The 1,153,433-nt window shown below is 39.3% G+C and overlaps 8 protein-coding genes, 6 long non-coding RNA genes and 4 pseudogenes across 56 annotated transcripts; 10 read left to right on the forward strand and 8 right to left on the reverse strand.

Moving 5' to 3' along the window:
- The first annotated feature begins 1,045 nt into the window (after window positions 1–1,045).
- LMNB1 (lamin B1) lies at window positions 1,046–57,414 on the forward strand. Of its 4 annotated transcripts, none has more exons than XM_038552012.1 (11): window positions 1,046–1,419; window positions 29,825–29,981; window positions 30,622–30,747; window positions 34,333–34,503; window positions 35,912–36,037; window positions 42,787–43,007; window positions 43,842–44,067; window positions 45,682–45,786; window positions 48,844–48,963; window positions 54,571–54,678; window positions 57,183–57,414. In XM_038552012.1, exons 1-11 carry the CDS (start codon window positions 1,061–1,063, stop codon window positions 57,222–57,224), a joined length of 1,761 nt encoding a protein of 586 aa, XP_038407940.1. In that variant the 5' UTR covers window positions 1,046–1,060; the 3' UTR covers window positions 57,225–57,414. The 4 variants fall into 4 exon arrangements, with proteins under 4 accessions (XP_038407940.1, XP_038407942.1, XP_038407943.1 ...); XM_038552014.1 differs by lacking the exon at window positions 1,046–1,419 and adding an exon at window positions 1,842–1,982; XM_038552015.1 differs by lacking the exon at window positions 1,046–1,419 and adding an exon at window positions 2,040–2,407.
- Window positions 29,184–29,773, reverse strand: LOC100684426 (annotated as a pseudogene).
- On the reverse strand, window positions 39,364–39,578 carry LOC119873878 (60S ribosomal protein L39-like). Its single transcript, XM_038552017.1, has one exon. It carries the CDS (start codon window positions 39,576–39,578, stop codon window positions 39,423–39,425), a length of 156 nt encoding a protein of 51 aa, XP_038407945.1. The 3' UTR covers window positions 39,364–39,422.
- Window positions 57,415–69,795: 12,381 nt separating the features above from the next.
- Window positions 69,796–79,011, forward strand: LOC119873879. 3 transcript variants are annotated; one of them, XR_005366624.1, is made up of 4 exons: window positions 69,796–70,669; window positions 70,786–70,959; window positions 72,141–72,477; window positions 78,096–79,011. It is a non-coding gene; the product is annotated as an uncharacterized LOC119873879 (long non-coding RNA). The 3 variants fall into 3 exon arrangements; XR_005366625.1 differs by having other exon boundaries at window positions 72,253–72,477; XR_005366623.1 differs by lacking the exons at window positions 69,796–70,669; window positions 70,786–70,959 and having other exon boundaries at window positions 71,305–72,477.
- Window positions 79,012–82,499: 3,488 nt separating this feature from the next.
- MARCHF3 (membrane associated ring-CH-type finger 3) lies at window positions 82,500–219,287 on the reverse strand. Its single transcript, XM_038552018.1, has 5 exons — window positions 219,038–219,287; window positions 117,133–117,376; window positions 113,968–114,172; window positions 89,669–89,878; window positions 82,500–83,446 (listed from the first exon to the last, which is right to left on the reverse strand). Exons 2-5 carry the CDS (start codon window positions 117,318–117,320, stop codon window positions 83,288–83,290), a joined length of 762 nt encoding a protein of 253 aa, XP_038407946.1. The 5' UTR covers window positions 117,321–117,376; window positions 219,038–219,287; the 3' UTR covers window positions 82,500–83,287.
- Window positions 160,852–212,132, forward strand: LOC111098008. Of its 5 annotated transcripts, XR_005366627.1 has the most exons (8): window positions 160,852–161,226; window positions 165,777–165,907; window positions 188,505–188,602; window positions 188,975–189,096; window positions 200,800–200,907; window positions 205,892–205,988; window positions 206,426–206,527; window positions 211,771–212,132. It is a non-coding gene; the product is annotated as an uncharacterized LOC111098008 (long non-coding RNA). The 5 variants fall into 5 exon arrangements; XR_005366626.1 differs by lacking the exon at window positions 165,777–165,907 and having other exon boundaries at window positions 160,853–161,226; window positions 211,771–212,126; XR_005366628.1 differs by lacking the exons at window positions 165,777–165,907; window positions 200,800–200,907; window positions 205,892–205,988; window positions 206,426–206,527; window positions 211,771–212,132 and adding exons at window positions 189,826–190,072; window positions 190,878–191,126 and having other exon boundaries at window positions 160,853–161,226.
- A 7,319-nt stretch (window positions 219,288–226,606) lies between the features above and the next one.
- C11H5orf63 (chromosome 11 C5orf63 homolog) lies at window positions 226,607–260,819 on the reverse strand. 8 transcript variants are annotated; one of them, XM_038552035.1, is made up of 5 exons: window positions 260,713–260,819; window positions 245,879–245,996; window positions 242,286–242,342; window positions 238,296–238,381; window positions 226,607–230,148 (listed from the first exon to the last, which is right to left on the reverse strand). In XM_038552035.1, the coding sequence occupies exons 1-5, from the start codon at window positions 260,727–260,729 to the stop codon at window positions 230,115–230,117; spliced, it is 312 nt and encodes a 103-aa protein (XP_038407963.1). In that variant the 5' UTR covers window positions 260,730–260,819; the 3' UTR covers window positions 226,607–230,114. The 8 variants fall into 8 exon arrangements, with proteins under 8 accessions (XP_038407963.1, XP_038407956.1, XP_038407961.1 ...); XM_038552028.1 differs by having other exon boundaries at window positions 226,607–232,472; XM_038552033.1 differs by having other exon boundaries at window positions 238,296–238,472.
- MEGF10 (multiple EGF like domains 10) lies at window positions 260,565–580,412 on the forward strand. 8 transcript variants are annotated; one of them, XM_038552022.1, is made up of 30 exons: window positions 260,565–260,691; window positions 273,515–273,673; window positions 315,121–315,241; window positions 364,186–364,548; window positions 369,145–369,257; window positions 384,610–384,709; window positions 448,185–448,317; window positions 456,212–456,313; window positions 458,095–458,195; window positions 489,541–489,633; window positions 513,264–513,510; window positions 515,064–515,184; window positions 519,427–519,563; window positions 525,880–526,092; window positions 533,131–533,305; window positions 535,059–535,179; window positions 535,983–536,146; window positions 538,351–538,453; window positions 550,958–551,104; window positions 552,287–552,421; window positions 553,004–553,132; window positions 554,870–554,998; window positions 557,851–557,979; window positions 560,108–560,236; window positions 562,458–562,694; window positions 564,221–564,348; window positions 565,674–565,797; window positions 570,556–570,600; window positions 571,371–571,577; window positions 573,042–574,427. In XM_038552022.1, the coding sequence occupies exons 6-30, from the start codon at window positions 384,697–384,699 to the stop codon at window positions 573,221–573,223; spliced, it is 3,444 nt and encodes a 1,147-aa protein (XP_038407950.1). In that variant the 5' UTR covers window positions 260,565–260,691; window positions 273,515–273,673; window positions 315,121–315,241; window positions 364,186–364,548; window positions 369,145–369,257; window positions 384,610–384,696; the 3' UTR covers window positions 573,224–574,427. The 8 variants fall into 8 exon arrangements, with proteins under 8 accessions (XP_038407950.1, XP_038407951.1, XP_038407953.1 ...); XM_038552023.1 differs by lacking the exon at window positions 273,515–273,673 and having other exon boundaries at window positions 260,624–260,691; XM_038552025.1 differs by lacking the exons at window positions 260,565–260,691; window positions 273,515–273,673; window positions 315,121–315,241; ... (1 more) ...; window positions 369,145–369,257; window positions 384,610–384,709 and adding an exon at window positions 405,278–405,492.
- A 17,541-nt stretch (window positions 580,413–597,953) lies between these two features.
- On the reverse strand, window positions 597,954–600,002 carry LOC119874031. Its single transcript, XR_005366359.1, has 2 exons — window positions 599,941–600,002; window positions 597,954–599,827 (listed from the first exon to the last, which is right to left on the reverse strand). It is a non-coding gene; the product is annotated as an uncharacterized LOC119874031 (long non-coding RNA).
- A 22,855-nt stretch (window positions 600,003–622,857) lies between these two features.
- On the forward strand, window positions 622,858–664,906 carry PRRC1 (proline rich coiled-coil 1). 3 transcript variants are annotated; one of them, XM_038552039.1, is made up of 10 exons: window positions 622,858–623,016; window positions 627,666–627,786; window positions 628,408–628,809; window positions 630,760–630,920; window positions 633,452–633,554; window positions 637,101–637,264; window positions 639,563–639,666; window positions 651,713–651,815; window positions 661,658–661,915; window positions 662,285–664,906. In XM_038552039.1, the coding sequence occupies exons 2-9, from the start codon at window positions 627,684–627,686 to the stop codon at window positions 661,865–661,867; spliced, it is 1,350 nt and encodes a 449-aa protein (XP_038407967.1). In that variant the 5' UTR covers window positions 622,858–623,016; window positions 627,666–627,683; the 3' UTR covers window positions 661,868–661,915; window positions 662,285–664,906. The 3 variants fall into 3 exon arrangements, with proteins under 3 accessions (XP_038407967.1, XP_038407965.1, XP_038407966.1); XM_038552037.1 differs by having other exon boundaries at window positions 661,658–664,906; XM_038552038.1 differs by lacking the exon at window positions 622,858–623,016 and adding an exon at window positions 623,478–623,705 and having other exon boundaries at window positions 661,658–664,906.
- On the forward strand, window positions 644,108–645,161 carry LOC100685034 (annotated as a pseudogene).
- LOC100684948 lies at window positions 651,826–652,290 on the forward strand (annotated as a pseudogene).
- Window positions 664,907–733,903: 68,997 nt separating the features above from the next.
- Window positions 733,904–757,363, forward strand: CTXN3 (cortexin 3). Of its 8 annotated transcripts, XR_005366632.1 has the most exons (4): window positions 733,904–734,074; window positions 735,067–735,446; window positions 746,486–746,839; window positions 754,393–757,363. XR_005366632.1 is itself a non-coding variant. In XM_038552040.1 (3 exons), the coding sequence occupies exon 3, from the start codon at window positions 754,492–754,494 to the stop codon at window positions 754,735–754,737; it is 246 nt and encodes an 81-aa protein (XP_038407968.1). In that variant the 5' UTR covers window positions 745,224–745,312; window positions 746,486–746,839; window positions 754,393–754,491; the 3' UTR covers window positions 754,738–757,363. The 8 variants fall into 8 exon arrangements, 6 of the variants coding, with proteins under 6 accessions (XP_038407972.1, XP_038407968.1, XP_038407973.1 ...); XR_005366631.1 differs by lacking the exon at window positions 735,067–735,446 and having other exon boundaries at window positions 733,947–734,074; XM_038552040.1 differs by lacking the exons at window positions 733,904–734,074; window positions 735,067–735,446 and adding an exon at window positions 745,224–745,312.
- A 48,688-nt stretch (window positions 757,364–806,051) lies between these two features.
- Window positions 806,052–1,022,744, forward strand: CCDC192 (coiled-coil domain containing 192). 8 transcript variants are annotated; one of them, XM_038552047.1, is made up of 10 exons: window positions 806,052–806,197; window positions 811,329–811,380; window positions 812,376–812,423; window positions 840,432–840,539; window positions 863,661–863,792; window positions 864,619–864,675; window positions 956,262–956,394; window positions 999,439–999,486; window positions 1,017,511–1,017,567; window positions 1,022,417–1,022,744. In XM_038552047.1, exons 1-10 carry the CDS (start codon window positions 806,136–806,138, stop codon window positions 1,022,701–1,022,703), a joined length of 984 nt encoding a protein of 327 aa, XP_038407975.1. In that variant the 5' UTR covers window positions 806,052–806,135; the 3' UTR covers window positions 1,022,704–1,022,744. The 8 variants fall into 8 exon arrangements, with proteins under 8 accessions (XP_038407975.1, XP_038407981.1, XP_038407979.1 ...); XM_038552053.1 differs by lacking the exon at window positions 999,439–999,486 and adding an exon at window positions 960,594–960,717 and having other exon boundaries at window positions 1,022,417–1,022,611; XM_038552051.1 differs by lacking the exon at window positions 1,017,511–1,017,567.
- Window positions 999,469–1,009,804, reverse strand: LOC111098012. Its single transcript, XR_005366637.1, has 3 exons — window positions 1,009,738–1,009,804; window positions 1,008,072–1,008,154; window positions 999,469–999,697 (listed from the first exon to the last, which is right to left on the reverse strand). It is a non-coding gene; the product is annotated as an uncharacterized LOC111098012 (long non-coding RNA).
- A 13,097-nt stretch (window positions 1,022,745–1,035,841) lies between the features above and the next one.
- Window positions 1,035,842–1,044,197, reverse strand: LOC119873880 (annotated as a pseudogene).
- Window positions 1,044,198–1,044,231: 34 nt separating this feature from the next.
- On the forward strand, window positions 1,044,232–1,089,342 carry LOC111098011. 4 transcript variants are annotated; one of them, XR_005366634.1, is made up of 7 exons: window positions 1,044,232–1,044,311; window positions 1,045,662–1,045,762; window positions 1,048,595–1,048,690; window positions 1,050,232–1,050,305; window positions 1,080,011–1,080,167; window positions 1,088,513–1,088,597; window positions 1,089,218–1,089,342. It is a non-coding gene; the product is annotated as an uncharacterized LOC111098011 (long non-coding RNA). The 4 variants fall into 4 exon arrangements; XR_005366635.1 differs by lacking the exons at window positions 1,088,513–1,088,597; window positions 1,089,218–1,089,342 and adding an exon at window positions 1,081,494–1,081,780; XR_005366633.1 differs by lacking the exons at window positions 1,088,513–1,088,597; window positions 1,089,218–1,089,342 and adding an exon at window positions 1,080,779–1,081,042.
- Window positions 1,089,343–1,093,990: 4,648 nt separating this feature from the next.
- On the reverse strand, window positions 1,093,991–1,096,463 carry LOC119874032. Its single transcript, XR_005366360.1, has 2 exons — window positions 1,096,302–1,096,463; window positions 1,093,991–1,095,403 (listed from the first exon to the last, which is right to left on the reverse strand). It is a non-coding gene; the product is annotated as an uncharacterized LOC119874032 (long non-coding RNA).
- Window positions 1,096,464–1,153,433: the final 56,970 nt, after the last annotated feature.

Genomic DNA, 1,153,433 nt, shown 5'->3' on the forward strand with positions numbered 1-1,153,433 from the left:
TTTCTGGAGCCCTGGTCGCCTCGAGACACGCAGGCAGAGGTGGGAGGGGAGGGGAGCGCAGGGGAGGCGGCAGCTGTGCCGCTGCACCGTCCCGCCTCCGGGAGGAAAAGGTCTGCCTGCGGCCCGGGCGCCGGCGGGTTCTCAAGCTCGTGCACCGGAACCCATTACGTAACTGCAGCGGCCGGGCCTCGGGGCCGTTCGGAGCCGCGCGGGGTAAGGTCACAGCGCCCGCGGCCGGCCGGCCTCCCCGGGGTTCCGCGTGTGGCTGTTAGGGGCCGTTTACGTTTGAATTTCCCTGAACCGCTGGGTGTGGGCGGCGGCGCGGACCCGCCCCGGAAAGCCTCGGGGCTCCTTCCCGCCACCCGCAGGCCCGGCCCCCTCCGGGGGGCCCGGGAGGGGGGGGGCCGGCCCTGGCCGCCGCGCGAGCTGTCCCGGGCGCCCCACTCGGCCGCCCTAAGCCCTTCCCCAGCCCCGCCCCGCCCCGCCCAGCCCCGCGCGCCAGGCCGACGGTTGCCCGAGGCCCCGAATTTGAATCGAGAGGCCCGGCCCCCGGGCCCCGGCGCGCGCCGCCCGCTCCCATTGGCCGGCGGCAGTCACGTGGGGCCCGGCGCGCGCCCGCCATGTTGGAGAGCGCGGCGCCCCTGCCCGCGCCGCCCCCGCCCCCGCCCCCCGCCGGCCTCCCCCCTCCCCCCGCCTCCCCCCCCCGCCCGCCGCTCCGCGCCTCCAGAGAGGAAACAAAGTGCTGCGGGCGGGAGACTCGGCGGCGGCGGCGGCGCGCGGACCCTGCTCGGCCCTCCCGGTCGCCCTCGCCCGAACCTTCCCGCGCGCGGGTGTGAGTGCGTGTGCGTATTTCTTACGAGGGGCATTTTACGATTGACTGATTGGCAGCCTTCCCCGTCTGCCCTTTGTGCTGGAACCCGGCTCCCGCCGACCCAGGTGCTTCTCCCGGGGGCGCGCGGGTCGTCGGTCCGTGCCTTCGTCGCCGCCTCGCCGTCCGCAGCCCCTCCGCGTCCCGAGCTGCCCGCGGCCTCCCCGCCCGCTCCGCCCCGCTCCGCCCGCCATGGCGACCGCGACCCCCGTGCCGCCGCGGTCGGGCAGCCGCGCCAGCGCCCCTGCGACGCCGCTGAGCCCCACGCGGCTGTCGCGGCTCCAGGAGAAGGAGGAGCTGCGCGAGCTCAACGACCGGCTGGCGGTGTACATCGACAAGGTGCGCAGCCTGGAGACGGAGAACAGCGCGCTGCAGCTGCAGGTGACGGAGCGCGAGGAGGTGCGCGGCCGCGAGCTCACCGGCCTCAAGGCGCTGTACGAGACGGAGCTGGCCGACGCGCGACGCGCCCTCGACGACACGGCCCGCGAGCGCGCCAAGCTGCAGATCGAGCTGGGCAAGTTCAAAGCCGAGCACGACCAGCTGGTGCTCAAGTGAGTGCTCGCCCGGCGGCCGCGCGAGCCCCGGCCTGGGGCGGGGGGATGGGAGGGCGCCCCCGCCCTTGGGAAGGGGAATCGGGGGTCTCCCGGCGGGGAGCGGGGTCGCGCCGGGGGCCCGAAGGCCAGCGACGCCGTGACCCGGGGGCGCCGCGGGCCCGGGCGAGGCGCGCACCTGCGGGCGGCTGCGGCCTCGGCCCCCGGGACCTCGGGGGGCTCTCGGGCGGGGAGGCGCGGCGAGCCCCCGGTGCGGGCTGGCGGAGCCTGGGCGCGCGCTCGAATGCGCGCCCCGGCTTCCGGCCGGGCCCGAGACAAAGCGGCCGGCGGGGTCGCGGTGCCGGGATAGCCGGCCGGGGGAGACGGGCTGCCCGCCTCGAGAATGAATGAGCTGTGCGCGGGCGGAGAGAGGAAGGGGAGGGACCTGCCTCCGGCGTCCCGGTCTCCCGGGGGTGGGTCCGGCTTTTGCGCGCTCGATCTGGGCCCTGTGACATTCTGCCATCTTTCTACGCCTGTCTTGGGCGGGGACGGAGGGCGGGGTCTGAACTGTCTGCCCGCCCAGGGTAAGTTGGGTGTTGAAGCTCTGGAGCATTCCCTGGGGAGAGGTGTCCTTTCTCTCCGGGAGGTCAGGCGCGGGTGCCCCCTGGGTGCTTTATCTGGACCCCACGACCCGAGCTGGGTTGGTGCGTGTCGCGGCTACGGCCCTCGGGTCCGCGGGCTGCCCACGGCCCACCCCCGGCAGCAGCCTCCTCCCCGAGTAGGCAGTTGGTCTCCCTGGTTCTGGAGAGACCCTTTCAGCCCCCACGTCTGTTACCGTAACCGATGACAGGCCAGGGCTGGCGAAAGGGTTGTCGTGTGAATGTGAAGCGTTGTGGCTATTTTGAGTCCGTGATTACTTCCCCTGAGGGACACCGGGATAAACTTGCAAGCCTTCGCTGAGTGAGGCCACCTTGACTTTCCGATGAGCAAAATGGCGTAATTTTGATCGGTAGGCTCCTAGCGCTGATGTCATGCTTTAGGTATTTGCTAAAATTGCTTCCAGAACTCATGGTGTCTCCATCCTTTATTGTCCGTTGGAATTTCTGGAGTTGCTTGACTCTTGATCTTGACTCTGCCCACGAGTGTCTTTCTGTCTGTACCTGTGTGAATGTCCCTGTCTTAATCTCTATGACTCTCGTATGTGTGCGTCTTTCCTTCTCTGCCTTATTAGTATTTGAAAAAGTGGATCGTGAAAAATAAGTGCGCTTGATAAAAAAAATAATTGTAGACTTGGTTATAGTGACAGACGGGGGACATTCTCCTGTTTCCAGAAGGCAGTTGTATTTGACTCTTTTTCTTATTTATTTGGATGTTTAGTTCCATAACTCGATAAAAGCTTATTTTTCTTTTTCTTGAATTTACCGAGCTTTGAGGTCATCTTTTGAAATGGATCCTTTCGCTCACAGCGCTGTCCAATTTGTTGATTCTTTTGTCCCGAATTTCTTCAATGTTTCTGTTATCGAATGTTTTCAAATCCTAGATGCCATTGCTTGTAATGACTTGCCATTACTGTATGTACTACTAAGAAAAAAACATTAGAACCAACTATGTAGGATCCATCCGGTTGGACACGTTTCTGTTTCAGAGGTGTTAAAATGTGACACTATTTATGTTATGTGCCAGTCTCTGTTGTATGTGCAGAGACTACAAAAAATTTTTTTTTGAAGATTTTATTTATTTCTTTAAGAGAGAACGAGCAGAGAAGAGAGATTGAGGGAGAGAAAATGAGCGGGGGGGGGGGGGGGAGGCGGGCAGAGGGGCAGAGTTAGACGGAGAAGCAGATTTCCTGCTGATGGTGGGGCTTGATCCAGGACCCCCTAGGTCGTGATTTGAGCTAAAGGCAGATGCTTAGCTGACTGAGCCACTGAGGCACTCCAGAGACTACAGAGATTTTTAAAGAAATAAATTACTGACCTTATGTTGCTGAGTACAGTAGGAGTGATACCCAGCAAGCAAATAAAGGTCCTGTTTCATCTAATCTGAAGCATTTTGGTGCTTATGCTTTTATAATCTTTCCAAAAGTTAACTACTGAAGATTTTTCACATAGTAACAAGACTGCCACCTGGCTGACTGTAGTTATAAAATGGTATGTATGGATGTGGAGGAGGAAGAGAAGAGAGAGTCAAAACATACTCAGTGTTATATAATAAGTACTAGGGATGTAGTATACAACACGATGTCTGTAGGTCATCATGTCATACAATATATAGGAAACTTAAGAAGCTAAATCTTAGTAGTTCTCATCACAAGAATTTCCCACCCTTTTTTTTCTTTTTGTATTTTTTTTTTTTTAAGATTTTATTGATTTATGAGAGACACACAGAGAGAAAGACAGACAGACAGAGGCAGAGACACAGGTAGAGGGAGGAGAAGCAGGTTCCATGCAAGGAGCCGGACAAGAGACTTGAACCTGGGAATCTGGGATCATGCCCTGAGCCAAAGGCAGATCGATGCTCAACCACTGAGCTACCCAGGTGTCCCTTCTTTTTGTATCTATGTGAGGAGATGAATGTTAGCTGGACCTATTGTGTTAATCATTTCAGGGTATATGTAAATCAAAGCATCATGCTGTATGCTTTAAACTTACACAGTAATGTGTGTCTTTTTGCCAATTAAAGTGGAGAAAATGCTATGTATGGATTGTAAGGTGCATGCTAGTTTCAGTAAGATTAAAAGGTGAAGAATAGGGCCTGCGTGGCCAATCGGTTAAGCATCCGACTCTTGGTTTTGGCTTAGATTGTGATCTCAGGGTTCTGAGATCAAGTGGGGAGTCTGCTTCCCTCCTCTCTCTCCCTCTGTTCCTACCCTAACTTGCACATGTGCTATCTTTCAAATAAGTAAATTTTTTTTAAAAAGTGAAGAATATGTGTTAGAATCAATAAAGTAATGTACCTGGTATAATATTAGGTAATAACAGATGCTAGAGGAATAAAAATAAAGCATAATGTGGCACCTGGGTGTGCAGTGGATTAAGCATCTGACTTTTTTTGGGGGGGGGGGAACTCTTTTTTTTTTTAAGGTTTTATTTATTCATGAGAGACACAGGCAGAGGGAGAAACAGGCTCCCTGCGGGGGGTGGTGGTGGGGAGCCCAATGTGGGACTTGATTCCAGGACCCTGGGATCATGCCCTGAGCTGAAGGCAGACGCTCAACCACTGAGCCACCCACGCGTCACAAGCATTTGACTCTTGATTTTGGCTCAGGTTGTGATCTCCCAGTACTGAGATCCAGCCCTGCCCTGTGCAGAGTTGGCTTGGGTCTCTTTTTTCTTCTCCCTTTGCTTCTCTGATGCACATGCATGAGCTGTCTCTCTAAAATAATAAATGTTTAAAAAAAAAAAATAAAGGAAGATGAAGGGATGGTGTAGTTAAGGAAGGCCTGCTTAGGGATTGATACTTGAAGATAATATCCTGAGATATCCTGTAGTGTGCTGGGATTAAAAATATATTTTTAAAATCTGTGTATACCTTTCATCAGCATCAGGTATATTTTCTTTCTAACATGCCACCAGTTGCTCAAAACATGCCATGTTTTACTTTGAGGTTTCAACCTTGATATTAAAAAAAAAACCTTTAAAGATTTTATCTAGGTATTTGAGAGAGAGAGTACACATGCATGGTGGGGAGAGGGGCTGAGGGACAAGCAGACTCCCCACTGAGTGTGGAGCTTAGGATCAGGACCTGAGCCAAAGTCAAACACTTAACTAAGTTTGACTTAGTCAAAGCCACCCCGCTGCGCAATCCTGATGTTTTTGGTACAGTTTTGTCCCTAACTGGCCTTTCACTTTTCTTGTTGACGGACAAGACTTTTTTTTTTTTTTTTTTTTTTTTTACATAAAGATTTTATTTATTTATTCATGAGAGACACAGAGGGAGAAGTAGGCTCCCTGGAGGGAGCCCAATGTGGGACTCAATCCCTAGATTTCGGGATTGTGACCTGAGCCAAAGACAGATGCTCTTTCTGCTCTTAGGACATACTGTGCACTTGATGTCCTCCGAGTGGACCTTAGACCCAGTTTCCCCCCAGATCACATATTTTCCTTTCCTTGATGTCTTGCCTCATTTTGTTGGAGAACATCCTTAGATAACTTACTCAGAAAAGTTGGCAGGATGTGAACTTTGAGTCCTCTGTGTCTGAAAATACCTTTGTTTTGTTTCATGCTTGATTGATAGTTGGATTAGGTATAGAATACTGGTTCAACATCTTTTCCTCAGAACTTGGGAATATATTGCTCCATTGTCTTATAGAGTCCAGAGTTGTAGTGTCTGTCTGATGCCAGTCAGATATTTTCTTTTGGTAATTGCTTTTGCTTTTCCTCTGTGTAGTAGGCTTTGAATTTTCTTTTATCCTGGTTTTCTGAAATTGTGTGGTGGTAAGCCTAGGAATGGATATTTCTGTTATGCATCTTTACTGTTATAAGTGGTTTCTTTCTATTTAAAGTCTTGATCTTTACTTAGCTCTGGGAAACCTACTTTATTCCCTGCTTTTCTGTGCTCTGTTTTCTTTGTTCTGTGGTTAGTATGTTAAACACTTTTGTCTCAGCAACAACAACAACAAAATTTAAATTCTCATAAATTTGACTCTTTTGTAGCTCAATAGTGACATTGTAAAGGTTGAGGTCATACTTTTAATTCCAAGAAATCTTTTTGTATGGGTGTATTCATCCCTTCACTTTGTTTCTGTTTTAAGGATGCATTCTTTAATCTGTCAAAGGATAATACTTAGGGTTATTTTATTTTATCAGTTTATTTTATTTATTCATGAGAGAGAGAGAGAGAGAGAGGCAGAGAGACACAGGCAGAGGGAGGAGCAGGCGCCATGCAGGGAGCCTGACGTGGGACTCATCCCTGGTCTCCAGGATCAGGCCCTGGACTGAAGGCGGTGCCAAACCACTGAGCCACCAGGGCTGCCCTACTTAGGGTTATTTAAAAATTCTTTTCTGTTCACTGGTTTATCTTTTTCCCTCCCTACAAACTTGTTCCTTTTGTTTGGCTTGTTTTCTTGCAAATAACTTTTGTCTTGTGTGGTCTTGGTTGTCAATATTTACAAATGAATGGTTGAGCATTACTGCTTTAGCCATCAGGTAGTTCCTTCCCTGCATTTTCTAATGGAAGAGCAAATTAGGACCTCTTTATGTGTGATTGGGATGTACTATTGGCTAACTTGTTGGAAAACCTGCAGTTAGAGTAATGGATGCTGAGGAGGATCAGGTACAAAGCTGTTCTACAAGCTAATGCCCCCATTTTGAGTTTTCCTTACTTTCCCCTGTAGTCCTTCTGTGCATGTTTTGTGATATATACTTATGTTTCACCTATAGAAATTTGTTGTAATGTCTGCTAATGATTCCTTCTCAGTTCACTTTAGTGCTATGGTTTTATTTTATGCGCCATATTTAATTACCTTTTTATTAGGGTGTAGTGGGGTGGCTAATGTCTATATGTAGTAATCTTTGAAAGTCTTGGAAACCATTTAATTTTGAGCAATAATTGAAGTATGATTGGTGAGATGAAAAGGAAATTTTTTTTGCCTATTTGGGTCCATTTAGCTCTTGTTTAAGAGTATCTAATTTTTTATTTAGACTCTTAATAATTAGTGTATCATGTAGGTAGATTAAGAAAATTCTAGATTCCAGGGGTGCCTGGGTAACTCATTTGGTTAAGTGTCTGCCTTCAGTTCAGATCATGATCCTGAGGTCCTGGGATTGAGCTCCCGCCCCGCCCCTCGAATCCCTTTTCAAGCGGAGCTGCTTGTCTCTCTCCCTCTGTCCTCCTCCCCCTGCCCCTGCTCTTGCTTATGGTCTAACAAATAAAATCTTTAAAAACATTATAGATTCCAAAATTACTTGGTTCCTTTTTGGTTCCTCAGCACACAATGTACCTCAAAGACCGAAGCATTTACGGGGACGCTTGGTCCTGCTGGAGAGAATTTGACAACAGCTTCCATCTGCTTGGTCTCTCACAGGAGAACATCTCAGATCTAAGATAGAGCTGCTTTGATTCAGTTCAAGCCTACTTATATTTTATTGGAAGGTTTTTTGGGGAACAGTTTCTAAGAATGAAGATGAGTACCATCAGTCAACACTTTAAACAAAAAAGGAAGATTGACATTTCAGAATTTTAGTATTAACCAATTTTACAGGGAAGCTAGATATAGGAGAATTAAATTTGTTGGTCATTGACCAGTGATTGATTTTGTGGATGCATACTTTTTTTTTTCCTTCCATGATGCAGGTCCACAGTTTTTTGTGTGTAAAACCTTTAAGGCCAGATATGTTCTAGAAATAAAAACACTTTGAGTTTTAAGAAGGTAATATGCATGTACTGTATATAGGATACCCCCATTGGGGTCCAGGGCATAGCTAAGCACTCCATTGTGAAACATATTTCTGCAAGGAAAGATATTAATAGAGTAAGTGGAGAAAGACAACTAAAAATAGCCTTATGTCCATTTAGGTCAGGTTTTGTCATCAATTGAATTAATCAAAATTTTGGGTTTTAGAAACTCTGAAAGTGCGTATAAGGGAGTATGGGTTTGTGTTTTTGTTTTTAAAGATTTTATTTGTATATTTTAGAGGACATGTGAGTGGGAGTGGTTGGAAGGGTGCACAGGGGGGGAAAGAGGAGAGCTTAATCCCATGACCCTCAGCTCATGACCTCAGCCAAAACCAAAAGCTGATGCACAACTCATTGAGCCACCCAGGTGTCACTGGATTTGTGCTTTTTTTTTTTTTTTTTAAGGTTTTTTATTTATTCATGAGATACACAAGGAGAGAGAGAAGCAGGCTCCACACAGGGTGTGAGACTCGATCCCAGACTCCAGGATCATGCCCTGGGCCAAAAAGGCAGGTGGTAAACCATTGAGCCACCCAGGTGTCCCTGGATTAGTGTTTTTAAATTGACTGCTTTTTATTAAATTCACTGGATTCATCAGGTCTAAAGTTGTCTTATATTCCTCATATGTTTTGTGGTAGCTATTAAAGCTTGAAAAGGAGCAAAATTAACTCTAGTAAAGTTTTTCTTTTTTGAATTATGAATTAGGAAAGTTGTGGTGGGGGCTCACTGGTATGTAACAAATATAATGGGTGCTGAAGGATTATTTAAGATGCTGAGCCAATTTTACTGTCTCTTCATTTAAAAAAACTTAGGCTGTCCCATAAAACAGCTTAATGTTTTATAGTATTAGGCCTCAAAGCGGGTGTTTTCAAAGTAATCTTTGAGATAATAAAAAATTAATCTCAAGTTAAAAAATTTAATGATTTAAAGTGTAATTTCTTGCCTTTTCAAAATAAATGGTGCTTCTTTTTAAATACAGTTTAATAAAAGTTTCTTTTTTGTCCTAACACTGTAACATTGTGTTTCTTCATGGTATATATTTTCCTGAAGGTTTGTAGAATGTCACTATTCCCAAGCACCATTGTTTTGAGGAAGATGGATTTGAGATTGAGGGATTAAACCTTTGGGGAAAATAACATTCTTTTGATTTTGTTTTGCTATTACTTTAGTAAGGAAACTTCTAATGGAAAATTTGGATTTGTATGTTTTCATTAAAAAGTGCATACTGAAAAAAAATTTTAAAAAAAGTGCATACTGGTACATATGCAATGTTAACATAGTTCGGACACTGAATCACAATAGCATGAGATTGGATAGTATCAAACAAGAGTACTACATGAAGTTGCAGCTTCCTACTTTTTGTGACTTGGGGCTGGTACTTTATTTTATTTCTTTATTTTTTAAAGATTTTATTTATTTATTTATTCATGAGAGACACAGAGAGAGAGAGAGAGAGGCAGAGACCCAGGCAGAGGGAGAAGCAGGTTCCATGCAGGGAGCCTGATGTGGGACTCAATCCGGGGTCTCCAGGATCAGGCCTTGGGCTGAAAGCGGCGCTAAACCGCCGAGCCACCCAGGCTGCCCCGGGGCTGGTACTTTAATTCTTTGAGTCCACGTTTCCTCATCTGTATAATTGGGATAAGGAGGGAGTGGTAGTTTTCTGAATTTCAGGAAGAATTAAGAAACTTACACCATTTTTATTAGCTTGTTATTTATTTGTATTATATAATGATGAATTTTTATCCAGCAGTATTTGGATAAAATATCGCTAATATTTTAGCTATATTATATTTAACAAGGAAATATTTAACAATGAAAGTTACTAAAGTTTTAGCAATTTTAAAGAGTAATGAAATATAGATATGCTAAAATAATTTTTCCTATTACTTTCCTAATAGGGAAGGGTGTTGGAATTTACTATATATTTGGACTTAGTACATATGTATATGCTTTCTTTGTTGGTTTTCTATATGTTTTAGTTACTGATAGAATGAAATTTAAGAAATGTGTATATAGATAGGGTAAACAACATCTGCAAGGTTGTTTTAACATTCATGTTTAGGTTTCAAACTTAAAATAATAAATGCTAATCTGCTTTAGGGAATGTTCTTTGTACGTAGAATGATGAGTTGAAAAACAGAAACCTTCATCACATGTGTTACTTGGTCTTTTATGTCCTTATTTTGCTCTGGTAGAAGCAAGTTGACAGTAACACCCTGGCCTTAATACAAGAGCTGTAAAACTGCATTTTAAAAATAACTTTCAGGGGAATAGATGGAAGGATGAAACACCTAGAATTGGTGTTAAAGTTTAGGAAGCAAATCCTAAGTAGTTAAACTGTCATAACACTTCCTTCCTGTGCTTTCAAAGGATGTTTGGTAGAGCAAGATATCTTTTGGAGTTGTTGGGATTTAATCCCTAGGTTTAATCCCTTCAACTAGATAATCTTTAGTGTACCCAGATTCAAGAAAGTAAACAGAATGAAAGATAAAGCACTATAAAAATGTGTTGCTGATTCTTTTTTTCCCCCTCCTCTACACAATCTGTTAATGTTTGTCTTTAATTTGTCGGGGTGAATCACCTCTGGTATGTCCGAGTTAGAGATCTTTAGATTTTATATAAGTGAAGGTCTGTTTCATTCACAAATAGATTGAGGCTGAGGCATCGAGTGATGGGAGCCTAATTGAAGTTCTTAGTTACTTGGGATCTAAGGAAGTTTCCTAATCAGGGTTTTTTAACTTCTTTTTTTCACCGTATTTCTGTGATAAGAGGATTGTCTGCTGACTGTTAGATTTGGGGAATTAAAGTTTTTTTTATTACATAAAATTATTACATTTGTTATGGAAAATTAGAAAATACAGGTGAGCACCAAGAGGAAAATAAAAAATCACCTTTGTTCCATAAAAAGCTCTGAAGTTTTTCTGTTAATATCCAAATTATTATTATTATTACTATTATTATTATAATATTTATGATAGGCACACAGTGAGAGAGAGAGGCAGAGACATAGGCAGAGGGAGAAGCAGGCTCCATGCACTGGGAGCCCGACATGGGATTCGATCCCAGGTCCCCAGGATGCGCCCTGGGCCAAAGGCAGGCGCCAAACTGCTGCGCCACCCAGGGATCCCAATATCCAAATTAACAAAAAAATGGTTCTTTATTTTAACAAAATCAGTCTTGATAAGTACTGATAGGTAACCTTTTTCATGCAGCATTATTTTGCAAATATCTTTACATGTCAGTAAATGTACTGTGCTGTCATTTAACACATTTTAAAGATACATTGATAACATTATTCCTCGCTTAGCTTACTATGTTCAAGGGTGTATACTTCATAGTAACTATGTATCTACCAATTTCCCAGGGGCCATTAGAGCACCACGATTACCTCTTTTGCTGACAGTATAACAGGTTTTTTCTTTTGGTTAACTTATTATCTTTTAAGGATTTTATTTATTTATTCATGAGAGACACAGGGAGCGGCAGAGACATAGGTAGAGAGAGAAACAGGCTCCCTATAGGGAGCCTGATGTGGGACTGGATCCCAGGACACGGAAATCACAGCCTGAGCCAAAGGCAGATGCTCAACCACTGAGCCACCCACTGCCCCTTTTTTGGTTAACCTAATGCTTAAATGTTAACTAGTTTACTGGCTAAAGTAATTACCATTTTGCCAATTTTTGATGCCACCAGCAGCAGACAAGTTCCTATTTCCTGTTTAGAGGAATTTATTTATTTTATTATTTTTTAAAGATTTATTTATTCATGAGAGACAGACTGAGAGAGAGAGGCAGAGACCATAGGCAGAGGGAGAAGCAGGCCCCTCGCAGGGAGCCTGATGTGGGACTTGATCCTGGATCCCAGGATCAGAATCTGAGCCAAAGGCAGGCACCCAACCGCTGAGCCACCCAGGCGTCCCATGTTTAGAGGAATTTAATTTTAATTTTGGAGATTCTTTCTAGTTCTTGATGTTTTTTTAAAAGGGGGGGGGGGTCGTTGGAGGGGCAGAGAGAGAGAGAATCCCAATTATGTTCCATACCTAGCGCAGAGACCACCATGGGGCTTTGATATATGATCTAGAAATCATGACTTGAGCCAAAATCCAGAGCTATACACTTAACCAACTTAGCCACCAAGGCGCCCCAAATTCTTGATCATTTTTACATCATAATGCTAATGTTGTTGGCATAAAGGGTTCAAGCAGTTGAGACTCAGGTTTATAATCTTATGTTTCTGTTGATACTTTTGGTGTGGGCCTAGGTGATAAATAACATTTTCCTTAGCTAATCTGTTTACTTGGTCCTTTTATTTTTTTTATTTTTATTTATTTATTTTTAAAAAAGATTTATTTATCTATTCAGTCAGAGAGAGCGAGAGAGAGGCAGAGACAGGCAGAGGGAGAAGCAGGCTCCATGCAGGAAGCCCGATGTGTGGGACTCGATCCCAGGACTCGATCATGCCCTGGGCTGCAGGTGGCGCTAAACCGCTGTGCCACCAGGGCTGCCCTACTTGGTCCTTTTAAAATTTAACTTTTTGTCTTCACTGCTTTTGGATTTATTGATCATAGAATTAGAATGCTTTTGCTACTAGAAGAGGTCTTGGATCATGTGATCTAACCACCTCATTTTGTGGATACAGAAATTGAGACCTAAAGAGGTTAAAGTACTTGTGCAAGATACAGGACAGGAAGTGCTAACATTCATTTTGTGCTTAACTTGTTCGTCAAGCATGATGCTGAATGCTTCACAGTCACTGTCTTTTAAGCCTTACAGTGACACTCTTTGATGATTAAGGAAACTTGAGGCTCAGAGAACTTAGCAGATAAATGGTAGAGGTAGAATAAGTCCTACCTCTGTCTTCTAGCATTGTCAGAGTTTTTACATGGATCATTTCAGTTTTTTAAAAAAGTAAGCTCTGTGCTCAACATGGGGCTCGAACTCATGACCCTGAGATGAAGAGTTACACGCTCCCCTGACTGAGCTAGCCAGGTGCCCCTATGTGTCATATCATTTAATTCTTACATGAGTGCTATTCTACAGGTTTCCTGGCCTGAAGCAGGTTCACCACACACTGTCATTGGGTTGAGACTTGAACTCTCTTACACAGGACAATTGATTTTCAGGTTTGTTTGGTTTTTACTTTTGCAAATGGTACTGGATGTGTATTTTTCACAGTGATAGTTCATAGTCCCCAGGAGGTAATTTTGGTTTTATCACTAGAGTGCAGAAATGGAAGCAGCTGTTTGAAATACTAATTGATGGCTTCATTTGCTAATAAGGAAAGGGTGAAGATGAATTAATGAAAAAAGACTCATCTTTCTTAAAAGCTACTTTCCTACTTTACTCTCAGCCTTATTAATAATTATAAGAGGAATTAAAATCTCTTGTTTTTAATAAAACTCAGGAGAGGAATTTTTTTTAACTTAAAATTTTTTTTCAGAAATGTTGCTTTAACTTTTTATTCACATATTTGTGGAATAGTACTATATGCCAGGCCTTGACCCAGATGCTCAGAATAGATGGAACGCTCAGTCCTTATTATCAAGTTGCTTACATTTTTGCAGAAAACAAATACTATGCTATTGTGATACTGTAAATGCAGTATATTAATACAGTATAATAAGTGTTATGGTGAGAGTATCCACATGGTGTTCTGGAGGAAAAGACTACAGCTTAAGGCAAACTCGGAGCCTTGTGAAGTTTTGAAAGACATCCCAGGGGAATGAGCTAAGTATTGGGAGCTAAATAAGCACTAGATGGCTGGGAAACATTAGGAGAGGGTGTTTTCCTGAATGGCAGGCTCTAACTAGAGCAATAAGTATGTATGTGTGTGGTGGAGGACAGTTGAATTTTAAGAAATGAGGAGCCTTAAGAAAAAAGTGACATGAATGGATGAATCGTCTAGCCATTCTGTGGAGGAAATGAAGAGTAGAGGTAAAACATCGCTAAGAAAACTTGGGGAGTTAATGAGGTGGCCCCTGAATTCAGGGCAGCAGAAAAGGACATAAAATAGATTTAAAAGATGCTAAGCATGGTAGATTGGGGAGAAGAGTCTAGGGTGACTCCGCTTCTAAGCATGGGAACCTGGGGAAAGTGTTGCTTTTAGAGCTTGATGGGTAAGGAACTGGATTAGAGGACCTACTCAGGGTTAGTGGGGAGTTAGGGGAGATGTTAGTGGCAATCTAGACTACTTTACTAGAGTTCTGAAGAGAGACTTTGGAGATAGTTTTAGGAGCATGGGTGATATTTGGGGTTAAAAACAGAAGACAAGAGGGGCGCAAAGACATAGAAAACATCCACATAGGAGGACTAGGTAGAGAAAGGAAAACCCACAGTGGACGTGGTAAGTAATAGAGAAGTAGAACAAGGGTTGAGTTCTGCGACAGGAATGCTGGTATAGTTTTGGTAGGTTAAGGCCTAAAAGTACCTATTAACTTTGGTGGCTGGGAGATTTTTGTTACGAGGAGTGCCTAATGCTAGTAAAAGGCAGTGGAATCAAAAGAAGTAGGATAATTAAGGAAGGAGCGGGAAGAAAGAGATTGTGAGATCACTTGTACAAGAATGTTGGCTGTGAAGAGACATTCTTAAAAGGTCTATTTAAAGTAGATTCCCAGTTGAACTTTATATTATAAAACATTGGCTAGAGGACCAGAACACTTTTTTATTTTATTTTTTTTTATTTTTAATTTTTATTTATTTATGATAGTCACACACACACACAGAGAGAGAGAGGCAGAGAGAGGAGCAGGCTCCATGCACCGGGAGCCCAACGTGGGATTCGATCCTGGGTCTCCAGGATCGTGCCCTGGGCCAAAGACAGGCGCTAAACCGCTGCGCCACCCAGGGATCCCCAGAACACTTTTAAAAAAAAATTATTATTAATTTATTTATTCAGAGAGAGAGAGAGAGAGAGAGGCAGAGACACACGCAGAGAGAAGCAGGCTCCATGCTGGGAGCCCAATGCGGGACTCGATCCCTGGTCTCCAGGATCACACCCCCGGCTGCAGGCAGTGCTAAACTGCTGCGCCACTAGGGCTGCCCCAGAGCACTTATTCTGATAATGCACTTCACCTTCTTTGCTTAAAAGATTAGCTTCTAGGATAAAGACTGAAACCCTCAGTTATTACATAATTGCAGGTTAATGGATGTTGGATATAAGTTAGTATCCAAATAAGGATACTTTTATGTGTGAAAGAGGGAGCTATAAATTATGTTGGGACAACTGGCATGAATGGAAATTGTCCTGGGCAAACTGCGACATAGTAGTCATTCTGCCTCAAGGCTCTTCCCTGCCTGAGCCAGCTCCTTTCTGATTGCTACTTCACTTCTAGCTGTACTTGGTCATGCTCTCTCCTCTCACTATGAGGTGCTTTATTCAACTCTCTTTACCATGCTCCCTCTTAATAGCAACTTTACAAAAGTGCCTTTGTCTAGACTTCTCTCATCTTTGGGTTAACTTCTCACCTCTCAGATGTCCACTTTATCCATTTTTTTAGGGAAGTCTTCTCCAACTATCAGATGTTTTTAATACAAGCCTGAACAACCAACCAACCAACCAACCAACCAACCAACCATCCTAGGACTACCCAGCAATGTGTATGTGTCTACTCAACTTAAGGACTCTAACAGTTCTCCCAAGTCTTCTCATGAAAAAAGGTTACCTTCATTTATTTTCATTGCTTTTTTGGTATTTATCTCTGTATCTAAATGACATCCATAGCACGATGGATTTCAGCACCATTGTACAACTCTATTACCATACCAATGACTGTCTCCTTTATACTACTGTATTTTTCATCTCTGTGACTCATTGTTTCCATAACTGGGAGCCTGTATCCCCCTTTCCTTTCCGCCATTTTGTCCATCCACACCCATGTCCCATCCCTCTGGCAATCCTCAGTTTGTTCTCTTATATTTATGGGTTGCTGCTTTTCAATTTTATTTTAAGAAGATTAAAATTGAGTGCTTGCTCCTAGGGTTCCCTCTCCCAGAGAGGTACATTCTCTTTGTTCTTATAGATGGTGGTATGTTGAGAGCTCTACTTCTATCTCTATTGTCTCAGTTCCTGCAAGCCAGCATGACGACTCTTTGCATTTATAAGCATCTCTTGATGTAGTTGTAGCCACACTAAACTCCTCCTTTCCAAGTCATCTCCTGAGGGACTAATTATTATTTATGTTATTGCTGGTGCTCTGGCTACAAAACTGCATAGGTCTTGAGAGGGTTGTCCAACTTTTTTTTTTTCCATTTGATCTGTTACTTTAATGTCTGCAGAATGCAAGAGTTTTTAGGAACACATATTGTGTTATGGCAGCCATGTCTTTCTGTACTATGAACATAATCTCCAACAGAACTCATTAGAGTACTGTCATTAGTTTTTCTTCCCTATACCACCTTTTGATTACCAGTGGAAATAGCATTTTTCTCACTCAGTTTTGTCTAATTATATAGAAAGACTTGATACTGTTAAACATCAAGACATTTGGAATCTTGAGGGTGTTTTTTTTTTTTTTAAATTAGTTTTATGTTATTGAAGAAATAGCATTCAGAGCCTTGTACTCTTCTCGAGGCTAGTTGCATAGCATAAACATTGATAGTTTGGGTATAGAATTCTAAGTTGTAAAGGACATTTCCTAAGGAATTTGAAGGCATGCTTTATAGTTTTTTAGCTTTTATTGTTGCTAAGAACTACTAATGAGTGAAAAATTAAAAAGCATGTAGCATCCTTTTTTTTAGTCAGTTCTGGAATCAATCTTTTCTCTTTTCTTTTCTTTTCTTTCAAGATTTATTAATCTTCATCAATTAAAGCTGGGTTGTTCAGTCGATTAGGCATCTACCTTTGACTCAGGTCATGATCCCAGGGTCCTGGGATTGAGCCCCAGGTTAGGCTCCCTGCTCAACGGGGAGTCTGCTTCTCTCCCTCTGCCACTCCCCCCTCCTCCAACATGCTCTCTCTCTCTCAAAATATTTTTTAAAAAAGGATTTTTATTTCTTAGAGAGAGAGAAGAAGAAAGGGCAAAGGGAGAGGGAGAAAGAATCTGAAGCAGACTACATGCCCAGTGTGGAGCCAGATGCAGGGCTCAATCGCAAAACTCTGAGATCGTGACTTGTGCAAAAACCAGGAGTTGGAGGCTTAACTGACCTCAGCACCCAGGTGCCCCAGTTCTGAAATTTCTTCAGGGTGTTCCTCGGTGTGGGTTCCTTTTTTTCCATTGTGCTGGTCACATGGTGTTAGTTTTTCAGTGTGAAAATCCATGTCCTTCAGTCCTTGACAGATTTAAAAATTATTTTATTCATGATTATCTCCTATTTTACTGCTTCCTGAGTCTCTTGTTATTCAGATATTGGACTTCTTAAATGGATTCTTTAACATTCTTATTTAAAAAATGTTTTCTTTCATGGATGTTCTCAGTTTTATCTTCCAGTTTTTGCTTATTTAAATTTCATGGGTGCAGTACTTTCTCTTACCTTTTCAGAAGTCTTTATTTTCCTTCCTGGTTCCTTTGTGTTCCAAGTTAATTTCTTTTTCTATCTATTTAGTTCTGTGCATCTGTCAGTGCAGGAAATGGAAACCATTAGATCTTTTAAGCAGAAGAGAAAATGATATGGGATGCAGGTGTTTAGAAAAAATTACTAGAAGGATTAGAGGTGCTGGAATGATTCCTGGAATGCTGGAAATTTTGGGAGCTTTTATGACTGAGGCTACCACTGGAACCACTGAATTTAGAAAAACAGTGTATAGCACCATTCAGGACCAGGGAGCTGCCACTGCTGTTGCTACCAACATCTGCCCCATGCAACCCCACAAACTGGAGAATGGACATTAGACCACTGTTTTGGAGAAACTTCAGACTGCAACAATATCACATACCAGTGTCCCTTATGAGTATCGATGAAAAAATCCCCAAAACAAAATGATGGCAAACCAAACCTACCATAATGTAAAAGGACTACATACCATCACCAAGTAGGTTTTATCTTGGGAATGCAGGATTGGTTCAGCCTATGAAAGTCAGTACTGCAGTAAACCATATTAATGGCATAAAGGGCACCACCATCTCAGTAGATGCATAAAAAACATTTGACAAAGTATACTGCTCTTTCATGATAAAAATACTCAACTTGAGGAATAAATAAAAGGAAGCTTCTTAACCTGATGAAGAGTATCTATGAAAAATTTATGGCTAATATCATACTTAATATTAAGGACTGGCTGCTTTTTTCCTAAGATCAGGAACAAGACAAAGAATGCCCACTCTTACTTACCTTTCAGCATTGTATTGGAGGTTCTAGCCAGGGCAGTTAGGCAAGAAAAAGAAATAAAAGACATCCAGATTAGGAAAGAAGTGGCAAAACTATATTTGTAGATGCCATGATTTCATAGGAAATCCTAAGGGGTGGGGGGGAACTATTGAGAACTATTAAGTTCAGCTAAGTTTAAGATAGGAGCAATATGCAGAGCTCAATTGTATTTCTGTACAATAGCAATGAAGAATGAACAATCCAAAAATGAAGTTGAGAAAACTCCATTTTCAGTAGCATCAGAGAGAATGAAATACTTAGGAATAAATTGAACAGAAGAAATATAAGACTTGTTCACTGGAAACTATAAAATCTTGAAATTAAAGAACACCTAAATAAGTGGAAAAATATATCCTATGGATTTCTTTATGGATTTGAAGATGTTAAGATGGCATTTCTCCTCAAATTGACCTTCAGATTCAATGCAATCTCTCTCAAAAATCACAGCTGCCTTTTTGTAGAAATTGACAAGTTGAGCCTAATATTCATAGGAAATGTGTGGTACCCAGAATAACCAAAACAATCTTGATAAAAAAAACAGTTGAAGGACTCAGTTCTTGATTTTAAAATATAGTGGTTCTCAGAATCTGATGGAAAGCATGAGTGAGGCTTCTTGACCAAGCTTCACTGTGAGTGAAATAGTAGGATCATATCAGCAGGGTTACCCACTGTCAGTGTTTTCAAGTCTTTCTTGGAGTTTAGATGCCTAGTCTACTGTGGGATCAGAGAGATTTAGAGGGACTATCCGCATCTCTCCAAGTCCACTGAATTCCCTTATTCTTGTGGTGTGGTACTGCTACCTTTGGGTGTGTCCTGTAATTGCCAGGTCTAAGATTCTGCTTTACTTTCCTTACAGAGTAACCTTTCGTCTTTGGCCATTGTGGATGAGGGTCTTTTGGCCCAGGAGAGTGCTAGGGAGTATTTGTATGTTTTGCTTCTTAATAGATTTTCAGCTAGTTCTATTTCAGAGTTACCAAAGTATCTCTGGTTGTCAATAGTGTCTGTAGTATAAAGTAGGTTAATTCTCAGGTGTCCTAGTGACTTAGGATTAGGAATCAGCACTTTTGTGTTGGCTCATTTTCTCTCATTCATGTTCAGCTTCCAAAATTTTGTCTTTTCCTCTTTTTTAATTATGAATTTGTGCCTTTGCTGGTTTGGTTGGGTTTCTGGAAGGGTAATAATAGAGTTGTGTTTAATGTGGTGACATTTTTATCCAGAAGTTATATCATGGACTCTTGGCAGCACTGTGTACTTTGTTTTTTCTCTTTCCTAGCACTTGTTGAGAAAGTTGCTGACAAATACAGTGTGTTAAGACACTTCTATATGATTGATCAGTTCCCTTATTAGAGTGGATTCTCTTTGTGGATAGGGTTTGTGTCTTTGTTTCCTATTTTATCAGTCCATTTTTCTAGCTCTCTCTAGGCTCTCCTGAGATGATTATTGATTTAGTGATTACCATTTTTGTAGGAGGCTATTCTCCTTTAAGATTGGGTTGCATGAAACCCATGGAGAGGCAGTAAAATAACTAATCATATTTTTAATTTCTAACTCATTATTCTGGTTTAATTTTCTTCAAAGTATTGATTACCTCTGCTATATATTAGTTTGCTTATGATGCTGCTACTCATTAGAAAGTACCTTCCATAAAAGCAGGGGCTTGTTATATTTTGTTCACTGCTTGTTTCTAAGCTGTCATCTTAATGGCCTGGCACACAATTGTGGTTACTGGTTGTATTTTTACCCCTAGGAAGTAATTTTTTTTATTAGGATTTAAGGTCTAAGTGTGCCCTATAAGCAAGCACAGAAATAGTTATATATGTGAATCTCTTTTGTTCAAAGAAATGGTTCTCTGTTCAATTTGTCTTATTTAGTATTTTTCCTAATTATGTGACTTCAATTAGGGTTTGCCTGATTCTGATTAGGTTGCTAATTTGTTGACTGCTCACTTTATTGAATGAGTAGCAGAAGTTTGTTACCACCAGAAATTATTCATTGGAAAGCATCTTAGTCTTTTTTACTTGTGCCTGAGGAGACCCTTGCTAATGAAAATTGGAATCATAGGACTTCCTTTTCTTTTCTTTTCTTTTCTTTTCTTTTCTTTTCTTTTCTTTTCTTTTCTTTTCTTTTCTTTTCTTTTCTTTTCTTTTCTTTCTTTCTTTCTTTTTTAAGATTTAAAAAAATATTTGTTTATTCATGAGAGACACAGAGAGAACCAGGACCCCCCAGGACCCCGGGATCATGCCCTGAGCCAAAGGCAGATGCTCAACCACTGAGACACCCAGGTATCCCAGTGATCTTGGGACTTCCTAGAGATTTTTCCTGTGTTATATTTCTCTTAATTGTTGAGAAATTCATTAATTTTCCTCAGTAAAAATATTGTGGATCACATTCCTTTTTCCTTTGAAAGGTGAGATATTTTGGGGACAGAATTGAGTCTGGTGAATGAATGTTAGTAGGTACTTTGAGTCCATTATTATGAAATAGCATAGTTTTATGAAAAGATTTATGTTTGGGCATATTAATAATTTTTACCTTATATTCAAATTGAAGTTAAATTTTTTAAAAAATAAGATTTATTTATTTATTTTATGATAGACACAGAGAGAGAGAGAGAGAAAGAGGCAGAGACACAGGAGGAGGGAGAAGCAGGCTCCATGCAGGAGCCTGACGTGGGACTCAATCCCGGGACTCCAGGATCGTGCCCTGGGCCAAAGGCAGGCGCCAAACCGCTGAGCCACCCAGGGATCCCCCAAGTTAAATTGTTTTTTAAAGTCTGGATGATGGCTAGATCATAAAAGGCATGTTAATTTTGAATGCTAGGTGTGAAGAGAGCCTCAGAAGCTGGATTGATAGTCACTTGAATAATTGCTCTACTCTTAAGTGCTGTTCAGCTGCCACCAGACAGCTGTTCAGAAGAACCTTACGGTACATTAAAGCACAGATCTCAAACAGCTGGGCCTGATTGGTTTGGCTGTCCATGTAGAGTAGGTCTCCTCCAAGGGATTTAAAATTCCTTGTTTGTTGGTTATGATTAGAAATAAGTTTCATATAGAATGATTTATGTTATGTTATCTGATTGCAGGTGAAGAACTAAATTGCTTTTTCCTTTCACCCCTGTAATTTATTTGTTTTACTGAATAAGAATGGTCCTGAAGTGAAATTTAGTGCCATTAAGAAAGGTAACTGGACAAAGAGAGGGTATTGTTAGCATGGAGTTCTTGTGTTCCTTTTTCATTTTCCTTTATTATCTCCTTTCCATTGAGGATATTACAATATGTACATTAGGGAAAATTCTCAATCTGTATTTATTGTCTATTCTTTTATAAGATGAACCTGGCAATCTGTAATAGCTTCTCACAATTGCTAGAAAGTGATCTAAGCAAGCAGAGAGTTGCATAGTATTTCGCTATAGAATATTAACAAGTGGACTTGAGAAAGGTTTGTTTTTGGTTTCTATAAGCTGTTCTTTTGCCTGACATGTTAAAGTAGTAATAAAAAACTCCACATACTTTTATTTCTGTTTCTTTAGAAACATGAATTTTCCTTTGGCTATTTTTTTTTTCAAGTTTACAGCTTTTAAAATTCTATATTCTTAGGTCTATGAATATTATAACTTATATGGATTTCCATAAGAAAACACATTTCCAACAGATTTTAGCAGGCATTTATTGAACTCTTGTCCAGTCTTGGATATATGCAGTATAATCTATGGTGAATTTCATGGAAGTGACATTTAATATCCAGAAACTATTCTACTATACTTTTATCTTGATATGTCATTATTAGACCAACTAAGAGGTCATCTGTATTTAGGTCTCTTTTTATGAATTGTAACTCTTTATACTTATATTTCTGTATATGAAAATCAAGGAACAAGGACAAAAGTGCTTGAGAAAATACTGAAAATTATGCCAATTGTGAATGAAGGAAACCAAACCCAAGCATGTGCATAGTCCCTGTCCTGAAAATGAACACAGATGCTTTGTTCAAAGATAACATTGTAGGTGATATAGAGAGGCTGAGTTCTGTCTGGGGCCAGGGCCTGGCTGGCTTGGTCAGTAGAGCATCAGACTCTGGATCTCAGGGTGAGGAGTTTGAGCCCCATGTGGAACCTACTTGAAATTAAGAAGAAAAAAAAAAGGAGGGGAGAGAGAAGCTGAGCTCCAGGATTCCTTTTGTAGTTGTGCTACTGGCCAAACTAGACAATTCATTCAGCTGAATTTGTGGTATAAAGTGACTTGTGTGACAAACAAAATGTTAACAGAAGGGCAGTAATTTGCCATTACTTAATTAACTATTCTGCAGTGAGTTTCAGATTATGTTCTGAGTATGTGTCCCCCTAAGTTTACTTTTAGATTTCTGTTTCATACTAGTTCTTTGTTCCTTGTTTAAGTGGCTAATCTAATTTCTCAAGTGTTTACAATTACAGTATGCTTACTAATTCATTTTCAAGTGGTTGCTGTCATATGCTTACTGAGTCTTTTTTTTTTTTTTTTTTAAGATTATTTAGAGAGAGAAAGACCCCACGAGACGGGGTGGGGGGGGGTGCAGAGGGAAAAGCAAACTCCCTGCTGAGTGGGGAGCTGGAGGTGTGGACCTCCATCCCAGGACCCTAGGATCATGACCTGAGCTATAAGGCAGATGCTTAACAAACTGAGCCACCCAGGTGCCCCTGCTTAGTAGGTCTTGAGTATTTTCTCTGTTATGTATGTGTAGTGTGACTTTATTTAAAATGTGCTCTGGGATGCCTGGGTGGCTTAGTGGTTGAGCATCTGCCTTCAGCTCAGGGCTCAGGGCATGATTCCAGAGTCTCCCGGGATGGAGTCTCACATCAGACTCCCAGTGGGGAGCCTGCGTTTCCCTCTGCATATGTTGCTGCCTCTCTCTCTGTGTCTCTCATGAATAAATAAAAATCTTAAAAAAAAAAAAGTGCTCTACATTTATTACCTAGTAATGATGTTTTTCCCCTAAAAGCTACACCGAGCATTCATTTTTTAGTGATTCTGTAATTGAGTGCACTTTCAAATCTCCCATTCTTTGTTGGTAGGGCCTGTGGGTGTTGGGTACACTTAGATGAAGGATACTCAGGGAGTAGGAGACTTGTGTTGTCAAAATGGAAAGGGTAGTGCAGACATCTAAGGAAGTTCAAGCACTTGAGTTCCAGAGCCAGGTAGGTCAGTGCAGAATGCAGGGTTGAAATTATGGTCCTAAGTCAAGATCAAAGAGGTAGTAGGCTGAAAAACCAAGATGATGAAAGCAATGAAATAGAATGATGTTGCTGGTAGTAGGAGGTGATGAGGAGTAATTCTGAAAATGGCAAGTAAACAATTGCATTTAGGTTAGTTCTTTAGGCCCCAGAATATTATAGGGATGGGTCCCCAAGGTTAATGGTACTAGGTTCTTTTAGGAAAGTACAGCCATGTACAGGGAGCCTGATGCGGGACTTGATCCCGGGACTCCAGGATCACTCCCTGAGCTGAAGGCAGTCGCTAAACCACTGAGCAACCCAGGGATCCCCAAAAGTTAATTATTTTTTATCAAGGGAGGCAATTCTTAATTAGAATGGAGTATCTGTTACATTTTATAAAAGTTTTCTTGGCTGCATTTGGGGTTTAGGTTCTTCTGTAAGCATCTCTAAGCAAGTATGTTTTCTGACTTAAATTCAGCAGTTTATTTCTAGTATTAGGTTCACATGGTGAATATAAATGAAAACACAGAAGATCTCTTAATCTGGAGGTAGGAATAGTTTAGGGAAGGTCAGCAACACTGAGCAAATCTGGGTAAGAAGTATTGTCAAAGAAAAATGTCCACCAAACCCTTCCGTGATAGCGTCTGGTAACTTGGGATTCCTAAGTAGCTCTTTGTTTTAGGGCATTGTCAGATGTTACTCTGTGCTTAGTCGGTGGCTGCAGCTAATTAATGTGTTGTATACGTTTTAGGATGTAATTTCTGCAAGTTACTATACTTTGACTAAGTGCTGATTCTTAGGTCATGACTTCCTGTATAATATGTAATGAATGAAAAATAATAATAGTTAGAAAACTATGACAAGATTATATAACTTTCTGCATGGCCCCCATGTGTCCTTGGTATTGGCAGCTCATGTGCCATATAAAACTCGTTGATTCATAGCTTATTAGATGGAGACTTGCCTGTAAACTTAATTTTTTTATGGTGCATTCAGCCTAGGAAATTGGCAAGATGATATTGAGGGCGTGTAGGTGTGTGAATTTTAGAGATTATAGAAGTATCACAGTTAATGTTTTTTTTTCTTCTAGGAAAAAAACATATATAGCATAAAAAAACAGAGCAATATTTTCTGGGGAGTATGTGTGTGTGTGGTTTCTTTTAAGATTTACCAAAATAGGGATCCCTGGGTGGCTCAGCGGTTTAGTGCCTGCCTTCAGTGCAGGGCGTGATCCTGGAGTCCTGGGATCAAGTCCCACATCAGGCTCCCTGCGTGGAGCCTGCTTCTCTCTCTGCCTGTGTCTCTGCCTCTCTCTGTGTGTGTCTCTCATGAATAAATAAATAAAATCTTAAAAAATAAAAAAGATTTACCAAAATAGTCATTATCTATCTATATGTTGTCTATGTAGAAGATAGAGGTTAATAATTTGTGGCCCTTGCCCTGAAGCAGTTCTCAAGTCACTTGAGGTAGCTGAGTACATCCACAAATACGGGTTTGTGTGAAAAGTGTAACAGAACTATGTGCAAGGTGCAAAGATGGTATTTAACTCTCTTCCTTTTCCCTCTTGAGCCAGGGCAAATAAGGTTAGCTTTTATATGCAAATTCACAATGTTACACTTCAAAGATACTGTATGACTTCTTGCAGAGTACAGGAAATATAAGAAGCCAAAATTAAGAGGGTTCACCTACGTGACTGAAACACAGTGATTTTAACAATCAAGCCTAAATAAGACCAAGGAGTGGTGGGGGCGCCTGACTGACTCAGGAGGTAGAGCATCCGACTCTTGATTTCAGGGTAGTGAGTTTAAGCCCCAGGTAGGTCATGGAGCCTACTTAAAAAAACAAAACAAAAACAAAAACAAGGCTAAGGAGTAGTGGAGTAAACAGGATGAGAGTAGGATATGCTACTAATTTGTGGTACCTTGAGCCACCATTTCAGCTGTGGTGCCAGCTGAAATTTGATGTGAAGTTCTCAGTTGCTTACACTATGCCATTAATCTGTAAAAATATAACTTCTCCCATTATAAATTATTTCTTAAAGCTCTAACTTTCACATCAGTAGGCAGATGTAAATCAGAAGTTGAAATTGTGCTTAAAATTGCAGATAGGGCAGCCCCACGTGGGTCAGCGGTTTAGCACCGCCTTTGGCTCGGGGTGTGATCCTGGGATCGAGTCCCCATGTCGGGCTCCCTGCATGGAGCCTGCTTCTCCCTCTGCCTGTGTCTCTGCCTGCCTCTCTCTCTCTCTCTCTCTCTCTCTCTCTCTCTCTCTCTCCTGTCATGAATAAATAAATAAAATCTTAAAAAAATAAATATTAGATAGTGGTGTAGCAGAATTTGTTGTACTTAATTTTGTTAATTAATTTTAAACCAGTAGCTTTTTGAATATTGTGTAACACTCTGAAATATGATTTTGTTTTAAATTATGTTTTATGACAATATTTCTGCCCAGCTCTGCTCTATGTCGTGGGACAAAATTGCTTCTTGCAAGCATTGATTCTGTTATGAGTTCCCAGCTTTAGAACCCAGCCCTTGTATGAACTGAACAAACGTTTTTGTTATAAATTAATGAGTATGTGGAATAGCTTTTTTTTTTGACAGCTGATTTTCCCCCCTCCTCCTAAAAGAATCTTCAGTGAAAGGATGCCATCTTGTGGATTTGAAAAAGATATGATTTAAGAAAAAAAAATTACTGATAAGACTGCTGAGATTTTATGCATGTAGTTGTTTTCTGATACCAAAATGAAAAGAGATGAATACTATTATTCTCTTTATATGCACTTATCCTTTGGACAATTTTTTCTTCATTTTATTTGAATTGTAAAAGATTATTTTAAAAATTCCTGTTAGCTATTCCTCTTCTAGTGCGTTCTCAAACATCAGTTATAAAAGTGTTCGTCTACAATAGCAGTTTTAATTAAGAATTGTTATTGAAAGTTTTGATACTAAGACTCTCCTAGTGCCACTATTAATGATAACAATCATTTGGAATGAAAAAAATACTATCCTTGAAATAACTATTGTTTCAAGAATTATTTGACAGAGATGTATCCAAAGGAACCTTCGTTCTATAATATAGAACTTCATTTAATAAAAAGATATTTATTTATTTGAGAGAGAGAGCACGCACATACATGTGTGGGAGCACTGTGAGGGGTAGGGGGAGAGAAAGAGAGAGAGAATCATTCTTTTTTTTTTTTTTTTTTTTTTTTTTTTTTTTTAAATTTTTATTTATTTATGATAGTCACAGAGAGAGAGAGAGAGAGAGAGAGAGGCAGAGACACAGGCAGAGGGAGAAGCAGGCTCCATGCACTGGGAGCCCGATGTGGGATTCGATCCCGGGTCTCCAGGATCGCGCCCTAGGCCGAAGGCAGGCGCCAAACCGCTGCGCCACCTAGGGATCCCGAGAGAATCATTCTTTCAGCAGACTCCCTGCGAAGCACATAGCCTGCCATGGGGCTTGATCTCAGGACTCTGAGATCATGACCTGAGCCAAAATCCAGAGTTTAAAAAAAAAAAAGTTAAAAAAAAAAAAGTTAAAAAAAAAATCCAGAGTTAGTCATTTAACTGACTGAGCCACCCAGGTGCCCCAAAAAGTGATATTTTAGAAGACAAACCTCAATTCGAACCTCATTTTTGTAGTTAATAGTATAAACTGAAATAAGTTTTCCTCAAGATATTAGGAAGGCCCTTTTTTCTGTTAGGAAAATCTTAAAATCACCTCTTATGTAAGAAATGGAATGTGTTTTGCAAGCTTGGGATCAGTGAGTTCTTATGTAATATTAAGGGAGTTGGTATAAAATAAAACAGAAACAGACTCAGATACAGAGAACAAATATGGTTGCTAGAGGGTTGCAGGTTGGGTAAAATAAGTGAAGAGGATTAAGAGATACAAACTTCCAGTTATAAATAAGTGACGGAGATATAAAGTATAGTACAGGGAATATGCTCAATATTGTCATACCTTTGTATGGTGACAGATGATAACTACATTTATCATGGTAATAACCATTTTGTAAATGGATATAAATGTCAGATTGCTAGGTTGTATACTGAAAACCAATATAATACTGTATATCAACTCACTTCAAATAAAATTATATTAAAAGGGAATTTCTATATGATATATTATCAAGTCATAAAAATTACTTTTCAAAATAACTTCATTTTCATTTATTTAATCTCATTTTGTATCTTGATTTATGTCTCCTGTACATCTTGGTTTATAGTATTAATTCTGTTTTAAAATAATAGTTTTCCATTTCTTCAAAAACATTTCTTACTGAAAACCTGTATGTAGTGAGTGTCTCTTTATTAAATAAGAAGGGCATATGTTCTTACTCAGAGACCACCAGGATTCTGGAACATTGGCCCTTGAGAGTTCTTTGATCTAGTGTCGCTAGTACTCATGGAAGGGAAATCATTGAAGGAAAAAGTTGTTATCCACTAGAACTCTAGATTTAATGCTCCTAAATTGCTCCTTTAATTTTGGTGGATTATGGCAGCCTTTATTTAAACTGCATCTTCTTTTGTTTCCTCTTGAGCAGGGAGGGAGAAAGCTTCAAGTCAGGGGCATAATTTGATGTCTTGCACTTTTTCTTTTTCTTTCTTTTTTACACAGAACAAATTTTATCATCTCGAATGCTGGCGCATAACCAATAACAAGCTTAATTAGAGGAAGAGACAGAGGGAAACCTGAGATACTGAGGTGGACTTCTGGGCAGGTTTTAAAACCTTTAAAGGTTGAGGGCATAATTGTTAGTCTTTCTTATTTTTATTTTTTTTAGATGTAGGGCTTTCCTTTTACTTGACATTTTCACTTTAACAATTCTTATATAGGGATCCCTGGGTGGCGCAGTGGTTTAGCACCTGCCTTTGGCCCAGGGTGTCATCCTGGAGACCCGGGATCGAATCCCACGTTGGGCTCCCGGTGCATGGAGCCTGCTTCTCCCTCTGCCTATGTCTCTGCCTCTCTCTCTCTGTGTGACTATCATAAATAAATAAAAAAATTTAAAAAACAAAACAAAAAAACAGTTCTTATATATTATGAAGTTCAACCAAAGCTCTTCACCTGTAAAGTTAAGTGAAAATCAGAAAGTGAGTAAAACAATATCTCCAGTATGTAAGAGTATTAGAAATAGTTTGTTCTTTCACATAGATTTTAATGTCTAACTTTGAAATTATGGATGTCTTAATTTTTGAGTTTTAAAAACCATAAGACAAATTTTCTTGAATTACAGGTCATAGCTTTATAAATGATCAAGATACATGTACAAATAAAATTTCAGATACTCTTAAACACATTTTGAGATAAATCACACATGATATATATTTCTTCTTGGGTTTGCTTATCTCTTTGGGATACTTAAGAATACCCAGTTTATTTCACACTAAAAATTTAGCCTTGAGCACTGGCTTGGACAGACCACAAAGAGGGACCTTCAGAATTCTCTTAGTAGGCTTTCAGTCCAAATAATTCAGACATCTTGTGTCCTAAATTGAATGTTAGTACTTTTCCTCATGTAATTAGTATCAGTGGGGGTCTTGTACTGGCAGTTTGTCTTGGTCATAACTTATTCTTAAAAACCATTCCTTATAATGAAATACGAAATTTTCCTCAATGCAAGAAAAATAATCTGGATCAGTAACAAAGTCTGCGGGTGTTTTAGGAACATTCTTGAAAACAGATTTCCACAGTACTAATATGTTTCTTCTTTAGCAATTCTTTTTCATAACTGTGCAGTCACTGCCCTATTCTATTCTGCACAACAACAACAACAAAATTTTTTTTGAAGATCAAATTTTTTCCTTGGCACCGTTACTATCTATCTGGAATGAGCCCAAAAGACAGTGGAATGTCGGGTCTCTCCTCAGGTAGCTTCCTCCTCTTTTAACAGCATTCAATTACTCTCTGTCAGTGATCTAATCACAGCCAAGATCTTTGGTCAGACGATTGACAACCATAAGTGAAAAAAGCTCTTTGATAAAAGCCAACTGTTCAAGCGGGGTGTTCTCATAATGCATTTGAAACCCGCCATCCCCCCCCCCAAAAAGAAAGAAACCCGCCATCCAGGGCTGCTTCCCCTCGCTCTGGATGTTCTCAGAAACACCTTGTTGGCTTCTTCCAGGGCCACTGATACTCTGTAGCTGCCATCACTCAGTTGTTCCTCTTCCGGTTAATCATAGTTGTCTTCCTAGTAATCAAATTCCTCATCCTCGTCCTCGCTCTCAAAGTCAAGGCCTGTGAGCTGGCCTGGCTGCTCCTCAGGGATGGGCCAGTGAACAAGGCCTTGTTCTCCTGCGGCTCTGCCATTGGGGCCGCCTCCTCCTCCACTGGGCCTTCCTACTCTAGCTGTGGCTGGGCCCTGTGGCAGGAGGGGTTCAGGGATGGCTCCCAGCTCCCACTGCCTACCTCACCGGGCATCACATCCATCTGCGGGGTCATTGCTGTCTTCATACAGCTCGGACAGCTCATTCATATCCGATGTTGTACAAGTGGCTCAATCTCTAGCCGGGCCTCTTGCACTTTTTCAAATTTCTTACAGTTATGCTAAGAAGGAATCAGATCTCAATGGAGCCCAGATGAAGCTTCGAGAATATGAAGCTGCACTGAATTCTAAAGATGCAGCTCTGGCCACGGCACTTGGTGACAAAAAAAGTTTAGAGGGAGATTTGGAGGACCTGAAGGATCAGATTGCCCAGGTAAGGCAAACTCTGATTTTGATCTGTGTTGGGAGGTTAATTTGCCCCATCTGACTGGGTCGATTGGTTAGAGTAGATTTTTGAATTAATTTAAAAAATACTTTTTATTAAAAAAAATTTTATAGCTGCCTTGACGCATGGTCTTGAGGCAGCGGATGTGCAAAGCATTTTTACCTCTCAGGCATTTTATCTGGGTCATGCACATCTTACTGCTGGTCTTCTTCCTTTCTCTTTTGCTTATGCTCATTCTGTTTCTTGCTCTCAAAATCTATTTCAATACTGTATCAGAATGGAAGATAGGAAAAGAAAAAATCATAACATTGCTCCACACACAGGAAGAAATGAAAGTGGTAGCTCAAATCCTGGGTAGGTCTCCTTAGTTGGTTTTGTTCATTACTTGTTGCCAGTTACCAGATCTGAGAGGTGTTTCAGTGTGGCACTCTTGGGGGGACCGGCAGTTGGACACACAGTTCTGGGTTAAAGGTTATAATGAGAGGCTCTTGATACATTGATAAAAGAAATGGAAGGTATAAGTGATACAGAAATTTTATTTCTTGTTTCAGTCCATAGATGTCTGTTAAGTTCATTACTAAATAATTGTTTTGTGATTTTTACCAATTCTTTCTCCTTGTATTATTAGTTGGAAGCCTCCTTGGCTGCTGCCAAAAAACAGTTAGCAGATGAAACTTTACTTAAAGTGGATTTAGAGAATCGCTGTCAGAGCCTTACCGAGGACCTGGAGTTCCGTAAAAATATGTATGAGGAGGTAACTGTATAATTTTATTTCTTTAAGGAATGGAAGTATCCTAAATGCTTTATTATAACTTTATATGTAAAAAATGTGAGAGATTTTATAAGTAAATTATTCAAGGTACCGCTATCAGGTTTTATATAAGAATTCAGGCTCTTAAACAGATATGATTTCACTTTATTACTGCCTTATTAGAAGTCTTAATTCCTAAGGACGTGGTCATAGCAATTAATTACTATTAACTTGCTTGAGCATTTGTATTAGTTATCTATTGCTGCCTGCTTAATAACTCTTAAAATTTTTCAACTTCAAACCACACATCTTCATTATCTCACAGTTCCTGAAGGTTGGGAAACTCAGCTGCTTAACAGCATGGATGTGTTTTAGGGTCTCTCATGAGGTTGCAATCAGGCTTTCAACCTAGATGAGAGGAAATGCATCTGAGCTCATTCCCTGGTGGTTGGTATGAAGAGTCAGTTTACCATGGGCTTTTCCATGGGGCTGTTCATGATACAGCTTTCCCCAAGAGTAAGTGATGAGAGAGAGAGAGAAAACATGAACATAAGACAGAAGCCACATTATCTTCTATAACTTTTCTAATCCCAGAAGTGATGTACCATCACTCTCTATCACGTAGACTGACCATGTTACACCATGGGAGGGGATTCTACAAAGGTGTGGCTGCCAGGAGGGCAGCCATCACTGGGGGGGGGGGGGGGGGGGGGCTATCTTGAAGGCAGGCTGCCCACAGCATTTATGGTTATGTGTGTTTATTTTAAAATGCCATTTACAAACCTTAGCCTCTGTGGTCAAGCGTTGGCAGGTGAAGGTAGCAACTGTTGCCAAAAGACAAGTAATAAAATTGAAAAAAGGGGGAATGTATATTTTCTGAAGATTGAAAAAGGATTGGAATTAGTCCTGGGGTATGAAACCTGCAGTTAAGTACTTAATGATTTTAGAGGTAATACAATTTTGAAAACAGCAACTAACAATGATTTTTAAAATGGGAAAAATTTTTTTAGAATATTTTATTTATTTATTCATGAGAGACACACACAGAGAGAGGCAGAGAAACAGGCAGAGGGAGAAGCAGGCTCCATGCAGGAAGCCCCATGTAGGACTCTATCCCGGTACTCCAGGATCACGCCCTGGGCTGAAGGTGGCGCTAAACCGCTGAGCCACCCGGGCTACCCTAAAATGGGAAATCATTACAGAGCTTAAAATTCTTTTGTTAATGGGAGAAAAATAAAATAGAACTATGACTGTTTTTACAACTACATGCTGTTAAAACGTTCTCTATCTATCTATCTATCTATCTATCTATCTATCTATCTATCTATCTATTTATTTAAAGATTTTATTTATTCATTCTTGAGAGACCGAGAGAGAGAGGCAGAGACACAGGCAGAGGGAGAAGCAGGCTCCATGCAGGGAGCCCGACGTGGGACTCTATCCTGGGTCTCCAGGATCACGCCCTAGGCTGTAGGCAGTGCCAAACCGCTGAGCCACCAGGGCTGCCCTCAAGTCATTTATTTAAAAGTAAAATACCAATACCTGTTCTTAGAGAAGTGGTGATGATCAAAGTGAAATATTTTGTGCTGAAGTTCCTTGTATGACGTGTAATAAATGCTATCACATAATTGTTAGCTGCAGTTTTGCTTTATAAATGGAGATGTTTTTATATTCAGTTGTTTTATATTTTTATTTTGATAAAATTGCCTGTGATAGATCATTACTTGGTTTTTATGCTATGTGCGGAGTCCTAGATCTTTAAACCAGGAGTAGGGTATTTTTTTTGTTTGCAAGTCACTGATTCTACATAAAATAATAAAAAAGGCACCAGCAAAAAAATGATTTAATATTTTTAGGTTGTATAGCATCCTTGAATATTTTGGTGTCTGCCTTTTTGAAAATGAACTTAAAATATTCCCCCCCCTTTTTTTTAAACATAGAGGATATAATTCTATTCAATAGATACACTTTAGTTCCTTATTATGGACAGTTAAGGGGGTGAGAAAGAGGAAGAAGAAAAAACAAGAAGAGGAGGAAAGGTAGACAAAGAGCAAAATCATTATTAGGTGCTCAGTATTTGTTGAATGAAACCTTTTATTTGCATGTTTTATTTTTATTTTTTTTATTTTTATTTTTTATTTTTTTTATTTGCATGTTTTAAATATAATTTGCTTCATTAAATAGATGTAAACCCTGAGATATTAGTAACAGAACTGGAATTTGGACCCTGGTTTTTGGATCCTATTAATAAGTGCATTCTTCTCTGCCATGAGCAGTTAAAAGAAAGATGAAGAAATGTATAGGGAGTCATAGGCAGGAAATGGACGCAGAAACAAACGTCAGTGGATTATATCCCCCTCTTGTGGGCTCTTTAATTATTGCCATTAAAGACAGATCTGTTGTATTTTCAGAGAAGCTGGAATGGAAATTTTATCCTTGGACTTGTGTTCCTAGCCATTCTAGTTTGGGATAATTCCTTAAAACAAAACATAAATTAAAGGATTATGCCTACTATTTCTGTTCTTTGATAATGCGTGGTCATATGTACTTAAGAGAGTAAAGTAATATTGGTAATAAAATTTTTTATCAATTGATATTGGTACCTTAGCACCAGCTGTTAAAATAAGGCATATAAATTAGCTTGCTCTGTCTTTTGCATCCTAGTATGTTTAAGAAAATAGTTTTAGGGCAGCCCCGGTGGCGCTGCTGTTTGGCACAGCAGTTTAGCACAGCGGTTTAACACCGCCCACAGCCTAGGGCGTGATCCTGGAGACCCTGGATTGAGTCCCACGTCAGGCTCTCTGCATGGTGCCTGCTTCTCCCTCTGCCTGTGTCTCTGCCTCTCTCTCTCTCTCTGTCTCTCTCTCTCTCTCTCTCTCTGTGTGTCTCTATGAATAAATAAATAAATAATCTTTAAAAAATAGTTTTATTATGCATAAATCTTCTAGTTCTGTCTAGACTAGCAAGTTTAATTTTTCATGTGTATTTTTTCTTTTTTTGATGAAAAATTTTTAAAAATTTTTACTTTTATTTTTTAAAGATTTATTTGACAGAGAGGGTGCGAGCAAGCATGCACAGAGAAAGGGGGAAGGGAGAAGCAGACTCCTCACTAAGCAGGAAGCCCATATGGGGCTCAGTCACAGGGCCCTGAGATCATGACCTGAGCCGAAGGCAGACTCTTAACCATCTGAACCACCCAGGTGCTCCATGTGCATTTTTTCTAGAAGCATCCTAAGGATCATCATCACACAGGTTTAGAAAAATAGTTACTGTTCAGTGTACATAGTTATCCATGATTGCATGGTACTTTTGTAAGGCTTCCAGGCCATTTCTTGCTTTCTGAGAAACACATAGCTAAGCCACTGATAAATAAAATTTTTAGGGCTTTAGATACTGCCACCACTTCTGTCACAGTTCCATCTCAAAAACTTCTCATTTGAAAACAAAGGCAAAAATAGGTCTATTCACGTGCCTGCTCTAAGGCAGACACAGTATAACACTTCAGATGGCCCTTATGTCGCTCAGACTTGTACCAGGGCAGTCTTGGTAGTTAACTTGGTTTTATGTGATTTTTTTCCCCCCCTCTAGGAGATCAATGAGACCAGAAGGAAGCATGAAACTCGCTTGGTAGAGGTGGATTCTGGACGTCAGATTGAGTATGAGTACAAGCTCGCTCAGGCCCTTCATGAGATGCGAGAACAGCATGATGCCCAAGTGAAGCTGTACAAGGAGGAGCTGGAGCAGACTTACCATGCCAAAGTCAGTGGTCTCCTTGAGCTCTGAGAACCCTTACTTCCTGTCACCCTGAAGAACTTGAATTGATGTTTGCTTAGTTCTAATTTTCTTAAATGAGTTCCCCTGGTCTCTCTGAAAATTAAAAATGGACTTTAAAAAAAAAGCTTTTCTAGAAAGTAAATATTACTAGAGATTATTCAAAGAAAGAGGTTTATTTCACCCTTATCAGAGGTAAGGGTTTATGTTTTTCTCTGATTGGCCACTTGTGTCAGGTCATAATGGTTAAATCCAGGCATCTGAAAACACGTTTCTTCCTATAGCAAGTACTAGTCCTGTTGTTCTGCATATAACAATGAGGGTTAGACAGCAGGTCATTCTGACTTCCATGGCATCATTGTTACATAGGTTGTGACTTGTCACACTTCAGGCATTTTTGAACAAAGGCCAAATGGAAAGTCTCTGATAGTTCTTCCTCTGCCACTGTTATTCATTTAAAACATATTCTAGAAACTTCCCACGTGTGATCGTACAGATTATGCAAAAATTTTTAACATCGAGTACAGACTTTCCTGGTAAATGATTTTATCCCAGTGTGTTAAATGTTAGCATGATTTGATTATAAAGAATTCTTAGTTGAAGACTTAGAAAAATTAAGGTCATACAGGTGTTGAATGAAAGTAATTTCTATTGAATGGTCTCAAAATGTTGATTTTGGTTTAATCCATTTTATGAAGTAGTAATTGGCTAGTGAAAGGGAGGGATATTTGAAACCCTATATTGAATTGTCTTGACACTCAGTGCTAGGCATTGTGCTGGGCAGTGAAGGAGCTAAAGTCTAAGGTAGAATTGGTCAGTCACATAGACTGTGGCCCCAGTGGGAGCCAACAAACAGCAAACATACTCCAGGCATTTGCAGAACAGAATGTTATGGGCATTTGGAGAAATAGGATGTTTCTATCCAGGGGGCTATTTTTTGCTTCTGAAAGGAAGTGTTTCTATCTGGTGGGACATAATCTAAAATTAGTACTTCTGTTTAAAGCTTTATCTTCTGTAATTAGATTTGGTGGGTTAGAGATATGTGATGTTTATTTTCCTACAGACATCACCCACAATTAAGTTTCTACCACCCATTCTTCTTTTTATCAGTATTATCTGACACATTGGAGACACAGTAGGTGAAATATCTAAGTAATAGACTTTGGAGAAAGAGGCGTATTACCACTGTTAAGCTCATATATTGAGAATTGAGCCTAAAGCCAGAAAGACTTTTAAGAGCATGCATACCACGTCAGCAAACTTCATGATGCTTTCCTGTTTCATCAGCCAGTTACCATCAGGGCTTAGGTTTGAAATGAAATGCCTTGAAATGAATCATACTTCCTTTTTCGTTTGTTCTAAGTCACTAGATAAGACTGTTTGTTTCTTCTTTTAGCTGGAAAATGCCAGACTGTCATCAGAGATGAATACTTCTACTGTCAACAGTGCCAGGGAAGAACTGATGGAAAGTCGTATGAGAATTGAGAGCCTTTCATCTCAGCTTTCTAATCTACAGAAAGAGGTAAGTAAGCCTCTTACTCTAAGAAGAATTGAAGATGAACTTGAAGGTACCTTCACCATTGTCGTCTACCTGCTTTGTTCTGCCGATGTCACTTTTCAGGGAGCGTAGTATTTTCCTACACTCCTGTTGCACAGCGCTGTCCTGACTTTTTCATTTTGTGCATAAACATTCTCTGAGTGGGACTGTTATTCCTAAACTAATAGATTATCCAGAGCTAAGAAAGTTTCCCCTAGGAAGTAACATGCTGGTTTATTTCTGGGGCTTACCCCTAGACCCAGGTTTTCTGACTCCTCGAGCAGCCTCATTACACATAGCAGTCTTCCTAATGTACTCCTTTTTCATCACATTTGGAAACCATAGTAAGAAAAACATGCACAAATTCTTTGTGAGTAGTAAATGCTTTGCTTTTCTAGATAGATTCTCTTAGTGTTTGAACTACTTAATAGGGTCATGGGCCTTACTTGTGTATTAAGAACTTAGCAACTAATTCATTTGTTGGTACCTCTGAGTGACAAATGATTGCATTACTGATTGTGCTGACCAAGTGCCTAAGTCATGCTGGTGTATTCCTGGCTGGGCTAGGGCTGGCATGGTTGCTGCTTGAGATCTGTTTCAGTCTAAGGGTAATGTTGGTATGGGCATGAAGTACACGAACAACCACCTGAAGTGTTCAGAAGGCTTTAATAATCCACTCACCTAAAAAAAAATAATAATAATCCACTCACCTTAATTACTTGGGAAGAATCTTCAGCTACTTTTTCCCTTCAGGGAGGAGACTTTTGTTTTAAATTTTCCACATAAGAATAAACTTTACTTTATTCTTGATTAAGCTTTTCTTCCTTTTTGTTTTTTCTTTTTCTTATTTTTAGTAAAATGTTTTTCTGATTATAAAACTGAGGATATTCATTGTAGGAATTTAGAAAACAAGGCAGACAGTGAATTGCATAAAACAGGGTAATGTAAACAAAATTAAAAAAGATTTACATTTCCTATCATGTACTTTATTATTTGTAACATAATTTAAAAGATTATTTTAGAGTATTTCATTTTGATAGTATTTTGAAGTTTTCACATAGCATTAGAGCTGGAAGGGTCTTTTGAGTCATTCAGACACAGACCTCGGTGGTTTAATTACTTGCCCAGAGACTGCAGGTTGATAGCTTTGTTTCTCTCCTAGTTCCCAATTTTTCCATTTACCCCTCACTCTCTTCAAAGATAATCTTTTTTCCATTGCATTATTGTAATAACTACTTTTCAAAAAAAATAGTCCCCTGTGTTCTTACACTGAGTTGACATTTACTACTTTTCTCCATTTAATAAATCATACTCTAGTTATCCCCTTTCCTTCAGTTTCCCATGTCCCTGGTTTTTGTTTTTGTATTATTATTATTATTTTTTGGCTGCTGCATTTTCCTCTTGATTATGCTAGCTATAGATACAGATGGTGGTCTGAGACTTGCCTGCTGTTAGACACTGATGGGCTGTGAAGACTAGTAGCCATGTTACCTGATTCAGGTTCAGGGCTGTTTCTCTGTTTGCTTATTCTGTTCCCATCCTTGGAAGTTTTTTTGGTTAACTTCTGGATAATGGTGTTTAAATGATGTTTGGCAAGGCCCTGAGGGTTTCCAGGAGCTAAGAGTCCTTATAGAATAGGTGAAGTACCTTCTTCAGTCAGAATAGTTTTAAATTTCTCTGTCTTTGAGGACCCAGGGGGAGGGGGATGTCCTTTCCTCTATTCATTACTGATATTAGATTTTATGATAAGTAATATATCTTGTGGAATATCTTCATTAGTTGATAAACTTTAGCCTCTTAGATCATGAAAAAGAAAAAAGCCACCCCTCTCAGAATCATCCCATTTGTATCTTAATAGCACTTAGTGTTGGGTCATACCAGTTTCATCACACTGCCTCTTAGGCCATACAGTTTCCTTTTGGTGATATGACTCATGTTACTGAAGTACTTAAACTTTATTTAAAATTGACATAGCCTTGCGGTACCTGGCTGACTCATTTGGTAGAGCATGTGACTCTTGATCTCAAGGTTAGAAGTTGTAGCCCCATGTTGGATGTAGAGTTTACTTAAAAATGAATGACAGAATGAATGAATGAATAAATAAATGAATAGTTCTTAAAAAGCTGACTCCAGAAAATATTTTTAAATAAATAGAGATCGTAGCAGTATTATAATTAGAAATTTCATATATTGCTTATAGTATTTCTGTTATTTCTCTATAGATTTCTTACTGGCCAAATTAATTGGTCACAGACTTTTTGACTTGGGAAGACTCAACTGGCACTTTGAAGGCATCTCTAAAGTTTTGTTTTTCTAACATGCAGATTTGAAATTGCTATTGTAGGTAGACCATAATAAACTAGTACACTTCAGTTATATACCATGAAAAAAAAAAAAAGACTTTCAGAAGCCAGTCATAAAATACTTTGGAGTGAGAGGTGGGATCTCACAGATAATCTAGTTAGACCTCTTCATTTTTCAGATGTGGACACTGGCTTAGTGAAGTTAGTTAGGTACAGCCTGCTTCCTGCTTAGAGTCTTAGAGCTACTTGTTGGGAGACTTGGGAAGAAGGATCTAGGTCTGCCTCTTACGGTGTATTCTTTGTATTACGCTGTATTCTTTGTATTTCACTACATAACAGGTGTAATGCAGCTATTGAAAATACAATTCAGGTATTTCTAAATGAGTCATGGTAGGTTTTGTTTTTTTCCCCACTTACAGAACTCTGTAACATCAGAGGCAGACAGAGACATTTTGGGTTTACAAATCTAGGCCCAGATGTTACTTCTAAATCTTGGGTACTCCATGCCTTTCATCAACTCTCCTTTATATTCCACCTTGTTGCTCATTCTGTCTACCTCCCACATCACAAATACAGTGAAGAGGCTGATCGAAGGAGAAGCAGGTTTTGTTTTGTTTTTTAAGATTTTTATTTATTTGAGAGAGAGCGCATAAGCAGGGGGAGGGGCAGAGAGGGGGAGACACGCAGACTCCCCATCAAGACCTGAGCCAAAGGCAGATGCTTAGCAAACAGAGCCACACAGGTGTCCCCGAGCCTCAAGGGTAATTTCTATCACTGCAGAAAGTTCTATCAGACAGTGCTATGTGAGATCTGACAGGAGGGGGGAATTCAGTACTTCACAAATCAGGACACAGCAGCAGCTCAGCTGAAAGGTCTCACGTTTATTACTGAACCAACCTACTGGTATGGAGGCATAGTAACAGAGAAAATAATTTCTTTGATAAGCCATGTCTACTGGCCGGGTAGGAAGAATGTTTCCATATTGATAGGAGAGGAACATGTGATCTCCATGCAGCTTAAGTATGTGTGCCGATTATGTTTGCTATTTCATGATGTGCGATGCTTCCTCATAGACCCAGCTTGGTTCTTCTCCAGTGCCTCCTTTTGGAGTTGTATCTGATTTTATTACCAGTTTTCATCTGAATCCACTGGAGAATGGGACGATTCTGCTTTTGTTTCTTGGCCAGGAATCGCTTGATTCTGAAAGTCTTGTGAGAGGACATGGTGATTACAGTCAACCACACACAACCAGGATGGCGGTGAAAAGGAGAGAAGAGAAGCGTTTTAACTTAAATTATATTAGAAGCTTGTGAGAAAAAAATGGATTTCTTAATTTGTAGCATGGTTTTTGCAAATGCAGTTTATTTAAAGATTTTAATTTATTTGACAGCATGAGAGAGAGAGCGAGGGTGTATGCACAAGCAGGAGGAGTGGCAGGCAGAAGGAGAGGGAGAGCCAGATTCCCCACTGAGCGGGGAACCCAACTTGGGGCTCGATCCCAGAGCTCTGGGATCATGACCTGAGCCTAAGGCAGACACTAAACCAACTGAGCCACCCAGGCGCCCCACAGATGCAGCTTAAATCCAAGTTCTTGAGGCAAGGATTATGTTTAGTATCACTCTTAAGATGAATGCCGGCTTCTCATATGGAGTGTCAGATGCTACTCTGGTTTTAGTTAATTGGTTGATTATTATTATCATTATTTTTAAAAGATTTTATTTATTTATGAGAGACCCAGAGAGAGAAGAAAGAGAGAAAGGCAGAGACACAGGCAGAGGGAGAGGCTCCATGCAGGGAGCCCAGCATGGGGCTCTATCCTGGATCCCCAGGATCGCGCCCTGGGCCGAAGGCAGCACCAAACCGCTGAGTCACCCGGGCTGCCCTGGTTGATTATTTTTTAAATAACCTTTTTATTTTGGCATAAATCTAGATTTACAGAAAATTAGTATGACAGTTCACCTCTGTCCCTCCCATAGTTTCCCTCACTGTAAGCGCCTTATGTTCTCATGGTATATTTGTTAAAACAAAGACATTACTATACCTATACTCCAGACTGTTTGGATTTTTACCACATTTTCTGTTGCTGTTTTTCTTTTCCAGGGTACCACATGTCTCCCTGGTCTCCACTGGTCTGTGACAGTTTCTTAGGCTTTCCTTTTTTTTTTTAATGACCCTGGGAGTCTTGAGGAATGGCCATTTACCCTGTGTACTGTCCCCAGTCTGGGTTTGTCTGGTGCCTTTGCCATGATGAGACTGAGGTTATGGGTTTTATTAAGTGCCCTTCTTGTCACATTGCATTAGGAATCACAGGCCACCCACAGGGCATCTTTGGTTATACCGACCTTCATCACTGCTTAATGTAGTGTTTGCCACTGTCAGATTACCATTTATCTCTTTCCATACTCTGTTCTTGGGGAGCAGGTCCCTAAGTCCAGCTCATACCCTTTGAGAGTTGAGTATAGGAAGCAAACTCCACATTCTGAAGCGAGTATCTATCTACATTTATTAAGTGGAATTCTCTTAAAGATTTGTCTCTTCTTTCTTATTTATTTATATTTTTATTCATTTGTCTATATTAGTATGAACTCATGGATATTTATTTTATACTTTGGGTTATAATCCAATACTACCTTCTTTTATTGGCTTGGATGGTTCTGTCAGAATGCCTATCATGTCCCCCTTCTTTTGAGCACTTTACTTTATAGTACTATAAGATGCTCCAGGCTCATCCTGTATTTTCCCTGCTGCATCCCTGGAATCAGCCATTTCTCCAAGGACCCCTGGTTCTTTTTACTGGAGAATGGTATATAGAAATTAAAATCAGGATGCTGAGTCTCCCTGGTATTGGGGTATCATTGCTTCTAGGCCCTCTTGTGGATGGAGCTAGGTAATATATGTGTGTATACTAAGCCGTGTTTACATACTTTTCTATAATTGTGTCTATCCACTTGTATTTATATTAAACTAAGTGCAAGTTCATACAGATGTTTCTGACTAACCCCATATCAAAGGGTTCATTTTGGGCTTTCTTGCTTGCTTATCTATATAGCTTTTCTCTTTGAGAGTGAAAAACCTCATTTTCTACCATATTTTTTACTTATTTGTTCATCCCTGGTAAAGATGAAAAGCACTTTGAAAATTTTTAACCCATAACCTTGTGAGAAATACATGTACTAACTAGAGTATGGTGTTTCTGCACAGTGCAGATTCTCTTTTTGATTTTTAGCCTTCCAGGTTTAATTTTTGCATGGTACCTCTCTCCTGCTCTGATGCTGGTACTTATGATTCTAAGGGCCTGAGCTATCCATCAGTCTTTTTTAGTTGATTACCTTTGTCATTTTCTGAGGTTACTGAGATGAATTCTGTCTTGGGTGAAACGCAGAAGAATAATTACCTGGTGAGCCACAAGGTTTCTCAGATGAACTTTCTGGTGCAGGATGTATTATTTCTCATTTTTTAAATTCCAAATACAAAGTTTCTATATTTACAGTAATCTCTTATAGACTGCACTGTATTATATCATCTCTGTATATAGTCTTGCAGGGAGACTCTACCTGAGGGGGTACCAGAATCCCTTTCTTTGGTTTCTGAATAGTTCCAGCAGTTCTCCACAACAATCTTTCACCTGCCATGAGGTTTTTTAATCAGTGAATTTCCTTTCATTTTTAGTTAATTTATATGTTTGAGTGATGTGGCTTGGGGGGGGGCACAGTTGACTTTTTCTAAAACCATAACTTTAAAAAAAAATAAGACTTTTTTGAAAGATTTTTTTTTAAATTTATTTATGATAGTCACAGAGAAAGAGAGAGAGAGAGAGAGGCAGAGACATAGGCAGAGGGAGAAGCAGACTCCATGTACCGGGAGCCCAACATGGGATTCGATCCTGGGTCTCCAGGATCGCACCCTGGGCCAAAGGCAGGCGCTAAACTGCTGCGCCACCCAGGGATCCCACTTTTTTGAAAGATTTTATTCATTTGACAGAGAGTGAGCACAAGCAGAGGAAGTAGAAGCAGACTCCTGCTGAGCAGGGAGTCCAATGGGCTCAATCTCAGGACCCCAGGATTATGACCCAACCTGAAGGCAGACACTTAATTGACTGAGCCACCCAGGCTCAGGTTAAAACCATAACTTTTAAAATTTTGTTTTATTTGGCCAAATACAGAAAAGTTATATGTACATTTCTCACAGTTGCATATGCTGAATTTATCTCTTTCTAAAGTCTTTTATAAGCCAGAACTTTCCTGAGGGCTATATTTTATATTGGAGAAATTTTAGTTTTTAATTTCTTAAAATCAAAATCTGTTTTGTGTTCTAAAGTTAGAGATTCCTTCAGGTTCTTTTTGTTTTCCTCCAGGAAGCGGTTTAAGATAGCTGCTTTGTGCTACTGTTGGAATGTTCTTAGAAAATAAATGTGTTCTCTTGACTCTGAAGTCTAGAGCATGTTTGGAGAGGATTCAAGAGCTGGAGGACTTGCTTGCTAAAGAAAGAGACAACTCTCGGCGCATGCTGTCTGACAAGGAGAGAGAGATGGCGGAAATAAGGGATCAGATGCAGCAACAGTTGAACGATTATGAACAACTTCTTGATGTAAAGTTAGCCCTGGACATGGAAATCAGTGCTTACAGGAAGCTCTTAGAGGGCGAAGAGGAGAGGTAAGCAACTTAGGTGTCACTTTACCTCATAGTCTACTTCTTGCCCTCATCCTTTTTATTTAAAGAGTAGTAACTAGGATTGGGCCTTTGCAAAAATTTTATTTTAACATTTAAGGCAACTTTAAGTATTTTCTATGTTATTTTTAACACCTAGGTGTAGAGGTAAATAGAAATGTATCATATTTCTACCTCAACAACAAAAAATACTGTTCACCCAGTCTTACTATTATTTTAAATGCTGGACTCTGTCAAAATGTGGAGTCTTTCTTGAGCTTTAAAATGTTTTGATAATTTAGTATGTTGTAAAATACTAGATTTGCTGAAAGACTTCATAGTCATTTTTCAAATCTAGTTAGTGTATAAATTCTTTGACACCTGTTCTTAGAAAAAGTTTCTAAGGGAAAGTGATTTAGAATGAGAAGCCATTCAGTTTCATTGTTACATACATTGTGATTGTAATTTTTATAGAAAGAAAACACAGGTATGAAAAAATGAGGAAAAGTATACTAAACATAACCATGGTTGTGGTAGGGTGGTAGTAGGAGGGTTGATTCCTCTCCCTGTGTTTTCCATACTTCCTGAATAATGATTATATTCTATTTCTAGAGAAAGCATTCAAGTTATTATGTTTTTAAAGAACATTATGCACATTCTAGCACAAATAAACTAACCTTATTAAGGATGTATATCGGCCTTGTCCAGCACATCCTTAGTAATGTGTTGCTTTAGAAATGCAGGTGCCCAAAAAGCATGTGAAGGATATTAATATTCTTTTTTCTAAAGTAGGAAGGACATAAGTATCTCATAAATGGAGTGTTTATTTTTCCCATGTAGATTGAAACTCTCTCCAAGCCCTTCGTCTCGTGTGACAGTATCCCGAGCATCCTCAAGTCGGAGTGTTCGCACAACTAGAGGAAAGAGGAAGAGAGTTGATGTGGAAGAGTCAGAGGCCAGCAGTAGCGTTAGCATCTCTCACTCTGCTTCAGCCACTGGGAATGTCTGCATTGAAGAGATAGATGTTGATGGGAAATTTATACGCTTGAAGAACACTTCTGAACAGGTAAAAAACAACCCCCTTTTTTTCCAGGAAGGCTTTGCTGGATGGTAGATTGTACAATTGTCATAATTCCTCTGACTTTATTTGGATTTGGTAATCTTCACAAGAATGAGTTTGTCTCCTCCTTTTTGCTTAAATTCATGAAGGAAAGTATACATTAAAATAGGAGGAGGAGGAAGAAGTACACTTACTAGTTTGAAGATTTTCCTCCTCAGCATTTCTTTACAGAGCCAGAGCTGCTTTTCACACTTGGTCATTCTTGCCCAGTGGCCTTCCTGAGGCCCCAGGCAGACTTGTGGAAGAGTTGGAGTTGTGAGTGTAAATGGGAGATACCCTGTCACAGTTGTTAACTTCAGAAAAGGAAGGAAGCAAAAAAACAAAACAAAAAAAAAAAAAAAAAGGAAGGAAACATGAGCCCAGGCTCAAATTATGCAGGGAGTATTTTTCTCTCTAAATAAATGAATGAATACTAATGATTTGATTTGTATGAAGAATAGTGTGGAGCCCTATCTTGAAATTATTTGTTTAAAAGTAAACAAAGTATTCATAGGAAATTCTGAGGTTTCGAGCTGGAGTTTTTGAGATCTCAGTAGTGAAAGTCTTCCCTGGCTAGGCATGATGGAGCTGGAGGTCATGAAGGAGTGTGAGATGATGCTGGAAGGCAGGTCTGGGGGTTCCATGGAGATGCAGTGGGATGGATGGATGTCACTTTCTGAAGCACGTGTTCAGGATTCATCAGATGATGTTCATGAAAATCACTCCTTTTCTCACTGGAGCTATTAAAAGTGTGTTTTGTGTGTATGAATAAATAATTGGGATGGGCAAAGGAAAGCTAGCAGTTCATATAGGAAAGGGAACGGGCCCCAAGCCCTCTTAGTCATGAGTTTAAAAGCTGAAGAACAACAGTAGTCTCTGCTGCTCCATTGTTGTAGTTCGGTTGTTTTTCAGACAGCATAACAGCCCTGTGTTGACTTATTCTAAAGCTGGCTTTCAGTCTGGTTTATTCTTATCTTTGAGTTAGAGATGGGTATAGATGACTGTAGCTAATTATTTTAAATACCCTGCACCTTTCTTCAGGTGCCAGGCAGCCCTGGGGAGGTTGTGGGCCAGAGGTGGTAGCTGTGACCTGGGACTGGTCATTGGATCAGTGACCCTTTTTCAGCCTGTTATGCTTTGAGGTAAGGGAGTTAAATGTGAGACGCAGTATAGGTGCAAAAGAAAAAGGATTTATTTTCTTATGTGTTTGCATTTTTAAAGCTTAAAGTAGTCAAATATTAGATGTTTATAATTGTGATTATGACCTCTAGATTATGTTGTAAATTTTAAAGACCCACTTGATCTAGCAGTGAATATGGACCATCGAGTTTGGTTCACATCCCTTTTCTTCCAGTTTTGTCTTCTTTAAAATTAAGTACCTTAATATTAAAACTGTAGCATTTTTGAAGCTACTGTTTTGCTGAATGCCAAAACCATGTTTTCTCTTTATGGTAGGAAAATATGAATCATGGGAAGACAGCCACAGAGCTGTCTTAGTTTAAGTGCCTGTGTAAATTCATTTGATTATCCATCACTTTCTGTATACTTGATGTGACCTTGTTTTACTCTGCTTATGAATAGGATCAGCCAATGGGAGGCTGGGAAATGATCAGAAAAATTGGAGATACATCAGTCAGTTACAAATATACCTCAAGATATGTGCTGAAGGCAGGCCAGACTGTTACAGTAAGTGATTTTAATTATTTAATTTAACTTCACTGTCTTAACTAACAATTAAAGTAATTCAAGGAAATTTTTGGCTTAAAGAGGAGTGTTTTAGAAATGGGCATTAAAACATCTTTGACGTTATTAAGGAATTACAAGTACTATTAAAGATTTTAAAAATTCTGTCTTATTGAGAGCAGTAATTGACTATTAAAAGTGAAAGTATTGACCTTTGAATTCTTTTTATTTTGTCTACTCCAGTAGATATAAAACAGCTGTCTCTTGACTGGTAATTGTAACCCAGTCTGATTCAGGAGATACTGCTTGACATAAAGAACTATTAGGATAATCTATTAATGCTAAGGTATGCCTTAAGACTTGAGTGACCCTCAGCCTTGGGTGACCCTCAGCATCATCTGGGTAGTGATTTGGTGTCCAGGCCCCACCTCACCCTTAGTCATCATCTCTGGTGTTGGATCAGGGACTTATGTTTTGATTAAAAATTATTAAGTGTTAGGTTTTGTTGTAAACAATCACTTTTTTAAACATAGTATTTTATAGAGGGTAACATGGTTTTTACTAGTGTTTAAGTTTCTAGATTTGAAAAGAGATGGGCTTTGTGGTACTCTGACTCTGATTTGGGTTCTAAGTGGTTCACTGTTGCTGTGTTCTGAAATACCATGTCTTTAATAGTTACTAAATTTCACAGCATACTTATTAGAGAAGTTGCTTCATGGAGCAGACACAAGATTACTTTACTTTAACTTCATAAGTAGATTTTAAAAACAATGTGTTAACTTTGATAGATGTGAAAGAAGTCTACATTCTTATCCCTGAAGGATATAGAAGTGACTGTCTCTTTTATCAATCCTTTTTAAAAATATTAAACACATACTTTTAAATTTATGATTGATACACATCTTAGTGTTTAAGATCAAAAGCTCAAACTGGTTAGGATTTCTCTTTTAAAAAGTGTGTTGAAGAACTTGATACCACATTGTGAAAATATCAGATGCTAATTTTGTAATGGTAAAAAATGGGAACAAATATCCTAACCAGACTGTCTTTTCTTCTCTTCAGTAATTATTATAGTGAGAGAAAATTGTTCAGCCCTATTATGTGTCTTATTGAAGCTACATAATGTGGTGGAAAGAATCTGACATTTTAATTCAGAAGATTCAGATTTGAGTGTGCTCTCTACCTCTCTAAAGTAATGTGAAACCATTATGCCAATCATCTGCTTTTTCCACTAGATGTAGTTCCTCAGAGACCAAATACATACATATATATATATATGTATATAGGTATATAGGTATATAGATATAGATATATACTATAGGTCTAGTGGAGAATCCAATTATCATATGAAATGTAATTTTTTTTTTAAGTAGCTAGTATTAAATGGGATAAGAAGCTCTTTGGAACATAGCAGTGATAAGTAATCTTAACTATGAAGTTGTACTGGGCAATAGCAAACATCAGTTTAAAACACTAGAACACAAATAAGAGAAATAAATATGTAACTTAAAATTTTCTTGTAGTTGCATTAAAGAAAAATAGGGAAGGTGTGAAATTAATTTTAGTACTATGTCTTATTTAATGTAATGTATCCAAAATACTATTCTTTCAAAATATCAGTATAAAAATTATTAGATATTTTACCTTTTCTCTTTTTTTTTTTTTTTTTGGACTAAGATATTCTCACAGTACATCTCAGTTTTGACTAGTCAAATTTCAAATGCTTGAGGTCACATATGGCTAGCATGTTGAACAGGATAGCTCTGGAACATACTAATTTTAGATTAAATTATCCAAGATTTTAGGATTATTACTAATTAATACAAAACCCAACTCAGTGGTTCCATATGGACTAGTGAAAAAGTATTGCTTGAAATTAGGAAAACACTAACATTCTACATGACGCTAACAGCCCAGAGCCAGTTCCTTTTTGTTTTATCCCAGTAAACAGCTCCCTGTCCCTTTCTAGTTATAATGCTGATGGAAGATCTCGCAGCTTCAGGTGAGCATCTGAAGAGGACAGCCTCCCTCCTAATCAGAAATTTATAGATTATTCTCTCCATTTAAAATGATACTTGCCTATACTATTTCTTGTGTTCCTTTTGCCATCATGTAGCCATTTATATTGTGAAATAATTTATGGGGTATAAAACTTTTCTGTTTTAATATGGTCTTGTAGAAACCTCAGGACTCGTAGTATCCCTACAGATGAGGACACTGAGGTTGGTGGAGCTGCAGTAATTTGTCTAGGGTTCACATACAGTTTTTCTGACTCAAATTATCTATGCCCTGCCAATACTCTTGCCAATAATATGCATTAAAAACATGGCAAAATTTCCGTGCTTATGAGAAGGGGAGAGTAATTACTTGTTTGCCTATTTCAATAGCAGCCTGTTTATCATTGATTAATGGGTTATTCATTCCTTGTGTGCTTTTTGGAGTTCAGTCTCAGACACTCATGGGGTGTGGTGATATTGCCCCTGATTGGAGACATACCAGTTCTATAAGAATATTCTAGATGGGCTGTCTACTGCAGAAGTTTGAGAGGAGTTAGTAGTGTCTCCTTGTTGACTGCTATAGGCAGCTGGAGGATACTGTTGGAGTGGGTCCAAGGGCTCCAAGCTGGAGGAATGGTCCATAAAACCCATAGCTGAGTGCTGACAGGGAGGGCTAATCATTGCTCAGTGAGCCAGACCCACTTTGCAGCTAATCCTTTTGTTCTTTGCAGCAATCCCGTGTATTATAGGTTCTGCCTCTGTCCCATTTTATGGATGAGAATAAGGCCACTTGCACACATTCAACTGACATATTGAGGGGCTAGGAGGTGAATGTAGATGTCACCTCAAGATTCCTGAACATCATCATTTCCATTTATTGGATGGGGAAGCTAAGGCCTACATAAGCTCTCCTGGACACACAGCTAGTTTGTACAGCAGGTCTGAAGCTGGGACACAGTTCTGAGACTTAGAATTAGGGGTTCAAGTCTTCTCATTACATTGCTGTTACTAGGTTGTGGGCAGGGCAGGGTTCTGGCTGGACTGATGCTCTTTTCTTTTCTAGATCTGGGCTGCAAATGCTGGTGTTACAGCCAGTCCTCCCACTGACCTCATCTGGAAGAACCAGAACTCTTGGGGCACTGGCGAAGATGTGAAGGTTATATTGAAAAATTCTCAGGGAGAGGTGAGGCCATTTTGTCAGTACTACTCACTCCACTGTCTGTTCCACTCTAAAGTTCCTTGTGTAAGAGTGATTTCTTCTTAGAAGTCAAACTGAAATGTGAAGTAACTGATTGCTTACACCAGACCAAGGCTGCTGAGTAAATCAAAGTGAAGCTGACTTCACATTTTAGGAGTGAAATAGGAGTGTATTGTGGAGCACTGAGCATTAGCACAGGCTCCAGTTTCTGCCTCCACTGCACACTGGCTTTGTGACTTTTGGCAAGTTCTTTCACCTCTCTTCATCTTCATTTCATTTTAAAAGGATAATAAGACAAGTCACAACTGTGATAATACTAATGTAATGGATATAATATAAATGAGATGCTCATTGGGAAATGCCTCAGAATGTATCTTTCTAGCCTCTGGTATGTTACAAGCTATGTTCCTAGCTCTCAGATTGTTTATGAAACTCTTTTGAGTTTGAAGATTGTGGAGTGTACATCTGCTTGAGGTTTATGTTTTCAACATGTCATTCCTACATTCTTACGAACCTTCCCTACCCTCATTGTCACGTGAAGACACCCATGCCCTGTGCACACATACACACCTGCCCCCCCCTCCCCCCGCAAAATGGGGCTCTGCAAAGGAGAGGGTGGTTGCAGGTCAACTTGCAGTATCCCTCTCAGGTTGCTTTCTCTGCTCCTGTGATGCCAGGTGCAGACCTACCTGGCATGGCGCTTGGCCCGTTGGCCTCTCTCACTAGAGTCATAAGCACATTGAGGGCAAGGACCTATTATGATTTTCCCTGGCACATAATAGGCATTCGGTAAGAATTTCCTGCTAAAAATTAAAAAAAATTAGACACAGACCTTCACTTTTGAGTTCAGAGAAATAAAGCAGCTAACAGCATTTGCCGCGGGGGGTCTAAGGTATTGCATCCCAAGTCCTATGCCTGGTGGCCCTCCTGTCTGTCATGTACCTGTGGATCTTTGGACTGCTTCCTGTATGCACCTGTGGGTCTTTGGGCTGCTCTTCCTGTGGAATCACTTTCTGCCGAGTGAAGAGTTCCCTTAATCTCATGCTGAGTCTGGAAATGAAACGACTTGTGATTCTTTCACTGTAGACTTCAGCATTGTGTGAGATTTTGAGGCGCCTCTGGGGAATTCACCTCCAAATGCCCAGCTAGGTTCTCAGGGTAGGGGAGTCAGTTTATACATGCCAAGTTAGTTACTTGCGCATGTCAAGGTGTTGGATCTTTCTCCTGTTCTCTGTGGAATCCGTTGCTCGTTTCTCGTCTTCAGCACTTTGGAACCATTCCCCCGTGGCTGTTGCTGGCTCCTGGGTGCTGCCCTGACTGCAGCTCTTGTGCGGGTCATTATCCTCATGTCTGGGATTGGCAGGACACAGAACTCTTTCAGAACCTGGCTGTGAGTAGTGATCTCAGGTTGCCAAGCTCTGTGATGAGGGTCCCTGGCAGAGGCAACAGGCTCTTGTGAACCCTTGGGTCATCATCTGTACCATTTGTTTCTCTGTAAAAACGTGTTCGGGTTAGAAGTGATCTTGGAGGAGGTGTTTGGAATGTAACAGGTTTAAAAGCTCCTCAAACAGAGTGACATGTGAATAAGTAGGTCCCAGGAAGAGGGATAGGGCTTGAGGGGATACTATAATGGAGCCCCCATAAAGTTGACTTTATAAAGCTCGGATTTCCCTTCATAATTTAAACGCTTGAATATTAGATCATTTGGTTGGTTGGTTTGTCTATTCTTTTTAACAAACTTGTCTTCTGCTTGCTATGGTCTATTAAGTGACTTCTGTCAGAAATGAGGAAAGTGGGATGCCTTGGTAGCTCAGTGGTTGAGCTTCTGCCTTTGGCTCAGGGTGGGATCCCGGAGTCCCAGGATTGAGTCCTGCATTGGGCTCCCTGCACCCTCTGCCTGTGTCTCTGCCTCTCTCTCTGTGTTTCTCATGAATAAGTAAATAAATAAGTAAATCTTTAAAAAGAAAAAGAGAGAAATGAGGAAAATATCATGAATACAGTTTTTCTGTCTGTGGTTGTCAGACAACATAAATACATTTGGTATTTATTCCTTTAATTCTGAAATCATGTTTATTAGTAGGTCCCAGATCATATTTGCAGCAATCCATAATTACCACTGTAAAGACCGTTTTTCTTTTCTTTCTTTTTTTTTTTTAAGATTTTTTTTTAAGATTTTTTAAAATTTATTTATGAGAGACAGAGGCAAGGACATAGGCAGAGGAAGAAGCAGTCTCCCTGCAGGGAGCCTGATGCAGGACTTGATCCCAGGACTTCAGGATCACGAACTGAGCTGAAGGCAGACGCTCAACCGCTGAGTCACCCAGGTGCCCCAAGACCATTTTTCTGTAAGATTGTAGGTAATTGGCTTAAGTCCGTTGAATTTTTTATGTATATTTTCTTCTTGCTGAGGCATTGGAAATGTCAGAAAATGCAATTAAGCTGTCTCTAATGGGAATAGATGGGCTCACAAAACCAAAAATCCAGAGATCGTGGACTTGATCTAGTGGCTCACCCAGTGTCCCCAAGGATCTTTCGTGTCTCTGTTTTATGAGTGTCTCCTTGGTTGACACAGGATAGATGCATCCCAGCAGGATGCTCCTGGAGGTACATCTTTTGAGGTTGGCTTTTGGGACTGAGCCATGTTCCCGTGAGTTTTCCATCCTGGGCTTTCCTTGCATTGTACCAGTTTGGGTCACAGGCTCACCTCTAAACCCGTTCCTGGGGTCAGGAGGACAGTTAGTTTGAGCTGCCTTCTCCCTCCCAACAGCTTCATCCTCTTCTTCACTGTGGCTGACTGTGCCATCAGCATAGGAGAGATGAGGACTCAGGTAAAATTGGGGGCTCTTACTGACAAATGAGGAAGGGGGTACCAGAGGATTAAAAACAGTAAATGTCTACAAGCTGAAATAAAATGTTTTTCTATGAGGGAAATAAGAAATAAAGCAGTCTCTTTGTGCCTTCTGGAATGTAATCCTAACTGAAACTTTTGTCTATGTGAATGACTACTTGTGTGTACAGAGAGATCAGAGTTGAACAGTCAGCTCCTCTGTCAACAGAAACCGTCCTGATCTGCACATAACATTTGCTGATTTCTGGGGTGTGGGGATCCCATACCCCCACCACAGTGATTTCACACCGCCAGCATGTTGTGACTGAGCAGAGTTGGCTGAGGTGACCACATGACCCGTTGGTTTTGGTGCACTCCTGAATCATGTGATGTGCACAAGGCCTTAACAGGGACCTGTTGAGAATACATTCTGTAGACAGACCAATCTGTGTGTGTCTTTCAGGGCACTTGGTAGGGTTGGATATCTTGCTGAGAGGAATTGTTTTGATGAAGACATTTATCTACTAGCACCTTGACAGTTTCCTGGGCCTAAACCCCCCAACAATTTTTGGTTCTAAATTTGTTTTATGATTTTTCTAACAATTTTTAGACATTATTTAGCATATTCATTTTCTGTACAGGCTTTCTGCATTAAAGTAATTGGTTTTTTTTTTTTTTTTTTTTTTTTTTTTTTTTTTTTTTTTAAGATTTTATTTATTTATTCATGATAGTCACACAGAGAGAGAGAGAGGCAGAGACACAGGCAGAGGGAGAAGCAGGCTCCATGCAGGGAGCCCGATGTGGGGTTCGATCCCGGGTCTCCAGGATCGCGCCCTGGGCCAAAGGCAGGCGCCAAACCGCTGCGCCACCCAGGGATCCCAAAGTAATTGGTTTTTAAGTGTCATCAAATGAAAAGTGCTTAACAACAGGCTTATATTAAAAGTAGCTAAATTGAATTAATTTATAATTAACTTAGTTGGGCAAGTTGCTGTTTTCTGCATTTTGCATTTGTGGACAATGTTCTTCTGTCACACAATTTAAGAACCCATATTTCCAGATGAGATGTATATGCTTGTCAGCAGCTGCTCAAGCTGGAATGTAAGAATTCTCTAGCAGATTTTCTAAAGATTTAATTTATTTATTTGATAGAGCGCAATTAGAGGGAGTGGCCAGCAGAGTGACAAGCAGGGTCCTCCTGCCCCCCCTGCCCAGCAGGGAGTCTGATGCAGGACCCCAAGGTCATGACACAAGCCGAAGGCAAATACTCAACCAACTGAGCCACCCAGGTGCCCCTCTTGCCACATTTTAGGGTGAATTACAGAAAGCTGGGTACTCTGAGCGCTTTTTTGAGAATTCTTTTTGTTTTCTTTTTTTTTTTTTAATTTTTTTTTTATTTATTTATGATAGTCACAGAGAGAGAGAGAGAGAGAGGGGCAGAGACATAGGCAGAGGGAGAAGCAGGCTCCATGCACCGGGAGCCCGACGTGGGATTCGATCCCGGGTCTCCAGGATCGCGCCCTGGGCCAAAGGCAGGCGTTAAACCGCTGCGCCACCCAGGGATCCCTCTTTTTCTGTTTTGTATGTTGCCATCCTCCAATCCATCTTTTACTTCAAAGAATTATGATTGATCTAAGGATTCACATGCTTTTTTTATCAGTGGGTTTGGTCAAAGCAGGCTATTTGTGAAATGGCTATTTGTGTATGTAACCACTGACTGATCTCCCAGAAATGAAATTTCTGGCTAATGGAGACTCTTAGAACGATCCATCTTCTTTGGCCATGTAACAATAATCAAAATTCCCCACAAAGTACTACCTTGCTTCATTTATAAAATATATCCTTGGACATTTTTAAAATGGAGCTTTCATTTGTAGGATAGGGCTTTTTGGTTTTTTTTCTCTTGCCATTTTAAACTAACTGGTTGTGTGTTAGATTCCAGATAAGCTTTTATACTGACATAATTTTAGCATCTTTGTCTGTTGAGTTGTCTTTCTTGAGCGACCTTAGGATTCAGTACAGAATAAGATGAGCTGCTGTGCGGTGCTCTGTAGGACACACTCATTTACTTGCTGCCAGATCATCAGGTCAGCCTTCTGCTCACACAGATATGCTGTGCATCATGCAAGGCCACATTCCCTCCAGGAAAGTCATCTGCACATGAGATGGTTGTGTTCTCTGGTGCCTCCAGTGAGTGACAGGACTGTTTTCCGTGTGAAATCCGTTGGAGCTTCTTCACAAGTGTGTTATTAGTAGGGATTGCTCATCTGTCTTTATTCCATTTCCTGAGATGAACGAATTGCTGAAGGTGGACTGTTAACACCATGGTGCCTGAGATCACAGCTTTTGTTCGGCCTTCACCTTCATTTTATTCAGCGTTTAGTACCTTCTTTTTGCTAGGAGCCAGGATCTTTACTCTGAATTCACATTGAGTGTTATAAGGAATCTAGTGTGCCACATGGTTCACAGAGTTCTTAATAACAGAATGGGATCAAAAGCATTGGAAACTTCGCAGCAGGTGTTTCACATTGGACATCAGTAGCTCCCCTGCAGAGAATATTTCAAATCTAAGAACTGCTACTAGTTATGCAAAATTTCCTGTTCAGTAGCTAAAGCTATTGATGAACCACTTTTTTCTTTTTAAAAAAGTAGTCCCTGATGTAGGAGAGATGCTACTTCTTAAGCAAAGAAAAGTTCCCTCATCCCAACTGCCTTTGTGATTTTTAAGTATGGTTTTTAACTTAAGATCAAGCCACTCTTGTCTTTAGGAGGTTGCTCAGAGAAGTACAGTCTTTAAAACAACCATACCTGAAGAAGAAGAGGAGGAGGAAGAAGCACCTGAAGTGGTTGTAGAGGAAGAGCTTTTCCACCAGCAGGTATTACTTTAATATATTTGTATTAAGTTTTATTGACAGAATTACATAAAGACAAAATCAATAGTAGGTTTGGTTTTTTCCCTGTTACTTGATGAACCACGTAAGTGATTGGCCAGGTGGAGTTGGTTCGTTTTTCCTGAGGGGATATTCCAGAAGAATATATTAGTGTATTGGAAGAAAATGCTAGCACTTATTTTTAAAACATTTTTCTCTCACATCAGATTTCAGTTTTGTTTTATAATGACAGGACGTGTATATCACTTGCAAATAAGTATATACGGGTTGGAATGCATGCTCACAATTATTTACTGGAGTTCTGTGATAGAGAAGTTTAGATTACTAATTTAGAGTATCTGCATATAAACTTAAAAAAGAAAAAACAGTAATGTTCACCTGCAGTGGGAAACAAAATTCTTGCTATATTAAGTTCCTAATCATCTAATTACAAGATAGATTTTAGCTGATGCTTGGGCTTTTGAGAGCCCTTGAAATAAAGAAACTCCAAATGATTTTAATTAATTAAATTGGAATTATTAATAAGTAATAAGCATTCAGTTTATCTTCTCAAGCTGTTTGAGTCAGATGATGAATTAAAATCCCTACCTTATCCTTATAAGACTTCACAGATTTATAAATCTCTTTGTTTTGCTTCAGTGACCCCAGCCCTACTCCAAAAAACATTCTTGGACATGGTTAGCCTCCAGAGTAGAGAACCACTTGAAGTGGGTTGTATGAGGTAGAATGAGTTTTTAGATACTTCCTCATACATTTTGGAGGACTTTTGACTGTTTAAGAACAGGTACTTTAGGCTTAGCTTTCTCAAGAAACAAGGACAACATCTATTTCCTGTCCTTTACTGGGAAGAATTCTAATGCCTGGAAGTAAAATAGCAGTTATCTCAGGGTGCCAGACAAGTGGCTCAGAGTATGAGTTGTAGCAGGCAGATGCTGGAGACAGGGCCACCAGAATAGTTGAGAAGATCTCTGGGAAGTATGCTTGTCCAGTATTTCTAAGGATGGCAGTTATTTGGGTATCAGAAGACGGATGGTGTTCTCCATGTGTTTGAATTACCTGTTGGCCACATTACCATCCACCCTAGAAAGGCTTAGTGATTTGAAACAAGTATTTCTTACTTGTCATGGTTCTGTGGTTTGATTGGGCTCAACTGAGCAGTTCTTTTGCTCCACGTGATGGAGAGTGAAGTTAATGATGCAGTTGCATTCAGCTGGGATGGTGGCTGGGGCTGGAATGTTCTTCATCTTTCTTTCCCTGTTGGTTTATCTTTGGTAGTTTAGCCCAAGCTTAATTTATAACATGGTGCCTGGCTTCCATGAGGGTGAAAAAGAGAGCACCAGATCTCTTAAAGGCTAGGCCCATCTTCTCTTAGCCAAAGTGAGTCTCCAAGCCATCTCCGGTCCTAGGTGAGGGTAAACAGTCTTCAACTCTTGATGGGAGGAGTGGCAGAGAATCTGAGGTGATCTTTCGTTCATCACAGGGGATGTGTCAGGACTTAAGGGGCAAGCATATCTGTCTACTTTTATTGGTGTGTGTCAGACATACAGGGGACGAGGCTTGGAGGTAAGTGTGCGGTCTGAGATGCCTGGACAGATAGCTTCTGCACACGATGGAGCCACGAAGCAGCTGAGACCTGCCGTGGTTGACTCCAGAAGGAAGATTGCGGAGACACAGAGGGACTATGTGAATGGAGGTTCATAAAGACGTAGTATGACTAAAGTTGGGAGAGAAGGAAAAGCAGTCAGATGTATGAGGCTTTTAGCTTTTGTGATCAGAGTAGGCAATGATTTCAAGGTTTAAAAGAGGGAAGATGGAAGGGTAGATATTTTGCTTTCACATTAAAGAATGGGTCCAGTGGCCTTCCGAATTGATGATAAGGTTTTTTTGGTGCCTTTCAAGAAGCCAGGTTCAGTCCAGTCTAGTGGTTCGTCACAGGTCAGACTGTGAGGTTTTAAAGAATTAGTGGCAAAAGGGAGCCATTTTGACTTCACATTTGAGGACGAGACCAGAGCACATGTTTGGAGATGTACAAGCGGAGGACCCAGCCAGCTGGGTTCCCTGATATGGTTCAGAATGGAGTCTGCTGACCTCCTCTCTCCAAAGTTATAAAAGGAGGTTATTTATTGAACAGCGACTTTCAACTTCAGCTGCATATTATAATTACTTAGGGAGCTCTAAAATTACATATAAATAGATACGTTTCCCCATTTAAATGAGAAATTCTCACTGAGTTGATCTAGGGACCTAGATCAGAATTTTTTTTTTAAAGCTCCTCCAGATCTGAATGTGCAGCTGGAGTTCATTCATGATCAGTGTTCTGGAATTTATTGGAAGATGTCTGTAAGAGAAGGTTAAAAAGGGCAAGAGAGGAATAGTTAAGGGTTTATTTGAAGTCAGGTAATATGGATTTGTCCAGTCTCTGCCGTAGTTTGAAGTAACTGTCATCTACTTCCTTAGCACTGATTTTTCTTCCTACTTTTCCTCATCAGGGAACCCCAAGAGCATCCAATAGAAGCTGTGCAATTATGTAAACTTCTCCAGTCAACCGTCTTCCTCAAATAAAGAAGCATGGTAATCCTTACCAACGCGCAGTGCAGAGCCTTCTCAGAAGCACAGAGTATTTTTGTATTTCCTTTATGTGAATTTTTAAGCTGCGAATCTGATGGCCTTAATTTCCTTTTTTGACACTGAAAGTTTTGTAAAAGAAACCATATCCATACACTTGGTTGCAAGATGTGAATTATTGACACTGAACTAACTGTGTACTGTTTGGAAAGGGTTCCTCAAATTTTTTGACATTTTTTTGTATGTGTGTGTTTTTTTAAGTTCTTAGGAGGAGGGGACGGGCGGGTGAATGAACCACTGTGTGTCTGGGTATAATCTGCAGATTGCTCCATCTAGACCAGCAGTCTGCTCTTGATTACTCTCTGCTATATATATAACGGTGCTGTGAGGGGGGCATTTTTCAATATATACAACTTTTGTACTGAATTTTTTTGTAATAAACAATCAAGGCTACAAAAATTTTTTTTAATAGAAAAGAGAAATTTTGTAAGAAGGCAATATTAACCTAATCATCATGTAAGCACTCTTGGATGAAGGATTCCACAAAACTTTGTTTTATGGTTATTTCTTCTCTTAGATTCTTAATTCATGTGGGGCTGGGGTTGGGGGTGGGAGGGATGGGTTTCTCTTAAAATGCATTAGCTGTGTTTTTAAAGATAGTGTAACTTGCTTTAATTTCCTATGTTACATTAACAAATAAACGCTGTTTTAATATTAATGTCTTTTTTTTTTTTTTTTACCTTTAAAAGCCCGATTTTGTGTGTGTGGGAAAACAAAAATATTGTTTTAGTTTTGCTTTTTGTAAAAATAATTTGGCTTCTTGTTCGTGCCAGATGTTTCTTTAAGTTTTGATAAAGAGGAAGATTAACACAAACTGTTGTGGTGTCTCCCCCCCGCTTTCCAGCCTTCTGCTGTCATTAATAACAGTAGTAACAATAATAGAAGCAGTAATAATTGCTAATGTTCTAGAGCCAGGCACTGTGTTCAATGCTATATATTTTTTATCTTATTAACAATAAAACCTTCTCAAAATTTCTTTAAATAAAAGCCGAATGGGGCAGGGGTTGTGGCCAAAGACATTCCTTTTAAAGGAAGAAGATGGAGATGATGCCTACAATCTAGTTTTATTGTCTTGTAAAATAGGACAAAAGCTACTGAGTAAAGGTACTGAGTAAAGGCTTAAGGTGTGAATGCTGTGACCTAGGTAGGTGTATTGCTGTACAGGGTGGCACTGTTGTGTTTGGTGGTAATTAGGGTGTCACTTGTCAGAGGTTTGGGGCATTTTTGTCTTGTGATTGCTTTAGCTCAGTGTGTTCATCTTGTAGAAGGTGGAATATCTGGACCGTTGCTAGAACAGACAGATGATAAATTTCAGAAGCCAGCCCAGAGTCAGTATTTGGTTTTCTCTTAAAATATTCCCGCAGTAAGCTTCACAAAGACGATCAGCTTTCACTTGAAAATAACTCACAAAGTCTCAGAATTACTGTGCTCTGCAGATTTACTGCCTCCTTTGGTGCCATCACAGACACAAGATAAATGCCGGGTAAGATACTGTGTCTGGTGAAGCAGATAAGATGATAACTTCTCAACGCAGATTTATCTTCAGAATGAGAATGGCGCTGCAGTGTACGGCCAGTCTTGGCTTTGAAAAAGTTTGCCACAAGATGGGGTTCTTGTCATCAAAATACACTGGAGCTACTTTATTGCTGGGTGAATTAGGTTATAGAACTCAACACTTGGAGTAGTTAGACATTAGAAAGAATTGCCTGTAATACAGAAGCGTGGTATATACTGTAGTGACAGAGGTGTACATCTAGTGGTATGGAGTGAAGGTCCAGGACCCTGTTGACACATGGCTTGGTGTCTCTGGATGTGTCACAAGCAGGAGACTGTAGGGCTTTCTCAGTCTGAAAAAGTTCAGACTAAGTTGAGGTTTTCTGAAAGCGAGCAGCACTTGGGCCTGTTCCACCGAATGTGAGAGGCAGAGGGTGAGAGCGTATTCACTGTATATCCACATTCATGGAGCTTAGGGCTATGTTTCGGGATTATTGAACTCTTTTATAAGTATGAAATTTCGTCTTCATTTTGTCTTTGGTGTTCTGGTTTCACCACTATTTAGACAGGGATTTTTTTTTTAAGTAGGTGCTACCTCCAGCTTGGAGCCCAGTGTATAGGTCTTGAACTCAAAACCTTGAGCCCAAGACCTGAGCTGAGATCAAGAGTCAGATGCTTAACCAACTGAGCCACCCAGGCGCCCCTAAGACAGGGATTTTTTTTTTTTTTTTTTTTTAAGATTTTAGTTATATATTGAGAGACACAGGCAGAAGGAGAGAAGCAGGCTCCCTCTAGGGAGCCTGATGTGGGACTCATCCGTGGTCTCCAGGATCAGGCCCTGAGCTGAAGGCGGCGCTAAACCGCTGAGACACCTGAGCCGCCCAGATTTTTTTTTTTTTAAATTCCTCTTGTGTGTAGGTCTCTCCTCTCTGTGTTCTTCATTAAGAAACTTTGGGGTGTTCTTATTTTGTTGAGCATTACCTTATTCCTGTTCGCTGTTCTTCCCTGTGGTGTTTTCTTTTAGATTTGTACTGAACCTCTTTTCTTTCATATGTTTTAGATTTCGCTGTGTTGTATTCTCATTAACTTTTGTATATTTGTCTCACTAATTCTGTTTTCAGCCTTAATTTTTTTATTTTGCTCATTGAGTTTATAATTTCATTGATTGACTTTTCCATTTCTGGAATTATCCTTGATTCATTTTCAATTTGTCCCTTTTTTCAACTCTTCTTCCTTTTAAAGAGTCATTTTAATCACACTTATTTTATGGTTTCTCATTGATTTTCCTGAGTTCTTGCGGAGATCCTAATTTTTCTGTTAGCTGCAGAAAAAAATTCATGGTTTTGCTTTGTCCTGGGGTTTTTAGGATTGAGAACTTCTCTTCAGCAAGGGTTGTTTATTTTGTGAGTGGTTTGTGCCCCTACTGTACAGAGTAATTTGGGGGTTTCCTGTGCCAACTCTACAGTGATTATAGTGGATTAGATCTGTGTTGCTGTTTCTCATCTTGTGGTGGTGAAAAATAGTTAGATGCTAGTGTGTGGGTCTTCTTGGTTTCTCACAAGTACCTGCTGCTCCCAGTCCCAAATCAGAAGTTTGCCTTTGTTCTGGGCAGTTGGGCTTCTGTAGTGGGGTGGGAGGTGGGAGCACTTGACGCTTCTGAGCCTTTTGCAGCCGGATCCTTTATGGGTCCTGCCCTTGCATGGAGTTGGAGCCCTGTTTTCTCCCCCGACCTCCGCCCACAAGGCTTCTCTTTCACACACTGAATTCTTGTCGCTTTATATCTGGGCACTTTTTGGTTCTTATTTTAAGCTTGGCTCTAACAAAGATTTAGTTACAGTTTATCAATTTTGCAGTGAAAGAAGGGGTCCTTGTCGGTTTTTTTCCTCATCACACATCACTATAAACATATGCATACTTATTTGCATATGTGTATGTGTGTGTATTTTAAGAGAGACGATTATTATAAATCATGTTCCTTCTGGTTTCAACTTCTCACCCATCATCCCTTTCATGAAATCTTAAATTACAAAGAAAGTTCTTTGAATGCCCTCTCTTTTCTTGGCCAAATCACATGTTAAAACAAAATAGGAAATTGAAAAGGATCTTTAAATAACCCCTGCTTCTGAATCACTGGCTTCTGAACAAAATGCAGATCTTTTTAGTTCTGTTGCGTGAAGGAGCAGCATGGAAATGAATTTTAGGAGATACCACCAGAGGAGAATGACTTGAAATGGTTCTGGTATTTCTGTGATAGATACCTGGGAAAACCAAGAATTCTGAAATCGGGAAGACTCCTTCCCTCTCCTTCCAGGAAAAAAAAAGGCACAGAAGGATGCAATGTTTAGCATTCTGTGTTTTGCCGTCTCGCCTGTCTTACTAATGAGACACTCAGAACCAAACCGATGGCAACAAGGAAAATATTGAGGCAAGATACATGTACAGCTCACAGAAGTTGTATTTCAAGGTGTTGCGAAGAGAGTTTCACAGGAACATGCCAAACGGGAGGAATTGTTAATCGGTGGGGAACAGTACTGGGAGTGGACACGCGCTGCTGTTCTGGAGGGTCGGGCAGGACAAGGGCAGAGGGGACCGAGAGTTTGACCAGTAGCCAGTTTGCCCTGGAGGCAGGCGCCTAATCTACCCCCCCCCCCCCCCGCCCCGCATATTTGCCTTCACTTTTAACAGCCAGGAAATCCTGTCTTCTGCTGACTTCTCTCCAGAGGCAAAAATGCACCTCATGTTAAGGAGACAGCCTGTTCGGTAGCTTAATTACAACGATGAAGCGCATTTTCACCAGGCTTACTACGTGAGTGCTGCTTCCACCAATCTGGGTTGGAATTCCGTTTAAACGCCCTCCAAGTTTGCTCTTAGAGAAATGTAGCTCTTGTTCCGTTTGAGTACTTATTATCCTTCCTTGAGCTGTACTGCTTCAACTGGGCCCTGGTCCGGGGGTCCCAAAGATTTCTTTGCATTTTTTTTTATACCACTTTCATATTGTTGGCGTTGATTTCTTTGATTTTGAGTAAGAAACTCACTGCCTTTTATCCTTTCTTTCATGGTGCACTCAGCCCACGGCGAATGCCCTTGTCCTCTCGGGTACCACAGTCTCTGCCAACCTCTGGATTTTTTCCATGTGTCCCAAGGGGTCGAAGTGGGGGATAGACCTCCTCGCAGAGCTGTGATATCGAAGAGATACCTTCACCAGGATTCTTTTTTCCTCAGTTTTTTATTTTTTTAAAGATTTTATTAATTTATTCACAAGAGACACAGGCAGAGGGAGAAGCAGGCTCCCTGCAGGGAGCCCAACAGGGACTCGATCCCAGGACCCCAGGATCACACCCTGAGCCGAAGGTAGATGCTCAGTCACCAAGCCATGCAGGTACCCCATTTCCTCTGTGTTTGTGACAGAATCTGGGTAATTCTTTTCAAATGGTCTACTTCATTGAATGCACGGGAGTGTTTCTCCAGCCGCCTTCCATATCGGCCTGTGCTACGACCTACCTTTAGCTCCCAGCGTTAGCTAGAGTGTGTCACCAGAGGGACAGTGGTGACCTTTGCCAAGTAGGTCTCATTGGCAGAAGCTGACTTTCTAGCCTAGTGGCTGAGAGTGGTCTTCAGAGGACTCGTTCATTGCCTCATTTCCCCAGCTCTGACTCCCAGAACCTTTGTCTTCTTTTTCCCTCCTTTTCCCTCCTGCGTTGCATTGGAGCCAGGGAGACTCCCAGCTCCACCACCCTTCACCAAATGCTTATTTTTGAGTTAGCCACTGACGGCCAGGACGTCCTCTACTGGAGCCTGGGACTGTGACGACCCAGCCAGCTTCCCACTCTGTTAGGCCTTCTTCCCTGCCCGCGTCAAGAGGGAGCTGAACCCAGGCTCTTTGTGGGGCCCAAATTCTCTTACTCATTTTCCCACTTACCCATTTCTTTTTTTTAAATTAACTAATTAATTAATTAATTAATTTATTAATGATAGAGGCAGAGACACAGGAGGAGAGAGAAGCAGTCTCCATGCCGGGAGCCCTATGCGGGACTCGATCCTGGGATTCCAGGATCGTGCCCTGGGCCAAAGGCAGGCGCCAAACTGCTGAGCCACCCAGGGATCCCCTTACCCATTTCTTTTAAGTCTTTGTCCTGCTGAGAGAAAAACTGGAAATTTGAAACTTAGAACAAGCTGAAAATAATTCATTAAGTGCCTGCTGCGAAACCATTGGTGGCCCCAGGGCTGCGGCTGTGGGCCCTGGGAACAGGGCTCCTGTCTGCAGATCAGGGAGGGGTCCCTTTGTGGAGAAGGAAGGGCTTGGGCCGATGGGGTGTTTGGGTGACTCAGGTAGCCTCCTGCCAGAGGTTCCTGCAGGATCCTGAAGCGGCGCCCCCGGCCATGTCAGGCACCTCGGGGATTTGGGGGACCCAGCTAAGAGAAAGCGGTAGGCACAGGCTTCTGGAGATGCGGTGCTGCCAGTCGGAGGTTACCTTACTGAAAGCTTGGGGTACTGCACTGGGTTAAGGGGTACCCTTGTGTTGCAGGGGGGCTTAGGGGCCCAGCGGTTAGGTCATTTATTCACGCACTCATTCCTTCAGCGACCACGCCCCGGGGGGTTTGGTTTTGCCCAGCACTGCCTGAGATACCGAGGTGGGAGATCCAGCTGTTTTCGGGGGAGTGCGCCTCATTCACCCAGGTGTGCGTCTGACAGCTCCGCCAGTTTTACCCTCGACAGCTGTCAGAAAAAAATTGACATAGCTAGTTTACAGATGGAAACGGTGCTGTGCGTTGTCAAGAATGAATGGGAACAATTCCAACTGTCAGATAATCCCCAAATCCCTGTTTCATATCTCTTGTTTCGAATGTTCCTCAAATTACTGGCGAGTGTGATAAATACTGTCTGCAAGGTGCCGTTGAGAAAATGCCTTTATGTAGGTGAGCCAACTTGTGCTCCTCAACTGGGGAAGCGGTAGCTTAGTCAGGGGCTGGGGGTGACAAGGAGCCTGCTTTCCACAGCCTGGCTCCTGCGGCTGACCCCCTCCCTGCGGTGTCCCCCCCCCACACCCCCCCAGAACAGCAGGCCGCAGCCCTGTGCACGCCCTTCCTGGAGCCAGCTCTGCTTCAGGATGCATTTTTCCTGACATCAGGGAGGTAATGAAGTGTTGGGATGCAAACGTCTCCTCTGGGGGACAGTCACCATTAGGTAAGCTAAACAGAGGCGATGGAGACTCAGCAATTTGTTTAAAGCAGGCTCGGCCTCAGTGAAGCAACATGTTTATAAAGTAGCTAGGAACTGGCCAGTGTCCCGGGGTGAATACAAGTACCCCCAATCTTCGTAGTGGGCGGTGGGGGCTGGCTATGAATAACAGGAATTATTGGAACTGGTGATTCAGCTCTGATAAGAAAGGAGGTAAAAAAAAATTGTTTTTGGTTTTTTAAATGATAGAGAATTAGCCATTCTGTGAGACATGCCAAGTGTCGTTCTGGGTCATGTTCCAAGTTTGTACTTCCACACGGAGGGGCCCTCTCCCAGGCAGGCTGCGGATAGAAGAGGGAGCATTGATTTCACCTCTGAACTAGTTTTGTGATCAGGAACCCCTGGGGACAGCAGCAGTCAGGGACTCTAAGTGTGGTGAGTTCCTGCTTCTCCATTTCCTTATCTGTACCCCAAGACCAGAGGTCTCATTACAGAGTGTTGATGGGAGAATTAAATCAGATCATCTAGAAAGATCACACCAAGATATCAGGTCTAAATAAATACATAGTAATTTAAAACTAATGATTCAGAATTTTTTTCTTTTTTTTTTCTTTTTCTTTTTTTTTTAAGAGATTTATTTGAGAGAGAGGAGACCAAGGAGCAGAGGGAGATGGAGTCAAGCAGACTCCACACTGAGCGCAGAGCCCAAGGCAGAGCTTGATCCCACAACCTATGAGATCATGACCTTAGCTGAAATCAAGAGTTGGATGCTTAACCGACTGGGACACCCAGGTGCCCCCAGAATTTTTGACTAGGGTATTGGGATGTAGGATGAGATTTTCTTTGTGAGACGGCGGGGCCATCTGCTGCTCTTAATGTTGGAAGTCTACACGTAAGAATAGTGCTGGTCAGAGTTTAACATTTCTCCCGGTCAGCTGAGTGATTAAGCAAGGAAAGCCACTGAGAATGCTGGAAGCACCACATTTTACTCATTTCATGAATAAATTGTTTTTTAATTTTTAAAAAGATTTTATTTATTCATGAAAGACAGACAGGCAAAGGGAGAACCAGGCTCCCTGCAGGGAACCTGATGTGGGCCTTGATCCCAGGATCACACCCTAAGCTGAAGGCAGATGCTTAACCACTGAGCCACCCAGGAGTCCCTCATGAATAAATATTAATTCAGGGATGCCTAGGTGGCTTAGTTGGTTAAGCGTCTGCCTTCGGTTCAGCATGTGATCCTGGGGTCCTGGGATCGAGCCCCGCATCAGGCTCCTTGCTCAGTGGGGAATCTGCTTCTCCCTCTGCCCCTCCCCCTGCTCATGCTTTCTCTGCAATAAAAACAAAATCTTTTTTAAAAATTAAAAAAAAAAGTAATTCAACAGATGTTTCTTGAGTGATTACTGAGTGCCATGCTGTGCGCTAGGCCCCGGAAAGACCGCGTTGAATGGAGCAGTCTCGTCCTGACGCTGATGGAGACTGCAGGTCTGCATGGGCTTCAACCAAATAGCCACACAGGTCCATAAATCCACAGCTGTGGGGCGAGATCACACAGCAGGCTTTGGGGCAACTTGTCTCCTCTGGGAAATGGCTATTAGGAAGTTGTGTCTACTCAGAGCTGAGTTTCAAAGACTAGTTCTTACCTTGGAAGAACTCAGCTGCACAAAACATCACAGTCACGATGGGTGTTTTTCACTGGGTTCAAATTCTTTGACTTCCTAGTGGGATTATTGGAGTTTATTGGAACTGTGGCCACCACATTTCATAGCATTAGCTGGGGGACATCAGGTGGTCTCAAAGGGCCATTTCACTCCAGCCCTGGGTTAGTCCGATTGCCAGCCCAGAGGGCCCTGCAGGTGGAGGCAGAAGAGTGGTCCGATCCCCGGGGGCCTGCAGCCTGACCTGTCTCCCTGGTCTCCCTGATGGTCTTCTGCTTGAAATTACAGGCACCTAATTCTGGTCTCAGCCAGTTGTTTCCATGGAAGGAGAGCATGCCGAGGTCTGGCAGGTACCTCACCCCGCCCACTGAGCAGCATTCAGAACCCCACCGGCTTTCTGGGACTTGGCTCTGCTGGCTCTGATAGGATGTGGGCTGGAATCTGGAAGCACCTGGAAATTTGGAGTTTTGGGGTTTAAAGCTGCCCAGAGCTAGGCTCTGTGTGTCCCCCACGTAGAGAAACCCACACCTGAGAGGGGATCATCCCCCACCCTCATTGCCACCCTACACCCAGGTGAAGACGTGTATGTGAAAGCAGCGTCAGGCTGGAGGAATAGTAACATCTGCTTTTCTTCCTCTGAAAATTGAGTGTTTTAAAAATATTTTATTTATTTATTCATGAGAGACTGAGAGAGGCAGAGACACAGGCAGAGGGAGAAGCAGGCTCCCCACGGAGAGCCCAATGCGGGACTTGATCCCAGGACCCTGGGACCACACCCCGAGCTGAAGGCAGAGGCTCAACGACTGAGCCGCCCAGGTGCCTCTGAAAATGGAGTGTTCTATGAGGTGGGATGACAACTTCCCAGTTAGAAGCTCTGGGAAGTGCACTCGGATTTTTCCATTTTAGACACACGTCAGCTCTTCCCTGCAGTGGTCCCCACTGTACTGATTTGTTCCAAATCATTTAAACATCTCGTGCTGGGGCTTGGCCTCCACCGTGGGGAGGTGCCGCCTCCCTGGGTGGTCCCTCTCCGTGTCTCAGAAGGAGACATTGTGAACCGTGTCAGTACTTGTGACCGTTCGGCCACGTGGGCACCTTTGCCCGTGATTGCTTAAAACCAAAGATGACAGCGGCAGTCAAGGTGTCTCATGTGCTCAGGGCTCAAATGGCACATGGAGAGGATTTCTGGAGCATGTTTGGCAATTGCTTCGGAGTTTTCCATCGAGACCCAAATTCTGAGAACATCGTTGGCTCGTGCCAGCCGGCCTGCCTTCTCTGTCCGGGCTCTCCCAGGGCACACGGCCTGCGGTGCTTGATCGTGGGGCGGAGATGACGGCTCGCTGGGCCCCGATGTTGGCTGCGGTTGATTGCAGGTTTTCATTTAAATAAAGAACAGCGTAAGCCTTCAGCTGGGAAAGGGGATTGAAGTGTCCCCAGGCGAAGCCCTGGCATGCTAATGCAACATGTGACCCACCAGCACGGCATCCCCTCCCCGCTCCCCACCCAGGGGGCTGGAAGTCACCCGTGGGTCTTTGGCAACTCTTTGCCAGAATGCTGGGTGGAGGTTGGCAAACGCTGGATTATGAAATAAAGCGAGGCAGTTGGGGTGCTGTTGTCATCGTTGGCACGCGCACCCTAGGTTACAGGAAGCAGAGCAGGCCTCACTTAACGGGGGGCGGGGCGCAGGGTGCCTTGCTCTTCCTAAGCAGCTCGGGGTGCTGTGTCCGCAGGCTCTGCAGGCTGACCCCATGCGAACGGCTTTGGGTGGTTTCAGCCGAGACCAGTTCATGTTCACTGATGCTGTTTCTGCCAGGGAACCCGGAGGCTGATGGGATTCCAGAAGGCTTTGTGTGAAGAGGCCTGCTTGGTGGCAATAGTGCTGGGCGGAGCAGGTCACGTGCACATGGGGGCTTCGCATTGAATGACTTGTTTGAATGGCAGATTGTCCCCATCTGGGGGTGCACGACCCCTGTTGTGTTCAGAAGAGTCACCAGGAGGTTGTGGACATAGGGGTGTCCTCTTCGTATCGTATCTCTGATCCCGAGGCCCCCATGGGACATGCGGCCACTTCTTCCCCGAATCCTCCCTCTGTCAGTCCACTGTTGACTCTCACACCTCATGCCTGGGTCTTGGTTTCCTCTTCAGGCAGCCTTGTTCTAGACACATCTTTCTGGAATGATGCCGGTCGTAGCCACATTGAGCTGTCTTTGCAAGTGTGGGAGAGGGCAGGGGGACGATGGAGTTTCAGAGAATTTCACCTTTTGACCACGAAAGGAGCTGCTTTATCCCCAGATTTTTTTAAAAAACAATTTTGTTTTAGATTTTATTTATTTATTCATGAGAGACAGAGAGGCAGAGACACAGGCAGAGGGAGAAGGAGGCTCCCCACGGGGAGCCTGATGTGGGACTCAATCCTAGGGCCCCAGGATCATGACCTGACCCAAAGGCAGATGCTCAATGACTGAGCCACCCAGGCGTCCCGTTCCCAGACTCACACACACACAGCATTTTTAAATTTTTAAATGCTGTGTGTGTGTGAGAGGAATTTTTGAATGTGCATGCATGCACACGTGTGTGTGTATCTTCTGGTTCAGAATAACTTCTTAAATTGCTAGGTTTTCCTCTAAGAAAAATCCAGTTTTAGTTCTCTGTCTAGGTGTTCTTTTTTTTTTTTTTTTAAGATTTTTAAAATTTAGAGAGAGGGCACAAGTTAGGGGGAGGAGCAAAGGGAGAGGGAGAAAGATCCTCAAGCAGATTCCATGCTGAGCATAGAGCCCGATATGGGGCTTGATCTCACAACCCTGAGATCATGACCCGAGACAAAACTAAGAGTTGGATGCTTGACCGACTCGCCACTCATGCGCCTGTGTCTAGGTGTCCTTAATTCATTTTGGACCTTTGAGAGGTTTGATGTACAAAACTTTGTCATTTTGTCCTTTGGGTGGCAAGTCTCTGTCACACCCCGGGGCACAAGGCACATCCTCTTTGTCCCCCTTGGGACAGACCACAGAAGATGTGGCCCCTCTGCCGGCCCGCAGGGACGTCGGAAGGACCTTTGCTAGTCCGAGGCTGGGGAAGCCCTGCTCAGGGCAGACGTGGCCATCCCTGTGCAGCTGATCCTGGCTACCTGTGCATCCACTGTGTTCCCTGCACTGACCTTGCAAATCCCAGATACTACTTAACTTCATAATTCTTTCAAAATGTATCTCCAAGAAACAGGGACTTTTTATAAACAGAACCATAATTCTGTTATCATAGCTAAAACAATTTCTTCTGGGACGCCTGGGTGGCTCAGCAGTTGAGCGTCTGCCTTTGGCTCAGGGTGTGATCCTGGAGTCCCCAGGATCGAGTCCCACATCAGGCTCCCCATGGGGAGCCTGCTTCTCCCTCTGCCTGTGTCTGCCTTTCTCTCTGTGTCTCTCATGAATAACTAAAAATCTTAAAAAAAAAAAAAAAGAGAGAGATCAAATATCCAGTGTTCACATTCCATATTTCATGATGTTATTTTTCCCTTACCTTTGGTTTTTTTTTTTTTTTTATTTTTTTATTTATGATAGGCACACAGTGAGAGAGAGAGAGAGGCAGAGACACAGGCAGAGGGAGAAGCAGGCTCCATGCTCCGGGAGCCCGACGTGGGATTCGATCCCGGATATCCAGGACCACGCCCTGGGCCAAAGACAGGCACCAAACCGCTGCGCCACCCAGGGATCCCACCTTTGGTTTTCTGAATCAGGATCTAAACACAGTCCACATAGATGTTACATATAAATGTTATAAGCCTTCTAAATAATTTGGCCCAAAGTGTCAATAGTGGTGCTGTTGAGAAACCCTGCTGTTGGTAGTATTTAACAATTTTTTTTATCCTTCTCATTCCTGTAAACCCTGATAGCAGGACTTGATCAGATTCAGGTTTGCTGATTTTGCAAGAACATCTCATGGTTGTTTCTGTATTTCCTATTGTATCCCATCAGGAAGTGTGTGAGGCATTTTCTTTCTCTCTTATTTTGGGATGGCATCATTTTATTTTTTTTTAAATTCAATTAATTAACATATACATTATTGGTTTCAGGGGCAGAGTTCAGTTATTCATCAGTCGATATAACACCCAGTGCTCATCCGGTGCCGTCCTTAAATGCCCATCACCCAGTTACCCCATCCCCTGATGCCCCTCCCCTCCAGCGACCCTCAGTTTGCTTCCTATGATTAAGAGTCTCTTATGGTTTGTCTCCCTCTTGGATTTGATCTTGTTTTATTTTTTTTGCAATGTTGAGATTGATCTGTGGGTTTTGTTGAAGATCTGATCCTTTTATTCTCAAGTTCCCCATCAGCCAGTGTTTCTAGCATCTGTTAATGATCATTAGGCAGATTGATTATTTCATTTAGATTTTGTCATTATTTCTACATTTGGTGGGCATTTTCTCTAAAGAACTTGCTTCATCGTTTATAACCCAAGGTACAGTAGACACAAGATACTTTTTTAAAAGGATTTTATTTATTTACTTATGAGAGACACACAGAGAGAGAGAGGCAGAGACACAGGCAGAGGGAGAAGCAGGCTCCATGCAGGGAGCTCGACGTGGGACTCGATCCCGGGTCTCCAGGATCAGGCCTGGGGCTGAACCCCACCCAGGTTGCCCCACAGAAGATACTTTTAAAAAAGCACTTATCAAAACAATGATTCTGTTCTTTACTATGCTCTAGAGGTGACTTGTGAGGTTTTTTTCTTAAAGAAATTAAATATCATTATAAACTCATGAATTTTGCCATAGACGATGTGTAACAATTCATGAGTTGTTCCTTTGTGATGCCCGTTACTGCTCATCTGAGGCTGGTGGGAGTCTGTTTAAATTATATCCCCTGCCCTCTGGACACAACCACCATAGTTTTCCTTACTTTTGGTTATGATAAGGTGTTCTAGGTTTGTCTTACCCATTTTCTGTCCCTGACCTAGACTCAGATATTTCTCCAAGGAGATCTGCTTCCTTTTAGCAGGAAAATGGTGTTCAGAGACCATCAGCAGGTATGCTCAATTTTTGAAGACCTTGTTTAGTGACGAACCTGTAAGACACGCAGGTGTACTCAGAGGGACCGGGTCTTACACGTGGGTGTGATCACCTGCCATTGCATTTCTGCCAGGCACACGAAACAGATTAAATCCAAGTCTTCCCTCTCGGACGGTGCGCACTCGAGAGTCCTTCGCCCTCGCGGGCCTCGCCTGAGCCTCATTCCTCGTCCTCCTCACGCAGTTGAAGGAGACTTCCCACCACCTCTGCCCCTCGGTGGCCCAGGCTTCCGAAGGAGGAGTCCCAGGTGAGGACGTGGGGGAGGCTCCGCAGGGCTCCAAGGTTGTTCTGGCCAGCGCTGCCCCTGCGTGCTTGTCCTGGGCGCCTGGCGGGGCCGCAGCAGCCATTCCCGAGTGATGCGTGTCCCTGGGGAACGTGGCCTCACGCACGGAGCCCTAACTCCTGTTTTGCTGCAAGATGCTGCCCGCAAGGGCACAGTCCTGTGCTCTCACACAGCCTGCAGAACAGGTGGAGAACAAATAGATCCATGGGACAGGATCTGAGCCCCCTTACGGGGTGGCCCCCTCTCCGTGGTCTGGGGCCGGGCTTGCCAGGGGCCAGCTGCTCAGGGGCCCTGCAGACGGTGGGCTCGGAGTGGTGTCCTGTGGGCGTCACCGTCACCGAGCCGCCTTGCGCCGCTCAGGCTCAGCCGCGGGACCGAGGCATCAGCTAGAGCTGGCCCTGCATTTACTAGGCAGGGAGTGAAAGGAAGGGAAGTGATGGGGAAAACCCACGACACTTTTGAGCTCAAAATGGATTTGTATAGGACAGCGAAGTTAACTGCAATTTGCCCAAAAGCCAGCCTGAGCTTCTAGACTGTTCCGGTCTTTCTAAAGGGCAGGAGAACATAGTTCTAGCTGCTACGCTGTGAAAGACGTGCCACTGGCCCATCACGGGGGTGGGGGGTGCTGTGCCTCCATGCACTGCCTGGGCTGTGATGGGCGCTCTCCCGAGGCACCCTCGCAGCAGCGCCCAGACATTTCCTCATACAAATCTTAAGACCGATTTTAAGAAAATCCTAACGTCAGCAGCCTTTAAGCCCTGAGTATAAAATGCGCTTCTTATGTCTACTAAGTGTTTCTTATTTGCAGCTGGATTCAAAGTCCCAGCTGCCTCCTTTCTGCGAATGAGGAGGGGGAGCAGGGGGCATGTGGTTAGCTAGCTTCACAGGGACAGGCCCGCAGGGCCCCAGCGAGTCCTGCCGAGGGCCTCAGTGCCCTCTGGAAACACGGGCCCCTAAGAGGCAGGGAGCCAGACGAGTGACCCTGGATTTTAGAACAAGGAAAGACCTAGCTTCAACATTGTTGTCTTTCTTTCCAGTGAAGTCTAGCCCTGATGCCCCCTTGACAAAGCAGAGGTGAAGTAGCGGAATGGAGCTGGGGCACCAGAGCCAAGGGTGGGGGGTCCTTCCATGCCCTGTCCCCACAGGAACTCCAGGGCTCCAGGAAGGACTTTTTGAGAGGTGCCGATGGTGCACGGGATGGCGGACCTGCCCTGACTCTTGGCTCCCTTCCTCTCCCTCCCCGCTCCACCCTGGAAGTGCCGAGGAAGCGGGAGGACGGATGGTGAATCAGAGGAAAGAGTGCACACGCCAAGGAACACGGCCTACAGAAGCTGTGGGTGCAAGGAAGCCAGTTGCCACAGCTGGGGCGCAGCTGGGTGTCACGTCCTGGCCTCCCTCCTGTATCCTGCATCTAGATGGATCGCGGCTGCGCCGTCACATCCCAGAGAGCAGAGAAGAGCAGTACCAGCCCTGTGCCCCCAGGTCAGTGGGGAGACGTTCGGGCTGAATCACGTCCGTGCTGGGGGGTGCTGTTCTGCTAGCCACACGGAGTCTCCCCGCTCTGGGCTCAGGGGGCAGGCGGCCTGCAATCCACGCAGCTGGAAATGGTGAACGTCCAGGAGGGAGAACATAGCGATGGGGACAGAGGTGGGGGGATGTTCCCGAGGGGCGGGCTTGCTGAGCCGCGTGGGGCAGGTGCAGAGTTGTTGAGTCCAAATGGCAGCACAGGGCGTCCCCGCCCTCTCCGCCGACCCCCGCGCTGTAGACCCCCTTGCTGTGGGTGTATGTCAGTAGCCAAGCGTGTAGATGCCCCGGAGGATATGCGATCACAGGAAAAGATAATGAGAGATGAAATCCTGCTGATAGAATTCCGACCCAACGTAACAGTAAAATAAATGTAAATGGAGGGGGGCGCCTGGGTGGTTCAGACGGTTAAGCATCTGCCAGCAGCTCAGGCCATGATCTTGGGGTCCTGGGATGGAGCCCCATGTATGCCTCCTGGCTCAGCAGGGGGTCTGCGCCTCCCTCTGACCCTCCTTCTGCGAGCTCACTCTCTGTCTCTCTTTCTCAAATAAATAAATAAAATCTTAAAAAAACATAAATGCATAAACTCACCAATTCAAAGAAGAGATTTTCAGGTAAAAAAAAATTAGTGTGTTGTCTACAGGAGACATGAAAGAATACAGAGGTGTTTAATATTAATTCAGACAAAAGAATTTTATTTTTTACTGTTTTAAAGATTTTTGTTTATTTATTTGAAACAGAGGGAGAGAGCACAAGCAGGAGGGGTGGCAGAGGGAGAGGGGGAGGCAGGCTCCCCACCGAGCAGAGAGCTCAACATGGGGCTAGATTCCAGGACCCCGGGATCATGGCCTGAGCCAAAAGCAGACACCCCAGGTGCCCCAAAAGAGAATTTTAAAAGATCAAGATGGACAAACACACTATTACAACATTTTATTTTGGTAAGGGGAACAATGTATTAAGATGTAATGATAAAGATAAATGTAAATATTGCTGCAAATACCTAAAGCGGCTACCAACAGGATGTAAGAGGAGAAATAAGTAAATCACTGATTGTAATCAGAAATGTTATATGCCCTTCTCAGAAAATGACCAAGCATGAAAAAAAGTAAAGTTAGGAAGACAGATGTAAACAATTAATGCACTGTAGATGATTTATTACATATATGCATACACATTCACAAAAATCAGCTATGTACTAAGCCACAAAAGATGCCGCGGTTTCAAAGAATCCACAGCACTGAAGTCATAGTTCTTTGGCCATAATGTAATAGTAACAAGTACAAAACAAAAGAACACTCCCCACCCCCTGCTTGTTTGCTGATAGTCATTTAATCACTCCTAAGTGACTCTGGGGATAAAGAAAGGAACATAAAAGAAATTTAAAAATACTTAGAACTGGGAGTCCCTGGGTGGCTCAGTTAGTTAAGCATCTGCTTTTGGCTCAGGTCATGATCCCAGGGTCCTGGGATTCAGCCCCATATCTCGCTCCCTGCTCAGTGGGGTGCTTCTCCCACTCACTCTGTCCCTCCTCAGGCTTATGCTCTCTCTCATCCATTCATTCTCTCTCAAATAAATAAAATCTTTATAAAAAAAATGAATTTATCTTCTAAAAAGATACTTAGACCTGAAATTTAAACATTGAAAATGTCCAAAAACTGTGGGAGATTAAGTAGTACCTAGAGAAGAAGTCATAGCATTTAAATTATTTACTCAAAAATAAAGACAAAAAAGGCTGACAAAAATAAAGACAAAAAAGGCTGAAATAATGGAATTAAAATACAAAAACACAAAAGAAGAAAAAAAAACACAAAAGAAGGAAGGCCTTCATAATGGTAAGGTTAAAATCAAGGAAGCAGAGGACAAAGAGTATAAAAGAAAAGATTTAAAAATTCTAAATTTATTCTTTAAGAAGATGAATGAAATTAATTCAGACTGGCTAGGGGCGCGTGGGTGGCTGAGCGTAGGACTCTTGATCTGGGCTCAGGTCTTGATATTAGGGTAATGAGTTCAAGCCCTGTGTCAGGCTCCGTGCTAGGTGCAGAGCCTACTTTAAAGCAACAACAATAAACAAAGATCAAACTGGCGAAATGAAAGAGTAAAAAAGAAGGTGGAAATAAAAAGCACTGAATGAAGAAGGAAATCATTAGTGACTGTATGAGGGTGAGGACCATCCAACTTGCTGTACCAGAGTCTGACTGGCATGAGGCAGGTGTCCCCACAGAGAGGTGGCCTGGCATGGATGTCAGCAGAGGAAGGTGAAGGGCACATCTCCACGGGGGAGCGGATGTCTCTAGAGAGGAAGACTAGTTACATGCAGACATTGATTACAAAGGTAAATAAATTAAGGGCAATAAAAGCCAGGTTTCTCATGGTAGGAGAGGAAGCTATAAATATGGCAATGGAAAAACAAGACTGAACTTTGTGGCATTGGATTGGAATTGGTGCTATTGGTGTGAACTCTTCACTTTCAATATATATATAGAGAGAGGATACACAAAATCTTAAGGTTGATCCAGGATTGAAAGGATGGTTTAACAGCAGCATGTCTTATTACATGGATTAAAGTAGAAAGTCACACAAATTTCTCAATAATACTGGTAATCGTATTTAATCATTATTACTGATTCAGTTTGATATATTTTTTAAAGATTCACCTATTTATTTTACAGAGAGAGTGAGAGAAAGGATACGGTAGGGAGGGGCAGAGGGAGAGGGAGAGAGAATCTCAAGCAGACTCCCAGCTGAGCAGAGAGCCTGGCACAGAGCTTGAACTCATCACCCTGAGATCATGACCTGAGCCAAAATCAAGAGTCGGACACTTAAATGACCAAACCATCCAGGTGCCCTTCAATTTGGTATTTGAAATAATGATGTAAAAACTCATAAAATACTAGAAATAGCAAGGAAACAGAATGACTCAACAAAATTATATAAGAAGAACGTATAGCAAATATCCTTGGGGAGAAACTCTGACCCCTCGTTAAGACGAGGAACCCAGCAAGTGCACCTACTCTCATGGCTGCCATGGATGAGTCCAAGGGGCCAGGCCATGGCACCCGGCCAGGAAAGAGCAGGCTTAGAATGGAATCAGCAACCCTTAAGAACTAACACAGGAGGGATCCCTGGGTGGCACAGCGGTTTGGTGCCTGCCTTTGGCCCAGGGCGCGATCCTGGAGACCCGGGATTGAATCCCACGTCAGGCTCCCGGTACATGGAGCCTGCTTCTCCCTCTGCCTATGTCTCTGCCTTTCTCTCTCTCTCTCTCTCTGTGTGACTATCATAAAAAAAAAAAAAAAAAAAAAAGAACTAACACAGGGTTCAGCAAAGCTGTTAGTACAGGATAACAAGTGTTCTTCTCCACCAGCGCTAGCCAATGAGAAAATAGAATAGAAAATAAGATACCGTATACAATAGCAACACAACTCTAAGGTATTTAGGAATTAAACCAGGAAAAGGCACGAGAATTTTATTGACAACGATTAAAACTCTCTTTCAGGACACTGAGAACACTTAAATAAATGGTGTTACTCTATTTGTATCATATAGGATTGCTAAAATTTGTAAAGAGGGCAATTTTCATGAAATTAATGTATAAGTTCACTACAATTCCAATCAAAATTCCATCAGGAACTTTTAAATGAGTTAACAAAAACTCTTCTAAAATTTATGCACAAGAATTAAAAGCTTGTCTATAAATAACTGAGTCAGTTTTGAAAAAAAAAAAGTAGAGCAAAATTGGCAGCGGATAGGGTTGCTCATTCCACTACATACCAAGACTCGGGATGAAGCCTCAGTGAGAAAAACAGCGAGGTAATGCAGGGACACAGATGGAAACTGTAGAAACAGACCCGTGGGTATATGATACAGGTGACACCGCAAGCCAATGATAAAAGGAAAGATTGTTTTGTAGATGGTGATGGGAAGCTTGGGGAGATGAAGTTGAATCTTGTGTCATTGCCTTATATCATGGGCATGGGTGAACTCCAGATAGATCAAGAGCCTAAAGGTGGTACATGACACCATAAAGGCAGAAAATCTGGAACACTGTCTCTGTGGTTTGGGAATGAGAGAGGACTTCTTCAATTTCCAAAAGACCCCTCCTGGTACAGAGCACCTGACAGCAACCCAGATTTGGCAACGTCCAAGTAAAGGATTCCTGTTCAACAAAGGCTACCATAGACAAAGTTAAGAGGGAGTTGATCTCATGACATATGGCAGCACATCAGAGTGACGAGAGTGAAGGAAAGATCGCCAACCCAGGGGGAAAATGAGAAGTTTTATATTTGCACAGGTACAAGTAATAAGACACATTTATATGGTCAGATTGGCCAAAATTGAGCAAATAAAGAATAGCAAATGGAGAAAAGGTAAAACTTAGTGACAAAGGAGAGTGTCTAATGGGCTGTAGTCCTTCTGGAGAACAATACGAATAGTGAAGTTAACTGTATCAACGTCCTGCAGTCCAGCATTCCCACTCGTGGGTACTAGGCCAGAAGAGCCCTCCAGTGGGATCGTAGGGAGGGGAGTACCCAGGTGTCCTTAAGGGTCCTGTTGGTTGAGCCAGGGAGTGGGAGGTAATGTGAAGGGAACAGAGAAGTGAAATGGAATCCCAAGCAGCCATTAGGAGCAGTGACCCTGCACACATGCAGTGACATTGAGCTTAAAAATGTAGTGTTGAGTGGTGGTGGGGTGGGGAAAGAATGAGATTTAAGCTTAATCACTTTTTAAAAAAATATTTATTTATTTGAGAGAGAGAGAGTGCGTGCGAGCACATGCAGAGTGAGAGGGAGAGAGACTCAAGCCGACTGAGTGCGGAGCCTGAGGCAGGACTCTATCCCATGACCCTAAGATCACAACTTGAGCCAAAACCAAGAGTCCCATATTTAACCCAGGTGCCCCTATTTATAATCACTTTTATGTAAGTTAAGACATCTACTCACAAAACAGTCTGTTTTGCAAATATCTATCTATATTCAGTTTATGTATCAGGTATATTAGAGTGGGTGCTTAATGAAGGGTAGAGAGTGGAGACCAGGGATGAAGGGGGATCTACTCTAAAAATAGAAGCTGAGGGCAGCCCGGGTGGCTCAACTGTTTAGCGCCACCTTTAGCCCAGGGTGTGATCCTGGAGACCAGGGATCGAGTCCCCATGTCGGGCTCCCTGCATGGAGCCTGCTCCTCCCTCTGCCTGTGTCTCTGCCTCTGTGTGTGTGTGTGTGTGTCTCATGAGTAAATAAATAAAATCTTAAAAAATAAATTAAAAATAAAAATAGAAGCTGAGAGGCATCATTGCATAGCATACTATTGCATCGTGGACTCCAGAGCCTGGGTCTGAATCCTAGTTCTGCCCCTTACTAGCTGTGTTACTTGGGGCAAGTAACGTAACCTCTCAGGTTAAGCTTCCCCATCTATTAAAAGGGCCTGGTAGCTAATCTGCAAAGACGGCCCCAAACCATTCTACGCCTCCCATCAGGAGGTGGGGACTTGTCACTGCTTTGGTCAATAGGATGCGAGGAAGGGACCACTAGCCCTTTCAAGGCGAGTCATTAGGCAGACAGAAGCTTCTTCCCTTTCAGAGTCCTGAGCTGCCATGGGAAGAGTGGGGCCCTTGAAGCCGAGATGCCAGGTGGAGGAGACCAAGCCATAGGAGGAGCACCTGACCCATCTCACTGTCAGAGAGCCAAGTGCGGCCAGAAGACGCACTGCCCGCGGACTGCTCAGCTGAGCCCTAGCCAACCCACGAAACAGTGAAATGCAAGGAAAGGGTTGCCTTAGAGCATGAAATTTTGCGGTGGTTTGTTAGGCAGTAACAGATGAGGTTGTCGTGAGGATCCCAGGAGGTGATTTTCAAAGTGCCTAATTGCACGTGGCTCCTGGGAAGCGTCTGGCTCTATGTACGTACTTGTAGAATGAAACAGAAGAAGGACCTGTATAGGCTGACGGTGATAGAAGTTGTCAGGGATGAAACATAGGATTAACTCAGTTCTTTGCATCCGGTATTCAAAGATAGGATAAAATAAAACCTCTGACAGCATCCATATATTCATTTCCTAAATAGGGTAGCTTTGGACACAGTAGGTGAAAAGTATGTCTGAAAGGGAGGGTTTCTCAAAAGAAGCAGGGCTCTGAAGCTGATCTCCTTGTATTGTCTTTGTGTACCAAATTCAGAGCCTCCAAGAAGGCACTAGATGTATGAGCTCCATGACTCATGAGTCCCTCATTTCTGGGAATACAGACAACTGACAGACTATATTTGTTTTCCTCTGTAGCACTAGATTCAGAACTAGCAAAAAAAATTTTTTTTTTTATATCTGTGATGAATTCTCAATTAGCCATAGGCTCCAGTGTCAGGAAATGCAAGGGTAACAAATCTACGCATGATTCAAAGACCTCAATCAAGTCAGTAATTTCAACCTCCAGAAGGGTCTCTTACCGTTCTTTTTATTCCAAGCACAGTGTGCTCAATAAATATCTGTTGATTATTTAAAATCAGTCCCTCTTCTCTGGAAAGGATTTTAAACTGTTTATGGTCCTTCATTTATTAAAGTCGTTTGTGAAAACTCAAGCTGGGGCACAATAACAGACATCAGCCACGGTGAGTGGAAGAAAGTGGGGGGCGGTGGGGGCTACTGCCATTCACGAATCCACTCCTGGGAGCGGAGCCTTACAAAGTCTTCCAGGGGTTGACTGAGGTAGGTATTGCCCCATTTTACAGAGGCAGAAAATTGAGGCTTCGGTAAGTAGGTAAGTGGGCTCACTTGTCCAGTGCAGAGCCAGCCTCGAGCCCAGGTCGCCCGGCTCATGGCTGGTTCTCTCCCACGCTATCGCGCTGGGAAGCAGAGAGACAGACTCGGCCCACAACACAGCTGAACACCAAGGAAAAGACAGTCAACCCCTAGGCACCGAGAGCTCTGTCAGGCCAAGGAGGGCGGACGGTGGAACATACTGGCCCAGGCATTTCTGCAGAACTACCACGTTTTGGAGAGGGCGTGCAACTGCCCCGGCGTTGCCCTGCAGTACCTGTTTGTCCCCACTCCAAGCCTCTGCAGCCCAGGCCTCAGGCGACTGCCCGCCAGGTCGCAGTTCCTCCCCGTGCTTGGCCGGAAGGGAAGCGGACCCGCCAGGTGCATCCGGGACCCAACCTCTGCCCGACGTGATCCTGAGCCCCGGCGGGCCCCAGGCCCACCTCCTGGCCCATGAAGGGCTGCAGAATCACAGCCTGCATATCTCCTCCAGGCCTAGGCCTTAGAGCTGTGTGGCTGATCTTCGGGTAGCTTCTGGGAACATTCTGGATCAAAGAGGAAGGAAGCATGTGCCGCTTTCCTTTCCTAGGTATCGTTTGTCCTCAGGTTCTTTCGGCCTCGGCATTCTCCCTGGTGAAAGCAGACCAAGGGCAAAGTTTCCGGGCACATCGTGCCGCTCCGTCAGCTCTGGTGGCAGGGGACATGGGGACAGAGCTGGCGGAGGCCGTGCTAGGCGGGGACCAACGAGGCCTGCGGAGGACGTGGGGCCACCAGCGGGCCACTGGCCCGAGTGCGGGTGGCAGGCTGCTGTTTCACTCGCATTTTCTCCTTCGGTTCCTCCGTGCCCCCACGTGACTCACTGCCACTAAAGATGAAGTAACTGTGAGGAAGGCGCGGCGGAGAGGGTCGGACCCGTGCGCGGCCCGGGAAGGGAGGCCGGCCCATGACACACCGATACAAGTCACTTCCAAGCCATTCCATTTATTTTTCCTTTATTGGGTTTTCCATCTCATCTGAGCTTCTGCTCCATTCTCTGAGCTGTAGATTTTGTGTGAACATTCTGTGTTCTCTGGAACTCCCAGATAAGATCACAGAAATGTGTACACACACACACACACACACACACACACACGCACACACACACGGGGCAGGCAAGAGCTCGCCAGACTGTTTCGACTGTCTCTCTCCCCCTCTGGCTTCACCACGACTCGTGTTTGTCTCTCCCCAATATCCTCAAGACAAGTGGTTAGGATAGGATGCAGCAGGAGGCTGGAAACGTGGGCAGTTGAAGAAGTCGATGGAAAGGAAGCAGTGAACCCCCAGGATCCTTTACCTGCCCCTCCTCATTCCTTTCCCTGCTTCTTTCTTAATTTCTCAAAAAGAGAGAAGCAGAGGAAGAGTTCAAGGTTGGCAGAGCTGCGGGTGACCAGTGCAGGGGCCTCTGCGCCAGTTAGCAAGAGGCACCCCTTCTTCTAGGCAGGTGCAGCGTGGCTTGGTGACAGACACAGGGCCTGGACTGTGACCCCCGCCTGTCCCCGGCCTCTTGGCTGGTGCCTTGTGCACGTACTGTAGTTGCTTACACTCCTGAACCTTGAACGATGCCAGGGTGAAAGGGTCAAGAAGGGATGGAGACTTTCAGCGGGACCTGAGCTGAGCCCTGGTGCCGAAGGAGCTCAGAGTGTCTCCTGAGGAGGATCCCAGCTGGTGGGCTGGGAGGGGGGGCACTGCTCTGCTCTTGGCTGCCAGGAGTGCCCCGCACACCAGCCCACGTGCAGCCTACTCCTTGCCTTTGGACTCTGCTTTATTCCCCAGGGTGGGGATGCAGACGTGGGGGAGAGAGGTAGGGCACAGACCCAGCACCAACACGCCCGCCCTCCCAGGGCAGGGGCCCCAGCGGGCTGCCGGGCACCTGTCGGCCTGATATTTTGAGTCACTATATCTCATCTCATGAACCAAGACAGCAGGAATTCCCTGCAGCCATCGCAACAGGAAATGATCCTGGGAACTTCCCACTTCCCGACCTCATGGAAAAAGCCGGATGAAGGGCACGGTCCTCTCCTGAATGCTCGTGCCATTCCCCCAGAGGTGTCGCTGGTGTCGCTGGTTAAGCTGACAGCTCAGCGTTCAAGGCTGGGTGGAGAAGTTATTTATCTCCTATATTACCGGGCTGTAGTTCACCAACTACCAAGTTGGACTCTTGGCTCTGGAAATTTAATGTGTGACAGCTGCGTGCAGCCAGTGGCGTCCAGCATTTTAAAAAGGTCAATTAAGAAACGGTGGACGGTGGTGCAGCTAATGACAGCCGGGAGGGTGAGCGGGGCCGAGCCAGCAGAAGGGCTGAGGCGCATATGACGGGAATTCAGGGTCGAAGTGAAGCGTGGTGGGGAGGAAATCTATTGTCATCAGCCATAAAGCACATCTGAGCTTTGCAGCAGAGAGAGCAGGACAGCTGTTGCCCTCCCCACACAGCGCGGGGAGCAGCCTGTGAATTGCGGGGCGGAGGGGGGCTCTGCAGACAGTGGTGATACCTGCATCGGCTTGATCAATCTGCAGATGGAAGTCGCTACCCTCCTCGCTGCCTATTGCTTTGCACTCTCCCTTCTCCCACCTGGGGAGCCTAAGGCAGACGCTGGAGTGATCTTCAGAATGTGGGTCGTGTTCTAGAAATCCATATTTTAAGCATCCCCCAGCGCTGGGCTCCACCTGTTCTCGGTGCGGCGGCAGGGGGAGGGCCGGGGAGCCAGCGCGGCAAGTGCTTTCCTCAGATGACACGTGTGCCCCCTGGTTTGGGTGGCACACAAACGTGGGGTGCAGGTTAGACCCTTTCTTCTATGAAGGATAAAAGGGGGACGTGAAGCCCTTAGGAGAGGTCTATTTCAGCCTGTGACGGACTTGGCTCAGGGCTCCAGGAAGGCACTGTGTGGGACTCACTTTTGTTGTTGAAAATCAGACAAAGGGGCTGTAGGCTGCTCGGACACACTTTTTGCCCCATCTACCTGTCAAGCTAGAAATTCAATAGAGCAATGGGAATGCTAATTGATATGCAAAACGGGTCCAGGGTTCCTAGAAATGTCTAATGATCCACCAATTCCTTGTGAATGCAAAATTACGACATGAACTACAATGGGTTGGGAGGAAGAACACCAACCTCTTGCCCCTTTTTTTTTTCCTTTTTGAAATCTACTTTGGGGAAACTTCACAGGTTTATAATTTAAAAAAATATTGCAATCAATGGGATTTGTCTTTCACACACTGGATATTTATTATTAGAAAATAGTTTTTATCAGCTGGCAGTACCAAACAACTCGAAAGGAGCGTGCTCCTCACCATAATTTTTTTTTTACTTCTTAGTGAAATTTAAATAAACAGCTCATTGTTGGGAGAGTTGCCACGCCTTTTCTTCCCCCTTTAAAAATGCAATAAATGAAGTTTAGTACAAAACGTCCTTCAGATATGCCTTGTTCTGCAGTTGTTTCGCTGTCCCCTTGAGTAAGAGAGAAGAAGGAGATGAAAAAGACCACTCAAGTTATCAAATTACCCCAAAGAATCTACAGTAGAAACCAGGAAACAAACTCACCCAAACCAAACCTGTCCAAACCAAGAAACCAGTTTTAACATTGGCTTTTTGATTGTGATTATCATCTGACTTTAATATATATATATATATATATTCTTTTTTTTTTTGGAAATAGTAATAAAAAAGGAAGCATTGAATTGCATCTTTAGCAGGACAACCTTCCTCATATGTTAAAGAGGTGTTCAGGAAACTCCATATAGTATCTGCTAAATAAGCATGTTTGGCAGCTCAGCAAGTATCGTGTGATTGCAGCATCCGTGATTCCAAGTGAAACAGCATTTGCTTTCTTCGGGCCGAGTCCGTTGCTCGGGGCGATGTGCTAACATGGCTTCGGGTGTTCTGAGACCCACGGCCTAAGGAAGGATTCGGGGGGTGGCTCAGTGCATGGCCCCAGTGCAGAAACTTCCAGAACCCCAAACAACGAGTCAACCAACCAACGACACAGACGTCAAACAATGGTCTCCTTTGAGTTCCTCTTGACAGAATGGAGGCCCAGCAGGGACTGCTGGTTGGAAGGAACGCTGACAGACTTTGGAATGAGGAGAATCACTCTCTGATTGGTCCGACGCCATTCGTTGTACAGTCGACAGTGGTACCTAAATGACACCTGGGGGTGGGAGAGGAAAAATAAGGGAAGGGTTCAGGTAAGCAGAAGCCGATAATCAATCCAAGAAACACGTCACTGAAAACAGCCCCAGAGAGCTGGCAGCAGCACAGCGGGGCAAGTGCCCTGGGCCAGACTGCCCTAGCAACAGCTGAATGTTGGGAGGTTGGCACCAAGCAGAGAACACCCATGTGTAAACTCAGGCAGGTCCCTGGGGTGGCTTCCTTCACTCTTCCTCAGATTGGAAAAAATTAAGATAGGAATAGGAAATGAGGTTCCTTCAGAGTCTGGATTTACTTTGGGGATAGTAGCGTTTGGACCCCAAAGCATCAGTTGTGAAGCACGTTGGCTACAGGCAGCGGGGCAGAGTGGGTACAGTGCTAGTCCTTGCCCAGGGGTGGGACCTAGGCAGTGTCGCCAGCTTTCTCTCTGCTAAATGAGAGGGATGCTTGGGTGTCACGTACCCTACTGCAGGTTGGACACTGCACAATTTAACATTCAGACTGGCTATGATAGGAAGGGTACTGTTGGACTGGGCCATGTTACACCTACACTTGCTGGCCCCAATAAGTGATCCCCCACTACCTTCAGCTCTGGCGTCCTCTGGCTTTCAGTTGGGAGGCAGGGGCACCAACTCCCCTGATAAATTCTTCTTGAGCCTCAGCCCAAGGTAGGTTCAACTTCCAAGGACACCTGCAGTGCCTTGTGCGGACCTCAGCGTGGCATCACGTGCTCTGTACGTCAGTATATTTGTTTCTCTCCCTACCGCAGAAGCATCTTGAGAGCAGGGCTTGGGCTGTATTCATCTTTGCATGCCCAGCACCTATGCCTGGCACTTAGGAAGTTGCTCAGTAGAGTTTGCTGAGTGAATAAATATCTTACTTTTTCTGATTGCAACACTGCTTCAGATTAAAGTCTCTCTTACATGGTATGCAACATTATGAGCAGTAAACTGATGGCCAATTGTGGCATAACTGTGCTGAAAAGTACTTGCTTTCCATGTAAAATCCTGGAACGAGACACATCTGTGGTTCATTTCGGAGAAGGTTAGCTTACGGCACTGATGGCCTGCCCGGAAAATTCGGAGTCCCTACTTCTGGAGATGCACAAACTGTCTTTAAAAATGAGGATAGGTTCCAGTTTGAGAGCATCCTGGTGACTAGGTCGGTGCTGGGAAGGAAAATGCCCGTGAGCACCGGGTGACCAGTTACCCAGTATGGGCTGTTTAATCATCTAGGGAGGGTGTGCTGGGCTGACCCCAGTAAAGGGTCCTTGGTGGTCAGAGAGAGGGCTGGCCCGATGGTTGGAACTCAGGTTTCTGGAAGCAGAGGAGAGCAGAGGCCCTTGATGAGAAAGGGCTTATTGGTCTTTTGGCAGGCCTTCTGAGGCTAGAAAGCAGATGCCACAGGCTGAGTGCCAGAGAAATTTGGGTATGAAAATACAAGCTTTTAAACCCACACAGATGTGCTTTTCTCCAAAAGGCCCTGAACATGCCAAAGTGGATCAGGACTGGTTTTTCTTTTTCCCCCTAAGCTTGATTCTCATGTATCTATTCTGTCCTGCTGCTGTGTGGTGCTCCTCATGAATGTAAGAGAGGCAGGTGGGAAAGCCTGCTGCTCAAAGCCAAGAGCAGGGAAGGGTAGAAGGCAGGCTGGTGCTAATGAGGAGCTCTGGCAGTTCAAGAAGATCGGAATCTGGAAACACTACAGGAAAGCTGGGTTTCAAATCAAGAGACCCTTGGTCTGTATGTTAAGGAGTTGTGCGTACTGGACCTCGGGGGGCAGAGAAGTCGCCGTGGGTGCATGCAGGTGGTGCCCCAGGCCAGGCACACCCGGTCTGCACCCCCATCCTCTGCCTAGTGGCTCCATGACTTCGGGAGGGTTGCTTGTCACCCCCTCAAGCTTGTTTCCTTGTCTGCAAACTGTGAAGAGTGGTATCTGAGAAAGCACTTAGCACTGTGCCTCACACACACCAGTGTTCTTGGCCTGTAATTTTTGATGCATTAAATATGGAAAAGAAGACAGTTTTCTGATGCTCTTTCTTAGACACAGGGGAATGGGGGCGGGAAAAGGGGGGGAAGCGCTATTTCCTTTGCTCTCAGTGTGGCCGTGGGTCAGCAAAGGGCTGTATCACCTGGGAGCCTGTTAGAACATCAGAATTTTGGGTTCCACCCAGACCTAAGGAATCAGAGCGTGCATCTTAACAAGATCCCTAGGTGATTCGCAGATACGTTCAAGCCTGAGAAGCACTGCTTCAGGCAACCAGGGAGTCAACGACTTAGCAGGTCTCCTGGCTCCTCGAGGGCCAGGAGGTACAAAAATCAGTCCGCTTGTTCAGACAAACAAATGAGATCTCATTATGTATTAATCTATCTTAATTGCCTTTAACCATCACAGTCGGTGGGCAGATTCAATCAATAAGAAGAAAGCATCATAGGAAGATGATTCCTTATTGGGGGGAAGATAAAGGCACTTGGGCATAATGCGGACGGGGCCTCAGGTTGGCAATGCCCCGGGCTAGTGCGGAGCCCGGGCCAGAAGCTCCAAGATACTCCCTTCCCACAGTGGAACAGAATTTGATTTAGAGAAATGAAGAGGCAGTGAGGGAAAAATAAACAGCGTAAACCAAAAAGAAGCTATGACAGTTGTAACCTTGGGAATTTTGTTGAGATATTTCTTAAATGTCCCCGGGAGGAGGGTCAGAGGAAGGGAGAGAGAATCTTAGGCTGGTGCTTGATTTCATGATCCTGAGATCATGAGCTGAGCTGAAATCAAGAGTTGGACACTTAACTGACGGAGCCACCCAGGCGGCCCTTAAATGTCTGAGGATTTAGGGAGAGGAGGAAGAAAGTGCACAGGGCTGCTCTTCTAAGAATACTGCTTTTGTTGGGACAGATTTCTTGAGATGCATTCATCGCTTCATCCGAAGGATATCTATTAACCTTTTGGGGGCAAGATCCTACAAAGAGCTGTGGTCCCTGGACGGGGCAAGGAGGGCCAGAAGACACCAGCATCCACCCCTCCCTGTCAGGGAGGTGACAGGCTGCGGCCCACAGTCTGCGGGAAAGTCACAGCAGGGCTCGGGAAATCTATCTGTATTGTGGAGAGTATGGTGTGATCGAGGCTTACTGACAGTGCCAGGGCCTTGCAAGTCGTCTTCCCAGAAACAGGCCTGGCTCCTTGACCTCCGGCTGCCTGGAGGAGGCGGGCTGCATGTGAGCAGATGGGCCGCGGAGAGGGACTGGGCACAGGGTCACACCGAACACGCTCGGGCAGCCGTGGGCCGTGTGGGCTGTGGCTCAGCCAGCGTGCACACAGCCCCCTCGTTTGGATGCTGTCTTCCTGGAGGTTTCCCTACTTTACGGGGAGAATTCGGATGACTACCCGTGGGGCTGCAGGTCAGCCAGAGGAAGCAGATCGCTCATTCACCCCCATCCCGGGCCTTAACCAAGTTTCTGTGCTGGGCACTGGCTGTCGCCTCAGTGACGCGGTGAATGCGCGACACCCCAGTCCCCCCCCTCCCAACGTGGGGCTCATCGTAAGTGCCCCCCGGGAGGACTTCTTGATGCTGAGCATGAACTCAGTGCTCACAGGGCTTTTGTCTGTTCCGGGACCTCACATGGTTTGTGATGGGGGCAGTGATGTTTCCAGGGCCCCTCTCCCCGGGCACGATGGAGATGGGCCGCACCCCGGTCTCCGGGGTCCCAGATGCAGGTTTCCACGTGGCAGGTGCCAGAGGGTCCGGCTCCTGGAGTGGCGGCAGGGTGGCAGCGGTGGCGGTGAGGCCGTGTGTTCCCCTTCCCAGCAGTGGCGAGGCCCTGCCAGAAAGGCTCCTTCGGAGCAGCAGCCAGGCTGGGACTGACACCGTGTTTGTTTATCTAAGACATTTTCACAGCATATTCTCCTGAAGCCTGACAGCTTGTTTACAATGGGTTTCTGCCGGAGGGCACTTTCCAAGTGTTGTCAGCTCCTGAGTTACGGCTCCTGCCAGGGAGGCTCAGTACAGCATTTATCTGGGAAGGAGTTAGTGCAGATTGAGTAACCTCTTGCTCAGGGGCGCCGAGCGGTTTCCACACCAGCCAGAGGGGAGCACGCTTTCCCTTCCTTCCAGCTGCTTTGCATCTTGTAGCCGGCTAGGTGTCCGGAGGAGGAAAGCCCCATGCCTGTTCTGGGTGCTCTGATAAATGTTCCTGAAGTTATCCCACCAAGTCCCTCCACTTTCTGCATCAGTGGAAGGCTGATCACAGAGGTTAAGCACCCTGGTTATGCCGCTCTGAGGATGCTACATCTTGGGTCCGACCACAGGGCCTTTGCATTCTAATGCATGCGCTTTTTCACTACTATGGCCTCTTGGAAACGTTTCTGGGATGAAGTGTGTTCTGCCTCCTGCAGAGGCACTCCAGGCACCCTTCCCACCCAAACCCCCTTTCATCTGAGATAGGACATGAAACAGGGTCACATCGTCTCTCTCTGAGGAAATCTTTCCCTTTCTTCCTCCCCCAGCCTCCTTTTCCTCTTTCATCCTAGCTGAACGTATGCTTTACAAAGCACATTTTTGAAAAGGCCATAAGTTTGGTTTGAAAGCCCAACAATTAGATTGACATCTTCAACCTGACATCCTTCATCTTACAAACACGTCTAAGACAAATCGTAGCCTAGCAAACCTGTAAACATGGTACAAACTGACAATTATTTTCCAGAGTGCTTTCTCGGGAGGGGCTCTTTCCTTTCTATCACTAGGCAGCGGGGAGGCTGGTGGGATGGGCATTACTGTCATCCCCACTTTACAGATGGGGACACTGAGGCTCAGAGGCACGGAATGACTTTCCCAAGCTGCTGCAGTTGACAGGGAGTCAGTGGTAAAAGACAATTTAATTTCCTATTCTACCACTCCTCCCATTCCCACTGCCTGGTGACTTCTGAGCCCACTGCATCGCTTGACTCACTGTGAATCAGGACCCACTTTGTAGGCACAGACTTTTTAAAGGAGGCAGTATTACTTCTGCTGGTGAGGCTTCACCAGGTTGGGAGCAGAATGCCTAAATTCACCAGAGGACTCAGAAAGTTGGAAGCATCAGAACGCTTGTGTTTATTACTAAGGCTTGAGCCATGTCCCTCTTACTGAGACTGACGTGTGCCTCCACTTATTCCCTGAACGCTCCCACCAGCAGGGACATACAGAACTAGAGAGTCACAGGACAACCAGGAGGGGGAATGGGCAGGGGTTGTGGTCAGCCTGGCAAGAGTGGCAGCTGGTGGGACAGGGTTTGGAAGACACAACGCGAAGGAGCAAGTGTGCGTAATCGCTAGTGGCTTCCCCACATGGACACTGCACTCCAGGATATGAGAATGGTAAGGTCTGGACAGGAAACACCTATTAAGTAACAGTGGGACGTGCTCAGATTAGAAATGAGCAGGCACAGCCGAGTAATGCCAGGAAGCAGGGAAGCTCGGTTTCTGAAACTAGTCTAGAGGGTAGTGACCTTCTTCCCTACAGGTCCCAGAGGGAAACATAAAGAGGGAGATCGATGCTGTGCCAGCCAGTGCCCAAGCACTCAACTCTTTTCAGAAGTTTCAGTGAATGAAAAAACAGACATGTTTAAGAATTCTTCCTCGTATACAGCCGGCACACTTATTGGGAAATGGTTTTCTTTGGTGGTGGCTTCTCAGCTAGATAAATTAGTGTTCTTATGGGCAGCAGAGTCAATATCCCAACATACAGAATTATCATCAGGCAACACACAGCTCCACGTCCAACAAAGACTATAGGCTGTGTCAGGGAGTAAGAAGAAAATAACCAGCAGGAGGATTCATGATCTGCACAGGCAGTGACAGCAACAGTGCCCAAGTGCATCATTCATAATACACTGCCATCCCGGCAAAAGTGAGGCACACAAACCAGAGAAAGAGAACACTGTGCCTCATCACGGATGGAGTCCTAGAACCCTGCAGGAGGGAAATATCTAGGGTGTGTGTCTTTGATTGATGGGATCTCAGAAGCTAGGGCTCTTTCTTTACTTGATCTGCTCTTCCCAGCAGCACACCTATGCATACACGCACGCACACAGCATACACGTACACACATGTGGTAGTAAACCACGTCACACGCTCCCGCCAGCACCTGCAGATCTGTCTTCTACAGGGCTGGTGGGGCGTGCTACAGACAAGAGGGAAGGCTGTGCCAGCTCCAGCTGCTCTGAGCCCCCGGGCCGTGGGCCATACTTACTAGTGTCCAAAAGAGGTAAATAGTGAAGAGTGCCACAGTGAGTGCAATCAGTCCGACGGCCTCCAGCCGACTACTAAAGTGCAGGTGGTCCACAGCGCCCCGCAGGCAGAGCCAGCCCGAGATGGTGGCCAACGGGGTTATGAACAAGAAGCACACCATGTCTCCAAACAGAGTCCGCTTCTCATGCTGGGGGCCTGGGTTTCTGAGCCACTGCCAGGGAAAGGGGGAAGACAGAGAAAAGCAAGGTCACAGTTAAATGACAGTGTGGAGTGGAGACACACTACTCTCAGGGTGTCTCTGTCTTTGGAAACTGGAACTTGCTTATGACCTATTCTGAGATCCCAAAGGAGCATTAAAGGCTTATTTTCATACCCCACCTCCAAGGATAGTGATTATTGATAATCATTTAACATGACCGCCCTGATGATGATAAAAATATTAAGTGTCCTTTACTGTAGATGGCCTACTAGTTTTGAAAACAGTTCAGTGGTTATTATTGTGAAGAATGGCACTTTGGGAAGATAGAGATGATATTATTTCCAGGAGGTAATCTAGTTGAGATACAAGAAGTGCTGCTGTGTGGCCAAAGCCTTCCAGGATCTTGACCCTGGGAATGTCTGCAGGAAAAGGGTTAGATTAGCAGACCTTGGTTGCTCAAATCATGCACATGCCCCAGAGAGGCCTGTTTTCAAGATTGGCTTTTTAGAGAACTCTGAATCCTTGCAATATTTTACCTTTTACCAGTGTCTGTGTATGCCTGAGGCCTTGGGCCATAAGGTAGATGTAGAATAAAAGAGTTTATGTCAACAATGTGATTTATGCTGAACACGTGGAGGGCTGGAGTCTGAGGAGCTGATTGCAATAATGCAGGTGCTATATGCCTATGTGCCTCACCCCAGCAAACGCCCTGGGCACCAAGGCTAGGACTGATAATGCTTTGTATGAGTCATCACAAATTGTTGGTAGAGAAATTAAGCAGGTGTGTGTGACGTTACTGGGAAGGGACACCTGGGAGCTTGAGCCTGGTTTCTTCTAGACTTCACCCCATGTACCCTTTCCCTCTGCTGATTTTAATTGGTATCCTTTTGCTGTAATAAACTGTAACCATGAGTAAGGGATTTTTTGATTCCTGTGAGGCCTTCTGGTCAGTCATGGAGCCTAAAGGTGGTTTTGGGGATCTCCCACAGACTGAGGCTCATGGGACTCCATGAACTCAGTAATGCCCCTCCTTGTGTTAGGACCCTGAGCCTACTTAGGATGGTCTTTGACATCTTAATTGTGCTGCCCAGTTTTGAGGCTGAACCAACTCCCAAAAGGGTGGTGAAAACTGTGCTTATTAAAAGACCAGAAATGAGAATTCCTCCAAGATGGGAAACAGAGTTGCTGTGCTCCCACTTAGGGAGGGAATTGCTAAATGCCTGATGAAATGTTTTCCATAATCCATTCTGGGAAAAGTCATGCTTACAAACTGGTATCAGTACATAACAGTAATGGGGTCCTGTTGGCTTTTCTTCAGATTAGCTCTGGGCCATGTCTCCAAATACTCCCATCTCACTGTCCCATGTAGTGCTGGTCAAGGCCAAAGGGTCCAGAGGAGAGGGGTTCAAGTGCAGTTGATGGAGTGGGAGAGAGAAGAGATGCTTGCTGAGTCTGTCTTTCATCTCATATGCAAATAGGAGCTTCACAGTGCTGTGGGCTGGCCCCCAAATGTGAACATTGTGGGCTGCTGAGCAGACACTCCCAAGTGTCCAGGGCTGCAATTCCCACAAAAGCATTGGTGGGAGGGAAAGGAGCATGACAGGGGACGTAAGAGTGTGTTGTGCCCAGTGGAGGGTGGAGAGTGGAGGGAAGGCCAATGGCAGGAGGAAGAGACAGAAGAGCTGCAGAAAGGGCAAGGTGAGGACAGAGTGGTGGAAGGGCCAGCAAAAGCCTCAGAGAGTGAGCAGAAGAAACAGGAGGTAAAAGGCATGGAAGAGGTTTTCTGGAAGGTGGCTTTCCTTGAATGTTGGCCTGAAGTCAACACTGAATGACCTGCAATGCCCGGCATACCACTTTCCAGGGACAGTGCACCTCACAACTGTGCTGAGATGCTGAAAGAAGTCAACCTCAGCTCACAAATGGACCCAGTGGGCGCCTGGACAGCTCAGTCAGTTAAGCATGTGCCTTTGGCTCAGACCATGATCCCAGGGTTCTGGGAGCAGGGAGTCTGCTTCTCCCTCTGCCTCTGCCATACTCATGCTCACTCTCTCTCGTTTTCTTCCTCATAAAAAAAAAATTAAAAATAAATAAATAAATAAATAAATTCCTTTAAAATGGACCAGAGTAAACAGATAATGGGGATATGGCTTACCGGCTTACTTCTGAATAGAAATACAGCATTATAAAAATTTCACATAAATACCTAAGTGATCAAGTGCAAATGATATTGACCCTGCCACATGTTGTCATGGTACCTCACACATCTCAGCAGCTTCAAAGAAATTCAAAGGCTCTAATTAACATTTTCTTGCCTAAATACTGGGACTGTTGCTATGACGTAGAGAGTAGAAATTGGGTGTGATTGTCCTAATTTTATAGAGGCTCAGCAAGGTTAAATGATATTGCTTCAGGTGATTTAGGGGTCAAACTGAGGAGAGGACTCAGATTTCTCTGCTCTTGCTCAGATGTCCTATCAGTAAAATATTTGAAAAATATTAAAATTGCAAGACATTCAGAAATCCAGATCCTTAAATGATGTTCCCCAAATTGCAGCAACCTGATTCCCCTTGCAGATTTTTCCTGGAAGCAGATATGGAAGTCTGGCCTCCTTTGCTCTGTGTCCTCACTTGTTGGAACATAGTAGATTCTCAATAAATATGCAACAGATGTATGCAGATAAGCTGAACTCGCTGGCAAAGACTTTCCCCAATTTCTTCTGCTGGAGAATTCTGAATACATTTTATGAAAATTAATTTAGTATTTTACTTATATATGTGGCCCTTGACATTACCCAATGAAATGACTCAGGTGTGGAAGGAGGTAATTACAAATCCCTAGTTATTACCATCCGGTGTAAGATAAATCACAAAGTCAAGATTAGTATTACTGTTGGTTCCCAGTTCCTCTTTTTCTAATTGTTCTTTGATTTTCTGTATTCCTGAAAATTTTCTAGGCCCTTTTTATGTGTACATAATCATCCAATATCTGGATTCCGCACATAATTAACTATCTATCTATCTATCTGTCTATCTATCTATATATGTATATGTTTTTTTCTCAGCTGTTTGCTGCTGGGTCATATTTAGATATGAAGTTTTTTTTAAAAGATTTTTATTTATTTATTCACGAGAGACACACAAAGAGAGAGGCAGAGACACAGGCAGAGGGCTTCATGCAGGGAGCCCGACATAGGATTCGATCCTGGGTCTCCAGGATCAGGCCCTGGGCTGAAGGCGGCGCTAAACTGCTGAGCCACCTGGGCTGCCCTGTTGTTGTTGTTGTTGTTGTTGTTTTTAAAGTAAGCTCTATGCCCAATGTGGGGCTTGAACTCACAACCCTGAGATCGACAGTCACGTGCTCTACAGACTGAACCAGCCAGGTGCCCCAGGTATGAAGTTCTTTAAATAGGTACTATTATGTTACAATCTGTGACTTCTTCAGAATCCCAAGCATATTTATCTCATACATAATGCAGGTCCCGTGTAGGACCATTGGTAATATCTGTTGCTGAAAAAAAAAATTGTCCTCTGCTATGGTAAGAACCTCTGCCAAGGTATCCAAATAGGTTGATATGGGATATTTATACAAGCGGAGTTTACAACAGAAAAAATATGATTATACCTCAAGTTTCTAGCAAGAGAGGACTGTCTAAATAAACTACAGAATTTACTTAGAATACCATAGAGTAATTTCAAATGATAATGATAATGTACATTTTATATTTACTGACATGATATATTGCTGAGGAGGAAGAGAGTGCTACCAAACAGAACGTATAGTATGATCCTATATATGTAATGATATATTTACATACATGTAGACATTTACATCTACATAGATGTAGTGGATTTACATCGACAAAGACCAGAAGGATACCGAGAAAAATCAAGGCTATTCTTGGCAGTGGAATCATAAGTCGTCTTTAATTTTTTCACTTTGTATTTTCTTTCTTTTCTAAAATGAACATGGATTACCCATGTAAACGTATATGCATGTATTAGTTGTGTACCAAACATCGGGAGAGAGACGCTGAGTGAGAGATAGGGAGTGAAGAGGGAGTCAAGGAGGGAGACATCCAGCTAGTCCTTTGTAAAGTATAGCAGTTAAAAAAAAAAATTAGTACTGAAATATGGCTGGGGTAAGCTCAGTGCTAGAAAGTTGAGTTTATCATGCACCGCCTCATTGAGGCCTTGCAATAATGCTGTGAAGCACATGCTCACATTATCCCCATGTTACAGATGCAGATACCAGAAGAAGAGAGTTTACTAACTCACCTAAGGATAGACAGCTAGTGGGTGGTAGAGGTGGGATTCAAACCAACCTCACTTTGCTCTTCCTTTGCTTTCCAAATTTACATTTTCTTTCTGCACCAAATGGCACTTGTGTGTGTGCGCATGCACTAGATTTTTGGCAAATCTTCAGCTGGGGGGGGGACATAGTAAGTCCTGTTTTACTGGTTTGTCATGGTAGTTGAAGGATTGGCTGGTCAAGATATTATCATGGTAATTTTATAAAATATTCTGAGGCTACTATTCTGTTCTCTGTTCTTTCTTTTACCAAATCACAATGAGGTCTAATTTCTGGGCATTTAATTTCAGCTACATTTTGGCTGAAATCAAAAGGTTGATCTCAATTATTATTCAATTTGATTTTTTTTCTCTTTTAGATCTCATGTCTCTCTAATCAGTTTTACTTATTATACATAGGGTATTCAACTATTCTGTAGTGGTGTCTTCATTTCCCAAACATTTAATGAAGAGCAGGTGATGGCAGAATGGCGGGTTGGTTCACGTGTCTGGCCTGCCACCTGACCTGAGGTGGACCCTTCCTATCGCTGGCGTCTCGCACATTTGGCATTTGCAGTGTTAAATCAATGATGGTAACTTACGTTTATCCACACTGATATGCAGAGCACTATCGTTATGGTACATGAAGTAACTGATTTACTCCTTAATAATCTTCAAAAAAAGTACCACCAGGACACCTGGGTGGCTCAGCGGTTGAGCATCTGCCTTCAGCTCAGGGCATGATTCCGGGGTCCTGGGATCGAATCCCACATTGGGCTCCCTGTGAGGTGCCTGCTTCTCCTTCTGCCTATGTCTCTGCCTCTCTCTCTCTCTCTCTGTCTCTCATGAATAATGAATAAAATCTTTAAAGAAAAAAAAAAAGAAAAAAGTACCACCATTATCACCAGCATTTTATAGATAGGGAAACCAAGGCACAGAAAACTCAAATAACTTGTAAAGGTTGGCCTTGGCTTTGATCCAGGTAGTCTAGCTCCAAAGACTGTGCTCCAAAATAATCTATTAAATCATCATTCTTAGTTTAAAAAAAAAAAAAAGAAGGCGGTGGCAGTGGGTGGTGAGGGGATGAAGTGGGTAGGAAGAGGCTTGTACCTTCAGTGTTTTTATCGGTGTAAGAAAGTTCCCTGGGTGCCAGATACTAATTTATCCTGCCACTTGTGGACAGCTTTTGCAGCTAAAATATCATTCTTGAAGGGGCTTTAGTTTAACATTAGTCTTCTGCTTATACTTGGTGGTTGTTCTGTGCTTTAAAAGCCGAGGTAGATGCTTGGGAATACTAATGTGTGTGGCATCTCTCACCTGGCAGCCCACCCACCCGGAGGCCAGGGGACCTGGGCACCCTTCCTGCCTTCTGTTCTCTGGTTCTGTCAGAAACATAAAGCACAGAGACTGTGCTCCTTCTTGAAAGCCCTGGCGATGAGCTGCCTGTTTTTCCGTGGCGATCTCATTCCAGTCACTAACTCATTCCCGAACCATGAGATTGATCTGCTCTTGGAAATGGATACAAAACCAACCACCCAACCAACCGTCTAAACCAAACAGAGCCCCCCATGGTAATCAGCAGCACAGGGCCAGAGACAGCAGCGGGAATGAAAGCAGCATGCCACCAGCGAGCGGCATCATGCACTGGCTGTAAGCACACATCCAAGGTGAACCGGGCACCAGTGATTCCTTCCAAGGTGGGCTGACTGTGGGTTCGGATCTAATTACAGTGTCAATTTGTTAAATCCCTCACTCGGGAGAAGGGGGTGCAGAGCTCCAGGACATTAGATTCTGTCTCCCAGGCTCCAAGTTAATCGGCTTAAATCCTCAAGGCAGACAGGACAGCGTGCGGGTCAGTTTGTACTAGAACCAGATTACACTCTGGTGGCTAACAGCTCTGATCGATTACAACCTTCCCCATGAATCTCCTTAATGAGAAACCATCATGAGAATGGAAGAAACTGATAGAAGGGATAACAATGGATAGAACCATCACAAATTTATGGAGAGGAAAAGGAAAGGGCAGGCAAGGTCTCACCATGGTTTCTCATGTGGGTTTATCTGCTTGAGTGTCTCCTGCTAATCTGACACTTGGCAGAGTTATTAAACAAGGGCTTACATTCCTTGGCATGGGTCTTATTCCCAGATCCCAACTCATTCCACCCTAAACTGTCTTGCTTGCCTGGAGAGCTGCAAGGTCAAAAGGGCAGTGTAGTGATCATACGGGTATGTGATGGGTCCTTTGCATGATCTAGAGATTATGATGAAACATGAAAATCATGCATTTCCGTTAACTCAAGACATAACAGAGAACAAAGACAAACTCCTACTGATGTTTTAAATTCCTGTACTCCAGTCTGCCGGTGAGTTTCCAGAACAGCTGAAGTCACCCAGAAAGAAATTCTGACTCTGGGGTTGCTGAGGAGATGCTCGCTCCAGATATCCATCAAACCAGGCTTGCAGCAAAGCAGCTCAAATGAAAACTTCACAGAGGATGTGCTTGTGATCCTGAAATGTCCTTCTCCAGCCTTGGCCTCCATCCAAAGCTCCAGATGTGCATTTTCAACAGCTCACTCACCATCTCTACTTAGATGACTAACAGACGACTTATACTCAATCTCTCCGAAGCAGAACTCTTGATTTAGCACCTATTTTTCTCCACGTCTCCTCCAGCTCAGTGAATGACATCACCAGCCACCCAGTGGCTCAGCCAGCCATTTCCTTTCTGTCTTACCTGCCACATCTCACCGGCCAGGAAGTCATATAGGCACCACCTTACATAGGTATCTGGAATCTGTGCACTTTTTCCACATCCACCACCATCCCTGGGAAACGATCAATATGTATTTGAGAGGCAATAGCCTTGCTACTTCCATTCTGGCTTCCCTACAGTCTGGCTCCAAAACCAGTCTGGGTGGCCTTGAACGTCTATCCATCAGAGCATATTGCTCCTTTGCTTACGCTCTCCCTATGGTCAGAATCAAGTCCATACTCTTTACCTAGGACTACAAGAATACCTGACCTCACACTTGCCTCCCTTTCTATGTCTCCAATGACCTCTCCTTCTTCATTTCTAACCTTTACTTGTGGCTATTCACTTGGAGGGGCCAGGCTTTGCCCAGATTCATGTGCCATTGGCTCCTTCCGATCATTTAGGTCTCAGCTCACACGGGACCTTTATATGGCACCTACAAACAGTGCCTGGCTATATTTTCTACAGAGCACAAGGCACTCTTCGAAAAGATGCTCTTTATTTATTTGTCTGTACACTTGTTTGTATTTTGCTCCCTACTTCACTGAGAGCTCCATGATGACAAGGACTTCATTTTTGTTCATTTGGCACATAATTTCACTGAATTTAATAACACAAGGTGGCGTTATTATTCCTGTCTTGAATTAGGATATTACACCTCACTGAGGTTAAGGTTACATGGCAGAGGAGCCAGGGTTTGAGATCTCCAGCCTACTGTGCTTTCTTTTTATTTATTTATTTATTTATTTTTTTTAATTTATTTATGATAGTCACACAGAGAGAGAGAGAGAGAGGCAGAGACACAGGCAGAGGGAGAAGCAGGCTCCATGCACCGGGAGCCCGACGTGGGATTCGATCCCGGGTCTCCAGGATCGCGCCCTGGGCCAAAGGCAGGCGCTAAACCGCTGCGCCACCCAGGGATCCCCCTACTGTGCTTTCAACTCTTTCCCTTAGCTTGCTTTTGCACTACATAAAATTTTACACATTTTAAAAATTAAAAACATTTTTAATTGCAGTGTAATGGATGTACAGTGTATTATACTATATTAGTTTCATGTACAACTACATGAAATGTTGATCCTAATTTCTATTTGCTCCCACAGTGGATGAGGTCAGGGAAGCAGAAACCATGCAGGACATAGAATGAGAGATGGGACACCACTTCCAGATGTCCTTCTGTTAGCTCCCCTAAATGTTCCTCATCAAGTTCTTTCACCTCTTTGAAGGAGTAAACAAAAACAAAACAAGAGTCTCCCTCACAGGAGTGAGGATGGTGAAGCTTTCAGGGAAGTAGTAAAGAGCCCTTTTCTCTTTAACTCAAGTTCCTGCTTTTGTTTGAAACATCAGGTTCAACTAGAGAGCGTGCATATTGTCTTTCAGCCCAAGGCCCTTCTGAGCTCAGGCTGTGCTTTTGCTGTTTCCTCTTGTGCAAGCAATATGGCAAACTTGACAAGGTCCACCATGGAGCCCTGGGTTCACCTGTACTGCCCAGTGGCCACCCATGTTGTCCCTGCCAGGGTGTGGCAGCACTAGCTCCTGGTGGTCCTTGTCAACACCCTCAGCTCCATCCTTATGGGCCTTTCCTCATCCCCACACCCCATATGCAAGCAATCCACTCGTCCTGTTGGTCAGGGCCACTACTCTTCCAAGCCTCACCTCTCACCTGTAATTGCCTCCTCAATCTTCTCTTCCTGTTATCCTTGAATCCAGTTTCTATAAGGCAGCAAGATCAACCTCCTTCTCTCACTTTGAACTCCCTGGCAGCTCCCCATGGCATGTAGTCTAATGCCCACCATGGCCCACAAGCCCTGCTGATGCAGTCCAGGTGTTTGGGGGCCAAGGACAGGATTCCTTCCTGAAGGATCTGTGATGTGGGGATGAGGATTTTCACAGCTTCCAACTGAAATCTAGCATCTCACTGAGTTATGCAGAAAATCTCACTGGTATGATCTGTCCTCATGGCTTTGTGATCAATGAAAATCACAGATATTTCACATTCCATTAAACTGTGGCAGACATTGTGACATATTGCTACTTCATTCTTGGTTATCCAATTCTGCAAATGTGTTGAAGAAGCACTTAGATTTTATATCATGACTTTTGTGTTTTCAATACTTTGGTAGCTGTATTAGAATGGAATGGGTTATCTTTGCCATTCCAATACTTTTTTGTTTGTTTTATTTTTATCTTACATAATTAAAAACATGATTCTGAGACTGGATCCACAGGTTTCAACAGATCACCAGTGGGTCTGTAAGGGAGAAAATTAGGTGCCCGGAATCTGGCTCCTTTGCCCTCTCAATCCATGCTCCTTCTTGGTATTTCTTCCTGACTTGGAAATGCCGAGCTGGTTCCTGCCTGAGGGCTTCTGCAAGGTACGTTTCTTTCCATGACAGGTTCCTTCTTGGTTACCTCTCTGCCGAAGGTCACCTCTTCAGAGAGGCCTTCACAAACCACCACACATTTTCTCACCAAATTATTCTTTACAACAACTTGGTTCTTCCTTGATAACTTTTATCACTATCTGAAATAACCTTTTCAGTTATTGATGTATTTTTCTCTCTAGCAGGTTAGTAGTGCTACTGGTATACAGCATTCTTCTGGCCTATTCACAATTATATTCCCATTTCCTAAAATATTTAATTTGTGCTTGAGAGCCAAAGAATATAAATCCTTCTGACCCAGAGGATCACTTTGAATACAAACAGGATGCGTTTAACTGAGATATATACATACGTATATACATACATCAGACCACTCGCCCTGCCTCTGCTGGGCAAATACAGTAAAGCAGTTTTTGCCACAGACACATGCTTTGCAGTTGTTCTGGCATTCACAGTTGTGATTTGGCTGAAGCACAAGTCACATTCAAGGGCACCCTGGAGATTTGTGAAGGGCCCTGGAGGATTTAGGCCAATAAGCCAATTAATAGGCTATAATGCTCCATAAATACCATATTTATGTCTGGGACATTATAATTTGGTGCTGGCATTATTTTAAACAAATGCTACACACATCCACACCAATGGTTTGAAATGTTCCAAAGATAGGATTAGCGGCACAGCAGGACTAGATGGCAAAATAATTTTACATATTCACTCCCAACTTCAGATATAAGCAAAACAGGAGTCATTTTGCTCTAATTATTTTAGATCATCACTGTTCAGAAGTGATCACAGCCAAATGGAGGTTGCTTATCCAAAATATGAAAGGATGCTGCAGAATTATGTGGCATATGTGAGCAGCATAAAGCCAGAGACATAAGAAGAGGAGATGTAAGGAGGATGGAGGGCAAGGACACAGAAGTTTCCAGAAGAAATTTATAATTGACACACACTGTGCCAAAAATAGAAATGATTTGCTCTGGGAGGCAATGGCATCATACTATGTAGTATGTTATTTTTTTTTTAAGATTTTAAAAAATTTATTCATGAGAGACACAGAAAGAGGTAGAGATGCAGGCAGGGAGAGAAAAAGACTCCCCATGGGGAACTCTTTGCAGGACTCGATCCCTGGATCCTGGGATCATGCCCTGGAGCTGAAGGAAAACGCTCAACTGCTGAGCCACCCCGGCGTCCCTATGTAGTGTGTTATAAACAGGGCAGCACCAGCAGCCCCCTGTCCCTGAGCCCTGCTTCATTTAGCTATTATGGGGCCCCTGCTCCTGCAGCCAGTACAGTGGCTGGCATCAGACACCCTCTCTGCTGGCCTGCTGCTGGACTCCAGGTTTCTGAAGCTTTGAATAATTACATCCAGCAGAAGGGCAGGATCACAGGGCAAAAGGTGTCAGGACAGTGTACCCAGTTGGAACCCTGGACAAAAGATGAGACTATGATGAATAATATGAGTAAGGATCATAAATATCTGTTTTGATCACTGGGGATATTTAAAGGAATAGAGAGAGAGACATCAAATTCACAGCCAGGTCCTCAAAATGGGACCACATTTAAAAATTGGTGCCCCTCAGAGGAAGAGTGAGGCTATCAGTGTGAGGACTCCCCAAGCAGGGTGTGGTGAGGATGGAAGAAACAGTCTCACCAGCGCCACCTACTCCCAAAGCAAGCAAGAATGTTCAAGGCATTTTGAGAAAGGGATAGATTTCTGCTAGGTGGAAAAACCGTGGGAACAGGAATTTTCAGATTCACAATCCCTATAGCCCAGCGTTTTGTTGCCAGAAAGGACTCCAAACCTACAGGATGGCCCAGCTGACCTTACTGACATGAGATACCTCCTAGCAATGACTGGATCTGGAATCTCTCAAGGTTCCACTTGAGGCAGTGGCTGAAGCCCATGTGTTGCAGTATTTGCTGGTACCTCTTTATTTCTCTTTCTTCCTGTCCTCAAATTTCAAAGGTAGCCCACCAACATGCAAGCAATTTGGATGGTACTACCTCAATCCACATGCACATCATCCGAGCTGTTCACAATTTTCAAGATTTTAGACATGTCCTTCCCAAGCCTCCTCACATCCAGATTAGAGAGTCTCCCTCTTTCTGTCCAGGCCAACCCAGCCACCTGTTTTTACTGCTCCCTGGACTTTTGGGATATCCTTCACTGGGTACAGACCCTGAATATCAGAATGCTAGGCAGAAATATGCCATGGTGGTATCTGCTGGTGTTGCGTCTCTTGATTCTGTTCAATGTTTATAGACCATTTTGCTACAAAGCTCACAGAGCTATCTTTAGGGAAGACATTCTTAAGGGGTATGGGCAATAAATAGTTCAAATGACATGGGTCATGACATCAAGGACTGGCATTTATAGAGGGGCAAGCAAGAGCCTGGCTGGATGAGCACAGCTTCTGTCTGTGGGAAAGATTTAGTCCAGGTGGGAGACACACCTACATTTTTTGCTTGAGTGATCCTGAGACATGCGCCCCCACTATGTCCCTGTACAGAACCAAGCCAACCATGGAAGAGCCTGAGTTAATAACTAGCCCAGTCTTGTATATGCACATAACTGAATCACTAACTCTCCCCTCAAGACTAGCAAATCATAACCACTATTGTGACACCCACAGAATTATAACATGGCCTCCTCATGTTATAATGAGGGAAGAGGGAATTTGCAGTGAAGTGTTAAGACATTGCCCTTATTTTTCATGGGCAAGACATTTTAAAGGTGTGGGAGACACTTTTGGAAAACCTATAGGTCTCCTTGCAGTTTACATAAATGTCTTTCCAGATCAGGGGTCCTTGACGAGGGTTCCAGGCTTCAGAAAACCTGTGAGCCCTTTGGGACTGTATTTGAACACCAGACATTGGCGCATTTCAGGGGAGAGAGTTCAAGCTTTTATCAAATTCTCAAACATATCTGAGGGGGAAGAAACACTGTTCTAGGGTATTTCTTTAAATTGTCTTGAGACACTGCTTGGTCCAGCTCAACTTTTCTTAGATGATGGTTAAAAAAAAATTAACCTAGGGCATAAAATGTGATATTTAAAAAATTAATTGTATGGCTGTGGGGCAGCAGAATCCAAAAGCAACCAAATTAAATTAATGGGCTTAATGGGAGAAAAGGATTCATAAAGAGCAAAGATGGAAAGCACTCAGACAATATACAAAATCAATGTGCATATGATTTCCATACAATAAAAGAGAAAAAACAAACAGGGCTTCAGCTCAAAAACTGTGATAGGGAAGGGACAAAACTTGAAGAGGAAAAAGAACCATGGACATCTCTGGGCCAGTTTCTTCCTTTCTAAAGTGGAGATGGCACACACAAATAGAACGTTAAAGTGTCCAGAATGGGGGTGCAGGGCAAAGTCAGGCAGTATGATAACCAGTAGGAGTCATATATTAAGGAGGATATTGGGAAGGGATGGAAAATACAGAAAATAATAGCAAGGAAAGTTAAGGTACATTTTCTGTAAAATCTGAGATTAGACCTAGCAAACATTACACTAAGTGAAGAAAGCCAATCACATATCAGAAGGTTCCATTTAGAGGCAAATCCATAGAGAGATAAAAAAGATTAGTGGTGGCCTAGGGCTGGAGGTAGGAGCGGGGATGACCGGGGAGTAAAGGCTGAGGCATTTCTTTTTCAGTGATGAAAATGTCTTACAGTGGATGGTGGTGATGGTCACACACCTCTGCAGATACACTAAATGTCACTGAACTGTAAGGTTTAAGTGGGTGAACTGTATGGTACATGAATTAAATCTCAATAAAGCCTCTTGAAAAATCTGAGACTGGAAAAACCCCCTTGGTAAAAATAATTTGAAGTGTCTTGAAGATTCCGCTAAAGAATCCTTGCATCCAGTGTGAATTTTGGTTTGGTGTTCCTTTTGCCTTTGCCACATCTTCATCTAATTGGGTTATTTCTCACGTATGCATTTGTCAGGCATGTCTTCTAAGGAGCTGAAAATGTGTACATTTTGGTGAATGAATGACTTTTGGGTTTCAACATTAAAGCTGTAGGTTTTAAGCAGATACATCAGTGTTTAGAAAAACATTAGAATGATTTTATTCCTCACATCTCTGATGCCTTTTCTTCAGGCATCTCCCCCTTTTTCATGCAAAGATTAAGCCTTTGGAAGTAGGAAGATAGTTAGGAGGGGAGGCATGATTTTCTAGGATTGGGCTTATTTTTCCTTTCATCTCCCAATTTCTGCTTTTACTGATTCTTCTCAGATAAAAGTCCTTAAATGCCTATAAATTCTATTTTACAACATTCCTGCTGCAACCACTTGCCTGCATTTCATATATTGTATTAGCCATTTTCCCCTCTGAACCCAAAAAATATTTTGAATCTCACCATTTATTCTAACCGTCTGTTTATGATAGCATGGCTAGAGATGAAGCAATGATCAAGGAATGAGTAGAAAATATCTCCTTTTGTTCTTTTAATCTGAGCTCAATCTTCACAAGCAGACCTTTACACACTTTCATAAGTGGCGTACCTAAGAATTAAACTCGTTTTTTGAGGAAACTGAAAGCTTCAGACAGAGTTTTCTCTCTCCCTCACCTTATACATATACAATCCTAACTTTCCTCTCACACATCCGTTGCAGTGTAAATCTATCCCTCTAACTCTGTAATAATGGATTGCAAAGAAAAGTTTTACCAAACAGTATCACAGGGTCCCAACTGAAGCACACAGGCAGGCAGTTGATGAGGCAGGGAAATCCAATAGTTAGTGAAAAATGAAGGAGGGAAGCCAAGCCACAAGACCCGACAGGGTTTTTTTTTTTATCTTTCCCCAAATCTGCTGCACCTGACATGAAAGGAAGCAAAAAATTGAGGCAATTAGACGCATAATTCAAGAGAAAAGCCAGTGTTTTCCTCCATGTGTTGCAAAACCAGTTTTGCCAACCCAAGTGATCTAGACAACAGTCTTTAGAGAAGTTTGCCTCACAAATGTGGGACAATCACATTACGAGTGATTAACCTTCACAGCCATTTACAAAAGGAGGGAAGAGGCTCTTAATAATATTGTATTCACGGGATTTTCTAATGACATCTCTCCCTTAGGAGAAATCTCAGAAGAAATTCGTGACAAAATGACTCAGTAAAATGAAGACTTAAAGGTAGAAGAGTAACCAGATGAGAAGAAACAAAGAAAGAGTGTGTAAAGCCCTTGGAAATGAAAAATGACCTTGCTAGCTCTTAACAGCTGCTGTAATGAAGAACTTGGACTACCTCAGACTAGGTGGGGAAAGAGACCCAGAGAAGCAATGCCATTCCACTACGCCACTCTCTATCTGACCCAGCTCAAGTTTGTAGGTTTTTAAAATAGACTTATCTATCTATCTATCTATCTATCTATTTATTTTTAGATTATTTGAGAGAGAATGTGAGAGAGAGAGGAAGTGAGCAAGTGAGAAAGAGCATGAGCTGGGAGGCGGGGAGCAAGAGAGGCAGAGGGAGAAGCAGGCTCCCCACTGAGCAGGGAGTCAGATGTAAGGCTTCATCCTAGGACCTGTGGATCATGACCTGAGCTGAAGGCAGATGCTTAACTGACTTAGCCACCAGGTGCCCCAAACAGATGTTTTAGAGCAATTTTAGGTCCCTGGCAAAATTGAGTTTCCATATGCGCCCTGCCCCCACACCTGCAGAGGCTCCCCCAGTCTCAACATCCCCACCAGAGTGGTGCATCTGTTACAATTGATGAACCTACGCTGACACGTCATTAGCGGCCAGGGTCCAGGGTTTACTTTAGGGTTCACTCTTGGTATTGGACATTTCATGGGTTTGCACAAATGCAAAATGACATGTGTCCGCCATTGTTCGGAGGAGGTTCACTGCCTTAAAGATCCTGCGCTCTGCCCATTCATTCTCCCACCCCCTTAAGCAGCTTTAGGTTTAATAGATGAGTTCAATGTCAAGAGGAGATCAGAGCTTCAATCATTGGTACATCTATTCTCTGAGAAAGGCTGGCTATGGGTGGAGAAGCCCTCGGCTCTGTGTGTGCTTGTGTGAGTGCATGTCAACGAGTATGTGAAAAGAAGTACTTTTGAGCCAGGAATGGGAACATTAAGGACTAAGGGGGGCTATGGAGATCTGATTCTTCTGCCTCTCCACCCCCTAGCCCTGTGGCCTAAAGTACTGAAGATCTCTGAAGAGTGACCTACCACCTCAAAGTCCCAGCTTCTTTACCTACAAAATGGGATACGATCTGTATGAGCATAGAGACATAGGAAGGAGATGGTTATATAAACAGTATAGCATGCCATGGTTCCCCTTTGCCTAGGAAATGGGTAAATAAGAAGAAAAAAACTTGGGATATGAAATCTTTAAGATTTTATTTACTTATGAGACACACACACACACACACACACACACAGAGGCAGAGATACAGGCAGAGGGAGAAGCAGGCTCCATGCAGGGAGCCCGACGTGGGACTCGATCCCGGGTCTCCAGGATCATGCCCTGGGCCGAAGGCAGGCGCTAAACCGCTGAGCCACCTGGGCTGCCCTGGGATATGAAATCTTAAGGATACAAATAGGTGCACTCAAAGTGAAATTAATGAACGCCTCTGGATTTGGGTGTCACATCAAGATCTGTGCCTATTCTGAGAGACGAAGTTTTTGGCATAAACAGGCAGATAGCAGAGTATCACCCTGCGGATGAACAGCCGCTGGTCTCCTACCGCTAACTGAAGACACTTCTGCGCTTTGCTCATTCGAATACAATTGTTCATTAGGCAGCATTTAACTATAATCATGTACTGCTCACAATATTTCACACCATTATTTCTTTAATAATGTGTATTCTTTCTTTGGAGTTAAAAATGTCAGTTATTGACACTTAAAACTGAAGAGGCAAGAGGAGGGTTAGCTGAAGCCCTCAGCAGGGGATTGTATGCATAGTCTCTAACTCTGCATCTGAGATCTGCACCAGGGCGCCTGCAATCAATGTTTCCCTTCTTTTCAGCATGACACTTTGTACCTGCACAGGGCAGTTCCCATGAGCTAACTGCGCCTTGTTATTTTGGCAGGACTCAGGGAGAGATGATTGCCAGCTTTAGTCATCGGGTGACATCGCAATGCTCCTCTCTCAGACTCCCCTTTACAAAGCTCTCCTGCCAGGTGCCCGGGGACAATTTCACCTCCACCACTGCCACCCTGAACTCCCACGTAATAGCTTCTAATTGCCTGCCTTTCAAAGAAGTGGACCTCTTGGTGGCTGACGCTAGTTGTACTATTTGTTCTTACGTCTGGAGTTAGCTAAAAGGGTCCAGAATCCTGCAGGATTATTAGTCTCATTTTGTTTACTTGCTCTTGGTCTTGGCCCAGATGTGCTTAAGGAAAACCTGGCTCAATTTTCTCCTATATTTGAGAACACCTGAGGGTGAATTAGTGAGGATGACAGCTGTTTTCTCTCTGTGCCCCTGCAAAGATGTTGTTCCTTTGAAAGGGATGTCACTCATAAAATGCTAAGGTTTGTTAATTCCAGGTGGTGGAGATGCACCTGTTTGACGCATTGTTCTTCATCCTCCTTTGTATTTTGTATTTTAAAAAGAGATTTTATTTATTTATTTGGGAGAGAGAGAGAGAGTGAGAGCCAGGGGAGGAGAAGAGAGAGAGAGAGGGAGAAGCAAACTCCACAATGAGCGTGGACCCTGATGTGGAGCTGGATCCCACGATCCTGAGATTGTGACCAGAGCGAACTCAAGAGTCAGACCTTTAACCGACTGAGCCACCCAGGCATCCCCTCTGTATTTTTTAAAATACAGAATTAAAATTAAAAAGTTGGGTGAAACAACTCTTGCTCTTTTGCATCTTTATGTCCTCAGTGACCTAGTGGAATGGAGCAGCTGCTGGATTGACACAGGTCCTCTGCAGAACATGGATTCTAATTTGTATTTCAACCCAAGTTCACTGCAAGGATCAGTACAATTTAAAATAATAGAATCTGGTCATGTAACTCTTTTTATGCACGGAGTTGGATTTTCCCTCCAAATTAATCCTGTACCAGCAGTGGACGGGCTGAAAACACAGGCACCAAGCAGTTAGCTCACTTCCATCTGGCACGGCCATGTGAACACTTCGGTTGGCTTGCTTTTTTAATGAAGTGATTTTTAATGAAGCAAGCTGTGAATTTAATAGATACCTTAAAACAGCTTCTTTGTAACTAAGCTTTAAGTAACGATGCAACTGCCAAATTAGCCACCAAAACCAAGAGGGAAATTCAAGACGGAACAACTGTGGGATTGGAGGATTTCAGGACTCAGGTCATCAGGGATGTCATCTCACCTGCTGGCACCAAAGTTGGTGCCACAAGCCCATGTGCAGGCTGGTTCCCTGTCCAGAGTCCTTGGCAGAGGTGAAGGAAATGTCTGAGAGGTCGCTCACAAAACACTAAGGTTTGTTAATTCTAGGTGGTGGAGATGCACCTGTTCAACCACTCAACACCAAAGGTGGCTGCAGGTACAAGGTATCTGAACTGCTGTCGTTCTGAGCCTGTCCATGTGGGTACACCATCTCTTCGTGGCTCATTTGCCTTGTGATTGTGAACCAAACATTTCAGTTAACTTACAACGTGGAACAATAGGAGGGAGATGCTTAGGTTCAGTCTATACTCCCCTGAAAGAGAGATGCTGGTAGAAAAAAAAACATGCTCATAGTATCAGAGAACTCTTAAAGGTGGGATAAATCACTCAATTTTGCAATCTCAAATGTAAATGGCAAGCAGATACTGCAAGAGCATGAAGAGGGCTGATAGGTCTAAGCAGGAGGCGGGGCCTGGATAAACTGGAAATGTTTATCCTCCCCAGAGGCATTCAAATTTCCTTTAAAAAAAAAAATACTGTTGATCTAAAAAGCACACCTGCGCGCACAAGTGAGCAAGCTAGTTTGTGAGCTCCGCTCTACGTGACTGGTGAAGGGGCAAATGCATAAACGGGAGAAATGGCTCGTCCAGGTTCTCACTGGAGGCCATGGGCTGCCAAGAGTTGTGATGTTAAACCCGGCTTGGCAAAGACACTCGCAGGGATTTCACTCAGTGGCGGCAGGGGATGCTCCCCACAACTTACACACAAGGGTCAACACGCTCCCCACGCTCCCCTCGCTCACCTTTCCTGCTCCAAGTCCTTGCTCTGCTTTGTGAGGCCTTAGCCTCGCCTACAGCAGCAGGACCGAGTGTCGCCTCAGGTGTGGGGGGGGCACCAGGAAGCCCGGGGCCAGGGCCGGAGGAACCTGAGCTCACCCGCCTCGAGCTCAGGTGGTGGCACTCAGCCTGAGAGTGAGAAGTGGGAACTCCTGGTGGGTTCCGCCAAAGCTCTCCCCTCTTGCTTTGCAGATGCCAGGGTATGACCTTGTCATTCCGGGACAGGAGCCGGAATAGGAGGAAAAGCTGCAGAGCAGTGCCTGAGACTTTCTTACTTCTTTCTCACCGAGGGAGTCTGGCCTAACATAACCACAGTAAGCCTATGTCTTCATCTACTGAATGTTTAATATGAGCTTTTCTCCCCAAGACAATGGTGTAGTGTTTATATAGCACTTGGATTCCTAACAAGCTTGGGAGAGGCTAGCTGGGCTAGAATCTTTCTGATTTGGCCCCATCTGCCCAAATCCTAGCCACACTTTCCTAAATTGGGCCAGCGGTTTCCTTCTGAGTCCTGGAGGGCATGTTTTCCCCTCACTGCTCACAGTGCACACTGGGCTGCAATCCCCTGTCCTTCCGTAAAACCTGGTTGAGGACCAGTGAACAAGTGGGAATCAGGCTCAGTCAAAATCTTCTGGTGTGCTGTGTGGCTCAAAGCTGTGTCACCTGTGTCTCTTATGTAAGACCTTGTCCAGCTGTGTCTGAGTTGAGCCATAAGGCAGGCCACGGTGTTGTCACTTTCTCTGACTTATAGGCCAAATGTATGATATAAAGTTTGCAATTGGGGGGAGGGAAGTTCTTCAGTCATGCATTTACTTAATAAGGAGATGCTTCTGGATTGCCTATCACATGCTGTGATCATGGTCTGAGCTACCCTCCTTCCTAGGCTGTGCTCATGAAGTGGAGGGAAAAGGGGGAGCTTGCTTGTCTTCCTCTGAGGAATGGAATAGGCGGTACACATGCCTGGGAAGCTCCCCGAATCCGTTGATGTCCTCTGTGGTATCATTCCCTAATTACCCCAATGCTACAAGTGTTTGCTGATAGGGATTTGAATGCTTTGAAACCAAAGCTCTCGTTTTTACTTAAATGGATATATTAAAAATCAAAACCAAACCAAATCCACTATAATAAGAGCCAAGCAACGTCACCACCTAAGCCTGGTACATACTTATTAAGAGGGTTTGAGGGAAGTCTTAAATCTATTAAATAGCAAATGCCAAGGTATAAAGTGGTTTCTCCATAGCAGTTCAGCTCGCTTCCTGCTGTGTAGCTGGAGATTACACTGAATCCAGGGCACACTTTAGAAACCCTTTCCTCTAGTGACTTAAAAAAAAAAAAAATACCATAAATAAAAAGTTTGGGGAAAAAGAACTCTCTTAATTCTCCTCTCCCCTAGCTTTACATACCGTTATTCTGAGTAACTGATATGTGTGAAAACATTCTCAGTTTCAATTTAGCTAAGCCTCTGAGTCACAGAGAACAGCTTTTAAATTGTTCATACAATTCTTATCAATCAGCTGGATCCGAGGAAAGGAGCTAGGAATATGAAAACCTAATCACTCCCTCTGTGAAAAATCACCATGTCTCCCTGATCAGAGGGAGAGCAGATCCTAGGAAGCCTTTTTTCTCCAGATTTGCACCATTTCCTGGCTGTTTCATTTTAATCAAGATGTTACTGAGCTGATCTATTACTTCATAAGTCTCCCGGCAAGGGTGGGTGTTACTGGTACATGTCTTAGGAAAGCCGAGTGCCGGATCCTCCCATCAGTGGACTCATGTTGCAAGCATGCTGTTTGCACATAATAAGGTGGGCTTCCTTGGCCAACTGCTCCATCAGATACGTAAGCACCACGGTAGGCAGGAGTCAAGGCACACATTTTTGGGAAGCACATCATGGTACTTTTATTGGCTTCCTGTTTTTTTCCCTTTGTTATGAAAGAATGGTATCAGGGTTCAATTTACAGAGAGAGAGAGAGAGTGAGAGATATGAGGAAAACTGAAAATGAGCAGAAATAAGCCCATAAAACCACCCAGGCTGGTCATTCAGCAAATCCTCTTCTGGTTAGTGGATGTCTACTTACTGCATTCTATCAGGTCATTATTCTTGGGGATAATTTATCTGACAAATTGCCACTGGGTAAATTTTCCATCATCAACGAAAAATACGTAGCCTTCAGAAGGGAGAAGTGCTTGTTGTGGAGGTATGAAACGTGTGTGTGTTTTATCTGCTTTGCTTTTCTTTTCTTTCTTTCTTTCTTTCTTTCTTTCTTTCTTTCTTTCTTTCTTTCTTTCTTTCTTTCTTTCTTTCTCTCTCTCTCTCTCTCTCTTTCTTTCTTTCGCTATATACAGTTTGAATGCTTCTCTTTCAAGCTTTGCTTGATTGCCACAGACCTTAAGAGATTTACATAAACTGGACTAGAAGAAATTCACCAGTGTCTGAATAAACCAGATGATCACAGGGTAGCTCTCTTGGGTTGAAACTAGCTCTTGTTATACTGGCTTACTTAGCAGCAAAAAATAAAAGTAAAATGAAATATAATAAAATAAGGATATAAAATTGACAATGAATTGACCAGAGGAGACTAAATGATTTAGTCTACCCATGAAGGTAGGTAGATTAGTAGATAAGCACACACAAAATCATCTTATTGAGGTATAAATGACATATCGTAGAATGTGTTCATTTCAAGTGTGAAATGTATTTTTTGAAAGCATTTTTGGAGACCAAGGATATCATGGAGAGCTTCTAGCTCACTCCCCACTCCTTCGACCCCCTAAATCACAGCTCTGAGAAACTGAGCTGTGTCACACAGATGAGCACTGTTTAAGTGGGGGAGATGATGTCTGGGTTGGAGATGCTAATATAAACCAGTCCATTGATTTGGCCACTCTGAGTGGAAACTCGTAGACAAAAACCCTAGGTTTTTGATCTGTTCAAAGTGAACATCGAGCTGTAGAGAATGCAGGAAAGGAAGGGATGGGGCACTATTTTCTGAACAGCGTCGATCAGGAGGATGAGGGTTTATGTTGAATTAAGGACTGGGGGAATTTCCTGAGGGTGGGAATTGGCGCTATGACTGTGATTCTGACCAATGTTAACACCTGGGTGCTGACAAATAATGTTTATAAATGACTTTTTCAACCACTTCCTCTAACAAACAAGAAGCTGTTATTATCACATTGATTTTGAAATTCAATGTTAGAGAATTTTCTAGCTTTAATGAGAAGGCAGATCCAACTGGTAAATACAGTAATGATTAAAGCAATTGAAAGAGTGCAAATGAGAAATAAAGTAACAATACTCCCAATGCTTAACCTAAATAGGCGGATTTTGCTGATTTTCCAAAAAAGATGCATGGTTACCTTGAGATAAAAATATGAAGCAAAGCTCAGTGTGAATAAACCTGCCCTTTGGTAAGAGAGGAAAAGTCAATTAGTAATGTCATTTGTTGAAAAATCTGCCTGCACCTGGTTCTCATTTGTCCTCCAGCTGAGAAACCAAAGACAACTTCTTTTTATTGCTTGTGGTCAAACAGCAAGTTCATTTCGCCATGGGATGATCAAACGGCCAGCCTCCCCCGGCTTGAGAAGGTTTGCCTTTCACTTTCAACTTGTTCAATCATCATTAACTCTGAAAAATGTCACATTCCATTTGTGCAATGAAAATTTCACCACCGGTGACCGTTTGGGTGAAGTTTTTGTAGGCAAGGCCTTAAATCTTACAGAGTACCTCACACATTCTCAAGGTCATTTGCCTCGATTCCTTGTGTAATGACAGCTGCCTAAGATCCCAGAATCTGTGGCCAAACAGAGGCAACTTTGAAGAAACTCTGTGTGTGGGTACATGTTTCCCTCTCTGAGATGGAAGGGGTTCACCACGTGATTTGACACAGGTGAGTTAGCTGAGTAAAACCGAGATGTGTGCATGTGAGCACACGTGTGTGTACACATACAACCTTCTTTGTTGTGTACACACACACACACACTAGGATTTTTAACAAGTGCCAGTAAAGATCACTGGATTGTAGCCCTTTTGAAGCAGAGTTTTTTTTTTTTTTTAATTTATTCTGGGAAGCTAGCTAGCTTCCCTGGAGATGGTGCAATATCAACTTGGGGAGGTTCCAGAAATTTCTAGAAAGGAGAAATAAGCTTCTTTTTAACTTTTGCCTTTGGACTTGAGAAATCTTCACCTCCCTTGTTTATTATTTAATTATACCCTCTGCTCCCACTTCTGCAGAGAAGTTCTGAAATGTAAATTCCAGGGAATGTGGCATGGGGCCAGATTCCCAATGGGAATTTCTGAAAGTGGATGTCAAGCAGCAAGACCGTTTCATGGAGAGGTCACTTGATCCAGAGTCCTAAAGCATAGGGTGTATTGAGGCAAGTCAAATAAATTTTGTGCCATTTGGCAAATAAGTCATAGCTAAAACAGGCCCCAGTTTATAGGTCCTGATTAAACTTTCAAGGTCAAACACAAGAGCAGGTGTATGCAGAGCTCTCCAGAGCTGTAAGTGCTGAGGTGCTAACATCCTGTTTTAAATAGTTTCTAAGAAGCGTGTCTTGATTTCTGGCTCTAGTTTAATGCCGGAGTTTTGCTGGATCAGCTGCTGAAAGAAGAAGGTTATCAGCGGGTCTGGATTAGAGGCCCATAATCTTGGTCTCAGTCTCTTTCAATTAGCTCTGGCTCATAATATATTAAAATATTTATTGTTGCTAACCTCCAATTTTTAATTGACTAGTAGAAATTGAGGGTAGGAGAGAGAGCAAAATAGCCTACTGATATTTTCCGCTGCTTATAGCTAATACAGGACCAGACTCTTGGTCTAAAGTAGAAATGTGTGGTTTCTAAAATATGAAAGAGTGTCCTGCCATTTTAATGGCTGGGTTGAAATGCCTGCCTTTTAAGAAAAGAGATTCCAGTGCTAGGTTATTAGCTGAAATAATGCTTGTGTATAATTTCCTAAGAGACATTTTTTTTTTTAACTCAAACACTTGGGTATGTACTTGGTATTCTAAGTGCTTTAGAAATCTTACCTCATTTAAGCTTCATAGTAATTTCAAGAGGTAAAGTTATTTACCTAAGGTCCTGGAACTCTTCAAATCCCAGAAATCTGAGTCAGCATCATTATACTATGCACCTATATTTTTTCATACCTCTCAGAATATGCAACCCAAATGCCCATTTATCCGTCACTTCAAATTGGGCAGATGGTATCCAAAGACAAAGTGTTGGATCTGTGTATTCCACTTCACAGGGATGGAAAAAGAGAGAAGAGCTCTGTAAACTTCCCCTTTCTCCTCCACACTGGCTTCCCCTTTCTTCATGGAGATCACCTTTCTCTCCTGTTGGCTCCAGAGCGAGCATGTGAGCTGCTTCTGTCTGTGTCATACACACACACTCACACATTGCTCCCTCTGTGCTTCACTGAGCTGCACAAGGGTTTGTGATTTGGGCATAAAAGCAGACATCATTTGCTCATTAGAGCTAAGTTTTCAGGACGTGCCCCAATTACTGACCTCCACTAACGGCCTGGGTTTGCGCTCGACTGCAAACCTGAAGTGGCAGAGTTCACAGTAGCTGGTGTTTGAGGATGACAGCCAGTGTTCCAGGCAGCTCCGATGAATTGTCCCCAAGGTCCCTGTGCATTCACAAGGAGAGAGCAAGTCCTCTTGGCTGCTGCCCTCGTGGCAGATCCTGCACATCGGCCGGTCATTGAAGGGGCTGCAAGAAAAGGAGAGGCATCTGCCAGTCACCAGGCTGGAAACCATCACCATGAGGACAGCCCTCTGGCTCCACGTCCTTCAGACCTCCCCCAGTGGCAGCCACTCAAACGGACACCTGCTTTAAAACCCTAGATGTCCACTGTGTATGTGGCAGTGGGGGTCAGTGCCAGGGACCTTGGGCTTCTCCTTTTGCCAATATAAAGAAGTAGGGGGTGGCCCACGGCTGAAAGTGGGTGAAAGCAATCAGCTTATTATGTTATTTTTGTCTTGGTTATGGGTATTGTTCAAACTACCCACCAGAAAATCAGAACTATCCCTCACCATTAAAAATGGAAATTGTTTTGTATATCAACTGCAGTTTCTAGGCCAGTTGTGTCTTTTTGAATCAAGCCAGGACACTTTCAAATACTTAGAGGTTCTTCTCATTTCTCCTTTCATAAAGGTGGGAGGATGAGGGGAGGCAAGTTAACTGGCAGCCAACTCTCAAGCCATCACACACAACTGCTGTCTGAGCCAGAGCACTGAGCTGAGTGGCCGATGATCCTTCGAGTTTCCCAAGGATGCTCTCTGGGATGCTAAGGATATCAAGCCAAATGCAAGTAATAAGTATTACTTCATTGGCCTCGATGAAGGCACATGTCATAGTGGTTCATGAGGAAGGCTATGAAGTTCCACAGCCTGGCTTGAACCCCAGCTCTGCTGGCTACCAGTTGGCTAACTTGGTGCAAGTAACATCATCTCTCTATACTTTAGTTTCCTCCTCTCTAAAACAGGTGCAAAGAATGGTGCCTTCCTCATATGTGACATGAGGATGAGAAAAGCTTGTCCAAATCAGAAGCCTGGTATAGGGACCAGCATGTGGTAAATGTGTAGTTAATGGTAACTATTTCCAGTCGCGGGAAAACTCAGGTCAGGGAAAAATCAAATGATGTACCACTCATCAGGGAAGTTCGTGGCCAATGAAGAGCTCAAACTAAGACACTTCAGCTCCCAGTGCATACTGTGTCTTATGAGAGGACAATTCCTTTCTGAACTACATCTTCTATTGCTTCCCATTTTGTCCTTTATTGGGCATTTGGTTTCATTTTTTTGAAGATTTTATTTATTTCCTCATGAGAGACACACGAGAGAGAGGCAGAGACACAGGCAGAAGAAGGGGCAGGCTCCCTCTGCCCACGTGGCCTGGGCATTTGGTTTTAAACTATGTTATCACTGTGTGTGCCCATCTGAGGACTAGCCTCTCTACCTGCCCTCACCTGACCTGGACCCATCACTCTCTTTGACATCATCTACATGGGCCAAATGGAAACAGTCATGGAAGCACTGTCATCCCCTAAGGGTCTTTGTGGGATGATCCTAGAAATGAATGAAGGCTGAAAGGGGATCAAAAGGGGAAAAGACTACCTACTTGCCCAGGTATAGAATTCATTTAGGCCCAGGGCTGCAAGAAGAAAGTTTAAGGATCTGACTTTTTTTTCTTTGACTATTCCTAGCTCCTTCATACCCACTGAGCCAAATGCACGTGAAAGTCTAAAATCATCTGGTTTACATGACCACGTGATAGGAGAACGTGTGAAAACACCTGATATGTGTGCACACACACACACGCACACACACACTGGCTCACAGTTCTAGGTCATTTTAACTCTGTAGCCTGTTCTTCCTGATTAAACAAAATGTATGAAGTCCGCCAGGGTGATGGTTGCACACGCAGTTATCTGTCTCATGTCACATATGAGCAATGATGCCCATAGCCTTGTCATATTCTGAGTCCTAACTAATTGTTAAAAGCTTTTCGAGAGGTGGAAAAATATAGATGGACTTTTTTCCTACTTTATCCCTTAGTGATAGTTGCAGAAATGGACAGCAGAAGGTACATGGGCAGTGTTTACAAGACACACAAAGGTGTGAGTCTGTGTCTGGCGGCTGCCATGTCCAGGCTGGGGCAACAGAAAATGCTGTGGTGCTACCAGCAGTCTGGCCGCAGGTGGGCCTGTATCTCTACTGGAGGGCTTGGTTGAGTTGCTCAGACCAAGATAAGTGGTCACTGTGTGGGTGACTGGCCCAAAGTTTTAGGGTGAGAGGTGTCATTGCTGCTATGAGAGGACAGGTCCAGTGCCTATAGCCATTTCACATTAATCGATCAAAGTTCCCCTACCTATCCTGAACAGAAAGGTGGAGAAGTCAAGGAACATGTATTGGCTGGGCAGCCTGTGGCTTTCAATCTGCCATCGGACAGCAACAGCACAAGAGGAGACCTCCAGGGACAAAGTACCTGCCTGGATAAGCCATCTCTGGGCTGCTCAGAACCTTTGGCCTTGCTTTGGTTCCTCATTCAGGGGAGGTGAGCTGTGGTGGTTTGAACAAAAGTACCTCCTAAGGCAGGGTATGTCCTCAAGGATCAGGAGTGGGGGTGGGAGGCACAGAGGAGGAGTCAACAGAAGAGGCCCCCAGAGTGGGGACGTGCCAGAGAAGAGACTCATCCAGGAAGGAGCCCTGCATGGCGCTCCCATCAGGTGGTGCTGATTGGTACCAGCACCAGGAATGCCACTTCAGAAGTTTTGCCCACAAGTCCAGTCACTTTGGCTTTGTTTCCTGAAATCAGGTGCCTCCTTCTTTCCATGCTATCAGAGGGCTACCTTTGTCAACACCCGGCGACAAGAGTGTAATTACCATAGCAATGTCAAAATAACAAAGGTAAAGAAAGCGACCCTGTGTCTTGTGGGATCTTTCCCCGCCTGGCTCTCTGCCAGCGTGACTTGAAGTAGAAAACTCAACAACATGAATGGTAGCTTTATACCCCATTGCTATAGAAACAGTGACGAAAGGACCTGGGCAGCACCTCCTCTCACCTGACACAAAGACCCGAGCGCTAATTACATTCCCTTTAGCATTTTCCATCTGACAGAGAGTCCTCCAGATCAATTACAGATTCAATTATTTTAATAGTGGTGCTACCTCTGGGTGGCAAGAGTCCGCACTACTGTTGACAGCAGCTGCCCGTCCTTGGCCGAAACTTGCATGACATACTGCGGCTGCCCATTCACGAGGCTGCCACAATCCTCCACGGTCTTCACCACGGGCGCAGCCGAGCTGGTGCAGTCTGGCAACACTTCGGGCAGGTGACTGCAGCGGCTGGTTGTCATGGTAACAGACAGCAATTACTCTGCTAATGGCTTCCACATTCATACAGGATTTCCATCTAGGAGAGATCAGAAAACAGTTTCCTTGGGCAGGGTGGTTAACAGAAAATGGGGAATTACAGGCCACCCACATCATCATGTCATTATTTAACATAAATAACAGGGGGAGCCTCAACGTGGCGTGTGATCTTGTTACCATGTAATGCACGCGCACGTGCACACATGGAGCCTGCAAGAAACAGTGGACATGCTTATGAACGAGACGAGCATGTAGGTGTGCATAAACATTTAAGAGCCCTGCTCTTGGAGAGGGGAGGGCCTGATGCTTCTGGGGCCAGATCTGAAGAGGAGATAAGCAGTTTTCCTTCTCTATGCCAGAGAAGCAGTAGGTCTTTGTTGACACTCTCTCAAAGTTACTAGATCATTATTAAAACCGTTTGCCACTCTTTCTTTCTTGTAAGTCGTTTATTCCCATTCAGCCTCATTCTGAGATGCTAAGATTAAAAACAGGGGAAAGGGGGTGGGGAGAAAAGACTTTGGCTAAGTAGTAGCTTCTAGGACAATATTGGCCAGAATGAATCAATTAATGTCCACCTTTCTGACTGTTGCCATATCCGTGCCCCATAACACAATTTTCTACTTAATATATCTTGACAATTAACTTCCTTGAAAAACTTAACCTATTTTATTTTAGCCTTGTCTTAAATGGTTATTAATGGGAAATGATGAGTTGGGCGAACTTGTTAAATTTTTTCTTAATGGACATCACAATCAAAACATTAGAATCAAAAAAAAAAAAAAACTAGAATCTAGTCTGTTAGCGTAATACTTAAAAATCCAGGGATGCTGCATCATCATAGAGGATCACATAGAAGAATGCAGGAACTGAGGATGGATGATACCTCCACTGCCTGTTAAAAATAATCCATTCTTAATATGGGCCTTACCTCCCTGACACATAGTCTGTCACACAGCCTGCAAGGAATTCTGTCCCTCACTGGGGTGGTGTGGGCTTCAACAGGACCTCAGATTCAAAGCACTCACTCATTGGTATGAACAAACCCCACTGCATCCAGTAATAAGTTTGGATGTAATGCATGAAAAATAGAGGTCTTTATGGAAACTCATAGGAGTTGCATCTTATTTTTGGAGATATGGCTGTTTCTCTCCAGCCTACTTGCTGCAGGCTCCAGAGCTCAACACAGCCTGGAGTCTGAAGATGGATGCAGGATTGGCCGATGGACCGAGTCCACGTCAATAAGCAAACTGGATGGTAAAAGCCTCAAGTCAAAGGAAATCCACCCCACGACCCCAGGAGGATTTTTGGAATTCCTCAAAGGATTGTTTTCTCCTCGCTCTTTCCTCCACTTATTATATGGGACTTGACTCCCACAGGTCTGGATAACAGGATCTTCCCAGCTTCCAGAACATTGTGCATCAACTGGACATTCTTAGGATGAGAACACAGTGTCTGCAGATGAGCTTGAACGGATGCCCTCCCTCCTAGCAAGCACATGTCAGGAGGCCTGGCCATCAAGACAGCTGGACAGGAAGGGAATCTCCTCCTTGCTGCTGAGGTGTCTGGCTGGCCTTGCTCTAGCATGTTCGCATTCCTGTCGTTGGCTGCCACAAGCCCTCTCAGCGTTTGTGGTCTGCTCTCTGCTGGGATACCCTTGGAGCCTGGTGGAGGGGAGGGGGTTACAGACACCGGTCCTGGTCTGAGGTCTGATGTGGGGGCCCAGGCAAAGTTGCCTCTGCCATGGCATTGTTACAACTCTGGAGGACTTCACAACCACTAGACAGTAAGGTTTCAAGGATATGACTGGATAATTAGGTAGTTTAGTTTTGCTTTTTAAATAGGATTTGTTGCCTGCCTGCCTTCCTTCCTTCCTGCCTTTCTTCCTTTTTACATTGTGAAAACCAGAGTGTATGTTAGAGATTGTACAGAAAAGTGCAAGGAAAACAACACAACTCACTCATAATCCCACCACTCGGATAACCACAGACTTTCTGGGTGGATGTCTTTTTAATTTTTGGCAGGGTTGGCAGAGTGGAGCTGATTTGTAGCTGAGGCCAGATTTTTTTTTTTTTTTTAATAACTGAGTTATGGTAGCTCTCAGACCGCAGAACAAAAAGATGTTCAAAGCCCAACTTCTAAAACTGTGTGTAATCCCCCTCCCCCAGCCTGCTCTTATAAAACTCCATTGACGTGATTTTAAATTCCCATGCCTCCCAGTCACCAAGTGTAACTTCTTGGCACAGCTCTCTTGCTTCACAAGGCAGCCATAGATTAAGAGCCAGGGATACGTTGGCAGGAAAAGCAGACACAGTGACCTTCTTGCCACATGGAATCATTATGTCTGGATGCACTCTGAGAGTCTATTTTCGGGTTTTGCATAACTTCAACTCACAGGACCAAATGCTTCCTCCCTGTGCTCGATGGAACTGGAAGGAGGTAGAGGAAGAATGCACAGAGGGAGGAAAGGAACCGCGGGCTCTCAGGGGTTAGGCTACCCTAGTGAAGATACATCACGCAGGCACACAATGTTCCCCACGTTGATTCACTTGTAACCCAGATTAAGTTCTCATCAAAGAAAGTAGTTCGAAGTATATGACCTAAATCTGCAATAAAATGCCCTTAAAACAATTTTAGAAGTAGAGTTCCCTTTATGCTTCTTTTATATCTGTAATTTCACTTCTGGGCAATATACCTCATTTCATTTTTCTTCTTAAAGGCAAAAGGGATCTATATCACCAGCCATCTAATGGGCTTATTCTATTCCCATGAGTGCAGGGCAAGGAGTTGGGCATAAAGGGACAGGAGGCTCCTCTACCTTGCTTCCTTCTGCAGGTGAGCCCTGGCCACTTCTCTTGTGTCATCTCTGCAGAGCCCTGGACCCCACTTGGGACCTGTCTGATGGGACACTCCACAGTCTAGCACTCACTGAAGAACAGACCAGCCTATTTGCCAACCATCATGCACCAGAATAACCTTGAGATACCAAGACTAGCATGCACATAGTTAGTTCCCATGCTTCTAAAAGACCATGTCTTGAATTGCAAATGGGGTGGAAAGGATAATGCAGAGCACAGGCACCTGAGGTTGTAGCAGGAAGGGCTGAGTTGGTTCCGACCCCACAAACGTGGATCTAAGCATCTCCTCAGGTGAAGGAGAGAAGGGAGAACGTTCTCCCTAGTCTCAGTCAAAAGGGAGCCCAGAGGCCTTGACCAGACCCAGGGCAGGGTCTCTGCAGGCTGCATGCACCAATTGGCATCCATATGTGGCACCTGGGGCAGTGACAAATGGCCCACTGCATTTCCCTGTCTCCTTCAGAGCCACCTGGGAAAACAGTAGGCTGTTGCTGTGGATGCTAGAAAGAGCTGAGCTGTCGGTTTGCAGCCTAACTGGGCTTCCACTGATCATCCTGCAAAATTTCAAGCACCATTCAACCACTTCCTTATAAACGCTGCTGCCCTTGTGGGAAAGTAGCTTCCTAGTTCACCCAAGAATTTGGCTTGCTGGGGTTTCTCAGGACAACACCACAGTGCCGGTGGGGGGTGGCGTGTTCTCTGCAAACTTGAACATCAGATTGTACCGGTAGGACAGGTCCTTTGTTGGCCAGGCTTGACTCCTTGTATAATTGCTTTCTCAGGCTCCGAATAAAACATGATTTGGCACTGGCCACATCCAGCTGCACACAGTGAACAGTGTGGCGCTAGGTGGACGAGAGGGAGACAGCCAAAGAGGAGGGAGTGGCTAGATAAATGAAAGCCCAATGAGACACTTGTTAAGATACAAAAGGCCTGTCAGTTAAACTGTGACCCCTTTAAAGGGTAGAGTACAGGTTATACCAAAGCAAGGACCCAACCAGGCTGCAGTTAATCGTTGCCCTGTTTCTGAACAGTCTGCCTTTGGTAAGTGATTTCCATGGGAACGTGGCTGGCACCATGAGGATGTGTCCGGAGGATGTGGAGGAGGGGCGGGGGGGGGGGGGTTCTGTTCACCTCCACTGCCCCTGGAACCTCCCTGAGGATCGCAGTTATGGGAGAAGGCTCTGTTCTCAGAGGCAGGACATCCAAGCCTGAGCCTTGGCTCAGGACTCACCAGGGTCAATCACTCGGCCTCTCAGCCTTGGTTGAAATTTCTCACATATTTGGAATAAAGGTACTAATACTTCCTGAGCCACTTCATCGGGGTGTTTGTGAGGCCTCAAAATAATACATGTGAATATGCTTTATAAACTAGAATGGGTCCTGTGCAGAGAGTTATTGCCACATTAACTTTAATTCCTGCTCTTTTTTTAGGCTGGGCTGCATTTTGTTTCTGTCTTTGAAAACTATCTTTCCCCGTGGCTGGTGAGCTTCCACCACACTGTACTTTTGGATCACGCTTGAGTTCCGATGTTGTTCCACTCCATTTCTGTTGGCAGGTGAGCATGAAGGAACCCTCTCCCCTGTACATCCACTTCTCCTCATTCTCCCCAGCCCTGTCTCCCTCAGATCCCTGAACACAGGTCCTCACTTGTCCATGAAAATGTTTAGTGAAGGCATACAATGAAAACCTGTTACTACGTTTGATAATTGGGTCTATATGTTAGAGCAGCCACCATGATCTTAGCTTATCTAGCATGTGATAGATATCCTAGAAAGTAAAATGCAAGCCACTCCCAAGTGCCTTTTCAGACCTGCTTCCATCAGAAATGCGTTTCAGTAACAAGTCAACTGTAATCTCTTAGATTTAGGACAACAAGGCTGTTTGGGGGAAGAATATGTTAGGTTGGCATCTCTGTATGGGTATACAAATTCCTATGGGGTTGAAGGTAAGAATGAGAGCGTAAGGGTATGTGTGTTAGCTGGCACTAACCTGGTCAGGCAGGCTGCCTGGCAGTGGACTGAGCAGGCCCAACCTGGAGTGGCACTCAGCAGCAAGAATGGACCTCCAAACTCTACCCTAGTAATTCCAGAAATTTTTTAAGAAGTAGGATCCGCAGGTCTCCATATGTTCTAGAAGGGTCCTCTGTCACTCCACAATCAGAGTTGGTCAACAAAGAATCAAGAAGCAAATGTATTCATTTTTTCATCCACTCCAAAAAAATTTTTTTTAAAATAAATTACTGGGTATTCCTTTGAAGTTTCTGAGGGTACAGAGTCTGGCCATTTTGAATCTGGCTTTACATTTTCTGAGGACCATTCCCCAGACCCTCTAAGCGTTGCAGAGCCGTGAAGATCTGGCAACTTTCCACTAGCAGTCATGCCCCTGCTTTCTCAGGGGAAACTGCTCTAAATTTGGGGGAATGACTAGATGGCTTTGTGCTCCCACAGAGTGACACATCATTAACACTGGTCCAGGATTCAGAAGCCCGACCTTAGTTTTACGTGAGCAAATCTGCTTCAGGAAGCATCTCTCAAGTGTCCCTTAGCACTCCTAGAGGGGTTGCCCATTCTGGGAGCAAGGCCTCCTCAATGAGACCCATGTGCGGGCAGTACACATTGGTTCCTGATTGAAATGAGAGGGAAAAAAAAAAGCAATGATGCTCTGTCCAGGAACTTTCCCCTCTGAGGGAGCCTTTTAGCCTCTGAATTCTAAGAACAATCTCTGAGAATAGGAATGCTCTTTCATAGAACATTTCCCTAGCTTTTGAGGCATGTTATAACCAGACAGTGCACTGCATGCCTGATGAACTGATTTGGAGTTTCCGGAATGTTCACAGAAAATGAAGGCAGGAGGGGAATCACACACTGACCTTCCTTTCCAACGAAAATGGAGGGAATGACTAATTTCAAAACCATTAACATGTAAAAGTGGCATATTTCTTTTGAGAACAGGGCACAAAGGCTCTCCAAGGAGATGGCTGGGACACGATTACCAGCAACATTTAAGTTTTCAAAAACACGCCAAGGAGGCTATTTACTAAGACTGTGTAGCGGCAAAGTAGCTGCTTCATTAAACTTAAATAGTCTCGGCAGGGCTGTGCTTCAGACCCATGCTCCCAAATTATACGTTTCTTTTCTGGATGCTTCACTGACCTCATTATGTGGAGCGGAGAGTTTGTCATTCCAAATAAAGTGACCATCCAAGTCTTTATAAACATGTCCATCAGGCACTTCATGAGTCTGCAGACTGCAACACTGGCTGGCCCAATGGATTTAAAAAACAAAAAACAAAACAACAAAAAACTTCCCTTTTTCTCATTATTCTCCGCCGATGTGTGCATTGTCACACTTGCAAAGCAGAGTAAGCAGGCGAAACGCTTGTTTCCAAGTATGAAGGAAGTTTTTGGTTTGGGGGTAAAGACATTTTTTTGAGGAGTGTGTAAACACTAGTGATGACCCAAGAGGAAAAAATCCAGATTAGCATAAGGGCAAGTTGGATCCGGAGAGATCCAATCACACAGTGTACTATTTGAAAGTGATACCCAGAGTTATTTATCATTTCCCATCCACGTTATTATTTTTGTTTCTCAGCTGCAAGATGTACCAGAAGTATTGGACTAATCTTTTTTATTTTTTTTTTCATTTAAAATGACTAATTTTCTCTTCAGGCAGGTAAAATTCTCTAGTTCTGCTGAAGGCAAATCAAGTAACAATTATCATGTTTATACATATTTTTTCCCCTCAAGAAGTACTCATAAAATTAATTCGATCTTGGAGGCTATCCATTTTTTCATTTAATTTTAATTATATAGATGAAAATGGTAATTAAAAATCCCACAACTACCCTGTGCATTCAAAGACATAGCGACAGCTGAATTACACTTGTAAATAATAACTGGCTCTTGCACACACAGCCCTGCTGAGTGTGTGGAGGGGGAAGTGAGTGGGGGAGCAGAGCTCACTGATGAGTTCTGGGGACTGGGAAGCAATTGGGACACATCAGGGAAGTTGAAATGCCAAGTTTAAAAATAACAGAGAGGAAAAGGTAAAACAGAATCAGATGGTCACAGGACCTCACTTGAAGATGAAAAATAAAAATGTATCCATCCTTCAAGTGATGTTCAGCGCACCCAGGACCAAACAGCTACCTGTCTAGCTTAAGGAGAAGTGTGGAGGGTACGCATGCTGACCGGGATATCTGATAATACAGGGGATGAACACTGCAGCCCCACTGAGGACAGAATACACTCTAAGAGTCGGAGCCCCCAATCTGTTGCTACACTCATACTCATTTTCTGCCACCATCCAAGTGAATGCTGAGCATTAAGGAAGCTGATGCAGGGTTCATTCCAGATTTTACTTCTCTCATCCTCTTCTGTGCAAACAGCCCCATCCTAGGCATACAGGTTTGTTAAGTTCCTAACCACAGCCTCCCGCGTCCTAGAATCCAGCCAGCTATTGGCTTATTTTAAGCCCGGGTTCTCTGGGGCTTTCCCTGTCTGCATTTCACCTCGACCACAGGGAGGCTGCAGTCTTGCCCTTCCCCAGGGCAGTGTCCAGAGTCTGCATTCTGTCAGGTTCTGGGGGCCCAGGCCTCCCTGCAGCACCATCAGGCCCTTGAGGTCTAAAGAGACTTGGCTGCATTACCCTTGGTTTTGGCCCGAGGTAACTGAAGTCACTCAGCTTCCCAAGGAATTAGGCAAGTGCAAAGTAAGGATGGGGGCTCCCTGGATTTTGCTTTTCAGCCCTGTCTTTGTTACTAGAGAACTCCCTATCTTATGCTTCGTATTACTAGAAGCCCCTCAAATCCCATGGTTCATTCACATGTGCTCTAGAGACATGTCAGGGTCTCTGTGTATCTTTGCATTGCTTTTGCACATGTTTGGCTTTGGGGTCAGGAGTACTCTGGGAGCCCTTAGTGGGGGCAGTGTGTGGGAGAGGGACAGAGCCCCCTGGCTTTTAACTGCCATCCAGCACTTATCAACAGAAGACAACTACTTGGCGCTAAGCCTCATTGTCGCCCCGACACTGAGGACCTGGGGTAGGTGTGTGCCTGGTACATGGAGCAGTGCTGAGGACTGCAGGGCAGCAGGTCATCCTTCAACAGCCAGGGGCCAGGGTGGGGATAAGAGGCCCCTTCCAGATCCTACCTCTGCATCTCCTTGCTACCCTCCCGTCTGCCCAAGCAAACATCTCACGGAGGCAGAATTGCTGACATGACATCTGCTTTGACAGTCTTGTGTAAATATAGCGGAAAAGCACAAAAACACCCCCCAGAATTACTTTTCTCGGCCCATAGACTCTGTTCCCTCCCTTTACACTAAACACACTCGCAAGCATCCTCATACATGCAGAGATAAACCATAGGTTCTTTTTTAGTGCTTCCCTAAAATAAACGGGTCCAAGTCTTTTAAGTCAAGATACAAACAAGCACGAGAGAAAAAAAGCAACATTTCGCCAAGGGCTGAGTTACCTAAGATCACTTTATCATACAATCCCTTCACTTCATCACTGGGTTCTTGTGCATCATGAAACTGGTGGGGAATGAGGCCTCTTTCGTACCTTCGTCATACCTACTTCAATGCAAAGCATTCAATGAACTCCTTCAAAGGGATCTCCGAGGAGTTACTTTCTCTCGTTTGAGCACGTGCCCCTTCTTCCTCTTGCTCCCTTGGCTGCCTGGCCCAGCTCACCATGCATCTATATCAGTCCTTGCATCTTACAGAGCCACCACCTGCTGGAGCATCAGCTATAACTAGACTTTTTCAGTGTGACAACTAGCCTGTTCTGTCCCTGAGCCTCCCGAGAACAGCCTAGTATCTTTAAAGCCTGTTAGAGAGGCAGGCTAGTGGCTTGCCTCTAAGTGGATGGCTTAGTGGCTGAGCGTCTTCCTCTGGCTCAGGGCGTGATCCAGGGGTCCTGGGATGGAGTCCTGCATCAGGCTCCCCACAGGGAGCCTCCTTCTCTCTTTGCCTCCGTGTCTCTCATGAATAAATAAATAAATCTTAAAAAAAAAAAAGGAAAGAATGGGTGAGTTTCCTTAACCTTGATCCAGTCTGTTTGACAGAAGCAAAACAACTTAATATTGACACTGAATTGAATTCTTAACCAAGATAAAACAGCCAAATGTGATACCAAGGTTTACCTTTCCTTTTAATTTTTCATCTGATGGGTATTCCTTCAGAACAGACAAAAAAATATTACACTATTAATAGCAATACTGTGAGTATATTTTTCTATTTTTGTAGCACTATTCATTTTCATTCTCTAAGTGCTTAATAGATATAGTGGGTCTTTACTGCCTTCCAGGGTGAAAATAACAGTTACACCCCCAAGGAGCTCATTCATTTGCTTTATGGGCTAAAAAAAATCTCTGGTGTGTCACAAATTAACAAAATGTTCCCGAGGACTGGGTTTTATTCTTGAATCTCCAATTTCACTAATAAATGTGAAAAACACATGTAGCCAGATAAATCCCTGGAGACCAACCACTGCGGATGCTGAAGAAAGCAAGTTATTTGAGCTAAGATCAGCATTCACTTTCACACCAGAGACTATTTGTTACCCAAATTCTCCTCCAGTTGCTTGATGTCAGGCAATGGAATTGGTTTCTAGTGATTACTGCCCCCCGCCCAATCTAATAAAATGAGTTTTTCTTTTAGAAAAGCACATCTTCAAATAAGAAAAAAAAAAAAACCAACATGAGACATTTTTGATCATCAGATAATGATCTTTTCCTAGTTACAGCTGCTTTGGATCCCCACTATCACCTCTGAGAGAGATCTGTTATTCTTTTCCTTAGTATTTTTGCCATGAAAAGTTTCAAACAGAGAGAATATTAAGTAAACTGACATATACGCCATTGTGCCAATCTGACAATCAAGATTTTGTCACTTTTTTTTTTTTTAAGATTTTATTCATTCACTCATGACAGACACACAGGGAGAGAGAGAGGCAGAGACACAGGGAGAGGGAGAGAAGCAGGCTCCATGCAGGGAGCCCGACATGGGACTTGATCCCTGGTCTCCAGGATCACACCCTGGGCTGAAGGTGGCACTAAACCGCCGAGCCACCCGGGCTGCCCTGTCACATTTGTTTTTTTCCCTCTTTCTCTCCCTCTATTCCTTCCTTCTTTCCTATTATTGTTTTTTAAAGGTTATTTATTTATTTGAGAGAGAGAGAGAGCAAGTGTGAGTGGGGAGGGGGGCAGATGGAGGAGAGGGAGGAACAGACTCCCTACTGAGCAGGGAGCCCATTAGAGGGCTCAGTCCCAGGACCTTGGGATCATGACCTGAGCTGAAGGCAGATGCTTAACCAACTGAGCCACCCAGGCACCCCTTTCCTATTAAAATTTTTAAGTAAATCCCAGAAATTGTTATTTTACCCCTTACATACTTCAGTATAAATTTTTAAAAATATGGACATTTTCTTATATAATCACAAAGCCACTGTCACATCTAACAAACTTACTGATCCTCTGGTATAATCTAAAACCCAAAGTATATTCAGATCCCTCCCCCTAAATCTGTTTTGGTTGGCTTATTTAAAGGATCCAAACAAGATGTAATATTTAGATTTCTCTTTAAGTACCTCTTACTTGCCACCTCCTTTTTTTCTCCATGCCGCTGTCTTGCTGAAGAAAGCCACATTCTGAATTTGCTTTCTTGTGGTATCATTTATTCTGTTCCTCTATCCCCTGTGTTTTCTGTAAGCTTATAAGTAGGCTCAACAGAGCTCAAGTTCATCTCTTAGACAACAATAGTTCATAGGTGACACTATGTCCTTCTCTTTGTGTCATATCAGTGGGCATGAATGTAATGGGCAGCTGTCCCACTTTTACTAGGTTCAAGGGATGGCAGATGATTCCTTCCATGTGACTTCCCCATCAATATTCTAATGGTCTAATGATTGCATTCATTGATGACAGTTGCTTGAAGCAATTACCTCATGGGAGGGGGGCACAAAAATCAAGCCTTATCAGTTGAACTTCCCTTCCAACTTTAGTAACAGGAATTCTGTAATGAAGAACTTTCCCTCATCAATGTGTGCAATCTGGTTATGCTGAAATCCAACTTGCACAGAAAAGACATGATCACTTCTTAATTTTTCCCTTTGATTGCCAATTTTCAGAGTAAGGAACTGGTGCCTTAGTTACAAGCTATAGCAACTGAGTTGTTTTATTATTGTTCAGATTATTCTTAAAGGTCCACCTGTTTTTACTGAAATTAAAAAAGAAATCAGACCATCACCCCGTCACTAACCCTTCTGGTATAGAGGACTGGACCTGCGATTTAAATGGACACACGACAGGCCAAGGGCATGGTCCCTGCCATCTAGCACTGTCGGTTAGATGGCCAGGCACTGTTTCCCTCACCAGCTTTGGCATCTGACTTTGTCTTTACTGTTGATAGGTCTTTCCTTAGGCCAAACACTTCTTGTAGACAGAGGCCTTCTGCACTGACTAATTTCTTAGGGAAATGAGAACAAATCTAAAATATTCCCTCTTTTGTTCACTGCAGCACAGATCACTTGGTGTCACTTGCCCCTGTAGACTTCCACTGTCATATTATTTACTAGGTACATCTGAAGGTGCCTGAAGCGCATGGAAGCAGGTAAGCGGAACCACAGTGCTTCAGGCTGACTAGTTGAGGTCACTAAGCCTGTATCAGTTGGACCTTGTCTGTGACTCATCAGAAAAGCATTCTCACCCAGTGAAGCCTGCAGGTGCCATCTGGCATGTCCGCGCCCTACTCCAGGGTTGCAGTAATGACACATTAACATGCTGGGCATGCTTCCACTGGGAGAGAAATTTGCACCGTGGGTGAAATCTGCACATGTATGAGAAACAGCTCCCTCTTCTTCTTCTCACTAATAAGGGTGAAAACATTTAGGCCACTCATGGGTATTCCCCAAAGAGGCATTTATAAGTCTTCTTTAACAATGGCTGATGTGAGTCTCTGAGCCTGACAGGAATCCAGGGTCTTTCTTTTTTGCTAAGAGCAGAGACATTTTCTGCCCATTATTTCCTTGTTTTACTGACAGGCATCTGTCAGTTAGACATTAAAACAGAGTGATAATGGGGAGATAATATGCTGGCTCTGTCCACACACTTCAAGAGGGAAGCTCTCATGAAAAATGTGTATTTTGGGAAACCTAGATGCTCATATGCCCATTTGCATTTCTATTTAGTTTGAAACTGAGTGTAGAATAGTAAAGCAGTGAGAAGAGGAATAATAGGGAGCCAGAATCAGAGGAGCTTCCTAAGTGGCCCTGTACCTGCCTGTGTGGGGATCCTGCTCTAGGCAGCTGGGGGATGGGTTAGGAAATGCATGCCACAGAGGATGAACAGCATGGAAGCTCGCCCCCCACACCTCCCCGTCTTCACTGGAACTCACGGAGAGCCGCTGAACAAGAAACTGGTAGAAAACATCTTCTAGGACTCTAAGTGGAGGACTTTCACATGTTCTGAAAAAGCGCAAATACTCTCTTTTGAAATAGAGGTGAAAAGGGAAGTGCACACTATAAATAAACTAATAAAAGCAATTCAGTTCCTACTGAGAATCTTTCTAGTAAATAGTTCTCTGTCAGAAAGTAATATTGTTACTCAGATATCTGGACCTCCAGTAGGATTTTTGGGTCCTGACTTCTTGGCTAATGTATATCTTCTAGCTCTCTCTCTCTCTCTCTCTCTCTCTCTCTCACACACACACACAGGGGCTCTGTATAATACCATCTTAATTTTGTCCAATAAAATTTCAATTTATTCAATGAATGATTACATTATTATACAATGCCATCTTTACGTTAACAAGTCACCCTAAAATCTTACCATTGTGGACTTAGCCATAGAGCCTGGGGATTACAGATGTGTAATTCCTACTGCAAAGTTCTAACATGAGCATGACAGGAGGAAAGCAGGTGCCATCACATCCAGTGGCAAAAGGCAACTTGACTAGCACTGGCACAGAAGCCAGAAATCACTAGCCTCATCGGTAAGAAGTGTTATAATTTTCTTTTTCTTTTTCTTTTTTATTTATTTATTTATTTATTTATTTATTTATTTATTTATTTATACAATTTTCTTTTTGAAAAACAAAGTGGGGGAAGTTCTTTCTGCTGCGGTGATTCTGCCCCTGTGGGACTTGGAGTTGGACACTTTTGGTTTGAATTCTGGCTCTTCCATCTACCAGTTATGTCTCTTCGTGCTGGGAATAAAATGGCACCCATTTTATATTGGAGAACTCAATGAAATAATGTGTGTAAAGTGCCTAGCATAGAGCTTGGCACACAGCAAACACTACCAGCTGCAGTTATTGGGCCAGGGCCACAGCAACTTCAGATGTCTCCAGGGCACAAGACTACTTTCAGTATTTCTATTCAAGCCAACAGATGTTACAGTACTGACATTAATATGGACAGCCACAAAGTGTCTTGACAGGCAGAGTGGGGAAGCAGAACAACAACAAAAACAACTCATGATCTTAGGAACCAGGCACATGGTTTTGAACACTGGCTTTGGCCCCCAGTTACCAGAGTTTAATCTTGGATGAATTACTTAGCTTTCCTGCATGTCACTTTCCCCATCTGTGAAAAAGAGACAGTGACTTCCTTGGTGCCTCCTCTGTGGGTACCCATTCAGTGGTCTTGGTCATTATTAGAATGTTAATCTGAATCTCTAGCAAGGGACAGTTGGGCCTGACGAATCCTGCCACTAGATGGTGTGATCCTCAGCTGGGGCAGATGGACCAGAACTTGCCAGGGGAACACTAGGTTGAGATAGAACACACACACACACACACACACACACACACACACACACACACACACAGAGCCATACTAGGAATCTAAAGAAATTAGGTATTAGTAGAAGGTGAAGTGTGCAGAGAGAATTATCTTAAAATACAGCATCAATAGGATACAGAACACAAAACCATGTCCCTTTGTTTTTGCTGGAGGACAAATATGACAGTCTAGGGAGGGCCAGGTGGGTCAACTACCACTCTTGGAACCTTCCCTTTATCCTCCATGGGTTTGTCCATGATCCAGGTACCATTTTACCACCAGAATGAGGTAACTACTCTGAAGCACTTAGTATAGACACAGAAGAATGAATGGTCCTGTTCTTTTCTGGGGAGGACATGTCTTTGTACTTTCCTGACAACAAAAGGGGAAAATAAAACAGTCTGTTATTTCAATACTATCTGTTGATGCCAATCCTTCTAAAACCAGGCACTCACTTTATCTCGTTTACACAGCACCCAGCACAGGCCCTCTTAGATGTTTACTAGGTACACGAGGGAGAAATGAACATTCTTTTAATAAAACAGGGATATACAGAAGGAGAGATGTGCAACTTTTTGGGTCACAAGGATCTGGGCACTTGCAAGAGGTTGAATACACTGCATCATGCTTTTTATTAAGTCCTACTTTCAAGGTGACATAAAATATGCGTCCCATTTGCTAGGGGAGAAAATGCAACCCAAGCTCATCCACGATGACAGTGTGTACGGATGCAAATGAGGCATGCTGATTTCTCTAGCTTGGTCTGTTCATAAATGGACTGATTTCGTGGATTTACAAATGATGATCACTATGGTAAATTCAATAACAGAATTTTCTGCTCCAAATGTAGCCTTCTCTTCAGTATCTTTTTACAGCCCTTAAGTGGTTTTTGATGTACACAAAACTAAAAGCTTGGAGAATTAAAAATTACACATATAATGAAGATGAGTTCCTAGGTGAATTACCCATTATTGTGGAGGTTTTTGGATAGTTTCATTAAAAAGAGTAAAAAGGCCATCTAAAGATACTTGTGTATCTACAAATGATTGTAAAGTCATTCCCTTTATTTCTTTCCAACTCCCCTAAGCCTCTTTTATTAGTTTCAAGGAATAAAGCTCCAATCTGCTTCAGTAAACTGCATTATTTTTTAAACTACAAAAACATACGTGGTTTCTCTACATGAGCAATCTTCTTTAATGGCAATGCAATCATTGGGAAGACCACATTAAAAGGCATACTTTATAGATCTTTCCTCTACCTTCTAGCTCCTCTCTACCCTCTTCTTCTTTTTAAATGATATTAAGACCCGATGCTTTAAAATTTTTTCTTAAATTTTAACTTTAAAAATTTTAACTCCAGTATAGTTAACATACAGTGCATATTAGTTTCAGGTGTACAATATAGTGATTCAACAATTCCATATATTACTCAGTGTTCATCATGGTGAGGGTATCCTTAATCCTTATCCTTAATCCATCACTTATTTCACCCATCCCTCCCACCCACCTCCCCTCTGGTAACCATCCATTTGTTCTCTAGAGTTAAGACTCTGGTTTTTGGTTTGTCTCTTTTTTTCTTTGCTCATTTGTTGTGTTTCTTAAATCCCACATATGAGTGATATCAGATAGTATTTGTCTTTCTATTTTTTTCTTTAAAGATTTTATTTATTTACTCATAAGAGTCAGGGAGAGAGAGGCAGAGACATAGGCAGAGGGAGAAGCAGGCTCCCTTCGGGGAGCCTGATGCAGTACTCGATCCCAGGACTCTGGGAACATGACCTGAGCCAAAGGCAGATGCTCAACCACTGAGGCCACCCAGGCATTCCTGTATTTGTCTTTCTCTGACTGACTTATTTCACTTAGCATTATATTCTGTAGCTCTATCCATGTTGTTGCAAAAACACCCAATACTTTTTAACAACTGCCTGCATATAATGAGTACTTAAAAATATTTGCTGACTTATTAATGAATAAATGAATTCACTATCTTGATATTAAATTCTGGATCCAGGTTTAATGTCATCCAACACAGGACTGACACAAATCTCTTAGAAGTACAATCCCTCCTATCTGACTTAACTCCTAAGCAGTCTAAAACCCCTCTGCTACTTAATGGTTTTCTACAACTTATTTTTTTCCTTGAATCTTGAATAATCCTTTTTTTGTGTGGAAGTTTGTTTTCTTTTTTTAAAGATTTATTTATTCATTCATGATAGACACACACACACACACACACACACACACACACACACACACAGGCAGAGACACAGGCAGAGGGAGAAGCAGGCTTTGTGCCGGGAGCCCGATGTGGGACTCGATTCTGCGATTCCAGGATCATGCGCTGGGCCAAAGGCAAGCGCCAAACCGCTGAGCCACCCAGGGATCCCCAGAAGTTTTTTTTTTTTAATTGAAGTACAATCTTGAATAATTCTTTTGTTCATTACCAAACTTGAAATCAGGTTCCCCTATGTACAGGTCATTTAGAAAAATTAACAGGCAGACTCTAAGTTTGAATTCAATTTAAACATGCTAGCAAATATCTCTAAAACAACTTCAAATTTCTCTTCTTACTTGCCCATATGAATGGTCTCCTTAAGGTGACATGCAGGATGTTGTTTAAAAGATTAAATAAAGAATGAATGAATATATGAATAAATGACTAAATGAATCCATGAAGATGCAAAATACTTCAAAGGTAAAGCAATTCCCATTTTCGCATAAATTCAGAATACTTTGAAAGTGCAGGGAAGGAGGATCTTAAGCACAAAGCTCTCACCTACTAAGGCCCAGGTTCGATTTGCTATGTGAGGCAGAAGCATGATGAAAGCTGTGTGTTTCTGGAACCCTGACTTGGAAATCATGGACAGATTTTTTTTCCCATGGTGATAAAATGGCTGGTGATAGTTGAAATGGTACTATTACTTCCCTATTTGGAAACACTATTAGGCTTTTATGAGCTGGTGTTGGAATCTTCCCATCATGTAACCAGGTTTCTATTTGTCACAATATAAGGTGTTCACAAGTTGAGGAAGGCTGTCCCTTCTGGTCCTGAATGATAGGAAGTAACAAAACCACCCGAAATAGCTACCATTGTGAAGAAAAAGAATTGTTGCTATTCCAGAGTCACCTACAGCAAATGGTTGGGACAGATAGGCAGGCAAAGGTGGCACAAGAGTGAGGGTGTGATGGTTAACTTTATGGTCAACTTGACCAGGGCACAAGGTGCCCAAGATATTCGGTCAGATATTATTCTGGGTGTTCCTGTGAGGTTATTTTTGGATGAGTTCAACATTTAAATCGACAGACTGAGTAAAGCAGATTGCTCTCCCTGATGTGGGTGGGTCTCATTCAATAAGGTGAAGACCTGAATAAAGCAAAAGGTGACTCTTTCTCTTGAATGAGAAGGAGTTTCTCCTGCCTGACTGCCTGGGAGCTGGAACTTCAGTGTTTTCCTGCCTTTAGATTCTCACTGAAACATTGGCTTTTCTTGGATCTCAAATCTGCTGGCCTCTGACCTCAAGTTTACATTATTGGCTCTTCTGGGTCTCCAGCTTGCCAGTTCACCCTGCAGATCTTGAAACCTGTCAGCTTCCATAATCATGTGGGTTAATTCCTTATAATAAATCTCTATTTATCTATGAATCTATTATCTATATATTTATTATTTATCTAGCTATTTATCTACATATGCATCTATTATCTATGTATCTATCACCTATTATCTATGAATATATTATCCTGTTATCTATCTATGTATCTGTTATCTATCACCTATATATCTATTATCTATGTATCTATATATTTCTCTATGTATCTATTATGTATCTGTCACTTATCTATTATTTATCTATCTATCCATCACTTCCTATCATATTGGTTTTGCTTTTCTGAAGAACACTGGACTATACAGCAGGAAACACCAAAAAGCTGATAACCTAAAAAGTATATATGTACATACATGTAAATGTAGCTTTAAAATACATAAAGTAAAATTTAAGCAAATTCTCAACTATCTTCTTGGTGATGCTCAGGCTATGTAAACAGTCATCCATGATCCTTGATGACACATTCAGAGAGTGGGTGACTGGGGTGTGTTGGATAGAGATGACACATGCTCTCCTCAGCAAGGGTGATGAGCCCTCACACATGCTGAAAGCAATTTGGTGGTTTGCACCAATAGTCTTAAAATGGTTGTACCTTTCTTTTTAGGCGTCTTTTTTTAGGATATAATGTTTGAGCCTTTTCTTTAAGGAATCCATTTTAGGGACATAATCAGAAATGCAAACAGGAATGTATGCATATTCCACGCTGCTCTTTTATATTGGGTGATGTTCCTTTCAAGTAGTATAGACAACTGTCCAACAGTTGGGAAAAGGTTAGGTAAATATATCCACTTAATGGATTATTAGTGGGGCTGTTAACATGACTTTTATAATAAATGTTTACTGGTACTGGAAAATACAATATAAGCTTCTAAAGCTATGTAAAAAAAGTAGGATATGTAAATATTTATATCTATATTTTCAAGCACCACAGGGAGAAAGACGGTGTATCAATATGCGGACTGTGGTTCTCTGTAGGTAATAAGCAATCTTATTTTACTTTTATTGTTTATGCTTTTTGTATTTTCCAAAATAAAATATATTTTTATCATGTTTCGACTAAAAGGATAAACAAATAACATTTTACAGCCCTCAAGGAGGGGAACATGTTAAACCACCTTCTGAGAAAACAAACAGTATGCCCCACAACCAAAGCAGAATAAGTCAACTCAAAACTCAAAAAAACATATGTCCTCATCATAAATAATCCAAAAACAACCAAGAGGATTTCCTTTATTCCACAGGTGCGGACATGACACTAGAGATACCCAAGGAAGGAAATCCAACAGCCTCTCTCCAAGGCAGCCTGCTCCAGGAAATAGCTGGTCTAGTGGGAAGACCCCTGGGTCAGGCCCTGGATGCTCTGCCTCTGACAGGCATTGGGACCTCAAAGTGTTGTTTACTCTCTGCTCTGGCTCATTTATCAGTAATACATGAGAACTAAATCAGCCTCAGTGAGTGACTCAGGGTGCTGTCAGAGTAAAATGAAGTGGCAAATGCACAAGTACCCCCAAGTACAAAGCACTGCAGCAGTGGAATCAATGGTCATCAACATGGTGTTCTTGAGAGAATCCTCCAGGGACTTGTCCTCTCCACCTTGGCAGTAGCCACAGAGGTCAACAGTAGAGAGACAAAATCCAGACAGGATACCCCCCCCTAAATACAATGTGCCTAAATTAACATTTGGTTAGCTTGTTTCTTTTTAACCAAAGACATAACAATTTAGATTAAAAATCCATATACTTAACATGAGTCATATCCTTGCTAGGGAGGACGAATCTATAAACGGGAGCTATAATAATCAGCCAAACCTTTCTACAGCATCATTTTTCATTTCTGTTTGGAATTTATATATACAAATTGCCTGGCCGTCAATTATATATTTAAGCTATGTGGCCTTATAAGAACTAGTGGATATTCTCACTTGTTTCATAAATGAGGAAACCAAAGCAAAGGGATTTTATGGATTTTCCAATCCACCCTCAAGTTAGTAGAAAAACCTGATAATTCCATCTCTGACCCCAATTTCTGGGCCTTGTTCCCAAAATTCTTATTTAGCACTAATGAAATGCATATGTGATGCAAGGTGCCTGTGGTCATTCTGGTTGGGGAGATAAGGAAGACTAGGGCAAGAGGAATAAAAGTGAAAACCTCTCTTCCCCCCCAAAGTTAGAGTTAACAAAGTTGGTGATTTCTTCAGTTATGACAAGCATATTCCACACACAAAACAAAACTTCAGAGTTTCCTAATGCACTGAGTAGGATTGAATGCTTAAAGGGAAAGTACATGATCTTTTGATAATGCTCAAATTTTGAAACAGGAAGAATTCTTGGTATTTAATGCTTGGGCAAGACAGTGTGTAACAGCTATAAGATTTCATGATTAACTTTTATAATATGCAATTGCAGTGGTTATCACTGACATTGATAAGTATCTCAGATTTTTTCAATCCACATTTTACTAACCGAAGAAAAGCATAATTCTCAGCTCTGTTGGTCTGATTCTATTGAACTTTTTTTTTTCCCCTAAGCTGGGAGTTAATGTGGAGGACAAAAAGGAGAAAATATGAGAAAACCGAAAGCCAAGTCACTTTCCTGAGTATTCCCAGAGTCTCATGCTGCAGATGAAACTTCTTTTCATATCTGTGAGTCATCACATATTTTTCTGGGTATCACAACTCATTCACTTCCCTTTTTGTGCAATGATTTAATTTTTCCCCATAGCACTTTAAAACTATAGGCAAGATAGTTCTGCGGGCTGTCCTATTGAATTATAGAAAATTAGAATCTGGTTGGAGGGAAATAACTTCACATGTGCATGACAATGAAGAAAATGTAATAGTTTCAGCTTTTCAGAGGCCAAAATAAATAATTTTCCTTATTTCTTGCCAACCAGAAAAAAATATATAGTGATCTCCTTTGCTATTATCATCAGGTATCTGGGGAGTAGGCAGGAAAGTCTAAGACTGTCCTCTCTTTGAATAAAAGTGAATTCTGGGGATATATTAGTCACTAAAGTTGCAAATGCCTTTTTTTCTTAGAAAACTTTATGAAGGTTGCCAGAGGTGTCCTCTTTCTTGGATACTGTGTAATGATAACACAAGTACAAATTCCAGTTAGCATCTGATTCTACAACAAACATAACCTTACGCTAGTGTTGGTTGTAACGAGTGACCTTCAACTGAAAGTCCTGTTTCAGTTGAAAGTCCTGTTTCAGTTTCTATGTTTCCTATAGAAAAAGTTTAGGACCAATGTGTCACCCATATAACCTCCTTGACCTCTATGCTCTTTCTTTCTCATTTGAAAGGAAGGCTTCCCCAGATGGAATAAATGGTTTGGCCAGGGGTTGGGTTGGGGAGAAGGTCTCAGGAGTGGCTGAGATGAAAGAAACTATACTAGCAGTCCCCTGGCTCCTACCCTGTTTCTTCATTTCCTTCTTATCCTCTAACCTATTCTTTATCATCCATGCCGAATGATCAACCCTCAATATGACTCCTTTTGAAACATGGTCTAGTATTTATAAATAAAAGAACTGTAATTATCTTGGAAGAACTGGAAGAAATTCTTGATGCTTTGAAAATAATTGTTATAATTATTTTAAAAAAACAGTTGTAATTTTAACAGCCAGAGATTCTTTTGGACTAAAGGTACTTAAGCCCCATATGTGGGAATTGAAGAGAAGGGAAATTCAAATGTCATCGATTCCTGTTATTGGAGGTAGTTATGTTCTCTAACTGGCTGTGAATGCTGAATTAGCCAATGCTGAACCATTGAAATAAAAGAGTATTTACTTATGCCTGAGTAAAACTTATCTGACACATTTTCTTTTTCTTTTTTTAAAGATTTATTTATTTTATAGAGGGTTGGGGGGAGAACAGAGGGAGGAGCAGAGGGAGAGGGAGAAAAAGACTCAAGCAGACTGTGTGCTGAGTGGGGAGCCTGACTTGGGGCTTGATCCCATGACCCTGAGACTAGACCTGAGCCCCAAACAAGTGTTAGTCCCTCCACCAATTGCACCACCTCTGTGCCCCTAACACATTTTCTTATTAAAGTTAGATAATGAAAGTTATCTAGCTTTTATTTTCTCTGTAAGACATATCAGAGCCTTCTTGTGCTCAGGAACACTGGAAGGCACATCAGTAGTTTTGCCATTTTAAAGAGCAAAATCACCAACAAAAAAATGCAAAAGTACATTGTGAAAAGGACACTTGTTTACACTATGAGATCTGAAACAGCTGAGCATTGCCTTATTCGACCCCAGCTGGGAATATGTGTGTCAGGTAACTCAAATTTTTTGCCACCCTGTGCATGTCTGCAAATCACCATGAAAGCACTGCAAGTATTGATTTTTGGGTTACAAATAAATTTTAGCAAGTAGGTGAATTCTTGAATATGGAATCCGTGAATAATAATGATTGAGTGTAGAAATTCTACCCCTTATCTGTTAGCAGATCATGCTTTATCTCCCCTTCTCTTTACCACGGATACAGCCTCAACTAAAGGGATCTTTCATGCTAAACAGTGAGAAATATATATGTATCTTTGGCTAGATGGCCATTCTAATTGTAGCACAGCTGTGCATTATGTTTTTACTTTTTTTTTTTTTAAAAGTAATTTATCGTTAGAAGCTTTGCTTTTCAAAAACTGAGGAACGTCACTTTGAGTGGTGGAACATATAAAATAACCAGTCCATAAAATTTCCTCCAAATCCCTATTTTAGTAAGAAAACCATGTGTTGAGACTGAGTTATTACTGAGCAGATACAGAAATTCATTTATAACTCAGGTAAAACTGATAGTGCCTTACAACTCACTTTGGTTCAGAAAAGTTGCGTTGAGAATTTTGTAGGAAAATGCTGAACAACTTCTAAGTAGTCTGGAAATGGAGAGGTCTTGAACTGAGAGTGTGGAAAATGAGCCCTCTGTCCTTTTCAGCCCGTTTGTGCTGAGCTGCATTTCAGGGGCTTCCTCAGGCAGCAGGTAAGATTAAAAGTTCAAACCATTTTTAAGAAAGTTGTTGTCTTCTCTAAACTGTGGAGAAAAATGTTGACATGATCTGCCCAACAGGGAGGTGTAATAAATAGGGGGAAAAAAAGACCCAGGTGGGAAAATTCACACTTGGTAGAAACAGTTTTCAGAATTGTGCTTGGGTTCTCAAAACTTAAGCCAAAGCATGTGTTATACGTGCTAATAATGTCCCACAGAGTAAAATCTGAATAAGGTAGTGGGGTGGGGGGGACTGCCTTTCGTCTAGGTTCAGGGCAACATTTCAGTAGGATTCTGGCAGAATCATCATTTGCATTTGGGGCCTGATGCCAGGAGAGCACAGGCTTTAATTCATTTGTTGGTTCACTGGTGTGAGCTTCATGGAAGTGCTGGGCGGCGGGGGGGGGGGCTTCTGCTGGTGGCAGTGCCAGCAGTCACACAGACCTCATCACCACTATTGCACCCAGCCTGTGGTAGAGGTCTGGACAGAAATGAGGGTTAAGTCTTGGAAGGGGGAAACATGCAGTGATGGTATTTTGTAACAATGAACAGATCGTGTTAGCTGATCTTCTAAACAGCCCTATGCAATGTTGGCCATCATTGCTGCTGTACAGAATCATGGTACTGGGGTGCCTGAGTGGCTCAGTCCACTGAGTGGCCAACTCTTGGTTTCGGCTCAGGTTCTGATCTCAGAGTGGTGAGACTGAGCTCCTGTGTCAGGAAGTCTGATTGGGATTCTCTCTCTCCCTCTCCCTTTGCTCCTCTCCCTGCTCTCTTTCTCTCTTTCTCAAATAAATAAATCAATAAAATCTATTTAAAAAATTAAGTACATTAAGAAAAAGAATCATGATGAGGTGCCCAGATGGCTCTGTGGTTGAGAATCTGCCTTTGGCCCAGGTCGTGATCCTGGGATCCGGGATCGAGTCCTACATTGGGCTCCCTGTGGGGAGCCTGCTTCTCCCTCTGCCTGTGTCTCTGCCTCTCTCTCTTTCCCTCTGTGTCTCTCATGAATAAATAATATCTTTAAAAAAATCATGATGCTATTTGAGACTCAAGGTTGCAGCCTTCCTGCCTTGTATTTCTTACCTAAAATTAACTTTATACCTCCATGACAGCCATCTTAGAGACTGAAAGGAAGTCTTCTTGAGCATTTTGAGCTGTTTGATCATATTGTGGCTTTTAAAAACTGGCATCATAGCACTGTCTCCACTATTCCCTGTGTGCTTTGAGAAGCAATAAAAACCTTGAATCTCAACATGGCCATGGTAGCATTTACTAATAAGACCTTAACTTCTTAAGAGATCTACTCATTATTCTAGGCCAGGAGTGAGCAGACCTTTTCTGTGAAGGGCCAGAGAGTAAATATTTTAGGCTTTGCAGGACATGTGATCTCTGTTACAAAGACTCAACTCTGCCACTGTAGCATGAAAATGGTCAGAGACAATATTAAATGCATAGCCTGGCTATAAAAAACTTTAAATAAAGCCTTATTCACAGAAAATTAAATTCTGATTTCATGTAATTTTCACATGTCATAAGATATTAGTCTTCGTTTTACTTTTGTAATGTAATTTTAACAACGTAAAGACCATTCTCCTGGTTCAAAAGCAAACATAGGCCCTGCACTATAGGGTTTTACTGTCAAAGTGCTGACTGTAGACACAGACATACAAATATAAGCACAGAGAAATAATTATATACCACACAGGGTAAGAAAATGGTACAGGACAAGTCATTTATTATAGATGACATTTAATGTCTTTGTACAGTTTAGTCATGATTGTATTTTGCAAAGCATGTCTTAAGCCATGTAAAGCCACTGGTGAATCTACTTGGACAAGGGAAATCCTCAGAGCTCTCTATGAGAGAAGTCCAAGCAGTCATTGGCTTTCATTCTAACTCTATGACCATCTTAAGACATTTTTAAAAATTTTATTTATTTGAGAGAGAGAAAGAGTTCATGAGAGAAAGTGTGAGCTGCGGGGAGGGGCAGAGGGAGAGGGAGAAGCAGACTCTCTGCTGTGCAGGTAACATGATGTGGGCTCAATCCCAGGACCCTGGGATCATGACCTGAGCCGAAGGCAGATGCTTAACCGACTGAGCCACCAAGGTGCCCCTCAAGACATTTTTTTTTTTTTACATGTTTTGCAACTTCCTGAGAAACACACTGACCTCGGAAGTTGGGTGGGACTCTATCTGTACTCGTACTAACAGCACCGCACTGTTGCAAGGTTTTCTTTTCCTATGACTTACACCAATAAAGGATGAGACAGTACCTCAGTTGTATTTGAAAACATTGACAAAAACCATTGTAATGAAAGACAGAAAAATAATACTGACGCACTAGAGAACTACCACTATTGCAAGCATCTGGCACATATTATCTAATTTACTCTTCCTGACAATCCTCTAAGGGTGAGACCATTGAAAAAAAATTAGTATTGTAGCAGGAAGGGATGGCACAGAAAGGTTCCAGGGCCGAGGTCACACAGTGAAGTGGTGGAATGGAATCTGTACCCAGGAGTCAGATTCTTCAAGCCCCGCTCTCCAGCGCTCACAGTCCCACCTGCCACAGCTAAGGGATCTTGTCACCACTGGTTCTGTCACTCAGTTGGTATTCCTTTCCCCAGATGCTGTGTCACGTGTGTGCTGGGCTGTGTGCACACATGCGCACGCACAGCATTCCTCATGCCTGGGCAGTCCTCGCCCTTCTCTGCACCATTACTTTCCCTGTTCCCTGCATGTGCCCAAAAGCCTACGTTCTCACTACAAGCAGGGATGTTGATAAGGGAAGCCACCCGTAACTGTAAGGGGATGTGGAGACCTTTGTTCTAGCTCAGGGGTGAGCTGTGTGATCCTGGGTAGATCACTGCACCCCTGGGGAGACAGGTTCATCTAGGAAATAGCACCTCTCCAAGAAAACAATCACGTGATACAGTGTGTGTGGAAATGCTGTGTAGTCTGTAAGGAAGCGGTGATTGTTGGCTATTGTTTTCATTACATCCGGTCCTCTCCCATCCCTTCCTTACTGTGGAGAAGCAATACACGTCACTACCCCAGGGTTTCTCAGAATACCAGCGCCTTTTGTTGCTTGCCCTCCTTCTTAGTCACTGAGGAGAGACACAATGGTCAACAAGGCAGAGACAGTCCCTGCCTTTCCCCAGGTCAGACAGGATAAGACCGACATCCACTGGAGCCAGCAGGTATCATAACATTGATGCCTTTCCAAGTCCATATTCAATGAAGCCATGTTAACGGTTTGAGATTGGCAACGGTGGAAGTATTTATATGATGGGGATGAGCAAATGCTAAATCACACCTCCCTCCCCCTTTCCCCAGGGAGTTGGCTGCTTAATATTTACCGGTACACCACTGGCTATAAATGACTATATATCAGGACAAAGAAAAGTACAGAGTGGTCTGGAAGTGTACAAAGAGGCACTTATTTTGGTCATGAGGGGGTGGGAGTGGGCACAGGCAATCAGAGAAGGTGTCTCAGAGGAAATGAGATTTAAGCTGAGACCTAGATAAGGTTGAAATAAGAGGAATGAACCAGGTAAAAGGAAGGGAGAGGTCCAGAAAGTCCTGGAGTGTTAGCACAGTTGAAGGGAGTTCCTTCAGACTGTAGTGCAAAGTGATGGGGGCTGAGGTTGGGGGGGAGGAAAAGAGCAAAATAAAGCAGCAGAGGTTGAGAGTTTTGACTTGACCCTGAGGGCAGTGAGTGGCTATCAGTGGGCTTCGAGCAGGTGGGGTCAAGGTTACAAGGGGGGTCAGAGTCACAGCGATGTCATTTGAATTCTGGCTCTCCCAGCTGGGCACCTCAAGCTTCTTACTTCAGCTGAGCCTCATCTATACCAGGAGGGTAATTCTATTTTTTTTTAAGATTTTATTTATTTATTCATGAGAGACACACAGAAAGAGGCAGAGACATAGAGGGAGAGGCAGGCTCCCTCATAGGAGCCTGATGCGGGACTCAGTCCCAGGACCTGGGGATCACACCCTGAGCTGAAGGAAGATGCTCCACTGCTGAGCCACTCAGGTGCCCCCCAATAGGGTAATTCGAGTGCTCAAGCCACCTGGCGGTGTTTGTGAAGCTGCAGGGAAAATGTTCAGCACCTGCCTGGCTTCTCAGGGTTGCGGGGCAGATGTTCAAGCAGAGACCAACCCACCATGGAGCAGGTGCACAGGGTCTGCAGGAAGGGCCTGTTTCTGCAGTCCCCGCCTACCTTCAAATACTGGTGTTCTGCTATTCTCGGACAGTGTTTCTCATACCCTGGGTGGTGACTTATTACTGGGTTCATTAAGTCTATATTTAGTATGAGAAGCACTTTAAGAAAACAGTTAAAAGGAATTAAGCAAAAACAAAACACCCAAGGACTGATGTCCATTGTACTTTGCAAGGTAAGTTTATTTTGTGTTTGGGTGTACCAGGTTGCCACATAAAGTTGATTCCTGAGGGCTGCAGCAAAAACTTGTGAAAGCTGCTCTTCATCAACCTTCCTGAGCTCCAGGGGCTGGTAGAGGGACGATAAGGCAAGCTGGGCCTGCCTGACTTTCCCCTCTCAGAAGCTGGAAACGTCTCAAACATGGATTTATTCCCCTGGGTCTCCAAGACTTTTTAGCCTCCAAATAGAAAGTGATGCTCCTTGGACCAGGTTGGACCTTAGGCTTTATCTGCCTTTGAGTAGCCAGAGAAACTGACAGCCCCTGCAGAAAGTGACCCAAAAGCCAAGAGCCAGGAAGGGAGCCAGTTTCTTCCTAGTAGGAGTGGTGGGTTGTTGGGGAGGCTAACGGAGGTATATCAAGTACCTCCCGCTGCCCCATTAGTAACCCCAACCCCCCACTGTGAGTCCAACTCAGCTGCTAAAACCAAGCAAGGCAGGTCACTGCCCACTGGCTTAGTGCATGAAAGAGCTCAGGACTTACAGTGACATTTAGTGTGCTGTGTCCCAGAAAGATAATTCTATATGGGAATAGGTTTTTAGAATAATTTACTTTCAACATATGTCAAAACATATCCAATTTGCCCTTTGGAGTTGCAGAAACCGTCTGGCATTTCTTTCTCCTCTGCAATGTAAAAAATGGAAAGGAATGGCAGATGCCTGGTCAGTGCTGGGGAGGAAAACAAATGCCATACCACAAGATGATCTAGTTTGCTCGGGGCCTCAGAGCTCATTCCTCAGGCATAGGCAATTGGCACTAGATTAGCTACTGACATTTATTGACAAAGGAATTAATCTTCACCAGTGGTGTTTTTAAAAGCCCATTCTTTCCTGGAAGTTGCAGCAGAACATCAGGACTCCCTTCACTTTTGCTTTTCTTCCTTTCCCTGCTGACCAAAGTGACTAAAAATAACCCCGTAGACCCTTGATTCCATTGAAGAAAATAAGGGAGCAAAAGAACAAAAGAATATCATTTCCCTTATGCAGGCAGCCACATGGCCAGTTCGAGCAGTCACTGAAATCACAGACATTTGGAGATCACCTCTGATATGGGTTGAAGAGGGTGTGTGCATGTATGTGTTCAGGGGTGTAGGCAATATGAGAAGAATTACTTTAAACAGGACAATGGTGTATTTGGTCAGGGAAAACTCCTCCATGATCTCTAGGTACCCACTTGGCTTCACTGCATTTTCCCACTATGCTTTTCTCTCACCAAAATCATCTTTTTTGGGGGAGGAAGAAAGCAGTATACACTTCTTCATCAGTAAAACAATGCTGAGCTGGGAGCTAAACATTTCCATTCTCTAAACACCCCTGGAAGTCCCTCTCAGTGGAACCTTGGATGGGCTAGGGCATGCTTCTGTTGGCTATCTTCCAGGGAGTGCTCAGTCTGTTAATAATTGAATGTCTGCTGGGACGCCTGGGTGGCTCAGTGGTTGAGCGTCTGCCTTTGGCTCAGGGCGTGGTCACGGGGTCAAGTCCTGCATTGGGCTCCCTGTGAGGAGCCTGCTTCTCCCTCTGCCTGTATCTCTGCCTCTCTCTTTATGTCTCTCAGGAATAAATCTTCAAAAAAATAATTGAATGTCTGCTATGTGCATCAGACTAGGGCTGGTGCAGAAATGCACAAAGGAACAGAGAAAACTTTGCCCTTGTTATCCTCCACGTTCCTCGGAGAAACAATACGTTGAATGAAGGAATGAATGAGAGAATGAAGAGTTGAAAGTAGCCTAGAATTGTGGCACTGGAGTTTCTCTGTTCCATGGAGTTATGCATAATGATCTTTGGGCTAGGTGCAGTGGGAGTTATTTCTGAAATGCCTGTAGATTTCATTCTGTGTGTCACTAATGACAGGCCACCAGCATAGAACTTGGTGATGGAAGTGGAAAAGACTTCCATATGGATAGAAAGACTCTAGTATGCAGAGTACAGAGTGACCATAGGGAACTCACAAACATGGATGGACCTCCATATGTTGGTACTAACATGATGTTAAATATCCGTCTGGCAGGATCAGACCGAGGAAGGTGTTGTGCTGGGGGCAGGTTTCTTGAATAGGCAGCATTTGTAATGTGTGTTTTTGTGAGTGTGTGCCTTTGTTGGCTTGCAGCCATAGAGGTGGGAAGGTGAACAGGATGGGCATGTAGAACAGAGGCAAGATTTTTCCTTCCATAAAGCTTTATTAAAAGGAAATCCCAGGGAGGAAGACCTTAAAAGACAAAGTTTAGGAGGCAGTTATAAATGCATTAAAATCTAAATGCCAACTCCTTCACATACATATGTTAAAGAAAACACGGTACCAGAAAGCTCATAAATAAGAAATTTCAAGTTAATCCTCCCTAAAGGATTTAATTATCCTGTTAAACTTATTTCTCACTAAAGACCATAACACAGATCATTTAAAACAAAACAAAACAAAAAAATATATATCAACATTGCAATGATCCGTGTATCTCCAAACAACATGTACAGGAGTTTTGATGGAACAGGAAATAGAGAACGTCGTCTATGACAAAGTGGCAGATTACATTTCATACGATGAGAGTTCTGGAAAGGATGAGTTACACTCTGAAAGACCTAAACTCTTTTGTCTTTGAAATTCTGGACTAGGGAATTAGAACCCCAGTTATCAAAGGAAAATATGCCATCTCTCTTCATTCTAATAACACTTCATCCAAGACTGAGCCCTTGATAATGTAGATTACCCCCAAGGAGACCCTAGAGGGGCAGACACATGGCAACTGGACAGGTTCCCCTCACTGCCCTTCTGGTTCTCAAGGGAATCACAGAATTCTCAGCGTACAAGGGCAGATGTTACTAGAGAGTTGATCAACTCTCTTGGCAAGAGTGCTTGTTTATAGAGGATAAATTGAGGTTAAGTGATCTGAGAAGGAGCTGAACCTTGTAGAAATTCCTGGAATCTCAGAGAGAATTAACAATGACCAAGAAATAATAGGTGGGAGAAGTAAAGGAGAGAGATTCCTTGATCCTATAGGTTCATCTCAGAAAGGGGTCTGAACTGGTGAAACAAACTCTGTACATCCATGTAATGGAATGCTCTGTCATGTGTCCCAATCTGACCATCCCCAACCCATCATTCCAGCTCACTCCCTCCAGTAGCCAGCCCATCTCCAACAATCTTTCAACTCCCCCAGGACATCTAATCGGTTGATTCTTCTACCTTTTCACTCTACCTCACTCTCTTGATGTTCCTTCTTTCTTCCAGAGAAAGTTTAAACAAAAGATCCACCACTATAATCCATCTCTTCCTGTGTACCCACCCATAACTCTTGCCTGTCTATTCTCCTGACAAAAGCATGATCCAGTTCTTTGCCAACTCTATGCCTGTACTCTTGCTGCTGAATCTGACTGGGGAAAAACAGAAATGCACTGGATGGAAATTCATAGCCACAACTCACTGAGCCCTCAATGTTGCCCAGCAATTGTTCTTTGGTCTCACGCTCCTTGATAATTATGTCACATTGACCTTTTCCCCCTCACACTGCAAACAGCTTCTTCCCATTCTCATTCTCACCTGATGACCTTGCTTCCCATTTCAAAGAGAAAAGTGAAGCAATCCAAAGAGCACTTCCACAGACTCCCACCACCCCATCTCCTCCCCTACTGATATCTGTAACCACAGACTCAGCCTCTCCACCTTTCTCCATAAATGTACCACCTGTGTGCCGCCTCCTCCATTTGTGCACTAGATCCTGGCCCTCAGCAGCCTCATCTACTCTATGTGATTCTCTGTAGCATCTCTCCCCTCATAACATCATCAATTTCTCCCTTTCTGGACCATTCCCAATAGCATACACATATGTGGTTATTTCTCCCACCTCAAAAAAATCCTTTTTTCTCCCACTTCTGAAGCTATCATCTCATTTCTCTGCTCCCTCCGCAGCAAATCTCATCAAAAGTGGTTCCTTTCTGTCCTCTCATTATCTTTCTTTTTCAGCTTTATTATAGTATAATTAAAGAATCCTAATGTGCACATATTTAAAGTGTATGGTTTGACTGGTTTTGATATATGTATATACTGTGAGAGCATTACTGCAATCAAGGTAATGAAACTATCCATAACCCTCAAGAGTTTCCTTCTGGACCTTTCCTCCTATGCTACACCCATTCCAATGAGCCTTCTACCCACACAACTCCAAAGACACTGCTTGTCAAAGTTACCAGTTATCTCTATGTTGCTAAATCTAACAGTTAATCCTCAGTGCTCTTCTTACTTGACCTCTGCAGCATTTTGACCTAATATTTTCTCCTTCCATCTTGACATCTTGACTTTCTTCACCTGGCTTTCATATTACACTTGATTAGTTTTCCTCCTGTCTCCCTGATGTTCTTTGTTCCTCCCCTTCTCACTATTGTCTTACCCTAGAGAACCCTAGGAGGCAATCCTTGGTCCTCCTTTCCTCTCTGTCTACACTCAGTTCCTTCATAATCCCGCCAGTGACACAGTTAATTCCAAATTTCTATCTCCATCCTAGACCTCTCTCTTCTACCCCAGACTTGTATATCCCACTACCTCTTTAAAATCTCTGCTTTGCCAGTGTAATGTGTTAAAAGGTAAACTCCTGAATCTAGCACCACCAATAAAAACTGGTCCACTTGTAGTCATCTTCATCTCAATCAATGGCATCTCCATCCTTCCAGATGCTCCGGCAGCCAACAGATGAGTAATTATTTTTGACTTTTTTTTCTTCTGTTACCAGCACCACGAGATCCATCAGAAACTCTACTTAATTTTACTTTCAAAACATAGGCAGAATCTAACCACTTTCACTGCCTTCACTGTTTCCAGCTTGGTCTGGGCTACTGTCATTTCTTGGTTGCCTTACTATGCTGGTCTCCTAATCTTTCCCCTGTAGTCTGTTTTCTAGAAAGCAGTTGTATTAATTATTTTAAAAATGAAGCTAGGTCACAGCATCCCTTGCTTAAACCCTCCAGTGGCTCCTCATTTCTCTCAGAATAACAACCAAGTTCCTTATAACAGCCTAAAGGGCTCTATACCTTCTAGTCCTTCTCCCCGCCCTATTATTTCTATATTCTATCTTGAGTTCACACCACTCTAGTCATAGTGGCCTCACTGCTGTGCCATGCACATGCCTTTGCCCTAACTGTTCATTCTGGCTTGAAATGCTTTCTTCCTGGCACAGCCACTTGGGAAAACAGTCTGGTACTTTCTCAAAAAGTTAAATATAGAGTTACCATCTGACCCAGCATTTCCACTCCTAGGTATATATACCTACTAGAAAAAAACAAAAAAACACAACATGAGTTCCCATCAAAACTCAGTGGAAATACTCAGTGTCCATCAATTGATGAATTGATGAACAAATGTGATATATCTACACAACAGAATATTGTTCAGCTATAAAATAATGAAGCATTTATACATGCTACAACCTGGATAAAACTTATAGACATCATAATAAGTAAAAGAAGCCAGACACAAGACGCTACATATTGTTTGATTCCATTTATGTGAAATGTCCAGAATGGCAAAGCTCTGGGAATAGAAAATTGAGCCGTGGTTGCAAGGGGCTGTGGGGAGGAGGCAATGGCAAGTTACTTCTAATGGGTACAGGGTGTGGGCAGCCCAGGTGCCTCAGCGGTTTAGCCCCGCCTTCAGCCCAGGGCCTGATCCTGGAGACCCGGGATTGAGTCCCACGTCAGGCTCCCTGTGTGGAACCTGCTTCTCCCTCTACCTGTGTCTCTGCCTCTGTGTGTGTGTGTGTGTGTGTGTGTGTGTGTGTGTGTGTGTCTCATGAATAAATAAATAAAGTCTTTTAAAAAAATAATGGGTACAGGGTATGGATAGGGTTGTTGGATTGATGATAATGTTATGGAATTAGTGGTGATGGTTGTACAGCTTTATAAATACACTAAAGCCCCTGAACTGTACATTTAAGAGAGTGACTTTATGGAATGTGAACAATATCTCAATTTTACAAGAGTTTTCTCCCCAGATGTCTTTCTGGATTACTCTTTTCCCTCGATCAAGGCTTTGCTCAAATATCATTTTCTCAGTGAACATTTCTAATACCCTACCACCCTCCTGGCTCTTCTGAGCCCCCTTATTCTGCCTTATGTTTTAATCCTTGTAGTGTGTGCCATCTTCCAACATGATCTATAATTCGCTTACTGTGTTGTTATCTCTCCCTACTGAAATGGAAGCTTCCTGAATTCAGAAATTTTTGTTTGTTCACTTATGTGGACAAGCAGTGTCTGGAATAGTGCCTGTGCATCAATAAATATTGACTGACTGAATGAATAAATTAATATCAAGAAGTCATTAAGACTGAAGGCAGAAGAATAATGAATCATATGAAATAACAGCCATTTATTTTTAAATGACAAAAGTGGATTACAGAACAATATATAGTATATACAGTACGATCCCCGAATTGTTAAGAAACAGAAAATGTATTACGCAATGAAAATACATTGGGAGGATGAGATATATTAAAATACATCATAATCCCTAGGTGTTACGATTGTAGTTAGTTAAATTTATTTCTTAAAAAATGTGTTCATATTTTCTAAACTTACAGGTTTTGGGATCAGGCAAATTTGGGATATAATCCCAAATATAATATAATAATCTGTGCTTCATTTCTTACTGGATATATAAATCTGAGCAAGTTATTTAACATGTGGTGATCAGTTTCCTCATCTGTAAATGGAGATAATAACAATATGAACCTTACTTGACTCTTCTGAAGATTAAGCAATGCATGCAAAGCACTCAGCAGATGCTTAGCATATAATAGGCGCTCAGTAAAATGTTAGCTATTATTATTTTTAATACCTTTCTAATAGCCATGAAGTTTAAAATGTACTACTTGCTGAATTTTTTTTCATGAAATATTTTGAGACCTAGTTCTACTGTTAATAAATTCCTCTAAGTGAACAGTAAACGAGTATAGACTATCACCTTGTTATACCTCTGTACATGCTCTTGAATCATTTCAAGCCCATCCATTTCTCTGCTGACTTGGGTTCACTGGACTCATCTTTTCCCTGTTGATTTTGGCTGATGTCTAACTCATCTGGCCAAGGGTAGGTTACATGTACACCAACAGCATCGTCTACAAGGCATTGACTTTTAATGTTTCCATTTGAGTTGTTTGGACATTTTTGTCCGTTGTTCAGTGATTGTACTGTGGGTTTTTAAATCTTGGCACAACTGTAATCTAGGGTCTCTACTCTCTAAGAAGGATACAGAAGTTACAATATAAATTCAGAAGCACACTCTTAACATTTTCTCCAGCTAGACTCTTTTTATGAGTTGGGGAGGGAATCCGCAAAGCAGACAGAACGTTACATTTTTATCTCCTTTTTCAAATTTATTATAAAAGTGATGTATTCTCATGGTAATATAGATTGACTCATTAAAGGAGGGTATACATGGAAGCATAACACCTCTCGTTGATAAATGACTCCTAGCCCTGGTAACCGCTTGTAACAATTCTTGGTTTATCAAATTTAAGCAGTATCAATAACTCCTTGTTTTTTTTAAAAAATTAGAAATCTAGCCCACTACCTTTTTTTCTCTCCTCTTTCCTTTCCTAAATTGTGTTGTATTTTTTTACTTTTAAGTTCTTTGCTAACTTTATAACTTTAAGTAATACTCCTAAATATTTCTTTTTTTTAAAAAGCTTTTATTTATTTATTCACGATACACACACACACAGAGAGAGGCAGAGACACAGGCAGAGGGAGAAGCAGGCTCCATGCCAGGAGCCTGACGTGGAACTCGATCCCAGGACTCCAGGATTGCGCCCTGGGCTAAGGGCAGCCAAACCACTGAGCCACCCAGGGATCCCCTAAATATTTCTTTTTTAATCCATCAGCTTAAACCAGTATTTCTTAAACTCCCCCCAGTTGTATAAGTTGAGGAAACAAGTATAATTTTACCTCCTTCCATTACGTCTCTCTTCCCATCACTCAGATTCTCTCATTCACATCATTAATTTTGCATTCTCATGGTTTATGACTTGTCTGTAATCACACTTGTCTTCCACAGATGGTTTAGAAATAAAACCATTTCATTTCAGAAAATGAAAACAAGAAAGAATATTTCAATATTAAGAATTATGAATAGATATAATTTGATTTTAGAGCTAGGTAGTGTGATTGGAGACTGACAGAAGGAGATGTGGGGTTCCTTAATCCATAATGCTTGAAAGAAAATGCACTTGGCCTCAAAGTACATTTAAAAATTTTTTATTATTTTTTACCAATAGCTCTAAATCAACACTCATCTTCATTTGCTCCATAGTTGGACTATGGAGCTTTTTGTTTTTCCTGACAGTTTCAATGGCCTTTTTTTCTTGTTGTCAATAGTAGCATAATTTTTACCTTAATGCTAAGATCATACAGCTGGTCAATCAAATCATTACAGAAAATCCACATTCTTCTTTAAGTCATGCTTCCCATTGCTCTCTGACTCATGTTATAACTGAGACATACTGTTTTCTAAACATGCCACAACCCTAGGATTTCTTTTCATTGTTACTCTTTGAGAATAGGGTCAATATTTTCTTGAATGTTCTTCATTCTCTCTTTTGGGTTCTCTGCTTCCTTTGCTAGAAAATATTCTCAGTCCCCCCCACCCCCGAGATCTTTATTCTAGAGATTTCTAAAATTTTTATTTTGTCTTTATATTGATTAATAGCTTAATGATAAATAAATTCTAAGTTTCAAACTATTTTCTTTCTGAACTGTGAATTCATTTTTCTTATGAGTTGCTAACTGGAAATAAAATACCAGTCCGATTCTTATTTCTTTGTAAGTAACCTTCCCCAATATTGTTAGCATCTTCTCTTTTTCATTTATGTCCAAAATTTCATAGAGTTTTGCCTTTTAAAAAAGATTTTATTTATTTATTCATGAGAGACACAGAGAGGGGCAGAGACATAGGCTCCCCACGGGAAGCCTGATGTGGGACTTGATGCCAGGACTCTGGTGTCATGTCCTGAGCTGAAGGCAGATGCTCAACCGCTGAGCCACCCAGTAGTCCTAAGCTTTGCCTTTTTAATCTGAAGCTCTGGGAAATATTGTGTTATTTCTTTAAATACTTGTATTTCCTCTTTGTTCTCCTTTTGGAGTTCTTAAGTAACCATGTGTTAGACTTCTAGGATTGGGTGTCCATTGTCATTGTATTTTCTTTCTTTCTTTCTTTCTTTTTCTTTCTTTCTTTCTTTCTTTCTTTCTTTCTTTCTTTCTTTCTTTCTTTCTTTCTTTCTTTCTTTTTCTTTCTTTCTTTTTCTTTCTTTCTTTCTTTCTTCTTCTTTTTTTTAAAGATTTTATTTATTTATTCATGAGAGACACACACACACACACACACACACACACAGACACAGACAGAGGGAGAAGCAGGCTCCTGGCAGAGAGCCCGACATGAGACTTGATCCCAGGTCCCCCGATCATGCCCCAGACCGAAGGTGGCGCCAAAGCTTCCAGCCACCCAGGCTGCCCCTAGATTTTCTTTTATATCTTCTTGTCTTACTGTTTTAAGGTCCAGGAGATGTACTTGAATTTATTTTATTTATTTATTTTTTTTAAAGATTTGTTTATTATTTATTCATGATAGACAGAGAGAGAGAGGCAGAGACACAGGAAGAAGGAGAAGCAGGCTCCGTGCAGGGAGCCTGACGCGGGACTCGATCCCGGGACTCCGGGATCACGCCCTGGGCCAAAGGCAGGTGCTAAACCGCTGAGCCACCCAGGGATCCCCCACTTGAAATTATTTTAAACTCAGTAAATGAATTTTGAAAATCTCATCCACCCTGTTTTTAATTTCCACTTTTTTTTCATTTCTTACTTCCATTTATATAATTTTGCAATTTAATGGATACAAAATAATTCTTTTTATTGAAAAAGTTTGTAACTAGAGAAAACACCTATGTATTTACAACTCAATTTTTTTTAAAATTTACATTTGTCATTTGTCATTTGTGCTTCAGATAATTTCCTTATTAAAAGAAATGAGACTGTGGAGGCCAGCTGAAGTGGCCTTTTGTTTCCCAACCCCTTACCCCTATTCCCATTCTCCTTCCCTTTTTCTCTTTCCTACCATCCTTCACTTCCTTGTCAGAGGCAACCACCATTATAAATGTTGTGTTTTCTTTTTAGTACATGTTTTAGTATTTTTACTACATATGTCAGTATTTATGAACAGTACCTAAAATTGTTTTATGTGTATTAAATTTGTACCATGGCATACATAGTCCAAAAGCATTTTGTTCCTCCAATGCTTTGTTTAAAATCTGTCCATGTTGATACATATGGATCCAGTTTATCCATTTTTAACTGCTGTGAGCATCCCTGTGATCATTCATTTAACAAATACTTATGTGCACCAAAAATGTTCCTGAAACTGTTCTGGTGGCTGAGGATATAGCAACAGAAACACAATATGAACATGGTATATTTTATCTTTATTCTATTACCAGATATGAGGTTTTTGCCATGACAAACTTCATGTGCTTCATGTGAATATCCTTCCACGAGGCTTCTGGTGCAAGTGCTTCTCTAGCAAATATTTCTAGAGGTAAAACTGCACGTTCATAGACCATGTTTCCAACTCTACCAGGTATTGTCAACTTCCAAAGTAGCATATTAGACCACTTGCCTGACAAGCTGAGCAGATTTCCTCTATTCCATTCAACCTGCTCAGCAATTGGATAGTCATACTCCTTTATTTTTGCTTTTCTGATGGCTGAAGAATGATACTTCTGTGTTTTAGTAAGCATCTCTTCTAATTGTTAGTAAGACTTAGTGTCTTTTATATTTATTAGTCCTTTAAATCTCCTTTGTGTACTGCCTGAAGGTATCTTTCAGTCCTCATTTTTATAGTCAGTTTGTCTTTATCACACTGATTTGTAAGGTTCTCCATCTATATAGTCTGGAAACAAAAATATTTTGTTTTGTGTGTTGTGAATACATTTTTTTCAGTCCAGGGTTTGTGTCTTCACTTTATTTATAGTGGCTTTTGCATCAAAGAGTTTTACTTCTTAATGTAATCTTTTCCTTTATGAACTGTTCTTTTTGTGTTACTGACTGCAAAATAATCTCCCCTCCGTAGTCATAAAGATACTCTCCCCCGTATTTCCTCTTAATAATTCTAAAGATTTGTTTTACACATGCAGGCCCCCAATTCATCTAAAATTACCCATCTGTACAAGATATGGCATTAATCTATCTTTCTTTTTTCATAATGAGAGCTAAATCATTTATGAAGTAATGCTTCCTCTTCTCCCTTATTTTTAATGCCTTGTCTGCCCTCTGCCAAGTTCCCACATATATTTTGATGATTATTTCTGGGGTTTCCCTGATGTTACAATGAATGGACCTGAGATTTTCATCAGTTTCCTTTTAAAAACAATTCCCTTCTCTCTAAATTTCCCATCCATCTTTCTCCTGGTCTCAGGATTTCTCTTGTTCTCACACTGACCATATTTTTAAACTGACCTCTTTGTTGAAAGATGAGGAAACAAAGATGCAGAGATCTTAGACTACCTGTTCAGGTTCACAACCAAGATAATGAGAAACTACCAAGTTTGGTAGTTGGGATCATAGCCTGCTTCCCAGTCCTGTTTCCAATAATGCTCTGTCCCCTAAAAGTCTGCATTTTCAATCAAATTTTTACTTCCACCAGTAGCTGACAAAACCACCCCTTTCACGGAATCTTTGTAAGACTGGATTTCACTTAAACTGTCTTTTCAGATTTGCAGGTTAAAGATGGTACTTTGTTATTGGAGTTTCTTGATGTAAATAAATAAATATTCCTTTAAAACTTGATCATGTGTTTCTTGGCCATAGTGTTTTGTCTCTCTGACGTGTCTACTCACATCATTTCCCCAATCTTCAACTTCACTGCTGCTTTTTTCTTAGTTCTGCGTCTATATTAAAGATATGAATTCTTTGTTATAGGCATTTAATTAAAAAAATTGTGTCACTTGTCTTCTAGTTTTATTTATAGTCTGACACAAAAGTTTCAGAAGTTAAAACTAGAACTAGAAATTCTCCTCTGTGGTATCTTCTATTATTCTTCTACTTAGAAAAAAAATCTTCATTTCAAGAGCAGATAAATATTCATCCTAGATTTTCTATGATTTTATGATTTCATAAATTCTTCAATACATTTATAACTTACTTTGGTGTATGGTGTGATATCAAAAGCAAACTTTCATTTTCTTCAAATGGTTTCCAACTGGTTTAGATTAATTTATTGATAACGTCTTCATTTATATGCCCACCTTTCTCTATAGTAAATCCTTATACATACTAGAATTTCTCTGTAGGTTCTGCTTCATTAATCTATATTTGAAAAACACCACATTTCAAAGTTATTAAAGCTTTATAATTAATTTTAGCAATGGTAGACAAAGAAAAGATCTCATGTCTCCCATGTTTTACTGATCATTTCTGTTTGTTCTTCCTGGATTTGTTGTTGTTTTTTCATCTGAGTCACCATTTTAAAGTTGAGATTTTGATAAAAATGTATTTAACCTGGAGAATAATGTAGAAAAGAATTACATTTTGAAAATATTTAGTCTTCCTATCTAGGTACAGAGCATTTATTTGAGTTTTATTTCTCTTAGCAAAATAGTTTGGTTTTCTAAGTACTGATTTATTGTTACTGAATATTTTACACTTCAATAAATGGAAACTTTTCCATTGTATTTTACAAACACTGCTCATTTACAGAAAAGCTATTGATTTTGGTTTATTTTGTACATAGGTTTTGTTTTTATTAAATTTTTATTATATTTTTGTTGATTCTGTTGTTTTGAGGTAAAGAGAAATACCATATATAAATAATGATTATCTTTTTCCTCCTTTCCACAGATTTCGGTTTTTTGGTTGGGCTGTGGCATCCAGCAGAATACTGAATGATCATGGTGAAGAGGGAGTCTTGTTCTTCATTTTAATGAGGTATTAGGTTACTATTTAGTATGCTTTAAGTTGTTTCTCTGGCTTAGATGCTCTTGATTATATTCAGAGTATGTTAGTTTAAGAAATGGTCTAGTATATTTACTTATCTTTAATTTTTTCAGCCTTTTCTTAAGAGTTCAATTTTTTTTCCTAAAAGCCCAGTTTTTTATTCTGTATTTTTAGGGGTTTTTTAGTGAGTGAATTCTTCATATTCCATTTATTCTGTGTCCATAGTTACCTCTGATCTATTCTGTTTATCACTACTTCTAAAATGATTTATCTTTGAATCCAGAAAGGGTGTCTTGACTGGGTGTTAGAGAAAAGGAGAGGAAATATCAAGGGTACTGAATAATCTCATGGTTAATAATCAAATGTGACAGATTTTTTTAAAAAATGCCACTTGTTCACTTGAATAGAAGTTGATTGATGACTAGTGCACAGAGGAGAAAAGTTGCTAACTACCAATTTGGCTGACTTTTATGTGCAAGATACAATTAACTTAAAGACAAATAAAAACTAAGAAAAAAGAAAACCCTCAAAAAACAAAAACCCACAATGGTGGGATCATTTTGAAGAAACAGAGAGGATCCACTTGTAAGAGCGCCAATGACTGAAGGTGGAATATTCTGAGCAATAAAATAAATAAAGCAGTATTACACCCTAAGCCAAAGTATAAAATCTGAGTCCATACTTAGACAAGGAAGTGACTGAAGAAATAAATCAAGGGAGGGGGAGGGAGAAGAGACAAATCTCCTGTGCAGAAGAAATCTGAAAGAGTTATATGTGCTCTCAGACCTCAAAGAGGTAGAGCATAACCCCCCATTCCTTAAGCGTTGGCTGTGTGTGGTGAATTCTTTTCCAAGAGTTTCTGTATGCAAAGAGGGTTGAAAAATAACTTTACAATGGAGAAACCTGGAAAACACTATGTCAGCCAAGTGATCACACTGTGTCAACCATGATAAGTCCACATGCTCGTCATATGTGATGACACTGGCACTTGACTTCTGTGGCCACCTTCTTGCAAACTCATAACCCCAGACACATCCTTGTTGAAGGATGTTCTACAAGCTACCTGACAAGTGGTTGTCAAAAACAAGGAACACATCTGAGAAACTGTCACAACCAAGAGGAGCCTAGGGAGACATGACAACTGAATATTAGGTGGGATCTTGGATGGGATCCTGGAACACAAAAAGGATAGTAAGTAAAAACTAAGGAAATGTGAATGAAGTATAAACTTTAGTTAATAAGAATCATTAGGGATCCCTGGGTGGCACAGCGGTTTAGCGCCTGCCTTTGGCCCAGGGCGCGATCCTGGAGACCTGGGATCGAATCCCACGTCGGGCTCCTGGTGCATGGAGCCTGCTTCTCCCTCTGCCTGTGTCTCTGCCTCTCTCTCTCTCTCACTGTGTGCCTATCATAAATAAATAAAAATTAAAAAAAAAATAAGAATCATCAGTACTAGTTCATTAGTTTTAACAAAAATACGACACTAATTTATGACATAAATAGTAGGGGAAACTGGGTGTGAGGTGTATGGGAACTTTTTTTTAACTGTCTTCATTTTTCTGTAAATATAAAACTGTTCTACAAAATAAAGTTTATTTAAAAAAATAATCACACTGCAAGTAATCACAGTTAACAATTCCTGGGTGTGCTTAAAGCTGCAATGACTATATACTGTGGTGGAAAACATCTTAGGAACCAAAAGATGGGGAGACCTACTTGGTATTCCAACCAGCATCACTTCTGGGACTGATTATCAACATACCTTTGTCTCCTAGGTGATTGCTTGGTTATATTTCCACACAGGGTACTCAGTTATACTCTAAAAGCTCCTCTGAGAAAACAGCAAGAACTAATGGACATAAATTGCAGCAGGAATGGCTTGAGTTAGAGTTTTGGTGTGCTGTGAAGTCAAGCTATGTGACTTTCCTTGCTAGTTATCTTTTAAAGGGTGAGTTGACCATATTTGGGTTTGGCATAGCCTGGTTTTTGCCCATCTTGGACTAAATCAGGCTAGAAAGCGAATGAGTACGGTTTTCAGGAGGTCCTAAGAGTCTTCATATCTTAAGTAGAAAATTTCCATAAACTAAAAGTTGGCTAAGTGGTAGCAATCACTTAGAAATTGTTCTTCAAATTGTCTATAGTCTCTGCCATTCTCTCCATTGACACATGATTTATTAATTTTGCTTCAGAGATTTGAGTTCAGGCTGCATAAATCATGAATAAAGATTAGTTTAACAGTCACAGTGCCCCCTGGGACAATGTTTCAAGTGAAGAAAACTCAAAATTGTTGCAATGTGAAAATAGTATGACAGTTGTATCAATATTTGCAAATTGAAGTGATATTCAATACACTTTCAGAGGCAGAGTATAAATCTTATTTCTGCTCATTTCATGCAAACTCTAAAACTTTCCTTTTCAATTTTTTATTAATATTCCCCCTTGTGAAAATGTTTTGAAAAACAAGTCTAAGATCATCTTGATCTGCCTCCAGCTGTTAGGCAACATTAGATACTGACCTCTTGCTACTGCTTTGATGACTTAAATACTCGAGAAAAAACAATATATTACCAGGCCCCTGAGCCATTTATGATAATGATGTTTTACCACTTTTCATGTATTAAAAAAAATCTGTCTGGTAGTGTGGCAGATACCATGGTTTTAATATTCAAAATTGTATCACCTTAGTTTCCACTGGCTTATTCCACCTGACTCTTTAACCTTTATGAAACTCTAATTGTTCATATACTTAAACATGTAACTGTGATTTGGAAACAAAGACCAGATAATAAATACTCTGGGTAGAAGCTAACTACTCAACAGAATGAGTTAAAAGTAGCTAGTTTTAAGGGAAAATGGTTCATTATTCAGGCAACTCAATTTTCTATTACTTACATTATTCTCAGGTAGCTGATGGTGTGGTTAGTACAGACAATAAGATCGTGTGTTAGAAGCTATTCTAGCTCTGACTTCATGCACTTAATGGCATCTCTAGTTATAAACATTTATTCCAAATGTCTAAATCTTGGATGTGCGAGATGAAGAAAAGAGGGAAATACAGTAGGTACAAAGGAGCAAACCAAAGTCTGTTACACTAAATTCCCTCTCCACTTCACTAATGATATCTTGTTTGGAAAGCTTTCAACACATTCTCTTGGTCAGAAATGAGCAACATTGATCTACATGCACGGTTTGCATATAGGTTATCAAAAGAACATTTTAGAGAATGATTAAAAGGCAGAATTCAATATGTTAAATCCCTGATTAGAGATGCCAAAACCCAGAGTCAGACATCTGTCTTGGACAAGTGACCGCCACAAGGCTGGTGAGAGAGGGTTCATGGAAAGGTCAGGGAAAAAATGCCAACAGTTACACTTAGTATTATAAAAGAGTACATTACTTTTTGTGGTAAGCAGCACAGTTTATTCTCTTTCTGTCCTATGTTGTTTCTATTCATTTGAATAACGATGGCACCAAATTAATTTCACTAGCTAGTATTGGGGAATGAGCAAAACCTGATTAAAATTCAAATTATAATCCCATCATGATGTAGTCTGCCCTGGTATTCTCTGAATCTAATAAGAAATTATGCCTCATCAAATATACATAATTTGGCTTGAAGTGGTATTAGTGGGAAACCAAATTTATAGTCACAATAAAGTTGTCTGTGCTGGATATTTTCATTTCATAGTGCAATACGCATTGGGTAACCCTAGGTCTCCAGGCAATCATCTCGTCATTTAGGCTCACTCTGGGTGGAGCTTGTTTATATCCTATAATTGGACCATTAACAGTCACTGCTAAATATAAACATGAGGACAGATATGAATGATTGTTTCACAACTCCAGTGATATCACTACACAATTCTATTGACAGACTCGATAGTGACAGCACTGAAGCTACCATGGTTACACTTCTGCAATGTAAACAAACAAGCATCTGAATACTTAACATAGATCCACAGCCTATTTCTTTGTCCTATGGCATGGGAGTGGCAGCCTCACTTGAAGAAATCAGGATGGATCTCTGCCATGAGCATGGTAGTTCTTCTATATGTGTTAAGAACTCAGGGAAGGAAGTTCTGGACAAACTGCCAATATGTTAAGCACTCACGTTCCCAGGAGGCACACAAATGCATCTGCTTGTGGGTTCTGAAATTCAATTAACTGGCTGTGTCCCTGTGGTTTAGTCCTATCACTTCCATGGACCTTAACTTCTTTGTGTGGAAAATCAGAGTGTCAAGGTCATATAACAGTGATCACACAGAGGTATGTGTGTTTATGCATATGTATAACTACATGCTTTCAGTAACAGCCACAATAATGGAACTAAATATGAACTCGTGATTCTATAATTTATTACTGCATCCATTTTGTTATTATTTTTTAATGACAAAGATGTCTTTTCTATCCGTGTGACTATGGGCAAGTTAGTGTTCTCTAAGCTTTAATTTTCTTCTGTATGAACTTAAGAAAATGATAGTTACCTGTCACTGTTGTGAGAATTGCCCAGGTAGAGTAGGTAATGTTTAGCCCAGTACCTGGTACAGAGTAGCGACCTGATATACTTTTCACCTGCTTTCTAGCCCTTTCTGTTTATAAAGCAAGTGAGCAAAGATTGAATAGAGTTATGACTGTCCACTTAGAAGGGAAAGTGTTTTTATGAACGCTTAGAAATTTTTAAAATAAATTAGTTATTTAGAGAAGAAACACCTGAATTTTGGAAATACGTCTTTTTCAACGGAAATAAGGGATCCTAAAACAACGCAATTCTCCTTTAAAATGTAAACTAGGGTAATACATACATTGACCTTGGTATTTCTGTAGGATGAACTTAGACAGTATTAGTAGTAATACCCAAACCAAAATAGAAGTTTTGACCTATCTAAGGTAACTTGTTAAAGTTATCAAAGCGGGGGAGGGGCGCCTGGGTGGTTCAGTTGGTTAAGCATCTGCCTTTGGCTCAGGTCATGATCTTGGGGTCCTGGGATGGAGCCCCAAGTTGGGCTCCCTGCTCAGCGGGGAGCCTGCTTCTCCCTCTGCTCCCCATCTCTCTCACCACTCGTGCTTGCTCTCTCATGCGCTCTCTTCTGTCTCTCTCAAATAAATAAATAAATAAAAATCTTTTTAAAAAACAATTATCAAGGAGGGAAACAATCCTTAGGATGTAACTGCTAACTATTGGGCAAAAAGGGGGAAATGCCACCTTAAAAAGAGAATTTAAAAACCAACTAAGTATCTGCGTTTTCTGCTTGAGTAAATGGCATAAAAGATGTTTGCTACAGAGATTTACTTATTAGTTTGAACTAACAAAAGATACATTTGATCTAAGACACTAAACATTTTTAGAAAACTGATAGAAATTTAAATTTTGTTTTTAAATTGATAAATCTTTCAAGAAAAAGAAATCTAGTGAGTTTTTTAAGCATTTGAAGAATAGCAAACAGTGAATCCTGATTCTTCCTCAACTGGTGTATACTCTTCTGTCAGGAAAACCAAAGAAAAATACACTAGGATGTCAAAATGTCAAGGATCCTGGTTTTAAACTCTTGAAGCTGCTCAAAATAATTCACTAAAATTTTCAGAGAACTCGCCTAAGGTTAGCATCAGAGGCCTGAAGCACCTCTCTAAAAAGCACTCCTACTTTGGGCCCTATTTTCAATATTTAATGCAAAATTGGACTCTCTCACACTTTCACCCATTCTGGCTGAGGGAACTCACCAAGTGGGCTAGCTGTTTGCTTGAGCTAAGTGGTTAGGGATGACAGCCTATTCTTTAGTCAATACCTTATAGGGTATGTGACAGAAAGATCTGGAACGAAGGTTTAGTGTGACTTTACCCAGATACTACCAGACCATAACCTCTGTCCTCCTCCCAGTTTCCCCTCTGCTATGCCTCATGTATTGTTGGCCTGAGGCTGGATCTAACACAGTAGGGGGAAGGGTACAACCCACAGAGAAGAGAGGGTAACAAGGATTGCCTCAAAGCAGCATTCGAGTCAGTATTCAGTGTCACAATGCTGGTTAACCTGAGTTTCAGTGGTTGCTCTACTTGTTACATATGCCTAAACACAATCCATTTCTTAATTAATTCATTTCCTGGTCTGATTTATTCACCTCCTGACAGACTGCAGTTTCTCCAGATTTAGGAGCTAGGGAAGATGCAATGCTAGCTACTCCATAAAGGCCCTGAGTGCAGGTGCAAAGAGAAACATTTACCAAATGGTCTTTAAATTGAAAGCCTGAGACCGGGGGGTTTCTCTTCCTTATGGTACATGTGTTTGGAAAACTAAACTTGAAAAGATGATTTTCTGGGATTTTAAGATGGGCATCTAGTGAGCTTTTTCCTGTTTCCTTAGGCTGGGGTCCAGAAAGCAGAGGCCTCTAAATCCATCAGCCCATAGGTCTGATACGTCTCCTGAGCATGTGGGATACCAAGGTCAAGTTCTGAAACGAAGCAGGGTGTTTCTGTGTGTGATTAGCAGAAACAGGTGAGGCAGAAGGCAGCTTGGCAAGCTAGTTTTGAGTCCAGGCTTCTGAGTAGGTGAGCTAGACTGGAATCTGGTGAGAGAAGGTGCATATCCTGGTCCTCCTAGTCAGCCCCAGAAGGAGCAGAGGATGGGCTGATTGGCAGCAAACGGAATGAGAGTCACCCTGACTTCCATGGGGGAGAGAGAGAGCATGCTCCTGGTCAAAGCAAGGAGAGGGAATTTACAATCTAGAACTCATCCTGTGTTTCCTAGGATGACTTTTTTCTTCAATCACATTGGAACTTATCTTTTTTAAAGCTTCCATTTGTTGAGCAATAAATATAGACTAGGAACACTGCCAAAGGTTTTACCTACATGAGATCATTGTCCTCAGAACAATTACATGAGATATGTATATCTATGACCCTATGCCCCAGATTGCAGATGAGGGAACCAGAGTTCTATGTGGTAAAGAACAGGCCCATGGAAAGAATTCAGTTTTCAAACTGATCTGACTACCTCTTTAACTAGAGCTCTTTAATATTAAACTACTGCTTCTCTTTCATGAACCAAGGCACTGACTTCCACAGAAAGTCGACTTTCAAAAGCATAAACAACAAAACCAGCCAAGATGTTGAATGGTCAAGGATTTCTTCACAGTCATTGTCCACTTTTTAGAAAGGAACATAAATAAACGCTGTTGTGGAAACCGGGTTTAGCCATCACTACCAAGAAAAATCTTTTGTGCTTGAAACTTTAGTTTTATTAATAGTACATTAATTTTATAGTATACTGATAATTATATAGATAATTAATAAACAGTATATCAATATATTTTTTTAAGATTTTATTCATTTGAGACAGAACAAGCATGAGGTGTGGGGAGGGGCAGAGGGAGAGGGAGAAGCAGATTCCCCGCTGAGCAGGGAGTCCAATGTGGGCTCTGTCCCGGGACGCTGAGATCATGACCTGAGCTGAAAGCAAATGCTTAACTGACTAAGCCACCCAGACGCTCCAACAGTATATCAGTATTAATGCTGGTTAAAGCCTACAAAGGGTTTGGAGCTGTATAGAGAAATGTTTACATAAATACCAGGTGAAACTCCTACAACAGTGGACAAAATAATGAGCCAAGGACAGATGAAAATCACCAAAAGGGAATGTTCTATCTACCAGTGGGTAGGTCCACATTCTGGCCTTTCACTGGCAGTGTCCTGCATTGCTAGTGGGAGTATAAGATGGTGAAACTACTGGAGAAGGGAGTGTTATTATGTTAAACATATATTTAACACATGGCCCAGCACTGGGTATTTACCCAAGAGAAATGGAAACATAGGTCCATAAAAAGACTTGGGTATTTTTATTCCAAAGAGTCCTCAACAGAAAACAACAGGTGAATGGGTTCATGAATTTTGAACTAATCACACGCAGGTGGCATACATGTACCTCACACTTGTGCTGAAAGGAGCAGGACACAAGGACATACACAGTAGGAAGCTGTTTGTCTGAAATTCTAGGGGCACAATTAATCAATAGTGCCAGAAATCACATCACTGAGTGCCTGGGGCAAGGTGGTATACAGACAGATTGAATGCAAAGGGGGCACGGGATTCCAGGGAAGTGGAAATGTTCTGTGTATTGATTGCAATGGTGGTTACATGGGCATGTGTATTCACTTGTTGAAGGCATCCAAATTACATGCTTAAAATATATATCAGTTATACCTCAATAAAGTTGATTTTTTTTTTAAAAAAAGGACTACTGGCTTAGAAATGAGTATGCATTAAAAAAAAAAAAAAAGAGTTTTTTCCATCTCGGTTTCTCTCCCCTCTAATGTTTTCTGTGTCTAATGCTCATTTCAGGAAGTTTATATCCTGTTATTTTTCCTTAGTTGCAAGATTGATTTTTGTTTGTGAAAGCCAAGTGAAAAAAAATTAGAAGACTCTAAAATAGAGCTATTAAGGATTTTTCAACTACCTTACCTGGATAATCAGATTTCCTCAATTGTTGAGGTTTTACTACTTGGAGCATTCTTAAAACGCTATTTCCTAAAATGAGTATTTACCTCCAAATGCCTTAAATAACGTCTACTGAACACAATTTAATCCTCTCTGAATGCCTCCAGGTCATCACTGTGAATATCAAAAGTTGTAATATAGCAATGATTCTAGTTTGTTATGGCACCTATGACTGTTTGCTTCTATGCTATGTGGCCTCATAACACTGAGCTTTTTATGCTTTTGTATTTGCATCTTATTTTTTACTGTGTCTTATTGGGCTGTCAGCAAATATATACATACATATATATATATATATATATTTTTTTTTTTTTTTTTTTTTTTTTCCCTAGCGCCAATTTGGGTCCCTGTAGAACCTGCCTTCCTTTCTTCCGACCTTCTAAGACAGTCAGACTAACAGAACTCTATAGAGAGCAGTGGCCCTCAACTATTGATTTTCCACCCAGAGGTTGATTGGTTTCAAGTAAGTTACTTGGAAACTTGTCAAAATTTCAGATACCCAGACCCCATCCTTGGTGTTTCTAGTATCTAATGAAGTATAGATCATACATTCTTTTTTTTTGTTGTTGTTATGGAAATGTTTGTGTATCTTTAAACTGGTACTGGCAAACTATGGCCCCATAGGCCAAATCCACCCTGCTGCCCATTTTTTAGGAAGTGAAATAGAATTTACATACCATAAAATAGCATTCTTTTAAGTGAGCAGTTGAGTGGTTTTAGTATTTCACAAAGTTGTGTGGCCATCACTCTTCCCCCAGTCCCTGGCAACTACTAATCCACTAGTCTGCTTTCTGTTGTCTGTGGCTTTGCATATTCTGGACATTTCATATAAATGGAATCACACAATATGTGGCTTTTTGTGTCTGGCTTCTTTCACTTATGTTTTCAAGGTTCATCCATGTTATGGAATGTATCAATACTTCCTTTTTGTGGGTGAATAATAACCCACTGTATAAATATGCCACATTTTGTTTATCCATTCGTTAGTTGATGGACATTGGAGTTGTTTCCACTTTATGATGTTAAGGAACAAGCCTACTGTGAGCTTTCTTGTACAAGTTTTCATGTATCCCCTTCTCTTGGATATATACCTAGGGGTGGAACTGCTGGGTCATATGGTAACTCCATTTTTAAGCTTTTGAAGAACTGCCAGACTATTTTCCAAAGTGGCTGTGCCATTATACATTCTTACTAGCCATGTGTGAAGCTTCCAATTTCTCCATATCCTTGTCAACACTTGCCACTTTCTTCCATCTTTTGGATTCTAGGTGTCCTGGTGTGACACAGTGTCTCACTGTCTTCTTGAATTGCATCTCCCTACTGATGCATGATGTTGAGCATCTTTTTGTGTGCTTATCGGCCATGTGTACATCCTCTTTGGAGAAATATCTGTTCAAATATTTCATGTATTTTAAAATTGGGTTATTTGGGTTTATCATTGAGTTGTAAGGTTTTTTAAAAATATGTTCTAGATACTAGACTCTCTTCAGATACATGATTTGCAAATATTTCCTACTACTCTGTGGAGTGTTTCTTCACTCTCTGTCTTGATAGTGACCTTGGAAGCACGAAAGTCTTAATTCTTAATTATCTCTTTTTTGTTTGGTTGTCTGTACTTCAGATGTCATATCTAAGAAACGGTTGCCTAACCTAAGATCGTGAAGATTTACACCTAAGTTTTCTTCTGAGAGTTTTATAGTTTTAGGTCTTATATTAGGTGTTGCACATCTGAACTTTTAAAAAGCTTCTTATGTGATTCTGAGGCATAACTAATTTTATTTTTTTTAAGATTTTATTTATTTATTCATGAGAGACTCAGAGACAGAGAGAGAGGCAGAGGGAGAAGCAGGCTCCATGCAGGGAGCCCGATGTGGGACTCGATCCCGGGTCTCTAGGATCACGCCCTGGGTCGAAGGTGGTGCTAAACCGCTGAGCCACCTGGGCTGTCCTTTTTTTTTTTTTTTTTTTTTAAGACATAACTAGTTTTAGAAAGTAAGACTGAGTAGATTTCGGCAGCCTCCAAGAATTTCTTTTAAAGAATGGAGCTTTTGGGCAGCCTGAGTGGCTCGGCAGTTTAGTGTCTGCCTTCGGCCCAGGGCATGATCCTGGAGACCCAGGATCGAGTCCCATGTCGGGCTCCCTGCATGGAGCCTGCTTCTCCCTCTGCCTGTGTCTCTGCCTCTCTCTCTCTCTCATGAATAAATAAATAAAATCTTAAAAAAATAAAACAAATAAAGAATGGAGCTTTGGTGTGCAGTTTTTGTAACATACATGTTAAATGATGAAAGGCTTTTTTTGTCCACTTTCTGTTTTTTTGCTGTATTACAGATGGCTGAGATGTTCAGAGAGCTGATTGAGGAAATTACTGTATTACTCTTTAGGTGTATGGTCACCTGTTGGTACAAACAAACAAAAACTATCCCAACAAGTTTAGGAAAAGCTCCTTACAAGTTCCAAGTTTAGAATACAAACGGTCATTTTCAGTTTCAGTGTACAGTGCCCCACATTTCTGGCCACGTATGGGGAAATGTTGTAGAGAAAAGAAAGCAATAATGAGCAGCTGGGACCTAGCTTCCAACCAAAGAAGGATGGCATGACTGTCATGGTTCTTTCATCTGCAGAAAGAAAAATGTGTAGGTACAACCACAAACCATCAATTTGCCAGTTGACAGGACAGTTTGTACTAGAGACCCTGAGGCCTGTGGTTCTCAAGCTTGAGTGAACATCAGAGTCACCAGAAGAGCTTGTAAAAACCCAGAATCTTGGGCCTAATCTCAGAAGTGCTATTATAGTAAGTTGGAGTAGGGCCCAAAATTTGCCTGTCTCATATACTACCAGATTATGTTAATGGTGCTGGCCCTAAGACCACACTTTGAGGATAAATGGGCTGCCCATCCTGCCCTGTTGCTTACTGAACACTGATCAAGCAAGCATTAAGCCATGAGACTCATCTGAGGCTGCTCCTTGGTCATGAACATGCTTATAGCACACTAAAGAAGTTAGGAAGCCATAGGGATAGTTTCCAAATTTGGTTTAAAATCTTAATCTTGACTGACAGTCTCATTTCAGGTTGTAGGAGTATGGTCATTTTTCCGAATGCCACGTGGGCACTTAAATAAGTTTTCTGGTTTCAATAGAAAGAAGCAGGGGCTATCTTAATTGCTTTGTTTTTCTTAAATTTTTTTTATATCTGATCTTTTTTGATGCCTGTGGATACCAGCAATGGTCAGGAATGCTATGAAGAAAGATCCACTGTGTTTGTGATAATAGATTAGACCTGTGGCCAAATGGTACTCTTGAGAGATGTGGTTGTGACGTTGACAGGCTGAGCCAAAGTTAAATTCTGATGAGCTGCTAAAGGAATTTTATCAGTTCCAGGATGTCTGCCAGCTGAGTTGGGCAAAGGAGTGACTTTCCAAAATGTCCCGAGCAATCCACATTTATTCTGTCGCTTCTGTTTCCACTGTTCTCAGAGGTCAGCTAAAAACTTCATTTTCCTAGTTTCTGCCATTTTTGGGACCACAAGTTTAAACCTGAGAGCTGAATATTAAGCTGCATTCCTGCCTCTTATAAATCAACAAGAACAGAGCTTAGCAAGCAGGAGAGAGTTTACAATTTTGCTGATGGCAGACAGGGAGAAAGAGACCTCAGCTTGTTTGGCTATTCAGTAGAGAAGATAGGTAGGAAATATTTTTGGGGGATAAATCGCAGAGATTCAGGAACAGAGAGAAATCTGACAGGCTGGCCACAAGAAAATGTTTTGCATTTAGGTCTTTAAAACAGTACTGGAAGTCAGCCAATTTACTTTTTGAGAGAAATGGAACATTTGCTTTGAGAAGAAACAACTTCTGTGCCAACCCTGTGTACAGCATCCTTGCAGCAGGTTCAGCTCTGCTCTGTGGTCATCTGCAAACTCCCAAGCCCTGGGTCTCCCCAGACCAGCTACAGGAGGGATTTGGTATTCAGCCCTTACCATGCTCCAAGAAGGAAGGAAACGTTTTCTTGCAAACCAACCCCAAGAAAAGTCAGTTATCGTAGTATTCATATGTCCACAAAAGGAAATGTGTGTGTAGAATTTTAATCCAAGGAGTGATATTAGTCACTAAGCTTCTAAGGTGTTTGACTGTGGTATCCCTCCCCCACTTTTCTAGATTACAATGGCCCTAACTGCATTTGCACAAAAATCGCCTTAACTGGCTGACTCCTTCATTAAATTATCACATGATTCCTATTTTATAGGTACAAAATAGTTGATCTCAGTGAACTGGCAACTTAGAAACTTAGGAGGCAAATTAGAGCAATTACTCATAAATTATACATGTGGTAACTAACAATTTGTCTATCACCTAGAAATATGAGGAAAAATGCCAGACTCCCTGGTCCTGCAATTCTGAGCTGCTCTTTTTCCAAGACCAAAAGCTTTCATTATCTGCACCAGTTCCACCATGACTCTTGCTACTTTCCAGAGTCTAACATTCATAACCACAAAGTTAGGAATACCAACGGTGGCATCCGCACTCCATTTGAAATGGAAAGTGTGAGTGTGTAAAATGAAAGGACAAAAAACTAAAGAGGAAAAAAACTCCCAAAACCAAGAAGTGAGTTTCACATCCCTAAGTAAGTTCACAGAGGAAAGAATGGCAGGAGGTAGGGACAAAGTATCTCTTCATTCATTATCACTATTCACAATCTCTACTGTGTGTCATTTCTGGGAGAGGCAGTTTGATGACATTAGAGGAAGTTCTGTGTTATAAATCATCTGTAGTTCTGGAGGAGGAGGTGCGATTAGGTCAATTAACAAGATGGGATCTTTCTCTTTCCTGCTTGTCTCACCCAGCCCTTAGGTGTGCCGTTCAACATGAAAGGCGTTGATGTCATTCATTAATTGAGGGCCAGGCTCCCCCATCAGCATATTCCTCCCACCTGGTACAGCCTTACCATCATCCACTTACATCCCCCGCTGGTTTCATATTCTGTGGCTGCTGTCAAAATATAAGTGTGGGAGAGAGACTTTTACAACTGTATGTTTGAATTTATTCTCACTGGCCTCTTGTTTGAATGAGGGGGAAAAAAAGTCTCCAGATCTTGGGGAAAGGAGGTCTGATGTCTAGGACCTAGATGTTGGGACAGGATGTAAAAAACAATGCTGAAAAAAACCTTGTAAATTTAAGAAGATTTAGATACCAATTCCAAATATCCTCCAACAATGGAGAAAATTTGCTTTCTGCATGATATATATACTGTACTTCCCCCCCATACCCAGCAAAAATTAGATACTTCTTTCTTTTTCTTTAAAAATGTGTTTATTTATTACTGGGGGTGGGGTGCAGCAGGCAGCAGCAGGGTGGCGGTGGGGGGAGAATCTCAAGCTAACTCCACATCCAGCACAGAGCCTGATGCAGGGCTTGACTCCATGACCCTGAGATCGTGACCTGAGCTGAAATCAAGACTCAGTCGCTTAACCACCTGTACCACCCAGGCACCCCTAGATACTTATTTCTTTGCATCACATGATATGGTATCAGTTTTAAAATATATTCTCTTTTTTCATTGAATACAAATGATATATTTCTAATCTCATATTTGCACATTTTATTTTATAATATCAGTATTCTCCACCCCCCCTCGCCGATCTTACTTTAGTTATTTTTGCCATCTACCTGGGTAAAGGAGCCCCCTCCATGTCATCATGTCTCCTTGAAAGAATCACATGGCATGTAGCTCCCTTGGGATGTTAGGGAGAATAAAGAGTAATCATACTCCTTGTTTTCTACTAGTGCAATGAGCAGAATTTAAAACAAGACCAAAGATAAAAAATAAAAATAAATAAAACAAGACCAACTTCCTGTGAATTCCCAACACTTTTCTAAATCACCAGGGATGCTGTTTCACAACCTGACCTGCATAGTTCTCAGGGCTGCCAGGAGGGGGTGGGGGTGAGGGTGGGGTGGCTGGTAACTACCCTATGTCCACATGCTTGCATGCTAGGTCACAGTGAGCAAACACGGCATTGCAGCAGCCTGTAGTCTGTGCAGCCCTGTGGAATTCCACTTCTCTGGGTTTCCTGGCAGGTGGAGCAAGTATGAGAAGAAAGGCTTCTACGTGCAGAGGAGGCCACGTGCAAAGCCGATAACCTGGAGGTCTTCCAGCTCCTGATGCCAAAAGCGTCTGAGCCTCTCATGTAGCTACACCTAAAGTAGTTTAATTTGGTAATGAAGGATGGCTCGTAACACTAAGCAAAACTGTTTTTTTAGGGTAGAGGCTCAGAATGAAAGAAGAGGGATGGGGAACCATCCTCCCAAGAGGGTCTGATTGCTGGGGATGATGGTCTAGGCCCCTGGCTCCCACCTTCCTCTGTCAAGGCTATACCCAATTAAGGGTGGGGGGGAGTCCTGAAACCACCACCTGAGGAGGGAAAAGCCTCATCAATATGTTCTACTTCTGAATTCTGGCGGGAGAGGGGGGGTTGTCTAAAAGATTATCTTGCTTTCCTCCATATTTTGGCTTTGTTGTTCTCTGGATAATCAGAGGTAGAGGGCAAAATAAATAACCTTATTATAATACTCTTGCTTTTACATTTTGTTCAAAACTGTTACCAAGGAAATGATTAAGAGCCTTAATTGAGGGTTTTCACATCAAAATCATTACGTTGATCAAAGGTGGCACCTTACTAGTGGTGTTCATCTGACAAACTCCTGTAAAAATAGAGTTGAGGGAGTCCTGACCAAAATTTCAGATTGCCACATGAAATGTATGGAAACAGTAGCTATTTGTACAATAAGAAAATGGCTTTTTTTTTTTTTTGGTAATCTGTACTCCATTTATTAAGTTTTACATATTCAGTCACATTCTGAACACTTTATTCCAATAAATTCACTTTTACCTAGGACTTTAAAATCTTAAGAAGTTATTTAAGTTACATGTGATATCTGAAGTCATCCGGCTAACAGAGTCATCCTTAAATCTGTTTCAAAGTAGAATATGGTAGTCCAACAATGAAACTTTACTACCGCATCTTCATGTTCTTCCATATGTAAGTTCAAATGCTGTTTCAAAGGGTATAATATTCTAGTGAAATTATACCAGAATCTAAAGCTGGGATCCTAGTTCCTTCTCAACCCCATTCGCCAACACAGTAAGCCAGACATGCCAGGAAGCTCTTATTGCTAGCCTGGAGGGACACAGAACATGGGGATGAGGAGCCCATTCTCCTAGCAAAAGCAGAGTCTGCTCCAGGCTGATGGGCAGGGCTGATGGGCAGAAGGCTTTTAAATAGTGAGTCAGGATCTGTGTGGGTGAAGTTAAAACCCAGAACAGCTGTACTGGCTAAAACTCATGGTTTGAAAGAAAGTCAACCTTCATGTGGATACACTTGAAAGGAATCAAGGGAATTTAAGGACCGTTGAGTAAGATCTGTCTTCTCTATCTGGAAAACGTACCTCATTTTGTCCTCATGACATATCGTATCACCAGTAGGCTTGACCCAATGCTTCTTTTGGTTCCTTTTAACTCCCTTTGAAGTGGCCTGCTGTTCTTCCACCTTTTTCTCTCTCTGGTGGCCCCCCAGGGTGATGTTCAAAGAAAGTTCCTTCCATCAAGGGTCCAGTGTCTTTTTTTTTTTTTTTTTTTCTCTTCCCCCTTGGAGAACTTTCTCCTACTTTCTTCTCCTTTGTCATCCAAGGAATGACAGAGGAAGACACTACCCCTCTTAATTCATTGGACTGAGGCACTTGTTCTTAACTCTTTTTTTCTCTTTTCTCATGATACATTCTCACTATGTTCTCTCCAGGACAGGTCTGGGTGTCCATACCACAGTGTGTGGTAGCTCGTGGGTAAAATTATCCACAGCTCAGTGCATTTGGAGGACAAAATCTTATATGTCTCATTAATCCATTTCATTTTGTATTTTGTCAGCCTTGACCCTTGGAGACATTCCTTTCTTGCTAGTTTGCCCAGCTTTCAAATCTACGTCCAAGTCCGGCTGTCTCTTAACTCCTCTGCCGTTTGCTGTCCATTTCCACTGCCTTGGCTTTGGGTCAGAGCTTTCTCTTGGAACCATCCGACCCTCTGTTGGGGGATTCAGCCCCTTGGTGATGGCTGCAAGGCTGGCTGTTTACACAGGTGGCCCTGGCTCCTTGCTCCCTCAGGGCATCGAGAACACATCCCTCCAGTCTGCTCACCCAGCAGGCAACCCATGCTGCCTGCAGGAATGCTTTCCTTACTGGGCTTACATACACTGGCCCAGATTTACTTCTGGTCTCACCCTCCAAGGCAACTTCTAGAAGCTTTTTTTTTTTTTTTTTTTTTTTTTTTTTTTTTTTTTAGAAGCTTTTAAGTGAAAGGAAGGTCTGTGTGTTCGAGTGCCAATGCCTGCCATAAACACCCTGTTATCTGGCCACCTTGGGAGGCAGGGGGTTGGTTTATCAGCCTTCACCAGGTTGGCACCCCACCCAACATAATCAGCACATGCACATCTAACAGCAGGGCTCTGCTTTGGGGCAACATGCTTTGGGCCTGAAAAAATGGGCAGATACAGGGGGGCTGTGGGGCTCGCAGGAAGTCCCATTGCTGAGGACACTGTCTCAATGTACAGTGTTTTTTTTTTTAAACAATCTTTTTTTTTAATTTTTTATTCATTTATGATAGTCACACACAGAGAGAGAGAGAGAGAGAGAGAGGCAGAGACATAGGCAGAGGGAGAAGCAGGCTCCATGCACCAGGAGCCCGACGTGGGATTTGATCCCGGGTCTCCAGGATCGTGCCCTGGGCCAAAGGCAGGCGCTAAACTGCTGCGCCACCCAGGGTTCCCTGTACAGTGTTTTTTATATGAGGCTGGCAAGCCATGGCTTTGTTTTTAGTTGTGGATTCTATAATTAATCAGTTTCCCCTCTTTGCATTGGCTGCTGGAAAGCTTAGTGCCAAAAGAGGGTTCCCTGGTCTGCATGATTTTTTTTTTAAGATTTTATTTATTCATGAGAGACAGAGAGAGAGAGAGAAAGGCAGAGACATAGGTAGAGGGAGAAGCAGGCTCCATGCAGGAAGCCTGATGTGGGACTTGATCCTGGGACTTGAGGATCATGCCCTGGGCTGAAGGCAGGCCCTAAACCGCTGTACCACTCAGGCATCCCATTGGTCTGCATGATTTTGAATGGATTTTTATGAATGAATTTGAATGAGTTTTTAAAATACCCTTACTCACTAGTCCGTTTTTATCTTTGTTTTGCAATTTCTCTTTATCTTTGTTTTGCAATTTCTCTTCCCATCTGCCTCTAGTTTATATTTCCCTGCCAGCCACCTTAAACCTTTACTGAATCAAAGTGGGACATGAATAAACAAACATATAAAATGAAATAATCGTATGGGGAAAAAAGTCTCTTTTACACAGTGGGATGGAATACAAAATCCTGGACAGCAGTTTCTATTAAACATTATCAGTACATACTCATGACATAGAAATACCAATTTCAGTAATTTATCCTACTCATACACAAGTATGCAATATTTGTTTGATTGTAGCATTACTTGTAATAGGAAAAAAAAAAGGAAAAAAATGTGAATGTCCAGGAATGGCTAAATGCATCGTACTACATGTATACAGCAGCACATAATGCAGCTGTTCAAAAATGAGAGAGGAGTTTTCACGTTCTAACATCAAGGATGCCTTCAAGGTATGAAGTGAAGAATAAAGCTGGTGGGATAGGGGGTGGGGGAGGAGAAGAAGATATATTTGTTATTTAATTTCCTCCCAACCCCACCACAAATAGCATGAATACTAAGGAGGGCTTGTTGCTTGTTGAATGGTATAAAATTGTCATCCTTGGTGAGGAAGCTTTCTCCTAATTCACCCAGTATTAAATAACAGGAATGAGGATGCAAAATTGCGGTTGCTTAGGGAGCTCCGATCTCTGAATTAGCACAAGCTACAGAGTGGGTGGGGAACAGTAGAGGAAATATGAGGGTCTGGCCTTTGAAAGAGAAAAGCTTTGGCAGGCGAAAGCTGTCTGATGGGTATTTTGATGTGAAATGCAGTGAATTTTCACTCTGTCTCCCAAACCCTCAGTAAAACCTACCTGTTTCCCAATACTTTTGCAATTGCATTTGTTTTGGACAGAACGTGATAAAGTGTTGCATCCAACCTAATGGAGAGGGTTAAGGGCAGAGGTGGCCACTATGTGGGTCATCAACAGATAACCAGGTCCCCTGTGCTGCCAATTCTGTGCATACTGGGAACTGCAGCTTGAAGACTAGGAGAAGACCAGAGTACGGACATAAGTGCATATGCCAAATCAACCCTATGCAAAAGCAGTGGTCTGGCTGAATAAATATCAAAATTAGTCTTCAAACCCAGGATGACATGTAGCTATTTAGAAAAAAAAAAAGGTTAATAGGGGTGCCTGGGTGACCAGCTGGTTAAGCGTTTGCCTTTAGCTCAGTTCTGAGATCAAGCCCCATGAGAGGCTCCCTGCTCAGCAGGTAGTCTGTCTCTCCCTCTGGCCCCCTGCCCACTTGTACTCTCTCTAATAAATAAATAAAATCTTTAAAAAAAAAAAGTTAAAAAAAAAGTTAAAAAAAATAAAAAAATAAAAATAAATAAATAAATAAAAAAGTTAAAGGATCATAGGTCAGAAGTTAATTCCAGAACTTAACTCAGAGTAGCCTCAATGATACACATTAGAGATATGCAAAATGCTAGCTTTGACTATATTAGTTGTAATAGGAATATCTTCATCTGAAAAAAAAAAAGAATGATGTTGTGTTCATTAAAAATTCCTCTTCCTGCCCACTTGGACTCTGTACCTCAGCCCTTTGTCTTCACATAGAACTGCCCTGCCTGACCAAATGTTCCTATGTGATTCTGGGACCACCGCTTCCATATCCTGCGTGGCCAAACCTGCAAGGACCTACCTAGTGGAGCAGACCCCATGAATAGGCTTCAGGGGCTTCCAAATCCCTGGGATGTTACACAAACTCTTGTATGTGTATATTTTTCTGACGGACGGGTCATGGCTCTGATTCATATATGATCCTCTAAATATCAAGGACCTCTGAGTAGAAGCCTGATAATGGAACTCCCTCCCAAAAATCTCATATTGCCAAGGCTGAGCACAAAGCTTGGCAAACACTTAGTAATTTTTTTTTTTACTTAAAAAAAAAAAAAAGCTCACAATGATTGACTCTACAAAATATGCCAGATGCTGAGAGGTTTATTATTATGATCTCTACTCTATATATGAGGAAAATGAAATCCTAATTGTAGATCCCTGTTGTAAGACTCTAAACCCTTGATGTTAGCCACTCTGTGTATATGCTGTTAGATGACTGGATGCTGAATGAGATGACTGGTGGTAGTTACTAATACTTTCACTGTACAGGTAAGGTAAATGAGGTGTCAGCACGGGAAGAGGGGGGTTGCACCAAAAACTCACGTGCCTGTCTTCCTGTCAAGTGTATGCTCTTCCTTACAGTTCTCCAGCTGTGTCCGAAATAGTCTTTATTCCTTACAGACAGGAGAATGAAGTCCTGTATCCAAAATTGAACTCATTTCATGCATCTCTGAATGCGGGACTCTGGCGTGTGTATGATAATCTTGTTCATCAGTAGATGACGTTTCACACTGGCAGGCCCTGAGTCCAGAGGGCAGAGCTACCCCTTGGCTTCACCACATTATATGCCTTGAGCATGTGGGCCTGAGATGACCTGACCTTTAGAATTTTAAGAGAAACCAGAAACATAGATTTTTTTTTTAAGTAAAATTTCCTGAGTTTTACACATTGACGACTCACATATTTTTTTTGAAAACACAGTAAAGGCCAAACAAAATATATCATCCAGGGCTGGGTGGGCCTGCAGGCCATCAGTTTGCAACCAAAGTTTTCATTTGGCCAACATCCAGTGTGATCCTCTAGCCCCATCAGGCAGATAGAGTATATGGAGGAGAGGTGAAAAGAATATTAATTTTGTGTTGCTGCCTGTGAGCATCTCTACTGAAATGTTTGGTGAGAGAAGTGGTTGAGAGAGAGACTGAATTTTTTTGTTTGTTTTTACTATCTGTGGATTTGAAATAAGCTCTCCATTGGCCCCCAAACTGAAAATCAGGAACAAGTAGTAACAGTTGTGTGTGACTCTCCCTGAAGCTACCAGTCAAGCTTTCCACCTGCACTAAGAGCCATTCTCAGGCTCACTGACACACGACTTCAGCATTCTTCGAGCTTCTAGGTAGTGTGCAGGGCCCTGCTGAATCTGCAGAAAAATCCCTGGCTCACCGCATGTCTCCTTGCATTGCACGTGCTTCTGCAGGGCAGCAAATCAGCCTCCAGCAGTGAACAAAGGACTTCTTCCAGGACTGCTCTGGATAGTTGCTGTCCACTGAGAAAGAAAGTCTTCTCACAAGGATAGAACTTCTAATAGGAAGCCCCTACTTTGCATTTTACTCTGTCAAGCAAAGCTGTGCAAAGAGACAAATCTGGATCCATTTGGGGATCAACTACTCTGGGACAGGAGCATCCGGGGGCCCTTAGCCAGCTTCCCCAAAAATACAGCCTCTGAGGGTGTGATAGAGAAAGCCACGCAGAAGCATAATCTAGAAGGCCAGACTTTAGAGACCTTTAAGAATTAGTTCCTGCTCTAGCTGTAAGAATTGTAGGTGGAGAAACTTCTGGGAGCATTCTTGTCTTTAAATACAGTAGTAAGAGGGATGCAGAATATTAATGTCCTTTGCAAGGTGTTGGGAAATAACACTAAAAACTCTGCTATTCAAACCGAAGGTGCTGTGTTTGTGCACGCACCCTGTTTCCTCCTGCCATACCAGCAAACTGGGGATTTTCCAGCCTTTTTTTTTCTTTAAAGAACAGCAAGAGAAAACATCACATCTGATCCGTAAGCCAACAGTAACAGAGTGCTAAAGTGTGGACAATATCAAATATTATGTTTGGAGTGAAGCTTCGTTCTTCATAGGCTGCCAGGCATGCTCATTTTAATTTTATAAGGAGAACACATTACTTGACTACTATGGTATTTAGAATCCCTATGCTGGAACAGTACCAAAGTCTGCTGTGAAATAGCTAAGGCTGTTTCCAAACAGTGCTTTCTACTTTTGTTAACACTTTCCTTTCCTTTAAAAAAATTTTTTTTAATTAAAATTCAATTTAGTTAACATATAGTGTATTATTAGTTTTGGGGGTAGAATTTAGTGATACATCAATTGCATATGCAATGTTCCTTTTTTTTAAAAAAAAAATTTACTTATTCATGAGAGACACACAGAGAGAGAGGCAGAGACAGAGGCAGAGGGAGAAGCAGGCTCCACGCAGGGAGCCCGACATGGGACTTGATCCCGGGTCTCCAGGATCACACCCTGGGCCGAAGGTGGCACCAAACCCCTGAGCCACCCAGGCTGCCCTGCAACATTCCTTTTAAGTCAGCTCGATAGAGTGTGCCTTTCTCAGCTTCAGATGACCTCAGATCATTTAATACCCAGCTTCAGCATGTTAGGAGGACCACCCATTGATAATGAAACCGTACCACTATCCAAACATTTGTATCATTCAGGTTTAAAAATTGTGGACAAAGGGGCGCCTAAGTGGCTCAGTTGGTTAAGCATCTGCCTTCGGCTCAGGTCCTGATCCTGGGTCCTGGGATGGAACCCCCCAATCCCCCTGTCTGGGAATCTCTGCTCAGCCGGGTGTCTGCTTCTCCTTCTCCCTCTGCCCACTCCCCACTCACGCTCTCTTGTGCTTTTTCTTTCTCAAATAAGCAAATAAAATCTTTAAAACAAACTTTTTAATATTGTGGACCAAGATCAATTTCATATATCAATGCACACCCCAAAGAACGAACCTATGTTAGGTTTCTCCTTCTCTATTCCCACTTTTAAAATTCCTGAATATATAAGAACCTGTATGTTCAACAGAGGCCAAGTGGGAATGGTTCCCACAGGGAACACACAAGGCAGCAAAGGATCATGAGCTTTTTCACTCCTGCAAATAATGTGGTTCTTGAGGTAGAGAATCCAATTATCCCTTAAACTGTCTCCCATGTCCTGATCCATAGGGTTTGTTTCTTGTGCCAAGAGTTAAGGTAACCTGTGAAGGGAGCTGAATTAAGAGGTGCATTTTCCATGCATAAGGGGTCTAGAAGCCCATATATTCTAGAATTAAAGGCTGGATATAATTTGGAATTGGCTTTTTGTTTGGACTTTATTTTTGGTTGAGTAAATAATGATGGTTTGAGTGAAATATATGTGTAGATCCTTATTTTTTAATTGAGATGTAATTCACCTGTTCTACAATGCACCCATTTAAAATGGGTCTTAGTATATTCACAGAGCTGTGCATCCATCATGGTAATCAATTTTAGAAACTTGTCATCACTCCCAAAAGAAATTCCATACCCGTTAGCAGCCACTCCCCACTCCTCTCCTCCCACAGCCCCTGGAAAACAACAAATCTGTTTTCTGTCCCAATGGATTTGCCTGTTGTGGATGTCTTATATCAATGGTATACAGTAGTGGCCCTTTCTGTCCATTTTTTTTCACTTAGCACATTTTCAAGAGGGAGATACATGTCATATACACATGCACCAGAGTACTGTCTGAATGCTCCAAAAGGACCTGGACAGCACTGTTCTTGCTCTTCACTTTCTCACCTTCTTCAGAGAGTTCACATCACATCTTGATGTACTGGGGAAGCTGAGCAAGTCCTGCTGTCTCTCACAACAAATCTTCACTTGCCAATGGACATCTCGGTGTCAAGTCCTTCACACTCAATGCGTGCAACATGACCTCAGCAACTGAGGTATTCCTCTTCTTTTATTCATTTTTGTTAATGACACAACCTACTGTGCACAGTGACTTTAAAACCTAGTCATCCTCCCCTGGTACAAATTTCATTCCTCTGCCACTGTGCTGGATGTGTGTTCTGCCCATTTTGCCCCCATGGCTTCTCCAGGCTGCCTGGCCCTGTGCCCTTGGGGACGTTCCTTGGCCCCCACCCCTGTCACAGCCTCCTGCTCCAGCCTCTCCTGTACCGTGGCTGAACCCCAAGTGATGGAGAAGGTAGAGCAGGGGAGCCATTGGTTGGCTCAGACCGATGCTCATCCCAGCATAATGGAGAGACAGGTTGTCCTCTTTGTGCCTGGAGGGGGAAGCTGAATGCTTGGCAGCTCTTCCCCAGGCAGCCTGGGCTGCACCTGAAGGGGTTCTGACTGATTCATTTTCAAGTCCCCCAGCTGACCCTAATGGATAGTTCTGGGTTCAAACACATTGCAGCAATAGCACTGTGGGAGGACAAGCAAGTGCTCTCATGTCAGGAGACCTGGTGTCCATCCTTGGCCTCCCAAAGGTTGGCTGTGGTACCTATAGCATCTAATTGTCGACCAACACTTTTATTATTTGTAGCATGGGCTAAATACATGGGAATGTTCTGTGCATTAATTAAATCAGATGTGAAGTATAAAGTAGAATGCCTGGCACAGAGTAGTCACTCAGAAGGTAGGGGGTGGAGTAGGATAGATATGCCTTGTTCTGAACTGTCTTTGTCACGTTGCTAATATGGCTGGGTGATAACCAACGACCAGTTTGAGTCTTTGTGAAAGGTACAATGACTCAGCTGGCTGAGGGTACTCTGGAACTTACAACTAATCTTGACACAGGAGCACAGCCAGACCTCAACATTTTGTGCTGCTTTAGTTCTTGAAATGTGGGAAGGTGCAATGGTGCATGCAGGCAGTGTGGTGTGTGGAGGGCCAATGGGTCAGCAGTCAGGAGAACTCGATGTGACAGGAAGAAACTTCCACTATATCCACATGGGTTTAGGCTGTTCTTGACACCCTGTTCATACAACCACCTAAACCCTAATCATAATGTTTTCTCTTCCCTAAAACTCTTTGGGTAGATAAACTGAGACACTTGGTAACAATGGGCTCTAAATACTTTGCAAGGTCTCCTCAACACTTCTGAACTATGATAAAGGCTTCTTGTGGAGACAGCTGTGCACACCTTCATTCTCTCCCCTCTGCAGGAGGAGCTCTGGGTTAGAAAACCTGTAGGAGAATCACATAGCTGGACTGCATGTATACCACCCGGCAGCTCCTTCAATCCCCCAAAGCGAGTTGACTTTGGCTTCCCAAGAGAGCTGCTTGTTTTTTAGTAACAAAGGGACAGATGATCCCTTCTGAAAAGCTGGCATCAGGACAGGAGGGAAGGGGTAGGCAAGAGATCTGGCAGGGCCGTTGTATCCCCATCCCTATCTGAGGACAGGAACAGGCCTCTGCCCCTGACCAGGCTTTCTTTTGAGTCTGTGAGGCCACAGGCCGGTCACTTCCTCAGCTCAGGATCGTGTATCAGAAACAGCAATGCAGCAGCTCAGAACTCTGACTTACGGCAGGGATCTAAATAAGGCAGGGCTCAAATTCTCTCTTTTGGGCATCAGCAAAGACTATCGGAAGTGTCAGCAGGCTGAGAATGCAGACCTCGTCGGAGAGCTAACTTTGGACTTGGAACAGCAGTTTACTCCAGGCCCCAAATCCACCCTCACTGCCAACTTGATTTATGATGCTGGGGTCAGCCCACTGAAACTCATATGGCCAAGGAGCCAGGTTCCTCAACTTACTTCCCAACTGTGCCCCCTCTGCATCTCAGACACCTCTCACAGTTGGCAAATCAGAAGGAGCACACAGTGCACGGGGTTTCCTTAGAAGGTGCCTAAGGCAAAGCAAAGACCCACACCAGAAGCAAACATTTGAAATCTATGTGACTGGGATCCCTGGGTGGCGCAGCGGTTTAGCGCCTGCCTTTGGCCCAGGGCGCGATCCTGGAGACCCGGGATCGAATCCCACGTCGGGCTCCCGGTGCATGGAGCCTGCTTCTCCCTCTGCCTGTGTCTCTGCCTCTCTCTCTCTCTCTCTCTCTCTCTCTCTCTGTATGACTATCATAAATAAATAAAAATTAAAAAAAAAGAAATCTATGTGACTTTACCTTTTTCCTTTTATCTATGTTCAGCTTCCTTTATGGTTTTCATATTTAATGAGTATTGGTTAATTTTTCCCAGTCCTAACACTGAAAAGTTGATCAGAACATGTGACACCTACTATTGTACGACAAGAGTGTCAGAAGTTATCCAGGTGAGGTCAAAGCAGGGTAAAATCTCTTTGTGATCTACAGGTGATCCCCGAATGGAAATATATCATGTTAGTGCGGGGCCTTGCAATTTTGAGGGGTTGGAAGGGAAGAAAATACTACGGTTTCCTCAGCGCATGGGGGGATGCTACTGGTCGTTTGAGTGATGCAATGCTCTAAGAAGGGAATGTGTTGTCACCCTCTAAGGAGGGTGGTGGCTCTGGGATGGACTCGGTGCACTCATGGGGGCTGTGGGGGCAGAAGGTTGAGGAAACCTGGTGATTCTCCATATTCAAAAAAAGACGTTCTAGAGAGTAAACCAAACTGGAGTGAAGTTGCTTGGAAATTAAATAGGACAGGGACGCCTTCTATGCCAGGGCAGGGGGATATGGAAAGGAACAAGACAAGCCCAGCAGAGGGGAGGCCCAGCCAAGGGGCAGCACCCTGGAAAGAAAGTACAGGAAGCAGAGCCCAGTGGATGGGGGAGGCTGATGGAGAACCAGATGGGAAATAGGCTGCAGCTCCAGAGCCTGTGGGCTCATTGCCAGAGCCCAGCCCAGGCCTCAAGGGAAAAGAGAAGAAGCCAGCAGGAGCATAGGGCTTCTGAGAGCCAGTCATGGTTCTCAAATATATTTGGGTCATGGGTCCCTTTTAGGATCTGAGGAAAACTAAAGAGCTACTCCCCAGGAAAACACCTTCCTTTCTGGGGTTTCGCAGGTCCCTGCAGGCCAGATCACAGACTCGGGGTGAGGAAGCCCAGGCCCAAAGGATGCTCCTGGGCACTGAAATGAAGAGCAGTGACAGGAGTGATGGCAGGAAATACTTGCATGATTGTTTAATCTTTTAAACCTCTGGCAAACTAAGTGGAATAATATGAGACCTGGCCTGAAACTGGTCTGAATAATACATAATTTGCAGCAAAGATGAGTGAGGCACTTAAACTTCTGATGTGTGTGTGAGTCCAGTGGAAAGGCGGGGACCAAGAGGGTGGGGGAGAGAGCCTAGAGGCAGCCCTGAAGAAAAGAGGAAGAAAGAAAAATGGGGAAACCAAAGGTAGGGAGTGTTTGGCAAGGAAACTGTCCCCCTCTGCACCCCCAGATGGTGGTGCAGAGAACGTTCAAAACAATGGGGAATGGCTCTGGGTTAATGATGCTTTGCTCTTAGGGAGCACCCTTGGCTTTCGTAACATGTGTTTCATACTAAATTAAGATACATGGTATTTTTTTAAGAAAAAAAATAAAAACATGTATTTGTAATAGTGAGTCTACTTATATTGTAATGATGTCTTTTTTTTTTTTTTTTTTTTTTAACAAGGCATTGTTGTTTCATCTAGTCATTTCATTAAGCCACAACCTGATTTCTGAAAAGATGTGTCTTGGGAGGTATGGGGTGGGGGGGCGGGCAAAGGGTTGCTGCTCTGTTTGCTATTATTAAATTATGTGATAGGTTTAATCTGATGTTTTTATATTAATACTAGAGCATGCCTTTTTTATGTATGAATTTTCAGTGGTGGTAGGAAGGCTCTAATTCTGAAAAAAAACACAGCAGTTTTTTATTTGTTTTTAAAGATTTTATTTATTTATTTTAGAGAGATAGCACACAAGTCGGGGGAAGGGCAGAGGGAGAAGGAGGGAGAGTACCCCAAGCAGACTCCCCACTGAGTGAGGAGCCCTATGACCCTGAGAACTTGCCGAGAGCCGAAATCAAGAGTTAGATGCTCAACTGACTGAACCATCCAAGCACCCCTGATTCTTTTTTTTTTTTTTTTTTTTAGTGAAAATATAGTTGACATACAATACTATTATTAGTTTTAGGTGTACAACATAGTGATTCAACATTTACATACATTAGGAAATGATCACCACCATAAATCTAGCTATCATCTGTCATTGTACAAAGTTGTTATGATATTATTAACCATATTCCCTATGCTGTATGTTGTATCCCTGTGTCTAATTTATCAGTGGTCTTGGATTCTTAAACACACCTTTGCTGGGAGAGAGCCTGACCCTGAGAGCATTTTTCATGGATGACTATTTGGTCCATGGGTCTACAGAAGACATAAGGAGATAGCAAGGTAGACTGTTAAAGGAAACTCACCTTCTTAGAAAGAAAGGGATAGTTTAGAGCACTAGCAGGACATGCCCTGAATGTGACTCCATAGCAAGCTTATCTAGTGGTAGTAGGATTTATAGAAATATGTTTATTGTGTACCGTTCCACAAAGATACGTACAGCATACTGTGAAAGGTACAAAAATAAGGAATGCAGAATTAGGAGTCAGAAGAACTGGAATCAGGCAGATTCAGAAACTGTAAGGCACATGGTCTTGGCAAATTTTTTTTATCATTTCAAACAGAGCCTAAGTATCCTCCATATAAAATGAGACTTAAAAGTGCCTGCTACCTCCCTACGGGATACGTTGTATCAAATATGAGAAGCGAATGAAATAAGAAATTAAAGCACTGATATCTCTAAAGTACCATATTAAAATATACCATTATTATATAAAGCTAATTTTTTGAAAACTTAAGCATATATAAAATAATTTTTTTTGAGCACCTACTTTAGACAAAGCATCATTCTAGGTGTTGTGAATTACAGAGGCAAATAAGTCCTTCAAAGAGCTTTGTTTGTGATTCTGAAACTTAAAGGGTCAGATTGAAAGCTGAGAAGTCATATTATGAAGATTTTTCAAATAGTTAAAGTTGGATGGATCTATATCCAAACAGAAAAATAAACTATTTCATTTAGGTAGGTCCTTTTAAATAAAGTGAATATATGAAAAATTCTAAAATAAGTGCAATGAAGTAGACACCTGAGAATCAATATTGGTAAATCTGTCTTGAGCAATACATAAAGCAAATAAATTTGAGCTGAATCATGTGATGCTTTTTTCTGTTGTTTTGTTTTAATCTCAAAAGGATTGCTGACCTCTGCTGACATGCCAGTATTTAGGAGAGGCACTTGCAGAGCAATCAGGCCTTTTTTACAAATGAATTTTGATTTCTACAAACAGAAGACAGTAGGATAAATATAAGCACTTGTCTCCTTAGACTCTAATAAAATGATAACAAAATGGGAGGGATGTAAAGGGACACAAAAGAGAATCAGGGAAAGAAGATTTCAACAAACTTCCAGAGGTCAAGGGGAGGCTGGCACAGAGAGCAGAGCAGATGATGGTTAATTTTATGTGTCAGTTTAGGTAGGCTATGATGCCCGGTTGTTTGGGCAAATGCTAGACTAGATGTTTCTGTGAAGGTATTTTGTAGATGGGATTAACATTTATAGTCATTTGACTTTAAGTAAAGGAGATTATCCTCCATAATTCGAGTGTGTATGGGAGTGTGTGTGTGTGTGTGTGTGTGTGAGAGAGAGAGAGAGAGAGAGAGAGAGAGAGAGAGAGAATCTAATCGGTGAAAGGTTTTCCTAGCAAAAATTAAGGTTTCCCAGAGAAGGAATTCTGCCTCAAGATTGTAACATAGAAATCCTGCCAGAGTTTTCAGCCTGCGGGCCTGCCCTGTGGATTTAGGACTCAAGACTGCAACATCATCTCTCATTTGAATTTCTAGCCTGTCTGCTTGATCTATATAGATTTCGAACTTTCCAGCCCCCACAATCGTGTATGCCAGTTCCTTAAAATAAATCTATCTCTGTCTCTCTAACTGTATCTGTATCTAATTTTACAACTGTCATCTCTGTCTCTATCTCTCTGGTTCTATTCCCCTGGAGAAGAATCCTGGCTGACAATGAGAACAGCCTAGAACATGCAGGAGAAAACTGGGAAAGTGGAAGGGTGGAGGGAGCAAGCATCCTGGCAGTGTAGCAGTAAAAGCCCTGGCTCACTGGGCAGCTGCAGCACACACTAGGACTTGAGAAGGAAGGAGATTCACTCAGGTCTTCTTAAGGTTCACGGGGCCTGCAGATGCTCCTCACACTCCTCTCCATCCTCCACCTTAGGTCCATGCACTGGGCCGGAAACCCAGAATTTTACTTTTACAAGTTAAATTGTACTATCTGTAGGGTATTAACATTAGGGGAAGCTGGGTGAGGGATATATACAGGAAGTATACTTTTTGGGTTAACTTTTCTCTAAGCCTAAAATTAGTTCAAATAAACCATTTTTTTAAAATTGGGGGCGGGGGACGACATCTGGGTGGCTCAGTGGTTGGGTGTCTGCCTTTGGCTCAGGTCCTGATCCCAAGATCCTGGGATCAAATCCCATATCGAGCTCCCTGCAGGGTGCCTGCTTCTCCCTCTGCCTGTGTCTCTGCCTCTTCTCTGTGTCTCTCATGAATAAATAAATAAAATCTTTTTAAAAATTGGGAAGAAGTAGAAGGGCTAGAGGATGTGCCACACAGTAGAGTAAAATCTTGTCTGCACGCATTTTAAGCACTACTCCCCCCACCGCCAAAAACTCCTAACTAAAATCTAGCCCCTTCTCAGTGTTGTTTCCAGCTGGGGATCGAGGTAGTACTATGGCTTTTCTGTATAATCATTTCTGTGCTGTCTTATTTTTTAACTGATACATGTATCATTTTCACAAAAACTCGAAGCAGAAGAGTTATTTTACTTAGACATGAAAGAGTTTTTTTTTTTTTTAATGGAGTTAACTCCCATTGACATCACCAACACACTTCACTGAAGAAGAAAAAGCCTGTAATAATAGGACAAAAGAGGAAATATTGCAAATGCAGACTTAGAGGCTCAAGTAGGAAGATAATATGGACATTTCTGAGCTGCCTTCTTTGTCAGAAAGCAAAGGAACAGGGCCACTTGGGTGGCTCAGTCGACTGACTCCTGGCTCAGTCGACTGACTCTTGATTTCAGCTTAGGTTGTGATCTTGGAGTCGTATGACTGAGCACTGAGTGGGGCTCCATTCTCGGCTAAGATTCTGTTTGGGATTCTCTACCTCTGTCCTTTCCCCCAGCTCATGCAAGCACACACACTTTCTCTCTCTCTCTGCCTAAATAAGTAAATAAAATCTAAAAAAACAAGCAAAGGAAGTTTAAAAAACATAATTTAGTAACCCTTTCCCCTCTCCTAGATACTATGGATCTCATCAGTGCATGAGTGTAAATTTCAGTGTATAAATAGACCAAACAATTCATGAGTTGGGGCACACATTTATCTTGACCCCTTCCCTTGGCTGAGAAGTGAGATTTGTGTAGTAAGTACTACTGTGATCTAGCAAACAATAAACTGTAATACACATAGAAGAAATAAATGTTTTACTGATAGCACCAGTATGAATATATTAATCACAATACTTAAAGCACATCATTGATCATCGTGAGCAGCTTCCTATTATATTATGCTCTAATCCTTGGTGTCTTCTGCAATGATATCAACTTGTCTTAGTAAGAATGAAATTTAGCAGCATGATGTTGTCTTCTATTACTGTGTTTTCTTCTCCCTACATCCATTATCACTGTATTCTTTCCCTGGCAAATGTATTCCACTGCCTGATAAAATGTGTAGCATTATGAATTCGTCATATGCCTAGCAAGCAAGAGTCACCAAAGATATTTCCATGTATTTGCTGCCTCTTGGAATTGACAATACAGGGACTGCCAACTGGGTCTTCTTCAGGCCATGTGGCATATACAAAGTTGAACAAGTCACTCTGGTTGCAAATGCTAGCAGCTCTGGGGGAGCAATTTACTGGATAATATGAGGGAGAGCCAACCTGTGGGTTTAGTTAATACCAAGTGATCAGTCACAAATCTGCTGGGTGCCTTAGGGTATATGGTACAATCAAAACCTGTGATTGTCTCCCTTACCCATCCCCCACCCATCCCAGCTTCTCTTTTGCTCTCACATTCTGATAACCAAGCTCTAAAAAGTTCACTGGCAGTCAGATCTGTAGCTGGAAACAGAACAAAACTCTTCCCCTCCATACCACAGGTATCCTATTTATTGATTTCTATCATTTTGCCCAAACTAGTATCCATAAGAAGAATGCCAAATCAGCCTGATGGAACACAAGACCTGCCTAATGATGCTGTTGAGACTTCCCCAGTACCTCCCTGGATACACACTCAGGTAAGGAGGGGGCACTTACCGCTCTGTGGCTGATAGGTAGGCACAGAATGGACATTTCCCTAAAGGAAAATCAGAAAATAATCATTTTCCATTTACTTTCCCACCTTTCTATTTTGTTACAATGGAGTTGTGGGTAAAGTACAAAAGCTCCCTGGAGTCAAGTGCCCTTGGCTGAAAGTTTTCCTTAGTCAGGATCACTTGGGGAATTCCTATCTAAATACTTTGAGTTAACTAGCTTCTGGAGGTTACTAGCTGGATTTGTAGGTCAGGGTCCCTCTACAGTTAGTTGCCACAGAACTCTGAAGGTTTCCAAAGGGCATCAGAGAGTCCCCAAGTAATTGATTTTTTTTCCTTCCTGTTTCTGATGCCCAGCTGATTCTATAGCCAACTACCATGAATCACAATAGGCCAGAGGAGGACCAGACTTCCAACCCAAGTGGCCTTTGAACTGATCTTCCTATTGAGCACAGAGGTGCCATCTGCAGCAAAAACCAGTGAGCACTCTAACACATCTCTCCTGCAATTGGGCTTAGGCTTCAAGGCCAGGAGTGGGAAGCCAAACCCATAATCCCCTATTTCAACCAAAGACTAGATGATAAGATGCCTTGTTTGCAAAGTGGCTCCAGTGGTCAGAATCTGAAAGCATGTAGGTAAGGAGGTAAAAGAAATCAGTTATCAGGCAATTGAGAGTTTGTCTAAAGCTTGGAAATATCGCCGCCCCCCCCCCCCCGCCCTTTTTAAAAAAGATTTATTTATCTATTCATGAGAGACAGAGAGGCAGAAATATAGGCAGAGGGAGAAGCAGGCCCCCCCACAGGGAGCCCAGTGTGGGGCCCCATCCCGGATCCTGGGATCACGTCCTGAGCCAAAGGCTGACACCTAACCACGGAGCTACCCAGGCGTCCCTAGAAAAATCGCCCTTAAAAAGATGTGCTATTTTCAGGTTCCCAGGACTCTACACAATCCGATGCCATCAACACCATGACCGGTGACTGCTTGAAGGCTGGGAAATGACTCTGTGGCCCACTAGATTTTCTGAGCTTATCTGCAAAGCTACTTTAATCTCCCCTGAATATCAGGGCAGAGTTTTGCCAAGCAGCCAAACACTCACTTTAATCATTTTTAGTTAGGAGAAAAAAAAAAAAAGAAAGTTCTGTATATAAATAAAAAGCTTAACACATTGAGATGGGGTCCATATCCCTGCTCCATTTCTCTCTCTTCAGTGCACCCACAGCTGAATCAGAGCAAGCCAAATGACACCTCGAGGGGCTTTCAATCTACCTGAAATCTATAATCCTATCAAAATGATCTAAAATGGTGTGCATGTAACCTTAAACGTCGACCTCTCTCGGTGAATATTATAGGAATGCAAAACAGAACAGCCACTTTGAAAAATGATTCAGCAGTTTCTTATAAGAATTAAACATACACCTGTCATTCAACTCTGCAATCCCATGCTCAGGTATTTAGGTAAGATAAAAGAAAACACAATATTCACACACAAAAATTGTATGTAATGTTTCTGGTGACTTTATTCATAACGCCCTCAAACTGGAAATAGTGCAGACTGTTCTTCCACTGGTGAAGAGATACTGTAGTACACCCATACAATGAAATCCTACTGAGCAATAAAAAGAAATGAGCTACAGACAGAGAACAGCATAGATGGATCTCAAGTACATTTTGTTATATGAAAGAAACCAGACTCAAAAGCCTTCATGCCATAGGATTTCATTTACACAACAGCCTATAAAAGGCAAAACCGTAGGATTAACAAACATGTCAGTAGTGGCCAGGGGCTGGGAGTGGAAGGGACAGCTGATTTCAAGACGGCATGAAAGAAATTTGGGGGATGATGACACTATTCTATATCTTGATTATGGTGCTAGTTACTCAACTGTATGCATTTATTAAAAGGCTTGGTACCATATGCCAAAAAAGGGTGACTTTAGTCCAAGTTACAATAAACCAATTGAAAATAAAATCTCAGGGTAAAGTGGTCAGTGATGAAGAAAGACAGATTTCAAAACAGCTGATTAACTTCACACCTACAATCAAGATCTGGAGGCCTTCTCCCAAGCTGGGTCTGGTAGGGCTCAGAAGCCAGCCACTCAGTTACCTTTGGACATACAGTTCAAACAAAGCACTAATACATAAATCAATAGGCCACTGCACCAGCATGCTACCACACATACTCATTTGGCATGTTTTCTAGCCTGTTTCTTAATGAGAGAGCTTCTCACATGCTGACATTAAGGTACTGGTTATTTTGCAGGGTGGAGCATGTTCCGACCTTACTTCTCCTAGAGTTCTAACTCCTTGGATGTCCCAGCTTACGTAATCATTGGAGTCAAGCAGTTATATCACACTGAGAATTCAAGCCTGTCTTTGTGTTTTCTATAAATGAAGAAATACATGAAAAAAGTAAATGAATAAATGAAGCAAATTATCTTTATTAGCCCAACCGGACATAGCAAAGACAAAAAAGAGACTTCCCTAATTCAGTGATATTCTTTCAGATTACTGGTACAGAATTATTGTTGGCAGGAAAACACTCACATCCTGGACATTCAGAGGTTTTTGTTTAATTTTCCACTGGATGCCATGACCATAATATAATATACTACCTCCATTTCCAATGGTTGTGATTTGAAGCTAGGCTTTATTTTTCCCCTCTTCTCCCAATAGGAAGATTTACTGAGAATCCGCTATATGGAAATAAATGCTAAGGGCAGATGGCATGAGAAAATGCAGAGATGCAGCCTTTCGGCAGCCTACTACAGTGACTCAAATACCGCCAGTGAAAGCAGTGTGATATGTGAACAAGAGAGGCATAAATAGAGTGCTAAGGCAGCAAGGGGGAAGGGAAACTGGACCAGTCTGGGACAGTGGGGTGAGCCCCTAAAGGATGAAGATGATGTGAGACTGTAGACCTTCCAGGCTGAGGAACTACTTTGCATAAAGGGCCTTGTGGGGGCAGATTTGCTTGAGTCAGTTTTCATCTGGCATCTTGGAGCCTGAAAGCCATGGGTCTTATATTTGGGGTGGCAGGGGGACTCCACTATCTTCAGGCCTCTGGCCTCTCTGTTCTCCAAGAGTCCCGATGCTCCCTGTTCTCTCACACATGCCACATGTTTAAGTGATCCGCCTTGTCCATGAAGGCCTTTCAGTGGGGACCCTGATCACTTGTGGTTGATTACTGGGTTATGAAGAGTCAAGTGTGGAAAACAACAGGAAAGGGACAGGAGGGCATGCTGGTGGTGGATCCAGGGTCTTTAATCACCTTGGGGAACAGTGTTAGCAAAAAACAAACAAACAAACAAACAAACAAACAAATAATGCATGAGAACCTTCACTACATCATTATTATTACCAGTAAGAGAAAGGTAATCATCCAAATTTTCATCAACAGGGAAACACTATCCTCTTACAAAGTGTGGGGATGGGAGTAAGAAGATAATATCCTCCCTAATCAGTAGGCTTGTTTTTCTCACCTGACCACTGATACCCTAAAGTGAAAGGGCAAGGAGCCTCAGGGCAGTTTTGCCTGATTCTCATCCTGTTTCTAACAGAAACAGTAGAATAACCTATTTCGTTTCTTTTCCTAAATGCCAGTTTACACAAAATGACTGGACACTTAATTCAAAATGTGTGGAGTTGTTTTCTTTAATTTTTGTGCGGTTTTTGTTTTTTTACTTTTAGCTTAATTGCATTATCATAATTTCTTCTTAAATTCATTTGCCTTCTTCCTGAAATTCTTTTTCAGGAATTTCCTGTGGAAATTCTTTTAGTGAAAAGTCTATTATTAAACTAAATTTTTATTCTACTATAAAAGTTTGACTATTGTTCCTTTTATGAAAAGTGGTTTTGCTGGTTGTATGTTTTTAGTAAGATTATCTTTTTTTCATATCTCTTCCCTCTCTCCTGAGAAACTGTTAGGTCAGTAATAATGTACATTTAGTACATCTGGTCAAACCAGGCTTGAGTGGGTTGACCAGATGTACCATTCTTGAGGAATGAATCATATGTGCTACAGTATCAACATAGCAAAGAAACAGGGCCAGCTATTTTAGAAAATGATCGAAATCAATAATCATGTATAATAATCAGCTGTTTATCATTAGCAAGAAGACACTGAAGCACTTTAGTCCAGAAACCAACTGGATGCTATTTGCAACCTAAGAAAAATTGAAGAAATATTAAGCAGGGGAAAAAAAGGAAAATTAGCCTATTCCTAAAAACTCTCCTGACTGGCAGCAATCTCTTCAAATGGTGTATCTCGCAACATGGGAGTTCTTAGGTCTGGGTGGGTTTCTTTTCTTTTTTACTTGTGAGTTGCAAAACTTGACAGGCAAAACTTGACAGGCAAGGAAAGGAGTATGTGTGTGTGTGGGGGGGGGGGTGTTGTGGAAATACAAAAGCAGCAGATTTCTTTTTTGTGTGTGTGTGTGAAGATTTTATTTATTCATGAGAGGCAAAGACATAGGCAGAGGGAGAAGCCGGCTCCCTGTGGGGAACCTCATGTGGGACTCCATCCCAAGACCCTGGGATCACATCCTAAGCCAAGGGCAGATGCCCAACCATTGGGCAACCCAGCATCCCTAAAAGCAGCAGCTTTCAAGTGGCTCATGTGGCAGCCAGTGAGCTACATAACCAGGACACTATCAGGTCCGGCTGCTGATGAGAAAACAGAAAGTGCTGGCCTATGGTGAATCAGAATTCTGCTCTAGTAGCAGAGAGTAAAGCCCAAAGTTCTTGCTCCCTCTGTAAGCCACTCTGCGGCTTTCATCAATTTTAGAATGTGCTCTGGCTTAGATCAGGGGTGAAACCAGAGCAGCTGCCCTAAATGGGCACTTGGCTTACCACCAACATGCTTGTTTCTTGACTTGGCTCTCAGCAAACCCAGTGCAAACACTCAGCATTCCATGGCTGAGGCCACACACGGAAGCCATCAGGTGAGGATGGCCACAAACGTACTTTCACACACTGGGGAGAAGAGGTGGGGCAGAGAGTGGTGAGGTGGGGGGAAGGTCAAGAACAGAGTGGGTAGGAGGAAGCTTCATGGATGCTTTAAAATCCATGCCAGATATTTCCATGGATATCAACCTGAGAAAAGTAGTCTTTTAAACAAAAGTCTCACCCAGTCCTCTGCACCACTCCCTTTTTTGCCAATCCCAGGCAGTGCCAAAACAAATTGAAAAGCTATTAAGATTTGTAGTCAAAAGAACAAGCTCCAAAATATTTGTGGATGTTACCTAAAGAGGCCACACAGTGATAGACTGAGGAAGAAAACGAAGAACTGGAAGATAGAGTATCACATGCCACAAGATGACAGGAGGAAAGCAGACCTGCCAAAAAAACAGAGAAGTTTCCAGAAAGTACCCTCTCAGCAACCCCTCTGAAGGAGAACTAGCATATTGAACTTTCCACATAATTGCTTTTCAGGTCTGTCTCCCAAATAATCCCTCAGTGAATACCTAAGTCAGCAAAACAAGTGGAATTTTTATATTGATCGTGTAATACTGGCAGATCTGTGAGCTATCAGCTTTAGTGAGGGCAAACTCATAAAATATTGCCAGTTGAGATAAGAAGTTTTTAGCTAATGGAGATGATATGGAAAATGGGTCCATTTTCCTTCTTTTTCCAGATGGCAGACTTTTTTTTTTCATGAATGGTACCTATTTTTTTTTAATTAAAGATTTACATTTATTCATTTGAGAGAGAGAGAGAGAGCATAAGTGAGGGGAGGGGCAGAGGGAGAGGGAGAAGCAGACCCTCTGCTGAGCAGGGAGCCCAAAGTGGGGCTTATCCCAGGACCCTGAGATCATGATCTGAGCTGAAGACAGATGCCTAACCAACTGAGCCACCCTGATGCCCTGCTAGGCTATGGCAATTATGCCCTGACTAGCTTTCAATGAGCCCATAGAGCCAGCCCAGTACAACCTCCTGAGTAGGCTACACTGTGGGGACATGGAGCCTCCTTAACAGAACCTGGATGACAGGACCTGCATCCTGGGCCTCTATTGACTGACTTTCAGATCAGATCCTTCCTATTCTACCACCAAGTATAAATGGACCTTCCTGCCATTAAAGTTTCTGGCGTCCAGTTACTTGGTAGTCATGTCTCCCAGCTGACTTGGTCCCTGGGATTCTGGCATCTGGTACTTGACGGGGGCAGCACCCCCCTCAAAGACTGAAGTATTTTCCAAACATGCTATTTGTTTCCAGATGGTCAGCTCTTCTATAAATCAAATATGCAATCTAACTTGTTCAACAAACATACTAAACTCCTATTTTTCTAAGGTTGCTGGTGCTGAGAGTCCAACAGATAAGGTACTGCTCTCACCCTCAGAGAACTTAGGTATTACAAATGTGTCACAGTGGTTGGCAGTCAACCCAGGCTATTCAAGGCCATGTCATGGAACCAAAGCAAAAAATACCAATGTCTTACAGTCATTCTGAACTGCATAGTTTTCAAAGGGCTACTACATATATTTTAATATTCATGATCTTAAGTCAAATTCTCACTAGGTAACTGAAAGAGATCCTTAACATCATTTAACTAAATTTGTGCTATCTCTATTCCCTTCCCCTTTAGTGTACCTCTGTCATTAACCTCCCTATCCTCAGAACATAGGAGCCATCACGCTTCCATTCCTTCTCACACATATTAAAATCACTATCAAGTCTTATTTGTTCGGCCACCTTGAAATTATACTCTCTCCATCCCCACTGCAGTCACCTTACCCAAGCCATAATCTGATCTCACCAGAATTATTCTGGTAGCCTCTTAATTGGTTCCTCTGCTTCCACTTTTGTCCATGTCTGTTCTCCATGCAATAGCCAGTGATCAGGGGGTCCATAACATGCAAGCACATTACGGTGAACTTGGTCCTGGCCACTTTTATTAGGCCTAGAACAGTGAGCAGTGATAGAGCATGCAGGAGGATGAGGAATAACCTGGATTTTGCAGCATCAGTGACCTCACACCATCACTTCTCTTTGAAAAGGCAAGAATGAATTACTTTATATAAGGCTCAAAAAAGACAGTTGTAATCATTTGGATGCATGCCACTTTAGAGACATGGCATAATGGACACTACACATAGTGCTACATTCCAGTGGGTATGGAATGAGAAACAGAGGAAGACCAGGGATGAACTGAGGAGACTTGGTGAAGCATGACAAGGCACAAAAGGATGTGAAGAATGAAGCTCGGAAGCCAATGAGGTCTCCCAGCCACCAGAGAGACGTTAACTCTATCATGAATGATGAAACCAGTTAAGAATTCCCTCCACACAGCAAGGCCTTGAAGGGTAAAGAACTCTCATTATTATCTCAGCCCTGATACCATTTGTCTGGTGATTATCAGAAGACTGAGCAATAGAGGGGAGGGTTGTATTTAAAATGCTTATTAGTTTGCAAGTTCCTTCTCCTGCACTCACTGTAAGTCTGGCCTACATACAACTGGCATAGTGTTGTGCCTCATAGATGCACCGCCTGTCCCTCTTCCATCTCTTTCACTGAAAGTAAACTCATGTTGTATTTGGATGGGCAGAGAAATGACACCTATAAAAGATCTAAAGGGATGAAACGTGCACAGAGATGATGGAAAGCTGTTTCACCAGCTCCAAACTGGAGTCCACTTTACTATGCTTCACCAGAGTTGGTTTGTCTGTTTTCTGTATTGGCGTAAAAACGGTTAGTTATTTTAGCATTCTGGTGCTGCATCCATACCAAGACCACCGTGGCAGAGAGGAAACTGTTAGCAGGCCGTTTCCCTGAGCCCCGGACAACATGGGTGGGTGAGACAACATCACTTCAGAGCATCTCCAAGGTGGTCGGGGTCATTAGCATCCCTTTGATATTTCTAACATGCAGGATCCAAGCCCTTCTCTTATCACATTTCAGGGTATGTGAGTCCCTTGTGATGAGTCCACTTTCTTTCATAAATCAGACATGAGTGAGGGGAATTAATGTCTTCAGAACCGATGCTTTGCTGTTGCTACAATGGAGTAGGCTGCTGGCAGGAAACTGCCTGGAGGGAGCAATCGATAACTGGAGTAGAGAGAAGAGGGCAGAGCACAGACCACAAGTCCCCCTGGACTGCGCAGCTTGAGGATGGAGATTGTCTTGTTTGTCTCTTCGGCCCCAGAACCTCGCAGGTGCTCAGCACTCACTAAACTCTCGTTGAACCGAACTGATAGTTGCAAGAAAAGAAAAGAGAAGAAGGGAAGAGAAGAACCCAGGGATGGAAGGAAGCTAGTAAAAATTAGGGCCTGGGGTTATTAGAGGAGAAAGAACTCTGGTTGGAAATGAATGGTGAGTGGAGAGAAAAACAATTTTTTTAATTGAAAAAAAAATAAATGAGCCACATTTCAAGAAGATCCCACGAAAACATCCCAGGTGTGCATCATGCACACAGACACCCGTGTCCACAGACATGGGCACACAAGCACAGTCAATACCAACATGAAGCCTGAGCTCTTCAAGGGGATATAAGGGCAGAAGGGGTCTTGGAGGCACCCTGTTTGCTTCGGCCCCTGCTCCCGGGGACGGGGAGGAGGAGGGAGGCTGGGAGAACTGAGATGTAAACGCTAACTGGAGGTGGCACTCAGGCCAGCAGTATGTCCATGGACAATGTGGGCATGGACACCGGACCCCCTGGTTCTTTCCTTTGTTCCGCAGGAACACAAGGGATCAGCCTTCTTCACTAATTCTGAAGGAGATCCCTCCTAGTCCTGTTTCCTAACATAAACCTAAATTACCTGAAAATCTACCTTGTTTTTAATCATCTATATATAGCTACGAAGGAGCCGTTCTCTATAAATAGATTTGCAAAACTGGGCTGTGCCTTTTGCAAACATTAAAGTAGAAATGGCCCTGACACAGATCAATAACACCCATTTCCCTGTGCTGCTCTGTTTATTTTTAGTCCCTATAAAAAGCCCAATATTTGTAGGGAAAACTCTGTATCACCTTCAAGAATATTACCAACTATTGACCTGGGCAGAAAAAAAATTTTTTTTTTGCATTTACTTTATTCCTATCATTCCCTTTTTTTTTGTTGTTTTTTTTTTTTTTTTTAAACAGGAATACAGACTCGGCAGGAATTTGTTCTACTACCTCATTACATAGATTCAGGCCATTGGGGAAAGAGATCATGAAGCTTATAAAATTCCATACCTCCTTTATTACTCCCTGTTTTCTTCCATTTGTCAATTTATCTAAGAGTTCAGTTCTGTATTCCACACACAAAGAATTGTATGCTACTACACAGACACCCAAAGAGTGAGCTTTGGTTGCTTAGAAATAGGAAGGAGTATGACCCACTGCCTCACCTCCCTTGTACATTTTTATTTAGTGCATGAAGGAAACAGAGCCACAGACACCAATGAGGAGTGTCAGGAGGTTCAGCAATATAAAAGGTACATTAGAAAAAGCACTGGAAGCAAGTAATTGGCACTTGATTATCTACAAGTGTTGCCTTCCCCATCTCTGTGTTTCTTATGGAGTTTAGCAAGATGCCCTCACATGATTGGTGTCGTTTAACATCAGCCAAACAAACAAGTTTCTCCTAAACACAAATGGTATTGTGATTATTTGTTGTACACTGGAGTCCCTATTGAACTTGTGGATTCCACAGAGGCCCAGAGAGTGTTGCATGCTTAGTAGCCAGGCCGAAGACTGTAACAACACACACTCAGCAGGTCTTGATTGAAAGATCAGATTGTGTGTCATTGTGTGGCCCTGGGTAAGTCACATAACTCCTTAGGGCATTCTTGTCCTCATCCAGGGGCTTTGTTAGAGTCTGTGACAGCAGCTATTCATGGGCATGTGATTGCTCTGAATTCCGGACAAAATTTTATTTGGCACCACGTGGGTATGATTTTACCCAAAGAAGGTACCTATCTTCTATTGTCTCAAAGACCCTGTGGCTGTTCCCCAAAAGTTTAAGAATCTTCAGTCAAGGGTAGTATTCTCCAAAATTACTGGAGTAATAAAATGCTTTTGAACAAGCATGCCATGCTTATGTGTGAGATATATACAATGCAGTACACTAGGTACATTATAAAACAGCATCAAGATCACAGAAATACAAGGCAAATATGAAATAAATAATAGTTTGTTTTTTAAAATATATTTCTTTACTTTCTTTAAATATATTTAAGAGTATCCCTCTCTATCTTACTAAACAATCATTATCAAGAACAACATAAATGAGTATGTTTCATGTCTGAAAAGCTAGATTAATTATTTGTGATATGTTCATTTGAATGTCTAGCCGCAAGCTCAGTTTATTTCACATAGCTGGGTTGCAGTTTTAAGATAAATAAATAAATAAATAAATAAATAAATAAATAAATAAATAAATTTAAAAATCATAGTGTAAACATTTCTAAACACCGTTTTTCACAGCGTTCTCTCTGTAATAAAAGTTTCCTTAAAATTCAGTTATATTCTTAGTCTTCAAATGACATCTTTATCTTCAAAGCTCAAATTAGTTATGCTTCATGTTTTAAAAAAATGACCTCTAGGTAGCATACTACTCAAGTTGCTTATTATCACAGAAATGGTTAACAAAATATGGAACCTTTTCCTTTTTTTAGAAAGAAAAATGAATAGAGCTTATCTCTAAGTTTGACAACTCAATTATTTTTCAATAAGATAACCAGCAAACCTCTGTGAGGTACAAAAGATTTTCATGGTCCCATCTCAACTTAATACAAAATATTGTATTGCTTCAACTACACTGTATTTTACAGGTTGGTTTGTTATAAAATTAATTATGAAGTATCCTCCTGCAGCATTTTGTATACCTCTGGCTTCAACATCTTGGCTGCACCAGCTTGCTTATGAATGATGCAGTGAATGAATTTCTCTCTTGTAATCTCACCCTGGAATCCTTCTCTTAAGAAACAGCTGCTTTTCAAGAGGAAACAGTACTTGGTTTTTCTCACAAAACATTTTCATAAAGATTGTGAATGAATCTCATCTAGGGGTGGCTCACTAGAAAGGAGCACTTCAGTGTATTTTATTGGTGAAGCCGAAATGAATAAATATAATAGGCTAGATCTAACATCTTAACAAATGTAAAACAAATCTTCTGCCCTCCATAACCTGTTCTAATATGGTATTTGTTTCTTCATGATTCAGTAATAACTTCAATAGTACTTTCACAGCACTCTGTGTCAGAGAAACTCATTGTAGATAGTCTTCAGCATAGTATCTTAACCGGTTTTATATTTGGAGGAAGAACACGTTTCTAAAGATACATAGTTTTTTAACTTTTGTATACAAATAAAAACTTTGAAATAGGCTTCAGAACACCATTTAATTGAGTCACATTTTACAAAGGTCAGCAGGTGAATTTAACCATTCATTGGTTTAAAAAGTGCAGGGTTTATTTTCCATATTTTTCTAATTGTGGCACTTTCATATTATCATTAGGAAAATTTTCAAGGCAAAGTATGAACTTCCTTCCAATATATCCCTCCTTAATGCTAGTACATGTAAATCTATAGTTTGTTTAGTCCTCTTGACAGTTTTGAAATTGGGGGCTAACTTCTGATAGGAACTGATTGTATTGTTATAGCTTTAAACTCCTATCTTGGCCTGTCCTAGAACAGAGCGTCAACTCCATTTTCAAACTGATCCCCTGTTCTTGCTTGCACAATTCATGATACTTTCAAATTCATACTTTGTTTTTGTTTTTACCAGAATCTATTTAAGCTACTTGCCTTATTTTTTGATGAGGGCGAGTTGAGTTTAAATTAATTAATCTTATACAAATTAATTTAACCTGACACGTACAAATACAATGCAACATGCTGTAGACAAGTGAAGAGGCCAGGCACTGTCTGTTGAGGGAAACCTGCCCCTCCCTCAGATCACGGGGCCTTCTGACCTAAAATACAGTGGAGGGTGCAAACGTCAATTCATGTCCTATTAAAACTTAATTTTTCTTATTTTTGTGGTATAAAAAAATGAAAGGACAATTCTAGCAGTTTCTTCCCATGCCCCAGTGGTTTACCTTGCAAACTCAACTTTGGACACCCTTATGTGGATAATCTCTAGTGCCATTTCCAGCTCAAAAATTAAAAATTAATGTATATTCTGCTAGAAGGGCACTGACTGTCATTGTTTGAGTGCTCAGAGAACTCCTGGATAATCCCCAAACTTCTGTTTCCTGGCAGCTCCATCCAAAAACCCAGTGAGTGAGGAATGAAAGCAGGTCACCTGGGTGAGTTTTCTCCTGCTGCCACCTAGAAGGGAGTCTGGCTGAATTCATCCAGAAGAACTAGGTAAGGCTGAAAAGTCTCTATCTCCCCATTAGCCTACATTCACATACCCCTCCAATGGACTGGCAGTTTTCAGCCTCAACAAACATGCGATCATGATGTGTCACAAAGCAAAATTATTCAACATACACAAAGTTTCCCTAGGAAGCCTGGACAGCTGCAACTGGGTCAGGGTCATGTGTTTTCATGGTTGTTCTGGACAGCTCTGTTTTGTGTGGGAAGAAGAAACAAATTGTATTCCATTATGTGGAAGGGAGAAATTTTCTAAATTTAGAGTCTTTTATCACCTGGATTATTTTCTTTGAGCCTGTTTTTCTACATTTGCTGTGTAGGAGCTCAGAAAGTCTAGTACAACTGACTACATCCAGCAGTAACAAAGTCATCCGTGAGGCAGTGGATCAGACAACCCAGTCCAGTGACCAAAGCCTCTTTCAAGAGTCTGAAAGGATAGTCATTCACATCTAGGAGAAATGATTTATACAGCAGCAAGAGCTAGTTACCCCTAAGTAAAATCTCTTAAGGCACTAACTTACACCAGGATAGGAAGGTTTTTAAAATAAAGACAGGACCAAAAGATGATCTCCCAAATGTGTCCAGTCAGATTTCCCCCATAAAAGCTAGCTTCTCCTGTTTGGCAAGAACTCCTAAGCAGGACATTCCAAAGCCTCCAATTCCTTTCAGAGGTCAACCACTCAAAACCTAAGAGTCCTTCACAAAAGCTAAGAATAATTCATCCTTAGGAAAGTAGCTTGATTGGTGATGTCTGTGTTTGAGGGAAGGGAGGTCTATCTCTTTCATTAGAAAAAAAGTTTTATTAATAATAAGACAAAAATAATCCAATCTAGGTTGTTCTCTGTAATTTTGGAGATTCCATCAACACTATCATCAGAGACTAGAGATAATAAGGATTATTTGTCTCTCCATTAAAATCATAATACCCTTTTCGTTAAGCCTTTGGAAAGTGACAAGACGGTTCTCACAAATTAAGTTTTTATTTGTGCTACTTCCTTGCACACAGGTTTACAAGCACTGATAGTGTACTTTCTATGCAAAGAGACAGAAGTTATTAACTATATGAATCCTGACTGGATTCCTGTTACATGTTTGCATACTAGATTCCCTCTTTCTCTCTCTTTTTAAATCTTTCATTATTTATTTGAGAAAGAGAGACAGAGATAGCAAGAGAGAACATGAGTGGGTAGAGAGGGAGAGGCAAACTCCCTGCTGAGTGGGGAGCCAGGTACAAGGCTTGATCTCAGGAACCTGGGATCATGACCTGAGTCGAAGACAGTTGCTTAACTGACTGAGCCACCCAGGTGCTTCTCTCTCTCTTTTTATTTTTTATTTTTATTTTTTTAAATAGTGCCTTTCTTGTTTTTTTTTTTTAGATTTATTTTTTTTTAATTTATTTATGATAGACACAGAGAGAGAGAGAGAGAGGCAGAGACACAACAGAGGGAGAAGCAGGCTCCATGCTGGGAGCCCGACGTGGGACTCGATCCCGGGACTCCAGGATCGCGCCCTGGGCCAAAGGCAGGCACGAAACTGCTGAGCCACCCAGGGATCCCCTCTCTCTCTCTTTTTAAAAGATTTTTATTTTTATTTGAGAGAGCATGGGCGGGGAGCGGTGGGGGCAGAGGGAGAAGGAGAAGCAGACTCCCTGCCAACCAGGGAGCCAAATGTGGCTTGATCCCAAGACCCAGGATCATGACCCTAAGCAGAAGGCAGATGCCACCCAAGCCACCCCCCGCCCCAGATTCCCTCAATTTTCTTATGAAACCAGAACTCCACAACCTACCACACCCAATCCCCCCCCCCCCCTCATAAATTGCTTGTTCTGGCATTGAAGTATGAAACCTACTGGTTACTCTTGCTTGGAATTTTGTATTTGAGTTCTTGTACTCAAAAGAGATAAAAGAAACAGCTAAAACAGGTATTTAAGCAGCTAGCTAGTAATCAGGCAAGTATTCCCCTTAACAATTAAAAGTTACCAACCAGACAATTTTACATCTTGCTCCCTATAGAAAGGAAAAATAAACAGGCTTGAAAGATTAATAGAATCATACAGTGTTAACACCAGAACGAATGTACAGATATAATCTAGTTCTCCATTCCTTTTCCCAGAAAGGAGCCTCGTATCTTGTTCTCATCTACCTTAGTCAGAGGCAGGGCCAGGACTAGGCTCAGGGTTCTGACTAGGGTGCAAGGAGAATGGGGGGCCTGGCCATCTGGTCATTTATACTGACATCAAAGAGAAATCTCAGAGCAGAAACGAAAATTAGAGATTTCTAAGATGGTAAAGAGTTCCATAAGACACCTAAAGATGTAAATATTTATTAGTTATCCATACAGTTTTAAAACTAGGAAAGGAATTTTTCAAAGATTTCCAAAGCAAAAATCTATTTCGCACACTCCAAAATATCTTCAAGGATGTTCCCACCAACCCTGTCAACTGACAGTTCTTGGACAGAGACTGAGCTAACTCCATAGCTCACAAGCAGCTTGCTTCATCATTGGTGAGAACCAGGTACACACAATGGCAAAACCAGCCTCAATTGCAACATCATTTGTGTTTTCTCCCATCAGAAGCCAATACCTCTTACTGCCAATTGGAAACCATTCCCAGAATTTTCATTCCAGAGAGATTTCTATAAGTGCTGGGTTTGCAACCCCTTCTCCAGCATTCTATCCTGGATCAGGTATAAAAATCTAGGCTCTGTATTTAAGCTGGAGAAGGAATAAAGAGTAAAAACACTGTCAAAACACTTATTCCACTGAGCCTCCACACCACTCATCTCACCTCTTGAAAGTTACAACTTGCATGAAATAATCCTAGTTCAAAGTAGAAGGTTTCAATCTGCATTAACAGCCTTTGAAAACGTGAGCCTGGGAAGGCCTCTGAGATTCAAGAAGTGAGACTTTCCACACAGAATACATGGAATCTGTAAGCCGGGGTACTTCTGTGAAGGACTTTGTGCTAGAAGTGAACGAATACTTGGCGTTCGAGTGACAGATTCAAATTCAATCATCTCGGCATGCTTCCACCTACTCATCCAAATAACTGCCGGCTCTCTGGGCTTCTGTTCAACTGCCTAATGTAGCATGAGGCGATGGCTTCTCTCTGAATCCAAGGCTCCATCTTGGCCTGTTCCCCACCTCAACCCAAAATAAGATATTGTCTCTCATGGGGGCCAACTCAGGAGAGCTGCTTTTCTTCCTAACCTTTTATTTAAATATTAGAATATGCAAATATATGCAAATTAGGTATGGTCTGTGGTGAGAATTCCCACATATAAATAATAAATCTTCCTTATACTGCTCAAAAAAGAAAAGGAAAGGTAACTGGATTCCTTAAAAGTGTTCCCACCACATCCCCACACCACCTCACCTTCAAATATGAAGATAAATGAGACTTTAAGAGAATTCATTTTTAACTAGTTGCTCATTCTTCATTAGTGATTTCAAACACCAGGTAAATCCGTAGCAACAATTCTGTATAGGTGAGTATTGCTTCCCATTTATACTTTTAGAATGTAAAGGCTGCCATTTTAATTGGTATTCAGAGGTCTGCCAATGTGCAAATCCAAGCAGTTCAATTATTTTGCCCAACTGGGAAAGTGAGTTATCTAGAAACAAATGGGAATGACAGATTAAAAGGTTATCCTTGCTAATACTTTCAAATTGGGCTAAAGTTAGTTATACCCTGTTGAGTCTTTCCACTTAGGATGAACAATGCAGCAAGCATGGCGAGACATATTGCTTGGGCCTCTAATCTTAGCTGTGACATTTCCTGTCTCATGTTCTACCATCAATAGTGACCTACTTGCTATACCATGTGATTTTCCAACTGGGGCTTTTGATGCTCACACATGGGAAACACAATTATTTTTATATTTAGCACAAAGTGTAGCCATGAAACATTTCAAATGATTTCCAGTTTGAGATATCCACACTAATCTTATTTTGTGGTAATCTTTTTTGCTTTGTCATTTAAAAACATAATAGTTGTGACACATTAAAAACAAAGCTTTCACCTTTTTTTCTTTTTAAGCAAACAGTGCAAGTGCTACATTATGTCAGGATCCAATAAACTGAAAACTAGCAAAAAGTAAAAGACTCATGTCCTACTTACTTATCTTGTTAGAAGAACGGGAAACAAATGACTCTTGTTGAAAATGATAGGAAACAATACTGCTGGTTATTATTGAGGTTTGAAGTCTTTAGAAAAATGAAAATAACTTATTAGTGATAATAAAAGAGTAGACAGAAGCCAACACTCAGAAATGGAATGGAAGTGTACAAAATCACAGGATTTATTAGGTAGAATTACAGTCAAAACTAAAAAAGTCACCAAAATGCAATGCATAATAAGATTTGAATATCTAGCAAGAAATCCTTCCAATACAACAAATTATGTCTGACCAATAATCAGGAAAGTTGATTTACCACGCAAAGTAAAACTGTCACACATAGCTTTCAAAATTAAAAAGCCATCAATATGAATTTATGTCTGTCTGTATGCATGTAACATAGCAAATGACTGTTCACAATTTTAAGTCTTGCTAACTTTGATCCACAAACCCTAAAAAAATGAACAGAGGGTCCAACAGTCTAATGAAGAGTATTTGTTCCATATCACTTATGAGCAAGTAGATTCCCAAAACTTAATGTAATCTCCAAAACAGATGCCAGGAGTCTGCAATACACTGGTTTCAGTGAATCTCCTCAACTCTGTGGCTACACCAGCTCAAAAGCAGCTGCTTTTGTGAATCATAAAAGACCTTTCAAAGCACAGTGTGTTCACACATGGAAAAGCACATGTTCTACTTTGCCTCTGCCAAAGAAGCTTCATTGCCACCGCCCCCCCCCCCACAAGTACTTGGGAAATATTCCAGCAATATGTGTGTACCCATTATGGATTCTTTCTCATTGCTACTGCTTTTGCTATACATTTTGTATAACCTCATGCTGTTTCTCACCCACACAGCTTAGAAAGAACAAAAAAAAAAAGGAAGAAACAAAGCCTTTGTCAAGCCATAAAAGGGCCAATCTACTGTATATGAAAACTATCCTGTCAAAGGCAAGTAAGTCTCTCAAGAGGTTATATAGACCATGCACCTGCCTAATTTAAATAATAATGATATGTTGACCCATCCCTTTAATTACTTATCTCCTTGTCACTTGGGCCCTGATGGGCTCTTACCCAATTATACACACCCAAATTTACCCAGGTTATAAAGTGAGGAAGAAAGGGGTCCCTGCCAGGATATACAGGAGGAAAGTACCATGTGAACAACATCAAAATATCTTCTTCCCTTTCCTGCCCATTCAGGTTTTTCTGACTTGTCTCTGATGTAAAACATAAAAACAATCTAGAAGAACTAGATTAAGAATTACTGTCAAATAGAGATGTATTCCACTCACCATAAAATTTAGATCTGCTTCTGGAAGTCTGATACAAGAGAGTTTAGCTGAGAAGCACATTTCATAGTAATTATTCTAACAGGTTTTTTTTCGATAGGGGATAGCCCCAGAAGGCAGAAAACGGTGCCAAGCAGGTTTAGACTAATACTCTGCATGAGGAAGATGCTGTGGTTGGCGAGATCACCTGGGGAAAGATCTGGTGAGGATGAGCAGGGTGGAGGGGAGCATGGCATTCCTATTAAAGGGAAATGGTGATCTATTTGGTTGAGTGGCAAAGTCACCCTGGAAACCTCAGAAAATAATGGTTCACAACATATTTAGCAAATGACACAGCAGCCCACAGAAAGACAGGGAAAGGAAAGAAAAACACAGAGGCACATATTTTAGGTGAGAAGATCCTGAGCTGAAAGGCAGAGAAAAGCAACCTCAGGAAGGTACTGCCTCACATCTGCCAATCCCCCCCAAATTAACAAGGGAGGTAAAATATTTTTCAATTTGCACCTTCATAATTACTTCAGAATAATTAAGAACATAGTTCTAGGAATAAATTATTTTAGTAGATACATGCGTTCAAATGAAAAATTACGTGTAAGCAGAGAAAACAATTTTGTTTAAGTAAATTTGCCACTGCAAATTATCATGCAATTATAATTCTTCCAATTTACAATTTAACTTTATATGTATACCTCCAGTTTTTAGGAGTTTATGCATAACACTAAAGGAGTTGGCATCCCTAACACTCTCATCAGTACAAAAACCGCAGTTAAGGGATGCCTGGGTGGCTCCCCTTGAGTGGTTGAACGTCTGCCTTCAGCTCAGGGCATGATCCCGAGGTCCTGGGATCGAGTCCCGCATTGGGCTTCTTCCCATGGAGAACCTACTACTTTTCCCTCTGCCTATGCCTCTGTGTGTGTGTGTGTGTGTGTGTGTGTGTGTGTCTCATGAATAAATAAATAAAATCTTAAAAAAAAACCCTGCAGTTAAGAATATTACTCAAATTTTCCTCTTTATCAGCTCTCCTAAAACCTTTATGTAATACCACTATAAGTCTAACTTTCCCCCAAATAATTCTGATATCTTTATCTTATTTTGTCCTCAGATAGAGAGAAAAGTAGATTTTGTTAAGTTTCCAGATTTTATAGGAGAAAATTCTGAAGTGCATGTACTCGGCTCAATGACAAGTGTGATCCTTCCTGAGTCCTTGTATAGGAGCAAAAGGCAGCCTAAGGATTATCAGAGGTCAAAACTTCTAAATATTCATTTCTTCATTAACTTAGTCATTGATTTTTCATTCATTTTACAAATGGATCCAGGCTCTCTGTTCCTGTAAATTATTCTAGTAGAAACAGACAAAAACAGGTAGACAGGCAGGTAAATTATATAAGATTATGGCAACTACAATAGAGGGCAGGATGATGGTGCAGAAATAGAGGATGGGGGGCAGAGCTCCTCTAAGTAGATCAGATGGGATGGTCCTGGGAGGGACCCATGAAGGCGAGCCCTAAAGGGAAAGAATGTAGCTACAGGCACAGGTGCCGAGGATGTGTGATCCAAGCAGAGGGCACAGCAGATGCAAAGGGTCAGAGGTGAGAATGAGACCAGTGTATGTGGTTGGAAAACTAGTGAGGGCAAGAGGGTAAGTAATGAGGTCACAGAGATGGGCAGGATCCCAGCACTCAAGGCCCTGCAGGCCATGGTAGTTTTAGGATTGCCGTCATCTTAATCGTCATCATCTTCTTTTTTTTTTTTTTTTTTTTTTAGATTTTATTTATTCACAAGAGACAGAGAGAGAGGTAGAGACAGAGGCAAAGGGAGAAGCAGGCTCCCTGTGGGGAGCCTGATGCGGGACTCGATCCCAGGACCCCAGGATCATGCCCTGAGCTAAAGGCAAGACACTCAACCGCTGAGCCACCCAGGTGCCTCTTGGGACTGTCTTCTGAGGCACAGAGAAGCCATGGAGAGTGGGGGAGGGACACAGGCTGATGAACCTAAGCCAAAATCCTATCTTAACCACTCAGTAGCTGAGTGAGCTAAGCAAATGACTAGCTCCTCTTGGATGTTAAATTCCTAATTTATAAAAGGACACTTAATAAATCATAGCCAGTTACAATCATTGGTAATTATTATTATTGTTAATGCTATGATATGTAAATAAAGTTAATACAAATGTTTATATTCAAGTAGACCTACACTGCAAAATAATATATCTGAAATACAGCACTGAGAAATCAGCAAATTGTTTTAATCTTTTTTATTCAGGAAAGATCATATACTGACTGAGTACGAATAGACATAAATTAGTACATTTAAATTCATTAGGGTTTATTGTGATTCTAATCAGAATAATTATTGATCTTGGCTTATTTTCTGTCCTTAATTAGTCTGCATTGTGGCTTTTCTCTCCCTGTCAATCTAGCCTAGCCACCTTGTGTCCAGAATATATAGCATTTCAGTGGTACCTACCAACTACACAGTAGTCATAAAGGGAATTTCAGAGTTACTTTCCAAGTCACAATGTATAGCAGACACTTATAGTTGCTTGCCAACATCTATAGCCCCCTCACTCCCAACACACTTCTTTTTTACTAACAGAATCCTAATTTTGTTCAAAGTCACCTCTCCCTTCCCGGAAGCAATGATGGAGAACATCTTGCTAGTGACTGATGTAGAGATGGAGCATGTGATAAGAAGACAGGACTTTGCAGACTCTTCTCAGTAATATTTTCATCTCCTTCAAAAGGAGACCCTGAGTGGGGATGGTCCATTTTCTGTCTCTAGATATTATAATGCCTATGAGTGACATCTGAATAACTGCAGCCATCTTGCCAAGAAGATAAGAACCAGTCTTAGAGTAGAGTGGTCCCTAAGGATGACAGTGGTAGAAAAATGAAAGGAACCTGTATTTTAATTTTAATTTTTTTGAACCTGTATTCTTGATGATGTCATTGTGCCACTAAATCAATTAATCCTGCTGTCTGCTCAACTTGTCACATGAGACAATACACTTCCTTAATGTGTAGGTCAATTTGAGTCAGCATCTTGTGTTGTGTGCAGAAGGTTTCCTGGCAAGGGTACCACATCACCTTTACATGGACATTTCCATTTGGAAACACCACTTGCTTATTTGTCTCTGGGAAGCTCTAGGAATGGAACAAGGACTTCTGAATCTAACTCAGTAGAGCTATATAACTTCTGGATATGGGATGACACAGTGTTTTCATTTACAATACTAGGATAGTCACCTGGAAAAGCCCAAGGGGAAAACACCCCAGAAATCACAACAGGTAGATGGTGCTTTGGCCTTTCACTTGCCTAGTTCACTTTCACTTTCACCTTTCACTTGCCTAGTTCATAGGTTTTTCCCTGAACACCTAAGTGAAGTACACTCCTCAATGGGCTTATATGTTCTATAAAGCTTCCAATTCTGAGTTCTTATCCAATTAAAAGAATTCTAACAGGGACCAGGTAGGAGTAGAACAGATCCCAGGTACAGGTCAGAGACTAAGAAAGCAGAATACCACACTCCACTGGGACAAGAGGATTAAGGGGAAGTACTCCAAAGAAGAGGTACAATATTATGATTTATAATCAGGAAACAGACCTGCCTAGAAAGGAAGGGGGAAATATCATAGTCATAATAGGACACTGGCTATCTTTGTTTCAGCTATGTAGAATTATTTTAAAATTGAAAATATTCAGGACTGGTAAAATAAAATATCCATCTCAAAAAAAGCATAGATGCTAACCAACTGTAGAGGGAAAGGTTGGAGTGCGATTACTGCTGGCAGAGCAGTTAGTGGGGGTTGGGAAGGAGGTAAAATAAAAGATCACATAAATGTCTAATGGTTCACACTAAGCAAAAAGCAGTATGGCTTGAAACCAAATTAGCCATTCGAGTCTAATTAGTATTTTTTCCTATAAGAAAAGCACAGAATTATAAATTTAGTCCATAATGGAGAACAGAAAATATAAGGCACACAGATTTCATAATTTTGTACAGTATCTGAGAAACATTACTTACCAAATAGGATGAACATTATAACTGGTGAAAATTTGCTAAGAGGCCATAATTAAGACAGAATGGCAAATGGTGCCTTAGCTCTTGAAAGGGTCACTATCAGGATTCCACTTAACATCTTCATTACTGAACTGCAGCAGAAATGGGAATTCATTCAATATAAGGATGGTGTCTAATTGTGAGACATTGTCAAGGGCTAGAAAGTGGCAGAAAAATATCTGCAGAGGTTAGAAATAACACAGCTTAAGTAGGTGGATCAGACTAAAGAACTTGAAACACCAAAAAAATAAAAATTAAGTTAAATAAACAAAGGAGAGAAACCTAAAACTCACTGACCTGAGTTCTGAAGGAAAAGCGAAAAGTGACAACTGTTTATGTTAGCTAGAAGGCGATGGATGACCCAGTCTCAGAAGAGAAATCATCCATGGTTAGTTAGAACAACAGATTAAGAACTTATCAGCAAAAGATGCATCAGTCCACATGTCGTCCTATCTGTAAAGATATCAGGGGAGCCCTACCCTTTTCCGTATTCAGTGTATACCTGTTTGGATATTTGTAGAAGGGGTCATGTCCTTGATTGTAATGAACATGTCTATTGCTAGCAGAGGCTTGTGGTCTTGTTTTTTAACGCCATCAAAAGGGACCAGAGGGCAGTAAGGGTGATTAAGCAGGTAAGGGGGGTGTCACGGGCAAGTATGGGTAAGGTGGTAAAAACTGAGGATTTGCGAGGCTAATTCCTTTATAGCTGTATTTAGAGTGTTTAATATCCCAGAGAGGAGAAGCTGCATTAAATGGGATCTTCTCCTTAGCATTGGAAAGACATACTGGAATGTTCTAGGAAAGTCCTTTGGAAATGGTAAAAAATGCAGTTAACTCCGGCAGGGAAAAGATGAATGGGAACACTGATTATAACAGAGACTTTATAGAGGAGAGTTCTTATGTGAACAGAAGGGAAAGGGGATGTTAGAAGAAAACATGAGTGGGTGGGTAGGGCAAAATGAAGGAGAAAAGTCAAAATCAGGAAAACTTACCAGGTTAAGAATGAGAACTTCCTGGCTGTGAGAACCTCAGTTTGTGGAACATATTCACAAAGTCTAAGAGGAAGATTTGGTATATGGGACTCTGAAATACAGATATGAGAAAATACCACATGGAGAACCTCCACTGGTCGCAGGGACGGGGATGGGTGGTGACAGATTCCACAGGCACTTGCCTGCCCCCCTCATGAAGCCATCCTCAAACTTTCCCAGCCATGAGCACCCAGATGAAAGCAGAAGCCTTGGGACAGGCAAGGGCAAGTGCTTCTTACTTAAAAGATCCAAAAGAAACCAGTGAGTCCATGACCTCATCTTCTCTGTTGCCTTGAACGTCTAAATAACTTTTAGATGGAATCACTCAGCTTTCTAATGATATTTTCTTGGCAGGTACGAGAAGAAAGCACCTATGTTAACTGAGGCTTAATCTCCCAGATGAAACGAAAAATGGGAGTCCCTTGATCTCTGGCAGTCATTTAAAGTACATTAAGATCTCACATAAAAGGACTATCCTAAAGGCCCCAACCTCAGGCACTTACGCTTCATTTGGCTGTTCTATCAACTCCACCTGGACACATGGTCCACACAGAAACTCAGTAAGCCCATCTGAGGTAAAAACTGAGGGAAGAACTTACCTAAGCCATCAAATTACATCATATACACAATTCTATAGGGGATGCTTCTTGAACAAAAGGAGATTTGAAGATGAAAAACATGATAAAAGTCTCTGAAATTAAAAATCTGCTGGAATTATTATTTTCTTTAAAAAGCTTCGCCTCACAAATGTCAAGTTTCCCCACTATGCTGGGCTTTGGTTATCAGCAGCGTGGAGGGCCAGCAGCCACGTAGTTCCTCCATGGCCCCCACACCTCCCACAGCTGAAGCTAGCTAGTTGGTGGCCCTGGATGGCCGAGGGAACCAAAGCTACCTGACTTCAAAAGATGTGAGACTCAGGCTGTCCCAAGTCTCAAAGTGGGCCCCATAAGTTAGCTGCCTGTTCAAGATAGGACACAAGGGGTATGAGAACAAAAAAGGAACCAGGGGGCATGGCCTAGACTAGTGGACGGGGAGTGGGGGGTGGGGAGGTGGAGTTGGGAGACATTTCCGAAGATGTGACAAGAGGAAGAAAGGCAGGAATAGATGATAGTTATTCAAAGCACTGAGACACGGGCTAGAGCCAGAAGTCTGGCACTCAGATTCAGTTATGGCTACATTTAAACTGTGGTGAGTACCTGTGTACACATCCTTTGAAGGCCTTGCAACTGTTCACCTGTGATTCTTTGCAGCCTCTAGTGCATCTAACAACTAGTTCTTAAATACTCTTTCTCGAAGATGAGAGCTATGGGTCTCTGCCCTCCGGGAGCTCCCAGTCTGGAGGGGGTGGAGTTACAAGAGGTAAGGTTCTGTAACAGTGTACAACCAGCCCAAAGATGGACGTGGGAAAGCTTCCCACAGGCGCTAATACTTGAATTGCATTTGGAGTTAGTTAAGTAGAAAAGAGGTACTACCCATGATAGGTACTCAGTTACTGTTTGCTAATTAATTTTGATTTGTTATAATTACTTGGAAAATCGTTCAAGGACGAGGAGCTAGTTCTTATCACCACTGTTTTCATTACTGTCAACGAAACGTAAACCTATTTTAGTGTCTAAGGATATAATCTGAAAAAATACTATACCATATCTTTGGCTGAGATGAGTGTACATATAATTTTTCTAATTATGAGGCATCTTCTTGTTCTACTTATCTCATAGCAAAAAGTTTTAAAAGCTTTTGAAAAGATCACATTTTGCTCACTTGAAATATGTGCGTACATTTTAGCATAAAATATACTTGGCAGCTGCTAACATAATTGGATGGCTACGCCTTGCAAAAACTTGATTTCTTTTTAATCAAATTTTTAGAACCATACTGGGTTTCTTGCCAGTGTTACAATAGTGAGCAATAAATACATCATTAGATCAATGGTGTTCAGATGATGGATTACTCCAAAGATACTTCCAGCCAAGAAGAATAAGCCCATAGTTTCACTGTGCAAAGATTAATAAAATATTGTTTAAAACATAGATACTCGGTTAATATAACAGGGAAGAAAACACTGCAAAATAGAGCACAACAGCCATGGGTTTATAATGTAGTGATATTGATCACGATTTTCCTAAGTACTCTAGAGCAGCCACATCATTATATATGCCTCTGATTAGACCCAGAGATGAGAAGGAAAAAGTCATAAAAAAAAAAGGAAACTAACCAGAGGAAGGCCTGCTGCTATAATAAATTATTTAAAGCAAGCAGGGAGAGCGGGTTGTGAAGACAATATAAAACAGAATCCAATGCCCCCAAGAAACCCCAAACCATCAGCACCTCTATAAATTTCTTACCACTCTGTCTGGCATTTTACTGGAGGTGCTTCTTTGCCACCACTCTCCCCATTCCATCCAACCCCAACCCTTCACTTTTTGTCAGTTCTTTTCTCAGAGCTTAACATTTGTTTTTCTTCTACAACCTAGGATGCTGTCTTCAGTTCTATTTCTCAGCTTGTATCAGAAGAGTGTCTGTCTGTGAGGCCACAGATGAGTGCATCTGTCACTTCATTCATCTGGATCTTAAATTTCCCATGGAAACTCTAAGCTCAGAATATCTAATATGACACACTTATCAACATGACTTTGATATTCTTCTTCTCCTTTTTCTCTTACTATTGTTGTAGTTAAATCCACAAAGGGAAAGGTAGGGTAAAACTTCTATAGCTCAGTGGCTGTTCTATGTCAGAGGATGTGACTAGGCCCAAAGAGACTTGTAAAGTGAAGGCAGAAGCTTGAAAGGGCATGTTGGAGGAAAAAACAGTCAAAATGGCTAAACTTTAAGTATTAGGAGATATTAAAGCAGCAGATTGACTTGAAAAGTAGATATCTTATAGGTAGAGTTTTCATGGAAGTAGGGATGGGGAAAGCAGGGTAAAAAAACTAGAAAAGCATCTGTCAAATTCTTTTTACCAAAGAATTTTGTCAAAAGTATGCCATGGGAAAAAAAAAAAAAAAATTGTTGCTTAGAAGCTTGCAGTGACCCATGGCCTAGTTTCAAGAAAAGTAGCATTCTACCATAGTTTTTTAAGTAGGCACACAAATCCGACTGTGTAGTCAGGAGCTGTGATTATACCTTAGGCTTTAAAAATGTTCTAGGTCCATTCATCAAGCAGAATCTGGGCAAATGAAATATAAACAACTCCATTCTGCCAGCATAAAAACATGACTAGCAGCCTAACAGGACTCAAAAGGCACTTGGTGTAGGTCTAAAATATGAATCCAAAGAATTCTACATATAGGCTTTGCTGGATTGCGCTCTGTGACCTTTAGCAAGTTATTTGCCATTCCCGGTTAAACCTGGCTGGTTACAGTTTGGGTCATTGAACCAATTATCATATCTGGTGGCAAACTTTATAAAGAGAACTATTTCAAGGTCACATTCAATATAAAAATAAATTTGAAGAAAGAGGTAAAAAAAATTGTATATGATACGAATGACTAAGCATAATCCTATCATATCACCATAATGCTAAATAAAAATAATTCAAATGCAAGGCCAATTTCTCAGTTATTGGTGTTATCTTTGAATGTGGAAGACAGTTCTCAGTTATTGGTGTTCTCTTTGAATGTGGAAGACAGGATCTAAATATTATTCGTTTGCGGCTGCTGTTTGCTCATCTGTAACAAAGTGGGAAAAGAATGATTGTACTCAAAGGATTGTTACGATACGTGACCTATAAACATGCCAGCCAAGTGCTCCTTAAAACAGAAATTGCTCTGTGAAAGTCCCAGTAATGATCCAGTGGCCTGGAACAACCCCAGTTCAGTTCCCAGCCTCTCCATGTCCTTTTGTCGTCAGGCAAGTAAATATTCCAGGCACTTCTGGCCTCTGAGAAGTCATTAGGTTCTTTAAGTACATGGATGATAGAAAGAGGGAAAAGCAACAACTTCTGAAAGATCCTTTCTCTTTAAAGCTTATCTAGAAGTTTTAAATTGAGAATTATGCCAGTCTGAAGTGAGAGAATAGATCCTGAATGTCAGTATCAAACTGTAAATAAACACTAACTGGCTATAATTACTAAGTCGGAATTCCCACTGATTTGAAAAGAGAAGTAGCGATCAATTTTCAACCCGTCTCTCTATGATGCTGAAAAGATCTATCTATCCAATTAATTGGACTGCTCAAAATACTTCTAAGATGAGTTTTGGAAAATGGGGACACCGGGCCTCTGGATAGGTGTCTTGGGACACCTTCCTGATCAAGAGGCAGATCGGCTACAGCTTCCCAAAGAGATGCTTGACCTTGGGTAAGTCTGTACTAGTCCTACTGAGGTTCTAATCCCCAAGTCTGGAATGGCTTTGGAGTCAAATGAAGTTCTCAAGGACTGGGATTCTTCTACTCTCCGGGATAAATGTCCAACAATGTGAGTTATGACTGGCACAGTACCTCAGAGCACCACAGAAACCCACTGGACTTGGAATATAGAATGGAGGGACTAAGATTGGAGAGAGGTCTTAAATTACCTTACTTCCAGAGAGACTTCCTTAGAATTGGGGCTAACTTGGAAGAGAGATAGCTGAGGATTCCAAAAACACTTCTGAACACAGAACAAAAGGTGCCACTGTTGGGGACACAGTGTTAGAGTGTTACCTATAAATTTCACAAGGCTGGTAAATGCCACCTGGAAATATCAGCACAATTACTTGTTAAATTAACCCACAATGGTCCATTTTGTTAATTAACCTACTATTAATTAACTCACTATGATCATTCTTTTATATCATAAACACCATCCCAAATGTTTCTCAAAATGTGGTAAGGGGATCCGTGACATCAGAATCACTTGACGGAGGGGGAGGAGGGCGGGGGGCGGGGGAGAGGGTTGCTTGTTCAAAATACAGATGATTAAACTCTACCCCAGACTGCTGAATCAAATCCTAGAGATCAGAATCCAGCTCACAAACTGAATTTTTTGGGATCCCTGGGTGGCTCAGCGGTTTGGCACCTGCCTTCAGCTCAGGTGATCCTGGAGTCCTGGGATTGAGTCCCACATCGGGCTCCCTGCATGGAGTCTGCTTCTCCCTCTGCCTGTGTCTCTGCCTCTTTCTCTCTGTGTGTCTCTCATGAATAAATAAATAAAATCTTTTAAAAAAAAAACTGAATTTTTTTAAGGTTTTATTTATTCTACAAACTGAATTTCTAAGGACAAACCCAGTTGATTCAGATGATCCTTATCAAGGCAGGAGAATTATTTTGTCTTTGTAGTCCATCAGAAATTTAAAGTCACTCACGATTAGGAATATGTATATTTTCCCCAAAATGTTTTAAGTACCATAAAAATGAAAACAGTACTTCTTGTGATGAGTTCCTAAGAACCATTCCAGTTTATTCTGCCCACATATAATAAACACTAATATTAAAATGTAATTATGAGCATAAAATTATTGGGAAAAATATCAACTATGCTTCTCAAAAATATTGCCTTTATTTTGTCACTAAAAGTAATTATGTTATTAAAGGACTTTATAGTTTTTTTAAGTATCAGTCACTTGGCTGCAGGGACTTATTAAGCTGTTATACTCCTCCCATACCCTTTTAGTCATCAGAATTTTTGTGATAAAGGTTTTTTATTATTTCTTTAACTGAATTGTGAATCATTGCAACCAGTGATAAGGGTGAACATGGATTTATATCCAGGTTATAAATTCCTAAAAACATGTTTCATTAGAATTACTAAGGCAGTCTTAACTGTAGTAGATTAAATAGCCTCTGCAATAAAGCTCTGTTTACTTCTATTAAGGATTTTTTTTTTTTTGCGCAAAACAATTCAGTTTTAATGCATTCTCTTAAGAAGCAAAAGAAAACAGTTTCTGATATACACGCTACTGCAAAGCAGTAAACCAGTGTTGCATGGTAATGTGACAAGCACCACATTTCTTTTCTAGAGCCATTTTTTTTCTCTTACAAACCCCCTTTCCCCAAACCATTGGCTATAATTATTTCACAAAACGTAGTTTGCCATTCTTAAAGAGTCAAACACTCCTCTTCTCCCTCGCCAAAATCACAAGTTCAGGCTGAATACTGATTGAAAATAGAACTTGAGAGGCAGTCTTTGTTTGTAGCATGTTGTTCCTACTAAGGGTTGCCCCCCTACCCACACTCCACCCTAGTGCTCCAACTGCAGTGACTGAAGTGTACATGCTATGTTTTAACAGATGGGCTGGCTGGCGGCTGCTGGGCTGTAAAACAGGAACTCGGAATCTGCACCCAGTGGTATTGAACTAAACGCTCGTAAAGTTCATGGACATATACACTGACCCAGACTGACCAGGCAGATTCAGACATGCACGCGCACACACACACTCCCACACACACACACACACACACACACACTCATCATACACCCCATAGATCAGAGGGTCTATCTCTCCACCCAGAGCAGTTCAAGGCCGTTTCCTCCTCCATCTATTTCTCTTATTCACCCATCAGTTTTGCACACACATGCTCATCTACATACGCATATACAAGAATGGATAGTTCTATCTCTCAACGTTTTTATATATTTTCAAAGATCAAAATATTTGCAAATTGTGTACCCAAGTGTCTAGTACGCTCAATAAGCTCTCTCATCCATATCAAATGGGAATTACAAGAAAATATTGAATTAAATTCTGTTTAGTCCACACATAATATAAACTACACATAGGTAAGTAGCCGCCCTCAGAAAAACCAGCTGCTTTTAGTCCTTATCGTTAAGACAGAGGAGAGGAAAAATATCCCAGACTGGGTCACAAACGAAGTATCAGGTGTAACCTCGAATCCTGTGTTGTCAGTTCCTATCACAACTTCATCACTTACAACACCCGCCGGCCAGCCCGGGGGTCCCTTTCACGGTCTCGTCTGGGATTCTCTCGGGCTCCCCGCACGGGGACGAACAGCAGCTCTCCCTGGTCCTAAGGAAATCCTTCAGACACACCTTGCAGGTGATGTGGAGGTCCAAACACCTCATGCGGGATGTGGATACAAGTGCTTAATGGAAAGTAATTACTTTACAAAGTTTAATACCCGTGCCGTCGATTCCCTCCGGTTTTCGCAAAGCACCAAAGCTCCCCTGCTACGAAACCTAGCTGGTCACGGAAGTTCTCTGACCGCTTAAGGTCCAGCCCGAGGACGATGGTCGCTGGTCGCTGGCTTAGGCTACGGATCGGACACCTCCACCGGGGTGATCGCGCTGCGCCGCCGCTGGCGCGGGTGAGTTTTTCAGAAACCCGTCCTCAAGCCCCCTAGGACCCGCTGTCCGTCCGCGGCTGGGCACGGAGGCCGCCCCCGGCGCGAGTGCCGCCGCCGCACGGGGCCAGGGCGCGCGTCCCCGGGGCCCCACCTAATGATGGCAATTATAACAGGCCAAGTTCGTGAGAAGGCAGAGCCGCGTCCCCGACCGAGCTGCGACGCTCCGAAACAAGTTCGCGAGCCGGGCTCCCCGCAAGGAGTCGGTCTCGCCTGGCCCTGACCTCCCCTCAGCGGCCGCGCTCGGACGGACGCACCGACGCCCGCCGAGCCCGGTCCGGTCCCCTCCGGCTTCTCCGCACCGCGCCGAGGGGAGCCGCTCGCCTCGCGCTCGGCCACTCACCCTCCTCGCCGGGTCCCGGTCGCAAACCGACGCCCCCGCTGCGGGTCCCCGAATCCCAAGTTGCCCCGAACCGGCGGCTGCTCTCGCCCTAGCGAACCCCGCACATCGGTGCAGGCGGACACCTCCGAGGGAGCGCGACAAGCCCGGCCGGCGCCCCGGCTCAGCAGCCGCCCGGGACGCGTCGACGATTCCTGGACCTGCTCAGAGAATGAGGCGGTCCGCCAGGCTGAGGCTACCGGGCTCCGGAGGGAGGCGGGGCCGCGCGGCGGGCGGGGCGGAGCCAGCCTTGGGCCGGCCCCCGCGGGGGCGGGGCGCCTCCAGCCCGTGACCGGCGGGGCCGGCAGCCAATCACGGCGACTCCAGGAATCCGGGCGGCCGCGGGCCGTGCGGAGCGCCCGGCCCCGCCCCGCCCCGCCCCGCCCCGCCCCGCCCCGCCGCCGCGGTCCAATCGCCTGCGGCCGTGGGCTGGCGCGGAGACGCGCGGGCGGCGGGCAGGTTGGCTGTGGTAGGGAGCCGGGCTGCAGCCGGGCGCTGAGGGCGGTCTCGGGAGGCGAGTGGCGGCCGCAGAGGCCCTGGCTGGGAGAGGCTCGGGGCCACCCAGACGCCCTGAGGGTCGCGGCGGCGTCGGCGCTGTGGGACGCGCAGACTCTGGGTAGACGACGCCACACCTGGCGTCCGCGGGAGGCGCCGAACTTGGCGGCCCCGAGGGAGCCGAGCCCGACAGAGGGTGAGTCCGGGCCGCCTCACCCAGTCACAGTTGGAGGCCCGCACCGGAAACTGGGGGCTCCAGGCTCCCTGGGAAAGGTTCTGGTTGTAATTTGGTGGTTATTTCCGAAAACAAAACTCCGAGTCTGCGGGCCTCCTGGAAAGTTCATGGCACGTCCCCTCCCCGGCTCTGCGTCCGTACCACGGCAGCAGGGGGCTTACCCGGCGCCCAGGCTCCTTTCCCGGCACAGAGCGCCTGAGGCACTTGGGCAGAGCCCGGGGGCGAAAGGGACCCCCGAGACACAGCCTCGGTCCGGCTGCCCCGTAGGAAGGCGGCCGCCGCGCAGCTCCACCTGCTGCTGTCCCTTGGGGCCGCCAGAGGGCCCGGGCCGCGCATCCTCGCGGGCAGGAGCCTCTCAGAGCGAGCCCCACGGGTCCCGCCCTGCACACGCTCGGCCCCTGCCCCTTCCGAAGCCCCTGGGCCGAGCTCAGAGACCTCTCTAGCGCTGGCCACCGGAGAGCCTGAGCTCCCTGGGCGGGTCGCGGCCCAGGAAGGCTCAGCCTGTGGGCTCTGGCCGGCCCGGTCGCTGCTGCTCCTTTTGTCGGCGAATGGGCTCTTCAGCCTGTTTTTAAGCCCTTCCTAATCTTGGCTGCAGCATACACATATACGGAGCTGTGGGTATAAAAAGCCAAAAAGCAGGGAGTTGGGTGTTGCTTTCCAGGCTGAGGCCTAGAACGCTAGGAAGCCCTAGACGGTAGCTTTGGGGGCATAGCGGCGGCCTCTGTGTACCCGGAACTGAGCCTGCCATCAGTAGGTACTCAAACCATGTTAATAAAATGAAGTTCTGCATGGCTGGAAAGGGTCAGGCTTTTTGGTGCCCTGGCACTTTCCTTACTGACCATTGGCTCCCTCAGATTCCAAAGTCCTTGGAGGTTTCAGTTTCCCATGTGTGAGGGAGTATGGACCTTTAGCTTGGCCCTCCTAAGGATACCTGCACCGTAGCTCAGCTCTCATAAGCAGTTTCTTTTTCTTTTTTTTTTTTTTTTTAAGATTTTATTTATTTATTCATGAGAGGGAGAGAAAGGCAGAGACCTCGGCAGAGGGAGAAGCAGGCTTCCTTGCAGGTAGCCAGCTGTGAAACTATTCCACAATCCCATGATCACACCCTGAGCCACCCAGGTGCCCCTCATGAGCAGTTTATGATGGGAGTCCCTGCAAGAAGAAAAGCAATAGGCCTATAGCTGAAAAGGAATGAAATGGCCCCTCTAGCGGGGAAGGCTATAATTATGAGGTGAGCTCTGGCCTGGTTTGAGATTCAGGTGGTGTCTCCTCAGCTCCCTGTCTCAGTGGGGAAAGGTCCATAGGCAGGCTGTCAGGCAAGAAAATCAGGGTCTGGACAGTTCTTAGTAGGCCCTGGAAATTGATTTGTGATGCAGAAATTGCATATATATTAAAACCCATCCTCATTTGCTGAATCAAAAGACAGAAACAGGCAAGGGAGTCCATTCCATTCAGTTGCAGCAATTACTTACCATGCTTAATGTCTTGAGAGAATAGCCTTTGCCCACGAGGAGTTAGTTGTAGACCACTGAATGGAAAACATACCAAGTCTCTGCCAAGGTTGGGATGGGAGGGTAAGAGGAGAGAAGTATATTTCTTGGGATTTTTTCCCCCCATTCCTGGATATAACTAAAGAAAAAGTTTGCCAACAGTGCTTATTGTATTAACACCCTGTGAAGGTTTTTCACAGATGCTTGTGATTATTTTTAAAATCACCTACGTAGTAGCCAAACATCGCCTGTTGACTGTATTTGCTATAGTATTTATGTTAGACGATGAAAAAAGGAAATAGGAAATTTCTTTTTATGAAATAAGTTAGAACTAGATGAGAGACCTCCCGCTTCCTGATTTCTAAGGTTTTCTGTGTGTTTATTTCATACAGACATGATTGTCCATGGGTTCTTGGGCAAGTAACTGGTCTCATTTTCCTTTTTAGAATAGATGACACATAAGAGACAGCACATCTAGACTTAATCACATTTCCATTCCATCCTCTGTCATAATTGGTATTTGACAGTTTATCACTCTGGCACAGACTTATTCCTTTGGGTGTCATTCTCCCAATGATCTCTTGAGTTTGGGCCATCCAATATTCCACAAGGGAAAATAAGATCTATTACTTGTGCAAGAACTCATTGTAGTCCTTTCTTTAAGAAACAAACAGAAAACTATGGAAATCCTGACAAAGGAGTCACCTGTTTAGTACTAGCCTATTTTATTGAAGGAAATTTCTTTCCCTCACAGTGATGAGGAAGTTTGTGGAATGGCTTGGGAATGAGAAGATTGATGTGAGACCATGGAAGCAGGGCTGGTCTTTTGGTGGTGTGGGTGGTGAGCAAATTTGCCTTCAGGCCCTGTCACCCAACCCTGACACTGAAACAATATTTTGGAGCCTTCTAAATTTCAAAAGGATGTAACTGATAGGAGCCATAAGTTCTAATCTGAGCTCTGAGTGCTGCTGGCAATCACTTAACCTCCGTTTACCCTTGTTTACTCACCATAAAACAGCAGTGGCAGAATTGGCCTACTCTGTTTAGCTGCTTAAGGGGGACCCTGTGACAATGGTTACAAAGTACTGCAAATGCATGACATTTATAGCAATAGGGATTGTTGAAAAGGAGAACAAACTGATATTGAAGTAGGAAAATAGTGTGGACAGAACAATTCCTCTCTACACTTGGAATTTCTATTCACTTTAATCTCATTGGATTATTGTCCTTTCATTCTAAAAATGGAAATGAGGAAAAAGGGCCGTCAAAATTCTTGTTCTTTGATTACCAAATATTTTGGAAGCATTGCTTATGTGAATAGTGTTTTTCCCTCTTTTTTTTTTTTTTTCCCATTTCTACCACCTCTCTCAACATGTATTCACTTTGAAAATTACTCAGAATTTGAACAGGCTGAGCTAAAGACCTTAGCAAAGCAATGCAATCAGAAGCAGCAGATTCTAATACCAGCTATGCTATAGGTTTGTTCTAAGACTATAGGCAAGCCATTAACCTTCCCATACCTTAATTTCCCAACTATGAAACTGAAGCAATACTTCTGATTAATTTCACAGAGAGGAGAGATAGCTCATGATAAGGCTCTTTGAAATATTAATTGCCACAGGGAGGACAAAATATCATGTAGGTGATTTTGCAAACTCAAGTATGGTGTTGGTTTGTACACCACAACCAGGAGGTAATTTGTAACAGAGGGACTGCTCTGATACAATGTCTGCAGCCGGGGTGCTACCACCCACAAAAACGATGTCTCATGCATTTAAATGACAATGCAAGTGCCCCCTGTGATTTTTATTGCCACAGGTCCAACTAAGTAAAAATGTGGTAACAGAAATGTGTGGGAAAGGGAAGCCTCTATTCTACAAAAACAAAGGATTTCTTGATACATGCCCTGAAAGAAAACTACACTGAACTTCTTAAAAATGGATGCCACTATGAGTACAACTCTGATGAAAGACTAGAATGGTCTTGGAAAATGGCCTGATACATAAAACAATGCACATTGGTCAAAAGGACACCAGAAGAGATAAAAAAAAAATACTCTTAATTTTAAAACTTCATAACAGAATGAGTAACACTGAGGAATTGGGGAAAGGAGGGTCACATACTCAAGGGAGAAAAAATAGACTCCCAACCCTTAGAAACAAGACAAAGTGTTCTAAGAAACAGGACAAAGAATATGGGCTCTAGAAACACGATAGACTGAAGGCTGGATTTTCTTTCCACTGCTTCCTAACTCTGAGACCTTGGACAGGGTGCTGAGCTTCTCTGAGCCAAATGCAGTCGTGATGAACGGTGCTGAGTTTTTTCTCATTGGCTTGTTAAGAATCTCAACTGAGAAGCTCTCTGCACTTCTTAGGAGAGGGCTGGGTCACAGTGCATTGTTTGCCAATAACAACAATTCCTAACATTTATTGAGCGCTCACTGTGTCCTGCACTGTTCCCTGCCTTTTCAACAAGTTACCCACTTGATGCCCAGAATCACCCTCTGATGTTGCTGCTGGTCTTTTCTTCCTCAAGGTTGCTATCTTCATGGAAGGACTGTTCTAGGATTCATATCCTGCAGGGGACTAAAAGTCAGAAGCCTCTTTTAGTTGTATTTTAAACAAGATCCTATTTTCCTGTGGAAAGGGCTAATCCAATCTTTCCTGGTACCTGGGAAATCAGGCTGCATTGAGCACTTGGTAACACATACATTACAATGAAGGGAATGAGGAATTCAGAATTTGGGACAAAAAAGAGCCATAGAACAGTGCTTCAAAACCCCAAACCACTTTCCAGGTCTCTCACACTGTAAGCTCCTCAATTTGGGCTTCCAAACAGTGTGCTCATCATCTGGATTTGGGGTTTAATGAACGTTAGTTCCCCTGAGGCAGCAATATGGGAACAGTAACTGGCTAAAGAAAGAAAAAAATGGATTATTGCTTAGAAATGAATTGTGTCATTAGTTATTATGAATACCCCAAATTATGACAGATTCATCTTTAAGTATGCCAGGGAAAAGTAGCCGTGAGCTATAATACACACAATCGTTTATTACCCAAGAGAATTTAGGTGCTAATGTGGATGGTTTTGCATCTGTGTGATTCTGAAACCCACAAAGGATTCCAAGATAGAAAGCCAAATAAAACATAATACAGAGGGCAATGAATGATTTTGATTATGTAACATTTATATATAGCATTTCATTTTACATTTTCAAATTGCTTTTCAGTCATTGGTTTATTCTTCCCAGCACACCTGGGGAGTACATCCATGCTGTTATCCTCTGTTCACAGCTGAGGCAACTGAAACTGAAGGAGGCAAAGTGTTTTGTCCAAGAGCACAACAGGGCAAGGTGAGAAATCGTGCATGTATTCAATCATGAGTCTACCTTGGCAAGGCACACAGCGATGGGTACTAGATACATGGTTTCTGCCTTGCAGGGAGTCTGCTGGGCAATAAGTACTTTGTGGATTATGTCTCTAGACAGTAAGGACCAGAGTTTAGAGCAGGAGAAGATGAGTACCCTAAGATTCCTGGAGACAGTAGGATATGAGGCCCTTGTGAGATGGGTAGAATTTTGGCAGATGGAGTCTGAGGGTGGTCAGAATGCCAGAGACAAGACAGGTAGGTGAGTGAATTCAAGGCATACTGGGAAGTGTTTTACTACAGCAGGACAGTAGTCAGAAAAGGGTTGGTGAACATGAGAAAATGCTCTGCATCACTTGCCATCAGGGAAATACAAATCAAAACCACAATGAGATACCACCTCACACCCGTGAGAATGGGGAAAATTAACAAGGCAGGAAACAACAAATGTTGGAGAGGATGTGGAGAAAGGGGAACCCTCTTGCACTGTTGGTGGGAATGTGAACTGGTGCAGCCACTCTGGAAAACTGTGTGGAAGTTCCTCAAAGAGTTAAAAATAGATCTGCCCTACGACCCAGCAATTGCACTGCTGGGGATTTACCCCAAAGATACAGATGCAGTGAAACGCTGGGACACCTGCACCCCGATGTTTATAGCAGCAGTGTCCACAATAGCCAAACTGTGGAAGGAGCCTCGGTGTCCATCGAAAGATGAATGGATAAAGAAGATGTGGTTTATGTATACAATGGAATATTACTCAGCCATTAGAAACGACAAATACCCACCATTTGCTTCAACCTGGATAGAACTGGAGGGTATTATGCTGAGTGAAGTAAGTCAATCAGAGAAGGACAAACATTATATGGTCTCATTCATTTGGGGAATATAAAAAATAGTGAAAGGGAATAAAGGGGAAAGGAGAAAAAATGAGTGGGAAATATCAGAAAGGGAGACAGAACATGAGAGACTCCTAACTCGAACAAGGGGTGGTGGAAAGGGAGGTGGGCGGGGGGTGGGGGTGACTCGGTGATGGGCACTGAGAGGGGCACTTGATGGGATGAGCACTGGGTGTTATGCTATATGTTGGCAAATTGAACTCCAATTAAAAAAATATGAAAAAAAAGAAAAGAAAAGAAAAAGGGGTGGTGAGGAGAAAGGAGCAGATTTTCTAGCACACTGAATACCCAGCTAAATATATAGATTTTAGCCTGTGGGCAATGGGAGCTCGACTCCTCTCTGACTTCTTCCGTGCTCTCATTATTCTAACATGTACTGAGTGCTAATATACGCATAGTCTCCAGATGTTTTCTCATACATCAGCTTTACTAACCTTCACAGCATTCCAACGAGATACATATTATTTTTCCTCCTCAAGTGTATGAAAAACTAATGCATTTAGAAATTCAGACTTGCCCACTATCATGAAACTAATAACTGACAGATGAAGAATTTGAAAGCATCACCTTTGACTTTCTCATAGGTACTTATGGGAAGGGGGTGCAGGTTCTGGTTATTGTACTGATGATAGCCATCTAATACCATTCCCTTCACCCTAGCTCAATGTCTTTCCAGAAATGAAAAGCAAATAGGAGAAAAATAAAATTAATTTCTTTTTTAAAAAATTAATTTCTTAACATGTAACTTATTTTATTCCTAAAGTCATCTGTGAGTCAGACAGACACAGCGTGTTTTTCCCTATTTTCTTTGCTCTCCGATTAACAAGTGTCTGCATTTTGATAACTTTAGTCTTGTGAGTATCTTCAATATATTTGGATCTTAGCTTAGTCTTTCCACTAAGCCAGAATCTCTTTCTGGGGAGCTGGTCAATTCAGTGCCCAATCCTTTCCCTTAGCATGCAACCCAACCCATTTATTGTAGTGCCCTGTGAGGTCTCCATCTCAGCTTGGATTTTACCCATCAAAAAATAGCTTTTCCTCTCCAGACACATGCTGCTAATTAGCTTTTTTACTGTTTAATCATCAAGACTAAAATACAAGTGAGAGAAGTATTATTGTCAATCCAAAAATACTTAAAAAGGAAACAGATTGCTTATTTAAATCTTCCTATAAAGAAATAAAGAGATGCTCTCAGGAGGTGGGTATATACTTAGGTGACATAAAAATTAAAACTGAAAATTTTAACATTTGTTAAAAATAGGGTGCTTCTCATTGATCTCGTTTTGTGGAAGAGTTTCTTTGGAAAATTCCTGTTTGTGATCAGTCAGAGAAGTCTTCCTCGAGAGCAAAATACCTATTAGAAATGACAGGCCAGTGTTGACCCTCTACATGAAGATAAACGGCAAGCCATTGAAACAGGGCATTTCAAAATCTTAAATCCAATGCATAACATTCTCCTTGCCTCTCAACCCTCTAGTGCCTTGTTTGGCTTTGCCCAGATTGTATTTTATGACCCGAGCCATAGAGTTTCACAAGTAAATAGTTGAGTGTTTTTCCATGTTTTTTGTTTGTTTGTTTCTTCAAGAGGTTGAAAGAAAGCAAAGTTAACATGTAAGGATCATTAAATTTCATCTAAGATCTTAAAGATTCCATGTGAAAGACACAGAAAACAAGCACTGGACCAGAAAATTGTATCTGCTTTCTCCTCTGTCTTAAAATGCCATAAGTTTTTCCTGTGCTTTCAAGGAGAGCAGTGGTCTGAGACAAGGAGGTCTGTGTTTCACTGAGGAAAGCGAGGAAATGAATCCATGTTGTCTTGACTCCTAGATCTGCAAAGCAGGGATGTTTACCTTGAGATACAGAGAAAACAGAACTTTGAAAGACTCAGAGGAAATCATACAATTTATTGTAACCATTTGCATCTCTTTACAGAGAAAAATCCACAATACATACTTCTGGGGATTTTCCATATTGATGGAAGAGAGTGTTCAGGATACCAAAGTGAATCCCATTGAAGGCATGTATTAGCATTAATTTCTCCTAACTATTGAAATGTAGCTTGTGTGGTTCTTTCTCACCTTAAGATGTTCAGCAAAAATGCTGAAACTCTGAAAGATGATTGATATAGAAACATGCTAGAATTAACCTTATTTTAAAAACAATAACTATGCATAATAGATGAGTTTCCCAACCAATGAGACTCCCTACACTGAGACTCTTTTCACAGGAGCTTCTGAGTTCTTTTTTTTTTTTTAGGATTTTATTTATTCATGAAAGACACACACACACAGAGAGAGAGAGAGAGAGGCAGAGACATAGGCAGAGGGGGAAGCAGGCTCCCTGCAGGGAGCCTGATGTGGGACTCGATCCTGGGACCCCGGGATCGTGCCCTGAGTTGAAGGCAGATGCTCAACTGCTGAGCCACCCAAGCATCCCAAGCTTCTGAATTCTGAGCAAGGTCTGACGGAATAGTGCAGGTAGCAAAATATTATGTGAAAAGTTACTGACATTTTATCTTAGTGTCTGCTGAAGGCCAATCTAGGATTCCTCTGTAAATTGGCATGTCAGCTCCCTAAACCCTGGGAGTCTTTCTGGGGAGGTAGTTGTTGGTATCCTGTCTATAGGACCCAAAGTTATTGAGTTATAGCATCTCCAAGAACTTTTCATAGCCTCCCCAGTAAGCACTACAGTATACTATCCACAGATATAAATACTCAATAAATAGAATTTAATAGAATTTAATTGTTAGCAGGTCTTGAGCTTAACTGAAGCAGACAACTGCCCTTGGAAATACAACCAAACCCTCAGAAGCCCAAAGAGAAAAGAGCATAGTCAAGGTCAGGTGTCCCCAGAACATTTGTGTAGTTCATAGTTCAAACCAGCAGTGGTGGGCATGAGGGCACTAATTCCCATTCAGAGTCCCAGAAACCATTCAGTTGGAAATGAATTGGAATATGTAATTGGACCTGGCACTTGAAAGTTTTGTGACTCTTTCAAAGCCAAGTGGAACAAGGAAAAACTGTCTGTTTTCTGATTCCCTTTTCCAAGAAGCTGAAAATATATTGCAAATGAGCCCTTAGTTGTGGGTCATCATCCTTACAAGACCTGTCTGGTTCCAAGGTTGGAAATTCTTCCTATGCTTCCCAATCTCACCCACCTCCAACTTGAACTAGGTCTCAGAGTCTCATTTTGACCACATATTTTTTCGGCCACGTGGGAGAGATGAGAAGAGGCTAAATATAGCTGTGTAAAAAACAACCAGCAAACTAGATAGCACCTTCAGGCTTAACATCAACAATGAGGATGTAACATCAGCTTCAAATCTTGTGTAAACATGCACAAATATTTTCTAAGAATATTTTTCAGAAGAGTATTTTTTAGAATCTCTAAATTGTATTATGAACAATAAATGAGAAGGTTAACAAAGTATATTTCAGGGCCGTTTTACGTATTTGTGGCCATGATTCGCTCTGTCTTTATAACTATTGATTAGGTCAGTTTATTAGTCTTGCCAGAAAGGGAGCATTGCTATACTGTGGTGTTGGGAAAGGATCTTTGAGATGATGATGAAGGTTGGAGGAAAGGCTAGAGCTTATTTTGGTATTTGTTTCATTTTAAAAGGCTGTGACTAGGACTTCATATGTGTCTAATAAGTATGCATGTAACATTTTTATGTTTGCTGAATGCCTTCAAGTCCCCCATTAGTCTCCACAATATCTCTTGAGGGTGGATCAGTATTACTGCCAACAGTTTACATTTGAGGAAGTTTAAGACACAAAGGGATTATGAGATTTATACAAGGTCACCCAGCGTGCAAGCCTAGCTAATAAAAGATGACTGCGAAGCTCTTTCCAAATAAAAAGTGTTTTATAAACATTAGGTAGTATTAATGGGCATGATCCCAGGATGAGTAAAATACTCTCTAGGAATAAAGTGCTCATACATGTTCTATAGGATTAAATCTTTTTAACCTCAGGGCAACTTTTGATGGAGGAATTCTTGAACCTGGCTATGCATCAGAAATGTCTTTATAGCTTTTAGAACATGTGAGCACCTGGGCCCCTACCCAAGCTATAGAATCATAATCAGGGAGGCGGGACACAGATAATTTGTATCTTGTAAAAGCTTCACAGGGGATCCTGATGCTCAGCCACTGTCCTAGACTACAATAATAACCTCAGACAAGCCAAGAGCAACAAGAAGACACCATGGAGTAAATTTAGGAGGAAACACTCAGCATCTTCAGGCTTCTGTCTACCTAGTTCACATCTATTACTAGCAAAGGAACTACCTCCCTGAAAGACTCAGCTGTGTATCTGTGTATGGAATTCCAGGAAATAGGGCTGAGATGAAAGGTTATTTAAGAACCACCCATGTTTGTTATAATATGTTGGGTAAATTTACTGTGTCTTTTCTTGGGTTATTGCTGATTCTACTCTAATATTCTTATTTGGAGTACCTTGTATAATAATCAACAGCAAAAACCTCTAATATCTGCCCATTCACCCATCCATCAAACATTTATTGAATATGTGCCATGTGTAGATTACAGAGTGAAATTACGTTCTTTGTCCACAGGAGTTTATCAACAACCTATGATAAAACAGACACAGGTCAAACAAAAACCCTATAATAGTAAGCTATACATATTAAATGATAATCAAGCATATATGAGGCATTATTCATAATGCTAAAAAGTTGAAACAATCCAGATGTCATTAATTGAAAAATGAATAAGTAAAACTTGGTATATCCATACATCAGATTATTATTCAACAATAAAATAGAATGAAGTACTGATACATGCCAAAAAATGGATGAACTCTGAAAAAATATATAAGGTGAAAAAAGCCAGTCCCAAAGAACCACATATTATATGATTCCAGTTATAGGAAATATCCTGACTAGGCAGATCTATAGAGACAGAAAGTGATTGCCTAAGGCTGGAGGAGGGTGAGATGGGAGGGGTTCTTAATGGGTACAGGGTTTCTTTGGGGGGTGATTAAAATGTTCTAAAAATGATGGATACACAACCCTGTGACTATACTAAAAAAAAAAAACCTCATTAAATCGTATACGTTAAATGAGTGGATTGTGTGGTATGTAAATTATATCTCAAGTGTATATATACATAAATCTGGTGCTGTACAAACTTGGAGGAGAGAGTGGATTGATTAATTTGGATTGGAAGAAAGAGTGGAAAATTTCCTGGAGGAAATGGCAGTTGAGTTGAAACAAAAAGGGTGATTTTGTAAAGGAGAGGCAAGGCTCAGAGATACAGTCAAAGTGCTAGTGCTTTCATGCAAGGGCAGTTTATCTGGATTCGACGGGATTTAGGATAGATGAGTGGTGCAGTACATGGGACTAGATGCAGGGTTTTATGCCGAATGGTTTGGTCTTCATTTTCATAGGCAATGGAGGGCCATGATGGGTTGGTGAGTGGTCGGATCAGGCCCATGATTTGCAAGGATAATTGGAGGTGGTGATAAGGTAGATGGGAGATGGGGTTGGGAAGCCAGTGAGCAAGGGAGACCATTGAAAGAGTCTGGGCTTTTGCAATGCATAGGCAAGAGAAGATGGAGCCCTCAACTGTGTCAATAGTGTTGAACACTGAAACAAGGAAACAGATGAAAGGAAATGCATAAGAAGTCGAATCTTAAAACTTGGTGGCCCTGGGGAATAGGTAGGAAGGCACAGGATGTATGTATACACACACACACACACACACACACAGCACAGTATTTTAGAACATACAAGGGCCTGGGTCTTTTTTTATTAGTTACTTAGAATCATAATGCAAAAACTATTATTGAAATAATACCAAGCAGACAAATCATAGTTCTCTAACAACTTGCCAACAAGGTGGCAAGTGTAATCTCTTGATTACAGAGACTCTTAATTCTTAACAATGTATATTGTGAATAAAAGGATAGATGGAAGAGAGAAATGCTATCCAACCATTTTTTCAGCTCTTTGGAATCAGACCTTCCCTTGTTGAAGAAACACTCATTTATGGCCTCCTCTGAATGACTAAGTATTTACCTCTTGCTCAGACAGCTTCCCTAGAAACATTTCCTTTGGTGTGAGCAACTTGGATTTACTGCCAGGGCAACACCTCTCATCCAACACCCACGCTGCCTCTTGGCTTGGTCCTTACCGGCAGGTGTTCATAAGTCACATTTTGTTTTGCTTCTAATAAGAGCACAGTCTCACAAAAGCATAGGCTGCATGTACCACATATTATAACTTTCATTTACAAGTGTTCTTATAGGAGAGATCTGAAAATGTGTGAGTCTTCAGGATCAGGAAGACAAAGACTCTTCCCTTAATCATGCAAGGCCACGCCTATGTTTTCCATAAGAAGGAGGGTCAGCCAGATCCTAGGCAAGGTCAAATAGAAACAGTCTCTTCCACTGCATGGCACAGCATTCCCTGGGAATCTGTTATGGCCTTCTTCATGGGCTCCAGAAGGTGTTGCCAATGACACTGCCTGCTGTTAGCGGAGTTTGGGAATAGCATCCCTGACAAGTGCCATACATGAGTTTAACCAAGCAGGAAACACCATTTAGAATACCACTTGCTGAGATGTGGCTCTTATCTGTGCCTGTCAGTGAACAATGACTACAACAAGCCTTGTTCAATCACAGTTGTTAGCAGAGCTAATTATAGCAGTCTCGGGTGGGAGGAATCCCAGCAGACACGTCCTCTAAGGGACTTCCATCACAGGTTCAAACACTGGCTTTGCAGGTAAGCAATGGAAACAGGCCCCTTGCGGGGGGGCCTTTAAACAACAGTTCTCCGTAACCTTGAACATGGACCTATCTTCACTCCACAATTGGCGAGGGATCATTTTCAAGAGAACCACCATCAGAGAGTGAAGGAGGAAAGGGACATTTAAAGCCAGTAGGGTAGATGTTCTGGATTAAATGAGAGCAGAACTGGGTATTATTCCTTGGGTCGTCTTTGACTCACTGCATGACCTGATGAGGTTGCTTCCCCTTTCTGGGTCTCACTGTTCTCATCTCAAAAATAAGGATAATAATACTGGCTCTATTTATATCACAGATTGTTGAAAGAATAAAATAAGATATATAGTTTAAAAAGATAGAAGTTGGGGAAAAATAGAAAATGCCATACGACTCTAGGTAGTGTCACTGATATTCCCCTTCTCCTGGTCTACATTTTACTGACAAATGATGAAAGGGAGTAAGAAAAAAGTCTGTGCTGTTGCAGAATCTCAGACCTTATTTTCTGATGCCTCTGAGTGGTACTATAGTTTGCTCATTTTCAGATTTGCCTCCTCCTCCCCAGTTTATTCTGGCATAAGCTCATCTCAGTTTGAGGAGTTGGAGAAGACCCTGGGGATCTGAAGAGGACAACAGCCTGTATCCATCTAGTCTCATCTAAACAGCACCTGTTGCAGTCTGTCTTAAAATTCTCCTCTCTCCCCTCCCAGGGAGGGGGATTTGGGAGGATGATTTGGGAGGATGTCAGCCCTGAATGAGTCCCACAGTCAAGCTGGGACTTGAGGGGACACCTCCAGGACAGAACCAAAAAGAATTTGTAGGATGTGCTGAACATGTCTTAATCTGGGTCTCTAACTACATTCTTGTTCCTACTAGAAATCTCAGCACACTTCTAATCAAGCAAGGCACGTCTACTTATCTGATGCTGCTGTCAGTGATAGAAAAGGATATTATGGATTTGGCAGAGAAGAAAAAGGAGATTTATTTCCAGTGGCTGAAGATGTATCTTTTCCAGATATGCAAAACCAGTCAGAGCATTAAAAACATATCAATGAAAAGTGATCAGGTTTTGTGAGAAGAAATCATTCTTGACTTCAAAACAATAAGGAAGATTATAAGGATTCCAAAGCTATAGTTTAAAAAAAAAATGACAATAGGGCACCAGTGAGACTACCAAGCTCTTACCTGCCCCCTTAGGGTAAGGTGACATCTCCATTTAAATGCACCCCTTGTTTTCAGTGTTTAAGTCCCCTCTTTTTCTCTTTCTCTTTTCTCCTTCCAATCATTTATCTTTTTTCAATGTTCAGCATAACTAAAAAGTCTAAGTAGGGAACTGCACATAATTGTAGACTCTGCACCATTGGCAGAATGATGCTTCTTTCTCAGTATTTGTAATTATCTGTTCCACCCTTGCTTACTCCTAGTAAATTTATGTAGAATGACAGCAGTGTCCTTTATTTCTTTTGAAGGCACTTTTTGCTTTCACTTTGCGTAGAGGTTATATAAAACATCAAGAAATGCAATATTGTGTTTTTTTATGTAGTCACACATATACAAATAGAAAATACCACTTTAAATGAATCAAGTGAAAGGGAAGAAATAGCTAATTATGTTTTAGCTATTGCAATTACTTGGGAAGGTAAAGAGATTGAAAAAAAAATACTTTGGTATCTCAGACTGTGATCACCCTGAACAAGCTGGCCTACACCTGTTTTATGCTAATAGGTGAGAACTCCATGACTTCCTTTGCCCTCTCAACCTTTTCTTTGTTACTGGCTTAGAGAAATGTGACATTGCTAAAAACTCCAACTTGAAAATGCTTCACAGAGCAGGATCCTTGCCAAATTCAAGATTCTTGCTAGTTTGCAAGATGGGAGCTGTCATGCAGAACAAAAGTCTGATACTAGAAGTCAGCAATCACAATGGGAATAAATCCCACAATCTGGTTTCTGAATGTCTTAATCTCATCCAATCTTAAAAGAGTGATGCTGGCCTTACTTTGAGGCTAACTTTATAAAGAGAATATAGAGGGAGGTGGAGTTAAATCCCGAAACTTAGCTCTTCTAGCAGCTCCTTCCCAACTTCTAACATCTTTTTTTTTTTTTTTACAAGGTCATGAATAGATGCCCATTTTTATCTGTTAGCATTACATTCCTAACAAAGAACTTATGACAATGCCTTCTTTGCCTGGTCAAGGAACCAGGGAGTTACTCAGCTAATAGTTTAACTTAGTCCCATGATGCACTTGTACATTTTAACCGAGTTTTGAGGGAAGTGGTTTCTATGTTTTATTTCTCTCTTTCCTCCCTTAGTGGTCAGGGCATGGACTGACCTTGCCAAGAGGACTTGGGATCATTGATGGGGTCTTCTGTGCAATGCAGTGCATAGTAGAGCCCATCAGAGTTTCTCAGGGGAGTTGGGTTGCGTTGTTGAATTGTGAATAGCACAATGGGCTGAAGTTGCCTTTAACTTGAATCCTCTCTATTTCTTGGTGTTTCTGAATTAATTAGAAACGTTTCAATTAATATTAGGCCTACCTTGTTTCTAAGGGCAAAAGCTTTCCATCAGGAAGAGTTCAAATACAGCATTTTGGCATGAGGGAAGGATGGCTTTGACACTCAGTATGAGTCTGTGCTGGATTCTTCTTATTGTGTCTAATATATTGGCTGGCACTGCTTCTATGAGCTTTTCTTCTCCATCTTTTGTATGATTTTAATGTTTCCCCTTCTCCTGAAGGTTTATGTCCTTCCAGCCTTTATAACTCCAAAGTACATTGGCTTTGGCACTCATCCTTTTTAAACCTGAGAGGGTAGAGGTAAAATCCTGAACATTGGTGCCTAAATGAAAGACAGGCCAGTTGAGATCATTCTCTATTGAAGGTTCCTCAATGTTCCTCTTGGATTTCTGTGTTAATAGAGAGATACAAGATCTGTGCCAGGTGTAGGATTTTGGGTCATAGTGTCAAAGTATTCTTGTGTCTGTGGTGAGCAAGAACCCTGGGTCTGATACATGCATCTGTGGATGAGGATGGGTTGCCATGGTTTACTCTCCAGTGTCAGAGTCACTCTGGAAACCCCTGAACTCTGCTGCCCAAACCTAAGCTAGGCTGATGGTTATGGTACTTCCCAACATGGCTTGTCATTTTTGGATATTGAGCTAATCGGTTAGCCAAGTCTTCAGCCCTCCTCTTTGATGCTTTTTGTTCTCTTAGTTGCTTTTTAAAAACAAGATATGTTTGAAAACTTCATGAAAGATAGATACTCTGCAATCTTTTCCAAACCTTCCACTCATCATCCTACTGCAATTTTCTTTCAGGCTATGTCTTCTTCCATTCCCCCAACAAAAAAATTATTCTCAGTAAAGTCAAGTTACCATTTGTATTAGTTTCTTATTGCTGCTGTAACAGATTATGACAGACTTGGTGGTGTAAAACAAAACAAGTTTATTCTTTTATAGTTCCACAGGCCAGAAGTCCTAAATCACTTTCATTAGGCTCAAGTCAAGATGTTGCTAGGGCCCTAACTTTCTGATGGCTCTGGGGAAAGTTTGTTTCTTTGCTTATCCTAGCTTCTGGAGGCCACTTGGATTCCTTGGCTCATGATCTCTTTCTTGTATCACTCCAGCCTCTTGCTGCCTTTGTCATATCACATGCTTCCTCTTTTGTAGTCCCTCTGTCTCCCTCTTTTAAGGACACTTGTGGTTATATTTAGGACCCACCTGGATAATCCAGGATAATTTCCCCATCTCAAGATCCTTAACTTCATAGCATCTGCAAAGTCCTTTTGTATATAAGATAACATTCACAGGTTCTAGGGATTAGGACCTATCCTAATTTCCAAATCTACTGCCTTCTTTTAATTCCTCATCCTAGCTCTTTTGACAGTAGATACGGTCAACTATCCTGGAAAAATTCATTTTCTGACTTTCAAGATGTGACTATTTTCCATTGCTGTAATAACTTCATTGTTTATCTTTCCCTCTAGAATGCAAGCCTCTGAGTAGGATCCTTGGCTGTCTGTCTGCTGCTCTATCCTCACTGCTTAGAATAGTGCCTGGTGCTATCATATAATCAAAGGCAGCGAAGAATACAAATTATATGACCTTTCCCCACCCTTCATTCTATCACCTCTTATTCTCATTTTCCTTTACTGGCTTTTCCTCCATCCATGTGGTCAAATTTGGTATTTCCCAGGGTGTAGTCCTAGCCCACTTTTCTCCATCTGTGCCAGATGGATGCAGTTCCAGTCACATTCCAGTCAAATCTGCACCTCCAGCCCAGACCTCTGACTTGAACTTTCAACTTTAATCTTTACCTGGATATCCCACAAGCATGGCAAATTCACCATGCCCCATCTTTCCCACCTATCAAGCACAACCAAAGTCTAACCTCCCCTTCCTTTTATACTATCTCAGGATTTATCCAGTAGCTATAGCAAGTAGACTGGCAGACATCCCAGACTCCATGCTTTCTTCTATTCATGCCCCGCCCCCACCCCTGGTCCAGTCAATCATGAAGTTTTGTCAGCCTGTCTCCCAAATATGTCCCAATGTCTCTCCCTATCTAACTCCCATTGCCCTGGTTCAAGTTGTCATTACTCCCATGAGTGGGATATAAATCAACTTACCAAACTGTTTCTCTCGATTTCTCTTGAATAGGATGGAGTGGCATGCTCTTAAACTTTCTGCATGTGTACCAGAGCTACTGATCATAGCCAACCATGCCTTCAGTCTCTGCTGAGTGGGCAGTGACTGATTTGCATACCATCTGACCTTGGCTCCCAGAGCCAAGAGGGTCCAGGATGGGTGCCTGACCCACGGGTGGCTTCTGCTATAGTTCTGATCTGCTACCATGACATGGGTGGCTGGCTGTAAAATATAAGCTGAGTAAAATCCCTCTTTTGGAATTTTAGAATAGCAAGGCTGAGAGACTCAGACCACTGTATTGCTGAATGGAAGGATCAGCAGAAATGATGGGCATAAGCAAGCTGCAGTTATAGGAAAGCAGATACTGTGAGTAAGTAGGGGAACTGGTGAGTCAGGAGGGAAGAGGGAAAGAAAGAGGCCAAGACACTGCAGAATGGGTGCTGCCTGTTTCTGTGGCTCTCTAAGGGTGCTTCCTGAGGCCTACCCCAGGATTCCCATTGTCACATTTCCATGAGTTGCTGCATTATTATAAACAAACAATACAGCCCTTGTCCAAGTGAGCCCTTGCTTCCTGCAATAAATTGGCCAAAGTGATATGTTTTCCAGTAAGCCCTTTTAATGTTATATGAGACATCTGGAAGAAAACAGCACTATAGCCAAAAGCAGCAATGTGCAGTCCCAAACTCTGTGTTTATTTCACCCTATTTTAAAGCATTAGCTTAGGGGGAAAAAAGAAGTTTATGTTACTATTTCCTTTGGGAGTGGGAGAATATTATGATGAGCTTTTTGTGTCAAAATTAGTCTTTATGTAAAAACAAATTGATGCCTACAAACATGATTTCAGAAAGGAAAAGTATGAAAATGACTATAATAAGTGACTGAACATTGTCTGATACTTATCAATAATGGGATAATGAAACCACCTTTCAGATGCCATGTTTCTAGATAGCTGCCTTTCTGCTTTTCAGCTATTGGAACAGAGGGATTGCTAAAGTTCTCCAGGATTCTTAGTCACATGACCACATTCCTCTCTCAAATGTGAATTAATAAGTAGATTGATTTAAGATTTATAGGTTAAAAAAAACAACATTTGGTACATATAATCAATACTCTGAATATAGAATACAATCAGAGAGCATCTTTATTTATGTCTCCTGCCATCCCTATAAAATGTGTTCAATGGGGAAATTTCTTACTCTGTTCAGGATAAAAATGAAAAACCAGAGTAAGTGTCAGGATTCTTTCAAATATTCTCAGGCAACAGAAAGGCCTATGGTCATTTACACTGTGTTGGGTGTGTCCGTTCCTATTTCATAATCAAAACTAGAACTTGCTTTGAAGTTGTCTTACCTGGAATCAGTGTGAAGCCTCGTGCTGGTTAGAAGCTGTGGAAGGGGAAGGCCTTTCTTTCCTTGCTCCTGGAAGCTCTGGTTCTTCTAGAGTTGGGATGAAGCAAAAAAAGTGCTCAAGGGCAGGAGAGTTGTTACCTAGTGATGATGTTTCAAGATGACCTCCAGCTCTCTGGGCCTGGTAACCATTCAAAGCAGACATTTCACAGAGGCTTTCATGGGATCTTGGGAGGTGTCTCACCTGCAGTTCCCGTGATTTAGACAGATGCATTCCCTATCTGAGGGGCTCTCCACAGCCCCTAGGAGCCCAGGATCCTACCTCTGCTTCTCTCCTGAGGCTCCCCCAGCCAGCCAGCCCTCTCTCTCGTTTGGCTCACATCTGATCTAGGAAGAAACATCCAAGCATATTTTTCTGGACAAACTCAGAGCAATAGCAGCTCTCCTTCACTGTGCAGCAGGAGTGGCTTGCTAGCTCATCTCTTACGTGACATGCCAGCAGGGAGTTAGGCTACTGTGTTCTTCCTACCTTGGGACACACATCAGGCTTTCTAATGAGCCCCACTTATATCCATTTCTCTTTACATTAGGTGATCCCAACCTTTGCTCTGATCAGAGTCTCACTGAGCTGAAATCAAGGTGTTATTCCAGGCTCTGGTTCTCACACCAAGCTTAGGATACTCTTCTAGGGTCACATCTTATTGACAGAATTCATTTCTCAAAGCTATAGGACCAATGTCCCCATTTTCCTACCAGCTCCTGGCCAATAACTACTCTCAGCTTCTAGCAGCCACCCAGTTTCTTGTCATGTGGCCCCAGTAGGCAGTTTACGACATTGATGTTTGCTTCCTTCCAGGCTGGCTGAAGTACAACCGGACAGAGAGATTTCTTCTGCAACCGGACAGAGAGAACTCTCTGCTTTTAGACGGCTCACCTGGTTAGATCATGCCCAACCAGGATAATCTTGCTTCTGCCATTTGATATATCATAATCAGAGCAGTGATATTTCATCATATTCAATGAGTTCCACCCACATTCACAGAGGTGGGAGTTACACAAGGGTAAGGGTTCATAAGGGCCATCCTAGAATATTGCCTTCCACAAGGCTCAATGAATATATTACATAAGATGTGTTCCAGAAAGTTGTAAATTATAAACACTACTATTCAATTGTTAGATTTTTTTCCCTCTTGTCACTTTAGAAGGCTTTTTAAGTTGCTCCCAAATTTGTGTTGCATCCAGAATGGTTGAGGATGTTGTATGGGAGATAACACAATAAAATCCCTAAAAGGAGGGGATGCCTGGGTGGCGCAGAGGTTTGGCGCCTGCCTTTGGCCCAGGGCGTGATCCTGGACACCCGGGATCGAATCCCACGTCGGGCTCCCGGTGCATGGGGCCTGCTTCTCCCTTTGCCTGTGTCTCTACCTCTCTCTCTCTCTGTGTGACTATCATAAATAAATAAAAATTTTTAAAAAAATCCCTAAAAGGAGCCCAGGTAGTACTGGAAATTTGGGGAGGGAGGGTGGCAAGACCTGGTCTGACAGCTGACTGGCTGTTATTACCTTGGGCTAAGTCCCTGAAACTCTGAATGTCAGATTTCTCATCCTATATAAAATGAGGGATTAGGACTACACAATGTATAAAACTGGCCAGCTCTAATATTCTATAATTTCTAAGACTAAATCATACTGCTCAAATTAAAATCTAACCAAGTGACTCACAATATCCAAAGTCATTAAAATAGTTCACAAAAGAATTTCATTATAGATGAAATTACAGTGATGTGATTTTAAGAGGAAAAGGCAATTTTGTGTTTAAATGAATCCACTGCTATATTGGTCAAACCTAACTAAATATAAATAAGAGTACACATCTACATTTTTAATGCTTTATATAAAATGGTGAAGAATATTGTCTTTAGATGGCATATCTGTCCAGTTATGTTCAGAAGTGAATTTTCTCCAAGATATTAAAACCTGATACTGTTTTACAATTTGAATTAACTCCATTGATGACAAATGAATAACTATCAAAGGCAGCCTTCAAATATTATGAATCAATTCACTGACTACGTGTGAAGCATGTTGAGATTCTTACACATATTTTGGAGGTTTAAATCTTTCTTTTGTTTTTCTCAAATGAAGCCCTTTTGGCCAGGATAATTATTCTCTTCTACCCCCCCTCAAAATGAATTCTAATTTTAAACAGGTATTATTAAATCCCACTGAAATAGGCTTCATGCAGATGTATTTGTTAAAACACTCCTTTATTGACTGTGCACAGTTATTAACAATTCACATTTCACTTTATCTACTGAGTGGAAGAGCATTTATTCTTTCATTAAAAAGTGAAGCCCTGAGGGCAGCAGCAGGGATGCAGAGCCTTCTTCCCATAAACTGCACTGTCCAGTGAATGTGAAATGCCTCCATATTAATACAAAAGGGAAAAATAAATAAAACAAATGGATTTCTCCCACCCTCCATCATCCCCTTGCTGCCGATATACTCCTCTCATTTTATAAAATGCCAACTTCATCAGTAAGAAGAGTAATGTCACCATTTACTGGGCACCACCTAGTTCAGAACATTGGTAGGGCCAGGAAAGGCCATAGTCCTATCCTAGGAAGATGCCATCTGGACAGAGAGGGTGGAGGATCATGAAGGCGCCCTCCAGCCTCCAATACCTTGCTGCTCAAGTTTCTGGAGCTGCTTTTCAAGTTTTGAGATGTCTGCTCGATGCATCATCAGAAATTGGCCATTCAAATGGAAAACAGGGATGTCAAATTTATACCTTTCATACCAGGCAGAGTTTTCTGGAAGTGTGATGTCCACCTCCTGTAAAATAAACTGAAAATGGAGACAGACTCTAGCACTGTATTTTAGAAAGCATGGAATGATACAACAGCCACAGGGCCAACCTGATGCTGAGATTAGCTCTCATGCTGAGGAGTTTTGCTGTTCTGTCTTGAGTCCCAAGTGATCTCATGTCCCCAATTTCTACAACTTGACTGATTTCATTAAATTCCTTAACTCTCAGTTTTGATATTGTTCCATTATACCTATTACATTCAGTGTCGGGTCACTCCTCTATTCCCTATGAAATAAAATACATCCCAATCACGAAGGTGAAAATCAGGACCGATGTGCTTTGCATATAAGGATGGGAAAGGTTTTGTGGTTTGCTACAGGAAAACACTTCCATGAAAATGACAGAGTAAGATAAAATGAATGGGGACACAAGTTTAAAGAAAGCATGAACATCGCACCTGCTAGTTAGCTTTGATTCATTTTAAGAGTCAGAGTAAGAAAATCAGTACTACTCAGAGGAAAAGCTCCTAAGAGTAATGAGTTTTGTGGAAATTAGCACTGAAATCTCTCTCTGAAGAACAGAAAGGAAATTTCAATGAAAAATAATTTAATCTCTTCCCAAAGAAAGGATCCTGGTGGATACTCTATACTACATATGTATATCGATTCCATATACATAAAGCCACACTGTATTATGAAGGTTTCTCCTTTTAGACAGTTTGTATCAGGTTACTTGGCTATTATGAGAAATACCTACACTGGTACCTGTTTTGGTAACTGAAAAAAAAATCTGCAAAGGACTTTTGCTTTTATGAAAAAAGGTGAAGAGTGAAAGTAGTGTTCAGCGTTTGTTTTGCCATTCTAGAGGCAGTGCACACCCGGAGCAGTGAAAGTGATACTGCCAAGCTCCTTCCCTGGGAGCCTACATGCAGAGACTCAACATCAAGCCCCTAGAGCTTTGAACTGTGTCTGTGAGAATCTGTGCTTTATCTCAGTTTATTCTGTGGATCCATCAGCAAGATGTCCTAAAGTACCAGAAAAGCCTGAGAATTGGGTCTGGGAATGATTTAAAAAGTTTTTCTACCTAAACTAATGTTAATTGCTTATTTGCTTCACTCCACTTGGGCATATGCAGATTGGATAGGAATGCTCTATTTTCAGAGAGTGGAGGGGGTAACCTGTATTACCCTGTTTTTATAAGGCTCCAGTGTTTCCTTGGCTTCATCACAAAGGGGGCATGGATCCTACAGGAAGGAAAAAATAAAGCCATTAAATTCAAAGAATGGCATGCAGCCTGACAAAAACCACAAGCAGCAGATTATACTTATTTTAAAGGACTTTTTTTAAACCATGATAATTATACTGTTTTATTTCCAAAGCAAAACATTGCCATAGAACCTTATAAATAGCTAGTGTTTCATGATAAATTGGCTGTCAGCATTTTTTTAGTTGTTTTGATTTTTCACCATAAGTTAATCTATTTATACATATACATGTACACACATATAATAAATATAGATGCTTACCCTTGTTACACACATATATGTGCATACATTATATACACGTACATATATATCACATACACATCTAAATTTATTACATATGTGTATACATATACATACATATATAAATAAGTAAATTCAGTTGCTTACATTTTTTGTGATTGGCTTTATCTAATTAGTATTAGGAAGATTATTTTTCATTGATTTAGACTCTTAGAGCTTTGTCCTTCCTATGTCAGGAACACTTTTCTGGTCTAGGTGACTTCACTAGAATAGCTTAAAGTCTGTTTTGATACGGAGGCACTGATCTTTGCCTGCCTGTTTTTCCTAATCAGTCCACAGGAATCAACTCATTGAGATAAAGTTAGATAGTGATTGCCCCACCATCAAAAAGGGAGAAATTTCTCTTTACTTCGGGTGATGACTGAACCAACTCTTTAATGGTTTGCCTGTTCTCTCATTGCAAGTGTCAGCCATAGGCTTCCCAGGTTAATTCTCCACCCGAGTAACAATCAAGTTTTAGTGCCAGCTGTTTGTATTCTTTAACCACCTACTGGAGAAGTCTTTTGAGAATGCTATGGATCTTTGGCAGATTTTAAATTCTTCTCAGCCCTAGACTCTTTGAACAGCAACTAGCTATAGGTTCTCTTGCATGAGCCCAAAATAGAAGCAATATTACTGATGCTTATATAAAACCTGCTTCTTAACATGACAGGAAGAGGTGAGATGTTCTGTAAAAGAAAGTCCCCTCCTCCAGCTTAACTCCTAGCTTGTTTTGAAATAAGGACCCAGATCATCAGAAGGCAGTTTTTCTTCAGAAGGGTCTTTCTGGCCCTAACTTCTTGGTTCAGAGACTTAGGCTCATCGTTTATTATGAGCATCATCAATAAACAGATTATGGATAGTCTGTGATGTGTTAAAAATAATTATGCTGAAATTTTCTAGGAATGTTTCAGAACCTTTCAGAAAGTCAGAAGATTTTAAAAGCAAAAACAGAACAAGCTAAAAAATACTAAACGTACCAACATTTTGCTTTTATAGTAAAAAAACTTCAGCTGAACCTAGATCAACTTTGTTTTGTTTTGTTTTTGTAAACATGGATGTCTGTATAAATTATCCTGTGTATGTGTATTTTTATTGGGAAAGGTTCATCAACTTTTAAAGAGGCCTATGAACTGAAAGAGGATAAGACTCAGTGGTCTGGACCATTGAAACATCCTTTTCTAGGATTTTCAACGGCACCAATAGAACACTTACTCTATCCTTGAAATGTAATGGACATTTATTGGGTTGGTCATCCCACGCCCCTTTCTTGTAAGCATTCCTGATTTTTGCCTTAGAGGAACTGCTCTCAGCGTGTGGCTGACTGCATCCCTGAACAAGAAGGGTAGGCACTTGATTTAGGCTCAGGCAATCAGTGCTTCCTATCCCTTCTGGCTACAAATGGCTCAGGGATTGGCCAATCTCATTATATGCCTAATGACACAAATCAAAGATTCAATACAAATTTTAAGCTAAATGGAAGATTAGTGTGGGTTTTTTTTGTTGTTGTTGTTTTGTTTTTACAAATGTCTTTGGCTAACTTGGCTGTTGTTCAAACTGAAAAATAATGCAGAATAGTTAGGCTGAGTGAGCACCACTAGCCTTAAGGGATTATTTTATTTCCATGGCTAATTCTCATATGCATTTCTCATATGTAGACACAGATGATGAATTATTTTTATTCCATAATTTCCAACAATGCAATATATACTTCAAGATATGAAAAGTGGTTTAGATGAACTATTCTCAACAAGAAATTCATTCTTAAAAAAGTATTTAAACTTTGTTATTAGTTATCAGATATTTTCAAATTGCTAAAATGCCTGAAATCTGAAAAATGTATTAAATAAGAGAATTTTTTTTTGCTTAAATTGGGAGTATTATTCACTAAAGTTAAGTCTATTACCCTGCACTTTACTTCTTTTTTAGATTATACATCATACAAAATAATGTTAACTAGCAAAAGGAAATCAGTGATATTTATATTATAAATTTCAGGGGGGGAAAGCTCTTAAAAATTTTAAACAACTATGGCTTAAGATTAGTATTAGGGATAAGAAAACAAGTATAGTCATTTGTGGCTTTCATATTTGCAAATTTGCCTGTCACTAAAACCTATTTATAACCCCAAAATCATATCTGTGACATTTTTGTGTTCATGGACATTTGAGGACATGAATAGAGCAGTGAAAAATCTGAGTCACCCAAAGTGCACATTCCCTTATTAGACAAGACAATGGTCTGCCTTATTATATCAGGTCCCATACTGTCAACAGGTGCCCTTTTCATGATGTACTGAGTGCCATGCTTTTTGCATTGTTGTGCTTTTTGTTGATTTTGCTATGTAGGATGGTCCCCAAGCAGAGTGCTGAAGCACTGTGTAGTGTTTCCAAGCATAAGAAGGCTGTGATGTGGGCAGCCCCGGTGGCGCAGCGGTTTAGCGCTGCCTGCAGCCCGGGGTGTGATCCTGGAGACCGGGGATCGAGTCCCACATCGGGCTCGCTGCATGGAGCCTGCTTCTCCCTCTGCCTGTGTCTCTGCCTCTCTGTCTCTCTCTCTCTATGTGTCTCTATGAATAAATAAATAAAATCTTTAAAAAAAATAAAAAATAAAAAAAGAAGGCTGTGATGTGCCTTATGGAGAAAATACTGTTAGATAAACTTTGTTCAGGCATGAAATAGGGCGTTATTGGCCATAAATTTGATGTTGATGAATCAGCAATATATATTAAATGAAGTGTCTTGAAACAGAAACATACGCCAAACAAGGCCATGTATTGATCAGTCAACAAAAATGTCGTGGCCAGAAACTCACTGGAACCTAACCCTATACTGCCATGGGAGCCCATGGTTTAGTATTCACTAATTCAGTGTTTGTGGTGACTTTATGGAACATAATCATCACAAATTAAGTATATTTCTAAGTGATGTATTTATAAACATCATCTCTCTTCTGATAGTTCTTCTTTCCAGTGCAGGGATTGGGAGATTATTAAATATATTGGTTTACCCACTGAAGAGTGTGAGACCACTAGACATCTGAATAGAAACCAGAGTTAGTGCCACTGTCACCGCCACTGAAAAGTGGAGGAGCAGGTAGGTCTAAGGACAGTTTATTCTATTGCTTTCCTTTCAGTGTCCTCCCTCACCCCACCCCACTTCTTAGATGTACAACTTTCTTCATGCAACAATTTAATGCTTCTTGTTTTTGAAGTCATTTAGTTTTTCACTCTGTACCTTTGTAAATAAGGTCAGCACGGGCAGAAGGGTCTTAGAAGAGAGATTTCTCAAGAGGAGTTGAAAGGAGTATTTGGCAAGTTGCATGCTATTTCCTTGAAACCAGAGCATCTTAATTCTGCCAAAAAAAAAAAAAAAATAGACCAGTAAACTTATGTGCCCTAGATTTTGCTGTTTGTAATATGAACAGTAAGCTGCAAGCCTATGATGGAATTTGAAGACTTGAGAACTGCCTCTTGGGGTCCAAGAGTGTCAGAGAGGCCCAGATGTTTGGCAAGTCTCCATGATGCCTCAACATTCACTGTATTCCAAACAACAGAATTTAGAATGGGAAACTATCCATATTTATGGATGAGCTGGGTGCCTAATCACTTGGTTTCTGCAAGAAAACTGCATGGGTTTGTTAATTTGAATACAAACTTGGGCAGCCTGGGTGGCTCAGCGGTTTAGCGCCGCCTTCCGCCCAGGGCGTGATCCTGGACACCCGGGATGGAGTCCCATGTCAGGCTCTCTGCTTCTCTGGAGCCTGCTTCTCCTTCTGCCTGTGTCTGTCTGTCTGTCTGTCTGTCTCTCTGTGTCAGTCATGAATAAATAAATTTTAAAATATTTAAAAAAAAAGAATACAAACTTAAATTTCACCTGCAGATTTTGCCAGCATCCTGATAAGTCCCTGAAATGGGGAGGTTTCCTGAAATGGTTTGTATTTGCAGAGATAGCTTATCTTATTGGCAAGCATTCAACAACACACAGCCAGCTTCACGGTAAAGGAAACAGTAATTGAGGAGCACAAGTCCCAAAGTGAAGGTTAAGGCTGTCACTTGGGAGATCCATGCCCCCCTCCGCTGCAAAAGATGGGGAAACACAGAGCTATAGTAAGAGGAACCATAGGGGAGAATTAGGTTGAACTGACTTGTCAGAAACAAAAATCTGCTCAAGTCTTTCAGTATTTAAAAAGAAGATTGCCATCATTTTTAAAAACATACACAAATGTACTAGTGTTACTACTGGAGATACTCCAATAGGAACAGCTTGGTAATAGCAGCACGTCAAACACTAGGCTTTGAAGCTCCCTCATCTTGCTTCTTTGCTCGACATAAGACAGCCTACTTATTCTTAGTTATTCTACGGAGCCTCCAGCTTTGTCCTTAAAACTACAGATATGATAATTTCACTTTTAAAACACATATGCACCATTGGCTTTATCATTTATCAATATTCTCAAAATGAATTCATACTTGGGATATTCATTTCTTAACTTTGCTTTACTTTCTCTCTCCAACTTCATCTCACTTTCTCCTCCCTCATCTTGGCAAGCTGCAGCCACAAATCTTTCTGTTCCTTGAATACCTAAAGACCATTTCTTTGTCAGGATCTCTGTACTTGCTGTCCTTTTGCATGAAACGATCTTAAATTGTCTTTCCTCATTTGGTCCTGGTCATGCCTTAGTGACTACCTCACCAAGACTGGCCAGCCCACCACACTCCGTCCTTTTGCCTTGCTATAGTTTTCTTTTATCTTTTACTGCCTAAAACTATTTCTTTATCTATATGTCCCCTCTACTACAATGTGACTTCAATAGGGGCAGGTACTTATTTGCCCCAGTGTCCCTGAGCATCTGTTGTTTACTTGGCACATAGGAGGTGTTCAGGTATTTGTTCAAATATTTCAGGTATTGGAATGAACCTTTCTCCACCTCTTTAGTCTCACTTCTAGCTCTGATCAGACACTCGGTGTGCACAGCAGTCACTAATTGAGCAGAGCTCATGTCAGAACTACAGGTTAATGTTCTGCAGAATACCCACAAGACTGTAGGCCAGGCACTACAGGGGTCCCAACCTCTTCACCACCAACTCTGATCTCTGCATGCTCTGCTCCACAGAGCATGACTGTATTAATTATGTGCTAATCTCTAGTGCTGACTATGCTTCTTAGCATAAGATTAGCCTTAAGCTCATTTCAAACAGAATGATAAGATTTTAGAGAAAAATAACAACCCATATCAAACTAGTATAAAGAATACAGGACAAAAAGATTGGATTTTGGGGCAGCCTAGGTGGCTCAGCGGTTTAGCACCACCTTCAGCCCAGGGCCTGATCCTGGAGACCTGGGACCGAGTCCCACGTCAGGCTCCCTGTGTGGAGCCTGCTTCTCCCTCTGCCTGTGTCTCTGCCTCTCTATGTGTCTCTCATGAATAAATAAATAAAATTTATTTATTTCTTTCAAATAAAATATTTAAATTTCTTTTAAATAAATAAAATTTATTTATTTATTTAAAAAAAAAGATTGGAGTCTGATCTGTGAAAACAATAATCTTTCCTTCACTCTTAAACTTGTAGCCTTCTACTTCTCCCTGGATCTTCCTGCTAACTAAATGATCTCGATAATGCATAAAAGGGAATGTGATGAACACTTTGCAAGGATCTGCTACCCACCATTATTCCAAGATAGAAAGTGGATCTAAACAATTTTACAGTATGCTGTGCTCTTCTCAACTAAATGTTAAGCCCTGGTATACACCGTTTCCATAAACTCAGCAGAATCAACAACTCCAATAGGTGAAAGTGGTTGAAGACAACAGTTTCTAAGCACGGCTTTGTCTACACAGGATATAAATGAGGGGCGAAGGTAGAATATTGGCCATTTTTACACTAGGAAAAAATTTCTGCATCCTTGGTTTTGGGAAGGCCCTATGCCCACAGTGGCACATCTTCCTAGGGAATAGAATGAAAGAAGCTGTGCTATATGGAGAAGAAAACAAAAAATTAGTTTTGTTAAAGACAGAAAGATAGCTCTTGGAAATGAGAAGGATTGGGCCATCTATGGCAGTGACCTAAGACTACCACTAGGACAGTGAACTGCAGCTACGTGCTTTTGGTGGAGGGACTTTATTGATGTCTGGATGGTAAGGAAAGGAGAACTTACTGCTTTTACCTAGCTTGAGACTGAGGTATTAAGGTTTAAAAAAAAAAAAAAGTCACATTCACAAAGGAAATCTGCTTTAGTATTTCCAACATGACAAAACACAGCATGTGGTCTTGGTTGCACCCAAGACAAATAAAACCTGTCATAGTAAACAGAGTTGCTATTCATTCCAGATTTGCTGGAATATTTGTTCACGCAACCCAGAGAGCTGAGTCTTCAGTGATGCTGCAACCATTCTGTTTAAAATTAGTTCTTTCCATTGTTAGACTCTATTTCTACCTTTTCCCATGTATTTAATCACTTAAACATGGCACATTTGTTTACTGAGAAAAGCATTAGCATTATGCAGTTTTACTACCTGCATATTTTCCAAGTGTCCTATGGCACATGCATTTTACCACATTGTTAAATTAACTTCTTTCTTTGTAAGCACTGTATTAGAATACTATATTAGAGTGTGATATTAAAAAAGCTCCCTATGCGTCTCCTAGGCAGAAATAAGATCTGAAGGCTAAAATTCTGAACACTGGAGTCCACTTAATTCTAGAAATAAATGAAAAATGATTCACTCCAATTGCAAATCTATCATACTCTTCTTAGAATGTTTTACTAACTCTGTAAACCCTAACACTATTGCTGTCAATGTCACACTCACTGAATCATGCCTTCCTGAAGTAAAATCTTAATACAGGCTACTCTGTCAATGTGACATTTTCATTAGTTCTATTATTTTTGAGCAGTATCTCAGCATTATAAAAAAAAATACTCTGAAAGGCAGTTTCTGCCTGTTAGCTCATGACTTGGGAGAGGACAACACCTTTTTGATTATGTCATTGAATTTAGTCATGTTATTTGTGTCCTTACTACACACAGATACAATTTTGTCCTTTGTATTTTGTTACATGCTTCTGTGATATGAGTGAAAAGAGCTGTGTTCATAATATCAAAAGCACAACTGGGTCACCTTTGTCACAGACCAAAAAAAAAAAAAAAAAAAAGTAAAAGGCATAAGACTGGATTTAGAATGTGCCTAAAACAAATTCCACAGCCTAACAATAAAGATGGTGACTCCTGCTGTTTCAAGTCCACTGCTGCTCAGAGGCGTGGATCAGCCTGACAGAGAAAGGGGAATGCTGGCTTTTTAACAAACTGAGGCTGACTCCAGTCGTCTTTATGGCAGAATCAAATACAACATGGGGGAGGACTGATTGGACCCATTCAGCCCTCCTTGAAGCAAGATAAGGAAGATAACTTAACTTTATAGCATTTTCCCTGTGAGGCACTCAAGGGCATACCATTAAAGCAGCTGATTACAGTACAGAAAGAAGCCAGGGTCGTTGGAGCCTTTATTAAGGATTATTCATTTCTTGCATGAGAAGCTGCCCTGACTAGAGTTGCGTATCACTTATGTGGGGCCCCTGGATTCTTCAAACACTGCATGTGTCTGATTAGAAGGGAAACAACATTGTTCTTGCTTGAGTAGAGAAACTGACCTTCACTGACCAGAATTTTTATTCATACAAAGAATCCTTTGGCACACTGAATCTCCGAGCTCACATGATTCCTCATCAGCAAGCTGCAGGTTTAGTTCATGTGCAAAATGAAAAAGTCTATATAAGCTCAGGTACCACCTTGGTTATTAACAGGTAATGCTGGAGCTTCTTCACAAGAGTATAATGTAAATTTAATGCTGAGCTGACATTAACCAAACACTATTACAGTAGCTCTTGCTAAATGTGTGTTCCATAAGGAGAGGCTCAGGGCTTCTGTTTAGTCATTTGTGCCATGTGAGATGTTAAGCCTTCATTGCGCATTCATTACCATCTAAGTTAATGTTCCTATTTTTACCCAAGTGACTAGAAACACACCTGTGTGCGCATGTACGCACACACACACACATATACCACACACCTCTATTGGGAACAAAAGCCCATCATTTTAGATTACTGGAAGTTTATGTAATGAATGTGAGGCTGTTCTTAGCAGACATGTCTAGGTCACTGAGCTCAACCTATCCAGGGAAACAGGGACATGTGCTGCCTCCCCAGTGTCCCCTCTGAGTCACCTGTGTCCAAACCTCCTCCTCCCCCAAACAAGTGGGAGCCTAGCCTGGGATCTTGGGTGACAAAGAGAAGCAGCATAGAGGGACATAACCAAAGCTGAAAATAAAGCAGATACTGTGAGGTGTCAACTCCAAGGAGCTAAGCAGGGCACGAATGAGGCTACAGAACAGAAATAGGGAGTGGGACCCTCACTTGCTGGCATGGGTGGGATCACACGTGCTTTTCCAGCTCCTCAGCCTCAGCAGCCTGAGATCAGGCCAGGAGAACTGCCTGAGAGGTGGAGCCAGCTGAGACAAGATGTTGCAACAAATATTTAGGCAAACCACCCACCAATGGGCCCACTTGTACATGATGTCCTTCCTGCTCAGCTTCATTCTTTTCTTCTTCTTTTTTTTTTTTAAGTGAGGTATAATTATCATATTTTATTGCTTTAATGTGTACATATTGTTTTGATATTTGTATATATTCTGAGACAATCACCACAGCTTCATTCTGACCATGGAGTTGGACTGCTAATTTGAAACATATGCAGCCATGAGGAGCCCTACATCATGCCCCAGGATCTGGGGAGCAAGAAGCAGCCTCTCACACTACACATCCACCTCACTCCCTGTAGCTTCTATTTCCAGATTTCAGTGCCAACAGGTTTACTATACAGGGGGCCAGAGAAGGCAGTAGAAAAATCAGTCCCAGAAAGGAATGACTGATCACATGAGTCCCTAGAGACTATTTCCCTTCAGATTATTCCCATCACAGTGGGATTTCCAAGTATCTGGATGTCTCTCTTCCACTGTTTGTACTCAATGGTGCTATGTTAATTTGCACTCAACACACTGTTAAGTTCTTTAACTGAAGTGTGGGCCTTGCCAATACACTAGGATTACAATTTCAAATCTACCACTTAATATATGTGTTCTGTCCCCATATCCCACCTCTTTCAAATTCTCAGTAAAATTAAGCCATTTTTTTTCTTCATCCTGCTTGATGTTAGCCCATTTCTTTCCCTCCAAATAAAACTCACATGGAGAAGTCACCTTCACATTCTAGATGCAAGCAACAGGAATAATAGAGGGATATACTTCAGTGGATCTAGGAGAAGGGAGTTAAATTCTTAACTGAAACAATACAAATACAGGAGGAATTGCAACCAGGACCTCCTTAAATGCTGAAAAAGAAAGGAAGAGAAAAGTCATGTGGGCTGAGTTCAGAGGTGGTTTCACAAGAGTAGGATCTCAAATCATCTAGGATTTGGATACATATACAAAAACAGAGAAACATTCCAAGCTGGTGTAAGACACAAAGGTGCTGGAGTAGGGACTACTGTGGTCTGTTTGTTGAGAGGCACTGAAGGGTTCTGAATGAGTGTTGTGATAAAAGCAGTATTTTGGAAGACTGATCTAGAAGCAGCAGTCAGGATGGACATCAGAAAAGAGGAGAACAGAAGTGGGAAAGAGTTAGAGGTCATTTATGACAGCCTAGGTGTGGGATGAGAGGCATCCACATATTCAACAATTACCTGATGTTTTCCATCTGTTAGGGGATATTATACGTGCTGGGTGCAGTGGTGACCAGGAAAGCAAGGTACCTGCCCTCATGGGGTCCATATTCCAGTGACATTAAGTCAAACAATATCAGATAGTGACAAGTGGAGGAGAGGGAGTAAGATAAGGTGATGTGATGGTAACTAAGGCAGGTCCTCGAATTAGGTACTCTGAGTAGGTGTAGGGTTTGCTGAGACTAAAGGCTGAGAAGATGCAAAAAATCTGAGGCAGGAACATTTGGGAGAGAAGAAGATTAAGTGCAAAAGCTTCAAGGTGAGCACGGTCTGAACTTACAGGAAGAAACATATAGGACCACATGGCTGGAGTACAGTAAACAAGGGGAACGGTGGCAGGAGACTGGGCTCAAAATTCATCTGTAGGGGTCACATCACTTAGGTCCTCCCATGCCATGTTGAGGTTTTTTATTACAATTATATTTAGAAGAAGGAAGTGACATGATCTCATATACATTCTAAGAGATCATTTAGCTACTGTGTGAAGAATGGATTTGGGGGTGGGGGTGGGGGCAGGGACCCCCTTCAATGGCTGTTGTAGTAATCAAGGTAAGAAAGGATGGTGCTGTGGAGAAGGGCAGAAACGGGGCCAGCAGAACTTGGCATTAAACTGGATATGAGGAATTGAAGATGTGGGAAGGACAGAGCCAGTTTTGGCCTTGCGCCTCTGGTGGGTGGTGGTGCTATTTACTAAAATAAGGACAAGTGAGGTAAGAACAGATTGAAGAGTATATGGGGCTGACAGCTCCGTTGGGGACAAGTTGGAGCTCATGGAGAGTCGCAGATGCAGGTTTGGTATTCAGGAGAGAAGCCAGGGCTGAAGATAAAAATCTGAGATTCCATGAGTTCAGGGACTGTATTTACAGCTATGAAACCAGATGAGATGATCTAAATAATACAGAAAAAGGACAGATCTCTGAGGCAATCCAACATTCAGAAGTTGAGAGAGCAACCAGCCAAGGAAGCAGAAGGAAAGGCTGGTGAGGTCATCACAGAACCCACGGGTAGGAAGTGCTTCCATAATGGGATAGTGAAAGAATCTACCATAAATCAGATGGGATGAGTCTGATGTTGCTTTAAAACAATAAAATCTTCTAAACAAGGCCTATTCCTAAAATGAACTACTCGTCTGGTTCTTGCCTAAAATAACATCTTAACTAAAAGTGGATATTTCTGGTGAGGATGGAAGCAGTGGGTTGGAGAAAGGTGAAGGCAAAAGTTGATCGAGTATCTTCAAAAGAGATAATAAATGTAAAAATCTTTGTATAAGTTACAAAGCAGAATAGAGAAATCAGCCTTTATTACTAAAATGATGCTAAAAGTAAAGTTTTGAAAAAAAATAATAAAAGTAAAGTTTTGTTATTAATAATTATGATGATAAGGGGTGCCTGAGTGGCTCAGCCAGCTGAGCATCCGACTCTTGATTTTGGCTCAGGTCATGATCGTAGGATTGTGGGATCAAGCCCTGCATCAGGCTCCCTGCTCAGTGGGGAATGTGCTTGAGATTCTCTCTCTCTCTCAAATGAATAAATAAATCTTGAAAACGATAATTATGATAATGATTCTCTTGACTAAAACATGCTTTTACTGGCCTCAAAAGTAAGATTTAGATCTCTAGTATAGCAGTCTCAGAAATAGGGAAATGCAAAACTGAAAATTATTTTACACAGAAGTAGCTGAAAATTTCAGACTGTGGATATTACTTAAATAGGAATTTCTAAGACAGGATCTCACTGATTAAAGAACCAACATATTTATCTTCTACACAGGAAGTCACTAAGTCCAGGTAAGACTAGATATCTAGACCTGCCAATACCTTGGCACCTGGTATTGGCTTAGCTTCCTTAGGCTTCAGAAAATTACAGAACAGGACACTAAAATCTAGTTTTTGGGGGGGTCAGGGTTTCCCTTTGATAGGTTTTGGAAAAAGGCCAGTTCCCTTCCGATTGCCCTTCCCAATACCTGCCTTTATATTTTCAAAGGTTAAAAAGTTCATCTATTTTACCAGTTAAGAACATCAATCCATGTATATCAAACCAGCTGCCTAGGTAATGTTAAAGTTGGATTTTAGTGATTGTCTTTCAAGACAAAATTTCTTCCAAAGCAATTTTGAATAACTTGCATAGAGAGGTCAAAATAAATGTAAGGTAAATGCAAATAAACACAGCTCCCAACCAAATCATCAGTCAGGGGAATTAAGCACAAATGGAATAATTCCTCATTTAGTTTGAGAGTCACTCTTCATTTAGCATTTCAGTTGGAACTCAGCATATCTGAGTGCATTTTTGGGGTGAGGATTTTATAAATATACACCCCAAAGATAGGCAACTGCCACTGATTAGTTCTGAGATAATGGTCATTTCCTCATCTATATGACAGAAATGCTACCACCTGTCCTGTTCTCTAATTTTATAGAGACAGAGAGAAACTGTGCCCACAGGCTTTGATGTCAAATGTTCTGCTGGTCAGAGAAGGGGTATCATACACTGAAGAAACACCATGGCCCTAGCCGTGACTTCAAAAGGCCACAAACAAAGAATCTGAAGTAGTTTGTAACTGCAGGAATCTAAAATGCTAGACCATTTAAAGAGGAACAAAATTCACGCAGAGATCCCTACACAAGTGTAAATGCACTTGCTCACTGCACATTTGCTTCTCTAGCTCCTCAATCATAACCAGGAAGCCTTGGCACCCAAAAAGACCCAGCAGAGGTGACATTGGCATTGTCAGGCACTCATCTTGCAACTGTTTGAGCATCTGAGATGGAAAAGCGCCTCCAAAGAGGAAGAATGGTATCTTTTTCTTACTGTTTGACACACTTAAAAAAAAAAATGTTTTAATGACAGACCCTCATCATCTCTGCATTCTTCTCCACATCCAGAAGCACCCTTGTGTCTGCCTCGCAAGCTGACAAATGTGAAGTGGAAGGAGAGAGGAATCTTTAGTGTAAACAAGAGTTTGTTTTAGAATCTCTGGACCTTAGCAGTCATACTTTCCAGATCATTGCTTTAGAGGAGTCTGCTCAGTAATGGGGTTGGTGCACATGAAAATGTCAGGGGAGGGTTTCCAGAAAAATATTCAGCTGAGAGAATGAAAATGAAGATGCTAACCAGAAACAGTAGTGTACTGCTACTCTACACTCCCTCTAGCTCCCGGGGATCTAAAGGGGATTCTGGACTACTTCCTGTTAACACAATAGGGTACCCCTCCTCTCATCCCAAAGACACTGAGTCAGCATCTGGCTTGGAGCCAGAGAGACATATTCTGAATTCAGAGTGTTCAACAATGTTCAGTACAATTACGACATAATGGCTGCAAAGCTGTTCCTGAAAGCCAAGAAAACCTGAATAATGTGGTTAGGTTATATCATACATGAGGGCTTAATAGAGTTTAAAAACCAATTTGAAAATTCTTTCATTCCATAAAGACAGCATTAAGATGAGAGCAAAATCATTCAAGTTCAAGGAACAGGGACAAAGTGCATAAGGACTTATGCTGACTCCTTTCCACATTATCCTTCTTAACCAAAATGACCTATCCCCTTTGAAAATATCTGATATTTAATACTGGCCCAGAAAGAAGGCAATTTCATTAAAACATCTTAGTTTTACTGTACCCAGCTAGTAATTCCAGTTTCCTTGCTATTTACAAAGGACACAATCCCATTTCCAAAAACAACTATTTGCAATTCAAAATCTGTCCATCTAGGCAAGGTCTTCCATCCATCACTAATACTCCACCATTTCCAATTCATCTTGCCAAAGAGGTGAATTTATCTTCATGACCACCCAAGACCGGAAAGATGTTTCATTCATTTTTAGCCATTCTGTAGCAAATGACTTGGAAACTTTGAGTTACTAAATCCAGCATTTTCTTGGACTTGTGATACCAACAATACCTAGGCCTGCTCAATCTGACTGTTGGGAACCATGTTCTCTTGAGGTAATGCTCCCACAACCCCCAGTCATGTCAGATTCTTAAATACTGTGGATCTTATTCTGTTAGTTAATACCTATCATGGAATATCTTAATATTTTGGAACTGGGAGGTGACTTTGAAGATCCCATTCCTTTATAGATAATGTGTAACTGAAGCCTTTCATACTGCATTTTTTGGTTAATCTTTCTATATTTTGTCCTTGAACAATGGCTTATTTTTATACATAATGAGACACAGAATTTTCAAAACTAGAAGGGATCTCCAAGTTCAACTTCCTTTCTTCCAAAAAAAATCTTAGAAAGTTTTATACATAAATCCTCAGAGTATACCAAATAACAGATACCACATTTTGTTTAAAGCTTAACTTAAAGATGGAGGGTGAGAAAGTTTCAGCTTCGGACAGAATCCTTTTAATTTAAGAATGAGGTTCTGGTCTCTAAATCTAAGATACAGATTAATTTCATTTTTGAACGTGGAGAAACAGAGCTGAACTTAGATCTCTCTCTCTCTCTCTCTCTCTCTTTTTTTTTTTTTTTATTCTTACGTCCTAGGCTGCCTCAGCTGACTGAATTTCTATTAAATAATACTATTCTTTCTCTTGGCTGACTGGAAGAAACTCCATGTTTTAAAAAGTAAAGAGTTAAAAGTCAATCTCATGTCCTTCCCCCTGAGTAAACTAGAAGCCATTTCCCCATGATTTCATGATTAATATGAAAAAGTACAGGAACAAAGAGAGGAAGTTCATTTGTTTCCAGCAGTAACATTCTGGTTTCTGCTACAGTCCCATTGGCAAAAGAAGGAAACAGTGTATCCTACATGCTTGCCCCATTACAACACGAAAAGCAGTCAACTTTGTGGGAATGTTAGCAAAGTAGAAAAGATGATTTGGGCTTTCTTCCAGTATTATTTGGGCACCCTAGCCTTAAAATAGTGACCATAGATAGTCTGTCCTTAAGGAAGGAACAAATGAAGATATTAGTGACCTAGGTAAGCTAATTATTTGGTATACCTTCAAAAGGACAGTCTTCAAATATTTGCTCAACAGGTCTTTGAGGGAGAAGTCGAGCATGGCAGGCCTGGATGGAGTGTGGAGACAGGGCTCATGGTGCCTTTCAACTTGCTTATTTCATTCGACACAACCAAGGCTCTGTAGCTGATCAGGTCTTATCTCCTTGAAAGGTAGTCTGATGACCAACTATAGATTCTCAAATATGCGCTTCCCTACTCCAAGCTGTTGATCAAGGCATTGGTAACTGCAGTATTTTTACCTAGTAACCTCTCTCTTTTTTTTTTTTTTTTTTTTTACCTAGTAACCTCTTGAAAGGTTATTGTTTTATATTCCTTTTCTCTTTTTCCACCCCAATGGTGTTAGAGATCCACTCTCCCTTCAGGGACACTGTCTTTTCATTTCTGTAGCATGTACTAAGTGTTTGCAATGCATCAGACACTGTGCCGGGTACTAGAAATATAAGAGTGACTTAAGACACTTTCTGACTTAAGATACTTTCCCTGCCCTTAAGGACTTCATACCTTGGGCAGAAGTAAAAGTTAAAAACAATACAATACTGCATTGGTGAAGCCTATAACAGTAAAATGGTTGTTCCCAGATACTAATGGTGAAATGCTCTGAAATCCTTGGGGATGCACATTTTAAAATAGAAAGTATTTTGAATTTTGCCTCTATCTCTGGAAACCTTATCTTTGGTAAGGATTCAAATACAAAGAGTGATGTTTCCATGCCTCCAGGTTCCTGTAACTGTAAATGGAATGTTAAGGATGTGGGATAATTATCTATGAGAAACTTAGCCTAAACATTTCATTTGGCATATTCTTTCTCAAGTGATTTTGTCTCTGAACTTGCTACATACTAGAGGAAAGATGAAGGAAGCTTGCCTAGTCCCTGCTACCTGTGTGGATCCCTGGATCCAGATGGTTTCTCCCCTTCAAAATAATTGCAAACAAGATTAAAACTGCCTGCAGGAACCATCCCAGCTGGCTTCTGACTTCCTCTGATGTACACTCTTTGAATAAAGCAGTGACAAAATTAGATTCAAAATAAGGAACATAAAAAAACCTTAGTACTTGTACCATATTATCTCAAGGTCCTGCTACATGTGAAACCCCAAACCCTGGCATTAGAGTAACTGAACACATCAGCCAGCTAGAGTATTGCACATATCATGAAATACAAAAATTTCAACAATAAGAAATGACTTTTTTTGAAGGCCACATTGCCTCTAGGTACTTAAGAGTACGACAGAGCCAGGCATCTGGAATAAAACAGAAATACAGTCCAATAAATTCCCAAGTTGGAAAATCCTCATTCCTATTACCTTATCTGCCATCAATCCATCTAAATAAAACCACATAGCCACATTTTCCTCTAGTGAAGAAGACAAAAAAAGTATTGATTCTTCCTCAGCAGGCAGCTACTACTGACCACAGCAAGTACAGACAAACTGGGGAGTTCGCCTGTCCAGAGCACCAGCCCCACCCATCTTAATTTTCACAACTGCAACTTTCTGGTTCCAGGCAATTCTTCAGGAGAACAGAATCCTGGTTATTAGACTATGACATTTCACAAAGAACCGTGACTGAGTTCTGCGACTTACCCTGATGTTACGATAATCACTCAGTATTTCCAGGGGATACCTCTTTTTCCAAGTATTTCAAATATATATAGCTCCAGATATTGGCAGAGAGTCATATGCATTTTCATAAGCTATTTTTCATATAATTACTAAATGAGGAGATTGTGGCCTGTAATGGCTACTTCAACTTGTACAGTGCCATGCACACTGAGGCATGGCTCCTGTAACTGCTTAACCAAGACAACGTGTAGTTACAGGAGCCCTGCTTATGTTGGAAAACAGGCTAGAAAGTGCTGGGCGTGGAACAGGTCCTAGCCACTATTCCTATCCTGCAGGAGCTTATAGCCTGGGCTCCAGCTTGGCCATACCATGTGTATATAGATGGATCGATTTTTTTAAAGGGCCCTACAATATGAAGTACTGTATGAGATACTTCCTATGAAGAAACAGGAATAGGGACGCCTGGATGGCTCAGTGGTTGAGCGTCTGCCTTTGGCTCAGGTCGTGATCCCGGTTGTGGGATCGAGTCCCACATCTGCTTCTCTCTCTGCCTCTTTCTCTCATGAATAAATAAATAAAATCTTAAAAAAGAAAGAAAGAAAAGAAAAGAAAAGAAAAAAAGAAAGAAAGAAAGAAAGAAGAAAGAAAGAAAGAAGAGTAAGAAACAAGAATAAAGATCATCCTGGCAAAAACCTTGTTAAAGACAGCATAGAAACAGGCACTTGCCTATTCACGTTAATCATTTCGCCAGGACTTCTTGAACTCTGGACCTTTAAAAAAAAAATTCTACCAACTGGTATTTATCAGGGGTGACCGACCCGGCGAGGTATGTGCTGAGAACTGTGCAGTCTCCGGTTTACTATCACACTGTTCACCACCCAGGGGAGCTTGCGCCGGCGAAGCAGAGACAGAGGGTCCAGAAAGCCACGTTCCCTACAGCACCTTTCAACCTTTTCACCTCCCCCCCCCCACACACACACACCAATTAAAGGTCACCATGCGTGCTCAAAAATATTTAAAAAGGCGGCCATCTCAGCGGGCTGCCACTGAGATTATACTGCCACTTCATACGAATTCCATTAAACCCGGGACGGGTCATGGATGGAAAAACTGGAAAAAGCGTGAAGCTTGAGCCGTTTCCTGCTTTCTCTTGAAGAGCTGCCTTTTCCCGCTCATTATTTCTGTCCACTTCCCGGAGCGCCATCTCTCGTGCGCGCGCGCAGACACACAAATGCCTATAATCTGCCCCCCGGAGGCTCATGGATCTATGGCTCCCGCTTTAATTAAATTCCCTCTAACGACGATCGAAATTGGCAGCGTGTGGCGCAGTGAAGGGCTCGCGTGCCCCGCCCTCCGGCTCCGGGCGGGGACCGCGCCTGCCCGCCGCCGCCGCCGCCAGGCCACCCGCACCCACCTGAGCCTCCCGACGCCTACGTCGCCCGCGTCGCCCGCGTCGCCCGCGTCGCCGCTTCCGCCCCGGCGGGCACTTCCGGCCGACCAGCCCGGCTCGCGCCTCGCGCCTCGCACTTCCGCCCCGGCCCGCGGCGCCTGCGGCTGCAGCCCCCGGGATCCGCCGGCCGCGCGCGTCGCCGCTCCGCGGGGCTGCCTCGCCCGAGCTGTTGCTCGAGGAGGAGCGGGGGCGGGGACGCAAAAACCGGGGCCGAATGTCAAAAACAAAAACCGTGGAACGGTGACCCCGGCTCGTTGGGGCGCCGTTTTTAATGAGGAGCCAACCTTGAAAAGGTGCGGTTCAGGTCCTTTTACCTCCTCCTTGCGTTCATTCGCTCCCTTTCAGTGTTTACTGCCTTCTTCCCCTGGGTCCCGCCTCGCTAGGTCAGGGGCGACTCGAGGATGAGTGAAACTGGCGGCTGTACCCCCCCCCCCCCCCCCACAGCTAGTTATCCCTTAAACAGACCCTGCGTTCCGCCAACGAGGTGCTTCGAAAGGGAAGGAATGTGAACCTGTGGAGGTGATCTAGTTGAAGGGGTAGCCTTGGGGCTGGGTTGTGAAGCGCCGGGCCAGGGCCAGGGCCAGGGCCAGGGCCAGGTCGGGCAGAGGACGGATCTCTCCAGCCTGCAGAAGAAGGGTGGGACCGGAGGGAGCCTGGCGCCAGCCTTGCACGGAAGACTAGATAGTATGGCCCAGGGATGGAGGGAGTGGGGAGAGGAGGAAACAGGCACGGAGGGCAGGCGGGGGCCAGGCTATGCAGGGCCTTTGTTTCAGGGGTTTGTTGTGTGTGTGTGTGTGTGTGTGTGTGTGTGTTTAAAGATTTTATTTATTTATACATGAGAAACACACAGAGAGAGGTAGAGACACAGGCAGAGGGAGAAGCAGGCTCCATGCACCAGGAGCCCGATGCAGGACTCGATCCCAGGACTCTGGGATCACGACCTGAGCCAAAGGCAGATGATCAACCGCTGAGCCACCCAGGCGCCCCTTTTGTTTCAGTTTTGTGTGAAGGACAGCTGGAGGAGTCTTTGTTGTACTCTGTTTTTGTGTGTGGGAAGGGAGTTGAACTGATAGCCCTTCCCTACCGAGATGATCACTCATCTTTGGGAAGAAGATTAGGGGCTGGCATAGGTAAGAGCGGAGGACCAGCTGGGAAGGCAGGAGGCCACTGAGTAGTTCAGGACCGAGGTGTAGCAGCTTGAATGGTGGTACTCTACATAGAAGATGACAGGTAGAGTAATGCTCAAAGCTAACATGGATTGCTAACATCAGTTCTGCACTCATTGACTTGTTTAAAATTGAGGACCATCCTTTTAAGCATTATTGTTGGTACCATTTTGCAGATGAAAAAAATAATAGCTTGCCCTAATCTCAGAGGTAAACAATGGCAGAGATGGAATCCCATCTCATCCTGATGGCAGCATCCATGAGCTTACTACTATATACTCAATATGTATTTACTGATTTTAAAACAGATACAAAACAAACCAAGGTCAGGAATGCATCCCCTAAACAAACCACACTGAGGATGTGATATTGTTGAGGACACATCTAGGAAGTAGAATTTTCAAATTTGTACTTTATCACTCCAGCATTTGCTGGTAGCAAAAGAGGGGAATTTATGACTATCAATAGACTACCTATGATTATTTTTGAGTTGATACACTCTGATAAAACCTAATCCCTTTCTGGCTGGTGGGGGAGGGGGAGTCAATCTACAAAGCGCATTCCACCTAACAGTTACTGATATAGTATTTTTAAGGAAGTTATCTTGAGTCTAGTAATAAACACCTTGGTGGAACACATATAACTTACATTTTGTGGAGTGATAAATAGAAAAGCTTCCTAGGAATGCAACTTCAAATCAGCTTCCACATCTCATCTCTTATTGGAAAATGAAATAAATTGGATTTATGAAACCTGATTTCATCCAGTGAAGGAAAAGAATGACTTTTCCAAAGGCCATCAGTGAAGTCTTTTAGTATTGGTTATGGGTAAATTTCTATAAGGAGCCAAAAATTCACAAAAATCTTCAAAATTTGAGTTTAATTAGTAAGACTTTGTTCAGTTTTTCAGGTGATGGCATGAGGTTTGGTACATGATTGCGTTGAAGGCACAAGTTCCAGGAAATGGCTGGATATCCCTGAGAACTCACTGTTCATGCCCAGTCCTTTAGGGAGTGCATGGCTGAATGCTACAAATCCAGAAAGCAAGCCTAGCCTCCAGGTACTGGGCTCACAGTGCTGGGCATATGAGCTTGTCTGGAAAAGTGTTTGGAGTCCAACCAGGAAAAATTATAGTCTCCAAAAGTAGAAAAGGAAAACTGCCAAAGCAAAATTAATCAACACTTATTAAGTGATCACAAAATATAATACTGTGTCAGCTTCATTAATTGCTGGATTTAGTGTTCATAACAATTTCATTACATTTGAAAACAGTTTTTAGATGAGATGCTCTTACCAACTGAGAGTTCCTAAATATACAAGACAAGTGTTGAGAAATCACAGCATATTTTAAATTAGTTACTTTAGCCAAGTAATTTCAAAAGTAAAATGATAAAATTCTTTATGGCAAAATAATTGTGGGATGTGTACATGTTTTAACATGTTTGAAGTGATGTGAAAGTAAGAGCATTTAGAGAACATGAAAGTCTTAGAACAGTGACAGGTCTTATACAGCTAGGTTCACTCAAAACATCTTGTTCTAGGCGTTCGACCTATCTGGGCTCTAATTCGAAGTTATACACTGGGACTGAGGATAGGACTGATGTCAAAATCTCTCATTTGGGTTGAGTTTTTCTCTTTGATCTCAAGTTTCTGGCAGCTCTACAGTCAGTTCTGAGACTGAAGTCTGCCCTGGAGAAAGCCTGCTGGTCTAGTCTGGTCTGCAACTCCTGAGATAACCTGAAGGGTACTTTAGAGGACATGTCACCTTTCTTCCAGAGATGATCTGGAGCCAGGCTTCCCCACAAGGCCTCCTGAGGGCTGGGTGTGTGGTGTGAAGGGAGGCATCTTCACTCCCATTCCCCTGGCTTTGCCTCTGGGAAAGCAGGAGTAGAGGAAAGGCTTTTGATGTCACTGCTTTCCCTTGAGAATACCTTAAAAAGATAGTATGTTACGTCCGACTGTCATGCCAACTCTATTTTACAGTAAACTGGCTCCATACTGCTACTCAAAAAACATACCATCTGAACCTTGACTAGCAGGGACAGTCCCAGTAGTAGCCACAGTTGCGTGATATTGATGTAATCATGTTGGTAGAAGGTTTTTAGAAACCTTGGTAGATTTTCTTTCCTGGTCTTTTTCAGGTCTTTATACTGAACTTGTTTATTTATCTCATGAGTGTCTCATCCCTAGCAAACTCTGCAGGAAATGATCTGTAAGGGCCAGATATTGTGTTATGGTTAAGGTCATGGAGAAAAACCGTGGCAACCTCCCAAAGAAAAGACAGGCTTCTGAGTCTGGATGTGTTGGGTCAGCAGGGTCACTGTTGACCCCCCTCAGGCCAACCATTACAGGAAACAGAATTATAAACCTGTCTTACCAGGGGAGAATGGACTTCAGAAGCCTGATTTCTATATCCCGGTTGACATTTTAAAAACTCCACTCTTGTGCCAGAGGAGAGTGAAGAAAATTTTAAAAGGAGAAAAATGTTTATTTGTTTTAAGACTTTCTCAGTAATCCACTTATGCCATTTACATTAAAGAACCTTTCCATGTAAACATCATTAATTATGTAGTATAAGAGCCAAATAAAAAAATGCTTAAAAATAAAAGTAATTGTAGAATAAATTAGTATAGCTTGAGTGTACATATATTATACAGAGACTCTGGACTTTAATATTTTATTGAAGGAGGTGGATTTGCGATTTTCTACATTTGAGCTGCTAGGATGGAACCAACAGAAGTGACATTTTACAGATGGATACCAAAGCTGTTAAAGTTTAAATTCATACTGGCAATGACATTGTGCTTTTTAACAGGAGCCCTGACTCATGCCTCTCCATCCCCCCCACCAGCCCCTCCCCCCCCACCTAGAAAAGAATCTGGGGAGAGTTGTGGATTGAGTATTCCATGGATTTCCCCAGAAGGTGTTTTTGGAGCAGAACCATTATTGCTTTCAAAATCAGTAGCCTGCATCATACACTCAAGTGCAATCACACAAGACTGCTTGGGTCTGCGCTAAAGGAAATGAATTGTGTGTAGCCTGCCAGGCACAAGGGAGGCAGTGACAGAAGCTCTTCAGGAAATATGGCATGGAGACCTTGTAGTAGCAGCGACAGTAAACATTTGTATCACCTTTCGTAGTATTTCAAGGGTTTTCATGTATCTTATGTTATTAAATCCTTTACAGTAATTCTGTAAAATAGGTAGGGTATGTATTTTTACCAACCCCATGTTACAGACAAAGAAACTGAAGCTTAGGAAGGGAGGTCACAATGAAGCAGGGATTGGAAAGCATTTCCTAAATCCTATCTATATATATATTTTTTCTACTACCACATTCATATTTTTTTAAAAGTAAATGAAAAGCAACATGGTGTACTTCATAGCAATATTTTGTGCTATGTGGGATCTTTCAAGAACCTGTGAGTGCATTTACATCATTTCCTCAGGGAAAGTTTTGTTTTACATAGAAAGGCAGGAAATGGAGTTGAAGTGGGAAAAGTTTTTCATTTTTATGGATTAAACCCATCTGTTATGTTCACTAAGCCTGGATCATGGAAGAGGATAGATTTCTCCTATAAAGAGAGGAATAAAGGGTAAAATGTGTTTTCTTTGTTCCCTGGTTCAGATTCATACCCATCCATGGAGTCTTGTTCAGATAAAACAGGGCAGTAAGCTTATCCATCAGAAAGAAAAGACACTGCTGTCCTCAAATATGCCCTAATACCCTGAACAGTCTTCAAGAGAGTCAAAGTTAACACTGACTGCTCTGAGGGATTCTGAGGGATGATTTTTTTCACTGCTTTGAGCATCTTTCATAAATATGCTTAAATATTTTGCTATATTATCTGTTATGTCTGCACAGCACAAAATTAAGTGAAATTATCTTTTATTTATTCAGAATAGTGTCTACTGAATATGTACTATGAGGCAGTGGTAAGCACTAGAACTCTGGGGTTGAGCCAAAGAGACATGCCTCTTGTCATAATGGAACTCACAGTCAAGCAGAGGAGATGGATGTTAATCAGATGATTACAACAATAAATATATGCTGTAGAAGGCTCTTTCTCCAGTGAGAACAAAACTAATAGATGATTAGATAATTGGGAAATACAGTTAAAGTGGGAAATCATTAAAATGTGCATGTGCGTTTGAACAACAAGGGGGCTAGAGGCACCCACACCACACACAGTTGAAAATCTACATATAATTTTTGACTCTCCCAGAACTTAACTAACCTACTGTTGATCAGAAGTCTTACAGACAACAAAAACAATGGATGGACACATACTTTGTATGTTATATGTATTATATATAAAGTAATTATTAAAATGAAGTAATCTAGAGAAAAGAAAATGTTATTAAGAGAATAATAAGGAAGAGAAAATACATTTATAGTAGTGTACTGTATTTATAAAAAAAAAATCTGCATGTAAGTGGACCCATTCAGTTCAAACACATGCTATTCAACTGTGTATATACATACACACACACACACACACACATATACATACACACACATATACACATTAATATATTTACTATTATATATACATTTATATATGTATATAGACATTTTATATATGTATGTCTATACAGTGTATGTATGTATACATATAAAATTTTATTTTTTACTTAAAATACATAAGGAACATTTATTTGCCAAGTTTGATAAAGTTCTTTCTTGCATAAAGTTCACTCAAATGCATATCATCTACAATTTCCAGTTTCAGATACTTTAATGTGGAGGAAGAACTTAAAGCACTTGCAAAGTAATTTGAGTTCATTTAGATTTTTATCATTTTTTTCTCCAGTCTTTTATGCTTGTCTTACTTACCACTAATCTAAGAGCCATTCCCCACCCCACCCACCAAGCTTTTTCAAGTGTTTCCAAAGCATTTAACCTATTTTTCATAGAAATAGCAACTCTCTTTTTATGCTATTTGATCAGTTTATGAGATATTTAATTAAACTACATAATTATAATCATCAAGTACAACTGGGGTAAACAGGTTGGATAACAAAAGCAACGCCCTCTTAGAAGGGCTATTTGGTGGGGATAGAAGTGATGAGGGTATTAGACCACAGAAGCCACAAGCGTCTATCACACTCCAGGCCATCAGTCAATATATTTTACAGATGGATTTGAAAACATCAGTTAATCCCCCCCACCACCCCGCTCTACAGGAGCTCAATTAAAAGAGTTTCTATTGTAATTAAAAACTAATAAGCATTACTAGAGAAAAGCAGTGAGTGCCATAAAGGTCTGCAACTGGGGGGATGTGATTCAGTCCTGGGGTGGCAGGAGAGGTGTCTCAGGGGACGGTACAGTTGAACTGAGATCAGAGAGTGATTAGGCATTTGCTCCAAAAGGGGCCGGGGCAAGGGTCTGGAGAAAGGAGGTCCAGGTAGCAGGAGCAGCAGAGTCAATGCTGTGTTCAAAATAAGGAACTGAGAGAAGCCAGTATGATCAGAGGGAAGAGCGACGTGGGAGAGCAGTCCCTCGACTGCTGAGACAGAGGGAGGTAGAGGCCAGTTCACACTAGCTTTGTAGGCTCTGATAAGCAGGCACAACTTCATCCCTCTTGACAACGGAAAGCTGTCAATGATGGTGAAGCAAAAGGGTCTGCTTATTTGATCACGAGCAGCCACTAGTTTGTTTTGACCCCCAAATCTCCTGGGGGCACTTGGATTGCTTTTATTATCTAAATACACCCTAGGTAGTGGACAAAAACAATATTTTCTTGACCTCTGGCACCAGAATTTCTCTTGCGGAGGGAGCTGTCCTTGAATAAGAAAATACATTCATTAGCTGCTCAAGGGTCACAGTTGAGGATCTGAGGATAGGTCAGGATAATAAAAGAGATGCTAAATATCTCTGCTGAGAAAGAGGGAGGGAGGGAGAGGAAAGGAAGGGGGGTGTTGTATTATTTTCCCAGGATTGAGAGAATACAGAATACAACAAATTGGAGGCTTAAAATAACAGACATTTATACTCTCAGAGTTTTGGAGACTAGATGTGTGAAATCAAGGTGTCAGCAGGGCCATGTTCTCTCATGGAGCTCTGGGTAGATTTGTGCCTCTTCCTGGTACTGGCTGGCAATCCTTGGTGTTCCTTGGCTCACTGCTGCATCATTCCAATCTACGGTATTCTCCCTGTGTGCCTTTGTCTGTGCCTCTTCTCCTTTTCTTGGAAAGAACCTACTCAAATGGGATCGGGGACCACTCTAAGGGCTTCATCTTAACTTGATTACATCTGCAAAGACTCTATTTCTTTTTTTTTTTAATTTTTATTTATTTATGATAGTCACACACAGAGAGAGAGAGATAGGCAGAGACATAGGCAGAGGGAGAAGCAGGCTCCATGCACCAGGAGCCCGACGTGGGATTAGATCCCGGGTCTCCAGGATCGCGCCCTGGGCCAAAGGCAGGCGCTAAACCACTGCGCCACCCAGGGTTCCCAAAGACTCTATTTCTAAACAGGGTCACATTCATAGATGCTAGAGGTTAGAACTTGAATACATCTTTTTGAGGGAATAATTCAATGCATAACAGGTGTAAAGAGAGAGAAGAATCAGCAAAATCCTGGGAGCTTAAACAGCTAGGGTTGGCTACAAACACTAAGAAATTGCTGGTAGTAGGATTGCTAAAAGAACCAATATGGTTTTCAAGAGCCACCCAGGTGCCTCCCTTAGGGCTTTTCTTTCAATGTTAAGATGTGACAGCCTGCAAAACATGTCCCTCATCATACTCATGTTGAGGCTCCCACTTTTTCAGTGAAATTTCTGCTACATGTGTTTGGAGAGGTGGTAGTGATGAGGGGGCAAGTGACAAGGGGAGTCATTGAGAAGGATTTGGGTCCCATGTCGGGGCCTCTGCCATAAAGAGTGTGACCACCAGAAACCCCAGAGAGAATATCAATTCGGTAAAGGATGAAAAGAGTAATTTTATGGCTGTAAATCCCTCTCCTTACCGGGTATGAAGAGATAGATTGGATTTCCACAATCTCTAGCATGGGAGTTTGTTAGGCTAGGACCAAGGTTTCAAATACAATTGTTATTGGGACGCCTGGGTGGCTCCGCCAGTAAAGTGTCTGCCTTTGGCTCAGATCATGATCCTGGGGTCTTGGGATCAAACCCTGCATCAGGCTCCCTGTTCAGTGGGGAGTCTTCTTCTCCCTCTCCCTTTGCCCCTCTGCCTGCTTGTGCTCTCTCTCTTTTTCTGTCAAATAAATAAAATCTTTTTAAAAATACAATTATTATTAAAAATCTTCCTCTGCATCTTTCCTATCATCCCTTTTTTAGTGTACAGGGTATGATTTTGGCGAAACTAAGAGTGTTTGTGATTTGCTTTTAGGAAAGAATGAAGAATACTATATTCTATACCTCTTTCCCTACCTTTTTCTAAATTAAAAAATTCCAAATTGATTACCACTTGGGTGGCAGGAGACTATCCTCTAAAGTCCAGTTTTCATCTCTTGTCGGTCTCCCTCCTCACTTCACAGGAAGCCTTTCTGTTTCATTCCTCCACCGGCGGGAGGGCTTCCATGCCTTTCACTCAGGTTTGCACCCAGCTCTCAAAATGAAGGGAATGATTTCCTGTAGTGAGTCCAGATGTTTGTGTTCAGTATTATTGCCATTAGCCATCAAGTCTGAGAGTCGTACAAAATTAAATCCGTCCTTGAGGCCTGGAAGGGAAGACAGTTTGATAATAGTTTAATGTCCTTGGAGTGAAATAGCTAAATGGGAAGGAACTATCACTTCCATGAGCTACGATCCTGGATCCTGCATGACAGCCTCTCCGTTCATTTCTGTGCTTCATTTACATTGGTGTTTAACACAAATGTGCTTTTAAGACACATGCAAACTTTGTAAAACCTAAGTAACTAGCAAATGGTTAGAATAATCAATAAGGCATGTATATGGGGTTTTTTTTGTTTTGTTTTGTTTTCTGTAAGCAGTTTGGGGAGAATGGGAAAAATTGCAGTTGGCAAAGGTATTCTTTGTGGCTTGTACATTGTGCCTCTGTGGAAGCTTTCATGCCGTATTGTAGGTACTTTATGGGCACAGAGACTGCTTAGGCAAAAGAAAGCAAAAAGCAGAGCAATTACCCAGAGATCGTAAATACAATACGATGTTATGTTTGGATATTTAGATAAGAAATCTCCGGGTCTTCTTTGTGAATTTTGCATGGGTTATTGGTTGGAGGAGCTGGATCATGCTCTTTGGTACCCATGAAGGAGTTGGCTAACCCATGCATCCGCCCTCCCCCCCCACCCCCCCCCGCATTATGCCAGGGAAATTATGCCTTCTAGCTGCTGAGGGCAGATGGACCCTCTTGGTAAACTGGACAGCCATCCTCTTCAGCCTTCAAGAATCAGCTGGTATCTTCTAGAACCAAGCCATAACAGCAGGACTCCTGCCTGCAGAGGAAGTGTGTCCTCCACAGAGAAGGCACGCCTGTCAGGGTCAGGAGTCCTGAGATGGCCCAGAAAATGTTGGTGTAAGGGCCTCTGAAGTTCAACCCCAGGCTGGCTCCACGTGTCAGGCTCTCTAGCTCTGTATGGTGTTCTTCCCCATAATTCCTGTAATTTCCGCTCTGCCCTCATTCTTCTTCATAACAACCCTTTAAACACAGTATGCCAGCCGATATAAGAGGATTTGGTGTGATTTTGACCCCACCCTAAGCCCAGGAGCATCTTCTTCTAGCTCTATACAGACTCTCAATGGCTGCCACAGGAGACTAAAGCAGAGGAAAAAAGTCCTTCAACTTGACCTAGCCTGTGGATGCTAGTTACTCTGCAGACGTAAAGCATTCTGAACTTTTAAACACTTCACTCTGTTAATAGCAGTAAGTCAAGTTGGCCGAAATTCAGAAGATATTTCTTGAAATGGTGATCAACTTTAAGAGATTCTTTATAAAATCAAAAGTGTTATCTACTTTCTAGGGAAAAGCAGGAAGACTAAAGGATAACAAGACTTTGGCAGTTGGAAACTATGTGGGGATCAGTTATTCTCATTAGTCAAAGAGACCAGGCGGGAGTAATTGGCATAAGCTTGATGAAACAAAAGACATGGAATATAAGAAAAACCTCATTATAAGTACAAGGGAACTTTGGCATTGCCCTCTTGTACTGCCGGTGACAATTCAATTATAGTAGAGTCATATTTCTTATTTTGCACTTGTTAATTGGTGAAGGCCTAGAACAACTTTGTGAAATTACTCTCTTTTTCTCAAGTGTATGTGGTGTGTGCATGTGTGTAAAAAGGGAAAAACAGAGACACAGCAGAGACATATGTTACTAGCTCCATTCATCTGGGGAAAGCTCTCAACCTAGAATTATTCTTTCTTTCCACTATGGAGAGGTGGACGGTTGCTTTGAAGACATCTACTTCCAGATTTTTACCTACCAGGGTCTAATTCTGGGGTTATTTGTGGCTTCCTGGTTTCGCACCACTCTCATTTCTGATCATCGTTGACTGTCAAACAAATGCAGATGGCAGGGCAGAAAATCCAATCAAATGGAATTGTCAGTTTGTGTTTCATTGTACTTTCTCTGCTTGCCACCTGTTTTAGAAGCTTATTTGATTGTATATTATCTCTTACAGTTTGCTTGGATTCTCCTTTTCTCTTGGTCTGGAGGGAAGGGGTGGACGGAGAGAGAGAGAGAGAGAGAGAGAAGAGAGAGAGAGAGAAAGAGAGACAGGGAGAGAGAGAGAGGGAGAGTGAGGGAGAGAGGGGGATGAGAAACAGGAGAGAGAGATAGGGAGAGCGACGGGGGTGGGTGAGAAAGAGAAGTACAGCGAGACAGGGAGAGAGACAGGGAGAGAGACAGGGAGAGAGGGAGGGAGGTGTTTAAAGTTCTTGGCCATCTACGGTCACTGGTGCTCCCGCAGGTGATTTACACACCACATAGTTTCCACCGTCTGTGTGCTATAACTTGGGAACCCAGTGGTAGCTTGACCTTCAACAGCTGCTCAGCCTCTTGGTCTCTAAGCAGGGGCAGAGGAGGCCATTATTGCAGGGAAAGAACATGTGGCTTTCCAAACGCATGAAATACATCTATTGTGACCAGATGAATTAGGTATTCATGAAAACGGCGAAACAGAAGATTACTCTGCTTGCCAAGCAGTCACCTTGGCTGAGCACAAGGCTCAGCAAACAATGCAAAGCTCCAGTTCCCTCATTTATTTACTTTGCCAGTCAATGTGTGCAGCATGGTGGCAGGTTTCCACAGCAAGCCGTGAAAAGGAAGCTAGAAGAGGTCTATGTTTCCAAGGAAAACTGAATTCCACTATGCTTACATTTTGATTTCATATCAACAAGTCTTTATAGGGCATTCATTAATCTAACATTATCCAAACAAAACTATAATTCTGTGTTATTAGGAAAAGAATGTATCGGCCACAAGGTGAGTTTCTGCAAACACTGGGAAGCTTCCCCTTCCCTATTAAATAAATATCCCGCTAGTGTGTGTAAAATGATGCACACCAAGATGATAAGTTTTAATGTTTCTGTTTCTTATTAATTCCTGACTTATTAATAGAGGATCATAAAAATGATCCCTGTTTAACAGATGGGAAAAATTGAAGCCAGCGATGTTCATTAGGCAGAGCTAGAAAGAGTGTCGCTGTGTTTTGACTCTGAGTTCATATTCAGTCTGCCAGAACACCAACTCATGTGGATCTGACTTTAGTGTTAATGTCAGTAACAATGACGACCAAAAATATGGTGACATTAAAATGCTGTCCTTGGCCATTGGTTCTGTTCATAGCTCATCAGGGACATAGTTCTAATGCTGGTTAGGTTTACACAAATGTGGATCCTCCTAGCTTGAGCCCTTAGCCTTCTCTACCATAATCTCTCCATCTTTACATTCTCCACTGGGCTGGGTGTGTTTGCACTGTCACAACTCCTCTTGTTACTCCTGGGCTGCCAAGGCTGCAAAGAGACTCCCTTGCAGCTAGGGCTCCAGATATGATTTCAGGCTTCGATGATTGGATGGATTCATATAAGACTTAAGTTCAGAATTAAGTTAAATGGCAAGAGTTATGGTGGTCTTTTAGACTTCTATCTATCTATCTATCTATCTATCTATCTATCTATCTATCTATCCATCTATCTTCCAGGAAGGATTTAGCAGGAATGAACAATTGTCATCCCTGCAGAGCTGATAATGAGGTGTAATGCTGGAGGCAGCACTGCACTGACAGCCTCTGGCTTCTCAAGCTTCCTGAAGGTGCCCAAGAGGGCAGCTTCCACTGGGGGTGCAGTTCTGCAGTATTGTTTCAGGACTGCTCCCCAGGCTCAACAGGGAGACTGCTCCTCCTGACCTTTCAATGATTTTATTAGCACCTAATTCTCTGTCTAAGATCTCTTCCTACTTAAACTATCAAGAGTAGTTTCTCTGATCTGCAGTCCTGACTCATCCACTGCTTAAAGAGACTACCTTTGAGCCCATTGCATCCAGACTCAACTTGTGTTTTAGCATGTCATATTGCATTTAAGTTGTTCTTCCTCTCTCTCTGTCTCTCATTACCCACCACCCCCTAGTCCTCAGACTATAAAGTTATTCATTTTTTAGTCGTGCTGTATGTAGGATAAAGCCTGGCACATAATATTCACTTAAGAGTGTTTGTTCAAATAAATGGATGGATGGCTACATGCAGAACCAAATATCCTGTGACGCTTAGTTCACAGGAGAATGAAAACCTTGCCGAAAATGCAATTTTATTTCCTACGTATGCTATTAGTGTATTTTATTTAATAAAATGTAGAAAGGCACACACTTTTTGCTTGATATTAATCATTACCTTTTACTTAAACAGTCAAATGGTACTTGCTGCTCAGCAGTTAAATATTTTGCTGTCCCCGGAAGACTAGCAATGTGTATTGATAAATGTGAGCCTTGCCTTTTAGCTCATGCCTCCTACCCGTGACATTTCTTCTCAGGTAAATTCTGAACAGGTGCTGCTAGCTGGCTCATTAACTACATGGAGCTACGGGAATTCTGGTGAGATGATCCCTCACCAGAAACTAAGCCCTGCGTTCTTTAAACACTGCACTGGACGTAAAGCATCGTGATTCTTTCTGTGTTGCCATCAGCGACAGGTACTAGCTTAAGGTACCAAAAGCCGGAGTTGATGTTATATCTTATCTTTTCTCTGATTCTCCCTTCTTGTCATCATTCAGTCTGCTCTTTATCACTTACCTGTTTCCTTTCCCCATTAATATTTATTAAGTGCCTACAGGTTGCACAATAATTATAATAAAAATAATAAAATATTGTTATAACTCTTTAAAACCATTTAAAAGGCTTTTATAATTTGTAAGTCATTTATTCTCGCTAAAACTTTCTCAGGTTGGGAGCGTAGCCATTTCAGCTTCTCATTTCATTGATGAGCATAGAGAGATATAGAAAGGGTGAGTATCCTGCTAAAAGTTACACAGTAGAACTGGGCCTGGGTGTTACTAGCTGCCTTGACTCTAGGTTTACTGTTTGTCTTGAGCCATATGTTTTATGGTATGAAACAAGACTAAAAGAGAGACACAAAATAGGCAATATCAGATCCTGAGGACTTTGTACCGCAGACCAGTATATTTTATACATGGAAACACAGAGAATGTCTTGATGAGGATTGAAAATACCTCCACTCAATCATGAAAGGTATTTTTATTATCAATGACTATATGTAGTGTGTCTACATGCAGCACCCAAATGGAGAGAACATATGCCCCTCAGCTGGCAGTGATGAGTGTCTTTGGCATTAATGATGCCACTGCAGCAGCAATTGGAAGAGGTCATCCACTCACAGCATCTTGACCTAATCTGATGACATACAGGCTATGAAGCAACATTTCCAAGTATGAAAGCAGCCAGGGAGGGGGATTTGGGAAGGAAGAACATCCCAGAAAACAAGTCAAGTGGGGATCAAAGGAAGGGCCTGGGGGATATAGAGGGACAAGGCAGAAGAGATTGTGTGAATCATTCTCTGTGTGACCCCAGGGAGCAAAATACACCAGTGGGTGGAATGACAGGCAGACAGAAGAAAACATTTTCTGACAATTAACTCCAAAAATGAAATGGGCTACCCTGGAAGTAATAAGCTCTTTGTTACTAGAAATGTTCAAGAAGATGACCATCTATCAAAGCTGTGGTAAGGGGCCTCCCTTGTGGAGAAATTAGATAGTCATCTTGTTGCCAGACTAATGCAGGCTGGTTGCTGGATGAGAAGCAGGCCTAACCAGAGAGTGTGATTCAGCAGCTCTGGGTGGAATTCAGAGAATTTCTGTTGGAAAACGTTTGGACTGGATCAGTAGACTCTACAGTGAAGGGTACAAGAAAGAGGATGTTTCCTTCATACTTATGTTTTATATAGAAGTAAAAAAGGAAGTAAGCTTACTACTGTTCGATGTCTAATGATGTACACAATGTGTGTCATATCTGAGATATCACATATAATATGGCAATCAGAGCAGGAGCCCTCCTCCACTGAAGGCTGTGGCCATGTCTTCTTTGATTCATTCCTATGAGCTTGTTTCCATATATTGTAGTTTATTATGTCCAGTTAGAGAAATTTATGGACTGTATTATCTTAAATAACAGAACTGAAAACAGTATAATCCTGACAGTATTTTGAATGAAATGGGAAATAACCATAACAAACTTTTGTGTCACAGAAAGGTTTGCAGGTTATCTTGGGTCAAAAATAATTAAAACACAGTCAAACTCAAAGTAGTTCTTCTTCTTCTTCTTCTTCTTCTTCTTCTTCTTCTTCTTCTTCTTCTACAAAAAGACAGATGTGCATTTATGCTGACCTCCTGTGATGACAAGTAGCTGTTGGTTGTAGGACTCTTAGCAGACATTTGTGAAAAATTAGACACACTCAGGGTGCCTGCCTGGCTCAGTTGGTAGAGCATGTGAACCTTAATCTCAGGTCATGAGTTTGAGCCCACATTGGGCATGAAGCCTACTTAAAAAACAAAAAATGAAATACAGTTAACCTGTTTCATTTGTATAAGGTTTAATATGTTCTGAGCATGGTTCTATTTTATATGGGTCAAGCCAATGACTCTTCACACACTCTTAAAAGGTAGGAACTACTAACTACACCTGACAGATGGGGAAACTGAGGCACAGAAAGGTAAAGTAACTTGCCCAAGATCACTCAGGTAGTCAGTGAAAGAGCAGAGTGTAAATGAAAGCATTTAATCAATCAACTAAACTAATATACTCCTTCTCTGAAAATGCAAAATCAGTTACTTTTTGGAAGGAGCTTGTGCTATGGAGAAAGCATTTTAAAAGTAATGTCTGGAAACATTTCCTCACTGATATTGTTTTTGTTGCCAAAACTGCAGAAGTTTGTAAATTTTAAAAACCACAACACCACAAACATAGAAAACATAGTAACAGAATTTCAAAACTGATTTAAAAATGAAGAATTCAGTGTACTTTGGACTCATTTATTAAATATATAAAAATATAGTAAGTTTCAATTTGTTGACAAGAACAAATGCTAAAGCAGGATACATACAAATTTACTAGCAAACTTTTACAAAAATGTTCACATAATTGGTGGATGACTTTAAAAATAACTTTCATCTTGAGGGTATTATGCTGAGTGAAGTAAGTCAATCGGAGAAGGACAAACATATGTTCTCATTCATTTGGGGAATATAAATAATAGTGAAAGGGAATATAAGGGAAGGGAGAAGAAATGTGTGGGAAATATCAGAAAGGGAGACAGAACGTAAAGACTGCTAACTCTGGGAAACGAACTAGGGGTGGTAGAAGGGGAGGAGGGCGGGGGGTGGGAGTGAATGGGTGACGGGCACTGGGGGTTATTCTGTATGTTAGTAAATTGAACACCAATAAAAAATAAATTAAAAAAAAAAACTTTCATGAGGAGGGCATCTGGCTGACTCAGTCCATAGAGCTTGAGACTCTTTATCTCAGGGTTGTAAATTCAAGCCCCATGTTAGGTGTAGGGATTACCTAATAAAGGAGTTTCCATGATTTAGTAAGCCCAGCCAGCAGTTTGGATGGATGTATTTTGAGAAGCATCTTCCTCAGCAGTGGCAGCCACTAAAGCTGCACCAACCCAAATCCCTGTATCACAAAGTATTAAACTAAGAATTAAAAAAAATTATGATTCGTATTCAATTACATTATTCAGTAGAGAAATGTTATCAATGGTGGCATGTTTTTAGTAAGAGCAAAATTCTTTATTCCTGTTAACAAAATACAGTAAAACAAGTTATTGCATTTATTTTTATTTTATTTTTTAAAAAACTTTTTTTTTTAAAGACTTCATTTATTTATTCATGATAGACAGAGAGAGAAAGAGAGAGAGAGAGGCAGAGACACAGGCAGAGGGAAAAGCAGGCTCCATGCCAGGAGCCCGATGCGGGACTCGATTCCGGGTCTCCAGGATCATGCCCTGGGCCAAAGGCAGGCGCTGAACCGCTGAGCCACCCAGGGATCCCCTAAAACAAGTTATTTTAAAACATTTTATCTACATGCTATCTTTTAAATTTTTTTTGCATTTTATATGTTTCCATAACGATCATAACATCTTGGTACAATAGCTTATGTATATAACATGTAAATGGTTATATAAAAATAACAGGGTGCATGTTTACTAAGGTCAGCAAGTTCAGAGGCCACGGGGTATGACATCATTCAAGGTCCATTCCCTAGTTTGGAATCTTTGATTCTTGGGCAAATGCTCTGCTCTTATTTGGTGAGAGATAAAACCTCGATGCTAGAAAACACACTTCCCTCCAAGGCAGGCAGCACCTCATTATCCAGCTCACTGCCCAATTCCCGTCCAAAAAAAGAAAAGAAAGGAAACGCTAAAGACACACATTTCTGAGTGAATTGGTTTGATTTAAGACTCAGAGCTATCTGTGTTTTGTACAACATCTAATGCACTGTTGATGCTTAATAAATAACAAATCGTGGTATTAATAATTAAGAATTGATGTTACTGCTCCTGTGAAATGATTTTCAGAAGAATTATTCCCCATTCACTCATAAAGAAAAATGAGAGGTAGAGACAGAGCAATGGCTTTTAAGGAAATTTATTTCCAGCTACTTTGTGTGCATGTGGTTTTTATTCCCTCCTCTCTGGTAAATCTGATGAATAACTGAAGAAGGCAGATCAAGCCAGTCTAAGCAGCTCCCCCCGCCCCTTTTATGTCCCTATCTTTAGGTGGGAATGTCTAGGATCTTGAATTGTATGATTTTAAAGTGCTTGGCAAACATTAATTAACTGAGGGTCGTTCTTTGTTTGAGGAGAGTTATGTCTAATTGTGAATATGTCTCCAATTACCTGCTCCTTTCTTTTGACTGTATTATTATCAAAAATGTGCAGTATCTGGTTTGCTTTTACAGTTATTTTAGTAGGCTTTTTGAAATAGGTAGCACACACGAAAAAAAAGGACATACAGTTATCCTAAGGAGAAAAATCATAATTATACAAAATTTATGTTTATGTTCATACTTGAGCATATTACACGTATCTACACACACACACACATACCCTTCTATGTGTAGCCATCCTGTCTTGCAAGCTGTGGATTTTGATGATTGTGATGACCTACAATGATCTGGACTCCATTCCTTCTGAGCTGGGGGGGGGGGGGTGATTGTTGATATTTGCTTTCTAATAGCAGAAATCAGAAAAGCTCTCCAGAAAAGTGAATTAATACTCCTGTGAAAGCAAGTGTAATTAATCATGAGAGAAAAGTGGCCATGCATATCCACGTAGTTCAGAGAATTGGCTGAGTGCTGTTGATTCATTACCTACCACAGACCCCTCCTCCCACCCCATGCAGGAAGAGGGGTGACGTTCGGACAGCAACCACACCTGATGCTGGCATCGTGGGTCAGGAGACCAGATGGATTACAAACTGTAGGAGACACTGGGCCTGTATTTTGGCATACGCAGTACACACTGTTAATTAGGAGCATAGCTTGGAACAGTGTCTTAAATAATTAGCCAGGGCAGGTATGTGCCTGTGCTGGGGCGGATTACAGATTTTTCTGTTGCTTAGAGAAATTTTCTATAGTAACAAAGGAATAGAATGTAAATTAATCCATGACTGTGGGACTCATACTTATTATGCTTTTCAAAGCAGGCTTCTCAGTAAATCAGCTATACCTTGTAGACCTAGCAGTAGCCTATAAATACTGATGTAGATGTCACTCTTAGCTTCATCTTGGCACTACTCATCAGCTTTCAGAGGCAGTGTCATAGGGTGGAGATGATAGACTTTGATGTCACGCACACCCAAATTCAAATCCTGCCTTCTTGATTTACTGGCTGTGTTACACAACAGAGTTTAAAATCTTCATCAGTAAGATAGGAATCATAGTCCTTCTTATGGGTGGAATTGTGTGGCCTCTCCAACCCTCCACCCTCCTCCAACTCACCTACAAATTCATATGGCAAGGTCCTAACTGCTCCCCCCTCCACCCTACCATACCTTAGAATGTGACTCCAAATCTCCTATTTGGAGATAGGGCCTCTGAAGAGGGAATTTAGTTAGATTAAGACTGTTAAGGTGGGCCCCTAATCCAATGTGATCGATGTCCTTAAAAGAAGAGGAAATTGGACCCAAAAGAGAGACTCTAAGGAAAGAAGAAATTGGGCCCACGGGAGAGGCACTAGGGATGCACAGGGGAAGACTGTATGAAGTGGCCTCAAGATTCTGGCCACTTGCAAGCCAAAGAGAGCAGCCTTGAAGAGCTGCTTCTGTGCTGGCCCTCGGAGGAAGCCAACCCTGCGGAACTATGATGTTGGACTTGCAGCCTCCAGACCTATGAGCAAGTATATTGCTGTTGTTGAAGTCGCCCAGCCTGTGATATTTTGTTATGGCAGCCCCAGCAAACCAAAACAGTATCTGTTACGGAGTTATTATGGAAATAAATGGTATCACATTTGCAGAGAGTCTCTGCATATGTCCTTAACAAAGGACCATTGTCACTGTCATTCAGTAAATATTCTCTCCCTTCTCTTCCTCACTGAAGAGGTTGTCATCTTCCATGACTTCTCAGCCATGCCTCTGTGATACCTGTTTGAAATTGGACTTCAAGGCACTGTGGTTCTTTCTCATGTGTCAGAGGATGTGCCAACTCACCCTCTTTATGGAATTGTAAGCCGCCTCTTCCCAAGTTATTACTGTCTGGGATTTTTCCCAGTGGTCTTTGTCAGTACTGGCTCAAGGAGACAGTCCCTCCTTTGGGATAGCCTTCTAGGTAGGCAAATTCATCTTCTTCTGAATGTCCTTCAGAATCTACAAAGGAAGAGTTGTCTGCCAGTGGGGGAGATAACTGGAGAGAGCACGAGAGGATCTGTTGCAACGCTGGTGCTGTAATGAATGTATTTCTGAGCGTTCTTCATTGACATGAAGTGTTTGGATACCTAATGTCTCCACATTTTATGCAAAGTCAAAGTGGGTGTTATCTCAGGAGCAAACACAAACATCTCTGATGTTCCCACTTTCATGTTTGGTTTTGCAGCCAAGTACATTAATACAGTCCCAGAGTTGCAGCACTTGCTGTCCCAATTCCAGACAGAAACTGTTGATGACTCATAGTCATGCTGATGTGATGGCCTCACATCCGTCCCGTCATCTGGGAAGGCTGTGTGTGCTACCAACTGTTCTTCTCCTGGACTGACAAGGGAGGAAGTGCCAGGATGACAGCATAGTACATGAAAGGTGGCTGAGATACAGGGCGATTTTTAAGATATTTAGGAGCTAAGAGATTCTTCACCCATTGAATTCAGAAATGTTATCTTTCTGCTATGGGCTAAAAAGTTTGTTGACTGCAGTCATTTGTGTATTCATTAAATTTTTTAGAAAGGATTTTATTTATTTATTCATGAAAGGCACACAGAGAGAGGCATAGGTAGAGGGAGAAGCAGGCTCCTTGTGGAGAGCCTGATGTAGGACTCGATCCCAGGGCCCCAGGATCATGCCCTGAGCCAAAGCTAGATGCTCAACCACTGAGCCACCCAGGCGTCCCTGTATTCATTAATTTGATTAGCATTTACTTCATGCCCATCAACTGTCAATCACGGAAATGCTCTTTGAGGAGCATAACAATTACAGTAACAGTACTAATAATTAATGTTTTGTTTTGTCATAGGCACTGGCTTAGGCCCTTTATGTATTATTATTGATTTTATTGGTAACATTAATTGAATGTCTCTGCTGTAGCAGAAGCTATGCTAAGCAGCTTGCCTGCACTTGGTTCTTCAAGTGACCTCATGAGGGAGGTGCTCTTTATCCCAATTCACAAGTGGGAAAGCTGAGGTTCAGATAATGCTGAAGGTCACATAGCTGATAAATGTTGAAGTCCGGAGTAAAACTTAGGTTGTTTGGATCCTAAAGTCTATTCTTTATTCACTTGCTCAAAAGATAGTTGGGAAGGAAATGTTCTATAATAATTGAGGTCCCTTGTACCCTGCAGTTGGAAGTTACTCTCAGGAGAAATATTCTTCCTATAAACAATGTTAGCTTTATTTGACCAAATCATGTGTCTGGTGTGATTTTCAGACTATTTCCCTGGGTTCTGAAATCTCCACCCCATATCCCTGAAAGCAGCTTTTCATAGACATTTGAGAGCTACATTTTGTGCCCAGTGGGGGAATGGTTATTCCGTTATGTCATTTACACCTTCATGTCTGTGTTGGTCATGTTCATATTCTCTTCAGAGGTGCTATAGAGTTCAGTGCAAGTGGCCTTGGGAAAGCAGGGAGAGCCAGGACCACGGGACATGTGAAGGTGTGAGAGAGGTGTGCCCCTCCAGGGCCCAGCAGGCAATGAGGCCCAAGACTTCAGAGGGATTGACTGGTTTGTGTCATTGTGAGCTAAGGTTTCCTGAAGCTCAAGGTGGCTCTCTTTCCAAATATATCCAATCTCCAGCTGGATGATGGCTTGGATAGCGATGTGAGGGCATAGGCAGAATCAGGCTACTTTAGAAATAAGGAGAGACTCCATTTCTCAGGAATTTACATCTAACCATGGTATATCAAAAACTCTGCAGCCCATTTGAATGGAAATTATTCTGTTTAATCCAACTATAACCTAATACTACTAATAACTAATATTGATATTGGGACCATTTACAAAGCACTTTTGTAGGTATTATCTCATTTGATTATTCCAGCAAGTTCTGGAATGAGTATTTCCTTTTTTTTTTTTTTTTTTTTTTCTGCTCTAGGAGAACTGAGACTCACATAGTTCAGTGATTTGCCCAGAGTCACAGAGCCAGGCTATGGGGCATATGTGGGGAAGTACGCCTTATCTTTGGGCAAAGTCATAGGTCCTTTGGCCATATCAACCTGCCTCCTTGACCACATGCTCATTCCCCTTATGGAACCTGAAAATACTGAGCTCCCAAGTCACAGACCAGTTTCAATAAAGAATTCTGACCTCAGTTTTTTTACTCTATGGGTATACACCGTCTGTCTGAAGGCCAAATTATGGAAGCACCCCCTCTCCCTGGGGAGGACTTTCATGGGTATGCTGGTGGTTGAGAGCCAGCTCTGCTGTTGCACACCTTAGCAGACAACGTCTGGGCTTTGGCCAGATTCCTCATTTTCCTTTTTACTGTTTGTATGTGCCAGTGGGTTTGATGTAATTTGCTTTCAGTGGCCAGGCCTGGGCTTTTATTTTTTTCCCCTCCTCAGGGGACCACCCTGACCAACATGGGAGTGCCTCTAGTTGGTCTGGACACCTGAGAGGTATAGCTTACGTCTTGGAGTTCCTCTGTGGGATCAGGTGAAGTCAACTGCCAGTGGGTCTTTATCTGAGATCACATCTTTGCTTGACTTCCTGCTCTTCCAGTCCTGCTTCCCTTACTCCCATTCATTCAGTGTTCTCTCGGAGAGAGACTCTTTGGACATGAATCCTTATGTCCAATTTTGCTTCTAGGGAGCCTGGCTTAAACCTAAAGCAGTATGTTCCAGAATCTTTTGGTTGCTCTAGTTTACTGTTTGTTTTCATGTCTTTGATTAAGCAGTTTCAATGTTTATCACTTGTCTGACCTTAAATTATTAAAAATATCTGAACCCCTTTTAGAATCTCTAAAATGGGGATAATAGCACCTATCTGTTAGGGCCATGGTAGGGATTTAATGAGATAAGGTAGGTAAAGCACTTGACCTAATGTTTACAGGTGATGTTTGGGTATTATTACTTATTTTATTTTATTTTATTTTATTTTTTTATTATTACTTATTTTAATATTTTGTGTGGAGATTTCTTTAGTGGCATTCTGGAACACAGGGCCAGTAGGATGAGACAAAGCCACAGGATAATTCTAACCACAGTGCAGCCTTGTATCTTTGTGAATTTCATAGACTTATAGACAAAAGCCGTTTATAGCATGTAATCCAAGTGTCTCAGGATTTAGCGGCTACTGATTGCAAATGCAATCACATCAGATTGAGCCCCAAATGTCAATAGCAGTGAGCAAACCCCCATTTGACTTCTTATTGACTGAAGGAAGCCCAATCTTTTATAGACCCCCTCTACAGGGTGCTCAAGTATGTCCATGTTTCTTCCTAAGCACTATTTACTGAGTGAGCCCAGATTTAGAGCTTTATATGCCATTATTTCCAGAGTTACCAATACCAGTGTGCCACTCTGCTGGCGTTGCTGTTGAAGATGGAGAGTCCCACCAGGAATGTTATTTTATTTTATTTTATTTTATTTATTTTATTTTATTATTTTTTATTGGAGTTCAATTTGCCAACATATAGCATAATACCCAGCGCTCATCCCGCCAAGTGCCCCCCTCAATGCCTGTCACCCAGTCACTCCAACCCCCTGAGGAATGTCATTTTAAAAATGTAGCAAAACTGCTGTACCTAACCTCCTCACTGTTGTTTCTGTGAGTGCAAGATGATCTTTCTTTTTTTATTTTTTTGCGGTCTGCTGGCATCGGCAGGGCAATGCCTTGATTACTGATAGAGTTCTTACAGCTGCAGATGGCAGTTCCAGGACTCTACTCTTGATAACATGCATGGGTGCGGGTAAAGCTGAAACCCACTGCTCTAAGCAAGAAGAATCAGGAATATCGCCACTGTGCCTCAAGGTCAGGGAATCTGATGGTTGCCACATCCGATGGTCACCAAATGAGAACTCTCTTTTCTGTGTATGAGTGAGTGTGTGTATGTTTTGGGGGTGTGTGTGTGTGATGGTGGTGGTGGTGGTGGAGGTGGAGTGAGGTGGAAGGGTGAGGAACCAGAAGAAGCAACAAGGATCCATAATGAGTTCACCAGAATTTTAATATATTTTCAATTAACATATAGAACCCTTTCTCCTCAGGACAAATCTCAGGTGGCAATGAGTTCTGGAATTTGCCACCATCTATAACTGTAATCATTTCACCCCTTCAAATTCGAGCCTTATCGCTGGGTCTTGCAGCACAGATAAAGCAATTACTATTTTAAACCACAAGTGACTGCATGCAGTTTCAGCCTGTAAGGATGTAGCATGTTTCTCTCTGGAGTAAATAGCCTTTTATTTAGCAAAGATGAGGCCCCCAGGGCATGATTTGGAAGGAGACATTGAAACAAAGAGATAGCTAAACCAATCAGCATAAAAAATAAACAAGGGTTTTCAGAGGAGGAAGAGCAGAAAAAAGGAGAGAAGAGAGCCAGAGAAGCCAGGGATCAAGCCACAGAGTGCCTTGCATCAGTCTGCCCGACATGCACTGTTAGACCATCACCAGTGGCCAGAGGATGTTCAAGACAAGGTTGTTTTGTGTTCCTTTTCCTGCATGCTTGGTGCTGAGAGGTAATCGCCTGAGGTGAGGCCTGTGCCAGATGTGTTCCTAGGAAATCAAGAGTCTGCTCCAAATTGGAGAACTATAATGCAGAGTGAATAGAAGAGAGATGGTGAAGTTCACTACAGAAGGGAGAAATCAGAGGGAGAGCCTTTTGGAGATTCACCGAGCCTGGATTTCTGTTAACCATGAGATGGGTTGTGTCAACCAATTTTATGTAATTCTCAGAAGACAAGGACCTCAACTGACATGTGGGTGACAACCTAAGTACCCTCCTTGCAATCTTTTACCCACCTCAGCCCATCAAACTTGGCTGTGTATGTCTGAAACCCACTATGTTTTTAGGTTTTTGCTCCCCAGATCCCAAGTAACTGGATGCAAATGGCTAAGTGGGAGGAAAATATGGTTTAAGTGGTGTAATGAACAAGAAAGACTCGTGGCACAGGACCGGGGAAGGAGTGGGTAATCATAGAGCAATTTATTTTGTCTCCCCCAAAACTCTGCATAAAATTTTTTTGGTTATCAAGCACAATCTTTTTTTTCCAGAAAGTCCAGACTATAAAATACCAACACTCCAACTTTGACTTGAAGTCAAATCTCCCTCCCCCAGTTATGCTCCTGGTTGGCAGGGAAGAAGGGATGGAGACCATAGAGGCTGGAGGACACAAGCTGGAGACTGCTCCTGCCCTTTTAGGGTTAGAATATAGTAGGGGAAGAAGGAGCGGTGAATGGGGAGCAGAGAAGTTCTCATGTAACTAAACTGTCTCAAGGGTTTGGAGTCTACGAGCCTGGGCTGTTTAAGTTCAGCTTTGGTTCTTTGGAGAGCCCCATCCCTGGGGACCTTTCATCTGAAGCTCCCTTGACCCAAGTGAAGGCATTTCCATTATGGCTAATTGGTTACTCTTCTATAACCCCCAGATATCTGGCAATATCTTTGGCTTCTCTTTACCAGGGCCTGTTTGCTCCTTTGGGAACTCTCATGGAACAGAACCAAAGCTCATCTCAAATTCATTCTTTATACAACTTACTCCTGCCCATGGGAAGCATTCACCCCTTTTCCCTTTGACAAACTCTGAGAGTGCAGGCTGCCTCATGTAGCCACTTACTTGACTTATTTGTGAGCTCATTTTAAGTTTGAAGTGAGAAATGATATGTTTTTGGAGTAGTGTTGTTGGAATCCAGAGACAATGGCCAAGAAAGAATCCTTGAGACGTCTTCAGTGCAAGAAGGTGGACAAGACCCGTGGGCAGGAAGAGCTACTGCCCCAGGATGGTGAGGGGCAACTGATTATATACTTTGGGATTGGGGAAGTAAAGATAAGGGAAGTTTCAAAATGTTTTTCATATGCTAAAGAAGACTCAGGATGCTGGAAGCCTTGCTATTGTCAAGCTAAGGTAGTTTTCCCTCTATAACAAGGCATTAACTTTAAGACAATTGGGAGTTTCCTGGAGAAATTTAGACTCTGCCCACCTCAAGTATTTGTCAATGGGCTGCAGGTTATAGGGACATTTAATTTTATCTACAGTGCCTTCTGCCTTTGTTTCCCACATCCAGAGATAGCCTACAGCCCACATGTTCTCCAACTGCAGTGCTGTTGAAATGCTGTCAATAGGCAGGGGATGAGCGACACACATATTCCCTACCCTTCCAAAAAGGGGGAACACGAAGGTTGCACAGCACTGTGCTCTTCAAGGAAATCCTCTTTCCCCAAATCTGCTGAGTCCAGCTGTTTTTATGTCCTCTATATAGATGAGAAGTCTAAGAGATGTCTCACCAATTCTTGTCACCGACTCTCAAGTTTCTCCCTGGAATAGAAGACAATTTGGATTGTAACATGTTGAGTTTTTGCTGTAGCTGGCATGTTCCTTTTGATGTACTTTTGCTTCTCCTTGCGATGTGACACTTCTGGGAGGCCATCAGACATGGAGGTTAATGTCTGAATTCCAATAGTATGATGGTTCAAGCTCTATTTTTTCTTTAGAAGACTCTTCAATCCCAGTGACAATAGGAGATACAAATGGTTAAGGAAGGAAGGCTATTTTCTCAGTACATTTCCCAGAAGCATTTGGGACTCAGTAACTGCCTCACTAAGCCTCCTTGTTACAATAAGAAATGGCTAATGATTCTCCTTTTTCACTCTACATGGACAGGCAAGAATGTACTGAAGTTAAGGTATATTAAGACATTTTCCTCTGTTTTTCTTTTTAAATTTTATTTATTTATTCATGGGAGACACATAGAGAGAGGCAGATACATAGGCAAAGGGAGAAGCAGGCTCCCTGCAGGGACCTTGATGCAGGACTTGATCCCAGGACCCCAGGACCATGACCTGAGCCAAAGGCAGATGCTCAACCACTGAGCCACCCAAGTGCTCCCCTTCAGCTGTTATTTATTTATTTATTTATTTATTTATTTATTTATTTATTTATTTCCATCTGGTTTTTAAAATGATTTTCTAAGTATGGTCTCGTGAGCCTTCCATGTTAGGACCTAGCAGAGTTTGGAGAAATACTATAAATCTGTAAGTATAGAGCAAGGAGGGAAGTAATTTTTACCTCTTGCTTGCTCTTCCTGTCTGTCTACTTGGAAAACATAACCTTGATTTTCATTTGTACTGATCTCTTCTCATATAAAGTAGTGGCCTTCATTTTGAAATTTGGAATTCATGATGATGCTTGACTTAGAAGTTATGTTCTAAAGTCTGGGAGAGTTATATTGAATTACAGATTTAATTTGTGCAATGCAATTGCTGGTTTTGATTGCCTGTAGTGGAAACACTATGAAAAGCACACTCAGAAATAGGGCCCTATGGTTTTGACAAAAAATGTCACTTGAGATCTAGCTTTCCTAGGTTGGCATACTAGGTTGAGATTAACGAGGAAGGCAGTGCGTGTGTGTGCTTGTGTGTGCGTGCATGCCTTTCACTCATCCAATCCATTTCAGTGAGGTAATACAGAGAATGCAGAAGAAGTGAGCAGAAGGGAAAAAAGTAGACAACAGGCACAGATGATCTGCTCCATTCAACTGTGCTAATTAGAGCATAATACCAATTTTTTTTTTAAAGTTCAGGTAGTATAATTTAGTAAAACAAACACCCAACAAAAACCTTCCTGCCATCTACTTAGAGTCTGAGTCTTTGTTTAGTTTTTCCCTCACTTGTTATTAGCCACATGACCCTAGTATTTACAACTTCTCTGAGCCTCACATTGCTGCATCTATGAAATGGAGGCAAACTGGTCTATTGTGTGAAGGTGACACTGTTCACGGAATTCTCTGTGGGCCCTTGCCGTAAGGCATTGTGGCTGGGTGACAGTTGAGAGGACAGAGATACAGAGATCTGGCATTGCCATTTCAGGGTCTTGCATCAAGTTTTCAATTTCAATTTGAACATGTCCCCACTGGCTGTATTGACACAGCAGAAAGCCAAGGGCAGATTGGACAATGATTTGTTTAATTTGATTGATGTGGACTGCAAAACTGGGCTATTCAGTCTGCAAAGCATCTAGGCTGTAAAGATCTGATATTGGCTGTCTACATTCATCAAACTAAGTGGATAATTAGCAAAACACCATTTGACTTTGTGATGTATAGACAGTAATTGTGGCTGTTTCTCAATTAAATATCTCATCCAGAGTCGTGACTTTGGTTGACACATCTGTGCAAATGATCTCCACATTTGTTGGTAGTTCCATTTCTGAATTCTTTCTTAGAAGGCTTTTGTTTTTCCAGCAGCTACCAGGCATCTTCTCCGTTTCCCCTTGCCTGTCACATTTTTGCTCACAAATCTTCTCTTCCTCTGTAATCCTCATTTCAGCCAGTCTCACACTGCCAGGGTGAACTCTGACTTCTCCCTAAACCACGCCTTCCACATTCTTTCAGATGCCAGATTCTATCAATTTTATGAAATGTCTTGAAATCCTCCCCCTCCTCTGTCATTTTATAGGCTTGCTAATCCTCTAACTTCATCAACACCCAGCCTACGAGGCCAGAAACCCTGTAATTGGCCTCCCTTTTTCCAGTGTGACCTCATTCTAATCCGTCAGGTACGAGAATGTTCTCATCTTGCTTTTTTTCTGCTCCAGTATCCCTGGGGGATGCTTGTGGCCTAAGGGTTGGAGCCCATATGCTTCTTGCTGGGATCCTCAGGATGGCAAGGCCTGGCTCTAGCCTGTCTTTCCAACTTGATCTTGTCTAGCTCACCTTCACTCACACTCCTGAGCAACAGATCCCTAGTTCCTTGCCCTGACTCACACTTTCCCAGGTTCTCGTCTGTGCTCACACTGGTTTCTTCTCTGGAAGCTTTCTTTTTGTTTTGTTTTGTTTTTTTTTTTTTTCTTCTCTGGAAGCTTTCCTCCCCTCCTTCAGCTTTCGAAACCCCACCTGAAGGGCTTCCTGATCTTTAAGAGCCATTCAAATACCACCTCCTCACTGCCCTCCTTTAGGCTTTTTGAAAACAATCTCTCCCTAATCTGTACTCCACCACATGTTAACAAGATTGCTCCCACTTTCTCCTTTCGAGACTGTGAGTTCCTCCAGGGCAGGCTTTGTGCCAGTCATCTCTGCATTCAGCAGGGTCTGTATATCTTGCATATAATGGCTCCTCCTTAAGTACCTATTGAATAAATGAATGTCTGTAAAAGAAGCAAACTTTCTGGTGTATTTGTTTCTCTCTCTCTCTTTAAGATTTTATTTATTTGAGAGACAGAGAGAGAGTGAGAGAGAGCACAAGCAGGGTGAGGGGCAGAGGGAGAAGCAGACTCCCCACTCCCCACTGAGTAGGGAGCCTGATGCTGAGGGTTCAATCCCAGGACCATGGGATCATGACCTGAGCCCACCGTAGACGCTTAACTGACTGAGCCATCCAGGCACCCCTTGTTTCTATTTTATTGTGCAGAAAGCCACCTCTTATTTGAATTTTGTAAACTCCTGTGTTGGAATGTTTTCCTTTGAGAATGCTCAATATGTTCCTATGGTTTTCTTCTTTCTGATAATGTGGATCCTTTATCGGTGGTCGGTGGCACTAATTATAGGGAGGAGGAAAGAAGATTCTGGAAAGTAGTTCACTGAAGAGGAAAATGAGCATGAAAATTCTAACTGTAAATGGAAAAAATGTTTGCCAAGAAGGACATCATGAAAGGCAGTGTTCCTCTATTTTAAGAGGAATAATAATGACTTAAAAAAGCCACATGTAGGAATTTTTTAGGAGAAACTGAACTTGTAAAGACTGTAAGATAATCAGATCATTGGGAAACTGGGCCAGACTTTTCCTAGAATTTGGTGGCCCACTGGATTTGACCAGAGAGGAAAAAATGGCTGTTGGACTGGAGAAAAGGACTAATGGAGATAAATTCCAGGAATGGTAATGGTTTCATCCCGGGGATAGATGGATCAGTGTGTCATACAGATGGTGAACCTCTATTGTCAATCCCTATCCCATTGGGGAACACATTGAAAAAGAATTTGGACAAACCCAAGCATTTGATGCCAAGGATAGGGTGAAAGACGGGGTGAGACTTGAGGATGGAGGCAGGATTTCATCTGGACACATTTTGTGGCAGTAAAATAAAATGAACTTTTAATGGTTTATTTTTAGGTTCATCAAAAAAGCCCTAAATCATTAAAATGTTCCACACTGAGATCTCTCCAGGGGATCTGAGTTGGAACTTTCTGATGGTGCAATGGGATTGGTGCCTGAAGGAGGTCCTGATAAGGATCTTTGCTTAACACACTGCTTTACACACAGTAGCTGTTAGGTTAAATGCTGTTGGGTTAGAAACTAATATTAACTATTAAATATTCACAAAGGCTCAGAAGCACCTCTGCCTAAAGGTAAGAGAATGAGCTGTATGTACAGTCATTATACGCTTCAGATTTTCTAGAACATCTGTGATTTTAAGTAACTTTGCTATTTTCAATACATATTTAAATATAAGATGAAAGTTTTGTGACCAAGTTCACAACTTAAAAAAAAAACTCTGTTGGACTTTGGGCACGGAAAATGTGGAGACTGTAATTGTGTGGTCTGTTGAGGTTCCTTCTCTTTAGGGAATTGATTTTGTTGTAACCTATTTTATTATCTTACAGAGACACTTTATAAACTGAGATTAGGTCTGTTGGCCATAATATAGGGCTAAATTTAATTTCAAGCTCCCTTTTTCTCTTGTGTCCTCCCCACATACTAAAATCCAAGGGCTCAGGTTAAAGAGAAAATTAGAGTATCAAGAGGAAGGGAATTTAGAGGTCACCATCTCCCCATTACCACTTTTATTGGCTTCCCAGTCTACTGCAAGTGCTCTTGTCAAGGTCGTCATGATCTCCAGGTTGCTGCATCCATGGCCAATTTTCAGTCTGTATCTTACTTGACTGCTCAGCAGTATTTAGCACAGTTGATATTACCTTTTACCTGAACTATTTTCCTCATTTGTCTTTCGGAACACTTATCTTCTCTTACCTCACTGGCCGATTTCCTCAGTCTCCTTTGCTGGGTCATAGTCTTGAAACATTTAGTGAGTCCTTCAGCTCAGGCCTTAGACCCCTTCTCTAGCTATACTCACTCTCACTTCCATGACTCAAAACTATCTATTGACTGATGGATGATTCCATAATGTGTATCTCCAACCCCATCCTCTTCCTGAATTCCTGCCTTGTATAAGCAACTGACTATTCCACATCTCTACTTGGATCTTAATAGACACATCGTGATTTTCTTAGAGTTCTTACATATAGTTTGTCTATTTTTACTTGCCTTCAAACTTTTAAGCTTCTAATTAAGCATATCCATGCTCAGCAGTATATATAATTATCATAAATACTTTAATATAGCTTATTAAATTCAAAAGAGGTGCCTTGTTTAACCTCACACATTGTAGAAATTATAAGCTTAATTTTAAAATGATTAAGTAGATATTGGAAAGTAATACCATTCTTAAAAATAGTCACTACCTCTCACTGTTGTATCGACAATATAAATGGTAGGTGTGATTTTTCAGGTGATTGCTGGAAGCTTTCTTCTTCATCTCTTGGAGTGATTACATGTAACTCAAATCCAGCTGAAACCTACTGGAGTTTGTATATGTAATAGACAATTTATGTTCATACAGCTCTTTACAAATTGTCTTTTAAAAAATAATACATCATTTGAGATGTACTGAAAACTCCGAGTTAATTAAAACAGGTATCATTTTTTCTTGCCAAAAATTGAAGCTCAGAGAGAGTCGGTGATTTGTCCAACTCACTCAATATAAATGTTAGAGTTGCATTTACAACCCTGGGTCAGCCGACTTCGAATTTCATTGTTCTCCTGATACTTTAAGTGATTTTCCCTTCAAAGTGACATCGAGGAAGTTTTTCGGGCAAAAAACACAGCAAAGCCATGACAAGAAGAATCAATTATTTTATTTATGATTTTCAGTGATTATCTGTACTGTGGAGAAAACTGCACCATGCTCTTGACATTTTTCCAGAGTAAGCAACCTGCATTAGATATTCTACTATGTTGATGTTTCCTAGTTTTAAAAATTATCTTTAATTATCCAAAAGATAAATAAATAAAATGGAGAAACAGGAAAAGAAACAAATAACATTAAATTTCAAATCAACATTACAAATGAAAAGAAATGATTTTCCACACACATTTGAGCTTATAGTCTGTGATAAGCAGCAGACCAGTGTTCAGCTTTGTGCTGTTTTTCTGAAGCCCCTTTATTTATTTTTCATTAATCTGTCTCCCTTGTGTGCCTGGTGCTCAGTAATCTGCTCATCTGTAGCATGATCTATACTATAATCCATTGCTTCTCCCTCCATGCATTTTAATGAAGCAATTTTTGCCTCCTTTACATAACTGCTGTCCTGGCTTCATACTACAACATAACCATTCATTGTCACCTCATTGAAAGCAAATCTTTAAAGGAATACCTCAAAATGGGGTAGAGACAGGTTTTTTTGTTGTTGTTCCTTTTTTTTCTTCCTTTTTAGAGAGGGCTTTGTGAACTCAGCAGCATTTTCGTGATTTCATTTGCGGTAGATGCTCAGGGTTGGAAATAGATAACCTTGGACACCAATCCAAGTGAGAAAGACATCGGCCTCCCCTGCCTCCTTCATGTCCCATTGCTTGGCCTCTGCCCTGGGGTGGTGTCCTAGCCCCAGAACCATAGAGGGCTGAGCTGAAGTGCATGCCGTCATTGCTGTTTGGTTTCTGTCTTCCTGCTAGCTTGTCTTGCTCCTGTGTTTCCTGGTCACTGATCTGTATTTGTTGTACTGCTTTACTCACTGGGCTGTGCACACTCCGCCTGTGTTTGTCTGCCTGGTTTCTGGCTGTTGTTCTCTGTGTGAGTCTGATTCATGGCCTTGTTCTAATGCTGGTATCCTGGCCAACGTCCCCCTCCTGGCTGTTTTAGGAACCAGGGAACTCCTTATCCTGAATTTTTCCTTCCTTGTCTTGCCTCTGCCTGCACTCATTGCTTGTTTCTTCTTCCCTTCTCAATCTTGCCTTAGAGTTTTGGGCCATTCCTTCATTGAGCAACCAATAATTAAATGCCTAATGTGTGTTGTTGATACAAAGATAATTAAGACACAGGCTCTGTGCATACAAAAATTCACAAACTAGAGGATAAACAAACACAAAAAGGGGTAAATCTAGATTCTGTGGGACCTGAAACTTACACAAATTTGGGGGCCCTTATTAAGAAAAAGAATGCAAAATTCTGAATACTTATTTGGGAAAGGGCCTTAGAAAGGGTCTGTGTGAGCAAGGGTCCTGAAGCTTCATACTACCCAGTAAACTACATGGTAACTACAATGTAAATTCACCTGTATAGATAAAGAGCTTTTAAAAGGGGTCAGATTCTGGGGTAGAAGTATGCAGGGCACCAAGGAAAAGCAACTCATCCATACCTGCACATCCTTGATGGTTTCCTGGGGAAGGCTATCTCTAATCAGTTTTAAGGGCTGAGTCCTGTTTAACTAGATGAAGAATGGGGGAAGGAAAAAGGGGAGACAGGACATCCACACAGAGCATCTAGTATATAGGTGAAGACCACAATAGTGAGTCCTGGGTGCTGCCAGTGAGAGCTATTTTATGGCAATATAGAATGAAATCATGACACTGGAGAAGGAGGTTGGTACTAAAGCCCCAAGAATCTGCACCACAGTCAGGACCTTGGGCTTTTTTTTTTTTTTTTTTTTGCTTAGATTTTCATCTCACCTGGACCACTGTGGCAGGAAAATATCCACATATGTGTATCAGTTAGGAGATGGGGCATTTTGTCTGGCAGAAGGTGACAGAATTATGAACGAAAGTCATAATAGCAGGAATGAAAAGAGGGGATAGGTCCAGAAATGCAGAGGTGAGAGGTAGACTGATGGAGGGTAGGAGGGAACCATGGGCTTTCTAACCTGGGCCAGTGAGCAGATGGTGGACCATCAGATGAAAGCGGGGGTAGAGACAGAAGATGGTTTAAAGGGAGACAATGTGTTTAGTTTTAGGGCAACTTAGTGGAGGCATTCTTTTAGAAAATGATGTGTTGAGTCTGAGGCTGGGGGAGAAGTATGGCACTAGGTACAGATTAAAGAAGCCTCCACATATAGGGAGTAATCAAAAGCAAAGGATTAAGATCAAGAGCAAGCCCCACTTTGAAGCAGGCCTGTTATCAACCCCAGGAAGCATGGAGAGAAAAGAAATGCAGGAACCAAGGGTGGGAACCTGGGAAGGGAGCTTGGGAAGACATTGGAACAAACTATGGGGACTACTGAGGACAGAAGAGTCCAGTATCATAGCAGCCAAAAGAGTCACCAACATGGACATGCTAACTGCTACAATCTTGCAATAAAAAGATCACAAAAAGTGATCTGGGTTTGTCAACGGGAAGTAGTTGGAAATGCAGACAAGGCAGTGGTGAGAATGAGCCAGATTTCAAGAGGCTGAGGATTGGATGAGAAGGAAGTAGTGATGACTGTGAACACTTAGGGAGATTTTTGGAAGAAAAAAAGTTAAAAGCTATTGGGCAGTGACTAGAATCTAAGGAAACTTTTACATTTATTATTATTTTTAAAGATGGAAGATACTTCAGTATTTTTCTTTTTTTTAAACTTGAGAGATGCTTGAGCGTGTTTATAGCCAGAGAGGTTAAATATTCAGAGAGTGGAATGAAATGAGGTCCTATCATCCGTGGCGTTCCCTGGGAACGCCAACTTGAGATCCTATTGCTCCTTCTAGAAGATGAAATCTGTTCTTTTTCCATTTGAAGAGTATGGGTCTGGCTGGCTGGTCTTCAGATCTTTCCTGTTTTTTGTCAGCTCTGAGGTACAGTGATTGATTTATTGATGGCCCAAAGAAACATAAGCGTGTATGTTGGCCTGCAGTGGTTCTGAGTCCGTTAGCATAGAATGAGCACAGGGAAAGAGTGACGGGAGGTAGAAAGGAATATCCTTATCCTCTGATACCCCTCTCTTTCTGTCATCTTTGCTTCCTCATGGACCTGCCTGGCAGGGAGTCATTTGCTTCAATGGGAATAGCATTATTTGAGGGTAGAAAAAGATCAGGAAAATGGTCAGTTTGCTTTTGCTTCTGGAAATCTGTGATTGAGGCCATTATTAAAACCACTGGTATCCATTCTAGAGGCAAAGGAGATCAAAAGCTATGTCCCAGAAGGCATCCCAAAGCTGTGAAACTGAGATCCCATTTGCCAGGAGCTGAGAGCAGAGAAAAGTTGGCACAGACAATAAATGTGAAAATGCTTTATAAATCCAAACATGCTCTACAAATGTCAGTTATTACCATCCTTTCTGAAAGCTGTTTGCAGAAATATTTGCCTGAAGACCCCATAGTACTCAAAATAAAGCCACAGTAACTCAAAGGCAATTGTATTCCTTTTTAAAGCATATGTTTTATGGCGGCATAGGAAACTAAACCTCACTTTCTGCTTAATGCCCACTTGACAGACTTGGTGGAATAAAAAGTCTCCTATCGTCTCCTACGTACTGTGTAAGTGTGTTTTGAAGCAGGCCTGTTATCAAGTACCCACAACACAGAATGAGAAGCACTTCTCCACCATGCCTCCTTGACGGCTGTGAATAATAAACATCACGGCACTAAGGCGCAATTAGTATTAGTGTTAAAATGACTTTCACTCATTTCTGGGAGAAAAAAATACATACTACCTAGTTATAATGAGGGGAACGATGAGCTATAGGCAAATAATATAAAAACAACATTAGGTTTCATGGTGGTTAACACATTTACCACTAGTGCTCAGAAATGCACTGAACTTAAAACAGACATTAAAACAAACAAACAAACAAACAAACAAACAAAAAAATAAAGCAGCAGGGGCTCCTGGCTGGCTCTGTTGGTAGAGCATATGACTCTTGATCTTAGGGCTGTTAGTTCAAGCCCTGGGTATAGAAAGTACTTGGGTATAGAGAGTACTTAAGGAAAAAAAAAAAAAAGCAAATAGGAACATTGTCTTATGTGATTGGATTTTTAGAGACAAGGGAATCCAAACCCAATCATTCTTTCCTAAACTCAATTATCTATATCTTACTTATTGATCCTAGTATATGTATGATGATGACTTTATTTTTCTAATTCAATGCTTTGCTCCTGGTTAAAACACACATTCTTGGGAAATTTCAAAATTTTCATCATTATCGCTAAGTGTAAATGAATTTCTGTTTTTTTTTTTTTTTTTTTTTTTTCTCCTAAGTAGGAGTCTGTGTGTTCCTGAGTAGGAGTGGCAGAGGGAGAGGCAAGTAAGGGACAGTCCATGATTGTATTCATAGTTTGCTTGGGACCAGGGTAGCCTGAGATGGTGGTAATTTACTCTATTTCTGTCCTTCTTTGTGGTATCTGAGCCTCAGTATTAATTGTGGATAAACATGCATCCAGCAAAAGACCATATTTCTTAATTTCCTCCCATCTCGCTCACTCCTTTACAGCAAGGCCTGCCAGTCATATGAGGGCAGAAGTCACCTAGCATAACTGTCAAGAACACTCCCTGGAAAAGGGGCAGACCTCAAAGAGACATGTTTTTTTTTTTTTTTTTTTTTTTGCCTTCCCACCTCATTTATCCTTCTTTCTGCTAGGAATGCAGATATGACGGCCTACAAAGGGCTGGTGCTGTAGCAACCCTCTTAGAAGTACGAGGATAAAGAATAGCACTAACAGAACAGAGAGCTGGAAGCAGCCTCAGTTTCTGGTGACAATAGGGAGTTCTCATATCAGGTGTAGACTGCTCACCATTGGATTTCTTTTTTTTTTCTACCATTGGATTTCTTACTACAAAAGGAGGAAAGAAATCTTAGACCACCCTTTTTTCAGTTTTCTGCTATTCACAGTTGAACTCAATTCCTAAGTGATGTAGGTAGATTTTGTAGGAAGCAGACACACACAAACCAAATAAAATAAAACAAAAATTTAAAAATCATGGAGAAAAAAAAAAATAAAAATCATGGAGAGAGTTCTGTGTCCATTTCTGGACCCTATAGTCAAAAGATGGGTATGGACACTTAGTAAGCTTTCAGAGGAGAGCCCCCCAACCCCTACACACACATATACACACACCCACGCATGCACACACACATATTTACACACACATTACCTTGTCCAAATACATTTATCAGACATGTGATTGCCTGTAGTATTCCACTGAGTCTCATGATAGAAATATTCCTTATTTTCGAGTTGTTCACCATCTGTGGTAGATCATGCAGGTGTAAGTATGATAAAATATTTGAAAAACAAGGGCCACAAAGTCAAGGTAAAAAAAAGACTAGACAAATTTGGAGAGAATATAAAAAGTGATATAGAATGTCTATCGGAAAGGATTATTATGCAAAGAATTTTGACCTGGCAGTATACAATCATGTGAGAGCAAAACAAGTGTCAAAGATACTGGTCTAGGAAGGATTTGCAGTGAAGTGGGAGTTCAGAGGTGAATTTACTGAGAAGGCAGTAACGCTTACCCTTGAGGGCCCTCATCTGCATGGGCTCCTTCCAAGGTCTCAGTAGTTGTGCTAGACACACGTTCACATATTTTTCTGTGTTTTTAAAATTTCCAAAAGTAACACATTTTTATTATGTTCAGTTCAGATCACTGTTTCTTTCCAGTTTGACCTCCCCTGTCATGTTTCCTCTTTTGTCGGATGGTGGTAGAAAACTGGGGCATCTCTGGAATGCAAGTAAGAGGAAATTGAGCTAAGGATATCTTTAGTTTGCATTTAGTAGGAGATAGTAATAGGGACCACAATCACTGCCCTGTGAAGGTCAGTGGTTTCTAGCTATCTGATGTAGGAATGGCTTCCAGGAATACTCCTGCTGTCTACTGTGACATCATGATCTGAAGATGTGGAACCAGAGGTGATGTCACAGAGTGATATCAAAGTGTCTTGCAATTTTCAAAACCAGAAGTGTTTGAGCAGCAGAGCAGAACCATGTTTGAAATGTGTAGAGCCAGCAGCCACTCTGGAAAGTTCTTTGGATCATTTGTATAATTTTTTGTTTTATTTTTTAAATTGTGGCAAGATAGACATGGCATGATTTACCATGTTAACCATTTTTATGTGTACAGTTCAATGGCATTAAGCACATTTATGTTGTTGTGCAATCATCATTACCATGCAGCCACAAAACTCTTTTCATCATGCAAAACCGAAACTCTGGAGCCATTGAACAATAACTCCCCATTCCCCCATTCCACCATCCTCCCAATAACCACTATTCTTTGTCTCTATGAATTTGACTACTCTAAATACCTCATATAAGCAGAATCATACAATATTTGTCCTTTTGTGACTAACTTACCTAGTATAATGTCTTCAAGATTCATCCATGTTATAGCATGTGTCAGAATTTCATTCATTTAAAAATTATTTATTCATTTTAGAGAGAGAGAGAGGGGTGCTGGGGCAAGTGGGAAGGGAAGAGAGAGAGAGAGAGAGAGAGAGAGAATCTCAAACAGACTCCTCGCTGAGCACAGAGACCGAAGTGGGGCTGGATCTCATAATCCTGAGATATAATTTGAGCCAAATTTAAGAGTCAGAGGCTTAATCAACTGAGCTGCCTAGGCACCCCTCACGCATTTTCAATGCTGAATAATATTCCATTGTATGGATTTACCAAGTTTTGTTTATCTATTCATTTTTCAATGGGCACTTGGGTTTCTTCTACCTTTTGGCTCTTGTGAACAATGATGCTATGAACATGGGTGCACAAATATCTTTTTAAGACTCTGCTTTCAAGTCTCTTGGATATATCTGATGTGTAAAATTTTAGGTAGAGGATATGTTCTCATCGATGCCTTGTTAAAATGGAAGTTCTTTCCTATATGGAATGTGTGTATATATATATATACATATATATATAATTTAATATATATTTAATATAATTATATATGATTTATATATAATTTAATATTATATGTTAAAAATATATAATATATTTTTTTTAAGGGGGGAAAATACAGAAGGAAAGGGCAGAGAGAATCTTAGTAGGCTCCATGGCCTGTGCTGAGCCCCACATGGCTCTCAATCTCACAACCCTGAGTTCATGACCTGAGCCAAAGTTAAGAGTCAGATGCTTAACTGACTGAGCCACCCATGTGCTCCAGGAATATTTTTTTAATGATGTATATGCAATTGCAAAAACACTACATAAATAATATTTTCTTTTTTGATGGGAATTGCATAACATAATATCTATCAGAATTCCTGTACTCTCATGCACAAACCTATAGCAGTACTAAACAGTGATGATGTCCATGTGTGAAGTCATGTTTTGTATATCTCAGCCATCAAAAAAATATTTTGATCAACCATAGAGGGGAAAGACTGATTTTTCTATTTTCCCTATAGGAAATCTTGTAAATTTTATAAAATAATTCCTATGAAGAGTGATCAAACTCTTAAAGGAGGGGCTGCTAGTATTCAAGTCCTCCCAGGAGAGTAAGAGAAAACATTTGTGTTCTGTCCTTTCAAGGTGCCAAACAAAGCAAGAGGGAAAATACATACCATTTGAAAAGAGCCTTACTATTCCTATCCTGGCACACAAATCAAAAGGATTAATAGTATTTGAGTGTAAGTAAGCTTAGAAGTCCTCTGATAAGCCCCTGTAATTTTACAGATGAAGCCTGTAAAATCCCTTGAGGGTAAATGACGCTGCCAAGGTCAAGCCCTGTGGGCCACAGAGCCAGGCCCCACTGCAGACCTCCTGGTCCTCAGTCTGGTGTGTGTTCTCTGTCACATTCATGTTCGATGTGGTGGGGAGGTTTTATTTTATTTTATTTTTTTTTATTTTTTTGGAGGTTTTAGATAGAGTTGTTCAATGCCATATTAATACTATTTTATGAAAGTAGATTTAGACATTTTTGCTGGAGGTTTAAAAAAATTGAGTAAGTTCTCATTTATTTGAGTTGGCTTGAGCGTATGGCCTGCCTGAAGGTTTCAGAAAAGGCTAGATAAATTTTCAAGTTCCTTTTAACCTTAATAGTGTATGATTTTCATTCATCCATCCTCTTTAGCAAGAATTTCTTGAGGCATCTTCCATAAACAGAGCATCATATTGTGCACACAGAATAAAATAATAGGATAAAAAATGGAATGTAAAACATGGAGCTCTTGGCTCTCATGCAGGCAGAGCCACACCACTTGGGCAAGGATGGAATGTCCTAGGTATAAACTGTGTGTAGGCAGTGACTGAAAAAAAATCTTCACTGGCCAAAGCTGCCACTAGAGCAATGTTCTCTGCCATGGAAGTGGACTAAACACCCTAGGAGAGTGAGTTTGGTTCAGCTGAAAATGAAGGTATGTAATAGTTGTGAATTCCTGCTATCATTGTTAAAAATACCCATTGATGGCAACTAGCTATCCTGCTTCCACTGTGTTCAGGAGAGGAGATGTTCAGTTTCCCAGCCTGCTAATGAACAGCCATGAGTTTTTAAAAAACCCAAAACACCATCTGGGAGCTTAATATCCAGTTGGGGAGGAAACACTGTTTTCCCCCAGCCAATATACAAACACACACGTTTAATAACAGTACATAGCACACTTAATCAAAATTTTGATACAGAGAATTGAATGCCATAACATCTGTGTGGGCAAAAATGCTCATTGAACCAGATTCTTCTCCTTAAATTGAGGTATGTGTTAAGATTGTCTTACAGATATTTAAGAGGAATAGGCCATTATTTTTTTTAACATTTTCTAAGGTAGGGCACACTCTGCTTCACAACCACGTTGAGGTTTGAGTGTATAATATGCAGGTGTCCTAGGTGATAATGGATCCCCTGCTAGTGTGGGGCTCACAAATAAAGAAGCTTATGCAGCGGGAGTCAATGCCCCAGCTTGAATTGTAGAAAAGAGTCAGGGTAGGGGCACCTGGGTGGCAAAGTCAGTTGAGTGTTGGACTCTTGGTTTCGGCTCAGATCTTGATATCGGAGTCTTAGGATCGAACGCTCTGTGGGCTCTGTGCTCAGCTCAGAGTCTGCTTGGGTTCTCTTTCCCTCTCTCTCTGCACACACACCCCCCACCGCCTGCCCCGCAGCTTTCTCTCTCTCAAATAAATAAATAAATTTTAAAAAAAGAAAAGAAAAGAAAGAAAAAAAGAAAAGAAAAGAAAAGAAAAGAAAAGAAAAGAAAAGAAAAGTATCAGGCTAAGTGTCTTGAAATCAGATGCATTCTTATGTTTGGGATTTTATCTACTATTTCTTTTGATGGGTGAGGAGGGATTAATATGTAAAATTATTAGTCTGCAATATTCAAACAACAAAACAAAATGAAAAGAAACATACGTTGAATTTTAAAGAAACGTTTTAAAGAAACATTAAAGAAACATGCACTGAAATCCTCCCATTCCCTTCCTTGCCCTTTCCAGCCTCTGACATTTCTGGGCTCCCCACTAGGAGATTCTCCTTAGCAGGGTGTGCGTGTGTGTGTGTGTGTGTGCGCGCGCGTGCGCGCGCATGTGCATATGCATGTACATGTGCAGGGGTTGGGAAGAGATGAAAATTGATGCGAGTTGTGGAGAGTTTGTTCAATAACAGGGGGAAAGTCTCGGCACCCTGCTTCCCAAGCAGGATGCTAGGGAGGTGGTAAAAGCCTGAAAAAAAAGGGAGCAATTTGAGACCATTAGGGCCCTGTAACTCTAAGACAGAGTCCTGAGCTTGAAAGACCACAGAGAAGGACTGTCTGCATAGAGTCCAGGCCTAGAGGGTAGGCACAGCTCTGTAGGTTCCAGTAACTTTCCATGTCGTAATTGAGCAAAAAATCACAAAATGATGGTGATGTCCACATGTGTGGCATGGAAGTTGGAGGTGAAGTCAGATGCATGGGATCAGGGGATGTCTTAGCCATCCTGCAGGGGCTGCAGCCAAGGACCAGATGCTTCCCTTCCCAAAGCCCAAAGCTTGACATGACTTTGACCTCCTAGAACTTAGATGCAACCTAACGGCAAGGCTCAGGCATCTCCAACTGGCCAGGGAACTTCCTGCTGTCTGGGGGCAGTAGGCCTTTTAAATAGAAATTAAGTTTTACTATATAAGAATAAAGTTTTATTTCTGGTACTCAGAATTTATTCACTGAGATTCATGCCCACTATACCAATTTATTTTTCTCCCTAAAATTTGTCTTAAACAATTACTCTTGTCTTTGTTTGAACTGTTGAAGTTTCACAGGCAGGCAGGATCCAGATAAAAATTTACACACTATTCCTAAAACTGCTTGATTCTTTGTGGCTTCTAACCAATTTTCTGGTAACTGTGCAGAACTGTTTAGAAACTTCAGGCTAAGGATTTGACATGACATTCAGCAAAAATAGAGCCTTTAGCAAAACTCACCAGAGCTGTCCTTCAAATGACTGGACTCTCTTCTGGAAACATTTCTCAGCAGGTTGTTGTGTGGCCTGTATCTGTTGAGACTCTCCCAGAATTTACAAATGTGAAACTGAGCTTTATCAATGCAGTGTTAGCTAAACTCTTGTACATTGAAAACAGTAGCACCCTGGGAGAAGGCAGAAAATGAGAGAATAGGTTATGTCCTAAGCCAAACCTTACCAGCTCCCCATACCAGCTCCCCATTTGCTTGAGGCAGGGAGGATAAAGGGAGAGTGAGTGATTAAAGGCCAACTCCTTTAAAACGACCTAAAACTTGGGACGCCTGGGTGGCTCAGTGGTTGAGCATCTGTCTTCAGCTCAGATCATGATCCTGGGGTCCTGGGATCGAGTTCTGCATCAGGCTCCCCACAGGGAACCTGCTTCTTTTCTCTGCCTATATCTCTGCCTCTCTCTCCGTGTCTCTCATGAATAAATAAAATCTTAAAAAAAAAAAAAAGAAAAAAAAGACTAAAACTTTATGGTTAGGAAGCTTCTGGATGATTGGCTTTCTCAGAGAAACAAGGAAGGAAAGACCACTTTCCTGAGCGCAGAATGAATGCTTGATAGGCAAAAAAGTAAAGAGATCTGTGAATCTACAATGGCACTTCAGCAGGTGATCATAAATAAAGATAGAAAGAGAGGAAAGATCAGGGTTTCTACCCAGTTGAAGTCTTAATACTGTGACTATAGAGTTCCCCCTCCCCATTAAAAAATATTGAAGTGAAATTCACATAAAATTAACTATATTAAAGTGTACAATTCAGTGGCTTTGAGTACACCCATTGTACTCTTACATTATTTTCATCACCCCAAAAGTGGTCACTCTCCATTCTCTGTCCCTGATCCCTGACAACCATCAGTCTGCTTTTGGTATCTATGGGCATACTTTTTTCTGCATATTCATATAAATGGAATCATATGTGGCCTTTTGTGTCTGGCTTCTTTTATTTAGTATCATGTTTCTGGGGTTCATTCACATCATAGCTTTAGAGTACTTCTTATTAGACACACTACTTCTGATGGACCACAGAAAGGGTTTACTTTTAATTGCATGTGTTTATCGCAGCTTTGGAAACAGGAGACCTAAGGTTCAGTTCATTTCTTCAAATAGACCTCTTCGTCTTCCGTATTCTTTATCCTCATTTGAAATGGACATCGGTTGTTTTTGTCTACCTAGACTCAGAGCCCCTTGTAACAGCTCCTGATTTTGTGGAGGGCATGATGTTTCCTCCACTCAGTGTTTGGAGTTCAGGTAATGCTGATCGAACTGGAGTGGGTGCTGTCCTCAGGATGCCCACTAAGGGCTTTCATCTCCTTGGCTACAGTTCAAGATGGGCACGTACTCCAGTTGCACAGATCCTTCTTGGAACTCCCAGAATATGTTTCTTTTCTATTGGACTTGAAGCTGGAAGGTGTAAGCCTGCCAGATGTCTCCATGTGGAGAGTCAAGCCAGTACAGAAGAAAGCAGAGGGAAAAGGTTTGAGAGAGCTGAATTCAAAAGTTGAGCCACTTTGACCCACCATGTTTAATTAGTTATAAACCTTTTTTTCCCTTTTCTTACAACATCTTCTTTTTAAAAAATATTTTGTTTATTTATTTGACAGAGAGTATGAAAGCAAGCACAAGCAGGGGGAGCAGCAGAGGGAAGAGAGAGAAAGAGGGAGAGGGAGAAACAGACTCCTTCCTGAGCAGAGAGCCTGTTGCAGGGCTCCATCCCAGGACTCTGGGATCATGACCTGAGCCGAAGACAGACACCCAACTGACTGAGCCACCCAGGCACCCCATCTTACAACTGTTGAGTTGTATTTCTGTCACAACCTGTCACTTTAAGGCATGAACATGACCACTCCCCTGGGGCTGGTGTGGTGTGGATGAGGACATTCTAACCCCATGCTCAGAAAAATCCTTAGTGTTCTTTTTAAGTGAGGACTACCATACTCTGTATCTTCTCATTTTGTTTGTGTAGTGCTTCATGCTTTTACAGCAGTAGCAGAAAAGTAAAATATTATTTGGAGTTTTTATTTTTACCTACCTATCCATATCTATATCTTTAGTCTTAAGTATTTTTAGTGTAAGTTTAAAAATTCTAAACTTCTTTTTCTTTGGTTCCATGACATTAGATCCTTGGTAGAGATATTCTTTTCAGTTAAATAGAATGAAGAATGGACTTTCATTCAATAGCATAGAAAAAAATGTGGGTCATTTTACCAGTAAAAAACCTTGAGGAATAACATTTTATATCATCAAGGTCTTTCTGATTCAAATTGTCATAAGTACCGCAAACAGAAAAAAAATAGCTTTCAAAAACTAGAGTGGTTTTCCCCCTCAGTCTTTTTAGACTCTTATTTTTCACACTAATAAAGATGGGAACTTTGCACATTCCTTAAAAACATTCTCCTCTCCTATGTGACTCAAATTTTAAGGTAAATTCCCAACTAAAATTTGGTAGAAAGTAACTAGCAGAGAAGTTTCCTCCTGTTTCTCTTTAATTAATTAAAAAAAGATAAATTATAGAGGAAGAGTCCCCAAGGTCTATTTTTTCAGTTAAGGATTTCTCTTTTTGTCATGGAGATTCGCTCACCTTTGGACCTTTTGCGAAGAGCACCAGAAGTGGAATAGTTTCATCAAAACTTATTTTGGCATGCAGAGGTTAATCAATGAATTTCTTTAAAAATGTAGATTTCATATATTTTCTTAAAAACCTTAAATAATAATCTATAAAAACCTTAATAAATCTAAGGTTTCTTAAAAACCTTAAATAATCTATGTTAAATAAACATGTATTAAGTTCTAACCCCGAGGACCTCAGAATATGAGCTTATTTGGAAAAAAGTCATTGAAGATGAAGTCATATTGGAATAAGGTAGGCTCTAATCCAACACTACTGTTGTCTTTATAAGAAGGTGGCCATGTGAAGACAGTGACACACAGTGAGAACACCATGTGACAATGAAGGCAGAGATTGAAGTTATGCATCTGCAAGCCAAGGAATACCAAAGACTGATGGCAAACCCAAAAGAGGCTAGGGAGAGTTGAGGAAGGATTTCCCCTCCGTATTTCAGGGGGAGCATGGTCTTGCTGACATCTTGATTTCAGAGTTCTGACCTCCAGAACTGTGAGATAGTAAATTTCTGTTGTTTCTAAGTCACCTAGTTTTTGGAACATTGTTATGGCAGTGCCAGGAAACTGATAAATAATTGTATTTTTATGTAGTAACTTTTTTTTTTTTTGCAATGATAGAAAAAGTTATCATAAATAGGACCTCTATTTATTTGAATATCAAGAGACTTTGAGCTGTTTGCCACGTCTACTCTGAGAATGAAGACTATCCTGAGTGATGAGACTTGCGATATGCTGGAAAATGTCGACATCACTCTGAAGGGGGACACATGGTTATTGTGAAGGGTCCTAGGGATTTCAATCATCTTAAATGATTTTTAGTCATTTTAATCAATGTAGAACTCAGTCTCATTGGGAAGAAAAAGAAGAAGCTCCAAGCTGACAAATGGTGTCAGTCAGTGCAGGCTGCTGAATTCCATAGACGAGGTAGTTTGTAAACAACAGAAATGTATTTCTCACAGTTTTGGAGGCTGGGGCTGGGAATCCAAGATCAGTGCTCTAACAGATTTAATGTCCGGTGAATACCTGCTTCCATTCACAGATGGCTGCCTTCTCACTGTGTCCTTTCATGGCAGAAGGGGCAAGGGAGCTGACTCCCTGGGGTCTGTTCTACAAGGTCACTAATCCCATTCATAAGTGTGCCACCATGACCCAATCACCTCCCAAAGGCTCTTCAAATACCATAACATGGGGGTTTCGTTTCAATAGGTGAATTTGGGAGGGACACAAACATCCATGCTAAGCAGTAAGGAGAAAGAAAGGAGCTGGTTACAGTTCGGACTATCTGTAGTCATGTATAGAACATGATCAAAGATGACATTTGGGCGTCCGTTACAAGGTGAGGTCTGGGGGATCCCTGGGTGGCTCAGTGGTTTGGCGCCTGCCTTTGGCCCTGGGCGCGATCCTGGAGTCCCTGGATCAAGTCCCGCGTTGGGCTCCTGGCATGGACTCTGCTTCTCCCTCTGCCTGTATCTCTGCCTCTCTCTCTCTCTCTCTCTATCATGAATAAATAAATAAAATCTTAAAAAAAAAAAAAGGTGAGGTCTGTGTATTCTCACGTCTCCATCTACATCTTTATTCAGTAGAATAGGTCTCTTGTTGAAATCTGTGTTTGGATGAGGCCAGGAATTGCTTGTTCAGTATTTCAAGTCCAGAAAGAGGAGTTAAGCATTGAAGGAAATGACATTGAATTGGTAACATGTTTAGCTGCTTTGATTCAGCCACAACAGTTAAAAGCAAGAATGTCAGAAAAATTCTGAATGGTATATGTCTGGAAAAAAACAACAACAACAACAAACCAACAGAAACAGTTCAACAGCCCGATGAATGAGATCTAAGAATTGTCTAGCTACAGAAGCAAGATGCCAGATGATTCCTAAGATCTATTTGTGGTATTTAAAAGATTTAGTAACAGTCTTCTATTGTTTTCAGCCTTGTTACTAAAAAAGAGAGAGAGAGACCCTGATAGGTCACTTGGCAGCACTCTGCTTAAAAAAAAAAATCTGGGGGATCCCTGGGTGGCAGCGGTTTAGCGCCTGCCTTTGGCCTAGGGCGCGATCCTGGAGACCCAGGATCGAATCCCACATCAGGCTCCCGGTGCATGGAGCCTGCTTCTCCCTCTGCCTGTGTCTCTGCCTCTCTCTCTCTCTGTGTGACTATCATAAATAAATAAAAATTTAAAAAAATCTGGGAATTCCTTGTTATAATAAAGAAGTTATAATAGAGCTCCAAATAACCTAAGGGCATGATGGGAAGCAGATGGTATCCTGCACAACTGCTGTTTACTTGTACTGTACCCAACTTCTTCCTAAACCCAGAAGTTCTCACTTTTTTTTTAAGGTTTTATTTATTTATTCATGAGAGACACAGAGACATAGGCAGAGGGAGAATAAGCTCTCCGTGGGGAGCCCGATGCAGGACTCAATCCCAGGACCCCGGGATCATGACCTAAGCCAAAGACAGACACTCAACCACTGAGCCACCCAGGCATCCCGGTCCTCACATTCATATGTGAGAATGCTCTTGGTGGGATCTCTTCATTTTCTCTTCCTTTCTCTTCCTCCCCTATTCCCCCTTGCTCCATTAAAAATAATTCTATATAATTATCAAACAGGATTTATGAAAACGCTGGTGCCCTTTAGATGGGATACCAATGATACAACTGATTTATTTTTAATGTGATAATTCTATTATTTTTGCCAAACCATGAAAGAATCCAAACACACAAGAATCCAGACCGGCAGGCACTTGGAAGGCATTGCCAACTTCTAGCCATCCCTGGGAGGCACCCTGAGAATTGCTGTGATAATTACCTAGTGCGGTGGTTCTTAACTGTGGTTGCACATTAAAGTCACCTGGGAAAAATTTAAAACCTTCTCACTCCAGACCAATTAAGTCAGAAACTCTAGGGATAGGGGCTAGGCATCAGCAATTTGTAAAAGATCCTCAGGTGATTCTAACATACAGCCAGGGTTGAGAACCAGTGGCTTTTTTTTTTTTTTTTTTTTGAGAACCAGTGGCTTAATGTCATGTTGCATTACTGTTGGAGTCAGGACACTCTGATAACAAGAGGCAGAGGTGAGCACCCATCTCTGCCCCTTACAGCCTTCTGCTTTTTGTCTGATTGGAGTTATATAAAGCCTAAGTGGAACTAAGATTAAGCCTGGTAATTGTCATGGCAATGCCCTAGATTTTTCTATCAAACCCAATCTTATTTGTGATGGGAGATGCAGAAGTGACTCTAGTGATGTTAAAATATTTCTGCAACTAGTTAGAATTTTCAGCATTAAACTCAGCCGAGTTTTCCCATAAAATTTCAAACACGAAAACTTTTAAAAACAGCAGATCTTACCTGAATTAAAAAAAATTATCATTAATTGTAAAGTGTGCTTGATCACAGAGAATTATCCAGGCAATCAGCATCATGTATAGCCTTTAATGCCTTCTGTCTGCTGAATGTGAGTTCTGCATATTGATCACAAATTTGCAAATTTCTCTAGCTTATGCCTCATCACTCCCTTTTTTGATTAAATATAAAATAAGTGGGATTTGAAAAATCATAAAGCTGGTAGGGACCTGTGGAGACCATTTTGTCTATCCCTGCCAATTTGCAATTGTATACCAAATCCACGAAGAGAGTCAGGCTACTCTGATCTGTTAAATTCATGGATACTCTAGTATGGACCACTGCAGCATCCTTCTAACTGGCTCCCCCTTTCCTGCCCTCCTTTTTCTCCACACCGCTGTCAGGTGATGGTTCTAGACATAAATCCAATCAATTCACTTTCTTCCCTGCTTAACATTCTTCAATGACTCCATATTTGCCTCTGGTCCGAATTCAGACTCCTTAGCTTTGCCTACCATCCTTTGCGTACTACTCTGACCCTGTCTGTCTCTGCAGACTCATCTCCTAGAGCCTCTCTTTCTCATACCAGAGTTCTAAATGATCTGAATGCAGTTCTTCTAATGTGTCCTATATGCTATCCTACGTCTGCCATGCTGTCCTTTCTCTCTCAATTCTCTTTCCCCTTCTGTAAGGAGAACCTTCCTCTCTTCTCCCATTTGTATAGCTCATATTGGGTTTTAATGAGCAGGGGAGAAAGAAGTCAGAAATTGCAGGACAAGGTGTGGAATGTGGGAGAGGACTTATTGAAATGACAGTAGAAGTTTGGGTGCATGGAATTCCTGAAATAAAAGGGTTTCTCAACTGTTTCTATATAAAGGGCTTTGAAGTTCCGTATAAGACCAAGGTCAAATGATTTGAAAAGGAAACTCTTTGGGGGTGGTGGTGCTAGTATTTCAGTGAACAAAAGGAGAGAGAGAATTTTTTTTTTCCTATTTACCTGTCTTTCTATCATCATCATCATTATCATCTATCTTTAGTTGGGTTCCAGGTGTGGAAGTTTAAATTAATCTCACCCTTTAGTTTATGGGATATTATTAGCAATGGTCTACACAAAGATGCTCTTTGATCTAGTTTTTTTTTTCCCCTTTAACTTTATTAAAATTTTTTATGCACGTACCTTGCTCCTATTCCTCTTCTACTGCATGGGAAACTCTTCCAATGTATTTAATGTGCATCTTTTTATTTGTATGTGTTCTTTGGTGGTCTATCTAAAAATTTACTTCATTCTGTATACTTCTGTACTTCATTCTATATCTTTCTTTTATTTCACTGTGTTTGTTTTAAATTTTTATTTATTTATGATAGTCACACACAGAGAGAGAGAGAGGCAGAGACACAGGCAGAGGGAGAAGCAGGCTCCATGCACCGGGAGCCTGACGTGGGATTCGATCCCGGGTCTCCAGGATCGTGCCCTGGGCCAAAGGCAGGCGCTAAACCGCTGCGCCACCCAGGGATCCCTTCACTGTGTTTTTAATATTATACATGTCACCATGTATATTTGAGTCTGTGGCTTTCTAGCTGCTCAACCACCAGATTTCACCAATGCATGTCTTCCCTTCTCCCATTCTGGATAGTGAGCACCTAGAGAGCCTCCAATATTCTGTCCCTATGAACAACTTCAAAATGTATGACCTCTTGCATGTCCCTGTATGGATAGGTGTGAGACATATTTAGAACCCCCTTTCTGAGTACCTATCACAAATATGTACACACTTAATTTGACTACACTTAATTTGCTATAGATTTGCCAGTATGACAGGATGTGTGCCAGTCTACATGTCCAACAGCAGAGCATGATATTGTTGCCTCTCCACCAACACCGGGCATGACCCAACTTTCTAATAGCTGCTCATATTTTAGAAGCAAGATAATGCCTCACTTTGCATTTCTTATTTTATTTTTAAAATTTTATTTATTTATTTATTTGAGAGAGAAGGAGAAAGAGAGAGAAAGAGAGAGACAGAGATCCCACAAGCAGGGGAAGAAGGGTAGAGGAGGAGAGAGAAGCAGGGACACTGAGTAGGGAGCCCAAAGTGGGGCTTGCACCCAGGACCCTGAGATCATGACCTGAAGCCGAAGACAGCCACTTAACTGACTGAGCCACCTGGGCACGCTTGCTTTTCTTATTTTAAATAGATTTATTTTTTAGAGCAGTTTTAGGTTCATAGTAAAACTGAGGGGAAAGTAAAGAGAGTTCCCTTATATAACCTTGTCCCCCACCAGCCTCCTACACTATCAACATCCTGCACAAGAGTGATACATTTGTTACAATTGATGAACCTATAATGACACATAATAACTACACAAAGTATAAGTGTATATTAGCGTTCACTCTTGGTGTTGCACATTCTATGGGTTTTGACAAATATGTGATGACATTCCCACCATTATAGTATCATACAGAATATTTTCACTGCCCTAAGAATCTTCTGTGTTCTCCTCTGATTCATCCTTCCTCCTCCATAACCTCCGGGAACCATTGATTATTTATTTATTTATTTATTTATTTATTTATTTATTTATTTATTTATTTATTTTACTGTCTCTTACTTTGTCTTTTTGAGAATATCATATACTTAGAATTTTGTAGTATGCAGTCTTTTCAGATTGGCTTTTTCCATTTAGTAATATGCATTTATATTTTTGCTCACTTCTTTTTGGCATTGAATAATATTCCATTGTCTTAATGTACCACAGTGTACCCATTTGCCTACTGAAAGGCATCTTGGTTATGGTTGTTACAAATAAAGCTACTCTAAATATTCGGGGGGGAGGTTTCTAAGTAAAATTTCAACTCATTTTAATAAATACCAAGAAGGGCCATTGTTGAATTACATGATGAGAGCATGATCAGTTTTGTAAGAAATCACCAAATTGTCTTCCAAAGTAGCTATTTGATTTTGCATTCCACCACCAATGAATGAGAGTTCCTATTGCTCCACATCCTCATCAGCATTTGGTGTTGTCAGTTTGTGGATTTTAGCTCTTCCAATAGATGTTAGTGGTATCTCATTATTGTTTTAGTTTGCATTTCTCTAATGACATATGATGTGGAGCATCCTTTCATATGCTCATTTGCTGACTGTATATCTTCTTTGGCAAGGTGTCTATTTAGGTCTTTTATCCCTCTTATAAATCAGGTTTTTAATTTTCTTACTATTGAGTTTTAAGAGCTCTTTGTGTATTTTGGATAAAGTCCTTTATTAGATGTGTCTTTTGCAAATACTTTCTCCCAGTTTGTGATTCATCTTCTCATTCTCTTGACAATGTCTTTTGCAAAGTAGAGTTTTTAATTTTAAAGAAGTCCAGCTTATCAATTATTACTTTCATGGAGCATGCCTTTGGAATTTTATCTAAAAAGTCATTACCAAGCCAAATTTAGATTTTCTCTATAGATTAGACTTAATAGATTTTCCCTATTTTGTAATAATGGCTGTGTTTAGCAATCAGCTCACAAAATTCCTGAAAATTTAACAATCATCTCTTATGAGCTGGCATGAGCCAGCTCCAGCACACCAGTGTGTGTAGCCATATGGGAATAGAGAAAATTGGATTCATTATTTACAGTATGTACCAGAATAAATTCCAAATGGATCAGAGACATAAATGTTAAAATAAAATGAAAGCATGTAAGTGCCAGGAAAAATGTGGATAAATCCTCTATAATCTGGGAGTGGGGAACACTTTATGAATTATGTCTTAAAATCCAGAAGCCTTGAGGGAAGTAGGATTATACTAGTTTCATAAAATGAACTGAGAATTATTATTTTTTTTTTGCATTTTGGGGAACAACTTACATAACATAGGAATTGTGTTTTTAAAAGTTTAATAGATTCCATTTAAAAAGCATCCAGGTCTAGAGATTTTGAGATGGATTTTTAACTACCAGTTAAATTTCTTTAATCCTTGTGAATCTGTTTTAAATTACCCTTTTCTTTTTGTGCCAGTTTGGCATTTCACGTATTTTTTGGGGAATTTTTTATGCCTATATCTATGCTTTCTTTTAAAATCTGAAATTGTTTTCTCCTCTTCATTATTTGATCATACTTTGTTTAGTTTTTACTTTCTTTTTTCCCACTAAATCCATTTTTTAAAAAGATTTTTTATTTTTTTACTTGAGAGAGAGTGATCATGAACAGGGGAGAAGGAGAGGGAGAAGCAGACTCCACACTGAGCAGGGAGCCTGACATGGGGCTGGATCCCAGGACCCCAAGATACCACCTGGAACTGGAGGCAGGTGCTTAACTGCCTGAGCCACCCAGGTGCCCCTCCTTATCAGTTTTATCAGAGATTTATGTTGGTTATTTTTCAAAAATAGAACTTTTAGTCTTTTTAATTTCCTTCACTTAAAAAAGTTACTATATTGTTTCTTGTTACAACCTTTATTACATTTTTTTTTTCTTCTTTGAGTTTCTTTTGATGTGCTTTTTTTTTTATTACTTCTTGAGCTGGATGCTGAGTATATTTCTTTTCAACATTTATTGTTTCCTGATAAACATATTTAAATGTATAAATGCCCTTGTAAATATTTCTTTAGTTATGCTGCATACATTTTGTGTTTTCATGTTCGTTTAATGCTAGATATTTCTTCATTTTTTTATATTTCTTCATTTTTTAAGATTTATTTATTTATTTATTTGAGAGAGAGAGAGAGCATGCATGAAAGAGGGACAGAGAGAGAATCTCAAGCAGACCCCTCCACTGAGTGTGGAACCTGACTTGAGGCTCAGTCTCATGACCTTGAGATCATGACCTGAGCCACAACCAAGAGTAGGATAATTAACCAACTGAGCCACCCAAGCACTCCTTGATATTTCTTCATTTTGATTATAATTTCATTTTTAACCTATGAGTTATCCAATGATGTGGTATTTTCAAAATATGCGACATATAAAGAAATTCTGTTGTTTATTTCTAGTATTATTCCATTATGTTTGGAAGATATAATATATAAGACATTATTCTGGGTGAGTTTATTAAGACTTCTTGTAGACATGATACATTCATGTTAATATGTGTATGTTTCTAAAAATGTATATTTGCCATTAGTTGCATGAACTATTATGGCATATATATATATATATATATACCCAAAGATACATATTATATACATCGTGCCATCAGAACATACCTATCAAAGATCTGAACAGTATAATTAATAGTATAAGCCTACCAGTAATATTATTTAGATTAAAAATCTACCTAGTTTTTGTTTACTTAATACATTTCTCATAACTGGGTGTTAAAAATTACAACTATATGTTTCTCTCTGTATGCTGTCAGTTACAGTAACATATTATTAGGTCCATATATATTTATGATGGTTATATATTCTTACTTTATTGTTTTATCTTTTATCTCAACTTCTTTTTTTGTCAGCTACTTTCATTGCTTTTTTTAATGTGTCTTTAGGTTTTATGAATATTTCTTTTTTTTTTTTTTTGAATATTTCTTATACACAACATATTTTTGGAATTTGTTTTTACTTCTTAATACTATTAGAGAGTATTTTTTTAAACTTGTGATTTAATTCCATTTACACTTATTGTGATTGCTGTTGTTTTAGAAATTACTTCTCCTACCACATCTCTTGTTTTCAGTTTACTGTATTTTCTTTTTGTTTTCTGCTTGGTCAAAAAATTCTGTTTTTGTGCAAGTGTAGCTTCCTTTAAGACCCTTACTCCATGTTTACTTGTTCTTATTCTTTTTTTTCTAAAGATTTTATTTATTTATTTGAGAGAGAGAGAGACTGCATGCGCAGTGAGGGGAGGGGCACTGGGAGGGAGGGGCATTGGGAGAGGGAGAAACAGGCTCTCTGCTGAGCAGGGAGCCCAACACAGGGCTTGATCCCAGGCCCTGAGATCATGACCTGAGCTGAAGTCAGATGCTTAATGGACTGAGCCACCCAGGCACCCCTGTTCTTATTAATTTCTTAATCTTATCAACATCTGTATATTTCTCCTAACTAGACAAGTAATTTAGTGAACTTATGTGTGTGTATATATATAATTGTTATTGTAAACATACACACACACCCCGATATCATAATAGTTCTGCTTCTCTGATTGAACTCTATTATATGCAAATAGAGAAACAGAGGACAAATTATAAAGAAATAAGCAAAAAACTTAAGAACATGAGAAAAAAACTTAAGGACATCAAATACAAGGAAAGAATTTTTAAAACTTCCAGAGAAAACAAAGAGATCAAGAATCAGGTTGAACAATGGGCACAAATGACAAATGGGAAAATACTTTCTAAATATAAAGGAAAATAACTTTGACCCTCAAGTTTTATATTTAGCCAAATTGTCTTTCCAGTGTGATGGCTTAAAAAAAAAAAAATATATATATATATACACACAAATACACACACACATACACACACACATATATTTAGGTAAGACTGAAAACGATGTTGTACTGAAAACATGTATTGGAAGCAGTACTCAATATTCAAGAAATATGATTAAAGGTGATACAGTTCCTTGGTAAAGTTTATGTTTTTATTAAGGACCAAAGTGAGAAAAAGAACAAACTTACAAATATATCCAAAACAACTTAGAACTAAAATTTGAGATAATATCAGTATGATAGGAGTGGGAAAGGGGTATATGGGTATATATATATATATATATATAGCAGGGATTTGACCTTATGAAATGTGAACACTGGTTAAACAGTATTTGCAAGACTATGGTCTTTATATCCAGTGGGAGCTTTAACACTATAGATCAGGAGGTTGGGAATGGAAGATGGAAGTAAAGACATGTTGGAACTCACAAGTACAATCTGGAGCCTGTGAGGACAGATGGGAATACCTGTTAGTTCTTTTTGTCTCTAACCTTGATTATACGTGTTTCTTACAGAAACCAGAGTCTTTCATCACAATTGCCAAGCACACACCTGGTCTGGAGGTCGGTGAAGCTTAGTGAGGATCTATGCAAGGTGCAGAGGCTGGAAACTCCATGGCTGCTTCCCACCAGTGAGGTGAGCTAGCAGGTTACTGACAGTGCCCTTCAGATTTTTCCCAGGAATCTGGCTTATGGCCCACCTAAATGGTAATGTACAGGAAATGGGGTATGAGGGAACTGGATTCAGCCTAGCCAAGTGGACACAAATCACCGCACTCTTGCTCCCACCCTTCACATCTTCTAGCTTTCTTCTATATTTCTTCTCTTTTCCCTTTTATGCTAACCTCTGTTTGTCCATCTGTTATTTCTTTATTTTTTTAAAGATTTGTTTATTTGAGAGAGAGAGTGTGTGAGTGCGTACACACACACATGCACAGGTGCGAGAGTTGGGGGGAGAGGCAGAGGGAGAGGGAGAGAGATAATCTTAAGCAGGCTCCATGCCCAACATGAAGCCTACTGCAGTGCTTGATCCCACAAACCTGAGATTGTGACCTGAGCCGAAATCAAGAATCGGACACTTAACCTACTGAGCCACCCAGATGTCCCTGTCCATCTGATCTTTCAATTCATTGATTTATTCATCACCTTTATCCATCTTGCTTTATATATTAACTATTGTTTTATTCACTTCAGCTATTACATATTTCATACCTTCTACTCAATTTGGTCCTTTTTAAATGTTTTCTCATTCTTACTTCATATTTCTGACATCAGCCTTTACTTCTTAATATATTTATCATCATTACTTTACACTTTAATTGCTCAGTCTGTCCCTTCTCATAATTCTGATTCAGATGGTCTTTACTGTTGAGTTTGCTGTTTTGCTTATATAGTAGTTGTAGTCCTTATGGACTTCTGTTTTTTTGTTCTGTTTTGTTTTTGTGTGTGTTTTTTTTGGTCCCGAGAACCCCTCCTCAACTTTGACTATCAATTACTACACATGGTTATGGGCTGGGAAATGGCTACAGCCCAGACTCTATTTGATGTACCTGTAGCTAAATTAAAGCCAGGGAAGAGAGCCTCAGGGTCCACAGAGCTGTTGGTGATCATTCCCATTTGCCCACCATCCAGAAATAAGTTTTCTAGTGTGTATTTCCCATTTAAGTGGGAAATGGGAAATAGTTTCTAGACTCTAGAAACAGAACAGTTTCCATAGGTTTGCTCTGCTTGTCCTGGGGGTTTAGAGTGGGAGGGGGTCCAGTGGTGAATACCCAAGGGTAGCTGGTCAATACACATTCCCTGTTTTCATCCCTCCTTACTCCTGCAGGGCTTTTGCACTGCCCTTATTATACCCAGCTGACCTCTGCAGCCTTAGCTATTGCTGCCAGTTTCTGGGGCGATCCACAGACTGTCCATGTAGGGGAGAAGCAAGAGCAGAACAGAAAGCTGTCCTCCTCTGGCTGCCTTCCCCCAGGCTGAAGCCATATAACCCCCTACCATGTCCCTGCCCTCTCATTCATTTCCTGAGTCTGCAGACTTCCCAGGGATTTTTCATAGTGTTTTATTTTAGTTTATTCTTTGTTGCTACTTCCTCAAATTCAAGTTTCCCTCTGGCTTCTGTAGTTTCTCTAGGGTTGATTTTCAGAAAGGAGCCAGTGGCTAATGTAGTTTGTCATCTTGACAGGAGGAGAGAATGGTTTATAGAATCAGCAGGTGTACCACCGAAAAGGGAGAGATAGGAGATGCATGAATCTTAAGAGAAGAAGGCTGCAGATGAACCACCAAGAGTTGTTTTTTCCTAAATTTAATTTAAAAATTTTAATTAGTGTGTATGAATATATATCTACAAGCGTGTCTACATACATATGTATGTATAAGCATGTATATGTGTCTACATACATGTATGTACGTATATACATGACTTTAAAAGTGAAATAATGCTGTCAGGATTATAATTGAAAAATAGTGATCTTCACCCTTTTCCACTCTAATATGCTGTGCCCTCAAGGCAACAATAAGCAACTTAAAAAAAAAAACCCTTAAAAAAAACATTCTTGTGGTGTTTATTTTCACATTCTAAGTAACACGCTTATATTATTATTTCTTGTTTTCTCAATGTTAGATACTATGTTTGGCTTCCTAAAGTAGAAGATGAAGAGCTAGTGTTTATACCCCACTATTCTCCCTTCTAATGCATCTTCTTCCCTTCCTACCCCAGCCTCCTGATATAGTTACATCACTTCTCTATCATCAGTGTAAAGAGTGTTTACACTACCATGCCTGTGCAAGTCCTGTTATGCCTGAGACATGTACCACACTAAATTTTTATTTCCTTTCCTATATATCTTTTTATTTTCTTAGGGTTAATGCTTGCCTTCCCTATCTGCCCCACCCCCCGCCCTGCTCCCCCCGCCCACCTCCTATTGTTCAGTATTTTCTGTGCTTGTCATCATTCTCTGGATACTTTGATAAGAGTTAATAACATTAGGTGATCTAGCAGATTCTTCCCTGTTCCCATCCCTCTGTGTGGACTTTGTCTTCCTGATCACACTGGACTTTCCCTTCATCATCATTTTGGGAACCACTTTTGCCTGCCTCCATGTGTCAGGTCTCCTATTTCCTAATTTGATCTCTTTCTCTTTTCTTGATTCATTCTTTTGTTTGGTGCTGAAACACCAGTAGTATCTTTTGGTTGCTTCATAAGAAAGAGTCTGTAAGAGGTAGAAGTTTAAGGATGTGTGTATGGTTGTTTGCCATTCAGGCTGCCTTCCCACTCTTTGAAGAGTTTCCCACATTATAAATTCTATATTCTTTTTTCTTTTTTTAAGATTTTTTGTTTATGTATTCATGAGAGACAGAGACAGAGAGGCAGGGACTTAGGCAGAGGGAGAGGCAGGCTCCCTGTGGGGAGCCTGTTGTGGGACTAGATCCCAGGATCTCCAGGATCATGACCTGAGCCAAAGGCAAGTTCCTCAACCACTGAGCCACTCAGGTGCCCATAAATTCTATATTATTAACAAAGAACATGTTTTAGGTCACTTTCCAGTTGTTGGATTACAGACATTTTCTGATTCTACCCGTCAGCTGCATTTACGCCAGAGTCAGAATCTAGATCCAGGGCCTATTACCTGGGAAAGAGGCATGGCGAAGGCTTCCGCTTGGCAGGTGCATATCTGGGTGAGGCAGCCCAGCAGGGTTCTGGAGTCTAAAGTGTGACTGAAGCATCTGATTTTACAGCTTCTTGATGATGGCAGATGCAGAGGTTGGAACTGGCACCTGTGATTTAGTGGCTTCTGTCCGAGGCGCCAACTCCCTCAATGGGCAGGTCTGTGCTGGGCTGTCACTCCTGGAAGTGCCGTCCATTTTCTCCCAGTCTGTGAGCTTTCTGCATCTTATCACTAGTCTTTTTGGCCTAAATTGATATCTTAGTGTGTTTGGGCCGCTGTAACAGAATACCACAAACTTAAAACCAGCAGAAATTTATTTCTCACAGTTCTGAAGGCTGGAAATCCATGATCAGGGTGCCAGCATGGCTGGATTTTGGTGAACATCCTCTTCCAGCTCACAGCCTGGTGACTTCTCAGCGTGCCCTCATATGGTAGAAGGGACAAGGGAGCCTTCTTGGGTCTCTTTTAGAAGGGCATCAGTTTCTTGTTTTGTTTTGTTTTGTTTTTAGGGCATCAGTTTCATTCATGAGGGTTCCATCTCATGACCTCATCACTCCCAAAGGCACCCCCTTCTAATACCATCCATTTGGGCTTAGAATTTCAACATATGAATTTGGGGGGGGGGGTAGATACAAACATTTAACCATAGCAACTGTCTAGAGTGGTTTCTGCTGTATTAACTTAACCTGGCTAATGTGCCTTGTATGCCTAAAGTTATCTTGATTTTACACCAAGGATATATGAGTTTGATTGAAAGCAGATTTCTAATTTGGAAACTAGTTTCCTCAAAAACTATAAAGCATTTCTCCATTGCCTCTGGCTTCTAGTGTTGTTGCTGAAAATTCTGAAGCCCTTCTTTTTCTGAGTCTGTATGTGATTTGCTTCTTCTCTGCAGAGTTTTTTGTTTGTTTTATCTCAAAGTAGTATTTAGTCTTAATTTTCTTTTGGTTTTATATTTTGAAATATACAAATGGTCATATTTTAAAGAGTCAGAGAGTTCTGTGTGCTGTGTTATGAAAAACAACTGTTTTCTGACTTTGCCCCCCCCTTTCCTTACCATAAAAAGTAACAACTTTCACCACTAGTATAAATGAATATATATTTAAATGCATTTTTAGCACATGTGAAATAGATTCCAGGAACTCTTTCAAAATTCTCCCGTTTGGCTTGCTACTAATCTTTTTAAAAAACCATTACATGTAAAAGTAGATGACTGCCTGGTACCTAAACGGACTTTAGGATATAGGGGTTAGAGACCCTGTAATAGCAATTGGTGAGTTTTTCCTCTCCTTTTACTCATTTGGTGATAGATCTTGGACCTAGGCTGGAATCTGAAAACAGAAGTAGGCTCTACTTGTAGGGGGTGACAAGTAAGAGGTCTGGTGTTTTGGGGTCCATGAAGTTCCTGGCACCAGAATCAGGGGGGGATAAGACTTCTGACATGAGGGAAATACCAGGGAGTGAAATCTAAAGAGCTGGAGTAGTAAGCCCAGGAAAATTGGTATGGAGCTTCTTAGCTGAACTGAACACTAAAAGATTGTAATCTTCCTCCATGGAACTTACAAAAACTACCGTAGCCTGGGTAGGGGGTGTACTGGCAGAGGCCAGCCTTAGCTGATCACTTTGGACTCTATTTAAGCACCAGCAGAAACAGCAGAATCAGGCACAAGAAGCCACTCTAGGCTGCTGAGGCCTCAGCTACAACTTTGTATGCCTTTGGTGTGCCTACTTGTTCTCTGCCAACCAGCTTCAGAAATCGTCATTAATTACTTCAGCGTTAAGGGAGTACATTTAATTCCAGAGTAGCAAAGTAGCAAGATAGGAACAAGCAGGATTCCCTCCTGAGACTATTTAGAATCATGGAATTTCTATATTTATGGAATCTAAGACATAAACTGATTTCTTGCTAAAGTAGACATTGAATGTGCATCAGGAACCCTCTTAAGACAAGGCTGGCTGCTATTCAAGAAATGATCTATGAAATAAGACACTAGCAACTCTGGTTGCCTGTTGTTATGGACAGAATGTTTGTGTGCCCACCTCACCCCCCAAATTCCTATGCTGGAATCTGAACCCCTAATGTGATGGTATTAGGAGGCAGGGCCTTTAGCAGGTGATTAGGATGCAAAGATGGAACCTACATGCATGAGATTAGTGTCTTCATCAAAGAGAACTCAGAGAACTCTTGCCCCTAATGCCGTGTGAAGACACAGTGAAAGGTGATCATCTATGAACCAGAAAGTGGATCTCACCAGACACCAGATCCATGGGCACCTTGATCTTGGACTTCTCACCCGCTGAAACTTTGAAAAATAAATGATATTTAAGCCATCCAGTCTACAGTATTTTTACCATAGCAGCCTGAATGGACTAAGACACCTGTGCTTACTTGCTTCCTTGCTTGATTTATTTTTAAGTACCTCATGATGAAAGGTTGGGGAGAGAAGGAGCACAAAGTGGGAGGGACTGGACCAGTCATGATTTAACTTGTCCAAAGTCCACCCCAAGTTTTCCCTATTGAATCAAAGCAGTTTCTACAACTCACAAAGATAAATTTGAATCCAATTTGTATATTCTGTGGTTTGAGAAACTATTTCAAAACATAAACTCTTTTTTTGGAATATGTTGGAGTTTTTTTTTTTTTTTTTAATCAAAGACAGGAAAGAAAAGCATAGCAGCTTAAAGCAGAACATAAGGAGCTCTGACTTTAGTTTCCCTGAACAATAGTAAAAAAAAAAAACAAAACAAAACTTAAAAAAAAAAAACCTCAAAAACAAAAACAAAACCATAAAACAAAAACCCCAAATGAAAGAAATACTTCGTGCATCACTGGATTCATACAGTGGGATACATGGCACAGTTTCAACAGACAATGATAAACCTGATAGGAAATGCAGGGCAGTATTGGCTACTGAAGCTTTTCTGGAAATGAAAAGAGGCAAATAGCCCAAACCAGGCCCCACACCTGTGACTTTCACTAAATGGACTGTCTGCTCCATCACAGCTGTTTTCAAGGTCCTGGAAATCAGTTCCCTAGCTTAATCCAAGGTGAACTGGACCCACGGAATCTTTCCAGTCACACTCAATTCTTCCATAGCCGCATTTGCACAGACATTGTGTCAGTTGTCCTGATTCCTTATGTGATGTGAGGGTGTCACCATGACCATGACTAATGAAAGACACATTTGTCCTTTGTAGGTAAGGAGAAAGGGCACTAAAGAACACTTCCATATATTAAATGAAAGATGTAGGTTGGAAATGAACAAATGGATTCTAATAAGATAAGGGAGATTATTTAAGTTTGATAGCAAGTGGTTATAACTTGAAGAAATTCGAATATGAGAGGTTCTAGTCAAGCATTTTTCACTAGAAAAAGCAAATCTCTAAAGTAAGCAAAAGTAATCAGAATGTATCAACTCAAGAGAGAACAAGATATGGCACTTGGAAAGGAAAGGTAATAACGAGGATAATAATGTTCAGGCTCTGTTATTTTTTGAGGTTGGTTCAATAAAATGTAATGTAACACTAACAATTTCTTGGAAAAAAACCAATCAACTGCTCTTCTCTTTTTATCTATGGCTCTATATTCCACATGAATTATTCACTGCTGTGGTTAGTTCCTTGTAGCTGGTGCATCCCTGAAGAGTTCTGGGATGTTAAGTAACAATGAAAGTAAAATGTGCAATATTTTATTTAAGGATAAATGTTAATTAGTTTCATTTTAAATGATTGTCTGTTTGTTTTTAAATGCTTCCTCATTCCAGCTATTGATTTCACTTCATTCAAATTTAGGATTCTTCATGTGTATATTGTCGTCTGGTCCGTTATGCCATCTTTTTCAATTCAGAATACCCTATTCATGGAAAGACTGATTCCTTTTACATTGCTTGCTAACCTGTTATCTTTCCATTGCCTCTGAGGGATGGCTGTGTAATGTGTTACACTCAGAGCAAAATAAAGCTTGAGGCATTGTTTTCTAGATGTTTCTGTTTACTAAAGCTGCATAGCAGAACCCTAACATAATGTTCAGCTTGGGTTTATTTTTCCCAGGTATGATATTTTTGAGGATCTTTTTAACCAAGGGTTTTACAAAGATAATACGTTTTTGAGAATAATTGAAACCAAACCCTGGAATTAAAACTAGTGATCAAGTTTAGCATTAATATAGACAATAAACTCCCAGCTATCATAAAGTGCAATTTAATCTGATTCTCTCCCTCCTCTGCACATGTAACTTGGAATATTTTCTGTTAAGGTATCTGTACTCCTGGGTCCCTCTTTTCCTCAACCACAGTCCATGCTCTGCAGTGTCTCAAGCTGTCTGTGATAGGATGGGTCCATATTGCTATTTTCAGACTGTTCTCTGGCTCTCTGTATGTCATGGCTAATTTTGCTTCAAATCCAGGCCTTATCTGTAGTTTCTGTAGATCTGCTTGAATTTGGAATGCTCTCGGAAATACAAATGTCCTACTCTACCTTTGTACCTGGGAGCAACTATGGGTTCTGTGCTGGTCCTTCCATTCTCTCCTTCTCATCTGAATACTCACCTCCACCTTCTCTCTTCTACCTGTGGCATAGTCCTTCCTCTGTTGTTCTGTGTGGTGTGGAGGGTTCTGTTCATCTTCTTGTGGTGGAAAGAGTTTTCTCCCTTATGGAAGGATGATGAAATAGATTCCTCCCTTGAGTAGTACCAAGATTTTCCTACTCAGTGCCATTAAACATTAAACAACCCTCTAAGTAATAGTGGCTCAGGAGATGTATGATTCTATTCTACAACTTGTGCAAGGAAACCACTTAGACATAAGGATATGTGTTGTGGGAGTTAAGGCAGATTGTTTATACCTCCATCACCAACTAACCTCTCTCCCTCCCTCCTTCCCTTTCCCTCTTCCTTCCTTGCCTCCTCATTCCTTCCAATTACTTTGGAAAGAAGTTTAACTTACTACATGCTGTACCCAGAAGTGGTGGCTTGTTAACCCATGTTCCCACACATTCTCAATCTTGACTGCATCAGATTCATCTCTAACAGCTTGGGGGGAAAAAAAAGAAGAAGCTTGAGCCCCATTTCTATATTACTGAAACAGAATCTGTGGGCATAAGACTTAAGAAGTTTGTAGTTTTGAAAATCTCCACTCTTTTAAAAATAGCCAAATGTGCAGGCAGACTTGAGAACCTACCACCTGAATATTGCCTGTCGTAACCAAATGCTGCATCTGATCATCCTGATTGTGTTGTAGTTAGTTTCGTTTCATTTAACTCTCTCTTTGATGGCCTGGCTACAGGGACAGAATAGTAGTAAGGATAAGGGCGTGAATTGTCCCATCAGACTGCCAAAGTTCAAATTCTGACTCGAGCCCTGTGTGTTTTATTGAGCAAGTTATTTTGTTCCCTCCATGCTTCAGTTTATTCATCTGTAAAATAGGAATTAAAAGTAGTACCTAACTCATAGCATTATTGGATGATTAAATAAAATGAAATGTGTAAAGCACCAAGAACAGCACCTGACACAGAGTAAATGCTGGTCAAATCCTAGCCATTACCATTCTATGATCATGATGGGAATCATAGACATCTCCTAAATTGGGAAGGACTTTGAGAGATGATCTGGCCTTCAGGCAGTTGGATGTTGTCATGATCTCCACTTTACAGATTAGGATGATCAAGTTCTTAAGAGATGTACCTGCCCAAGATGATTCAAGATGAAAATCGCAACAATTATAATAACAAAAATAATAACAAGTCATATCTGTTGTGTGGTTACTATATGCCAAACGTTTGAGGTACATTATATCAGTAACCCAGTGCTTTTCAACCTTTATTATGCCCACAAAATCACCTGGGAGTTGGTGAAAATGTGGATTCTGATTCCATAAGTCTGGCGTGGAGCTTGATGGTCTACTTCTCTAACAAGTTCCTGGGTGATGGTGGCACTGCTCACCTAGGACTCACACTTTGAGTAACAAGTCTTGAAACACAGCTCTAGGTGATGGATCCTATTTTTTTTTTTTTGGTCCCTGTTTTGCATACAATAAACCAAGGCTGTGAGGATAAATAGCTTTCTCAAGGTCATAGAAGATGAAGTAGTTAGTCATCCTGGTGCTTGGACTGATTAGCGCATGCCAGAGCCTGCCTCCTTAATGACCACACCCTACTTCATTCACGTGTATTTGACAGTGGAATCTATGCCCATTTGGCTTTTCCTGTGAAGCAGCAGAATGTTGAACAAAAGGTATATGTTCCCCAAAGTTCTCAGGTCAGATCCCTGCTTAAAGCAGATATAGCTATGGAATGTTTTATGTGGTTTTAACTCTACATCACAGCTCTGACAGTTTCAACCAGAATGACCCATCCATGCCTGTGGCTTTTCTTGCCCATAAAAGAAAGTCTTAAATTCCAGCTGGTGTCAAACCTAATGCTTAGGTCACTCCTGAGCTATAACACTAGCTCCCACCTTTTAAAATCCTGACCTTCATTTGGTTTGAACCCATTTCACCAAGTTTAGAAATCTCAGCTCTATGTTCTTAATTTCGATCCCTGGATCTCCTGTACCTTTTTTTTTTTTTTTTTTTTTTTTTTTCTCTTTTTGGTCTTGGCTTTGGCTTATGCAGCAGACACAGAGATGTATTTCTCAGACTCCCTTTGAAGAAAGAATGTGCTGCACAGCATCAAGCCCTGGACTTAGCTGATACTTCCAGTTGTTAACTCCTTCAGGTCTGCTTCACCTTGGGCCCAGGCTAAACTCTTCTCAAGCTTCCGGGCCTGGCCACCTCCACCAGTGCTGATCCTTCTAAGGCCACCCTTGGCTCAGAGCTCCTCACTGGGATGGTAGATACTTTGTTAGGTTGGTATCATGGTGTGACAGCTTCCCGAGCCCAATCCCACTCCCTCCTTTTGATTATACAAATGTTACCAGTACAGTCAACATTTTGTACTTCTAATCATCTCAGAGCCTTCCTGCAGAAATCCCAATCAACATCTCCCACTCCTCAAGTGAGAGCTCCCACTCCTCAAGTGAGAACTCCCACTCCTTAAGTGAGAGCTCCCACTCAACCTAGTCCAAGTTCCCAACCTTCAGCTGGTACCTGATACTCGCTACCAGGCTTGGCCTGGTGCTCGCTAGACATCTGTAACAAGGCAGGTACTTAATTGTATATAGTTACTCAAATAAATAGGTACATATTGAGTAACCATCATGTACTTATATCTTTATAAGCATGATCACCTCTTCTCAATGTCTGAGATAAAGAAGAAATGTGGCAAATTTATATACCAGGCCTCTCCTTGGCCTTTGGTTCCTGCAGTGAATTGTTTGCTGGAGTTTCAACTTTAGCAATTACATACTGTATTTTAGGATCATTGGGTCCTGCCTACATAATTACAGTGTTGTAACATAGTGAGGAAAAACAGATGTCACCAAAATAAGAAGTGACTATGTCTACTGTGAAAAAATACAGTGACCATGAGTCAGCAACAATGAACTAGAGTTCACAAAGTGAATCAGACTGGATATAGAAAAATAATTACAGAGGAAAAGGTTCAGAGGGTTGGGTTTTTGTTGTTTCTTTTTTGTTTGCTTGGTTATTTTCTAGTTTATTAATACTACGCATAGTCTTGGGTCTGGGTTATAATATCAGATAGGGAGATAGGCAGTTGTCAACATGATTTAATTTCATGGGCTCTCAGAAAACTCCACATATCCCAACATCCCTAGGCTGAGGGGTTTGGAGTTTTGAAGCGGGGAATGGTCATTATTAAACATGAGGCATTTCCCAAAATTATAGGCCCATGTCATTGCTATTTAGATATGTGTCTAGACGTGTGTCAGTGGAGAGGTAGGACAGGAAAGGCTGGCCATCCAGGGGACAGGATGAGATCTTCCAGTCTTTGGAGAGGGAGAAGCAGCAGAGAGACTGGGTACCAAAAAAGAGTGTTAAAAAATCTGTTGAGAGACTAGAAGAAACTCAAAAGTAGAGGACTCAAAAGTAGAGGACAGAAAATATCTGTGGGATGGACAGAAAGATTTGAAAAATACATTATTAGGTCAAAGAAGGAAAGTAAACTATCAAAGAAATCAGGAGTTTTTTTCTCCAGAAAGTAGGATTTGCTTGATGCAGAAAGGGTAATAGGGTTAGATCTAAAGTAGAATTTCTTGTCAACAAAGACTGACATTATAAATTAATAAGGGAGGTTGTGAAATTCATATTCATTGAAGATAGCTCCAGTATGACCCTGCATGAAGTTCAGAAAACAAGAAGCAACCAGTTTTAAAGCCCTTTTAGCCCACAGTTCTCTGATTTATGGGAAAAATTAACATTTTTACTTTTCCTATGTCACCTGCAGTCTGGCACATGCAGGAAAGGTCTGAGTGTGTGGTTTTCTGAATAACTAGCCTAGAAAGCCACCAGAGTACATACACAGTGAGGTGACTCTGTCACCCATGGAGCAGCTAAAATGATATCAATAAATCATAAAATATGCCCAAGAGGGCATTATAAATCATTTAGAGTTGCTATTAATATTTTAGACATGTTCAGTTTTAGCAGTGTGTTAAATTGTAGTGTTTGCATTCCATTTTAATTCAGCACTTGATAATTGAAATATGGAACTGTTAAAATGATTTTAGGTTATTTTGTTGTTGTTAATCATTTAAGGATTAAACAGAATAAGGAAACTGATGGTCAGTAGCTTCATTCTCTCTAAAATTCCTGCCTGGCACTCTGGGTACTGGTTCTCTTGGAGTGCAGTAGGGTGATAACCATTGGTTTTCTGTGGTGATGATGGAGCATTCAGATGCCCTCCTTGGTAGGTAACTCCCCTTCCAGGCTGTGGAGATTTCACTTCTCAGGAAATGTAGTGGTGTGGTAGCTGCTGAGGTGACCAATTCATACCTGATTATCCAGGACTTTACTAGTTTTAGCACTGAAAGTCTCAAGTTCCAGGAAACCCATCAGTCTAGGTCAAACTGAGGTGGGTGGTTATCAAGGCTTGTCCTCAAATCTAAAAGAATGTTCTTTGGCAGTTCTGGACCTTGGAAAATGGTGGATTCTAGTATATTAATCGTTAGTGCCTGCTTGCTTGCTTTCACCGGCAATTAACTCCATTCTTGACTTCTTTAGTGGCTTTATACTTTCCCTCATTGGTTAGCACCCCAGGGGGATAGTATACTCTTACACATTATTAAAAGCATTCCAAGTTATTAATAAGAACTATTTTTTTTACTAAGAATCTATTTTGTGCCCACAACGTGCTAAGTATTTTATATTACAGTATCATAGATCTTTACAGAAACCCTTTGAAGAAGGGTTTAGCATTATCACAAATATTAGATTGTGTATCAGGAAAGGTATATGGTCAACTAAATATGCTTTCCCCTCTTCAAACACCATGCTTTATTTAAAAAATAAATATTGATTTTCTTAATATCTACTGCTTATTGGGACACTTAGGTTCAGAAAATTAAGAAGTCAGGCAAAGATCTCAGAACTGATCACTGGAAACTGTATTCTAATTCTATGGGTTTTGCCTAATCAGAATTTGATCCCCTTACAAACTTGCCTGCTATTACTTAGGGCTTCAATGAGTGGATCTCTGCTAATAGATGGTAATGTGTTTGTGATAACTCATACTCCGTGAATTATGACTTATCAACCACCTCTTTTTAGAGTACTCATTTTCTTTTAAGCATTAAAAGGAAATTCAGATAGCCACCCTCAGGGGACCAGTGGTGTCTCAGAGTAGGGCTGCATTGACCAAGTGGCCCTACTTTTCCCAGAGTTGGTGAAGAGTAGAGACTGTATCTGCTGAGACTCTTGATTGTGAGTGACATGAACTCAGCTCCAGCAAGATGAAGGATCAGAGTGGCTTACTGGCTTGTGTAACGGAAAGACATGAATATCTCTGGCTTCAGGTGTGGCTGATTCAGGTACTAAATAGCTTCATCAGGACCTTGTTCCCTCTCCGTCTCTCAGCTCTGCTTTCTGATAGGTTGGCAGCATTACAGGCAGCCTCTCCTGTCATAGTGATTGCTAGGAGCTTTCAGCTGAGAGCTCCTTGGTTTACCAACTTCAGGTATAACCCAGAATTTAATCTATAGGACAGATTTAAGTAATGTGTCTGTCTCTGAACCAATTACTGTGGCCAGGAAAAGTAGAATACACTTTTTGCTGAAGCCCTAGTCACTTAAAAGCAAGGATTTGGGGATGGGATAGTCAATCTCACCTGAATCAAGTGCAAGTGGGAGAGGCGTGCCCCATTAAGGGAAAACTGAGGTATGTTTCCAGAAGAAGTGGGGAGAATAAATTCTGAGCACAGATAAGCTAGAGATGGATGCTTGAAATAGCTACTTAAATTGAGTTGGTTTGAAGATGAAATGAGAAAATATAAAAGCATTTTATAAACTAAAAAGTACTGTGCAGTTAAAAAAATACTTCCCTTTTATTAATTGATGTACTGTTGCACTCGGAGTTTAGAATTGAAAGGCTTTAAAAGCCTGCACTTTGATTTGATTAGATCACTCACTATAAACCAATGCAATTAAACCAGCACAGCCTCATTGGGGCAGTAGAGCTGTGGCATATTCTTTGCTTTCTGTCGACCTAATGGAAGAGAGAATCATGGAGTAGGTCAGGAGAGGGAAGAGGGACTGGATAACTTTGCATATCAAGAAATATCTATGGTCAACTAAATTGTGCTTTCCCCTCTTCAAACATCACACTTTATTTAAAAAAGTAAATATTGATTTTTAAAAATACAAGTTAAATTTATATGCAATTTAGTGTAGGTATAATAAGTATCATGTAAGTATCAACTTGAAATGATTACTGTTTAAGCTTTTCCCCCCCTTTTTCTTTTTGGAGAGAACTTTTGTTTTTCCCTCAACATTTCTGCTGTTCAAAAACCTATACAGCCACTCTCATGACTCAGGAAATTTTTGCTCAGATTTGAAACCCAGAAAGGCAGTTTTTCTCAAATTTCATTAACTTCATGGAACTCCTCAGGAAGAGGGCAAAAGATGCCCACATGCCCTGAGCATTCCCAGAACCTTCTCTGCTCACTCTACCTGCCCTGAATTCATTTGGCTCCAAGAAAAAAGATAATTCCCTTAGGCCACATGGTTCAGCTACCAGGAGACAAAGTATCTGTACAATACTTCTCCCTTTCAAATCCCATTTATTCATTCTCCTTCACATTAAATGCTCATCTCCACTGAGAGTGCACTTTAATTAAACGCAGAAACATTTAGAAATGGAAAAACCTGACTCCCAAAAAGACATACAGAAAATTGTACAGATATATACATATAATTATAACTTTTATGGACATTTTATTATAGAAATGTATGTTCATAAAAATTTTTTTTAAAAGAATTGAAAAGAAGATTTAAAAATCTTCCACATTCCATGACTCAGATATCAGCACTATGAACAGTGTGGAACCTGTTCTTTCAGTTTTTTGGGGAGGAAAGAGGGTTTGACATTTGCATATTTTTTCATTTATAAAAACAAGATCATGTTAAAATGCTCATTTATAATCTGCTTCCTTTCACCTACCAGTATCTGATTAATATTCTTTTCTACAACAATTTATTTCTTTAATGAGTTATGTCTTATTTTTTCTTAAACATCTACTTTAAAATATCCTGAATGGAGCAGCAATTGCTAACTACAAATGTACAGAGATTTTTCTCTTTGCCTGAATGTATGGCTGCCTCTGCCAAGAGAGATGTTTGTATTTTAATATTGCTCTTTTGTAGACAATGCCTTAGTACAAGCAAATAAATCTAACAGTTGGTCCCATGGGGAGCATTTTAAAACGGAGTTCACTCATTATTTTCATCATGACATATAGTGTGTCCATTTTTCCATAAAAGTGACCTTGCTCTAAACAGAAGCTTACCCCTTCTTTCCTGATGAGTGTGAAGAGAAAGGAGAAATCAGACTCCATATTCATTTTAAATGGCATTGATTAAAGATTTTCCTGCTTATGCTCGGCATTGTATCAATGTCAACTGCACCCTTGAATGCAACGCATGACTGGTATACCAGTTAGCCACAATCACGTTTTAAAATGTGTGCTCGGGGATCCCTGGGTGGCACAGCGGTTTGGCGCCTGCCTTTGGCCCAGGGCGCGATCCTGGAGACCCGGGATCGAATCCCACATCAGGCTCCCGGTGCATGGAGCCTGCTTCTCCCTCTGCCTATGTCTCTGCCTCTCTCTCTCTCTCTCTGTGACTATCATAAATAAATAAAAAAAAAATAAAGAATAAAATGTGTGCTCAATTCAATTGTCGGTGGCACACAGTGCTGTTAGACTTTGGAAAAGGAACAAGGAGCTATCCTCTGTTAGCATATTTCTGTTACATGTGTTTGTCATTCCTCAATGAACAAATGTGTATTTTTCCTGTGCCAATATCTTTGTATGGTTGAAATGGCATTTCACCAGCTGAACAACATCATCCTACTTTAGAATTGAGGAAATATGATGTTTAACTTCTGTAAAATAATATCATGGAGGGTGTTTGGAGGAAGGAAAATTGCTGACTGGTAAGAATAGAAATGCCAGATATTGTCAGACTGAATGAAAGTGGGCCAGAAGGCTAACTTTTAAGAGTCGGGGAATGAAGCTGCATCTTTAATCAGAACAAGGCAGTGGAGTAGGAACCAGAGTGGCCTTGAGGAAGAACTTTTATCTGAATATTCCTTTACATGCCAGGCAGTTTGATTATGGTATCTCATGGGTTGCAGAGGCCATAGCAAAGTAAGATCTGAAGTTCAGGCAAGGTGTCAGGAGGCAAATGTTATTAGCTACACATCAATTCCCACTTCATACAAACCACTGCCGGTGTGCTAATTGCTAATGTCTGAGGTGAGTCTCATCTGGAACTAGCAGGTGGAAATCTGTGGCAGCAAGCAGTTAGATTAGATAGCGCTTCCCTGAAGGATCCTAGCTCCGTGCTAACTGTCAAACTTAACTTTACTCTTGGCACAACCAACAACTTCTAGAAGGAATAAAGATAAGTAATGTCAAGGTCATAGATCCATGGGAAAGCTAGAAACATTTTAAGAACTCTTGTTTGGGTAAGAACATTGTATTTAGTGGGAGGAGGGAGAGGGAGGGACTGGTAGGTGGTCTAACCAAAAAGGCAAATGGGACCCCTGGGGCAGTTTTTTATGTGCTGAGGAATTTGGATATGTTCTATGTGTGTAGTGGGGAGAACTGTTAAGAGGTCAATGTAAAGGTATGACAAGATCTATCCTGCCACAGAGATAGATTATTAGAGCAGAAATATGGGGATCAGAAAGCTGGCATGGATTAATATGGAAGACAAGGGGATCTATGATAAAGCTAGAGCAATTAAGAAAAAAGAATAAATGTATTTGTTGCTGCACTATTTATAGGGGCAAAACATGGGAAACAGTCTAAATACCAATCACCAGGAACTGAGCTCTGTAGTTGTGAAAAAGAATAAAGCAGCTCTCTCTACATACTGATATGGAATAGTCTACGAGATCTGTTAAGTGAAAACAGCCAGGTACAAAATAGTATGCATACTGCTCCGAATATTTGAATGAAAATAAAAATATACGCCTGCATATGAATAAAACTTGGTATCAAGATTAGCTTTCGAGGGAACTTGGGATAAGAAAGGAGCTGATTATTCACTGAATGGTTTTTTTGTATTGTTTGAATTTTTCATATGCAAGAATGACACTATTTTAAGACTTGCCTTAAAGTATTAGGAAATAAACTCTATGAGAGAGGATTTTTGGAACTTAGTGGTTCCAGGAGATGCATTTTTTCTGGAATCAGATCTCTTAATCACAGCTACTGGGGTTTCTCATTTAGTGTACAGCACCTTACACCATTTTTATAGCAGCTCCATCATCTGAGCCCTGCCCCCACTGCCCCCCACCCCGGCTCTTTCCTGGCCCAGGCAGGTGGGAAATGGTTTGTGAGAGAAATTAGAAATGAAGCAAATTGGGACAGTGGCATTCTTGGAAACCTTGTTTCCTTCACTGACAATTCTCTGCTGTGACCTCGAATTCCACCTTCTTTCTTCACTTCGCCACACAAGCTAAGTTTATGGAGATGAGAATAGCTAATAATTTTTTAGGTGGCGCCGTGTTTTGGATGCCAGTATTTGATGAATACTACAAATTTTATTTAAAAACAGTTGTTATGACAACTACGGTGAACACTGGGACTTCATGTTGTTAGGGAAAAAAAAGAGTGCTCTCCCTCCAACCTCTAAACCCATCCCTCAAACCAAGGTTAGTTCTTTGGTGAATTTTAAAATTTTAACTTCTGGATATAATGTGTAAATATGAAACCAAGCTGAGATCTCACTCCCAGTGGGTTATTCATGCGTTTGCCTTTTGTCCAAGATACTTCAATTTCCTCATGTTGTTCTCAGGCTTTGTAGAAAAAAAAAATCCTAGAACTCTGTGGTATAGATTTTTCAGTCTCCCTGAAGCACCCAGAATTGTTTTTTATTCTGCCCTTTTGAATCCAGGAACACAAGCCCCTTTTTTCTTAATATAGTTTTATTCACACATCATTAAGCTGGTTTACCATATTATGCACCACTGTAGGCTTAGCAATCCTGGCTTTCTCTCAAGGAGAGAATGAAACAATCATTCTGAGTCTACCATAATAAAGGGATTTTGCCCAATTCTGAAAGTACACACCACTGGGGATTTTGTTAAAATCCCTGATTTTATTAAAGTTTACATGAAGGGAGGAAAAAAAAAATAAAGTTTACATGAAGGGAGGGATAGAAATTAAGTAAATTATAAATGCAACAAATGAAATGCTAAATTGTTAAGTAGGAGTGTGTGGTCCTTAGGATTTAGTTGGCTAACATTTCTGAGTAGTGGTTTTTATCTAGGGCTTCATCATTCCTTATTTTACTTTGGAAAGCACATTTTACTGAATGGGTTTGCTCTGTGTTTTGAAACTCTGATTCCATTTGCATTCTTAAAATATACTCAATTTTTCCCTCAGTAAATGCTAGAATTTAAGATATTCTCTAACACAACAAACTGAGAAGGATCACAAGTGATTATCCACTAATGTTGGCCACACACAGGCAGGATCACACACAACAATAAGCCAGAACACATAGCACAGTTTGGAGATTAGTAAACAAGAGACCTCCATTGCCTTCAGTGAACAACCACATGGAAGTTGAGACAGTGGCACGTCCTAATCAGAAAAATAAATGACCAGCTGCAAGGTTAAAAGCTCGTCATTCACAGAGTGTCCTTCATATATTTGAAAGCATCCGGAAAGTAACTGGTGTCGACATCAACTACAAACTCATTTGTAAGGTTTGGCAGCATTTCTCCACTTGACACCTCCCTAATCACTCATCTCACGGGCCTGGAGTGAGTGGGCTATGCTCATAATAAGACAGTAAAAACAGAAAACTGGGAGGATTTCGCCAAATGGATGCTTGCCAGTGGATGCAGAGACGCACAGGAAGACCTTAGAATTTTCAGTCTGTATGTTTCCTTTTCCTGCTCTTTCCGACACATCAATTTCCAGCCATCTTTTGACTCCTTTTTTTGTTTTGTCTTTGTTGTTGTTGTTGGATTTGTTTTGTTTTTTTTTTTTGGTTAAAGATAATTTTTTAAAAGCCGTTTAGGTTTACAGTAAAAATTGAGACGAATGTATAGAGATTTCCCATATACCCTCTGCCTCCACACATGTCTCCCCTATAATCAATATTCCCCACCTGTATATTTGTTACAGTTGATAAACCTATACTGACACATCATAATCATCCAAAGTCCATAGTTTACATAGGGGTTCATTCCTGGGGTTGTATATCTTACAGGTTTGAGAAATGTATGATGGCATGTATCCACTGTTATAGTATCATACATAGTAATTTCACTGCCTTAAAAAATTTCTGTGCTTTGTCTATTCATCCCCTCCTTCATCCTCATCCCTGGCAACCACTCGTCTATCTTCGTAGTTTGCCGTATCCAGAATGTCATGTACTTGGAATCATAGCCTTTTCAGGTTGGCTGCTTTTACTTAGTAGTGTGCATTTAAGTTTCCTCCATGTCTTTTTGTGATTTGATAGCTCATTTATTTTTAGTACTGAATACTTTTTCTTTGTTTATGCATCTATTCGGCTATTGAAGGACATCTTGGCTGCTTCCAGGTTTTGGCAATTATGAATAAAGCTGCTGTAAATATCCTTGTGCAGGTTTTGTGTGTATGTAAGTTTTCAGGTCCTTTGGGTGAATACCAAGGAGTATGATTGCTGGATCATATGTTAAGTATATGTTTGGTTTTATAAGAAACCACCAAACTGTCTTCCAAAGTGGCTGTACTGTTTTGCATTCCCAACAGCAGTGAATAAGAATTCCTATTGCATCTAATGAGAGGATCATATGGTTCTTGGTTTTTCTCTTGCTGATATGATGAACCACATTGATTGTTTTACGAGTGTTGAACCAGCCTTGTGTCCCGGGAATAAATCCTACTTGGTCATGATGAATAATTTTTTTAATGTACTATTGGATCCTATTGGCTAGTATCTTGTTGAGAATTTTTGCATCCATGTTCATCAGGGATATTGGTCTATAATTCTCCTTTTTGGTTGGGTCTTTGGTTTTGGAATTAAGGTGATGCTGGCCTCATAGAACGAATTTGGAAGTACTCCATCTCTTTCTATCTTTCCAAACAGCTTTAGTAGAATAGGTATGGTTTCTTCTTTAAACGTTTGGTAGAATTCCCCTGGGAAGCCATCTGGCCCTGGACTTTTGTGTCTTGGGAGGTTTTTGATGACTGCTTCAATGTCCTCCCTGGTTATTGGCCTGTTCAGGTTTTCTATTTCTTCCTGTTCCAGTTTTGGTAGTTTGTGGCTTTCCAGAAATGTGTCCATTTCTTCTAGATTGCCTAATTTATTGGCATATAGCTGTTCATAATATGTTTTTAAAATCGTTTGTATTTCCTTGGTGTTGGTAGTGATCTCTCCTTTCTCATTCATGATTTTATTAATTTGAGTCTTCTCTCTCTTCTTTTTAATAAGGCTGGCTAATGGTTTATCTATCTTATTAATTCTTTCAAAGAACCAACTCCTGGTTTTGTTGATCTGTTCCACAGTTCTTCTGGTCTCGATTTCATTGAGTTCTGCTCGAATCTTTATTAACTCTCTTCTTCTGCTGGGTGTAGGATCTATTTGCTGTTTTTTCTCTAGCTCCTTTAGGTGTAAGGTTAACTTTTGTATTTGAGTTCTTTCCAGTTTTTGGATGGATGCTTGTATTGCGATGTATTTCCCCCTCAGGACTGCTTTTGCTGCATCCCAAAGATTTTGAACAGTTGTATCTTCATTCTCATTAGCTTCCATTAGTTTCCATGAATCTTTCCTCACCAGCATTTGGTGTTGTCAATGGTGTGGATTTTGATTGTTTTAATAGGTGTGCAATAGTATATCATTATTGTTTTAATTTGCATTTCCCTGATTATATATAATGTGGAGCATCTTTTCATATGCTTATTTGTCATCAGTTTATCTTCTTTGTGAAATACTGGTTAAATTCTTTGGCCCATTATTTAACTGGGTTGTTTGTTTTCTTACTATTGAGGTTTTTTGTTTGTCTTTTTGTTTCTTTTTGAGAAGGAACCAAGTGAGAGGACTTTTCTAATATTCAAATTGAAATTGAAAAGGCAGCATGAATATTTCTGTGAATTATTAGCCACTATTTTCTTTGAAAGACTCATTTAAAATGACAGTGCTAACATTTTTCACATGCGTCATAGAAGAAAAACTATAGGTTTACAGTTAAGTCAGATGTATGCTTCTAAAATGTCCCTTATGACGATTGATATGGTGACCTGATAGCTGAGCTGACTTGGCTAAAAAGGTGAAATATTCAGGCTTGAAAATGATGAATGAGTTTAGAACAAGTCAGTGAAACTACCAGGTCCTTTATATTACGGATTTTAAAAGCATGAAACTTACTATCCCATGAGGAAAGAAATTGGAACTAAAAATTTTTAGAACATTTCCATTAATACTGACAGAGCTAAATGTGTTAGTAAGGGGATTAAAGTGTTTGGGGAGGTGTGCCTTTTTCCTCTCTAGTGTCAGGGCAGGTAGTCTTTTCTTTCCATAGGTTAGAGTAAAAAGTCTGGTGTTGAAAATCTTTTGGATAAAGAATTCCCTGACCTGGGTCCCTATAGGAATAGCCACCTGACCCAGTGACTCTGACATCAGGCTGACAGTAACCATACCACAGAGTTAAGGTAGATCTGGGGAACTGGAGAAGAATCTCACCCTACAATCCACAGTGAGCCCACATTTTTTACCCATAGATGGTAGCAGGGCTCTAGTTTCTCTGGAAACTCTTTGCACAGAGAAGATGCCCTACAGAGCATAGCACTTGAACATGATCCCTGCTCCCTAGCCCCAGAAGGCTGTATTTGTGGGTATTGATAAGTAAGAGGCATCTCAACAAGGTCTGATGATACAGTTCAGGGTACTGAATGAGGCCTGAGTATGGGGTCCAAAGTTCTTCTCATATGACCTCTTCCTATTTACTTTAAATTCCCCTAAAGACACAGGCCCACCTGTGCTACTCTCCTATCCACTTAGATAGAACTGGACCATTGTACAGTTCTGTGCTCTTTTCTCTTTCTTCCAACACAAGGATTTAAGTGATCAGACCTAAACTTGCTTAGTAACAGAGGTGTTAAAACCCTCTGTTCATTCTCTTGTTCTGGGGACAGCTGGGGGAGCATGTAAGTATAAGTCTCAGACAGGCTTCAGCAGCACTACTGGTAGGATGCTAATGGTAACAGGCAAAGTCACCTTTGAACTCTGAGTCAATTCTCTTTATTTAAGTTTCCTGGGATTAAAACATGAGTATTTGACATAACAAGTTTCTAAGCGTTGTGTCACATTTTGGTTACATCAAGCAAAATCAATGCTTTTAATATCAGAAACCCTCAAAGACTTTATGTTTAATCTCATTTGAATAAAATATTAAAAGTCTACATTTGGGTCCCTTGCAAGAGTGAGATCTGACCTAATTGGCCTGGATGCATCTGCAGGAAACCTGAGCAGCTGGACAGGGCGGCTAAGCTCAGGTCTTTTGTGAACAATTAGAAGAGGGAGCAGTGATGATTTAGAGATTTGGCTGCAAGTATCGATGTCCTGAGAAATAATATCTTAAGATAGTTTCTCTCTCAAATAAAAGAAACCTGGAGATAAGGCAATCTAGGGCTGTCATGGCAGCAATAGTGCAGGGAAACTGCTCTTGTTTGGCTGTATTTTGTGGGCGGCTTGCGTTCTCCAGGCCACCTCACAGTCCAAGATGGCTGCTTGGATCTAGCCATTATATCATCATTCCAAGCAACAGGGTGGAAGAAGGGGAGAGAAAATATGCGCCTCTCCCTTACAAGATTTCCTGAACTTACAGCATAATGCTTCTTTACTCAGTTAATTGGCCAAAGCTAGTTGTGTCCTAAGCTGACTGAAAAGGAAACTAGGGAAAAAATCTTTTAGGTGAAAAGCAGTGTATCCTCCTTTTAAAAATTCAGAGTTCTTTTATGAGGAGGTAGAGGGGAGTAGATATGTAGAGGTAGCTAGCAGTGTCTGCCACAACAAAGTAGTGTCACTAAGTAGTAGTGTCACTTAGGAAACTAAGTGTCATGTTTCCCTGTCTCATGAGCTCTTGGATTATAGTTTTCTTAAGTTTGTGTTTTTTTTGGATCAGAAGACCCCACCATTGAATGACCAGGCCATGGCCTTTCCTCATACCAGTCTCAGATTTCCCTGCATGGACCACTGGCATCCCTATGCTCTTGCCATTTCTCTCTGTGTTTTTTTTAACCATAGTTTGCTGCTGATCTGATTGCCATTGCATAGACAGACTTTTAGTCCATAAAGCCTGATATATGAAAAATGAGATGCTACAATATCTCATTCTGTGTATCCATTCTCTTACAGAAGTCAGCTCCTGGTTTTCTGTGAGGAACGGCCCGGAGACACTACCTGGTACCAGCAATTTGAGTAGAGTCTCTGTAGCAGAATGAACACATACCTCTTCTCCTTCCCTTGCTTTGATACCCCCTGCAACCAGAAGTCTGTGCTGTTAATGGAATCTGTCTTACTGATATTGGCTTCATTTATGGATGTGGTCCATGCTGATGTTCATCACCTTGTGAATTTTAAGTCTTCAGAGGCTGCCAGCTAGGGCAGTGAGGTGATGCATTTTTCATAATACAATTGTCTGCCAGCTAGGACAGTGAGGTGATGCATTTTTCATAATACAATTGTTTTGGTAGAATATCTTGTTTCCTAAGTAAAATTTCCCTGTATTGTTTGGTCTCTGCTGGCTTTAATAAGTCAGTTTAACTGTCTAGTTCTTTTCATCGCAGTATGTTTGGAGACCAGCAGGAGACTGGGTCAGGAAAAAATAAAGTATTATATGGGGAGAAGAGTACAGAGTTAAGGCCAGAATGCCATAACACAATTGCCATGGAAGTGGGGGTGAGCACTTGGTACAGATCCAAGCCTCAACTCCAGAAGAGCCAGGTCCCCTGCCAGATCTGTTGTTACATCTCATTGAGTTGTTCTTCAGTGTGATTTCTTTAATGAGAGAGCAAGAGGTGGAGTTCTAGCTGTGCTTCTGGGAATTTCACAAAAACTTGAGTATGCCCAGAGGATATTACCTGAATATTATCTGTGAATGTGATAGAAAAAAAAATTGAGAATTATAATAGTCTTTATTTGGACTTCACCAAGTCTTTTTATCAGTTTACCCATGACATTCTTGAATTTGACAGAAAAAATATAGTATATTTGAACTTGATTGAATTAGCATATCCAGTGGGTGCTGATTAATGGAGGTGGGTATCTAATGGGTGTAACGAGGCTGTGTCCTTGTTTAATGAAGATATAGAGGCATGACAATCAAGTTTTTAGGTAACATTAAATTGGCAGTGGTAGCTAATATGCTAGAGAGTAAGTTGGAGAGAATCGAGATCCAAAAACATTTTAGCAATCTGAAGTGATAAAATGAACTTAACAGCATGAAGATTAGTGAGAAATAAATGTGCTAGCCTCTCCAGAGTCCAAACTACCAACTTTACAAATATATGTTGAAGGGAACATGCTTAAGTCTACCATATTTGAGCAGTATTTTAACTATTATTCATTCCTTTATTCATTTGTTCAATGAATATATTTCAACTCCTTCTTGGCTCACTGCTATGGATTTGAAGATAAACAAGACAGACATAATTCATTTCCTTATGGAAGCAAGTAAATAAGAAAGAAAAACAAAGAATGATGTATGCAATGGTAGAATAAAAGCAGTATCCTAGGGAATACATAGCTTTAATATTAAGGGAATTTCATTTTGAGAAAATGACATTAAAGCTGAAATCTGGAGAATGAGTAGGAGTTGACTTATCCAGCAACGGGGAGAGAAAGAATGATCCCATAAGAGGGAACGGCATGGGTAATGGCCTGGCGGTAATGTGACATAAAACAATGAAGGAAGGGGAGTTTTATTAAGACTATAACATAAAGGGTGGGAGAAATAATGAGAGATGAAATTGGAGAGGGAGGAATAGGGTACATCTGGAAGAGTTTTGGAAATTAGGTAAAAGAACTTGGATAGTTTTTTCTCTTATTGAAGTATAGTTGACACACAGTGTTGCATTAGTTTAAGGTATACATCATAGTGTCAACAACTCTGTATGTTATGCTATGCTGACCACAAGTATAGCTATCATCTGTCACCACAGAACACTATTAAATACCATGGACTGTATCCCTATGCTGTACCTTTCATCCTTGTGACCTATTCAACTCAGATAATTTGTGTGTGGGAGGGGCGGGGGATGAGAAAGCATGAAAAAGTCTGAAACAAGGAAATTACTTAATCAGATTTTCATATTGGAGGTTTCTCACCAGCTTCAATGTAAAGAAGGAAGAGGTGGGAGGGAACACAACTGGGTCCCTAGTGACCTGTTAGGAGGGTGTTGCAGTCATTGAGGTGAGAAATGTTGGTGCTCTCTTCTAGTGACAATTCAGATGGAACCAAGTGGGCAGGGTTGAACAATAGACGGAAGAGAAATCAGGACTTGGTGTTGGTTTGGTTGTGGAGGCAACAAAGAATTCAAGACTGATTCTTAGGCTTTTGCCTTGGGAAAACCGAGTGGATAGTGAAGGCCTTTTCTGATTTTGGGGAACAGTGGGAGAGGAGCAAACTTGAGAGAGAAAGTGATGTATTCAGTTTGGACATGTTGAATTTGAGGGGATAAGGTGTTATCCAAATGATGATGTCCAGCAGGCAGTTGGATAAAAATCTAGAACCCAAGAGAGAGATTTTGACTAACAATACAGATTTGGGAACAAACTCAATAAAAAAAAAAAAAAAGGAATTTGGTCTTTGGCCATAGCTATTAAAGTAGGGAGCCTAAGAACATAGAAAGTGGGGTACCTGGGTGGCTCAGTGGTTGAGTGTCTGCTCAAGTCATGATTGCAGAGTTCTGGGATTGAGTCCCGCATCAGGCTCCCCACAGGGAGCTTGCTTTTCCCTTTGCCTATGTCTCTGCTTGTCTTTGTGTGTCTCTTGTAAATAAATAAGTAAAATCTTAAAAAAAAAAAAAAAAAAAGAGGGGATCCCTGGATGGCTCAGCGGTTTAGTGCCTGCCTTTGGCCCTGGAGGATGGAAATAGGATAAACAGACAGGAGTTTCAGGGAGACTGGGCTCAGCTCATTATCATGGGAACCTGTTAATAGTCAAAATTCTCTAAAGATAGAATAGTTTGTTTTTCTGGAAGGAGGACTTCCTCCTTTCTGAACCAGAGATCCTATGATTGCAGCTGGAAGAGTCGTAGCTGTTGTTGGAGGTGGAGTTGGAATGAGTGCTTAGTTTGAATAGGCTGTTTATTTAGGGCCTGGTGTCCTTAGCAAGCTCATTAAAATTTATTACAACATTCATTCTCACATTTGTTCTCTAACCATAAAAGAGACTGTTTTCTCCACTAGGGCAGGGGCTGCAGGTTTTTTAGATAGAAACACCTCCGTTTCTTGAGCATCCATTCTGCAACTGGCCAGCCTCCATGTCCCAAGTGCACACAGCACAGTGTCATGGGTAAAGGGCCCAGAGCTGCCCCAGAGTGCTGCTGTAAGTTTGTTTTCTTTTTGACCTCTCTTACCCCCTGAATACTTCATGATCCTTCCCCAGCTGAGCAGTCTCCCTGCTCTCAGCCCTCCCTCCAGGGTACCGCTTCAGGGAAGGCATAGTGATGTGTAATAAATAAGAAGAGGTCAAGATTTTAAATCTTACCATCCTGGGTTTATTTTCTGATAGTAAAATGGAAGGAAAATAGAGTGAAACCTCCATGATTTATGGGCTCCCTTCCCTTCAGAGGTTTTCCAGTTGCATCTTTGTGCTATGCTTGACATTTATGATATAAGGTATTAATATCTGGAGAGAAGAGCTGCTGGTGCTAATTATTCAGACCAGCTCTGACAGTGAACTGGTGAGCAACAGTCATATGTCAGATCCTATCAATGCATTAAGTCTTTAACTTAAAATAGGTGGGAATTATGAGGCACTATGGGCTTTCTCTGTATAGATTTCACAGAAAGTCTATAGGATATATTAGTAAATCAGCCATGATGGAGTTGCTGAAAAACAAGCCAATAAGTGTTTGATATATGGAATCTTCAGGAAAGTCTTTGATTTAAGAGATGTGTCAGACACAATAGAATGCTACAAGGGAGGGAAAATGGAAATGACAGGACTGGGTTTTTTTAACTCAGAAAGGAAAATGTTTGCCTCCTCTTCTAATTCTTTGGGTTGTCAGCTGTGCCTTGTTTCTAGTAGCTATTTGTAGAATTAATCATTTTAACAGTATCAAACAGACTGGGTTTTTACACTTGATAAATTTTTTATGTTAAACCTTTGAAAAATGCGGAAATGTGATTTTTTTTCCTCCTCTTAACAGTTTCTCCCCAGAAGCCAATGTTAATTTGCAGATGTCAACACATGACTAATGGTTTTATCTCAAAAGATTAATACACGTTAAATCAACATAGCACTAAAGACTCATGACTAGGGATCCCTGGGTGGCGCAGTGGTTTGGCGCCTGCCTTTGGCCCAGGGCGCGATCCTGGAGACCCGGGATCGAATCCCACATCGGGCTCCCGGTGCATGGAGCCTGCTTCTGTCTCTGCCTCTCTCTCTCTCTCTGTGACTATCATAAATAAACAAACAAAAAAAAAAAGACTCATGACTATATTTATTGACTTTTGTATGAGAGAGTCCAGATTTTGTGATTTTGACAGATATATTGGCAGCCATCTCTTCATTGAGGGATAGTAGTTGTTAATTGGTAACTTGCCTGGCAGACCCTATTATTGCCCTAATAGCCAATCGTCTCTTTTTCCTTGTTAAAGAACATAGATAATTTGTTCAGGGAGCAGTATGCTAATGAGATAAGATTGGTATAAGCCAAGTAAAGTAAACTATGCTTTTGCCTGTGACTGGTGTAGGGGCAAGAAGGTGACCTATTTCTGGCCAATAAATTATAAGAGAAGTAGAGGTTGAATGGTTTCGAGGGAGAAGGGATAGTGGTTTCTGGAAAAGAAATGAGAGCAGATTATCATATGGGAGTTGGTCCTTTATATCTCTGCTAATTTCCTTCTCAATTTTGGGTGTGGTTGTGAGAAAAATGTTGGGATTATGAGTGGAAACCATCACCAGTTCTGTGGGTGGCCGAACAGAAACATGGAGTGAGGCTGGGTTCTCCCTGATGTCATCAAGCCACCAAACTATCCTGCCTACCTCTGGATCTCTTTTTAAACAAATAACAAATGTCATGATATGAGCCACCGTTAGTCATGTTTTCTGTGTATTGCTAACAATTACATTAAGTTGACAGGCTTGGGAAGTGTATCTTGCTCTATTTTTTTTTTCATTTATAGAAGTCATATTTGTAGGTAGTAGAAGAAAACGTTGAACAATATATATAAAGGCATTAAATAACAAGTGAACATCTATTATCCCAGCTCCCAGTGCCCTCCTCAGAGGAAACCACTCCACTTTTAATTACTGCTGTTTTTAGTTTTTGATGGTTATGACTATAATTTAAAGTAATTTGCCTATTTTTCTATTCTGTATAAACTATTTAGACAATATCTATTGCCTCCCCACTCTGAAAGATGGGGAATTTATCTCCAACTTCTATTCCCTCCTATATTTATTACATTTTCTCTGTTGTTTACATTTGTAGCTTTAAATCAATAAATATCACTTTTCATATTTTTACTATGTAAGTATTATTAAGTACAAAATAAAGAGAAGTGGTTTAATACCTAGAAAAGGGAATGCAATTCTATGTCACTAAACTATTCAAGAGAGAGTGTTGTAGGCATTGTATTCTCTTGCTTCATACTCAAAATTCTTCAAAATCATGCTGTACTTTAGTTCAAATTTGTACATTGGTTTCTAGAACAACTGTTTTTGTTTTTCTTTTAAACTAAGTTGCTAATTGCTTTACTTTTTCTTGAGGAGACCGGAAATGCAAATGTTTACATTATATGACTGAGACAACTTTTTTTTTTTTTTTTTTTTAGTTTCAGGTATACAATATAGAGATTCAACATTTGTATACATTATGAAATGATCATCATTATAAATCTAGCTATCATCTGTCACCATACAGTGCTGTTAGAATATTATTAACTGTATCCCCTATGCTGTATATTGCATCCTCTTGTCTTGTTTTATAACTATATTTGTCCATTTAATCCCCTTTCCATCTTTCTCCCATCCTATCACCCCTTTCCTCTTATAAGAACCAGATTGTTCTCCATATCTATGAGTCTATTTCTGTTTTGTTTTTTAGATTCTACATATAAGTGAAATTATGTGGTATTTATCTTTCTTTGTGTGACTTATTTCACTTAGTGCAATACCCTCTAGGTCCACCTATGTTGTTGTGAATGGCAAGATCCCATTCTTTTTTATGGCTGAATAATATATTTTATATTATATATATCTATATTATAATATATAGTATATTAATATATAAAATAGAATATAGGTATTATATAAATAGATAAAATATAATATGATATAAACATATAAATATATATAAATATTCTATAATATAAATAATATATTAATATATAATTATAACATATACTATAATATAGATATTATATAAATGTATAATATAGATATTATATTTATATATTATAAATTATATATTATATTTATACATATTATTTATATGTATTTATAATATAAATATATATATAATGCTGCAGTAAATATAGGGATGCATATATATTTTTTTGAATTAGTGTTTTAGGATAAATACCCAAAGTTGGAATTTCTGGGTAATGTGGTAATTCTATTTTTACTTTTTTGAGGAAACTCCATAGTGGAAGATTAGAGATTGTGCCATTTTGCATTACCAGTAATAGTTCATGATGGATCCCTTTTCTCCATATCCTTACTGACATTTGTTATTTCTTGTCTTTTTGATACTAGCCATTCTGACAGGTATGCGATGATATCTCATGGTGGTTTTCATTTGCATTTCCTTGATGAGCATTTTTCATTTGTCTTTTGGCAGTCTCTAAGTCTTCTTTGGAGAAATGTCTATGCAGGTCCTCTGTCCACTTTTAATTGGATTAGTTTTGTTTTGCTATTTTTTGCTATTGCGTGTTCTTTATGTATTTTGGATATTAACTCTTTGTCCGTAAAATCATCGATTATATTGTTTGCAAATACCTACTCTCATCACCTTTTCATTTTGTTGTGAGAAAGCATTTTAGTTTGATGTAGTCCCATTTGTTTATATTTACTTTTACTGCCCTTGCCTGAGGAAACAGATAAAAAAAAATATTGCTAAGATATAAGTCTAAGAGTATATTACCTGTATTTTCTTCTAGGCATTTTATGATTTCCAGTCTTATATTTAAGTCTTTAATCCATTTTGAGTTTAATTTTGTATGGTGTAAGAAAGTTGTCCAGATTCATTGCATGTGGTAGTCCAGTTTTCCCAGCACCATTTACTGAAGAGATGGTCTTTTCCTATTGTATATCTTTGCCTTTGTCATGAATTAATTGATCATATAAGCGTGAGATTTTTCCTGGGCTTTCTATTGTGTTCTGTTGAGCTATGTGTCTGTTTTTGTGTCAGTACTGATTTGATTAGTGTGGCTTTGTAGTGTAGTTTGAAATAAAGGAGCTTGATATCTCCAGCTTCAGGTTTTTGTTTCGTTTTATTTTTCCCTCAAGATCACTTTTGCTATTTGGGCTCTTTTCTGGTTTCATGCAAATTTTAGTATTATTTACTATAGTTCTATGAAAAATTCCATTGGTATTGTGATATAGATTTCATCGAATCTGTAGATTGCTTTGGGTAGTATGGACATTTTAACAATGTTAATTCTTTCAATCCACGAGCATAGGATATCTTTCCATTTATTTGTGTTATCTTCAGTTTCTTTCATCACTGTTTTACAGTTTTCAGAGTGCAAATATTTTACCTCCTTGGCTAAATTTATCCATAGGCATTTTATTCTTTTTTAATGCATTTGTAAGTAGAATTACTTTCTTAATTTCTATTTCTTTTTTTTAATTTTTTTATTTTTATTTTTTTTAATTTCTATTTCTGATCGTTTAGTGTCTAGAAATGCGACAGATTTCTGCTTATTAACTTTGTATCCTACAACTTTACTGAATTCATTTTTTAATTCTAATAGGTTTTTTAAGAGTCTTTAGAATTTTCTTATTTATTTATTTATTTATTTTTAAAGATTTTATTTATTTATTCATGAAAGAGAGAGAGAGAGAAAAAGAGGCAGAGACACAGGCAGAGGGAGAAGTAGGCTCCATGCAGGGAGCCCGAGGTGGGACTCGATCCTGGGTCTCCAAGGATTATGCCCTGGGCTGAAGGTGGCACTAAACTGCTGAGCCACCCGGGCTGCCCTAGGATTTTCTATATATAATGTCATGTTGTCTGCAAATAGTTTTATTTTTACTTCTTTTTCTCCAATTTGGATGCCTTTTATTTCTTTTTCTTTTCTGATTGCTGTAGCTAAGACTTCTAATAGTATGTTGAATAAAAGTGATGAGAATGGACATCTTTTCCTTGTTCCTGATCTGAGAGGGATAGCTTTTAGCTTCTCTCATTGAATATGATGTTAGCCTTAGGTTTATCATATATGGCCTTTATTTTATCAAGCTGTGTCCCTTCTAGGCTGACTTTGTTGAAAGCTTTTATTATAAATGGATGTTGAATCTTGTCACATACTTTTTCTGCATCTACTGAGATATATGATTTTTACCTTCTTTTTGTTAATGTGTTGCATCACATTGATTTACAGATGGTGAAACTCTTCTTATATCCCTGAAATAAATCCTACTGGATCAGGGTATATGGTCTCTTTAATGTATTGTTGCATTTGGTTTGCTAATATTTTGTTGAGGATGTTTGCATGTCTGTTTATTAGGGATATTGGCCTGTAATGTGTGTGTGTGTGTGTGTGTAGTCTTTGGTTTTGGTATCAGAGTAATGCTGGCCTATTGAATGAGTTTGGAAGTATTTCTTCTTCTGTCTTTTGGAATAGTTTGAAAGGAGAGGTATTAGTTTTCCTTAAATGTTTGGTAGAATTTCACTGGTGAAGATGCCTGGTTTTGGACTTTTGTGTGTGTAAAACTGATTTAGTTGTGTTGTCAGTCTGTTTAGATGTTCTAATTCTTTTTGATCAGTCTTGGAAGATTGTATATTTCTAAGAAGTTATCTATTTCTTGCCTTATAATTATAGTAGTCTCTTAAGATCTTTATATTCCTGTATTGGTTATACCTTCTCTTTTGTTTCTGATTTTATTTATTTGGATTCTCTCTCTCTCTCTCTCTTTTTTTTTTTGATGAGTCTGGCTATAGATTTGTCAATTTTATGTGTCTTTTTGAATAACCAGCTCTCACTTTCATTGATCTTTTCCATTTTTGGGGTCTTTCTTTCATTTATTTCCACTCTATATTTTTTTTTTATTTTTTTATTTATTTATGATAGTTACAGAGAGAGAGAGAGGCAGAGACACAGGCAGAGGGAGAAGCAGGCTCCATGCACCGGGAGCCCGATGTGGGATTCGATCCTGGGTCTCCAGGATCACGCCCTGGGCCAAAGGCAGGCGCCAAACTGCTGCGCCACCCAGGGATCCCTTATTTCCACTCTAGTCTGTTTTATTTCCTTTCTTGTTTTAACTTCGGGGTTTGTTTGTTCTTTTTTCTAGCTTCTTTAGGTGTAAGGTTAGATCATTTCTTTGATTTTTCTTGTTTGTTTTGGTTAGACTGTATTGCTATAAACTTCCCTCTTAGAACTGCCTTTGCTATATCCAATAGACTTTGTCCTGTTATGTTTCCATTTTCATTTGTCTTAGGTATTTTTTAAATTTCCTCTTTGGTTTTTAATTTTTTTTTTTTTTTTTGACAGAGATAGTGATTGGGATGAGGGTGAAGGCAAGAGAGAGAACCTTAAGCAGGCTCCACTCTCCATGACTCTGAAATCATGACCTGAGCCAAAATCAAGAGTCAGATGTTTAACAAACTTAACCATGCAGATGCCCTGGCCCTTTGGATTTTTAATGGTACATTGGCTAGCCTCCATTTGTTTGTATTTTTTCCAGTTTTCTCTTGAACTGATTTCTAACTTCATACCATTGTATTTGGAAAAGGTGCTTGATATGATTTCAGTCTTCATATAATTATTGAGTGTTGTTTTGTGGCCTAACATGATATATGTTGGAGGATGCTCCATGTGCACTTGAAAAGAATGTATATTCTGCTGTTTGGGGTTGAAATGCTTTGTATGTATCTGTTAAGTCCACCTGTTCTAATGTGTTGTTTAGGTCTAATATTTCTTTATTGATTTTTTTTGTCTTCATGATCTACCCATTAATGTAAGTGGGGTGTCAGAGGCCCTTACTATTACAACTTTATTGTCAATTTCTTCCTCTATGTGTGTTAATAACTGTGTGATGTATTTAGTTGCCTCTATGTTGAGTGCATAGATATTTATATGTGTTATATCCTCTTGTTGGATTAAGTCCTTTATGTAATGTCCTTTTTTTTGTCTCATTAAACTCTTTGTTTTAAAGTCTGTTTTTAAAGTCTTGTATCAGTATTGCTACTCCAGCTCTCTTTTTGTTTCCATTTGCATGGAATACCTTTTTTCCATCTTTTCACTTTCTGTGTGTCCCTGCCTTTAATTCTGAAATGAGTCTCTTGTAGGTACCAAATAAATGTTTCTGTTCTGTTCTGTTTTGTTTTTTATCCATTCTGCCATTCTGTATCTTTTGATTAGAGCATATAGTCTTTTTACTCTTAAAGGAATCATTGATAGGTATGTACTTATGGTCATTTTGTTCTTTTCTGTTTGTTTTTGTAGTTCTATGTTCTCTTCTTCTCTTGCTCTCTTGCCTTGTGATTTTATGACTTTTTAAAGAGTTATTTTATATTCCTTTCTCTTTCGTGTATGTGTATTGCTTTAGATACTGGGTTCGAGGTTACCCTGAGGTTCATATATAACTTCCAATGTATACAACAGTCTGTCATAAATTGATGGTCATTTAGGTTCAAGCATGTTCTAAAAGCATTATCTACTGTCCTGCCCACATTTTATGTTTTAAAGATCATATTTTACTTTTGATTAGCTTGAGTATCCCTTGACTAATAATTGTAGGTCTAGATCATTTTACTACTTTATTTTTTAGCTTGCATGCTGGCTACAGGTGGTTGATCCAATACATTTAATATATATGTAGCTTTACATTGAGATTTTTTTCATAATTTTATTTCTAATTATGGTGATGTCTTAGCCACATGCTGATGAACTCCTTAAGCTTTTGCTTGTCTAGAATACTGTTTATTTCTCCTTCAATTCTGAGTGATAATATTGCTGAGTAGAGTATTCTTGCTTATAAGTTTCTTCCTTTCATCACTTTGAATATATTGTGCCACTCTCTTCTGGTCTGCAGTTTCTGCTGAAAAAGCAGTTGATAGTCTTATGGGGAGGGGGAGTCCCTTTTACATAACTAATTATTTTTCTTTTGCTGCTTTTAAGATTCTCTATCCTTAACTGTTGACTCTTTATAAGAATGTGTCTTGGTATGGGTACGTTTGGGTTTATCTTACTTGGACTCTTTGCTTCTAAGATATGGATGTCTGTTTCCTTCACCAGGTTAGGGAAGTTTCTAGCCACTACTTCTTCATGTAGGTTTTTTTTTGTTGTTGTTGTTCCTTTCTATCTCTTCTCCTTCTGGGATCACTATAATGTGAATGTTAGTATGGTTGATGTTCTAGAGGTCCCCTATGCTGTCCTTGCTTTTTAAAATTCTTTCTTTTTTGCTTTTCTGATTTGATTATTTCTAGGATCTTGTTTTCAGATTACTGACCCATTCTTCTCCATCATTTAATCTGTTGTTGATTCCTTCTAGTGTTTTTTTTTTCAATTCATTTGTTATATTTTTCAACTTTCTTTTTTATATTTTCTCTCTCTGTGTTTAGGTTCTCACTATGTTCATTCATTTTTCTTCCAAGTTCAGAGACCATTACTGAGTTATGATAATTACATTAAATTCTTAGATTTCAACTTATTAATCATGCTATTTGCTCAATGGACAGTACTTTTTTAGAAGATATTCTCATAGGTGTCTGACTTCCTATTCTGATTTTGTCAATAACATATTCCTGCAGAACTATGAAAAGTCATTGTTCTATTGTCTTCTTTTTTTTTTTTTTAAGATTTTCATTTATTTATTCATGAGAGACAGAGAAAAAGCAGAGACATAGGCAGAGGGAGGAGCATGCTTATCCCAGGGAGCCTGATGTGGGACTAAATCCTGAAACTCCAGGATCATGCCCTGAGCTGAAGGCAGATGCTCAACTGCTGAGCCACCCAGGCATCCCTGTTCCATTGTTTTCTAGCAGTATTGCAGATGATAAATTATACAATTTTATTTCAGTTTTATTATAAATAACTTTTTCTAGTTTTTTTAAAATTTTTAAAATTTTTAAAATTTTTTTTAGCTTTCCTTTTCATTTGATGTTCAATTCTGTAAGGCTGATTTTGGGATGAAGCATCTATATATTTAATCTACTTAATATTCAATCTTTAATCTTACTGTTTCGTTTTCTTGAGTTCTGGGATTTTTTTTTTTTTTACTATTTCTTCTTTTTTTATATATTTTTTATTTATTTATGATAGTCACACAGAGAGAGAGGCAGAGACATAGGCAGAGGGAGAAGCAGGCTCCATGCAGCGGGAGCCTGACGTGGGATTCGATCCCGGGTCTCCAGGATTGCGCCCTGGGCCAAAGGCAGGCGCTAAACTGCTGCACCACCCAGGGATCCCCCTATTTCTTCTTTTTATAATTCCATCTAATTCATGTACCTAGAATTTACTGTTTTAAAGCACATGTGTTTTTTTGTGTATTCACAAAACTGTGTAACCATAAACACTATCTAGTTTTAGAATATTTGCATAATCCTGAAAAGAAACCTCTTACTTATTACCCATTATTCCCCATTCACCCTTCTCCCAACCCTTGACAGCTACCAAACTACTTTCTTTCTGTGACTTTGTGTATTCTGGGTATTTCATATAAATGGGATCATATAATTTATGGCCTTTTGTGTCTGGTTTCATTCACTTGGTGGAATGTTTTCAAGATTCATCTATATTGTAGTATATGTCAGTATCTCATTCCTTTTTATGGCCACATAATGTATTGTATCTATAATCCACATTTTATTGTTTTTACTTATCAACTACTCTTTCTTTGATTATTTTGCACCATGCATTTTCTTAGTTCTGTCCTTCAGATTTGTTAGCTGGGTTGTAGGACTTTTTATATTGATTCTATATGATGTTAACTTTTCCCTCCAAATCTTTGATTTCTTTCTTTTTTTGAACATTTTAGAAGATTTTATTGGTTGTATTTTTCAAGCTTTCTATTACATGTAAAAGTTCTTAGCAAGCATATTTTAAATTTATAGTAATTCTTTCTTATTTTTGTTTGTTCCTTTTTAAATAAGAAACCTCTTTTGTTTTATTTTTGTTACATAACCTTTGGTTCCCATTTATTGAGCATCTGTCTAGATGTTCTAAGCTGATGTAAGACATCCCCAAACAGTCCTATCCTATGTGTTGTGAATTAAATAAAATTAAATAAGACATCCCAAATAGCCCTATCATGGTGTTGGGCTGTCTGGTGCTTGTATGTACTCGGTTTACATAAGACTTTCCCTTCTGTTTCTGAATTAATCAGACTAGCTTAATGCCTAGGCTAAGATGGAGCCAGTCCTTCCATTTGTCACAACTCTGTGCTGCTAAACAAGTGGATAAACTGTTCAGGACAGCTTCAGACCAAGTCAGATGTCAACAACTTTAGCCTTCTTTCACGGGGGTGTGCTTCCTTTTTAAGCTTAGAATTTTAGCGACATACTTTACATTCAGCAAAAATTCACCCTTTACAGATACTTAGTTTGATGAGTTTTGATAAGTATATATAGTCGTGTTATTACCATCATAATCAAAATAGAGAGTAGTTTCATCAATCCAAAAATTTCCCTTGGGTCCCTTCTCAAATCTTTCATTTTAGCTTTGGATTTCTATGAGTGTTAATAAGACTCAGTCCTATAGATTACTGTGATTGCTTTCCCCTGCTCCAGTGTGGTTCTCCTTCTCTTACAAGCATCTCTACTAACCAACAGAACCAGGGATTCAAATTTACAGGGATCTAACTGTAAGCTTTGTGGGTGGCACATGCTGACAGAAAGGTCTTCCTTGAGGACATATGAGTCTGGAGTGGGTAACCAGCAGTTCTGCAGCTCAAATTCCACAGTATCTAATTGTTTTGATGCAAAGGGTTTGGAATGGGATGGGAGATGCTACTTAGACCTGATGTTTAATAAATAGTCCTTTAATTTATGACACCGATTATTGCTTGTCATCCAATTTCTGTTCTCGTTTCTTGTCATCTACACATTTGGAGGGTCCTAGGACTCTGCCATAAAGAATGGCTTCCACCTCTGTGGTAGTCTTTTGTTGTGTTCTGGGTTTCAGCTTCCTTTAATCTGGTTTATCCAGTAATACAGTCCCTTCTTCTTTTGTGTTTGCCAAGAAATTTATCAAAATATATTTCTCACTGATATTCTTCCCCCTATTCACAATGGTGTTACGACTTCATTCTAGCTCTATTTCTTATCATACATGCCATGTGATTTTGTGAGGGAGTGGAATTAAACACATATGCGTGGTGTGTCATCTTGAAGTGCCAATCTTCAAGAGACCGATTCATAAGAATCTGTGATCCATCTGAGAGGTCAGCAAAGAGTCAAATTACTTGGATGTCTTCTTAGATGAAACATTTCAGGTAAAAGAAGAAATATGATCTGTACCAGTGAGCTGGCTTCACAACTCACATTACTGTTAGCATGTACTTTGGCTCTCTGGAGGTTAGAGTCATTTACTTATTTATTTTTAAGTAAAATAAAATAAAATCCTAATTAAAAGAAAAATGAACAGACTCACAGTTTCAAGAAGTACCCCAAAGACATTTTGGTATTGGCATCTTTAGAGAAGTATAGTTTAGTTTTAGCCACGCTATAAATATTACTTAACCAGCCCACGTAACATGTTTATGATATAGATGGAAGCTACAATTCAGTTTTTACTAATGTGAAACCTGAAAAAGGACAGCTTGATCTAGGTCATGAGGAAATTTAAAAGAGAGTCAAAACATTGTATTAAAATCTACTAGAGTGAATATAAACATACAGAGTCTGCAATGCCTCACCTTGATTCCCACTGATTTTGAGGGGTGCAGGTGGAGGAAGCTTTAGAAAAGGAGAATCAATTTAAAAACAAAATCAAAGCACCTATTTTTCATTCTAAACCATAGATTACCACTAAAGTATCTGTGATTTTTGGTCTTTTCTTTCTCTTCCTTGAAATTGTAGAGAGGAAAGAAGGGGAACGGTATTAAAAATGTTCTGTGTTTGAGTTGCAAAGAAAGAATCTTCTGGCAAACAGATTTTTCTAGTGGATGGTCTGTAGTCTCCTCACCATGGGCTCATGCAGTTATAATACTCTGTCAGTAAGGATTCTGTACAATGAGGAGGAAGTAGAAGAGAAGGAGGCCATCCCAGCTTTGAAACTTCTTATGAGAGGTTAGTGCCCAGCATGTTCTGTAGGGGAGAAAGGTGGTGAGGCCCTCATGTTGATCACATCACCTATTTCTCTGCTTGGCTTTAGCTGTGATCTCTTTTCTTGTCCTTCCCTGGAGTACCTGGACATATTAAAGAAACATAGCAGGGGCCTAATGTATTTGAGGTGGCAACGTTTACTTCCCAAAGCCCTGTCAGAGATGCTATCCTACATGATATGAAATTTTATGCAGATTAGTGATGTTTTGGGTAAAGCTCTCACCCCAGCAGTAGAATCTACCCCACCTCTGTCATGAACATCTGTCTAATGAGAACAGGGGGCATACCCTTCACACCATCTTAGTTTCTCACCTCTAACAAGGACATCCTAACATATGCCTGCCTAAGTGAAATAAGAGGTACACAAAGTTGCCTCAGTTTTGGAAAGCACAAAGCTCACTGCAAATGTAAGACTCTGTTCCTGTAGCTTCCCTCTCCTCTGCTCTAGTTCCATGCCTGGCCCTGCCCACAGAAACCAGCAGCTCCTGTTTCTTCTGTGACCTGTGATGGCACCGTGGGTACTCATGCATTGGGCAATGCCAGTGTCTGGCAGTAGTTACTCGGGTCATCTACTAATTATGCCCTCCCTGCCTGTGGGGCTGGGTAGCTTTTCAGCAGCCAGCTTCTCTGCAATCAGCCTCTGCCTCATGGTCTGTCTTATTGTCACACACCAACACGTTGTCAGAGTAGTGGCCTCTCCCAGTCTGGGGTCACAAGATCTGGGGGCTAGCCCTGAGCAGGAGAGGAAGACAGACAGGGAGGTGCTGAGTGAGTTTGTGTGTATGCATGCAGGGGTGAGGCCCAGCTGAGCTCACATGTGAAGAATTTGAAGAATTGGGTGTAGAGAGAAGATGTGGAACAGGCTGAGGCAAGGGGAAGCATGTGTTAGATGGGTGTGAAAGCAGCTAATGCTGTGTGAGTGAGGAGGAAGCAAGAAGACCAGGATGTGTGATCTGTGAACTTGATGTTGCTTGTTTCTTTTCAAGTCATATCCCCCACCCCCCACCCCCTGCTGCTCCTGGGCCAAGAGTGCATGTTTCCCTCCATTGTGTCTCTTCCCCTCTGCACTTAGCCTGGAGGGGGATGGGAGGAAATGAGAGACAATGCAAGGCTTCAGGAGGGGAGACAGAGAATTGCACTGCCCTCCAGCTGCCACAGCAGAAATGACGGCAAGAACCTGGCTTTCTGTCTGAAGAGCAAGAAACCCTTGAAAAACATGACATTTGGGGAATTCTATTATTTTGGCTTTTTCCTCTGAAAGGGAAGAATGGACAAATGAGAGAAATGAAAAAAAAGAAAAGAAAAGAAAAGAAAAGAAAAGAAAAGAAAAGAAAAGAAAGGAATGCTTAACAAAAGATGGGGCTTATTCATTAGTGAATTTTTATGGTGGTTAATTTTTTTGTTTTTGTGAACTAAAAATGTGTTGTGGGCAGCACAGAAGACCATCATCTCCATTCCTGTAGCATGCCCATCTCATGCCCTGAGTGCCAGGTAATATGGCCAGCAGCAGCAAAACATTGGAGTATGGGTGGCATGTCAGGGCATGAGCACTCCCTCACCAGCAACTGGAAGGATTCCATCACACCTTCTTCTCAGACGCAGTTCTTCATCAGGGGAAGGGTGAGCTAGAGGGCAGGAAAAGATGAATAACTCAAAGTTGAGCTCCAAACTCTAGGGCTGATAACCTGGAGTCCACAGACTTGGAGCTGCCTGTGTTGCTCTCCTCCAGCCATGCTCACCTTACAGGTGAGAAGTCAGAGACATCCAGGGCTGAGTGGCTATCACAGGAAGGGACCCACATGAAATTCTGCTCTGAGAATTCCCAGTGTTGGAGTTGCTTCACCCTTAGGAGAAAGAAAATCCCCGAGTCAAGAGATTCACAAAGCAAAGTGATTGAAAGAAGAGAAAGAACAAGTGTTGAGTCTGTCAGGGAAGGAGAATGTGTGATTATCTGAGCACTAGTATATTTTAGCTGTCTTACATAGTAATATTACTTGTCCCTGACAGTAGCCCAGTGAAGCAAGTCAGGTTTTTAAAAGATATTTATTTATTTATTTATTTATTTATTTATTTATGAAAGACAGCACAAGCTAGGGAGAGAGGCAGAGGGAGAGGAAGAAGCAGATTCCCCACAGGGAGCCTGACATGGAGCTTGATCCCAGGACCTTAGGATCACAAACTGAGCCAAAGACAGATGCTTAACCGACTGAGCCATCCAGACACCCTGGAAGCAGTTTTATAATCCCATTTATACAGATGAGGAGACCAAGGCACAGAGAAGCTCTTTCCCAAAGTCACATGGCTTTGTGGGGCATTCTGGCAGCTTAATAGAGCTCCCATCCTCTGTTGCTCCAAAGTGTATGTTATTTTCCTAATTGGAAGCAAGAAAATATATCATGTCCTAATAACCCAAATGAACTATGATATTGTAGTGCCGAAGAAGTATCTGAGGATGTCTATGCTATCCCTTTCAATATCTGCATTTCTGAGTTGAAAAGACTACATTGCCCAAGGTCAGGCAAGGTCGGCTCCGAGTGCTTTCCCATCTCATTACGGGGAACCACCATTCAAGCCTTCTAGCCAAAAACCTGTGTGCCATCTTGACAACTCTCTCTCCTCTCACATATAGCATCCAACTCTAAAGTATCCAGTCCTTCCTCTTCTCTCTCCTGAATTTATATAGTAGCCTCCTCATCATTATTTTTAATTCAACATTCCACCCACTGGCCATGGTGATCTTAAAAGAAAAAAGGATCTGTCACTCCTCTGCTTACAGCACATCAAACACTTCCTATACTTTTTAAAATATAATCTCCTCACTGCAGCTACTTGGCCCTCTATGAGCTAAGCCTTCTTTTCTACTGGTCTCCCATAGGGTTGCTCTCCATCCTGCAGGCTGTCTCTAGCTACACTAGCCTCCTTTCCTTGCTTTGGACATAGGAAAGTCTTTCTCATCTCAGAGTGAGATGCCTGAAAGGTTCTTCCTTGGAATTTGGCCAGGACTTTCCCTCAGTCAGGTCTGCTTACATATTAGAAAAGACTTCCCTGAGAGTCATTTTGCAAGTACCTCCCGACAGATACTATCTGTCACACTTCCCCGTGTCTTTTTTTCACAGTATTTTACAGTATCTGTCACTTTTCTGGGTATCTGTGAATTTGTTTATCCTTTTTCTCCATTAGAATGTAAGGATTTTCCTGTCTTATTCATCCCTGTTTTATGAGGCTTAACCCAGTGCCTGAAATGTAGAAAATTCTTAAAAACATTTGTTGAATGAATAAATGACCAAATAAACCCAGGCTTCTTGTTTCTTAGGTCAAAATTCCCTCCTTCACTAGCCCTTAGTATATAAGATTTGTGACATATTTGAGAAATGGAAAACACGAAGATTGCCACCCAACAGCTAGTAGAGTCAGGATAATGGATAACTGGGAAGAAGAAAGAGAGCCTGAACACCGGATGGGGAGTGTGGGAAGAGAGATCAGAGATTGAATCTTGACTGTGGTCTGTGCCAAAATCACCAGAGAATATTTCTTGATTTCTCCACAAATATTTGTGATGGAGTCTTATTACACACAACAGCAAATTCCAAAGCAGCAGTGACAGCAGGAAAGCATGAAAGGCTAAGGAAGCAGGCCCTGAAAAGAGAAAGTAGCTTTTAGTAAGCAGTTCCTTTACCTCAGCATTTTTCAAGGATTTCACGTGAGGGATAATGATGTTTTTATTTGTACATTTGCCTTGAAAATAAAAATGCTCTTACTTACCTGATTTCAAAATGGAAATGATTAAAGCATACTTTATAATTTTCCTTGCTACTTTGTTTCTAGTAGGTTCAAAGTCTACATGGCACATTCTTAGGTCTCAAGAAGCTCACTACCCAACACTCCCCAACAAAATTATCTTCCCCGTTCTGCTTAAATTGAATACAACTAGGTGAATGCAGCTTTAAAATGCTAAGAAATAATATCGACAATACTCATTGAGGATTTATTATGTTCAACCTTGACCGTAACACACAGACTTTAAGGACTTCAAGGACAAGCTCTGTGTTCTGTTCCAGGGCCCAGGAGGTAGTAGGCTCTTACAAAATTTTTACTGGTATGTGGTACTATGTCAGACATTTGGGAAACTGATATCTCTGTCCTTAGAGTGCATAGTAGATGTTCAATAAATTTTTAAAAATGTTTGGTCATGGGGGAGCGGATAGGAGATTATAGCACAAAGTAGGACAGGGTAAATATCCCAGGAGAATAGCAAACAAGTAATGTGGAGATGTAAAGGACAAAAGTATGATTTAGAATTTTAGAATCAGGGAGGGTTTTGTGAAGGAAAAGTATTTGAAGATAGAAAAAAAAATGGGCGCTCATTTATTGAATGAGTAAATATACTTCGTTAAAGGACAGAAAATGCTGGGCAAAACCAAAGCCTCGTGAGTGGAATGTAAGATTGATACAGGAAAAGAAAAACCATTGTCTGGAGCACCAGGTTGTGGAGACAGAGCTGTTGAGGTTCAGAGTTCAGAGGAAGGAATTGGTATTTTTGGTGGGAATCACTTCCTGAATCACAAACTGGACTGTGTAAGATGTTCTTCTGAGCCTTCATCCTACCTCACTAGAAGTAAATTCAGTCTGTCATTTAGGGACTTTCTCTCTTCCTTAGTATCTTGGAGACAGTTGGAGTTTCTTGAAAAACAAGGGAACTTTCCCCTAATATTTGACCCATGATGGTAGTTCTGTTGTCAGAGCTATCACAGAAACTTCAATGCAGTGGTTGCTTCTGGGCTCTCTTTGGGCAGCAGTGATCTTTATTCAGATGGGAGCCCTGTTGCCCAAGGGACAGACTGTCTTGTTTATCACCCATCATGCTTCTCAGAGTCCCTGTCTGTTCCCTCAGGTGCTGCCAGGAGTATGATTCATGCCTCTGCTCTTTGTGGAAACCACCATGCCTTCCTAACACAGGGCAGACTCTCTTCTCTCCTTTGCTATGTCTGCTTCTGCCTTCCTCCAACATAATCCACTTCCAGAACTGAGGCTCTTGAATTGCAAAGAGAGTTCGTAGGGAGTTTGCTTTCATACTTGTGCCATAAAGCTCCCCTAAAGTACAGCACCAATAACGTGGCTACTTGCTTGGAATAGGGGAGGAAATCACTGGTAATACAAATGATTGCTCAGTAAATTATCCAACATATGCTTGATTGGATGGACAATCAGAAGCCCCTGAAAGTAAGTAATTGTGTTAATATCTATTATTCTTTTTCTTTTTTTCCATTAGGTTAAGGATGAAGGGAAAAATGGCAATCAAAAAGAAAAAGATGGTGGAGAATGCTAGCATATTTGGAGTTTTGGTAGACACAGGCTTGTGGGGAACCCATTTAAATTGGCCTAATTTCTAGACTGCCCATCTCCTTTCTCCCCTACTTTGGGTGGCCCTAGTCACAGGGTAAAGAAGCTTCCTGTTGCATCTTGGCAAGAAACAACTTTTCATTTTTTCTTGGACATTTTAATTAACTTTGAAGGCTACCTTAGGAGAGATTGTACCTGAGACCATTCTTTAAAAATTATTTATTAAAAAAAATAAAAATTATTTATTCATGAGAGACACACACACACACAGACAGAGAGAGAGACAGAGAGACAGAGACATAGGCAGAGGAGAAGCAAGCAGTCTCCATGCAGGGACCCCAATATGGGACTTGATTCTGGGACTCCAGGATCACACCCTGAGTCGAAGGCAGATGCTTAACTGCTGAGCCACCCAGCCGTCCCTTTTTTTTTTTTTAAATTAAATTATTTATTTATTCATGAGAGACAGAGAGAGAGAGAGAGAGAGAGGCAGAGACATAGGCAGAGGGAGAATTTTTTTTAATAGGGCTTTTGGGTTTGTAGTAATTGTACTGGGCCTCAAGGAACAGGAATCTAGAAAACAGTGATTTAAAAAATTAGAGGTTTTGTTACTCTTACATTTGGAAGTTGGAGGTTAGTGCTGAGATTGGGGCTCCATGAAGCCCCTAGGACCCCTCCTATGTTTCTACTCAGTAATCCTTATCCTGTTCTTGGGGTGTCAAGGTCAAATACGGTTGTTCCACCTGTAACATTACACATACAGGCAGGAAGAAGGGTAAGGTCAAAGGATCTAGTCAGCTGAATCTACCTGCCTTTTAAAGGGCTTTCCCACAAATTCCATCTGGTGACTTTCACTTATACTTAATTGGCGTGAACTGTGTTACATGACTGTTCATAGGTGCAAAGGAGGGAATTGCAGCTTTCAGCTGGGCTCATTGCCACCCTGACAAAAATTAACATTCTGTTAGTAAAGAAGAAAGGGGAATGGATATTGAGTAGGCTTCTAGCAGTGAGTACCACATTCCATACCATTTTGGCATTTTATTCAAGTTAATGTGGCTTCTGGGAGAATGAACCAAGTTTTAGCAAACAAAAGTAAATCCTCTAGAAACTCTTCTCTCCTCTGCATACAAGCGATTTTTCTGTACTGGTATTTCATATGATACGTGTTATAGTTCTGCTCCATTAGTACAGATCATCTTGAATTGAGTATATTTGTGGGTGTACATGTGTAATTATTTATACAGCTGCCTCTGATGGCCAATTGTTGATTTAGTACTTTTCCTCCTCTCACTTTCTTCTTCTCTATGTGGATACTTCCAGAACCATTTCCTTCCAGCTCCCGAATCTTGGTATCTAAGCCAGTCCTCACTCATGACTCTGCAGTCCATTGCCGCTTCTTGTACTCACCCAGTTTGGACTAGCTGTTTTTAACAATTTTGCTGCCCCAATAAATATCTACTGTTAGATTTCATTTTGTGAATAGCTTTTCATGCCATCTAGGATGTGCAGCTCTCTGTGATATTTTCACGTTTACTGTGCTTTCATTTAGATGACATTTTAAAAATGTAAGCAATTGTGGGTCACCTGAATGGCTGCCTTAGAAGTCAGTGCTGACCATTGATTTCAGTGCCTACACAGGCATTTGTGTTTTTATTGTACCAATGGGCATTACTATAATTATCAATAGCCTACACACAAAAAAAAGAAGACAGAGGGACTTTGTATTCCAATATGAGGCATTGGGGACATATAAGGTTCAATGAAATCACCATCTTTTGTTATTTTAACAAAGGCTTTACCCTAGTTCAAATAAGTAAAATCATAGCCCCAAAGGTTATCAGTTGCCGAATTTAAAAGAACCTGTAGTGGGACAGTGAGTCCGATATTAGGACTGGAAATCTGTTTCCATATCAATGGTATCATCCGTCACATTGAATGAATACCATTAATTTGAGTATTTGTTATTTTTGTTAGCTTAAATTTAATGTACGGATTTTTATACTTGCTTAAGAGCTGTAGGCATAAGACACTCACATATAGTTTTAGTTTTGTACAAATTTAAATAGCAATATGCTAATGATATCCGAATGGCACTTCAGGTCTATGAATACTCTTTCTTTTAAAGAGGATGTATTTATCACCCAGTGGTATAGAGCTGGGTCAGCAAACTTTTCATGTAAAGGACTAGATAGTAAACACATTTGGCTTTGTTGGCCATATACAGTCTCTGTCAAAACTACTTAACTCTGATATGGTGGTATGAAAGCAGCCACAGAGAATATGTGAACAGATGAGCATAGCTGTGTCCAATAACACTTTGCTTACAAAACTAGGCAGCAGACTTATTTGGAGTATGCCGACTCCAGGGCTAGAGAGTATGGTCCCAGTTCCTTGGATTGACATATAGTCTGTTTATCTTTCTAAGCTCATCTCTTACCCACTCTTCTGAACAGTCACTATGCTCTAGCTATTACAGAGCTGCTTCATTTGCCAAGTATGTCATACTCTCCCATGATTCCATTAGCTCGTGTGCCCTAACACTTCCTTTCCCATCTTTTTAAACCAACTAACTCCTACTTTCCCTTGAAGATGAAACTTAAAATGTGCTTCCTCTCAGAAGATGTCTCTGGCCCCTTGTGGCCGAATTAATGCTTCTCTCTGCCCCTTTGTGCTTCCTTGAATTCACTCTGTGCTCCCACATTTTTAAGAAACTCATCTGCATTGTAACATTTTTAAGAAACTCATCTGCATTGTAACTGAGCAATTATTTGACTGTTTTACTTTCTTCCCCTTTGGGATGAGCTCCCTCTTCTCTATAGCAAAATGCTATTCCATCCTTAAAATTATTACCTCAATCCCCAAATTTAGAGGATTGATGGAAAGAACAGAAGGAAATGAGTGTGAATTTCACTTCAATGATGTATTTACCCAACAAAACTCAGAAGTGTCCCAGTTTTCTTTAAATTGACAGTTAGATGTTCTTCCATCTGTGGAAATGGGGGCTTGTGAGCTTTGTCAGTTTTGAAGAAATAAAGGAAGTTTTATGTTTGTACATCTGGGTTTCATGACTACAAAATCGATGCCTGGGGTAGAAGTTAACTTTGACAAATGGAGGAAAACAGTTGCAAAATAAAAGACAAGAAGAAAAAGAAGAAAATCTGTAGTGCATGTTTGGAGTATAGGAAGGTAGCCTGGGTTGGAGATGAAAGTCTGGAGTTTTGAGCAAGGGGAAGGTCAGAGAGGACTGTATAGGGAAGCAGGCCTGAGAGTGATGGAGGAAATAGGGGTGGAAGCAGTAATCCTGAGCCCTGGGCAGGGGAGATTTGGGGATTCAGGGGTCAGCAATATTGGACTCTCCTTCTCCTTCTGTCCCCTTTGCCTCTCCTTGCTTCTTCCCACTCCCTTCCTCTCTGTTTTCTCTAGATGTTTCTACCCTGCCTTATCTTTTCCTGAACTAGCCATAATATGGTACCAAAGTAAATATTATAGTACTTATTTAAATTTTTATTTTTTTCTGTTTGAAAGTGTTAATGTAGGTCTGTTGATCTCTTGTTTCTTAAAATAATAACAACTCAAATCACTTAACTTTTAGGAATCTTAATTTTTTCTACATTACGGGATCCCTGGGTGGCGCAGCGGTTTGGCGCCTGCCTTTGGCCCAGGGCGCGATCCTGGAGACCCAGGATCGAATCTCACGTCGGGCTCCCGGTGCATGGAGCCTGCTTCTCCCTCTGCCTGTGTCTCTGCCTCTCTCTCTCTCACTGTGTGCCTATCATAAATAAATAAAAATTATAAAAAAAAAATTTTTTTCTACGTTACTTGTTAAGGTAAAAAAATTTCTATGGTTACACATTTTAGGAGAAACTCAGATCTTAAAAACACAAAGTTCAGGATGACATTTTAGTCCTATTTTGATGATATAATTATTATTACACTAAAGGGAAAAAAGCATACTAAAAATTAAGTAATTTTATTAAGCCATGAATGACTAGCATTGAAAATACTATAGGGACAATAAAGTAATTTTTTCAAAAAAAATGATCAGTGGATAAGATCAGGGATAATGCTTAGGTCTTCCAGGATCGGCACCTTCATACACACAAATATACGTAAACAAGATGGTGAAGTAAGGATACTGTGGCTGAATTGCCTAATTAGAAAAATACCTTTGAAATTTGAAAACCAAGTTGCCATTGTAAGATTTAAGAGTGATTTTAGACCAGATTCTTGTGTAGATCTCTGAGCAGGCGTTTTCCTGTATGTGATTTAGATCCTACTATGAATGTTAGTATTAAATATGTGCTTTCACACCAAACACAGGCCACGTATACATTACTAAGGGTTAGATCCTCCACAGGAAATGACATTGGACACATTTTATAGTTAAGATCATTGCTTACGATTTGGGGAATGTTAACACTTGTCATCTGGTCTTTAAAATAAAAACTCTTCTGTCCTGAGTACTTCTCATTAGATGAAGATGTTAGTGATTTTATGCAAACCTTATATTTTACCAGATTATATTATTAACAGGGTCAAAATTTCAGATATATTTTTTAAAGATTTTATTTATTTATTTATTTGAGAGAGAGAGAGAGAATGAGCACATGAGTAAGGGCAAGAGGCAGAAGTAGAGAGAGAAGTAGACTCCCTGCTGAGCAGGGAGCTGGATTTGGGGCTCAATCCCAGGACCCTGAGATGATTACCTGAGCCAAAGGCAGGCACTTAACTAACTGAGCCACCCAGGTGTGCCCCTCAGATAATATTTTTTTTTTACAAAGAAGACCTAGTGTCTTCCTTTAGTCAACACATGGAGGCTAGTGGTCCTTCACTGGAAACAAAATCATCACACCATGTTGTGTGCCAGATGTTATATATGTAGCAGCTCAATGGTCACGCCAACCATGTAGGATGAGTTCTATGACTTCCTATGTTGGAGATGTGCAAGCAGAGACAAAAAGGGTAGGTAACTCACCCAAGGTCACACAGGTAGTGTGCATGGCAGAGCCCAGGATGATGTCCCCTACAGTCCGTCTCCTGAAGCCATGGGCTTCATCTCCATGTTTTACTTCTCACAATTCTAATTCTCAAGTATGCCAATTTCCTCTAATTGCTGCAGGATATTCATTCCCTGTCACTGTCTATTTATGATCTATATGCGCCTTTTGTGAATAAAACCGGCAAAGCTTTGTCTATATAAATGACCTGTGTTAATGTCTTTTGGCATTAAGATGGCTCATGGGGAAATAGAAATTATATTTTGCAGTCCTTGTCTGGTTTCCTCAGTAATGGATTATGTCTACAGGATATGAATTCAACCTGTGGAAAAACTGAAAGACTCATCATTAATAACGGTACAACTGACATCATACAGCTCCTGATGTGACACACCGGGAAGGACACAACATCATCTGTGATAGTACTGCCAGAATGTTTCACCTGAATCTAATCATGAGGAAACAATCAGGCAAACACACACTTAAGGACATCCTGCACAGTAGCTGGCCTGCGCTCTTCAAAGCATCAATGTCATAAAAGACAGGCTGAAGAGCTGTTGAAGATTGATGGAGACTAAAGAGACAGGACAACAAAATGCAATGTGTGGACCTTGTTTGAGTTCTGGATCAGGAGAAAAAACAGCCATAGGGGACATTTTTGGGACAAACAGGTAATTGTGTATATAGATTGCATTTTAGATAACGTTAAGTCTCCTGAGTATGATAAGCTGTGAGAGAATGAGATTCCTCTTAGGAGATAGATATGATGCGTGTGTATGTGTACAAATACACATATACACACATATAGACAAGTTACGATGTTAACAGTGAATCTACATGAGTGAATAATTGGTAATTATTGTACTATTCTCACAATTTTTGGAGGGTTTGTTATGTTCATAAATTTAAAAACTAGATAGAATGGAGTAAGTGGAGATACATATAGATTAAACAAGATCAGCCTAGAGTTGTGCTTGCTTGAAGCTGGGTGTTGATTTCATAAAGTTCATTATGTTATTCCACTTCTTCATGTGTTTGAAATTTTTCCTAATGCAAAGCTGTGAAAAACAGAAAGATTCAGTCACAGTTTCTGCTGCTGATTCTCATGAAATGATAACAATAAACTGCCATGAAGATTCTCTACTTTTCTGTATCTTACCCTCACCCCTACTCCTCTCCACCCCCAGGTACTTTTTCCTTCCCTGGATCCTGACTCCACCCCCTCCACCCATACCTCACTCATTGATTATCCAAGCTTGAAGACAAGGGACTTTATTATTTTTTTATCTTACCAAACTCCATCAAAAACCCTTCAAGGTCTGCCCACCATTTTCAGAGGAAGTTGCCCACTTCTGCACAGCCTGGGCCTCTTTACTCTCCATGTCCTGTCCCTGGGTCCTGGGCTCATGCTGTTTCAGATCTCTGCTTCCTACACCTGTGGCTCCTCCCTCTCACCAAAATGTTCTTTTCCTTCTTTACTTACATAAGAGCATATTCATTCTTCAAATGTCAATTCTTTTTTTTTTTAATTTTTATTTATTTATGATAGTCACACAGAGAGAGAGAGGCAGAGACACAGGCAGAGGGAGAAGCAGGCTCCATGCACCGGGAGCCTGATGTGGGATTCGATCCCGGGTCTCCAGGATCGCGCCCTGGGCCAAAGGCAGGCGCCAAACCGCTGTGCCACCCAGGGATCCCCAAATGTCAATTCTTGGCGAAATCTATTCCTGGTTTATCTGCTTAGGGTAAAGCCCCAGTGTGGGCTTCTAACGTAGTAGGCACATTTCTCTGATAATATTTAACCCAACAGAAATGACAGTTCTCTGTGATTGAATTAATGCTTTCTGCTCTCACTAGGTTGCAGGCTCTCTCCTGTATTTGTTTTGCTTACCACAGTATCCATAGTTGGATCTTGATAATAACATATATTTTCAATACATACTTTTAAAAATAGTTTTTTCCACTAAAAATATTTAGATTTTTTTTTAAAGATTTTATTTATTTATTCATGATAGTCACAGAGAGAGAGAGAAGCAGAGAGACACAGGCAGAGGGAGAAGCAGGCTCCATGCACTGGGAGCCCGATGTGGGATTCGATCCCGGGTCTCCAGGATCGCGCCCTGGGCCAAAGGCAGGCGCCAAACCGCTGCGCCACCCAGGGATCCCAATATTTAGATTTTTTGTCCTTATTGAGTTCCATCATACTTACCTATAAAGGATAGGGGATTGTCTTCTGAAGCTCTTCATTCCAGGTCTTCCCCCAACCCCTTTAACTGAGGCTGATTTCAGTTCTTAAGTTGATGTGATCCCCTCTGACAATATAGAAACGTTATTGTCATAATGCTCCTTGAAAAATCGGTTAAGTCACTTGGCTTCTGTTTGCTTTCATAATCAATATGACTTCATGCAAAACGATGCAGCAGTTCACATCATTCTGTCAGTCCCCGTGAAGGAAATATTATTTTCCAAAATTAAAATTGTGAATCAACTCACAGGAGGATGTCGTCAAATAAACAAAGAATCATCGCTTATATTACACTGCCAAGTTTTTGATAAGCTTAATGCCTCTAAATGCATTTAACTTTAATGAAGAGTAATACAATTTAATAACAACATAAAATGGAATCATTTATCTTCCCGATCCTAAACATTGGGCTGATGTCTTCTCTTAATCCATCCTTTCAAATGCAAGTTTTCTTCCTCTTTTTCTTCAGATTTGTCTCCTCATTTCTGTATATGTGGTTTGTGGAGTGATATATATATATATATACATGTTTAATTAAATATATACATATACATGTATATATATATATACATGTTTAATTAAATCACTCATCAGGCTAGCATTTTCATGGTTGGAAATCTCTGGGATGCGTTATTTCAAGTTCTTGAGGCAATGATATTTATATAACCAATACAATTTGGTAATTATTAGCATATTAGTCAAAATTGTTTCAATTGGAAGTGACATAAAACCAAACTCAAACTAACTTAAGCAAAAAGGGGAATTTATTGGCATATGCAACTGGGGAGACCAAAGGTGGATGCTGGTTTCTCAAGCTCAGATGAGGTGGGTAGAGGTCTCTCCTCATCTCCTGACTTGCTTTTCTCTGTGTTAATTATTCTCAGGTAAGGACTTTACTAACACCTGGCAAGGGAATGAGCATGAAGCAACAGTAGGTCATTCATTGATACAGGGTGACCTTCAGATATTTACAAACTGAGAAAAGAGCTCCAGCCCAAGCTGGGATTTAGAGTCTGCCTGGATATCTGTTAGTGTAATATGCACTTTTTTTTTTAATATTAATGAGAGGTTTTGTTAGAGGCCCTTTCTAGAGGTGGGGAGAACTTACTAGTTTTTGAGCCTCTATGAAAAGCAGAATTATAACAGAAGGTGAAGTCATTGTTTTTAGAAAGGATTTTGTAAACATGAAGGGAATGCAGGACAGTTTTAGTGCTTTAAGGGGATAATAGCTTTGAAATGCTTCCAGGGGACATCAGTGCAACAGAGGACAGCATCTCACAGAAAACAATGATAAGCCCAAAAGCTATAGTTTCATTCCTGAACACCCTCTGGAGACTTTCAGAGCAACTTGAATCTCTGGGGCACAGAAGCAGAGTAATGTGGGTTATAATAATGATAGATTTAGCCCCTTGTCTCATGGAGGATATTTCTAATTAGTTTTATATGGGTACATTACATGACCTCAAAGGTTTCTTGCAGAGATGGAAACAGTGTGGAAGACATTGTCAGAGTGAGAGTAAATGAGAAGATAGAAAGGAGTGAGTTATTTTGTGTTAGTAAATATTTCATTTCGATAATTCATGCAATTTATATAGAAAGCTAGCGGCATTATCACATGATATTTTCATTTGTTGCCTATAAGAAAGTTGTGTTATTGCTCTGTATAGGTTTTCAAAAATAGAATCAATGTTAGAACAGCCATTTCAGGCATATTGCCACTAACTGAGAGATATGAAGAATCCCCACATTGAGAACACTCTTCCTGTATAACCTCTTCTCTGGTTAAAAGCATTTCAAGTATTTGAGAAGCATGTATAATGGGATTGCAGAGACTTATACATTCAAATCAATCATGTGATCTGTAAATTGTTATCTAGGAAAAAAATCTCTATTACTTTTGTTTGTATAAGCTCACATCCTAAATAAAACTGCTGCCAGCAGAATGCTCATTAAAGTGGATTTAAGATTCCAAATGAAAAGTTATTGATTTCAAAAAGGATAAACACTACTAAGCCTCTAGAATCATATGAAGTTATTAAATTACCAATTTAGTTACTGTCATTATTTTTTTTTTACTATCTTGGTTATTTATTAAGCAAACTGTAGAAGGTATAATGTTTGAAATGAAACTGGAAGATATCAGCCAATAGTTATTTTCCACACAGATTTAGAAATTAATGATCTGCTGAAAAATGGTGATGGGTTTGGTCTCTCTCACCCCAAATTCCTGGCCCTCATAAAAAATATAGCCTACTTCACATCTATAGGAAGGCAAGATTAGGATGGGTGTCAGATGATAAATTTTTAGCCACCAGCATCTAGCCAAAAGAGCCTGACTTAGTCCTATCACATTTCACATGTATATTTATGTACTGTACCATTTGGGTATTATAATAAAAATTTTTATCTGTCCCTGGAGGCAAAATTGAGTTATATATTAAATGGCTATTTTCTTTGTTTTCTGCTTAGGTATGCATGTAATGTGGTAGCATAATATATATTCCACACTTGTTTCATTCCTGCAGAGAGATAATATTTTTGCAGCTGACAGAGTAAAGACATCCTGTGCTTCTAGAATAAGAGAGAACATATTGGCAGGATAAAATACAGATGTTCCCAGTGTTTCTTCTACATCATGGTTGTATTCAGCAGAGGTTAACTTTCATGGGCATATTTCCCTATTCTTTTTTGGGCAGTTGGACACAGAAGTCCACAGTAAATTCAAGATTGTAAAAGGTGGTTTCAAGAAAAGTATTTCAAAATGCTTTTAGTGGTGGGAAAGTAACTTAAGATTTCATCCCCCCATTTAGAAAGAATGATGGCTTTAAGGTAGCTTCCCTGCTTCTCTGTAAGGAAAGAATGTGTATAGACATTTTTTCTCTTAAAGAATTTTATTATTCTTAATATAATACAGTACAAACAAAATTTCCCTCATACTGGTCTAAGAAAAATAAATATAAACTTCTGTGACAAAGATGATATCCTAATCACATGTTTGATCCTTTCCTTTTTCCCATTTCAGAAAGAAACAATCCAAGGAATGTAAAAGGAATATAAAAGATCATTTGTGTATTACTGTTGGAAACTTGTCACTGTAGCTATGAAGCTGAGGAGTTTTAACTGGAAATGGAACAGGTAAGAGTGAATAAAGGGGACACTGATGAGCCACTATTCACATTTTAGGTGTATGTTCTGGAAAAGTAAATTCTTCTTCTGTAATGATAAGAGAAAAATTTCCAGATAAATTAAGAAATTCAGTAGTTCAAATGAGGGGAATCAAATGTGAGCATTCAGATCAAATAATCTCTAGTACAACAGGCTTCCCATAGAATTAAGGACAAATAACTATTAGGGATCCAATTTTCTTAATTAGATTCAAAAGAATCCTATGTTATTTTTTTAAGTGCAAACTTCCACAAAGAAGTATAAATTGAGAGACAAAAAACAAATTTTGGGGATAAAAGGAAGAGTAACTAGGGAACATTCTATCAGAATACAGAGTACAACCTTTAAGATTTGAGAATTCAGGAGAAAAACCAGAAGATGTTGAAGGAGGAGAAGTAATATCATGATTATATGGGTTCTAGAAGGAGGAAGTAGTGGATGAATGAAAAGCAACAGTCAAATAAACAAAAGAAGGCAACCTCTCTGAATTGAAGCCTTCAGCCTTGTACATGGAGCAGGGTTAGCAAAGATTAGGTGGATATAATGGAAAGGAATGGTATCCAGGTGGTTTTGGCTGGAAGCAGTCAGACGGGAGAAAAAAGTTACCAAAGGGAAAAAAAAGTTTGAAGGCATTAGATTTCTTATTTGCAACATTAGTGTTAGAAAATCCCAGGGAAAATGTATAGACTTCTTGAAAAAAAGCACTATGTTCCAAGAATTAAATTCCATGTCAAGTTATTATCTAAATACAAAGGCAAATAAAAGCCTGGCTCAGATTTAAAAGAATTCAGAAATTATATGACTCATATTATGCTTTTTGAAAAATACAACTTAAAGTAGACCTTCAAGCAAAAACTAATCAAAATAAAGAATTTAATAAAGACAAAGACATGGTTTAGGAAAAAAGAGCAGCGAGCAAGAAAAACTTAGATGTAAATCTAAAGAACTGCTTGTAAAGTGGTTGTGAAACTGTATGCAATTTATAACAAAGAACTTTAAAAAGAAAAATGTGTATAATTTTAAAAACCTCCTAGAGGTGTGGAGGTGAAGAGAGACATGGAGAAGGAGGGAGTATATTGTGACAGGTTTTATGTTGAACAGGGAGGGTCCATACCAGTAACTTCACTCTTGAAGTTCGTGGAGGATAAATTAAAATATGTTTAAAAAAATTAAGACCAGTTTAAAATGAGGCCATTGGAGAAGAAGGAAAAAATGGGAAGTATTATTATTCCAAAGATTGGCAAAGTGTGTGTGTGTGTGTGTGTGTTTGTGTGTGTGTGTGTGTTTGTGAGAGAGAGAGAGAGAGAAAGGGGAGAGAGAAAGAGAGGGAACAAGAGCATAAGAGTGTGAGAGAAATGCCAATTAGGTTTCTCTATTACAAGTTTACTTCAAGGCCATGATGGAGTAACTGCTATTGGATTTACTGTTCTGTAAAACTGAACCAAACATGTGAGATGACTACTTTTAGTCATTGGAAGATAGGCAGTGCAGGACTATAGTCCCAGCAAGACAGGAAATAAATGAGGTGAGCACCACATTCAACCTGATTTTATGTTTGGGAACACTTTCCTGAGTTTGGCACAAAGTGGTAGAACCCAAGTGAAGAACATCAAGTCATACTGAGCTGAGGAAGAACTTGCAACAGAGGAGATGTAAAGGCAGTTGGAATTCACAGTGTAGAACTACAGAGACAAATGAATTCTACAGAAGGGACGTCTCTGTGTGGAGATTCTTCTTAGCTCTTTGGCTAAGAGCTGCTCTGGGATTTACCTGTATAGATTAAGATTCTCTAAGACCTCATGATTCTGTGAGACAGCAATTTGCTGTGGTGCTAAGAAATGAATGGAAATGCCAGAAGTCATGCAGCACTAAAATGCATTGAAGTTGTGATCCAGCTATGGTAGAAAGGCTTTACTGAGCACGCTGGATATTCAATTGAGATCACAGAAAGGTCACTGTTTTGGAATAAGAGATAAGATAATATCCTAGGATTAAGGTTAAAATCCATGTAGATTTGCCCAAACAGAGCATAAAATGAAGCCCTGGAAGATTAAGAGAATGAACCAGTTACGTAGTTGCTGGCCAGAACCAAACATTACACTTTTACACGTAATCAAGATAATCTAGATCTCTACAATATTTCATCCATGACATGCTGTGTACAATTAAAAAGTCACTACCAGTGCTAAGAAGCAGGAAAATAGAATTCATAATCAAGATAAAAAAGTAGATGATCGAGAGGTACCTAGGTAGCTCAGTCAGTTGAGTGTCTGACTCTTGATCTTGGCTTAGATCTTGATCTCAGGGTTGTGAGTTCAAGCCCTACACTGGATTCCATGCTGAGCAGGGAGCCTACTTAAAAAAAAAAAAAAAAAGCAGACAATTAAAGGAGATCCTGAGAATGGCTCAGATTTTGGAGTTAGAAGACATTTTTTTTTGAAAGACTTTATTTATTTATTCATGAGAGAGAGAGAGAGAGAGAGAGAGGCAGAAACACAGGCAGAGGGAGAAGCAGGCTCCATGCAGAGAGCCTGGTGTGGGACTCGATCCTGGGTCTCCAGGATCAGGCCCTGGGCTGAAGGTGGCGCTAAACCGCTGACCCACCTGGGCTGCCCAGAAGACATTTTTAAAATGGTGATTATAGGGATACCAGGCTGGCTCAATCAGTATAGCTTGTGACTCTTGATCTTGGGGTTCTAAGTTTGAGACCTATATTTGATTGAAGAGATTACTTAAAATCTTTAAAAAGTAGTAATTGTTAACATGTTCAAGGATTTAAAGAAAAAAATGAATGTAATGAACAGATGGAAATCTCAAAAGAGAAATATAAGCTGTATAAAAGTATCAATTAAAAATACTAGAAATGATCATTTCCTTTAATGGCTTAAGAGGAAATTGAACACTGCAGAATAAAAAGTATAAGAACTCAAAAATAGATCAATTAGAAGATATCAAAATGAAAAACAGGATACATTTTATTTTCTGTTTTTTAAAATGAACAGAGCCTCAGTATCTTGTGGAATGGTATCATTTGTCCCATATATAACTGAAGTCTCAGAGGAAAAGGAAAAAAGAATGAGTCAGGACTAGTTGAAGAAATAATAACCCCAAATATTCAAAACTTGGCAAAAAAATCAATCTACGGATCTAAGAAACTCGTAAGACCCGAGACAGTACATCTCTCAAAATAATCTTCAAGAATGGATGTCAAAAATATTTTGAAGGAAAATAACCTGATAAAATTTGTTTATAATAGTCATGGCACTAAAAGAAATGCCAAAGAAAGTAAGTTGGGCTGAAGATAAAATTTAGAATCACAGAAAGAAGGAATGGGGATAATTGGGAATGGTAAAAATGTAAGTAAGAATTTTCTTTTCTTACCTTTAAATTTCCTTAAAATATAATTGACTGATTCAAGCAAAAATAATAATGCACTGCAGTATTTTTAGCATTTGTAATGGTAACAGATGACCAGAACTTTAAGAATTGCAGGAGAGGGATCCGTGGGTGGCTCAGCGGTGGTTTGGTGCCTGCCTTGGGCTTGGGGCATGGTCCTGGAGCCTGCTTCTACCTCTGCCTGTGTCTCTGCCTCTCTCTTTCTCTTTCTCTCTGTGTCTCTTATAAATAAATAAAATCTTAAAAAAAAAAAAAAGAATTGCAGGAGAGGGGGTGCCTGGGTAGCTCAATCAGTTGGTCTTCTGCCTTTGGCTCATGTCATGATCCCCTGGTCTTGGGAATCATGATCCCTGGGTCCTGGGATTGGGCCCTGCATAGGGCTCCCTATTCAATGGGAAGTCTGCTTCTCCCTCTCCCTTGGTCCCTCCCTCTCCTCTCATGCATGCATGCTCTCTCTCTCTCTCTCTCAAATACATAAATAAAATCTTTTTAAAAAGTTTAAAAAAGAATTGCAGGAGGGTGAAATGGAATTCTACACTAGGAAGATTCTTATATTCTACTGAAATGTTAAAATATTAATTAGAAGTAGAATGTAATAATCTTAGGATGTGTACTGGAATCCCTAGAGCAGTCACCAATACACATACACACACACCCACACACACATATACATATACATGTACACACAGGAAATCAAAGAAACAATAAAATGGAGTACTACAAAATATTTTGTGGGACCAAGAAGGCAGAAGAGAATTAACAAAGAAACACACATGAGATGGGACAAATAAAAAGCAAATTGCAAGATGGCAGGATTAAATGCAACCATATTAATAGTTACATCGACTGAGAATGCACTAAATATTCCTGTTAATAATAAATTTCATGATAAAAAAGGCTAGTTCATCAAGAATATACAACAGTCTTAAATGTGTATTCATCTAATCACTGTGTTTAACACAGCTCCTGGCACACAGAACTATTATTAATGGAAGGATGACTCAACACAAGGAAACCCATTAATGTAATTCACTATGTAAATAGATCAAAGGAGGTAGAACTCATGACATTTCAATATAGGCAAAAATGCATTTGCTAAAATTCAATCATCACTCTTGATTAAAAACAAGTAAACAATAACTCTTGGCAAACTATCAGTAGAAGGAAACTTTGTTAAGCTGATAAAGGTTAGCATAAACCAAAAGCAAATATTTTATATAAAATATTATAGTCATTCCTCCCAACGTTAGAAATATGATAAATTTTCTCTGAGCATTTTTTGCTTTTTAATCTTGTAATGGAGAGTCTAACTAATGTAATAAGACAGGAAAGAATAATATATATAAATTTATAAAGGAAAGCCATAGGTATAGTTACTTGCAAACAAGAAATTGTCTTAGAACTCAAGAAAAAATTGCTAGTAATTGAAATCAGTTGAAATCAGTAAGGAATTCAACATGAAGTTTAGATACAAAAGTAGCAGAGCAAAATCAATGCTTTCCTATATATTATCAATAGTATATTAAAGAATAAAACAGTAAAAAGAACCTATTCTCAACAAAAAGAAAAAATTACAAAATTCCTAACAAAAACATAAGATTCATAGGTGGAAAACTATAAAGCTCTAGGAAAAAAATAAGTGATCCAGTAAATGCAGATATTCCCTTCCTAAATGGAAAGCCACGTTTTTGAGATATAAATCTTCCCAAGTTAATTTAGAACTGTAACACAATTCTAGTCATTATATATGAAACTTAACAAGCTGATTCTATAGGTCACATGATAGAAAAAAATCAGTACAGTTTTAACTTTTTAAAATTAAAGCATGCTCCTTCAAATCTTGAATAACAAAGAAAAATGAAACATAATAGAACACTAATGACTGAAGAAGTTGAAGCACTAAGAGGCAGAGTACTTTCTTGGCAAATGGTCTTAACTTAGCAGCTGATTCATATTACTTTAAAACTGTTATAGAGCAAATGCATGTAATATTTTAATTATTTTAATATGGCTAACATCCTGAAACCAAAAGCGACAAAGATAACCGATAACAAGCCTACAGTTCATACTCATAAGCACAGATGCAGACATTTAAAATTAAATACAGGGAAATTGAATTAGTACACCACAATGAAGTAATGTGTAGTCAATAAATGCAAAAGTGGTTTAACAGTATGACAAATATTAATACATGACATATAAAATAAGTATGACAAAAATGTATTTATATTAAATATAAATATGCTGCTTTCTAATGCTTTTCATAGGCTAAAAGAGACAAAGAAGCACCTGACTATCTAGAGATGACCTGTCCATCATTGATTGTTATGTTCATTCAACAAATTTGTAGAGCCAGGCATTATTCTCAGTTCTGGGGTAAAATCAGACACTCATCTGTACCATCAAAAAAAAAAAAAACACATTGTAGGGAGGAAAACAGTCAAGTAAATAAATGCTAATGCTAAAGTATCGAAGAAGTATTTAGGGGAAATACTAGAAAGAGAATAAATAGATGGTCAAATTTCTGTCTGAAATCAATAGAAAATAATATTCACATTGGGAAACACTAGAAGTCATTTTATTCCACTTGAGAGCAATACAGCTACTCACTCCATGATTAAAGCTGTACTCAACAAGTTGAAATCAATGCATTAGAATAGTTGAAAACAAATGAGTCCTCTGTACTGGGAAGGAAAATTGTGATATACAGTGATAATTACTGAAGACAATCAGTTGAAAAAATACTAGAAAAGTATGCAGTAGTAAGATGGCAAGTTACAGAAAATATAGAGCACTTTAAAAGATCTATTAGCAATAGCTACATAATGGAAAAAGATGTCTTCATACTAGCAAAAGGTACTATAATATGCCTTGATACAAATGACAGAAAATGCACAGGACCCACAACAAGAAAATGATACAACTCTGAGGATTAAAAAAATCCTAACCATCTTTCTAGAAATAAATATTCAGCATTATAAAGAAGCATTTTCTCTCTAAATCATTTATAAACTCAATGGAATTCTAGTGAAAATAGTAATGTAATTTTGAGGGGGGAATTTAGAAACTGTTCTTTTAAAAAAGTTTTACCTTTACTTTTGTCAGAGTTATACATATTCACTTGAAGTATGACAAGTACTATTAGCTCATAACAGCCATCTTCAGGGCAGCCCGAGGGGCTCAGTGGTTTAGCGCTGCCTTCAGCCCGGGTGCGGTCCTGGAGACCCGGGATCGAGTCCCGCAGCGGGCTTCCATTGTGGATCCTGTTTTTCCCTCTGCCTGTGTCTCTGTGTCTCTCATGAATAAATAAAAATAAAAAATCTTAAAAAAAATAACTGCCATCCTCAGCTTTATTCTTTCTAGCTTTTGATTAACACTCCAAAAGTCAGTAGTACCCAACATTTTGAGCAGTTTTTACTGGTGTTTACATCTTTATTATTTTCCAGCAAGAGAATTTTTCTGCTAATTGGGTTTTGTTTTCCTTTTTTTTTCAGTTTTTGGAGATTATCAATTCTCTTCTTACTGTGAAAGATAATATTCAATTTTCTGATCCACTTTTCAAACCTCAACCAGACTCCATCTCACACACATACACATATCCTACAAATGTGTACATGGTTCAGCTTCTCTTCACCCTGACAATATTTTTGGTTCTATCAGTGTTCAATGTTATAAGTAGTATGTCTTTGTAGATATTATTATACACAGCTGAGTCTCACAGTATTCTACTCCTTCCCTTCATGGATTTCTGAAAGTTAATAACTGTCTGCTCTTCTCTTCCTCCTCCTTCCTATTATTATTATTATTATTATTATTATTATTATTATTATTTTAAGTAAATTCTGCACTTTAAGTGGGGCTTGAACTCACAATGCTGAGATCAAGAGTTCCATGCTCTACTGACTGAGTTAGCCAGGTGTCCCAATAATTGTCTACTTTTAAATTTGCTTTGTTTTTGATACAGTGGACAGAATTAAGGGAGCAAAGGAAAGAAAAGAGATAAAAGGAAGAAACAAAAGGAAAAAAGAACTTCTCACCTTGGTCAAACACTTGAGAAAAGCCTAACAATTTTAGTTTTGCTTGAAACTGCATTCTGGATTATCCTTCCCCTTCACAGTGGACTGGTTATTCTCTAGACTCACTGCTCAGCTTTGTCAGGATCTCCACTTCATTGTCATTCTAGGAACATTCCTCTTCCTTGTGCTGATGTTGGAGCTCCCACTTGCTGGTTGTCATGTCTTCCTCTTTCATGGTTTACAATCTTGTTTGGGGAGAGCACTTCTTCTAGTAGATTCCAGGGAATTGTATCATGGAACTCCTGTAGGGAGGAAATGCTACGGCCACTAGCATCTACCAGGCACTAGAGAAAACTGCTGTCACCTTTGCCATTCCACCTCACAACAACTCTTGGCATCCTGTGGGAAACCTGTGGTGTCACCTCTACCCCCAGTGATGCCTAGAAGCCTCTGATGTCATCCATTCCTGCCATTTGGAAACTGCCTGCCACTGTGTTTTGAAATTAATCCGCTAGAACCTTTTCTTTAAATACATCTTTACAAGCCATGTTTCTAAATGTTAAGAAATCTTAATGCTAAGAAAATCACCTTCATTCCTTCTACACTGGTTGGAATAATTCAAACTACATCAGGTAGTGCCCCAGAGGGTTCATGCTCATTAAGTTGGTGGCTAAAACCAATCTGTTTGACAAATCTGGTTTATAATTTTGAGTAAACATGTAGTTTTTTATAGCAACCATTTCAGCAAACATGGTAACCCGTAACACATGGTCTAATTGCAAGATGGCAAGTCAACATTTGGTTGAAATATTAAAAATAAACCTTCAAATATTACATGAAACAGACTTAGGCAGAATCTCAAGATTTTGGTGACAATATAAAATAACTGATTTTCATTTAAATTTCTTGGTAATAGGTATGTACATAATTGCTAAATATTACTCACCAATCTTTAAAGTTGTAAGAGCAAGCACATAAAGTGGAAAGACCTTTAAAAAATTCATTGAAAAATTAAGATCTGTTTTTGCTATTCCAGTAACATTTTCAATCAAATGCTTCACTAAAGAGTATCATTAACATAGCAGTGAAATATGAAGATGAAATTATTTTCTGCAAATCCATGGGTATAAATTTGTTTTTAATAGAAGGTTGATAATGTGAATCAGAGACCCAGTGATCTGATATTTAACTTTCCTTTTTCAGCTGTGTTCAGTATTCTTGCTTTGCACAGCAAATTTTCTTTTCTTTAGAATGAAAACTGAAAATTTTCTTCATCTCAGCTTAGGGACCAAATGACATTTGTGTTGACATCAATCATCTCTCCTTGGGGTGATCTATGACAACACTGAGGAAATTAGATTGGTTTTAAGGGATTGGGATATAAGTGAGAAAGAAGAAAGTTAAGAATCAAGAAGTGAAATCATGATAACAAGTCCTTACAAGCACTGTGCCATTTAAATTAACAAAATTAATCAAAGGAAAGACTTGTAAGCATGTTGATGTTCCACATTAGATCAACTTCGACTTGAATATTGTCCATCAGTTATTCTTAAAAATTTATTCTTTGCTTCAGATTTGGAACAATAGGACTTTGAAAGACATGTAAAGAAGAAGGGATAGAGTTGCAGGACTGGACTTAACAGCCATTTCTCTGAGTTTCTCTTACCTAATTATGTATCAATTTTTTGATCAAAAACATACCAGGGGAGAGGGCCACTAGAGAGTGACCAATGGTCACAATTCTATAATAAGCCTTCTGATCAGGATTACACCTAAGAGCCCATTGCAATAAAAATTCCATTTTCAAGAGGATCTTAGCTTGAATTCTGAACAATTGCAGATTGAAGAGAAGAGGCAATGGAAAGAGGATTTGATAAAGCTGATTGTTATCCTCCATGATGGTAAGGTTGGTGAATACCGGATAGGGATGGGAATCAAGATAATCATGCTACTCCTGCCACCCACTGGTCAAAGAATGAGTTCTGCGTAATTGAAATGTATACTTTTAGGGTTATGATTTTTCTTGACGCATAGCTTCTTTGATTTTTCTATGATCCAACAGTCTCTTTTGAGCTTCCATTCTCTTTGGTGGTGCAAAACTAACCCAGGCCATTCATCATCCTTGTCTCAAGGTTTGAGAGCTTTGGAGAGAGGCTTTAAATTACACATAGATGTCAAGTGAGGAAGGTGTCATCCCAGGTCATCTTCTAGCCTGTCTGGCATTCGCTGTGATGTAGCAACTCCCCAGGTCCTTGTTGTCATCACCCTCCTGTCATAATGTTCACATTCCTATATCATCTCTCATTTTATATGGTTCATGCTGCTGTGTCTCCTCTTCTGGCTGCAAGACCCCTTCCAGGCCACCAGCCACCCCTCAGCTAAATCTCTCAGGGTATGGAGATAACTTTTGGATGATATCTCTTGTCACTCTGGGGCTGTGGGAAACTGAGGAGTTACCGTAAGCCCTGTCTGCATAGAAAGGCTGCCACTCCAAGGTGTCTCAGAGCATAAATTAAGATATTTCCAGCTATAATAGGAAACTTATCTCAAACTGCCTTAAGGCCAGTTATTAGCTTTATAGGAAGTTAAGAGGTAAGGCAAGCTTCAGAGCGTGTTGATCCAGCAGTTTAAAAACGCAATCAAAGACTTGAGTTCTCTTTGTCTCTCTGCCCTGCCCTCTGCCTGTGATCTTCATTCTAAAGTGGATTCCTGTCTTGGTTGTATGATGGCTGCCTGCAGAAATTGCAGCTTTGTTTTTTTCTATTAATTGGCTTCTCAAGCTTCTTTCTTCAAATGAAGTAGAATATTCCTAGAAGTCTGGTAAAATCCTCTTCATCTCTTGTTGGTATGGCTGGGTCACATGCCTATTTCCCTCCTTTCCTTTTTTTTTTTCTTTTTTTACTTGAAGTTTAACTTTTAATTCCAGTTAGTTAACATAGAGTCTTGTAATCACATGCTTATTTTTAAGTCAATTTTCAACAAAAAGAATGGGATTACCGCTAGACCGAAATCAGGTTGAACCCAGAAGCTGAGAGTAGAAATCACAGTCTCCTGAGGTTCTTGGCTATGTGGAGGAGTGAGTATCTGAAGAAAATTTGGAATTTGTTTGGGAGAGAATGAGGAGGATAGATGCTCTCTAGGCAATAATATCAGTCCGGATTTTGTTAGGAAAATATACTCCTCTAGAAATTTCAAGCAGAGCAAGATTAACTTAGCAAATTAAGCCACAAAAATCATAGGAAGGGGCAGAAGAGGAAAAAACCCCGAGGGGGGTAAGATGGGTTAGTCAATGTTCAGGAATTCCAGGAAGATGCTCCTGGCCCTATAGGAGAGCACACCTGTCTAAGCCTGAATTCCCCTGAACCTGTGTTCTTCTCTTCTTGCAGACCCAGTGCAGTTGTTATAAGGGCAGTGCTGCTGGTGTAGCCAAAGCCAGGTGTAGCTCTGGCTTCCTTCTTCCCTTCAGTCTTTTTTATAAAATAGGTTTATTGAGATATAACTTATATATCATGCAATTGAACAATTTTAGGTATGCAAAATGTATGATTCACTGGCTTTAGTATATTCACAGAGCTGTGCATCCATCACCATCATTGATTATAGAACATTGTCATTATTCCTAAAGAAAAGCTTTCTCCTCAGATAGCATCCCTCCTATCCCACTCTCCCAATCCCTCTTTTCATCCTCCCCCCAACCCCTCCAGCCCTCCACCCTACACAAAAACTAATCTACTGTTTGTCTCTGTAGATTTGCCTATTCTGGACATTTTTTTCATGTAAATAGATATTTATAATATGTGTTCTTCTGGGATTGTATTCTCTCACTTAGAATAATGTTTTCAAGGCTCATTCACATTGTAGCATTGATTGGTACTTCATTTGTTTTTATTGCCGAATACTCTTCCAGTGCACGAATACACCACATCTTATCTCTCCATTCATCAGTGGACATTTGAGTTGTTTCCACTTTTTAGTTGTTAGTTAAGCTGCCATGAACATTCATGTACAAGTTTTTGATGGAATGTATATATGTTGGGCTTAGACTTAGGGGTGGAATCCCTAGGTCAAGTCGTAAATCTAAGTTTAACCTTTTGAAGAAATACTAAACTATTTTCAAAAGTGGCTGCACCATTTTATATCCCCACCAGCAATGTATTAGGGTTCCATCATTTCTCTACATCCTCACCAGTACTTGTTATTATATGTATTTTTGATGGTAAGCTTTCCTACTGAGTATAAATTGGTATCTTATTGTGGTTTTCATTTGCATTTCCCTGACGGCTAATAATGCTGAGCATCTTTTCTTGTACTTATTGGCCATTTGTGTATCTTTTTGGAGAAATATCTTTTCAGGGTCTTTGCCTGTTTTTAGCTGTATTATTTGTCTTTTTATTATTGAACTGTAGCAGTTTTCAATATATTCTAGATACAAGTCTCTTACTTGATACATGATTTGCAAGTGTTTTTCCCTCATAATAGTGGATTGTCTTTTCACTTTTTGGTAACATTTATTGGTGCATAAAAGTTTTAAATTTTGATGAAGTCCAATTTTTCTGGTTTTTTTTCTTTTGCTGCTTATGCTTTTGGTGTCATATATAAAAATGCATGCAGAATTTAAAATCATGATGGTTCACCCCTACATAGTCTTGTAAGAATTTTATGGCTTTATTTCATAGACTTAGGTCTACTGGGAAATGTAGCCTCTGTGAGAAGGAGAACTTAGAGGAGGTGGGAACCAACCCATAGTATGTAGCAAATAACTAAACATCAGCCTTTGTGAGGATTTTCTGTCTTTTTGGAGTCTAGACAGAAAGCAGGCCACAAGTCTCCTTTTATTCAAAGATCCTAAATCTGTCTAGCATCAGTTTGTCACCCTTAGAACTTGAGAGATGTAGAGAATATAGGGCCCAACTCACTTTATTCTATTTTTCTCTTCTGTGTTCTTCCTTCTCCTCAGTCCAGGAAGTTCTAAAATTGAGTCTAAGAGAAACTCAGCTGTCTATTTTTTCAGATAGTTCTGTTTCACGTGCTTTTGTTCTGAAGAGCTATCTTTTGCTCTTAAAAAAAAAAAGAAAAAATCTTAAAGGTACAAGAGATTATTTTAGATACACTATTAGACCATAGAAAGCAGCATTTTCCTTGACAGATTGGCAATATGGTTTCATGAATGTGACAGAGACAGGGATGAGACTTTAGGAGGGAGGCAGATTCTCAAGGAGGAGATGAGTAATTATAGATAAGGAGCTAAAATTAATAGGTAAGCAGGACATTGATGCCTTTGCTGGAGATTTCCAGTTATGACTATACAGGTATTAGGGGCAGCTTGGCAATGATTTTACAACTGTATTCTGTAATAAATCATAGCATACTAATATAGACTGAATTGTTTAAACATGTTGGAGACTTTAATTTATTCAGCTTAAGAAATTAGTTGAAGGAAAAAAAATAATGGAAAGTAAGCTGTAGGATTGCTTTTCCTGAATTCTAAATTTAGCTTAAATGTATTTCTAATCCTCTATGCTAGGGATATTTTCTTGGAAATTGTATAATCTGATCACCTTTATTAATGCAAGGTTTTAGATGGGCATAAACATGCTTACTGTATTTTACTGTGTCAATTTTTAGCCTAGGTAATCCTGTAAATGATGAGCTAATTATATTCTTTCTGATTATCAAGCTACTTAACTTAAATCCAGTATGATTATAAAAGGCAAGTAAATCTTCCGTGCCAATAGAGGAGAGTCTACACATAGTTACCTTTAAGAAGACAAAAGAAACTGCACCATATGACCAAAGCCTGTGCAAGATGAAATCCCCATTATATGGATGACAGAAAATAGAAAAGAATAGAGTGTGAAGAGCAACACAAATTCACAGCCATCATTTTGAGTCCATATTATCTTCAAAGACAAATATGATTGCTCCCTGAATTGATTGATTGTCTTATAAAACTAGATGGGGACCATTCTATCACCCGTTGTAGGAAATGCCCATCTTTATTTTTAATTAAATTGGAATTAATTTTTATTAAGGTTCACATTGTATCTGGGTATAAATGGAAAACTTAAGTGGTCAATAGGGAAGGAAAGGAGTATAAGGACTCAAGAGTACGACATTGTTTCAGCTCCCAGGAAAAATTTAAAAAAGGGAACTAGCATATTCAAAATGTTTCTCATATGCACATCATACTATCTCATCTAGTCTTGACAACAGTTCTAAGAGGAAGGCATAACTATCCCAGTATACCTAAATGTGGACACTGGATCACAGCTACATTAGGATCCATTTTGTCTAATTCCAAATTCTGTGCTTTCTTGGTTATTTTTGATAGCACCCTTTCAGGTACAAAAGACAGAAAGAAATACTATCCTAATTGGCTTAGGAAAACCAAAGAATATATCAGCTTGTAAAACTCATAGAGACCTGATCCTCCTCCTTCAACATTGTCTACTGCAGGCATGGTTGGATCCAGGGGCCAAGAGGAATTCTTTCTCTCTGTCTCATTTCATACTTTTCTTTGTGTTATTCTTGCTATCAGGCAGGCTCTCAGGAGCTCCAGTTTCAATCTTTAAAGCTTTAATCACATGGAAAAAAAGATTCTTTTTCTAAGTTGGAATAAGAATTCCAGTACTGAATTTTACTGTCCTTGTTTGGTCTAACTTACTCTTAACTATACACTTTAAATATTTGAAAGGAAAGTGAATGTACAAGGTTGGCTACATCAAGAAATATGGCTTATAATTCTTAAGCCTTATGTATATGTATTAAAGATGCAGATACAGAGTGCAGAATAACTCCACTATTTGAGTTTTTTTTAATGTGGATCATGAATATAACCAGATAACTATAGCAATTGGTGCTGATCATGAAGCTTCCTGAAGTGAACAAAGGCCTTTATTTCTCTGCTATTAAAAAGGTTTTATTCACACTATAAAGTCAGACATTCAGCCTCTTTCAAATCTGTATGAAAATAAATTACATAGCATGTTAAAAAGTATGTATTTGAAAAGTAAGAAACTATCAAATACCTGCTGTGTAGACAGAACATAGGTACATTATATCTACCTTTAAAAAAAAAAGATTTATTTATTTATTTTAAAGAAAGTGTGGGGAGAGGGGCAGAGGGAGACAGAATGAGAAACCCAGGCAAACTCCATGCTGAGTGCAGAGCCCCACATGGGGCTGGACTTTGTGGCCCCAAGATCAGACCTGGGGCAAAATCAAGAGTTGGATGCCCAATTGAGGGCACCACCCAGGCACCCCACATTATGTCCATATTTATGTTAGACAAATGATTCAGTGGGCACTAGCCACGTGTGGCTATTTAAAATTTTTAAAAAAGGTTTTATTTATTTATTCATGAGAGACACACGGAGAGAGAGGAAGAGAGAAGAAGGCTCCCTGTGGGGAGCCTGATGTGGGACTTGATCCCTGGACCCGGATCACACCTGAGCTGAAGGCAGATGCTCAACCGGAGAGCCACCCAGGCATCCTTCTTTTTTTTTTTTTTTTTTTTTTTTAAATTTTTATTTATTTATGATAGTCACAGAGAGAGAGAGAGAGAGGCAGAGACATAGGCAGAGGGAGAAGCAGGCTCCATGCACCGGGAGCCTGATGTGGGATTCGATCCCGAGTCTCCAGGATCACGCCCTGGGCCAAAGGCAGGCGCCAAACCGCTGCGCCACCCAGGGATCCCTCAGGCATCCTTCTTAAATGAGACTTTTAAAAATAGTTACTGAGATAATCTTCTGGAATCTTAATGGGTCATTTCTTTTAACACTTAAATCTTTTATCTGTTAGTAATTTGTTTTGGCATAATGGACAAATTAAAGATTACCTCTATTTTTAGATAGTTAAATGGTAATGAGTATTTGCTTCCCTAAATTCATTCACAATTATTTTCTTTCTAGAAAGAGCTCCTGATTTTCGTTTAGAGATCCACCTCCCTTTCATTTTCTGCTTGTGTGTTTTGGGTACTGGAGTGTCACCAGACTAATATGGCCAGAAGAGGTGAGGAACTTTCCCACAATATTCAAATGTTTGTTTTCAAAATTCAAAGGATTGTTGATTTGAAACTTTGAGAGTAGAGTAAGTTTGTTAGAGTGTATGGTGAAGGAAAAACAATGAGAAGTTGTAACCCATGTCATCATAGAGGATTGGGTTTACCTGCCATTGCTAAGAATTAACTTCTTATGATGTCATATTACCTAGCAAAACTTCTCAACCAGTGGGTCACCCACTGCCCTAAGGGTGGCTGAACAGGCTGGGTCACCAGAGGAGCCTTCCAAAGGGCTCCAATTCCCTTGCTTATCCCAATATGGCATATAAACATAAGTATCCTCTTTTTAAAAAATTATTTTTTATTTATTTATTTATTTATTTATTTATTTATTTATTTATTTATTCATGAGAGACAAAGAGAGAGAGGCAGAGACACAGGCAGAGAGAGATAAGCAGGCTCCATGCAGGGAGCCTGATGCAAGACTCGATCCCAGGTGCCTGGGATTAAGACCTGAGCTGAAGGCAGATGCTCAACCACTGAGCCACCCAAGCGCCCCAACATGACTACCCTCTTAATGTATTATGAGAAAGCGATGAAGTACTGTATTTTAGTAAAACAACTTTATGTTGATTTAATGTGAATTGATATTCCTGAATTTGAAAGCTCCAAAGTGAATTGATGTAGAAGAAGTGTCAGGAAAGACTCTTTGGAGATAGTTGGTCTTCACTTGTGTGACTATATCATGGCCATGTAAAGCTACAAATCTCAGGATATAATATTAATATTCTAGAGGGTTATGTTAGATAAATAACAAAGGAGGCTGATAAAAATTCCCTGTGTTTTCAGAAAAGTTAAAGGGTTTGAGTAATTAATTCTTTATCTTCCTCTTTTCCTTTATTTTATTGCAAGAGTGAGATAGTTATAATCTGAGAGATAAGATGGAATCCCCTGAGAGCCATATTTGTGTGACTCTGTGGTTTGGGCAAATGTGTTAAATGAATGAAAGAAATTCATGTTGAGAACTTTCTGCTGTTAAAATAATTTTCTACTTAAAAAAGATAACTTCCAGGTAGAAAATAAAAATCCTCTACTCAATTATAAAACTTATTTTTAAAATGTATTCACTGTTATTGAGACATTAGCATGCACAAGGACATCACTTTGTGCTTGAGATATATAAATAAAATAGACATCCCTGCCCTTGAAAAGCTTATATTCTAGTGGGGGAAAAGACAATAAACAGTAAACAATAGGATATCAACCAATAAACATAATGAATAAGTAAGTTATATAGGATATTAGAAGGTGAAAAGCAATATTAAAATATGGAGCATTTTAAGGGAGATCAAGTATGCTGGGGAGCAGGAATGAGTTGCAGTATTTGATAGAAAGTCTCACTGAGAAGGCACAGTTTGAGTTAGAAATGAAGGAGATGATGAGCACTGGGCGTTTTTATGCAACTGATAAATTATTGAATACTACATCTGAAACTAATGATATACTATATGTTGGCTAATTGAATTTAAATTAAAAAAAAAAGAAATGGAGAAGATGAAACAGCTAGCCACACATTCTAAGGAGAGGGAATAACATGGGACCCACGGGGGAATAATACCTGGTATTTTTGAAGAAAAGAAAGGAGATCAGTATATCTGGAGTGGAGTGATCAAGAGGACAGCAGAATATATAAAGAACTCTTAAAATGTAACAAGAACAACCCAATTAAAAAAAAAAGGTGAAGAATTTGAATAGAAAAATTTCCAAAGAAGATATAAATTACCAACAGCACATGAAGATTCTCATAGTCAAAAACTGCAAATCAAAACCTCAATGACATACTACTTCACACCTATAGAATAGCTATTATAAAAAAAAAAGGGTAGGGGGGGAATAACAAGTGTCAGCAGAATATGGAGATATTGGAACCCCTGTGGATTGTTGGTGGGAGTGTAAAATGGCACAGTCACATGGAAAACAGTATTGCGGTTCTTGGAAAAATTAAAAATAGAATTACCAAATGATCCAGCAATTCCATCTTTGGGTATTTATCCTAAAGAATTGAAAGCAGAGTCTCTAAAAAATATGTGTAAACCTATGCTCATAGTAGCTCAAAGAGCTAAAAAGTGGAATCCACCCAAGTTTCCATCCACAGATGAATGGTTATCAAAGTATGAATATACATATAGTAATACCATTTAGCCTTAAAAAGGAAGGAAATTCTTAAAATTGTATTTCTTTGGTGTTGGTTGTGATCTCTCCTCTTTTATTTGTGATTTTATTTATTTAGGTCCTATCTCTTTTCTTTTTGATAAGTCTGGCCAGGAGCTTATCAATATTATTAATTCTTTCAAAGAACCAGCTCTTAGTTTTCTTGATCTCTTCTGTTCTTTTGGTTTCTATTTCATTAAAAACAATTATAAGAGCATATTATGAGCAACTATATGCTAACAAATTAGTCAATATGGAAGAAATGCATGCATTTCTAGAAATATATAAACTACCCAAACTGAAACAGAAAGAAATAGAAAATCTGAACAGACCTAAAACCAGCAATTGAAGCAGTAATAAAAACCTCCAAACAAGCAGGAGTGCAGGGCCAGATGGCTTCCCAGGGGAATTCTACCAAACATTTAAAGAAATACCTATTTTTTTTGAAGCTGTTTTTTAAAAAATAGAAAGGGAAGGAAAACTTCCAAATTCTTTCTATGGGCCGGAATTACTTTGATCCCCAAACTAGACAAAGACCCCACCAAAAAGAATTACAGACCAGTATCCTTGATGAACATGGATGCCAAAATTCTCACCAAAATACTAGCAAATAGGATCCAATAGTACATTAAAAGGAATATTCACCACGACCAAGTGGGATTTATTCCTGGGCTACAAGAGTGGCTCAACATCTTCAATCAATGTGGTACACTACATCAATAAAAGAAAGAACGAGAACCATATGATCCTCTCAACAGATGCAGAAAAAGCATTTAACAAAGTACAGCATCCTTTCTTGATTAAAACTCTTCACAGTGTAGGGATAGAGGGAACATTCCTCAATATCATAAAAGCCATCTATGAGCTTACAGTGAATATCATTCTCAATAAGGAAAAACTGAGAGCTTCTTCCTAAAGTCAGGAACACATCATCACTGCTATTCAACATACTACTGGAAGTCCTAGCCTCAGCAATCAGACAACAAAAAAATTTCTTTTTATTATCTAAACAGGCAAAGAAGTCAAACTCTTACTCTTTGCAGATGATGTGATACTCTCTATGGGCAACCCAAAAGACTCCACCCCAAAATTGCTAAAACTCATACAGCAGTTCAGCAAAGTGGCAGGATATAAAATCAATGCACAGCAATGAGTTGCATTTCTATACGCTAACAATGAGACAGAAGAAAGAGATATTAAGGAGTCAATCCCATTTACAATTGCATCCAAAACCATAAGATACCTAGGAATAGACCTAACCAAAGAGGCAAAAGATCTGTACTCAGAAAACTATAGAAGTCATGAAAGAAATTGAGGAAGACACAAAGAAATGGAAAAATGTCTCATGCTCACAATGGAAGAATAAATTTTGTTAAAATGTCTATGCTACCTAGAGTAATCTATACATTCAATGAATCCCTATCAAAATACCATCAACTTTTTTCACATAAGTAGAACAAATAATCCTAAAATTTGTATGGAGCCAGAGAACACTCCAAATAGCCAATGGAATGTTGAAAAAGAAAACCAAAACTGATAGCATCACAATTACAGACTTTAACCTATATTACAGAGCTCTGATCATCAAGACAGTATGATACTGGCACAAAAACAGATACATAGATCCATGGACAGAATAGAGCACCCAGAAATGGACCTCAACCTTATGGTCAACTCATCTTCAACAAAGCAGGAAAGAATATCCAATGGAAAAAAAGATAGTCTCTTCAACAAATGATGTTAGGAAAACTGGACAGCCACATGCAGAATGAAACTGGACCATTTCCTCACACCATACACACCATATACAAAAATAGACTCAAGATGGAGAAAGACCTAAATGTGAGACAGGAATCCATCAAAATCCTAGAGAGGAACACACGCGACAACTTCTTTGACCTTCGCCACAGCAACTTTTTGCTAGACATGTCTCCAAAGGCAAGGGAAACCAAGGCAAATTGAACTATTGGGACTTCATCAAAATAAATAGCTTTTGCACAGCAAAGCAAACAGTCGATAAAATCAAAAGACAACTGATATAATGTCCATTCTATTGGGACATTCAATCTGTCTTTCCATTCTGTCTTCACTTGTCTCCAAATAGACTTTCTTTTTTTTTTTTTTTAAGACTTTATTTATTCATGAGAGACAGAGAAAAGGAGAGGCAGAGACATAGGCTGAGGGAGAAGCAGGTTCCCTGTGGGAAGCCTGATGTAGGACTTGATCCCAGGACCCCAGGATGTTGACCTGAGCCAAAGGCAGACACTTAACCACTGAGCCATCCAGGCACCCTCCAAGTAGACTTTCAGTCTACTACTCCGCCATAGAGGGATACTCCAGACATAGTATGTGTAAAATCTACCAACCTAGTGTAATTACAACCTGTGTAATACATGTACATGGAATTGATCTGATGCAAGAGGGTTTTATTGAATCAAATCTACTTCCCCGGGCCCTGGTTAATCAATACGGAATGGTCTGATCAACTTGCGTATTTTCACTATTTCTACTATTTTCAGGATAAAATAGGAATAATTTATGAATGTTTACTTTTAATTTGATAATGTATCTTGGCCGAGAAAGTTTTTACATTGATTATTATACAATATTAGAAAAATACATACCTTTTATTTCACAGATACTTAAATTATTGTAATTGTGAACAAATGATTGTTTTAACATGAGAATATACAACTTTTTCCCATAAATCTTCCCCTCTTTTGTTAAACATGAGATAGTTATTTCATAAACCAGGATGACAGTTGATGTCAGTCTCAACATACTATATTGTTTTAAATTTTTAATGGTTCCAAGTAATTCTGCATGATGATTCAGATATGTCCCTCCTCTGCCAATATCACTTTGTGTTTCTATTTGTTGGGGGCCAAATTCTATACATGGTGAAGAGAGACTCTCCTAGTGATGGTGATTGAGTTTCACAGTAAGTGATGACTCACCACAGTCCAATTTTTGACTAGCTTTTGTTCACTTGTTTTGGTTTCTTGAGAGCATTTCTCTACTGGTCTTTATCAAGCTACATGCACATTACCAATGAACCATATTTCTCCCTAAGCTGGATATCTTCCTTTAGTATATATCTGTCATCCCAGCAGCACCTCCTTTCTGTATTTGATAAACATTCACCTTAGCAGCAGGGCTGCTGCATACAGATGTGCATTGGGCCCTGCACAAAGCTTCTAGCAGAGTGGTCAAGTGGAGCTAGAATTCAAGCATGCTCTGCTCCCAAATCTTGACAGTGGCCTGTAATCACTGGAGAAGAGAAGGACTAATTTTGTCAACTAGAGGTGTGTTTTCCTCAGTTGCACAAAGCACCACAGAGGCTAATAGTAATTCTACTTATGAGACTTGATTAGAGGAAGAGACTTCCTTTCAGGATAGAAACACAAAGGACAAACATTTGCTTCTTCAGACACTTTTGCAACTGGGCCTTAGACATGTGACTGAAGCTCAGCCAATGAAGTGTATATGCTCTTGACTTTGATTTGGAAACTGGGACAGTGTACAATTCTTTTTGCAGCTCAAGGGAGACAGCAACATCCAATTCTGTGGAATGGTATTTGCCTTGTCAGGATCTAGGGCTGGAGGTGTTGGTGATAAGACCTCCAGCATCCAGTTATCCACTGGTGTGGCAGGGCTTCCCCAGACCAGTTCTGAGGAGTGATTTTCACTGTGGGTGCAAAACCTAATTCTATCCCTATATCATTTCCCAGCCTTTCGCTGCAGCCTTCCTAGAGTTTCACTGAGCACCCAGTAGCTTTTCAGTGAATTCCTTTTCTACTTAAACTACTCAAAGTCCATTTCTTTTGCCGTTTCCATTTATCTTACTGGGCAGTCTCATTCAGTGGGATACTAACATGAAATCCTTTTATTTTTCCAACATTAGTTTTCAGGTATGGTTTGATGATTAAGTGTTTTCTGCCTTTTCATAGCGTCTTGGGTAGCTCTTGTAGCATCCTGGGGATGCTCTCAAAGCATCTCCAAGATGCTTTGAGGTTTTAAAATACCAAGGCCAAAGCAATCCAGTTTATAATTTGAATCTCAAATCTATTATGATGCTTTTCCTCTCATCCTGCCCAGGCTTGACCAGTAGTGCAAATGGTCCTGCCTTGTAGAATATGCTGTGCTTTGCTTCTTCTTCCTCTTCTACTTTCTCTTCCTTCATCTTTAGGGTCCACCTTTTCCATTTCTTCTAGGGAGTTAGGGTGCTGAAGGAGGAATGGGGTAAGGATGAACATATACTAGCTTAGCTGCTGCTGCTGTGTTCCACAATAGATGGCCAATGTTGGCTGAAGAGGGAATAGCTGGATGCTACTGAAGTGCAATGTAAGGGTGGGTTCTCCAGGAGGCTTCACTGGGGCTCCAGTTGCACAGGTCTCTGACATTTGGTCTCACAGTTTCCCATCTGTTTTGGTGTACTTTAATAACCTCCCCCAGTTTTGTTTTATTAGTTTAGTCAGAGTTGACTTTTATTGCTTCTCTCCTTGGATTACTGCAAGGATTTCCTAACTGGTCTCCCTATTTCCACCCTTGCTTGCTTTTCTACAATCTGTCTATTGTGTGGATTGAATTGTGCTATGAGTTGGATTGCATCTCCCCCAAATTCTTAGGTTGAAGTCCTAGCCCCTAGTACCTCAGAATATGACCTTATTTGGAAATAAGGGTTATTGAAGATGTAATTAGCTGTAATTAGCTTGTCTGACACAGCAAGTGTTCATATTGCACACAAAAGGAGATCACACTACAGGAAATGCTGAGTTTTTAAATACTCATATCATTGCCACAGTTAATTTGCTCATCTTCTGTAACTTTCCTTTTGCACACAGTGATGAACAAATTATGCAGATGGCATAGATTTATTTATTCCAAATTAGAATTGGTATATTTATTGTTTTCAAATGTTGCCATTTAAAAAAACAATGTCAGAAAGATATTCATGTCCTCTAATATTTTCTGATCTCAGTGTGTGAAAGGTGAAGCCTATTTCCTGTTGAACTGCTTCCAAGCATGATACCATTCCACATGAAGTCTACTTTTACAAGAGTATCCCAGATAAGGATGTTGTTGTTTCTTTCTTTTTTTTTTTAATTAAAGACTTTTTTATTTATTCATGAGAGACACAGATAGAGAGAGAGAGAGAGAGAGGAAGAGACACAGGCAGAGGGAGAAGCAGGCTCCATGCAGAGAGCCTGATGTGGGACTTGATCCTGGGTCTCCAGGATCATCAGGCCCTGGCCTGAAGGCGGCACTAAACTGCTGAGCCACCCAGGCTGCCCGATGTTGTTTCAGGAGCTTCTGCAAATATTATATTACACCAGAAAATAGGCCAGTAGTGCTTTTAGAAACAATAGTCCAGAAATATCCAAGAGTCATAAAAGTAATTTCACATTTAAATAAAATGAAATTGAATTTTGCTACTCAAGGTGTGTCTGAGAAATAGAAACATCCACATTGGAGTTGATTAAAATGTAGGCTTTGCCTAAAATATTGAATCAGAATCATATATTAACAAAATCTCTAGCTGAGTAATATGCACATTAAAGTTTGAGAAGCACTAGAATAAGAAATACTAGAGGACCTTATGTACAGTAAGAGTCATGTTGTTTCATGAAACTTATTCCAGTTATATATAAAATATGAATTTGGTCATGATGAAAAATGCATTTCTTACTGTGGGTCATAGTAAGAAAATATTAGAGAGTAGGATGTCAGCAAGCTGGCCAAATAGGACCCCTGTCATAATGTGCCCACCACCAACAAAAATTTGGCATCAATTCGTGGAAAAAAATGACTTTGTAGAAACTGTGGGGTCCACCCCCCAATATCGCAAAGGACTGCTGAAGAGTTTCACCCAACTGTACATCAGGTAATAGGCAGACCTTGGCCCTGAGTGTGGACCCTCAAGTGACCCATGAACTTGTATTAGCCCCACATAGCCACGGTCTGGGATCCTCTGGAGAACACTGACCTATACAGTCACCCACAGGTGAGAGAGTCCATGGAGTAATCCAGAAGTACATTGGAGAAGTTCCAGCATACCGTTGGAGGAGAGAGAGAGAGATTAGATGTATTACGGATAGAAAGAGGAATAGTTTGACTTCATCTAGATCACCCCTCCCTCAAGGCAGCCCATTTCAGTGCCAAGAGAGACTTTCTCAGACCATCATTTCTCACTCAAGGAAAATGCAGCATATGACTGAGCACCCAGTTTCCCCAGCTATGCATAATGCTGTCAAAGAGAACCAGTTTTGAAAAGGTATAAAGTAGATGAATGGATTAAAAAAAAAAAAAGCAGACCCAACTGCATTCTACCTATAGGAGACTCACTTCAGTTTTAAGGACACACATAGGCTGAAAGTGAAGAGGTGGAGAAAGATTTTTCAATTCAAGTGGAAACTGAAAGAAAGCAGAGGTGGTTGTACTTACATCAGACAAAATAGACATTAAGCTAAAAACTGTAACAAGAGACAAAGTCATTATATAATGATTAACAGGTCAGTTCATCGAGAGGATAAAACACTTGTAAACATATGTGTACTCAACATTGGAGCACCTATATGTATTAAGCAAATACAGATCTGAAAGGAGAAATAATAACACAATAATATTTGGGGATGTCAATACCCCACATTCAACAATGGATGAATCATCCAGACAGAAAATCTTAAGGAAACATTGGACTTGAACTCTACTTTAGACCAAATAGACCTAATAGATACATGAATAGAACATACTATCCAGTAGCAGTGAATACATATTTTTCTCTAGTGCCCAAGTGCATAGGTCAGATGATAGGTCACAAAGCAAATCTTGGCAAACTTAAGGAGATTGAAATCATAGAAATATCCTTTTCCATCACAATGATTTGAAACTAGAAATCAGTAACAGGAGGAAAACTAGAAAATTTACATGAGTGTGGAAATCAAACCACACACTCCTAAACAACCAATGGGTCAAAGAAGAAATCAAAAGGAAAATTAAAAATATATCTTGAAGCACAAAAATATAAACACATCATACTAAACTTTATGGGATGCAGCAAAAGCAGTTCTAAAGGGAAATTTATAGTGATAGTTGCTTACATTAAGAAAAGAAAAAATCTCAATCTAACTTTTCATCTCAAAGAACTGGAAAAAGGAACAAACTGAGCCCAAAGTTAATGGAAGAAAGGAAATGACAATTATCAGGAGCAGAAATAAAATAAAGACCAGAAAATAGGAGAAAAATACACTAAAACTAGGATGTAGCTTTTGAAAAAGATTAAATTGACAAGCTTTTAATTAGCATATTGTAGAAGAGAGAAGATTGAAATAAAATTAGAAATAAAAGAGGAGATATTATAACTGATACTGTAAAAATACAGAAGATCATAAGAGAGGACTATGAACAATTATATGCCAACATTGGGGTTACCTGGAAAAACTGTGTAAATTCCAAAAACATGCAACCTAACTAGATTAAATCATGAAGAAATAACCTTGAACAGACCAATACCCTGTAAGGAGATTGATTTAGTAATCAAAACTTCCCAAAAAAGAAAAGATTATATGGTGAGTTCTCCTCCTCCTCCTTCTTCTTCCTCTTCTTCTTCTTCTTCTTCTTCTTCTTCTTAGTGAGAGAGGAGAGAGTTCTTCAGGTCTTCTTCTGTCTGTTCGTCTTTATCTTTATCTTCTCTTCTTCTCTTCTTCTTTCTTCTTCTTTCTTCTTCTTTCTTCTTCTTCTTCTTCTTCTTCTTCTTCTTCTTCTTCTTCTTCTTCTTCTTTCTTCAAGTTTTCATTTATTTATTCATGAGAGACACATAGAGAGAGGCAGAGACTTAGAGGGAGAAGCAGGCTCCCTGTGAGGAGCCTGAGGTGAGACTCGATCCCGGGACCCTGGGATCACAACCTGAGCCAAAGGCAGACGCTCAACCACTGAGCCACCCAGTGTCCCTTGGGTGAGTTCTTCTAAACATTTAAGCAAAACATTTCAAGAAGAATGAATTCCAATCCTTCTCAAACTCTCCCCCAAAATTGAAGAGGGTGAACACTCTCAAACTCATTTTACAAGGCCATGATTACCCTGATACCAAAGCTAGATAAGGACAAGCAAACAATGGAGTAATACCTCTGATGAATATAGAATGCAAATATTCCCAATAAAATACTAAGAAATCAAGTTCAACAGCACATTAAAGGGATAAATCTCACTTGCTCCTGGGATTTATCCCTGGGGATACAAGGATGGTCACAACATATGCAATTAATAAATATGGTATATCATATTAATAGAATGTAGGATAAAAATCATACGATAATCTCAGTAGATGCAGAAAAGGCATTTGACAATATACAACATCTTTTCATGATAAAAATTCTCAACAAATTTATTTATTTTTTATTTTTTGATAGATTTATTTTTATTGGTGTTCAATTTGACAACATACAGAATAACACCCAGTGCTCATCCCATCAAGTGCCCTCCTCAGTGCCCGTCACCCATTCACCCCCACCCCCCTTCCTCCTCCCCTTCCACCACCCCTAGTTCGTTTCCCAGAGTTAGGAGTCTTTATGTTCTGTCTCCCTTTCTGATATTTCCCACACATTTCTTCTCCCTTCCCTTATATTCCTTTTCACTATTATTTATATTCCACAAATGAATGAGAACATATAATGTTTGTCCTTCTCCGATTGACTTACTTCACTCAGCATAATACCCTCCAGTTCCATCCACGTTGAAGCAAATGGTGGGTATTTGTCATTTCTAATGGCTGAGTAATATTCTATTGTATACATAAACCACATCTTCTTTATCCATTCATCTTTTGATGGACACTGAGGTTCCTTCCACAGTTTGGCTATTGTGCACATTGCTGCTATAAACATTGGGGTTGCTAGAACTCATACAGCAATTTGGTAGCATGGCAGGATACAAAATCAATGCCCAGTAATCAGTGGCATTTCTATACACTAACAATGAGACTGAAGAAAGAGAAATTAAGGAGTCAATCCATTTACAATTGCACCCAAAAGCATAAGATACCTAGGAATAAACCTAACCAAAGAGGTAAAGGATCTATACCCTAAAAACTATTGAACACTTCTGAAAGAAATTGAGGAAGACACAAAGAGATGGAAAAATATTCCATGCTCATGGATTGGCAGAATTAATATTGTGAAAATGTCAATGTTACCCAGGACAATATACACGTTTAATGCAATCCCTATCAAAATACCATGGACTTTCTTCAGAGAGTTAGAACAAATTATTTTAAGATTTGTGTGGAATCAGAAAAGACCCCGAATAGCCAGGGGAATTTTAAAAAAGAAAACCATATCTGGGGGCATCACAATGCCAGATTTCAGGTTGTACTACAAAGCTGTGGTCATCAAGACAGTGTGGTACTGGCACAAAAACAGACACATAGATCAATGGAACAGAAGAGAGAACCCAGAAGTGGACCCTGAACTTCATGGTCAAGTAATATTTGATAAAGGAGGAAAGACTATCCATTGGAAGAAAGACAGTCTCTTCAATAAATAGTGCTGGGAAAAAAAAATGGTGCTGGGAAAATTGGACATCCACATGCAGAAGAATAAAATTCTCAACAAATTTAGAAGAAATGTATCTCAGCCTAAAGTCTACATATCACAAGCCCACAGCTAAAATCATTCTCAGTGGTGAAAAGTTGAAAGCTTTTCTATCCAATATCAGGAACAAGAAAAACATGCTTACTCTTACCACTCCTTTTCAACATAACACTGGAAGTTCTAGCCAGAGCAGTTACGCAAGACAAAGAAATAAAAGACATCCAGTCAGAAAGGAATAGTCATCTGTTTGCAGAAAATATAATCTTATGTTGAAAGGCCTAAAGACTCCACCAGAAAACTGTTAGAATTGATTAACAAACCCAGTAAAGTCACAGGATACAAAATCAAAATACAGAAATCAGTTGTGTCTCTATACACTAATGACGAAATAGCTGGAAATGAAATGAAAAAGAATTGCCTTTACAACAGCATTAAAGACAATGAAATACTTAAGAATAAACCTAATCAAAGAGGTGAAAGATCAGTTCACTGAAAACTAAGACTCTGATGAAGGAAATTAAAGAAGACACAAGTAAATGTATGTTTGTGGACTGGAAGAATTAATATTGTTAAAATTTCCATACCACCCAAACTGTCTAGATTCAATGCAATTACCACTGGAATTCCTATGGAATTTTTCAAAGAAATAGAAAAAACAATCCTAAAATTTGTATGTAACCGTAAAACACCATGAAAAGTCAAAGCATTCCTGGGGAAACACACTTCCAATTTCAATCTATATTATAAAGTCATTAAAACAGTATAGTATTGGCATAAAAGGACGTGTAAACCAGTAGAACAGAAGAGACCAGAAATAAATCCATGAATATTTGATTAACTAACATTTGACAAAGGAGCCAAGAAATACTCAAAGGGAAAAGAACAGTCTCTTGAATAAATTGTGTTGGGAAAACTGGATAATCACACACAAAAGAATGAAATTGGAGCACCATTATAGACTACTTCAAAAAATTAACTCAAAATGGATTAAAGGACACTAAACCATAAAACTACTAAAATAAAACACAGGGAAAGTCTCCCTGATATTGATCTTGGCAATGATTTATCTAATATGACACCAAAGGCACAAGTAACAAAAACAAAAATAAGTGGGACTATATCAAACTAAAAATATACATAGCAAAATGATCAATCAACAAAATGAAAAAGCATTTCTCACAGAATGTGAGAAAACATTTGCAAACTTATATCTCATAAAGAGTTAATGTCCAAAATATATAAAGAACTTATACAACTCAATAACAAGAAACAAAAACAACCAAATAATCTCTAAAAATGAGTAGAGGACCTGAATAGACATTTTTCCAAAGAATACATACAAAGGACCAACAGCAGGTACATGAAAATGTGCTCGATATCACTAATCATCAGGGAAGTGCAAATGCATTTAAAAACTACAATCTATCATATCACACCTGTTAGAATGGCTATTATTATAAAGATAAGACATAGAAAACGTTAGTGAGGTTGTAGAGGAAAGGCAACCCACGTGCACTATTGGAACTGTAAATTGGTTCAGCCATTATGAAAACAGTAAGGAGTTCCTCAAAAAGATTAAAAGTAGAGCTAATGAATGATACATCAAACTCACTTTTGGGTATATATCCAAAGGAAGTGAATGTAGGACTTTGAGGTGATATCTGCATCCCCATGTTTATTGCAGAATTAGTCATAGTAACCAAGATATGGAACCACTATCAATGTCCTTTGAGAAATGAATGGATAAAGAAAATGTGATATATCTTTAAATGGAATATTATTTAGCCACGGACAAGAAGGAAATTTTGGCAATTGACACAACATGGATAGACCTATAGGGCATTATGCTAAGGAAGTAAGTCAGAGAAAGACAAATACTGTATGGTATCACTTATATGTGGATTCTAATTAAAATGAACTCGTAGAAACAGACAGAATGGTCATTGCCAGGGGCTAGGAGGTAAGGGAAATGGGAATATGTGGTCAAAGGGAACAAACTTCCAGTTATAATATGAATAAGTTCTGAGGAACTAATGTACAGCATAGTGAGTATAGTTAGCAATACTGTATTATATACTTGAAAATTGCTAAGAGCAAATCTTAAATGTTCTCACCACAAAAAAGAAATGGTAATTATGTGACATGATGGATGTGTTAAATAACCCTACTGTGGTAATCATTTCACAATATAAGTGTCTCAAGTCATCAGGTTATATACCTTAAATTTGGACAATATTATAGACCTTTAAAGCTTCATAAAGTTTAAAAGTAATTTTTAGAGATAACAAACATAAAAAAAAAATGAAACCAAAAAATTTGAAAAACACTAAGCTAAGGGAAATATGGGTAGATTTTTAATCCCATTGTTCCCCGTCTCCCCAAGAATACCAAGATCTTTCACATCTGTGGAAACATCTTACATGAGAGAAATCAGAAAAATGCCCCTTATTTTTAATTCTTGGTCAAGTGCTGCAGATAAAATTTTCCTGTTCATTGTCCTGTCTCTTCTCTTCTTCCCACCAATATATTTAAAAGCGAGTGAGCTTTTTAAAAAAATATTTATTTATTTTTTATTTTTAAACATTTATTTATTTTAAGAGAGAGAGAGAGAGTGGGAGAGGGAGGAGGAACAGAGAAAGAGAGAGAGATAAGCAGACTCTGTGCTGAGCCCAGAGCCTGACATGGAACGGGGTCCCTTAGGCCAGAGACAATGACCTGAGCCCAAATCAAGGGTCTGATACTAACTGACTGAGCTACCCAGGCACCACTTATTTATTCATTTTAGAGAGAGAGAGAGAGAGAGACAGAGCACGTGCAAGTGGGGAGACAGAGCACGTGCAAGTGGGCAGAGGGAGAGTGGCAGAGAGGGAGGGAGAGAGAGAATCCCAAGCTGACTCCCTGCTGAGCATGGAGCCTGATGCAGGCCTTGATCCCACAAGTCTGAGATCATGACTTGAGCTGAAATCTGGTGCAGAACATTATCAGTGAGCCACCTTCACTCAAGAGGGGAATTCAGGGTGGTGGTGGGGGGAGGTCAGTAGCCATCTATTCCCAAGGTCAACCTGGTCATACAGTGACCTTGGCCCTACCACCCCTGGAGCTTTAAACAGAACTACTGAAAGGCCACTGTGAGTGCATTCCTCACCATCACAATAAAAAAACACTAGAGAAATCAAGAGTCAGACACTTAGCCAACTGAGCTACCTGGTGCCCCAAGAGAGTAATCTTTTAAATAAGATAGACAAGGGCCAGCCCCAAGAAGTGTAAAGAAAATCTATGTCAGGAGGAAGAGATTGAAGAGAGGGAATCTGAGGGAACACTAATTGGACCAGAATCCCACCTTGCTATTTTCCGCCATCTTTTGGCTGAGTTTTATGATTAAAGATATAATCTATTTCAACCTGGCTTGTATTTGTACTGGCGGGGTTGGGGGTGGGGTGGGTGGAAGGATGAAACTGTATACCCAAGATCTTCTAAGACTCCTGAACAAAAACTCTTAAGGAAAATCAAACCCTACAAAGCAGTTTTTCAAGGTTCATGTGGGGAAGTCAGTAAACATAGTACATTGGTGGAATTGGAAGAGCTCAGTGGGCTATCAAGACACTAGAATAGGTAAATGTAGTTTTAAGGCAGATGAAGCAGTAGAGGGAGCATGGTCTTTGCAATCAGACCTACCTTTGCTGCTTACTACCTATGTGAGCATGAGTTAAGTGATCTTTCTGAGCCTTCATTTTCTGTAGAAGAGCAATTAGGATACATTTTCCTGTTAGGATTGAATGAAAGTGTGAACTTTGTGCCATATTTATAAATTAACACTCTGCAATGCTCCTTTTTTTTTTTTTAATGGGAAGGAAGTAAAGTCTCTGTTGCGGTAACTAAGCAAGCTTTTAAATCATAGATTTAAAGACATGACTGAGAGCACTACAGAGGGGGATGTCCTGAGTATAAGAAACTAATCTTGTTTGCTTAAGAGATAGAACTATTAGGGTGACTTGATTTCCTTTCCTGGAAGTATTACCAGACAGATAAATTGAAGGGATACGAATACATCTGCAATTATAAGGTAATAAAAAATATATCCTTTGAAGTCCTTGTGGTTCAGATGAAGAAAGTGGGCTGGATATAATAGAGTTGTAGTGCTTATAAGTGGTTGAATGACCATACTACAAGATGATAATGAATATAAACAGAGAATAATGTCTCTGTTAGAATATGTTGGAATTTTACCTGCTTCCATATGTTTAATAAGTATTTGCTGAAGAATATTGCTTGCTGATCAAATTTCAAATTTCATGATTTTGAGCTGGCTGGCTAACATACTAGGACAATAATTAGCTCCACCAAGATCTCAAATTCTAAAGAATGACAGCATATAGAAAAATGGAATTTTAAAGGACTAAATGAACAGTCTTGTAAAAGTACTATGAAAGTCCCAACTAATTGTATAAATAATATCTTTAAAAGTCAGGTTTAATAGCAAATACGAATACTAACTGGAGTTTTAGTAGATTATGAATTCTATGTTAACAGAATAGTATAGTTATCATTACCAACACCAACAAAAGCTCATAAAACCTTATATTAATAATGCTATAGTGTTCAGAATAAAGGTTAGTAGAAGTCTCGCTGTAATACAGGTTGTTCAAGGCTTGCTCTGAAATGCTTCACGTGTTCATTCTGAATACTGCGTGTATATCATTCGAGGGTCTTTGGAAGAAAGTGTAAAAATCAATTCTATCTAACTCAAGCAAAATAAGTAAAAACATAGAAAGAAAAGCATAGAAAACATATAGAAGAATTTTTTTTCCAAAAATAGATCCTAAAAATAAAGGAAAAGAACTTCCTTTTCTGGCTAAAAAGGAATAACTAGGCTAGACTTATGCTCTAGCTTTAAACAAATGAAGTTTGACACAACATTGAGCAAGAGTCCTGTGATGTCTCTGAAAAGGTAAGCAAATACAATGAACCCCAGAATCACTCTGGCTTTCTGCTGGAACTATTTCCTGGACTGCTTGTGGTGCAGGGGAGCACAGGAGAGACAAGGGAATTCAGAGAAGCTGAGGTGGCTGGATTTTGGAGGGCAGTGTACCAAAGAGGAAAGGTTTATACAAGGAAAGATACCCAGAAATTTGTATGGGGTCCTTCTGTTGCTGAATAAAATTAGTCATGATGAATAGGGTAAAACGAAGAGTCGGCACATGCCAATCAGGAAACTGAAACGTGATCAATTCCCATAGCCCTTGAAGGACTGATAAGCAGAGTGAAGAGTGAATAGTCTTCAGTGAACATCTGGGGTCTTTCAGTAGAGACCCTAGAAAGGTCATGCCTTATTACAGTCTGGGTCCAATCAGGAGTTAGAAGGACACTGTCAGTTAAACGGGCATTTTAATATAAAGGATATTGACTCTGGTGAAAAACGACTGATGATATGACAATTCTTCTTGTTAATGTAGGGCCAGGAAAGTATTTAAGAAAGGATAAAATTGGAAAGGGTTTAGAGATTCTTCTCATTGGAGATTCTTCTCATTTAGTTCAGTATACTGGATAGCAAAGAAGTTTGCTGGTTTGCCTAGGCTAGCTAGAGCTGCTCTGAAGTCTCTTAGCCATAAGGAAGCAACACTGGAGTGCAGGTAAAGCATTGGTGACTAGTAACAGGTAGTGTGAGCATGCAGAGGGCGTAATAGCTCTGTGGGAATCCTCTGGACTACATATGAGCCACATAGGGGCCTGGAGAGGGAACAGAGTTTCAGTAGACACCCTCCAGTTCAAAGGCAAGCTGGGTAGGGAGTTGCAGAGGGTGCCGAGACTCAACAGGAAACCTCCAGGCTGCAGACAAGCTATGGCTGAAGTAGTAAAGAGGGAAGTGGAATGTCAGTGTGGGCACTGGCACCATAAAATATTTGAAAAAATCTCAACAGTCATTCATGGTGAAAAAAATTTTTAATAACTGGACTTTTTCAACCAATAAATAGTGTCTATGGAAAATCTACAGCTAACATCCTACTTACTGGTAAAAGATTGTTTTTGCTCTAAGATAGGTAACAAGGCAAATATATTAATTTTTATGACTTTTATTCAACATTGTCCTGAACATCCTGTCCAGAGCAATGAGGCAAGAAAAAGAAATAAAAAGCTACACTCTATATGTGTGTAGAAAATCACAAGGAACTTTTAAAAAACTGTTTGAACTAATAAGTAAACTTAGGCTGCAAGGTATATAAGGCTACTCTACAAAATTCTGTTGTACTTCCCCATACTAGTAACAAACAATTAGAAACTAAAATTCAAAAATAATTCAGCCTAGGGTAACATCAAAAATAAAAAGGAACTTAGGGATACATTTTTAAAAAATATGTAAAAAACTAGTATGCTGAAAAGTAAATATTGCTGAGAGACATTAGAGGAGACCTAAATTAATAGATACAACATGTTTGTAGATTGGAGTATTCAATACTACTAATGTATCAGTTCTTCTTGAGGTTATCCAGATATTCTAGGCACTTTCAATCAGAATTCCAATGTGAGTTTTAAAAACATTGACAAGCTAATTCTGAAATTCATAATGAAGACTTTAAAAAAAAATCTTGAAGAGCTAAACAAATTTTGCAAAAGAAAAGAAACGAAGTTGGAAAATTTATTATACCTAAGTTGAAATCTTATTATAAAGCTATAGTAATCAAGACAGCATGGTATTAGCAGAGAATTGAAATATAAATCAAATGAAAGCAGTAGTGAGTCCAGAAATAGACTCATTCTTATGCAGCCAGTGATTTTCAGTAAAAAAAAATTATTCACTGGGAGAAGATAATCTTATGACACACGGTGCTGACACAACTGGATATCTATATGAAAAATAATGGCCTTACTGCATGCTATCTACAAAAATTAACTCTAAATGGACCACAGGCCTAACATAACTGCTAAAACTAAACTAAACTTCTGGAAGAAGCCATAGGAGAATATCTTAATGACTTTGGGGGTAAGCAATGATTTCTTAGATAAAACATAAAAAGCCCAATGATCAAAGAAAAAATTGGTAAGCTCAACTTCATCAAAATAAAGAACTTAGGTTGTTTGAAACACAACATTAAGAAATTGACAGGCAAGAAACAGACTGGAAGGGTATATTTGCTACACACATATGTCTGACAAAGACCTGGTATTCAAAATATATAAAGAACTCCTACAAATCCAATAACAAGAATGCAATGACATGCCTGATTAAAAAAAATAAGCATAAAATTTGGACACTTCCTCAAAGAACAAATGGCATGCAAACACACGAAAACATCTTTGACAGTCATTGCCATTAGTTATTAGGGATATACAAGTTAAAACCATAATGAGATACCACTGGATATCCAGTAGAATGACTAAAATAAAGAGACTGACAGTACCAACTTTTGATGTGGAACAACTGTCATACATTGCTGGTGTGAATGTAAAGTGACATGTTTACTCTGGATAACTATTATATAATTATACACTTACTGGTTTATTACTGTATAAACCAGTAATTACTGTAAAAATTACTGTATAAACTAGTAATCCCAGTGCTGTGAAATAAAAAAAAATGTATGTCCATAAAAGGACTTATATATAGCAGAGCTCCTAGCAGCTTTATTCATAATGAGCCTAAGTTCAAAACAACCCAAATGTCCATCAACATTTGGTGAATGGGAAAACAAACTGGTATAGCCATACAATGGAATGATGCTCAGCAATAAAAAGAAAACTGCTCATACAATCAAGATCAATGAATCTCAGAGACCTTATGTTCAGTGAAGGAGGCCAGACACAAAGAAATACATATTATGTGATTCCAGTCTAGGAACTCTAGAAAAGACAATTTTAATCTGTAGTTACAGAAAGCGGCTCAGGGGGTGGGGATGGTATGGTGTGGGAAACTGACTTCAGAATGGCACAAAGGAACTTTCTGAGGTTATGGAATTATTCATTATCTTGATTATGGTATTGGCTACATGAATATACTGCTCAAAACCCATCAAACCATACATTTAATATGAGTGCAACACATTGAATGTAAATCACATCTCAATATAGTTGACTAAAAAAATGAGAGGCGGTGGAGCATCCAGGTTTCATAAAACATAAAGCAGGGTAGCTTTGGGGATTAAGTGACTTGAGCTAATGGCCAATCTTTAGTACACTGTCATCGGGTCCATCAGCTCCAGATTTATTGGCTTTTACACTGCTCTGATCAAAGTTTACATTCCTGGCAGAGAAAGTCTGAAGGGACGAGCTTAGTTACGTCAGGTGCCGGCTCTTGGACTGGAAAACCTGAACCATTGTGACAGACCTTCCCATCCAGATGGAACTACGGTGTGGCAGGAGTGGTCCCCGGAAGGAAAGATGCAGGCGCTGTTACCTAGGAGAAGAGGCGATGATGTAAACGACAAACAAACCAATGCACCCTTTCCCTGGGAATTTCCAAGGGTGACCTAGGAGGATGGTGGTATTTGCTTATTTATTCCATTCATTCAGGCGGAATCTTGAGTATGGACTATTTGCAGATGTTGTTACTGACTGGAGGAGACACGTGCATTTGGGATGTCTCCAAAAAGAAAGTTCATTTTAATGTAAAGAAGAGAAATCTGGTAGGAGAGGATCCTCTGGCCTGGGTATGGAGCGCAAGGCTTTTTCGGAGGAGTGGTGGGAGGTGCTAGAATTCAGCTGAATATAAAAAACTTTCCAGAACTTTGAGGTTTGTGTCTGCTTGCGTTGTTCAGAACTCGGGGGAATTCTTTGGTAGAGAAGGAAAAGGTGAACAGTTGGAGAAGCAGATTGCGGAATTCTCGTCTTGGCCAACCCACAGAGGGAGGAAAACCTTTCCCCCCTTCTTTCTGGGATTCGTCTCCCGGGGCCCCCTTGGCTGGTCGGCAGAGGGAGCCCTTCCCCAAGAAATCTCCGCGCGAGGCCTGGCGGAGGCCTGGACAGATTCTCCCGCGGTCCCGGAGTTCTGTTGCCCCGCCTCTGTAAGCAGACCCCCTCACCCCTCACCCCTCCCTCCCCTCCCCCCGAGTTCCTCGCTCCACCTTCCCAACCACTTTGTCGCCGCATCGCACACTCCGGCACGCAGGTCCTCCATCCCTCCGGCCCCACATCTGCGCTCCCTCCCTGGCACCGCTGGGGACGCGCCGTCCAGCCAGCTGCCCGCTCCAGCGCTGTCCCCAGCACCCCAAGTCCTTGTAGAGCGTCTAGAACACCCCCCCCCCGGGACTTTGGCCCTGGGGCGCTCACGAAAGGCAGACGGGCACCCTTTCCACCACCCCTTGGTTCGTTCCTTGCGGTGACCCCACGGGTTACCAACTTCGTGACCCGACTCTTTGCTGGGGTCACTCCTGGGAGGCGGAAGCCGCTCCGGACCGGGGCGACCCGCGCGATCGGGCCTCCGGAGTCGGGCCGGTCGGTAGGATCCTGCCGGTGGCACCGGGGAGTGCGCGGCGCCAAGCGACACCCCCCTGCGGTCACTGCCCGGCGGCAGCAGCTGCGGCGGCGGAGGCAACTGCTCGCATCCCAGCCCCGGCTCGAGTTACTCCCCTCCTCCTCCAGCATCTTGGGCCAGACGGGGAAAGCCTCGTTTAAGTTTGCGGCGAATACTTCCTCGGTTCGCAAAACTAGGGTTCTGGAAACGCGCCGAGGCCGGCCTCCCTTCCGCGGTCCACCTTGGAGCCTGAACAGAGACCCCCAGGTATCGCGCTCTCCTGGGACGCTACTGGGAGGCCAACTGCGCTGTTGGAACACATTCTGCGTCTTGGCTGGCGTGGGGGTGAAAACCCGGGCAGAAAGGGTTGCGGTGCAAATCTCAGGATCCCGGGACCTGGGTAAGAGTTGAGCAAACTCCGTTCTGGCAGCCGCTGGACCTTGGCCAGACACTGGCTGGTTTGCTATGGGTTGGGGGCATATTTTCTTTAGTCAGGGGACCAGGGTGCAGCGTGAAGTGGGGCGGGATGGGCTCAGGCTGGGTTGTTTATGTCTCAAGGGTTTATTGTTAACTGTTGACGTTTGGTCTTGTTACTTGGGGCCCTATAGGAACTTTCCGGAGTATTTTTTCCCCCGGAGAGACACCCCCGTTGCACGTTTTATTTTGCTTAATTTTTGTCCTTGCATTGCCTTGTCTGTTTGTTCTGTACTGAAGGGTGTCCAACCTGGATGCAGGGAGGTTTGGGGAGTGGAATCAACCTGAGAACGAAAAGGAGTTTCAGCAGGACTGTTTCTGCCGGACCAGTTTTACTTCTCTGGGATCTTGACTTGTTTTCCAAACTTTTCTTTTTTCCAGTACTTGATAATCACATTGTGCAGACAGACTGGGGATGCTCCCTCTTCCTGTATTCTCAGGATCCTTTAGGGGTGTCAGGATCACAGCCTGGTGATTTAGATCAGTGAGGTCTCTTCCTTGCTGGAATGCCAGGCTCCATAGAGAATGTAGGGAGGGGCTGTTCTTCAAGCCATAGAAATATCTATCTTGTATTAGTCCTTTGAATAACTTTGATCTAGAACTTTTACCCCTGGCTTAAGGGAAACCTCTTGTCTTTATATTTCTTTCTGGAATTAAGGATGGTACTGCCGAGTAAATGAAGTGTGGTGTTTTATTTGACGTTTCTTTAGGTAATATCCTCATAGGAGGATCCAAATTCTTAAGGGAAAGTAAAAGTTTGGAATTTTATTAGCCAAAAGGTTCTTAGGCAGTGAAATCCATGCTGTTCCTAGGCAGAGGAGAATAATATTCCGTGCTGATTCTTCTTGCTTTTCTACTTTATACCCTGGGTCTCACTTTGTATGTGATCTTCTCAACTAAAAATGCTTCGTTCCTTATGGATGACAAGATTAGGATCTGATCTTTTTATACAGAAGTGCCATCTTCCTGGCACAACTGCTCCAAAGGGTCAGCTTGCAGGATACTTTTGTTTTGCAGCTCTGAGATCAAAGAGTTTAGTGGAGGGTGAGCTCTGGGACCAGGCAACCTAAGGTCAACTCTTACCCCTGACATTTTCCAGTAGTGTGGTTTGGGACAAGTTACTTAATATCTCTCTTCATCTATAAAATCTGAATGATAATAATAATCCTTATTATTGTTAGAGTTTTTAAAAGGATTCAATGAGTCAATGTCTGTGGAGTGCTAAAAATCTGGCATATAGTTAGCTATTATCATGATGATGATACAGCTAACATCATTAACCATTGTTTCACCATCATATAGCTAAGTGTTAGCTTTTGTTTGTGTTGGAATGAGCTTTGAAGGCTGTGCTCGTGTGGGCTTCATATCACCTAGGACTAGATGTGTTGCCAAATTTAACTCACACATGATTTTTGTTTTGCTTTCTGCTAGGACCCTTTCAGAGGAAAGAAAGGTGCATGTGACGGGGCTGGGATTTTATGGTTGGGTGTCAAAGGGTGCTTGGGACAGGCTGGCAGGTGGGAAATCTACACTCAATTTACACTCTGCATACTGCCTTAGAAACTCCTTATATTAATATACCTCCTTTAACCTATCTCTTAGAGGTCTGTCATTCATTTTTTCAATAGATATTTATTAAGCATAGTGCATTTCAAGCACTGGTCTAGGTTCCATATTATGTAAGTTCATTGGGTTCATTTTTCAAATGCATGAGTGCTTGCCTTATGTCTCCTCTTCCCCCCCCCACTTCAGGCATTTGAGGGAATCATGTGACATTAGCTCTCCATGAATTAAATCCCAAACACTTTTTAGCTATGATGATTTCAAGATCTGTTAAAATGAAGACGACATACCACTGAGGAATTGAGCAAAATATTCAGCATAACCTCTAGCAGGTTACTTCTTCCATCAGCTTCATCATATGTAAATTTCTGAGGAGTGAAGTGGGGAAAGGGATGGATAATCTCCAGGGTTCTTTCTGTCTCTACAATCCTTAGATTAGCTGCTTCACTTCATTGATCATTGCTTTTGAACCTTTTTTTCTTTTAACGGTTGTCTTAGGTACATAAATTATGTCACTTCCATCATTGCATGTTAATCAAGTGAGTAATGTCACTGATATATTAATAAAAAAGGAAAAGTATTTAGTTCTGCTTGTATTTCATTAATTATCTTCAGCTTTAGTTAAACTGAGAAATTGCCGGAATTTGACCATTTTTGACTTACATAAAAGGGTAATTCCATATAGTTCAACTTAATATATATCCTAGCCTCCTCCACTTTGTAAGTAAGTCTTGGGGGATATGTGAAAGTGTGAGGCATTGCAAGTTCCCTATTGCAAAGCCAAGTCACACGCTCATGTATCAGCAGTGAATTTACCTTCCTCGTGATTGTCTGCTTGGTCTAATAGTGTATTTCTAAAATACAAATCCGATCATGTCTTTACTCTGTTTAAATATCTTTGGAAAAGAAAAAAAATATCATTGGCAGCTCCCCAGATGGTGAGCACCAGTATCCCCATGTACTTATTGAAAATGAAGATTCCCTAAATGAATCTGGTGGAAGTGACCTAATATCATAATTGGACTAACACCATAAAGCCTAATCTCTTTAACATGATAGACAAGACCAGCCTCGCATGTCTTCTCTGGGTTGTTTCTTCTACTTTCCTTTTGCTCTGACTTCCAGCCCCGCTAGTCTTGATGTGGTCCCTCTTCCTAAAAGAATACATTGCCTGCTTTTACTTCTTCTGTGTATGCTGTTTTCTCTTTCCTATCAACTTACTACCCATCTATCCTCCAAGATATGTTCAAATAAGTTCCATCCTCTGAAGCTTTTCCTAATTTTCTCTGATAAACTTAGTGATATCTCTTGTGATTCCTCGTCTACTTTGCATATGGCTTTAATATAACATCTATCATATTATGTCAGCTGCATTTGTTATCAGGATGTTTGTCCAACTGATTGGTGAATTTACCATTCCTTATTTTAAGGCTTTATCCCACATGGCTGACCCATAATAGTTACATAATAAATGCCTAAAGAATGTGGGGGAAGATGGAATGAATGAGTGCTAGCTGACATTTCTTAGCACAGGACTATTTGGAATAGTCATTATGTATGCACTAAGGGCTGTGGAGAAGCCGGTCAAGAATGTACAATTTGGCTAGACATAGTGTACAAAGTTAGTAACCTGGAGAGGTAAATGGGCAAGATAGAATATCCTAAGACTTATGAAACACCATGTGCTACCGAATTAATGTTACATGTTCAACACTTTGGCAGCACTATAATACAAGAGATTTTTTAAAAATATATATATATATTTTTTTGACAGAAAGAGAGAGTGCACAAGCAGGGGGAGTGGCAAGCAGAGGGAGAAGCAGGCTCCATGCTAAGCAGGGCGCCTGATGCAGGGCTCAATCCCAGGACCCTGGGATCATGACCTGAGCTGAAGGCAGACGCTTAGCCAATTGAGCCACCCAGGCACCCCCCAAGAGCTGATTTTATTATACCTTTGGGATGGTTTTGGTTGTGAACGACAGTGCCAGGGCACTGGGATTCAAGTGCCAATGTTAAAAAAATAAAGAAATTTTGCCCTGTGTTTGTTAATTTATACACACCTTTGCATTTGTTTTTATATTTGATCATAAACATGGTGACTGGTTTAGTACTGTTTTTTCTACTTGAGTACAAGGTACCCTCTTAAGAGCAGATCCAAAGATTGATGGGGCAAAAGCCTACATTTTATAAGGGATGCTGGCCCTATGAGCTACATATATTACGAGATACCTAATTATATTTAAACATTTATATGCTGCATAAATGTTTTCACTCCTTCCTCTAATTTTTATTTCTTTAAACTTTCTGTAATTTTAGTTAATTCCTTCTCATTTGAACAACAGTTGATCTGTTTGAGTTCAATAAATGTTTTGAATCAAAGATTTGCCATTTTTGGCATGCCTGACAACTTGTTTTTGTCTCACATTAAGTTTTATGAGACCAAAAACTTCTTTTTATTACTTTAGGTGTTTGTTTCATTTCCCACTCATTTTTGTGATAATAGAAACAGGCAATAACATTTAAACGAGTGAACAAACATCATGGGGTAATGACAAAAATGTTGCAAAAATTAAACTTTTAGCTCATGGACACCTTCACTGTTTAAAATAAACCATGAGAAAAGTATTACTTCATAGGCTAATGCATGAAAGTTCCAGTGACATAGGGGAGGAGGGTAGCAGCATCAGCATGTGGAATACAAACATCCAAATTGTTTGGACTTCAGACAAAGCAATATTAAGACCTGCCTGTGCTCTCAACTTCTCAAGGATGTGTACTCAGTATTCTGTATTAAAAATTAGCTTAATTTTAAGCATTAACTAAAATTCATTGGATTTTGTTGATTTATCTTCTTTTTCAGTTCTATTTCCAAAGTGACTTTTTCTACCTTAGTTTAAACTTGCATCTGGGTGTCCTTCTGTAAGTCTCTTAGCTAGTCTCTTGATCTCTTTGTTCATTCACTCTGAATTTCCCAAGATTTTGTATTTATCTCTAGTTGCTCCTTTCATCACAATTTAAGATTAATTTTTCACTGTGGTCATTCTAACTGATTTAAAAATGGTTATTGCAGAGGATTAATTTACAACACTTAATGAGAGGCTTTCTCATTCAATGAGGAGAAAAGTAAGTACAAACCAGTGTTGTTTTACTTTATACAACTTTATTTGCAAAACTATAGGTCATCATGTGGATGTTATTTGATAATGCGTACTCTACCATGAGCTAGTCTGGAAGGTGTGAATGTGATCGTATATCCTGTTATTATGGAGGTTCATTTCTAATGATTTATACTCTTAGATAAAGAAACTATGTAAAGCATTTTAACCACTTCAATTTCCTACTCAGAGGGCTATAAATCGTACCCTCCTCTCCCTTTCGAAGACAAAGAAAATGGTATTTCAGGATGGGAAGCCTCATCTTGATAGGTGCGTGATATTAGCATCTGTTAAAAACATCTTATCTTTGAGAGCAAGCCGGCCCCATCCTAGAGGGTGACTGAGTGCCTTGTCAGGAGCATCCTGGCTGATCTGAATGAGCCGCACAGATCTGGTGAGTTCTCAGACCTCACTGCAGGTGATCATCCCCAGGATGTACCTTTCAAATACCTTCTGGTAAAGAATCAATTATGTTTGTCTTCCTTAAAAAAACTTTTTTTATGTTAAATTGAAAATCAAAAACAAATTTACCTTTTTTCCTTCTGGAGCAAAACAGAGGTAAAAGATCTTTGTTTGAGGTCCCAGGGAATTAATTCTGCAATCAAAATGAAAAATTTAAAATATCTGCCTCCATCGATAGCTTCAGAAGGGTACTTTATGTTTTTGGACACGGAATTCATGGCAAGATGTGACTTTTGTGTTCTTTTAAAAAAGAAATTAGAGTTTTATTTTTGCCCATCAGTTATTTATTAGGTGTACAGGGCATGGAGATGATTATTATGTGGAATTACTGAGATAATTGCCTTAAAAAAAGATTTAAAAAATACAACTGGCTGGGTGAAGCTAGGTGTAGTAAGGGCCAATGGGCAGTAAGGGCCAATGGGCAGCTTCTTTGAGAGTTAAATCTAGAGAGATGGCTTGGTTTGCTCATCAAAGACAGTGGGGCCAATGAAGAGAGAGTATTTGAGTTATGGCACATTGTAGACAGGGAAATGAGCTCAACAAACATGCGGCTGCAGGCATTTACAAGACATCTTCAAGCAATAGTGACTCAACCATTCTCCAGCAGTGGTGAGTTAACATTTGAGGATCATTTTATGGTAACCACACAGGGGGCTCTAGTACTAGATTCTTCTCCCATGGCACGATGTACATCAGAGGAGCCCCTCAGATTACAATGCTACTATTCCAGTATATAAACCAGATGTGGTTTGGGGCATCTATTGGGAGTCACGTAAAAATGGAGCCCCGTTCCATGAGGAGTTGTGAAATGAGGAAACTGCTAATTCAGTCAAAAACTGGGGCTTCTTGGTGTGGGGTGGGGTCAGGGCCTATGTTTCTTCTGGCATCATCTGGATCTGAATTCATATTTTTCCTTAAGATCTTCAGTTTTGAGATTGTCTTGCCATGCTGCTGTACTATCTCTTCCCATGAAGTTGTCCACTGAAACACAGATATCACTTCTTATTTCTTTCACTTCCGTAAAATATCATCCAACATGTAGCTCTGAGTTGCTGGCTTTTAAAGCTTCAGATGGTGGAGGAAGTTCACATCTTAAAACTTCAAGCTGTTGAACCATTAAATAATTAATTGTTGTTAGAATTATTACATATTACTTATAATAATTTCACATGTTTTTATTGGTTACTATTAATTAAATTATTTAAAACAAAAAATATGAAACCCGTATGTTTTTTGAAAATCTTTTTGTCCACACCACTGCTGGAGAACTTCTTCCCATCCATCTTTTTCTGAAGGCTCCAGCCTCTGCCGGATTACTTCTGAGTCTTCCTGCAACTTTTCCTGCACCTCCCTCTTTGTTTCTGTTGCTGGCTCTACCCTCAAATTCCTATTACCTTTTGACCAGAGATTTCTTTTTAAATTTCTGGCCTCATTCTCCACGTCCCTTGTGCCCTGATCATTCTGATCATTCTAACCTGTCTTCTCCTGGTGTTTCCCCCTCACTGAGATTTTTGTACCCACGATATAAACTATCCCCCATCTCCTGTGCCTCTCTTGAACAGAGAGATATGCACACTCAGGCCTTCAGTGAGATTAGCAAGGCTTGTGTGCAAGCCTGTTTTCAAACAGAGGCCTGAGAAAAACCAGCAGATACTGGCTTCCCTCTAATGATTTGGACACAGTAGGTATGTTGTGGGGCCCAGAGATGTGTATTCTTGACAAGGTATTCTGATACAGGTGGTCCATGGATGCACCATAATCCTTGTTAGGGCTCCATTGCTCCATTCACAAGGTACAACTCTTTTTTTTCTTTTTCTTCCTCCTCCTTTTAAAATATTTTAGTGACTCGGTCAGAGGGGGTCACGGAAAATAGCTAGCCTGTGAGAACCCGTGCCTTTCCCTCTCTTCTTGGAGGGACAATGGCTGTAACACAACGCTGTTCATGTGACAGCCAGAGAAAGGGGCCCATTGTTCCCGCGTTGGCTGATGCTACATTCTGCTCTGGCCAGCCATCCAACTGAGCTTGGTAGCCCCAAGGAAACAGACACACTTGAATCGGAGAGACAAAGAAAGGAGGTCAAGGCCTTTCACAGTTAAACTACTTGCAGCAATGTGTCTGAGGTAGGATTTGGGAAGGAAGAAAGTAATTCTGTGGAAGCATCATTAATCTGGTTTGGGAGCATGAGACATGGTGTTAGGGGAACTAGTCTGTTAGAACTCCCAGTTGATATTTGGCCAATGAAGAATTGTTTCTGAGTTTGTTCCCCTGACTTATTGTAGGGTTTTATTAATTTTAAAAATAAAAAAGACCTCTCTGCCCATGCAAAGGCACATTTCTCTGCCTCTTTTCTCCAGGTTTATCAAAAACAGGTTTTTGATCTGAAAGCATAAATCAAGCCCTATGACCTCATAGAATGATTCTTTGTTCCAGGGTGTGGTTAATGTATATATATATATATATATATACACTATATATATATCACGATGTGTTCATAATGCTTCCAAGTCTAGATTCAGATATAAGATTTGAAATTGAGAAGTTTTTTCTTTTTCTTTTTTGAGATTGAGATACAGTTAATTCCATTAGAAAATTATTGATCAAAAAAAAAAAAAAAAAAAAAAAAAAAAAAAGAAAATTATTGATCTAGGCACACCTGGGTGTCTCAGTGGTTGAGTGTCTGTCTGCCTTGGGCTTGGGTTGTGATCCCAGGGTTCTGGAATCGAGTTCTGCATCAGGCTCCTCACGGGAAGCCTGCTTTTCCCTCTGCCTATGTCTCTGCCTCTCTCTGTGTCTCTCATGAATATCTAAATAACATCTTTAAAATATAAAAGAAAAAAGAAAATTATTGATCTATTTGGACAGTTATGATATTGGGGGATTCCTTGATATCATTTTGATATCTCCCCTCACCCCCAACTTCCAAACTGGATTCTAGCCCCGGATGGAAAGGCTTGCAAACTTCCTGTAAAGACCTAATCCAGTGTTCAACAATTGGCTACATTCTTTGTGTCCCAGGATTCAAATTCAAGGTCATAGCCTCAGCAAGGTCACGAACTTATTGCACAGGACTGCTCATTTAGCCTGATTACTCCCTTTATGAAAAAGTATGTCATTCATTCAGCCTTTGACTCTGAGTTTCCTTCGAAAGGAAAATTAGTCCCTGGTTCCTGTGGATATTTGTAGGTGGCTATTTTTTCTTTCTTTCTTTTTTTTAGTTAGTCACAGAATGTAGCCTTGAGTGAGGTGAAATGGGGAAAGCCTTTTCTGGATGGCGTGGGCTGTGGAGAGCCCATTTACAAAGAGTGTTCAAGCAGCTGGTGCTCCTTGGCCAGTAGGAATCTTTTTGTCTCTGAGATAAGAGGTTTCCTAACTGGGAGGATTAGGCTTAAGGAGGTTTGTACCCAGGAGAGGGCAATATATGATTTTCCTGAGGTCACTTAGAACTCCTTATAATTAAGTCTGTCATTGCACCTTGATGATAACTAACTATCATTGTAAATCCATTAAAGAAGGAGAAGTAAGTGGATTGCAGCGAGGCAAGTGGCTTTATTTTCTTCATTATATTTCTGTTCTCCCTCCTCTTACAGTTTGTTTATACTTTATTGAGTGGATATTTGGTTTTACCAGTGATGTAGGTGCCTTTGAAGTGGAGAAGGGGAAGAGAAGACTGTTCTTTGCAGGTGGCAAAAGGATTGTGTTAAACATGCTCCTGATTAGCTAATTAATTTTCCCTTCATTGTCATTAGGCTCCATCCCTGTGATTTGGAGAGGCTTGTTCCTCAGTGCTCTGAGGGATGGGGATGGGTACCTGTGCTCTACTTAAAGTTCTGTGTTGATGCAGCTTTTGTTGAAAAAATAGGAAGAGATATGACGTCTTTTATTGTGGTTGTGTCCCAAGTAGCTCTAAATGCTTTTTTTTTTTAAGGCACAGGATGTTTACTGGGACTTTGTTTAGTGTCAGAATTAAACCCTGCCCCAAGGAGGGCTTCTGAAATGCAAATGTTGTTCTGTTTATTAAGTGTGTCAGTTATGTGTGTGTTCATTTTGTGAAAATGTGTTGAGCTGTTGAATTTTGTGTCCTTTTTTGTATGGATTTTATATCAAATAAAAAACTAAAAAAATTTTAAAGCATAATAGTATAGAATTAAAGCTGTATAGGAGTGATAGAAAACAGTAAACTCCGGGATCCCTGGGTGGCTCAGCGGCTCAGTGATTTAGCGCCTGCCTTTGGCCCAGGGCGTGATCCTGGAGTCCAGGGATGGAGTCCCGCATTGGGCTCCCTGTGTGGAGCCTGCTTCTCCCTCTGCCTGTGTCACTGCCTCTCTCTCTCTCTCTCTGTCTCTCATGAATAAATAAAAAAATCTTAAAAAGAAAAGAAAACGGGAAACTCTGGCAACCCCAACTGTCATATAATTTGGATCTTGGTGGAACTGGGAAGGCTTGGAGCTTTAAATATCCATTAATTTGCCCTTCCTTCCATAGCTGTAGAGCCCTGTGTCAGAAAGCAGTGGACCAGCAGCATAGTTGATGTTTTTACTTTTCTAGGCAGCAAATCCAGTGCCTAAGAAATCAACAGTGCTAGTCCTATTCTTGAAAATCTAAAACACAAGCACTCCTCTCCAAGTTGGCCAACTAACAAATCTCATTCCCACTATTCACTTCCTTCATTGTAATCTATCAGGAAAAATCAGAGAAAGACTGTAGATTATATATATTTTTCCTTAATCTTTAGACAACACCTTTGCTAAAGTCTAATATTGGAATGCATTTATTTTTTTTCTCCCATTTTGCTAACTGAGGCAAACTGGTAGAAGGAGTGAGGTCTTAGGCTCCTCTCTCTTGCTTATTTCTGCCATCACCTCCTGAGCACCACAGTGAGCTCCAGAAGTGACACATTTGAAAGTGGAGCATCCTCATAAGCAAAAAGATGCTTCTGGCATAAGAGCTGCTTGTGGTGCCATTTCTAACTAAAGGATATCAGCTATCACCAATGCAGGTCATCATAGCTGTAGAACATTCTAACTTGCTGTTACAATGTGGAGCTAGTAGACTCAGAGAAAACAGGAGATTTTGTTTTGTTTTTGTTTTGTTTTGTTTTGTTTTTTTTTTTTTGGAGATTTTGTTTTGAAGGAGAATTTGGAGTTGTTGGCTTTGAAATGGTTCTAGCACATCTGTGAGATGTCTGTGTATCCATTTTGTACACTCCCTTTAGGTAATAGACTTGAAGGCTAACTGTTGATTTACACAAACACATGGGATCAAAGTAATGAATTAAGAGACAAAATTTTTGGTCTGGGTCTAGTCCTGGCTGGCCTTCTGATTTGCCATATGACATGTGACAACCTGGCTCAGGATCTCGTCTCTACCCCCTTGGACCTTCATGACCTTGGGCAGGCTACGTAAGCTCTCCAAGCCTCTTTCCATTACCTGGGAAATGCGAACAGTATGTACCCAGAAGAGAGTTAGGTTTAGCCTAGGGGTAGACACGTAGTAAGTACTTAGTCAGTATTAGTTATTATTATCGAATAATGTTAAAATAGGGAATAATTAACAGGAGTAAGGTTTGCTTATGTCTTTTATGAAAGAATCATCCAAGGGCTTAAGTAAGATCCTATTAATTAAATACAAAAGTTAGAAAATAGTTCCTAACACAAAAATATAAGCTATAAGAAATTTAAAATATTCTAAAATATGACAGTTCAATTTACTCACAGGCATGAATATTTTTAAATGAAGATAGTATTATACTAAAAGGATAGTTTTTTTTTTTTTTAAAGGATAGTTTTATACCTACTATGGAATCAGGATGAGGCTTTTAGTTAATGAATTTGTTCTTTCTCAGCAGAAAGAAAGTATTCCAGGACGCCTGGGTGGCAGAATTGGTTGAGCCTCTGACTCTTGGTTTCAGCTCAGGTTGTGATCTTAGGGTGGTGAGATCGAGCTTCACATGGGGCTCTCTGCTTAGCGAGTAATCTGCTCAGACTCTCTCTCCCTCTCCCTCTGCCTCTCCCCACTGTGCATGTGCTCTCTCTCTGAAATAAATAAATAAATCTTTTTAAAAAATGTGTTCCAATAAAAACTTGTACACAAATGGTTATATCAGTATTATTTACAATAACCACAAGATGAAAACAACCCAAATTTCCACTGACTATTGACTGGAGACTGGATGAAGAAAATGTCATATATCCATACAATGGAATATTACTCATTCATTAAGAATGAAATAGGATACGTGCTATCAAGGATATGGATAAACCTTGAAAACATGATGCTAAGTGAAAGGCACCAGATACAAATGATCACATACTATATAATCCTATTTATATGAAGTGTCCAGAATTGGCAAATCCATAGAGCCAGAAAATAGATTAGTGGTTGTCAGGGGCCAGGAGAGGAGGAAATGGGGAGTGGTTATATCATTGGTATGGGGTTTCCTTCTGGGGTGATGAAAATGTTCTAGAACTAGGTAATGGTGATGTTTACATAGTGTGGTTAAAATGAAGAATTCTAGGTCATGTGAATTTTACCTCACTGAAATTTTTTTGATTTTTATTTAAAAGAAAACACATCAGTAGGTGTTTTACATTTAGATGGGATGTATCTGCATCAGTCAGTCAATCTCTGCTCTTGATGTGTCTGAGTCCAGCTTTTACTGTATGTTGGGGAGAAGAGCAAAATGACAAAGCATGGCTCCTGCCCTCTGTCTATTTGTGAAGACAGGAAAGGTTGAAGAAACAGGTGATAGATTCCAAGTGAGTACTTCTTAGGAGAAGGAGAAATCACTGACTTTGGTGATGAGAGAAGACTGGACTTTGAAAGCTAAGTGAGGTTCATATAATCAAAGAAGACTGAGAGACTATCCCAGTTGGTAGAAAGGCACACCACCAGGGTCAGAGCGGGAGGGGCAGGGGCAGGGACAGGCAGGGGTGCCTAGAGTGGAGTGTTTTATAATGGAGCATCAACATATGAGGTCAGACATGTAGGTTGGAGCCAAGTTGGAAAATCTTTGGAAGCTGCTTAAATTCAACTGGCAGTGGATAGTGAAAGATTACCAGTGATGATAGGAGTAGAAAATCACATTAAAATGGGAAGACAATGAGGAGAATAGTGCTAATTTAATTAAATCTAACATAATCTGTTATTTATTTATCCAATAAACATTTGTTGAGCACCTGTTACCTTCCATGTGATTTTTCCTTGGTAGGAAAGGGGTGTTACCTAAGATAAACAAGGTTCCTACCCTCCTGAGTTTGCATCCTAGTACACATTTCAAGCACCGACTGCTATGTCCAGTGAAAAAAGGTACTTGAAAAACTAAGGCCCAATTGTGCTATAATGTAGTGGGTTAGACTGTGGGTTCTAGAACCAGACTTCCTGGTTTTAAATCCTGGTTTATCCCAATATGTACTAGATGTATGACCCTGCACCACTTACTCTAGAGTTCAGTTTCTTTATCAATTAAGTGAGAGTAATGATGGTAGCTCTTTCATGGACCTGTTATGAGGATTAACTGATGTAATGAATGTAAAAGACTGTATATGGCATATAATAAATGCTCAGTAAGTTTTATTTGTTTATTTGTATCTGATTAATTTCAACTCAAGGATTTATTGATTAAGATCACTTCTCTTTTTAATTCCAGGGAGGCATTTGCAGAGACCTGGTGCAGGGCATCTTGGGTCTAGGTCTTTATTCTTTTAAAGATTTATTTATTTATTTATTTATTTATTTATTTATTCATTCATTCATTCATTCATTCAGAGAGAGAGAGAGAGAGAGAGAGGCAGAGACACAGGCGAGAGAGAAGTGGGCCCCGTGCAGGGAGCCCAATGTAGGACTCAATCCTGGAACTACAGGATCACACCCTGGGCCGAAGGCAGGCGCTCAACTGCTGAGCCACCCAGGCAGCCCATGAGTCTGAGGTCTTTAAGATGGGGTACTATTTTGGATATTGACCTTGTCAAATTAATTAATGTACAAACTCTGCCTTCATACTTCAGGAAAAAACAAAGTTCCCCTCTCTCACCAACTACCGTCCTGATCTTGGCTTGGGGACAAGCTTCCAGATAATAATCCTCCTATCTTCTGAATCGAGAAGCCTTTATAAACATGTTGGCCTGAGAAGTACTGCCCTGTCATTGTTAGGAGTCAGGTGATTGTAGACGTTAGCACCTCAAAACTTCCTTTGGAGACTCAGCCACAGTTTGAATATAATTCCTCTGTGTTATCTCATAATCAGTGCCACAGACCACCTCAAATCTCTGTGCCTCTCTCTTTTTGTGAAGCAGAGTAAAATAGCCAACCACCTCTTCAGGAGGCACATTTTTGGAGTGTATCTGGGAGGAATCCTTGGAGCTTATGGGAAGAGACTGCATAAACTTTGAGGGCCCTTCAATTTCTAGAATAAATAGAGTCTAGCATTTAATTTTCTTGAGCACATAGGACCTGTATTAATTACCTTTCAGTTCCCAAATGGTCAAGCATAATACTATGGACTGAAATGTATCTCCCAAAATTCATATATGGAAGCCTTGTCCTTCAGTGTGACCATATTTGGACATAGGGCCTATGAGGAGGTGATAAAGGTGAAACGGGGTTATAATGTGGGACTCTAATCCAATAGAGCTGATGGCTTTCTAGGGAAGAGGAAGAGACACCAGAGCATCTTCTTTTCATTGTCTAAGAAGAGAGGGAAGAGGCCATCTGTGAGTCAGGAGGGGAGCTCTTACCAGAAACTTGAACTGGCCAGTGCCTTGTTTTTGTTCTTGGACTTCCTGGCATGCACAACTATGAGAAATCAATTTCTGTTAAGTCACCCAGTCTGTGGTGTTTTGGTATGACTGTCTGAACAGACCAGGACATGCTGACTTTTTCTATTTTCTTCTTCTTCAAAAAAAAAAAAAATAGGCTAGGAACTTAAATCTTTGTGTATCTGATTAATTTCAAGATGATTCAGAACTACAGAGATGTAAGAATCACATGAAACAGTGAGCCTGACCCACACTCCCAACCTTCACTCACATGGATAATCTTGACTTTGTCACCTGCCATATACCAGCAAGACTGCAAGGGAACATCACTGCTTGCTTAAAACTTCCCCAAGGTACCCTATCTTTCCTCCAGTAGAAGTGCTTATGTGCAGTGAACAGTTGGCCCCCTAGCTCCTGGGGAAGTAGTGGGGAGACTCTGTGAGAAGGTAAGTAATGGAGGCCCTGAGCTAGCAAGGCAGCACTGGCTAAGAGAGGCGAGGTGGTTCCTCACACCAGGGAGAAGAGGTCCTCCTCCAGGAAAGGTGATAATTCCATCTAGCCCAGCCATGGATTCAGGTGCAGAGGCTTCCTCAGGAGAGCTGGCCAGATGGTTTACTTTTATTTTGGTGAAGACCTGCCTGCAGCAAAGGCATTTTTCTTCCACGGTTCAAAAGCAAAAACAAAAAAGCTTATGAGGTGGAGCTCTGCCAAGCTAGTGCTAGGGAAAAAAAAATCCTTGCCTTTCTTTCAAGGCAGTATGTAAATGATGCTTTGGAGTTTTGTTTGTGCAGCCACTGGGGACCATTCGGAGGGCCTCCCCACAGCCCATTGCTTCTGTAGAGTTTAATTATTATGGTTGTGATCATTCCATAAGGTAACCCTCTGGGTCCAATTGTCACCTTCCAGCATAACTGTCTTTGGTTGGGGATATTGTATTGTTATGAAATCCAGAGATCTTCTGAAAGTGATCCCCTCAATTTGCTTTTAAAATTTCGAACATGTGCTTATGTGTAGCCCTCTCCCTCGGGGACCAAACTCTGATCTTTCTGAATTTGTCCAGAGTTCGAGTGTGGTGGTGGACAGAGAAGTATTAACTCTCTATCCAAGAAAGATTTCTTATAGTTCGACCTAAGGAAACTCTTATCTAGCCAGAGAATTTGGAAGAGCATTTTTCATTTTTTTACCAGGTTGTAACTACTTGCAGAAATGGAATCATGAAATTAGGGTCCAGTGGTGTGCAGATTTATTCACTGGCACATATGGGAGACCACAGTGTTTTTATCTGTTAGGGGCTGACGTGTTCTCTGCTTTGATGGTGCATGTGTCAGGCTCTATGGCCGAGAAGGATGGCAACCAAGGCCTGACAGGAAGATTTTCACAACAAAGTGTCAGTGAGTAAAGAAACGACTGTGAAGCCCAGGCAAATTTTGTCACTGATTTCAAAGAACCAGTTCTTTAAAAGAGAAGCAGCTTCCCAATCTCTGCCTAGGATCCATTACAAGTAAGACCCTTCCCAATCTCTGCTTAGGATCCATCACAAGTAAGACCTCTGGCAGAGCAAACCCCCTTGAGTGAATGCTGGGGACCACTGTACCATTTCTTCTTCGGCATGCTCTCTGAGATGTGGGGAGATGACCAGGCCTCTGCCTGGCTCTGGCCACTGTACCCACACAAAAAAGGAGCTGTGTGCAGTGGCCAGTGGCCTTCCCGATCATTCTCTTTTGGCCTAGCAATTGTTGGCTGCTGAGTGGCTAGGGAAAGTGAAGATGCTTGTGGGTGGTCAGTGTCAGACCTCAGAATGATCACTGAAGGCCCAGTGGGGAGCCCACAGTTGAGGAAAGAAGTCGAGATGAACCAAAATGACTGAAGGGGAGATCGACTTTTGGGGAGTTTCACTCCATTGATTCAGTTCAAGTTTTACTTTCAGTGTGTTTTGTGCTGTGTTGTGGGAGGTTGGCAAAATCCCCCAAGTATGAAACACCAGCACTACCCATGAGTGTAGCAGCCCACAACTAGAACTGTATCAATTTGAGGTAAATGTTTGTGTTTTCTAATCCTGGTGCCAAAGAAAAGCATTGAAAGTGATACAGATGTCACAGAATCCATCACATTTTAAATTTTTTAGCGTGCTCTGCAGTGAAACAAAGAAATGTTTCTTGAGTGAGAGAGCGTACTTTCCCCACTATAACTCCAGTAGGTAGCCCCAGTGGTGGAAGGAGTAGCTCATCTGGAGACTAAGGATCTTGTCTTGAGATCTAGTCATTCCTTGGTTTGATCTTCAGCAGCTAAAAAACCTCTTCTGTATATGTTTCCTTATTTATCAGATGGGGAAGTTAGAAGGCCTGTTCTGAATGCATGAACGTGACTAGGAAGTCTCTGGGTCCATGTCTGGAGTATGTGGGTGCTGCTGAGTTGGGTAGGTGAGAATAGGGTAGGTGAGTGATGTAGGCAGGCTGGGTCCAGGAACCCAGGGGAGGGTCCCCCAAGGCCAGCCAAGGTGGTCCTTGGCTTCACACAGGTTGAAAATGAGATGTGAGCCAGAGAAAATGGAAAACAGTTTATTGTATAGTGTCAGGGACCAGTAGAGAACAGCAGACAGTGTCTGGGAGACTCAGAAATGAAAGGAGAATGAGTCTTGTCACTCCTTGGGGTTAGGAGTTTGTATTAAGGAATGATCTAGGGCACGTGTTCCTCCAGGAACCCACGGTAGGGTCCATCAAAGGTGAATGTCAGGTGAACAATAGGTATTATTCCATAAACTACCAAAGGTGGGGGTATTGATGCCAGCATCACCCAAGGTTTCTTTGAAGCTAACATCCTGGAACATGTTTGGGATCTGGCTCTTGGATGTTACCAAGTATCTGGGGACAAAACTCAGAATAACTAACTTTCTTGCTTCTCCTCGAAATGGGAACATAGCTTCTTTGGCTTATTCAAAGGCAAAATATGGGTCGTGAGTAAACAGGGCCTAGTGGAAAAACAGTAGAGATGGAGCCTTTCTAAAATGGATTCCCTTCAGTTTCTCTACGTCATGAAGGCTCACTGCCACCGCCTCTCAAGCAGAGCCACAGTTTCACTGGAGTGGCCGCCTGGCGTGGCCATGGGGCCAGACACCAAATGCAAGAAGCACAAATGCGTGACAGAAAGAGCTTCCCCTTTCTGCTCCCTTCTGTGGATCGCAGATGCTGCATTTGAGTTTTGGGACAGCTGTTTTCCCCCGGGGGGCTCTTCCTCTGTTTTGGCTCATGGTTAGGGCACAGCCCCTGACCAATGCATGGGGGATACTTTCTTCTTAAAGCGTAACTTTAGTTAAGTCTCAAAATTCAGCTAACTTCAGACCAAGTCCAAACTTCTCCTCTCCGTGATGGATACATTTCCTTCCACTCCATGGAAAAATGAATTGTTCTCTCTCTTTTAATTTAAAAACTTACACACAAATTAAAAAAAAAAAAAAAGTTAACTTTTACACATTTTGTGAAGTCTGTTGTCTGCTCCTGTTCCCTAAGACAGACTGAAAAGGGTCAGGTGATGGCACAGAGCCTCAGTTTGGGAGGGTGGCATGGAAAGGCCAGTTCGCCCCACTTGGTAACAGAGGACCAGGACTCTCTAATCCATGCCGCATATGGTGACCTGAGCGGACCCTGCAGGACAACAGAAGTCTTGCTGTCTCCTCAGAGAGCAGTTGCTCAGAAGCTGTGGTACAGCTGTGAACTGCTTTGTGGGGGAAGTGCAGCGTGACTTGATCTTTTAAGCTCTTTTCTCCCTCTAGGTATTCTAAATAACAACTGGTCTGAGGAGTACCTGCCAGGAGGGATTGAGATCTGCCTTCTGTATTGTTCTGTGTGACCTTAACTGTTCATTAGCAGTTAGAGGGGTGGGAAAATAAAACCCCAAAAGCAAAGCAATTTCGTTGTGACCCAGAAAATCCAAGGTGAAGAATTTAGAATTGAAATTGAGGAAGACAAATTCCTCTGAAACCTCAAATTCCTTAGAACTTCTCTGAGAAAGTAAGAAGCACACGCGAGTCCAGATCTCTAAGAGTGTTCATTCCAAGTCAAACAATCGATTCAGAATTGAGGCCAACAAGTAGCAGAGAGTCGAGCTTCTGACAGGGCACGGTGACTTGGAGGTGTTTGATGCCTTTTAGTCTCCTTCCATTTGCTTAAAGTTAGGAGATGGTCAGACGGTGCGATTTTGGTTTCAGGGTCTGGGTTCTGGAGGAATTGTCATCTGTTTTACAAGCTCTCTGGGAGAGCAGAGAGGTGATGTTCTGGCCCGGGAGGAAGCGGTGATGGGTCTGGGGCCAACAGAGGATCATACTGTTGTTACTACACTTGCTGACATTTGCTTCGGGTTCTTGCTACCAGATTACAGGCCCATGCTTGAGCCATGGAAGAATGTGTGAATGTTTGTTTTCATCATGCAGATGGATAATAAAAAGAAGCGAATGGGAGTCACCTATCTCTTGGGCAGACATCTGTTACTCCTTAGAACTTGGCTTACTCTAGATATTTCTTTCTTTCTTTCTTTCTTTTTAATTGTATTAACTTAACATGTAACCCTTTTTAAGTGTAGAGTTCTGCAGCATTAAGTATATTCACACATATGGGCAACCATCACCACCATCTATGTCCAGAACTCTTTCATCTTCCCAAACTGAAACTGTACCCAATAGATAGCAACTCTCCATTCCCCTTTGCCTCCCGCCCCGGCAACCACCCCTCCATGTTCTGACTCTATGAATCCAACCACTCTAGATACCTCATATAAGTAGAGTTATATAATATTTGTCCTTTTTTTTTTTTTTTAAGATTTTACTTATTTATTTTGAGAGAGAGAGAGAGAGCAGGGTCGCAGGCGGGGAGGAGCAGAGGGAGAGGGGGAGGGAGAATCTTAAGCAGATTCTATTCCCAGCATACAGCCTGTCATGGGGCTTAATCTCACAGTCCTGAGCTCATGACCTGAGCCAAAATTAAGAGTCAGTGGCTCAGCCAACTGAGCCACCCAGGGGCCCCACACTATTTGTCATTTTGACTTGGTTTACTTAGCATAATGTCTTCAAGGTCCATCCTTGTTGTAGCACATGTCAGAATCTCTTCCTTTTTACGGCTCAATAATATAACATCATATGAACACGCCACATTTTATTTATCCATTTATCGATCAATAGACATTTGTGTTGTTTCCATTTTTGGGGTATTAGGAATAAAGCTGCTGTGAATCTTGATGTACAAATCTGTGCGAATCCTTGCTTTCAATTCTTTTTGAATATATGCCCAGAAGTAGAATTGCTGTATCATGTGGTAATCTCATGTTTTAATTTTTTGAGGAACCACCATACTGTTTTCCACAGCAGCTGCAATATTTTACATGTTCACCAACAAAGCACAGGATTGCAAGTTCTCTACATCCTCATCAGTACTTGTCATTTTGGGGGTTTTGTTTGTTTTGTGTTTTGATAATAGCCATTAAATGGGAGTGTACTGTCTCATTGTGGTTTTGTTTTAGTTTTTGTTTTTTTTTAAAGATTTTATTTATTTATTCATGAGAGAGACAGAGAGAGAGAGAGAGAGAGAGGCAGAGACACACGTAGAGGGAGAAGCAGGCTCCATGCAGGGAGCCTGATGTGGGACTCCATCCTGGAACTCCAGGATCATGCCCCAGGCTGAAGGCAGGCACCAAACCACTGAGCCACCCAGGAATCCTTCATTGTGGTTTTGATTGGCATTTCCCTAGTTATTAGTGATGCAGAACATCTTTTCCTATATATAGTGCCCATTACTGTATCTTCTTTAAAGGAATATCTGTTCAAGTCCTTTGCCCATTTTTAAATTACGCTGCTTATTTTATTGTTGTTGATTACAGGTGACTTTTTTTACTGTTATGGATTTTTATCAGATAGATGATTTGTGAATATTTTTCTCCACTGTGTGGGTTGCCTCTCCCTCCGTTAATGGTGTCTTTGATACACAAAGGTTCTCATTTTTATGAAGCCCGATACATCTGGTTTTTTATTCGTTTGTTGCTTATGCTTTTGGTATCGTACACAAGATACCACTGCAAATTTGCTTTTAAATATATTAACATGTAACTCCTTTCTCTTTACTACCACAAAAATCATTACTTGTGGAAATTTTTCTTTTGAGGGAATTTTGCTTTGAAATGGCTCTCTTTTTTTGTTTGCAGAAGGCCTTAATTTTATTTCAGAATTGGTTGACTTCACTTTCACCATGCTCTACCCATCTTTCTTCTCTTCTCAAGGGATCACAAAGACTCACTTGTGGATATAGAAAAAAAAAAAGAGAAAATGAAGGAAAGGCTTGGTTTGAAAAGAGCTTCAATCATGTATATTATATGGGCTGCGAAGAGAAAGGCCAGATTTAGGAAGTCTGGGGAATATGAGGGGGCCCTTTGGTAATCATGACTGGCAGGAAGTGTATGACACCAAACTGGACTGCCATTTGTCTGAGAAGGCTGAAATATATTTCCTAAAGCTGTTTCTTTCCTCCACAGGACGTAAAGGTTATTGAAAATTAGGCAAGCTCTAAAGCAAACCTAGATCTAGGGCACTGACATCCAGTCTCTATCCCAAAGACTGAAAGAGTTGTTCCATATGTACTTCTCCAAGTGTATAAGTGCTTTTGTTCATTCCTTTTTATTTATTTCTATTTTTTTAAGATTTTATTTATTTATTTGAGACAGAGAGAGAGAAAGCATGAGCAAGGGGGAGGGTCAGATGGGGAGGAGAAGCAGACTCCCTGCTAAGCAGGAAGCCTGTCAAGGGCTAGATCCCAGGACTCTGGGATCATGATCAGAGCTGAAGGCAGACCCTTAACTGACTGAGCCACCTACATGCCCCTGTTCATTCCTTTTTAGAAAACACCATATATTTCTCTTTTTTAAAATTAAATTCTAGTAAGATTCTTCTAATAACTCAGAAATTCTATCTTTTCCCTGTTTGCCAATTTCTCATATGTTGCTCATTATTATTTTGGGGTTAGATTCTGTGCACAAATCACTCTTAACAGTAGCCACACATCTGAAATGCCACGGATATTGCTTGATATCGAAAAGCAACTGAGGAGTGCATTGTAAATTTATACAATCTCATCCTTGAGGAACAAATTCCATCCAGAGGGAGAACGCCTCAAGGACCTTCTTTGGACAGTTTCAAAAGAAGGTATTTACAGGATATCGTGTTTAGTACTTTCCCATACTTTATGTCGCAACTGTTGTCACAACTTCTGTGGCATTGGTCTGTTGCTTACTTCAGACAACCGGCATGAGGTGATGGTTGTGTTTCTCTATGTAGCATGTGTTCAGGCTTGAGATTTCCATGACATTCCTGGCTTTACCATTGGTCTGGTCTGGAGAGTGGTTCCCTGTGCCAGTCATTGTCCCCACGTGGCTGCTGCCTGCACAGTTGCTCGAGTTGGGGGCGTCTGGAGTTTTGCACCTTTAAAAAGTTGAATGGCGGCCTACTTTATAAAGGCAACCCTTTTCAAATAACCTGCAGCTTCTTGAGTAGATCTATACTTGCCTGCATGCACAGACTCAAAGGCATCAGTGATTAGCTTTCCTGGGGACAAGGAATGACAGCAGTAAGTTTTTCTAATATGCACATTACAGACCGAAATGCTACATTCCTAAAGTCACATTCAGTGGCCTGGAATCCTGAGAAACCACCTAGCTGCTGTTGCTGTTAGCTGCATATGTCATAATTAGTTTGAAGCTGGAAAATGCTTTCCACCTGGCAGAATATCTGAATTATAATCCCTAAATTTAGTGTCTGCAAGTAGGCATCCCAACAAGACCACAGCTCAGCCCCTGATGGCTTCATCTTGCTCCCTGGTCTGCCCACTATGCTTGTGTGTCCTGGGCTTCAGGGAAGTGTGGTGGCGCTGGAAGGAGGGAGAGAAGCAGAAGTCAGAGCAAGCCCACTAGGTCCTGCAACCGGCTTAAGTGGCACCAGGAGAAAATGCCTTCAGCTGGCACCGGGTGTATGTGTGCCAAGCTTTGCTTGTTTGCCATGGAAATCCTGGTTGTAACAGAGACCGATGCCATTCAGGCAGCGAGCGAGAAGCTGCTTTTATGGGGAGGCTTTTTTGGCACTGTGTCCGACATACACTCCAGTCAATCACGGTAAAGTGCCTAATAACAGATGTGGTAATTAAGCCTGAAGAACTCTGTCTCTCTCTATTTTTCCTTTTTTTTTATTTCAGGGAATAACAAAGTGCCTCATTAAACCTCCAATCATGCTGATTTTTGAATTGGACCTACCGATATTGTCAAAAACGACATCTCTACAAGGGCTTTCTTCTTAAGTCCCTATTAGCCAAGGGTGCTGCCAGGGAAAGTTTGGACCTCTTTGGGGGAGGATGATTCTGTTCTTTCTGTGGTGCCCTTTGCACTCTGGTACCAAAGTATATTTGAAGATTCCAGGGGTACAATCAGATACCTTTAAGTCTCCTTCCATATAAACAGTTTTAGCTTCTATGTGCTTATGTGAATGCAAAATGCCCCCTGATTCTCTTAGGTTCAAATTATACTGCTTATAGCAAGAAATTAACTTCAGTTTTCAATCTCAGAAAGCTTTCAGATAACCTGAAACCATGGTAAATTACCATATTTTAATAGGATAAATTATCTTGGAAAAAAATTTAATTACATCTGAAAAGGTCTGTCTTTGATTGTGGCAGTTTCTAAGGCAAATGTCTTCATTAAGGTTGTTTTTCCTTCTTTTATAATGATGAACGTGAGTCTGGCTCATCATTAAAGATGAATCTAAGAGTTTAATGACCTGGGACAGGTAGAAAAAGTATATGTCCTTAATAGTAAGAGAATGTGGCTTGAAACTTTCCCATGAGCTCTTCTGAATAGTTCAGAGAGGGTTCTATGGTGATTGTGGTGCTCTCAGGAAAGAGCCAAGTGCTCTGCTCATTTCTGACATGGCTCATTAGATAGTGTAGATTTGGAAGCTGCATATATATCTTGGAGTTAATTTTTTTGTTTCTAATCCGGAGTGGCCATTGGCATAGAGATTTGGGCAGACATTTTGTTTTAACTGTTTTGAAAAGTTTCTGGATCCATTTTTTAAAGTTATTGATTCATTTCCTTGTCTCCTAATGTGTAATTTGAGTCTTTCAGGATATTTCCAAGAGAATTTCTAGTTCACTATATTCTTAAGTTTAGCTCTTAATCTGACCCACATAAAGCAGGTGATTCAAGAGCATAATCAAGATTTAATCTCAATTCTTATATGAATGAAGCATAAACTTGATCTACTTGTTCCATTAGCCCTGAGCAAGTAATTTGTGTGTGTTTTAATATTTAATTTATTTATTTGAGACAGAGAGAACCAGCAGGGGGAGCTGCAAAGGGAGAGGGAGAAGCAGGCAACCTGCTGAGCAGGAAGCCTGATGTGGGGCTCTATCCCAGGACCCTGGGATCATGAGTCAAGCTGAAGACAGACGCTTAACCAACTGAGCCACCCAGGCACCCCTAATTTGTATATATTTAACATTTGTACATATACATACATGTAAAGGTGTACCAACCTTAATGTTACTCCATATTTGTTGATTCAACTGATACCTAATATTTGTAATTCATTTTTTACCACTTTTAATATATATATATTTTTAATTTTTATTTATTTATGATAGTCACAGAGAGAGAAAGAGAGGCAGAGACACAGGCAGAGAGAAGCAGGCTCCATGCACCGGGAGCCCGACATGGGAATCGATCCTGGGTCTCCAGGATCGCGCCCTAGGCCAAAGGCAGGCACCAAACCGCTGCGCCACCCAGGGATCCCCATTTTTTACCACTTTTATCCACATAGGCAACATTTTCCATCATTGATGTCAAATATGATCTTGCCAAATATGAAAATAGGCATGTTTATACTCAGAATTTTACCATGTTAAAATTTGTCTTAAGAAAAAAAGATACAGGGACACCTGAGTGGCCCAGTTGGTTGAGCATTGGACTCATGATTTTGGCTCAGGTCATGATCCCAGGGTCATGAAATCGGCCCCCGCCTCAGGCTCAGCTTAGTCAGCTTGAGATGTTCTTTCCCTCTTCCTCTGTCCCTCCTCCTGTTCACACACACACACACACACACACTCTCTCTCTCTCTCTCTCAATAAATAAATACATGAATGAATAAATAGATATCTAAAAAAGACAAAAACAAACAAACAAAAAACCAACAAAGGTATAGTAAGAAAGACCCGTGGTTCAAAGACACTATTGTCAGGATTACTCAGTTGCAGGCCAAGCTAAGCTTTTCTTTAAATTAGATTCAGATTAGTTTTCTTCTGTTTTTTTTTTTTGTTTGTTTGTTTGTTTTCTTCTGTTTTTCCTAAAAACAGCAAGATCTTCTGGGATAATACAGCTCATGTTTTAGTGTCAGTTCCATTGTTGGGTAAATATTTCAATAAATTAACGAATAGGCCTTTTAGATGAAGTGGCAACTTGGCCAACTCAGAGCAGCCCTGAGCAAAAATGCCATCTCCTAGTGGCATGGTCTCTCAAAGTTACCTGGAGTTCCCAACTGAGGTGTTTGTTTCCCATCCTACCTTTAGTTATCAGTCTTTCGCCTCAAGCCTCTGGACTCATATCAACTGCCCATGATTCACAAGATGTATTCTCCTGATTGCCCTTCAACCTCTGAGATCACTGCTTGGTATGATGTGAATGTTCTATGTCCTGTAGCCCCAAGTTTTGATCTAGCTCAGTTAACGACCATTTATTGAGCATCTGTTATATTCTTACAGATGTGGAGAGACCTGGTAATCAAGGACAAGTGCAGTAGAAGACAAGAGCAAGACTTGTGCTTTGCTTTTTAGTCTAGTTGGGGTGGTGGAATGGGCTACATCAAAAGATGACCTGCAGCCCAGGGAATGAACACATATTAGATAAAGGATGTGCACAACTGGTTCCATCAGAGGTTTCTATGCAGTTTTTAGTGAAAGGACTAAAGCATATTTTTACTTAGGTCCCAACACATCATTAACTAGATATTTAATGAGAGAATAAATTATTTCAGAGGGAGAAATAAGATGACAGGAAGCCTATGTAATGGTTTGAATTTCAAACACTTAGTGAGGCTTACATGTTGACCCGAGGGAATTATAGAAATGAATCATAGACCCTTGAAAATTAGCAGGGCAGGAAAAATATAATCTGTGCAGGAAACCATTTCCATCCTCCACAGATTCTTCAATTGAGATGGTCTTCATGGGCAGTTTAAATCCATTAGGTTTTAGTTTTCCTTTTTCAAATGAGGTGATTAGAAAGTTTAAAACCGTGAACAAATGACAGTGATGCAGTTTATGGGAACTGATTCTTCATAAGAAGGAAATGAATTTATTCAGTGTGATGGGGTCAACATAAACTGGATTATATTCTGCTACCTGTAGTTTCCATTATTTATGATAAAGTTAAGATATTACTATTAGAGATTTTAAATTTTTTTAAAAAAGTGTCAAAGAAGAGGATTTATAATAAAAGCAAAAGGGAAATGACATTTTTAAAGGAGCAAGAATGGAAGAAGGAAAGAGATTAAACAAAATGTCATCAATTGGGCCTGTAACCCTGCAGACTTCAAAACTCTTGCCTTTAGTTCAAACACCTTTAGGTCCATTGGTTCAAACTGCTCTTAAAGAGTTATTAGCATTTGCTTAAAAGCAGAGGTGTTATTTACCATGAAACCTGTAATTACTTTAATATTGTTATAAATAATTTTATTTATTTATAATTATTATTTAATATTAAAATATTAATGTTTACTATTTAACCTTAATGTTTAATATTTAATATTAATGTCTCTTTATTTTTAACATTATATGTCATATGCATTTTATGCCCACTAGTGCTTTTCATTTCCTTGCTTTATTTAGGTAATGTACAAATACTTATGTACATTTGTAGTCCATAAAAATGTTCTTTTACTTGCATTCATGTTGTGACCCTCATCAAAGACCATCAGAGACCCTAGTTACTTCTCAATAATAAGACTTAAAATGATACGAATCCCTTCCTTTTCCTGTTGTCTATATTTCAAACATATATTTTAAGTCATCTTGTGATATATTCTTTCTCTTCTCTGGATTGTATTTTTATTACACTTCATTAACACATTGATACAGGACAGTCCTGTAGTTACTGTAGACTAGAAAAATCTGCTAATTATCGGAGGTTCATTCTAGGGTGTTCCCAGACATTGTTTTTCTGATGAAGTTTGCTGAGATGGGTCTGTATACCAGGATGCACTGTGCACTCTAGGAATTGTGCTTTTCAACCATGAGTACTCAACTATTCTTCTTAGCATAGTTAAAGGTTGACATTGAGAAGTTTATTCCATTGCTCCTTTACCCCTGACTCCTGTACCTTCCTTTGTTACTTCTGTTGCCTGACTCCTAGTCCATCCTGGACCATCCCTTTGCTACTTCCAGTGTATGCTCATGGTCACTTCACTGTGTCCATAGCTGAGATGAATACCAGGTCCATAAGAATCATAACTAAAGGTAGCCATATTAGAGCAGAGCTACTTCCTGGGAATACAGGAATGCCAGTGAAAAGAAAGCCTTAACCTTTAAATGAATTTACAGAATAACTACTAATTAAGTCCTGGAAAGTATCCATAGAATTCTCCTATGAAACAACATAATTTTTTTTCTCTAATTGAACCACATATTTTTCTAGCAAAGCTTTCATTGTTTTTCTATATTTATAATCACTAGTATCATAATCATTTTGTTTCGATTCTGGGATTTTCTTTTGGAGTTAGATAGCATAGCAATTAAATGGGACAATCTTGACCTTCCATTTCTTCCTCTATATAATGAGAAAAATATTTCAAAATCCAGAACAATTGATTTATGTATTTTGAGCTTTGTCTTTCCCATGGGTCATTCATTTATTCAGTAAGTCAATAGTCAAGAATGTTATTGAGTCCCTCATATGTAGCAGAACATGCAGAGGTGAACAGTGTATTATTTTGGCATGAAAGTGTTCACCAGCTGCTGAAGACATAAATAAGAAAGTGATGAATAAAATAGCATGCCTTTCTAGTCTGACAAAGAACTAGTCTGCATCTCAGGATGCACCAGGAGTATGAGAACATAGAGGGATGTCTAGATTGGCCTGGGAGCACTTTAAGAGGAAGTAGCATTTGATTCTTGAAGGATACCTGGGAAAGTCAAGTAAGCAGGCACTGCTCAGGTGGTATATAGAAATGATACATACAAGTGAGAACTTTCTGGGTATTAAGGTTGGACTTCCATTATTTTGAATGAAGGAATACCAATTTGGGCTTTACTGGAAAGGAAAGCTCTCAAAAACTTTTAAGTATAGAGGCACCTGGCTGGTACAGTCAGTTAAGTGTCTGATTCAGTTTTGGCTCAGGTCATGATCTCAGGGCTGTGAGATTGAGCCCCTGGGACTCATCGGGTTGGGCTCCACACTTGGCTTGGAGTCTGCTTGAGATTCTCTCTTCCTTTGCCTCTCCACTCCCCCCACCCCTGCTCTTGCTCTCTCTCTAAAATAAATAAATAAATCTTTAAAAATCCTTTATATATAGAAATGTGATATTCTGATTTGTGTTATGACAGAATTGGTGGCAGCAGGGAGGATCGATTGGAAGTTGATTGGTAAAAGGAATAAATCGATCAAACTGAAAAGCTATTCAAAAGTTAGTTTTCTAGACTTTGGTTTTAAACTTGCTATTAGTAAAACCTACTTTATCTTTACAATAAAAAGTAAAACTAAAGGACCAATACTACCTACCTGCTTATTGCTGTGGTTAGAACAGCGAATAAAGTGGATGATAAATGACAGAGGCATATATTTCTCAACTTTTTATTTCATATTTCAATGTTAAAATGAGATTAAAAACTTAATGATCCTTTCAGGAATAGTCGACCAAAAATTGGCCATTTCTTCATTCCTAATAGAAGTCTTCATTAAAATGTAAAAGTGATCATTTAAAAGAGTGGGATTATACTTAGTAGGTATAGTTGGCATCACTGGCTGAAAATTAATATAAAAGTACTTTACAAAGTAGACAAAGTGGTCAAATGATATTTCAACAAAAGGAAAATCGTCCTAGAATATACAAAGCTTATAAATGCATGAGGTAAGAGGCACCTGGATGGCTCGTTGGTTAAATGACCGAATCTCGATTTCAGTTCAGGTCATGATCTCAGGGTCGTGGGATCAAGCTCCTTGTTGGGCTCTGCACTCAGTGAGGAGTCTCCTGGAGATTCTCTCTCTCTCTCTATTCATTTTTATTAAATAAATAAATAAGTAAGTAAATAAATAAATAAGGTAAGAGATGATGACAACTTTTGCAACAGTTTTGCCACTAGAACGTTGACTGATGCCTGGAAAATTATGAAAAATAAATTAATGAAAGTTAATATCCAGTAAGTAAAGCATACATGGCTGAAAATAAGAGTGGAAAAACCAAAATACCCATAAATGTTGTAAAACTCGCCCTATTTCAAACTAACAATGTCAAAATCCTCCCCTGAAACTTTTAAAAAACAAAAAAACGCAAGTGTTTTTATGGTAATTTAAGGTACATGAGGGATGTGTAACTGCCTCATGGTACATAAAAATTATTAGTTCTTGAAAAACTCATAACTTGAAATACCTATTTTTCAATAGATTTTTATTTATCTCATTTATGAATTCCAGATTTTTAAAAAAGATTTTACTTATTTATTCATGAGAGACACAGAGAGACAGGCAGAGACACAGGCAGAGGGAGAAGCAGGCTTCCATGGGGAACCTGATGTGGGACTTGAACTCAGGACCCCAGGATCATGACCTGAACCAAAGGATCATGACTGAGCCACCACTAATTCCATGTCTTGATAGACTCAAGAGAGGTCTTGCTAGAGCCAAGATGTTTTTTTTTTAATTTTTCATTCAAATCCTCATATTAGACTATTTATACTTTATTCATTCATTCATTCATTCAGTCAGTCAGTCAGTCAGTCAGTCACCCTCCTCTTTGCTAGGTGCTAAAGATACCAAAGATACCAGAGAAACCCAAAAAGCATCACTGCACTGATAAAATTGGGGGGCATGTCCATTTATCTTTCATCATCTCCTTTGCAATGGCCATTAGCAAAACTTTTATGAGGCTTGTGTCTAATTTGCTCCATCGTTGCACAGACTGAGTAGGCATAATCATTGGGAGCTCTTCCTCTTTGAAATTAAAAGGAGCATTCATAAGTTGCCTTATGAAAATATTGGACATTTCATCAATATTTTAGTGTTAAACTTTTATAAAGAACCCTAGGACTTAAATTTTGTATATTTATATTCTATTAAGAGTGGCATCAGCCACAAGAAAAAAATGTAATTACTTCTTGATTATCTTTGTGTGCAGCAATTCATAATATTGCACAAGACACACTGACAGGATCTTGAATTTTGGGCCAATATTAGCCTAAGGAGAAGCTATTTATGAAATAGCTTTGTGACCTTGGGCATACACTGAATATCTCTGCTCCACAGTATCACCATTTGTAAAATTAAAAGTCTTTGATCAGCTTCCTGCTAACAGCTATGTTCAGACAAAAGCCAATGAATCTTAGGAATTCTGGATGTTTGTAAGAAAGACAAATGGAAAATATAACTCTCTTTATACGTTTTCTTGTCATTCAAGCTGCTTTCCTGGCTGATACTTGTGAAAGGGAAGTAAAGCAGAGAGGATAAGTGACCTGATAGTGATCAGAGTTTGACGCCGCACCAGACTAGAATTTACCTTAGTTGCTATACTTTCCTGTCCCCACGGCATGTAGATCCTGAATTACCCTAAAAATGGCAGAGGAAGACAAGTACAGAGACACAGGGACATCAGAAGAGAGAGTTATGGATAATGTGAATGAAGGAAGCAGTATGGAGAATGGCCTTTAACTTCCTTTCAATATGAGATTGTTCTTGAACCATTATTCAGGGTCAGACAGGGTCACTTTTTGAATAAAAGATCTGTCTAGATACCACAGGAAGTGGTGTTGCTACTTCAGCATGTGGTACTTTATCTACTAAAACAAAGCCCTATTTTAAGTCATAAAGTTGGGATTTGGGTTGTGGCTTCTCATATTTGCATATATGTGCAGTTGGTGAGGAAGTGGAGGTGGGAAGGAAGGCTACCCAAGTATTTTCTTCTTAATGTCCTGGCCAAATGCAACTTTGAATAATTATGTTCTTCCGCCTACTTGTATTTCTCCAGCAATTGCCTTGCATTTTGCCTCAAATCTTCAAAGCCTTTGACTGTGGGCTTAAAACCGTAAGGATGAAAGTGTCCAGACTCTTTTGCGGCCATGCCTGCTGCAAGCCATGTCTGTGGTCACTCTGCATCCTGGTCTGGATTAGTGGTTCAGAATTGAGCAACCCTGGGAAGAATGGCAGTTGCGTCGCAATGTCCCTGATTATTTGAAACATCTGTACAGTATAAATGTGGAAACACTTTTTGTACTTTCTTCTTTTTTAAGTAGGTGACACACCCAGCATGGAGCCCAATGCAGGGCTTGACTTCATGACCATGAGCTCAAGACCTGAGCTGAGATCAAGGGTCAGACACTTAACCCACAGAGCCACCCAGATGCCCTTACCTTTTGTACTTTCTAACTCAGAGTCTCAGTTTTGACCAGGAAATCACTTAGTCATTTGGAGAACCTAGCTTTTTAATGAATTTGCATTTCAGGAAGCATTTCTTGCTGCATCATGCCGATATAGTGTTGTTTTAGAAAGACTATGGCTTTTTCACTGGGTGAAGATGATTCACCTGTAATTAGGAGCCCTGAGTTCTGGGTTCTTGGTGTTGGCCATTCACAAACTAGCTCTGTGATATAGATGAGTCACCATGACTAGGGGCTCCAATTATTTCTTCCATAAAAAGGAAAGATTTTGATTGGAGCCCATAAGGTCTCCAACTCTAACTTTCTTTTATGATTTTGATTGGAGCCCATAAGGCCTCCAACTCTAACTTTCTTTTATGCCTTTTAGTATAAAAGCTTTTTGGACCACAAGATAGGCATAGTGCCCTGGAAACTTTTGGGAGCCAAATGAGTGTGACAAACCTAAATTATATGGCGTGTTAGGAAGTATGAAAAAATAGAGGAATGCTGTGTGTGTGTGTGTGTGTGTGAGAGAGAGAGATTGTGTGTGTGTGTGTGTGTGTGTGTCCTTCATAGAATCTGGACAGATGCAGTTGATAGGAAAATTTTCTAAAATCTTGGCCCCCTAGAAATTATTTTCCTCATATGTAAGAAATAGCCTTCGGGGGAAAGAAGGCTTCACTTGGGTTGCTCAGCCATGCCCTAATAGTAAGTATCTCAGAAATTGAGGGTTAGTGTAATGACCCAGAGTTAGAAGACCAGGTGACATATGGGTGGCCCTTATCATGCCAGTGATGGAGGCAGAATGAGTGTAATCATCCTTCCTACTATAGCAGCATGTATGACTGCAAAGGACCTTCCAGGGAGAGGGACTGTGCAAATACGTAGGCTTCCCATTCCTGTTCTTGTTCCTCTCTGACCCCCATGTACAAGGAAAGACTTAAGATTCTGATGACACCCATATATCCTGCTGTATGTCAGAAAGATATATTTTCTCCTTTTCCACTGTACTATAATTTGACTTTTTTTTCTAAAGGAAATTGCCTTCTTTCATTATTTATTCTATTGCAACTGTTTTTTGTGTGTGTGTGTGTGTGTGTGTGTTTTTGCTGCTGGTATTGTGTCAGAGGATTGGTCAAACCTGACTCATGAACTTTTTCAATCAGTACTGTATGCTTAAAAGAAAAAAAAAAAGGCAAAAGATCTCCCTTTCTTCCTTGGGCTGATCAAGTTCTATTTGCCAATTCATTTTTCTTAAACCCGTTCATTCTTTGCTTGAGGCCTCATGAGGTGTTGGGATATTTTACTTGGGGTCAATCTTAAAACCATGATGTTTAGTGTCATTCCTGACATGGCCCTAAAACTCCTCCTCCCTCCCTCACTTTTCCACTCTGTGTTCCAGACAGTCTTGCCCATTTGCCTTTCCCTCTGGTAAGTTTCTTTCTCTGCCTTTGCTCCTAGTGATTCTTCTGGGTACAACCTCCCATGCTCCATTTACCCAGCAAAATCTTCAACAGTGCTGTCTTTTATGCATACTCACCAGTTGGGAATACTTTCTGAACTCTCTACTTATTTGGTAACCCTCTTTTGACCCTAATCATATTTTACATTGCCTTGTCATTACCAGACATGATATTACTTTTGTGTTTGATCATAAACTCTTTGAGGACAAAGATACCCTTCACTGGTGTTTGTTGATCGAAAAAAGTTACTTGTTTCTCAGCAAAGGGTTTGAAAAATTTCTATGTGAAAGATGGTTAAGATAATTACATGACTAGGACAGTTGATGAAATTTGAATCAGGTCTCTAGATTAGATAGTAATATTGCATCAATGTTAAACTTTTTCATTTAGATATTTGTACTACAATTACATATGTGAATGTCCTTGTTCTTAGGAAATACACATTGAAGTATTTAGAGGCATAGGGGTATAATTATGTACAAATTACTCTCAAATGGTTAAATGTGTGTGTTTGTGTAAGCAGATGGTGATAAAGTAAATGTGGCAAAATGTTATCAGCTAGAGTCTGGGTGAAGATCTCTCCTTGTTCTATTTTTATAGCTTTCAAATAAGTTTGAAATTATTTCAAAACAAAGAGCTAAAAGCAAAACAATAATAAAATTTTATTTATTTTATATATAAATATTATTTCTATAGGTAAATTTTTATTTATTTCAGATACAATTTCTGTATATTATCAGAGAAAATCATAGAAAACGTGTTCAAAGGCAAGAAAGAAAAAGGAACGTTATTTTGCAGATGAAAAAGTAAACCAGAGAAAAGTTTAGAATCCACTCATTTAAGTGACCAGTAAGTGGTCTCATTGGTAAGTGGCTAGTAGCGCAAAGCACCTGATGAACTGCCCACATTATCATGAGGCAGGTAGTTCTTCTAGATAGTCATATGCTAAAGATTAAAGACTAATGGCAGGATAATCTATAGGACATGGTGGTATGTGGAAAAGCAGCAGATACACCTCAAAGCACAGGCATCTTGAGGTCATGTGTTCCAGAGCAAAATAACTGAAATTGTAATTAGAAGATGAAGGGCTGGAACGCCCGGGTGGCTCAGTGGTTGAGTGTCTGCTTCGGCTCAGGCCATGATCCTGGGGTCCTGGGATCAAGTCCCGCATCAGGCTCCCTGTAGGGAGCCTGCTTCTCCTTCTGCCTATGTCTCTGCCTCTCTCTCATTCTGTGTCTCTTATGAATGAATGAATGAATGAATGAATGAATGAATGAATAAATAAATAAATAAATAAATAAATAAATAAATAAAATCTTAGAAAAAAAAAGATAAGGGGCTCCTTCCAAGAGTTATAATGCAGAGAAAAGATTGCAGAAATCTCCCAGGTGGTTTCAGCCGTGCACAACTGCTACTGAAGATGTCGACAGAATTCTAAGCATTATTAAGAGCATTTTGGAAGTCCAACTAAGTATTTTTGGTATAGACACATTAAAATACAGACGTATCAGCTTTATATTGCTGTGTAACAAATTACCTTAAAGCTCAGTGGCTTAAAAGAACAAACCATGCATCACCTCAGTTTCTCTGTGTCAGGAATTTGGGAGAAGCTCAGCTGGTGGCTCTGGCTCAGGATGTCATGATATTGTGGTCAGCAGGGGCTACAGTCACCCAAAGGCTTGACAGGGACTGGAGGATCCACTCCCATGGGTGTTGGTGGAAAGCCTCCCCTGAGGCTTCACTTTGCTGCTTGAATGTCCTAATGACATGGCAGCTGGCTTCCTGCAGAGTGGCAATCCAAAAAGCAAGATGGGAACTGCATTGCCTCTGATGATGTAGATTTCAAAGTTATACCCTGTCATTTTTGCAGTATCCTACTGGTTACACACTTTATTCATTGAGAAAGGGGCTGACACAAGGCAGGGATCACTGGAGGTCAGCCTGGAGGTTGGCTACAACCCTAGGGTATAATTACGGCTGCCAAAGCATAGTTGTTGAAAAAGGAAAGAAAGAAAGGGTAGTAAATTTTATAAAAGGGATAATAGAGCTTTTTTTTTCTTTTGGTGAATGGGCCAAATAAATGAGGACTTTAGATTGAGAAGAATGAGTGGGAATGTTATTGAGGAATAGTAAGTCATGAGAAGTTTAGGAAAATCAAGTTGCTTTTATTCACTGAACGCTGCAATAAGAAGTGATGTTTGAAGTTTCTTTTTCTTATAAAAAAAGAGAGGTATTGTTTCTCCAAAAGGAGATAAGTAGACTGAACCTAGGAAATAGAACTGCAATTCATAATGGTTTAAGCCACAACAGGTGTTCTTATTATTTATTTTATTTTAGAGAAAGAGAGCTGAACTGGGGTGAGGGGGTGGTGAGGAGGAGCAGAAAGAGAAGATGAGAGAGAGAATCTTAAGCAGGCTTCATGCTCAATACAGAGTGGGGAGCCTCATGTGGGCTTGATCCCAGGACCCTGAGATCACGACTTGAGCCAAAATCAAGAGTCTGTTGCTTAACTGACTGAGCCACCCAGGTGCCCCATTATCTCTTCCGAGTCTGGTCTTATGTCTCTGTATTTCTGATATTGGATGTTTTTGCTTTCTTTTTGATAAACATAGTTGTTTTATTAGTTTTTTATTTTGTATTATTTTATTTTATTATTATTATTTTTAAAAGTAGGCTCCATGCCCAACGTGGAGCCCAGTACGGGCTTTGATCTCACAACCCTGAGATCAAGAACTGAGCTGAAGGGATCCCTGGGTGGTGCAGCGGTTTGGCGCCTGCCTTTGGCCCAGGGTGTGATCCTGGAGACACAGGATCCAATCCCACGTCGGGCTCCCGGTGCATGGAGCCTGCTTCTCCCTCTGCCTATGTCTTTGCCTCTCTCTCTCTCTCTCTCTCTGTGTGACTATCATAAATTAAAAAAAAAAAAAAGAACTGAGCTGATACCAAGAATTGGATGTTTGATTGATTGAGGCACTCAAGCATCCCTAGTTGTCCTTTATATTGACCCTATTTTCTATTATTTCTCCCAGTTTTGCCAATTCTTTCTTTCATTGGTTTCTCACATACTTCTCTCAGCACCCCCCCCCCCAAAGGCTGTTCTACCCCATACCTAAATGCACTAACCTCCACTCACTTTCTTTGCCTCCACTCCCTGTTTCCTTTGCTGGATCTTGCACACCCTCTCTGTGTCATTCTCCAAAACATTTCTTTCATCAAATAATGCACCCTGCTCAAAGACTTCAGTGTATCCCACTGTAGGCAAGATAAAACCATATGAACTCCTTAGCCCGATGCTCAAGACCTTTTATCTCTGAGCTCTGCCTACTTTTCTATCACAGCCTCTCATGATTGCTTACAAGATCTCCTGCTGTCCACCCACAAGGCTTGGCTCCCACTTCTCTCTTTGCCTCATGGCCCCTTGCCACGGTTTTCATTTACTCAAGGCTTTCTTTTACCTGGATGTGATGCCAAGAACAGATCGCAGATGTTGTAGTCATCAGACAGATTGGTTCAAATCTCTGCTGTTTTAATTGTCTGATTTCAAGTGAAACATTTAACCTCAGCCAATGAGATTACATATGTGAGGTGCAAGACATGAGGTAGATACTTGGTGATTTCTAGTTCTTTTTCTTTTGAATGCTTGTGTTCATGTTTGGCTTCTTTCCTGAAACTTTGTTGCTCACATTGATTTTTCCCTCCTCTTAGAACTGTATTTCTATGTTGATTCATTTGGCAAATACTATTTTATTGAGAATTTTTGTCCCTAGTAGATTTTGACCTGTTGAGGCAGACACCGTGCCTTAAAAGTCATAATGGTTCCCAGAATTGCTTGGACTTAAATGCCTAGTGAGTATTGTTTGTAGAATTTTCCATATGCTGTGGATGAGATTCCTAGGGATGTTGTAGAGCACTTCCCAAGGTTGAGGATAGGTGGGTGATCAGAGGCTCCCCTAAACTACCCTTTAATGCCACCTAGATAATAACTGTGGAATTGGCTGATTAAGTAGATGAGAATGTACGTCTCTGTTCCCACGATAGCCTTTTCTGGTCATAAACATGCCTGCATCATGCTGTATTGAAATGGTCCATTTGCAACTATTCTTTATGTGGCTGGTGAGTTTTTCTCAAGGTAGCCCAGTGCCTGGCATCTTCAGGGCTTCGCTTAGGTCTTGTTTGATATGAAGTGTCCAATGAATGCCAGAACTGGTATCTAAACACTCACTCCATGCTAATGTTTTGGATATACATTTTTCTTGGTTGTTTATGAAACCGTTATAAGTTTGTAGAATAGAATTTGATCAATTTTTTTTTATGTTGACAGCCAGACTCCTTTAACTTATATTCTTGGAGTCTTCCAAAGAATGCTGTGTAACTGCCAACATAAGATGATTTAATTTGACTCAGAAGAATATCTCTGTTGGATGTGAGCAAAATAACATGAGGCTTTACACATACAAAAAAATTTTTAGTACTTACATTGCTTCAGATAAAGAGTTAGGCTTGGCTGAAATAATATGCTGCTAGAGGGGCCCTGGGTGGCTCAGCAGTTTGGCACCTGCCTTTGGCCTGGGAAGTGATCCTGGAGTCCCGGGATCGAGTCCCGCATCGGGTTCCCTGCATGGAGCCTGCTTCTCCCTCTGCAGGTGTCTCTGCCTCTCTGTGTGTGTGTGTGTCTCATGAATAAATAAATAAAATCTTTAAAAAAAATATGCTGCTAGAATAACTAGCTTTGGGCAGTGAAAACAGAAATCACAGCAGTGCCTCCTGGATTTGTTTTATCTGCAAAATAGTATTTCTATGGAAATTGTCACCTGGAGTTGTTCTCAGGACAACTGGTAAGCATTATTATTTGTTTGTTTGTTTGCTAAAGTAAGCTCTACCCCTAATGTGGGGCTTGAGCTCATGACACTGAGATCAAGAGTCCCATGAGTAAGCATTACTCTTTTGACATCTTTAATATTCCGGATCTGGAGCTTTGATACTCTAGGATACTTTGATACTTTGATACTCATTGGCATTAAGCTCTAGGAAGAACTCAGCATGCTACCTTCTGGCCCATTTGGGTGGAAAAGCCTTTTTCTGAGGAAAAGCTAGTACATCATTTACAGATAACATGATGGAGTGATCAAGTAAAAATTGGTGGCTTTTGGTCCCCAGAGAGGGGGTGGGGATTGTGAAAATGTGACTATTCTTTTTTTTTTTTAAATGTGACTATTCTTAATCATGAAATTTATTTGCAGATAGAAAACTGTTAGATGATTTTAGGGAAATCAGCTTGAGAAAAACTGGGTGAGGGCACCCAAGTTATTTCTGTGCATGCACTTAAATTATTCTATCAAGGAAAAAGATTTTAGAGACACAAAGGTTTGTCTGGCATCATTTATTCCTCTGTTGCTGCAATAATAAATTAGCAAGTCAACGCCCCATTATTTATTTCTCCCTAATACACTGATAAACTACTCCCTATCATCAGAACCCAGATTCATCCATTGTAAGGTTGTAGTCAACCTGATTATTTATTGAGATTTTTGTGAGAATAAGGAAAGCCTGCCTTCCTAGTAGGCAGCAAGAGTTAATTCTACCTGCTGTGTTTCTTTTTTCTAATCGGAGCACTTTAGCAATGCTAATCAGTTGTACTGATTTTCTGTTTTGATTTTTCCATAATAATTAAGTGAATGATATGGAATGCAATCAAGTTTGGCACTAGGGGGTTCATGCAAATGACTCTCTCTCCCCCCGCGTTTTTTTTAACATTTTAAATTTTTATAAATGGAACCATAAGGAAAGTTATTTGAAGATGGAGACTGAGTGGGTGGGGGTAGCAGAACTCTTAATTTAGTTTTGAGTATTTTCCAAATGTCTATTTTAATGAAGCAAATCACCACTGTGTTGCTTCTTTTTTTCAATTGAAATACTTCTATTTTTTAAAGGCTGTGTTTTGTTTTCATTTGTGCTCCAAAGTGGAAGATTATAGTGTCAGACAAGATGGCACAGTTTAAAAGAGAGAAATGAAGGGAAAAAAATGTATTGAACTTTCTTCCTCCAGGGTAGATATAAAGGAAAAAAAGACACCCACATTTACTCATCAAAACCTGTAGAAGAAAACAAATGAAACAGGGAAAGTGTATGTGTAATGCTCTATCTGCTTCTGTTTTGGGTTGTGTCTCTCAGTGCCTTTTATTCAACAAGGTAGAACAAAAGGAGGGAGCATCTGTTTCTGAATATAATGAAATGTTGTATTTCTGTAGCTTTTTTTTTTTTTTTTTTACAGCTCGTTGGCATCTCGGTGAAATGTCCTCTCCCCCACACTGTATATAACACTTGAATTATTTTCTCAAATGGTTTTAACCTGTTTATGTGAGTTTGCATGATCCCTGCATCTAGATCTAGCAGTTCTTTTTGCTTTTGATGTTTTTTACTTTAGTGTAGGTGATACTAGAATTCAGTTAATTTTCTGATTTTAATTCATAAAATCCTTTGGAAGTGAGACCATCTAACATACGTGTGTGTGTGTGTGTGTGTGTGTGTGTGTGTGTATACATTTAAAAAATGTCCTTATAAAAAAAATTAAAAAAAATGTCCTTATAGTTTGCAGAAGGGAAACTTCTGCAAACACCTCTAGCAACTTGGCAATGCACTTAGATTTTTCGGTATGCCAAATTTCAAAAGCAAAGGGGAGGTGACCAAATTTTGCTTTTTTTTTTTCCATCTGCCATCTCCATAGAGAGGTTAGAGCCTTCATAGAGCCTCATATCAACTGCAAAGCAAAAAGAGCTACAGAAGGATTAGTGTTAACATATTTACATTAAAAGAAAATACACAGCATTTTTCTTTTTCTTGGCAGTTAGATTCATTACTTGCAGCAATTTCTAACTTTACAGACTAAACATTGCTAATTGGAAAATGGATGGTTTGAGTCTAAGATGGTGACTCACGATACAACTTTCCAATTTGGGGTAATTGTTGGTAAGTAGATGGCAGATTACTGCTGACTAGCACTCATTTTGTCTTTGAGGAAAGAATGAAAGTTAATATACATATTTCACACTTCACTGAAACAAAACACTTATCCTGCCATAGATAGAGCAATCAGACAGAGATATTTGCCATGCTTGTTTGTTACAACTGGGTATATTAGAGGTTTTCTTTTTTTGACGAATGAAGAAAACATTAGCAGTATATTACATGTCTTCAGCTGTGAAATGGGGATCGTAAAAACACCTTTTCCTTAGATGAATAACAGTAAGGGTTGGACAGACACACACATGAAGGGCTCCACACTGTGCCTGGCACCCAGCAACTGGTCAGGAAATTATTGCCTGTCATCATCACTGTTAGTCATTCCTATTAAATGGAATAGCTTCTTTAGTTATATAATGTTGAGCTTCAGATTTTACGACTTCATGACAAACACCAATAATTAATTAATAATTAATTAATTCAAATTAATTTATAAGCCCTGTTTTGGCTACCCATTTATGCTTTCTATGTTAGAATATATTTTGTGATGATGAAAACTCCCGTTTTTAAAAATTCCATAACCTTTTATAGTGGCTTACAGTATTTTTTTTTCTTACAGTATTTTTTAATTATCCTACAAATTCATGTTATTATTTCCTTATTTTAGGTCAAATATTTTCTTTTGTTTTAGCCTTTGTGCAGTTAGAGATAGATGAGTTGTCATGATACACTTGATACAATTAGAAACAGCCTGGATTTAAGGATTTAAGGATTGAATACTTCCTCACTTGATCTGTTCTCTTGAATTTGAAGGATAAACTATTTCCTAAGGTTTGATTTTTGCTGCTGTGGTTGTTTATTGTTTGTTTGAAGATAAACTAACCCCCCCCCCCATTTTAAGTAATCTCTACAAACAACATGGGGCTTGAACTCACAACCCTCAGATCAAGAGTCCCACAATCTGAGGTACCTGGGTGGCTCAGTTGGTTGAATGTTTGACTCTTGGTTTCAGCTCAGATCGTGATCTCAGAGTCCTGAGACTGAGGCTTTCAAAGGGTTCTGTGCCTAGCAGGGAGTTTGCTTGAGATTCTCTCCCTCTGCTCCTCTCCCGCCACATGCATACTTTCTTTCGCTCATATAAGTAAACAAATCTTTTTTTAAAAAGAGTCTTATGCTCTACCAACTGAACCAGCCAAGTACCCCAATAAACTTACCTTTTTAAACCATAAGGATATTATCCAATAAATTTTGCTCCCATTTGCTTCTGCACCTGGTAATGAAGGAAATTAGTATAACGTCTCAAAACACCAGCTCTCACCCAGAAGATAACTGCTTCAGTCACATAATCTGGCCAATTGTTACTAGTTTCCCTAGTTTACTAATAGGCAGATTAATAGTTATTCTCCTTTTTAATTAGTAGATGGGTCAGCTATTTATAGTTCCACGTCCAATTTTATAACAATTATATAAAATCATTTTATGTAAGTGTGACAATGAAACGTTTCCTTCTTACTAAGTGATGAGTTCCTGGAGGTGAGGAGGTGGGCATAAGATCTGGGTCCTGCTGTTACACACCTGAGCTGGTGAGTGCCTGGCACACAGTAGGTGTTCAATAAATGCCTGCAGATGACTTCATGTATCTCCTGGGAACCTCCGACTTGACACATCTGAAACTGAACTAATGCTTCTTCCTTCCAGAAGGGGAGGGTGTCTGTGCTTCCCATCTTAGTGATGCGCACACCATCCACCCAATGAGCCTATGCCAGGGAGCACTCCTCTTTATTGTTTCCACATTCAGTCCCCAAGTTCTATTCATTTTAAGTCCTAAAAGCCTCTCAGATTTGCTCACTTCCTCCCTGCAAGGTCTGCGTTATCCCCCAGCAAAGTTCACGTACTTTGCAATGGTGTATAAAATCCTTTGTGATATGCCCCTGTCTCTTTCATGGCTGAATTAATTTGAGCTCCCTAAAATGTGTAAGACTCTCCTTCTCCTCTGGTTCCCTCTGCAAGGAATATTCACCTTTCTCTTCCTGTATCTCCTTTGGCGACCTCTTTTGCAAATCTGTTGCTATTTGTTTTTCCCTTGTATTCTTTCTTCTTCTCCATAATACCAGGTTGATTTTCTCTCACACCGACCTCTAAACAGCTTTATGCCTTTTCCTCTACATTTATGAAGAAACCTCTGTAAGATAGCTGGTTTTCTGTTGAGCGGATGGGGAAACTGAAGCACTAAATATAAGAAATGTATATCATGAGTATTATGTTGTTTGCATGGTGCCCAGGATGGAGCAGGCGTTCACTGCATGTTGAATGATTCAGGGAATGAATCTCAGTTTGAGCTTGAGGTGCCTCTCTCTTGAGTCAATGGAGCTTCTGTTTCACTGTTTACCCTCTGGGACAAATGAGGCCAGATCTGAGCCCTCTTCTTCCAGAAGGGAAATATGCCTGGTGAGAGAATCTGGAAGCCTGTATTGCTCTGAGTTGTTTGGGTAGATTCCTTTAATGTTGAAGGGCATGGATGAGAAGGGCTTTTGTTTGTGGTGGCAATTAATGATGATTTGCACATTTTTGTAATTTACAAAATGGTGACCACCCTGCACAACACAAGAAATACCTCTCTCTTGGACCATGAAATCTGGTGACCCGTCTATTTAAACACATGGCTTGTTATGCATGGTTCAACCCTAGTGACAAATGGTACCCAATGTTGTACTGAAAAGAATTCTGTTTGGGTCATTTTCATGCTTCTCTAATTTGGATTTTTTTTTCTTGTAGGTTTTTCTTCCGAAAAAATGGTTGCTTCTTTGAACTCATGCCTGAGCTTTATCTGTTTCTCATTATGCCTCTGGAGCAGGACAGCATCAGCACTGAATCTTGAAGACCCTAATGTGTGTAGCCACTGGGAAAGGTAATTGTTTTGAAAGTAGTCTGGGAAATAATTTCTGATAATTTTTTTAATATACTGTCATTATCAGTGTGATATGCAAAATTAGGATTTGAGAAGAGACTATGAAATTACTTTTATGAAAAACCAGTCATTATTTTAAGAAATTGGCAAGATTCACCTTGATGTTACAGAATATCAGGTGAAAAAAAAACCTTGATCTGTTGATTGTAACACAGGACCAATTGTATAGCTAAGGGAAAATATCACAGCTCAATTAAGATGATCCCCCAAATATCTTCTCCCTGTTTTCAGTCTATTTGCAATAATCTGAGGGAGCTGGCCTTATGCATGGGAGCCAGTGGGTGAAAGATAGTAGAGAATGATGTCCTGAAGGGTGGCAATTAGTGTACCAAATAGTTGGAACATATGTGGCCTGAAAAGGGAGATATGATTTCTGGAGGAACTGACAAGGCTGCGTGGAAATAGTATCATCTGAGATGTTCTCAAAGACCTGAATGAGATGAGCAGAGAGCAGTGATTGGGTGAGTCCAAGGAATGAAGGTGGCTCGAAATCAGTGCCACACACAGCCCACTGAGACTCTTGAGCAACCAAACTAGAGTCAGTGGAGTCCTGCAGGAGGAGGACTAGACTGAAGAGATGACATCAAAGCAGATGTGTGTAGATTAGAGCAATTGCAGTAGGAGATGTGGAGGAAGTACAACACCATAGGTCATTGTCAGAGATCTTAGGGTACTTTTTGGAACACAAAAATAGTACAAACCATCTAGTGCTATTGCAGTCCAGTCAAATGTAGTCTATATCACTCTCCTGTTCTTCTTGGATTTCTAAGAAAGCATCTTTATCTGAATGTCACATTGCAAATGTAAGTTTTCTAGAGAAAAGGTGGCACCCGTCTAGTATGCTCACACCCTCAAGAATAGTAGGTATTTTTGATAGCTGTAGGTACAGTTTCATCAAACTCTCGGTCTCTTCCTGTGTCATCCTCAGGGCCATGAGTAGCACACTGCAGAGATCACATTCTAGTCATCGTTGTCAGCACAGGTAAAAATGAACATGGTTCAGAGCTTTTCAAGCATCACAGCTATGTTCTTGTGGGGGCACACTGGTCCATCACTCACATCATTATTTTTCAGTGAGGGCCTCCTCATGTCTATGAGCAGTATTACAGTCAGGTTCACAAAAACATATTTCCCTGGTCAGTCCATGGAGTTATGTATCACTATGAAACATTAAGCTGTAGAGGAAATATGTGTATGTAATCAAGTTCTATGTATTTGTGGCATGAACTATATTATATAGAATTGAAGTGGGAGGACCTCCTACTAATGATCTTTATAATTGTCACAGCACCTGCCATAAACATTTCACCTACAAAGTGCATAATAAATATCCATTAAGGCAATAAAAATGAATCAGAGAATACAAGAATGAGAACATATCACTTTTAAAAAAGGGAGGCCATTGGCCTTTGAACCTGCGGGAGGGGGAAAGCTTTGGAAAATAAGGAAAAAATCAAATCTGTAAAATGCTGGGAGATAATAATCACACATCTTGGTAATCCATTGATTGTAGAATGTGAGGGAGGCAGAGAAGGTGAGGTTTAGAGCCTGCTCTGTTAAAGAGTGGAGGGGTCATTGCACATATGAAAAGTGAAAGGAAGAGAGTTGATGTGAGAAAGAAGAGATTAGAATGGTTTTGCCATGTTGTGTTCCTAAGATCGGTTTGAGATATGGGCCCGGTAGTGTGTGGGAGTACAGAATTGGGAGTCTCCAGCATGATGAGATGTGAACAAGTCAACTCTCTGGGGAGAAAAGCTATGAAGAGAAAAGAAGCAAGACTTCAAGTAATCTAGCTCCCATTCGCACATGTACATTTTGTCCTGATTCCTTCCTCATTATTTGACGAAACCTGACAACGCATAATTGCATGTTTTATTCGCTATCGATAATTCCCATGGTTTAAAACACTGCCTTGCTTGGAGCTTTTGCTCCATAAATAACTGTTGATTGAGTAGGCTCACCTTCTGACATGAAATAAAGTGGCTAAATATGGATATCAGTGGGTGAATGGGGAGGGGGCCAGAGAGACAGGCAAGGGGCACGTTAGTCTCTAAACCTAATACAATTCTGCAGAAGTGATTAGAGAAACCTCTAAAAATACTTCCTAATGAGGAGGGAAAATGAGGGTGAAAGAGTAGAGAAATGATGGAGATTTTTTGTTCTCCTGACTATTTTTTCTATTGCCTTCTAGAAAGAAGGATTGACAACCATAATCTTCTTCCTGATAAATTTCCTGTTCTAATACTAGATAATGATTCATTGAAGAAAGGTAAAAGAAAATGCAATGGTTGTGACAAGAATGGAGAAAGGAGTATAAATTAAAATGATCAAATAGGGGGCAGGTGACACAGTCTGTATTTTTGAAAGCTGAAATAGGCCTTGAATTGAAATAGAGAAAGATGAGTATCAAGGACAATTTTCTTGGTAGTAGGACTGAGTAGGGCTCATTGGAGGCTTGCCTTATCTAGACCCCACCTGTACCGAATGGACTCGACTCAGCTGAAGCCTTGCTTCTCACAGTACGGTCTGTGGGACTGTGACGTGAGCCCTGCCTGGGAGCCTATCAGAAATGTGGGCCTGCTGAATCATTTCTTTTCTTTTCTTTTCCTTTTTTTTTTTTTAAAGATTTTATTTATTTTTTCATGAGAGACACAGAGAGAGAGGCAGAGACAGGCAGAGGGAAAAGCAGGCTCCCTGCAGGGAGCTCGGTGTAGGATTCGATCCCAGGACCCCAAGATCACGACCTGAGCCAAAGGCAGATGCTCAATCACTGAGCCACCTAGGTGCCCCTGAATCATTTATTTTCAAATACAAGTAGACTTCATTTTAATGCAGCAATTGTAGTTCTTAGAAGTTGTACATAAAATGAAATTCAGGAAAATTAAATCATTTAAAATACACAAGGGGTGCTTGTTATTAAAAGAATCCCACACAGCCACTTTTAGGAAACTGATAATTCCATGAATTATCTATTCCTTCTTCATATTCCCTTTCCTTGGTCTGTGAGTTTAAGTGTTTGCATCCCTTGGGGTTTCTGCTAAAGAAGACATAAATGAAGGGAAGCCATTCTTTGTCCATCCCTTGGGGGTGGAACGCAGAAGTGGTAGTAATTGAAGCAGCAATTCTGAAGTGAGCAGAGATAAGAAATGATGATTATTACCATATCTGATTAAAGTAACAAGATAATTTTGGCAGATAGAATGTAATTAACCACTTTGGAATGTGTCCAAGTGATGATGGCTTTCCCCTTGCCACCCTTTCTCCTCCGCCAGCCCATTCTTTGACCTTAAATTAAATCTTTCTGGGGTGTCTCCCCAGATGATATTTAATAGTTTAAAGTTCTGGTGATGATGTGTTTCCAGTGTATTTGAGAAGATTAAACACACAAGCAGGAGGTGAAGAGTTATGCCTCTATGGGGTGAAAATGATGTAGAATTGAGATCAGATTCCCTTTATACCACAGTTTGGCATTCATTGTCTCCTTTAGAAGCTTTAGATGTTCTAATGACATTGGAGAGATGGCATTGGACAAGAAGGTGTCTGGGGGCCCTGGTGTTAGTGCTGACTCTAGACTGGCCTCCAACACAGGGAGCTCAGTGTTGCTCATTCATGATGATAACAGAGTTGAACTAGACAGTCAAGAAGGTTCCTTCCTGGGGCACCTGGGTGGCTCAGTGGTTGAGCATCTGCTTTCAGCTTAGGTCATAATCCTGGGGTCCTGGAATGGAGTTCCACATCAGGTTCCCTGTGGGGAACCTGGTTCTCCCTCGGACTATGTCTTTGCCTCTCTCTCTCTCTCTCTCTCTCTCTGTCTCTCATGAATAAATAGATGAATTTTTTTTTTAAAGTTTCTTTCCTGCTCTGACTTTAGAGCAGCTGCTGATGAGCATGGTGGTATGGACTATTAGCAGAGGCACCAATTAAGTTCAAACAGCAGCCCAGAAACTGTGCTAAAGACCCAGAGAAGGCTTGCCGGTTCCCATGAAGGGAACTTCATGATGCAAGCACATAGCTTCTACAGAATGGCCCCTAGAAGAATGACAAGTTAATTGTTCAACCATAGATGGGTATTGAGCAAATAAGGTATAGTCAGTTACGGAGTATTTGGCAGTCATAATTTGAAGAATATTTACTATTATTAACATACTTATGATATATTCAAGTTTATTTTTTATTTTAAAGATTTTATTTATTTATTTAACAGAGAGAGAGAAAAAGAGAGAGAGCACATGAGCAGCAGAGGGAGAGGGAGAAGCAGGCTCCCAGCTGAGCAGGGAGCCCAATGAGGGTCTCAATCCTGGGACCCCAGGATCATAACCTGAACCAAAGGCAGAGGCTCAACCGACTGAGCCACCCAGGCACCTGATATATTCAAATTTAAAAGTAATTTTCAAAATTATTGTGCATAGTGTGATTATAATCATATAAAAGCCAAAAAATACTAAGCTAAAACGTAAAGCTAAAAACCCCTAGGGACTGTAAAAATGTCATCAAAATGCTTTTGGTGGTTCGGTAAGAATTAGAGAATTCTCTTCTTCAAACATTGTTTTCCAAATCTTGTAGTGTGATTAGAATACATTAAAAATAGGGAGCAATAAAAAAAAAATTAAAAAAAAAAATGGGATCCCTGGGTGGCGCAGCGGTTTGGCGCCTGCCTTTGGCCCAGGGCGCAATCCTGGAGACCCGGGATCGAATCCCACATCGGGCTCCCGGTGCATGGAGCCTGCTTCTCCCTCTGCCTGTGTCTCAGCCTCTCTCTCTCTCTCCCTGTGACTATCATAAATAAATATAAAAAAAATTTAAAAAAAAAATAGGGAGCAAAAAAAGAGCAAGATTGTATGGAAAAGAAAAAGAATGTATAGAAACCAACAGAAAGGGAATTTGGTGTGAAAAGGCTTAGAGCCCTTGTCCCATAGACTTAACCAGAGCCTATTTCCATCAACATGCAAAGTAATTTGTTTTGGTCACTTCTGAACTGAATTTGAGCCTCTGAATAATTTTAATTAAAAGAGTCAAGGTGGAAGAGAAATACTCAAAGCAGAGTAAATTTTGTCCTCCTGTTTTCCCCCAAACTGTATGTATTTCTCAGCTCAGACCATATTGTGTTATTTATAGTATTAAGTTCTGGCCCCTCTTGAGAGCTCTCTGGGGGCAGGAGTTACAGAGAAGATGTTCAATTGGAATGTTGAGATGTTGAATTGGAATCCTAAATGGTTTGATTACCCTTTTCTAGAGAAGAGCTTTTTTTCTATCCTAAAACCCAGAGAAGCATCCTGCAAATGTGTGCTGTTGGTGAATGGCAAGTGGCAAGAGAGCAAATTCATCTACTTCAGCATTTCTTCTCATTTAAGCATTCTTCCAGACTGCTAGAAATTGGTGAAAATATTTCTCATGTTTGCCTGTGGAATCTGTTCTCCCATCCACATCAAATGGGATATGTTTGGCCAGGATCCATTTGTTGATTATCATTTCTGCTCTCCAAGGCATATAAGCCTTAACCATCATCATATGGCTTTTGCAGTTTTATGGGAATAACGCATTAAGTTTAGTTCCAACAAACCAACTTAGTTCAGTTAAATTAGTGCTGTAGAGTTTGGTAGAATATTTTTGTCACCCAATTGGCATTGATTTAGAGTGGTTTCTTCTTTACTCCTCTAGCACATGTGGACAATAGCTGTATTTTGCTCCTGGGTAATACAAGGCTGCACCTATATGCAGAGGACATTCATTTGCTTTGCTCTCCACTGAACATGGAGTAAAGAAATAACCTCAAATTTAGTTATTTACAAGCAGCTTGAATAGGCAGGAAAAAAATGGCGAGGAAGTCATAGAATTTACACTAACCTGAACCTCAGGACAGTATTAGAGGTCAGAAGACATTAATAGCTTACTGTGATATTTTATTCCAAGAACCTTTATATTTTTACAGAGGCCTCTTTTCCCCTCTAGGAGTTATATTGCAGATGTAATATCAAATGTATCAAATGTATCAAAGAGCATACATTTGCATATTGTATGCTCATCTGAACCTGTTTTTGCAGGTAGCCTCAGGTGGCATATAGTAGAGAAGGAAATAGTCCCCTAAAATGTATGTTAGAAATTCAGAATGCCAAATAGGAAGCAATCTTCAAGACCATCTACAATCCTCTGGTTTTAAAATGTGATACTCGAAACCCGGGGAAGCAAGGTTATCTGCTGATGGCTGTCTTTTTTTCTCAATGTCAGATCAGGGTAACCCTATCTTGCGCTAGTCCAGTGATCTTTTCAGTAGGGCCTATTGCATCTTCCTAAGATTTGTAGAAGATCCCTAAATTTACCTAGAAATCAAGTTGCAATGACCCAAAGAATGAAATACACAAAAGTGTGAGCAGTAGGATTATTTTATGGATTTCCTATCGAAGCCCAACTGCATAATAGCTAATAGAGGCTACTTGGAGAAAGAAATCCCACTGTTGGGGAGCCCAGCACCACAAAACTTTTCAAATGAGAAGGTTCTACCCTATATGTAACCTGAATTCTTCATGCTGAAGTTTCAGCCTCATTCCTTCTGTAGCTTCTCTAGTCAATAGTTCCTAATAATGAAGTTGGTCTATTGATTTGCTGCAAGTGAGTCCATAATTGTGGCCCTTTTCATTTGCTGGTGTGAATTAAAGATTTTAGTGAAAATCTTTGAGACTGTTGAAGAGAAGAGGATTAACTTGTTTGGCCAAGAAGATTCTCCAGGTTTTCCTGTAGTCAAGAACCCTAAGCTCTTGAGCATGTAATGGGCTGCTTTAAAATGAAGAATTATGACATTGAACATTGAATGCTCTTTATGTTTTATGGATGCTTTCCACCTACATTCTCAGACCCTTAGGATTGCATGTTTTTACTTTCACAAGAAGCTGTTAGAGAAAATGTATTGGAAACCATGCTAAGAGCTGTGGATATATATATTTCAGGCTAATTGTTTCAGGGGTATGTTTAGAACCTGGTTTAGAGACTTTGTAATTTTTATTTAGAGGTTATATATATATATATATATATATATATATATATATATATATATATATATATATATTCTCCCAGTGCCTGAGAAGTAGGGCAGGCACACAGGAAACCAAATTAATTCAAGTTCCAACCTGAGAAATATGTTCTTTCTGATTTTCCAGAATCAGTACCAAAATGTACTCTTATCCATATTCACATTGTCTCTGTGCTTATTATTTGCATGCAGACTTAGATTGAAAACTTTTTGTGAAAGGTCTGGGTTAACCCTGGACATGTGGGATGAGGGGATGGAATTAAATACAGAAAAATATATGGTGGGATGCCTGGGCAGCTCAGTGGTTGAACCTATGTCTTTGGATCAGGTCATGAATCTGGGGTCGTGGAATTTTGTCCAGCCTTGGGCTCCCTGCAGGAGTCTCTGCCTCTCTCTCTCTCTGTGTCTCTGCCTCTCTCTCTCTCTGTCTCTGCCTCTCTCTATGTCTATGTCTCTGCCTCTCTCTCTCTCTGTGTCTCATGAATAAATAAATAAAATCTTTAAAAAAAAGAAAAGAAAAATATATGGTAATCATGTTTGTAAATTTGGGATTATCAGTTTATGGTGAATAGTAAAAAGAATTCTTTTATGAAATTTAGAGCATGAACTCTTATCTTTTAAATGTATTATTAATATTGGCCCTTTTGACATTCTAGGTCAAATAAAAACCTGCAAACACATAGAGATTCTCTATTAAAAGTCAACATGAAGTTACAAAAGGAGAGAATTTAGCCTGATTTTTTTATGTGAACAGTATATCATGAATGTGAGAATGCAAAATATTGATTCCTTATCCTTCTTCTTTTTCAGCTACTCAGTGACTGTGCAAGAGTCATACCCACATCCTTTCGATCAAATCTACTACACCAGCTGCACTGATATTCTGAACTGGTTTAAATGTACACGGCACAGGTAATTGAAGATCAGATATATTTATGAGTTTGGGTAGCTGTGAAGTACTTTAATGCAGAGACATTAAATATTTGAGAAGATGTATCCATTCATCTAGTGAATAGCTATCGAATGCTTGCTATTTCTCTTAGCCGTGTTCTGAACCATAGGAGATACAGAAAAGCAAAATGACTGTTTGTACCCTCGAGGAGTGTACAGAGAAAATGCCTACTGGTTTCCATCATTTGGTTAGCAAGAATTTGTGCAGCTTTTGTATGGTGCTTAAATGGAGGAGACACTCTTGAGTATGGACATCACTAGGTATCAAGAGACTCATATTCCAGCATATGTTTCTACTTAAATACCTGACTCAATTTAGACTGAATTTTTTTGTTTTTTTAGACAGAGAGAGAGAGAGAGTGCACACATGTGCATGGGGGGTAGAGGGTGGGGATGACAGAGGGCAAGGGGAGATGTAGAGAGAGAATCTTAAGGAAGCTTCATGCCCTGTGCAGAGCCTGACTTGGAGCTCAATCCCATGACCCTGAGATCATGACCTGAGCTGAAATCAAGAGTTCAATGCTTAACCGACTGAGCCACCTGGGTGCTCCTAGGCTAACTTAAATTTGACCTCCACTGGGGAATCCCTGGGTGGCTCAGTGGTTTAGTGCCTGCCCTTGGCCCAGGGTGTGATCCTGGAGTCCTGGGATCAAGTCCCACATCAGGCTCCCTGCATGGAGCCTGCTTCTCCCTCTGTTCTCTGCCTCTGTGTGTGTGTGTGTGTGTGTGTGTGTCTCATGAATAAATAAATAAAATCTTTAAAAAAATTTTTTGACCTCAAATTAAGCCAAGTATATTTTTCTGCAAATGTGAAAACAGGAAAAGAAAAACATTCAAATATTAGTGTTAATAGGGAAGGGAACCATGATACCTTATTTTTATTTGTAAAAATACTGTAGTTTGAGTTATGAGTTTAATGTGATGCTTGTTGATTTATGCTGCACTAAATATTATACTCAAAGTTATTTCATCAGACAGGTTTTTCTTGTCCACTCTATCTAAGCAAGTACTCCCTTCCTATCACACTCTCTTCTGTTACTCAGGCCTTATTTTTCATCACACTATATAATCATTATCAGTCAATATAAGACATATTTATTCATTTAATGTGTATCTGTACTTAAATTCTATAGGTCTGTCTTCCCCAGTAGAATATCAGTTCCTTGAGGGCAGGGCTTCATATCATTTTTCTTACTGTGAGCTATTTCCCCAGTGCCTAGAACAGTGCCTGGAATATAGTAAGTGCTCAGTAAACATGTGTTGTATAAGTAAATTAGTGAATGAATGAAGCTTCAGTTAAATAAGAGTTATTTGTCTATAACCTATGTTATAGTGGGATGAGACTGCATTGTTATAGATTTTTCAAGGAATTCTCTGAATTCTTCTTATAAAACATATGTAAGTGAATGATAATTAGATAGTATCATATCTGAAATTAATTGATACTTTTCCCAGGTATCTCAAGATAAGTGAACTAGGAAAGTCATAAAACTTCTGATCCCTTCAAATTAAGTATAGGTTAGCTAAAATGGGCTATTTTAATATATTCTTAGCAAATTGATAAAAGTTAGCATATTATTGGTCAAGACCTATAATCCATGTTCTTTCTTAACTATTTTAGAGTACTTTGCTTTTCATACCTTTATTATTTACTAGCTCTTTTGTATCACAATATAAATGTTTTATTTCTAATAGAATTGCTGGTCAAAAGAAGTAACAATGTGATTTTTCCTTCCATGTAGAATCAGTTATCGGACTGCCTATCGACATGGGGAGAAAACTATGTATAGGCGCAAATCCCAGTGTTGTCCTGGATTTTATGAAAGCAGGGAAATGTGTGTCCGTAAGTAAACCTTTATCCCTTTGAACATTGCTTGTATTTACCAGTGCTGGTTTGCGTGTGTGAATGGCAGCTGAGATGGAAGCCCAGGAGATGGGGCAGCGTGGACCATTCTCTTTTACTCTTGGATGCTGCTTTCCTGGTCTGTGGAATGAGGGGAACATTGCTCTGTCCCTCTGACCTATCAAAAATGTCCAAATGAATGTCACTTGAGGAGGAAACAGATGTTATAGAAGGATGATTCAAGGCCGGATATAGCAGTGTTAATCACAGTTTTTGCAATAAATGTCTCTTTGGAAATTGGTCAAGGAGTCACTAGACTTAGGTCACAGAGACATGACTTTTCGTAGCAGCTGACTGGAGTCCCATGTCAGCTTCTGAGAGGCTCGTGTGTTCTTTTCTGGTGCAGAGAATGATGAGGCTTACAAAAAGTAGAGGAGCTTTCGCACTAAGAAATGACTCTAAGTCTGGGTCACAAAGTAGACCTTGTTTGTCATTTTTTGTCTCCCCTCCCCATCTCACCGATTCATCCTGAAATGTCTCAAGGGAAATTTGGTATTTTATGATAGACTTCAGAAAATCCTGGAATATCATGTGTGATGAAGTTTGCAATTGAAGTTTCTTACTCCTGTGTTTAGGAAGTAGAGAGATCATTAAAAGGGGTTGTATTCAGATATTTTGGCTCTATACACAGCTAGAGGGGCACCAATGCTTTCTGAGCTGAGACCCTGGTGTTGAGTAGTATCAAGAGAGACAAGATTCTGCTCTAAACTGAAGGCATTAGGAATGATTGGACATATCGTGGCTTAAATATCCGCCAGGCTGGGTGATAACACTGGGTGACCTCTGATAAGCCCTTTTTACCTCTCTGAGGCTCCTTTGAGCTCAAGTGGAGTGAGGACCTAAGTGAATATATGTGTCATCTTCCTTTCAGTGACTGAATTCTATTCTATTTTCTTTCTTTCTTTCTTTCTTTCTTTCTTTCTTTCTTTCTTTCTTTCTTTCTTTCTTTCTTTCTTCCTTCCTTCCTTCCTTCCTTCCTTCCTTCCTTCCTTCCTTCCTTCCTTCCTTCCTTCCTTCCTTTCTTTCTTTCTTTCTTTCTTTCTTTCTTTCCTTTCTTTCTTTCTAAGATTTATTTATTTGAGAGAGGGGGAGAGAGACAGACAGAACAGGAGCAGAGAGAGACAGAGGGAGAGATTCCTCAAGCAGCCTCCCTCCTGAGCATGGAACCCAATGCAGGGCTTGACTTGGGGCTACATTCCAGGAACCTGAGATCATGACTCGAGCCAAAATCAAGAGTCACCCACTTAACTGACAGAGCCACTCAGCACCCTGGATTCTATTCTTTATGACAGTAGGGGAAGTTCCTCAACTTTGATTTAGAAACAGGGCTATATGTGATAATAAATGTTCTTTGAAAAAATAATTAGGAACTGTAACATAAGAAAAGAAGAGAAGAGAAAAGAAAAAGAAAAATATATCATGAATATCTTTCCCATTCAGTAAATGTACTTTTGTGATATATTGCAAATGTCAGTATGTTATTGCATTATAGATATTTAACAGATTTGAACTGTTGAATATTTACATGATTTCCATGTTTTACCTATTATGAACTGCTCTAGAATATATCATTGTGATTAAATCTTTGTTCATACCCTTAATTGATATTCCTAGAAGTAAAATTGCTGGGTCAGAGGTAGACACATATTTTTTCAGATGTTTGGTGTGTTTCCAGTTTATGCTCCCACCTGCAGTATATGAGAATGCTTTTTTGCTTGTACCCAGTGCCAACTTTCCCTTTGCTAATTTTTTTCTTAATATGCATGTCTTTGATTAATAAGGATGCCGAACAAGAAAAATTACATGTTTATAATCAAACATCTTGGAGAATAATCATGAACTGATGATCTCTGTGGCCCAGGCTGATGAGAATTTTCCAAGGAAAGCACTGAGTGCACACAGGAGAAGAGTGAGGGTGGACCTTGGATGTCTGGGCTGGCCACTTCCCAGAGAGGCTTCAGGGTGACATTATCTTGGTGCCCATTGCTAGGGCTCAAACTTACAAGAATGATCATCAGTACAATAAGGAAGTGGTTCTACCTCCGTTCATTTCTATTGCCCATATGACAGAAATCATATATAAAGTCAGGATGCTATTTCATTAAGTGAGACAGCCTGCAGAAATGCTTGGGCTATATTTTGGTCATACCTTCTTTCCTGGGAGACCTGAACATGGGAAGCTAGACTTTACTGGCAAGCTGGTGTGAGGAGCATGGATCCAAGTGGGGTTAGTTGGTATTTAGTGCTTCACTGTCCCAGCCTTCCAGAACCCAACGCCTCTGTCATTTCATTCAGTACTGTGGCCCATCTCAGGATGCTGGGCAATTCCACGACCCCATCATGCCTGAATATTATGATGGTAAAAGTAACCTGGCCTTAATCTCACACTGGATAGGTGGCAAGACATCCTTCTGACTGCTTGGAGGGCTATCGCTAGCATTTGCCTCTAAAATTCTTCTAAGCATTCACGTCTGACCAACTGCCCCTGGAGACTGAAACATTTTTTTCTTTAGATATGTTAATATATTTAATCAGCTCACTGTCTGGTCTCAGAGGCCTGGATAGTCTCTTTACAGGTATTTTGCATCTCTCCACTCGGATGTCTTGATTTCATAGCTTTACCCCAGAGGACAGTCAAGCTCCCTTACTTCCTTGTTCTTGGAGATGCCTCCAAGCAATCTTTTCTACCCTCAACAGCTGGCACCAGTGAGGCACTCTTGTGGATAGAGAAGGAAGAGAGAACACATGATTCTTGGTTCTGCTTTTATAATCTTTTTTCAATTAGGTTTTGCTGCTAGACACATAGTATTGTCACCCTTGTTAACTGTTTCCAGTTACCAGAAGGAATTGAAACGCACGAATTGGTTATAATTTTAGTTTAATTTTTGGTAGGGCATTTTCCTAGAAGGCAGAAATGGGTGATTTTATGCAAATACTTAACCTGTATTTGAACAAAAGATTCCTTCAGGAGCTGGAGTAGCTCTCTGGAGAGTAAAGCTCCATCCTCCCATTTCCACCTACCCTGCCTCATCCTGCCAATGATGATGCATTTCTTCTAGACTCAGACTGTGTAGAAACTGCTGGTCTGCAGAGCACACTTTGAGTGACCAGGTTCTATGTCCAGAAGACAGATTATGTCATCAGGCAGGAAGAACCAAAATAGAAAAAATAGGGAATGGCATTAGAGTCCGGGTGGGTGGGGGCGGGGGAAGAGAATGGTTGGAAAATTTTCCATAAGGAAAATATTATTAGGCCTGAAGATATCTATGATTTCTTGATGAAGTTTTCACCTCTTCCTAAAAATGATTAAACTTTTACGTTTGTTTATCTTTCAGGGTTACTGTTCTTGCCTAATCTTTTGTTTAATTGCATTTGATTTAGAGAAATTAAAATATTAATGAAAAAATGCCCAGAGAAATGAAATGGATTTAGTATGCATGTGTCTGTTTGTACATTGGTATGTGTATATAGGTTTGTAGTGTGTGTGCATGTGTGTGTCTACATGATTTTTTTATTTATTTAAATTTTCAAAAAATTTGAATATAGTTGACATATGGTGTTGCATTAGTTTCAGGTGTGATTCACATAGTGATTCAACCTCTGTGCATGTTATGCTGTGCTCACCACAAATGTAGCTACCAGCTGCCACCACACAACACTGTTCCAGTACCACTGGCTACATCCCCTAAGCTGTGCCTTTTATTCCCATGACTGATTCATTCTATAACTGGAAGCCTGGCTCTCCCTCTTCTTTTTTTAAAAATTAAGATTGTATTTATTTATTCATGAGACACACAGAGAGAGGCAGAAACATAGGCAGAGGGAGAAGCAGGCTCCCTGCAGGGAGTCCAATGTGGGACTCGATCCCAGGACCCCAGGATCATGACCCGAGCCAAAAGCAGACACTCAACCACTGAGCCACCCAGGGGCCCTCTCCCTCTACCCTTCACTTGTTTGCCTGTCCTTCCACCCCACTTCCCTCTGGCAACCATCACTTTGTTCTGTGTATTTTATAGGTCTGATTTTGGGTTTTTTTGGTTCTTTACTCATTTGTTTTATTTTTTAGATAGCATGCAGGAGTGAAATCAGGTGGGGTTTGTCTTTCTCTGACTTATTTCTCTGAGCATAGTACTCTGTAGGTCTATCCATGTTGTCATAAATGGTAAAATCTCATCCTTTTCTTTGGCTGTATGATATTCCTTTGTGGGTATATGTTTTTACATAAACACATATTTTTTTATCCACTCTTTTTTTTTAAAGATTTCTTTCTTTTTATGGCTGAGTAATATTCCATTGTGTATATATACCACATTTCCTTTATCCATTTATCCATTGATGGATATTAAGTTGTTTCTCTCACTTGGCTTTTGTAAATAATGCTGCCATGTACTTAGGGGTGTAGATACTTTTATGATGTAGTGGTTTTGTTGCCTTCAGATAAATACCCAGAAGTGGAATTGGCTGTTCTGTTTTTAATTTTGTGAGGAACCTCCATGCTGTTCTTCAAAGTGGCTGTACCAACTTACATTTCCACCAACAGAATACAGGTTTCCCTTTTCTCCATATTCTCACCAACACTTGTTATTTCTTGTCTTTTTGAAAATAGTTGTTTTGACATGTCCATGGTATCTTTTTGTGGTTCTGATTTGTGTTTCTCCGATGATTGTGATGATGACCACATTTTTCATATACCTGCTGGCCATCTGTATGTCTTCTTTGGAAAAATATCCATCCCTTGCCCATTTTTTAATCAGATTTTTTTTCTATCAGATTGTATGGGTTTTTAAAAGTTTACTTGGGATATTAACCCTTATCAGATATATGATTTTCAAATCTTTTATTGGTAGGATGATTTCCTTTGTAGTACATTTTCTTGATGTACTTTTTCTTGATGATTTCCCTTGTAGTACAGAGCTTTTTAGTTTGCTAGAGTCCCACTTATGTATTTTAATTTTGTTGCCTTTGTTTTTGGCATCATATCCATAAACTTATCACTGAGGCTGATGTTAAGAAGTTTATTGCCTATGTTTTCTTCTAGGAGTTTTATGCTTTCAGGCCTTATGTTCAAGTCTTTAATCCATTTTGAGTTTGTTTTTGTGTATGGTGAGAGACAATTGTCTAGTTTCATTCTTTTACATGTGGCTGTCCAGTGTTCCCAATACCATTTATTGAAGAGACTGTTTTTTCCTCAATGTGTATATGTGATTCCTTTGTCATAAATTAATTGATCATGTATGTATGGGTTTATTTCTAAGTTCTCTATTCTGTTCCATGGATCTCTATGTCTGTTTTTATGCCAATACTATACTGATTTGATTACTGTAGTTTGAAATCAGGAAGCATGATGCCTCCAGCTTTGTCCTTATTTCTCAAGATTGCTTTGGCTATTTAGGGTCTTTTGTGGTTTCACACAAATTTCGGGATTGTTTGTTCTATTACATGAAAAATGTTATTGGAATTTTGGTAGAGATTGTGTTGAATCTGTAGCTGGCTTTGGGTTCTATGGACTTTTTAACAATATTAATTTTTCTAATCCATAGCATGGAATATCTGATATATTGAAGTTATTAATATAAAAAGCTAGTGTTTCTTATACTAAATTCAGCTTATAGATGTTTCATTCATCAGTCTAACAAACTCTGATAAACACACTAAAGGGCTTCTAACTAATGTTTTACAAATTTAAACACCATAAAGTTTTTAAAATGGAATTTGTGCTTTTAAAATGAAATAAACACTATAGAGTTTATTGTCTCACACATTTCCATATTGAATTCAAAGTATTCATGAGGCTGAAAGAGTTACCCTCTAAGAAAGCAGTTATGTCATCTCATGTTTTTCTAAATTGAAAAACAATTTTGGTGTGTCTTTTCATTTTGCTGAAGTTTTTAATTAACTAATTAATTAATTAGTCTTTCAATTGTAGTAAAAAATACATAACATTAAATTTACTATCTTCCTAATTTTTAAGTGTACTATTCAGTGGTATTAAATGTAATTGCTTTGTTGCACAACAGATCCCTACAACTTTTTCATCTTTTCAAAGTGAAGCTCTGTATCTGTTAAATCTTAATTTCCCCTCTTCCCTTACTCTAGCCCTTAGCCATTACGTTTTAACTTCTTTCTGTTTCTGGGATTTTGACTGCGGTAGAGACTTTATATGAGTAGAATCATATAGTCTTGGTCCTTTTATAACAGACTTATTTCACTTAGTATCATGTTCTTGACCTTTATCTGTGTTGTAGCCTTCACTAGAAATTCTTTTCTTAAGGCTACATCGTAGTCCTTTGTATTGTTTTCTGAAGTTTTTAAAATATCAGGCAACATGGTCCTTGATTATTACCTGGATGGAACATACAGAGTCCATTGTCTATTTTAGATGTTACATTCCATATCCCTGAAATTTAAAACCTATTATGTCCTTGTCCTGTCATTCGAGTTAGGCTAGAACCATCAACCCAGTTAGTGTCTCTATTTGATTGAATTTGACGTATCTTTTAGTCATTAAAATATACAAATGGTTTTTTTTTTTTGCCTAACTTTACTGTGGTAATTGCTACAGTTAGGATTTATTTTCATGTAATTCTTCTATTTTATGAAGCGCATCTCTTGTAAATATTAAAATGATATCTGATTGCATCTTGCAAATCTCATGGTTATGTTTGAATGTGAGATCATAATCTCTAAGGTCATCTTGTTCATGCTCTTCCACCTTGCCTTGATACTGGTCCTGTGTATAGTCTGAAGTTTACAAAAGTGACAGTTGTGTGGCTCTTCCTTCAGGATATTAATTTTTTCTATAAGATCAGCAGTCTCCAGATACTTCCTATCTTCCATTTTCTCAAACACCCCACCCTTTTATTTTATATATATATATATATATATATATATATATATATATATATATATATAATAGTTCCATGTAGTTCCCTATTTTAGAATTTTGATCTTGTTCCTAAAATGAAAATATGCATAACACAAATTGGCCTAAATGTAGTATGTTCCAAGATTATATATTAGCATCTATTTCTCCCTTATTGTTTTGTCTCCCTCCCTGATCCTCTTCCCTTCCTTCCTATCTACCTACCCACCAATTCACCTATCCAATTATTAGATACTTAAATAGTTTAGTGGATGCACTAGCATCATTTTTTATCTCTCTCTGTACATGTGAGTGATTCATAAGATAAATTGGATGGGATCCTGGGACAAAGGGCATGCATGTTGTATTAGTAAGGATCAGGTTCAGCTATGAGTTAAAAGTTTGTTTCTTTCTCACACTGGAGCCTAGAGTTGGGTAACCCGTTAGGACACCCAGGCAATTTCCACCTTTCTGCTCTACCATCTCTAGGGCACAGCCTTCATTTTCATGTACCATTGAAGACTGATACATGAAGACTGATTTCCACATATCAGTCTCAGTCCCAAGCAATGGTTGGAAAGGTGGGAGAAAGAGGCAAATGGCAATGCCAGCTATCTTTTAAAGAAAGTTCTTTTAAATGGAAATGATTAGATTCCATTTCTACTTTGGCCAGAACTTCACTAACCTGCAAGAACATCTTAATTCTGAATGGTCAAGGACTTGGTAAAGATATCTTTTTATGGGAAGGAAATGATGGATTTGAGGAGACAGAAGCCACCTGAGCCGCATTTTAAGACTTTTTGATACCATTGCCGAATTCCTGTTCAGACAGGTCATAACACCTTGCCTGTCCACTAAAACTATGTGAGGGTCCCCACTTGTCCATATCTCTACCAACACTAGACATGACTATTGCTTTCAACCTATTGGGGGGAAATGGTACCTGCCTTAGTTTGCATTCCCTTCATTACTAGTGACAGTGTTCTCTTCAGCAGCCCAAGCTGAAATGTGAATGTGCTCTGTCCATGGAAAGGAGTTGATATCCAGACTCATGATCTCTATGGCACTGCATTCATGGAGTAAATGAGTGTTTGCTGCAGCTCTAAGGGCCTCATCATTATTTACAACGTTAGAATTCCAGGAAGCTGCATTTGGAGTACACAAAACTGGTTTCCAAACATGTACTTGAAACCAAGTTCTTAGCAAGTGATAATCTCTTATAGATTTGGTTTCATGGGACTAGGAAAAGCTCACAGGAAAAGCAGCTGCAGAGTGGGAAGTTGCCACCTCTCCCTCCATAGGAAGGATTCGTTAATCCCAAGACAAAGCTGGCCATGTATTCTCACTCCCATGTCCTAGGTCTCACCTAGGCTGATGGCAGGGAATGCAGATGTAAGCTGGGCCACTTGTGGCAGCATTATAAATGGACCAAGGACATGGCCAGCGATCCCTTCCCCAGGCCATCCCATCCTTTTGCCCCAGATGCTCAATCTTCTGCTGGATGCTGCTGCAAAGGAAGGGGCCATTCTGAGAAATGTTTCCTTTGTGGTAGACTTCACTTTGTCTTCCTATTTTTGCTGAATGGGGAAGGTCAAATGCTAACTTTTACTTAAAGCTGTGATGGGGGGAATTGAAGGCAGTGTGGCTTGTGAGGAAGACCTAGGAAGAGGTTTGGGGACTGGGTCACCCATTCCTTTGCCTTGTAAGCCAGCCCTGATGGTGGAAGATCAGTTCCCATGAATATGCCCTGCCTGTCTTTGGCATTCATTAAGAGAACTCTGGAACTGTAAACAAGAAGCCTTCACTCCCACACACTGAACAGTATATGATTTCCTGTTCTTACTAGAGATGAGTGTGACAATTGATTACCATAGCAGTGAATGAATATTCGCAGCTGATTTTTAACTTGGCCAATTTTATGAAAAACAGAATTGGCTATAGGGAAATAAGGAGCTAGAACAGTGGTTGCTGTTTATATAAAAAAAATAATTGTTGTAAATGCACTTTAGTCTTGTTTGAATGTCATGCTTCAGTAAGCAATGTGTTTTAAACCCAAATTTTGGGTTAAGGTCTTAAAGACATCTGTTGCTCACTTACACAGGACTCTTTTTTTCCAGAAGCCAGATAGGTCACATTGGTGGTACTTTAAGGGGCCACGTCACCCATACATTTACCCCTACTTCTTTTTTTTTTTTCTACTAGAATATTAGGTTATGCTAAGCTGGAATTAGCAAAAAGCTTCTCTTTTGGGAGAGAAGGCACCATCCCTTAGAAGCAGCGACCTGCAACATTGTGTTTAGAAGGATTCTGAAAGGGGGTGCCTGGGTGGCACAGTTGGTAAAGTATCTGACACTTGGTTTCAGCTCAGGTCGTGATCTCAGGATCATGAGATCAAACTCTGCATGGACTCTATGCTCAGCAAGGAATCTGCTTGAGATTTTCTCTCCCTCTGCCCCTCCTTTCACTCTTTCTCTGTCTCTCTAAAACAATAAATAAATCTTTTTTAAAAAAGGGAAAGATAAAAAAAAAAGGGAAAGATTCTGAGGCCATGTTTGTGCTAAAAGAGAGAACAGAGTGACTCATCAATGATGTCCATTATTGTTGTAGGGTGGCTTGAGTGCCTTACATTTGCCATCCCTGTAGTTGACTCTAGTAGGCATCCCATAGCACTTTGGACTTCTTGAGTTAGGGAGATAATGTTGTGCTTCCTGAATCATGCAGCTGGCCATAGCTTCCTGTTATACCTACCTTCCTCATTTAACTGTGAAGCCATATGTACTTGTTTCTACTACTGTCCCCAAGAAAATAAGCTTTCTCTTCTTGAGCTGGAGTATCTGCCAAACTAACTCAAGATTATATTGTCAGCAATTTTATGAAGGGAATTGAAAAAGATACTGAAGAGTCACATTTTTCCTGGTGTCAGCCACAAGAGGGTCTGGCAGGAGGGAGACCACATGGCTGGCACACATTGTCCTAGTGGGCCAGGCTTTGGGGAAGAACTGCGCCGCAGATACTCGTTCCCTCACCTGGAGATTATGGAAGAACACGTGAAATCCTTTAGTCAGGCTTCGTGTGATTTTGGTCTTTCACTGCTGCAAAGTTTTGGGCTCAGATTTTTCAAGATGAGAAGAGCTGGAATATAGGGCAAGATGCCTCGTTTGGGCTGTGAAGTTTCTGCCTTTGGCAGAGACCTGTTTCTTGCTGAGCTGGGCATCTCTGGGGAATGTGGGTGGGTGGGTGGGGAAACGGCAGAGTGAGAGTTTAAGGAGAGAGGAACACCTCCCTGAAGCTCAAGGCAATCTGAGCCTTCTGCTCTGGATTTGCTGGCCTCTCACAGGCTCGATGAATAATAAAGTTGTGATCTTGTCAAATATTTCCAAACAACTGTGGCGGGTAGACTCTTAAGCAGATCCTTTTGAGTCCAGATAAAAGTGAGACAATTCTGTTAGGCTATAGCCAAAGAGACCCTGAGCTGACAGCAGTCAGATGGTATGTTCCTAAGTACACCTCCTCATGATGCCCTTTCTGCCACTGGCAGTGGATTTTTTCATGTTTCCATAGGGACCCTGTATTCTGTTGCTATGGCACCCGACTTGGTTCAGAGGAACCTATCGCTAAATACTGGGAAAGGCTCTTTGTCCACATACTTCACCAGCAGAAATTCCAATTTTCCCACACATCTATCGGAACCTAAACTTCAGTTTTCCAGTTTTGGTCTTTGGTCTCAACTAGTAGTAAAGATAGCAAGCCTGATAAATGATGCACGAAGTCTTTGTTGATTTATTGATGGTCAGTGTGTGCTCACTAGTTAGGATTTTGTAAATAGGAACCATGGATTTAATAATAATAGTAATGGTAATAATACACCATGAATTCAAGACAGCCTTAGTCCAAACAGATGGAAATTACGGCTCCTCCCTGTTTTTTATTTTAATTTTATTTATTTATTTATTTATTTATTTATTTATTTATTTACTTACTTACTTACTTACTTATTTACTTACTTACTTACTTACTTACTTAAGAAAGCCTGACTTTAGAGTCCCATGGAGGCAGGGCTAAAGGGAAGCAAGAAAAAAATCCTTCCCTTAGCTCTAGAAAATGAGTTCCTGCAATTTTAGTCTTTGCAGGACAGGAGGAATTCTCAGAAGTCTGACAATTTACGCAGTCTCCTTACAGGGATAGATAATAGTTGATAGAAAAGCTCAGAACTGAGAAGCAATTTTTATGGTACTGTGGTTCAGACCTTTTTACAGCAAAGTAGTTTTAAAATAATGGGAAAAACACATTTTGATTTAAATGATAGGCCACAAAACATTGACCTGGCCCAAGTGATGACAGAACTTGCATTTTTTTAGTCTAGGATGGTAACTGTCAGCACTTTTACAGATAATCCAGTGGTAAACGTAGTACATCCCTCTGGGCCACACACACACAGCTGCTGTTGGAAAGGGAGACATGTACGGGTATAAGCAGGGCTGCATAGACACTGTTCTTCCCTCAAGCTGCAGCAATATCCTGAGTTCCAGAGGTGTTTTTTTTGTTTGTTTTTGTTTTTTTGTTTTTTGTTTTCCTTGATGATTCATTCTAAAATGGTTGAAAGAAATCAGCTAGAACTCCTAGAGAAACACTCCGGAGCAAAGCAATCTTCTTAGTTAGACACCAGAGGACAGCACAGTTTGAAGGTGGGCCTCCCTGGCCACCTAGGCATGTTGGAGGGGCACAGGCTATAGGGACAAGTCTAAAAATATGGCACCGAGACTGATGTTTAAGCCCAAAGACAACTAGGCTGGTCTATGGTACTTAGCATGGAATTGAGGGACAAAAAAAGAAATATGCCACCCGAAAAGGAATATCCCACCTCAAATGAATCTAATTGATCCAAGGAGGAGGGTAGATTTCCAAAAGCTTGGACCCTGGGCATTATCTGTGGTTAAATGATCCTAGTGTGAGCTTCTGAGTACCCATCCTATAGAATTCACTGTTGGGTTATCCAGTAAGATTGGCAAATGCCTTGTGCTTGATCCCCTTTCTTGAAGATTTATGGTAGTCTGATAAAAGCTCTGGAAATGCTTGGAGTAAAGGTGTGTCTCAAACGTATTTGGCTATGGAATTCCACCCCACCCCTACTTTTCTTCCCCCAAGAACGTGATAGAACTAATAGTTTTTAGACTCTACTTATTTGGGAAACAATGCTTAAAGAATTTGGTGTTCTTTCATATAAACTTAGCCTGGTAATTATAAATATTTAACTTTACCAGAGACTCCTTGGATCTTTAATTTCTTGGGTTTTCTTCCCAGCTCCCCATAACTGACATATGACATATAACATGTAAGTTTAAGATATACAATATTATAATTTGACACACTTACATATATTGCAAAATGATTGCAATAGGGTTAGTTAACACTTCCATCATCTTACAGATTTACCATTTCTTGTTTGTGGCAAGAACATTTTATAAAAACATTTAATTATTTATTTATTTGAAAGAGAGAGAGAGAGAGAGAGAGAGAGAGAGAGAGAGAGAGAAACAAGGGGGGAAAAGTCCCAAGCAGACTCTGAGCTAGGCATGGAGCCTAATGTGGGGTTTGCTCATGATCCTGAGATCAAAACGTGAGCAGAAACCAAGAGTTGGTTGCTTAACTGAGCCATCTGAGCACCCCTGTGGTGAGAACACTTAAGAACTACTTTTCTTGGCAAGTTTCTGAATATAATACAGTATAGTATTATTAACTATAGTTGACATTCTGTACAGTAGAGCCCCAGAATTTATTACTGCAAAATTGTGCCCTATGACAGACTTCTCCCCATTTTCTCTACGTTTCCAGCACTGGAACCACCATTGTTTTCTCTGGTTCTATGAGTTTCAGCCTTTTAGGATTCTATGTATAATAATATCATATAGTGTTTCCCCTTCTCTGTCTGACTTATCACTTAGGATAACGGCCTCAGGGCAATCCTTGTCACAGATGGCAGAATTTCCTTCTTTATTATGGATGAATAATATTCCTCTGTATGTATATACCACATTTTCTTTACCCACTCATCAGCCAAAGGACATGTAGGTTGTTTGCTATCTTGGCTACTGTGAATCCTGCTGCAGTGAACCTGGGAGTGCAGATATCTCTTTGAGACCCAATTTCATTTCATTTGGATATGTACCCAGAAATGAGATTGCTGGATCATATGGCAGTTCTATTTTTAATCTTTTGAGAGCTTCCATACTGTTTTCCATAGTGTATCGACTTACACTCCACCAACAGTGAACAAGGGTTCCCTTTTCTCTGCATCCTCACCAATGCTTATCCCTTGTCTTTTTGATGAACCCCATTGTTAATTGGTGTGAGGTAATGTGTGTATATGTTTTTCAGAAAAAATAATCTATTCAGGTTCTCTGCCTATTTTAAAATTGGATTGTTTGGTTTTTGCTATTGAGTTGTATGAGGTTTTATATATTTTGGATATTCACCCCTTATCAGACATAAGATTTGCAAATATTTTCTTTCATTCTGTAGGTTGACTTTTCATTTTATTGACTGTTTCTTATGCTGTGCAGGAGCATTTTAGTTTGACGTAATCCCACTTACTTATTTTTGTTTTCATTGCTTGTGCGTTTTAGCATCCTATCAAAAAAATCATGGCACTTTTATCCTATGCTTTCTTCTAGGAATTTATGGTTTCAGAATTTATAGTTAAGTCTTTAATCCATTTTGAGTTAATTTTTGTAAGTAGTGTAAGATAGGGGTTCAATTTCATTCTTCTGCATGTGATTATCTAGTTTTCTTAGCACCATTTATTGAAGAGAATATCCTTTTCTCATTGAGTATTCTTGGCTCCCTCAGCAAATATTAGCTGATCATCTATTTCCGTGTATATTTTATGGGCTCTCGATTCTGTTGCAATGGTCTATGTGCCAGTGCCATACTGTTTTAATTATGAGAACTATGTAATATAGTTGGAAATCAGCAAGAATGATGCCTCCAGGTTTGTACTTATTTCTTAAGATGGCATTGGCTATTTGGGGTGTTTTGTGGTTTTATAAAAATTTTGGGATTGCTATTTCTATTTCTGTGAAAAATGCTATTGGAATTCCAATGCTACTGAGAAGCTATAGGGATAGCACATAGTACTTTGGGTACTATGGACATTTTAACAGTATTAATCCTTCCAATCCATGAACATGACATCCTTCCATTTATTTGTGTCTTCTTAAATTATTTTCATCCATTTTTATAGCTTTCAGCATACAAAAATTTCACCTCCTTGGTTAAATTTATTCTTAAGTATTTTATTGTTTTTGATGCTATTGTGAATGGAACTGTTTTATTTCTTCCTTTTTCAGATATTTTGTCATTACTGTATAGAATTTAAACTGATTTCAATGTGTTGATTTTGTATCCTGTAAATTTACCAAATTTGTTGATTAGTTTTGTTTTTGGTGGAGTCTTCAGGATTTTCTCTATATAGGATTATATTATTTACAAATAGAGACAATTTTACTTCTTCCTTTCCAATATTGATGCCTATTTTTCTTTTGCTTATCTGATTGCTCTGGATGGGACTTCCAGGACTAAGTTGAATACAAGTGGTGAGAGTAGGTACCCTTGTCCTATTCCAGATGTTAGAGGAAAAACTTTTACTTCTTATCGTTGAGCATGGTGTTAACCATGGGCTTGTCATATATGGCCATTCTTAAGTAGACCTGCATTCTTTACATGCCCAATTGGTTGAAAGTTTATATCATGAAAGGATACTATATTTTGGCAAATGCTCTTTCTGCACCTCTTGCGATGATCATTCAACTTACGTTTCATTAGACTGATGTGTTATATCACATTTTTTAAATGTTGAACCATCTTTGCATCCCAAGGATAAATCCCTCTTGCACAGTGTATATGATCCTTGTAATGCCTCCTGAATTTGCTTTGTTAATATTTTGCTGAGGATTTTTGCTTCTATATTCATCAAGGATATTGATTAATAATTTACTTTTCTTGTAGCCTGCTCATCTGGTTTTGATATCAGGATAATGCTGGCTTTGTAAAATGAGTTTGGGAGTGTTTTCTTCAATTTTGGGGAAAAGTTTGAAAAACATTGGAAGGGATTCTTCTTTAAATGTCTGGTAAATTCACCAGAGCAACCTTTTGGCCCTGGGCCTTTCTTTGTTGGAAAGTTTTCTATCTCCTTATTTAGTATTAGTTAAGATTTTCTGTTTCTTCATGATTCACTTTTGGTAAGCTTTATATTTCTAGGAATTTATCCATTTCTTCTCAGTTCTCCAATTGATTGATCTATAATTGTTCATAATAGTCTTACAATCTTTTTTATTTCAGCGTTACCAGTTGTAACATCTCTTCTTTCATTTCTAATTTTATTTATTTGAGTCCTCTCTCTTTTTTCTATAGGTAGTCTAGAAAAGATTTGTCAATTTTGATTATATTTTAAAAAAAACTAGCTCTTAGCTTTGTTGGTGTATTTTACCTTTTTTCAGTTTCTTTTATTTCTGCTCTTTATTATTTCCTTTCTTTTTTTTTAAATTTTTTTTATTTATTTATGATAGTCACACATAGAGAGAGAGAGAGAGGCAGAGACACATGCAGAGGGAGAAGCAGGCTGCATGCACCGGGAGCCCGACGTGGGATTCGATACCGGGTCTCCAGGATCGCACCCTGAGCCAAAGGCAGGCGCCAAACCGCTGCGCCACCCAGGGATCCCTATTATTTCCTTTCTTGTGTTAGCTTTGGGCATAGTTGTTTCTCTTTTTCTTTTTTCTAGCTCCCTAGATCCTTGATGTGTAGAGTTAGGTTGTTTTTGAGATATTCTATTAATGTCCATGTTTATTACTATGAATGTCCCTTTTAGAACACCTTTTGCTGCTGGGGCACCTGGGTGGCTCAGTGGTTAAGTATCTGCCTTGATACTGCCTTGGATCATGATCCTAGGGTCCTGGGACAGAGCCCTGTGTTGGGCCCCCTGCTCAGCAGGGAGCCTGCTTCTCTCTCTCTCTCTCTCTCTCCCTCTCTCTCTCCCTCTGCCTCATGCCCCTCCCCCCCACTCATTCTCTCTCTCTCTCTCTCTCTCAAATAAATTGGAAAAAAAAAGAGCACCTTTTGCTATGTCCCATAAGTGTTGATATGTTGTGTTTCCTCTTTTGTTTGTTTCAAGATATTTAAATTTTTAAAATTTCTTTGTCCCATTGGTTGTCCAGAAGTGTGTTGTTATATTTCACATATTTGTGAATTTTCTACTTTTTCTTCTGTTAGTGATTTCTAGTTTCAACTCATTGTGGTTGGAAAAGATGCTTCCTATGATTCCAGTCTTCGAAAATTTGCTAAGACTTGTTGTTTTATGATTTATCATATAATATCCTGGAGAATGTTTCATATGCAGTTGAGAAGAACATGTATGCTGCTGCTTTTGGATTAAATATTTATTATATTTAATAAGTGTTACTTATTATTGTTTAGGTCCACTTGGTCTAAAGTAAAGTTCAAGTCCAGCATTTCCTTATTGATTTTTAGTGTGAACAATCTATCTACTGTTGAAAATAGGATACTGAAATCCTCTACTAATATTATATTATTGTCTATTTCTTCCTTCATGTCTGTTGGCATATGATTAATATATTTAAGTGCTCCTTGTAGGAGCATATACAATTGTTATATCCTCTTGATGAATTAACCTCTTTAACATTATATAGTAATCTTATTTCTCTCTTGTTACAATTTTTGGCTTACAGTCTCTTTTGTCAGATACAAGTGGAGGTAGGCACCCCTATTTTATTTTGGTTTCCACTTTGACTGAAATATCTTTTTTCATCCCTTCACTTTTAGCCTGTGTGTATGTGTAAAGCGAAAGTGAGTCTTTTCTGGCAGCATATAGTTTGGTCTTGCTTTTTAAAAAAAATCAGTCTCGTCATTCTGTGCCCTTTGATTGGGGAATTTATCCATTACATTTAAAGTACTTTTCAGTAGGCAAGGACTGTTGTTTTCTGACTGTTTGGTAGTTCCCTTGTCCCTTTCTCCCTCTGTAGATCCCTTCTTTTGTGAATTGATTATTTTCTATAGTGGTGTCCTTTGATTCCCTACTCCTTTGTGTATCTACTGTTAGTTTTTGTTCTGTGATTACCATGAGGCTTATGTAAAACATATTCTAGATATAATAATTTCTTTATGCCCTTTTGCATCTTTCATTTCATTCGTTCTATTTTTCAGATTCAGAATATCTATTTGGTTCTTTTTTTAGTTATTTTTGTGAAACCTCTCATTTTATTTGCATATTGTTTTCCTAATCTTATTGAATTGTTATTCTTTTGGGGGTGGGGTAGCTAATTGAGCTTCCTTAACAGATATTTTGAATTCTTTATCAGGTAAATCACAGCTCTCCATATCTTTGAGGTTCGTTATTGGAAGATTCCTACGTTCCTTTGGCGGCATCATGTTTCCTTGATATTTAATGTTCCTTGAAGTCTCTCGTTGCTGTTATCTTCACATTTGCAGTAGCAGACACCTTCTCCAGTCTTTATAACTGACTTTAGGAGATAAATGTGTTCTCTCAGCTCTGCTAGGGATTCTGAGGCTTTCTCAGACCCTCTATAGCTATGCCTGCCTCTCACTTCTTGCTCCCTCTTGTGGAAGAATTCTTAAACCTGGATGGCTTCTATTCTGGAACACACCAGGCCACGTGCTGGCAGACTCCTTTGCTTTCTCAAGGGCAGAGCTACAACTCAAGCTATAGTCCCTCCTTGGCCCACAGATTTGAGCTGACTTTCTGGAGATGTTCACTAGCCAGCTGCCAAAGCTCGTTCTTACCACTGTTGGGAGCAGGCACAGAGAGCTGGACACAGAGTTTGTGTGAGTATTGGTTTGAGGAGCATGGAGTGTTGGGAGTCTTCATGGACCAGTTAGGAGAACCCATAGGCTGGGCGTTCCCTGTGGTTCATGGTGGGGCTTCTTGGTGGACTCTGAAACACAGATGATAGGATCCACATTCCTTTAATGCCCTTCAAGATTCCTATCTGTTACTCTCCCAGCCTCGCCCCTCTCCCCACTCATGTGGCTCACAACTCTATACGCTGGACGTGACAAGAGAGAAATGGGCCTGGGTGACCAAGTTCTCTGTGCACTCATTCACTCACACACTCTCTCTTTCCATGGCACGAGAAATCATAGGCAGAGAAGGGCTCTTTTGGCACTGAGTTGTGCTGCCCTCAGGGAGGGGTCATGAGTATAATCTAACTGTTCCCCTTATCCTCTCCATTGTGTCCACACTTGTATTTATTTTCTCTGGTGATGTGTTGGAGCTTCTCTATGGGTAACCTGGTCTCCCACAAAGGCTGTCTCATCCATGGGTGATTAAGACAGTGTTTTTCAAAGACTCCTGGACCATGGCCAAGGTAGCCTGGAGACAGTTCATGGGCCACTGCTGGGGCTGAGGTCTGTGTGTCTACTGCCTGATGCTTGGGTGGGCATCACTTCTGGGTCCTTTGGAGAACAGTGCTGCATCCTACAGCTCCCATGAAGGTACTTTCTTGTCCACAGATAGATGATGAATTGTTGTTGAGGGGAAATACTCTGATGGTTTTTTTTTTCAGGCATGTTGCTGATGTTACTCCTCTTTAATTTCTTTCAATTTCTGCACCATAATATCTGTTTTAACAACTCAAGAAAGGTAAATGTTTAGTTGAGTCATGAGAGGATGTAGCAGACATTCTACCCTTCACAATGGCACAGAAGATATATCTATTTACTGGCTTCACCCCACCTGGGTCAGCATTGGTGGGGCCTCTCCTCCAAGCTTTGAAGATTAGTAACAGAGATATTTCAAGGCAAACAGTTGTTCACCGAACATAAAATCATCAATGTGCATGCATATGAAGCTGATCTTGATATTAAATTCAAAATAGCTATATAAATGATAGATTCGATTCAAGGGCAAAAACAAAAACTAAGAAAAAAGGATAGTGAAGTTTAAAGTGCCATCTTTGTTGTTTTTGAAAATTTATTTACTTATTCATGAGAGACACACACAGAGAGGCAGAGACACAGGCAGAGGGAGAAGCAGGCTCCCTGCAGGGAGCCTGATGTGGGACTTGATCCCAGGACTCTGGGATCACGACCTGAGTCAAAGGCAGATGCTCAACCGTTGAGCCACCCAGGCATCCCTAAAATGCCATCTGTTAAAGAACTTAAAAGCTGTTTATTCTGAACACTTTTAGGACCATCACTGATCTTTTCATAAAGCAGGCCAATAGTCTATGCCAGAGGTGACAGACTAGCAGACTGGAAGACTTGGTGTGTAATCATGTTTTATTTGGTCCGCAGAGTGTTTAACAATTAAAAAAATTAACATAAAACTTAGGACCTTCCTTTTCCATGGAAAAACCAGGCAATCGGTAACATTGACTTGATATTATTATGTGACAGAAGACTAGAGACAGTGAAAGGGAGCTGCCCCTTTCATTCATTTATTTTTAAATAAGAAATAACTGACATATAACATTATATTGGTTTCAGGTATACAACACCATGGTTCAATATATGTATATGTTGGGAATGATCACCACAATAAGTCTAATGAACATCCATCAGCACACATAGTTGCAAGATATTCTTTTTCTTGTAATGAGAACTTCTAAGACCTACTCTTGGCAACCTTCAAATATGCAATATAGTATTTATACAGTCACTATGCTGTCACTTACATGTTTCATAATGGGAACTTTGTTCCTGTTGACCTCCTAGAGCTGCCCCTTTTAGATAAGCAAATGCTCTTGAGTTTTCTCAGGCCTTACTTGACCTGCTTACTCTCCTCCTTGATCCTACCTGGCTCCTGGAAGCATTTGAGTTTGTGTTTCCTGGTTTTAATGGGGCGTTCTCATAGCAAAGGCCCTGCTACCAGTTTTCTTTGGGATCCTTGATCCTACTGTTTTTGAAGAAGTTCTACCACTTTATTTATATATTGGGCTTAAGTCTTTGCTAATGATATGACCATATGTCCCTGACAAGGAGATAACCTTAGTTGTTATGATTAGTCATTGACCCTTTCTTATAGGGACTCCATTTATTGTCAAGCTAGTGGAGACAGGCTGTAGAAAGAACATGAAGGCACCAGAGTCCAAAAAGAAGTGTCCAGGGACTGGCATCAAGGAGGGAGGAGGGGTGAGGAAAAGTGGCAACCATAGCTTTGACACCCATTGCCCTCTTAGCTGCCTAGAGCTGGCCTTTATTATTAGCATGTGATTCAGATGTATTGGCTAACCAGAAGCAAAGAGTCTAGAAATAAGTGATGAAATAGGACAGACTGGGGGAAATGCCATGTGATGGAAAACATGCTGTGGCAAGAGTATGGGTGAAAGAATTCCATGTCTCCATAGAGAGTGGTAGAAGCAAAAGGAATGCCTTTCTAAAAACAGAGGAGCCTGGTATAGCACTTCCTGTAGAATCATCTTGCTTTCCTCACAGACATGAACAGGACAGGACCATGAGGGAAATGATTGATCACAACTGAAGGCGCTTTCCTTCTGGTTTCTTCTCTAAACTGTATGCTGATGATTTTGAAATCTTTCTCAAATTGAACTAGTTTGGAGTTGCCTTATCAGACCAGTTGTAAGTTGAGTTGTTACAAATTTGTGCTTAGGAAAATTAGAGTTTATTCCAGTGCTTATTAACTTTTTGAAAGTATGATCCATTAGGATCATGTTACTTCTATGACTTAAATCTGATTTAACCTAAACAGACAATGCGAGAATCGTGGCCAAAATAGATAATGCCTGTGTATGTGTGGAATTAAGCTAAAAACTCTTTCCATTTTCAAACAAATGAATAGGATTATGTGCTCCACAGATGGTGTTTCAGTCCCTTGTGTGGGATCTATTACAATAGTCTATTTCAGCACACCCTTTTTTTTTTTCCTGTGGAAGTCATTCACATTGTAGAGGAAAAGTTTAGTAGAATATTACATTGTGAATTTTTAGTGTAAGCAGTTCCCCAAATAAATATTTCTTGGGAGCCTCTAAGCCAATACCTTCATAAGCATTTACAGAGCCCATTCATCATGACTATAGATTCTCAAGGAAATTGCCAAGTGTACACACTATTTTAGTGTTACTTCAGGTTTAAAAAAAATCCGTCCTCTTATATAGAGGTCTTTTTGTCTCTCCTTGGCAGTTCTCCTCACACTTCAGTTTTGCTTTGTTGTTGTTTTTAACAACTTTAGTGAGGTAAAATTGATATGAAATTGAAGTGTATTTATGAGAGATATTGGTGTGCATTTCATGTCTACAACCATGAAACCACCCATCTCAGTCTTTTTTTTTTTTTAAAGGATTTTATTTATTTGTTCATGAGAGACAGAGAGAGAGAGAGAGGCAGAGGGAGAAGCAGGCTCCATGCAGTGACCCCAATGTGGGACTTGATCCTGCGACTCCGGGATCACGCCCTGAGCCGTAGGCAGATGCCCAACCGCTGAGCCATCCAGGCATCCTCCCATCTCAGTCCTTATAGTGAACATAAGCCTCACATGCAAATACTTCCTTGCATGCCTTTGTAATTCCTTCTCTACATTTTTACCTATCCTCCACTTCTTCAGGTACCCACTGATCTGCTTTTTATCACTCTAGATTAGTTTGTATTTTCTAGAGATTTATATAAATAGAGTCATACAGTATGTTCTGTTTTATGTCTAGTCTCTTTCATTCAGCATAATCATATTGGGACTCATCCATATTATTGTATGTGTCATTAATTCATGACTTTCTATTCTTAGTAGTATTCTACTGTACGGATATACTACCATTTATTTATCCTTTCATGTGTTTATGGACCATTTTGAGCAATTACAAAGAACACAAGTTCTTGGTATGGATGGACATATGTCTTTATTTCTCTTGTCTCAAACGTAGGAGCAGAGTGGGTGCACCATTTGGTACTTATACACAAGTGTTCAGAGATGCTTTATTTGTAATAGCCAAACACTGCAAACACTGCAAACCTCCATATACACATTTTAAGAACTGTCTAACATTTCCAGAGTGGTTGTCAATTTTATATTCTCACTAGAAATGTAGGAAAGTTGTACTTCCTCCACATCTGAGCCAACAGTTAATACAGGCTTCTTAATTTTAGTCATTTGAATAGCTATTCAGTATTACCTTGTCATTTTAATGTTCACTGTTCTGGTGATTAGTGATAATGAGCATCTTTTCATGAGCTTATTTGCCATCAGTACATCTTCTTTGATAAAGAGTTCAAGTCTTTTGCCTATATATGTTTTTGTAATTGCAGTAATTATTTTCTTAGTACTCTTTATATATTCTGGATACAAGTTTTTTATCAGACAATACTTTTTGAAAATATTAGTTTCATTCTGTGACTTTCTTTTCATTCTCATAAAATTGTTTGAAGAGCAAAGATTTTAATTTTATTGGACAAATTCATTAATTTGTTCTTTTGCAAATTGTGTTTTTGGTACTTTTTCTAAGAAACCTTTGCCCAACTCAACGTCACAAAGGTTTTCTCCTCTGTTTTCTTCTATAGATTTTATACTTTTAGGTCTATGATTCATTTTGAGTTAATTTTTGTATATGGTGTGCAATTACCCACATTTATTTATTTGTGTACAGATATTCAATTTTTCTGGCATTTTTTTTCTTTACTGAATTGCCTCTGTGCTTCTGTTAAAAGGTCACTGTCCATACATGTGTTAATTTCTGGACTCTTTTTTTGATTCCATTGATTGATTTGTCTGTATTGATACCAATATCACATGTGTTTGTAAGCATTATAAGTCTTAAAGTCAAGTAGTACTAGTATTTCTTGTTCAAAGTTGTTTTAGCCCTTGTAGGCACTTTGCATTAACATATAAATGTTAAAATCAACTTGTCGATATATACAAGAAAAACTGGGATTTTGATTAGTCCTGTATTGAATCTACAGATCTATTTGGAAGAGAATTAATATCTTAACAATATTGAATCATCTGACTTATAAACAAGGTCTATCTCTGTTTAGAGAGAATATGTATGTTCTGCTGCTGTTGCATGGAGTGAGTTCTGTGTCAGACAGGTGAAATTGATTGTTAGTTTTGTCCAATTCTATACTTTCAGAAGTGTTGTTCATTCTTAGTGTATTTGTCTTTCACATTTTTGGTCAGACTTATCTCTTTTTGCTGCTATTGTAGGTGGCTTTTAAAATTTTAGTTTCTGCTTATTCATTACTAGTATATAGAAATATATTTTTTGTACTTTGGGATTTTTATCTGCAACTTTGTTAAACTCTTATTATTTTTAGTAGCTTTTTTGGTAGATTCCATCAGATATTCTACATACATAAATATATTTACATATTCTGTAAATAAAGGCAGTTTTGGCTTTTTTTCCCCAGTCTGGATATCTTTTATTTCTTCTTTATTGCCTTTCTATACTTGCTAGCACCTCTAGTATAATGCTGAGTGGAAATTATAACACCAGACTTTCTTCTTATTCTTATGTGTGTATGTGGGAACATTCATTCTTTCACTATTATTTTATTATATTAGTAGTAGGTTTTTCATATTTGCCCTTTATCAGGTTGAGAAAGCTCCTTTTTTGTTCCTTGTTCACAGAAAATTTTTTTATCAGAAGTAAATATTGGATTTTGCCAAACAATTTTTGGCTTTTTTTGTGATAATCAATTTCTGCTTTTTTTTTGTCTTTTTAATTGAAGTACTGACTTACCCAAAAGATCTAAAAAGGTCAATTTTAGTTAGGAATCGTGTTTGGCTATAATAAAAAGATACCTGAAAAAATAGAAACATGTACCTGCTAGAGGCTTAGTATCTTTATGCAATGAGAAATCTGGAAGTGGTTGATTTGTGATATGCATTCATCCCCATAAGGAATTTGGAGCAAAGTCATCCATGATTCTCTGGGCCTTTTTTCCAAGTTCATGATGGTATTTGCAGATTCAGCTTTTTTGTCCACACATCAGGCATCAGAATGGACACAGAGAAGGGGAATTACACTCACTAATTAAGTCTGTCCCCTACACTGTTTTCTACCTGGACGCTTCAATCCAGAAAGAGGGCTGGGAAATGTAGTTTATTGCTGGTCACAGTATGGTCCCTGGTGAAAGTAGGATTCTGTCAATAAGGATGGAAGGAAGAAGAGACATTAGGTATGCAATTAGCAATGTTTGCCAATCTCACTACTAGTAATTACTCTTTGTATTTGTCCTTAAGGGTCATGAAAGCCCTGTTAAGTGGAGGGAAAAGGAATTTGAGATAACTTTTTTTTATTATTTTACTGAATGCAAATTTCTAGGCTCCCCATATTCTCTCACTTTCCATGACTGATCAACTGATGCAGGTCATCCATGGACCATTGATGGCTGAGAGGCAAGAGCCCTGACCCCAAACAGTGGGATTTGCAACTTTGGGATGGAAGGAGGAGAGAGTATGAAATAGCTATCATTGGCCGCTCTTTCCTGCAATTGTATTACAAATATGTCCACTTCCTCCACTCAGATGTTCTTTCCTGAGAACCTCCTTGATATCACTTCAACGAACTGCTCCCTTCCTGCAGGTTTCACAGTTTTTTTATGACAGCTTTATTGAGATATAATCCTCATACCTTAAAATTCATCCATTTAAAGTATACAGTTTAGTGGTTTTTAGTATACTCATAGAGTTGTGCAACCATCACACCATCAATTTTAGAATGTTTTCATTCCCTCAGATAAACCCCATAACCATTAGCCATATTCACACCTGGTCCTTCCCAGTCCTAGGCGACTAATGCACTGTCTTTATAGATTTACCTTTTGGACATTTTATACAAATGGAATTGTTGAATATGCTCTCACAATATTTTGCTTATACCCTGGGTATAAGCATTTGCCCTGGGTCTGTTGAGGTTGAGAAGCTCATACCTGACTTCCACTGCAGAGTGAGAGTTCCTGGTCAGCTGTCCCTGTATCCACAGTAGTGCTTAACAGTGTGCCTGCTGCATCAGTAAATATTAAATTGAAGGAAAGACAATTCCCTTCCCTTTTATAAACAAACACAGTGGGGTTGGCTGCAATGTAATGTTTAGATATAGGAAAGCAAGATCATTTCTGTCTGCAGCTGAACACTGTAGTAGTGATTAGTTTTGTAATGACTGTATACAGTTGGCCTCAAACAAAGGAATGAAGTTTATCTTAGAAGCCAATTCTGAGAGCACCTGGGTGGCTCAGTTGATTAAGCGTCTGCCTTTGGCTTGGGTCATGACCCCACGGTCCTAAGATCAAGCCCTGCATCAGGCTCCCTGCTCAGTGGGGAGTTTACTTCTCCCTCTGCCCCTTCCCTTGCTCATGCTCCCTCTCTCTCTTTCTCAAATAAATAAATAAAATCTTTTAAAAAAGAAGTCAATGCTCTGCTTTCTTGCTCTTCCTTATTTGAATTTTCTAACATATGACTCCTAGCCATCTAGTTCACCTGCCCTAATATCTGACCCAGCATCACCACTACCATCTTTTTCACTCATGCCATTGTACCCGTCTTAAAACCCATCATAAGTTTTGATCTATCACAAGTCAGGTACTAGAATTTAATCATACTTTTGCCTCTAATACCAGGTATGAATGTGGGAAAACCATCCCATATTCCTACCCTCAGTTTCTTTGTTTGAAAGAATGTGGCAGTTGTGTTCGGTAAATGCACCTTTATTTTATATTCTTATTTTTTTATTTATTTTATTTTTTTATTGGAGTTCAATTTTCCAACAAATAGCATAACACCCAGTGTTCATCCCGCCAATTCCCCCCTCAGTGCCCATCACTCAGTCACCCCAACCCCCCACCCACCTCCCTTTCCACTACCCCCTTGTTCGTTTCCCAGAGTTAGGTGTCTCTCATACTTTGTCACCCTCACTGATATTTTCACTCATTTTCTTTCCTTTCCCCTTTATTTCCTTTTGCTAATTTTTATATTCCCCAAATGAATGAGACCATATAATGTTTGTCCTTCTCCGATTGACTTATTTCACTCAGTATAATACCCTCCAGTTCCACCCATGTTGAAGCAAATGGTGGGTATTTGTCCTTTCTAATGGCTGAGGAATATTCCATTGTATACATAGACCACAGCTTCTTTATCCATTCATCTTTCAGTGGACACTGAGGCTCCTTCCACAGTTTGGCTATTGTTGACATTGCTGCTATGAACATTGGAGTGCAGGTGTTCCAGCGTTTCACTGCATCTGTATCTTTGGGGGTAAATCCCCAGTAGTGCAATTGCTGGGTCATAGGGTAGCTGTATTTTTAACTCTTTGAAGATCCTCCACACAGTTTTCCAGAGTGGCTGTACCAGTTCACATTCTCACCAACAGTGCAAGAGGGTTCCCCTTTCTCCACATCCTCTCCAACATTTGTTGTTTCCTGTTTTGTTAATTTTCACCATTCTGACTGGTGTGAGGTGGCATCTCATTGTGGTTTTGATTTGTATTTCCCTGATGGCCAGTGATGCGGAGCATTTTCTCATGTGCTTGTTGGCCATATGTAGGTCTTCTTTGGTGAAATTTCTGTTCATGTCTTTTGCCCATTTCATGATTGAATTGTTTCTTTACTGTTGAGTTTAATAAGTTCTTTATAGATCTTGGATACTAGCCCTTTATCTGATATGTCATTTGCAAATATCTTCTCCCATTCTGTAGGTTGTCTGTTAGTTTTGTTGACTGTTTCTTTTGTGGTGCAGAAGCTTTTTATCTTGATTAAGTCCCAATAATTTATTTTTGCTTTTGTTTCCCTTGCCTTCATGGATGTATCTTGCAAGAAGTTGCTGTGGCCAAGTTCAAAAAGGATGTTGCCTGTGTTCTTCTCTAGGATTTTGATGGATTCTTATCTCAAATTTAGATTTTTCAACCATTTTGAGTTTATCTTTGTGTATGGTATAAGAGAATGGTCTAGTTTCATTCTTCTGCACGTGGCTGTCCAATTTTCCCAGCACCATTTATTGAAGAGGCTGTCCTTTTTCCAGTGGATAGTCTTTCCTGCTTTGTCGAATATTAGTTGCCCATAGAGTTGAGGGCCCATTTCTGGGTTCTCTATTCTGTTCCATTGATCTATGTGTCTGCCTTTGTGCCAGAATCACACTATCTTGATGATCACAGCTTTGTAGTACAGCTTGAAATCCAGCATTGTGATGCCCCCAGCTCTGGTTTTCTTTTTCAACATTCCCCTGGCTATTTGGGGTCTTTGGGCAGTTATTTTCAAGAGATACTTTGATCATGGAAACATTTTTTAAATTCATTTGACTAAATCAATTATATTATGTCTATTAGAACCACAGTTAAGTACTGTATTAGGAGATATAATTGGTTATAAAGGAATATTTGATCTGCCCATTCTTTTTTTTTTTTTCTTGCCATGCCCTAGGTGTAAATCCAAAGTGAAATGTACGTGGCAGAAGAGAAAACTATTGAGTATAGTTAGTGGCTCATGGTATTAAAGCCAAGTATTTACAAGTAAAAGGAATGAGGTCCATGGCACTGGTAATGGGATTTAAATGGATTTAGGAACTAAGGCTGAAATAAGAGCCTAATTAGAGAAGATCCTTGGGTCATCATGTCAGTCCTCACCTGTCTGTCAGGCAGACAGACTGTCCACAGCTTTCACTTCAAAAGATGTGGCATGTTCTTCTCATCAGTGTCTCTTGCCTGCCTGTTCTTGAGGGAGAAGTTGCCTTGGCTGCCCCTTGCAAGTCACGTTTCTGCAGCAGTGCACTTAGTGGGGTCCAGAGATTCAGCTTACATCTTGTCTCCAAAAAGACTACTAAAAATTTAGAATATGGGATTTGATGGTTTTCTAAAAAAGAGATGTGAAAACTAAATCATATTGGATAAATTGTCTCTGCTAGCGTTTTCCTGATTTTAATTGCCCTTTTAAAAATAAGAAGAAAGGACCTGAAGATAGAATAAAATGACTGTTTTCCATTGATGCGAGAGCCATACTTATAATGTGTCTTTTGTACCTGTTTTTATTTATTATTTTTTTTTTGCACTTACTCTTAAAATCTAAGTGATTAAGCATTTATCAAGGGGGATCTCTGTTCCTTTTCTCTTTGTAGTTCACTTTGGGATTTTCTAGAGGACAAATCAGCATCTTTATCTTACTTTGGTTCCTCAGGTGGAGTTTGTTAGTTATGGAAGCTGGGCCCCCAGAGTAGGTGGCATCTGAAGCTAAATGAGGAAAGGTAAGACTAGGATAGGGATTGAGCTCAGCTGATGTCCTTGGGGGAGGGTCTGTGTCTGTCAACACATATGCCATAGTGAGTGTTACTGCAATTTGGCAAATTGGGACATTTGAGGATGTAGAGTTTTTTAACTTACTGTCTTTTCTTCTGATATCTCCCTTTGCTCCTACTGGCCTAGCTGTTACTTGTTGAAGGCTAGTGCTAGATGTGGGAATCCAGAGCTGGTGGGATAAGGACATGGAACACACATGGCGCTTATGTGACAGAGTCTAATGCAGTATGAAGATTATGCGCTATGGCAGTAGAATTTGTGCTCTTTCCTTTTTGAATCTATCCCAACAATATTTCCCATTACTTACTTAATTACTTGACTTGAGGCTTCAATGCTCAGAGGCGATTCCATTGGCTTTAGCTTTAATTAAGAAAAAAAAAATCGTTAGGAAAGCAGATTCTCCCTTCCAGTTTCTCATTAATTTACAGATGAATTTGTTTTCTGCTAACTATCTATTGACAGTTTACTCCAGACTTTGGCCAAATGTTAGTTTGGGCCTTATAAAAATAATCTGGATTTAAAAGTTACCATCACAGGATTTTTGTTCTATCTCTTTTTAACTGACTGGACTTCTTGGTGTTCACTACATAAAATACAGTTTGTCCCATCAGGAATCAAATGTGAAAGCATTCAAAGGATTACTCAGTGATCTCAAAAATTTGAAATTCGAGAATATGGGTGTTACTTTTTTTCTTCAACCACTATATCCAATTTCTGTGTTTTCTTTTAAATGCACAGTATCAGACAACTCTTTTTTCTTATTAAATGCAAGTAGTATTTGATCTTTAAAACTTCTCAACATGCAAGTGGAGTTTTAAATTGTTTTAGTATCTTGAATGAGGAGATACTGATAAATTTGAGTCTGAAGACTGATGTTTGCAATATGCTGCAAACAGATATCATGAGTATATAAGACAAGTGAGACAAAGCACTTTCATATTTACATATTACAGTGGGTGCCAGTGCTCGTGGTAAGGTAGGAGCATCCTGTGGTGCATGTGCTACTATATAACATAGTGTGATCTAGCATCCAGAATATGCCCCTCTGCGCAGTTAGACCTGAGCTTTTTGTGGAGTTTAATTGACCCTTGCATACTGCAGTTAGGGTGGTTTGCTGGTTTGTATGTGCATATCTATCTTAAAGAACAGCACAGAGCTATGACCTTACAGATGAATGGCACATCTACAATATCAAACACATGCATAGAGACAGTAGAAAACAGGGAACTCTGATGTTGGCACATATTGACTTAACCTCACAGTGTAACTCCACTTTTGTAGAGCCAATGTGTTCATATGTTACAAGCTGATCTTGCTTTTAATGAAATCAAATGTATTAGTGTCTGAATCAAATATTGCGGAGTTGCTATGAATCTCCTTGGAATGCTAGTGTCATTATCTCTACTCTGGCCCAGGATCCCAAGCTACGTGGCCTGGCATCCCTCAGCAAAAGGCCTGAGTGCTAAATAATTATTCTGGTGACGGAAGTGAGCCTTTAGTTCCTAAAGTTTATGGTCACTTTATTCCCTTGTGGTGTCTTCTACTGATGGTTTGTTGTAGTAATTCCATATATTTCATTAGAGTATTCCCAGTTAATTCTTATAATAAAGCCCTAACACCTTAGTTTGGTTTTCAAAGTCTGTATCTTTCCGAAGCTACTGCTCCCAACATTGTACCTAGGCAGATATTCTCATTTTCATTTGATTTCTTTTTACCCCCGGTTTTCACTTTTGTTTCATCTAAAACACCTTCCCCTATATCTCTGTATGTCTAAATTTCTTTGATAAAGATCTAAAAGTGGTTATCATTTTTGGTCCAGAAAATATATAAATATATAAAATGTATACACACATATATATACAAATGTAAAGATATATATATATATACACACAATATATATTATCACTGTATATATACTATTTATACAGTGTATATATCCTGTATATATAGTGTGTATATATACACTATAAGTACAGGATATATACACAATATAAACTATATTCACACAACACTGCCTAAATCACATAAAAGAATATTTAATGACATGGGAAGATTTTTCTAATTAAGTGGAAAGGAAAATTGAAAAATACTATGATTCTTTTTTTTTTTTTCTTGAGGAGACCTCTATAGGGAAATACATAGGGAAAATTTTCTGAAAGGTTCTATGTTAATAGAAATGTTATAAGTTGATGGAACCAGAGATAGTTTTATTTTGCCTTTCGATATTTTACATTTAGATAGTAAATCTGTTTTACTTTTGTAATAAGACGTGAATTGGTAAAACTTATTTGTAAAACATAAGGATACCTTACCCCATCCTTATATAAAATTTTGGAATATCCGAATTCCAAATTATGCCATGTTATTCTCACCATTACTCTTATATTCAGGTATTTTAAAGAATGTTTAATCAAAGTGAGTAGTGCTAATATTGAAGAAAATGCTAATTTTTAGTACAGTATATATTTGATGTTCCTTTCTATGGGGCCATGGACCTTTACTTTAGAAATCCTCAGACTACCAGTGCACTCATGTTTTCAATGATAATCCTTACTTCCACAAGTTGGGTCACACCTAAGATATTCACTAATGAAAGAGAAGTTAAGATTTACTCTTCTTAAAGACCTGGGTGACATTTTAGGAATATTTTTGTCAATAAGAAGAGGACGTCTAGTTCTGCTGTGTCATAGTTGTGAGTAATGTGTGCCCAAAGAAATTTTTCTTTTGTTTCCAGTGAAAGGGGGATACTCCTCGGTCTTCTCTGTCACTCTGGAGTCTTCATATCTTGCTTTGGGGTTTGTCCCAGTATCCACATACACTCCTCCTGAAACAAAGAGGATATTTTGGGTAGTGACTGCTAATTTAAAAAAAAAAATGTGTTAGGCAGCTTTTCCTTGAAACTTCTTTCCTAATTCGGCATGAAGCAGAATTAAATAGTAGAAATGAAGGAATTTATTTCGAGATAGCAAAATAAGAAGGGCAATCGTTTGGTTGCACAGCAGACGAGGAGAGGGCCAAGGAATGGATTGAAGGAAATTATCAAGCATGCATGTTGTTTTTAAGTGATACTTGAGACTGGGATGTGAAACAGCTGTGTTGTTGGTTTTTTTTTTTTTTCTTGTGCCAACTTTCCTTATTTGATTGATTTTCTCTCTGACAGCCCACTGTGCTGATAAATGTGTCCATGGTCGCTGCATTGCTCCAAACACCTGTCAGTGTGAGCCTGGCTGGGGTGGAACCAACTGCTCCAGTGGTAAGTTCCCACCTGTTCTTGTCTGTCTCTGCGTGTTTTTGCTGTATGGGCTCCCTTGTCTGCAGATGAGCCTGAGCCACGGGTTTCGGTCTTGTTCCCTATACAGAATATAGTGTGGTTTCCTAATCCAGTTCCTAAAGACGGTTTCTTTTAAATCCATATATGTATCATATTCAGAACTGTTTTTAATGGAGGAGAAAGAAAAGTACTTAGAAAGAAAGAGATTTCAATAGTCTGATGTTGATACATCTGTAAATAGGAATAAGTTTCCCAGAGTAGGGTCTAGAATTAGGCTCCTTCGTCGGGTCAGGCAGTTTTGTGGTAACATAACTACTATATCCTAAGGTAACATAACTACTATATCCTAACTGATGTTTTTACATGATGATTTATCTAGAATTCTTCCTTGGTGATTAAAATTTGCCACCTGTTGGCTTTAACTCAGAAGTAAAATTGATATTTTCAATGCTTGATTTTTTTTTTTAAATTTACTTCTGAATTCTGAGATGTCAATAATGAATTCTCAGAAGATGTTGGGGAGAAATATTGGTCATAACCGAAAATTCATGAACATTTTGGTATGAAATCAAATTGTATAGTGGAAGGGGAGGTGGGTGGGGGGAGGGGGTGACTGGGTGGTGGACACTGAGGGGGGCACTTGACAGGATGAGCACTGGGTTTATGCTATATGTTGGCAAATAGAACTCCAATTAAAAATATACAAAAAAAACCCCAAATTGTAATATAGTATATAATTTGTCTTCATTATGTTAGAATTACAATTCTAACATGTGAATTATAATTCTAATAACAATAGAATTGTAATTCTAACATAATGATATTTTGGACTATAAAGAGCTTGCACTTAAAACCTCATATTCTTTATTAAGAAGATTAGGCAATGGAATGTCCTGTAATTCAGTTGCTTTTCTAAATTTCACAGTTAAAACTTAGGTTTTCTGGCTAACGCATTGCCTTGCGTGTAATTGTGGATACTTCCTGTTTCTTCGTACTGCTTTTTGCTTTGAAAAAATGTGAGGGGGGCGGAATCAAAGCCCAACTGAATTCTAATACATGAAATGTTACATTTAGAGAAAGAAAATCATAGCTTTAAAAATTAGCAGGATCTCATGACAACACAAATTCATTCTTGTTTCTATGGCACAATTTTCCACAGCTAGTCTGAAGGGATTTCAACCCATCTAGATAAACCGGTTTTAGGAATTCGTACTTGCTTAAATTTGGAATCGGGAGATTACTGTGTTTCTGGTAAGAACTACTTGCTATAGACTTGTGATCTCTTGGCTGTCCCTAAAATAGCATCTCTAGGGGTAGTTCTTGTGCTGCCTATGCACAGACATTCTGTGTGAAAGAGCCTTTTTATTATGTCTTAAACAGGGAGTGTGTGTGTATGTGTGTGTCTTTCTGCCCTGAAAGGCTTCCAATTCCAATGGATAACTGTCTTGCAGGATTTTGTTTTGCTTCTGCTGGAGATCAGGAGGAGAGTGGGCATTTTGTTCACATGCCATGGAGGCAAAATGTTTGGGATGTGGGATTTGGCTCACAGCCATTTTTCTGGCCGACTGACCTCAAATGCAGTGTCGCTTTCATTAACTTTTCCAGCTTAAAAATCAGTTGTGCCTACACATTTTGAAGAAAAATAACATTATTCTGTAAACTAGTGGGAATGAAAAGAGTAGATGTATTCTGTGTTTGAAAAGTGAGATTTGTTTCTACGCCAGGGCAAGTATGCTGTGGGATAGAGTAGTTGCAACCGTATTCATAATTGCTGTCCTAAGGACTGCAGCCCGCCTCGAGCTAAGGGGTCAGACTTGAGTGTCTGTGTGAACAAAACAAAAGGCTACATGAGTTTCAGCCTCTCCAGAACTGATTCAGGCATTCTAGAAAACAAACTGTTGGTTTATTTTGGAGTTTAGGCTTTCTAGAAAATAACTTGTTGCTTGCTTTTGGACTTGACTAATTTTTGAATGAAGTCTCTAGCATCCTGAGGACACATGTTCTTTCCATCTAGAATATAATATGATGCCATCTTTTGTCTCTTCTTTACAACTCCTGTTTTGGCTCTATAATGACCAGAAGCATAAATGAACACAGGCAGACACCTGAGGTCTTTAAAGATGCTCTGAGAAAAACATTTCTGACACCGTGTTTAAACACATGAGAATATGCTGTTCTGAGCTGGAGCACTGGGTCTTGTTACTTGAGTTTTGTCTGTAGCAGTTCCTCTAATAACACTTGTCAGAAGGTATGTAATTTAATTACTCTAAGCCAAATAATTCTTGAAATAAAATGCATGCTTCAGTAATCTACTAGGTAGCACAGTTCAGATGACCTCATTTCAGGGCACCTGGGTGGCTCAGTCAGTTAAGTGTCTGACTCTTGATTTTGGCTTGGGTCCTGATTTTAGGGTCCTGGGATCGAGCCTGTGTCAGAGTCCGTGCTCAGTGGGGCATTTGCTTGAAATTCTCTCCCTCTCTCTGCTCCTCCCCCCACTCATATGCTAGCTCTCTCTGTCTCTCTAAAATACATAAATCTTTAAAAAAATAAATGACCTCATTTCCAAGGATTCTATTTCTGTGTTCCCTCCCTCTCTGGTTATGGCTATGAATACCTTGGGTGATATTTGTTAGGTCCATAGATAATTGCCTTGATAATCAGAGTAGGGGCTTGTATCAGGGTCCCATCAGGAGACAGAAACCACAAGAAATCTTTTATAGAGCAAACTTTTTATTTTGAAACCATTTTAGATTTATAGTAGAGTTGCAAAGATAGTAGAGAGTTACCATATACCCACATCTAGTTTTCCCCTTGTTAACATCTTACTAGTAGTTTGTCAAACTGAGAAACTGACATTAGTACATTACTATTAATTAAACCTCAGACTTTGGATTTCATGTTTTTTTCCATTAATGTCCTGTATCTGTTCCAGAATCCAATTCAGGCCACCATATTGCATTTCATTGTCATGTCCGCCCAGTCTCCTATGGTGGAATTGTCTATGACAATTTCCACCTTTGGCTTTTTCTAATCTTGACAGTCTTGAGGCGTGCTGGCCAATTATCCGTAGAATGTCCCCTGGTCTATGTTTGTCTAGTGTTTTTTCTCATGATTAGACTAGGGTTGTGGGTTTTGAAAAGAATACCACAGAGTTGAAATGCCCTGCTTAACACATCATAGCATGGGTATCATTAAAGTCCATATAACATCACTGATGATGTCCTCACTCGCTTAACCTTCATCATTTGCCGATGTACAGTGTATACCATGTTTCTCCACATAAAGTTACTATTTTCCCTTTTCCTAGTCTATTCTTTGGAAGCAAGGCTAAGTCTAGCCTACCCTCAAGTGTGACAGGCAGGTATTAAGTTCATGTCTTTGGGGAGGAGTACCTACGTATGTTATTTGGAATTCTTCAGTAAGGAAGATTTGTCTTTCCCTACTTATTCAGCATTGTGTCAGTATGGACCTGCATATGAAAATTTGGGTTCTAAGCCAATATTGTGTTATTTTGTTGTTCAAATTTTTCCTGCTTTGGAGATTGGGAATTATTTTAGGTTACTCCTGTGTCCTTTTGACCCACCCTCATTCTTTTTTTGTCTGCTTATTTTTGTTTGTTGAGCACTTACTTCCTTACTGATACTGTAGGATACACTAAGGCCATTTTGTGTTTTCCTGTCTCAGCCCTAGACAGCCATTGGAGAATGGCATTTGGAAAGCAGAATCTTGATGCCAGATCTGTTCATTCCTCCTGGGACACAGAGTAGCTTGGACAGGGAAAGTTTATTAAAAATTATTAACTGTAACAGGGTATTGGAGTAGTGAAAAATGGTTAATAGAATTAATAGCACTTGAAAGAACACAGGAAAAGCAGATTTAAGGAGCTGCCACTACTTTCAGGGCTGAGGTGGGATGCCCAAAAGGAATCCCCACTAGGGCTATGATCCAGACGTTGTTAGCAAGGGCATACCACAGCTCACTGAATGGTGAGATATTGCATAGTACTACTCTAGCAGAGCTTGATGGACATCTGCCCTCTAGAACTTGCTAGAAATCTGCCCTCTAGGATATTTGGGAAAGCTGTTCATGGAGCAGTATCTTACCAGAAGTACTCTGCTACAAAAAAAGCCCCGGAGGGTATCCAGGGGAAGTTGCTGGCTGATGAGTGCTGCTAGCCTCTACTATTTGGTGCCTGCTAGAATAGTTGCTGAGTGCTGCGAAGCTTCCCATGGTACCAGAGACAGGAACTGGGATGAAGAAGCTGGTTATGTTGCAAAAACTGGGCCCTGTGCAAGACCTAAGTGCTACACAGCTGGATGCTGGAGAAGCTTGCATGGTAGGAGCTGGGGCTAGAGAAGCCCTTCTACCCTGCAGGAGTCCCTTGAGCTTGCACCTTGAAACTACCATGGAGAACTTTGCTGCAACTTCATTGTTTGTTGACCCTACAGAGTCTCTTGACTTTCAGACATAGTTCTGCTTTTTCCTGTTGTGTAGGAGCAGCCCACTTTCTGCCTGATAATCAGGACCATTTACTCCAGCCAGAAGAGTAACTCCTTTTATTTACATTAAGAGCCTGAAATGAGCAGGTGGCAATAAATCAATAACTGTCACACACACAGCCATCTCTCTGTTTTTTTTTTTTTTTTCTTTCCTAATATGCATGGGAGAATAAGGGACTAACAGGGGGCCGCATGTTTCCAGGTTTACAAAGACTTCCCTTGGAGGTTTGATTTGGCTGTTTACCTTGTCCATGGAGGGAAGGATTCCTCTGCTTGATATACAGTCGGCCTTCCTGGTTCTCAATGTATTCTCTGTATAAAAAAACCAGGTGTGTCAGAGGACTGTACAAAGTTTGTTCTCCTGGAGCGAAATCATGATTTATTTGACTAAACTCAGACATATTGCTTCTTTTTAAATTTGATTAAATGATTTAAAAAAAAAAACACCTATACTCATATTTTACTTATATTGGCAGCCTAATGCATACCCTAGCCTATATGACATTAATCTAGCCTCCCTCCGTCTCTCTCTGCCCTCCTCCTCCACGCTCTCTCATTCCTCCCCCCATCAGTCTCTCCATCCCTCCATCAATCCTCTATTCCTCTTCCTCCTTCAGGGGATGATAAACAACTCCTGGAAGGCAGGCGCTGTGTGTTATTAATCTCGTTAGCCTCCATTGTGGCTGGCATGTCGTTGGAGCGGAGTAAATGACTGTTCCATTTAATTAGATTGAATGAACTGTATGATTCTGTGAAGGTCATTCACGTGTTCATGTCGTGGACTTTCACTGAGTGATTATTCTGTGCCAGGAACTGTATTGGACACAGGCAATAAGGAAATGCATGTGGTGTAGTTGCTGGCCTCACAGAGCTCACGGCTTCGGGACAGGTAGATAGAAGTGCAAATGTCTCATTCTGAGAAAGAGAACAATCTTAGGAAAAGAGGTGGATGGAGAAAGCCAAAAATGGAGCTGGGTATGGGAGTGAGAGGTGGATATACCATGAGGAGCAAAGAGTGGCCAGCAAAATGTCAAGAGATTTCTAGTTTGGGGGTGCTAGTGGAGGAAAGTGAGGAGAACTTGAATGAGTTCGTATCTGATGACCTTCCTTCTCCTGGTAAACTGGGAGCAGAGACAGTCTGCTGAATTGAAGGGGAGCAGGAGTTGGGTTATGTAGATGACAACAATGACAATTACAATTCTGCTTTACTGAGTCCTTAGGATGTGCCTAGCACCACTTTAAGGGCTTACTAAAAGTAACATTTCATACTCATGGCAGATGGTGAGATGGCAATTCTTTTTTTTTTAAGATTTTATTTATTTATTCATGAGAGACACACAGAGAGAGAGAGGCAGAGACACAGGCAGAGGCAGAAGCAGGCTCCATGCAAGGAGCCCGATGTGGGACTTGATCCCGGGTCTCCAGGATCACACCCTTGGCTGCAGGCGGTGCTAAATCGCTGCGCCACCCGGGCTGCCCGAAATGGCAATTCTTGATCCTGTTTTATTGATAATATAAGGGAGATGCAGAACAATTAAATGGCTTGCTTGAGTTTAAGCATCTACTGAATAGTGGAAGTATGCACACATCCCCTTCATAGCCAGTCATTTTAAGCATGAAGGTACAGTGCCTCCTGAAATTGGAAAGGAGGTTTGGTGAATGTGACCAGCGTCTATGGTCCTGAGGAGAATGAGAGCAGGAGGCAGAGGCTGACAGCCCCAGACAAATGTCAGAGTCAGTATACTGAAGATGCCAAGGGCACACTCTCAGAGATGATGATTTTTAAATGACACCAGTTGGGATGGACTCATTTTGTAATTTTTAATTTCTTCATTTGTAATAGGAAGAGTGTTGGGCAGCTTATATTTATGATCCCTTTTCACCCTGTGATTCTATGTGTGGTTTACTCTAGAGGTACATATACACAATCCCTGAGACCTTTCTTTGTGTTGGGGACCTTTAAACCTTCTGTAGTAGTAACAGATTTGTTCTCTCAACCTATATAATCCTGCTTATGATTTTCTAAATGTTTATAAATATATATATTTCTCCTCTGGCTATAGGGCACTTCCAGGATGCAGGGGAGAGTCCTGTATCAAGCAGAAGCCAGCAAATAGCTTTCAATAGCTTGTTCTGCAGGCTTTTGACTTTAGTACCAAGTAGAGGTAAACATGGAAATTAATTTTGGTTTAAAAAATTCCAGAAAGGGGTTTATTTAGTCACCAATAGCATTTCTAGTTAAATGTATTTGGAAGTAGTAAAAATATGCCTGGGAGGCAAGGCAAGTTCAAGCATTTTCAGGTACAACATTAAGAACACTGATAACCTTTTATATAAAGCAGGGATGCTGTGCAGCAGAGTTAAGTAATAAGACTTTGCCTGCAGGATATTCCAATCGGGGAATCCATTTGAAGGATATTACAAGCCAGAAATCATGAGACACAAAAAGCTGACTTATTTCCCAGCAATCCTGCCGTAAAGCTCTATTGACTGGACACAATAGTCAGATCGATGGTGTCTGGGAAGAGAAGACGCTCAGAAACCGGTCCTCACAGCGAGTCATTAACATGTCCATTGCACTGTCAGAATTGCTTTAGGAACCAGGTTGATGAAGCAGCAAGAATAAGAGTAGCATTCTGGTTCCCTGGCATGGGGGCAGGGCGTTGACAATTGGTGGGAAAGACTGAGCTGGGAATGGTTCATCACACCTGCCTGAAGGCAATTTCACTGATGGACTGCCCAAATATCTTGATAGAGGTCACAAACACAAACCACTGATTTTACCTTACTGAAGGAGTCCAAAATCCAGGTTGTTCTTGGTTTTTCTCTGGAGGGCCAGAGAACCTCCTGCACCTTTGCTTCCTCCAATCCCCGTGTTAGATCTGAATTGCAAGAGTCCTGGCTACTCTCCTTTCTGTGCTGTTTCTGGGCCCATTTTCCTCATGCTTCAGTAAGGATAAGGGTATCTAACTTCATATGCTTATGAGGATTGAATGATACCATACCTGTTAAGTGCCCAGTACCGTGCCTGACTCAGTAAATGGTCCTTACTTGCAACTCCTTGTGTGACAAACATGACTTCAACCAGACTTCTTCAGATCAGTGCAGCGTTTGGACAGGAGAGTGGATGGGAAGGCTCATTGTGGACATCTTGTTTAGTTCTGGGGGCCACCTGCTTCTTTAGCAGAAGACTCTCTGTCCACAGTTGCTTGGCAGGAGGCTCCCCAGACACAGCCCTGGTGCAGTTTTCTGCATTATTCTCAACCTCCCACCCTGAATGAATTTGTTTTTCCCCCGCCAAAAAACGAGATCCTGGGTGTATTTCGGCCTGCTTTTAAAAAGAATCTAGATCCAAAATAAGAAAGAAATTTAAAGTACAATGAAAGTAATAAAAAATAAAAAATATATAAAGTATATACATAACAATTAGATTAGGACTTTATAAAAAAATAAATGAAAAATAATGAAGAAAGAACAAAGTACAGAGGAAGCCAGATGAATTCATGTCTGGTTTATGTTGCTTCTGGCATAGTGAGAACACTATAGACAGTTTTTGTTCTTCACGCCAGTGGGTTCATATGCAATGGCTATAAATACCAGGCTGGGTTGTCATGTCATTGACTCCATTCCACATCATTTATTCATTTGTTTCCTTTTCCTTTTCCTTTTTTTTTTTTTTTTTTTACTGTGTATAATATCTGCCTCCATCTATTTATCAGAAAATCTTGCTTCAGCTACACAATATGACAAAATCTAAGCTGTTTCTACTTAGATTCTCACTGTTTCTGCTGCTACCTCTCCAATCCGCATCACTGTGCTCTTTTAGTTGATGATCACAGTAGTCCCCTTGCTGCTACGTCTAATTGGGCCCCACTGGGATCCGTTCTCTGTAGTGAGACCAGAGTGACCTCGTAAAACTGCACTTGAGAGCATGCTGCTCCCTTTTCAGAACTCCCTGGTATTTCCCATGATAAATAATTTCCAAAGCCCTTTTTGACCTGTCGTGTCCTATCTTCTCAATCCCTTGTCATCCTGCTCCCATTCTGGGTATCACACTGCCCAACTTCTATCTTCCTCTCATGGGATATACTGATTTCATTTCTGTATTTACACTTGATCTTTCTTCAGCCCAGAATATCCTTCTCCCTAGATCTTGACATAGCTGGCTTCTTTCTTTCTTTCTTTTTTTTTTTTTTAAAGATTTTATTTATTTATTCATGAGAGACAGAGAGAGAGAGAGAGAGAGAGAGGCAGAGACACAGGCAGAGGGAGAAGCAGGCTCCATGCAGGGAGCCCGACATGGGACTCAATCCCTGGTCTCCAGGATCAGGCCCTGGACTGAAGGCTGCACTAAACCGCTGAGCTGCCCGGGCTGCCCCCGTAGCTGGGTTCTTTAGGCCAATCGGGTCTCAGCCTAACCACCACCCCCATGAGAGGCTTTCTCCAACCTTTATTTATTAAGATTGTTCTCCATTATTCTGGATCACATCTTTTAAACTTGTTTATGGCAGTGTTTGAAGATATTTTGTTTTTTTGCTTTTGCTTTTGCTTTTGCTCTGTCTTTCCTTCTAGGAGATAGGGCCCATAAAATTTTGTCTGTTTTTTTTTTTTTTTTTTTTTTTTTTTACTGCTATCTAGCTAATTTACTCACTTAATGTCCAGCATGTGCTGGGCACACAATAATGCTCAATACATATTTGTGGAAGGAAAGAAGGAGGGAGGGAGGAAGGAAGGGAGGCAGGTAGGCAGGCAGGCATAAATGTTCCAGGAATAGTAATGTATACAAAAATGAGATACGAGAGTTGACTAAGACTCTGCCTCTTTGTTCAAGGAGCTTTCATTTGAACAGAGGGTTTGGGGAACCCTGGGTGGCGCAGCGGTTTAGCGCCTGCCTTTGGCCCAGGATGCGATCCTGGAGACCCGGGATCGAATCCCACATCGGGCTCCCGGTGCATGGAGCCTGCTTCTCCCTCTGCCTATGTCTCTCTGCCTCTCTCTCTCTCTCTCTCTGTGACTATCATAAATAAATAAAAAATAAAAAAAAATGTTTTGAACAGAGGGTTTGGAAACGTGCACAAATATATAAGTAAAGTATCCAGAGAAGTTAAGAAGGAAGTAATCATAGATCTTCTAGAAAAGGGGTATGACCTAAAGTCTTTCATTCAGTAGCCTTGAGGTAGCTCAGTCTCTCCTTTGGCTCCTGGATTGACCCTGGCTATGTGTAGTGGGGGCTCATTCTTCCTTGGTGACTTAGCAGAAGATTCTTCATCCATAAATGAGCAGCTTCAGTGAAATTGTTGGAAGTCAGGTGAGATATGCTAGATACGGTTTTCCATGAACTATGAAAAAATATGGTTGTGGGAGTTCCTTTCCCTCAAGAGAGGAAAAGTTGTAGTAATTACCCTCAAGGTTATTACTTGTGGAGGGGTGAGGTTTCTGACATGGTGACCCCAAGACAAAGAAAGGTGTTTGAAAGTCAACCCTCATTTGGATGGGGAATGTTTGATAGTTCTGCCATCTAAACTTCTACATGTTACTCCTCAAGGTGGAAATTTTATATGACAATGCAGAACTTAGTTGTTAAATTTGTATCAAAATGGAGTATGAGCAATAAGAAATTAGGCAAAGACATTCAGGCTACAAATTATTTCAAATTACATAGCAACCATTTTCTGACAGCAAAAAATGAGTTTCCAGGCTATTCTGCTTAGAGTAAAATCATTATTTAATGATTTGTATTAGGTGTTATGTATTAGGTGGTCCTGGAGGCTCATTTGTTATCCCACCTGTAAAATCAAGTAGGTTAATACCTGATTTTAGTAGAGCTACATGCATTTCATTGTATGGAGTGATGTTGTTAATTGGATGAAATTAAGTGTTGTGGCATAGTATATAGTCTGGTATCTTTCACGATTATATTTGATTTCTTAGGTTTGCGATTGTATCAGAGGATTTTTTTTTAAAGACTTGAAAGTTTCTTCAGGGAAAACAAGAAAAAGGGCTAATCACTGTTTTTCCTTCTCTGGTCAAAATATCTTTTAATTCGTTGACAACCTCAGTGATTTTTATTATTTTTTTTCTTTCAAAAATTTTATTTATTTAAGAGAGAGAGTGCAAGCAAGGGGAGGGAGGGAGGGAGAAGCAGACTCTCTGCTGAGCAGAGAGCCTAATGCGAGGCTGATTCTCAGGACCCTGGGATCATAACCTGAGCCAAAGTCAGAGACTTAACTGGCTAAGACACCCAGGCACTCCAGCAACCTCATTAATTTTTAAAAGTTCAAACATTTGTACCTGTATATTGCAGCAAATTAATCACGTTTGCCAGATATAAAACTAAAAAAATATAGAAAGTAATAAAATGATAAAGGCTATTCCAACAGAATAAATAGAAGAGTTTGCAAGAGCCTAGATCTTAGACCATAAATGATGAGATCATCTTAAAATTCTGTGAAAACCTAATGTTTCACTACTCACTGTTGTTACACAAAACTAAAGGAAGTAACTTCCATGGAAAGTGTAAGTCTTAATGGAACTGATTTGAACTGGATGTTGATATATAACTGAAGTTTTGTTCATACATTAAAGAAAAACAGACACTTAAAAAAAGAACCTTATAAGATTATATTACATAAATCAGATTTGTCTATGTTATAAATCAGTGCTTAAAATAATTAGACCACATCAAGATTAAAAACTTCTTTAAGACAGAAGATATAGGGACTCCCAGGTAGCTCAGTAGTGGAGCATCTATCTGCCTTTGGCTCAGGTGCAGTGTTCACAACAATTAATTCTAGGTTGTGTATACATGGGTCTTTGTTACAGTATTACCTGTAGTATCCTATAGTTAAAAAAATTTTGGGGGGGCACTTGGGTGGCTCAGTGGTTGAGTGTCTGCCTTTGGTTCAGGACGTGATTCTGGGGTCCTGGGATTGAGTCCTGCATTGGGCTCCCCACAGGCAACCTCCTTCTGCCTATATCTCTGCCTCTTTTTCTGTGTCTTCTCATGAATAAATAAATAAAATCTTAATAAAAAGATAGAATATAGGGATCCCTGGGTGGCGCAGCGGTTTAGCGCCTGCCTTTGGCCCAGGGCGCGATCCTGGAGACCCGGGATCGAATCCCACATTGGGCTCTGGTGCATGGAGCCTGCTTCTCCCTCTGCCTGTGTCTCTGCCTCTCTCTCTCTGTGACTATCATAAATAAATAAAAATTAAAAAAAAAGATAGAATATATCATAAGTAAAGTTAAAAGAGAAACAAGAATAGGAAAAGATTTTTGCAATATATATAAAAACAAGTGATTAGTATATAGAATTCATAAAGAATTTCTACAAATCAATAAGAAAAAAAACCCCTCACCTTTAGAATAGGTAAAGGCTGCAGTAAAATAATTTAGAGGCAAGGAAACCTGATTGGCTAATGACATGAGAATATGCTTCTCTTTGTAATAATCAGTGACATGAATAGTAAGTGAACAAGATGTCATTTTTGCCATCATGTTGGCAAAAGTTAAGAAGTTGGACAATACCATGTGTTGGCAAGGATGTGAAAGGAAGATTCCATACACTGTTCTCATGAGGGTAAATTTACAGAGTAACTTTAGAGAGCAGTTTGTCTCTAGAGTAAAATTTTAATTTGCATATACCATACAATCCAGTAATTTTACTTCTATTTCTTTATGATTTGTCTGTATGCCTTGCAAAACCTTTGCTTTCAGGTACTGGGAGCTAGATTTTTGTGTCTTTGTAACAGTGGAAATTTTGCAACAACTGAAAATGGCCATGAATAAGGGAAAAAATAAATTAACTAGTGGCTATTAATATAGAGTAATACTGTGTAGCCCTTCATTCCTACCAATCAATATATAGTATTCCACTATATTGGCAAATGTAGCAATATTAATAGATCTCAATATCATAATATTGGGTAGAAAGAGCAAGATGCACAGTGATATATACATTTTATGTAAAACTAATGAATGACACATTTTATTATTATGCATTATATTGTTATTTTATCATTTCTGGATATATATATATATATATATATATATATATATATATATACAGACTAGAAGGATGCTCATTAAAATCATGACGGAGGTTACCTCTAAGACAGGGGTAGAGAAAGAGCTGGGAACTAGGCACAAGAAGACAAAGGGAACTTTATCTGTAATGTTTTGCTTCTTACATCAAATGATGAAGCAAAGGTGGTGCAGTGTTCACAACAATTAATTCTAGGTTGAGTGTACATGGGCCTTTGTTACAGTATTACCTGTAGTGTCCTATAGTTAAAAACTTTGGTGGGAGAGGGCACCTGGGTGGCTCAGTGATTGTCTGTCTTAGGCTCAGGACGTGATCCTGGGGTCCTGGGATTGAATCCTGCATTGGGCTCCCTGCAGGGACCCTGCTTCTCCTTCTGCCTGTGTCTCTGCCTCTCTCTGTGTGTCTCTCATGAATAAATAAATAAAATCTTAAAAAAAATTTTTTTCAAGAAAACTGTATTAAATTTTTCAGACCATGCAGATTGCATTGAGGGTTTGGGGACCCATTTTCCTTACTGTGGGATTTTAAGCAAATATTTAAGACTTCTGCCCTTTGGCCCTCACATCCAGAATGAAGATAACTAGTACTTGCAGAGTGGTGGTCCAAAATACTTACCCTTTGGGGCTTTCCTGAAGCCACACTTCACCTGGAAGCCTTCTTCCCATCCCTTCTCTCCTCTGCCCAAAGGCGCAGTGCACATAACACAGACCTTCCGTGTTCCCGAGCATCCTGTGTACTGAGACACTTAGCACATTGCTTTGTTATGTCTCACTGTGGACCATCTCCAGTAGGTAAAGAAACCTAGCTGTAGAATATGTCAAGCAGGAACAAGTAGTACATGCTCAATAAACTGAACTTAGTAGCCATAGGAGATAGTTAATACATATTTAATGAGAAAATAGATGAGCAAAAGAACGATAACATGACAAGGCTTTATAAAGCAAGATACCTTGCAGTGGCTCCCAGTTCTTATTATTCTTTTGACTTCAGTGAATAAATGTAATCCCCTCAAATCCTTTACTTAATCCCAGTCTACAGTCTATATCCTTGAGATTTTCCTGCTCTGTGAATAGGGTCATTAATATGCTCTCACTGAGAGACATCAACATTTATATTTAGACACATTAAAGAATAAACATTTCACGCCCGTTTTTCTGCTTCATAATTTGAGATAAGCATACACTGAAGTTCTAAAATGACATTTCATGCTTTGAAAATTCATTTAACAAACATTTTTAAAAAGAAGAATAAAGGTTTTCTCTCAGCCACTGAATAATATTAATATAAACAGCACTGGGTAGTTGTCCACAGTGACTGTTGGCACTTTGTCAGCTCTCCAGTGGGTTTTTTGACATATGAAGGACATGAGGTTTTAGAGCTTTCAGAGGATCTGGAAAATACATTTTTATTGTTCTTCTTCATGGATGGAGAAGCTTTACAAAGTTGTTTTCTTTTTAAAGCACTTGATGTTTTGAATGATCTTTTCTTCTACATCAACAAAGGGAATGACACGACATAGCCTTGTTAGCCTGAAGCACAAGGAATGAAATCACAGGGAGATAAAAGACCCTGAGGGAACCAAAGCTTAGGAAGACAGGGTGTATATTTCAAGAAGAACCATGTTTTTCTATCCTTTGAGACAGTAGAAGATTATTTTGGTCCCTCCTGAAAGATACTCAGTCTGTAGAGAGATTTTCCTGAAAGTGACTTACTTGTGCTTTGTCTATCTGCTAGAACAAAGGGTTGAATTTTCTTCCCTATTAATTTTTCCCATAGTCCCCAATTTTTCTATGTTTACAGTCAGTGGTGACCGTGACAGCAAACTTCCATGTAAATAAAATATATTTTTAAGTCAGTATGGCTGAGTGCTATATTCTAATAGGCACTTGACGTTTAAATTTTTTTATTTTTTAAAGATTTTTTAAAAATTTATTTATTCATGAGAGATACACACAGAGAGAGAGAGAGAGAGGCAGAGACATAGACAGAGGGAGAAGCAGGCTCCCTGTGGGAAGCCCAATTCAGGACTCGATCCCAGGACCTTGGGATCACGCCCTGAGCCAAGGCAGCTGCTCAATCACTGAGCCACCCAGGCATCCCGGTACTTGACATTTAAAAGTTAAGGACACTTAAGGAGTCTTACTTTCAACAGCAATCCTGGTGAGGGTAGTTATGTATTATAAACTGACATCACTTTGCCTATGATAAGGCTGAGTTCCAAGATAGAGTGTTATCCTTCTCTAAGTGTTTAGTAGAGATGTATCCGCAAGCTTCTTGAACTCTGTAGAGTTCTACAGTTTGACGTCTCAGATGCTGGAGGTATTAAACCAAGACAAACAAAATAAAAGGACAACCAAACACAGACAGCTCATTTCATCTAGGATTTGTTTAGACCTAATGTGAGTACACAGAATTGGCCACTTTTTTTGTTCTCTATAATTTAGAACCAGTTGCTTTAGAAAAGGATTTTAAAGTTTATAGTGAGTTTCAAGGCTGCTTCTGTTGTCTTAATGGCTATAGATAAGCTTGAGGCAAAATCAAGTCCTTGGGATTGGTGCCAGTAACATGGCAAGATTCTCAAGATTTTATTTATTATCACCTATTTCCTTATGCTAAGGGGAAAATTACCAAGGAGTTCATGGGTTTGTTTCTAAATTCCTCCTTTTATATTTTTGGGCTCCAGGTACAAGCCTACTCCTCTGGACACATGGGTCATCAGCCAATAGGGGAAATGTCTAAATCCAGTTTTTATTTGGCATTTCAGAATGGGATGTCACATAACAACTGGGTTTCATTGTGGGCCTGAGCTTTTTCCAAATGGCTTTATGAAAAACACTTGAAAGGGATGATACCAGAGCTTGTTTTTTTACTTTGTGGAGTTAGTCGGCAATTTGTTTTTGAAATTCACATTGTGAGAACCAAGTTGTCCTTTTTCTCATGAGTGATTCATGCAAGACAAACAAATAATACCAACCAGAAACAGGCCTGTTATTCTCGCTTTATGTACAGCTGGAGGATGTTTTTCTAGAGTGTTTTTTTTTTTTTTTCCTGGGGTTGGATGTTCCATTGTGCCAACCATCGGATAAAATTTCTGGTATACTAGCTCTGTGCTGTGTCACACCTACCAACAAGTACTTTTGTGTAATTAGTATGTTCCACCATTTCCATGGGGCAATTAGAAAATGAAGTGTAACAAAGGTTGGGGATTTGCTCAAGTTCTATGACTATGAAGTGACAGTGGCTCAGCTAGGGTCCAGGTCTGTCTGATGCTAAATGATTATACCCTTCCTTGAGCCAGCTGGTGATTGATGACTTTTGTAACAAGGTGAACTTGATGGTAAACATTACTCCTTCATCTAAGGGAAAAATGATTTCATCCTTTCCTTTGTTGTTGTTGAGGAGTGTTTTGGCTGAGGCAATGTATTCATGTGTCCTTGTTCTTTCCTCCAGAGCATCCCTCAATTTGGCATTTCTGTTTATCTCTCCTTTCCTTATTCTTCCTCTATACCAAGACACAAGATTTACTAAACCATCTTCCATTTGTTCAAAGAATTTTCTAGTGCCTTGTTTTTGTCAATACATCTGTGTCCTGGACATGTGGAGACATTCTGCATCAAAACCATTCTGATGAAGCTGCTCTTAACACTTTAAAGCCTGAGAAAGACCATTTTTAGGTATAAAAAATTTTTTTTCAAGCATCTGTGAGACTTTTGTCTTAGAATGTTCCCTTTTAGAAATCTAGAGAAATAGCAAATGTGCACTGATACCAGATTTTGTAACTGATGGGCATCAGTTGGGATGAGATGGTCCATATGGTGTGGGGGCAAGATCACAGCTTTGGAGACATTGACAGGTTTGAGTGATTCACTGGCTTTTGCCATTTGAATGCTAAGTGACTAAGCAAATTACCAACCAAGTCCATTTTGCACGTGAAATGTTAGATACTTACAAACCTAACATCTCATTGAGTTTTTGTGATATTTGAAGAAAATAGCTGCATAATGCTGACGCCCATTTGAAACTTGATGTACCTTACAACGCCTTCACTCTCTTCCCATCCTTGGAATGGGAAATTGGACTGAGGGTTTAAAGAGGGTCAGGAGAGGAGAATGTTCTGAGAAGTGTTAAGATGGTTTTACAGGTTTGTTTGTGAAAGTTAGCTATAATGCTTTACATTCTTGTTCATTTCATTCACTCATCAAACAGACCTTGAATACTGGCCATGTGCCATATGGGCCTAGTTTTCAGTTTAGTGTGCTCCTAAAGCTAATGCCATTAATGGTATTTTCACAGTATTATTGGCTATTTTGTTTGCACAGAATCGTTATCAACTCCCGGAAGGCCTTCAGATCTGACATCTCCTTAATTTTATTTTCTCTTCTAGAAGTGCCCTATGTTCTCACAACGAAGGTAATTTCCTATTTTCACTGCCTCTAAATATTGAGTCATTGGCTGACCGCATAGGCTTGCTCAGTGAAAGGTCTTATAATTTGCTGCTCTGCCTCAAAGGATCATGTCTGATGAAATTGTGGGATATTCTGTTTGACCAAAATGTATAATTTCACTCGCTTAGGAGCCAGATGACCTTATGAAAAATGCTTGGACTTTTCTTTGTAGAAAGTCTTGGGTTTCTGATACCAACACTTACCAGCCAGGTGTTTTGGGACATTTTACCTAAATGGTCTCATCCTAAACATTCTCTGTGTGCTAAATGTGGTAATGATACCAGCCTTGTTGTAATTGCTGTGATGACTAGAAAGAGGTGTATAAAGCATGGAGCACACAACAATAGAAATGCTCAGCAGATCAAACCATTTAAAAAACTATTTTTCTGCTTGCTTTTCTCTTACTACCAAAAGGATATACAATGATTGCAGAAAATTTAGAAAAGCTGGTTAATCTAAATGAATAAAAGAAAAATCAAGCATACTCTTAAGACCCAGAGATTCCTGATGGTACCATTTGACCGTAAAGCCATTCAGTATCTGTCTGTCTATCTCTCCTTCTACCTTTGTCATGTTCTCTCTTCTCCCCCCCTTCCCCAGATATTAGGTTCAGCCATATACAGTTGCTGATATTTGGCCTTTTTTGATCTAAATTAATAACAATTTCATCTGCTTCGTTCTAACATATTGCTACAATTGGATTGTCTTGTGTCCATCATTTTTAATCTACTTTTTACAATTAAGATATTGCTAATGTCTTTCAAGTTCATTAAATATTACTCTCTAATATCACTTTTAGTTGATGCATAATATTCCATTGCATGATTATATCAGTTTCTTTTCACCTGTATTCTACTACTAGAAGATTAGGTTGTTTTTTTTTTTTTTTTTTTTTTTTCCGATTTTGTTACTATAAACAGTACTGGGATAAAGATCACTGATAGATTTGGAGGGAGTAAAATATAGTGGTTTATAATACAGACTGAAGACAAGAGGTCTTGCTTCACTACTTACTACCCATGTACTTCTAGCAAATCACCTGGATCTCCATTTCTTCATCCATACAAAAGGAATACAATACTAGCTACTTCCCAGGGCCATTGTGAGAGTTCCTCTATTTCAGGTGCTTAGATGGATGTCTATGCGCACAGTGTAAATATTTTTAACAAGATAACTATTGTGAATTGTCACTGCATTTACCCCTGTATGCTTCTTCGTTTTGGAAAAATCTCAAAAGAGGAATTTATGACTAAAGAGCTTTTGGTACACTAGTCCAGAGTAAAGTCTAAAACAGATGTGGTAATCCACTTTCCCATAGAAGTGCCTAAAAGTGCTGGTTTTCATTAAAAGAAAGCGGTTAACATTATCCCTGTACATATCAAGCTCATCATTGTTGTTACCCTACTTTATGACTGGGGGTGCACAGTTCTTTCTCAGTTTAATATCCCTGAAATCAGAATGCTTCTCACCATCAAAGTCAACAAGGTGGGTCCTGTGACTCTATGGGATTAAAATTTTGGTCGAGAACAACTGAGATCAAGAAAGGCTGTCAGTATGTCTTAACACCTGTGAAATTCAGTTTTATTTGATGGGGAACAAGGCACGTGTATATAGAAATTGTGATCTGAGTGCAAGAGGAGTGTCGTGGAAAATATATACTGATGTCTTTTTCAGAGAGCATCTGAGATCGGATCTGAAAAAAATGTACCTGATGGACAGAGAAGGTTTCTGAGCTGAGCTTGGAAGACTGGGGAGGACTGCAGGAGGGGGAGGGCATGTCTGACATCACTCCATGTCTACTCATTTCTATACTGACTTCTTTTGTTATGCACAGGAAGAGGATAGTGGCCATGATGCAATAGAAGAAGGCATTCATGGGCATTTCAAAGCCTTCTGTTTTATGTATTATTTTCTCTGAATGCAGTACCTCCTGCAACTTCCCTCACTTTCAGGAGCTCCTCCTTCTACTTACAAATCCTCCACCCACTACCTAAATAGGGCACACTTTGCCTCTAGGTCTCAGCTTAGACATCATTTTATGTGGAAAGCCTTGCACAACTCAACAACACTGGTTAGGGTTCATCCTGGTGTTTTCTGTTATACCTTGTCCATATCCTTACCCTACTGCTCAGGGTGTTTTATTGTCTAATTACTTAAGGCCTCTGCCTTAACCTATAAGCTTCTAGAAGCAGGCATTCTGCCATTTTCCTTTGAACTCTAAGCCTCATACTATGGCTGACACATAAAACTGAGTAAATTCAGTACCTACCCATTGTTGTAACTTGTGCTTACTGGTGTCACTGAACGTTGTAGGTATAAGGGCTCCGAGGTGAGTCCATTGTCTTGTGAGGATCCAGTGCTCCACTAGTTGTCACTAAGGGTTGTAGCATGAACCCTATACTTCTGATACTACACAGTAGTTTAAACTTCCTCTTATTTCCATCTGATTGTGAGAGCTTATTAGAGCACACTGTCTGTGCTGCCTGAGACCCTCATTAATCTGTCCCCTGAAATAGCTGCATGAATCTGGATATGCTGCACCGAGAGTCCATTTCTAACAGTTAGCACAACTCAACAAGAGATGCAACCAGAAGCTGAAAATGAATCCCTTATGTGCACTAGAGTTCTTTTCAGTTTAATCTGAAACAAAGGTTGGTTCATATATATCTTTTCCTATTAGAAGATTCAAGCTCTTGCCATTTTAATGTAAACTACTTTTAAGTTGCCAGTGACAGTAACCAATTCAGGCACTTTTTCTTCAGGAGTGAAATACTTGCCCCTTGAGATTAGAGTGAGGTGTTAAGTAAAAGATGTGAAGTGATTTGACTTCAGAGTCTCCACACTGTCTTTCCAAACACAGTACGTGAATTCGGGATAACTGGTCAAGCTTGGTGTTCAAAAAGAACAAATTCTGCATCTTGTCTAGATAGTCAACATACTCTTGTGTTTGTAGTAAACAGGCTTTTGTGTGATAAGCTGTAAAAAGGGATGTGTTGCAGTAGTTAAATATGACAAATGAAAAAAGGAAAGGAAGTCACAGTGATGCCTAGATTCAAGCCAGGCTTCTGTGTCCCACTTGTTCTACTTCCTGCTTATTTGTCTATACACTTTTGTATGTGGATTTTTCCCTTGGCGTAGCTTATGTTGATGCCTGGTATTCACGATGTGAGGCCCATGTATCAGTGGCCTCTTAGGGAAACACAGCCCCAAGGAGAGAAGCTGTCACTTCAAAGCATGCCACAGTGCTTAGATATGGCCAGGAAATTAACCATGTCGGCCGCTATAATATCTTCCTAAGAGCCTGAAACACTTTCTTTGATGCTGATAGTTATCAATTTCTGCTATGAACTTGTTTCTGTCCTGAGGAGGTATCCTAAGGGTTTTTGTGTTTTGGTTTTTTTTCTTTTGCATTTGTCTAACTTCAAGAAAATAGAAGTGGTCTCTGCCTGACTGCTCTTCTGGAAGAGAAGATGTTGAATGTGATGTGGAAATGGGTCACAAGGAAGTAGAGAGACCAGTTCTGTCCCCTGATACCTTGACTTCTTCCTACTGCTCTCCTGATACTGTAAAACATATTCTGTAAAGTGTCTGTGTACCAGTCAACCCTTATCCCAGTGTCACAGTGGGGAAAAAGAACTCTAACCCACCACACTTGTTTCTTTCTAAATGCTTCTGACATGATCTGGATGTCCTTATCAAGGTAGTTTTATTAGCTAAAATTTTGTTTTGTGTCAATCAGTTAATCCTCCATGATACACTACAAAAAATGAGTATTTCATTTAGTATCTTAGGTTCGCAGAAGTCGAGAGGGATATGGAAACTTTCAAGAAGGTTCAGCAAAGAAAATGAGTGAAATTGAATAGACTTCTAAAAATTAAGTAAAAGTACTGCAAGGAGAATCTAGCCTGCAAGGAGCAGGGTCAAGGATGCATTCACGTTTCAAGAATAAGATCTTGTATAATACAGAGAACAGTGATGAACCACATCAGATACACCATGAGAAGCACAGGAGAAAAAAAGGATCAGATTCTAGGATAACAGATTTAGCTTAAATGGAATGAAGATTTTCCTTCCTCTTAGGACTGATGAACCAGGGAACAAGTTACAAAGGACTATTTAATTTATTTGGGCTTACCTTAAACACAGGAGAAATTCTTCTGTTTTTGGGTACCTGAGGGCATTTAAAGAAACATACTCTGTTTTTTTTCTCCCAAAGGATATATCCTAGATTGAAGGAGTTGTAATTGAAAAAAAATGCTTTGACCATATCCATAGGCAATAAAAGAAGCAACTATATGAATAACAATTAGGCTTAAATCTCAGAACTACTACCTAATCTTATTCTGTTTAAGAAGATTGTGAGTTCTTAGGTAATTGCTTTCTTCATCTGCTTTAGCTTCTGTAATCCTCTCATTGTTTTTAATTGTGTTAAAGTATGTTTGTTAAAGTACTAAGGAGAACAAAGCCATACTGACTTAAAACAAAATTATTCATTTAAACCTTTTGATATTATGAAAAGGAAGGTAGGTTCTAATGTTGGGAGATGAATCCTGCATGTCTAATAAGTTGTTTGTTATGTGTCTGGTTTTCTTTCTTTCTTTTTCTTTTCTTTCATTCATTTATTCTTTCTTTTTCTTTTCTTTCATTCATTTATTCTTTCTTTTTTTTCAATAGTTTATCTGGATCTATTGAAGTTACAAAATTTTTATGACGGGAGACTATTTTTTAAATCATAAAAGCAGTTTATCCTAAGAGCTCCAGGCACAGTGCATCTTCCCTAATGATTTTTATAGCATCTAATTAATAAATAAATATGCCGCTAGCTAGGCAATGAATATTAAGGGTTGGTTTTGCTTATCATCACCCTTTATAATTTTTAGAATGTTTGGGATTGAGGATTTTTCCTTTCCTGCTCCCCTATTCCTGCTTATCAACTTGAATTGCAGCCACTCTTCCTTTTCTTTGGAACTATACTTTTAACTCTATCTCTCAAATGATGTTTTCTATTACCATCTTACCTGGTTTCATATGCCTGTTGTCATTTGTTTTTGTTTTTGTTTTTTGGGGGAGAGAGTAAGAGTGCTTGAGTTCCTACCTTTGTGAGGAGGTAAAGGGGAGGGGAGGAGGGGAGAGGGGAGGGAGAAGTGCCAACTGCCACACAAGGCTGGATCTCACAACCTGAGATTATGCCTATTGTTGGGTAGTCAGTGAATTTCAATATTCGACTCAATTATTTTCTGTTTTTTTTTTTTCCGATGACCTCCCAATCCACATGTCTTTTGACTGATACCATGAAAGCAGATAGGGAGTCTTTGGCTTGCTCTGGCCTAGACCCCTAGCAGGGTCAGTCCATGCTGCAGTAGATCAGCCTGTAGGACCCCTCTTGGTCTTCCCCATCACTGCCTGAGCTCAGGCCCCTGAGTCTCCCCTATTGTCTTTTTTTTTTCTTTTTAAAGATTTATTTATTTGTTCATAGAGACAGAGACAGAGAGAGAGAGAGAGAGAGGCAAAGGCACAGGCAGAAGCAGGCTCCATGCAGAGAGCCTGACGTGGGACTCAATCCGGGTCTCCAGGATCACGCCCTGGGCTGCAGGCGGTGCTAAACCGCTGCGCCACCAGGGCTGCCCTCCCCTATTGTCTTACCTGCTGCCATTTTTCTTGGCAAGTCTTCCTGCCTCTTGCTGTGAGCTCCTTCCTGCCTCTTCCTCAGACTGTAGCCAGCTGACCTTACTAGGAATGCAAATCTGCATTGTTCCTAATTGTTTAAAATCCTTTCAGACCAGGGCACCTGAGTAGCTCAGTGGTTGAGTGTCTCTGCCTTTAACTTGGGTCACGATCCTGGGGTCTTGGGATCAAGTCCCACATTGGGCTCCCCACAGGGAACCTGCTTCTCCCTCTGCCTGTGTCTCTGACTCTCTCGTGAATAAATAAATAAAATATTTTTAAAAATCCTATCAGACCAATCCTTTATTCACAAGATGCAATCCAACTCCTTAGTGTGTTAAAGCCCTCCCCTGAGCTAAGCTGAACCTTCCCATCTGGGTAGCTGGCCTCTTCTCCCCCACCCCCCACACTGCTTACATCCTCATGTAGCCAATTACTCTAGCCACATCAAACTCAGCACTCCAGATGCAGGAAACAAGACTCAGCAAGGCATGAAGCTGGAGAATGGTAGCACTGCTTAAGCAAGCAATGGAGTGACTAGAAGTGGCTCACTTAGTGCTGAACACATTTATGAAGCATTGCCATGGGTTGGTACCAGAGCCCAATGTCCAGCTAAGGAATGGTGATGAAGGGATCATCAAGCCATCTTTTTTTTTTTTTTTTTTTTTTAAGATTTTTAAAAAAGATTTTATTTATTTATTTTAGAGAGAGAGAGAGTGAGCCTGAGCAGGGGAGAGGGAGAAGCAAACCACCTCCACTCTGCCCAAGCCCAACACAGGGCTCAATCCCAGGACCCAGGAAGCGGAGATCATGACCAGAGCTGAAAGTGGGTGCTTAACCCACTCAGCCACCCTGGCACGCCAAGCCATTCTAGTCAAGGGCAAAGGCAAGTTGGTTCTGAAGAGCTTGCTATTGCCTGCATCCATACTCTGATGCCCTCCATTGTTTCTCTCCCTGCAGCCTGTGATGGTGATCACTGGGGGCCCCATTGCAGCAGCCGGTGCCAGTGCAAGAACGGGGCCCTGTGCAACCCCATCACGGGGGCTTGCCACTGCGCTGCAGGTTTCCGGGGCTGGCGTTGTGAGGACCGCTGTGAGCAGGGCACCTACGGTAATGACTGTCACCAGAGATGCCAGTGTCAGAATGGAGCCACCTGCGACCACGTCACAGGGGAATGCCGCTGCCCACCAGGGTACACTGGAGCCTTGTAAGTGACATGCTGCTTAGCAGCATGGCAAAGTCCGCTCACCTTCTCCATCCATGCTGCTGCCACTGTCAGATTCCTAGGCTTTTGTTTCCTTGCTGCCTGAAGTCTCTGAGAGGGTGGGGCTCTGGCACAGAGGGGATGATCAGCAGTGACAGCCATGAGATGCTCCTGCTGTTTGACCCTTGAACATCAGACTCCAACCATAGTCTAAGGGCCAGGTTTCATGTTCTCCTTTTGGCAGGGCGGAGATAGAGAGGACCAGGATGTTTCATTGAGTGGTAATATTTGGGAGTCATTAGAGGCAGATTTGAGGTTCTGCTTGGATTCCCCCACAGTTGCATTTATGTTACATTGCTAACTGTTAACAGGCCATGTTATCTGCTCTGTGTGTGTGGCAACTAATTAACTGGTTAAAGTTGGGTGGGTTCAGTGCCATAGGAAAGAGAAAAAGGGGAAGATGTTAGAAATAGTCCATGATGAAAGGTTAACTAGGTTACTTAATACCAGTAGCTACATATGTTGCTTTGTGACCATCAATGAAATGTATCACATTTGTGTAGGATAGTGCACAGAAATAGTTTAATTCTTTCTGGATACTATTGAAGCAACTTCTTAACCTCCACTACTTTATTTTGTGTGAAGGACATTTCTTCCTTTGGCTTGTATTAGCAAACAGAAAAAGAGGCAGAATTTGCCAAAAAAAAAAAAAAAAAAAAAAAAAAGAGAGGTAGGAAAGAGAAAAATCTCATTCCCTTACTGAGAAAATTACACTTGTAAATCACAGAACTAAAACTTGAAAAAATGCAGCTGATTAGGTAAATACTTCCTGCCAACAGTATTAACAGCTATAAAGTAGAACTAAAGAAAAAAACCGCATTAGCCTAGAAAGCCCTGAGTTCCAGAAGAATGAATGATCATCTCAAACTACTTAATTGTTAATATTGCTTTTATGGGCTTTTATTAAGGACACAATTGAGTAGAGCTTTGGAAAACTTGGAGCAGTTTTATAGGAGAGCAAACAAGACAATTAAAGGCTAAGAGAAGAGACTTCATTCATAGGAAAAGGATGGGGGCTAAGGGCATGGAAAATGATCAGCCTCAAGAAGAAAATGCTGGAAACTGATTATGAAGAATCTGTGCACAAAGGAGGGGATATGCAGACCTTTCCATCTCCTCTGAGAATTGAACAATCCTACAAACAAAAGCAGACTTCGGATGCAACATAGGAGCTTTCTAATAGTTACATGGGGAGACCCTGTCCCCAAGGAGTGTTTGGCTGGGAAGAGTCATCATTGGCACTCTCAGATAGGATACATTCTCTCCAAATTCAAATCATTTCACTAGAAAATACCCCCAAAGAAGGGAAAAGTCTAGGCAAGCGCTCAAAGAGTTTTCCAGCTAATATGATTAATGCTTTGATGTTAACCAAATGAAGAATATCGAGCAGAGAAAGCTTGCCTGTTTTAGGGCCCTGGGCACTGTTGTGTCTGTGAACCTGAGGGTTGCGAGTTTGGGTAAATAACAGTATCCTTTGTTGCACATCAATTCCTCAGCTGTGAGGACCTTTGTCCCCCTGGCAAGCACGGTCCGCAGTGCGAGCAGAGATGTCCCTGCCAAAATGGAGGAATATGTCATCACGTCACCGGAGAATGCTCTTGCCCTTCGGGCTGGCTGGTAAGCTTCCTTCCTTCCCTCCCAGAGCCACCTGTTCCAGGATACTCAAGTGAAAATGCACATGGAAGACTCTAGTACAAAGAAAAGTTACATTGATTGTCAAAAATTGCACAACTGGAAATAGCTGACTATTTTCAAAGCTGGAGTCCTTAAGTCCATTTTCAGGCAGAAGGTGATTCAATCTTGAAGTGCACTAAAGGTCCTCATGTGAAACATAGTGGCCATCTGTCCTGAACTTTCCCTCAGGACAAAGAAGAGGGAAAACCTCATCTCACATATGACAGACAATATTAAGCTCTGAAAGTATCTAAACATAGGTTGCCTGGGAGATACTTTGGGTTTGGCTCTAGACCTCTGCAATAAAGTGAATATCACAATAAAGTGAGCCAAATGAATTTTAGGTTAACTAGTGCACTAAAAGCTGTTTACTACTAAGGTACTGTATTCTATGAAGAGTACAATGGCATTATGTCTAAAAAACCAGTGTAGATACCAAAACAGTTACATTAGAAACATCAGAGACCACTGATAACAGATCACTGCGACAAACATAATAATAATTAAATTTTTAAAAAAATACTTGAAAATTCTGAGCCAGAATTACCATGACTCAGGTACACAAAAGGAATACATGTTGTTAGAAAAATGGCACCAAAGGACATGCTTACTGCAGGATTGTCACAGTCCTTCAATTTGTTTAAAAAAAAAAAAAACACAATATATCTGTGAAGCACAATAAAGCAAAGCACAATAGAATAATATATGTCTATAACTGTTTTTATAATTAAGTTCCGTGCATCACTATTGTTCTTTGAGAACATTATTTTCAATGGGGTAAGCGTTATGTGAAAAAATTATGCGGTCATGCCCATCCAGAGATACACTGAGGTGAACTACATTTACCAAGTATTGCAGAGCTTCTCAAAGTTTCAGTACGAAAATCTAAGAGGAAGCTGTAACTCACCCCTTTTCCCAAACTTTGACCATGTTACACTTTCTTCATGTAGCACCTCACAGGTAAGGTGTTATGCAACACACTCAATGTCAACACTGGCTTGTTAACCGCATTTCTCCGAAACCAGGGAATGATACTGATCCTTAACCTGTATTGGTTTGTGCATACATCTGCTTAAAGGTGCAGCAGTAAAGGGCCAATGTCTGTTTCCTTTGTTAACAAACAAAATTTAAGAGAGCAATTTACTTCTCTAGGAGCTGTAGCAAAGCTGTGTTTGTAGGGTCATAACCAACTTCTTAATTACCATATTCAGTGATGACCCTTTTGTTCTCATTCTGCTTGGCTTCACCAAAGCGTATGACCCTGTTGCTCATCCATCTCCCTCTTTTATAATCTTTCTCTCCATGTCTGTGCTGACCCCCCTTCCTCTCTCTCTTACTGAAGATCTCTTTTCCTACGCCTTCTTCTCCATACCACTCTATTCCAATACTTCCTAGGTTTCAGTCTTATCCTTCTCTTTTCTCACTATAAATCTTCTCTGGAAATCTCACCTAGATCCATAGCTTTAACAGTCATCATGTGATTTTTCTAAATCTTGACCTTCCCTCACCTGGGTCCAGACATGTGTTTGTTTGTCACTATCCTATTAGACACCCCAACCTAGATGACCTTTAGACGTGAAGCCACCATCTGACTGGGCTACACCCAAGCTGGAGCCTTAGGAACCAGGCCTGGGATGAATGGGTCTGCTAATGCCCTTGTAGTCCTGAAGCAAAAGAAAACTGGAAACTATCTCCCAGTGAGAATCATAGGAAGTAAGGGAGAGCTCAAGATATGAGGGTCACAGAGACAGGTGGAAAAGAAATATTAGACCCAAGATGAAAGTTAGAAAGGTAAGCAGATGACACGAGCGAGGTCTGGTTCTAGAGGCAGAGCCTGGAGAAACTCCATAAAACAATGGAGTCAGAGTGAGGGGGCCTTTCACTGAGTGCCTGATGATGAGGTACACAAAGGGAGCTATTGAGGAGTACTGAGATGGCTCAAGCAGACCCACCAAAGTCAGTGTTAATAGAAGCAAACTTGTCATACACCCAAGCCTTTCTTAAGGCTACTCCTTTTCAGATTTTTAAAAATCTTAGTTAAAACTTAGTTTCTTAGGAAAAAACTAAAATTTCTTTCTTAGTTGCTCAAGGTAGAGATACTAAATTGTGTTTGAGTCCTTCTCTTCTTTATTTCTTACATGCAACCTTTTGCCAATGTTGACCATTGTTTTGTCCTTGACAAGGGAAGGACTTTGTTGGGGCAGCAGAGTTTCCAGGGTCCAGAGAACTCCATGTTGTTTGGATGAAGAGCTATAGGCATTATACTCTGCTAGGACTATTGTATAGACATCATAGAGTTGCCTCATCTTGAAACTGAAGCTTTCTTCTTCTTGATTGGGGTGATTGTGATGTGGGATAGTGGCAATCACAGGTTTGGACTATGACCCAGTAACTGGGATGGATCCATCAGCCCGGGGGAGCATTTCCTCCATCACTTACTCTATACTCTGGGCTCGTTACCTTGATAGTCATTTCTTACTGATTGCTTCAGGTCATTTCTCTATCTGCATAGCTGAGCATCTAACTTACACTTCTTTCTCCAACATTTTATTTGTGCTGTCATTCCAGGTGCTTTTAGAAGATGAATTTATATTCCTTTACCACATACACACATATGTATTTCAATTCATAAGAATAATGTCTCACTTAAAGCTATTGCTCTCATTAATCTTTATTCACAAACAATATTTCAACAGCATCTCTGAAGCTGTTGTGGGACCACTACCAAATATGAGTAGAGTCAGCCCCTGAGAGAATGAAAATTTTCACCAGAACTCCTGCTTACCACAGGTTGACCCTTGGCATGCTATTTTTTCAGGCCTGTTGATGTGTTGTGCTAGAATGGAGGGATTAGAGCTATTTTTACATCTACCCCCTCCCCCCACCGTGTTGTGAACTAATTAAAGGTTGTGACCTTATCTTTGATTCTCAGAGCTTAGCTCTATGCCTGACGCATAGATGATTCTCAGTGAGGCATTGATTTGAATCATCTCTCAAAGGCTTTTTCAGTTCCAAGAGTCTGTGGAAGAACTTTCCTTGTTTGTAGATAGCTAGAAACCACCAGAGGAGACTTAATTAGCACACCAACTGCCTTTGTGGGTAGCCAGGAGTTAGAGGAAATGTATTTTCTTACGCTATCCAGAATAAACATTTACAAAACCATCTGGTGTTCACTAGCCTCCAATTTCAGAATGCCCACAGTCTGCCTTTTTTTAGAGAGAAGGAGGACAAAGCAACAGCTTGCAACAGTTAAAAAAAAAAAAACAAAACAGTTTAAATCCCTGTTATTTGGGATATGTTGTTTGTTCTAACAATAACTCCAATAAACAGATGATAAGCTAAAAGCCCAAGTTATATAGCCAAGTGAAGTAGAAAATCATAGAGTATTTCATTGACTTATTGGTACTTAGTCTTATTAACATAGAATTGGAATAAATATAATGACAGTGCCTGACAAGATGGACAGCCTCTAGGGTAAGGAGACATGTCCAAGTTACTCTCTTGATTTTTCTTCCCAGGAAATAAGCCTCAATATTGATCTTGGCCCAGCAAATTTTGTTCAACCTACTGGAAATAAAAGTGTTTCTCTTCTGAAATAAAATGTCTAGGTTCATTCTTATAGGGCTATTATATCTTAGGTGATGTTACCGTTAATTTGGTTATACAAAATTTCCATCTTATGCTCCATTTTACCTTATAAGAAATAAAACCAATGAAAATATGTATTTGCTTTAGAACATATGGTAAAACATTTGGATATTCTATTTGCACCAGATGTTGTGGTTTATGTAATGGGTGCTCAATAAGTATTGTTGACTTATTGGACATATACACACAGGGAAGAACACTTAGGAGGATTTATAAAATCCTTTGGTTACCATCATAATTTCATGTAACTATCTTAAACTTCAGTTTTTGAATATGGGTGTTTCTTAATATCACTTTGTCATCTTTGAATGTATCTTGAGCTATAGGCTGACCGAGTAAAGAAGACCATTTAAAATGTCGAACATTTTTACAATGATGAACAGATTGTATGTGTTCTAAAATCCCCTTCATCTAATTTCCTTGCAGCCCTGTTCCCCTATGCCTTCCTCTCTTTCTGTTTCGTCTCTTCTTTCCCTCCCCCTTTGGTCCTTCCCTGGCTGGAGGCCCATGTAATTTTCTAAGTCTCTTTGAATGCAGGGCACAGTCTGTGGTCAGCCTTGCCCCGAGGGTCGCTTTGGAAAGAACTGTTCACAAGAATGTCAGTGCCATAATGGAGGGACATGTGATGCTGCCACAGGCCAATGTCATTGCAGTCCGGGATACACAGGGGAACGGTAAGGGAGAGTCTTGTCTTTCTCTGACTGTTCGTAATGGTGTAAAAGGAAAGCTTGCAGAGCCCAGGGAACACCTTTGCTACCACATGTCTGTGACTATTCTGTAATATTCCAGAGGCATCTATAAAGTATTAGTACATTTGACAGATTTTTTTCCCAACTCTGTGTGTAGAAAGTGAGCCATAGACAACGGTGGTGAATTGAGGATAAAGCATTAAAAAATAAATTAATAAAATATCAACTATCCAGCTAAATAGGCAAGTGGTTGGACAGCCACTTCAAAGACCAAAACTTTCTATATCTTAAACACTTTTTGGTAGATTTATTTCAAAATTGGATGTGTACCGGGTTATCTTTAGCAAGTATGTTGGGCGTAACGTTACCTTCTTATGATTCAGTATTCTATTAAGAATATCAGTCATTTTCTTGTGCAGTGGTGACTGCGGAAGATCCAATGAGATTTCTAGGGCTCTCAGTCCCATGTGAAAAAGAGTGAATGCGTGGCTCTGCTCATGTGGCTCTTCCGTCTGCTGTCATTTTTTGCATTAGATAGTAAAGGGTTACCCCAGACAGCTTTGCTCACCTTACACCTTGTAATTTGCTCTTTCATCTCTTAAATCCTGAAAGACCAGATAACCAAGCTTATTGGGTATGTGTGTAAAATTAGAGAAAAAAGACTGGAGAGGTAAGGGACTATACTGGCTCAAAACAAAGATTTTTGGAAACTGTGTCCTTAGAAACATCCTTATCATTAATAGTCCAATAATAATTTTACTGTCCTTTTGGGTTGTTATCAGGATTCAGTAAGTACATTAAAGCAGTTAGAACTGTGAGGAAGCTTACAAACATTAGTTCTTCTTATAGTTGAGTGATTTCCCTGAGCTGTATTAATACTAGCAAGTATCAATTTGAGTGATGTCTAGGAACTGAACAAATTATTTATTTATTTATTTATTTATTTATTTATTTATCATTGTTTTTTAGTGATATCTGTGACCTAAAGATTTCTTCAACCTTTTTCCCTCATTTTTTTTTCTTTCCAAAACTCTGATCTAATTTTTTGACTTTTAATAAGATACCGTATAACCATATAGCCTGGTTCCCCCCTCCCCTGCCACCTCCCAACTTAGAATTTGTACTTTCTTGTTAAATTTATAAGTAATTTATTGAAAATCTCATTTCTATTTCTAATTGGCTATGTCAGGATAAAGAAAAAATTATGAGTTTTTTTTTTATTTAGCTTGTCTATCAAAATTTTTAGTTAATTCTAATATTATTTTTAGCAAAAACTATAGTTATTTCATCATCTACAAAACATATTTGTATCTACTTTTCAGTGTTTATAATAATTGCTTCATTTTTTTGACATAATTGCATTAATTTAAACCTCTAAATCAGAGTTAACAAATAGAGGTCAAAGCGAAAATTCCTGTCTTGTTTCTGATTTTATTGAAAATGGCTCCATTGTAGTTTCATGTTACTGGTTTTTAGTAAACTTTCTTGTGTTTGAGTATTTTTTTATCCCTGTTTTTTTTTTTTTTTTAAGATTTTATTTATTTATTCATGAGAGACACACACAGAGAAGCAGAGACACAGGCAGAGGGAGAAACAGACAACCTGAGCCAAAGGCAGATGTTCAACCACTGAGCCACCCAGGTGCCCCTTAATCCCTGTTTTTATTAAGAACTTTGTCAGTAGTATCTGTTGAACTTCATTAAAAGGCTTTTCATCTTTTGTTAATAGAACTAGGGATTTTAACTTTAATTTTTTGATGTTACGCATTAATGACACCCTTCAGAGTGTGATTTTTGTAATATGTAATTGGGCTTCTCAGAAAGTTTTTGTGACTTATGTCCTGGCTAAAATTGTGTTTTGGATAGATGTTGTTAGCTGGGTTCTGGATAACATGACATTAATACTTTATTATTGAAAAATGGGTCAGGAAGAGAAAGGCATGGAACCACACAGAATCCCAAATAATAGCTTTGTCAGATATTTTAGGGCACTAAAAAATTAAATACAGTTGACTCTTGAAAAACTCAGGTGTTTGGGACACTGACCCCCCCCCCCCCTGCAGTCAAAAATCAAATATAACTTTTGAATCCTCCAAAACTTAACTACTGATAGCTTACTGTTTAGGAAGCCTTATTGATAACATAAACAGTCAGTTAACACATTTTGTATGTTATATGTATTATGTACTGTATTCTTACAATAAAGTGAGCTAGAGAAAAAATTTAAGAAATTATAAGGAAGAGAAAATATATTTACAGTACTGTGTGTCAAAAAAAAAATCTCCATGTAAGCCGACTTTTACAATCCAAACCAGTGTTATCTGAGGGCCAGCTGAATAATTATTTTTCTTATCCTGTCATAGTTTAAGTCTCAAATTTGAGGCAACAAAGAAACAACAAACATACAAGGCAAGCTTATACTCATCTTATTTGGAATGCAGGGTTGGGGAGTGGCTGCTAATTTCCAGGTGAATTTTAGATTAAAGCAAGGAAGTCAAAGAACCAAAAAAAGACTAGAAAAGTGAAGAGGGAATTTCTTCTTGAATTGCTCTTCTGATAACTATTGTTTTGCTAGTGCACTGACAACATGATTTGTGTTTTCAATTATAACATCCCCATCTGGGTTCTAGACACACACACAAACACACACACACACACACACACACACACACGTCACTAAGATAGGAAAACATGAGTGGCCATGGGGCACTTTGTGGCAGGAGATGTGCCACAGCGTTGAGCAGCGTTGAGGGCCTGGGGTCTTGGCATTTCCGTGTTTGGAGAAGTCAGTGTAACTTGATCACTGAGGTTAGACCAGAGCACTGGTGCTGGAGGAGCAGGTACCTACCACCACAGGCAGCTGCCAGCAAAGCATTCCCAGGATGTGGGCACGGCCCTTCCAGCCAAAGTGAAAACAGAACAAACAAAACAGACACCTTGTAGGCAGACAGAGCAGCTCATGAGACGTCCAAATAATAGTCCTTGGGGTTTGTGGAAAGGTTGAGAGAACACTGTGGAGAGGAAATGTAATATGGCACCACCAAGCAAGAGGAAAGAGAAGATGGTTTCCAGATCCTCATAGAAATTCTTCTAAAGGGGTTAAAGGAGTGTTCTCAATGCTAATGGCTTGCCATGGAATTGCTTAGGCCTTTGGGGTCCATGCACAGAACTGGTGCTCTCTAAGAGTTTGCTGGATGGAGAGAGCTATGGCTCTGTCATCATCCCTCCCAAGGTGTGAAGGCAGGACTCTGGACATGCCTGTGTTCCATATAACCTGCAAGCGAAGAACGAATGTGGGCCAAAGGAGGTAAAGTCAGAAATGATGGACAGGATTTGGGGGGATGTAGCATTGGTCTCTAGTTGGGGTAGCTTTCCTGTATTGGGGATTATGGAAAAACTATTTTCCAACTCTTTTTATATTTCCCCCAGAGCAGCAGTTCCAGATGCTTGAAAGGCAGGCAGCTGATCCATCGATCCCAGGTTTAATGAGGAATGTGATTCTTTCACACTAAATCATGGTTTGGCCCAATTATTCCAGGCACTCTAGGGAGGGACATGCTCAAAATGGGGCAGAGAGAAAGGAGCTGCCACCCCCTTACATGCTAAGTCACTTCCTTTTCCATCTGTTTGTAACAAGATGCAACATAAAAATCGAAATGGCATTAAAACAAACCTGTGACCCTCACTGGTTTGGGAATTGGTGTCATATTTTATTATCTCTACTTAAAGCTTATCCATTTTTTTCCAATTCCAGAGCATTACTCAAAAACAAAAATTAAAAAAAATGTATAAATTCCAAATTTCCATATTTATACTATGTATGACCGATTTTTATGGCTCTATCTTTATCAGCCTTTCTGCCCTCTCTCGTAGGAAAATCTGTTACCTCTTTTACTAATTCCTAGGAGAGCTTTTTGTTGTTGTTGTTCTGCCTGTGGTCACAAAAACAATAAGGGCTTAAAATTTGTTGAGAAATGATGCCCTTTTTGGATAAAGGGGCCAAAAGGGGAGGAAATAAGTCTGTTTGACAAAGACTTTTAACTCCACTAACCTGAAAGGTATAAGCTACTTCATGATTGCTTTTATTTTCAAGATGGAAAATGTTTACTTCTAGAAAGATATCCTACCACCTTGGTTTGGTGATGGAAGTAGACATAACTATTATTAACAGGATTTTCATACAAGTGCAACTTTGATGAAAAAGAAATGAGAATATGAACCAAGCTTTATGTAGTGGATACTTTAGTGAGGGAAATTCAAATGGGTTTTTGCCATTTATAATACAAACTAGTAGTATGTTTTATTATAGGTTCAAAAGGTAAATATGGGTCAGGACCAGCTATTATAGATTTTGTTTTCCCAAAGAAAAGGAAGTCTCTGCCAAGATAGGATAAAATATACACACTGCTTCCCTGTTATTTGGCAGCAGACATTTTTCCAGACTTCTGATCTATACTCAGTTCACCTACTTTTAGAGCTAACCTTTTTTACTAAGTTAAAATCATGTGCCCCAAAGCTTAACAGTTGGATTTGTTTTCAAATCCATATAAGAGAGAGAAAGCAGGCATCTGGATGGCTCAGTAGGTTAAGAGTCTGCCTTTGGCTCAGGTCAGGATCCCGGGTTCCTGGCCCCATGTCAGGGCTCCCTACTCAGCGGGGAGCCTGCTTCTCTGGCCCCCTTTGCCCCTCCTCCTGGTCATGTGAGCCCCCCCCCCCCCCCGCCCCGGCTCTCAAAAAATAAATCCAACCTTTAAAAAAAGAAAGAGAAAGAAAGCAATGTTATTTTACCTTGTTTATCTTTTCCTTTTTGGTACTGAATCACAAGAAAATCTGGACAGACAGGCTGAAAAGTTGTTAGCAGCCCTTAGCAGAGCCATGGTGTGGCCAAATTATTGTACCTCAGCATTTCTTTCTCTAAAGTTGACATCTTTACCGAATAAACTAAGTGACTTGGCTTATTAAAGCTTCTTACAAGTTAAAAATAGAGTACCTTTTTAAAATACTCTGGTCTAAAAATAGGTATACTCCTGTGTAATTTTAAAGCACACATCTGATTTTATGCTAAATGATAGGTAGTTACTACAGGACTTTGCAAATGGTTTGTTGAGCAATTGATTTGAAGATTTTGCCTATTAACAAACACACCGCAAGATATCCTGTCAGGTGAGACCAAGTTTACAAGAGGTCCCTTTCCTTTTCTCTATCACATTAAATATATGCTAGAGTCAGGGTTAACCAGAGAAGTGTCAAAGGGATCTCAAGATTTACAATCTATATTTAAATAGAATCCCATTCAAACTTGCTATTATTACTAATCATACCCTATTATTAAAAATATGCAAAGCCTCGTGGAAAATGTTTGCTTTTCAGAGCTTTTGCTACTTCCTTTACGTATCCTAGAATTCATTATTATGCACTTGCTGCTTGCATTATACTGATCTGAAAAAATGCAGTGCTGACCTACATTTCTGACCATGGGTCTGGCGTGACTTGAGAGCCACATGGGAAGTGTCTGCTGGTTCCCAACCACAAAGTGTATTGTACTTATGGCAGCCGCTTGGCTAGGCAAGACCCCATCTCTCTCTCCCTTGGCAGGAAGTGCACCTTCTGTTGCAGGACACTCTGGAAGTCACCTTGCCAGGTCAAAAAGAAACTTGGCTGGCCCGACGACTTGTCATGCATTCTATGGAGTGATGATAATTTTCTCTTCTCTCTCATGATTCCTTCCAGCCACTCAGCTGCCCACCTGATCTGACTTATCCAGAGCCTGTCCTTCCTCTGGGACCAGACTCTAATGTCATTTTTTAAAAGATAAAGTGAATTTTTGAGACTTGACATTTTTTTTCTTTGCCATTTGTCAGCCTTTCTTCTAAACAGAGGACAGTACCCCACTTAACAGAAATTTTGTGTTATGAAAGAAACTTCACGTGGCAAGAGTTCTCCAGGTGGAATTAAGGAAACCTGATTGCAATAGCTCTGACTTCCCCAGATCTAGAGAGAACTTTGTTTTTTAAATACATAACTTTCTAAATGAGGAACAATTATTGCCATTCAGCGTTGAAAAGAGCAGACACATGGCTGAGATTAATGTCACCATGAAAGCCAAGAGAATTAACATTGTTTGAAATTTGCTATGAAGTTTTTCTTTTTGAAACAGGATAAGCATATATTTTAATTTCCTCATTTGGGCAATTACTCTTCTCCCTTTTCTGGTATCTCCTGGTATCTTTCTGGTATGTATACTGTTTATTTGTACATGGCATTAACTAATCTATCTTCTGCTCTCACTTCCTGCTTGGTAGCTGCCAGGACGAGTGTCCCGTTGGCACATACGGAGTTCGCTGTGCTGAGACCTGCCAGTGTGTCAATGGAGGGAAGTGTTATCACGTGAGTGGCTCATGCCTCTGTGAAGCAGGCTTTGCTGGTGAGCACTGTGAGGCACGCCTGTGTCCCGAAGGGCTCTACGGCATCAAATGTGACAAGCGGTGTCCCTGCCACTTGGACAACACTCATAGGTGAGGGTCAGCCACCCCTGGAAGGTTGTGTCCTGTTAAAGTTTGAACTGCAGTGTCTACTATTTGAAAGGAGGGATTGGCAGAGAGATGCCCACTCTGAGACCCTTCCTGCCCCTGGGTCATTCTGAGAAGAAACCACCAAGTACATGGAAAACTTCTTTCCTTACTGGGTGACAGTCCAAGTTAGAAGCATTAAAATTGGTAAATGGTCTTGGGTGGCTATTAAATTCTCTTCTCTATTCATGGTCGTGGCCAAAAATTAAATTTACTGGGGTTAGTAGAACATTTCCCTAAGAGAGGGATTCTGTGACATTCCCTAAGAAGCAAAGATGTAATGAGAGGCATGAGTTAAGTCCAGTTTAGTACGTAAAAATAACACAAAAATGATTCTTGCTGCAGCATCTTTTACTTGACAGCACATCTGTGGAGAAAGGAAGTGCACTGGTGGAGGATTTGTAAAAGTGTTTCACATGTGGCTGTCTCATGTGAAATATGTTTTCAGAATTGATTACTCTGACATAAAACTCACAGGGGTCTTTTAGCTCAAAAATCTCTTGAAGAATTTAAGAACAGGAAACTATGGTTCCCACCCACCCTACTATACCTTGTCTGCCCCTGAAAATACCTCTCCACCCCCTTTCTTCCTCTCCCTCCCCCAAGGACCAGATACATATCACTTAGAATTCTGGGCCTTCATTTGCAGACTGCTGGAAAAGTTGGGTCTAACAGAAATGTAGTACATTATATAGCAGTTCACATGTTACAGGAATTAATTGCATTCAGCACAGCTGTTACTTCATTTATGCTTCTGAAAGATAACTTGTGGCCACTTGAGATCTCAAATGCACAAAAGTTAAATGTAAGCAGAAGCCTGTGGTTGGTCTCTTCTTTAAGCCATTGTTAGGAACAAAAAAAAGGGCTTTGTTCCATAAAAGGGTGTGTATGTGTGTGTGTGTGTGTGTGTGTGTGTGTGTGTGTGTCCACGCATGCGTGCATGCTTAGAATATATTTTACTGGGACATATCAAAGAAGTGCATTCTTAATGTATGTCAAGCAACTTTGCATGTTGCTTTAATCAACTTTGGTTTGCTTTATTGGCAAATATTGCCACTCTTTACATGACAAGGTTAAGTAAACATTTGAGGAGTGAAAATGAATCATCTCGGCAGGATTTTGTTTGTTTTTCAACTCTCCTATGTTTAAGGAGCTGGTAGGAGTAGGGACATGTCATTAGTTTGGCTACCTTTCCTGTAGTGTAAAGCTTTTCCCAGCAAAAGGTAAGCCTCATGTAGTGACAGCTAAGAACTTTTTAATATCAGAGTGCTTTTCGTTGTATGCAGCCTGATGTCAAATAGATTAATAAGCCTACTCAAAGGAGCTGTGTTATGAGAAGAACTGGAGAAGAAGAGAGAATGTTGATTTTGTTGGAATGGGGTACCATGTTAGTAGTGGCAAGGTCCAAGGGGACTATTAGTTGACTGGCATCAGTATCTTGATAATTTTGATATAGGCCACATGAATCTCAGCAGGTATGCTTTACCAAAGAAGTACGGGAAATTCTTTGACACTCACATAGATCAAAGGAACACTAAAATCTGTCTAATAATGTATAACAAATAATCAGATTAAAAACAATTAACATATGAAGTGCTTCCCTGAAAACCAGTTTTAAAAATTAGCTTTTGCAAAAAAGAAAAAAATTGAAAATTAAAAAAATTTAAAAATAAAAATTTTTTGAAAATTTCTTTTAAAATGAGTTGAGTGTTGATGATAAGACTCTGTCTTGTTGAATTCACAGTTGGAGTCATACATCCGATTCTTACACCTTAAACTTCAGTGTAAAGTTCTTGGAAACACAAGATTCCTTTGAACCAAAAGGCATAGGATCTTTGTATTAATCGGAAATCTAGCTTGTTCATTTTTCTATTTAATCAAGCAAGTAGAGCTTGCAATTACATAATTTATGATGTGTATTTATCCTAAAACCTTTGATTTTGATTACTAAGATAACATATGCAGTACAGACTATTAGTTTCTATTGTCTTTAGGTAAATGTTGAGTATTTGAATGTACATATTGACATATATTGCAGCCACATATCTGGGTAGAGGTTTGTATCAGTTAGCTTTTGCTGCATTAAAAAAAATCATGGTACAAAACAATGATTATTGCAGTTGGTTTTTTGTTTGACTATTTGAGCTGGGCTCAGCTCAGTGGTTCTTCTGCTTTCATTCCTGGATTCAGCTGGCAGATCAACTAGATGTAGATTGGTCCTAGAATTCCTCCCTCACTGGTCCAGCATCTGGCCAGTTAATGGGTGCCTGCCCCATGTGTATTTAGCAAGCTAGCACATTAGCCTGGGCTTCTTTGCATAATGACTGGCTTCCAAAAGCACCAAAAGATGGAGCAAGCGCCAACATGCAAACACATTTGAAACTTTGGGTTACGTCATGTTTGCTAATGTCCCTGTGGACAAAACAGGTCACACAACCAACTACAGTTTCAATACATTCTACCTCCTGATAGGAGAAGTTGCCAAGAATTTGTAGCCATTTTTACTTTTACAATCTATCATAGGACTGAAATGAATTTAAGTATATTTATAAGTGATATTCATGTTTTTGATTATAGCACTATTATAGAGCCTGAAGCATTCACTGTGACCTGTACTTTTCAGCCAAAAACTAACTTATGGTGGAAATGGTTTTGTTTTTTTTTGTTTTTTTTTTGTTTTTTTTTTTGTTTTTTAATTTATTTTTTATTGGTGTTCAATTTACTAACATACAGAATAACCCCCAGTGCCCATCACCCATTCACTCCCACCCCCTGCCCTCCTCCCCTTCCACCACCCCTAGTTCGTTTCCCAGAGTTAGCAGTCTTTACGTTCTGTCTCCCTTTCTGATATTTCCCACACATTTCTTCTCCCTTCCCTTATATTCCCTTTCACTATTATTTATATTCCCCAAATGAATGAGAACATATAATGTTTGTCCTTCTCCGACTGACTTACTTCACTCAGCTGGAAATGGTTTTGAACAGCAAAACAAAATTTAAGATTTATTAAGATTCCTTATGGGATATGTATATTAACTCTTGTTAATAAGGACATTTAATAGCTGTGGGCAATAAGGATATGCCTATTTGCAAATGCCACAAAATTGTCATTACATATGAGCATTAATAGCACCAAAGTAGGGATCCCTGGGTGGCGCAGCGGTTTGGCGCCTGCCTTTGGCCCAGGGCGCGATCCTGGAGACCCGGGATCGAATCCCACGTCGGGCTCCCGGTGCATGGAGCCTGCTTCTCCCTCTGCCTGTGTCTCTGCCTCTCTCTCTCTCTCTCTGTGACTATCATAAATAAATAAAATTAAAAAAAAATTTTTTTTAAAAATAGCACCAAAGTAAATGAATAAAAGGAAGTTTGATTATGATCTATTTTAGCCAATATTGCATTGGAGTCTTGCAACAATTTAACTCTTAAAATGAAAATTTTACTAAAATGTTTATATCTAGTTATATATGTGTATGAAATGATAGGTATTCCTATCTGCATATAATCCTATTTTCATATACACAAAGCAGTCTGTTCTTTAGAAAGAAAATGAGTAGGAGTATGTTACCTTTCAACCTCCAATCTGCTGCACTCACATCAACACGTAAATCTCATTGCCAATTAAGCTGCCTGCATGAAAACCCATCAAATGCCTCCAAAGTGCTCTGGCTTCCTATATCTAATTACAAATTGCAGAATACTAATTTTGGTGTCAATCAATCTGAGAACCAGTGTGCTGTACTAATACTCACTGGGGGGCATTGAATATCAATTTCTGTGTCTGCCTACAACTTAGTCAATTACCTATCCCTGGATTGTCTATTTTGTTTAACATTTGTGTCTACACCATGAATATGATTTTCTACTTTTTAATGTAAAGTAATATTTTTTACTAATTTTTTTTTACTATTTTTTATAGTATGTCAAAGTAAGATAAGCTACATTGATCCACACTTAAAATATTCCTTTCCCCTTTCTCAAATGTTGGACCTTTCTGAAGGAAATTTAAATTTGTCCCTGCTTTTGTACAATACAGGTTTTATTGGTTCTGCTAACCCATTGAGCAGTGCTAATTCTTAAATTTTAGCCATTCTTTTTCATATGTAGCCCCCCTAGCAGGCTGCGAACAAACTTCCTTTTTCTCTGGTGTAAAAACAAACAAATAAATCTGTATTCAGGTTTGATTCTGCTACTACCCATGTTGGGCTTTGGATAAATTACTCTTTCAGGGTCACTGTTGCCTGATTTATAAAGTGAGATGATACCCAACGCTTAGAATGACTTGTGAGGATTGAATGAAATAATGCATGTGGATTCCTGAGCATGACGCTAACACATATTCAGTGCTCAGTAAATGCTAGCTGCTAGACTGTGCATTGACTTACAGTATCATCAGAAACGTCACGTGAGTGAGTATTCCCTGCAATTAATGGTGGTTCCCTTTTAGCCACAACTTTGACATTTTATTTTTTTATTTTTGTTTTTATTTGCAAATTCTTGTTAAATTTTTAATGTAGGCCATTCATAACTGTAACTGTTCAAAATAACATAGCATCAATGATCTCCTCTACAGATTATAGTTTTTCAAATATACAAAGTAATAATCTCAAAAGCTTTGAAAATGTCTATATACAGTTTCTAAATCTATGATCATTCTCAGTGAATTCATCTAGTTTCTCAAATAATAATTATATTTTATTTATTTATTTTTAATTTCATTATTATTTATATTTTATTTATTTATTTATTTAGTATATTTTTTTTATTGGAGTTCTATTTGCCAACATATAGCATAACACCCAGTGCTCATCCCATCAACTTTGACATTTTAAAAACTAATTCTAGGGTGAATGTTGCCTTTCTGTGCAGATATACAGATTATTATTCAGCATGGCTGGATGGCTCGGAGATATTGGGAAAGGAATATTTAAGAATCAGATCCCTCTGTACATCAACTGCCATTTTCACTAACTCAATAAGTATTTCCTCTGTGCCCACTTTGGGCCAGAGATGGGTAACAAAACATGCTTGATTCTTGTCTTCATGGAGCTGGAGGTCTAGAGGGGAAGGAAGACATGAGTAAAATGAAAAGGCCAGGCAAAGAATGGGGAAACAGTATTTCAGGCATATGGAATAGCCCATGCCATGCCCTTATATTGGCAATGCTGAATGTTTTCACCAACTAAAAGAAACCCATTGTAGTGGAGCATAGTAATAAAGAGAGAATAATACCTAAAGAAGAGGTTGGGAAGTAGGCAGTGGCCAGGTAATAATGACCTGTGGGCTGTATTTAGGATGACGTTATATCTAGGGTCACAGGGACTGTTTGGATTAGGGCCTGTTGTTCTAATGTAATCATGAGTAATTCCCTCTTCACTCTTGAAAATATCCTGGCTTAGACAATAAATTACACAGTCTCTGTAACCGTATTAGACAGCACAGGTTTTATTCTAAGTGTAGTGGGGAGTTTCTGAAGAGTTTTAACAAGAATGATAGGATAGCATCTACTCTTTAGGTGACAAGGCACCAGTGAATGCAGAGTTGCAAGGCAGAAGGCTGTCGTGGTTTTGGGGGGGATAGATGCCCTAGGCATCGGGAGCATGGTGAAGATGAGGATGGAGAGATGAAGGTGAAGGCAGGGTATTTTTGAGGTAGAATAGTAGGTCCTAGTGATGAAGGGATATGGGAAATGAAGGAGAAGTTACCAGGAATAACTCTGAGGTTTCTGGTTTAAACAGTCGAGTGGTTAGTGGTGCCATTGCTTCAGTGGGGTGATTGAGAGTAAACAGGACAGGAAGAACAAAGACTCGGTATTTGACATGCTATGTTTGAGATGAAGGTGCCCCGTGTTTGCTCAAGAGTAGGGAGCAGATGAGTAGATCTGAATAGATCTAAGGAGATCCGAGACTCAAACACTTGCCTTTCAAATCCAAACCTTCTATACCCAAGAAACCATGTTAAATGTAGAGTGGCACTTGGGTATTTCTTCATAGCATGTTCCCTGAGTAATGTTTGTGATGGATGCCTAGGCCTTTGCTTGTGGGCATTTAGTTGCAGCAAAGGAGCAAACTGTCCGACCAACAGAGGTGTGGCAGAGATCTGCCCTTGACAGACTCATACATTAGGCTCAAGAGGTTGTGTGCTTTCACTGAGGTACCAGGGTAGAGGGAGAGCAGCTCTTCTATCTCAGCTTTCTCCTCTCCCAGCAAATCATTCTTTCTAAAAGTAGAAAATCTGTAGATGAGATAAATACCAAATGTCTGGATGAGACAGTGGATTTTGCTGTTGGCTGTAGTTAATGGGAGAGATTTATCTCTACCAGGGGAGGAAGATGGTCTTTAACAGCCTTCCGATTGTAAGCAGAGCTAGTTTGACCGTTGAGATTTTCCTATGGCGAGAAGCACATGTGTTTTGCGTGCCACAGAGTGCCCTATTGTGTCAGCCTCACTAACGCACGCCTCTCAACGCAGCTGATGTGTCCATTTGCTCCAGAGTGACAGCTGGCTGCCTGGCCTGTCAATGCAGCTGCTGCTTCAGGTAGAGACAGCTGCTCCACCACCAGGTATGGAGAAACGAGAATGCAAACAGGCAAACAAGCCTGCAGCCTTTGGAGTTCCTTGGACATAATCCTGGTTAACTGATCTGGTATCATTCATTGGACAGAGTAGTTTAAACCTTCTCATCTAGTTGACCTGTCACTGAATTAGTGCTTTCAGTTTATGAAGATCATAACAAGTTTCAGACAAAAGGAAGCGGTTGTAATAGTCTTCCTGTTCGAGCATGATGTTGATTTCACGCAACATTTCTGTAGTACCAATCAGGTTTCAGCCAATTAATTAAATCATAGCAAGCCTGGGAAGGCAGTTTAAATTATTGTGCATGGAATTACCCAGCCATTCATTGCTCATGGCCAAAGCAACATTTGCATGGGCCTTGGGTGTCATGTTCACCCGGGAGTGACTTTCTCCTTTCATCCATGTCTCTCAGCTGTCACCCCATGTCTGGAGAGTGTGCCTGCAAGCCGGGCTGGTCAGGACTCTACTGTAACGAAACATGTTCTCCTGGATTCTTTGGGGAAGCTTGCCAACAGATCTGCAGCTGCCACAACGGGGCTGATTGTGACAGTGTGACTGGAAAATGCATCTGTGCCCCAGGATTCAAAGTGAGTGGCTGTGGAGGAAGGAGCCGAGGGGTATCATGTGAAACATATTGATGCCACATACCATATATGACCTTTTCTGAAGTATAGTGAATATGCTAAGATCTATCACTTCATTAACAAGCAAGAGAATGAAGAGAAAAGTACTAATAAGTAATATAAGTGAGCACCTGGGTGGCTCAGTGGTTGAGCATCTGCCTTTGGCTCAGGTAGTGATCCCCGGATCCTGGGATCCAGTCCCTCATTGGGCTCCCTGTGGGGAGCCCGCTTCTCCCTCTGCCTATGTCTCTGCCTCTCTCTCTGTGTCTCTCATGAATAAATAAATTAAATCTTAAAAAAAATAAATGAGTAGTCACCTTAGAATGATGACTGGAAAGCGGGTAGAAGTATAAAGGCAGTGTTCATATTAATTATTTAATTCATGTATGTCATGGACTATGATGTATTTTAATTATTGCTTACATGATTTTTTTCTTTATGTAATTATTTTACTACATTATATAGGCAACAAAGAAATTACTTTTCCACGAAATTACTCTGAATGGTTTTTGTCTTAACTCCATGCAATTTGAAGGCACATAGCATTATCGGGTCAGCATTTATTATATATTTACATGTGATGGTTAGCAGTATGTAAGTTTTTCAGTGACTTTGAAAATCCAGACCTTGCAAATAGGCCTGTGTGCCAACAGAGCAGGATTTTACCTAGTTTCTGGGATTTCTTAGCTGTAGATTAGGAATCCTTGTTTTAAAGAAAACTGGTTTGGTCTTGATTATTTTCTGTCATTTGAAAGAGGGCAATATTAACCGATGAAGATGTTGGTGGTTATTCTAGAGCATATAATGTGGAATGAGTAGGTGATAAAGCCTCAGAGTTGAGAGGATCTTTCTTTACCGGCTTTTCTAACCTATGCCACTATTCTTTGGTAGAGCCCTTGAATTAGCCTGTGTTAAGGCTCTTCTGTTTTTATTTTATTTTATTCTGTTTTTTATTTATTTTAAAGATTTTATTTATTTATTTATTTGAGAGAGAGAGAGAGAGAGCACAAGCAGGGAGGAGAAGCAGAAAGAGAAGCAGACTCTCTGCTTAGCAGGGAACCCAAGACTGGGCTCGATCCTAGGGACCCGGGATCATGACCTGAGCCAAAGGCAGACGCTTAACTGACTGAGCCACCCAGGCACACCATGTCTCTTCTGTTTTTAAAGGAGATATCCTCCAGTCATCCTTGGTGGCCCACTTCTTTGTTTTAGGTTTACTGTCAGATAACAAATTGAATCATGCTATAGGCGGAGTATGTGTTCCGTTGCTTTGCTTCACCCACTAATCATATTATATATCATACAAGGAAGTCTAGGAAGCATTGTGCAATTTAATGTATAGTTTATATTTACATTTATTTATTTATTGACTATAATTTATAGTTTATTGTTCTATATCTGCTTGTCTGAGCAAGGACAAAGGGTTTTTTGTATTTGCTAGGAAGGGAAGCTAATGAGGCAGCAGGCTTTGAGTTCCATTTAGTGCTGTATCCTAAACAGGCAAGCTAGCGTTGGCCTTGAATCTTTAAAATTTGTATACTGGATACATTTAGCAACTTTAAAAATATACAAGTGTGAAAATTAGAGAGGGGAAATAATTGGCATTGCCAAGATGTATTTTTATTTATTTGTGTTGGTCTTATTTCTTTTTTTTTTTTTTTGTTGGTCTTATTTCATTCATAAAATTGCATGCATTTTCCTATTTGTGTCTGTGTAGGGAATTGACTGCTCTATCCCATGCCCATTGGAAACCTATGGGATAAACTGCTCCTCTCTCTGTGGCTGTAAAAACGATGCTGTCTGTTCACCTGTAGATGGGTCTTGTACTTGCAAGGCAGGTAAGTGGGCGAACGAATCTTTCATCTGGCCTTCATCCTGGTACCTCCTAAAGTCATAAGAGAGAAACCCTGACTCGGGTTCTAGCTCCACCTGTGCCAACATTCAGCATCTAAACTCAGCCAGCCCCTTGTCTAGGGTGGGCTTTCGTGCTTTTGTGAGCCAAGAGAAGGGATTAGGGTAAGATCTCTAAGGTTGCAGCCAGCTCCAAAAAGTCTGGGAGTCTCTATGCTTTGGGTAAAAGTGAATAAGTAGACATATATCCATGCTCCTAAGTCGACTGGTTTAGAGTCACAACAAGAAGTGCAGCCGAGCCCCAATTTTATGCAATTTTATGCCAAAATGTGTCTATTTATAGTTGCTGCAACAGGCAGAGTCCTGGAAACTCACTGTTTGTGGTTAACTGGGTTTGCCTTAAAGATGGGGTTGCTCTTTCAAACACAAACCATCCTTTACCCTCCCATATAAATATTTCACTTTTCCACCCAGAGCAACCCTCAGCGTTCTGCATTGCGCTTCGCTGCACATTAGGGGTGTTCCCACCCCCGTATCTCTTCCTGATAGCCCAGTGGAGCTTCCTGGTGCTGGCATCTTTGACTGATCATACAGCACAGATGGATTCTGGGTACCTCGGTTGTTGCTGATGGAGGCACTACACGGCAGCACCACTGCTCCCTGTGCTGGGGTGGGGGACCCAGCTGTGCACCTCCAAAATGTCTCTAAAGGGAAACGTGGCTTGGAGAGGCTTGGGAAAACTCCCCGCTGCTGTCGTTTCCTCCATGCTCTGGCATTCTTGTCGTGGCAGGCTGGCACGGGGTGGACTGCTCCATCAGCTGTCCCAGTGGCACGTGGGGCTTCAGCTGTAACCTGACCTGCCAGTGCCTCCACGGGGGAGCCTGCAACACCCAGGACGGGACCTGCACGTGTGCGCCTGGATGGCGCGGGGACAAATGTGAACTCCCCTGCCAGGTACGCGCGAACCAGCACCCCAGCTGAGGGCAGAGTGTCAGCCCGCTGGGGCAGATTTCCTGATTTCAGGGATGCGAGTGTGAACCAAACAAAATCACGATAAGAAATGAGGGCTTTGAAGTCGAATCAGACATAGATTGGAAAAGGAATAGATGTGGAAACTGGTTAGGTAGCTCTGCAAGAATCACTCCCTTCTTTCCCTTCATCTCTGCCTGGGTCCCCTCCCCCCCCCATCCTTCCTGTTCTCTCTGTTCCTATACACCCGTCTCTTCGTGGCAGCCCCAGTCAACAATATTTATCAAACACCCAGCATCTGCGTGTCAACTCTCCAAATATTCTGTCTCCGTTATCACAGAATTCCTCCCGTCTCTGGGGTGGAAAGTGGCAGAGGATTGAAAGGGTGGTGACCAGTGTCTTCAGAAACCCTCATCTAGATGGTGAAAGGTTTAGAAACGGCCACCTGTTAACACAAGTATGTCTCAAGCCCCAAGAATCTCCAGAGATTTCCCTAGTTCAAGTCTGATTCCACTCTGCTGACCTATTTTGGAGGGAATCATCATTATAAATCCTGTACCGTGTCTACTGCAGGCAGACAGAAGCTGCAAATGGGACACGCGTTCTGCGGTAACATGGTGATTTCCCTTTCTTCCTCAGAAGCCCTTGGCCTTTTTCTTGCCCTCTTTTTCATGACTCTTTCCTCCTATCTCATTTCTTTCCTCCTGAGCCATTAAGCATTCTCTCAGTAATGTGAATTCTCTGCCTCCAGGAGAAATGGCGGGATGACACTGTGACCCCCTGAACCAGGCCCCTCATGGTGGGAGCCGATTCTCCCCTGGGCTTCCTCCTCATCAAGTATAACCCATTTCCCAACATTTCCCTAGGCTTTTCTGTGCTCTCCAAACCCCTAGGACAAAGTTAGCTGTGCTTCCTCTCATCCACCAGTGAACAAATTATCAGTGCTCTGAAATGGGCTTGAAGAGCATCTTTTACTCCCAGTCTGATTGTAGAAAAGCAAAGCCTGTGTGTGTGTGTGTGTGTGTGTGTGTGTGTGTGTGTGTGTGTGTGTGTTAGATGCATTAGAAAATTCAGTGAACTCCGATGATGCTTTAAGTGTTTCATATTATGGTGAAGCTAAATGCTATAGAGCCCCAGCAAACATGAGTGGGGCCTATTTATTTTTATTTTATTAAGTTCTACTCAAATGATAATGCTGTCATACACCTACAACCTGTTTTATGCTGACTCTCACATTCCTCGCCCTTGGTAATTGTGCACTGCCCAAAAGTTTATAGGGTCCTCCGTTCCTCAGAATCTGGCATGAAAGCACAGGGCTCTGCAATGCAAAACACTGTGTTACACGCAACTGATGAATTACTGAACACTGCATCTGAAACTAATGACATACTCTATGTTAGCTAATTGAATTTAAGTTAATAAATAAATGCAGCACTTTCCATTCCCCTCCCATAAACTAAATGATCACGACCACAAAGAGTCTTGTCTCTGCTGGACCAAAACTGATATGCAGGCTAAAACAGTAAGGCCTGGGAATAGATCAGGGAGGAGTATGTACCACCAAGTACTCCAGCCTTCCTTAGGATCTCAGATCAGGATACTCATGTTGTTTAGACTTCTGCATAGGAAGGAGGATGTTGATTGGGACAAGCAACAGAAGATTTTCACTGCTCCTTATGGTTGTTTTCATCACATGAACAGTTTACAGAAATGAACTTCATTCAATTAGCATTTTCTTTTAATTTTAGAGCTTTATGTGAGTTAGGATCCTCCCTTTCCACTAACGAGTAGCATGTCTTATAAGGAACACTGAGCTACTTTATAAAAATCTTTTAGGAGCAAAAGAAAGTTTCTTTATGAGTGGTGGCTTATGATAAGATAAAAAAAGATTCTCTTGATTAATTAATGTGTCTACATATATTTGCATATACATATATCAACATAGTGGCATAGTTGGCTTCACCATTCGTAGGACCGACCATTATATTAGACATGAACTACAATTTGAGTGATGTTCAAACACTACCACTTGTGTTTGGGGGACCAAGAAGACATGGGAAGAGGTAATTATAATGCATGTGGCTGAGAGGTGTTTGGGAGAAGAGGGTCCTGTATCCGAAGTGGCTTACCAAGGTCCCTGTCATCTCTAATTGTGCATTTCCATGACCTCATTGCTGTCTTCCATGCAGGATGGCACATATGGGCTGAACTGTGCGGAGCGCTGTGACTGTAGCCATGCGGATGGCTGCCACTCCACCACGGGCCACTGCCGCTGCCTCCCTGGATGGTCAGGTGAGCCAAGGACTGCTACATGAAACATGCCAAATTACACCTAGCACCATTCCTTGCTACTTTAGAGAAACACATGCAGGTCACCTTTCAGGGAAGAAAAAATGGTAAAGCCTCCAGTAAACTGCCACATTTTTACCCAAAAGGTATTACTGCTAAGCCTAATTAATCTGTAATCCAGTAATGACTTCTTGTTGAAACATTCAGGAACAGTTGATCTTGAGCCTTAATGTATAGTCAGACTGTCAGAATTCAGGCTGGCAGGAGTGGGGGGTGGGGTGCGAATTTCTGTGAAGCATTTACTTAGCAAGCCTTCTGTGATACTTTTGAACCCTGAGGAAAGAATGATTGAAATAAACCATAAGAACATAACTAAGTTCACATTGGTGAGGCAAAAATATTGAATATTAATATGGTTAATATGCGAGTATTAAAATATTCATTGCTATACATGAAAGTTTTAAAACTTTCTTTTTCTTACAATAACACTTAAGTCATAAAAATTCATAATACGATTGAGTACCAATTTTGTAACCACAAGGTGGAAGTTTCTCTTTATTTATATGGCTTCATGGTTCCAGCTAGGAAGTTTATCAAACTAACAGAGGTCTTGGAAAATGAGCCATATTTTTGCTTATGATAAAAAGACTCAGGAGAGGGAACTGAATGCCCAAGCAAATTGGGATCCTGCTTTTTCCTGTTTTTTTTTTTTTTTTTACATGAAATCAAGCTTATTCTAAAAAACAAAAACAAAGCCTTAAAGAATGAATGGAATTTTCAATGCTTATTTAGAAAAATTACAAATGGGAATACACCAGGAAAGTTATTGAATGTTGGGATGAATATAAATGCTCATATTTATGAGCAATTTCTTCTGCAAGTAAAATAAAATGTTGACTATTGATGTGCCAATTGAGCGTCAACTACTGTGAAACTTGGGTACAGGTATAGAGGTAGTTAAATGAACCAAAACTCTCTTTTAAAATTCTCACCCATAGTCATTTATGTATGTGTGTGTTTCATGTATATTTGTATATGTTGTATTTGTATCTAAATATATGTGTGTCTATATTCAGAGAAGAAAGAGAGATTTGTAGAACAGAACTATTTCCATATTGACGATGCTTTAGTGTCTTCCAAAATGGTTTTTTAGCTTGTCTTCTAAAACAGAAACTGGTAGTATCAAGCTAATTGTCCCCTTTGGTGATGGTTCATATTTTGAAAAGGTGCATCTTTCAGAGGAGAATCTTGTGCCTCCATGCCAGAGATGTGACATTTAGGAAATTATGAAGTCATGGTGGTCTTACCTCTTAGCAAAAATTTATAAAAAGAAAAACAGAAATAATAATAAGTAATGCTTCTTGAGTACTTACGGCAGGCTCACAGAAACTCTGCAAGGTAGAAAATATCATTTTGTCCTTTTTACAGTTGAAGAAACTAAGGCACAGAGAAGTTCAGTGGTTTGAACAAGGCCCCAGGGTCAGTAAACATGAAAGGTGGGATTTGCACCAAGGCTCTCCCATTGCATCTCCAACTCTCTTCATTACTGCACCCTCTGCCATACACAGATTTCTTCCAGAAAGTGCTGGGGGATAGGGCAGTTACGCTGAGATTAATTCTGAAAATGGGTGAGGACTTATGAGAATTATATGAGAGGACTGTGGTGATAAGTGCTGATAACCGGCAACCTCTTCATATATGTGCATGTGTGCGTGTATGTGTATGTTCATATGTGTGCATGGGTGTGTACATAGGAAGAGAGAGTATGTATGCATATCTTTATATGTGTTCATTTATATATAGACAGAGAGGCAGAGGTAGAGAGACAGAAAGATATACTGTAGAATTTACCTATTTAAATTGTATAATCAACTGGTTTTTAGTGTATTCAAAGAATTGTTCAACCATTATCACCATCATTTTTAGAAGATTTTTATCACCTCATAAAAAAAAACCCAGTAGTACTTATTGGAATTATTCTCCATTTACCCCCAACTCATGTGAACCAGGCAACCTTCTTCCCCTTCTCCCTACCCTAGTCAACCACTAATCTACTTCCTGTCTGTTGATTTGCCTATTCTGACATTGTATGGATTCATGTACTATGTGGTCTTTGGTGAGTGGCTTCCTTCTCCTGGCTTGTTTTCAAGGTTCATTCCTATTGGAACTATATCAGTACTTCATTTCTTTTGACTGCTGACTAATATTCCATGGTATGGGTAGACCACATTTTATTTGCACATTCATCAGCTGATAGACATTTGGGTTGCTTCCATTTTGGGGCTATTCTGAGAAATACTGTTAAGAACATTCGTGTACACGTTTTTGTGTGGATGTATATGTTTGGTATATAAATTAGGGGTAAAATTCCTGGGTTATAGGATAACTCTAATCTTTTAAAGAATTGCTACACTGATCTCCAAAGCAGCTGCACCATTTTACATTCCCACTGGTAGTATATGAGGTTTGTGTCTCCTCATCAAAAATTTGTATTATCTGTCTTTTTGATTCTAGCCATCCAAGTGGTATGAAATGTTATTTCATTGAGTTTTTGATTTGCATTCCCCTAATAAATGATGATGCTAAGCATCTTTTGTGTTTAGTTTCAGCCGTCTGTATATCTTTTTTTTCATCTATCTGTATATCTGATGTCTATTCAGATACTTTGCTCATTTTTTAATTGGGTCACCTATGTTTTCATAATTGAGTTATAATATTCTTTATGTATTTTATCTGTATGTGCCTTATCAGATATATGATTTGCAAATATTTTCTCTCATTCTGTTACTATGTCACTTTTTCATTTTCTTCATGATGTCTCTGCAGAAAAGTTTTTGTTTTGATGAAGTTAAGTTTGTCTAGTTTTTTTTTTTCTTTGTGCTTTTGGTGTCAATCTAAGAAACCATTGGCTAGTCCAAGGTCACAAAGATTTCTACTTCTGTAATCCTCTAAGCATTTTATAGTTTTAGCTTTTACATTTAAGTCTTTGATCCATTTTGAGTTTTATTTTATGTATAAAATATATATATTTTTGGTGTGATGTAAGGGTCCAACTTCATTCTTTTGCATGCTGATTGCATTTGTTCCAGCATCATGTGTTGAGAAAATCATTCATCCATCTCTACCCATCACCTGTATTGTTTTAAAATCAACTGACCATAAATGTGAGAGCATTTATGTCTGGACTCTTAACTTCTGTTCCATTGATATGTTTTTATCACTATAACTTTGTAGAAAGTTTTGAAATGTGGGAAGTGTGAGTTCTACAACTTTGGTGGTTTTTTTTCAAGACTGTTTGGGCTATCCTGGGTCCCTTGAACTTTTATATGAATTTTAGGGTCAGCATGCCAATTCTTGTGAAGATACAAGGTAGATTTAATGAGGATTGAGTCTGTAGATCAATGTGGGAAGTATTGCTAACTTGACAATACATGTCTTCAGATCCTTGAACCAAAGATGTCATCAGTGACCTCTTCAGCGGTGTCTCTCAGTCCTTTGGAATTTGTTGAGAGCTGCTTTGGCTTCTGACAGGAGTAAACTGAGATGAACTGTCATGTGCTTGATTTCTAGTGTCTGAGAGCTACCTTGGGAAACAGACCAAGGCTGGGTAATGGACTTTATTTTCTGTCAATAGGAGTTACCCACAGACACAAGGACTCTCTTGCCCTCTAGTTTCTCCTTGACTTGCAAAAGCTAAGATAACTCTGACCTCACAGTGTGAAATTCCACCTCCTCATGTTTACGTGTGGCTCTTGGTTACTCAGTGTTATAACTACATTATGCTAGAGAGTAAACCAGATTTTGTGGCTTCCCTAGAGTTTTTGAACTCCTCAAATAAAATGACCAGTACTCAGTTATCCATGATCACAATGAAGTGAAGTAGCATTTTGAACCCCCTGGCAAATTCAGAACTTTTCTAGCAGAGAGACCATATCAATTGTTTTGAACCATGCTCTACCAAATCTACTTTTATCTTATGAATATAGAGGAAATGTGATGTGTTCCTGAACACAGCAGTCACTGCTCAAGTATCTACCTGCTTTGATGATTTAGAGCCAGACTGTGAAAGGCATACTCTCGTCTACATGAGAAAAGCAGGAGATATGATTTGGCCTGAAGCCAGCCAGAAAATGTGTTTGTTGCATTCCACAGTCTGGGTCATGGGGTAAGACAAATTATCCCATCTGGCCTTAGACCTATGGAGCTCCTGCGGGAATGCAGTGACTTTGTCACACAGCATAATCTTGTAATACTCTGTCCATCTGTGACTGGTCTGCTTCTCTAAAGGGGAAGAAGCTCTGCTGCTTCATGTTGCTCTGTTAACTTGTTGCCCTTACTGTCTCTTGGCTTCATGGCCCCATTGTCTCATTTCTGTGGGTCTTCTGTGTAGGCTGTTGATCTGTGAGGATCTAAGACTGCCAGAGACTTTTTTAAGGAGAAGTCATCCCCCACATTCACAGTACACACTTGGTATATGCAAACATGCAGAGAGGAAAAGAAGGTTACTAAAGTTCCAAAATGCACCCTACAGTTGGACCAAGAATGGGTTTATTTCCCCCAAAGGAAAGAAGAATAGATTCTGTGTTATTTATATAGATCACCCTTCATTGTCAACACTGGAGAGACTCAGAATTTTTCATCAACAAACTTGATTTTGAGTAAGTAGAAGAAGAGCCTTTCTCAAGATAAAGAAAGCCTTGCTATTCATTTGGATACCAGATGCAGGGCCAGATAAAGTAACAGGAGCCCAGGAAGTAAATGATTGTTTTCTCTCCTCCCTGTTGCTCAGAGCGCTCTACGTGAAATTTTACTGGACAGGGTAGTAGTGCATGGGTTAACAGTGAAGTTTTGGTGCAGTCTAACACAGGGACCTGGGCTCTTCCCCTGAGCAAATCAATAAGAAGGTATAAAGTCACTAATACTGCTAGGTCACAGAGGACACTGTAGGGAGATGCTCATCAGGTCTCTGGGTTTAGAGCCAGAGATAAAGGTTGGGAGAGCTTTATTCTTCCTTATAGAGAAAATAACACACCCACATTGAGGAAGTCAGATGCTAACCTGATATACTAAGGAAATCAGCTTGCTTTCTTACCCTGGGGCTCATCCACCACTCCTCATGACTTCTGACACTTTTCTGATGTTGTCTTTTTCTCTTAAAATAACTGAGATTCTATCACTGGCAGTTCCATTTTACCTGGTTTTAAAACAGGTTTTCAAAGGTACTGCCATACAGATTACCCAAAGCAGAAGTTGCAGCTGACATTCCAGATACTATTTCTAAAAGAAATGTACCATTAAAAAAAATGTGAATATTTTTAGCCAATTGACTACTTTATCAAAAAGAGGCAGGTTGCAGTTAAAAAACAATGAGGGAAAAATGAAACACCATCCAGAATATAGGCTGGGCTCCTTCTCCCACACCTCTACACACACACACACACACACACACACACACACACACTGCTATAAAATGAGACTGGCTTTTCAAAATGATTGTTCTCAAGTCCTAGATGTTAATGAAATGTAATTAATTGTGTGTGTGTATGTGTATTTCCAGAGTAGTGAAGTAATATGCTTTATATTTTCCCCAAACTGTAGAAATATGCTGACTTTCTTTCTTCCTTTCTGCCCTGACTTCATTCAACCAGAACACCTCTTCACTGAGTGTTATAGCTAATCAAGATTTCCTTCCAGCTGTGTGGGAACATATGCCGTCTCCAGCCTGGTTCCCAGCCCTGGCTAGGATCACTGTCACCTGGGAACTTTTTTAACTTGTGTATTCCCTGTCCCCACCTCACACCTACTGAATGACAATCTGGAAGGTGAGTGAGGAAGGGGGTGGAGCCATTGCCAGCCCATAAAGCACCTTTTGTACAAATTTGGAGAAGGTTTGGAAATCCTTCAGGTTGCACTTCTTGGCAGGTGGAGGGCAAGCTGGATTTCTACCCTGCCTTAACGCTGTGGCCAGGGGCTCTTGTGCAGTGTACAGCCTGCACAACCTTACGTGATGGCCTCATTTGTCTTTTCAAAAGTTGCACCAGTGGCCCATACACTGACATAGTTACCAGTCTGTGGACTGACCTGTGCTATGGTTTTTTACTCTCGTTATTGAAGAGGTGGGGGTCCCAGGGAGCCTTTCTGTGACAGAAGTCTTGTATCTAGTGGCAGAAGGCTTAGGGGTACATTCATACCAGAAAAAAAAAGTTAAATGCTAAACTAAGAGAAAAGAGATTAGGACACCGACTCAAGCTCTAGGAGTTGTTTAATGTGTGGGGATGAGAGAGGAACTGCAACCATGTATGAGGGTATGCAGTGGCAGGAAGAATAGAGAGACAGGTAGGGTGCTTTATCTGAGCCCAGCCAGGAGGGGGGCGTTAGAAAGAGGAAAGCCTACAGGCAAGTTTATAAGAAGAGCCTGTCTTTTCCCAGCAAGGGCAACTAGGCCTGCAGTGGTCCAAGCTCCTCTCCTAAAGGATGGCTTCCCTCTGTGAATTCCCCTAAATGTTCCAAATTTGACCGAGTGAGTAAGTGAACTGCTACTTTAGGTACTGATCTGTCCCACAGTGATCTCTCATGTGGCTTAGTGATGCCTGAATTGTTACAGTAAGGGGGGACCTACCTTTCTTTATGCAGCTACAGAAGGTACAAATTCAAGTGCAAATGAGCTTTAATTAACATGCATGCACCCAATCAACCAGGGTATTGAAGGGTGGACAGCGTTCACGCAGAAGCCCATGGCTGGCTGGCTGTGTGATTTTGCGGGGAGGGAGTCCTATAAAAGCAGAACATCCGCAGAGTCCCTGAGGTGAGGGTGGAGGAAGGGGCGTGTCTTCCAAAAAGAAAGGCTACAGAAAAAGCCAGAGCTCCCAGAGTTGCCCCTCTGCCTAGCAGTCTGTTCTGTGTGCTTTTATCCAGGTCCAGAATGAGGCAGGTCATACTCTCTGGAGCTTTTGTCTTGCAGTTACAAATGCGAACATCGATGATTTATACGACTTACTGAGATTTTTTTTCACTTGGTCATCTCTAGAAAGCAGATCCTTTTCTAATTCATCTTTAAAATTCATAGTATCCAAATGGAAAGATTTAACAACCCCTTGTGGAGTGTCTCCAAGTTGTGTGCAGCCACAGTGCTGGGTGCTGGGAACACAAGGGTAAAGCGTTGCCAGCTCCTGGCCAGCAGAGGCTCACATGCTCTCAGGGTGGACACTGCGTGGGCACAGGTGGATACACCAGTGAATAATGTCTGTACGCCAACAGTAAGCAGCTGCTTTGGTAGCAAGAGGGCTAGAAAGGAAGGAAAAGTATTATGACTCTATACTGTGGTTCTTCTCTTCTATAATCATCAAGCCTAATTATTATGAACAAATCTTTCTTCGCTCTAATATATGTTTAATAGCTTGTTGCTCAGGAACCAGACATTGAATTGAAATCATGTCCTTCGTTCACTAGTGCCCCAAAGATTGCAGTACTGGCATGAGAAATATGAACAATTAGCAAGACGAGGAGCTTGGGTTCTATCTCTGAGAGGGAGAAGTAATGACACCCCAGATGATTTATTTTACCGCATTCATGCAATCACAAATGCCTAGTGAATGCTGGTTTCACATTGAGGCTGCTGGCATAATGCATCAGGCATGAAATGCACGAACATTTCTTTAGAGCTGCTTAGCTGAAGTTTATCACGATCATTCAGCCATTGCCTAGCAACTTGGGAAGGCTATCAAAGAGCTCTTTGTCCTCAATCCTGGCAAAAACAGTCCCTCACAGATCGCCTTATCAGCGTTAGAACGTTTATCAGGAAAAAATGCTTCCACTGAGCCAGAGATCCCTGCAGATTTAAAGATACCCTCTGCCCATTTTGTTCCCTCTTCCAAGTGTGTTAGGGAATTGTTTTCTGAAGTAATTCCTATTTGAACCTTTATCTGTTCTTTGGTTAACATTCCAAAAGAATTTCTTCAAGATGCCTCCATAACTCTTCTATTGCATTGTAATTTGGGCTAGCATTAAAAAACACACAGCCCTGAGCTCATAAAGGTATATCTTTTCAAAAATCAGCAAGGCAGACATTTCCACCTTTTTAGATGGGAAGAGTCATCATCTTTAGGCACACAAAATAGAAAGATGCTGGGTTTCCTGGTCTGTGTGTGCTTCTCATCACTTCTTTCGGGATGGAGAGAATTATATGGTTGCTGGAAAATGATTCTGAATATCATGTTGGAAAGAGGGACTGTGCTTATTGATGCATTCAACAAATCTTTAACATCCTCCATGTGCTAGGCACTGTAGTGAACAAAACCCCCATCTCTTTCATGAAGCTGCCAGAATTCATTCATTACCCAGCATGGAATATGGGGGGACAAGAACAGGTACAGATCTTTCATTTCCATTCTCTCTTGTATTTCCCTGGAATTTATCCTCCTCTGCATCCCAGCTGCCAATGACTTATTTTAAGATCTTGTCATGTTTACCTTTTTTTTTTTTTTTTTTAACCTGGATAACGTAAAACAGCCACCTGACCCAGGTCTTCTCTCTTCCAGGCTCACCATCCTTTTACTATCTTCTGCCCTCCTGCCAACCACAAATTTAATTATGTGCTTCTCCTACTTAATTGTGCATTTGGTCCCTGTCAACCCCAAGGGGGAAGCTCACACTCCACAGCATGGCATTCTTGGCTTTCTCTCCGTGGCCACAGCCTGGCTGCCCAAACTCCTCTCCTGTTCTTCCCAGCCGCAGTTTCAGCTGCCCTCAATGTGTATGGGCTTCTTTGGACTTATAAGCCTTACACCCACCATCCCATTAGCTTAGAACCCCTGTCAACCTTCACAAAGTATTTCCTTTTCTGACTATGATCCCCAGACAGAGTTAGATGTGCCTATTCTGGACCATTATCATTCTACAGTTGGAGGTCTTTCTTAGAGAACCTGTCACCAGCAAGTCAATAGACGCTGGATCCCTTGAATGTTGATTAAGTTGAATTCTTTTTTTTTTTCCCTGTCTTTGATAAAAAAGGGAACAGAAAAAAAAATGTCTTGCAGGACTCCAGCAAAGTTTGCAAAGATTGGGGTGAAATCAACAGAAATAATTTAGGAATGACACACACTCCAAAAAATGGTTAAAGTAAATGTAAATTCCCTATCCTGAAAAAAGTTTTACTGCAAGGTTAACCTTACATAGAGGTCACATCAGTAGCCATATACCTAGTGTAACCTAGCGAAGTGATTACCCAGTTACCCCCTCTGTGAGCCTCACTGCCTTAATATTTCACAATTAGAGATTCACTTCTTAGGCTTCTAACATGTGTATTCCTTTAAAATATGAGTACTCTCGAGAGAAGGTAATAACTCAACAGTAATCAATTTCTCTTATCTTTTCCTGACTATAAGATGAAAGGAAAGATAACAGGAGGGCACGGAGCTCTGAAGGCAAGGAGTAGCAGTAACAGAAAATGGGACAGCAAGAGGAAAAAAAATGCAGCTTCAAACTTTTTTACTAGATTTACCCACTGAGGCATACTTTGTTTGTCTACAAATAGATTAAGCAGTAATCTCTGAAAAATGATGACTCATTTTTACTAATGATAGAGAAAAAGAAAAGGGATTGAATTTTAGGGGAAGTTGGTCATAGAATTATTTTAATTGACTTTTCAAGGAAAGACTTATTTGCAATCCTGAAATAAAAGATTTTTAAAAGTAAGCTTGCTTCTGTTGAAATATGCTTGTACAATTGGAGACAGAAGATTTGATAGATGATCTCTAGAATTCCCTGTGATTCTCTGGAAATGAAATCATGGGTAAATCATGTGAAACAAGCATATCATTGTAATGGATCTCTTTGCTATATCGTGGGCCCTGTTACTCTATGAAAATTACCTCGATAAAGTTGATTATGACAGATGGTTATGTTATCCAGCTGGACAAACCTATTAGGGAAGAGGAGTCAGATATGAAATAAAGAATCACTTTATTCAGGTTTGCCAATCTGCCCTGGAATCATTTTTCTTAACATACTCTGATTGAGAATGTGCTAAGTCATATATAAATTATGATAATCTGTAATGTAAAACAGTGGCAGATAATTTTGACCTAAAGTGTGCTCCATTCCAACTTAAGTGCATTTATTTAATGTGAAGGAGAAATTTGGCAAGTAGCTGATGAATCAAATCACCATGAATGGCTAAATCCCACCCTTCTTCAAGCTCCCACCCAACAAAAATGTGCCAAAAATGAGGACCAATTTTCAGGATAGTTTTCAGATTAACTCAGCTTCCACTCTCCAAAGTCCTAATTGGGATTTACATGAATGGCTCCAAACCAAAATGGCCAGGGTTGTCTGAATATCTGTGAAGTGGGTGTCCCCATCTTAGCTGCCATTAAATAGGAGTCAGAGCTCAGGACCTGAATTTGAACAGAGTGAAGCCTGTAAGGGGTTACCTTTGTTGATACTTTCCTCAGATTCACAAAACAAAATTTAGTTTTACAGCCTCTCTTTGAAGTGACTTATTCTGCAGTATGTTTGATGCTCTGCCTCTTGCAGATTTCAGTCAAAATACCAGATACAACTCTATAGCTGGTAAATCACATTTGATGAGCATAACATTTGCATATCATTCCACCTTAGGTTTCTTTTCAGAAGAGGTTTAAAAAAAAAAAAAGATCATATGTTCATGAACTCAAGAAAAAAAAAATCACAGTACACCAAAATTCCGTGTTTTTATTCTTTAGGGAATGCTTAAACCCTGGTCAGCTTATGACAGGTCTGATCTCCTTCTTCAGCCAGCAGTGCAAGCTCAAATAATAGTCTATTGTCAGTTCAAGCTAGACACAATGAGGTCTGTGCGCTTTCATGCCTACTTAACAGCCTTTACCAAGTGGGAGACTTCAGGAGGAAAATGGGAACAAATCAAAAGTAGAATTATGGCTCAGCAGAAATGACTGTATACCAATTAGCAATGTTCACGTTATGGTTTGCGGCTGCCTCTTTTTTAAAGTTGGGCCATTGAAGCAAAAACTGCAGTACAAAACAGCTTTCTCAGCTTCCGTGGTGCTGGGTGGTGATAGCATTCTGGAATCCCTGAGTGTGTGCGTGCTTGTTCTTACTGTGTTTTCACTTGGTCTGAAGCCAGCAGTCGCCAGTTCACTACTAATTATAACTCACTGCTTCTCAATGCAAAGAGCATGTCTTTGAGTTGTGGAGAATTCTGACTTACAAGAAAGAGGTGCCTGTTGTATTTCAAATACAAACTTACCAAAGAGACTTTTATTTACCTCAAATAAAACCTTGTTTTATTTTTATTTTTGCAACTTTGGTTTCTCCTCCTTGTGTTTTCTTTAGGCATTTGTTCATCCATGACCAGCTGTAGAGTTTCTGTTCCCAGGGTGAGAGTTAAAAACCTACATATAATATCCTAATAATCAATAACATAGACAACAGCTATAAATAACATCAGTTGTGATGTTCTTCCTTTATCTGCCCAGTATCAGATGAAAATTTTTTTAATTTATTTATGATAGTCACACAGAGAGAGAGAGAGAGAGAGAGGCAGAGACACAGGCAGAGGGAGAAGCAGGCCCCATGCACTGGGAGCCCGACGCGGGACTCGATCCAGGGTCTCCAGGATCGCGCCCTGGGCCAAAGGCAGGCGCCAAACCGCTGCGCCACCCAGGGATCCCCTCAGATGAAATTTTTAAAGAGGAATTTAGTGGCACAGATGAGTGTATTTTTCCATCCTATACAATATATCATCAAAATGTTTTAAGATGGTGTCTGCTGAAGGGGAAGGTTTTTTTCTTTTCTTTTATTTTTTTAAGATTTTATTTATTTATTCATGAAAGAGGCAGAGACATAGGCAGAGGGAGAAGACAGAGACACAGGCAGAGAAGAAGCAGGCTCCTCAAGGGGAGCCCGATGTGGGGCTCGATCCTGGGTCCCCGGGATCACTTCCGGAGCCAAAAGCAGACATTCAACCACTGAGCCACCCAAGCATCCCAGGAAGGTTTTTTTCTTTATGTACAACAATTTAAGCACTTTTTACTTTTCTTTTATCTTTTTTACACTTTGTTGATTTCTCTGTAAAGATAAAGAATTGGGGGGGAGGTTGCTGAGGGTCTCAATGCTAAAGTATTTTTTGATAAATTTTGCCTGTAATAGAGCCCTTGGGCTTCCCATTTGCTCCCTCCTTCTAAAAAAAAAAGGAAAATCAGTATAACAAAGTTGGTTTATTGCTATTGTTTAATGCCTCCATAGAATATCATCCTGGGATTATTTTAATGTTATGATGACACAATATGTGATTACACAGTAGATGACGATGCATTGACATATATAAGTGAATTTTAAACCTCACACCATCCTCGCTCACTGTTGCCTGGGATAACTCAGCTTGGAGACCATGACCAACAATCTGGGTCTGGGACGCGGGACCAATGGCCCCATGTCTGGGATGTAGAATCCCAGAGGCACGAGCCGACACTGCCTCTCACTCAGCCTTGCTCATGTGCGTTGTTTCAGGTGTCCACTGCGACAGCGTGTGTGCTGAGGGGCGCTGGGGGCCCAACTGCTCTCTGCCCTGCTACTGTAAAAATGGGGCTTCATGCTCCCCAGACGATGGCATCTGTGAGTGTGCGCCAGGGTTCCGAGGCACCACCTGTCAGAGAAGTAAGTGTCTTATCAGATGGCGATGTCTACCTTCCCTTATCAGACACTGTGTGCAGAATTATTGTCTCTGTCCCACCCCTCAGCACTCGGTGCTGTTCTGTCGCAGTCGAGGGCAGAGGAGACGATCATAGGTCTCCCTGTGTCCCTTGCAGAGCTGTCTTTGATAGCACTGCCCCAAGAGCTTTATTCATTCCAACCTTCAGGACGAGCCTAACAGATGGAGCTTTAGCCATTCCTTCTCAGTAATGATTTCAATGCCTCATTGGCATCATCATCGGGATATGTCTCTCGATCCTGCCTTAAATCTTGCAAATGGTGTTCCAGAAATCCATTGACCTGTAAATATTTGATTCAGCAATTTTGGCATTGGCCTTACCTCAATTACCAGAAGTCAACATCAGCCAAACCTTGCGGCAAATCATACATCCTGCTAGTCATCGTACAGCCAGTGGCTGTGGGGAAAATAGCCCTGCAGAGTTAAAAATGGGGGCTGTTGACATTGGTCAATAAGACTTCGAAGCTAAGAAAGGACTTATAAGATTTTACTAAATCTTTTAGTAAATGCAATCAAGAAAAGAATATATAAGATACATTATCCTGATTTTTTGGACTTTTTTTTTTTTCATTAAAAGCTCTATACACCTGTCCTGTATTTAAATCCTAGTGATGTCTTGAGAAGGAGCTAATTATGTAGCAGTTTATACTTGTTCACTTTTCAATCACCATCATTTATCTGCACCACGTTGAGGAGGAACAATCTTTTTAATGCAGACCAGAGATCTATTTATTGCCGGTTAAAGACTCTTAAAAAATAAAGGATTGACACATGGCTTGAGAGTATTTATTTGGGATTTTAGAACTGTGTTTCCTTTCATTTGTTTCTTCAACAAAAATTCTTCAAGCCTTGTTCTGTGCCATGCCACAAGTGAACTAGGGCCATAAATGAGAAAATTGAGAGAACTGAGACACGTGCCTGCCCTTGGACAATCCAGTCTAGTGGCTTCTTTTCATTATTCAAGAGTACCCTTCTTCCTTTGGTGGTGGTTGTTTTATACTTGGAAAATTCTCAATATCGCTAAAAAAAATTTTTTTTTGGCCCCAAACTAGAACTAGATCATGATGTGGAATTTGAGAGTAACACATCTCAGGAAAGATAACTGTTAATTTCCGTTCTATTTCCAGTCTGCTCCCCTGGTTTTTATGGGCATCGCTGCAGCCAGACATGCCCGCAGTGCGTGCATAGCAGTGGGCCCTGCCACCACATCACAGGCCTGTGTGACTGCTTGCCTGGCTTCACAGGTGCCCTCTGCAATGAAGGTAAGGTGCACAAGTGTTTTTGAAGAGGTGTGCGGTGATGGGCAGGCCACATGCAGTCTGTCCTCAGGCTTCCCTGAGGACACGTTGTTAGCTATCAGCTATCCATGCCTTCTGGTGTGCTGGGTCTGCACGGGATGACTAGGAGCTTCAGAAAAGCTGGCTTGCTGCTCCTGCAGAATCTCTTTATTCTCTGAGCTGTGTCACTCTTCACTTTTAATTGAAAACAGCCTCCCACGAAAAGTCAATACAGGGAAGGGTTTTGACTCCCTGAGCAAGATGCCATGAAGTCAGGTTTCTAGCAATGTGATGATGTCTCCTGGTTTGTGATGCCTTAATGAGAATCTTCGGCTTCAAGTATCTGTAAAAACTGAGCCCAAAAAAAAAAAAAAAAAAAAAAACTGAGCCCATTCAAGATGAGGGATGCTGTTGAGTGGAAGCAGCCACTACACGGGCATCTAGGTGGATGGATTTCAAAGCTATTTCCTGCCCCAAGACTAGAGTTCCATGAGATGAGATATAATGGGTTATTATTATAACCCATTATAACCAGGGATATTACTGACCTATATAACATCTTCACAGTGTGTCCCAGTGGCAGATTTGGGAAAAACTGTGCTGGAGTTTGTACCTGTACAAACAATGGAACCTGTAACCCCATTGACCGATCTTGTCAGTGTTATCCAGGGTGGATTGGCAGTGACTGCTCGCAACGTAAGTCTCGTTTGAGAACAACCATTTGTATCTGTTTGTTTTCTGAGTCCTTAGAACTGAAGTATGAGTGTTTCTCTAATCAAGAAATAATATATGGGGATCCCTGGGTGGCACAGCGGTTTGGCGCCTGCCTTTGGCCCAGGGTGCGATCCTGGAGACCCAGGATCGAATCCCACGTCAGGCTCCCGGTGCATGGAGCCTGCTTCTCCCTCTGCCTATGTCTCTGCCTCTCTCTCCCTCTCTCTCTGTATGACTATCATAAATAAATTAAAAAAAAATAATAATATATGAATAATTATGATATACCGTATTTTAATTTTAAGTGGCCTTTTTCCCCATTAGTTGTTCTATGCAATGTTCCTATGTTAAATCCAAATAATGTCTTAGAAAGAACCTAAATAGGATAGCATTTTGCTTATTCACTTTTCAGTGATTCTTATTCTGTAAAATGGGGGTATTATACTCAGAAAAGCCATTCTAAGTTTTATTTCATTTTTTTTCTAAGTTTTATTTCAGACCTCAGGCGTCAGCTATTATTGTTCTTGGGCGAAAATGGTACACACAATTGTGTAGAATTTTTTTCCATTTTTTTAATTACTTCAGACATGTTATCTTTATTGGGCCATATTCCTTATTGGGTAACCAAATAGAAATTATAGATGGTCCTCCTTTTTTTCTTCCAGTTTTATTGAGAAGTAATTGACATACATCACTGTATAAGCCTAAGGCACACAGTGTGATGGTTGAATGCGTATATATTGTGAAATGATCACCACAATAGGTTCAGCTAACCTCCATTGTCTCATGTTGCTATAATGGTGGTTCTCATTTTAAGCAGTTATCTTCTTGAAGCATTACTATAAGAAAAAAGGTTTTTTTGCATTTTTTGTTTGTATATTTTTGTAAATCAATTCATTCTACCCCATAATGATATTTTCTTTCACAGATACTTTATCTGAAGTTCTTACTGCTTTTCACTGGGCAGTGACCTCAAGCGATTCTGTTTTGTTATTTTCTGTCCCATCCAATTAAGAGTTTTTGTTTTTTTTTTAATGAATAAACCGATTTTGTGAGTAAACATATAATTGAAACCTTAAAATTTAGACAAGTTTCTAGTGACAACTCTGGAGTAGAGTGGCAGTGCATGACTTATGTGACACCAGGTCCCTTAGGTTCTCTCAAGTCACATCATTTGCCTATCTGATCTCTGCTTAAATGTCCTCTCCTCAGAGAATCCTTCCCTGTGTAGCTCTGGTCACTCTTGTCTCCCATTACCCTGTTTTATTTTTTCTAATTGTATTCATTGCCACTGTTTTTTCTTATTGGCTGGCTGGCTGGCTAGTTGGTTTGCCTGCCCTACAGAAATATAAGATGTCAGAGGATGGTCTGGACCTTGTCTCGTCCTCTGCTATCTCTTTTGTGTCGAGAACAGTGCTGGGCACACAGAGCTCAATGTGCACTTATTAAGGAACTAAATCTATAAACTTAAGATAACCTTTGCTTTGCCCACCTGCTCTGTGGTCTGTCAGCAAATACAACATTGGTAATGATGGTTGCTCGTGCAGTCAGCATTGGCATCTGGGTATGAGTCCCATTTGGAGCACTGTGCTTTCTTAGTTCTGATGCATGCTGCTAATATCTCACATGCTAGGAGAGGTGGTGAGAGGATGGAGTTCTCTCTGCTGGGTGCTGACCTCCAGGCTCTAACAGAACTCTCCGTGCATGCTGTGGTTTCAGCTTGTCCTCCTGCGCATTGGGGTCCAAACTGCATCCACACGTGCAACTGCCACAATGGGGCGTTCTGCAGTGCATACGACGGGGAATGTAAATGCACTCCTGGCTGGACCGGACTCTACTGCACTCAGAGTAAGCAACAAGCCTTCCGAGGCTCACCCAGGGGAGCCGCACCCCATGAGGGTGCACGAGCTGAGCTCAGCCAGGACTTCTGGCATTGGAGTGTTTCATTTCCCCGATGACTGCTAAACATCTAAATCTCTCTGTGTGGTTATGAGCTGTCCCGTTTCAAGTTTTCTATCCATATGTCATATCAGGACACTGAGGTAGAGAGGTGTTATATGTGATGGTATACAGCTTCCTTCCTAACTCTCCTTTAACCAGACCCTGTTTAGATGCACCAAACTCCTTATCATTTATATATACATATGTTTTATATATATATATATATACACACACATACATATGCTGTTTTTAGTATGTGATTCCTTTCTATGAAGATCAAAAACAAATCGATGTGTTAAGATTATTGATTAGGAAGGTGCATGGAGAGCGATGAAAATGTTCTGTATAACTTTTCAAATTGGGGTGGTCATCACATGAATATACACCCTGTCAATTATTCTTACAGCACAAAGGCTGGGGTAAGTGACAGCGACTAGAAAAGCAGTGAAGATGACAAGCCTCACTCCCTAACGTAATGTGTGCTCTTGGAGAAGATTGCATTCTGTGGTTCTCAAACTTGAGTGAGCTTCAGAATCACCAGGTGGCTCAGTAAACACAAGACTGCTCTGGCCCCACTCCCAGAGCATCTGATTCACTGGGTCTGGGGTGGGACCTGAGAATTCACATTTCTCACAACTTTCCACATGGTGATGCCAGTCTGGGATGATGCTCTAAGAACCACTAGTTCTTTTTTCCATTTTGTATCCCATAGTGTCCTTAACAATTTCTTCTTCTATGAAGTTTTACCATCATAGGATATAATGTGCAAAGTACTCTACAGCTCAGCAATGTCGGGAAAAAAAGACTATTCTCTGTCCTCTTGCCTTCAAATGAATAAAGGAGACAAGGCAGGAAAACATGGTTTATTATTAATACAAATTTATAATTTATTCTTTTTAAACCTTTTCAATAATAATATATCATTTTAAGCCACAGAAGTGAGCTGAGAAAGAAAGATGGGTCAGAAATTAGGCCACTCTTGCTTAATAGTAATTAGAGAACATAATTAGAGAAGAGTCTGAACAAGCGTTTTGGAACTTTCTGGAAGAGGGTGTAGACCTTGAGCCATGATTCAAAAGGGAGATTTGGCAAGAAGAGAGGTTGTCCCGAGCATAATCTGCCAAGATTGTATATACAGAAAGGTTTTCAAGCTCGTTAGAGAAAAGTGCTTGTAAGTTATTGTTTATTATTCCAAAATTTGGATCTGTTTCAATTGGAGGACCTTTCTAAGTGGACGTAGCACAGGACAGTGGGGAGAACGTGGGATCTGGAGCCAGACTTGCCTGCATTTGTATCATGGCCCTGTCAGCCCGCCACTTGCCGGCTCTGAGACTTAGGGCACTTGGGGCTTAGTTCCCATCTATAGGGAGGAATATCCACTGCTGTGTTTCTGGGCTACTATAAGATTCAGTGAGAGGACACATGGAAAGCATCTGGCCCCAAGTAGGTGCTAAATAAAAACACGGCAATGGTAGTGGTCATTGCATGCTGGCATCTGTGCTGTACCTCTGTTTCTTGAAAGTTGAACTTTTGTTAAAACCTCTAGAAGAAAAAGAGAAAATAAAAATCACTTATAATAGTTAGAAATGGCCATGGAAACAGCCTGTAATGAAGCTTTCATTATGCCAGGGAGCCCTGAAACACCTTTGCAAAGCAGCTCCTGTCCCAGGACAGCCCACAGGGCTTGTGCGTGTCCTCAGCGCAAAGGCCCCAGAGGTCTTTGTCTTGAATATCGTACAGCAGTGTAAGGTTTATTACTTTTTTATGAAGCACCTATGATATATAGGGTTTTTCTTTTTATTTTTTTTAAGTTTAGCATTCCACTACACCTTTGGTGAAAGACATAATAGTATATAAATTTGTGACAGATACAGTGGACAGGGCTAGTAGCCAACATAGAGACATTCTGCACTTTAAGTAAAGGCATACCAGTAATTTTAATATAAAATACTCACTTCAGTCCATGGCATTGGAGTCTAGGAGTCTAATAGTTAAATGAAAGAATACAAGAGGGCAGCCCCGGTGGCGCAGCGGTTTGGCGCCGCCTGCAGCCTGGGGTGTGATCCTGGGGACCCGGGATTGAGTCCCACATCGGGCTCCCTGCATGGAGCCTGCTTCTCCCTCTCCCTGTGTGTGTGTGTGTGTCTCTCTCTCTGTGTGTGTCTATGAATAAATAAATAAAATCTTTAAAAAAAAAAAAAGAAAGAATACAAGAAAGGCCCCCATATTTCTGGGGGGTTTTGTTAGAAGACACTAGTCTTGGGCACCTGGGTGGCTCAGTGGATTAAGCATCTGCCTTCGGCTCAGGTCATGATCCCAGGGTTTGGGGATCGAGCCCTGCATAGGCTTCTCTGCCTGGCAAGGAACCTGCTTCTTCCTCTCCCACTGCCCCTGCTCATGCTCTCTCTCTCTCTCTCTCAAATAAATAAATAAATAAATAAATAAATAAATAAATAAATAAAATCTTTAAAAAGAAAAATAACACTAGTCTTGATTTCAGAGCACTAGCAATGGTTAAACTGTCAGGTGTGGAATTATTCTGCTTCCCGCTCATGAATTATGACCTCCTTGCAAGAGCCCCATCTTGGGACTTCAAAGAAGGCTTTGTGATAAGCTGAGATCTGTGTTATTGTCTTTATACACTCTCCAGTAGCTCAGCATCCTTCAGGTTTAAACACAAACAATTGGAAGCAAGAATGTCCTCCCCTCATCCCCCACCACACAGCCTCCTGACTCTACTGTCCTTCCCTCCTGCACAGGATGTCCCCTGGGTTTTTACGGAAAGGACTGTGCGTTGATATGTCAGTGTCAGAATGGAGCTGACTGTGACCACATCTCTGGGCAGTGTACATGCCGCACTGGGTTCATGGGGAAGCACTGTGAACAGAGTGAGTATGAGAGCATGATGTGTCTGGTGGTATTTTCCCCTAGAATCAGTTTTCCTACATGCCTGAAAATAGGAAGGCAGCATCTGCAACTTTTAAATTGTTTGAACTGATGGCTGGTCACTGACCAGCACGGTTGACTATTCCCCCTTCCAGAGACCTGGCCACCTTGGGGTCCTTGCCAGCTGTCTTTTCTCTCAAACTTCTTCTGGGTAAGTAATCAGTGCTCTGGGTGGAGGGGGTGTGCCTTCAAGGATGAAGACAGAATTCAAGTTTTCCATCTGTTCACCCTGGCTCTAACTCTCTTATTTTTGGAACGTAACTGCTCAGAGCTTTAAGAGCCAGTCAGGTTTTTTTCAGGACAGAGGCAGAGCCCGGGCTGCACACTGGATGCGAGTGGCTTCTCTGGGGCCAGGCTGAGTGCACAGGAGGCAGGCGGGCTCCCAGCCCTGCTGTGGGTGTGGAACCAGGTCCATGTAAACGTTGCCCCCCTTCTGACAACTTTCTCTAGATAGTACTTCTATATTGTTTCCCCTAGCAACTTCTCATCTCAGTCTTTACAATCTTCAAGACAATATATTGCCTTAAAATGTTGTATTGTAAAAGTCCCATTCTAGAAGAATATGCCATGTTGCAATTACACATCTTGGCTTTGCCATTTCCACCCCTACAGCTATGCCTCTGCAGGGTTATAAGAAAATTAGTGTTAGACCGAGTATTTCAACGTAGTCTATTGTTCCTGTACTCTGTGACTTTCATTCAATATTCAGAATGAATAAATAGGGTCTTAGAGCTGTCTGGGGATCACCCTCTTATAGATGACAGGAAAGGGGCCAGATCTTTCTTGCTTATCAGAGGGGGCACTTCTGGGTAGGATGTAGCAAAGATTACATGCCCATAGGAGCAATGTGGCCTGGAAAGGTTGTTCAGCATGATAGGACTTTGATGAGAAAAGATCACCCTCTCTCCACCCCAGCAGCACCTCACAGGCACCCCTGGACAGCCAGGTTGTCTCAGTCTTGTGTGCTGAACCCTGGAAATATTTTTGCGTATCTTCCTGTCTAGTACATAACAGGAGTGACCTCCCAGAATCAGCCTGGATAGAGATGGCCCAATTTTAGTTTTGTACTGATATTCATTTCCTTCTGAAACACACAATGAGTCACACGTTGCCTGCACACCCCTTGTGTATACAAATTTTGTGCGTCTGTCTCTATAAGTGTCTAAACATATGTGCATATATATATATGCATAGAAGCCAGAACAGGCTCTAAACTGACTTTCACTTGGAAGCCAGACCAGTTATATTCTTATTAGATAGAAGCTGCTTAGGTCCTTCTGTGATTACTTTGAACATCAAATCAAAATGTTCCTATTTTTGGAAACTCCCTCCTGATGCTCATTTGTAAACAGAAACACTGTTTTTCAGAGAACTCCAATAATAACAGCATATTGCCCCCTGCTGCCCACTTTACAAAAAACATCAGTATTTGGGAATGATTTCTAGATTTGACGCACCTATACTCTTCTCTGAAATCCACACCCAGCTCTTATTAGGAATGCATCATAAAAATCTCTCCATTTAAGCCTCTCAGGCTTTGACCTGCACAGCCCAATCTTGAGCCATTCTATGGGAAATGAAGTTCTTACCTAGGAAATCAACAAAACTTTCCCCTCCCTTGTCCCCTACTCCCAGCTAATCCAGGTCGCTGGTAGGAGTGTCCCTGAGCCGTCAGTAAAATGCTCATGTTCTTAAGGATGCATGTCTGGATTATACTCTTCAGTCTTCTGTCTCACTATTTTATCTGGTGGGGTCATCTCAGATTGCCCTTGCTGATGATCTTCATCAGTTCTCTTGGGTTCTCCAGACTCTCTACTTACCCCTCAGGGCAGTGGTACATAAAAACTGAAAGAGTGAAGAGCTCAGTCTCTGGCCTCCTGCCACCTGGCCTGAGTCCAACCACAGGTCAGGGAATTCTGGCCAACTCTAGGACCTCCTGGGTGGTTCCGCCTGTGCAGTGATCTCCTGGAAGAGCTGCCCTCTAGACACATGGGATCAGATAGTAAGAGACAGCCTTGCCCAGATTCCTGAGGCTGGAGAGCTTATGCTGGACTTTCATCTCCTTCTCAGAATGCCCTGCGGGAACATATGGCTATGGCTGTCGCCAGATATGTGACTGTCTGAACAACTCCACCTGTGACCATATCACTGGGACTTGTTACTGCAGCCCAGGCTGGAAGGGGGCACGGTGTGATCAAGGTAAGGACACTAGTAAATGATATCTAGTGTCTCGAATTGTGTAACCACCATGTACCAGCCAACATTAAGTGTTTGCACCTACATTATCTGATGAAATCCTTCTCCGGACACTCCAAAGTCCTAGCTGGTTATTTAGTTGCCAGATGGATGCCTTATCATTGCTATCCTACAGGTAAGAAAACTACAGCTCAGAGAGGCTGAGTAATTTGCCCAAGGTTGCACCACTAATGTATAATACATAGCTATTTGTAGGCCAGGGCTTAGATGCCAGGTTTGTCTGATTCCACAGCTCATGAACTGTGCCTTCAATGCTTTCACCTTTATTGAGGTATAACTAACCTATAAAAAGCAACGCATGTACACCAGTACATATACGTATATATACATCACACACATACAATATAAAGTGTACAACCTGATAAAATCTGACAGACATATCCACCCATGAAACCACAACCACAATGAAGATGGTGAATGCATCTATCACCCTCAAATGCTACCTTATGCCCATCCCTGTCACTGCCCCTGGGGTACCAGGTAACCACTGATCTGGTTTCTGTCACTACAGATAAGTTTGCATTGCTTAGAATTTCATGTATATCGAATCACACTGTACTCTTTTTTTTTGTCTGATTTTGTTTGCTTAGCATAATTATTTTGAGATTGAACCATGCTGTTGTATATATCAATGCTTCAATTATTTTTATTGCTAAATAGTATTCCATTGCATGGATATATCATATTTTCTTTACTCTTTCACTTCTAGATGGACATTTGAATTGTTTCCAGTTTTGGACTATTATCAATAATAGCAACAGTATATCAGTCTTTGTATGGAGATATACTTCTATTTGTCTTAGGCAAATTTATAGATGTAGAATGGCTGGCTCATATGATAATTATATGTTTAACTTTTTGAAAAATGTGTGCCAGTGGTTTTTAACTAGGGTGTGTATCACAATAACCTGAGAATCGTTGTCTTATACATAATGGCATGTGAGCAATTCTGATTCTGGGATGGATGGGGCCTCGTAGAAAGTTCTTCTGATGGTTCTGAAGCATGGCCACCAGAGAGCTCCTGAGGTGTGTGGCTCTTTTCAGGAGGTAACCACACATGGGCTGTAGGGACTTTAGAAAAGTCGTAGAGTTATAGGTGCCATCATGTTCAAGTGTGTACTATATTGGCATTCCTATTTCATTTTCTTTTATTAAGTAACTTCTACATTTTCACGATTTATATTTGTCTGTCCTGACAATAGGATGTTATATTCCACAGTCACATCATTATGACACATGCCTGTGGTCACATGGCACTGACTTTGGTGCTCTGCATTTCAGGGCAGGCTGTCTAAGAAGGATGTCTAACCCTTAGAATCATAAAGTCACAGGGATGTTTGAGCCGGAAGCCCCTGCTTGGAGGCTAGTTTCTTTCTTTATAGGTGCTGAAACTCTAGCCTAAGTGCTTGAAGGGAAAATCAGGATCTCTGGATCAACTTTTTTAAATGTCCGGTTTCTTGACTCACAGTGCATATCTTCGCTGTCCTCATCAGATGGAACATGTGAAAGAAACATGTAAAGCTAAAGTTTAAATTGTAATGAGTAAGCTTTCAGGGTGATGTTGTCAGGTGTTCCTGGGACACACCTTTCTGTCATAGAAAATAACTGCACAGAGCAGTATCTCCCAGGGTTAGAAAGCCCACTGAAATTAGGATAAGGCAGGCCCTCATCTTGGACCAGATTTACAATGGAGTTGCACTTGCTTGGAGGAGAATTGCCCTGAGAAATGCTAAGGGTAGACATAAAATGAAGTCAAGCAGTCAAAGCATTGAGAAGTTAGCCCTTCATAAGTTTACTACTGTTTAGTAAATAAAGCATGGTAGATAAACTATTACATCCAGTGAATTCCTGGTCTGGTCTAAGTGTTTCTTAGTGTTTATGTGAGAAGCTCCCCAACCCTACTGTAAAGTCCTTGGGGTCAGGAAATCCAGTGTCATTTCTGAGGCTTAGAGCAGCTTTTTTTCTGGACACAGATGAGCCAACAACATCTGCAAGTGGAGAATGTTTGTTTTTCCTTCCTGCAGTTTCTAAAAGTTTCTAAATTAACATTTCAAGAACTGAAAACATCCCTGCATTAGCACAGTGAGAGAATGTTGTAAATAAGAGTTGAAACGTCTATCCAGCAGATTGTCATCCTGACTCAGATCTCTTCTCCTTCTCCTAGCTGGAGTCATTATCGTTGGAAATCTGAACAGCTTAAGCAGGACCAGTACAGCTCTCCCTGCCAATTCCTACCAGATCGGAGCCATCGTGGGCATCATCATTCTTGTACTGGTTGTTCTCTTCCTCCTGGCGTTGTTCATTATTTACAGACAGAAGCAAAAGGGAAAGGAATCAAGCATGCCTGCAGTTACCTACACCCCTGCCCTGAGGGTCATGAATGCAGACTATACCATTTCAGGTAAGACTGATCCCTAGAGCCATCTTACTCCTTGAAAAGGAAGGGTTCATCCTGGTTCTTTGAAACTGGGCATTCGGCTGTGCTGTCCATTAGCCTTGAGAAGATTTTATGTTTGGAAAAGATACATTGTTACAGATGTGCTTTATATGTCAATAGTAGTAAAATCATCATTGTTGTCTTCTATGAGGGCTTTTGAATTGGATTCATCATGAGGTTGCTTTAGACCTTGGGAATTTCAATCTGGTGGAAGCTCTGCTGGGCATCTAAGCTTTTGTCATATGTTGGGGACTGGGAGCGGAGAGGAGGAGGCACCCATAAGTTTGATAAGGTCATGGAGCAGATCAAGGATGAGGACCAGGTCTTCTGTCCCTGGCATTGGGCTTTAATTTTTGTTTTTGTTGTTAAGATTTTATTTTGTTTATTTGACAGAGAGAGAGAGAGAGAGAGCGAGAGAGAGAAAGCCAAAGAGTACAAGCAGAGGGACAGCAGAGGGAGAGTGAGAAGCATGCTCCTTGCTGAGCAGGGAGCCTGATGTGGGGCTCAGTCCCAGGACCCCGGGATCATGACCTGAGATGAAAACCAACATTTAACCAACTGAGCCACCCAGGCACCCCTGGCCTTGGTATTTTAACATGGTATCTTCTAACCTGTCCCTGAGCCCATACAAATCATTAACTACAGAGCATCAAAGTTATATAATAATCAGTTGTGTAGTATTAACAAGAACCAAAGATGTTCTTTAGAAAACTCTTTCAAATCTTTCTGTCACAAGCCTCTATAAATGTAAATTTTTAAGTGACATACTCATTCACCAGAGGAACTAACCACTTTGGGGAGCTTGGGTGGCTCAGTCAGTTAAGTGTCCAACTCCTAACTTTGTCTCAGGTCATGATCTCAGGGTTGTGAGGTCGAGCCATGCCATTGAGCATGATCCGCTTAAGATTCTCTCTCTCTCTGCCCCTGCCCCCACCTCGCTCCTGAGCACGCTTGCTCTCTCAAGGGGGAAGAGGAGGAGGAGGAGGAGAAGTACAGGAAAAAAGAGGAAATCGCTTCAATTAAGGAATTTGAACACTTAAAGTATCTATTATTTTGGAAAATTACTGCAGGATTTCAGATGGGTTACATGTTTATAAATACACTGATTCTAGGGGAATACCTAAAGCAGTCGATTTACTTAATAGTGCATTTCTAACACAGAATATTATGAAGAGAGCTTAAGTGTCTAAAAATAAAAAAAGAGCCAAGTTACAACAGAAGTAGCTTCAAAGTGATGGCTCCCCAGGTGTATGAGCCCCAAAGCAAAGAGGGATTGTCTGAGGACACTTGTACACTTTTCAGGAGGCAGGGAGGAAGGCAGACACCTGCTGCTTCTCGAAGCTTTACTGAGTGTCTTGGGCAGGAGAGGATTTTGCCCAGCCTGTGATATGGAAGCAGTACAAGCATTTGTTCTGGTTATTTTGCTTCCCTTTTATCCACACAGATTTGGGGGAGCCTGTTGCCTTAACCGTTTCCTTCTCTTCTTACAGAAACCCTTCCCCACAGCAACAGTGGAAGTGCTAACAGCCATTACTTCACTAACCCCAGTTACCACACACTTACCCAGTGCGCCACATCCCCACATGTCAACAACAGGGACAGGATGACCATCGCAAAGGTGAGAGGAAGGGTTTCCCAGTCCCCAAAGGTCGGCAAGGGAGAGAGGAAAGGAACAAGCGTTTGGGACAGCTGCTGTTTGCCAGATGCAGTGCTAGGCACTTTATATCTCTTATCTCCTTGATTCCTCCAATTTTCTGGGTGCATGTTAGAATCTCAAGTTTACTGGTGAAAAACTCCAGCAGCAGACAATATGATTCACCTCAAAACACAGTTCCCCAGTTCGTGAGGGAGGCAGCTGCAGTGCCAGCCATGGTCTCCTTGTCTCCAATTTGCACTGTTTCCAGTGTACTTCTTTGGAAAAATGTTTCTCATATTGCAGAGGCTTGAAAATGATGTCTCATAGCAGACCTCAGCAGACTCCATCCTGGGTCCTTTCTTTTGTCTTTTCTGACCAGCTGTCTTCTAATGCCCTTTAAGGGCCATGTGTCCTTTCCCAACAAAAACAACATTCATTTATTTGGGTTGAACCACATGAAATTGCCTTATTATAGGTCAAAAATGATCAAATCGAAACTATGTGTCAAGCACTCCAAATCAGTTTACAAGTATTAGTTCATTTACTCTTCACACCAATCCTGTGAATCAAGAGTGATTGTTATCCTCATTTTATAGACACACAGAGGTGTTGGACCCCCAGGGCTGCTCTTCTAGTACCATTCACCTCCCTCTCAGTATCCTCTAGAATGCTCTGAAATCCCAAACATGTCTTCCTTCCAATTGTCCCAAATTATATTTCCAATCTCCATTGTCTCATTCTAGCTACTAGAAGAAAACCAAGCTAATTAAATTAATTCAGTTGCAATTATATTAATGAAGCTGAATTTTAATTATAGGGCCTAATAGTTAAATAGCATTTCACATTTCCCAGAGACTTTCATATTCATCGTTGCATTTGTTCTCCTATGTTTTCAGGGAAGGAGGCAAAGTACACAATCTTATCCTCACATATATAGTTAAGGAAATGGCCCAGAGTCACTGGTGACTCAGAAAAAATTATAGTGTTTGATAGGAGAGCCCAAACCAAGAATTTAACTTTTCCATTCAAAGTTCCACATACATTAACTCAAGTAAAGTCTAATGTGCACAGAGTGACTAAGTGAAATGAAGAATTTGAGGCAGGAGGGGAATAGTTCGGGTCAATGCACGTGTACTCCTGCTGCCCTCTAAGACCCAACCAGTTGTCACCTCTGCCCCTCTGGACCACCTCATTGAAGCACCAGCTTTTGATCCATGCCATGGACATGCTTTCCCCACATTGACAACATTGTGCTGTGCCACGTGGTATTCTCTCTTTACATCTTTTATGGTCTCTATTTTTAACAGTCAAAGAACAATCAGCTGTTTGTGAATCTGAAAAATGTGAATCCTGGGAAGAGAGGCCCAGTGGCAGACTGCACGGGAACATTGCCAGCAGACTGGAAACATGGCGGCTACCTTAATGAGCTTGGCAAGTTCCCCAATATCCATCCTCAACAACTTCCTTTATCTTTTAGTCACCTTGGATAGTCATAGATTTATGATATGCCAAAGCAACCTTTTGGAAATATGCATCAAAAAAACAGAATGATAAAATTTTACATAATGTCTGTATGGGGCTTATTACTGTCTTAGGCACTTTATTCATCCCACAAACATTTAATAAGGTCCTAGTGTGTACCAGGAATTGATAATGAGACACATGAATCTCTGTCTACTGGTAGCTCCCATTCTAACTCTACATACATTAACTTAGATGATTCTCACAAGTACTCTGCTAAGTAGGTACTATTATTGTCACCATTATGTCCATTTTACAGTTGAGAAACTGAGTTACAAAGAGGTCAAGTCACTTGAGAAAAGTCTCAAAGCCTATTAAATGGTAGAGCTGGGATTTGAATCTTGTCTGGGTGGTACCAGGAAATGTGTTACTTTTTGCTCTCTTTTAATAAGGAGCACCCATACTTGAGGCTCCCTTTCCCCTTTAGGTGAAGAAATAAAGATATCAACAGGAACATAGTAGGTCAGTGTTTCTGGAACATTTTGGATCAGGACCCCTTCGTGAAAGTAATCGAGAATGCTGAAGAGCTTCTTTCAATATGGGTTATATCTGTTGATGCTCACTATGTTACAAGTTAAAACTGAGACTATTTAAAATAATTATTTATTTCTTTGTTTATAATAACAGTAGTCTAGTTTCATGATAATATAAAACACTTTTTTTATGAAAAAAATAACTATATGGGGCACCTGGGTGGCCCAGTGGTTGAGTGTCTACATTTCGCTCAGGTCGTGATCCCAGGATCCTGGGATGGAGTCCCACATTGGACTCCCCGCGGGAAGGCTGCTTCTCCCTCTGCCTGCATCTGCCTCTCTCTCTGTGTCTCTCATGAATAAATTTTTAAAATCTTAAAAAAAAAAAGAATAGAGAACTACACTTTCTAAAACAAAAACAAATTAGTGAGAAGAATGGCACTGTTTTAGGTCTTTTTAATATCTGGCTTCAGAGAAGATCAAGTTTCATATCTGCTTCCCCCATTTAATCAGTGGTGCAGCTCTTGGAAAACCACCACACACTTGAGTGAGAACAAAAGTGAAATCAGCAAATAATGTCATTGTGTTATTATGAGAATAGTTTTGATCTCATGACCTTCCTGAAAAGGGGGTGGGGCCTCCTGGACCACCCTTAAAGACCTGGTGTGATACCCCACTGAGTGAACTGTGCCATTGCCAAGCAGTTGCCAAATTTCAGGGAGGAGCTTGATGATGCCATAACAAATGTGTGCATTACCTTATGGGTAGCAAACCCTTTCATTTGTATTTATTTGATGATGGGGTGACCGGGAAGCCCAGTTAAATTTGAATTTCAGAGAAACAACAAATATTTTTAGTATAAATATATCCCAAAAGTTGCATGGGGCATACTTACCCTAAAAATTATCTGTTGTTTCTCTGAAATTCAAATTGCACCGTCCTTATTTGTTTTTGTTTGTTTGTTTGTTAATTTATTCATGAAAGACAGAGAGAGAGAGAGAGAGAGGCAGAAACACAGGCAGAGGGAGAAGTAGGCAGGGAACCTGACGTGGGACTCAATCCCAGGTCTCCAGGATCAGGCCCTGGGCTGAAGGCAGCGCTAAACCTCTGAGCCACCCTGGCTGTGCCTTACTTTGTTTTACTCACTGAATCTGACAACCCTACAGAAGGGCGGGCCCTTCTGTGAATCTTGTTTTATAGAGGAATAAACTGGGAAGCACAGAGAGATTAACTCTATTGCCCAGGATTTCATGGAAAGAAGAGGTTAAAGCCAGGTCTCAAAGTTCATATTCCAACTACTCCTCCCCTGCTTTTTCTATGAATACTACATATGCCAAATCACCTGAGCCAGAGGAAGGAACCAATCCGTAAGGGCTCTGGAATCCCCTATTACTGTAAAAATGCAAAAGTTAAAGTAGGAAAATGAATACAAATTCTTAACTTTTGTCTGCACTCTATATCAACATTATCAAATAGCTGTATATTTCTGAACATAGTCATTTATATACCAGATTCACAGTATACTCATTGGTCAAATCACTTAACATCAGAGAAAAAAATTTTTAAGTCTACATTACGTGAATAATGTCGCTCAAGAAATACATGAATTGATGTTAATAAAGTACGTACCTGGCACTAATGAGAGAAAAGTTCTCTTATTCCATGTTTACCTGCTACACTTGGTCTGGAGACTCTAGAACACAGTCACTGCAGTGGTCACATATGAACTTCCCTGCTTTTCTTCTAAGACCTCCAGGCCTGATTGTTGAGAATGTAAAATCATCATCACAAATTCTGAGTCTCCTTCATGTGTTCCCATCCCAGAGAAATTCTTCATTTAATGGCCCTCTACAGTTGTTGCACAGAAAAAGTCTTGCCTTACAAAGGACAGGGTAAGGCACACTGTGGATGATGAAATATGTAGGTGTTTTAAATGATGGAAATGTTGTGCTGACGTTGTCTGAAGGAGCCCTGAACCTGACACAAAAGCCCTGAGATTGATTCCTGGTTCTGTTATATGGCCCTGGGCTGATCACCCTCTTGAGGCTGATCTGTTCATCTGTGACATAGATAGTGATCGTGTGGTGGTTCATGTTATGAATTAGATTAAGCCAAGCATTTGAAAGTATCTATCCAGAGAGTGGAACGTACGGGGGATTATATGAAGAACCCCGCCTACTCCCTCATTAAAACAGCACCCAGAGAGAACCTGGCAGGGATGCTGGTGTCATAGTGCCCCTCTTGTTCCTTAATTTACTCTCCACCTCATGCTGCTCCTCCCCTTAGCCTCTTGGAGAATGTTATCGATCGCATAACTAAGACCAAGATGGACATTTAGTGAGACTTTGCTATAGTTTGGAGACAGCTAAGTGAATCTGGCAGAGTAGCAAAGACAGAGTCCCTTAATAGGGAGCTCTCAGATGCCACAGGCCCTGCCTATCCTCATGCGGTCCCTTTACAAAGTGTGAGAATCCCTAAGACCACCCTCACAATCCATAATTTGTTAGAATGACTCACAGAATGTACTGTAAGGAGTTATACTCATGGTTACAGTTTATCACAGCCAAAGGATACAGATTAAAATCAGCCAAAGGAGGAGACACAGTGGGTAGAGTCAAGGACAGTTCAAAGTCAGAAACTTCCAGTTGTCCTTTCCCAGTGGAATCATGGAAAGTGCTAACTTGTCCTGGCTACAGTAGATGACAATATGCGTGAAGTATTACCAGCCAAGGAAGCTCACTTCAGCCTTGGTGTCTAGAGTTTTTTTCTTTTTTAAGATTTTATTTATTTATTCATTTATGAAAGAGAAAGAGAGAGGCAGAGACCCAGGCAGAGGGAGAAGCAGGCTCCATGCCAGGAGCCTGATGTGGGACTTGATCTTGGGTCTCCAGGATCATGCCGTGGGCCAAAGGCAGGTGCTAAACTGCTGAGCTACCCAGGGATTCCCAGTGTCTAGAGTTTTTATGAGAGTTTGATTAGGTCAACATGGTTGACCACCCAGGTGGCTGACCTTTCAACTGGTCCCTCTGGAAATGAAGCTGACACTAAGTGGCCCAAACCCCCTCCCATAAATCACTTTCATAGACTATTCAGTGGAGCTCCAGGTAAACAAAAACACTGTTACTGGGTGGGATATTTCAAAGACCTAGAGATCACCTCCCAGTAACTAAGGGCAAAGGCCAGACCTCCCTTTGGTTAGACTAATTTACTATTCATCCTTATCTTGCCCGCCCTGCACAACTGGACATCTTTCCCATCAGCTGGGACTTCACAACCCAGACCCAAGAGAGGGGAAAACATTCTCTGAGAGAGGAGGACATTCCCATTTCCTGTCCTACAATGAATGATATTAGACATATCCTCTCCCTTTAGGGGATGCTCCCTTTTTCCCTACAAAAGTGTGTCCCCCAGGACATCAGAACTTGAGTCTACTATCATTCTAAGGACACACGCCCAGTGGCAGGGGATTGTCTCCTTACATTCTCACACTTACTTGAATGTTCGCCGTAAGTCATTACTTAACTCTCTTATTCTAACGTAAGTCTATAACATTTCTTTAAGAGATCACTGAAGAGGACTTGGAATGCTTGCATGTAGACTGGAGCTGGGGGGCGTAGGACACATTCACTGTTACAGTCACTGAAACACCATTCATTTATCTGGCGCCTCTGAGTTTACGATGCCTTTTCAGGTGCTCTAGTTCATTTAATGATCACAACAACCCTGTAAAGTTTGGAAGGCACGTTTTGTTTTCCTCATTTTAGAGATAAGAAAATTGATGCAGAGAGAGTTGAACATCTTGCCCAAAGTCATGCAGTGAATGAGTGAGGAAATCCAAGTCCTTTGTCTCAATTCTAGTCCGGCTGTGCCTCTTTCATGGTGCAACCTTGAATCAAGTGTACCGATTCACCCATGTCTTATTTTCTACATGTACTGATCAGCCTTTCCCAAAGTCACTGTAAATGAGCAAGAGAATGATCAGAATGATATATATATATATTTTAAATTCTAAGCGCTGAAGACATCAAGCATGAGTGATCTGGTGCAAAGATTTGAAAAGCAGCAGCCTTGGTTATTTGTTGCAGTGAGGAGATAATGGATGCCCACACCATCCTCCTCCATAACCTTGGAATATTATTTGGGTTTTCTCTTCTTTCCAGATCTAACTGGGGATTTTTTTTCTTCTTTATCACAGGAGCTTTTGGACTTGATAGAAGTTATATGGGAAAATCCTTGAAAGGTATGGTATAAATTTAAAGAAGAAATACATCTATCAAATCATAATTAAAAAAATTTTTTTTCAGAGACCAAAATAATTTGCTAAACAAGCAATAATAGCAGTGTAAAGAAAATGTGGAGCTGTTGGTATGGTTAATTAGTCCACCAAATATACAAACACGTTTGACTAAGGTCAAGAGCATGACCATAGGTGCATTGTGTTAGATCATAGGTGTGGGGGAACAAAGGTTTCAGTTTGCTGGAAGACACTCATATTTCTTTGAGAAGATATATATGATTTACAGGGAGAAGGAGATGCAAAAAAAGGAATTGGCAGGAAAAACTAGAGCTCAGCATTGTTACATGAATAACTTCATGTGCCCAGTCTTGAGGTTTTACAAGGAAGTCTGACATCACAAATGCCTCCCTTACCATGATGATAGAACTTTCTTGTGCTCTCCGGGGCATTGACAGATGATTTCCTGGTCGAAAACATTGATAATTCAGAGACTATTAGTAAATTAGAATGGAATTGAGTGTGAAATGAAATAAAAATGAAATCAACTCTACAATGTTTACCTTGATACTCACCTGAGAGAGGAGCTAAGATTACTTTATAGATGGTAATTTTACATCTGATTATCTCTAAAATAAGTAGAAAATATATGATGTTGTCCATATATATATAACTATAGAAAATTAGCTACAAAGAAAAGGAAGTAACCTGTCCAAGTAAAGTATTAACAAGAAAAAAATTAATAGCGTTTGCTTTTCTCCCCCATCTCTCTACAGATTTGGGAAAGAATTCTGAATATAATTCAAGTAACTGCTCCTTAAGCAGTTCTGAAAACCCATATGCCACTATTAAAGACCCGCCTGTACTTATCCCCAAAAACTCAGAGTGTGGCTATGTGGAAATGAAGTCACCAGCACGGAGAGATTCCCCCTATGCAGAGATCAATAACTCAACTTCAGCCAACAAGAATGTCTATGAAGTTGGTGAGTTCCCCTAACCAAAGAAAGAACCTAATATGGGAATTCTGGGGGGGAACAGTTTTAAAGTCTTTGAGAGTACAATAACAGTTTGTATAAGCATCACTGAAGACAATGGTCCATATTTTCAGTGAGACCTGTGTTTTCAGTGACCATATTAATTGGTGTCAAATAAATGTTTAATGGAAAATACCATTTAGAAAATTTAAAGTAAAATTTCCCTATCTCTCACCTGGTTGTCCATCTTCTGTTTCGTAACCATAGTGACTCTTTGAGTGCACCTGGGAATAGCGTATGTATCGTATTAGCTATTGTGTCGAGTTAGCCAAAACAGATGGTTCAAGGGGATGAAACAGGTGGTTCCACTTCCTGGTTGTATATTCATTAGATTAAATATAATGCTTTTAGCAGGATGGCAACATTTTACTTTAAATTTGTCTGATATATTGCTCATATTCTTGGATATGAATGGGATGGAAATTAATAAGAGTTCAGTTTAAAGTTAGAGTGGTTTTGATTGTCCCTTGCAAATGCCATTTGGGGAAAGTTAAAACACATCAGAGCTGTCACTGGTTGGGTAGAGTAGTATGTATTTTAATTTTTCTTTCTATATCTCAATGTTGGCGATTTCAACTTTAAAAAATTCTCTATTACTTGTAAATGAAGTGGCTAATTTTTTTTTAAAGATTTTATTTGTTTATTCATGAGAGACAGAGAGAGGCAGAGACATAGGCAGAGGGAGAAGCAGGCTCCCTGTAGGGAGCCCGGTGTGGGACTCGATCCCTGGACCCCAGGGTCACAACCTAAGCCAAAGGCAGACGCTCAACCACTGAGCCACCCACGTGACCCCGAAGTGGCTAATTTAACTCTAATCACTAGTAATTAATTTATACCATACACATGTCACTGAAAAGATAAATTACTATTCTGAAAGAATTAAGACAGCTTTTTAAAAATGGAAGGTGTAGTGACCTAAATTTATTTTTGAAAAGTCAGTTGCAATCCTCCTTTGAACGATCCTGTTAACCCACCACTTTAACACAGGAACACAGCTGCTAGCCTGGGTCCTGCGTCTTAAAGTGAACTTAAGTATTTCCATAAACTGAGTTAACCTGGAAGGACCTCAGTCTTCTCACCTATGCAGTAAAGGGTTTGGACTAGTTTATTTCCAAAGCACTTTTCAGACAAGGATTCACTTCCAGGGTTTCTGTAGAGTCCTTGGATATCTTCATTCCAACCCTACAGTCACCTTTTTGTTCAGAACACCATGGTGTGCATCAGCTGGTCTAACAATTGTAGAGTAGCCACCTCTATGTGATTATAAAACCATCCTTCACTTCTTAACATAATATTTCCTTATATTTTTATAAAGGCTCCTCTTGTATGTTTGAGATTTGCAAGAAATGCCATATTCTATTCTTTTTAAAGTTTTCCATTGCTGATAAATTCATATGTCCCTGGTTGTCACAGAACCTACAGTGAGTGTTGTCCAAGGAATATTCAGCAATAATGGGCATCTCACCCAGGATCCATACGACCTCCCAAAGAACAGTCACATCCCTTGCCATTATGACCTGCTGCCAGTCCGAGACAGTTCATCCTCCCCCAAGCGAGAGGATGGTGGCAGTGGCAGCAGCAGCAGCAGTGAATGACACCAAAGGACTGCCCGGTAGCCGCTGGAACAGTTTCCAGAATTGCAATTCGGTTCTTCTCCAGCGTCAAGTTTGCCACCTTAGGTGAATGTTAATCTACTTGGTAGGCAACTGTTGGACGTGAACCAGAAAGCTCAAAGCTGAGGCTGACTGACCATAGGTCCCTCTTGTACAGGTGGCTTGGAAGGAGACACCAATGTGACTTCCTCGTCTTCTTACTCATAGAACTGCACCCGTGAAGCACGACTTCCTATAAGATCCAGGCTAAAAGCGTGGACTTTCTGAGGTCCTCAGGAGGGAGTCATGGGGTGCGGTGGCCATTGGTATTACTGCTTGAACAATTAAAATTTAAATATTTTCTTTCTCATTTGCATTGCAGAGCTGTACCGAGGATTGTGCAGTTTATCATAAAATCTAGTGTGAATCACTAAACATGTAGAAGAAAAGGGGCCTATTATCGAGTCCTTATGTGTATTTTTTTCAGCGGATCTCAGAATTATAGGGATAATACGAACCCAGGAAGAAGTGTTCTGTCGAGTGGCATACCTGCAGAGACTTTGGATAAACTCTAGACTTGGTTAGCACATTTAAATATGGAAACTTTAGACTTTTTTTAGGATGAAGAAATGAAAAATTAGAGTTATTTTAGAAATAGTCGAATTATTTCAGGAATCAGTATACAGATGTGGCCAGCAGAGGTTAGTCGTCTTTGACCCTTGGCCCACTTTGGTCCATGACATCATTCTGATTGCTGTCCCCATTGTACATATTCACCACTTAAGGTCCATAACATATCAATAATTATTTCATAAATGTAGAAATGAAATTGTTTTATTTTTGACAAACTGGATTGAATGAGTGTGTAATGATTGGAAAAGGCTGTAAATTTTAAGTGTAAGAGGATGCTTCGGTTTTGTAAACCATTAGTAACACATGCTGTAATATAGAATTAGCGGAAAGTTTTGATTAATTTTTCCCCAGAAGTGACCGGAATATTTTTGTGCATATTTGAGAAAAGGGCACTTTCCTTTTATTAATTGTTGATTTAGAGAAACTATGCTTAAGCTGGTCTTTTGCATTGCTAATATGACGTGTACCCCATTTTTCATTAATTTGTATTTCCATTTTTAAGTTGTATATTCTATGTTTTGTAGTGCTTGGATTGTTAATGAAAAAAATTATATTATGTTCATTGTTTCTTGTATTATTGCCACTTATCTTCTTGCTTGATAAAAATGCAGCGTCCTTTTTTACTTTTGGAGGGAGGAGATGAAAATATATAAATCAACTCTATTAAAATTGATCATTACTAAAATGGTAAAGTCACCATAGGTGAATGGCTTATAATTGAAATAGAGAAGCTGCTAAATATTCCAAAATGGAGCTCCTTTTGGTCTGTGGGTTCTGAGTATTGGTGAAACCAGGGGCAAGGGAAACGAGGAGCCGTTGGTTTATTGAACAAGTACCACAGACTGGTCTTACTGAAGACCTTCACTGGGATGATCACACAGCTGATCATCCAGATTGGGACACTATGAGTGTAAATGAGGGCATTATTAATATTTAACCTACAATGGGCTTAAATATGGACTGTCCCAAGCAAACCAGAATAGATGCTTGTCCTGTGCATACCTGTCACGCACTAACATTTTTCAATTCAAGAGAGTTGTCTCCAGAGAATGCCAACATGATGCAAGAAAGTCAGTTTCTCTTTGATCTACCTGAGCCAGTGGAAGGTCTGAAAAGCTGCGTGAGGAGCAACCTTATGAGAGGAAACAGTGGCTATGAATCTTTTAGGACATGAAAACCTATATGGTATCTCAGCGAGTCAATTGACACATATGTATTGTGCACCCATTCTGCCAGTAATATACATAAGGCATTGTCCCTGCCAGCCATCAAGTTAGGGGATCCTGTGATTTCATGTCACACACCTGCACCTGGGATGATAGTTTGGTCAGGGAGATAATAGAACAAACAAACCTAGAGCATTCACTCTTTTGATGGCTGTTTCTTGTAGAGAATCTCAAAATGAATTCAAGGAAATATGGAACAATTCATTCCAACAGTTGACCTTTGGTCGACCCTTGGCTCTAGGGGGTAAGCATCTCATTGAGACTGTTGTGGGTCAATAGCCAGGAAATGTCCTTTCTGGTAAGAAAAAAATCATTTTCTTCTTCTTCTTTAACCATCATCTCTTCACTGCTCCACAATACATTTGAGTTTCTCCATTACTCCCTATACACAATTTTAAAGACAATAACTTCTTTTCTCATTACACTGTTAAAAAAGAGAAAACCCTAAAAGCTTCACGTACAAAGACAACAGCATCTTATGTAGAAAGCCCAGGTGACAGATGTAGACTGCAAAGGGCCACTGCCATTCCTCCCTGGGTGTTCTTTCTGGCAGATCAATGGCTCAGGATTGCTGCTGTCCTGAAACCACATTTGTATCAGAGGTGAGTCTTGCTCACTAGAGTTCATTCGAGATTTTTTCAAACATCAGAACACACATAGCATTTTGGATATCGTAAAACTACATGGTGTATTTGGAGAGGTCTAGCTGACAAGACAGAACCTCCTAGATATTTTGATATAGATTCAGGTAAAGAGAGAAATATTTTTGTCAGAATGAAAATTAAAGGGCAAAAGGACCTGGCAAGTTTTTTTTCCCTCTGAAATTGACACCTTTTGGACTCTTCTAGATATATCAAATGTAATTTAATGGTGATGTCATTCTTCATACACAAGGAATCTATTCTCATGACCTTTGAACTCATTCATTTGGGACCATAAAATTAATTTCTTCCTTATATCCTACAGTGGCCAGAGCAGTAAATGAGTTTGGCAGTACCAACGAAAAGCCATTCTTTCCCTCAAGCATGCTATGTCAGAAAATTTATAGACTATTTGTATTTATATATAAATACAACAAAAGTGGCCCAACATAGTTTATGTGCTTGTTTTAATATGGAGAATATGTTATTTATAGTTAATTATATGATAAGGAGTATTTAATAATTATTTACAATGCTTGATATAAATTCCTCTCACATGCTACACTCATTAGGCTAAAAGAGAGTTTAATGTGTTTAGCATTACCTCTATGGTAAATTATATTTGCCAATTTTAGGAATTTTATAAGATAGTTATAACCTGCCCCAACCAATTCCATTAGCACAACCACTGTGTTTGTAAGAAATGCAGACCATTTTATGAAAATGTGGTCACCACAGAGCCACAAGCAGTACTTGACAATTATTGGGGATTTTTAAACCATAAATATTGAAAAAGTTGCATAGGAATATAACACTACTAATTAATGTCGATATTAGAAGTCCAGTTACGACTTAAAATAAGATGAAGTCATAAAAATTGCATTTTAAGGTCATGTTTTTTAAAATAACAAATTTTCTATCTTCAGGTAACATCTTTATTATTCAAACTAAGTATTTAATTGATATTTTTATCTTAAAGGCTTTACGTCTGGAAAGTGTATATAGATGTACAAATATGAGTCACATGTTGTGGATGACGGCTTATTTCTTAATTAAAGATGTACAGTTCAGCAAACTGGCCTTTTTGAGTCCTCCTATTAGTGGCATCCTAACCCTGAGTCTGCTTGTTTTCATTCAGTATTTAGTCCAGACTTCCTTTTGATATGAACAACTGCAACATATATTTTTAAAAGGAGAAAAATCCAAATACATAAGAATTTTCTTGATTATAGCAAACAAAAAAAATGCTTTTGGTGTGAAAATATCTCTATTTTCCAAATATGGTAAACTTTGGTCAGTATTAGCTTATGTTGTCATTTATATCACTAAATGAGTTTATAGATTAATGCAATAAACTTTCTAATAAAAAAAATTTAAAGTAGTGTTTATTTCTATATCTGATTTTATTGTTAATTAGTGAGAAGAAAAAAAATATCATCTTGCCGGAAAAAATAGTATTTTTTTTCATGTGTAGCACCATAGCACTTTATATAGGCATATAAAAACAATTGCATTTTATTATATTTAACTTCTTGCATATCTGCTCTCCCTTCAGACTACTTGTTCTTTAGGGACAGAGGCAACATTTTGTACATATTTGGATTCTAGCAACCCAGGTCAGTAGTTGAGAGTCAAGTCTTCTGTAAAGAGTTTTAGGTCATCTTATGTGAATTTGTTTCTTAAATCTCAGTAGCTTGTTAATTCTTTATTTTATAATTAAAATATTTTTGGAGCATCCACTTTATAGCACTGTGTTCTAGAGATCAAATATGAATAAAACATTGCTTCTTCTCTCAATTACTGTTTATTTACTGAGGGCCTGAGTGCCAAGCACAGTTGGGGATGCAGAAAAATATGATACATGAGCTATTTTAAAATAGCTCATTATTTAATTAGGAAAATAAATCATCTTACTATCCGTGTGACTTTGGTAAGTTACTTAACTTCTCGGGGCCTTGGTTCCTATATTATAATATGTTAGAAATAATAGTACCTATTATTGTAGAGGTTTTGTGAGAATTTAATAACTTTATGCATACACAACACTTACTTCAGCGCCTGACATATAGTAGATAGTTGGTAAATGTTAGCTATCATTACTGTTATGAAAAATTAGCTAATAACCTAGCCATTTTATAATAATCAGTTGAGTGATGAGGCTGGTAAATAAAAAGTGAACATTTAATGAATATTATAAAAGCTACATATTTTTTGTGACCTTATCCCAATCTATTTTTGTACTGTCACACAATTCCATATATATTTTATTTCTAGAGCGGTAATTTAGGAAAGCAATAATAATGTGATTTCATCTTCCAGCAGTGTGTTATCTTCCTAAGAACTGAGATTGCTTTTAAAATGGATGAATGTGGGTTTTCTGGGAAGATGGTGACCTGGTTTTACATTCCTATCCTAGAGAATACAGGCATCCAGATGAAGTCAGGGGCTGACCTTGTCAACCTGAAGAGGTTCCAAACACAGTGAGATATCAACCTCTTGAAAGAAGGTGCAAATGGGGGGCAAAATGTAAATGGGAGTTGCTGGAATTGATGGAAGTAGAGTCTGGAGGGGATACACAGGGAGGACTGGTTGACCTGAGGAAAGGAAAGAAAGTCTCTTCTTTTTGCATGACACAGCTGTGAGACAGGCTACCTGTCCTGTGCCTGATGGTGTCTCAGGAGGGTTAGTTTCCATGTTGGGCTAAGGTCAGCCTATCCCTCCTTGGACTTGTGAACTGGGAGGCCTTCACGAAGTGACAACGGGAATTGCCAGTAGCCACTGAAGGAAAAATCCCTCTCCTGGCTGTGAGTACACAGGAAAGAGAGGGACACACAGGTGTGGAAAGCCAGCATGCTATCCACATGAAGAGGCAGAGAAACATCACAACCACTTCATGGGAACATTGCAGCCCAGATGGAAATAAAAGAAGCTGATGTGCAAAACTACAATAAACCTCTGTTATGGAGGCAGAGCTACTGTGGAAAATGGAGGAAAACCTGGATAGAATAAGATTTAAACTCTTGTAGGGACATAATTAGAGGACTGGAGAGATTTTCCTGGAACTGAAAACAATGGTTCCCAGCTTAAAAATTCAATAGAGGAATGTGAGATTCAGATAAGGCTGAATTCGTGTTTAAAAGAATGAACTACAACCACAAGAAAAAGAGGGAAACTCATTCCAGGAGGACCCAGTGTTGGAACAGTTGCTAATACAGAAGAGGAAAAAAAGGTGCCTTGGTGGAGTAGTAATCAAAGAAATAAAGTTTCCAGAAACTCTGCCCTTCCATAATGTGAATCTTTCAGATCTTTAGGTCTTTCTTTCAGTTGTGAAAGACCTATTGGGCCAATGAAACAGAATTGATGGAAAAAAAAATATGAAGAGAGAGAAATCCTGGTAACATTCCCAAACTCTGAGGCTCAAAGAACAAACCTAAAATGGTGCAAGCAGAAGTGGCAGATTGGTTACAAGGGAAAGACATAATTCGATTGAATGAAGCAAGTGTCTGGGGGGCGGAGGTAGTTTAGCTGCTGGCTGTGCTTCCGCTGCAGAATCCATTACCCATCTTCTTAGAGCAGCTTGGCTACCCACCAGCAGATTATTAGATAGCCCACATTCCATTCTGCTGGGAATCTCTGACCCAACTAGCAGGGACCAGAAGAGACATGGCAACAGGAACTGAGAAAGCAACTTGTGTGATAGACTGGCACAGGATTCACTAGAAATACTGAAGCACCAGTTTATCACCTTTCAGTGAATTTGCTATCAAGGAATCACCTAAGTGTGATCAGAAAAAAAATTGGAAGTCGCATGGCTGTAGGCTAATGAAAGGCTGTTCTTCCTCCTGTATTGGTGGCCTGGACTTCTTTAATGATGATAAAGCAATAGAAAAATCCACATATGCCACAAAGTGACCAAATTTGATTTGATTATTAGCAGAAGATTGAGACACTTAAGGAACAAGTGATCTTTAAATACCTAAAAGCAGATTTTTTGGTAACATAGACTGAACATAGCATAAAACAGAGGCTATATGGCTTCACTAACATTTGAACCTTTTATTTTAGGTGCATCTTGGACACTGGGACAATTAGGAGAACAGACAGGAACAGTGTCCTCTCTGAAGTTCCAGCCCTGATCAGGGATTTGAGACACAGCTTCCCCAGTGTTTAACAGTAGAATTTTATTTGCTACCCTGAAATTAAGGTAAAGAATTTAGTGATTGTAGATAAAAGCCAAAGTATATTGATACAGTAGTCATTACTGTATCACAGGCAGGTTTGGAGTTTTCGTGCTTGAGTTCTACGAAGCATGACACGCCAGAGGATTATGAAGAAAGCAGAGCTAGTATTTGTCATCATGTTCCAATGATTGGAGTCATGTTATACAATTGATTTTATAATTAATGAGAAAGAGATCATCTTTTGTATTACATATTTCATACAGATGGCTGGTAAACCTGGCTTGACAATATTATAATATTTTTATATGTTATAATAATTTAGTCAATATATCAAAGCCAAAATGATGAATTATTTTGATTCAGATTAAATATCTGAATCCTGTGTGTGACAAAAAAGAAGAGGGTTTTAGTTTTTTCTGGGCCTCTCATATTTTGAATAGGAACTACTTTATCATTCTTCTTATTCAAAATTGGATGGAATTTAATCTCAAGATAAAATGCTTAAATTGTAAAAATATAAATGTGCAAGAACTTTTTTATTTTGCATGTTTTATATCTTGAGAAAAAAATAAAAGGAATACTGTTGTTTTTAAATAAATAAAGTAAAAAATGTTTTAAATCCCTGTGGTCTTGCTTACATATTCATGGTATTCTAATTATTATTATTTGTAAGAATTTACTGTTTTCCCCCAAAATATTACAGCAATTTTTTTATAATAATTGCTCTTGGAACAACGAAACTAGCACAGACTATTTTGCTTCAGTATGCTTACCTGTAGTATCTATTAGCTTTGAGCAGGGGGTGAACAGAGAATGAGCTCAATATCAAGTCAATGTTGTGGGGTGCCTGGCAGGCTCAGTAGGCTGTGTCTGCCTTTGGCTCAGGTCATGATTGCAGGGTCCTGGGATCAAGTCCTAGGTCGGGCTCCCTGCTCAGCAGGGAGTCTGTTCCTTCCTCTCCCTCTCCCCCTCTCCCCTGCTTGTGTGCTCTCTCTCTCTCTCTCTCTCTCTCAAATAACATCTTTTTTTTTTTTTTAAGTGGATGCTGTGTTAATTGACATGAAATTTCTCTTAGCCAGAGAGAGGTAGAATACTTGGAGTCGAATTATACTCTTCATCAGGAAAAGGGAAAACTTGGTTGCTCAATCGTTACTCCTTGAGAAAGACCTTTCCTAACCACTTGTGTGGATGAAACCATCATCTTGTATCCTATTACCTTGCTTGATTGTCTTCATCGAGCCTTGGTCTCTGAAGTTACATATTATTCAATTGCTTTGTTTATTCTTTCATTGTCTTGTCAAATAGATCATAAGTTCCTTGAGGGCAAGGTCTTTTCTGAATGGTTCACTGCTGTATCACTAGAACAGTAATGCCTGGCTGATGACAGGGGTCCAATAAAGACTGACTGATTGAGGGGCGTCTGGGTGGCTCAGTCAGTTGAGCATCTGACTCTTGATGTCAGCTCAGGTCATGATCTCAGGGTCATGAGATCAAGCCCTGCCTCAGGCTCCCTGCTTAGTGGGAGTCTGTTTCTCCCTCTCCCCTTGATCCTCCCCCTGAACACTCTCTTTCATTAATAAATAAAATATTTTTTAATGATTGATTGAATAAATGAATAAATGGCTTCTGCTTACTTAGGCAATGCAGGTTTCATTTTGCTCTTCCTCAGCATTCCTCTTGGGTGACTTGGAAATGTTGCTCCTTCCATCCTATCCTACCACTGCAGTCACTCACAATGACAGCTACAAGTTCAAGAAGCTGGTAACCTGAAGGGATGTAGGACAAGAGCCTGTATATCTAGCAAAATATTTTCTCACTTTCTTTCAAAGCTCAGTTCAGGTCTTTGATATTTTTCCCACAAAGTTGAGAGTACCAGCTCTAGAGATTTTGGATGTCAAGAGCATTTCCATTGTATTTTTGAATAGATGTTTCGAAGGCGTGGATTTTAATTAAACTTGTGATAGTTGACATCACCCAACCATTGCTTCTGTTGAGTCCAGTATCACAGCCATGTTAGAGTGTTTCTTGGCCTCCAGTCTCCTCCCCAGCTCCCACCATCTTCTTCCCTGCACTTCCCTATCTCTCTCTTTGTCCCTGTATCTACCTCCATGACATCAGTCATGCTTCCCACAGGCCCCTCTCACACAGGGATTGAGTGCAGGAGGGCAGTTAAAGAGAGCTTTTTGTCTGTGACATGAGGAATTCCTTTGAAAGGTGATTTTGACTCAAAGAATTCCCACTGGCCTGACCTAAACTTTGTTAGAATTGTGCTTGCATTGTAGACTCTTCCTTCTCTCTTTCCTTCACAGGACCAATGGAGCTAAAGAGATTATATGACCCAGGTGTTCCTACGTAAAAATATGCCTTGTGAAATTTGCTCCATGGAAACATCTGTACAGTCTGCTTTATGGGAGCATTCTGATTCTGTTACTTAAATTCATGGCTCCCTTCTTCCTTTGGTCTCAGCCTGTTGAACAGTCAGCTCTCTGAAAAAAATTAAAAGGCATTTATTTATAGCATTTTTCCATTTCTATGGTGTATATACTCCCCCCATGGCCAATTTGAAAGTACCAACGTTGCATCACAGAATGTGGTGTTGGGGAGAGATGCTCATTATCACACAATTATGTAATATTTCCACAATATGAGCACAATAGATGTAAATAACCTCAACATCATAACTAATTGAAGTTAGTAAAATAATTAAAATTGCTTAATTTTGAATATTTATTGCTTATAAAAATATAAATTACTGAATTGTAAGTTGATATGCTTCGATTTTAATATGCTTCGGTTTGGGCTTAGCAGCTGACTCACAAAATTCCTGAAAATTTAATAATGGTTCTCACAAGCCTATATAAATTGCTTTAGTACATCATTTTACCACAACCCCAAATTCCAGTCATCCAAGCAAGGAATCCACCGTCTCTAGCCGAAACACTGACACCGGTGCTTACAAAATTGGAGCTGGAAGGGAGTTGCTCAGGGCACATTTTTCTCCCTCATTTTCATTTTGCATCTGGCAAAACTGAAGTCCAGCAAGTTTATACATTCAGGTAAACACTGTGTCCTAAAACTATCATAAGCTGGGCTTCCTCAAACACACACGTTTCTGTTGTACTCATTTTACCAGAAAAAGACAACAGGAACCGGATTCCCTCTTTCTTAGGAGATTTTCAGACCCACTATTCAGCCCCGAAGGAATCCTTATCTTAGATTTTGTGGGAAGCATTGAAATAGCAAGTGACCTTCCCCGAGAGTTCTAGGCTCCATGTAATATATGAACTCTTAGCATGAGGTTCTATCTATGAATTGCCATTTAGGAAAAATGCACTGATGCACAAAGCTATTTCATCACCATTGTTCATAGCTCTACACAGACAGGCATCCTCACCCCTGAAGAATTACACCCCTGAAGAGTAGCAAAACCCACATGAAACTTCTGGATGAACACCCAACTGACAGAGGCCATTAGCAATAGGCAACTATGTTATACAACCGGATTAACTGATTTCTTCATATCGCGCACTAGTTTTAAAACGAAAAGCTTTCATATTTCTGCTCACTAAGTAGCTGGGGGACAGTTACATAGCAATTGCTGGCCTTTATGCTTGAATTATGGCTGCAAATTAAATTTTTTGAAAAAGGTCGCAAATATTTTATTTGTACTGCAGGTAGATTTTATTTCTGGCAGAAAGCAAGCTAGAGTTGAGTTGCTTGACAGAGGTGATTTTAAAACAGCAGGATGAAAGGCAGGGTTTCCCGTGCTTGCCTGAGATGTTGAAAGAGAACCTTGACAGGCTAAGCTGAGATGTTGATCTTGGGGAGAATGTATTATTTAAAGAGTAGAGAAAAGAAGGGGAAAGGCTAGGGGAAAAGAGATGCAGACGCTATTTTCCCTTGTAAAGTATAAGGTGATTGGCAGGGAATACCATTAAAACATGGAAAGGGGAACCATGTGGCCAAATTAATTACTAGAAAATGCCTTGTTGGTTATTAAAAGAGTGTCCTTGCCCTTAGGAAGGCATCTGATTCTTCAATGAGCTCAGCACCTAGTATATATAAAACAGGTTTCCATGAAATGATTTTGATTGAATGAACAAATACAAGAACATTGTGTTCTTCATTAAATGCTTTAGACACTTTCAAATCAAAAGTCAGTTTTAAATAGCACACATGATACACAGCCTCAGTGCCATTCAACAAAAACTCAATTCCTAAGCGTAATGTACTAAAACACTGTCATGTCACTCTGTATATCACATAACGCAAGACGATACATAATACAATTCCTTTGTGACTTTTACTGGTTCTGTAGACAGACTGACTTAATCCAAGACAGCCTCTCTTAAAGCAATCTTGTTGCCACCCAAAGTGATTACTTCAAGGAAAACATTTGCTTGGGTGTTTACATCCTGAATTATTCATTTTTTCAGAAACTAGACTCACCACTTTATAGTCAGAGCTCTTAGATTGTTATAAATTGGTTCAGAGGCTAAAGGAAAACAAGTTCTCCAAGGAAAACCTCCAAGGAATCTGGGAAACCCACCAACTGCCCTGTGAGGCAGTGAGGGCACAGGCCCTTCATTCAATGACAGAGATGGCCAGTGACCTCAGCTCTTACGGGTGTGATCTCCCAGCATCCAAATCATCTGGTCGTGGTGGATTTCTTCTGAACATTTTGGTTCACAGCTGTTTACAGCATCTTCTTACTTAAAGCATGCGAGAGTGGGGAGACTATTGCTCATGCACAGCCATTGCTTTGTTGATGAGAAAAGAAGGTTTGTAGCTCTCCTAAACAGAATGTGAAGGTGTTGATTTGATTTCTACTGGTCTGTGGGGTCATCCCACCCTTCCTTGAATTCCCCCACTTTCCCCACATCTCACCACAGATAGACCACACCATCTCTTCCAAATAACATTGCTTTATGATGCAAAGAAGATTTTGCTATTTTTTAAAAAAGATTTTATTTATTTGAGAGAAAGAGAAAGGGAGGGAGGGAGGGAGAGAGGGAGGGGCAAAGGGGGAAGGAGGGAGAGAACTTTAAGCAGACTCTGTGCTGAGCATGGATCCCAACTTGGAGCTGGGTCCCGCAACCCTGAGATCACAACCTGAACCCAAACCAAGAGTTGGATGCTCAACCAATTGAGCCACCCAGGTGCCCCATTTTGCTATTATTTTTTAAGGACTTCTGATCTCCATTTTATGGCAAGTCCCAGTTATTATTTGTCTCCATACTTACTTTACCTTCTCTCTTTTATTATCTTCATTGTCTATTTTTGCAGTGTTGTAGAAGTGGCTTTATTATGACTACAGATTCTGTCTAGGATTAAGAGGAACATCCTTTAAATCAATATCATTTGAGAATGATAGAAACAAGAGGGGAAATGGAGTTGGCAGGATGGATGACAGATTTTTGACACTGTGTATGATCTTGGTCAAGATAATCCATTTCACTTGACTCTAGTTTATTCAACCAAAAAGAAAATATATTGATACTGTTCTTCCCCAAAGAACTGGCATAACATATAATGTAAATAATATTTGAGAAATTAAAATATTGGAAAATAATATAAAACAGCTTTAAGAGTTATTGAAATATTTTGTCAAAGCTCAAGTTTACCAAAATTATCATTGTAGAAAGATCTACAAGGAAGAGACATAGATATTCTCTACAACTAACAGAATGACATAAAATACATTGCTGGGCTGACTCGTCCTTTAGTAGATTCTTAAAGGATGGGGTCATGGGTGTAACCATGGAAAGGATAAATTAGTCATTTCAAATCCTGATTTAACCTGCTCAGCTGATGAACCTTCTGGGCAACTTCGTTTAAATCACTTTACCTTCTACTGTATGAGCAACATCTGGAGTTTCCAGCAGATGACCATATCAGAGAAATAACAACAGGAAAAAAAAAAAAGGTCTCTGAGATAATTTCTGGAAAAGTCCTAACCTTTTTGGACTAATGATGCTATAAAAATGGCAAATACTTTTTTAATATAGGGATAGTCTCATGTAAGTAAAACATTATTTTAATAAATAATTTTTAGAGCAATTTTAGGTTGACAGCAAAATTGAGCAGAAAGTAGAGTTCCCATATAGTCCCTACCCCCCACAAGTACAATTCCAATATTGGCATGCTGCACCAAAGTGATATATTTGTTACAATGGACAAACCTACATTGACACACATTATGATCCAAAGTCCATGGCACACATTAGGGTCCACTCTTGGTGGTGTATATTCGGTGGGCTTTGACTAGTGTTTAATGACACAAATCCATCACTGTATTATTGTACAGAATAGTTTTGCTGCCCTAAAAATTGTCTGTTCTCTGCCTATTCATCTCTTCATCCCTTTGAACCCCTGAAAACCGATGATCCTTTTATTGCCTCCATAGTTTTGTCCTTTCCATAATATCATATAGCTGGAATGAGAAGGAGAGGGATGAAAAAGCCAGTAGCTTTTTCAGATTGGCTTCTTTCCCTTAGTAATATGAATTTAAGATTTCTTTTCGTGGCTCAATAGCTCATTTCCCTTCAATGCAGAATCATATTCCTTTGTCTGGATTCACCACAGTTTATTCATTCACCTGCTAAAGAACATCTCGATTGCTTCCAAGTTTTGTCAGTTATGAATGAACATCCATGGTGCAGGTTATTGTGTGGAAATAAGTTCCCAATTCATTTTGGGAAATGCCAAGGAGTTCAATCGCTGGATTGTATGGCAAGTATGTTTAGGTTTGTAAGAAACCACCAAAGTATCTTTGAATGTGGCTGTGCCATTTTGCATTGTCACCAATTAATGGAAGTTCCTGTTACGCCACATCCTCACCAGTATTTGGTGTTGTCAGTGTTCCAGTTTTAGGCCATTCTAATAGGTGTGAAGGGTATCTCATTGTTGTGTTAATCTGCAATTAAACATTGGAACACCTTTCCATCTTGCCATCTGCAGATCTTCTTTGTGAGGTGTCAAGATCTTTGGTCCATTTTTTAATCATGTGCTTGTTTTCTTACTGTTTAGTTTTAAGAGTTCTTTGTATGTTTTGAATGACTGACAGTCCTTTGCCAGATTTGGCTTATATCAGTGATCTCTTTCATAGATTATACCTTGATGACATCTCTAAAAAGTCCTTATCAAATCCATGGTCATGAAGAGTTTGTCCTCTGTCCTCTTCTAGTAGTTTTATAGTCTTGAATTTTATTTAATTGGGTCTGTGAGCCATTTTGAATTAATTTTGGTGACGGGCATAACGTCTGTGTCTAGATTTATTTTTTTTACATGACTGTCCAGTTTTTCCAGCAGAGTTTGTTGAAAAGATTCCCTTTGCCCCATTATACTGCCCTTTGTTCCTTCATTAAAGATCACGTGACTCTATTTATGTAGGTCATGTCTCACATCTCTGTTCTGTTCCAATTGACTTCTCTATTGTGTTATCAACTTTTTCCATTTTATCTATGGTTTAGCATGTGACTTTTTTTTAGCATGTGACATTATTTTGAGGGAAATTCTCAGTCACTATTGCTTAACTCTTGTCCCTGTTCCTTTTTCTCCTTTCTTTGTCTTCTGTTCCCATCATGTGTATTTACACCTTTTACAGTTCTCCTACAGTTCTTGGATATTCTGTTGTGGGTTTTTTTTTCTTTTTTCTCTTTGCTTTTCATTTTTAGGAGTTTCTATCAACCTATCCTCAATCTCAGAGATTCTTTCCCTGTGTCCAGTCTACCATGAGCCCATCAAATGTATTTTTTCATTTTTTTATCGTGTTCTCAATCTTTGCCATTTCTCTTTTATTCTTTCTTATAATTTCCATCTCTCTGCTTACCATTATCCACCTGTTCTTGTTTGTTGTCTACTGCCCCATTAAATCACTTAGCATGTCGATCATAGCTTTTTAAAATTCTGGCCTGATAATTCCAACATTGATGCCATATCCCACTCTAATTCTGATGCTTGCTCAGTATTTTCAAACTTTGTTTTTACTTTCTACTATGCCCTGTAATTTTTTGTTGAAAGGCCAATGTGAGGAATTAGGTAAAAGGGACAGGGGTAAACAGACCTTCAGTGATGGAGCGGTGAGTGTGAGGGAGTCGAGTGGTCTGTGGTCCTGTAATTGGTTCCAGCTTTTCCCCAGCCTGTGTCTTTGGGCTGTGAACTTCACAAGTGTATCTCAGTCTCCTTGCCCCTCCTTTTCAGTGGGATAGGATGGCTAGATGGGGAGTGGAGCTGGTATGTCCCTTCCCCACAAGCCAGTTAGAGTCTCTGATGAAAGCCTAGCAGGTTAGGGTCTGGTTAACGAGTTTCCCCTGGGGTCAGGCCTTGTTATGAACAAAGTGCTCTGACACATTTGAAAATGAGGTAGTGGAAGGGGAAGTGGGTGGGGGGTTGGGGTGACTGGGTGATGGGCAATGGGGGGGCACTTGATGGGATGAGCACTGGGTGTTATGCTATATGTTGGCAAATTGAACCCCAATAAAAAAAAAATTAAAAATGGTTCCTTTTCCCCACCTTTGCTCTAAGTAGGAGGGGATTTTCCTCTGCTGCTCGCTGAAAGAAACTGGTTTGAGCTCCTGGAGCTGAAACTCACCACAGTGTGGGGACTGTGTATGATTGGGTCCCTGTGGAGTTTTTAACTCTCAGATGTGTCCACACGGCCTGCAGCACTTGGCTTTGTGCTGTTCAGGTGTGCTTACCTTGGCACCAGTTCCTGCATAGGTGTCTGCGCTCATAAGTTGCGGTTCTCGTTATCCACCTGTCTCGTCAGCCTGGGGAGCAGTGGTTTGTCCTGTGACCTCACTCCTCTGACGGATCTCAGAAGAGCTGATGTTCCAGTGTGTTCGAGCTTTAGTGGTTGTTGGGGTGGAGCAGTGATTTCTAAGCTCCTTACATGCTGGACACTGAACTGTAAGTCTGAACTATCATTTTTATGTTTCTGTTATGTCAAGTAAATGATGAATTCTGAAAATTATGAGTATGAAATTGCGTGGCAGGATACATATCAAACAAATTCTTTCTTCTTGATTAAGCAAAAGACTGCTTGGTTCAAAACTGCATGTAGAAGGGCTTATATTGTATTACTGGAAATATTCCATGATTAGCATGCCGGCTGTTTTCTTGTAATCATAGAAGACCAATGCATTTTGAAAGTTCCATTTTTCTTTATGTCATGCTTTTTCTTATATATGGTGCAGTGTGGAATATTGTATGGTAAAAATAAAATCACCTTTACCTTTTGGGAGCATCCAGTACAAAGTGAACTCTCTTCCTTTTACACAGTAACTGTTCCTGTATGTGATGGTAAAGCCAGGAGGAAAAGTATGAAGACCTTCCATCAGTACTTGCTAGTTTTTGAATCCATGAAAACTTCTAAAATATTAAAATGCAACCAGGCATCCTAAGAATAAGGTTCACCATCTTAAAATATTTATTAAAGTAAATATAGGCAGACATTTTTGCACGGCTTATGTCTGCTGCCTGTTCACTTGAAAGAATCGAAAATTCATTCAAACTGCCCAATTCTATGTTTTTTTTTTCTTCTGCTTTTCTCATCTAAACATGTATGGATTAATGGCTGAATCCTTTCCTGTCAAGACATTGCTGGGTAATAAATCACTTTCTATTTTAGGCAATAAGTGATTTCATTTATCTCTGATCAAGGAACCCAAATAGTTGCATAAATTGGTAAGACAAACCTAAAAGAAATAGGTGTTGGACACTGCAGTTAACCTCTTATTTCTTTGCAATTATTTTCAGATCCATTGTTCAAGGGTCTCATTACTTTTCAATACTTGTTATCATCACTGCTCCTGCTATCAGAGAATGTTTTGTCCAGATTCCACATCATATGTGATCTATTCTAAGTTTTCTTTTCCTTTTCCTTTTTTTTTTTTTTTTTTTAGGTATTTCCATGGCTTAAATGAAAGTGGAGTATGGTCATTTATCACTTTTGAAAGCTAAAGATTTTTTCACAATCCTTCAGCACATCAGTGAGATGGGGCTAGGCTTTGAAACAAGCAGTCCATAGCTCAGAGCTTAGGTTGGAGTGTGATGCATTATCACGTCTGCACAAATAGAATGCCCCATGGCTTTGCTATTTGTTTTTTCTTAGCTTCACAACATTTCTGTGAGGCAGCCAATGTGAAATGCAGAAAGTCCAAGTTCTTGATAACTTGACATTTTCCATAGAGGGCTTTGACTTCTCTCAGATCAAAGCTTCAGTCAAAAACCAAATGAGTTCCACAAAAAGTGGAATTCTGCTTCAGTACAAACTCAGGAAGGAGTAGGAATTCTTCCAAGTTGGAAATGAAGCACCCAAGCTCCGCCGTAGATTTGTATTCACTCAGAACTCCACATGGATAAGTAACCCAATTTGCAGAGGTACCTCATGAACATCTCAAGAGTTTCCTGTAAGCCAGCAAGCATTTCCCCCAGGTGGGCGTCCATGTCAGAGGCATGTCAGAGACATAAATGGCAGTTTGCCTTGAGCCTCCACTCAGTCCAATTCTGGCTTAGCTACAAGCATGTATGTCTGAACTGGAATGGATTATAAAGAGATGCTTGGATCTGAAGAGTTTCTTAGATGTCTGACTTTGTTAAAATGTCAGTAATGAGCATTTTATTCTCTTAGTGCCCCAAGTGCTAGTATAATTAATGTGACTTTTTTTTATTGCATACACAACATACACTAATTGCCAATTTCATTATAATGTTTCATCAGGTATACATGGACACATTTAACAACTTTTGTGTGTTACAGCTTTAACTATAAAAAAATAATTTGGATATGCTGATAATGTTTTTCTCCCAAATTCTTTTAATTAAGGTATAATTGACATATAACATTTTTACTAGTTTCAGGTATACAACATAATGCCTGAGTATTCGTATATGTTGTAAAATCACTACAACAAGTCTAGTTTAACATCCATAACATTTTTTACAATAACTTTTAAGATCTACTCTCTTAACAAGTTTCAAATACACAATATAGTATTATTAATTATGATTCACCATGCTGTACATTAGATGCCCATGATTCATTTATTTTATAATTGGAAGTTTGTACATTTTGACCCCCTTATGACAACTACCAGTCTAGTGTCTGTATTTATGAACTTATTTTTTGTGGCAATGGGAATAGGGGTTAGATTCCACATGGAAGTGAAGTCATATGGTGTTTATTTTTATTTTTCTTGCTTATTTCACTTAGTATAATGCCCTCAACAGAATGTGTTACAAATGACAAGATTTACTTTTTTATGACTGAGTAATAATCCATTGTGAATATATACCACATCTTAAAATTCATTTATCCATTGATTGACACTTAGATTACTTCTAAGTTGTGGCTATGGAAAATAATGCTGCATTGAATATGCGGTGCACACTTCTATTTTAAATTTTTTGAGCAAGCTCCATTCTCTTTTCATAGTGGCTGCACCAATTTACAATTCTTCCAACAGTGCACAAGGGCTCGCTTTTCTCCATATCCTCACCAACACTTATTTCTTATCTTTTTGATAATAGCCATTCTGACAGATGGGAGGTGATATCTCATTGTGGTTTTGATTTGCCTTTTCTTGATGATTAGTGATGTCGAGTACCTTTTTGTGACCTGTTGACCATTTAAATGCCATCTTTGGAAAAATGTTTATTGAAATCCTCTGCCCATTTTATTTTAATCAGGTTGGGTTTTTTTTTTTTTTTTGTATTGAGTTGTATGAGTTCTTGATATATTTTGGATATTAACATCTAATTAAATGTGTGATTTTAAAACATGTTATTCTGCTTGGTAAGTTGTCTTTCATTTTGTTAGGGTGTCCTTGCTTTATGGAGGCATATTAGTTTGATGGAGTTCCACTTGTTTATTTTTGTTCTTGTTGCCTTTAGTTTTGGTGTCAAATCCAAAGAATTATTGCCAAGATTGGTGTGAGGAGCAGCTTGTTGCCTATGTTTTCTTCTAGTAGTTTTATGGTTTCAGGTCTAACATTCAACTCTTCAATCCATTTTGAGTTCATTCTTGTGTGTGGTGCAAGAAAGTGGTCCAGTTTCATTCGTTTGCATGTGTTCCTGACATCATTTGTTGAAGAGGCTGTCCTTTCCCCATTGTATGTTCTTGGCTCCTTTGTTGAAATTAATTGACCATACATGTGTGAGTTTATTTCTGGCCTCTCGATTCTATTGCATCAATCTGTCTATTGTTTTTATGCCAATACCATATTATTTTGATAGCTATAGCTTTGTAATACAATTTGAAATCAGTAAGTATGATGCCTCTGGCTTTGTTCTTTCTCAATATTGCTTTGGCTTCTTAGATTCTGGTCGCTGCATACAAATTTTAGGATTGTTCTATTTCTGTGAAAAATGCCCCTGGAATTTTGATAGGGCTTGCATTGAATCTGTAGATAGTTCGGTCTGAAGAGTCTCTCAGATGTATAGGCTTACAATATTTGGAATTAAAGTTTTGAATAGAATATAAATGTTACAAACCACAACAATATAGAAGTAGTGATCTGAATAATAAATACAGATTGGTAGAATGAGAAGGAAAAGATGAGACATATTACATTTAAGTACATGGATTGACATATCTTTCACAGTGAGGGACATGTTAAAAAGATCCTGTCTCTAGGTGATAACTCAAGAAAATAATAATAGAGTAAATATATAACTAAGAAGAACTAAAAATAACATAATAAGCAAATATCATGTGCAGTTGGGGGAAGATGAGAGGTAGGATATCTGTTCTTCATTTTCACAGTGGAAAGTTAGCAGATGCTGCATGAAGGAGACTAATCAAGAAATACAGGATCAAGTAAATTATTTCCTATTCTAAAGACTACAATTCAATGGGGAGAAAGCAAATTCCCAATTATTAGAAGGAAAACAAAGTCAAAAGTAAACAAAACATTCTACAGAGCAAAAGACTAAAATCTAAAGAATCAGTAAAAATAGGACATGTAAAACAAAATGGCAGAAAAAAGATTGAATGTATACATCATATACAAATGTAAACAGTCTAAAATATTTGTTAAATATAAAACTTAAAGACCAAATAAAAAATAAAACCCAGCTATGTTTGATATACATAATGCATATTAACAATAAGTAACTCCAAAATGCTTCAGGTAAAAGAATGAGCAAAATATATATCAAGAAAAATTACCAAAAAGGGGATTTTTAAATTTGATATATATATAGAGAGAGCATGCATAAGCATAAGCAGGGGGGAGTGGCAAAAGGAGAGAAGGAAGTGGATTCCCTGATGAGCCCGGTGTGGGGCTCTGGGATCATGACCCGAGCTAAAGGAAGATGCTTAACTGTCTGAGCTACCCAGTTGCCCCTCCAAATCAGGAATTTTGACGTTAATATCAGAAAATGCTTATTTTAGGGTAGTAAGCATTAAATGAGATAAGAAAGACAATTTATATCAACAAACCCTTCAACAAACTATCAAAATGTACATATAATCAGAATTCATATATTAAAATGATAAGAAATAAAAGAAGAAAAAGGAAGAAACACAATAATATAGGAGACTTTACCCTTAGAGTCAATCTGTGACAGACCAAATAGACAAATAGATAAAGAGAGAAAGGACCTAAAGGACTTAATGGATAAGAAGATACATTGAACTTGATACATTGAACTCTATACTCTAAATGCAGGGAACATACCTTAAATTCTACCTCATTAATATTTTACAAAATTATATGCTATTATGCTACAAAATGCCTTATAAAATACAAGTGGAAAGACATAAGAGAGGCAGGTGATCTCTTTTTCTCTGCACCATATAAGGATATACCATATAAGGATATACCAAGAAGTTGACCTCCTGCAAACCAGGAAAGCGGCTCTCCCCCAGGTACCTCATCAGTGGGCACCCTGACCTTGGACTTCTCAGCCTACAGAACTGTGAAAACTAAATGTATTGTTAAAGTCACCTGTATCTATGTTATTTCTGTTATAGCAGCCCAGGCTGACTAAGACAACGTATTTTTAAAGGTTCAAATTTATCCAGAATTTTTAAAAACACAAACTTAGACAAGATGCCATGTTTCATTTATCAGGTTGGAAAGAGTCATAATGTTTAGTGGTATATGGCACTAAGATGTGGGAAAAGTATCATACATACACTGTCTATGGACTTTTGGGAATTTAACATTGAGGTAAACTCAGATATGTGTTCAAAGGAACAAGTAGGATGTTTATTGTGGTTTTGTTTATAACAAAGACAGAAAACATGTAAATGTCTGTTCCTAAGATATCAGATAAATAAATATGTAATACCTAGAAAAAGGAATGTCATGCTGTCACTCAAAGGAGGAGGTTAATCATAGGAGCATGTGGAAAACTTTGTTAAAAGTACTGGTAGAGGGAAATAAATAATACTCAGAATAAGTTTTGTAACAGTGCCATCTTGTTATACACATGTATGTGCACAGAAAATCTCTTGAAGGACATGCACAGAACAACCAATCCTGGTTGCTTCCTGTGAAAAGAAAGTTGTTCAGGAGCAGGAAGAAAAGTTGTTTTTCGTTATATATACTTCACTGATTTTTTTAAAAAACATATCCAAATATTAGGTTTGCAAATTTTACAAGAATAGAAAAAAAAAAAAAGAAATAAGAGGGACGTCATAGTGCCCATGAGGAGCTTATAGGCTATTGAAGGAGACAGACATTGACTTTAAAATTACAACGTAGTGTGAACAGTGATAAAATAGATTTGTGCAGATGGAGCAGAGAGGAAAAGCCTAACTGCAGTAACTATTTTCTTAAAAAAAAAAAAAAGTATAATAAAGTGTTGCATAATGGCAACCCTTGTTTTTCTTCTTCCATTGTTTGCATCCAACTTCTTTGGAATAGCCCTCCTTTGCCAATCCACAACATGAAATTCTGTTGTGCCCTAATGGCCAGCTTCTCATGAACAAAGGAAGCAAACACAGACAAAAACCAAGAGGAATTATTTCTAAATAGAATATGCCATTCTTGCCACGGGGAAGGATTGTTCCTTAATACTATCTTCTCTGATTATTTTTCCCCATTCTTGCCTTTTATTTCTAGCCGTCTTGCAGGCAGGGTTGAGAATCATGTTCATGGTTGGCTGCTATCAATAAGTAAAGTTTGTTCCAAGAGTTTGGTCATGGACTGCATTTGTGTTGCAAGTGAATTCTCCCATCCAGGGCAATGGCCTCGCCCAATGACTCTATACCCCCTGTGACACTGGCTTTGCTGGCGTGTGACAGAGTGGTGACAGTGTCGTGGCCATTTGCGCAGTGTGACATGCCTCCTTGCTTTGTGCATTTCCAGGGGCTTTGATGATGTGGTCCATTGTTAGAAACAAGGGACCACTTCATCTTGCCATGGACAAAAGGAGCGAATCACTGAAAAGCTTGAAGGAGTTAAGTTTCTCACAATAAACGCATAGTTTGGGAAGCAATGGCAGGAATATAATCCTTTAGAGACACCCTGATCTTTGAGTTTCTGTTCATTGTCTGCTGGAGTTCAGAATCCCATGCTTGGGGCAAAAAAAAAGAAAAGGAATGTTTAAATGTATGAAACAAACAAAAAGAAATGTATGAAACATAACACCTTATCATAAAGGTAGAAGTACTGTGTAGGCCCCCACTTGACAGATGACCCTCAAAAGTTTGGGAAATGTCATGTTGAACCTCAAGACCTTTAATTCTGAAATGTGCCTGCAACTCCAAAGTCATTGCATTTTTGCATCGTCACAGAAGGATGCTTGATTGGTTTTGTCTCTGCATGCCTGTTTGTTTCTTTCCTAGATTCTTAGAAATGTTTGAGAATGAATTTGTTTTCTATCCTTACAGCTTTTCTCAATTGTCACTAAGAAAAATAGTTTCATGAATTGATCTAGTCAAAATCAATCGGGAAACTATCCCACTCTCTAATAAAAGAATTCTCCTAGGACCAGGTTAAGCTTTATAGTTGATAAAAGTAGCAAAACCCTAGAGCGGGCAATTCATAATGTTTCAGTATTATTGAACAATTCGTTTGTAATAGAAGCCAAAGGAGAAAGGGAAAGAAAATAAACAGGGATTTCCAAATCTTCTGAATGAAGATCTGAACTTTATCAACATTACATTCCACACTTCCAAAGACATGTGTCACATAAAATGAAGCTTGTAAAAATGATAATTAAATACAACTGAGAATTATTCATTATTCCATACTTTAGTTTTGTTTCTGATTTTTTTCTAATAATAGAAAGCTTTGATTTCAGGGTTTCTGAGTGGCTTCGTTGGTTGGGCGTCTGCCTCCGGCTCAGGTCATGATCCTGGGGTCTTAGGATCCAGCCCTGTGTAAGCGTCTCTGTGCAGTGAGGAGCCTGCTTCCCCTTCTTCCTCTGCCCACCACACCCCTTCCCCTATACTCTCTAACTCTGCGGGTGCTCTCTCTCTCTAATAAATACAAGTAGGGATCCCTGGGTGGCGCAGCGGTTTGGCGCCTGCCTTTGGCCCAGGGCCCGATCCTGAGGACCCGGGATCGAATCCCACGTCGGGCTCCCGGTGCATGGAGCCTGCTTCTCCCTCTGCCTGTGTCTCTGCCTCTCTCCCTCTCTCTGTGTGACTATCATAAATAAATAAAAATTAAAAAATAAATAAATACAAGTAAAATCTTTTTTAAAAATTTAGTTTGATACAATAGTAGAACAGGTTTTTAAATTTGAACCCCTCCCTCTATAAAAATGACTTACATAGTTGGTAAATTCTCTATGACCAAGTGACTCAGACTGGCTTTCCCTTGCCAAGCTATGTAACCAATTGTTTCTATGATGGACTGTTGTCTTCACAAAATGAAAGATCATTTTAATGCTGACTTCACTAAGATACCTTAAGACAAATTGGCCCCTTCCAGATAATATTATGCTCTTTAGAGCTAAATGGAAATGGAGTCAGATCATCTTCTGTTTGTGATTATTGGTATCACTGTTCCTTTTTATCAGTCCAGGTAATGAGAGCTAAATGTACTTCCCTTAAACGCATTAAAGGCAAAAAAAAAAAAAAAAAAAAAAAAACGCATTAAAGGCAATTGGATGGTTTACATCAGGGTATTTGCCCAGTTTGTTTGGTTTCTGTTCCTATCCAACCATTAATCTCTGCTGTCTGGCAAACGTTTAGCTCAAGATGAGTTTCCTACCTTTTCATTAGAAGTACTCTATTAATTCAACTTCATATTCCCAGTACTTAACCCATTGTCTGGCCAATAGTAGATGCTTGTCCTTGTAGGTACTGCATATATGCCAGCTGTTCCAAACCCTACATGTATTAAGTCATTTAACACAACAAGGAGTATTCATGTTAAGAAATATTATCTTCATTTTACAGATAACAAAACAGCGTTTAAATAGTGGTCGAAGGTCATCTTACTAGAAACTTAACACTCAGGCAGTCTGGCTTCAGATCCTATATTCATAACCACTGAGTTACATATACTCAAGCAATAATAATTTCACATAACTGACTGATTGCATTGAGTACTTTCAGAGATTCCAGGACCAAAATGCTGGAGAGATAATGAGTGAAATCTGATAACTCAGCAGATGGGGCACCTAGACTATACTCTCACCCTCTAAATTATTTTATGCTCCTTTAAATACCAGGGAAACGTATCTTCTGCATGTGTGTGACATACTTGCAGTTTATAGTTCTCCCAGGACATCATAAGCAATTTAGGTTTGCTATTTTCGTCATTAAGTTTATTTCTCTTTAAATGAAATATTCATTTTAATTAACATGCAAGTCATATCCTCTGCAAATGTTCTTTACTGCATTTCCATGAAATCATAAAAGTACACCCTTTCAAGTGTTTTCTATTGATTCAGCAAACATTGATGTAGTGTGGAATAAAACATATTTTAGATTTATATGAATCACTGAAATTAATAAAGCCTTTCTATGTAAACAGTTTTTATGTTATTCCCTACAACTCAAAGAAAGTAGAGTGGGTGTGATAATTCATATTATAGATAAGTGAAACAAAAGAAGTTAAGGCATTGAGATATGTAACACTCAAAGTAGCATTTTTTCCCACTACGCTGTATTTTATAGATAATACTGTATTACATGTTTGTGGATACATGCCCTTTTCCTCAAAATTGTAGGTAATCCAAAAATTATTATTGAACAGGGCCCTGCTATGACATAAGGCAGATATTAAATGCTGTAGTATTGTTGTTCAGAGGAGAGAGGGGTTATTTCTGGCTGAAGGAGTAGGGTGTGGGAAGCAAGACCCAAGGATGAATAGAACATAGAATTATAAATAAAAGATGCAAAAGACCATTCCAGATAGAAGGAATAATCAAAGAACGATTTCTCCAGTTCCCAAAGCATGGCAGGCAGAGCTAACATAGAATGTTTTCTACCACAAACATCTGAAGATTTGGGGAGAAAAAGTTTTTTAAAAATAATGTAAATATATGACTGATGTTGCAAAAGGAAAAAAAAACTGGGGAGGGAAGGGGTAATCCTGGTGTCAAAATAAAAGAGTAGCTTGAAAGGCAAAGGGCCAGTAGAGATAGATACTGCTGTGGTCAACAGGTGCAATATCAGACCCACAATTAGGTTTTAGACACCTTGAAGCTCAAGACTTAATGACAACACAAAAACAGAAGTCAAAGCCTTGGCCTCCCATAAAATAAGAGCTGGAATTCTGCCTGAAGTTAGCAAGGGCTGCTCCACCATGAAAGAAAGCTAGAAAAAACACATCTTCAGGACCAATGATGGTAAAGAATGCCCTGAGCAATGCTCAGGAAAAAAGTCTCCAGAAAATAACTGCCTTGGTAAAATAATCTTCAAGGTGAAAAAAAATTTTTTTTTTAAGATTTTATTTATTTATTCATGAGAGACACGAGAGAGAGAGAGAGAGAGGCAGAGACACAGGCAGAGGGAGAGGCAGGCTCCATTCAAGAAGCCTGATATGGGACTCGATCCCCAGTCTCCAGGATCACAACCTGGCTGCAGGTGGCGCTAAACCGCTGCGCCACTGGGGCTGCCCTCAAGGTGAAAATTTGATATGAAATCACTGTGAGGCCAGTGATACCCCTACAGTATCAGATATTGTAAAAAATTAATACTATTCAGGGGTGTCATTTCTACAACCCAGACCTCTTAGGATTATCAACAATAAAATAATCCCTACTAAAGATGAGCTCACAATAAGCATTTGAAAACATAAAGAAATGATACACCCTGAGTAAAAATCAGTAAGCAGAGTAAGCAGAAGAGCAACACCCCAAGAAGTTGAGATAATAAAGCAGTCTAAAAGAGAGAGCAAGGTAATGATGCCCTTAATAAGTAAAGGTATTAGCAAAGGAATGGAATTCATACAGAAAACCAAGATATGAAGACAAAAGATTTCAGAAAGAATAAAATGAAATTTCTAGAAATGAAATAAAGTGTCCTTGAAATTGTCAGGGTTAAACAGTAGCTTATATACCATTGAGCAAGGGATCTGTGATAGCCATGACATTGCGCCACTCAGATCTGCCGTAGGGGAGTGTAATTAATGGGTGGTCTAATTGTTTTGCCCTGATTCTGCCACTACTTTTGATCACGCCGAGGCCATGCTTCCAACAGCCTGGTTCCAGCAAGGGTCTGAGTGTACTAGGAAAACCAAGGCAAGCCTTGTCCTGTGATTCTCAAGACTCCGCTTTTTGCCAATGCTTCTCACTGGTCTAAGCAGAGACTTTCTCAGTCCATTTAAGATCCTGCTTATCCAACCACTTCCTCCTTCCCAGCGGTAAGACCTGTATCACAGGCTGTCAAAATCCCTTCCTCCAGCATCTCCCTTTTTTCTTCATTGTCACTGCACTCAGTAAATGTCTGTCTTGTATTCTCATCCCATCTTGGTGGCTGCTTCTCATGGATCCCAAGCAAATGCAGAACAAGATCTGAAATAGAAATCAGAGAATAATTATCTAGAATGCAAAACCATGATATAAACTACCATCTAAAACTAAGGGCAAAGATAAAACATTATAAACAAACAAGGCATTTTACTCACAGCTCCTCGTTGATGTAATTCAGGAATAAAAAACAAGGAACCCAAAATGAAGGAATGGGCCCTAGAATCAATAGTGATAAAACATGGATATTTTAAAATGTGGAATTAAACATAACAGCCACAACAAATGATATAATTAGTGGGATTTTTAAAATCAACCCAAAATACTAGGCCATAATAGCTCAGCAGATGGACAAAGTGGTATGGTGAAGTCATGGACCATGGGCCATCTACAGTCCAATAATAAAGGTCCATATATGGACCTTTTATTATTCAGGAAGAGGGTAGATCTGTTTGAATAAATGTATCCTTTCTAAGTCAAGTAGGCACACAAAAGTAAAAGCAGGATTTCCCTTTTTAAAAATTTTATTTATTTATTCATGAGAGAGAGAGAGAGAGACATAGGCAGAGGAAGAAGCAGGCTCCCTGCAGTGAGTCTGATGAGGGACTGCATCCCAGGACCCTGGGATTATGCTCTGACCAAAGGCAGATGCCCTACCACTGACCCACCCAGGTACCCCAAAGGTAGGATTTCTTATAAACATGCTAGTTTGTACATATATGTTTAGGACCACTTATTCCCCCACTCCCATTAAAATGGTGACAAATGAGTAAGAAAGGAATAACCCCACAGGAAAAAAGAAAACAGAGGGGGTGATAGCACAGAGCCTTGTGTTTAAGAAGAAAACTGGTAACATAAAGTATAGGAACTAGAAGAATGTCTTAGAGCAGGGAAAATGGAAATTCAGGAGGTCTAATGGGGGAAGCCCATAAGAAAGCAGCTGACTCTGGCAGCATCAGGAAATGCAAAAGAGGGGGCGGGGGGGGGGGGTGGCAGTAGGTGGCAGGTTTCGCTGAAATTGGTTTTGGAGGATAGGTTACATGGGAATAGATCGAAGAATAGTGCAAAGACAACTGAACCTCAAACCACCTCTGTGCTGCAAACAAGGTGACCCCCTTCCCTCACTGCAGCAGAAACTACAGTTTATTCTCTGAAGAAACTTGACTAGAAAAGTTGTAGCATTGTGGATCCCGGGCTAACATAAGGATAAGCAGTTCTGTAAAGGTCTGCAAGCTCAGTCCTCAGCCAGCTCCCCGGGCACTTGGCATGCTGGAAGCCAGGCTGACACTCTGATGGAAGATCAAAAGACTCCTCTTTATGGAACTAAACCACCCAAAAGAACAAAACAGAACCATGCATTCTCTATCATTTAGGGAGGACACCAGAGTGATTGAAATTCTAGTTCACTTTTAAGGACCTTGTTCTTAAATATGAATAGACAAATCATGAATGCTACACATTAAAGGGAAATCCTCGAAATAAGAACAAGAATTTTTCTTGAAAAATCAGAGAATAAAAAAACTTGGGAAAGGGAAAACAGGATTCTAGAAACAAAAATTATAATAGAAGAGTCAGAATACAAAGTTCAAAACGTAGTTCAGAAAGTAGAACAAAAAGCACAAGTTGGCATAAGGAGAGAAAGGATAAGAAAAATTTAAAAACCCATTAAAGAGCTCTAACATCCAAATAATAGGGGGTTTAGAAAGAGAGAACAGAAAACCTAGAAAAGGAAAATATCAAAGGTATAATACAGATAGCTTGGAGGACAAAAGGTCATGGGAATCCAGACTAGAAATGCCCAGTGAGTGCACAGTAGGATGAGTGGGGGAAAATTGTTTCTTACGAAAGCGTGTCACTATGAAATATCAGACTAATATACTAAGAGACAAACTCAAAGCCTTCCAGGACAAATTACAGAGTCAGAGAGAGAATGATATTATACCTCCCAACAGAAATATTGGAAGGTAAGATGCAACGTAAAAATGTTTTTGAGTTTCCAAGGGAAAATGAATTTCAATTTAGAATTCCATATGGAATACCTGGCCAAATAATCAAATATGAAAGTAGGATAATATATATTTCAGACATACAAGTTCAGCAAAAGTTTGCCTCCTGGGCACCTCCTTTGTAAGTTAGTTATAGAAAGATGTAGGGTACCTCGGTGGCTCAGTGGTTGAGTGTCTGCCTTTGGCTTAGGTCGTGATCCTGGAGTCCTGGGACTGAATCCTGCCTCAGGCTTTTTACAGGGCACCTACTTCTCCTTCTGTCTATGTCTCTGCCTCTCTCTGTGTCTCTCATGAATAAATTAAAAAAGAAAAAAAAGAAAAATGTATTGTCTCAAAACGAGTGAACTAAGAAATAAGAAGTCATGGGGACCTCAGGGCAGGAAAGCCAATATAAAAATACTAGGATAATTGTAAAGAGAAAATCCTAGGAAAAGAGCCATAGCAGCAACTTAATAGATAGTGCCTAAAATTAAAAATCTTAAAGTGGCATAATAATGTTATTTAGAGATATGGCCATTACTAGAAGAAAGACTTAAAAGTGTTCCAAAAAGATGCTTCAGGAGAGTGGGATTTATGAATAGGAAGGCTGAGCCTATCCTTTTACATAATAAATCTTAACCATAAGAGCTTTGGGTTTTAAATTTCTTGTATTATTTTAAGAAAATTAACTTTTTCAATTAAGTGTACCTACAAAGCATGGGAATAAAGTCAGTGTGGGGAGCAGTCAGTGAAGTGGAAAAAGGGAATTATGGAAATCCTTATTAATCCAATTGAAAAAAAGAAGAAAAAACTTTAAAAATCATAAAAATAAAAGCACAAAGTCAGATGACAGAAGTAAATATAAAATATAAGTAAAAATAATAAAACAGATTAAACTTGTCAGATAAAAGTCAGAGTCATATATGAAAAAACAAAATCCTGCTCTATGCTATCTAAAAGATATACTTAAAGCATAATGATGCAGGAAAGTAGACATTTCAAAGATGGAAAAAGATACACCAAAAAAAAATACCATAGGAAAGTTACTATCATTGAATTAATGTCAAACCAAATAGACTATAAGGCAAAAGATTTATTAGGGATGCTAATTTTTACATATGGATAAAATAATATGACTGGAAACCATAATTCTGAATCTTTATGAACCTAACTATGTAGCCCCAAATATACAAAGAAAAATTGAAAGACTTTCAAGGAAAAGTGAAAAATGTCAAAGCTGGGCAAAGAATAACATGTTTTTAAAGCATAATTAACAACCTTGGCTGAACATAAATGAGCATGTGCATATGTGAAGATATAATATAAACATAGAAGTGGATAAAGATACAGATATATTTGTGTCTTTATATATGATTTATTGAGCTATCAAGCTGGTTACTGTAAGGTTCAAGGAGAAGCCAGATAATCTTTCCATCTCTAAGGACTTCCTCCTAAATGTGATCTTGACAAGCTGAGCTCTTCTAGTCACTTAATAAATATCTAGTCTGGTGCAATATGACCAATGGGTTCAAAAGCCTTCCTTGGGGAAGTAGAAACATGTTGGTTTCTTTCCTTTTCTCTGTACATGCCCTTCCTCACTTCCTAGGTCTGTTTGGCCATTGGGGGAGAGAAGGAGGTGCATAATTATGGGAATAAGGAAAGAGGAACAGTCTCGGAAGGCCCACAGAATTACAGTCTTGGATGAAGCTTGCTCCTGTATGCCACACCTAAATTCTGGCTCTTTTTCTTAAAAGACACTTCTATGGGATTTTTTTTTATAAATTTATTTTTTATTGGTGTTCAATTTGCCAACATATAGAATAACACCCAGTGCTCATCCCGTCAAGTGCCCATCTCAGTGCCCATCACCCAGTCACTCCCACCCCCCGCCCACCTCCCCTTCCACCACCCCCAGTTCGCTTCCCAGAGTTAGGAGTCTTTCATGTTCCGTCTCCCTTTCTGTTTTTTTTTTTTTGTTTTTTTTTTTTTTTATAAGAAAACCTTATTAATGGCAATTTCTAAATCCCAGCCTGGCCATTAGCTTCTAACAGTTCATCCTCCTGTTGTAGTCACCTCATGCCCCAAAGTCATGCTCTTGGGGGCATCTTCCATTCAAGTGTCTACAAAATCTTGAAAGATTTTATGCATAGATATTATGCATCTGCTTCTGCCTTAGCAGACTGTGAAAGTACATTCCATCTTCAACTGGATGCTCTAGCCAGACCCTAATCTTTGAATATTGATTTTTGAGTCAGGTACTGTGTCCCCAAGTTCTAGGGAGTACATGTCTAGCTCTTTGACTGGTTCTTTAGAATGTGCTCTCTGATTAAAATGAGAGTAGCATTAGCACCACATCTGGATGGAGAGACAAACACTGAGGCTCTCCTACTCTCTCCAAGGAAACGCTTCCTTTCTGACCCTTTATCATCATATAACCAATCCCCTAGGCTGGTCACATACTCCCTGGAAACGAGTGATGACCTACAGGTAGTAAAACCAGTTTCTCCATCTCTCACAATGCCTAGCAAAGATGCATGTGGACAAGCTATGTGACTTCTGCTCAAATATCAAGACAACAAAAGCAGTCACATCTTATGTCACATACTTACAGCACCCTGCACCCACAATATAAACCCTTAAAAAAACCCACAATGCAAGTCTCAACACTCAACATCAAAAAACTGACAAGATATGGATTACATCCTTCTATCTCAGTGCAATAAAATTAGAGATCGGCAAATAGGAAGATGAATAAAATCCACATACATAAGAAAATATAAGACATAATAATTCTCAATAAGTCATTGTTAAAGAATAATGAAATTAGAAAATAATTAGAACAGAATTACAAAGAAAATCCCTGTGTATTTGTATATTGAAGTGGAATATTTTAATAAAAGGTAAATATATATACACTAGGAAAAAATTTACCCGAAAAAAGATTTTAACCTTTACTAAATGGCTAGTAGGATGTTGCTTATAGATTTTATTATATTAGATCATGTATATACTCCTTATGCTTTTTTGAAAAATGATTCATTCTTATTTTTTCATTTTAATATTGTATGTAATAATCTATTATCATTAATTATTATATTTATAATATATTTTATACTGCAAAATATTAAAGTATATTTTATGTTATAATTATTACATTTACTTAATATATTTGTTATAAAATAATATATAAAATATATTTTATGTTATAAAATATTATTAATAATATATCATTTAATAATCTCAAGTTATTTCATTTTTGTTTAAAATTTTAAGTTATCTCTATACCCAAAGTGGGGCTCAAACTCATAACCCCAAGATCAAGAGTCACATGCTCCACTGACTGAGTCAACCAGGTATACCTAAAGTGACATATCTTTTGCATGTTTAAAAAACAAGTAAATTATTCTAAAAATACTGTGATACTGAGATAATATTTCCATATTATTATAAGTAATTCCTTAATGGCAATTATTTTTTTTTAACCAAGTAGGCATATAAGGGCACACTGCCTGCGCTTCAGTCGATCTTTTTTAAAAAATCTAGGAAAATACAAGATCTTAAAGATGAAGAGTCTAGGCAGTTAAGTGCTGAAGTCAGAAAAGAAAAAGCTTTGAGCTCCCTCTTCTGGCCCAAAAAGAATATTCCCGGAAACAGTAAGACAAATTAAGGATCAAATTTCACGAAAGATTTATTTAAATTTTTAAGAATTCAGATAGCTGCTTCACTTTAAATGGAGTGTCCATGGTGGCAAAGAGTGGAGGTACCTCACTGGCGCTATGCTAATAGCCTATTCTTTTCATCCAAGATACTTACAAGACACATTATCTCGCCCCCTAGTGGGTATTTATAAAAATGCCACAAATATATTTTCAAACTAAGAGATTAAATTATTACCATTAGAGAATTTAGAAAGCACTGGATGAGGCTCTTAATACTGTTTAGATATACTGTCTTTATGTGCTTGAGGAAAAGTAACAAGCTTACTTACAACAGGAAGAGAATATCTTCTCCATGTGTATATGTTGATGAATATTTACTGTTAAACAACGCTTTCGTCTTTCTCAATTCTAGGTTGTTTTTTAATTTGTACACATTTCATTAATAAATAAGTCAAATTGTTCTTTTAATGTTCTTAAAAGGTATATAATTATTGCTAAACTGTCATGATCTCATTTGGTTCAAATCATCATTTATTGAGTACCCAGTCCTTTGAGTTGTAACAATAAAGCAAGTCCCTGTTCTTACAGAGTTTATAGTTTAGTGGAGAGAGATGTTCTTTTTTTTTTTTAAGCGATAAAAGCTGAGAGGATGATGAAAACTGATATTTTATAGTGAATGTTTTCATGATCAGCTATGCTTCCATTTTCAATTTCTTGATCATACCAAGAGATTATGAGAGCACTCTGGACCTAGGGAATTAGTTGAAGCCTGGGTGCCATCAGTACATGCTCATTACCCTGGGAAACTTTGTCTCTATCTGCCTCAGTTACCTCTGCTATACAATGGGGATGATAATAATCTCTATTCCAGAGAGTTGTTATGACAAGAATGTAGTCATGGTAAAATGCTAGAAGCAGCACCTAGGAAATAGTAAGTTTGTGACAAATAAGTGTACAATGAGGCTATAATCAAATTGTAAAGCAGAGTGTTCATAAGATCATGTTAATGCCCAAAATCTACGAATAGCTGGAATTAGGACAGAAAAATAAGAATTGTACATATTCAAGGCAACCTGAAAGCAGGTGTAAAAAGAAACTAATGTGAAATGGTTAAATCACTAAAAGAGAAACCCACAATGTAGATTTCTGTGTCCAATGAGGTTACCTTCAAAAGTGAAAGAGAAATAAAGGCTTTCTCAAAAACCAAAAATTGAGGGAATTTGGTAACTGTAGGCCTGCATAGCAGGAAATGTTAAAGGAAGTTCAGAAAGAAAGAAAATGATACAGGTAAGAAACAGAGCTACATAGAGAAGGGAAGAACATGACAGAAGCAATATATGAACGTAGTCTTTTACTTATTCTTAATTGACATAACAGTTACCAGGTTGTTCAAAATTATAATAGCACCAATGTATTCAATGACTATAGCTTGTGAAGAATGAAATTAGTAAAAACAATGTCATAGGGCAGCCCTAACGGCTCAGCAGTTTAGCGCCGCCTTTGCCCCAGGGTGTGATCCTGGAGACCCCGGGATAGAGTCCCACGTCGGGCTCCCTGCATGGAGCCTGCTTCTCCCTCTGCCTGTGTCTCTGCCTCTTTCTCTCTCCTCTCTGTGTTTCTCATTAATAAATAAATAAATTAAAAGTCTTTAAAAAAAAAACAATGTCATAAGGGGGGAGGGAAGATTTGAGAATACTCAGTCATAAGGAATGAGTATCACTTGTGGAGTGGTACCATATTATTCTAAAGCAGACTTGGTTGTAAATGTCTCGGTAACTTTTGGACAACCATTACAAAAAAATTTCAAGTATAATTTACATACTAGGAGAAGAGAGAAATAGAATCATAAAATAGTTGGAATTATAAAAGGCAGGAAAAGAGTAGAAGAGAAAAAAGACAATAAATAGAAAATGCAAAAAATATGGTAGATGTTAGTTTATTGCAATAATCACTCTAAACATCAGTGGTCTACACACACCACTTTAAGATGCAGACTATCAGACTGCTTAAAAAACAAAACCCAACTATATGTTGTCTACAAGAAACCCACTTCCGATATAAACGCACATATAGATTAAAAGTAAATGAATGGAAAAAGATATACTCTGCTAATAGTAATTTAAAAAGTGAGAGTAACTCTATTAATTTCAGAGAAATCAGACTTTGGAGCAAGAAAAATTACTCAGGGATAAAGAGGTGACGAAAAGATCACTTTGTGTGGTGCCTGGGTGGCTGAGTCAGTTAAGCGTCTGCCTTCAGCCCAGGTCATGATCCCAGTGTCCTGAGATTGAGCCCTGTGTTGGGCTTCCTGCTCAGCAGAGAGTCTGCTTCTCCCTCTCCCTCTGCCTCTTGCCGCTGCTCATTCTCTCTCTCTCAAATAAATAAAATCTCTGAAAAAGGAAAGGTCACTTCATCAAGGAGATATAACAACTTTACTGTGTGCAACTACCAACAGAGCATCAAAATACATAAGGCAAAAACTGATAGAACTGCAAGGAGGAATAAATGAATCTATTATTAAAATTAGTGACTTCGACATCCCTTCTATCAGTAATTGGTACATCCAGCAGGCAGGAAATCATCAAGGATCTAGTTGAACTGAAAGGCAACATCAATCAAATGAATTTAATTGACATTTATAGAATACTTCAGCAGCAGAATACATATTCTTCTTGAGCTCATGCGGAGTATGTACCAAGACTGACCACATTCTGGGCCACAGAAGTCACTTTAACTGATTCAAAAGAAGAGAAATAATAAAATGTATGTTCTCAGCCTTCAATGAAATTAAACTCAAAATCAGTAAATCAATAACAGAAAGAAAGCTGTAAAGTCTCACTCTGCTTGAGATCAAGCAGCACAGTTCTAACACAGGAGCAAAGAAATCTTAAGAGATTTTTAAAATACGTTGAACTAGATGAAAATTAAAATGAGGACAGAAATCAATAAAATTGAAATCAAGAAATTAATAGAGAATATTAATGAAATCAAAAGTTGTTTCCTTGACAAAATCAATAAAATGATAAACTTCTAGCAAGGCTAAGAGTGAAAGAGAGAAGACACAATTGCTAATGTCAGAAATGAAATAAAGGTTATCACTGCAATCTCAGGATATTAAAAGGATAATAAAGGAATATTAGGAACAACTCTATGCCCACAACCTTGATAACCTAGGTAGTGTAGAACAATTCCTGGAAGACTAAAATCACCCCTTAAAAATCTAAGTCCTAAAATTAAGAATGAGAGAACAATCAACCTGATATTTAAAATTGCCAAAAGAGGAGTGCCTGGGTGGCTGTCTTCCTTTGGCTCAGGTCGTGATCCCAGGGTTCTGGGATGGATCCTCACATTGAGCTCCCTGCTCAGCGAGGAGTCCGCTTCTCTCTCTCCCTCTGCACCCCACCCCCATCTCTCATGAATAAATAAATAAAATCTTTTTTTTTAATTACCAAAAGATCTGAACAGACACATCACCAAAGAAGATATACAGATAGAAAAATAAGCAAATGGAAAGACGCTCAACATCACATGTTATTAGGGAATTGCAAATTAAAGCATCCATTAGACACCACAACATACCTCTTAGAACAGCTAAAGTCCACAACACCAACACCACTAAATGCTGACATGGATGTGCAAGAACAACAATTCTGATCCCTTACTGGTGGGACAGCAAAATGGCACAACCAGTTTGGAAGACAGTTTGGTAGTTTCCTACAGAGCTAAACATGCTCTTACCTTATAATTCAACCATCACAGTATTTACCCAAATGAGTTGCAAACTTTCATCCACACAAAAGTGCATGGTTATAGCCTCATTTTTCATAGCTGTCAACACTTGGAAGCAGCTAAGGTATTCTTCAGTAGGTGAATATATAAGCAAACTGTGGTGCACCCATACAACAGGATATTATTCGGTGATAAAAAGAAATGAGCCATGAGCCATTGAGCCATGAGAAGACAAGGAAGAACTGAAATGCACAATACCAAGTAAAAGGAACCAGTCTTAAAAGGCTAAATACGGTTATGATTCTAACTGTATGACATTCTGGAAAAGGCAAAACTATGGAGTCATTAAAAAAGATTAATGGTTGCCATGGAGTCAGGGAAAAAGAGGCATGGATGAACAGGTGGACCACTGGCGGATTTTAAGACAGTAAAATTATATCATCAGTATCGGTTTGTCACTTGTAACAAACATACTACATTCATGCAAAATGTTAAAATGGAGAAACTTTGGTTGGGGGTGGTGTATGGAACTCTCTCTCTCTGTACTTTCTACTCAATTTTACTGTAAACTAAAACTGCTCTAAAATAGAGAGTAATAATTAAAAAAGAGAAAAGAGAGAGAGTTTTGAAATCTGGCAAAAATTTGAATCCTATAACTTATAATTTGTGTGGGCTTTGGCTCTTCCATTTTAAAGGTTCATTTTTCTCAGAATATAAACATAAAAACGTTAGGGGAGGTTGAGCTAGCTGACATCTAAAAAGCTCCAGAAAGAACCTGGTATACATCAGGTACTACACCTTTACTAACTGCTCTAGCTCTCCTTTTCTTTGTGGACGTGAATACTTGACAGTAAATGTTAGAGGACAAGATGGTGCAAATACTTGCCAGGTGCAGTGCAGTGCAGAATCAAAAGTACAGTTAGAGTTGCAAGAGATGATCTAACAAGGAGATCGACCTTTGACACTGTAAAGAAGCAAAGCCCATTTTACCTCTTAATCTTCAATTATAGGGTTGAGCTTTATAGCAAGAAGCACCCTCTCTTCTATAGATAGTGGCAGCCAAAACCCCACGTTCAGAACATAAACGTTCCTTCCCTGACCTCCTTCACAGCTTCCCACTTGACAAACGTTACAGACTACTCCGTTTTCATGAATAGTGTTAAAAGCAAAGTCCATTTTATTTTGCCTCTCCAAATACAACTGAAAAGTGTTGCTTGCCTTGATGCTTCCTTGCTCCTCTTTCTCCAGATTTCTGACACTATAAGATCTCGATTTTGCCAATAGCTACTGATTTTTGCATTTGCCCTGTCAGATTTTCTGCTGCAGGGACTGGGTTTCTGGCTTGTCCTAGTATCTGGTTTTGTCTCTCAAATGAGGTAACGGTTTAAGATTGGCGATACAGCCTGGAAGATGAGAAGGCTCTTGGGAACTGTTTTAAACCAATAAATCAAATAACATGGGTGTTTGATTTAAAAACATAAGGGTAGATGAGGCGCTAGGGTGGCTCAGTCAGTTGAGTGTATGCCTTTGGCTCAGGTCATGATCTCAGGGTCCTGGGATGGAGCCCCACATCATGCTTCCTGCTCAGCAGAGTCTGCTTCTCCCTCTCCCTCTGCCCCGTCCCAACCCCAATCGTGCTCTCTTTGTCTCTTTCTCTCAAATAAATTATTTTTAAAATCTTTAAAATAAATTAAAAAAATAAAACATAAGGGTAGATACTGCCAAAAATATATAACCAGCTAAAAATGGGTGGGTAGCAATAATTAATGGCCATGGGTATATTCTGGTCTCATTTTCCATAGGTGCTTTACAGGGAGTCAAATATATTGCATAAAGTAGTAATTATGAAGGTAATCATTAGAATAAAAACATGAGCTTTCTAAATTATCAGATAATACACACAAATACATTATAGGCAGTATAAAAATATTATAAAAATATATCAAAAACTAAACATACATGTCATATAAGTAAAAGTAAGTTGATTAGCTCATTGAAAGAAAAAATATTTGAATAATAAAACAAAATTTAATCATATTTCCAAATTCAAGAGATCTGCCTAAAATAAAATAACTCCTAAAAATTGAAAATTAAAGAATGACCAAAGGCCTTCCTATTAGGCAAATGTGAAGAAAACGGTAAATGGTACAATCCATTTTGGTGATCTCACCATTATGGACACTTACGTGTCAAATAACCTTGTAGCAGCATAATTAAAGCAAAAATTACAGGAAACACAAGAGGAAATAGAGACCCATTAGGTATTGAATATTTTAATTCCCGCATCGCAGTTCATGACATAGCAAAGGAAGAAGTATTTGTCCACGGAATATATAAATAATGAAAATAATAGGTATACTGGCTTTGCATGGAATTTAGTTATCATGTCTTTGTGTTATTTTCACACATCTGTAAAATATTGGAGTTAATGGGCCAACTTGTAGGCCACAAACAAAATCTTAATTTAAGGAAGTTAGATGAGAGAAATAAATAAAAGGTGTAAATATGGTAAAGGATGAGTACATAAAAGCAAATCAATTCATTGGCTATTGGAAGCAAGCCAGTTCTACAAGGTGAATGGTTACAAAATTGATATGATAGAATAACTAGCCTTGCTGTATACAAGTAATACGCAATTAGGAAATGCAGGAGAAGAAAAGACTATTGGCAACAATGAGAAAAAAAGGTAAAATACCTAAGAAAAGTTAAGAAATGCTAAAGTTCTATATTTTGTAAACAATCGAATCCTATTGGGGCATAAAAAAGACTATTGGATAAGAAGACAAAGCATTATAAAGATGTCAATTTCCTCTACCACAACCTATTTATGTAATAGGATTCCAGTGAAAATGTCATCTTTTATTGTAATAGAGATGGATCGGCTATAAAAAGCTAATAACTTTGACTCTAGAAAGAGCAGAAATTTCTACATGGCAACACACGCACATAAAAACCCCACAAAGTCAAAATCCAAACTACAAAAGAGACCGAATACTTTTAATATATTTGGCATAAATAGGTCTAATTTTTATTGCCTAAAAACCTCCTATAAACTATTTTTAAAAATCAATAATATAATGTAAGATAAAGATCAGTTCAAAGGAAATACAATGACGTCTAATCGCATAAAATGCTCAGTCTCACTCTTCATAAGATAAATGCAACGAGATGCCTTTTCCACTTGGCAATTGCAGCAAAGACTCAAATATTTAATAACAAAGTGTATTTGGAGAAGAGGTAGAAAAGCAGGTGTCATACTGAGGTAGTGAGAGTATAAACTAGTAAGTTTCCAGCACAGAGAAATTTGGAAGTATTTATCAAAATTCCAAATACAGGGGCAGCCCAGGTGGCTCAGTGGTTTAGCGCTGCCTTCAGCCCAGGGCCTGATCCTGGAGACCCAGTATCGAGTCCCACGTCAGGCTCCCTGCATGGAGCCTGCTTCTCCCTCTGCCTGTGTCTCTGCCTCTCTCTCTCTCTCTCTCTCTCTTTCTCTCTCATGAATAAATAAATAAAAATCTTTAAAAAATAAAAGCAAAATTGAACAGTTTAAAAAAAATTCCAAATACAGATACCATTTGATCAAGTAACTCTACTTAGGGGAATTCATTCAACAGATATGCTTGTATGTGTGTAAAGTGACATGTAACTAAGTAGAATCAGTATAGATTTGCTGCTATTAGCAAAAGATTGGAATTAACTATGTTCAGGAACTGGTGCCAGTTTAAGAAATTATTGATAATGTAGTCCATTTAATGGAAGTGTATGTAGCTCTTTTAAATGAAGTGGTTGTAAACATAGTGATAGCAGATGAGCTCTGAGATCTATGTGTGTGCAAGTGTATATGTGTGTGTGTGTGTGCGTGTGTAGAGAGAGAGAGAGATGTGGTATTTTATACACAAACACACACACACATACCCTCAGCACTGAGGTATAATATTTCCAGTTGTGTAAAAAACCCAAGAGAAAGAATATGTGTAGATGTGTGTTTATGATATACAGAGCAGTGGTCATCCCTGAGGAAGGGAGCTAGGAGGTTGGAGAACAGGCTTGTGGGAGAAACTTATTACTGTGCAGTTTTTTGGACCTTTGACTTTTGTACTGTGTCCATCTATTACCTATGAAAACAATACCAAATCAAATCAAACTTTTAAGAAGTGCTTAACATGTGAAAGAAAATTTGGATTTACACTTACTAATTAAGAGAGAGCTGTGCTTCTAGGATGCAGTCTGGAAAGACCTAACTGCTGACTTAGGTAGGATTGGTATTTGAGCACAAGCCCACTGTGCTACTGCTATCATCTTAGCCTAGACTTCATCATGACTCAATTGGAAGTCTTCCTAGCTTCCTACAGGCCCACAGAGCTTCACAAGAGCAATCCAAAGTGCTAGCAGGTCTGGGGCTTGATGAGTATGGTTGGTGGAAGAGGGAGAGCTGTCAAATAGTACTTCTGAGCACTGGATAATAGTGATAGTATTAATGAAATTGAAAAGGCAAAATCTTAAAATAGTTTCATGGGTAAGTTGATGAGTTTATCTCTTACCCTACTGAATTTGAGAAGATGGTGAGCTTTCTAGGTGGTTAGAAATGAGAACTGAGGTTTTAGAGAAGCATTAGAGACAGACATGCAGAACTGAGGGTTTCTGGGGTGCCTGGCTGGCTCAGTTGTTTAAGCGTCTGTCTTATGCTCAGGTCATGATCTCAGGGTCCTGGGATCAAGCCCCCAAGTCAGGCTCCCTGCCCTGTGGGGAGCCTCCTTCTATCTTTCCGTCTGCCTGCCTCTCTGCCTACTTGTGCTCTCTCTCTCTCTCTCTCTGACAAAAAGATAAATAAAATCTTTAGAAATTAAAAAAAAAAAAGAACTGAGGGTTTCTGTTAAAACTCTCAGAGTAGATTCTTTCTCTTGTCTATAAGTAGGGAATGTATACGTGAGATTAGCAGTCTTTAAAAGTGGAATGCATTGGTGGCAGGAGGTAAATAGAGGAGGAAGCAGGGAGTGAGGGCCCTGATGGGTGGTACACAGTGAATGTTACAAACCAGAGTGAAGATTTGTCCACTGTGTGCTGCTTCCTGCCTGTCTCAATAGCTGGAATGTGAGAGAAGTCCTTCTGTTGGCTCTCCTCTAAGTGTGTGCCTGGGCATAGCAGGAACAAAATGTGACAGCCGGTATTTAAACCTTTGTTCAATGACTCCAGTGCATGAGCTGCATGTGAAATAGGTATTTCTCAAATAAGACAGGGGGACTTAAAAGAATAAATTGTATAAGACAGAAGTAGTAGTCAGAGGGAGTAGGAGAAGCAATTAGTGCAGCATCCAAGGGAAGAGAGAGTCTCAAAAAGGAAAAGCCTATTCCGTAAAAGTAATGGTGCATGACAAATAGATTGAATCACAAAACCACCAAGATGCATCTCTCCTGATTGCCAGCTGCAAATTCCTCTGATCCCAAAAGCTGTACAAAAAAGATAAGGTGTTTCCAAGGCAGCATGCAGCTGCTGTGTCAGGGGTCGTGGACTCCATGTCATTTTGTGCTGTTAGAAGACCCCCAATTTTCTTCCCTGTGTTTGCCTGCTTTGGGTATATCACCTTCCCTACTGACCCTGATCTCTTCTAACACAGGAGTTAGTTCATGTTATTTTTGGCACTTGAGAAACATCATGGAGGCCAGTGTGGGAGTGGATGAGCAAGGGGAAGGTTGGTGGGCAGTGATGCAGAGTTCTGGGGGCTGGATCCTGCTAGCTGGGTCAGCCACTGTGTGGCTCTGTGTTAAAATGCCCTAGAGGCAGGGGTGGAGGCAGGTGGCCCCCTGGGGTGCTAGTGAAGACTTCCAGGTGAGAGATGATGAAGTCAGGCCTACAGTGACAGCAGCAGAATGAAGGGGCTGTGGTCAAATCCCGACTAAGGACAAGGATTGGGTATAGAGGGTGAGAGAAGGCAAGGAGTTGAGGATTTCTCCAAGGTGATGGGTTTTCAAAAACATACTTTATTTTTCACACCAGTTTTAGACTCACAGAAAGATTGAGAAGATAGTACAGAGTTGCCTTATACCCCACCCCTGGTTTCCTCTCTTTTTAACATCTCACATCAGTGTGGCACATATGTTACAGAGAATGAACCACTGTTGCTCCATTATTTATTAGAGTCTATCCTTGCCTTCAGATTTCCTTGGTTTTTACCTCATGTCCTTTTCAGTTCCCGGATCTCAACCAGGATACCACTGAGAGACTGTATGTACACATGGACTGTGGCCAGGCCGTACATATAGATAGACCTCTGACCCTGTAGCAACCTGCCCAGGAAGCCAAACAGCCACCCTTGTAGTATCGGCCTCAAGTGGCCACAGTTGGATTAATAATTGACAGCTTCCGATTTAGGGCCAACCAGAGAAAGCCAAATACACACTCCTAACTGATCACAGAGAATGCCGTGCTTCTAGTTAGAATCTAGCTTCTTCCTGCCAGCAGCCTGCAATCAGGGTGGACCTGAAGCCTTCCCCTCTTGCCACTCTCAAGTTTTCCCAGCCCACTGCTTGCCTTTGAGTCTCTGCCAAAACACAAGCAGTGGTGGCTGACACTCCTTCAAGCTCTGAATAAAAAGCCTTTTCTTGTTCTTATTGGGGGGATGGGGGTGTTTTGTGTCCTCACCACATTGCATTTGGTAGTTTGGTCTCCTTAGACTCTTCTTGGCTGTGAGGATTTCTCAGACTTTCCTCACTGGGGATGACCTTGGCAGTTTGGAGGAACACTGGTCAGATACATCATAGAATTCATCTCTGTTCTCATGATTACAGCAGGATGACAGGTTTGGGAGAGAAAAGCACCATTTTCCTCATAGCGTATCAGGGGCAGAGTCTATCCGCATGACTTATCATTGTGGATGTTGACTGAGATCCAGGGTGTGTTTTATAAAAGTGACTGGAAAAGGAGAGTTGCCATTTGCCGACTAAGGGAGTGCAAATGGAACATGCTGTTGTTTTGTTTTTTTTTTTCCCAAACGTTTAGAGTTTTAATTAGTCTCCTGACTAGACACCAAAGTAAAGCTATTGAATAGTTGCGGAATTCAGGAGTAATGTTATGGCTGGAAATATAAATGCAGGAATCATTAGGATAATGGGCTAAGGGAGCCACTAGCAGCTTGGCAAAGAGGCCCAAGGACTGAATGTTGGATCATTTCAACAGGAATTTTTATTTCAAATAAGAAAGTTTTGCTTTTTTCACTGTCATGATGGAAACTTTTATCTCCTTTTACATTGCTCCTGGCTAAGAGAAATGCTTTCAATATCTTGTCATTAAGTATGATATTTGCCCTGTGATTCTGTTGATGCCCTTTATCAGGTTAAACATTTTTCTGAAGTGGAACCACCCTACCTTTCCTGGGGAAAAAAGCCTACTTAATCACAGTGTATATCATCCTCATGCTCAATTCCATGTTCAAAGACTTCATCTAGGATTTTCCCTCTGTGTTGGTTAAGTACAAATGCCTTAGTGTTTTCTTTGCTTGTCTGGTTAGGAAGCCAACTATAATTAACATCTGCTGCAGAAATCTCTCAGCTTTCCTTCACTTGTCAGGGGAGGAAACGAAAGTTCAGAGAAGGTAACTCCAGAGCTGCATCATTAATTAGCGCTAGTACTAGATACCCAATCCTGCGTGTTTTCTGCTTCATCCTGATGACCTGCTCTGAAGCGGTTCTGTGAGACCCCAGGGAGAAGGCCATGGAACCCCTGCCCACAAGCAGTTGGGCTGATATGTGAATGAAAGGTATTGGACTCGTTTGTCTCCTAGGCTCTCTTCACCAGATTTCACTTCTAAGCCTAGGAGAAATCCTGAATTGCCCAAGGGAATGGATGCAACTAGTCAGCCTTAAACATTGTTTGAAAATGAAGGTGCTTGTAAGAACATCTGTGTTATGCTTCCTATTCTTTTCTAAACTGATAGAAAACCTAAAGGGAAAAAGTGTTCTATGAATTCAAAGACTTGAGAAACACTACTATAAGATATAAATATTTAGGAGTTGTTTTGCACTGGGAGCTGTGGGTTGAAGTTATGCAAACTTTTAACTTTGCAAAAATATAAAAGTCTAGAAAAAAATTTTAAATCCTTTGTAATATGTTATTGCATATTAACAGTGTTTCCTTGGGCAGAGAACTATTTTGGTTCTATGGTTCCTTGTTCAAAATGAAATTTCTCCTTTTCCAAAGGAGGCATATTTGTTCTGTTTCCTACAGGATTAGTTTTCATAAAATCATAGCTAGGGGAGAAAAAGTATTATGAAGACTTTTTGCACTATGTATACTATATACATCAGTCTTCACTGGAAATTCAAATCAATTCGATAAAATGTTCATAGAGTACTCTAAAAATTTGATTGTATTGCAATTTTAAAAACAAAGTTATTACATCAAAGAGCTCATAAACAAAGAGGGGCTATAGATGTGTATAGCCAACAAATGTGCAGTGTGAAAGTTTTCATGATGGAAGAAAACTTGGAGCAGGTCCTTAAAAAATAAGGTGTACCTATTGGTAGAAGGTAGAAAAGGAAAAAAACATTTCATGTAGAGGGACTGAGAGAAGCTAAGGCATATGGGTTTTGGGGGGCAGATGTGTGCAGCTGGTGGTTGGGGAATATGGAGGAAGATTCAGAAAGAGTAAAGTATCTAGAAAGTAAATTTGAATTCTTACAATTTTATCATTCAGACAATGAGTTGTATAATGCCTTTATAAATATATATTTTAGAAAGAGAAGTTAGAGGGGCACCCGGGTGGCTCAGTCAGTTAAGCATCTACCTTTGGCTCAAGTCATGCTCCCGGGGTCCTGGGATCGAGCCCCATGCTGGGCTCCCTGCTCAACTGGGAGTCTGCTTTTCCCTTTCCCTCTCCCCTACTCCTTTCTGCTTCCCCTGCTCATGCTCTCTCTCTCTCTTGTGTGCACGCTATCTCTCGTTGTCTCTTTCAAATAAACAAATAAAATCTTTAAAAAAAAAAAAAAAGGAAGAGAAGCTAGTTCTCCTTCATAGCAAATAGAAATGGACTCGAGTAACAAGGATTACATATGTATGTTTGAGAGGCAGGTATTAAAATGTTCACACTGCAACTCACATGTGCAAGAAGGGCTAAGAAGGATAACTTCCTAATATCTCTATAACCACAATGACCATAAGACCATAAGCCCAAACTGGAATACTTTTGAGAACCAAAGGAGGGAACTTGAAATAACTATACTAGGACAGCAGTCCTAAATTGGGAGTGTCCTGGGCAAACTGAGAGGCAGAACCACCCTCCTTACAACTAAAGGACCTTTTTAGTTGACAATAAACAAGCAAGCATATCAAACCTTTATTTGGAAATTACAATTCAAGCTCACCTATGTAAAATCCTTTTTGATTTAAAAGTCATTGTCAGATGAATATTTAGGCAATTTATAAGTCAAAGAATGAGTGCTAACACATAGAGAAAACTGGGTTGGGCACTGTTCACGGTTGCCAGCACTTCACACATGTGAAGTCATTAAATCCTCAAGCAAGAAACTACAAGATGGGTATTAATATAAGTTCTCAATTTATAGGTGAAGAAATCAAGGCATGTCAAGTGACATGCCCAACACTAGCTGTTGACCTAGTACGTGCTAGAGCCAGGATTCCGATCCAGGTTGTCTTGTACCAAGACTTATGTCCTAATATATATAGACCTAATTGCCTTGCAGACTCTAAGTCACACCTTCCTTGGCTTCTAAATTTGAATTCCAGTTAAACAATGAATAATTGTTTAGCAACTATGCCCTATGTAATGTTTGAGTCAACACTTCTTTTTCCTAGTCGCTGGAAGAACTTATATATCCTGTTTGCATGGGTGTGAGCTCCCCGTCTCTGTGGCTTGGCCAATACCCTTGATATACCTGCTAAAGTGTCTTCTGTGGTTGTGTAGCTCATGGACCATTTTCTCAACAGAGCCCATGGTATTTCTGACCAGGTTCAGTTTGCATTTACTCCTGATAATGCTGCAGATGCCCAGAATCCCAGCCTCTTCTCCTTCCCCCTTCAAAATATGTGCTTCAGTATTCATATGAATATTGCACATATTATGGACTGTTTGGAGAATACGTAAGAATAGACTTTAAAATGAGCTGGGAAAAAGCCCCATCTCATGTGGGGAAATAGTTTTTGGCCCGTGTGCAATAAAATCAAAATGTCACCATAACACTGAATCTCTCGTTGCTCAAAAATGGACTGTCTTATATATGAGGGACTGCGTATAAGGAAAAACTTGGTGAGATCTGTTAGCAGTAACCAAAAAAACTAAGCAGATCTTTTTTTCTCATTAGGCTGTAATTTCCTGTCAATGCCCCTCATTGCTCTCCATCTAAGACCACATTTTTCTTACTACCCCCACATTTTCTTACTGCTCAAGGTAGGCAAGCAGTTGGGGTACAGCTAAAGAATTCTGGCTTTCAGCTCCAGATCTACACACAATTCTCAGAGCCTTAGTTTCCTTTTTTTTTTTTTTTTTTTTTAAGATTTTATTTATTTTAACGAGAGAGAGCAAGAACAGCAAACGGCGGGTCAGGGCAGAGGGAGGGAGAGAAGAAAACTCCCCACTGAGTAGGGAGGCTTGGTGGTACAGCAAGATGGGGGCTGGATCCCAGAACCCTGAGATCATGACCTGAGCTGAAGGCAGATGCTTAACCCACTAAGCCACCCAGGCGCCCCTTCTAATTTCTTACATGGGAACAATACTACTACTTGCCACACAAAGTTCTTTTGAAGTTTAAATGTAAAGTGGTAAGCGGAACATATAACGTTTTAAATTCAGTTCAAGGTGATAATCTTGCTTATTTTGTTGACTCGTCTTTCTCATGGCCCATGTAGCAGGCAGCATAGTGGCCTCCCCAAAAGACACATTTACCTGGAACTTGCATAGATGAGCTTATTTGGGAATTGGGTTTAGACCCCCAAAGATCTTGAAATGAGATCATTCCAGATTTAGGACAGACCCTAAATGCAATGGTAGGTATGCTTAGAAAGGTTGAGGGAAGTTTGAGACACAGAGATACTAGAGAGAAGGCATGTGGAGATGAGTAGAGATTGGAGTTGTGCAGGTACAAGCCAAGGAACATCTGGATCCACCAGAAATGAGAGAGACAGGGTGGATTCTCTCCCAAAGTCCTTGGAGAATTCCTGCAGACCCTTGATTTTGGACTTCTGGCCTCTACAACTGTGAGAGAAAAAATGACTTGTTCTTATCTAACCAGTTGTGGTGATTTATTGGGCAATCTAAGGAAACTGACACAGCTCATGTTCAGTCCATCAGTAAATCATGACAACTCAATCCTCAAAATATATCTAGACTGGGGCACCTGGGTGGCTCAGTGGTTGGGTGTCTGCCTTTCGCTCAGGTTGTGATCCCGGGGTCCTGGGATGGAGTCCCACATCAGGCTCCCTGCGGGGAGCCTACTTCTCCCTCTACCTATGTCTCTACCTCTCTCTCCTTGTCTCTTATGATTGAATAAATAAAATCTTTAAAAAAATATCTAGACCATGCACCACCCCTCCCCCCTACCAATTAGCTACTCAAGCCACCAAGGGGGCATTACTGGCCATCCTGTGTTATTCATCAATGCCCCTACACTCACAACAATCAGAGAGTGATTTAACACAGAAGTCAAATCTTGTCTGTCATCCTCTCAAAACTTTCTATTTCCCATTTCTCTCAGACTATAACCTAAAGGTCTTACTGAGGCCAGCAAGGCCAGCAGATATGATCTGGCCCTGCTCTCTCTCTCTGACCTCATTTCTTACCACCCAGTCTCAGTTTCCTTGTTCTGCAAAGGTGCCAAGCACCCTCCCTTACAGACTTTGTGTGTCCTTCCTTCTAGCCAGATAACCACAGGCCTCTCCTCAAATCTCACCACCTCACAGAAGCCTTGCTTATCCATCCTATCCAAAGTGGCCCATTACTGTCTATAACAGATCGGTTTATTGATTTTCCTGAAAGTGCCCATCCTCAACAGTCTGTTTTCCTGTCCACAGCCTCTCCCTCTCCTGAGAAAATGAAAGCCTCCTAAGCGTCAGGACCTTGTCTGTCTTGTTCATTCTACATTTCCAGTATTAATGCTCAGTACATTGCAGCCACTAATAAATATTTGTTGACTGAATGAAGAAAATAGACCTTATAGCTATTAAGGGTGTCCACCAAAGAGGATGGAGATAGTGACTACTTTCAGCCCCACCCAAAGAGAACTTTCAGAAAAGTAACCTAGATAACCACCCACACACATTCTCTAGGGATAGGATAAGAGTCACCACCCAAAGGAACAACCCATTGCAGTTGCAAAGGAAGATCCGAAGTCAGGGCATAGTTAAATACTATCAACTTTTTAGTGAGGCATTATAGACTGCTCACACCTGTCAAGTCCAAGAGATCCATTAATGTGAAAACTATAAGTGGATTCCTAAAAGAATTTGGAAGCAACAAAAACAATTTTTCATGTGTTCAACGCTCAATGGTTTAAAAGGTGCTTTCATACTTTTCATTTTGACTTTTAGTCTCAGACCCAAACTCAGACTTGTTATTATTATTATTTTTAAGATTTTTAAAATTTATTTGAGAGAGAGAGAAAGAGAAGAGAGCACAAGCAGGGGAAGTGGCAGAGGAAGAAGGAGAAACAGACTCTCTCCTATGGGCAGGGAGCCTGAGGTCGGGCTTCATTTCAGGACCCTGGGATCATGACCTCGGCCCAAGGGAGGCGCTTAACCGACCGAACCACCCAGGCACCCAAGAAACCCAGGCTTCTGAATTTAAATTCCTTATTTTCCTCTATTGCACACCATTCACTTACTTACTTAATAATGTAAGTTATTGAGTACATACTGTTTCAGGTACTGTTTTTCTTTTATTTTTATTTATTTATGATAGAGAGAGAGAGAGAGGCAGAGACACAGGCAGAGGGAGAAGCAGGCTCCATGCACCTGGACCCCGACGTGGGATTCGATCCCGGGTCTCCAGGATCGCGCCCTGGGCTATAGGCAGGCGCTAAACCGCTGCGCCACCCAGGGATCCCTCAGGTACTGTTTTAAATGCAGCACGTAAGGTTAGAAAGGTAACTTCTGCCTTCGGTTTTTCAATTAAATAGGAAAAAGAATGTACACGTACTGTCGTTGGCAAAGAAGTAACAGTAGCTGCTGCCCTTTCCCCGCCCGCTTTTTGTGTCTCCGTAGGCAACTGCTGTCATCTGGAAACCTCTGCACATCTGCAAGTCCCCAGTTTGTGAAGCGGGGTCTTGCCGGCCAGGTGGGGATTAGACCCGAAGACCCTGGCTGGCTCCTCTCCTTTCCGTGGGCGGCCACCGCACAGGATCCGTGAGCCACACCTGCTAAGGGGAGTGCCGTTCTCGCGGGCAGGGCTGTGCAGTGGGCAGGGAGCATGACCTTGCTACGGGAAGTGCTTTCGGACTCGGCCAGCGCCGGGTCCGCGGGCAGCAGCGCGCCTGAGGTTCTCGGACGCGACGAACCCGCCTTCCGGGATGGGCGGGCCGGGACTGGGATCCCAGCGGGCGGGGCGGAGCGGCGCGAGGGGGCGGGGCCGGACCAGGCTCCGAGGGGCGGGGCGAGGGCGGGGCGAGGGCGGGGCGAGGGCGGGGCGAGGGCGGGGCGAGGGCGGGGCGGGGGCGGGGCGAGGGCGGGGCGGCGCGAGCGCGGTCGACGTGGCAGCCGCAGGGGCGTGCGCCTCCGGTGGCCATTTTGGAGGCGGGGACGCGCGGCGGCGAGCTCCTGCCGGCGTCTTCGTGGTCTTCTCGCGGCGGTAGTCTGAGCGCCGCGAACTTCCTGTCCCGCACTTTTCACCTGCCACGCAGGCACCCTGTCGGGCCCCCAGGTGAGCGTCAGCCTGGCAGCGACGCGGTGCGTGCGGGCGGCGGGACGGGATGCGGGCGCCGGCGGGCGCGGTCCCTGTGAGGTGGGCGGGCCGCCGGCCGGCGCCGCGGGATGGTTAGGCTCGCGTCGGAGCGCGGCGGTCCTGGACTCCCGAGCGCCGGCTTGCGGGCCTGCAGGGTGCGGCCGGGGCACGGGGGCCTTGGCCGAGCGGGCAGCCCCTGCCGGTGCGGGTCGCGGGTCTGGTTCCGGCCCTTCCCTCGGGGCGCGGGGCGCGGGGCGCGGACCGGGCCGGCGCCCCTGCGGCTGCCGCTTGGCCCCGCCTCCCGGCGCGCTGGCGGTCGGAGCGGGAGCAGGAGCGGGAGCGGGAGCGGGACGGGCGGCCGGCGCCCGCGGACCTTAGCCCGGCCCAGCCCGGCCTGGAGACGTGGCACAGCCTGCGGGGAGGCCGCCGTCCCTAGGCACGGGGTTTCGGCCCTTCCCGCCTTCGCCCGACTCCCGGGTTCGCTCCCCGGGAGCGGCAGTGGGGAGTAGTTTATTAACCCCGAGGTGTGCCGAGCAGCTCTGCAGACGTTCTTGGCATTCTGCTCTTTGTTCCGGGACCGGCTTCAGGCAGATTTGCGAGATCGCTGCTCTCCCAGATTGGCAAAATTTGTATACGCTTCTGCCACTCAGAGTAGGTGTTTTTGAGAGGTAAGATGTGCTTGCCTGTGAACAGGACACGTGTCGGCGTTCCGGTCTTTCTCCTGTACGTCCACTCTTTCCTTCAGTTATCATTTTAGGGAAGTTTATTTGGGGATCAGGGCTGAGAGTGCAGAGACAAAACTCCTCTTGCTTTGGCGCTCGTCACTGTTAGAACATCGGTAGTTTTTGCGTTTAATGTTTTTACTTTGATCAAAGCTGCATCATTCCAATTCTTTTATTGTATTCTTAATCAGTAGCCATTCACTTTGTAACAGAAAAAACCACAGTGGAAGCAAATTGAAAGAGGAGGGTCTGACTGACCAGAGACTGAGGACTCCCATTTGCTAAGTCATTTCGTCACTTTCTTTAATGTTCCTACATTAATAGTGTTTTTTTATGCTGAGACTTACTCGCTAAAACCTTTACCAACTCTCACACTTCACTGTTACTTTATTACAGTAGCTTTTCTTTAGTGGAAGGCATAATGTTTATGCGCACAAAATTTATCTAATAAAATCATTAAGCCTTTTCTTAGTATGTCTTTTAAGATTGAAAGAAACTGATCCTTTATTGTAGGTTATAAGTAGTTTGCGTTGCACAGGTTATTTTGCCAACACACTCATTAATTTTAGGGATCAAGATTATCTTTAAACCAGACTTCCACTGGCCAGTGTAAAGGATTTGTTAGCATCTGTACAGAGGAAGATGGGGAGATGAAAAGAGGTAGCTTCGACTGGGTGACTAAGTCCCCCAGAAGGCCATCTGTGTTCCAGGTTATCTCCCTTTGGCGGCGAGTGGATGTACTGAGTGAGAAGATGATGCCTCCCTAACCCCTGGTCATTACTTAATTCTGTATATGTTTGCTTGACATTTACAACCAAACTCTGAGAAAGTGTTGTGTATTCCTAGCTCACTTCGTGCTCCTCGGTCCATTTAAAAGTGGCTTCTAGCCTTTCTCTTCCCATGGAAATAGCTCTCACTGTGTTCGTATCTTCACTTTGGAGAATCTGTTGCATTTTTTTCAGGTATCATCCTATTTTGGCATTTCTGTAGCATTTGATTACTGCTACCCATTTTCACCTTGAAATTTCTTTGGCTTTTGGACACCACAGTCTCCTGGTTTTCTCCTTTTTGGTCATCTCACTCTTCTGTGCAAGCTCATCTGCCAGGCAGTTTTTCAAGGATTGGTCGGATCATTTTTTTCTTTTCACTTGATACTCTGTTCTTCGAATACCTCATTCCAGAACATGACTTTAGAGACTGAATAAACTGAAGAAACCTACACTTACTGTTAAAACTCAGACCACGTTAGTGTCTCTACTTGAGTGTTTCAAGGAGCTTAAACTCAAAATGTTCAATTTTATTTTTTTTTTATTTTTTATTTTTTTTTTAAATGTTCAATTTTAAACAGTGTATAATGCCGCTTCCCAAAAAAGAAAACGTCAACACCGTGACCTTTTTTTCATATTCCCTATCTAAATGAGTGGCATAGCCAGTTGTGTGAGTGATACCTCTGCCCATGGTCCCCAAATCAGTTTTTGAAGCTACCTATTCTTCGCTATTCCCTCTGTCATCACACTAGTCTAGGCCAAAGCTGCTCACTCTTGGCATTATTGATATATGAGGCCAGATAATTCTTTGTTGTGAGGGCTTTTCTGTGCATTGTGGGATTTTTAGTTGAACCCCTAGTCTTTACCTACTAGATGTTAGTAGTCCCTCTAGTTCTGACAACCAAAACTGTCTTCAGACATTGCCTAATGGCCTGGAAGGCAGGATTACCTCAGGACCCCTCCCTGTAGTTGATAGGCACTTGTCTTAGGTGCTACTAGTTCCTATATAAACTAATTCTATCCTTCTTAATAGTCTCTCTGCATTTACTCTGCCCTGTGTCCCAATCTGCATACTTTGGTCAAAGGACTGTTTTAAAAACACAAAAACGAATTGCCAAAAGCTGGAATTATCCTAAATGTCCTTCAGTAGACCAATAGGTAAACTGTGGCACATCTATAAAATGGAATACTCGTCAGCAGTTTCTTAAAAATGCCAACTAGTAATACATCCAACAACTTGGATGGATTTCAGGACTTTTCGTTATATCGACTGAAAAAAAGCCTATATCAAAATGTTCTATGCCATATGATTCTATTTAGGTAACATTCGTTAAATGAGAAAATGATAGAGAACAGTGTGTTGCCACAGCTTGTGGTTAATGGAAGGCTGTGACAAAGGAGCACCACGAAGTAGTTTCTTTAGGATGATGGGACTGTTCTGTATCCTGATTGTGCAGTTAGTTCCATGAGTCTTTGCATTTGATGAAACTTCATAGAACTACACATACACACGTAGAAACACACATACATGTAAAAACAGGTGAAAATCCAAATAAAATCGCTGGTTACTAGTACCGCACCAGTGTTAATTTCCGGGGTGTGATCTCTGTACTGCATTTAGGTATGATGATGCTGTTGGTAGGAGAAGCTGGGTTTAGGATTCTTCGGAACTTTGGTCTATTTTTGCATCTTCTTGTGAGCCTAAAATTTCTTCAAAGAAGTTAAAAGAGAGATCCCCTGGGTGGCTCAGCGGTTTAGTGCCTGTCTTTGGCCTAGGGCATGACCCTGGAGTCCCAGGATGGAGTCCCACGTGGGGCTCCCCGCATGGAGCCTGCTTCTCCCTCTGCCTGTGTCTCTGCCTCTCTTTCTGTGTGTCTCTCATGAATAAATGAATAATATCTTAAAAAAAAAAAGTTAAATGATATGTTATCCTCCGCTTGAATGCTGAATGGTGCCTTTCTGTTCTTAAAGAACCCACGTCTTTGATGCAGTTTATAAGGTTTGACACAGTGTGGGTTCTTACCTGTGTCTCCAGTCGTCTTCTTCTTCTTCTTTTTTTTTTTTTTTTTTTTCTGTTCCTTGCCATATGGGTTTTCTTGAATGTGTCTTGTCCCCTCTACCTTATAGGGCTTGTATACTTACCATATGTTCACTTTCTCTGGAACCTGTCCTGCTTGCTCCTTTTTCCTTGCTGAAAAAGGAAATTCTATATACCTTTCAGAGCTCTGCTTATCTGTGGCTTCCTTTCCTCACCTGAAAACCATATTCCTCTCAAATAGGACCATGTTCTTACCTCAGAGCACATAATTAAGGTTACATTTCATTGTACATTGGTATTACTTGCTCCTCTCCTGTACTGGAGGGTAAGTGTCCTGTTTGTTTTTGCTTACATTGTATGTCCACAGGGGCACCAGGACAGTGCTTGGCGAGCAGTTGACCTTCACTGAATATTTGTTAAATGAATGAATACATCAAAATCAAAAACAGAAGTTTTATTTTTTTTTGATTTTATACTTAAGACAGGCTTGAAAATTTGTGATTTTTAAGGAAATTTTCCCATGTTTCTTGTAATCCATTATTATCTTAGAACCCTGCTATCTAGTTACCATATAACATTTTTGCCGAAGTTAGTATTTTTACAGTGTGAGACATAACATTACTAAGTATGATTTAAAATGTGAACTAGAGACTTTGGAAATTGAGCACATTTCAATTTTATTTTCATGGTAACAGAAATAGGCCACATATAATGCTTTATGGGGAAAGAAGTGTTTAAAAAATATTTAATTTATTTTTATTTTAAACATAATACTGAAAATTTAGGTAAAAATCTAACATACATTCATGTGGCAGAAAATTATATTAGTAATTTACTGTTTGAAATTTATGAATTAGTTAACATAAAATTATTTTCCAGTTATAAAGTATGTATATGAAAATATTATGTTCATATTACGTGCATATCAAACACTGTCACAGACTGCTTTCCTAGGAATTTTGACAGATCCTTTATTCAGAAATAAGTGGCATTATAATTCATATACGCAAGCCTTTGTGTCTTGTTGATTGTTTTCTAAAATTATTCTTGAAAAATACACGATTACAATATAATATATATTACCTTTCTCTATTTTTACAGTAAACTTATTGAAGGAAAATGATGGAAGAGAGTGGAATAGAGACAACCCCGCCGGGGACTCCTCCACCACATCCTGCAGGACTGGCCACAGCTGCCACGTCTTCCACCCCACTTCCTTTAGGTACATGGCATCGCCTTGCAGCTGCTGTGTCTGGAGGGTAGTAGAGACACTATTAACTTTTCTCAGAGTCAAGTAAAATAAAAATAAATTTATGAAAACTTCTCTGATCTTTCCCAGGATGAAGGGAAGTGATCTTTTACTTAAGGCCAAAGTATGTTTTGCTTCGGGTAAACTTTTGTTCTCTATATTCCTCCTTTTATAACAAAAGCATCCTGAAGAGCAGTTACTAGTTTTGTTTCATGTTCTATGACTTGATGATGATTAACCTTCTGCCCAAAATTTGTGAGTGTGTGTGTAGGTTTTTGTGCTTAAGTCAGCAAGGGGTGAAAAATGGCTGTTTTCTTGAAAACAGAGCAAAACGAGTGAAAACACAAAGATCTGCTTCTGAAAGGAATTGTGACTGAATTTTATGTAGCTGCTGCTTTTATGTAGGGGATTCAAAGTCATTTGCACTTAGTCATGTTTGTTGTGTACTTTAGATTACACATTTAAAAATAATTAGTGGGTGATGGTCTGTTACATTTTTAAATTTTGCAATATAAAGGAATGAGATACTTGGAAAATTAAGTGGAAAGTATTTCTAATTTAATGAGTTGTTTTCTCCCTCTCCCCATCCTCTAGCCACAGCCGGTTCTTTCTCTTCTCCGAATGTGTCATCCATACAGCCCCTACCACTGCACACCTACTCCAGCCCTCCGCCGGCCCTCCAGCCCTCCATCCCGCCTGTGCAGCCTCCAGCGCCCTTGTCACTTGCACAGCCTGTCTCAGTACCTTCTGGTCCAGCCCTAGCGACTTCTGTCCCCCTTCCTGTTTCTCCGCCACCTGCTGCTGCCTTCGGTAATCCTCCTCTGGCTCACTTCCCACCTTCATCTTCTACCCCAAGTACTCTTTCATCTGCACCCTCTTCTGGTCCTCCCACCTCAGGATTTTCTGTTGGGGCAGCTTATGACATCACAAGGGGACATGCTGGAAGAGCTCCCCAAACACCCCTGATGCCATCATTCTCTGCACCTCCGGTAACAGGTAATTCTCTCTTACTGATACTTTGAAATAAATGGCTATAGCTAATGTTTAAATGTGTTTTTTCTGAATAACTGCTTTATTGATACTTTACATGCCACACAATTTACCCCTTTAAAGTATACATTTCAGTAGTTGTCACGGTACTTACAGAGTTGTGCCACTATCACTCTAATCAGTTTTAATCACCTCAGAAAGAAGCCCCATACTTACTAGCAGCCACTCCCTACTGGCTCCCGATGTTCACAGCCCCAGACGACCATTCATTTGTTTTCTGTCTCTATGAATTTACCTGTTTTGGACGTTTTATACAAATAGAATCTTAACAATAGATACAAGGTCTTTTCTGACAAGCTTCTGTCACTTAGTATTTTTTTTTTAAGATTTTATTTATTTGTTAGAGAGGGCGTGTGAGTAGGGGGAGGGGCAGAGGGAGAAGCTTATTTTTAATTAAGGTTTGTCCTTGTTGTAGCATATGTCTGTACTCCTATTTTTTATGGCTCAATATTCCCTCGTATGGATTTTCCTTCCACGTTTTATTCATTATGTCAGCTGATGAACTTTTGTGTTGTTTCTACTTTTCAGTATTACACATACTGTTTTTATGAATACTGGTGTATAAGTTTTTGTGAAAACATATTTTCATGTGCCTTTGGTGTTTAAGTAGTCATGGGATTGCTTGCTTTCGAGAAACTGCTAAGCTGTTTTCCAAAGCAGTTGTACCATTTCACTTTCTCATCAACACTGTTTCTGTATTTCTGCACCACCACCACCACCACCACCCGATTTGTTTTTTATTTTTTTAAACTTTTTCTTTTTGGCTGCCTTTCTTTTAACTCATGTCTTTGTTTTCTGAAGTTTCCTACTCTCATGTTTTGACATTTAAGTTATCAAAATAAAGCTGATGTTAATTAGTAAATGATAAATGTTATGTGTTGTAAAATGTAGTGTTTTAGTATATGTAGTGTCAGACAAAATTCCAAAAATTTGTTTTAATATTTTGTGTACTTATAGAGAAACATCAAGGTGAAATTTGAGTTTTTTAAAAAGATTTATGTAAAAAATTATCAGGATAAGAATGTCCTGGAAAAAAATTTAAAACCAAGCTCATGTGTGCCTTTAATTTATGATAATAGGCTGTCTCCTTTTCTAAATCAATTACACCTATTTTTTGACTTCCCTGGAATGGTTGTTGGAAACCAGCAGCAAAACTTAATCCTTCTCATCTTTTGCCTGTTATTTCTCAGTTTAGGAAATGAAGCAACTTTACAACTTTGCTTATCTACCTTAACAAAGTGTTTTGCATAGTACAGGTATTATGTCTATATCTATGAGTATGTGAATTTTCTTCTTTGAGTTAAAGTAGGGCATATGGAATATTTACTAATTGTTAGAACTTTTATATGAGGAGCTTGGGTGCTCACATCATTTAATTTTATGCACTGAAAGGATTAGAATTACAGTTGACCACATCCAAGTGCTAATAGTGCCAACAGGAAGTACTTTTTTTTTTTTAAGATTTTATTTATTCATGAGAGACACAGAGAGAGGCAGAGGGAGAGGGAGAAGCAGGCTCCATGCAGGGAGCTCGATGTGGGACTCGATCCTAGAACCGCAGGATCACACCCTGAGCTGAAAGTAGATGCTCAACCACTGAAACACCTAGGCGTTCCCCAGGAAATACTTTTTGATATATATTTTGTCATTTCAGGACACTTGGCTTAAAAAGCCTTCAGAATGGCAAGAAATTTCTTCTTTAGGATTTTGTTTCATTTGTATTTTATAAAGGTTTAGGTAATTATTGGAGTACATAACTCAGTCTTGAAACACTTCAGTGTATATTTACATTATTAAAGCTGTTTTGAGCTATTCATCTCCTATAGTGTATCTTCTTTTTATAGGAAATAGTTATGCAATAAATTAACATATATTAGAAATTTTGCCATTTACCAGGTATGTTGCCGACTCCCATTACTCAGCAAGCCAGTTTGACATCTCTGGCACAGGGACCTGGAACCACATCAGCCATTACTTTTCCAGAGGAACAAGAAGATCCTCGAGTTGGTAGAAGTCAGGATGAAGCATCTGCTGGTGGGCTCTGGGGTTTTATTAAGGTAAGGGGTTTTTAGTTTAAAAGCTATGCTGAACTTTTTAATTCTGAAACTATTAGATGTTCATTAGAATAATTTTAAAAATCTAGGATGGTATAAGAAAAGAATAAAAATTCTTTTTATTCTAATTACCAGTTTTCTATAGTTCTTCTCAATCTTTCTTATGTGCATATCTGTGTAGATGCAATTTTTAAAAATAAAAGTCAAAATGGGGTAGTGACATGTGGACAGTCTTGTGTCTTTTGTTTGCCTTTATCTAGCATATATCAGGAACATCTTTCCATTCATAAGTATTCTTCAGAAATATTTTTTTTTTCTTTGTGGCTGCTTTGCCCTTCATGCTATGGCTTTTATTTCCCATATTTTGCTAATGTACTTCAGCATTCTCTAGTGGTAATTCTTAACAACTATGATGAGCCCTTTTGTATGCAAATCTTTATGCTCATCTCTGTTTTATAGAGGTTAATTTCTCATGAATGTCAGTGAAAATTTACAAAATTACTGATGATGAAGATGACTCTCCAGAAGGGTTATACCAGAATAGACTGCCCCAGCACTTTTCATTTGCCAACACTAATTATGAACTTGAAATAGAATATTTTTTAATTTGATAGACAAAAAGCATACCTCATTTTAATTTGCATCTCTTGGTTCCTAAGTTTGAACATTTTTCATGTGATTTTTTTTGTCATTTTTTTCTTTTGTGAAGTCTAGTTTTCTTTGCGCATTTTTGAATTAGGATGATTTTCTTTCTGAATGAATTTGTAAGAGCTCCTCACGTAGTATTTTCTTACATGCTGTCAGATGTTGCAGTTTTCTTTTATATTTATTGTATGTTTGAATTTTACCCTTTTTGACAAAACTCTGAATTAAAAAAATTTTTTTTTATGTTAAAAATTACCTTTTCCCACCACAAATGTTTTCCTGTGTTTCTTCTAATTCTTTTATTGTTTCATTTTTTTTTTTTTTTTTTTTTTTTTACCTACCAATTTAATGTTGTTGGTACTTATTTTATTACATAAAGTAGAAGTCAAACTTAATTTTCTTCCAGCCACCTGACTCTTCCAACATCATATCCCAGTGTTTTGATACGTTATCTTCATCTTAGTTATGAAATTGTGTGTTAATGTCAGTTTATGTACTCTATAGTCTATTCCACTGTTTGGTCTGTCCCTGCAGTAGTACTTCACTATTTTACTTATTGTTAATTCTGTTTATTATTATAATAATACTTATTGCAAGTTTGCTCTGCTCAGGTGGGGATGGGGGAGTATGCATTGATGAGTAAGATCAATTCCAAGTCTCTGCTTTCATAACGATTTATCGGTGTTTGGTTTTATAAGTTTGCCAATTTCTCTTTACTTCAGAATTTTTCTTTACTAGTCTTTTCTATTTCTCTTAATGAATTTTGGGATTACTTTTTCAGGTTCCTCCTAGTATTTTGAGGGTTTGGCTGCAATTTAATTATATATTAAACATTTTTAAATTGATAGGTGGCTAACTAATTTACTATGTTTGAACTTTACGTTTCACAAAGATAATACTTTTCTAAGCTGCTTTTTTTTAATCCTTCTGTACTTTTTAAAGGTTTTCTTCATGTAGGGATTACTATTTCTTTCCCTTGTTAAGAACATGTGTCAGTGTCTCCATTATCAGCTGTACCCAGCTCAACTCCACATGTCTTATAAATCATTCTTGTCATATTCCATGTAAGATTGGCTGACAGTTTTAAATATCAGTGTTACGAACTCAACTTTTTTCTGAATCACCTTAGTTCAGTGGTAGGTAGGAAGAGGTGGAATGATGGCCTGCAGCCAGGGGCCATCTCAGCGGGCACTGTTCCCTTGAAATCTTTTTACCACAGGAGAAGTATAGCACAAGAAGGGAATACTCAGACCTGGTTCCTTCTGTTTAATAGTGTGGTTTTAAGAATTCAGAGGAATAGGTCTGAATTAAAAGAATGAATTTGGGAATGAACACTACAAACGGGAAGTAGGAAAAAGGAAGAAATGTTAGTAGAAGACAGCAGAATAATACATATTAATAGATAAATTCTGGGGAAGAAGGATGAGAAACATTAATATTTTAATTTTTTTCTTAGGGAATCAAGTATGAGTCTGTAGAGACAACCAACTACAGTTTAAAGTTTTGTTTAGTCTTTCATATAAATAGATGTGAAATGAATTTAAAATACACATAAAGAAATAAGATGCAAATGTATGTATACATGTATAAAATGAGTACATATGAATACATACATCCATAAAATGATTACATATATGTGTGTATATATGGTATACATACTTTCCAGGTCATTGCCCCTAAAAGTGTGGTCTGCAGACTGCTATGGGTCTATGAGAAGAAGAGAAAATGAGAGAGAGCATTTTGAAAACTTAACAGCAATTTGACCTTGCTACAGCCTTGTTTTTCTTACATTTTACCAAATTATAGGTCTGCGATGTATCAGAAACTTTTTCACCATCAGGTGTTCTTTGCTTAGAATGGGCGTTTATATGTTAATTTGTCTTGTGCAGGGTGTGGCTGGAAATCCGATGGTGAAATCTGTGCTTGATAAAACAAAACATTCAGTAGAAAGCATGATTACGACGCTGGACCCTGGCATGGCCCCATATATCAGTATGTACCTAAGATAGAGCAGCATCTGCCATATGTTTTCAAAGTATGTGCCTTTGTCAGCGCTTATTGTGATTCCATAGTCTTGTAATCACTGGAAATCCTCTTATGTTGTAAGGTGATTGTAAGTCTTAGTGTTGGCGTTATTATCTTTTTCTGAGTCACAGATAAATTTTGAAAACTCTACAGAATGAACTTTGGAAGGAGTAAAACCAATATTCCTTAGTATGCTAATTAGTATACTTCAATTAAAAGCAATATATTTTAATTATAAATACAGTTAGTGTTGCTGTGTATGAATTTTACTGTTTGCTATTGACATTTGAAGTTATGCTTTGTTTATGTTTGATTTTGATAGTTGTCCAATTACCTATCTTCATGAAATGTGATTATGCTTAGCTTGAGAATAATATTTTTGGAGGAAATTAATCTATTAATGAAATCTGATTAGTAGGTTTGTGGGAGATTTTAACCACCTTTGAATCCTCCTTACCAAGAATCCTCCAGATAGCTGACATAGACACACATGCTGTCTGCCATTTAATTTTGAACGTATGTCCAGTATGTGAAGAAACTTAATCGCTTAGCAGGATCAGTGAACGATTATTAGTCATTCTGTTAAAAATAACAACTTAAAAGCCAAAGCCATGTACTAGGTACTAGAACAGACATTTTCAGTAGCAATAAAAAAAAATCAGTAGCTTTCAGGGATCTTAATGCTATTTTAGTTTACATTTTAGTAAATGTCAAAGGACAAGATCTAAGAGTAAGAAGTATCGTTTATTAAGTGCTTGCTCTGCCAGGCAGGATTTCTCTTAGGAACTTTGGAAAGTAAGTATTTTCCTCAAGTTTGAGGTGAGGAAGCCCTGGGTTCAGAGTGGTTATTAACCTAGGTCACACAGCTGGGTAGAGCTGGATTGAACCCCTGTTCAATTTATTTTTTACACTTGGCCACTTTGCTTCCATGAAAGTAGAAAATTGAATCAAGTATTAAATCAGCTGAATTGTTCTTTGCCTTTGTAACTGCCAGAGGATTTAGAAATTAGACCCTACCATAGATACTGGCTTCATATCTTCATAGTAATCAAGTTTGACATTATTAATGCGTCATATGTAGTCTTTTCTTCACAAGCCCATATTTTGAATGAGGGAAATAAAGGAATTAGTATTTTTGGAGCTGTTGCTATTTTAACGAGTACTGTGTTAGATTGGGAAAGCAGTTGTTGAAGCCTTAGAACGAGCTCTGTGATGTGGCAGATACTTTTCTGTGAAGAAGTAAACTCCGTGACTTCCCCAAGGTAGTGAAGCTAATAAAATCAGGACTCAAACCCGAGGCTTTTTCTCAGACCAGTAGTCTGCCTGACAGCAAGAGAAAGGCGGAAGATGAAGGGGATGGGGTTACGAGGGAAGATACAAAATCTATTTCACTATTAGTGGGTATCATAACAATATATAGTCTTAATCAGTTAGCTGTAAGAAGCAATACAACGGATGTGAAAAAGTTGACTCCTTATTGATAGGCAGTGAAAGCAAGCAAGACCATTCTGATGTAACAAAACTGGTATTAAGGTATTTTTACAGAAATATTCTAGAAATCACCTTAATAGATTTAGATGTATCAAGAAAGCACAGGAACTGTTAGAAATGGATTTTAACACAGTTTAGCTTCCTGCATTCTTATAATTACTTTTCCTGTCATTGTTAAAGGTGGCACTGCTCATCACAAAAAGGCTGAAAAAGTCTTGTGAGCTGCAGTTTAATGAATGGTATTCAGCCAGGGTCAAGAGATATGTCCCACATGGAGAATTAAATGAGGAAAAATATATATTTGTTTTCTTCTCTTCCATGGGACTCCTTGCTTTCAGGTTTTAGTAACATGAAATTCTAGTAGAGATGGGATCTGTAGATCACCTTATTAGGAAAAAAGATACATGATAATAAGCCCACATATTCTGAAGATAATATCAGCTATTCTACAACATATTTATTAGGGAAAAGCATAGCATTGTTTCTAGAGGCAAAATGTTTTACCATACTAAGGCTTTCATGATAAATCTATTTTACTAGTGATAGCCAATAATGCTGTGTAGCAAAATGTGCTGTGCTCAGAACTAGGTCTTTGAACTCAGTATGTCACAAAATGTTAGGTAAAGATTTTTAGAAATAATTAGTTGTATTCGATCAGATAACTCTGAATGGTATGTAGGGTTTAAAAATAATTGGAATAATAAAAATGGTTTAAAATTTTTATTTCATATTGTTCTTAACCTTTTTAAATTTCAAGTTTTGTATATGTTGGCATTTCCATTTTCTTATATACATGCATATTAGGATAGTAATAGATGTTTAATTTATAACTAAATAGCCCATTTATTTGTGACATCTGGGTTTTTTCTCTTAGTGATGCAGAGCGTGGTAAAAAAGTATGATAAAAAATGACTGCCACATTTGAACTGTTTTCTAGATAAAAAGCACATTTCATGACAGTCCCTGTTTAGTGCAGACTTCTTTACAACTCTTTGACAAGTTACTTCATCAGTAACAGTCTTTTCATTTCCTATAGCATACCCTAAATGTATTACTTGTATTTCACAAGCCACACAGTTCATTTCTGTGATTGCTCAATAATTGTAAGTCCTGGGAACTCCAGCATTCCTATGGTATTAGAAGTTTGTGTATAATAGATGTGTATCTTTATCAACCAACAGCAGAAAAACCATTTTGATTTGCAGCCTTAAAAATGCAGTGTTTTACCCAAAGTTTAAGCTTGCCAGAAAATGAGATCTTGTGAAAATAATGGAGTGTTACAGTAGAAAATTGAACTTTTTTCATAGCTGTTAATAACATTATTTCCCAAATTGATATCTCTGGAAAGTGGTTATTAGATGTTAACATTCCATCAACATTTTAAGTATGGAAAGTACTGGGCTAAGGTCATGAATTTTAACTTTCGGTTTTCTCAGAATCTTGATGTTAATGTTCATTGTGAATTTCCAATAAAGAATATGTAAAGCATCTCCCAAGCTTGTTTGACCACAAAATGCTGTTTTAAGAGGGAGCTACTAATATATTCTGGAACAGTATTCTGTAGAAAAAAAACCTGTTGTGTTCTATCTGTGGCAGATGGGATACTCAGAATCATTAGAAGGTATATTCTATACTGTCTTCTGCCTGCAGATGACACTCCCTCAGATAATGCATTAAATGCTCATTTTTAAGTCAGGAAAAGTTGGCAGTTTGAGTCGGAGGACTTGGAAAAAGATGCTTTTAGATAAAGGGGTGAAAATGTGTGTAATGGATCAGCTGTGTATTGAAAAGAGGATTTTGGAGTGCGACAGACATAGGTTTGAATCCTGACATCATTGCTGAGTAGTTGTATTTCCTTGAGCAAGGCCTTATCAGTCTTAGCTTCCTCAGCCTGTAATAAAGTTCATCATCTTTATCTTGGCAGTTTTTTGTGAGGTTAATAGTAACAATGTTAGCGTATGGTATTGCTTTATGGGAATTTCATTATTTTAATTTGGAATTGAAATTTTCTTATCTTTCTAGAATCTGGAGGTGAACTGGATATTGTAGTGACTTCAAATAAAGAAGTAAAAGTTGCTGCCATCCGAGATGCCTTCCAGGAGGTCTTTGGCTTAGCTGTGGTCATAGGGGAAGCTGGACAGTCCAATATTGCCCCACAGCCAGTGGGCTATGCGGCTGGTTTAAAAGTGAGTAATAGAACACCTTTTCCAGCATAAGGAAGTTGGCAGTTAATTTTTTCATAATTCTCATAATAATCTTTTGGGCTTTATGAAGCTCTAATGGGTTTTTACATTCTGAGGTATTGGTCATCTGGGTGTTTATTTAGATAACTGTTGTTATGAAAATACAGTGGAGTTTTAATTTAAAGAAACTCAGGGTAGGGCACGTGGGTGGCTCATGGTTTAGCGTCTGCCTTCAGCTCGGGTCATGATCCCGGGTCCTTTTGCCTAGGTTTTTGCCTCTCTCTCTCATGAATAAATAAATAAAATTGAAGGAAGGGAAGGAAGGAACGAACTCAGGGTAGGTTTTTATGATTGGGGAGGGAAGGAAACACATGCAGAGAACACAGAGAGTAGCTAGCCCTAAAAGAAATTTTAAACCATTGCTAATCCTTAAGTCATACTGAATTTAAAAGTTTTATACTGAAATTATGATATCCCTTGAATTCTCTAAGCTTTTTATTATTATCTCTCTTAATAGTACTTTACATTTAAGTATTTCTTCCTGGTTTTGGGGACTCTAACGTATTGGAAAGTTTCCAGAGTGGTAATGGGGTTCCATTAGGTGGGTTCTAGATTGACCCTACAAGTTTCCCTCTTTCTTCCCTTGTACTTGGTGAAGGAATGCAGCACTCATCCACAAAGCTTTTCCTTGCTTTGATTCTTCCCCTTCTCCCTTCTCGATCCTTTTAATTCCCTTGCTTTAAAGACCTGACTACCTGGCACCTTATAGGTATGTATAATATCTGTATATAACCAGAGTTTGCCGGTTATATTATATATAATATAATATAATATTATTAACCATCACCGGTTTCCTTTTGAGAGGAAAATGAGGCAGATTTACATTATCCAGTATATCTTGTCGATTACATTTTTTTTCATATGCAACAGCTGCCTCCTCATTCACTGATACTAGATTTACACCATTTAGATTCATAACATGAGTGATAAAAATTTTTAAGAAGGCATTTATTTCTTCCCTTGTTCATTTTTTTCATGAAGTATGTACTAATTGAATGTGTCGTGGGTATTAGACAGTATGCGTGGTACTAGAGAGAGAAGGGTAAGCAAAATACAGTCTTGATGTTAGTATAGTTTAATTCTTACCTTCTTTTCTCCTTAATCTTTATAAGGTAAGTTCTTAAATTGGTTTATCCATTTTCATGCGTTGTTGCTTTCTCTTCTTTATTTCTGTTGTCTCTGAGATAAGTTTAGTTGTCTCCAGAAGTGTCCTAGCTTTTGGAATTTTCATTTGTTAAGAATTGACCATTTTTTCTCATTCACTCCTTAGCTCTGCTGTCCATAGTAAAAATAGGTTAGCCTATCATCCCTGGTAGTTTCATTCAAAAATAGTATACTTTTTGCCTTTTTAAACACTTGCTGTCACTTCCCTTATGATCACTGTTTATGAAGTGATTCAGATAAAGTAGTAAATAAATAGCAGCTTTACTAAAAACATGTAGTTTTCTATTGTAAGAATGTATTGATGATTTTGAGTTATCTTTATAGTGTTCTAAGCCCCTCAGTTTTGTGCATAAAGTAATAGTTTTTTTTTTTTTTTTTTTTTTTTTTTAAGATTTAGTTTATTTTTTCATGAGAGACACACAGAGAGAAGCAGAGACATAGACAGAGGGAGAAGCAGGCTCCTCACAGGGAGCCCCTGTGGGACTCGATCCCCGGACTGGGATCATGCCCAGAGCTAAAGGCAGACGCAGACGCTCAACCACTGAGCCACCCAGGTGTCCCAACAGTTTTCTTAAATAAGTTTTGGTGCAGTATATTCACAGTTGAAAATAAATCAGCTGTCATTTTGGTGCATATTTTAAGGCTGTGTTTAAAGGAAATAAAAAGAAAAAAAATTTACTTTGATACAATTGCCTACTTAGATAACTCAAGAGAAAATTAAAAACTACTAGGACTGAAGAAAGATTTTTATCAGTAAGATAGCTCTTGGCAAATCAACATTAAGTACATAGTTTCATTATATTAGTAATAACTAACTAGAACATAAGTATAAAAAATACATTTCATAGTAGCAAGCAAAATGATCATGTATGTGAGAATAATTTGGAGTTGCTATATAAACTGTTAATGCTGAAGGGAACATGCTTGGACTTTTTTGTTAATTGTATTGTTTGAATAGTTACAGTGGGTATATAGGTGACCATGTCTAAATATATTTGTTTTACTTATATAATCATAAATTAGCATATTCAGTACTGAATAATTGGAAGTGGTTTCTAACCTATGCTTGTCATTCAGGGCGCCCAGGAACGGATAGACAGCTTGCGTCGAACTGGAGTCATCCATGAAAAACAGACTGCTGTGTCAGTAGAAAACTTCATTGCGGAATTGCTACCTGACAAGTAAGAGGCTTTTTTTTTTTTCAACATAATTACAAATTTGTTTTCTTTTAAGAGAACTCTCAAGACCTACCCTCTTAGCAATTTTCAGATATGTTAATTAATTAATATTAATACAGTATTATAAATTATAGTCATTTTGCTGTACATTTTATCTTCATGACTTATAACTGAAAGTTTGTCTTTTAACCCCCTTCACTCTTAGTCCCCCCCCGCCCTGCTGACCATAAGTCTGTTCTTTGTATCTTTGAGTTTTTTTTTTTAATTCATGTAAAAATGAGATCATATTTGTTTTCTCTGACTTCCCTTAGTATAAGGCCCTGAAGGTCCATTTATATTGTTGCAAATGAAAAGATTTCCTTCTTTTTTTCATGTCTGAATAATGTGTGTCTATATTTATGTATACATACACCACATTTTTAAAATTCATCCTTCCATTGATGTCATTTGCTTCCATGTCTTGGTTATTGTAAATAATGCTGCAAGAAACATAAGTTGGGGGCGGGGTAGTGGTGCATGTATCTCTTCAAGGTAGTGTTTTCATTTCCCTCAGATAAATACCCAGAAGTGTTGGGGATCCCTGGGTGGCTCAGTGGTTTGGAGCCTGCCTTTGGCTCAGGGCGTGATCCTGGAGTCCTGGGATCGAGTCCCGCATCAGGCTTCCTGCATGGAGCCTGCTTCTCCTCTATCTGTGTCTCTGCCTCTCTCTATCTGTGTCTCTCATGAATAAATAAATAAAATCTTTAAAAAAAAAAATACCCAGAAGTGGAATTTCTGGATCATATAGCTCATTTAATTTTTTGAGGAACCTCCATATTGTTTTCCATAGTGGCTGCACCAGTTTACATTCTCATCAAGGGCTTGCTTTTTCTCCATATTTTTTCCAACACTTTGACTTTTGATAATAGCCATCCTAACAGGTTTAAGGTGATGACTCATTGTGGTTTTGATTTACATCTCCCTGATGATGAGTGATGTTAAGCATCTTTTCATGTACATGTATATCTTGGAGAACTATTTGGAGCCTCTGCCCATTTTTTAATCACATGGTTTTTTTTGTTTGTTTTTTCTCGAATTACTGGGTTTTTGATAAATTTTAGATGTAAACGCCTTATGAAGTATGTGATTTTGTGGATGTTTTTTCCTCTTCAGTAGGTTGCCTTTTCATTTTGTTGATGGTTTCCTTTGCTCTGAGAACCTTTTTGGTTTGATGTAGCCCTGCTTACTGATTTTTGCTTTTTTTGCCTTTGCTTTTGGTATCAAATTTCAAAAAATTATCACCAAGACTAATATTAAGCAGCTTATTCCCTCTTGTCTTCTAGGAGTTTTATGGTTTCTGGTCTTAAGTTCAAGTCTTGAATCTATTTGAGTTATTTTTTGTGTATGGTGTAAGTAGTCCAGTTTCCCCAACACCATTTATAGTATAAACTGTCCTTGCCCATTGTATATTCTTGGCTCTTTTGTTGTAAATTAATTGGCCATGTAAGTGTGGGTTTATTCCTTAGCTCTCCATTGTTAGATTGATCTATTATTATGCCACAACCATACTATTTTGATGAGTATAGCTTTGCAGTATAGTTTGAAATACATTTTGAAATCAAGGAGTGTGAAGCTGCTACTTTTTCAAGATGGCTTTGGCCATTCAGTATTTTATGGTTCCATACAAATTTTAGGGTTCTATTTCTCTGAAAAATGCCATTGGAATTTTGATAAAGATTGCATTGAATCTGTAGATTGCTTTATGAATAGGATGGGCATTTTAATAATTTTAATTGTTCCAGTCCCTGAGCCTGGGATATCTTTCCATATATTTGAGTTTTCAATTTTTTTCATCAGTGTTTTATAGTTTTCAGAGCAGAGCTCTTTCACTTTCTTGGTTAAATCTGTTTCTCAGTGTTTTGTCCTTTGGATGCGATTTTAAGTGGTATTGTTTCCTTAAGGTTTCCTCTTCATAGTTTATTAGTGTATACGTATCTGCAGATTTTGGTGTATTGATTTTTTATTCTGCAGCTTTCCTGAACTCATTTCTGAGTTGTAAGGGTTTTTTTTGTTTTGTTTTTTTTTGTTTGTTTTTTTAGTCTTTAGTGTTTTTGGTATATAATATGTCATATAGTATAATAGGCACAGTTTTGTCACAATTTTACTTATTCCTTTCCAATTTGGATGTGTTTATTTGCTTTTCTTGCCTAATTGCTCTGGTAAGAGGTAGTTCAATACCATATTGAATAATAGAAGTGGAAAGAGTGGGCATCCCTGTCTTGTTCCTGATCTTAGAAGAAACACTTTCAACTTTTCATTGTTGAGTGTGATACTAGCTATGGACTTGTTTTATGTGGCCTTTATTATATTGAGGTACATTCCTTCTAAACCTGTTTGGAGAGTTTTTTTTTTTTATCATTATCAGCTGTTGAATTTTATCACCTGCTTTTTCTGCATGTATTGAGATAATCATATGATTTTTATTCTTGATTTTGTTAATGTATTGCGTTGATCGATTTGTGGATGTGGAACCATTTCTGTGTCTGAAAATTTTTACCTCTGTGTTTCTCAAAGAAATTGGCCTTTGATTCTCTCTTCTATGCTGTGCTTGTCGGGCTTTAGTATCAGGGTAATGCTGGCCTTGTAAAATGAATTTGGAGTGTCTCTTATTTTCTATTGTTTTGGAAGACTTTGAAAAGGATTGGTAGTAATTTTTCTTTAATAGTAATTTTTCTTTACATGTTCGGTAGAGTTTGCCAGTGAGGGTGTCTGGTCCTGACTTTTGCTTGTTGGGAGGTTTTTGATCACTAACTAGAATCTCTGTACTAGAAATCGATCTTTTCAGATTTTCAATTTCTTTATGATTCAGTCTTGATAGGTTGTATGTTTCTAGAAATGTATCCATATATTCTAGGTAGTCTAGTTTGGTGGCATATAAATTATTCAGCAAGAGGCTTATTTTGTCTTACTAGCAAAATACAATTATTCCTGGGGGCTGGCACTGTATATACCTAGTAAAAAAAATGTATCCTATTTTAGAGAAAATTATGTTTTGGATTAATTTGGCTATATTGTTTAACTAGCTTTGTGATCTCTATAGCCTAACACGTTTCTACTCAAGTTTCTCCTTTTTAATTATAAAATGGAGATAGTAATGCCTGGATCAATAAGATTGGGTGAACAATCACTGAATATAATAGTACTAAATTTGAGAGATTACAATGCTGTATTGGCTTATATGTAATTGACCACCAGTAACCAACACCGTTATTCACACAGTTATTCAGAATAATGGAAGGCATGGGCACAGGGCCTAGTGGCAAGTCACCACGTTTGAGATATGTTGAGCAATAAAGCATGTCTACTTAATTTGGAAAATATTCAGAGAACATGATTCATTATGGTCTGTAAGGTCTTTATACTTTAAATAGATGGCTTTTTTATGGGAGAAGTTATTTTTAACATGCTGAAACTATTTATGCTGAAAGAGCTTCCCAACTATTGAAATCTGTCTCTTTTGTAATCACATTGTAGTTTTGTTATATTTTTTGTTTATTTAGTATCAAGTAGCACTGTGCCTAATACTTTATGGCTATAGTCTGTAAAAAACGTTCTCCAACTTTGAGGTTGTACTGTTGGCCAGTTGGGAGAAAATAGGTACACAGATGAACAGTTTTTTTTTTTTTTTTTTTTTTTATTTATTTATTTATTTATTTATTTATTTATTTATTTTTAACTTTTTATTTATTTATGATAGGCACACAGTGAGAGAGAGAGAGAGAGTCAGAGACACAGGCAGAGGGAGAAGCAGGCTCCATGCACCGGGAGCCCGACGTGGGATTCGATCCTGGGTCTCCAGGATCGCGCCCTGGGCCAAAGGCAGGCGCTAAACCGCTGTGCCACCCAGGGATCCCCAGATGAATAGTTTTAAATGACTGTATAAGATAGTGTATAATTTTTTGCTGATGGGAAATGTTACTTACAATTCAAGGGGAAATAGCTCAGTGTGGAGATAGTGTCAGATGAGATTTGTGAGTGATTAGGACTTGGACTGGATTGTGATTGTGAAGAGTGGGTAAAATTTGGATAAGTGGAAAGAATAGGACATTCTGAGTAGAGGAAGTTTGAAGATGATTAAGAGGATTCAGGGGTCAGAGGTTAGTTACTAGCTTTGCCAGTCATTCGTTGGATTAGGAAATCAAGAAATGGTTTGGAGACAGATGTGTGAAGAACTTTGAATGGTAGGGTAAAAAGGTTGAACTTTCTATGTAAGTACCCAGGAGCCACCCAGTGATCATTACTTCATTTTTCCTCTGTCTTAACCTTTTACATTTCATTTGCTGGTTACCTTAGAGATTACAGTCTTTTTTTTTTTTTTTTTTTTAATAATTAAAATTGTGTGCTCTTCGGCCACTCTCTGGCCCGATCTCCCTTGGCGTCCCAACTCTGCAATCAGTCCTGCACCATGGGGAAGCAGGACAGTTAGGTGGCCTATATGAACCCAATAGCAATGGCCAGATCAAGGGGTCCAATATAGTCTTCTGGGCCAACAATCCAAGATTATCTAAACCGACCAAGTCCTACCTGGGAAGAAGTGAAAGGACAACTAGAAAAGAAGGTTCCAAGGCATTGGCTGAATTTTAAGAAAAAATGAATGAGAACTGGGAAAAAGAACTAGAAAAATACAGGGAGAAATTATTAAGTGGAATTGAGAGCTCATCCGAAAAAAGAAAAGAAATCTGGTAGATATTCTTCTTCATCAAGCTCTGATTCTTCCAGCAGTTCTTCAGATTCTGATGATGATAAAAAACAAGGGAAAAGGAAAAAGAAAAAGAACCATTCACATAAGTCTTCCGAAAGCTCCATGTCAGAAACTGAATCGGACAGTAAGGATAGTTTAAAAAAGAAAAAGAAGTCAAAGGGTGCAAATGAGAAAGAAAAGAGAAGGACATTAAAGGACTCAGCCAAAAAAAAAAAAAAAGATGTATCCTGAAGATAAACTATTATCATCTGAGTCCTTATCAGAATCAGCTTATATTGAGGAGGTATGAGCAAAAAAGAAGAAAAGCAATGAAGAATGAGAAAAAGAAAAAAAAAAGAAGCATAAGAAACACAGAAGAAGAAAAAGAAGGCTGCTAGTTCAAGTCCTGACTCACCGTAACATTAAGAAAAATCAGGATTCCCTTGTAAAGAAAGTACAGTGTCTAAGGAAATTTCAGCTGTGAAAATTATGACATACTTACTAAAATGCATGAATTTTCTTGGTTTTAGAATTATTCCTGGACTATTCAGTAGCCACTTGGAAGCCGCTGTGTGAAAGGGCCTTGTTGCCTGCTGCTTGAATATCTATTTTTTTCTCTTCCAGTGCTTAACAACTCAGAGAGATAATACATTGCAGTTGTGCTAGTGGTTAAGATATTTGGAGATAAAGTTAATATATATTTTTTAAGATTTTATTTATTTAGTCATGACAGACACAGGGAGAGAGAGGCAGAGACACAGGCAGAGGGAGAAGCAGGCTCCATGCAGGGAGCCCGAGGTGGGACTCAATCCCAGGTCCCCAGGATCACATCCTGGGCCGAAGGTGGCGCTAAACTACTGGGCTACCGGGGCTGCCCTAAAGTTAATATTTTGACTAGAAGTATCTATTGATAAATCAACAGAAATTGAATCTGGATACATCATTAAGATATAATTAGCAATGACCAGATAATTCTAGTTAACATTTTTGAAATAGGGATCACATTGATACTTCAAAATCCTTATTCTGTAGATTAATGTATTTTAAGTTTTTCCTCTTATATACATTTATTTACCTGGGGAAGGAGCTTTTAGGGTTGGAGGGTGGTTTGCTGTCTCTTTAGCTAGCAGAATAGTGTGCCTTCTACCCCCACACATCCTATTTTTGTGGACGTGGTAGCCATGCTTCATGGGGAGATCCGAGCTGGGTATAGCAGTCTTGCCCCTAGACATCCTTGGACTCTGTTGTTTGCTGCTTTGAGTGAACCAGAGAAACAGCCCTTTGCAGCATGACAGAGCTCCAGAAGCTCTGGGATTTACCTCCACTTCAGTAATACTGAATGTTTTTAGTATTAGAATGTGTTATAACATTTGAATTAATTTTGACTACAACTTTGGCTTTGGAGAAGAATCATTTAAAATAGACACTGGTGCTTTCTGAACTTGATAGCTAAAGATTTAAAATGCATGTTTTATACTGTTAGGTTTTAACCAGTCAGGAAAACTTTATGTAACCAGTGATAGTTATTTTATTTTTGTAAGAATTTTGTTTAGGCTGCAATGTTTATCTTTTATTAATTTCTTATTCTTGCTATCTTAAATTCCTTACTGTGTTTAATGGCATACTTGCCAGGATACTTAGTATGTAAACAAAGCAAGCTTTTGATTTTTTTTAACAGCTTCATATTGAAGCTGAGACTTAACTGTAAACAAGTTGAGTGGCAAAAAAAAAAAAAAAAAAATTTAAAATTGTGACTTGATAATTCTGAACCACTTTTTTGGTTTGCTAATGTTTTGAGGATTTTTGCATCTTTGTTCATCAGGAATATTGGCCTGTAACTTTCTTTTTTGTGTTTTTGTCTAATTTTGCTATCCAGGAAATGCTGGCTTTGCAGAATGAATTTGGAAGTTTTCCTTCCTGGGTTTTTTGGTTTTTTTTTTTTTTTTTTTTTTTGATAGTGTGAGAAGGATGAGTATAAATAACTCCTAATTCTCTTGTGAGATTGTCTGGTCCTGGATTTTATTGTTAAGGGCTTTTTGATTATTTAGTTTTGTTACTAGTAATTAGTCTTGACATTTTCTATTTTTTCCTGATACAGTCTTGAAAGAGTGGATGTTTTTTGGAAGTATACATTTCTTCTAGGTTGTCCAGTTTGGTAGCATACAATTTTTCATAGTATTTTTAAGTATTTCTTAAAATTTTTTGTATTTCTGTCATATCAGTTGCTTCTCTTTCGTTTCTGATCTTATTTGACTCTTTTTTTTCCCTTGATTCATCTGGCTAAAGGTTTATCAGTTTTGTTTATGGTTTCCAAGAAGTAGCTCTTGGTTTTTGTTTTGTTTTGTTTGTTTTTTGGTTTCTATTTCCACTTTATTATTTCTTTCCTTCTATGAACTTTGAGTTTTGTTCTTTTCCTAGGTTTCTTAGTTTGTAAGGTTGAACTTTTTAGTTTATATTTTTCTTGTTTTTTTGAGGTAGGCCTATATAACTGTAAATTCCCCCCTTAGAACTGTTTTTGCTGAGTCCCAAAGATTTTCAGCTGTTGAATTTCCGTTTTCAGTGGTTTCTAAGGATTTTTTTGAGTTCATTCCTTGATTTCTATATTGACCCTTTGGTTGTTTAGTAAGTAGCATATTGTTTGACCTTCATATTTGTATTTCTCCCAGGTCTTTTTTCCTTGTAATTGAATTCCAATTTGATAGCCTTGTGGTGTAGGAAAAAGGTGCTTGACTTGTTTTCAGCCTAACATAGGATTTATCCTGGAGAACATTCTATGTGCTGTTGAAAATAAATATGTCTTCTATTAGTTTTAGAAGGAATGTTGTATATAGATCTGTTAAATCTATCTGGTTGAAAGCCACCATTTCCTTACTCGTTTTCTGTGTGGATATCTATTCATTGATACAAGTTGTGGGGGTAAAGTCCTTTAATGTTTTATTCTCACTTTCTCCTTTGGGATCTGCTAATACTTGTTTTATATATTTAGATGTTTCCATGGTAGGTACATAGATAATTGCCATTGTCCTACTCTCTTGTTGGATTTATCCTTTTATTATTATTATGTGATGCCTTTCTTTGTCTTTTATTACAGTCTTTGTTTCAGAGTCTGTTTGGTCTGATTCACGTCATGCATCCCAATATTTGTTTTAAGGGTTTTTTTTGCTTCTATTTGCATGAAATATCTTCTTCCTTCCCTTCCCTTATAAGAGTCTGTGTGTCTGTAGGTATGAAGTGTGTCTCTTTTAGGCTGCATATAGATCTTGTTTTTTATCCAGTCACCTTATGTCCTTTTGATTGGAGCATTTTGACATTTACATTTGGAGTAATAGGTATGGACTTTACTACCATTTCGTTGTTTTGTAGTTTCTTTATTTCTGCCATGTTCCTTTCTCTTTGTTTGTGATTGATGATTTTTTGTGGTGTGTGTAGCTTTAGTTTTTTGTATTTGTAATAGGTTTTTGGTTTGTGGTTACCATGAGTCATAAATAGCATTTTAAGTATATAGCAGTCTATAAAGATGATCTCATAAGTTCAGACAGATTCAGAAAGCACTTTACTCATCCCTCTACCTTGTTTATGATACCGTATTTTACATTTTTTAAATTTTATGAATCTCTTAATGTAGATATAATTGCTTTTACTTCTTTTGCCTTTTATTGTTCACAGTAGCTGTATAAATGATTGATCTACCTTTACTGTGTGTTTGCTTTTACCTGTGAAATTTTTTCCTTTTCTTTCTAGTCCTGGCCGTGCCTTTTCTTCTTAGAAAAAAAAGTCTAACATTTCTTATGAGGTTGGTTTTAGTGGTGATCAATGACTTCTCTCTTCTACAGTGGTGAATGTTAACCTTGCCAGTTAGAGTATTCCTGATTGTAGGTGTTTTCTTTCTACACTTTGACTATTTTAGTATATGTGCTGCCGAAGTGAGCACTCTCCACTTTGACTAGATCATGCTATTCCCTCCTGTTCTGCCAAGTTTGTGTTGAGAAATCTGCTAGTTGCCTTTTGGGGTTTCCTTTGTATTATGTATAAATAGATGCTTATCTCTTCATGGCTTTAAGATTCTCTTAATTTTTGACATTTATGTTTCTTGTTGTGGACCTCCTTGGGTTCATCTTATTTTGAGCTCTGATTCTGGGATGTGGTCTCTGTTTCCTTCCCCAGATTAGGGAGTCTTCAGCTCCTTTCTCTTTTCTGAGACCCCTCTAATGGGAATAGTAGTATGGTTAATGTTTTTCCAGAGACCATTTAACCTTCTTCCTTTTCTTTTTTCTTCTTGCTCTTCAGCTTGGTTGCTTTAGGATAGCCGGTCTTCCAGATCACTTATCTGTTCTGCTACATCTTCTGCTGCTGATTCCCTCTAATGTATTCATCATTTTAGTTACTGTATCCAGCTCTGATTGGCTGTTTTATATTTTCTGAATTTATGCACTCTTTCCTCCAGTTTGGTGAGCATATTTGTGACCATCACTTTGAACCTCTTTCATCCCTCAGACTGTGAATCTGTTTCATTTAAGCATATTCCTGTCTCCTCATTTTGAATTTGTGATTTAGGTGAAACACTTATCTCTTCCAGTCTTGAAAGGGCGGCCTTTCGTAGGGATATGCCCTGTGTAATCGATGTGTGTTTGGAGTCTTGGGGTGTCCCACTGTGCCCTGTACCGGGTTGCCTTGGTGGGATGGCTTGAGCTGGTGTACATGCACTGGATCACGGAGGCAGGCGGCCGGCTGGCTAGAATGCCCTGACTCTGCTCCTATATGCATTCTCACACCGGAGGGAGAACATAAATGATGGTGCTCCCGAGCACCTCCAGCTCCAGAGAAAATTCTAACCATTTCTCTACCTGTGGGAGATGTTAATGAATGGGTTTCCTTTGCTTTGAGTCTAGTTGCTGAGCTCAAGCTGGGTGACACTCAGGTCCAGCTGAAGGTCTTCACCTCACTCTGAAGGCTTTCCCCCATCCCTGATGTTACTCCATTTTGTCCTCCTGGCATCTGCCACACCTTTGGATACGGGATTTGGATACTTCATCCAGCTTTTCATGGAGAGCATTGGTCTGCCTTAAACTGTCTGTCATACCTGGATGTGGTATTTTTCCTACTTGACAAGTACAGTAGCATATTAGGAACATTAGGGATAGTAAAACCAGTTGACTCTTGAAAAGCAGGGTTTGAACTACACATCCACTTATGTGGATTTTTTATGATACAGTATAGCACTATAAATGTATTTTCTCTCTTCATAGGGTTTTCTTCAATTTTTTCCCTCTAGCTCACTTTATTATAAGAATATGGTATATTACAATTGTAACATACAAAATATGTACTAATAGATTGTTATTGGTAAGAATTCTGGCAAACAGTTGGCTATTAGAAGGTTTTGGAGAGTCAGAAGTTAAGATTTTTTACTGTGTCACAGGGAGTCAGGGAGTCACAGCAAGTATAACCTCCACATTGTTCAAGGTTAAACTCTAGCGTTAGAAAATCTGTTGCGGGTTCAGTGTGGGTGAAGGAGAAGAGGAAAGGTCTTGATAGGAAGGTACAGAGGATCAGTGAGGGCTTTGGCTATTTCTGTCTGCTGTGGTCTTGTGTGAAATAAGTGCACACAAGATAATGTCAAAAACGTGCTTACAGCTAAGAGGAGACTGATCCCCAAAAGAAGAGATCCCAAATGTGGTTAGCCCTAACAGAATAGAGCCAGGACAGACCTGACTGTCTCTGAATTCTGCATCAGTCCATGTAGCATGAGAATAGCTGACATGACATGTACCTCACATGGACAAAAGCCTGTGTAAGCATGCACTATCCCTATATTGGGATTAACCCACCAGCTTGAAAAATCTTACGTTGCATGTTAAATGTGTTAAAATGTCCTTTTTTCTGAGAATTGACTGGTGATGTTAGTTGGTCTGTCTTTTGTAAAACACAGAGTGGCAGTTCCCACATTGTGTTTTGAGATTTTTGCTGGTAAATGAAATCCAAGTAACTATCTTGGAACCACAGTTCTGCTTAAGCTCTCTTTTAGTCTGCCACGCGGGGATTGGTCAAGTCCATGTTCTTTCAGCAGCTGCCTGGAGAGGGGATGTAAGGAACGGAGACAGTGCCTCCGTTACTGTCTGTGAACGTGGGGCGGGGTGTGCCCATTGAGTTGAGGGAAAGTAAGGAGAGGAGGAGGACCCAGCGTTTCCCCAGCCAGCAGCACTAGTGAAAGAAATGGAAGAGGCTTTCATGGGCATGACCATGGTTCCAGCTCTAGATGCTGGTGGGATATCCCTGTTGACATGGTCACGAGCACGACTAGATTTCAGATAACAGAGAAGACCTTAGGGTTCTTCTAATGTGGATTCCCCGTGACATCACAGAAGGGACTTTTACCTTCTTGGAGTCAGCTTTTCAGGAAGTCCATGCCTGCCAGCTTAGTCACCACGATTGTTTTCTACTCTCTGCGTTATACACAAGTTACTGATTAAGGCTATTAATTTTATTTGGCATGCCAGTGTTGTTTACTTGAAACCAAGTTTTAGGATATGAATACTACAGATAGTGCCTGCTATCATTTTAATACTCAGCAAATGTATTATTTTAGATTTTACTGTTTCTTTGAATATGTAAATACAAGTTACCTAATTCATTTCATATTTTATCACATTTCATTAGATCTACATATTTTTAAAAATAGACTGAACTTTTTTTGCTCTGTATATCCTCTTGTTACCCCAACTCAAGATTTCATGGCATCTGGTGGTTGCATAATTCTGGTTATCTAAAATGCTGGTGGTGTTACAGATGACTAAAGGCAATTATAAAATGTACTTTTATAATTTATGAGTAACTTTAAATGGAAGAAAGTTTTCTTGATTTTGTGAAGTGTTTTCCAAGACTGATCATCAAGAATAAGGAAAAGATTTGTTATTTCCTCTGAATGAGCTTATTTAATTTGCTAGTAACTTTGCAAGTGGGCTACATGGTAACCATAGAGATGGTAAAATAACACTTCCTGTATTTTAGCAAGTGACATTTTAAAAAAGTTACTCATGATTAAGTATTTGCATATTCAGATGAGTATCTGTTGCTTTCTGAATACTCCTATTCCCATTCTTTTCCCTGAATCTTAGCAAGAAAAACTTTATGTGGATTATTCTGGTTTTTCTTCTTTGTTGTCTCTGCTCTTGGAATTAAGCCAACAGGTAATTTTATATATAATTTTTATGGATTTTCTCTAAGGTTTTATCTGAATGATACTAGTTGGTTTTTGGAGTTTATTTTGTCTAATCATTATAACTTTTATTTAGCACGTAAACAATTCAGTCTTCATGCATTCTCTTACAGGTGGTTTGACATTGGCTGTTTGATAGTGGAAGATCCTGTCCATGGCATTCACCTAGAAACGTTTACACAGGCCACACCAGTGCCTTTGGAATTTGTTCAGCAGGTTAGTTTTCTCTTCTTCGTGAAACTTGAAATACTGTTTTCAGCATTGTGGGAATTCCTTCCTTTCTCACTTCTGGCCATTTTGGCGGCTTCTGTTGGTTGGGGCCATCCTGCATCTAAGGCAGGAAGATGGTGGCTGCAAAGATGACGAAAAAGTCACTGGAGTCGATCAACTCTAGGCTCCAACTCGTTATGAAAAGTGGAAAGTATGTGCTGGGGTACAAGCAGACCCTGAAAATGATGAGACACGGCAAAGCGAAACTGGTCATCCTGGCCAACAACTGCCCTGCTCTGAGGAAATCTGAATAGAATACTATACCATGTTGACCAAAACTGGTGTCCATCACTACAGTGGCAATAATAATGAACTGGGCACAGCATGTGGGAAATACTACAGAGTATGCACTCTGGCTATCATTGATCCAGCTTATTCTGATATCATTAGAAGCCTGTAAGAACAGACTGGTGAAAAGTAAATCACACAAAAATTTTAATAAAACTGGCCACAGCTTGTTTTAAAGAAAAAAATACTGTTCTCAGAATACAAGTTTGTGTTAGATGTTTTACTAGAGATAGGATATATATTCTTGATTTCGCCACTTTCTTTTCCCTTTTAGCTTTTTTCTCTTTACTCTTCAGCTTCTGATTTCTTCTTTTTTTTTTTTTTTAATTTTTTTTAATTTTTATTTATTTATGATAGTCACACAAAGAGAGAGAGAGGCAGAGACACAGGCAGAGGGAGAAGCAGGCTCCATGCACCGGGAGCCTGATGTGGGATTCGATCCCGGGTCTCCAGGATCGCGCCCTGGGCCAAAGGCAGGCGCCAAACCGCTGCGCCACCCAGGGATCCCTGATTTCTTCCTTATTGAGTACCTCCCTTCTCTTTAGATGTAACATTTTACCTGTTCTGCTGGTTGTATGTTTACTTTTCATTTACTTCTCCTTTGTCTACTATTTTGGTTCCCCTATTTCTGTATCTTTTGTCCTTGTCTGTTCATCTTTTGTAACAAGTGGAAACCTTAAATGAAAGGTGTATGTCTTTATGTTTCTTGAAAATGTAACTCTTAGTTTACCTGTCCACATAGAAAATCAGAAGCATGAGGTATATAAGGATTGATTCCTTTCCTTTCATGCTTTCTTGATAAGAATGGAATGTAAATATAGGTTTACAGGGGAGCCTTAGTACTCCCATACAAAAGGGCATTTTGTTGAATTTTTCCTGTCCTCCATTTCATAAAATTTTCATCACATTTGTTCTAAGGTACATTGTTAAATGTCATTTCAAAGCTATCTCTTCAAGTTATTTGGGTCTTTAGGCATTTGAGAATCTGATAAAAGCTACTGGATCCGCTCCCATGGAAAGACATATGTTCCTCGTGTATAAAGTCAGCTTTTATGTTTAGAAAGCAACCAGTGGCTCTCTTTGGGGTTTATAGTTTACATGAGAATTATTGGGAATTAATGCTTGGAATTTTTTAATCTTATTGAACCTTTTACTTAATTTTTCTAATTTCCTTTCAAAAGTACAGAAAAATTTATAGATGGTAACATTAAATTCATTTCAATATGAAATGTTGATAAAGTGGAAAACTTCATCAATATTTTCAGAATGGAATATTCTTCCATCTGCTTTGTTGAGGTAATTAGGTTGAATCATATGAAACTGACAATATTTGCTTTCTCTGAAGTCAGAAAGTCAATTTAATGTGGTTCAGCCTAATACTTGAATCAACTATGGCAATTTTTATTTTCCTAGACCATCAGCCGCTTCATCTAATTTGTTGATGTAATAGTATTATTCACTGACAGTTTTCCATTTTACTTTATGGGACTAGCCTAACCCCCTCCCCCCCGAATTACAGTAGACTATCACTTCAAAGCTAAATGTCAAAACCAGTGGTACAATTAATAAAATCTTGAATTGTACTGGAAAAATGTTACAAAGAGTTCTAGAACCAATTCCAATATAGGGAGTCTGTTCCCTTACCCCTGTATGCCACCAGTTTTCTAACACTAGCTGGGTATCCTGCATTTCAACTCAGTTCTGACACTATATACCTTCAGATAGTCTTGCATCTGTAGGATCTGATGTTGTCTCCCCCACTACCCACTTCAGACATTCGCAAGTTCAGACTGTCAGCTGTTTGGCTATGAACCAGAGATTCTCATGACCCTCTCTCTCTCCTTGGGTTCAATTAATTTGCTAAAGCAGGTCATAGAACTTGGGAAACATGCTTACTAGATTACAGATTTACTATAAAAGGCTGTAACTCAGGAATAGCAGGTGGAAGAGACATTTGGGGAAGGGGGGCAGAATTTCCATGCCCTCTGAACCCTATGTTATTCACAAATCTGTCATGTTCACTAACTCAGAAGCTCTCCCAAACCCATCCCTTTGGTTTTTATGGAGACTTGGTCACATAGGCATTTTTGAATCACTGGTATTTGTTGATTGGGTCAACCTCCAGACCCTCTCCCCACCTGTACCCCTCCTCAAGTCATTGGGGAGCAACAGAAAGTTCCAGCCTTCTCATCACATGGTGGGATTCCCTGGCATCCATCCTCATCCTTAGTCATGACTGTCATCCTCCCCTACCCTCCTGACCCAGATCCATAGGGAAGTAGAGGGATCTGTCCAGTATCCATACTCCTTTCCATCCTACTCATGTTCCTGAAGTCATGTAAGCTAGCACCTACTGTATGCTTTCATCTGCCCCATTTTAGACAACTTGGGTTTCAGTTGCTCATTGTGATTCTCCATCAAAGTAGACTTGAGTTGTCAGGTGTGTTCCTTGCTCTGGGAAATGATGCTCAGCCATCCACATTGGTGTAATATCTTCTATTCTGTTCCTGTATTATGGACCTGGGTGGCCACCTAAAGCAGGGGTGTCTGCTGTCTGTTCCACTCACCTTCCAAAGCCGGAAGAAGTTTTGTTGGGATTGTGTCCTACTTCATTGTACCCCTCAGATTCTCAGACTGATTTCCACAAGGCTGTGCTCCATATGGACATGATTTTAATAGGTCATGTTTCCATTACGCCTTCCTGCCTGACCCTGTGGCCAGACCATTGGCCACTACCCCTGAGTCAGTATTTTCTACCACTGCTGCAAAAATAGGGTGCATTTCAGCACACAGAGCTCATTTGTTTTTACCTTCTTCCATCAGGATTGTGGCCTTCCAGACACACTTGTCCACTCACCTTGGAACTACCATCTGCAAACCAAGCAGCTAGCTCTTTGTTGAGAGTTGTTCACAAGACACTGTCTACATGGCAGTTGGTTCTCAAAGCTTTTCCCGTGGCTTCAAAGTGAGTCCTAGGGGAAAAGAGTTGCCGCGTTTATGATTGTCTCTCTAGGCATCATGATCTTTTACATAAACTATTTCTATATTAATGCAACTTTTCTGGGCATTGTCATCCTTTTTTTTTCTAATTTTTGTTTTATTGGAGTTCAATTTGCCAACATATAGCATAACACTCAGTGCTCAAGTGCCCTCCCAGTGCTTCTCCATTGAGAATGATATTTGCTGTGGGCTTTTCACAGATGGCTTTTAAGATGCTAAGGAATGTTGCCTCTATCCCTACACTCTGATGAGTTTTGATCAGGAATGGATGCTGTATTTTGTCAGATGCTTTCTCTGAATCTATTGAGAGGATCATATGGGTCTTGTTATTTCTCTTGTTGATATGATCTATCATGTTGATTGCTTTACGAGTATTGAACCAGCCTTGCATCCCGGGGATAAATCCCACTTGGTCATAGTGAATAATCTTCTTAATGTACTGTTGGATCCTATTGGCTAGTATCTTGTTGAGAATTTTTGCATCTGTGTTCATCAGGGATATTGGTCTGTAATTCTCCTTTTTGGTGGGGTTTTTGTCTGGTTTCGGAATCAAGGTGATTCTGGCCTCATAAAACGAGCTTGGAAGTATTCCATCCCTTTCTATCCTTTGGAACAGCTTTAGTAGGATAGGTATTGTTTCTTCTTTAAACGTTTGATAGAATTCCCCTGGGAAGCTATCTGGCCCTGGACTTTTGTGTCTTGAGAGGTTTTTGATGACTACTTCAATTTCCTCGCTGGTTATTGTCCTTTCAGGTTTTCCATTTCTTCCTGTTCCAGTTTTGGTAATTTGTGGTTTTCCAGAAATGCATCCATTTCTTCTAGATTGCCTAATTTGTTGACATAGCTGCTCATATAATACGTTTTAAAAATTGTTTGTATTTCCTTGGTATTGGTTGTGATCTCCTCTTTCATTCATGATTTTTGAGTCTTTTTTCTTTTTAATAAGGCTGGCTAATGGTTTATCTATCTTATTCTTTCAAAGAACCAACTCCTGGTTTTGTTGATCTGTTCCACAGTTCTTCTGGCCTCTATCTCATTGAGTTCTGCTTGAATCTTTATTAACTTTCTTCTGCTGGGTGTAGGTTTTATTTGCTGTTCTTTCTCCAGTTCCTTTAGGTGCAAGGTTAGCTTGTGTATTTTAGTTTTTTCCAGTTTTTTGAGGGATACTTGTATTGTGATGTATTTCCCTCTCAGGACTGCTTTTGCTGAATCCCAAAGATTTTGAACCCTTGTATCTTCATTCTTGTTAGTTTCCATGAATCTTTTTAATTCCTCTCTACTTTCCTGGTTGACCCTTTCATCTTTTAGCAGGATGGTCTTTAACCTCCACGTGTTTGAGTTTCTTCCAAATTTCTTCTTGTGATTGAGTTCTAGTTTCAAAGCATTATGGTCTGAAAATATGCAGGGGACAATCCCAATCTTTTGGTATCAGTAAAGACCTGACTTATGACCCAGTATGTGGTCTATTCTGGAGAAAGTACCCTGTGGCTTTGAGAAGAATGTGTGTTCAATTGCGTTGGATATAAAGTTCTGTAAATATCTGAAATCCATTTGGTCCAGTATGTCATATAAAGCTCTGTTTCTTTGGAGATGTTGTGCTTAGAATACCTGTCATTTGTAGAAAGCGCTGTGTTAAAGTCTCCTGGTATTAGTGTATGCCTTAACTTTGGTTTTTAATTGATTGATATACTTGGCAGCTCCCACATTAGGGGAGTCAGTATTCATGATTGTTAGGTCCTCTTGTTGGATAGATCTTTTAAGTATGATATAGTGTCCATCTTCCTCTCTTACTACAGTCTTTGGGATAAGCTTTAATTTATCTGATATGAAGATTGCTACCCTTGCTTTCTTTTGAGGACCATTTGAATGGCAAATGGTTCTCTACCCCTTCATATTTTCAGGCTGTAGGCATCTCAAATGAGTCTCTTGTAGACAGCAAATAGATGGGTCTTGCTTTTTTATCCAGTCCAAAACCCTGCATCTTTTGATGGGATCATTAAACCCATTCATGTTCAGAGTTACTATTGAAAGATATGAATTTAGTGTCATCATAATACCTATTCATCAGTCCCTGTTTTTGTGGATTATTTCTTAGGGCTTCCTCTTTCTTTTACAGGGTCCCCCTTCATATTTCTTGCAGAGCTGGTTTGGTGGTCACATATTCTTTCGGTTTCTGCCTATCTTAGAAGCTCTTTATCTCTCCTCCTATTCTGAATGAGAGCCTTGCTGGATAGAGTATTCTTGGCTGCATGTTCTTCTCCTTTAGGCCAGCCCTTTCTGGCCTGCCAGGTCTCTGTGGAGAGGTCTGCTGTTAATCTGATAGTCTCCCCATATAAGTTAGGAATCTCTTGTCTCTTGCTACTTTAAGGGTTTTCTCTTTATCTTTGGAATTTGCAATTTTCACTATTAAATGTCGAGGTGTTGAACGGTTTTTATGGATTTCTAGGGTGGGGAATCTATCTCCTGGATCTGAATGCCTATTTCCCTCCACAAGTTAGGGAAGTTCTCAGCTATGACTTGTTCAAATACACTTTCTGGACCTCTGTCCCTTTCGGCACCCTCTGGAACCTTCCTTCTCAGACTGTCATTTATTTCCCTTAACCTTTCTTCATGGTCTTTTGTTTTTTCTTCCTTGCCATCAACTTGTCTTCTGTGTCACTCACTCTTCCACCTCATTAACTCTGGGCATTAGGATCTCCAGTTTGGATTGCATCTCATTTAATTGATTTTTAATTTCTGCCTGATTAGATCAAAATTCTGCAGTCATGAAGTCTCTTGATTCCTTTATGCTTTTTTCCAGAGCCACCAGTAGCTTTAGAATTGTGCTTCTGAATTGGCTTTCTGACATTGACTTGTAATCCAAATTCTGTACCTCTGTGGCAGAGAGAACTGTTTCTGATTTTTTCTTTTGTGGTGAGTTGTTCTTTCTAGTCATTTTGCTCAGTGCAGAGTAACTAAAAACGAGTTGTACTGGAAAAAGGAAGGAAAAAAAGGGAACAAAAAGAAAAACCAAGGAGGGATATCCTCTGGTTCTATATACTGTAAAACCCACGGCTTCCCCTGGAGCTTCCCAGCACTGCATGGTCAAGAAATTGCTTTTCCCCTCCTTCCAGCTTGTCTTCTAGGGGAGGAGCCTGCTGTGCTGATTCTCAGGTGTGTGCACCTGGGGGAGCTGCCCCATCCCCTGCCAGGTGCCGGGCTCGGTGGGAGCTATTTACCCCATGAGGCCCCTGTTCCCTGGTGGCCCCACTCCAGCCCTGGAGTCCGATCTTGCAGTAACTACCTCAGCTCCCAGTCCACACTGGCCTGGATGCTCCCTGAGCGGGGGGTGCAGACCTGCACAGCTTGGGGGCGCCCTGTGGCAGGAACATCCTCACTGTACTGTGCCCTTCCAGCCTCTGCCTGTCTCGAGGGGAGTGCAGCATTGTGTGCTGTGTCCACCTGGTGCCCTGGGATCCAGGGCTTGTGCTGCTGGAATTGCACTCCCGAGGCTGTGCAGCTCCTTCTGCCCAGAGCCACTGCCTGAGCTGCTCCCAAGGCCCTGCCAGGCGTGCGCTCCGGCCCTTTACCGTGCTCTCCCCAGGCACACTTCCTCTGTTAGTGACCCCGGGAACCTGGAGGCTCCACTGCCCTTCCTGGGATCCTGCCCGAGTTCCCTGCAAGCACCTTTCCCTCCGGGAAAAAAGTTCCTGCTTCTCTGGGACTGGGCTTTCCTGTCCTGGAGGCTTTCGCTGCTGCCCCCCTTAGCCCAACTCCTCGGGGGGGCCCTTCCCCCACTTGATTATTTGTTTTATTTTTTTTTCCCCGTCTTCCTACCTTGTTAGAAGCGCAGACTCTTCTCTCTGTAGCGTTCCAGCTGTTCTCTCTTTAAATCTCAGGCCGAATTCGTAGGTTTTTAGGATGACTTGAAAGTTATCTAGGTAAGTTGGTGGGGACAGGGAACTTGGGGACCCTACTCTTCTGCCATCTTGCCCCGCCCTTATTAGTGTGTTTCTCCAACACCTTCCTAGACATTTTGGTTATTTCACATTTCAAAATAATTTTATATTCTTCAGTGAAAGGGGTAGTTTTACCTAATAATGTCTACTAGGAAGTGTAAACACATGCTAAATGGAAATAGTCTACTCTGAAGTCCCAGTAGATGTTGCTGGGCAGCACTCAGATTTTTGCCATAAACCTCAGTCTGAGCTTCATGCGAGGCTATGCCATGGAAAATTTGTCCCTGCTAGCATACCATCTTCTGTTCCACACTGTGTGTGGGCTCAGATGGTCTTACTGGTTCTCATATAGCATGTCCAGTTAATAATACTTGAAGGGCATACTCACATCCCTTCTGTTTCACAGTACTAAGTTGTGGAAACTTCCTCCAGTGGACTATCGTGTCCCTCTCCAAAATGCAATCAGGTAAAAGAAGACCACTGCATGTAGGCCTATTCAAACCTAACAGTTTCCTTACAGATTTTTATTGTAATGCCATCAACTTGTGTCCCTAACTTGATCAAGCATCAAGGCCAGCCTCAGCATATTATTTTACTTTAGCTATGGTAGATGACACCAACCAAATGTTTAATGGGCATTTTTCTTAATAGTTTGCATTTCTTTATGTGTCCAGTAAACCAACTTTCCAGGAGATGGATCCATTGGTAATTTTACCTTTACTGACTGAGTACAGCCTAGATGCTGCTCCCTTCCAGTAGTGACCATGTGGGCCACTCAGCAACCAAAGTTTCTTCATTTCATCCCTGCTTTTCGTAAGCTACATGTTTACACAAGCCAGGGCTGTTCTAGCCAAGTGTGAGACATTTCATCTCAATTCTGACATTGTCTACCTGTAGATAGTATCACATCCCATAGAATAAGGACTCCGTCCTACAACTCTGCCCCCCTCCCCCACCACAGATGCCAGTGACAAATTCAGTTTATCACTGTGCCTCTGACTCACCTGCTACAGATCGGTTCTGAAAACCCCCTCCTCAGGAAGCCTCTCTACTCAAGTACTATGATAAAAAGATACAACTCAGGCACAGCCAGCTGGAAGAGATGTAGAGGGCAAGGTCCTAGGGAAAGGGTGCAGAGTTTCCATGTGTTCTCCTAGCCCACCACATCCCTACATCTCCACATGTTCACAACCCAGCAGCTCTGGCCTTTTGGGTGTGTATGGAGGCCTCATTGTATAGTCATGACTGATTCACCCATTGGCCAATGGTCATTTAGGCAACTTGCAGCCTTTCTCCCTGCTCCTGAGCTTGGGAGGTGGCAGGGGGTAGGGTGGGCAGAGATACCACCAACCTTTGAGCAACATGGGTTTGACCTGCACCGGTCCACTTAGAAGTGGAATCTTTGCAGTACAGTACTTGACAGTTTTTTTGATTTTCTTAACACTTTTTTCTGTAGCTTATTAACTTACTTTAAGAATATATGTAGCATACAAAATCAGTATTAAGTGACTTATCACTAAGGCTTCTGGTCAGTAATGGGCTGTTAGTGATTAAGTTTTGGGAGAGCCAGAAGTTACATGTGGATATTCAGCTACATCAGGAGGTCATTGTCCCTAAACTCTGCATCGTTCTGGGGTCAAGTGTATGTTTTTGTTTTTTTTTTTAAATTTGATTTATTTATAGAGACACACAGACCCAGGCAGAGGGAGAAGCAGGCTCCATGCAGGGAGCCTGACGTGGGACTCGATCCCGGGTCTCCAGGATCACGCCCCGGGCTGCAGGCGGCACTAAACCGCTGAGCCACCGAGGTTGCCCCAAATGTGTGTATTTTTTATTGTAAATCCTAACATCACAAACATAATAGTCTGGCCAAGATTCGTTTATCCCAAAAACAGCCCTGGGTCGTACACGCTGATGGGTCAAGCAATAGCTAATCAATTTAATATGTTCGTGTTTGAACTGTGTAAAGAAGAAAAAAGGATTTCAGTAGAATTGAAATGTATTTGCTATAGAAAAAATAGCTACTGTACTATTAACTTTTAGCTAACTGGGATATGCTAACTGGAAAATCAACACGAAAGTCAGACTTACTGATGAAACGTTAGAACCTCAGACGTCTAATGGACTAGATGATACACAAGTAAAAATGTAAATTGCAATTTCAGATGATGGGAAGGCTCAGAAGGGCACACTCATGAGGGAGGGACCATGGAAAAGGATGGGAAGAGTTGGGGTGGAGGTGCGCTCTCTCAGCACTCCTTTTACTATTAACCTGAAGCAGCACAGACAGGACTGGAATCTAAACTCTTGGATGCTGAGCTGTTAGACGGCATCATTAAGTTAAGACTGAAAAGACATCTGAACCACCAAATGAGCTTACCACAGAGGAGGTGTTGGCAGTATTGTTCTGATTCTTCTGTTGCCCAGGTAGCTGTGTTTCTTGGTTTGTCGTCATCTGTATTAAAAGTAGCATAGAGAGAGACTTTGGAATGTCACTTAGAGCTAGGCCCATTCATTTTTTAAAGTGCATTATAAGTCATACCCAATTTCATTTTTCCACAGGCTCAAAATCTGACGCCCCAGGACTACAGTCTGAGGTGGTCAGGCCTTTTGGTGACAGTGGGTGAAGTCCTGGAAAAGAGCTTACTGAACGTGACCCGGACTGACTGGCACATGACATTCACCGGCATGTCTCGCCGGCAGATGATCTACAGCGCAGCCAAAGCCATTGCTGGCATGTACAAGCAGCGCCTGCCCCCCCGGGCCGTGTGATGGAAGACTGCCCCAGGACACTGAGACGACTTCACTTGGAATTTGGCGGTAAAGATATTATCGTATCATCCCCGGGTAGAGAGCTCCAATGAATGCAGCAGTCTGGATAATTTGCCTGTAGGCTGCCCTTGTTCTCTGCTAGAAAGGCATGGTGTCATTCCAGTAGATGAAAACAAACAGATCCTTGCTGTGATCGTGTCATTTCACGTACCGCAGTTCTCAAAAAAATATGTCAATATTTTTATAGGACAATTTGATATACCAAATTTGTAAGGTGCAAATTCAAGTGCTCTGACATTTAACTCAGTGATATGTACTTGATTATTTTGTTGTTTAGGAAGATACAATTCATTAAAGCATGTGTCGTTGTTATCTCATGATTTCTCTCTGTTATTCTAACACTTTCTGTGCATGCAGGTGATCAGTGATCTCAGGTGTGACGCTGAGCCGTGTGCTCAACAGCTGATCCTCAGACACCAACTGGCAGGGAGACTGTGGACATTTCTATGCATATTTTTCATTCACATGGGCCAAAATAACGGGAGTGATTTCTTTTTTTCTTTTCTTTTTTCTTTTCTTTTCTTTTTTTTTTTTTTTGTTACCATGGATGGACACACATCTTAAGATTTTTTTCAAAGTAAGACTTGGCATTTCACAGATTTATACTCTGAAACACTGCAGTAGTAGGTTTTATTTTCCATTGCTGTGTGACAATTAAGTGGCACATGATTTGAGTGTATTTTAAATCAGAAGCATTTGGGTTATTTTTATATACTACTATTCGATATTTCCGAGTAAACTCTGACAATGTCCATTATTCCTATTTCCACTCATTTTCTCAACTGTCAGACATTTTTCAGAGGAATTACTTTGTTATTTATGGGATTCTATGCCTCCTGTTTTAATTAAGGTTACTTAATATTTAGATTGCCTTAAACACTGCTTTTCTAACTTGGTGCCATTCTGCCTTTACTCTTGATGGAAGTTTTCAGTGAAACTATTTAATATTCAGCCTGTTTTATCTAGTCCATCATGTTTGTATTTAGTGAAAGCTTCTCCCTCCCCCCTCCAACCCCAAATAATATATTTTAGCATTTTTGGATTTATATAAATCAAAATTTAATTAGTTTGTCTTTTACTCTGGACTCTATGTATGCAAGTTCATATAACTTTTTGAACAGTTTCTTACATAAATGTAATTTAATTTTTATTTACTTGTCTATACAATTCTTTATATGTAAATTAATCAGCACAATCTTATAAAGGGTGTTGAAGCTATTATCCTGCACTGTCATTACATGTAACATTTGCTTCGTATTAATTTGAGTACTTACTTGATTTTTGCTTTTTTACCTGAGGATGAGAAGCATTAATTTCACAACTCTGTGTTCATTTCCAAGCACTGTATGGTTGCTGGGTGAAATTCAGATTTGTCTGTCATTAAAAGGAAGGAGAGAAAAGGCATGTAACCAGTTGCTGTGGTGTAATAGGGCTAGAATGCTTTTCTCCCCGCTTTTATTGCTATTTGTGCAACACTTTATCTGATTAATAAAAGAAAAGTGTTTCTGTACCACTTGCTTTTATTCTTTATTTTTAAAAAGCTCCTCTTTCCTAACCATATTTTATCATGGCATTGGCCTGCTAACAAATCACAATTAGGGATGAAGGATGCCCGTACTTGGAGTATTTCTGACATTCTCCCTCCTGTTATACAGAATTTTAAAGATCCTTAAAAAGTACCTTTTTATTTTACCAAGTCTTAAACAGTTGATGTTTCTGATGGCTATTTTCATAGACTCACAAACATGGACATCCACTTTGATGACAGTTTTCCCTTTGTCCTCAAATTCTTCTATGGCTTGTGTGAAGCCAGGTAAATTTCCAGTCCTGTTCACCTGACGAGCCTTCTGCTCCCTGGAACAGTGTGAGCAGGCGAGGAAGGTGAGGGAAGGGCGCGTGGAAAAGATGAACCTACACTCTGCTTTGGCCTCAGGCTCTTTCTGGCCCTCTGTTACCTTTGAAAGTTGTCTAAGCATGACTGACTCCATGAGCTCCGTGTTCCCCACCTTGTGTTTATCTTTTCATTTTTAGATTTGTCATACAAGGGGTAAGAGAAAGAACTCCAGACCCTGTATGTGCCTGGGCGGTGTGAGCCAGGCAGCGTCCTAATGAGCGGGCATACTACATGCAAGCCGTCAGCCCGAGGCCCGGTCCCCTTCCCCGGGCACCCAGCCATCCCCCTCCCTGCCCGCTTCCACCCACACCAACAGTTCTGAGGGCAAGTCCCACTACGAGTCCCTCAAGCTTCTCAGGAAAACCAGTCCCTGACACGGTTCTTATCACTGTTCTTGGGGTCCTGTCTGTGATTCTTTGCTCTTTGCTTGGGGAATTACTTAGTGAATGTTCTCAGCTTGTATGTACACTTCGGTGTTTTAATTAAGTGGTGCAAAAGACAACAGGAAAAAGGCAGCACGAGTAATGTAGCATCAACCTCAGTTGACAGAAGGAACTCAGATGACTCTGTTCAGGACCCTTCAGTGAATAAGCCTGTCAGGTCCCCCGGAACCAGAGTGGTGCCACAGTTGGAAAGACTTAAGCAGTTCTAGTTTTCTCCTCCTTGTCTCTCAATGACTTGCCCATTCTCTGGTTTGTCTTAAGGAATAATGAGGTAGAAAATTGAGATGACTGAATAGAAACCAAATAGAACTGTACTAGTAAATTTAAGGGAAATAGGATATGCGTGTATTCAAAATTATGCAAATTAGCAATATACTCAGTGTCAACTAAATTACTTTGTTGTTGAATATGCTTTGTTCTTGACTACAAAAAATTCTAAACAGGTATTTGTGTTCTCTGAAGCCAAACTGAAAGTATTTTGTGGTCCGAAAGATGTCAGGTTATGCATATATCATTAAGAAATTTGGATTTTTACTCCCAGAATATGAAGTTCATTCTTAAGATACTATGCAGGATGACGTATTGCATAAAAACTATTTTGTAAATATGTAAATATGTTATAATAAAGAATACCTCAATTTATTTCCCAAAGTTGTATAGTGATTTTTTAAATGCTCAGTCATAATTTCTATTAGAAGGACCGACATTACTTTGTCTCAGTGGGCTACTGGCTACCACCACTTCTTACAGAATAGCAATTTAAAAGACATCTTTCAAGTGCAACGGTAACACTCAAATATACCAGAATGACTAACTTTAACTTCAGATAACTCAATATTTAGGGCAGAGGATACTCTTGAGATGGAGGTGATGGGCAAGAAGTTATGGCCTGTGTTCCTTTGATGTCTTGACTGGAGAGTTTGATTTACCCTTAACCTCCATAAGGATCTTCTTTACAAAAAATAAATTTATTATATTTGCTCTTCTGAGCCTGTGATCGCAGGGCAGAGATTTTTGTTTTGGTTTAATAGGCAAGGGGGTACTTTGCAATGAGATATTCATTTGGGTGTTTGTTTGTTTGCCAAAGAAAAACAGTGTTGTTTTCAGTACACTAGAAAAACACCAATCCAGAACCCAGTAAAGGCCCTGTTAAATTTATACTTTGTTTTAGAATTAACTAGAGGAGAAAAAAATTGGGCAAGAGAAACAAAATTAGTAAGCCCAATATCAAGATCCAAAAATTTCCTTTATGTGTATATTCTTAAAATTATCCTTAACATGAATACATACTAAGAATTTAAAGCAGGAATTAAAAAAAGGGAACTAACAAATGATAAATGCATATCACTGAATAGGTGCTGGAGTAGAACTTCAGCTACTTCCTCAGTATCACCCCAGCGAGAATGTGACAAAGGGCTTAAGTGGAGGGTGTCACTTCCCAAACCACTCTCTTATGAAACATCCTACGTATTTGCTTCAGGAACTTCTGGGTACAGAGCTAATCCTGTAAGTATTTGTTAATTCAACTAAATTCAAACAATAGCTTGAGACTTTGCCCAGGTATACTTTGAATTTTACAACATCATGTTTAAGAACACTCCTATTACTCTGTATTTTTCATTTTAGTCTTTGGTACTGCTTTGGGCTTTGCTGCTGGTGTAAGAATATATTTTTGGTAATTAAATATCCTGCTCCCAAATTTAAGAAACCAGAAACTAGGTTTACATTGGATTACCATTTTTAGGATTAGAGCCAGAAATGTTCTCACTGTCTAACTAATCTTCAAGCAAGGTCCTGACCACATCCTTGTAAAATATATTTTAATATTCTGAGGCCTCTGCTCCCAGGGCCACACTTGGAGAACCACTGCGTGGTACCATTCCTGACTCATTCTTCATGTCCTAAGATATTTTAGTGAGGTCACCTGGATAGCAGCGTAGATCTTTCCTGACTTCAGTGTCCCTCACAAGAAGAACCATCAATAACTATTCCAGGACACCACTGAGAGAATCTCAGAACAAGGTGGTGAGGCAGAAGTAGCCCTGTACCACAGAGACCAAGGCCCACCGCCTGAGAAGGGGTAGGGGGGCAGCTCTGAGCTTGACGATCCTGCCCCTCCCCCACGGCCAGCGTAGCACTGCACCCAGTGGACCTCACCCCCACCACCCTCTGAACCTCTGGTTCCTCTGTAGGGAAAAGATCCCAGGGTGGACATCCAGCTCCCCCAGCATTATGAGTTGCTTCTTGGAAGCCCCCAGTCTGGTGTCCACTCCCAGAAATTGGGGGCAAGCCTGCAGGATTTGACCACAATGAATCTGATTATGATGGCAGGTGGGGACGGGCTTCCGACAGCCAGCACGGTCATCTTGGCCAACTGACTTTTTACCTGCAGCACCCAAGCAGTGGTCCTGATCAGTTTTGTTCATCTGTAGAACCAAGGGTATGGCACAGTCTGACCAGGGAACTCAGCACGGTGCAGGTCAGCCTGCTTTGGGTCCTCCTATCAACAGCATCATCAGCCCTGGATCCTGGTCTGCCCCCCACACAGGCAGGGGAACTGAACCGGAGCCCAGCCCTCTGCTGCGTGTAACTCCTAACCCCATCTGACCAGAAAGGCTGGCAGGAACCCCTGGGAGCCACGTAGCCCGGCAGTGCGTGCAAAGCAAGTATAGCAGGCAGAGCTGATCATCCACAAAATGAAGCTAGTACCAGGTGTGGAGGGTTCCCCCGCTTTACCCAGTCAGAGGAGTTCGTTCATACCCTACTCACCATTAAGTCAAACTCCCAACACCACCAAACCAGAAAGCCGGGCTCAAACACCTGGAAAGCTAAGCCCATCTATTCTTGAGCAGAGAACCTGGAAGGCAGAGCCGATAGTCTGCAGAGCAAGGCTGGTAACTCTGTTTAGCTAGGAAACCTGAGAAATGGGTTGGCTTGGGACGAGAGAAGGCTTTACCAGGCCTTGGAGCTGGTTCTCCCAGTGAGCCAGGACAGGGTAACTAATTCATAGCTGTGGAGGCCGAGAGAATCTGAGCCATTCACGTTCAATATTGGCACAAGTATAGCCATTGTAGCTTTGGTAGCCACCTCAGGCCACTGTGACCAGGCCACTGTGCCAGGTACCAAACTCTACCTTACCCTGGCTACAGAAAAAAACACAAAGCACGCCCTTATCGGAATAAGGAAGCAAGAGCTTGTGAGACCTCTTTACTGGAGATTCTCACACCCCCACCCTTACTGAAAAACCCCACCTTACCCCTAGTCCAGCCCATAAAAACCTAGCTGTAACCCACCTCGGGGTCCAAGTCCCTGCTCCACTGTGTTGGGTATACTTGGACCCAAGCTTGAGCTTGCTAATAAACCCTCGTGTGCTTGCATCGGCGTCGGCTCCTTGGTGGTTTCTCGGATTCGCAATCTTGGGCACAATAGCCTTGCTCGTTGAATAAAGCCTCAGCCTGCCTTCCCAGAAGAGTTAGCTGCAGCACATGGGAAGCTGGGTAGCCCATGACTTTAACTATTTATAGAGCAAAACCAGTGGCCTCGTTTGCCAGGAAATTCAGTGTACACTCTTGCCTGATTCAGGTTTCCAATCAATGAGCAATGCAAGTCCTAGGCCCCGACCTGCTGCCCTGCCAGGACATGGAAGCTATTCACCATCCCACCAGCTCCTAAGTGTAGTACCTAGTCCCAACCATCTAGTATGCCCAAGCAGAGAACTCAGGCAACTTGCACAGCCCATCCTACCACTTCGCTTGGGCAAGGAATCAAGCCAGCAGTTTAATCCAACTGTTCTCAGAAACCCACTCCCCACCCTCGCCTCAAAGCTTGGGCAGTGGCCTCAACCCAAATTAGACCCTGATAGCAAGCCCCATGACCCCAAGGATGTTCCTAGCAGACATTTCCAGAAACCCATATTGAGCTTACTGGTGAAGAACTACCTAGGCCTAATCAAACCTGTGATGTATGGAAAAGGAACCACTTGCCTGAATGTGCAAATACCAACAAAGGAACTCAAGATCATTAAAAATAAGATAACAGGAAGCACCAAAGGAAACCTGGGGCTCTAATAACTGATCCTAAAGAAATGGAGATCTATCAATTATCAGATAAAAATTCTGAATTATCCTTTTTTCTGGGCCCTACTCTTGTTTCCAGAATAATCATTTAAAAAATGTTTAGTGAACTATAAGAACACACAGACAACTTAAATTTGAAAAATAACATATATACAAAATGAGAAGTTCCACTAAAATAGAGAAACCATCAACAACAACAAAAACCCAAACAGAATTTCCAGAGCTCAAAAGTATGATGACTGAATTAAAAAAAAAAAAAAGGCGCTTCAAAAGTAGATTTGACCATGAGGAAGAAGTAATCTGTGACTGAAAGAACATCTGAAATTCTACAGAGGGGAGAAAAAAAAATATATAAATGAATGAACAAAGCCTACTACTAATGGGACATCAAAAGAAATAATACCCACCATCAAGGGAATTCTAGAAGACAAAGAGTAAGTGACAAAGTATGTTTGAATAAAAAATGGTGAAAACTTCCCGAAACCTGGGGAGAGAAAAAGAAATACAGATACTTAAGACCTAAAGGACCAGAAGTAGGTTAAGCCCAAACAAGACTGCACAGAGACATATTATCATTAAATTTTGAAAAGTCAAAGATAAAGAAGTAATTTTGAAGCTAGCATAAGAGGAAAGTAACTAACATACAAGGGAGCTCCCAAAAAACTATCCATCTCTCAACAGAAATATTCCAGGCAGGAGAGAATGGGATGATATATTCAAAATATTAAAAGAAAAACTCAACCAAGAATCCTATACCTGGGAAAGCTGTTCTTCAAAAGAGAGAGGTGAAGACTGTCCTGAGTCAACAATAGCAGAGGGCTCATCACCACTACACCTGCCTTATAAGAAATGCTAATGGGAGTTCTTTGAGTGGAGACAAAAAGAAGCCAATTAACATCATAAAAATCTAAGTAGGTAGGATAAAACTCACTGGCAATGGTAAATATATAGTCAAAGTTAGGGAATAGGGAACAGTGGTACATAATGCACTTACACCTCTAGTTTAAAAGTTTTAAAACACAGTAAAAATAGCCATATCTGCACTATTCTGTTGCTACATACAAAATATTAAAAAATATTAAAAATATAATATCAATAACAAAATGGGGGTGGAAAAAGTATAAAGTTCAAGAAAACTAAGTTTTCAGCTCAAAATAAGGTATTATAATTTTCAGATATTTTATGTAAGTTTCATGGTAACTTCAAAAGAAAAATCTATAGTAACTGCACAAAACAACATTACAAATATTTCAAACCATACGGACACCAAAAGAAAACACAAAACGAGAGGATATGAAACAATGAACACCCAGAAAATAATTGACAAAATCATCATAATAAGTCCTTGCCTATCAATAATTACTTTAAATGCAAATGGTTTAAATTCTCTAAAACAAAGAATGGCTCTATAGGGGGAAAAATTAACAAACAAGGTCCAATGGGATGTTGTCTACAAGTAACACTCGCTAGCCTTAAAGAGACATAGACTGAGAGAAAAGGGATAAGGAAAGGCATTTCAAGCAATGGCAACCAAAAACAAAACAAAGAAGCAGAGAAGCTGTACTTCTATCAGAGAAAATAAACTTTAAAGAAAGACTGTAGGAGGCGGAGGCAAGATAGCAGAGGAGCGCGAGTCCTCAACTCACAGGCTCCCACCAACTTGCCTAGATAACTGTCAAGGCCTCCGGAAGGCCTGGGAATCCGCCCTGGGGTTTAAAGAGAGAACAGCCGGGACTCTACGGAGAGAAGGGCTTTGGCTTCCAACAGGGTAGGAAGGTGGAAGGAAGGAAAGGAAGGGAAGGAGGAAAGAGGAGAGAGGGAGAGGGAGAGGGAGAGCCTCCAGGCTCCCGGGGTCCCCAGGAGGGGAGGGGCGCCCGGGCAGAGCTCCCCGCACCCCGCGGGCCGACCTCGGGGAGGGGCTGGAGCCCCGGGGCATCTGGGGGAGCAGGGGTGGGGGGAGCCTGCGGTGCTGCCCGCGGAGCTGACTCCAGGGCTGGAGAGCCGGCCGCCGCCCTCCTGCTGCTTCCTCCTCCTTCCCCTGAGCCCGGGAGGGGGGCCCGCGGGACAGAGGCCTCGCCGGGGAGCAGCGCAGGAGGAGCCGGCACCTGGCGGGGGGGGGGGGGGGGGGAACGGGGCGTCTCCCCCAGGTGCACGCACCTGAGAGTCAGCGCGGCAGGCCCCGCCCCCGGAACCAGCTGGAAGGACAGGGAGGAGCAAGTTCTGGACCACGCGGCGCTGGGAAGCTCCAGGACCAAGGGAAAATCGAGGGAACATAGTATATAGAAATACAGGGTCCCCACATTTTATAAAATGTGTCTCCTTTTTCCATTACACTCATTTCTGTATCAGACTAAACATTTCCAATATTTTTTTTTCTTTTCCCACCTTAACTACAATATTTACCAGCTCTTCATTTTTAAGTTTCTTGCCTTTTGGCTTTCATATTTCTACAATTACATCTCTTAGATATATTTTTCACTTCTGGATTCCCTTCAACATAATTTAATTTTGGTAGATATAGGAGATTTGGGTTTTTGTTTTGGTTTGGTGTCTCTGTCTTGTTTTGTTCTATAATGGTGGGAGTTAATAGCCTCTAAAACATGACCAGCATGACCAGTGGAATACTACGCTGGTTCATTCTGCGAGATTATATTCTCTCTTCATTCCCATTCTGCACCCCCCCTTATCCTGTATATGTTTTGGTGGTCAGTGTTGGGGCTTTCTACAACTATTGCTGGTTTACATAAATTTGAGACTGAGCATCTTCTAACATACAGAACTTAATATACTCAGAACTAAGAGGATCACTAAGACTCTCAGGTAGACTACCTTCTCTCTTCACTATCACTTCTTCATCACCACCTTCCCCCAGCCCCCTCCTTTTTTTCTTTTTTTCTCTTTTTCCTCTTTTATTCTTTTTCTTTTTTCTTCTTTGGGGTTTTTGGCCTTTTATTTTTTACTACTTTGTTTTAAAATTTGTTTTTCACTTTAGTGGTCCTTTTACTTTCTTCTGATCTTTTTCATTTTCTGGTCTTTGACCTCACCACAGTCATCTTGGGTGGAATTTACTTAGGTCATGGTTGATTTTTTTTTTTTTTAAGATTTTATTTATTTATTCATGAGAGACACACAGGCAGAGACACAGGCAGAAGGAGAAGCAGGCTCCATGCAGGGAGCCTGAAATGGGACTCAATCCTGGGTCTCCAGGATCATGCCCTGGGCTGAAGGTGGCGCTAAACCACTGAGCCACACGGTCTGCCCCTACCTAAATTCTTAAACAGTAATTCTTATCTTTCAATAGGCACTCTGAATGTGAATGGGCTAAATGATGCGTCCCATCAAAAGACGCAGGGTTTCAGACTGGACAAAAAAGCAAGACCCATCTATTTGTTGTCTATAAGAGACTCATTTTAGACGTAAGGACACCTCCAGCCTGAAAATGAAAGGGTGGAGAACCATTTGCCATTCAAATGGTCCTCAAAAGAAAGCTGAGGGAGCAATTTTCATATCGGATATATTACAGTTTATCTCAAAGACTGTAGTAAGAGATGAAGAGAGACACTATATCATACTTAAAGTGTTTATCCAACAAGATAACCTAACAATCATGAATATTGATGCCCCTAATGTGGGAGCTGCCAAGTATATCAATTAATAACCAAAGTAAAGACATACTTAGATAATAAAACACTAATAGCAAGAGACGTCTGCACGACACTTTCTGCAAATGACAGATCTTCTAAGCACTACATCACCAAAGAAACAAGGGCCTTAAATGATACAGTGGACCATCTGGATTTCACAGATATAGACAGAATTTTCCATTCGAACCCAACTTAATACACATTCTTCTCAAGTGCATATGGGACTTTCTTCAGAATAGACCACATACAGGGTCACAATTCAGGTCTCAACTGACACCAAAAGATTGGTATTGTCCCCTGCATATTTTTGGACCATAATGCTTTGAAACTAGAACTCAATCACAAGAAGAAATTTGGAAGAAACTCAAACACATGGAGGTTAAAGAGCATCCTACTAAAAGATGAATGGGTCAACCAGGAAATTAGAGAAGAATTAAAAAGATTCATGGAAACTAATGAAAATGAAGATACAGCTGTTCAAAATGTTTGGGATTCAGCAAAAGAAGTCCTAAGAGGGAAATACATCGTAATACAAGTATCCCTCAAAAAACTGGAAAAAACTCAAATACACAAGCTAAAGGAACCTAAAGGAACTGGAGAAAGAACAGCAAGTAAAACCTACACCAAGCAGAAGAAGAGAGTTAATAAAGATTCGAGGAGAACTCAATGAAATAGAGACCAGAAGAACTGTGGAACAGATCAACAAAACCAGGAGTTGGTTCTTTGAAAGAATAAGATAGATAAACCATTAGCCAGCCTTATTAAAAAGAAAAAGGACACAAATTAATAAAATCATGAATGAAAGAGGAGAGATCACAACCAATACCAAGGAAATACAATTTTTAAAACGTATTATATGAGCAGCTACGTCAACAAATTAGGCAATCTAGAAGAAATGGATGCATTTCTGGAAAACCACAAATTACCAAAACTGGAACAGGAAGAAATGGAAAACCTGAAAGGACAATAACCAGCGAGGAAATTGAAGTAGTCATCAAAAACCTCTCAAGACACAAAAGTCCAGGGCCAGATAGCTTCCCAGGGGAATTCTATCAAACTTTTAAAGAAGAAACAATACCTATCCTACTAAAGCTGTTCCAAAGGATAGAAAGGGATGGAATACTTCCAAGCTCGTTTTATGAGGCCAGAATCACCTTGATTCCGAAACCAGACAAAAACCCCACCAAAAAGCAGAATTATAGACCAATATCCCTGACGAACACAGATGCAAAAATTCTCAACAAGATACTAGCCAATAGGATCCAACAGTACATTAAGAAGATTATTCACCATGACCAAGTGGGATTTATCCCCGGGATGCAAGGCTGGTTCAATACTTGTAAAGCAATCAACATGATAGATCATATCAACAAGAGAAATAACAAGACCCATATGATCCTCTCAATAGATTCAGAGAAAGCATTTGACAAAATACAGCATCCATTCCTGATCAAAACTCGTCAGAGTGTAGGGATAGAGGGAACATTCCTTAGCATCTTAAAAGCCATCTGTGAAAAGCCCACAGCAAATATCATTCTCAGTGGGGAAACACTGGGAGGCTTTCTGCTAAGATCAGGAACACGACAGGGATGTCCACTCTCACCACTGCTATTCAACATAGTACTAGAAGTCCTAGCCTCAGCAATCAGGCAACAAAAAGAAATAAAAGGCATTCAAACTGGCAAAGAAAAAGTCAAACTCTCCCTCTTCACAGATGACATGACACTGTACCAGAAAACCCAAAAGACTCCACCCCAAGATTGCTAGAACTCATACAGCAATTCGGCAGTGTGGCAGGATACAAAAATCAATGCCCAGAAATTAGTGGCATTTCTATACACTAACAAGGAGACTGAAGAAAGAGAAATTAAGGAGTCAATCCCATTTACAATTGTACCCTAAAGCATACAATACCTAGGAATAAACCTCACCAAATACATAAAGGATCTATACCCTAAAAACTACAGAACACTACCGAAAGAAATTGAGGAAGACACAAAGAAATAGAAAAATATTCCATGGATTGGAAGAATTAATATTTTGAAAATGTCTATGCTACTCAGGGCAATTTACACATTCAATGCAATCCCTATCAAAATGCCATGGACTTTCCCTAGTGTTGGAACAAATCATCTTAAGATTAGTGTGGAATCAGAAAAGACCACGAATAGCCAGGGGAATATTGAAAAAGAAAACCATAGCTGGGGGCATCACAATGCCAGATTTCAGGTTGTACTACAAAGCTGTGATCATCAAGACAGTGTGGTACTGGCACAAAAACAGACACACAGATCAATGGAACAGAATAGAGAACCCAGAAATGGCCCCTCAACATTATGGGCAACTAATATTCGACAAAGCAGGAAAGACTATCCACTGGAAAAAGGACAGTCTCTTCAATAAATGGTGCTGGAAAAAACTGGACAGCCACGTGAAGAATGAAACTGGACCATTCTCTTACACCATACACAAAGATAAACTCAAAATGGATGAAAGATCTAAATGTGAAACAAGAATCCAGCAAAACCCTAGAGGAGAACACAGGCAACATCCTTTTTGAACTTGGCCACAGCAACATCTTGCAAGATACATCTATGAAGGCAAGGGAAACAAAAGCAAAAGTGAACTATTAGGACTCAAATCAGGATAAGAAGCTTCTGCACAGCAAAAGAAAGAGTCAACAAAACTAAAAGACAACCTACAGAATGGGAGAAGATATTCGCAAATGATATACCAGATAAAAGGCTAGTATCCAAGATCTATAAAGAACTTGTTAAACTCAACAGCAAAGAAACAAACAATCCAATCATGAAATGGGCAAAAGACATGAAGAGAAATCTCACAGAGGAAGACACAGACATGGCCAACATGCACATGAGAAAATGCTCTGCATCCCTTGCCATCAGGGAAATACAAATCAAAACCACAATGAGATACCACCTCACACCAGTGAGAATGGGGAAAATTAACAAGGCAGGAAACCACAAATGTTGGAGAGGATGCGGAGAAAGGGAACCCTCATACACTGTTGGTGGGAATGTGAACTGGTGCAGCCAATCTGGAAAACTGTGTAGAGGTTCCTCAAAGAGTTAAAAATAGACCTGCCCTATGACCCAGCAGTTGCACTGTTGGGGATTTACCCCAAAGATTCAGATGCAATGACACGCCAGGACACCTGTACCCCAATGTTTATAGCAGTAATGTCCACAAGAGCCAAACTGTGGAAGGAGCCATGACGTCCTTTGACAGATGAATGGATAAAGAAGATGTGGTCTATATATACAATGGACTATTACTCAGTCATGAGAAAAGACTAATACCCACTATTTGCTTCGACGTGGATGGAATTGGATGGTATTATGCTGAGTGAAGTAAGTCAGTTGGAGAAGGACAATCATCATATGGTTTCACTCATACGGGGAATATAAGAAACAGTGAAAGGCATTATAGGGGAAGGAGGGAAAGTGAGTGGGAAAAATTAGAGAGGGTGACAAAACATGAGAGACTCCTAACTCTGGGAAGTGAACAAAGAGTAGTGGAAGGGGAAGTGGGTGGAGGATGTGGTGACTGTGTGATGGGCACTTGAAGGGATGAGCACTGGGTGTTTTACTGTTTTACTATGTTGGCAAATCAAACTTCAATGAAAAAAATATAAATAAAAAAATAAAGAAGACTGTAATAATAAAAGACAAACTACATTATAATGATAAGTGGATCATTATGATAATAATAAAAGACAAACTACATTATAATGATAAGTGGATCATAATGATAAGTGGATCCATCCACTGGGAGGATATAACAAATGTAAATATTTACACACCCAATAATATCAGAACACCTAAATATATGAAGCAAAAACTTAAAGCTTAAAGAGAAATAAACTAATACAATAGTTGGGAACTTTCATACCCAACTCTCAACAATGGATAGATCATCCACACAAAGAAGGGAACAGCAGAAAGAGACAGTTAAGGGAGGAAGTAAAAATTATCTTGAGACCAATGAAAATGGAAACACAACATGTAAAGTTTATGGAATGCACCAAAAGCAGCTCTAAGATGGAAGTTCAGAGCATTAATGCCTAAACAGAGATCTCAAACAATATAACTTCTTTAGACAGGTCGTTTAATAATTCTCATAGGAACAAACCTACCTTGAAAATTTTCTAGGCTTAGAAAATGTAATAAATGAAAGGCACTTGCCATTACTGATTATAATTCAAAAAGGTGATGTTAAATTTAGGTGAGAAGTGATAACTGTTTCATATGTGCCCACTTGTGTAGAGCACAATTCAAGAATAAGGAGTTAGGAGGATAGGGACACCTGCGTGGCTCAGCGGTTGAGCATCTGCCTTGGGCTCAGGGCATGATCCTGGGGTCCTGGGATAGAGTTCTAAAGAAGATACATGAATGGCCAACAGGTACACGAAAAGATGCTTAACATCATCAATCATTAGGGAAATGAATATCAAACCCAAAATGATGTATCACCTCATGCTTGTCAGAATGTCTAATGTTAAACAGACCAGAGCTAGCAAATGCTGGTGAGGATTTGGGGAGAAGCAGACCCTCATGCCCTGTTGGTTGGATTGTAAATTGGTGCATCCACTCTTGAAAACAGCATGGAGTTTCCTCCAAAAATTAAAAACTAAACTACTATATAATCCATCGATTCTACTTCCAGGAATATATCTGAAGAAAACAAAAACACTATAAAGATTTACTCATATTCTCATGTTCATAGCAGCATTATTTATAATAGCCAAAACATGGAAATAAGCTAAGTGCCATTTGGTGGATGAATGGATAAAGAAAACTTGGGGTGTGTATACACATAATGGAATATAGTTCAGCTTACAAAAGAGGAAAGCCTGCCATTTGTGAAAACATAAATGGAACTTGAGGGCAGTATGTTAACTAAGTCCGACAAATACTGTATGATCTCACTTATATAGAGAATAAAAACAAACAACAAAAAAGCAAACTTTTCAGAGAAAAGGGGAGATCAGATTTGTAGTTATCAGAGGCAGGGAAAGTTGAATGAAGAACATCAAAAGGTATAAATTTTCAGGTAGAAGATAAATAAGTGTTAAGGATGTAATCTACAACATGATGGATATAGTTAACATTGCTGTAGGTTATATATGAAAGTTGTTAAGAATAAATCCTAAAAGTCTGCATCACAAAGAAAAAGAAATATATATTTTATCTGTATGAGCTGATGGATGTTAAGTGAACTTATATTGATAATTCATGACATATGCAACTGAAATCATACCGTACACCTTAAATTTATACAGTGCATCTTAATTACCTCTCAAAACAACTGGAAAGAAAAGATGTAGTAAGTGTTGGTGATAAGAATGTGGAGAAAAGGGAAAGCTTGTGTTTTTTTCGTGGGAGTATAAATTGGTGTAGCCATTATGGAAAACAGTATGGAGTTTTGATGAAAAAAAAAATAGAACTACCATATTATCCAGCAATTCTACTAATTGATATTTATCCAAAGGAAATGAAAAAGACTAACTTAAAAAGGTACATATATCTCACATCTACTGCAGCATTATTTACAATAGGCAATACATAGAAGCAATCTAAGTGTTCACTGACGGATGAATGGGTAAAGATGATGTGGAATGTATACACGATGGAATATTGCTCAATTGTGAAAAAGAAAGAAATCTTGCCATTTGCAACATGGGTGGACATTGAAGGCCATACGCTAAGTGAAGTGAATCAGACCTAGAAAGACAAATACTGTATGATATCACTCGTATGGAATTTAAAAACAAAAAACACCCCAAAAACCAAACTCAATAGAAAACATACTGGTGTTGCCAGAGCTCGGGGGTTGGAGTTTGATGAAATGGGTGAAGGGGATCAAAAGTCACAACTTCCAGTTATAAAACAAGTGAGTCATGGGGATGCAATGTACAGCATCGTGACTATAGTTAACAATACTGTATTGTATATGAGACAGTTGCTAAGAGAGTAGATCTTAAAATGTCTCATCATAAAAATAAGTTTTTTTAACCATATTCGGTGGTATATGTTAAGTAGATTACCATGGTGATTATTTCACAATATATAAAGCTGACAGGTTATATTGTACACCTGGAAGTAAAATAATGTAATATATCAATTACATCTGAATTTAAAAAAATAATGAAGGTAACTTCATTGAAAGAGAGGGTAAGAGTAAAGGGTTGAATATGCCAAATTATAGAAAAAGGACAAATACAGAATGATGGGGGAGAAATGTGCAATGAGCACTTCCAAGTCTGAGCAGGGGTCTAAGCCAACAAGAACAACATAGGATGAACTGGAAACCTGTGTAGTGTTCCAGAACTTCCTGTCTTCACCTGTGTTTATGATTTTGAATGTAGGTGCGCTACATGAACCAACCAGACTTCCAGATTATGCAGTCTACCTATTTACCAATTTTGCTATAACTAATTGCTATGGAAGTGTGTGTTGTAGCAGAGTGAAAAGAACTTGATACTTGGCTTACTGGTAATCTTTAAGAAATTGTTATGGTGGGGCTCTGGTGGCTCCGTCCATTGGGCATCGGCCTTCACTTGGGTCATGATCCCAGGGTCATGGGATCAAGCCCCACATTGGGCTCCCCGCTCAGCAGGGAATCACTTTTCCCTCTCCCTCTGCCCCTCCCCTTGCTCATGCTTGCTCGCTCTTTGTGTCATGTAAAATCTTAAAAAAAAATAATTATGGACTGCATTGTGCCCCTCCAATTTTAACTGTTGAAGTCCTAACCCCTGTACCAAAAACATCTTAAAAGAGGCAATTACAATGAGACCATTAAAGTAAGTCCTAATGTAGTATGACCTGTGCCCTTATAAGATATTAGGACACAGAAACACACAGGGAAGACCATGTGAAGACATAGAGAGAAGATAGCCATCTGCAAGCCAAGGATAGAGACCTCAGAGGAGCCAGTCCTGCCAACGCCTTAATGTCAGCACTTCCAGCCTTTAGAACTTCTAGCCTCAAGAAGCAGGAGAAAATAACCTTTCTGTTGTTTAAGCCATTCAGTCTGTGGCACTTTACCAAGGCAACCCTAGCAAAAAAAAAATATAGAAACTGTCCCTGAATATAAAACAGCCTGAGTAAACCATCATAGGCCGAGTCAAGGGCCTGCAGGAGTCAGGAAGGCAGAAGAGGCTAGAAGGTGGAAGCAGTTACCCTGGGTTACCCTATAACCCAACCATGGGAGGTAGGTGCTCCAGCTTCAGCTGACTGCTGTTATGTGGGATTGTGGGCCTTCCTGTGGCCAAACCATCCAATTTTTACAAGAGAATCTAAAGGTCGGATTGTTATATAAAATTGCTCAATTCCGGGCAGCCCGGGTGGCTCAGCGGTTTAGCACCACCTTTGGCTCAGGGCCTGATCCTGGAGACCCGGGATTGAGTCCCACGTCGAGCCCCCTGCTTGGAGCCTGCTTCTCCCTCTGTGTCTCTGCCTCTCTCTCTCTGTCTCTCATGCATAAATAAATAAAATGTTTTTAAAAAAATTGCTCTATTCCTAAAACCCTGACTAGAGAAAATATGACAGAGGGTTGGGATCTAGCCTTTGGACTTCCAGTTGTGACCTATGGGAATGTAACAGATTATAGAAATCTACCTGTCGATTTCCTGAAGAGCTTGAAAATGAGGAGTTGTAGGATGGTTAGGTTGGTGTGGCCCTAAGGTGTAGGATTGTACCAACTCAACTCCAGATCCGGTTATTGTAGAAATTGCAAGGGATGTTACATCCTGTGTAGATCCTGAGATCAATTCAATTCAACTGTCACTAAAATACCTATTATTTTATTTTCCTAATGTTGGGCTGTTTCACCCACACTTCCCACCAAATAAACAAAGATGAGTTTCTTTCTACTTTTGCAGAGTTCGTATACCCAGGATGAATTCCAACACTATAGAACATTAGGACCTAGTGCAATAACCTAAAACTGTCCCTCTAGCTTTACTCCTTATCATGGTTTTATTTAACATGAAAACAAAGGGTAGAAAAAATTTCAAATGTTTCTAACCAACACAGCTAATGAGATTAAGTCTCTTCTGTAACATAAAAAAGGAAACAGTTTTGAAGCTTAATCAACAGAACTTGTCATGGAAAGAACATTTATGGAGCAAAACTTAATACCACATTTTTAGATTTGCGTAATGGTTTGTTGGCAAGCTGGGTCTTTTTCCCCTGCCACATTGCCTATGTTAAATGCTTTAAGAGGGTGTAGGCAAGTGTTCTTGTCAGCAGGGACTTGGCAACTCATGCCTCCTTCCTGGACCCCTGTGCCTTGATTCAGCCTCAAGACAGTGAGACGGCCAGCCACCCAGGCGATGTTTTATGAATCTGATGCCATGAAAAGGAAGGCAGTAAATTAGGGTGATGGAGTCTATCTGTCTCCTTTAGAACACGCCACTTTTGGTATATGACCTATGTGTTACCAGCAGGAGTTCCTGAGACAAGATGATGAAGTGGAGGTCTGTGTATATGATTTTATTATTTTTTCAGCTGACTTCACCCCAGTGGATATATAGAAGGTGAGAGGGGAAAAAAAATGATTCAATTACCTAGTAGTAAAAATACACTTTCCCCCTGCTTCTTGGTATGAAACTAAGGAATGATAGACAAACATTTCCATGAAGTAATAATTGCCCTTTGCATAAGCATTTATTAGTTAAGAAAAAAATTCAGTCTATGCCAAATCCAAGTGAGAAAGTGCATGGCATCATGGTGGAAAATATATATCTAGCATGAGATCAGAGATACAATTAAATTTCCTGAGTTTCCACTGTTGGTGTAGAAAGATCAAATCCAAAGAATCGTATATATGTATACTGCCCATCAGATAGATAAAACGCCATTCAAGGAGTGCCTAGTTCCACGTAAGCCTAGGCACTTCACACATATTGAGACTAATTTAGTCTTCACTTTGCATGGAAGGTACTATTATCTCCATTCTCGGTGAAACACCGAGGCTCAAAATAGTCAATTAATTGCCTAAGGGAACACAGCTATTAAGAAGGAGCTGGAAGATTCAAACTCCATCTTTTCAGTCATTGAATTTCATAGGCCTTCTATTTGGACTGCTAAGATAGAGATAAAATGAAGCTCACCTTCACAATTGTGTAATAGGATATACATATAGTGTGTGTGTGCGCGTGCATGCATATGCGCGAGCGCTGCTACATGCCAGGCAACTCAGGCATATGAAATAAGAAACCTGATTATGCTAAGTGAAATAAGTCAGAAAAGGACAAAAAGACAAAAACGCTATGATCTCACATGTGGGATCGGGCAAAACACAGAACAAAACGAAAACAAGAAACAAGCTAGCTCCTACTTGCAAACAACAGATCAGTAGTTGCCAGAGGCAGGAGAGGCTCGCTGAGTGAGCAGAGTCCCTGAGGATGGTCAAAGGTACAAGTTTCCAGTTATGAAATAAGGAAGTCAGGGGATATAATATATAACATAGTAACCTTAATTCTGTATTGCACCTTTCAAAATTGCTAAGAGTAGATCTTAAAAGTTTTCATCATCAGGAAAAAATTTTTTAAAAAGATTTATTCATTTGAGTGAGAGAGAGAAAGAGCAAGCATGAGTGTGGGGAGGGAGGGAGGAGCAGAGGGAGAGAGAGAATCTCCAACAGACTCCCCGCTGAGGAAGGAGGCCAAGGGCGCCTCCATCTCAGGACCCTGAGATCATGACCTGAGCTGAAATGGATAGTCAGATACTTCACTGACTGATCAACCCAAGTGACCCAGAAAGAAATTTTTTAATTGCATGTGGTGACATGTTAATAACACTTATTAGAGGGATTATTTCACAATATACAAATATGGAATCATTAGTTGTACCCTGGAAACTAATATAATGTTGCATTCCCTTATACCTAAAAAAATAAAAAAAATTAAAAAGCATGTTCAGTTATATTGTCCTAATAGTTTTAGCAAATGTTTATGCATTGCTTTTTGTGCATAGTATTTGATAATATAAGGTAATTTTTAAATCTGAAAAAAATCTCGAGCTTTGCTCTGGAGGAGGTCAAAGTAGAGAAATGCATAAGCAAGGGACAGTAAGACTCCTGTGAACAGTGCTGCTATCCAAGCAGATGATGTGGGATCACGGGCAGGAGCCATTACGATATTGGGGCTGCTTCCTGGAGGAGAGGACATTTGCAGGACATGAACGATGACCAGCAGTCTGCAATGTTCTGCACAGAGGGCAAGGCATGTGTGAGCACAGCAAGAAGAGCTAGGGAAAGGGGAGAAAGAGCTAAAGAAGTGACCTGGGGTCATTTCATTTTATTTTACTCTTCCCTAAGATCACCAAATACATTTTCTAAATTTCTCAACAAACCAATCAACCAGCTGGTAGCTAAGCTGTCAAAGACAAATGAGCAGTGGAGAGGGTACCCAACTTGGAAGACGTAAAAAAAGCCACAATGCAAAATTACCCAAGGTCTGAAATGAACAAGTGCATTGTCCAAGACAGATGAATGGGAGATGCTCTCTAATTAGGGTGATGATAACTGGCTGGGAAGGAGTGTAGGCTCTGCCCTGGAGACAGGCGGGTACCAGCAGTGAGGATGGTCCTCCAAGCCTAAGAGCCATTGTGATGGGAAGAAAGACTGGACGGCGGATGCCTATGCAGGTTACTTAGGTGGCTAGATCGCTGGTCTCCTGCGGGCTTGGGATTGCAGCTCATAGCAGGTCCATGTTCTGTTCTGGCTGGGGACTGTGGAATGTTTGAGTTCTGCCCCCTTGTTCCACCATTGTCAGCACCAAGAGGAATTGTGTGATTTTTGGAGCATATCGGAATTATCTGGAAAACCTGTTTCCAGCTAAGACGTTTCCCAGAGATACCCGGCAGAGTGGTGTCCTGTCTCTGGAAGGATCTGAACCCTCCAAGACATTTAAGACTCTTATCTTGGAAACCTAAGCCTGCTAGGATTTACCTTGTGAATTACAAAGGCACTTCAGAGCACCTGCTTGCCTCCTGGCTCCTTCATTTTCTCTTCCCTCCCTGTAAATTTGGGGTAGGATAAATTAGGAAGAGCAGGCTTGCTTGCAGCTTTAAAATGAGAGGCTACATGGCTGGAGATTAGTCTCTACCACTAGAGGGCACCAGTTGCACGTAGAATGTCTAGGTATTGCAATGCCCACGTTCTTCAAATACAGCAAAATGTCCCATGAAAAACACTTGCAGTGAGGCAGGTAGCTTTCCCCCTACCTCGTCCTTATTAGCTTCATTTCTGCTACTGAGTTTATCGTTTTGAGATTTTTCTTTTTAATTCAGAAATCCACTAAGTTGTAGATATGCAGAATAGAGGTTTTTCACAGACTTGTAGGACTCCCCGGTCTTTGCTACCACTTACTGGCCTCTTCTGTGCTAGATAACATGTGAGACCTATCGACTTTGCACATAGTTTTATTTCAGATTCTGTAGCAAAATGGTGTGGACGGAATGCCTCTCCTGGAGAGCAAAACTGGCAAGTCGAATTGCCCACTCTCCACAGCAGAGTACGGGTGCTGCCAGGAAACCAAGATATTAGGTTCCTTTACTGAAATTTTACAAAGCTGCTCAGGCATTTGGTTTCTGTAAGCTTGTGAGGGATTGCACAGAAATGCAGGGTCATAAATTAGCTGCTAACGGTCCAGTTTCCTTTCCCTGGCTTGTTCTCAGAGGGCTGACCTCTGTGCCAAGACCTTGCTTGAGATTATCCAAGCAAAACTGGGCTCATTGTTTTATCTGTGATTTTTCCCTAAACCAGAGCCTTGTGTTTTGGAGAAAACAAAAAGGAAGTGAGCATTTAACACAGAACTGTTTGCTTCTGTTGAGGCCTGACAGGTGAACTCTGTACCGAATGGAACTGCGGGGACCTGACCTACCCTGGCACGCCTGGCATCAGGTCAGCCACAGGCGCCTGTGAGGGATCACAGCATGGGCTGTGGGAGCTCGCGCCTTGGGGGCTCCAAGGCAGCCTCCTCGCGTCTGTGAGCAGTGCTGTCAGGTGGCAGCTTCAATCACAGAGTACTGAGTGCCCTGTACTCTAAAAATGGAAATGAAACCACTGGCTTCTCACTACTCTCTGTGAGCCTTGATGGATGGGTGAAGTGAACCCAGGAGAAAGCAATTAGCCCAAATAGAAGGTAAAAGGGGGATTTGGAGATTTTCCTGCCTTTCGAATTTGCACATCTTCTCCAAGACGGGGCCAAATCGGTCCTGAGGGCCTGGCCATGTCAGAACAGGGGTGGCAGGAGGAGAGGGTGACATCACATACTGGGAAACTGCTCAGGGCCTGGCACTGGCTAGTCTATATCTACTCAATCCTCTTAAAAAGAGAAATTAGGATTCCTATTTTATAGGGAAACAAAAGAGGCTATGTGGACTTTCAAAACGCCTCCATAGTCTTACCACTCATTAGAAGAGATAAGAGAGTAAGAAGCAAAAGCTGCCACTGGCCATGCACACCCCCTGGACCTAGCGAGCCCCAGCCTCCCCTCTGGTGTTCACAACACCGCATGAGAGGGATCTTGTGCCCATTTGGTAGAAGAGAAACCCGAGGCAGCCAGAGGTTAAGTCACTCACCAGGTGCATCACCACCTCCACTTCCTCTTGGCTCTTTCCGCTCCAATACCGCCCTCAGGCATGGTTCCAGCTTTGCCAGCTCTTTCTACAATTAAAAAAAAAATCCTGATGTAAACTAAGTCAGATGCACACCCAGGAACGTCTGTTAAAGTTAGAACCTGCCATCAGAGTCCTCCAGAGGTCTGGGGGAGCAACGGCCCCACACTCCTCTCTGCACCAAGGGCGCTTGGGCCAAATGTAGGAAATTTAACATACCCTCCCCCTCCGCCTTCCCTCTCTTCCTCCTCCTCCTCCCCTTCCCCTTCCTCTTAAAGATTCCTAACCTTCCCACAGGAAGTACTGGGACACAGAAGAAACTTTCTTGGTTAAGGACAGGGCCTCCCACTTGCAACACCATCCATGCCTCAGTTACCAGATGACCCGGCGTGCCCACCTGCTCTGGGAAATGCCTCACAAGGTGTGAGCAGGTTCCCTATGAGTACTGGGCTGATTGTCTCCATCATTTCCACCTGTGAATGAGGCTTCCAGACCCGCAGGTCGTGCCCTGGGGGTAGCGCTCAAGGCTGTGGGCCTTCCTTCCAGAGCCCCTTGGCATAAGCCAAAGTGTGGTTGGGGAAAAGGTATGCATTTTCAACAGCCATGAGCCATGTGCTACTTAGTCTTTCTGTGCCTCAGTGTCCTCCTGATGAGATAAGGGTACAAGAGTTCCTTCCTCTTGAGTTTGTGAAGATAAAGGGAGAAAACAGCCCAAGAGATGAGAGTTGTTATTGTTAGAAAACCAAGGGAGAGCACTGGCCCAACACAAGGGTCTGAAGCCACCAGAGTTGGGGGCATGGGGGAACTAGCTTCCCTAAGTGCATCTGAAAAGCCATTTCAGTCAAGAGTAATACTTTCTTCACTTTAAGCTTTATTCAGAGGAAATCGTATTTGAAGGTTAATCTCATTTCCTTCGTGCGGTAAAGTATGATGAAGCAGTAAAGGAAGGCATCGACTACTATGGGGAAGAATGAATGAAATCTCTGGAAAAAATTCAGACAGCTCCTCTCCTCTGGAGCAGCAAGTCTGCGATGCCACATCAGATCCTGTCTGTTGAAAGGCCACAGGCCACCCGGGAACATCGTGTGCAGGGGACACGGGCCAAGTGAGGGCAGGGGTGTCAAGGTGAAAATGGGTGCACATGAAGGACACTGTGAATTTATCAAGATTCCACATAATCCTTTAAATAAATTCCAGCTGTTTCCATTCAAGTAACTGTCTTATTCTATAAATGTTTAATCTGAAGGAGTAATGGATTTTTCTCTGGAAAAATACTGAGTAGTCACACACCTCTTCCTTGTTTCCTGGGAGCAGGTTTGCCTTCTCAACTCCCACTTGGTGTAAATGGAGCAGGGCAGTTTGCAGATGGGGAGCCGGGGGAAGCTGGGCTGGATGGTGGGTGAGGACAAGGAGGTGGCAGAGGAAGGGTAAGATGCGGACAGAGAATGGCATTCAGAAGGGACAGAGAAGCTACTTTTCTCAAGACTGCTTAAGCAACTCCTTATTTCCAGAAGTTAATCAAGTCCCACAAGGCGAAAGAGAGAACAAGTCACCAATAAATGTAGCATACAAATTACGGAACGAAAAGAAAGAACATGTACTTTGTGCACTTTTGTACCAAACACGGAAAATGTATGTCTGCAAATTACACAGGTAGGACAGCTTTTTAGATACGGTCCGGCATATGAGTCATTCAAAGGACTCTGTCATCTTACAACATCGCACTTGATAAATTGCTTTTCTAACTTAAAAGAAATACATTTCTATTAAAAGTGAGCTCACTGGAAGCATGACAGGATTTTTCAGATTAAGCCAAGGGAAGGAATCCTTATAGTTGTTGAATAATACATGGAAACTCTCATCTCAAAGCAGGTGCTCAAAAAATGTTTTCCATAGTATGTCCTGTGAGTAAAGTCCCACACTATCAGGAGCCTTTCTTTCTTTTTCTTTAATTAGACTTTACAGCCAATTCACCATATAATACCAGTTCTATAGCTTAAAGAGACATGACCACAAGTCAGATCACACGTTTCTTGCTCTGCTTGTTTCTTCGAGTATTTGTTTTAAAGGAAGAAAGAGTTTAGCATCAGTTGTAAACTGTACCTTTAAAAACCAACCTTTGCCATCAGGCTGCAGTCATTTTGTTGACCTTGGTTGGACCATATGATTCTCTTGAAGTCCAAAGGCATGAATGGATCTTTGTGTGCTCAGTCCTCATCCAAGCCAAGCCTGCATGGGTTTTGTTTCAGCGTGGTCCACAGAACACCATAGACAACTGGGTTTTAGTTTACAGATACACACAAGGAGAGGTGATTTCCTTTCCGGGAAAAGAGCAGGATGGGCTAATGGCTTTAATTTACACACATGGGGCTCTTTTAGAAGCCTTGTATTGTAGTTGGGCCTTGCTCAAAGTGGCTCCTCCAGCAGGAAGGCTTGCTCCCGAATGCTTACTGGTAGACAGGAAGTCTGGAAAACCCTCAAGACAAGGAGGAGGGAGGGGAACACATCATGGATGCAAGAACTTTTGAGGCTGGAATGTAAACATCTCACTGTAAAGAGTTCATAAATTTCACATGCCTCCAAATTTTATTTGGATCTGGTTTTCTTTGTTTTAGTGATTTCCTGTTTCTCAGGCAGGGCAGTCCTTTTGCCTGGAAACTCTGGCTGTTAGATTTTTTCCTAATGTGGTTTTCTGAGGGATAAGATGTCTCTGATAAATGAGGTAGGGTTGCTCCCATCGACTGGGTGTCAATTTTCTGGTTGTGGACATGTTTTCGTCACCTAAGCAGAAGCCATAACTTAGCCATCCTCAGAGCTCAACAACCTTGAACAATGACTTGTTGGTTCAGTGAACTCTACTAAGTTTAGCAAAATGATAAACACATTAGTTCTTCTTAAAAGCATCACGATTCTTTCTCACACATTCCCGGGCATGGAGAAAAATCATTGCACTAGCTACAGTCTGAACCCCAAAGCCCAGGGAAATGTCTGTGTTGCTTACAGGGGGTGTTAAGGAAAAGCGTCCTTTATAGCCTTTCCGGCCTGATTCTGCACATTTGTCCTTTGTTCCCACCCACCAGGGAAACAGAGAATACCTCTGTCCTTTGTTTAGTTGGCTTTTCCTTAGTGGAGATTTCTACTCCCAATGTGGATCCCGTACTCCATTAGGACTGTTCCTGTGACCGGAAGGAGACAAAAGAAACACATTTCAAATAGTAAAAACAAGTATCCAGGAAGGATCTCGCCAGCAGGTTCAAACAAATGAGAAAGCCAGGCCTCCAGTTTCTCTGGCTGGATCTGGAACAGCTGAGGGAGGAGAAACGGCGAGGCTCTGAGCAGCTCTGTCAGGCACAGGCAGCCTGGCCACGCCACTGTCCGTGGGACAGGCTGGACACGGGTGGCGGGGGGAGACAGGTCCAGGGCAGCTGCTCCATCAACAACTTGGACAGCTCTTGCTTCCCCTTGTCTCATGTCATATTTCTCCCCTCTTCCCTTTCTGACACTATCCCCCCTCCGCCTTTTTCCTTTTCTTACTGGTCCTTTTTTTACCCTCTGCTCAAAACTCTGGACTCCTCTCACTTACCATTCACCTAGCAAATACCCCCAAGTCTCAGCTCTTTAGGTCTCCTTCTGTATATCATGACTAAGATAACAATGGCTCTCCATTACTGAGGGCTTATCACGTGCTTTTTATCTCCCTTGGGTGGTCCAGTGAACTTTGAGCTGGTGCACAAAGCAGGATGGGCTAATCATTGCAATATGCCGACCCAGAATTGCAGCCACTGTTTCTTGCTCTCGTGCAGTGTGGAGCCCATGATCCTGGCTATTCGGCTCTTTTGAGTCCTTTCAAGCAATCAGCATGGGGTTCCAATGTGCCTCAACCATCCCGAAGTGTTTTGCATAGAAGGGAGGGAGTATGTGGGAGATCACAAGGAGGTTTTTGGGGCCAGGTCTCTGAGTGCCACCCACTACTTCCTCCCACATTCTTTTGGCCGCCATCTGACATATGGTCCCCCATCCCCACCCCACCCAGTTGCAGGACAACCAAGAAATGGAGGATGAAGACAAAACTTCATGGTGGGTGTGGCATGGTCTCTACAAATAGATGATGTCATTTCCTCCAGGTATGGGAATTGAGGGTCAAGATCAAGTCATCAGCTAATACATGATCGGCTAATAGATTGTAGAACCCAGTCTGCAGCCCTGTGACTATGACTCCACAACTACCCTCTTAACCTTGTCTTCTGCTTTCTTGGTCTTCCAATAAAAATCGTTCTTTCTTTTAGGCCAACACTTGACCTTTTACAAATTTTTACTTCCCTCATCACATTGTGCTGCACCTGTTGTACCAGTCTGTGAATGTCCCAGGGAGAAGGAATGATTTTTTTTTCATATCTGCATCATCTGCAGATAGCACAATATCAGGGACACAGTGGGAGCCAACCAAAGTTTGATGAATAAAGAATAGCTATGGTTCGTGTGGGAGTTCATGGAAGTAGACCTGAGGCACTTTGTAGTGATTGGATTATTTGCCATACAACCTTTCTAGATTATAGTCAGGGGGTCTGGATTATTTCAACAATCATCCCCACGCAGCTATTTTCAACCCAATCATAAGACAGATCATTTAAAAACGTTAAGTCAAAATATATCCTTTTGCTCAAATCTCTCCATTGCCACACCTGTACCCAGATATTTCTTTTTTTTAAAGATTATTTATTTATTTGAGAAAGAGAGAGAGCATGAGAAGGTAGAAGGGGCAGAAAGAGAGGGAGAAGACTCCCCACTGAGCAAGGAACCTGACTTGGAGTTTAATTAAGCCCAGTATCCTAAGATCATGACCTAAGCCAAAGGCAGATGTCTAATTGACTGAACTACCCAGAGGCCCCAGATCTTGATTTTTTAATACCATGCTCCAATTAGAGGAACTAAGAGAAATGGCTGATTCTAGGGCTGGTATAGAGAAAATTCAAGATGAGTCTGGAGTACCAAGAAATCTTGTAGGATCAAGAAAATACTACTACATCTTGTAGTACCAAGACATACAAATATGCTAAAAACAAAATAGGAAATGAGGGCATGTCAAATGGACACAGGAACCGATCTGAAAGAGTTCCCAATGTCTAAAGCCAAAACAGTTGGAGAAACCAAGAAATAATGGTAGTATTAGGTTGTAATCCAAAGAACAAAGCAATTATACATGAGTCTATCCTGATATAAATAAATGAATAAATAGGGGAGAAAGGATAAATCTTCCTTACAGAAGAATTCCAAACATTAAACATAGCAGGGATGAAGGAAACAGAAAATGACCATTCAACCACTACTTGTTATGGTTAAGATCCGCTGATAAATCCTGGTATTAGTGGGCAAAATCTTAAGAAGCAGAGTATTTCTACAGCTTCAAAGTATTTGCAAATGCATGAAATATTCATTAATTACTGTGGCAGTTTTAACATATATTCACAAATTCTTTGATAATTCCTTTTTTTTTTGTTTTTTTTTTTGTTTTTTTTTTTAATCTTTGATAATTCCTTATTCCAGGTGGTGGGACTTAATTCACACCACTTAAGTGTGAGTTGCACCTAGGATTCACTTCCATTGAACAGAGTATGGCAAAGAGTTACTTTAGAGTAGCATCCTGGCAGACAACAGTTTAATCAAGCGATCAAATTTAACACCACCAGTAGTTAAACACTGTGATGCCATGTGCTCCATGATGTGTGAAAAGAAGGATACTCACCTCTGTGGAATCTTTCCCCAAACGCATAAACTCAACCTGTAATCAGGAGAAAATGTCACGCAAACCAGGATCCAGAGACATTTCACAAATACCTGACCTATACTCTTTAAACCCGTAAAGGTCATGAAATATATGAGGAAGATGAGCAGTTGTCTTAGATCAGAGGAAATGAAGGGACATGACAAAGTCCAGCATGGGATCCTAGGTTGGATCCTGATAGGAAAATGACATGATTTCAAAAAATACATGAAATATGAGTGAAGTCTGCAGTTCAGTTAATAGCTTTATACCAACATTATTTACTTAGTTTGGATAAATGCCAGGGTTCTGTAAGAGGTTAATATGATGGGAAGCTGGGTGAAAAGTATATAGGGTCTTTCTGGATTATCATTGCAATTCTGGAAACTTTAAATTATTTAAAATGTTTCTAAAAATACTGAAGAAAAAAACCCACACCTTACCATTTTCTGCTGAGTCAAATCTGAAGTTCTTTTCCCTCACCTGTTAAGTGTGATAGGATGCTCTGGGCTCCCGCTCCACCCATCTTCTCCCATTCCCCCTGTGTGTGACTCATGCAACTCGGCTAGGCATGTCTATCCCTCCACAATCCAAGCATGCTCTCACCTCTGGGACATGACACTAACCATTCCCTTTGCAGGAAAGCTTTCTCCAAACGTATCTTCCCACTTAGTTCCTTTATCTTTAAGAGATTTTTACTGTGTTGTTCCCTAAGCATGAGACCTTCTCAGATCAAGCTGTATAAAACAACATACAGGTCCAGCATGCCCGATTCTTGCCCTTGTGTTGCTCTTCTCTCTTGCACTTACCACCATCTATCATTTTGTTTTTCCTTATCTATCCCCCTGATGGTAGGCTGAATAATGCCCCCCAAAGATGTCCGGGTTCTAATGAATAAAACCTATTAATGTATTAGGCCACCATGGCAAAAGGAAATGATTGCCAAAAGATTGCAGCTAGAATTAAGATTGCTAATTGTCTGATCTTGAAATAGGGAGATTATCCTGGATTGGCTGAGAGGAAGAGAGAGGCAGAAAATAAATTGGGAGTGGTTTGATGTCACTCAATCAATCCCTTTTTGCGGGTTTTGGAAATTAAAAGGAGCCATGAGCCAAGGACTGTGGGCAGCTTTTAGAAGCTGGGATAGATAAGGAAACTCTTTCCTATGGTCTTCAGAAAGGATGCACCCCGGCTGGCATCTTGGTTTTAGTGTAGTGAGACCCACATCAGAGTTCTGCATATGGAACTGTAAGATACAAAATTTGTATTGCTCTAGGCTACTAAGTTTATGGTAATTTGTTACAGCCACATAGACAATTGACTCAGCACATGAAAGAAATCAATGAGCCGTCCCTAATGTCGGAATGGGATCTTGGGTCTGACAAGTGCTGTCATTTGGCCAGCATGGGAACTGATGTATAAGGAGAAAACTATTTATCATCAATCCTCCAGAGATAGTCTGCAAGTCAGTGAGACTCCATGACAGGCTCCAGACACAGGGAATGTCTGAGGGTGTGTTGTGTGTGTGAGGATGGGTGATGTCTGTTGTGGAGTTTATGCCATACACTCAGAGGCTTCACAGGCACAATTGCTAGCTGTGGGGTAAATGCCATAAGTAAGTCCTTTACCATTTCTTGTGTTCAAGATGCACAGTCTCTAGTGGACTTGAAAAACACTTCCAGATCCTCTGCCTGAGTGCCCTGACCACCCAGTCTGCTTTAGACAAGAGAGAAATGGTGGTCACAAAGTCCTGGAGCTTTATGTTTAGGGCTGATTCTGAAGCATTAAAAAATCTGACAAGAAAAAGCGGATTTATGAAGGCATTGCAAATGCCTCTGCTGATTTTATTCAGAGTCCTTCTCAACTAGAGTCAGACCTTTGAGGGGTTATAGATTGATGGGTGAGTTTGCCTGTTTTTATAACAGAAGAGCCAGAAGCAATAAAACCAAAATACAGAGAGTTTTATAAATAAACTACAAATAATAGATACTTGAAAGATAATGTCCTCAAGCACTTTAGAAATGACGAAAGTGCTTAGAAATTTTTAGATGAATGACTCTGAAATCATTTTGGAATGGGGTTTCGTCATTAACTTTCTGAGTCAGTGAAAGTTTTAACTATAGATAAAACACAAATTGAACAACCAGAGCATCCACCATGAAGTATTCATCGATGTACTTAATGTAGCTATAATCATGTCATCTCAGTAGAAGATTCTGGTTTGCACATGACAAGAAAACCCTCCTCAATTTGGCTTAAACAGTAATGGGAATTTATGGGCTCATGTAACCAAGAGTCCCGAGGTAGGGCAGTTTTTGGCAGAGTTGATCTAAAAGTTTATAGTGTCACCAGGACTGTATATTTGTTCCCTGCACTTCTCTCCAAAATTTGTTGGTCTTTCCTTGGACTGGCTTCTCTGTCTTCAACTGGCTTCCAAAGGGCTGAGTTTCCTTCCTCACCTTTGGTGGATAGAGACACCCTGGAGATCTACTCAAATCCCATGGCTGGGAAATGCAGGGTTATTAATAGCACAGCAGAGGTCACAAAACAAGGCCTGTGGGTGAATCCAGACAGCAATCTGATTTCATAAATACAATTTGTTAGGAAGATCACCATGCCCACTCGGTTACTTAGGACTTATGGCTGCGTTCACGCTCTGATGGCAGAGTCGAGTAGTTACCAAGAGACCTTATATCTTGCAAAACCTAAAATATTTACTGTCTGACCAATGACAGGAGAAGCTTGCTGACCCCCAAATCAGAGTAATGGAAAATAACTCCTTGAGGTAACACCCAGCTCAGATGCTCTTGTCTTGAATTTTCCCTCTTTTGCTGGGAACCAAAGAATAGAAGGAAACTTTCTCAGGCAAGTACAGCAAGTGATTTTCAAAAATGGTGAACTAGACTTCCTGATGTTTTAGGATTTATATGGATCCTCATGGTAACCAAGAGAAACAACAATAGCTATAGTTAGAGAAACAGAATTCTTGAGGATTAGCACTAATTAACACCAATAGCATGTACTAGAGGTCGGATTCTGTGTAAGCTGTTTACATCCATTACCCTCCCACAAAACCTCATGGAGGTTGTTCTTTAATTGTTCCCATGTATCAGATGAGGCACTGAGGATGAAGAATTGTCCCCGGCTTACAGAGCTGGTGTGGTTAGAAGTGAAAACCAGGCCGTGGGACTCTAGAGCCCTCAATGTTAGTCAGCAATGAGTCTGCCTCTCTGAACTGGAATTCAAACTGAACAAATGCAGGCAAAGGCTAAAGTTTATCTGTAGCTTGGGACATGGCTCAGCGCTAAACATGATAAGTGTGAAGTGTGCAAAACAAGAGCAAAGGGCCTTCACATGACCAGAACAGGGAACAGAGGATAGGGGAAGTGAGGAACAGAAAATAAACATTTCCTTTAGTGGCCCCTTGCTGCAGGTCAAACGAGATCCTGATGAAGGTGCTTGGGAAAGGGGGATGTCTGAACCACGTCAATGTCAGACAGAATGAGTGCCTTGGAACACGCACCCCGGACATCACTCTACAGGAAAATGGACCTGTGGTCAACTCAGTTGTAGAAATCCCTGCATACGCTAACTCGCTCAGGGAGATTCCCAGTGCCAGTGTTATGAAACTTTAAGAAATACTACCCAAAGAAACCTGTTTGTTTAACCCAGTATTTATTGAATTTATTTGACTACTGCACATTCTTCGTGGATATGCACGATGTCTATAAATACCCAAAGAACAAACTTTGGATCCAATTTATCGTATAATTTAAATGCATCATTTAAATATTTAGTGATAGAATTGATACTGTAGCCCATGATATGAAATTATTACTGCTGCTTCTTTTTTTTTAAGATTTTATTTATTTATTTATTTATTTATTTATTTATTTATTTATTTATTTATTTATGAGAGAGAGAGAGAGAGAAAGAATGAGCAGTAGGGAGGTGCAGAGAGAGAGGGAGAAGCAGGAGAAGCAGACTCCTTGCTGAGCAGGGAGCCCAACAAAGGGCTCCATCCCAGGACCCTGAGCTCATGACTGAGCTCTAAGGCAGATGCTCAACTGACTGAGCCGTCCAGGCACTCCTGGTTGCTTTCTTTTAAAAATAATGTGTGCATATCAAAAACCTTTAACCATGTATATTATTTATCACAACATATGTGGAAAATACAGAAAAATGCAGGGAAGAAAGTAAGTCATCCACAGTTAGAAATGGCTGTATGTTTTGGAAATATTTCCTTCTGGAAACAACATGGTGGGGCCTGAGTGAGGTGATAGAAGAGCCAGAAGATGTGGTGGGGCTTAGCCGTCATTGCAGTGATGCCTGATGACAGCCTGGGTCCAACTGAGAGGAGAGAAGCAGGAGCAGGACACGTGGGGAAGTAACATACATGCTCATAAGCACATGTGAATTAGGGTTTAATGCTTTTGCCAGATTTGGGCCATTTCTGTGACTTTGCATTCTCAAGGGTAGGTCAACTTTCATCATCTCACTAATGTGACCCTCTGTCATGCTACCCAAATTGTGTCCATCAACTCCTGGTCTAAGGTCTAGCCCAAGTCAATAGCACGTATAAAAGAGGCACTTCTGCTTTCCACAAGTCTTGAAATATAACGAGAATCCTTCGTGAAGGTGCCCGAAGGGAGGTTGCATCATGTAACACATAACTGAACTCCCAAGAAACCTGTTTACCTGGTGGGCTCTGTGAAGCCCGACCTGACCCAGCAGGGGCTCCTTAAAAGCTCTCCCAGTAAAGGGTCCCTACAAATCGGCACGACTTGCTGGCTTTCTCTTCAGTGCTCTTAATGTTTAGGCTGGTTTCTTCCTCTCCCTGTTGTTTCTGGAAGTTTTCCTTTTCAGAGATCTCAAGACTGTCTTTTCTTTCTTTCTTTCTTTCTTTCTTTCTTTCTTTCTTTCTTTCTTTCTTTCTTTCTTTCTTTCTTCCTTCCTTCCTTCCTTCCTTCCTTCCTTTCTTTCTTTTTCTTTCTTTTTTTCTTTCTTTCTTTCTTTCTTTCTTTCTTTCTTTCTTTCTTTCTTTCTTTCTTTCTTCTTTCTCTCTCTCTCTCTCTCTCTCTCTCTTTCTTCTTTATGTGAATAAATGAAGAGTCTCTAAGTATTTTTCTTCACTTTACCTCTTACCTTCTTTAGGAGATGAAGACTGGGAAAGCTGAACAGTTCAAAGAATCTTCCTTAGAAAGCCAAGAAGGATAGATGGTAGTGAATAACTATGTTTCCATAATCTTGTACCTGCCACATCAACAGGTGGAGGTGATTCATATTATTAAGAAGCTGGAACTCTTTAATCCAGATTATCTACAGATTAACTCCAGGCAAAGATGATCTCTGGAAAGTAGAAAGCTGATTACTGCTAGTAAATAAGCCGACTCGAAACCCTGGGAGATGCCTAAAGAAAGCTCTGACTTCTTAGTAATTGGCTCCTTTGTGATGCTTTCTTGCCAGTTAGAAGCACAGGTTTGGACACGGTGATCTAGGAGATGGAAAGACTCATACCAGCTCTGGGGGCCCTGAATGTTGGGCAAGGCCAACTTGCTTCGTACGGTTCTAGTTTTATGTAAGACTTTCCAGAATCTCCTGGGTGTTATTTAAAGACTGACATGATGACTCCTCAGCCTTATATTCTCTCAGTGGCTATTCACATCACACCCAAAGTATGAGCATAGCAGGTCCCTGACCATTACAACAGTTAAAGATGGTTACTGAGTCTCCCTTGTAATTCCCAGGCATCAGTAGGGAACTCTTTATCTCCTACCATTCCTTGGGTCAATAGATCTGCTCTCATATATGCTTTTCCTATACACTCCTGGCTGCATGCACTGGTGTCTTCTCTGTTGCAGGGCTTTGCCCAGCCTTGTCTTTGTGATTTCTTTGGGAATCTTTTGAGCACAGACCATAACCCTTCCCTTCTGCCATAAGATATGAACTGTAAGGCTCAAGGAACTCTTTAAGAAGGTTTTTGGTATTTAAGGAACAAGACCCAACTAATGGCAGTTTGTATGCAATCATGACATGTGAAAGACAGAGCAGGGTGTCTGTTGTCAAGAACTTGACAATACAAGAAGTTGTGTCACAAAGCACAGAATTTCTCAGGTGTGAGAGGTGGAAGACAGGGATAGGGATGTGAATGTGACCCTCACTGGAGTGTAATAGGTCTTCAGAAGCTTCTGTGCTTAGTTGAGCCTCCAACCAGAGCATAAAAGAGGAGGTGCCAAATATGTTAGATGCCACTTGCTAAGGAGATAGCAGAAGCTCTGTGCCACAGACCAAGAATTCAGACATTTTCTTTGGAGGCAGTTCAGAGGACTGTCATATTTCCCTTCTCCCTCCCTCCTTCATCCTAAGTTTTGCTATTGAAAAGGGAAGAGTTTTATCCCTTAAGACCAGTGAAAGGAATTTCAAGGGACTACTCAGATCCTTAGACACACCCCATCCCTAGGCTTGGATGTAAAGCTAAGAGAGCCCAGATTTGGCAGAGCAATGGGAGAGTGTACCTTTCTGAGGGTAAATAAGACAGCGAGGCAAGAATGATGGATGATTTCCATGGATCAGATGTGGGCCTTACAGGAGAGAGCAGCCTGTCCACAAGGATAATCTGGAGGAGTAAAAAGGACCCCACAGAGGCAGTCTTCTTCTGAAGCCCAGAGCCAAGGGGGTGATAGGTGGCCTGGAAAGAGGCACTGTTTCTTCAATGGCACTGTGGCCAAAGGCTCCAGGTGCATTCTTCTGGAACCTGCTGTACATACTCCACTAGAATCAAGCCAACCTCAGACATGCCCTGAGCCTAAGGGCACAGACACCAATTTACATCTGTCTCTTCTCTCCCTACCCCTACTGGGCTTAGTCACAGAGCAATTAGAGCAGAAACAGTGGGGGAGAGGAGGGAGGATGAGAGGGAAGAGGCCCAACATTTGCTCCTCCCCCTCCTCAGGGCAGAATTCCAGGGTAGAGCAGACAGGGATGGAGCGAGTGATAGGGAGAGGCTTTAACTCTGAATGAGTTTGGAGTTTTGTGAGTCTCCTAGAACAGACTGGACTCTATATTTTTCCATTGACCAGACTCAATCATGTTTGAAGCTAACCAGAGAACTTTTATCTTCTAAGCATGATTGGAAATCAGAAACAGCCCTAAAATTTTTTTGCAGGGTCGGGAGAGAGCAGGTGAGGGAGTTTAATCGTCAGAGAAACATAAAATGAAATTGGTTTCTAGATCAATTAACAAGTTGGTTCCATGACCTGAACACACATTGAAATTGTGTGGCTTTTGGGTTCCAAGGAAAAGGTCAAATGGCAATGACTGGTGATGGTATTTGCTTAACTTGCATTCTCTCTGAGACACGGTCTATAAATTGCTTAGCATCATGTCTGGCACAGCACAACCCTCAATAAACAATAGTATTATTATGGTAGTTATATTTAATTGCTATTACAGGGCATCTGATTTATGACAGAGCCACTAGACTTTCAACCAGCTGGTTAGAAGCAGGGGGAGTTCCAGGCCTCTGAAGAAGGAGCTCTACAGCCATCCCCCCCTAGGCTAAGGGGTGGTGGGAATGCCCCTCTCGCAGCTGTGGCTTCTCTGGGAAAATGATTTAAGTGATGAGTTATACTGTAGAGAGGTAGCATGGCAGAAGGACTGGGCTGTCTTGATTTGGAATCATAACTCCATTGTCAGTGGTGACACAAATTACTAACCTCTCTGAAATTCAGTTTTCTCATGTTTAAAAATCCCCAAATAATGTGTACCTATGGTAGGAGCAGTGATACCTACTTAAGTGGGCTGTTGTGGTACATAGGGCATATTCCATTTGTTTGCATCTGTCTCCTAGCTGTGTTTCTCTTTTAATTCTTGATACTAGGCATTCTTAAACTTTCCTGCCTTATGCCCTATTTCCTCTACTTATTTGGGAAAGTAGTCTAATAAACTAATCTCTAACGGTCATAAGGAGTGATCATTGCTGAGACTGGAGGTTACCTTTTTTTTTTTTTAAGATTTTATTTATTTACTCATGACAGAGAGAGAGAGAGAGAGAGAGAGAGAGAGAATGAGAGAGAGAAGCAGGCTCCGTGCAGGGAGCCCGACGTGGGATTCGATCCCGGGTCTCCAGGATCAGGCCCTGGGCTGAAGGCAGTGCTAAACTGCTGGGTTACCTTTTAACAGGAATGTGGAAGATGAAAGGTAGAGAAGAAATCTCAGATCCTGAGCTTTCCTGTGTCATTCTGGTGGGACAGAGTTAGGGTTGGAAGGACCACATTAAGAATCCTCACTAGGCTGGTGGTCCCCTACTGATGGCAAAACCACCTTTTTTCCAATATGGGCATACAACTCTTCTAAACAATGATGGTCATCTGCTCTGTACGCCTCTGTGCTTAGCACTCGACTTGGAGCTTTGCATCAAGATCACGCTGTATCTTTGTAACATCTGAAAGGGGAGGATGGTTAGCTGAGAGAGGTGCCTACTCAAACATAGAACTTCAGAGTAGTCAGACAAACTTCAAAGTAGTCACTCATTCTAGACACACCCCCATGAAAAAATGGTACTGAAGTGATTCAAGAAATACAGTTGTGGGTGGGGAAGAAAACATGAAAGCTTTGAAAAGAGGAACAGAGTGGGGGAAAAGATAAAAAGTCCCAAACTTGAAACGCTTTGGATTGTCCTTGAACTCTTTATCTTCCTTCCTTCCTTTTGAGCTAATACCCATTTCTGTTGGATCAGCACACAATCTACTTTCCACAAATCTGCCAGGTACTCGACTAGTGACAAGAGGTCAAAGCGTAATGTGTGTGGACGTCCTTTAATCTGGAGCTGGCATTTGGTGGTGTTTGAGAGGACTTAACTTTAATTAATTGACTCCTCAGGAATCGAGCTGACAGTTTTCCCTTCATGTATTTTAGAAAGTTGAAATTTTTTCCTCAGAGAACTTTACAGGACTGTAAATCCCTGGGCCTATGGAAAAGACTATCATAAAATGGACATCTTCTCTTTTACACGATCTCCCCTTTCACACAGAATGCAGTGTCATTCGTCCTTGCAGGAAAAAGTAGGTCGTAAAAGATAATCACAAGGATGTTCACCATTGAGATAAGGGGAAAATAAAAATATTATAACTGAGGTGTGGCCCCTGAACATTCCTGCTCATCAGGAAACCTTCTGGTGGCTTCCCATCTCATTACGTTCAACTTCAATCACAATGCAGTCCTGCTGAAGAAATTTCAGCCCCCCCTGATCCCAACCTCTCTCCACAGGTTCTGAACCAGTCATCTCCAACCATAAAGCAAATGTGGTCTCATGCTGGTAGTGGGGGTTCCCTCCCACCAAGCTGTGCTTGCCCCAGAGAGCAGGCATATGTGAACAAGTTGGGAGGGCCAGTGGGTGGGCCTGCCTGGCTCTGTTTTCCTGTCTGAGCAGGGGATCCACTAGGCAAGAAGATACCCTAAAAACAGAATGATTGGTGCTCGTGCTGTATGTATTAAGCAAATTGAATTCTGGGGGAGCATGGTTCGACATTGCCCCAGGGGGTGTTGGCCTGTCTCTGAGGGAGAAGGGCTGAAGTGACATGGGGCAAAAGCTCATGAGCTCTTGAGGACGAAGTGCCAGCAGCACAGGCCTCCAGAGCTGGTGTTGATGGAGCATGGCTCCCTCAGTGGGCATAGGACCTGCACTGATATGACTTTACTAGATACTACCAGTGGCTTTGTCCTATGGTAGTGACTCAGCCAGGTAGGCCCAGGGTGGCACTCTGGTGTTGCAGGCATTGTCAATGATGACTGATAGGAGGTTGCAGTTGGAAATAACACTTTGGATCAGCCATGACAAGAGATAGTTCCATGGAGAGCAGCAGGGAATAGCTGTGACCATTGAGATAAGTGAAAACTGAATATGGAAAGAAGGGCTTCACCGAAAATGAGCAGGACCTCTCTGAGAATTCCCACAGGTATCATGCTATATTCTGAGAGGAGAGGTACTGGAGTTCCTAGACCTAATGGGGCTGCATCAGAGAACTGTGTAATGATATTATTTTAGAACTCTTGCTACTCCTGGTTGATGTGTTATGGGGAATGAAGTCTATGGGTGTTGGGACAGTGGGTCTGTATTTTGATTGTTGAGGGTAGCTTATGGAGATGAGACAATCGGAAAGCTGACTGAGAATCACAGTGGATAAGGAAGTTCATGGGCCCTGCAGTGGGAGGATGGATACCCTAATGTGATTGTAGGCCTTCCTTTGGCTTTAAGGAGGCTATATGTCATCGGCACCACTGAGTCAGTGGATCCTGGCCTATATGCATACCTATACTGAAGCAGCACTGGGGACTCATTTTCTAAGGACTGTGCCCTAATTAAGCCATAGAATTAAGTGCCGTTTGGGTGGAGGGTGTAATTTGGGGCAGAACATGTGTTGGATGATTGGATACCTGTGACCCAGCCACTTTGCCATCCTGAGTGACCTTGAAATGGTGACCAAGTTTGTGTGTAGGGTGAAGAGCTGTGTCTCTATAGAGCTATAGGTCTGACAGCAATCTCAGTGAAACAAGACACCAGTGCTGCTCTTCCCTGAATTGGGAGAAACTCCTATCCAGTCAGCATTGGCAGACATGCTGTGCTTTCTTCAGTATACAAGGATTACATTGGCACAATGGCAGTAAAACCACTCCAGCTGAAGAACACCGACTACTTGACTGGCTGACACAGATTGAATATTTATATCTCCCCAAATTCATATCTTAAATTGCTAATTGCCACTGTAATGATATTTGGAAGTAAGAGCCTTTGGGGCTGATTCGTGCCCTTATAATGGAGACCCCTGAAACCTCCCTCGGTACCTCTACCCTGTAAGGACACAGCAAGAAGATAGCCTTATATGAACCAGGAAGAGAGCCCTCACCACACACCAAATCTACCAGGGTCTTGAGTTTGGCATTGCCAGCCTCCAGAACTGTGAGAAGTTAGTGTTTGTTTGTAAGCCACACAATCTATGGTGTTTTTGTACAGTAGCCTGAACAGACTAAGGCACTAACCAAGAAGTGGAGGGTGTTCTATTTTCTCTCCTGGAAGAGTTTGTCATCAAAACTGGCCCATTGGACTGACTAAACACCTTTGAGTCTAGGGAATTCTTTTGGGAAGAAAGACACCAGGGATGGAAGACTTGCTTTCCCCTACAGGTGGATTAGGGAAATCAGGACAACTTAATTTGAACAGTAAAAAGTATGGCAACCTTATTTTGTTTCCCTAGTTAGCAGAGTAGGACCAGCAATTCCATATTACACTGTGCAGATTATTGGGAACCCAATAAATGTGTGTTCCCATTCAATGGCCAGGTATTTTTAGTACTGATATAATGGCCCCAGGAGGACTGTGAAAATTTTAAGAAATCAGTAGTCCCTGCTGGGAGCTATGCTCATGTAAAGTTATGGAAGAGCCTGCAAACACAGCATAGACAAGTGAGAAAACAAGCTTGAAGCTCGTCTTCATGAATTTATTATAAATGCCTGAAGTAGAAGCTAGAATCTGGTTTGAAAAATAAGAAAGTCCTGTGGTTTAAATCACCAAGCTGTCTCCTTACCATCAGACTCTAGCAATGAACTCTGAACTCAGTCTTTTTTTTCATAGTCTTTGTGAAATAATGAATCATTTCTGGAAGAAGACACCTGGATAAAATAAGAGATGAAACAACAAATAAGAAAATGAAACATTTTTTTCCCGAGAAAAATGGAACTAGGCACCTTCAAATCTCATAAGCTTTGCTGTACAAAGTTTCCTTTCTTGACTATTTATAGTGGATATCTAAGCTTTGCCATGTATCCAACACCAAGATTTAGGAATGACTGTGGTCTTATATCAAGTGTTTCATTGCTAATGCTGCTCCAAAATACAATAGCTTTATTTTTTTTTTTTTACCTTAAATTCAAGTAATTAAAATGTATCATTGGTTTCAGAGGTAGAAGTCAGTGATTCATCAGTCTTATATAACGCCCAGGGCTCATTGTATCACGTGCCTTCCTTAATGCCCATCACCCAGTTACCCCATCTCCCTAGCCCCCTCCCTTCCAGCGACCCTCAATTTGTTCCCTGTGATTGAGTCTCTTATGGTCTGTCTTCCTCTTTGATTTATTTTTAATATACTTTCTTCAGATAGATCATGTACTAAAAACTTCCCAAGCCAGAATAGGTTTTGGGCAGGCAATTTGGGTCATATCCAGCAAGTATCAGAAAGAATAAAGGATGCCTTCAAGACTAGTAGAGAAACCATTTCAGTCTGTAGGTAATAGTCAATTAGAAACTTTGTTTATGTGATTAGGAGAATCAATGCATCTTTAATTGTTACTGCTGTCTACTGGAAAAACCAGGGAATTACAGTATCTTAGAGCCTGACTTCACTTTCTTTTCCAATGGTAATTAACTTGACCAAGTCTTGTCTTAGTTCAGATTAACTGAAAACTGTCCTTGAAATGGAGATTCGTGTGCAGTAGATTATTGAAACAGACACTGAGGAATAAGATCTATAAAGTAGTGAGGGAAGCAAGACTGAGCCAAAGAAGAAGTTGAGTGGATACAATTGCAACCAAAGTCTTAACCTATCTCACAAGGAGCTCTGGAGCCGGGACCACCCTTTTGTGTGGCCAGAACGAATGCAAGGAGGCCAGATCTTTAGTATCCAGCATCAAACAATACTGGACTTGGGCTGTCCTTTGGGAGTGGCAAGGCAAGCCCTTCTTTGGCTGAGGGCAATTCCAGGAGAGGGACACAACTAGGAGCCCTCGGTAGATAATATTCCTGTCTCATGAGTTTCCTGGTTCTAACTGGAATGGAGAGAAATGGAGGGAGAATCTGATCATTGCACCACAGATCTACTGCCCCTTATTGAACAGGTCCCTAAAACATAGTGGCTTAAAACAACAAAAATAATTTGTTATTGCTCCTGGTTTCTCTGTGTCAAGAATCCACAAATGGTTTGGTGGGCCAGGGGTGGGGTAGGTTCTGCTGAGGTGTCTTGTCTGAATAAGGTCAGATGGGGGCTAAAACAGCTGAGGGCTAGCCAGGCACCCCTCTTTCTTTGTGCCGCGCTAGGGCCTCCTCATGAGGTCTCTTTTTCTGGTTTACTTTGGCCTTCCTCACAGCGGGGATGCCTGGCACTTCTTCATGACATAGAGGCTTGGGGCTTTGGGAGTTACTCTTCCAAGAGGACTGGAAGGCACTGCATGGCACTTTGTGACCTAGCCTCAGAGTCATGTGGCATAATGTCTGCCACATTCTACTGGTGAGAAGCCTACCCAGTTTTGAAGGAAAGAGACATAGATTCCACCTCTTGATAGGAAGCAGCAGGTTTGTAAGATCAGGTAGGATGGGACAGTTTTTTGGAGAATACAAAAGCTATAAAGCTTATATTTTCTCATGGCAATAAATCCAATGCAAAAGAGTTTTAAAATAATGGTACAACTCAAATTCTTTGTTGTTGTTTTTTTTTTTCACCTATTCAATGTACAAGTTCAGCCTAGAATATTCTGTCAGTTGTAAGAAACTACACATAAGTAGATATCAAATCCAGCATTACTGTCTTCTAGTAAGTTCTGCGTACTAAAGTGTAGGAGACATTAGCAAAACCAAGTGATTCCCGTGTCAAAAAAAGCCAACAGAGTGAATTCTACATTAGTTTGGGCCTATTACTAGCCTATATTTTTATATATCATAATGCACAAACTTAAGTCAATCCTCCATTTTAGCAGTGATGTTAGGAAATCATGAGATCCGTCCCCATGTTTTTGACGCTTTGAACCTCTATTTAGACCACAGAAATAGGTTGGCTCCCCTCGTCTTGCTCTGTTGGAAAAACATGGTCGCCACCACAGGAACTTGGACCTCACACTCCGTTTCCAAAGTGACATAAACTTTGAAACCAGGCAAATTATGTTAGCTCTGACTAGGACAGACTCTTGGATCCATTCGATCGATGCTAATAGGTTTGTCCCTCTGAGATTTCTTTGATATTTCCCAGGAGGAATATAAAAATACCTCTGTGCGATGCAATGTGGGGAAACAGAAACCAGTCTTTATGCCTCAGAGTGTGGCTCTTTGGGGATGGAATATTCAGTCACTTTTAACATCTCTGCCTCTAATCTCTTTCAGTGCTGTTCTGGGTGACCAGGATTACCCAACACTGCCGGGCAAAGCAATTGAGGCAAACACACAATCAGTGTTTGTCTTGGGGGAACAAAAAGATGTGTTTTACATTAGGAATCCACCAAATCAGGTTTTTGCAAAAGCGTCTGAATTGTTTTATCATAATATCTGTTGGTCTAGATCGGAAACACTTTTTTTTGCATGCAATATGTTGCCATCAAGTGTGCAATGTACAATTTAGATGATAACAAACAAGGCCCCAAATCCTTTTATGGTGCAGAGCATTTTTTTTTAAAGCAGCCTTTGGCAGTATAATTGATGTTGTGTTCACAACTTAAAGTAAAAAGCATTTGATGGAAAACCGCTGTTGCAGAATGACATTGTATTCTAGCGCTTTCTCCAAAAATGAACATCGTTAAAAATAACTTTCAAAAGAAAGGATTCAAACCCCAAAGATATAAACTTATCTCAAAGTAGTTAAATGATAGCTATCTGTACATTTTAAACTACATCTCAAATTTGGAGATGACATAATAAGAAAGCAAAGAATTTTCATGGTTGGACAAATATTACATATTTTGTTCTCTACAGAGAGGCTTTTTCAAGCCTTTATCTCTTTGAGGCCCGAGTAACTGGTTGGAAGATAGGCTCGCATATTTATGTGAAAACTGTCAGGACTAGCTGACTCAGTTCAGCTTCCATTTGGCCCCAAGTCAGGGGCTCTCTGACCAGAGTTGCTGCATTGGTTCTTAAAATGCAACAAAGGGTACAGCTGGGGGGCTTTTTAAACTGGTGAATATTCTCAGCAGTGCAAGTCAGTGTTATTGATGCTCCTCCCAATACCGTGATGAAGGGGGAGATGGAAAGAGACAACAGGATGGGAAAGAAAGAGAAGAGAAAGTGTCCCCTGCTAGTGACAGGTGAGGTGTCACCAACTGGGGAGTGGCTTAATAATTCTTTACTGTGAGTTTGTGTGTGTGTGCTGGCATGTGTGTGTGCATGTGTGCTAAGGGTGCAGATTTAAGCTTGGTCATTATTGCTCAGGAGATAGCTATGAAACAGATTGGCATGACACTTTCATGCATTTTTACTTTTTTAATTTATTTTTATTTAGCTAGGCCCCATGCCCAGTGTGGAGTCCAACACAGGGTTGAACTCACAACCCTGAGATCAAGACCTGAGCTGAGATCAGGAGTCAGATGCTTAACTGACTGAGCCACCCAAGGGCCCCTATTTTTAATTTAAAGAAAAAAGTACTGAAGGAGCTTGGGTCATTGGGCTGGGACCATGGATGCCAGCTTAGAGAGAACCCAGATCTCTGTCTTCTTGACTTCACTGTGGTCAGGAGTCACCTCTTCTTGATTAACAATGATCAGGGTAAAGGTCTCCCCTTTTCTTTCTTTTGGGATGAATACCTAAGGGGTTCTGAGGAAATGACCTTGAATGATCTCTCAGAGGAAGATGGCAGGTAGTTCTATTCTATGTTTTTCCACCTCTGTCCTTTGCTCTCCTCAGACTCCCTGAAATTTGTCACTTTTGTCATTTTCATTTTCAGAAAGTGACAGTTCCCTAGAGATTTTTCACTCTACATCATCTCTTGACCTTTCTCTGAGAGGTTGTTTCTCATTTTGCTGCCAGCTTGCTGCATGGCCCTTTCTTATTTGCAAGTTTTTAGGGTGAATACTTTCTTGTGTGAACTTTCCATACCTCAGGCTGTATTTTACACTGTGGCCAACTCGCCCCTGTTTTAAAAAAAAAAAAAAAGATAAGACGAAATACTGACCTAGGTTTTCCTGCAAGCTCTTGCATTCTACCATTTGGACTTTCATATTTCAAATGTTATGCAAATCTGACTCTTCAGGATTTCTTTTTAGGTTTTATAATCACTTTCACTGAACCTGAAGAAATATCTGTCTCATTGAGATTATTGCAGAAATATCAAACTCCAGAGATTTTGACATCCCCTTTCTCTTTACTATTTTTTTGTGCTATAAAAATCCAACATTAATAGATGATCAAAACCATGTGGCATTTATACTTTACCCGACCTAGTTTGAAGCATCACTAACATAAGGGGATAAGATGCTAATGAAGAGTCCTTCATTTAATGGTAAATTCTAAAGCAGGAAGAAAAAGAGTTTGTAGAATAAATGTCTCTGACAGCCTGAAATTGTTCCTGAAGTTTTAATGATGGAGAAAATATATAATAAGTTTTCATCTAAAATAGCTACACTACCTTATTTGTTGAAATGCAGTTGATTGGTACCTTATTTGAATTACCTGAATCAGTCCAAAGTAGCAAAATATACATTAAGGATGGAAAATAACCTGGTAATATAATGTATATGTAAGAAAGAAAAGCTAAATGAATCCATTCCCTTTACCCTCTGTTTTGGGAACTTCTATGCAAATCCAGGTAGGCAAAGATGAGTCTGAGGAATCCTGAAAATTAAGAGAACATTTATGGAAGCCTGACTTCTATATAAAACTTCAGTTCACATATATTTCAATAAGCATTGTTTCTGTACTGATCTGGTTTTGTATGCGTGCTTACCTTTTTAAAATTGCACTTTGCCTGAGATGTTATGTCAAAACATCTTTCCATCATGGGATTTTTCAGATTATTTGGGTGAGTAAAGACATTTCTCATCTTCCTTACTCTGCTATTAAATGAGTAGCAACTGAAATGCTCAGGCTAAGGCCTGTTTTGGTTTGGGAAAGTTGGGCGGGGAGGGAAGGGACCCTGAATCTCTTCTAAGAATCAAATAGACTCACCCAATATAAAAGTGATATGAGGGGCTTCCCCTCTTTCTCTTCCTTTATTTTATTTTTTTTAGGAGCTTGGTAAATGTATTACTTTCCTATTGCTGCTGTAATAAATTACCATGAACCTAGTGACTCATACAACTCTACTCCTCAGGAGGTCAGAAGTCAGAAATCAGTGTCATTGGGCGAAACTCAAGGTTTTGGCCAGGCTGTTTCCTTCTGGAAGCTTTTGGGGAAGAATCCATTTCCTTGACTTTTTCAGCTGTTTCTCGAGGATGCCTGCGCTCCTTGCTTATGGCTCCTTCCTCCATGTTTCCAAGTGAGAAGCATAACATCTTATTTCCTCTCTGACTCTTGCTTATACCTTCTCTCTCTGACTCTAACTTCTCCTGAGCCTCTTTCATGAGGCCCCTTGTGATTTCTGGGCACAAGCAAATAACAAGGATAATCTTCCCATTTCAAGGTCCTTAACTTATTTCTACCTGCAAAGGGCATTTTGCTATGTAAGGTTATACAGTTCCAGGTTCTGAAGATTAGAATGTGGACATTTCTGGGGGGTCATCAAGGATCCCATTCTGTATACCATAGTAAACAAATGCTCTGTAGCCCTTGAAACTTTTCTCGCTGGGCTTTCTCTTGAACACTTGGGCACTGGATGCCCTAGAGTTAGCAGGCACTATTCTCATAGCTGAGAAGAAAACCTTTAAGCTGCAACCAATTCAAATAATTTGAATATTTACACTATCTCTCTCATAGAGGGTCTCTCTGGTGAAGGTTTGTTTATAGAATTCGGGCTTAGGAACTTAGCTTTTAAACCTATACCACTGCTTGTAAGAGCGAATGAGGGCAGGAATATCTAAATGCTGTGAAATAAATTTTAGGTATGCTTTACTCTTTTGGACTCCTTCCCAGCAAAAACAACATTTTCCATTTCCCATTTATAGTCTGTGCCATTTTGAAAATGACTTGCCAAGGCTTCTGGAGGCTGGTCAGTGAGTTTCAGATATTCTTATTGATGGACTAGATTAATTTTTACACCAAGATTTTTTTTTTTCCAAAAGCATTAAATCAAGATACAGGTACTTTTTGTCAACTGTTCAGTTTTTTTTACTCAGGTACCACATTCTCTGCTGATTTTCTATTCAAAAAAGAGGGGCATTTGATAAAAAGATTGCTTGAAGCAAGATAGGTTCAAATGAGTTCAGAAGACGCTGGCAAATAGCAATTAATGTTAGACTGGGTAACAGAGGGCAAAAGAGGACGTTGGTCACAGAGCACTACATTACAGAATGGCACAGGTGATGACCCCTAATGCGCAAGGCTGTTTCAGAAGCCTGAGCATCATCTGAGCAGATCTCAAGAAACGCCTTCAGCAATCACTGCCCCTCATTATTGCAGGGGTAAATCTATAGGTGCAACTTCCGAGGTTTTTCATTCAGTTCCAGAGCAGCCTTCACACTGGAATCTTAGACTTCCACAGAGCATCAGAAGTGCTCTCCCTCCCCAGCCCGACTGCCTGTGGAATCATAACATAGGAAGCCACTGAAGGTTCCAGAAAAGGGTAAAGTCCAGAGCAGCGTCCATCAAGTTACTCATCAAGTTGCCAAAGATGTCATTGTTTCCATGGAGTCTTCATCAGTTTTTGTCATAATGAAATAAGCCCTGCAAAGGCCTCTTTTAAGATTTTAAAATCTCAATAAATCTGTTCGCATTTCCTTTCAATAAAAACTTTTCAAATTGGTCCTCAAAATGCCAACAAATCTTAAGTTTATTTAAGGGAAATAAGATTTTTTTTTAACCCTTCATCTTATAAACTGACATAGGGAAGCAATTTTTCAGAAGTTAAGAATGTATTTTCCTTGAAGTAAAGTACTTATTTTTCCTGAGAAACATCAATATTTCTGAGTATCTTTCTATAAATTAGTTCACATGGATAGTAGTCTTTCTTTTTCAGCTAATCTAAGAATTAGATTTTTCTTGATACCATGGGTGTTTGCTAACTGCTTATGAAAGTGCAAATATTAAATCCATGTTTTTCTTAAGGGTTTCTTTTTATTGTTAATTCTTAGAGTTTTTCTTTTTTCTTTTCTTTTTTGCTAGAGAGAAAGAGAGAGTGTGCATGTGCACCCTTGTCTGTGCAGAGTGGAGGGTGGAGGGGCAGAGGGAGAGGGAGAGAGAGCATCTCAAGCAGGCTCCACACCCACCCTGGGATCACGACTTGAGTCAAAATCAAGAGTCAGATGCTTAACTGACTGAGTCACCCAGGTGCCCAATTTATGGTTTTCATAAAGAAAACAAAACACTTTTTTTCTGCGATTCACAATAAGAAGTACATTTTACAGTGCAGCCTAACACATACATAAGCATAAATACACATTTACATAGTTTTGAAACAGTATTTTATGAAAAATAATTCCCCTTCTTGTAGCTATACTCATAATTCTATTTTATTCTATTTCTTTAAGAGACTACTTGTAATGACCTACTAAATCAATTTCTTGACTGGTAGTATGAAAAACACTTTGTTATGAAATGATACAAAAATCTATTTTATTTTGAGTTGAGAAGAAAAAACATGATTCTGGGCCATTTAAACGAATTATCTGAACATATTCTATGATAAAAAGATTAAAAGTTAAATCCTCAAATCATGAAGGTTCTGGTTTAAATTTATTTGTTAAAATTATTTGTGTTAGATTTATAATGACTTCTGGAACAATGATATTGAGTGGACCCAGGCTATCAACAAAAATGAAAAAATAAAATTTTTAAAAGTTGCAAAGGTGTTCTAGCTCCAAATTCCACTGAAATCTGTTGTACTGCTTATGAACACCTATGGTTACATTTCAGCACATAGAGAATTCCATCCAGGGTGTCCACCCAAGCTAAATGCATGTATCTAAGGGAATCAAATGTTAGAATCTTTTTCTTTTGTGACCAGAGTCCCACCCTCCCAGCACCAACCCTCCATCAAAAAAAAAAAAAAAAAAAAAAACCCGCAGCTGGAGGAGGCCTCAAGACGTTCTGCAAGTGCCCCCTGTTGGGTTAGAGAAGAAGATATGACTGGAAAAGGTAAAGTTTTGACCGATGAAGGATGGAGTTTACATTTGCAGAAGAGTTAAATGGGTGTGTAGAAAAGCCTGGAACAACCCACCTTGAGAAATTAAAGCCCAGAAAGGATTAAGAGGAATCTCTATTCTAGAATTCAAATTGAAATCAAGACTAAACTGTGAAATAAGCCTAACAAACCAGTTGAATTTAGTGTTTCCATTAGTTAATGCTTTAATGCTATCAGCATATAAAATCCTTTCAGGTTCTTCCTCAGACCTTTTGATGTTTCTCATTTGGAGGCGCCCCAAGCACATCCTCATTATCCTGCTTGTTGCCTGCCCCAGCTGCTTCTGGAAAGCAGTGAGGTTGGAATTGTAGTTGGTGTTTGGTGGCCCAGGGTATTTTGTAACCGTATATAAAGGATTCCTGCTGGAGGGACACATTTTTCTTACCTTACTCCTCTAGCACATTTTTACTGAGTATAAATAACTTCAATTCATCTTCACTCTTACATTGCTTTAGTTGCTGCTTCTAAATGCATTTCACATCAACTGAAGAGTTTTCTCACTGGGTGACCTTCACATCCTCATACAGGAGAAAATACAAAATGAGACCTGGGATTACCATTTTAAATGGAAGAGCTATCGTAGGAAGAAAAATAGCTCCTCTGGGCCCTTGAAGCTGAGTTGATTAGTCACAAAGAGCTAGAGGCAGAAAATGTCTCTTTCTGCTGTATTTGCTGAATTTCTTGACTGGTTTTTAGGTTCTAGGCTTTAAAAAGGAAATCCCCAAATCAAATAAGAGTACATGAAGAATGGGAAAGAACTTTTGCTTGGCGTCTGGGGCTTTGCATCTTTGCTCATTCACTGCAATGAACAATACCAGCTTTTTATTCCTCATACAGTCATTGTGCACTTCCTATGTGCCAGGTTCTTACACACACACACACACACACACATGCCACCTGGATTTTACATAGGTATGTATGTATCTTCCAGTAAGTGCTAGAGAAAACAGCAATATATCAAAGAAGTGTGGCAGATAGGCGAGACTTCTCAGTCATGGTGACTGACCTATGGCCAGAATCCTAAAGTAAGTGAGAAGAAAGAGCCCTGTTAATGTGTGAAAAACCCAGATGTGGGAGCTGCTCGGCTTGTCTAAGGAACAGCAGGAAGGTCCGTGCGTCTGGAGCTAAGTAAGTGGGTAGTATGAGGTGAGGCCATGGAGATAGGCCCTACAGTCTTTCCCACCCGCCCTCCTTCCCTCCTTCCTTCCTTCCCTTCTGTGTAGTTGTAGTATTCATTTGACCTACGTGTAGATTCATCCGTTTCAATTTGCTTTCAATGTCCATTTTATTTTTCTGTCCATATTGATTTAATTTTATTTTCAGCTCTTCAGGGAATTAAGATGCTTTCAAAAACCAAAACCATACAAAATGATATACTCAGAGAAATGTAACCCCCTTCTCTCTCCCTTCTACCAACCCTGCTTTCTTGGCCACCAACTTCATCATTTTCTGGGTTTCTTGTTTTGTGGGTGTCTTGTTTGATTTTTTTTAAGTTATTAAAACATTTTTTTTGGTAATGGTAAGAAAACAGATGCATATTTTATTTTCTCTTTATTATGAAAATTTTGGCATTCCAAATATGGTTCTTTGTACTTTGCTTTTTCCACCTACTAATATCTCCTGGAAATCACAGCTGTATAGTATTCTGCTGTGTGTAGTACAATAGATGATCTGGTTTATCTTCTATGCTTGAATATTTAGAAAGTTACCAGTGTTTCACACTCACAAGTAATGCTGCAGATGAATAACTTTGTGCTTACGTATTTTTGTATTGATGAATACAGGATTTTGTATTGATGAATACATACACTTCAGGATGAATTCCTAGAAGTGGGGCTGATGGATCAACAGTAAATCCATGTGTAATTTTGTTACTAAATGTCAAATTGCCCTCCATTCGGGTCATAGTATTTTATATTCCAAAAAGCCATATATTAAGAATGACTATTTCCCCACAGCCTTACCAAGAGATTGTATTGTCAAGCTCTTGCATTTTTGCCAGTTTGATGAGTGAGAAATAGTATCTCAGTGTAGTTTTAATTTGCACTTCTTGTGAAATGGAACATCTTTTCATATGTTCTTAACAGACATTTTTAGATCCTTTTTGTGAATCATCTGTTCATGTCTCTTGCCTAATTTTCTATAGAATTTTTTCTCTCAATTAAAAAAATTATTATATATTAGGGATGACAGCCTTTTTTCCTGAGGTGTATGTTGCAAACATTGTCTTGCAGTTTGTCACTTATCATTTGATTTTGCTCATAGTGGTTTTTTTGTTTTAAAGTAGGTAATTCCTGACATTATACTCAATTCTATTGATCTTTCTCTCAATTCATGAAGTTGAATATGTTACGAAGGTTGAGATGACAGAGTTTGCTGATCAATTTCATGTGGGTCATCAGAAAAAGAAGAGTCAGGCATGACTCTAAGATTTTGACCTAAACAATCAGAATGTTAGCTTTTCCACATACTGTAGAGAATTCAGTTTTTGTGGAGAATATCAGGAGTTCTGTTTTGGCAATAGGAAATCTGAGATGCCTGTTAGACCCTCTGGTGGAGATGTGAGGGGGTAGATGGCAACGGGTATAGATTTAGGGAAAGGGTAGGAGATAGACATTTAGAGTCAGCCATGTGGAGACAGAATTAAAACCATAAAACTGTTCGGAGGTTTCATCAAAATGAAAGTGTTATGTCCACTTTGGGGATATATGTCCTGTTATTTTGAGGGTTTAAGCCACTCGTCCAAGTAAAGTATAGATCTGGGCCATGTATCTAAGTCTTCTTTGTATGAGTTTGCTACAGCTTCCATAACAAAGTACCACAGACTGGGTGGGTTAAACAACAGAAATTTGTTTTCTTCTAATTCTAAAGGCTAGAAGTTCGAGATCAAGACATCAGCAGGGTTGCTTTCTTCTGAAGCCTCTCGCCTTAATTCGCAGATGGCTGTCTTCTCCTCCCTGTGTGTCCACACAGGCTTTCCTCTGTAAGCAGGTCTATGTCCTAATCTCTTCTTATAAGGCAGGACACTGGTTGTCCTGCACTAGGGCCCACTGTGATAGCCTCAGATTAACCTTATCACCTCTTTAAAGACTTTATTTCTGCACTCTGAGGTACCGGGTGTTAGACCTTAAATTTACGAAATTTGAGGGGATACAATTTACCCCATTAAACTCCTCTTTCCATCATACTCCTCAGGAAAGAGGGATTTAGAGTCTAAAAGACTCATTGTTTCATAAAAGACTTAAAATAATGATTACTTTGATGCTCAGGAATTGATATTTCTCCTTGATTTGGAGAATAGGTGGATGATATAAACATGAATGATATTTAATATGAGCCCATGGTCCTCAGAAAAAAAGACTTTGTCCTCTTCTGGGAGACACAGGGTATGGAAAAGCTCCTGACACAGATGTGCCAGCGGTAAATTTGGGTTTTGTCTGGGAGGGAAGTAGGATGAACACATTTTAGAATTAGTACTAATGTTTATCTCAAGGAAGTCATTCTTTGACCACCAACAAATGTGGATTAATGTAAATCAGAAACGTCTTTTAAGTAAAAAATATATCCCAAACTCCATATACTTTCAGTGAGAAGTAACCTCAAGGAAGAGGAAGAAAAACAAGCCATAAGACACTCTGAATGATAGAGAACAAATGAGGGTTGATGGAGGGTGGTGGGTGGGGGATAGGCTATATGATGGGTATTATGGAGGGCACTTGTGATGAGCATTGGGTGTTGTATGTAAGTGATGAACTACTGAATTCTACTTCAGGAACAAATTTACATTGTATGTTAATTATTTAAAAATTAAATAAAAAGAAAAGAAGTAACCACAAGGAAACCTCGCCTTTTAGATATAGTCTTTAGTTATACATAGAAATCAGGAGTCAAGACTTATACATTATTGTAATTAATTCATTAAATATTGGTATATTTGGAAATACCTTAAGAAGAATAAACCTCTCTGTGCTTCATGGAATGATTCCATAGGTTCTCCAAGTCACCTTTACTTGTAAAGATCCTAAAAGTACTTTTTGGCACTATTTTGTAATCTCTTTTACAATATTTTTGCTGCTGGGTTATTATTCACTAGACTACAATGTCCCAGTGCAGGAAAACATCTTCATAAATTACAAACTGAAACTCATCGAGATTCTATGGGAGACAAATTACTTTCAGTTTGCCTTTCCAAGAACTTATAGTTATTTCCTAGTAACTTTGTCACTGACATCTGTGATAATGTTTCTGGAATTGGAATATGTTCTGTAACATTTTTACTTCTCAGAATAAATGATTTGAATGGAACAAAATTTGCTTGAAGATGTTAGGCTGTAACAGAGAGAGGTTGAAGCAACTTTGATTTTAGCTGATACCTAAGCAGAAGTTTTTAAAAGATAAGTTTGGAGGGCTAGTAAGACAGAACATTCCAATTGCCTTGGGTTGCTTAGGAAGGTGACACAGGGGTATGTAGATCATGACAGCCTATCAGCTGATATCCAGGGTGGATAGTGGATGGAGGAAAGCATAGACACTGTGAAAGGCAACAAACGCAAATCAGACCAAAATGTAAATGTCAATCAGGTAGTGAAGGGTAATTCCTCCTTAAAAATAAGAAAATACACCCTACTTCAAGCAGAATGTGGAAAAGAAAATAACTCCTAATTACATGTACTACCCCATCTTAATTGGATGGATCCTCATTGTCAAGAACCTTTGGTTGTCTCATCTGTGTGGCTTCCAGGCTTTGTTCACAAACATTATTCAAGTAGTCACAAAGGAACACAGTCAGGACTGGACATTTAAAATGTGGACACAAGGGCAGCCCAGGTGGCTCAGCGGTTTAGCGCTGCCTTTGGCCCAGGGCGTGACCCTGGAGACCCGGGATGGAGTCCCATGTCGGGCTCCCTGCATGGAGCCTGCTTCTCCCTCTCTCTCTCTCTCTCTCTCTCTCTCTCTCTGTGTTTCTCATGAATAAATAAATAAAATATTTGAAAAAAATAAAATGTGGACACAACACTGCATCCCTATTTTGGCATTTCTTCTTTTTTCAATAAACAGAAACAGCCTGGGGCAGCTCAGACCTGTAAGAATCCTAGCAGATACTGATTACTTTATTATTTATTTATTTTATTTTTTAATTTTGAAGTATTTTTAAAAAAGATTTTATTTATTTATTTATTTATTTATTTATTTATTTATTTATTTATTTATTTATGAGAGACACACAGAGAGAGGCAGAGACATAGGCAGAGGGAGAAGCAGGCTCACTGCAGGACTCAATCCTGGACCCCAGAATGACACCCTGAGCCAAAGGCAAATGCTCAACCACTGAGGCACCCAGGTGTCCCATTTTATTTTATTTTAAAAAATATTTATTAATTTGACAGAGAGAGACAGTACAAGCGAGGGGCAGCAGCATAATGAGAGAGAGAAGCAGGCTTCTTGATAAGTAGGGATCTCGACTCAGGGCTTGATCCCAGGACTCGATCCCAGGACTCTGGGATTATAACCTGAGCCAAAGGCAGCCACCCAACCAACTGAGCCACCCAGGTGCCCTGGATACTGTTGATTTTAAAATACTGCCAACAGAACAGCAGCCTCTCTGGTCCTGGACTCACTGTACTCATTGTGTGCTGTGTTCCTTAAATGAAATGGTTTCAGGAGCTTTCAGGCTTCCCTAGGACTGAGTCCCTCTTCACCTGTGGTCCCAACTCTGTTTCCTGTCTTTTGTCACCATGTTTTTGGGGAAAGTCATCCAAGACTTTGGTTTGCAGATGTTTTTAGTTCACTTTTTTAATGGCTGCTCCTTTTCTGGCACATTCTGAAAACTTATCAAACCGAACCCAATCCACCCAAACAAAGACGTCAAATAGGTTAAATACAGCCCTCCTTTGCTTTCATGATTAGCCCTTCCTCAGTTGGTTGTTTTTAAGACAGGCACTGACTAGCATAGCTCAGTGCTTGCTTTGGAGTGTAAAATGGCAAAATAAGTATGTGTGTTGAGTTCTTTGAATGCTGTCCTGTGGACTTGCAAGGCACAGAAACAGAAACTCCAGGACCTTGCCATGTGATCTACATCATAGTTTTGGGTCAGGTTTTTCTTTTATTCTGATAGAATCCACCAGAGGGGCACTAGAACCACAGCATTGCTCTCACCAGAGTAAGTGGAAGAGCAGAACTCACCAGAAAGGTCTGGGCCTTCTTTAAATCACACAGACAGGTTTAAGAAAAAAGTGAAAACCCCTTGATCCCTGAGACCACCTCTTCCCATCCTCCATTGATGTGCAATCAGGAATATGTCCTTATACAGCTTTTTCTCTAAGTTCACATACATAGAAAATTGATGCCTATAGAGTTCCTACGGTAGAAATAAATGAAGACTCTCCCACAGGAGAGTAAGCAGAGTAAGAGAGGATTCAGTTTGCTAGAGCAAGGGAGCTGACCACCATCACTTGCATTTAGGAGAGACTCCACAGCAAGCAGAGAGAAGGAAAGCCTTCTGTTGGATAAGCCTTGATTGGAGGTTGTTGGTGTGAGGAAGATGCAGGTGGGTTACTTAGAAGAAGGGCATTCGACATAATGGGTTAGGGATACATATTTGGCTTTTCCCTCTTGGTCCAAAGATGGGAGCAGGGTTAAAATTAGAGAAGCTGCAGTTAACAATCAAGTCTTGGCTGTTTGGGGGACATTGCTGCCAGAGTAAGTGACTTCCTGGGCTGTTCTCTACAGAGCTGTGTTTTTATTTATGGTCTGACCTTTCATTTTGTAAATGGAGTCTCTCACCAAAGGTAATTTTTTATTCATAGGTTCTCTACACATCCTGAGTAGGATCCCATTGTCTGTTGTATATTGCAAACAAATTTTCTCCCAGACTGTTGTTTTTTTCCTATTGGAGTGTTATGCTTTTTATGTAAGCAAATCTTTTTCTTTATGACTTTGAAAATTTGTAGCTTTCCTAAGAAGGCCATCCTCTTTATAAGATTACAACATACGTCTCCTACATTTTCTTCTAATATGATTATAGCCTCAAAGATAGCTTTGTAATCCAGATAAACTTAATTTTTTCACACCGAGTGGAAAGGAACTAAAGCTTTCTTTCCTTTTCCAAATGGATAGTCATTTGAAATTATACATTCTTCCCCCATTGACTCAAAAATTCAAGTGCTTGCTTCTAAGGTTTGCTCTATGGACCTGTATTTCTGCTTTAATGACTAAAACATCACAGTTTACTTTGAGGACAATCACTTCTTCAGTTTGGTTTAAATTTCTTTCTTTAACTTGAGTCATTTAGAAAAGCATTTTTTAAATTGCCATTTTCAGAGGCTTTGTTCCTTTCACTGCTTTATAAAGTTATTGCATCACAGCACAAGAATGTGGTCAGTGTGATTTCTGCTGTTTGATGATTGAAGATTATTTTGGTCCAGCTATTGTCAATTTTTATGAAGCTCTTACAGGTTTTTGAAAATAATGTATATTCTCCATTTTTTGGATTAAATGTAGATATTTAATCTTGTTAGGATAAACCTTCAATCCTCTAAGACTTTACTGTCTTAAACAGTTTCTCTTTTTTTTGAATTTTTTAAAAAATGTATTTATTCATGAGAGATACAGAGAGAGGCAGAGACATAGGCAGAGGGAGAAGGAGCTCGATGTGGTACTTGATCCCAGGACTCCAGGATCATGCCCTGAGCCAAAGGCAGATGCTCAACCACTGAGACACCCAGGTGTCCCTGTCTTAAACAGTTTCTAAAAAATTTATCTTAAATTATTTTAGTATGATTTTGAATTTGCTGATTTTCCCCTGAATATCTAACAGCTTTTGGCTTATATTAAGGTAATGGGATTAGTTCTGTAAATGTTCATGACTGTTATAACATCTTGGTGGATGTCAGATCTTGTATCTTCGATGCCTCTTTCCTAGTATATGAAGGCAAATCTGAAATTGGGAAATAATTGGAAATCAAAGCAGAAAGTGACTAAAGAAGAATTATTTTTACTTGGACACAACTGGGGCTCATAGTCTCCTGAAAAGGAAACATCTCTGTGATCAAGTCCTTTTCCTGAGAAACAGCAGACCTCCTCCTAGGACTGTACTGAATCAATGCAGCCACAAGGCAGCCATGAGCCCTTTCTGCCCTAATATTTCTATTTCTCCACAGTCTACTGCCCATTTAATTACTTAGTTTTAGACATTTAAGACCATTAATTAGAGAGCCTTTGAATCTGCTGGGCTTTTTTGTCTTGGCAATGTTCCTTTTATGCTCTTACTATTAAGTATTGATTTTGTAGGTCAGGCTTCCCAGTCCTGAGTACCTTTTACTATGTACTTGTTGTACTATCTTTAGATAAAAATGTTGGGATAGGAAATAAGTGGCCTTTTAATGGCTATTCAATTGATTTTTGAGTTGAAATTTCAAGCATTCGTTGATATGGTGCCTGTTTTCCACCAGTCCAGAAGCCTATTTTGTAGCGCTCAAGTCTGGAAATTGCCTTTACTTCCCAAAAGCTGTGATTTCTAGGTAAAAGCAAGAGGTTACAGGGTACCCAGAACTATACCAGGGATTGAATGCCATGGCCAACACACTATGTTCTTGACGAGCAGTTTAGTTTTCTGGATTTTTCTTTTTACTTGGGGAGATTAAAAGTATGACTAATGCAACTAAATTTGTATAATGTTAGCAGGGTTGGTATGTAAGTAAAAAAATTTTAAAAACACATTTGTTTGTCAGACTGCATCTCATCTTTTTTTTTTTAATGAATAAATCATTCTTTTTTAAAATTTTTTATTTATTTATTTATTATAGTCACACACACAGAGACAGAGAGAGAGAGAGAGAGAGAGAGAGAGAGACAGAGACATAGGCAGAGGGAGAAGCAGGCCCCATGCACCCGGAGCCTGATGTGGGATTCGATCCCGGGTCTCCAGGATCGCGCCCTGGGTCAAAGGCAGGCGCCAAACCGCTGCGCCACCCAGGGATCCCTGCATCTCGTCTTTTATCAAATAATATAGTATAAGGGCACCTGGTGTCTCATTTGGTTAGGTAGGTGTCGGACTCTTGGCTTTGGCTCAGGTCAGGATCTCAGGGTTGTGAGATCCAGCCCAGCCTTGGGCTCCATGCTTCGTGGCGAGATTGCTTAAGATTCTCCCTCTCTCTCTGCCCTTCCCCTCCTTCTCTCTTTCTCTAAAATAAATAAATAAATCTTTAAAAAATATGGTAGCTATAAACTACTATAAACAGTGGAGAGCACAAAAGAACCTGAGGAATATTCCTTGAAGGATTAAGAAACATTTTAGGGAGAAAATGAACTTTCCCATAAAGACCATTAGAAAATAGTAGAATACAGCATAGAATCAGTTGCTAATGTAAATAGCACTGTCTATAAACTTTCTGGAAGTTCAGAGAAATTTTCTTTTTATATAGAGACACCTTGATTACCTGAGACATAACTTTTCTAGACAAGACATCTCTTTCAATTCTTATAATTTATAGTAGGCCAGGTGATTTAAAGAGTTTGGGAGCATGAAGCATTTCCTCTCTGTCTTAGGAGATCAACCTCTTCTAATTATGAAAGAAAAAGGCAAACCTTCATTTACTGAGTGAAAGACATTTGATGACCATATGTTGTTTCACTTTCTCTTCATCACAAACCTGCAATGTAAGTACCCATTTTACAGATGATAAGACTGCCATTCGGATTAAGTCTTATGCTTAAATTACTGAGCTTTGAAGCAGTGGGGCCAGGGTTTTATACTGAGTCAGAACTCCTGGTCTTTCAAAATCATTATCATGTCATGGGGAACTCTGATTTTTAGCTGAGTCAGACAGACGTTGAGAGAAAGTTGAGGACCCAGTACTTGTGATTGGCTACTGAAGTAGGAGGGCAGTCCGGCCCTGGGGATGGTGCTAACTCTAGGCAGTTAGTGTCAGAATTGATTATTGTGGATAAGCACACAGCTGGTGTCAGAAGCATCTAGTAGGGTAGAATAAACACAAGAAGGTTTTTCCTATCCAGCAACTAATGTATAACTAATGTATAGCTAACTATATATAACTAATATATTCTTAATAGAGGCAGTGAGTGATTCTAATGCTTACCCAGCTTTGACATAGGAATAATGTTTCAAGATTCATAGGATTGGATGATCATGTTTTCTTAGTAAAATGACATGAAGAAACACAGAAAACTATTCCCCTGGGTTTCTAATGGATGGTTTAAAATATATTCCATTCAATATTGGTGACACTAGGTCATCGTAGTTAAGAGCATGGACACTGGAGCCATGAAAACTAGATTTTACATTTTTCCAGCTCTGTGACCTTGGGCACATGATTAATCTAAGAGCCAGTTTTCCCACTTGTAAAATATGCAGAGTAATCACAAGTACCTCACAGAGATTTGAAGGGATGAAATATGATAATGCATGTTCTTTTACACTGAATGGCTTGTAGTGAATGCTCAATAAATGTCAGCTATTACCGAGCTGCTTTCAGTATTAAAAGTATGTTCTGATTACATTTAAAATGGAAATTTGGCAGATAAAGGACAGAAGCTCAAACCCCAATCTTGCCAGCATGTTATTTTTTGTTAATGATATTAAGAGGATCAGAATGACTTTCTGTTCATCTAGACAAGCGTGTAACCCCTGACATTGTAAACTTGGATGCTGTGTACTGCTAATCATCCCTAACAATGTCAGTGTTGGGGCAAAGTGCCAGCTGCAGTAAATTTAATAAGCGATCCATCTTCCACATTTTTATGTTATATTTTATGTAAATTTAGCATAACTGGTTTGCATGGAGGAAATTTGCAGCCATAAAATATTCATGAAGAAGGCTTCTTATACCTCTTATGCCTTTTTTCCTGGATTTCTATATTCTCCTAATCACACACACACACACACACACACACACACAATCTATTCAGACAATCATTTATTGGTTGATTTATTGATAATTGTGGAGCTCTGTTGGCTAGAAGATGTCACTGATCATTAGTTTGCTCTGTAAACAGAGAAGAGAAACTACTGTAGAAAAGAAGTTGGAGGAGTAGAAGAAAGGAAAATGAAAAGACACTAATAGAAAATGTCAAACAGAAGAGAAAAATCATAATAAATAAAAATATCGAGACTAAGGGGAAGCTGTAAGGAAAATATTTGTTTAGTTTGAAAAATTAACACATAAATGATCGATGGTCAAGAACTATTCAAGAGTTTCTTATGATTGCTACCAGCACTAACATTTTGTATCCTTAGCTAATTTCTTTAAAGAAAAGAAGGCTATGGTTAATCAACAGCCCTAAAAGAAAGCGCAAGTTTAGCTTGTGCTTACATTAAACATTGCCATAACTTTATGTGCCTACTTTGCATAAACACTGGCTTAATTTCAGTTTGCTGGCATTGGAACTTGAAAGTGGGTTACAAATTGAGAAATAAGACAATTATCAGAGTTTCCAGGTAAATAGGGAAGTCTCCTGGTTAGAAGATCCTGTGCTACCACTGAGACACAGTTTTCCCGTCTGTATGCAGAAATAATTTTATGTGTTCTTCTGTTATACCTGAACAATAAATGAGTCAATGAGTGGATGTGGTCAATGAGATGGAAATAGATTCCTCACATTTAATACTTTAAGGCAGCAAATTTCAAGGGCATTCTGCAACAAAATGGGGAGGTTAGAAAGGGGGCAGCGATGGAAGCTTAGACCACTAATCTCCAGATGAAGGATATGCTGTCTACCCTGCAAACAACAGGCTTAGGCGAATTCATGTATACTGGATGCTGAGTACTTGGATGCCCCATTAGGCTTCCATCACTCAAATAGGATACAGAAAGATTCTCCTGTGGGCAGTCTGAGTAGCCTAAAAGACCTAACGTAACTGACATCATAGTTTTCTGACAAATGGCCCACCCACATCACACAATAATGGAGCTCAAAGTCCACAAGCCTCACACGTGTGTCCAGAGCTTCCAACCAGAGAAGACCTCTGAGGTGGAAAATAAAAAAAAAAAAAACAATAAACAGCCAATGAACAACTCAGCAGAAAAAGAAACAGATGAGGAAAAAGACATCTTCCAAAGCCTATTCATAAGTATTTTAGAGAGTTGAGAGAAGATATTTCAACCATGAATTGAGAACAAGATGCTAGAAAAAATTCAGAAAACAAAAAACTTTTTTTTGAGGTTAAAATGTAAAAAAGCAAAGAGTTGAAAATAAAGTCAGAGTAACAGTTCAGAAAATAGTGCAAAAACAACAGAAAACAGGTGAGAGGAGATAAGAAATTTAGAAAACTGTCCAGAAAATCTATAGTAATAGAAATTTAAGTATACAATAATAGAAATTTAAAAAAGAACAAGATCAGAGAAAATGGAAAATAGGAAATCTTCAAGAATATAATTGGAGACATTTCCCTGAGACAAAAGGTCATGAATGCCCAAATTAAAAGTGCTCTTAGAAGGCCAGAACAATGAATGAAAATGGGTCTACATGAGTATGAGACTTCAGATGGGGCACAGGGATGATTCTCAAGGCATTCAGATGGAAAAACAAGTCATTTACAAAGTGTTAAATACCATATCAACTCTGTAAGCTAGAAAAATGGAGAATTCCTTCAAGACTCAGAAAGACTATTATTTCCCATGTAGAAGTGAATAGAGAGCCAAAATGTAAATCCAATGAGAGGACAGAATGGAAATACTATCAAATATGACAGACATCATTTTCCAGAAGATGTGATCTGCCCAAACTGAGGGTGCAGGAGAAACACATGGAACACAGGAAACAGGAAATCCAACATAGAAGAGAGAGAAAGGGAACCTGTAGGCCAACAGTGAGGAGGGATTCCATCATGTAGGGTGAACGGGCCACAGCTTTTGATGGAAAATTTGCAGCCAGGGACAATGCAGAGTGCTTTTCTCTGTTGCCAGCCTCACCCCCTCCACACCCCCCCCCCCCCCGCCCCAACCCGGAGGGAAGAGACAGGTATAGTGAAAGTCACTGACACCACTGATAAGATCCATGATGATATATGACTGAGAACAAATGATGCCGTAATAAGGTATTATGGTTCATGCGAAAAATTGATGTCATTTTTAAAAATTGAAATCTTGGTAAGAGCTTGTATTCCCATAGACAAGAATGAGGAGGAAAACAATTCTTCCTGAATAAGAATAAATCTCCTTTATACCCAGTCATTCACTCTCTACTCTATTTTTCTTTTCTTTTTTTTTTTTTTCTACTCTATTTTTCAATTAATGAGGGTTGAGTATCTTTCTGGGAATGTGTTGGTTGCCCCTTTTATTATTTTTATTATTTTTTCTAAGATTTTATTTATTTATTTGAGAGAGAGAGAGAGAGAGTACAAGCAGGGGGAGTGGCAGAGGGAGTGGGAGAAGCAGGCTTCCCACTGAGCAAGGAGCCCAACATGGGCTCGATCCCAGGACCCTGGGATCATGAGCTGAGCTGAAGACAGATGCTTAATCGACTGAGCCACCCAGGCAAACTGCCACTTTTATTTTAAGAGATCACAATAATTATGCCTCATGGAATTAAGTGCTGTATCAAAGTCACTCCTGACAAGAAATCTGGAAGCTGGAAGCTTAGGAATCTCTCCCCTGATGGAGCAATGGATGAGAACAGAGCCTTTGTAACAAAGGACAAGGTCTGTAGCTTGATTTTGATTTAAGGAATCCCCTGCTCTTTCTATGGAGAACCTATGCTGAAGAACGCAGAATTTTTGGTTTTACACTGGCAACTGAGGTGTTCTGTGTGAATCCGTGATTTTCAGTTCAAGTCTGGGAGATTTCTCATTGCCATTCCTTCCACGGGCCACTCCAAAAGCATGCCCCTATATTTATTAGTCTAAAGATCTAGAATTCTAGTGATCTTGTCAAAGAAATATGCAGTTATTAGATTGTTCTTGGTATGTGTCATTTTGTATAAATTAATGCTACTTAATTTAACTACAGTCAGTTGTTCAAATATTTAGGTTGATATGAGTATTAGGGAATGTCTTTGAGAATTTCATTGGTGACGTATTGTTTTTTTTCTTTCTGCCTCAGCACATCAGGAGGACGTGTCATGGCTCCATCAGCTACAATGCAACTCAGTAAGGAGGACATGCCTCCACATGTATGATGGTGGGCATTCTCTCTTCTTAATTGATTGTGATCCGTGCTCTCCCTTGCACAATTTGAACAGTGCTGTCAAAATTAATCTATTCAGTTCATTAAAGTCTTCTATCCTTAATTTTTATGTTGAGATTTGACAGAATGATAACTAATGGGAATTATTAAAATGAGAATGATTTTCTTCTGCTTATATAAAAGTTACTAATGACATTCAGAGACGATTTTTGATTTGTTAAAGAAAAAATCAATTTAAATTTAATTTTATGTGACTAGGAAAGATCAGAAATATTTCAGTTGCATTTTCCCTGAATTAATTGCTTATGCAGAGAACTTGCATTCTCGCCATGACAAAGTAGTTTCTGCATTTATGTTTTGTCCCAAATCCTAACATCCAGATTGAAAAAATGTATTTCTTAGCTGATATCTTCTGTGGCTTATCCTCAAGAAAATAGTTTTTGTCATGGGCAATTTTGTATAGTCTCTTTGGTATGTCTAGAAAACATATCATCTAATCCTGTTATTTAGTTGAAAATCAACAATGAGGACAAGACCATTGTGATACTATCAGACAGTAACTTTCACAAAGCATGAATTAGAAGATCTATCAAAATTTGCTTTTCAAGACATAGGAGCTTTTAATGTTTTGCATTCACCCAGCAAAATTCCTATCTCATGTACAACCACTCTTTTGAGTACCATTTGATATTCCCAAAGTTTTGAGTATGAACTGAATCTTCCTATGTGAATGAAGTTGAAAATCTCACAATTGGTTGTGTGACTTATAGTCATAAACATCAGGGATGACGAATAAATGCAACTTTATTTATTTTTTAATTCTGAATTTGGAATAGAATCTTTCTGTTTTCTTATTCTGCCAAAGAACAGAATTTTTTTAGCCAGTTACTTTTAGGCTATCTGTGTCCCTTGGAAATTCCTTCTCAGTCTCTTGGGTAAATAGTCAGGTCTAGGGTTTCTACCTCCTCTTTACTCTCCCTCTTCCCCCAGAGACGAGCCATACCTGGGGGATGAGATTGAGAGGGTGAGTGTTTTTACTTCCAGTGTGCAAAGGCACTTGAACGTGTCACTCAGTTGAGTGCATGTCTGTGTGTGTATACTCAGGGAGCAAAGTACCTGTGTAATCTACCTGTGTAGTGTTATTAGCACTACCACTTTGGATTGGATTGGAAAGGATGATTTTATGATATGTTATATTTTGGAATATAAATTTTAAGTCTAATTTAAAGATTCTAGTGTATGTAAAGTGGTTAAGGAGATTTCAATTTCCTCATCATTAAGAAGTTCTAGGTTCATAATGAAAGGAAAAAACTGCTGAGGAAGGTTGAATGGCCCTATTAATGTTAAGATAAAATGATTTGAATAATCAGACTATATATACATGTATATATAAATACGAGTGCACATATTAACAAATAAATGGACATTTACATGATAATATACATATAACATGCATATGATGGATTCACATATTATATGCATATGTGTGTAAATTTACAGATTAATATACACGCTGTATTTTGATTATTTGAACTTAGAGCATTTTTATTCTTATTACTTTTATTTTTTACTTTTTATGTTTTGAACTTAGAGTGTTTTCATTTGTAACTCTATATATGTTTGAAATGACATACAATTATAATGTGCATAGATATCACACACTCACACAAAGCGTTAATGCTATCCATCCCAACATTTTTCCCATTATTCAAGATAACTTAGGTAAATATGTTCTTGGAATACCATTAGTATAGAAGAAAACTTTGGTGAGCCTCCTGTGAATAATCTTTTCACTTCCCCATCGCCGTGCTGTGAAATCCATAAATGAAGTGTTAGAGTATTCCCACTTCTCATTCACACTTGCACAACTGCACCCACTCACCCCAGAAGCGTTCCTGATGGGAGCTGTGGCTCACGTGCCGATGCCTCCCCGGTGAGTCCACTGTCCCCTTCTAAGGACCCACAGCCCGGCTCAAATGCTGAGTGTCTCTCGTGCTTTTCTCTGTCTTGTGTGTGTGCCAGTGGACACAGAGAGATAAAAGAGAAGAGACTCTGAATAACACAACCACAATGCCACTGTATAGCCAATCAGCTACTGTGGAAAATCCCCTGATGAGCTGTAGCCTCATCTTCTACACTAAGCTTGGAATGCCCAGTGTCAAGAGGTGACACATTCTTGTTCCCACACCCCTACACCTTAGGCTTTGAGGTTTCCTCACCTGATTTTACGCAAGAAGGAAGGGAAGCTCTCAAAGCTATCCTGTCTTAAAGGGGACTTTTAAAGAGCAAAATCATAGAGAAAGCTTGGGCTGCACTGCCTTGAGGTGACAGGGAATTCCGCCTTGCTGTCTGTTGGAATCTAAACCCTTCTGAAAGAACATAATCTTTTCTAAATTGTCAAGTTTGCCTTCCTGACATGAAAATAAAAACCATGAGTACTCTATGTAAAGGGACTTTTTTATTTCCTGACCATCAGACTCTAAGAGTTTATTTGTTATTGCTGAAAGAGTGGATTTTAGAGTTTAGTGGTATACTGAATCCCTCTCACCTCAGTTAGTTTCTTTAGAGCAATTGCAGGGCTCTGGAACAAATACTCGGTATGTCTTAAGGAGGCTGGGTCCCTTTACTCCAGGGAAAAGTGAGCTAAGTCTGGATAAAGGATGTCCCTATCCTGTTGTTGCTTGTGTCTTGAAGGAGTCTGTCTGAATGTGGTGGCCACTTATCAGTTCTCGTGTCTGGCTCCATCACCAGGTGCACTGCTCCCAAGAGTCTGACAAGGGATCTAGAAATGAATGTGGCATGTTAAATCTTATGTTCCTTTTTCTTTTATCTATCCATGAGAATGTTTGTTCATCGTCATGTGCTATCAACTAACAACAAGCAAGCATGAACAGGTACAAGTATCTTAGGGATTAGATGCAAAATGGTATTTCTAGGCAGATTGGAACAGTGCATTGCCATGCAGGAGGCTCAGATTTTCTTCATTGCTCCTCAAATCACTTTTCCTTCTTACCTGGAAAAAAAGAGAATGAGAGAGAAAGAGAGAGGGAGAGAGAGAGACTTATATTCCCTATTTCAACTATAATTACTAAAATAAATGACTTCTGAATGAATTTGTGGGAATAAATGAGACATTTTAAGCAAGAAATAGTGAATTCCAACAGAATTTCTCTCCAGAAAAGTCAGTGAATATAATTAAAAATGTGAGCAGTCATCCTCTATAAATATTTTGGATATATGTATATATGTTTATGAAATATATTTATGGAAACAATGTCACTTTTTCTAAAGACATTTCTAAATTTTTCCTGAAAGCTTGTCTAAATAAATAATATATTTATGCATGGCATCCATAAAAAAAGGAATTCTTGTTATTACTTGGATCTAGGGAAAACCTAAACACATTTATGACTTTAGATCCATTTAAATATGTATTTTCATTGTCAATCATTTGTTTGTTTAATGCAAAAATATTCTGCCTTTATTAAAATTTTGAGCACCCATAGGAATTTAATAGCAGTGACAAGTTCAGTTAATAATCTCAAATATTTATACCTGTAATAAAGGCCAGTGGTTTTGCCTAACCTGAAAATTGTTTGCCCTTTTAATCACAGAAATACATACTGAACACTGATTTATGAATTTTCTAACTACTTTTCCTTGATATGGTCATTGACCACTGTTTTGTCTTAGGCTGCAACACATATTTAAGAAACATTTGCTAATGACTTTATTAGAGAACAGAGGGACAAACATTGACTAAGCCTGTTGAAATATGAGCTACTTGAAAGGCAAATAAATGATTTTTTCCCCTTTCTCAGTGCAACTAATGACCTACTTAAGATTGAGCCACTTATATAAGAAAATTTTTTTAAATTAAGTTTTGCTATTAGAAGTATAAGTGGGTTGCAATTCATGAATTGACTAATTATGCTCATAAGCCTATGCATAGCTGAAGCATATGGCCAATATGATGAAGTTCAGATAATTACTGCATCATTTAAATAAGTTCAATACAGAGGTTTTTTCATTTTTTATAATTATTATGTTAAGAGGCCCTTTACAATCATAACCTTAAAAATATTGCCGTGTATACTATTTGCCATGAATATTTTTCACTTACAATCTGTGTGTATAGTCATTACTATCAAGACTGTGTGTTAAGGGCTTCTCTGGGCTGGGCTATTTATGCTATAGCTTTGGTGGGGAGTGAAATGCCTATTTCCTTGTCTATGAGAACCTTGAGAAAGCTGTCAGGTTGAAAAAGATCTTCCTCTTTGCCTGCAATTCATCTCTGACATAGCTTCATTCTTGCCATTCTGATTTTCTTCAATATAATCCTAATTAAAGCACAATATTCCAGAGAAAGTAATATATTAAGACATTAATATCCATTAACATCATTGTAATTATCACAACTTTTAACTAACAGCTAGTTCAGAGCAGAGTGCTAATGAAGTTGGTAAGGTTTTTTGTTTTTTTTTGTTTTTTGTTTTTTTAGATTTTATTTGTTGATTTATTTTACAGAGAGAACAGGGTTGGGGCAGAGGGAGGGGGAGAGAGAGAATCTCAGGCAGATGCCGTGCTGAGTGCGGAACCCCAAGTAGGGCTCCATCTCATGACTCTGGGATCATGGCCCGAACCAAAATCAAGAGTTGGATGCTTAACTAACAGAGCCACCTGGGCATGGCCAAAGTTGTTAAGTTTTGATGCAGGGAACTATAGAAAGCTCTTTTATAAGTTAGCACATGAACCGACAAGACAAAGGGCCAGCCCTGAAGAAAATGTCTAGGGACAACTCTGGGAAACAAGTTAAACTCAGTTCCTATATGACCCTAACTTTCAATGTAAAATATAAAATCTGTGTACAGATAGACATGTTAAGCATTCAACAGCTCCACTAAATAAATATTCACATGATATCATTAAAAAGGTGACATAATCTATCTACTTTAGTAGATATTTACTTTTCTACTAGGTAAACTAAGAGTCATGAGAATACATATTCAGAAGAAGTAGATTTGGAAGATACTCTCACATTTTTTCAGTGGTAGCTAGCAAGATTTTAGGTTATGTATGTTGTTGGAGGAGCTGTATATTTGAAGAGAGAAGATAGAAGTGGTTGGCCTAAGGAAGATGAAAGAAGAGTTTACATTAGGAGAGGTAGAAAATGAACTTATATTGTGCTAAACAAAGAGCTGCAGGTTCAAAACTGGTTGCTCTTGAGTGACATCAAACAAACTAAATTTATTTTTCACTTCAATTTCTAGAGAAGAGGAGTGTTCCAGGACCATACTTTTTTATTGGATTTTTCTGAGTCATCCTCATGCCTGGCTTTTCCTATAGCAAAATTTCCTATGCTTTTGTTAGTCACTAGTGTAGAGTGAGAAAAAAAAAAAACTCAAAGTTTTTACAAACTCATCAAAATTTTCAAAGTTCTTTCCTCCATTGTTGGTATTGTGGGCTAGCATAGTCATCAGTGAGTTTCCAAAAAAAAAAAAAAAAAATGGGTCTAACAGGTGAACTGCCTTCCAGTATGTGAATTAGGCATAAAAATAATATCTACTGTGGGAGGACCATAAATATTGGGACAGGAAACCTAATGTGTGTGGAGGGTACTTGGGGTTTTCTTCTAACTGAAATGACCTAAGTATTGTTCAACTAAATGTTGAGGAATGCTACATGATACCCAAAGTTTATTCTAACCTGGTAATTTTGAGATTTTTCCTACTAGAATGAAAATAATCTAGAGTTTCTATGTCTTTGGTGTTGCTAAAGTTTTAGAGGCCCTGAGACTTGTAGATAGGCACTCATTTGTATGAATTTCTAGCTGAAGTAGTGTGATTTTTTTAAAAAACATACAGATATGAAAGTAAAAGATTTTGTCTTAATGCCTTGCCTTAGCTCTCCTAGGGATCTTTATATTCATTTGGAAAGAATATAGCCATGGAGACCAGGATAGTAATAAGCAGGAACCTTTTTGAACTGGCCCTGAGTCCATTTCTCCCTTGGGCACCAGATAAACTCACACCACAAGTTATCAGCTGAGTTCACTGGGGTAAAAGATGTCCTGCTGAAACCCACAAGCACCGTGCGACTCTGAAGAAATCTCTGCATCTCAAGATTTTTTCCTAGGTTTAGAGAGATGTCTGTTTGTTTGAATTATTCTGAAAATGCTCTTCAATGCTAAGGCTAGTCAAGACACATAAACAAGCTTGAGATTTCTTTCTATCTGGATTTGTTTTCTGTCATGCAGAATGATAATGGGACAAAGATGTTGCTTCCATTAACAATCATGGCTCGTATCCCATCTTTCAGTTCTGATGCTAATCACGGCAAGGCCCGAGCAGCCTCTTGAAGCACTGCTGAGCAATCCACGTTCAACTGTGATCTGAATTCTAAAAGTAAAAAACAAAAGTAATGTTTCCAAATAACTTATCAAGAAATGTTCTCACAGTAGTACAGTCCAATTCAATCATCTCTTAAAGATGTGACCTTTCAGTTACTTATATTGCTGTTCTTCTGTCCTTCCTCTCTCCTTCCTTGTTTTGGTTTGCACATTCCCATGATCCTTACCATTTATATTCATTGCTGATATTAGAAACATCTGATTTTCATGTATTTAGTTGAGGAAAATATGGTTGTGGCTTTCAAAGCAGATGAATTAAAACAGTTGTAGAGAACCTATGGCCTGGGAGTCAGATTTGGCCCACCTGTTTTTGTGTGGACTGTGAGCCAAGGATGGTTTTAGAATTTTAAATGATTAGGGGAGAAATCAAATGAAAAATAATATTTTGTGACACCTGAAAAATTATATGAAAGCCACAGTTCAGTGTCCATAAATAAATAAAGTGTGATTGGAACACAGACATACTCATTTGCCTATGTGTTATCTATGGTTGCTTTCATGCTCTGAGATCTAGTAAATACCAAGATTGCTTGGCCCACGAAACCAAAAATATTTTCTTTCCGGCCAATTAGGAGAAGTTTGCTGATTTCTGAATTATCATATAACATAGTGAGTTCTAAAATGCAGACATTGAAGAAAGTGATGCCCTGAGGGGAATTGAGTTAACTCCCTTGGAGTGGTTGCATTTTCCATAATCAGTTACTAGTACTTACAGTTTTGAAGACGTCTTATATTTGTGGAGTGAGCTAAGGTGGTTTTACGATTACAGTGAGTCCGAAAGAAACAGCTCTTTCCACAGTGAATAAGAAAACTGAAAAAAAAAAAAAAAAAAAGAAAGAAAAAAAAAAAGAAAAGAAAACTGAATCCATAGGAAACATTTGCTTTGTATCAAAAAATGTGTGTTGTTAACAGAATCGGAGAAGAATTTTTCCACTGTCCCCAGTAGAACTTTGGCAGTTCAGGGTCTGAAGAAGACCGTGGGCCTCTCCTTTTGCACCTGAAAGAATGATGGGCAGAGAGGCAATGCTTCCAGAAGATTCTCCCACTTAGCTGACTTCTAAATTCCAAGTTCTCCTCCCCTCTACCTACTTAGCCATTTGCATTCAATGGCACCTATTCTTTGAGGTTGAGACGCTCACAATGCATGAACCCAATGCAGTCCTTTTCTGTTTACAGGTCTTAATCACCATTTAGCTGGTCTGGGCTTTCAGATGGACATTTTCAATGCTTCACTCCCCAGAAGTTTCTCAAAGCCCTGGCTACTGGTTAATGTTTCAAAAAAAAAAAAAAAAAAAAAAAAAAAGAGGAAAAAGGGAAAGGGAAAGAACCAGCTTTCAAGTATGATGAGCCTGATTTCTCATTATCTCCTTACACGGTGTACCTTTGAAAAGGGCATACTCAGCTGTTGAGTTGTCCCCAGGAGTTTGATAAAGTGCAAGAAGATACTCATGGATGGCAGATGGGAGGGTTAGCACACCTATCCTCACTTTACATCTGAGAAAACTGAGGCTCAGAAACATTAGTGAATTAGCCAAGTGTATAGAATTTGGAGACTGGCAGAATTGGGATTTGTATTTTTGAGTGGGAACTTTGGGCTGCTTCTATTATTATCACAGCCACTGCATTGTTGTAGAATATAATGAAAGCTACCTGTCTAGACTTAGCGGTCTCTGTTGGACACAGGTTAAATATATTAACATAACCCACTGTATTCCTGCAAGGAAATTGGCCTTAGAGGCATGATATGACCTATGTTGCCCAGCCCAGGGCTCCTGGAAAGATCTTAAAGCCCTATACCTGACAGCTTCAGCTCTTAAGCTAACATGTTCTGGAGAGCTCCAGATTTACATCAAGTGTTGAGTGATAACTTTGTTTTATTTTATTTTTTTAAAATTTATTCATTCATGGGAGACACACAGAGAGAGGCAGGGAGGGACATAGGCAGAGAGAGAAGCAGACTCCCTATGGGGAGCTCGATGAGAGACTTGATCCCAGGACCGGGATCACAACCTGAGTCAAATGTAGATGCCCAACCACTGAGCCACCCAGATGCCTGATAATTTTGTTTTAAAAGCAAGAGAGAGCAGATGTCTTTGAGAAGAATAAAGACAAAGCCTTGCCAGGTGGGGACCTCCAGTGAACTCAGGGTAGGCTGACCAGATGTATGGTACAGGGGATAAGTATTGTTAGGGAGAAACCAGTCCTAAATCAGAAGTGGAAAAATCACCTCATTGAAACCGAATTCTGGAATTAGAGTCTGATGGGAAAATGTCCCGTAAGCCCAGATATTTATGGAGGGCCTCTTACATGCCTTTGACTACATTTGATTTTCTGGAGGATAGAAGGCTCCTCGTGGAGGATACAAGGCTTCACGTGTACTTAGGGAGACAGGACAGAGATTCCATGAGTTTGTCCATTAAATAGAATTGTGCCCCTTGTAAAGGATCTGAATTTGGGCAATTTTGCCAAGAATTGTTGTTTTAAAACTGACTTGTCTGTTATTACACAATTGTAGTTATTTATCTCAGGAACTGAAATGAGGAATTTTCCATCCGTATCAAGAATAGCAGAGAGGATAATCAAATGACCTCTAGAGGCCAGTTGCCTTCATTTGAATCCTTCTTCCATCGCCTTCTACCTGTGTGATATTGGGCAAGTCATATAATCAGTCTATGTCTTAGCTGCAAAATTCAGCTAACAATACTTAGGATTAAATAAATTATTACATGTAAAGCATCTCTAAGATCTTTGGCATATAGTGAAGATATGAGAAAAAATAACTCTGACATATACATTAATGATTCAGAATAGACCTCAATATTTCTTTAAGGTTTCCATTCCAACTTGAGTGTAGGCAGGAGGTTTTAAAATTATACTTGCATTTGAATTTGCTGGATTTATGCTGAAATGAAAAATTATAATGTATTTTATCATGGGAAAATGTGCTGTTATCAGTGGTGCAATCAGAAGACAAAAGATGAAAGTAATATTTATGATTATATAATAGTTGTACTTATATAATAGCATATACTTCTATGTGCCAGGAACAATTTTAAGCTTTTTTTAAAGCTCTTTTTAGTCCTTACAACAACATCTTACTCCGGGAGATAGGTAAGTACTACTATTATCCCCATTTTACATATGTAAGTATATAGGCACAGGGAAAGTGAGAGAGAGGAAGGACAATGCAACTATTTAAATTGCTTTATGTCTTATGTTGACATTAACTATGAACTCCTGCCCTTCCATTAGACCTCATTCTTTTATATGTTTATAATCTATTAGTGTGATATTTAAGTGATGTTTTATATATGAATTGTTTATATAAGATTTTGCTGATTGTTTATTTTATTTTGTGTCATTTGGGGACCGGGTCAAGCTAATTGAGGAATAGACTATGGTGGATGAGTGGTTTCTGGAGATGATTAAGAGATGGGTCAGAGAATTGGAGAAGCCAACACAGATGACAGTTGCTAGCAATAGAAATAATTTTGAAATTACATTATGGTTCAATATGACCAGACTTCAACATAGTAAAGAGGCTTGAATATAGGTACTTACTTATTTTATGGGGAATCTTAATGGCAAAAACTTATCTAGTAAAGCATCATGAGAAATTTTCCATTGAAAGTACTGATGAAAGCATCATGATTTCTAATTACTCTCTGAAATGGCTCTTTATATTTAGGTCTTCAGAGAATATGCTTCTGCTTGAAATCCATTGAATTTATTTTCATTTTAAAAATAGTAGCCTTTGAAAGAAACATAGCTAGTGCTATTACCAACCACTATGTTTGAATTAAACCGATTACTCAAATCATGATGGATTTGAATTAGTTTTCTTTGTGTTTATGAAAACATGTTTGTAGAATTGAATTTTTCTTTCTCATTTATCATTAAGAGGATAGCTCGAGTATTTTAGAATTGCAGTATAATTCCCTATGACTGGTTTACAGGCAACATCAAACTATTTTGATACTCAAAAGGATTGTGGAAAATACTTCCAGATATTTGATGTTTTCAATTGTAAAGGCAGGACTGTATATGGATGTTGTGATTGTGCTTCATCTACAACAGACCTAATTGTCTCTTCTGCTCCCCAGAGGGTAGCAAACATACATGTTAGAACTGGGTAGAAGTTCTTGCAGCAGGAAAAGATGCCTCGCCACCTCCTGCCATGCTTCCAGGCTTTACTCCTCAGATTTCAACAGCTGACTTCTGCCTGTGGAGGTGAAGACTTGAGGCAAATCATAATGTAGAGTTACTCCATTTCTTCTTCCTTTGAGAGAAACTGTCTGTAAGGCAATACTGCAGATTTTTTCCTCCTGAAATACATCCAAAAACACTCAAGAAATCTCTCCCTCAACCTTTAGATGAAAATTTCCTTCTAATTTTCCTCCTGAAATACTGGTGGAACCATTCTACCTGGAAAGGTGGAGTTTTTAAAGGGATCAGCCTCCCTCCAGTTATCCCAAAGGAGATGGTGAGTGCTCTGGGAAGCTCATCTAAGCATGGGAAGACAGTAGTGTTATTTTTCTTGTGTGCATATGATAGACATAGAATCATAACATTTTAGGTCTAGTTATAACCTCCTTAATTTAATAGCTGAGAAAGTGAGACCCAAGAGCTAGCTTACTTAGGACACTGTCACACAGCCACTGTAAGAATGCAGATTTCAGGCCTCTCTGCTCTTCTTTACCTCCCGTAGGTCCCAACTCAAAAGACCCAGGAGTCTTCAAGTAACTTTCAATTGTCTTTTCTCAGTGGTAGATTTCACTGCTCTGAATGAGTTATCAAGTCCAAAATTGCATAAGATTCCCTCCAAATTGCAGCTTGCTTACATTCTGGTTATAATATGTAGCCAGAGACCCAAAAAATTTTCCCTAAAATAAAGGAACTCGATATTCTTAAACCAGTGCAACACTGATTGCCTTATTTATTGATACCTCCTGCAGTAAAACATCACTGAGATGGAGTGTGGAGCTCTCTTTTTGTTCTGAGCTAATTAGAGTACAGTTTTGAGAAATGGTTTTATAATACTAAACACAAACATGAAAAAATATTGATGGGGATTTCTTCTTTGAATCAAGTTACAATAATTTTGTGGATTTATAAGTTAGACAATCTATTCTCTCATCCAACCTCTTCCCAGTGCTATGCTCAGTTGGGGCCACCTATAATGCACTATTTGAACTCAAGAGGAAATGCAACTGTCTCAGTTGAGTGGGAATAGGTAGCAAAGGACCAAGGAACTCCACTGTGCAATAGTTGGGTTAGTGGTCTTGCCATATAGTGGCCTCTTCAAAACCCCTAACGACCTCAAAACTCTTAAATCTACACAGGAAAGTGAATAGGCCAGTTACTATCAAGAATACTAACTTTAGGTGAGGTTGTTTCTTTGTTTGATTGATTGATTTGGTTGCTCTGAGGAGCTTTTTGTTTCTGCACTCAGGAAGGCATCAGGCTTATGTTCTCAGAGGACAGAGAAGAAGCAGAACCATTAAACAATGTTTATGCCTTCTGGAGTCTCTAGCAGTCTAAACTGATACTTCCATCTTATTAGAATTGTTGTTGCTATTTTAAAATTCTGATTCTACATGCATCCAGGAGAGGGCGTGGCCAAGGTCAAGGAGGTTACAAGGATTCCATAGGGGTGTGCAGTTAGGAAAAAAAAACAACAAAACAGTAAAACATGGTGTAGCAGGACAAGGAAGACAAAGACAAATAATATCTCATATCTAAAAAAAATAACTTTTTTGTAACATTGCAGGTAGGTGAAAATTGTGATCTTTTCTCTAAGGATCACAAACCCAAGAAATGGCTGGTGCCTTATTGTGGAGATCCAGCTCACTGCCTCCCACTTACCTCTCACCCACACCCACGCCATGCTTCTTCCCTCTTTCTGCTGGCACAAGACATTCCTGCAAATGAGAGGCTCAATGCTCAAACTGAGATTTGATGCAGTCTCTTGTATGTCCACATCTACTTACCCTGTCCACTAAGAAATGAATGTTTTTCCAGAGTCCCCTATCAAACTTTTGAATTATTTTGAGACATGATCATGTCTGTGTATCTGAGGCTATACAGAATACAGGTAGGCAAAAATATTTTAAATGTGATCTTTGTGCTCTTGAGCAAATTGTTTCAACTCCCCAAGTCTTGTCTCTAGGTACCTATGAAACTGGAATAATTATATTAGGTGTCTTGGGATGGTATGGCCCCTATGAGGTACTCAGTGTGATACTTGACCCATTAGGTGTGGAGTCAGGGTGTGGGAGGGGAATCCAGAAACATCAGGCCATGACTTTGCTCACTACAAAAGAGCCAAAGAGTTCTTGGACTGCATTGGGAGGGCAACATGCTAAGTGGACTGTCTTATTGGGCCAAGCTAGAAAGGAGACAAGACATAATCTATAAGAGGACCTAAGAGATCAGAGACTAAAGAAACCAAATAAACCCAGGCAACAAAATCCAGGCTGAGGCTAGAACCAAAGGGGAGGCAGGGAGGCTGAAGCAGGAGACCCAACTGAGGTCAGGGGGACCTGGAAGAGTGACCAGATGGGAGATAATGTTGGTACAGGATGAAGCTTAAGGATGCTGAGATGAGTGAGAGTATATGCCAGAGAAAGATTATCGTGGGCTCGGGATCTCTGGACAGTCACTATGTAAAGAATAAAACTATAGTTAAATGTAATGTAGACTGTCACTGTTTGACAGAGTTCATGTTCCTTCCTAGGAAAGAATTATACTTCTCCTCCTATTAAATTCAGATGTGGCCATGATATTTGCTTTGTCCATGTAATTGAAGCCACCTCATAGAGGCCATAAGAGCCAGGACATGCTCTACCATGCTCTCTTTATCCTCCACCTCTATAGCTGGTAGAAGCTGTCCCTTTTGTCTCGGTTTTGAAATGAGGAAAATTATCACTTTGGAGCAGAATCCTCAAGTGACCCTTAATGAACATGTAGCAAAAAATAAATTTTGTTATTTTTTGCCACTGAAAATGTGTTTGTTCTTTAATCACAGCATTATCTAGCCCATCTTAACTATACAAATGCAGATTACTGGTTGGAAGCTAGTAATTAATGGTTATGCTTGGTTAGACTTATTTTAATATGGCAGGCAAAGATGACAATGATGTTGCAAGAGAAAACAAGTAGGAAAAAATACAACCATAATGTTTACTTAGGACAACAGAGAATGAAGTCTGTGGGTAAATTTGTTATTTCTGCTAATATCATAGCCAGTCAAAATAAATTAATTAATTAGTTAATAGGAGGCCCAGCCTCCTTTATTCTCAAGTATCTTATAGTCTAATCAGAAAGTGATTACATACACAAACACACACAGATACACACACACTATTTTCACTGGATAGAAACACGTAAAAGTGTACAATTCTTGCCATTTTAAGTGTTCAAAGTCTAGGGAGACCAAAGGTATAAGGCTGCTGAATTTTGTTACTGTGATTGTATTGCTATTCTGATTTTCCTAATTAATATTTTACTTTGCTTTTGTGGTGTTGAGTATTAAGAAAATATAAGAAGATTTGTTGTTGACTGGAGTTGCAAAAATAAGTTCCATTATCCTTCTTTGTTGTATTTAGTTTCCTGAGCCAGGTAGCTTTTGAACAGACAATCCATGATGGGAGAAGGGTAATTCATTATTTTACATAAATAGATGTGGTTCTGGAATGACAGGACCAGAGAATGAGAAAGTTTTTTTTGGGGGGACAAAGATGTAAGGAGCTGTAATCAGGTAGACAGACAAAGCATGCACTCCATCTGTAGATGGAAGTCAAGACAGAGCTCCAAGAGCCAGCAAAAGCTCATCTCCAATCATAGAGGCTAATTTTCAAAGGCATGACCAGGGAAGGGGTGACTGTTAATGATGAATGACCCACTTTGCCATCCTGACTTGGCCTAGAAACATAGGCATGTGCAGGGAATGATAGAGATTTTTCTTCATCCTTTCCTCATTTGCAAACACAGCTCTTCTTGGCTTACACATTAGTAATCCATAGTTCACTGAATATCGTATTGGCATTTGACCCAAGCCCCTAACCATATTCATGATACACAATACCAATTGCAGGGCTATTGGCCATACTAAGTGTTCATTTTTCTCAATTGATTCTATATCCATTTCTGAATTAAGAAAAATGTTGAGAACAAGAGCAAGGACCCTTCCTAAAAGTAATGCTGAAGGGCATTCTCATGAGGATGAAAGCAAATGGAAGTGAGACTTAGTTAATATCTGCTGTGCCTCAGGTAATTTGAAAGGTGCGGTGCCTGAGTATTTCAAATGAAGAGTTGCCCTTTTCACAAGCTCTTGAAAATGTTTCCCAAATTAATATTCAATCTCTACTAATTACCCACAAAGCATTTTCATTTGGTGTTAGCAATGTACACTGAACTTCTTAGTGGCTATGTTATTGTGTTTATTTATCTACAATTCCTATAAAATAAAGTTTATAAAAGACAAGATTTTTTAAAGATTACATATGGTGTCTCATGCTTCAACTAAGTAACCACTCTAAAAAAGATCTTATTTTTCAAAATTTGAAAACAAATACATCCAGCCTTTTTTAGATCAGCAAGGGGAAAATTCATTGAATATATAATAAAAGTTATATTCGGCTAGCACTAAGGACATATAATCTAACTCATGGCTTCCTTCAAATGTTTCTGAAATTTAATGGGGTATAAATATATATACACTTAAATTAATGAAGAAGTGGGATCCCTGGGTCGCGCAGCGGTTTGGTGCCTGCCTTTGGCCCAGGGTGCGATCCTGGAGACCCGGGATCGAATCCCAAATTGGGCTCCCGGTACATGGAGCCTGCTTCTCCCTCTGCCTATGTCTCTGCCTCTCTCTCTCTCTCTCTCTCTCTCTCTCTGTGACTATCATAAATAAATAAAAATTTTAAAAAATTAATGAAAAAGTAATAGAAATTAACTAAATAAATACACACATAACAGAAGTTAGCTAAATACATACATACATACATAACACATATAAAAATAGATGATGTCTGAATGATAGAGGGAAATGAGGGCCATAGTTTAGATTTTATTGCATTGCATGCGATTACAAGAAATCACATTTTAAGTGCACGTAAGATGTTCCAACAGCTCCTAGATGGAGTAGCTTTACTTATAAGCAGAACAGACAACAGCCCTTGAAGGGAGATTCAGGTGTTCAAGAAAGCCTCTGTCCTCAAAGAATTCTCTGCTCACTTGTGGCTGACCCCTAAGATGCCATCACAAGAGACTCATTGCCTGGGTTTCAAGCGAGGGCTTTATTTCTTTTTTAATGGTTTGTCTGTGCTACTCTGACAGTTTCAGTGAAGTGAAATTGCACGTAGTTAAACAATATGCACACGACTAAACAGTCAGATTGCTTAGAAAGGCTTATAATGAAAAGTAGTGCTCCCCTGCGCTACCCTCACCTCTTGGGTCTAACCCCAGGCAGTGCAAAATTTTAGCAGTTGCTCTCTTCACTTCTCTGGTTATTTTCTCATTAACAAATTGACCTCATGCTTGTCTATTTTGTCAATGCTGACATTGTCTCTTCCTACCCTGCTGTCCTAAGTGACAATTTGGCTCAATCTTTGCCAATGCCTCTCCTGATAATTACATCAGGATTCCCAGCCGTCAAGGTGCTGTACAACCCCAGAAGGCAGCATCCCCGGACTTGGCACTTCTTCTTATTTGTAGTTCCACTTCTCCTCAGCCACCCCATCCCTGCTGCCACCCCCTCTGCACGATGTCTGAACCTGCTTCACCAGCTAGCTCTCCTCTGTTCATTTCCTGTCCCTGGAATAGACCAAGCTTCTCTCTGCCTCTCGTTCCACTCTGTTGTCTTCATCACTATGGGCTTTTATTCTGGTCACTGTTCACTGTCACTTTATTGGAGATAAGAACGAATGGGAGGAAGAAAGAGAAGATGGATATAGTTTGAATGGAAATTTCAGGCAGAGGTTCCTTAGGCAGAATATAGTATATGCATAGTTCTAATGATGGGTCCACGAATTTAATTAAAGAGGTCTGGGATACCCTTAGTTTTAAGCGTAAAGCTCTTCCCTCAAGGACTTAAAATGCCTAATTTTGTTGTGAGCAGAGCAGAGTGTACAGATGGCAGATGGAGCTGTGTAATCACTATGTCGTACACCTGAAAGTAATGTGACATTGTCTGTCAGCTCTATTTCAATGAAAAAGTAAAATAAAATACCTAATTTGGCCAATCAGGAAGGGAAAAAAAGCATTTAACTTTATTGTTTTCCAAATGTAGACTTCACATGCACTACGTCATTAGTCATACAGGTTTCTTACTCAAAATACAGATTCTTGGCCTTACTGAATTAAAAAATATGAGCCTATGGGATGCCTGGGTGGCTCAGTGGTTGAGTGTCTGCCTTCCTTCGGCTCAGGGTGTGATCCCGGGGTCCTGGGATCGAGTCCCACATTGGGCTCCCTGCAGAGAGCCTACTTCTCCCCCTGCCTATGTCTCTGCCTCTCTCTCTGTGTCTTTCATGAATAAATAAAATAAAATCTTTTAAAAAAATAAAAAAAAATGTGAGCCTGGGCCCCTCAAATCTTCACGCTTAACAAGCTCATGAAGTAATTTAATATCCCATATAATAGAAATATAGTTGATAGATACTATTCACACACTATATAAAAATATGTAATAGATATTATTTAAAGACAAAACTGTAGGTGGTAGGCTGGTGTCAAAGCTTGAAATCTAGGATTGGAAGAGAAAGATGTACTCAATGTCTGCCTTTTAAAAAAATAATTAATTAATTAATTTAGACAGAGCAAGGGGCAGAGGGAGAGAGAGAGAGAATCTCAAGCAGACTCCCCACTGACTCTGGAGCTGGAAGTGGGGCTCGATCTCATGACCCTGAGATCATGACCTGAGCCAAAACCAAGAGTCTGATGCTTAACCCACTGAGCCACCCAGGTGCCTCTAAAGTCTGCCTTTTAAAATAATATACTATGTGACTGAAACTTTTGATTGATCCCACTAGAATATTGGAATATTTGTAAAGTTAAATGATTTTTTCAAGCAGCAATCGATTATATCATTCGAAAGATGTAGCAATGAGGCAGCTGAAATTTGCACTCAGCAACTATAGATCATAACTTGTGTTTATGATTATTTCTTCATTCTTCAACCTCCTTTCCATCATTTCCACAGGTTGAAATATCAGCAGTTGAGATTGGTTTTTCATAAGTTTTTTTAACCAGCATTTTAAAAATGTCTTTGTATGATTAGTTTCCTCCTCTGGGTGTTTTCAAATTGATTTTCAGTGGTGAGATTTTTAGTTCCAGAATTTCATCAGGTATGGAAAGTCAGGCTAACAGGTCAGTAATTCTCAGGCCTGTTCTATTTAATTTTCTAAATCATCTTAATATTTTAATCTGCTCAGCCCTCAAAGTGTCCAGGAAGTAGAGGTCCCTTCTGCAGTGCAGCTGTTGAACAGAAAGAATAGTGCCAAAATGAGAGCATAAAAATTGAGAGGGATGGTTTGTATAAAACTCTAATTGGCACTTTATATGACACTTTAAAGGCATTAAGTATTTCAAAGTCATTAAGAAAATTGTTATTATTGTACAAGGCATATAAAAAGAATAAATTTACCCACCAGGCTGTTAACTCCTCAGTATGAATTTCTTTTGAACAGTGAATAATCCATAGTAATGTTCTAATACTTTCATGCTGTAATTAGAATTAATATCTTAAAATTTGCGAATACTATCTCTAAATAGAACAGGGGTTTTCATGATGCATTTCCTTCCTTGATGCTTTATTAATTTTGACTTATAAAGGAAAAAATGAACAAACTTGTTCATTTTACAGGGCAAGCCGTAATATTACATTCTATCAGTGTTGTCTTCTTTCCAAATACATTTCCAGGGAGTTGCAGTAGTTTGTTTCTCATTTCATTTCGAATACTACTCTGTTCCAGATTCATCAGCTACTAATTGAGCATTCAACATACCACAGATGTGATGTGTTCAGAAACGTGTTCAAGAAAAAAAAAATCAAACCAGGAGGCTGCCAATTTGCAGTTGGACTTTAACCTGCTTGCTTTTAATAATGCTTGAATATAGGTCCTAATTTATAGGCTGGGTGTGAATATTATTAAACCTTCCCTACTGCTCCCTTGCGCTTTGAATGTTCACTGACCTGTGAAGATAGCTGAGTGGATAAATAAACTTACATTTAGACTGGGCACATCAGAGGGATATTATAAATAGAGCTCATCTTGATTTAAAAAAAGCAACTTTATTATTACATGATGTATTGATTTTTTAAAAAAACTAAGAAGAGAGAAAAATAACACATAAACTAACTTTCAATTCTTTTTTATGAATTAAAAGTGGTGAACCCATTAACATGAATCCTAGCCTGCCTGTTTTTCCACCCTTAATTTCATATTCACTGGTGGTTACATGAGTTAAACTTGACGTTCGCCTCTAAGGGCAAATGAGAGATAGTTGAGAGAGTGGAACCAAGGGGGGCACCAAGGGAGAGGAGGGGATCAAGAGGGAAGAGGGCTGAGAGATGGGTTTTGCCATTCCCCTTTCCTCTGTGTGTCCTTTTATCCAGCACTTTCCTGAAGAGAGTGGTCAGCTATGTCCAGTGTTGCCACAAACAGCAAGGAAGATCAATGCCACAAGTTTTTGTTTTTTGTTTTGTTTTGTTTTTTTGCTTGTGATGGTGAGAAGCCACGGATGGCCTTGTGAAATCAAGCCCTATAGAGATATGAGAACATAATTCTGATGTTTGCTGGCTAAGCAGTGAAGGGGAGGTGAGGAAGTGGGAAGCAGTGGAGGTGGGCTAATCTGCCCAGAAGCTTGGCTATCGTTGCTCCATGTGGAGCATCTCCGGGTCCGTACCAGAGAACCTCCCAGAATTGTGCAGTGACAACCTGAACAAACTCAGGCACTGACTTCTCCATAGTTTTCATTCTTTCCCCACCCAACACAGAACATATCTGATGCTGAATAAATAAATTTAGTGAATGTTTCCTGACTACATGAAAGAAAAATGTACATAAAGGAAGAAAATAGATTTTTACAAAGATTCTACTAATAAATGGGAAAAGAAAATCATGTTTCAATTTTGAAGATTATATCAAGAATCAATTCAATTTTCAGAATTAGAAACACAACCATGGTAATGCTAATTATAACAGCTTTGTGTTGGCATAAAGCTTGATGGTTCGTGAAGCATTTTTTTTGTTTTTATTTTTTTATGCATTGTCCATTACTTTATGAAAAAGTGCAGCATGGGACAGACATTAAGGGAAGGATCATAATCTAAATAATATTCAAGGTGAGACCCACAGTTAGAATGTAGAAAAAGTTCTTAAAATAGATTTCTGATAATATTGACTCCGGATGTTGTGTGGTTAAAAAGAAGGTGCTGAATTAACGCCCAAGAGTAACCTTGGGATCAGAATGTGTTAGAGAAGCATAGCATGAAATCATCCTATTCACCACAAATCCGTGTTAGTCTGAGCTTTGTACAGGTCTGTGTAGCATTCTAGATTCCTGATTTAAAACTGGACCAGAAAGCAGACATTTGGAGAAGAACTTAGAGGGAAGATAAAGAGAGCATTGAAGTCTAAAGAAACACGACCTACTATGAAATGTTCAAGGAACTCGACTTTTCATCAATCCTTATTCATTGTTTCAGAATTCAGGATGAGTCACATAATATGGCTTCATGGGGAAGGGCTCACTCCCATCATTTCAACGGCAATGATCTTACAAAAGAATATCCAAACTTGGCTGCAGGATCTTCACCGAATGCCCTTTGGTTTACCTAGTTCAGCTTCGTCAGGGGAAGAGCACACTCACAAAATTGTGCAGTGGTTAATGACTGACTTTTTTTGCAGCCAGGATAGAATGAGAAGAAATATGCCATCCCATTGAGGCCAAGTAAGCCATGGAGGAGTTAGTTGGAACAGAGGTTGTCAGAATGGGGTATGGAATCTAATTCTCTGGAGAGTTTTAAAAATAGGCCAGGCACTTGTCTCTCTGGGGTGGTTTCAGGCTGCAGAGGAGCTGCAGGGCAGCCATGGCCTCTCGTGTTCCCTTCCACCTCTACGAGTCAATAGGGTAAAACAATATCTGAGGAGGCCTCCTGGGCAGGGTGAGCTCGTAGTAACTCAGGCTTATTTCTAACTAGAGTGCTTTCTCACCCCATGGAATGATAAGTATATAAGTATGGGTGGGGTCAGAATGTTCCCTGAACCACACTCTGTTGGCATTACTGAGACAGGTCACTCATCCACCAGCGCTGTCGGCTGAAGAGCACAAAGGAGACCAGTTAGTATTGACAGTGTTCTGTTGGATTTCATATGTCTCATTGTTGTGTGTGTGTGTGTGTGTGTGTGTGTGTGTGTGTAAATACAGTCAGGTAAACTCATCAGAAAGGAAATTCAGTTAAAAATCTGGAATGCCAGAGGGAAAGGACCTGCAGTGAGTTTAGCTCCTAATGTCAAGCATTTGATTGCGACATTAGATCATGGCATTCGGCATTTACATTTTCTTGGGTCTGAGGTCTACCCAGGGTTGTTGTCTGCTGCCAGCAGATGGAGATTTGCCTCCTAGACAATGAGCTCTGTTCCAGTCCCCTACAGCTACTGGGTAATGGCCGGCTTCTCGCAAGAGCCGAAGAGACAGCAAAGCTGACAGGCACCGTCAGAGTGAGCTTTAAATATCATGCACCCCATCATTTGGTGGGTGGGTGTTGTTGCTAACTGTGCTTCCACTTCAACAAAGAAAGTGGTGAGTTGCCAAAAAACAAGGATGTTCCATCTTAAGGATTGTGTTGAATTCTTTCCAGAGAAGTACTTAAAAAAAAAAAAAAAAAAGATGAATTTTATCCTTAAACATTTTCCAAATTTATTTAGGCATTCTATCCAAGGAAAATAATTTAAGGATTGTGCCATGTAACTAGAATCCATAGAATTATAACAACTTTCTCTCACCAAAGGTCTGTCATTATTCAATCAGTGGTCTCTGGCAGCCTGCGTGGGGTGGGGTCCCTGCCAAGGTCATGATCGTGCAGGCTGGCCAAAGGATACACTGGACCTGGCAACCTACCTACGGCCTAGCAAATTTACAAACAGGTGGTAAAAATATGATTTTTTAAATTGTTCTTTCCCTTTCACCTCCCGTAATTACTGCTTTTCTGAAAGGTCAATTCTGTTTTCTTTAGGAAAAGGAGCCTTTCCTTGGTTTTCCAAATACTATGTTGATACCCTTCCTTAGAAGGCTTCCCCTTAATTAAGTTGGCCCGAAGGTCAGAAGCCATAATCAATATAGGGGCTGGTTGCTGCAAGGTGCTAATTGACATCCCCAAAGAGCAATAGTGTCAACAATCAATAGGGGAGAACAGAGCATTGGTAGATTTATGGCTTTGATTTTGAAAAGGTATGGGAATGCCCTGCGATGTTTTCCCCCGTACTCCTTTTGAATGTTAATGCTTTCTTGAAGATGATTTCAGACACACTGCTAGGATACTGCCTCTACTCACTGAAGCAGAAGCCTCTGAAGAGTTGCTGAGGCAGAACTGAAATCATGGCTCGCCACAAAGAAGCAGCCGTATTGGCCGCTCACGATGCCCTCACACAGAAAGACGATGCTCCTTTAACTCGGGGGTTTTAATGGGAAGTTTCTAAGCCTGAAACAACAGCTTTGGAGCTGGGGTGTGCCATCAGCTGCTTGCAGCTACCACTGTCTACTGCTTCAACACAGCTTGGTCGGGAAGGATGGAAACTAAAGAGGCTTGTAACTACCTGTAACAGTTCCACCAGGAAATGGATCAAGTGTTTGCTCAGCCAGATCCAGGTACTTGACCAACACTGTGTCTTTGATGAGCTAATTAATGCTTTTCTCTAACTTTACGATTTATGCATGAGCAATAATCGCATGGATGCCTTTTCCATCCAAGTTCTGAATTTAGATCTAGATGTCAGATGAAGTCTAATTAAATAGTTGCTAGGTCAAGCTAATATGAAGGGGTGAAATGGAATGATGCCTTGATTTTCAAAGCATGCTTAAGTTCACAGTGCTACCGATGCTGGATAGGGAGTAGTAAAACAGGCTTTTTTTTTTTTTTTTTTTTTTTTTTTTTGGCTAAGCTGCAGTAAATTAGTCTGGAAAGCTATTTGCCCATTATAGTAATTTTTCCATTCGCCTACAACATCCAGCCTTCTGAAAGGGATGTTTTAATTTGTTCACAAAGGATCACAACTTAACAACTCATAATGATAGCGCTGACCATCCCTGGTGTCCCTGGGTGGTAAGCACGGTGCAGCCCCAGCCTTTTGAGATATCAGCAAGCACTCTCTTTCACTGGGAAACACACACAAGGAACGAGAAAGCAAACTCGGGTATGACAGTAAGGTTTATCATTTGCAGCGAAACTTCCGGTTTGCCTATAGTGCCTTTTGGTACCCCAGTCACCGACAGGGCACTCACACGGGATTTTTCTGATGTTCTCAGCTAGGCTGCAGCCTTGCTCTGCAGTCCCTTTAAAACTCTTCTAGCAGAGGTCAGGAGGAAGATGAAGGCAGGGAAGAAGTGAAGCTGAGGTTAGGGCTCAGGCTGAGAGGAGGGTCTCCTGCTGACCCAGAGCTGGCAGGCCAGGAACAACAGGATCCACTCCCTAACCCAAGCAGACATCTGCAGGCTGACTTTGCAGTGACAGAGGGAGCAGACCTCCCAGGACAGCACTGGGGGCTGGCAACCATTCCAGAACTGCCTGTTGACATTCGTAGCTGACCGCATTCACATGGATTCCAAGCCATTGTTTTAGGGCTTTCGAGTAGCCCTGGGTCTATTGGTTGAGTGTATAAAGTAATATCTATCTTCTGCCATCCTGTGAATTCTGAAACATCAGGGCTATTGTATCATATCAAGAGGTCTGTATTCAGAAAAGAAAAATATGGAAGTTGCCATGTGTTTATGTGAGAGAAAAAAAGGAGGTATATGTTGTTTAAAATACTTGAAGTGCCTAGAAAGAGCCAGGAAATTTTTAACTGAATTCTGAATTTCTGGGCTGGTCACCAAGAGGGCCAAGAATTCTTTCAATTTATAGGAAAGATTTTATATCTTGGTGTGTATATCCTGGAATGCAAATTACTGTTCACTGGGCTCATACACAGCATTTCCGCAAGATTCATAGGTAATAACTTTTGTTTATACAGTGATCTGATTACTTAGATGATGAGGTGGCTTTTGAGGAAGGCTCACGGTTATAGGGGAAGATATATAATAGGGTCGCAGGGGGTGTTTACACGTCTGGGGTGTGAGGGTTGGGATGGAGGGTGGAGTATATCTCCAGAGACTCCAGTTATGCAAACAGCAATGCAGCGGAAGCTTTGTTTAGCTCAAAAATAGAGATGATTCTATTTAGCATCACTCTCAGGATATGTATTACGTTAATCATTGAAAGGCATGTTAACATTTCAACAGTCAGTTTTGGAACTGTTGAAGAATAATGCAGCGCTTGGAGGAACTTTGTCTCTGCCAGTCATTACAAATTCAGTCCTGCCTACCTAGCCAGTTCCCTTCCCGGTACAGTCTACAGAGTGGTCTCACTGGTCTGCCAGATAAATATAAATAAGATACACAGGATGTCTTTGTAGGACAAAGTGTCCTGTCCGTCCCATGTGATTGTACAAACCCTGAGTGTTCTTGCTCAGTAGACTCACTGTTTTTGCATTTACTTTTGAAAACATGTCAAGTCACATAACTAGGTTTCTGGCCTAGAAGTTTTAAAAATGAGGTGTGGCACTTCTGTGGCTTAGAGGTACTTAAAATACAGACAGCATTGCTTCACTGCACCCTGCACACCATTAGCAGCCACAGGATGACTGACTTTTCTACTCATTCCTTCGTGCCCTGAGAGAAACATGCGAGTCAGCATCCTTAGGGGAATACTTCTCTTCTGATACCTGATTTTTTTTGATTTGGGGGCAATTTACTTATAATCTCCATTCCCTGGTGTGCTTGTTAGAAAGAAATTAGAAACATCATTTTGTGCAAAAAATGGTATAAAGAGGAAACACTCATTCATCATCATATATTTATTGAATGCTCACTGTGTGCTAGGCAGGACTCCTCTTGTGCTGCATCTGCTATCACTATGACCATTGCAACCCAATGCAGAAGGGGGTTGGGTAGGTGAAGTGATGGGCACAAAAGTGAGAGGGTGGGATTATATGCCTATGGGCAGCTGCACAGAGCAAGGTGCCAGATGCATCCAACTAATTCTGTTGCTGTCACTTTAAAGATGAGAAAAGAAATGTATCATTGCTTTCAGGTATATTTGCTTCATATAAAGTAATTTTCCTTCCTGTTAAATTATATAATACGATGTTAACAAAATGAAATGCCCAAAGGATCCCAGCTTGCAAAGGGTACATGTTGGCATCTGTAGTGTCCAGGTAAGATGTCAGGCTTCAGGATATTTTAAAGAGCTGATCTTCCCCACCAGCCATGCAGATCAGCTAAGAAAGCCTTGAGCCCTGGAATAGAAGGGTGGCAGCTAATTTTTGTATTTGATGGGACCCGACCCATCAGCATTGAAGCCAAGGAAAATGTGAAAAATCCCAATAACTGCTTTGCAAATCATGAAATCGGAGACTATTAAAGTGTCATTGTGACTCAGACTATCTCTGATTCTTTGAAATAAGATCTATTTCAAACACAATGGCCTGACATCCCTGGCTGGCTGGATGACATGTGCTTTTTACTCCTGCTTTGTATCAGCAGGCACCTCAAAATTTGAATTCAGTTCCTTGGATTGTAGGGGGCCAAAGATTCGATTCAACCTCTATTTAAAAAGGCAGTGACCCCAGAGCTGCAGAGAATTCCCCCAAGGAGCTTGCCACTTAGTAAGGGGACAGAGTTGAACACCCTGGGGACTCATCCTGTACGAGGTGGTGCTGCAGAATGCAGGTGCGGTGCTCCCGAGGGCAGAGCAAGAAGCACCCTGTGCCTCTGGCGCAGGGACAGATGAAGGCCCCGCCAAGGAGGTGGGATTTGGTGTGAACTCCGAGGGAGGGAGCGAAATCCACAGGCGGGAATAGAGTGAGGAGGAGGGCATTAGGCAGGGAGCATCATGATTAAATGCTCAGAGGTGGGAAACAAGCCTGGAGGAGTTCAAAGAACAGCTGGCGTTAGATGGAGCTGCAGAGCAGACCCAGTGAGGACGGTCTCCTCAGGTGTCTGCAGACTTGATCACATGTAAGTTTGTTCTTCTTGGGCCATTTTACCACAAACCAAATGCAATTTGATGTTTGCTCCTGTTTCACCTAACTATGAAAATAAATGAAGAACTTACAAGAATTCCAGTGTCGGAATATGACCTGATTTGTCATCCAGAGAACAGAGGTATCAGGTCTGTAGGGGAGTCAATGGGCAGTTGGGGTCTTGGGTCGTTGGAAAGGAAAGGTTTTCTTGAGGGAAGAAGGGGTAAGATTTGAGCTGAGAAAGATGGATCTTGGCGCAGTATTGTAGGAAGTATGGGGAGGGCAAGAGAGGCCTTTGGCAGATTATTCTAAGGAAGGTGAGTGGCTGCTAGTGATAATGACTATGGCTTAGAGGAACTGCTCACATGGGGCTTTGTAGGTACCACAGAGGGTTTTATACTTTGTGACTATCACCTAGTCCGGGGAACTTGACTTAAGACAGGGGATGTGTGACACAATTTTTGAGATGGCATCTTTTCATTATGTTTTCCTTGGTGGTCCAGTATTGAAATTAGACTTTATTGTGTCCAGAGCACATACAAATGGACCTGCGAAGGGAAGACATGAATGTGCTGCGTGAAGGGGAAGCCAGTTAGGATTAAAATATGGTCATGAGTAACTGTGGCCCTCTTGTACTGAAAATAACCGCCTTTTGTTATTGTTAACACTTAGGTAGTTGCGTCGGAATTCTTTGAAATAATTTACTTGCCCAGATTTCTCTCTTTGTCTGAAAGGCAGATTTCATTATTCAGGTAAAAGCAGTCTGAACATTTTACAAGGATCATTTTTGCCAAAAAGGGACACTTCACTCTGAGGCAGATATTTTTAAAAATGTTGATGTCTTTGCGTATTTTGGGACTGTGATGGTCAAACATTTATTTCTTGTTCTGCATCTTACTCTATGCGATGTTGCCTTTAACTTCAATGTGCTGTTGAGCTTTCCAAATTTGTAAATTATTGATTAGCTGATTGCGGGTTTAAAATCAAGCAGGCTTTCCCAGGGATTTCAATCAGTCCCAGGCAAAGCTGTGAAAGAACTGGCTTTACTTCCTGGGTCTCCGTATCCCCATGTCCCTTTATAACCATCTCTGGGTTTTCTCATCTGTACCCACCATCCCTCAACCTCCCCAAGACTTTTTTCTCTTGGGCCATCTGTCCTCAGCACCCCACATCTGCTCCTCCCAAACCCCAGTGGCCCTTCATTTCCAGCAAGACTCATCGGTCTCCTTACTATCTACCACATTTCCCCTCCTTGAAGTTAAGAGCAGTTTTCCTAGACAAATCCCTGCTAGTGTGTTAATGTGTCACTCTCATTGGTGAAATACTGCAATATACTAAGGGGCTTTGAGGATTTGGCCAAATGAAATTATTTTAATGGGAACTTGGTTATCACAGTATAGCTGGGACAGGAGAGGAGGCTGACAATTTATAAAGAGCTGTGGTGTTTTCAAAAGGCTTTCATCTCCGTTTTCTCGTCAGTTTGGTTTATCAGGAAGGGGTGGGTGACAGAGGGTTGGAGGATATGTGTTTATATTTTACCAGGCTTCTCAAAAACATGTGAGGAAGCTGTAGAGAGGCTTAACCATATTCTTGCATCTGCCTTTTAATCAGAATAGGGTTAATTAAAAAACTAAATTAAAACTGATTTTTAAATCATTCTAAGGGTTGGCTTCCCTGCAAAGAAGCCAGGCTCCAGACTCATTTACAGGAAGACAGAAGAGGGAAATGTGGCTGATAACCTGAATCAGGATGACTGGGTTACTTGCTGGGGCTTCTTGGAATGGTCGCCCATCCCTGCAGCCCCCACATGGATGGTGGATCAGCTTAAAAACCTGAGTTATGGAGAAGCCTAGGAAGTATGAGATGATGAGCTAGGAGAAAAGGAGTTGGCATTTTGCCTTGTATGAATGACAAGCCTGGGGTAGACTGCTCTTGGGCATCAAGATGGCTCTCATCAAGTGGACACGAGGGTGCGAAGGGAAGGACAGAACAAGGTATTGCTATTTTGGCCACCCAGCCTATGGCCAGGGAGTCGGCACAGGCTCAATTCTCCTGTTTTCAATGAACTTCACAGATCCAGAAATCTTTATGTGGTACTCGTACACAGTTAATGGTCTTCAATTTTCCTATATTTCCTTTCTGGGTTACATAATGTTTTTGTATAGAACTTCCTGAAAATGTATCGCTATCTCAGCTGTGTTAAGAATAGACAAAGAAAAGAGCTCTGGCCTCATTTGGCCTGGAGGAAAAATGGACATAGAGTGGGATTCTAGTAAGTCTGTGGGGAGGGCAGGGTCACAGTGATGGGAATCCTTGGGAGGACATGGAAGGATGGCTCAGGCATTTATACCTCTAGCAGCACTCGACTTTCTTGTGACCCAGCCCTTAGTGAATTTTATACCTGCTATGAATAAGTCTAGTCTGGATATTTCTTGGGGCCCTTTCTGGAAGCAAGCACTAAGGATTGCTGCATTGGAAGCCCTGGCCACCCTTTCCAGCCCCCTCTACTCAGCTCAGTTTTCTGCTGAGAGTTAACACCCAAGGATGGGAGGGTGCTTGAAAATAAGCAAATCAAACCAGACCCAGTCCAACAACGTCCTCTATATCAGGGGCTGATTTTTTAAGAAATACCATCAAATTTTATCCCAATCTTGCTTCAAAATAAAAATGGATGATAAACAGATCTACTGCAGCTATTCCAGCCTTAAACAAAATTTAGTCACAGAGCTGCAAAATATTCTTTCTCCCCAAACTTGTAACTCCTTCCTTGTAGACACTGGTTGTAAATCCTTTTATAAACTGTGTCTTAAATTGTGATTTTATAAACTTTGAAGTGTCAACATACATATAAGCTGTTATTATGATCACTAATGCTGTACTTCAAGGCAACAAGTTAAATGTAGAAATATTGTTTTCTAGCTTTAAGTCATAATTTCTATTTTTATTTGGTTGCTTATTTTCATTGAATATCCTTTCTTTTGAATCACTGTTAATTCCCATGCTACTTTGCTACACAATTTTTCATATAAACAGACTCATACATAGATTTAGTTCTCTGTCTTTTATGGCCTTTGTGTATGCTCCAACTCGCCTTTAAAGACAGTCATATCCACATATCTTAATTTTTCTCCCAGTAAAATGGCTATAGTGATAACTTATCTTCTTCCTTCTCTTCCTCTTTATCAAATGGTCTTTAACAGTAGGAGGCCACTGTAAAGCTTTTAAAAAAATACAGCCAATCAATTCCTTCTCCCTAGCTGAGTTCTCGGGGTCAAGTATTGAACCTGGTCTTTGTTGGCTGAAGAAAAAAGAAAAGCAGCAGGAGCTTGGTGGTCTGGGAGTCTGAGATGCCTCATTTCTCCCTTGGCTCAGGCAAGAGAAAGAGAAAGAGAAGCATTCTGGCTTCCACAGTCATGTCTGAAGTGAAGCAACTCTTAATTTTCCTTGTTTTTCTTCTTTGTATATTTTTCAAAGTGTTTTTGCAGACATTCATTCTCATAGTGGCACCATGAGATACACAGGCATTGCTGATTCCATTTTTATAGCTTAGTGACCTCTCCAAGGGCCCATACTCATTTAGCAGTAAAATGGAAGCCAGAGGCTGAGGCCCAGAGCCCGATACTCCATGAGAGTTCCCTATTAAGCACCTTTTCCAAGCCTTAATTTCCTTCCACTGGAGCTATAGTGGTCTCTGCTCTCACGGAGCTTGTAGTAGAGTGGCTAACCTATGTTGTGTTTAGCTACAGCGTTGGCACATGGCTGGTGTTCCAACAGTGGTATCATTATAAGGATGATGTGAAAGTCATGTGATTGGAGGGAATCTAGAAGAGACCTGGCAGGGGACACTGGGCTCGGATGTCAAGTTGGCAGCACACCCTGAGGTCAACACTACCTTGCACATTTCTCATCTTCTGTACTCTGTTTGTCTTCCCTGCCCATCCCTCCTGGCCCCAGGTGGCTGCTCTGAGGACAATCTGGTAATTTCATGCAAGAGTAAAAGATTCTTCCCCATAATTACACAGAATTGAGCACGTCTGGGAAAAAGCTTGGAGATTCCTTGTTTTCTCTGACAAATAGGACTGTGAGAGTAGAAATAAACTGCTCCTTAGTAGTTATCCTGTCTCTTTCCCTTTCTTCCTGCAGATCACTCAGTGGCTCCACGGTGCAGCCACCATGATCTCAGCAGACTGATGATGGAAGAAAAGGAAACTGCAAGATCCCGAGCTCCTGCTTCTCTGGACGATGGATGGAGGACAGCCCGTCCCTTCAGCCCTAGTGCCCCTTGAGAATGCATCACCAGATTCTAGCATGTCTCTGGAGCAGAAAACCACATTTGTCTTTGTGATTTTGTTGTTCATTTTCTTGGGCATCCTCATTGTCAGGTGCTTCCGGATCCTTCTGGACCCATATCGGAGCATGCCGACCTCAACCTGGGCGGATGGACTTGAAGGCCTGGAGAAGGGGCAGTTTGACCATGCCCTTGCCTAGCAGAGGGGGAGCAGGACCCCCTCCTGAAGGGGTGAAGTGCATCATGTCTTGGCGAGGAATCCTCTTTAGTCAATGTTCTTAGCACCAAGTTTTAACAGCACCTGGTCATAGGCCTACAATCCCTCATTTATTAAACATGCCATTAGGTTTTGAAGGATATTGGAGATGAAGGTTTCTAACAGTCTCCTGAAATAGGAAGTCTTGAATTTCTGTGTTTACTCCTGAATGAATATTGCCAAAGGTGTGCGGTGGTGAAAGCAAAGAACATTGGCAATGAGACAAACTTTGCCATAAAATGAAGTGCTCTCCCACCCAGCCAGAGAGTGGAGAATGGAAAGGATCTGAAACAAATCTGGTCACAGGGCCATGAAGAGGCTTCCTTGTTCTCAGCGTGTCCCTCAGTTGGTTTTATTTGCATGGGAATCCAGGTCCTGGGCAGAGACTCACTCTGAGAGGCTGAGTGAACCCAGAGGAGCACTGGGAATCAAAGCATTAGGGTGTGCTTAGCAGAAACAGTCCCCTCTCTGGAAAAGATGAGTTAGGATGACCTCATTTTATTTCTCAAGTAAAACTGAATTCACAGGCTTATGGAGCTTTGAAAACTCTCCACCAGGCCAAGTACATTCTAGGTATTCATATTAATAAGCAGTGTAGACGTAGCTATACATAACTTGAATTTACTTTCTTTACATAAATGATTGAAAGAATGATTTGTGAGTGTAGCTATGAGTTTTTTTTTTTTAAAGAAAAAGTTAATTGTTTAGAAGAGAAGACTATACTATACGCTGGCAAACTGAATTTAAATTAAAAAAATAAAACAAAATAAAATAAACGAATAAAATAAAATAAAACGAATAGAAGACTTTCACAGTCTTAAGAGGAATGTATGTTTGGGGCTGAAGAGAGAAGCCAAATAAAACTCTTCAAGAAATGATACTGTCTCCTCTCCTATGTCACTGAGACGAATGCACTGGTGGCAGCATGTGACAAGAAGCTCAGAGGATGAGCACTGTTCTGAGAGACAGGAAAGGCTGCAAGGTCATTGAGTTCATCCGTCTCCCATTTCAGAAAGGACTCCCACACATCGTCCTGTGCACATACGACCTATTCGAAGGCCTGTTTAAGACCACCAAAAAGAGAGATGTGAAAACCTCTTATTCCCACTTCTCTTGGTAGGAAAACCTTGTGTCTCAACTAAACCCCTGAGGCTGTACTTATAATCGGTGTCTTCTAATTTTCTCCTCAGCTAGCCATCCAATTTTTTTTTTTATTATTAATTACAAAAGTTAAAAAAGCCAACTATGCCTGAAAAAGCAGCCCTTAGTAAAACTGCTTTCTTGTCTTCCCTATTTTTCTTTAACATTCTTTGTAGGGCCTGCTGTCCAGATTTCTCCCCTCCTCATGTTCCCTCATGACTTTCTTTTTAAAATTTTAAAAATTGATCTCTACATCCAATGTGGGACTCAAACTCACAATCCCAAGATCAAGAGTCACACACTCTTCCAAATGAGCAAGCCAGGGTCCTCTTGATGTTTTTTTTATTTAAAAAATAATAGCTTTATTGAAATATAATTCACATACCATAAACTTTACATTTTGAAAGTGTACAATTCAGCAGCTTTTAGTACCTTTCCAGAATTGTGTGACCACTGACACTAATTCTGGAATTCTATACTAGTAGTGAAGTCTCATTCCTTTCCTCATAGCCCCTGGCAATCTCAAATCCACTTTCTGTCTCTCTGTGGTTGCCAGTTCTGGACATTTCTTTTTTTAAAGATTTTATTTATTTATTCATGAGAGAGGCAGAGACACAGGCAGAGGGAGAAGCAGGCTCCCCACTGGGAACCTGATGTGGGACTTGATCCCAGCACCCAGGATCTTGGCCTGAGCCAAAGGCAGACACTCAACCACTGAGCCCCCCAGGTGTCCCTCTGGACATTTTATGTAAATGGCATTATAGGATACGTGAGCTTCTGTATATGGCTTTTTTCACTTAGCATGTTTTCAAAGTTGGCTCATCCATGTTGTATCCCTCCTTTGCATGGCCAACTAATATTCCACTGTTTGGCTGTACTATGTTTTGTTGGTCCATTGGTTGTCATGGTTATCCAGTAGCTAGTATGAGGTGTGCTGCTATGAACATTTGTGTACAAGTCTTTCCTTCAAGCCTATGCTTTCAATTCTCTTGAGTATATTCCTAGAAGTGGATTTGCTGGGTTCTATTCAAACTCTATGTTTAACTTTTTGAAGAATCTGAGACTGTTTCCCAAAGTGGCTGCATCATTTTACATTCCTGCCAGCAATGTATGGGGCTTTTGATTCTTTTCTTAACTCTCTCCAACTACTCAAATTTCTTCTTTAGCTATACACTTTATAATGGAACACACCATTTCAAGAATGAGTCTGATTAAAAAGAGAGAACCACCTCGTGGTATCTACATGCTGCTAGTTCACTGATGCCTCCGAAGAGCCTTTGCTTTCAGATCTAAAGCAACACACTAATGCTTATCTGCAGCCATCCTATGGTCTGTTATGTCACCTGAATATTTTTTTCTGTTTTGCTAATACATATTTCTTTAACCCACTAATTAAAATGTTTTCTTTTTTATTCAAATGTACCATGTCACATGTGTTCCTATTCAATTTCTTCTATTTTATTGAGTCGATTTAAATCCATTCAAGTGTTTACTAAGCACTTGCTTTGAGCCTGGCACTTTTAGCACTGGAGAGATAGGAAAGGTACAGGGCTAGTTCTTGCTTTTGAAGTACCTTTCAACCTTGTTGGAGACCTAAGAAATGAAAGAAGGCATGTGTCTGAATCCTTGCTCAAATGCTTGATATAGACTTACAGTTCCCATACTAACAAAATCATCTGGAAACTTAAAAAAATATACATGCCTCACACACACTCATTGTTCTTGTAAAAGTTGTACATGATCATGGTAAAATAAAAATGTATAAACATCATGGAGAACGATAAAGTAAATATTCATAGCCAAAATTCTGCCTCCTTAGGTCCCTCTAATTCCAGTTTCTTCAGGGGAGCTTGCTGACAGTGTAGACTGCTACAGCCTTCCATCCCCAGAGGTTGATTCTGTAGAGCTGGGTCAGTGAACAAATGCTGCGGGAGACAGAACATGGGAGAGATGGATGTGGGCCAAGACCCAAGAACTATCTCAGGATGCAACTACTTGGGTGTGATGGTACATGTTTCAATGTTGGGTGTAAAGATCTATGCAATAAAAATTGTTGTTAGGAGATCAATTCTATCTTGGCCTAACAGGACGGAGATGCTTGGGGTCTATGCAAAAGAGAAGAGGAAGGAAAGAGAGTAAGCAACAGAGAAAGGAAAAGGGGTGTGGGTGTGGGGCTTGCTGGGAAGAGAAGTTGGAGCTCATGCAGAGACAATAAAGGGGCACCTGAACACCATTTTGTCCTTAAAAGCAAAATGAAGTGTGGGAGTCAGTGCAGGTTGGCGAGAAAGAAAATGACATGAGGAGTGGCTGTCAGTTCCAGTTTGTGCAGCCTTGTCGGGGCAACATTGGGATCCGCTTCTATAATGGGAATGGACTGAAATAGCCACCTGCCCTCTGAGGCTTGGAGCCCAGGAGTGCCAGGAAGTGCAAGAGGGCCTCCTGAAGCCTGCTCTCTGTCTTTCCTCCCTTCATTCCTCACTCCATTTTTGTTTCTTCTTCTCAGATTACTGTTCCTTGTTCAAGCTGCCCTCCCTGGGTCTCCCATGTTCCACTCCTCCCTGATCCAGAGTGAGAGTACCAATACAAGTGATAAAGAGCTCTGGGCTATTCAGAGTCAATCGATCCCTCCTGTGAGAAGTGCTAACTCTCTGTTTTAATTACTTGAGGCTCCTTGGGGTGAACAGCATATTCTCAAAAGGTCACCTAAGCCCTCTCTTTCCCAGCTTTCTGGCTTCGGGAGTTACAGTGCAGCATTTAGCCTACCCTACAAGATATTTATAACAAGTGCAGCTGCCCTCTATCGTGTATATCTGCATCCCAGGATGAAAAAAATTACTTTCCCAAGGTCACTCTAGAGTAGAGCTGCCTCTCGATTCAGAAAAAATGTGGCTAACTCATTCTCGGGCTAACCCCAAGTTCTAGACCAACATTATTCCCTCCAAGAGACCTTTTTTAAAATATCTTAAGCACTGAGCAAAGTAAGTCTAACATGGGGCGTGAAGCAGATTAACTTGACTCCTGCTGTTGAAGTAATGAACATTCCAGGCCAGATCATTCTTTAACTATTTTTAAGGGTTAAAGCTGAAACAAAATAAGTAACAGTTTTAGGAGGCAGAAGTTGGAACAGATACTTATGTATGTAGGAAAAAAAATATGTATTCAAGTTCCTTTCTTAATGGCTTCATTGCATAGTGTTTTATTGAAACCCCGAAGCCTTCCTTTTGTAAATATATTGATAGATTTGGGGAGATGAGAAATTTTACTTGTCCACCATAAATCATTTTTAAAAAACCCTATAGTGAAGATGACATCAACTTTCAAAACTGAGACGTAAAAGGTATTGAAACACAATTATTTTCAAAAAATATTTTCACCTCAGAGCCCTGAATAAATTCTGAGATCTGATGTCTGAGATTTGAGGTGTGGGTCTCCTGAGACAAATTATGCCCAGGAAGGAGTTGTTGATTAGTCACCAAGTTGTAGAGTAGAGCCATGATCTCCAAAATGCCCAAATCATCAGATGTATATATGCAATCTGGGATCAAACTAACCCATGCCGGAAGTTATTTGCTGATTGTGAGGTGTAAAAGAAGGACTCTCCAAACTTTGTACCTCTTGTTTCTTAAAAGAATCATTGAATTATTTTCAGAAAAAAAAATTTCCTCTTCAGAAGTAAGGCCTCCTCAGCCGGTAGTGTGGATTGGCTTGATGAGCCAGGGTCTAAGATTTCAGACCTTTCCAAGATCTTTTTTTTTTTTTTTTTCTTTGGAATAGCATTCTCTGGCTGGATTTAGTATAGAATGGAAATTCTGTTTCCATTTTCCAGCCATAAACTACACTCATGTCTTGTCACAAAGCATACAAGATACGATTCTATCCCTCCATCCTATTGCCTTTCCCAATATCCTGATTGATGTTACTGTGCTTTAGGATAGGAAAAATTCCCTTTAAACCATCTTTCAAAGGTGATTTCCACCTTCACTTTTTTTCTAAGCCATATTACCAACCCTAAGAGCTTTAAATTTATGCTAGCTTTTAAGAAAGTGGCTCTCCCTGGATTCTTTGAAGTCTGAAAAGCTGGAAAGAAACATTGCTGCTGTCTATTTCAACTCCCTGACTTTACTTATAAAGAAACAGGGAGGCAAGGAGGTCAAAGGGCATGCTCCGTCATCTCCACCTCCTGGTTATAGCTGTATCACCTTACATGAGTGGTGTGAAGAGGAGTTCAAGCAGAATGGGCAGGTAATAAATCCATGAAGCAAAAAATGTCCATGTGCTAACTGTCATGACAGTATTTAAAAATAATCTTTCTCTCTCTCTTTCTTTTAGAGGTGGGGGGGAAACAAACATTTTATTTCTTAAAAAAAAAAAACACAAAACCAAAAAAATATTATGAATATTTTCTTTTGAGATATTCCTAAACTTCAGTTTACATGTCTGGACAACCAGACGTATTTCTAGGTAGATTATGAAGGATTCCTTAGCAAAGGTTCTGTTTCTCAAAACACAGGATAATCAATCCAGGGTAAAGCTTCAAAGTTTCTTTATTTCCAAATAGACGCTTGAGCTGTTTTTCTTAGCTGAAGCGGCAGACGAGGGAGATTACAGCATAATGTTCATAAAGGCTTTGGATATGGCCCTATCTCTGGCTTATCAAAGAGATGTCTGGATCCTCTAGGGGCACATATAGAGCTTCAGAGGATACACAATGAAGTATTTCAAGTTTGAAAGTACTCTTTATCCTTTTTTGTCATGCATTTTTTCCAACTTACTTCACTTCTTTCTTTCCCTCTATTTTCTGATAAGTGGAATGTTAGAAGAAGCTTGATGTAACTTTGAATTCAGCACTTCTCTGATATATAAATATTAATAGTCCTTAACAGTCACAACAAATGACAGCCTGGTTTCTGCCTGAACATACCTAACTTCTTAAGGAGTCCTTTGGGCTTTGAACCTGTTCTGCTTCTTGTTTCTTATTCTGTTTTGTTTTGTTTTTTAATAAAAATATTGCCCTTATCTACCATAAATGTGTCTTTTGGTAACTTTCACCAATTGGACATTGTTTTCCTCTGAAGTGACAAAATGCAGTTATTGTTGAGAACAACGGATGGATCTCTCCTCTCTCTGCTTGTCTTTCTGGAAGAGGCACTGACAGCTTTTTCTTTTCAAAGATGTATGTTGAGAGATAGTATCTGTTATCCCATAGGAAAACGGTTGAATAGGTTTGCTTGCAGACCTAATAGAAGATTGAGATTTCCTATGGACAGGCTTCCTCTCCTGTAATGCAACCCACTGTGTGCAGACATTATCTGGTGCTTTTTGTGTTGCTCTGTAGGAATCAGAGCTTAAGGAACTGGTACAAGAAACTGCTGGTGTTCTAGGTGCTGTGATGGCTGTAATGAACAGTCCTCTGTCTCTGAGTTTTAAGTCTTCTGCCAGCATCTATGAAACTGTATCAGGCTAAATTGTCAGATTGCAAGTATGCTAAGACCTCAGCTCTTTCATAGCTCTTGACATATCAGTATTCCCCTAGGATAAAAAAATAAAATCCCACTATCTTTAACCATCTCTCATACTGTCATGTATTTCAAATCATCCCTTGCTCTTATCAAACATTTTGGATGCTCTGCAGTTTAACTATATCTCTGCTGCATAGAAAGGAAAGTAACAATCCATATGTGGCCTGACTAAAATAAGTGAAAAAAAATTGCCATTTATTTTGTTCTGAAAGCCACATGTCATAAGGCAGCCCAGGATGAAATGATCTTTTTGGCAGCCACGTTGCTGTTGACTCATATCAAATTCATAGTCAACTTAAACTCTGGGGCATTCTTATCTATGCCAAGGTAAAAATTTATGCATGCCAATGTTTAGTCAAATAGAAGTTCCCATCCTATTCTTGTACAGTTTTTAAATTTTACACCTGAGGCCAGGAATTTAAATTTTCCTCTTTTTTTTTTTTTTTAATTTCAGTGTATTCTATATAGATTACCCTTCTAGGCTTTAAAAAAAAAAAAAAAAAAAAAACTTGACTCCTTCATTATCCTATTGATTGTGCTCCCTGGCTTTGTGTCATCCATAAAAAGGTTGAGCAAACCACCTATATCTTTATCCATGTTAATGATAAAACTTTGAAGGTATCAGAGCTGAAGAGAGAGACTTGGGCCATGCCACAGAGATCTCAGTGCATTTAAGGCATCAGTTGGCAGCAGCAAATGTAAGCAACTGTTCCCCACAGAAGCTCCATGGAGATGCTCCATGGAGATGCTCAGCAAGGGATGAGCACGAAGCATGAGGACTCATTTAAGTCTGCAATAGAGCTTAAGAAGACAGGGAAACCACCAAAGTGATATTTGTGTAACTTTCAGAGCTCAGCTGAAACGTTATGGATCCAAACTGGCAAGTGGGAGTCACACAAATGTCAGTAAGGGACTCAATCCACATTCCCTAGAGCTTAAAACGCATAGGCAGTGAAAAGACTTTTGGCGACATCCACCTCTCTGCCCAGCCCTGTCATTCTGGTTATACATGAAAATAATCATGTAATATCTGCCTGAAGAAAATTTCTCCCAGTGGCAGAGATCATCAATCACATGTTAATCCAGTTGAGAAAGCATGGAATGGTGATGGGGCACATACCTAGTTCTCTGGCAGCTTGGGTTCATTACTAGTTCCACGATGAGCTAGCTGGGAAGCTTTTTAAAGTCACTTAATTCCTCTGGGCCTCACTTCTTTGCTTGTAAATTGAGATGTTTAGATCACTAAATCTTCAAATACCTTTTACTTCTTAAAAAAATATTTATAGCTAAAGAAGTTGGGAATCATTTGCTAAACACTAATATGAAAGGTACTTGAAGGATGCAGATAGAATGCCGCAGGTCACACAGCCAGGGGGAGGCAAAGGGAAAATTTGAATCCAGTTTGTCCTAAATGCTTCCCTATCTACAAAGTGTCACAAGGAGTCAAACCAATAGTAGAAACTCTAAAAATAAGAGAAACTCTAGAAATAGAAATAAGGTTTTCTAGAAATACTAATTGAATCAACATTCTGCTGAAGGTTTAGTTGTTATTGTTATTTTTAAGAAACCACCAGGACGGAAAAGAGGTTTTATGGGCTAGAAAGTAGCCTTCAACATGGCTTGGAGGTTGTCTTAATATAGTGAGCTTTGTTTTGTTTTGGATACTCAGCCTGTTTACATTTAGCCTCCAGCCTTCACTAATTTTGTGACCTTGGGAAAATGGGTTACCTTTCTTACGGCTCATCTTCTTATCTGTATAATGGGTATGAGATTACTAGCATTTCTGCCACCAGACAGGTTGTTTTTGTTGTTGTTGTTGTCGTTTTACAAGGACTAAATGAGAAGTTGAGAATAGTACTTGACTAATAAGCTTTTAACAAATGTTGGCTCATTAACTATTACAGTGCAGGAGGGGTCTTTTACATGCATATCTCGCTGAGATAGTAAGACATTTAGATATGTGCCTCTAACACAAAACTCTGCCATTCAAAATTAGGCCATTAAGGACAAGTTTTATAAAACTGTGCTTTTGTGATTATTTCATTTGTTTTTTCCAAGTTGAGGATATATTGAAGAAAATGTCTATTTATTTATTTATTTATTTATTTATTTATTTATTTATTTAAAATGTCCATTTAAAGTGAAGATTACTTTGAGCTCTACCTAGTATCATAAAAGCTTTAACTCTGGAACTAGCATAGACCTCTAGGCATTGAGAGACAGGCTTTCTCTTTTTTCATTCCCCAGAGGTACTCTTTCATCACAATGTTTTTTTTCTTTACAGGAGCCAACTTGCAAAATCTTTGGAAGCAGAAAGGGTTCACTTTTAGGTTTCTAATCATTGTTTTGCTGATGACCTTGGTAAAGTCAATTGAGTTCCTTCATGGTCCCTCATAGAACAGAGATAATAAATGGGACAATTTAGCAAATAAATTAATGATTTTTATGAGTGCTTCGAATCTTGCCAAAATATTAAATATCAAAATATGAATATTTAAAAGAAACAGATTTCTGTTTGTTTTCCAGAAAGAAATAAATGAAGCACACATTTTATTGATAAAACAAGAAACATTACACATGTGACAAATGCTACTTTGATATCCCTGAGTAACATATTTGATGCTAGAACACTAGAGACTTGATGGTGAATGTTTTTTTGCAGGATAATCCCTGCTCCTTGCCAGCCTGCCTCCCCCCTCTAAGATAAGTAAAGGCTGCTGCAGCTATTTTTAGTTTTAAATTAGTTTTAAATAGGGAAAACATTAATCTTATTATTACCCTCCTCACAGAGTTCCAAGACTGAGCTTTCAAGGAGGTCACACTGTTCCTTTGAGTGATCCGTAACTGAAGTTTCAAAGAATACCCAGGAATGAAACTATGTGTTTATTTAAATATCTCACCAAGGAGGGCAAAATATGAGAATGATATGTCCTCTAACTTTTGCAAAGGAATTCTTGGCAATTACTCTGGCTGACTCTTTAAAATTGGATAGCTCTGCTCAGTACGTTGGACAGTTTTCCAGGATATCAGGTTATTGGCCATGGCTTTTTGTAGTGAGGTTTCTATGGGGCAAACACCTCTGGGAAGAAACCTCCAATTGGTGAATGCTATAGGATACCACTGGTAGGCTGAGTGGAGCAGCTCCTGTGGTCAGCTGCTATTATCCTCCAGAGAATTTTCTCAAAATGCCATCTCTCCCTTTTGCCCTGGGAGACATCTGCTTGTTTGCTTGGGTTGTTCTGCATTACTGGGTCATTTTCTACCACTGCTTACCTTTTTAGGGTATTTAAATTTAAGAAGTGAAAGCTTCCGAAGGCTGCAAAATCACAGTTTTCATTAATCTATTAATTCAATCATCGGCCTATAGCATTAGTGCCTAACGGGTATCAGGCACTGTACTAGACCCTTGTTAGGCTTACAGAGATAAATACAGAGCACCTACTCTTAAACAGTATATATTCTAGGTGGAAAGCAGGAAAAGTTTCAGATTCTGACTACTCACTACTTAATAATTTCTGAAGAAGTTAACATTTTGATAAAATTTTGCCCAAGATGCCTCTTAAAATCATGTTTTAATTTACCTTCTAGGAGCAAATTACTCTCTATTAATTTTTCAGTGGATATAATTTTAAAGCATTTCATAGAATTTGGTAAAATATGATATATGAGCAAATGTTATTGATATATGTAGGTGTCTTGAATGAGGTATTCACATCCCAGAACTAACCAATGCTTGCTTCATTTCTGGAAATGTCTTTCAAGTAGATGTACAGAAAACCTTTGGATTTAGACCAAATGAAGAATCATAAATTCTAGGAAGTTAAATTAAATCAGGTAAATGGTGATGAAAAGAGTTTCCAGGTAATCCAGACTCCTCCCCTAAGGAACCAGTGCTGAAGTCTATAAATGGGAAGAGGATTGATATTCAGATCACCTGACCTGTAAATGGTACTCACACTGCCTGAAAGCTCTGACTAATTTCAGGATGGGGACTACCGTTATCATTTTTATTTACCTCATATTTCCTACTCACCACACTGCTTTAGATATAACATATATTCACTAACTATTGGTCACATAGCACAGAAGCAAACTTAGTTAAGTGCCCAAATGTTTACTGATCCCTGTGGCCACTAACTACTGGCTATAATAAACTTCCATACACTGACTCTTAAGGTCAAACACATGGAAGGCCTGTTGCTGCCTTTTTAAAAAATTTCTATCCACTCTCTCTCATTTAAAAAATTACTACTAGGCCCTTTGTGAGCAAATTTTGTTTTTTTTGTGTGTGAGGCTTTTCCTCAGGGTTAATTTTCATGAGGGAGAAATTTTGCTTTCTAACCATCCCTTGAGCCCAATGTAAATGACATATTTAAATAGGAATATATTGATGGTTTTATCCCTTTTAAGCTAATCCTATCTTATATTAAATTTCTGCTTTTTAAAAGTCACTCCCCAGCCCCAGTTGGGAATGGAATTTGGTATAATAAACATTTACTTAATAAACATACCAGGACAGAAGAATTGAGGTGATAGATTATCTTACATTTAAACATCCACTGGCAAAAACTAACCAACTCTTTTTCAATTTAGCTTGACTGAATCTTTTTGGCTGGCAGCCTTTCTGCACTCAGCTGAACTGGCACTTTTCATATTTTAAAGAGATGCATGGATTTCCAAATTTAATCTTTAAACCCCTTATAGCTTGGTCTCTGCTATAATTCACTAATTCTCTTCCGCTTGTTCGAATGAAAGGAAAGGCTTACAGAGGAGGGATGAAATTATTTTGTTAAAAAATCAATAACAAACTTTAAAATGTATGTGGGGTCTTTTCATTCAAGAAGATCAAAATTCATTGTGTTATGCTTTATACTTTTTACATTTTCATGCATCTGTTTTTTCATATTATCGATTTGATAGGCAAGACTCTGAGTTGCTATGTCATTTTCTTTTGTTCAATCATTTATTTGACAAAAAAAGCAGGGACAGTTTCCTGTGTGGAAGGCAATATACTGGACATACATTATGTCAGCATCACTGGCTTTGATATATTTAAAATCTAAGAAGATAGCTAAGGATTACAAATATCCAGCAGCCTATGGACTGCATATGGGCAAAGAAAGATGGGTCTCTGCTCATTGGTCATAATGAAGGAAGTACTATTTATCTTAGATTTTGAAGAGTAGGTGAAATTTCAATAAGCCAAATCAGAAGAAAGAGGATGAATGAATGATGTGACATAAGAGGAACAAGTCTGGAAAGTGGTAGATCTGAGTTTTGGCCACTGTCAGAAACTCATTTCATGAGCTTCAAGACCTCAGGGTCTTCATTTGTAAAATAAGGGATTGAGTAGGTGTTCTCTGGCATCCCCCCCCAGTATTACCATTTCATGACCTTGACAAAGCATGGAATTAGTATGGATGGTTTGGAATGAGCAATAATCAGGATGAGCTGGTGTGTGTGGGGGTCTATGTTGAAAGGTATAGTAGTAGGCTTTGGTCTGGGATATCAAACTAAGAAGATTATAGTGAACAATATTAATAATAATATCTAATATTAAAACAGTATTAGATTTTAGTCTGCAAGAGCAAAAACTTTTGGGTCTGTTCCACCCACTGTCTGACATTCAGTAAGCAACATTAAATGGCCGGATATTTGCATGAGGTTTTGTCACTCTTCCCTTTGTACCTTCCAGTTGCTCCAATTAATTGATTTAGAAAAGTTTGGTTACTTTTTCCACTTCTCAGAGAGGAATCTGTTCCACTGTTTGAAAACTTTAAGACCCAATATTATCAATCTTGGCATCTCAAAGGAGGAGCCAAGATCCTTGAATGACATCCAAAACCCTTCCTTCTACCCTGCTTTTACATAAGTTGTTAGTTTTGTCAACAGGTTGGTAGCTTTAGGAACTCTTGAAAGAAGATATGAAGATATATTATTTCAGCTTGTGAAACATTTGTGAAAGATAACCTTCTCTGAGCCAGGTTCGATCAAGTTAAAATTAAAGTCACCTACCAACTCCTGTGGAGATGCTATTTGATTTCCACAACCTCAAAAAAATAAAAATAAAAATAAAAATAAAAATAAAAATAAAAATAAAAATAAAAATAAAAATAAAGAGATTGGGGCAAGGGAGATTATTCCAGACAAACAGAGTTTCATCTTGCTCTGCAATATCTTATTACATTAAGGCATCACAGCTAATATATGAAGGAAAAAGGAGCTGGGGGGCTACAATGCTATGACAGTTGGACTTTTTCATAGGCAGAGAGAAGTAACTGTTTTTTATTTTTGAGTAGGAAATGGTTTGATTTGAACCTTTCATTAGGATTACTGACTTGAAGACAGAGTGCAGGACAGATGTGGGACAGTGGAGGAGGGAGACTGTATAGGCAGAGAAACTGCTAGGATGTTCATTAACAAGCTTTAACTGAAACTGATAATAATAAGACTGGAATGAAAGAGATTCAAGAACTGTTGAGAAAAAGACTAGAATGATCTAGAACAATGCTCTCCAGTAGAAACATAAAGCAATCCACACGGGTTAATTTAAATTTTCTCTGGGCCACATTAAAACAAAACAAAAAGAAATAAGATAAATTAATTTTAAGAATATATTTTAAGTCTGTATATCCAAAATATTGTCATTGCAACATGTGATTAATATAAAAAAGTATCAACGAGATATTTTACAGTTCTTGCTTATTCTACTGAGTGTTTGAAATCAGGTGTGCACTTTGCACTTGCAGCTCATCACAATTCAGACTAGCCACATTTCAAGAACTCAATAGCCACCTATGACTAGTGACTATCATACTATTCACCATAACTTGAGAATAACAATAAATCATATATTGATTGGAGCCTGGAAGAAGAAGGGGGAAGAGTATGGGAGGGTTTGAGTCTCAAAGAAGCAAAGCAGCTTCTTTATTCAAATGGAAAATGTTAGAAGATGGGGACTGAGAATGGATATAGAGGATGAGAAAGTAATGATTCTCATTTTGACTTTCAGGCACCAGTGGAATAGCTGTTAAGAAATATGTAGCCTGCAATTATAAAGGAAGGGGTACAGTCTGACATGGAAGACAGAACTCAGAATGGAGATACAAACTCGGGAACTGGTTCTGGGGCAGGGGGCACAGATGGACGGTCATATTCAATCAGGTTACCAAGCTCAGGGAGAGGAGAGAGGCTTGAAAAATGCTGTAACCTGTGGGTTGGGGTGGGGGGATTGGGGGTGGGACAAGAAGAAAGGCGATGTGGTAAATGAGGCAGGGCCCGGGAAAGAGAGTCAAGTCCGCAAGTGCCAGAGTGAGGGGCTGCTGAGCTGAGGTCTACCTAGGATTCAGAAGGCACAGAAGACATGAGAGAAATGGAAGCACAATAGGAAAGAGGAAGTAAGAAGTGCATGTTTTACATTTGAGTGTCATCCTGCCATGAACTGGTTTAGAGAAACTACTGTTTTTCTAAGTTTTCATTTTCTACCTATAGTAATGGAATAATACAAGGTAACTCATAGTACTTGCCTTCTTTCCTGTGTGCCAAATACTATGCCAAGAGCTTTATAAACATTATCTTACTTAGTTTTCACAAAAGCCTTATGAAATAATTTTCAGGGGTCATGCTGTGATAGAGTATTATTAAATGATAATATGTCCAAGGGACCCATTTACGACTTATCCTAAAGACCTTTCTTCTTAATGAGGTTGTCAAGAAGTAGAGAGATGTATATGGAACACAGCAAATAGCAGATTCATAAATTTATGTAAATACACTTTTTATCCTCCCCCCTAAATAAACACCATTTCTCTCAGCTTAACAACATGCTTTCTTAGGATATTGGGCATATTAATCCTCCAAACACCAAGTTATTTTATTAGGGTTTCTTCTGAAACCAACTTTGCCATACTAATTTGGTCTAAACTCTCTTAGGTCAGAAAACGACAAAATTTAAAAATATCTAGGCCCAGGGAAAGATTATGTTTTAGGCTTTTGGCAGAGGCTAACCTTGATCATTCTTAACTTGTGTTTGGCATAAACCTCCTATGATTTCATTCAGACCTTGTTTCCTTATATCTTCATAAATATATTATCTATCTTCTAGAAACTGAGCCCAAAATGACTTTGGCTTTTTTTCAAGCTGACAACAGCCAACCTTTAATGTTAAGTTGCTAGTTTAGAAATAACCTATGATTTTCATTCAACCATAGCAAAATAGTATTTGTAGAGTGCTTGCTATTTACCAGGTATATTATGTGCTGATTATGAATTAATTTGTTTAAATATCCCGGGATTCTGTGAGTTGGATGCTACCATTATCCATAGTTTATAGATAAATCTAGGCAGAGTACATTTTTGTTATTTGTTCAAGATCACACAATTAGTAGGTTGTAGAGCTAGAATTCAAAGACAGTGTGAATACTGTATATTAACCAACAAGAATTAAAATTAAAAAAAAAAAAACAACACCCAAAGACAGTGTGGCTTTAACCACTAAGGTATATTATATTTCAAATAGAGAGTATGGATGTCCGGAATGCATAGAAACAGTCTCAAAAGTTTAGGCCCCACTTTAAGAGCCAATTATAATTCCTTAATCAATTTTACAAGCTAAATGGAAATTCTGTTATTTCATTATATCAGTGCTCATTTATTTAGTATCCATGATCCAGCATACAAAAGAGCATGTTGTAATGCATAACGATCATACAGAGTCCTTGCCCTTGAGTCATCTATAATCTAGTTGGGAAGACAAAATGACACATAGAACAGAGAGCAATAAAAGTAAATGTGTAGTTAAATGCTAAGTCATGTGGTGTGTTAAATTGTATACTAGAAGGATGAAACGAGGGAAAAGGCAGAGGGTCGGTGTGGGCTGGGAAAGACTCACACAGGATCTTAAATGAGAGAGAAAACCTGGATGAGGAAAGGAGAGGAAAGATACAACAGTCAGGAAGAGTAAGCTGGAGATGAATGAAGGTCCAGAGATGAGAAATGAGCTGGCATGGTGGTTTCTATTCCTCAATCCTCTCTCTCCTTCTCTCACCACCCCACTCTTTCTGTATGCACACACATTCCTACAATACTTACATGCTTATGGCTGCTTATGAGTGTGTATGTAGATACATACACAAAGATTTATCTCCAAATAATACCTGTCTTACACAAGTATTAAGATGTTTCTGATAAACTCAAATGTGATGGATTGCTGGGAAATGACAATTTGTTGTTCTGTTTTTGTTTTTGTTTTCTGAGAGAGAGTGAGTGTGTGTATACAAGCTGAGGGAATGCCATAGGGAGAGGAAGAAGAGAATCTTAGGCAGATTCCATGACCAGTGCAGAGCCCGACATGGGCCTCCATCTCACCACCCTGAGATCATGTCCTGAGCTGAAATCAAGAGTTGGACACTTAACTGCCTGAGCCACCCGGTACCCTCAATTTGTAATTTTTAAATCTGCAATGGATAACCCATAAAGTGAGAGGCTATGAGAGAGAAATAAAGTATTGACTATCCTTGACTATATCCAGCAAAACCACCTTCCTTTCAGAAATCAAGGATAGGCCAATACTTACACTAGGAAGATATTTTTATGAAAAAAAGAACTCTTTATATGGCTAAATTGATTGTTTTTTGATTGACATCATACTTTACTCTTAACTTGTACACATTTTTGGTTTATCATTGCTATGAGCAATAGAAAGAAAATTGCTCTGTAATATTATCCCTCTGTGTTCGGCAATAAAATCCAAGAAAAATAAAATATTCCTGCAGTACACTGAATTAGGTGACTGAGATGAAAATTTCCAGTTTTATGGGTTGAAGTAGAGTTGTGAATCATGGGCACTGTTTCTCAGAAAGCTGGGTTTCTGTAACCAGGATAAGGAATTCTTATAAAAAATTCACAATATCCTCTGCTGCTTCAATTGTGTAGAACAAAAGAACCAAAATTTCTGCTTTTATTTTTTTAAGATTTTGAGACACAGTAAATTGGATTTGGCTTATCACAGGAATTTTACAAATGGTAAAAAGATATTGCTTCAGGAGTACCTGGGTGGCTCAGTGGTTGAGTGTCTGCCTTCGGCTCAGGGTGTGATCCTGGGGTCCCTGCAGGGAGCCTGCTTCTCCCTCTGCCTACGTCTCTGCCTCTCTCTGTATGTCTCATGAATAAATAATACCTTAAAAAAAAGATATTGCTTCATTTTTAACTGAAAACAATTGTAGCCCATGGACTAGGATTTAAAAGCTATCTTATTTCATGTCAATGGAGTATGATATTCTTGTTCTATTAATGTATCTTTAACAACCCTCTGTGAGCAATTCGTGAAGGAAGAGCCATGTTTATATTCTGCAGATGTACTCAACTGGGCAATTCTATTTGGGCACTATCACATCTGGAAATTGACTAACATGGTAGAACCATGTAGCAAAATGATTCATTCCTCATTTCTTTTGCATAACCCATTATGAATTCATAGATGTTATAAAAACTATCAGTAGTAGTATTGTTTCTGATTCCATCAACAGTATGTATATCTGTATATGAGCCTTTGTGTCCAGGTATGAAACCAACACATTCACCTCTCAGAGTAATCACACATACTCTAGATTTCTAGAGTCACTTTTCCCTTTTCCCTTAACCAACACATTCACCTCTCAGAGTAATCACACATACTCTAGATTTCTAGTCACTTTTTCCTTAAAGATAAAGAGAGAGTGTGTGGTGGGGGAGAGGCAGAGGGAGAGAAGGAGAGAAAATCTCAAGCAGATTCCCTGCTGAAAGCAGAGCCCTACAAGGGGCTAGATCTCATGACCCTGAGATAATAACCTGAGCCAGAATCAGGAGTTGGACACTCATTCAACTGAGCCACCCAGGTGCCCCATTTTTTTCACTCTACTTCTGCATATATTTAAAACAATCTCTAATAACTAATTTTGTTCTACTTCATGTATGTAACAACATACAACATATATAATTAGTTAAAATATACAGTAAAATATAAAGAATAGTATATATTACAATAATTATACTATATACAACTATACGTAATTAACATAAGCCAATCTAAGATTAGTAAACTAAAAATTAGAGGGTAAGGGAAAATACTGGATGAAGACAAACTTAACAGTACCCTAGAGATAATTTAAGATGGAGAGATGCAATGATAACAAATGTATTAGGTATCTTTCAGTGCACAACAAATCAGAACAAAATTTAGAGGCTAAAAATAACAAACAAATATTTATTATCCCAAAATCCTATGGGAAAGGAATCTGGGCATATCCTAGGTGGGTGTCTCTGGACTAAGGTCTTCCATAGGGCTGCGATCAAGTTGTTGACTGGCACTTAAATTATTTCAAGGCTTGACTAGGTAAGTATCTTCTTCCAAACTGATTTATGTAGCTCTTGGCAGGTCTTATATCCTCACTGGCTGTTGGCCTGAGAGATCAGTTCTTTTCCCACATAGTTCTCCACCCTGGGTAGCTCCACAATATGGCAGTACCTTTATTTAGAGAGTAACTGAGAGGTCAAGCTTAAAACAGAAGTTACAATTTTTGTGTAACCTAGTTTTAGATGGCATGCCATTGCTTCTACTGTGTTCTGTTTCTTAGAAGCATATCTGTAAGTCCAGGCCATAAGGCAGAGGATGACATAAAGTGAAAATGCCTATAGGTGAGGCCCAATGGGGCCATAAGAGAGGCTGCCTGTTACAGCCTGCATTTTGGGTCCCAGTAATTCATATTCTTTCCTCATTCAAAATACATTCACCCATTTCCAAGGTCCCCAAAGTCTCATTCTATCATACAGGCAGCTCAAAGTCTAGCGTCTTATCCTCTAAATCAGATCCAGGTGTAAAAGAGGCTTCTCAGGCATAGCTGGTGCTGCTGCTGCTGCTGCTGCTGTTTCTGCTGCTGCTGCTGCTTCTTCTTCTAAAGATTTTATTTATTTCTTTGAGAGAGAGAGAAAAAGCATGAGTATGAGCTGTGGGGAGAGGTAGAGGGAGAAAGCAGACTCCTTGCTAAGCAGGGAGTCCAATGTGGGACTCAGTCCCAGGACTCTGAGATCATGACTTGAGCTGAAGGCAGATGCTTAACCCAGGCACACTGTCAGACATAGCTTCTTAAATACTGTACCTTGTGTGCAATTTCTCTCAACATACAGACTTGTGAAACTAAAGGTTCCTGTGATCTGCTCCTGATACACTCAACACATAATGGCGGAACAGATATAGGGTAACCATTATAAACATTTGTAGTCGGAAAAGGAGAAAAATGATAGTCACAAAGGAAACTTTGGTGCATAGCAATTCTAAAATCCACCTGAAAAAATGTTGGAAATTCCTTGATTGGGTCCAACAATCATTCTCCATGGCTATTGGCTCTGCTCTTGTTCTTTATTAGTCAGCTCTAGCTGCCAGAACTATACCATAGGCTGTGTGGCTTAAACAACAAAATTTATTTTTTCACAATCAGAAGGCCAGGAATTGAATATCAAAAGGTCCTCAGTGTTGGTGCCTGATGAGATCTTTTATCTTGGTTTGCAAATGGCGACCTTCTTACTGTGTCCTCAGATGGCCTTTCTTCTCTTTGTGCATATGCAACGAGAGAGAGAGAGAGAGAGAGAGAGAGAGAGAGAGAGAGAGAGAGAGATCTGGTGTCTCTTCCTCCTCCAAGAAATATGCCGGTCCTATCCAATTAGTGCTCTACTTTTATGACCTCCTTTAATTATAATTACCTCCTTAAAGGTCCTATATCCAAGTATAATCCCATGGAGGATTAGGACTTCAACTTCTGAATTTTAGGGACACAATATAGGCCATAAGAGGGCTCTTGGTTCTGCTTGCTGAGTCATCCCTCCTTTTTCATGAAAGACATCATACATTTGCAAATGAGTAGCTTTCTCAGCCTACTTTCTGACATTTTGGGGGATCCAACCACTCTTTGTACTTTTACACTGTTTCTGTCCTTTCGTACACTTTTAATCTTAAAGGGCCTTTTCTAGGACTGAATAATTCTCTGAGGCACTACCTTTGATCTTCTTGAGGTCTCAAAAGATTTTGCAGTTACACCCTTGGCTTCATCTCTAGACCAAGGACACAGTATCATGTCTTTGGTTTTTTTGCCAAAAACGCACGACTGAATTTAATCATGAAGAAACATCCAACAAATCCAAATTGAGAGAAATTTTACAAAGTAATGAGCCAACACTCTTCAAAAGAGTCAAGGTCATGTAAGACAAAGGGAGCTTGAGAAACCTTCCCAGATTGAAGGAGACAATAAGAGATATGACAACTAAATATAGCATGGGGTCCTAGATTGGATTCTAGTCCAGAAAATGGACATTAGGAGAAACCTGGCAAAATCTGAACAAAATATGTAGATCATTTAATAGTATAGTAATATGAAAAAGCTGCCTAAAAAGTATATTAGTAGAGTAAAATACTATTTTTGCAGTTCTTTTGTAAGGTAGTTTTTTATTATTTAAAATAACAAGTTTTTTTTTTAAGCTATAAATAGTTTACCAAGGAGTAGTTATACAAACAGACATGAAACTTAGGAGTGTAAGCTAGGAAGTGATAAGTAGTAGAGAAATTTTCTGAAGAATAAGACAACAGGTAGAATGTATCATGGCCAATCCTAACCATCCCAAATTTTGGGCCACCAAATTAAACTAATTGTGGTCATGAAAATATGGTCTATACTGAGCACTGAGAATCTATGTTGACTTTGCTATTTATTTTTCATAGATAGGTATGTAAAGAGACAAAAATAGAAATCTTTTTCCCATCTCTATCATTTAGATGTCAATTCAATAAGAATAAAATTTGGGGTAAATTATTCATTTGTAGACCACTTATTTTCATAATTATTAAATAACAGATCAATAAAAATATAATATATGACATACATATTAAATAAGCAGGGATGATATAGCAAAAAAAGTCTTATCTCTCTAGGTTTTGATGCTAGAATGCTGTTATCTCAGTAAAATGTTGAGAGCACAGTATTACACAAAATTAGACAAAGTAAAACGAAGAATGGGTGTAAAGAATGGGTATCAAGGCCACAAATCCAGGTTTAGAACTTTTGCTCCAGGGGCAGGGGAAGATGGAAACTTGTGCAGAGCATGAAAAGGAGACCTAGGAAGAATATGGGGCTCTCCAAATTAGATCATTACAGGAATGTGTAGATTGGGGTGTACTTGAAGTTTGTGCTGACATTCAAGGATATACTCATCTCCAGTCTGTGAGTGTGCAAAAACAAAGGCATTTCTAGATCGACCGGATTCAAAATCGGAGTCAGATCATAGGGGTTAGAGCAATATGAATCATCTAGTGCAGCCAACTGCAACAGTGTAGTAGATTATATGTTAATTAATTTAAAAATGGTGGATGAGATAGTGGAGTATAGAATAGTCCTTAGAACAGTTTTTTATCATCAAATAGATTGTGGCTCTGCCCCCTCTGTGAGCTTTGGAATGATAATTATTAATTCTGATCCTTGGTTTAGCATAGTAAAGCCTGTCTCATAGAGTTGTTGTGGAAATTAAATGAGGAAATGTATATCAACAGTAAGACACAGGGTAAGCATCTGATGAATAGAAGCTTTGGTTTATATCATAATGATGGTGGTGATGATATCAGGACACATCTAAGCAGACTGGTGTTAAAGATAGAGGTGTCCCGCAAAGACACCAGAGTAGCAAAGCAGATAAAAGGAAAAAAGTTGAAAAAATTTTCATAACAGTTAGTATTCTGTGGGTTAAGGACAAAAATTATAGCTTGATGAGCCTTGAAAATCTTGGTTCCACTCAAACAGTACAGATCCTTAGATAAATCCAGAAAAACTATTTTTGTTTTCTCTCCTTGTAGGTAGAAGTAGAACTAATATATTCATTTTATTACTGAGGAAATGAAGAGAATTTCATTACATCAGGGTTTTTCAACAGCACCACTCTTGATTTTTTGGGTAGGATAATTCTGAACTCAGGTCCTCTGAAGGATGGGTGGGTGGGGAAAGCCAAAGGGGAGAGCTTCAACTCAATCACCAGCAGTTGAAGGACCCTGACGATGAATTTAGCAAGCTTGCATTTCAAGAGCTTGGAATGATGTTAAAAAATATAACATAATTTTATATAATCACAACACGTTTTCTGACTTTGAGCCTTTGCTTGTTCATGTGCACAAGTGCATAAATATAATCATAATTTGTTCTAGGTAGAGTCAGTGAAAATACAGTGATTTCTTAGGCAATCCTACCACATTATAATAATTATAATCTAAGCACATTCTGGATAAAGCTTTCTCTGGCTTTTCTCCCTTCTTTTCTCCCTGAATTTGAGTCTCAGTTGGAGGATTAAGGTTGGTTGATAAAGAAACTTGCTCAAAAGCCATAAGATATTGTTGGGAAGGAAGCCAGTTGCTTCTTATTTTTGATCCTATGCAAATGTCCTTTGAGCTGTAGCTAATTTGCTTTGATTTTTCAAGCAAATTTCATGTTTTAGCACCCACCAGAACATATAATTTTATAGTTAGAGTTTGGTCATTTGGTCATCAGCCTCTGCCCAGGGTTTATCCATTTAGAAGTTGGTGATGTTGCCATGGTCTCTAGTTGTCATGCTACATTTCCGTTGACCCAACCTCTACGCTTCTTTTGGTCTTCTTTCTCTTGTCCTAGTTCTTCTTCCCTCCCCTACCCATCAATCTTGAGATTCAAGATTCAGGGCTGATCAGAGGCTCTCACTGTGTCCTTAACACTGTCTCTCACCCATCTCTGCTCCACTACTTACAAACTCTGTTCTTAAGGACAACATTGACTTGGTGGCTAGCTCCAGGAAATCAGACTGGACTAGTGAGGTATTCTCTTCCATCATGATGGTGCCAGGGATTTCTCCAGGCTGGTTGCTCTCTCACTGATCCTCACCCAGCATGCAAGAGAAGTTCCCTTTTGTTGATTGAAACTAAAATCAATCAATCAATCCATCTATCTAAAGATTTAATTAATTAATTTATTTTAGAGAAAGAGCATTGTGTGAGCAGGAATAGAGGTGGTGCAAAAAAAGAGAAACTCAAGCAGACTCTGATCTGAGTGCAGAGTCTGACCTAGGGCTCCATCCTATGACCACAAAAATCACAGCCTCGGCCGAAACTAAGAGTAAGATGCTTAATTGAGTGAGCCACCCAAGTGCCTCCCAGAAATCAAAATTTAAATGAAATTCTATTGTATCCTTCCCCACCTTTGGGTATGAAGAGAGTGATGGGGAGGGTCGGGGTCAGGCACCAAGACTGACAAAGTCTATAGGTTCTTGATTCTCTTCCAAATTTGCTCCCTTTCCTGAACAGCTTAGATGGTTTTCTGGTCCAGGGGTAGGGAAAGGAGGATGGATGTACCTCACTGGATTGCTTTTCCTTTCAATTATTTTTTTGTCATAGATTGCACTTGCATTGATGTTTTTGAGTTGGAGTCTGCTCTCAAGCCCCATCAGATCCTAGGTAAACAGCAGGCCCATATCTCAAGATCCATCATGGGAAGGGTACAGAAGAAAGAAAAAATTGTTATCTCAAATTATCCCCCTGACAGATGAATGCTATTCAAGTTTAACTTGGCTTCTAATAGAAACCCTTCCTTCCATGATAGCTCTGCTAACAATAATTTGTAGGGTGCCCTGAAAAGGATTCTAGCATGTCATATACTCCTCTGATAAAACACCACCTATTCTCTTTGGGCCAGTATTCTGATTTTATTTGTGCAGTGCGCATTCCCCTGTGTTGACACATTCCTATTGTCTGAGGGCTGGACATGCCCACAACTTCCTTTCATTTTTCTGGATCTCATTCGTAAGGCATAAGGTACATTTTAGCCACCCTGGGACATCTTTCTCAAACATCTATCTTTTCTAACTAGGCAAGACTTAATTCCTTCTGTTTTGAGTTATTATTTATTTCATAATTGTTGGTATTAAAAAAGAGACAACAGGGCCCCAAATGGGGCCTTATATAATTATATGCTAATCACACATCTTCAAACCAAGACTTAACACCCAACCTAATTTATTCCAGGAATGTAATCTCTTTTTTATATATAGAAGTACAATTAACATACCACATTATATTAGTTTCAGGTATACAACATATTGATTCGACAGTTCTGTATATTATTCAATGCTCACAGGTTATGTGTAGTCACTACACTACATTTTTTACATTATTGACTGTATTCCCTAGACTGTACTTTTCATCTCCATGACCTATTTATTTTAAAACTAGAAGTTTGTACCCCTTAATTCCCTTTAGTATTTTGCCCATCCCTCTAGCTATTTCACCTCTGGCAACAACCAGTTTGGTTTTTGTGTTTTAAGAGTCTATTTGCTTTTTGTTTGTCCATTTGTTTTACTTTTCAGATTCCACATATAAGTAAAATCATATGGTATTTTTCTCTGTCTGATTTATTTCACTTAGCATGTACCCTCTAGGTTCATCTATGTTCTCACAAGATTTCATTTTTTTTAAAGGCTGAGTAATAATTTATCTCATACATGGGTGAATAATATTTCATTATGTGTATATGTCATATGATATATATATATAACATATATATATATGTGTATATATATATATGTTATTTATCCATTGTCTTTTTGATCCTAGTTCCAGGAATGTAAATCCTAATCAGTCAGTCTGGAATTTCCTGGACAGTGATAGTGAGGTAATCCACTAGATAGACCCTGACAGTCTCCCAAAGGAACGTGATTTTGCATGAAATAATTAACTCTTCATTAGTAATTTGTATTTCCAACTCCTGCCAGGAAAGTCTTCCATTTTGTATAGCTCCTCAGAGCCCCTTCTGGTTAGAAAGAGATGCTGCCCAATTCATGAATCATTGAAAAAAGCCAATTAGATCTTTCAATTTACTTTTTGTTTTTTAAACACTATTTATATTTTTCCCCTACAGGAACTACGTTACATGAATGTAGTGATTATACTCTCCATGTACTGTGAAGTGTTTAGCATGATTGCTGGTGCACAGTAGATGCTAAATATTGATTCGTTATTCTACACTGGTTTAAAAAGAAATGAGGAAGTCTAAGCACTGCTTTAAATTTATTTTTAATCCCCAGCAGTGCAATTGCTGGGTCGTAGGGCAGTTCTGTTTTTAACTCTTTGAGGAACCTCCACACAGTTTTCCAGAGTGGCCGCAGCAGTTCACATTCCCACCAACAGTGCAGGAGGGTTACCCTTTCTCCACATCCTCTCCAACATTTGTTGTTTCCTGCCTTGTTAATTTTCCCCATTCTCACTGGTGTGAGGTGGTATCTCATTGTGGTTTTGATTTGTATTTCCCTGATGGCAAGGGATGCGGAGCATTTTCTCATGTGCATGTTGGCCATGTCTATGTCTTCCTCTGTGAGATTTCTGTTCATGTCTTTTGCCCATTTCATGATTGGATTGTTTGTTTCTCTGGTGTTGAGTTTAAGAAGTTCTTTATAGATCTTGGAAACTAGCCTTTTATCTGATATGTCATTTGCAAATATCTTCTCCCATTCTGTAGGTCGTCTTTTAGTTTTGTTGACTGTATCCTTTGCTGTGCAAAAACTTCTTATCTTGATGAAGTATGGTCTCATTCATTTGGGGAATATAAATAATAGTGAAAGGGAATAAAGGGGAAAAGAGAAAAAAATAAGTGGGAAATATCAGAAAGGGAGACAGAACATGGAAGACTCTTAACTCCGGGAAATGAACTAGGGGTGGTGGAAGGGGAGGAGGGTGGGGGATGGGGGTGACTGGGTGGCAGGCACTGAGGTGGGCACTTGACGGGATGAGCACTGGGTGTTATTCTGTATGTTGGCAAATAAATTTATTATTTAAAAAAATTATTTTTAAGTTTTGATAACAGTTTGATTTCTGTTTCCTGGAGACAAAAAAGGCTTCTAAAAAAAAAAAGAAGTGAATATTCCTAATTTTCTAAGTTTTGACTGTATGATTCATAATAAAATGATGATCACAGATATGACAAACTTTTAAAATTGTCAAGTAAATAGTCAGGTTTGCTTCTGTGTTTACTATTACTCATTTTCAGCATGTCATACTGTTTTCAAAGTCAGTTGCTCTTGTCATTTTAAAGTTCTCTTTACAAGAAATAGGTGTGAAAATATGTTTAATAAAATAAAGAAAGGCCAGTATAGCATCAAAACAGAGATTCATGCTAAGGAATAATTGGATATATTATTAATAGTAACCATAGTAATAAGTTCCCAGAATGTCTTTCTTGTAGATAAAGATAAATTCACTAAAAATACCATTGGATAAGTCAAAATTATGTCCAATTAGGAAAAGATTTATATAATTATGTGATTATTCTATTATTAGATGTATCTTACTGACACCTCGATTTTGCAAATGTTCTATTCATGCATTTAGCAAATGATTATTAACTACTTACTACTTGTTAGATATTGCGGTTATAGTGGTCTCTGCTCTCACAGAACTTACAAATTTTAGTTTCTAATTCCATAGAGCGATTTAATTTTCCATATAAGAAAGGACTATAATCAAAATAGGCATTTTTTCAGGCATCTGAATGGTTCTATTTTTGGAAATACTTTTTAAAGAACATTTTAAATAACAATTTAAAACACATTGTGTGAACATGCTTAAAAGTTAAAAGGGCAAAAGAACTTTAAAATATATGAATATTTTTAATTTGGATTTTTAATATGTATTTGCATTGTCACTTGTGGCCAAGAAGATTCTTGGATTTGTGTTGAAAGAAGTAGCACAATGATTGATATTTTTAAAGGTAATTGCCCCTAAGACATGAGAAGAGGAGAAATGATGCTCAGAAATCCCCTGGCTCACTCACTGTTGCCCGAATTAGAGCTTTGCTTTAATATTTATTTAATATTAGCACTTGGAAGGTAAACACTAGCAGCCTCCAAGGGAGCTGATGTTCACTGGATATCATATGACTCCAAGCAGGAGGACAGAGAAACCCCTCAACTGTCGACAAACAGAGGCAAGTAAACATTTATGCCAGAAACATACACACTTACCATCAGTAACATCACCCTTCCTCATCCACTCTGGTGGATAATAGACATTTTAGACTCCTCCCAGGAAGATGATACTTGTAGACGCATTATGGCTATTTATTTTACTTTAAATAGCTCTCAGTAGGATGTCAGAAAGAGTCTCCATACAGACAAATAAACCAGATAGCTAATAATTCTTTGGGTAATTTAACAGAACTCCATCAAACATCCTTCTTGGCCAGATGGTTATTTGGCAAGGCTAGAAAATGACCAGCACCTCCATTCTTGTCAGCAGGCTCAACTCTGCTAATGTCTGCTACACTGTGGTGCTCTGCTGACTTGGGAGAATATTGCTAAATATTGCTAAATATTAGGAATGACTTGATATCCTATTTTTATTTTGACAAATGAAACAAAATACGAGAGGGAAGAATGGGCCTTCTGCAGTTCCATCTTCTGGAAAGATATTCTCCTTTCCCTGTGCTGGAAATGGCATGTAAATTGCCAACCTAGCTCCCTTCTAAAATTCAAAAGTGATGCAACAATTAAAATGCATCTCTGTTCAGAAAGCGTTAGAGCCTAGTTGCTCAGCTTTTTTACACTTCAAAGCTGAACAATGTATTTTCAAACAGCATTCTCATTAAAGGAGATTTTTGTAAGCTTGCTTTGATTCTTTGCCTTTGATTCTTTGAATACTCAGTTGGGTTCTGGTGAGGATATTTTAGTTTGCTTAGTGAAGTCCACATTAGATTTTCTCAGTGTAGGTAAAGAGTTCTAGTTAATTAAATCACATCCATGAATTGCTACCATCACTCTTTCTTTAGAGATGTGATATACTAATAGCTGCTCCTATTTAAAACCACATTAATGGGTCATGAGTAAGTGCTAAACAATCTGAAACTCGACTAAGCAAACAAGGAAAATACACCACTGAAGGGAGCTACTGCGTAGAGGGATTTTTCTTGAATTTGTAAATACTGGTTAGATTCTATGGTGGGGAAGTATTAAAATATTAAGTTATAGGAGCCTTGCTGTGGCCAAGAATCTTTTTCTGTAGCCTTCGAAGAACAGAGGAGAGATTCCTAATTTCATGGGGTGATGTTCTGCATATCTCAGCTGATTCGAACAGAACCACAGGTAGTTGTTTTCAGTGAGACCTTCACTTTTGCCAGACATTTTGGAATGGAAGAAAGCCACAGAACAAGTCAGGGAAAAGGAAAAATAGTTGAATAACCATTTTCCATTGTATAAGCAGCCATAAGCGTCTGTTTTTATAACAAATACCACATAACATAAAATGAATGGAAGAGAAATTACCAAGCATCCCAGAAGCCCATCTCAGAATATGTAAAATCAGAAAGTTTTTTGAAAATTCTTTTAATGTATCTCTCAGGACTGAAAGAACTATAACTATTTTAGGCTTGTCCTTCTGATCCCACTTTCCTTCTAGTGAGTCCATAGAATTCAATAATCAAACGTTTCATAGGATGCCAAAAGGACTGACATAATTCCCAGGCACAGTTAATGGAGTTACTACTGGGGAGAGGCAGAAACCATAGGTGTGTCTTTGTTTCTTTGCTCTGTCTCGGTCTGACTCAAAACCAGAGGAAAACCATAAAAGCATCAAGCCAAGAAGACAATTGTATGTTTGGCCTTCCTATAGATACATTGGTAGGACTATTAGATGTCCACATTGTCTTAATGCAGGTTTCTGGATTTCCTCTATCATAAATTCCCTTCCTGAGATTCTCAGAGCAGCCCATATTCAAGGACAAGGCACTGTGTAAAAACAAGATTTAATTAGGGACCCAGGAGGTGGCAAAGATTTAGCATTATGCAATCAAATTAAATATTCTTCTGCAGCTTTTTGTTTTCTTAACAACTTAGCAAAGTTACTCAGAATATAATAAATCCAATGGTGAATAAAACCAAGTGATTAAATCAATGGTGGCAAACTCTATGACCTTTCCAGAGCATACTTAGTTTTCCATTTTTGTCTGAATCCATTCCAAGAACTAACTTCAGAAACAATGTGAAAAATTATTTGATCCAGTGTTCAAAATTCAGAAAGAATCAAATTGTGCCTTTATGTCTGAGGATTTACTGAGTGCTGTTTCAGTGAGTTCTTCACCTTTAAAAGTTTTAGGTCCACTGTGGAACAACTGGGAAAGCATTGGGATCTAGTTCTGGCTTTATTCATTGATTTGTTTATTCACTCATTCATTCATTCACTCACCAACTCACTCATTAATTCTTTGCACAAATATATGTTGATAACTACTATGTGCTGTGCACTATGCCAGGCACTAGTGATACCATGTTAATAAAAAACAAACAGCCTTTGTCCTCCTGAGCTTACCAGTCCAGTGAGGAGGAAATCCATGCTATCAAATTACAACTATATTTTAAACATCTCTAAGGGAACGTCATGCTGTATCAGGAGATCTCAACCAGTCTGGCCACTAATGGAAGGTAATCTTGAGGACAAGATTTATGGATGCATAGGAAGGGTTCACTGTGTGAAGAGGACGGAAGAGTATTCCAGGTAGAGGGAATAACGTGTACAAAAGCCTTGGGCAGGAGAGAGCACAATGTTTTGGAAAAGTTAAAGAAAGCCCAATATGATTGAAAGCAGCAACAACTCTAAAAATGGTGTGGATCTGTTTTTTAAAATGTCATTCTTTACTAACAAAAACCAGGACTTCCTGGAAAAAATGGCCAATTCCAAAGCTGGGGAAGGACAAGTACAAGATGAGGCCATTAAGAAAGTTCTCAAAGAATAGAAAGGAGTTGTCAAAATTACACTGAAGCAAAGCCAGCTTTAATTAATTTGACCATATTTCTGGCAATTTGAGCATCAGATAAATAATAAAAATAGCCCATTATAAAATATTGAATAAAAAATGATTTAAAAAACTGAATAAAATAGGAAATTAGGAGTCCCTAATGTAATTATTATATATGAATAAGTTCAAGGTTAGGTGAAAAATAAGATATTTACATAGACTCAAATCACCACCCTACAAAATATTTCTTAATTTAAAAAGGAAAAAAAAATAATGGAGAACTTTGGCAGATACCACCTTCAGGGATCCAAGTTAACATCATTAGTGACCATAAAAATTGAAATAGTCTGCTATTTTATAGCAATCAATCAGAAGAACACAGAATCATTTCTGATACTTGCTAAAATGCACAACCATCATGAAGAAAAGCCAGACCAATCCAAATGGAGGGACATTTTCCAAAAAAAATTTGCCTGTAGTCTTCAAATTTCAATAAGATGAAAGCCAAAGAAAGAATGAGAAATTGTTCCAAGTTGAAGGAAACTCAAGAGAGGTGATAACTAAACACAATACATAATCCCATACTGGACCTTTGACTATAAAGGACGTTTCTTGAATACCATATAAAAAACTGAATGGGATCTGAAAGATGAATTGACATGAAGTTCCTGATTTTGATGGTTATATTCTAAGTATGGAGGGGAATATCTTTGTTTATAAGAAATGTGCTAAAGTTTTGGGGGTAGGGGGAATGAAGCACCTCGTCAGCAATATATGCACCCAAATAATTAAGGGAAAAAATTCTGTGTTATGTACTTCCAACTTTACTACAAGTTTGAGATTGTTGAAAAATAATAAATCAATTAAAAAAGAGAGCAAAAGGCCACTATAGATAGAAATCTTGGCCCTCAATTTCACCACCTGGACAATAGGGAGCATAGGTGAAACCCATGAATCTCACCCAACTCCTTTTATGCTCCAGTGTGCCACCTAGACTTCAGGAGTGACACCCAAATGAAAAAGAATATGTGTTCATTTTCTATTGTGTAACAAATCACCACAAACTCGGTAGTTTAAAAATACTCATTCATTATCTCACAGTTCTACACTCCAGAAGTCAGGAATGGCATGGCTGGGTTCTCTGCTGAAGGCTGAAACCCAGGTGGCAGCTTGCCACATTCTCAGTGTTGGGATGTCCTCTTCCAAACTCACTTGTATTATTGGCAGGATTCAGTTCCTTGAGGTTGTAGGATTGAACTTGCTACTTTCCTTGCAGGGCACTGCTCTCAGCAACTAGAGAATGTTCTCAGGTCCCTGTCCTATAGTCCCCTCCATCTCAGCAATGAAGAGCCTTCCTCACATAGACTCCCTCTCACATTTTGAATCTCTCTGGCTTTCTCTTGTGTTATCATCTAGAGAAAATGCTCTGCTTTTTAAGGGTTCGTGTGATTAGGTTATGCCACGCTGACCACTTCTCTAGCTCAAGATCAATTGATTGGTAATCTTCACTTCTGCAAAATCCCTTTTGCCATAACAATCATGGGAATAAATACCAGGGGAGAGACTGTGGTGCCCATCCTTGAATTCTGCCTGCCACAGAAGATGGAAGAGATAAATGTGTTAGGGGTGCTGTCAAACAATGTGGGTAAAGAAGGGAAGAATGTGCTTCTCAAGTTCATGAATTGGGGGTTGGGAAATTCTGGATTATAATATTTGAAACATCTTCAGCAGGGAAATTCCTTGATTTATCTCTATTAGGCTGTGAAAATAGGCATAGTGTGTTTTTGATTTACTGTTGTATTCATAGCACTCAGCTTCATGCCTAGCACATAGTAGATAATCAGAAATGTTGAGGGTTTGAAACATAAACAATAAGTGAATGATTGGCTTTGACATCCAAAGATTTATTTTCTTCTTTAACTAATCTGTCTAGTGCTGCTCCCTTGGTGAGTTGTTCTTCCAGAATAGTCTGGTAAAGGGAAAGTTGACAGTTAATACTCAGTTCCCTTTTGATTGATGATATTTGTGTGCATATAAAATTCCAGAGTTTTTTTTTTAATGAGTATAATTTGGTAAGAAGACTGGAATATATTCATTGATCAATAAAACCACCTAATACCTGAAAATTGAAAGAATCTTATGATGTATTATTCAGTTAACCTATATTATGATGAAAGCTTAAAACATTCCCATATAGGGGTATAGAAGGAAATTATATTAAAGATTATTTTGGAAATACTTTTATTGCTATTTGTTACTATAGAATGTGAATATGGGACGCCTGGGTGACTCAGGTAGCTAAGGTGGCTTAACGGTTGAGCGGCTGCCTTTGGCCCAGGCGTGATCCCAGAGTCCTGAGATCAGGTCCCACATCTAGCTCCCTGCATGGAGCCTGCCTCTCCCTTTGCCTCTCTCTCTGTCCCTCATGAATAAATAAAATATTTTAAAAATAAAAAGTAAAAAAAAATGTGAATATGCTCCAAGTAAAAAAAAAAAAAAAGAAAAATACACAAGAGTATGAAAAAGAAAATAAACATCCATAATCACATAATGTAAAGATAATCGCTACTATTTTGATGTATGTCCTTTCAGATATTTTCCCTCTGCAACCATGAGTAACAATATACTACCACATACAGGTATAGTTCTACATAGATAATTTTATATAGAGTTTTTATACTCTGCCTCTTTTGTTTAAAAGTATACTGTAGACAGAGTTCTAGGGTCATAAGTGTACTTATGAATCATTATTTTTAATAGCTGTAATATAGTTTTTTATGTAGTTGTAATAACGTATTTTATTTACTTAGCCCTTCCCGATGGACTTTTAAATCATCTCCAATTCTTCTTGAAGTATACATTTCACTGCAATAATTTCGCCCTGGTACATAAATTGTTGTGCTCTGGCTTACTTATTTCTGGAAACTAAGTATGTCCAAGTACTAGAGATAAGTGAAAAAGTATGCAAATCTTGACATTTCCAGATTCCCCTCAGAAATGTTTAACCCCATAAACAGATTATGAAGTACTTGTTTATCCTTATCAACAATGGGTATTAATGAGTAAATATTTAATCTTTTCCCATTTGACACATGTGTTTTTCCCCTCTTTATTTTTTTCTGTTCAGTTTTTAAAATATTTAAAAGATGGCTCTTAGACATTATTTTCTCTTATTCTTTTGCCAGAAAGTGTATTTTGGACCTCTTGTCAATACTTAAGTCATTATCTAATAATTTCCAAAATGCATTAGTCTAGTAGGCAGCCTACGGGATGGTACCCAATGGTCTTAGCCACCTGGTATTCACAGTCACTTGAAGCCCCCTTCACTTGAGGGTGAGCTGGCCTCATGATTCCCTTCTTTGTACTGCCAGTACAACATGGCAAAGGGGAGGGGATGTCACTTCTGTGATTAGGTTATGAGACATTGTGACTCCCATCTGTAAGCAGCTTCTCCCTTTTGCCTTCTTGGCTGCACACTTTGCTGAAGCAAGCTGCATGTTGGAGAGGTCCAGGTAACAAGGAACCAACAGGAGGCCTTGGCCAACAGCCAGCCAGAAACTGACACTCTCCGCCCAACAGCCCTGGAGGAAATGAATCCTACCAACAACCACCTAAGCTTGACAGTGGATCTTTTCCCAACTATGTCTTCAGATGTGAGTCTGGGCCTGGTGGACAGCTTGATTACAGTTATAGTTAACCGCATTCCATTGGCCTGTACTGTCTCACAATGAGATTCTTTCTGTGGCATATTTTTATCTCCAAAGTTTACAGTGCAACTTTCCAGTATATGGAAATGTGACTTTAGCATATTCTCTCTTATAGTACAAATCTCAAATATTTATTTTGAAATTCCTATATAAACAAGTTATCATGACTGTACAACAATATGGGCATTTTAGAATACCTAAAGGAAATTCGGTCTGAGATTTATTTACTTTTGACAAAAAAGGTTGCTGACAACTCTTATGTTTATGCTTGTTATTTTTGTTATGGGACTTATCAGATACCCTCTAAACATTTTACTTTCCAGCTAGCACTGGGATTCTTAATGGCTTTCTTCTGCTTTGATTTCACAATAAAGATAGGAAATTCTATACCAACTTATTTGCATACACTTGTATCTATACAGATTTCAGCATGTACTTATATATGTCTGGGCTTGTCTAGATTTTGGGAAAGGCAAAACAGAAATACCTTACTTCTTAATAGTGGGGTGCATAATTCCCCTAGGAAATGTTTCTTTGCAGGGGAGCTGGGTTGTATAAAGGCACACCCATTTTGCCTCCAGAGGATTTGAAGGTAGCTCTGCTTCCTCCTCTAGAATAACAATAGCTGTCCCTCAGCATTGTTGTTAATGTATGTGAAAGTGTTTACAAAATTTAAGAGTTTTACTAATGTAAGGAATTTATCCATGACTTCTCATTTTGTTCTCTGCAAATGAGACATAGTCGGGAGTCTAGAAAATTGTAACTTAGTGGGAAAAGAGATAAACTCTCTTCCTTTTTCCCAATGATTCCACTCCTTGACTCCTTGACTTCTGCCTTCACCACATCAAATGCCACTTCATGAGAGTCCTTTGGGAGGGAGGAGAGCAACAGTGTTCTTCTATTCATTTAAGTGTCTATTAATTATGAGAGAGGAAAAATTTAGTAACACCTTATAGGGAATATATTCACACATTCATTAAGTGAAATTTGCCAAGTTTTCACAAAATGGTAAATTCAGCAGTGAACAAAATGACTGTAAGTTTTTATCCACCAAAGTATTTTTTTTTTCACACAAAGGAAGGCGACAACACAAGAATTTGAAAGGTGAGAGCTACAGGTGGACTCAGAAGGGAGAGGCATGAAGGGGGAAATCTCACCTCATTCATAATCTTAAACCAGTCAAGCCATACCTGAGTGATTACTATGCATTCTGTTTTAAATAAAACAGAGTGGTTGCTTCCCTTCTGCCCAAAGTCAGATTCTTTTTATTACCAACTTCTATCACCTTATTTAACATCTTATTTTATCAAAAGAAGTCCGAAAGTCTGTGTAAAAGGCTATGAGAGTTCCCAGCCTGGGCAAGTCTAAAGAAATAAAACTTGATGCCTCCCATGGAGGAGTGGAGAGATTATTCTGCTTCCACATATGAGCCACAAATATAAGGGAGGAAGACAGTTATCACAGCAAAATTCAACAGAATATACATCTCAATAGGAAGACAGGGATTGATCCACTAGGAGTAGCTCCAGTCCTCATTCACAAGGCATTTAAAGAGTAAGAAATTTTCCATGAGTGATTAATATCTAAGGCACAAGTCAGGTTTTCACCTCTGCCTACTTCATTGAAAAACTTCCAGAATGAACAGATATGCCACGAAGAATGATGGAGATAGAGGACATAATTTGGAATCAGAACACTGCGATTTCACCCACTACTTCCACCTGTGTGAACAAGTCATTAAATTTTTTGACACTTCAGTTTTCTCACCAGTAACAATGTCACCATGTTGTTTTGAAATCTACTGAGATAAAGAGTGTGAATTAGCTTGTTCTCCACATTACATTTATGACTTTTATTGCTACATGTGTATATAAATTCAAAAACATTTTAAGAGAAGCAGCCTGACTTAGTTGTCCAAACATAGATGCTGTGATAGAAATGTAACTCTGTCACTCAAAGGCAGTAGGAAGGATTTGAATCTTCATTCCATACCCTGAGCTTATATCTAAAGATATGCCTGGCACAGAAGAGCCCTGCAAAGTTTTTTTCAGTTACCACACACATAACTAAAATAAGCTTGGCTAGTTGTTTACATAAATGACAACCCTTTCTGATGACATGAGTTTTAGGAGAAACCAACCCTTGTATTAAATCACAACATTTTTTTTCACTTGACAGAAAGTGAACCTAAAAAAAGTTAAGTTTGAGGTTATACTAACTAATATGTTTTCTTGAAAAAAACGTGAGGCAGTGGGATGGGAGAGAAGGGGAATCTTACCAGTTTCCTAAAGTATATACTGTGATTGTTAGGCCTTCTGATAAATATTCGCAGATGAATCTGAGTATCCTATTTCATATGCACAATATTTTGAGTGATGGCAGGCTAGAGGAAATGCACTATAGCATAGCAGTGAAGAGTATGGATTTTAGTTCCAGAAAGATATATATTTGAATTTCAGGCTTTTTAGTTACTAGCTGTGAGATCTCGGATAAATAATTTGTGCAAGTCTTGGTTTCTTCATATGGGAAGGGGCGATAATCATAACGGTTGTCAACCACAGTTTTGAGATTGAAATAATGTAAGTAGAACTAAGTCTGGCACAAGATCTCAATAAATGATAGCTCTGCTTATGTTGCTATTTTTGATGCAGACTTTAGTTGTTTAAAAATAGAGATGGTGGAATAAATTTTAATGATATTCTAATTCCACTCATTTTCATAATTAACACAGATATGTACTTCTCACCTATAGCAGCATTTTTCTCATATGTAGGTATATTCTCTTTTGCAAAACAAATCAATTTGATAATGAGAAGTGGGCATTAGACACTAAAAAAATATAATGTTTAAACATTTTATTTATTGAAACATACAGTCTTTTGAAAATATCATGATAGCTGTGTGTCCTCTTTCTGGCACAATACACAAGTCCTTACATGCACAAAACTTTGTATGTATTGTAAAGGGGCACATGGACCTCCTCTCACAAACCTAAGATTTTTTAATGAAATGAATAAACAATCTCACAAATCAAGCAGCCCTTAATTTATCTCTTGTATAAGCTCAATTTTCATACAGTGAGTCTTAGTGAAGTACCTTATATAAACTATTGCTGTTTAATGTGTCTGAAACATAGCAAAATGCCACAATGTTTGCTAGGTAAAATTATTTTTTTAACCCAGGTTTATTATCCATGTTGTACCTAGCAGATTTTTATCCAGTGAGCACTCACTGCTATACTCTCAGTATTATCTACAGGGAGTAATCAAACATTTGACTATTAGAATCGATCAATAATGTGACAAGTTTACCACTAAATTCTTGGCTTCAATCTTGGACTCAATACCATATTAAAATTAATGTAATATACTATTTCAATATTTAAAAATGACAAAGGGATAATAGACTCTAAAGACTTCCCTGCCAGCAAAATGGGGTATTCCTACTAATAAAAACAAACAATTATCTCTTTGAATACATGTTCAAAGATATGTTTTGACAGATGTAAAAAGTCTTGAGGAGATACAGTTTAGCTATTAGGCAACTTCTAAACTTTCATTTCTGAAGCCTTAAGTTAGGCAGGGAAGTAATTTAAGGAGAGGTTGTCACCCTAGGAAAACTTACTCTTCTCATTGTGGTTTTGATATCCTTTACGTCAACTAATGGAGTCTGATTGCTTGCTTAATTTTTTTTTTCATAGGCTATAAGACTTGGATAATCCATGTAACATTTATGGTGTTTTTTTTATTTTTTTGCAGATCCGTAGTAACAGTGAGAAACAACCTCCACTGGCAGGAATTTTGTTTGGTTGCTGATATTTTGCATCTGCCATGTGTGAAATGACAGCAAGATCATTCAGGAAATTCAATATACCCACAGAGAGAAGCCAAACATGACAGCTTATTTTGGGAACCATTCTATCATGAGGACACATTTGTTCTTGGAGCAGTCTCAGAAAGCCTCCCTTTTGTCAAACCGTGTCTTGAATAAAGGGACAGCTGATGTCTGGTGCATAGAGAAGGGGCTTCTCTTGACAAAGCTGTCTTATTATTGTCAATGGTTTTCCTATTGTAAGGAAGATATTTTACTGTTAAATATTTGATTATTGTCTGTTTCCAGCAGCACAGATTGCAAAATGGTTCCTAGAAGGCTGGGCATAGTCATATTATAAATTTTCAATAGTAAATCCTTACAATAATGTATAAGGCATTTTTATTCATAAACAATATACTTCTGAAGAAGGAGGCTTGGCAATGTGACTGTTATTTCTTTACATTTTTCATTTGTAACCTTTATACTTGTAGCATAGTTTGCCAAAATTTCTTTAGTAACTAAAATTTGGAAATTCAGAAGCTACTGGGTTTTTCCCCCAGAAGACTTAGATGAAAGCAAATAATATTATTGCCAATAGAAATTAAGAATTTTGCCTATTAATACACTTAATCATATTTTCATCTTTCATTCTCTTGAATTATCTTCTTTTTCTTACTTATAATTTCTACCCAATCTTGAGATTTACAGTTCATGTAACTTCTTTTGCTAATGCCAAGTCAGAATGGCTAAAATAACCTTTCATAAATAATAAGCAATGAGTATGATATAATGAAAGTAGGTAGGTAGCTCTATCTTACCAATTTCTGGGAGTTCACACTCATACTAAATTGCTTTTAGATTTAGGAAGTATCCCACAAACCTTCTTAGTGGATAATTAAATAATCATCAATGTCTTACAAGGACAAACAATAATTCACTGGTTGAGATGTGTCTGGCAGATTGTGAGCGCTTGTTTTTTTTTTTCCCCGTGTGGTATAGGTTGAATGTTCCTAGTTAATGCTAAGAACACTGATGAAACTGTTTCTCTTTTCCAGTTGGACTATTGAAAATTTTTTTTTCTTGTTTCTCACCCATCACACATTAAATATCTTCAGTTTCAAATTTCTTCTCTTTGGCTTAGATTGCCAAATAAATAAATATAAATAATTATTTTCTTGGGATCCCTGGGTGGCGCAGTGGTTTGGCGCCTGCCTTTGGCCCAGGGCGCGATCCTGGAGACCCAGGATCGAATCCCACATCAGGCTCCCGGTGCATGGAGCCTGCTTCTCCCTCTGCCTGTGTCTCTGCCCCCCCCCCCCCGTGTATGTGTGATTATCATAAAAAAAAAATTAAAAAAAAATAATTATTTTCTTACCCAAAATTAAAACCACAAATACATTTCTCAAGACTTCTTAGTTATTCAGGATTAACTGATCTTTGGATAATTCTCATAAGTTGTCTGTGAATCAAACACTGCCCTGTGCTGAAATGGGTAGTTCTAAGTGGAATCATTTCTCCACTACACTGATGGCTCATGCTGATTACTACTTCTAGAACAGAGAAATATTCCCTGCATTGAGTAAGTATGGATGGTACTGATTGTCTTTCCTACTTGTCATTTGCTTTCAACTCACATTCACATCAAGTTCCAAAGTGCTGCCTTCCTGGTGAAGGATAATGATGAAGATGTGGCCTACAGGTTAAAGATGTGACTTTTCTGTCATGTTCAGACTCTGGTATTTGGAGTTGAGAACTCTTTCCTGTTACTCAGTGACCTGGTATTAGCACTTTGGTAAAGGAAATATGTGTACTTTCATCACATCTCAGTTCTCTCCTATCTTTATCCCAACTCTGAATCTTCTGACATCTCCTTCTTTGTATAGAAACCTCTCAAAATCCTTGTCCATTTGTGCAGACATACATTTAGTGCTAAGTAGTGTGCCTGGGACAGAGGAAGTATTCAATCAAGTGAATGAATTCAGTGAAAAATTGAAAAGGTAAAGGAATAACTCATGAAATGAACTACAGTGAAATATGAAAGAATATGAAGGAAGATTTCAGTGCATTTTCAGGCTGATCAAGATGTTTTCATTTATTGCTTGCTTATGAAGGTCAAGACGAAAGTTCATCAGTCTTTGGTATAGACTAAAATAGATGTCTCTTCTAAGTTAAATAAACACATTATTAGACATAAAAGCTTCAACATAATTTCTAAGTTATAGCTATATGGTGATTGGTTATTCCACAAATGTAATTAGATTAGTGAGTACAAAGTATTTTATATGGCAATATTGTATTCTAAAAATAAATTATATATAAACCACTGAATAGTTACTCTTCATTAACTTTATGATTTTAAGACAGTGAGTCTCAAATTATATTTCATAGCAGAGTTTTAAGTGTTCTCCTCACCTTTTATTTAACCTTTTGTTTTCCTGGGTGGTATATGTCTCACTAAAAAATACTGAAAATACAGAGAAATAATAACATTAAGGGCTGAAATGGTAAACTAATATTATTGAATATGTTCCTAGTCAAGATAATATGAAAAATATGTAAAAAACACTTACATGGAAATATCCTATATTAGCAAGGTATGATTATTATTATTTCTATCATAAAGTCATCAAATAATAAATACATATGTGAATTGTTTACAAGAATACACCTGCATTAGATAGTGCTAAAGGCTCTCAAAAATATTCCATCCTTCTCTACAACGTAGTATTCTTGGAATTTGAAAGGACTTGATCCTACCCTGAGTTCTAAGGATGGGTTCTGATGGATCCTTTCCCATTTGCCACAGTGCTTAGTTTGGACGAGAACCTATAGCTCATATATAAGTTGATCAACGTTCCCCCAGCCATCGTGATCCAGATATTCAGAATCTCCCAGTTAGAACAAAACATGGGACCTCTGTTCTAAGGTTATGGAAATCAAATATCATTCCCTATCTCTTGTCACAAACAAAGTCACGTGCAGTCCTAGTTACTACTGGCAGCCATTCTCTGCCCATGAAGAAAACAAGCCTTCAAAAGAGGCCTGCCAACCTTGTTGACCGAAGACTGGTGAGATGCAAAGATACCATGTGCTGATAATATCACCGATTAACCTTGAAGAACCTGTAACCTGTGTACTTTCTAGTCTCATGAGCCAGCAAATTCCCTTAGGAGTTCATTACTACGAATTGCCTTTCCTGTTACTTGTAAGTGAAAGTATCTTTCACTGTACAATGTCCATCAAAACATGGTCATCCATTGGCTGTGAGCCATGAGAAAATCCTGGTGAAGGTGGCTTTTCTGAACATGGCTTCTTAGGATTCCTTACTGTTACCTTCTTTGGTTTTAGTGACTTGTGACTAGATTTTTTTTTTTTACTGGAAGGATAAGAAAATCATTAAAGAAATGAAAATATAATATTTGGATAAATTATATTTAATTCTACAGCCAACAAATCTCTAAGTAATTTTAATAGTGACTCAATAGACATAGATTCTACAGAGCCTAGAGTAGCAAAGCATTAGAAAAAAATGAAGGATATTAAGGAAAGCAATGAATGTAAGCAAAAGAATAAATGAAGATTGGGCTGCAAATTAAAAAATTGAGTTTCCTGTTTTAAAAATCCCCCTCCAAAAAAAGAAAAATATAAGTGCAAATATTAGGCTTTTATTGGTTGGAACCAAAAGCCAATATTGGCTAAGAAAAGAGAAAGGGAATGAATTGGTAGTATATTGGGGCTCATGAAATCAGCAAAGCCTTCAGTGTGGGTGGGGGATGGGCAGAGCACAAAGGCCATTCCAGACAATGAAGCGGGACAGGGAAAAGCCATATCAAGATGCAGTTATTTAAGGGAGAGGTGACAAGATGGAGGTTGGTGGTGACCTGAATGAAAATTATTTCAGTGGAGACTATGAACGTTCAGTTAGAGGAGGTTGAAGAGAGATGGAAAAATAAGTGACTATCTTGATGAATTTTTCTATGAAGGGGAGCACAGAAAGACAGGAGATCAAGAGACATTTGCTTGTCTTTTCATGATACTACTTAGTGTATATCTATGATGATAGTACTAAAGCACTGGCCAGAATACTTTTCCCTGAAAGTGTCCCTTCATTATCTCCTCAATCCCACATGACTTCCTCCTCTTAGTCATATATTCTTGTTTTATCTTCTCTACCCCATTCGTCCCCATCTGAAAATATCTTCTGTATGTATTTGGTTACCTTCATCCATTAAAATATGAAATTGATAACAGCAGCAACTTTGTCATGCTTATCACTACATCACCTACACCTAGAAAAATTCTGGCCACATAGCAGAGTCTCAGTAAATATTTGTGGGATAAATAAGCAAATGGATAACCAGACCTGCAGTGGTTTCTTTCATTCATTTATTAAAAAATATTTTGTTTTTTAAGTAATATATATACCCAACGTGGGGTTCAAGAGCCACATGGTCCACCAAAGTCGCCTCTGGTTTCTTTCATTCTTATACCACAATTCAAAGTCCCCAGATCCAGTTGCTGAATAGCCAAGTTCACATTCTTGGTCTGTATGTACGGTCTGCCTCATCTTGGGTTATATGTTGGAGGGTGAGTACCTGAATTTACTGTCCTTTCACAAGGGAATATGAGAGGAAAAAGGCAGTTCCCACAGGAAAATCTGGGGCTACTTGGGATCCCTGAATGATAAATCCTCATGGCAGTACAGAACTATAAGGAGGAAAAAAGAATGTTTATGTCTTGCCATAAAAAAACCCATAAATGAAGTTTACATTCCTACTTATCAATTAACAGCTTTCAATTTTATTTCTATGCTTCCTGAGGAAAGACTTTAGGACCAAGCGGTAGGCAAGTCTTTCTGTTCACACAGATAAACATCCCCTTCCATTAAAACAGGTTGGAAGCCTAGAGATAATTAGACCCACTGTGTCAAGCAATCAGCAGACAGTGGAGAGGTCACAAAAAACAATGACAAGAGAGCCAGCTAATTCTTGAGAGAAACAGAAAGAAAGTCTTTGCAATCAGTAGAAAGATGTTTTGGTTGTTGTGGTTCATGGACTGATGTGTACTTGTTTGTGTGATGTTTTTTTGGTTTCTGTCTCACCTTCTCCATCCTCTCTTGTCCTACCCTAGCATAGATCTACCCAGACTCTCAGACATGGGCATGGTCACCTTGGGGCCATCACAGTGAAAGCTTAGTGAACTTACCTAGGTCAACTCTATGAAAGTGGTCATTTGTCTCCACAGGATTGTACCACTTACTGCAGGAGGAATACCTACAAGGTATTTCTGTTTGCTTTTATTTATTTACTCTTTTTGATACTTGGGATCTCTTAAGTTAGAAGAGCCCTTTGTAAGTCTAAGACCAGCTTCATTTACTCATTTACCAATAGAACATTCATGCCTGCTAGAATGATAAGTTTGGTAGAATGATCAGCTCCATGAGAACAGAGACAGCGTCAATTTCATTCATGCCTAGCACCGTGCCTCATTCACAATGGGTTTTCAAAAACATATTTGATGATAATTGAATAAACAATTAAAAATGAGTGGATAGATGAAGGCCAAAGGGCTCTGTCCCCAGTAGGGACTGTGAAGACCTCCATTTTGGCTTTCTCTCCTCTCTTCAGCTGCACTATTGCACTGTAAATCTACTGTCTGTTCTTCCTCTCTCCTCATTGTCATGTTCCCTCTTCTACTGGTTCTCCTGATACTTACTCATTGGAGTTTGATAAGGTTTCCTGATAAACATTAGCACAAGAGTACATAAATCATGTATACTCATTAAATTCCTCCTTGTCATATGTGTATATTAGATTTGTGATTCTCAGCAAAGATGCATTTTTGACAGATCACAAGGTGACTTTTCAAATTATAGTAGTCTATAAGAGCCCTAATGAGCTTACAATTTTTTTAGTTTAAAATATTGTTAATGGTGGAAGTACCAATGATTTATATATATTTCTTTTTTTTTTTTTTTTTTTTTTTTTTTTTATTGGTGTTCAATTTACTAACATACAGAATAACACCCAGTGCCCGTCACCCATTCACTCCCACCCCCCGCCCTCCTCCCCTTCTACCACCCCTAGTTCGTTTCCCAGAGTTAGCAGTCTTTATGTTCTGTCTCCCTTTCTGATATTTCCCACACATTTCTTCTCCCTTCCCTTATTTTCCCTTTCACTATTATTTATATTCCCCAAATGAATGAGAACATATAATGTTTGTCCTTCTCCGACTGACTTACTTCACTCAGCATAATACCCTCCAGTTCCATCCACGTTGAAGCAAATGGTGGGTATTTGTCATTTCTAATAGCTGAGTAATATTCCATTGTATACATAAACCACATCTTCTTTATCCATTCATCTTTCGTTGGACACCGAGGCTCCTTCCACAGTTTGGCTATCGTGGCCATTGCTGCTAGAAACATCGGGGTGCAGGTGTCCCAGCGTTTCATTGCATTTGTATCTTTGGGGTAAATCCCCAACAGTGCAATTGCTGGGTCGTAGGGCAGGTATATTTTTAACTGTTTGAGGAACCTCCACACAGTTTTCCACAGTGGCTGCACCAGTTCACATTCCCACCAACAGTGTAAGAGGGTTCCCTTTTCTCCACATCCTCTCCAACATTTGTTGTTTCCTGCCTTGTTAATTTTTCCCATTCTCACTGGTGTGAGGTGGTATCTCATTGTGGTTTTGATTTGTATTTCCCTGATGGCAAGTGATGCAGAGCATTTTCTCATGTGCATGTTGGCCATGTCTATGTCTTCTTCTGTGAGATTTCTGTTCATGTCTTTTGCCCATTTCATGATTGGATTGTTTGTTTCTTTGGTGTTGAGTTTAATAAGTTCTTTATAGATCTTGGAAACTAGCCCTTTATCTGATATGTCATTTGCAAATATCTTCTCCCATTCTGTAGGTTGTCTTTGAGTTTTGTTGACTGTATCCTTTGCTGTGCAAAAGCTTCTTATCTTGATGAAGTCCCAATAGTTCATTTTTGCTTTTGTTTCTTTTGCCTTCGTGGATGTATCTTGCAAGAAGTTACTATGGCCGAGTTCAAAAAGGGTGTTGCCTGTGTTCTTCTCTAGGATTTTGATGGAATCTTGCCTCACATTTAGATCTTTCATCCATTTTGAGTTTATCTTTGTGTATGGTGAAAGAGAGTGGTCTAGTTTCATTCTTCTGCATGTGGATGTCCAATTTTCCCAGCACCATTTATTGAAGAGACTGTCTTTCTTCCAATGGATAGTCTTTCCTCCTTTATCGAATATTAGTTGCCCATAAAGTTCAGGGTCCATTTCTGGATTCTCTATTCTGTTCCACTGATCTATGTGTCTGTTTTTGTGCCAGTACCACACTGTCTTGATGACCACAGCTTTGTAGTACAACCTGAAATCTGGCATTGTGATGCCCCCAGATATGGTTTTCTTTTTTAAAATTCCCCTGGCTATTCGGGGTCTCTTCTGATTCCACACAAATCTTAAAATAATTTGTTCTAACTCTCTGAAGAAAGTCCATGGTATTTTGATAGGGATTGCATTAAACGTGTATATTGCCCTGGGTAACATTGACATTTTCACAATATTAATTCTGCCAATCCATGAGCATGGAATATTTTTCCATCTCTTTGTGTCTTCCTCAATTTCTTTCAGAAGTGTTCTATAGTTTTGAGGGTATAGATCCTTTACATCTTTGGTGAGGTTTATTCCTAGGTATCTTATGCTTTTGGGTGCAATTGTAAATGGGATTGACTCCTTAATTTCTCTTTCTTCAGTCTCATTGTTAGTGTATAGAAATGCCACTGACTTCTGGGCATTGATTTTGTATCCTGCCACGCTACCGAATTGCTGTATGAGTTCTAGCAATCTTGGGGTGGAGACTTTTGGGTTTTCTATGTAGAGTATCATGTCATCGGCGAAGAGGGAGAGTTTGACTTCTTCTTTGCCAATTTGAATGCCTTTAATGTCTTTTTGTTGTCTGATTGCTGAGGCTAGGACTTCCAGTACTATGTTGAATAGCAGTGGTGAGAGTGGACATCCCTGTCTTGTTCCTGATCTTAGGGGAAAGGCTCCCAGTGCTTCCCCATTGAGAATGATATTTGCTGTGGGCTTTTCATAGATGGCTTTTAAGATGTCGAGGAATGTTCCCTCTATCCCTACACTCTGAAGAGTTTTGATCAGGAATGGATGCTGTATTTTGTCAAATGCTTTCTCTGCATCCAATGAGAGGATCATATGGTTCTTGGTTTTTCTCTTGCTGATATGATGAATCACATTGATTGTTTTACGGGTGTTGAACCAGCCTTGTGTCCCAGGGATAAATCCTACTTGGTCATGGTGAATAATTTTCTTAATGTACTGTTGGATCCTATTGGCCAGTATCTTGTTGAGAATTTTTGCATCCATGTTCATCAGGGATATTGGTCTGTAATTCTCCTTTTTGGCGGGGTCTTTGTCTGGCTTTGGAATTAAGGTGATGCTGGCTTCATAGAACGAATTTGGAAGTACTCCATCTCTTTCTATCTTTCCAAACAGCTTTAGGAGAATAGGTATGATTTCTTCTTTAAACGTTTGATAAAATTCTCCTGGGAAGCCATCTGGCCCTGGACTCTTGTGTCTTGGGAGGTTTTTGATGACTGCTTCAATTTCCTCCCTGGTTATTGGCCTGTTCAGGTTTTCTATTTCTTCCTGTTCCAGTTTTGGTAGTTTGTGGCTTTCCAGGAATGCGTCCATTTCTTCTAGATTGCCTAATTTATTGGCGTATAGCTGTTCATAATAGGTTTTTAAAATCGTTTGTATTTCCTTGGTGTTGGTAGTGATCTCTCCTTTCTCATTCATGATTTTATTAATTTGAGTCTTCTCTCTCTTCTTTTTAATAAGGCTGGCTAATGGTTTATCTATCTTATTAATTCTTTCAAAGAACCAACTCCTGGTTCTGTTGATCTGTTCCACAGTTCTTCTGGTCTCGATTTCGTTGAGTTCTGCTCGAATCTTTATTAGCTCCCTTCTTCTCTTGGGTGTAGGATCTATTTGCTGTTTTTTCTCTAGCTCCTTTATGTGTAAGGTTAGCTTTTGTATTTGAGTTCTTTCCAGTTTTTGAATGGATGCTTGTATTGCGATGTATTTCCCCCTTAGGACTGCTTTTGCTGCATCCCAAAGATTTTGAACGGTTGTATCTTCATTCTCATTAGTTTCCATGAATCTTTTTAATTCTTCCTTAATTTCCTGGTTGACCCTTTTATCTTTTAGCAGGATGGTCCTTAACCTCCATGTGTTTGAGGTCCTTCCAAACTTCTTGTTGTGATTTAGTTCTAATTTCAAGGCATTATGGTCCGAGAATATGCAGGGGACAATCCCAATCTTTTGGTATCGGTTCAGACCCGATTTGTGACCCAATATGTGGTCTATTCTGGAGAAAGTTCCATGTGCGCTTGAGAAGAATGTGTATTCAGTTGAGTTTGGATGTAAAGTTCTGTAGATATCTGTGAAATCCATCTGGTCCAGTGTATCATTTAAAGCTCTCGTTTCTTTGGAGATGTTTTGCTTAGAAGACCTATCGAGTATAGAAAGAGCTAGATTGAAGTCACCAAGTATAAGTGTATTATTATCTAAGTATTTCTTCACTTTGGTTAATAATTGATTTATATATTTGGCAGCTCCCACATTTGGAGCATATATATTGAGGATTGTTAAGTCCTCTTGTTGAATAGATCCTTTAAGTATGATATAGTGTCCCTCTTCATCTCTCACTACAGTCTTTGGGGTAAATTTTAGTTTATCTGATATAAGGATGGCTACCCCTGCTTTCTTTTGAGGACCATTCGAATGGTAAATGGTTCTCCAACCTTTTATTTTCAGGCTGTAGGTGTCCTTCTGTCTAAAATGAGTCTCTTGTAGACAGCAAATAGATGGGTCCTGCTTTTTTATCCAGTCTGAAACCCTGCGCCTTTTGATGGGGTCATTAAGCCCGTTCACATTCAGAGTTACTATTGAGAGATATGAGTTTAGTGTCATCATGATATCTATTCAGTCTTTGTTTTTGTGGACTGTTCCACTGAACTTCTTCTTAAAGGGGAATTTTAAGAGGCCCCCTTAAAATTTCTTGCAGAGCTGGTTTGGAGGTCACATATTCTTTTAGTTGCTGCCTGTCTTGGAAGCTCTTTATCTCTCCTTCCATTTTGAATGAGAGCCTTGCTGGATAAAGTATTCTTGGTTGCATGTTCTTTTCATTTAGGACCCTGAATATATCCTGCCAGCCCTTTCTGGCCTGCCAGGTCTCTGTGGAGAGGTCTGCTGTTACCCTAATACTCCTCCCCATAAAAGTCAGGGATTTCTTGTCTCTTGCTGCTTTAAGGATCTTCTCCTTATCTTTGGAATTTGCAAGCTTCACAATTAAATGTCGAGGTGTTGAACGGTTTTTATTGATTTTAGGGGGGGATCTCTCTATTTCCTGGATCTGAATGCCTGTTTCCCTTCCCAGATTAGGAAAGTTTTCAGCTAGAATTTGTTCAAATACATATTCTGGCCCTCTGTCCCTTTCGGCGCCCTCGGGAACCCCAATTAAACGTAGGTTTTTCTTCCTCAGGCTGTCGTTTATTTCCCTTAATCTATCTTCATGGTCTTTTAATTGTTTGTCTCTTTTTTCCTCAGTTTCCCTCTTTGCTGTCAACTTGTCTTCTAGGTCACTCACTCGTTCTTCCACCTCGTTAACCCTCGTCGTTAGGACTTCTAGTTTGGATTGCATCTCATTCAATTGGTTTTTAATTTCTGCCTGATTAGCTCTAAATTCTGCAGTCATGAAGTCTCTTGAGTCCTTTATACTTTTTTCTAGAGCCACCAGTAGCTGTATAATAGTGCTTCTGAATTGGCTTTCTGACATTGAATTGTAATCCAGATTTTGTAACTCTGTGGGAGAGGGGACTGTTTCTGATTCTTTCTTTTGAGGTGAGGTTTTCCTTCTAGTCATTTTGCTCAGTGCAGAGTGGCCAAAAGCAAGTTGTATTGGGAAAAAGAGAAAAAGAGAGGAGAGAAAGAAGGAAAGAAAAGAGAAAGAGAAAAAAAAAGGGAAGAAAAAGAAAAAAAAAACGAAAAAAAAAAAAAAAAGAAAAAGAGAAAGAAAAAGAAAGGAGAAAAAAAGGGGGTGGGGGAAGGAAACAAATCAAAAAGCAAAACAAAACAAAACAAAACAAAACAACAACAAAAAAAAAAAAACCAAAAAAAAAAAAAAAAAAAAAAAAAAAAAAAAAAGAACCACAGGGGAGTATCTTCTGATTCTGTGTACTTTAAGTCCCTTGGCTTCTCCTGGAACTTGTCCGTCTAGCTGATCTTCTGGGGGAGGGGCCTGTTGTGCTGATTTTCAGGTGTTAGCACTTGGGGGAGCTGCTGTGCCCCTGCCTGGTGCAGGGCTCAGTGGGGGTTGTTTACCCCGTGAGGCCGCAGGAGGAACAGCCCCAGTGGCGGGGCAGCTCTGGAAACCTGGATTCAGCTCCGGCAGGAACTCCGTCTGCAGGGCCTGGAGGCTCCGGGGCGGGGCCGCTGATGTGCTCAGCTGGGGCAGGAGCGTCCTTGCTGTCCTGGGCCCTCCCGGCCTCTGCCTGTCCCGGGGGAGGCGGGATCCTGGGCTGTGTCCCGGCGCCCTGTGCTCCGGAGCCTGCGCTGGTGGATTCGCGCTCCCGGGCCGCGCAGCCCCCTCCGCGGAGCCGCCGCCCGAGCCCCTCCGAGCTGCTCCTGGAACCGCGCAGCCCCCTCCGCACGGAGCCTCTTCCTCTGCCCGAGCCCCTCCGAGCTGCTCCCGGGGCCGCGCAGCCCCCTCCGCGGAGCCGCCGCCCGAGCCCCCTGAGCTGCTCCGGGTCCCGCCGTGCGCGCTGCAGCCCTTAGGGAGCTCGGCGCACTCTCCCGGGGCGCAGGTGTCTGTTACTGTCCCCGGGAGCCCGAGGGCATCCCCGCCCTCCTGGGTCCTGCTCCACCTCCCCACGAGCCCCTTTCCGCCCGGGAAGGTCGGTGCAGCTCCTGCGTCTCCGGGACGGGGCTCTCCTGTCCTGGGGACACTCGCCCCGGCCTCAGCCCGGCTCCTCGCGGGGCCCCTCCCCCTTGGAGGCCTTTGTTCCTTTATTTCTTTTTCCCCGTCTTCCTACCTTGATAGATGCGCGAACTCTTCTCACTGCAGCATTCCAGCTGGTCTCTCTTTAAATCTCAGGCCGAATTCATAGATTTTCAGGATAATTTGAAGGTTTTCTAGGTAGTTTGGTGGAGACAGGTGATTTGGAGACCCTACTCCTCCGCCATCTTGCTCCTCCCCCCCCCTATATATATTTCTTGAAGTTTTGTTAAACACTCCTTTTGGGGGTCCCTGGGTGGCTCAGTCAGTTAAGCATCTGCCTTCAGCTTTGGTCATGACCCCAGAGTCCTGGCTTCAAGCCCCACATCAGGCTCCCTGCTTAGCGAGGCATCTGCTTCTTCTTATTCTTCAGTTCCTCCTCCAGCTCATGCGCTCTCTCTCATGCTCTCTCTCAAATAAATAAATAAAATATTTTTTATTTTGATTTGGGGCTTTTTTAAACCCCCCAAAACAAAAAAACCTACTACTTTTGTCCTTTAAACTAGAGGGCAAAATTGTAGTTTTTCTTAAAATTCAGTTCAGCTTTTTTAAAAGAAGACCATTTCAGTGATTTTCATGCATAAGGACTTTTCCTTAGCTTAATCATAAAACCAGTATCTTTCATTTCATTATTTAGCCTGGTCAGCTAAGAATTCTGCAGACCAATATGTCTTCAACAAACCTGCTAATTTCTTTACCACCTCTGTCTGAGATCCTTCGGTAATATTCATTTAAGGAGGATTAACAGTGGAAAAGTCACTTTGTTTTTCAAGGACTTTTCGAAAGTCTGTTTTTGGACTAGCCATATTTCCCCACCTCTTTCTGATCAGTGAGATGTAAGATAAGATTAATACCATTATAAATAATTAGTGCTTACACTGCCTTTCACCAACCATTATTGAGATGACCTTTTTTTCATAAATTGTTATGAACCAACTACATGTTGAACATCTGAACATTCCTCTAAAATGCACTAAAGTATAATCCACCCTGTGGGTTTTTTTTTTTTTTAATAAGATGGGCTAAGGAAACAGAACAGAATGTTAGAGTTGGAAGGGATGACAAAAACAACTCAAGTAAGTAAGTCTTTTATAAATAAAAAAGCTAAGGCATAGAGAGGTGAGGTGATTTTCCAAATTCTACATAGGCTACTAACTAGCTGTGAGGCCAATACTCAATCTTTGTACCTCCACACCTACCTAGTTACTGGTGATTTTTCCACTGACAACACCAACTGCTCCACAGTTTATAACTTTACTCATAGGTTTTTGTTTTTCTTTTAAACCAAGGATCTGGGTAGCTTAAAATCCTATCATAGAAGTAAATGCTAATTATACTCTTTAAGTTCCAGCTATGTCCACTACTTTTGCCCTCATTTGATCTAACATGCTCTATCCCTAGAAACAAATTCTGTGATTAGAAAAATTGCTGTAATTCCAACCTAAGTTATTTTGGGATGGGCTATGTATGATCAGGTTTGGGTGAGCCTAGAACATAAAGAATCCAAACCCAGAAGTGATTCCCATCTGTAGACTGTAGAAGTCTGACATATACTTCCTGCCAGAGCATACACACTGTCTTAGGTCCATGGACAATCCAGGGAGAGATACAGCAACTGGCTGGAAGAAAGTGGCTGGTATCTTTGGAGAAGCGAAAGGAAAAGGAGCAGTGGTGCAGATGAGCTGTGACAGTGAACAGAATGCCAGCTAATCAGGCCCAATTTACCACCTCTATAATCCTGCATCAGGAAAAAAAGCCTTAGTTAGGATGTGGCCAGGTGGGATTTTCTGTCTGGAGTCTGTGGGTCTCAGGTAAAGAAGATCATCACAAGGAGGGGGAGTCTGTGGCAAAAACTAAAGCTAGCCTGTAAACCAATTCATTTCTGTGTATTTGCCCCTCATAGACAAGCCATGTGATTGTTAGCACTGGTTCTAGATGCAAATATGCTATGGCTTGACCACAAAACCACTGTTTCTGCCCCACTTTGAACGCATTTTCCAGAAATGATGAATATGTGGTGATTCTTCATGAATACTCATGCCTGGATCTGATTTGTGAGATGTTTGAAGGGTTACTGTGGCTTTGTAATTGAGATTTTTTTTTTACTTGGGAAGTAACTTTTCTTCCCACAACCATTGTGGTTACCTAGCAACAGGGAACAGTAGAACAGTAACAGGGATTCTGAAGCTAAGGAATGGGGATAATTGATGTCTGTCCTATGGACAGGGTACACCACTGGGCCTGGGCCTGACTTGAGATGGGAGAATGTTATAGCAGGAAATCCGTGGCCCCAGGGTCAGAAACCCCGGAAAGAAGCAGGTGAGTTCCCACCTCCTTCTGTCCCAAAAGAATTAATGGGGATTTCTAGATAAAGTAGATTTTACTTAGTGCTTCAAAGAAAACCTTTATTTAAAGTCTGGGGAAAAACGTCAAACAGACTTTGCACCTTATCCTGAAAAATGACCCCTTGCTTTGAATGGTGCTTTCATAGGGCAGGGTCTACACACAATAGGTGTTCAATAAATATCTGTTGAATGAATAAAATGTCCATTACTTCCTCTTCTCAAAATCACATACTCACCCTGACCATTTTATTGGCATGGGGAGGGAAGAGTGAGCCAGCCCTTTATTAGAACCACTGTAATGAAATGTCACCTTCACTGCTCCCTTGCCAGGAGACAGATATCCACAAAAGAAGCTAGGTCATTCCAACTCTCCTCAAATAAAAACCCAAACCAACTCTGGCTACAAATATGGCAGTAAAATTCATCTCCATAATTGATCTAGAGCTAATTGCTGAAAAATTCACATGTTGGCACAATATACATTTCCCCTTCAAATGTAGAAATATCTGCTACTTAGCATTTTCTGTTAAGCCTGGAATGGAGATGACCATACCTCCTCTGTAGAAAGAGCTGGATTGTGATGGGTGGTATCCTGTGATATGTACACACGTAACTGTAGCTCAGCTTAGTTAGGATTTAAAATGTATTTTCATTACATGAAATGTGTGGGCTTTGCTTTTATTCTTTTAACCTCAAGTCTGTGGTCCATAGATACTGTGGGAAATTCACAAATCCCCCCCAAAATTTTATGTGAAATGTTGTTTCTAATGTGCAAAAGGTCTGTGACTTTCAAAAGATTAATAGTCTTCAGGAGGGAGGGAGTCTTTTGTCTGATAAAGAAAATGAAATTTAGCAAACTCTCATTTTCTTTTAATTTCCCTGAACACAGCACCTGAAGAGATAATATGTCAATGTGCTGACAATTGGAGAGGTGAACATAATGTTACTGAATGGAGAGAAAATGCCCTGTGATTAACAACTTTGAAATGAATAGCCCAGTGTACAACCAGCAGGGAAGCCAAGTGAAAAGCAGGACTTTTCTCTCACTGCAAATTATCATTGGTGTTTTTGTTTTCCTGGTATATGGAACTGAGTGTTCTGTGCAAGTAGAGTGCAGGGCTTTGAGGTAGGACACAGCCAAGTACATACTACCTTGGTTAACCCTTAGGTGGGTTCAATTCAGCTCATTTACTTCCAAGCAGGAACAAACTGGCCCCATGTACCTGGTTGTCAGCCCTACTTTTCTCTCCCTCCTTCTCTTCTCTTCTCATGCCCTTGAGACAAATCTTTACAGTTCATAGAAACCAAATGGGAATTTGCTTCTATGCTGGTCTAAGAAAAGAGAGTTAGACCTTGGATGTGATTAACCTAGGGAATAAAAAAAGGCATTTTCCCAGGAAATTCTTTCCCATGAGATCTGGGTGTTCAATAACCATATTTCCAAACCAGTTTTATTAAAATCTTGTATTCACGTGGACTAAGTGGTACCTGATTACTACTCCAACACACACACACACACACACACACACACACACACGGTAAAAAATTTGGAAAACAGAAGGATATTTCACTTAAAGGGAGAAAATATTTATCTTCTTATAAGTTACTGAGAAAAAATGACTATAAAGCTGAAATGTCCTATTAATACTCCCTGCAGATAGAAATTAAAAGGATTTTCTCAGTTTTTCCATGAACCCCAAGGTAAAACAAAAACACTGCAATAAAAACAAGCTTCATAAATACATTTGTTAATTCTCATTTGTTTTCTCTCAAGGCTAATAGGCTTTCTAAAGCTTTTTTTCTCCTGAGTTATGCTAGAAACATGACTTGTACTGTGTATGCTGAGTAGCCATGGTTACTCTGAGGCCATGACTCATGACCTTTAAATATTATTGTCAGGCAGCCAAAGCTCCCTCACTTTTAAATCAGTAGTTTTGTTTCGGGCATTATTAAAAGAAGGTGGTTTCAAATAGTGTTTTCTCTCATATATTTGTGGTACATCTGAATATGCACATGGGGTACTGTACCCACAACGTTTTGTATTTTTTTGTTTGGCTTCATTCAGTGACCAAATATTAATTTCTTGCTTGGTATACCATTGGGTGAATAAAAAAACCAACAAAGATATTCCTTGTCCTCTGGGAGATGTCATTGAGGAGGGCAAAAACATAGGTTGGCAAATAATTATTTACATGATGAAATGTAATCAGGGCTGTAACTCCAAACACTGCTTGTAGACACAGAGACAAGAAACACTTTTGACCAGTAGGATCAAAAAAGCTTCAGGAAGAGGCAGAATTTGAGTCATGGTGTGAAGAATAGGTAGGATTTTCACAGACAAAGAAGGGAGCAAGAGCCTTCTTATCAGAGGAAACAACCAAAGAAAAAGATAAACACATACTCTGAGACCATTGGGTAGTAGAGTTTGATGAGTATCATTTTTGGGAGATGCACTGAGAGAAGGAAAAACTAGTTAGATGGTAAGAGGGGGCAGCTTATTAAGGTCCTTCAAAACCATTTGTTGTTTTGCCAAGCAACATGACGACAAAAGTTTCTTTTCCATTTGGTGATAAAGTAGAAAGCATCAAATAGAAAGCATGAAGTAGAAAGCATCAAAATATTGGTTTTTGCTGATTTGGTATGATGAGGGAAGAGCGATTATATCCCTCAGAACCCCAGTGTGTCCTTCCACTGAGTGGGAATCTAATTACTTTTGTTCAATAGTCACTGATTACTTTGCAAACATTTTAAATGGTTTTACATTTTTTGAAAAGTGAAAGGTGTGCACAATAACATGGAAATAAAATAATACATTTCATTATGGAGATAGTAGGTTAAAAAATAATAAAAGTGCCCTGGGATTTTAAAGTAAGGCTTATTGGTAGGCAGCAGAAGAACAAGACATTAAGATTGGGGGTTTGCTAAATCATCCATTTGTTCATTCATTCATTAAAAAACATTTATTGACCATCCTAGCCCTACTGAAGATCTAATGAAAGAGTAACAAAATAACAATAGAAAAAAATTCTCTATCTTCAAGAAGTTTGTATCTTCAGTTGGGAGAAGAGATAATATAATTAATAGGCAAATTCCCTAGTATGCTAGAAGGTGATAAGTATAGCAAAGAAAAACAAAACAAGGTGATGAAGATGGATAGAGGGCAGAGAGGTCAATTTTTTTAAAAAGACTTATTTATTTATTTGAGAAAGAGAGAGAGAGTAGTCAAACAGGGGAGAGGGACAAAGGGAGAGAGAATCTCAAGCAGACTCCCTACTGAGTGCAGTTAGACATGGGGTTTGATCTTATGATCCTGAGATAATGACTTGAGCTGAAATCAAGAGTTGGATGCTCAACCAACTGAGCCACCCAAGGCACCCTGAGAGGTCAATTTTAAAAGAGGGTGCACATGGTAGGTCTCACTGAGAAAGGATATTTGAAAAAAGACAAGAAGAGAGTGGAAGAAAGTCAAGCAGACAAATGTGGAGTATATGTTCCTAGCAGAAGGACTTGAGATGAAGGCCTAGATAAGGAGATTGAAGAACATTGAGGAAGCCAGCATGACTGATTAAGGATTAGATTAATTCAAAAAGGCGAAGGTGGAACTGTATGGGAGGGGGAAGTAGTGAGTGGGATGGAGTCTTAACAATGGATGGGAAGGGTAAATGGGTAAGACATCTGCAGGACTTCATATGCCATATATAATGGGTTTTGGCTTTTATTCTGAGTGAAATGAGATCCCTTGCTGCATGGTTTTGGGCAAAGGAGTGAAATTTTTATTATGGTAGATGTGTTGAAAATAAAATGTAGTGGGCAAAGATAGAAGCAGTGAGCACCATTTAGGAGGTTAATGCAATAATCCAGGCTAAAGCTGATGGTGGCTTGAGACTTTAACCAAGGTGTTAGCAGTGAAGATGGTGAGGGTTGGTCAGATACTGGATATATTTTGATTATAGAGCCGAGAGTTTCCTGCTGGTTTGGATATGGATTCTGAGACAAAAAGAGGAGTCAAGGTGTCAGCCTGGGTGAGTGGAAGGATATTGTCATCATCAACTGAGATGGAGAAGACTGCAAACAGAAGATTGGGGGTAGATGTTAGGAATTAGGTTTGGAGATGGTGAAATTGAGATACCTATTGGACATCCCAGTGAAGATGTCAAGAACACAATTGCGTGAATGAATCTGGAATTTAAGGGAGAAGTCTGGAAATGTGTATTTGGCAGTGATTAGCATATCGATGAACTTAAGGCCATGTGGTTGGATGACATCACTGATGGAGTGGATATGAATGTAGGGGAGAGGAAACCTTAAAGCATGCCAAAGGTGAGAGCTCAGGGAGAGGGAAAGAACCATCAGAGGAAATTGAGAGGAAGCAGCAGGTGGGAAGAAGTAACCCTGGGACTTTAGGACGTCCTGGAAGCCAAGTGAAGAGAGTCTATCAAGGAGGAAGTGATGAATCACGTCAAAAGCTGTCGAGTAAGGGTAGATGGGACAAATGATCACTAGATACAGTAATGTGGAGATGGCTGATGAATGAAGTACAGTTTCTGTGGAATAGTGCTTGTGAGAGAGTCTGAATGGAGAGCTGCTTTAACATAAAACAGGAGGAAAGACAGTGAGAATATAACTTGGTTATAAAGGGGGTCAAGCAGAAAGGGAAGGGTTAAGAGGGCTTAAGATGCAGTAAATAACAGCATGTTTGTAAACTACTGGAAATGATCCCAGAAAGAGAGATTGATTGAGAAACAGTGTAGGAGACAAAGAATTCCCCAAGTCTGCTGTTTCACAGGATGATAGGCTTTCTTCCACTTTTTCTTCTTCTTTTTTTAGTTGAAATAAGATATTTTGCAGGTTTTCAGAACAGACTGTACTGTTCAGACTGCTTATTCTCAAGAGAACCTTTAAAGGCTATTTTATCTTCTTTGAGTGAAGTTTACATTCCATCGTTTTGATTTCCTTTAGAAATGTTCAGAAATTGACATTTGGAGGAAATACTTTATGGCAATTATCTTCAGTGTCACAGTGTAAAGATCTGTTTGACCTGCGTGTACAAGTATGTGCACACTTGAAATAAAGATTTGGAATTCTAAACTCTTACTTTATTTCAGCATCACGTCTGCAAGTTCAGAGTCAAATACACAACAAAGAAACAAAATACCGGTAAGAAATGAAGTTTGCATGGATTTTTTTAAAGCATTACAGTTAATAAAACTGTAACTTCTTTAATTAATGCTGAGATTTTCCTGACATAGTTTTACTTTCACAATTTGTTAGTAAAGATTTTAAAAATAAAACATAGGACACCCTTTTTTCAAGTGGAATGCAGCCAAGTGGGTAGAGTGCCAACTAAATGATATTACTGGGCTATAGGAAAGTTAGGTGAGCTTGGTGTGGCCTCATGATATCACAGACATCCTGGCTACTCCCAAGTATTTGCTTGTTTGTAAGGAAATTTTGGAATTCAAACAAGGTGTAGTTTGAGTAGATCATATTATGTGGTTTATTTAGGCTAAGGGTTAAATTACAGTCTATTCTAGATATTTCCAATTCGTGCTCTTTCAAGTTAGCTGATGACATACCTAGCTTTGACCCTTAAAGTCTCATCTCTTCTGGAAGCTCTGTTATGCCTTGGGACAGCTAAGTCCTTTTTACCTGAGCCTCGTCTAGTACCTCAGCAAGTGTGAAGGATGTTGAGAAATGCTGCAGCTGCATGTTAGGGACATAGGAGCTCATTACAGTAGTCCTCCACTTTTATGTAAATTTGAGGATTTCCCTTAAAGAAAACATAAGCTAACTGTACTCTCTTGATTCTGTTTTAGTAAGGATCCCCTAGACTCCATAATAGACATTTCTGGAACAATCCTTTCAGTTCTAATGTAGAGGCAGTATGATACAGAGGGAAGTTCACAGAACTAGAAATCAGGCCCGAGTGTCCACCTCCAAGCTGTGTGACCATAACCAAGTCATTTAAACTGTCGGGGTCTTATTTTTCATCCATAAAATCAGGATGATGAGCTTTAATAGTCTACTTCAAATATGATGTTTGTGATATTAAAATGGTTGGTAAAGTAGTGGAGCATAATTGTCTGGAATCGATAGCATTCAAACCTTTGGGCCAGGAGACCACGTTCTTGGATTTCTCAATTTCTTCCTAGATTCAGCTGTTCTGCTCTACCACTCCTAACCCATCTCAGCATCACCAGGTAAGAACAATTGATCTAGTCAAGTACATATCCAGAACCCCACTCCTGCTGTTATTTTTTTTTCAAAAACATTAACATCTCTTTTCTAAGTTACATTCATTTAGCCTGGCCTCAGACAGACTGGATGTATCTCTCAAATCCATAATTAGCTTCAGGAAGAGGGTTTTTGTTAAAGAAATAGAAGGCAAGGGAGACCGGCTTATACTAGTAGAACATGAATTTTATTAAAAATCTACTTGCTAACTGTAGTCATCATTTAATCTTATATTGTTTTTTTTTAGCTAGCAAAAAAAAAAAAAAAAAAAAGAAGAAAGAAAGAGAGAAAAAAAACCCTAATAATAATTTTTTAAATATGTATGTTGGAGCTATTTATAATTCTGTGGCCCAGTGAGAAAGTATCACTCACCAGTACCGTGTGAAAACATTTTCTTTTCTCTGCTTAGAACCCTCATGTTAGCAGTTAAATTGAAGTTTTGGAAATGAGAAACTTCAGCTCACCAATCTCTGTTTACTGCCTTTCCCTCTAACAAAGCTAATCAATTAGCACCCCAGAGGTAACCCTCCAGTTGGCCGCATATGACACTGCAAAGGACAAGGTGCCAATTACCACATTTAGGATTTCTGCCCAGGGCTCCCAATTAGCTTCCTGGAGTTCAGAATCTACTGCTTTCAATTTACATTTAATACAGTCTGGAGCCCTGGGGCTGCAAAGTAGCTGGGTCTGCTGTATTCTACTATGTTTTTACATTTCTAAAAGAATACATTTAGCTGGAGGAGGTTAGGATCAGAGACTCAAAGCCATAAGACATCCACAATTAGTGCTGTCTCCTCATCACATAATTCCTTTTAAATCTTGCAGCCCTTGGAATGGTCACTTAGCAGAGCCAATTGTACTGTGAACCGTAGGAAACCATTCTGCAGGTGGATCTCAGATGCCTCTCTTAAATAGTTCAATAGAAGACATTGAAATAGAAGGATGAAATCTGTTTAATTGTGTGAAGATATCTCGATCCCAAAGCATAAGGAAACATGCTCCACCTATCTGGAGATGGTGATTCCCTATTTGTCTTGACTGCACTGTTTTCTGAATACTGCTTTAATTTTTGGGCTGTTCTGTAAACTGCCTTCTTAGAGCGAGAACTAGCCTTTCGGTGTTCAGCAATGTGTCCCTGGAATAGTCTCTGATACCCAAACAGCACTCAATTAGTACTGTTTGAAAGAGAACAAATGGACTGAGCCCCAGGCATAGTCCTGGGTGATTGACAGATGCTGTCCTTCTGATTCCTTACAGCAGCAGATGGCGGTGGTTTTCAGAATCATCACTATCATACTGACACTTTTGTTCTAATGATTACCCATCTTAGAAATTAAGAAATTGAGATTCAGGGAGCTTGGGAAAGATTTCAGCTATTGAGTGATGAATGGATATGTGTTCACCATACAGTGGGAACTTTCTAGGATAATGAGGTGTTAGTATTCTTAGAAACAGGTCTCACGTGCCAGGTTGTCCCTGTTTACCTGCACCCTATGCTTCTGGGCCCATTGGAAGATTAAAAATGTTATTTAAACTGTTGCCTTTGCTGCATTTTAATATCTTCTGACAGAGAACAGCTAATGCATATAAATCATCTCATTTGAAACTGTTTAGGAAATAAAAATTCTGTTGTAAGGAGTCTTGGCCTGAACCAGATACCTGGCTCAGGATTTCTCCCTCTGAACTATTCCTGACAACGGTGACACATAGAGATGAATTATGTAAAACATATGATGTCACTGGTTATATGGAGTTGCACAGCCACAAGGGAGGATGTGGGTATGAATTCATTAATGCTAGAATATGTATGAAGTATTTCACTCATTGTCCAAAACTAAGCTTATTATAAAACCTCACAAACCATTTAACTTTCAAGCTGTAATTTAGTGATGACTTCATTAAAGAATCCTTATTTTAGGTGCCAAAATATGAAAGCACTTTATTTTTAATTTGCAAGGTCAAATTCATGGCACACTACATAGAAAGTCAGCTTTGCAAAATGACCTTCAAGTAGATGAAAGACTTGCATTTGGTAAACTGGGGAAGGCAAGCAACGTCTTAAGTTGCATCAAATTGTATAAATTCTGGGATCCCTGGGTGGTGCAGCGGTTTGGCGCCTGCCTTTGGCCCAGGGCGCGATCCTGGAGACCCAGGATCGAATCCCACGTCGGGCTCCCGGTGCATGGAGCCTGCTTCTCCCTCTGCCTGTGTCTCTGCCTCTCTCTCTCTCTCTCTCTCTCTGTGTGTGTGACTATCATAAATAAATAAAAAAAAAATGAAAAAAAAGATTAAAAAAATTGTATAAATTCTGTTCTTTTAATACTTGGTATGATATAGAATTATGTTTACAAGAAGAAGGTATATGGTCTCACTCTGATATTTCTAAATTTTAATATTCTAAAATGGCTTGCAGAAAATTCTTCTCATTGAGAAGCAAACTTCCAAATCATTTGTTAGTATATTACTTGTGCTTTAAATGACCATTTCACATGATAAAGGACATATTCTGACTTATTCTTAGAATGAGATCAATAAATAACTGTATTTCTATGTATATTTAAATATAAAGATTTGTGGCTCTTCTAGAAAATGTAATATTCACTCTAATTGGTAAGAAATGATGTCTCAGGACTTTTTGTTTGGGGTTTCTTTCCTTCCTCTGTTTTCTCCCTCCCTCCCTCTCTTTCTTTTTTTTTTTTTTAATTTTTATTTATTTATGATAGTCACAGAGAGAGAGAGAGAGAGAGAGAGAGAGGCAGAGACACAGGCAGAGGGAGAAGCAGGCTCCATGCACTGGGAGCCCGACGTGGGATTCGATCCTGGGTCTCCAGGATCGCGCCCTAGGCCAAAGGCAGGCGCCAAACCGCTGCGCCACCCAGGGATCCCTTCTTTCTTTCTTTCTTTCTTTCTTTCTTTCTTTCTTTCTTTCTTTCTTTCTTTCTTTCTTTCTTTCTTCTTTTCTTTCTTTCTTTCTTCTTTCTTTCTTTCTTTCTTTCTTTCTTTCTTTCTTTCTTTTCTTTCTTTCTTTCTTTCTTTCCTTTCTTTTTCTTTCTTTTTTCTTTCCTCTTTTACTAGAAGCAAACTTGACAAACTTGAAGTGTACAAGTTCATGAATTTTGACATATACATACAACTCAGTCAAGAGAATGATACTATCCATCACCTCCAGGAGCTTCTAATGCTCCTCTGTAATCCCTCTCATCCACTTCTCCCCACCTGCCTATAGACCATTCTCAAGGAAGCACTAATCTGCCTTGTGTCACTGTATATTATTTTGCATTTCCTTGAGCTTTATATAAATGGAGTCATATAGTATGTACCCCTTTTACCAGTTTCTTTCACTTAGCAAAACTATTTTGAGATTCATCCATGTTGTAGTGTGTATCAATAATTCCTTTTTATTGTATTGAATGTATCCATTTGTTTATCCCTTCATCTGTTGGCTGACATTTAGATTATTTCCAGGGTTTGACTCTTATAAGCTGCTATACACACTCATGTAGGGCAGCCCCAGTGGCACAGTGGTTTAGCGCCGCCTGCAGCCCGGGGTGTGATCCTGGAGACCCGGTATCGAGTCCCATGTCAGGCTCCCTGCATGGAGCCTGCATCTCCCTCTGCCTGTGTCTCTGACTTTCTCTCTCTCTCTGTGTCTCTATGAATAAATAAATAAATAATCTTAAAAAAAAAACTTTAAAAAAATAAAAAAATAAACACTCACGTACAAGTGTTTGTGTAGACATATGCTTTCTTTTCTCTTGGGTGAATACCTAAGAGTGAAATGATTGAATCATTTGGCAAATATACTTAGAATTTTCTTAAAAACTGTCAAACTGGTTTTCAAAGGAGTGGTTTCATTTTACATTTCCATCAGCTGAGTAGGAGAGCTTCAGTTTATCCCACATTTACTCTCTCTGGTAGGGTCAGTCTTTTAAGCTTTAGCCATTCTAATAGTTGTAGTAGTATCTTATTGAGCCTTTTAATTTGTATTTCTTTAATAGTTAATGGTGCTGAGCACCTTTTCGTGTGTTGATTTGTCATCTTCTTATTTGGTGAAGTATCTATTGAAATCTTTTGTCTCTTTTTAATTTGTTTATTTTTTATTATTGGATTGGAGTTATTTATGTATTCTAGATACAAGTAATTTTTCAACTACTTTCTCAAGTCTGTGGTTACTCTTCTCGTTCTCTTAGCAGTGTCTTTTGAAGGGCAGGAGTTATTAATTTTTATGAAGACTAATTTATCACTTCGTAGTTTCATGGATCATGCTTTTGGTATCTGATCTAAGAAATCTTTGCCCAAGGTCACAAATGTTTTCTCTTGTTTTCTTTCAGAAGTCTTATAATTCTAGTTTGCACATTTAGGTCTATTGATTGATTTTGAGTTGTCCTTAATGATGACTCAAAGCTGTGTCTTTCTTTAGGAATTTCTCTCAGCTGAAAAAGCTTTGCTACCCCAGTGTCCTCCCTCTTCATGGGATCATCCTGCATCCAATGACTGGTTGATGCAGGGCCATAGGACCAGCTCTCCTTCCTCAGATCAAGAACTATTCTGAAAGGCCAGACCTGATCCACAGCCCCCATAGAAACACTGAGGCTACTGTCACATTCCTGCTTTCCTCTTTTTAGGTGTTGCTCCCAAGAGCCACCTCCAGTAAGCTGCTCCCCAGGGACCCTAACCTAATAGAATCACAAAGTCAAAATAGATCTAACCTAATGCATAACGTTTTGCAAATGGAAATTCATAGGAAATGAGAAACAGCCACTGTACTGTCACTTAGGGCAAGACAAAAGATGAACAGGTACTGTCATTGTAATTTTGATAGCCCTTCAGAGAAATATTTCTTCATAGAAGAGATTTAATGAATATATGCTCATAGACTTTCAGGAAGAAAAGTCTTTAATAAAGCATGATAGGGCCTGGGAAGCTCGATGCTTGAGCGTCTGCCTTTGGCTCAGGGTGTGATGCTAGGGTCCTGGGATTGAGTCCCGCCTCAGGCTCCCTGATCCCTCTGACTATATCTCTGCCTCTGTCTCTGTGTCTCTCATGAATAAATAAAATATATATATATTTTTTAAAAAAGCATGATAATGTCCATTTATTTGATCTAAAAAAATTGGCTTTTCCCCAGAAAAGAACACAAATATAGAAATTGAATCTTCACTTCTGGGGATATCTGCTTGTTATCTAACTAGTATCTAACATTACTGTATCTGGAAGAGTAACGTTATCTCCTCAAATGCTAGAATGTGAGACGTTTGTTGCTGTTTTTACCCATTGTTCAGCCTTTCATATAGTTTCTTTCATGTTAAGATCTTGCAATAAATGAGAGGCTGATTCATATCATATTCTCCAGCACCCATCCTCACGCTGTATAATCATCTCAAGTTTCACCTAACCTAAATTGTATAGACCAAGTGCCATACATAAGCAACTTCAACAGATTTCAGGTCAAGTAGTGCATAGAGTGGTGATAGTGATGGCAGAATTGTAGTTGGTGAGAAAGATCTTCCTTTCCTTTAGCTTTTATCAAGAAAGATCAAAACTTCACAAGTCATTGCAATTTAATTTGATTAGCATTAAAATTTTTGTATGCTATCAGTTGCAGGTGGCAAATGGCTTAATATTTTATTTATCTAAAGGGTTTATTTCTTCTTCACAACATCCATCCAAGGTGTGATAGAGAGGGACTCTATTCATCAGTTACTAAGAGACCCTCTGGATGGAAACCTCACCTAGGAATGCACTTCTGCAGTCCTGGCAGGCAGCAACAGAAGGAGGGATAAACTGGAAGTTATATGTACCAGTTCTCTTCTCTTCATTAGTCGAAGAAGTCATATGGCTTAAACAGTTTCAAAAGCTGAGGAAGTGAAATCCTATCATGAGCCTAGGGGAATTTTCAAAAATATGTTGGTGGACAAAACTACAGCAATATAAAACTAGTTAAAAAAAAAGAATCAAACTAAGGAAAAGAAAAAGAAATGATATATAGATAGATACAAAATAATTTTCCATTTTAATAAGTTTTATTTAACCTGAGAACAGAAGCCATAAAAAAAGATCTTAGCAGTTCAAAATGAAGTTGGCCAAAGTACTAAGAAGTGTTCTTTAGAAAATGACCTATCATAAGCAATTGGGCCAGATGACCTATTTCACTTTAATTTCTACAATAAAGTATATGTATAAGAAAAAATAAAGTCCTGTTTTCACATGCAAATGTGTTCCTTTATTTAAAAAAAAATGTCAACAGGCAAATTTCGAAAACATGGCACTGCAACAGATTGTTTACAGATAAGGTGTTTTTCAGAATTTCCCCACGAGGCATCAGTGGCTGAAGCATTTGAGTGTCTGCAAATTTGTTTCATCAAATGCCTATGACATTTTTTTTCTCCATTTGGCTCCTTTATTTATTTATTTTTTAAAGTATCTTTAAGGTTGATTTATTTATGTATTTATTTATGTATTTGTGTATGTATGTATGTTTAAAGGTTTTATGTATTTACTCATGAGAGACATACACAGAGAAAGAGGCAGAGACACAGGCAGAGGGAGAAGCAGGCTCCATGCAGGGAGCCCAACGTGGGACTTGATCCTGGGTCTCCAGGATTAGGCCCTGGGCCGAAGGCAGCGCTAAACTGCTGAGCCACCCGGGCTGCCCCTATTTGGCTCCTTTAAATGGCAAAAAGTTTCAAACAACAGGCACTATTGGGGGAAAGCAAGCCAATTTGTGCTGTGTACATTTTATTTTCTATGAGGGTAGAAATGTTGAGAAGTCAATATGTATAGAAGGAAGGAAGTTGTTAAATACAAAAATGGGACAGAAATTAAATATATATATATGTAAACAGATAAAGGTTAAGTTCATATATTTAATTTACTTCCAGGCCTACTCTGAATCAGTATTCTGAATAAACTAAAATTTCATGTAAAATTTGCTCAACTTCTCAAACCTGAATGTTTAGATCAGAGGAAAACATGGCAAGGAGGATGTGTGTTTTTGGACCATCTAATCAATCTGACTCTGAGAGCACACTTCAATTACTGTGCTCTGAAGAAAAATACTTCCCAAAACTTCAAAATTTCCCTGAGAGAGGATATCCTCCCAAAAGCCTAAGACAGTTATTCAATCTAGCCTTTCCCAAAGGACTACATCTCCTCAAGACTGGAAAGGTGACCTGGGAGGGAAAAGCACAAGGATGAAGGCTCTACGGGATTAAGGTTGGCCTCTGGCTGCCCTCAGTCTCATCAGGCAGATTGGATAACATCGGCTTAATTTGTTTTGATAGTTTTGTGAAACTGAAATTTGCTGCTGGGAATAATAGCCCTAGGTCGTCATGTCAATATCTGAGCTATTTGTGTTAGATCAACTATCAGAGTCAATTGGTTATTTCAAAATATGTCTAATAATTTGAATCAATGTGATGTGTTATTTGTACTTAATGAGGTTCAGAGAAATCGAATGTTTCTCTAAGTTTTGATTAGAGTTTGCTTCTTCAAAATGTTGACTCTCTTCTTGGACAAATGTATGCATTAATACACAAGGATGAGAAACTAATTTACCCCCAAAATTCTATATCTTGCAAGAAAACTTACCACTATTTCAAACCATTTATGAAACATTTATAAAGATTGAAATTAAGTAATAGAAAATATTTGTACCATTTATTACAACATGACATTCTTAAAATGTTAAGGTCTCACATAAATCAATGAGGAAAAAATGAGCCCTTTAAACAAAGGACACAAATCACAATTTACAAAAGTCTTAAGACATACAGATATCCAATAAGATGTCCAAATTTGCAAATATCATATGTCCAAATAATAGAAGGCAAAGATGCTAAAAATTTAAAACCTTAGATATCATATTTACCTGTAAGTGTGACAGATATAAAAAGGACTTAGGAGGAGGGAGTCCAAGGCCAAGATGGCAGTATAGGAATATCCTGAACTCATCTCCTCCCACAGACACACCCAATCTATAGCTACACATGAATTATTTCCCTTTGAAAAGATAGGAAAACTAGATGAATTACTCTAAAACAAAGTATCCAAGGATCACTAGACATAGGTAGGAGGGGCAGAAACAATCTTGTAAAGTCCCACCCCCAGTCACAAACACAGGCAGAAACACAGTCTCATAAACCTTTCACCCCTGGCCACAAACAATAGAGAAGAATCTCACCAGACAGGCATGTTACCTGGAGGAGTAAGGCATTGGTGCCCTGCATTGGGCATCCCAGCCCCTGGGATCTATACTGGAAAGATGAGCTGTCAGTATATCTGTATTAGAAAACCAACAGGGCAGATGTTCAAGAATCCCAAAGTGCCAGGGGAAACTGAAATTTCCCCTTTTGGAGGGCTCACATATGGTCTTGCTCCACCCCAAGACCCAATGAAAATATAGCTTGAAAAATACCTAGACTATAACTGAAGGAGAAGGAGATCTTGGGGCTTTGGCTAGGGGCTGGGTGCTAGGAGATGGCTGAGACACTAAGAAATGGAGGCTCTGGGGGAACACCATTGTTGCACTTTCCATGTCCCCTGCTAGTACCAGTGGATGAGCTCAAATACTGCACCCTCCTTTGCCTTAGTGGTACAGCCAACGATGAGCAATTGGGGCATTTGCTGAGGTGGGAGACCACAGCTGGTTGCAGGCTCCCTTGATCCCTGGCTGGGAGAGGTGAGTGTGCACAATTGTGTCATTCTGCTACTCCCAGCCTAAAGCAAGCATGCTCTCAGAGAAAAGGCATTCCTTTTCTGCATTGCTGAAGCCCACAAATGCATAATTTGCCCACTGCCTTTCTAAAATCTTGTCTACCACACTCTTCAGCACCCTTGCTAAAGCCTTGCTAAAGTGTGCATGCAGTTCACACAGGGGACACCTCTTGATCACCTGATGGACTTGAGTGAGTATGGTTGCTCCAGAGCTCCACAAGACTATAACAAGAAAGTTCTTGTCAGGCACCACTCTCAGGGTACTGTACAGACAGCATGTTGAAACTCCAGTTTTCCTTGAAAATGCCTATTTTCTTATTCTGGAGCTTCAGCCTGATGAATAGGTTTCAGGTTTACCACATTTCTAGGGCTAAGTAAGTGTATCCAGGGAATGTAAGTAGGAGACACCATCCTTATGTACCCCTTGACATCTCTACAGATCAATAAGACCTTTCAGAAAGGGACTTACACACTTGTCTGGAGCCGTGATTTTTGCAACTCTCGTTCAGGGCACACCTTTAGATCTCCTGGTCTGGAAGTCAGCAGAGTTTACAACTGCCACAGGACCATAGATATAGGCAAACTTTAAAAGCTGATGCTGGTGGGTCTGGTTTCCAATCAACCTGAAACTAGGTGCTAAATGGGATTGCTCCCTTGAATCACTGATAGGTCTTCAAACACACCCCAAAATGGGGACATATCAAGAATAATCCAGGCAGTTAAGATAATTACAAAAGTTCAAGAGGCAACCAAGAGCTGCAAGGTTAAAGGAGAAGGATTAACACCTTCGTGAAGTTACTCCTTCAAGACCAAGAGATAGAACTGTTCTGCCTATTCATAAAAACAAACACAAAGAGTCAAGCAAAAAGAGGGAGTAGGGAAATATATTTCAAAAAGAACAAGACCTTAGTGATATGGAGACAAGTAACCCACCTGATAAATAATTCAAAGTAATGGTCCTAAAGATGCTTACTGAAATCAAGAAATGAATGGATTAATGAAGTGAGAACTTCAACAAAGAAAGAGAAAACCTAAAGTACTGAAGAGAAGTCAAAGAGCTGAGGAAGACAATAACTAAAGAGAAAAAATATGCTAGAGGATTTAATAGCAGACTGGATGAAGTAGAAAAATGGATTAGCGAGCTGGAAGACAAGGTAGTGGAACTCACCCAAAGCAGCAAAAAGACGAGTTTTTAAAAGTTAAAATAACTAAGGGACCTTTATAACAACATAAAGCAGAATAGCATTCCCATCATAAAAGTGCCATTAGGTGAAGATAGAAAGGTGTAGAAAACTTATTTGAAGAAATAAATGATAGATGAAAACTTCCCTTACCTAGGAAAGGAAACAGACATCCAGGTCTAGGAATTCAAGAGAGTTTCAAATGAAATGAACCCAAAGATAGCCACACCAAAACACACTAAAATAAAAATGTCAACAGTTAAAGATGAAGACAGAGTCTTTTTTTTAAAGATTTATTTATTTTTATTTATTTATGATAGGCATAGAAAGAGAGGGAGGGAGGCAGACACACAGGAGGAGGGAGAAGCAGGCTCCATGCCGGGAGCCCGACGCGGGACTCAATCCCGGGACTCCAGGATCGCGGCCCGCCCAAAGGCAGGCGCCAAACCGCTGAGCCACCCAGGGATCCCCAAGACAGAGTCTTAAAAGCAGCAAGAGAAAAAAAAAATGTTATGTACAAAGAAAACCCCAGAAGGCTATCACCAATTTCCTCAGCAGAAACTTTGCAAGCCAGAAGATAATGGCTTATGATATATTCAAAGTGATTTAAAAAACCCTAAAAGAAAAACAGAAACTTCTCACCAAAAATATTCTACCCAGAAAGTTTACCATTCATATCTGAAGAAGAGATAGTTTTCCAACAGGCAAAAGGGAAAGGAGTTCATCGCTACTGAATTGGCCTTACAAGAAGTATTAAAGGGACTAGTTTAAGCTAAAAAGAAGTGATAACTTGTTAAAAATAAGAAAACATAAAAAAGTGAAAATCTCCCTAGAAAAGGTAAACATAGTGTCAAGCTAGTAGATTAACCACTTATAAAGCTTTAAGAAGATTAAAACAAAAGTAGTAAAATTAACTAAAATTATAATTAGTGAAGTGGTACATAAAATAAAAATATGTAAAAAGTGATATCAAAAGCATCAAATGTTCAGGGAGCAAAAATGTAAAGTTTAGGAATATGCTTAAATTTAAATTGTTATTAATTTAAAATAGACTGTTAGATATGTAGGATGATATATGTGAAACTCCTAGTAACCACAAAGCAAAAGTTTACAGTATATATATAAAAGAAAATGAGAAAAAAATCTAAAATAACACTAAAAATGTTATCAAACCAGAAGAGGAGAGTGAAAGAAGAAAGAAACTACAAAAACAGCCAGATAACAACTAACAAAATGTCAATAAGTACATACCTATCAGTAACTACTTTAAATGAAATGGACTAAATTCTCCAATCAAAAGACATAGAGGGCTAAATCAGTTAAAAACAAACAAACAAAAAAACAAGACACATCTGTATACTGCCTACAAGAGATTCACATCAGACACACAGACACTGAAAATGAAGAGATGAAAAAAGATATGCTGTGGAAATAAAAACAAAAAAAAAGCTGGTGTAGTTATAGTCATATCAGACCAAAAGAGACTTTAAAATAAAGATTGTAATAAAAGACAAAGACAGGCACTACATAATGATGAATAGGTCAGTTCAGTATAAGAACATATAATATTTATGAATATTATACACCCAACATAAGAGCACCAAAATATATACAGCAAATATTAACAGCCCTAAATGGAGAAATTTCCTGTAACTCAATAGTGGTAGGGCATTTTAACATCCCACTTACATCAATGGATGGATCATCCACACAGAAAATTAACAAGAAACATCAGCCTTAAGTGACACACTAGACCAAATGGACTTGATAGATATATGCACATAAAACATTCCATCCAAAAACAGCAGGATACATTCTTCTCAAGTGTACAAGAAACATTTTTCAGGATGGATCACATGATAGGCCACAAAATAAGTCTCAATGAATTCAAAAAGACCGAAGTCATATCAAACATTTTTTTCAGATCACAATGGTATGAAACCAGAAACCAAATAGAAGAAAACTGAAAAAACTAAAATACATGGGGATTGAACATGTTACTGAAGAACTACTGGGTCACAGAAGAAATCAAAGGAGAAATAAAAAAAGTAGCTAGAGATAAATGAAAACAGAAATGTAACATACCAAAATCTATGGGATGAAGTAGTTCTAAGAGGGAAGTTCATAGCAATGCAATACAGGCCTACCTAAAGAAACAAAAGAAATCTCAAATAAACAATTTAACTTTACACCTAAAGTAACTAGAAAAAGAGGAAGGAATGAAGCCCAAAGTTGGTAGAATGAAGAAGATAATAAAGATCAAAGGGGAAAGAAATGAAATGGAACCTATAAAGATAACGGAAAAGACTAATGAACTAAGAGCTAGTTCTTTGAAAAGATAAACAGAAATGATAGTCTTTACTCAGACTTTTCAAGAAAAAAAAGAGAGATGGCTCAAATAAATAAAATAAGAGACAGAAGAGAAGTTACAACTGATATCACAGAAATATAAAGGATATACAGAGACTACAATGAACAAGTATATGCCCATAATGAATAAATTTCTAGAAATTTATAATCCTCCAAGACTGACTCATGAATAAATAGAAAACCTGAAGAGATCTACTACTAGTAAGGAGATTGAATCAGTAATCAGAAGCCTCTTAAAAAGTAAAGGTCCAGGATCAGATGGCTTCACTAGTGAATTCTACCAATCATTCAAAGATTTAATACCTGTCCTTCTCAAACTCTTGCAAAAATTTGAAGAGGAATGAGAGCTTCCAAGGTCATTTTACTAGGCCAGCATTACCCTGATACCAAAACCAGAGACTAAACACACACACAGAAATTATAGGCCAATATCCCTGATAAACACACGTGCAAAAATTCTCAGCAAAATTTTAGCAAACTAAATTCAATAATACATCAAAAGGATCATACATCATGATCAAGTGGGATTTATTCCAGGGATGCAATGATGCTTCCAATCCACAAATCAATCAATTTGATAGACCCATTTAACAAAATGAAAGATAAAAACTGTATGATCTCTCAATATATGCGGAAAAAACATCTGACAAAATTGAACAACCAGGGCAGCCCCGATGGCCCAGCAGTTTGGCGCCGCCTTCGGCTGGAGTGTGTTCCTGGAGACCCGCATCGAGTCCCACGTTGGGCTCCCTGCATAGAGCCTGCTTCTCTCTCTGCCTGTGTCTCTGCCTCTCTCTCTCTCTCTCTCTTTCTCTCTGTCTGTCATGATTAAATAAATAAAATCTTTAAAAAAATCGACAACCATTTATGATAAAAACTCTTTACAAAGTGGATATGGAGAATGTACCTCAATATAATAAAGGCCATTTATGACAAACACATAGGTATTAGCATAGTCAATGGTGAAAAGCCAAAAGCTTTTCCTCTGAGACCAGGAACTAGACAAGGATGGCCATTATTCCCACTGCTATTCACAGAATAAGTCCTAGCCATAGCAATTAGGCAAAAGAAAGAAATAAAAGGCATATGAATTGGAAAAGACTAAGTACAATTCTCACTATTTGTGGATAGCATGATACTATATACAGAAAACCCAAAGACTCATCCAAAAAACTGTTAGAACTAATAAATGAATTCAGTAAAGTTGAAGGATACAAAATTAGGCAGAAATATGCTACATTTCCATATATTTGTAATGAACTATCAGAGAAATCAAGAAAACAATCTGATTTACAGTCACATCAAAAAGAGTAAAATGGGTAAGAATAAATTTAACCAAGGAAGTGAAAAACCTGTACACTGAAAACTATAAGACACTGATGAAAGAAATTGAATAAGACACAAATAAATAGAAAGATATTTCATGTTCATGGATTGAAAGGATTAATATTGTTAAAATTAACACTACCCAAAGCAATCTATAGATTCAATGCAATCAAAATTCCAATGACATTGGTTACAGAACTAAAACAAAAAATTCTAAATTTGTATGGAACCAGAAAAGACCCCAAATTACCAAAACAATCTTAGGAAAGAAGAACAAAACTGGAGGTATCATGCTCCGATTTCAAACTATACCACAAAGCTATAGTAACCAAAACAATATGGTAATAGCATAAAAACAGATACATAGATGAATGGAAGAGAATAAAGAGCCCTGAAAGAAGTCATGTATATATGGTCAATTTATTTCTGACAAAGAAGGCAAGAATACACAACAGGGAACAAAGCCTCTTCAATAAATGGTATGGGGAAAACTGGACAGCTACATGCAAAAGAATGAAACTGGAATACTGTCTTACACAATATACAAAAATAAACTCAAAATAGATTAAAGGTTTGAATGTAAGACCTGAAACTTTCAAACTTCTAGGAGAAACAAAAGGGATAAGCTCCTTGATATCAGTCTTAGTGATTTTTTTGGGATCTGACTCTAAAGGCAAAGGAAATAAAAGGAAAAATAAATAAATGGGACTACATAAAACTAAAAAGTTTCTGTACAGGAAAGGATACATCAATAAAACAAAAGGAAACCTATCAAATAAGAAAAAATATTTGCGAATTATATATCTGACATAAGGGGTTAATATCCAAACTATATGAAGAACTCATACAACTCAATAACAAAATATCTGATTAAAAACCGGGCAGAGGATCTGAATAGGTATTTGTTCCAATGAAGAATACAGATGTCATAGGCACATAAAAAGATGCTCAACATCATTAATCATCAGGGAAATGCAAATCAAAACCACAATGAGATATCATCTAATACTGTTAGAATGGCTATTATGAAAAAGATAAGAAATGACAAGTGTTGGCAAGGATGTAGAGAAAAGGGAACTCTCATGCTCTGTGGGTGGGAATGTAAATTGGTGTAGCCATTATGAAAAACAGTATGGAGGGTCTTCAAAAAATTACAAATAGCAGTTCCACATGACCTAGTAATTCCACTGCTGGGTATCTGTCCAAAGAAAATGAAAACAGTGAATCAAAAAGATACATGCCATCTCTGTGTTCAGGAGGGCAGCATTACTTACAATAGTCCACATATGGAAACAACCTAAATGTCCATCAGTGGATGAATAGATAAAGAAAATATGGTACATATATGCAATGGAGTATTATTCAGCCATAAAAAAAGAAATCTTGCCATTTGGGCAACATGTACAGACCTTAAGCTATTATGCTAAGTGAAATAACTCAGACAGAAAAAGATAAATATCTTTTGATTTCACTTTTACATTAGATCTAAAAAACAAAACAAACAAAACAAAATAGGACCCAGACTCCTAGATATAGAGGACAGATTGTGGGTTTTCATAGGGAATGAAGGCTGGGAGTGGGCAAGATGCTTGAGGAAGATTAATAAGTACAAGCTTCCAGTTATAAAAAAAAATAGTCGTGGGGATATAATGTACAGCATGGAGAATACAGTCAATAACATTGTATTAACTTTTTAAGGTCACAGATAGCCACAATAAACTGGATTTATTGTGGCCATTTAGCAATGTACATAAATGTCAAATCACTTTATTGTATGCTGAAACTAATAAAATATGTCAATTATATCTAAAAAAAGTATTGGAAATATCATTACTGGCAAAATTGTAATAAAACTATGATTCTTATGTACTGTTGGTAGGAGTGTTAATTTGGGGGATGTAATCAGAAATATGTATCAAGTATATATACTCTTTAAAATCTAGTAAACACTTTTCTCATTTATATTAAGAAAATAAAAAAACAAGTCCACAGGATGTATAAATATGCTTATTACAGGGTTCTCCAATTGTAGGGAAAACTATATGCATGTAGTAAAATTTATTGTGATCTTTAAATATACGGTAATTTTAAAATCAGAAGTGATGGAATATGGGGGCACTTCACTGACTTAGCAGAGTATGTGACTCTTGATCTCAGAGTCATGAGTTCAAGCTGCACATTGGATGTAGAGCTTACTTTTAAAAATTACAGAATAGAACATCTATCATCATTCAAATTAAAGTTATACCTATGACACATCAAATTAAAACTCAAAATAGATTAAAGGTTTGAATGTAAGACCTGAAACTGGAGGTATCATGCTCCGATTTCAAACTATACCACAAAGCTATAGTAACCAAAACAATATGGTAATAGCATAAAAACTATCATCATTCAAATTAAAGTTATACCTATGACACATTGTTAATGGCAAATGATTCCAATTTAGCCATATATAACCATGTATAGTGTGAATCAATATTTTATACATTGTGCATCTTACAGGTATACACATACAAGGCTAGAAAGTAATGCACCAAATGTGTGGCCTCAGTTTGCTGCGGCTGCCATAACAAAACACCACAGATTGGGTGGCTTCAACAATAGACATTTATTTCTCACAGTTTTGGAGGCTGAGAAGTCAGAGAGATAGAGGTGCTAGCATGGTTAGGTCCTAGCTTGCAGATAGTTGCCTGGTTGCTGTATTCTCATATTGTTGGAGTGAAGAAAGGAAAGATGGCAGGGAGAGAGAAAGAGAGGAAGGAAAGGAGAGAAAGAGAAAGTACCAGAAGGTACTTTTTTCTTTTAACTTTTAAGGACACTAATCCCATCCTGAGGACCCCACCCTGATGACTATGTCTAAATCTTATGGTTTCCCAGAGACCACATCTCCTAATACTATAACATTGGAAGTCAGGACTGACACTTATGAATGAATCTGGGGGTGGGGGGGGATGGCAGGGGACACATTCAGTCCACAACACGTGGCAATTTCTGAGTGGTAGGAATCTGGATGTTTTTTCACTTTGTTTTTATACCTTCCAAAATGTCTGAAGTTTTGGGACATAATATAAAGCAAATTTGTGGTACAGAGATGATCTCAATACATCTCTTCTTCCCTTTCTCCTTTCTTATCCTTATAAAATTGAAGTCCACTTTATCTCTCCTCCTTTTCTCAACCTATATCACATTACAAGCTCCTGCAGGGTGAGGAATTTGATTAATTCATCTTTATTCTCCAGAGTTTAGGCCTGGGTCCTACATAAAGGAACTCAAAATATATGTGAATGATTCTCAAGTGTTTGTTTTTGAATAACCAGACATATTGTGATTTTCACTTTGGGAAGAAAATGTTCCTGAATCATACATTTAATGCAAAGGAAAATTAAATTGTAAGATATTTTAAAATTAAATGTAGTTCAGAACATTCTTTGGAAAGGAGCAAGCCCTGTTTTGCTTCCCTCAAATGCCTAAGGAAAATGCTATAAATTGTAGAACAGCCTGCTTTCCCTAGAGGCTCTTTCTACTTGGAATCTTCCTTAAAATAGAAATATCTATGTCCATGGTGACTATATTCTGAATCCTATTAATTTTCCTCCTCCTGAATAAAGCAGCATTTGGGCTTCTTGCCTTCAGATGTGTTCTGACATTCTTTTTTGATGACAAAGTCCCTGAAAATCTAGAAAAAAGTCTCCCATAATAACTTTCTTTGTGGCTGCTTAGCATGTAATGCTGAGGTCCAAATGGCCCAGTATCAAAACTGAGTTGTGGTTTAAAATAAATAATTTAGTATCCACAAAATACCTTTCAAATTTCTCAAGTTCCTAACCCTTAGTATCAAGGAAAATAGTCATCATCACTTACCACCTGGGTCAAATAAACTCAACTAAATTTTTTTACTTTTAAAGTCCCTTTTTGAATAATTGACAGAAGAATAAAGGCATAGTCTAAAAAACTCATTAAAAATGTGATAAAAATCGTAAGTAAAAAAAAATTTGAAAAAAATCTGAACACAGCAAATATCTTTGTTATCTAGTAAAAAATTGTGGCACATAAACATCAGAAAAGATGGGAAAATATGGTTACAAGTACTCTTAACAAAAAAGGAAAGTCCAAGTTCTTGTCACTAAATATTGTATGATAGACTCTGTCTCTTATGAGAATACCCTATATCCTATTTTTTCCTTAGAGATGTGTTTTTCATTTATTGATTCATGAGTTTGAGGATATTCATCTCAGTAGCTAGGAAGTCATGAGCTGAAGATGTATAGTCTATTTCACTTGCATGATTAATTCCATTATCAACATTAGTGTCTAGAGCTACACTGTTCAACAGAGGTAAATTAAATGTTCTAATAGCTTAATTAAGCACTTAAATAAGTGAAAGTAAATTTTAATAATATATTTCATTTAACCTCATGTATCCAAAATATTGTCATCTTAACATGTACTCAATTAAAAAATATATTGAGATACCTTATATTCTCATATATTGTGCTAAGTCTTCAAATTCTTGAGGGTGTTTTATACTTACAATATATCTCAATTCAAACTGACCACATCTCAAGTACTCAAAAACCACATTTGGCTAGTGGCTAGGGCAGTGCACAGGACTGATCAAGAGTATTGCTCTTCATATTCATTTTCTGATTTGTCTAAGAATTATAAAATGTATTCCTCTGTCAATTGTCTTTGCTTTGGGCATTATGGATGGAAAATGAGAAGTACAGTATTCTCTATCATATTTAGTGAAAGCCAAAAACATAAAAATATGTCTCCCCTTTCATAGCTTGAAAGATGATTCAATATTTTTGGCAACACAATAAGAAATTGAAGGATGATTATTAATTTTATTATGGCATTGTACTTCTAGTCAATTCCATAATTCTTTGGCTTTCTTTTTAATCTTTTTTAAAAAGTCATAGTTGGAAATAATTGATAAGTGATGATAAAAAATAATTCCTGTAATGATTCAGTACTAATATGTTTGAAATATAGGAAAAACAAGATCATTGAGATACCAGAATACATCTTAGCTTTATAAAAGGCTCCAATGGGTGTGTTGATGATTGCAAGATAGAATGAGTTTTATTATGCTTTTAAAAAATAATATATATTCTCTTTGTAAGAATCTCTATAAAAGGATAAAAGACATGAAATATAGATTTTTAAAGAATAGAGCATCTCAAAAAAATAAAGTCAATACTATATAGGGGCCCAATGTACTCTGATGGTATATTGAAGGTGAAACTGCATTAATTAAACAGTATATGGGGGGAAATTTCAAAGGTAGAGAGATATTTTTAAATCCTTCTTTCTTTTTCCATAAGGTCCTATCTCACAGAACAGCTTGTCTTAAGTTCTTGCATCCAAAATTCCTTGGGGGTGTCTGGCTGGCTCAGTTGAAGAGCATGTGACTCTGATCTCAGGGTTGTGAGTCCAACCCCACGTTGAGTGTAGAGATTACTAAAAAAAAAAAATAATAAATAAACTTAAAAAAAATCATTGGAAAACATTTTCCTTTAGTCCTAATCCATAGTCCTCTTGCTCTTCTTCTGTCTCTCCCCTTTAGACCTCAAAAGCCCAAAACAACAAGGCTAGCAAGAAAGTCAAGAAAGGGAAGAAATAGAGTTGGTACAGTAGTAACCTTGATCAGGCAGACAAGGGTACAGGCTGTGCCTGATTCTACTATGCTTTGAATTTTTGCTTTTATATTATGCGTAATGATTGACTTTTTCCAACAAAGAGTAACCAAGTTAGGTATAGTCAGATGGTGCCGAGGTCACTAGAGTCTATAAGAATTGCTTGCCTTTGCAAGGCTCAGCAGGCTCTTTCCTAGCCTGTGAGCTCCCAGAAGCTACACAATAGAAACTTATTGTGTAGCTAGCTAACCTAACACCTAGAGGGTAAAAAGGTGATGATTTTTGAAAAACTTTCTTTCCTCTATGGCTCAGGTGTCAGGCTGTGTTTTTCTGCATTACCACATTTAATCATTATAGCATCTCCCACAGGCTTATCATTTTCTCCATTTTTAGAGGTGAGGAAATGGAGGCTCATTCAACAAAATTCATTCCAGTTAGTATTAAGGGGAAAATGAATTACTAAAGGATATTAGGTATTTCAATGGGTTCTCTAGCAGTCAGAGAACCAGGCTTGGAGATCATGGCCAATTAACTACATCAGATTCTGGGGAGGAACCTACTACTACTGCTGCCACTGGGCATAGGCCCCTCACCATTTGTCATTTCCCCTGAATATGAGGTATTACTTCCAAGTCTTCTGCCGCTGCAGCCTCTGAAAATAGGATGATGACCTGGTCTACCGGCCACATTCCAGTCTATATGGCACTTTTCTCTATCTTGAAATCTCAGGGTGGTGAGTCTGGTTGGTGGAGACTGAGTCACATGCCTACACCTTGGATGTGAAGGACACTTGAGAGGGAGTTCCTGGCTTTTATACTTTGGAGTGATGGGATTCATGAGTTGGGAAATTTTCCAAACCAGGAAAGACAGTAGGCCATCAAAACAGCATGACAAATGGCTACCTCAGGGTGCAAGATGAATTAGGTATAAATGGTCTCATTTTACAGATGAGAAAGCTGAAGCCTTACTGAGTAGCTAATGTTGGGCATGCTGTGCCCTCTTCTTTGATATGCTAGCCATGCTTCTTAGTCATATTTTGACTGAGAGACCTTAAAAGAAGTGGAAATTCACAGCAAAGGAGAGCTCTCCTATCTGTCCTCTGCTTACCTTATCATGTTGGAATGTACTATGGAAATCATTACTGAACTTTGATCTGATCTGAAAGGATTCATAACACATTTCTCCTTTAGATCCTGGTAAAGAAAGGAGTGTGTGCAAAAGTCAGGCTGGGTTGGGAGTGGGGGAAGGCTTCTCATGGAAAAAGTTTTCTCATAGATCATCAAGTTCAAATGAGGATTTTCTACCTAGATTCTGGAACAATAACATTAGAGTACTGAAGTTCTTACCATTACAGTTAAACATCTTAGTTTTTTTTTTTTTTTTTAAGTTTTAGAACCTAACCTAAATAAACTTATTTAGAACCTAAAATTCACTGGTGGAAAAAAAAATTACCTACACACAGAACACTGTCAATCATAAAACATTTGATGTTGATTATACACAGCATAGCAATAATTTATTCACAAAACTGTTTGAAAAGCCACTGTCCATATGGGCAATAAAAGGCCAAAAGGGCATCACCTCCCTCATAAGCCAACCCCAAAATCCTTCTTCCTACAGGCAAGCACATTTCCTAAAAGACTGGGATACAGTAGAAAGGTGAAAACATTGTTGTTTAATATGCTAAAGTACTCAAAATTTAAACCTAAGTATGATGTGTGGAAAAAATAAATAATCCTGTCACAAAATGACCCAACTATTCAAAATACTGTCTTTACTAATGGGAAAAGTATTTGTATTATTATATCTCCCACTAAACAAAAATCTTATTTAAGAACAAATAGTATTTTTTGGACTTTTTTTAACTAAAGAAATCAAAATCCAAAATTTGTTCATTTTGTTTGCACAACAGTCCTGTGAAATAGGAAAGAGTAGCTGAATTAATTTTAACATCAATTAATTCCTTCACTCCATAATTTACCTGCTTTACAGTTGTTTTATACTGTTGTTTTTCAAATTGTGGTAAAATACATATCACATAAAATGGACCATTTTAATGGTGTTTAAAATGTGCAGCTCAGTAGTGTAAAGCATGTTTACTTTTTTTGTGCAACCAATCTTCAGAACTCTTTCATTTTGTGAAACTCTAACTCTATATACATTAAGTCCCTATTTTTTCTCTCATTCATTTTTTAAAGAAATAAAAATCTGATTTCAATAGCAAATTACATGTTGTGTCCCTTTTATTGTGAAGGAATATATAGTCATTATTAACATTGTTATTGGTCATGGTCAATAGGATGGGTTAGCACTTGTTGCTGTGAGGTTTCAGTTACAAGAACCAGGTTTCCCAGAGAAGGTATGCTGCTTGCTCTCCCCATTAGAAAGAGAAATTATGTTGTTTCTTTTGAGATTGGGTCATTTCTCTAGGAAGAAGATATTATTTTTTAATTCATTTGTATGTCTTACAGTAGAGGCAGTAAGACCGTAGTGATACTCTCATTCCATTAAAATTTGGTATTTTACTTTAGAATAAAAATGAAAGGTGGCTGAAATATAAATGAATTTCTGAACATGGAATTCATAATTTGGGCTACATGGATGGCATTGAGAAAGATGCTTAGATCTGGAATATCTGAAAACAGGTTAGGACTGCTTATCACCTCCTTCTGACATCTATCAGAATCCTCAGCAAAGAACAAGCCCTGAAAGCAAAGAACTATACATTATGAATGAGCATAAAAATGTTAAATTAATCACCAAACTTTTGACTTTCTTTTGGTTTTTACATTAAAACTAAAACCCTAGGATTTTTGGAGAGATTGGAGAGAAATTGGAGAGAAATTCTAAGCTAAGAATTCTGGTGAAGGTATTAATCCTGTCAGTCTTCTTACTACTTATTTCCTCTTTGCTTAGCATATTATCTGGCAAATAGTGAGTCTTTAATAAATATTCTTTGAACTTAATGAGTTGAAATGCTTTGAACTGAATTAAAATGAGAGTCAACTTTTAAGAGTTTCAGTTAAGTCATTATTTAAAGTTATTTATGAAGCTATCAAATGTCATGTGGTCATTTCTCTGTAGCAACAATCTTTTTATAAGTTAATATCTGAGACAACAATTCTTTTTGGTTCCCTCTTCCTTTATTCTTTTTCCTATCATTGCTACTATAGAAAAAAATGTGGTTAAATCTTTTCATAGGATGAAAGATTGATCTTTAGAAATCTGTTTTTTTTCTAGAAAAGTAGTATTCTGGACCTTGGCTACAGCAACTTGATATTGAATACAGGTCCATGTTGGACTTGGTCCAGGGGAATTCAGAGACCATAGTTCTGGAAAGATTGCCTGATAAAACATTCAATTCATAATTTAACAGAGATGACTGAGACAGAGGGTCTCTATACTTTGAGATTTCATAAGCCCACAAGAATTTCCACCTCCAAAATAATTGGGATTAGATCTCATAGCACTGCCAACTTTTTGAATTTTTTTGAAGAAAATTCACGAAAAGAATAATTTCCATATATTATCGCTATCATTTGTTAAAGAAACATCCTCTTAACACCAAAATATATAGAACGATCATAATCTCAGAATAAAGGACAGTTTTCTAAGTGGAATAAAGTTAACTTCATGAAAAATTCACAATGTTTTTTAAAATTTTACTTCCGTCTTTTTCTTGCTACGGGTGGAAATGTTATCACAAACCAATACTGATCTTTGGGCTAGCATTTGGGAACCAATAGTATAATTAAATCTCTTTGCCTGAGGTTTCTTTGTTTCTCTTTCCAGATCTGCTCTATCCTTCCCCTACTCTGCTCTTTTCCAGGCTAGCTGGTCTCTCTGGATTTCTCATTCAGTGTGTCTTGCCCTCTGGCTTTTTTGGGGGCTCAGCCCAAGGGAGATACAAAAGACCACAAGTTAGAGAAGAGAAGGTCAGGCTATTTATTCCATAGGTCTGACCACTTTTATATCTGAGCACAGGTTGGCAATAGTTCTATTTCTCCATCCAGGGTGTCAGCTCATAGACACAGCCCTCTCCTTAAGCTCTCTTTCTAGATTCTCTAATAGTACTCTGCCATTATCTCTTCCCTACCTCTTCAGTTCAAGGTGAGGCAAAGATTACCTTCATTTCTTGGGATACCCCATCATCATTTGTTCATGCCCTTAACTGTGCCCACGTATTTGCACAGAGTCCCTTCATTAAACCCTTCCCAATTACTCCATTGGAATGACTATTCCCTGCTGAGATGTGCCAATACATTTCTCATTTAAAGATGAAAAACCGAGGCCCCAAGAAGTGAAGCCCAGAAGTCACACAGTCATGTGGTCAGGTCTAGAATGTGGCCTTCCAGATTACAAGCAGCGTTGTGCTTAGGGCTGTTCTGTCATCCTCCCAATGTTGATCTCCTTCACAGTCATATTGAGAGGCACTTTCTAGAAACTTCTTTTAACTGGGCTTTGAAAATAGTTATGAGTTGTTCAATTTTGAATAAAATATATCATATCAGCAAACTTTTTGGGCAACTCTAAAATAGAGGAATACTGTTTCCACTAGAATGGGTGGAAATCAGGAAAAATCAAGTTTTTAAACTGTTGCCTAAATAGAAACTGGCAATTTAGCCTAAGATACAATTGCAAAAGCTAAGCACAAAAGGACACGAGAGTGATGAAATTTTCACTGTAAAAAGAATTCTGATCACCAAAGATGGGGGGAGTGATAACATAAACTGTCCAGAGTAAGGGGCTAAGATGGAAGGCTAGGGAAAAACTTTCATCAGCATGAGACATATGAGCAGGTTACAGAAGACTGAAGAAGTTTAGAGCCTTCAATGCCAGTCAGGCAGGGGGATAGCAAAGAAGAGACATGGAGCATGAAGCTTGACCATTGCAAAATGTGTTGAAAGCATGTTTTACCTGGCATGAAGTTACTGTGCTGCTAAGTAGGAGCTGCTGTCTGCTTACCCAGACATGTGAAGTTTCAGATTGCTGGAAACATTTAATTGTCTTAAACTGACACATGTCAAAATGCTCTCCTGTGATGGTATTATTTGTTATAATCATACTTTTTTTTTAACAGTTTTACTTTTAAATAAATGCACACGCACATATTTAACACGTTAACTTTGTTCTAATTGCATACTTGAATTTTCTTCCTACTGCTATCGTTTGATCATTTGCTATTACAAAAGTGCCTCTATGGGGACATTCCTTTACTAGGGTTTAAAAATAAGCTAGAAAGTTTTAATATCAAATGATTCTCTTTAAGGGAGTTGGGGCAATGGAATTACTAATAATAACATGAACTGAGCATTTCTAAGTAGTTGCCTGCTTTAGCTTTGTCTTCAGGACAACCCTGCCATCATTACCCAACTTCATGGCTACCTCCTGGCCATCTGCTACACAAGCTTGTACCTGGCTTTTGACAAGCAGAATCTCCCTAGGGCTCTGATCCATGTCAGTGTCCCAGGCTGGATACATGGAAAGGATGTAAAAAACCTCAAAAAAGCCTCTCAGCAGAGGGGACTGCTTTCTGGTACAACCACCTTCTTTGACTGATGAGCCTTCAATCCATCAACAGCTATTTATTGGGCTCCTACTATATGCTCAGCGCTGTGCAGTCTTGCCTCGGCAGACAGGGCTCTTTCTACCTGTTGCACCTGGATTCAGAGGCCAGGGAAGGATCTGGGTCAGAGATCTTGAACCAGTCCTGAAAAGTGGAAGGTGTTTGTGTGGCTGAAGAAGAGCAAGGCCATTGTAAGATAAAGAAATACTGACTTTAAGGAAGGGGATGATGAAAAGATGAGATGGGTTAGTGACCTCGAGAAAATTAACAGATTGTCAACTTGAACACACGTGCATAATACTCTAGTGTCTTTGTAACAACCAAAGAGTTGAATTTGAATTTTTACTTGTGGTATTCTTTTAGTTTAATCATCTTGGTTATCTTAGTTACATGTACTTAGATGACTGGCTTGATATTAGGTAGAAATTTTTAAGACAAAAAGTAGAAGTTAAAAACTGGAAGTCCCATTAAATTGCTCGAAATTATCATTTGAAAATCATCAGGTTCAAAACCCAAACACTTGTATATCATATATTTTCAACATATGAAAGCATTTATTTTTAAGACAAAAAGTAGAAGTTAAAAACTGGAAGTCCCATTAAATTGCTCGAAATTATCATTTGAAAATCATCAGGTTCAAAACCCAAACACTTGTATATCATATATTTTCAACATATGAAAGCATTTAACAGACTTTTGATTAGTTCATTTGTTCAATTACTTTAACTACCAAGACAGTTTTATAATCATAGTAAACATAGGGGCTTTATGTGAGGTATGTCCACATGTGCCTGAAGCAGAATGAACTTAATTTTCTGCTCTTCTGCTTTTTCATTCTGCAAAACTAGGATGATGACTAACTATACCTAATTTCTTTAGGGTCCTAGAAACAACACCCCTACCTCTAAAACTTCTGACCCCATGCATGTACTCATTTCTGAAATTATTCTTGATTTAATTTTTATTCCTTTGGTAAGTGGGAGCAGCCTCCTATTAAAGAGTGCTCACCTGTATATAAGTCATTTTTACCTCTGTGTAGATACATTTATGGCTATTTCCCTTAAAGGGGTGGGAGAACAGGAAAGCAAGTCAGAGTGGAGAATGATAGCTTGGAGCTGGAGCAAAGGTGCCCAAGATAGACTATATTCTTCAGTTTGCTCAGGACTTTCCCTTTTGTACAACACATGGCAATTTCTTAAATCTACCTGTATGAAAAGTCCGGTGGAATTTTTTCTAAATTTTATTTATTTATTCATGAGAGACCAGAAAGAGAGATGCAGAGTCATAGGCAGAGGGAGAAGCAGGCTCCCTGCGGGGACCCTGATGTGGGACTCGATCCCAGGACCCAGGATCATGCCCTGAGCCCAAGGCGGATCCTCAACTACTGAGACAGGCCTGTTCCCATGGAATCTAATAACACTCTTCAGTCAGGTCTGTTTCATTTGGCTTTGACTTACAATGCCTCTTTCTTACTAGAAACAATTGTCCTTCTTGGCTAGGAAAATTTGGGATATTTGGAGAGAAAGGTCTAGAGAAACAGATTAATTGATCTTGCTAGATCCACTCACAAAAAATTTAAGAAACTTCTTCTTGAGATCAAACATTAGATAAGAAGTTTCTCCCTGAAAATAGCAATTAGAACTAGAATTCCCAATCTTTTTGGAATAGTGTGGCCTCTTGAAATTTCCCATTTCTGGATAAAATGTTTTGCAGCATGAATTATCCAGAGGTGTAAATACACAAGAGTTTTGTTTTCAAGCTCATTTCTGGGATTTTTTTTTTTGGACTGACTTTTGAAATGTATTGGAATCATTATGGATTTCTGAGGATCATTGATTCATTCCAAATATCATTGTTCTAGCCCAAGATGTTCACCCCTCAAAGTCTGATTGGTGCAAGGGAGTTGGGGTGGGGGGCATTAGGCAGCCTTGTGCGATCTAGGAGCCAGGCTGTTTGGGAACCTAGCACTGTTTCTTTGCCCTGCATCCCACAGAATTTCATTGATGTCAGAGGCCCTAGGGTTCAGTGTACAGTACAGTACAGATAGGACCTGAATGAATGCTTTATCTTTATGGCTGGTTCCATTTACCACCAGATGGCTCTCTTGTATCATTAGGAAATCCACACATGTATAAAATTGGTGGGCTCCTAAACCAAAGGAAGAAAACAAAGCAGCAGTCAAAAAATAAATAAGAAAGAAAAGAAAGAAAGAAAGAAAGAAAGAAAGAAAGAAAGAAAGAAAGAAAGAAAGAAAGAAAGAGAAAGAAAAGAGAAAAGAAAAGAAAAGAAAAGAAAAGAAAAGAAAAGAAAAGAAAAGAAAAAAGGAAAAGAAAAGAATAAACACAGTTTTTCCTTCTGATGGAGTTCATTGGAAGAGCCTGAGCATTGACAAGAGAATAGGACACACCCAAGCAGACTGTAGGAAGATCATAATCCCAGCACATGAGGTCTCCCTTTTCAAGTTTTCATATTGCTGTGTAATGATTATCAGGATAGCCCAAGTAGTCAGGAAATGAATGCTGTAGTCTCACCAGAGCCTGCAAGTGATCTTTCCATACCAATATTGCACACTCTACTGCTTGTAGATGAAAAAGAGCAACTTCAGAACCACTTGGAGAGGAAGTGTCTACACATCTGCTGATTCCAATCATCTTAGCCACATTCTGGGCAAGAATGATCTGATTCTAAGCTCTGTGGTTTCTTTGCTTTAATGAAACTTGTGATAGGAAAGCTGCAATCAGAGGAAATGAGCTTCTCTGAGTGTACATGGTTCTGTTCCTGAGGATAGGTGAATGCTAAAAATAGAGGTATTCTAGGTGACATCTCTTACCAGGAATGTGAGGTCCTGGTCTTAACCTCTGGAAGGAAAGTTCTGTTTGTATCAGGAATAAAAGGCTACAGATGAACCAAATTCCAGTGTGGGTAATTTTAGTCTAACTTTCTAAAGCTGTTCATTGTCGTAATTTAATATGCATTTTTTTACCCTCCCATTTAGATGTTAAACTGTTAAGTAAGACTATTGTTTTGGTAACATTTCACTGTTTTATTACTGTGTTGAAGAAAAGGATATGATTTTGTTGAGTTTATTAACCCTATCTTTGTCCAGAAAGATGCTTAAGATATATTCAGGAAGTTATCAATATCAAAAAGTAATACGTGATTATTGTTTTAAAGAAAGAGTCCCTGGAAACCAGACAGATGGCATTTACTTTGGCACAATTTGAGGCCTTGGAGATTTGCCTGAAGGAAGCAGAAGAAAAGGCTAAGTCCTTATCTGAACAGGTAAGACCTGTCATTCAGACTGGAAATCTGTGTTCTTCAAGTCTGCCGTAGAACAAGTGTAAATCTAAATACATGTTTTATAAAAACTAGAAACAGATGTATAAATAGAGAGAGCAAACTGATGGGTCCCAGGGGAAAGGGGTGTCAGAGGATGGGCAGAAGGGGTAAAGCGGAGTGGGAGGCAGAGGCTTCCAGTTACAGAAAGAAGAAGTCATGGTAGTAACAGGCACAGCATAAGAAATAAAGTCAGTGATATTGTAACTGTGTGGTGACAGACAATAGCTACACTTGTGGTGAGCACAGCATAAGGCATAGAGATGCTGAATCACTATGTTGTACACCTGAAACTAATGTAACATTTTATGTCAATTCTACTCTAGGTAAATAAACAAGCAAACAAATAATCTGTGCTTTGACTTGTTTATCTAATGACACACACACACACACACACACACAGCCCTTTAGTCATTTTATCTGTAACAATAATTACCTTAATCTTGATGGGCCTTTCCAGCCTTTAAAACTCCTTTTACATTTATATTTTGATTTTCATTCACTCTAGCCTATGAGTTATGCAAGCCATCTTTAAGCGGGGGTTAAGTCTTATTCTGGAAAAGATAAAAAGTGTAAGAATGGTTCCCTCCCCTCTATTTTTAAATTCAGTAGATATTTTTAAAATGTGATGACAAAAGAATAGGCAAAAACAAGGGGAGCAACTGACCTTCCTTAAGGCTAAGATATGAGAACATTTCAGAATGGAACACCTGAGTCAAACAATCAAACATTTGTCCACTGGGTGCCACTGTGTTCCTTACCAGGCTATGCCACTACATGATTGCAAAAAGAGAAATTGTCATTAATATTCAAGACAGTGATGTGTGTGTGTGTGTGTGTGTGTGTGTGTGTGTGTGATTAGGAATATTTCTGCTTGTATACATGTATACATGTTAATGCTTCTTTTAAGTATCATTAATACAGGACTTGTCACAAGGATGGTGGGAAATGCTAGCTGGCTTTCCCTGGTAATTCAAATCATTTTGTCAGCCCTATGGCCGAGTATTGACCAGGCAGGCTGGCCTGGTGGGCTAGAAACAGGTTGGGGAAGCAGAGGAGAGGACAAAGATTTGGAATGGAACCAAGGAGTGGAAGCTCATGGTATTGTTGCCCAATGGATCTCGCCTTTAAGAAAAGAGTAAATTTCACTGTTAGCCAAATTGTTACCTCCTGGCTTTGCCTTAGACTAGAACATAGAATTAACTTAGAATGGGAAGTATAGATTTTTAAGATTTTATCTACACTAAGCATCTGTTGGTACTTTGCCTCAATTTACTTGCACTGAACATTTCTAACATCAGCAAAGTCCAGCAAGTTCTCTGTTGGCTCATGATGAAGAAGAAACCTACAAATAAATAGTGAGGAAATAAGATTGTGTCCACTTCCTGTGTGACATCACACAGTAAACAGAATTCTTTGTTAGTTTCCCTCTAGCAGTTTTTATTTATTTCTGGGCAATCATGTGTCTATCATAAAAATAAAAGCAGTATGAGATCAGGATAATTTGCTATTAAGATTTATAACCTGAGCTAGTTATAGCTTTAGGAATGTTGCAGCCACTAAGTTGGCCAGAGTGAGAAAGGGCCATGAGAATCAAACTCTTGTTCTAGGTAATACAGTAAATAACTCATCATTAGCAGGTTTTGCTAAAGAAAATACTAGATTGAATTTCCAGTAGGAAATCAGTGGAGTAAATCAGTGGGAGTAAATGCCTGGGAATTAGGTAGTAGATAAAGCACCAGGAGAGGCAGGTAGAAAAAAGGCAGGGGCACCTGGGTGACTCAGTGGTTGAGCATCTGTCTGCCTTTGGCTTAGGGCATGATCCTGGGGTCCCAGGATTGAGTCCCACATTGGGCTCCCCACAGGGAGCCTGCTTCTCCCTCTGCCCCTGTCTCTGCCTCTCTCTGTGTCTCTCATGAATAAATAAAATCTTAAAAAAACAAACAAAAACAAAGCAAAATGTTAGGGGAGCAGAGAGAAAGAAGAGTAAAAAGGTTTCTGGAGAAAATCATAAACAGTTTTTGCATGAGTGCTGGCTTCTATCAGCAGTGCAGACGAGAGGGACAAAGAAAGGGACTTCGGTGGCCTGTAGTCTGTGACCACACACAAATAGATCCCACGGCTTTTGTCCTGGGATCCCAATACTTTTTGCACTAAAAAGTGTCAGGAAAACCCAGTTTCATAATGGAGCACAGATCCAGAGGTCCGCCAGTGCAGAGGGAATCGGCAGGGCAGTTCCTGAGACACTTCCCCTGGCCATAATTTTGGCCCATGACTCCCCATTCAATAGCAGCTTCTGATTCCCAGCTCCTAGCAGGAGACTCAGGAGAGCTCAGGTTACACTACCTGCTAGCTTCATGACCTTGGGCAATTCACATCATCTCTCTGAGTCTCAGGCAGCTGTTTTATCTAAATGTGGGGTAGGGACACCTGGGTACCTCAGTTGGTAAGTGTCTGAGTCTTGATTTCAGCTCAGGTCATGATCTTAGCTTCATGAGATGGAGCTTTGTGACCTAGAGCTCGGAGCTCAGCAGCGAGTCTGCTTGAGATTCTATTTCCCTCTGTCCCTCCTCACCTCAGATAGATAAATAAATCTTTAAAAAAACTAAAAGGAGGTAAACATACTGGTTTCTTAGGCAGTTGTGAAGTTTACATAAGTATATCAGGCTTTTAGTGGTTTCTCAACAAAGGTTCATTCATCTCCACTTTTAGTAGTCATAACAAAACATGTGGTTCTCTGTATCAGATGTCAGGGGCTAGTATGTGTGTATGTATAAGGAGTTTCTCATTCTCTCTCTCTCTCTCTCTCTCTCTTTTTTTTTTTTTTTTTGCTGGTGTCCCTCAAAGCATTTAAAAGACACTCAAGTTGTAACATAGCACTTCCTCAGCATTCACAATGTTAGAGTCTTTCAAGCAGGAGAGCGCCCTTTCCATCCCAGGTCCCTTGTCCTAGCTTGGCTATTTAAGAGTCCAACTTTCTCTTTCACTCTTTCCAAACTATTTATGTGATAAAGGGACCCAAATAATTTCACCTTGTTCATCCTTTCCGCTTTATATTTTGGGTCTTCTCTTTCTGCCCATTCTCTGATTTTGCTCCAAGCAGGAGCTGAATCTGTAGTGCTGGTATGTGGTTGTTTCAGGGTTTCATGGGCAAACTGGGGAGGAGAGAACTGTGATCATTCCTTCACCAAGGAGGTGAATCCAGTAACAACCATGTTGTCAGAATTAGCTTCAGGTGTCTTATGGCTATCATAGTGAGCAAAATATTGGTTACATATGAGGGGTGCCACAGATACTAGTTGGAAAAGAATGTTGTGATTAGATGCAAGAGCTAGGAGGTGAGAAGCCTGGTAGAAACTTGACTTTTTTTTTTTTTTTGAATCATTGTTTTTCCCAGGTAGGAATGAGACATAGACAAGACGCAACAAGGAGCCCCTTTATGGTCTTTTGCAGCATAAAATTAATTTTACCCTTTTTGTTTCCATAAGGAGAGAATTATTGGTGATACTCAGGATACAGAGAAATTTCAATGGAGAAGCACATGGTAGTATTTCCCAATTTTTGAAAAAAGCCTTTTTCTCACTTCTTAGTAATAGCTCAAGGGCCAGCTATGCATAATTTTTCCCTTATCTGATGAGAAGGACCTTTCCGCAGGCCCAAAATAAAACTAATAGCAGGGCCTTTTTGTATTCTGACTCTGTAGCAAACTTGACCAGTTATGTTATATTCAAAGAAGACTCCTTTCCCTTTCTTTTTTCCTCTGGTATCTCCCTGTCTAACATTCACCTCCATCTTAAATAATAACAGAAGCAATAATGGACACAAAGTGTGAAAGGGGGATGATGGATATGTGGTGTGGTGAGATATCTAAAGCCTGAATCCCATATGAATGCATGCCTTGTACCAGACCACTACAATGCATTGTAAAGTCAGTGAGTGGAGAAACTAATATTTATTAAGCATCTACAGTTTTCTAGGTAATGGGCTTAGATTTGTGGACATTCCATTTAACTGACACACAAGAATGCTAGGAAGGGCACTATTATGATGATCCACATGAAGAACATGAGACTCAAAGACATTAAGTCATTTACCCAAGGTCATGAAATTAATAAATGGTGAAGCTGATATTAGAACCTAAGTATTTTTAAAGTCACAGTCCCTATTCTTAGGAACATGTGGTCATAAGCCAAAGCCACTTAAAAGAAGTTTCCCACTCAAGTAGCACTGAACATAAACCTACCTCTATACTGGAACCCAGAGAGCTTATTGATTGCTGGGCCTTACCCCCAGGGTTTCTGAGTCAGTAGATCTGGGGTAGGGATCAACAATTTACATTTTTCACAAGTTTGCACCCTAGATTGAAGTTTGGCTCTAGCCCTAATCCAAATCTGCAGGCAAAAGGTCCTCTTCACCCTTGCTCTGTGCCCCAATAGCGCATGGATTGAATCAGCTAGGATCAGTCTTGGGTACATAAAACAAATAACCCCTCCAAAGAGTGGCCTAAACACTACTCATAAAGTAGACATTTGTTTTTCAGTCATATAATGTTAGTCTGGACACAGGCAGCCCAGGACCAGCGTGGTAGCTGCTTCACAACTCTCAAAAGCCAGGGCTCTGTCTCTCCATGCATTCACAAACATGGCTTCCACTTTCAACATCCGAGATGCACCTGCTGCAGCCATTCTTTTCACATGTCCAGCAGCAAGAAGAAGGGAAAAGCACATGCAGAATAGGGAAGGACAACTGCCATCTATGCAGCCCCTTTGAAGAACTTTTAAAGAACTTCTCTCAAAAACTCAGTGTAAAAATTCTTATATATCCCTGACTACTGCATGGAGGCTAGAAAATATGAATATTTAGCTGGGCACATTTCCACCCTAAGAGTATGGAGATTCTTTTACTAAGAAGGTTAGAAGAGATATTAGGTTGGCAAATAGCGATCTCTGCCTTACTCATCCAAGCCCTTGACCATACTGTAGCCCATTGTGCTACATGTGCTACCTGGGGATATCCAGGTAGCACAAGTAGCACAATGGGCTTATCCCAGTGCCATTTGCTGAAGAGATGATTCTTTCTCCACTGAATGGTCTTGACAGCCTCATCAAAACTCAATTGTTTACAGATGTATGATTCTGTAGACTCTCAATTCTGTTCCATGCTCTATAAATAACTCTGTGACTTTCAACAGGTACTTCTGGTTGGAAACCCCAGGTAAATTTTTTAGCAGGAACTTGGATTTGGTCTTCTGGGTCCTTTACCAAGATCCTTTCTTATTGTGAGAAGCACAGTGGACCATTCTTACTTATGCAGTAGCTGGAAATTGAATGAATCTTCTAACTGATCTTTTACCTTAAGCATTTAGTATAACAAGCAAGCAATCAAGTACAAAGATGAAAGACTATGTTTGACTCTGGGAATCCAACATTATTTATCATTTTGTACATACCTAAGGCTCTAATATAAACTCCCATTATTTGCTTCTTAGTATTTAATCTGTTTTTTAAGTTTGGGAATAGAAAAAATAAAGATCTTCAGCAAACTTTTAGATGCCAAATATGTGTATGGATGGCTAAAAGTGACCTGATACACACTGAGATTGCTCCCCAAAAATGTTCTGGTTCTTTTTTCATTGTTTAAATGCAACAGTAGATCCCTTGATGTCAAGTTTATTTGAAATAAGTAATGTGCCCTTGGTAGGAGTATTCATTTCTGCAAATGCTCAGAAATTATGCTTGATATGCCAATCTGAAATCATGAGTTTCTGTGAATGAGTTTTTGTTTTCCAATCTTTTTGGAAGTCTACTTTAATACCATAAAATCAAATTCACAAGCAGTCTGTTTGACCTGGAATGGGCTTCCTTATCACCATGAAACCTAGCTACTGGGAACTTCATTTTAACACTTTGGTTCTGGTTGATTTTACAGCAGAATGCCCTCTTTTTTTTTTTAAGATTTATTTTTATTTATTATTTATGATAGAGAGAGAGGCAGAGACACAGGCAGAGGGAGAAGCAGGCTCCATGCCGGGAGCCTCATGAGGGACTCGATCCTGGGACTCCAGGATCGCGCCCTGGGCCAAAGGCAGGCGAGAAACCGCTGAGCCACCCAGGGATCCCCCAGAATGCCCTCTTTAAACACCCCTGCATGCACGCGTGTACACACACATACACACACACACACACACACTTCCTCTTACCTAAGCAGGTGTCAATTTTTACCCCCTTATTAGATTGTTGGGCATTAATTGAGAGCTTAAGAGAATGTAAGGGAAAAAAGACAAGCTGGTGAAGAGATGTGTTGTTTTGAATCGAGTCAGGCACAATGACAAATGGGCTTCTGTTGCTATTGTTGTTACAGGCGGGATGCATGGACTGCTGGCCTGTTACATAACTAAAGACTTCCTTTTGCTTGTAAATGTCAAGATCAAACAGAGGTCAGTTTTAAATAGCTGACTGGGCGCTAATAAATGTGACTTTCTTGTCTAAGAAAAAGCCAAAATGCCTTGTCCCTTATGAATCATGGCTCTGCTGATAAAAGCAGGTGTCTTTTTGCATGGACATTTTCTTTAAAGGTTTCTCAGAGATGGCAAACCCACATTCACTTTCCTTAATTTCTGCAAGGAAATGAGGAAATTAGGTATATGCTTTATCAATTATTCATTTATTCATTCTGTAAATACTTATTAAGCTTGTACCGTGAGTAAGGCATTTTGCTAGGTCCTCCCACGTATGTCAGCACATGCATTTCTTCTGAAGGCCCTGGGGAATTTTATCCCCATCTTGCAAATGATGAAAGCTCTGTTGTGCGATTGCAGCCCTCTCATCTGCTCTTTCTCTACATTCTTCCTTGGTAACCGGCCCTAAGGGCACACAATCTGCCCCAAGAACCACCTCTTCATCATTAGTCCGGGCCTTTTTCATGAACCCAGACCTGAATATTCAACTGTCTACTAAAGAGCACCATCAAAGTTCTCAGTCAACTCACTCATGCTTTTCCTGTTCATTAGCTTCCTGCTTCAGATCTGTTCCTTCTCTCATATCACCTAACCCTGGGACAGGTTCCCCCAGCCACCCTGTGGCTCATATCAGAAATCTGTGCTGCTTTGATTCTTTCCTTTTCCTCATGCCACACATACAGTCAATAGCTAAGTACTATGGATGATGCCTATCAAAGATTTCTTGAATCCGTTTCCTTTAATCTCTCTCCCACCACTGCCCTTGTTCAGGCCACCAACAGCAGAAGCTTTCATTATGGTTCTTATTTAATGGCTCCTCAACACTGCAGACAAAGGGAAGATTCCACAACACATATTTCTCCTTGGCTTAACTCCTAAATTAGTTATCTTTTACCATCAGGGTCAAATCTTACTGTTTAACAGGTGCTATAGTCATTGGTGGTCAGACCCCCTACTCCTTGTATCTCACTATTACATCACTTTCAATTCCTTGTATGTATCATATCCTCTCTTATCTCTCTCATTTAAGAAAAAACAAAAATCTTTGTTTCTGAGCCAAGTTTTATTTAATATATCCTTTTAACTCTGCTTTTGCCTAAGAATGCTCCCTTTATTTCCCCTCGCCCTCTTTCCCATTATCCACAACATCCCAACCAACTCCTGTTTTCAGATATTCAATTAGATACTGCTTCCTCAAAAAATGCGTTCCTTCTTCCTTCAGTTTTGGGTTAGATATCCTTCCTAGGTACTCTCATAATCCATCTCCCACTTCCCCACCAATTGTAATTATCCTACTATACCATATGCCTCACAGAAGAAGTTCAGACAGTGACTTCCCTAAGTCTCAAATCGAGTTTGAATCCATCCACTTGTGTCTCTGATGTCAAAGCTCATGCCCTTTCTAATACAGCAATTTGAGTTGACCTATGGGCATTGTGGAACCATTAAATGGGGCATATTCACATTTGCACTTAGAAAATTCTGAGGGCAGCCCAGGTGGCTCAGCGATTTAGTGCTGCCTTCAGCAGACCCTGGATCGAGTCTCATGTCTGGCTCCCTGCATGGAGCCTGCTTCTCCCTCTGCCTGTGTCTCTGCCTCTCTCTCGTGCTCTGTGTCTCTCATGAATAAGTAAATAAAAATCTTAAAAGAAAATTCTGAGAGGACTAAGAAGACCATATCTGTGAGGAGACCAAAGCCAGGCACATCAGTGGGTAGGCTCCTGTAAAAATCTGGTTTGGAAATGATAAGTGCCTATCAGTTCTGAAGAGAAATAGAGACAAGAAATATTTACGAGTTAGATTTAGTGATTAATTAATGGGAAAGTAGTATTCAAGATAGATTCCAAGTTTTAGGTGACTTGATCAGTGGTTACCCCAACTATCTTATATTTGAATCATTAAGTATTAAAGGTGATCCATTTCCTTTGGAAGGCTCTATGGAGGCTCAATTTACCCCACATATGCTCTGGATTGTTTCCAAAGCCTCATAATTTGGATTTCCTCACTTAGGTCTTTTGAATACTGTAGCCCTCTGATATATCAGACCCTAATCCATGTCTTAGAAGTAGTTTTTTTTCCTCGTTTTTCAGTCCCTAGGGCTTCAAGGGGAAAATTTTGGATGACCACGTGTTTTATGTATGAAGATCTCATTTATTAGCCTCAGGAACAGTTTAATGTTTAACCTGGGAGTTTTATAAATGCAAATCTCCTGCCATTATTAAATGGCTTTATAGTAACAGGGCAGTCCTTGTATTCTTCAGGGGATGTTCAAAGTCAAAACTATTTGTATAATAATACTAACATGTCATTGGCCTTTTCCACTATCATTCCTTAACAAGAAGAGGTTTCTCAGATGTTACACAGAAGATTGAACATAGAGCAGGTATGAAAATCCAGCTGCCCTGTATTAAGTTAGATGTTGAGAAGATTTGAGGAGAAAGGGAAACCCCGGAGAGAAACAAAAAGAATGGCAGAAAGCATTTCCCCCAAGCCAGGGAGCAGAGTCAACTCTGAGTCTGACCAGCAGGGGGAGTCTGTGCCCTGTTGCATGAAAGTGCTCTGAGAATGCGCTGGAACTTGGAAGGACTGGGTGTATTGTATCCTAGGCAGGAGACCTAGGCCACTAGAGTTGTTGGCTTTAATTTCTCTGAACCTGCTATTACTGCTTTTTCATTTTTACATCCAAACATTTGACCTTTATATCCAAGTCAATGATTAATTGCCTCACTTTTCACCATGTCTCATTTCTTTCTGATATTCTTATCTATTCATTAAACCCAGAGAGCTTTTTTGGAGATTAAAGAACTCTTAGGAATCTCTATGCCTGGAACTTTATATTTCAATTATCGATTGATATTTTGGCAAATATTTCTCTCTGTTTTCACTTAGAGCTTAAATTTTCCTTTACTACTCAGTCTCCTTCCCTGAAAACCTTGGGTGTGTTGTGGGTTGCATTGTGTCCCTTACAAATCCAAATGTTGAAGTTCTAACTCCAAGTACCTCAGAACATGAGTTTATTTGGAAACAGGGTTGTTGTGGATATAATTTGTTAAGATGAGGACATAGTAGAGTAAGATGGGCCCCTAATCCAATATGGCTGGTGTCCTTTAAAGAAGTAAAAATTTAGACACAGATACACAGGAAGAATGTCACATGAAGACAAAGACAGAGACCAGGGTGATGTATCTACAAGCCAAAGAATGCCAAAGACTGCAAGTAAAATCATGAGAAGCCAGAAGAGAGATATAGAAGAGATTCTTCACGGGGCACCTGGGTAGCTCAGTCAGTTAGGCAGCTGTCTTTGGCTCAGTCATGATCCCAGTGTCCTGGGATCAAGCCCTATATTAGACTCCCTGCTTAGCGAGGAGCCTGCTTCTCCCTCTCCCTTGCCCCTTGCCCCCTGCCCCTACTTGTGCTCTGCTCTCTCCCACTCTCTGTTCTCTGTCTCTCAATTAAAAAAAATTAAATCTTTAAAAAGAGACATTCTTCACACCACTTAGAAGGAATTAACCCCCCCAACTTTTTGATCTGGGGCCTCTAGTCTCCAGAAATGTAAGATAATACATTTATGATGTTTAAGCCACATAGTTTATGGCACTCTTTTATAGCAACCCTAGCAAACTAATACATGGTTAACTATGCTTCTAAATTATAGGCCTTTGGAGGTCTATTTTAAGATGTGCATGAACCTAGAAATGACTCAAAATAACTTTTTAAAGGCAGAAATACTAATAAATGTAAAAGTCTGTTTTGTCTAGGATGGAGGTAGGATGAGCAATGTGTTGTTTGTTTTTAGCTGTAAAACTGAAATGAGACAGACCCAGTTCTGTGTACTAAATGTATCCTCAGACATCAGGGTTCTTGACCATTCCACAGGTAGAAAAGGTAGTTTTTAAAGTGCCTCTGTTATTTATTGCCAAAATATTTCATAGTTTTTAGTGCTAGTCCAAGTCAGCTTACAGAGCATTTTACACAAGGAAAGCCTTTGTTTATAAATGAAATCACTCTTTTCTCTGTAGTATAAGCCTCACAAGGTTTGTCAAGTACAGCTTTACTCAGTTTGTTTCTGAATGACACTAGAAACCTATCCTGCAGTATTATTTGCTGTGTGTATATGTGTGGGTTGTGTAGAAGATCTAGGAGAAAAGACAATGAGGAGAGATAAATATGAAAATTCACATTAATGGGGTGATTTTCATAATTGTACTTGGTGATGGATGGGGTGGATGATGAGAGAAAGAGAAGTTTTAAGTATATTTGTGGCTTATACATACTGTAGGTCATTCCATTTATTATGAGAAGGAAGTCTGGGGAACACATAAAAGTTGAAGAGTTCATTTTGAGTACATTAATTTTTAAATGCCTCATATACATTCAGGTGACAATATTAAGTAGGTTATTGGATATACATATATATCAACCTGAAGCTAAGTGGTTATATGTCACCCCCCAAAAATGTGAGCAACCAACTTGTTTAAATTATGGCACCTAATGAGATCAGCTAGAGAATGAGCATAGACAAGGGAGAGAATTTGGGCCCAAGACCAAACTCTTAGGTTTCAATATTTAGAAATTGAAAGGAAAAGAAAAAATAGCTAAGGAAACTTAGAATCTGGAAGAAATCCAGAGAAACATATGAAAAAGTGTTTGAAGAGGCATGGAGTATTCAGATGTCTATTTTACTGGGAGGTTGAATGAGATGACTAGAAACTTGTTCACTATGTTTGGTAAAATGAGGATCATAGGCAACCTTGATAAGCTCAGCGTTGGTAGATTAGTGGAGGGCAAAAGGCAATTGAAGAGAGATTAGGAGAGAAATATAATTCAGGGAAGTCCTCTTCCCAGCTCCTGGGAAATTTTTTCCTATAATGTGTGTGTGTGTGTGTGTGAGAGAGAGAGAGAGAGAGAGAAAGAACACCAAGGACTGTAAAGTGAGAGAATTCTGAGAATCTAATTTAAGACTAGGACATAGGGGTGCCTCTACTTCTTAGTTAAAAAAAGTTAATTCTCTCTTTAAGCCAAGTTTGCACTGGGTTTCTGTAACATAACTAAAATGGTTCTGACAAAAAGAGGAATTAGTGACATACCTGAAATTTACCTTGGTACATACCCTCCACCAAAGAAATACCCTCTAGCCTTTTTTTTGACAGAGGCCATGGAAGAAAAGGGAAAAGAAGTTTCCTAGAGGTCCGAAGCAGCCTCAAACACATCAGAAATGTTCACTCACTGCACAGTCAGGATCGACTTTGTTATCACTAGCCAGTACAGTGTGGTATTTGCAATAGCTAGTGACAACTGTATGTTGTTTCCCCTTTTCCATTTTTTTTAAAAAAGGGGAGTATATTATGGTTGTCCTGGTTTTAGGGAGGGTATATTTTTTATTTAATCCTTGGACACTATACCATGATGAGTCTCATCTGCATGTGATTCAGGGTGGAATACACATAACTTGGAGATCTAAATGCAGAGCTAGATATAGGAACTTGATATGACTTTAGGTTATCTCCTTTTGGGGGAGGGGTGAGTACATTTTTGGATTCATGTAGAATAGATGCATCATATGCCAGAGCATTGTGGGAAATGCATATACTTACTGTCTGTGGTATTATTGTGTTTAGCACCCAGAGGATGAACTTTAACTGGCCTCTGTTTTTGTGTCTACCTTTTCTAGAGAAATGTTTTTCCTGGCTCCAATCTTATAATCATTCTGTGGTTGTTAATCATAGTCAAGGGAATGATCATTTGGCACATTTTCTAGGTTTTAGTAAAAAAATTTTTCTAATCACTTATGATATATTATTTTCCTGACCATAAAGACTACTCTCGGAAAACTCATATGAACTAAGATGGGCCAAATAGAGTCCTTTTTCAATTTGTTACCAGAGGACAAATTGTCTTACTATTGAGGTCATGAACCTGGCAGGCTATAGGTAACATTTTTTCCCACTGTGTGAAGAAGCTTGTCTGTACCAGGAAATGATTAGGCCAACACATAGGAGCAGCACCAAGATACAGAAGTAAAAAGAGATAGAATATGACTTCTGAGTTTGCGGATCTAGCTGTGAGTAAAACAAAAATCTACTTCTGTCTCCCCAATTATATAAGCCAATATTTTTTTTTCTTTAAAAAAAAGAGTGGGAATATTCTAAGAAAGTGACAACAGTGTAGGTAGGCAATTATTTTAAGAAAAGTCATTATTTGAGGCTGTCAATGGCTCTCTTTTGCTCATGGGAACTACTATTAACATGTTTATATGTGAAATAGGATCAACCAGAAGTGGGGAGATAGATAACGCAGCAATGGATGGAGGGTGTGTGCAGAAATGACAGGGGTGAAGGCTTTGTGATCAAGGAGAGGTGCTTCAAAGACTACTGGAAGGGCTGGGCTTTGATAGAAGAATATCTTCTCCATTTGTCTAATAAAGAATGCCTTCACCTCTAAGTAACAGGAATCCAATTAAAGTAATGTAATAAGGCCAGCATGGAACAATAAGTTTTAAGGTGGAGCGGTTCTAAGGTTGGTTAATTCAGTGGCTCAAGAATGTCACCAAGAACACAGGTATTACCCATCCTTTGCTCCTCCACCCCTGTGTGATATTTATAAGGTATCTGCAGCAATTTTAAGAATTATATGCAGTCAAAAGATACTGAGAAAAAGAGATGTACTTCCTCCTGTGTGTCTTAAAAAAAAAAATCTAGTTAAATCCTTTTCCTGGGGCTCCAGGGGCCTCTACTGGATTGCAAGCCCATGCTTAAAATAATCCTTTATACCTGGGAATGAGACCAACATGGCTGGCTTAGTTTAATTGTGATTCGTTCCCAAGGACTAGACAAGGCCAAGCTCCCCTAAACACATGGCTGCTAGCTAATCCAAATTGGGTGCCTGGTAGCAAGGGATAAATAGGTAAACAACTGTTGGGAAATGAATTAACAGTCTCTGCTGCAATAAGGTTCAAACACTGGCCAGTGGGAAGGTGAGGGAGTAGCCATCTGGCAGCTTCTATTTTTTCAGTAAATTATTGATGAGGTGGTCATTTGAGGTGAAGGGTGGGATTGGAATTCTGAAGAGAAAAAAAGAAAGAAATGACATTTGAGAAAAGAATAGAGAATAATATTATCTGAGAAAAGAGGAAAGGCAGTTTACAAAGAGAAAAATATAATGATAATTTGCTTTCAGGACAGTGAGATTCAACACTGAGATTTGTGTTCATTAATTTAAAATGGAAGCAGTCAGGGCACCTGGGTGGCTTAGTGGTTGAGCATCTGCCTTTGGCTCAGGGCATGATCCTGGGGTCCTGAGATCAAATCCCACATCAGGCTCCTGGCAAGGGGCCTACTTCTCCCTCTGCCTATGTCTCTGGCTCTCTGTGTCTCTCATGAATAAAATAAATAAAATCTTTTTAAAAATAAAATGAAATGAAAGTAGTCAATCCAATTTTGTTATTTTTTTCTAATAGCAGTCCATGAAATGATGTGATGCTAATAATTCTCATGACCACTGAGAGCTAACTAGAAAGTTACTGTACTTTTATAGAGATGAAATTCATATCACATACAATTAACCATTTTGAAGGATGCAATTCAGTATCACTGAATGGATTCACAGTGTTATGCAATTAATGCAACTACCATTTCTCTCAAGTTTCAAAACTTTTTCTTTACCCCAGAACACTTGGCACCTCACAACCTCTTCATACTACCCTGACCACCACAAATTAGCCTATTTGGGTTTACTATTCTGGATATTTTGTATGAAGAGAACCATACAATATGTGACCTTTTTGTGTCTGGCTTCTTTTACTTAGCCTGATGTTTTTGTAGTTCATCCAAGTTATAGCAAATATCAGTACTTCATTCCTTTTAAGGTTGGATAATATTCATTATATGTAATAATGCAATTCTTTTATTCATTCATCTGTTGAGGGACGTTTGGTTTCCATTTTTAAGCTATTATGAAAAATGTTGCTATGAGCATTTATATACAAGTTTCTGGGTGCATAGATGCTTTCATTTCTTTTGGGTGCATACCGAGGAGTGGAATTGTTAGGTCATATGGTAATTTTAACTTTTTGATGAACCACCAAACTGTTTCCCATAACAGCTGCACTATTTTGCACTCCTAATAGCAATGCACAGGTTCCTATTTCTCCATATTTTCACCAACACTTTTTATTTTTCATTTTTTAAAATTGTAGCCATCATGGTGGCCGTGAAGTGGAATCTCATTGTAGTTTTGAATTGCATTGACTAGTGCAATGCTCTTGAACTTTCTTCTTTATCTGTCTTTTTTCTTTTGGAATCAGGAAACATTTCCAATTTTAGTCTTACAGTTATTTTTTTTTTATTTATTAGTTTAACATTTTTAAAAATTTAAATTCGATTTGTCAACATATAGTATAACACCCAGTGCTCATCCCATCAAGTGCCCTCTTCATTGCCCATCCCCTAGTTACCCCATCCTCCCACCCACCTCCCCTTCTGCAATCCTTTGTTTGTTTCCCAGAGTTAGGAGTCTCTCATGGTTTGTCTTCTTCTCTAATTTTTCCTACTCATTTCCATTCCTTTCCCTTATAATTCCTTTCACTATTTCTTGTATTTCCCGTATGAGTGAAACCATATGATGATTACTCAGCCATTAGAAGAGACAAATACCCACTCTTGGCTTCGATGTGGATGGAACTGGAGGGTATTATCCTGAGTGAGATAAGTCAATCAGAGAAGGACAATCATCATATGGTTTTATTCTTACAGTTATTAACCAAAATTACAAAAGTAGATTTATAAAGTCACACATCAGTGAAGGAAGTGAAATGTATGATATCTTGAAAAATTGCAAAGAAATACACCCTGAGTGAAAAGTCTACAGTTAAACTGTGGTTGCACAATAAGCTATATTTATTACTGCATTTTCTCAGTAAGCTCTTCCTTATGTTTGTTAGACTGATTCACTCTCCTGTACATCAGTTGAGTTTTCTTACTCTTCCTTAACTCAGTTTTGATAATTTGTGTATTTCTAAGAATGTTTCCATTTCACCTGGATAATCTAATTTGCTGGCATCCCACTGTTCCTAGCATTTTTTCTTAATCTTTTTAATTTCTAGAAGGTTGATAGAAATGTCTCCACTTTTACTTTTCAGTTATTTTTGCCTTTGCTCTCTTCTTAAAAAAAGTCAGTAAAGCTAAAGATTTGTCAACTTTGTGGATTATTTTCAAGAAACAACTTTTGGTTTCACCAATTCTATTGTTTTTCAATTCTTTATTTTGTTGATCTCTGCTTAGTCTTTATCTTTTATTCTTTCTATTGGCTTTGGGTTTAGTCTGTTCTTTTTCTTCAAGGTGTTTAGTTAAATTGTTGATTTGACATTTCTTCTAAATGGAGGTGTTTTCAACTATAAATTTCCCTTTGGTACTGCTTTTGGTGCATCCCCTAAGTTTTGGTATGTTGTGTTCTTCTTTTCATTTGTCTCTGAGGACTTTCTAATTTCTCTTGTGATTTCTTCTCTGAGTCATTTATTCTTTTAAGAATGTGTTGTTTTATTTCTGTTCATCTTCAAGGTTTCCAGTTTTTCTTTTGTTATTGATTTCTAGCTTCATTCCATTCTTGTTGGAGAAGGTAGTTTTTTTTTTTTTTATCATTTTGATCCTTTTAACAGATGGTCTAACATGTGCTCTATCCTGGAGAATGTTCCTTGTGCAATTGGGCAGAAGGAGTATTCTGCTGATGTTGGCTGAACTACCCTATATGTCTGTTAGGTTTACTTAGTTTGAAGTGTTGTTCAAGTCCATTTCCTTACTGATCTTCTGTCTAGATGTTCTATCCATTATTAAGAGTGGGGTATTGAGTTCCCTAACTACTCTATTACTTTTATTGCCACTAATTTTGCCCTTAAATTTTGTCATTTTTTCATATATGTGTGTGAAGGGGTTCTTTTGTTTGGTACATGTATGTTTATAATTTTGATGAATTGACACTTTTATCAATATGTAATACCCTTCCTCATATTTGGTACTAATTTTGACTTAGCATCTATTTTATCTGTCACTCTAACTCTCTTCTGGTTATTATTTACATGGAATATCTTATTTCATCTTTTTCACTTTCCACCTATTTGTTTCTTTAAGTCTGAAGTCAGTCTCTTATAAGCAGCTTATAGTTGGATTATATTTTTTATCCGTTCCACAAGTCTGTCTTTTAATTGGTAAGTCTAAACCACTTATTTTTATTTATTTTTTAAAAGACTGTATTTATTTTAGAGAGAGAGAGTGGGAGGAAGAGTATAGGGGGAGAGGGGCAAGCAAACTCTATGCTGAGCACAGAGCCTGACTTGGGGCTCAAGATCAGGAATCAAGATCATGACATGAGCCAAAATCAAGAGTAGGAAGCTCACCAACTGAGCCACCCAGAAACCCCTAAACCATTGATTTTAAAGTACTGAGGATGAAATATGTACTTCTCCCATTTTGCTATTTGTTTTCTATATATCTTACATCGTTTTGTTCCTCAATTCTTCCAATGCTACAGCCTTTTGTGTTTGATTTTTCCCAGTATATCATTTTGATTACTTTGGTATTTTTGTATCTTTTCAGTTATTTGCTTTTATAATGTGTATGTTAGTATGACTTGTAGTGTCTCATAGGTTTCTTAGTTATGTTCATTTCTCTTTATTCTTTTTTCTTTCTGCTCCTCAGACTGGGAAACCAGCTACTCTAGTTTGCTGATTCTTCAAGTTTACTGATTCTTTCATCTGCCTGCTTTTAAATTGTTCTAGTGAATTTTTCATTTTTAACTATTTTGCTTTTCAATTTCAGAATTTCTACTTGGTTTCTTTTTATAATTTCTATTACTTTATTCCTGTCTTCTATCTGCTTATAAGTCATTCTTCTGATTTCCTTTACTCCCCCTACCATGGTTTCTCTCAGCTATCTGAGCATATTTAACATAGCTCCATTTAAAGTATTTTTCCAATAAGTCCAGAAGTACAATGCCTGAGTTTGTTCAGGTACAGTTTTAATCAAGGTGTGTGTGTGTCTGTTTGGTAAATGCACTGTACTTTACTTTGTAAGCTTGGTAAGTTTTGCTGAGAACTAGACATTTTGAATACTGTAGTGTGATAACTCTGAAAATCAGATTCTTCTCTGAACTTTCCCCAAGAATTGCTGTTGTTGCTTGTTGAGGACTGCAGCTGTATATTTATTTACTTTTCCAAAGATTATATTTCTTGTCATGCATGGTCACCAAAGTCTCCTGTTCCATTATTTCTGTAGTTAGCCAGATGACTTGACAGAGATTTCCCTGAATGCCAGTCTCTTTCTTCATCGAGTACTTTCCTGGATACTGCAGGTATTCTACTAGACCCCAGAATTCTGAAATGGTTGCTTCTGATAGTTCTTGCCAGCTCAATAGTTACATAAGTGAAAGGACCTATTCCTGGAACTTCCTACTCTGCCATCTTCTGTGAAGTCTAGGTTGTTTTGCTTTAGCTGCTATCTTGAATACAATTATAAAATATATTAGTGCCCTTTACTGATTCCATCAATAAACCATACAATGGATAAAATTTACCTTTCTTTAACTTTTAACTGTATTACAGTACTTTTATAATGATCTTTTATTGAACATTGGGATAAATATTGAAAGTTGATCTTTCAAGTGGATTTACACAGCCTCAAAGGTATAATATGGAAGTTCCCTCTTTGTTTTATGTAATTCTTAAGACAAATATCATTTATACTTTTTAAGTCATTTCTTCCCTCCAAATTGTTAAAATCACAGGCAGAAAAGAAAGGTATTTGCTTGTCAAAGAGTCAGAAGTAGAACATTAGCCTTCCAACATCATGTGAATCTATCTTCCAGCAAAAGTGGCTAATTAGGACACATGGAAATTGGTCATTTAAAGAATAGCTATATTTCTACTCTCTTTTTGTAAGCAGATACTAACACTAATTGAACTAAACTTGTTTTTATTCTCCCCAAAACAATTACTCTGTAAAACCAAGTAGTTCTTATGAAAAAAAGAAAAGAAAGAAAAAAGAAGCAATGCCCAAGGTCCTCAGAGTTTTAAAATTCAATTATGACATCTTGTATGGCTACCTTGGATTTCCTCTTACTTATTTTGATGCCTTTTTTTCTATGTCACAATTTGAATTTGAATTTAGGCAGCATTCTTGAAAGCTTCCTGAATTGAAAATTAGACTTTAAAAAGTTCTAAACCCTCCATCAAAATAATGGAGTGAATTCAAAATAGCAACTAACATCTTGTGACTCAGCAATAGAGCACAGTCTTTCAGGCAGTTCTTAAATTAAAAACAAAACAAAACAAAATTCTGATGTGTAACTTTTACTTTATTTAATTTTCCTCCCATCTCTTTTCTCTTCTATCCTTTTGGATTATCAGACTTATCTGATGGTCTATTTTCAAAGAGAGCTCAGAGAATATCGTCTTATGCTGATAAACAGTTTCCTCATTATAGAATGGAACACAACTAGAAATTTATTAGTTCTTGCTCCCAGTTTATCCATATTTGGAAGAAAAAATAAGATCCCTTTGTCCTGCTATTGTGAGGTGATGACATATACATATGAGAATTAAGTTTAAAAACTTAATAAATAGAATGATCTTAGCAAATATTGTTCCCAGCCAATTTGACTGTGTCTTGTGAGTTCTGACAGAATCCTCCACTCATCCTTCTGGGAAATTACAATCTAATTTGAACACATATGACTAGAGAAATATCCTATAAAAATAGAGCAAAGTAGCATGTAAAATCCTATTATGGGACCAAGGTCCAAGTGGCAGTGAGTTGTAGGTTTGAGACTAAAACATAGATCTCTTGACTCCAAGCCAAGGTTTCTTAGAATAAAGCTAAGCTCGAGGTAAATATATCTGATTCAAAGGGGTGTTCAGATAGAGGTCCTTATAGAAAGAAAAGAAAAAGATGGTGTTGATGTCTATAAAAAAAAGAAGCAAGAGGGATGCCTGGTGGCTCAGTGGTTGAGCATCTGTCTTTGGCTCAGAGCATGATCCTGGGTCTTGGGATTGAGTCCCGCATCTCCCTCTATGTCTCTGCCTCTCTCTGTGCTTCTTATGAATAAAATAAAATCTTTTTTTTTTTAAAGAAGCAAGATGGAGGATCCCTGGGTGGCGCAGTGGTTTAGCGCCTGCCTTTGGCCCAGGGCGAGATCCTGGAGACCCGGGATCGAATCCCACGTCGGGCTCCCGGTGCATGGAGCCTGCTTCTCCCTCTGCCTATGTCTCTGCCTCTCTCTCTCTCTCTCTCTGTGACTATCATAAATAAATAAAAATTTACAAAAAAAATTTAAGAAGCAAGATGTTAGGACAGACTTCTCAGATCTTAGAATAAAAGAAAATAAATTTATTTCAGGTAAATAGGTAAACATGCTGAGAAAGAATGCTGAAGATCATGCAGTTAGCAGGGGAAAAAATCACAGGCCTCATCTTTGTAGGCAGCTTTAGAGTTAGGGTCTGGATATAATATAGAACGCAGAGTTGGAGGCAGACAAATGTAAATTCAAATCCAACGTCTTCTTATTAGTTAAGGGCAAGCCAATTCATCTGTAAAAGCATCTAGTTTCCCATTCTTTACAATGGTGATGATTAACAAAAAATATAAACAAAACTCCTTATAGAGTCTTGAGCAATGAACTAAGGTAAGTATAGATAGTTTCCAGCAGAATGCATGGTATGGTATAGCTACCAAATAAGTGTTAATGACTGGTGTTGTTCCATAGACTTTAATTATTTGTGGTCAAGAGCATGGGACTTTGGAATCAGACAGTGTATCAGTTGAATGCTTATGGTAGACAAGTAATGGAAAATTCAATTTCTAAACAATAAGGAAACTTATTAGCTTACTCTGTGTGAGTCTAAGGTCAAGATTATGCTTCAAGATTATTTGATAGTACATTTCAATAATGTTGTCCACTCTTCCATTCAGACTGTTGCTTCATCATATACTGGTTTCCTGGATGTTTATAGGATCACTACAGTAGCATTCATATCTGGTAGGTGAGACAGAATGCTCCAAATCATCAAAATTCCTCCTGTGGAGTGTGAAAGGTCCAAATTAGATAATTTCTTCTCATAGAATAACTGTGGCAAAAGAAAAGTCAGACTCTAATTTGGTTAGACTGGATTCCTTTTCTTTTTTTAAATTTATTTTAGAGAGAGAGAGAAAGTGATAGAGCACGAGCAAGGTGAGGGGTAGAGAGAGAAACAGACTCCCCGCTGAACAGGGAGCCTAATCCTGGGCTCAATCCTAGGACTCTGGGATCATGACCTGAGCCGAAGGCTGACTCTTAACCTACTGAGCCACCCAGGCACCACTAAACCTTGATTCCTGAACCAATCAGCAGCAAAGAGGATGGGATTTTCATGATTCTCAGGCCTCACTTTAGGAGCTGAGGTCAAATTTAGGTTTAGGGAATAAGACTCAATGTCCACTGCTGAAAGCTTGGATTCCAACACTCACTTGCTATCTCCTTGGGCAAGTTATGCAACTTTGCTGAAATTAATGAATTCCCTCATCTGCAAAATGGGTAGGAAGCTGAATTGAGATAAATAAAAGTGAAAACAAAAGGTTCTGCAGAGGGCTTGATAGGTAATTAGTACCCAGTGAATTATTATTGTCATTATTGTTATTCACCTATATACTTTCATATTATGTAATAATTCTAAAATTGTCTGCCTTTCTGGGTAAAGTGTGAGTTTTTTGAGCACATAAGCAATACCACTCTCATGTGTTACCTCTAAAGTTTTACATGTGATAAGCACTCGATATATTTCTTTAACAAATGAGTGAATAAGTGAATATCTGTTGAAAGGATGAATAAATGCCTGAAAACAATAGAAGGTAGATTTCAAAGAAATACAACCAAATAGTGACTGACTGAATGACAGGTCAGGTAGGATATGGGAACAAAATAGGCCAGTCTGAGAAAAACTATATTTGAAAGGAAGAAATACCAGATCTAGAGAGGCCTTTTCCCTGAACACTAGAGAGGTCACAGGAAGTAAGTGAACCAAATACAATTTGAGTTTAGAGTAACTGGCTCAAAACCTCTGTGATGTCTTCAGATACTTTGTTGTATAATTTGATAAATAATAAATGTTTGAATAAAACCCCTATCAATACTTACTGTAACCTAGAGGAGGTAGGTAGAAGAAAGTATAAAAATAATAGGTACAGGATATGTTTCAAGCATTATTCTAAGTATTTTTCTTGCATAAACTCATGTAATCCTCAAAACAAACCTGTGAGGTAAGTACTATTCTTTACATCTCCACTCCTATTTACAGATTGGAAAATCAAGCCCAGAGGGACTGAGAAATTTGCCTAGATCCCAGAGATAGTAAGGAGGAAAATGAGATGTTTACCCATAGGGTCTGACTCAAGAGTCTGTGTTTTTAGCCATTATACTATACTGTGGAATACACTAGAAGAGTGCCTACAAAAACCAGGCTACATCTCTAAACTACTATGTACTCAAGAGTTAAATGCATCACCATCCAAGAGGAGCACTACAGGTGTCCTGTGTCACGGAGAGCTGAAAGCTGTAGCCAACAGTTCATGACATATTTGTCCCCTCTGGCCCTCCACATTGTGCTTTTGTAATCTCCAGTGCATAACACAATGGCTGTGGAGAGTGCCAAGTAAACAACTAATTGTTAAGTGAATGAGTGTGAGGATGAGTGGATTTGGATCGATGCCAGCCTATATATGCTGTGCCCAACTTATTTCCGTGGAGACCAACCTCTTCATGCTTTCCCATTTGATAAATTGTCCTTAAAAACTTGCTGTACCTTTCAAGATGAGACAGTATGCTTCACAACAATACTTGGAATAAAATGAAAGAGATACTTAAAGATAATTCATGCCTCCAAGGACACACTGGGAACTGGAATGAATACAAGGTGTGTGTCCCTTTTCAGAGACTCTTTTAGAATTGTTGCTGAGCTATAGAGAAAATGCACAATAAACTGTCTGAATGAAAGGAAATGCTAGTCCAGAGGCTCTCCAAGGGAGTTAGGAACGAGGCATTATCAAACTACCCTTTGCTCAAGAGCAATCCACAAACAGTAAAACAAAGACCGTCATCTGTAGACATTTTCTGGTCATGGTTTGGCAGATGTGTCTTGGATCAGACTTTAACTTGAAATTCCTGCATTTCCCTTTAGCTGTTTATATGGTTAACATTCAAAGGACTCAGAATTTCTACTCTATAGGAAAGAGCTGTAGTCCCCCAAAAGTTAAGTTTCAAGAACAGTTTATAAACTGCAATTCAGATTTCAGCTGCACAAATAAAGTACAATCTTAAAACATAAGAAAGATGAGTGTTGAGCTTGTTGCACTAAAAATCGCTCTGCCTGTTGTAACTATGTAGTTTCATCTCTTGCCCAGAAAGATCTTTATTAATAAAAATAAAATCAACCTTATTTCCTTATCTCTCTACACTAATCTTTGTCAGCTATGAAGGATATTCCAGAAGATATTTTCATGTTTAATAGATACCAGTGGTAGGCAATATATTTATTAATTAAACTTTTAAAAGGAGTTTTAAAATTTGTATGCCCTTACAAGAAATGTCTTTAGCTTGCAGCCTCTGAAGGAACAAAATCAAAACTGCTTGAGCAAGTTTCCTGGCTGGAGGGAAAACTGCAGGCTCTGGACCATAAGGAAGACAGTGGGGAATCATACCAAAAAATAGTTCTTGCAAAAGACCAGGTATGTTGTAGAAGAAAAAATAATCTTTATCTTAAAAGGCTACCTAAATTTATATGAATTGACAATACTGCAGTTCTTTCTGGCTGGGTTGGGAGTTCATATTTAAGTTCAAGATGGCAAATAATATTTGTGTTTGCTAAATATAATTGAATTCCCTGATGAATATTCACATACAAAAATTAATTTTGTGATTTTTTAAAAGTTTGTTTGATATGTATCCTTTTGAACCATATTAGCTAAATATTCTACTTAATTAGTAAGTGGCATTAACTATCCAGATGTTTCTTTGTTTTTAAGGTTGAACTCAATCAAGGAATAGTTTATTTCTGTGTAGTAAAAGAAGGGAGCAGAAAATTTGTCATATGCTTTAACCAATTACAAGAGGTTATTAATCTCAGAATCTCTAGGCATTTATATAATTTTTTTTCTCGTTCAACTCAAAAGTGTTTGTATCTGCCTTTGGTATATATATGTTCACACAAAAACATATCCACATATTCTAAAGGCAGTTCTAAAACCATATGATCCTATATATGTATATACAAGGAAGGTTAGCATTCCCTTCAGTACATCAAGCAAACATTATCTTCCAACTAATTTTCTAAATCTTAACATATTTGTGTCCTTTGTTCTTGGGCTCTTCAATAGATTGGAAGAAAAATAGGAGTAGTAGCAAGGATTTCTCAATGACAATTTCAAAAGCATCTAGCCAAGATAGTGCTGCCATTCACAGGTTTTGAGAACTGGTATCTATTTATATCTGGAATACTTTGAATATGTAAAAGGACGAGTTATACTCTTTGTTTCTAAACTTTTCCCTTTTCAGCATATTGAGAAATTACAAGCTGAATTGAAAACTTCCCAGGAGCAACTTACAGCCCATGTGAGTGTTTTTCTCCTTTTTTTAATTCCTTAATTTATATCACAGTTTTCCTGGGAATGAACAGTAATTTTTCAGAAGTTGTTACTATTGTCTTTGTACTGAAACCAAATCACAAGGCGATTTTTTACTCAGTATTTTTACTGTTTCTACAAAGTTGCTTTCCCTCAATAGAATTCTAATTTATACTGATGGTAAAAATTATAAAACCTATGTGTTATGTATAGCCATACAGTTTAATCAGGTACCAACAGGATAAGAGAACAAGAAACTAAGAGTAGAAAGACAAGAAAACCAGGCTCATTTAGTGAATGAGTGGAAGTGGAAAGGTTTGGCATGTCGAATACAGGCCTAGAGCAGTGCTACTTAAACTTCAGGGTATCAAGAATTACTCAGAAAACTTTTAAAAACAAATTGCCTGGAGATTTTGATTTCTGCAAAAGCTAGGGTGCAACCTGAGAATTTGTACTTCTGGATGATGCTAGATTTAGGTGATGCTGATGCTGCCAATTTTGGACATTTCAAGTAGCACTGTAATATATATATATATAATATATATTATATATTATATATATATATATTTTTTCATTCTGCCCTAGTCTTGTGATTTTTAGACAGGTGACCATAAAAGATACAGAACTGCTCATTTATCCTGTAAGTACTCCCGAAAGAGACTCTATGAACTTCCAGGGTATATTTCATTGACACTTAAGCCTATTTTCACTCAGAGAACAACTAATGAACATTTCCTGCCACAAGATCCTTCCTTATGTGTTCACACATATAAGCCAGTTTGTCACCCTGGCTCTCTCCCTTCCCAAGAATCTAAACAATCCTGACACGTTACATGCCTCCTAGAAGACTCACTCACTCACCTTCCTTTCAGTGATTTCCTCTATCCCTACCTTGGGTGCTGGGGGATGACTTCTTGATTAAGAACATTGGCCAGGGATGCCTGGGTTGCTCAGTGATTTGGCACCTGTCTTTGGCCCAGGGCATGATCCTGGAGACCCGAGATTGAGTCCCATGTGGGACTTCCTGCATGGAGCCTGCTTCTCTCTCTGCCTATGTCTCTCACTCTAAAACAAAACAAAACAAAACAAAACAAAACAAAAAAACAAAACAAAAAACAAAACAAAACAAAAAAACATTGGCCAGTCATGTTAAACAGCCAATCTGAACAACAACAAAGATTATCTTATCTGAGATCTGAGGGGCTGCAGTCCAGAAGTGCTGCAGAAAAGACTGCAGAATAAATTCTGATCATCATCCCTTTGATATTTGAAATAAACTAATCTGGATAAATCATGGTAACTGATTTTTTTTCCTGGGATAGGGAAAAGCTAATCTGCTGTGGCAGTTAGCAGAGCTTTTAGCTCTGACTTCAGAATCTCTTTTGGCCTTATATGCTCAATTGACCAAGAGTGAAAATGATTAAGGCCTGCATTTGTGACATGGTGACATATTCAGACAGCAGTATATCTAATTAGCTTAGTATTCTATTGCAGATGCCTCCCTCCAGTCTCACCCCAGTCTGTCCTGAGGGTGCCAGATAATGACTATTGTCAGAGGATGTCTCCTCATGCCAGATTGATACCTATAGCCATTTGCCCAGGGTGGGTTTAGCTCAGAATTTTTTAAAGGACTGCTCACTATGGTTCTGATATTAGCTTCCAGCATCTCTTCATGAAAAGCTGATAGAAAACAAAACAAAACAAAACATAGTCACAGATGCCTTCAGGAAATTCTTCTGGTGTCTCTTCCACTGCCTAGGTTCTGCAGATTCTACTCCTGTACCACACTGATCCTGGTCCAGGCTTGTCTGAACTGGTATTGCTTTCTTGTATTAGTGTATTGATATCAACAACAGAGATTTCTGCCATGTAACTGCTCAAAGTTCAGGTTTTAATATAGCAGTGTGATCATGAAAGCTTTACTTAACTCATCAAGAAGATTTAAATGAAAATATTAATAATAAGGTTTCTTGAGAATAGATTCTGTATCTACTGTGTTTCATATATTTTATATTTTAAATCTCAAAACAATCCAAAAAGTGGGCATCATTTTTCAAGTAGGAAAACTGAATATTAGAGATTAGATCTCTTGTCACACGTCAGCTCTGATCCATGCTTTTGCTACCACAATTTGCTACCTCTCCAAATTATATTCTCTACATGCCACTTCAGGCATCAAACGGTGTTTATAGAGGCTCTTTCTGCAAACTTTCTTCTCTTTTCACTCAGAGTGATTCATCAGTTCATAATCCTTCAACTCTCACTTCCATGCAAATAAAAACTCCCTCCGCCCCATCAAAGTCTATCTTAATCATCCCCTAATTACAGCTCCTTAATGGCGTAATGATAATTTCTTAAAATATGGTTTCTTGAAAATAACATTCACAATGATGTTAATTCTGGGGGAAAAAATGGGTGGTGCATTGGAAATGAAGTTAAGTTAGATGGGTTTAGTTACTACAGGATTTATCAGTGGATAATCTATCTCCAAGAAAGGATCATAGTATGTTGTTTTCCAAGGGTGATTGATGAATGCACAGAGGTTTGGAGACTGCTAGCATATTGCATCAAGTTAAAGTACTATGCTTGCTAAATATGGCTTGAATATCTTGCTGACACCATAGGCTCAAATACATATACAAAGGGCATATACAAAGTCAAATTTATCATCTTCTACTCCTACTTCTTAAGTATGCCCCTCTTTTTGGATCCCCACCATTGTGAATAATATCACACTGCTGTTATTTATTATGTACACCCAAACTATCAAACAACTTCTCTCTGCCTCCATTCCACTTGTAGTTAGTAGTCAGGCTGTGAGAGTATGTTTCTAAAAGTTATCTCACTTCTGTGTCTTCTATTCCATCATACTGCCATATCCCTAACCCTTTTTGATCATCTTATGTCTTATTGCTACTGGCCCCAAATATTAACATATTCAAGTTTAGACGTTTCCACTGTCCCTGCACAACCCAAATCAAAATGTAGCCCTCTTGCTCTCATATCATCAAGTCCTGTTTGCAGAGGAGAGAGAGAGTAAAACTCACGTGTGAAGATGCGGAGTGGGGGCAGAACTCGAAGGAAGGATGAAACCTACGGGTGTGGCAGAAAAGAGAACAGGGATTGAAAGACCAAGGTGGTGGGAATGGAACTCTGTAGATGAGGAGAGGGTCCTTCTGGACACTGGAAGGCTCCTGGGAGTTCTGAGAATGCTTACTATTAAGAAATAACAGGGCATTAATAAGAGTTGTCAGGCAGGATGTACCTGGATTCCCCTAAGTGTTTGGGAGTCGTGCGTAAAGTTTGGAATTTCTGTTTGAGTCATGCCTCCTAAATGTAACGCTATCGTAGGATGTGACCCTGTGGTAGTCTTCTGGTTTCCCTGCCTCTACCCTGAAAAAGGTTTCCAAAGGACATCCCTACCCCCTCAACACCCTCGTCTTTCCCTACCCGTTCTCTGCCTCCCACTGACTAAGCTAATAAAACGGCTCTGCTGTCAATCTTTACATGTCCTGTGTCAGTTGATGCCCTGTGAATCTGCTCTCTGTGTTCTCATAGTCCAGACTATTCTTCCTTCTGTTCTTTATCCAAATAATTATTACTCTTCTTGCAAGACTCATAACAGAAATCAATCTCTTCCTTAGCCCTCAGATTACTTTCTTTGGGCTCCTATAACCTCTTGTACATTCATCTGTTTTAGCTCAAAATACTACTTTTGATTGACATGATCTGTTCATATATCTACCCCCTACTAGACTTGAAGGTTCTTGAGGGCAATATCAAGAATGTGTGCCTGTATCTATTACCCCAAGCATAAGGCTAGGCACATTATAGTCACTCAATATATTTGCTACACTAAATTGAATGTTACTCTGATCATGTCATGTCATTTTTCCTGTTCCAAAGCCTAGAGTAAGACAATGGTTGCCCATTACTCCAGACTCTATGGCAAAATAAATGCCATGGTCCATTACCCCTGACCATGGCATTTATTACACTGAAAATGACTCTCTAACCCCTTTTCCTGCCTCCTCTGTATCACACATCTGTGACTCCCAAGGACACCCACACATTCTTGCCCTGGGGGCTATGTTCATGGTTTCCTTATACCTGGAATATCAGTCCTCACCAACGATTTTGATGAAGAATGCCAGATTTTTCCCATTCTTCATCAAGATTGTTCCTTCCAGGAAGTTTCTCCTGACCACCCAAACAGAAGTAATCTCTTTCTTTGGTACTTTCTTTCTTTCTCTCTTTTTTTTGTATATATTTTTTTATTGGAGTTTGATATGCCAACATATAGCATAACACCCAGTGCTCATCCTGTCAAGTGCCCCCCTCAGTGCCCGTCACCTGTCACCCCAACCCCCTGCCCACCTCCGTTTCCATCACCCCTTGTTTGTTTCCCAGAGTTAGGTGTCTCTCATGTTCTGTCACCCTCACTGATATTTCCCACTCATTTTCTCTCCTTTCCCTTTTATTCCCTTTCACTATTTTTTATATTCCCCAAATGAATGAGAGCATATAAAGTTTGTCCTTCTCCGATTGAGTTACTTCACTCAACATAATACCCTCCAGTTCTATCCACATTGAAGCAAATGGGGGGTATTTGTCGTTTCTAATGGCTTAGTAATATACAATTGTATACATAGAACACAGCTTCTTTATCCATTCATCTGTCGATGGACACTGAGGCTCCTTCCATAGTTTGGCTATTGTGGACATTGCTGCTATAAACATTGGGGTGCAGGTGTTCCAGCGTTTCACTGCATCTGTATCCTTGGGGTAAATCCCCAGCAGTGCAATTGCTGGGTCATGGGGCAGTTCTATTTTTAACTCTTTGAGGAACATCCACATGTTTTCCAGTTCACATTCCCACCAACAGGGCAAGAGGGTTCCCATTTCTCCACATCCTCTCCAACATTTGTTGTTTCCTGTCTGGTTAATTTTCACCATTCTCACTGGTGTGAGGTGGTATCTCATTGTGGTTTTGATTTGTATTTCCTTGATGGCAAGTGATGCGGAGCATTTTCTCATGTGCTTATTGGCCATGACTATGTCTTCCTCTGTGAAATTTCTGTTCATGTTTTTTGGTAATTTCATGATTTGATAGTTTGTTTCTTTGCTGTTGAGTTTAATAAGTTCTTTATAGATCTTGGATACTAGCCCTTTATCTGATACGTCATTTGCAAGTATCTTCTCCCATTCTGTAGGTTGTCTTTCAGTTTTGTTGACTGTTTCTTTTGCTGTGCAAGAAGCTTTTTATCTTAAGTCCCAATAGTTCATTTTTGCTTTTGTTTCCCTTGCCTTTATAGATTTATCTTGCAAGAAGTTGCTGTGGCCAAGTTCAAAAAGGGTGTTGCCTGTGTTCTCTAGGATTTTGCTGGATTCTTGTCTCACTTTTAGATCTTTCACCCATTTTGAGTTTCTTTTTGTGTATGGTGTAAGAGAACGGTTCAGTTTCATTCCTCTGCACATAGCTCTCCAATTTTCCCAGCACCATTTATTGAAGAGACTGTCCTTTTTTCACTGGATAGTCTTTCCTGCTTTGTCGAATATTAGTTGCCCATAGAATTGAGGGCCCATTTCTGGGTTCTCTATTCTGTTCCATTGATCTATGTGTCTGTTTTTGTACCAATACCATACTGTCTTGATGATCACAGCTTTGTAGTACAGCTTGAAATCTGGCATTGTGATGCCCCCGGCTCTGGCTTTCTTTTTCAATATTCCCCGGCTATTCGGGGTCTTTTCTGATTCCAAACAAATCTTAAGATGATTTGTTCCAACTCTGTGAAGAAACTCCACAGTATTTTCATAGGGATTGCATTAAATGTGTAAATTGCCCTGGGTAGCATTGAAATTTTTACAATATTAATTCTTTCAATCCATGAGGATGGAATATTTTTCCATCTCTTTGTGTCTTCCTCAATTTCTTTCAGAAGTATTCTATAGTCTTTAGGGTATAGATCCTTTACCTCTTTGGTTGGGTTTATTTCTAGGTATCTTATGCTTTTTGAGTGCAATTGTAAATGGGATTGACTCCTTAATTTCATTTCTTCAGTTTTATTGTTAGTGTATAGAAATGCCACTGATTTCCGGGCATTGATTTTGTATCCTGCCTCACTGCCAAATTGCTGTATGAGTTCTAGCAATCTTGGGGTGGAGTCTTTTGGGTTTTCTGGTACAGTGTCATGTCATCTGCAAAGAGGGAGAGTTTGACTTCTTCTTTGCCAATTTTAATGACTTTTATTTCTTTTTGTTGCCTGATTGCTGAGGCTAGAAGTTCTAGTACTATGTTGAATAGCAGTGGGGAGAGTGGACATCCCTGTCTTGTTCCTGATCTTAGGGGAAAGGCTCCTAGTGTTTCCCCATTGAGAATGATATTTGCTGTGGGCTTTTTGTAGATGCTGAGAAATATTCCCTCTATCCCTACCCTCTGAAGAGTTTTGATCAGGAATGGATGCTGTATTTTGTTAAATGCTTTCTCTGTATCTATTGAGAGGATCATATGGATCTTGTTTTTTCTCTTGTTGGTATGATCTATCACACTGATTACTTTATGAGTGTTGAACCAGCCTTGCATCCTGGGGATAAATCCCACTTGGTCATGGTGAATGATCTTCTTAATGTACTGTTGGATCCTATTGGCTAGTATCTTGTTGAGAATTTTTGCATCTGTATTCATCAGGGATATTGATCTCTAATTCTCCTTTTTGGTGGAGGTCTTTGTCTGGTTTTGGAATTAAGGTGATGCTGTTTGGAAGTATTCCATAGAACAAGTTTGGAAGTATTCCATCCCTTTCTATCTTTCGGAACAGCTTTAGTAGAATAGGTATTGTTTCTTCTTTAAATGTTTGAAGGAATTCCCCTGAGAAGCCATCTGGCCCTGGACTTTTGTGTCTTGGGAGATTTTTGATTACTGCTTCAATTTCCTCACTGGTTATCAGCCTATTCAGGTTTTCTATTTCTTCCTGTTCCTTTTTGGCTTGTGGTCTTCCAGAAACACGTCCATTTCTTCTAGATTGCCTAATTTATTGGCATATAGCTGCTCACAATATGTTTTTAAAATCATTTGTATTTCCTTGGTATAGGTTGTGATCTCTCCTTTTTCATCCGTGATTTTATTAATTAGAGTCTTTTCTCTTTTGTTTTTAATAAGGCTGGCTAATGGTTTATCTGTCTTATTAATTCTTTCAAAGAACCAACTCCTGGTTTTGTTGATCTATTCTACAGTTCCTGTGGTCTCTATTTCATTGAGTTCTGCTCAAATCTTTATTAACTCTCTTCTTCTCCTGGATGTAGGTTTTATTTGCTGTTCTTTCTCCAGTTCCTGTAGGTGCAAGGTTAGCTTGTGTACTTGAGTTTTTTCCAATTTTTTAAGGGATGCTTGTATCACAATGTATTTCCTTCTCAGGACTGCTTTTGCTGTCTCTCAAAGATTTTGAAAGGTTGTATCTTCATTTTCATTAGTTTCTACGGATCTTTTTAATTCTTCTCTAATTTCCTAGTTGACCCATTTAGCTTTTAGTAGGATGCTCTTTAACCTCCATGTGTTTGAGTGTCTTCAAATTTCTTCTTGTGATTGAGTTTAAGTTTCAAAGCATTATTGTCTGAAAATATGCAGGAGACAATCCTAATCCTAATCTTATCAGTTAAGACCTGATTTGTGACCCAGTATGTGGTCTATTCTGGAGAAAGTTCCATGTGCACTTGAGAAGAATGTATATTCAGTCGCATTAGGATGGAAAGTTCTGTATATAGCTGTGAAATCCATCTGGTCCAGTGTATCATTTAAAGCCTTTGTTTCTTTGGAGATGTTCTGCTTAAATTATCTGTCATTTGCACAAAGTGCCATGTTGAAGTCTCCCAGTATTAGTGTATCATTATCTAAAGATGTCTTTACTTTGGTTATCAATTGATTGATATACTTGGCAGCTCCCAAGCTGCATTGATGCATTAGGGGCATCAATATTCATGATTGTTAGGTCCTCTTGTTGGATAGATCCTTTAAGTATGATATAGTGTGCCTCTTCATGTTTACTACAGTTTTTAGGATAAACTTTAATTTATCTGATATGAGGATTGCTACCCCAGCTTTCTTTTGAGGACCGTTTGAATGATAAATGGTTCTCAAACTTTTCATTTTCAGGCTGGAGGTGTCGTCAGGTTTACTGAGTCTCTTGTAGACAAGTAGATGGGTCTTACTTTTTTATCCAGTCCAAAACCCTGCATCTTTTGATGGGATCATTAAGCCCATTCATGGTCAGAGTTACTCTTGAAAGATATGAATTTAGTGTCATCATAATACCTATTCAGTCCCTGTTTTTGTGGATTATTTCTTTGGGCTTCCTCTTTCTTTTACAGAGTCCCCCTTAACATTTCTTGCAGAGCTGGTTTGGTGGTCACATATTCTTTCAGTCTCTGCCTATCTTGGAAGCTCTTTATCTCTACTTCTATTCTGAATGACAGCCTTGCTGGATAAAGTATTCTTGGCTGCATGTTCTAATCTCTTTTTTTTTTTAGAAGAGTTTTCATTTTTTATTTTATTTTTTAAAGATTTTTTAAATTTATTTATGACAGAGAGAGAGAGAGAGAGAGAGAGAAAGAGAGGGAGAAGCAGGCTCCATGCAGGGAGCCTGATGTGGGACTCGATCCCCGGTCTTCAGGATCATGCCCAGGGCCAAAAGTGGCGCTAAACTGCTGGGCCACTGGGGCTGCCCTGGATGTTCTTCTCATTTAGGGCCCCAAATATATCCTGTCAGCCTTTTCTGGCCTGCCAGGTCTCTGTGGAGAGGTCTGTCTGCTGTTAATCTGTTAATCTAATAGTTCTCTCCATATAAGTTAGGGATCTCTTGTCTCTTGCTGCTTTAAGGAATTTATCTTTATCTTTGGAATTAGCAAGTTTCACTATTAGATGTCCAGGTGTTTAACGGTTTTTATTGATTTTGGCAGGGCTACCTCTCTATCTCCTGGATCTGAATGCCTGTTTCCCTCCCCAAATCAGGGAAGTTCTCAGCTATAATTTGTTCAAATATGCTTTCTGGTCCTCTGTCTCTTTTGGCCCCCTCTGGAACCCACATAAATGTAGATTTTTCCTTCTGAGGCTGTCATTTATTTCCCTTAACCTTTCCTCATGGTCTTTTAATTTTTTTTCTCTTTTTTCCTCAGCTTCCTTCCTTGTCATCAACTTGTCTTCTATGTCACTCACTCTTTCTTCTACCTCATTAACCTTTGTTGTTAGGACCTCCAGTTTGCATTGCATCTCATTTAATTGATTTTTAATTTTGGCCTGATTATATCAAAATCTGCAGTCATGAAGTCTCTTGAATCTTTTATGTTTTTTTCCAGAGCCACCAGTAGCTTTAGAATTGTGCTTCTGAATTGGCTTTCTGACATCGACTTGTAATCCAAATTCTGTACCTCTGTGGCAGAGAGCACTGTTTCTGATTCTTTCTTTTGTGGTGAGTTCTTTCTATTCATTTTTTGCTCAGTGCAGAGTGGCTAAAAATGAGTTGTACTTGTAAGAAGCGCAAACTCTTCTCTCTGTGTCGTTCCAGCTGTTCTCTCTTTAAATCTCAGGTTGAATTAGTAGGTTTTCAGGATGATTCAAAAGTTACCTAGTAAGTTGGTGAGGCCAGGTGACTGGCGGACCCTACTTCTCCGCCATCTTGTCCCGCCCCAACTAACGTCTTTGGTACTTTCACAGCACATCTCTACACCTGTCTTTTGTCACTTGTCACATGATGACCCACAAGAAAATTACATAATATGAACTAGCTCTTCCCCAAGACTGTGAGCTTGGGGAAGAACAGGGAGAAATTTTGTTAATCCTCATGCTTCTTACAGTGTCTAGCTCAATACCTTGCTCAGATTTCATTGAAATGAATCATTAAAATGACTAAATTAAAAATAAGGTTATTTTGGTATTTATAGGAGCCTACTTTAAATTTTATCTCTTAAAAATGACAGTTGCATAAGATGTTACCATAATCTGAATTTGATACTTTCAAGGTATAATATGGAAAGGAGAGAAGGTAATGATCTGTTAGAATGCAAATAGAAGGAAAAAGCAGCAAAAGAAAATACAGTTCTGGAAAACCCCTATTTCAAAAAAAGTAAGAAGAACATCCAAAGAAAATTACAGTGTTAATATAAAAATTAACAACCTCGTGGCTTCCTTTTATTCAGAGTTCAATTGTCCGAAATCCAATAGTCAAATTATATTTTTGTATAATTAAACTGATAGCTATGAAATGACTGAGTTGTCACTGCTAATATTTGGAAGCTTAAAATCTCATCTCATTAACTTTACATAGTCACAGCTTATACTCTTCAAATATTACAAAGGGTTGTAAATGTACATATGGATACCCACCCAGCCACACACAGTGCTAACCTGCCCGAGGTATTTTTATCAATCCTTCCCACATGATTACTTATCTCCTTAGAGATCTACACAGAATTAAACAAATATTTGAAGCAAATGTTTATAATCGCTCAAAGGTAACTGTTCATGTCGGGGCAATTTGAATTAGGACTAGGAATTTTAAGGAAAGGCATCCTTTTCAAATTAATGCATTCCAAATTGTTGAATCCATTGCTTCACTATTTTTAGTATGGGGAGTATAAGTACTTTGCACTATCTATTCACTGTTGTTGATGATCTGATTATTTGTGGTAACCGAGAGGTTTGGCTCCCTGCCTCACTTCCATCTCAATGGCCCCTGAGTCCTGATCATGGCCAAAAGCTCTATAATATTTGATGGGCTTATTTCCAAAAGAGAAATCTGAGTAACTGGGAGGTAGATACTCAACTACAATGTTATTCTGTATACTTTCTTGTATGCTTGAAATATTTCTAATGAAGTAAAAAAGTTAAGAATATCCAGAAGATGGAACTTTCCCAATGCATTGTATATAGCATGCTTCAAGCTGTAAGATAGATGAGTATATCTTTGAAATCAGAAGTTCCTGACCTAGAGTTCCTGAGGACATACTTAAACCTGGAAGCTATGGTCTTGAAGCTCAGAATCAGGAAAACAGGGCATGGGAGAGCCCACCATGGGTACCCAAGACAGAATTTTCCAGAAGAGCTGATTTCACTTCTTCCTTTCCTCCTCTAAAGCAGCTATCAGCTGCCTTCTAAGAATCTACAGGAGCCCTCAGTTTAGATCAAGTGAGAATTCCTCTCTCCTAGAATTTCAGGCCCTCTGTTAATTGGTCTTTTACCACTATGATAGAAGACACGGGCTGTTTTTGTTGCTTCCTGGCTACATAACCATCCATTAACATCTTTGGCAGTACTACCCTGATATCCTTTTCAGTTAGGTCTCTTCCATCATGCACAGTCTTGGAGGGTCTGTAATTCAAAGTACCCTATCACATAGTAGCTGAGGAATGGGCATGTTCTCTAAGCCAATTAGATTCTGAACATTAATTTAGGTGAAGCAAGAGAGGAAGAACACTTGGAAGTGATATCTCCAACCAGTGATGTCCAGGCATCATATGAGGAGGTTTGTGCTGCTAGGACCAGAACTGCTCTTGTTCCTATCTATTTCTGAATCTGATTCCTGTCTATTTTGGGAACCATCCAAAAATTCTAATTATCTTGAAGAAGAATCCCCTTTTCTTTAAAATATTCAGAATGAGATTAGATTTATAGAGGTGAGAAGTTGTAATTTTTATGCTGTCCAAATAGTTCTCAAAGAGTGGCCCCTGCACTAGAAGCCTCAGAGTCACTGGGACGTTTGAAATGTAAATCTTGGGGCCTTACCTCATACCTCCCAAATCTGAAACACTGGGAATAAGATCCAGCAATACATGTTTTTAAAATCCTCCAAGTGATTGTGATGATGGCGGTATCTGAGAAGTGTTGCACTGTCCAATAAAACCCCATACACCAAACCAAACCAAACCAAACCAAACCAAACAAAACAAAACAAAAAAACCCATACACCTTTCATCCTGAACCCTCTGTTTTTACTGGAATCATGGTCCCTGACCAGCATCTTGCTGTTGGGGGCCAGCCTCTCTGTCTTCATGCTCCTGCCTATAGGAGACATCTCCAGGCCTGATTCTTAGGACAGCAAGCTTGGATCATGGCACACTGGACATGTTTGTTCAAGTGAAGAGCCAAACGGGAACAATCTCCCTGATCTTTGCATCCAAGTCTCACACTTCTATGTACCCTAAAAGTATCACTTCATTCCCAAGGCTTGTCATGACTAATTCTAAGATCAAGTGACAACAATGAATAACACTTTAGAGTCATATAACGATTTATAGTTTCCTAATTGCTCCCACCCACATTATGTCATTTATTTTTCACAACAATCCTGTGAGGCAAGTATTACTACTCCTCTATCAGATGAAGAAAATGAGAGTCAAAGACTTTCACAGCAAACAGCTAGCAGATAGCAAAGCAAAGAGATATGGAGATATTGGAGATAATGGAGATATTTGGATTCTAGGATCCCTTTGCATGAGTTTGATTTCAGTGTTTTGAATTTCCAGTTTAATTCAGAATTTTTGCTGAGAATATATGCCAACACATGTAAGCCAGTGTTTTAATAAATTAATTCTTTTGATCTTTTAGCTTTATTGTATTCTAATAGACTTTATGGCTGTTAATCACCCTGAGAGACTTTGGTAGCAAGATCTTATGAGCCCTACCTTAAACCAATAAGGAATGGGGAAATTCCTGCCCTGTGGGCCATTCTTTCAGAGCCAGAGATGTTAATCAAAATGTAAAATTCCACAGTGATTATTTATGAACACAAGATGGTTACATGTGGGATAAATCTAAGAAATATTTTTATTATATTAGTTGATGATATTATAGTTAAACTTCTCTGCTTCCCACCTTCTTTGGTTGGTTTACCTGGACTGGATGACTATGTGGTCCCTCATTGGAATCTTGTACATGGTCATCCCATGGTTTATCTTATATATTCTTGAGCTGGAGAGGTTAAAAATCAGAGGAGAAGAATAAGAGGCTTTCAAATCCCACTGATGAGTGTCACTGCCAAATTTCTCTGTAGGCATGGAAGGGGAGAGAGTTTGAGTTCTCACTTCACAGCAGCCAGTTGCTCATAACTAACAATCAGTGAGCCATTATGTAGACCTGGCCCAATTAAGATGTGGCTAAAGAGCTAATTTCTAGCATACTGATGAGGTGATATTCAAAATAAAAATTTGGAACTCTATCAGGATCTTATTAAACTTATCTTTTTTTCCTCCTCTTGCCTAGAAATCTGAGGCACAATTAATTGTTGTGGGAATCACTCATCTTACTGTTGGATCTCCTAGTAAGGGCAGATGGCGGTACAGAGACTTAGAGCACGAGTCTGGCCATATCTTGCAAGCCTAGATTCTGGCTGACACACAGGAGGCTCATTTTCCCCTCACCCAGATGTGAGTGCTATTTCTTCATTTTCTAGAGATGATGATCAAGTTTAAGCTGAATAAGCACCCAAGGACAATTCCTGACACTCTGGCTTTTTAGAACCATCCCATGTGCTGGATCTTTTTCTAGCCACTGAATTAGACACAGAGCATAATCCTTTCACTTTTTTGTAAATACGTATTAGCTGCCTATGCATTTCTTCAAACGTTTATATTCATGCCTTACTTAATAAGTATGTACTTCACACATCAACATTTTATCAAAGGAATATACAAATTTTAGAGGCCCAAACAGTCCAACACAGGTCATTATTATAATCTTCCATCTACTTGTCAAAAAAACAGATGGGAATAATGCCGGGTTACTCAAAGCATTTTCTCCCTTTTGATTCTGAGCTGCATTAATCTAGCCATTAATGCTCACACAGAACTCAAACTACACTATTGCTAAGAGAATCTAGTACACATCATAGTTTCATTATTTTTTTTCTTAAAAATTCAAATCATTGGGGCACCTGGGTGGCTCAGTAATTGAGCATCCACCTTTGGCTCAGGTCATGATCCCAGGGTCCTGAGATCGAGTCCCACATCAGGCTCCCCTTGGGGAGCCTGCTTCTCCCTCTTTCCTATGTCTCTGCCTCTCTCTGTGAGTCTCTCATGAATAAATAAATAAAATCTTAAAAAATTCAAATCGCTTTAAGATGAGTGAGATTATATCTTTCCATTACAGAGGAAGGAAAGATAAGAAATAGTTCATGAGGGTGGTTTAAAAGGCCCTACTCTCTGATTCTGGCCAGAAAGAAGGGTAGTAATGGAGAGCTAGTCACTGGGCTTGAAGGACCTGGCAACGATTCCCAAAGTTCTGTTCCTCTTGGAGAGAAGCTAAATCATTACTTAGCCTCACAGGGTGTTTTAGAGGCTACATAAATGTGTGAAGGTGATATATATGAAAGAGCAGAGTGCCCAACACATACAAAAATTCAAAAAATATATTAACAGTTATTCCAAAATGAACTGTTTCAGTAAAACTGTTCCACTATTTTTGTGGGACTGTGGTTAATAACCTTATAGAATAAAATTCCTCATTTTAGCTTCCAGTTTATTTTGTAGGGAGTACCAGGAAATTAAAGAGAAAATTACTTTCTGAGGAGAATCTTTTTGTTGTCCTTTCCACATTTCCTTCTCTCATTTTTTTTCTTGGTGAATGTCTTTTCAAGCCTTTGTAGAACTATCTCCTTGTAATTTTCCTGTTTCTCTTCATTTTAAGTTTCCTTAGAGCAGAGTCTACATCTAACTCCTGATGTCTGCCCCCCTAGTCGGTTCTCAATCAGTATGTGTTGAATGACTCAGTCATGAATGGAGGAATGGAGGTAGGCAGCCTTTATATTCAAGAGGTATCATTCCAGGCCCCACAATTTCCAAGAGAGGAAAGGAAGTCACACCCCAGCCTAGATGGCCATTTCTACCAGAGATCTCTGGGCTTCACTGCACTCTAGTGTATAACCAGGGGTGTCACTCAATACTTAGCTTTAAGAAGCTTGGGTGAAAGAAAGCATCTTACAGAGGAGTACCTGAAATAAAGTCCATGTTTTCTTTTAGAGATACCCTAAAATCCTTCCTCAATTAAGTGAGGTAGCAGAGAGCAAATTCCTAGATTGCATCAAGTTACCCTAGAATTGCTTTCATTGAATGTGGGGGAAGTGGTTTAGCATGTTGGTAATAACTTAGTTTGGGAAGATTTTATAAGAAAGCTGTCCTCGGGGCACCTGGGTAGCTCAGTCGGTTAGGTATCTGGCTTTGGCTCAGGTCGTGATCTCAGAGTCCTGGGTTTGGGCTTGCATCAAGCTCTGCCCTTAGCAGGCAGTCTGCTTGTCCCTCTCCTCTGCCCCTCCCCCTGCTTGTACTCTCTTTCTCTCTCTCTCAAATAAATAAAATCTTAAAAAAAAAAAAAACTGTCCTATAAAGCTCATCATTGTTTGCTGTCAGATTATTACTGAGGAAATTTATTATTGTATCAGAAAGTATGCCTTCTGCCCCACAAATATTGGTACTTCCACTGGCCTTGTTTTATTCCATGGATCCTGTTTCTATAAATGCTTATTTTGACTACCAAAAAGTCTAGAGTCAAGTTCTTTGTGTCTCACCTCTAACAAATGGTTAGATAGGACGCTGGGACATAAACAGTGTGGACCAAATTTCTCACTTGCCCCATCTCACTTTCCTGACTTTAAATTCCTTTTACTACATCTTTCAAGGGTATTTTAGTGGCCTCTAACTTAATATATTTACCTTTTCAAGCTACACTAATTTTTTTCTGAAATGCATAATTGCCAGGTCAAATCAGTGAATCATAAGGGAAAAAACCAGACTGATTCTAGAGTTGGTTCCTTTGACTACAGATTCAATGATGTAAGTCTCTTACTTGAATCTCTCAATGGCTGCTCATCAACAATGAGAGAGTAAATAGCTATCATGTCAAGTAAGGACCTTGACCAGATCCCTACTACTTCTCCTTTGACAGTTTCATCTCCTGACCTTGTTCCCTGACTCCTACCAACAGTTGACACCCAACAATGGCACTGATTTGAGGATTTAGGATTCACTAAAGATTCCCCTAGGTTCTGGCCTTGGTCCCTTCCCAAGGTTGACCCCTCTCTGTGATTCACTCACTGCTTGCCTTTCAAAACCTGGAGCGCATCTCCCTCAATTTACAAGCCTCTCTTGACTCCTCAGGCAGAAATACTTCCTCTCTCAAGTGCATATTCTATGGATCTTTCCTTTAGAGTTAATTCTACTCTCTATTAGCTGAGTTCCCATGTTCTGAGACATGGCTTTAGTCTCTTATAGTTCCTGATGCAAAGTAAGTGTTCAATAAATGCCTTGTTGAATGAATGACCAAGTAAATACATAAATCTATCTATCTGTATATGATAGTTGCTACTTAATGTAAATTTTAGGGGGTATCTGGGTGGCTAAGTGGTTGAGCATCTGCCTTCAGCTCAGGGCATGATCCCAGGGTCCTGGGATCGAGTGGTGCATCAGGCTCCCCCTAGGGAACCTGCTTCTCCCTCTGCCTATGTCTCTGCCTCTCTCTGTGTCTCTCATGAATAAATAAATAAAATATTTTTTAAAAAGTAATAATGTGAATTTTGAAAAACAAATTATGCCCTTGTAGTTGATAGCAAATCATTTAGAAAAGATACCAATTACTTATTAATAATTTTACCTTATTTCCAAAAGGGAAGAAACAAAAGCAAAAATAAAATATTGTATCTCAAATGGATATGGTCTGGTATTTTATGAATATTAAACTTTATATTATCCTGATATAATTTTATACTGTTATTAAACATTAACTATGATGTTTAATTTAAACATACTTATTTATTTATACTCTATTTAACTTCATAAAGAATTTGGGATAGGCTATAAGAAATGTAGGTATGAAATAGATGGATTTTTTAAGTATATAAATAACTATGAGAAAATATATTAAAATAAAATAGCAATAAAAAGCAAAAAATGGAATATGCATATTTAAATCATAACTTCCCATGTAGTATATTTGAAACAGAAATATAGCTATAATGCTCTTAACAGCCAAAGGCAAAATGGAGAAAATGACAGAGTGGTTCTTACTGTACTGGGGGAGCGATGTCACTAATTATTTTCTAGTGAGTTAATTCTGACACGGGAACTTATGTTGGATTTTATGTTGGGAATATTGAGAGATAAAGTCAGAAGGCAAAAACTGTCAGTAATGTCAGACCAACAAATGCAGTTATAGATTTTATATGACTATTCCTATAATTCCCATCAAAATCAGCCAGGGACATTACATGTAAATAGTTAATCTCTCCTCACTGTAATTATAGTCTTGTTGGTATTGCATATTTTTTAAATCCCCAGCTATTAATAATAATCCAGCCAGAACATACATTTAACAGCATTCAAAGTCCAAGTAAGTAATGCATAAGAGGGAAGATGGCCAGAACAAGTCATGTGGGTCTGGAGTGTGCATACCTAACATAAAAGGGAGACTAAAACCCAACTTAGCCAGATTATCAAGTTTTTCAGATGAAAATCCAGATCTTTGTGTGAAACTTCCCCACTTATAAATGTCAGCAACTAATTAAAATAAAATATAATGCTTTGTGTGGCAAACAAAACACATTTATAGGTAACCTAAATATGAACTTTACACTGAATTTTAAATTTAAACTACCATTTTTTAAAAACTTTTCTACAATTTGAGAGATGTTCTTTACAGAGGACATGATTGTGTGGTGATTGTAAGTCAGAAGGCATTTGTTTGTTTTTGTAGTTGTTCCAGCTGCTCTAATTTCATGAGTTAAAATAATGTCAGCTGTTGTAACAAACAGGCCCCAGAATTTCAACGGCTTAGCACAATAGAAATTTTCTCGCTTATTCAAGTACTGCAAGTGCTTTTGTTGGTATGGAGGTTCTGCTCATTCATTGTTACCCAGGGTCAATTAGTGATAAAGACTGATGAAGCCTCTGACATCTTTGAAAGGTAGATTCCCACTATGATGATTTGGGGTCATCTCTTTTCTGATGAGAGGTCAGAAGAGATGGTCAGAAGAAAGATCATGGAGGTATGTGCTGGGGAAGCTTATAATGGTCTATCAAGTAAGTAGTCCCTGTGCACCACCTTATCCCATGGGGGATATGTTTAAAGATCTACCAGTAGATGTCTGAAATTGCAGATAGTACTGAACTCTATATACATCACTTTTTTTGATACATACATAAGTACAATGAAGTTTAATTTATAAGTTAAGTACACTATGAGATAAACAACCATAACTGATATTAAGAAAGGACATGTACAACAATATAATATTATAAAAGTTATGTAAATACAGTCTCTATGAAAATACTTAATGTACTGTACTCCTTGTGATGATGTGAGCTGATAAAATGCTTTTGTGATGAGATAGAGAGGTGACTGAGATAGGCATTGTGATGTAATATTAGGCTACTCTTAATCTTCTGACAGTAGTCAGAAGGAATATCAGCTGCTTTGGGTATACCGTGGTATACCCTGGGTGACTAAAACCATGCAAAGCAAAACCACAGATAAGTGCGGACTATCTATCTGCAAATGGTGCGTCTCATTTCTGCTCATGTTCATTGACTAGAACTTAGTTGTGAAGTCACAGTTATTGCAGGGAATGTTAGAAAGGGTATTGTGGCTGTACACTCTGAAGAAGAGGGAGGCATGGATTTTGGTGAGCAGGTATCCAATTCTGTCACACCAGTGTTTAAGTCATTTATCTTATCCTGGATCTGTAAGTATATATAATTTCATCCCAGGACCTCAGGAATTGGTTTACTACTACTACTACTACTACTACTACTACTACTAATTACTAAACCAGGTAAAACTATTACTAAAATAGGTAAATACCAGACAATCAAAAGATATGAGAAAGAATGCACAATTTGCATCCATGTCTGACTTCATGAGATTCAATGTACAAAATATATTTTTCTTAAATAAAATAAAATCTGGCTCAAGTGCCTACTGTCATTGTGAGACAGAAATGTGGTCTCAATTACTGGTTGGAAGAATGGTCCTGTCTCCTTCCTGAGGGTACCCCAGGGATTTTACTAGCAAAAAGTCGGGAGGCACTATGTTCATGGTGGCTGCCATTCTGCTGTTCTATGCCCATGCTTATGGACCCATACAAAGACCTGTGGCTTTTCTTGTTTAGTGCTAAGTTTTAACAGAAGATGTGTGGGAACTCCTGCAATCAGGGCTGAGCCTCCCTCGGTGCACTTGCCCAAAGGATGTAGGTTGAAGTGGAGTATACTCCCTGTCATCTGAAGAACTCCCAGTACCTCACTCTCTCTGTTTGGGATGACTCAGCATCCTCCTCTCAGACTTGTTTACTTTCTTTTCCTTCTCAAATCACCAGATTCCACTTCTTCTCTACTTGAGATATTTTTAGGTTCTTTTATTAATGAGACTAGGTCTCTCAACTAAAGGCTTTCCAGATGCTCAATACTTCATCAATGAGTGTTAATTTCCTCCCCTTGCATGGGAATCAAGGGTAGTGTCACAGGGGCAATTCTTTATTATGAGATTGTTGTTTCAAGGTTGGATTTGTTTGAAACTTAGACCTTCTAAAGAGTTATATGGAAATGTATGCTTAGATAGCTGAGTAGAAATGTAGTATATATTGTAGTTTATTTTGCTGCTCAATGTGAAGAAGTATGATAATCATTGATTAAACAAAAGTCTGAACTGTTAACTTTAGCTATTAGCATCGAAATTAATTTTAACTGTTCATTCATATCTCAGATAGTTTCTAATCCCAGGGATTAGTCTATCATCATGACTAGGTAGACTAGGCAGTAACATCCATAAGATAAAGTGTGAGCTCTCATATCAATCATGAGGTATACTAGAGTCAGCCATTGGCAAGGTCTGAGGAGAAGGAGAAGGAGAAGGAGAGGGAGAGGAAGACAGAGAGGGACACTGAGAGGGAGACAGAGATGGAGACAGAGACAGGAAAAGCGCCTATCTTTCCCTCCTCAACCTCTCCTTCACATGACCCATACATTCCACGTACATGCCTCCTCACAATAAACTGGGTATATTGGCTAAATATTCAAAAAATGCTTAAGCATCATCCCCTGCTTGTATGAAACCTTTTTCCAACTGCACATTCAGAGCAGACTACCTGGGGTTAGGGTAGCTTACTAGTCACGTGACCCTGGGTAGGTTGCTTGATCCGAGGCTCAACTCCCACCATTTCAAAATAGTTATAATAAATGGATCTAGCTCATGGGATGGTCATTAAGATTAAATGTGTGTCACACTTAGAAAATTTTTAGATCAGTAACTGCCATGCTATAAATTTTATATGTGTTTTTTAATGAATAAAACACAACAAAAATAACACCACCGCCACCACCACCAAAACAAAGAAAATAAAACAGCAAACATTCCTGTGGCTTCTTCAGTGCTAAGTTTTAATGACATTCTTGAGAAAATTCAGCATCCTGACTATAAAATGGGATAATCATAGAACCCACCTTAATAGAGTTACTGAGAGGATGAAATGAGTTGACAAAGGGCTTAGAATTGTGCCTAGGACATAGCCTACCCTCATTAATGTTGACGTTAATTACTGCTGTTCTTGTTGCTTTATTGTGATCATCATTTGCTATATATTCCTTGATGTTTATCTAACAGTTGAAAAGCATATATTTTTCAGCACCAGACTCCATTTTATTGATTTTAACTCTTAAGTACTTCATTATATTCCCAATAAATACTCATCCCCATTGAACCCAAAGAAGCGTTCATGCTTATAAGAACTTATTCTTTTTAAGGACTTATTATTAAAAGGACTTATTCTTTCTGCTCATGAGGAGAGCATGTAGGAGGCCATCTGCACCTGCCCAAGGAAGCCCAGAGGAACTAATACAGGCATTTTTGTTCACTTTCACTTGAGCAAGAATATAGTGATTGTGTTAGGCAGATGTTGATGCCACAGGGAATGGAAAAATACTGCTGAGAAGTTTTGCAACTGGAAAAGATCATCTTTGATGCTCAGAGGCAATTCTGATCATATTCCTGTTCCTCCGTCTTTTCCTTCCTAACCTTTACTTTCTGAGTCCCCTGGGGAATGCCATCTTACCTGATTCTGTCCAATTCTTGCATGACCCCTTAAAGAAAAAAGATCCCAAATGGGAGTTTTGATGACACACATTTCCCCTGTGTAGTGCTGAATGAAATGAAGCTGGCTTAGCCAAAGTTTCTTTGACATTCACATGCACATTTCTGGAAACAAATGTGTCTTCAGTGGGAGATCTAGTGGAGGGCAGAGGAGGGTCAGCCTGCACACAACTTTCTATGAGACCTTTTTGACATTGTTCTTCACTTTCCTGATTTCAGTAACTAAGAAAGGACTTAAATTGGCCCTATTTCATTCTGTCCTTATTCTGTTTAGCCTTCCATTTCTCAAAAACTGTCTAGGAATTCCTGTGGAACAGAAGCACCCTCAACTGAGCTGAATGAGAAACCTCAGAATTGTCAAGAATTTACTTTTAAACATAAATGTTAACACAGTTTCCCAAAAATTACTGATGTCAATCTCCTGTTTTGAAAAATAAAACAATAGAATTGTTTCTAATTTTAAGTGTTAATTTAAGTAACTGCTCATGTACAGATGCTTATCATTTGTAGAGTTTCAAATATAAATAATTCTATCTTTTGCCCAATAGTTTCCCTTTGTTTTAAGTACCATTTATTGAGAGCTGACATAAGCCCCACTGGAAGATTGCAGGGAGAGAGAGGGGTCCAGCAAAGTTCTCTTAAGCTTTTAGAAATGAAAAGGTACTGTCATAGCCTTACAACCTGTAACAATAATCAGCAATCATATAAATAAATAATTTAGATGGACTCATCTAAATGGGTGTGATTTCTCAAAGAAGGACAATCAGGTCACAGAGTCGACAAATGGTTTAGGTATGAGTCATCTCGAAAATAAAACCTAAAATAATAACTCCACACCTCTTAAACTTTTCCCATTAAAAATTTATGGCAATATTATGTTGCAGGAATTAAGGAGGATTTGAGCTTCTCATAAGAAGGATACAATTAAGTCACAAGATTCCAGGAAGAGTTTAAGGAATACAAGACCTAAAGAAATAGTCATTAATTGTTCATTCTTCAACTATTTTTGCTGATCCTAACAAGCCAGTCTCTTATCCTTTGTGCATAATGGGTGTAGGGAGCCATGGCTGTGAATTGTTATTGTCAGTCCTCATGGAAGAAATGGTTAAGAGGAAGGATTCAAAGATACAGGAGGAGGAGACCTGGTGGTCAAACAGGGAGGCTATGCCAGCGTTTAGGGGAAAACGCATAGTGCATCAGGGTGGAAATGGGAACTGGAACAATGCATACAGTCAGACTAGAAGATCAGAGGAGGGAATAGGCAGGCAGAAATGAGAATAGGAGGCATTATTCTGCTTTGTGGAATTGCTAATGAGAATATAGCTAGATGTTTACATTAAGCATTAAAAACAAGTTATGTCCAGTTTGAGCTCATGGGAATGTTTCCCCCTCAACACTATTCCACGCCTGGAACAGATTTATCCCCAGAGACAGAGCTCATGAGGTAACCAGAATAATTAAAAAGTTCTATCATAGTAACCCTTTAAAAGGCTGCAATGCTTAGCTAGTCATTGCTGTAGATCAAAGTTACACTGGATGGAAACCTAGGATTGAGGTGGATTTTAGCCTGAACAAGTAGCATGTTAAATGCTCATAGATGTATAATTTGTAAAAGTTCAGTTTAGGGACACCTGGGTGACTCAGCGGTTGAGCATCAACCTGCCTTTGGCTCAGGGCATGATCCTGGAGTCCCGGGATCGAGTCCCACATCAGGCTCCCTGCATGGAGCCTGCTTTTTCCTCTGCCTGTGTCTTTGCCTCTCTCTCCAGATCTCTCATGAATAAATAAATAAAATCTTAAAAAGAAAAAAAGTTCAATTTAGCTAGGGAGAGTCTCAGAGGATGGTTTCTGATTTCTCCAAAAGTGTGTTGCCTGGGGTGTTAATTTGCCATTTGGCGATGGATCTTAGGATAAGAACTTGGACTTAAGAATGACTTCCTATCAAATCAATCTTTTGCTGGTCAGTTTCAAGTCTGACCCCTTTGGGAACTCATGCCAATGGAATCATATGCTACTTGGCTTCCATTCAGGTCTTATGTTTCTGTATTGTCTTAAACATTGTTAAGGATAAACAATTGTATTCAAAAATTTTCTTTAAGTGTGGAAAACTTTTGTTCTTAGGATACTTTGATTCATTTTCATGGATGGGTTTTTATTTGTTTTATTTTTATGTTTGAGACCATATGTTCTTGGAAAATTCTTAGCCTAAGAATATATTCCTCTACAGCCCTTATGAATAAATTTTATGGCAGCAGGGTCTCTCTCTTTTTGTAATGCCCACATGTCACCTAAAAAATGCATGGTACCAAGACTTCAGGCTAGTGTTTCTTGATCTAGAATGGTATGTTCACAGGTATATTCTTAGGTCCATATGGTGTGTGCGTATACCATGTGTCATGGGAACTACTTACTATGAGCTTCCATATATTTTAGGAAGGGTCTCCTGTATTTGTGATATTTTCTGTAGAGTCCTAAATGCCAAGATAAAATGGCAAACCTGAGATGAAGGAGAAATGTTAGAACATCAACTTTGGAGGAAGTTACCTTTAGCATCACAAAAACAATGTTCTTACAGGCCTTCTAGATTTCCCACTGGAGCTTGTGGAGTGTCTTTATATAGGAAAACGTAAGAATGAATTTGTTAAAATCAGTGGTTGGATATATTCTTATCAGACGTATAAATTATACAACATGCACACACAAAGTTCAAAAATCACAGATTTATATTTTTTTCTCAAAACTTTCCATCCATCATTGATGCTCAGATAATGTATTCTAAAGCCTTGTGGTACATTCATATATGTTTGAGAAAGAGTGGGGCAGGGAGGGTGGTTAAGAAATAAGACCATCAGGCAGCCCCAGTGGCTTAGCGGTTTAGTGCCACCTTCAGCCCAGGGCATGATCCTGGAGACCCGGAATCGAGTCCCACGTCAGGCTCCCTGCATGGAGCCTGCTTCTCCCTCTGCCTCTCTCTCTCTCTCTCTCTCTAATAAATAAAATTAAAAAAAATAAAAAAGAAATAAGACCATCTGAACTTACACACATGATGGACTCAGCAAAGAGATCATGATTCAGAGTTAGTGTTCTGCAGAGAAATAAATATACTATTGTGGGGATTAATATTTTATTAGTGTCAAATGTCACAATCACAAAAATTCGGACTGTACCTATGAAACTTTTTATATTCTGAATGACAGAATTTGTCAAGTTGAGCCATGCAAACAAGGGCTCTTCTGCAAAAGAGATTGGCCATGGCCCTAAAGCTAATTAGTAAATTTGGGGCAAGCTTCTCCTTCTAGTTCAGCACCAACAGAGTTTCTAAGGTAGAGTCTTATGTTAACAATCCTATTCCTGCTTAACAGAAATATGTTCTAACCAATTTAAGCAGAAAAAATCAGAGATCATGAGTAACTCCCAGACTTTTCAGGAGAGCCTCTCCAGAGAACCAGATGTGGAAGCTGAAACTGGGGATGGAGCTCCAGTTGGATGACAAAACTGCCCCAGTGAACTGTCCACCACTGCATCACCCCAACTAGTACCTCTGATGCCAGTTCTAGAAGCTTCCCCTCGAACCTCTCCCTGCATAGGTTATTTCTGCAGTGAGTGAAGCATATCTAAAACTTTTATGATATGAATTTAGGCATGGATGCTTCTGACTGGCAAAGAGGAGGTCTCAAGCCTGACCTGAGGATGCAAAGGGAGATGGCAACTGAAGTCTATATCTCTACCTTGAGGTGAGGACTCATAACACTGAGAAGTCTCTACTTTTAGAGAAAGCATTAAAAATGGTTGGAAGGTAAAATGAAAGGCATATTTACATTATACCTGTCAAACTCAGAATCTGGTTCCTTGGACAGCCCAAACTAGGTAAATTCTTGGTTCTGAGACAAAAGAATGAGGCAAATTCAAGTGTAGCCTGGGAAAATAGTGATTGATTTACTCCTTACTATTTGTTTCTTTAAATCTTAGCCTTTGCTATGCCTGGATTTAATTTGTCAAATAAAGGCAACAGTGTGATATTATCACTTATTTATACTAACTTAGTAGTTGCTATTTTGGTAACAGCTATAAGAAGAGACTAGAGACTAGAAACTATGCTATGAGATAGAAGAACTTTGAAAACATTATGCTCTATGACAAAGGAGTAAGAATATACCCTGAGGAAAAGACAGTCTCTTCAATAAGCCATGCTGGGAAACTTGGACAGCTACATGTAAAAGAATAAAACTAGACCATTTTCTATCTAACACCATACCCATTAAAAAAAAAAAAACTTCAAAATGGATTAAAGACATAAACGTGAGATCTGGAATCCATAAAAATCCTAGAAGAGAATACAGGCAGTAATTTCTCTGACATTGGCTATAGCAGCATTTTTCTAGATATGTCTCCTAAGGAAAGGGAAACTAAAGCAAAAATAAAGTATTGGACTACCTCAACATAAAAGGCTTTTGTATAGCTCAGGAAACCATCAATAAAACAAAAAGGCAACCTACTGAGTGGAGAAGGTATTTGCAAATGATATGTCCTAAAAAGGGTTAATATCCAAAATATATAAAGAATTTATACAACTCAACTCCAAAAAAACCAAACAGCTCAATTAAAAATTGGGCAGAGGTCTTGAAGAGGCATTTTCCAAAGAAGACATAGAGATGGTCAGCAGACACATGAAAAGATGCTCAATGTTGCTAATTATGAGGGAAACACAAATCAAAACCATTGTAAGATACCATCCTACATCTGTCCGAATGGCTAAAGTCAAAAAGAAAAGAAATAGCAAGTATTGGCAAGATGTGGAGGAAAGGGAATGCTCATACACTGTTGGTGGGAATGTAAATTGGTATAGCCACTGTCGAAAACAGTATGGAGGTTCCTAAAAAAATAAAAATAGAAATACCATATGATTCAGTAATTCTACTATTGGATATTTACTCAAAGAAAACAAAAACACTAATTCAAAAAGATATGCACATGCCAATGTTTATTGCAGCATTATTAATGATAGCTAAGATATAGAAGCGACTTAATTGGCCCCTGATATATATGTGTCACACTCACACACACATACACACACACACACATATACATACAATGGAATATTACACAGCCATAAGAAAGGATGAGATCATGCCATTCGAAACAACATGGATGGATGGTGAAATAAATCAGAGTGAGAGGGACATATACCATATAATTCTACTCATATATGGAATCTAAAAAACAAAACAAATGAATAAACAAACAAAAAGCAGAATCAGACCCATGAATACAGAGAACACATTGATAGTTGCCAGAAGGGAAGGGACTATGGAGGATGGCCAAAATGGCTGAACAAGAGTGGGAGATCCAGGCTTCCAATTATGGAGTGAATGTCATGGGAATAAAAGGCACAACATAGGGAATATAGCCAATGATATGGTAATAGTGTCGTATGGTGACAGACAGTAGCTATGCTTGTGGTGAGCATAGCATAATATACAGAATTATGCATTGAGATCATCCTAACATGCAACCAAAATTTAGAATACTGCTGGAAGAAAAAGATCAACCATACATAGATTATATTGCATGCTATGCCATATGGTATGATGGCAATAATAAAACATTCCTATAAGAACTCAAAGGAACCATCCCTAACCCCTAACCCAGGCTAAAGATGAGAGTTGTTTGGGGAAGCCTTCAGACATGGGGTATTAACTGAGCTGAATATTAAAATATTGGGAGCAATTGACCTGTGCAGAGGAAAGGAGAGGAAAGAGCCTGAATGTTATCTTGAGGAAAGGACTAAGTAAAAAATAGTGCAACAGACATGTTCTACATTTTGTAGCTGGCTATAGCCGTTGGAAGTTTCCTCAGAAACCAACCTGAATTGGCAGTGCTAGGACTTTCAGGTCATGGCATCTTCTTATTTTCCCGCATTGAGGAAAGGCAGCAATATTCTAGGACTCTGGATTATGGACTGACCATAAAAGAAGAAAATCTAGGGATCCCTGGGTGGCGCAGCGGTTTAGCGCCTGCCTTTGGCCCAGGGCGCGATCCTGGAGACCCGGGATCAAATCCCACGTCGGGCTCCCGGTGCATGGAGCCTGCTTCTCCCTCTGCCTGTGTCTCTGCCTCTCTCTCTCTCTCTGTGTGTGTGACTATCATAAATAAATAAAAATTTAAAAAAAAAAAAAAAAAAGAAGAAAATCTAGTAGTGCTGGGTTTTCCCAGTGAAGTTTTTAGCTATTGCAATGCATCCTGGAGTTACTTGTTTTCTAAAATGATTAATACATATCTACTTATCGCAGTTGCAGGGCTGCTTTCCAAGATGCATTTGAGCCTTTGGTGTCAGGAAAGATGGTGTCAGGTAAAGATCTTCTGCTGTCCTTAAATTAAGTGCCCACTGAACAGTAAGTAGGAAGTGTATCAATTAGGCAATCACTAGGAAACTGACTGAAAAGGATTTCCTTATAGAGCAAGAGGTATCTCTTTCTTTCTTATCATTAAAAGAACTTTGGGAGTTAGATAGTCACCACCTAATTATGTCAACAGACCCTGCATTAGGTCCCGGCCCTGTACTCTTACTATCTTTCCAGTCTGATTGCTATTCAAATATAGGTGGTTCTCAGGTAGAACAAACTGTGTGTGTTATTTAGAGGAATATTTGAAGTTCTAGGGAGTGGAGTCTCCTGTGGTAGAGTCCTTGATATGATCATATATATTCTCTCTTATTGAAGTGAAATGTCACCACTATAATGTGACTTTAAAGATCTGAAGTGGAGGAAGCTTACATCTTGGCAAACATTTAACACTGTGGTGAAAGTTAGCACAGGAACCAGGCCTTCTGATGGCTGTTTCTTTTTAGACCTATTTATAAAACCTATGTGTTGTATATGGCCTCATGCCTTCTGAGATCCTTTCACAAAGTTTACTGTCTGCTTGGATCCTCACAATTTATGGGGAGATTCAACAGCTGATCTAAGATTGGAAAGTCACTGGTGTCATATTTGGAATATGCGGAAGGACAGTTAGGCTCCAGCTCCTCAGCACGAATGAATAGTCCATTGTCTATAAGGTGCTTGAACTTGGTCAGGCGACTTTCATCTCCATTTTCCGGGATACTTTTATCCTTTCTTGTTTTTACAAAATATTTTAAAGTGTGTATACACACACACACACACACACACACACACACACACACAACCCAGAAGGCAAAGGGCTTACTGTATTGTTGAGGGATAGTTACAGCTAGTGGTGTGTTGGTGAATGTTTAAGAGCCAGCTCACTGGATGCTGGAGGAGCCCTGATTTTCAGTGCTTGTCTCTTTCAGTGGTTTACTCTCACCCACCATGGCCCTTTTTAAGCTACTGATGTTACATTATCCAGCTCCCAACTTTCTTGAAATGTTAACAACTTGCTTTCACACACCTGTATGAGCTGCCTCCAGAATGGTCACTGACTGAGGCTACGATGTTCTGATGATAGAAGATGCTGTGACTCATATAAGGCATCCTGGGGCTGAGGGAGAAACTCATTTAAAGACTAACCTCTTTTTTTTTTTTTAGACTCTATTTATTTATTTGAGAGGGAGAGATAGAGAGAGCCTAAGTGGAGATGGGGGGTGGGCAGAGGGAGAGGGACAAGCAGACTCCCTGATGAGTACATAACCTTATTTTTAAGATAACTATATTTCCAAAGCTCTACTGGCTGCCTTGGTTTCAAGAACTTAAGTCAAGGGACAGTAAAAGAAAGATTTAAAGACATCAAAACTCAGAGAAAAGTCAATCATTACTGGATGCTGTCATGTGCCAGGGGCACATGTGAACCAGTTATCCTGTTTCTTTTTCCCTAAGAACCAGAAACTTGTCATTGCCACTTCAAGGGCAACATCCTGGACTTGGTAGGATCTTACCTTAGAAAGATAAGCAGGAAACACTGACAATTGTTTGTCCTTCTCTGAGCACAGAGCTTTCACTTTGCTGCTTTTGTACACTGATTAGTTTAGGTTACACCCTTTGTAAAAGAAGCCCTTCCCATCTGTTATTCCTCCTTGGGGCCCAAATAGCCCATAGGTCTGAGAAAATTAAGAGAGCTCAAAAAAAAAAAAAACATTAAAAGCTTTGCTTAAGGCTTCATTCATTCATTCTCCAAATATTCACAGGATGCCTGTGGTGGGATATTACAGTAAATAAAACAGACAAAATTTCTGCCCTCATGGAACTTACTTACATGCTAGTGGGGCAAGAAATACGCTACGCAAATGAGCCTGTAAATATATAAAGTAATAGTGGAAAGACCGAGGAGAAAAACAAATTCTATATAAAGGGGATAGGAATCTTAGGAAGAGGGTTTATTTTACATAGAATACATATTTTACAAGAGAAGGCCATACTTGGTAAGATGTCAGTAGGGCAGAGATAGCAAGGGTGAGCTCTGGGAATGTTTGAGGAAGGACACTCCACCAGACACTCCAGAAAGTGCAAAGGCCACATGCTTGGATTCAAGTATAGATCTCTGCAGACGAAAAGTTCTAAAGCAAAACAGATAACATGGCTGTCAAGTGTGAAGTGCTGCTACAGACACAGAGGCTCTGTGTTCAAGTTCCGTCAGGCCCCTGAAGTACAGTGAATGACAGTTCCAGGCTTAGACTATGTCTGTGTTGTAAGCTGGATGTTTTCCTTGGTGCCAGGCCTGAAGGCAAAATTTCCAGGGAGAGAAGGAGCCAGTGTTCCTCCATGCTCCCCCCAAAGGTCCTGAAATCCAGCAAAATCCCTTGCCAATCAGCTCTGCATAGCAATAGAAAAATCCAGGCACACCTGCCCCCCCTAAAGGTGTCTGTTATGGTGTTTGGTTGGTTCTACTTGTCCTTTGAGTAGTTATTGACAGCAATAGTACAGATGGTAATCTGATCATACAGGTGTCTCTCCCACATTTTGTATGGGTAAAGTCCATCTTTTAAAGTCTATGGGTACTGTTGATGTTGAAAAGCCTTGAGCTGTTTACAACCACACCTCTTTCCCCTATCATCTTCCCAGGTCTTTGGTCAGAAAGAGTCCCTTTGTTTTTTTATTACTGAGTGTCGGGTTGATCCATATGCCCTTGAGATAGTCCAGGAGTCTCCATTATACCATCTTAGCATTGAAATTCACATTTTACTATGTCCCTAACATATTCTTCTCTCTTTACTTATTTTCCAAGTTTCTCAATCCCACACTGAAGATTATTTGACTAGTGAACAAGCCTCTCTCCACCAAATGGGTTAAAGGTCACAAGGCTATATGGGTCCAAATTTGCCCCATGCTAGCCAATAAATTCTGCTTTTTTCTTGAAGTCTCATCCTTACTTTTAAAATAGTCAATGAACATGTACGTTTGTTCTCATTGGAAAGAGCCATCCCCAGAGCTCCATTCTCTCTCTGACCTCTAGGGTCACTCCTTCTTGTATGTTCCAAAGAGGTTACACACAGGATTTTCCCCAATGTCTCTTTACAATCATGTTGCAGAGGTTTTATTAAAATTAGTGAAAGGGGTTCTGTTCCAACTGTGCCCACACAAAAGAATCATTATTGATTTGACCCTCAGTTGCCAACTAGCCAATTTTTTCATTGCTGATGGAAATCATGGGCATTTCCAAAATGCTCACGCCTTGTAGGTTGTCACACTAGCTGGGTGAACCTCTGCCCAAGAGCAAGATTCCTAATTATGAGCACACTCAGGAAAGAAATGACAGCAAACCAAAGCAAAACTAAAGACTTCTATTACCACCCTTTGTCCTTTGAGAAATAGTAGTAACCTATTTCTTTCTTTAAGGACATTTCCTAAAAAAGCCTTTCTTCAAGGACATTTCCGAGGTCGGGAGCTCTGCTTCACCTAAGAAAATAACTAGCAGCTATAGTTTTCTTTGAAACATTAGCAATAATCAACAACTTCCTTTGTAGCCACTCAAAAAGGAAAGGATAAGGAGAATAACATAACCTTTAGTTTTGATTGAGAAAGGTACCGGAATTGCTCAATGCCCCATGAAATTCATCTGAATGGATCCTGTTTAAGAGTGCCAGCTGGAGGAAATATTGTTTATAAAAGCAAACAAGCAACATTCAGTGAGGAAGCAGGACCTGTGAAATAAAGTGGAAAATTTTTATTTCAAAATTCTCACTATGAATGCTTTCTTCACTGGGGGGTTCATATAATTAAACTGTTTTTGTTTGAATAATGCCTAAACTCTTTTACTTATTGCAGCTTTTTCTGAGCACTTTTCTCACGGAATTTCACAGAGCCAAGGACAAAGATACTGTTGCCTAGATTTTGGATACCATTTAAATTCAACATTGTCTTAGATGGATCAGTAGGAAACCAAAGTCTGTGTTAAAAAAAAGAAATCTATTGTGATTCATGGAGACAGAAGCCTGTGTGCTCTGTAGAATGAGGTCTCCCCACATCACTTACCTGCCTTCTTGCCTCCAGCCTCATGGGAGATGTTGTCCTGCAGTCAGGGTCATGTCCTCCTGTAAAGGAAAATGTTCAGGAAGTCACAGAGGTCCTTATGAAATAGCCTATTTTTTTCACCATCCATGTTAAGATAAATGAGGTTGTGGTTAATGCCAGATCTTTGAAGCCAAACCTACTCATTTCCAGAGAAACAATGAAAGGTTTTAACATGGAAAGGACAAGTTTGGTAGTTTTCAAGCACATGAGGTGCTCTTTAAAATAATCTGTATAACTTGGGGCACCTGGGAGGCTCAGTCAGCTAAGTGTCCAACTCTTGATTTCAGCTCAGGTCAAGACCTCAGGGTCATGAGATCAAGCTCCCAGCATGAAACCTGCTTAAGATTCTCTCTCTCCTTCTGCCTCTCCCCCTATCCTGTGCTCTCTCTCTAAAAAAAAATAAATAAATAAAAATAAAAATAATAATAATAATAATAATCTGGATATATCTTGACAGGAACACAACAGAGCCATCCAGCTCCTTGACCAGATTTTCATACTGTTATAAAACTAAAAATTAAGAATCTTCATTAACTTTCAGCTTAAAGAGCCTCATGGAGAAGACTGACTAAAAAAGATTAGGTCACTTAGAAAGGGGTTGCGAATAGCACTTACTCCTGTTTTATCTACTAAAACTTATTCCCAGTTTACCAGTATAAAGACAAGTTACCCTCACTGGCATCAGAGTAACTGTTTGGAGACAGCCCAGAAAGCAGCAAATCATATTAGCACTCCCTCACTCTCTAGAACATAAAAGGTATTGTCTTTGAAACAAAATGCATGGCTGAAACTGAGCAGAAGCGTATGTCATCATCTCATCTGTCATAAATGGTGACCTCCAGGGTCAGCAGGAAACTTGCAGGCCATCTGGTTCAAAGACCATGCAAGATTGGAATCTCTCAGCAGCATCCCAGTCCTTGAAGGATGACCGGATATGCTTCAGTAAGCATGTCTCTGGCGCTTAGCAGTTCACCAGCCTTTCAACTCATAGCAAGAGGTTTAGAGCTGTTTCCCAAGGAATGGGACACGTCCCCAGGTGCTTCTGGGAGGGCCTTCTGGCAGGCTTCCAAATGATCCTCAAATGCAAAATCCTTTTTTTCATTTATTGCCAAAAAAAGTACAACTCCAAATATATCCACTTTTACATAGAACTTTTTTCATTAATTGAATAAAAAATGAGTTATTATGGATTACTAATATCTGAAGTGCATAAACAATGCAGTACACCTTAGAATGTAAAAAAGAAAATGCTATAAGTAGTCAGTTGCTTCAGTGCTTGCAATACTGGAAAGTTACTGGTATGCTTGAAAACATTCAGGATATTTGTTCTCAGAAGCTCATTAATCTTGTGGTTGATTTTTTGGTTTTCAATTGTTGCTTTTTTCACTCTGTATTGATAAATTCATGTTAGTTCAGCTTTATCACTTTCAATTTAATTTACTGAACATTTTTTGGTTATTGAGGATCATCTGGTTGAAGATAATTTGGTTATTATTTGTTAATAAATTTTTGCATTAGTATTTTTGGTTTATAATATCTTTCAAATGGCTAGTTATTAAAATATCTGCATGTTAAGATTTAAATAAGAATCATCTATGTTACTTATGCTAAAGAATTTGTATACAACCCACACACTATCACCTCAACCTAAGTTCTCCAAATGGCTAATAACATGCAAATTGTTGGTAGATGTACTAATTGAATTTGTACAAATTAATGCATTTCAACATACTATCAAGGTAAGTGTGAATTTCTTTTTTGCTTAGAGGACCTTGTTTTACAGGACATGTGTATAAGCTCAAACTGAAAATTGTCTTTTTTATTTGTTATCAATGAGTTTTCAATTTAAAAGGAGGGATGAACTGTGTATCAATGGGTTATTTTCAGTTTAAAAGGAGGAATGAACTGTGTAGATGGACTAGAACTTTTAGCTTCCCTCTATCCTCCATCACTAAAGTGGGCCGTGATTAAGCAAACAAACAAAGTTTCAAGCACATGGGTGGTTCAGTCAATTGACTGTTTGACTCTGCATTTTAGCTCAGGTCATGATCTCAGGATCATAGGATCAAGTCCCGTGTCAGGCTCTGCACTCATGGGGGAATCTGCTTGAGCTTCCCTCTCTCCTTCTGCCTTTACTTCTCCCCCTTCCCCTGCTCATGCTTTCTGTCTCTCTCAAATAAACATAATATTAAAAAAAAAAGTGGAAGAATCACTTCTTTGAACCACAGCACACCCTGAGATGTATTAAAGTCACAGAAGTTTAAACATGAATCTTTCTGGTTTTTACTAAGGACATAGATTGCCAAAGGAAACCCTGTTAGCATGAGTGAAACTAGTGACAAAATTCTTCTCTTCTTTTGGCGTCCTGGGCCCCACCTGTGTGTCCTCTCAAGGTCATTCTCCTTGAGGAGTTTTGGCCATAGTGATCTTTTTTGTTTGTTTGTTTAGTGTAGTTGACATATCATGTTACCTTAGTTTCAGGTACACAACATACTGTTCAACAAGTTTAAACATACTATGTTTACCATATGTCACCATCCATTGCTATTATAATATCGGTGACTGTATTCTCTATGTTGTGCCTTTTATTCCCATGACTTATTCATTTCATAACTGGAAGCCTGTATCTCCTACTCCCCTTCACTTCTTTTGCCCATCTCCCACCACCATCACCTTTGTTCTCTGTATTTATAGGTCTAATTCTGCTTTCTGTTTGTTTATTCACTTTTTTTTTTTTATTCCACCTATGGGTAAAATTATATGGTATTTGTCTCTTTCACTCTGACTTATTATACCCTCTAGGCCCTGCATGTTGTTGCAAACAGCAAGATATTGTCCTTTTTTTTTTTTTTTTCTGGCTGTGTAAGATTCTACTCTGTGTGTGTGCATGTGTGTGTGTATACATTTTCCTTATCCATTCATCTACCGATGGACTATTAGGTTCCTTTGGTATCTTGCCTACTATTGTACATTACACTGTCATAACATAGGTGTGCATATATTCTGTAAAATTAGTGTTTTCACTTTCTTTTGGTAAATACTCAGTAGATTATTGAATCATATGGTATTTATACTTTTAGTTTTGTCGAGGTACCTCTATACTGTTTTTCACAGTGGCTGTACCAATTTACATTCCCACCAACAGTGTATGAGCATTCCTTTTCCTCTACATCCTCCCTAATGCCTATTATTTCTTGTCTTTTTTACTTTAGCCATTTTCACAGCTGTAGGATGGTATCTCACTGTGGTTTTGATTTGCATTTCCCTGATAATTAGCAACATTGAGCATCTTTTCATGTGTCTGCTGGCCATCTCTATGTCTTCTTTGGAAAAATGCCTCTTCAAGACCTCTGCCCATATTTATCTATTTTGGATATTAACCCTTTTTAGGACATATCATTTGCAAATACCTTCTCCACTCAGTAGGTTGCCTTTTTGTTTTATTGATGGTTTCCTGAGCTATACAAAAGCCTTTTATGTAGTCCAATACTTTATTTTTGCTTTAGTTTCCCTTTCCTTAGGAGACATATCTAGAAAAATGCTGCTATGGCCAATGTCAGAAAAATTACTGCCTGTGTTCTCTTCTAGGATTTTTATGGATTCCAGATTTCACATTTATGTCTTTAATCCATTTTGAAGGTTTTTTTTTTTTTAATGGGTATGGTGTTAGAAAATGGTCTAGTTTTATTCTTTTACATGTAGCTGTCCAAGTTTCCCAGCATGGCTTATTGAAGAGACTATCTTTTTCCCAGTGTGTATCTTGCCTCTTTTGTCACAGATGAATTGACCATTTAATCCTGGGTTAATTTCTGAGCTCTCTATTCTGTTCCATTGATATATGTGTCTATTTTTGTGCCAGTGCTATACTGCTTTACTATAGCTTTGCAGTATATCTTGAAACCTAGGACTGTGATACCTCAAGCTTTATTTTTCTTAAGATAGCTTTGGCTATTTAGAGTCTTCTGTAGTTCCATACAAATTTTAGTATTATTTATTCTAGTTTGTGAAAGATGCGTTGGTATTTTGATAGAGATTGTATTGAATCTGTTGATTGCTTTGGGTAATATGGACATTTTGCAATATTAATTCTTCTAATCCACAAGCATGGAATATCTTTCCATTTGTTTGTATCATATTCAATTTCTTTCCCCAATGTTTTATGATTTTCAGAGTACAGGACTTTTACATCTTTGGTTAAGTTTATTCCTAAGTATTTTATTCTTTTTGGTGCAAATGTAAATGGAATATTTAATTTCTCTCTGCTACTTTGTTACTAATGTATAGAAATACCTATTCTGGGTATTAATTTTGTATCCTACAATTTTACTGAATTCATTTATTACTGCTAGTAGCTTTTCGGTGAAGTCTTCAGAGTTTTCTATGTATAGTAACAAGTCATCTGAAAATAGGGACAATTTAACTTCTTTACCAACATGGATGCTTCTGATTTCTTTATCTTGTCTGATTGCTATGGCTTAGACTTCCAATACTATGTTGAATAAAAGTTGGCTCACAGTAATCAGGAACTGAATTTTCTAATGACCTTAGAAATAAGTTCCTTTTACTAGAGAACAAGAATAAAGACTGCTGCTCACGTTTTCCTACCTTTAATGACCTGATGACATCTTGGTGATAACTTTAATAAGTGATTTTTTTAAAGAATCATATTTTGATCAGTGTACTCTTATAAAGATAATCTAAAATCAAATATTAAAATATTTATACTCATTTTTATATAAATCAAGATAAAATAGGCTGAATAAATCATTATTAATGAAGTAGATGAACAAAGTCACCTATGCAGTTTCTCTAAGGCCTGTGTTCAAGACACTGGCAGTAGTAGAAGCAAGATATATGTAAGGCTAGGCAGACTCTCACAAAGGAAGCCATAAAAATTCCCAAGGTGAGAGTCTTTCCCAGAAAAGTCCATTTCTTCCTTCATTTTGTCTAGGAAGAGTTGAAGGAGTACAGGTTTCTCTGCAGCTACACATCTATATAATCTGTCAAGACATTGGATCCTGGTAGTAAACCTCAAAGAGCAGTTTTTGCTTCTTTTAGTTTTTGAGGCCCCACGTAATATTCACTGTGTCCTTTGGGAATAAAGCCTGAAAGAAGAAAATGTTGCCCTGAAGTTTTTCCACTTCCAATGTTCTTAAAGACAGCATCTAAAAAGTCATTTTCAGTTTAGGAAAATTTTATCATTCTAATGGTAAATGATTAGTATAAAGTCTTGGAGATGTCTGACAATTTAAAACTTTTGATTTGGACTGGCATGGTTTATTGTGTTTTTAAATGCAGAACCTTTCTGTTCTTAAATATTTAATCAGTGTTAAAGAATTGGGTGCAGTCAGCAGAACACCTTGTGCTGCTGATTGTCATTAATGTTGGCAAGTTTCCCCTGCACTGGACACAGCTGTGCAATGTACAAGGACTGTCCTAAAATACTGGATCAACGTATAAATGCCAAAACAATAAAGGATAAAGGAACTCTTGCCTTAAGCTTGATCTTTCTCTCAGATAGTAACCTTTCACTCCTTTGGAGTAGTCCCAACCGTTCCATGACAGAAAAACAGGAGGTGTATAGGTTTTTATATAATCAATTCATTTTAAAATCTTTATCCAATTTTTTTCATGATATTTAAAGTATCCTTCACTTTCTATACATATAATCTGGAAAAAAAGGCTTGACTTCTCTTTAGTAACTAGAAAGCATTGGGAAAAATACATTACACTTGAGAAGAACAGTGAGTCATGACACTTATTTACTTGCTCTATTATTAAGTAACAGAAATGGCCTAATGAGTCAACGTTTTGATCCATTTGGAATCAGTAGCATTTAACTTTCTTTCCCTATCATCATACTGTCCTTGAGAGTTGTATGAGCAATCAGATAAAGGTTCACTTAAAGTAACTTCTGGATTTTTCAACCACATTTGAATGATCACTTATTTTACTAAAACCTTCAAACAAAAAGTCAAAACAAAAAATCCATCAAAAATTGTGTAATTTCTGTTTACTGATTACTTTTTGTCTTTTCATTTAATAAATACTTATTAATCACCTATTATGTGCCAGGCTTTGTGCACATATAACAACAAACAGCATAAAAACTTCCATGGTCTTTTGGCATCTTCAAACTAGTGGATGACACAATAGAGTTAAACCATCAACAATGTAGTATGAAAAGTGCTAAAATAGGGTAATTACATATCTTTGTGGCAACACCTGAGAAAAGCCCTTAATTGAGACTGAGGGCAGGTGGGGGGTATCCCTGAAGAAATGACATAGAACCTCAGATCCAAAGTGTACATAGGAATACAGGTAAGAGAGACTATCATGCAGATGGGTATAATGTTCATTTCTTCAAAAATGATTATGGGCATTTTCTGGAACAGAAAAGTGTCCAGAAGTAAGGCCGAAGAGGTCAACATTGCCAAGAGCAGTTAGTAGCACTGAATGATTTTAGATATAAACAGACTGATATTTTAGAAATGTGAAACAGAGGGCAATGTGGAAAGTAAACTGGAGAAGATGGCTCAAGGACACCTAATATAATAACCAGGTAGGAGGTGATGGCTTTCCTTGGACAGAAGCCATGGGGATTGAAAATGGAGGCATCATAGGTGGGACCATGAGAGACTGGAAATGTGCAGAAGGCACTCAGGAAAGAGAAACTGGTATGAAGTGAGAGCTTGGCCAAGGAACTGGCAGGTGGTACCACTCACCAAGGAAGGAAGCTGTTGATGAGCAGGTTGGGGGCAAGATAATTAATTTTATTTTAAACACATTGCCTTTGATTTGTCTGGGGGACATGTAAAATATGCACATGGTCAGAAGTAAGTTGAAAAGGCAGATCTAAAGTGAAAAATGAGAACAAGCTTGGAAATAGTTTTAAATGCAAGTAAACAAAATGGGAAACTTAAGCCCTCTTTTATATATAATTTTAGAATTGTTGTATGGTAGTTAACTTTGTAAACTTCTTCTGGAAAGTGCAAAGAAGAAACCACACTCTCCCACCTTTATCCTTCAAATATCTGTGACAGCACTATAATTTCTAATGAACTTGTTTATTTTTAACATTATTGTTGATAACCAAAGAGGAAAGAAAACAGGGAACAAAAGAAACTGCTATAGGAGGAGCAAGGTGAAGAGCAGACACCCTGTGAAATTTATTTTTAAAATACAAAAAAACTTAAATATTTCCAATTTCACAAAATATTTGCATGAAGGAATTGCAATATTTCATTGGGTTTTTATTCTTCAGGTTTTTTTTAAAGGTTACTCTTCAGGTTAATAATTTTCAGAATCAGTGCTTTGTGTCTGTTAATTTCTATGGAGGCCATTAAATATACGTAAATACAGCAGCAAGGGATCCCTGGGTGGCACAGCGGTTTAGCGTCTGCCTTTGGCCCAGGGCGAGATTCTGGAGACCCGGGATCGAATCCCACGTCGGGTTCCTGGTGCCTGGAGCCTGCTTTTCTCTCTGCCTCTCTCTCTCTGTGTGACTATCATAAAAAAAAAAAAAAAATACAGCAGCAGTATCCTTTCTGTAGCCCCTCACTACTGTTTACTAATAATAATCTAGACATGGACAGACCTTTGGCAACTGATAATAACCTAGTGGACGCTTAAGTCACGAAAGAATGTACTTCTTTCTCGGTACATTATCTCGTTTCCTGAGAAATTGAAAATTTGCACTGTGAAGTGGAATGAACAATAGAATATGAATTCATAGTTCTCATCTACCTTTGATTCATTCCAAGTTAATTTCTAAGACTTGAATGGCTTTTAAAGCAGTTTACATGGTCAGATCAATAATATATGCTATCGAGGAGGCGGGGCAAGATGACGGAAGAGTGTGAGTCCTCAACTCACCTGCATCCACCAATTTACCTAAATAACTCTCAAAACATATTAAAAACCTACGAACTCAACAGAAGGTTTAAAGAGAGAACAGCTGGAACGCTACAGAAAGAAAAGTTTTCGCTTCTAACAAGGTAGGAAGGCGGAATAAATAAATAAATAAATAAAATAAAAAATAAATAATAAATAATAAAATAAAATAAAATAAAAATAAAAATAAAATAAAATAAAATAAAATAAAATAAAATAAAATAAAATAAAATAATAAAATAAATAAAATAAAAGTCAGGATGGGCCCCCGCGAGGAGCCGGGAAGCCCCGCCCGAGAAGCGGGACTTCGGACCCGGCGCGGAGCTCCCGGGCGGACAAGTGCTGGGCGGGGAGGCCGGGCGGGGCCGCAGGAGGGCGGGGAAGCCTCCAGGCTCCCGGGGTCCCCAGGAGGGGAGGGGCGCCCGGGCAGAGCTCCCCGCACCCCGCGGCCGACCTCGGGGAGGGGCTGGAGCGCCGCAGCCCCGGGGCATCTGGGGGAGCAGGGGTGGGGGGGGGAAGCCTGCGGTGCTGCCCGCGGAGCTGACTCCAGGGCTGGAGAGCCGGCCGCCACCCTCCTGCTGCTTCCTCCTCATTCCCCTGAGCCCGGGAGGGGGGGCCCGGGGGACAGAGGCCTAGCGGGGAAGCAGCGCAGGCGGAGCCGGCACCTGGCGGGGGGCGGGGCGTCTCCCCCAGGTGCACGCACCTGAGAGTCAGCGCGGCAGGCCCCGCCCCCGGAACCAGCTGGAAGGACAGGGAGGAGCAAGTTGGGGACCACGCGGCGCTGGGAAGCTCCAGGACCAAGGGAAAATCGAGGGAACATAGTATATAGAAATACAGGGTCCTCCCTTTTTAAAGGAAAATGTTTTTCCTTTTTCCATTACAACTCGTTTTTATATCAGACTAAAATTTTCAATATTTTTTCTCTTAACTACAGTATTTTACCAGCTCTTCATTTTTAAGTTTCTTCCTTTTTGACTTTCATATTTCTACAATTACATGTCTTAGATATATTTTTTCACATCTGGATTCTCTTCAACATGCAATTTAATTTGGGGAGATATAAGAGATATGGGTTTTTGTTTTGTGTCTTTTGTTTTCTCTGCCCCGTTTTGTTCTACAATGGCGGAAGTTAATACCTTCTAAAACATGACCAGCATAAACCCAGAACCAAGTGGAATACTACGCTGGTTCATTCTGTGAGATTATATTCTCTCTTCATTCCCATTCTTCCCCCCTTTTTTATCTTGTATATGTTTTGGTGGTCAGTGTTGCGGCTTTCTACAAATATTGCTGGTTTATATAAATTTGGGATTGAGCATCTTCTAACATTCAGAACACAATACACTCAGAACCAAGAGGATCACCCTCTAGGACCCCTCAGGCAGACTACATTCTCCCTCCACTATCACTTCTTCATCACCACTTCCTCCCAGTCCCCCCTTTTTTCTTTTCTTTTTTTCTCTTTACTTTTTTTTCTTTTATTCTTTTTCTATTTTCTTCTTTGGGGTTTTTGGCCTTTTTATTTTTTACTACTTTAAAATTTGTTTTTCACTTTAGTGGTCCTTTTATTTTGTTCTGATCTTTTTCATTTTCTGGTCTTTGGAATTTACTTAGGTCATGGTTGATTTTTTTTTTTAAGATTTTATTTATTTATTCATGAGAGACACACGGAGAGGCAGAGACACAGGCAGAAGGAGAAGCAGGCTCCATGCAGGAGCCTGATGTGGGACTCGATCCTGAGTCTCTAGGATCAGGCCTTGGGCTGAAGGTGGCGTTAAACTGCTAAGCTACCTGGGCTGCCCTATGGTAATCAGGCCAAAATTAAAAATAAATTAGATGCCATCCAAACTGGATGTCCTAATGGCTAGGGTTAATGAGGTTGAAGAAAGAATGAGTCACATAGAAGACAAGTTGATGATAAGGAAGGAAGCTGAGGAAAAAAGAAAGAAAACAAGATACCATGAGGAAAGACTAAGGGAAATAAATGATAGCCTGAGAAGGAAGAATCTATGTATAATTGGGGTGCCAGAAGACACCAAGAGGGACAGAGGACCACAAAGCTATTGGAACATATCATAGCTGAGGAATTCCCTAATTTGGGGAGGGAAACAGGCATTCAGATCCAGGAGACAGAGAGGTATACCCCACCAAAATCAATAAAACCCGTTAAACACCTCGACATCTAATAGTGAAATTTGCATATTCCAAAGATAAAGAGAAAATCCTTAAAGCAGCAAGAGACAAAAGATTCTTAACTTATATGGGGAGAAATATCAGATTAACAGCAGACTTCTCCACAGACACCTGACAGGCCAAAAAGGGCTGGAAGGATATATTCAGGGTACTAAAAGAGAATATCCATGCAAGAATACTTTATCAAGCCAGGCAGAATATTAGGAGAGATTAAGAGCTTCCAAGATAGGCAGAGACAGACTGAAAGAATATGTGATCACCAAACCAGCTCTGCAAGAAATATTAAGGGGGACCCTGTAAAAGAAAGAGGAAGCCCAAAGAAATAATTCACAAAAACAGGGACTGAATAGGTATTATGATGACACTAAATTCTATCTTTCAATAATTACTCTGAATGTGAGTGGGCTAAATGATCCCATCAAAAGATGCAGAGTTTTGGGCTAAATGATCCCATCAAAAGACGCAGGGTATTGGACTGGATAAAAAAGCAAGACCCATCTATTTGCTGTTTATAAATAAGAGACTCATTTTAGACCTAAGGACACCTCCAGCCTGAAAATGAAAGGTTGGAGAAGAATTTACCATTCAAATGCTCCTCAAAAGAAAGCTGAGGTAGCAATCTTCATTTCAGATGAATTACAGTTTATTCCAAAGACTGTAGTAAGAGATAAAGAGGGACACTATATCATGCTTAAAGGGTCTATCCAACAAGAAGACCTAACAATCATGAATATTGATGCCCCTAATGTGGAAGCTGCCAAGTATATCAATTAATAACTAAAGTAAAGACATACTTAGATAATAATACACTAACAGCAGACTTCCACACACCACTTTCTGCAAATGATAGCTCTTCTAAGCAGAACATCACCAAAGAAACAAGGGCCTTAAATGATACACTGGACCAGATGGATTTCACAGATATATACAGAACTTTATATCCTAAAGCAACCGAATACACATTCTTCTCAAGGCCACAGGGAATTTTCTCCAGAATAGACCACATACTGGGTCACAATCAGGTTTCAACTAATATCAAGTGATTGGGATTGTCCCTTGCATATTTTCAGACCACAATGCTTTGACACTAGAATTCAATCACAGGAAGAAATTTGGAAGAAACAAACACATGGAGGTTAAAGAGCATCCACTAAAAGATGAATGGGTCAGCCAGGAAATTAGAGAAGAATTAAAAAGATTCATGGAAACTAATGGAAATGAAGGTACAACCACTCAATATCTTTGGGATACAGCAAAAGTGGTCTAAGAGGGAAATACATTGCAATACAAGCCTCCCTCAAAAAATTGGAAAAAAACTCAAATAGACAAGCTAATCTTGCATCTAAATGAATTGGAGAAACAACAGCAAGTAAAACCTACACCAGGCAGAAGAAGGGAGATAAAGATTCTAGCAGAACTCAATGCAATAGACCAGAAGAACTGTAGAACAGATCAACAAAACCAGGATTTGGTTCTTTGAAAGTATTAATAAGATATATAAACCATTAACCAGCCTTATTAAAAAGAAACAAGATTCAAATTAATAAAATCACGAATGAAAGAGAAGAGATAACAGCCAATATCAAGGAAATACAATTTTAAAAACGTATTATGAGCAGCTATATGCCAACAAATTAGGAAATCTAGAAGAAATGGATGCATTTCTGGAAAACCACAAATTACCAAAACTGGAACAGGAAAAAATAGAAAATCTGGACAGATCAATAACCAGCGAGGAAATTGAAGGAGTCATCAAAAACCTCCCAAGACACAGCTGGTCCAGGGCCAGATGGCTTCTCAAGGGAATTCTATCAAACATTTAAAGAAGAAATAATACCTATTCTACTAAAGCTGTTCCGAAAAATAGAAAGCATGGAATTCTTCCAAACTCCTTTTCTGAGGCCAGCATCACCTTGATTCCAAAATCAGACAAAGACCCCACCAAAAAGGAGAAATACAGACCAAAATCTCTGATGAACTCAGATGCAAAAATTCTCAACAAGATACTGCCGATAGGATCCAACAATACATTAAGAAGATTGTTAACCATAACCAAGTGGGATTTATCCCCAGGATGGAAGGTTGGTTCAACACTCATAAAATAATCAATGTGATAGATCATATCAACAAGAGAAAAAAAAACAAGAACCATATGATCCTCTCAATAGATAATACAGCATCCATTCCTGATCAAAACTCTTCAGAGTGTAGGGATAGAGGGACATTCCTCAGTATCTTAAAAGCCATTTATGAAAAGGCCACAGCAAATGTCATTCTAAATGGGGTAACACTGGGAATCTTTCCCCTAAGATCAGGAACATGACAGGGATGTCCACTCTCACCACTGCTACTCAACACAGTACTAGAAGTCCTAGCCTCAGCAATCAGACAACAAAAAGAAATAAAAGGCATTCAAACTGTCAAAGAAAAAGTCAAACTCTCCCTCTTCGCAGATGACATGATACTGTATATATAAAACCCAAAAGGCTCCACCCCAAGATTACTAGAACTCATACAATAGTTCAGCAGTGTGGCAGGATACAAAATCAATGCCCAGAAATCAGTGGCATTTCTATACACTATCAATGCCTGAAGAAAGAGAAATTAAAGAATCAATCCCATTTACAATTGCACCCAAAAGCATAAGCTATTAGGAATAAACCTAACCAAAAGGTAAAGATCTATACCCTAAAGACTACAGAACACTTCTGAAAGAAAGTGAGGAAGACACAAAGAGATGGAAAAATATTCTGTCCTCATGGATTGAAAGAATTAATATTGTAAAAATATCTATGCTATCCAGGGCAATTTACGTATTCAATGCAATTCCTACCAAAATACCGTGGACTTTCTTCAGAGAGTTGGAACAAGTCATCTTAAGATTTGTGTGGAATCAGAAAAGACCCTGAATAGGCAGGGGAATATTGAAAAAGAAAACCAGAGTCAGGAGCATCACAATGCCAGATTTCAAGCTGTACTACAAAGCTGTGATCATCAAGACAGTGTGGTACTGGCACAAAAACAGACACATAGATCAATGGAACAGAATAGAGAATCCAGAAATGGGCCCTGAACTCTATGGTCAATTAATATTTGACAAAGCAGGAAAGACTATCCACTGGAAAAAGGACAGTCTCTTCAAGAAATAGGTGCTGGGAAACTTGAAGAGCCATGTGCAGAAGAATGAAACTAGACCACTCTCTTGCACCGTACACAAAGATAAACTCAAAATGGATGAAAGATCTAAATGTGAGAAAAGAATCTAGCAAAATCCTAGAGGAGAACACAGGCAACACCCTTTTTGAATTTGGCCACAACAACTTCTTGCAAGATACATCTATAAAGGCAAGGGGAAAAAAGCAAAAATGAACTATTGGGATTTAATCAAGATAAAAAGCTTCTGCACAGCAAAAGAAACAGTCAGCAAAACTGAAAGACAACTTACAGAATGGGAGGAGAGATTTTCAAATGACATATCGGATAAAGAACTGGTATCCAAGATCTATAAAAACTTGTTAGGGCAGCCCCAGTGGCTCAACGGTTTAGCACCTTCAGCCCAGGGTGTGATCCTAGAGACACGGGATCGAGTCCCATATCAGGCTCCCTGCATGGAGCCTGCTTCTCCCTCTGCCTGTGTCTCTGCCTCTGTCTCTCCCTCTCTCTCTGTCTCTCATGAATAAATAAATAACATCTTTAAAAAAAAAACAGTGTTATTGAAGATATGCTTAAAAAAAAAAAAAGAACTTGTTAAACTCAACAGCAAAGAAACAAACAATCCAATCATGAAATGGGCAAAAGACATGAATGGACATTTCCCAAAGAAGACATAGACATGGCCAACAAGCACTTGAGAAAATGCTCCGTATCACTTGCCATCAGGGAAATACAAATCAAAACCACAATGAGATACCTACCACCTTACACCAATAAGAATGGGGAAAATTAACATGACAGGAAACAACAAATGTTGGAGAGGATGTGGAGAAAGGGGAACCCTCTTGCTCTGTTGGTGGGAATGTGAACTGGTACAGTCACTCTGGAAAACTGTGTGGAGGTTCCTCAAAGAGTTAAAAATAGAACTACCCCATGACTCAGCAATTGCACTGCTGTGGATTTACCCCAAGGATACAGATGCAGTGAAATGCCAGGACACCTGCACCCCAATGTTTATAGCAGCAATGTCCACAATAGCCAAATTGTGGAAGGAGCCATGATGTCCTTTGACAGATGAATGGATAAAGATGTGGTATACATATGCAATAAAATATTATTCAGTCATTAGAAAGGATGAATACCCATCATTTGCTTCGATGTGGATGGAACTGGAGGGTATCATGCTGAGTGAAGTCAATCGGAGAAGGAAAATCGTCATATGGTTTCACTCATACGGGGAATATAAGAAATAGTGAAAGGTATTACAGGGGAAAGGAGGGAAAGTGAGTGGGAAAAATTAGAGAGGGTGACAAAACATGAGAGACTCCTAACTGTGGGAAACAAAGGGTTGTGGAAGGGTAGGTGGGTGGGGAATGGGGTAACTGGGTGATGGGCACTGAGGAGGCCATTTGATGGAATGAGCACTGGGTATTATACAATATGTTGGCAAATCGAACTTCAAAAAAATAATATATGCTATTTAACAAAGAAACAAAAACCAACAACACAGGTGCCTTCTGCACTCTCAAAAACATAATTTCTTTAGTGGGCTTGTGTGGTTTTTTTTGCTGACATTTTTGTCACAAATTTGGTAGATACATTCTTATCTTGACCAGACCTCTAAGGCCACTAGAGAAAGCAAGCTCTCGGACTGATTTTCATTGATTACTGTAGATACTGAACAAAAGGGATGATTATTCTGCATATTACTTTGCTAAGGCTATCATAAAAAGTGCCATAGACTTGGTGGCTTACACAAAAGTTTATTTCTTCATAGTTTGGAAGTTACAAGTCCAAGATCAAGATGTCATAGAGTTGGTTTCCCCTGAAATCTCTCTCTTTGGCTTGCATTAGCCACCTTACTGCATCCTCACGTGGTCTTTCTTTTTTATGCATGCATGTTCTTCTTGTAAGGATTCCAGGCAGACTGGGTAGAGGTCTGCCCTAAATATCTCATTTTTAGCCTCAATTTCCTCTTTGAAGACCTCGTTTAAAGACACAATCCAGTTTCATTCTGAGGTACTGAAAAAATTAGGACTTCAACATAAGAATTTTGAGAAGACACAACTGAGCTCATAACACCTTGCTTCCTTCAAATTCATAGGCAGGACAGTAAGAAAAACTCTAATGGTTTTGGAGGCAAGAAGAAGTGAGCTGTACTTCCTTCTGTTTTTATGACTTTATAATAAAACAATGAACTAAAAAGATTCTTCTTTATGAAAAAGTGAAACTTTAAATTTATCTAAATACAGAATGTTAAATGATGGCTTAAGTACACAGCTTGGTAACCCATGGAAATAAAAATTGCTTATCTGTTAAGGCACTGTTTTCAGCAAACTCACCTAGTAAACTTGGCAAAGAGGCAAAACCTCCAGGGCTGGTGAGTTGTTTACAGTTAATTCTGAGGGATGTTGCTTCTAAATTTGTACAAACTGTAGCTCATTTTTTAAAAAGATTTTATTTATTTATTCATGAGAGACACACACAGAGAGGGAAAGAGGGAGAGAGAGAGAGAGAGAGAGAGAGAGAGAGGAAGAGACATAGGGAGAGAGAGAAGCAGGCTCCATGCAGGGAACCTGATGTGGGACTCAATCCTGGGACTCCAAGACCATGCCCTGGGCCGAAGGCTGAGGCTCAACTGCTGAGCCACCCAGGCCTCCCAAGAAATGGTATATTTTTAAAGTTTGTAAGCATTTAGCACTGATAGTGTAAAAGATTAAATAAATTTAAAATAAAATCCATAACTAAATAAGAAATTATGGTTTCAAATTTTAATAATATTGTGTGTATGTGTGTGTGTGTGTGTTTAATCATTGAGTGAGCAAACCATGTTGCATGTGAGAAGCTTTCTCACATAACTTTCTTCCCATCAAAATCAACACTCCTATATTGGATATATGTTTTTTAAACAGTTTGTAGAAAACAATTAGATAATGCTAATAAGGAAACAATTTATTGAATATTAATCACTTATTATGGCTTACTGATTTTTAAGAGTATTGGAAATGAAAAAATAACTACCTAAAAGTACTTCCTAATTGTAGAATGTCAAATATCATGGCACAGTGGTGGAAATGATATATTTAGTGTCCTTCCTCAGTCAGTGACACTTGTCAAACTTCAAGTTTCCTATTTCCTATTTCTATGAAGATTTCCTTTCATACAAAAAAACACTGAATCAGTAAGGATGGGCATTATCAAATAAGTAGATACTTACTCTACCTATCTTAGTAGTAACTCCCTTAACAGATTCCAAGGCAAATAAGTAGCCTGTCAACAACAATGAACCCAATACTTTCAGCATTTGTAGAAAACATACTGGATAAGGAAATCTCCAAAGCTTCTGCAGAGATATTGAAATGTTAGGCAGTATTTAACAATCTACCCACCCCATAAAAGACTTCAAATACATAGTTCAGATTGAAACCAAAAGAAGGAAATTCTCAGATACCAGACATGATTAGTACCTCAAAGTGAGAATGCTAAATTGGAGTCAATGCCAAGAGGCTTAGGGGAAATCAGGAACAAGTTGTCAATTAATGGCTGGTATTTAGATTACATGGGGAAGGGACACTTAGACCATGCAAACAGGGAGCTGGAACTGAGCTTCATGCATAAAGCCAGAAGTCAAGTAAGATTGTTTCATAAATTAAATGGAAACAAGAATTTCCTGGAATAATGAAAAGGAAGTTTGCTATTTGCCCAATGCTGTGTGTTGAAATATAACCAATCACAAGAAATTGAAAACCTAAGTCTGCTCTGTTCAAGGATAGACGTCTGAATTCATGTGATACACAAAGTACTATATCCTCAAGCTGAGAAATTAATGTAAAAAAAATCTACCAGAGGTAGGGCAAATAGGACTGTCACAGAGATGGACCCCATGGAAAAAGAATAATTTTTTAAAGATACAACAACTCTGAATAAATAAACCACATAAGAGTGAGTTAACAAATAAATGGCGGATTTGTATAATACACTGGGAATGGAGAAAATGGAACAATTTTAAAGGGACTACCAATTATTTACAATGTTCAGAAAGAAAAAAGTCATAAGACAAAAATAGAGTAGTATAACAAGGAACAGGAAGACTTGAAAATAATAGAAATTCTAGAAATAAAAATATATAGTTATTATAATTTCTAAAGTTCAAAAGGGAAATTGTAACAGTAGAGTAATGTAATTAAAGAGATTAAATGAATTAGAGAAATGCAAGAGACTCATGCAAAATCCTTCATGGAGGAATAAATGAAAAATATGAAAAAAATTTGAGACATAAGGGAAAAAGAATGAAAAGAGCTCCAAGTTTTTAAAGAGACTAGAGAAGCAATATTTAAAGCAATAATGAATGTGAGTATTTTAACATATAAGAACCATATACATCTCAAGTTAAAGGGTTTCATCAAGTTTTCAGCCAGCAAAATGAAAGTCATATATATATATATATATATATATATATATATATATATATATATATATATGTTGTATTGGAAAAAGGTAATGATAAATGTCAAAAAGAGAAAATCTTAAAAGCCACCAGAGAGAAAAGATATATTGCCTGCAAAGAAACAATAAAACTGATAGCAGACTACTCTTCAGTAATGATTGTAAGAAAAGAATGAGAAATAATTCTTAAAGGGCTGAGAGAAAATAGTTGTCATCCCCCAAATTCCACATACAACTAAAGTATCACTCAAGTGAAAGTGAAGTAAGATAATGGAGTTAGACTACACTATTTTCCCATGGAAAGAACTTATAATGTTCTACATCAGGAAGTAAATTAAACCCAAAAAGCAGCAGCTGGATGCAAAAATAAATGGTGAGTAAAGAAACAGGTAACAGATTTTGGCATATATAATTTAGCATTGACTATTTTAAAATGTTTTCTAGTAGACTAATTTAGAGAGCTTTAACAGTTTGTGAAATTTCACTAAGCAACACACTAATAATATACATACTTTTCTTCTATACAGTATTCCAAAATAAAAAGAAAATCCTTAAAGAATAGAAGCTCTCCTAGATTACTTACTTATTGCAAATAGAGAAAAATGACATTTACGGTAATGCTATCTGGAAAATACCATCCTAGCCAAGTGATCCAGCCTAGCATTGTGAGTAATAGGACCATATGTTATTATGTGCCTCCTGATAGAAAATATAAAACATTGTCTATTCAGTCTTCTGGCCCAAAGTACTTAACCTAATCATGAAGAAGAATAAATGAATCCTGCCTATTTGACATTCCACAGGAAATCTGTCTTGAACTCTTCAAAAATGTCAAGATTATAGAAAAAGGCAGGGATTGCTCCAGATTAAAGCAAACTAAAAAAATACAACAACAAAATCCAGTTGCAGGATCCTAGAAATGATGTTGGATTTAGAAAAAAGGTCATTAAGGTTATTTTCAGAGACCTGGGAGAAATTAGAATAAGGACTGGATATTGGATGATTTTCCTGCATCACAATGAATTTCCTGGATGTTGATAGCAGTTTTGTGGTCATGCAGGAGAAGGTTGTTTTCTGAGGAGATATTTGTCGAAGCATGTGAGGGAACTATTCCATGATGTGAGCAATATAGGTGAAGAAGAGAGATCTCAAAAGCAAAGGTGGCAAAATGTTAATTTCTAAATCTAAATGCAGAGCACATGGTGCTTATTATAGTGTTCTTTCAACTTTTCTGCAGGTTTGACCTTTGTCAAAATAAAAGGTTGGTGATACAGTGAATCAATGTACTATCATTTTAAATAATCTGAACATGAAAGGTTGTAGGCGGCTGGTGTGAGATTTGGGTTAAAGAATCCTAATGTCTCAAAACATTTGGAATGCAACATAAAGAAACCAATTAATTTTAGACTTTGTTAGCTCAGGTAAATGTGTTAAAAAATAAGAGTTATAAAGAAAATAAAGGTACTAGAGTATATAACTGTCAAACTAGTAATGAGAGAAAAAAAAGAAACAAAATGAGAGAATTACAAAAGCAAAAAAACTAGAGAGAAAACATAAACTCAATCAATCCAGCATAAAACCTGAAAGGACAACAAGAAAAAAGAGAAGTAAAGGTAAAGTAGGAGACAATATCAAATAAGATGATGGAAAGAAGTACAGATATGAATCATAATAAATGGCAAACATATTAACGTCAGCACTAAATGTCAAAGATGAACAGACTGGATAAAAATATAAAATCCAGCTCTGAGCAGTTTACCTGATACACACTTAAAGCAAAATAGCACAGAATGAGTAAAAATGCAGAGATATATAATGAAATATTAGGCAAAGATAAGACCACAAACCATAACTGGAATAATAATAATAATAATAATAAGAAGAAGAAGAAGAAGAAGAAGAAGAAGAAACAAAATGGAACGTTAGGCAAAAAGGTTTGTTAGTGATAGAAAAAGACATCGCATAATGATAAACTATCTACCAAGACGTTAACTCAATGAACAGTCTTTCAATGTGACTGAAAAGAGAAAGTATGTATGTGTATATGTATGTACTGATAGAATTACAAGGAAAAAAGATAAATGCACTATTATAGCTGGATATTTCAATATACTTTTCTCAGAAATAATGGGAAAATCCGAAAAAAATGTTGAGTATACAACCTTCAACAACATGATTCACAAACTTTTTCTATTATGTAGAAACCTGCAACCATAAATTAGTAAAAGTGTATTATTTTCAAGCACGTGCAAAACATTTTCAAAAACTGGCTACCACTCCAGTGATTCAGTTATTACATATGCCATGATCTCTCACTGAAATGAAATTTTAATGAAATGTATTAATAAAAAGGATAGTTAAGAATCCATTTGAAAACTAACCACACACATACAGGCACATATACATCACACACTCTCTCACTCCTAATTAACCTATGAGATTAAAATAAGTCACAAAAGACATTATGAAATATTTGGAAAAATATGACATTAAGAATCATATATTAAAAAATCCTATGAATATAACTTCAAGTGATATTTAGGAGGAAAATCATAACCTTAGCTATCTATTTCTTAAAAACTGAAAATAATTTCATTTACCTGTTAATTTTAAAATGCTAGATAAAGAATAAAACTGTAAATTCAAGTAAATAGAAAGAATGTAATAAAAAATAGGAAAAAATATGAACTCAAATCAATTTTTTAAAGGAAAAAGACAATATAATCAGCAAGGGTGTGAAATATCAAAACTTACAAGTAAAACTTAATGGCCAATATATATATGAAAATATTCTGAAGCCCATTAGTAATCAGGAAAACAGAAATTAGTACAATAAGATATAATGTCATACTCATGTGATTGGAAAAAAGCAGAAAAAGCATAAAGGACTGGACAGCATGTGAGAAACTGGAAGTCTCACAAGATGCTGGCAATGGTTTACATTGGTACTTTCACTCTAGAATCATCAAGCAATACCTATATAGATGAAAATGCACATTTCTGAATCTCTACTGTTCCACTTCCAGATATATGTCTTAAAGAAATTGCACTAGGAAAATCACTGATGATATAGGAGAATCACAAAGATACAGATGTATATATATAGATATAGATATAGATATATGGTCTTATAGATAGTATAATAGTATAGATAGTATAATAGCACTGACATGGAATTTTTAAAAACACATGAAGCAATAAGGGCATAAAAATGTCTATAGTAAAAGTACATGTAAATGAATCAACAGAGTAACATAGACAAAAAAATTTTAATCTGAAACGATCACTAAGGAATTCAAAGTGCTAGTTGCCTCTGGGGAGAAAAGAAATTTGGAAAGTAGAACTGGGGGTTGAAACAAAATGTATTTTAAATCTATTTGTAATATATATAAATACTACATCCATCTTGATGGTAATTTATATAGCTTCTGAACCAAATCACCAAAAACCAAGATATATATTTATATCCTGTTCATATCTAGCTGAAACCCAAACCAAACCAAACCTAGTTGAGCCAGAGTACCTCAGAGCCTGGGCATCCCTGAATTATCTTGGAGATCACATATGTTATCTTAAATGTGCCAGCAGGTCCCATCCAAGCCCCAAGCCACAGTAGGCCCTCTTGGGGTTTGAATCTCCTAATTGTTGAAATGGTAGCCAAATAGCTAGCCCTTTTATTTTTTGGTTGCTTCCCACCCCCCATCCCCCAACCCCTCCAACCCCTCTTGTACTTCTTACTTAGAAAATGGGGCTTGGAGCAAAAATCAAGTGGCAACATTCTCATCTGCCTCTTCTTTCTCATTTCACAGTCCTGTCTTGTCCCTTTTACTGATAAATTGATAGCAGATACTCAGCTAATTAATTCTCTTACACCATATAATTTATCCTTCTATATTCTAGTAGTTTTATTTTTTGAATTATTTCATTATAGTTGTATTTTGTTAGAATTACTTTAAGTGATCATCACTTTCAAAATGATTTAAGCTTCGAATTCACTGTCCTAGTATCCAATATTAGGCACATTAGGTGCTCAGTATATACATAATGATGTGACATGCTATGACTTATTTCTTCTGGTCTCTGCTTATATTATAAATACAAAATAGTAAACTAATTGAGGACAGGGATATTATCCTCTGTGTACTCTATCTTCATGCTTTATTTACTATTCTTTACCTACATATACCAATTGCCTCATGCTGCTTGGATGATTGCTTAGGCAGGAGAATATTTTTCATTTGTTTTCCCCTTACCAAAGCAAAGCTCTATATCTATGGAACTTCAGAGAGTTTCAGGGCTTATAGCCAGTACTTTTTTGCAGATGATCTGTTGTTTATACTCCTAGAATTAATAAACCTGCTAATAACAAAGCTGATTTTCTAGCTATATAAGATCAAATCACTGCACTTAGCTAAAGTAGTGTTAGAATAAAGCTGTGTAAAAACAAATTGAATTCTTTGTCTCTCAGGAGATTTCTTAATTTCCAACCAAGACAGACTTCGAAAGTGTCTCTTCAGTCACATACCAAAAACTTACACATATTTTACTATGCATTCAAGATAAAGAAAAATTAATCAGAAATCAAGTCAAGAAAATGGAAATCACAATAACAAAAAATGAAACTTTAACATCAGTGAATTATTGCAGTGCTCAAACTTTATAAATCATACAAGTGTGTTTTATGTTGTAACATGTTGTAATCATAGCAACTTTGCAGGCAAGGATTTCAAGTTGAAAAACAATATAGAATCATCACCACAGGAATTTTTTAAGGGGATCAACTATTTTGTGCAAACAACTACCTCTCCTGGGTAGAGTGAAACAATCCCATCCCTAAGGGTCAGCTGCTAATTGCCTGAGTCTCCAGTGAAGGTAAAACAGCTGTGAGTGTCTTAAACCTATAACAACATTATCATCTAATGAGTGAGGAAAATGTGATTGCACAATAATAAAATGTAGGTAAATGTTTGTTTAGTATCCCAGTAGCCTAAAGGGGCCTGAGTACATTTTTCTTTCACAAAGCAGAGAAAAGCAGATTTTAAGTAATTGGTAAACTTGCTATAAAAAATTAAAAACTACATAGTTCCAAAAATTTTTCTCTCTCCAGCCAAAGCCTATCTACTGCCTCATCAAGCATCTGCAACTTGAGAGAAGAGATTAAAAATAATCATCATGCCTTTAGATTCTATTTAAGCTAACAAGCATGATGAAAAAAAAATTTAAGTTTAGTTCTTTTTATTTGGTCCTATGATATCTATCACGTATATACATACATCTCATCTCATTCCACAAGAAATTCAGAGGGATTCCCAAATAGGTGGTACATTATTATTTGGTCCTATGATATCTATCACGTATATACATACATCTCATCTCATTCCACAAGAAATTCAGAGGGATTCCCAAATAGGTGGTACATTTATTGAAATTAAAATATTAAAAAGAAAATTGGTCTCACACATCGGGAAATACCCCAGACTGTTGAGCAGTCAACCTAGGATCTGCAAAATTTCTCAGATTTACTCTGATATTTTCCCCTTGGAGTCTTTTCTCATTGAGTTCCTTTTGTCCAATTTCTAGGGCTAAATTCCTAATCAACTTGCACAGTCAAGTCCCCAGGGAGCCCTTCACCAAACAGTTTCTTCTTTGAATGCTGGATCTCTCTTATGGCACTTTTCAGATGATGCCTTGGGTCATGGTGCTTCTGGAGAAATCTCTCTCCCCTTATTAGAATGTAAATACCTTGTGCATAGGGATTACACTTTCATTAAGTGTAAGAGTCACCTTGGAAAATGACACCTACTAGTCTCAAAACAAATTCATTATTTGATAGTGAAGAATAAGAATTAGACTAGAATCCATAATGAGGCTTCTGAAACACGAACTCTAGAAAGCATTAGTTATACATGTTATCTGAATGTCACCCACATAGGTAAGCAACTCTATTCACTCTTCTATTTCATCACACTGACACCTAATACACCCTCAAACTTTGCCTCAGATGATAGCCTCTGGGAAAGTAGTATGTGTACTTGATAGTCCATAGGCACATAGCACAGTGTCACACATATAATTGACATGTAGCAAGTATTGATGAGGACAGAACAGTCACAGATAATGCAGTGCTTTATTTTCATTTAGAGGAAGTTATGATCACTTACTGAGTTCTAGATTGTTCTGTTGAAAATTAGAAGTTGTTATGGAAGACTTTCAATTGGAGATACTGGGAAAATACCCGAGTCTTTAAGAGATACTACTTTTCAAAATACATTATAGTAACAATAGTAAACTTGAATGCACCCAGGAAATAAAAGCTGCAATTGACAGCGGTTATTCTCTGAAGGTGGGACTGTGTACAAAATGTCTTTCTGGGGATTAATGGATGGGCTGTTAGGAAGGAACGGTCTTCCCATGGACCTTCTTAAATCTCCTTTTGTTCAGTGCCCTGTGATGTATCTCAAGATTATGCTCTGCTATGATGATTACTTGCTGATTTTCCTTCTCTTGTCCGTATAAAAAAGAGGAAAAAGAAAATGAGGCTAAGAAAATGAAAAGCCCCCAAAATGTTTAGAGCACAACTGCCTAATTTCTAGTTCCCATATCCAGTTTCTAGGACCCAACACTGTGTGAAATCAGTGTCCAGTTTGTAGCCTCCACTTCAATATGACCAGAACTTGGGTGGAGCAAAGACCCTTTTGCTATGGTAACTTAACCTTAATCACACTGACCACCTGGGCACTTTCTAGTGAGGATGAAATCCCTTCCCAAAGGGGCTGAACAATGCCAAATAGTAGCAGCTCCACAGGGAGCCACTGGTGTTCTGTTTAGGACAATGTTTGCCACTAAGCCCTGGCTTTTTCAGATACTTCAGAATCACATCTCTTCTGTATGGATGGCATATACCTGTAATTCGATTGATAAGCTAAGGATAACATGATAACTTAAAGGAAGTATAAACAGTTCCTGAAACTCTAAGGTGATAATAAGGCTGCCCACCGCATATACTTACAGAGAAACTTGGCAACAATCTAAGCGTTCAATTATAGTACAACCCTACAATGGTAAATTAGATGGCCATTCGAAGTTTAGTGCTTGTAGGACATATAATAACATGGGGAAATGCTCACCATATAATGCTAAATGAAAAGAGAAGGATGCAAAACCACATCACTGGTATATTACCAATGCTATATATATTTTATTTTATTTTTTTTTTTGGTTCATAATTCCAGTTTTAATATAGGAGTTAAAAGATAAAAGCACAAAAACAATTATAAATCTATATTAGTGGGTATACAATATATATTTGCTGTGGGCTTTTCATAGATGGCTTTTAAGATGTCGAGGAATGTTCCCTCTATCCCTACACTCTGAAGAGTTTTGATCAGGAATGGATGCTGTATTTTGTCAAATGCTTTCTCTGCATCCAATGAGAGGATCCTATGGTTCTTGGTTTTTCTCTTGCTGATATGATGAATCACATTGATTGTTTTACGGGTGTTGAACCAGCCTTGTGTCCCAGGGATAAATCCTACTTGGTCATGGTGAATAATTTTCTTAATGTACTGTTGGATCCTATTGGCCAGTATCTTGTTGAGAATTTTTGCATCCATGTTCATCAGGGATATTGGTCTGTAATTCTCCTTTTTGGTGGGGTCTTTGTCTGGTTTTGGAATTAAGGTGATGCTGGCCTCATAGAACGAATTTGGAAGTACTCCATCTCTTTCTATCTTTCCAAACAGCTTTAGGAGAATAGGTATGGTTTCTTCTTTAAACGTTTGATAAAATTCCCCTGGGAAGCCATCTGGCCCTGGACTCTTGTGTCTTGGGAGGTTTTTGATGACTGCTTCAATTTCCTCCCTGGTTATTGGCCTGTTCAGTTTTTCTATTTCTTCCTGTTCCAGTTTTGGTAGTTTGTGGCTTTCCAGGAATGCGTCCATTTCTTCTAGATTGCCTAATTTATTGGCGTATAGCTGTTCATAATATGTTTTTAAAATCGTTTGTATTTCCTTGGTGTTGGTAGTGATCTCTCCTTTCTCATTCATGATTTTATTAATTTGAGTCTTCTCTCTCTTCTTTTTAATAAGGCTGGCTAATGGTTTATCTATCTTATTAATTCTTTCAAAGAACCAACTCCTGGTTTTGTTGATCCGTTCCACAGTTCTTCTGGTCTCGATTTCGTTGAGTTCTGCTCGAATCTTAATTAACTCCCTTCTTCTCTTGGGTGTAGGATCTATTTGCTGTTTTTTCTCTAGCTCCTTTATGTGTAAGGTTAGCTTCTGTATTTGAGTTCTTTCCAGTTTTTGAATGGATGCTTGTATTGCGATGTATTTCCCCCTTAGGACTGCTTTTGCAGCATCCCAAAGATTTTGAACGGTTGTATCTTCATTCTCATTAGTTTCCATGAATCTTTTTAATTCCTCCTTAATTTCCTGGTTGACCCTTTTATCTTTTAGCAGGATGATCCTTAACCTCCACGTGTTTGAGGTCCTTCCAAACTTCTTGCTGTGATTTAGTTCTAATTTCAAGGCATTATGGTCTGAGAATATGCAGGGGACAATCCCAATCTTTTGGTATCAGTTCAGACCCGATTTGTGACCCAATATGTGGTCTATTCTGGAGAAAGTTCCATGTGCGCTTGAGAAGAATGTGTATTCAGTTGAGTTTGGATGTAAAGTTCTGTAGATATCTATGAAATCCATCTGGTCCAGTGTATCATTTAAAGCTCTCGTTTCTTTGGAGATGTTGTGCTTAGAAGACCTATCGAGGGTAGAAAGAGCTAGATTGAAGTCACCAAGTATAAGTGTATTATTATCTAAGTATTTCTTCACTTTGGTTAATAATTGATTGATATATTTGGCAGCTCCCACATTTGGGGCATATATATTGAGGATTGTTAAGTCCTCTTGTTGAATAGATCCTTGAAGTATGATATAGTGTCCCTCTTCATCTCTCACTACAGTCTTTGGGGTAAATTTTAGTTTATCTGATATAAGGATGGCTACCCCTGCTTTCTTTTGAGGACCATTCGAATGGTAAATGGTTCTCCAACCTTTTATTTTCAGGCTGTAGGTGTCCTTCTGTCTAAAATGAGTCTCTTGTAGACAGCAAATAGATGGGTCCTGCTTTTTTATCCAGTCTGAAACCCTGCGCCTTTTGATGGGGTCATTAAGCCCGTTCACATTCAGAGTTACTATTGACAGATATGAGTTTAGTGTCATCATGATATCTATTCAGTCCTTGTTTTTGTGGACTGTTCCACTGAACTTCTTCTTAAAGGGGAATTTTAAGAGTCTCCCTTAAAATTTCTTGCAGAGCTGGTTTGGAGGTCACATATTCTTTTAGTTGCTGCCTGTCTTGGAAGCTCTTTATTTCTCCTTCCATTTTGAATGAGAGCCTTGCTGGATAAAGTATTCTTGGTTGCATGTTCTTCTCCTTTAGGACCCTGAATATATCCTGCCAGCCCTTTCTGGCCTGCCAGGTCTCTGTGGAGAGGTCTGCTGTTACCCTAATACTCCTCCCCATAAAAGTCAGGGATTTCTTGTCTCTTGCTGCTTTAAGGATCTTCTCTTTATCTTTGGAATTTGCAAGCTTCACTATTAAATGTCGAGGTGTTGAACGGTTTTTATTGATTTTAGGGGGGGATCTCTCTATTTCCTGGATCTGAATGCCTGTTTCCCTTCCCAGATTCGGAAAGTTTTCAGCTAGAATTTGTTCAAATACATATTCTGGCCCTCTGTCCCTTTCGGCGCCCTCGGGAACCCCAATTAAACGTAGGTTTTTCTTTCTCAGGCTGTCGTTTATTTCCCTTAATCTATCTTCATGGTCTTTTAATTGTTTGTCTCTTTTTTCCTCAGTTTCCCTCTTTGCTATCAACTTGTCTTCTAGGTCACTCACTCGTTCTTCCACCTCGTTAACCCTCGTCGTTAGGACTTCTAGTTTGGATTGCATCTCATTCAATTGATTTTTAATTTCTGCCTGATTAGCTCTAAATTCTGCAGTCATGAAGTCTCTTGAGTCCTTTATACTTTTTTCTAGAGCCACCAGTAGCTGTATAATAGTGCTTCTGAATTGGCTTTCTGACATTGAATTGTAATCCAGATTTTGTAACTCTGTGGGAGAGAGGACTGTTTCTGATTCTTTCTTTTGAGGTGAGGTTTTCCTTCTAGTCATTTTGCTCAGTGCAGAGTGGCCAAAAGCAAGTTGTATTGGGAAAAAGAGAAAAAGAGAGGAGAGAAAGAAGGAAAGAAAAGAGAAAGAGAAAAAAAAGGGAAGAAAAAAACGGAAAAAAAAAGAAAAAGAAAGGAGAAAAAAAGGGGTGGGGGAAGGAAACAAATCAAAAAGCAAAACAAAACAAAACAAAACAAAACAAAACAAAAAAAACAAAAAACAAAAACAAAACCACCGGGGAGTATCTTCTGATTCTGTGTACTTTAAGTCCCTTGGCTTCTCCTGGAAGTTGTCCGTCTAGCTGGTCTTCTGGGGGAGGGGCCTGTTGTGCTGATTTCCAGGTGTTAGCACTTGGGGGAGCTGCTGTGCCCCTGCCTGGTGCAGGGCTCAGTGGGGGTTGTTTACCCCGTGAGGCCGCAGGAGGAACAGCCCCAGTGGCGGGGCAGCTCTGGAAACCCGGATTCAGCTCCGGCAGGAACTCCGTCTGCAGGGCCTGGAGGCTCCGGGGCGGGGCCGCTGATCTGCTCAGCTGGGGCAGGAGCGTCCTTGCTGTCCTGGGCCCTCCCGGCCTCTGCCTGTCCCGGGGGAGGCCGGATCCTGGGCTGTGTCCCGGCGCCCTGTGCTCCGGAGCCTGCGCTGGTGGATTCGCGCTCCCGGGCCGCGCAGCCCCCTCCGCGGAGCCGCCGCCCGAGCCCCTCCGAGCTGCTCCTGGAACCGCGCAGCCCCCTCCGCACGGAGCCTCTTCCTCTGCCCGAGCCCCCCCGAGCTGCTCCCGGGGCCGCGCAGCCCCCTCCGCGGAGCCGCCGCCCGAGCCCCCCGAGCTGCTCCGGGTCCCGCCGTGCGCGCTGCAGCCCTTAGGGAGCTCGGCGCACTCTCCTGGGCGCGCAGTTGCTGTTACTGTCCCCGGGAGCCCGAGGGCATCCCCGCCCTCCTGGGTCCTGCTCCACCTCCCCGCGAGCCCCTTTCCCCCGGGAAGGTCGGTGCAGCTCCTGCTCCTCCGGGACGGGGCTCTCCTGTCCTGGGGACACTCGCCCCGGCCTCAGCCGGGCTCCTCGCGGGCCCCTCCCCCTTGGAGGCCTTTGTTTCTTTACTTCTTTTTCCCCGTCTTCCTACCTTGATAGAAGCGCGAACTCTCCTCACTGTTGCATTCCAGGTGTTCTCTCTTTAATTCTCAGGCCGAATTCATAGATTTTCAGGATGATTGGAAGGTTTTCTAGGTAATTTGGTGGAGACAGGTGATTTGGGGACCCTACTCTTCCGCCATCTTGCTCCTCCCCCGCTATATATATTTTAAAAAGCGAAGGAAATATACACCAGAATTAGCAATAGCAATATCTTAGTAGGATTCAAGGTAATTTATATTTCTTCCTTATATTTCTGCTTTTTAAATTTTTACAATGAATGTATGGTAATTTTTAGATCACAAAATGAAAATAGTCATTGTTTTTAAAGTTATACATTTAAATCTGATCACAAAAAGGAAATTAGAGAGAAAAGAGGAGTAACAAAGATCACTACCCTAGTTGCAGAGAAATGGTCAAGAGATTAGGCTCTGGAAAAAAAGATTTCGTGGTCTCTGGCCTTAGATTAACTTCCCTGTGCGTGTGTTCCCTTGTCAATTGAATGAGGATATTATATTTCATCAAATTGAAGATTCCATGGATTGTAAGATACATACACCTCGATTTTATGTGCCTGTAAGGTTCTAAAATGCTGCCAATACTCCATTTTAAGCCATACTCCTATTTAAGAAATGTGAAATAAATGTGGCAGTGCATTGATGCAATACAGTCATATTTGTACCTACTCCATATGCTTTTGTACAGATTAAAGAACATAATCCACATACAGTTCTTAGAAAAGTCAAGGACACTTAATAAGTGCTTAACAAATGTGAGCCATTATGGCAGACTTACTTACAATGGCTAAGACAAACCCTGAGAGTGAAGGCAGAGATTTTACTTAGAAAGGTCTGAGGATGGCAAGTAGACTGATATGGAGAAAAGAGTGAAGGTGGTTGAGCAGAAGGGAAGAATGACTCAAGTTTTGAAGACCAGAAGTCAGGGTGCTCTACCTTTGCTTGACTAGGTGTGGAACAGTTGTTTTAGAAAGCAATATAACATAGGGTTCTAAAACTTAGAAATTCTCAAATAAGTGTGTAAGAAGTTAAAAGTTGAGGTTTGAAGAGAGAAAAAGAGGAAGAAAATTTGAGGTTGAGTAGCTTTAAGTATTGCAGTCGTCAAACTATCTCATTATTTTTTATATAAATTTATTTTTTATTGGTGTTCAATTTGCCAAAATATAGAATAACACCCAGTGCTCATCCCATCAAGTGCCCCCCTCAGTGCCCGTCACCCAGTAACCCCCACCCCCCGCCCACCTCCCCTTCCACCACCCCTAGTTCGTTTACCAGAGTTAGGAGTCTCTCATGTTCTGTCTCCTTCTCTGACATTTCCCACTCATTTTTTCTACTTTCCCCTTTATTCCCTTTCACTGTTTTTTATAATCCTCAAGTGAAGGAATATTAAACTATCACATTATTGCATTTATATATTTTATAGACAGTCTTGCAGTTGCATGGGTGTAGTGGAGAGGAACTCACAAGTTAAAACACATTCATGGTATCTTTTCCTAAAGAATTTCCAAACAAGTGAACAAAATAAAAATATGCATGTAGGAATACATGCAATTTACATATCTAAATGCATATATTGCAATCATGTTGAATAAAGATAAATACAAAAATGGAGATAAGGGGATCCCTGGGTGGCGCAGCGGTTTAGTGCCTGACTTTGGCCCAGGGCGCGATCCTGGGGGATCGAATCCCACGTCCGGTGCATGGAGCCTGCTTCTCCCTCTGCCTATGTCTCTGCCTCTTCTCTCTCTCTCTATGTGACTATCGTAAATAAATAAAAATTTAAAAAACAAAAACAAAAACAAAAAACAAAAATGGAGATAAGCTAAAAATATGTATTTGTTAAATTGTTACACATTTCTTGGGGTACAACAGGTTCTAGGAAATTAATGCTTTGCTTCAAGCATTTCTTTAAGAGAAATGTGACTGAACATTTGTATTTGTATTATAGTGAATGAACATAATGTGTTTATAATCTCAGCTTAAGAGCAATAATAATAAAAGAATTATTAAAAGCATTTAAAACAATATTTTCATCATATTGGTCACTTAAAGGATAGACCTATTTGTTTTTATTTACTTACATACAAAGTACTTACTAAATATTTACCATGAGAATACTTAAGTTAGATGAGTGCCAAAGAGCTGGCAAAAGCTACTGCTAGGAAATAAAGAATGTTGACCAAGTGGGAGAAATCTGGCTGAATGAGTCATCCAGAACCCTGACCACTGAACCTTTTAGGTTTTGTATAGAAACAAGGCCTGGCCTGGAAATGGTCCAGAAAAATGAAATACTCTATGGTGCCAGGAATCACACAGAGGTCAAACAAAGGGGAAAAGGAACTGTTGATAGAAAGATATTCCTTCAGTTTTCATGTGCTCTTAGCAGACATATCAGTTTTAGAGTGCAGCCAGCAGCCATAGTGGGATCTATAATAAATTTCAAGCTCAGGGTGAATTTTGAGGCTCAAGAGAATAAAGCAGGACATTTGGGGATATATTACCATTCAGGAAGAGCTAAGCCCTTCAGATCTATCTTCCAAGTTTCCAAAGAGTATGATCTCTTCTTTTTGGAAGGAGAAAGATTCATCAGAGTACAACAGATGGGGTCAATGGGAATGACTGCTATTCAACACTTCTCATGGGTATTGATTTCAAAACAGTGATTTTTAAAATTAGTATTTGTGCTTGTCTTTTCTTTTTGTTTTATTTTTGAAAACAGAATCTTTCAGGTTTTCATGAAATGATAGACTTTGCAAATCCTAGAGTGAAAAGGGCTTCATCCATCTTCTAGTCTTATATTATTCCCTGCTATTCCCCTGGAGGAGGAAAGGCATGTTGAGGTCATGGAGGAGGGAGTCCTCTGTGGGTTATGCTGAGCTGCTTCTTAACATACACTCACCTCCTCCCTTGACCGCACTGTCTCAGAATAAAAAGAGTTATCCAACCAAAGTGTGTGGGTGATTCCCATTTTCAATCAGCAATAAAAGCCTTATAGTGGGTCACTGCCCCCACTGGATGATCATTAAGCATGACTTTGTATGGGCAGTTTTAACCTTTGGACCAGATGGCACAAACTCATTATGTCTATGGTGCCTAGACAGGTTGTATAAATGAGCTTAGTGAAGCCACAGTGAAAACAAATCAATCAGGCAAGCACGATGTCAAATGTTGGCTAAGACTTGGCCTCATTGGAGGAGATAAAGAGATTGTGGTGACTGGAAGAAGGTAGGCTCCATTTTATTTATTTATTTATTTATTTATTTATTTATTTATTTATTTATTTATGTAGGCTCCATTTTAAAGGGGCAGCCACCACTGGGCTCCTACTGACTGCTGTCTAAGAAATGTGAGCCTGTTGTCGAATTCTCAACTGATGCCAACTCCAAGGGCATACAATCCATGCAGTCACACCAGGACCACCCCTAGAAGGGCCCACACCTGCTTAAATGTTGTGCTGTCACTGTCGCGAATTTCTCAATAATTTTTAAACAACGGTGTCTGCTTTATCCTTTTGTACTGGACTCCCAAATGCTGTATCCTGTCCTGTTTTCAAGAAAAGCTGTGCATCCATAGTTTTCTATAACATATTCTAGTTTTTAAATATTAGCAATTCAAAATTTTAAATATAGCAAAGGCTACACATTTTCAAGCCAACGGGTCTAGGAGTGGGCAACTGGCTTTTTTCACCCTGTGAGATTGTCATCTCAAGGATCTTCCTAGAACCTAAGCACTTAGAGCTGTGAGATCTTCAATGCAACCCCGCCAATCCCCTTATCCTCCAGATGAGGGAACAGTCACGAGGATTGAAAATAGAAACACAGGCTGTCATATAGAACACTCACTATCCTAGGCCTGTTCGGAGCAGCTTTTCCTGGACATACTTCCCATACTTGAGGAATATGAGTTTTCTGGCATCTGTGACAGTGTGTACTCTCTACATCAGAACTTCAATTTCTTGGATGGCAGATCTGCCAAGAAAGTTTGTTTCATCTTTGAGTGGTTTCTACTTTTTCCTAGTGATCATAAGCCATTATTAATTTTATTATGATTTACAATAGTAATTATCCAAGTAACACCTGTTGCTTTAGCCACGAGTCTGTACACTTCTAAGACTAGGTCGACAGCAGGATGTACACTATCAGATCCTACCCAAGGCTGTAGGCTTTTATGTGGGCAGTTTCTTATTTTTTCTCTGTTTCTCATGCCACCAGCTTTGATAACACTTTGTGTGATGTAAGAGGCAGGGAAAATAGCATTCGCAAATGTATAATCATTTTCTAGCATGACGTTTAATCTCCTCTATCATCAATACACTAGGAAAGAATGCATTCTTGGGTTGCCAGACAGTATAGATACTGGCTATCTTTAGGAATTTTAATTATGTGTTGGACCTAGATCTATTTTTTAAGAATGTGAAATAAACAACATAGTCTCTCTTCAAGAGTTCTCCAGTTTACATTTCTTTGCTTTCATGCCCCCATTTCTGTATCTTCCTCCCTGCCCTGTTCTGTGGCATTCTAGGGCCTATGAGAACTCTGGTGGACTGTTAGTAATTGAATATGTACTTGGACAGATGCTGCAACAAGCAATGGTTCTATCTCTAAGAGTAAAATTTTATATCTGAAGTCACTAGTATAATCATGTCATCGCTGTATGCCTCAAAGTCTTATTTTCAAAATAGATTAAACTTCTTAATGGAGTAGTAGGATTTAGAGACAATTTAAAGATTTTGATGGATAAAAAAAAAAGGCATTTTTAGGAATAAAGGAGACAGACTACCAAGTAAAATGTCACAAACAAGCAACCTGTGCCTTAAATATATTGGAGCCCTGGACCCAGCCCAATTAAGGGTTTGATTTAATGTAAGGGGGCTTTTTGTCTTGTTTTGGAATGTTCACACTACCACGTAAGGGTGTCTATGCTTCAGGTGCTAGTCTGGATCTTTTATGCCCAGCACTAGACTGGACTTCCTTCATGCAGAGACAAAGGTTGGGAAGGAAAGGCTATGTGGCAGACAAGTGCGATGTTCTGGGGACACAGCAGGATGTGGATGGTGTGGCTGCTCTTTGTGCATTCATGGTGGCAGACTGCCGGGCTGCCAGGCCAACAGTGCCTGTGTTTGCTCCTTTGTTGTTTCGTACCATGCAGAGCCAGCAATATTCTGCCAGCGGATACCGTCAGCAGGTGCCCCTAAAATCCCAAGTAGCCCTGGGAAGGGAGGAGGAAGTCATGTTTGTGGTCACATAAGGCCTTGTGCCATCATTTCACAGGGCACTGCCTTTTGTTATTTGTTTATTATTTTTAAACCAAAGGGTGCCACCCTTCTCTTTGTGGTTCTTTGAAGACAGCAAGATTCCACTGCTTTTCTGTGTTCTGAAGAAGGGTTATGTGTCGAAGGTAAATAACCCCGACATAATAAGAGGGAACTGGACTGATTTGAAAAGACCACATTTGGAATAAAACCAGTGCAAGCCAACATCCAAGCAAAGCAGAAAAGAAGTTTTCACTTTAAGGAATAGCTGCTATCATCCAAAGAAACTATGATATGTCTAAGACTTCTTGGTGTATCAAGTGTGTTATTCCTCAGGGATGCGTGGTATTCGCACACAGATCATAAGAAAGATTGCATTCGGGATCCAGCTGCAGGAAGGAGACGTAAGTCATTGTGTATATGACCAGCAACCCCTTCCTATTTACCTACGTATTTCAGCCTTGTTCTATTAGTGGAAACACTGTAGTCCCAAATAGGAGTATCCTGCAGACATATCTGTGACAGGTAGTGACTTCTTCTGGAGAGGTAACAGTTTCATGTTGAAAGCCATTTCAACCATCTCTAGGGTAACTCCAGCTCCATATTTACTTCAAAATATTGGGTCTGTGAAATGGAGTCCCTTTTCAGTCAAAACCTGGTCTATCAAAGGATAGTCTTTTTTTTTTCCTTTAGATTTCATTAAATGATCAGGTCAGAGAAAAGAAATGCTTTGGATCTAAAGAATGTAATTGTGTATTTAAGATGACTTACCCAATGTAAATTATCTCCAAGGAAGAAAGATGTTCTTAAATACTTTCCTTACTAATTTAGAATCTCATACATTTTTTTAAATCTGAAAGTAATCTGGGGTATTTCATTTCACTCAATCAGCCAAACATATTTTCATTTATTCAACACCTGTGGATCAGTCATGAAGACTGGAGCCATTCTCGAGAGGGTTGAGGAATGAGTGGGAGATGACAAGTGGAAATAGTAAGCGTGGGCCTTTCAAGAAATTTGGTTGTGGCAGAAAATAGAAGGTGACAGCTGGAGGAAGATGTGGGAGGAATAAGGTGGCTCATTTGTTAATTTGTTTTTAAGAAAGGAAAATATTATACATATTTATAGCTGTTAAGAATGACCTAGAGAGGGCAGCCCGGGTGGCTCAGTGGTTTAGCGCCCCCTTTTGGCCCAGGGACTGATCCTGGAGCCCGGGGGGTCGAGTCCCACGTCAGGCTCCCTGCATGGAGCCTGCTTCTCCCTCTGCCAGTGTCTCTGCCGCTCTCTCTCTGTGTGTGTTTCTCATGAACAAATAAATAAAATCTTTAAAAAAAAAAAAAAAAAAGAATGACCTAGAGAGGGATAGTCTGAAGATGTGGGAGAAGGCACATGAGAGAAGGAAGAGTCCCTGTGAAGGTAGGAGGAGATGGGACCCAGGGCATATAAGGGCAACGGGAGGGATGAGCAACATGCAGTTGGAGGACACCTCTTCCACTGTGACTGCATGGTGAGGAGGGCAGGATGGATGCCAAAGCAAGGAATCATGGACTTTGAGGCCTGAATTTGAGGGAGCTCACGTCGGAATTGCTCCCCTGAGTGAGTGTTTTCTCTGTATAACAGATGAGCAAAGTCATCTGTGGAGAGTGAGAGTAGGTCAATTTGTTTATGAAATGTGTGAATAGTAATCAGGGCTTGACCTGGCTACTGTTGGAAATGAGAGCAAGCTGCAGGAGAGGGTTCCAAGAATTCCTGGGCTATTTGGGGAGCTCACTGATAATAGAAACCAAGACTATGGTGTGTCATTAAAATGCAAGGTTGTGAGGTTCTTCTCCCACAGAACTCAGCAGCCCTGATGTTGGTCCCAGAGAGAAAAGGACCCAGGGAAGCATGGTGGGGGCAGAGGTGGCATGCACAGAAGGATGACAGATGAAGGTTGTGGATGATATTGATAAGATAGCTAAGACAGGACAAGGAAGCCACACTGGGTGGATTCATCTGAACTCAGGAGGTAGCAATTCAGATAATCTGTGCAACTTCTTTACTTAACAAATAAGGAAACAGGCTTAGGGAGGTTAGTTTAACTTCTGATTTTCTGAAGACTGTCATCAAACAAATCATTATAATGTATTTCTCAGTTTCCTATTGTGAACTTTGTAATAAATGAAGATTTCATTGCTGAGTAAAACCGTGGCTTCAGGGGCCCCTGGGTGGCTCAGTTGGATAAGCATCAGACTCTTGATTTCAGCTCAGGTCATGATCTCAAGGTCATGAGATCCAGGCCTATGTCAGGCTCCATGCTCAGAGTGGAGTCCGCTTGAGATTCTCTTTCCTTCTCCCTCTGCTTCCTCCACTCGTGCTTTCTCTCTCTATGTTTCAAATAAATAAATAAATCTTTAAAAAGTTATACTAAGAGGAACATATATGTGCTATGCATATTACTTATAAAAAAAGTTTTCAGCTGAGTGAAGTAAGTCAGTCGGAGAAGGACAAACATTATATGTTCTCATTCATTTGGGGAATATAAATAATAGTGAAAGGGAATATAAGGGAAGGGAGAAGAAATGTGTGGGAAATATCAGAAAGGGAGACAGAACGTAAAGACTGCTAACTCTGGGAAACGAACTAGGGGTGGTAGAAGGGGAGGAGGGCGGGGGGTGGGAGTGAATGGGTGACGGGCACTGGGTGTTATTCTGTATGTTAGTAAATTGAACACCAATAAAAAATAAATTAAAAAAAAAAAAGTTTTCAGGTACCTCAAAGTACATGGTACAATATATTCCCTGTGCATCTGAAATTAGCACTCTAGCTACTTTCACTGGGATATAAACTGTATAAAGGCCAGGACTTTGTCTTTTTTACAAAAGCATCCCCCAAACTAGAACAGGACTTGGATGAGTACGCATTCATTATTTGTTGAATGAATGAATACATGAAACAAGGCTGACTCTTCCTCTTGACCTCCTATAGGGATCTTAAAGTCAAATTGGGACTCACTTTGCACCCCCCCAACACCTCCCCCCCCACAAAAGAATCTGATCTTTCTCTGTGTTACTTCAATTAAATGTGTTTCCATCCACCTAGTCAACAAAGCAAAAAAACAGGGAAAGACCAGTGAATACCCCCCACCACCATCCCTCATTTCTAGAACTAGCTGGTTTTCATGTCCTTCACTGCTATCTTGAAAAAAGGTTGATCAATACTTTCCCCTTTAAATATTCCCACAGTCCTATTCTGTGTAGACCTTCATCATTCCTCAACTTGATTATTACACTGGTCCTATATTTAGGTTCACTGACCCAAATTTCCCCCCCTGGCCCAGGGTTATTTCCAAATATCCACTCACTGGCTAAAAATATGATCCATTATTTTCTACAGAATAAATTTATTTAGCATGGCCTTTAAAAGTTTACGAACTCTAATCCTTTGCTACACTTTGGGTTTTGTCTCTTTCCATTTTGTACTTTTGCTGTTCAGGACTAACCCATATTTTCAGAAATTTATGCCTTTTCTTGTACTGCTTCCTCTGCTTGGAATACTTTGACTATTAATCCATAGGATAAAATTATAATCACTTGATATTTTCCCACTATTATTAATTCATCTTCTAATAAGCTTCATTGCTTGAAATCCATACAGTGACTAATTAGATACATTTTTGCTGCTGGTAGTATTTCTCAAAAAAAATAAAACCCCTATTTTAAAAGATATGTAACAGTGTTAGTGATATAAGATTAAGAGAAAATGGCAAATTTAAATTAATATTTAAACCCAGTATAATAATGGCCATAAGATATAAATAGGATATTTGACTTTTTTAGATTTAAGTAAGACAAAATAACTCTTTCTTACATTTCCATTTGGCAAAATATAAAAGTTTGCTTTATAAAACAGGATAGAAGTGCCTGGTTACATCAGTTGGAAGTGCATGTGACTCCTAATCTCAGGGTCGAGTTTGAGCCCCACAATGGGTGTAGAGGTTACTTAAATGAAAAATAAATATTAAAAAAAAAAAAACAAGATAAGCTAGGAAATGGGCACTCTTAAATAGCCTGTGAGAATGTGAGTTGGTATATCCTTTGTGAAAGAAAAATTAACATCCTTAATATGTTTTAACACAAATACCAACTGTGTTTATGAAATTATTCCTTGCTTGAATCTGTTATGTCTCTAACATGTCAACTGCTTCCATATTTTTGTCATAGAAACTGAGATTCAGAGGCACCTGGGCGGCTCAGTCTGTTGAGCTGCCAGCTCTTGATTTCAGCTCAGTTCATGGTCTCTGGGTCCTGGGATAGAGCCTGAGTCAGGATCTGTTCTCAGCGTGAAGTCTGCTTGGGGATCTCTCTCTCCTTCTTCCTCTGTCCCTCCTCCCTCAGACACACACACACACACATACTCTATCTCAAATAAATAAATAAATCTTAAAAAAAAAAAGAAATTAAGATTCAGATATGACTGGAGTCTTCATGTGAATTGGTAGGTGATTCAGTAAATAAATCTTGTTCACTATGGTTGTGTGCCATGAATTTGTTACTTCTGGATAATGCAGTTGTGTTTCCAAAAAAGAAAAAACAAAAGGAAAAGGGCCCATGAAGGGTTCTAGTGAATAAGTTATCAACAGCCAAAGAATTTGCAGTGGTCAGGAGACATGAAACAGGATTGTCTTCAGGCAACCTGCACTATTACATAGGTGCTGGCCATATTTGTGAAGATTTGTAGGAAACGGTTGGGAAACTAAAGATGTTCTTTCCATGGTATGCTAATCAGTAGTAGCAGCAAAGGGTAGCTTGGGGAGTAGTTCCCTTGTCTCCCAAGCACCCCAAGATAAAACCATGAGCTAACTTAAAACTTTAAAGAGTGTGCTTTCTATGCAAACAGGCCTAGACCAGTGTTGTGGCCAAATGCATCATCTGGATTACTGTCTAAAAAATCTGGAGCCACCACTGAGGTACATTAGGACCCAAGTTTGCCATCTCTACCATCACTACCAGAGAATTAAATCACAGGAAGGAACAAGAAGTGATGGAGGGAGGTCTGACCTTTTGGGTTGTGTTTTATTTTATTTTTTTAAAGATTTTATTTATTTACTCATGAGAGACACAGAGAAAGGCAGAGACATAGGCAGAGGGAAAAGCGGGCTCCTTGCAGGGAGTCTGATGCAAGACTCCATCCCTGGACCTTGGGATCATGCCCTAAGCCAAAGGCAGATGCTCACCGCTGAGCCACCCAGGTGTCCCAGCTGTGTTTAATTTTTGACTGGACTTGAATAGAAGCAAGGGTTTTCACTTAGGAAAACATATATCCACTTTAATTTGGTTTTCATTTAATAATCCCACTGTAAATAAAACAAATTGCTTTTATTCTTTTTTATTTTGAGTTGATTTTCTTCTTTTCTGTATCTGATGGCCAAACTGTTGAGAGACTGCTGTTTTCTCTTCTTGGCTGCTCCCGAGCAGGGACTTGGTTCTTTCTTGTGATGATAGTCGAGGAAGCATTTCTATGTCCCCTAGAACTGTTCTGTAGTAAACCCTCAACACAGATGCACATTTCCAATCCTTGTCTTTGGAAGCTCATCACACAACTTCACAACAGGTAGGCTGCAGAGGAGTTCAGTCATTACTCAACCTGACTGTGAGCTCTGAATACCCTAGTTTCCAGAAGGTATTTCCATTTCTGGACTTTCTTTTTCTTTGTCCACATTTATTGCATATCCTTCAGCTAGTCCTTGACTCAGGAAAGGATGCTTCTAGAGGAAAGGCTACTTGAAAAAAAAGTCTTTTAAAGGGAGTCCACAGCCTAATGCACAGTACCTGAACTCACCTTTGCTGGCCTTCATACTTTCTTCCTGGGAGGCCTCAGGGGGTTTCTTTCCTGGAGCTAATCTGGCATGGCAGTGAAGAGTCCAGACCTGGAGCTAGCCCTTTGGGGTTCAAAACCCATCTCTGCCACTTAGTAGGAGTGACCTCTTACCTAACTTCTGCTGCTCACTTTAGCCAATCTTCTATGCCTTGGGTTCCTCAATTGCAAAATAAGGATGCTAATTAATATAAGAGTCTCTACCACAGAAAATTCTGAGATTCTCACAAGTTATTATATGTACCTGACAGAGAAAACACTGAATATATGTCAACTCTCATTATTGTTTCAGACACTTAGTTCATCCTGGGAGGAAAGGCACTATCCATTATTTAAACTCTAGGTATGTAAATTTCACATGGAATATAGAATATACAATAGGAGCAATTTATCACCTACTCTAAGATAAAGGCTTCTGAATAAACATGAGAAATCCTTCTCTACATCTTGCATTGACTTAAGTTGAAATTAGTGAGTAAAGATTACTCTCTTGCACCCTAGTGCTATAGCCGGAATTTCCAGCTATAGTTTTATCTCCTTGCACTCCCAGCCCAGTCACAGCCCACAACCCACAGGGGCTGGATACTGTCTGTTTCTGCCTCATTGCTAGGGGCCCATTCTGATCTAGCGCAGTCACAAAAGGTCTAGCCAGCACCCGGTATACAATTAATTTATACTCAGCTTGGATTAGAGATACGTAAGACCCATGAGAGGTGAGGAGAGAGAGAAAGCGAAGGGAGGGGCGACAAATCTTCAGCTTCTCAGTACACATTTTCCTAAAGCCAGTCCTGTTTCCCCGGACTGAATCGATGGACAGCTCAGGTTTTCCTGAGCTACAGAAATTCCTTTTGAAGAAAACAGGCAGATACAGACTCAGACTCAACACAGACTCAGAAAATTCAAATAAGAGTCTTCAAATCTTGAGTGAAAACAAGACTTGAACTTAACATACCTGGCCAGGTCAGATCAGGACAGCAATAACAAAAGAAAAAAAAGGAAGTCCGTCTGCCTTTTCTGATAACATCTGCCAAATGACTGTGAGTAATAGTGTGTGGCTTTCAGGATGGTTGTAAAATAAAGACCTTATTAATTACACAGTTTGGGATGAGCACTACCACCCAAACTTGCCACTTCCATGCATGTGGTTTCTTGATCACATTTAGCTCTTGGTCTTTGGCATGTGTGGAGCCATGAAGAACATCACATACAGTTGGGTAGGCTATACTGTGAAAAAGGACGCCCAGCTGAGGGCAAGTGGTGCTAACCTCCAGTTTTATTCGGCTTAGCACCTTGATTCAGGAAAGGATGCCTCTGGAGGAAAGGCTACTTGAAAAAAATCTCTTTCAAAGGTACTCCAGAAGCTAATGCACAAAGATGCATTAATCTCGATGAGTGTCTTTCACTACTTCCCACGAAGGTTCTCCATGGCATGTAGGAGCAATCTTGGCGGACATTTTGAACTCTCAGAATTCTGATCCCCTTACTTATAATGGGGGAGTTTTCCATTATAAAGATCTTCAAGAGAAACAGGGCCCACCTGGTGCAGCAGGCCGGATAACTTTCTAGGAACCCCTGTGGCTAGGGCGAAGGAATATCACCAATCACTTGCACATTCCCTGAACAGAAAAGGGCAGGGGGAATTCCTCTAAGAAACAGTAAATTCCAGTTTCCAAGGCGGCAGAGGCAGGAATAGCAGGAGCTGTAGAAAGCATCCATTACCCAGCACCACAATGAAGGCTTTCAAGTAGGGCTGCATGCAATGCTAGCCTAGTTCTGCTGGTGGTTCTGCTGTTGCACTGGCTGCTGTAAAGTCACCCTTGTGTCCAGCCTGTTTTGCAGTCTGATTCTCCCAAGTTTCTCAGCAGTAAATTCAATTCTCTTAAATTGGTCTCAATGGTTTACAAATAAAATCGTTGTACAGAGATTAGGATAAGGAGAGTTTTGATGCTGCTACATCCATCACAGAGAGCTAAAAGTTATCCTAGAAATGCTATCAGACAGGACTCTACCTTCCTACCACGACATAGGTAGGGCCAGCACTCAGCTGGTGTGGGAACCAGTCTTGTCCCACCATCTCAGGAATCTTAGAATATCAACTATTCATTGCTTTCTGGTATATCGAAACTACTCCTCTCAAGTAGATCCTTCCTGTCAATGTTTGAATATGACCACATAGCTCTAAGATAAATAAAACCATTTGCCTTGAACCCACATGACTGAGCTATTGCCCTATCTCACAGCTTACCAAGTGGAGTGTCAGAGTACTGTGTGTTCCAAGAATGGGTTCTAGATGTGCCATGAAATATTGAAAGTTAAATAAATATTTGGTAAATTAGAATCTTTAGGTGGAGGACCCAAGGTGCCCGTTTTAAACTTTTTCTGCCAGAACTCAATGTAATTTGTAAGTCTGGGTAACTATGTCTTCCTTCATTTCTGGAAATTTCTCCACATTTTTATCTCAAATATCTCCACATTTTACCTCAAATACCTCACATATTTACCTCAAAAATTACCTCAAATATAAAAGTCACTTCATCTTCTTTTCCTTCCTTCTGAAAAGCATCTTACACTTAAATTAGAGATCCTCTCCCTACTCTGTATATCTTAAATATTCTTCCTTACTTTCTATTTCTTCACTTCTATAGATTCTCATGATTTCACCTAGTGTGTCCACAATTGTCAGATCTTTTATCTGCTTTATCTATTCTATGGCTTAATATATATACTTTTCAATTATTTTTTAAAAGATTTATTTGGGAGAGAGAGAGAATGTGTGTGTGTGTGTGTGTGTGAGAGAGAGAGAGAGAGAGAGAGAGAGAAAGTGAGCACAAGTGGTGGGGAAGGAAAGAGGGGGAAGGAGAAGCAGGCTCCCTCCCTCTCCCTCTGCCTCTCTCCCCACTCACCTTCTCTCTCACGTAAATAAATAAATCTTAAACAAAAAAAGAGTTTCTCGGTATGGTTCTATTTTTTGTGTATGCTGACACTTTCTCTCACTGCAACGAGTTATCTTTTGTGCTTTGTAATTTTAGTTTGTGAGCTTACCTTTGGTAGGATTGTTTCCATGAAAGCTCCTAATACTCAGTCCCAAGTTTGCCTCTCTTCGTGTTTCATTAATTTTGAACCAATTTTTATCATTTTATGGTTCTATTTCTGTATGATAAGGTAAATATGAATCAGAACTATATACCATACACAACGCGGATTTGAGATTCAAATTGCTCCAGTGAGGGATGTATTTTCAGCATTTTTGCCAAATGAAAAGACTCTTCCTAGCTTAGGTTTACATGCAGGAGAAGAGCAGTATCCTAACCCAGCCCCTTTTAGGCACAAGGCCTACAAAAGTTGACTCTCATTCCTAAATGACCATTATAATTGCCACCCCTAAGATTTAGGCCTGCTCACAATACTCCTGTAGGCTGCTTCACTTCCACTCTTATTCAGAAGTTCTTGCTTTGAATTTCCATTGCATTTTGAATACCCAGATAGTTCACATTTCTCCTTTCAGGCTTTGTATGTATTTTTTAGATCTGTAATGTATTTTTCTATATTACCATACGGCTTGTGTGGGAAGGGTGTCTCCCCAAATCAATCCAATCTGTCATCTTGATCACCAGTCTGGACTCACATTTTTAATAAACTCACTAGGTAAATCTTATAGACACTAAAGTTTGGAAATTAGACACGAAGTTTGAAAATTACTGCATTATGGAATTCAATACTTTCCTTTTTACCACTCTCTCACCCTCATCATCCCACAAACACATAGCCAATTACTCAAATTCAAATTACTGCCTAAATATTCTTGTCTTTTCACTCCCTAAATCAATTGCCATTGAAATGATTTCATTACTGAAATTCCAGCATCTAGACTTTCTCTCTTAAAATTGTACCCATTCAGGATGCCTGGGTGGCTCAGTGGTTGAGCGTCTGCCTTTGGCTCAGGGCATGATCCCAGGATGCAGGGATCGAGTCCCCTATCAGGTTCCCTGAGAGGAGGCTGCTTCTCCCTCTGCCTGTGTCTCTGCCTCTCTCTGTGTGTGTCTTTCATGAATAAATAAAATCTTTTAAAAAAATTGTAAATAGATCATCATGGTGATCTGTCTACAGCATGTATTTGCCCAAACCTAGAATACTTCTCTTTCCTACAAGATAAAGCTCAAACTTCCTAGAATATAGAAAATCACCCATTATCCTGCATCTCTTCTGCTTTTTATCTCAGTTATCTTTAACTTGACTTCATGAGGTTTCCTATATAGACAATGTTTATGAACCCTAGTCTTGTGCATATTGGAATGACCTTGTCCTTGTCCTTCTTTCTTCCGAACCCATCCTATGCATGTTTCAAGACTCAGATCATGTAATATCTCCTCTAGGCAACTGTACGATAATGTCTTTGACCCTCCAGGAAGGGCGAAAGATCTCTCCTCTGTGCATCCAGAGGACCCTATACATGCTCCACCACAAAAAATTATACTGGAATTTAATATATCTGTTTCTCTCAAAAGAGAAGAGCTTCCAAAGAGAAGGGATTATGTTTGATCTTTGTATTCCCAAAATCTGCCTGTATTATTATGCTGGCACAAAATACAATGTTTGTAGAATTATTGAGAATCCCAGAAAAACAGCTCTTTCCAATGAGCTGGATCCTCTCTTAAAGTTTTTTTCTGCTTTGGAACATTTAACCTGGTCAGAAAAACATATCCTCCAGAAAAAGTCTTCATCTAAAAAGATTTAGTAGATTATGTGCTTGGAAAATTGGGATCAGTCCAGTAGAAATGTTCAACCGTTGTTGATATGCTCTCTTGGCTCTGCCAAGTTGACAGAAATACCACTCCTAGTATAATTCCTTATCAAATTTACAGTTTTTTCCCCATTTGTTCTATCATAGAAAATAGTAGTAATAGTCCCAATGAAAAATAAAGAGATTGAGAAAACTAATAAAGAAACAATTAGATACAATATTTTCTCTCCTTAAAAATATACACAGTGTGATTCCAGTTTGGGAGAGGAAAAAAATAATAAACTGAAACCATACAAACGAGCAAAGACTGGTTAGTAACTATATTCCACATTAAACCTTTCTAGACTACTTAGATTCCTCTTTTTCATATATTGGATTATGTTGAAGTATTTTGAGGTCCTATAAGATTTTTCCCTCCATAAAGCACAAAATTAGACTAAACCCTCAAAGATCTTTGAGACATATTATGCCACAAAAACGGCATTTCTTTTTCTTTTTAGCTCTGTGTGTGCACGCACGTGCGTGCATGTGTGTGTTAAGTGCACACAGGAATTATTAGGGGATTTAAAGCATTCAACAAGCATGATTGCTTTTTAAAAACATCTTGAGTTACTTTTATACAAGAAAAATAAAATATGAATTTTAAAGCTAAAAACAGATTTTCTTGAAATATCCTTTTCATTGTCTTTGTTCTCCATCTCATTTTGAACACTTGAGGCTTAAAGCATTTAATTAGGATGAGTTAATTCATCCATATGTAAACCCTGAGGTGGTTTTAAAAATTCCATTTGTCATTAGAGAAAGTGAACATCAGGCACTGGCCTCAGATTACTGTGTTGTTGACAGAATTGGGAACAGGACTTAAAACTTTCCTGCTAGATGTCTTTGAAGCTTATGAATGTCATTGAAATAATTTTGAACAATGCAATGAGTGTGAAAGCAGGAATGGGAGCTTTCCTTAGCTTTTGTGACCTGAGAAAGAGTTCCAAAGGAATTATGAGTATGAAATAAGAACCAAAGTTTTGTTTTTCGTTTTTTTCTCCAAGCCAAAAAAGGAAGAAGTGCTGGAGCTTTGAATGGCTTGGTTGCAGTTTTGTACTGTGATTACTCTCTCTTAATATTTACCCTAAGGAAGGAAGGTGATGTACCCCACACATTCTTTCACTGCACTTCCAACCCATAGTATTATTTCCAGACATGAGATTCCTTTGTTTCAATTAATTCCTTTCTTCTGAAATTGGCCATCTATCAAAAAATGGCAGACATATTACATGGACCAAGCCTCTACCAAAACCTTCCCCATATGCAACCTTCTGGAGATGCTGCTATCCCTATTTCCCAACTCACACTCACACCTCCCTTAGTGCCCTCATGTCTACAAGCATACACATGTCCTTGGGACAGTTATACTGCCTTTGTGGACAGCATCCGGCTTTTTCTATAGATACCTCTCTAATTGACCTCTATAGATATGCACATCAGAACCATCTTCAAAAAGCTTAAAAACTGTATTATCCATTCCACATCCAAACTCTCTCAAATTCTGATTGAGTAGGCCAGGAGAGAAGCTTGAGCTGATATACTGATTCAAGAGCTCCTCAGATGGATCTGATATGCAGATGTCAAAGCGCAGAACAGGATGGGAACCCTTAACAGCCCCTTTCTGAGAAGTCAATGAAAGAGAAAGAAAGGCTCATCATTGAATTAGCTTGTTTGATAATAATCTTCTCCAATGTGTTTCTTTGCTAACAAATACTGTATATCTATCAAATTTTACCCACTTCTTAGGCTATTGGATTCTTGAGTTGTATCTGCTTAATGACTCCAGGAGTTTGCCTGCAGTGGAATTTTGCATTTCCTAATAAAAGAATTTTAAGTTATATTGATGGTAGTATAGACCTTTTCTTTATTAAAAAAAGGGGTGGCGGGGGAAGGCCCTATGTCAGGCATAAAAGAAATGATTTTTAAGATTGAAAAGGATTAGATTTCTAACTTAGAAATCCATGATAGATAGGGGAAGAGAGAAAGCAATAAAACAAGAAAAAGTCAGAGAGAGACAAAAAATAAAAGACTCTTAATTCTAGGAAACAAACTGAGGGTCACTGGAAGGGAAAGGGGTAGAGAGATGGGGTAACTGGGTGACAGACATTAAGGAGGGCATATGATGTAATTAGCACTGGGTATTGTATAAGGCTGATGAATCACTGATGTCTACCTCTGAAATCAATAATACATTATATATTAATTACTTGAATTTAAATTTTGAAAAATAAAATGTTAAAAAAGAGGCATAAGAAAATAAAACATTTAACCTTAAAAAAAAAGAAATCTGTGATAGAAATTCTTACCAAAATCATCTAGTATGATCTGATACGACTCCTAAAAGTCTTCCTAATTTAGAACCAATGTACTTGGTTGACAATGAAAACAAAAAGTAAACTTTTTTAGAAAAGGAAAATGCAATTCTTAATTAAAAGATAAAAAGTTTCAGTTCATGTAAGAAAAGCAAGTATTGAATGATTATATTGCTATGATCATGATTTCAAGAAACGTCTTACACACAAGACCCAAGAAGTAAAAGTAGCTCATGTGTCTAACCATGGATGAATGGACAAGCAAAATTCAATATATGCATATAATGGAATATTACTCAGCCTGAAAAAGGAAGGAAATCCTGTCACATGCTACAATATGGATGAACTTTGAGGACATTAGACTAAGTGAAATAAGCCAATCACCAAGAGACAAATACTATATAATTCCACTTACATGAGGTATGAGAGTAGTCAAACTTCCAGAAACAGAGAGTAGAATGGTGATTGCCAGGTTCTGAAAGGAGGGAAAATGGCGGGTTGTTATTTACTAGGTATAGAGACTCAGTTTTTCAAGATAAAAAAGTTCTGGAGGTTGGTTGCACAACAATGCACACACACACCACTATTGAACAGTAAACTTATAAACGGTTATAATGGTAAATTTCGCTATGTGTTTTTTGCCATAATTAAAAAGAAAAAAAAATGTCTTCAGTTGAAAAGCCAAGACTCAGTATTTGATATTTTTTTTGTGTTTTGTTTTTTTAGTATTTGATATCGTCAGCTTAGATAAGGCACTACAGAATTGAAATTAAACCCAAGTAGAAGTTAATTTTGACTTTAACACATAATATATAAACAAAATTAAGGACCATATTTACTATTCATTTTTCAGATAGTCAGAAAGTATTTATTTCTTGTGTATCTCCCGAGATAGTTTTATAGAAGCTTGACTGGCTCTGAGTCAGCCTCAGTCTTATCTGGGGAGGATTAGATTCAGTCCAGAGTGTCACAAGTATGTATCTCTGGGGTCCTGACATTTCCAGATCTGAGTGTTTTCCTGTCAGACCAGTGTTGTTCCCATTGTTACTACTAACAATGACTTGAAAGTTCCAGTCTAAAGCAGAATTGATCAAATATGGCTCCTGAAGTTTTTCTGGGTCAGGACCAGACTAGACAACTCACCATTTGTCTAACTTAGGACATCTTCAACCTGTTCCTGATGAACAACTCATCTGATTATCCCTAAATCTTGCAATCTCAGACCCTGGGAAGTTGTGACACCACTAGTCACTAGTAAGAAATGAGGCAAGTGGCTTTAAGCCCAGTCCACGTATTTCCCTCCCTACCCATTATCATTGCATATCTGAGACAAGGGTGTGTTAACAGGAACAGGCTTGGAGGTCCACCAGATAGGACTCTGAAATATAATTAGATTTCTGTTTGAGATTTCAGCTTCATGTGCTGTCTTTTCACTGGTAGCTTTCTTAATGGAATTAGAGAAAATATCTTTCGAAAGAGTGAAAGAGAGACAGACTCCTGAGCCCAATAAAACCAAGTCATCTATATTTGATGACTCGTTTTACAGCAAGGACGTTTGTCTAGACTGATTAAAATATGCAATCTGAAACTAGTTAATACCTACATAGCCTTTCCCTCCCTCTCTGACTCTCTGCATGCTATACACAAGCATTGGATATTTCTTTCATCAGGTTATGCCTTTACACCCCATCTTGCATGCATATAACTCCATTTACACAGAAGATCAAATTCTGAAATTAATCTCTTTTTCTAAGGAATATTGAAAATATAAATCCAAGTATCCTTGTCTCTCTGCCTATGAAATATGGTTTTGTGACATGGATAAGACAGCTTCTGTAAATAGTGGAGAAGGACAAGACAAAAATGTTTAACTAAAGTCACAGGTGCAATTTTGTGTATGAGTAATGAAACCGGATTTAGGTTGCAAATGTTGCAAAGTTCCCTGCCCAGAGAATGACTGACACCTTTTGGTATGGAAGTTTTCAGATGTGTCAAACCACTGCTATTTCTTCCGTCATTGTTAAGGGTTAATGGTATAGGTTGCCGCAGTGGTGAAGGACAGGAACTGCAGGAAGACCCCAAGGGAAAGACTAGGCAAACATTGTCAGATTATAAGGTTTTAGCTAAGAAAGGAAGAGTGATTTTGATTTTGTTGCAGTATTGGAAATATGGTTTTCTTGTCATCAAATAGACACAGACTACGATGTCACCATCATTAGATAAAATGCCGTCTACTACACATGCATCCTCAGTACACATTCATAAGATAGCATGAATGTGAACAGAAGTGAAGACAAAATGTCTTTGCAATCAGACCACCAAAGTGACCTTGGTTCATGGGCATATGAACTTCAAGGTAGTTCAGTTTTAATCACTGGGTTATATTTATAGGTGTCATCAGGACTATATGTAATTTATTTCATTATCAACTGTGTTTTGCTTTGTATCTCTAGTATCTTGAGGAACTTGGTTTTTCTAATTAAAGTCCAGGACACAGGTTTAGTGATTCTTGCTATACCATCTGAGTCTTTTTTTACAATAGGACTAACAATACAGTGATTGGCTGAAAAGAAGAAAGTCAGAAAAGAGAATTTTTAGAGTAGCAATAATAAAAGAACTGTTAAGCATTATCTGATGCTCTAAATAAAAGTATTTGGGGGTGCCTGAGTGGCTCAGTTGATTGGTCATCTGCCTTTGGCTCGGGTCATGATCCCAGGATCCTGGGATTAAGCCCCACGTCTGGGTCCCTGCTTGGTCTGCTTCTCCCTCTGCCACCTCTCCCTACCACCTGCTCATGCTCTCACTATCTCTCTCTCAAATAAATAAATAAATAAATAAAATCTTAAAAAAATAAAAGTATTTGGTTTCATTGTAGGCAGACTAGCAGACTATATATCATTGGTTCTGGTTTTGTGGCTCACTCGTACTAGATGGTTGTGACTTCCTACCATCTGCTTCAACTTATTCCATTGCCTTGATTTTATATTGCCCAATTAGTCTAATATTCAAGTGAATCTTTTTTTTTTTTTTTTTTTTGGTAAAAGAGTCAAAAAGCAAATCACATCTTGAGATAGGAGCCAAGTTCAAGGCTTAATTTCTGGTAATTTTTCCACATGCATTTATATGTCCCTAATCAAATTAACTGTCAAACATTGCTTGCAATGAACCTGATTGCACACTTTAAATTTTCTTAGGGGGAAGCTTGACTTGAGATTTTTAGCCATTAAGAAACTACTTTTGTTTCCAGATTAAAGCAATTGAAAAATTAGATAATAAACAAATTACTCATTTAACTCCAGCTATATAATATTCAACTAACCAATATTACTATAAAGATTTATGCTCAATAATTATTAAGAACTGCTGTCTCAGAAGTTCTAAAGAGTAAAGATTCTAAGATAATGATGGCAGTAATGACATTAATTAATGTCATGCCACTCAACAATGTAAAAAACACTAGCGATGTATTCATTTTTTTAGTTTTAACATTATAAATAGAGGGGTTTTTTACATGAAATCAGATTCATTTCGCTTACACTTAGAAGTTTCTGTTATATGGGGTATCTGGGTGGCTCAGCCAGTTAAGTATCCGACTCTTAATTTTGACTCAGATCATAATCTTAGGGTCGTGAGATTGAGCCCCATGTGGGGCTCCATACCCAGTGGGGAGTCTGCTTCTTTCCCTCTCTCTCTGCCTCCCCCCCATAAGTAAATCTTCAAAAAAAAGTTTCTGCTGTAAAATTGTTTCAAGTCTGCATTAAGAAAGCAGTAGTTTTTTAAAAAAGTTTGTTTGTTTGTTTGTTTGTTTGTTTAAGAAAGTGAGAGAGAGAGAAAACACAAGCCAGGGGGCGGGGAGGGGCCGAGGGAGAAGGAGAGGGAGAAGCAGATTCCCTGCTAAGCAGAGAACCTGATGTGCAACTCAGGACCCAAAGATCATGATAAGCTGAAGGCAGATGCTCAACCAACTGAGCCACTGAGGTGCCCCAGAAAGCAACAGTTTTTTAAATATTGTATTCCATTGGAGAGGATACATATTGCAGAAAACTTCCTAGGTGGACAAACTGCTCTCTCCAATTTCTCTTATATACTGTACAAGGCTTTTTCATGCTACATCAGAATCATTTCTCCTCTTATGATTATTTTCCTTTCTTCCATTTAGAGTTCCTTATCATTTTTGAGGTTGTCTGAAGGTCAGCTCTTGTACTCACTGAGCTTGCATCCCCTATAATTGCTCTGCTTTCAGGGCATAGTGGGATTTCTGAAGGAGAGATATATTTACCGAGAAGGTTAACTTATTAGGTTCTCTTTACTGCACCAGAAAACCCTCCAAGGTGATTTAAGCACCTTGGTGTTTCAGCATCTCAATTTTCCAGTCTTCAAACACATGCCTTTGCTTTATGATTCAAGGTAAGTCACAGATGGCCAATAGCTGCTGACTTCCTCCCAGAGGGCAGCCTTAGTCAAGTTCAAAAGGAGTTCTGGGCACAGAACAAAACAAAACAAAGCAAAAACAAGTATCTGCCCAATTATAAAGTCTTTGCAGAGAAGAGGCTTTTCGTCATTTTTATAGTCATGTTAGAAGAGCTTAGCAGTACTTTCACAAAGCAGACATGGGAATTCTTTCTTCCCTACCTATATACTCTGTCCTCTGGTTTCTGTGTTCTTCCACCCACATCACTTTTTAGAGCAGTTTGCCAATGACACCAATACTGGTAGAGGTGGGGCTGAGAAACTAAAATTGCTTCATATACAGCTTTGGGCCTTTGGGTTCTCTCTGTCCCCAGGGAAGATTGGACTGGGAAACATCTTCCTGGTAGGTTTTGTTAGATGTGACAATGTATTCCTCTTTCTCTTCTCAGGGTGTGATTTGAGATTGTAAGACTAAAAACTGGATTTGGCTTTAGCAAGCACTAGCTACATTTTCTTTTTGAGAGTGACCTATTGAACACTTGGTTTTGTTCTGTGCTGTGCTCTGCCAATATGAAAACTTATTTATTGCAATGTTGGGACTGTAGGTTCTTTCTTTTTCAACAGCCTTGGCGGTCAGCCTGATTAATGTGTACTGGGTAAGAAGAATGAGGCAGGGCTACATTCACACACAAAAAAAGCTTGTTGGCAGTACCCCTTAATCTTAGGAATGAGTTTGTTAGAATACTGATAGTTTAGTTCTATATGAGGGCAAGTGGACCAGTAGACATTGGTCCAGTTCATTTCTTTGAAGTGAGGGGGATCTCAATAACCTAGCAACTCTGCCTTCTATCAAATGTAATCCCAATATGTGTGTATAGGTGACCTGAATCCAGTCCTTCCCAGCTCTCTGTGTGAAGAGGGATTTAAGGGAAGGCCGCCTGCCTAGATAATTATTTTTGACATTGGGATCTTAAACGTCAGGGATTTTAGTTATTATGCCCATTTCCAATCACATGCCTGTTTCATGGCCCTTCAGCTTGTATGGCCAAAGAGCAACATGATATAATGTGTGGGGGGACCCACAAACATTGAAATGAAGAGTCAGAAAATCTGAATTTGAGGCTTCAGTGTTTGCATCTAAAAATGGAATTAATAGTAGTTCTACTTCATTGAGTTGCTACAAAAATGAAATGAGCTAGTAAGCATCAACTTCTCAGAACTATGCCAGGCATATCATAGGTGGTTAGTATTAGCTTCTCTCTGGAACATTTCCAATAATAATCTGTATACTCATGGAAAGAAGGGCCACTTATGGTCTTTTAGGGCAATAAATTCCAACTATTGAACGTTCTATTGTTAGAAACGTCTATCTTACCATTGGAATTCACTCCAAGTGTAAGTTATCTCTTTATCTTGTATTAATTTGTAACTTGTCTTACATAAACACTTACACAGACATTTCTGGAAACTAGGACATCTACTGGCAAACCCCGCCTCTGTCTCTAATAATTATTTATCCCATAGAGGGAAAGAACTGAGACTTGGCTCCAATTATAGGTAAACTCCTCTCCTTTAGTGAGTCAAGATATCTGTCTAGTTACTAGGATTTTGTTTTCTTTTTATTAGAAATTCCACACTTCCTGGGTATAGGGAACAGAATTAAAATTTATTTCTATAGCATGTAGTAACATAAAATAAGCTACTCAAATGGGAGGGATACTGCAAAGAGCTGAAGAGGATCAGCTGTGATTTCCAAAGTCTGACTATTGGTCGTGAAATGTCAACAGTGGTCATGTGAGGCTCAACTCTTGGTCAAGTTTGAGATGAAGTCTAAAGGTTTGTGTTTTAACAATTCCCCCAAAGACCTTATTAAATGAAAGAAGACTAGGCTGCATTTTGTTTTTTTTGTTGTTGTTGTTGTTTTTTTGTTGTTGTTTGTTTTTGTTGTAGTTGTTGTTGTTGTTTTAAGATTTTATTTATTCATGAGAGACACAGAGACAGAGTCAGAGACATAGGCAGAGGGAGAAGCAGGCTCCATGCAGGGAGCCCAATGTGGGACTCGATCCCCAGACCTCTGGATCACACCCTGAGCTGAAGGCAGATGCTCAACTGCTGAGCCCCTCAGGCATCCCTGCATTTTGCTTCTGTGCTTGGTTTTTCATTTAAGGTGTTATATAAGAAGGTTTCATCTGATTTGTCACTTTAGAGGATTGAACAGAATGGCCACAATCAACAGGATCAATTCCAGACCCTCTGATGAGAGAAATTAAGACACCTGGCACAGATAGCTCTTAGCTGGGTTCATCAGAACTTTGCTTTATTTCTTAGGTTCTATGTATAGCAAGATCATGGCAATCCAGGCTGCAAGTGTCTCACCACCATGCTTCAGTGTTGCTCTTTTATAACCAAGTCTGGTTTATTGCCTTTCTGCTTCTCCTAATTAGAGCAATTCACACTCTATCAAAAGTTAGCTTTAAGTAATTTAACAAAGTAATAGTGCTATTGATTAGTAAAGCTTTATGCTGCCACTGGGAAGAAAAATCAGCCTTTGGAATTAAACTCGGTTCAAGTCAATTCAGCTGCTTACTTTCTAAGAGATCATGGTTACCATGGTCTGCTCAAGTTCTCTGAGCCTTCAACTCTCTCACCTATAAAATAGATCCAGGATCATAAATAACAATTAGGTATTATCAATGAGCAGTGGCTGCTGGGAGTGTGGACTAAGGATGGTGAAGCCAAGTAGGCAAGCCAGGGTAAAAGAATCCCGAAATCAAAGGTCTACTGTGGAGTAGAAAGTAAGCTATGAGGCACATATTTGTCATTCCTGGACTTCTAAAGTATATACCCAAGGATAGCATAAATATAAAACAAAGTAAGAGATGTGAAATTGATTTTTTAAGCCAAGTTGTATCCAAAAGCTACTATCACTTTTATTAGTTTTATTATTAACAATGGACTATTAGAAAAGAAATGAAAGGAGAAATCTGCTTATATGTTCTGTATTCAAATCAAATTCTCTTATATTTCCTTGGTAGTAAGCATTTTATCCGTGGTCCTCTGGAGACAAAACCGGTCTTTGTTATTATATATGCTAAGTAAAGAAGGTAGGCTGAATGGGGTAGATTTCAGACAAGGTGGGAAGAAGCTATGCTCCAGCAAGCCTGCCACAGATGCCAAAGGCATTAAGAGGTAGGGCTTTAGGAAGTTCCTCACATCATTCCACAGAGGCAGCCACCTACTTTGCCAGGCATCAGGCCAGCTCTGGCAGGAGATTGGATCAAGGCTATTTGCATCTCTGTTTTCAGGACATTAAGTGTTGTCTACCCACACAAAGTGAGGAGGAGATCAATGCAGTTCTGCAGAAAGCTTAATTTTGGAGAAGGAAAAGGAGGAGGAATTGGTAGAAGATGGGGATGGAGAAAGAAAGAAAACAAGTCCAATCTTGAAAAAAGAGAAATCTTGCTTTCAATGAAGTACAGATTCCATTTTTTTTTATTTTTATTTATCTATGATAGTCACACAGAGAGAGAGAGAGGCAGAAACACAAGCAGAGGGAGAAGCAGGCTCCATGCACCGGGAGCCCGACGTGGGATTTGATCCGGGGTCTCCAGGATCACGCCCTGGGCCAAAGGCAGGCGCCAAGCCACTGCACCACCCAGGGATCCCCAGATTTCATTTTCTAAAGTGTGATTAAGACATCTTTAGAAAAGATACTTTAGTATTTTTAGGGGAGGGTTGAGAGTTTCCCTGATGTGTTTCAAGGAATAATGATAAAACAGAAAGATCTATCCTCTCCTTGGCATAGTACTAGGTACTGCCATTTATGTGTACGTCACATAGTATGAGTATGTCATTTATGTGTTATATGATATGGGATCAACGGCCTGGAAGTGTCATATGCCCAGCCCAATTTCTCAGGGCCAATAGATGACAAAGCCCAGCCTCAGGATCTGAGGCCACAGTTCAAAGTGTGTGGAAAGACCAAAAAATTTTAAACAATGCTGGCAACTTTGTGTTGTAACTCATCTATAAATAGTTCCCTGACAGTTTCTAATTCCCGATGACTTGGTATAATGCAAGCTATTCAGCAATGTGATATGGATAGATATTTCCTTTTCAAAACATTGCATGAATACATGATTTCCTCCCTTGGTCTACCCTCTAGGAGAAGTAGGAAAAGAGCAAGGTAATAGGAATTTACCTCCAAGCTATAAAGCCTTCCTCTCCTTTCAGTAATCATGGAGAGGAGTTCCTAGTTACTAAGGAGACAACAACAGACTCCATTAGGTTCAAGTACAACACTTAGGTTGCCTGGCTATAGAAAGCCAAAAAAGCAAAGGAAAATATTATCATTGCTGAAATCATTTGATGTCTATGACTAATAAAAAACATGTTGGCAAACTGAATTTTTAGAAATGCCCAAAGGGCTAGGTTAGAGCTACGAATTAATGGCATACAGCAGTTCTGTCTGAAGAAAAGGAAAAAAAAAAAAAAAAAGATGTTAAACTCTTTTAAAATTTATCTGAATAACCAAAAGTTCCCCACAGAAATCTTAACAATCAATTTAGGTTCTTTATTCAATTTTTAACTTCAATCTAAATTTCCCTTCCCCTTTCCTTATAGCTAAATAATAAAGTTTGCACATTTTGAGTCACGTTATCCTTGGGTTCTGAGGGCCCTGGGGGCCTCTTTTACCTTCTTATGCAACATCTCATAATTCAAGAGTTATTTTTAAGGGGTCCCTGAAAACTGTACCCACTTTAGAGACTCTGAGGGCTGATGTGTCCATTCATGCATGTGCAGTGCCCCTCAGAGGCTGGAGGAAGCCAGAGGTGGAAAGAATTGGAGGTGAGCCAGACCTCTAATTACCTCTTGACCTAGGTCCCAGAGGTTACTGTGGGCCTGCCTGAAGATGTTCATCTAGCCTCTGCTTGATCATTTCCGGAGCAGGAGACCTTTGACAGGACCCATCCTATCTTGTAATGAATGCAGCTCTGATTGTTGGAGGGTGCTTTCTCATGCTGCGCCAAAATTTGCCTCCTCTTGCATTTTATACCTGTTGTTCCCCATGGTATCTAGAATAATACTGTTTAACTCAATTTCCTCTCCTCTTAAATAGTACCTTAGATTACTGAAGTCAGACATTGTAACTCCCTTGTATACTGTCCTCTCTAAACAAATATCCTCAGTTTCTTTCTTAGATCATAAGACAAATATTATAACAATAAAAAAGGCAAAATATATGATCACCACAAGGGAAAGACAAAAAGGTGGTCTGGAAATTGGAATTTTTTTTTTAAGATTCATTTACTTATTTTATTTTATTTATTTATTTATTTATTTATTTATTTATTTATTTATTTATTTATTTTTGTTGTTGTTTTTATGATAGTCACAGAGAGAGAGAGAGAAGGGCAGAGACACAGGCAGAGGGAGAAGCAGGCTCCATGCACCGGGAGCCCAACGTGGGATTCGATCCTGGGTCTCCAGGATCGCGCCCTGGGCCAAAGGCAGGCGCCAAACTGCTGCACCACCCAGGGATCCCCATTTACTTATTTTAGAGAGAGAGAGACAGAGTGTGTGAGTAGGAGGTGGTAGAGAGAGAATCCCAAGCAGACTCACTGCAAAGCATGGTGCCAGATGAAGGGCTCAAAAAGGGGCTTGATCCCAAGATCCTGAGATTATGGCCTGAGTCAAAACCAAGAGTCAAATGCTTAACTGATTGAGCCACCGAGGCCCCTGGAAATTTTTTTTTTTCTTTAAAAACTTAAAGGAATTAAGTTTTTTTAACCGAAGGGCTGAAATGTTTAACTGGCATTAAGAATCATCACATCTTTATATTAAGACATATCCATCAAGTTATTCTATCCATCCAGTCATCCTATTGAAAGAGAAATGTAGCTTGATAAGACTTTTCCTTGGTGACACCACCCCAGTTCCCAGAGGCCACCTCACCAAATCTCTCCAAGTTGCTTTTAGTTTTTGCTTTTGTTTATATACTATCAATGCTTACTTTGAGAAAAGTTTCCAGGAAAATACTGATCTGCATTATAACACATTCTGAAAAGAAGGTGAATACCATCTATTAAGAATTAAGAGACAAGCAATGTAAGGAAATGCAGTCTTCTGTGCCTACTCCTATCAATATTGCAGTAAACAAGATTTCCAACACAGAAAAGCTGAAAGAATTTTCTAGTAAATACCCACATACTTAATAACTAGACACCATTACCACATCACCTATCAATATCTCTTTCCACCCATCATCCCATCTCACTTTTTTACGTATGTCCATGTAGAGTGCATTCATCCACACACTTACCCTAATGCGTCAATTTGCATGCTGTTACTGTTTTTGGTTCTTTTCTGATACTTTTAGTTAGCGCTCTCTTCCAAATCCCTTTGCCACTCTTTCTCTCTGTATCACTCCTCCCACATTCTAGCCCCAAAGTTCTAAATGATAAAAACAAAATTTGAAAAGTCTGAGCATGGACAGTATTTTTTTTTTTTTAAGATTTTATTCATTCATTCATGAGAGACATAGAGAGAGAGGCAGAGACATAGGCAGAGGGAGAGCAGCGCTTGCAGGGAGACTGATCTGGGACTCGATCCCAGGACCCCAGGATCACACCCTGTGCCAAAGGTAGACATTCAACCACTGAGCCACCCAGATGCTAGGGACAGTCTTGAAGTAGCATCAGGAAAGGACACTGAAGACCACACAGGGCCTCACCGGCATTATCACCTCAGGCCTGGGATGGACGAGATCCTCAGGAATGAGCGGGCACAAACCAACTTACGAGAGAGGGTGGTATGGATGAGCATGCCAACCTTATAGTTTACTATGGGAAATATAGCTAGCTATCAAATACCCAGGCCCAGATATTTCTTGATCAACTCCATCTCTCTCTGAACTAATCTACAGGACCAGCCAGATGGTGAAGGGTTTTTGTGAACAGAAACTCAGTAAAGAAGGTCTTACTGGTATGGAGCCTTATCAGCATTGATTTTTCAACAGCTGGCCAGCACTATGCCTGACACCAAAAGGGTGCTTCATAATTAGTACAAAGATGAAATGAATATGTGAATACTAGCTACACTCTAAGAGAACTGCTGAGCAGACCAGAAACTCATGTTGTGTGGATCAGGGCACCTCTTATCTGCACTCTGTTGGTGAACCATGCCAGTCTACCCCTCCAACTCCCTTTAAAGAAGTTCCATGACTACCATTATCATTTGAATAACATTCTCTTTTAGCCACATGTATGGCATTAATTCAGCTTTCATGAAATCCTAATCCTGCTCTGGTCTGAAAGACAACCTGTCTTTAAAATGGGGTTATCTATGTCTATATAATCCCATCTTTGATGAACTGATTTTACTGGCTTTACTCACAAAAAAAAAAAAAAAAAAAAAAAAAAAAAAAGTGATTCCCTGCTACCTAAAGTTTCCCCTGATGTACAAAAACCATTCCTTTCCCTATCTCAAGATTTATGTCTGATAAGAAATGTTAGTCATTTATTTTCTGGGCTTCCTAATTACCCATCCACAAAGACTTGGCAAAGTGAGCTCTTCAGTGGAAAGGCAGCAACACAAGCGTAAATACAACACTTTTCACAACAGACAGTTTTTCCGCAACGATAGATAAATCTAATTTTGACAAATTGATTTCATTTTGAAATCCATAAAAGGAGCTTTCTAGTTATAAAGTCTCCAGGTGAATCCTTCGGTTAGGCAACAACTTCCTAAAGTAGTTCTTTCAAAGATTTCAATGTCAAAAATCAGACTATTTTATAGCAAGCAATTCCTATCTTCTATTGCTTAGTGATTTGTACTCCTGACCACTTTCCCTATACAGATGCCACAGAAAATATCTGTAAATATCAGCATTTCATGGTAGCATCCCACTCTTCAGAGATTATTTGAACACAAACCTTTATGGTGTCAGAGTGGAAAATGACACAGAAGAAAGGCTCTCTGAAAGAGGCTCCCTCTTTCACGTGAGTTTTCTTACAGACTGGGAAAAAAAAAATCAGACACTTTTAGGCATTGACACCTCAGTGTAAAATGCCAACCACTGACTAGAGTTGCTTTCTAACTGCCTCTATTATAAGCAACCAAAATACAAAGTTCAGATGCAGATTAAAACCCTTAGAGAGGGTAAAAGATACCCTGATGTAGAGAGTGGCTTTGGTTGCTAGGTATTGGAATGCTTTGACAGGAGCACATGCACTCGGTTCCACAGACTGCAGAAAGGATTCAAGCTTGATAAACAGGGAACAGTTAATCAAAGCTGGGCTTCAAAGGCCATGTTTGTTCAGACTTCATTAGTTCTTTTTATTCCTTTGATGCATCTGTCTCTAGTGACAGAAACTCTTATTTTTTCAAGAAACTAAAGCACAAAAGGAAACTGAAAAAGCTGCAAACTGATTTGGCAACAGCGAAGCAAGAGGCTGCCATCACAGTTCTGGAACTCAATGAGAAGATAAGGACTCTATGTGAAGGGAAGCCAGCCCCTAGAGGTCAGTATTACCATGTGACAGTTGCACACTGGCCTCCATCCTGTGTGAGGTATATAGTTTTACTGGCAACAGAGCAAAAAGCAGGGCTCTGGTGCCAGGCAGCCATGCTGGCCTGGCCTGGCCTGGCCTGGCCTGACCTCCATTCCACATGAACAGTGGCATTACACCAATTACTGACTCCTGGCTGGGTTCACTTTCACTGTTAAGTGAGGTTGAGAATGAAGAAGAGGTCCCTTAGAGCAACTGAGGTTCCTGAAGCTGAGGAGCTGGGCTAAATAGACCTGATAAGTGTCTTTGCACAAGCTGGGTGGCAGTGAGGGAAGGGCAGAGTCTAAGGAAGAAGTGAGGGATGAAGCTCTGGAGTGGAGTGAGGAGTGGAGCTTGTCTCCAAGTGTGGACAGGCTTGTTTGCTCAGGCAGGCACAGGAAGCTGAACAGTGAGCGTTTTAACACAGGGCCAACAAACGAGCCAGGACCAAGCAGGGAAGGCTGGGTGAGGATGCTATCTGGGTGATTCAGAAGAATGTTAGTGATTTTGGTTTGGATTTTTGAACAAGTCTTCTCTAAGGGACTATCAACACACATTCGGGAAGGAAAACCCCTCAGACTGTCCTCATTAGGAATGATACGAGTTAACATTCAAAACTATGTGCCAGGCATTCGCTAAGCACTTCACATGTATTTAATTCTCAGAAGAGCCTCTGAAGTAAGTACATTTATGGATTCCAGAAGAATAAGCGGAGGCTTAGGGATGTTGATTACTTTGCCCCAGGTTAGACAAGTGTGAGCAACACCTAGGCAGTCCGCCTCCAGACAGCCACTTACCCTACCCAGTGTGTCTGCGTACCTCCGACACAGCAGGCTACTTCATTCCTGCTCTACAGCAGCGAGCAAGCCTCGTTCTGCCTGGTGAATCGCTCAGAAAACTGTGGTCCTCTGGATCAATGCCTTCCTCTCATGTGTGGCACTCTTATAAAGCCAGAAATATGCCATTATTCTTACTCCGGCTTCCTTTATTACTCATGAATAATTCTGGAAAAAGAGGAGGATCGTGGAAATAAATGGAGGAGGAGAAGGTAGGCGATGTGGTGGCTTCAGGGAGTGAGACACGTCCAGCATCCTGGCCACATGGTAAACCTTTAAAATGAGTTTGCTATTAATTTTCTATTTTGAATAGCGCTTTCCCAGGGTTGAAATGGCATGTAACACAGTCATCTTGAAACACATGCTGAAGGGCAATTTGTTTTTCTCTTCCCACAGAATATAATGATAACTTATGAATTGGCTTTTACCACCATGAAAAGTTAGAGAATAAAATCCATCCAAGGATATTATCCATTTAAAGGTCTTTATTCTAGGGCATCATAGCCAGATTTCAAGATAGTTGCATAACAAGAAGCTGATAATGATTGTACATCACTTTGGAGAAAGTTCTCTAGTTCACCTGAGAGAAGCTTTCAACTTCTCAACCCTATTTTGAATCTAGTGAATAAAAGATCTTATTGCAAGGTATATAAATCTCATTGTTGACAAAAGTATCATTCGCTGCCTAATAACAATTGTGTCCCTTTGATATTTTAGTACGCCAAAATTAAAATAACACAGAAGTACCAGGACTCTAATGATTTGAGAGTGCTTAGAAAACATGAAATCCCACCTTCTTTGTCCATTTTATCTCTATATTTGTTGTTTTTTCTTAAAGCTACCAGTACAGAAAAAAACATAAAACCCTAACGTATGGTGAATAGATATAAATTTAAATAAAGACAGGTATTCTAAGGTCATTTATGAATGAAAACAGTGACTCTTTGGACCTATATGTTGCTTCTCTTATTTGGTGGAAAACTGAACTGACTTAAATAATTGCGCTTTCTTGCTCTGCCTTTGCTCCCACGTTCCTCAACCTGAATTCAATAGCTCAAGAGATTGTTAAAGTACTTGTGGCCCCAGAGTCATATTAGTTTTCATTCTCAGAGACTTTGGTCACCTTGTCCTACCTCTCAATACACTTGAAAGTAAAGCCTGCAAAGATGTTGGTAACTTTAACACACAATGACCTCCATTTAACCACACAACAAATAGGACTGACCCACCTCCCACACACACATTCCTAGACTAGAACAACACCCTTTCCCCAGTTATCTTGTGTCCTTTTATAAAATGTTTGTTTTCAGTTCTCAGATCTCTGTTTGCAAATGACAGATGTCCCAGTCATAACAGCTTAAGGAGAAAGGGTGATTTATTGGCACAAGTGTAAACAAACTAAGAAAGGGCATGCTATGAGCCATATAGTCCAGTGGATACAGTCTCAGATACCATCAGAACACTGTCTCTCATCTCTGCTTCTCTCTTCATTGAGACTTCATTCTCTCAAATGAGATGTCAGAAGAGACTGGAAACATGGCCATTAGCAACTATGGGCTGCCCTCATCTTCCCTCCAGAGAGAAAAGAAGGCATTTTTCCACTAACTCCAGTTATAAAAAGTACAATAAAGCACTCTGTCCTGGCTTGGGTTGGGCACCCATGTGAGGACATGAACCAGTCTGTGGCCAGAGGTGAGGAACTATGGTTGGACAGGCTTCAGTCATGCACCTGCCACTGGGGGTGGGGTAGAGGGAAATCAGAGTGGAAAAGAAGAAGGTTCTGACTGGCAGTTCCCACTAGAAATACAGGGCTGGATTTGGAAAGAAGCACTTCCTTCAAGGAAGAGGTAATCCATTACTAGAAAGAAAGAGTGAGGGACAAAATCAACTTGTCCAAAACACTCTCAACTAGTGGTCAAGTTAAAATAAAATGTAATGTTTAATGAGTCACCCATCCATGAGTATTTGCATTTTTTAAATAGATTCTTCTTGATGAACAAAAGACCTTCATAATCCAGGAAATAAATGTCCAATGGTATAATTTCAGACCTCATAAAAATAGACAGTGAACCACTTTGAGAAAGGAGTCCCCTTCCAGCCTCCATCAAGTGATATCATGATTGCCTAGTCTGAGGGCTTGCCTTTTGCAACAATTGGAATTGCAAGAGGGAAAAAAATTTTATTCTAAATGACATGATACCGGAATTAACATAAAGCTATTTTTCTGTTATGGTTACAGATTGATGCCTATAGTTCTGACAAGCAGATTAAGATATTTCCAGATAAATTAGAATATCTTTTACCCAAATGTGCATTTTTTTCTTTGTTTGGTTCATTTTTCTAAGTCTATATTTTTAGGTTGCCATTCAGCTTCTCTGATCCAGAGGGATATTCCAGAATATCAGGAATACCTTTAAGCATATTCACATTGACGAGCAGTGAGCTACCAAACTTTTCCTTTTCATATAAACACAGTAAACTACTTCACTGGCTATGTACTTAAATTACCTCCAAGGAAATAAAAGATTTAAGTCAATGGAAAGTTCAACTGAAAAGAAAAACACTTTTATTATAAAACTGGCACAGCAGGAAACTTACTTACAGCCTGAGTGTTGTTTGTTGATTTTGCTTTGTGCAAATAATCACAGCCCAAGGCAGATTTCTTCCGTCATTTCCACAGCCTGCACTCCAAGGGCTTATTGCTTTATTTACTACCATAATTCAGTGAAGTGTCTATTGTACCCATTTAGAGTCACCTTCTGGTAAACCTTAGTAAGCAGGAAACTAAGGTTAAATTTCAAAAACTGTCTTTGCTTCCTTTGACTTAAAGTTACTCTGCATAAGACATTTGTGACTAACTCATTGTTGGGACATGAGCATTAAGTCACTTGCCGTGAGGAAAGCTCCTACCTTTGACCCGAACATCAGGGGCCTGGTTGATAGATTTCAAGCAAGTGTACAAAGCACTCTTTTGAATTTCTTTTCCTTTTAATTCTTTCCTCCTAATATGCATAGCTAGTATACCAAATAAGGTATCTAGCTCCGACATGCAAGTTCCCACTGCCCCAGTGACAGCCATATCAACTCTAAATTATCTTTTGGTTTTATTTCTGTTAAGAAGATACTCCCAGTTAGTGCAGGTATATCCCAGGGGAAGCTGATTCAAGACTCAGAGTGCATTCTTTTCTGGGAGGCATGGACAAGGACTGACATTTTGGTAATTTTCAGTGGCACAAGACAGTTTTTAAACACTGTTAATTTTAAGAATTAGACTACTGCTGTTCTATATTGTTTTAAAAAAATCTGGAAATTTATCTCTTTGTCAACATCCCACAGCAAACCGTGATCAATATTTCAAGAGTATCTTTTATCATGATGTCTCCTCCCCTCCCCTGAGGACTCAGCCCTCCTATTTTCTCTCCTCCTGCAAACTGACTCAGGATCAAAGCTCCTATTGCATGTAGGTGTCAAAAAACTGGGATTTGAGGTGATAAGAACGTTCTGGAATTAAACAGGGACAGTGGTTGCACAACACTGTTAAGATAGAAAAATGAATGAATCGTACACTTTAAGTTGGTTAACATGGTGTATTTTATGTGAATTTTGTCTCAACTGGGGAGAAAAAACTGTGATTAAAATGATCCTCACTAGGATGTAATGACTAACACCCTGTCAGGTTTAAGTGCATTTTAATGAGAGTGCTTTGGGCCCACATAAAATCTTAACTTGGTAGAGTTCCAAGCATTTAGAGAGAGGTCATATTCCTATTTACTGGAGTAAGGCCAATCTTGTGTAGTTGTCCATTTGTGTCTAGGTTTTCTCAGCAATGTCATCCTGTCCTCTTGACTTTCTCTAAGTCTAGCACTTTGAAAGTCTTCCTCAGACTAAGAATCAAATACTTGATCAATAGCTCTGTGTGCAACCCTCTTTCACCACTGAACACAGATATTTATCCTACCAGAATTTTCAAAGAAAGTAACAAGGAAGGCCTTGGGATTTCATTGTTTCAAATGCTGGGACCTTGTCAAAATGCACTGTTCACCCATTTCATCAGGCTGCACAGGGTTTGGTCTGATACCTGGGCAAAGCATGAACAGGCAGCCTGTACTTCTCTACTGCTGCCAAGGCTGTGACTGCCTTGACAGAAGGTGACAACAACTTAGGAAAACAAAATGTGGAGATTTCCCCCTCAAACATACATATTATTATGCCAACATCTGCAGAAAAGGGGTTTCTATAAAGCATTCTTATTGAGAGCAGCCTGGGTGGCTCAGCGGTTTAGCGCCCCCTTCAGCCCAGGGCGTGATCCTGGAGATCAAGGATGGAGTCCCACGTGGGGCTTCCTGCATGGAGCCTGCTTCTCCCTATGTCTCTGCCTCTCGTTCTCTCTCTCTCTCTCTCTCTCTCTGTCTCTCATGAATAAATAGTAAAATCTTAAAAAAAAATAAGCATTCCTATTGAATCCTCAAATAATAGAAGCTATTTCAAGGTGGGATATTTTACATGTAGACCAAGAAACAACAGTAATTAAGAATAGGGACAATGAGAGTATAGGAATGGTAACTTCAAGATGTGCTAAGTATAAGAAGTTCCTAAGGAGTTCTAATATTTACCTCATAGGTAAATTTGTCTATTTGTCTTTATAATATCTAGGTCTCATTCAGAGATTGCCTGTCAGTTTGTTTCTTCCTTTGTCCTCCAAAGTCTTTCTGAAATAGTGTGGCTTCCTGAAATGGAGTCCCACAGCCAAAGTCTGATTTCAGAAGTTCCCTCAAGGATAAGCAACTGCTCCAGGAGTCCCTGCAAAGCTTAGGGGTGTATTTCATGAAGATCCTGAGAAATGTTATTCACTATATGCAAATTTAGGGTGGTTCTAATTTTCAAAAGGACATCCTAGAAACCTCTAGGCCTGAAAATCACTCATGTGAAAATTAGGTGTTGCCTAATTTACCTAGAATTTTGTTGGTTGCCAGGGACAAAGACCAAAATGGAACAAGTGTAAGCAGAAAAGCAGCAAGAAGGCTGAGACACAGGACATGGACTGCTCATTTGGCTCCTCTTTGCTACTGGTCCTACTTGAGCTACTGCATGCACAGACCAGAAAAGACACCCTGGCTGCCTCGGTCTATAGTGGACATCTGTTTCTGCCTGCTCAGAACCACTTCCCTCTTTCTTTTGGTGCAAGAAGCATGATTTTCTGTGGGGAAAGAGTTCCTCTCCCATTTTCTGAAGTTCTATGGGATTGTTCACCACAATGTCCCTTCCTCCTTGGCCCAGGGGAAACCTTGTGACTAGTTATCTTACTCCCATTCCAAGTCTTTTTTTTTTTTTTTTTTTGCATTAAGTAGTCAGTGTTGGCTTATAATACTTGCAACAAAGAACTTTATACCCGACTCCAGGGAACAGAACTTCTTTCTCACAGAATCTATTCAGAGTCTCACGGAAGGAATTTGATCAACCACGATTGTGTCACATTATAACCCATGGATCAATTGCTGTGGCCAAGGCAGTGGGATGCTAGAAGGACCACACCTGTGTCATGAGCCAGAAGTCAAGGACTACATGTTATCAGATAAAAAGAAAATGGGAAAACTTTCTGGACAAAAAACAAAAATACCTCTCACTGACCTCTATTTTTTTTTAAGATTTTATTTATTTATTTGAGAGAGAGAGAGAGAGAGAGAGAGAGCATGAACAGGGGGAGGGGCAGAGGGAGAAAGACTCCCTAGTGAGTGAGGAACCTGATGTGGGGCTGGATCCCAGAACTCCAGAATCATGCCCTGAGCCAAAGACAGGCACTTAACTGACTGAGCCACCCAGGCATCCCTTAATGCCCTCTTTTATCTATTTTAGTTAAACTTTATAAACTTGAAGAAGATACCCATGAGCTGAAGATCAGTTGTATCTTGTTAAGTAAATACAAAATTTAGGTGCTTTCAATTTCAAACTGCATATTTAGGCCCTTCCTTTCCAAAAGGCCTGGAAATCTATTTATTTTATAATTAACAAAGGGTAAGAAGATCCATTCTGAAATTTTGGTAGGGGTCCAAAATTTGGACCTTTGCTAGCTATATCAGCTGTGGGAATTCAATGATCTCAAGGTCTCCTCCCTCCTTTGTTTGTAAGACTAATTTTGGAATTCTACTATTATCAGGAAATAGGGTCCCTTCCTTCTGTCCATCCCTTAGGAATTTTTTTTTTTTTTTAAGTCGCCTGGCTTCTGTATCCAGAGAAGTTGGATAAAAGGGCAAGCAGCAGTTAATGTCAAACAAGGCACATGGGAATTGGAGCTTGATCAGTTTCAAAGGTTTCCTACTTAACCACGGAGACTGCTATGATCTCTAGGAGAGCATGTGCTGTTTGGCATTGCTGTTAAATAAACCATATTAGAGCTGAGAAGGAAGGTGCTTCCTTCCAAGCAATTTGCAGAGAAGCAGTTGAACGTTCCTTTGTCAAACACCAACAGAGGGACGTTTGTCAACATAAAATGAGTTGGAGAATTTGGGGTTTCAGACAGTTATCAGCCAGCTGGAACACCAATGTAGCTTTTCCTGGTACAAATATCTTGGTGCCCAAATAGAAAAATGTTCTCTCCTGCATTCCCCAGAAACCTCAATATTATTTCACTTATTGACTCAATGTTTCCTGATAGGAGGTTGAAGTAGAGAATAGCTATGTTAGTCATATGAATAAATTTGGAGTAAGTGGATACCTTGGGGAGGCTTGAGCTCATCAAATTGAGAAAGGATACACAGAACAGGATTCCACTGGACAAGTGAGTGCCTTTTGTTTGAAGGCAGAAGATTTCTGGTGTTAGGATAGTGTTAGATATTATACTCTTCTACATATATTAGATATATACCCCAATGCACATTGTAGTGGTCTATTAGAATATTTGTTTTTAAAGATACACTGCCTTGGACCAGATTATCTTACTACACTTCTACATTCCTCAATCAAATAAAGCCACAATTTGATGCTGGACAAAAAATATGTAACTAAGAAGAATTTTTTTTTAATTTTTGTGTATATATTTTTTTTAAATTTTTTTTTTAATTTTTATTTATTTGTGATAGTCACAGAGAGAGAGAGAGAATGAGGCAGAGACACAGGCAGAGGAGAAGCAGGCTCCATGCACCGGGAGCCCAACGTGGGACTCTATCCCGGGTCTCCAGGATCGCGCCCTGGGCCAAAGGCAGGCGCCAGACCGCTGAGCCACCCAGGGATCCCTTGTGTATATTTTTTATTGGAGTTCGATTTGCCTATATATAGCATAACACCCAGAGCTCATCCCATCAAGTGGCCCCCTCAGGGCCCGTCACCCAGTCACCCCGCCCCCCCCCCCCCCCCCCCCCCCCCCCCCCCCCCCGCCATGTCCCCTTTCACTACCCCTTGTTCATTTCCCAGAGTTAGGAGTCTCTCATGTTCTGTCATCTTCACTGATATTTCCCACTCATTTTCTATCCTTTCCCCTATAATCCCTTGCACTATTTTTTATATTCCCCAAATGAATGAGACCATATAATGTTTTTCCTTCTCTGATTGAGTTACTTCACTCAGCATAATACTCTCCAGTTCTATCCAGGTTGAAGCAAATGGTGGGTATTCGTCATTTCTAATGGCTGAGTAATATTCCATTGTATACATAGACCACGTTTACTTTATCCATTCATCCATCGATGGACACTGAGGCTCCTTCCACAGTTTGGCTATTATGGACATTGCTGCTAGAAACATCAGGGTGCAGGTGTCCTGCCGTTTCACTGCATCTGTTTCTTTGGGGTAAATTCCAGCAGTGCAATTGCTGAGTCATAGGGCAGTTCTGTTTTTAACTCTTTGAGGAACCTCCACACAGTTTTCCAGAGCGGCTGCACCAGTTCACATTCCCACCAACAGGGCAAGAGGGTTCCCCTTTCTCCACATCCTCTCCAATATTTGTGGTTTCCTGTCTGGTTAATTTTCCCCATTCTCACTGGTGTGAGGTGGTATCTCATTGTGGTTTTGATTTGTATTTCCCTGATGGCAAGTGATGCGAAACATTTTCCCATGTGCTTGTTGGCCATGTCTATGTCTTCCTCTGTGAAATTTCTGTTCATGTTTTTTGCCCATTTCATGATTGGATTGTTTGTTTCTTTGATGTTGAGTTTAACAAGTTCTTTATAGATCTTGAATACTAGTCCTTTATCTGATATGTCATTTGAAAATACCTTCTTCCATTCCGTAGGTTGTCTTTTAGTTTTGCTGACTGCTTCTTTTGCTGTGCAGAAGCTTTTTATCTTGATTAAGTCCCAATAGTTCATTTTTGCTCTTGTTTTCCTTCCCTTCATAGATGTATCTTGCAAAAAGTTACTGTGGCCAAGTTCAGATGAGATCGGGCACGTTCAGGGTGGTATGATGTAGACTGTGGCCAAGTTCAAAAAGGGTTATGCCTGTGTTCTCCTCTAGGATTTTGCTGGATTCTTGTCTCACATTTAGATCTTTCATCCATTTTGAGTTTATCTTTGTGTATGGTGAAAGAGAGTGGTCTAGTTTCATTCTTCTGCACATAGCTGTCCAATTTTCCCAGCATCACTTATTAAAGAGACTGTCCTTTTTCCAGTGGATAGTCTTTGCTGCTTTGTTGAATATTAGTTGACCATAGAGTTGAGGGCTCATTTCTGGATTCTCTATTCTGTTCCATTGATCTGTGTGTCTGTTTTTGTGCCAGTACCACAGTGTCTTGATGATCACAGCTTTGTAGTACAGCTTGAAATCTGGCATTGTGATGCCCCCGGCTCCGGTTTTCTTTTTTAATATTCCCCTGGCTATTCGTGGTCTTTTCTAATTCCACACAAATCTTAAGATGATTTGTTCCAACTCTCTGAAGAAAGTCCACAGTATTTTGATAGGGATTGCACTGAATGTGGAAATTACCCTGGGTAGCATTGACATTTTCACAATATTAATTCTTCCAATCCATGAGCATGGAATATTTTTCCATCTCTTGGTGTCTTCCTCAATTTCTTTCAGAAGTGTTCTGTAGTCTTTAGGGTATAGATCCTTTATCTCTTTGGTTAGGTTTATTCCTAGGTATCTTATGCTTTTGGGTGCAATTATAAATGGGATTGATTCCTTAATTTCTCTTTCTTCAGTCTCATTGTTAGGGTATAGAAATGCCACTGATTTCTGGGCATTGATTTTGTATCCTGCCTCACTGCTGAATTGCTATATGAGTTCTGCCAATCTTGGGGTGGAGTCTTTTGGGTTTTCTATGTACAGTATCATGTCGTCTGCAAAGAGGGAGAGCTTGACTTCTTCTTTGCCAATTTGAGTGCCCTTTATTTCTTTTTGTTGTCTGATTGCTGAGGCTAGGACTTCTAGTACTAGAAGTTGAACTAGTACTATGTTGAATAGCAGTGGTGAGAGTGGACATCCCTGCTGTGTTCCTGATCTTAGGGGAAAGGTTCCTAGTGTTTCCCCATTGAGAATGATATTTGCTGTGGGCTTTTTGTAGATGCTGAGAAATAGTCCCTCTATCCCTACCCTCTGAAGAGTTTTGATCAGGAATGGATGCTGTATTTTGTCAAATGCTTTCTCTGCATCTACTGAGAGGATCATATGGGTCTTGTTTTTTCTCTTGTTGATATGACCTATCATGTTGATTGCTTTACAAGTATTGAACCAGCCTTGCATCCCGGGGATAAAACCCACTTGGTCAAGGTGAATAATCTTCTTAATGTATTGTTGGATCCTATTGGCTAGTATCTTGTTGAGAATTTTTGCATCTGTGTTCATCAGGGATATTGGTCTATATAATTCTTTTTGGTGGGGTCTTTGTCTGGTTTTGGAATTACGGTGATGCTGGTCTCATAGAATAAATTTGGAAGTATTCCATCCCTTTCTATCTTTCAGAACAGCTTTAGTAGAATAGGTATTGTTTCTTCTTTAAACGTTTGATAGAATTCCTGAGAAACCATCTGGCTCTGGACTTTTGGGTCTTGGGAGGTTTTTGATGACTACTTCAGCTTCCTTGCTGGTTTTTGGCCTGTTCAGGTTTTCTATTTCTTCCTATTCCAGTTTTGGTAGTTTGTGGTTTTCCAGAAATGCATCCATTTCTTCTAGATTGCCTAATTTATTGGCATATAGCTGCTTATAATATGTTTTTAAAATTGTTTGTATTTCTTTGATATTGGTTGTGATCTCTCCTTTTTCATTTGTGATTTTATTAACTAGAGTCTTTTCTCCTTTGATTTAATAAGGCTGGCTAATGGTTTATCTATCTTATTAATTCTTTCAAAGAACGAACTCCTGGTATTGTTGATCTATTCTACAGTTCCTCTGGTCTCTATTTTATTGAGTTCTGCTCGAATCTTTATTAACTCTCTTCTTCTGCTGGGTGTAGGTTTTATTTGCTATTCTTTCTCCAGTTCCTTTAGGTGTGAGGTTAGCTTGTGTATTTGAGTTTTTTCCAATTTTTTGAGGGATGCTTGTATTGCGATGTATTTTCCTCTTAGGGCTGCTTTTGCTGTGTCCCAAAGATTTTGAAAGGTTGTATCTTCATTTTCATTAGTTTCAATGAATCTTTTTAATTCTCTAATTTCCTGGTTGACCCTTTCATCTTTAGCAGGATGCTCTTTAACCTCCATGTGTTTGAGTTTCTTCCAAATTTCTTCCTGTGATTGAGTTCTACTTTCAAAGCATTGTGGTCTGAAAATATGCAGGGGATAATCCCAATCTTTTCATATCAGTTGAAACCTGATTGTGACCCTATATGTGGTCTATTCTGGAGAAAGTTCCCTGTGGCCTTGAGAAGAATGTGTATGCAGTTTCTTTAGGATGGAAAGTTCTGTATATATCTGTGAAATCCATCTGGTCCAGTGTATCATTTAAGGTCCTTGTTTCTTTGGAGATGTTGTACTAAGAAGATCTGTCATTCACAGGAAGTGCCATGTTGAAGTCTCCCAGTATTAGTGTATTATTATCTATGTCTTTACTTTAGTTTTTAATTGATTGATATATTTGGCAGCTCCCACATTAGGGGCATCAATATTCATGATTGTTAGGTCCTCTTTTTGGATAGATCCTTTAAGTATGATATAGTGTGCCTCTTCATCTCTTACTACAGTTTTTGGGATAAACTGTAATTTATCTGATATGAGGATGGCTACCCCAGCTTTCTTTTTTTTTTTTGTTTTTTTTTTTTGTTTTTTTTCTACCCCAGCTTTCTTTTGAGGACCATTTGAATGGTAAATGGTTCTCCAACCTTTCATTTTCAGGCTGGAGGTGTCCTTTGGTCTATGAGTCTCTTGTAGACAGCAAATAGATGGGTCTTGCTTTTTTATCCACTCTTAAATTCTGCGTCTTTTGACGGGATCATTTAGCCCATTCACATTTAGAGTTACTATTGAAAAATATGAATTTAGTGTCATCGTAATACCTATTCAATCACTGTTTTTGTGAATTATTTCTTTGAGCTTCCTCTTTCTTTTACAGGGTCCCCCTTAATATTTCTTGCAGAGCTGGTTTGGTGGTCACATATTCTTTCAGTTTCTGCCTATCTTGGAAGCTCTTAATCTCTCCTTCTATTCTGAATGACAGCCTGGCTCAATAAAATATTCTTGGCTAGATGTTCTTCTCATTTAGGACCCTGAATATATCTTGTCAGCCCTTTTGGCCTGCCAGGTCTCTGTGAAGAGGTCTGCTGTTAATCTGATATTTCTCACCATATAAGTTAAGAATTTCTTGTCTCTTGCTGCTTTAAGGATTTTCTCTTTATCTTTGGAATTTGCAAGTTTCACTATTAAATGTCGAGGTGTTGAATGGTTTTTATTGATTTTACAGAGGGACTTCTCTATCTCCTGGATCAGAATGCCTGTTTCCTTCCCCAAATTAGGGAAGTTCTCAGCTATGATTTGTTCAAATATGTTTTCTGGCCCTCTGTCCTTCTTGGTGCCCTCTGCAACCCCAATTATACATAGATTTTTTTCCTTCTGAGGCTGTTATTTATTTCCCTTAACCATTCTTCACAGCCTTTTAATTGTTTTTCTCTTTTTTCCTCAGCTTTCTTCCTTGCCATGAACTTGTCTTCTGTCATTCACTCTTTCTTCTACCATTAACCCTCATCGTTAGGACCTCCAGTTGGGATTGCATCTCATTTAATTGACTTTTAATTTCAGCCTGATTAGATCTAAATTCTGTAGTCATGAAGTCTCTTGATTCCTTTATGCCTTTTTCCAGAGCCACCAGTAGCTTTATAATTGTGCTTCTGAATTGGCTTTCTGACATCGAATTGAAATCCAAAATCTGTAACTCTGTGGCAGAGAGTACTGTTTCTGATTCTTCTTTTGTGGTGAGTTCTTCTTTCTAGTCATTTTGCCCAGTGCACAGTGGCTGTATGAGTGGCCTAAGACAAGAATATCAACCACAACCTAAGTAAATTACCCCCTAGATGATTCTGCCGAGGTCAGAGACCAGAAATTGAAAACAAAGATCAAAATGAAATAAAACAAAAGGACCACTAAAGTGAAAAACATATTTTAAAACAAAGTAGTAAAAAATAAAAGGCCAGGAATCCTAAAGAAGAAGAGAAAAGAAAAACACAAAAAGACATAGAAAAAAGAAAAAGGAAACGAGAAAAAAAAGGTGGGGGCTGGGAGATGGTGGTGGTGATGAAGTTGTAGTGGATGGGGAATGTAGTCTACCTGAGGGGTTTTATTTATTTATTTTTTTAAAGATTTTATTTATTTATTCATGATAGTCACAGAGAGAGAGAGAGAGGCTCAGAGACACAGGCAGAGGGAGAAGCAGGCTCCGTGCACCGGGAGCCCGACGTGGGATTCGATCCCGGGTCTCCAGGATCGCGCCCTGGGCCAAAGGCAGGCGCCAAACCGCTGCGCCACCCAGGGATCCCCCTGAGGGGTTTTAGAGGGTGACCCTCTTATTTCTAGTATATTAAATTCTATATGTTAGAAGATGCTCGGTCTCAAATTTATATAAACCACAAATACTTGTAGAAAGCCCCAACATTGGCCACCAAAACATAAATGAGATAAAAGAGGGGGGGAGGGCAGAATGGGAATGAGGAATCTCACAGAATGAACCAGCACAGTATACCACTTGGTTCTGGGTACATGCTGGTCATGTTTTAGAAGGTATTATCTTGTGCCATTGTAGAACAAAATGAGGCAGAGAAAACAAAAAACATAAAACAAAGCATTATCTTGTATATCTCCCAAAATTAAATTGAACATGTTGAAGGGAATCCAGAAGTGGAAAATATATCTAAGACTTATAATTGTAGAAATATGAAAGTCAAAAAGGAAGAAAGTTAAAAATGAAGAGGTGGTAAAATATTGTAGTTAAGGTGGGAAAAGAGAAAAAATGGATATTTACAGTCTGATATATAAACGAGTTGTACTGGAAAAAGGAAGAAAAAAAGAGAGGTACCCTCTGGTTCTATATACTGTAAGTCCCTGCACTTCCCCTGGAGCTTTCCAGCGCTGCTGGGTGGAGAACTTGCCCTTCCCCGTCCTTCCAGCTGGTCTTCTGGGGCGGGGCCTGCTGTGCCGGTTCTCAGGTGTGTGCACCTGGGGAGATGCTCCGCCCCTGCTGCTGACCCCGTGAGGCCCCCGTCCCCTGGCGGCCCCGCCCCTCCCAGGCGCAGGGTGACCCAGGAGGGACAACCCCCCTGGCGGCGGCCGGGTCCCCAGCCCCGGCGTCAGCTCCCGCGGTACCGACCGCAGCTCCCCGTCCGCACTGGCCTGGATGCTCCGGGGCGGGGGGCGCGGCCCCGCACAGCTCGGGGGCGCCCGGCGGCGGCGGCAGGAGCGTCCCCGCCGTCCCGGGCCCTCCCCGCCTCCCCGCCTCCCCGTCCCGGGGGGAGCGCAGGGTCCCGGCCGTGTCCCCCGCGCCCTGGGCTCCGGGGCCTGCGCTGCTGGGGTCGCTCCCGGGGCCGCGGCTCCCGAAGGCAGCAGGGCGCAGCCCCCTCCGCCCGGAGCCCCCGCCCGCCCGCCCGCCCGGCTGCTCCCCGAGGCCCCGCCGGGCGCTCCAGCCCTTTCCCGCGCTCGGCCCGCGGGGTGTGGGGCGCCCTGCCCCGGGCGCACGTCCTGCCAGTGACCCCGGGAGGCTGGAGGCCCCACGGCCCCTCCGCGGCTCCGCCCGGGCTCCCCGCTCAGCGCCTTTCCCTCGGGAAGAATCCGGGGCGGATGTGAAGTTCCCGCTGCCCCGGGCGGGGCCTCCCTGTGCCGAGGCTTTCACCCCGGCCTCGGCCGGCTCCCCGGGGCCTCTCCCACTGGATTCTTTTTAATTTTTTTTCCGCCTTACTATTTTGTTAAAAGAGAAAACCCTTTTCTCTATAGCATTCCAGCTGTTCTCTAAATCTCAGGTCGAATTCATAGGTTTTCAGGATGATTTGAAAGTTACCTAGGTAAGTTGGTGGGGCCAGGTGAGTTGGGGACCCCACTCCTCCACCATCTTGCCCTCCCCCAACTAAGAAGAATTCAAGAGTGCATGCCAGAGGTGGCTGGGTAGCTCAGTCAGTTAAGCATCTGCCTTTGGCTCAGGTCACAACCTCAAGGTTCTGGGATTGAGACACACATCTGGCTCCCAGCTCAGGGGGATGTCTGCTTCTCCCTATGCTCCTGCTCCTTCTCTCTCTCTCTCTCTCTCTCTCTCTCTCTCTCTCACATACATACATACATACATACATAAAATCTTTTTTTTTAAAAAGTGAATCAAGAGGAACAACATTATTCCTGATTTGCTTAATAGGCAATTGGATATAGGAGAAATATGTTAATTATGCTGGCATAATGATTCCTGTAAGATCTGAGAATGTTCTTGCTCTTCTATAGATACTTTCCTTAATCCCAAAAATTATAGCTGAGAATGTTGCTCTGATTTTCCAGTAAGACCTAGAAGTCCTGCAGGCCAAGCTGTCATCTCAACCTAGGCCCACTGTTAGAATATCTGCTCAACAAAGATGGTCTAGACATGGTCCAAGGGCCCATTTCTTTCATTGGCTCTCCCTAACGAATAAGGAAAGAGCTCTGTTCCCACTCCAGGGGATTTTGAATAGGACTTGACAAACAAAGGTGGGCAGAGCCCTCAGACATAACTGATCTTGAATTGTTATCAAGTGATCAATTATAAATTCAAAAGGTGAAATTTCTGAGGCCAAGGAAATAAAAGGATACAAAACAGATGGTGGCAAGGTACATGTATGTTTCATGAATGGACAGAAACAAGAATTATAAATTATGAGTCCTCAAAGGCAGAAAAAGCACTTACAAGACTGAGGTCAATAGGATAAAACCTTCCTAGTTGTATAGAATCCTACCATTACCTTCATTCTTATATTCCTAAATTTACAAGGTAAATAGGCAATAAAATTTTTATTACACTGAGCTATGTATAAGAGGATTCTGACTTCAAGTAAAAGTCTCATCCTCTAAACTGATCCCAATAGGTCAACAACCTATTTGATAGAGTCCCTTCCAGTCTCTTTATCCCAGCTGACCACAGAAACAATTTTCATGGCACTTTAGGGTAAATCTAATCTATAAGAGTGCCAAAATGTTTGGGCTTATCCCAGGTTGCTAAGTAACTTTTTGATAAAAGGTAGTTAATTTTCGATATGCTCTTATTTTATTTTTTGTAAGGTATGCCACAACCAGATACTACTCATTTTCATTTAAAGTTACATATAATGTTAATCCATATAAAATTTTATTTACCATCTTTCAAGGACTACCTGGAGTTTTAAAAGGAGAATTATTGGGATCCCTGGGTGGCGCAGTGGTTTGGCGCCTGCCTTTGGCCCAGGGCGCGATCCTGGAGACCCGGGATCGAATCCCACATCAGGCTCCTGGTGCATGGAGCCTGCTTCTCCCTCTGCCTGTGTCTCTGCCTCTCTCTCTCTCTCTCTGTGACTATCATAAATAAATAAAAAAGGAGAATTATTTTAAAATATACTTTTCATTTCAAAGTTTTAATATCTCACAGATCTGGAGAGATCATATTACTAGAACTAAAAATCAAGATACCAACTGACACAAGATCTAGCATATAAATTTACATTCATACTCAAAATTTTTGAAATCAGGGAGTGTCTGGGTGACTCAGTCAGTTAAGCACCTGCCTTCAGCTCAGGTCATGATCCCAGGGTGCTGAGATTGCCCTGTCACCTCTAGCTTCCTGCTCAGCAGAGTGTCTTCTTCTCCCTCACCCTCTGCCCCCACCCCTTCTCGTGCTCCTGTGCTCTATCTAGCTCTCAAATAAATAAATCAAATCTTTAACAAAAACTATTTGAAATCAGGATTGTGCTACAGAATCTCAGATATATTATCACTAAGAGTTTTAAAAAATTTTCATGAGATACTGTAAATGCCACATTTATCTGATTGATTTTACTTGTAGATCTTAGCAGCAAAGAGTCATGGGCTCTTAGAAGAGAAAGTTAGTGGAGTGTAATTAGCACCACAAATCCAGGAGACTGTCAGGAGACACTGAGGGAAACATAGAGCCGCCTACTCTGAAAGTGAGACATAGGGCTTATCTTTCATTAATTGTCTCCTAAGAAAATATTAGAACTAGACTTTATATAATCCATCTATCTTAATGCTATAAACATTTCCAGATGCAAGTAGCTGATCTTTTCTTTTTCATAATCATAACTTTTCCATATAAGTCCCAAGAGCCAGTAATTGAATTTGAGAAAGGATGTCCTTCTTTTGAAGTTACTTTTGATCTAAGGCCAAAGGAAAGTAATTTATTTAGCAGAAGCTGTGGGCGCTAAGCAATAATGTATATGTGGGAATATTGGCAAGTGGAATAAAGCACCTTAATTTATTTGTCAATAAAGCAGTACCAAGATGCTAAGAATTCAGTTCAGAATAAATTCTTAAGGAAATGGAAACTGACTTGAGGTTTCCTTTTTTCCTTCCCCATGAGCACATGCTGATGAACACTCTTATTTACGTTATATAAAAAGGCTTTGGTCCTTTAAAAACATTCCCAAAGAAAAGTGATAGGCCTGCAGTCTTTTATTGCCTCAATGACATCAGCTTACCTTTTGGTTAATTTAAAGTAATAAATAAATACTCTTACCCTTTCTTAATGACTGGTTTCACATATGTATTTCTATTTTGGTGAAATTTTATTTATATTATTCCTAGAGTTATTACATGCATCCATTATTAAAAAAAAACTAGATTGAACTTCAAATCACGGGAGGGAAAAACATAATGAAAAGTTAACACTAGAGAAATAAAATCTACATTAAATGAGCAGAATTCGAACCTAATTGAAATACGACAACCATATGCAGCAACTAGGAATGTTTCCTAAAGTACCATTCTGCTTGGGACCTAAAGGCTTTGCACTAGCCACTTCCTCTTTCTAAGGTGCCATAACCTTTTACCCCAATCCTTATCCTCACCCTCTTCTGTCTTCTGATCCTTCTTCAGAACCTCTTTCGCAACTATTTCCACCACCACTACCATCTCCCCACCCACTCTTTGGTCTTCCCATGACTTAGGAAACCAAAAAATCTTAAGTATACCAAAATCATAACATCTATTATAAGTATCTTTTTGTTTATTCTTTCTTTTTTCACCAACAGACTGGAGATTTCTTAAAGAGAAACAAGAGATGGAGTCTTATTTTTCTTTGTATGCACAGCCTAGCACAGTGTCTGATGCTTGATGGTCATGAAATGTTGGATGGATGGATACTGAATAAAACTTAATGGGATCCTGTCCTGGTGTTGTATTGCTTAATATGTTTATGAATTGCTAGGTGATGGAATGAGATTACTTATTAAGTTAAATATTCTAAACCAATCCACGTGACAGATTTACCAGGGGACAAATTATACTTTCAGATTGCCAGTGATACCTATGGAGTTGCTAGCACAGCTACCGGCTCCCAGGTTGAAGTAGATTATCAAATCCTGGGATTGATTTGAACTATTACTTGTTGTTCTGCACATAATAGGTTGATTCTGACTTATCTCCAAATGTGTTATTTTGTGATTTTTCACTTTACCATTTCAACTATTACCAATGCCGTGTACATATAGTTAGATGGCTTAAAATCTGGCACCCATAATTCAAGTCAGAGATTTGTCATTAAATTGGCCAATCCTGTAAAACTGAACTGACCATTAGTTCCAAAGTCCTTTATATCTACTCTTTAAACTGGCTGGTCTCCCTGCCCTACTTAGCACTTTGGACCAGTACCTAGCATTCTTGTGTTGGCCATAGTCTATGTCTTGAGCCACTCTAACTCTCACCAGCATGCGGACCACTTCCTGAATTCTTCCTGACATCCTCTGGCTTTATCACTGGTCAGTAATCTTATGATTATTTATTTGGTTTCAGTACATCAGGTGACATCTTGGGTTCTCACTCATTTAGTGACTGACCAATATATCCCTTGATGTATATCTGCTTCCAGACATTTATTTAGATAATATCCAGACAGATTATAGACAGATATTCAGGTAATATCCTGCCTAATCCTCACACAGAGGTTAGAATTCTCTCCCCTGTGGCATGATGTTCCCATCAAGTTAGTTTGGTTTCCACAGATACCAAGATCTCTTAGAAATTTAACCTTCAGTGGTCTGGCTCAAGTCAACTGCTGCTTACTTTCATTTAGATCATGATTATCTAATCCCTGTTCTTCCACCAATGGTCTTGTTTCTTTTATTCAAACATCTCAGCACTTTACATTAAAGGAAGAATAATTATGTACTGTTTTAGTTAATATCATTCTCATAGTCAGAAATACTTCAATGGCTTCCCATTGCCTATGAAATAAAATTCATATTTTTTTAGCTGACATTCAGAGCCCTCCATGAATTGGCCTCAGCTTATGTTTTTTTTTTTTTTTTTAATTTTATTTATTTACTCATGAGAGACACACAGAGAGAGGCAGAGACACAGGCAGAGGGAGAAGCAGGCTCCTTGCAGGAAGTCCAATGCGGGACTTGATCCCAGTAATCCGGTATCACGCCCTGAGCCAAAGGCAGGTGCTCAACCACTGAGCCACCTGGGTGTCCCTCAGCTTATCTTTCTACTCATATTCCCTCTCTCCATCACTTGCCTGACAAAACCTCTGATGGAAGCCCTCTATCTCTGTTCTCCACTCCTGCCAACAAAGTAACAAAACCTGCCTGATTGGTTTTACTTTGCATGATTATAGACCTCAGATGAGCATTTAACTTTACCCAGCAAAACTGCCAGAAACTTTTTTTCAGGAAGCTACTTTCTCACTCCCCAAAACAACTGTCTGTAACCCTCTTATCTCTTCTCAAACTGCTCCGCTCCTCCACGTTACGCCCAACTGATGACCTCACCTATAATTCACTGAGAATACACAAGTCGTCAAAAGGGGATTCTCTCATCTTTCCACTGCCAAATCTAAATTCTTGCTTCATATTGTCACATGTGTTCTCCTGATTGCTTTTTCTTATCAGTGGAAAAAGTGTTCCTCCTCCCATTCAAGGTTCCACCCTCCTACTAGTATCCTGACCTTGTGGTTCTCACCTTCCTGGGTATGTCACCTATTTACCCTACTTCACACTTGCATCACATACTCTTATTTTCCAGCTCATTCCTATCTGCATAGAAACATGTTGGTAACTCACATCCCTGCAAAAACTTTCTCTGATTTCTCATCACTCAGTACCTTTTTCCCACTCTGATTCTAAGGTAAACAACTCCACACAGTTTTCACTTCCTCCTCTCCCTCCAATTTGCTGTTTATTCCACGAGTCTTATTCTTTCCATTCTATTTAGATGATGGTGTTCCATTGAAAGTGCTCTAATCAAGGTCCCCAACAATCTTCATGATGCCAGACCCAGTGTTCACTTTGCTATGTTCACCTTCCTTGAATTTGTAGTGTCATGCAACATAAATAACCCCTTCTTTCTTCTTGACACATTTCCATTCATGGAATTCTGGCTTTTCTTCTTCCTTATTAGTTACTTCTTTCTCTAATTTGTTGAAGTCTACTATATAGAATCTCTAAAGATCTTCAAGACTTAGTTCAAGGCCTCTTCTTCTTCTGAGTCTTCAATTTTTCCCTGAATTATTTTGTTCATTCTTGTGGCCTTAAATATCACTGATAGCCTAATAATCTCAACATTTGTATCTCTGGTCCATCTCTTGCTTTTTGAATCCAGATTCATATGTTTTCAGGAGAACTTTTTATATTTCCTCTTGTTTATCTAACCTTCTAACTTAACTCTGCTTCAAACATGGTTTTTTCCTATCTTCTCCCATCTTAGGCAATGGCATTACCACCTACCCGGTTGCTCAAGCTAAATATATTGGTAAGAAGAAAAGTTACAGATTGAGATTATCGCAATAAATAAGTGGAGTTCTATGATATAAAATAAAGGTTGGAATAGAAATGAAAAATATGTTGATGAGGTAGGTAGGTCAGCAAAAATCTCTTTAACAATGAAAGGACAGAGGTACCTGAGTGGCTCAGTGGTTGAGTATCTGCCTTTGGCTCAGGTCGTGATCCTGGGGTCCTGGGAACAAGTCCTGCATCAGGCTCCCCATGGTCCTCCCTCTGTGTATGTCTCTGCCTCTCTGTGTGTCTCTCATGAATAAATAAATAGAATCCTAAAAAAAAAAAAGAATAGGAGGATATTTCAACTGAAACATGAATTATAAGAGTCAATCAAGCAGAGAGGCAGAAGAAAAGCACATTCCAAAAGGAAATAGCAAGTTTGGAAATTGTTTCAGAAAAACAGTTTTTTGGATTTTCATAATAGTAACAAGTCTAACATCCATAGAGAGAAGTAAATGAGGGGAAAGTAGCAAAGGGTGAGTGTGTAAAGATAGACAGAGACTAGCTCAAATGTAAGGATTTCAGCAATTCATGTGAGAGGTTGTGGTGACTGGGACCAAAGAAGTAGAATTGAAAAGAACAGATTTTAATTAACGTTTAAAAAATTTTTTTGATTGTGGTGTAATACACAAAATATTTGTCATCTTAATTATTGGTAGGTGCACAACTCAGGAGCATTTAATATACTTGCAATGTTGTGTAACCATCACTATTATAGATACTCAAAATTTTTTCATTATTTACAACAAAAATTCTCTTCCTGTTACATAATAACTCATCCTTCCTTCCAGCGCCTGGTAATTTCTACTTTCTGTTTCTATGAATTTGTCCATTTTGGGTACTTCATATAAGTGGAATTATACAGTATTTATTACTCTGTGTTTGGCTTATTTCACTAAACATAATGTTTTCAAGGTTAATCCATATCACAGCAAACATTAAAATGACATTCCTTTTTATGGCTGAATAATATTCCTCATATGTATAAACCATATATTTTATCTATAGTTGGTTTTATCTTTACTTTGGAAATAGAATTCGTGAGATGGGTTGAATTGGATGTGGGAATGGAAATTAAGGTAACAAAGATGATTTCTAGGATTCTAACTTGTGAAAATAAGTTGCAGGAGATTAATTTAATGAAATGAGGAACACTTGAGAAAGACATTCCTTAATCTCAATCAAACTGAATTCATAACCTAGAGGATGGAGGAGAATTCCTGAAGGATGAGGCTTCCATTGAGTCTTAAATGATAAATAGGAAGCCATGTAGAGAGGGATGTATGGGAAGAGGTTGGATACAGAAGAAAATTTTAAAAGAAAGGGTCAAATGATAAAAGTCACAATGGCTTTTGTTTTATTTCTTTTATCTGGAATATCTTTCCCTAATTCCTCATGTTCCTTCCAAAATTGTCCTGATCTTCAAGTCCCAGGTGAAATGCCAGCTCTTCAGACCTCCAGAGGCACTTACTTATGTTCTTTTGATGGCTTTTACCCTTTTATGGCTTATGTAACAATTTTTGTCCATTTCTTACCTATTAAACCATAAGACCTTTAAAGGAATTGTATTACATTGTTACCATATTTGTATCCTCTCACTGTACCCAATATTGTCACCTTGCATAAAGAAAATAGTCAACACATGTCGGTTTTTAGCAGAATATCATTATTAGGAATGGGAATAAAAAATGTTATGCAGGGTGCCTGGGTGGCTCACTTGGTTAAGTGTCCAGCACTTGATTTCAGCTTAGGTCATGATCTCAGGGTCCCCTCTGCACTTAGTATGAAGCCTGCTTAGGGTTCTCTCTCTCCCTTTCCCTCTGGCCCTCCACTGCCCACTTGCCCACACATGGACTCTCTCTCTCTCTCTCTCTCTCTCTATATATATATATATATATATATAATATAAGATATAAATATATATATTTTTTGAGAGAGAGAGAGACTGTTAAGGGGCTGTGTTTTGCTGTTGTCATTGTTTAGTTTTGTTTCCATGTAGATCTAATCATTAGAAAGATCAAATCCTGAATGGAACTAGCAGTAGAGAAAAGTACAGATGTGTAGTCCCTTCTAATTTATATCAAAATGGGTTTAGAATCCAAGTTGCTATTATCTGAGATGCAGCTTAGATTTCCAAATGCCTTAAAATAATTCATGTGAGCTTAATTTGTATTCCTATTATAATGAGAAGTACTTTCAAGTGTGTACATAGATTTCAGATACATAGGTGATATGGAGAGAAATTAATCTTCATCAATCTAACAGTTCATTTGGCAACTAGCAGTGGTTCTCTGACATCATCTTATCATTGTTGTCCAGTCTCATGAAGATACAGCATTGTTTCATGTGATGTTCTAAAAGAACCTAGATAATTATGGATTTCTTTTTAAAAACTTAGAAATCTGTATAAAATTTGGTCAAATGTGTAAATAAAGATTAAAAAAAAGTCAAGAGTCTGGTTAAGTATAAACCCATGGATCAGGGTTAGGTAAAGAAACAGTAGAGAGTAGGTTTATGTGAAAATAAAAGAACAGGGAAAATAATGCTCTCCATTGTTCACAGTGACAAAGAATTGGCAGGCATCCAAATGCTACGGGAGACAAGATTAATACTAAGTATATCTGTCAACATCCTGTTTGAAAATCTTAGCCAGGATCAGAAGTATCTGAAAATATCCAAAGGGGGTTTCGCCTAAGCATGAGTCATATTCTCTGCAGCACAGAGCCCTAAAATATCAGTATAGGATGTTAGAAGTCAAACAGAACTTAGTGATCATCTTGTCCAACTCCCATGGTTTACAGATGAAGAAAATGGGGCCCAGAAAACTCTCTCTACACTCTGTAGCCCTGGGAGGTACCAGCAAGTAAAGCATAGAATATGGACTTTAGAGCCTTACAGATTAGGTCTGAAACCCAGTTTAGTGGCTCAGACAAGTCCCCTACTATCGCTGACACTAATTTCTTCAGCTATACCATGGGAATAACTATTCTGGAGGGTGGTTGTAAGATTAGAAATAAAGTGCATAAAGCATCTGGCACCTAGCAAATCAACAAATTCTGTCTTATTCTCCCCAATCCTGGGATTAGTGGCAGAACAAGGAAGCCCATCTCAATCCAAGCATATTCTCAATATATCTTCAGAGATCCCCAGTCAGATTTCCTCCCTTAAAAAAAAAAAAAAAAAAAAAAGAATGAGTGGTCAGGGCAATACACCATTCTATAAATACTTAGGCTTTTAATAATCTGGAAATATTTAATGAGTCACTATGATATGAAATGCCAAATGGAACTTCCAAATTTTTCCAGTTCTTCAACATAGCAAAGGATAGTTGAACACAGGGGCAGGAGTTTAATAACTTGGTGCTAACATTCTAAATACTATGGAGAGAATATTCTTGAACTGAATCTTTCATATGCAAATATGCTTAGGGATGGTGTATCAATGTTGCATATATGGATATCAAATTAGGTTTTCTTTTTTTTTTATGACTTACTATTTATTCTGGGGGAGGAGGTGCAGATGAAGAGGCAGAGAGAGAGAGAGAGAGAGAATCCCCAGAAAGTGCCCTGCTGAGTGAGGAGCCAGACACGGGGCTTGATCCCCTGACCCTGAGATCATGACCTGAGCCTGAATCAAGAGTCAGACAATTAATCAAATGAGACACTCGTGCACCTCAGGATGTTAGACAAAGCTTTCTAAGTACACAACGGCCTCTTTTTTTTTTAATTCAACAAGATGGCGTTAGATTTATCTAACATTTAATATAGAAAAGAAAATTCAAAACTTTGAAGACTGAATAAATTTATAAGGAGGTAAAGGAAGATCTCCGAAGACTTAATGATTTGACTAAGAGTGAGACACAGCTAAAACGTTTATCTGTCCTAATTAGCTATCTCTATTGCAAGTGTACATAACACAGAAGTACAAGCTGACACAATAGACTCAATGAATCACAGGCAATCTGATTGCTGAGATCTACTGGTCCTATCTAATTCTAACCTACCTGCATAGACATAGTCATTAGCCATGACATGTTCAACGACGAGGGGCTATTTAAGTTTCTACAACCAGGAATCTGCTCTATTGAATGCCCTCTTAGACTCATCCTTTTAAAAATGAATACAGATCTTTTAAAATGAGGCAGGATTAAATCTTTAAGGAAAGACCGTGTAACTACTTTCTGCTAGTTGCCATTTAGGTAGTCTCCACATGCCTGGAATTGCCATTATGGTAACTTAGATCTAGATAGCTGAGATATAAAGGATTTTATAACTAGAAAGGATCGTAAGGAGGCCTACAGGCTAAATCTTGCTAACCGAGTGCTCTATTTACTCCTTAAAGTATGTTGGATATTTTGCATTAATGTCAATCATTTAACGATCGTTAAATGGAGATTTCATATTATTAGCAGGACTTCCAGCTTCTCTGGAAAAGCAGGACACTGCGGCATTTCTGGGTCTGAATCCTTGCCTGACAACCTTTTGTTAGAACTGAACAGTCATGGCTCCTTTAAATGCAGTGAGTTCTCCCCAAGGACCCTATCTCCCATCACTCCTGATGGGCTCACCCAGGCCATTCCCTCTCACTGGCCTTACCTTCACAGCTCCTGATAGAGTCCAAACCATATCCAAGAGGTGAGAAAAATCAAAGCTCAGAGAGATCAAAAGACTGAGGCTAGGTCCAGGACCTAGTTCTCATAGACAACTATATCTTTTCCCGTTTTAGAAAGTCTTTGATGAGTATTATTAGTGTGTTGACCACTTCCTAAGAGATCAAGTGAGCACAAAAATACAATCCAAAGCAAGATCTATAAGAAACAAAATACCTAGGTAAGAAGAAGCAAGGACCTAGTTCTCACAGACAAAATATTACTGATGATCAGTGGCAACTTAGCTTAATCTCAGGTTACAAATATATTCTTAAAAGGAGACCTAATTTCAGGCAACTGGCTGTAATTTTTTTTTTTTAATATCTGAACTGGCTTTATTTGGGTTTCAAATGTTAACATATGATAAGAGGCACACGGAGAATTAGTAGAATTTAAATTTCTAGGCCCTTTTTCAAGGAGGTGCTGACTTAGTAAATCTATGATGAAATGGAGGCATTTGTATTTTTGATGAATCTCACAGGGGTTTATTACACTTATTTCATAGTAAGAGGTCACTTTCAGATATTCAGTTCTGATCTCAAGCTCCAGGACTTACTCATGGGACTTTGTCCTCCTCATTCAGAAAACAGAAGTTTACCATGGCCCCTGCATTCTTTTCCTTTTTTTCCCCATGCTCTCTGCATTGTGGTTTATGAAAGAAAAATCCAAAGAAGATATGGTCGACAGAATATGAGGGATCTGGATGTAATTACCTAAAAGTAATTGCTCAATTGGAATGTTTTTTCCATGGTGACTAGGTTAATAATTATAGTATCTCCTACCTACTCTGTGGACTCGGCTCCTCTTTCTAAAGAACACTGTCTTTGAATTGAAAAAAATTCAACTCGAATGGGAAAAAAAATGTCCTTTATGAACCAAGTCTACCATGAATTTTTAAAAATGTAGTTTGAAACCTGAAGTCAACTTGTTTTGTGTTTCTTTCCTAAAATTTGTATCCTTTACAGGTTTTATATTTTGTTTCTTATGCCTGTTAAACAGACTTTTAATATAAGCCAATAAGCAAAATAAATATTATTATACACTAGTTCCCTCCCCTTTGACCGTCATTTGATTCCACCTAATTGAACTGGATCTCATATGCTACATATTAGGGCAGAATCCACATAAGCTTATCTTCTTTAAAGCAGTTTTAAAGAAAAAAAAATTCTATATTCAGTCGAAAAACAGATCTTTAAAAAGTGAGATAAAAAATTAGTTTCTTAGAGAGGAGAGGTTGCCAAAAAGGGATATGATATCTGTCTCCAATTAGTCCATACTGAAAGTCTGCAGAAGTAACACCACATTACAGAAGATAAGAAGAAGGAAGAACAATTTCATTGAAGCACAGCTAAATTCCCAGTAGGGTAGTTCTGAATGCGTAAGTTCAGGTTCTCAGGTTATAAGTGCTAACAATAGAGCAATTCTTGATGTAAAAGCAGGCATGTCTAATCAGGCTACTCTTATAAGAAGAGGTAAGGCCTTGGAGGATTTTTAATATCATTTAATGGAAATCAACCTTATGCATATCTAGAATAATACAGTTTTAAGAAATGGGCATATATAATGTTTTCTCTTCTCAGTTCTCCTAAGAATTAGCTTTAGAAAATTTTCTCATTCCTTCATTATCTTTCAAAACTTTGCATTAGAATAGATGTTTCACTTTAGGAAAGCCCTTAAAAAAATTATTTGAGAATGGGAAAATATTTAAGAGTCTTTCAGCCTCTAATGTGTTTTACTTCAAAAGTAACTTTTATAATACTAAAACATAGGTTAATGTGCTTCAGAAGTAATTAAATGACATAATTCTATCCAGTAATTTAGCCCCTCCCTGATATCAAAGGAGAAGTTTGCTGGGGAGTGTAACAGTAACAGTTTTTAAGAGAGCTAAAAGAAAAATTAACTTCAGCTTTATCATTAACATAGGAACTTAGCAACCGGATAGCTTTAAGACATGTTAGAGAATATTTTAATGGTCTGAAAGAATTCCTATTATGGTCCAAATATTAGTTAATAGAGAAGGAGAGCTGGGTTACTAGAATCGGAGTTCCCTATGTAATAGAGGGCTTGTTTATAGGTGCAGTAATTTAAGAAAAGAAAAGAAAAAAATATGCCCTATTTTAGGCAAAAATAAGTAGCCCTGTTTTGCAGGAATGATGAAGTGGGGGTGGGGGGAGAAGGGACAAGTAGGATAGACAGGGAGAAAATGGACATTAATCTAGCACAGCCATCAGTTACATCCCATGAAATACCCACGATATTGAAGGACCAGCCTTACAGGGGAGCCCATTTCCAGATCTGTATCCTTAGCACTGTCCTACCAGCTGACAGGGTTGGGGTGGGAGTTGGGAGGGGGAGGTAAAATTATGGAAGTCACAGTGGCCAAAAAGATTCAAGGGTATATCTGTAGCAATTAGTACTTAGGTCAGAATTATGGTTTCTAAACAAGACTTGGAGCTCTGCGGCACATGGGTTATATCTAAGAACAGACTTGCTCTGTGAGAAGGGGTCTCTGACCTAAGTTTTGCCTTCTCTGTGGCGCCTGCTCTGGATTCCAGGGCAGTGATAATGTCCAGAAAAGGTTTCTTAGAGTCAGCTAGCTTTTTAGGAAGAAAATAAAAAATTTATAAAGGACTCATGAGTCACGGATGTGTTTTGAAATTTAGTTCCAAATGTTAGATGATGCTGATAATTTTAAACTTCAGATTAAAAGTTAGATTTTTTTTATTGTTCTACATTTCTTTATAGGGTAGAGGTGGGATAGGGGAGACTTCTTTCCAATAAAACAAAAGAAATGGTTTAAGATAGGTTAAAAGAGGACTAAAAACCAACCATTCTAAATAGACATTTGCCTGAGGAGATTAAGACACCCAGAAGCAGAAGCACAGGCTCTGCTTTGAGGCTGCTGAGTGAGCCTCTATCAGCTCACACAATGTTTGTAAAAGAAGAAATGTTTAGAGAGAGTTTCTGGAACAACAGGGGGTTGGCTTAGTCATAAAGCTGTAATGTCAACAAGCAGAAGGCCTGCTTCTGAATTTACAAGGCATATACACAGCTTCTTAAATGCTAGCCATAAATATGAAAGGTTGTTATACACATCCTCCCACCAAAAGTAAATGAATAAATAAGAAAAAAAGAATCAATGAGAAAAAGGAGACTTCAGCTACTATCCATTCAAATCCAATCAGCTAGCAGAGAATCTGCAGATTCAAAGAGCATTTGTGAGCTTGCAAATAGTCAAGCTTGAAGATTCAGGCCAGATCTTGATCTTACAGGATCAGACTCATTGTGTGCAGTTTTTTCAAAATTATAATAAGTTCTCAAAAGACCCTGCATGTTTATCTTTGAATATTTATCCAAATATCATGGATGTGTGTATGCTCCAAAGGAAAGACAATGGGCATAATAAGGGGGAACGAGCTCTAAATTCCACATGGGACAGCAGGTCTCCTTAGCGGTTAACCTCAAGTTCATGTTTCCACTGATGCTTGAGTAGTAGCCTCAGATTCCCAGAAAAAAATGTCCAGCCAGATCCAAAAAGCACCTGTACAGGTGTTTAGTATGAAGTTTATCCAGTATTTGTGGAATAATACAAGTTTCTCCATTATTTGTCAGAGACATTTTAACATATGTCTTGAATATCTAATTCTTAGAAAGAATAGAAAATGAAAAATAAGGATCGAATCCCAGCTTCCACTACAAATCTTAGTATTTTGGCTGTGCCTCAGTTTCTTCATTGCTTTAAAATTAGAATTGTGTTGTAAGAGTTTGTTGGAAAAACATATAGAAACTTCCATGCCACTTGCTTTTCCTAGAAGTGTCTCTTCCTCTTACAGATACTGCACCTATAAAACAGTGCTGCTAAAAAAAAAAAAAAAAAAAAAAAAAAAAAAAAAAAAAAAAAAATAAAACAGTGCTGCTTATTTCAGCTCATTCTACACTCAGCTGTACAGGTAAAATGGAATTATGTTTATTCTACTAGTTACAGGAAGTCACTAAGACTGGTCCAGTTTCAAGGGAAGGGAAATTAGATTCTACCTCTTCATGGAATAGCCAGTTCACACTTCAGAAGACTATGTGAGATGGGACATAATGCCGTGACCATCTTTGGAAAATACGGTCAGCCACACATGTCTTGCTGCATAACCCAATTTTGAAGGTCAAAAGCTGAGTATAGTCTGCTGGTATTTTCCTTGAAACAAAGTCCAATTTATCCTCAGGCTGGAGAATACTTAGAGTGGATGAGTACAAAGGATGTTGGATTCAGGAAGACAAAAGAGAAAATCACATTACATTATTTTTTTTAAGAAAATCACAATAAATATTGTAAAACATTCTCACAAGAGCACCTATGCCTCAGATAAATTGATAAGGATCCTGAGTTATGACCTTATGGACATAATTGCTTGGCTTCCTATAGGCTTAGTTACTGAGTAAGAGAGGCAGAGAAAACTCTTTTACTTAACTGGATTTTCTTTCAAATAATTTCTTATTAAAGCAGTATATTATATAAAAGATGATACTGCTGTGTGAACCAAGTCTTACTAAACAGCTGAAGTCTCTTGTACAAAAAGACTGATTTGAGGAAAAAAAACTTGAACTTCTGGATTCAGGATAATTTTTTTTTTCCTGGACAACATATAATTTGGGTAAAAATATGTTTAAGCCTTGTACAGGTTATTTTTAAAGCAGTATTATGAATTAATCTAAACAAGGAGACACAATTATCATCAATTTTATTTCACAAAATAAAACCAAACATCTACTTGGAGCAAACAAAAAAGATACATTCCTTGCTTTCATGAAGTGAAACTCATACCATGTTGTTTCACTGAACTATTTCTCAAGAAATTAAAACTGTTTTGTTAAATTATAGCATTGCTAGGTAATGGCATATAAATTGTTTCATTCCAAATGGCAAAAATCTATCATTCTAAACACTGAAATGAGGGAGACAAACCATGAGAGACTCCTAACTCTAGGAAACGAACAAAGGATTGCTTAAGGGGAGGTGGGTGGGGTAACTGGGTGATGGGCACTAAGAAGGGCACTTGATGGCATGAGCACTGGGTGTTATACTATATGTTGGCAAATAGAACTTCAATAAAAACAGGAAAATAAAAGGCAAAGAAGGGAAATTAAAAAAAAGAAAAAAACTGAAATGGTAGGCGCAATCATCAGTGATTGGCAGTTCTCCTGGATAGACCTAGGCCAAAGGAGAAGGGCCTAGGAGGTTGGTGCCAAACCTGTGTCTCATTTGCATTTTTATGAATGATTAGTAAAAGTTTTTGCTGATGAGAAAAATATATATGTGAGGTGCCAGACACCTTATAAAACTATATTGATGTCTCTACTGAATTAGATTGATTAGAAAAGCAAACAAACATAAACGGTCTGAAAATTAATTGAGAAATCAGAGATATTAGTTTAGGTATGAAAAACAGCACAATTAAAAATAAAACCAAAAATGATTAAATGACTATGGAAGAGAAGTTTCTTTCTACACCAGCTTTGAAGAAAGCCTAAGGGAAGAGCATGGCATCCAAGAATCTTCCTCCATTCTCTAAATCAGGCCCTTTTCACCTTTTATCTATCCCCATCACACACAGTTTTGATGGTTCATCTCAAACCTCACCACCCTGAAGTTATTGCAAAATTCTCAATCCTCTTTTAACTTGGTCCCTTCCTGATTATAGACTGGATGATACGCTTTCTGTTTTGGCCTGTGAATTATGCTCTATTCTCGATCATTTCCTACTTGTCATATCTGTAAGCTTTGTCAAATCAACTCCCCAGTGTCCAAAGTAAGCAGTCTACCTACAGGGCTAGTCAGTCAATGACCAGAGAGTCAGAGGAACACTGAGCCAACCTTGTGTTCTCAACCCGGAAATGTGCCAAGTGGAGTGAGGGGATAGATGAGAGTATCGGTAATAAGCAGGATGAAACGTATGAACTTTCTTCAAGCTATTCTTTTTATAAAGGTCCTTGGAGTACATTCCTGAACCAAGGCCAAAGTCACAAGTAGGCAACAGAACCAGGCACCATCCCCAGCCTTAGTCCAGCAAAAATAAATAAAACTTGATTTTCCCTGGCTTTCTTGCCCATGCACATCTTACATAGGGAGTTGCAGGCCTAGGGCTGCACCACAGATAAACAATGGTCTCAAATGGTTTAGGCAAAGTGGTCAAGGAGCTGACTGTTCATGCTTCAACAAGGTGAAGACTAGTGTATAGTGTAGGAAAGGAAAAGCTATTCCTCTACCATCTTGGTTTTGTAATTGGAGCCTATAAATTAAACTGGAACAAGACAGATGAACAGAAGAGAAACATACAAATGTATTTGATGTTAATATGTTTACACGACAAGGGGCTTCGTAGGAAATAAGTGAAAACCTCAGAGACACAGTTAGTCATGAGAGCTGAGACACCCTTTTAACCAAAGGGGGGGCGGGGGGATGCACAGAAGACAAAGAACAAAGGGTTTGAATTTTTAGAAGCAGTCACTTGTGGAAAGGTAAATATATAGGGAAAAGTAATGAAGGATTAGGATCATTTAGTAAGGTTTGTTTGGATGGGTTCAGCTCAGCATTAACTCTCCATTTCCAGTGATAAGGACGGTACAAGGATTTTCCCACCTTTCTCGTGGGAAATTTATGCTCTGCTCTGACAGAGTAAGGGGGAGGAGACAAAGCCCTTCCTGCATCTGCTGTTTCTCAGCTTCCCTCAGCTCCAAATAACCAACATGTCAAAGCAGCATATTTTGGGGTAGTGTGTTCTGATCTCCTTCACTAGCTACCAGTTAAACCTGAAAAAGTTCTAGTCAGTTGTTCACTCTGTATCTGTCAAGAGTGTTTTTCAAAGAAGGATCTGGGATCCTCTGCATCAAAATTTCTTCGGATGAGAGACATAAATGCAGAATCCTGGGCTTACCCCAGACCATTAAATTAGAATATCTAGGATGGGACTGGAAGCCACATGTTTAATAAGCTTCCAAGCAATTCTCAGATTTTTGTGTTTTTCCACACACTGGGGCTACTTTCACGCACAGTGAGGAATGGCTAGAGGAGTGTGTAGCCTCCTTTTAGGGTATGTGTTCCACAGTTCACTATAATCCTCACTGCCCCCCCTGTCCCCACTCACATTTACCTCACTGGCCCATACAGGAATTTTTATTTTCAACTAATGGTTGAGAGCCGTCTAGGTTTTGTGATGAGCCTCTGATAAGTCTAAGAGATGTTTCTGAAAACCTCTTTTGCCTAGTTTACTTCAGTTCAGAAAATTAAGTAAGTTAGAAACATAGGGGAGACAGCTACATTTATCCTCTTTGGACTTGGGAAAAGCAGGTTGGTACCTGCTGTCAGGAAGCTGTCTAAGAACTGATTTCCAGAGCCTTACCCTTGTTTAATGGCTGGAACAAGAGAATCAATACAAACTATCTGTATGTCACTTCTTCTACAATTGCTCAGAGTTGTTAGGGAATTTAAGAGGCAAACTTGGGATAGTTTGCCCAAGACCACATTCATTCTGACCCTTAGGAAACAGAGGTCAGGGAAAAATATCATAGGAGTAAGAGAAGGGCAACACTGCTTGAAAGTTAACGATAGTCCACTTTAAATCAATGACCCATGAAATTGTTACATACATCCAAACAACCAGAGCATATTTAATAGATAAGAATTCTTACATATATAAGTTGATTATTGTTATCTCCACCAAAAATATAGTACTTAACAATTTCATTAATAATACTAACCACATTTTAAGATAAAAATAACTCATAATCTTATTGTCTCAACAAAATATTATTTTTCATACTAGCTCTTTCTAAATAAATATACTTTAATCATAAAAATATGTATGTACATAAGTACTATATATTGTATTCTGCTATTTTAATAAGATCTTTTGAACTTCAGACTATGGAGATCTCAAATATGGTGAATAAATTGTATATACAAGAGAATAATTGTTGACAGATATGAATCTTCCTTTTAACAATAACTAAAAAATCCAGCAACAGCAGGAAGCTATAAAACAATATTTTCCATTCTTGAATCTGAGTCCTGACACCGACAATATACTTGTTTAAAAAAACTTCCTCCCTTCATTCAAATAGTTTATTAAATGCTCTTCAAATGACTCTCATAAGCATTGATTACTTGATCATTACCCCATTTCCAAATGACTCCTATCTCTATGCATTTGTGGAACATATATCATACTTGGTAATGAAAGCCAAGTGATGCATCTGTTGTTGGACTGGTCATCAATAGAGCATTCAACATGCCGCATAACTATAAGGAGAGAAGTAAATACCCACACAGATTGCTGCCTGCTGTACAGCTCTAGACAATTTTCTGGGTTTATGTGACATTGCAGAAAGAATTATAAATGATGACATTGGTTATTCTGGGCTGGCAATGCCAATGAAGTACCGTAGTGCTTCAGTGATTATTTTAAGTGCGTGAGTCAAAATTGTTACTTACCTGAAGTTGTTCTGGAACATGTGACTTTAACTTGACTAACTCTGTTCAACTTTATTGGCTCATCAGTCAAGACACAGGTGGTTGCAAGTGTCAGGAACCCAAATTAAACTTGTTTAAACAAAAAAGAGCAAGTGAAGACTTTGGTAATAAAAATTACAAGTGTGGCTAGATCCAGATGCTTGGATAATGTCAGAGGGATCCAGAACTCTGTCTGTCTTCCAACCCTGCTTTCCTCTACAGGGGGTTCACTCCCCACCTGCTGGACTGAGGTGGACACACAAGGAGCTTCACACTTGGAGTGTATATACTTAGCAACCCCAGTTGGACCAGAACTCCTTGTCTAGAGCAGTGTCACCTAAGCCTTGCAATTCATTCTCTTGGGGGAATTTTTTTTAAGTAAACCATTATGATTGGATAACATAAACTTTTTGATGGGTATGCTTGGTTTATGTGGGCACCACTGGGGTCTTCAGCATGGTCAGTGGCAGCCAAGTTACAGAGCCTGAGGGCAGAAAAGGGGAAATTACCCAAACAAGGTTAAACTGGTTTTACTAATAATAGTAGCATTAACAGGAACAAAGATAAAATAGCTGTACACTGCAAATAGACATGATCAAAACTTGGTCTTAAGTCTTATCTTACAGGACTAATTTAAACCAAAACTTTTTAAAAGAAATAAAATCCAAGGAAATGGAAACTTCTACTGAAAACTGTTCTAAAATGGCAACCAGTAATGAACATTAAACTTAAATAAGTGAATTTCATCATCACAAAAAGTGGCTGTGATAAATAATGACTCATCCCCCCACCACCTACCCATGATACTCTAATCCTAAACCCTGGAACCTGTGGATATTTTACTTTACATGGCAAAAGAGACTTTGCAGATTTGATTAATATTAAGGATGTTGAGATGTGGGGGACTATCCTGGATGATCCAGGTGGGCCCTGAGGACACGATTCCTTAAAAACACAGCACCTTGCCTGGCTCTGGTCAGAGGGAAATGTGATCATGAAGAAGAATCGGAGAGATGTAACATTAATGACACTGAAGATAGAGAATAAGAATCAGGAACCAAGATATGTGGATAGCCTCTGGAAAATAGAAAAGGTGAGAAATGGATTCTCTAGCTTCCAAGAAGGGACAGAGCATAGCCATCACCATGATGGTTTAACTTGATGGGACCTATGTTAGTCTTCTGACCTCCAGGACTGAAAGAGAGTAAATCTGTGTTTAAGCTGCTGTTTGTGGCAGTTTTTTAGGCAGCAACAGAAAACTCATACAATTATTTTTGCATTCAGGACATGGTCAGTTTATACCACTCAGAAGAGCTCAGACCGAAGAACCCCAACTTGGCAGAGACATTTCTTGTTCTCTGAATGTGTACCTGTCACCCACCTTTCCCAGGATCTATGCAGTTGGGTAGTGGCATGTGATTTTGAATTTAAGTAACATAGATCACATCTCAGGCTGAGACAATGAAATGACCTTGCTCTTCCCCCACCCAGCTGTCTAGTTCTCTGCCTGGGCAAATTGGAAGGCTCTTGATGACACGGTGGTGCCCCAAGACACAAACATCCTGCCCAGATCCCTGAGACTCTGCTAAAAAAGAGCTGCCTGGAGAACTACTTGCAACAGATTTTGCATGAGTGAAAAATAAGTTTTTATATTTTAAGTATTGACATTTCCAGGTTTATTTGTTCCTGTAAACTAATCAAGGTTATCCTGACTGATATACTTACTCAGAATAAGGCTATCTCAGGACACAAAGGATCCAACCAATCTAGCTTAACATGGAAACCACTTATAGATTCCTTCTCTCTTATTAACCTATAAGTTGTATCATTTATGTTTCAATTTCTCTGTACATACAATTGGGAGATATGCAATTTTATGTAGCACTTGGGAAAATATTCAAAATTACATAAATCACTATTCCTTTTACTTGTGTTGTTTTCATCATACCATAATGAATTTTAATTTAGAAAGTAGAAGGGAATTTTGTATTTTGTTAAGTAAAAACAATATTCTTTTTTTTTTAAAAAACAATATTCTTGATTTTCTTTCATTAGCTGGTAATGATAATGGAGACTCTATGCTTTCAATGTTAAATTTATATGATGAAGATTTATATTTGTGTGATGAAAATTGCTGTTTTCTATCAATATTTTACATTTAAGATATCTGCCAAGATATTAATGAAGTTTAGCAAAACGGCATACTTATGGCCATCAAAAAGTATAACTGACAAAGAAAAATAAAGTCACAATCTGAAATGCTTTCCTAAGACACCTGGAATGCAAAAAAAAGTAAAGCCAAAATACAGTCAATTTTAAATAGAGTAATGGCTTCATATTTTCTGTTTAATCATCTTTGGTGATAATAACAGCTCAAGGAGAGCCAGAGATTACCCAATTCCTTTCCTTCATTTGATGCAAGACAAAATTGAGGACTTAGGTAATTTATGCCAGTAACCAATAGGGATAGTGCTCAAATCTGAGGGCAAATCTAAGTGCAGTCAGAAAGTAATGATATTGTGAAGGCTAAGCTAGATTTATATGACCAACATTCAAATGTTTTTAATTGTGGTAAAATTTCTGCAATATAAGATTTGCCATTAAAATCATTTTTGTGAGTAAAATTTGGTGGCATTACATACATTTGCATTGTTGGGTAACCAGCATTATCACCAGCCATCTCCAGAACTTTTCCTTCATCCCACATTGAAACTCTGTGCCCACAAATCGCTCCCTCCCTTCCCCTGGCCCTTAGTACCCACTATTCTATTTTCTATTTCAATAAATGTGACTCTTCTAGGTACATCCTATAAGTGGATCCATTCACTATTTGTCCTTTTGTGACTGGCCTATTTTTCTAAGCACAATGTCTTCAAAGTTTATCCATGTTGGAGCATGTCAGTATTTCCTTTCTTTTTAAGGCTGAATAATGGTCCATCACATGCATATACCACACTTGTTCAGCCATTCATCTGTCCACAGACATTAGGCTTGTTTCCATGTTTTGGCTATTTTGAGTAAGGCTGCTGTAACCATTGGTGTACAAATTTTTGTTGAGTTTTTCCTTTAATATTTTTGGGGGGTATACAACTAAAAGTGCAATTTCTGGATCATATGGTAATTTAATTTTTTGTTTGTTGAGGAATTGCTACACTGTTTTCTGCTGCTTCTGCTCCATCTTACATTCCTACCAACAACATGCAACTGTTCAATTCTCCATATCCTTGTCGACATTTGGTATTTTCTGGGATTTTTTTTTGGGGGGGGGTTTCTCTTTTGTTTCATAGTAGCCCATCCTAATAGGTATGGAATGTTATCTCATTGTGGTTTTGTGAAAAAAAAAAATCATACATTTTACCACTGAGAAATCCTTCCACTGGCTTTGTGTGTGTCTGTGTCACTCTTTCTTCAAATTTGAAAATGCCTGACTTGCTGCTTATAAGAGGCATCATACCAATGAACAATGTTAAACTAACTCATAAGTTAGCATTTTAATCCTTTTAAAGCAACACAAATAAATAATTCATTTATAAAGGGGCACATTTTTTAAAATTTTCTAAGAACAAATTGAGGTGTTTCATCTATCTTAAAACCATAGATTTTAATATTAAATTTGTCTCAAGTAATTTACATTGAAACCATTTTTGTATATTACAGTTTTTTGGCTAGTATAATTTAGTGTCAGTACCACAGTATTTTAAAATTCACCACAAAATCTTTCAATAATTTCTTTCTTAAAAGAATTAGATGTTAATCTAACAACTATTTCAAATTTTTACTTTAAATTGGCTCTATTTTAACCAGTTATTTCAAGTAATTAAATATTTAACCTCATTTTTACTGCAAGAGGATCTGAGTTTCCATTAAGCATACCACTAGTAGCTAAAACTTGTAGGCACAATACGAAAAAAAAAAAGTCTCCAAAAACCTTTGGAATCGTGATGACTCTTCTCTAAAATGGTACAACCTAGGCAACCTATACTAATCCTTATCCCCTTTGTAACCAACTGAGTCAATAAGAAGTGACCCTCTAGATATCTTATTCAGTAGCCCACAGGATTCTGCTTTTCTAGACACAAGAGCAACAGTGTATAAATTCTGCAGATATGGCAGCCAGATTGTAATAAGTAGGAAGTATATTTGTGAAGGAATATAGGTGCTTATTGTCTACTCAGAGTTGGTACTAAGACTATGATCAAAATTCGGAGTGGCTTAATGCCATCATTTTTTCTTCTGAAGAAGTCATGCTGTCTGATGCTTCATCTTAGACAGACACTGATTATACACATCTCATTGCTTGTTCATCTCTAGAATAGCAAACTATGACTCTTTCTTAGGACAGATGATTATTTTAAAGAGGGAAACATTTAAAACATACTAAACTCTAAGCTAAGCCATCTCCCTTGGTAATGTAATTTGAGAGCTCCTTGACTTGGGCCAGATCAGGTTTTGCCTTAGAAACTTAAATGTCTAAGGGTTTCAACTAAGAACTAAATGAAATAAAGTTTATATGAAGATGTTTTTCCAAATTGGAATTTTTATAGGAGTATAAAGGAATATTACTCATAAAATAATATTATCAATCATTCTTGTCTCATCTTTCACTTTCCCAAGACAGAAAAAAAAACTTGGAATACATTAGATCAGAAATGAATTTTTTTTTTATCAGAAATGAATTTTAAGATCACTTCTCCCTGATAGAATCTAAGTACATTAGTGCTATTATACCACTTGCTCGAGGAAAACTTAAGAACTGTTATAATGGTTTCTGATTTGAATTTTTATAGTAGTAGTAGAAAAGTGTTTTAAAATACCCTTATATAATTTCTAGTCTTAGTAACTTATTTTTATTTTATTTCGCCTCAGATTTCCTTTTTCCATTAAGTGTAGACCTTGAGACTAAGACTTACTCCTTAGAATAGTGCAGAGTAGCAACTGTATAGTACAAAGAATAATTGTTTAACTTTGGCATTCAAACTGAGATTTTTAAAGCTCCACAAGAAGATAATAGTTTTGAAAATCAGGTTTTAAAGAGGAAGAGTCATTTTTTTCAGACTCTCAAAACCTTATTTTTTCATAGGTTGAATCACATGAAACTTCTGATTTTTTACCAATAAGAATTGAAATCTATTATTATTCATCCTATAGCATATTTTAAGAACACAAGCATGGACAACTCGTTCAAGATTATACCATAGAAAAGGAAAGGAGATTAGGTAATGGGACATAAAGAAAATTCTTACTTTACTCTCCCTAGGAGGAAAAGCCAAAGAGAAGAGAGAGTAAAGGTCTGTGAAGACACAAGTTCAAGCCCCTAGGAGAAAGCAATGGACAGTAGTATAAACACCCTGTTAGACTGGGTCAGGTTCACTGCTTTACTATACAGTCTGAGGAGTCTGTCATCCAAGATACTCCATGCTGACTAGCCTGAAGTAGGAGCACTTCTGATTCCCCATGTCTTAGATATTAGTCAAGGAAATATAGCCGTTCTCTTGTGCCCCATCTGGGGTGAGGAGAAAGGGGCAAAAAGAACTGAAACTCAAAGATGGCTAGTGTCAGGGCAAGAAGACAGCTTTGAGATTTAGAGAAGAAACCAGAGTATAATTCCAGGCCAATGTCCAGTTCCACTGCAATATCTGAAAAACAGGTGAAACTAACTGTAATTCAGCAGATACCAATCAGCAAAGGACACAAAAGAGCAGTGGGACAACAGTGACGACAGCAGGACTACACAAGTATGAAGTCACTATGGCCAAGTATGGAAGAAGGAGGTGAGAAGACCTCAATCCTGGAGCAGAGATATGATTGTTTTCAACTGCAAGGACATAGTAACTATCAGTAGGCAAGTTTAGGTTCATTATTTTTCCCCAGCTGCCAATTAAGAACAGGAGATCAATAAAAACAAGAAATCAATTAAATTTTGAGGCATAGTCGGAGAAGGACAAACATTATATGTTCTCATTCCTTTGGGGAATATAAATAATAGTGAAAGGGAATATAAGGGAAGGGGGAAGAAATGTGTGGGAAATATCAGAAAGGGAGACAGAACGTAAAGACTGCTAACTCTGGGAAACGAACTAGGGGTGTTGGAAGGGGAGGAGGGCGGGGGGTGGGAGTGAATGGGTGACGGGCACTGGGGGTTATTCTGTATGTTAGTAAATTGAACACCAATAAAAAAATAAAAAAATAAAAAAATAAAAATTTTGAGGCATACCACATAGATAATGGATAAATATGTTCTTCAAGAATAGGTCACATTAGGAAACATTTTTTTCTATTTTTAACCTGTTTGCAATTTTTTAATTTGCTGTCTTCTTTGTAGTTTTCTGTACCCTTAGTATTCAATGGTCCCTATCTCAATAGCTATACATGTGGTAAAGTTAAACAATTTGTCCATCGTTATATGGCTGGTTCATGAAAGAATTAGAAGCAGCCCTGTCATTTTCTGACACCAGAAAGTCCAAGAGTGCTTTCTAATAAAGAGAGGGTTTGGTTGGGGTTTTTTGTTTGTTTGTTTGTTTGTTTGCTTGTTTTTTAAGTTTTAATTATAAGGTGCAAAGACGAAGATACCTTAAGTTTACTGAGCTAATGATAAATGGCTTCTTTTATTTTTTATTTTTCTGGTCAAAATAAATAGAAAAGTTTAAGACTTGATAAAATGGCTTATATACATTATTTCACTTCCCAGAGAAGACCAGAATCTCACTCTATCTTTACGATGATTTTTATTAGCTTCCCCATGAAAAAGCATCAATATAAGGAGCAAATTTCAATATTTTCAAAATGTGCTCATTTGAATTTGGCACAGTTTCCTTACTTCTCCTATGTCTGCCTAGATAGGCACCTGTGTTTAAGAGACATGTCAAACAGATCAAACAAAGCGAGTGACTTTAAGAAGATGGATGCAATCAGAATGTGTGACAGAAAAGTTGATCTTCCTGAGTCTCCAGAGTCTCAAGGTGACTTCAGGTCTGCAACTTCTTGAAGTTAGAAGATAGACCCTTCCTGTCTTGGTTTATACATCTGCAAAATGATACATGCCTGTATGGCTTTCAAGGCGATGTACTGTAAAATTCTCTATGTATTTACCTTTAAAGTTGATCGCTATGTAGTGGGTCCCTAGAAGCCTTTGGCATGCTCACATAATAGAAAATTCAAAAGCTCAACAGACAGGAATGGGTGGCAGCAGTTGATACTGGCTTCCTAAATAATTACAAATACTTCATGATCAAATGAACCAATGCTGTACCTTTCTCAAAATTGTTGCTTAATGTATCCATCTTTATTAGCAAGTGAGTGGTACAGAATGACACAATATAAAAGGAAACTTCCAGCTGTGCTTCTAAATGGTTGGGTGTGTAATAGGGAAATCCAGACAACAATAAGCATCTAGCATTGAACTAGTAATTGTTCAGAACTGAATAAATATACAGGAGTTTAAATAGTTGTATGTAGCACAATTGCCCCGATCATTCCCATTGTTCTTCCATTGCAGCAAACATGGGGATTTCTGTTCCCATGCAGGAGCCATAAGAAAGGTAGTATCCAGTAGTAAACAGTGGACCACTGACTATCCAGATCACAGTATTTCACATGACCCCATATACAGGCTAACAGCAGTGTTCTGCCAAAGTATAACCCATGGGGAATAGGCCTTTGAGGTTGTTTAGAAGTGGCAGGCTGTGAGAGAGAAGCCTATTTCCTTTCCTGGAGCCTAATTTAGCTGGAAAATGAAGATAGAATATGAGTTTCCTGTAGCTTCATGCATTGTGCAATTTTATTGGACATAAACAAACTTGCTCTGAATGACTTATAGTAGCCAACTGAGATATTTACTTTTATGTAAAATGTGACCTTCAAGCTATATATAGCACATCATCCAACAAGAACACAAAATAGCTCCCAACGATACTCTTTTATAACCAGTCCCATCATCAAATCCTAGAATGGAGATTACTTTCTTAAATTTCACAAGGCATACACTAAAGCTTAAAACACTGCAAATACATCAACCAACATTTGTGGAACACCACTGCAGGTCACCTAAGTGTTTGAGCCAGGGAGATAAGAAGCCAGGTGATACCTTGTCTCTATCCCCAAGGAGTTTATATGCCAGAGGAGGAACACAGATATGTGAATATTAATAATCATATTAATATTTTGATGCCTCAAGAAAAACCAGACAAAAGCTGTCATTATTTAATATTGGGAAGTCCTCATGATTCCAGAGATATTGCCACTTATTTATCATCGAAATGGATGTATCCTATACCCTCTCCCATAAGTTGATCATGGGAAGCTAAATAAACACTCATATATGGTATTCCTCTCAGCACAAGCTGGTATGTTCCATAATTTATATTTATTGATTGGTAGATATTCATAAAGAGACAGACTTTCTTCTTCTAGGCCCACATAGGAGATAACCTCATAGAGTAAAGGTGAATAGAGGGAAAGAATTGTTCCTACAATTCCCTATTTTTGCCTCATGTTAAGCCCTTTATCCATTTATTTTAAGCCCTATACCCACTTACCCTCCACCTCTCACCACCTCCTACCAAAAGAAGTTTTTGTCAGGAAACAAGGAAACATCAAACAAGAAAATGCTACTAATGTATGGTGCTATCTTCAGACTGCTCTTCCAGTAGCCTCCCTTTAAAAAGCCTAAGATGTTCATCTTCTTTGACAGTGTGGAACAACAGGTTGCCTAGCTGTTTTCCTGTTATCTCCAATGAAAGTAAGTTCCTGGGGTTAGGGGGGGAAAGTTGCACTTTACACTTTTTTTTTCTTTTAAGTGTGATATTTAAAGGTCATACCAGAGAGACTGTGGAACTTCAAGTATTCCAGGTAGAACTTCAAGTATTCCAGGTAGCTTCTGCATTTGAAGAAACCATAGGAGAAAACTGGCTCTTTGATAGTGGGTGCAGCCTCTTATCTTGATTGGATTCCTTAGGAAGATAAGAAGGTTTTCAATGGAGCTATAATATCTGGGACACCTGGGATTGTTCAGGAAGAAAGATTCTATGCTCTCTGTTTAGATTTTTTATAAGCAACTGAAATTTATGCTGGTTTCTTCTCTTCTGTTCAGCTCTCAATGAGTTCCATAAGACTTCCTTAGGTTTGCTATGTGGTACCATATCACCAGGTTTACATCTGTCCATGGAAGAACCATTAGCCAGCTCTCGAATGCTTTTCCTGTCACCTTGTGACATAGGACAAGGTAGTCTTTGAAATTTAAAAGCGAATTAAAATTTACTATGTTCTGCATGTAGCCCTGATCAACTCCTTGTCCTATTATCAAAAGTTACACTGTCCAAAAGTTTCACACTATATTAACACATACCCATGGTGTTCAGTAGCGGCAGAAATATTGTGTTTTATGTATGAACTTTCCAGAGGTAGCATGGCAGGATCAGTGGTTTTCGAGTCAAACAGATCTAAATTTGAATTCCCAGCTGAGTAATTTTCTTCTGTGACATGGAGTAATTCTATAAAAGCAGTATTATGATATCTATTTCATAGGCCAAGAAGTACTTTACTACAGTATATATAAGGAGTAAATGGCCTGTGGAGAATTCAAATGCAGGTATCAGTTTATTATACAGCCTTCAAAATTGGGTCTTCATTTCTGTTATAAGCCTTCATTTACCTTCTCTTTCTTGGCCTCTTTGGTAACTAAGTAGTTCTATATCTTGAGGCCTTCTTGATCAAGAAAGAAAGAAAGAAAGAAAGAAAGAAAGAAAGAAAGAAAGAAAGAAAGAAAGAAAGAAAGAAAGAAAGAAAGAAAGAAAGAAAGAAAGAAAAGAAAACATCCTGAGCACACTGGAAAAAAAGATTTTCAGGTTCCGTTCTACCTAGATTTCTGCTTTCTCTAAGTAATGTGAGTGAGATCAGATTTTGAAACCCAGCTGTCATTGTAGTTAATCTGATGTGGAGATGGTCTATTCTGAAAAATTGTAAAATATAAGACTTTAGATCCCCTGGGGAGACAGAGGAAGGAGTTTTAGAAGATTTTTTTCCTAGACATCTCTGAAGATCTTGGGAGTCATTAACAAGAACAGGCCTTTTAGATTGAGATCTACTGTCAACTTCCTGAGATAAAACCAGATGAATTGCCTGAAAACTAGACAATTCTTCCAACCAATGGCTCACGCATAATAGAACATTTGCTGGAGGGCAAAACGGGGTTTATATGCTTAGCAAGACCCATCCTTGAATCCTTCACTTATTCCAGCCTGAGAAAGGTGGAAAAAGCAAACAAGAATAGGGCTGAGGGAATACATAACTACCACCAACAATTTGAGGGTTTTTAAAATTGAAGTAGAGTTGACATAAAACATAATAGTTTCAGGCATTCAATATAGTGATTGAACAACAGTTTGAAGCTGTTTTGGCCTGTACTTTATGGTATGTTTGTACGAACACGGACAGGGATTGGTGAAGGTGGATAAGAGAATGCAACAATCAGAGGAAGTAAAATTATTTTAATTTAATATATGTTCCCAAACCAAAATAACTACCCCTTGGAAATTACAGCAGAAAGAACAAGTAGGAGGGAAGGCTGATCTAGTGATAATGAATGTTATGGAGGAAACAAGTTCCACATTTTTTGGATCTAGAGAGCTGAATGGTTCAGGATGTTTATAATTGGAGAAACTCACATCCTTGCGTAATAAATCTTGCCTTGCAGAGCCACAGATGGAAATTTCTTCTATACTATCTATCCTGACTAATATAGGTCTACAATCTCTTATCTGAATCTTGAGGGCCAAATATCTTCAGAATACAGGCTTTTTCAATTTGAAAGGTGATCCCAATAGGGACAATATTCCATAATCAAATATATTCTTACAGTATTTACACTGAATGGGTTATATAAATACTATAAATAGCTTCCCATCAGCTCAAATCAGATTTTGCTGCCAAATTAATTCAGATCAGGTCAGGTCAGATTTTGCCACCAGATGAGCTATGAAAACTTTCTTTTTCCAGAGCTTTTAAGGTTTTGGAACTAGAGCTATGGGATTGTGAACCTATACAAATGAAACTTCTATTTGAGCATTGTACTAAATAGAAACATCAGCTAATTTATAGGAAGATGGAAAACTTTGATTCAGGGAATGTGCTTAGAAAATGTAGGTAGACAATACTAACAATACAGTTAACATTTCTTCAGCAATTATGATGTGCCAGGCACTACCCTAAGAGCTTAATGGTAATTAACCCACCTAAGACCCTTACAGTTCTATGAGGTGCTGTACTGATGCACTGACAGGCCTACTTACAGATGAAGAAACTGAAGCACAGTTCTAGAAATTTTACCACACTCACACAGCAAGTTGATTGGAAGGGCCCTCGTTTGAGCACAGATTGGTCCTTTCCATGAATCCTAATACTATAGTATTATGTTCCACAGAAAGAAAACAGTTCTTACATATCATTCTACTCACATTCCTCTTGACTATAGGAAACTAAGGTATATGTAGTATATGTACAGTTACTTCAATACTTCTCAAATGCTTGCTTTCATGATGGAATGTCTTTGGTATTGGAGAACATTTGCAATGCTTTGTCTTGCAACTGAGATGATTAAGAGATTGTTGACACAAACAAGCTTATTATGACTAATAGATGAAGAGTTGAGCATTTATATTTTCCCTTTCAGGGTAGACTGGTTTCTAGTCACTGTTTTATCCCTCAGGTCTAAGAGGTTTGGGTATATCAGGCACTTTGTGGGATGAATGAATGTGCCTACATTTCCAAAACAAGTAAGTCCCATTTGGAAATGCTAATTTACATTATTCCATTTGTTTATACTTTTCTCTTAATTGATGTTAATCCATTAGAATTTTTTATGAAATCAAATTTTTATGTTAATTCATTTTTACTTTGCATTTGGTTGACTATTATTTTACTGGTCTCTACCAACTCCTAGCCATGCTTATATGTATATGTATATATACATATATAATGTACATATGTACATGGAATGTGTGACACATCCAGATAGGATCAGGACTTATTCAACCAGCACTTGGAAAATGATGTTGCTTATCCAGTTTTACCACTCCAGATACTTGATTGCTACAGTCACATGCTTCCAACTGATTCCCATGACTATCTCTAACAGTATCTAAAGGGTTCTTTGACTCAGAACATTGTAAAGATGAAAGATTGGGAAGGCCTAACACCATACTATGGGACACACTATATATGGTTTTCTTTTTTTGTTTTGTTTTGTTACCTTGAGCAAAGTATACAGTTGTCATATTAATTTCCAATCTTACTCATTGAGGAATTTGTGGGTAAGGAAACAACTCCTTCCTGGTTCTGTCCATATTTTGTATCCTTACCATTCATATGCAAGATTCACTGCTCTTTCCTATCCCTTGCACTGCCCTAGTTTCAGACTGTATATGGTAGAGTCACTCTCTCATATCAGAGCTTCCATACACAAAACATAGAATACTTAGTTTATCTGCAGTGGTATTTAAGTTCTCCCTCAAGGCACAAAGTATCATTCACTGGGATTTTATAGCAGATTCTACTTTGCTACTACACAAGACAGTGCTGAGCCTTTAAGGAATCGCTATTTTCCAAAGCATCCTCTGCAAAATCTGTCCAATGACGGCTCAGTCCTGTAGCTTTCCCTTCTACTCTGGTGCCTTGCTAGATTTCATTATTCTCTCCTTCTTTCTGTCTCTTTCTTTATCTCTGTCTCCCTATGTCCCTCTGTACTTCTATCTACCCTGTACTATAGGGGCAGGATTAGTTATTTTGACAGAGATTACAACTTTCAAGTGGGTTAAGTCTAGATAAAGGACTCCCCATTTGGGAGTAGCCACTTACCCTCTATTACTTCCTGTATCACATTATCTACTTCCTCTCTGGATATTTTTGGACCACCCGGACATTGGTTTACACATGCACAGATATACACACCTGCACCCTTATGTCACCCTTGCAAGAGATATTAATCTGAGGATTTAAGTTGTCCTAGTGGCTTTTCAAACATTTATTATAGTAGTTATTACTGTAGAATCAATTTTAAGTGTCTTTTTTAAAATTTAATTGAAATTCTTACTGGGCAGCATTCTTTTTTTCCACATTTGAGAGACTCATGCTCATATGCAAATATGTAACTGTAGTTTATCATCAATAGGGCTCATACTTTCTAGGAAGCTGAAAAAGCTAAAGAAGTATCATTTCTGCCCAACTTTGGTCCTTTTGGCTGTTTTTCTGTAAGAAAAGACTGACAAGTAGTTTTGGGGGTCACAGTAACAACAGAGGAATAACTAAATAAGCTATTCACTCCTAATCTTCCATCTATTAAAGAAGATAGGGTCATAATCCATTGTTACTTCCAATTTAACTCCACAAGAATCTGGCACTTACCATGTACCCACTCCTGCACAACAAGGATGTAGCATGGGCCATTATATCAAGCATAAGGAGCTTAAATGCCAACAGGTAAACCAAGAATGCAAAGCATTGTGTTAATGCAAAATACTTCAGAATGTATGCCCAGAAGTTCAAAGTCTCGAATATAATCATAGGATTCTACAGTCAAAGAAAAAATGATTCACATCTTTGTTTTATTATTTTTTTTTAAGATTTTATTCATTTATTCATGAGAGACACACAGAGAGAGAGAGGCAGAGACACAAGCAGAGGGAGAAGCAGGCTCCTTGCGGGGAGACAGATGCAGGACTCCATCCTGGGTCTCTAGGGTCACGCCCTGGGCTGAAGGCGGTGCTAAACCGCTGAGCCCAGTGACTGATACTTTGTGCCTTGAGGGAGAACTTAAATACCAATGCAGATAAACTAAGTATTCTATGCCTTGTGTATGGAAGCTCTGATATAAGAGAGTGACTCTACCATATACAGTCTGAAACTAGGGCAGTGCTCATTGTGACATTTTGATATTGAGGAAATTGAATTAATTATTTCTTGGCTAAAGAACACACACAGAACCATTTAGTTTAGGTTTAAATTTGCCTTCGATATTTGTTTATCATTTGAAGAGACTTTTTAAAGCTAAATAAATAAACAATGTTTTTGGTAGCATGTACTTTTTAGTGTACAATGATGTTTAATGTCAGAAATGCCAACATTTCTAAAATGACAACTATACACACTACAAAAAGTATATATATATATATATATATATATATATATATATATATATATTCTATAATATACCCTTGGACAAATTAATAGTGTCTAATATCCCGTGAGTGAATTATATAATTCAGTATAGAAAGAGACAGTAGCTCCCAAAAGATGCAAGGGGAAGATTTGGGGCTTATGGATTGGCATGCAATAATTATTGAATCTTGTAGACAAATCAACCACTCTGTGTATCAGCCTTTTCATTATAAAACAAAGATGTGGGCAGTTGCAAGACAAAGCATTGCAAATGTTCTCCAATACCAAAGACATTCCATCATGAAAGCAAGCATTTGAGAAGTATTGAAGTAACTGTACATATACTACATATACCTTAGTTTCCTATAGTCAAGAGGAATGTGAGTAGAATGATATGTAAGAACTGTTTTCTTTCTGTGGAACATAATACTATAGTATTAGGATTCATGGAAAGGACCAATCTGTGCTCAAACGAGGGCCCTTCCAATCAACTTGCTGTGTGAGTGTGGTAAAATTTCTAGAACTGTGCTTCAGTTTCTTCATCTGTAAGTAGGCCTGTCAGTGCATCAGTACAGTACCTCATAGAACTTGTAAGGGTCTTAGGTGGGTTAATTACCATTAAGCTCTTAGGGTAGTGCCTGGCACATCATAATTGCTGAAGAAATGTTAACTGTATTGTTAGTATTGTCTACCTACGTTTTCTAAGCACATTCCCTGAATCAAAGTTTTCCATCTTCCTATAAATTAGCTGATGTTTCTATTTAGTAGCTTCATCTTTTTCAAAATCAACAATTGCATCTAAAATAACCAGATTCTTATTCTTCAAGAATTTTTATGCTGATGTGGCTTTTACTGGATGTTCCCTATAAAAAAATCTCTTTTATGGTTTGCTTGATTTTAAGCTATCTTCCAGACAACAACTATTCAATTTATTGAGACTCTTGCTAGCAAAATGGCTACTCATAATAATTGAGAGAGGTCTTTATTCATTGTTCATTCATTCATTTATTTTGTCTTCCTTATTTTTTCCACTTCTGAGAAAATTAATGTTATAAATAGCATTGCTTTAAATGCATTACCATGTTATAAGATTAAACATCAAATGCATAGCCAGTTCATCCACTGATTCAGAGATAAGCTTGTAATCTAATATAAGACAATGGAATGTGAAGGCTATTCATTGAAGATTAAGGAAAAGAAAAACCTCCTGTTTCTCTATAATAAATAATGTAGAGACCCCTAGACAGAAAGAAGGAGGATCATCCCAAGAAGACAGTGGCAGTCATCTGGCAACAAGAATAGTGTTAGGTTTAGGAAGAAGCTCACATTGTAAAGAAAGAGCAGAAAGACCAAATGATCTTCAGTTATATCATGGGGACTAGTAGTTCATTTCTTGCCTGAAACTAGCTCTGTCTCTGGAGTTGATATTTTCTCTTTACTATGTAAGCCAGTTAGAGTTAGGTTTTCAGCTTTTTTATAGCACAGATACTATTTGAATAATACACTGTTACTGGTTTTGTTTTTGTTTGTTTGTTTGTTTGCTTGTTTTTTTGTAAGCTCTACACCTGACATGGTGCTTGAATTCATGACTCTGAGATCAGGTGTCCCATACTCTACCAACTGAGCCAGTCAGGCACCCCCTTTGGCATTTTTAATAAAAAATTTTGTTCACTGTAGCAGATGATATTTGTTACCTACATAAAAGACATTTATTCATCCTTTCTTAACACAACTCCAACTATATTCAGCATTTGGGTAGGTAATGTGTTTCAGGGACCCTCTCCCACCTACCTCAGATGATTAATATTTATTAGTCTTAACCAATCATAGTGATTCTGTTTCCTTTTCAAGGGTTTCTTTAGGAATATGATATAACTATGGACAAAAATATAATGTAAATTCTGCTGAGAGCATTATGGAAGGCTTAACTCTTAAAAGGGGGAGACAAGTGGCACCCGGGTGACTCAGTCAGTTAAGCATCTGTCTTCAGCTTAGGTCATGAACTTGGGGTCCTGGGATCGAGCTCCATGTCAGGCTCCCTGATCACTGGGGAGCCTGCTTCTCCCTCTCCTTCTGCCCCCCCTTTGGGGTCTCTCTCTCTCTCTCTCTCTCAAAAATAAATAAATAAATAAATAAATAAATAAATAAATAAATAAATAAATATCTTTCAAAAAAGGTGGGGCAACAAGACATTCCTTTCTCTTCCAACTTTTAGGCAACATTCTGTGCAAATAGGAGGGAGAAACAAGAGAAGCCAACCTTGCTTCCTTGAGCCACAATAGGAGCTATCCCTGAAATTCCCTTCACCTTATGTGTAATAATAAACTCTCCATTGTCTAAGTTGGCAACAGCCACATGTTCTGTTATTTGGAGTTGAAATCGCCTTACCTAATGTACAGATCTTCTTTGACTTATGAGTTTATGTTCTGATAAACTCATTGTAAATTAAAAGCATTGTTAATCAGAAACGTGTTTAATATACCCAATCTACAGAACACCCATCATAGTTTAGCCTAGTCAAGTGTAAATGTGCTCAGAATACTTACACTAGCCTACAACTGAGAAACATCATCTAACACAAGGACTGCTTTATAATAAAGTATGGAATATCTCATGTAATATGTTGAATACTGTACTGAAAGTAAAAAAAAAATGGCTGTATGGGTAAGGAGTAGTTGTATCAGTTATTTACTTTTGTGAACATGTGGCTGACTGGGCATTTAAGTGGTTTGAAGAAAAGAGGAAACCAATTAATTCACAATACAAATTAAATTTAAATCATTTAAATAATAATTAAATGATGTACCTGAAGCCAGAAACAAAATGAGAACTTACCCGGCTAAAAATTAATGTGTCCCTGAACTTTTGTTTATCCAGGTGGTTAGAACCAGAAGACACTGGGAGGGTCATCTTGGAAAGTAGCCAGAATAAATGCCCACAAGTCTTAATGGTAATCCAGCTGCCAATTCCTAAGATTCCTACTATCTTAGCATTTTTTTAGATCAGAAATTAATAATAGGTGGAAAGAAGAAAGAATGAGACACAGAGCCTATTGCCTTCTTGCTTAAAAGCCAGGAATATTCCATAAACAATTGAGAAACATGCAGAATATGACTCTCAATGGATAAGTTGTTACTCCAGATCAGGAGAAGATGTCAATGTGACAGGGCTTACCTTGGACTTGCATTGGGTACCTGATGGTAGGGATGGGTAGGTTGATGAGGTTGAAAAGTGGCCTACATATTTCAGACTTGCACCTATACAAGAATTGTTGTAGTATTATTGGTCATAATAATGGAAACAAGATGTAAGCATTTACTCTGCTTTGTGTGCTTGCAGAGCAAGTTCTAAGTAAAATAACACAGTAGGTACTATGGAAATGTTTATTTCTTTTCCCACTTCCCTTTTTTCTCTCTTTTTCTCCTGCCTTACAAGTATGGAGGCAAGTTGCATAGAAAGGAAAAAGTGAAATTATAGGTATGGGAGTTCTTTGACTTCTCTAAAAATTGTAAATATTATTTTTCAAATACTAAAATACAAGACATCCAAAATATACCACAAAACTTTCTAGTATCAGAATAGAAGCATATTGCTAAGAAGTTCAATAGCCTTCTAGACATTTATTTTTGCTTCTCTATAGCCTTCAGTTTAGGCCCACCCTGAAAATAACTCCTTTGCCATTAGCTTTGATAATGTTTTGAAGGTATAGAAATTTGTGATAAAGGAGGTTAATTAATGGGGAAAACATCTATGAAAGTTAACATTTATACCAAATATCAGAAGATTTCCTAAAGAAAGAAAAGCTTGTTTGAATCCCCTAACACTTCTGAATTATCTTTTGTAATTTCAAGGTAATTTCAAAAATAAAAAAATAAAGCTGATAAAATTAGAATGGCATTCCACTGGGAGGAGGAATTGAAAGAACCGTGTTTCATAGGCTGTCGTCAAGAACAGGGCTCTTTTACACTGCCAATTTAACTTAGAGAAGACCTCCCTGGCACTCACCCTTCCCTGAGTCCATTTCTTATTGTTGTCTTCTTATGAAATGTGAAAATGTAAACTAACAGGAAGTTGCATAAAAGTGAAAGAAAGTTAATAAAAACAAAATTAGACTTGCACAGGAGGTGACACCGATAAGCAGGCCTTGTTTCTGTGAGTTATTTCTGTCAGGGGTACACTTTGATATTTCCTACCCACTTCAGCTCTCTATGTCTCATGGACTTATAGTAACTTCAGGGCTTCTTCTCTAAAACACACATTTCTCTTGGTGTTTTCCAAACCAAACCTTGAAGATTCCAACAATAAATATCCAAATGCTCAGATGTGTCATTATAAAGCCCATTTGTATTACCTGAATAGTAGGCCTGTAGGCCTCACCCACTGTTAGTTCCTTATGGCCATCTATTATATTTCCATAAAGTGATTAAAGCTGAGGAAGAAATAATGAAGCTTGGGAAAGTCCTTGATAAAGAGGTAGTCCATGGAAATTAAGAACATAATTTTTGAATTAAAATTACAAGTTGAAAGATGTTACAGGAATACATTGCCTGATCTAATGGAGACAATTAGACAAAGTTAAGAGTTATTTAGATCTTTGAATCAACAGCACTTAGTGACTAGATAGATAGAGAGCATAAGCATAAAGGAGAAATCTAAAGTAATGCTCAGCTTTCTGCTGCTAGCAAGGAGATGCACAGTGACAGCACTTTATTCAGGGAATACTGAAAGGAAATCAATTTTAGAGGTTAGATAATGAGTTCAGTTTGGGACATACTGTATCTGAAATGTTCATGAGGATTCTCAAAGGAGGGGGGTCCCAGGTCCAGAGCTCAGGTCTCACCTAGAGTTGTAAACTGGGGCATCGTTCACACAAATAGATTGCAACCAAGGCCACAGAAAAAGACCTGTAAAGAAAGAGAAGAAAGCTTAAAATCCTGAATTAAGTATCTCTGTGCAGTAATTACTCTGAGGAGGAGCTCACAAAATGAGACCAAAGGAGTAATCAGAAAGTTTGGAGGAAAATAGTGTCATATTGCAGAAGTCAGAGTGTCTTACAGGAGGCTGTCAACAACCGCAAATGTTCAGAGGCCCTTCAGGATGAACATTAAGTCCAATGGACTGAGTGACATCAGTAAGCTCAGCAAGGCAAAGTTGAATAGTGTAATGGAAAACAAAAGCTAGAGTGCACTGGGTTAACAAAGAGAAGCGCATGCAGAAAGAGACTCGAGTACAGACACCTCTTCCAAGAGATCTGACAGTAAAGGAGGCAACAGTGATAGAGCAAGAGCTAACGGGGCACTAAGCAATGAAAAGTTTTTATTTCCTTTTTAAGATGATACCAAATGAATATATTTAAATGCTAATGGTTGGAGTCAGTGGAAAGATTAACATGTATAAGAACAGAAAATAACAAAGGTGTGAGATTCCAGAGGATTCAGGAGGGTCTGGAATCCAGAACTCTTTGGATGTTTGGAAACCTTCAGTTGCCCTTAGCTGAAATCTAAGTTCACTGGTGACTTTGCACCTAAATGAGCTTTCTGGGAATCCTATCATGGATAGATTTTTCTTATTACTCAGATGTTCGTTGGTTTTCCCTTCTATATTTGCTTCCTATTCACTGCTGTAACAAATTACCACAAATTTAGTGTCCTAAAGCAACTCAAATTTATTGTCAAGTTCTGGAGACCAGAAGTCTAAAACAGGTGTCACTGGGTTAAAATCTAGGCATCAACAGACTGTGTTCCTTGTGGCAGCTCTAGGGTAGAAACTGTTTCTTTGCCCTTTTCAGCTTCTATAAACCACATGCATTCCTTGGCTTGGGGTTCCTTTCTCCATCTTCAAAGGCAGCAATGTAACATTTTTAGAAATTTCTCTTTGTCTCTGACTTCCCACCTCCTTTCTCTAAGGAACCTTATTGATTCCATGAGATCTTCCCAGATAATCTAGAATCATCTTCCCAGATAATCTAGGATCATCTTCCCTATCTCAAAATCCTTGATTTAATCACATCTGCAAAGTCTCTTTTGTCACATAAGATAACATATTCACAGGTCTGGGGAAAAACTTTGGGGGTCCATCATTCTGAATAACTTTGTGGACATCTTTGGGGAGGGACATTATTCTGCCTATCATACCTCCCTATTTCTGAATTACTCTGACAACTTTGTTGAGAATTATGGATGGATCCAGAAGAGCATCCTGTGCTTAATGTTTTACCTAAATAAAAGATCTCAGTAATTAATCTCAGCAATGTCATTCTCAAAAGAAGGAGTGTTTACTATTTGGAGAAATGTTCTGCATGATGTGAAAATTGAACCTAGCCAGTACTAGCAATAGTTAATTTTATCATTTTTAGGATTCCACGGTGAAATACATCAATAATCCAAATAAATTCTGTGTGACTCTTCAGCTGCTCTTTTTTAAGGAGAAAAACAATAACAACAACAATTATTGTAACACTTGGGAAAACAGTGAGGAAGACTTTATTGAGGGTTATTGATTGCAGTTAGTGTCCAAACTAACACAGTAGAAAAGAGAGGGTGGCTCTACTCTACATATGACAAGGAAAAGTGGGGATTTATAGTAGTGGGTGGGGTAGGGGTTTGTTGCTGGGAGATGAGTAAAAGGGGAGGCAGGCCAGGGTGACCAGATGTCACCTGGGGTGTGGTGGAAGATGAGGAATTTGATCAGATATGGAGGATGATCAGATACCATGGGTGGGGATTCTCAATAAAGTGATTTAGCGGACTTCTCTCTGCAACTGGGCTCTTGAAGACAAGGTTTAAGGATGAGTTCAGAGGAGCCTAACTAAAGTTTGGTCAGGAAAAGAATCTTCTTCTCTATAGTATGTTTTGCAATTTATTACATCTTATGCATAGATTTCTTATCTTCATCCAAGAAGTGCTGAGTCTATAACTAGCACTGAATCTAGGAGGCTGGGAAAATTCAGTAATGCTATCACTGTCATCCAACGGCTAACCAAAAGGAAGAAAATGAGGAACAGGATAAGACTTATGGAAGAGAACAAGCCAATATGTTGTGAGGTATAGGTGCCCTGTCACTCAAAATTTTACACACAAAAATGACTGCATCCAAGTGTCCTATTGTCAGGGACATTTAATAGCACTGTCAAGTCAACTAAATCAAAATGACTTGCACATCTTCACAAAACCCATTCTTCTGCATAGTTCATACAAGCAAAACTCTGATCCACAAAAAAATGAAGAACTACTTATCCTATCTTTTTCTATAAAAAAACAAACACTAATTTTCATTGCCACTGTCAAAGAATAACACTGACAATACTATTCTTGCCACAGCATCATATAATTTCTCAAATCCATGCAACACCAGAAACTATAAACAATAACTGCTTGAAAATTAATGCAATGGGGATCCCTGGGTGGCTCAATGGTTTAGCGCTTGCCTTTGGCCCAGGGTGTGATCCTGTAGTCCCGGGATCGAGTCCCGTGTCGGGCTCCCGGCATGGAGCCTGCTTCTCCCTCCTCCTGTCTCTGCCTCTCTCTCTCTCTCTGTCTGTCTATTATAAATAAATAAATAAATAAATAAATAAATAAATAAATAAATAAATAAATAAATCTTTAAAAAAAAAGAAAATTAATGCAAACAACTAAATTGGTGTTCCTCATTATATAGACTTAGCTTCCTATAACCCCAGTGCATCAAGAAGAAAAGCAGAAGAGTCTCACTGTTATATTCTAGTGTAATGTGCAGTCCAAATGATATAAAATCATCCTTATTTTACTCCTCCAATTGACTTTGAGTCCATACTGAGTCCACTGCAGATAAGCACAGAAATAGTCCTTCATCTACTATCTCTTCTTTTTTCTTCTTTTCTCATCATCTCCTACATATCTCCTCCTTTGAATTTCCTTTTCCCCTACCAGAGTCCTTTTTTACCTTTAGGCCTCTGGCCTGGTATCAGTCATTGTGCTTTAACCACTCTTCTCTTTAATGGAGCCAGACATATAGGAGAGGACTTTAGGTTCTGCTCACTGGAAAAGGTAAAAGAGTTTCTGAAAAAAAACCTTTCTTCTCCTTAGATTGATTTCCTGTAGGGATAACTCATGTGCATTGTGATTTTTTTTAATAATAAATTTATTTTTTATTGGTGTTCAATTTGCCAACATACAGAATAACACCCAGTGCTCATCCTGTCAAGTGCCCCCCTCAGTGCCCATCACCCATTCACCCCCACCCCCCACTCTCCTCCCCTTCCACCACCCCTAGTTCGTTTTGCATTGTGATTTTAACAGTGTTTGTGTTGTTTCTCGATCTTGTTGAAGAACTCCTTCTGATAATCTGATATGATCTGAGACCCTGAAGAGGGTGGGAAGGCACCCTGCCCTGAAAGGGAACAATGGACTAAGTTAACCTATATTGTCCTCCCCTTACTGTGGTAAAACAATTTACCTTACTGGTGTAGATAGAAGATGAGACACAGTATTGCACTATGCCTCCTTGCAATCTTTGGCCACTGGTTGCTTCCCCTACCTCCCATCAGGGACCAGCCTATATTCATTTTGTGGTACCATGTTTGAGAGGTCCTCACTTGCTTTTCCACACAAACAAATCTCTCCCACCTCTCAAATAGTACCAAGGTATTCACACATCTTTCTATTATAATGTTCTTATCAGTCTTCTTGGGCATATCACTTGACTGTCTCAAGCTCCAGGAAGAAAATCCTAGAGTCAGATCTGCAGAAGGGAATTCGCTTGCTCCATGTGCAGCAGTGGTAGCTGATTAACTCTTATGGAAGTTGGGGAGTCACTGTGCTTTCCTTCAAGATATGGTATCTCAGGAAAAGAGATCTCTTAAGAGGGAGAGTCTTTTCCTTGCCAGACCAGCTTGTGAGTAAATGGATCAATCTATCCACTGAGAAACAGAAACAAAAGCAAAAGCAAAACAAACCTCCAAACACTCACCATTTTCTCTGGATTCTGGATATGATTCAGCCAGGTGAGAATTGGCAAGATGTTGGAGGGATTTAAGCTAATTGTGGAGGGAGGGGAAGACCATGGATATATTCAGTCAGTGGTAACATTCACAGGCAGAGCCATGTCAGGTAACAAGGGAGAGGCACTGAAAATATAATACATGTGACTCTCTTCTGCTGTGTGTACTGCAGCCTTGTCATGAAGAGGCATGCCTGGAAGATTTCTGGCCTACCTTTTAGAATTTAGCCAAAAATTTAGTTCCCCATGCCTATTACAGGTCAGCAGAAATTCAACTGTCAAAATGTGGCCAATCATCAGAATCAGCTAGGGCACTCTGTTAAACTAGAGATTCCCAGACACCTTCGTAGATTCACTCAAGCAGAATTTCAGCAGTGAGACCTTGGATTCCATATTGACAAAAATTCCAGGTGCCAGGGTGGAGAGCCATTTTTATAGCTCATGGAATCGAAGTCACAGATCTGGAAGAAATCTAAATTTTTCTATTTAACAAACCTTAAATTCATAGATGTTAAGTGTAATGTTGTACAATCATGACAGTTTATTATATAGGGAGGAAATGCAGTAGTGAAAAGCTTTGTGTGAAGAAAATATGTGCCTGGGGAGGAAATCTAGGAACCATCCTAATGACAGACTAGTGGAAAGCTTTGAACTGGCCATTGCTACAGGGGTTTTGTATCATATATGCACTTTTAACCACTTATTCACCTAACAAATGATCTAACACATGTGCCAGGTACTGCTTTAGGTAGAGAAAACACAAGAGTGAACCTAACAGTCAAAGATTTCCGCATTCATGGAGCTTTCATTTTGGTAGGGTAGGAAGAGACTACCAAGAAGATAAAAATAAAATAATCAGATATAGCATGTCAGAAAAAGCAAAGCAGGGAACAGGAATCTGAGGTGTCCAGCAGTGGGGGCTGCACTGAAATTGTAGGTAGGATGGCTGGGGGAGACTTCATTGGGTGAAGGTGACTTTCGAGAGCAGAGACCTGAAGGAACTGAGGGAGCTAGCCATGTATGCTTCAAAGCTACAATTATCCAGGCAGAGGAAGTAACAAATGTAAAGGCCCTGAGGTAGAAACATGCCTAGTCTGTCAGGAACAAGGAAAGGAAGAATAGATGTGTCTGTGAGGTAAAGAGGGGCTAGATCACATAGTATGTTAGCGGATGGATTTTTAGTCTACATGAGGTGAAAAATCATTGGAAGATTTTAGGCAAAAGACTGCCAAGACCCAACTTATATTTCAATGAGACCTCTCTGTGCAGAGTTGAAACCAAACTGCAAGGGCAAATAGCAGAAGTAGTATGACCAGACATGAAGCTATTCCAATACTTCAACTACAATGCATATGCTGGGCAAGAGAGAATTAACCATTTCAATAAACACTAAACATGGGCATCATGGTGCATTTATGCCTCGGAGTCAACAAAGGAAGGAGGGTAGTGATCTGCAGTTTTCTCCATCTGTTTACTTTCTAAACATATCTCCCAGTAAGAGTGTCTTACTGTCATAGGAACAATGCTAACAGCTGGAGATGTGTGCTTTTCATCCTACCTAGTCCTCAAACACTAAACAAGCCCTCAAAGCATCCACATGAGCCAGACCCCTCAAGCTGGTTCTGGGGACTGGCACAGGCCCAGCATCTGCAGGAGGCCCAAAAACTTGAAGCAACAAGTGCTTCCTACACACACTCTCTTGGTCCTTGTTTTTCCTGAGTGTTTTCTTTATCAAGTGCTCTATAGGCTATTTGATCGCTCTCCAGAGCACTTTCCTATGTCATCAACACTGCATCCCTACAATTGTAGATTTAAACTAAGTATTTTGTTCTTTCCAAAGCATTTACTAAAAGACATATGCTTAAAATCTAAGGCATGGGGCTGTTGCTAGGTGAAAATATATATTTGCTCCAGTCTACCATTGCACCTCAGAGTTTTCTGCTAACATACAATCCTATTGTAACAGTGGTCATCACTAACATGCGGGAAGTTTTCTGATACACATTGAAAATTTCTAAGCATATATCAAACTACATTTCAGTTCTTTTTTTAAAGATTTTATTTATTTATTTATTTATTTATTTATTTATTTATTTATTCATGAGAAACACAATGAGAGAGAGGCAGAGGCATAGGCAGAAGCAGGCTCCATGCAGGGAGCCCGATGTGGGACTCAATCCCTAGACTCCAGAACCATGAGCCAAAGGCAGATGACCAACCACTGAGCCACCCAGGCATCCCCATTTCAGTTCTTTTAATTGACCCAACTTATTTGTCAATGCAATTAAAAAAATGCATTTCTTTATTTGACAGGGAGAGAGAGCAGGGAGTAGAGAGGGGCAGAGGGAGAGGGAGAGAGAGAGAGAATCCCCAAGCTGACTCACCACTGAGCTTGGAACCCAACATGGGACTCAATCCCAGGACCCCAAGATCATGACCAAAGCTGAAACCAAGAGCCAGATGCCCCATCAACTGAGCCACCCAGGCACCCCAATTAAATCTGCTTTTGTAATGCTGCTGTTATTTCCAAATCAACAAACCATGTCAACTTCAAATGTATTCTAAGTGTTCACAGCCTTGATGGTGAGAAATTGAAAACTCTTTGAAGTTGGCTATTTGTCACTATAGACACTGGTCACTTTATGAATATAAACACTGGAGGGAGAAAACTCCAAATAGTAAGACTAATCTGACTTTTAAGATGTAAAACACTTGGTCTATAAGAACTCCAAAAATAAGTGAATTATTTATTTCATAGAAGTACCATTCTCTGATGGTAACTATGAAAGTCTAGAGAAGGACAGAAAACTAGGAACAACTATTGTTGAAGTTTTATTTATTATTCAAGTAGTGAGAAAGAGATATTTACAAGCATGAGCCAATTTTCAAGCCCAAGTATGGCAATAGATGAAACTGGACTCCCTTGTGGTTATTGAGAAATATACACAGCTTCCAAAACCACATGAAGGTGAGTCAGAGTGATGGGCATTTGTACAGAGGAGGAAGCTGACATAGTCTTTTAGGCCAAACAGTAATCCTGGGTGGCTCTGATGAAATAAGGTATTTAATCACCTCACCGGGAAGAGTCTTTCTTATTGAGTAAACACTTGGCAGCCTTGGTCATTAGCTTGAAAAGCAGAGAGAAAAGTAAACGTTCATGAGGTAGTACCCATTGGAGATGTTTGTTTAAAAGAAATCCTGATTGTCCCCTTGAGGCCTCACTTGATGCTGCCTCTCCCCTACCCAAGTGTGGAACTGTGAACGTGGGAGCCAACAGCGCATCTGACTCGCTCTCTATGTGCAGAGTCCCAGTGACTAATTACTGATGAATTAACTTTTAAAATGACCGTGCAGACCTGACTGGGGAGAAGTGTGCTTCCTATCAAGAGAAGCATGTGAAACAGAAATGAGATCAGTGATTCTTAGCTTTTCTGTGTTCACTGAACAGTTTTGGGTGGTGGCATCACTGAAGAGATAGAAAGGGGAACATCCATTTTTAGAAACAAATATTTAGAAAATCTTAAGAAAGCCTCGTAGACATTCACTAGGTCACCCTTGACCAATGCTCAAAGCAACGTTTTCATGTGATGTAGGTCTTTTAACCCCGTATTAAACCATGTGTCCTTTCTCTGATTAGCTCCGAGCTGTATCCTGCTCTCCTCCAGACTGTCCAACACAGCTTTCTACCCACCAGGTATCTCTGTAAAAATATGTAGCTGCATATTTTTGGGAAAAGGTACATATTGCTCACTGATTACAATTGGAGGGACACTGATATCAGAGAGACACTTTAAAAAGTATCAGTTAGGGACGTTGCAGATATAATTCCTATGCAGGTGAAATCAGATGGTCCAGAGCCGCATAATAAGCTAAGTCGCTAAGTCTCTAAGTCTCTAAGCTACTCCAGGTATAATAACCTCTGCTATTTTCTATTTCGTTATCAGTATTTTTGATAGAACTCACACCTGGCACTTTGTGAAGGGCATGAAGGTTTTAAGGATGTTAAGAATGAGAAGCTGGAAATGGCCAAATAAAATTGGTACAATTTCTTCGAGGCCTTTTGTCTGCGAAGGCTACATAGAAAAGGAAGCATAGTCTGCCCCAGCTCGAGCAGAATGCTCCTATTGCCTGTTTTCTTTCTAAACCCTTTTAAGTATGCGCAGCTGCCACCACTCCTTTCCCGGTGTCATCTTTGCCATGACCTTATGCCATTATTCTCATTCCTGCTTCATACCTATTTTAAGTTGATGCAGAAAGAGGGGAAATCACACACACAAAAAATGGCGTGTACTTGTATAAATCTCTGCAACTGTAGCAATTGTGATTTCATACCCCGATTATGGCTAATCAGGTTTGCTCCCTCCCTCTTACAGAACAACTTCTCTTGTTTCTGTATCTCCTGGATCCCTGGGTAGGGGGCTGAACCTAGATTATCTAGTCAGATGACAGCATTCTCCATGCTCCAGGCAGATGTGACCTTGGCAAGACTATATGAGCTGCTAATGAAAATCTAGGAAAGACCACCAATATTTGAGATGTGGGGTGGGTGGAGCTGTCAGGGGCTTCCAGATAAGGAAGTTCAGACTCACGGAGAATAGTGCACTGGCAGATCAATGTAAAGATTAGTAGTGGAGTCTGGTCAAAGCACGGGGGTGGCCTCAGGCTATTTCCACTAGGATATGAAACTTCTGGAGTTCCCCACTTCACTGAAGAGTTTAAAACACTTTTGTGACTTGCAATGTGTTCAGAAACGGAACAAAAATATTTTTATTGTGTGTGTGAAGAGGTCATTAGATAATAAAATATAGCTGTATAGAGAAATTTCCTTTTTGGTATATTTCTTTTATTTCTTCCTCCTCCCCAGTTTTATTGAGATGTGATTGACCTATAACATTGTTTAAGTTTAAAGCGTACCATGTGTTCACTGGTTACACGTGTATTTTGCAAAATGATTGCCATCACACCGTTAGCTAAGAACACCATCCCATCACAGAATTACCATTTCTGTTTTGTGGAATGAACACTTAAGACCTAATCTCCCAGCAACTTTCAAGTATGCAATACAGTATTATTAATTACAATTATTACGCTAAACATTAGACACTCAGAATTTAAGTTTATAACTAGAAATTTGTATGCTTCTACCAATACCTCTCCAATTCCTCCCCTCCCCATCTCCCATCTTAGTAAACACCACTCTACTCTTTTTCTATCAGCTCAGCTTTTGAGTACATTCTGCTTGGTAAAATATGTCAGACAAAGACAAATATTATATGATATCACTTATCCACGGAATCTAAAAAAGCTGGTATATGGATGCACTTTAGCTTATCTCCTTATCAACATTTTCATTTAATACACGAAAACAATGCAATGAGAATCAAAGCCCTTGTGCTATCTCTCCTTTTCCAATTGTCTTTTCCCTGTGCTATAGTCTGAATTGTGTTCTCAATAAAATTCCTCTATTGAAGCCCTAACCCCAATGTGATAGCATTTGGAGATGGTGCCTTTGGGAGTAATTAAGTTTCACTGAGTTCATAAGACTGGGGACATGAGATGAGTGCCCTTATAAGAAAACATCAGAGAGCTTGTGGTGTCTCTCTGGACCATGTGAGGACACAGTGGGAAGATGGCTCTCTGCAAACCAGGAGGAGTTCTTACCAGAACCCAACTCTGCTGACACCTGGATTTCAAACTACCAGCTTCCAGAACTGTGAGAAAATAAATCTCTTGTTTAAGCCACCAAGACAGTGGTTTGGCATTGTGTTATGGCAGCCTGGGCTAACCAAGACACCCAGCATCTTTTCTATCTTCTCTCTCTATGACTCTCTTCTGGGAGGGCAAAGCAATCAGTAACAGTGATCGCCCAGGTAAGGCCATCCTGCTGCATTTTGACCCATTTATCACTAGAATTAGATGAACAAAGTATTCCACCTCTAGACAAAACAAACACTTTTTAACCTGTTTGCCTTCTATAATGGCACTAATGCCTTTTTAAAAATTGTGTAAATTGGTAGGAAATACTTCTGAAAAAAAGAGGAAAAGCTGGAGAAAGAAAAGATTGAAGAAGAGGTCAAAGAGAAAGAGGACCAGTACATACCACAAGGAAGGAGGCTCCCGATGCCCCTCTGTATCCCTGAGTACCGGGAACGCCCAGCCTTCCCGATACTGCCCCTCATTCCTTTCCTTCCTATCTGCTCACTGCCTCTTGTTGCACCTTCCCATATTTTCTTTCCTCTCCTGTGGAAACTCACTTCAACTGCTAAGAACCCATTCTCCCGAGCCCAGACTTCCATGCCTCCACCTTTGGGAATAACAGAAAAGTGATCTGTGGGCTAACAGTTGAGGACCCACAATCCTCCCTCTCAAATAACAACTGTACATGTTAACTAGAGCCATCTATGAAGAACCTAACCCTCTGGGCTTCAGAGAGTGCTCATCCAAAAGGAGACTCGAGCTCAGCACCATCCAACAGAAATGTGAGAGCCACAAATGCATACACATATGATATTTTAAATTTTCTAGTAGCCAAACTTTGGAAACAGGAAAAATGAATGAGTGAATATTGTTCTCAAATGTATTTTACTTTACACAATATATCCAAAATATTCAGTTTTTTTTTTAAAAAAGATTTTATTTATTCATGAAATACACACACACAACACAGAGGCAGAGACATAGGCAGAGGGAGAAGCAGACTCCCTGTGTGGAGCCCGATGCAGGACTTGATCCCAGGACGCTGGGATCATGTGCTGAGCTGAAGGCAGATGCTCAACCGCTGAGCCACACAGGCGTCCCAATATTATTGTTTTAGTACATAACCAGTTTTTACATTTTCAAAAAATAGTTCACATTTCTTTCACACTAAGCCCTCAAAATCAAATGTGTATTTTATACTCACGGTACATCTGATTTCAGACTAGCCACATTTAATTGCTTAGTGCTACATGTGGCTAGTGGTTACCATATAAGACAGCACAGCTCTGGTCAGATAAAAGGTGAGGCCCTGGCATATCAGATGGCAGATGATGAAAGCCTCTTGACAAATGGACTGACGTTCCTGGGACTGAAAGCACAGGTGCATTGCAGAGGCAACAAACTACATGCTATTTTGGTTTTTTTTTTTTTTTCATTGCTTTTAAAGGTATGTAAACTATCATCTCCTTCAATACTACTGTTAAAATTTCAAATATTCAGAAAAAACTTCCCCACAGATTCTTGAAATGTATTATACTGCTAATAACAATTGCTAAGAGCAGAGAACATCCTGATCTTTCCTCTCGTCACTTTTGGTAGGCCAAAAGCATCCTGCCCACTGTGCAATTCAGTGCTCAGGCTTTCATCCCATGATCCCTTGGGGAAAATTAGAAAAACACTGTGAATCAGTTTTATCTGCTGAGAAGTGGGCCATTCCCTGCCTGAATGGACTATCACAGTGAAGCTGCCCTGTCTTTAGCAGGTGCACAGGTACATAATAGTAGTAGGCATTTGTCTCCTGGGTTGGCAGTTATGTTTCCCTTGGATGCAGCTGTAGGGTTTGTCTTCACTGAGGACTGAGTAAATGCTGGACCTTTAATTATAGGAATCAACTGTTAGTACTATCAATTTGTAGGCTATTAGCTCAAGTATTCCTACCTAAGCAACTGATATCCCTTACCTACAGCTGATGTCTGCCCTTTATATAATCTCAGACAAATGATTCTGATGGTGGAAATTTCGGCATGAGAGCGATAAAGGAGGGTGATTCTGCTAAAGTGTGGTAGGATGAGGTTTGCTTTCTGTAGCTAAATTTTTTAATGATCTAGTGGGATTTTTTTTTCAAGGATTTTCTGCTACCAGACACCATTATTTGATATCTTTATTGGAGCTTACCTTTCCCTCCTTACTCAGGCTTTCATCAGAAATTATAAAGGATAAGCTTTTATATACAGGAAATACTGGTGATTTTTATTAAGAAATACTGAAAAAGCTTCAGACTTAAGAAAAACAATCTCTATGGAGGATACTATGCTAATAGTTTTCCTGAATCACCTCAAATTATACCCCTGCCAATTCTAAAGCTGACTTAGGTTAAGAAACTAGTCTTTTCTCATCATTTTCCCCAGAGGGGGCAATGACAACTTTTTTTCCTATTTGAGTTTAAATTCAATTTAAAGTATATTTATTTGTACACAATTGTTGCTCTTGTGAAAGATTCTTAGGGGAAAGGATACCATGAAACTTGGGATGACTATTGTTTATAGATTGGATTTTCAAGGAGTGCTCATTCCCATGGTTAATTAACAAGTAAATGCGTACAAAAAAGAGTTGGCAAAGACTGATTCTCCTCCCTCTGGAGATTTCCAAGTTCTTTTTTCATGAGCACCCAGAAACCTTTCCCTCACTGGATCCAGATTCCATTCTCAGTATATCTGACCAGATGACGCAACATCTGTGTTCCCTTTTAAGAACATGAGAAATAAGGCTTTTTCATCTTCCCTCTCTTTGAGTTCTGGGAAATACTATTAAAACTGCTCAGATTTTCTTTTTCTTGTTTGCTTTAGAAGACAACTCTCGGGAAGAGTCCTATGGCAGTCTCCCGCCTGTGGAAGAAAGTGATCGAAAACTTAACCTGATTATAGAGTTGTCAATGCAGGTTTCCCTTCAGACTGAGAAGATTACCCAGCTGGAAGAAGTTTTAGAGGAAAAGGAAAGGAAGATTCAGCAGCTGGAAGCTGAGCAGGGATCCCATCCCTTCCAAGAGGCTGAGGACTCTCCAGAATGTTTACAAGAAGCCCCAATTTTCTTTAATGATAGTATCACCCCTGTGGTCTCTGATGAGGATATGTAAGGAATCCTACTAGGAAAATAATAAACGCTTATTAAGTGTCACCGGTGTAAAGTCCAGAACCCAGCTAGTCTCTCCTTCAGCAAATTCAAGTTCAAAATGATGGGTTTGAATATATCCTATAATGTTCGTATTGTAAGGAAATAAAGAGGAATCTTCAGAAGCAATTCCCGCATATTTCCCCTTCAGACACATCAGTAGTCAGGTAACCCACACATTTGTGGAATACTATGTCTTTAGACATCCCAGGTAACCATGGGAGAGAGAAAAACACACAACTAGAAGGATAGTCAAAGAACAGAGTATTGTTTTCTCACCAGAGGTTTGTCACTTTGCAAGGTGGCACCACACCTGTGTCCATGAGCAGCTCATCTGCAAACAGAATACTATCATGGAAGGCAAGCTTCAAAGGGGGAAGGTTAGGGTACTGAAGACTGGACTCATTGCCAGCAGAGTAAACAGCCATGAGGTCTGCTTTTTCATGTCCTCTAGAATATATTTCTTTATGGCATGTATCTTACTAGCAAGGGTAGAAATGAAGTAAAATTAAGGCAATAAAAATAAATAAAAAATGGATGAGTCAGCACCGTGGTCCTTTGGGAAAAGTGTCCTGGGACAATGTCTCCTTGGGAAAACAGATAACACTGATTTTTCCTATTGTATCAAAACTAAAACCGAAGCAAAATATACTCTTCTTTTATTACTATATCACGGAGGTGTGGACAGCAAAAAATTGTGTCAGGAAAAATAGGGGATGGGTGAAGGAAAGCTACCCTATAATTAATGGGCTAGAAGTAATCCAATCCTATTCCGCTTTCACATATTTCCTTCAAGCAAACTATTTCCCACACGAAGGGAGCAGGTAGGCACTAACTTTGGGGAAGACTCTGGTACTTAATTCTTACTGTCTTGGTACAGAATGACTCAGGCAAACACCTCTAGCTCTTCTGTGAATCTGACTGCATCACTACTTCTTGATCTAATTAGACCAGTTCATCAAATATTGAAACTCTTCTGTCTACCAGAGACCACAATAGATGACAGCAAACATGAGAGTTGCCACTTGTATCATGCAAGAATTCATACACATGAATCTCTTCAAATATAAGGGAGACAAGAAATGGAAGAGATAATGTGCATGAACATAGAGTAAACCTGATTAACACTGCTTCATAAAGGTTCTCAAAGTTACTGAGCAAAAGTAATCAGTAAGAATTCATATTCCTGCTTTTTGGTTTAGGCCCCAGGCACATGCACATTAACAACCACATATGGCAATCCTGATTAATCTGTTTCAGGACCTACAATTTAAGACCACACTGGTTTAGGGCTGAATTCAAGCAGAGCTGTCACACTTTTATTCCCAGATTAAAAGACTACTCCCAAAAGGAGAATTGCTCCTTGCAAAGTAGTGGGAATTGTCTTCTACAAAACGAAACTAGTGCACAATCTGATTATGGATCCTAACAAAGATTCCAAATCTGACTAATTGAGTTTTGGGCTCATAATAGCTTTACAATATTTACTCTAGATGTTCATTAAAAACAGCAACAACAACAACAACAGATTCTACTACTAGGTTCTGTTTCATACAAAGCTAGAATCTTCCTATATTTGTGTATAATCTCAGAATTTCACATGCAATGTATGTACAGTACAGTCCATGACCAGAAATTAAACCATCTTACAACTCCCTGATCATGAATACACACCTACCCCAGAAAGTGACTCAAGGTACTTTTCCATGGTTCCAGAAGAATCTTTTCTATGGAGTGTGCTTTAGCCCTTACAGAATCCATTTCAGAAAACCCTTCTCTCTGGTCCCTTCTCCTTCTCACCTCCTCAAACCCCATGATGTCCTCAGTCTTTCTATTTCTCTGGCCCTGACTAGGTCTCTCTATAAGGTTCCAACCTTATAGCTTTGCCCATTGTTTCTGACAACATGGCTGAGGGTTGGCATGCCCTCACTGTGTGTTTCTGTGAGAAACCTTTAAATCTCCCAGTTTCTGAAGAGTGGACTATCTCCAAAACAAACCATCATCTCCACAATTTTGATCTGTTATTATGATCATCAAATTTCCAGCTCTTTATTTTACCAGAGATTGTCTTAATCCCAAGGGATATGGGGTGAGGGTTTGAATGGGAGAGTGAGAAAGATGGACAGTAGCAAAGGAGAGAAAATAAAATCCCATCACAGCCCAGATAGGGATGTTAACTTCTAGGTCAGCTTTCCCTGGCTAATGCCCTGGCTAGCTCTCAGGAGGCAAGCAGACTGACAGTGGAGATAAAATAACAGGCAGAGCTGGAACTGCTGTTAATAATTAATTGAGCCTGTCACCTCTAAATATCCAAGATGAGCCAGTGAAGAAGCAAGCATCAAGGCTCCCATTACCGTGAAAAACCATCCTTACAAGAAGCTGATTGGGGTTACTATACCCAGGTCCTGGTGATCTCCAAATCAGAAGTGGGGAGAAGATTCCACCCAAAGGTGAAAAGACTAATCTCTGCCAGTGAATCTAGTAACAAGCATTCTTTAAATATCCAGGTTTTATGAGGTGGTGTGGGAATAGTTGGGGGAAGAGGAGGGGTAGTGGGAAGAGGTGTTGCTGGCCTCTGAGGCATTTCTAAGTGGAAAATTCACATTCTCAGCTGGATATTTACACTACTTTATGTCCCCAAAGTTCATTTCTACTTTCTGCCATTCCTCCAAAGAAGTGAATAGTCATCTTCAATTGTGCTCAACACCTGGTTCAGTTGAACTAGAAATCACATTAGGTCCCACATTGTAAAAAAAGTCTATTTTCTTACAAGCAAGTTAAGTTGTTGAAGCATCCTAATAATCTTCAAAATATCTGGTGTAAATATCACAAAACAATTAGCATGCTGAGGACCCTAGTTCTTAATGAAAATTTAGCAAATCTTCAGGTAACATATCTGATTGACAACTGGAAATTCATAAAGTTAAAACACTTAACTAAGTCAAGCCATTCTCTAATATTCTAAAAAACATGCACAGAAATATATGCATAGTTTTAATTCTCTTCTTTCACCAGTCATTACATTTTCTCAGGAAGAAAGTAATTGAATATGTAATGTGTATAATTTAAATAAATGTTGGCTTTAACAATTTAGTTTTATTATTACAACAGTGTGTTTCCAAATACTTTCATGGCAAGCTGAAATCACAGTAAGGGCTTGTTAAAGACTATCAGGAACCCAAGTCATTGGACAAACCAGCTCAGAAATGTGGACGGCGTGCCCTAGGATTCCATGAAGTTTAGCAAAAGCAAAGAAACTATGGTATTTTCTGCCTAAATGCATCTCAGGGAAAGAATGAATTAAATCAAGTTTTAATGCTCTCCTACACTCCTCCCTGCTTATCCCCAAATCCAATCATTCCCTTCCACATTACACTAAAGTAAAGAGCTTTGGGTTTAATACAAAAACGGAGAAGTGTTGATGAATGTTGCAGGCCTAAGTCAAAATAATATTTATTTGGCAATTGTAAAATATAGGGACTGCAGAGACAACACTACTTCAAAAGATGTAAGAAAACATTTTTCAAGGACTTGGTAAATCAAATGCCTGAGATTCAAAAAGTCTGACTCTCATAATTTGAAAAAAAAAAATTAGAGAAAAAAAAGGATGAAGGAAATTGTAAAGAGTACATCATTATGATAATTTTCCCCTGCTATTACAACAACATCTTTTATTAAGATTTCCCAGACACAAGAGAGCTATTTTGCTTAACAGAGGAGAATCAAGTTCAAGTAGGAAATAACCTTTTTAAAATAAAAGTACTAGTACACTAGGACAAAGTTCACAGCAAAAGACAGGGCTGGCCATGAGATTTCCCATACCTAATGAAATGAGAACTTTTATGGTAAAACAAAACAAAACAAAACAAAACCAAAAACAGTTCTTATTCCCAGCTTCTCAAAGAAATTGAACATCTGGAGTCAGATACTCAATACATTCCCAATAACACTAACCTTGGGAAGATAACATTGAATTGTCTGACCATTTCCATCTGTAAGATTTACATTTATTTGTTTTTTGTTTAACAAAGAAAGACTCTTAGTACTCAAATCCAAAAATACCCAATTCTCTGTTCCTGGATGGGAAAATCACATGACATATTATCTAATAACTCCTGAATCCATTTTCCTAAATGTTGCAAATAAGCCTCACCAGGGGTTTATTATCTGATATCACTGAATATCTGATATCACAGAATGATGATAGCACAGGCAAAGGATGATAGGAGGATGGGAAAGAAAGAATTATCCCAGCACCAGCTCTTTGTTACATGGGATCTAAACAATAACAGTAAGTTCTACTTAAAAGAAAAGAAGGCTGGTAATATAATCACTGGTCTTGTAATGAAAAGATGTGTCTTATTACCCAGGTGCTATTCAAATCAAATTGGTATAAAAGAAACCACAAATAGTGGAAGCCCTTGTTAGGACCTGCATTTACTAGCTATCAGTTATGTATATAGGATTATAGCTAATATTTACATTGTAATTTATAGTTAATCAAAATATTTCCAGATACATGATTTTATTTATTCCTCCTAAGGTAGGTTTTAGCTAAATTCTAATCCCAAGTTTACAAGTAGGCAATGTCAGAACCAAGACCTGTGGCCCCCAGGACTGTATAACTTTTGCAACACTCACCATCTCTGTGTAGTTAAAGAAACAAAGACATTCACCATCTATACCTCTTTCTCAGGTCAGCCTTCATTCCATTTATAGGAAAAACAATTTTCCACAGGCACCTTCTTTCTCAAGCTTATTCCACAAGAAGAGACAAAAAGCTGTCCAGCTTCCACTGGCCATCTCACTGTGTTTAGCCAGGATAGTGTTTTGGGTTTTGTTTGCTCAGTATGTTTTTTTGCTTTTTAAATTGATTTTTAAGTAAATGCTTTTAAGAGGATGTGGCCGCACTCTACAGTTCCCCAGTATACCTCACCATTTCCAGTTGTCTTATATCTTAAGGTTGCTTAAGACATTTACTTTACCTGCCTGGCCTTATAAGTAAATGGGTTTGGAATTCCTACTGGAAATACTCACAGTATGTACCTCCAGGTGAATTTGGTGCATCGTGGTTGTCACCAAAAAATTCCAACATCTTGAACTTTTAGATTTATCTAAATATTAGATATTTAGAATCTAAGAGATATTTTCAAAATTAGTATATTACAGCCTACATTCAATGTTAATGCATATTCTCAAATGCATAACAGAGACAACACAACAAAGATGTAAAGAAGGTAACTAAGCAAGAATCCTCATCAGGTCAAGATAATTTCTGAATCTTTTTGTTTTGATGTGTGTGCTGTGTAGAAATAGAGAATTCTGATAGTAAAAGTCATCTTGTCCACATCACCAACACAAGTAAGCAGGTAAATGATGACTACCAGAACTGTCATATTCTAAAGGAAGGAATCCCACACATAGACCATCTACTTTTTAAGACTAAAAAACTGTCCTTTTAAGTCAGTGGCATGGATTATACACTACACAGGTGGAGAAACAAAGACAATCAGTTAACTGACATCTGCAAAGATGATCAATTGTAGCTCTATCTGCTTTGTCTTCTACCTACACAAAAATGCAGGTGTTAGGTCTCCTCAGCACACGGAGCATAATTAGTGATAACATCTTAAATTTATCAAGAAAAGTAAAAAATTACACCTCTATTTAACCTGATGACCTGTGAGTTACAGGTTTCTCATTTACACGTGGGGAAACTGAGCTCTAGATAGACTTTAGAACTATAATCTTAGAGTCCACAACAGGAGTTAACAAACTATAGCTACAGGCCAAATATAGTTTGCCACTTTTTGTAGCATGGCCAGTGAGCCCAGAATAGTTTTTATATTTTTCAATGATTGAACAATAATAAAAATCAAAATAACATTTATGGAACAAAAATTAAATGATATTCAAATTGTGCTATACATAAATTAAGTTTTACTGGAAAGTAATCATGTTCATTCATTTAGGTGTTTCTGGGCTCTATTTTTCCTATGATGGCAGTTGTGTAATTGTGACAGAGACCTATGGCCAGCAAGCCTAAATAGCTGAGTCTTTACAATAGAAATGAAGTCACTACTCAGTCATATAGCTAGTAAGTTTCAGAACTAGGCTTGCATCTGACATTCTTACTCCAATTGTAGTACTCCTTGTCAGGGAACTAACACAAGTACTCCTTGTCAGGGAACTAACACTTCTACAGATTCATTCTCAACTTAGCATCCTAAAAAAATATATATGTAATCCAGGGCTCCTCAAATCACACTAGACTATGGCTAAAAAAAATAGGCTTTCATGTCTTCTATCATCCTATAGCAGAATGCTTTTTTAGATCATTAATAAATTTTTCTCCATATATTAATGTATTTTATTCCCACAATAGAAAGGTAGTTTGCTCTGTATAATTTTGCCTAGGACCCAGTGGAAAAGAAGCAGAAGATAAGGAGAAGCTAACTATAAGATACTTCCTTTCTAGATTTTTGTTTCCAAAGCCTGAACCCACTGAAGAAAGGAAGAAAAAGCATTTCTGACAGGATCATGGGAGACAGAGAAGGATTCCCACCACAGAGGACAAGAGAGGCATGTGTGTCTCAGTAGCAACAGGGACCTGTCCCTACTCTCGGACATCACTTTACAGATGTAGCACAACTCAGAAGGATTGGCTACATGGAACACCATGCAGGTTGGACTCTGAATTCTCAGGATGTTAGGCCCTACTAAGAGCCCCGTACCCAAGTGTGCCTTGGATGTCACCAAGCAGCAGACCTGAAGGGACTGAGCTGACTGGGAAGGTAAGGAACTAGGCATCCTCAGTTGATAGAGAAGGATCTCAGAACCAAGAATCTTGGCATCAAGCCAGGGAAATAGAATACTGAAAATGACTGAGGATAAACTTTCCTGCCTCCGTGTTGGGCTATGGGCTTAGAGTCAATATTCAGTTAATTCGTAGAAAACTAAGAAAGGGAATTAGGGCGGATGGGAGTTATGAGTCATACTATTAAAAGTCTCCATTAAAAATGCAAATTACAAAGCCTCCATATCTCTATCCCCAGAAATTCTTATTGGATCCAACATTCCATTGAGTTCTGGTCCCCTAAAAATTTATGAAAACCCCACTGTTGTTGGTGACTCAACACCTCAGCCCACCATCCTCACTCTGAACCTCTGCAGTTTCAGAAAATGGCTGTCACTTCCTGCTACATTATGACCACCAGCCCCCTCCCCCCATGCCTCTACTCTGGTACCAGGATTGGCTTGGGCCACAAAAAGAAGCATCTCCCTCAACTCCCCAAAACATAAACAAACTAGGGTATGGTATTTAACAAAACTTTATTAAATGCCTGGGAACACCCAAAATATGGTGTAAAATACCACATAGTTAGTTCAAGTGACTCATAGTCCTGAACTTAAGATCTCAAGTTCTTGCTTTGTTCTTTCCATGTGGCAGACATCAGCTTAGCCACCACTGTTGGCATTTATGCTCTGTTCCTTTCTCAGAGAGAGGAGCAGGTCAACAGTTCGCCCAAAACAAAACCATTCACTTTGAATCCCAGGATGATTAATGGTGACAATATTCTTCTAGAGACAACTCCATTGCACCCACAAGGTATGGTCTGACTTCATGGACTCTAAGCATATATCCTCAAACCTGAGTTATTCAAGCTTAAATACTACTCTCTTTGGGATATTGACAATCTTATAGATATCTATACTTAGGAGGAAATATTCTCAAAAGACACTTCTTTACAGAATGCTAAGCTTCTTAGCCTGCACAACTATACTCATATATATAGTGATTTTAACCTCAAAAAGGAGTGGGTATTTGCTTTACATCCCAGTAATTAATTAGATGACCATTTTTGTGATTCTTCTAACATAAAGGAAGCCTCCTTCGAAGATGAATTAAAATAATAACTCAAGAAATCAAGCTGCTGATCATTTATATGGAAGTTTTTGTGATAAAACAAAGTTTCTTTCTCTGTCATGCCATCCTCTCCTATTTCAAAGACTATAGAGAAAACTATAAATTGAAGTAAAAATCTTCTCACCACACTGTCACTTTTGGTAAAATTTCCCATTTTTTTGATAGATTAATACCGAGTATATTTTCCCTCACTCAACAAATATTTACTGAGTACTTATCATGAATCTGTCCTTATTGTATGCTCTATCAATCATGTCAGATGTGTAGATTTAGCCCCAATTTATATAGAGAATAATAAAGAGTTTATGACTGCCTCAGAGGTGTTTACATGACCTTTTATGTTTGTTAAATAATGAGTTCAAGAAATGGCTGGTAACAAGAGAGCAGGAGAGGGGGAGTTTTTCTATGCCACAGTTCCTTTTATAAATACATTTGAAATTGGTTAGAGGGATTTTGTGAAAGCCTCCACAGACCTTCTTAAGTGTATGAACACTACTTTGCAGGAGCGAATGATCTTCAGAGAGTCAGGCCATGTGCAATCTGCAGCAGATTACAGATTCTGAAGCCTGCAGGAAAGTCTCTGATGGAGAAGGGCTGTGGTTCCCTTTGTTCACTTTACCTCCAGCCTCACAAAGATGCCAAGAATCTAAATTAATCTGATTATCCTCTGGGAGTTACTCAATCCTACTATTTTACCATAGAAACTTTGGCCTATTCCATGTAGTTGTTTTTCTAGGTTGCTTTTTACTAAGAACTTGAACAAATGGACATCCTAAGACAGAGAAAATTTTTTTTTCCATCTTGTTATTCACTCCACAGTTTTGAAACATGGCACTTATCTCCTAAAATGTCAGAATCAAGAGCTCAGGCTGTGGAAAGAGGTATCCATAACAGTGAGGGTTGTTTCAAGCATCAGACTATACTGACAGATCCCTGAGACCTCATCAAATATTGAAACTGAATAGGCCTCTAGAGTGATGTATAACTCCTGGGAACAAATTCCCATCTGTTACTTTTTGCAATAAGAACTGGAGAACTAAAAGAACAGAATTAGAGTTAAAAAGTGAGCCTCTGTCTATACTGAAATTTCTTTAGTATTTAAAATCAGGAAATAAAATACTTGAATTACAAACCAAAGATGGGACACTCTTTTGGAGGATGAACCACTCAAAAAATATCTGTTCTCTCTAGTACCAGCATTAACCATCAACAGGTTGGAATATTCATGGTATTTCCTCCCCAGGAAAATGTGCGGCAAATGTCTGAGTTTTAAGTCCTAACATACAATGTTCTAATGCTTTAATGAACACTGTATAGGAGTAGTAAGTCCTTAGATGAAATGAGAAATTCTGTTACTAAAAGACAAATAGAGATACAAGTTTCCCATGCTCCCCTGCCATCCCACTCCTGTTGGCACTACCATAGTTAGCCTTCCTTACATTTGATTAAATTATGGTTCTTTCAGATGCATCTTGAGTTGATATAATTAACTATGATAGCTAAAGACTGGACAGGGAACAGCCAATCTGAACTTCTTAGCACTTCTCCAACTAAAGAGAAAGAGAGAGCTTAATGTTTGCATCATTTCCAGCCAGCACTACTAGTAATAGGTTTGTTCTAAGATGAATTTTCTCCCAAATCATAGTGGATAAAATTTATTTCAAAGAATTTTAAGGAATCATAGGGGGTTGGAGAATGAGATAGTACTATCATACTTCTCATCTGAAAATAATCCACACATGATTAAGAGAACTATCATTTAAAATGCATTCAATAGGGACAACTGGGTGGCTCAGCGGTTGAGCCTTTGCCTTCAGCTCAGGATGTGATCCCAGAGTCCTGGGATCAAGTGCCACGTCAGGCTCCCTGCATGGAGCCTGCTTCTCCCTCTGCCTGTGCCTTGACCTCTCTTTCTGTGTCTCTCATGAATGAATAAATAAAATCTTTAAAAAAAAATCCATTCAATAATGTGCAATACTTTCTCATCTCCAACAACAGAATTTGGTAAGTTATATATATGCAAGGTAATATCTAGAGTAACCTCTAAAACTGTACAAAAAGATATACTCAAAATTGACATGAATGAATTAAAATGGAATTCTAAAAAAAATGTTCAAATAACCCAGAGAAAAGCAAGAAAATGAAGACAGAAGGGCACCTGGCTGGCTCATCTGGTAGAGCATGCTCTTGATTGTGGAATGGTGAGTTTAAGCCCTGCTTTCAAGGTAGAGATTATTTAAATAAATAAACCTTTAAAAAAGTCCCAGAGAAACAAACAAGCAAACAAACAAAAAACCATGGAGAATAAACAGGAAATTTAAAAAGTAAAATAGCAGGATGAAACCTAACATAGCAACAGTTACATATAAATGCAAGTAGTCTAAATGGACCAATTAAAACACAGAGAGAGGGGCACCTGGGTGGTTCAATTGTTTAAGTGTCTGCCTTTGTCTCAGGTCATGATCCCAGGGTCCAGGGATTGAGACCCCCATCAGGCTCCCTGCTCAGCAGAGGGTCTGCTTCTCCTTCTCCTTCTGCTGCTCCCCCACTTGTGCTCTCTCTCTCTCTCTCTCTCAAATAAATAAATAAAATATTTAAAAAATAAAAAACAGAGAGAGGCAATAGGGATTTAAAACCATGTCTGAACTACATGCTACCTCTAAGATTCTCATTTAAATGTAATGATAAAGACAAATGGAAAACTTAAGAATGTAAAAAGATATACAAACACTGATCAAACAAAAGCATATTAATATTACTTTATACTAATATCAGATAAAGTAGACTTCAGAACAGGGAAAATTATCAGAGTTGAAGAGTGTTCTCTGATCACTATGAAATCAAACTAGAAATCAGTAACAAAATTATAATAGGAAAATCTCCTACTTGAAAACTAAATGATACACTTCTAAACAATCCATGATATAAAGAAGTCCCAAAAGAAATATTAAAATACACTGAAGTGAGGTGCCTGTGTGGCTCAGTTGGTTGGTTGTCTGCCTTTGGCTCAGATTGTGATCCTGGGGTCCCGAGATTGAGCCTCACTTTGGACTCCCTGCTCAGTAAAGAGTCTGCTTGTCCATCTCCCTCTGCCCTTCATCTCACTTGTGTTCTCTCTCTCTCTCTCTCTCAAATAAATAAATAAAATATTTGAAAGAAAATATGTTGAACTTAATGAAAATTAAAATACAACATCAAAATTTGCAAGACATTACTAAAAGCACTGCCGCAAGAGAAATCTGTAACATCAAGTGCATATACTGCATATACTCTAAAAAAAGGAAAAGTCTCAAATCAAAATTTAGGTTCTCATGGGAAGATCCTAGAAAGAGGACCAAAGCAAGCAGAAGGAATTAAACCATACCATGAGAATAAAAACCAATGAAATTAAAAACAGAAAAAGAATAGAGACGATCAATGAAACAAGGAGCTGGGTTTTTGATTTTGGTTTTTCAAAAAAGCAATATAATTGGCAGCCTATACAAGATAGATAAAGAAAAAATAAAGATACAGTATCTTATATCAGGAACAAAACTGGGGATATCCAGATGCATATCAAAGGGTAATGTAAGAATATTGCTAACAACTCTACACACCTAAATTTGATAATGTAGATGAAATGGACCAATTTCTTGAAATAGATAATATGAATAGCTCTATAAATAGTAAGGAAACTGCATTAATAATTTTAAAATTCAAAAAAAGAAATCTTCAGGCCCAATGGGTTCACCAGCAAATTTTATCAGATATTTAAAGAAGTAGTAACACCAATTCTATGCAATCTCTTCCACAATATGTGGGAGTGTATTAGAATTCTCCAGAAAAATAGAACCCATAGGGTGTGTGTGTGTGTGTGTGTGTGTGTGTGTGTAGAGATGGGGAGGGTTTTATTCTAAGAAATTGGATCATGTGATTGTGGAGGCTGTCAAGTTCAAAATCTACAGGGTAGGCTGGCTATCTGAAGACCCAGGAAGAGTTAATAATGCAGTTTAAGTCCAAAGGCAACAAAATTCTACCAACAAAATTCCCCATCCTTTAAAGAAGGTCAATATCCTTCCATTAATGCCTTTAACTGCTTGAATGAGGGCCACACATATTATGGAAGGTAATCTGCTTTATTCAAAGTCTGCTGATTTCAAGGTTAATCTCATTTTTAAAATACTTCCACTGAAACATCTAGAATAATATTTGAAAAATTTCTGGGTGCTGTGGACTAGCCAAATAGACACAGGAAATTAACCATCACAAAGAAGGAACATTTTCCAATTCATTTTATAAAATTAGTATTACCCCAATGTCAAGATCAGATAAAGAAAACTATGATCAATATTATAAATTACAAATAATGACTCAAAAATTTTTATAAAATATTAGCTATATAGTATTGGCAATAATGAAGAATAATTACATGTCATAACCTGAGAGATGACATGAAATTTATTCCAGGGATTCAAGATTGGTACAATACTCAAAACTCAATCAATATAATCTACTGCATAAAGAAGGAAAATCTACATGACTATATTAATCAGTGTAGAAAAAAACATTTGGTAAAATTTAATATGCACTCATGATTAAAAATTCTCAGAGATATAGTGATAGAGGAGAAACCTTTTCAACTTGTTCTCTTATCAAGAACTTATTCTTTTGATTAAGAGCTTCTACAAAAAAAAAAAAAAAAAAAAAAAAAAAAAAACCTTACAGGTAACATTATACTTAATGATGAGAAACTAAACATTTTTTCCCCTAAGATTGGGAACAAGGCAAGGATGTCTGGTCTCACCACTACTATTCAACATAGTGTTGGAAGTTATAGCCAGTTCAATAAGGCAAGAAAGGAAATAGAAGGCAAATTAGACTAGAAAGAAAGAAATAAAACTGTCACTACTGCAGATGTGTGGAGAAGTTCTTGGATTACTACATGGGTTCAGCAAGGTCTCAGGATACAAGATAAAAATACAAAAAAATCACTTAAAAGTTTTTCAAATTTCTACATGTAAGTCTAAGAAAACATGAATAGGACTATATACTGAAAACTAAATGCTAATAAAAGGAATTAAAGAAGACCCAAATAAATGGAGAGACAGTTGGATTGGAAGACTCAACATAGTAAAAACATCAACTCTCCCCAAAATGATATATAGATTTATTGCAATTTTGATCAAATCTCTGAAGGATTTTTTGTTTGTTTGTTTGTTTGTTTGTTTGTTTGTTTGTTTGTTTTTTGGTATTTTTTTCCAAGCCAAACTGTATCCAGCTTTATTAAAGATACTTTTCATAAACAATGGTATTTCAGGCAGGACATGGGCAGACGATCATTAACAGTATACAACAACTTTCAAACTCCCTTCTTCAACGGACTACCAAAATCAGAAAGCCACTATAAAACCCAATGAAGTCTTCATGTGATGCTCTGAACAGGGAAAGTTTAGAATGAGGGTTGACAGTTCACATTTAGCATGTTGTTTAACAACTTTTCACAAGCCAACCCTGACTTTCAGGAAATGAAATGAAAATGGCAGAATTATCAATCTGAAGATCCACAAGCTAAAAAAAAAGGAACTCTTTTGAGGGACGCCATCTCAGTGGTGACACTGTAAAGTCCAGATTGCCTGACATACTGGGAACCATTTCATGGAGTCAGGTTCCAACAGGTCTCTGGGTTTAAGGGAGTCAAGTCTATGTTGAAGGTAGAGAGAGAGAAGAGGACATAAAAAAATGAATTTTAGTTTTTCCACACCACCAAGGTGGCTCATGTGTGTCAACATCAAGGAATCCCTCCTCCTGGGAGCCAAGGGGAAGTTTCTCAAAACTAGAAGGGGAAGGTGTTTTTCCCTCTTGTTATCAATCTAGCTTCGGAGATATTCTATTAGTGACATATGCCCTTCCCCCAAAACAACAATGAAGTGTTCCGTGTGCTAACAACATAGCTTAAAAAAAAAAGTAAAACAAAATTCTGCATTTTTATAAAACTTGATAAAAAATAGTATTTCAAACTGTACAGTCACCAGAAGTACACAGTTACCAAAAATGCACACACTTCACTTGGCATCTCCAGCACCTTCAGCTTTCTGTGCCTGGTCTGTTTTGGCATCTCCATTTTCTGCAGGGTTATTTCCATCCTTGCCAGCATCAGCTTTCCCCTTTTTCCCTTTGGGTACCTTCTCTCCCTTCTTTGCAGGGGCCTTTCAAGGCTTGGGCTCTGGCTTTGGAGGAGCAGGTTTAGCAGATAACCTTGCAGATCTCTGTGGCTTATCCTTCACCTTGGCTTTATCTCCTTTAGCATCCCCTTCGGCCTTTCCCTTGGGCATGGTGTTGACGGCGGGGAGACATAAGCGCTGGAGGCGGGGATGAGGCGCACGCAGGCTTTGGCCGGTCCGGGGAGGCGATCTCGCCTCTTCTCCTTCACACTGCTCCTGAATGACTTTTTGGATACATAGAAAAGATTGTTCTACTATATGTAAAGGGAAAGGAACTGGAATAGCTCAATAATTTGAAAATACTTGAAGTAACAGTGGGCAAGAACTTTCCAAAGCTAATGAAAGATACCATATCGCAAATCAATTTATCAAGCAAGATAAATGTTAACACACACAACCATACATATGCGTATCATATTCGAACTGCAAAAAGCAGACGAAGAAAATCTGGAATGAAACTAGAAAAAAAAACACCTTGCCTGGAGAGGAACAAGGATAAGAATGAACACTGGGCTCCTCATCAGAAACCATGCAAGCAAGAAGAGGATGGAGTAAAACTCCAGTCTTTTAAACTGTTGAAAGAAAAAAGTCACCAACCTAGCATTTTATATCAGCAACATTATTCTTCAAAGGTGACAGAGAAACGCAGACTTCCTCAAAATAGTAAAATCATCAAAATGAAGAACAGATTAGTGGTTGCCAGATGTTAAGATTTGGGAAAGAAAGTAGGTATGGTTATAAAAGGGCGACGTGAAAATCCTTATGGTGATGGAAATGTTCTGCACCTTGGCTGTATCAATGTTAATATCCTGGTTGCGGCATTATACTGATTTTGTAAGCTGTTACCATTGGAGAGATAGGATAAAAAATATACAAGATCTCTCTAATATTTCTTACAATAGCATGTGAATCTTCAATTATCTCAAATAAAAATTTCAATAGAAAAAAACCTCAGTCTGTTCTGGATGGTTTCCTCTTTATCCTCCTCCTGCCATAGATGCTAATAAACTCTAAGATGTAAGCAGATAGCACCCCTGTAACAGCAGGCAATAGGCTTCTACTTCTGTATCAGGCCCATCCAGGCTGGCCTCCTTCTCCAGATGTGACAGCTTGTCTTATTTCAATGGTGCTTGGAGGGGCTGCAAATGCTGACCTGGCTCCCACATAGCATCTTGGCATCTATCTGCTAACATATGCCCTCAGCCTCCTGGTAGGGATAAAACCTCTCATTCCTGCCACAATACCTACAGAGGCCAGGGGCTCCCTCAATTTACATCAGTAACTTGCTCTAGAGCCTTGGGAGAATTGAGAGCCTTCACCCACAACTTCAATTGCACACAGAACTGTGCAAACTGTCTCCACTCCCACTCCTGCCTAGATCCATTGTGCCAACAGTTCTCATCAATACTTGACAGCTGTCATATCAAAATTGCGTGGTGGGGGTGGGGGGTCGGGAAAGGGTCATTGCCCTGAGAACTGCTGTTTCCTGGTCCATTTCCTGTCTTGGTGTCTATTTTACAAACTGCATACTAGTAATGGGTTCTCTCATGTCTGCATTCACCCAGACTTAGTCTCAAGAGAAACTGGTTCTACATGGATGATGGTGAATTTTTCCATTTGCCATCAAAACTAGCAGTTTTGGATATAAGAAATAAGAATATTCTACCTTTATTATTCAGCTCCTATAATATCTTCCTTTCCCCAGTGCAATAGGCAACTGCTACCTAACTTATCTAGGCTGAAGGGAAACACGTTTGGGGAAACAAGTGAAGAGATTTAAAGAACCTAGCAAAAAGGACAAAGTACATCAATTAATTCATTGGTGGGTGGGGATTACACCAGCAAAGTACCTCTGTATTACATAAAGAGTACAAATCAGTAATACTCCCACGACACCATCCCTCCGAAAGAATGCAAGGCTTCTGCTATGAATTCTGCATATGACTTGTCTTTCAAGAATAAGCTAATCCTGCCAGGGACCTCAAGACTGAAAAGGCTCTTTGGAAATACATAGTACCATGAATGTTTTCATGTTGTGTAAAGACAAAGGAAGAAACACATAAGAAAAAAAAAAAAGAGGAAAACTTTGAACACAAAACCTGAGGGCAACTGGCCATCCATTAGCAAACCCTTATCTTAATTTTATCTTGACAATAAGTTTTCCTTTTCCTTTCTTCTGTGCTGTCCTCCAACTTCCTGATATCTTTCACTGAGCACTGAACCTCTGTTTCCATGTAGACCCTTTGTGATGCCTTTGCACTGCGCACACAAAGGTCCTTTTCAGAAGCTCCAGCAACATACTTGTTTGGTGCTAACCAGCTGCTTGCTAAGTCACCTCACATCCTGGTGCACAGAGCACTATAGATTATTAACGTTGCGAATCCCCTATAAAAGTCCAAGCCAATGTCCCTTTGGTCAAAGATTTCAAACACAAGAAAATCCTTTGTGTGAACAGGAAACTGATTTTTGTACTTACTGTTAACTAGACAAACAACTTGTAAGGGAATTGTATTTGTTCTCTTGGCAGCTCTGTTTGTATAAAGAGGCTTAACTGGAAGATTAAAACAAAATCTATCTTAAAATATTGCGCTGTAAAACCCTACACCTGTTCAGAGTTCAAAGGAACTGTGGTCTTATTACAGGTTGTATAAGCATCAGGAACATTTTGCATGGAAAATGGTTCCTAGTAACAAACCTGGAGGTCTAAGGCAAATCCTCTTCAAGACCAAGGTTTCTTGGTCTGGCAATGTGAAAAGAGAAAGCCAGTCTTAGCAGCTTCCCGAAGGAAAGCCATCTAGACTGAGAGTGTGAAACATTTTTGGAAACTTCCAAAGTACCAGTAATGAGAGGAGCTGATAAACTCTAAAGAGGAGGGGAAAGATGAAGTCAATTTTGTATTCCATGACAGAAGCCGATTTAGGATTTTGCTGATTCCAGCAATAATTATGGTGAATGATTGCTGCTTCCTAGCCTCTGTAGGGATTGCCCTTCTTTTCTTTTTTAAAGATTTTATTTATTTATTCATGAGAGACACAGAGAGAGAGAGAGTCAAAGACACAGGCAGAGGGAGAAGCAGGCTCCATGTAGGGAGCCCCATGCGGGACTCGATCCCAGGACTCCAGGATCACACCCCGGGCTGAAGGCAGCACTAAACCACTGCCCTACCCTTCTTTTCTATCAAAGATGAGTGTAGACAGAAGAATAGAAGCTAAGAAGCATAGGAGACGTTTTAGAGATGCACAAAGACTGAAGCTTCCTGAGAAATTACCCACACATAAGACAACATTAATAGAACCCAGGTGTGCAGTGGGTGATGCAGGGAGAAACCCATTCACCTGGGTGTGAAGAAAGTCATTGCTGTTTTTATTACATATGCAGTTTCGAACTAATGACCCAATGCTGCACAGGATGAATAATAGACCACCTCTTAGAGGATGGTTGGATTTATTTTTTTAACCCAGAGCAGGAAATGATTTTTCTGAGCTCTGTCTCTCTCTTGAAGCTGCTCTGGGCACTCTGCCAATGACTGCTCATCAGGCTCCTATTCTTTTTTGATCTTCTTCAATCCTTTTGCGTTATGCTCTCACTTCTTTTCTCACTTTTCTCTTTAAGTTTCCTCCTGCATATTAGGTAATAGAAGCGATCTGCATGCCCTGGTTGCCTGTTCAGAAAAGAGAAAGACTCCACTTGGGTGGATACAAAAATAAGTTGTTGGCTTTGTCCTTCAAGGTAGAGGAACACATAAAAATCTACTATAAGGTGACAGCAGATTGGGCGTACATGGGGCTCTGGGCTGATTGTGTTCTCTTTGATGAAACAACTGGTCTTTGGAAACATGAATTCTTCCTGTGGATCCTTCTTGCGTGGTTTGCAAACAGGTGAGTGTCTCAGGGGCCCAATGCCAGAGAGTCCCCAGTGACAGTTTATAAGCTTTGGTTCCCGACATAATAAGGTACTCAAGATGCTGCTAAATTAGGCTCTGGTGCTTTCACTGAAAGAGTTTTGTCTTCATCACTTTCCAGATAACTTTTTTTTACAAAGTTTCTGAAGTTTAACCCTCTTGGCAGTTTCTTGTCAGTTTTAACAGAGGCTTCACATAAGCCAGACTCAGAAGCACATTCATTACTCATTTCTCTCAAGCTCTCTTTCTCTTGGAATACCTGTTTTGCTTCTGAGTAACTAATATAGTTAACTTTTAAATCCAGTTAAAATCTCCCAAAAATAAAACTTGCAGGAGTTTAGCTTAAGTAGGTGGGATCATGGCCACTGCATGGGACATCACCTGTTGCGTGCAGTCTTCCTTATTGTTACTACAGAAGAAACTGCACTGGGTGAGCTGCTCTCCAGAAGGCACCCTCCACATATCAGCATGTTGCCCACTCTTGCATTTCCTGGTATTTCAGCAGGCAGTGGAGCAGCCAGGTTCATACTTCCATTGCACCACTTGCTACCTGTGTGACTTTGGGGATGGTTTCTTTTACCTCTCCCAGCCTTGGTTTCTGGCTTAGCGCCATGCCAAATAGTCTTATCTGGTCTTCCTCTCTGGATTTTCCCTTGGAGTCAGAGGCCATTTCCAGCTAAATCAAGAAAGACAAAGCATTGCCACGCAACTCAGAAAGAATTAATGCCTGTTCCTTGACCCTCCCTTTATAAGATTTCCTATTTCCTGTTGCAGCTGCTGAAATTAGGGGTCCATTGACATGAGTGGTTACTATTAACTCATTTCTCATCTTCCTGTGGTGTTCCACAACACTTACTTTATAGACTTACATAATTTTGTATTTTTATTCATATGTTATATATGTTTATAAACACATATAAGCATGTATCTTTATCCATATCTTTCTATCCATATAGATATCTATAGATGGATATAGATAGAAAGTAGTTAACATGGCATGATGAAAACATAATAAATGATTTTTCTATGAATAAATGAAACTTGCTCAATGGAAACCTGACAGCATACAAGATTTTTAAAACTAAGATGGTCATGCCTGGACGCAGAAATGAATGGCTTAGCAAAATAGTTTGCAATGCCAAAATCGCACACCAAAATGACCAAATGACATTAATGAAAAGATTTAGTGTTTTGAACAGGGATGTTCCTTTGCCCATTATGTTTCCCTATCAATATCATTCAATGATGAACCCAGAGGCCCGATATTACAAGTTGCAGGAAGGTAATTGTCTTTCTGGTCTGTGACACTTATCACGTGTTTCCTTCAAAGGCTATTTTTATGCAGACTCAGAAATCTTTTGTTCCTAAAGAATAGTACAACACAATCCAAGATATAAAATGATTTCACAACACTAAAAGTATAAAAACTGATAACAGTAGTGCGCTCATAGGGTCACTATGAGGATTAAATAACATCATACATAATACATACTGAGCACAAAGCCTAGTACATGGTAAGCACTCAGCAAACATTAGCTACTCTCATTTTTTACCAAAGAGCAAAAAGGCCTGCAGTCTTATACAGACTGCCACTAAACTAAAATAGATGCAACTTTGCTTATAGTTATGTATTGGTGACAAGGGTCTGCTGTTTTTTATCATTAAATCAGCAATAAATATCTGTCTTGGGAGGGATCCCTAGATGTAAGGCCTGAGTCAGGGAATTGGGTATCTGAATTACCAGGGGAATACTTTTCAGGAGAAACATGTCAAGGGATGAGGAAAGTGAGATAGGGAGGAGGTAAAAGCAGAGCAAGGATATGGTCTCAAGTCTAGTCTTGCCTCCACAGGGAGGCTCTGAAGTTTAAATCACATCAGAGTAGTTGCCCCATGAGGCAAAGGGGCTGGCCTTTTGTGTCCTAGTATCCATTAGTTATTTGCTGAGGACCACATCTCCTCCCCCTCACAGGAAAATGGGGCATGATCTGTAGAACAATATAGCCTCCTTTCATTTAGTGCAATTCTCCAGGAAAGGGGAGGCATCTGTGAGCTGTTAGTGGTTGAGGCATGGGTACAACACCCAAGTATGGTAGGTTAATTATAAAAATTATCTTTTTGTTTATGATAAATTACTTTCCTTCATGTCCATGCTCCTTTCAATATGACTTTGCAGCTCTTTACCCTTTTTATCTGGATTGGCTTTATGATATATTTTGACCAACAAAATATAATGGAAATGACACTGTGCTAGTTCTAATCTTAGGGCTGAAGAAGCTTGGTAAGCTTCCACATGCTCTCTTGGAATTCTGATGCCACCCCATGAACAAGCCTCTGATGGTCTGCTAAATGATAAAAGACACTGCTCCATACAATAGCCTGCCAACTAATCACAGGACATGTGAGTGGAGCAATCAGCTCACAATCAACACCCAAGCTGAAAAGAGACACTTGAGTGGATCCAGCTGAGATCAGTCAAGCTTGGACAGATCAACAGAACTTCCCAGGTGACTGGAAGGCTTTGTAGCAAGAGTAAATGGTTGTTGTTTTAAGCTATAACCTTCAGGGCAGGGAGTTTTAAAGACAATAATAAATAACTGATACACTCAACAGAGGGAACCTGAACAGAAATATGGACTTAATGCAGGTGATTGAGCATTCTCAAGTAATAATTCCTATAATTATGCTTGAAACTGATTTTCTAAGGGGACTTTTTAAAGGAATAATTGGTTCTGTGACTTTTTAGAATAATGTGAAAACCTAATCTGTCATAATCAGGCACATTCTTCTCTATAAACATCAAATTCAACCCTACAGTCTAGTTTAATTCCTGTCTAGCCTGAAGGATACCTTCCAGACTTGAAATCAGCTTTTGTCTAAGGACACTGATTTCACCTTGGTCATTAAAGAAGTCCACATGAGGCATACTCAAAGAATTTTAGCATGGGAGGACTGGTTCCCTCCTTTTTTATTTGTCTGATTTGGCAAATAACCTGTCTGAATCCATTTTCCTATTTGCTAAATGAGGATAATATTCCATATCTATGGAAAGAATGTGTCAAGATGTGCAAATGAAATATCAGTGTGAAAGTCTAGACAAAGTGCAGAGTTCCACAAACAGAAGTTAATTCAAGGGGATCTAATCTGTATAACCTCCCCAGAAACTCTGAAATGAAAGGATAAATAGCCAGAAGTCTTTGTTTTATAAGGATCTTGAAACTTCTTTAGATAAATGTGCAGTTAATTTTGAAAGACATTTTCTAAATTTGAGCCTTGGTGGTTATATTCTCTAAATAGTGATATACAGTAGATCTCTAAATTCTCACCCTAAGAAGAAAGACATTTAAGATGTGCCTCAGTAAGGGACTCTGGTTGATCACGATCAGGGAAGAGCCAAAGAGGTGAAGACCAAAATAATTCTGACCTAACTTTGAGACATATGTTCTAAATTCTTCAACAGAATCAATGGAACAATAAAATAATGGAAAATCCTGGCTACATATTGAAGCCCTAAACAAAGAGTTGGCTTTCCAGTTCAAGTTGGCTAAGTACTAGATTTACTCTCATTTTTTTAAAAATCCCATTAAAATGACAGAAAATATATACAAAAGAGGAAATCTTAGAGTGGTAAATTTGAAAGAGATACCTCAACTGTATTTCTGAAGATACTCAGCAATTCAGATCAAATTGAAAGCAAAACCTGAGAACTAAGGAAGTCACAATCTCATAGAGAAGCAAGAGAATGTCAAATACAGTGTGTTTTCCCAACTGTGCCCCAAAATAATCCAAAGAGCAGCAACAGTGGGAACTAGGGGAAAGAGCAGGATGAAGGCAGTTGGTGAGGTGACTAATTAAGAATGACGAAACATTTACATCAGTATCCACCCACATCCCTGTCGTCATAAAGGGAGTGGTTACTTTTTAGAGCTACAGACTCTTGATTGGTCTACAGATTCAAGTTGAGGCATAAGAAATTCCAGAGTAGCTGAGGCTGGAGAAGCAGAGCAATGCTACAGGCAGCCTGTGGTTACTGGACAGACCAGGACTCCTGGCAATATGGTCCCACACATGCTTCCCCGACCTGCCCATGTAAACTGCTGGTGCCAGGCTCCTGTAATCAGAATCTGTTTCAGTGTTACAGGAGCAGTGATTTTAATTCTGGCAAGGATTCACATCCACAGCTGGGAACAGACAATCTGAATGTCTACATATTTGAGGAAGGCCAAAAGAAAAGACATTTCTTTTAGAAATTAGAAATTTCCAAAATCAACAGGCAGAAGGAAGAGACCCCAGGGAAAATGATGGAGTCACAGCAAATTCAACTATAAAATTAGATAAACATAGGGAATTAAACTGCCAAGTAAACATAATTAATTTCTTCAAGTTGGTGGGAAGGAATATTGTGTTCAAAAGGAAAGAATAGATTCCAGTGAAAAGGATAGAGATCTCTGAAAATATGATCAAAATATGATGGTCCAAATAGCAAAACATACACAGCTGGAGAGTCAAAAATCAGCAGAAGATAGAGACAAGTAATTCCCCTACCATGTAGTGTGGAAAGATATAGAGGTGGACAATGTGAAAGTAAACCTAAGAAACATGAGGAAGAAGAGATCTGAGAGAAGAGTCATCCAGTTAGCAGCAATCCTAAAAACCAACCCAGAAGAGTAAGAATGAAGGGGAGGAAAGAATAAAAATATTAATAGCAAAGTACTTATAAGATCTTTAGATGAAAAGCTCCAAATTAAAACAACAACAACAAAACACACAAGGCTCAACCTGGTCAAATTTCAGAACCTAGACAATAAAGAGACCATTAATGAAGAGTCACCTCAAAGAGACAGAGTGTACCAATAAGAAAACAGATTCAGATTAACACTGAACTTGTCTGAAAATAGGGTTGCTGGAAAACAAAGAAACTATATCATCACAATTCTGAAAGCCAACTGAACCTAGAATTCCATACCCAGCCCAATTCTCATGGGAAGGTAGGAACCAGGTAAATATTTGAGAAGCATGTACTTGTATCCTTATTCAGAAACGGTACCATTGAAAATACCCTTTCTAAAAGAATATCTGAATATCACAATGAAGGAGCTTCATTTAATACATGTAGAGAGAACACTATCCTTAATAGTAAAAGAACATATATTCTTTTTATGTTCCATGGAATATTTTCAAAAATTGGTCATGTATTAAGGTGATATATACACATATACACAAATACTCGATACATTTCAAAATGGAGAATCTATTTCAGCTACATTTTTCTAACCCTGATGCATAGTAAATGAACAACAAAAGGAAAAAAAAAAAGTAACTATAATAAGTCCTGAGAAAATCCCAAGTAAAAACCAAAAATATAAACAGCTCAGAGCTAAATGACAAGGAGAACTGACCTACAGGTTGTGGCCAAAGCAATATGCAGGAGAACAGAGACTGAAAAACAGTTATGACAACATTAAAATTGAAAATAAGTTATCTAAGTTTCACATTAAGAAACTTATTAGAGGAAAAATACAAATAAATTAGCAATACAAGAAGATAGTTATAAAACAGAATACCAAAAATTAGTAAAGTCTTGATTAGTGAAACAAATCAGTGTTGTCTTTTTGAAGGGAAAATTAGTGAAACCTCCAGCAAATATAAAAATGGGTAAGATGTCAATATCTGAGAACTAGAAAAATAGGCACAGATGAATGACAAGGATCTTATAAACTAAGAGCCTTGAAATGTATTTTGAAGCCATGGGAGAGTCACTATAGGGATTCATAAGGAAAGGAATGACATGGTCAGATTTACAGGGTTTTTTAAAAATTGATTTATTTGAGAGAGATAGAGAGAGAAGCACAGGGAGAAGCAGGCTCCATGCAGTGAGCCCGATGTGGGACTCCATCCCGGGACTCCAGGACCACACCCTGAGCCCAAGGCAGGCACTAAACTGCTGAGCCACCCAGCGATCCCCAGATTTAGTTTGGAAAGAAATCTCTCTTACAACAATATGGAAAGAAGATAGGAAAATGAAGTCAGAAATACCAGCAAATGGCTTTTGCAGGAACCTGAATAGAACAGTGACAGTAGGGATAGAAAGTAGAGAGGGAGTCAAAAAAGATTCAAAAATGAATAAAATATAGGTTTTGATGACTAATGGGATGGTAAGTATAAAGGAGAAAGGAGAAGCAAGTTTGCAGGTAAAAATGAGGATTTCATGTTTGGACGTGTTGAAATTGAAGTCATCCAGGCAGAGATGGACTGTCAAATATTCAGATATACAGCTTGGAGGAGGTTTCAATAGATAAACAAATATGGTTTAATCTAGGTCCAAGATTAACTAGTTGTGGGTCTAAGAATAGATGTGATGCCAATTCTGCGCAGTCTGTAGTGTTAGACTGAAGACACACGCTTGAAAGGACTATGCGAAGCCAAATCAGAAATGAGCACCAGGAGAAATCAGCCATGTATGCCATGCCATGGACACAGGAGAAAGGTGTGGTGGCAGGCACATAATACATCTAATCACCCTGTTACAAGTAGTAACTGACATCATGAGTGAAGTTGAATTGGCCTCCAGGCAGCATGTAGCATGAGAATGGTGGTTAAGAAAAATCTAACTGGTCACCAATAGTTAAGGAATAATAGAAGAAGGCCTTTAAACAGGTTAGGAAGTTTTATCAACCATTTTATTAATGCATTTTTAAGCATTTCACCCTTATTTCAAAGGGCCAAAGGAACTGCAGGAGTTTGTGCCTGTAAATTAATGAGCTGATCTGAAAGCTGCATCTACCAATTGACTTCCCTGCTTTAAGAATTTGAGCTGGAAAAGTTGTTAATAACTGTGCTGGGGTTTGTCCTCATTTTTGTTAATAAAGAATCCCTATCTATTGCCTTATGCCTTTTTTCTAAGCCTTGTATAGTTTAGATCCCATAACTACAGCCCTAGATGAATTTCCAGAACAAATGCTTTCTTTGGCTTATACTTCATTGATTTTTTTTCCCCCTACATCCACTAAAGACAGAAATAGCCTACTATCCTTATTAAATTTAAATTAGTTTAAAAATTGATGTGCAAATGTTTGAGTTCTTAAGGATGAGATGGCCCAAATTAGAAGTGGTAGAAAACTTTCATAAATATCCTAGAACACAAAGTTGAACTGATCATTACGGTATTCTGGAACCTTAATATGTTTTTCACTAATGAGGAAATATTTTTATTGCATTATGCTGTCATGGGGAAAACCCTATACCAGAAGTAAGAATAGATGGATTTTATTCTGTAGCATATAAACAACTGCTATGAAACTTTGAATTAGTTAACTGGTTGCTGGATAACCAGCTCATCCCCACATGCCTCAGACTTTCCCAGTTTTAGCACCAAAAACATTGCAGCTTAGGGCAAATCATGATGGCTGGTCAGTTACCATATTAGTTGCTATCTCTCAACCTTAATCTCTTCATTTATAAAATGTGATGGCTAGAACGAATGACCTATTAAGTCTGTTAAGTCTAAAATTCTAAAAACAAGTAAATTATATACACAAAAAAAGATGGCTGCTTGCACATTAACAGTCTTCCCTGCAGCAAAGGACAAGCTATTCAAATATACTGCCTCTGCTATATAACACATTTTAAACCACTGAGATTCAATTCAACAAGATTATATAAATGAGTTACATCTTCACTATCAAACAGAATAGAATTAACAGTTTTCCAGAATCTAAAGCTTAGGAGAAACCAGGAGATGTGGAAGCAAGGGGCAATGCTTTTGAGATGAAGGGGCTTCCACTTCACAGTCCTGGCCCAGCCAACATCAGATTTCTTTTCTTTCATACAGTGGTCATCAGCAACAAAGGTCCTGAAGAGAGATCAGTCTCCAAAGAGAATGAAAGCGGGGCTTTGTGAAGCCATGAATACAAGATGCAGTGACCTGGTTAGTATAGGGCTGGTCAAATAAAAGGGAAGTTTTCTCTAGCTACCACCAAGAGGTTGCTTACCTCTACAACTGCCAGCATTGAGTCACTCAGAAGGATAGCAAGTCCAAAAAAGTGTAGGTGGTTGTTTCCCTGCCCCCCTTCCCATGAACAACCACTTTCAGACAATTCTGTTCTTCTGAGACAAAGCAATTCTCAGTTGCACCATCTGAGTTTCACTAACATCATCAATCTGGGAGGATTTTACAGCACCAAAAGAAAATTGACCTGTTCCTTTCCAATAGTTTACCAAATCTTCAAAAGCTTTCTATAGAAGAAATAATAACAAAGTAAAACTAAATACCATGCATTAAGATTCTGTGGTTCATGCTGCACAGCCACTGACTTGTTGAGTTAGCTTAATAATGGACAGTTGAGTCAGATGTTCTTACATGAACATCTCTAGCAGCAAAACAAAAACTATAAGGTCTCGTTGAGACTCTCAATTTTGGTGAATGTACCTTTAAAAGAATGGGAGATGGATTCAGAGATGCCTCTAATTCCAGGAAGAGATAAACATAATTTAATAATTAGGTTGCAGGAAATATAAATTTTAGCACACAGAAGACAAAAGTTAACAGTAATTTTTTCCCACTGAGAATGATATAGAAAGTGGATTGATAATTTTCTCTACTTATAAAAATAGCCTCCAACATCCCACACAACAAAGTCCAAAGTCCCTGGACTGATAGTATTCAAGATCCACCACTGCTTATTCTAGTTTAGGTTTCTAATCTCATCTCCTATTTCTGAGTTTAAATCTCACTCTCTAGCTACTCTGTCCTAAAAATCATTTCACAAGTACCCGTATGCCTTTCCCTTTCTGTCCCTCACTTGTATGATTATTCCACCTGAACTACCACCCTACCTCCATCTTCCTTCGGAATCTCATTTATCCTCCAGTCTCCATGTTTTTTCATAAAATCTTTCCTGAGTTCTCCAGCCCTCAGTGATTTCTCTTCCTTTTAAGTTTCAACAACACATATTTAAATACCAACATTAGGTACTTAATAACCTAATGTGTTAGCTGTTTTTTTCAGACACATGTCTTGCCTACGCAACTAGATGCTTGTAACTTTGAGAACTGGGATTTTTATACCTTCCATTTCTCCTCGCTACTATTACATTGAAACAGTGCAATTACTGAGTTCCTGGATTAAGTCACAAGACCATGTCCTTCCTTGAGATGAAGAGACTTGCCCACTGGTCTGAAACAATTTAAAGGAAGAATAATTAAAGCTGGAGAGATAATAATAGACTCCAAAAGGGTAATAATAGATAACAGATAGATAATAATACCAGGCTCCAGAAAGATTCTAAGATTCTAAAATTAGATACAAATGACAAGCCACTTCTCCTAGGCAAAACAGAAAATAGCATGGAAAATCTGGGTTTATATGACAATAATCATTGAATGAGGATTGGAAATATTTAGTCAATGAATCTATTGGGTTGTTACTATGTCAAACACTGATTCAGAAATATTATTAATTTTTTGTAGTGAATAAGCACAGTCAACTAGTACTAAAAGAAAATCAGATTGGAGGCTCTATTGCAGACCAAGCCAGAGCTAAAGTAAGTTCAATTTCCTGCCGTCACTTTTATTCTTAAATTTATCTTCACAAGAGACTGTGTTTTGGCAGAATAATTGAATGTACTTATTGCAAGATTGAGAGAAAATTAGAAACCGAAGCGGATGATGAAATTCAATGACTGTTAGAAATTTTTACTTAAGACATGATGAATGTAAAAGAGATAGAAACTTTATAAATGAACCCTTAACCTTCTGGGAGGGGCTCATTATGAGGTATGTTATTTCTCCTAGAGCCCCATAAAGATCCCATATGTCTTGCTTTCTTTCTTTCTTGTTCTCCCTTTATTTTTAGAATCTCATTTTCTACAAGACATATGGAGCTGTGCTGCAAAGCAAAAATAAACTTAATATGCAAGCTCAGTAGCACCAAATGTAAATTAAAACAGAATTACCAGTGAGAAAGAACTGTTCAAAAGGAAAGAAACTAAATGACCAGCAAGAAAGAATCATTTCCACGCAGGCACACTTGACTGAAATTTTTGAAGCCTTGATTTTTCTGCAGTTGTTATAGATTTACAACAAAATTGATAAGGAGGTAGAGATTTCCTCTACCTCTTGCCCCCACACATATATAGCTTCTCCCATTATCAACCATTATCAAGATTATCATTCACTGAACAATATGTATTTTTTAACCAATAATGAACTTACCCTGACACATCACAATCACCAGAGGTCCAGACTTTACTTTAGGGTCTTCTCTTGGTATTGTACATTCTCTGGGTTTGGACAGGTGTATAATGACATGTATCCATCATTTTTCCTGCTCTAAAAATCCTCTGTGTTCCACTTGAGTCATCTCTGCCTGCCCCTCTCCCCACCAGCAGTCACTGATCTTTTACTGTCTGGGTAATTTTCTCTTTACCAGTGTATCATGTACTTGTAATCATAGTATATAGCTTCTTCATATTGGCTTCTTTCATTTAGTAATGTACATTTAACTTTCCTCCATGTCTTTTCATGGCTTGATAGATCATTTCTTTTTAAAGCCAAAAATATTCTGTTCTCAGGATATACCACAGTATATTTATATGGTTGCCTACTGAATGACATCTTGGTTGCTTCCAAGCTTTGGCAATTATAAATAAAGCTGCTATAAACAGCCATGTGCAGGTTATATATGAACATATGTTTTCAACTTCTTTGAGTAAATTCCAAAGAGCTTGATTGCTAGGTTGTATGGTAAGAGTATGTTTAGTTTTCTAAGAAACCATCAAACTGTCTTTCAAAGTGGTTGTACCATTCTGTATTTCCACCAGCAATGTGTGAGAGTCCCTGTGACCCATATTCTCACCAGCATTTATGGTGCTGTCAGTATTCTGGATTTTGGCTATTTAGTAGGTATGTAGTTGTTACTGTTGTTTTGATTTGTATTTCCCTGATGATATATCATATGGAGCATCTTTTCATATTTATTTTCCATCTGTATATCTTTTTTGGAGAAGTGTCTGTTAAGGTCTTTGGCCCATTTTTTAATCAGGTTGTTTACTTTCTTACTGCTGTGTTTTAAGAGTTCTTTGTATATTCTAGGTAAAACTCACTTATCAGATGGATATTTTACAAATGTGTTCTCCCAGTGTTTGTATTCTAGTTCTCTTGATATTATCTTTTGCGGAACAAAAAATTTTAAATTTGACGAAGTCTGGATTATAAATTATTTCCTTTGCAGATAGTGTCTTTGGCATTGCATCTAAAAAAGCATTACCATACCCCAGATCATCTAGGGTTTTCTTTTCCTATATTATCTTCCAAGAGTTTTATAGTTTTATATCTTACATTTAGGATCTATGATCCATTTTGAGTTTTGTTTGAAATGTGTAAGGTCTGTGTCTAGATCCACTTCTTTGCATATGGATATCCAGTTGTTCTAGGATCATTTGAAGAAATTATCTTTGCTTCCATATATTGCCTTTACTCCATTGTTAAAGATCAGTTGATTATATTATAAGAGTATATTTCTGACCTCTCCATTCTATTCCACTGATCTATTTGTCTATTCTTCGACCAATACCACACTGGCTTGATTACTGCTTTATATTGTCTGTTTTAAAAAAAAAATATTTTATTTATTTATTTATTTATTTTAGGGGGGGAAGGGAAGAGAGAATAGAAGAGGGAATGACCAGTGGGAGAGAGATAAACAGACTCCACGGTGAGTGCAGAGCCCAATGTGAACTCAATCCTATGACCCTGAGATCATGGCCTGAGCCAAAATCCAGAATCAGATGCTTAACCAACTGAGCTACCCAGATGCCCCTATGCTAAGTCTTAAAATCAAGTAGTATATCAGTCCTCTAGTTTCAAGTTGTGTTAGTTGTTATGGACCTTTTGCTTTTCTACATAAACTTTAGTATCAGTTTGCCAGTATCTATAAAGTGACTTCCTAGGATTTTGATTAAGATTGCTTTAAATCTATAGATCAAGTTGAAAAGAACTGATATCTTGACAATATTAAGTCTTTCTATACATAAACATGGAATATCTCTCCATTTATTTAGTTCTTTTAATTTCATACATCAAAGTTTTATAGTTTTCCTAATATAAATCTTGTACGTGTTTTGTTAGATTTTTCCCCAAATATTTCATTTTGGGGGGTGCTAATATAAATGGTATTGCGATTATAACTTCAAGTTCCAGTTTTTTGTTGCTGGTATATAGGATTTGCAATTGAATTTTTATATTAACCTTATATCCTGCAACCTCACTATAATCACTTGAGTTTTAATAATTTTTTTGTCATTTCTTTTAGATTTCCTACATAGATAATCATGTTTTCTACAAAGACAATTTTATGTCTTCCTTCCCAGTCTGTATACCTTTCTTTTTCTTGTATTATTGCATTAGCTATAACTTCCAACACAAGTTGAAAAGGAGTGATGATAAGAGACATACTTGCCTTGTACTTGATCTTATTGGCAAAGCTTTGGTTCTTATCACTTAAGTTGATGTTAGCTGTAGGTTTTTTGTAGATAGTCTTTATCAGGCTGATAAACTTGCCTTCTATTCCTAGTTTACTGAGAGCTTTTTATCATGATAAGTGTTGGATCTGTCAAATATTTTTTCTGTTAATATGATTATGTGATTTTTCTTTTTTTAGTCTGTTGATGAAATAGATTACATTAACTGATTTTTCTGAATATTGAACCAACCTTATAAACCTGAGATAAGTACCATTTGGTCATGGTGTGCAATTCTTTTTATCCTTTTCTTGATAGATTTTTGATACCTCACACGAAAAATAGAATGTCCACAATGCCATAATAAAGGATGAATCAGCCATACTTAAATGAAAATTCCCATTAAAAAAAAAAAAAACAAAAAACGAAATAGGGCTTCAAAACATATGGATGCTCACAATCAAACTAATTCTAATATCACTTAATACATTTGCTCTCAGGAACTCTATATTCTTCATTGATTTCCTCTATAAACTCCTCCTTCCTTGGGATAGAGGCAAACTTTCTGTATGATATTTCAGTGTTGGTTTTTTCAACAGCTGATATTCCTCACCATCTCGTCCTACTACTTTGTCGACCTTTTTAAATGCCCACATCTATACTAACCCCTTTTCCCTTCCTCATCTGAAAAGAGCTATTACAGATATTCTGGCCAGTGAATCCGTGGGTCACCTTTTAAATCACTACCCTTAATTTCTGAGTGACAGTCCACTCCCTCATCTCTTTCAGACTTCCCACACCAATACATTGTCTTCTAGCTCCTAGTCCAACTATGCTTTTCTCAGTCTCTAGAAAGACTTACCCTGTACTTCACTTAGATCAAAGCCATTTGACAGGACATCATACAAATTCCCTTCTCTATCTTGTCATATTTCTTTATTTTCATCTTTCCCTTTCCTACAATTCTGTCTGGTAAAGTGCCAGGTTATCTTTCCTAAGTGAATCCCATCTCTGCCTCTTTGATTATCTCTTTCCACTTCTTCATCCACCTGGCTTCATCAGTCATTCCCCTCTCTTGCACCTCTCTCAAGTCTTTCTCATTACTCTTTTCTTGTTCTCTGCCTACAACTGTGTTTAGGTCTTTCCATGCTCTTATAAAAAATATTTTCTGATCTTGTGTGATAAGAAAATATTTGAAATTTTAACTCCTAATTGCTTTATACTGGCTGGCCTTTCCTCCATATTATTAACAAGGCAGCTTATGTTTATTTCTTCAGAGGAGAGATACTATAGCAATCTCTTAAAAAGAAAAATTGAATTCTTAACTATTCTATGTCAAAAATCCAAAATAATTGAGGGTGAAACATAGAAATAAATAGCACACAGCAACAGATCCAGAAGAACACAGAGGAGAAAAAACTGTGGACTGGGAGAAAATATTCACATAAATATTTCTAACTTAGGACTTATGTCATAATATATAATTGTTCATAAAACCAACCATAAAAAGAATGACATAAAAATTATTGGTAAGAGGTGGAGCAACTAGAATTCTTATACATTGCTAATGGTAATGTGAAATAGTAAAAGTATTTCGAAAAGCTGGCAGTTTCTTATAAAGTTAAATGTAAAACTGTTCTATGACCCAGAAGTTCCATTCTACATCTTTACCTGAAAGAAATGAAAAAAAAAAAAAAGTCCACAAAGAGACTTGTGTAATAAGAAGCATTACTATAATAATTTAAAAAAATACAAATATCCATCAATAATTGAATGGGTAAACCAACTGTGATACATCCAAACAATAGAATATTACCAAGAATTTCAAAAAGGAACCAAGTATTGATATACTCAATAATATGGTTTAATCTGAAAAACTTAATATGTAAGGGAAAAAACCTCAGAAACCAAAAAGTACATCCTACCTGATTCCATTTATACCAAGTTGAAGAACAGACAAATCTAATCTATAGTGAGGGTTTTGGAACAGAGGTGGTTCCTGGGATTGAAGAAAAGCAGGGGATTGACTCAGTGGGGGAAAGTAACCTTCTGGAATGATGAAAATGTTTTGTATCTTAATAGAGGTAGGTATTGTATGAATTTATCAAAATTCATCCCACTGAAAACTTAAAATCTATCCATTTTATTGTATGTAAATTATGTCTCTTAAAAAAAAACTTTAAAAATAAAACTAACTCAAAAGTAGAAAAAAGTGAAAAAATATATATGTATATGCCATACATTCCCCAAAGATTGCATCTGGGTTTTACTTGTGATATATCTTCTCATAATCAGCAATTCACACCTTTTTTGTAGATACTTTACAAAGCTTGATCAATTATTAATTTCAAAGTATATTCTGATAAGTCAAACTGTTTCATTCTCTAAATAAGATTCATCAAATTTGGAAGACTAGCATTGATTTATTTGAAAGTTTTATTTTTGTTTTTACTATTTTATTTATTTTTCTTATTTAAATTCAATTAATTAACATACTGTATTATTGGTTTAAGAGGTAGAGGTCAGTGATTCATCAGTCTTATATAACACTCAGGGCTATGACATCACATGCCCTCCTTATTGTCCATCACCCAGTTACCTCATTCCCTCACCCACCACCCCTCCAAGAAACCCTCAGTTGGTCTATGATTTGTCGCGTATGGTTTGTCTCCCTCTCTGATTTCATCCTGTTTTATTTTTCCCTCTTCCCCTATGATCCTTTGTTTTGTTTCTTAAATTCCACACATAAGTGATATCAAATGATAATTGCCTTTCTCTGATTTATTTCACTTTGCATTATGCCCTCTAGTTCCATCCATGCTGTTGCAAATGGCAAAATTTTATTTTTTTGATAGTTGAGTAGTATTCCGCTGCGTATATACACCATTACTTCCTTAGTCTTGATAGTCAAGTCAAAGAATGAGCTTTCTTTTCTTTGAAGTCTGTGAGAGGTGAGTTAGAAACAAAGCACATGAGGCAACATATCAAAGTGAGCCATGTCTGCCTGCTTACTACTGATTTACTAATCCTCAGCACAGAGCACTATGTGCATGTAAGCAGTCAGCATCTGTGGAACAAATGAACAAGCCAGGATGGGTAGAGAAAAGAAGTGAACAGGATTACTGGGAAAGAGAAAAAGGTATAATCCCCAAAGACAGTTACTCAGCCAATAAAATAAGTAGTATTAGACATATTGTTGTCTAATAGATATGTATTTCGTCTAGTGTCTACTGACATATGTATTTTGTCAACTATATTAATGATTTTGCAACGTTGTCACTTGCCTAAATATGTTATAGTAGGAGAAGAGGGCTCCCTAATAGGAGAATGCCAAATGCTTTGTTTTAACTATGCATGAATAATTTAAAGTTTGATTTAGGCACTCTGGGCTGGGACATGAATAAGAAGATCTTTCAAGTTCTTATTAAACTCGATAATAAAAAAAATAAACTTGATAATCATATTGTGAAGGTACAGGGTTGATGATTTACTCAGCTAATGTTCTCACAGAAAACATGTTCAGACACATCTAAATTATACTTCAATATTCTCTAGGGTTATCAGGGTGCTAACTGAAGACAAACTTAGCTCACCCTGCTTAGGATCTACCAGATCTCCAGTGTTGGGATGCAGAGGCCCTCCTTTTGCCACATCCCAATCTGTATCAAATTATCTCAAAAGGGATTCCAATTTCTAAAAGGTTTTTAGAGAAATATTCTTTTAAATTAGCTCTAGAAAATCTCTTGCATTTAACCCTCTGGGAGAGGTGGAAAGGAGATATCAATCATTAAACCTATCAAGCTTGGAAAAGCTTGCATGAACGTATTAGAAAAGAGAAGACTGCAAATTGAAACAGCCAGAAAGTGGGGGAGGGGTTGAAGTAAATAAAGACAAGAATAAAAGAAGATGGCAGGCAAAAGGAAGACACGTGAAGTAGCCATGGAAATGAGATACAAACACAGTGGACAACCCTCCTCACACGGCAGCTCTGTGACGTAGCTCTGCAAGGAGACAGGAGACAAATGGGACTTCGTGTTTACTTTATCTTTCCCTTTCCTAAATCCCATTCCTAAATCTGGCTTTAATAACCCTCATCTCAAGGGGAAAACATTGCACTACAGGCCTTCTTTTAGTTGTTAGAATCTTCAAGCCAGTTTGCTGAGATCCAGCCATGGTGCTAAGCCTCTGGGTGACCACAGTGGAGGAAACCAAGCTTGTTGCTTGGTCTGGGGAACGGTGCTTTGGTTCTGGCTTAGTGTCCTGTTCAGTACAGAACATTCTTTTTCTGAATTGGGACTGCAACACCCTGAAAGCTCAGAGCCACAGTCTGAGCCGAAGCAGCAGCCCCTTGAGCAAGGCTTTCAGGACCCCTGCTCCTTTGAACGTGCATCCTTTGTCTTCTCTTCTTCCAAATTAATGTCTTCGAAATCACTTTCAAAACTAGCTCCTGCTACAGGGCTCAGCTGGGGTGACTGGCCCAGGGCAAGGCAACACGGGTGATCCCAGTATTCAAAGAACTCCCACTTTGTTCTGTTGCACACATTCCTCTCCTTTCCTCTTCAGTCCCACACAGAATCCCATGTTGTATTCCAGGAAATAGTTCACAGGCATTTCCATTAAATTTAGGGAGCAGCTCCTTTGTTTCTGGTAAGGTATATTTCCAGATAAGTAGTTTTAGCTCCATCAATATATATGTATATTTAAATCCAGGTTCTTACAATTCAAATCCTTTGTGATGTTTGACTATAATCCCTCCTCCTCTTAATAAACATTCTGAAAAGGCTGCCTTCCTTAACCTCAAAAACAGGGAGGGCCTTTGCGTATAACCTACAGAGTTTCATAACCTATTTAATTAGGCTCTAATCCAGCATCCACAACCCCCAGTCAGCTTGGCCTTTTTTCCACACACACAGATGCCAGAATTATCTTAGAGTATTTTACACACGTGCTGAAATATCTGGAAGGGAACACTCATACCTGCAGGAGAACAGTCAGGACAAATTGAGTACACTTGCTCCTCTATATCCTAAAGGGACTGTCCTTGTCCAGGGTTTCCCCTTCACATTTTCCATGGGAAAAAAAAAGAGAGAGAGAACAAGGAATTTTATTGCCTACTTAAAAAAATGGGTGGCACAGTCTCACATTCGAAAGGAGAAGACAAAAGTCAGCTATTCTTGAATGCCTGCTATGCACAGGATATTGGTGCTAGATATTTTGCCTATGCTTTTTTCATCGAATCCTTGCAATACCTATATAAGGAAAATATACCTATTTCTATTTTATAGATGATGGAACTGCAACATTGAGATGTTGAATTCTATCTCATTCTACCACATTATGTTGTATTACCTCTTTTGGTCGCCAGACTATTCATATAACACCCAAACAAGTAGCAATGACAGCCCTAAGGACTTAAATCTGGTCCTGCTTTGGCTGGTGATTCCAAAAATCATATGTCAATGAGAAGGTAGCCACATTTTCTTCTTCTGAACTAAGCAAGGTCACAGGACAGCTGCATTGCCTGAAACCATGCGCTGAGGCTGCAAGGGGCACAGGTATTGGGTCAGACAGCTGTATCCGGGTCCTAGTTAGAGCCATGTGACCTCGGGTAAGTGTGGGACCCTGTTGGCTATGTGACCTTGGGGTTGTTTATGCATTTATTCATTCATTCATCTATTTATTCTATAATACTTATTGAGCATCTACTATGAGCAAGGCATTGTTTTAGATGTTGAAAGAAAATAGCAGGGAACAAAACAACTCAGCTCTCACAGAGCATACATACTCAAGGAATGTAAAACATGCCTCTACTTTCTCCCTGTGTGAAATGGGGGTGATATCATCTCCCTCATGAAGTTCTATTGAAGATTAAGTAAGTTAATATATACAGGACTTGCCATAGTAACAGGCATACAGAAAGCACTCAGTTGATGTCAGTCATTCTTGTTATTTCAAAATGAAAATTTTTCTCTCTGGCACAAATTGAACCAAAATCAACAAACGTGATGACAGTGGGACTTTTAGTATATAGCGATGGGGTAGGGGGTAGGGAACAATTGTCCCCAAAAGTACCAAGAGTAATTTCCTGTCACATTTAGTTGAGACTGGAGAGCTCTAATGTGAGTTGCTTGACTATCACTCATTTAAACACTAATGGAAATGTCAGGCTGAATTGAGAGTCTCGTTTCCCTGCAAATTTCAGCATACAAAGTGGACCTGGGGTTTATTTTTGCCTAGTACAAAAAAATCCAAGTCTCTTTAGAGAAAGCTAAGTGCAGGTGTTGCAGTAATTATTTTAAATAATGCAAGCATAAGAGGGAGAGCTTTTCTACAATACCTTCTGAAAATTAGACATTTTTTTCCTCTATTTTTCAGAAAATTGGAGCTGTGTCTAATCTGCTTTATAAGCTTCAGGAGCTAAAAGGAATACATGGAACAGTGATTTCATTGGCTAACAGCTTCCTAGCCATTTCAAGAACTCTATAGTCAAGACAGCATTAGGAGAGTGTAGGAGTCCATCCAAGTTACAGATAATCAACTTCCTGAAGTCAGGTTGGGACACTGGCAAGAAATGAGCCATGGCAACAAAAAATTTATTAGTCTTCCCCACATCTCTACTACTACTATGATGTATCTTTCTGACAGCCTAAGCATGATCCCAATCTCTCCCTTTGATTGCAAACTTTGGAATTAAAAATCTCTATCTTTTGTTCAGTTTATTTCTGAGAATATTTTTGATGTTCTTGATCAAAAAAAAATGTTTGATCAAATGTGTGTTTCATTTCAAACCTATTCATTAGAATTTCAAAAAAAGAAAGAAAATATCAAAACAAACCCTTTCATTTAACCTCTATCTCAAAGAAAATATTGATTGACTGATCATCTACCTTTGGTTCAGGGTTAGCAAATTGGTTGGTGGTTATGGTTTTTGATACAAGTTGCAGTTTGCATTAAATGCCTGCCCAAAGGTTCTAAAAACACTCAGAAATGAAGTGAAACCTGCATACAAACTATGAGGGAAGGATATAAGTAAATTATTCAGAAGACATTTTTCTACCAAATATTCCTAATAATAAACATCCTGGTTATAACTTAATGGTGATATGGTATTTCCATTCACAAGAATTCCTTTACTTCTTATACAAAGGAATGCAACTATGATTTTCCTATCTTCTCAGAAGTCCCCAGTATAGAGCCAAGAGTTTCATGCAGTTTTCTGATGTCTGTAGGCCCGACACTCCAGAGGTAGAAACTATTTGGCTCAGACTTGGGGAAGCCTGCAGACCTCACTCTAAAGGGATTTAGAAAGATTATTTTAGCTGACTATGCATCTCTTTTGACAATTTGACAGTTATTAGTTTCTTGACTGGAAATCAATGTTATATTGATTTTCTACCTATCTGTTTTCTGAGTTACAGGGGGATGTTCATGGGAGTCAGCTCACTTCTTAACTAACTCCCAGGAGCACTAACTACATGTCATAGGCACCAGCATCTGGAAGCCAGCTGGTCTGCTCCTTTGAGGGGGAGGATCAAAAATCACTGGATTATTCTCTATGGATGTGTGTGTGATACTATTCCCTAGCTTCCCTGCCAGTGTTCCCCCCCAAAAATATCCCAGCACTTTAACAACATGTAAGAGGAAAGGGAAAATATTGAACATGAAATCCTAGGAGGTCAGCTTAATTTAAGCCATGTCTCTGCCCATAAACGGAAACTGTAAATACATAATAGAAATTAAACACAAAGAATGACTATTTACCCAGGAAATGTACACTCAGATATTTGCCGAGGGTGAAAAATAAAGATGTGATTTTTTTTTCCCTACAGCTTAAGAAGGCGTCACAGGTTTTTCAGGGTGACCTTTAGAAGTCAATATCACAGAGGGCAGCTACCAGGCTGAGCCCGAAAATAGACTTTGAGTCTATTGTCCTATAGTAAACTCTTCCAATGTCATGGATGACAAAAGGACTGATCCCAGCTTTGAGGCTGGGCAACCTAGCTCCAGAGCCTAACTCCAGCCATGCATGTAGAAGAGGCTCTGTGGTATCAGAAGACCTGAGACTGAGTTCTTACTGTGATCTTAGATAGGTCACTTAGCCTTTCTTGGGGTGAAATTAGATAAGGTTTGTGGCAGAATCTGTGCGCCAGGTTTCCCAGGAATCCCAAATCAGGATTCAGGGTTTGATTGTGCATAGGAACTGGGAAATCTGGTGATTACAAGTCTATTTCATGAATTGATATTCATACAAGTAAGAGGTAATTATGAACTTGTACAAGAAGGTAGATGGGGATGGAGAAGGAAAATAGGATTATGGTGAGGATAGTATATCTAATCGCCAGCCCAAAGCTTATTGGGTCAAAGGCTGAAGCTGAGGAATTGTTTTATTTTCAACTTCAATTTTATGAGGCCTGAGACCTACTCATGAGCATATGTAGAAACACCTGGGAAGTTCGAGAAATACCAGGAGCAAAGTGAGAAAGAAGAAGATGATGATTGGGATACTGGGCACTATGTTTGTAGAGGATCTGATCCAGGGAATTTGGGTAAAAATCTTAACATGACTTTGCTTCTCCAAACATAAAAGGCCATTAATCCTCACAGTAGGATAAGGAGGTAAATATTATCCCATTTACCCCATTTCTGAGCTTCAAAGAGTTTAGAGAGATGGGTGAAGTTAGTGCTATTACGTGTGTAAAATGTTTTGAACTAAAGTTTTACTAAAGAATGACTGTCCTTTCTGGCATATCACACCACCTTTAAGCCTCATATTCTATTCCTTTGCCTATTCATGGCTGTAAAATACCTAAAGCAAACCAGCAACAAGCAAGGATGCTCCACTGGTTTTAGATACAACACAATTAATAGCATCAAAAAGAGGGTTAGTAGCATTTGGGGCTGAAAACAACCCAGGCATAAAAATCAGGAAGCTTAAGTCTTCATACTCTGTATAAACTCTTTTCTTGGGTTCACAAGAAAACAGAATGGATATTCAGAGTGAGATTCCTCTCTCACTGGTCTTCCGAAAGTCAAACAGTTTCTTTATCTAACTCTGCTTTCCCTGGGAGAATGGCTCAGTTACTGTAGCTCTGGCACTTCTTGTTTGAGATTTAAGTTGTTGCGGCCAGCCTTGGTGGGCCACGGAGCAGCAATGGAGAGCGGCTCTCCCAAAAAAGCAGTTTCAACTGCTTTTAATGTGGCGACCTTAGGTTGTAAAGGAAAATCTCATAGAAGGTGTGATTCTCTCTAGCAGTTTTAGTTTTAGCTCAGGTCATATCTGAGATGCCTGGATTTCTTAAACCCTCAGTAGACCCACAAATCTTGATTTTCTTGGAAGAAATTTCAGTCATATATAGTTGATCAACTACAGAGCCTTCGCATGTTTTGGAGATAGAGCATGTGGTTGCATGGGACCAACATCTCCTATCTTGTGATATTAAGTCAGCTCTGCCTGAGGAAATCATTAAGCCTTTTTATTTTAGAAAAAAGTTTATATATATATATGTATATATATATCATATATTCTATATTGCATATAATATATTGTATATCGTATATATTATATATATAATTGACTCAAAAGTTAGTCTTTCTATTTATGTTTGTTCATCTCTTCATATTTATGGAGAGTGCTTTACATTTTCACATCCATTTTTACAAAGTGCTTTTACATCATTTTCTCATTGATTCTCACCAGTTCTCTGTGGTTTTGAAAAGGCAGATAAGACTGTCCCTCCACTTTACAGATGTGGATATTTGAGTCCAAGAAAGTTTAACTGACATGATGAGTCTTAAGGCTAACAAATGGCAGAGGTATTATGACTTCTTATTCTATGCACTGATTCAGATTTATTTACCTATCACTACAAAACAAACAACGCCAAACTTAATGCTTACAGATTCAGAGGATCAGGAATTTGGATAGGGTACAGGGGGGATGACCTATCTCTGCTCCTCAATGTCTGGGGCTCCAACTAGGCAGAATAGCTGGGAGTGACTAAAATCACTGGGGTTGGAATCATCTGGAAGCTTCTTTACTCACATGGCTAGTACCTGGGCAAGCATAGCTACAACACTCATCTGGGACTATAAACCAGAATACCTACATGCCATGGCATCTCCATGTGGCTTGGATTCCTCACACTATGGCATCTGTGTATTGAGGAGCATCCCAATAGTGAATATCTAGAAGAAGAGTATATCAGGAGAGTTAGGCAAAAGCTGTCTGTTAGTGACAAATGAGTCATTAAGCCTAGATTCAATAGAAGGAGACTCTCAGTGAAGTGGCAAGGTCAGAATCAGAATACATGGGATGGGAGATACTGTTGTAGCTATCTTTGAAAAATAGTTTTCCACAGTAAGCACAAATATATTTCCTACACATATAACATGGGATGAAAGAGAAATGTATCTGAAAGAGGGCTATGTTATGAAATAAATAATCAAATATTAAAAGCTTTCCTACAGATCAACAATAATAGATAAGGAAATAAAGTAGAAAAAATGGGGATGCCTGGCTGGCTCAGCGGTTAAGCACCTGTCTTTGGCCCAGAGCATGATTCTGGAGTCCCAGGATCGAGTACCACATCAGGCTCCCTGCACGAAGCCTGCTTCTCTCTCTGCCTGTGTCTCTGCCTCTTTTTCTCACACACAAATAAAATCTTTAAAAAAAGTGGAAAAATGCTAAATTTATATCAGCACAAAATATAAAAGAATTTAGAAAAAAAGTAACAAAAATTATACGGTACTCGTATGAAGAAAATCTTAAGTATTCTGAAACAGATTTAAAAACTAGAATAGGGGATCCCTGGGTGGCGCAGCAGTTTGGCGCCTGCCTTTGGCCCAGGGCGCGATCCTGGAGACCCAGGATCGAATCCCACGTCAGGCTCCCGGTGCATGGAGCCTGCTTCTCCCTCTGCCTGTGTCTCTGCCCCTCTCTCTCTCTCTGTGACTATCATAAATAAATAAAATCTTAAAAAAAAAAAACTAGAATAAATGAAGAAAAATATATTGTTTCCTCATAGTGTCATTTCTGACCAAACTCAATATATCATGTTCTTCAGTATTTTTTTGGTTATAAGTGTAATTTAATTGCAAGAAAAAGCTCAACATAGAATTATATGAATTCAATAATATTAATGTGAAGTTACCATATGTAAGAATGAAAGTACTAGAATAGACAATAGCCTTATATTATAAAGGAATTCAAAGCCCATCAGATGTGAAAAATGTTATGAAGTTTCAATAATTTAAATAAAATAACTTTTTATAGTTAATTGGATAAGCATATGCTCAAGACAGTCCCAGGTTACATCTCTTGTCTAAGTATAATTATAATTCCTTTTACTCTCAAAGCATCCTTGTTTGAATGATGAACTATATGGCCATCCTACAATTAATACTTAGCTTTACTCTCTTCTCAAGCCTCACTGAAATAACAGTAAATATATTTTTTTAAATATTAGTCACATGGTCCAAGAGAAGAAAAGGATGGATAAATGAATGGATGGATAGATGGAAGGATGGATGGATATATGGAGGGAGAGATTGATGGACAGATGGATAGATGGAAGGGATAGATGAGTGGATAAGTACATAGGTAGGTAGACAGATAGGTATATGGGTGGACATACAGGTAGTTGTGTAGATATATAGATAATAAGTGAATTGATCATTCAATCAATAACCAACCAATAACAAGAGATCAAATAGTGATGTGTAGATTTGGTGAGAATTAAAGCTGGATGTGAGGATCAAAAGTTACTTTGGCTGTATGGGGAGGAACTCTCTGGAAGAGATTAAATTTTAGTTGTGATTTGAATGGGAAGAAGCAAGTCATTCTAAGAGCTGGGAGAGATGCTTTCTGTTCAGGAACAATAATTAGTGCAAAGCCCATAAGCTAAGACTAAACTTAGCTTGCTCGAGTAACTTAATGCCTATGTAGCTGAAGCACTGTACCCATAAAAAATGAAGTCTGAAAGGTACGCCAGACCACTTAGAGCTCTGCAAGCAAGATTACGAAGCATGAATTTCACTCTAAATGTGATGTGAAGCAATTAAAGAATTTTAAGAAGAGGAGTAATATCTGACACACATTTTTAAATGGAACAGGTATGGAGAATGAGCTGCGGAGATGCAAGAGTGGAAGCTGGCTACTCAGGACTGTTGCAGTGGTCTTAGCAAGAGGCAATAGTATCTTAGGCAGGAACAAGAGAAAGAAAGGTGAAGAGAAGGGTTTGGATTTGGGAGGAAGAGTCAATAGGACTTGCAGAAGATCAGTGAATGTGACTGCATAGGAATGTAAAACTTGTATATTAAAAGGGCCATCAACAGGATGCCTGGGTGGCTCAGTGGGTTAAGCGGCTGCCTTTGGCTCAGGTCATGATATCTAGGTCCTGGGTTTGAACCTTGCATTGGGCTTCCTGCTCAGTGGGGAGCCTGCTTCTCCCTCTCTCTCTGCCTCTGCCTCTCCCTTTGCTTGTGTGTTTTCTCTCTAATTAATTAATTAAATCTTTTAAAAAGAGCGCTATAAACAAAGTCAAAAGTTAAATGACAAATTAAGAGAAAATATGTGTAACATTAGTATAATAAAGGGCTAAGATAAAATATATTTGGTGTGTATAAAAAAGATTAATATCAAAAATATATAATGAAGCTATACATCAATAAAAGATAAGCTACCCAATAGAAAAGTGTGCTACACTATAAACAGATAATTTATAGAAAAGTTACAAAGGGAAATAACATATACAAAATATTCAAAATGCTCCCAATAAAGACTTAAAATATTGGGACGCCTGAGTTGGTCAGCAATTGAGCGTCTGCCTTCAGCTCAGGCATCCCAGGATCCGAGATCGAGTGCCACATCCGGCTCCATGTGGAGAGCCTGCTTCTCCCTCTACCTGTGTCTCTGACTCTCTCTGTGTCTCTCATGAATAAATAAATAAATCTTTTTTAAAAAAGGCTTAAAATATCACTTCAGTTTTTCTGATTAGAAAAAAATTGAAAGTTGTGAAATTGAAAATTAAAAATATACAAGTTTAGGGCGCCTGGGTGGCTCAGTGGTTGAGCAACTGTCTTTGGCTTATGTTGTGATCCATGGGTTCTGGGATCGAGTTCCACATCAGGCTCCCTGCAGCGAGCCTGTTTCTCCCTCTGCCTATATCTCTAACTCTCTCTGTCTCTCTCATGAATAAATAAATAAAATCTTAAAAAAAAATAAAAAAATACAAGTTTATTCTGTAAGAGTTGAGATTATGAGGAAATACATACTCATATTCTACTAGTGGGAATATAAATAAATATGGAAATTTTGAGGGAAACCTCTATATCTATAAAATTTTTTAATTAACAAAATTGAAAATAAGTATCTAGAGAATTCCTAGAGATGCCCCTTTAGATGTATACATGGAGGTATATAAAAATATTTGTTGCAAGAATATTTGTAATGAGGGAAAGAAGGAAGAAGGAAATCATCTACTTGCCCATTTTTAATGACATCATAAAATATAATGGAGCATATAAATAAAGAATGACATTGATATATATGTACTTACTTGGACATATCTGTATGACATTGTCAGGAGAGGGAAAATCAAGTCATAAAATAGTCTGAGGAATCTGGTTTTATTTATCTGGAGCAAACTAAAGCTGTAGTGAACATATATCGATATATAGAATACTATCTGGTAAGCTCTATGTTAAATGTGTAACAATGGAGCAACAGTGAAGTAGGGAATTAGTTGCTCTTGGTCATGGGAAAGATGATGGGTACAGAAGCACTTTCACTTCTAACTCCATACACTGCTTGAATGTTTCATAGCATCACTTGAGTAATTCTCTTAAAACATTTTTATTTTTTATATATTTTTAAAGATTTTATTTATTCATGAGAGACACACACACACACAGAGAAAGAGAGAGAGAGAGAGGCAGAGACACAGGTAGAGGGAGAAGCAGGCTCCATGCAGGGAGCCTGATATGGGACTCGATCCCGGGACTCCAGGATCACGCCCTGGGCCGAAGGCAGGCACTAAACCGCTGAGCCACCCAGGGATCCACCTCTCTTAAAACATTTTTTTAAAGATTTGTTCATTTTTTAAATAAAACTTAGAGTCTTAGTAATCATTAATGTCTTTGAAATAATTATATCAATACTCTTCTAGGAGCTAAAATGCTAGATAGTTGTGAACCTTTTGAGGGAATTCAAATTTAATAAATCTTGACTGAACGAGGATCACATGCATACAGTTCCACATAGAATCTGGTCAAGTGGCATGAAAGAAGCCCAAAGGAAGGGCTCCAGGGGAAGTGTCCAATGACTTTGCAGGGCAGTGATCTCTAGCCTTTCTGAGTCTCCTTTTCTTTACCAATGAAATAAAGTACTGCCCAAAGCAGCTTTACAAACTCTTTTTTCTTTCTCTTGAACACTTTTAAATCTTCAAAATGAAATCTTCTAAAAAATCTCACTATTTAAAAAAAAAATCTCACTATTTAAAACTGATGAACACAGCATTTTTCTGGTCAAAGGAAGTCAAGGGCCAGAGCCCCAACCCCTCTACTTTCTGGACATCCATGTGGGCTCCTCCCAGGGTACCTGAGGCCCTGTAGAACCCCTATAGTTTAAAGCCTTTTTATCTCTACGAGGACATCTTTTTTGCTTACTAGGTATAATTTATGAGAGCCAGCCAAACGAAAGCCCCAATGAAGACAGTATGTTGTGTTGGTAGAATATGAGGAGGGACATGAGGAAGGAGAAGCTAAAAAGGGTAGCATCTCTTATGCTGTTAACTCATGTTAGGCATTTCAATACCTCCCTTGGTTTAATCCTCACAATCACCCTGTAATTTTATCCTTATGAGGAACTTAGCCTTTTGAGGAAATGAAGAAACCAGGAGAAAAGGAACTTGCCACAGGTCATACAGTAGATACTGATCTAACATTTTAAACAGATTTGCCTAATTATAAAGGTCATACTGGCTAGGCCTGGAGCATCACATCCTACTAGAAGAAAGGAGACACAACTAATAATAGCAAGGCTGAGGGTTTTGGGGGCTGGGGACTGCAGGGGATTCCAGAAGAGAGGAAGTAGAAGGACTGCAACATCAGCTTCCTGTACTTCCAAGTTTTGCCTGGGACGATATCTTCTAACTATCTATCTGAAACCTAAGATTATCACATGTGAAACAAGTTAAGGAAAACATGAAGCAGCGTATAATTTAGCTATTCAATCACATGGTATATTCTAGAATTTGGAGAGCTTTGAGTTATTTCTTAAAAGTGATAATAATTCCTACTACTTTTGTTCTATCCTCTCCAGAGCTGGTAGAGGTAGGGTTGCAGTCAGTGCCTATGGTCAAAGCATCACTATGTGTATCCAGCATGACATACTCACACACATTCATGCTAACAGAATTCCATAAATCTGCCTCTACAGCAGGACCAATTGACCTAAATGCCTACCCTAATAGGTAGGGCTTTTTCTACATGCTAATGATCTGTTTGCTAGTTGTCCCTACTTGTAACCTACCATTGTAAATGTAATTTACATTATTTTCCAGGTAGGTGATTCACAGAACACTCACGTAAGAGCTGAGTCATCTTGGAAGACAGCCCCAAATCTCTCCTGCACAGCAAGCTTTAGAAAAGATCATCCTTTGTGGAATGCAAACAAAATGGCCTCCACTGTTGGTCAATGTTCACAAGAGTTATTATAAATCCTGACATTTTTATACTCAGTTGAATCTAATTGTGTCCTGTCAATAGAGCATCTGCTCACAAATTATGCAGAAGCAGCCTGAGGTACAACTTAAGCCTCCATGTTCCTGTCATATAAAACTGGGAGCACTTTGTCCTCTATGCTGGAAGGTTAGGCAAGATTTACATTGAATATAGCCATGATAATCAATAACTGATACTCACGCTAGCTAGGATGCACATTTTTCTGAGTCATCACATTCTTCAGTTTGAAGGTGAATAAAATACTGGCATACCCCCAATTCAAATCATTCCTTCAACTGCTATTTATATGAAAGGGAATTTAGAATAGTTAAAAAAAAGAGAAGAATTTACCACGACAGCAAACACAATTTTAATTTTCATATAATTTAAGGAACACTGACAATTTCACAGGACAAACAGCAGATGTGTAGTCGACATGATTTTTTATTCAAAAAAGCAGACAGGAACTGTATCTATTCCTACATTATCCCCCTGGCTACTATGACCTGGCATGCAGTTGTTGCTCAATAAATGTTGATTATGTAATAAATAAGACTTAGCTGTGGGACTTTGAGTAGTATAATATCCACTACTATTTGAAGACAAACTTTAATTTTCCTGTTGAGGTTTAAGTTAGTACTCTCTTGTCCATTGTAGTAGAATGCCCATCATAGATTTTTTCCTTTTCCTCTCTAGAGAAAGAAGCTTATAGTGGCCTAATATCCCAATTTGCCATGTCTATGACTAAAGCCCTGATGTAATTATTAATGCTACCCTTTCAGAAATGTCCCAGTTTAGGAAACAAATTTAACAAACTATACAGTCATCTAGAAAAATGCCATAAAATTAACTTTATATCACTGGAGATTGTGCCCTAGGGATAATGATCCTTCCCCAACTAAAAGACTAGCTGTGAACCTTGGAATCACTCTGAAAACTACTTAGAAAATAAAATACCTTTGAATTACTAAGGTATCCTCAGAAGAGAGGTTGCACCATTGTTCTTAGTATGAGGAAATCAAACTCTTTCAATGACTCCAAAGGAGAGTGGGGAGCTGTAGTTGTGTGCCTGTAAGTGGCAAGATGCTACTAGTACCCTGAGAGGTACCTCTATGGGAGTCAAACTTAGTGTTCAGAGAGATGTTGGACTCACTCTAAGGACTCAGAGTCCTAGGCAATGTCTAGATCAGTCTAGATCCATACATCCAAGACCGGTAAAACAAACACCACCTCTCCTGGGAGCAGTATTTAACAATGACATCATGTGGACAGTCAGAAGCAGTGGGAGCTGATCAGACTCACTTTCTTTCTTGCTGGGATATGAAAGCCAGGTTCTTGCCTCTTCCCTGCTCCCTAATGTTCTTAGAGGCCAGAAAAGGCAAACAAAGCAGAAAGAATTCAAAAGATTGCTTGAAAAGAATAAAAGAAAAGTGGATTTAATTTAATACCCAGTGTGCAGAGGAATTCACCCAAGATGGACAAAAATAATCGGGCCTAAATGATAACAAAAAAATTTTTAGTACTTTGAGAAGAGGTCTTGAACACAGAATGTCTATACCTGGAGTTGTTCAAGTTCCATTGTGGCTTGTAGTCAGACACATGATCTATTTGGGTCCTAAAGTCAGACAATGACTAGGATCTTCCACATCTGAATAATGCACTATAAGTTAGTTCTAGGCTTGATAACAAAGACCAAAGGGCAGTCTTTTCTTTGTCCAAAAAGAAATCTAGAATGATGGAAAAATATTAATTCTTAGAAGTTTCAGGACAAAGACATGGTTTATAAAGCTTAGAATTGTTTGTAGGACCATCTGAAACTGAGAAGTTTTCTCTACACTCAGAGGTATATTAGAATGACTGCCAGAAAAAATTAAGACTCTGAAAACCAAAAGCCAAATCTAACAGTACTACTGGACATAAGCACTTCTCTTTTTAAATACTAATCATTTATATCATTTCAAGGATATTTCTTTAGAAACACCAGGAAACTCAATGAAAAAGAGTGTACAGAATGGATAGAAAACAAGAGCACTAGAAAATTTATAGTAAAGATACATGTGGGATACCTGGCTGGCTCAGTCCATAGAATATGCTACACTTGATCTCAGGGTTGTGAGTTTGGGACTCATGTTGGGTGTAGAGATGACATAAAAATAAAATCTTTTTAAAAAAGGGAAAAATACACGTAAAAAAGATTGATAAGAACAAAGAAAGAAAGAAAAAAAAAACCAAAGAAAGAAATGCAAGATAAAATTACATCAGAGTACAAGGAAGATAGAACCTAGAAGGTCCCCAAACATAGTCTATGCCTTGAGAAAACTACTGGTATTATACTATTTTAGGGGGAAACTCCTCAAGACAAAAGGATAGCCAAGAGATATGAATGCATTTAGTCTAGAAAAAAATAATGAGCGGGAATCTGAAATAAGATCCTAAATGTAGAACTAATTATTTTTCTTTTAAGTACAAGACCAATATTTATTTATTTATTTTTAAAGATTTATTTATTTAAAAGTACAGGGTATGAACAAGAGGGAGAGGGAGAGAGATAAATCTCAAGCAGACTCTGTGCTGAGTGCAGAACCCAGTGTGGGGCTCCATCCCACTACCCTGGGATCATGAACTGAACTGAATCAAGAGTCAGATGCTCAAATGACTGAGCCACCCAGGTACCCCCAAAGCCAGTATTTATATAGCCTCGTGTTTGCATTCATAATTAGGTAAAATGAGAGGTGGCACAGTGAGTCACCCATATATGCAGTCATCGATCTGGTCAGAATATATGTTGAATTCTCTGATCACTAATTGAACAGCTCTAAAAGATGGCACACGGAAATCTTCCACAGCGTATAGTCTGGGTCAGGCCCTCACTTCCATGAAAAATAAATTCATTTCTTTACAAAGAGCTTGGAGCTTCAGAGGGAAACCTACAGGTTGAATCTCAGCTCTCATCTCAAGGAAAGTTGAAAAGGGTTAGTTGCTGCCAATTATTAAATACTTCCATTGTCGGCTATTTGGTGGTGAGGTGTCATTTTAAAAAACTGGTTTCCCTGATAATTATGCAGCATAGGATTTATGTTCTAACTTCTCTGAGATGTGGTCAGTGGTTTCCCAGGTATGAAACAGAAGTAGGTTCTTTGCAAAACTATATTCTCCAGTCCCTCTTCACAGCATCAAGTTCTGATTTTGGAAAACAAAACTCTCAGTGAGGACATCATGATTGATCTAATTAGTAAACTGGATCCCTTTAAGAATTGTTTTTGAGTAACACTTGACATGAAATGAATCATTTCATTAATAGCCAAGCAAAAGAGCTTGTAGAATTTCACTCTCCTTGTCACCACCCCCTAATCCTATGAACTGATTGGGCTATTAAACAGTTATGAAACACATTTGTGAGAACCAAAGTCAAACACATAAAGGACATGTTAAGCATCCGGCAGGTACAAAAAGTAATCCTGTGTTACAGAACAGAAGACAAAAAGAATAATTGTGAACTAATCCAAGTAAACAGGATGTGCTGTCCTAATCAATTTAAAGTCAAACACAAGGATCTGTCAATCTGAATCAGGAAAGAAAACAAGGAAAAATTTCCCTCAGCCAGTATTCATTCAACAAGAGTGCCAGCAATGGTGGATGCATGACAAGGGAGGCTAGTGGGGTTTCATTGTTGCATAGATCCTGATTTCTAAAGTCTCACCTTGTTAAGGCTTTACTCTCTGACATGGGCAAGACATTCATTCATTTAACAAATATGTATTATTGATTCATACAGTGAATCAGGTTCCTAGCACACTGTATTTAATGCTTTCTTTTTTTTATATAAACTAAAGAACAATAACTACCCTTGCTTGCTAGTAAAATATGTGGAAATAATTTTGGATGCGACAAAATGACTCAGTTCTGGTTTATGTTTGATTAGTTGGTAAAAATGTGGCCATTAGCAAGCTAGAACCTTGGTTTTCTCATTTGTAAAATGGTTTGTAAACAACTGCTCCCATGTACTGCCAAGTATAAGCTCTTATAAAATTTTAAGTGTTGATAAATACTAGGCTAATTGTATGTTTTTCAACCAGAAGGGTGTGTTGGGCTTTTGAATGTCAGAGAAGTTTTGTTACAGAAAAGGATGGTTGGTAATTCCATCCTCCCCTTTGCTCTACTACTTCTCAATAGGCACTTGTAATACCTCGTCCTTCCCTTTGACAGTGACGGGCATACAGTGGAAGCCAGCCCTATTTTGTCACATAATCAGAAAGTTGCCAGAACCTCAGTCTGAAGCTGTGGTAACCATGCCCATACCATGTAAAGAATGGTGGTTTGCAGAATTAAGCCAGAACTCTGCTTCTCTAGCAGAAATGAGAGACAAAGAGAATTCTGATGGAATGTGAACTACTTCAAGTCTTCTGGAGACCTCACCAGGGACATCTTTCAGTTCTAATAAATCTTTCTTGTGTAAGCTAATTTGGATTGGTTTCTGTCACCAATGCAATGGCTGACCCATTGAAAAAGGCAGAGAAACTTACATTTTCATTGGGCTTGGATTATATGCTAGCTCTTTTTTTTTTTTTTTTTAAGATTTTATTTATTTATTCATGAGAGTCACGGGGGTGGGGAGGGAGAGAGAGAGAGAGAGAGAGAGAGAGAGGCAGAGACACAGGCACAGGCACAGGGAGACACAGGCTGCATGCAGGGAGCCTGACTTGAGACTCAATCCCGGGACTCCAGGATCACGCCCTGGGCCAAAGGCAGGCACTTAACTGCTGAGACACCCAGGGATCCCCCTATATGCTAGCTCTAAGAATGCATGGGATTGTAAAAAGTGGTCAGAACTCTTTTCTAAGGGACATTCAAAGCCATAGTGTCTGGCTTTGGTGAAAAAGAGATAGATGTTGATTTGTGGACAGGGCAGTAGGTCTGAAGTTTGTCTAAGGTCTGAGCTCAGGCCCCCAAAGCTATGCCATCTTGACCTTTAAGCCACAATTAAGGTATTAGAGGCATAAACAGGATGTTAATCCTGGCAATGCAACCAGGTAAGTTTTTGACTTTGAGCCACTCATATAGCTTCTCTAGGGCTGGTTTGCATCTACAAAATAAGGGTCTTGCACTACAAAGTGCTGTAATTCCTGAAGCTATCCTGAAAATTTGTCCTAAACAAACTAAAAAATGGACTCTAAGAAATGCTAGGAGTAGTGTGGATGGGGAGAGATTTAGAAGAAAATGGTCAATTAGGATTATGTTTCCTTTAAATAATATTTATAACATCCATAATAACTAAAACCTACAGTATTATGAGATGACAGGCACTGTTTGAAATGTTGACTCATTTAATCCTCATGTCAACTCTGTGAAATAGACACTATTATTATCCCCAATTTATAGCTGAAGAAACCAAGGCACAGAGGTGAGTAGCTTGCCCGAGGCTACACAATTAGCATGTCAGAAATAAAAACCTAACTAATGCAATTAGCATCCAAAATCCAAGCTCTTAATAACTGCATTATACATCTATTGTTAAGTGTGCCCACTTCTCTGCCTGACACAAAGTAAAACTCAACAAGTGCTCATTAACTTTTAGCAGATGAATCAAGTGACCTTTGTAAAGGTCATTTCTTTCAAAGCCATTGTGGCTGTAGTGGAGATACCTACCCACAGAGTTAGATATATTCTATTGGGGATATTTTCCAGCCATACACCCAAATGAACCCTCCTTTTTGTCATGTTCCCACCAGAGTTCTTAGAGCATTATGTGCAAAGCCTAATAACTTTTTGTTAAAGATAGGACAATCTCTGTGTATTTCCTTGGAAAATGGATTATACTAAACACACTGGCTTTTGACAAGCACTCCTACCTCATGTCAATGGGTAAAATCAGGAAACAAAGTCTTGGAGACAAGAGCAGAGAAAAAGAATCTGGTCATTAAAAATAAAAATACTATTTGTTTTCTTTCTCATTTGTTATATGAAGGCACTATTTTCTCTCATTAGAGTTCTACATAAAAAAGCCCTTTAAATTATTACTTTCTTAGCTCTCAGTTGGCAGAAACAACTTCTAGAACTTGTCTACAATTTGGACCATGTCCCTATAATAAGATTTGCTGAAGAAAAATATTAAGTAGGGACGCCTGGGTGGCTCAGTGGTTGGGTGTCTACCTTTGGCGCAGGGTGTGATCTCTGGGCCCCAGGATAGAGTCCCACCTCAGGCTCCTGCAGGGGGCCTGCTTCTCCCTTTGCCTATGTCTCTGTCTCTCTTTCTCTGTGTCTCTCATGAATAAATAAATAAAATCTTAAAAAAAAAAAAAGAAACAGTATTAAATAAATTGGAATTTAGATCAGAGTAAACTTTGATAAGTGACTTGACTATCCCTTTAAACTAGAATCAGATTTTCCTACATTCACTTTACTGTAAAGAATTCTATTGGTAGACTTAAATTCAGTGGTTTCAGAAAACCACTTCCTCATCAGAATACTGAGATAAAGTTTATTAGTCCATACCAGCAGAGCTTATCTAAGCAATGGAAAAGACCATTGTAATTATTATCTACTATGTGGTTTTACAAAAGAGCCGAAGTTTAGCAATTCATACTTCTATCGTACAACAGCTTTGAGGATCTAAGGAACAAAATGGCTTAAAGGTTAATTCAAACTCAAACTATGACAATTACTAGGGTTTGGAAAATTTGGATTATAAGGACAACCAATAGCTCTCATGTGATCAGAACAATAGCTGTGGAAAAAAACTATTAGATCACTCCATCTACTGATCCCCCTGCCGGTTCTAGAGAAGCAATTAGAGCCTCCCTTGCTCTGGTGTGGCTTCACAGAGCTCAAAGGGACAGCTTTAACTCCTTGTGGTGTAGCCAGGCTGGCGGTGGGCAGAGTTGTGGTGCTGCCTGTCCAGAAAGCGGGGATGAGGTGGGAGTGGGAGGGAGGAAACACCACCCAAGCTGACCGGACTGAGTCTGTAGGTGCTCAAATGTGAACCTTAAACAGGATATGTCAGGATTTCTTGCGCAGAAGTTCCCCGCATGTGGAAACACAGCTGGCGAGCAACACCTCTCCAAGCCCTGAAGACACAAACACTCCAAACAGGACAGCCTACTGCGTTCAGCCCATAGAAAAGCCCTGCCTGTTTAATCTCAGAAGTCTCTCCAGCTGCACCGGAATACAGGTGCAAGTCTTTACTTGTCAGATGACTTCTGAATTATTGGCAGGAGCTGTGTGACTGTCGTGGCTGTAATACTCTCTAGATGGAGATGCAGCTTTTCTTCAAAACTGTGCTAGAGGTTTGAGAGAGCCCCTACAGTGATGATAATCCCAACGTCACAAAAAGGTTGTGAGCGCCAGAAAATGAGAGTTTTTACTGTGAGAGTTATTTACTGTTACTCTCCTGCCCAGAAAATTAACTAATAAAAACTGAATTGAAAAGGTGACTCCTCCCTTCCTCCCTTTTGACAGTTTGAACAGATAAGAGTGATCCAGAGATGCTAGGCTGGAAATACATTTTTGACCTTGGGCCCAAATTTAGATGGCTTCAGAAGTATTCCATTTCAAAGAAGGTAGCAGAAACCTGTGGGAGGAATCTTCGATCTTTATTTTGAGGGGTGAGATGAGGCTCGTCTTTGCCCTATGGGGCCACACACTCTTAGAACAGTGTTCATAGCTAATACTGTAGCCAGACTTGAAGATGGCCTCTAACCATCTCTGCCTCATGGTATTCAGACATTAGAATAGTTCTCTGACACTTTGTTCCAAAGTTGCAACAACAGAATATAGCACAAGTAATAATATGTCATGTCTGAGATTAGGTTTTAAGAGGCTATGGCTTCCCTTGGGGTATTCCCCACCTGCCAGCCCTTGCTTTATCATTCACTCAGGGAGAGCAGTGTGCCATATTTAAGCAGCCTTATGGAGAGGTTCACATGACCAGAATTTGCTGGTCTACCAACAGCCAGTGAGGAACTGAGATCCACCAGCCACTGTGTGAGTGAGCTTGGAAGCAGACTCACTAACCCCAGTCGAGCCTTGACATGACGGCAGCCCCAGCCAACTGCTTGGCAGCATTATCGTAAAAGCCTTTGAGCCAAAACCACCCAGTTCAGCTACACCCGGATTCCAAAATAAGTTGCTACATTTCAGGGTAACTTTGTTAGTCAGGAACAGATAACTAATATATAACTACAGAGCCTGTACTCCTTCACATAGTAGATATTCTACAAAACTCTCTTGGCTATAGGCATGAAGGAAGCAAATGTGGACATAAATAGCTAATGAAGAGTCCAATTGGATTACAACATTTTTTCAGTGGCCCTTGATTTAAATATTTCTGTCCAGCTACCCCAGAACCAAAACCATCATCCTTGCCTCTTGGAGAAGACTGCATCGTCCCTTTCTAGTTTGACTATTACTGATTTTAGTTGAAACAGAGCTGTGCTCCTCTAGGTTATTTTAAGCTATCCCTTAGCTGCCTGAAATGTTCCCATTCCACATCCATTTGTTCATTCATTCAACAATAATGAGTGCCACTATTCTAGATGCTGGGGCTATAGCACTGAACAAAACCAATAAGGCTCCTAGCCTCAGAAGCTTACATCTAGCATACTGCCCTGATAAGCTCTCTCCCTGTCCTTCTGACCTTTTCTACCAGCTCCCTGGGCCCTGAGTCTCTATCTAAGCTCTTGCTTAAGAGGACCCAGGACTTGACAACCCTTTCAATGGGAGCCTGAAAGACACATTTCTTCTGTAAGAGGTAGCATTTATAACAACTCTTAGCAATTACTGGTAGGCATTTAGCCCATAATCAACAACTGCCTAATGCACAGTTATGGGCATGGCACATTCATTGGAGGTAGGCATTTGACCCACATACCTTGCTTCCATACTGCTAATGTATATGTTCCTCATACCTCACACAGTCTTAATAAATCATATTTTATTAGCTGATAGACATTATGATGTGACATTTTCTGCCCAATATCTAACTGGACTTGGACCATGCAGATCAGTAAGATACAAGCAATTCAATTACATAAAAATTGGATAATAGTACCTGAAATGCATTATGTGCCTGAGATGATTTTTCTATCCTCCTTGGATCATCTTTATTCTAGCACAAAGTCTAAGTTAGAGGAGAACTATTCATGTTTCCTAGGTCATGGAATCTAGAAAAATATATATGTTATGAAAACATGCACAAGACAGTATTTCCTGACTCAGCCTCAATCGGCTTTGGTTCCTCCCAAGAAGTATGAAAATTCTCAAAAAAACTGTTTTTTCTGTGTTCCACAAGGACTCTGGCTGGTACTTTTCTTCTCCTGTCCTAGATTCATTCCCACTGTGGACAATAAAGTCGACAGCCACACCGATGCCCACTAAAGGCCCAAAGCCCCCTGCTAAGGCTGCACACCTCTGAGCCAAGGACGTTATCTCCTGAAACTGTGAGGCCCCTTTCGGGCAAAGCTGCTGAAACTATTACATAGGAACCAGGCATTAGTCTGGGTGTGAAGGAATCACTTGAGGGGCTGGCCAGTCTCACTTCTTTTCTCTAGTACCGGTTACCTTTTCTTTCTGAAAATGAAATTTGGCTCAGGCTACTCGTAAACATACCACTTCCCTACCTGCTTTTCGCAAAAATTTCAGACTTGTTCATGTGGGCCTAAATGCTAAGTGAGCTTAGTTTAGGCTTAAGCTAAGATCCCTGATTTAAGGGTATCCTAGGAAAACTACTTTTCGGCCAATTTAACTGTGTGCTTCCAGAATAACATTATTTGTGAAAGTCACCAGAAAGCCTGGAAAACTTCAGCTGGCAAAAGCATACAGACCAAAAACTGAATGCATTCATTAATCCTGCTTAAATTTATTGACAAAAACCTATTTCCTGCCTTCAACATTTTCATTTCTAGAATTAAGTTTTTGAAACAGAGTTAAGGGTTTTAATATCTTATTCAGTAGATTAATTTTTAGAAAGCCTTTGAAAAATAGGATGACAAGTTCGGCCCATTATAAAGAGGAGAAACTTTGTTTTAGAGAAAGTGAATTTTTTTAGTTGCCAGAAAAGGAAACTCTAAAGTTGATGTTATGTTTAGCTGTGATTTTAAGCAACAACATATAGTTTCTTTTCTGTGGTTCAGAGATAAAAGAGGGTTTTAACGAAACAGGTAAGACCATGAATTCAAATTACATTCATAGCTTTTTCCTCTTACCCTGCTTCCTCATTACTTGCGTGTGTTCTATTTATTTCCTTAAAGTTACATTTTATAAGACAAATTTGTTTTTCATAAAAGATACATGTTGGATTAAATATACCTCAAGATAAGATAAATTAATTAAGATGAGGAAAATTTATAACCCAAAGCTATGAAAAAGAAAATTATGGGAGTAGATAGATTCAAAACTAAAATAACCATGATATTTTGGTATTGTATTAAGCAACAAATGGAATAATAGACTGACAACTTTGCGTTTTCCTTGCCAGTAGTTCATAAAAGTACCATTTGTAATTTGCATTCTATATTGACCTAAAAGATTTTTAAAAAATTAGTCCTTATACACTCAGAAGAGTTCCTGACTGATGAACATACATAATCATTTTAGATAATGAATTAATAAATATATCTGGAGATATCAGAAAGTAGAAATAATACATCTTGAAAAAATGTATTAAGAAGTTATAAAACATTTATATTGATTATTTCAGAGTAGGAGAAAGGTCATTGTTTTCTTCTTTCTACTTTTTTTGTTACTATATGGTTTTATATAAAAAAAACAGATTTTACATTAGAGAAAAGTTTAAAAAGAAGAATAGGAAAACAACTGCCCAACCCCACTGTTACTTTTGTCCCTTTCCTTTGGTAGAACATAGCAGTAATGAGCTAACTGAAAACTGGTCCAGTTCAGCTCTTCTCATTCAGGTGCTGATCCTACAATGCCCCGTGGGATTATGTAGAATGGTACACACCTAGGAGCCAGGCTAAGCATGCAGATTGTTCTCCCTCCCTCTCTCTCTCTCTCTCTTTTTGTATACTAACAACTACCTCAAGCGACAGGTGATTATTGCCCTTTTTTGTTAACAGAAGATGACAGTCACCTTTAGGATATAGCAAGCAAAGTGTGACTTAAAGCCTGACTACCTTTAAGGAGAGAAGGTCACAATGCCAGGATGGATCATGACTAAGAGGAGAGCAATATTCAAAGGGAGCAAATATCTTCTCCAGAATTTTGGACTTTATGGTAAGCTTTTCTGTGAATAAAGATCTATGCATTGCCTTTTAGAACACTTCCATTTTTATATTATATTCTTCTATCGGTGAGCTATGAGTTCAGAATACAGACCCATAACTCACTAGTTTTATTTCCCTGCCTCCAAGCAGAAAGCAAAAAATGGAGCCATTAAATGCCTATGAAAAGAGAAAAAGAATCTGTATGTACAGGCATGTTCTCTATAAATATAAATAGCAGGATATCAGACTAGAGAAGGTATAAGATTATTTCAGTGGTATCCAGACATTAATGAAAGCCAATTTGCAATTAGGTAATTAACATAAGAGCCAGTGGTAACAAGCAATGTGTACCTATTCCAAACATCTTTGCTACAAATTGCTGTTAAAAGCTTCTCCCTGCATTTTCTTTGTCTTTCCAAGGAATGGTGATGATATAAGGTAATTCACAGTGACTGCAGAATGCTGCATGTTATTTCATGCAGGCCATTTAGTAACTATGTCAGGTAACCACACAGCAAACCCTTTTAATTACAAGATGGAACAGCTTCCGTTACTATGCTTCAGGCTCTCTAGTTAACCTTGAACTAAAGGTTCATTCTTACAGTTTTCATTTGTCCCCAGTTGTGCTCCACCAGGCTGCCAGGGCTGAAATGACTGGTTGTAGGTTCTGGAGCTTCAGACACACGGGGATGCTCCCTCATCTCTATGCTGGGTACCGCAGGCTTGGCTGCAAATGCTGCTGGGATCCACCTGGTCCTACTTATCAACACTCGACAAATTCTGCTACTCACAGGCTCCATGAAGAAAGTAAAAATGTAATTTTTAAAAAAAATGTAATTGTTGATGACTCAGGCCCCACTGAGGAACAAACGGAACAGAGCTTCCCTAACAGCAAATTTAAGCAAAATACATGCATACCTACATATATTCATTGTCAGTAATATAGAATTCGGGGTTACTTCCCTCTAGCATTCTTTCTCATTTTTCCTCACTAGAAAATGGTGATTCATTTAGCTATGTGTGGCTAAGAAAAATGCATCTACCACATTTAGCTATGTGTAGCTAAGAATCATACACCAGCTATAGTCTTACATATGCCTTCTTTTTTTTCCATCACCTTAGTTACATGTTATCTGCTGAGAGTCCTCTATTTTGAGATTGCTCCATTTTGTATCTTAGTATGTGTCAGGGCAGTTGTTTCCTTTAGCAAAGGTTGACATGCTAATTTGCAGGGCATATTCAGTGTCTTGGATGGTAACTACTCAAAATTCAATTTTCAAATGCACATAATGAATTGTATTTATAGCTCTGGCTATTGCTCTTCATTATTTTGTAGGGAACACATACCGAAAGTTGGAAACAGAGACCTTCGTGGACCCTCTGTAAAATACCTGCCTCTGTGAATGGCTGCCCTCGAGTGCCCTGGCTTTTGACAGTGCAAGAATGACTGCCTTTTGGGGCTGGACTGTACTATGGGGGAGAAACTAGATCCTATTTGTGCAGAAATGGATCACCTCATTGAGAGCTTTCTGTAACTACAACTACCAGAGGCCTATTGCTTAACTATTTCATGACCACATTAATATAGAGTAACACTGTTATGTGTAAAAGAAGCCTCCATCTTTTTTTTTCCTTCTTTCCGTGAGGCTTAGGGGGATGGGCAGTGACAGAGAGTTTAAGTGAAATGTTTTGATCCACATTAGAAAAGTTTTAGTTTACCTACAAATTGCATACTAAAAGTTAAAATATTTCACATTGCAGAGAAATAACAACATGGTTTTCTTGACCTTAAAAGACTCAACATTTCTCATTTTCGTAAAGGCTGATAGCTAACCTTATCCTGCCTTGGAGTCCTGAGTTAAAGAGGCATCCCCAGCAAACATGTCCTAATCTACTTCTCCTTCAGGATCAAATTCTTCCTAATGGGGCCCTTCTCCTAATTTCCTGTCTTGTTTCAATACTCCCCTGGTCTGAACTTATAGAGTCTTCCTTGACTCATACTCACAAGCCCCACACATATTATCAGGTAGTAAAATCTTGTATTTTTCGAACCAAAAAGACAGGAAAGATATATTCAATTTTTAAAACACCTAGTGTAAATTATATATTTACCCACAAAACCACAGAGATGTATTTGTTTTGGCTGGAATTATTTTACATCAGCAAAGTAACTTATTATCTCAGGATTATTAAAACATTCCACTGGCTTTTGATGGCATCAGAAGAATTCTTGAAACATGAATTGTAGATTAGACTTAAACTTAAAATGTTCATCAGGTAATTGACCTTGGATATGGGTACAGTGACAAAGACCTGCAACTGAATGCAGTAAAATTTTATAGGTCTGCTCATTTGGTGCTTATCACAACCAGAACAATAATGTGACTTTGAGCCCTAGATGATTATTGGATGTTCGTTACAATCTGAATGCATTATAATAGGAAAAATAATAACCTCAGATGGAACATTTTTTCCCCTTGTTTAGTTAAATCCAGTTTGCTTCATTAACAAAATCTTTGGAATTATGGAATCACAGTTGGTAGAAAGACTGGGAATCACTAGCATTGCTGAGCTATAAAATTGCTCTTGTGTCCATCACAAATCCAACTGCAATTGCCCTAGTTGACTTCCTTCCCTTTTAGTTGGCCGTTATGGAAGACTTCTACGTAGGCTTCCATCCTTTTGCCTCTCTTGGTTATATATACTTCTACTCCATCTTGATCCAAAATTTTCAACCCATCTCTATTAAACATCCTAAGTATAAAACTCCTTAGCCTGGCATTTAAGCCTCTGAAATCTAACTGCAACCTGCATGCTAAGCCTTAACTGCCATTACTGCCTAACAAAATGTGTCAGTGAAAATATACTGCTTCCTATTATTAAGCATAGCAGCTAGGCATCAACTTCTGAGTTGTTGCTCTGTGGGTTCAGATCCTACACTGCTGTTCATTAGCTATAATGTTGTTATCTATTTTTTAAAAAAGATTTTATTTATTTATTCATGAGAGACAGAGAGACAGAAAGAGAGAGAGAGGTAGAGGGAGAAGCAGGCTCTATGCAGGGAGCCGGATGCGGGACTTGATCTGGGGACTCCAGGATCATGCCCTGGGCTGAAGGCAGGCGCTAAACCGCTGAGCCACCCAGGGATCCCCCTCATTAGCTATAATGTTAAGCAAGTTCTTCAACTTCTTTAAACCTTATCTCCTCATTGGCAAAATTTAAAAAACTCAAAACATTAGTAATCTCTATTGTTACTTAAAGTGCTCTTTAGTTCTTTTTTTTTTAAAGATTTATTTATTTATTCATAAGAGACACAGACTGAGAGACAGGCAGAGACATAGGCAGAGGGAGAAGCAGACTTCTTGCAGGGAGCCTGATGTGAGAGACTCGATCCCAGGACCTAGGATCACGACCTGAGCCAAAGGCAGGCGCCCAATCGCTGAGCCACCCAGGTGTCCCAAGTGCTCTTCAGTTCTTTCCCTTCCAATATGCTCATCTCTTTCCCTGGGGGAAGGAGTCTCTATTCTTTTCACACTTTATCAAAAATGTTGAGCATGGTGTCCAGCAATCTGTATTTTAACACATCCTCCAGATAATCCTGTGCACAGTAAACTTTGAGAATCTATATTTATCTCAGTGCTACTACCTAAATTTTTCTTTATGCCTCCCTGGGAGCCTGACCTTTTCTGCCATCCAAACCCTGAGTGTGCTTCATACCCTCCCTTAACACTTACCTTCTTTGCATTGTATTAACTAAATGTGTATATTCACCTTATTTCCCCCCTTAGCCTTGCCAAGTTGTGAACTCTTTACCAGGAGGAGTTTTGCTCACTAATCTTCAAAAAGGAAGCAGGGCTTAACCAAGTTTCTTTCAAATATTTGTTTGGCAGAATTGAATCAAATTATCTTAGCACTCAAGGTATTAGAGACTGAATGAAGAACTAGAAATAGAAGGAAAACTTTTTTTTTAAATAACTACTAAGAAGTTTCCTGCTGGAAAATAGAGCAGCAACATGGATTAAATGCTTCAAGTTCTTACGGGAAGCAGAGTTTCAAGATAGGTAGAGGAATAAAATTTCTAACCTTGCAATCACCTCCTCATGCCTTGATTCTGTAGTGTGAGCCATTTTTTAAACATAATTTTCCAGATGCATGATGATGAGTGGCCAAATGTAATATCAAGGCATTTTTGAGGCAAAATGAATGAGCAAGGCTATTGTTTCTATGTAAGAGCTTCCTATCTTGTCTGCTTATAAAAGGCATATATAGTATTTTTCACATTTCCCATTTTTGCTTAAGTAACTTTGAACTTGGGAATGAAGCCAAGCTTGGCCTACTGAATAACAAATCCAGTTAAAACAACACATAGTCTCTATTCTTTCTGAGTGCATGATGTTTGTCATGCACAAAAGGAAAGAGTCCTACTTGTTATAACATCACTCACTAATTAGTACCAATAAGCAATTTTTAAAAAGAAGAAACTAGTAGCTACCCAGACTTTTTCAAATTATGCGTGCACAGTTGTATTTATATATTAATGAAATCATTATGAGCAAAAACACTTTTTGATTGATTGGATACTATCATCTAAACTGATAGCTGGGCAATTACTGAACACAAGCCTAATTTCCAAGCAGTTTTCTAAGTTAGTGTTACTTTCAAAGAATATAAAAGGAATCCATTGCAATCAGTGAAAACTTGATTTCTTTTCATCTAGTGCTTTTAGCTGTATTATTTACTTTCTTCGGAGGCACCCTTAAGTTCTCCATGACATTAGCAAATTGATACACAGCCTGAACTCATATGTAATCAAAAGCAGTGGTAACCTCCATTTCTAACTATCTCTATCAGATTGTTTTCTCCCCTTTGACTGAGATTCATGTGCTGCTGCCCTGACACATTTGAGGCCGAGTCTATATGAGGAAAAAATGCAGATGTCTCTCATCTTTTCAACTTCTTCACCACCTTATTACTTAACTTTCTTCATTCATTATTTGAGAAAAAACAATTGTCACTTTAAATGTTCAAGAGGTGGCTGAGAAAGCCCATGCAGTATGACTTGTAATGTTTTTATGAGATGAATTGATTGATTTTAGAGAGAAAGAGAGAGCATGTGAGAGAGAGTGGGGAGAGAGGCAGAGGGAGAGAATCTTCAGTCAAAATCCCTGCTAAGCATAGAGCCCATGTGTGGGCTTTGATCCCAAGACCTATGAGATCATGACCTGAGCTGAAACCAAGATTTGGACACTCAACAAATTAAGCCACCCAGGCACCCATACTTTTTTCTTTTTTTTCCTATTTCTGAGGTCCTCAGCTTTAGAGATTATTCTAAAAGGGTCTAGAAAAAGCTCTTGGAAAAATTCTTAGATAACACCTAAAATGTTCTGGGACTATTCTGCTTGCTGTGACTGGTTATGCATCAAGATGAGAGCAGAGTTTACAGTGATGCCCTGCTCCTGAGTCACAGAACGAATAATCAGCACACAAAAGTCTATTCATCTGCTAGTAAAAGCCAAACAAAAGTAATGGTTCCAGAATCCTTACATTCAGTATAGGTAGACTCAGTTTCCAGAAAGAAAGAAAGAAAGAAAGAAAGAAAGAAAGAAAGAAAGAAAGAAAGAAAGAAAGAAAGAAAGAAAGATGGGAAGGAAGGGGGATCATGAAATAACAGCTTTCTTGTCAGAAAGAACATAACAGAAAATGCAGATTCTATTGGAGAGATCTAAGAAGAAATACAGATTATAAAAGCAGGGACCAACCTTGAAAACATCATGGTAAGTGAAATGAGCCAGCTACAATAGGATTCCACTGAATATCTAGAGGTATCTAGAATTGGCAAATTCATGGAAACAGAAAGTAGAAAAGGTGTTACCAGGAACTGATGGGAGAGGAGAATGGGAAGTTAGTATTTAATGGGTGCAGGGTTTGTTTGGAATGATGAAAAAGTTCAGGAAATGGATATTGGTGATGATAGCGCAACACTGTAAATGTACTTAACGCCATCTAATTATACACTTTAAATTGGTTAGAAGGGTATATTTTGCCATGTACATTTTACCACAGTAAAAAAAAAATTATATATAATGAAAACAAACCAGCAAATGCAAAAAGCAAGCTAGGACATCATGTGACACAAAGTGACTGATGCTTACATGTTATGAACCTGGAGGCAAGGAAAAAGAATTTTCAGAACTAATAGAGGTAATTCAACTATATTCTCATCTCTAAGAATTATTCACATTTTCCATAGAGGAAAAAACAATAGAAGGTCAAATAATAGAACAGAAAAACACCAAGGACTGAGTAGTGCTATTTCTGAGATGGAGGTAAGATAAGTAGAACAGATTATGATAATATTTTGTCTATTTACAATGATTTTATTAAAGTTAATGTATTCCTTAGACTATCATCCTTACTTGTGAAGACCTGATAAATATCGGCTGGAAAGTAAGAGAGTCTTTACCATAAAGTCCAGGCATATGAGGTTGAAGTGCAAATGGTGAAATTGTATTTAAAGTTCAATAAAGAAAGGAAACAAAAGACAAAATTAGAAAATCTGGCCCTGTAAGTTTTGTCCAACATTTGAGAGATTCAGTCATTTGAAAATTTACACATCTTTAGAAACAGTTTAAACATTCAGCATCTAGCATGAAAAAGTGATTGGTAAGCATGCTCCAGGATCACAGAAAAAGATTCACTTTGTTAATAAATAGAATGTGCTATAAAAAATACCTCTATTGTATATATCAACACAGCATTTCTTCAAGGGTGATCGCCAGACCAGCAGCAATGGCATCTCCAGGGGGACATGTTGGTGAAGCCAATTCCGGAACTCTATCCCAGAACTACTACATCAGAAACTCTGGGAGTGGGTCTAGCAGTCTGTGCTGTAATAAGCTGTACAGCAAACCACTGTTTTAGGGAAGACTGGAGCGGAAATAGTTAGGAAGCCTGCAGGTGGTTAACCAGATTGAACTGACCTGAGGGAGAATTACGGGCAGACCTCTTGCAGGAGGAAGCTGCTCTGGAAAGTGGGAAAAGCACTGTGGCCTTTGGGGGAGTATTTCCTTCTCTTTCAAGAGGTGTTCCTATTTGCCTTAGGGGAACTAGGTGTCTGCTGCTACTGTTAGTAAAACAAAGCTGTAAAAGTTCTGGGCAGTGAGTGATTCTGCTAATAAGACAGCACAAAGACTCTTCTTAATTTAAAAATATCTGCTTTTTCCTTTCCTCTGCATTTCTCCCCAATAGAAGTGTATCTGCAATTTATTTGTACATTTCTTCAAATCTTTCTGAATGTATATCCATAGCTCATGATTGCCCAGAAGACTTTTTAAGTTAGACCCACTTGTTAGACTATCCAAGAATTTCTACATCACAGCAGCTCATTTGGAGATTTAAGGAGTCTTATTAGACATGTGGCAATTTTTTTGTTCGGTTTGGTTTTTGTTTGTTTGTTTTGTCTTTGTTCTTTTTTCTGTCATGGAATGTCTGGAACTAAAGAACATATTAAGCAGATAATAAAATTCAATATATTTAGGCTGAAGTTATGAAACCCCCTTAACCTCAAATGCTGTCAAGTGATACTTTTGAAGTTCATGCACATGTATTTCTTTTATAACACCTTTAATGAACATTAGCTCTTTTCCTATGTGTCAAAAGTATTCTCACTTTTCTCAAACTGGACTAATAGGCTAACTTAATTCCACATCCTGAAGCCTGCAGCCTGCCCCTCCCCCTGCTGCCTGCCTGCCGCCTTCCCAGGTGTGTTGGCAACGTTCAGAAAGAACAAGATCCAGCACTCTTTGTTGGTTCAGGGCCTATTTCCCAAAGCATTTATGCCCCGCCTCACTTCCCAATCTCCTGACCTGTGGAATTGCCTATTCTCTGGAGCATCACATGAATTTCCAAACTGACATTACTTTGGTAATGTAGAAGAGGAAAAAATTCTCCTCTACCCTCTTAGGATCTCTGGCTGGGCTTAAGAATTAAATAGATAGAAGGCAGATTGACAGGAGAAAAGCATGCAAGTTTTATAGGAACTTACAGGAGGGGGATGGCCTTCACACGAGAATGAAAAACTGAAGTGACTGAAGCAGAAAGCACTTATACTTTTTGGACAAAGAAATGATAAACTGTGAAGAAATAATAAGATGAAGAGGCCTGAGCTGGAGGCAGTAAATTGTGGAAGTGTCAAGGAGATCCAGAGGCAGAACTTGTAGAAGATAAGGTTATCTGAGTAGGTTTGCACAGTTCTATTTCAGTGTCAATTCCAAGTCTCTGGCCATGAGAGTAAGTTCTTCTCTTCCTGGTACACTGACGGTATCTTTTTCATGGGAAATATTATGGCTTTTTTAGGTATAAAAAGGCTAAATAAGAGAGTTCTTCCTGCATATGCTGTTTTCAAGTCCCTTCAGCTCAAAATAATCAAGATTTGAAAATGGTATGTTTGGGGGTAGCATGTCCTAAACTCTTTCAGGTACTAACCTCTTGCCATAATTTGCACTGGCCCCTTGCATTATGTCTATTTCTGGAAGCTCTTGGTAACAACTGCAAAGGATCTAACAAACAGCCCATCAAGCTAGCATTTCTACCAGTCTTCCCAAAGAGAACTGGGCATCTGGAACCATTTTTTGAGTCACGTCATAAAAAAAAGTGGTTAAATGGAGGTTTTCAATGTAGTTTAAGTGATGGCTCCTCCAAAAATAAAAACAGATATTGACTCCATGCTAGTGGCTGCTGACTAAACTCTGAATACCCAGCTGCCCATCTGAGAATTTCTGATTATGGAATTTATTCGTAATGGCAAAGGTAGTGCACAACACTTAATTAGACCTTTTATTAAGGCGTGGAACATTGCTAAGCCAATGAAATTTAGAAGGGAAGAAACATTTCTAAAACTTTGGTAGAAAAGGACATCATTTTTAAATAAATCATGAAAATATGCATTGACTCTTAGAGTCAGGGTTTCAAGGAAATAAGGTAGCCTGAATAAAGAGGATTAGCTGGTGAGCCAAATGGAAAATTTAATGTACTTTTTTTTTCTTTCCTATTTTATTTTAGTTTGACCTCCTTGGAATCTATGTTTGTGGAAGAACCATGGGTTTTATGTGCCACAGCAACATTTTTATATCCCCATTACAGAGTACAGGAGCCAATCCTCTGTCTCCATGTACCACTAAAAGCACCAATGTTTGTGAGTTGTTCTATTCAATTTGAAAGTAATACTAATAAAAAACAAGAACAACAGTAATAATGACATAAAATGCTAGGCTAAGCTACCATAATAAAAACCCCAAATCTAGTGCCTTAACACAATCAACTTTTATTTCATGTTCAGAAAGTCCAATACAGTCCAGAAGGTCTGCTGTGAAGTTTTCCTTTGATAGTGACTCAAGGATCCAGGCTCCTTGCATATTCTACTTAAAGCATAATCAAGGGTGCTGCTATGGAGGTAGAAGGAGTTGCAGAAAATATACTGGCTTTTAACTGTCTTGGCCTATAAATGACACTTCTCCCCTCACATTTAATTGGTCAGACTTAGTCACATAATGCCAACCCTACAGAGCAAGGTAAGCTGGGAGGCAAAGAGCAATGTAAGAATATTTGGTGAGCCTTTCCCACAAGCAGTTATGACTTATTGACCAATACTATCTATAGTCCAAGCACTGTGAAAGTTAATTTATATGTATTATGTCAGATCCTCAAAATAACCTTTCAAGATTTCTTATTAATTTCATTTTATAAAAAAGTAAACCAAGGCTCACAAAAATTAACTAATTACTTGCATTAGCTCAGATTCTCACAGAAACCTTTAAAACTAGGGATTATTAACTCCAATTTACAAGTGAGACTCATATAGACAAATTTTCCAAAAGCCAAATGTTGAAAGTCAGATTTGAACCCTGAAAATGGTCCCATCTCCTTTCTTCTCCACATGATGTATACAAAGTATAATGCTAGGCTCTGGGAATATTAGAAACAAAAGGAAATTTGGGGACAGGGAAAGAGAGAGGTTTACTACTGCTACTATGATTGCAGATACCGCATCCACAGTATGCTCTGGTGCCTCTAGAGGGTATTTATACCTGGACCAGAGATATAAAGAATAGTATTTCCAAAAGTAAAAAGTCCAGGCACTTGGCCAGACTCAGGCTTTCTTTGAAGTTAATAGCATATACAGTTTAGAATCCTCACTTTCATTGGTACCTTCCAAAGCTCTGGGAGGAACTCCAGCAACATGCTCAGATGATTTTGTATTTCTGTAAAATATAAAAATGTGACATCTTCTAACAGTAATCAGTTAAGACCACTGTCTCTTTCAACTCCTATGTCACACTGGTCACTTAACTTTTCATATTGGTGGTGGTAACTTGCCTGTAGGCATGTTTAACATCCAATTAAGGAGAAATTGAATAGAGTATAAATACATTTACTTTGGCTTCAGTGAGATATAGTCACGAATTCATAATGACTTCCCTGTGTAAATATTATTGCAAGCCATCGTTGTCTAAGAAATGGCTTTCAGGAATATTTCTAATGCTTACTATGCTCACTGGCATCACAACGCAAATGTACAGAGCTAAGAGGTGGTATTGTGACATACCGTGTCCTATGGCACCTGGCAACAGAAGTGTGTGGGTGAAGAAGGAAACAGGGAAATGCTTTGGAAAATGCTCCCAAGTCATCAGACCAGTAAAATTATGAGTGGAAGTTGCAGTTCCTACAAATGACTAGTCAAAGTAAAAGTTTTCTTTCTGTCAGGCATATATTCAATAATGCAGCAGATACAATTATAATACACCAAATTTTTTTCCCTTTGGATGGCAATTGCATGAAATCTAAAATTTATTACAATTTCTGTGTTTGGAGGAATGCTGCAGAGAGTGCCATATGTGAATGAAACTTTTAGAGGTTTCCCAAATTTGACAACAACCTATAATTTCCATGATTAATAATGGGTTGTGGAAATAAAGAAACTTCTGCAAACTACCAATGATAAAAAAAAAAAAACAAATTTCAAATCAACCATTCTAGAGAAAAAATTACTTTATTCTATTTTCTTTACAGAAAATTATATAAAAATTTTAATGTGTTAATGTGTAAAGAGGCAATCAAAGAGCATACACCCAAAAATATTGGGGAAAGGGCAATTTAATTTTGGGTACTTAATTTAATTTGTGACATTTGTCAGCTCTTAAATTTTATGGGTATATGATTTCTTTTTCTAATTATATATTCACCTTCATACGTATTTCCTGTTTTTTTCTTGAAGAATCCTCCGATTATGTCCCTGCTATAGACTGAATATGTCTCCCACCAAGTTCACGGGATGAAATCCTAATTCCCAACTAGGAGAAAGGGCCTTTTGTGAGAGGTGATTTGGTCTTGAGGGTGGAGCCCTCATGAATAGGATTAGTGCCTTTATTAAAGAGATTCCAGAGAGCTCTCTTGTTCTTTCCATCATGTGAGAACAAAGTGACAATATAGTCATCTCTAAACCAGAAAGCAAGCCCTCTGAAGATGCCTCAGTCTTAAACTTCCCAGTCTCCAGAACTGTGAGAAATAAATTTTTGTTGCTTATAAGCCACTCAGTTTATAGTATTCTGTTATAGTAGTCTCAATGGACTGAGATAGTCCCCACTCAAACCCGGATACACATCAGCTGATAAAATGCCCATGTTACTGACCCAGTAGCACTTCAATTGTAACATTTGAAAATCATGAAAAAAATAAAATAATAAAGGATCTGGATGACAATAATGTAGTTAATTCAATTGCCAGCCACTTCAAAGCAAAATAAGTTTTTGATGTTTTAAATTATTCATCCCAGGAGATAAGTATTTAATCTGCAAAGACATGTGGATTTGAAAATACCCAGCCAAAGATAAAGAACAGAGTCTCTTGATTGTTACTAGCTATATCTCCACAAAGACTTAATTTATCAATCATCAGTACTATTCATCTTTAAAGGACGTTTATGGCTAAATTCAGCCAAGGAATAAAGTCCTTGGGTAAAAGTGGCCTTCATAGAACTAAGAAAGATGTCCTTCTGATACATTCTACATAAAATAAAATAATTTGAACTCTCTAAGGAGAATTATAGTTTCTATCTGGCACAAAGTGAAGTCACTCTCTTGTTAGTTGGATATAGGATACTTTTAATCACCAAGATATGCAAAGAAATTGGATAGTTCCCAGGGAAAAAGGGGGAGGAACTTAATACTAACAATTTGAAGCTTAATAAATAATGTGAATGCTTATACTTAATAGATATCTGATGGATTTTTCTTTTAAGAAGTGTTGCTAGTATCACCAACATCTTCAAAAGGTCTGCTTAGAAGGCAGAAATAGCATTTCTCATAGTGAGTGTTTTTAATAGCATGAAGAAGAAAATGAAACTAAAATAAGACATTGTCCTTGTCACTTCCTATTGGAATATCTCAAAACATGTTATGGAAATTTATTTAGTAAGCCTTAAGTTCCAAATTATTCTGAATTAATGCCACTCTATATTAGCTAAGCAGTCTGTGACCTAGAGAAACGAAGTGATTGTTGAAGGCTAAAGTAGTAAATCAAGTATAAAATTAAGGAGGGCAAAGGGGGAATAGAAACTAGAATCCTGAGCACAAATTCCCCAACTGATCTATTCCAGTAAGTTTCTTCCCAACATAAATGATTCTGTTTCTTCTTAAGAAGACACTAAGGCCCTGTTATCAATAAACTAATATAGTTCCAGAGACTAATTGTCAATCTGAAAGTCATTCAGGTGGATCTAATTATATTCAAACAGCTCTAAAAACGTTGTTAACCACAGATAATTTTAAAGACTTTGATTCTTTAAAATGTACAGAACAACAAATCGATAGAGGCTGTGTTTAGGATAGAAAATCCATATTGTATAAAAACAGTCCAATTCATGCTTTGTATTTCCTCCAAAGTCTATTTCACTCAAATTCTAGGAAACAAACAAAAATCTATAACTAAATAAATAAAATCCCAGAATCTTTTTTTTTTTCAGTCTGTAAAGGATTTTAGAGATCATCCAGTTAGCCTTCAACTTTCTTGTTCTGCAGACACGAAAGTTTAAATGACTTTTCTGATAGTCATTTCATCAGAGACAGAGTTAGGACCAGAAAACAAATCTCCATTTCTACTACCCCAGGACCATCACATATCAAACTGCCTCTTCCCAAACCTCTACCTACTCTCCTCTCAAAAAAAAGGTAAAGAAAAAAATTTTACTGTGGATGATCATTTGAAAAATACTTCTGGGTACTTCAGAATTTCTAAGAGCCTGAATTTCTCAAATTGTTTGAATCATAATAAAACTCATATTCCCAAAAAGACAGACAGTGAGAATGTGATTTGGATTTTAGGATTAGGTATGGTGTCAGCCCAAGGGTGAAAGAGAAAACAAAGTGAAGGGGGAAGCATATAGTCATAACCATATAGTCAGCAATCCTATTTTAGCCATACGCTGGATGCAGAGGAAAAGGAAATGAAAGGCTTTGAAATGCAGCTGTCCCACTCCCTGATATTTCCACTCAGACTCACTATTTTTCCACCAGGATCCAACACATGTGTGGTGACACATGGAAACAAGGTGAGCTCATGAACCCAGGGGAATAGAGTCCAACATTCCCTGTGCAGCACCCTGGAAGCGCATGACCACTCCCCACCTCTATCCCTCTCATTGGTAAATGTGAAAGAAGACCTAGTGATGGAAAAACCCATGTCACAGCAGAAAAGAAAAGCCAGAAACAAACTCAAACACCTTACTGCCATTTATTAATTATGCCAGCAGACAACAGATCACTAGATCTAATACCAACATAGTAGTAAAATAATTTTATTCATTAAAATCAGAGCAATGCGCTCCTTTGGGACACTGGAAGGTAATGGTACCAAAAACTAGTAATCAGTAAAGACTACAAATATAGGTTAAGTCAGTTTTCTATCAAATTTCCTTAGGTAGGTCTTATTTAGCAAAAGAAAACTTCTCATCTGAACACAGTGCATGACAAAGTTTAATTTATAACGGGAAATGAAGCTTTCTTTGATTTCATCTTCTCTTCATATTTGTATGTTTCTGACACTGCAGTATTAACATTTTAAATTGAATCTTTAAATAATCACTATGATGAGAAGTACATTATCAGGAATGCCAAGCTCAGTAGATGACCTTAAGTAAGGTGGTTAGCTGCATTGTTTCTGATAATTTTGTTTTGTGATATATCCTTCTCTTCCTAGTTATTTAGGTCTGGTTTGAATTAAAGTCTGCAGCAGCCTAGAGCTGTGAGAATAACTGAAAGGACATGTTTATAGCTAGAAATCAAAAGGCTTCCTTGTAGTTTGTAGCATATAGTTTATTCACTTAATTACTTACTCATTTGATGAGCATTTATTGGCAACCCCCCCCCACACACCATGCCTAATGCCAAGCACTGTGCTACATATACACATAAAACTTGGCCTACTTTCATCCCTGTTTCTACTAAGCATTTACCTGACAATGAAGCATGATATTTAGCTGTTCTTTCCCTAGTTCTTATTAGGCTTATTGGAAGAACCAAATGAGATAACATATGTACAATGCTCATTCAGTAGTAGTTTTACAAAAGCAGCCTCTACCTTTGAGCAACTCAACTTGAAAACATAACATGTACATAAACAAAATGTAATTTGAGGAACAGCTGGGTGGCTCAATCGTTAAGCATCCAACTCTTGATCTCAGGGTCATGAATTCAAGCCCCACATTGGTGTGAAGCCTACTTAAAAAAAAAGTAATTCGATATTTGCTACAGCAGAGGGTGTGTGTACCAAGTAATATGAGAATACATAGAAAGGAGTGCTAATTCTGTTTGGTGTGGGGATGGAAGAGGTCATCAGTGAAGCATCAGAGAGCAAGTGACCTTCAAGTATGAATACCAAGGAGCAGAGGGAGACATTCAGAAGACCCAAGATTGACTTTTCCAGGTCCCTGGTGAGTAAATCCCTCCCAATAGAAGGAGGGATTCTTCTAGAAGAGTTCATCCCCTCAGGCTGGCAGTGCATCCCTCCTTGAGAACTGGAAGTTGCTCATTGTAGGCCATTCCTAGCAGTACCCACCACACCTGATACCATTTCATCCACGTCCCACAAGCACACACTGCGGGGCCTGACCCTTCTGAGGCAGCAATTCCAGAAAAATATAGGGCAAAATCAGCAGAGTTGTAGAGGAAGCCTGGTGGGTACCACTGAATAGACCTAGAGTTTAAAAAAAAAAAAAAAAAAAAGTTAAAGGTACCTAGGGCTTAGAATGCATTCTACTAGTAAAAAAAAAAAAAAAATTCAGCCACTAAAACAGCCACATTGAAGTGGCTGTTTCTTCTAACATGTAAAAGTAGTCATCTGTAGTCACACAAAGCAATAAGCTTATCACTAATGAAACAATGATCTAGTATGGAGATGGCAAGTAAAAAGTACCAGTGCCCTCTCCTCAATTATTGTTATTATTATTATTATTAATCAATCTTGGCATGCTTTTCCATTGTTCCTGGACACAACCTCAGAACCTTGGCCCTTACTGGGGCACCTGGCTTAATTGACTCAGTCAGCCTCTGCTTCTGCCTTTGGCTCAGGTCATAATCTCAGGGTACTGGGACAGAGACCCGCATCGAGCTCTCTGCTCAATGAAGAACCTGCTTCTCCCCCTCCCTTGCCCATCTCCCTGCTGCACTCTCTCTCTTTCTACACCCCGTTCATGTCAAATAAATAAATAAAATCTTAAAAAAAAAAAAAAAAGACCCAGAGCAGAAGAGACCCAGAAAGCACAGCAGAAGCATGCTTTGCCTTTACTGTCATGTCTGAACTAGTAGATCTGTGGAGAATATGCTAATAACAAAGAAACACAATGTAGTGCCTACAGAAAGAGCAGGACTGCATTCTCATTGGTCTGATTAAAGAGAGTCATACAAACCGAAGGTCCAGCTTGACAACAGGTATTCAGTATAAAATGAGGCTGAGACACTATGTTGAATTTTGCAGATTGGCTTATTCAACATTTATGCCAAATCCCTTCTAGAATACAAAAGCTGGAAAGCTTAGAAACAAAAATCCCCTGGTCCCTTTAAGTTTTTAGTTTTGAATAATGGATCAGAAAGACCTTCAGAGAGAGAGAGAGAGACAGGATTCCATGAGCATTTTCCTCTCAAGGTCTGTGGCAACACTGTTCTGTGATCAGCAGCAGTGGCAGGTGCCCCCTGATCCAGGGACTTCCGGGCCCCAGTGGGAGGCTGCAGCAGCTCACCTGGATGCCTAGTTCTGTAATGAGGTTTGGAGAGTTGTTCCTAGAAGTTCAGCCCACAGTCTGTTTCCTCATCTTCCTCCTCCACTATGATTTCACAAACCTTTTAACCACCAATGACCTTTCTGCTTAGACTGTTGTCTACAGCTGAACCTTGACTGGTAAAGGCTTGAAAACTTACCTTAGACCATATTTGCTAGAGAAGTAGTATTTGGAAAAAAAAAAACAAAAAAAAAACAGTTCTAACACTATGAATGTTTTAGGTAAAACTTACATTCTTGGGGCGCCTGAGTGGCTCAGTCGGTGAAATGTCTGCCTTCAGCCCAGGTCATGATCCCAGAGTCCTGGGATTGAGCCCCGCATGGGGCTCCCTGCTCAGCAGTTTGCTTCTCCCTCTCCCTCTGCTCCTCACTCCCCCCCCCACACACACACACTTGTTCTCTCTCTCTCTCTCTCTCAAATAAATCATTAATGTCTTTTTAAATAAAAAAGACATTCTCGTAGCTTCAGCTATTAGGTCTGTGAAAATGAATTCAAAATCTATTTTTCTACCTTCAATTTCAAACCTCTTCTGCTTTCTCTTGTCTCACGCTGTTTTCTGAACTTCTACACTTGGATTTCCCATTATCAACTAGGAAGTCATTTATCTATAATTTCATTCTTCATTTTCTCTTTCATTACCTGAGTCGCCCAAACTAAAAGCATCAGAATAATCTGGCCTTCCTCTTTCTCACTTACTAAATCCTGACAATTCTTCTTTTGCATAATCTTTGTTCCATCTCTTTTCCATTGCCTCCATCCTGAGTCTAGTTCCAGCCTCTTCTAGCTCATGCTTGCACTGTTATGCTATTTTTCTATATGGTTTCACTACATTCAGTATCTTTCCAAACTCCTCAGTCCTCAAATTCACCCTAGCTATGGCAACCCTCCTTGGGGGGCAATATTCCTAAAGATCATTCTCATCTTGACATTTCCCACTCATACATTTCCAGACACCCAATACTTTGCGTATAAAATTCAAGCAACTTAGTTTGACACTGAAGACTTCCACAAACTGACTGCCAACTGTGTATCCAAGGTTATCTCCTGCCATTTCCCTCCTCAAATCAATGCTACAACCAACTCCAGCCACACTGGCCTCTTGACTTCATCTAATTAACACGATGTTTTGAAGACCAATGTCTGGTACACCATTTACCCTTCTTGCAGTGCTCTCTGCATTTCGTGTAATGTTAAATGGAAAACTGTAATCTGTCCTCCATTAGAATGGAAAACGAAAGGGATAGTCTGCACATACTATCTAAAAGACAAAGAGAAGAGAATTTCTTCTTAAATGGGGAAGATAAAATTTTAGATTATTTTGATTGTTTTATTCAGTTGACTGTTGAACCCAAGTTTTATTTAGATTCTGGAGAGCTGCAGCCTTGTGTTAATCTTGTGGTTCTCAGGGTACAAATTCCTGTTCACATGGGTTGAAGCCATCAAATGACACACATTGCATGAGAAATAGTACCACTAACTTACAGAAATGACTTTTCTGGTGAATGTACTCGTCCTTATTGACAGACTAGAACTTGGTTGACTTAAACCAAGTGAGACACCCAGGCAGATGACTAGCTATCTGAAACCCTCCATCACTACCATTTATTTTCTCTGTGAATATTTTAGGATCAATATTAGGAATGCATTATTCATTTGATCTATCTCACCAGATGGCCTTGACTCTACTTGTAGAACAATGAGACACTTTTCTTTTGCTTCATCCTCTCTTCTGTTCTCCAAGGTGCTTGTACCAGCACGTACAAAGATTCCCTCCCAGGTAAGTAGCTTCTTAACACACATCATCTCTCCTCTCTCCCTGCCCTGTCAATCACACTTCTCCGATTGAGGGCTCTGACAGGGTAGATGGAATGATGCATCTGAATTCACACCTGCTGATTATAATCTGAGGTTCATTTTGTTCACCTTGCTTGCTATCTGTACTCATATTACACAAGGGATGGATGTCTAAGGCTTCAAGTTTATTTTTGGGCCCCTGCCAATTGTCAAAACCTGACAAGCTCCCACAGTCTTCTTTCCATGTCAACCAGCGCTTCCCCAGAGGGTTGGGTGTTTCTCTTCATCTCCTCATCTCCATCATATTCAGTTCGAAAAACTTTAGACCAAGCATACATTCTTCTCTGTTCTAGGAAGATGTACCTGCCCCCAGCCAAATGTCTGTCTTCCTGTTATTTGCAACCATGATTTAAATATCTAAATCACCATTTTCAGATGAATCTTTATCATTTAAATCTTGATAACTCAAGTAAAGTTACAGCCCTTAACTGAAAAAAAAAATGAATGACAATTTTTCTACACCTAAAGTACATCAAATTTTTTTTTTCTAAAACTATTGCCCAAATATGCTTCCAAACTGATTTCTTTTTTTAAAAAATGGGCTCAACAAGTCTTTTTAAATTTGCCACCGCAATTGTGGCCCTGAGGAAAGACTAGCAATGGACCACATCAAATCTGCATATAGCCACATAGAGAGAATCATAAATTTCATTTTTCATTCAAAAGGTTAATTTTCACCCAATACTTAACGTCCTCCTAGATGAATTATGATTCTCCCAGATCAGCATTTCACTCTCAACTCCACATTCTTTTTCTTTTCCCTCTCCTCCAACTCACATTCTCCCACTCTTCCTTCTCAAGAGCCAGTTATTGGTTCACTATTATTGTTGGAAGTGTGCATATTATTTCTTCTGCAGATAGTCCAGATTATCACAAACTTCTCATTATGAAGAGGATCACATTTTCACATTTACTGTGTTTACACCTCCTTGGGATACATTTTTATCTCCCCTTCCTCTTGTCATGTTGTTCTATTTATTATTCTCCTCATTCAGGTTTCAATTTTCTGCCATCTTGGAATCCTCTGTTTCTTGTTTTCTCATTTCCTGAATTCTCTACAAGAACTTTTCATAGTTTTTCTTTTTTTCATTCCCTAAATCCCTTCACACTCTGTTGAAGCTAGACTGAATTTAATTCCTGCATATCTGGTTCTTCCTTTGACAAGAGGAGCTACAGAACACATTCTCTACTTTAGCTCTATTCCTAGGAGCAAGGGGTTCTAAGATGTTCTAGGATTGGAATCTGAAACGGAATTCTTATTCTTTGTCCATAATTGCTTTGGTTGACAAAGTATTTAATAATATATGTTCTTGCCAAAAAAGCTGATATCTGTTCTGGATATTACCCATTGTACTTTATTCATCTCTTCAGACTCATTCAAAGCTCAGAAGTGGGTGTCTTCAGGTGCCTTCTGAAATGTAATACCCCCTCATCTCTCATCTTGTAAACTAGAATGATTAGAAGCTTGGATTTCATCATCCATCAAGTCTAGCCAGGTAACACCTGTTATGTGATCTCAGGGGGCTCTGTACTTTTCCTTCATAGCCATCTTCATGGTTATTATCAATTACTGGAGTGATTATCTGCTCAACATCTGACTGCTTAACATTGAAAGCTACCATCACCTGCCAATTTGCTACTTGTTATGCAAAATATGGATCACAGGCAATAGGTTTCATAATCATCACATGAACATCAGTCGATAGAGAGCTAACATTTTAACTTGCCACAAAAGCAAATAAGAATGACAATGCTTGGGCAGCCCAGGTGGCTCAGCGGTTTAGTGCCGCGTTCAGCCCACGGCCTGATGTCGGACTCCCTGCATGGAGCCTGCTTCTCCCTCTGCCTCTCTCTCTCTCTGTGTCTCTCATTAATAAATAAATAAAATCTTATTAAAAAAAAAAAGAATGACAATGCCCTTGTAGGTATGTGCTCTGAATGTAGATGGGATGCCAGTCCATGGGCACTGCAGAAAGCAGGCTGCAGTCACTGAAGAAGATTATAAACATCCTTGATCCTGCCAGAACCTCCTGGGTAACAGAGCCACAGGAGACATCTCAGTGGAAAAGGCCGCTCGGCTTCACTTCTAATTACCTGAACACTACACTGGGCAATTAGGCAATTGGCCTCCAGAGTATGCTTTTGGTCACCTTGCAACAGGTGTGTCTTTCTTGCATGGTCCAGAACAACCCCTCACTATTCTCCCATTCAGATACCCCCTAACCCCTAGGATGAACCAAGTTTCTATTCTCCTGCCCTAAACTATATAGCACATTGACACGTTTTTCTTTTGACATTTAGCAAATTTTTATGACTTTTAACAAATCTCTTTTACCTAGGGCAGACCCTCTAGGATAGGGTTTTTCAAACTGGAGGTTGTAAGTTAGTGGATCATAAAATCAATTTTTATAATGTAATGTAATATATCAGAATACATTACACAGAATAAGAGTACTGTTCAGTGCAACTTTTGTTGTGTCTGCATGTGCATCTATGAGTTGGATGTTAAACATTATCTCTTATTATGGATAGAAGTAAAATTTTTTTAAATGCTGCCCTAAAAATACACCAGTGACAGAAAGTACATTAGTGGTTGCCTGGGACTGGGGAAGAAATGGGAAGTGACTGTAAATGGACTTAAGATTTCTTTTCAGTGTGAAGGAAAGTTTAAAAAATTAGATTGTGTTGGTGATTGTATAACTCCACACATGTACTAAAGTTCATTAAATTGTACACTGAAAATGGGTGAATTTTATGGAATTTAAGTTACATCTCAATGAAGTTATTTTAGAATAAAACAAAACACTACTCTAGAAGGCCATGGATTTGCTTCAGCACATCTGTGGACCCTCCAAAATTACATAATAAATATTCTTTTTCTAAGGAGAGAAAATAGAGCTTCTAGCAGATTCTCAAAGGGATCTAAGACTTCTAGAACTTTTAAAACCAGTTCATCACACTGTCAATTTCTGTCTGCACTAAAATTGTATGATTCTAAAACCCTGAAGTTTATTTCAACTTTATCACCTCAAAATTATAATGATAAAGTTTTGTCTCCCAAGCATTTGCAAGAGTCCATTTATTTATCCAATAATCTGGTGAATTGGACTATATGTACTAAAATGCTTTTAAAATAAAATTATTGTGAGGATTTTAGGTATTATCAATGCTATCATTATTTTATTATGTTTCATATATTATATTATATTTTACCTGCATTTGGTATACCAATATATATATATATACACAGAGTATAAATATATATACATATATATACATATACATATATACATATTATACATACATATATACATATATACATATACATATACATGTATATACACAGAGTATAAACCCTGGGTTTTTTTCCCCCTCATCTGTGCAATAAAGTTTAGAGAGATTTATTCTTTAAACCCAATGAAAACAGCATATTTATAATCATGCTCATCCAATGAAGCTGATTGGACTTGCACTTTCTCTTCTCTCACTAACTTGCACTCAGTTTTTATTCCTAACTAAAATTTAGTAATAGTTCATTTATCAAGTAATTACTATATGCAGAAGTATAGATAATGTCACACTTCTTCCTCATCAGAGACCTGTGAGATATGCATTTTTCTTTATCTTTAGAAATAGGTAAGCTGAGACACAATAGGACCCAGAACTGGAATTGCTGGAAGTCCTATCCTACAACAAAGTCCAAGCTCCTAACTGCTGTAGATATATCCACAGGGTTTTCAATCATAGCTGCATTTGTAATCTATTGCAATGGTATTTGTACCTCCATTTCTTTTCTCATATTGGTGATCCACAGTTCCAAGGGTGATAGATCTCACAGATCCCCTACAACACTTTTCACTGGTGTTCAAACCTTTTGGTACTAAAGAAAACCAGAATATGTGACCCAATTTTGCATATTGATTGTTTTCAAGTGTCTTTTAAATTAAAGACACTTAAAAACAGCAGGTGCGGGATCCCTGGGTGGCGCAGCGGTTTGGCGCCTGCCTTTGGCCCAGGGCGCGATCCTGGAGACCTGGGATCGAATCCCACGTCGGGCTCCCGGTGCATGGAGCCTGCTTCTCCCTCTGCCTATGTCTCTGCCTCCCTCTCTCTCTCTCTCTCTCTCTCTCTGTGTGTGTGTGACTATCATAAATAAATAAAAATTAAAAAAAAAAAAAACAAAAAACAGCAGGTGCAAAAAAGACACTCTGAATCTTATTTTTCTTGCTGGAAGCAGAACATAAAATTCCCATGCAAAAGGGAGCTTTCCTCTATCAGGAGGGAAGAAGACATTCTTATCAGCTCAGAGATGGCACCAAAGGAAACTGCAAACAAAACTTACTCCATTATTTTCCCCCTATATATTTACCTTCCCATGGTTTGTCACGCTTAGAAGCCTAAAACTAGTTTCCTTTGTCCTCATTACTCTACAAATTTCTTATTCTTTGTTGAAGATGCCGTATAAACTGCCCTTTTAAGCTATTACCTAGAATTCTAAGCTGCCATTTTGAGTTAGTTTTGGTTTACGCTTCTCCCCCTATGATATGCATTGCTTAAGTTCATGAATTCTTTATTTTTCTACTATTAATCTATTTTTTGTGAGGTTTTTTGTTTTGTTTTGTTTGTTTTTTGTTAAAGAGTCCCAGCTGAAAACCTAAGATGAGGAGAGGCAAAAATTTACCTCTCTTACCAAAGATAAAGGAGAATTGAGAAACAAAAGGGACCAGAAATCAGGTGTGTGGCGGTATGGGATTCTGTATATCTTATGTAAAGAGAAAGATGGACTGGGATTTTTCTAAGAGGCAATATGAAGACAGGGAAAGGCATTTATGGATAAGAGAGATGTTAATTAGCTTAAGAGTTGTATTATTCTCCACAGGCTATGCATTATCAGCCAAATATATATTTACTATCTTAAGAAATGTTTGATGTTTGATGACAAGAAATATGTCTTGTTTACGAATGCTAAAAATAGGGGTGCCTGAGTGGCTCAGTCCGTTAAGCATCTGACTCCTGTTTTGTTGGCTCAGGTCATGATCTCAGGGTTGTGGTCTTGAGCTCTGTGTTAGGCTCCATGTTCAGTGGGGCTCTGCTTCCTCTCTTCCTCTGCCCCTCCCCCACACATGCTCTCTCTTTCTTTCTCTCTCTTTCTCCCTCCCTCCCTCCCTCCCTCCCTCTCTCTCTCTCTCTCTAAAATAAACAAATAAATCTTTAATGCTAAAAAAAGGGCCTTATAGAGAATAAGTATCATTGCACAGAGGTAATAAACAGAGGACTGGATATAACCTAAGTGTCCATCAAAAGAGAAGTGATTAAATAAATCAATACTTTTAAACCACTGTAATAATCAAGTATAATTCCATGTGCTGTTATAAAATGATCTCCAGAATATATTATTAAGTGAAAAGAGCAATGTATAGAATATCCCCCCTCTGAAGGAAAAAATAAATGGGGAGATTTTATATATAATAGAATATTTCTGAAAGGATACAATAGTCTATGGTGAATGCCTTTAGGGAGTCTGACTATTATAGGTGGATAGAGAATTACACCTCACCGTATACCTTTTTATGCTTTTGGGATCTTTTAATTTATAATTTCATTATTTTTTTCATTTAAAATCTCTTAAAAATAGTATCACAGAAAACAACTCAATACCACTAGGTATTTAGCTCTTTCCCATACCTGGTCATATTTAACATAATCAACCACACATCCTATAGATGAGAAAACAGGCTCAAAGACCATAAGTGGACTTGCACCATATCACACAATTTGACAGTAAACAGCTTATATGATATTCTAACCAAATCCTTGAGCTCCATATCCACCAATGCTTTTTTCACAACTCCTACAGACCAAGTGCACATGACCGTAAAACCATAGTATATCTTAACATTGTTCAGTCAGTTTAATTGCATGCTCAAGCTTGTTGCTTTTGCTACAGATTGCCACTCAAGCTTTCAAGTACCACATAATATTTTCCATAAACCTCCTCCTCCTTCTAGCCCTTCCAATTCCTTCTCATGGGGGCCAAAATATCTGGCTTTAACAATTGGGGACTGTACCTTTGCACCAGCTCTTGTTTTGGGCTTGTATGTTACTTCTGTTCCCCAGGCTGTCACAGCCCCTGAATGCCTCATCCCATGCTACTTTCATCACAACTCTCTAACTGGTATCTTTTTTTTTTTTTTTTTTTTTTTTTTTTTTGCTGAACTCTAATAACCTCTACCAATTTCCATTTCTTCTTTCTCAGTACTACATCATCTCCCTGTTATTTTGTACAACTTCCCATTCTCCAACCCACTCCCAAATCACCAAAATAATCCATCTTTGGTAAGAGTTCCTTATCCTTCACTGAGCTTGGCTATCTTGATACTTTTTAATGCCAATCCACGTATCTGGGTGTTTTTGTACACTATTTTACTATATCACCACATTCTTTAATAGCACCTAAACTACACCTCTCTGCCATTAAAATGAGAGACAACATACCTCAAAAGCACTTTTTAAAAAATACAATTATACCCCCATGGTTGGCAGTGTAGCCAAGTGTTTAGAAGCATGGCTTTGAAATTAGTTAAATCTGGGCTTGAATCCTACATCTGTCAGTTAATAACTGTAAGCTTGAGAAATTTTCTTCAGCATATAAATTTCTCCTTTTGTAAAATGAGGACAATAGAACTTTCTTTATAGGTTTTCTATGGTGATTATGTGAGATAATGCAAAGCAAGTGCTTTAGATATTAGTGGGCTCAATGTAAATGACAGATAAATGCCCCTCCTTTTATCCTCATATCTCCATCAGCTCTCCATAGCCTTGCAAAATACATTTTTCTCTTCTCCGATTCCAACTTCCACCCACCCTTCAGCCTTAACGATTATCATCTTTGTGGAGACTAAGAAATCAATCTTATCATGCCACTTAAATTAAGAAGTTCATAGGAAAATATCAAATGGACATCTTCTGGCATACAGTATTTTTTGCCTTACTCTTTTTGCAATTGGCCAAAAAATTTCCCCTAAATCACAAAACTCTGGTATCTAATCTCTAAAATTTAATTCGATTTTTTCATAAGCAATGAAAAGCTAGTGCTGCATTAAAATTCACAAAAAAGCTATCTGGTGTTCATTTACATTAATTATAATGGTGATTGCCTATGGCTGATGCCAGAGAATGTATTCCAGCTTCAAGTTCTATTTTTAGGCAACTGCTCTGAGGATCATCAGACACCTGTCCTATTTAGCAGCTGGAATATTTAAGCGCCATAGTGCTTTTAAAATAGCAGACAAGCCAGCCACAAAGACGTATTTTAAACAAAGCAGTTTTAGTATTGAAGATCATGATTTGAATTCTTTCAATGCTATGGTAATAGAAGTATGTTAAGATCCAAGACAATACAAGGCCGTAACACCAAGTAAAGTGAGATGAAGAAAAAGTGAACCGGGGTGCCTGGCTGGCTCAGGCAGTGGAGCAAGTGACTCTTGATCTCGGGGTTGTGAGTTTGAGCCCCACATTAGGTATGGAGATTACTTAAAAATAAAATCTTTAAAAAAAGAAAACAAAGAAAAAGTGGATTTGCCTGAAGACAAAAGAAAGGAAAAAGTTCTTCCTTCCTCCGCCTCTACACCTTGACTACAGTTGCTGGAATCAAGTAAGAACGGACATGAGCCCCACAAAATCCCCACTAGAATGAAGGGAAATTTTGAACATCTCTGATATGCCAAAATATTCTCTGAGCTGGATTTCCCTGACCCAGTCTAACACTAATTCCCTTGTTTTACAGAGCAAGAAACTAAGGCTCAGGAGGGTAAAAGTGACAGGTCCAACATGGACTCCAAAGATTGTCAAATGAATCATGGTAATAGTGGGATTCAGCACAAAATGACTTGTATTTCTCACCCAGCCTCAGGGTATAAAGCAAAATTCCTCTAAGTGAACATGGAACTCGAACTCCATCCTCATTGGGTAGAGACTGGGTTTTGAGTAAGTCTGTAACCCAGCATCCGTCAAACAGATATAATGGAAATTTTCTGTGGGGATGATTTCTGGAAGAGATTTTGATCCATAATAAGAAGAGAAACAGTGAGGAAGACTGCATCTTACATAAAATCACCCAGTCAAGGATCTGATGCAAGCAACTCTCTGACACTGCACCAGAGGCATAAAAATGCCAAGATGTCGCCTTCCAGTTGGTTGAGACACTATTTTGGCTGAAAAATTCTAACAAGTCAGTCCAAAGTGAATGAAGCATATAAAAGAGTCCTGAAAGTGCAAAGCAAGAAGCAATCATTGAAAGCTGGATTTTAAGGAAGATATTCTGGAGAGGCAGAACTTCACAAGGTCTTGGAAGAGAAAGAAATATTGCGGGCAGAATGGAAAACTGTTCAGTGTACTCTGGCAGTGGAAAAACAAATTAGGGAAGGAGAAATCAACAGTATTAAGTGTTATGGTGGCTGTTCAGTTTGTGTTTAGAAAGGGTAATTTATAGCTATTTAGGTTTTTAATTTATATTCAAAAAGGTTTTGATTTAAGTTTCTCTTAAGCCTTTGTGATCAACAGCCAAATCTTCCACTTAAAAATCTAATACTTGTTGGGGCATCTGGGTGGCTCAGTCAGTTAAGCTCAGGTCATTATCTAGGGTCCTGGTATTCAGCTCCAAGTCAGGCTCCCTGCTCCTCCCTCTCCCCCTATGCCTCCCTCTTTCGCTGTTCCCTTACTCATTCTCTCTCTCTCTCTCTCGAATAGATAAATAAAATCTTTTTTAAAAAATCTAATACTTGTCACAAAAAAAACAAGAAAAATCACTTTCACATATTTTTATTAATATTCAATTAACTCATGTTAAACAGGTTAAAATCACTTTAGTTCTGTTTAAAGCCTTAATTATATTTTAACCCAATTTTAAGTCTCACTTAATATATTTGATTTTTGGTAAGCATTTCAAATGTTTGAGCAGACATACTTAAACTCTAACAAGTAAGATCTTCCCCAGCTACTACATAACTTTCACGGACCAAAGAAATTATATGAATGTGAATCACAAGTGTTCACAAGTAGTACAAAGCTGATTTTTAAAATTATTTGAATTCTATTACACTTTCCCACTTATCACAAATCTAAACCAAATACATATTTCAAATGGAAGTCACAAATGCAAATCACTCAGATTAACAAATATATGTTTTCCTAATGATTGTGTAAAATGTTCTTTTTTTTTAAGGAAATTCGATGGCTAACTTGGAATATGTTAAAGAGTTAGGATGACAAATTATGTATATTTCACTTTCCACTTTAGTCAATAAATAAACATTTTGTATTATACAAATATATATTTGTATTGTATTTTATTTTATTATTTTTTATTTTTTGGAAGCCTTATTGTTTTTTTTTATTGGAGTTCAATTTGCCAACATATAGCATAACACCCAGTGCTCATCCCGCCAAATGCCCCCCTCAGGGCCCATCACCCAATCACCCCAACCCCCCTGCCCACATCCCTTTCCACTACCCCTTGTTCGTTTCCCAGAGTTAGGTGTCTCTCATGTTTTGTCACTCTCACTGATATTTTCACTCATTTTCTCTCCTTTCCCTTTATTCTCTTTCATTAATTTTTATATTCCCCAAATGAATGAGACCATATAATGTTTGTCCTTCTCTTATTGACTTATTTCACTCAGCAGAATACCCTCCAGTTCCATCCATGTCAAAGCAAATGGTGGGTTTTTGTCGTTTCTGATGGCTGAGTAATATTCCATTGTATACATAAACCACATCTTCTTTATCCATTCATCTTTCCATGGACACTGAGGCTCCTTCCACAGTTTGGCTATTATGGACATTGCTGCTAGAAACATCGGGGTGCAGGTGTCCCGGCGTTTCACTGCATCTGTATCTTTGGGGTAAATCCCCAGCAGTGCAATTGCTGGGTCGTAGGGCAGATCTATTTTTAACTCTTTGAGGAACCTCCACACAGTTTTCCAGATTGGCTGCACCAGTTCACATTCCCACCAACAGTGCAAGAGGGTTCCTCTTTCTCCGCATCCTCTCCAACATTTGTGCTTTCCTGCCTTGTTAATTTTCCCCATTCTCACTGGTGTGAGATGGTATCTATTGTAGTTTGATTTGTATTTCCCTGATGGCAAGTGATGCAGAGCATTTTCTCATGTGCTTTTTGGACATGTCTATGTCTTCCTCTGTGAAATTTCTGTTCATGTCTGTTGCCCATTTCCTGATTGGATTGTTTGTTTCTTTGGTGTTGAGTTTAATAAGTTCTTTATAGATCTTGGATACTAGCCCTTTATCGGATAGGTCATTTGCAAATATCTTCTCCCATTCTGTAGGTTGTCTTTTAGTTTTGTTGACTGTTTCTTTTGCTGTGCAGAAGCTTTTTATCTTGATTAAGTCCCAATAGTTCATTTTTGCTTTTGTTTCCCTTGCCTTCATGGATGTATCTTGCAAGAAGTTGCTGTGGCCAAGTTCAAAAAGGGTGTTGCCTGTGTTTTCCTCTAGGATTTTGATGGAATCTTGTCTCACATTTAGAGCTTTCATCAATTTTGAGTTTATCTTTGTGTATGGTGTAAGAGAATGGTCTAGTTTCATTCTTCTGCATGTGGCTGTCCAATTTTCCCAGCACCATTTCTTGAAGAGAGTGTCTTTTTTTCCAGTGGATAGTCTTTCCTGCTTTGTCAAATATTAGTTGACCATAAAGTTGAGGGTCCACTTCTGGATTCTCTAATCTGTTCCATTGATCTATGTGTCTGTTTTTGTGCCAGTACCACACTGTCTTGATGACCACAGCTTTGCAGTACAACCTGAAATCTGGCATTGTGATGCCCTCAGCTATGGTTTTCTTTTTTAATATTCCCATGGCTATTGGGGTCTTGTAAAATGTTCTTATATGAAAGCATAAGCACCATGGGCTTGGTTTACTTCATTGTATTAATATTTAATTCTAAACCTGCCTGAATATGAAGGCTTAACTAATGGAGATTTGTCATCTTAGGTGCAATGAAATTATTGAATCAAAGTTCTAGGACCTTCATACAGTTACTTGTCGTTCAGAAATCTAAGACCAGGAGGTAGAACTTGTGTTCGACATCTGCATGCTTTTACTAGAGTCACAAATGGACAGTCCCTTTTTTTATATAAACTGTGTGAACAAGCCCATGCCACATATCAAATCAATTTTAATCACCTAACTAGGGTAGCTAGAATTCTGCACCCTCACCTGGTTACAATTAACTTCCCTCATTCTTTGATTCTATTAATCTATTTAATGCCTTCTGGGATCCTGCAAACTTTACCTTTTTTTTTTTTTTTAAGTCCTGATTGGATTTTGCATGCTTCTCATACTTTGGTCTAGCTCTAGACATAACCTGTAATCTTTTTAATGACACAATTGGCTTTGTAGAGCATCTGGCCGACAGTGTCCTATGTTCTTTAACAGAGATCTCTTGCCAAGAACAGATCCACAAAGAAGGTCTGTAAGGCCATGAAGCTGATGCTCAGGTCATGGAAAGTTCAAGATGGAAGGTAACAGAGAGCATTGGAATGGTCAGAATGGAAGTCAGACAGATAATGAGTTCAAGGGATTCAAGGAAGTCTTCACTGGGTGAAGGGATCACCATTGCCTGATGGAGGACAAGTAGAAAAGACAGCAGCTATGAGAATGGGGTCCTGTCAGGGAAACAGCCCTGTTCAAAGTCCCTGTTCAAAGTCTCTGGGAAATCTATGATGATAAAATCCAAGGTAATGCCAATGCCCACATGTGCAAACAATGTGGTGAAGGTGAAGGTGTACAACATTACAGAGATTGGAGGACTTAGAGGGAGACTAAATTTTAGTAATGAATAAAAGCATTAGGGTTGATACCAAAGGTAAAGAAAGAAATTTGGTCCCAGACCTCCAGCCATCTATTAGAGAGGGCCCCACAGGAAAAAAAAATTCCCTGTTCAGCTAACATTCTGGACAACCCAAAAACGTCTAAGCAGTAAGCCAGCTGCCCCTTCATTTCAAGCAGCATCTAAAACATCAAAAATTCCAACCAATATTAAGAAGTGAGAAAAATACAATCACTTTAGAGCTGGTGGTAATAATGGAATTTGATCTGTGGCAACTTTGTAAATAGTTTTATTGAAACTGAAGTTATTGAAAAATTATAAAAATAGCATCCACGTTCTTTTTACCACATCTACTAATATCATCCATATTTGAAATTATATTACAAAATTGGTCTGCATTGTCTTCTATAGTATATTTGAAAATGTCTCTGAATTAGGTGACCTCTGTTTCAAATAGAAAAACTGAAATGCAAGAAGCTAGGAAATTTCTCATTTCCCATAGAATCCCTAGACGGAAAGAAGAGAAAACCATGAGGCTCAAGTGGTTTCTCTAAACCCCTATATGGCTTTATCACCCCATCCTTAATTCAAGTGTACTTGTTAGATATTTAGTGGAAACAAGTGAAGACAAATTTGATCTGTTCTTCATCAGAGATACCAACTACATTTTTGGTTCCAAAAAGAGTTGCCAGATTTATCAAATAAAACTACAGAATACTCAGTTAAATTTGAATTACAGATAAGGAGGTGGGAGATTTTTTTTGGTATAACTATGTCGCAAATATTGCATGAAACATACTTATACTAAAAAAATCATTATTTATTTGAAATGCAAATTTAACTGGGTGTACTGAATTTAATCTGGCAGCACTAGTTCTAAAGTGAGTAGAGTTTGGTGACTTGAAATCAAAGGGTTGTGGAACAGGAGTCCTTGACAAATATCACTAATAAGTGTAATAATCTAATCTAAGCTACTAAGGTCCTTCTACTCCCTATCCTTCACTCCTATCCCCGTAATATATTTTATATTTTAGTCCATATCTTATACAGCCAAGAGAGCTAATGAGAAAAGCATTAGGATTGATGGCAAACGTAAAGTGAAGAAAGAAATTTGATCTCAGAGCTCCAGTCACCTACTAGAAAAGACCTCATGGTAAAAATAGTCCTATTCAACAACATTCTGGACAATCCTAGGATGTCTAAGCAACAATCCAGCTGCCCCTTCATTTCAAGCAACATCAGAAACATAAAAAAAATTCCAATAACAAGTACTGAGAAAATACAGTCACTTTAGAGCTGGTAAGCTAATAAGAAAGTAAGCATAGTTTGTACACAATTGTACAACCAATTAAATTGGCTAAAACTTGCTTATTAACTGATTGACATGTTATACAAATGGAAATAAGTAACAGTAGATTATTGAACTCACATTTTTAATTAAAATTAAAATTAAAACCCCAATACTCAATCCATTGTGTGTCAATAATAAAAAGTCATGCCTATTGAATGGATGTCAAATGCATGAGAATAAATGAATTTCCTGGAGAAGTGAGTGAAAAAAAGACAGAATGTCCATGATATCAGTACAGAGAGGAGGGGAAGAAAAAGGGTTAGCAAATGAATGGCTATCGATGTACGATAGGCACCCTAATAACCCCTCCTACTCAGATACTCATACCCTAATCCCTAGAATCTGCGACTATGTTATCTTACACGGCAAAAGGGACATTGCCAATGTAATTAAATGTAAGGATCTTGAAATGGGGAGAGTATCCTGGATTATCTAGGTGGACCCAAACTAATCATCTGAACCTTTAAAAGTAGAGAATCTTTCATTGCTGCAGAGAACCAGACAGATGGCAGCATGAGGACACAACCCACCATTGCTAGCTTTGAAGATGGTGGAAGGGAACGTGAGCCAAGGAATGCAGATGGTCTCGGGAAGCTAGGGGAAAAAAAAAAAAAAACCCAAATTAGGAAATGGTATCCCCCTTAGAGCTTCTAGAGAGAAACTCAAGACTGCCAGCATCTTTAATTCAAGTAGACCTATCTCTGACTTCTGACCTGCAGAACTGTAAGATAAAAATTTGTGTGGATCTCAATGTCTGTATTTGTTGTAATTTACAGCCACAGTAGAAAATTGATACATAAGGCTTGACTAATTCCAGTTAAAACAAAGAATTTGAGTGGCAATCTCACAGGGAAGGTCTCAGTGCAGGGATCTTTACAAGAAAATTAAAGGATTTTCTCTTGATACCTGGATGTGAATTTGCATGCTCTCTCCTACTAATGGCCCATCTCCTCCCCCAGTTTACAGGGAGTTCATAGGGATTGTCCAAATGCTTGACTACCCCCACCATTTTATTTTATTTTTATTTATTTATTTATTTTTACCCCACCATTTTAAATTAGAATCTACTCATGCAGCTATAGTGACACAGACACTATTTTAAAGCACAAAATAAAATGAATAAAAGAGGCAGATTCCAACAAATATTTAAGCTCTAAAGCAGAAATTAGTTCAAAATTTTGTTATTCCCTAAGAAGCCTTGTATTGTGTTAAGCATACACTAGGAACTCACAACTTTAAAGTATATTTTAAAGAAAAGATTTGGGCGTGGGTGTGAATAGTTTACATCATTTAATATGTGCGTAATCAAGCAAAAGTCTTACCTTCTGATTTTTTTTTTAGAAAATATTAATTGCAGAACTTTTGTGTTACAAAGGACCTTAAAGATAAAATAAGCCAACATCATTCATTCAATACATAAATGCCTTTTTACTCATTTATCCTTCATGTGACATAAAAATGAATTGCTCTAACAAGAGGAAGACAGAAGTCTTAATTGCATGACGGTAGTATGAATAATTCAATAGAAGCAAGGAATTTTAGTACCAATGTATTGACGCACTTATAAAGCTAGCAAAACATTGTCTGTTGTCTGTAAAATTTCTCAGGTTACATTAGAGAAAACCTACTCAGAAATAGAATGAACATTTAGCACTTTAATCTCAGATAATGAACTGGCTAAAGAATTTGGTGGCAAGTTATTAAATAATTTGCATTCACCAGCAGAATACAGCAGTAGTGTGGCAAAAATCCATCTGACTCAAAATTAAATGTGATGCATTTCCTAACAAAGAGGGATCATGTAATTTAAAAATGAGACTAGAAATTAGTAGTAAGTCAGTACTATGCCTTTTTCAGCATTTGATGGATGCAGCATAGTTTTTAAGGAAACATCCCAAAACTTGACTTCTCTACAGCTTCTCTAAGAACAGGTGATTAAATCATGACAATGTTTCTGTGAATGGACGTCACACATAAGATATGGTATTTACTAACTGAAAGCATGTAATTTTCAAGTATATCTAAGAATTACAGAAAAAAACAACACTAGACAGTGCCAGTTCAGAAAAACATGCTTTTGAACAATGTTTTGTCTACACATTTGGTTTTTCTGCCTACCTAACTTTCCTTTCTTATCTTCTTTTCTGAATCTCACAAAGACTTTTAGTTTATTGCAGAGTATTCATCATTGCTTAACTTATAATCTCAAACTAAACATGACTCAGAATACCCTCAATTTTTTGCCCTGCAGCCTTTGGTTACCTAAAGTTTACCTTTCTCTGATGTCTGTGGCAGTCATTTTAAGTCAGGAAGCTATGACCTTCCATTCTGATGATTTTCTTCAGAAAAGTGAGGACAGCTGTTGGGTAGTCAGTTTAAAGCACTTGGCTTCTGAATATAAATGAAGTGTTTCTAAAATTTCAGCTCTTTCTTTCCTTATCTGTATTCATTCAGCAGCTGATGAAACTGTACTCTATCTTCCAAATTATTGGCTTTTGTTTGTGTGTGTGTCTGCAGAACTGTAAAGTCAATATGAATCAGCTGACAATTTTTAAAAGTGGCAACAAAAGTCCTGAGGCAAATTCAATGAATTAAAGGCTTCTGAAGCACAATTCTGATTAAGTTTAGCTTCTAGGTAATTGCTCTTATTTGAAGGTGAAAGAGGAATCTGTGGGAATTGTTACTTTCATTTGGGTGAAATCTGTAGTAATCTGAAACTGCAGATGTGAGCTACATTTATTATACAACATAAACATCAACACCTCCCAGAGACAAAGGATGAGTGTTCTACAGCTAAAACAAACCAAGAGAGAAATTTTGTGGAGGATAGACAGACCACAGTGACTCCATGGACCCACATGATTTCACATTCCCTTGAGAGGTCTCAGTGCCTCGTGGGCAGCTGGTGGAGGAAAGGTCAAAATGAGCTGTGCCATTAATCAGTAATATAGAGGCATGGTGGGTGGCTGGGGTCTTGGGGTGGAGGAGAGACTTAACAGTGGGAATAAGAATAGCTGTGGATTCTGAGAAGATAAATTAATGGGTTCTGAATGAGAAAAGTAACACTGGGGCCTACGGGGATGACTAATGTATAAGCGTTATTACAAAATCTGGCTTACCTTTGGAATGGTTTTATTTATTTAATTTCTGATCATCTGAATAAAGACCCCTATAATTCCAAATTCCTTCTCTGCAAGTTTAAAGTATCAGTAAATTCAGAGAATATAGTAGTAGAGTTTGAAATATATAGATATATGTCTATATCTATCTATCTAATCTTTTAGTAATGAATTTGCAGATTTGTTCATTCATTTTACTCCTAGTAACTCATGTTTTGTATTCAAATTCTCAAGTATAAAGTAATCATACACAATCCACTCATTTCAGAGAGATGAAATGGATAGCTGGCATTTCTTCAAACATTGATAAAGATCTACTCAAAGTCCCATGATAATTGTCCCACAACGGCTACTATTTCTAAGTTTTATAGTGTTTTAAAGCAAAAGCCAGGGAAATTTATCAAATATATTAAGTAATTAGATATTTTAGGATATTCATTAAAATATAAATACAGGATATAGTAATTTATATATTTTTTAATTGTAATATAGTTAACATACAGTGTTACATTGCCTTCAGGTGCATAATACAGTGATTCAACTTTTCTGTATGCTAGGTTATGCTCCCACAAATGTAGCTGCCACCTGTCACCATGCAATGATATTCCAATGTCATTAACTATAGTCCCTATGCTGTTAATTGACAGTTAAATAATCTTATTAATCTAAGGTAATTAATTTAACTCCCTTCACGGTATAATGCTAAGATATTAGCAGAAATGCCCCATTGATAATGCTATGTTTTAGATAGTGTTCGGTATATGTGAAGTACAATCAAAATAAGAAGATGAAAAGAGGAGATGTTTGCTAGTACAGTTACCATATCTTGATAAAGTGATTGTAAAACTTAAGGGGAAAAAACTGAGAACTGAGATTTGGCTGCCCAGAGATAAAATACATTTAAAGAAATATGCACTTTTTCAAGCAACAAAAATAGGATCAGTTTTGTGTTTTTATAGGAGTTGCAGAAATTTGTCAATAACTTCATTTAAGTGACAATTCATTTTTAAATTTTTTAAAAAGATTTATTAAGATTTATTTATTTGAGGGAAAGCAAGAAAGAGAGGGCACAAGCAGGGGGAGGGGCAGAGGAAGAGGGAGAAGTTGACTCCCTTTTGAGTAGGGAGCCTGATGCAGGGCTCAATCCTACGACCCTGAGATCATGACCTGAGCCAAAGGCTGACACTTAACCAACTGAGCCACCCAGGTGCCTCTACTTCATTTTTTTTTTTTTAAGTGAAGATGGTCGACATTCAAGAATTTGCATAGACCACTATAAGGAAGTACAGATTTTCTTAAATTTGTTTCTTTTCTCATGTCCAAGAGAATTGCTTAGGCTTATTTGTCTGAAGGGCATAGATGACAACTAAATGTAATAATGTTTGCCCTATGATTTTCAGATTTGATTAAAATGATTGGTGGAATGAATGTGTGTTGTGGTTGATAGTCTTCTAAATTTAATGAAGAACACTATAATTACAGTCAATCTTATGTGATGCTTTAAACAAATATTTACAGTTTACAATGAGAACGTCTTTGTCCTATTTATGACCTCTAACATGGCTTAGAAATTATAGCTTAACTGGATGTTTTGATATAATTAAATATATATTTAGCTGGCTACCTAAGTTTTGCATGATAAAAATAAAGTTGCAAGTCAGTGGGTTTGGGCTATTTTTTGTTTGTGTGTTTGTTTTAGCTTCCCTAACAGTTACTTATGTCTAAAGTCAAATGCAATTTTTTTTTCAAGTAATGCCTATTAGAGACAAAGAAGAATAAAAAATACTGTACTTTTTCCTCAAAAAAGGACTTCTATAATTTTAAATAGAGGCAAAATTTAGGAGACTCACAGAAGTTTGTATCAGAAAGACACTTGGAGAAACTAGACTACAAAATGGAGCTGTTTATCCTATTTCAAATACAAGTAGGATGAGTCTTTTACTTAGATTCATTCACTCTTTCTGAGCTTTAATATCTTTAAATTCTTGTTTGAATTTTTCCTTATAGTACAAATCTCTCTTCCCACCATTCAAGTCCAATTCCCATTTCCCACTTCCAACAGTAATAGAGTCACTGGGTGGGGCCCTATAATATGTGGTAACTTCCAATAGAAAAATTTATACCATTTCACACCCCCAAAAAAAGTTTTGTACTATTAAGGATGGCTTATAAATATGTTGTTTTTATTGATATTGGGTTTCTTGGTGAAGGCTCAGCACTTGTCACTCTGATTACAAACTGAGGGTCCTTTATTTTGATTGTACATCATGATAAAGAACTTACTTGACTGTCAGCTCTCACCTTCCTATTGAGGTGGGTGGTGGGTGGTGAGGTGGGAAGTAATAGTGGTTTATTTCTATTTCACATCAAAGTCCAGAGACAATCATAGATAACTACCACTTACATCCCATTGTCCAGAACCAAATGATTTGGCCATTCCTAGCTGGGGGGAAGGAAGGAGCTGCACCCTTGATTTGGGACAGCCATGTGTCCAGATGAATATCAAGACTTTATTAAGAGAGAATAAATGAAAAGTGGATCTGGGGGGACAACCAGCAGTCTCTTTCATACTCCACACCATATATTTTAACACTGAATTAACAATCAAACCTGTTGTGCTTACGATCTGTCATAGGAATTTATTTAATCCTAATTGGATCCTGACCCAAACTAACATCATTCATAGTTTTCAATTCAAGTATTTCTGTACTTCATGCAAAGGAAAAAAAAATAAATTGGACTCAAGGATGATACAGAGGAAAAATAATATTGCCAAGCATCAGGTTACCTTGAGTTTATAGTAAAACATGCCCATGGTATATTTTAGAAGAGAAGAAAATAATTACATAATAGATCTCACTATAGGGAAATCTCTTATTTAAACTAAGTTATTTATTTATTAAGTACTTGGCTCTGATCTTTATTTTCTAGTGACTCGCTGTAGGTTCTCAAAATAATATGAAGTGTTACATTAAAGGGATAGGACTCAATTTAAAAACTTAGCTTTGTTTGGGAGTTCTAAAGCGTGGCCAATTTATTACCATGCCAGAACATTTCAAGGTGCTTCACAAAAGATGTACAATTACTTACCAATTGTAATGCAATCTGTGGTCCTAAGATAAGATTGAAAGCAGAAGGAAATAAATGAGTCATTACAACTATTGGCTTCTATTTTTGATAAGATTATAAAGGCATTGCCTGCCCTCAGTCTTAGCGGCTTCCTATGTGAATATGCACGAAGAATGTAGGTGTGGCAAATAAAACAGAAGAAGCTATTTTAATACATTTTCATAACATCTTGCACATACTTCTAAACTGAGTTCATAAAAATATAAATAAACTGAGTTCATTGGATACAATCTAATTATCAAAAAATTATATTACATTAAAAACGGAAAGAAATTCGAAAGACAACTAGTCCTTTATCTGATATGTCATTTGCAAATATCTTCTCCCATTCTGTAGGTTGTCTTTTAGTTTTGTTGACTGTATCCTTTGCTGTGCAAAAGCTTCTTATCTTGATGAAGTCCCAATAGTTCATTTTTGCTTTTGTTTCTTTTGCCTTCGTGGATGTATCTTGCAAGATGTTACTGTGGCCGAGTTCAAGACAACTCTTCCTATTTTTGCTAAAATAAATCCCTGATTTGGGGTCTTCTAAATTCCTAGGTACTTGCATTCTACATAATACGATTTAAATGGTCTATGTTGAAATTTTCAATATTTAAATGTTTTTCTTTTCCTTTTTGCCCAGGCTTACTGGGTATACATTACTAACACTTCCAGGTTTCTGCGCTTTGTGTAAGAGTTGGGAGACAATTGGATAAACTTTTTTTTGGTCTAAATTGTATGCTTTTCTGACTTACTAGAGCCTCAAGCAGAGAGTCATTCTTTGATCCTCCTCCCTCTGATGGGCTCACAGCTTCATCACTGATGTCTTGGCTTTCCTGGCCTTTCTATACTTTTGACCTAACTCTGATTTTTTGGTAGGCATACACAAAAATCTGAAGGAATGAATAATACTAATAGATTAGTAAAAACAAATCTGGGATTTCCAGCAAGGATATCTTATGATCAGTTTAAGTTGATTTCAAACTAGCAAATAATTCTGACAGTGAAGGTTAATAGAAATCACAAATGCTGTCCTGCTGAATTCGCATACCCATTGCTCAGTGCTTTCACTTTCTTGGTAATAACAGTATCAATAGCTAACATTTATTGAGCATTTACTATGCATTGACATTGTTGTATCTGCAGTATGCACACTTGAATTCAGTCCTCACAGCAATCTATAAAGACAAGAATCATTTTCTTTCTAGTTTTACTATTAAAGTAATGAGACCACAGGGAGATCAAGAATCTAACCAAAGTCACACAGCTAAGGTGTGGCAGATGGGAAATATCCACACAAGTAGTCTTACCCCAGAGTTCATGCTCTTGCTCTCCACACTAATTCATCTTCCTCTTTTGTTCACAACCTAGTCATAGTTGTAAGAGATATTCCCCTCAAAAACAAAATGAAAGACATCTTCAAAGCATAAAGTTCTGTGGCTCTATTTATATAATACTTAGGCTGCTGCTTCCTTCTCACATAACTACTCTCTATTATTCTTCCATCCATAAGGGTACAGTCAAAGCACTAATTTGACTCCGTCTTCTAGACCACAATTTATTGATCCATGAGTACACACCTGACTCAAGATGATCCACTAAAGATCTCTTCCAGAATATATATAGTTGGTTGAGCTTTCTGTTTTAGCTTGGCTATCTTCTTCAGTAGTGAACATATAAACTTAAAAGTTGATAGCAGTGGCCATTTTGTACCACATGGTAGAAAGAAGAAAGAAAGAAAGGAAAGAAGAAAGAAAGAAAGAAAGAAAGAAAGAAAGAAAGAAAGAAAGAAAGAAAGAAAGAAAGGAAAGGAAAGGAAGGAGGAAAGGAAAGGAAGGAGGAAAGGAAGGAAGGAAGGTACGGAAGTGACTTCCTTCACTGCAATTCATTACTGCCTTCCGTCCTTACGGTCCTTCCTGCCTATTCCGTGACGGAGAAAAGCTGGTGTGTGGTGAAAAAAAAAAAAGCTAAGGTTACAGATAACTAAAGGTAACTTTCTGGGTTTACTCTAGTGGGCAGATTACAAAACAGGCCACAGTTCTTTACTCCTCTTCCCTGTACTTTTCTCTCTTTGCAACATGACTTTGCAGCTCTTCCTATCAAGAGTTGGAGCCTAGTAACTCACCTTTTGAATCTGGGCTGAATTTGTGATTTGATGAAAGGGATAGATTGCCAGTGTCAAGCTTAGATCACAAGAAGCCTTACACATTTACACTTTTTCACTTTTACCCATCCTTGCTTGCTAGCTTGCTGAAAGGATAAGAACCATAGCTATGGTGCCCCATCCAAGGCCAACCTAACAAGCTATCCTCCAAATGGCATAGCAGCTGCCCAAAAAGATGTGAAGAAACCTAGCTGAGATTATCCAGGCCTTACTCAAGTGAAAAGAACTACCCAACCAACCCACAGACTTATGAAAAAAAATTGTTATTATTATAAGCCACAAAGTCTTGGATTGTTATTATACATCACTAAGTCTTGGTTTGTTATTCAGCATTAGCTAACTGATCCAATTACCTGTAGCACTTCTATCCATAGTTCTGGTGGCCTGGATACCCCCCAGCACTATGGTTCCAAGGCTTGCACTTGAAGTCTTACAATAAATTTTCCAATTTGTCTCAAGTTTCCTCAGTTGAGTTTCTGTTATTTGCAACCAAAAGAATCTTAACTAAGTAGAGTTTCATTGGATTTCAGAAAAGCAGATACAATATCTTACCCTTACACATATGCCCATAAGAGATAACTAAATCTGTCATAGTGTAGCTCAAGGACACTGGGTAAGGGAGAAGGGGTCTGTTAATCAGCTTCTAGTCAAGAAAAAAAATGAAGACCAAATGAAAGATTACAAAATATTTAGTTCAAGGAACTGGTTAAAAAAGTAATGGAAGAGACAAAATAGAGAAAGAGAGGAGGTAGAGGATGAAAACCAAAAAGAGTGACACCCAAAGAATAGAATCCGCCAAAACTCCTGGGCTGGGGTTCACAAGCCTATTCCTGTTGCTGTGCTGATTGAGACACCACTGTAGTCAGCTCTTCATCTGCTGATGAGGTGTCACCTCATCCAGGGATGGAACTTTGGCAACACCATCACGGTAGTAAATACCGTCATTGCTGCCTCAGATGTCAGAAATGGGAAGCCATAGATAAATCCCTTTCCCTTATTTCCTGCCTTCCAGTATCCTGCCAGTGCCTCCCATTAGTAGCCCTAAATAGGACCTCACTGGCAAAGGGAGCCAGGAAATGGAACCTGCAGACTTTCAGCTCTCTAGAATATTGAAAGAGCAAAGAAGAGCCCCAACAGCAGAACTGAAAGCAGTTCTGAACAAATGACCCATATAAGAGAGGTAGCAGTAAACCTTGAGAGCAATATCGTGGAGGGCTGTTAAAGAATCCTTATGGTCAAAATAAGGTAAAAAGAAGCTGAGCTACCTTCATTCAAGATTTTGCAGAAATGGCCAAGAAGTATGCTAGCAGTGCTTAGTGTTGAAAACCAGTGGGTTTACTCCTAAATGTGCACTGCATAATGTCCCTGGAACTCTGACAGAACCCTCTAGCAGGGAAAGAGAAATCTGAAAAAAAAAAAAAAAAAAAAAAAGACTTACCTTGAATTTTTCCACCACTCAGTAGAAAAGAAATCAAGAAGATTAAATTTTATTTGGAGAAATAAAAGATTGTTACATTTCTTACAAGCAGGGTATTCAAGTGAGAATAATTCAAACTAGAGAATGGTGGAATTCCAAGAAGCCTCACTACTTAATATTAGCATGGGATAGGTAAGGAAACGAGGTATGTAATGACATGTACATTCTTACAGAGCCAGGTGCTCTGACTTCTGAATCTCCCACTGGACCATGCAGCCACCACAAGCTAACAGTCCATTAGCAATAGTGGGGCATCTGGGTGGCTCAACTGGTTAAGGAGCTGACTCTTGATTTTGACTCAGGTCATCATCTTGGAGTCATGAGATAGAACCCTGCTTGGGGCTCCACGCTCAGAAGGAAGTCTACTTGAGATTCTCCATCCCTTTCTGCCCCTCCTGCTCATATGCATGCATGTTCTCTCTCTCTCTCTCTCTCTCTCTCTCTCAAATAAATAAATAAATAAATAAATAAATAAATAAATCCTAAAAAAAAAAAAAAAGAAATTGATATAACATGAGCTCCACTCTGAATAATGTGTTATGTTCATGGCCAGATTTCAACTTTTGATGTGATGTTGGCAGGTTTGTTTTTTTCAAATTATGTAACCAATATGTGAATATATTCTCATTGCAATGACTTAAAAATATACATAGGCCTAAAGCATGAAAATGAAGCCACCTAAGCCACCTCCCACCCATAGTTAAGACCCTCCTCAGAGAATGAGGGTAGGAGCAGAGACTACTTACACCTTTATTGAAAGCTGGCCGACAGAAACCTGGATGGAAAAAGATAAAAGGCTATATAAAGCTGTCAAAAGAGTGAACTGGTTTTTATTGTTTGTTTTGCAGTTGAATCAACTTTTAGGGTAGATTGTTTCTTTGATCTGAAAATCCTGAATAGGCCATTTAACTATGTGAGAATTCAGTTGATCCCTCATCTGAATAAAAGATGTTTGAGATGTTGAGCCCCCAAAACTTGAATGTTTTAGTACAAAAAGATTCACACACAAGAGGCTGCCAATATAGTGCTTAATGTGTGACAGGTATTATTCTGTTTGAGAGAACGGATTTGTCTTATACATTTGGCTTGAGATCTCACTGTCCTAAAAATTCCACTTGTTCTTATATATAAGTATGTACATTTGTTTGCAGGCTCGCTGCTAGGAAATTGGGAACTGAGCTCTGAGAAGCTGAAGAAGCAGTTTTCTTTAGAATCCATGGCACATGTCTATGCTGCTTTGAGACCCATGAGATAGTTGGCAGGTTTCTAAGCACTGTGAGATGGAAGATCCCTATATGAAGGCAAGCAGCACCACTAGCTGTGGTGATGGGGGCCGTTATGTCAGTGAACATGGACCCAGGGAGAAAACAGGTGGTGGATACCTCCTAAAGATCAAAGCAAGCCAAACACACAACAATTAGAAATAATAAAATTATTCAATATTAATACGAGCCCAGTTTTTAATCACAGATTATTAAAGCTTGTAATATACCAATTATAACTTATGTAACAGGATAACAGGATTAAAATATTTACAAATTCTCTTTTTTGTAATTTTGCTTTTGTATATTTTCTATTTTTTTAGCAATGTATGTGTACTCTCTAATTTTTTAATACTTAAAAATTATACAAAAGGAGGGAAACAAAAGAATGTATACTACATTTCAGTTAAGATGAACACCTGCTTTGTTCTTTATGTGATAGTTTTTGAAAAGCACGTGAAAACATCTTTTAGTTTCTGGAATATCATTAAATAAAATATAATTTCCATTCATTAGTGGCTGGATTATCTAGAGCAGCAGCATTTGGGTGTGTACTGATAATTTGGTACACATAGCCTTTTATATAGTCACTTGGGGTTTGGTTGTTTATCTATTCTCCGGGGGGGGGGGGGGCGGATGATGGGACTCTGATTGGAGAACTTGCCTGCCAAATAGGTCTACAAGCCACTGAAGTTACTTGTTTGGTCCTGTTTGCTACATGGTTAACACACCTCCAAGGTTTCCAGAGTTTCACAGAGTACTTACAAGGAAGAATAAACAAAATATCTGTGTCTTCCTGTTTGCTGTAGCAGAACATGTATCCATGGAATCTTTGACTTTCTTATTAAAATACATGGAAATAAAAAAGTATTTTACCAAATACCTTTGATCTATTTTAGATATTGTCAGGGTTTTGTGTCTAAAAATATAGTTTAGAAATAGGGAACTTTACATTTTACATGAGTGAAATAAATAAATTATATGATATGTGAAATATATTTCAATAAAGCTATAAAAAGAGGAGGCTAGGGGTGCCTGGGAGGCTCAGTCAGTTAAGTGTCTGACTCTTGATTTTAGTTTAGGTCATGATTGCAGAGTTGTGGGATAGAGTCCCACATCAGGCTCTGTGCTGAGCACTGAGCATGGGGTCTGCTTAAGATTCTTTCTCTTCCTCTCCTCTGCCTCTATACTGCTCCATCCCCCGACCCTTGGCCCAGCTCAACATGTATACTCTCTCTCTCATACATACAAAAATAGAAAAATAAAAATAAATAAAATGAGGAGGCTAGAACACAGAGGTGACATTTTGGAACAATAAAGAAAACACAATTCCCCAAACTCAATAATTTTTTGTTAAATGAATAAATGAATGAATGAATGATAGCCTAAATAGAGAGATACATTTAATCAATCTGTTTTTAAAAGAAGCATAATATGTATAATTTAGGATATAGAGCATTGGTAAAATGCAAGAAACTGCTAAACCTCAGTCCCTAAAGTTTAGGAACATTTTAAGGAAGTCTACATGTAAACTATAAAATTACAATTGATTATTTTGAGTGTAAAGAAAAAAATACAGAAAGGAATCAGAGCTGTGAAAATATAAGCATTAAATCAAATTAGGAAGGCAATTTTTATGACCTGAGAATGATATATGTGGTGGCCAGCCTCCAAGATGAAACCCAGTGATTACTACCTCCTGGTATCCATGACTTACATACCCCACCCCCAACCAGCCGTGCCCTCATGGTATAAGGTTTATGTGCCACAGCAGATGGCAGAAGTGATGGATTGCCATTTCTGAGCCTAAGTCATACAAAACAATGTTGTTTCTATGTCCCCCTGCCCACCAACTCTTTATCTCTCAGATATTTGCTCAGGGTAAATGAGCTGCCATGTCCTGAGTTAGCCCCAAGGAGAGGCCCAGGTAGTGAGGTTTCTTGTCGAGAGCCACACAAATACACTTAGAATGAGAACATATAATGTTTGTCCTTCTCCGACTGACTTACTTCACTCAGCATAATACCCTCCAGTTCCATCCACGTTGAAGCAAATGGTGGGTATTTGTCATTTCTAATAGCTGAGTAATATTCCATTGTATACATAAACCACATCTTCTTTATCCATTCATCTTTCGTTGGACACCGAGGCTCCTTCCACAGTTTGGCTATCGTGGCCATTGCTGCTAGAAACATCGGGGTGCAGGTGTCCCGGCGTTTCATTGCATTTGTATCTTTGGGGTAAATCCCCAACAGTGCAATTGCTGGGTCGTAGGGCAGGTCTATTTTTAACTGTTTGAGGAACCTCCACACAGTTTTCCAGAGTGGCTGCACCAGTTCACATTCCCACCAACAGTGCAAGAGGGTTCCCTTTTCTCCGCATCCTCTCCAACATTTGTGGTTTCCTGCCTTGTTAATTTTCCCCAAATAGTGAAAGGGAATATAAGGGAAGGGGGAAGAAATGTGTGGGAAATATCAGAAAGGGAGACAGAACGTAAAGACTGCTAACTCTGGGAAACGAATTAGGGGTGGTAGAAGGGGAGGAGGGCGGGGGGTGGGAGTGAATGGGTGACGGGCACTGGGTGTTATTCTGTATGTTAGTAAATGAACACCAATAAAAAATAAATTAAAAATAAATAAATAAATAAATAAATAAATAAATAAATAAATAAAAATACACTTAGAAGCATATCTCCCACAATAGCCAAACTGTGGAAGGAGCCTCGGTGTCCATCGAAAGATGAATGGATAAAGATGTGGTTTATGTATACAATGGAATATTACTCAGCCATTAGAAACGACAAATACCCACCATTTGCTTCAACGTGGATGGAACTGGAGGGTATTATGCTGAGTGAAGTAAGTCAATCGGAGAAGGACAAACAGTGTATGTTCTCATTCATTTGGGGAATATAAACAATAGTGAAAGGGAATATAAGGGAAGGGAGAAGAAATGTGTGGGAAATATCAGAAAGGGAGACAGAACATAAAGACTCCTAACTCTGGGAAATGAACTAGGGGTGGTGGAAAGGGAGGAGGGTGGGGTGGTGGTGAATGGATGATGGGCACTGAGGGGGGCACTTGACGGGATGAGCACTGGGTGTTATTCTGTATGTTGGTAAATTGAACACCAATAAAAAATAAATTTATTATATAAAAAAAAAAGAAGCAGATCTCCCAGTTAGGTTAAGTCTTAGAGGACTGCAGCCCCAGATGACAGTTTAACAGTAACTACATAAGAGACAAGCCAGCTAAGCTTCTCCTGGGTTCCTGACTCTCAGAAACTCTGTGCAACAATAAATGTTTGTTGTTTTAAGTTACTAAATTTGGGGGTAATTTGTTACGCAGCAATAGATAACTAATACAGTAGAAACTAAGACAATTGAAGTAAATGTACAGATCTCAGACTTACATAACATTATAGACTTTTCTAGAAAACATAGAACTGGGGCACCTGGATGGCTCAGTCAGTTGAGCATCAGCTTTTCACTCAGGTCATGATCTTGGGGTCCTGGAATTAAGCCCCAAATTGGGCTCCCTGTTCAGTGGGGAGTCTGCTTCTACCTCTCCCTTCTGCCCCTCCCCCCTGCTTGTGTTCTTTCTCTCTCTCTCTCAAATAAATAAATAGATTCTTTTAAAAAACAAAACAAAACTGATACAACTTTATAATATGTAGTTTGCCTTGGGCCTTTCATCCTATTAATTCCTCCCTCTTCAACAGTTTTTAACACATTTGACTAAAAGATTTTACTCTCCTGTGGAAGTATATGTCTAGTTGCATAACAGAAGTCCAGAGAAAATTTAGATTTACTTTAAGTTGCTCATGATTTTTCTCTATAAATATTAATGTTCTACTCTTAAATACTAGATGTACTTTCCTTATAATAACCATAAAATGCATTATGTGAGAAATGTGATTTTACATATGTTAATTCTAGAAAAGAACAGTTAACAAATTTTAAAACTTTCTTCCATTATAAAATATTCTTATTCTCATTATGAATTGACAATAAATGGCATTCCAATTGAATCAGAGAGTGCTTATAGAGGACGGTATCTCCTTTGTAGATGCATAGCTCAAAAACATGTGAAGATGTTGTTGCCCATTGTCAGATGAAATGAACTCAGTCTTAGAAGAAGCTATTCTTATTAAAGTAAGAAAAAAATAATTTTTCTTTTACTGGTTTAACAGTGCCAATTTACTGCAGTAAGTATTCTAAATAAAAATGAGTGTCCTGAGCGATAAGAATATGATGGTATTCATAGACTGCTTCCCCAAATCCTCTTGATCTTCCCATCCTTCACATGGCTATGGATATACAGTGACTCTTGGCAAACATGTTCATTAAAAACCATCCCTTGGCCTCAGTTGAAGGGGCTAAGATGAACATCTGCTAATCCCAGAAATCTGGAATGGAGAATTGGGATGGGACCACAAGAAAGAATTGGGAATGATTTCATTTTTCTCAGGATGGCTGGACCTGTAATGTACAAACATGGTTGCTATGGGTGGCCATGCTTTTATGCATGTAGTATGAAGTAGAGAGAGACTTTTGGAGGAGAAGGAGGTAATGAATCACAAATCTAGAGACTAGTATACATAGGAGTCCAAAGAATGTTTCCAGCAACTTCCTTGTCCTTGAGATCCTCAAAATACCCCTATGAACTTTTAATATATTCCTCTTTTTTGTTAAACTCAAATGGGTTTCTTGAAATTAAGAGTTTTAACACAGAAATAATTTAGTGATATATTCTAAGGATTAATTTAGGAAATCAGGAAAGATTTAACTAAACAGCTATTGATCAAAGCATTGAACACTAAACATTTAACAGACAGGGATTAGTACATCTACAATGTTACCAACAAAAATCAGGTCATATGATAATATTAGGGTAGGACTACATGTTTATGATACATGCTAATGAAAAAAGCAAGTTTGGGAAGGATATGCTGTATATGATCACATTTTTGGTTTTAATAATTCATGCATAAGCATATAGAAATTATGGCTTCATATAAAAAATAATGTCAATAGTGGTTCTCTCTAAATGGTATGATTGTAAAAAATTTTTATTATCCTCCATTTAAAAAAATGCATTATCAGTAAGGAACCTGTACTTCTTCTACCCAGGGAACAAATAAAGTTTCATGCCATGAATAAAATTAAAATAATATATATAATATTTGTCAGTCTACAATAAAACTAAAAGCGTAAAAGTTAAGAGAGAGAAAAGTCTGCAGTACCTTAATATCAATTAAAGCCAGGTAATAAAATGATCATGAAAATATGAAACAACAAAACAAATCCTCCAGCAAATGAATTATATAGTTTGACTGTCATAGTTAAACTATATAGATAAAGAACAGGCTTATAACAACTAATTGGATAAACAGTATGTGGTTTGTCAGGCTCAGTTATTCCCTGTGGGCAATTAGCCACTGTCTCAAATTTCACTCATTCAATAAATGTTTGATCCAAAATATAAGTTCAACAGATAACAAACATATCCTGGAAGGGTGATGTATGCTAAACTAAGTACACTGTGATTAACTGTTATTTATATTTAAAGCAGATGGTTCTGAAGGATCAAAAAGAAAATATTCAATGAAAAAGTAGAAAATGATCAAATTGCATATTGAAAACATTTTTGCAGAAACAGCTTATCTAAACCATGACTCATTCAAATATAAAACATTAAAATCAAACTCTTTCCCTAAAATACCTGCTTGGCATCTCACCCCTTCTAACCTGTGTTATACCAAAGAACTTTAATCACAAGATGGGGTTGGCAGTATTTCAGAAATGCTTTTCAACAGCACAAAAACCTTTTTTTGGAAACTAGGATTAGCTTAACACAAATATGGGTATGCAACAGTAGGCACTGACTTATGCCATATTTATTCAAGTGGAATTCTTCCAATATTTTCTGGAAGAGAAGTACTTTTCAATAATGCCATTCTGTAGACCAACATCTTAGAGAATGAGAGAACTCATAAGCACTTATGAGTATTCATCTTTTCTTTTAAATGAGTGTTCTTGAGAATAAAAAGGCATAAAAGTGTGAGAGTAAGATAAATCTCAGAATTTCTATGTGATTAATAAATGGTTTCAAATGTGTTTATTTAGAAATAAAATAAGCTTAGGATTTTTTTATATGGAAGTTCATTCCACTACCTTTTTTCCATCCTTTAAATCCTGGAAAAAATACTTAATTTGGATCTACAAACTTTGAACTTCTCGCCTTCAGTTCATGTATAGCAAATATATCTCCACTACATTATCTATACATTAAGCCATCTATTTAACTGTCCCCATCTTTGGACTATATATTACTGTGCTTTCTATTTCCATTCTAAGCCTCTTCAGTGTGGTCTCTGAACTGATGGTGGAATTGAATGGTACATTCTCTCTGTTCATCCACCATTACACAGTAACACTAAACTCTTCTATATCCTAAGTGCCAAATAGCTGCCAATTCTCCTTCTGTTGACTCCCAAAATCTAGTAATTATCAGAAATTCAGGCTATTGCCCATTGGTCACCTCTTCATAACGTCTTGCTTAGGGAACTCATTCACTCACAAGATTTCAACTCTCACTTGATTCCTAAAACTTAGCTCCCATTGCCTGCTGGTCAATACCATTAAGTTATGGCCTTATCTAGAATAGAACCCATCATCTTGCCCACCAAGCTGACTGTTCTCATTTTCATTGCTTTATCACTAAGTTTTGTCACTTCTTTCATAGAGTTTCTGGTATCCATCTCTTGAGTTCTCTTTGCAATTGCCTTTCCTAGGCTACGGTCTTATTACCACATTGATGCCTCCCTGCCTCATGTCTGAAATTGGGTGTTTCAAAAGAAGAGCTAAGACATAGGCTTGCATATCACTGGATTGTGATTCCAAGAAGGATGTTTGAGAGTCTGGAGGAGTGGGACAGAGAAAGAAAGTGAGTCAGTTCAAAGATAACTTATTGCATTGGCCACCCTATGAGTAACTGATACTAGTTTCTACCAGGATATTCTAACAACCCTGGGTGGCACAGTGGTTTAGCGCCTGCCTTTGGCCCAGGGCGCGATCCTGGAGACCCGGAATCGAATCCCACGTCGGGCTCCCGGTGCATGGAGCCTGCTTCTCCCTCTGCCTATGTCTCTGCCTCTCTCTCTCTGTGTGACTATCATAAATAAATAAAATAAATTAAAAAAAAAAACTTAAAAAAAAAAAGAAATCCATCTCTGAAAATCCACGTGGGAGGTAAAAGGAGGAAATATTTACTTATAAGCTCTGTCCCTCACTGATTAAAAATGGCTCTACTGGCAAAAAGTCCCCCACACTTCGTGACTGCATATGTATAAATGTGTGCAGTCTGTTGAGCTTCAATAACGTATTAGAGAAGCTCTGGGAAAGAAGTGGTAGATAACTGTTTCAAGCTTATGCGAGTTTTGTCCAGTTGTACCTATAAGACATGGTACAGAGAACTGAGTACCTTAAAAAAAGGATATGAGGGATCCCCGGGTGGCTCAGTGGTTTAGCGCCTGCCTTTGGCCCAGGGCGCGATCCTGGAGTTCCAGGATCAAATCCCACATCTGGCTCCTGGCACGGAGCCTGCTTCTCCCTTCTCCTGTGTCTCTGCCCCCCCCCCCCCCCCCCCCCCCCCCCCCGCCTCTCTCTTTCTGTGTCTATCATGAATGAATGGATAAATCTTAAAAAAAATTTTTTAAAGCATATGATATATGGTATTATTTAATTTGCTATGTAGGTCTCTTACCTCTTCAATGGGACTCTAAATGTCTCAGTGGCATAAATCTATTAATCAAAGAATTTTATCCACAACTGCTACCACCTCTCCTTGTCTCCGCCCTCAATAATGATGTGAAAACACTCCCACCCATTATTATTTTTTTTAAGAGTTTATTTATTTATTCATGAGAGACACTGAGAAAGAGGCAGAGACATAGGTAGAGGGAGAAGCAGTCTCCCTGCAGGGAGCCCTATGCAGGACTCAATTCCAGGACTCGGGGATCACCCTCTGACTTGAAGGCAGACACTCAACCGCTGAACCACCCAGGCATCCCTCCACCCACTATTTTTAAAGCTTGTGTTTTGAATTGTTTTCTGATGATGTTGCTATATTCCTTAAGACCATGGCACTTCTATGTAGGAAGTTTGACCAGTTTGCTACACAGTTCCTTGCTAAAGAAATAAAGTGAATGAACTGTTTAAAGTTGGAACACTGGACTCAGCCTTCACAGTCCAGCCAACTAACCTAAACTTCCAGACTATGTTTTGAAATCTTTTACCCCTGGATCAAGATCATATTGTTCAAGTAAGTTAAGGTTGGTTTTCATTACATTTACTTATCTTTACATCCTACAACTTAGACATTTTTTACATTCTCTTCTCTAATCTACTCCATCAAGATGGGTTGGAAGAAGTTGGCCAGTTGTGTATTCAGTTTAAGTTATCATGATATTCAAACTATGTCCATGTCCAACACATCAGTGGTGTTTGTTTATAGAATGCTCTAAAAATGAGAGGAGATAAAGCAAAATTCACCTTGTTTATCTTTTGGGTACAATATAACATCCAAAGAATTTATAAAGCTCTTTATTTTCTGGTCAGTGGTTTTCAAAAATTTAAGATAAAGTTAGAAGAATACTTCCCCTAGCAGAAATTTGAGTTTTTCTGACCCAAAATAAATGTTCTTGGATGTTTTAAATGAGAAAAGCCAGAGAATTTGAAAAATGTACTTGCTCACTTAATAAATATACTTTGAGCACGCTATTGTGAAAAAGCACTATAAGATCTTGTTCATTATCACTTTAAAAACTGGTGTTTATTTTTCTTCTTATAAAATACCAAATATACTCTTGCAAAACAAACAAAAATTCAGAAACATAAAAGTACCAGCAATCACTGAAAGATGAACACTCTTAACCTCTGATAGATGTCTCTATCATTTCTTTGATGGAGCCCTCTCAAAAATACTTTCATTGAAACACACTGAATTTTTAAAAAAAATTTTTTTTAATTTATTTTTTATTGGTGTTCAATTTACTAACATACAGAATAACCCCCAGTGCCCGTCACCCATTCACTCCCACCCCCCGCCCTCCTCCCCTTCTACCACCCCTAGTTCGTTTCCCAGAGTTAGCAGTCTTTACGTTCTGTCTCCCTTTCTGATATTTCCCACACATTTCTTCTCCCTTCTCTTATATTCCCTTTCACTATTATTTATATTCCCCAAATGAATGAGAACATATAATGTTTGTCCTTCACCGACTGACTTACTTCACTCAGCATAATACCCTCCAGTTCCATCCACGTTGAAGCAAATGGTGGGTATTTGTCATTTCTAATAGCTGAGGAATATTCCATTGTATACATAAACCACATCTTCTTTATCCATTCATCTTTCGTTGGACACCGAGGCTCCTTCCACAGTTTGGCTATCGTGGCCATTGCTGCTAGAAACATCGGGGTGCAGGTTTCCCGGCGTTTCATTGCATTTGTATCTTTGGGGTAAATCCCCAACAGTGCAATTGCTGGGTCGTAGGGCAGGTATATTTTTAACTGTTTGAGGAACCTCCACACAGTTTTCCAGAGTGGCTGCACCAGTTCACATTCCCACCAACAGTGTATGAGGGTTCCCTTTTCTCCGCATCCTCTCCAACATTTGTGCTTTCCTGCCTTGTTAATTTTCCCCATTCTCACTGGTGTGAGGTGGTATCTCATTGTGGTTTTGATTTGTATTTCCCTGATGGCAAGTGATGCAGAGCATTTTCGCATGTGCATGTTGGCCATGTCTGTGTCTTCCTCTGTGAGATTTCTCTTCATGTCTTTTGCCCATTTCATGATTGGATTGTTTGTTTCTTTGGTGTTGAGTTTAATAAGTTCTTTATAGATCTTGGAAACTAGCCCTTTATCTGATATGTCATTTGCAAATAGGCAACACCCTTTTTGAACTCGGCCATAGTAACTTCTTGCAAGATACATCCACGAAGGCAAAAGAAACAAAAGCAAAAATGAACTATTGGGACTTCATCAAGATAAGAAGCTTTTGCACAGCAAAGGATACAGTCAACAAAACTCAAAGACAACCTACAGAATGGGAGAAGATATTTGCAAATGACATATCAGAATTTTTTAAAAAATTGAAGAGCCTCTACTCACATAGACTTCACATTTTCTAGGTACTGGGATTAGGTCTTACTCTTCATGGTATCTACCCCAGGAACTGACACATAATATGTGCTAATAAAAATGTTCAGAGGGACAGTTCCTGAGTCTCATTAAAATCCATACCTAAACAAAATACATTAATAAGCCTATTCCTCACAATGCCTGCTGTTAAAGAGACATATAGAACACTCAGTCACATTAAATCTTTCTGATCATAAAGTGATATTCACCAATCCAGAATACAGTTTCTCTATGTTCATCACAAGATGATAAGCTTTGATGTTTAATTAGGAATGGAATTTGGAAAAAAAAAAAAGGAATGGAATTTGGTGGCACAGGCAACAAAAGCCTATACTTATGTGGTTATTGAAAATCAGGAACATGTTATCATCCGGAGCACATATGGTGATGGTGTCAAATTCTTTTTTTTTTTTTTTTTAGTGTTAAATTCTTAACACTCTTTCATTTCAATTCAACCAGAGTAAGGTAAAGATTAATTTATCATATCAGTGACTCATGATAAAAAGTGACTAAACTGTGAAATTATCATTTTAATATTTCTACCATAAAGTTCAAATAATTGGAAAAACAATCAAGGTGGGAATAAAAGTGAGAACAAGGCCCTTTTTTTTTTTCCTTTGTTTGGGAATTACATGGTACTTTCCTTCAGAAAAATGTTTTCTAGAAGTTATTTGTGTGCTGGATGTGAACGATTAGGCTGTTTTAATACAGAATATTTTCCCTTTAAAACATAGTATTTAAAGGGACATGTTAGCAATGCCTGGCTAGCTCAGTTGGTAAAGCATGTGGCTCTTGATTTCTGGGTTTAAGTTTATGCCCCACTTTGGGTATAGAAATTAGTTAAAAATAAAATCTTTCTTTCCTTTTTTTTTTTTTTAAAAGGACATGCTAATCAATTCATGAGGAAGAGTACCTTTCCATTTCCCCATCTTTGCACCTTCAGGACATAAAACTAATGTTTGCAATCTCCTTAAAAGTGTGGAAGTGGGTTCCATGTTTGTATAACTAAGTTCGTTTTGCCGTTAAGGAAATGAAACTAGTTTTTATGTTGATTTTGTCTATAGTTTTAACATGTAATCAAACCTTATTATGAAAGAAAAGAGCTAATCTTTTGAGTTGAAAAATAAAGAAGTAACAGGCCTGACATGGAAGCCTAAGGGACAATGGATAATGGTACCAGTTATTGAAATGGGAGAGGTAGAGAAACAGACTTAGGGGAGCTGGAGATCAGAAATTCTGTGTGGCTATGTGATGTCTCTGATGATAGAATTCAAACCCCGTCCTAGTCCCTGTCACTAATTTATTTAGATGAACTTCTGCCTTAGTCTTGGTTCTCACTCTGCTTCAGTACCCCATAAGAAGTAAAAATCCTGCTTAGCAGTGCCCAACACCATTACTGGAGCTTGGCATCACATCTTCCCTAAAATGGCAGGTCAGTAGGGAGGACCATCATATAGAGACAGGCCATCCAGGTGTTACTTCTGGTCTGTCTTCCAAAGCCAAGTAGCTGCTTTTCATAGAATACAAGTTGAGCAGCTTTTATATGGAACCCTCTATACTAGATGATAGATCATCAGTCTTTTAGAAGTCAAGCCCCTTCCTAATTTGTCTGTCCTGTAAACATGCAGCTTTTTTCCAGTGAGTCCTGAGAGGGCCAGTAGTTCAGGAGAGAGGATTACTTTTCGGACTATTCATCTGTTAGCCAAAGAAAATAAGATGCTATGGGATACACAGACAATAGCATAATTAAAAATAATCATCAAGGTCTTTAATTTCCTATCAGGCAGAAGAAAATATACACTATTTTGCCTCATTCCCTAATTAGTGGTAATTTTCAATAAGAGACACCTCTGTTTTAACGTATCTGAAAACTGAACGAATGCCACTTTTAAAAATAAGCCTCAAAATGATGAAGTATGGAGATAGAGTTATCAAGTTATTTGAATTGCACAGTTAACCACTGGAATAATTCAAGCTAATTCACGCCATAACCCCTCCATTATCTTGGCAATTTAGAAAAATGAGTGGTTTCTATCCTGAAGTACTCAAGGAATTATGGTGATAGGCCTGAGCTATTGTCTTTTTATTGTAAATGATGTTCTGGTTTGGATTGGCAATATATTAAGTTACATTTTAGGGTTCAACTTCATTTTGGGGGATAGAGAAAAACTAGGAAAGGGAGTCTTCTATAACCCCATGTATTATAACAGATGCCAGGTATACATTCCATATCCACAAAGCCCAAGTTGAAAGGTGATGTCCATTCTGATATTTCATAGTTTCCATTCTATTCTCAAGTATTAAAAGACTTAGATGAATGAAAATATAACTGGTTTTAAAACAACTTAGTTGGGATCCCTGGGTGGTGCAGTGGTTTGGCGCCTGCCTTTGGCCCGGGGCGAGATCCTGGAGACCCGGGATCGAATCCCACGTCGGGCTCCCAGCATGAAGCCTGCTTCTCCCTCTGCCTGTGTCTCTGCCTCTCTGTCTCTCTCTGTGTGACTATCATGAATAAATAAATAAAATCTTTAAAAAAATAAAAAATAAAACAACTTAGTGGTTTACGTAATTGAATATATTGAAATTATTTGTTAATAATAATATTTCATATGGTGGCCAAACTAGTTCTTTTTATGCATTTTGCCAGGCTATGTGCTCAACTAAAAGGATATTGACTTTATTTTACTTCAGTTGACTATAGAATCAGCGAAGAGTTCTTGGCTCTAGAAATCACTTCTCCTGGTGGTCCAACAAATGTAAACTTACTAGCTTTCAGGGATGGCATTAAATGTTTCCTCTCAGCAATGCTGAATACAAAAAGGAATAATGTTCCATGTCAATGACCAACTCAAGTGTTTTATAAATGTATTTTCATAAATAAGATATGTATAAGTTTTAGAAATCAGTAAATCTATTAATATATTTATACCAGTTGCTTAATATTTAATAAGATATTTAATGACCAATAAAATAACAGTTACTGATTTAACATAGTTCATTAATATGCATGCTTATACTCTATTGCATTTGTATATGGAACAAGTAATTATTATTATGAGTAATGTTTTCCCAAGCAAAGTAAACCAAATATTTATCTGGGGAATTTAAGCAGCAGAAGGTAACACTGGCAAATTATGTGTTTTAAGCCAATTTGAAGAGAAGTTACTTATCTCCTGCAAGCAATATACCCTCATATGCAAATCTCCTGACCTATCTTAAATATATTAGGATTTTGTTCACTCCAGCTTCATAGAACTTGTACAAAAGTCTGTGACATTATCAAATGGCAAAAAAGATGATATCTATTGGTAAGATGCACTTTTTTTCCCACTAACCCATAGTGGCCCTATAAATGCTAAGCATTTGTAAACTACTGATGACATGAGTGATCACAAAAACAAAGATATCACTTTTCTGTTTCTCCTCTGAGGAGTAAGAAGCCAAATGAGATGAAGAGGATATGAAAACAAATTAAAACAAACAAAAAACCCAGACAAAAGACAAAACAAAACAAAAACACCTTGAATGACATCCCAGAACATCCATGAGAAGCCAGGAAGGAGTTAGGAAAAACAGAATTATAAAAGATGTTTATTTTCTTGAGCCACAAAATCATTTAGGACAATTTTGCAATGAGTTCCAAGGCAAGTTTAACAATCTAAGAAATTGATTTGGAAAAGTTAGGTTGACTATGAGCAAAAAGTGACGAATCAGCAACTGAATACAAGAAATGCTGATCCAGAAATTAAGCAAACCAGCTAAGATCTATGCAAAGGGTCAAGGTTTGTACTGAAAATCCCCAGCTAAGATCTATGCAAAGGGTCAATGTTTGTACTGAAAATCCCCATAATTTTCATTTGCTATTATTGGCAAGGCAGAAAGTCTAATTTTCAAATATCAATAATTAGTTGCAAATTTTATTTGGAATTCTGTGCTAAGAGTTTCATTGAATTTACCTTGAGTATTCTCACAGCAATCTGGGGATCCACTCAGACCCACAGAGCTGGTATATGAAGATTATTTTAAACCAAAGACATTTGAGATTTAACAGATACAGGGAGAAGGCTTTTTCGAGCTTCTCTTATCTAGCTAAAGGCAGAAATTTCTGGGAGTGAAGTTACCATAATCTTCTCTCAGCGGAGATTTATGGCTGGAAAGAGGACTGAGAAGACCACTTGCTGGAAAGAGGACTGAGAAGACCACTTGCACCTGCATAAACAAATATTAGCACAGACTTTGTTATCTCCCATTTGCTCCTCTAGAAACCCATCTGTTCTTTCCATGGAAGCCTCTTCTCCCTCTTCCTTTCCCCTTAATAATTTAGATATTTAAACCCCTGTCTTTAGATGTTTGGAGAGTCACATTTTCTCTTTTCTCCTACCTAGGTAAATACAAGTTGACTTCTCTCTTGCTAATCTTTTTTCAGTTTAATTTGATGAAGTTTTGGAATATAGGTGAGGTCCGGAGCCGGCGACCAAGAAAGAATTCTTGAGACGTCTTTGTGCAAAATGGTGGTTTTATTAAAGCATGGGGACAGGACTTGTGGGCAGGAAGATTGGCTGCTCTGCACCTGAAGGGGTGGCTGATTATATATCCAGGAGTTGGGGGAAGTAAGCAAAAGGGAGATTCCAAGAGGATTTTCATATGCTAAGATACAAGATATTGGACCTTACAAGATACTGGAGGCCTTGCCATTGTCAAGCTAAAGATTGCTTTTCCCTCTAACAAGGTATTAACATTAAGACAGTTGGAAACTTCCTGAAGAATGTCACACATATCTCAACCTGGGTGGGAGTTGTTTGTGGGATATCAGCTGTGCTTTGTCCTCACCTAGCCCTGCTCCCTCATCAAATTCACAGTTATCAATTCTTCAGTTAATGAACACAGGACAGTGGAGGAAAAAATTTTTCCTCCAACAAACCATAAGATGCAAGTAATTCTCATCTTCATTGTAAATGTGAGTAAACAGGCTCAGAGAAACTAGGAAACTTGCCCAAGTTCATTGAACCAGAGGAATCAAGATTCAAAGAGAAGGCTATATTGTCTTGTGGTATATACACAAGTAAAGCTATTAAAATAATTAGCGTTAGGTTGTTTGTATTAGATCTAAAGGCCCTACCAGACCATGTGAACTGGTCTAAATCTTAAAAGCAATTCTTCCAAGACCCCATCACCAATGTCTTAATTCTGAATGTTTTGGTATTCACCAGGAAGGATATTACTTGGGTGACTATAAGGTTTATCCAAAATTATTTGGTGAAAGTAAGGATAAATGAATCATTTAATTTAATCCTCCACAAACTGGCTTTTAAGGTTGGTTATGTTTAACCATTGGAAGAAATTCCTTACATACAATTAGAAAACTGACTCAGGGTGAAAGAATCTAGCATGACTAAGACTTGCACTTGTCACACATGGGTAATGAGGAAGTTAAGCAGACAATACACAGGACCTACACCCGAGAGAGACCAATTTCTCTTTACCCCAAGGCACGCCCTAACCTTGCAATTCTGAAGAAATGGCCCCAGAACGGTTGTTATTAGCAGCCATGAGGGAAGTCTACCAGTCAGGGTCATGGAGAATCAGCTGCAGCTTTGAGAGGAGGGTTAAAGGAGAAGTGGCCTGGGAAAAAGGAAAAAAAGTAGGATGGCAGCATAAAGATAGAAAAGAAAATCCCCTGTGATGGGCACAGGAAAGCAAACAACCTGCAAAACAACGAGAATAGTTGATAGACCTAACTGTGTTACCAGAAGGCAGGAATAATATTACTACCTCCCTCAACTGAAAACAATTAGGATGGACTAATAGGGACAAATTTCCAGGATATTTTTTTAGGTCAAGTTACAGAACCAAATGACAATATTTTTGTTTTTAAAAATCCACATAGTGGAATATATTTCCTAAGGGTGTGTAGAAATATCCCTGTATAAATACACAGTAAACGGACTGGAAAGATATTGTGGAAGTAAAGATCACCAAAGGAGAACAATCAGAAGCTATTTAGTGAGTTTATCTCAGCAAGGGAGTCAGCCACCATCACTAGTGTTTGGCAGAGACTCAGAGACAGGCAGTGGTAAAAAGTGGCAGAAAGTAGAATAATAGTGGAAAAAAGTAAGCTTCAGGTATGCCGTGATTGGAAATCATTGGCATGGGAAGCTAGGAGACAGGCTAACTACAAGCTGGGTGTCTTCTGTGATTGTTTTGGAGAGCATATTTGGCTTTCTCTGGCTGCTCCTGAGTTGGAAGATGATAGTCATTGACCAAACTCTGAGATTCCTGGACCAGTCACTGCAGAGTTTGTGGTTTGGTTTATGAGCCTGCTGGTTGCAGAGGTTGTATGTCAGAGTTCTATAGATATATATATATAGTCTGGCCCCTGTTTGTTTGTATTTTCAGTCTCTCAGTATGTGCTAGACTGATATTAAAGTCTAAATTCCTTATTTGTAATGTTATTTTTAAATATATATATATATATATATATATATATATATAAGAATACATTCACTCATTTTTTACTTGTATATATATATATTTTTAATTCTGAAGCAAAATGCTGGAAGGATGATAATTGTCATTCCTAAAGCTTGTGATGGGTCTTATTTTACAGCAGAGGGAATTGAGACACTAAGTTGATAAAAATCAGACAGAATTTAATTCCAGGTATATCTGATCTTTAAAGTTACTTTTCACTGTGCCATGCTGCTGCTTACAAAAGTATAGTGATTCTAACATTAAAAGAGAGAATAGTCATTACTGCTCACAAAGGGTAAGCATAGACATATTGGATTAACGCGATTAATTAGCATCTTTTAGTATGATATTAGAATCTAACTATTAATATGATATTAGAATTCAGAAATTGTTACTGCCCTTTTTCAAACTGAGTTTATAAGATTATCATATAATAGTTTTAGATGAATTATTACAGTGATCCTTCATATTTCCAAAAGAGTAGCTTTGGCTTTTGGAAAAAAAAATAGCATCTAAAAAGCAGTTATAACTGGAAAACAGGATAGTATGGAAACTTTATGCATTTTTCAAATAATTTATTTCAGAGAACAATCTATCACTATATTGCTGATGAAATAGTATGTACCAATTTCTCTTCTAGGAGATGCTAATGAATCCATTTCTTGTAGGTTTAGAGCAGGACATGAACCACTTGACTTTTTCATGTGCAAATAGACCTAACCTAACTTCGATTATCTTGTTAAGAGTTTATAAAGGTGTTATATTTACCTCTGGTTTAAGGAATACAAACCAATACTTGAAGGGCCGAACTCTTTTTTTTTTTTTTAAAGATTTTTTAAAATTTATTCATGAGAGACACAGAGAGAGGAAAGGCAGAGACACAGGCGGAGGGAGAAGCAGGCTCCATGCAGGGAGCCTGATGTGGGACTTGATCCCGGAATTCCGGGATCTCGCCCTGAGCCCAAGGCAGATGCTCAACCACTAAGCCACTGAGGTATCCCCATAAAAGTAATTTTTATATTAAGTAATTGTAACCCTCACTTGAGACAACAGATTAATATCTATCAATATCTCTTCTATTTTTCTGCCTTGACTATTATTTCAGTGATTTACACAATAATCCCATGGTTCACATGAAATATCACATTAAAATCATCTGGAGAACTTAGAAAAGTATATCAGTGCCTTTCCCTCCATCATGCACAAATCCAAAAAATTCTGATTAAATTGGTCTAGAGTCTCTGCCTCAGTATTTTTTAAATTATTGAGTTTGTCATCTCTGAGTTCTCCCAAGTGTATGTGCAATGAACATATTAATAGACTTCTGGGTTTTTTTTTCTTGTTAATCAGTCTAATTTGTAGAACCCTGGCTATGGAACCTAAGACCGTACACTTCCATTTGACAGTAACTTCTCAGGGAGGTCTCCACTCTGGTGATGCTAGCCAGCAGCTTGAGTTGAAAAATACTGCTATAGACCAAAACAGTTAATGTAAAAAAGATTTCATGAAGCAGTTGATCAGTTTGTTGGCCAGCATCTGTCCCTCAAGGTCCTGGAAGGCTGAATCTACCTCTTCTCCCCCAGAGCCATCCCTATAATGGTGTGCATATGATCCAATTTACAATAATCCAAAGCAGAGTGGAGACCTCCTTGAGAAGAGTTGTTCTGCCCTTCCTAATAAAAGAGAGGAAGCCAGAGAGTTTTTCTATGTCTCTTTTGTCTCAACTGCCTTTAGCTCAAAATCATTCTTACGCCAGATTTACATATTTCAGGGTGGCCTCTTCTGAATCCCTTCAGAAGGAAGTCCTCTTTTGTGACTGCAAGCTGTAGGGACCATTTCAGGCATGGTTTATAGCAATTTTATTACCACAGGGAGGAATTTTTCACCAATAGAAGAAAAATGATGCCTAACTTCACATACAAAGAGAAACAGAATCTAGAGTTAGACAAAGAGCCCTGCTTTTCATTCAATAAATATTTATTCATCATGTGTGTTGGCTGGTGACAGACGACTGATATTGAGCCCCTGGATCCATCACTAGAGTTTCTACTAGAAGTTCTATGGTACTAGCTTAAGTATTTCATTCCATTTTGAGTCAGTTTTTTATTGCTTGCAACCAGAACTGTCCTGAAAAATATCAAAATCATTTGGCATTTTTGTAACATCAGAATCAATTTTTGAAGTCATAGAATAGTTCACTGATTCCCAACTCCTCTTCTTCCAATCAGGCTTTAAAATCTTTCTCTCTCTCTCTCTCTCTCTCTCTCTCTCTCTCTCTCTCTCTCTCTCTCGGTGAAATATATACAGAGAACTACACAAAGCATTATGTGTAACCACCACCTAACTCAAGGAAATTAATTTTATTAAGCAATAGAATTTTTTTAGCAACTCAGATGCTCACTTGTACTGTTTTCCAATCATTAATTACTATGCACTCACGGAAGGTAACCAGTGTTTTGATTTTAGTGGTCTTCAGTTTCCTACATTTCCTTATAGGCTTACCACTTAAGTGTGGATGACTAAAACATAAAATTTTGCCTGTTTTTGTATTTTATATGATGGGAACTACATAGTATTCATGAGTGGTATTTGGCTTCTCTGTGCATTTGTGAGATCTGTCAATGTTTTTCCATGTAGCTATAGTTCATTCATTTCTATTGATGTATAGTATCTTATTATATGAATATGTGACAAGTTACTTCTTCATTCTACTGTGGATAGACATGTGGATTATTTCTACTTTTTGGCTACTGTGAATAATGCTGCTGTGGACATGCTTGTATATATCTCTTCATACACATGGGCAAGCATTTTCTGTTGGGCACATACCTAGTAGGAAAATCACAGATTATTAGAATATAATTATGGTCAACTTTAGGAAATACTGTCAACCTGGTTTCCAAAGTGGGTATAACAGTCCATATTCCTTCCAGCAGTGGAAAAGAGTTTCTTTTGCTCTGCATCCTCAACAAGCCTTGATATTAGCTACCTTTTTAAGTGTGCGCATCTAGTCAGATGTGGAGGAATTTCATTTTGGTTTCAATAGAAATTAACATGGCTGCTAATAAAATTAAATATTGTTGGTTTACTGGCCATTTGGATACCCTTTGCTCAAGTCTTTTGCCTACTTTTCTATGTTGTTATGGCATTTTCATATTGATTTGTAGGAAAATTCTCTGTATCTGAATAAAAGCCATTTTTTTTATTATATGTGTCACAAATATATTCTTCCAGTTTTTCTTGACTTTTCATTTTCTTAATAGTATATTTTGATCAATGGAAGCTCTTAATATTAATGTAGTCTTGCCAAACTTTGCCATTACAATTAGGTGGTTTTTCTGGGTGTGTCATGTATAAAAAATCACTCCCTATCATGAGTTCATAAAAATATTCTCCTTTACAATTTTCTGGAAGAATTGTTATGGCTCTCAAATTTAGATGTAACATCCCACTGAGTTGATTTTTGTGTTAAATGTAAGGAAAGGATCATTTAATATCTTCTTTGTAAAAAAATTTTTAAGTTTTTCCTAATGATTAGAACTCATACGATTGACTTATCAAAGTCTACTGTTACTTAATAGATTCACCCTTTTCCCAGACAAGGCAAAGTCCTTAGAAAACTCAACACCTTCCTGACTTACATGCCATTCTTGTCAGGCATTTTAACTGTCTCTACATTTCACCCCAAGACATTATTGTTATTATTATTGCTTTATATTGCCAGTATTCTTGTATATCCCCTGTCCCCATATTTACCATGTTCGTTGTCTTTCTTTCTTTCCTGCATCTTTAACTTCCTGATATTATTTTAAATCTATCTGGAGAACTCTTTTTAGTACTTCCTTTAACTCAGGTCTGATGTTGAATTCTCTTAATTTTTGTTTGTCTGAAAATACAATTTTTAAAGGATATTTTCATTGGATATATAATTCTAGTTTGGTAGATATTTCCCATAGCATTTTGAAAATGGTATTCCATTGTTTTTTGGCTTATTTGTAATCTAATATCCTCATGAAAAGTGTTAAGTGGAATTGGAAAAAAAGAACATGTGCCTGGTAACTTCAATATGTAAAAGTCCCTATGTACCTCTTGTTTTCTATAATACAACTTTTTTATAATACATTTATTTTTTTTTATCCCTGCTGTCTTGTCCCTCATGCAAAATTGTTTGTAGTAATAATTTGAGATCTAGGATGTTATCTTCCTCAAGAGATTTACAATGAACTACGCCAAGTTCCTGGGAATATTGGCAACCCAGGGTCACCTCCAAATGATTTAAAGATGGTGGTAGTCCCTGAAAATGCTTATCTCCTTTCTGGTTCTCCTTTTCTTCTAAGCTGTAATGGTTGGCTCCCAGCCTGATTCTGAACAAGTAATTTACCGCTGTCCCTGCTTGCTGGGCCCTGGATTCTCATCTGTATGCCTTTAAGTGCTTATTCTAGGCTGCAAAACCATGGGCTAGCTACTTCATCTCTGTCCCTAGGGGAAAAGCAGCCCCAGTTGCCTAGCCATTTCCCTAGTTCTCATCCCTCCCCCAGATCCTAGCCTGGTAATTCGTTATTGTTAACTGTGAGATGCCCACATGCTTTTTAAAAATTCTTAAATAGCCTTTTAAGTTGTCCTAGAAGGAAAGTTCATTAATACTGTCTAACATATCAATACTGATGACCTATTTAGACCCAGTGTTTCATATTCTTAGCGAAATTCTGTTCACACAAAACGTAGGAACCTCATGGGTAAAAGTATGACTGCTTTCAGAGAAATAAATTTTACATTTTTTAGAATAAACCATCCCAAAAACGCAATGTAAGTTTTTCCTGTGAGCACTGTGCCATAGAAGGGACAAGTTGCCTGTCACCTATTGTTAGTACCAAATATATCAGAGCTATTTGGTTCACAAATCAACTGATTGCCAAGAGTGAGAGTGAGGATGAAAATGTTCCAGGAAAACCACTTAGGAAAACAATGCTTTTTCTTTTTATTATCTAATTAATTTTGCATATTTTATTTCCCAGCAGATATGCAGCAGTACAAACTTCATTTTATCATCAGTCATTAAAAAAGCACATGTGAAAAGGAATCCATAATAATTTTGAGAAAGGTTCTAAGGAACTTGCCAGGAAAGCAGAATGGCCATTTAATCCCTGTTCTACATCTGGCACCTATGAAGGGCTCTACGTCAGCAACATATGGCCCCTTGGTGAGATGAAGTCCAAAGATTGTTCTGGTATGGCCTGCAAGCTATGAATGGTTTTTATATTTTTAAAGGATCATGTGCATACACACACCAAAAAATCAAAGAAGCATATATAACATATATTATCTATCTCTTTATAGAAAAAGTTTTGATCCCTATTCTGTATCATCTTGTTCAGCCTTATGAAGATGCTGAGAATTTTACCCTATTTGCAAGCTAACAGTTTATCCTGCTATAGTTTCATGGATGGTGGCAGAAGACATGAGACTCTAGGGTCAGAAACAAAAGACTTTATTTTTCACAGTAATAGTAGTCAGAAATAATCAGCATTTGCATCAGTTCCCTGAGCCCCAATTCCCACAAGGCAACACGAAGAGAGCCAGGTGAAACCTGCACACACAGTGGCTATGTTACAAGAGAGGAATTTAGGGAACCTGAGCTTAAGGAACCTGAACCTTTCTATAATGGGCAGTGAGCATACCTGCTCTCTGCTCCCAGGGAGACATTATCTCAATCTTCAAAGGTTGATTGCTATACAAACATTCAAAAAAAAAAAAAAAAAAGTCTGAAACAAAGGCAATGTCTCTTCTTGCTAGACACGTAGAAACACAAAGAATCCATGGAGAATTGTCTCTCAATAAATCTAAACTCATTATCTAAAGCATGTTATGATAGCTTTATCATTCCAAAAGTTGACCTGATCCACAAAAGTGTTACAGTATTTTCAGTATTTTCTTAAAAAGCAGAGGAAATAATATATAAAGAGCTATTTCTAAAGGCAGTTTAAAATCCTAACATTTAAAAAACAATTTTCAGCTACTTTGATACTTCTGATATTTAAAAAGGTTTATTTCTGATAGGGTCCAATAACAAATTATATTTACCTTCTAACTAACTTCTAAACTGACTCCTACATTTTCTTTAGTGGAGGCATAATTTAGTGTTCTACTTTTAATACTATAGTCCAAATTTTTTTTTTAAAGTTATCCTAGAATTTAATAAGAAATACACATCTTAGACAAGAAACTTAAACATGTTAGGAACATTTTCAATGTATGATCTAACCAGTATTATAGTTTTATTTAATTTCTAGAATTGGAGACAAATAAGTAGTTTTTTCAAAAAACTATATATATATGCAACAGTGTTTAAGTAAAAATTAAGATGCTATTTAAAAAATTCGTAAGATAAAATTTTACAAGGCTATAAACTAAATAACATTTAGTTATATATTTAACAAGATGCATTTATTGCAAATAATAAGCTTTGTGATATTCAGAATCTTTTAGAAAATTTGAATCATCTTCAAACGTCAGACATGGGATGGTTGTAATTCCTTCAGTTATTAAAAACTTTTTAAATTTATTTACTTGAAAGAGAGATAAAAAGGGAGAGCATGAGCAGAGGGAGAAGCAGACTCCCTGCTGAGAAGGGAGGTTGATGTGGGGCTCCATCCCATGACCTTGAGATCATGACCTGATCTAAAGGCAGAAGCTTAACTGACTGAGCCACCCATGTGCTTACCAATATGAAACTTTCTCAACCTCCAAAAGTATGAGGTCCAGTCTAAACTGGTCTGATGGTTCTATTATATAAGCCTGAGCTGAAGAACTCTGGAGAAAGCAAGGTTAGTTTGAGGCAAAATGGAATCTAAGGTTTCCTACTAGGAATTATCTGGTGGCTTTGAGTTCCTAACCTACTGAACAAAAGTCAAAGATTTGATGTTATACTAGCTAATTTTGCACAATAACTTATAAAAAGCTTTAAAATATATATGAAACAAGAACATAAGCTAAAAATGTCTTGCGTGGCTGGCTGTTCCCCACTACTTATAAGTGATACTACTTATTTGGACTTGTTCAGTCTCTTATTTTAATTTGGACAGAACTAGAAGTCATTTTAGCTTAGAACTAGGTCTGAGGTAGGTTCACAAAGATTATTTCTATATATGCAAATAACTCATTTGGATGTCCATGTTTTGAGGATCTTCATATATCTGTTATCTTTTAAATATTCTATTAAAGTATCTATTATAAGTTTTCTAAAGCAAATGTAAAGTCCATATAAATCAATTTCATTTTATTACAAGCCAAAGTTTAACCATGAATAAATTGTTATAAGAGATGCTGGAACTTCTGACAATATTTGATATGGTATTTCAGATCAAGTGAGGACATGTAAGTTGAAGGAAGGTTGGAGAGAAAGTATTCTCTAACTTCTTAGGGTACATACTTTATGTCTGATAAGATACTGTCCTTTACTAATAATACTTTTCTAATCACTGACTTTTAAGACCTCTTAAGGAAAAAGGAAATAGTAGTCATTTAAATGTTAACCACATTTTAGTTTGACAACCAAAACTGATTAGCTTCATCTTATTCACAATCTACACTGGTTCCTAGAAGGATGTTCACACATATGTCTTCGCAAAAAAGAAAAAAAAAAGCTGAGCTATATGTGAGCTAAATTTTGCTGTCTATAAATTTACAAAGCAAATGACAATACATGAAATAGCTTTCTACGCAATTTGCAAGTTTTGTACAACATGAAAATAATAAATAAGATTAAAACTTATGTACAGAAAGTTATAAATAAAGTATATAAATTAATCACAGAATATGAAAAGTATTTGTAACACATATTAAACAAAAATATTAATTTCTTGAATTTGTAATAAATTTTACAAATTATTGAGGGAAAAAATGCAACATCCATAGCAAAATAGTCAAAGGATATTAACAGAGAATTGACAGAAAAAGAAAATGGAATCATGCTCAACTTCATTCATAATAAAGGCAAACCAAAACAAATTATATTTTCAACTCTCTGAACAGCAAACATAAAGTATTTTGACAATATACAATACTGACACTGTCATTAACTAAAAGGTAAACCGACACAGCTGTTTGGGGGCAATTTTGCAGTATATATCAAAATCTAAAATGTTTATACACTGAGAACCATAATTCTGTAGTTACAAATATACCCAATGAATAAGCTCTCAAGTATTATAAGGTATATATAGTGTAATATATTTAAAGATCCATCATTGGTAAAAATAAAAACTTAGACATGACCTAAATATCCATCAATTAGTCTGCCTGGTTAAATAAATTATCATATACTCAACAAATGCAATATTATTACATTAATAACTGTACATATGAAAATACATATAAAAATACATAATGTACATATCAAAATACATAATGTATTTTAAAATTGTGTATCAATATATATCATCCACATTAAGATACCTTTTTAAACTAATGACCAGAAAAGAATCGGCTTCCATCCTTTCTAGATGGCATTTTAACTTTTATAATAAAATATAATACTATAACATTTGCTTTCCTCACTCAAGAAACTCTTTAGCAAATATCTGAAGGGATTATAAAGAATATTAAAAATAATACCATTTTTGGTACAACCAATTTACTTGGACAACAGTTTGTCTTCCATGGTTTGTTTGTCATCTTCTATTGATAGATGATGACCTATCAAATCAAAGGTAAAGAACATACCCTGTGAACCAGCAATACCCTCCTAAATATAGACCCTACAAAAACTTACACACATATCCACCATGACATGTATACTAAATTGTTCATGGCAGCAATGTTCATAACAGCAAAAACAAAAATCTGGAAACTACCTAAAAATTCATTAACAGAAGAATGGCTACATCAATTGGGGTATACCAATACAAGGTAATACTATAGTGTTGGGAAAAATAAATATACTATAGCACATACAACAACATGGATCAACTGCACAAACATATGCTGAGATGAAGCAAGAAACAAAAAAAACCTTTAGTATGAACCTATTTATATTCTGGTTGGGGATATATATGTATATAAAAAAACAAGGAAATGACTTCTCAGTCTATCTGGGAGTAGGATAAAATGATTGTGAGCTAGAAGGGGTATACCTGGGGTTGGGCAATGTTATGTTTCATGACTTAGATGATGACTCATACAGGTATTTGCTTTGTAATTCTTACCAAAATATACACGTCTTAAATGCTTTCCTATGTATATATGTCATAATAAAAACTGCAAAAATAAAATAGGCATTCAAAACTATTCTGCATCAAAATCACGGTTCATAAAGACCAACACTGATTCCAAAGGATATCTTATCCTAGTCAGCAAGGAGTCAAAGGCTTAGAGAATGAATTCTAAGGTTTGGTCATTTATACTCCCAAAATAAAGTACAGAGAGAACGAATATGTAAGTGTGTTCAAACCATCACGATAAATATCAGTACCGGTACTGAGAATAGATTCTGTATTTAGATGAGAAGATAGAATTATTAAAAAAAAAAGATAGAATTCTGATTCTTTCATTATTAGATCTTTAATATTCGTTACTGAATCAGATATTGGTCTTTCCTTTTCAAGAATATTATATTTCTTGATGAATTTACTTCATAAGTTGCAAATCTTCCTAAATAATCATACTAACGTATCCTTCCTATCATCACTGCTCATATTTACCTAGCCTTCACAGAAAGAACCTGAGAGCTGAACAAAGAAGTATAATGCAACATGTCCAGAGACTTAAAATCACCTAGTTAAAAAATCTCTCTTCTGAACTCATGCACCACGTTCAAATATATGGTGGCAGACACAGTGAAGAAGGAGGAAGAAAAGATGTGAATTGCTACAGCACGCGCAGAGAGTGCGCGCACACACACGTGCTATTTTATAAAAGGAAAACCACTTAAAAATGTTAGCTCTATATTGATGTTTCTAGGTACATTTTCAGTTTCCATGTTCAACATAACTACCATTTTAATACTAGTATTAGGATGTTTTATAGTCCTTTAAAATGCATGTTACCTACTCACTGGTAGGACTCCTCTCATCACAGAAAATACCAGAACTCCATGGGTTTTGACTGTCCATATGAGTGACCAGTAGAAGATATTTCCCAACCTGCATAGTGAAGTGTCTAAATCTTGGTCAACAGGATGCAAGTATGCATGCACATGCAGCATGCATGCGCATGTGTGTGTGTGTGTGTGTGTGTGTGTGTGTGTGTTGTGTGATGCTAAGGAAACTGCTTGTTTTCCACTCTCTAGTTCCCCCTTCCCACTGACTGAAAAGTAGCTAGAAGTGAAGCAAGTGTCTCTGATTCATAGATAAGAGCCTCCTTCCTGAAGAGAAGGCAGGGCTGCCTGGCAAGATTGAGACATAACAGTTCTGGGCTGTTGTCTAAGGAAAACATTTATGTCGATATTACTTAAAGACTGAAATTTGAGGGTACTGTTAAAGTATATTCTAGCATTAGAACCTAAATACTCAGTTAAATTATTTGTAGAACACTAAATCATTGTCTCATACAAAAGCAAAAATAAATGTTATGAGAGTTAGGGGATTAAAAATAAAACCATAAATCGAAATACGTACATATTAATTTTATGTACATGACCTTGTAATGGCAAAGACCTGTCTAAACATTATATCAAAGGTAAAAATCACAAAGAAAAAATACTGAAATACTTGACAGCAATACATTTTTTAAATAATTAAATGCTGACACTACATGAACAAAATTACAATGCAAGTGACAAATGGAAGAAATACCAATTTAGTTTATGGTTTAAATGTGATACATAGAAAGCTCTTAAAATTGGTAAGAAAACGGCAGAAAAATGGTAAATATATAACAAGAATATACTGATTCTTGTTACAAGCCATGAGAACCAACTATGGTTAATTTAAAGTGATTTAACTGGGAAATATGAGAAAGCTAAAAGGAGGAACTGGATGCGAAAAGGAAAGTAGTTCCAGAGGGTTTTGGTAGCATGAACTACTTATACAGTTTTCCCTGAATGCTGCCAATGGAATAAATGGGCAGGTCCCTGGAAGCAGACATAGGTGGACGACAGCACAGAGAAGGTTTGCTGGGAAGTGCTCGCAGAAGATCCACCCATAAGGAAACAAGGAAGGCAGTACTGGGTAGAGAGAGAAGCTGACTTACAAGGAGGATGGAGCTAAAGCCTCAAGCCAATCCTACACGGTGTTCATTAGAGTAGTCCCAAATAGAAGCAATGGCGTTAGTATAGTCTCTTCAGCCGGTCCTGCCTTGGGCTATACCCCTCTCCCTTGCAAGGCAGTAAGTTAGTGAGGGAGGCAGTGAGGTATGTGCAGCTAATAACCCCAGCAACTGGACTTATTTTCTGACTTGTATCACATCATTCAAAATTCAAAACTCTTAGGAGAGCCAGATGGCCCATTTGTTAATGTGCTTGCAATATGGCTGGGGTAGGCAAGGTCCCTGAATATTATATACTTCAAAACTGCACAGAGAGGTCATTCCCATACCCAACCAAAAAACCTATTTATGCTATTACCAGAACAAGGCAGAATGGAAGCCAGACTTTTAGGATACAGCAACTGCCGACTATAGATTTCAATAGGCAATTCATAGATACATATGAATTATATTATATAATACATGTGAATGATTAATATTATTAGTATATTTTAAGAAGTTCACCCTCACCAGCAATCGATGATTGAAAATTAAACTTTTTTTTTTTTTTCTAATCATACTGACAAAGAAGATCCTTCTCAGAATTTGTAAGGTTGGTGGAAGATAAGCATTCAAGTACAATGCTGATAGAAGAATACATTGATACAAACTTTGGAAAATCAATTTTGCAATGTATGCCAAAAGTTTTAAAAATACACATACCTTGCAATTTAACTTCTAGGAATTTATCCTAAGGAAATAATCAATTATGAATAAAGATATATGCACAAAGCAACTCAGCATTTCTTGCTATAGTTATAAAGGAAGGAAACTAAACATTCAAAAATAGGATAGATTCAGTAACTTATGATAAATCCAAATGATGCAATATTATGAAGACATTAGGAATCATGCAGTTGCAAGATATTTATATATGCAGAAAGATGTTCATGTTATTGGTAAATTTTAAAAATTACAAAAAAAATGCTTAAAACCAAAAGGTAAATGTTATTTTAGGGTGACAGTATTATACTTCTGTTTTATTTTTGTTATGACTTCTGTATTAAATATATATTACTTTTATAATTAGAAAAATATTTAATTAATGGACCTCATAAACATGACATTTTTAACTTATATTCTAGAACTTCAGGTCTTTGGATTGGTAGAAACAGAATTATGCTTTTAGTTCAAATTTCTTAAAAAATTAAAAACAGCTTTTGACTAATCTAAGAGTTGCCTTTCAGGGCCAGACCCGAAGTCGATGTGATAGTCCAGTTTTAAGTAAAAACAATTTCTTGTACTGTCAAAATCTGTCTTCACTTTTACAATCATCAGCTGTTGTTGTTGTTGTTGTTGTTTTAATGGGGATATTGAACCTAATAGTTTTGGCCCTTATTTATTTATTTATTTATTTATTTATTTATTTATTTTTTGGCCCATATTTAAAGGCAGATTAAATTGCTTGGAAAGAGCTCAGAGGAAAGTAATAAAAATAATTATGTACTTAGAAATTGGGTTCTATAGTGACAAGTAATAGGAAATCATTTAGAAACTAAAATGAAAAGTAACCTTACATTTTATGGGTTACTATAACCTCTGAATAGGACAAGAGGCAAAAACTTGAATTATTAGAAGAATAATTTAGTTCAGCCATTAGGAAGAATGCCCTGTTCTTAAATAAGTATTTGAGTCTTTATTACATATTTGATACTATGGTTATAAGAGCTTATAATCATCAATGTGTTATTAAGGAAAAAAATAGGTTTTTTTTGGGTGCGCCTGGCTGGCTCTGTAGGTGGAACATGCAATGCTTGATCTCAACGTTGTGAGGTCGAGCCCCAGGCTGGGTGAAGAGATTACTTAAAATTTTTTTTTAAATGTTTTTTTAAAGTATCAGTGGTAGAATAATTATTCCGTTTTTCAAGGTAGTGGGCTTACTTCATAATTCTTAAGATTCCTTCCATGTTTGTTTGCTTGTTTATTTTTGTATTTCAGGCATCCTAAAAAATGATAAAAACATACTTCAATTATACTTAGTTTTTGAAATTGAAAAATGGATTAATCGTTAATGAATATAATAGAGGATAGAAAATTGGAGAATTTTTTATTCACTGTTCTCATGATTAGTGAAGGTGATACAGGTATGGAATTCAGTTATGGGATACAATATAATATTTGACTTCCATAAAGGGGGGAGGAAATTAAACTATTAGGGTGTGTATTTCTAAGTGTTGGTGTTTTATGCTGTTAACCTCTACTTTTTGTAAAGCATAATAAATACAGTGAATACAGACAAAACATTACTACTGCATACTTTAGTACGCCATCATGCATTTAGTTTATAATGGTTTTAGTAACAAGCTACCAGTTTTAAAAGGGCCCAGTAAAAGGAATTAAGTGGATTTAAGGTGAACATGGGACAAATCCTCAGTCTAGGTTATAGTTCCATCTTCCAAATAAGTAGCAGCAAGATGATACCAACAACTGCTTTAAAATTACAAACTCTGTGATAGAAAAAAGGAGCTTATATACTACCTAAAATTTCACTTAAATGCCTCTCAAAAACAAAACAGGAAGCAAAATTTAAAAACTAAATAGGACACATCCACAAAAAAGATATAATTTAAAAATCTTGACTGAGTACTGTTTCTTTTTTTTTTTTTAAATAATATATTTTATGTTTTTATACATAAGGCCTTACCATGTGCCCCTCACTGTTCTAAGCACCTTACAGGTAGTAGTAGTAAGTGATGTAATCCTCATAAGTCCATGAGGTAGCCACCATTATTATCCCTTATTTACATGGGTGAAAACTGAGGCAAGAGGTCACACTAGCCCAAGTCGCATGACTAGTAGCCCCGGATCCCTAATTTACATGGGTGAAAACTGAGGCAAGAGGTCACACTAGCCCAAGT

The sequence above is a fragment of the Canis lupus genome, chromosome 11 (genome assembly GCF_011100685.1).
Source record: "Canis lupus familiaris isolate Mischka breed German Shepherd chromosome 11, alternate assembly UU_Cfam_GSD_1.0, whole genome shotgun sequence".
In the NCBI taxonomy this organism is placed as follows: Eukaryota; Metazoa; Chordata; class Mammalia; order Carnivora; family Canidae; genus Canis; species Canis lupus.

Bases quoted from the DNA above. Each gene is read 5' to 3' on its own strand.
- LMNB1 (XM_038552012.1), top strand. From the start codon at position 1,061: ATGGCGACCGCGACCCCCGTGCCGCCGCGGTCGGGCAGCCGCGCCAGC. The intron at 43,008-43,841 runs GTAAGCAACTTA...TTTCCCATGTAG, and splicing joins TTAGAGGGCGAAGAGGAGAG to ATTGAAACTCTCTCCAAGCC. The intron at 45,787-48,843 runs GTAAGTGATTTT...TTTCTTTTCTAG, and splicing joins AGGCAGGCCAGACTGTTACA to ATCTGGGCTGCAAATGCTGG.
- LOC119873878 (XM_038552017.1), bottom strand. From the start codon at position 39,578: ATGTCCTCTCACAAGACTTTCAGAATCAAGCGATTCCTGGCCAAGAAA.
- MARCHF3 (XM_038552018.1), bottom strand. From the start codon at position 117,320: ATGACAACCAGCCGCTGCAGTCACCTGCCCGAAGTGTTGCCAGACTGC. The intron at 114,173-117,132 runs GTAGCACCACTA...CTTTTCTTGCAG, and splicing joins CGGACTCTTGCCACCCAGAG to CCCCTTCAATGACCGGCCGA. The intron at 89,879-113,967 runs GTCAGTAATTGG...TTTCCCTGGCAG, and splicing joins AACCCAGGCCGTTAGTGGAG to TGGCTCAGAAACCCAGGCCC.
- C11H5orf63 (XM_038552028.1), bottom strand. The intron at 242,343-245,878 runs GTACAGAGTGAA...TCCTTCCTGTAG, and splicing joins TGCTGACCTTATTTACAAAG to GATCCATGCCCCCTTTGTGA. The intron at 232,473-238,295 runs GTAAGACAACTT...CATTTAATCCAG, and splicing joins AGGCTTCACACTGATTCCAG to AACATCTACCCTACTGGCTT.
- MEGF10 (XM_038552022.1), top strand. The intron at 489,634-513,263 runs GTAAGTTCCCAC...CTCTCCCTGCAG, and splicing joins TGGAACCAACTGCTCCAGTG to CCTGTGATGGTGATCACTGG. The intron at 536,147-538,350 runs GTACGCGCGAAC...TCTTCCATGCAG, and splicing joins AATGTGAACTCCCCTGCCAG to GATGGCACATATGGGCTGAA.
- PRRC1 (XM_038552037.1), top strand. From the start codon at position 627,684: ATGATGGAAGAGAGTGGAATAGAGACAACCCCGCCGGGGACTCCTCCA. The intron at 630,921-633,451 runs GTAAGGGGTTTT...TGTCTTGTGCAG, and splicing joins GGCTCTGGGGTTTTATTAAG to GGTGTGGCTGGAAATCCGAT. The intron at 639,667-651,712 runs GTAAGAGGCTTT...ATTCTCTTACAG, and splicing joins GCGGAATTGCTACCTGACAA to GTGGTTTGACATTGGCTGTT.
- CTXN3 (XM_038552044.1), top strand. From the start codon at position 754,492: ATGGATGGAGGACAGCCCGTCCCTTCAGCCCTAGTGCCCCTTGAGAAT.
- CCDC192 (XM_038552047.1), top strand. From the start codon at position 806,136: ATGGGAGAATGTTATAGCAGGAAATCCGTGGCCCCAGGGTCAGAAACC. The intron at 812,424-840,431 runs GTAAGAACAATT...ATTGTTTTAAAG, and splicing joins ACCCATCTCAGCATCACCAG to AAAGAGTCCCTGGAAACCAG. The intron at 1,017,568-1,022,416 runs GTATCTCTGTAA...TGTTTGCTTTAG, and splicing joins CACAGCTTTCTACCCACCAG to AAGACAACTCTCGGGAAGAG.